General features: G+C 45.6%; 15 protein-coding genes, 2 long non-coding RNA genes, 2 other non-coding genes and 2 pseudogenes across 36 annotated transcripts; 10 read left to right on the forward strand and 11 right to left on the reverse strand.

Annotated features, from left to right (window-relative positions):
* Nucleotides 1–39,019: 39,019 nt before the first annotated feature.
* On the forward strand, nucleotides 39,020–72,916 carry LOC132367589 (small ribosomal subunit protein uS14-like; annotated as a pseudogene).
* Nucleotides 72,917–132,342: 59,426 nt separating this feature from the next.
* FOXE1 (forkhead box E1) lies at nucleotides 132,343–133,464 on the forward strand. Its single transcript, XM_059926503.1, has one exon. The coding sequence runs from the start codon at nucleotides 132,343–132,345 to the stop codon at nucleotides 133,462–133,464; it is 1,122 nt and encodes a 373-aa protein (XP_059782486.1).
* An 8,979-nt stretch (nucleotides 133,465–142,443) lies between these two features.
* On the forward strand, nucleotides 142,444–142,834 carry LOC132367896 (large ribosomal subunit protein eL22-like). The gene is given in 2 exon segments (XM_059926504.1): nucleotides 142,444–142,727; nucleotides 142,729–142,834. Coding segments are annotated over 2 exon segments (369 nt in total). The 5' UTR covers nucleotides 142,444–142,464.
* Nucleotides 142,835–165,284: 22,450 nt separating this feature from the next.
* On the reverse strand, nucleotides 165,285–166,577 carry LOC132367897 (nucleophosmin-like). Its single transcript, XM_059926505.1, has 3 exons — nucleotides 166,520–166,577; nucleotides 166,017–166,224; nucleotides 165,285–165,932 (listed from the first exon to the last, which is right to left on the reverse strand). Exons 1-3 carry the CDS (start codon nucleotides 166,575–166,577, stop codon nucleotides 165,725–165,727), a joined length of 474 nt encoding a protein of 157 aa, XP_059782488.1. The 3' UTR covers nucleotides 165,285–165,724.
* A 9,767-nt stretch (nucleotides 166,578–176,344) lies between these two features.
* On the reverse strand, nucleotides 176,345–189,792 carry TRMO (tRNA methyltransferase O). The gene is made up of 5 exons (XM_059926506.1): nucleotides 189,663–189,792; nucleotides 183,322–183,496; nucleotides 182,348–182,505; nucleotides 178,774–179,436; nucleotides 176,345–177,746 (listed from the first exon to the last, which is right to left on the reverse strand). The coding sequence occupies exons 1-5, from the start codon at nucleotides 189,736–189,738 to the stop codon at nucleotides 177,526–177,528; spliced, it is 1,293 nt and encodes a 430-aa protein (XP_059782489.1). The 5' UTR covers nucleotides 189,739–189,792; the 3' UTR covers nucleotides 176,345–177,525.
* Nucleotides 189,793–194,238: 4,446 nt separating this feature from the next.
* HEMGN (hemogen) lies at nucleotides 194,239–223,113 on the reverse strand. Of its 2 annotated transcripts, XM_059925135.1 has the most exons (6): nucleotides 223,024–223,084; nucleotides 211,650–211,766; nucleotides 204,192–204,317; nucleotides 202,397–202,490; nucleotides 197,194–198,254; nucleotides 194,239–194,816 (listed from the first exon to the last, which is right to left on the reverse strand). In XM_059925135.1, the coding sequence occupies exons 3-5, from the start codon at nucleotides 204,268–204,270 to the stop codon at nucleotides 197,195–197,197; spliced, it is 1,233 nt and encodes a 410-aa protein (XP_059781118.1). In that variant the 5' UTR covers nucleotides 204,271–204,317; nucleotides 211,650–211,766; nucleotides 223,024–223,084; the 3' UTR covers nucleotides 194,239–194,816; nucleotide 197,194. The 2 variants fall into 2 exon arrangements, with proteins under 2 accessions (XP_059781118.1, XP_059781117.1); XM_059925134.1 differs by lacking the exon at nucleotides 211,650–211,766 and having other exon boundaries at nucleotides 223,024–223,113.
* A 3,917-nt stretch (nucleotides 223,114–227,030) lies between these two features.
* Nucleotides 227,031–233,743, reverse strand: LOC132367205 (uncharacterized). The gene is made up of 3 exons (XR_009503723.1): nucleotides 233,153–233,743; nucleotides 229,540–229,658; nucleotides 227,031–227,108 (listed from the first exon to the last, which is right to left on the reverse strand). It is a non-coding gene; the product is annotated as an uncharacterized LOC132367205 (long non-coding RNA).
* A 4,056-nt stretch (nucleotides 233,744–237,799) lies between these two features.
* On the forward strand, nucleotides 237,800–263,069 carry ANP32B (acidic nuclear phosphoprotein 32 family member B). The gene is made up of 7 exons (XM_059925136.1): nucleotides 237,800–238,152; nucleotides 248,197–248,346; nucleotides 251,543–251,665; nucleotides 257,055–257,244; nucleotides 259,853–259,977; nucleotides 261,325–261,400; nucleotides 262,620–263,069. The coding sequence occupies exons 1-7, from the start codon at nucleotides 238,099–238,101 to the stop codon at nucleotides 262,685–262,687; spliced, it is 786 nt and encodes a 261-aa protein (XP_059781119.1). The 5' UTR covers nucleotides 237,800–238,098; the 3' UTR covers nucleotides 262,688–263,069.
* An 11,755-nt stretch (nucleotides 263,070–274,824) lies between these two features.
* NANS (N-acetylneuraminate synthase) lies at nucleotides 274,825–306,507 on the forward strand. The gene is made up of 6 exons (XM_059925137.1): nucleotides 274,825–275,049; nucleotides 285,546–285,761; nucleotides 300,540–300,639; nucleotides 301,448–301,602; nucleotides 304,232–304,498; nucleotides 306,277–306,507. The coding sequence occupies exons 1-6, from the start codon at nucleotides 274,918–274,920 to the stop codon at nucleotides 306,484–306,486; spliced, it is 1,080 nt and encodes a 359-aa protein (XP_059781120.1). The 5' UTR covers nucleotides 274,825–274,917; the 3' UTR covers nucleotides 306,487–306,507.
* A 1,256-nt stretch (nucleotides 306,508–307,763) lies between these two features.
* TRIM14 (tripartite motif containing 14) lies at nucleotides 307,764–333,923 on the reverse strand. The gene is given in 9 exon segments (XM_059925138.1): nucleotides 307,764–309,017; nucleotides 313,157–313,785; nucleotides 316,584–316,676; nucleotides 320,243–320,395; nucleotides 324,366–324,609; nucleotides 330,961–330,985; nucleotides 330,987–331,054; nucleotides 333,647–333,820; nucleotides 333,823–333,923. Coding segments are annotated over 8 exon segments (1,335 nt in total). The 5' UTR covers nucleotides 333,865–333,923; the 3' UTR covers nucleotides 307,764–309,017; nucleotides 313,157–313,249.
* LOC132367590 (small ribosomal subunit protein eS1-like) lies at nucleotides 318,036–318,496 on the reverse strand (annotated as a pseudogene).
* Nucleotides 333,924–338,750: 4,827 nt separating the features above from the next.
* Nucleotides 338,751–395,975, reverse strand: CORO2A (coronin 2A). The gene is made up of 12 exons (XM_059926507.1): nucleotides 395,859–395,975; nucleotides 365,802–366,002; nucleotides 349,376–349,492; nucleotides 346,864–347,013; nucleotides 345,456–345,635; nucleotides 344,604–344,720; nucleotides 343,869–343,973; nucleotides 343,037–343,133; nucleotides 342,002–342,114; nucleotides 341,586–341,676; nucleotides 340,413–340,687; nucleotides 338,751–339,098 (listed from the first exon to the last, which is right to left on the reverse strand). The coding sequence occupies exons 2-12, from the start codon at nucleotides 366,000–366,002 to the stop codon at nucleotides 338,967–338,969; spliced, it is 1,578 nt and encodes a 525-aa protein (XP_059782490.1). The 5' UTR covers nucleotides 395,859–395,975; the 3' UTR covers nucleotides 338,751–338,966.
* Nucleotides 395,976–400,819: 4,844 nt separating this feature from the next.
* TBC1D2 (TBC1 domain family member 2) lies at nucleotides 400,820–442,743 on the reverse strand. 5 transcript variants are annotated; one of them, XM_059925139.1, is made up of 13 exons: nucleotides 441,855–442,741; nucleotides 438,321–438,462; nucleotides 435,806–435,953; nucleotides 430,111–430,283; nucleotides 425,882–426,078; nucleotides 418,466–418,861; nucleotides 414,574–414,684; nucleotides 412,680–412,867; nucleotides 411,104–411,580; nucleotides 405,410–405,530; nucleotides 402,903–403,088; nucleotides 402,011–402,132; nucleotides 400,820–401,376 (listed from the first exon to the last, which is right to left on the reverse strand). In XM_059925139.1, exons 1-13 carry the CDS (start codon nucleotides 442,227–442,229, stop codon nucleotides 401,169–401,171), a joined length of 2,844 nt encoding a protein of 947 aa, XP_059781122.1. In that variant the 5' UTR covers nucleotides 442,230–442,741; the 3' UTR covers nucleotides 400,820–401,168. The 5 variants fall into 5 exon arrangements, with proteins under 5 accessions (XP_059781122.1, XP_059781125.1, XP_059781126.1 ...); XM_059925142.1 differs by lacking the exon at nucleotides 438,321–438,462 and having other exon boundaries at nucleotides 441,855–441,943; XM_059925140.1 differs by lacking the exon at nucleotides 400,820–401,376 and having other exon boundaries at nucleotides 402,007–402,132; nucleotides 430,150–430,283; nucleotides 441,855–442,743.
* LOC132367210 (uncharacterized) lies at nucleotides 442,515–493,446 on the forward strand. Of its 2 annotated transcripts, XR_009503725.1 has the most exons (3): nucleotides 442,515–442,636; nucleotides 449,733–449,979; nucleotides 489,230–493,446. It is a non-coding gene; the product is annotated as an uncharacterized LOC132367210 (long non-coding RNA). The 2 variants fall into 2 exon arrangements; XR_009503724.1 differs by lacking the exon at nucleotides 449,733–449,979.
* Nucleotides 447,842–449,016, forward strand: LOC132367901 (acyl-protein thioesterase 1-like). Its single transcript, XM_059926508.1, has one exon. The coding sequence runs from the start codon at nucleotides 447,874–447,876 to the stop codon at nucleotides 448,720–448,722; it is 849 nt and encodes a 282-aa protein (XP_059782491.1). The 5' UTR covers nucleotides 447,842–447,873; the 3' UTR covers nucleotides 448,723–449,016.
* LOC132368306 (U6 spliceosomal RNA) lies at nucleotides 457,244–457,350 on the forward strand. Its single transcript, XR_009504043.1, has one exon. It is a non-coding gene; the product is annotated as a U6 spliceosomal RNA (small nuclear RNA).
* Nucleotides 478,257–826,209, reverse strand: GABBR2 (gamma-aminobutyric acid type B receptor subunit 2). 2 transcript variants are annotated; one of them, XM_059925145.1, is made up of 19 exons: nucleotides 825,889–826,209; nucleotides 715,209–715,346; nucleotides 683,817–683,987; nucleotides 649,478–649,579; nucleotides 630,371–630,436; nucleotides 621,867–622,067; nucleotides 607,695–607,931; nucleotides 562,804–562,864; nucleotides 550,467–550,547; nucleotides 546,126–546,276; nucleotides 542,899–543,031; nucleotides 526,883–526,990; nucleotides 517,556–517,678; nucleotides 490,070–490,180; nucleotides 487,568–487,792; nucleotides 485,560–485,742; nucleotides 485,035–485,164; nucleotides 481,175–481,292; nucleotides 478,257–478,511 (listed from the first exon to the last, which is right to left on the reverse strand). In XM_059925145.1, exons 1-19 carry the CDS (start codon nucleotides 826,207–826,209, stop codon nucleotides 478,346–478,348), a joined length of 2,826 nt encoding a protein of 941 aa, XP_059781128.1. In that variant the 3' UTR covers nucleotides 478,257–478,345. The 2 variants fall into 2 exon arrangements, with proteins under 2 accessions (XP_059781128.1, XP_059781129.1); XM_059925146.1 differs by lacking the exon at nucleotides 825,889–826,209 and adding an exon at nucleotides 818,173–818,248.
* A 27,601-nt stretch (nucleotides 826,210–853,810) lies between these two features.
* On the reverse strand, nucleotides 853,811–915,467 carry ANKS6 (ankyrin repeat and sterile alpha motif domain containing 6). 3 transcript variants are annotated; one of them, XM_059925148.1, is made up of 15 exons: nucleotides 915,087–915,467; nucleotides 907,274–907,770; nucleotides 902,324–902,368; nucleotides 901,422–901,626; nucleotides 900,300–900,406; nucleotides 898,091–898,239; nucleotides 896,578–896,776; nucleotides 895,751–895,800; nucleotides 892,633–892,836; nucleotides 891,401–891,554; nucleotides 889,129–889,298; nucleotides 880,377–880,560; nucleotides 875,361–875,428; nucleotides 871,979–872,095; nucleotides 853,811–859,214 (listed from the first exon to the last, which is right to left on the reverse strand). In XM_059925148.1, exons 1-15 carry the CDS (start codon nucleotides 915,437–915,439, stop codon nucleotides 859,110–859,112), a joined length of 2,607 nt encoding a protein of 868 aa, XP_059781131.1. In that variant the 5' UTR covers nucleotides 915,440–915,467; the 3' UTR covers nucleotides 853,811–859,109. The 3 variants fall into 3 exon arrangements, with proteins under 3 accessions (XP_059781131.1, XP_059781130.1, XP_059781132.1); XM_059925147.1 differs by having other exon boundaries at nucleotides 880,377–880,563; XM_059925149.1 differs by lacking the exon at nucleotides 915,087–915,467 and adding an exon at nucleotides 913,763–913,835 and having other exon boundaries at nucleotides 880,377–880,563.
* Nucleotides 915,468–930,469: 15,002 nt separating this feature from the next.
* Nucleotides 930,470–1,010,791, forward strand: GALNT12 (polypeptide N-acetylgalactosaminyltransferase 12). 3 transcript variants are annotated; one of them, XM_059925151.1, is made up of 10 exons: nucleotides 930,474–930,886; nucleotides 944,370–944,539; nucleotides 949,179–949,368; nucleotides 952,140–952,325; nucleotides 955,093–955,210; nucleotides 956,599–956,775; nucleotides 958,861–958,992; nucleotides 960,909–961,022; nucleotides 966,369–966,515; nucleotides 968,505–969,209. In XM_059925151.1, exons 1-10 carry the CDS (start codon nucleotides 930,522–930,524, stop codon nucleotides 968,643–968,645), a joined length of 1,740 nt encoding a protein of 579 aa, XP_059781134.1. In that variant the 5' UTR covers nucleotides 930,474–930,521; the 3' UTR covers nucleotides 968,646–969,209. The 3 variants fall into 3 exon arrangements, with proteins under 3 accessions (XP_059781135.1, XP_059781136.1, XP_059781134.1); XM_059925152.1 differs by lacking the exons at nucleotides 966,369–966,515; nucleotides 968,505–969,209 and adding an exon at nucleotides 1,009,303–1,010,791 and having other exon boundaries at nucleotides 930,470–930,886; XM_059925153.1 differs by lacking the exons at nucleotides 966,369–966,515; nucleotides 968,505–969,209 and adding an exon at nucleotides 1,002,509–1,002,673 and having other exon boundaries at nucleotides 930,470–930,886.
* Nucleotides 941,997–942,069, reverse strand: TRNAA-UGC (transfer RNA alanine (anticodon UGC)). The gene has a single exon. It is a non-coding gene; the product is annotated as a tRNA-Ala (tRNA).
* Nucleotides 1,010,792–1,039,767: 28,976 nt separating the features above from the next.
* Nucleotides 1,039,768–1,138,460, forward strand: COL15A1 (collagen type XV alpha 1 chain). 7 transcript variants are annotated; one of them, XM_059925155.1, is made up of 42 exons: nucleotides 1,039,768–1,039,869; nucleotides 1,040,269–1,040,348; nucleotides 1,040,431–1,040,516; nucleotides 1,073,344–1,073,891; nucleotides 1,075,050–1,075,124; nucleotides 1,076,587–1,076,667; nucleotides 1,081,608–1,081,755; nucleotides 1,084,908–1,085,017; nucleotides 1,087,486–1,087,641; nucleotides 1,088,830–1,088,982; nucleotides 1,090,987–1,091,136; nucleotides 1,091,653–1,091,793; nucleotides 1,094,296–1,094,346; nucleotides 1,095,519–1,095,605; nucleotides 1,096,773–1,096,898; nucleotides 1,097,780–1,097,842; nucleotides 1,102,842–1,102,877; nucleotides 1,103,295–1,103,435; nucleotides 1,103,617–1,103,685; nucleotides 1,104,505–1,104,540; nucleotides 1,104,646–1,104,729; nucleotides 1,106,044–1,106,109; nucleotides 1,108,568–1,108,603; nucleotides 1,110,477–1,110,539; nucleotides 1,112,975–1,113,043; nucleotides 1,113,151–1,113,186; nucleotides 1,116,225–1,116,278; nucleotides 1,116,379–1,116,438; nucleotides 1,117,926–1,117,994; nucleotides 1,118,112–1,118,153; nucleotides 1,120,641–1,120,686; nucleotides 1,122,498–1,122,578; nucleotides 1,122,998–1,123,047; nucleotides 1,123,145–1,123,246; nucleotides 1,124,155–1,124,299; nucleotides 1,128,092–1,128,156; nucleotides 1,129,505–1,129,633; nucleotides 1,129,771–1,129,830; nucleotides 1,130,566–1,130,625; nucleotides 1,134,861–1,135,046; nucleotides 1,136,265–1,136,380; nucleotides 1,137,374–1,138,460. In XM_059925155.1, exons 2-42 carry the CDS (start codon nucleotides 1,040,338–1,040,340, stop codon nucleotides 1,137,585–1,137,587), a joined length of 4,101 nt encoding a protein of 1,366 aa, XP_059781138.1. In that variant the 5' UTR covers nucleotides 1,039,768–1,039,869; nucleotides 1,040,269–1,040,337; the 3' UTR covers nucleotides 1,137,588–1,138,460. The 7 variants fall into 7 exon arrangements, with proteins under 7 accessions (XP_059781138.1, XP_059781140.1, XP_059781139.1 ...); XM_059925157.1 differs by lacking the exon at nucleotides 1,039,768–1,039,869 and adding an exon at nucleotides 1,039,930–1,040,055; XM_059925156.1 differs by lacking the exon at nucleotides 1,039,768–1,039,869 and adding an exon at nucleotides 1,040,061–1,040,130.
* The last annotated feature ends 14,973 nt before the right edge of the window (nucleotides 1,138,461–1,153,433 follow it).

Raw genomic sequence — 1,153,433 nt, forward strand, 5'->3', positions numbered from 1 at the left:
TAAAAACCAAAATATGCAAAAATTGTAAGTGTAAAGTTCAAAGTGTTTTCATAAATTGAATCTACTTTTATATCCAGTACCAATATAAAACAATAGATCATTACCAGCATTCCAAAAAACCTTTTGGACCTTCTCCTCGTCACTGTCTCCTCTCCTGCAAAAGAAGCCACTATCCTGACTTCTAATTTCTAATGAGTTTTGCCTGCTTTTTGAACTTTACACAGTATTTATATACTGATAATAGAATTATACAGTATTTATTCTTATGTCTGTATACTTTCACTCAACAGTATATGAATGAGATTAATTCGTGTCATTGCATATAGCAACATTTCATTCACACTTAACTGCCATATAGTATTCCTTTGTATAAATATATCACAATTTATTTATCCATTCTGCTGTTGAGGGACATGGGGGTTGTTTTCAGGTTTTGGCTGATATAGATGCTATGAACATTCAGTAGATGTCTTTTGGTGAACATATGTATACATTTCTGTTGCATATATGCTTAGGAGTGCAACTGCTAGGTCATAGATATGCATATATTCAGCATTAGCAGAAAAAAAAAAAGTCTCCAAAATGGCTGCACCAATTTACACTCTCTCCTGCAGTGTATGAGAGTTCCAATTGCTCTACATCCCACCTACAAAATCAACTTTAATGGCTATGTAGCATTTCATTATACAGACATGCCATACTTTATTTTACCTGTTTCCTGTAGTTCAGGGATTCCTAACTCTTTTTGAGCCACAGACACACTGGCGTTCTGATAAAGCTTGAGGACCCTTTCTCAGAATATGACATAGTAAAATATGAGTTTTATTATTAACATACTACATGATAACATCTAGCAGCAGGTCTAAAACCACAGTAACATCGAAATTTCAAAACGAGCATAAACATTAAAATGCTTATTCCCCTTTTGTGCTGTTTTTCCTGTGAAATGCATATCTTAGCTTTTGCCGATTTTTAATGGCCTATTTATTTTCTAATTTTTATATAAGCACCACTTGTGTATTATAGATATTACCCATCTATGTGAAATGGTACAATTTTTTTCATTTGTCATTAGCTTTGCCATTACGTTTGTTTTTTAAATAACAGCTTTACTGATAAAAAAAAACTCACATACCATAAAACTCACTCTTTTCAAGTATACAATTTGGTGGCTTTTAGTATACATCAGCATGTTTTCAGGGCTTATCCATGTTGTAGCAGGTGTCAGTACTTCATTCCTTTTTATGGTGGAATAATACTCCATTGTATGGTATGGTAGACCAAGTTTTTATTTATCAGTTGATAGCCAAGTGGGTTGTTTCTACTTTATAGCTATTATAAAGTACAAGTTTGTATGTAACAAGTTTTTGTGCAGACATATATTTTCATTTATCTTGGGTATATACCTAGGAGTGGAATTTCTGGGTCATATGATAACTCTATGTTTAACATTTTGAGGAACTGCCAGACTATTTTCCAAAGTGGCTGCATCATTTAAAAATCCCACTAGCCATGTATGAGATGTTTATGGTTTTTTAATACATAAAAATTTTTAATTTTACATAGAAAAATAAATCAAATCAATGTTTTTCTTTATGGTTTCTGTCTTTGAGTCATTCTTAGAAAGGCTTTCACCATTCCAAAATTATAGAAATAGCCATATACACACACACACACACACACACACACACACACACTATGTACTTCTATGTTTTTCATTTTTGTAACTAGAAACTTTAAACAACCACTTGGAATCTACATTATGCAATGCCAGGTCTTCCTACTCTCTCTGCCATTTTGATGGACTTCTGAATCCAGTTCTGTCTGCCTTGTAATTAATGGCAATTTTCCCCAGATTCAGAGGTGTGGTGAATTGCTATTGAACTCTTTTCTTGTTTCTTCAGTTTTTATGGTTGTTTCAGATACTTCTAACCATATGCCTTTTTTCTTTTTGGCATATGATTTTTAAATAAAGTGCTCATCTGAATGTATTTTTCAGTGGTATAAACATTTTATCAGAATTGGAAAAAAAAAAAAAAAGGCTATGGGACTTCTCTGGTGGCGCAATGGTTAAGAATCCGCCTGCCAATGCAGGGGACCCGGGTTTGAGCCCTGGTCCGGGAAGATCCCATTTGCCGCGGAACAACTAAGCCCATGTGCCACAACTTCTGAGCCTGCACTCTAGAGCCCACGAGCCACAACTACTGAGCCCAGGTGCCACAACTACTGAGCCTGTGCTCTAGAGCCCGAGAGCCACAACTACTGAAGCCCACGCGCCTAGAGCCCGTGCGCAGCAACAAGAGAAGCCACCGCAATGAGAAGTCCGCGCACCACAAGGAAGAGTAGCCCCCGCTCACCGCAACTAGAGAAAGCCCGTGCGCAGCAACGAAGACCCAATGCAGCCAAAAATAAATAAAATTAAAAAAAAAAAAAAAAGGCTATGGATGGTGTTCTATACACACTTTATTTCCTGTGTCCTGTCTTTTCCTGCTTTCATTATCTTTAGAGTGAATGGAGGCCCTGTGTCTGGTAAGAAGACAAAGATTGGCTGAATAAGTAGTGAAGGGACTAGCGGGGCTGAGAGAAGTTTGGGAGTCTTTGGGGAACATTCACTAGGTTTTCCAGCCTGTCCTCTGTTTTTTCTCACTCTACCCACCACCTCACAAACAGAAAGTGGATTGTTTCCACTTGTAATAGTGTAACGAAGCCTCACATTTCCAACTTTTCATATCATTTTTATTCTGTTTTATCCTTACTACAATCCTAGGAGGTTAGACAGGACCAGGGCTCATTAGCCCCATTTTACAGATGAAGAAACAGAGCCCCCAAGAAGGGAAACGCTGAAACCATAAGGCTGGGGCCTGGTAAAGTGGCATCTTAACAGTCTAGGACTCCTGACTTAAAGCCTCGAAAACCCCTGTTCAGCAGGGAAAGAGGGTCAAAGGTCCAGGGTGTATACACATACAGCCCTCAAAAGGAATGTGGGGTTTTGTGGTTTGAGTTTTTCTTTCCCTTTCTAAGCACGCTTCGCATGCCAGCAAAGGGCGTGCGTATGTGTGTTGGGGGATGGGAGGGGTGAGTCTTAGAATTGCATGTCATTCCTAAGCCATTTTATAAAGGACATCAAAGCATGGAACGTGTCATGAAGCTCACAAGTCCCTTCTGGCCTTCTGGTGTCTCATCAGAGCCCAGCTTCTGCAAGGGAATGACGGAATGAGTGGAAACTAGGCTTCGGTTCCATGTGACATGACTCATTAAATGGTTTACTGTGATCTGTACCTGTGTTTCAAATTCATAAAACACCGCTTTTGTGACAATAGAGAGAGACGAACTCTGCTTCGTGGGTTCAAAAATAAAAGTTGAAAAGATAAAGTCTTTGCATGCCTGTGACACTGAATATCCCAATGTGAAGCGTCCTTTGGGGGAGGGGGGAGATTTTCTGGTTAAATGCTTTGAGCAAATGCCACATATTGCACACCCCTCTTGGAGATTCACAGTGAAAATCAATATATTTGAGGCTCCAAGAAGTCAAGCAATGATGAGGCATATTGAATTCTGTACCCTGGGGTTTACCTAGCATCTCTAACCACTGAACTCTTTCCTCAGGTGACATCCAAGACTTCTTGCCCAATAACGGTTCCACAGAACCTAAGTTTGCATAGCGCTGCTATAGAACATATGTTTCTACTACATCTGTGTAAACATTAATACATTCCTCCATTAATTCCAATCTATGACTTTGAACAAGCTGACAGTGTTTTTTGAGCCTAAATATAGGTTAAATTCTATTACAACAAACCCCAAGAGGCTGCCCCAATTATTTTACATTTGTGCTGTGCTTCTAAATGTATCAAATATTCCTTGTTATAAGTGTATGATTTTCAGAAACTGAATGCATTTTTGATCATGCAGATATTTTATTGTGTAAGAAATTTATTATAATATACTTTCATCTGTATTGTACTTATTGAGTGGTTGAACTTGATATCTCTAGTATTCATAAAATATCTTATTTTCAAAATTGTCCATATTATATCATCATCAATTTTTATTGAAGCTGTATATGTAATTTTCATGAAAATACTTAAGTGGATTTTCCCTTTGGGGTATTAAAGTATATCTGAATAGAATCTTTGTTATTACAGGAATAATTGATGAGCCATTTTAAGTTTTTACAAAATATAGAAAAGCAGAAAAAAGACCGTTATCTATTCTCTCAAATACAACCACTATTAGCATTTTCACCTATGCATATATAGTTTTTACATAGTGGAGAACCCACTTTGCAATGTTGTCTCTTACTTATTGACTTAACATTATACCAAGAGCATTAGCATTTATTTCTATATTTGACGAATGTATAAACAAATAAAACAATTTAAGATGAGATTCTGCCTTCCAAGAGACATTGGTGGTTTCAATTACTTGGAGCCCAGGAGTAATGAAGAGGTTCCTCACAGGATGCAGAGGAGTGCAGGGCTGCTTAGATGACCCTGAGTGTCAGTGAGGTAGCATCTTGGCCCCCAGCAGTGCCCCCTCCCTATAGCTAAGTACTCTTGGGTCCCCCTGGAAGTTCCTCCAACCCCAGGTCCTAGGACCATCCCCTCCCTCACTCAGACTTAAGTCAAAGAACCATGGTCAGGAGGGACAAGTGAATTCACACTTTGCATTATAGAGAAAATCGAGGTAAACAACCCTCCCTCAACCACCAAGTTTTGCTTTTCCCTTTCTCCCACATTGGCTGTAATATGAACAATTGCACATTACCTTATAGTTTAAAATCCTGGTAAAATACATATTCTAATGTAGTCCTGGTGAAAGCCTTTTACAGATGAGGTAGTTGAGACTCAGGGGGCTTAAGTGATTTGGCCAAGACCCCTTTCAGCAGGTAAGTAATAGCTCCAGAATCCCAGCCCCGGTCTCTGGAGTCCCAGTCTCTGGCAGAGACTATGCAGACCTGCACCCCTGCTTTCAGGCAGGCACAAAATGCCATATAAAATGTCAAACCAAAGTACAGCTGTCCTTGGCTGTGGGGAATTGGAAGGTATTTCAATCCGACAGAATGAATGGGCTTATTACAAAATCCTTCTAATTCCTCAGTCAGCTTGTCTGAGCCACAGTTCTGGGCCCTCCGTTGCTGGGTATTCATCTATGGCTGACAGACACTGCACATTCAGAATAAAAAGCACGCAGGGCTAGGAGGTGGCTTTGGGTCTCATAATGGCCACAGGTGTGGTCAGATGACAAAGATGATGGCAAAAACTGACCCACCTCTCTGAGGTTTTACACAGCAAGGAGGATTTGTTGTGCGGGGCAGCTTTCGTTTGCCTGCCTGTGTTTTCCCTGGGAAAGGAAGACGCTCAAAAACATCTCCAAAACTTTGAATCTGGAGGGCAGTTCAGGCTCAAAACTGAGTAAGAAAAGGTTAGAAAAAAATTAGAGTGAAGTTTAAAGAGCACTCTAACCAGGCCATGTGTGAGACTAGGGCTGGAACTTGCTGGTGACGGCCAGAGAATAGTAAGAAAGGAACACAACTGTATTTGTTTCTTTAAAACAGATACACTTCACCATGAAATGCATGCTCCTTGCCATTTGACATCATTACAAATAAATACAGTTTCCCAAATATAGGGCCCCAAATGGAACCTTTCAATTTTTTATTCTAATCCTTCAAGTTTTCCTGAAAGACTGGGCTGGAAGATGTAATTTCCCAGTCTGGGTCTTACTTCCCCTGTCTGTAAAATGAAGGATTTTGAACACACAACCACTTAGGGTCCTTCTAGTATAGTTTCTATTATTTTTACATAAATTCAACTTAACAAACGCCATTGAACACTTGTCCTATGGCATTTCTTGTTCCTGGCTCTGACAGTGCATAAGATGCTCGTTTCCTGCCCACAAAAAGCCACTGTTCGCTAGGGGGTGATGAGCCTAGTGGAGAGGCTTGTAATACAAAGCCAAGCCTGGTGTGTGTACGTGTGTGTGTGTGTCTGTGTGTGTGTGTGGTGCACGAGATGCAGTGGGCCAAGAGTGATCGAAGTAGAGAATCTGGCCTTGAATGCTAAGGCAAGGCGTGGGCAGTTCATTTGGTGGGTACTGGGGAGCCACTGAAGGCCTGAAGGAAGAGATGTAATGTCATCAGAATTGTACTTTAGAAATATTAATCTGGTAAAATGGGCCTATTGGTTTTCCTAAAGGCCTCCCAGGTGGCAAATGGAGGAGTTGAAATTAGAACCCACCCAGGCTGACTCCCAAGCTTGGGCATATAACTCTCCAAGAAGGCCACAGAAACACTCTAGATGAGCTTCAAATTGACAACTGCTTAGACTGTTTAGACACCAGCGTCCTATCCAGAGGGATACACTGGGGGAAAATAACATCTGACAGGAAGGGGTGAAGATTTACTTGCTAATTCCTAGGTATTGAAAGCTGACCCCTAAAAGACATGCCCACATCCTAATCCCTGGACCTGTGAATTTTTTTTTTTTTTTTTAATGTTAGCTCTTGCCCCAGAATTTTTTTTTTTAATTATTTATTTATTTACTTATGGCTGTGTTGGGTCTTCGTTTCTGTGCGAGGGCTTTCTCTAGTTGCGGCAAGTGGGGGCCACTCTTCATCGCGGTGCGCGGGCCTCTCACTGTCGTGGCCTCTCTTGTTGCGGAGCACAGGCTCCAGACGCGCAGGCTCAGCAATTGTGGCTCATGGGCCTAGTTGCTCCACGGCATGTGGGATCTTCCCAGACCAGGGCTCGAACCCGTGTCCCCTGCATTGGCAGGCAGATTCTCAACCACTGTGCCACCAGGGAAGCCCTGGACCTGTGAATATTACCTTGCATAGCAAAAGACTGAATATTACCTTGTAGAGCAAGAGACGTGAATAAATTAAGGATCTTGAGAGGAGGAACTTATTCTAGATTATTCAGACAGCCTTACATGCAATCACATGTATCCTTATAAGAGAGACACACAGAGAAGAGGAAGAAGCAATGTGACCACAGAGACTGGAGTGATGTGGCCACAAGTTAAGGAAAGCCTGAGGCCACCAGAAGCTGGAAGAGGCAAGGCATGGATTCTCCTGAGAACCTCGGAGAAGAGGTTGACCTTGCGACACCTTGATTACAGACTTCTGGCCTCCAGAACTGTGAGAGAATAGATGTCTGCTGTTTTAAGCCACCAAGCTTGTGGTACTGTGTTACAGCAGCCACAGGAAACTAACATACGAAGCCACTTTTTGTTAAATTTAATTAATTCATTTCAACTGGTAATGCATGCATGTGGGTCAACATTTTGAAAGGGTAAAGAATATATACTGAAAAGGAAATCTTCCTCCTTTCCACACCCACCAACCACCATTTCCTCCCATTAAATCTTGTGTGTGTGTATGTCTGTGTGCATGTGCGCAACTACAGATTTGCACATTTTCCCAAAATAATCTGGAAGGTAGCATGTGGTCATGCGGTAGCAAAAACAGACCTTATCTGGGCTTCCCTGGTGGCGCAGTGGTTAAGAATTCGCTTGCCAATGCAGGGGACATGGGTTCGAGTCCTGGTCCGGGAAGATCCCACATGCTGTGGAACAACTAAGCCCGTGCACCACAACTACTGAGCCTGCGTGCTGCAACTACTGAAGCCCGTGCTCCTAGAGCCCGTGCTCTGCAACAAGAGAAGCCACCACAATGAGAAGCCCATGCACCACAACGAAGAGGAGCCCCCGCTCGCCGCGACTAGAGAAAGCCCGCGCGTAGCAACAAAGACCCAACGCATATATGGAGACTCTCTGGACAAGCTCCCTAACCTCAGAGGGCCTTGGTCTTCCCCTCTGTAAAGGGGGGATGATGATGTTTCCCACCTCTAGGACTGCGGTGAGGATTAAATGAGATGACGTGGGTGAAGCTCACAGCAGAGACTGGTATGTGGCTGCATAGAAAGTTCCCATCTTGTGAACTACTGTCGCTGCTGCTTATGTGGCCTGTTGGGGGCGCTTCTCAGCTCAACACTTCTCCACTTGCAATCAGCCAGCACATCTTTCACTGACAAGCCTAAAAGAGATGGCCGCATTCTTGTCATTCCAGGGTTATTTCTGTCTGTCTGTGGGCTCTTCTTTCGGTGTTGATGGAAAACAAAGGTTACATAACATCAATAAGCCAATTCTTAAAACCCATAAAGAGAAAGTAAGGAGCATGAGAGGAAAGCAGATGTGCCTGGGTTACAAAGACAGGATTCTGGGCCTTCACCCACACTGTTCCTTCACCTGCAATGCCTTTTGGAGTACAAAAATTCTAATGGCAACCCTGCATTGGGGTCTTCAATGTAATAGAAAGAACACAGGAGTTAGGGAATTCAAACCCACTTACACTGTAACTTTGGCCAACACGCTTCCACTCGGTGAGCCTCAGTCATTTTAATCTACCTATCTCAGAGTTGTCATGTGGGTTACAAAGGAGGAGCCAGGGACCAGCTTAGACATTAGCTACTCCATCGCTTATTTTACAAATGAGGAAATCGGGATCCAGAAAAGACAAGTTGCCTGCCCAAGATTACCCAGGGAGTCAGTAGCTGAGCTGGGGCTGGAACTCAGCCTTCAAGAAACGCCCCTTTTCTCTTTAGCAGGCTGATGAGACATATGTGATGAACCATCATATACTACATAAATGTCATTTGAGGTCACTGGTCTTAATGATGGTTACACCTTGGTCTACCTGTTTCTTTTTCTAAAGTTCTATCTGAAATGGACACAAGTTCCAAGCCTCTGCTTTTCAGCCTTTGAAGGAAGGGTATGGGGTATCTGAATTGCCCCTACAACTATGGGCCTCTGGTCCTAATCCCCACCGGCTGCTCCTGACCCCACCCCTGTGTGCCCCTTGATCAGGAATGCAGGGAATGAACCTGTGCATAAGGCCACTTGACCTTCTGCAGGGGGACATGGTGATGGGGACAAGGCACGGGGAACCTTTTAGTGGCAAATGATTCTTACTTGGACTGGGTAAACATTCTTTAAACCCACACATAACTCTCAAATATTTGTCTCCCTGACTTGGACTTTATTCTTTCCAAATTGTATGAAACTGGAAAACAAGTTGGGAGGTTTCTAATAAATGTTTACCACCATCCAATATGAAATGTCTTCTTTCTTTTTACCTATCATTAAAAATAAAACAACAGACTATATTATCTGGAGAAACAAGGCTGTTTACATTGTGTGTGTGGGAAACTGCTATTTGCATTAGCAGGTATGGGCAGAAAGGTGATTGGTCACCTTACCCTACAACAACTAGAGACATCCAACACTCTGCTTCCCTTCTCTCATATCTAGAGACACCAGAAATAAACAAACAAACTCAGTAGAATTTAAAAGAATCAATCAGTTTTCACTTATAACATTAGATGGTCTAGAATGAACACAGAGAGGTCTCCTGGGAACTACCAGTGTATCTTAAACTTTCATTTGTTTTTCATGTTACTAAGTAGCATCCTTTCATTTCAGCTTGAAGAGCTCTGTCAGCATGATGATTCTTATTACAACCAAGCTTTACCATGATGGTTGCAAAATGATAATCTTCCAACCCTAGCACTCCCTTCACATTTATTGGTTGGGATTTTACTGTAAGCAAGAGCCCTTGCCTCTTCCCTATGTAGTCACCCATTTATTATCAGTACAGATTCATAGATTCCTATTTTTTCAATGGTTTATTATTCCTTATTTTCTTAATTATTTTGATGTTCAAATTATCCCAGATTTGGCTGGTGGGCTCCTCTTCAAGATGATTCCTGTGTCCTTTTGACTTACCCCCACCACTTTTTTTTTTTAAGCACTACCTTACTTTCCAGCACAAGATGGACCAAGCTCATCTTGTGAAAGAAAAGCATGGAGATTAGAAAAAAAGAAAGTGGCACTTACATATCAATAAAGATGACTGCGCATTATCAAAGTATGGGTATTAACCAAGAATAATTATTCTAAGTATTTAACACACAAAGAAATAATTATGCATAGAAAAAAGAAAGGACTAGAAGAAAATGCTAGAATACTAGAAGAAACTCTGTTGAAATTATGAGAATTTTTTCATATTGCTCTTTTTTTCTGTATATCCCAGATTTTATGTGGTGAGAATAAATTATATTTATAATGGGAAATTTTAGGTAAAAGCTTTTTTTCTTAAGAATAATGGAGTAGGGGACTTCCCTGGCAGTCCAGTGATTAAGACTCTGCACTTCCAATGTAGGGGGCGCAGGTCTGATCCCTGGCTGGGGAACTAAGTTCCCACATGCCCTGCGGCCCAGCCCAAAAAAAAAAGAACGGAGTGGGCCAGCTCTGAGAACATTACATACGGATTTATAAGTATGTTAACAAACACTATTAAAAATCACTGAAAACACTTCATCAACTACACTATCAAAACAAAGCCCTGTGGCACACACTGGTACTGAACTAGGACATAGAAAACTTGGGCTGCTACACCTGGTTCTGCCATGTATAATATGTCTGGGTAACTTTAGGCAAATTCATTTCATCAATTTGGGCCTCAATTTCCTCATCTGAAAAAAGGAGATACCAATTTCTTCCTATATCAGCAATGTAATGAGGCTCAAATGAAACCATGAGTATGAAAACTCCTTTAAAGTGCTACAAAGGTAAATTTTTTTTTAAGAGCTTAAAAAAAAGTTTGCTTAATGCTTTATTGAAAGGTTAAATTTTTAGTGGTTTCCCTTTTTTTTGGTATTTTTTTCTTCCAGTTTTATTGAGATATAATTGACCTACAGCACTACGTAAGTTTAAGGTATACAGCATAATGATTTGACTTACATATGTAATGAAATGATTACCACAATAAGTTTAGTGAATATGCAGCATTTATGTAGATACAAAATAAAAGAAAAAGAAAAAAAATTTTTTCCTTGCGATGAGAACTCTTAGGATTTACTCTCTTAACAATTTAAATATGTAATATACAGCAGTGCTAATTATATTAATCATGTTGTATGTTACATCCCTAGTACTTATTTATCCTGTAACTGAAAGTTTGTACCTTCTGACTGCCTTTATCCAGTTCCTCCTCCCCCCCACAATCCCGTAGCAGATTCCTTTCCTAAGTGAGTGGCAGAAAAGCCCTCTAGGAGTTTCTGTGAGCCTGCTTGAGCTCCATCTTACAGCCAAGGCAGCAGCATCTCCACGGCTGCCTCTTAAATCAGGTTCCCCAGAAGCAACCTTGGTAGGAGGAGTCATGTGCAAGTGATTTACTAGCAAGTGCTCCCAAGCAAACTGGTAAGGAAGTGGGGAAGTAGGATCAGAAAGGAAAGGGGGCCCAGCAAAGGTACATTATCAAACAAGTCATTCAGAAGACACCTTTGGCTCACCCCTCAAGGAAACTCTGGTGAAAGTCACACCTCAGAGCCATCCTGTTTAGGGGCAAGGGAGCTGGAGAATTTACACCTCTGTACCCATGGTTACAGGAAAAGGGGGAGGAGTGGGCAATCTCCCAGCACTTCCAGGTCTCCTGAGTGCAGGCAAAGCAGAGAGGTTGAGTGACTTGCCCAGGGTCACACAGGTGGCAGGCAAGATTCCAGCCTTGAGCTGTCTGGGAGAAGTCCCTGTGGTCTGTCCACAGCCCGGGCACCTTCTTCTATGCTGTGTTCTCACTACACTGGGATTAATATCTTTTCTATGGAGGGCTACCCATAGGGAATCCTTCATGTTCCACAGAATCTCAGAGACTACCCTGCCTTCAGAAATCCCAGAGTCCCCATGGGTGTCACCATGATGGCATTAGTGGCTCTTTCCCCATAGTCACCCCTCTCTTTTTGAATTTGTCTAACACAAGGCACCAGGATGGATTTAATCATGACTTTATGAATTCCAAAAAGAGACGCCCATGTCTCAAATACAGGTGGCCTGTCTCCTGGCTGCAAAGACTTTATTAGTGATTTGGGGAAGAGTCAGTTAGATAAACAGGTACCATCCCAAACAAAAGACCTTGTGAGCACACCCACTTGGTTCTCCCTTGTTGTACTTAAGGGCAATTTCCCCACATCCTGCATTCTGAACATGAGCGAACATGTGAAGGAGCAGACACACAGGAGCTCAAGTCACGGAAACCTTGCATGTAGCTGGGGAGCAATGGTCTGGAGCCCCAGGTCCATGGCCAGCCCCACCACACACTAGCTGAGGGATCTTGGGTAAGACGTAGAGTCTTGTCAGGTCTGAGCATCCTTGTTCATAAAGTGGTTAAAGCCACATCTACCCCATAAGGGTATCATGAGGCTCTATGACGTATCTAGAGGGCTTCATAAAGCGTCAAGCTCAATGCACATGTATAGATATTGCTACCCACATTTGTCCTACCAGTCAGCCAAGAGTTAGGATATAAACCTGTAAGGCCTCTGGGTGGCTGTACCACATGACAGTCACCTTCTTCACAATGAAGCAACTGGGCTCCAATGCCCAGTGTGTTCTCTTCCAGGCAGTTCTAACAAGTTTTGTTATTGTGTCTGGTTTTTTAGAGTAGAAGCAAACAAAGACCCAAGAAGTTGGCCTACTGACCCTAGCAAAAAGCAATAATTAACAGCCTGACAGAAGAAATGTCCAAAAGAGTATAAATGACAGCTGTATTCACTCAGAATCATAGTCTGGATTGAAAGTCTACACATTCCAGAGCTCCTGGTGTTGGTAATGACTCAAGACACTAAGAATCAAGTTGCTTTGTGATCTTTGCTCTCTATTTAAGAGTGCAGGATTTTGTAATAACCATAAATGGACTGTAATCTTTAAAAATTGCATAAAAAATAAAAATGAAAAAGACAAAAAAAAAAAGAGTGCAGGGACAACTAGTAGAAAAGTTGTCAGAAAAATGTCCAATAGCACTGGGAATTAAAACAAAAGCACATTAAACAATAATAAAGTCTATGATGTTTACATTAGCATATATTTTCTGAAATGAAAACACTCAATGCTGGTGATGACGAGGTAAAACTGGTTCCAGAAAACCAAAAACTATATAAATGTCTCAAAGGAAAGTTCGAATGAATTTTAATTAAACAAAATATGACATTATGCATTCACTAACAGTGAAATATTTGAAAACTATACAGGAATATGGAAAATTGCTTACGATATTACATGAGAAACCAGAAGACACTAAATAGCATGTCCAAGCGGAATAGAAGAGCCCACAACTACAGGCCTAAGGAAGAAAGACTGGAAGGAATATCACTGTGCTTTCCTTCTTCCCATCCCCTCCTTCCTTATCACTTTACAAGACAGGGAGACTGAGGCCGAGTGGCTACCCTGCTGTTGAGAACCTGTTCCTACAGCTTCCATGCGGCCCGCAGGGATACCTGAAGGGGCAGAGTGGAGGAGTGGTGACCGTGCACCAGGAGGGTCAGAGGTCATGGAAGGCATCTGGGGCTGGGGTGGAGAGGCTGGTTCAACGCGTGGCTTTGGCACACGCTTCCTCAGTGACACGGCCGTCAGGGACAGAGGCAGGTCAGACCTGGTGCCCGCCCTCATAAAGCACCTGGGAGAGAGAGAGGCCTCTGCCTGGATTAATCAGGGAGAACACATGGCATGCTGGAGCCAGTGTGTGCCAGCTCCTGAGAGCTGATTGCTAAATTTTCAGGAATCTCACATGTCAGTGCTTAGACATAGCCATTAATAAAAATAAATTATATGGGACTTCCCTGGTGGTCCAGTGGTTAAGACTCCACACTCCCAATGCAGGGGGGCCCGGGTTCAATCCCTGGTCAGGGAACTAGATCTCGCATGTCGCAACTAAAGATCCCACATCCCGTAACTAATTAAGAGCTTGCATGTCTCAACTAAGATCGGGTGCAGCCAGATAAATAAATAAATATTTAAAAAAAAAAAAAAAAAGGAAAGGAAAGGGGAGGATAGGAGAAGTTCACAATTTTAATAAATAAATAAATTATATGAACTTACAATTTCATAAATAATATTTGAAACAAAGGTAACACTCCAAACTCATCACTTCCTAATTATTTTACTTTATTTTACTATGATCTTTGAGGTTGAGGTTTTTCACATCTACTGCATCTGTATGGTGGGAATACTATGTGATGGTCTGCTCCCATGCATCTCTCCCCAGCTCCATGCTGATAGTGACATCATGTCAGTAGCTTGAAACTGGCAGTGGTGGGAGTATTTACACCATGGAAATGGGCAAATGCTACAAATCAGGACTTGGTTTAATGCTTTGTTGCTTGTCTAGAGGTTGGATTCTGGACTTTAAAAAGTGATGCAGAAAATGTTAATAATGCAGATTAAATTTAAAAGTCTGTCATGTCTACGGTTTTTTTTAATATTATGAATAGCACCAAAATATGAGGAAATACTTCTAATACTTGAAAACTATTATCTGATTCAGCAAAAAAGTTATCTTTGTCATGAATGACTGAGTGAAGTTCCATTATATGTCTTCATTATTTCACTTTTGTCTTAACGCATTAGTGTAAATGAATATATCAGCCAACATTTATGAAAGAACTTCACTCAGTGACATGAGTGACTTCTTGGCTGAATCCTATGATAACCAAGCATTTGTTCATAGTTTGATTTTGTAATGCTATTGTTGTTGATAGAATTATAAAAACCAATAGTGGATTTCACAAGGAATAGCAGAACGGAAGTTGAAGGTGTATGGAATTTACAATAAAGAGTATTTCATATTATTATTTGTAAATTGTGTGCCACACATTCTTTATATCAGGAAAATGTATAGCAAACTTACGTACAGATATATATGCATACATATTGTTTTAAGAGAGCCTTTGTTAAACATTTACCAACACACCACTGGTAGGACTCAGGAAAAGACAGGGCGGGCGTGGGTAGAGAAGGGTGTACAGTAGGGATTGTAAAATGGGTTCTGTAGCGGAGTGACACTGTAGGAGATGATGTGGCTGCTATCTCTCAACAGGGGACCAGCGTCCTCACTGCCCTAGATTCCTCTGGCCCGGGTCCCTGGCCCAGACAGCTTTCAGGAGGGAGGAGGAGGCCCTAGGTGGGGTGGCTCCCGACCTCCCAGTGAGTGAGCCTGGCTGGAGGTATGCTGAGCCCGACCACCCCAGGAGGAAATGCCTTGGGGTGGTTGGAGAGAGGGACCCTGCACTTTCAAAGCATCCTAGAGGTGAAGCAGCCAGAAGTTGGAGGGCCCAGAGATCTCCTCACATAGTGCCAGCCCTCTTGAGGTCAAAGAGGAAACAAGTGCAAGTAGGGGAAGTTGGGGCAGAGATGGGAGGTCTAGACTGGCTGAGCTGTCTCCAGGGGACTCTGCACACCCAATCTGGGACCTGTGCTTCTGCTCTTCAAGGACACACACTGCAACACTTGACGGCATTGGTTTTTGCCTGATTCTGCCATTGCTTTGTTCTGTTTTTGTTTTTATATTGGGGGTAGATAAAGGAAACTTCATCTAATGCAAACCAAAGCTTGTGTTTTGTTTTCTGTTTTTTATAACTTAAGTATAGTTGACATACAAAATTATATTAGTTTCAGACAGACAACATAGTGGCTGGACGTTTATATACAAGACAAATTGATTGCCACAATAAGTCTAGTAATCATCTGGCACCATACAAAGTAATTACAATGTTATTGACTAAATTCCCTATGTTGTACATTACATTCCCATGACTCATTTATTTTATAAATGGAAATTTTCCTCTTAATCCCCTTCACCTATTTCACCCAACCTCCCACCCCACTTCTGCCATTACTTTGAATCTTAGTGAGACAGGCAACTCCAGGAAGCTCTCTGCCCTTCACTGTGTATGCCTGTCCTTACTTTCCTCACTACTTACTTTTCTCCTATAGTTTTAAATCTCTGTGTCTGTAGTCAGATTCCTCTTTTAACCCCTACCCTTATTTTTGTTCTTGATGTTGTTTGTGTCTCTTTTTTCCCTTAATTATTCCTAACACCAGGCTATTTTATCAGCTTTTCAAAGAACTGGCTTTTTGTTTTGTTGATCATTTGTATTGGGTTTTTTGCTTGATTTGGTTGTTTCTATTTCAATAATTTCTCATTTTAACTATATCTGTTTCTTCCTTACACTTCTCTGGGTTTATTTTATTGTTTTCTAGCCTTTTGGATTGAAAGTTTAGTGATCCCACTCCTTATTTTTGAAGTTTTCTCTTTTGATAGTGAGGACAGTTAAAGTTATACATTTCCCTCTGAGTATTGCTTTGGCAACATCTCACAGATCTGATATCCAATCATTCAACAACTATTTGTTAAGTACCTACTATGTACTAAGAACTAAGAAATGGTGCTCCCATCATACAGTTCTAAATAGTGTAATTTCCATTTGGATTTCTCTTTAACCCAAGAGTTATTTACAAGGGTTTTTTATTTCCCGGTATATGGAATTGCAAGGGGGAGCTATCTTTCAATAATTTAATTCTAGCTTTGCATTCTGGTCAGGGAATATAGTTTGCTTGACGGCAGCATTTTGGAGTTCATTGAGATTTCCACTACCTACTATATTTTCTTAACATTAAAAAAATTGATGTAGGGACTTCCCTGGTGGCACAGTGGCTAAGAATCCACCTGCCAATGCAGGGGACACGGGTTCGATCCCTGGTCCGGGAAGATCCCACATGCCATGGAGCAACTAAGCCCGTGCGCCACAACTACTGAGCCTGTGATCTAGAGCCTGCGAGCCACAACTACTGAGCCCACGTGCCATAACTACTGAAGCCCGTGTGCCTAGAGCCCGTGATCCGCGAGAAGCCACTGCAATGAGAAGCCCGTGCGCCACAACGAAGAGTAGCCCCCACTCACTGCAACTAGAGGAAGCCCGCGCACAGCAACGAAGACCCAACGCAGCCAGAAGTAAATAAATAAATAAATTTATCAAAAAAAAAATTGACGTAAAATACACACTCAGTAAAGTGCATAGATGAATTTTCACAAACATATATATCTATGTCTATGTCATATGGATTAACATAAAGAAAATCACCTAGACCACAGAAGACTTCTTCTTGCCCCCTCCGAGTCAATACCCCTCAGAGTTCCTCAGAAAACTAAAAATAGAACTACCGTATGATCCAGCAATTCTACTCCTGGGTATATATCCAAAGAAAGTGAAAACACTAATTTGAAAAGATACATGCACCCCATTGTTCACAGCAGCAGCAGCAGCATTATTTACAATAGCCACGACATGGAAGCAACCTAAGTGCCCATCAACAGATGAATGGATAAAGAAGATGTAATATATATATAAATATATATGATTCTTTTTGCTTCTTGATATTTTCTCTTTTGTATTTAGATATCTAGGATTGAGGTGTTTTCTTTCATTTGGCTTTATCCTCTCTTAAAGAGCTTTTCTAAAATTCCTGATTTACCTGGTTGCTTCAGGATCAGCTCACAGAATCTTGTTTTTAGGTTAGATACGAACAAAATTAATCATACTTGGTGTAAATATATATATATATATATATATATATATACATACACACACACACACACACACACACATATATACAATCTCCTACTGAAATGCATATACATATATATGTATATATAATGGATTACTACTCAGCCATTAAAAAAAATGAAATTTTGCCATTTGCAACAACATGGATGGACCTGGAGAGTATTATGTTTAGTGAAATACGTCAGACAAAGAAAGAAAAATAATGTATGTTATCAATTATATGTAGAATCTAAACAACAAAACAAATGAATGAATATAACAAAACAGAAACAGACTCACAGACATAGAGAACTAGTGTTTACCAATGGGGAGAGGGAAGGGGGAGGGGTAAAATAGAGGTAGGGGATTAAGAGATACAAACTACTATGTATAAAATAAATAAGCTACAAGGATACATTGTACAGCACAGGGAATATAGCCAATATTTTATAACTATTTTAAAAGGAGTATAGCCTATAAAAAATTTGAATCACTATGTTGTACACCTGAAACTAATATTGCAAATCAACTATACCTCAGTTTTAAAAAAGCCAGATACACACACACACACACACACACGCACACACACACACACACACACACACACACACACAATACCCCTGAGAGATATTATCCTGATTAGCTTTTTCGTTTCTAAGTTTTAAAAATCCTTATAAATGGAATCATACAATATATATTCTTTTGTGTCTAGTTTCTTTCACTCTACATTATGTCTGTAAGAGTCATCATGTTTTTGAGTGTAGCAATGGTTTATTTCATTTTCACTGAGGCATAGTAGTCCATTGTACAAATACATTACAATTTATCCACTCTCCTATTGAAAGACACTTAGGTTGGCCAATGTCTGGCTATTAAAAATAGTGCTGCTATGAACATCATCTGGAGTGCTTGTCAGAAATGCACAATCCTGTATCCCATGCTCTTGGACTGAAAGAATGAATACTGTTAAAATGGCCATACTACGCAAAGCAATCTACAGATTTAATGCAATCCCTATCAAATTACCCATGACATTTTTCACAGAACTAGAACAAATAATCCTAAAAGTTATATGGAACCATAGAAGACCCAGAATTGCCAAAGCAATCCTGTGGAAAATGAACAAAGCAGGAGGCATAACCCTCCCAGACTTCAGATAATACCACAAAGCTACAGTAATCAAAACAGGAAGGTACTGGCACAAAACAGACATATGGACCAATGGAACAGAATAAAGAGCCCAAAAATAATGGACAATTAATCTTGGACAAAGGAGGCAAGAATATACAATGGGGAAAAGACAGTCTCTTCAGCAAGTAGTGTTGGATAAGTTGGACAGCCACATGTAAATCAGTGAAGTTATTAGAACATACCCTCACACCACACACAAAAATAAACTCAAAATGGCTTAAAGACTTAAATATAAGACATGACACCATAAAACTCCTAGAAGAGAACATAGGCAAAACATTCTGACATAAATCATACCAATGTTTTCTTTTTTTTTTTTTCATATGAATGTTTTCTTAGGTCAGTCTCCAAGGCAATAGAAAGAAAAGCAAAAATAAACAAATGGGACCTAATCAAACTTACAAGCTTCTGTATAGCAAAAGAAACCATAAACAAAACAAAAAGACAACCTACGAACTGGGAGAAAATATTTGCAAATGATGCAACCAACAAGGGCTTAATTTCCAAAATATACAAACAGCTCATACAACTCAATAACAAAACACAAACAACCCAATTGAAAGATGAGCAGAAAACCTAAATAGACATTTTTCCAAAGAAGACATACAGATAGTCAATAGGTACATGAAAAGATGCTCAACATTGCTAATTATTAGACAAATGCAAATCAAAACTACAATGAGGTACCACCTCACACCAGTCAGAATGGCCATCATTAAAAAGTCTACAAATAATAAATATTGGAGAGGGTGTGGCGAAAAGGGAACCTTCCTCCACTGTTGGTGGGAATGTAAATTGGTGTAGCCATTATGGAAAACAGTATGGAAGTTTCTCAAAAAACTAAAAATAGAGTTGCCATATGATCCAGCAATTTCACTCCTGGCCATATATCTGGACAAAACTGTAATTTGAAAAGATACATGCATCCCTATGTTCATAGCAGCACTATTTACAATAGCCAAGACATGGAAACAACCTAAATATCCATCGACAGATGAATGGATAAAGATGTGGTATATATATATATACAATGGAATATTACTCAGCCATAAAAAGAATGAAATAATGTCATTTGCAGCTATATGGATGCACTTAGAGATTATCATACTAAGCGAAGTGAGTCAGAAAGAGAAAGACAAATGCCATATGATATCACTTATATGTGGAATCTAAAATACGACACAAAGGAACATATCTATGAAACAGAAACAGACTCACTGACATAGAGAACAGACTTGTGGTTGCCAAGGGGGTGGGGGGTGGGGGAGGGAAGGATTGGGAGTTTGGGATTAGCAGATGCAAACTAGTATATATAGGATGGATAAACAAGGTCCTACTGTGTAGCACAGGGAACTATATTCAATATCCTGCGATAAACCAAAATGGAAAAGAATATGTAAAAGAATATATACATATGTATAACTGAGTCACTCTGCGTACAGCAAAAATTAATGCAACATTGTAAATAACTATACTTCAATAAAATTTTAAAAAAAGAAAGAAAAAAACAGAAATGGGCTTCCCTGGTGGCGCAGTGGTTGAGAATCTGCCTGCCAATGCAGGGGACACGGGTTCGAGCCCTGGTCTGGGAAGATCCCACATGCCGCGGAGCAACTGGGCCCGTGAGCCACAATTACTGAGCCTGCGCGTCTGGAGCCTGTGCTCCGCAACAAGAGAGGCCGCAACAGTGAGAGGCCCGCGTACCGCGATGAAGAGTGGCCCCCACTTGCCGCAACTAGAGAAAGCCCTCGCACAGAAACAAAGACCCAACACAGCCATAAATAAATAAATAAATAAATAAACCCAAAGTTTAAAAAAAAAAAAAAAAAGAAACAGAAATGATCAGAAAAAAAAATGCACAATCCTGTCCCTGCCCCAAACCTATCACCCTGGTCCTCCAGGAGCTGGACCCAGGAATCTGCATTTTAGCAAGTATCCCCAGGTGATTCTACTGCTCATCAGATGTGAAAATATTCCTGGATTCCATGTTTCCATGGGCTATGGACCAGTGAGATGAATTATCACCATCCCAGGCAGCCTGAGTCCTTCGCTGTCCCTTTCTGAGAACAGCAGTTACAACTGGGTCCTCCCCTTGCCCCACTGTCTCCTCGTCTTTGCTCCTAAAAGCCCAAGCAAAGAATGTAGATGATTTGTCAGAACTACCAATAAGTTTGGGTGGATCTGGTCCCTTTCCTCACTGTACCTGTAGGAAAACTGAGGTCAGAGGATGAAGGAGGCAGGGTCCAGGAAGAGCCTGTCCTCCCTACCTCTACAATTAGAAAAAAGCCCTGCAGAAGGAAATCCCTTACTCCCAAGTCTCCTGGGAGTATCAGAGTTCAGGAACGGGCCTATGTTGTCATAAAGTAAGCATGGCCTTGGGAATCAGACAGACCTGAGGTCAGATTCTAACTCCTCTCCTTGAAGCAAATAAATGGAGGTTTCTGAGCTTCGGGTCCCAATCTTGAAAATGGGATTAGAGCTGATTAGGATTAGAACTAACATATATGAAGTGCCTGGCACATGGTATGTGCAGAATAAACAGATGTGATGATTAGTAGGAGACTCTGTATCAACCAGGAAGTCCTGTCACATTGTCTGGAATGTTACACAGTTTGGGTGGCAGGAGTCGAGGGAGAAAGGAATGCTGGCTTTCCCAATGCTTCACCTACTGTCTTTAGGTTCTTCCTTCCTCTTGTGACCTGCATGCCTGAACTCCAAGTTCACCTGGGAGCTGTCCCATTTCCTGAGCAGCGACTGTGGGCTGGGTCCTGTGAGGGGCACTGGGGTTTCAGTTCCTGCCCGGAGGAGCACCCAAGCTGACAGACAGGCAGGCGTGTGTATGGAGAGCTGCAGTAAGAGGGCAAAATGAGAGTCCAGGGGAGGAAGTGGAGTTTGGGGCAGGCCCCAGGGCAGGCAGGGGCCAAGATGAATGCAAGCCTGGCAGTCTACAGATGGGTAAGCGCAGGGTCAGGGACTTGGGCAAACACTCCTAGTGGCCCTAAAACCAGGCTGCCTTGCCTCTCCTTCTATTTTGGAGTTTATCTTTTAGGGAAAGCTGAATTGATACACTGTCAATAAAGAGCCCAGCAGATATGTAAGAGCTTAGTATGAACTTGTAGGCAGGAAGCTAATCAAATATGTTAAGCAAACTGAGATTCACAAAGACTTTTGTACGCCTATCTGAGCTAATATTTCAGAAAGAAAGACGGCACCCCTTCCCCCCGAACCTCGGCACAGTATTTGTGTTAATAAATACTGTTTACAAAGCATTTTGGTCTCAAAATCACCTCCACGTGGATGTTCAGATGCAAGAGCAAGAACTCACCTTAAACAGCACTTTGCTCTTTTCAGGGCCACTCTTGGTGTGTGGGTCCTGGGAGTCCAGAGGCCTGTGTTCTAGCCAATCTGTGTTTGACTTGTTCTGTGTCCCTCTCTGGGCCTCAGCAGCTCTGTCTGTGAAATGTGAGCATTAGGCTAATTGCCTCCCAGGGCTCCTGCAGATCCAGAGTTCTGGGACCCTGCCATCTTTTTCTGGATACTTGTAACAACCCTGGGAGGCAGACATCATCATGCCCATTATACAGATGGATAGTCAAGGCTCCAAGGTCACCAGAGAGTCAGAGGCTGAGCCAGACCAGAACCCAGAGCCCCAGACCTTTCCTGAGTATTCCTTCTAGAAATCCATGTGTGTACACATCCATGGATATCAGGGTGCGTGTTTCCACATGTGCCCCAGAGCTGCCCTGCAGTTGTTCCTGGATGCTGCGTGTGCAGACCCATAGGCTGGGCCGGGCCTGTTCCAGGCAGTTCCACCCTGTGGGAGGTGGGGGAGAAGGAAGGAGTGGGGAGGGAGCTACACCTACATTTTTGTGCTGCCCACTGATTTCAGCTGCTGCAGCTCAGGCTCCTGAATGCTGTGTACTTAGCTAAGTCTGAGTGACTCCATACACGGGCAGTGAGCTGGAACGCGCCCCTCCAAGCACCACAACTGTGAGTTCCTCTCACAGCTGGGATCCAGGCCTGCGGGAGCATCCATGGATCTGCACGCAGAAACAAACGCATACACGCACATACACACGCATAAACATGCACGCGTGCACACACACGTGGCAAATTTTTTTCCCCACTCTGGTCCCAGTTTTCTCATCAGTAAAATGGGAGACAACTCTCTTTGCCTTGCCAGAGGATCCTCTGAGTTCAGAGACATTGCAGTTAACTTCGCAAACTGTAAAGAACTGGGAAAGACCCTGTTGAGATAACGCTCATCCACATGAATGGCAGAGAATGGGACTTTTTTCCTTTTTCTCAAATAATAAAAGAAGCCATGTGAGCTGCCTTTAAAGGAGACTAGATAAATTTACTCTAGTTTTATCTTAATACAAAATTGGCGATTTCAACCTCAGAATCACACTATCCAGTGTGCCCTCCTCCTGCCAAATCTGGAATGGTTTGATTGCAGAGAATACCGTGACTCACAATTCAAAAGGAAGATGATACAGTGAGATGGTTAAGAGAATGGACTCTGGAATCAGACTGCCTGGCTTCTAACCCCAGTTCTGCCGCTTGCTGATTGTGTCACGTTGCCTCAGACGTGTTATTAACTGCCTTGTGCCTCAGATTCCCCATCTGTCAGGTGGGATTTCACTGGATAGCTATGAGGATCTGCACATTCAAAACTGTTCCATAAGAGTGGCTATTTTTGATGGACGTATTCAAGGTCACTCAGAGATTCATTGCCAGTGCCAAGGCTAGCCCAGAGCTCTCCTGTGTCCCCTCCATTCTACACTGGCTTTGAGAGAACCCTCTGTTTTTGGAGGGAAGGCAGGTACTCTGCCCCAACTCTCTGCCCACAGCTTTGTCTAAGGTCCCATGGGAGGTTTTAATGAGGGAAACTCAAACTCTCACTGGTTAAAGGCAAAAAGGTGGGGCTTTCTGCTCCACCCTCTACCAGTGATAGCATCAATATCACCGTCATCTGTGCCTGGACACCAACGTCTTGTGGCAGAGAGTTTGATACCCTGAGGGCTGTAAGGACTTAAAAATTTATTGGAAAAGGAATAAACTAAATGAAGAATTGGGCTCCAATTTCTGCTCTGCCCTGACAAGCTGGATGACCTAGGCAAGTCACTTCATCTCTCTAAGCCTTTGGAGAGAACAACATTGGTTGCAGTTCTTAAGGCTAGGATTTGATAGGATCAGAAATGTCACACTCCCGAGGATGTTGATAAAAAGTACTTGCTCAGCTTGGTGAAAGTGTGAGGAGAAATCAAACATGGAGACTGACTCTAACCTGCTAAGCTGCCAAGAGCCATCATAAGACCTCATTATTGAAAAATTACTGATGACGGTAATTTTATTTGCAATTCAATCACAACACAAGAAGCCAAGACACAAAAGATCAAGTCATGGAAGCTGTCTGTTCTGAAGGCGGCTGCCCAGAGGGTGAAAACGGGTGAGGCTTCAGGCTGTGAGTGAGCACTGTGGTAAAAGGGCTAAGCACGTGGCTTTTGGTGTTAGCCAAACCTGGGTTTGAATCCCTGCTTGGTCACTTACTAACAGCTGATTGACCTTAGATAAGTCCCTCAACCCTCTGCATCTCAGCTTCCTCATCTGTAAAATGGGCATGATAATCATAGCCCACATGGCTGTGTGCAGGATTACATAAGGTGAGGCAGTGGAAAGCTCCCAGCACATAGTAAGCTCAATAAATGGAAGATGTGGGTCTCATTTCAGATTCTCTTGCCTTGGTGCGAGAGAAATAAAACTCAAGTAGTTTTATTTCTTAACAAAGAAAGCTTAAGCAAAGAAGGCATTTTATTGTTTTAAGTAACCAAGAAGGGCAGGGGTGGAGCTGGCCTCAAGGAGGTCTGGTACCAGGGACTCAGACACCAAGACACTTTCTTCTCAGCTTCTCATCTCTAACTGTTGGCTTCATTTCATCCTGCCACAGACAGGCTTCTCCATGGGTGTGGATTTGGCTTCCACAAGCTCTCCATCACATCAGGAGAGGATTCTTTCCCACCAGCTAAAAGATACCCCAAGAAAGGACTCCAGTTGGCCTGGTTTGGGTCACATGATCATCCTTGGACCAATCACAGTAGCCAGGAGGTTGGAGCCTTCTGATTGGCTCAGCCTGGGTAATGTGCCTAAGGCCTCAAGGGGTGTTTCTTCCTAGAATAAACAGAGGAAGGGGGTGCTGTGCAATTTTCTCCTTGGAGACAGCAACATGCGGGTGGAGTTGGCGAACAGTTCTCTGCACCAGCTGCTGGGGATGGCATGAAGCCACTTCTTACAAGTGCTACATCCTCTTACCATGTCTCTGGTGCCATGTTTATCCTAAAATGTACTCTTTGTAGAAACAGCTCAACTTAATACAGCTTAATGCTGCCCAAATCCACCATCTTCAGCTGCTGTTTGCAGAGCTTATGCAGTGCTCACAGCAGATGGAGCCCAGGCACGATGGCGGTCTCCCTGGAGGGCGGAGTGAATCTTTCCCTGCCTCTACCCACCATCTCCAGACAGTGGGACCCTTGCCTCTGGTTCCGCCACTGACCCCGGGCTGCAGATCTCAAGGAGACTGGGAGTTCTGTACTTAAAGTAAAAAATGATAGCACTAGAAGGAACCCCATTTCATAGGTGGGGAGACTGGCCCATTTCACAGGTGGGGAGACTGAAGGCACAAGAGGACAAGAGGCCTGTCTACCCAAGGACACAGAGCTCCTTTGGGAACTGTGTCATCACCAAGCACCCTCAGCCCATGGATATGGTAGGTCCTCAATAAAGGAATATTCCAGGCCTCCTGATTCCCAAGCCCATATCATTCTGCTTCCTCTTGAGCTTAAAAATCTTAATTTCTAGATCTAAAGTCCTTTCCCATTCTAAGGGGGATGGGTCCTTGGCCCGGAAGGGTAGGAATGACCAAAATGTTCACAATCCTAGCTGAAGTGACTGAGAAGTGGTGTGTGGTATTAGGGACAGGCAGATGGCGAGGAACAGATGGGAGCAAGGTGAATATACTCATCATCTTTTTACAATTTATGATTTGGTCCTGTGTGTGATAGGCAGGGCAGGGGTTCCATTCCCATCTGCTGGATGAGAAGACTGAAGCTCCAAAAGGGCAAGTGACTTACTCAGCCTTCCTTCCCTTCCAGCAAATTGTGGAGGCACTTAGACCCCTTCTCAAGTTTTGGAGTTTCAGCTTCTGGCTCACCAGCCCTCTGTAGCAGACACTTTGGTGGCTCACCCACATGCCCTCAGCCCCTGCCGCTCTGCCTGGGGGCTCTAGCTGCTGGTCATTCCCAGCACCGGCCAGACATGCTAGGGAATTAACAGTCCCCTCCCTGGCAGCAGTTTTCCACTGGTGGCTGACACGAGTTCGGGGATACATACTCCAGCTGCCTCGCCCCTCAGGTGGGTCAGCGCCAAAGCCGTACACACTGGTTCCCAGAGCCCCCAGCATAATCAAGCTCCAGTTACTAACAGGGGCCACTTGCTTGATAATGTGCCATTCACTGTGCTCTTCCCCTTCCCTGCTTTACTTCCAGGCTCCCTGGCAGCATTTCCTGGGACTCCCTCCCAAATAAACTACTTGCACTTGAATCGTTGTCTTAGAGTCTCCTTCTAAAGTCACCCAAACTAAGAAAATCACCTTCTTTTGAAAAAAACAGGGTGGACCGATTGGCTAAATAATGACAGATACAGCCTATAAAAAGTAAATTCAAGTCAGGTCTAGAACGCCACAATGCCTGCCTACCCCTTTCCCGGCTCCACCCTCACCAGTCCTGCAAGTTTCTCCACCACTCATTAAGGAGGTCATTATGTGTGAGGGTATCACAGGTCATGCTACTGAGAACCAGCACCATGCAGGGCTGACTCCATCCCTGAGCAGTGGGTGACAGTTTCCCATGGCTCTGACAAGGTGTCAGGAGTGAGTCGGCACACGCTCTGCCTTCTCAGGCAGGCGGCTGGTCTGTCCTGATGCCACACATGAACCCAGCCTCATGTCACCCCATTCCAGGACTGACCCTCTCCCTAGGATGACCTATGCCTGGGCCTGAGAACTCGAGTCATGAAGTGGGTCATGGAATGCCGGAGCAGGAGACAGCCGCAGGGACTGGGCTCCGCGTCTAACCCACCCATGGTAGGGGGAGGAGCTGAGACCTGGGGGCACAAGGTCTGTCCAAGGTCACACAATGCATCAGGAGTGGAACAGCGTATGAACCCAGGCTTTTTTCCTTTTATTTCCAGTTTGATGTATTTGCTTCTCATTATCAGACTGTAGGGAAAGAGGAGAGGGGAGCAGGGCAGAAGAGCAGGAGCGCTGGATTGAAGGCAGGCAGACCTCGGCTTAAAACCTGCTTTCGCTGACTGTTGGCTGTGTGACCTTAAGCGAGTTACTCAGTTTCATGTGCCTCAGTTTCCACGATTGTAAAGTCAACGTTCTATTACCTTTCCAACAGTGCTATTGGGAGGCTCAGCAGAGATAACCGAGGTGGAAGGCACCTGGTAATAAGAGATGCTCAATAAACACCAGGTGACTCTGAGTCTAAAAGGAGATCCCTCCCATTGTACAGGCTCCCACGTGGGTTAAACTCCACAGAGAGTTTATATAGAAGTGTCCTCACCATCTTCATCATCACTTCTAGAAAGTCTATAGCACAGTCTAGTGCAGAATTTCCGGATGGTGTCCTTTAGAGTAAGTGCTACTGCTGTGTGAGAAAAGGTGCCACGTGAAAAAAGAACTGCACTGCCAAATACATCTGGAAAGGATGGCATTAACGTCGACCAAGTTCACAGGCTGCAGGACCTGTCATGGCCTCTGCTCCTCGATGTGCTTTGTTCACATGCAGCATCTCCCAGCACATCTGACCGTATAACTCTTTGTCAGGAGCATTAAATATCTCCCAGTAGTTGGGAATGCTCCAGGAAGCAGTTTGGGAAACAGTTGCTGTCCAATGGAAAGGCCACCTGACTGAAGTCAGTTACTGTCACTTATTCATGTGACCTTAAACATGTTCCTGACCTGTATGGGCCTCAGTTTCCCCATCTGTAAAAAGAGAGGGGGAAGTGGAATCCCTAAGGCTGCTTCCAGTTCTGATGTGCTGGGATCTTGAAGCTCTTCTCCTCCACCATTAGCTCCCTGCTTGTAATCCTAGTTCACCGAACTCTGGCCAAGGACGGTGCTGGGAGAAGGGCAGAGGGTTCCAAGAGGGCACCGGCAAGCAGCCCCATGGCTGGTTTCACATCTGCCCTTCAAACGTAAGCGGAACTGTGCTGGGCAGGGTGCAACTAGCCTCCTGCCTGGAGAGAAGACAGGAGAGCTGCTGTCTTCCCCTCCTTCCTCCTCTGCCCTGCTGCCGGAACAGTCAGCCGCTGGGGGATTAAGAGTGGGCCCAGCGCCCATTCAAGCCATTCAACAAGACAGGAAGCCAAGCGCGCTCTTGCCCGCCCGTCTCTGCTGGGCAGGTCGGCAGGATTACACGCATTGTGCTGGGGAATCAAACAAAGGAAGGCCCTGCCCATCAGGAAAGGCCGTGTCCAGGCGGGTATGCACCACCCGATGGCTGGGGCGGGCTGCTGGGCTGCAGCGCTAATCCTCCCCTCCACCAAGCCACAAGCTGCACCCTCACGGTGCCCAGAGCTGCCCTTTACCTGCACAGTGAGTGGTTCAGGGCTCCCAGCGGTACGATGGGTGCCATCCATTACAGTGCCTCCCAAGACAAAGTCCCTGCATCCACACATGAAGTTTCAGCCTGCGCGCAGGAGTCTTTCCTGAGCACAATGCAGAGACCTGCATAAAGGGCAGGCAGACAGGCAGGCGGGTGAGGACAAGTTCATCTCTCTGAGCCAGAGGCTCCTGAAGGCCTCTGGGCAACGGGCATGTTCATCTTCTCTACCTTCATACAGCCACCATCTAATCCTTAACCTGGATCTGGCTTTGAAGGTGACTCGAACACAGACATATCCCTGTCAGTTCCCAAGGGCCAATGGGCCAGATGTGACTGGACAGCCAGGCTCCGTGCAGGTGGGTCCCACCTGGCCACTTGAAAACATGGGCATTCACCATCTGGGATCCTGTGATTTGCGCTCCAGGTGATTCTGGGTGCCCCGAACTTTACTCATGCCTAATTTCAGCCATATCTGTGTACACCCGCGCTATTACTGATAATGTTTTTCTTTTTATCAACTTGCTTTTTAAATTGAAGTAACTTCTTTAGCCTTTTGCTAAGCAATAATATCTATGAAATCATGGGTCTTACATGCTAGTAGTTCCTAATACAATAAAAATAATTTCCCAACCATAAAAAAAATGGTATGTCCTTAGACTACCTAAAATCAGCTTGGGAGTTACCAGTGGTAAGTGACATAGAGAGAATGAGATTGGATAGTCTCTAAGCCCCCTTCAACTTTTGGGAGCTGGGATTATAGGATACTGAGAATCCTCAATGCCACTGATTCCAAAATTCTCCACGATCACCTAAGCCAGACCCTCAAGAGTCCTTCCCAGACTCTCCCGATGCAGTCACTAGGCAGTCCTGCCTCCTGAATATCTCTCCCATCCCCAGGGCCACTGCCTTGGTTCAGGCTTTCACCCACTCTCACCCGAATGCCTGCAGTAGCGCCTGGCTGGTCCGCCTGTACCTCCTGACTGCCTCTAATCCCTCTCCACCCTGCAGCCAGAGCTCTCTTTTGGCCATGCATATTAAAGTACCTGGAACATGGGAAACACTCCACTAATGATAGCTATGATATTTTTTAAGAATACAAATCTAATCATGTCTCTTTACTGCTTAAAAGCTTTCCATGGTTTCCCCATAGACCTCAGGATAAATGGAAACTCTGTAACCCGGTATGGAAGGCTCTTTCTGATCTAGCCCCTACCTAGTCCTTTAGCTGTGTTTTCCATCACTTCCCAACTCTATCCCTATGTTTCAGTGAAACCAGAACACTGAGGTGTCCACGTGTGCCACGCTGTTTCATGCCTCTGTGCTTTTGCTGATTCTGTCTCTTCTGCCAGGAATGTTCCCCCTTCCCTGACTGCCACCTCTTCCTCAGATGTCTAGCCAATTTAGGATCTTACTAAATTGCATCATCCTCTCTGTATCAGTTAGCTTCTGCTGCATAACAAACCCAAACCTAGTGGTTTAAAACAAAAAACACTGATTATTTCTCATAAGTCTGTGGATTGGGTGGATGGTTCTTCTAGTCTAGGCTGACTCAGCTAGGGCCAGATGGTCTGGAGTGGCCTCACTCACATGTCAGGGGCCTCGGCTGGGATGTCTGGGATAGCAAGGATGGCTAGAGTCTCTCTGGACATGATCTCACCCTCCAGGAGGCTAGCTTGGACTTGTTTACATGGTGAACTCAGGTTCCCAGCAACAAGAGAAACGGCAAGCCCCAGTGTGCAAGTGCTTGTGAAACCTCTGCTTACGTCACATTTGCAGATGTTCACTGGCCAAAGCAAGTCACCAGATTCAAGGGGTAGAGAGTGGAAGAGCAGCAAAGTCATATTGTAAAAGGCGTGCATATTAGCATTGGCGGTAATTATAGCTCTTTTATAAAATACCACCTTTTCTGAAATTTTCTACAGTGAAAAACTCTTGTCTCCCTGGTACATGTTTTCCCCTTATTCTGGTAACATCACCCTCATTTCTCTTGAAGAACTAGTCCCTCCTCACTTCAATCAAAATCCCTCCCCCAGCCACAGTACCTCATCTCCTGGGCTACGGTGACCGGCCCAAAGGTCAGGCATATGACCCAACAAAAGCCATTCAGTATTCTTCCCTAGGATTTTTAAATTGGAGCTGGAAGTAAAGAACCCTCTCCTCTCGGTTGAGGAAGCTGGGAAGACACGCCCAGAACTACCAGCAATCATGAAGCTGCCAAACCTACATGAAACCATATCCTAACCATCCCAGGGTTTGCTCACAGGAACCAATTAATGCCCCCTATTTGCCTAAGTTGATTAGAATATCTATCATATGCACCCAGAGTCCTGACCACCTCACCTTTCCTGGTCCCAGGCAGAAGTGACCATACCTCCTCCTTTGTTCCACTATTATACCTGGGGTTCACCTCAATTATCAAGTGTTGGCTACATGACATCAGTCAAGAAACGGTAAAGCAGCCAAATGCAGACCTCAGCAGCCAGGAAGGTCAACAGCACTGCACAAAAGATATCACCTTCTCAATGTTTCTGTTCAAAGGAGAATTCTTATTCAGCTTGGATTCCAACCAGGAAATTATTCTTCCAACCAAAGGAAACAGATTATAACTCTCAGAATTGTCACATCCCTGCAGAAAACAGGGAAATTTGGAGCAGGCTGCTCATATTAGGAGAAGAGAAGCCATCCCTAGATGCGGGCAGAGGCAGGGTGCTGGAATCTTGAAGAGTGAACAGAGGAAATAGACGTCTTCTCTAGGAATAAACTAACAAAGGCTTGCACTTATCACAAGCTCTGAGTAATGTCATAAGACAAGCCTAAAGATGTTCTTTCAATATTAATAAAGGCCATGAGACAAGAAAATATCACCCTCTTGCAGGTGGCACAGGATTCCAGAAGAAGATCTGTGAACTTGGAACAAGACAGACCCATAACGGACCTGAAAGGAGGACCTTCCTTAGTTAAGTTGATCTTTGGAGACCGGGACACACTCTCAAATACTAGGGTTTCTAGAGGCATGCCTGAGGGATTATACTGTACCTCCAGGTGTACAGCATTTACTTGCTGGTCTCTCGGCATTGTGACATTGTTTGATAGGACTGTATGCCCTTACATATACCCACAAAGGAGAGCTCTCGTGTGTAATCCTATTTCTCACTCCCAGTGAGTTGTACTCCAGCTACCCTCAATCCCATAATCTCTCCAGCTCAATCTTCCAACCACATCCGGAATTACTGTAGCTGAAATTGAGCTTATACCTTTGTGGTACTCCAGTGTACACTGGTTAGGAATTGCTGCCTTAGCTATACAGCTAAGCCAATGAGACCCTCTGACAAGGAGCTGGATGTTTATGTCAGAGCTCACGGATTTGCAGTATATTGTACATACTCTCATGCATAAATAAGTATATTAAAATATATGTAATTCTTGCTTAATAATATGCTTCAATCTTTTTTAGTAGTCCATTTATCTTAAAAAAATTTTTAAATTATTAACTGCATACAGTAAAGTACTGGAAATGTCCTATATCTTGATCTTGGTATACGTTTATATATTCCTATATATGCTCATAGATTCCTGGCTTCTTTTGTTCAGCATAATGTTTTTGAGATTCATTCACGTTGTTGCATATATCAGTTGTTTGTTCTTTGTCGTTGCTGAGAAGTATTCCATTGTGTGAATATATTGTAATTTGTTTATAGACACTAGGACACCTCCAGTTTAGGGATATTATGAATAACACTGCTATGAATCATCTTGTCTTTTGGTGAACTACATTTCTCTTTGGTTTATATTCAAGAGTGGAAATTCTGGGGCTTCCCTGGTGGCGTAGTGGTTGAGACTCTGCCTGCCAGTGCAGGGGACACGGGTTCAAGCTCTGGTCTGGGAATATCCCACATGCCACGGAGCAGCTAGGCCCGTGAGCCACAATTACTGAGGCTGCGCGTCTGGAGCCTGTGCTCCACAACAAGAGAGGCCGCGATAGTGAGAGGCCCATGCCCCCGCTCGCCGCAACTAGAGAAAGCCCTCGCACAGAAACGAAGACCCAACACAGCCATAAAAAAAAAAAAAAAAAAAAAAAAGAATACCTACAGTGTTTAGTACAGTTCCTAGTGCCATTAAAACATTAAAAAAAAAAAAAAGAGTGGAAATTCTGGATCATAGGATAGGTATATATTTAGATCTAGTATGGGATTTTAATAAATTACTGAGGTTTTTTCCCTTCATAAAGTCCCTCCAGGTACTGTTATATGCAGGTTCCCAGACTGAGATGGATTCTACCTGAACTTCAGCCTATATTCTGGTGTTCTAGACCAGCCCAACCAGATCAGCAGCCCCCTTTACAGAATGCTGTCTTAATAAAGCATTTTTCTACCTTGTCTGTGCTACAGACCACACAGGCACTGTCTCACACTCCACTGTAAACATTGTTTTATATTCCACAACCCCCTCCAATCCCCACAAGACTGAATGCTCTCTGAAGGCAGATACTCTGCCATCCCTATAATCTCCCTTGTTTGGCATACAATAGATAATGTCTAAAGATTAAATAATAATAGCTAGTTTATTAGTTAGCTGTTGCTGTATGACAAATTACCCTAAAGCTTAGTGGCTTAAAACCACATTTGTTGGGCTTCCCTGGTGGCGCAGTGGTTGAGAATCTGCCTGCCAATGCAGGGGACACAGGTTCGAGCCCTGGTCTGAGAAGATCCCACATGCCGTGGAGCAACTAGGCCCGTGAGCCACAACTACTGAGCCTGCGCGTCTGGAGCCTGTGCTCCGCAACAAGACAGGCCACGATAGTGAGAGGTCCGTGCACCGCGATGAAGAGTGGCCCCCACTTGCCGCAACTAGAGAAAAGTCCTTGCACAGAAACGAAGACCCAACACAGCCATAAATAAAAATAAATATAAATAAATTTTTAAAAATTTTAAAAAAAACCAACAAAACACATTTGTTATCTCAGAGTTTCTATGGGTCAGAGAGCCAAGAGTAGCTGACCTGAGTGGTCTGGCTCAGAGTCTCTCATGAGATTGCAATCAAGGCACTGACCAGAGCTGCAGTCATCTGAAGGCTTGACTGGGACTGGAGGAGCCTCCTCCAAATTCACTTACTGCTGGCTGATGTCTGGACACCTCAGTTCCCTGCCACAGAGTCCTTATGACATGAAAGCTGGCTTCCCCAAAGCAAGTGACTAAAGAGAGAGAGCAAGGGCCAAGCTGCATTGTCTTTTATGACCTAGTCCTTGAAGTCACACGTGGTTACTTCTGCTTTATTCCATTCATTAGAAGTGAGGCACTAGATCCAGTCAATACTCAAGAAGAAGAGAATTAAGCCTCACCTCTTGAAGGAAGGAATATTAAAGAAGTTGTAGAGATATCCTAAAACCATCATCTCTAATAGTAGCTAACATTTACTGAGTGGTTACTATGTGCCAGGTGCTACACTGTGTGTTTTTACAGAGCATTTTGTTTAATCCTTATTACAATCCTACAAGGGAGATACTATCCTCAGTTTTTCAGGCAAGAAAACTGAGGTGCTGAGAGACTAAGGAATTTGCCCAAGGTCCCACATCCAATGACAGAGCTAGGACGGGAACCCAGGAGTTAGACTCCAGAGCTTTTGCTCCTAACCACTAAGTTATATAATGAATGAGAGATGGTGGATGATTTTATGAGTCTAGGTTCTCAGATGGAGTGGTGGGCCAAACGGTGGCACCAAAGATATGTCCATTTCCTAATTTCCGGAACCCATGAATATTACCTTTCATGGCAAAAGATGTGATTAAGTTAAGGTTCTTGACAGGAGGAGCTTAATCCTGGATTATCTATGTAGACCCTACGTGCAATCATATGTATCTTCATGAGAGCTGGAAGGAGTTTTGACGCAGACAGAAGAGGAGAAAACACACAGGAAAGGTGAGGTGAAGACAGAGGCAGGGATTGGAGAGATGCAGCCCCAAGCAAAGGAATGCCAGCAGCAACCAGAAGCTGGAAGAGGCAAGGAATGAATTCTCCGCTAGGGCCTCCAGAGGAAGCGTAGCCATGCTGACACTTTGATTTGAAACTTCTGGCCTCCAGAACTGTGAGAGAATAAGTTTCTACAGTTTTAAGCCACCAAGTTTGTGGTACTGTGTTACAGCGGCCACAGGAAGCTAACATAGACAGCAAAATGTGTTCTACCTCCCTGTTCACCAGTGTTGCTCTTGAGGACTGGAATGGGGTGTTGCAGGCTTGTTAGCGTGGTTCTCATCTTTGGATCAACTTGGCATCAACTCATCCTGAAACAGCAGAAGAGAAATTAAAACCGGGTAAAAAAGAGGAAGAAAATTGTATAAAAACTACCTATATTATTATTGAACTTAAATTTTACTCTGATCTTCCTGCTAGCTGAGGCTAAAAGAAAATCGGGATGGATTATATAATTTTCATTTTCGATAAAAAGGAATCACATCTGTTCTTCAAGAAACACACGTCTTTCCCTCATATTATATTCTATGAATAACTGAGCAAGTATATCGTCATACACTGGACAAAACAAGAGATAAAATGTCAACAGTAACTTAAGAAGGTCGAGGGACTGTCCCCATGTGGAGGTTTCTCGTGTAATCCTTGGATAAAAACTACAGCCCAAAAGAGAAACACAGTTCAACATCCTGGCCACACAGGCTGGAATCCAGAAATGAGAGCTCACATGGATACAGGGTGCCAGAGTTCACAAAGTGCTTTTATACCCATCATCCTATATGTGCTCAAACAGTTCCTGAGAGCCAGGCAGGGCAGACAGTATAATCTGCATTTTCAAATGTATAAACCAAGGCCCAGAGAAGTGAAGAGAGTGTCCCAAGGTCACACAGCTGGTGACTGGCAGGGCTGGGTTTCAGTGAGACTCCAAGAACAGATCTCCAGGCACGCTGGCTCTACTTAGTCCACATGCCTCCTACTGTTCTCCAAGGATTTCATGCCCGTCTGTCGTATCTCTCCAAGCACACTGAGCCTTTGGAGGAAGGGTCCTCCTCTCATACTTCTTGAGAAGCCCCTGCTACCTGCCCAGGGCTGGTCCTGAAGGATATCCCACCATGTGTCACGTCCTGCCCCAGGAGAGAACATGCCCCACCCCACCCTGGCCTGCTCTTTTAGTCAGTTCCCAAGCCAGCTGCGAACAGCTGCCTAAAGGAGAGGAATCGAGGATGGGATTGTGGGGTTCAAACCCAGTACCTCACAGAGGGATCTGGGAGTGAGCACGATGCCCAGCCCGGCCAGGGCGCTGTCCACCCTGCAGTGCTGACCTGCGTCCAGTTGCTGGGAAAAGATGGGACCCCCCCCCCCCCAGGGAGACGGGTTTGGCCTTCCCATCTCCCAGCCCTCCACGACCAGCGGCTGAGGGGGTTGGAGACATTTTGTCCCCTTACGGACCAGAAAGAGAAAGAGAAAGAGAAGGAAGGGCCGACTACTTCTGCTCTTCTCCCTCACTTTCTCCCCACCCATGCCCTTTGGTGCCTCTTTTTCCCTGATTCATCCTCTTCCTCTGCTTTCACCCCATTCCAGCCTCCTTGTCTTTCCTCTGGAGTCACTTTCTTTCCACTTCCCTCATCCCTATCCTCTCTCTCTGTTTCTTCCCTCCTCCTTCTTTATTTTTTTTTTTATTGAAGTATCATCGATTTACAATATTATATTAGTTTTGGGTGTACAACATAGTGATTCAAATTTTTTATAGACTATACTCCTTTTAAAGTTATTACAAAATAATGGCTATATTTCCCTGTGCTGTATAATATATCCTTGTTGCTTATTTATTTTATACATAGTAGTTTGTGTCTCTTAAACCCATACCCCTATCTCACCCCTCCCCCCTTCCCTCTCCTCACTGGTAACCACTTATATGTTCTCTGTATCTGTGAGTCTGTCTCTGTTTTATTTTACACATTCACTTGTTTTATTTTTTTAGATTCCACATATAAGTGATAACATAGAGTATTCATATTTCTCTGTTTTACTTATTTCACTAAGTATAATACTCTCTTGGTCCAGCCACATTGTTGCAAGTTGCAGAATTTCATTCTTTTTAATGGCTGAGTAATATTCCATTATGTATATATACCACATATTCTTTAACCATTCATCTGTTGATGGGTACTTAGGTTGTTTCCGTATCTTGCTATTGTAAATAGTGCTGCTATGAACATTGGGGTGCATATATCTTTTCGAATTAGTATTTTCATTTTCTTTGGATATATACCCAGTAGCAGAACTGCTGGATGATATGGTAGTTCTATTTTTTATTTTTTTAAAGAACCTCATACTGTTTTACACAGTGGCTACACCAATTTACAATCCCACCAACAGTGTACTACAGTTCCCTTTTCTCTGCATCCTTGCCAATATTTGTTATTTGTAGACTTTTAAAAAATTTTATTTATTTATTTATTTATTTATTTTTGGCTGCATTGGGTCTTTGTTGCTGTGTGCGAGCTTTCTCTAGTTGCGGCGAGCGGGGGTTACTCTTCATTGCAGTGCAAGGGTTTCTCATTGAGGTGGCTTCTCTTGTTGCGGAGCACAGGCCCTAGCCGCACGCAGGCTCAGCAGTTGTGGTGCATGGGCTTAGCTGCTCCACAGCACGTGGGATCTTCCCGGACCAGGACTCAAACCCGTGTCCCCTGCATTGGCAGGCGGATTCTTAACCACTGGGCCACCAGGGAAGTCCTATTTGTAGACTTTTTGATGATATCCATTTTGAGAGGCGTAAGGTGATATCTCATTGTGATTTTGATTTGCACTTCTCTGATGATTAGCAGTGTTGAGCAGTTTTTCATGTGCCTGTTGGCCATCTGTATATCCTCTTGGGAAAAATGTCTATTCAGGTCCTCTGCTCATTTTTAATTGGATCATTATATATTGAGTTGTATGAGCTGTTTATAGATTTTGGATATTAACCCCTTATCAGTCATAATATTTGCAAATATTTTCTCCCATTCAGTAGGTTGTCTTTTCATTTTGCTGGTGGTTTCCTTTGCTGCGCTAAAGCTTTTAAGTTTAATTAGGTCCTCTACAATGAGGTACCACCTCACACCAGTCAGAACGGTCATCATTAAAAAGTCTACAAATAATAAATGTTGGAGAGGGTGTGGAGAAAAGGGAACCCTCATACACTGTTGTGGGAATGCAAATTGGTGCAGCCACTATGGAAAACAGTATGGACGTTCCTTAAAAAACTAAAAATTTTGTTGCCATATGATCCAGCAATTCCACTCCTGGCCATATATCTGGACAAAACTGTAATTTGAAAAGATACATGCACCCCGATGTTCATAGCAGCACTATTTACAATAGGCAAGACATGGAAACAACCTAAATGTCCATTGACAAATGAATGGATAAAGATGTAGTATATATATACAAAGGAATATTACTCAGCCATAAAAAGTATGAAATAATGCCATTTGCAGCTATATGGATGTACCTAGAGATTATCATACTAAGCTAAGTAAGTCAGAAAGAGAAAGACAAATACCATACAATATCACTCATATGTGGAATCTAAAATATGACACAAATGAACTTATCTATGAAACAGAAATAGACTCACAGACATAGAGAACAGATGTGTGGCTGCCAGGGTGGGGGACAGGGGAGGGATGGTTTGGGAGTTTGGGACTAGCAGATGCAAACTATTATATATAGAATGGATAAACAACAAGGCCCTATTGTATAGCACAGGGAACTATATTCAATATCCTGTAATAAACCATAATGGAAAAGAAAAAAATTTTAATGACATTTTAAAAAAATTTAATTAGGTCCCATCTGTTTATTTTTATTTCTTTTGCCTTAGGAGACAGATAAAATATATATATATATATATTGCTACCATTTACATCAAAGAGCATTCTGCCTATGTTCCCTTCTAGGAGTTTTGTGGTTTCAGGTCTTTCATTTAGATCTTTAAACCATTTTGAGTTTATTTTTGTATACGGTGTGAAGAAATGTTCTAATCTCATTCTTTGCCATGTAGCTGTCCAGTTTTCCCAGCACCACTCGTTTTAAGAGACTATCTTTTCCCAATTGTGTATGCTTGCCTGCTTTGTCATAGATTGACCATAGGTACACGGGTTTATTTCCAGGCTCTCTATCCTATTCCATAATCTATGTGTATGTTTTTGTACAAGTACCATGCTGTTTTGATTCCTGTAGCTTTGTGGTACAGTCTAAAGTCAGGGACCATGATCCCTCCAGCTTTGTCTTTTTTGTCTCAAGATTGCTTTGGCAGTTCAGGGTCTTCCCTTTCCTTACTTTGAAGCATATCTCGGATATTATATATTTTTGTCCATAAATATTTAAGTGTGGGCCTTTAAGGGATATAGTTAATTTTAAAAACATAACTAAAATATACTTACTATTCCTTAAAACTCTGCATTAATTTAAGATTATCAAATAGTAAGGGGGCATTCACATTTCCAATTATTGTCATGCTTTTCTGCTCTCCCCTTCTGCCTCTTTTAATAAAGATAATGATACCTCTTCCACTGCAAAGCCCTTCCAAACACGTTAACTTATTTAATGCTCATATTTGCCCTTGGAGGACGTTCCTCCTTCTGGAAATGAGGAAAGTGAGGCTCAAAGAGGTAAAGAGACTTGTCCAAGGTCACACAATGGGCTAGGGGCAGAGCCAGACCCTGGCCCAGGCCCCCTGTCTCCTAGCCCTTGCTTCTCTCCACCCCAGGGGACTCGCGATGGGAGATTTCAACCGTCAAGCTCAGAGGCTCCAGGGGAACCTGGAGGAACAGGCTGAGAGACTCTACCCCAGCGGCAGGAGGCTGGATAGTGCGCATCCCCAGCTAGGGAGGTACATCCAAGCTCTTTCCTCCAGGTAACAACAGGACCAATTCCTTGGCTCAGGCTTATTTGCATGCAGTAGCTCCCCAAAGCCCAGACAGTGGCTTGGGCTTATCACCCCACCTCCTGAGCAGCGTGCCTTAAGCCCCCTGCACTATGGCAGATTGGACGCTGACACCCAAAGGGCAGGCACAATAGCCAGATCACTCAGCCAACCTTATCTTAATTCTACTTTTTGCCTAAGTGCAGGAGGAGGGCAAAGGTCTCTGTGTTTTTCTTCTGGGAACCTCCTTGCTTAGCCAGCCCTGCACATGCAGAGAATGCCATGGATTCCATTCTAAATCCCCTGGCTTTTGTGGCTAATTCTTCCATTAGTCTGCAGACTACAGAGCAAACCCCTCAGCCTGGCATTCAAGAGCTGCAGTCTGCCCAACACGCTGATATAGCCTATCATAGAGACCAATGGGACACGGTACAATTTCAAGGCAGGCAAAAAAAGCCTTATACTAGCTAATTCCTGAAATTATCCTATTAGAGCTTCACTTCTTTATCTTTAGACTGTGCATCTCTGTTTAAATGCAAGCATTGTTCCTGTCAGCAGTGTCCATTAAATCTCCTTTCATACCTCAAATTTAATGTCCTAATATTACCACTTGCTACTTGTTTACCCATATAAACCGTGGCATTTCATATCTCCATACTTTTGCTCATGCAGTTTCCTCTGCCTGGAACTTCATTTCTTCCTTCTTCATCCACTAACTACTAGGGGTGCTACCTCCTCTGAGGAATCTTTCTAAACGCCTCCTCCTCTCACAGCCTTCCCACCCCCACACTGGGCAAAGGGCCCTTTCTTGGGTTTCACTTGACCATAGCTGTATCTCACTGCATGGTACCCAGCACACTGTGAACCCCCCCAAGGGCAGGGATCAATGCTGTGCATCTAATCTTCCCTAGGCCTGAACACAGGGCCTGGCACATAGTATCATCTCCACTTAATGGGATGGTTGAAATACTTTATCTCACTGAACCCTCGCTGCAGCCCTGTGGGTTAGGCTGCTGAGGAACGATGGTTCCTCCCATTTCACAGAAGTGGAGGTTGAGACACAGAGAGGCAAAGTGACGTGTCCCAGGCACCCAGCGCTGAGTGGGGGCCACTGCTCTTACGCATGTCTCCCGACCCCTGGTGCAGCGTGCTGCTCCTGCTGCTGCCCTCCCAGACAGACTCCGGATGCCCAGGGCAGAGGAGCCGTGACAACGTGGAGCAGAAGCCAGAACTCCGGACACACTGGAGCTAGCAGCTGTGCTCAAACACCTCAGCACAATTCCCGCTGCCAAGGGCAAAGTCCAAGTTCCTCATCACAGCCTCAGGGCTTCCCACAACCTTCCCCAAGCCCACCTCTCCAGCTTCATCCTCTACAGCTCCCTTTCACATGCCCCTGCTCCCACCACATCTGCCTACTCACCCTTCTCCGGGCTCACCCGACTTTTCAGAACCCTGCACAGGGTGCCCAAACTCTGCCCCTGTCACTGATCATGTCCCCATGATCAGTGCAACTGGATGGAGAGGTAGGGCAGATGTTGACAGGAGTCTTCCAATATCAGGGTGACAAAGCAGCGTAGCACAAAACAAGCGGGTCAATCAGCATTTGCCACACTGTGCTCATGGAACACTAGCATCCTGAGAGATGCTTATAACTATGTCTCCACAAAAGAGCCCCCTGGGCAATATAACAGTAATGCCTGGCATGTATTGAGTGCTCATATTTCAGGCCCTGTGCAGAGCATTTTGCAATGCTGCATTTCATCCTCACAAGAATACTGAAAGGCAGGCTTCATTTTTTTCTCTGAACTACAAACGAGGAAACTGCAGCTCAGAGAGGCTAGTAAACTTCCCCATGGTCACACAGCTGGAAAGTAGGAGAACCTGGATTCAAAATCCAGCCTGTGCTCTTAGTTATTCTGTGAGACTACCTTTCTCTTTCTCCTGCATTGTTCCTTGAGGAAATTCCAGATGTAATTACCATCCTGAGGATTCATATCTAAATTTAACTAAATATTTCCCACACTTATATGAGGCTGGAACAAGCCCCTCCTCACCATCTTTTGTTTTACTGAATCCTATACACATCCCACAGAATATAATGTTTCACTGAACTCAGTTTGCGAAATGTTGCACTAGAAGATATCAGCTCTTATTGTCCTAACAATCTGAGAGCACAGGGTGGAGGAAGGAACCCTGGAGACCTCTGGGCAGAGCCTCCTTATTGTACACATGGGTTCTGAGGCCCAGACAGTGGCCAGTGCTCTCCCTCGTCGCGGCCAATGAGGGGAAGGAGCAGGTCTATTACTCCTTCTCAGGACCAAGAGAGGCCTTTACTCAAGTCAGGCAGGTGAGGCTGGCAGTTTGGAAAGCTCTCAGTGGGTGGAATTCACATACCTTCCTGCAGAGGCCGCACAGGCTTCAGGAGATGGAAACTGCTGGAAGAAGCACCATCTTATTGAATAAAAATCATAAGTTCTGAAGACCACAAAGCAGGATGCTTCCACAGATCACACCAAATTTAACTTCTCCAACACAAAGGCCCAGAGAGGGAAAGGCACTTGTCCAAGGCCACACAACAAGTTCAAAGCACAGCTGGAACTAGAATTTAAGCTTCCTGCCTCCTACTCCAAGGATCTGTCTGGCATTTCCTGCAAATGCTGATATGTGTGTATGTCTCCTCAGCCTGGCCAGAGGCCCCTCGAGAGTCAAAACAATGTCCAATTCATGCCTGACTTCCTGGCTCCTGACACTTAGGGTTAAAGAAATACTGATTAAGTGAATGAATAAATAAAACCCTTGATTTTTACCCAAAACTCTATTTCTCAGCTTGCTCATTCACATGGCTGAGATTAACTTTTGTCTGCTTCTGAAAATGAGTATACCCTCAAAGGATAAACGTATGCTACCAAAGAATAACAGCAATATTTCTATTATGCCTAATATATATGTGTGTGTATACACAAACATCTACATGCTCACACATACACAGAACACCACTCTAAGCATTTTACCTATATTAATTATATTTAAATATCACAGTGACCATAAAAGGTAGGTATTATTATAATTATCATTCCCATTTTGTAGATGAGAAAAAATGTGGCAAAAAGTTGTTAAGTAACTTGTACAAAGTCACACACCTAATGAATAATAGAATCAGGATTTGAACCCAGGCACTCTAACACAAAAAGCTATGTTCCTAACCACTGCCTCTCGAAGGTCCTGTCTATCAAACATGTAAAATGTGCCAGGTGCTCTGTTAAGGCATCACTTACATTACCTGTAATCCTCAGAGGAAAGCCCAGAATAAATGTTATTTTCTATTTTGCAGCTGGAACAATGGAGGCTCAGAGGTATAAAAGGACTTACTTGTCTAAAGTCACACAGTTAGGAAGTGACAGAATTGGGATTTGAAGCTATCAATTCTAGTGATATGCCCATAGTCGTCTTTTCTGGTTTATGGCTAAATTGCCATACACAATTCAGCCAAAACTTAAGTAAAAGCTAATGCATTATCATCTTCCTTAATATCATGTGAAATATCTTCCTTTTGTTGGTTAGTTTTGTTCCAAGGTTTAGTTATTCATTAATTCATTTGTTCATGCAAATATTTATTGGATTATACACACATACACACACATGCACGTGCATGTGATCTGAGGGATATGGTAATAAACATGACAGATATTGTCCCTACTAATCCTGCCTTCACAAACCTTACATTCTGGTAAGACAGAGCATCATTAAACAATTCATTTCACAATTAATTAGCCAATTAAATGGTGGTAATTGCTACAAAGGAGAGGTAGAGAGAGCTACGGTGTGATTAGCTGTAGAAAGTTCTGGTTAATCTGCTGAACATTTTGAAAGCTATCATTAAAATTAACTTTTCCATAGCTCCATATGGCAGTTGTTTTAAAAAAGAGCAGGATTTCCCTCTTATTTAAATTAATTTAAATTTCCCTCTTATTTATCTGAGGGAAATAAAATCATTGATTAACGCATATTCCTAGACAACAAGACTATTTAAGCGTAAATTAGAGATAGTCAAGACATACTCAACGAGAATGTCTCCTGAGCACCTACTACACAATGGAACCCTCTGGCGGGCTTTCCCAATGATACTGTTAAATAGGAGCTTTTATCCCAATTTAAAGGGGAGAAACTGAAGACACAGAGGTTAGCCAATTCTTTGAAGGTCAGTCACACAGCTACCAAGTAGGACCAGGATTCAAACCTAGGGTGGTGTGACAGCAACACCCAGAATCTTTCCCTGAACCATACTGTATTTTCTAATCTTAAAAGCTGATCAGCCAAGAGTTGAAACTTTGGACTCTGACATCATAGGTATGCAAAGTCTTCTTGTCAATCCCATCTCTCCTCCATGGGGCCCTGGAGAAGAAACACTGCATTTTCCGGAAACCAAAAGGATCAAAATGAGGAGATCATGTATGATGCAAACCACACTTCTTGGGGGAATTGTTAATTACTGGAATGATTGCATTCCTTTCCCCTGATATATAGGCTTCTTGAACAAAAAGCTTTAATATTTTGTTTATGCAAATAGAGTAACCATTCTCCAACTCTCAAATAAGATGCCCACGTGGGGTCTTTTCTCTGCCATTCTACAACTTAAGCAAACAAACATTGTTCTTCTCTAAGGCAACACCACCTCTTGGTGCAGCCAAACCTTGCCCAGAGTTCCTGGCCCCAATTTCAGGAGCAACACCATTTCCTACTAATCCAGTTTTCTCAGAGTTTAAAAGGGACAATGAGGCTTCACTTTGCATTTGAAGAAAAAAAGCTCATCTTCTCTGGACTCATCCTCTGGCCTGGAGATGATCTTCATCTGATCACCCAGTGGGTCTGACTTCACAAATGCCCTTTTCCATCAATGACAAACACTTTGGAGCATTTTCCAACATTGAGAAAGAATCCAACTTTGGAACAGAAAAGTGTAGATTGTGCCTTGGCCAATGTGCATCCCTGGAAACCTGCTCTTGGAAGCCTACTGCTCCCACCACCCCCAGCCAGTCCCACCACAGGAGTTTGGGAACCCGGATGTCCACTGAGCTGCTCCTGAAGCAGACAATCTGTCTTCTTGAGAGTGAACAGGAAAGAGGACACCTGGACAGACGTGTTCGAACAGCCCTCCCTCCTAAGGAGCTTGCCTTGCAGGTTTCCTAAGAGCTGATGTGCCTGTGGATTCTATAATGAGGGATTTGTTTGTTGAAGGATCTTTTCAGCTTTATTGCTTAACTCAAAGGTGAGAAGGGGGTGGGGGCAAGATGAGAATTACTCTCCTTTGCCTTCTCAAATAGTCCAAATTTAAGCTTAGTCTGCCCTGAAACAGCAGCAAAGATAGTTTTAAAAATGTGGAGCCAGAAGTTCTACTCCTGGATTGGCCCCCTAACCTGCTACGTGGCCAGGGCAAATCCTTCCCTTTCCCTGGGCTAGAGTCCCCTCATCTGTTCAATGAGAAGGTGGGAACTATTTTCCGTGTCTCAGTTTCCTCATCAGTGCAATGGGAATTACAGTAAATATCTGACTTCACTCTCCTGGCTGTTAGAAAGATCAACATGGAATAATATAAACTAGATCTGAGAACTGAAGGCTTAATTTTGACAATGGATGAGTTAGACCTATAAAGCAGTGCCACGTTCTCATTGGCTTTGAGATTTCTTTGGTGGTGGCTATTAACTTCTTCGTGCAACCAACATAATTTATTTTATTTTATAACTTTTTATTTTGGAAAACTTTTCGATTCACATAAGAGTTCCAAAAAACAGAATAGAGAGTTCCCATTCATCATTCGCCCCAACTTTCCCTGATATTAACATCTTACATAACTATTGTAAAAGTATCAAAACTAAGAAATTATCATTGGTACAAAACTGTTAACTACAGACTTCATTGAGATTTCACCAATTTTTCCACTCATGTCCTTTTTTTGTTCCAAAATCCAACACAGGGTAACATATCACATTTAGTCGTCATGTCTCCTTACTCTCCTCAATCTGTGACAGTTTCTTTTTTTTTTTTCATGACCTTGACATTTTTTGAAGAGTACTGCTCATGTACTTTATAGAATGTCATCAACTCAGGTGTGTCTGATGTTTTCTCAGGAAACAACAGAGCTAATGAGTTTTTAGGAAGAATATCACCGAGGTGAAGTTCTCTTCTCACTGCATCATATCAGGGGTATGATGTACATAAAGTTATTATTGGTGATGTTAAACTTGAGCACTTGGTAAAGGTGGTGTCTTCCAGGTTTCTCCACTACAGTGTTACAATTTTTCCCTTTCCATATCCTACTCAGAGATGAGAAAGACTGAGTTCAGCCTATACTACGCACCAAGTTCTCCCACCCCCTGGGAGAGGAATATCAAAAAATCTGTGGACATATGTTAAAACCACCACACTTGGCGGGAGGTCCCTTGAGGCAATACAAACATCCTGTTTCTCCTTAGAGTTTTGCCTACCAATTTTACCATACTCTGGATCTCGCAATTAATACTGTGGTGTTCTAATGGTGATTTTCTATTTCCCTTATTCCTTCTATCAATATATTCGTTATTTGGAATTCTTCTATAATGAAGATTTGGCACTTCTTCCTTATTTGTTTATCTATCTATTTATATCAATATGGACTCATGGATCTTTTTTTAATATACTTTGGGTTATAACCCAATATTATATTTATTTACTTTACCCACTGCAATTTCTTTCAGGTTGACTCTTATGTCCTTTTTTCATGCTCCATCTTTTTTTTTTTTTTTTAATACTTCCTTACTTTCTGGCACTACTTTAGGCATTAGAATCATCTTGTATTTACCCTGACTTAGTCCTATAACTGGCCATTTCTCCAAAGAGCCCTGGCTCCTTTCACTGAAGAATGACATTTAGGAACCAAGGTCTGGACTCCGAGAGTGCCCATTGCTACTGGGGTGTCACTGCTCCTAGGCCCTCTCAGCCGACAGAGCAAGGAAATGTAGAAGTATGCTGACCCATGTATACACACATATCTATATTTGTTTCTGTATCTATCTGTATACATAGATTAAAGTAGACTTGAATTCATTCTGACACTTCTAACTCTACTGTATCCCCACAGAGTTCATTCTCATTTTTCCCCCATGCTCACGTGTGACTTCCTTCTCTGACAGGAGGAACCTGGCCCCCGTTATCTACAATTTATTTACTTATTTGTTTAACCTTCATATACATGTAGTTTCAGAATGCTAACCTCTATTCCTATGAAGAATACATTTGGGGCTTCCCTGGTGGTGCAGTGGTTGAGAATCTGCCTGCTAATGCAGGGGACACGGGTTCGAGCCCTGGTCTGGGAAGATCCCACATGCCGCGGAGCAACTAGGCCCGTGAGCCACAACTACTGAGCCTGCGCGTCTGGAGCTTGCGCTCTGCATCAAGAGAGGCCACGACAGTGAGAGGCCCGCGCACCACGATGAAGAGTGGCCCCTGCTCGCCACAACTAGAGAAAGCCCTCGCACAGAAACGAAGACCCAACACAGCCAAAAATAAATTAATTAATTAATTTTAAAAAAAAGAATACATTTAACAACTAGAGTACAGTGTTTATAAACAGTTCTTTTTGTCTCTAGCCAAATACAATTTTTAATATTTAAAAGAATGTCTGGATTCAAACCCCATCTCTGTCACTCGTTGGCTGTGTCAGTGTGAGGAACACACTTAACATCTCTGTCATCTCAGTTTACTCATCTATAAAACCAGAATAATAGGCTACCTTCTTCATAGCCCTGATGGAGAGGGAAGAATTAGAGGAGAAAAAATATACAAAGGGGCTCAGGAAAATCGCCTAGCACTCCTCAAATGTTTGATGTAATCATAACATCACAGTCCCTGAGCTCCAGGGTTGGGCCCTGCAGATGGCAGCTCCTGTCCTCTGAGTCTTATCCTGCTCTAAGGCACATACAAGGGTTACAAGTGTCCACTCCTTTCTGCATCCAACTCAGTGAGTCTGATCCAGGCCAAGCTGGGAGGGAGCCTGGTCTCTGGCTAAATAAACACAGACACTAGAAGTGTCTAGGCTCTTGGAGGCTCTCACTAGCTGCTGGAGCATTTCAGCCCAACCGCCCTGACCAGAGCCAAAGCTCTTCACTGGCCTTTGTCCTCAGCTGCCTTTTCTTCTGCAAGCAGCAGAACTTTCTGGGGGGCCTCTCCCTCTTTGTTGGGAAAAACCCCAGCATCCTGAGATGGGAAACTTTGCTCTTACTTTATTTTGCAGACTGGCAGGGCCCCTTCCCTCCTCTGGTCTTCAGTTTTCCCATCTGTAAAATGAGGGTGTTGGATTAGGCCAGCAGTCCAAACTGGTAGCTGGATCCAGCAGGCATGTGTTGTATTTGGCCCACAGGGCACTTTCAGTATTTTTTTTAATTAATAGTCCTTATTTTTAGAGCAGTTTTAGGTTTACAGAAAATTAGTGGAAAGTTGAGAGCTCCCATATGCCCCTCTTCCTACCTCCACCTCCACGCCAACAGTTTCCTTTATTGTTAACATCTTGCATCAATATGGTACAGTTGTTGCAACTGATAAACCAACATAATACATTATTATTAATTAAAGCCCATCATTTATATTAGGGTTCACTCCTTGTGTGGAGTTCTATGGGTTGTGACAGATATAATGTCATACATTCACCATTATAGCAGCATAAGAATAGTTTCACTGCCCTAAAAATCCCCTATGTTTCACCTATTCATACTTTCCCCTTTCCCCTGAACTCCTGGCAACCACTGATCTTTTCACTGTCTCTATAATTTTGTCTTTTCTAGAATGTCATGTGCTTGGAATCATACAGTATGTAGCCTTTTCAGACTGGCTTCTTTCACCTAGCAATATGCATTTAAGGTTCCCCCATGTCTTTTCATGGCTTGATCAATCATGTCTTTTTATTGCTGAATAATATTCCATTGTATGGATGTACCACAGTTTCTTTATCCATTCTCCAGTATAATTTTAAGCTGGAATTATTTGCCAATAGTTGAGAATGGAAGGCATTATACTGAAATCCATATTTTCAGCTTCTCTTAAAAATGGGAAGATCTGTTAACACTGGGTCTATCTTCCCAGATGGCAAAAATTGGCTAAAATTGAATAGTATCAGGCCTCTTTGGATAAGGCATGGGTGACCTGCCCACTACAGTCACCTCCTGCCTTCCTTATGTGACCTGCCAGTTCCTGGTAAGCATTTAGACTGAATTTTACATATTATTAGCAGAGTGACTTCAGGCAAATGTGCTGATTGTTTTCCATCTGCACCATTTCCTATCCCTTAATCCTATTTCTGCCCTTTTTTGTCCTGTTCTGTGTCCTAAGACACTGACCCTACACAGACTGCATCTGTGGGTTTGGCTGTAGGAGGCATTGGTGTGAGATCAGAGGTTGAAAGGAGAGAGGGTCCACTACCCACTCCCATCGTGCTCCCCTCACTGCTTGGGTTCCTACTGTCCAGCAGTAGCTGCAGCTCTCCAAGGCCATTGTTCCTGCTGAGCAACCCTCCCCTACCGTCCCAACCCTTTCTGGGCACAGTTAACTCCATGTCCTCCCTTTGTCCCTTCCCACTGTGGCTAGCCTCTAGGTCTCTCAACACTCTTGTTTATTCCCTTAACCCTGTTAGTCCCCTGTAAGTAGCCCTTTCGTTGAAGTCTCTCTATTTGAACCATCCAGTTTATTCCATTTCCTGTTGAGACTGATACAGCAAGTTGCTTATGTTCTCTGTGCCTCAGCTTCCTCACCTGAAAATGGGAATCATGTTAATGCCCGCTTCAAAATGAGAAAATGCATATATGATACCTAGCATAGTCCCTGGCATAGATAAGTGCTCAGTTAATGTTCATTAATATTATTATCATCATCATCATTAGAATTTATCGCTCTGGGGCTACATCATTTCTATAGGCCTTTACAGCATGGATAGAAATGAATGGGTGATTCACCACACAAAAGTTGCTGCCAATAAATCTCCAAAGATCACCTTAATCTTTTGATCCCAAAGTAGAGTTGAGGTTTGGGTGGTATAAACTGTAATTATCTCTTGCCATTCATAAGCAAGGGGACTGGGCCCTTTATAGGCAGCTTCGATATCAAATCTTTTCTCACGTGACAGTGGCCATGTGGAACTCTTATCCCACTTACAGATAACAGCTAACATTTATGGAGCCCTTTCTCTATGCAAATAATCCAAGTCTTCATATGTGGAATTATGTAACCATTGCACATCAGTGCCTCTACAGATGATACAAATGAGGTTCTGAGAGACAAAGTGACTTGCCCAAGGTCACACAGTCAACAAGTTTTTGAATTGAGACTACACTCAGGTGTCCAGGCTCCAAGCCTAGTGCACTTCCCATTACACACTCTTCCCCTCCATGGAAGAGGACTCTGTCACACCAACACCCAGAGCTTTCCTCACCACAAAATTCTTCCCACTTCTACACAGAAGCCTCACTCAGCCTTACAAGACCCCTGATTATGTTAGTTAGGATCTTGAGAAATGTAAAGTGATATGATTGAGGGTGGGGTTATAGTCTGCCCTCGACCACCCTCTTTCCTCGTTGGGCTCCAGCGAACAGCCCCACTCTCTCACTTCCTGATGCTGACCAGGCTCATGGAGCTTGCATGCAGGGTGATCTCCTCTGATGCGTCTCCTTGTGAGAAGGGAACAAACCTGTCAGCTTGAGAGGCCCAGTGAGGAGAAGGCCAAAAATGAGGCTCAGACAAAAAAATCAGATCCCTCCACCCAGATGTCAGCACAACAAGTATTTGTGGAATAAAGGAAAGGAAGGATGAAAGAGTAAATTATCCACCAAAGTATCAGGGTCTGGACCATCATGCTTCCTTCTCTGAGCCTCGGTTTCCTCATCTGTAGACTGAGCTACTGCCACCTGTCTTTTGGGAGCTATCTTGAGGTTTGAAGTACCCAGCACACAGTGGCCCTCAGTGATGGCTAATTCTAGCCCTCTGCCTTGTTTCACATCCTCTCAACAGGTTCTTTGATTTCTCTCAGCCTTCTGGAAACTTATTCTGGGTGATTATAGCAATAACACCTAAAAATCAATATATTTTAGATTTTTAGAAAGCAAAATGCCCAGAAACATGAAGTTCTAAATCCTTGGACATATATCTGTATGTCTCAGCATTCAATGCAGTGCTTTGAATGTGGTAAGTGCTTGAGAATTGATTTAATGTAGATGGATACGTTAAATTTAGATGGCTGAGGCTTGGATCATCATCACCTCCCTCCTACTCTCAGTAAACATAAATTGACATTTATGAAATCTCTAGAGCCCCCAACAACCTATGAGGTGATCCAGAAAGTATGTGTTATCCCCACTTCATGGATGGGAAAACCAAGTCTGAGTGAGGTTAGGCAAGTCTCCTGATTCAGAATCCAGTGGTCATTATATTCTCATGGGCTGCCTTTTTATCTGTTATAGGAAAGGAAGGGTATCCTTGAGGTTGCCTCCAGGTAATGCTTCTCTCAACCTCAGAAGCTAAGTTCCAGTGAGGGGAAGCACCTTGCCCAGGGCACACCACAGTGGAAACCAAGTTGGGACAAAATTTGGGTTCTCCAACTCTTTCCTTTGAGTTCTTCTCATTCTTCTATGTGCCTTAGATTCAACAGGAAATAGATATTAGGCAGGGAGTACTTGGGACTAACAAAATGAGACGAATACTTCAGCTCCTCAGGCCCCCAATGAATCAAGTTTCCCCTGAGAGTGATCGGAGACTAGTCTCCAGGCCCAGGGTTCTACCAGCCCAAAGGACCCAAGGCTGGGCTCTCTCCCAGGAGGCTGGCCTGGCTGCTCAGCTGCTGCCCAGGAGGCTCAGAGACGGCATTCAACCTCAGAGCTCCTGGGTAGAGCCAGGCATGGGGACCCCAGGGCACTTGGCTGCACTCAATGCCCTCTCCAGCACTGCCCCTGACCCAGTTGTCATAGGTGAGTGGATATTCAAGCAGCTGCTGGGAAAGAGGTGGCCAGGGCTCCAGGGACACTTGACTTGTCTCTCGGTGAAGCCAGGGACATGCTCCAGTGACACCCATAGATACTTCCTCTGAGGGCACACTGCCTTTGTCCCTGCCAAAGAAGCTAGTGGGAGGTAGTGAGAGGGTCCTGCTCTGAACTAAGCAGCCAGAAGAATCTGGGTGAGCAGAGAGTCGTGGATAAACTCATGTATTTACTTATTCAACAAGCATTCACCAACTACCTGCTCTCTGTCAGACTCTGCACAGAAACTAGGGATTCTGTAGTGAACTAGGCATGATGTTTGCTCTTTATATCTTGGATTTGTACCCAAGTAGCCAAAATACAAAGCAGAGACTGGCAGGGTCCTAGAAGAGGGACTCCAGAGTCATGCTGCCTGGTCCAATCTCCACCTAGCCCTATGATGCTGGGTGACCTTGAACAAGTTGCTTAACCCCTTAATCTTGGTTTCCTTCTTCCAAGAGCTATTTTAAAGTGAAATGAAACAATTGGCTTGGAAGTACTTTGCAGACAGAAGCTGAAGATGATTACTAGCATTTCATAGTTTTATCATTAATGTAAATGCCACTTATTCAGCACCTTCTAAGTACCAAGTATCTGTTCAGCATCACATGTAATTATTCCTACAACCCTAGTGACACTGTCATTATTATCTATAGTTTAGAGATGGGAAATGGAGGCTCAGAGAGGGTTGGTGAGTTACCCATGGTCACACAGACTGTAAGTGACAGAGCTGGGATTGGAACCCAGGTCATTTGGATTCCAGAGCCTATGTTCTTTCTGGACTGCCCCCTGTGGCTTCCTTCTTCCTCTTCAGTCTTTCATTCAGCAATGGCTTACTGAACCCTTTCTATGTGCCAGGCATTGTGCTAAGCTCCGAAGATATGGGTGGAGCAAAATAGACCTGGAGCCTTCCCTAACAACCTCACAGTCTAGTGAGGAGGAAAGCAGTGAAGAATAATTACAAGCATAATAACTGTTGCCAAAGAGGGGGGATCAGACCCCCATGCGAGTGTAAACCTTATCTGGGAATCAAGCAAGGCATTCAGGAGAAAGTGATCTTTGAGATAAAATCTGAAGGCTGACGGAGAGTTGGGCAGACAAGAAGTCACGGGGAGTGGGAACAGCATGGAATCCTGAGCCAGAGATGGTCAAGAAACATAACAGAACACATAGTTCAAGGAACACAAAGAGACCAGGAGCACAGGCAGCAGGAGAAAGAGGTACAAGATGGGCTGAAGAGGGAGGCAGGAGCCTCGGAGCACATGCCAAGGAGTTTGGACTTGATCCTGAGGGCCTTTGGGAGCTGAGTTCATAGGGCCGAACACCCCTCATTTTATGCCTGGTGTTTTCCTCTTCTGCCATCTGACTGGCTGGACCAGCGGCTGAGGAGTGAGTGGAGATGGGGCCAGAGGAGCTGAGAGTGACCAAACAAGCTAAGGTCAGCACGGAACTGCAGGAAGGGCTGGGAGAGGCCAGGCCAGGGCAGCACCAGGGACAGCTCTCAGTGGCTCTTGGGGCTCAAAGGCCACCAGAAATCATTCACTCTTTCATTCGTTCATTCATTCTACAAATATTTATTGAGTGCCCCTACTCTGAGGGCACTGTTCTGGGCGCTGGAGGACACATCAGAAAACTAAACAGACAAAAACTCTCTGTCCTCTTTAAGATTACTTTCTAGTAGAAGGAGACAGAAAATAAACATAACAAATAAGACAATCATGCACTGTATTAGAAGGTGACATGTATGGGAAGAATAAAGCAAGGAAGGGGAATCAGGAGAGAAATCAAGAAGGGGAGTGGTTATAACTTTAAATAGGCTGATCAGAGAAGGCTTTACCCCGAAAGTGACATCTGGGCAAACACGTGAAGGAGGTGAAGGAAGGGTTGGGGGCATCCATAGGGAGGAGTGTTTCAGGCAGAAGGAACAGCAGATGCAAAGCTCCTGAGGCAGGAAAATGCCAGGCCTGTTGGAGCCTCTGTGAGGAATCTGGGGTGGGAGAGCAGGAATGGTTGATTCAGAGATGGGAGTCGGAGCATAGAGAGCCATTGCAAGGACTTGGCTTTTACTCTGGGTGAATGAGGAGCCACTGGGGAATCCTGAGCTGAGAGGTGACATTATTTGACTTATATTTGCATGGGATCCCTCTGGCCGCTGCGTGGATATTAGATTGTGGGGGTAATTATCTCCACTTTTCAGACAAGGAAAATGAAGTTCAGGGAGAGAAAGCTACTTGTCTGTAGTCACATGGTTAATAGTGGTGGAGCTGAGATTTGAACATAGGTCCCTCTGATGACTTCAGTCCCTGCACTGGCAGGGCTTTTAGTACAGGCGGCATTTCCCCTGGGCTTTAAAAGCTAGGTAGACTTTGGACATGTAAAGGGAAGACTGGGACGGAGAAGGGAATAAAAGGTATTAAAAAAAAAAAAAAAAAGGTATTTTAGGCAGAAGGAAAAGAATGCAAAACAGGGAGGGTAATTATGGGTCTCTGGATTTACTGATAAAAATAGAGATATCTTTGCTTTTTTTAAAAAAAAAAAAAGAGAGAGAACGTGCTGGGGAGAAGCTGGAGCTAAGTCTGAGAAGGCCAGTTCATGAAAAAGAGCCTTGAATGCCAGGCTAAGGAGGATCAAGGAGCAGCCCCCTCCTCTTGCACCCAGAAAGCTTCCAAACTGGTGGCCTCAGTGGAGAGGGTTAGAGAGGAACGCAAAACAACAAGAAAGAAAACGGTTTCTGGTATCATATCTAACCAAGCAATTTTAACAGCTTTTGGAGGAAAAAAAAAAAACCTGCCAGATTTTGCTTGATGGTGTCTACAAGGGAATTTTGGAAACAGACAGGCTTGTGGATCAAAATATAATGCTCATCACTTAACCAGCTTTGTTTCTCAACAGCTACACTAAGTCCCTAAGCCTCTCAGCAAAAGGGAGGAAGTAACAGGCATCACTTCTCCTTGTGGAGGACAGATATCCCAGTTTGTGGGCACCTTGGGTCCCAGCTCAGACCCCAAGGGGAAAGTGGGGCCCCACTTCCTTGGCTTTGGAAGGACCCAAGAGGGCAGAGGAGCTATGGGTGGGGAGGTGTGTCTTCTTAGATCTTGTGTCTACCCTCAAGCCCCACCTTAACCCTGACACTGAGGCCTAAAGGGGAAATATTTGGAGGTCTATTAGGGGTGAGGAATGGATCTCAAAGGGTCTCAATTACCCACCACTCTCAGCTCCTTGTTTTGGGCTTCCATTTGCTTTGCTCTGGTCACCTGCCATATGACGTAACTACCACTGCAGGGCTTCACCATATGGGAACTGCTAAAAAAGCCACCCAGCCACCCCCAGCCCATCCTCAATACCCCACAACCCACCCACAAGCCTATATGTCTACCAGCCTCTACTGAAGGTCAGGAAGAACAATGGAATTGCATCCGTAAAACTGGACTCCAAATAGAACTCTTCCAAGAGTCCAAAATAAAGAAATATCAACCCTCCCCAGGAGGTCTCAGGTTTCTTGCCTTGAACACCACTTCCTTTTCCCTTCTCTGAGAAAGGAACCCCTTTGTCAGTCCTTCACCAGGGGAACCTCTGCCAATTAGGAAAAGCTCAACCCTGATCACAGGGATGGCACTAACCCAAAGTCAAGGAGATTCACAGTACACAGTAACCGTCTGGCAGTATCTCTCCCAGAGTCTGAATCTAGAATAACCATGCAGGGCCCCAGCAGAAGATAGGGTGGGCTCGGGCCCTCAGAGGATGGTCCTCATCCATGTGTTTCCACCAGTATGAGATAAAAATTCCTACTCATTCTTCCCACAGTCTTCCAAATGGTAATGCTTGGAGAACACACACACACACACACACACACACACACCATTTCCCAAAGCTAAACCATAATTCTCAAAACCAGTGTAGGCTCTAGACTACTAGAAGAAAACCATTTTTCTAAATCCACATAAGCTGCCTAGACTTCTCTGCCCACATGGAGATGCATCTTATATTATCATACAAAGCAGTATCATGTCCCCTCTTTTGCTCAAGCCAGTTGGAACTGAGTTCCTATCACTCGACACTGAAAGAGTCCTGACCAATGTACCTCACCTCTCTGTATTGTTAAGAAGCTTTTAGCTGAAAATAACAGAAATGTTATCTCACAAAACAAAAAGTGTAGAGATAGGATGGCCTTCAGGGAGGGTTCATTCAAGGGTTCAACGATGTCTTCAGGTTCTTTCAAACTTCCCATTCTGCTTAGAAATGAGATGACCATATCTGATTTCAGATATCACATCCACATGACATCAACACAAGGAAGTAGAGGGACCAGCTTTTACTACATCTCTTTCTCAGGGGTAAGACAAGGAAACCTTCTCCAGCAGGTATCTCCTGTGCTTCATTGGCCAAACCTGGATCTCATGCCTTTCCTCAACCAACAAGTTGGGACAGGGCCAACAGCAAGTGAAATGGAATTTTCCTGAGACCAACTGGGTTCATCTCTGAAGTTAGGGGTAGGTCAGAGCCCCCCAGAGGCAGATGGCTGTTGCTGTGTGTGTATGATGGGGCTTCTGTTAAGAGGGAGCAAGAGGAAAAATAGATAACTAATAAGGACCTACTGTATAGCACAGGGACGTCTACTCAATACTCTGTAATGACCTATACGGGAAAGGAATCTAAAAAAGAGTGTATATACATATATGTATAACTGATTCATTTTACTGTACAGCAGAAACTAACACAACATTGTAAATCAACTATCCTCCAATAAAAATCAAAAAAAAAAAAAAAAGAGGGAGCAAGAGGAGGCAGGGCACCGGGCAGGCAGCCACTAATGTGCGCAGCGCTACATCCAATGGCTACCCTCACTGAAGCTTCCCTTAAACTTGGGCCACAGCAAATCCTTAGGCAGGACATTTTCTCCTACTAGTTTCTGCAAGAAGTTGGACTGGAGTGAGGTGGGGCTGGAGGCAAGAGTGCCAGTTAGGAAGTCAGTCAGGCTATCAGACCAGGACCTGTGAGATGAGGAAACAGGCCAGCCCAGTAATGCCGAAGTCTGAGTCATGGGCAAGTTTTTGGTGGGAAGACTGAGGACAAGAAGGGTGTGCTCTCAGAGACGGACCCTCGGGGATTCTGCCAAAGGTGGATGGCAGGACCCTGAGCTCTTCCATGAAGGCCAGGCAAGAAGACAAGACTCTGTGAGTAAGGGGCAGAGGGAGGAGACCCCCTCCAAAGCCACCCCTTAACTTGTCCTGAATGGTGCCAGGCAGTTTGGACAGACAGGCCCCTCACCAGGCCTGCCCCTGATGGCCTCTACCCAGCAGCTCAATGGGCATTCCTTGGGGGACTGGAACAGGGAATCTGGGATTTGGTTCCTGCCGCTGGCCCTCCTCCGCCCGCACACCAACCTTCACTCTCCAAACCTTCTGTGCTCCTTCTTGCTTTCAAGCCTTTGCCTATGCCGTTCCCTCAACAGGAAGGCTTTTTCCTGCCCAGGATGCCCCACTTTATCCTTCACGTACAGTCTGTAAAGCCCCACCTGAGTGAGAGGCTCCCTCCTTTTACTCCCACACAGCAGTAGTCTGTATGCCTCACCTTGGATTGTAATTTCTATCTACATGCCAATCCGTCCATCTCCCAGAATAAGCTGTGAGCTCTTCGGGGGCAGGCCCCTGTCTTGTTCATCTTGGTGACCTCTGCAGTGCCCAGGCAGCGTGGGGTCACAATACCTATGCAGGACGCGAGAATAGGGATGATGGGAAGGAAGGAGGTTCCTGTTGCCTTCTTTAGAGCTGAGTTGTCCAATATGGTAGCCAAGTAAAATTTAAAATTTAGTTCCTCAGTTATACTAGCTGCTTTTCAAGGGCTCAATAGCCACTTGTAGCTAGTGGCTATTGATTGGACAGCGCAAATATAGAACATTTCCATAAATACAGAAAGTTCTAGTGGACAGCACTGTTCTAAGAGATTCAAACTATTGCTGCAGCTCTAAAAGGAGCAGATCATCTGCTACAGACTCCTTTCTCCTCCAATCCGGCACTCAGCACAAAGCCAGATACCTCTTCCTTTCTCCTCTCTCTCCTTCCTCTCCACCTATCTTCCTCCACCCCATCTTCTTGTCTTCCCACAGGGCCAGAAGAATAATTCACAGTGGTTTCAGAGTTCTCAGAGCCTTTTTATAGTCTGTGTATCTCTGACCCTTCACTACAGTCCTGGAAGGTAAGCAGGATAGAGATTATAATTTTCATTTTACAAGTAAGGAAGCCAAAGCTCTCAGAGGTGAAGACTCTTGCCCAAGGTCACCCAGCTGGCGAATGCTGGTGTCTGGATCAGACCTCAGAGTAGACTCTGGCCCCTTCTTTTCCACCAGTGTCATATCATCTCTCACTAAGGAGTCGTCTAATCCAGCCTTCTGTATGATGCACTTATCCATTCAACAACATTCCTCCCAAGTGTTTATCCAGCTTCTGCTTAAGTGCTCCCTATGATGTGAACCTCACTATCAGTTCCTTAAGCTGTGTTTAGATAGCTCTGCTAGAAAACTCCTGCTTATGCTGAGTCGAAATCAACCTTCTTGTAACTTTTCTATCCTGAGACCTCAGAAATCATGTGATACAGCCACTAAAATGCCTTCTGCAACACCACTGCCAGTTAGCTTGCAGCCCCTGCTCACACACCTCCAGTTTGGGGGAGCTCAACACCACTCAAGGAAGCCCCTTCCTTCTTTGGCCATTTAAAAACCAACCTCAATCCTGAAACTCCTCCCCACTGGCTTTGTCCTCTGGGTCTCCCAAGACTCTATCTGCTCTCTCTCTACCCAGGGCAGCCCCTCAGAGACAATGACCATGCCCCCTACTTTGCTTTTGTCCTGACTGCAGACTAAACAAATCATCAGAGAAAGGATGCTCTGTTCTATTAGCACATGACCTCTTCTGGCTTCCCTTTCCCATTAGCACATGAACCCCCTTATTCCATGGACCCCATGGGAAGCCAAGGTCGTGTCAATAATAATAACTACTGCCATTTATTATGTGTTCACCATGCCAGGCAATTTGAAAAGTGCTCTGCCTGTATTTCATCTCCAAAACCCTGCAAGGTGGTCATTATTTATTCCCATTTCACAGATGAAGTGACTGCCTGTATACATGTCTGTCACCCCAGGTGAGAGGACAATTGCAGGAACCTAAAGGATGGATGGGACCTGGGATGACCCAGGTTTGGGTCTGGGTCAGTCCCAGGGCCCCAGGCCCCAAGGAGGGTGGAGGAGTACAGAGGTTATGTGCACAGGCTGTAGGGGCAAAAGATCTGGGTTTAAATCACAGCTGCTTACCAGCCGTGTGCCCTTGAGCAAGGTCACTTCACCTCTCTGAACCTCCATTTCTTCATGTGTAAAAGGGAGCTAGTAGTACAGGGCACGGAGCCCAAGGATTGCAAAGAAGAAACAATGAATGCTTAGCACTGTGCATGGCACCTAGCAAGTTCTCAGCAGTGGGAGATAATACCAATATTATCAATATTATTACAGAGAGACCATACCCAGGGTCAAGGCAAATGTATTTACAGTATTACCATCCCAAACTGAGCCTGGTCAGACCTAGTGGATTTCTGTACCCCCTGGCTCCCAGAAAATGGCTGGTATCTGAGATGAGTTCAAATGTGCTAATGGGGCTGCGGTGTGGGGAGGTGTGAGGGGCCTGGGCTGCTCCTGTGGTGAGCCAAGCAGTACCCATACTTCTCTATAGAAAAGACAGAGGGGAATGCACAGGAAATAAAGGCTAAGGGAACTAAGAGATGGCAAGAAAAGAGACTAAAATTGAGGTCACCTCACTTGCAAAGCAAACACAACTTTGAACAAGTTATCTTCCTCTCTGAGCCTCCATGTACAACTCTGTCAAATGCGGTAATAACACCACCCTTGCTGCCTTGGGGTCAGGATGAAGGAGGTGCTGTACACGGAAGCCCCTAGGCAGGGTGTAGCCCACAGCAGCACTTGGTGAGGGTCTGCTCCTGAAGCATCGCTGAGCAGCTCTCGTGGTGAGCTTTGGCCATCATCGCAGTTGACAAAAACGTAATAATAATAATACCTATTTCCTGAACTCCTGCTCTGGGCCAATACTCACAGCAACCTTTGAGGAAGGTGTCATTATCCCCATTTACTGATGAAACTGACAGTTCAGCAGTGAACAGGGGTGACACGCCCCAGGTCACTCAGTTAGTAAGCCAAGATGCCGGGACTGGCACCCAGGACTGGCTGAAGCCAAATTTTGTTCCTTGATACCAGGCTGTGGAAGCCCTGTGAATCAGGCCCAAGGTGTGGAAGCCTTTTGGTTGATCTTCCAGCCCAGTAGAGGGACCACCACCACAGACCTGGACCACAACCACTGTGCATGATGGAGGGGCACTGGACAAACGTCCAGAGCCCTGAGTTCCGGCCCCTCTGCGCTGCAAAAACAAATGCATGGTCTTACTCCTTGCCCTCAGCCTCAGTTTCTCCATCTGGGTGCCAGAAGTCAGACTCTTGGGGTTTTCCAACTAACTCTCTGAGATTGTGCAGACAGTGGCAGGAAGGAGGAAAGCTGCCCTAAATGGAAACACTGCACTGTGTTCCTCCATCCCTTAATAACCACTAATTAGTTAATCCCCACAGCAGCAGGGTGTTAACAGGTTTTTTTTTTTAACATCTTTATTGGAGTATATTGCTTTACAGTGGTGTGTTAGTTTCTGCTTTATAACAAAGTGAGTCAGCTATACATATACATATATCCCCATATCCCCTCCCTCTTGCATCTCCCTCCCACCCTGCCTATCCCACCCCTCTAGGTGGTCACAAAGCACCCAGCTGATCTCCCTGTGCTATGCGGCTGCTTCCCACTAGCTATCGATTTTACATTTGGTAGTGTATATATGTCCATGCCACTCTCTCACTTCGTCCCAGCTTACCCTTCCCCCTCCCCGTGTCCTCAAGTCCACTCTCTACGTCTGCATCTTTATTCCTCCTGTCCTGCCCCTAGGTTCTTTAGAACTATTTTTTTTTTTTTTTTAGATTTCATATATATGTGTTAGCATGTGGTATTTGTTTTTCTCTTTCTGACTTACTTCACTCTGTATGACAGACTCTAGGTCCATCCACCTCACTACAGATAACTCAATTTCGTTTCTTTTTACAGCTGAGTAATATTCCATTGTATATATGTGCCGCATCTTCTTTATCCATTCATCTGTTAATGGACACTTAGGTTGCTTCCATGTCCTGGCTATTGTAAATAGAGCTGCAATGAACATTGTGGTACATGACTCTTTTTGAATTATGGTTTTCTCAGGGTATATGCCCAGTAGTGGGATTGCTGGGTTGTATGGTAGTTCTGTTTTTAGTTTTTTAAGGAACCTCCATACTGTTCTCCATAGTGGCTCTATCAGTTTACATTCCCACCAACAGTGCAAGAGGGTTCTCTTTTCTCCACACCCTCGCCAGCATTTATTGTTTGTAGATTTTGTAATCAGGTATTATTATCCCCAGTTTACAAGCAGGAGGTTGAATGAGAGAGGGATTGGCACCAGGCTCAGGGCAGGGATGGGATCAGTGAAAATGCTACAGATTGCTTCAGAAATGGGGGAGAGCTCAGTAGAGGGATGAGGGAGGCCTCAAGGGGGAGAAACCACATAGGAATGTATTTCTCAACCTCAGGGAGTTGAAGTCCCTTTGAAAGCATCTGAGCCAGTTCTCTCTGTGCACAGATGGGCAGATGGAGGCCCAGAGAGGGAGAGAGACTGGTCCAAGGTCACACAGCCAGAATCACAGACCAGGAGCACACAATGCCACAGGTTCTCAGCTGAGGCTGCTCTGATGGGGGCTGGGGAGTAGGGGATGGCTCTGAAGAGCTGGGCTCCCTCTGTGGCCTTCCTTGAATTCCTAGAGAAAGCAGTAAGCCCCCGGGGATTATGTCCGTACTAATGGCCTGTGACAAAGACAGTAGGATAAGCAGCTTGCTCTGCAGACTAAACAAGGTGCAAGAAGCCAAGTCAAACAAAAGCTGAGGTTTTGTGTTGGCCTGGCTGGTGGGCTAGAAGCAGCCTAGACTCTCGGGGGGTCAGGCCTTGTGCCACTGCCCAGAATCTCCTCTGGTGGCCTTTTCCCCCTTTGCCACTGAGGGCTGGACAGAAGTATGTCCACAACACATGACTGCCCCTGTTTGTAGCATAGAATGTGCTTTTATGACATTGCCCCCAAGATGAGGAAACTGAGGGTCAGAGAGAGGAAGGAAGATAGTGTCCCGAGGCACATAGCAAGTCAGGCAGAAGGTTGGGACCCAAGACCTCCTGACTCCCCGCGCCATCATGGCCTCCCAAATTCTTCCTTTAATTAGTGCTCAGTGACAAATGAACACTGGAACAGAGGGAAATGCAATTTTCTAATTTTTATCCAAAGTGTTGCCCTATGTGATATCTCATTAGAGTCCACAGCACAGGCTTCAAGGGCAGAGAAGCCTGGATTCAAGTCCTGCTTCCACATTTTTCTAGCCCCATGGCTTCGGCAAATTACTTCACCACTCTGAGCCTCAGTTTGCTCTGGAAAACAGGAGAAACAACAGTACCTCCCTCACAGAGTTGTTGGGATGATTAAATGAATTAATGGATGTCAAGTGTTTTGCTCTGTGCTTAGCATACAGTAAGCACCTAATTACTGCTATTGCTATTAGCAACTCTTGCACCGACCTGCTGGATGGCCCGAGGCAGGGCCCTCACCCTCAGCCTCCATACTCCTCTCTCTCAAATGAGCTGTCACAAAGATTTCTTCTCACTCCAGGGCTCTGTGGTCTCTACCACCAGCCTTTCCAACCCAAATGAAACCGTAGACTCCAGAGGCAGTGAAGTGGGCTGGGAGCCTCTGTCACCTTCTAGGCCAGGCTGCTTGCCCTGCCCCCAGCTCCACACACCTGCTCCAGGATGTTCTGGGTGTGAGTCCCCTCAGCAGGCAGTCTGTCCCTCCCCAGAGCTGGTGTTGAGTCAATTCTGTGCTGTTCCAACGGTTTGCACGTGATGGCCAATCAGGAGACCATAGGCCTTGAAAAGCTGGGGAGAACTTGGAGATTAGAGCTGAGGAAGAGGGTCAGGAAGATTTGGGGGCTAGCTGGGAGAGCATCATGTCCCTCTGCCCTGGCAGTGCTGTCCTTATGGTCTAGGGAGTCAAATCCTCCCTGCCTTGTTTCTGGTAAAAATAGCTAAAGACGCTCCTACCTCCAGGGACTCAGAAGTCGGTCTCTATCGACTCCCTCAGCAAGGGTCAAAGGGACCCTCTCCACAGTCCTAATTGTGCAGGGATTGTTCTAGTTGTTTCTGAACGCAGCTTCCTTTCTACATTCTAGAACTCACTTCTGCAAAATGAGAATGGTTTGACTCCAGGCCTGGGGCCATTTCTCACTCCTTCCCTCCTGGTTCCCAACAGGAACAAGAAGAGATCTGCCTCATGAGGATTAAGGTGATATGTTCTCTAGCAGGTAGGGAGGTGGCGTGAGGAGATTACCTACCTCCCCCGACTTACCTGTCTGTGTGTCAAGTTTAAGCCCCTGGAGGGTTTCTGTAACACTGTTAGGAATCTTAAAAAGTAGAGACCCTGTTTGTGGGATTACAGGGTGTGGAGGCATTCTCACCTTTTACACTGAGGCTTCAGACTGGCTACCAACCCCACTCAGTCCTGCCAGTTGCTGAGCCCTGCTTTGCACAGAAGCGATTTATTCCAGTCTGTTAAAAATGAGTCACATCCCAGGAGCCCCTTATCTTTGGGACACATTCTGCCATTAACCAGTTTGGAGTCAAAGTAATGTTTCCAGACATAAATGTAGTTGGGAAAGTGCTGGGCTGCGTTAAAGGCTCTGCTCCTCTAGGTGCTTCTGTGTGACCTTAGGCAGGTCATTTTCCCTCTGAGCTTCCATTTCTTAACCTGTTTCCAAAACATAACAACCTCCAGCCACATCTGTTGTTCATGATTAGATGAAAGAGCTTTCTGAAATGTATATTGTGGCATAAATTTGACATTTATCATTGTCAGATCTTATAATAGTTATTTGACTCTTTATGTATATGTATAACTTTGATAAAAATAAAAACTTTTTTAAATGATGTGTTGATAGCTGTTTTACAGTTTAGTTGAAATATTTGGGAATCATTAGAGAAAAGTACATAGAAAACTAATCAAAGAAATTATTAACTCCAGGAAAAACAAAAATAAGTACAAAGAAGAGAAACACAGTATTTTACTTGGCTTAGCATTAAACAACATTTACATAGTTATATCAATACTTGTGAAAACACTGAATACTGACTGAACCAAACATTGTGATAGTATATATAGTAAGAGGATAAAGACAGGGACATTTAGAGAAGGTTAGTTACGAGGGCTACACCCTCTTCCTTAAAATAGGAAATCAATAGATAATGTCTAAAATTGATAAATCAAGAAATAACAGTATAAGCATATCAACTGGAAATGCAGATATAAGTAGCAGAAGAAACAGCTAATGGAGTGTAAAGTGATTGGAGGGGGGCAGCCCTGGGGAATTAGAAAGGATGAGGAAGAGAGTTTTCATTATAATAAGACTTTAGTATTATTTTACTTTTCAAGTTATATGCATATATTCTTAGATTAAAATTAAAATTAATTAAAAAAATAAAAATAGAGGAAAGTGACAGCTACAAGGAGGTTAATTTTGGTTCCAGATAAGGAAGAACTTCCTAATATCTAGAGCTATCCAAAAATGGAACCTCTGCAGATAGTGAATTCCCTGTCATCAGAAGTTTTTAAACAGAAACTATATGTCCATCTGTCAGAAACAAGGTAGAGAGTTCTAGCTTTGGCTGGGCTTTGCTAAGTAAGCTTAGGGATCACTTTCAATTCTAAGATTCCTTCTAATTCTATGCATCTGTGGAAGCTGGGATGTTCTTGTCATTTATCTCATAACTAATTCATTTATCTGTGCATTTAATAAGCATTTGCTTAGTACCTATTTTGTTTCTGGTGCTGCACCAGGTCCTGGGTTGAGGATAGAGGAACCAAGATAGATATGACATAGTGGCTGCCAACAAGAATCACTGAAAGTCAGTCCTGGAAAGTTCCTCAGCATTTGTCTGATCCAACCCCTCATTATACAGAGAAGGAAACTGAGGCCCAGAGAGAGGGAGACACTTGCACAATATCACACAGCATTAGTGGCAGAGTCAGGCTCACATCTAGACCTCTTGATTCCTGTGCTAGTAATCTTTTCCTCACAATCCTGCTTCTGAAGAGCACTTCTTCAAAAATAGTTCTAACAAAAATGAAGTTGATTCTTCCTGGTATTTTACTAATCTCATTCATGTAGACACATCATCATTGTGCAATGAATCTTATTATTATTTTAATTATAGCAAGGTTTGACTTCCTGGATATCTGCTTCAGAAAGGCATGCAGTGAGCTTTCTGGAGACACCCAGTAAAAGTTCACTGAACCCAAACCTCCAAGTCATTCACCAGAGAGATCTAAAACAACAGAAATAAAACTAACTGACATTGCTTTGTCTCACCACCTTGTGACATGCGTGAGAATTCTTAGGTAGAGAGTTACCGCCTGTGTCATGGGTAAAATCCCAAATCATTTTGTGGAGTTTGTTATTATTCCAACAGCTATGAGAGCCAACATTTGCATGTACCAACATCTCCTTGCAGTATCACTTCCTGGATCCTTTTTGCTCGATTTAGTAGTCCTGTCTTTGCCACTTTGAAAAAAGTCCCACATCTCACTGAATTTCCGTTTTCCCTATCTGTTTTGTTTGTTTGTTTGTTTGGGTTTTGTTTGTTTGTTTTAGTAATAGTCACCATGGGTATTAGACAAGATTAGTGGTTCTCAACCAGGGACAATTTTGTCCCAGCCCCTAGTGGACATCTGGTAATGTCTGGAGACATTTTTGGTTGCCACAACTGGGGTGGAGTGATACCGGCATCTAGTGAGGTAGAGTCCAGGGCTGCTGCTAAACATCCTATACTGCACAGAGCAGCCCCTCCCAACACAATGATCTGGTCCAAAGTGCCAGTACTGCTGCTGTTGAGAAACCCTGGTTAGACTCTTTGGCTGCAAGGGACAGAAACCCAAGTCCAACTTGCTTTAGTAAAAGAAGAAAAAGGAAAAAAACAAAAACAAAAACAGGGTGGTTATTGGAAGAATATTATCATTGTTTTTAAAAAAAGAAAAGAGCTAAAAAAAACTTCAAGATGGATACACCTTGGAGATTAGCGTAATTCAGCTCCCATCTGGACTACCTCTCCTGTCTGTCTTCCTTTTGTTCTCATTCTTTCCATGTGACACAGGCCTAGCCACCCTAGTTTTGAGCTCATATCCTCGCAGCCTCACAACCAGAAAGGAAAAGGTCCTTTTCTTTCCTAGATCCACTGTCACAAATCCCAGAAAAGGATTCTGATTGGTCAAGCTTGGGTCACATCCTCATCACTTGAACCAATGACTAAGGCCAGAGAGGGTGAAGTACTATATACAATGATTGACCTAGCCTGGGCCAGTGCCTACCCCTGTGGCCAGAGGGATGAAATCTGTTTACTGAAGTGGAGGAGGTAGGCTCTAGATAGAGAAAAACAATAGCCACTACAGCATGGAATAATAAAGAGGGTGCTGGACTAAGAGTCAAACATCTGGATGCTATTCTTGGCTTGTCTCTAACTTGCTGTATGATCTTGGACAAGTCCCTTTCCCTCTCTGGGCCCCAGTTTCTTACCTGTACAATGAAAAAATGGACCAGAAGTCAAAGATATCTCCCACCTCTAACATTTGATAACTTTTGATTGGTTAAGTATTGTTCATGTTCCCAACTATGCTGACATTTGAAAATACTTGCTAAACCCACCTAGCTTTTAGATTGCTGGTTCCAGGATACAATATAGTCTAGAAATATCTAATTTTTTTTCAAATTTAGTTTAGTTATCTGGTCTTTTCCAACTTCTTAATGATAATGAAAACAGCATCAACTAAAATGCTTTAGCACCTATTCATATTTTCAAAATGGTCTGTGTACTTCTCAATTCTTTCATAATATTCAACCCTTATAGGAAAAATTTGTAGACCCACAAGAACCACTTACACATTGTTTTTTCTTTTAAAAGAATTACTAGTGATTAAGAAAGATTAAATATATGAATAAAATCTACTTTCAACTTGGTATATGAATTTTATGTTAATCCTTATTTTGAAATGCATGTAGTCAAAAGAAATAGATGGTGTTGGGAAATCTCCAACAATATGGAAGATAAGGCAAAGATTTCAATATCACCAACCACTCATTCATTCAACAAATAGTTTCTGAGTACCTACTATGTTCCGGACACTATTCAATGATCTGCCCCTGTGTAACTTACATTCTAATGGATGCAGCTACATTTTAGTAATTGAAGAAGGATTTTTTGAATTCTAGCCCATCATCAACGAGGTGAAGTCCATACCTCTCAGCCCCTTGCCAACCCCACCAGCTCCAAGAGAACTCCCACTCACATCCTACACCTCACCAAACAGAACTTCCAGGTTGCTATCTTTGAAATTCACCAGTTCCAGGACTTCCCTGGTGGTGCAGTAGTTAAGAATCCACCTGCCAATGCAGGGGACACGGGTTCAATCCCTGGCCCAGGAAGATCCCACATACCGTGGAGCAACTAAGCCCATGCGCCACAACTACTGAGCCTACGCTCTAGAGCCCGCGAGCCACAACTACTGAAGCCTGCGTGCCTAGAGCCCGTGCTCCGCAACAAGAGAAGCCACCACAATGAGAAGTTCGCGCACCGCAACGAAGAGTAGCCCCCACTTGCTGCAACTAGAGAAAGCCCATGCACAGCAACAAAGACCCAATGCAGCCAAAAATAAAAATTAATTAATTAATTTTTAAAAATTTTAAAAAAAGAGTAGCCCCCACTTGCCATAACAAGAGAAAGCCCATGCTCAGCAACGAAGACCCAGCAAAGCCAAAATAAACCTCACCAGTTCCCACACACCTCTTCTACTTGGAACCCTTTTGCCTTCTCCACATTAGTATCACTGCCTCTAGGAAACCTCCTTGCATGGTTCTTTCTTCCTACCCCCCAGATTTAGTCCTGCCCTATTCTGTGCCCCCCAAACCTCATACACATGTCTATCACTTAACACCTCTCATTTTATGTCAGAATTATTTTTTATGTCTTTGCTTCTCTCACTGGAATACAGAGTTCTCTAGGGAAAGGAAAGGTTCTTATTTACCTGAGGACTTTTGGGGCTTGACAATCCACACACACACACACACACGCACACACACACGTGCACACGCATGTGCCTCAGACCTGCTCTTCCTCCTCTACTCCCCTTCTCAGTGAGTGACACCCCCATCCTCCCTGTTATTCAGGCTAGAAACCTGGGCATCATCCTCAATGAATCCCTTTCTCTAACCTCCCACATCCAACCAAGGTTCATCATGTTTACCTACCTCCTTACATACCCTCACCTCTGGATGAATCAGTTACTTCCCTTGGCCTAGATCAAACTTGCCCTATCCCTCATAGCCTGGGTAGCTTGTTATTCAGGGTTCACTTTAACCTTGACCTCCTCTAGGAAGCCTACATTAATTCTTGTCCCTCCAGGCTGGGCTGAGCGTCTGTTCTCTGGGTAGTTTAGGTCTCCCGTGCTTCCTAGTTTATATGGCAATTCTTCTTCTCTCCTAGTAGACTATACACTCCAAGAGGGTGGGTTATTGTTTATGACTGCATCCCCAGCTTCTAGCCTATTTCCTGAGATGTGATAAGTTACCACTAATGACTTTTTAAATAAATGCAGGAACAAACTCATTTGGAGTCAGAAAGTCTGGATTCCACTCAGATCTGCCATTAACTAGTTGGGTCACTATGCACTTAACTTCACTGAGCCTCAATGTTCTCATCTGTGAAATGGCCATAATAATTCCGCCCAGTCTACCTCCAGGGTTGAATGCAAAAAGCATATGAGATAATAAATGTGAAAGCTATTTATAACCTCTGGGTTGTTTTACACATGTAAGGAGTTACTTCTAAATGTTTTGGGTTGTGTTTGGTTTTGGTTTTTGTTTTTATATTTTCTCTGATTATTTTAAATATAATTAGGTATTGCTCCTACTTGTGAATTTCCTGTAGGGGCAGAATCCAAGAACTATGTTGCTGCTACTCATCTCTGAGAAGATTAGAAGTGTTTTGATTTTTTAAAATGTTTAAGAGAATATTTTTGATACAAATTGTACTAGAGGCACTATTGGAAATAATCTAAATTTCACTTAAGCAACTAATACCAAATTGATACAAATTAAACAAATTAACTCTTTATAAGTATTGATATAAAGGGAAAGAACTGACAATTTAGAACAGAATAGGAAAAGAAAATATACAAAGCAAACTTAACTTCAGTTTTACACTTATTAAATTAGCAAAAAACTTTTTTTTTAAAATAGCCTTTGCTCTTCTCATTTGGTTGATCTTAATTTATTTATTTATTTTTAATAAATTTATTTATTTTATTTATTTATTTTTGGCTGTGTTGAGTCTTCGTTGCTGTGCGCGGGCTTTCTCTAGTTGTGACAAGAGGGGGCTACACTTCGTTGCGGTGCGCGGGCTTCTCATTGCTTCTCTTGTTGCAGAGCATGGGCTCTAGGTGCGTGGGCTTCAGTAGTTGTGGCACATGGGCTCAGTAGTTGTGGCTCGCGGGCTCTAGAGTGCAGGCTCAGTAGCTGTGTTGCAAGGGCTTAGTTGCTCCGCGGCATGTGGGATCTTCCCAGACCAGGGCTCAAACTCATGTCCCCTGCATTGGCAGGCGGATTCTTAACCACTGAGCCACCAGGGAAGTCCCACAAAAAACATTTTTAAATGATAAGTCTCAATGCACATACACTGCTGTTGGAATGTAAATTGCTCAGTTCTCTGAAAAGCAAATTGATAAAATATATCGAGAGCCAAAAAATAATTCTACTCTTGGAAAGCTATCTTAAGGGAAGAATTTAACAGAATAAAAAAGTTTTGTGCACTAAAACATATAGATTACTCATAAATAATAAATAAATAATCAAAAAGTGCCAGCAACTACGACAATGGAGAAATGGTTTGGTAAAGCATGCTGCATCCACGGGATGAAGTATTTTATACAATTAAAAGCAATCATTATGGATGCATGGCCAGGGTGCTCTTAGTCCTGCCCACAAAACTCCTGTGAGTCCTGTTGGATGGTTTCTTCATGATCAGGGGAGGGCCAAACTCTCAGAACAGATCCTTGCTCAAGTCTTCAAGCACTCAAGGCCAAGTTCTCCAAGATGTTCCCAATGAAAGTGTTCAGCTTAAGCCATAGCCTACAATATAGTGGCAGTGGATTTGCAGGAGGTGGCAATGGGCACACTAACATTTCAGTAGCTTGGTAACTTACTGTTGACTCTGCTCACAATGAGGCTGTTCACATTCTGCTGGCCTTGAAGGAGACTATGGACACCTGGAGCAAGGTTGTGTCTCCTGCAGCCAGCTCCTAACCAAAATTAAGAGGATGGCCAGGGACTTCCCTGGTGGCACAGTGGTTAAGAATCCGCCTGCCAATGCAGGGGACATGGGTTCGATCCCTGGTCCGGGAAGATCCCACATGCCGTGGAGCAACTAAGCCCACGCACCACAACTACTGAGCCTGCACTCTAGAGCCTGCGAGCCACAACTACTGAAGCTCGTGCGCTGCAACTACTGAGCCCACGCGCCACGACTACTGAAGCCTGCGCGCTCTAGGGCGCACGTGCCGCAACTACTGAGCCCACGTGCTGCAACTACTGAAGTCCATGTGCCTAGAGCCTGTGCTCCCCAACAAGACAAACCACTGCAATAAGAAGCCCGCACACCGCAATGAAGAGTAGCCCCCGCTTGCTGCAACTAGAGAAAGCCTGCGCGCAGCAACGAAGACCTGATGCAGCCAAAAAAAAAAAGAGGATGGCCAGACTCCCTGGGGAGAAGGAGTCAAGTGCATTCAAAAAGGCAGGGGGGGTGCTTCCCTGGTGGCGCAGTGGTTGAGAGTCTGCCTGCCAATGCAGGAGACACGGGTTCGAGCCCTGGTCTGGGAAGGTCCCACATGCCGCGGAGCAACTAGGCCCGTGAGCCACAATTACTGAGCCTGCGCGTCCGGAGCCTGTGCTCCGCAACAAGAGAGGCCGCGATAGTGAGAGGCCCGCGCACCGCGATGAAGAGTGGCCCCCGCTTGCCGCAACTAGAGAAAGCCCTCGCACAGAAACAAAGACCCAACACAGCCAAAAAAATAACTAAATTAATTAATTAAAAAAAAAAAAAAAAAAAGGCAGGGGGGGCTCTGACTCTGGGCTCCCTGTAATTGTAAGAGGGTCCCATGAACTGTGCCTCATGGTATTCATGTGCTTGTGTAGTACCCTCTTCTTGAACCTGGACTGGTCCTGGTACTCAACTGTAACTAGAGAACACAGCAGAAGTGAAGCTGCATGCCTTCTGAAGCTAGGTCAGGAAAAGCTTTCAAGCTTTTGTCTGGAACACTCTCTGAAAGCCATGGGCCTCGTGACTGCCATCCTAGAGAAGCCACTTTTAGGCACTCTGGTTGACAATACCAGCAAAGCGCAGCCTTTCAGCCATTCCCAGTAAGGCACCACACGTCCTCCAGACCAGCCCATCCATGAGCTGAATCCCCCCCAGGTGACTTCAGTCGGTATTGTATGGAGCAGACGAACCAATCAGCTAATCTTGGACCAAATTCCTGACCCATGAAATTATGGGACATTATTAAATGGTTGTTGTTTAAGCCACTAAGTTCTAGGGTAATTAATACACAATAGTACATAAGCAGCACATCACCTTTGGAGGATGCTTGAGAATAAACTCATAATTCCAGAAATAGGTAACGATAAAGAATCAAGTATTTATCTTGCCTTCCCTTTATGAACTGTACTTCAGAGTAACCAAACAGTTGATGAGATCAAGCTCTTCTTTATAAATAATTATAGCTAATAAATGATGAGGGAATATCAGAATTAGAATATCACCATTTGAAATCCCTGATGAAATAATAACGATCATCAATAACTGCAAAAATCATTAGGCAAAACCCCAGCGAGGAATGGTATAACAGGTTAGGCTGAAAACACCTCAACCCAACGATCAATATCTTCTTAATAAGCTATGAAGAGAGAAAACCAGACTTTACGTGCCTCCTGATATGAGGCAACAAGAAGTATATGGCACCAACTCTGAAGCTTTCTTGTCCCCAAATCAAATCTGAGCCTGATAACACTTCTAGATTTCATCCCAAGGACCAGAGGAACATGTTACATGATCCCCTGGGGGTGTAATCCACAAAATCAAAAACATGGAAAACTCTACGGGACAAACAACCAAATTTCTTCAAAATATCTATTTTTTTTAAATAGAGGAAGAAGGGGACCCTATTGATTAAAAGAAACTTAGGAGATATATCAACCAAATCCAAATGTGTAGACTATCTCTGGATTCTGATATATATATATACATATATATATATATTTGAACATTTAATACATTTGAAATATATATATTACTGTATATATATATATGATAACTGACTGGATATTAGATGATATTAAGAAATCATTTTTAATTTTTAGGTGTGATAGGTTACTATAATTTTTTTAAAAGCCTTTATCTTTTAGAGATAAAAGATACATGTATTCCAATGCATATGGGATTTTTCTTCAAAAGAATCCAGTGGCAAGGGGGTAGGAGTGAACAGGGTATAAATGAAGCAAGACTGGCCATATATTGATATTTTAAAGTTAGGTGATGGGGATATGGAGATTTAATATACTAATATCTTTAGTTTTATATATAATTTAAATTTTCGTCTAAAAAAACTTTAAAACAAATAGTTCTAGCCAAAAACAGTGTTTCCAGTGATGCATCTCTGAGTGGTTTGAGAGCAAGAGAGACAGTCTTTACCTCCTCCCTCTCGCCAAATCCCCCTGCACTTACAGGACTAGAAACCTAAAGAGGCATCTGAAGTCACATTTTAAGGAAGCATAATGGAAGGGAGTTTGGAGAGGGAATGAAATCATTAAGGAGGATTATACTGTCACCACTCGACACAATGGGGATTGCTGCTTTTAACTGCTTTAAACAAGTCTTACTTCATACCAGAGCTTCGACTCAAGAAGGCGTCACCATGGGAAGTGGATCCTGCCCAGGAGATCAAATCTTTCTTCCTGGCTGAGTCTTTGAGTGCATGCTCCTGCCCTCCACAGCAAGAGAATAGAGGGGATTCTTAGAATGCACTTGAAATTCTCTTTTCCTCTTCATGGTGTCCTTGCAGCCAGGGGTCTTGGAAAGCTCAGGAATGAAGGTGCCTCGGATAAAGTGGCCTTCCTGACTCTGAGGGGCTGGGGGACCAGGTCAAGTTTCTGCCTTTCTGGGGGTCTCTACTTCTTGCACATTCAATGAGACGTAGTACAGCATAGAGTCAGCCAGCCTCTGGACACAGTTGGTTCTGCAAGTCACCAGCTGTGCAACATTCACCTCATTGCATCCCTGAAAGCAAGATACGGCACCATTAGCTCTACTAGAGCCATCCACAAAAATTCAGCCAGAGTTCTAACTCTTACTGCATCTTCTCAAACTGGCACCATCTGATCAGGAAATACAACCTAAATGTGTGCCATCAGTGTTTCCATCAGTCCATGAAGGATACAGGCTTCATCAAGTTGGACTAAGTGATCTTCCGTGAATGGATTATGTAAGACATCTACCTGACAAAACAATGCTAGCTCTTTGTACAAAGAAAAAAAGTCTTAATCTTAAAAAACCAAAAAAAAGTAGGGATGATAACTTCCAGCTCACATTGTTGTTGGAAGGATAAAATCAGGTAATGTATGTGAAGCGCTCAGCATGGATCCTAGCATTGAGTCAGCTCTCAATAAAAGGATATTACTATTATTTATTTCTCCATAAAATGTGGATTGGATCGAATTAAGCTTCCTCCTAATTCCAGTGTTTGAGGATTCATTCATTTATGCAACAAGCATTTATTGCCAAGCCCTACACCAGGTGCTGGTGCTATAAAGTGGAGACACCTGACATGGGTGTTGGAGGCTAAAGTCAGCATATAAGGCAAAAACTCTGCATACTCAAAATTATTCTTGAAAACTCTTCCACCATCAACCGACCTCCCAAGCATCTGCTCCCCCATTCAGAGGTGCTGCTGGTGGGAGGAGCAGCATGGAGTGATGGTGGCTGAGGGATCTTTCAGGACATGGCATCTTGTCTCCTCCCAGGCCCCAGAACATGAAAGCCTTAAACTTTCCTCCATTCAGAGCAAAGCTGTGTTCCCTCCTTTGCTTTTGAGCCTTCAGCCCCAGTGCTGGATGAGAAAATGGAGGGCAGCCTCAGGGGTCACCTTCCATCAAGCTCAGGGTCGTTGTGAGATGGTCATCGCCCAGTTGACCAGAAGCATGCTGTTCCACTGAAATGTATCAAGCACCTTCCATGAGCAAGGTGTGCTGAGCATTGGCAAGAGTGGAGTAAGCCGAAGGTGGCCCCCCCAGGACTGTACAGATGCAGACCCTAGCCACAGTAAAGCAGGGTCAATAGGGCCACAGGAAGGCCCAGAGATGGGCTATGGGGGCCTAGGGGACAGAAAGAGTTACCTCACCTTCCTGGGTGGTGATACTGAACCCGACCCTTGGAGAACAGAGAAGACCTGGGCGCAAAACACTGGGGAAAGGGTGCCCTGGGATGAGGAGACAGCAAGAGGCAAAGTTGGAGGCAGGGTTGATGGGCTGTGTCTGAGGAACAGCATGTGGACCATACGTTCGGTTGAAGAGGAAGGCGAGGCTGGAGAGTCAACGGGGCCAGGTGGCAAAGGCCGTAAGGTCAGGCCAAGCGGACTGGGCTTGGTTGTGTAGGCAGTAAAGAACCAAAGGCCTGCAGCTGGGCTTAGCGAGGGGACCCGCCTGGGGTGAAACTCTCCTCCCAATACCTGCCCACAACCTCTCATAGGACAGTGCACAGCACCCTCCCAGGTTCGGAAAGCCCCAACTACAAACCCTTCTGCCCCAAGATCAAGCCTTTCCATAGTGGCTTCAGCAGGAACTTTAGGGTCAAGAGAGGCAACCCTTTAGGTTTCTCTATACAACTGCCCTTCATTATGGAGAAACCACACCAAGATGGGGTGGGAGTGGTGGAGGAGATGAAGGCTAAACCTAAGAAGAAGGGCTACTGACAAAGTGGCAGACTAAATAACCTGAAAGCTCCCTGCTACAAAACACCTAGAAATGCTGGGTAATATTTGTTTTAGTCATTTGAAATATACCGGAAATGTCATGGGAAAGTAAGGGTATTTCCAACATCAAAACAAACGGAGAGGGACTTCCCTCGTGATGCAGTGGTTGGGAGTCTGCCTGTCAATGCAGAGGGCACGGGTTCGAACCCTGGTCTGGGAAGATCCCACATGCTACGGAGCAACTAAGCCCGTGCACCACTAATACTGAGCCTGCGCTCTAGAGCCCGTGCTCCGCAACAAGAGAAGCCACCGCAATGAGAAGCCCACACTCTGCAACGAAGAGTAGCCCCTGCTCGCAGCAACTAGAGAAAGCCCACACACAGCAACGAAGACCCAATGCAGCCAAAAATAAAAATTAATTAATTAATTTCTAAAAAATCAAAGGGAGAGCTGAAAACCAGAGCTGCAGTCTTACAGAGGAGCTGTCAGGGTAGCAGTGGAACTAGGGGCTTGCCTTCCAAGCATGTGGGAAGATTGGTAAGAATTGTGCTAGAAGGGCCCTTGGGAGTCTCACTCTGTGTGTGCTTGTAAGTCCCTGGCTGTCCTCTGCTTACAATGCTTGGAAAAGCCAGAAATGTTCTCTCTAGAGAGACAACTGGTATGGTGGAAAGAACCCGTGACGTGGCTCTGCCTCTATCCTCCGACATTCCTTCTTCCCTTCTCTAAGCCTCAATTGTATCATCTTTTAAATGGAAATGATGCTGCCACAACTGGCCTCACAGGGTTACTGGGAAAATGCACTCATTCATTCAACAAACCTGTATTGAACGGGGAGTGTGACAAGTGCTGGGATATGGAGCGAACAGGATAAAATCCCTGCTTTCAAGGAATTCACATCTAACAACTGAACAAAGAGAACAGAAAACAATATGGAAACAAATTTGTAGAGATAGGCAAGGTAGAGAGGACACAGCTCTACCCAGGCTTGGCCAGGAAGGTTGGCAGACTCTGGGGGAGGTGTTGTCTGAGCTGAATCATGAAGGATGAGTAGGAGTTGCTCACAAGAAGGTACAAAGGGCATTCCAGGCATGAAGAGAGCCCAGGGTCTGAAGCAGTGTGGCATGAATAGGGAACTACACACGGCACAGTGTTACTGAGCGACAAAGTACAGCTAGGGGGGTGAGAGAAAAGGGCTAATAGAGACACAGCTCACATGGCTGGTAGACAAGGCCTTGGATAGGCACAAATAATAACACTTACGTGAATTCCAGAGAAACTTCTTCCTCCTTGAAATAATTCACAATCCTCTTCCCACACCCATGACACCTGGGGCAATCATCAGAGCAAGAGTCAGGCTACTCTTTTGAGTTAGCCTGGGTTCCTAGAAAGCAGAGCATGAGTCAGGGGCTTACGAGCTATTCTTTTATTAGAGATCAGGAGTGAGGGACAAGGGGAGTGAAGCAGGAAGGAGGGAGGGCCAATACTAGCATGTGCTATGGAGAAGGCTACCGCTAGATGCACCTCATTATCCAATTTCATGGAAATGTCCCCATGCAATCTGCATCTCAGGTAGAGTGACCAACTGTCCTGGTTTTCACAGGTCTGAGGGATTTCCCAGGACATGGGACTTTCAGTGCTAAAACTGCAACAGTTCCAGGCAAACCAGGATGAGTTGGTCACCCTACTCTCAGGACTGTCTTCAGTGGTTGAATTTTCTCCTATGGAGTGTTAATTTCCCCCGTATTTCTGGGTTGTGCATGTATGGGCATCAGATTGACAGGAAGGTCAATGGGGAAACCTCAGGGAGGGAGGAGAGAGACATGTAACATGGGCCTGAGTGAGATACTACCAGGATGAGCCTATATGAAATAAGCATCCACACAAAGTTGGTGACTGTAGCAGCCACTGGAATAAGAGATAGTGAGGCCAAGAGGATCTGAAGTGGGGCATCCTTCACCCCTAATTCAGAGACATTAGTCCTGGGCAATCTCCTATCTTCAATGTGTGAGCTCTCAGCATGTGACAATCAGCTTGGTGCCTTGGTGTTCTATCCCATGTCCATCGTGAATAGAATAGATAAATACTTTTAAATTACAAAAATCCTTTTTTTTTTTTTTTCTGGCTGTGCCACACAGCTTGTGGGATCTTAGTTCCCCAACCAGGGCCCCCTGCAGTGCAAGCGCAGAATCCTAACCACTGGACCACCAGGGAATTCTCCAAAAATCCTATATATCAACTAAGAATAAAGAGGAAATGTATCTCAAGACTGTAAGGGATTACAGGTCTTCACTAGGTAGACATCTTTAATAGATATGAAAACACAGATGACAAAAAGTCGCAAGAGTATCTAATCCAGAAAGCAATGGGGATGAAACATTAACCAGAGTTGCTTTCAATCCAGATCCCTCGCCAATTAAGCACAGAGTTCAGAATTGCTCTCCTAATTCAATTTGAAGCCACTGAGTGTTCTTGCCATAGTACTCCAGTGCCTCCTCAGCATATAGACAGTAGCTAAAACCACAGGAGTGGATGAGATTGCCCAAAGAAAGTCTGTAGAGCGATAAGAGCTGTAAGACAAGAATGGATCCTGAAGAACATAACATTTAAGGAAAGGACAGAAAAAGAGGTGCTCACAAAGGAGACAAGTAAGAGCAGAAACAGGAAAATTCATTGTTGTGTGTACCAAAATAGTAGTACCAAAAGAAGAGACCCCTCAACTGTCCAATGCAGCAAAGAGGTTGAGTCAAATAAGGACTGAAAAGTTTCTAATGGGTTTGGCTATTAGGGGTTCTTGGTATCCGTAGGGAAATCTAGGGTAGGGGCAGGAGGCAGAGTACAGTGGGTCAAGGAGTGAATAGGCAGTGACGAAGTAGAAATGGTGATTTTAGACCACTCTTTGAAGAAATTTGGTAAGATTGGTCAACAAGTTGAAAGGTAAATACAGGAAAGAAAGGAGATAATTGTTGCAACAAGGCCCTGAAGACAGCTAGAGGGAACAGATGAGGTCCAGAGCATAGGTGGACATATTGGCCTTGAAAAGAATGAAGGACACTCTAAGAATGAGATAGAGGGAGTGATGCTGGATTTGAGGGTAGGTAGGTGGGAAGACAGGGATGGTCACACTTGATGGTCTTAATTTCTCCATGAAGTAGGGCACACACAGAGGGTGTGGGAAACTAAAAATGGGGTAGGAATAAAGGTTGAAGAAAGTGGAAGAATGGGTAAAAAGATTAACAAGTGGCACTAAGAGCCTGGCTGAGACTGAAGACCCTGAACTTGTTGCTATGTGTGTTCATTAATTCATTCATTCATTCACCCATTTTGGAGTACATCAATGACTGTTGGTTCCCACTGAAGCCAGTACTCAATGACTTAGTTTTGGTCATACAGATACATGTCAGAGTCTCACGAAGCTCAGGGCTCCAAGCTGTGATCAAGGATCATGACTCCATCATGGTAACACCTACTGAGTGATCTCATCTTCCATCACAGCTTCTACTACTAGGTGGATGCTGATGACCTTCAAGTCTCTGACCCCAGTCCAAACCTTTCCCTAGGCTTTAGACCAACATATACCCAACAGATATCTCAATCTCAACATATCCAAATCCATACCATCTTCACCCCCAAACCTGCTCCAACAGGAGAGTGGATCTCCCCAGTGTGTGCACGTGAGGATGTCAGGTTACCTTTTCAATGTCTACTTCCTTGTTTGGTTCTAAAAATACCATCTCCAAATGCTTCCCTTTGATGTCAGGAGTCATGACTTTCTGGGGCTATGCCTGGCCCTGCCCACTTGAAGGCTCAAAAGAAATGTTTATAATGTTACTTCTAGGCTCCCCCACCAGCCTGCACAGTCACACCATGACTTGCCACAGGGCACTCCAACTGACCAACACCCAGCACTGAAGATTCCTCCTGATATAGCCCAGCCACCAGCTCAGGGATCCTACCAAAGAACTAATGTCAGTACTTGAGATCAGGGAACAGAACAAACAGATCTAAACTCATATCATCACCTTATCTTCGCCAACAGGGTCCGACCTCCCAAAGCCAAGCTTCAGACACTCTACTACTGTAAAGCAAATCAGACCACAGATCAACTGGAACAACAGATGGATTTCATCTTCTCTGCCAGCTCAGGTGGATTAATGATGGCCACCTGAAGTTACAAAGGACTGTAGAACCTCCACCAGGCTCATCAGGAAAAAGCTGATGATGGACTGGTCATGTCTGCCACTGGAACAGGCATGAGATGGGGAAGTAACACCAGTTATAGGAGAACTTCACATGTGAAAAGGCCTCATTAGACTACAAGCCTCATACTAGACCACAACAAAAGTCTTCCAAGTCTTAATACTGGTTATGGAGCACATGATTGTCTTACGTTAGCATGTTTATTCATTTATTTTTTGTTCATTTAGAGATATTTATTGAATGTCTATTTTGTACCAGATATTGACCTAAGCACTAGGAATACAGCTGTGAATAAGACAAACAAGATTCCTGCTCTCACAGGGCTCTCATCCTAGCAGGATGTGTAACAAATAAGAAACTGTTAGGCAGATGTAAGAGCTATGCAGATAATTCAAGCAGGATGATGTGATTCAGATTATCTGAATGACTCCTTTTGACTGGGCATCAGGGAAAGCTGTAGAACAATATGGAGTAAGAGAGTTCTAGACAGAGGGAACAGGTAGTGCAAAAGCCCTAAGTCAGGAAATTATTTGTGTTCAAAGGATGGAAAGAAGGCCAGTGTAACTAATGAGGAAGAGCCTGGTTCAAAAAGACACTGGAGAAGTAAACAGGAGTTAAGATCACATGGAGTTTTGCAGGCCAGGATAAAGAGTTTAGACTTTATTCTTGGTGTTTTGAAAAATGATTTAAGGATTTTAAGCAGAAGAGTTGGCATAATCTGATTTATATTTTTAAAGAAACACTCTGGCTGCTGAGTGGAAAATAGAGAGCAGGGGTACAGGACAGAGGCAGGGACACCAGTTAAGAGGCCACTGCAGTAATGCATGTGATAGCTGATGTTGGCTGGGATGAAGGTGGTAATAGTGATGATGAGGAAAAGTTTCAAACTCTTGATTAGTTCTAGAGGGACATGCAACAGGACTTGTGTATAAGGGGTGAGAAAATCAAGAAATCAAAAATATATCTAAGGGACTTCCCTGGTGGTCCAGTGGTTAAGAATCCACCTTCCAATGCAAGGGACACGGGTTTGATCTCTGGTCAGGGAACTAAGATGCCACAGGCCTCAGGGCAACTAAGACCGTGCACCACAACTACTGAGCTCGCGTGCTCTGGAGCCCGCACGCTGCAACCAGAGAGCCTGCGCGCCACAACAAAAGATCCCGCATGCCGCAACTAAGACCCGACACAGCCAAATTAATTAATTAATTAAAAAAAAAAATATATATATATATATATCTAAGGTTTCAGGCCTGATAACCTGTATGAACAAATATTATTTACTGGAATAGGAAATGCTGAGGAAAGAAAAGGCTTGAAGTTGGGAGGAACCAAAAGTTTGATTTGGGACAAGTCTGACACACCTATTAGACATCCAAGTGAAGGTACTCAATAGAAGGCTGGATGTTTCTGAATCAAGTTCCAAGAGGCAGACAGAGCTGGAGATAGAGTCTGGGGAGACATGGCTACACAGAGAGTATTCAAAGTTTTGGACCAGAGGAGATCACCAACGGAGAAGAAGTAGCTAGAGAAGAGGACTATGGCCAAAACTTTGAGCACTCTGACATGTGGAAGTCAAGCAGTAAATGAGGCCATCAGCTAGACAGACCACAAAGGGGCAGCCAAAAGCATGTGATATTCCAGTAACGAAGTGAAGAAAGCAGTTCAAGAAGGGAGTGGTCTACTGAGTCAAGTGCTGCTGAGAGATCAAGTAAGGACAGAGAAGTGACCACTGGAGGTTATCGGTGACCTCATCAAAAACAGTCTCAGTGGACTGGAGAGAAAAGAAGCCCAATCACAGAGGGTTGAGCAGAAATAGGAGGTGAGGAAGAAGAGACAGGAGACAAGTCCGTGAGAAAGGCTGCTTTGAAGGACAGCAGGGAGACAGGCCATCAGCTGAAGGAAGACATGGGGTAAAGGAAAGGCTCTGCAGACAGTGGAGATGATGCAATAGGTATGCATTTTGTTGGGAATGACCTAAGAGAAAGAAACTGGGGATGCAGCAGAGATGGGAGAACTGTAGCAGAGATGGGAGAATTGGAAAAACAAGAGACCAGAGGTTCAGCTCCCAAGTAAAAGGAGTATCTTTTGGTAAAAGTAGGGACACTTCATCCATAGCAATACGAAGGCAGACAGGAAAGAGAAACACAAATTCAGACGGATTAAGAGGTGTGGTGGGAAGATAAGGGTATTCCTTTGTAACTGCTTCCTATTTTGTCAGTGAAATAGGAGATGAGGTCATCAGATGAAAACGGGGGAGGGGTGTGGAATGGATGGCCCCTCCTGAGAGGCCCTCCCAATGAGTGGGGGAAGGAAGGAGGTAAAGGTGTGAAATAACTGTCTTTGGGAATAGGAAGTAAACACCTAGAGAAGAGTGGTAGGATTGCTGAACAGGATTGGGTGCTCATTTGAGATTTGTTGTCATGAATTTAAAGTGAGACCAGTTGGTCTGGGTATACGTTTTCTCCTATGCTTGAGTTCAGGTATGTGGTAGGAAGATATGTAGGCTTTAAGCAGAGGGCAAATATGAAGGAAGAAGAGTGGAATAAGGGAATTAGGAGTGTTTGAAAAGACTAGTTATGACAATGAACCACAGAAATAAGTGCTGGTTAAGGAAGAAAGTGAGCACAGGAGGGAAATGACAGATGATAAAAAAGTGGGAGGAGCAATGTATTAGAAGTCTTGATGAGACAGCGTAGAAACATTACACTCTGGGAGCTGGAATGAGAGGGGGTGGTGGTCAGAGAGTGGGATGCCTAGGTTTTGGGTGATGATATGGTCATGGGTGTGGCAAAGGAACGGGTGGTTGGGGTGGGATTGATCAAGGGAGGAGATCAGAGAGGAGAAGATCAAAGAAAGGCATGGAACTGAGAGGCCAACATGTTAGATGTCTCATCCATATGGATGCTGAAGTCACCAGGAACGGTGTCAGGAAAAAGGACAGACAGGAAGACAGTGTGTCAGTGCTAAAGACACTAGTGAATGAGGGTAAAGAATGGGTTCATGTGAACTTCAAGAGAGTGGAGTTTTGAAGGAAAAGAGAGAACTGGATTTAGAATTAACAACAGAAAGCAAGGAGACTCTACCTAATCCACCACACTTACCTCACCTATCCCACCTACTTCACCTCCAGGCCCTCAGGTACCCAGTGGTTAAGAGGAAAAACGTCCTCCACTTGAAAGGGTTGCAGAAGAAAGAGTGTCATAAGCAGACACCCAGCTTTCATTTGGTACAGAAACGGAAGTGAACACTCAAAGAAGAGGTTGAGGATATCGGGGAGAGTGTAACTGACGGCCATGAGTTCCCAAACCCCCAGAGGAAGAGTTTGGGAGTGCCAGAAGAGGTAGGAAATTGAGTCAGATTAAAGACTGTTCAGAGTACCATGGGGATTAGGGTCCCATTGCCCTGAAGAGCTTGAGTTTCTGGAGATGACTGAGGTTAAACGGTGTTCGAGGCATCTTGGGGTTAATCTTGAAGGTCTCCTACGGAAAGGCAGATTTGATACAGAAAGAACATGGCTGGTGGGCAACAATTCTCTTCTGTGCCAGCACGTGGGGTAGAAACCACAAAGTGAGCCCCTGGGGGATTGTTCTCTTAAGTGGCTGGTGCTGGAGTTCTCTGTGAAGGCTTCTGGGGAGGGGCCATCTGCCCTGAAGCTGGATCCTTAGGGCCAACTTTTCTCTCTGGTGGTGCAGTGCTATGGAGACCTGGAGCACAAGGTCCACAGTCTGTCACTTTGCTCCTGGGTAGTGCAGTGCTGTGGTGGACAGTTTCATCTAGAGGTAGGGTTACCAGATAAAATCCAGGACTCACAGTTAAATTTGAATTTCAGATAAACGATGAATTTTTTTTTAGTATAAATATATCCCAGATATTGCACGGGACATACTTAATACTAAAAATTTATACTCTATCCCTGACGACTGCCAAATGATGTCAGTGCTTGTATTAGGCAGGGCTCTCCAGAGATCTATAGGGTGAGTCAGCAAGCTGGAGACGAAGGAGAGCCAAATGGTTTAGTTCCAGTCCAAGTCCCAAGGCCTAAGAACCCAGAGTGTTGATGGTATAGTTCTGGTTCAAAGGCTGACAGGCTAGAGATCCAGAAAAAAAGCCAATGTTCCAGTTCAAAGGCAGTCAGACAGGAAGAATTCTCTCTTGCTCAGGAAAGGGTCAGCGTTTTTACTCTAGGCAAGGCTTTAACTGACTGGATGAGGTCCACCCATGTTAGGAATGGCAATCTCCTCTACTCAATCAATTTAAGTGTTAATCTCAATAAAAAAAAACATCCTCATAGAAACACCAGAATAATGTTTAACCAAATATCTGGGCACCCCCTGGCCCAGTAGGGTTGACACATAAAATTAACCATCACAGTGCCCATGTTTGTACTTTTATGATGGAATTGGAAACAGGCAGTAATGTTTTAATTATAATAGTTAATGAGAAAAGCGAGGCAGACCTAATCTCAAGGTGTTAACGGAAGATGAACTATCACAGGCCTGTAAGAAGCAAGCTTACAGAGGTTCAAATGGAGAAAAGTTGTGGGAGAACTAAGTAATCTCACACGCACAGTAGTATAAGCATGATGGATTCAAATGAACCTTCCCCTTTGAAAGGTCAGCCCCGGGGCTTCCCTGGTGGCGCAGTGGTTGAGAATCTGCCTGCCAGTGCAGGGCACACGGGTTCGAGCCCTGGTCTGGGAAGATCCCACATGCCGCGGAGCAACTAGACCCGTGAGCCACAACTACTGAGCCTGCGGGTCTGGAGCCTGTGCTGCACAACAAGAGAGGCCGCGACAGCAAGAGGCCTGCGCACCGCGATGAAGAGTAGCCCCCGCTCGCCACAACTAGAGAAAGCCCTTGCACAGAAACGAAGACCCAACACAGCCAAAAATTAATTAATTAATTAATTTTAAAAAAAAAAGTCAGCCTCAGAGTAGCGTTGCAAATAACTGTTTAGTGTCAGCAAGAAAAAAAAAAATCTAACACATTAAATGCCATTAGTCTGAATTTGATGGGTTTTGTAGTATTATATTTAATTTGTAGATTTGTTTTGGTTTTATTATTTATAGGGAGGTTATACCTAGTTTTATATCTGTACATATTAAAGTTACATTAAACTAAAATACATTTAAGTCAATACTGGGGAATCCATGAGATTTTTGTCCTTTTAAATGGGTCCATTAGACTATTACCTTTAATTTAAGAAATATTTATATATAATTTAAATGTATTTCAGGCCGTTTTTTAGGGGATGTTTATGTTCTGGAGCATTTCATTTGTAAAATTCATTAAACTAGATATTACTAGAGGATTTTTTTAATAACAAATTATAAAGTGTGTACTATATGCTACACTGGATTTGGAAAATGTACATCGTATCTCCTCTCTGATATACACAAAGCATTTTAGTAAATAAAAGGCTCTGAGAAATCCAACAGAAAAAGATATCAAATGTTGTTTCACTCAGTGTTTTCCAAGCTTATCTCTGCAAAGAATACCTCTACCACAGCAACTATTAATATCCTGAGGAACAGCTTTCTTTGAAAAACACTCATCTATAATACTATCTAGAATAAGAATATTTATTCAACATTTTTGGGCCAAGGACCTCTCTAGCAGTCTAGCAGAGCCTATGGACATCTTAGAATGATGTATTTAAGTGCATAAAATATAAAGGATTACAACAGAAACTAATTATACTGAAATACAATTTTCAAAATAATTTTAAAACAAATGGGAGTACCTGAAGGAGAGAGAAAGAGGAAGGGACAGAGAAAAAAATATTTAAAGAAATAACGGCCAAGGACCACATACTGTATGATTCCATTTATATGAAATGTCTAAAATAAGCAAATCCATAGAGACAAAAAATAGATTAGTAGTGGGGGTGGGGTGGGGGGAGGTTGGAAGGTGACAGCTAAAAGGAACGGAGTTTCTCTTTGGGATAATGAAAATGCTCTAAAACTGACTGTGGTGATGAATGTGCATCATCCACATAGATAATAATATACATTTAATCGTATGCTTTAAATAGCTTAATTATATGTTATACAAACTATATCTCAATAAATCTGTTTAAAAAACAATGGCCCAAAATTTTCCAATTATATTGAAAACTATACAGATCCATGAGGCCAAGTGAATTCCAAACAGAAGAAACATGAAGAAAACTACACCAAGGCATATCATAATCAACTTGCTCAAGACAAATGACATACAGAAAATCTTGAAAGTACTCTGAGAAAGAGACACATTATATACAGTGTTAGAAAGACAAAGATGATGGCATATTTGTTGTTGAAAGCAATGCAAGCTAGAAGAGAGTATGGCAAAATCTTAAACATCTAAAAGAAAACACCGGCAACCCAGAATTCTACATGCAGTGAAATTATCTTTCAAAAACAAAGGAGACACAATGAGATGCCACTTCACACCCATTAGGATGGCTATTATCCAAAAAAAATGGAAAATAAATGTTTGCAAGGAAATTAGAACCCTGATGCCTCACTGGTGGGAATGTAAAATGATACAGCCACTATGGAAAACTGTTTGGTGGTTTCTCAAAAAAATTTAACATAAAATTACCATATGATCTAGTAGTTCCACTCCCACATATATACCTAAAACAACTGAAAATAGATGCTCAAACAAACACCTATACACAGTACCTAGAGTCAACAAAAATGTATCATACACTTAAAAATTTGTTAAAAAGGTAAATCTCATGTTAAGTGTTCTTACCACAATAAAATTTAAAATTTTTTAAATGTTCATAGCAGCACTATTCATAACACCCAAAAAGTAGAAAAAAACCCAAATGTCCATAAACTGACGAATGGGTAAATAAAATGCGGTATACACATGCAATGGAATATTATCCAGACACAAAAGGGAATGAAGTACTGATACATGCTACAAACATGAACCACAAAAACAAGCTAAGGGGAAGAAGCTAGTCATAAAGGACTACACGTTGCATTATTACATTTATTTCATATTCCATTATGAAATATCCAGAATAGGCAAATCTATAAAGCCATAAACAGATGAGTAGTTGCCTAGGACTGGAGGAGTGGGGAATAGGGAGTGATTTTTTTTTTTTTTTTTAATTTATTTATGGCCGTGTTGGGTCTTCGTTTCTGTGCGAGAGCTTTCTCTAGTTGTGGCAAGCGGGGGGGCCACTCTTCATCGCGGTGCACGGGCCTCTCACTATCGCGGCCCCTCTTGTTGCGGAGCACAGGCTCCAGACCCGCAGGCTCAGTAATTTGTGGCTCGCGGGCCTACTTGCTCTGCGGCATGTGGGATCTTCCCAGACCAGGGCTCGAACGCGTGTCCCCTGCATTGGCAGGCAGATTCTCAACCACTGCGCCACCAGGGAAGCCCCTGGGAGTGACTTCTTAATGAATATGGAGTTTCCTTTGGGGGTGATGAAAATATTCTGCAACCACAGTGGTGATGGTTCACAGTATTGTGAATATACTAAATGCCACTGGAAATGGCACTTTAAAATGCTTAAAATGGTGAATTTTATGTTTTTCTGTATTTTATCACAATTTTAAAAACCACAATGAGATACACTGCACACCTATTAAAATGATTAAGGTTAAAAAGACCAAAGGACTAATCTTTCTTAGAAAGTTCAGCATACACCAACTACCATATGATCCAGCCATTCCTTTCCTAGGTATCCCAAGAGAAATGGAAGCACATGTCCACACAAAGACTTGTACACAAATGTTCATAACAGTTTTACTCTCATAGCCCAAAACTGGAAATAACCAAAGTCCATCAAGAGAGGATGGATAAACAAATTGTGGTCCATCCTTACAATGGAATAGTATTCAGCAATATAAAAAGAATGAGTTATTGACATATTCAGCAACCTGGAATAATCTCAAAAGAATTATACTAAGGTATAAGAAGACGGGCAAAAATGAGCACGTACTGAATGATACCCTTTATATAAAATTCTAGGAAATGCAAATTAAGCTATAGTGACAAAAGCAGATCTGTGGTTGCCTGGTGACTAGGGATAGGACAGAGGGGTTTCAAAAGGACACAAGAAACCTTTTGTGGGTAAGGGACATATTCACTATCATGACTGGAGTAATGGTTTCACAGGTACATACATATGTCAATACTTATCAAATTATACACTTTAAATATGTGGAGTTTATCATATTTCAATTATATCTCAATGATGCTCTTAAAAACATTTTCTAAAGTATATGTGATAAGGAATGTTTAAGGAAGAAAATCTAAATCACGCTTTTATTTTCTACTAGATTGTGCCGTTATAAATTTGTCTTTAAAAAATTTAAATCTTGTTCCAGGGACTTCCCTGGTGGCGCATTGGTTAAGAATGCGCCTGCCAGTGCAGGGTACACGGGTTTGATCCCTGGTCTGGGAAGATCCCACATGCCGCAGAGCAACTAGGGCCGTGCGCAACAACTACTGAGCCTGCGCTCTGGAACCCGCGAGCCACAACTGCTGGGCCCATGCACCACAACTACTGGGGCCCGCACGCCCTAGAGCCCGTGCTCCACAACAAGAGAAGCCACCGCAATGAGAAGCCCACACACCGCAACGAAGAGTGGCCCCCTCTCGCCGCAGCTGGAGAAAGCCCGTGCGCAGCAACGAAGACCCAACACAGGCAAAAATAAAAGTAAATAAATTTTAAAAATTGACTAAGCACTCAATGTGTTACACTGATTGCTCTATCGATGACTGTATTGGACAGAATAGGCTAGAATAAACTACAGTAACAAACAGCCCAAATCTGAGCAGCTTAATACCACCGAGGTTTACTTCTCACTCACCCTGCACATCCATAACAGTTGATGGGGGTCATGTTCATGGTAGTTTCCCAGAGACCCAGGCCAATAAAGCTCCAACACCCTGGAATGTGGCCTCCTTAGGCAATGCAGCCGGAGAAGAGAGAACTAAAGAGTCAAGCACCTGCGACTCAAAGTTCCAGTCCACAGGTGAGAAACACCACTTGCAATCATATTTATTGGCCTAAAATAGTCATGTGACCATGCTTTACTTCAAGGGGACTGGAGATTACATGACGTAAGGAAGAAGTGGATATTGGTGAACATTAATAATCTACCACAATTACCCATGCACAAAATTATTTCCGCACCAACAAATGACAAAAGGATTGAAACAGAACGTACTCAGAGAATGTGAACTGTCCGGGAGCCAGAGGTTCTACCCAGAAAAGGTGGGAAAACTGCAACTCCATCCACACTTAGAAGTCCTCTATTCTCTCAATATGTTCCCGGAATGGAGAGCCACAATTCCAGATAACCCAGGGACAGCTGGGTGGCAACTCTACTTGACTTTTAAAAGTCTCTAAGTGGCCTTCATATCAACTTTTTTACACTTGCTATGCATACCATCAAATACCTCCACCACTCACTCATTCAGTAGCTGCCCATTAGGCCCAGGTGTTGAAGAAACCCATCACGTGGGGCCTATACTCAGGTCTAAACAAGGTGCTATGGGAACACAGAAGAGGGAGCAATGACTTTTTAAAAGATGTTTTAAACACTGACCTAGCCCCTTTTTTTCCTGCTTTTGTGATACAAATCTGGGTCCCCACCTTGCCAATACTGCTCCACGGCCATACACAAATCCCTTCACCTTTCCGAGGCTCAGTTTCCTCACCTGTGAAAAGGGAATAGTAAGGCTTACCTCCCAGGATTGTTGTGAGAACAAGGATGAGATCATGTCTATGGAATTGCTTTGTAAACTGTAAAGTTTTGTGTCAGTCCAATTTATCACCACCATCACCATCATCACGCTGTCTTGCACTGTCTGGAAGGGGAGCCCCAGGATTGGGGAAGGCCCAGAGGAGACAGAGGCTCCCAGCCGGACCGTGGAGTCAGGGCCTCTCTCTAATTAACTCTTCCTAGCAAAAGTTCCTTGCTGGACATGTTTGCCTGCCATCGAAACGCCAGGTGAGGCTTCCAGGGGCCGCCCACTGGCCATAACACACGGGGGAGGAATGATGATTCACCAGCCCTCTAACAGCCTCGCTTACAGGCCTCTTGGTCCAGCCCCTGGCAGAGGCTGTAGAAGGCTGGCAAGAATGCAGTGGGGCAAACAGGTTTTTAAGAAAAGAAAGAGAGAAAGATGGAAAGAGGGAGGGGAAGAAAAAAGAGAGGTAAAGGAAAAGAAAGAAGGGCACAAAAAAGCAAAGGGAAGAAATGAAGAAAAAGAGAGTAGAATGTGATTACCACGGGCTGGGGGGAGGGGGAAATGGGGCGTTGTTATTCAATGGGTGGGTATATAGTTTCAGTTTTGCAAGATGAAATAGTTCTGGAGACTGGCTGCACCACAACGTGAATGTACTTAACACTACTGACTGTACACTTAAACATGGTTAAGTTGGTAAATTTTATATTATGTGCTTTTTATCATAGTTAGAAATTAAAAATTATTTTCAAAAGTGAAGAAATGAAAAAGGGAGGAAGGAGAGGCAAGGAGAAAGAAAGGAGGGGGGAGAGGAAGGAAAGGAGAGAGGGAGGAAGGAAGGAGAAGGGTGTAGGGAAGGTGTTAGGAAGGAAGAGATAGAGGAAGAGAAGGAAAGAGAGAAAGGATGGAGGGAGGAAGGCCAGAAGGGGAAAAGGAAGAAGGAAAGAGGAAGGGAGGAGGAAGTAATGGGAGGAAGAGGGAGGAATCACAGGGATGAAGAGGAAAAGAAGAGAGGAAGAAGGAAATAAAGGGAAGAAATGGAGATGAAAAGAAGGAAAAGAATGCTTTTCAGGAGACTACCTGGCAGCGCACGCACGGCCACGTCCGGCTTTCTCCCGGAGGTCCGCGGCCGGGGGTGGCCCGCCGGGCAGAAGCCTTGGGTTCGGGGCCGCTGCGCGTGACGTCATCGCCCGCGCCGCCTTCCCGCCTCCCGCTCCACACGGCCTGGCGTTGTGCAGTCGCGAATAGAGCTGGTGGCTGGTCCCACCGGTGGGTACCGCTCTTCTTGGGTGGCTGCGAGTCCCTTGGCCTTTGGCCTTCTGCCGGCCATCCCCTGCGGCGGCGGCGGCGGGAGGGCGATAATTGCCCAGAGACGCAGCACTTATCCGGGCCGGTTGTGCAAGGAGCGCGGGAGGGAGGGCTCCAGGCGGCTGCTCTCACGCCTCAGCGGCCAGGCATGCGCGCGGGGCCGAGGGGCGGGCGGGGGTCTCAGGGGGTGCCTCCGGGTGTTCCCGCTGGAGACACCGCGCCGCTCCTCGGGAAAGGGCCGCCGCGATCGTTGCTGGGAATGGGGGAGACCTGGGTTCCCAACCCCGTCCTGCCACCTGCCATGGTGTGTGATCTCGGATGTCACTTCGCTTCCGGTCCCCAGGCTCCTCTGTGCACAAGGAGTAAAATCACTACCTCTCCTTGTGGTTTTGAGGCTCAGAAATAGTGCAGGTGAGGCCTGGAGCAGTGCCAAGCATACACTGGGTACACGGTGAGTGGTGGCCGTTAATTATTTCTCTTATCACCTACTCCAGGAGCTCACGCTAAAATTCTATATACTACCCTCTCCCACCTGGCCCACACACAGCCTATCAAGACCTGGGTTCAAGTTTTGTCTGCCACTGACTTGCTGAATGACCTTGGAAAATTTGCCTACCCTCTCTGGTCTTCAGTTTCCTCTTTCAAAATGGCATGATGAAGGTCCCCACTTCGACAGTCTGTTGGGAGGATTAAATGAGGTGGCCCTTGAAAAGGTGTGAGGGTCATACCTATATCAGATTCTGCCAGCCACTGTCCTTGAAAAATTCTTTTCCCTTGGCTTCCATGACAACAGGCACTCCTGGTTTTCTTCCCACTTCTCTGGCTGCTCCTTCCCAGTCTGGTTGCAGATTCCTTCTCCCTTACACATCCCTTAGGAGTTGGTGTGCCTTGGGGTTCTCTCTTAGGCATCCCTCTGCTCCTTGGTGAGTGATAACTTGGTGACTGAATCCTCTCCAAGACTTCAGGTCCCAGCAGCTTCATGCAGTTCAGACCTCTATTCTATGGATCCAGATATTTACAGGACACCTCCACTTGGATGGGTGCCACAGGAACCTCACATTCAATATGTTCCAAGCTGAACACATCGTCTTCCTAACCCAAAATCAGAGGGCCATGTCTAGGCTCTCCATTCTTCCCAGGTCAGGGAGAAACCTGAGAGCCATACTTAAGGCTTCCCTCTCTCTCATCCTCCTACTGTCCAAGCAATCACTATGTCCTGTCCTTCCCACCTCTTTAATGTCCCTTCAGTCTATTTTCCATTCCCACTGTCACTACCCCAGTCTTGGCCACTGCTACATTGCTCTCTTGGAGGACTGCAACAGCCTCCTAACTTGTCACTCCATCTCCTGTCTTGCCCCCAATCAGTCCTGTACACTGAAGCCAAAGTGCCCTTACTAAATACAAATCTTATCATGTCATGCCACATGTTACTTGCCTGCTCTCCAGACTCCAACCACATGGAATTTATTTCTGTTCTCAGAGTGCCATGCCCCTGGGCCTTCTCACATGCTGTTCCCTCTGTCGAGAACACTTATCAATACATTCCCTCTTTGTTTGGCTCAGTCCTACTTATTCTATGGATCTCCCCCTGGACAATTCTTTTGCATAGCTTCCCCTGACCCCCAATCCCTAACTACCTTAGGGACCCCTCCTATTTGCTCTTAAAGTAGGAACACATGAACTCTTATCTCATGGTGAACTCGTTTTGATACAAACTTTCTAGAAAGCAGAAGGAAACATGTATCAAAAGCCTTTAAAATGTCCATATTGTTCAACCCAGCAATTCCTTTTTTGAGAAATTTAAGAAAACCTGAAAGATGTACTCAAATATTTAAAGACATATATTCATCAGAGTGAAAAATGGAAACAACCAAAAGGTCCAATAAGGGATTGGTTAAATAAATATTACATCCATACAATGGAATACTTTTGAGCCATTAAAAATATAGGAGTATATGTAATATAGGGGAAAATCGTTCACAATATAATGTTAGGTGGGGAAAAGCAGGTTGCAAAATGCTAGGTATGCACTGTAAGGATCTAATTTTTAAAATAAATTTTACACAGAAAAAAGCATCAGGAAATATATATATGCCAAAATGTTACTAATGATCATCTCATGGGATTATGGGAGATTTTAATTTAGTTCATTTTGCTTATCCGTGTTTTCTCCCATAATCCTGTATTTGCTCTCTAATTATGTGATTTTTGGCACGCCTCGAGGCTTGCAGGATCTTAGTTCCCCCCACAGGGATCAAACCCGAGCCCTCAGCAGTGAAAGCGCAGAGTCCTAACCACTGCACCACCAGGGAATTCTCATGATTTTTTTTTTTTTTTTTTTTTAAACAAAGTAAACGCTGGTTGACTGATTGGATATTTTTATCCAGAGGCCTGAGTCAACCTGGCTGGGATAGTTGGGCCTCTTGGAGCTCTTCACCAACTTGAGAGGGGAGGGGCCTAAATGCCAGAACAAAATGCCTCTCACCTGTATCTGATTCAAATACACAGCAATGCCAGTGGGAAGAAAAACCAGTTGCTCTTTCAGTGGAAATGGATACTAGAGGAATTTTCATTCATCGAGGAATTTGGCTTGGGAATTTCTAAACTGGTAGTATTCACTGAGATTTTGGAGCTCTTCAGATTCAACCCCCTAAACTTGGAACTGGGGAACTGGAAACCCAAAGATGATTGGTGACTTGCCAAACCTGTTCCATCACACAGGAAGGTAGTGGCAGAGCTGGAATTTGAATATGTTTCCTCACTCCCTGGTCTCTGCTCGGTCCAACGTATGTTCCCACCCCATCCCCAGCAACTGACCCCAAGTCTCCCTACATGGACACACACACACTCACCACACAGAGGCAACCTGCTAGATTTCCATCCAAAGTCCATACATCCGGAAAGCAGACCACCCTTGGATTCACTTAATTTTTTATGATCTCGCATACTAATCTTTGAGAAGTTGACCCACCTGAATCCCCCACCAAGCTCTGTTCTAAAGCATCTCCAGGGACTTTCCTGGTGGGGCAGTAGTTAAGAATCCGCCTGCCAATGCAGGGGACACGGGTTCAAGCCCTGGTCCGGGAAGATCCCACATGCCGAGAAGCAACTAAGCCCATGTGCCACAACTACTGAGCCTGCGCTCTACAGCCCCTGAGCCACAACTACTGAGCCCACGTGCCACAACTACTGAAGCCTGCATGCCTAGAGCCCATGCTCTGCAACAAGAGAGATCACTGCAATGAGAGGCCTGCGCACCGCAACAAAGAGTAGCCCCCCCGCCCCACTGCTACTAGAAAGGGCCCGTGCGCAGCAACGAAGATCCAACACAGCCAAAAATAAATAAATAAATAAATATTTTAAAAATTAAAAAAAATAAAGCATCTCCAACTCTATAACAATTACATTCCAAACTCCACAGTTTTCTGTAGAGAGCTTCCTGTGTTAAGCACTTTCCATAAGATATTCTCTTTTTGGTTTTTTGTATTTTTATTTTATTCTTCCAACAGTGCTACAATGTAGCTATTACTGTCCTTTGCCCTTTGAGGAAACTGAAGTTCAAGGAGGTTAAATAACTTTCTCAAGGTCACAGCCATAAGTGCCACAGTCAGCTTTCAAACTCCTACTCTCAGCAAACCCCACTGTTTATCAGTGTGGACCTGTTTCCCTGGTCTACACGGCCATGCCAGAGCAAATGTCCCTTTCTGCAGTCTGCTGAGAGGCATTTTTGAGACTCACAGGAAATCAGAGCTAAAGAGACCTTGGAGGGCCTCATTTCACAACTTGTTCCGTTCCTCAAACAGACCATGTTGTACGAGTGGTTTATACCATGAACTGTGGACAGAGGAACTGAACATAAACCCTGCCTCTGCCACTTACTGTGTGACTTTGGGCAAGTTAATTAACCTCTCTGTGCCTCAGATTTCTCATCTGCAGAGATAATAATACTGTTTAATTAATAGATTTGTTACAAGGATTAAATGAGTTACAACACAAAAGCACATAAAACAGTGCTTGGCACACGGTTAGCCCTCCATAAATGGAGAACTTTTACCATCATCAGTACTATACTATTATTACTACTACTAAGAGTTTATGATGCACCAGGTATGATACACAAGACAGTGAGTGGGAAAACGAAGATGACATAGCCACTGTCCTCTCCTCAGGGAACTTGTGGTCTGGAAAGAAACTGCAGAAACCATATATAATTACAATGTAATAATGTGGTAAATGCAATAACATAGATTAATGTGGACACTCTGAGAGTGGATGTGACTTGTCCAAGGGAGCAGCAAAATTAGGACTTGAGCCCAGCTATCCTGAGCCTCTTTCTAGCCCACCTCATCAACTGGCAATTTGCCCACAGCACATAAAGTTGTGACCCAAAGGTCTTTCCACATGGCACCAAAAAGAGACTCCTACGGCCGTGACTGTCTCAGCTGAAGATATTACTAATGTGTAGAGATAGTCAATAAACATTTGCTGAATAAGTCAGTGAGTCAAAGGCATTAGTAAGAAGACAGCCAACTTCCCCCTTGGCTCTCACCTCCTCAACCTGCAGGCGTGAGGCAGTGGCACAGGGCAAAGCAGCAGTGAGCCCTGGGAGACAGCTGGTCACCCTCTCTTCACCCTCAAAAAGGTGGTTAATTGGGGTACCACTATTTACTGGCTTCCCCTTCACCACAGCTGTTTCTGAAAATTTTAGTGCACTCAATTTAATCACTTCCACAATTCTTTGTTATTTGTATGTGCCCAACTGTGTAGAGAGGAAGGTGAATCCACCCCAATCGCTGCCCTCAGAGAGCTTGAATTCCAATAGAAGAAATTAATCATGACAAACTGCTATCCTGCAAAATAGAAAATCCAGCAACTTCCCTAGAACAATGAAAAGAACATGGGCTTTGAAGCCACAATTTTTTCCTTCCTCCCTTCCTTCCTTCCTTCCTTCCCTCCTTCCCTTCTTCCCTCCTTCCCTCCTTCATTTTGGCTGCGCCAGGTCTTAGTTGCGGCACACGGGATCTTCCTTGCAGCATGCAGGATCTTTAGTTGCAGCATGTGGACTCTTAGTTGCAGCATGTGGACTCAGTTGCGGCATGCATGTGGGATCTAGTTCCCCGACCGGGGATCGAACCCGGGCCCCCTGCATTGGGAGCGTGGAGTCTTGCCCACTGGACCACCAGGGAAGTCCCAAAACATGGGCTTTGGAATCAGACAGGCCAGGGCTTGAATCTAGTTCCTCCACTTGCTGGCAGTGTGACCTCAGTAAACTAACTCAGGCTCTCTGGGATGATTTCCTCATTGTTTTTTAATGGGAATCATTATTCCTACTTCATAGGATGGATATGAGGATTACAACTTACTTTCACCATTGCTGACCTTGTCATCTTCCTTCTTATTGTTATCTGTGAGTCTTGACCCAATTTGCGTATTGGGAGGCAATCCAACCCACATTCCCAGAAGGCCTGGCCAGACTCTGGGGAGGCAGAGGCCAGTTGGGCCAGCTTCCTGCCCTCCAGGAGCTCCCAGCTTCGTGGGGCAACTGACACAAATTCAGAGGACCACAGTCCACAGCCTAAGTGCCGTGGGAGACAGATACAGCAGAGGCATTGAGGTGGCTCCGAGGAGAGCTAGGGCGCCAGAGTTGGGTCTCGAGCCATGAGTAAGATTTCCAGAGGCAGATGTGGGCAGGGAATGCATACTAGGTTGCCTCACTTCTCTAAACCTCAGTTTCCTCTTTTGTAAAATACAAATAATACCATTTACCTTTTGCCTGCTACTTTGAGGATTAAGTGGGATAAAGCCAGGGAAGCACCTACCACAGTGTCTGGTTCATACTAGGCACTGGATAAATGGAGGCAATTACTTTACTATTATGTTGGATAATAAAGCCCCAGTGGGTGGCCCCCTTCCATAATGGAATTATCTTCTTCCCTGTGACTCACCTCCAATGGCTGGCCCAGAGGTTGGGATGTTCCAGGCTCCTGGGCAGGTTGGAACTACCAAGCTCCCTAGAGTACGGCCTTTATTCAGAAGAGATCAGTGCTCAGGAGAGCTCACCTCGTCTCACGCCCCCATTGTGCAAACAGAGACCCTTGATCCCCAAGAGAAAGAACATGAGTTCTTTCCCCCAGTGTCAGAGCTTGACCTCAAGCCCAGATTTCTACCATCTCAGAAGAGAAAGACCATGCCTCTGAGTCAGCCCAGGTCCTCCCAGCCTTGTCCTAAAGAGCCTGCTATGCAGGAGCCCAGAGAGACCTGTTGGGAAGAAGCAGGAGCATGGGGTGCTGGAGACCTGGGTTTAAATCCACCCAGTTGCTGTCTGAACCAGGGTCACAGCCCTTTCCCCTTCTAGGCCTCCATGTTCTGAGACTGGCTGGGGTGGGCTGAAATTCCCACCCGTGGCTGACTATCAAAAAAACACCAGGATAGCACAGACCAATCACTGCAGACACTGGCAGAGTCCTGGTGGTCCTCTCCTGGGCTAGGCATGAATCTTTTGCTTTTGGGGGAGGAATAAAATGTACAGCGTGTGCAGCATGTGTTTCCCAAAGTGAAAATGGGTCAAGCACACATCTCCCTGCCCTTCCCCCTCCTCCTCTCATGTGCCTAGCACTGTGTCTCATACATGCTGGCTCCACCCCAATGTGTCCAATGTGTGTCCTGCAAGTTCTTCTTCCTGAGAAAGGTCTACATTCCAGAAGAAGAGACAGGGACCTCATGATTTTTTTTAAACTTAATTGAAGAATAATTTATACACCATTAAATTCACTGTTTTAAGTGTACAATTCAATGATTTATAACATAAATTTACAGAGCTGCACAACCTCCACCATAGTCCAGTTTGAGAACATGTCCATCATCCCCCTAATTTCCCTCATGCCCATCACTCCCCACTCCCATCCCCAGCCCCAGGCAACCACTAATCTGCCTTCTGTTTCTATGGATTTGCTTTTCCTGGACCTTTCATGTAAATGGAATCAGATGATATGTGGTCTTTTGTGTCTGGCTTCTTTCACTTAGCATAATGGTTTTTGAAATTCATCCATGTTGTGGCATGTGTCAGTACTTCATTCCTTATCTCATTCATTTCACATCCCTGGTACCCTCCCAGTGCCTGGCACGTAGTAGGTATTCAGGAAGGGGCTGAGGAATCTCACACGGGGACCAGAGGCCCTTCCAAAATGAGAGCAGCTACCAGCCAAAGAAATTCCAGTCAGTCCCCAAGCTGCTGTGGATGAGGTGCTATTCCCCGTGCCCGCTACCAGTGATGTGAATATAGCAATTTGTTTTCAAACTCGTGATTGTACACCAGTTGAACTGTCATGCTCTCAACTTCAGAGGTGTGCTGCAACATCCATCCACTTATTCTGAATTTGCTTTTATTCCCCACTCATCCTGTCTCTGAAAGCCATGGTGACACTCATTGCTCTGCAATTAACTCTCTTTCTTCAAACTTGAATTGCCTGAACTAGTTGGAGAAGAATGATATTCCAAATACAACTAGTCTCCAACTATTACTGTAGAATTGTCTCTTTCTCCCCTCAAGTCTATCCATTTTTGCTTCATATATTTTGGGACTCTATTTTCAGGTGTATATATGTTTATAGTTGTTACCTAATTTAATAATTATTGATGGATTAAGTTTTTATCAATATATATTGTCCTTCTTTGTCTCTTGTAAACTTTTTGCTTAAAATCTATTTTATCTCCAAAAGCACAGGCAACAAAAACAAAAATAACAAATGAGACTACATCAAACTAATAAGTTTCTGCACAGCAAAGGAAACAATCAACAAAATGAAAAGGCAACCTATGGAATGGGAGAAAATATTCGCAAACCATATATCTGATAAAGAGTTAATACCCCAAATATACAAAGAATTCGGGGATACCGGGCTAGGATTCCCTGGCGGGATGGTGCCACGGTGCCAGGTGGAAGTGTTGTATTTTGCAAAAAGTGCTGAAATAACAGGAATTCGCTCAGAGACCATTTCTGTGCCACAAGAAATAAAAGCATTGCAGCTGTGGAATGAGATAGAAATGCGCCATTCTGGATTGGCTGATGTCAGAAATCAGGTGATATTTGCTGTTCCTCAAGAATGTGTCGAGCTTGGAGATCAGCTCCTCCTGCTTCAATCAGGAGATGAAATTGCCATTATCCGCACCCCCCCCACACCATTAGTGGAGGATAGTGCTTTTGAGCCACGTGGGAAAAATATAAATGAAGTTGAAGAGAAATCTAAAGGTATAATAAAATTCACATCTGAGAAACTTTCAGTAGATGAAGTCTCACAGCTGGTGATTTCTCCACTCTGTGGTGCAATATCCCTATTTGTAGGAACTACAAGGAATAACTTCGAAGGGAAAAAGGTCATTAGCTTAGAATATGAAGCAATGGCAGAAAATGAAGTCAGAAAAATTTGTAGTGACACTAGGCAGAAATGGCCAAACATATAGCAGTGTTCCATCGACTTGGCTTAGTTCCAGTGTCAGAAGCAATCATTATGCTGTGTCCTCAGCCCATAGGGCTGCTTCCCTCGAAGCTGTGAGCTATGCCAGTGATACTTTAAAAGCCAAGGTACCCATATGGAAAAAGGAAATGTATGAAGAATCATCATCATCTTGGAAAAGAAACAAAGAATGCTTTTGGGCAACTGATGATTAAACCACTTAGGTTTTTAGAGTCCTAAAATTTAAACTTGGTAAATTCTTATCTTTGATCATGTTTTGATTTTTCTTCTCCAGAAGATAGTTTACTGAACATAATCTTTTATGTTACACCAGTGGAACAAAAGAGAGAAAAAAAAGCAAAATAAGTAAGCAAAATAAATGAGTGCTTAGGATGAGGGCTTATAGAGGAAAGAAAGGCTTTAGGGAAAAAAATGGAAGAATAATTTAAATGTAAGGAAAGATGCCTGTGTTAGACATATTATTCTATGACTAAGTTCTAACTGTAACTTGACTTACACTGAGGTGTGGCCCCTCCTCAGTGACTGTCTCAGAGGCTGCCCCCAACCCCCTACCCCTATGCCCAGTGATATCATTGTTGTCAAGGAAGTGTTTTGAGAATGTAGGCAGAACTGGAAGGTATAAAAGGTCCTTATCGGATACTCTTGGTATGATATATTTTTAGAATTTATATATTTTTTAAATAAACATGATTTTAAAAGTTTAAAAAAAAAAAAGAATTCATACAACTCAACAGCAAAAGAGCAAATAACCCGATTTTTAAAATGAGCAAAGGACCTCAATAGACATTTCTCCAAAAAAGACATAGAGATGGCCAACAGGTACATGGAAAGATGCTCAACATCACTAACCATCAGGGAAATGCAAATCAAAACCACACCTGTAGGATGGCTATTATCTAAAAGTCAAGAGATAACAAGTGTTGGTGAGGATGTGGAGGAAACCGAACTCTTGTGCCCTGTTGGTGGGAATGCAAATTGGTGCAGCCACTATGGAGAACAGTGTGAAGGTTCCTCAAAAAATTAAAAATAGAACTATCATATGACCCAGCAATCCCACTTCTGGATACATATCTGAAGCGAATAGAATCACTACCTCATAGGGATATCTGCACTCTGGTGTTCATTGAAGCATTATTCACAATAGCCAAGGTATGGAAACAACCTGAGTCCATCAACAGATAAACTGGTAAAGAAATGTGGTACATACATACTATGGCATATTATTCAGCCTTTGAAAAAAAAAAGAAAGAAAATCCTGCCACTTGCAATAACATGGATAAACCTGAAGAACATTATGCTGAGTAAAATAAGCCAGACACAGAGACAAACATCACATGATCTTACTTACATGTGGAATCTGAAAAACAAACAAACAAAAACAAGCAGAACTCATAGCAACAGAGAGTAGAATGGTGGAGAGATATCCATCAAAGGGCACAAACTTTCAGTTATAAGATGAATAAGTTCTGGAAACCTAATGTACAGTATGGTGTCTGTAGTTAATAATAACATATTATATACTTGAATTTTGCTAAGAAAGTAAATCCCAAGTGTTCTCACCACCCACACAAAATGGTAACTATGAGAGGTGATGGATATGTTAGTTTGATGGGGATAATTATTTCACATGTATAATTATAATTTAATGTGTTTTGTCCAATAATAATGTAGTCACCCCTGTTCTCTTTTGCTCATTATTTGCATAGAATATCTATGTTAAAAACAGTAAATGCCCGCTTCTGCAGGACAACCGATAGACCTGTATCCAGAATGATGCTCCAGGTCTCCATGGAGCCTAGTAATAGAGATAAGAACAAAAAAAAAAACTATAAGGTAAGGCAATGTATCCCATAAAGATGTACATCACACATCTAAGATGCTATGGAAGACCTTCAACTCAATGATTCATTCGTACCTTCATTTTACAGCCCCTGAGCACCTATTCTATGCCACGGCCTGAGCTGAACACAGCGCGGAGGCATTCATGGCCCCTGTGCTCTAGGACTTAGAGGATGATGCAGGCAAGCAGGGCCATTTTAAGACATTCATAGGCTATATCTAAGTTTCCATATCTTTGAAATGGTGATAATAGCACAACTTCATAAAAATGCTGTAAGGGGTAAATTAGTTTAAAATGTGCAAAGCATTTAGAATAGTGCCTAGTACATGTAAGCACTCAATAAATGTTACCTATCATCAATCATCATCATCATCATCATCACCAACTTTAATTACTTTTTCTTTGGAAGCTGTATCCCACCAGTTAAATTTTAAAATTTTGTACTGTAAAAATTTTTAGCGTAAACATTTTACAATTTAGTGTAAAAATGTTTTACTGTAAAGTAAGTAATTTTCCTTTAGAACTTATAATTAATTTCAGATTTGCAGTTTTCTTTTCATGTTTGGGAGCTAATAAATTTTGCAAAAGTGCTTGAAAAGCTCATAAGACCATCCCTCTAGACTCCCGTGGATAACATAAACCTACCCAGAGTGACCATGTAAGGCTGCACAGGTGGTTTTTACTGTACAACTCTAAGGAAAACCAATCTCATAGACTATGAATTGAATGCCCCCATCCCCAGAGATGTGTACTGCTGCAGCCCTGGCCCTACAGGTGAGGAAATCAAGGATAGACACACAATGCAATAAAGATCATTTCCAATTGGGAGAAAAGAGATGACTTTATGGAGGGATGACATCTGAGCCAAGTCCTGAAGAGCAGAAAGACTTCAGTCCACAAAGATGCTGTGAGAAGGGCAATCCAGGCAGAAGGGATAATAAGAGCAAAGGCAGGGAATTCCCTGGTGGTCCAGTAGTTAGGACTCTGTGCTTCCACTGCAGGGGGCATGGGTTCGATCCCTGATCGGAGAACTGAGATCCCACAAGCTGCACAGCACGGCCAAAAAAAAAAAAAAGAGCAAAGACAAGGTGTACATCTGTGGAAGAGTACAATCTGTTTGGCTGGAGCAAAAGATGTGTGAAGGGTGGAAGAAGGAAATGAGCTTGGAGAGAGATAAAGGAGCCAGATCAGGGATGGCTTTGAATGCCAGGCTTACAGTTTAAACTTTGTCATGTGGGCAGTAAGTTGTCATTGCATGTTTTTGAAGGGGGACGTATCATAATCAGAGCTGTGCTTTAGGAAAGTTCCTCTGGGTGCTGGTGTGGGGGGTGGGCTGGAGGGGGCAGAAGCTGGAGATAGGAGGCCTGTAAGAAGATGGTTACAATTCTGGAAGTTAGAAGTCCAAAATCAAGGTGTTGGGAAGGTCATGCTCCCTCCAGAGGCTTTAGGGAAATCTGAATCCATTTGCTGCCTCTTCTGCTGGCTGTTGGTATTCCTTGGCTTGTGGCTTCTCACTCTAGTCTCTGCCTCCTTCTTCACATGCGCTTCTCCTCTTCTTTTTGTGTCTCTCCTCTGTGTGTCTTTCATAAGGGCATTTGTCATTGGATTTAGGGCAGATCTCAAAATCTTGGAGTTAATTAAATCTGCAAAGACTCTTTTTCCAAATAAGGTCACATTCACAAGTTCCAGGGATTAGGACATGGACATATCTTTTGGGGGCTCCCTTTCAATCCACTACACACCTGTTGGCAAGAATGTGGAAAAATTAGAACCCTCATATACTGCTGATGTGAATGTAAGATGGTACAGCCACTTTGGAAATAGTCTGGCAGTTTCTCAAAAATGGTAACCTAGAGTTACCACGTGATCCAATGATATCACTCCTAGATATATACCCCAGAGAAATGAAAGCGTGTCCACACAAAAACCTGTACATGAACGTTCATAGCAGCATTATTCATATTAGCCAAAAAGTAGAAAGAATCCAAATGTCCATCAACTGACGAATGGATCAATAAAACGTGGTAAAGCCATACAATAGGATATTGTTCAGCAATAAAAAGAAATTAAGTGCTGACTCATGCTACAGCATGGATGAATCTTGAAAACATTCCAGTATGCTGAGTGAAAGAAGCCGTCCACAAAGAGCCATATATTGTATGATTTCATTTATATGAAATGTCCAGAATAGAAAAATCTATTAGTTAGATTAGTGGTTGCCTAAGCTTAGGCATGGAGATGTGGAAGAAGAGGATGGAGTTGAGGAGGAATAGGGAGAGACTACTAATAGGTACGGGGTTTAAGGAAAGTGATAAAAATGCTCTAATGTTGACTGCAGTGATGCTTGCACACCTCTGCGAATATACTAAAAAACACTGAAGTGTGCCTTAAGTGGGTGAATGGTATGGTATGTGAATTATATCTCAATAAAGCTGTTATTTAAAAAGTAAATGTGTAGCACTGCACCCAGCTCATAGAAGTTCCTCAGTACGCCAGAGTTACCCTCCCCCCAGTTCCACCTTCCTGTGAATACTCTGACAGGGGTCCATTACAAAGGCCCCACCTGGAGACAAAGGTGTGTAAATTAGGGACGCATTCAGATTAGCTGGCCACAGTCGCTCAGGCACATTCAAATATTTCCTCCAGCTACACGGAGGAAGCTGCAAGACTATTGAAGATTCAGAGATGAATTGTGCATGCACCCAACCCTCAAGATGCTCTTTCACAGAATGAAAAAGAGTGTGGTCTTTGTCTTCCTGCTCTTCTAAAATTGCCTTAATTAATCTCTCTTCTCTTCTCCCCCGCTCCACACTCCGGAAGATTTTCTCAAAGAAAACTGCAATAATTAGGTATTTACCATTGTCAAAACCACGCTTGTTTCTTTTAAAGGGAAACATATTTAACCTTAGCAGATTTCCCAGATTCAATTGCCCACGGGACACCTTACAAATGATCTTGCCCAACCACCTCATTTTACTGATGGGGAAAATGACACCCTACAGGAACGGGGAAGAACTCACTCATAGTCACAGAACATCAAGAGCAGAAACCAGATGCACACCCCAGGCTTCTGATTCCAACCTAAGGCTCTTTTCCCTTTAACATTGGAAATTGATGACACAGGCATCTTGTTTGTTTAGATGCACCGATCTCTGATTACCTCTGTGCTCCTCGTGACAGTGAGAGAGGAAACGTGGAGGAGTAGTTAAGAGCATGGATCCTAGAGCCAGGCTGCCTGGGTTTAAGTCCTGGCTCCACCACCAGCTGGGAGTCCTTGAGACAGTCAACTGAATCTCACTGTCCTCCAACATCCTCATCTTCAATACGGCGAAGGCGAGACCAGTACCTCCCTCACAAAGTCGTTGTGAGGATTACATGATTTAACATGCATAAATTAATGTTCATAACTTGCCCCAAAGTTGCCTGGTAAAACAGGAAGGAAATTCTGACACAGGCTACAACACGGATGAACCTTGAGGACATTATGCTAACTGAAATAAGCCAGTCACAAAAAGACAAATACTGTATGATTCCACTTATATGAGATGCCTAGAGAAGTCAACTTCATAGAAACAGAAAGCAGAATGGTGGTTGCCAGGGTCTGGGAGGAGAGGGGAATGATGAGTAGTTTAATGGGTTCAGAGTTTCAGTGCTGCAAGATGAAAAAGAGTTCTGCACAATAATGTGACTATATTGTACTTAACACTACTGAACTGTACACTTAAGTTAAGGTGGTAAATTTATATTATGTGGGGTTTTTTATGTATTCCTGGCACTCGGGGAGAGCTGCAGTCACTTACTATCCAGTTTTGTCATGGTTTGATGAGCAAAAGTGACCGCAGACACTCACCCTTAGTAGCTGCTTTAGGTTCCCTGGAGGCAAAATGTCCTCATAGAGAAGTTCCTCCTTCTCTCCCAGGACTTGAACTCTAACATAACAATTGCAACCCAGCAGTGAAGCAAGTTGTCGTCACTCCCAACATGCTCCATTCCAGAGGGCTCCCATCTGAGGCTTCTGCAGCTGTAACTCCTCCAAGACTCCATCTTCCTTCCTTCAGAGCTTAGGTCAAAGCCCTGACCTCAGAAGCCTTCCTCCACCTCCTGGCAGGCTGCCTCTAGTTCTCCTGCTTCTGAGAATAGCTGACGATCTCTCTGGGGCCTTTCTACCTAGGATTAGCGTCCTGGTTTTACAGTCCAACAGTGTGTGAGGGCAGGATGCAATCCCACAAGCAGAGGTGCTTAGCCTGTTGGATGCACATCTGAATGGCTGAGTTGAACTTTCATGGAGCTTCCAGGTCCACAAATACTTCCTGCACAGTAATGGATCCCTTTCACTTCACGCATTTGCGTTCTATTCCTCTCTCTGAAAGCACTCAGCACTCCCTGCCTTGTACAACTGACAGGAGGTATGTGCAAGGCTTCTCTCCACTCAAGACCACGAGCTCCCTGAAGGAAGGGACCAGGGCTGAGCCATCTTTGTATCCAGGGTATTTATCACAAAATTTTACTCAGGGTTGAGATGAAAATATATTGAACTAAATTTGTTTTACTATTTTTGAAAAAGATTTTATGTTCCAAAATATTAACCACAGCATTATTTATACTAGGAAAAAACTGAAAATAACCAAAATATCCAGCAATAAGAAAATGACTAAGTTAATTATAATGAAGCTTGATGAAACATTCTGTAGCCATTCAAAATAATAAGTATGAACAATGAGTAACAAGATAGAAAAGTTTTATGAAATGAAGTAAAGCAGAGAAAGTAGGTCATGGAGATGTGTACACAATCTGACTACCGCTATAATTATCAACATATATTAAATGCTAAGCACTTTATAAACATTTTCCCACTTACTTCTTACGACTCTTTGGATTAGGTATTCTAATCCCCCTTTTCCAGATAAGAAAATGGAGGTTTGTAGAGGTTAAGTACCACGCTTCAGGTCTCACAGTTGATGAGACATACAGGCATGACCCAGACCCAGGTGGTCTATGCCAGCCTCAGAGTCCAAGCCCTTAACCACTTTGTTACACTGTCTTCCGGCAAAACCAACTCTATAAGTATAGTGGTATTCTCAGAGAAATGAAAGCTGAAACTTCAGGCAATAGGTGATGAGTATCATATTAATAATATTATTCAACATCATTTGAATAGTAATTTAAAAATATTTTAGGGATAAGAAACAGGATGCCAATGATAGAATTTCATGAGGGCAGCAAGGTGGAAGGATATCTGGAGACAGGGTATGCCCCTGAAAAAGCATCTGAGAGCTGACTAGATTGATGGGGGAGCTCCTTTACTGGGAAGGGAAGCATGATTTGTTCAGTTCAGTGAGGCCAGCACAGGGCACCAAAACCTTGGGAAATGCTTGGTGAATGAATGAAGGAAGGAAGGAATGAGTGAATGAATGGGTGAGTGACCCTGAGAGCTGCTTAGGAGGCTACTGGTGCTAACTGTTGGGAGAAGTAATGGGCTGGTTCCTGGGACAGAGTGTATGAGTCCCAGGAACGTGTGTATGTGTGTATGTGGGGCTGTGTGCATGCGCGCACGTGTGTAGGTGGGACTGGGAAAGCAGGAGGAAGAGGCAGGAGCCTTTGAGAGGCTGGGATCCAAGCAGCTTGGATTTAGTCATTCTCTCAGCTCTAACCTCTCTCAGCTAACGGTATGGATCTCCGCCTGAGATCACCAAGAAGCCTGTGGAGGTTCAGCCATCCATCCTGGCTGCCCTACTCCCGTCCCCTCTGGCTCCACCTCAGTTCCACCCATTCCAGCCTCAGCTTCAGTCTGCTCTCCCTTTGCCTGAAAGGTTTGGGCTTCCTGCAGACAAATTGTGTGTGCTCACTGCTTTATCTCCATTATCTCATTCCATTCCTCCAGCAACCCTGAAGGTAGGTTTCATGATTATTCCCTGAAGTATAATGGTAAATATATATTTGGTCTTTGCCTCTAGTCCCTGGCACAGAGCTCCTCAAACCTTTGGAATTTCCTGAGTGATAGGCGTGACAGGAGTGTCTTTTGTTACTCCCTATAAGTTTCTTTCAACCATACCCAGTGTATGCTAATGAGGTCACTCATGAGACCTCCCAATAGCTTCAGGATGAGGGCTGGTTACCCAAAAGATCAAGACTTGATTAGAGGGTTGAAACTTTCAGCCCTACCTTCCCACCCCTTACCTGGGAGGGAATGGGGGGGGCGGGGGTGGGGAGATAGGATGGAGATTGAGTTCAGTCACCACTGGCCAATGATTTGTATGATTGTATCCAATCAATCATATGTAATGAAGCCTCCATTATATTTAAAAAAAAAAACCTAAAAGATGAGTTCAGAGAGCTTCTGGGTTGAGGAACACATCAAGGTGCTTGGGTCATGGTGCACTCCCACTCCATGGGAACAGAATCTCCTCTACTCGGGACTCTGGGATCTCATGCTATGTACCTCCTCATCTGGCTGTTCATTTATATCCTTCATAATAAACTGCAATAGTAAGTATAGCATTCTCTGGAGTTCTGTGAATTGTTCTCGCAAATTATTGAACCTGAGGAGGGGGGTTGTGGGAAACCCTGACTGTGTAGCCAAGTCTGGCACGTAACCTGGGGACCCACTACTTGTGAAGTGAGGGCAGTCTTGTGGGACTGCGCCTTTAATCTGTGAAGTCTGACAGTAGCTCCGGGTATCAATGTTAGAATTGAACTGAATTGCAGGACACCTAGTTGGTGTCAGAGAGCTGGACAAGCGGTGTTGGAAAACACACCACATACCTGATGTCAGGGGAAGGAAAAAAAACCCTCATTCCCATTTTACAGATGAGGACCCTGTGACTTGGAGAGGGAAAACATATTGTCCACAGTCACACCCCTGGCAAAAGCTGAGCACAGGGTCTGCTGGACAAGGTTGAAGTCCTAAGTATGTCATTAACTCCCTCACCTTCCACAGGGGATTAGGGAACCCTGTTTCCTTCATTCATGAGCGGCTTCAAGGGGCCATTGAGATGATGAACATGCAACCACTTTGTAAATTGGGGAGACAAGAATTGGAGAACAAAAAGGCCTGCTGTGGGTTCGAATCCCAGCTTCATTGCTCATTTCTTGGGTGACCACGAATAGTTAACCTCTCTGGACTTACTTCCTCACCTGCAAAATGAGGGAAATATCACTGACCAGTGAGGATTTAATTAGATATCAGATGTCAGGCACTCCACACACTCCCTAACACAGAAAGCTCTAGTAAATAGTAGCTCTTAATAATAGCAACATGTTAAATCCAGGAGCTCACTAAGCATAGTATTTATTTTTTTAACCAAAAGACAGGAAGACATAGTGTCAAAGCCATATGATATCAGGGAATGCGATTTACATGGAAATAAGAAAATTCTGAATAAACAAAACTAGCCAAGCCTGGTGTGAAAATAAGACCCTGAGGCTCTGGTATTCTTATAAGTCATTTTGCCTGTCATTCTTGTTTCATTTCCCTAGCTCTCTGTGGGGATGGGTTTTTAAATAATTTGCTGATTTGCAAACAAATCCTCATTCAAGGTGATCAGCAAGTACCCTCCATTCCTTTTCATTCATCCAACTATCTGTCTATTTACACACATTTACCCAGGAGCTGCTTTTGGCCAGGCCCTGCAGTAAGTGCTGGTGAACACAGTGGCAAACCCAGACCCATTCCTGGCACCGAGGAACTTCTAGTCTAGTCCAGAAAACAAACAAATCAATCACCTGGTACAGGAAAGGTACAGCTTCCCTGAAGAGGTGGCACATGAGGAGCCACCTGGTGAATGGTTGGGAGAGAGAGGTGAGGGCAAGTCAGGACAAGGTAAGAGAAAAGCCAGAGAGTTGTTTGGAAAAAAAGGGCAAGTAAGGAGATGTGGTGGAGGAGGAGCCTGGTGAGATGGGAAGAACCCTGATCTTAAAGGATGGCACTGGGACTTTGTACCAGATTAAACATCTGCTTGAGCTAGAAAAAGTGGGCAAGGACAGGGAGTGGGGAAGATTCATCATGGCCACCCAGGAGGGTTTTTGTTTGTTTTGTTTTTAGTCCTAGGGTTTCAAAGGGACTAGACTCTGAACCCAGCTCTATATTAACCTCTTGTTTGATTTTGGCAAACCACCATTGTCTCTCTAAGCCTCATTTTTTTTATTGAAGTATAGTTCATTTACAATGTCATGTTAGTTTCAGGTAGACAACACAGTGATTTATATATACATACACATACATATACATATACATATATTTTTTTTTCAGATTCTTTTCCATTATAGGTTATTGCAAGATATTAAATATAGTCCCCTGTGCTATACAGTAGGTCATTGTTGTTTATCCATTAGAAGTAGTAGTAGTGTATAACTGTTAATCCCAAACTCCTAATTTATTCCTCCCCCACATCCCGCCTTGTTAACCATAAGATTGTTTTCTATGTCTGTGAGGCCGTTTCTGTTTTGTAAATAAGTTCACTTGTATCATTTTTTTAGGTTCCACATATAAGTGATACCATATTTGTCTTTCTCTGCCTGACCTACTTCACTTAGTATGATAATCTCTAGGTCCATCCATGTTGCTGCAAATGGCATTATTTCATTCCTTTTTATGTCTAAGCTTCATTTTTATCAACTCTAACTGAGGCTGAGAGAGGAGAGGAGATGAATTCAAGATTACAAAACTTGAACCCCAAATCCAGGCTCAAACTGGTCTGTTCATATCTGATTCTGGGGGGAAGAGTGCTTATAAAATTGAATATCACTGAAAGGATCTTGGATGAATTACATAAATAAAATAAATAGTGTGCACATGAGTAGGGCTGTGGCTAGTGTCTGTGGCAGGAATAGTGTCTGTGGCAGGATGGCATAGAACCTAAGTGTTTATAAATTCAAAATAAGGATAAGATTGAATAGATTGGTATGTGAGGCTACCTGAACAAAATCAAACACAGACAGCATTCACTCTTCTCACTCCAAAAAAAGGACTACCTTGCCCACATCCTTTAAGATTATAAGGATATGGACAAGCAGGAAAAATGAAGCAGTTATCAATCCCTGGTCTCAGAGGATTCAGCTATGAACTGGTTTCTATCCAATTCCTATCCAAAACCTACCTGAAATTTGGCACTATCTATTACAGATTTGAAATATTTATACCCTAAAAAAAAAAAAAAAGATAAAATAATATATCTATGCCCTATGACCTAGTAATTCTACTTCTGGGAATCAATTCTAGAAAAAATAGTGAAAGATGCAGATGAAGACTCATGTACAAATATATTCATCAACACATAGTTTATAATAACAAAATTTGGAAACAACTTAAATGTCTGTTTTAGACTGGATTTCCCCGGAAGCAGACCCTGAGGCAAGGTTGTGAATGCAAGTAGTTTATTTTAGAAGTGATTCCAGGAAGCACCAGTAGAGGAGTAAGGAAACGGGTCAGGGAAGGAAAGAAAGCCTCTAAAGGGAGAGTTATTAAGCAGGTTTCCACCATGGATGAGTGGAGCTCAATCCCATTAGGAAACACTGGGAAACAGTGTAGACCACACCTCAGAGCTATCCACCTGGTGAATGAGGAAGCTTGGGCATTTACCCACCAACTCCCCATCTGTCATTGTTTGATGTGGCTTCTGGGAGCATTAACTTCCTAAAATGTCCATTTTGCAGCACATGTGGACTAAGAGGAGAGTTGTAGGTATTCATAGTAAGCAGCCTCCAATGTGCAGAGGTAAGTGCCAAGGTGATACAGGGAAGACACTGACAATTTCCAACAACAGGTGAATGATGGATTATCAGAGGCCAATAAAAAATTGCTTTTTAACGCTGAAGAAAATTGAAACTTCTTTCGCAGAATGCAATAGAAAAGAAAAAAAAGACTAAATAGTGAAAGACAATATGATAGACATAAGGAAAAACAAGCATAAGCCAACAAACACGTAATTGGTGTTCCTTAAGAGATTAGAATAAATGAAACAAGCTATAATAAAAGCTATAAAAGAGAATTTTCCAGACATGAAAAATGACCTAGTGAGAATTGAAAGGCTTTAGCACTTCCTGTGCAAAATCAATGAAAAAGACTCCATTTAAATGTATTCTGGAAAGCAGAATCATAAGCAATAAAAAGGGAAAAATCTCCACCGACAGAAAAAAGTTAACACAGAGAACAAAACTCAAACTGGCGTCAAACTTCATCTGCAAAAGTAGCGTGAAAGGTAATAAAGTAACATATACAGAGTTTTGAAAGTTAAAGATGTTGTGAACTAATAACTTTACATAAGACCCAGTTGACTTTCACATAGGAAGGGAACGAAGAAACTTGGGAGAGTAGTTCCACTTGTTAAAAGAAAGAGGGAAATGATACAGCACCCAAGGCATTTCCAAAGATAAAGTTCTTATAAAAACTAATAGCTCACAGTCAAAAATGTAACACACACACAAGATGACATATCAGAACCACAAAAACTGCAGACTTAAGCTATTAGAATTATCAGAATAATTGTGCATCATGAAATAAAAGAGTCTTGAAAATATGAGCACAGGATATAAAGATAACTAAGTTTTTGTAAAATACTTTACCCAACAATAGCAGAATACATATTCTTCTCAAGCTCATATGGAACAATTACTAAGATAAACCACATTCTGGGCCATAAAACACATCTTAACAAATTAAAAAAAAATAGAAATCATACAATGTATGCTCTCAAACCACAATAGAATTAAACTAGAAATCAATAACAGGAAGTCCCAGTTAATGCAATATGACAAGAAAAGTAAATAAAGGTATACAGATTGGGAAGGAGGAAACAAAACTATCTTAGTTCACAGATGACAGGATTGCCTATGTAGAAAATCTCAAAGAATCAACAACCACAAAAAACTCCTGGAACCAATACCAATTATATATAGCAAGGTTGCAGGATACAAGGTTAATATACAAAAGTCAATTCCTTTCTTACACACCAGCAATGAACAATTGGAATTTGAAATTAAAATACAGTACTATTTATATTAGCACCAGAAAGAAAGGAAGAAGGGAGGGAGGGAGGAAGGAAGGGAGGAAGGGAGGAAGGAAGGGGAAAAAATACTTAGGTATAAATCTAGCAAAATATGTACAAGATCTAAATAAGAAAAATTATGAAACTCTGACCAAAAAAATCAAAGAAGAACTAAACAAATGGAGAAATTGTCTATGTTCATGGTTAAGAAGACTCAAGATTGTTAAGATATCAGTTCTTGCCAACTTGATCCATAGATTCAACACAATCCCCATCAAAATCCAAGCAATTTCTTTTGTGGATATCAAAAAACTGATTCTAAAGTTTATATGGAGAGACAAAAGACCCAGAATTGCTGACACAATATTGAAAGAGAACAAAGTCAGAGAACTGACACTATTCAACTTCAAGACTGACTATAAAGCTACAGTAATCAAGACAATGTGGTATTGGCAAACAAAACAAAACAAAAACAAAAACAATAAAAAATAGATCAATGGAATAGAATACAAAGCCCAGAAACAGACCCGTACAAAGAGTCAAATGATCTTTAACAAAGGAGCAAGTGCAATTCAACGGAGAAAGGATACTTTTTTCAACAAATGACTCTGAAACAACTGGACATCCACACGCAAAAGAGAGAGAGAGAAAAAACAATCTAGACACAGACTTTACACCCTTCACAAAACTTGTCTCAAAATGGATCATAGACCAAAATATGAAATGCCAAACTATAAAACTCCTAGAAAATAACACAGGAGAAAATCTAGATGACCTTGGGTTTAATAATGACTTTTTAGATAAAACATCAAAGGCATGATCCATGAAAGACAAAAATGATAAACTGGACAGACTTCATTAAAATTAGAAACCTCTCCTCTGTGAAGACACTGCAAAGAGAATGGGAAGACAAGCCACAGGCTAGGAGAAAATATTTGCAAAAGACATATCTGATAGTATTCTGTTACCCAAAATTAACAAAGAACTTTAAAAACTCAGCAATAAGAAAACAACCCAATTTTTTAAATGGGCAAAGATCTGAACAGACACCTCACCAAGAAAAGATATACAGATGACAAGTGACATCATATATCATTAGGGAATTGCAAATTAAAACAACATGAGATACCACTACACACCTATTAGTACACTGAAAATCCAAAACACTGACAATACCAAATACTTGCAAGGCTGTAGAGCAACAGGAACTCTCAGTGCTAGTGGGAACGTGAAATGGTAGAGCCACTTTGGAAGATAGTTTCATAGTTTCTTAGAAAACTAAACTTATTCCTAACACACGGTCCAGCAATCATGCTCCTTTGTATTTACCTAAATGAGCTGAAAACTTATGTCCACATTAAGACCTGTATACAAATATATACAGCAACTTTATTCATAGTTGCCAAAACTTGGAAGCAACCAAGATGTCCTTCACTAGGTGAATGGATAAATAACTGTGGTACCTCTGCACAATGAAATATTATTCAGTGCTAAAAAGAAATGAGCCATAAGGCCATGAAAAGACATGGAGGAACTTTAAATTTATATTACTAAGTGAAGGAAACTAATGTGAAAAGACTCCATACTGTTTGATTCCAACTATATGACATTTCTGGAAAAGGCAAAACCATGGAGTCATTAATAAGATAGTTGCCAGGGGTTTGTGGGAAGGAGGTATGAATAGGTGGAGCACAGGGGATTTTTAGGGTAGTGAAACTATTCTGTACTATAAGGATGAATACTTGTCCTTATACATTTGTCAAAACCCATAGAATGTAAACACAAAGTGTGATCCCTCATGTATACTACGGACTTGGTTGATATGTCAATACTGGTTCATCAGTTGTAACAAATATACCTCTGGCTAGGGATGTAGATGGTGGGGGAGGTTGGGGGCATTGCAGGGAATAGGTAGGAACTCTCTGTATTTTCCACTCCATTTGCTGTGAAACTAAAATGACTCCAAAAAATAAAATCTATTGATTTTTAAAAAACCGACTTAAGAAGAAATATAAAACCAAGTAGTCCTATGATCAAATATACTGAATTAAGTGTTGAAAATATTTTTATAAAGAAACACATCCAGAAGATTTGAGTAGCAAATTCTATCAAACATTTAAGAAAAAAATAATTCTATAGAAAATAAGGACCTATTCCCCAATTTTTTAGTAAGTATACCATAATGGATATGAAAACTTGAAAATAACATTAAAAGAAAGGATAATTCAGACCAACCTTATATATGAGCTAGATGTAAAACTTTCAAACAAAATATTAGCAAATCAAATTCAGAAATATATAAAAATGATAATACATTATGTTCCAGTTAAGCTTTATCCCTCAAATGCAAGGTTGTTCAACATTTTTAAAAATCAGATTTTTTTTGTTCACTTCTGTTTTATTGAACATCTTCTTTTCACTTTTAAAAACTATTTTAAGAAACATTGCTATGTTTGCACATAAGTCCCCATTTACACCTTTGTGCTAAATTTCTTTCTGTAGAGATTATAACAATTTATATTCTGTGACAGTGTTTGAGAACACCTGTTTTACATACTGCGAGCAGCACTGAATGTTAACCCTCATAAATAACGCAATTTTGTAGGCAACAAATAGCATTTCCTTATTTTAACTTGCATTTATTTGATTACTCAGGAATAATCAGATTTTCATGTTTATTAGACATTTGTATTTCTTCTAGAAATGGGCTTTTTATTCATTCTTCCATTTTGGTTTTATGTTTTTCTTATTAAGATGGCCAATTTTATATTAAGAATATTAATCAGTTGTCTACATTATTATTGTAAATATTTTTCCAATTTCTTGCTTGATTAAAAATCAGATTAACATTAACAGATTAAAGAATGTAGTTATTTCAACAGATGGAGAAAAGACATATGAAAAATCAACATCCGGGACTTCCCTGGTGGTGCAGTGGTTAAGAATCCACCTGCCAATGCAGGGGACATGGGTTCAATCCCTGGTCAAGGAAGATCCCACAAGCCATGGAGCAACTAAGCCCGTGCGCCACAACTACTGAGCCTGTGAGCCACAACTACTAAAGCCTGCGTGCCTAGAGCCCATGCTCCGCTACAACAGAAGCCACCACAATGAGAAGCCCAGGCACCACTACAAAGAGTAGCCCCTGCTCGCCTCAACTACAGAAAGCCCGCGCGCAGCAACGAAGACGCAACATAGCCAAAAATTAAATAATTAAAATAAAAATTAAAAAATAAAAAATAAATAAATACTGATCCTATTAAAAAGAAAAGAAAAATCAACATCCAACTTATGACAAAATTTCCTAAAATCTAGGTATAGAGGGAAACTTCTTAACCTGATAAGTGTACCCCTAAAAAATTACAGCAAAATATAATATTTAATTGTGAAAATTAAAATATTCTTTTAGGATAGAGATCAAAACAAGGATGTCATGTATTATCACTTCCATTCATCATTGTATTGAAAGTGATAAGGCAAAAAAAAAAAGGGAAAAGTTACTTATGTGTATATATATATATATATATATATATATATATATATCTGAAAAGTGTCATTACTCACAGATTATATGATTATCTACAATTGAAAACCCAAAGAAGTTTAGAATAAATTATTAGATTTTTAAGAGAATCGAACCAGTTACTGGATACAAAAACAATCTTAAAAAAAAAAATCAGTTGTAATTATATCCATCAGCAACAAACAAGTAGATAAATGCAGTTTAAGAACAGCTAACATTTCTTTTTCTTTTTTCATTAATTTATTTTATTTATTTTTGTCTGCGTTGGGTCTTTGTTGCTGCGCGCGGGCTTTCTCTAGTTGCCGCGAGCGAGGGCTACTCTTCCTTGTGGTGCGGGGGCTTCTCATTACAGTGGCTTCTCTTGCTGCCGAGCACGGGCTCTAGGTGCGCGGGCTTCAGTAGCTGTGGCACGCGGGCTCAGTAGTTGTGGCGCACAGGCTTAGTTCTCTGTGGCATCTTCCCGGACCAGGGATCAAACCCGTGTCCCCTGCACTGGCAGGCAGATTCTTTACCACTGCGCCACGAGGGAAGTCCCTAACATTTCTTAAGTCAGACAGAGAAAGACAAATACTGTATGATCTCACTTATATGTGGAATCTAGAAAAGCTAAACTCAGAAACACAGAGTAGACTGGTGGTTGCCAGGGGCTGGGGAGAGGGGGAAATGAGAAGATGTTGGTCAAAGGGTACAAACTTCCACTTATAGGAAGAGTAAGTTCTGGGGATCTAATTATAGCATGGTGACTATAGTTAACAGTACTGTGTTGTATACTTAAAAGATGCTAAAAGAGTAGATCTTAAATGTTCTCACCACCACCACAACAAAAAATGGTAATTATATGAGGTGAAGGATGTGTTTACTTTCTTGTGATAAATATCTTGCAATACACACGTGTATCAAATCACCACATTGTACACCTTAAACTTACACAATATGTCAATTATATCTCAATAAAGCTGGGGGTGAGGGGAAGAACAGCTAAGATATCCAATTTTATCCAAAAAAAGAGGGAATTCCCTGGTGGTCCAGTGGTTAGGACTTCATGCTTGCACTGCCCAGGGCGTGGGTTCAATCCTTGGTCTGGGAACTAAGATCCCACAAGCCTCACGGCATAGCCAAAAAAAAAAAAAAAAAAGTGACATGTACAAAAAACGACTAAGTATTAGAAATAATTTTAATAAATATGCAAGGCCTTTACGAAGAAAAATAGAGAACATTATTGATGGACATTAAGGAAAACTTGAATTAAAATGATAAGTAAAACATGTTCATAAATTGGAAGGCTTAATATCATATAAACTTTTAGCCCTAGTCACCAGTGTATGGGATACACAAAAGATAGAGAAACATGTTGAATTACACCATAAAAATACAATCCAAAACATGGAAAACTCTATAAAACCAACAATCCAGTTTCTTCAACAAATAAAGTCCAAGGAAAAAAATTAAAGATGGAGTGGAATTTATATATTAAATGAGACTTAAGAACAGTCAAAACCAATCCCAAGCGTTCTTACCACAATAAAAAAAAATGTTTAAATCCCAAACAAGATGTAAAAGTAAATAATTACATTTATGGGACAATTGGAAATCTGAAACTTCACTTTTAACAAGCCATCAAGTTGCCCTTGATGATATTAAGGAATTATTGTGGTTTTTCTCTTTTGGGTGGTTTTTTTTTTTTTTTTTTGGTTTGACAATGATATTGGGGTTTTATTTTTTAGAGATATATACTGAATTACTTACAGATGTCTGGGATTTGTTTCGAAATAATATGATAGTAGGGGAAGATGGGAATATAGATGGGACAGAAGTGAACGGGACTGATGGCTGTTGGAGCATCAGTGTCTACGATGATGAGTACCTGAGAGTACATCATATTATTTGTTTTGCATATGGTCAAAATTTTTAATTTTTAAATTGGATTAAATATATATCAAATAGACACAAAATTTCTCTAATTCCTTTATAGTTTCAGTACAATCCTAATCAAAATCCCAGGAGACTGATTACATAAATGTAACATATATATGTTTATAAAACACTCGGCAGCCTTTAAAATGATGCTCTTGAAAAAAATTTAAGTACATTGAAAGTTGTTTATACATGTTGTCAAAAGGCTGATTATACAGCACTATGTGTAGTAAATGGCATTTATGTAAAAAAATAGACTAGCTGAGGACCAGAACTGAGATAAGTAGTTTCTGCAGAAGGCTAAGTATCAAGAGAGGTTAATTTAGGTAAGTAATTCTTAATCTTCACTATGCATTAGAATCACCTATGAGAACTTAAAAAATGTGCAGATGCCAAGGTCCTACACCAAAAGTTTCCATTTCAACTGGTCCAAGATGGGGCCAGGCATCGGTAGATTTTAAAACCTTACCAGGTGATTCTAATATGCACGGCTGAGAACCAATGATCTAGATTTGCAAAGAGAAGCACGGATGGATGGAGAGTAGGAAGATAGATAATGATAGATAGATAGATAGATAGATAGATAGATAGATAGATAGATAGATAGATAGATAGATAGATAATTCATAGACAGATTTTTTATCAAGAGATAGATGATTGGTAGATAGATAGATAATAGGTAGGTTAGATAGTAGATCTGAAAGTCTGAAGGAAGGGAAGATGGAGGAGGGAAAGGGGAGGGAGAAGAAAGGAGGGAATTTGGAATGACACAGCCAGATCAGAAATGAGCCACAACTCAATACCTAATTGAACAAAGAAGAAAATGAAACAAAAATGAACGTGGAAAATTGTAATAAAATAAAAAGTGAATGTGTCTAGCTAATACAATGAAATTTGAGTTGTCTATTCTTTTATTTATTATATTTATTTAGAATCCATACCCTCTACTCACTTTACAAGGATACCTGTGATATCTTAAAAGTTAAAGAATGGGGAAGGACAGCTTAATGAGTAAGCAGTTTCCTTTTGGGGTGATGAAAATGTTCTGTAACTGGATAGTGGCAATGGTTGTACAGCATAGTGAATGTACTAAATGTCACTAATGGTAAATTTTCTGTTGTGTGTATTTTATCACAATAAAAAATACATTAAAGAAAGATTGATTAAAGACTAAGATGAGGGACTTCCCTGGTGGCGCAGTGGTTAAGAATCTGCCTGCCAATGCAAGGGACATGGGTTCGAGCCCTGGTCTGGGAAGATCCCACATGCCGTGGAGCAACTAAGCCCATGCGCCACAACTGCTGAAGTCTGCATGCCTAGAGCCCGTGCTCTGCAACAAGAGAAGCCACCGCAATGAGAAGCATGCGCACCTCAAGGAAGAGTAGCCCCCGCTCTCCGCAACTAGAGAAAGCCCACGCACAGCAACAAAGACTCAATGCAGCCAAAAATAAATAAATAAAATAAATAAATTTATTTTAAAAAAAAAGACTAAGACGAGAACCAATTAAAAGGAGCAGAAGATGTTACCAGACAATTGGGATGAGTTAACTATTGCCTCCAGTACTAAATTTGTTCCAAGTCTCCTAGCAGTTAAGGCAAAAGAAGAAATGTGGCAGGTTATTGGGTTCTCTGTATATATTGAGGGGCTACCTCTTGCTTCATTTTGCCCACTCGCTATATCACACACCCAGCGAGTGCAGGAGTGAAAGTGGGAGTCATTTGGAAGGTTTGACTCAGCTGAGAAAGGAGGATTTGCCTTGGCCGGGAGAGGCAAGTCAGAGCTCAGCTCCTTCCCCACTGAAGTGCCCGGCATCTGCTCAGAGCCTGTCATCGAACTGCTCTCAAGAATAGCAGCTCCTGCCACTGCATGGTCTCGGCCTCGGCTGGGGGCTGAATGGCTGTTTGTTCAGCCTGAGCCGGGCAGAATCAGCCCTGACAGTGATGGCCCAGTCGGCATTATGTAAGGAGACTCAGCTTACCTGCTCGTAGACAGACAAAGCGGATGATTTGACAGACAAAACAGAGCCAGCCTCTTCACTCCCAGGCAGCCAAGGAGCTATTCAAAGCCAGGACCTGGAAGATTTTCATGAGGTGCTGACATACGAAGCCGGAATGCAGCAGGAACAAGGCAGAACTGACACCCCGTGAAGTCAGGCATGGCAGGTGTCTCCGGCATCCAAACTGGGCCTTCAGGAGCTTTGACTAGGTCCCACCCATGAGGGAGGGAGGGAGAGAGAGAGAGAGCGTTGAGACAGAAGCCCCAACTTTCAGGCCTGAGTCTTCAGCAAACCTCACCTTTACCACTGCCTTCATTATTGTTCAACTGAGAAAAACCTTCCAGGCCTTTGTTGTGGAACACAGGACTTGGGTGCAAAGAGCCAAGAGTACTTGGCGCCTCGGTTACCGGCCAAGGCACCCACATCAGGAGCTAGTGGAGGCAGCAAAGGAACAGGTATTGAGTGCCCACCACACGCCAGGCACTATCTAGGGGCTCCACCCTCAGGCACTGATTTCACCCTCACAGGAGCCCTACAAGGTCAGTACACTGTTATCTCTATTTTGTACACGAGAAAACAATCTCCGAAAGAAGAACTTGCCCGAAGTCACACAGCTGCGAAATGGTACACCTGGGATTTGAACCCAGATATCTGCAGCACCCAAACCCATGCTCTTTCTACCTAAATTGAGCCGGTTCATAAGACCCACAGACCCTAGAATCACACCCCGTTTTCAATCAAAGTGGCTTTGGCACTTTCTAGCCCTGTGACCCCGGTCGTATCCCTTCCCTTCTCAGGGCTGTCAACGTCCCCATCTGTAGTATGAGGCGCTTGTGAACCCTGAATGAGACAGGCAGATGAGGATGCTTGGTTGTTTGCTGCTGTTGGGTCAGCATTGTTGAGCTTCATCACTCTTAGTGACTGTTCTCAAAAACCACCCCCACTCCCAAGGGGGATTGCCAGACCTATATAGATAACACTTTCTCTGGTCCCCTCAGGATTCTGAAAGAACATTCTCTGCCCAGTGTCATGAGCAACTTGAGAGCAGAATGGTACCCAACTTGTCTACCCACAAAATAGTCTGCACAGAGCCCAGCATTTACTAGTGACTCAATAAATGCTGTTGAATGATCGAAAACATGAATGAATGGTTTGCCATGAGACATGTCACGTATTGTGATGAAAAGAGCTGGGCAACAGAACACCTGGTTCTGGCTTTGCCACTAACTCACTATGTGGCTTTGGGCCATTCACTGACCCTCTCTGGACCTCAGTGACCCCATTTATAAAATGAATTAGGTACTCTCTAGCAGCCCATGTCAACTCTGATTTTCTAGGGTTAAAGGGAAAGAAAGATCACACTTTTTGCAGTGATCTTCCCCTGTCCATTAAAAGGTAAAGCTACATCATAGTCACATTTGAGAATAGTCAGGAAACATTCTAAATAAATAGCAGATCTGTAACCCCTGATTCAATCAGAAGCAGACAAGCAACATGCTTAACAATCAGATCCTATGGAACAGAGACTCGCTCATGTGTGCACAGTACTTTACAGTTTGCAAAGTGCTTCCCCTCTTTTCTCTCATTCCAACCTCAGCACAGACTTATGAGGGGGACAGGACATATGTCACCACCCCATTTATTGACTTGCCCCCAGGGGCATATGGAGGAAAAGTAGTAGAGCTGGGATGTGAAAGCAGAACCAATTCCTGACCTCAAATTCTGCTTCTTTCCCTTTACACAGCTCACTTGTACACAGATAGTGAGAAGGAGATGAACTCATTCAACCAAAACCAGATTTGGAGGGTCACAAGTTTACCATCTGGGTGGAAAACTGTCCAGCACAGTGGAGCATTTTAAAGTCAAATTTGGGGCAGAAGGGCACAGTGCACAGATACCAGGTAGGCGTGTGGCCATGGAGAGTCAGCTGTGCGGGAAGGAAGAGTCCAAGCACATATCCAGGCATTGTATGCCATCTCCACGCAGCCACTGGAGGATGACCTGCATGCAATCTCTAAACACTGAGATACTGAAATACTGTGATGCCCCATAGACAAACAGCCACTGCCAAGCCCCCATTCCCACCCCTACCCATGCCCCCAGCTGTCCTGGCTGTCTCAGTGCTTCCCCTGGGATTCCCTGGAATGCCCCAAGATTCTGCAACTAAAGGGTTAAAGCCTGAAACAGCAAGAAGTGGGGATGCGGGGCCCCACTGTCCTAGCAGGCTTCCATTCTAATTGGTCAGCACCCCTCGACTTACTGGTTTGGTTTTTTAACAGCTTTATTGAGGTATAATAGATATTAAAAAACTGTACATATTGAATGCATTATTTTGATGAGTTTGGACATATGCATATACCTGTGATACTATCACCACAATCAAGGTGACAGACATATCTATTACCTCAGAAGAATTCATTATGTCCCTTCATTTGTATGTGTGTGTGTGATAAGAACATTCAGCATGAGATCTACCCTCAACAAATTTTTAAGCACACAACACCTTATTGTTAACTATAGGCACTATGTCCTACAGGAGATCTCTACAACTGATTCATCCTGTATAACTGTAACTTTATACTCATTGAACAACATACTGTTTGTTAAATACGTTTTCTATTACTCCAGCTGGCTAGAGAGACTGTGGGGAGTCTCTTTTTTTTTTTTTTTTTTTTTTTTGTGGGGAGTCTCTTAGTGCTTTTCAATTGCTTTGAGTGTGAGAATACTTTTTTAACAGCTATAAATTCCACAGTTCTCACAACATGCACACATATATGTAAGGTAGACATACTTTTTAGTAAACATTGATTGATAAGTTTCAGGTCCAAAAAATGACCAAAACTTCGGTAACGTCTTGAAATGGATTTGCATTTTATTTATGACGCAACTTTACACACACTTGAAAAGTAATCATACATATATGCAAGACCTATGAATGACTTAATCAATAGACAATGCCTAGTGCTCTTGTGGACTGGAGGATACTTTGCAGTCTTCTCTTCCATGGGGTCAGGACAACTACTAACCTAGCCAAGCAAATCCTCCCCCTCCATTCGATGGCTGAAGAAACTGAACCTGGAGAGGAGATTGGACCTTCTGAAACCCACTGTTGGGCTGCAGCCTGCAGGCCTACAAGCCCTATACTTGCTCAGCCTCAAGACTGAAGAAAGAGCCCGAAGACAGTGACAGAGACGCAATGGTTTATGGGACAGGGGATCTCACAAAAGGGTCCTGGAGTGACACCCCACCGTGGACACGGATGGCAGGCAGCCACCTTCACTATCGCGGGGAGAGGGAGGTTACCAGTTATAGAGGGAACTGACGTCAGGTTGGCTCATCGGTTACCAGGGAAACCATCAGAGGTGCGTGCCCCTCACTACCCTTTGATAAACTGTCCTAGTGGAGACGTTCTGATCTAAAGATTAGAACAATCACTAGCTGGGGCCAAAGGAACGTACCTAGGCATCTACTGATAGGCTCTATGATCAAGAGGGAGGGTCAGTCAGGTGAGTAGGGTATAGGTGAGGCAGGGACTGGTAGAGCAGAGGAGGTACAGAGAGCAAGAGAACAGCCATCTTGCATGGCCTGATCATACACGCACTCACTACTTGGAGCTAAAATTTGAAGCAGCTTCACATCTAAGATTTATTGTGTCTAGGGGTGTTGGATTAGGGGGTGCTGACTGGGCAGAAGACATCTCAAGTCGGGCCACCAGTGACTCTTCCCTTATAAGGCAGATATCATTCATGGAGGTAGCCAGAGCAAAGACCTACTGTCCTTTCGCTAACTGAGGTGGACCTTACAGAGGCCGCTCAAGCCTGTTAGAGTAGAGGATGCGGGGAGGTTTTGCAACATGACTCAGTCTCTAAGGAGAACCCAGGCTATCAGCTGAAACCTGAGTGATCAGAGGATCTGCACTTCTTACTGTCCACTAGAACTTACTCAAAGAGGTCGTATGGGCTCTAGAGGCAATGACACTGTGAGGCAGAGTGGGCTTTGACAGGAAACAGAGGGGGGTTCAAATCCATCTCAAGTATATGGCCTTGGCCAAGTTTTACTTAACTTTTCAGATTTCAATTTCTAAATCTTTAAAATGGGACTGTTCCGAGGATCGATTAAATGAACAAACATCAAAGCCTGATACACGTACATTGTTCAACAAATGTTCCATTTCCTAGAATCATCTGGAAATGCAAACTCCTCCATCTAGCAGGAAAACTACAGTCTGGCGATTTTTTTTTTTCAGCCTGACAATTCTGTCTACTTTTCCAACACTTTGCTCTTTCATTTCTTCTTCTCTCCAATTTTCCCATATCCAGCACTACTCCAAAGCAGCTTTAAGCTCAGATTGGTCAGTTCTGCTAACCACACCCAGCCAAGCCACACCCAGATTCCTGATCCATAGAAACTGTGAGACAATAAATGTTTGTTGTTTTATGCCACTAATGTGGGGGTAATTTGTTACACAGCAATAGATAATAAACATATTATTAGTCATGAGGGAAATGCAAATTAAAGCTACGAGATACCACTATATACTAAAACGGGTAAAATTTAAAAGACTGTACTAATCAAGTTTTGGTAAGGAGACGGAGCAATTAAAACTCTCATCTACTGCTAGAAGAAATAAAAGAAATACAGCCACTTTGTGAAAAGTTTGGCAATTTCTTAAAAATTTAAACATAACCTACCATCTGACCCAGATATTCCTCTCCTAGGTATTTACCGAAGAGAAGTGAGAACATAGCCACATAAAGACCTGTACACAACTATTCATAGCAGCTTGTTTATAAGAGTCAAAAATGGAAACAACCCAAATGTCCACCAACAAGTGAAAGGATTAACAAACCATGGTATGGTCCATGTAATGGAATACTACTTAGCAAAAAAAAAAGTAATTGACTATTGATATCACAACATAGATGAATATCAAAATAGTTATGCTGAGTGAAAACAGACAAAATAAATACACTGTGTTATTCCATTTATATAAAGTTCAATAAAATGCAAACTATTCTATAGTGACATAAGTAGATCAGTGATTGCCTACAGATATGGGGGGGGGAATGAATCAATCACCAATCACAGGGGCATAAGGAATCTTTTAGGGGTGATGGATATGTTAATTATCTTGATTGTGGTGAGTTGCAAAATGTCCTTAGAGACAACTTGGTAGCACTATATTAAGAAACACAAAAATGTTCCTCATTCCATAAATCTCACTCTTAGGAATCTGTCTTAAGGATAATTCAAAAGAAATACTAAGCTCTTTATACCAACACATAGCAGCATCACCTATATCAAAGATACTGGAAATTATCTAATTGCCTAGCTACCATAAAAGGGTTAAATCAACACTAGACCATTTCATTTCCAACTACAAATGAAAAATGGGAAGTAGGGGGCAACATGTAGATATGTTTACAAAATAATGCAAATACATTGTATATAAAGACTACAGGATTGTACATACACTATGGTTATACCTATATAAACATATATATGTGCATAAGAACACAAAGGAGAAAAAAAAACAGAACATAGAAAAACCTAGTAGATGAATGATAGGTAATTGGCATGTGGGTGACTTTTCCTTCTGGCTTTGTCTCCTGTAATGTTATGATGTTTCCATAACAGTTTTTTAAATGTTTTCTTGTTGGCTTTGGCTCAGTCTCCCAACCTGGTGATTATTCCGAGTCTTGCATCTGTCAGCTACCAGCATCAGCGCCTCAGCGTGGTCAGCCACAAGCCCAATCAGCTTGCTTTCTATGCCTTCTTGTATATCATTGATAAAATGCTGAACAGAGCTATGGTGTGGTGTGAAGGACACACTCTTTTCTTCCATCACTGTTAGTCTGCTTAGGTTATTTCAGTTCCATAAATGACAGAAAGCCAGTTCGCAAGGGAGGAGTACTAGAAGGTGGTAAGCAAAGTGAACCTGGAGAAGAAGGTGGAGCTGCTTACCTGAGCTTGGACTGTATGACTCACTCACTGGGTAAAACCAATGTCAATCATCTCTGGCCAACAAATGTCCCCACAATCAGAGACAGCTCCACAAATTACACATAAGAAATAGTAGGCTGTCTACGAGAAAGTTAGAACTTAGAAAAAAAAAGTAATAGAAGCCTGTAGATAGAAGCTATTGTATTATTCCACTGACCCAGAGCTAAGTTCCAGTAGTCCATTTGGTCCCAGGACCTGGGGCCAGTTTGGCCTGGCCAGGGCTCAAAGAAGACAAAGAGACATGTACAACACCCACCAAGAGTGAGGCCCCCTAAAGGGACTCTCACCTCTTCCTTTCTCTTGGAGTATGTCCAAATCCATATCAGGAGGGTAAGCCCAGATCCCCTCATCATCCCCACGGCCCCTGGACTCCTACCCTACTGGGTGACAAGTAAGTGGATGGCTTCAGGACTAAAGAATATACCTCTGAATATGCCCAGCTCAATGTTGAAGCTTTCCCGAACCCTCCTGCCAAAAGGTTGGGCCAGATCTGCCTAGATAGAAACCAGGGCTGCATACAGATCCAATGCCCTAAGTTTCCAGGACACCAGGGAGAGAGGCTGCCCTGTGAAACACTCAGACTTCAGCCCAGTAGGGCCAAGCTGGCCCAACTGTGCCTCTCAGATGGCCCCAGAATCATCCCAGAGGCCTCCATACCTGAACCTAGGGTAGAAGATGCTGTTCTGAGTCTGAACCTTCCCTTAAGCCCTATCATCTGCGAGATCCATACTTCTGGGCTCTTTTGCAGCTGCCCACCTGCCTAGATGGCATATCAAGTCATTATGCCTTCCAGATCCAGCACTCTGCCTGTTCTCCTGGATGTACCCCCAATACCCAGTTAGTGACAGGCCTGAGACTTGCCCCCAGGTCTCCTGATATGTTAGTGTATTTAATGTTCATAAAGTGCTTAAAACAGTGTCTGCACATAGAAGAGTTTTGCATGTGTTTGCAGTTAACAAAAGCAACCATCACAACTCTCTTATGACATTAATATTATCCCCATTTTATAGATCGAAAAACTGAGGTTCGGAGTGAATAAGTGGCCAAAGATAACACAGCTGGGAAGAGGTAGAGACAGGAACTGACCCAGGACTGACTCTAAGTAACTGGCTCTCATAGCAGAGCCACATTTTTCCTTGAGCCAGGCTCTGTGCTGGGGACCCGTGTGTCCAGTTGCAGGAAGCCATACTTCCTGCCACCAAGGAGCTCCCAGAGAAGAACAGAGACAGTCACATAACCAAATTACTACACCACAGAAATGTGTGACAAGTGCCAAAATCCAAACATGCTGGGGCAGGCCCAAAGAGGGTGTGTTTGACTTACTCAGGCAGATCAAGGAGGACTTCCCAGAAGAGGAGACATTTGAGCTGAGGTGGGCCAACTTTTCCAGCTTTTCCAGGCTGAGGGCAAGAATTTATGCGAGAGAACTGGAGAAGACTTGGCGGGGGGGGGGGGGGGGGGCGGGGGGGGCGGGGAGGGCAGTCCTCTGAAGCTGGGGGCAGGGAAAACCAAGGAAGAGAGCAGGGGTGGGAAGGGGCTGCACTGTGTCCAAAGGGCCCTGAACTGCCAGGCCAGGCAAAGTGTACTTGATCTTGCCCTGGAGGAAGCAGAGGCATTGAGAGCCTTTGAGCAGCCAAGTGGCCCAGTTTGTGCAGAGACAAACAGCGGGAGTGCCCTGCTGGAGAGGACTGTTTGGAGCCTTAGATTTGTCCAGAAGGCTGGCGTGTATAACCTTGTGTTCCCCTCTTCCCCAGCCAGGCTCAGCAGAGCTGAGGGAGCTGAGGGCTTCAGAGGTGCTTGGGCAGAAAGGCTGAGGATCAGGACTCCCACACTCCAGGGTCCTCCTGGGTGAACCTGCGTCTGTCCCAGCCCTGCCACTGTCTGCACCATCCTCCAGGAGAGAAGAGGCTGATATGGGCAACGCAACCCTGGCTGAAGTGTACAGGCTCTCTTTTCGAGTGACTCCGGGGATACATGCCCAGAAAGGGAGGATACATTCAGGCCAAGGAGGCAAAAGGGCAGACGGTGAGATTAAGAAAGATATACACTCTCAGGCTAAAAAAGAGAAAGAAAGCCCAAAAAGCCCGAAGGAAAGAGACCAGAGGAGAGCTGGGCTGCCCACGCACGTGTGTGTCCAAGGACAAGTGTCTTCGGGCTCCCATGCTATTGCCCACCTGGCACTGTGGGCACTGAGCAACCAGCCAGCTGGGCTGGGTACCTGCCTGAGGCACTGTACCAAGCCCACGCACGTGTGTGTCCAAGGACAAGTGTCTTCGGGCTCCCATGCTATTGCCCACCTGGCACTGTGGGCACTGAGCAACCAGCCAGCTGGGCTGGGTACCTGCCTGAGGCACTGTACCAAGCTCTAACCACCCCTGTCCGCACCCACGTCCCCACCCCGGGAGCCTGGACTGAGCTTGGGGCGAGGTGCCCTGATGGTCACAGTGCGGGGCAGGAGGAGAGGTCAAGGACTGGAATCAGAGGCCTGGGGCTCCGGGCGGAGCCTGGCCTGGGGAGGGGAGACAAGTCACTGTATCTTCCTGTACCTCAGGCGGTACTAGAATCCAGTCTAGTGCGTTTCCCCTTTGAGAGGGAAAAGGGACTAATGAGAGGCCCTTTTGAGATTGTCTTGCAAACCATGAACTCTGCAGCCCGAAATGAACATTCACAATCTTCCCTGCTTCTCAGAGTCCCAAAGCTGTGCATAGAGCTCGGAATACCCAAGAAACCAGGATGCCCGATGATTCTAGAGGACTGCTCCTGCCCCCCAGGTCCTAGAATCTAACCGACTTGCGCCTGCTGGCCTCGCTGAGAATTCCCTGGGTCCTGCTCTCATCAACTCCGCTAGGGACCACGGCTTTCCCAGGAGAGTCCACTGCCACAGCCCGGCTCTCTCCCGCTCGGTGTGAGCGGACTAGGATCTTACCTTGCCTTCCTCAGTCCTTGGCTCAGGAACGCTCACTGAGCGCCTGAGGAAGCTCCGAGAAGCTAACCTGGGGGCGGGGGTAAGGCCCGGGCTCAGAGCCCGCTCGAACCCTGGCTCGCTGTGCGAGGTGGGACAAGTCCGCATCCTCTCGGAGTCGGCTTGCCCTTTTCACCGCAGCTGCGGAGCTCCTGGATGTCCCAGCAGGTTCCTGAGCTACCCATTCCGGGGCGAGATAACAGTGTTGGGAGGGGGCTCTGAGGCAGGGATTGGGAGCTTCCTTGAGGTGAACCGGGAGTCTGGTGGCAGGGTGCAAGCTAAGCGGGGTGATGGGAAGCAGAAGGATCCCCTCTCTGGGTCCCAGTTTCTCTGCCTGGTCCTGGGGTGATGATAATTCTCTGTTCACAGTATTTAAGTGAACCAATGGCGAGAAAGCGCTAGAAGCTGTGTTGCCCTGACCAAGCCCCGGGGATCCCTGCGCGTCGGTGGGAGCAGAAAAAAGCCACATCCACGCAGACTCGAAGACTGGAATACCCTCCCCACACACATTCTCCCTTCTAGGCGGGCAGAAAGCATTTTACTTTAATCAACCACTACTTCTTTGAGGGGGGGCATCTCATTTCCGCACATGAGTGGGAACGACTTGAATTTTCCCCAGCAGCTTGTCTTTTTTTCACAACCAAGTTTCACCCTGAAAACAATTAAAAAGACAAGAAGATAATGACGGGTTGGCGATGCACCCTACTCCATCCTCTTGACTCCCTGGAAGGGGGGGGCGACAGGTAGGGAGTCCCCCACTTCACAGATGGGGAAACTGAGGCCTAAGAAGGGCAGCAGATAGCTCAAAGCCGCTGGGCCAGTAAATGAGCTAGCTGTAATCTGAGCTCTCACTCCGTGCCACTGCTGTGACTAGCGGCTGGGCAGTGTGTGACACAGGACCGACCCCCTTTTTGGCACTCTGAGGCCATACAGCCCACTGACCCTGACTGACTGCCCCAGAGTAATCCAAACGGAGGTCACTGTGTTCTGGCTGTGCCGAGATTCTTAGATCTGATTCGCAAGCATCTGGGCCTGGAGTTTCCACTGTCTCACCGTAAGGAGGTCTTTAAGCACAAGTGAGGCTCTGAGAACTCAGGAAAAGACAGAGAGGCTTCAGGGCCAGGAGGTAAGGAGCCTGAATAACCTGAGTTTCCCTTTCAGTGTAGAACCTCCTCTGCAAGACTTTAAGCAAGGCCCTTCAGCAATCTGGGTCTAGTTTCCTTCCAGCTTGGATTTCCAAGATTTCCTTAAGGAGAAGAGCAGGCTACCTCTGCATCTGCATGCAGGGGCATCTGGGTCAAGAGATATGGAGGAATTTTCCATGACTCCTTGGATCCCCTCCTTTATATTTACGAAACCCTCTGAGGGCACTTCAAAACTCGGTAAAGCAGTTAGGGGAAGAGCTACCAGCATCTTCTACAGATCACCAGCACTCCTCCCCTCCCCCCAAAATTTAACATAAAATAGCCTGTGAGGGGACAGGTTTTTCCAAAAGGTGCTGGGGATACATGCAGGGCTGAAGGCGGCTACAAAGAGGATGGAAATCACCCAGCACCCGCCTACATCAACACCAACCCACCGCTGCTGGACTAGAAGAATGATTTCCAAGGGACTGGGACCCACTCCACAGCTTACAAATGGTTCTCAATGGGGTCTGTTACCCCTAAACACATTAAGGAGCACTGCACCAGGGAAGAGGGGAAGACTGGATGAGAGAAAGTGGAGGAAATGGCCTGGCACCGAGGGGATCTTTATGTATAGTTTTGATCCAAACGGGTGAATTGTCCCAGTTCACTCAAATCGTTTAATTCAAATTTTACATCATGGATTCATAGAATCTTCAAAGTACAGAATTTTGAAATGTGTTATTAGAATAAAACATTTATGGAATAGAATTTTTAGGATCCTTTGTTCATGAAAATCTTAGAATCATAATCTTAATAAATCTAATCTCAGGATGCTAAGGCTTGGTTTGTTGCACAGGTGTAGCTCAGTAGCCGCAAAGTTTGAGAAAAAGGATCAGTTGTCTACAATGGGTCCACAGTCACAAAACAATGAGGATCAAAATATCGTGAGACATGGAGGTTTCTAACCATAGTAATTGGAGCTTAAAAGTCTCTATCATAAAGTCATTAAAGCATATGGTCACAAATATTATAAGAATTATTAGATTATTTGAGTTATAAAATAGTGGATCTAGAACTAATATTTTAGAATTAAATAAGAAGAGAGATGTGGATTTAAAGGACCCAAATCTTCCAATCAGACATTCCTAGACAGGAATTCAAATTAAGTTATATGTACCTTAGAGCTGCAAAAATATCTAAAACCTAGAGAAACTACAACTCCCAGCAGTGGCATCATATTTTCAGGCACAAAATCTTACTCCCAGCATCTTAAAATATGAGGAATACGCTTTTACTCTCTGACCAGAAGCTTAAAGTCATAGGAATATAATCACAGTCAAATAATTTAGACTTCTGGTCATGGAATCTTAGAACTACAGAATCACATTATTTGATTTATGGATTCACGTTAGGACAGTGGTCCAAAATTTAACATTTGGAAATCTGAATGTTGGAAATACAGAGAACCACAAAATCCAGTATTAAAAGATTGCTATAATGTATATGGTTAAAATGTTAAACTTTTTTTTTCCCTTTGAAAAAACGTAACAGGATGAAACCTGGATTTTCGCAGCTTCGTTACTTTGCTGGGAGGAAAGTAGGAAGGAAGGAAGCTGGGAGGTTTTTGAGCGAGTGAAAAGCCTCTCCCGTCTTTCGAGCATGAATCCGCTGAGGAAGGTCTTCATGCAAACCGTTCAATTTGATTCCACACCCGGGTCGCCGGAGCGAGGATCTTAACTCTTTGCCTCTTTCTTCCGAAGGCATTTGCCCAATGCTTGGCGGGGCTGAACCTGCCCGGAGCTCATCTCCACGAAGAACGCGACTAAAGCCCCTGAAGGCCGCCGCCCGCGCTCTCGCGGCTCTCTCCGCCCAGCCCTGCACCCGCAGCCCCGCGGAAAGCTGCGTCTCGGCCGGAGCCTGAAATCCTAAGGGTAGAACGCCCCACCCCTGACACCCGCACATGCTTTCCCGCCCCCAGTTCTCAGAGGAGAAAATTCAGGGCTTGTGACCGGGAAGGGACAGGCCCAAAGTGTCCCTGCGAACCCAGACCTTAGGGGCCGCCGCCGCAGGGGGTCTTGAGCGAGGCCAGATCAGGCCTTAGGGAGCTGGCGGGAAACGAACTCCGAAACCGGACACCCACGAAGCGGACGGGTCCCGTCTGCCCGCCCCTTCCCCGGGAGACTCGCCCACCCAGAGCGCCCACAACCCCGGCCCCCACCTCTCGCAGCCCTCCGTCCCGCTGCGGGAAGGGGCTGCTCGGCTGCCCCCGGAGGTCTTGGGAGCCACTTGGAGCCTTCCTGGCTGGGCGAACTGGAGGAGAAGGTTGCCGCGAGAGGGCAGAAGCCTAGCCTCCATCCTCTTTAAGCTGTGTCACTCCACATCATATAGAGAGGGGTCCCGAGCCACCCAAAGATACAAGATTGGAGGGCGGGGGGGTGGGGCGGGTGTTGCGGCCTTTCCCTAAATATCAGCAATTGAGATACAAAACCTCGGTACAGTGGAGGAACCTGGAACCCACCGAGGGAAAGTGGCTACCTCTGGTACATGTCGAGGAAACGCACTCCTACCAGAGACGCAGGCAGGTGTGAGGTTCGGCTAAGCTGCGAAGTCGCGGTGGAACCGTGGCAAGTCACCTCCTCTATCGGACCTAGGAATCCTGCCTGAAAGATGAGGGACTGGATGGGGAATGGCCAGGGCAGCCTTGAGTTGGGGTTTGAAAATAAATCATCCTTGAAAGACCTTGGAAGCCAGTCACCTGGAGTGTCTTCTCCCTTCCTCGTCCCCCACCCTCAAGAACCAAGCGCCCCTCAGCCAATTCTCACCCTCTCCAGCCAAAAAAGGTGAGGCGAGCCCTTCCTTTCACCTGCGGGTCCCAGCCTTCTATAGAGGCTGGTAAAGTCCCGAAGCGCTGAGTTCGGGCGCCGAGGTCTCCAGAGACAGTTCCTGGCCTCTCCCGACCTCAGTCTCCCCGTCGGCGCGCAGAGGACCGGCCCAGGAGACCTCCAAGGGACCTCCATGCTCAGATCGTGTGGTGTACCCGCCGCGCCGCCACAGCATCTCCTACCTGGGGAGGTGCGCCGAGGCCCAGGGGGCGGGCAGTCGGGGGGCGGGCGGGGAACGGGCACCGCCCCAAGCTTCCTGGCGCCTTTAAGGAGGAGAAACCCGCAGAGGGAGGAGCCGGTCCGGGTGTGTGCAGGGAAGCGCCTCGCCAGCGGTCTTGGCGGCTTGAGGCCAACCCTGCGGAGAGGAACAGTCGCCGGCCACCCCGCCTGGCCCGCGCCGCAACCTCGCCGCCGTCGCCTTGCCTCGCCTCCTTGCCCTCCGCGCCTTCGGCGGCCCCGGCCGCAGGGGCGCCGCCTAGGCGGCCCCCACCAGAGTGTCCCCACGCCTGCACTAACTGCTCTCGTTTCAGACCTTGGGGCCCGCAGCCTCCTCTGCGCTCAGGACCTCGACGGTTATCCTCAGATCAGCAGGAAGCCCAGAACTGATGCAGGCGCTCCAGCCCAGGACCAATTCCAGACCCCGTGACCTCCTGGCACCAGCGCGCAAAGGACACTTCAGCCTGCGACAAGAGCCTCGTCCGGGTCCCAACGTCGCTGCTGGCGCCTGACTTCGAGCTCCAGAACACGAGCAGAGCCGTCGGTGGGCGGGACACTCTTGAGCCTCTGTCCGCACTGAGCCAGCCCGGAAACTACGGGCGCCAAAGCTCCTGGGCGCCCCTGCCAGGAAAGCTGTGCTCCCGGTGCCAGCTGCGAGGACACCCTGAACTCTCTGCAGAGGGCCCCAGCGTCGGTTCCCGTTACCCTGCGTCCCGGGCCCAGCAGCTCCCAGACCCGCCCCCGACCCTCGACAGCAGCGGGGACGCCCCAGGGACGCGGGACGGCTGCGCCATGACGGCGGAGAGCGGGCCGCCACCGCCGCCGCCGCCGCAGCCGGAGGCGCTGGCGGCCGTGAAGGAGGAGCGCGGTGAGGCGGGGGCCGGGGTCCCCGCAGAGGCCGCGGGTCGCGGCGCTGGCGGGCGGCGGCGGAAGCGCCCCCTGCAGCGTGGGAAGCCGCCCTACAGCTATATTGCGCTCATTGCCATGGCCATCGCGCACGCGCCGGAGCGCCGCCTCACGCTGGGCGGCATCTACAAGTTCATCACCGAGCGTTTCCCCTTCTACCGCGACAACCCCAAAAAGTGGCAGAACAGCATCCGCCACAACCTCACACTCAACGACTGCTTCCTCAAGATCCCGCGCGAGGCCGGCCGCCCGGGCAAGGGCAACTACTGGGCACTCGACCCCAACGCCGAGGACATGTTCGAGAGCGGCAGCTTCCTGCGCCGCCGCAAGCGCTTCAAGCGCTCTGATCTCTCCACTTACCCGGCTTACATGCACGACGCGGCCGCCGCTGCGGCTGCTGCCGCGGCCGCTGCCGCTGCCGCCATTTTCCCGGGCGGGGTGCCCGCTGCGCGCCCGCCTTACCCGGGCGCCGTCTATGCAGGCTATGCCCCGCCGTCGCTCGCCGCGCCGCCCCCGGTCTACTACCCGGCTGCGTCCCCAGGCCCGTGCCGCGTCTTCGGCCTGGTGCCTGAGCGGCCGCTCAGCCCAGAACTGGGCCCCGCGCCGTCAGGGCCCTCCGGTTCCTGCGCCTTTGCCTCGGCCGGCGCCTCTGCCACTACCACCGCTTACCAGCCCTCAGGCTGCGCCGTCGCCCGACCTGCCAACACTTCCGCCTATGTGGCCGCCTACGCGGGCCCAGACGGCGCGTACTCGCAAGGGGCCGGCAGCGCCCTCTTCGCAGCGGCTGGCCGGTTGGCCGGGCCCGCTTCGCCCCCCGCGGGTGGCAGCAGTGGCGGCGTCGAGACTGCAGTGGACTTCTATGGGCGCACATCGCCCGGCCAGTTCGGAGCACTGGGGCCCTGCTACAATCCTGGTGGGCAGCTCGGAGGGGGCAATGGAGGCGCCTACCACGCTCGCCATGCGGCTGCCTATCCAGGCGGAGCGGATCGGTTTGTGTCCGCCATGTGAGCCGAGCATACAGGCGAAAATTCATAGATACCTCGACTGCCTTTACGAACTCAGTATTCACGAAACCTGAGGACAGGACTGGAGAGAGGATCGAGTTGAAAGCCACATAGGAGGGACCGAGCCGGAGGTTCAGGCGCAGCCTCCTGGTGCACCGTGTACACACCGGTTCGCTTTGAAAATGGGAGGAGGTGGGGAGAGGCATCCTCGGCCCACGGACTGAGACAATGGACCCTCACTGAGGCGAAGCTCCAAAGGTCGTGCCTTTCTGACATTCTACCGGGGAGGGTCCTTGGCTCTAAAGGAGGCACAACGTAGTGTCTACACCAGAGGCTAAGGGAATTGTGGAGAATCACATGACTTCACTCTTCCCCGTACTTACCAAAACTCGGGTCTTTTTACACAGTTCCATCTCTTGTGCCTTTGACTACGTTATTACAATAAAAGGCTCCGATAGTGTCTTCCTACTTAAGGTGAGGAGGACAAATTCGCAAAAGAAGTAACCATTTTTTTTAATGGGAAAGATCTCTGCTTCGCTTGACCAGGGGCTGCTTTTCCCTGCCTCTGAGAACTGCAGACCTGGCTCTGAGTCTGGACGGTGCCCCAGCGCCACAGTGTAACCCAGTTCCATCACTCACACCCCCAGTTTTCCCATCTATAATACAAGAGGGCTGCAGAATTCAACCGTCCCCCATATGATCTTTAAGGGCCCATCATGGTTGTTGCATATCTGGCAGCATGGGTGGGCCACCCAGGGCCTAACCCTATTCCAAGGAATGGAAACAGAGCTCATGACAAGCATCTCTGGATTACCTCCAGGCACCGGTTATATCATAATTTCGTGAATCTTTTGAGCATGATGTGCTGATCATTTGGCAGCTATTACTGCTGGGTCCTAAGTGCGGTTTTCCATTGAGGCAGGTAGAAATACATTTGTCCATTGCCCACGCTTTCTTTTCATCAAGCAGCCTGGGACCCAATGGGTGAACTAAAATTCAAAGAGATGACCGGACTCAAGGGAGCCTGTTGATGACAGTTTTCATTTTGTTGGGCTGGCTCTTCCATCCCTGGTACCCTCTGCCGTACCTTGGCAGCCTCCTCATGCAAAAAAGAAAGAGAAAAATTAATTGGGGCCATCAGTTAAGTAAGCTTTAGAAAGAAACTGGTGTTTAACTTTGCTTTGTATCCTTTATTTGTTTCAAGCAACAAGCTGACCAAAATCAGAAAGAAAAAAAAAATGCAACCATTTCCCCACCTTTCTCTCGAGAAATCTTGTAAGTTTCGATTCTGTAGCAAAACTTTCTTGCATTAAATATTTCAGAGGCTCGGTGTGCAGCTTTCAGATAAACCTGAGTGTTCAGATGAACTGTTTTAATAAAGATCTTTGAGCAAGTGAGTTTTGACAAGAGAAATGCAGCCTCTTTCTGCAGAGTTAATTTGCTAGGGAAGAGTTGGGGGGTGAGAAAGAAGACTGAAAACCACTGGTAATTTTTATTTTTAATTCTGGGGATTGCACTATCCTGTTCACAAAGACATGTGAATGTGATTCAGTCCAGACGGGTATTTGTCTAAATAAGTGCTGCCCAATAGAAATATAATGTAATCTGCCTGTGTAATTAAAATTTTTCTGGTAGCTGCATTAATTTAAAAAAAAACAGGTGAGATTAACTAATAATATATTGTATTTAACCCAATTTAATGTCCAAACCATCATTTCAACATATAATCAATATAAAAGTTGTTGAGATACTTTTTTCATACCAAGTCTTTAAAATCTGGAGTGTATTTTACACTTACAGGTCATCTGTTTGGACTAGCCACAGCCAAGTGCACAGTAGCAGTGTGTGGCTCATGGCTACTGTATTAGACGGTACATGTCTAGATGTTGGTCCTTCCTGACTTTGATGGTGGTAAATGACCACCTGGAGGAGGGGGCAGCTGCAGCACTGACACTATTGCTAGTGGGTCCAGATTTCAGACCCAGCCCTGTGACCTTGGCAGAATCTAGGTGTTAGGCCTCCCTTATCTCTGTATGGATCCTTGCAGGTTGAAATTCAAAGGTTCTCCGTGTGCAGCTAGACAGTATGGCTCTCCCAGGCAGAAATCAGGATGCCTTGCCTCGTTGGCACTGGCCAGAAATTGAAAGCCCTCCACCCAGAGGTTTTGTCTTTGTCTTCCTAAAGCCCAGCTGGGGGATTGGGGCTGGAAAAGGGCAGTCTATGCGCCCAGTTAATGCAGCGGTTGAGCCTTTCTCTGTGTTTTAATTACCAAGTCCAATGCTTTGACAGCGCCATTAACGTTAATCCAGTCCTTTCCCTAGTGTCCTCATTTGTGAATGGGAATTTGTGACCCCTCCCTCAGAGTCCACCTGAAGTTAAACGAGTCAAGAGGGATAGAAACGCTTTGTAAACTGTAAAACGCCGGGCACACGAGGGAAGAAGGTTTTAACATTAAAGCGCCGCCTTATCCGGAAGTCTCCTGGAGCGTCGCGGTAAAGCCGGGGGAACAAGAAAGACAGGGAGGGAAAGCGCACGCGTCTTCGCCCCCAGCTCTCCTTGTCAACTGGGACGACAGGTGAGATCGACCAGGGTCTGTGCCCTGAGAGAGGGGACGCTGCGAGGAGGGAACTGGGTATACAGCAGGAGCCAGGAGAGACAGCGAGACCCTCGAGGTGTTGAGGAGAGAGCGTCAGCCCTTCTCGGCCTCCTGCCGGCCGGCGACACCCAAAGCTAGCGCGCCACCCGGCCGGGCCAGAAAGGACGCTGCGCAGGCGAGGGAGCGCCGCCCTTCATCCACAGCCGGGCCGGGCGGACCCTCCAGTCCGCGGGACTCTAGGACATCGAGAACATTCACTGATGCGTCTTGGGACAATCCAACTCTCCGAATCCCCAAACCGTGAAATAGAACCTCCCCGGCTCCCCGTCTAGGGGCTCAGAGACCGGAGGTGCGTTTCTCTTTTTCTTCTTCCTGTCTTGAATCCAGAGAAATCGTTTGCGCGTCTCTGAGCCCTGCACCCCGCCGCGTCGTGTGCAGGGCGCCCCCCCCACACACACACACACACAACCCCGGGTCTGTAATTAGATGCGTTCTTCCCTAATTGCCCAAGGCTCGTTAGAATTCGCCCCAGAGCTGTAACATTTTCTTTCAAATTAACTTTGCTTGCAATTAAGCTTAGGAAACCAGCAACAAAAGCAGACTTGGCCCGAGGTCGTTTACTACGAAAACGGATTAGGGAAATTTCTGCCCCAGTTTTAAGGGGAAAGATTCCTGCGGCCAGAGCTTTGGGGGAAGAGTTCCCACAGCTGAGGCCAAGTGGGAGGAGGAAGCTGCTTGCGGCGGTTGTGGATGGTGACGGCATTGGCCTTCCTCCTCATCTCGGTGATTCGTGCGCCAGAAGAAGTGAGGGTAACCTCGCTGAAAGGAATTCCGGAGGGTTTGGGCTGAATTACACACCTTGACTTGAAGCTGCTGTACATAGTTACAGTTCATCCAGCACGCTCATAAACATAATCTCATTTACTAAGAACTCTGTGAGAATTTTTTCATTAAAATTAATTTTTTTCTTATTACAAAATTGGTACACGTTCATTGTAAAAAACAAAAAATACAACTTAAAAAGAAGAATCAAAGGAACCCATAGTTCGTCCAGAGAAAACACAGCAAACACCTCAGTGAGTATCTTTTCTAGTTTTCGTTTTTGTTTTTCCTTTGCAAGAGGCCTGAGCCTCAACTCTGTCACTAAAATACTGTGAGATCTTGAACAAGCTCCTTCCTGCACTGTGTAGGCCTCAGTTTCACCATCTACAAAGCTGGGTGGCAGGTCCCCTTTCACCCTCACAAACTCCCCTTTTTTTGGTCATTTGAATCCAGGATGCACTTCTCCAAGCGCCAGTAGAGAAGCTGAGAGCAGGAGGCTTGCCCTCCCTGCTGTTTTGCACAAAACATTAAGGCCCTGAGGCCTTGAAGCTCTAAGTGTGGGCCACAGACTAGCTGCATGGGCATCCCCTGAGAGCTTGCTAGAAATGCAGACTCTCAGGCTCTACCCAGATCTCCTGAACCAGAACCTGCAATTCAACAAGACCTCAAGTGATTCATATGCCCTGGGCAGAGAGGCAGAGCTTTAGAGAAGTGGGGTGGGGGTGGAGGACGTGTTATGTTGTTGAAATCAGAGATCCCAGAATAACTTCCAGAAGGCTCCTGTTTCTCAGCAAGAACCCCAACCAGAGATGGCTGCAGAGAGAAGAGATGGCTAGGGTGGAGCCCTTCACCTCCTCCCTTGGGTGTGCTTTACAGTCTTGGAATCCTAACCCTTAGAATGCATCTCACCTCATGTTCCCTGTCTGATAGGTGACCATGACCATGACATTCACTGAGAGTGTATCTGAAACCATCTTGAAAGCTGGACTGTCAGAGCCGGAGCAGGAACCCAAACTCCTGACTCCCTGCTGAGCCACTTTGGGGACCTTGGGTTCTGGTCTCTGTACCCTCCATAAGCAGCAGTCATTTGCCCAAGTATGGATTAAACTTGGCAACTTCAACCCCAAGTCTGGGCTTGTTGGGGTTTAGGAGAAAAATAAAGCTCTCTTCTCAGCAGGAAGAGGCCCCCACCTCTGAGTCCATCTGGGCTGAAGGATCCTCCAGTAGAGCATTTAAGTACCCCTCTGACAGCCTACGATCCTGGGCATCCTAATGAATCCTCCCCCACCCCAAACACCCACACCTTTCTGGAGAATTTGGTTTCTGTGCTCATCCTGCTCCTGAGAAGTGCTGACTCCTGGGTGGGGGTCGGCATGACAGGACAACTAGCCGAAAAAAGTCCCTGATGATAAGGAGCATGTACCAGACTGGGCTCTCTTCCCAGGATCACATAGCAACTCAGTGGAAGAACCAGGACTCTCATCTCAGTGCTCACATGAGTTTTCAATAATAGGAATAAATAGGAATACCATGCGTGCGTATAGAGCTTCTATAGAGCTAAAGGGGCACAGGACTTACCCAACATCTCATAGTGTCCAAGCCTGGCTAGAACTTATGCCTCCCTCAAGGGAGACTGCATTTGATTATCACCCTCATAAAAGGCAGTGTGGAAATGGAAGTAATCAGACGGGGGGTGGTGAAGGTGGGGGTTGAGGGATGGGGAAGGAGTGCAGCTGCGGGAGGGCCCTCCATTGTATGGATGGGTAAACTGAGCCTGGGATCAGTTAAATAAATAGCTTAGAACCACCCAAAGGGAAAGCAGTGTGACTGGTGCTTTTCAGCCCAAACTGAGCAGTGAACTAAAGGAAAAGCAGGACCAACAGGTTGGGTGCAGTGAGGATAGGAGGTCTTTAACAAGTTTGGTGCCTGTCCCTACCCTCCTTCCAGCGTCTTCTTTCCGGGCTGAGGCCAAAGCCAGCCTTTGCAGAGCTCCTGCGGTGGAAAGGATGACTGCTCCCTATGGAGCTCCCCATGCCCCTCTGCCAGCCCCACAACCCCTCTTCTGAGAGCTGAGGCTCAAATTTCCAGCTCAGCCCAGAAGGGTTAACCTGGTGCAGAAGCATGTAGTCAGAGAGGCCCTGGGGATCAACTGTCAGCCCCTCCCAGGATGAGGAAGGGATTGAGAGGCGGAATCAGGGTGGATCTCAGCCCTGGTGCACAGCACTGGCTTATCTCACTATCTGAGAACCTGGAGCGGCTTCTCCCAGGAGTGTGGGCAGAGCAGAGCCCCAGCTATGATTTTTCAGGCGTGGAGGCATTCAACAACCAGAGATAACGTGTGAGAAGCACAGCCTCATAGAGCCTAACTCTTGCCTCTGCTCTCAACCCCCAGCAGCTGGCCAAGCCCTCCCCATGGATGCTCCTGCCTCCTCCCTCCATTCTGCCCCCACTGCCAGCCTCACTTCCTGAACCTGAGCTCCAGTCCTATGGGAGCAGGCTCCCTGCTGTCTGCAACAGAAAGCCCAAACTCCTCACCTGGCACTTGGGGCCCTCCATTATCCTTATGCCAACCCTCTTCCCAGCCTCATCTCCCATAGTTGCCCTTCCTACACATCTAGCCTCTAGCCAACGCCCCACTTGCTGTTCCCAGACTCCCCTGTGTGTTCCTGTCACCATGAATTTGCTCTGACCATTACCTCTCTAGGAACCCCCTAACCCCATCTTGCACGTCTAAGGCCACCAACCCAGTAGGAGGCTCCATCGTCTCTCTCCTGGATCACAGCACCAGCCTCCTAACAGGGCTCCCTGCTCCCTCCACTGCTCTCCTCAGTCATTCCCCACAGCAGCCAATGTGTGATTCAGCTCAAACATCAACAGATCATGTCACTCTCTCGCAGAGGTCCAGACCTCAGGACAAGGGAGTGAGATTAGGAGCTTGGCATGTTTGTGAGCAGTTCCATGAAGGGTTTCTTACACTATGAGAAAATTAATATGAGCACTTTCAAAATTTCCCCCTCCCATGTAACACTTTCCTTTTATCCTAAATTTCATCAAAGCTTCATAATTAACCTTGTGTGAAGTGAGGTGTGCCCACATTTTTCCTGTACCCATGCTCAAAAGAAAGAACAATGTCTTATCATGGGGATTGGGCACAGGGGTCTTGATGGTAGAGCTGAGATGGAGCATCTTGAGGACAACCATATAGTGGACAACTCTGGACAGAAGTAAAACAATACACTCTCTGGCATATTCAAGAAGAAGTTGTGCCAGACTGCTAGTTGTCTACCCAGCCATTTTCTCCCCTTCTTCTCTGCTCACAAGACCCTGATTTTGTTCAGGTTGCAGTTGGTCATGTGTTTTAGGGGAAGTCTTACCCCTTGGAGTATCCACCGGCTCAATCTGGACTTGTCTAAGGTAAACGTGGTGATGATTCCATCACTCTTGCCAGTGATTATTGAGAAACAGGCACAGGATACTTTCCAGGCCAATGAGATGTCCAGAAAAGTCTGCTCAGGGCTTCTGGGAAATATTTCTTTGTTCTTAAAGAGACAGGGGGAGAGCAATAGCCATTTTCTTCCTCTTAATGTTGTTAGAGTGTGACTCCTGGAAGTGTGACAGACATGTTGGGCTCGGAGGGTACCAGCCTAAGAGAACAAGCCAACCTGCTTAGGATGGCAGAGCCAAAAGGTGGGAATAACCTGGGGGCCTGATGATATCACTGAGCTGCTGAAAGAACCAACCCTGGAACAATTCTTTACACCTGTGGGCGATAACAAACGTCCTCTAAGTTTAAGCCTCTTATCTTTGGGCTCTGTGTTACTTGCAGCCAAATGCATCCTAACTAATAAAGAAGGTGACCTTTATGGAGCAGGAAAAAATTGATTCTTGGTTTTCCCTTTGAGATTTCCTTTGCCATTCTTATTTAAAAAAAAAATACAGCTGAAAAATTATCTAGTCCCACCCCTTGTTTTATAGAAGGAAAAAACAAGGACCAGAGTAGGTAACTTTCCACGGTTGTACAATGAGCTAACATCTTAGGCCCTTGTCCAGGGCTCTCACCACACCATTGCTCTTCCCCAGTTTCAAGTGGCTCAGCAGTGGCACAGCTGACTAAGGTAACCCTGACATTACCCAAGAGAGGCTGTGTTCAGGGTGTACCAAGCGCTTCCACATATGTTATCCTTTGGATCTTCACAACTGCCCTGGGAAGTAGCAGGTTTCAGGTGTATTTTTTTCAGATGAGAAAACTGAGGTCCAAGAAAAGAGGACAAGCTCAAGGTCACAGACCTTTGCCTGAGAGGGATTCAACCCAGGTGTAACAAAGTTCACAGCAAAATGAATCAAACATGAGGATTTTTCCTTCCTGGATATGGGAATCAGGAGACTTGCGTGTTGGTTTTGACTGCAGCTCTGGGGAAATCCTCTCTCTTTGGGCCTCTAAGTAGGGTGGATCTTCCACATGTCCCTGACTTACCTCCACAGGGCGTGTGAGGCTTAAAGATAATGTCTGCAAAGTGTGTGGATCTGCTTGCTTCAGATCCTACAAAGTAGGATGGTTAGTGCCAAAGCTGAAGGGGACTGGCTGTTGCTTAAAACAAGCTCTACCATCGTGGGCCTCTTTTCACCCTCCTATCACCCCACCCTGACCCTCCCAGCTTCAGCCAGCGTTGGTCCCACCAAGGCGAAAGCTGCAGGAGCAGGCCCGTAGTTTACAGAACACCTGGGAGAGGCTGTGGGTAGCTGGGTAATTTCCAAATTAGTTGTAGGAGAAACCTAACAAAACAATCTGCAGGCTAAGCATCCGGGGAGCTCTCTGTGAGACTGACAGCCTGGAATCCAGCAAGTACAATGCACCGACCACAGGCGGGAGGGCCCTTCTTCCTTGGCGGGAGGAGGGCTGACTTACTTCCAGCAGGGGCCCGTCTGGGCCTGCAGCTGGCCTGATAGGAGAGCAAAACCCCAGAACTGAAACAGGCTTTCCACCCAAATTCCAAACTATAATGAATATAAACGACTTTCCCGAAACGCTACTGCAAGGTTGGCGGGCCAGTGAGTTACATGCCCTGGCAGACACCTCACTTCTCAGCAAGGGGCTTTCAGGTCTCATTTTGAAGGTTTCCTCCTGAATCCATCCTCAGGAAACCTGGGCTGTGCCCCCACTACCCCTTGTAGGCTACACACAAATGCACGAAATGAACCTGGAGTCTGATATACTGTTAGTAATGGTCAAATCTGAACATTGTTTGGTACTTTCCTATTTTCTGAGAGGCTGCCTGCCTTCGTCAGAAAAGCACTGGTTCAAGTCCTGGCTCTGGTATCAGGGCAAGTCTCAGCCTAAACTTCCCCAGCAATAACATGGGTGCAACAGTGCCTTCCCTCTCTGATACCAGTCACAATGGGTAAGCTGGTGGGAGATAGTGACCATGAACTATAAGAAATGGTAGGAGCAGTTTGAAACCAGGCAACTGGGCACCAGAGCTTCTAGGTGATAACACTTTGCATCATGAGGCTCCTGGTTCAGAGAAGCACTAGGCTAGAAGTCAAAAGACTCAGGGCTGCTCTCTGATCGCACGGACAGCCTTCAAGATGGTGCCGAAGAAAGACAAGAAGCCTAAGAAGTCAACCTGGAAGTTTAGTTTGGATCTTACTCATCCTGGAGAAGATGGAGTTTTTGATTCTGGAAATTCTGAACAGTTTCTACATGAGAAAGTTAAAGTTTTTCCAGGAAAAACTGGAAATCTTGGGAATGTTGTTCACATTAAAGCCTTCAAGAATAAAATCATGGTTGTTTCTGAGGAACAATTCTCTAAAAGGTATTTGGAATATCTTACCAAGAAATACCTTAAAAAGAAAATCTTGGTGATCGGCTTCGGGGGTTGCATCTGAGGAGGAGACTTATGAACTTCGTTACTTCCAGATGAGTCAAGATGAAGATGGATCTGAGTCGGAGGAGTAGTGAAGCCATCCCTTATAGGCCTCGGCTTGCTGATAAAACAAATGAAGCATACAAGACAAAGAAACATCTAGAAATTGACCCTTAGATTATCAGTGAATGAAAAACACTGTACTCTGTTATGTTAAGCATTCATCTCTTTAGGTGTATGCTGTTTACATGGTTCTTTAATACTTTCTATAAGCAATATTTAAATAACTTATAGCTAGTGGAATTTTTTCCAGTTTTTCTGAAATGTATTGCTTTTAAAAATGTCCTCGAGTTAAAGTGTATAGTGTAGTATAGGAAAAAAAGAAGCACAATTTTGGGTATAACTTTAGATAATAAAATATTTAAAATTAAAAAAAAAAGAAGATTCGGGGCCTCACCCCTCCACAGCCACCAACTTTGTGCGTGACCTTGAATGAGTCCCTTGCCTTCGGCAGTCTCATCTATACACTGGGTAGATGTGTGTGCCTGGGGGTGATCAGATGGACTCCAGTGTCCCTTTAGCATAACCTTTGGTGAATCTGAGTCCCCCTCCCCTGAACGCAAACATGAGAATGGAATAGCATAATATGAAAGTTTCTGTAAACTGTAGTGTGATAGTTTATTTCCAAGCCCTTCCATGTCTTTATCTCATGAAGTTCTCAAAACAACCTCAAAGTGATCGGGGGTGAAGTGAAATGGGGGAAGTTATACTGCAATAGTGTTTATAGCATGGGGCGCTAAAGCCCAAAGAGGGGTCACCAGCAATTTCGATGGAGCCCACACTAGACTTGGGACACCAGGCTCTGACCCAGTGCTTTTGCAGTTACACTGTGTGAATTATTACAAATGAATGGGTACCCACAGCACTTTAATGCTGTGCCTGGCATTGTGCCTTGCCTGCGGTGGGTGCTCACAGCATGCAGACCTAGGAAAGTGGCTTGGTAGTAAGAAGTCTGAGAGCCAACCCCCACCTTGGTTACTCAGCCTGGGTCCAGGGGGGCTTAGGATTAGTACACAACCAGATCTGGGCCCAATCTTACAGGCTGCTCAGACCCAGAGTTCTCAGACATAGCCTGGGTCCCCAAGCCCCTGCCCTCCGTCCACAACCTATTATGTTCACCTTCTAGATAGCTGATGGTTATCCCAGGCCTCATGTGCCTCATACACCATCTGTCCCTCCCACCTGCCCCATAGGGTCACACACTATGGCTCCCAGTGATCACCCCTCCTGGTATTCACAGCCTGTGTAATCCCCTCCCATTGAGTCTAGTGACTTGCTTCTAATCAACAGGATATGGGAAAAGTTATAAGATGTCCCTTCCATGATTAGGTTACAAGACATTGTGACTTCCGTCTTGCTAGCACTCACTCTCTTATCTGCTCTAATGAAGCAGGGTGCCATGTTGTAAGATGCAGTACGGAGAGACCAAGATGGTAAGGAACCAAGGGACTTATGAGGAACTGAGACCTTAGTCCAACAGCCTATAAGAACTAAACCTGCCAGAAACTACGTGAATGAGCTAGGAAGCGAATCCTTCCCAATCACATTTTGAGATGACTGTAGGCTTGTGAGACACCCTGAAGCAGAGGACCAGAGAAACTGAGATCAGAAATGTTGTGATTTTAAGCCCCTAAGCTTTGGGATAATTTGTTACGCAGCAGATAACTGGTACATGGGAAGCACTCTCATTTCCACTACAGTCTCCAGCCAGGCTGTCCCATGTCAACCAGAAGACACACACACACACACATACACGAATGCCTCTTCCCCTTGGGGTGGAAGATTTGAATACTTCAGCTAGGTCAGCCTAGACTTGTTGAGGGGACTCTGAAGCCTGGGGATCCCCCCAGCCTTGTGCACTCCTTTTTTTTTTTTTTTTGGCTTCAACATGCGGCATGTGGGATTTTCGTTCCCCAACCAGGGATTAAACTCATGCCCCCCTGCATTGGGAACATGGAGTCTTAACCACTGGACTGCCAGGGAAGTCCGTTTCTTTTTCTTGTGTACTCCTGACTTTCAGAGGGAGCAAAGAGACTGGGGAGCCCCCTTGAGATGACAAAGGGAAGGAGGGCCAGGAGAGCTGCCCCCAGGGAGCCTAGGCCTATCCTTAGGACCCCTGGTTGCCCAGCCAAGTGACAGCGGGTTGCCCAGGCAAGTTTCACAATATCCAAGTCCACCTTGCAGCCTTTGAAAAAATGTACAGTGTCAATAAAAGCAGATTCAACCTACTTTCTTTTGGCCTTTAAGTCTGACATTAAGATTAGAATTAATTGCTCCCAAAAGGAAATGAGTAACACATATTACAACCTTAAGCGAGAGGCTTACCTTTGGAGACCTCAGCCAACCTCAATCTGGGCTGAGCTTTTCTCAGAATTACATCCACGACTTCTGTTCCACGCTGGGTTTGGGTGCTGTTTGAGAGAAAGGCAGTGTTTCCTAACACTCCCTTCTTCTGAATTATTTAGATTCCAAGGGGAATCCAGAAACTACATGACACCATGGCAAGATCTTTCGGACTGTGCCATGGAAAACTTAGGCAAGATCTGCCATGTTTTTAAGTAGGGCTGTGAGTTTTAAAAAAAACCAAGAGCACACGGGTCAGCCAGGAAATCCAGGATGGGTAGCAGCATGTGTGAAGACAGCTTAGCCAATACTATGCTCACTATGAGTCAGGAGTGTCATGAAGCTGCCATAATAGTGAACTTGGAGACTGCATTAAAAGAAGTAGAGTGCTCAGAGCAAGGAGGTGATGGCCCTGCCTGACTTTACCCTGTTCACAGTGTCTGGATTGGCCCTGAGCTTCACATTTTTTGAGGGACATTGATCAACTGGAATGTATCATGAGAAGACAATCAGGTTGGGGAAGGGGCTGCAGCCTGTGTCCTGGGAGGAGCACTTGGAAGAATTAGGCTTGTGTAGCCTGAAGAAAGTCAGACTGCAGCACAATGTCCTTTCTTCAAGTCCCTGAGTAGTTTCCAGGACAGAGATGCTGGACGAGGGGCACACTGATAGCATCAATGCCACGTAGCAACAGACTTCAGTCAATAAAAGGAAGAAGCTTCAAAGAGTCAGAGGTAGACAAGGGTGATACTGGCTGCCTCAGGCAATAAAAAACTCCCCATTCTGGAGGGATGTCCAAACACAGTTGAAAAAACAGATGGGGGAAAAAAAAAAAAAAAACAGATGGGGATGTTCACAGAACAGAAGGGAAAGCTGAGGAATCAGGTCTTAAAAAGGACAGAATTCAGGGCAGCAGCTAATAGATGAGCTTTTCTGAGTGTCACTGTCAAGATGAATCAGGTTGTCAGTAATTTGAACTCGCATTCAAACTCCAGGGAGACAGCCTGACTGATCCCTCTGGTATCACACACCCCTCTTGGCTAGCAGGGGACAGGGTACATTGACCAACAGATAGTCCAATCATGACCATACCCATTGAAGGAGGGTGGGGGCTTCCACAAAGCAAAATCAGGAAGATGTTATCAGAAGAAAGGGATGCTGTGCTAGCATAATAAAGGGATTTGTGTCTTGCTTTTGCCAGGATAAGTCGACAGGACTTGTCAAGGGGACTCTAAAGTCTGTTCCTCCAATTATATGTTAATTATATCTCAATGAAGCTGGGGGGAAAATGAAATAAAATAAAAATCCATTCCTCCAACCTCTTCCATTACAGTGAGAGTAATGATTTCCCTGACCCTATAAAAGGCCCACAAACTGTATCAAGATCAAGGTCCTGGGTAACATTGACACTTTGAGATGTGGGTACAGACATCTTGGTGGAAAAAGCACTGGAACTTCTGTTTCCATCAGCAACGAGGACCAAACACCCTTAAAGAACTTTCCAGTGGAAACAACTAAAATATCTGGATGAAATGTCTTTTAAAATGCATTGCTGGGTCTTCCCTGGTGGCGCAGTGGTTAAGAATCTGCCTGCCAATGCAGGGGACTCGGGTTCGAGCCCTGGTCCGGGAAGACCCCACATGCCACGGAGCAACTAAGCCTATGCACCACAACTACTGAGCCCGCGAGCCACAACTACTGAGCCTGCGTGCCTAGAGCCCATGCTCCGCAACAAGAGAAGCCACCGCAATGAGAAGCCCGCGCACCGCAACTAGAGAAAGCCCGTGCGCAGCAACGAAGACCCAACGCGGCCAAAGAAAAAAAATATCCAGGGCCTGTTTTAGGTTGAGAATGTACAAGGAGACTATACAGAAGTTGGGATTTCCAAAGGTATATATACTCAGGATAAGGGTGAATAAAATGAGTTTTCTATTTCTTTTTTGTTTGTTTTTCATTTCTTTTTGTTTGTTCCTTTTTTTTTTAATGCATTTCCTTTTTGCCTTACATCCCAGACTTGAAGCTGAAGAAACTGGCAACCTGAGAACACCAAAGGGCACAGACAACAATGCCTCCCAAAAGCCTGCTCTCCTCAGCCAAACAAGCAGGAAAAGGGCAGCCCAGCAAGACAGAAAACTACTCCAGTCAAACACCACAGAAAAACTGTGACCCACCCACACCCACACCAACAACGGCCAAGTGGGGAGCATGGACCCAATTACATGCTGTTGTGGTAAACTGAATGACGGTCCGCAAAGACACCCAGGTCCTAATCCCTGGAACCTGCGAATATTACCTTACGGCAAAAGGGTCTTTAATGTGATTAAGTTAAGAATCTTGAAATGGGGAGATTATCCTGGATTGTCCAGGTAGGTCCTAAATGTAATCACCAAGGTCCTTATAAGAGAGGGGGAGAGGGAGATTTAACACAGAAATAGGAGATGTGACAACAAGAGCATGAGATCAGAATGATGTGGCCATGAGCCAAGGAATACTAGCAGCCTCTAGAAGTTGGAAGAGACAAAGAACAGATTCTCTCCTGGAGCCTCAAGAAGGAGCTAGCCTTGCCAACACCTTGATTTTAGCCAAGGAATGCGCCAAGGAATACTAGCAGCCTCTAGAAGGTGGAAGAGACAAAGAACAGATTCTCTCCTGGAGCCTCAAGAAGGAGCTAGCCCTGCCAACACCTTGATTTTAACCCAGTGAAACTGATTTTGGACTTCTGACCTCCAGAACTGGGAGAGAATAAATATGTGGTGTTTTAGGTCACCAAGTTTGTGGTAATTTGGTTTAGCACCTATAGGAAGTTAATATAGCTATCTATCAGAAACTTACTTCTAATATAGCAATATAGGCAAGTTGAAAGTAAAAAGATCAAAAATATATATCATAACAACATTAATCAAAAGAAAACAGGAGGGCTATATTAATATCAGATAAAGTAGACTTCAGAACAAAGAAATTTCCTAGGAACAGAGAAGGACTTTACCTAATGACAAAAGGGTAAACCCACCAACAACACTTAGCAATCCTAAATGTGTATGCACCAAACAACCGAGCTACAAAATATGTGAAGCAAAACTGATAAAACTGAAATGAGAAAGAAACAAATTCACAATTATAATTGGAGACTTCAACAACCCTCTCTCAATAATTGATAGAACAAGTAGACAGAAAATTGGCAAAGATATAGAACAACTCAGTGCTACCATCATACAAGAGGATGTAGTCAACATTTGTACAACACTCCACCCAATAACAGCAGAATACACATGCTTTTCAAATGCCTATGGAAGATGTACCAGAATAGACCATCTCCTGGGCCATAAAAACAAACCTCAATAAGTTTAAGAGAATTGATCTCATACAGAGTTAGCTCTCCAAAGTTCTCTGAGAGAGATAACAAGAAGATCTCCAAACACTTGGAAACTACACAGCACATTTCTAAATAGTCCATGGGTAAAACAGAAAGTATCAGAGAAAAAAAAATTTAACAATGGAAGTGAATGAAAATGAAAATACAACATGTCAAAACTTGTGGGAAATAGCAAAAGAAGTGCTAAGAGGGAAAGTTATATCACTAAAGGCATACATTAGAAGAAAGGAAAAATCTCAAATCAATGACCTAAGCTTCCACCTCAAGAAAACAGAAAAAATATAGTCAATAATATTATAACTCTGTATGGTGACAGATGGTAACTAGTCTTATCATGGTCATCATTTTGTAATATATAGAAATATCGAATCACTATGCTATATGCCTGGAACTAACATACTGTTGTAGGTCAATCATAGTGGAAGGAAGGAATGAAGGAAGGCAGGGAGGGAGAGAGGGAATAATAAAGAGCTGAAATCATTGAAACTGAAAACAGAAAAACAGTAGAGGAAATCAAGGAAATAAGGAGCTGGTTCTTTGAAAGGATGAATAAAATGAACAAAACTCTAGCAAAACTGATCAAGGAAAAAAGAGAGAAGACACAAATCACCAGTATCAGGAATGAAACGGAAGATATCATTATTTACCCTACAGACACCAAAGGATAATAAGGGAATTCTATGAACAGCTAAAAACACATAAATCTGACAACTTACATAAAATAGACCAATTCCTCAAAAAACAAAAAATACCACAACTTACCCATTATGAAGTAGATAATTTGAATAGCCTTATAAGTATGAAGGAAATCAAATTCATAATTTTTTAAAACTCCCAAAAAGAAATGTCCAGGCCCAGATGATTTCCCTGGAAAATACTACCAATATTTTAAAGAATTAAAACCAATGACACAATCTCTTACAAAAAATAGAACAGGAAGGAATATGTTTAATTCATTTTATGAAGCTAGTATTACTCTGATGACAAAATCAGATAAAGGTCACACGAAACAACAACAACCATAAACCAGTATTCCTCATAAATATAGACAGAAAAGTCTTTAATAAAATATTAGTGAATAGAATTCAGCAATATTTGAAAATAATTATACAACATGACAAACCAGAGTTTATTTCAGAGATGTGAGGCTAGTTCAATAGTCAAAAATTAATCGTTGTAATCCACCATATTGACAGGCTAAAGAAGAAAAAAATCACATAATCATATCCATCAATGCATAAAAAGAATTTGAAAAATTAACACCTATTCATGACAAAAACTCTTAAAAATATAGAAACAGAGGGAATCTTCCTCAACTAGACAAGGAATATCTACCAAAAATCTACAGCTAACATTATACTTAAGACTGAATATTTTTCCCAAAGATAAGCTCAAGGCAAGGATGTACACTCTCATCACTCTTATTCAACATAGTACTGGAAGTTCTAGCCAGTACAAAAAAAAAAAAAGGCAAGAAAATAAGAGGCATACAGAATGGAAAAGAAGAAATAAAACTGTCCCTATTTTCAGATGACATGATTATCTACATTGAAAATCCCAAAGACTCTACAGAAAAAAAGAAAGAAAAAAAAAACTCCTAGAACTAATAAGTGAGTCCAGCAAGGTCTACAGGCTACAAGACAAACACACCAAAAAATTATACTTCTATGTACTAACAATGAAATTATGTACATCAAAATTAAAAATACAATACCATTTACAGTCACTCAAAAAAAAACTTAGGTGGTAAATCTAACAAAACATGTACAGAACTTGCATGCTGAAAAGTATAAAATACTGATGAAAGAAATCCAAGAAAGTCTAAATAAACAGAGAAACAGACCATATTCATGGTTGGTAAGCTCAACGTATGAAGATGTCAATTCTCCCCAAAGTGCTATACAGGTTTAATGTAATTCCTATCAAAATCCCAGCAAGAGTTTTTGTTGATGCAGACAAGATTACTCTAAAACTTATGTAAAGGCAATGGAACTAGAGTAGTTAAAACAATTTTGAATAAAGAATAAAGTATATTTTAGTCAGTTTGGGCTGCTATAACAAAATATCATAGACTTGGGGGCTTATAAACAATAAAAATTTATTTTTCACAATTCTAGAAACTAGAAATCTGAGATCAGGGTGCCAGCATGGCCAAGTTCTGGTGAGAGCCCTCTTCCAGATGCAGACTTCTGACTTTTCATATTCTCACATGGTGGAAAGAGGACAAGAGCATTCCCTGGGGTCCTTTTATAAGGACACTAATTTCATTCATGAGGGCTCTACCCTCATGACCTAATTACCTCCCAAAGGCTCTATCTCCTAATACTTTCACATTGGGAATTAGGATTTCAACATCTGAATTTTCAAGGGACACAAACATTTAGTCCATTGCAGTGAGGGGAATCATTTACCCCATTTCGAGACTTCTTATATACTACAGTAATCAAGACTGTATGGTATTGGTAGAGGGGCAGACACACAGATCCATAAGAAAGAATAGAGAACCCCAAAATAGACCCACACATAAGTAACCAACTGATTTTTGACAAAGGTGCAAAAGCAATCCAACAGAGGAAAGATACCCTTTTCAACAAATGGTGCTGGAGCAACTGGACACCCACAGTCAAAAAACAAAAAAAAAACACAAAAAAACCAAAAAAAAACCTCAACCTAAATCTCATACTTTATGCAAAAATTAACTTTAAATGGATAATGGACTTAAACATAAAATGTAAAACTACAGAACTTTTAGAAAAAAAAACATGGGAGAAAATCTTTGGGATGTAGGACTAGGCAAGCAAAAAGTTCTTAGACTTGACATCAAAGCACAATGCATAAAAGAAAAAAAATTGCTAAATAGGACTTTGTTAAAGTTAAAAACATTTGTCTAAGAAAGATCCTGTTAAAAGGAAGAAAAGACAAGCCACAAACCAGAAGAAAATATTTTCAAATCATATATTTGACAAAAGATTCATATGTAGAATATATAGACAACTCTCAAACTCAACAGTAAGAAAACAAACAATCCAACTAGAAAATGGACAAAAGAGATATTGCACCAAAGAGGATAATACACAGATGGAAAATAAACACATGAAAAGATGTTCAACATCATTAGCCATTAGGGAAATGCAAATTAAAACCACAATGAAATATCACTGCATACCTATCACAACGACTATAATAAAAAAAAAACACCAAATCCTGGCAAGGAGTCAAAGAAACTGGATCATTCATAAAATGCTGACAGGAATGTAAAATAGTACTGCCACTCTAGAAAACAGTTTGGCAGTTTCTTATAAAGCTAAACATGTAACAACCATGTGACTCAGCAATTGCACTCCTGGGCATTTATCCCAGAGAAATAAAGACTACGTTCACACTAAAACCTGTATGTGAATGTTTATAGCAGCTTATTCGTAATAGCGAAACTTCTGAAAAAAAACCAGATGTCTTCCAATGGGTAAACAGTTAAACTTTGGTACACCTGTATTGTGGAATAATACTTAGCAATACAAAGGAATAAACTACCAATACACACAACAACTTGGAATAACCTCCAGAGAATTACGCTGAGTGAAAAAAGCCAATTCCAATAGGTAACATGCTGTACGATTCCATTTATATAACATTCTTGAAATGAAAAAATTATAGTAATGGAGAACAACAGCTCAGAGATTGACAAGCATTAAGGAGAGGGTGCAGTTGGGAGTGAAGTGGGTGTGAATATAAAAGGAAACATGAGAGATCCTTGTGGTGACAGACATGTTCTGTATCTTGAGTATATGAACGTTGCTATCCTAGTTGTGTTATTATACTATTGTTTTATAAGATGTTACTATTGGGGGAAATTGAGTAAAGGGTACATAGGATCTCTCTTATTTCTTTTTTCTTTGTCTTTTTTTTTTTTTTTTGGCTGTGCCGCACACCTTGTGGGATCTTAGTTCCCCAACCAGGGAATTCTGTATTTCTTAAAAGTGAATCTACAATTATTTAAAAGTATTAAGTTTTGACATAAAAATAAATCAGGTTAGGGAGTTCCCTGGTGGTCCAGTGGTTAGGACCCCACGCTTTCACTGCCGTGGCCCCGGGTTCAATCCCTGGTAGGGGAACTAAGATCCCATAAGCCACAGTGAGAGACCAAAAAAAAAAAAAAATCAGGTTAATAAAATAAACCCTGTGTAGCTGTGATAATATCAGACAAAATCTTTTATGGCCCAACACAAACAAACAAATGAACAAACCAAACCTCACTAGAGATAATGTGGGTCACTTTATAACACTTTCAGTTCACCAAGAACATAATAACATTCTAAACTTGTCTGCACCTAACAACTTAGCTTTAAAATATATAGAGCAAGGAATCCAAATTGCAAAAGAAGAAGTAAAACTGTCACTGTTTGCAGATGACATGATACTATACATAGTAAATCCTAAAGATGTCACCAGAAAACTACTAGAGCTAATCAATGAATTTAGTAAGGTTGCAGTATACAAAATTAATACACAGAAATCTTTTGCATTCCTATATACTAGCAATGAAAGATCAGAAAGAGAAATTAAGGAAACAACCCCATTTACCACTGCAACAAAAAGAGTAAAATACCTAGGAATAAACCCACCTACGGAGGCAAAAGAAAGTTTTCTGTATCCAGAAAACTATAAGATACTGATGAAAGAAATCAAAGACGACACACAGAGTTGGAGAGATTTACATGTTCTTGGATTGGAGGAATCAATATTGTGAAAATGACTATAATACCCAAACCAATCTACAGATTCAATGCAATCCCTATCATATTACCAATGGCGTTTTTCACAGAATTAGAATTAAAAAATTTTACAATGTGTATGGAAACACAAAAGATGCCGAATAGCCAAAGCAATCTTGAGAAAGAAAAACGGAGCTGGAGGAATCAGGCTCCCTGACTTCAGAGTATACTACAAAGCTACAGTAATCAAGACAGTATGGTACTAGCACAAAAACAGAAATATAGATCAATGGAACAGCATAGAAAGCCCAGAGATAAACCCACGCACCTATGGTCAACTAATCTATGACAAAGGAGGCAAGGATATACAATGGAGAAAAGACAGCCTCTTCAATAAATGGTGATGGGAAAACTGGACAGCTACATGTAAAAGAATGAAATTAGAACACTCCCTAACACCATACACAAAAATAAACTCAAAATGGATTAAAGACCTAAATGTAAGGCCAGACACTATAAAACTCTTAGAGGAAAACATAGGCAGAACACTCTGACATAAATCACAGCAAGATCTTTTTTGACCCACCTCCTAGAGTAATGAAAATAAAAACAAAAATAAACAAATGGGACCTAATGAAACTTAAAAGTTTTTGCACAGCAAAGGAAACCATAAACAAGACGAAAAGACAACCCTCAGAATGGGACAAAATATTTGCAAATGAAGCAACTGACAAGGGCTTAATCTCCAAATTACACAAACAGCTCATGCAGCTCAATGTCAAAAAAAACAACAACCCAATCCAAAAATGGGCAGAAGACATAAATAGACATTTCTCCAAAGAAGACATACAGATGGCCAAGAGGCACATGAAAAGATGCTCAACATCACTAATTATCAGAGAAATGCAAATCAAAACTACAATGAGGTATCACCTCACACCAGTCAGAATGGCCATCATCAAAAAAATCTACAAACCATAAATGCTGGAGAGGGTGTGTAGAAAAGGGAACCCTCTTACACTGTTGGTGGGAATGTAAATTGATACAGCCACTATGGAGAATCGTATGGAGGTTCCTTAAAAAACTAAAAATAGAACTATCATATGACCCAGCAATTCCACTACTGGGCATTTACCCAGAGAAAACCATAATTTAAAAAGATACATGCACCCCAATGTTCATTGCAGCTCTATTTACAATAGCCAGGACATGGAAGCAACCTAAATGTCCATCAACAGAGGAATGGATAAAGAAGATGTGGTATATATATACAATGGAATGTTACTCAGCCATAAAAAGGAACGAAATTTTGTCATTTGCAGAGACGTGGATGGACCTAGAGACTGTCGTACAGAGTGAAGTAAGTCAGAAAGAGAAAAACAAATATCATATATTAATGCATATATGTGGAATCTAGAAAAATGGTATAGATTATCTTATTTGCAAAGCAGAAATAGAGACACAGACATAGAGAACAAACATATGGATACCAAGGGGGAAAGGGCAGGGGTGGGATGAATTGGGAGATTGTGATTGACATATATACACTAGTATGTATAAAATAGATAACTAATGAGAACCTACTGTATAGAACAGGGAACTCTACTCGGTGCTCTGTGGTGACCTAAATGGGAAGGAAATCCAAAAAAGAGGGGATATATGTATACATATGGCTGATTCACTTTGCTGTACAGCAGAAACTGACACAGCAGTGCAAAGCAACTACACTCCAATATAAAAAAATATATACAGAACAAAAGTTGGCAGAATTAAAATACACCATCAGAACCCTCCTACACTGTTGGTGGGAATGTCAGTTGGTGCAGCCACTGTGGAAAACAGTATGGCAGTTCCTCAGAAAACTAAAAATAGAATTACCATATGATCCAGCAATCCCATTCCTGGGTATATATCCAGACAAAACTATAACTCAAAAAGATACATGCGCTCCAATGTTCATAGCAGCACTATTCACAATAGCCAAGACATGGAAACAACCTAAATGTCCATCGACAGAAGAATGGACACACACTCACACACACACACACACACAATGGAATGTTACTCAGCCATAAAAAACAAAGAAATGATGCTATTTGAAGCAACACGGATGCAACTAGAGGTTATCATACTAAGCAAAGTAAGTCAGGAAGAGAAAGACAAATACCATATGATATCATGTATATGTGGAATCTAAAATATGACACAAATGAAACTATCTATGAAACAAATAGAATCAGGGACATAGAGAATAGACTGGTGATTGCCAAGCGGGGAGGGGGTGGGAGAGGGTTGGGTTGGATAGGGAGTTTGGAATTAGCAGATGCAAACTTGTTTTTATAGAATATATAAACAACACTGTCCTACTGTATAGCACAGGGAACTATACTCAATATCCTGTGATAAACCATAATGGAAAAGGATATTAAAACGTATGTGTATATATATATATATATATATATATATATATATATATATATATATATGTGTGTGTGTGTGTGTGTGTGTGTGTGTGTGTGTGTATAACTGAGTCACTTTGCTGTACAGCAGTAATTAACACAACATTGTAATTCAACTATACTTCAATAATAAATAAATAAATAATAAAATAAAATACACCATCACAGTAAACACATCTCTCTCAATAATAATAGATCAAACAAACAAAAATATCAATAAGCATAGGGAATATTTGAACAGCTCAGTTAACAAGCCTAAGGTCATTCAAGGAATAAGGAACCCAGGAATAGGAGAAAACATTCTTTGTTAGCACACATGGAACATCTATAAGTATTTACCAGGCGCTAACCCATAAAACAAACCTCAAAAGATTGGTGTCAGACCGTAAACTCTGATCATGCACTTAAGTTAACAACAACAACAACAACAAAAATAACTAAAGATAAAAAAAAGAAAACTAAAGAACGCTACATATTTGGAAAATTTAAAACAATTCTAAACAACTCAAAGAAGAAGTCTTAATAGAAATAGTAAGATATTTAAGATCAAACCATAAATAAAATATGGCATATCAAACCTGAGGGATAGAGCTAAAGTGCTATTTAGAGGGAAAATTATAGCCTTAATATTTACCTTAAAAAGAACATTTTCAAAATTAATTAGCTAAGCAATCTAACATAAGAAATTAGAACTCATAACAATAATAAATCCAAAGAAAGAAGAAGATAATAAAGATAAGAGAAAGAATTAATAAAGTGTAAAAATACAATATAGAGATATCAATAAAGTAAAATCTGTATTTTTGAAAAGCTTAATAAAATAGACAAACTTCTGATGAGATTAATCAAAAGGGAAAGAGATTGAGAGAGAAGGCTCAAATAAATACAATTAATTATGGAAAAAGAGAACATAAACATAGATGCAGCACATCTTGCCATTGTACACCAGAAGATATGTGCAAGAATTTTCACAACAGTGTGTTCATAATTGTAAATAACTGAAAAAAAACCCACAAATGTCTATCAACATCAGAGTGCATAAATAGTGGTCTTTCATACAATGCAATACTACTTGGAAGTGAAAATGAATGTACTACAGCTACAAACATCAACATGGGTGAATCTCAAAAACAAAATATTGAACATAAAAAAAGTCACAGAGGAATATATGCCTTATTATTTCAGTCATAGAAAGTGTTAAATGGATGAAACTAAACAATACCTTTCTTGTTTAGGGATCTATACATATAGGAGTGATATTAGAAATATTTGCTGACTATTCAGCCAGGCACCAACCGATCAGAGTGGACGCCCAGCCAACCAAAACAGACACCAGCTGTAAACAATGGGAAATACTGTACCTGAGCAACTGGCTGAATGTCAGTCCTCTATACCACCACGGTGTAACTAAAGAAATACATGGGGATGATTAGCACAAAATTATGTTAGTGATTATCCTGGACGGGGAGGAATTAGGAAGCAAAAGGGGAGAGGAACCTAAGGGGTCTATGACAATATTCTGATCTCTTAAGCTGGGTGGTGGCTTCAAGGATACTCATTTGATGATGATGATGATGTGTATTGCATCAATTCCTTCTTTTATATGGATGATATATTTCACCAAAAACTTTTTTTAAAGATCACTGGACTTGGATTCAGAAGTCTTAGATCCACACCTATATAAATTTCTTACTAACTGAAGCTCAGAGAGATTGTGATCTAACCACCTATGGTAACAGCCTCAAAACTAGCCTCCTGACTTCTAGTCGAGTGCTCATTCCTCTACACCCAGTTCCATGGCAGAGCTTCCTTTAAGTTCCATTCTTTTGAGCGTGAATTGTTTGTTAAATGTTACACGTAAAAGTTGTTGAACCCAGGGTTGTCAGGATATGCAACTCCAGGGTCACCATGCACACAGTAAGATACTGTCAGCACACATCTTAGATGTCTGCTTTCACCCCCAGAACGTCCCCTTCACAGCACCCTGACATCCAGGCCAACTAACCATGCCTCTGACATAGCCAAGAAGGAGCAGAGTAGGGAGACTCTCGTCTACAATGGGTTCTTGAGTCAGCATGTCCACCCCATTCCTTCCACCCTTTGCCATTAGACAAACAGCAAAACCAAGAAAGGAGAAAGGACTTACTCAAGATTACCCACCAGGTCAGGGGCAGTACAGAACTCTGAGCTACCTGCACTAGGCTGGCGGCAGTGGGGCCCATCCACCAACCTTCCATGGAAGAAACCCAGGTAATTAGTACTGATGCTAGTGCCCCACTCTGGAGTTCCTGACACCTCTTCTTGGATCTAGGCCCTTTCAAAAGGAGCATTTCAAATAGGAGCCATCAACACTTACAGAAGGTGGGTCTTAATCCATAGAGGATCATTAGCTTCACCCAAGTGATGGGACATCCATCAGCACCTCCCATTCTTCCACCAATTATGTATCTACTAATTATCTGGGATTAAGAATGGACACGGAGCGACATCATCATTAACCACATATTTGCATGGCTCATTCATGTTAGTGGGGTTGCTCAGTCTCACCGAGTCTAATAGGACATGCCCACAATGCTGCACAACACATTTACATCTGCTCGGCTGTCAGCAGCCAATAAAGGATGGCAGGATGTGCTTACTTGCAAAGGGACTTGGCTCTTGGCAAAAGCTTTTTGGAGGCAAGCTGGATGTCTTGGCTTTCTGGCAGTGAGGCTTAACTCAGAGCACGCATTCAATATTCGTTAGCTCAAGCACTGTAGCAAGCACAGCACTGACTCCAGGAAATTTTACAAAGGTGAAGGAGACACTGTTCCTACTACCTCAGAGGTTTACCACCAGTCAAGGAAACACATGTAAGCAGAGAGAGCTAAGGGCCCTGAGAGAGGGAAAAGCAGCATGCCATGGGAATGCAAGCCCAGTAGAGATCTGTTTGGCCTGAGAAATCAAGGGAGGCCTCGCAGAGATGGCATTTGCAGCATAGGAGAGAGAGGAATTCCAGGCTGAAGGAACTACAAAAGCAAGGGCACAGAGATGTGCAAGGAGAATGGGGCATGACCTAGTGTAGATGGCACACATGCCATAGACAGGAAGGAGATGCCCTGGGTCATACCACAGAGAACACTGAATGTACTGCCAAGGTTTGGAAATGTTTCTGCTGGTTATGAGGAACATGGAAGGAATTTTGTTTTGATGTGTAGGTGGGTGGGAGGGTGTTAGTAAACTTTTTATTGAAGGATAGCATACATATAGAAAAGTGCAAACATTTTCACAAACTGACCACACCTATGTAAATAACACCCAGCTAAAGAAAGAAATCATTACTAAAAACTCCAGAAATCCCTTTTGGACCCCTTTCAGGAACTACCCAATCACAAGAGAAAGCACTATCCTGATTTTAACACCATAAATTATTTTCCCCTATTTTCTTGCATTTGGCTTCTTTCACTCAAAGCAATGTTTTCAAGACTCATCCATGTTGCTATACATAAAAGTAGTTTGTTAGTTATCTTTATGCTAATATCCCGTTGTATGAAGGTATCACAATTATTAATGGGCATCATTTAGTTTCCAGTTTGGGGCTATAAACTTTCTTGCACATGACTTTTGGTGCTTTTATGGGTGCTTTTATCCATCTGTTGTGTACATATCTAGGAGTGGAATTGTTGGGTCATAGGGTATGCATATATCTACTTGAATAGACAGTGCTAGTTTTCTAAAGTTGTTTTGTCCATTTACAGACCCACCAAACATAGAGTGTGGTGCTTAGAAAAGAGGGAGCTGGGACAAAGGGACCAGCCACGAGGCCACGCAATAAAGCCCAGGAAAGAGATAATGAAATCAGTGGCAACAGAACTGGAATAAAAAAGGCTGATAAAAAGAGGCACTGTAGGGCGGAACACGTAGGCTGTGGACACAAGGGAGAAGTGGTATTGAGAGGGAGGTGGAGGAAGCTTCCTGTATGTGGTGGCTGGCTCGGTGAGGGTTGTCAGGTTTGAAGGCAGGAGAAAACATCTTAGTTTGGGACACATCGAGTTTGAGATGTAGGACAGACGATATGAAGATGTCCAATAAATTGCTGGTTACGTGGGTCTGTTCGCTAAGGGATGAGGTCAAGGCTGGAGACACAGCATTAGCATTTATCATCACAGAGGCAGGGGTTGAAGCCAGGGGTGTGGCTGAGGTTTCCCAGGGGGGTTGTGTGGAATCAAGGAAAGGAGGGCTGAAGACCAGCCGCCCACCTTGACGGGATGAGCGGAGGAAGAGGAACGAGAGACAACATTGCTTCCCTCTGAAACGCTGGCAGGGGCTGTGAGGCGTGAGTCAGGCCCTTGGAGCCCAAGCAGCAGCCTGGGGTCCATCTCACCAGCCACGTTTTCTACTCAATGAACTTGCATCACTAACCTCAAAGCTGCATTGCAAAATCTGCATCAGACTGCATACCTCTGGCAGTATCCTAGGGACAATGGGCACCAGAGACTCATAGCATCTTGGGGGCTGGGAGTCCTCTTCCCCACCTCCACACATCTCTGCCAAGATGGTATCCAGCACCCCAGGCAGGGAACTCAAACTCCCCATGGCGTCCCATTCCACTGTTGAGCAAGTGAGGCTACAAGAAAACCTTTCCTTACAAATGCAGTCTCACGATGTTGGAAGTCAAAGGAAGAGAAAAAAGCGACCCTCCAATGGTGATGACCCTGGATAGAGTAAGATGCAAGGGCTCTGCATTCTGGAAAATCTGTTTCTACTAACTTAGCCACGAGCATCTTCCTGTTAGGGTCATGGCACTTGACCCCTCACAGGAAGCGGCAGTGATTTCACTACCGTTCGCACCCTGGCTGGGGACGTGCTCATCTGCTGCAGGCGTTCCTCTGGCTTCATCAAGCAGTGAGTCCTGCCCTGGAATGTGGCCAGGCTCTCAGGACTGAGGCAGTGCATGCCACGGCACAGATCCACCAGGCTGGACACGCGGAAAGAACGAGCAGCGGCTGGCTGAGAGCGAGCCCACTGCTAGTAAGGTGGGCACGATGCCATGCGATTCAATGCCTTTTTCTAAATATTTACCTGCACCCGCCCTTTGTGGATCTCTGGAGAAGAAGAAGGAAGACAGATATGATTAAGAAATGGCTCGCCCCCACTCCCCGCCTTGGGGAGATTTGTGGAAGAAACGGGCATACAAGAAGGAAAGGTAGTCGCTGAAACTTTTTTTTTTTTTTTGGCTTTGTTTTTAGCAATTTCCAAAACACCCACCTACGTAGCCTCTTCATGATCTGAAATATGGGGGTTTGATATCTGGGAAAAGCATCAGAGGAAAACTGCCCTTGAGCCTCAATAGAAAGGGTCTCATCAGCCACTATTAACAATTGACATAGCATGAAACTCCAAAGTGTTAATCCTTGGATACGTGTTTGCCAACTGAAAAGACATACATCACGTTCTCCGGACTACAAGCCATCCATTCCATTAGACCTCAGATTGAGAATTCTTAGGAATTTTCCAAAATTTGCAGACTTTGGAAGTAGTTAGCTTCTTTCCAAGATGACAGAACAAAATTAACTTTCTGGTTCTACAGAATCCTTTTTCTTTCCCTTTGCTTTACCACTCATCTTGCCTATTATTGTACACTGACACCCTCTATTTTCTCAAGACGATTCCCATTATCTTCATCCTATTACTTTTGACCCCCTATGGTCATGAGACTTACCCAATCCATAGGCATGGAATCCCACCAAGCACAGCATATGACCAGTAAACAAGGTATGCGAATAGCCCATGGTCGTGGGATGCACAGCTTGATATCACATAATGCACCTGGAGGCGGCCAGCCTCACAGAATGCTGAAATGCCCTTCTAAAGGCACAACCAATGTACTAGGCACTCTGTAAGAATAGAGTGCCATTCTTCAGGATGCAGTGCATTTGTTAAATCAGAGACCCCCTATAGGTGTGTGTGCCCCAGCAGGAAGGATGGATGGCCTGGGAACCAAGGGGTGGAAGCAGCAGTGGCCCCACTAACCGTCAGTCCCAATGTCCACTGTATAACTCTGTGCTTCCCATCTCTGCACCTCTGGCCTCTGCAGGGTCACACCTGCTCAATCTCATATGAATCTACCAGTATGGGAATATACACTATGGCTTATCAGTTGGACTTCTTGACTGGAACTTACTTGTTTTATAGAAAATTGGTTGATTTTCTCAACTTCTTGATTGTTGTGGTGGTTTCACTGGTATATGTATACGTCAAAACTCATCAAATTGTACATTTTAAACAACTGTACCTCAGTAAAGCTGTAAAAAAATAGAAAATTTGAATAGTTACATGAAATGCCTGATCTCAAATGAAAAAAAAATACTGAGATTTCAATAGAGAGTTTGGTAGAAATATAAAAAGTAGATAGAAAAATCAAGAAATCCTTCATAGAAGAAGTCACCATAGGCATGATTCAAAATTAATAAAGTATATTTTCATATATAACTCCAACTGCTCTCTTTAAAAGTTGAAATAGCTTAAAGAGAAGGCCTCTCCTACTCTTCAAGCCAGGATGGGTTTGAATGTGCAGGTTGGGGCAGGGCTTTAGGAGAGGGGAATTGCTCTGTGTAATAAAGGAGAAGCATTATAATGCTGGGGAAAGGGGAGGCGCCTGGGAGAGAGGAGAGAGGAACCAGGACCAGCAGGGTGGGACACTGCAGGGGTGAATGAAGGAGAGTTGAAAGCCTTTAGGTGCACAGCAACACAAAAGGGACTTTGGGAGAAAAGGAATTGATCAGAGAGGACTTTTAAGTTGTTTACCATGGTGTATGCCATGGGCCTCTCTCCCTTGGGTCACTCCCACACTATCTTTTAAAAAGGCTGCATTGCTTACTAATTCTTTTATATGAAAATGGATTTTTCTGGAAATGTTGAAGGGGACAGGGATGAGTTGTATGTCTGTGTTGATGCAAGGCAAAAACAGATTATGCGGAGAAGCTGGAGTTAAAGACTTCAGCGTAAATCCCTGGAAATGAACAAAAAATTACAGGAGAACTTCAGAGTTTCAAAAGCTGTGGAACTGGTGAGATTCAAGTTGAGATCTCCCAGGGGTAAAGAAGGACCCAGTTAATATCTAGGTTTTAGGCGGAAGAAACAGGAAATAGCATAAGATATATATGTGATATGATGAAAAGATGGAGTAGAGAATAAAAAAGGCCCAGAGAAGGGTAGAGGGATTTAGAAAGCGTCGAGGGACCTGCTAGGCTTAGAGGCTATAGTTCACCTACACTCTTTGTCCCCCCAGCCCCCCAACCACCACCCTAGAGAAACTGAAGATGAGCCCCCAGCAGTAACTGAGTTTTTTTTCCTGTCCCTCTTCCCAGTTTTCTAAATTAAGTTATGTTGGCCCAGAGAGACAACTGAGATGGGAACTCTGAGTAAAGAAGAGAATATCATCTTTGTGGGCAGGGAGGGGCTAAAGTATAGCGTCTAGGGCCTTTATCCAATATCCACAGACCATCTGTTTGGTGTTGTAGTGGGGTCTGGGGAAAAAACCCAATCACGCAATTCAGGGGCCATGGATTGGATTATTAAGAGTTCAGAAAAACTGAAGAAGGAGTCCTCAACACTGGTTCATTAGTCATTCCCCAGCCCCACCCCCCATCCAGGTGTCTTGGCCAAGCCTTTCCTCTGTGTTAGGGCTGATCTGAATAGCAATGCTGAGCCTCTGAAGTTTCTAATCAGATGCTGGAGCCCCAGTGCTGTCCTCATGGAGCAGAACCTCACCGTCTGGAGCAAATCCTATCTGAGATTTTGTCCCCTTCCTCAGGAGAGGTCAATCTACTAACTGAAGAAAATCAACTGTGGATCCCACACAGAAGACCTTTCCGTAAGGTTTTCAAGAAAATAAAAAATATTTTTATCCACTTTATAAATGAATAAAAGAGAAGTAAATTAGAACTCTGTTAATGCAAAGTAGAAAGGTTTATTTGTGAATTATGATCTGCCTAAAGAGAGGAGAATAAAAATTGAGGCCAAGCCCCTCATTCCTTTTTTGTTTTGCAGCATCAATGCAGGGAAGAAGAGGAACAAAGAGGGAGCATTTGGTAGGTAAGGTTCTGCCTATTCAGTCCAGAGCTCTCAAGGGTTAACCTTAATCTCTCCTTTCCATAAGACCCAGGTCCACATCCACAGTCTCTAAGGATGTCAGCTGCTAGAGCTCATCCCTCTTAGAAAACAAAGCTCTCAGCAGGGAGAGTCATAGGAAGGAGTCAGAACCAAGAACACTTCTCCAGTTCCCTGCTAGGTCCATCCATGGGAATGGAAGAATGGTGGAATGGGCCTGTGGGTCTTGCCCACTAGGTGGCAGTGTGAGACACAGTGGAAAGGATATCTGGAGGCAGACCTTTTGGGTCCTGATTTGGGACAAATTGTTTAATTTTCCTAAGGCTCAGATTCCTCCTTGAGATACACCTAACCTTCATCCCTCACAGCGTGGTTATGAGGATCAGATGGGATAAAGTGTAAAATGCTATTCCATACTTGAGCCTATTGTTGTCACTGTTTGACCTTGTGTACTAATGCTTGGGGCTTTTGGAGTCTAGTCTCCCAAGAGCCTCCCCCAGAGGACAGTTTTGCTCAGCCTCCTATAAGATCCTTTGCTCCTACCTTCACCGCATGTAACCAAGTCTCCTGCTTTCCCAGCTTGGAGAGTTTGCCAGAAAGGAGCGCACGTGACGTGGGACCTGCTTACTCTTTGGAAAAGCAGGTATTGATGAAGCTCTTCTCCTTCTTTCCTTCCCCCTCTTCCTAGCATGGCCTCTGTGACTGCAGGGCCCCCGTACAGCCGAGGTTGACATGAGAGGGTAATCCTATAGGGAAGGGAATGTGAAAGAAATCCCTCACTGAGGAATAAAAGAAGCATCTTGAAGTCAGTGACGTAGGAACGTGACTCGGGCCAGGCTTGCTGGGCCCTCCTAGCCTCATTCTGCTCCCAGCTGCAGCTTGTACATCCTGTCGTCTGCAGCCATCTGGGCAAGCTTCTTGATGAGGACAATTTGCGGCAAGATCCCTGCTGGGAGGATCATGATAGAGTGACTGTAGAAGCTGATCTTCTGATGTCTGGGGAGGTTGAGGAAGCTGCTGCTTCCTCTGTGTCCCTTTGCCTTCCACAGCTCCTCCGCCTGAGCCCTCCCCTCCCACAGAGGCCTGTCTCTGGGGGACTTGGCAAGCAGGTGCACTGAGGAGGTAGCTTCTCTTCCTCAGCCCTGATCTCCAGGAGCTCCAGGAGATACAAGTCACAAAAAGAGTGCATTTCCAAATTATGGAGCAGAGGGAAAAGGAGGAGGGACACTTCCCAAGCAACTGAGGCAGACTACCAATGAAATCTTCTGGAACTACTTTTTTTTTTTTTTTTACTTTATTAAAATACTGAGTTTATTTCACATGTATATTTTTGTCTCCCCACCATTTCCATTTGTCTGACCACCACTACTACTATGTCCTATCATAACATTCTAGACATACTTAAAACCAAGCAAAGGGTGGAGTTCCATCTTTTAAAACTAAACATGCATTTTGGACAACACATTCTTGGCAATGGAACCTGGACAATATTTATCAGACATGGTAGGGAAAGTTCTCACTCTTCATTATAAAAAGGACAGCCAGATATCAACTATTTTCTTTCTTTCTTTCTATCTATCTCTCTCTCTCTATCTATCTATCTATCTATTTATGGCTGCGTTGGGTCTTTGTTGCTGTGCGCGGGCTTTCTCTAGTTGCTGTGAGCATGGGCTACTCTTCATTGCGGTGTGTGCGTTTCTCATTGTGATGGCTTCTCTTGTTGTGGAGCATGGGCTCTAGGCGCACGGGCTTCAGTAGTTGTGGCACGCAGGCTCAGTAGTTATGGCTTGCGGGCTCTAGAGCACAGGCTCAATAGTTGTGGCGCATGGGCTCAGTTGCTCCACAGCATGTGGGATCTTCCCAGACCAGGGCTCGAACCCGTGTCCCCTGCATTGGCAGGCAGATTCTTAATCACTGTACCACCAGGGAAGTCCTTAAACTATTTTCTTAAAGAGACTTCCTCCACTGCCAGAGATCTTGAATAGCCATCTGGAAACAATTCTTCACATAATTGATGAACGTGGCTTCCACTTTGGGAAGGGAACCACCTTTTTCTATACTTGCTTGCATTTTTCCTTTAATGTCTTCTACAGAGCTAGGTCCTTTCCGTGTTTTAGCAGTCTTTTCCTGTTTTTTGAAGGATTCTTGAGCTTTTGATCTTGGTGCTGATGGTTTTGAGTCTTTTCCATTCTGGTTTGATTTTTGTGCATTTTTGGCTGGAGTATCTTGTACAGATTTCTTTACTGGAGCTTTTTCTTCAGCTTCCTCATCATCAAAGTCATCATCATAGTCATCTGCATCATCATCGTCATCTTCATCAGCAGCAAGTTTTACTTTTTTCTGTGGAAACTTGCTACCACTTCCAGGGGCAGAACACTTTCCAGATATACTTAGGAGAGTCACATCCTCCTCCTCTTCATCTTCTGACTCTGCATCTTCCTCCACAGCTACTAAGTGCTGTCCACTAATAATGCACAGGCCCTGAACCACACTTCAACCGTCAGACCACAGGTGGTGTTATTTCAAAGCCCCCAAGGGAAACCACTGGCTGTACAGACATTTTTGACGTTGCCAGTGTTACTTAAATTGGACTGCCTTCATAATTCATCGCCTCTGCTCCAACAATGTGCAATTCATCCTTTGCGCCAGCCCCTAAACTGAGCGTTCTTAAAGATAACTGGTACTCATTTTCATCATTATCCACTTCAAAGTGATAATCTTTGTCAGCCTTTAGTTCACAACCGAAAAGATAGTTCTGGGGCCTCAGGGGGCTCATGTCCATGTCCATTGAATCTTCCATGGGTTGGTGGCATGCACTTAGGTGAGAGAGAAGGCAGACGGAGATAAACGACTACTGTTCCGGAGAACAGCCGCGAAGGATGGAATCACACCAGGGATGGGACTACTTTAGTCTCTTGCAGACACACAGGACACCACAGGCTCCCAAGCCTTGTGGAGCATCATAGACAAACCAGAGCAGCTGCAGTCCTCGGCAGTTCCCAAACCCCAAAACTTGAGGGGACTCTTTGCAGCAGAAGTGGAGCCAGCTCTTCCAGGGTGTCCCCTCTCTGCATGGTGAGTCCCTGGGGCTACTGTCCTGGTCTTGGGTGGCTGACCACCACTAGCATCTCCCTTTGCCTTATTCAGTGGATTCCCTAATGGGCCCAGTCCATATTCAGGCTAAAATATCCCCATTGCAGCCCCAGCCCCAGCCCCCTCTGATCTTGAACCCTGCCCCAATCCCAGCCCCTAACTCAGGCCCACCTTCAACCTCTCTCCCATTCTGTCACCCCAGATAGGGCCTGTGGAGTGTCCTTCTCTGAACCCAAGGATGAAGTACAGTCTCTCATCCCAAAAGAAATTCAACCCCAAGACTGGCACTTATTCCAGAAGCAGCTGGAACTCTTTCGGGTCCAAAGAGCTCAGGAAACCTTTCATCCTCTAGCTCCCAATGTTCCTCAGTGCAACATGGCCTCTCTGTCCTAAGTACCAGGCTCCATCCTTGCTAGAGAATTTCCTATTATCAATGAGATCTGGCGGCAGCTGGAGCACCACCTTTGAAAGAGCTTCATCCAACACTGGGCCCACCTGGCACAGATACAGCCTCAGGGCAAAGTAGCAGGGAATTCTTGGCCAAAGGGCAAACATGAACCTTCACAGACCTCTGTGGTAGGGGCCAAAGTAGCAAGGAAGAATCTAGGCCACATGACGTTGAGGCAATCAGGAAATTTCCATGTGAAGGGACAGGCAAAGTGACCCACAAAGAGTCTGGTGCATAGCCTGAGGAAGAGCCCCCAAATAACCCAGGTATTTAGAAAGCTATCCTGTGAGGAGTCTAGGGTCTGACTCTGAGGAGACAGAAAGTGACCTGGTATGTCACTCAGGGAGCTCAACAGAGAACCTAGACCAGAGGCAACTGGAAAACAACCTAAAGATTCATTTGGACAAGAACTTGGGTAGATGTCTCCAGCAGGAGCCCTGTAGGAGTGTGTGGTTCATGGCTTGTTGCCACCTATACACTGCCCCCTCCTGGGGAGTCTTATGGCCACTTGGAAACTGGAAATTCGGCACCTTCAATGAATCAGGAACACTGCCTGAATACCTTTTGGAAGCTTTCCTTCCTTGATCTAGGCATTAGACAAGCACTAGAAGCCCAGATTATATGGTTTGGGGTACAGCAAAGGTAGAGCTTACCTCTCAAGCTCCTTGAATCCATAAAACCGTTTAGCTGGTAGAGACTCAATCATGGCCCCTTCCTCAGTCCACCTTCCTCTCTCAGCCACCCATGTTTCAGGGATGGCTAAACCAAGGTTGCTTAGCTCTTTGAAAGAAACCCTTAGGCAGGTCAGGAGATAAGCTGATCACAAAAGTTCAGTCCCCATCTTGGATAGTCCTCTCTCGGTTCCTCAGCTGTAAACAAGGAAGGCCAGACAGCCCTGAAATGTTGGTTATCGTTCACACAGGACCTTCAGTCTGAGGAGACCAGACAAACTTTTAAGCTCCTCACACCCATCATCATGGACAAACTGTGGCAGAGTGAGAATGTATGGGGGACAAAAGAGGCAGTCCAGAGTCACTCCAAGTCAAACAATGGCAGGACATGACCCAAGGGGTGAGAGTGGAGTCATGTCCCAACAGCCTCCAGTCACAGAGGAGCAGTACCCCAGAGGCAGAGACCACGGAGGAGAGGGTCTGGAGGCGAGCATCTCCTTTCTACTTTAGGAAAAGGATGTTGGAGATTAATTTAGGGATTCCTTCAAAGGCCAAAAAGTCCAGGGAAGAAGTTCAAGACGACTGCAGCTCCTGAGCCACAACTGGAAGATGTTCTGAGAGCCTGTGAGCTGGAAGATGCACAGAAACTAAATGGCTGTCTGAGCGGTCAAGGGGTCCAGTGACCAAGGAATCTCCCTCCCCGCCCTGAGGAGTATTGGTTGCCCAAAATCTGCAATGGCCAAGCCTTAAAGAGCAGCTTGCTCATGGACTGAGGCTCATACTGGAGGTAGAGATGCAGAGCCAGCCTCAGGATTTTCCCATTGAAGTGCTCCTTGCCTCAGAGAGTCCACCTACTCCATTTCCTTAAATCTATAAATCAATTTGAGGAGAGTTGACATCTTAATAATACCATGCCCTTCAATTCACAACACTGTAGATCTCTCCATGTACTTAGACCTTCTTCAATTTCCCTTGGCAATGTTAATTTTCCTTGTACAGCTACTACACATATCTTGATAAATTTTATCCCTATTTCATATTTTTACATGAATGCTATTTTTAAGTTTCCAATTGTTCATTGCTAATATATAGAGATAAAATTTTTGTTTTTTGACCTTATATTCCATACCTTTGTTAAACTTATTAGTTCCAGTAGCTTTTTCTGTAGACTCTTGAGGATTTTCTACATAGACATGTCATCTGTAAATAAGGAAAATTATATGTCTCCCTTTCCAGTCCATGTGCTTTTTATTTTTCTTGCCTTACTGCATTAGCTAGTACCTCCAGTACAATATTGAATAGAAGTGGTATGTGTAGACATCCTTGTCTTGTTCTTGATCTTAGGTTGGAAAGTATTCAGTCTTTCATCACTAAATATGATGCTGGCTGTAGGTTTTGTTGTAGATGGCCTTTATCAGATTGAGGAAGTTCCCTTTTATTCCTGGTTTTCTGAGTTTTTTTTTTTTTTTTTACCAGGAATGGGTATTATATTTGGTCAAATGCTTTCTCAGCATCTACTGAAATGAACATAGTGTTTTTCTTTTTCAGTTTGTAAATATGGTGAATTATGTTGATTTATTTAATGTGAAACCAACTCCACATTCCTGGTATAAATCAGACTTGGTCATGATATATTATCCTTTAATATGTTGTTGGATTAAACTTCCTAAAATTTTCTTTAGAATTTTTGCAAATAAGAGATATTGGTCTGTAGTTTTCTTTCTTGTAATATTTTTGTCTGGTTTTGGTATCATGGTAATGTTGCATTCATAAAATGAGTTGGAAAGTATTCCCTCCTTTTCAATATTTTAAGAGTTTATTTAGAATTCTTTTTTCTTCCTTGTTTGATAGAATTCACCAGGGAAGTCATCTGCACCTGAAGTTTTCTGTGAGAGAAGGTTTTTAACTACAATTCCAATTTCTTTAATAAAAGCTCTTCAAGTTATTTATTTCTTCTTCAGTGACTTCTCGTAATTTGTATATTCATATTTTTTATTCATTTCATCTAAGTTTTTAAAATTTATTGACACAAAGCTGTTCATAATATTCCTTTTAAATATCAGTATAATTAATAGAGGTGTCACCTCTCTTTCCTGATACTGTTAATTGGTTTTTTCTTTTTTTCTAATCAGTCTGGCCAGAAGTTTATCAAGTTAATCTGAAATAACCAGCTTTTGGTTTTACTGATTTATTTAAAATTTTCTGTTTCATTGATTCCTGCTTTGGGTTTAATTTGCTCTTTTTGCTGCAATTTATTGGGATTTTAGCAAGCAACAGAAACAAATGCATGGGTTCACTCCATGTTTATCCAGAAATCAGAGATGTGATTTGAGGGGAACTCAGTCACCCCTCAGTTCCCTGGTCAACTCAGTTTTAGTTCCACTTCATGGCTCTTCCATTTGAATTTATGGAATAGCCATTTGTAGATTCTCCTAGGCCGGAAACCCTAGAGTTATTAGTGTTTAAGAATGTTGGTTCTGGGACTTCCCTGGTGGCGCAGTGGATGAGACTCCGTGCTCCCAATGCAGAGGGCCCGGGTTCAATCCCTGTCAGGGAACTAGATCCCACATGCATGCCGCAACTAACAGTTCGCATGCCACAACTAAGGAGCCTGCGAGCTGCAACTAAGGAGCCTGCCTGAAGCAACGAAGACCCAGCACAACCAATAAATAATTTTTTTTTAAGTTTCAAAATATAAAAAAAATGTTGGTTCTGCAGTTTGACAGACTCAGGATTTACATCCTAAGTCTTCCCCCTTTCTAACCATGAGACCTTGTAGAGTAATTTAATGTCCTTGATCCTCAGCTTCTCAACTGTACAATGGAAATAACAGTATCTTTCCTCATAATGAGATAATCCATGTTAATTAAAACTCTTAGCTCCGTATCTAAAGTGAAGTGCTTAATAAATGTTAGCTATTATTTATTACTATTTTTTCATGACTTTCATCACAAAAATCCATCCTGCCCTAAAACCCCTTTATCATTTAAGGATTTTGTCATGTTAACCCCTCCTGTTATATAAACTCACTTTCCACTGCTCCTCTCAAGAGTGTGGTAGCTAAATGTATAAGCTAGCTTTTGTTTTATAGCAAATCATCCCAAAATTAGTGGCTTAAAATAAACATTTTTTTCCCCTCATGATTCTTTGTGTTGGCTGGGCCATCTAGGCCAACTCAGATACAGCTGGATGATACAGGATGGCTTCACTGATATGTCTGGTGACTGGTTCAGTGTCAGCTGAGACTCAGCCATGATCTCAAGCAGGCTAACTCAGGCTTGTTTGTGTGGTAGTAGGATTCCCAAGAGGAAAAGAGAGGGCAAGCTCTGATGACCAAGCTCCTCCCACCTGAGGACCCAGCGGATATTTTGTGCATGGCTTCACTAATCAATCCATTTTATGTCACTTGATTTCTCCTTGCCTTGTCATTTGTGAGCACTGCTTACTCGTGTTGTCCTCCTAGATTGAAGGTATCTTTGAATGTGACCTTTTATCTTGGCAAAGATAGGATATTGGGCAAAGAACTAAGGAAGAGAAATCTCCAGCTCCGATATGAGGGGGTCCCTGATCTGAAGTCCCTGAGGTCCCTGGATAACCAGCCTAACCCCTCTGGGACTCGGTCCTGCCTTGACTCTGCCAGTTCTCTGAACTCTACTCCTCCCCAACCCAGGCAGAGCCTGAGCCTCCAATCTGTTGACAGCCCTACTCCACCACCAACGCAGGCTCAGCTCTGCCACCTGCGACCGTGCCAGCCTGCGCTTCTTCCTAGTCTGCCCCACTTCCATCTCAGCACAGTCCCCTGACCCAGTGGGAAGAGCCGATCCCCAGCTCCGAGCCTCTCCTTTCCTGCTGACTGAGCTCAGAGTTCCCATTGTGATGGTGGGTAAGGGCCAGCCCTGGGGATCCAGGGAGAGCAATCCCCAGCAGTCAAATGGCCTGTGAGCTCACTAAATGCAAGCAGACAGAGAACCAGTGGGAGGAGCTGACGAGTGAAATGATCCTGCAAGCAGAGACCCATCCCTTTGTCTGGCCTGGACGAACTGCACAGGTTTGGTGAGTACGGAGCTAAGGCGCTCTCAGCAGCTCAGCCCTCTACCAGCAACACCATCCCGCACAGGCGCCTGTCTTCTGCCTGGAGGCCCAATGCCTTATCCAAAACCCTGTCTGGGAAGAACAGAAAAAGTCAGTGCATCCTCGGGAACAAGCTGCCGAGGCCCAGTCAGTTTACCTGCTCCAAACTGGCTCAGCTCCACAGCTGATGTGTGACCTGGGTGATTTCTGTTTCTGTGATCCACATGTGATGCTCCAGGAAAAAATGTCTCTAACTATATTTACCAGATTTGGGGGGGGGGGGGGCGCGAGGACAAAGTTACATATTTACATAAATCGAACTTATTTAAGTTAGGACATTTAACTCTCCTTATGTTCCACCTATAAAAATAACATGTGCTCATGATTAGAAAAAAATCCACAGCATACTGAAGAGAATAAACTGAAAAGTTCCCTTCCCCAATAAGCCCCCAGAGAACATGCCCCCACCCCCAAGCAACCATTGTTAGCATACTTGTATTTATCCTTCTAGAAGTTTTCTACATATGTATAAACATGGATTTGTATACCCTCATTTGACATGTATGAATAGAACATTATAACACATACTTTACTATTTATGTTGTATTGGTGAGTTTTCTCACATGGCTACATGACTAAATCCTTTCAAAACGTAGAGAGTCCATGACTTAAAAGCATGCAATAACCCAAAAACCTATTTTGTAAATAAGCTTTCTGGAACTCATAACACCTTTTCAGAGAAATAATGTTCTAAATCAGGGTCCATAAACTTCTTCTGTAAAGGGCCAGATGGTAAAATCTTCAGCTTTGCATGCCATATTCTGTCACTGGTTCAGCTTTGGGGGCTGTTTGCTTTTGTTTACAATCTTTTAAAAATATAAAGACCAATCTTAGCTCCTAGGTGATACAAAAACAGGCTGTGGGCCAAACTTGGCCTTCAGACTATAGTCTGCTAAGCCTTGTTCTAAATAGCGGTTAGGTTCCCAGCTTAGTGCCCAGAAGCAAAATCCACCCAAAATGTTGCTAAGATACCAAATGAGTCAACATATTTTAAATGGCTTTGTAAACTATAACGTCTATACCACCGTGAAGAATTATTAGACTTCTTCAGTGTTTAGCATGTGGTGATTTTTAAAAATAAAATTAGCTAACACTGAATTAAAAAGTTTTACACATCTTGAACTGCATGAAGAATTAGTGAAGAAACTGAATAGACTTCTCAAGTTATCTACAAGGTAGAAAAAGTAGGAAACCCTGTATTACATCCAACCCTACCGTTTTTGTCAGCACAACATAAACATACATTGACTCAAAGTTGATTGGCCTGTGTGGCTTGAGTTCGTGGGCCAAGTAGCCCCCTCCATCAGAAAACAGAGAGGGTACCGCTGAGTTTTTGCCCCACCCCCTGCCGTCACTGTGGGTACTGGAAAGGCTTTTCTTGTGCTTGTCACTCACAGTCACATGCACTGACCTAAACCTTGAGTCCTCTGTGAGTCCCACTTCCTGGAACCCACAGAGGCAGAGAGGGGGCAGAGAGCAGATCAGAGAGGATGCTGGAGAGTCGTTTGGTGGCTACCCAGATGAGGAACCTTATTTTTAACAATGACCAAAAATCCCTATTATATTTCATTGAGTTTTAATCCTTACAACTTGCCTCTTCTCTGTCACAGAGGTAGAACTTACCTTAATAATTTCACATCATGATTAATTATATTTTCTTGTAAAAGAAATGCAAAAAAAAAAAAAGCTAAATAAATAAAAGAAATGCAGACTACCCTGAAATATCTGGGCTGGAATCAGGAAAGAAGGTGAGAGAGAAAGGGTATTAAAGAGGATCGTGCGTGAGAAAGGGACTGAGCTGGGGACTGTGTGCATGGGCAGTGAAGGCGGTTCCTGGTACATGTGCAACCTCAGGAGGGAAAGCCAGGGGGGCAGGTGACAAAATGTCAACTGGGTCCTTAAGGTGCGGCACTTTGTGACAGCTCCCTTAGCAAAACGTCCTATAACTTGCTAAAAGAAGTTCTTTTTTAAAAAAAAATTCTGTAATGATAATAATAAAACAAGACCTTCCATACATTGGATTTTAGGGACCCCTTGATTCTCCTGAGTCTGCTTGTCCAGCCAGGTAAGCCAGAGCAGAGTGACAGAGAAAGGGTGTTGATGATGAAAGGCACAATAAAAATATGACCTAAGTTACAGACCATGGAAGAGTTTAGAAAATACTTTCCCAAGCATTATGCTTGTAACAACAACTCCGTAAGGTCAGGGAGGTGGAGATGGGCTCAGTGACTCACCCACGGGCACACAGCAAGCACAGGGCAGAGCAGAAAGAGTGCTTGAACTTTCTGAGGCCAGCCTCAGTGCTCTCCACATCTCCCACGCTGCTTCCCAGGAGGTTCCAAGCAGATCTAGTGGGAATGGACATCTCTGCCCTTATTCCTCTCCCTGTTCTTCGTTTAGTGATTAGATTTCCATCAGCATCACTCTAAGTGAAGCATCCTGTGCTTATGAAGCATAGGGAGCTGCTTCAAATAAAGCAGCATGGTTGGCTGAGCGTCTGCACCTGCACTGGAGGAGGCAGGAGCGCCAAGCTAAGAAGGCAGCCAACTCTGGGACCAGGCGGGTGGGCTGAAATCCTCGATGCTTGGCTGACCAGCTGTGTGAGCCTGAACACGTCACTTAACCTCTGGTCAATATAGGGAGAGCATGTAGCCCAGTGCCCAGGATGTGCTAAAAGTTCAGTAACTGATGCACATTTCATTATGACTGAGTCCTCATCTGCCTCCTTTGGGACTGTATCATAAACAGAAAACTACCAACAAGAGCTTGACAAACACATGGCTCATAGGTTTAGCTAATGAGTCTATCTGGTTGTGCACAGCCTCCACATGCTGGAATAATCCATCCCCCTCCTTAAGCCAGGCTACAATTTTCAAATGTAATAAATGGCACTCATCCTTCTAATCTCTTCCTATATGTGACTGACAAGTATCAGTGTTTCTTGTGGAAGTTACTGTTCTGGAAAGCTGGGGCAGGTGGGCCGAAAGCCAGAATTACCTAAACAGCTTGAACTCCTGGAGTTTATCTCCAAGCTAGTGAAAATAATCAGCTATCAGGGCTCCCCAAACAGGCACCAAAAAGCAAAGGCTAAATTCTAAGGTGGATGTCATTTGTGTCCCTTTCTTTTGAAAAAGTTTCCAAGATGAAAAGGAATAGTAGATTTACTTCAAATGATTTCTCTTGCTGAGGGATGGAAGTTCGTAACCCAGGGATACAAATTTCCTCACAATATGACACTTACTTGCCTAGAGACAAAAGCTCACATGGGGGACTCAAGGATTGAGGGTGGGGTGAGGCTCAAGAACACGTTACATGAGAAACAGCTGAAGAAAACATGGGAGCCTGATCAGCTTTACCCTATGTGGCCTGGCCAGAGGGTGGAGTTATCAGAGAACAGATCTGATCTCATATAAAGGAAGAACACTTTAATAATGAGCTACACAGGGCAGGGGTGAAGGGTCATCACCAAGGGGTTTAAGCAGGGGGAGAGGGCCAAACACTGGGTATAATGAAAAGACTGATGAGCTGGCAGAGAACTAAGCTGGATTATATTTAGGATTTTAGTTCTAAAATCCTGAGAATGTATATTAAAACCCCAAACAACAGAACAGTCCTCTTGCTAGAAGGCCGGTTGGTATGGTCCTAAGAGTTATTTTTTCCATATTAAATATCAACATTTTGTGCTTCAAGACCTGACTCAGTCTCAAAGTAATTTTAAGAGAAAAGAATTCAAAATCAAAATAAAGGGTGGATTGTACCAATGTCAGCTTCCTAGTTTTAACATCATACCACAGTTATGTAAGATGTTACCATGGGAAGAAGCTAGGTAAAAGGTACACGGGACCTTTGCCCTATTTTTTGCAACTTCCTATGAATCTGTAATTATCCAGAAATAAAAAGCTTTTAAAAGTCGATTTAAATATACTTCCCCAAGAGGTTCTAAGTAACCTCAAATAAAACCCAGTTTGTTTCAGAAGTGCAGTGTCATCAGCCACAAATGACTCTGTGCAAGCATCCACAGGCAGCAGGGCTCATTTCAAAACCATGATCAAGCAGCTATTAAGATTTACAGTTGCGATTAGGAAAGCCTACGTCATGTTGACAGGTGTCTAATTTGGTCACACTGATCATAAATCTTCAGTTATCTGGGATCACATCTTTAAAGTCAACCTATAGGCAATACATTCTTTTTTTTTTTTTTTTTTTTTTTTAAAACACTTTTATTATTTATTTATTTATTTATTTATTTATTGGCTGTGTTGGGTCTTCGTTTCTGTGCAAGGGCTTTCTCTAGTTGTGGCAAGCGGGGGCCACTCTCTTCATCGCGGTGCGCGGGTCTCTCACTATCGCGGCCTCTCTTGTTGCGGAGCACAGGCTCCAGTCGCGCAGGCTCAGTAGTTGTGGCTCACGGGCCCAGTCGCTCCGCGGCATGTGGGATCTTCCCAGACCAGGGCTCGAACCCGTGTGCCCTGCATTGGCAGGCAGATTCTCAACCACTGCGCCACCAGGGAAGCCCAATACATTCTTAAAACTGCTTCCCGTGTGGTGCTTATACAGGAATCATGTACGGACTTAATTACTCTATCTAACTGTAATACAACAATGTGTTTGTGTCTTCTTCCTCCACAACTATGACCTACAACAAGAATTGCATCCTGTTCATCTCATTCTATCACCAAAACCTAACTCACAATAGTTCTCAGTAAACAGTCATAGAATAAATAAGAAATAAACCAGTAATTAAGTTATTTTCTTGGACTTCTCAGAGTGACTTTCTTTTCTGACACAAAGGCATCCAAAGAAATCTTAGAGTCTCTAACTTTGGAATCAGGATTAAATATTACACATACATGTGTGTGCGTGTGTGCGTGTGTGTGTGGCAAAGTCTCTGAAACACAGGGGTTTAATCTCTAAAGGTCTTTATAACTACTTGGTTTTGATTTGTTAGTTTCTTAAGATATCATAACTCAGTTTGATTTAGAATAAAACAGAGAGGTCAGGCTTTTTCAGACAAAAAAATCAACATGAATTGTTCAACACATCCCCCCAGCTTCTGCCCAGTTTTATCAAGTGCCAAGAAGAATTGACTTCTTTCAGAAAACACTGATAAAGCATCACCTTTGGATTCTTCAGTATTAACTGATCAAAAACGATCATGCTATGGCGATTTCTCCAAATTCTGTATCTCTTAGTTTATTAAAACACATGTTTTTCAAATAAATATTCTGAACAACCCAAATCAATCAAAGCAGTGAGATCACAAAGTGTTGCGTCTTTCTGCAAAGAAGGCACATCATTAGCTTGTACAGAAAATCCAACAGCCATACTGAAGTCAATTAGGCTGTCTTAAAGACTCGATGGAGGCTACTCACGATCCCAGAGACACCAAGGACTCCACAGGTCACTCATCTGAACAGGTCAGAAGCCGGCTTGATCCTTAAGACCTCTGCAAAACCATCACCAAACCAGCACGTGACATGTGCTATGTCTACTGTAAAGTAGAAAAGACGATCCTGGCAGACTTTCCGTCGATAAACAGACCGAGGGTCGGCTGACAGCACAGCCTCGATGGCACACCTTGCTTCCTCCGCTGACTGAAAATATTTAAATGAAGCCTGACCAATACCTGCAATAAGAAGAACACAACTTGGGGATTCCCCTGGCGGTCCAGTGGCGACGACTCCACGCTTTCGCTGCTGAGGGCGAGGGTTCAATCCCTGGTCGGTGAACTAAGATCCCACAAGCCGTGAGGGACGCACCCCACTCCCCACAAAAAAAAAAAAACTGACCTTCCTCTTCCCATGAACTGTATACAGTGATTAAACAACTTTCATAAACAAAACTTTAAAAGTAAAGAGATTGATTTAAAAATCAAATGTTCTGTTTAAACATAAAGCCTTAGGAAAGAATGAGTAGCACAACCATCCAGGGGCAGGTGAAATCTGACATCTCCTTGGCAACTAACTGGCTACTTCTTACAGGAATCACCGCACCCACTTTTTAATGGGCCTCTCCTTCACTCTGGACAGCTGCTTGGAATCTGCTTGTGGGCTGGAAAAACCAGATAACAATGTTGGTTAACAACCATGTATTAGAGTACACAGGCTCCAAGTTAAAAGCCCTGTGGCTTCTCTCTTCTGCAGTGAAGTGCATGCCTCTAGTGCTGGGACTTTACGGGGACAATTTCTATGCTAAGACACTCTTTCCTTCTTACTCCTGGGCTCTGTGACAGAGGTCGAGCTATCCATCACCCAATAGGTAAAACAAGATGAGACGCTTCTCTACTCAGATAGTGAAACAGATGAAAAAACTCAATCTACATAGGTACAGAGCAAGCACAGTTTAGCTTCCGAATGCTGTTTGAGAACTCCAAGAGCTACTGCCACACGCAAACAAGAGGCCCAATTCCTGGGCAGCAGCCGTTCTCAGTGAACACTTGACTGAGTGTCCGGCACTCACTGTGCTGAACAAACAGTTGTTGATTGAAAGCCATCAGATGATGACGTTGCCCAAGTATGATTTTATACTTCTACATTTCTTTACAAGTCATAATCACAAATACTCTATATAAAACTGCCCTCAGAAATAGCAAGTTTGCCTAAATCTCCTAGTAAAAGCTCATCTCTCATTCAGAAACAAGAAATGGAAAGTACCTGGTTCACCTGAGCTGAGGTGCTCAAGGTCCATCTCCGCGTGAGGAGTAAAACGGACTCCCAAGGTGGCCACGGGAGCCTCTCTCACCCAGGCGGGGACCGCACTGCGGTGGGCTGCACCAGCCGCCCTGGAAGGGCAGGGAAGAGCCTCGGGCGGCACCTCCGTGCTGTGTCCTTGTGGGACCACTGCTGCTTCCCCTCTCCTCAGCCTGCTGTCTGCTTGTTCCTCTGAAAAGCTCTTCTCCAGGCAACATGGGCCACTTTGCTCTTCTGCTACCCTAGGACTCGGACCACTTTCTGATTCTTCACCCAAATCTGCTGCTCTCTCCCTGGGCTCAGGTGAGCTTTGCTGGATTTTTGCTGAGTTGTCGTGTTTTGCGTTGTTTTCTCCTGAAGTTCTATCTTCAGGACATTTAGGTTTCTCCTTAGTGCAACTGTAGAGCTGTGGTTCCTCGTACCCTGAGAGCTGTTGCTGGTCACAGCTATCAGTCTTGCCATCACACTGGGACACGGTTTTTGGTTTACATTGGTTATTCTGTAAATTAAAGTCCCCTAAAGGCTCAATCAAATTTTGTGGCGAGTCATAATCAGCTATGTAGGGCTTTATGTCTAGTACAGGTGTGCCATGAATCATGTCAATTCCAGAAAGGTATACGGCTCCACCTATAATGTGAAAAACACCCTCTTAGAAATATTAACAATGAAGAACAGTGCAAACAACTGGAGAATCAACACCGTCTGCTTAAACCCCACCAAGCTTACTCACAATTCTCTTACGCACCAGGCCCTCTTATACCTGGTGCCAAGATACAGTTTTCTTTCTACCTAGAAACCCACTCTCTTCTTTATCTGTCAAACTCCTACTTGCTCTTAAAGGCTCTCACGTAACACCTCCTTTACAGAGCCTTTCTGGCTCTTCCAGACATAAGCATTCTTTCCTCTGGGTTCCGCAGAGGTACCTGTGCCCAGACCTCTCCTGGAGCCCTTGTCACACGGTCTAGCAACGACCTGCTTAGAGTCTCTACCCCTAGACAGTGAGTAGGTCCTCGAGCACTAGGTGGGGCCATCTCACCTTTGCATCACTGAGGGCTTCTAACTCTGTTCCAGACACATCAGAGTCCTCAATATATCTCTGTGGGACTGATGATGGTTTCCAATGTGTCAAACAGAGTCTAAGGTGGCCCCATGATGTCACCTCCTGGTGTATAATCCCCTCTTCTTGAGTATGACTTGATATCACTTCAGTGACTACGTTATGTTATCTAAGACTCCTGTGTTTGCTGGCAGATTCACTTGAGAGACCTTCCCTGTGGGCTTGAAGAAGCAAGCAGCCTTGCTGGGAAAGCCCGTGTGGCAAGGCACTGCGAGAGGTCTCTAGGCGCTGGGGGCCACCTCTAGAAGCTGGGGGCAGCCACCAGCCAACAACCAGCAAGAGGCCAGGACCCTCAGAACCACAACTGCAAGGAAGCGAATTCTGCCTATGACCAGAGTGGGCTTGGAAATGGATTCTTCTACAGTCAAACCTCCAGAAAAGAATTCATTCCACTTCACTGCAGCTTGGTGGGACTCTTAAGCGAGGACCCAGCTAAGCTGTGCCCATACTCCTAACCTATAGAAACATTATAATGTTTTAAACACATAATAAATGTGTGCCGTTTAAACTGATAGTGCATGGTAATTTGTTACACAGCAATAGAAATCGAATACTCCACTGAATAAACGGGGCACTTCCCTGTGGTGCAGTGGTTAAGAACCCGCCTGCCAATGCAGGGGACACGGGTTTGATCCCTGGTCCGGGAAGATCCCACATGCTGCTGAGCAACTAAGCCTGTGTGCCACAACTACTGAGCCTACGCTCTAGAACCCACGAGCCACAAATACTGAGCCTGTGCGCCACAACTACTGAAGCCCACATGCCCTAGAGCCCATACGCCACAACTACTGAAGCCCACATGCTCTAGAGCCCACGTGCCACAACTGCTGATCCCACGTGCTGCAACTACTGAAGCCTGTGTGCCTAGAGCCCATGCTCCACAACACGAGAGGCAATGAGAAACCCCGCTCATTGCAACTACAGAAAGCCCGCGCACAGCAACAAAGACCCAACGCAGCCAAAAAAAAAAAAAAAAAATGAAACAGAACATAAGTCACCATTACCAAATATTAAGGAAAGGTCCCCTGTTGTTCCACTTATACAGCTGCTGTTCAGTTCCTTCTACTGGGGCAAAGTCTACTAACTTGATCCTTGGAAAACTGGCCCAGTGAGAATCAAAAACTGCATGTGATCACATTTGATCCTATCTCCATTTGAGAAAAACATGACTAACAAAGGACTCTGATTTCTAAAACATGCTTATTGTGAATGAACCTGGAACTTTGGAAAGAAGATTTTGGACTTTCTAAGTGATAGATTATGCCTAATAATGTCTGCAAAAGAAACAAAAGCACTGGGGTACAGGTGAGAGTTCGTGGGATTTGAAGTCAGACAACCCCCTGGCTGGATGCTATTGGGTAAATTATCAAACATCAAAGAGCCTCAGTGCCCTCATCCATAACACGGAGACTGCTACCTTATCAAGCCCACAAGCCACTGTGAGATACCATACGTGAACACCCTTTATAAACTGCAAAGCACCACACAAACTCTAGTCATCCTCATAACACTTATTTATAAGAGTGTCTACAGTGCTACTGTGTTTGCCTTTCACCTTTCTGATTTGATCTTCCCCATTAAAATGCTAAGATCCTCTGTTGGGCTGGGATTTTTATCTAATCTGCTTGCCACTATATCCCCAGCACCTAGAACAATGGTTGGCACATATTCAGCGCTCAGAAAATACGTGTGGGTTGCACAAACGATCATAAAACGTTCCAGTACTGCTACCCAAGTTGTGTGTTACCCAGCACACCCAAATGTGCTGATCAGGTCCAAAGGATTCAAGAATGGGAGGCTTTCAAAAATGAACGGCTCAGTAATGTGTTTATATATGAACATGTAGTTAAATCTAATCTGGTATTCTACACAGGTTCTCCCACAATCTGACAGACGTTCAACCTATGGTGTATTCATCCCAGACCCTCTGCCTCACATCACAGGGGACAGCGGCACTGCAGCCACGATGCACGTTCATTTCCTCAGGGCTGCAAGGAAGAAATGATCCACCACCCTGTGGTCAGATGTGCTGACCATATGTGCATGTGCAACCAGTTACTGTGCGTTAAATTTTGAGAGTGTCCAATTATTTTTAGATCATTTTATATTTACTGCATTCCAAGTCAGGAAAAATTTGGTTACTAATTTAATGATTATAAAATCTTAAGAGTTACTTTTAAATAATTTAATAACTTCTGATAAATATAATGACATAAACTAACTCTGAGCATCCTATGAGAGCTTATTCCAAAGTGCTTCAACGCTGACATTCTTTTAATTGTTTCATTTTCTTCAATGTCTGGTGGTTCACAGGGGCTAACACCATCGGTACTTGTCTCAATTAACAGCCAGTGCTGAATACTATGTTGATTTTATAAGACTTCTTTTGGTTAAGGAAAAAATGGTAAAAGTACAAATTACCTTCTACCTTTTCCAGTTTGGCTAGGGTCAGTCCTATCGCATTGGGACGATGTGGGCTCCTCGTAGAGAAAACGCCAGTCTTCATACCATTCAGCCTAGGAGGCTGCACTTTTGCCTTACAGCTCAAATGACCATTTTTGTGAAAAACAAACAAAATCCTATTGAAAATAAACCAAACCATTGAGTAAGAAAAGAACATAGTTAATCTATCATAATGATTTGAGGGAGAAAAAAAACTTTAATCCCCACAAATTAAAACAGAAAGAATGCTTCTAATGGTACTAAAATGTAATCAGTGGGGGAAAAAAGAATAATATCATTCCCGTTTTTTGAAAGAAGACAGTCTTATCTCTATATCCACTGCCCGTAACACAATGACTGGCACATGCTAGGACCTTAACAGGCTTTTGTCAAGTACCTGAATAAACAATACTTCATGGGTCTAGAGCAGGGTCCACAAACTTTTTCCGTAAAGGACCAGGCAGTAAATATTTTAGGGTTTGCAGGTCAACCAGTCTCTGCTATAAATAATTCAACTCTGCTGTTGTAACACAAAAGCAGCCACGACCAACACATAAATGAATGCACGTGGTTATGTTCCCATAAACTTACTTACAAAAACAGAAGATGGGATGGGTTTGGTCCACAGGCCATAGCTTGCTAACCCGTGGTCTAGAGGACAGAATAATGACCCATGGACAGAATCGAGAAGGTCTACAGATTTCAGCTCGACAGAAGTCATTCAACAAAACTGGAACCAACTGTAAATGGAATGTGCCCCGCAGTGGATCCCAAGCTTCCCCGAGGGTGTCCAAGTTATGCAGACAATCACATGCATGAATATAGTACAAAAATCCCATGCAGTAGACAAGGGTGGTCTGGATGGCAGTCTCCAGGGTTGCCTCCAACTGGAGTACTTTACTCAAGGGCAAGTTATGGTCCAAAGTACCATTTCTAACTATAAAACAACTTACCAAACATGAGAAAACTGTTCTAAGCCCATCAAGGAATGTTCAGGATTATTAAAGATGCTTTTTCTAATCCTCAAACAAGCCCGTGAATGGCTACAAATGGATGGCTGCCTTGGAGTACCATTCTTGGCCGAGAAACAGGATTCCAAGTAACCAATTGGCTCAGTTAAAAGATTCCCTACAGAAGAAAATTAGATAAGAAATCATTAATGAAAAGGTCAAGCAAAGATGTAGGAAGACATGTTTTCTTTAATGCAACGATTTCATAGTTTTAAAATCTATTAGATGTTATGCAACTATAAAATAAGATTCTTACAGCATTCAAAAATATATATAAATATCCTTATCATTACATATATCATTGTTATCAATACATCCCTTTAGATAATAAACTGGAAAGAGTACTGGTCTAAGAAAGAAAGAATGAAAGGAAAAATTCATTTTTAGAAGAACTACTATGACTATAATTCAAATTCTATGCTACCATTACTATGTTATGTGACCTTGGTTAGGGCTAAGAGGGTATTTCAAACAGAGGGAATAAGCTGCACAAAGTTAAATGAGAAATTTTATAGCATAAGCAGGGAACAAGCCATTTTGATTGGCTGGAGTGTGAAAATACAAGGCAAAGAATAATGAACGATAAGGAAACAGAGACTGTATATAGGTAAAAATGCTTTCAGTTGAAAACAACAGAACACACGAAACTAGTTTAATTAAGCAATAAAGGGAGTGTATGGGATCACAGTACTAAAATATCTAGAGGCAGTCTAGATTTCAGGTTAGGCTTGCTCCAGCAGCTCTCTGCCCCACTAGAATGTAAACTCCATGTGGGCAGGAGTTTTTCTGTCTTACTGACTGCTATGTTCTCATTGTCTAGTACTTGCCTACAAGAGGATAGGTACTTTAAAAATTCATGCTACATGGAGAAAAGGATTATGTAAGTCTAAACTGATTAAAATGGAAAGTGAAAAAGTGAAAGAAGAATGTGTATAACATAATCCTATTTATGAAAATTTTATGTATTTACCTAACTAATCATGTACATATGTATGTCTAGAAAGCTATCTAGAAGGATATTCACCAAAATTTTAACATTGGTTAAAACTGGTGGAGACTTTAAATTGTGTTCTTTTCTGTTTAGGCTGGTTGTAATCCCTCTGATATTGGTATCATTGCACCATACAGACAACAGTAAAAAGTCATCAATGATTTATTGGCACATTCTTCTATTGGGATGGTCGAAGTTAATACAGTAGACAAATACCAAGGAAGAGACAAAAGTATCATTCTAGTATCTTTTGTTAGAAGTAATAAAGATGGAACTGTGAGTTAAAAAAAAAAAAACTGGTAACTGGTGGAGGGATTGTTGGATTATTTTTATATTTAACTCTGTAATTTCTATAATATTTGAAAATTTTACAATAATCACAAATCATTTTTAAAATGTTTTAAACCAGTAACTCAAAAGAAGAAAAAACTGGCCAGGCAACATCAATATAGGTTTAAAGTAGAAGGTATCTGCAACTAGCATTTTGAATTTATAGATAACTTTTTTTTCACATTTCATGAAAGCTGTATTAGCTTCTTTTAAGAGATGATATAAAGACATTCTAGAACCTCATTTTATTTCCGGTTTCCATTAAATCTATCCTATCAGCACAGGTGGGCAGTGAGACTATAGGCCTGTCCTTCATAGCACCTTTCATGACTTTTCCCTTATAAAAACTAAATTACGTGATACATATAAAATATTACATGCAACATATATATAATAAAGCATAATGTTAAAATGAAATCCTGTGTACCACCACCCAGCCCAAAAACTAGTGCTTTACCAACAACTTGCATCTTTTTATGTTGCCGCTCTCCCTACCTTTCCCCTGAGATAAACAAGAGCTTGAATGTGGTTTTTATCATTCATTTCTTAAATATGATTTTATCACATGCATATGCATGCTTAAACAACGTTTCATTTATTTTGTCTTTGAGTTCTATAAAAACTGGTATCTTCTCAGACTTGCTTTCTCTCTCTCAATATTATGATTCTAAGATCCATCGACACTGTGTATGTTTTTGATGACTTTAAGTTTTTTTCCAACTACGTTCACAGGCACTCTTTTTTTTAAACCTTCACGTATGCTCTGTGGAATTGATATAGTAGACATTTTAAAGATGAAGGAACTAAAGTCAAACAATTCTCTGGTGTTCATAAAAATATCATGAAGAAAGATGGCCAAAAAGGGCTCCTACCCTAGTCAGTTATGTTCTGTTTTATTTAACAAACACTTTCCAAGTGTCTACAATTGCCAGACATTGTGCTAAGTTTGGGGGAAAAAATACAAAACAAGAACTCGTATCACAGTGGAGTTAACAGTTGATTGATAGAAACTCACAATATGCTTCAATATCATGGGAAATGTCATATCTGCAGTATGATCAAAGACTTTTGCCTTTGACTATCTGATTGGGGGTCTACAAGTTTATAACTAACTTGAGCTATCACTTCATTGAATCAGTCTATACCTGTTTTTCACAGGTTATACATACGCTATGATAAATATAAGTTGTAACCAATTAGATTTATTCCAACCCTGTTTGTTCACCTCTATAAGAACATAAGCAAGATAATACTGGGTAAGCAATGAACTGAACAAGCTACATTGGAAGGAGTCCCTCAGCTATGTCACTCTCAAATGTTTGAGACCACTCTCAACATATCAAATATCTATCTAATAAACGTCGGAACTTAACCATATTCTAATACGTCTGGACCTTATTTATTCTCTGTGCCCCGGTTCTTGGGATATTAAATTTCCAAATATAAATTCTGTTTGAATGCTCTCCTTGAAGTGGAGGCCTGAGAACGTCCACCCAAGGGAATTCTGATCTTCTTCCTCTTGCCTCATATCTCAAAAAACAAACAAAAAGAAAACATTAAGCACCTACCATTTGGTAAGCACTGTGCTGAGTGCCTGGGAACAGGCATAAACAAGAACCAGTTCTCACCATCAAGGTGTGCAGTACATTGACAGAGTGGACAAGTAAATCAACAATTAAATCAAACTGCCTTACATACATGCAGAATAGGGAGAGCACAGGTATGCCAGAGTAGTACTGGCATGAGAACCACACAGAAAGAGGGAGAAGTTTCCCTGGGGCCTATGGCTGGTATGAAAAGAGAAAAAGGACAAAAACAACACAGGGCCATAACACTAGCTGTGTGCCCTTGGGCAAAACTGCTTACCTCTCTAAATCCAGTTTTCTCAGCTATAAAACAAGGATAATCATCCTATCTTGGAAAGATGACTAAAATATGTAAAGTACCTAGTACAACAGAAGGTGCTGAGCAAGGAGAGATTTTTAAAGCCCTTACACAGGATTTTCCCTCAATTTAACAATATTACAACTGTACTAACCATATAATTTTAAAAACCCAACAAGTTATTAATGCAGAGGCTTTCTGTACACAAGTCTTATCAACAAGTCTTGTGCAGACAGAAATGTCCAGGTCCTTTTCCCCTCTTGCCCAGACTATTAAATTACCCTTGTTATAATCTGTCTTCCCTCTGCCAGTCCCTCCCCTCCTCAAAACACACTACACCAGTCCTCTGGATTCTCAGTTCCTTATGCCTCGCTACTCTCTAAACTTTTTGTTTCCCACTATTAACAGATGTCATATTTCTTTTTTTAAATTTTTATTATTTATTTACTTAAATTTATTTATTTATTTATTTTTGGCTGGGTTGGGTCTTCGTTGCTGCACACGGGCTTTTCTCTAGTTGCGGCGAGCGGGGGCTACTCTTCCTTGAGGTGTGCGTGCTTCTCATTGTGGTGGCTTCTCTCGTTGGGGAGCACAGGCTCTAGGTGTGTGGGCTTCAGTAGTTGTGGCTCGTGGGCTCTAGGTGTGTGGGCTTCAGTAGCTGTGGCGCACGGGCTTACTTGCTCCGCGGCATGTGGGATCTTCCCGAACCAGGGCTCGAACCCATGTCCCCTGCATTGGCAGGTGATTCTTAACCACTGCGCCGCCAGGGAAGCCCAGAAGTCATATTTCTTAGCCTGCTATTCAAGGTTCTCTACAAACTGAATCCAATCAACAGTTCCAATACCTCCCTATTCCATCCAACACTTTAAAAAAAATATTTGTTTATTTATTTATTTATTTGGCTGTGCCGGGTCTTACTTGTGGCATGTGGGATCTTTGTTGCCACATGCGGGATCTTTGTTGCCACGTGTGGGATCTTAGCCGCGGCATGCATGTGGGATCTAGTTCCCTGACCAGGGATCGAACCCTGGCCCCCTGCACTGGGACCACAGAGTCTTAACCAATGGACCACCAGGGAAGTCCCCCATCCAACATTTCTGACTTACAGCTCCCGGACCCCATGCTCTGTAGACCTCTGAGCCCTGCTCTCTCCTGCCTGTCAAAATATCAGACCTGGGGCTTCCCTGGTGGCTCAGTGATTAAGAATCCGCCTGCCAATGCAGGGGCACGGGCTCCAGCCCTGGTCTGGGAAGATCCCACATGCCACAGAGCAACTAAGCCCATGTGCCACAACTACTGAGCCTGCGTGCCACAACTACTGAAGCCCGCGTGCCTAGAGCCTGTGCTCTGCAACAAGAGAAGCCATCGCAATGAGAAGTCCACGCACCGCAACAAAGAGTAGCCCACTCGCCACAACTAGAGAAAGCCCACATGCAACAACGAAGACCCAAAGCAGCCAAAAAAATAAATAATTATTTTTTTTATAAAAACCTATCAGACCTGTAATCTGGCAGTATGCAACAATTTTTTTTTTTTAACAGGCACAACCGTTGACCACATAACAATATCTTTTTTTTTTTTTTTTATGGCTGTGTTGGGTCTTCGTTTCTGTGCGAGGGCTTTCTCCAGTTGTGGCAAGCGGGGGCCACTCTTCATCGCGGTGCGCGGGCCTCTCACTGTCGCGGCCTCTCCCATTGCGGAGCACAGGTTCCAGACGCGCAAGCTCAGTAGTTGTGGCGCACGGGCCTAGTCGCTCCGCGTCATGTGGGACCTTCCCAGACCAGGGCTCGAACCCATGTCCCCTGCATTGGCAGGCAGATTCTTAACCACTGCACCACCAGGGAAGCCCAACAATACTTTTTAGAAATTCAAGTTAAACATTTAGAACATACACAAAGATTTTAGTTTCAAAACTTTCATTTAGAACAATGAAAACCGGCAATAACCTAAATGCCCAACAATAGGGAACTGGTTAAATAAGAGCACATCTATAAAACAAAATAGTGTGCAACTTCTCAAAATTAACATTATTAATTGCCATGGAAAGATTTTCATGAACCTTAATTTTGTTTTGTTTTTAATAAATGTAGAGCTGGGATTCAAACCAAAGTTTTGGTTTTTTTTTAAATTTATTTATTTACTTCTGGCTGCGCTGGGTCTTCGCTGCTGCGAGCGGGGGCTACTTTTCATTGCAGTGCACAGGCTTCTCATTGCGGTGGCTTCTCTTGCTGCAGAGCACGGGCTCTAGGCGCAAGGGCTTCAGTAGTTGTGGCTCGCAGGCTCTAGAGCGCAGGCTCAGTAGTTGTGGTGGGCTTAGTTGCTCTGCAACATGGGCTTAGTTGCTCTGCAACACGTAGCAATCTTCCAAGACCAGGGCTCGAACCCATGTCCCCTGCACTGGCAGGCGGATTCTTAACCACTGCACCACCAAGGAAGTCCTTAAGTTTTTTTTTAAAGCTATAAGACAATGGTGTCGCATATCACCTCATGTTTCTAGTGTGTAGGCACTGAAACTATTATGGAAAGTAGACACCAAGATATTAACAGTGGTTTTCTCTGGGTAATGGCCGACTACTTTAATCTTTTTTTTCCATTTGCTTCATCGGATTTCTAAAGTTAATATAGTCTGCCCTAAAAATAGGGGTGAAAATAAAGAGAAACAAACTCATGCCATCTTTCAATGCCCAGTTTAAAACTATTTCCTACACTTCCTACAGCACAGGTTGCTTCTCTCTTGTGGCATTAATTCCGAATCGGCATAACACCTGCTGTATATATCCTATCTCTCCTTTATGGGTGAGAACTCCCCAAGACAAAGGCCACTACACTGCACGTGGCTGTTCTGCCAAGACCAGGCCACCTTAGCTACCAAGACCAGAACAGGAGAGATGACGTCATCCCGCTCGCTTAAGACACATCACGTGGTCTCCTAAGCACATGACCCGTGCCTTCCAATAATCAGGAAAAGCGACCCACGTCCATTCTAGGTCTCGCATTTGCCGTCCCTCCCTGCAGTGAAGTCGGCTCCCTGCACTTACGGCTCTTCGGAGTGCGGAACCTTCAGCCTCTTAGAAGTTACCTGTCTCCAGAGCCGGCTTCATGCACCCGCACGAGGTCGCTGTGGGTCGAGGGCCGGGCTCCTCCAAGTCGCGCATGGCTAGTGGTCTCACAGGTTCCCACCCAACGCGTTCAAGCCTTCCGCTTCCGGGCTCCATGCACGGCGCCTGCGCAGTGCGGGAGAAGTGCGGCGGGCGGCGGACGGCGCCGGAGGCCGCCGCTAGGTGGCGGTTAGGACCTGGATCCCTCCTTCCGCTTCTGAACGTGTGTCTGCTGTGTCGCGCGGACCCCTTGCAGTTGCCCGCCCTTTCAGGGCAGTCAGAAGCTCCAAGTTACCACCCTTTTCAAGGGGGGCACGTCAATGAAGATTTATGCATAAAGATGTCTCTCTCGAAATAATAAGCAACCTACATATCCAGTGCATGACGCTAATTTTTAAATAAAAAGAATATGTATATACAATTATCACATAGCAAGATGATTGGATGTTATTAAATGCTAATTCTTCTTGAATGGTGGGAATACACAGATGGTCATTTATACTTCTCTGTATGCTCCCGTTTTTCCACAAGAAAAACGATGTTTTGTCAGAAAGGAACCCCAAGTAAACCTTATTTCAAATCTAATGGATGGTTAGCCCCACACCAAATTAACGGGTAAGAAGTGCTTGTGCTCCATACCTCACGAGAAATGAAGCGAGAATGAAACTGAGTCAACATGCCATACACATTGAGGGGATTGTAGTCGTTGTTTCTGGGCAGCTCTAAAAAGTTGAGGGCCAACAAGAGTCAGTTTTCATCCCATGCGATGACCAGTTATCCCTGCACCGCTAGCCTAGCCTTTTACCCACTTACTTGTAACGTCATCTCTCTCCTGTGTATTTATCAAGTTTCTCCAAATATATAATTCTACTTCTGAGCATTTTATCCTGTTGCTTCATGGGGGGAGGGGGAACATACTGCCTGCAAAATAAATTATTCAAAACCATAAAACTCCACAGATTGAAAAGCTTCAACAACCATGAAAAGCTGTTCCTAAACCTGTTCATTTGTCATGAACTAATAGACCACTAGCAGAAAGTAACCGTCAGAAGGAGCCAAAGATTTAAAGAGAAGATTATGGGTTTTTGTTTTATGTTTTGACATTTTGCGAAATTCAGCAAACATTTTAATTTATACATGAGAAAAGGAAGTGTTCAAAAGGGTATGCATTTCAAGTTATTGCAGGTTATTTGTGAGAGAATTTCTGCAGGTAAAACATGTTTAAATTTAACCAACAGTAGCGTGTCAGTGTATTTAAAATCATGACAAAAATAGAGAAGATTGTAGGTTTTAAAACAAAAACTTTAAAAATTGATAAAATTCATATACCTACGTGTTCTCTGATAGTTTTTTTCCACGTGAAAATTTGGAAAAGAATACCATTATTCTTTTTCGAGGAGGGAACAATTCTGGGCCGCTGATGAAACAAGAACAAGTTTGAGAACCACTGAGCTCTATACACGTTGTAAAACTGAGGCCGTAATAGCTGCAAATTGCCACTAGATGGGGGTGTTGCTAAAAGTGATAGTCTTGCTTAATTTGTGGACAGACTCCTGTAGAAAATGAGGTATTTTCCCTCCTGGCTTTAGATATCATATATAATGATAATCACACCAAAAATATATTACCAAGTGTGACAAGTTCTGAAATGCAAAGCAGAATTGGAGACACTGATGAAGTAGATTGCTACTTCATTTAAAGGAAAAATTTCTCTTTATGGAAAACAGGAACTTAAATATGTAGCCCTTTCATTATATGATTTGAAGTTTCTATTATCCTGTCTAGAGGATATATGATTATATAAATAACCATTATATACGATTATTTGTAGTTTATGAGACAACCCTTTCTCTGGAGGTAGGACGTAGGAATCTGCCTTAAAAAAAACCCAAATGATTCAAAGCAGGTGGTCATCTGTCTACACTTTGAGAAACACTTCTCAGTGTAATGATTCTTAATCTTTCACTATTTGAGTGAAGGATCCCTTTGAATATCAATTAAAGCTTTGGATCTTCTCACACATCATATTAGATTTAATATCATAAGATTCATGGATTTTAAAGAACAACCATTCTACCCACGAGTGGAGGGTAGCACAAAGTAGGGCTAGATGGATTCTTGCAAAACTTAATTCTATGACATCAAGGCTCTAAGCCAAGAAGAAAACTGGAACATTTTTAGATACACACTGGTGTTTGAATGAGAATAGTGAGAAAGCAGAGTTTGTATGTCTATATAGGGAGTGGGATAAGAAGGCAAGCAGAAAGGGTCCTAAAAGGTAGAAAGAGAAGACCCCTCTTCCTCTAATGTACTATATTTCTTCATATCATCTACTTCCTTATCTCCTTCACCTTTGTGCCCCTGTACATTGTACATATGCAAATCTCGTAAGATTCATCTTAATGAAACACTTTTAGAACTTGATGTTTCAGTTTACTCTTTTTTCTCTAATCTTGACCCACCCTGGCAGGTAAAATTGAGACAAGATTTCCAAAGATTGAAAACCATCACAAAGAACACTGAGGAAGTTAGATGAGACTTTGGGTGAGTACCCATCCTCTCTGCAGTTATTCCCTCATCTGTAAAATAGGAATGATAATCACTGCCCAGCCTATTTCAAAGATTCTTGTGCAGATCAAATTTTAAAAAGTGTATTTGAAAGTACAAGTTCTGAAGTGCCATCCAGATGTAAGGGACTATCATATGGTGTGCTGTCCTCAATATTTACTGTTACTTGAGTAATACAATGGGATATGAGTAATCATTGTTCAATTAACATAGGCTGAGGGCGAAAATTTTATTGTGGGAGAAGGTGTGGCAAATAGGAGGGAAATAGCATTGTAACCTCCCACCATACCAGTGGTCCTCAACCCTAGCTGCACATTAGAATCATCTGGAGAGCCATTAAAATACTCTAAATCAGGGGTCGCCAACCCCCAGGCCATGGACCGGTACTGGTCCTCAGCCTGTTGGGAACCAGGCCGCACAGCAGGAGGTGAGCAGTGGGCAGGCGAGCAAGCAAAGCTTCGTCTGCAGCTCCCCATCGCTCCCCATTGCTCCCATTACCTCCTGAACCATCCCCCACCATCCGTGGAAAAATTGTCTTCCATGAAACCCATCCCTGGTGCCAAAAAGGTTGGGGACCACTGCTCTAAATGCAATGTTGTAGCCTAGATTGGATCCAGAAGCAGAAAAAAGACATTAGCAGAAAAACTAATGAAATCCAAATAATACCTGTAGTTTAGTTAATGGTAATGTACCAATCTTAGTTTCTTAAGTTTTGATAAATGGACCGTGGTTATATGAGATATTAACATTAGGGTAAACTGGGTGAGAGCTATATAGGAACTTCTGTACTATCTTTACAACTTTTATATAATTCTAAAATTATTCCTCAAAAATTATTTAGAGCAAAAAACAATGTAAAAAATAAATATGTCTGGATGTCACCCTAGATAGGTGAATCAGAATCCCTGGGGAGGTGCCTGGGCAACTGTGATTTTGAAATCTTCCCCAGTGGTTCTAATATGTGGTGAGGGTTGAGAACCACTGTTCTACACCATGAATGCTTGAGAGACTGGGATCCTGTCTTGTTCTTCACTCTAGCCTAGTACCTAGCACAGTGCCTATATGGAGAGCTTGCATAGTTGTGCCCTTGCTGAACCATTTGCAGAAATCTCCTTTATTTTGAGTCCTCTGTAATAACAGAAGGAAAACTGAAAACAAACCTCTTCCCCTCAAAAATATTGGGTTGGCCAAAAAGTTCGTTCGGGTTTTTCCGTAACATCTTACGGGGGAAGATTTTCAGACGTCTTCCTGCCCAGAATAGTTTCTACTCCTGCCCCCAGTCTCTCGTCATTTTCAGTTAATCCTGACCATTATCACCAGATAAATATTCTTGAAATACTAAAACTGCCATCTCTTTGTTCAAAAGTCTTACTTAGTTCCCCATTACCTAAGTAAATAATATACTTCTTAGTTAGGCAAGCAAAATTCCATACACTCCAATAATACAATAATTTTCAGCCTGCTAGCCTGCTATTCCACATGGACCCTGCATTAACTGTAGATTGCATGCAGTTCTCTTGAACATGTCTTTAATTCACCCTTCTCTGTGTCACATACAATAATGCTGCTATCCTCACCTATATTACAAATCCTCTCCATCTTTCAAGGCTCCACTCATGTGTAATTTTTTCAGGTCACTCCAGCAAAAAAGTGAGCATTCCCTCTGTTGTATCTTCTAATTCAAATGGCACTAGCATTACTACTTTCTTTTGTAATTATTTGTTTTCTGTTTTATTCCCCCATGAGACTAGATTAAACTCCTAGTAGGCAAGGACTATGTCTTATAGGTCTTCTAACCCTCACAGTGCTTACCATGATGCTGTTCACACAAACACGTGATAATGATTTAATGTACATTTTGCACAATTACAGTGTATAAAAAGTAAAAGTAGAAAATTCAAATACACAACTACATTCATCACTCCAAAATATCTTTGAAGGAGTCCCAGAATAAGAATTGTTAAAATTGTTAAATTGTTAAAAGCCATCTGAAGCCTCAATAAGATTTTGATGCTATTGTTACATTAGTAATTGAACAAAGTTTATAAGAAAACTATATACTTCCTCAAATTTTAATTGTTCAGACTTAAAAATGGGAAAAGGGAGGGCTCAGTAATTTTCCCCTGAAAACAAACATTTATTTGACTAATTATTAAGGGCAGGAAAAATTATTAAGTCTGTTCCCACCACTATCCTCTCCCTAATATACCTACACTTACACATGCGTGCACACGCCTGGGCGTGCACACAGACACACACACACTAGCAGGATGTTGTCTATGTGGTAGAGCCTGAAAAATCACATCAGTTCTCTCTTTCAGATATGGCCTATATATGGGGGAAAAACCACTGTTGAAATATTAATGACTATTGTAGAGATTTCTACCATATGTTGAGAAAAATCACACATATAATGTAGTAAGATGTGAATTTTGTTGGACAACTATGATAGTTGAACATGGTTATAACAAAAGAACTACAAATTTCATTTTCTGGGTGAATCTCTTGAGGAACATTTGGAATTGCTGGTATCTCTGGTTCTTCTGCTTTGGGTTTTTCCTTCATTTCTGTAAAATAAAATAAAATATGAAAATACATTTAATAAATGGTATTGGGATGATTGGCTATCCACTTGGAGAAAAAAACTCTACCTCACACTTTGCACAAAAACAAATCTCAGATGAATTAAAGATTTAAACATTAAGATACAGTAAATGTTGTAGAAACAATAGAATATTCCTTTAATCTTAAGATTATAAAGGCCTTTCTAAGCAGACCACAGACCAGAAGCCATAAGGGAAAAGACTGACAGGTTTGAATCATTAAGAATTAAAATCGTGACAGGTTTGAATAACTAAAAACTAACATTAAAATTTTGTCATATAAATGCCAAACTACTACAAAAAAAGTCAAACCACAAACAACTAGAAAAATATTTGCAACTTATATGTAGGTAAAGATTTAATAACTATTATTTATAGAGATTTTTTAAATCAATCAAAAAGGTAGATATCCCAAATATAAAATGGAACAAGGATTCAAACAGGCAATTCTCAAAAGAAAAATACTGAATTCATAATAATCATAAAAATATGTCTAGCAGCATTAGTCATAAAAAAGTGGGAATTAAAACAATTAGTTTGGTTTTTTTTTAACCTAGCATAATAGGCATAGATTTTTAAAACAATCATATGCAGTGTTGTCAAGGGCATGGGCAACAGGCACTTACATAAATTCTTGGTTTCTGTGTATTGCTACAACATTTTTGGAGGCTAGTCTGACAGAATGTATCCAGACTTTAAATGCTGGTACCCTTTGGCCCAGCAATTCAACTTCTAGGGATTTGTCCAAAGGAAGTAATCAGACCAACTTAAGCTTCCAGTGCCTTAGTTTCCTTATCTATAAAATGAGGATAATATTATTCATCCACTAGGGTTTTTAACACTGAATAAAGTGATTCACATGAAATGTTTAATACAGTGTCTGGCAGATAGAAAGTGCCAAATAAATGTTAGTTAAATAAATGTTACTTCCAATGATGTTCATTGAACATTGTTGTAATAGTAAAACCTGGCAGTAATCTAAGTGTTCATCATTATAGGGATTGGTTGAATAAATTATTGTACGTATAATACTGTACAATTGTTACAAAAGATGTCATTAAGATGGCCACAATATATATTGTATGTGAAAAAAAAGCAGGTTATAAAATGGAATGTATTGGATTGATACCATCTCATTTGTTAAAACAAAACAAAAACTTAACCTTGGGGATCAGAGATAGGAGATGGTATTATAGGGGACTTTTACTCTACAGTCACTTATATATTGCTTTAATTTATTATAATAAACATTTATAATTTATTACTATGACAATTTCACAATCAGCAAAAAGGTAGATATTTCCACTTGTTTGGTAAGACAAAGCCCAAAACAAAATAAGCATTAATTAATTGCCCATCTTAACCTTTCTGGGTTTAAAATGAAACTCTTAGAATTGGGCACTGTGTTGATTAGAGCTGCTTCTCCATCAGGGGACTCCTGTCAGTACAAGTAGTGCTTCATATGTCTGCTTTTACTGTAATTTTTTAAAAGGTATTTCCTCAAAACCTGTATTACTTGGAATACAGTAACCCCAGGTTTTTGTTGCACTCATATTTTAGGAGAAAGAGAAAATAAGCTACCAAAGGGATTTCTTTAGAACACAATTCCCTGGGGATAGCTATTGTCTGCTAGACAGCCCATTTCTTATACTGTGTACAGTAGTGCACAAAGAGAATCAAGGCTCTCAGTTATGTCCCTGAGACAAGTCAAACTGAAGAAATGTCACATTATTTCTTAAATGCTATGCAGAGGAGAAAGCTTTTCAGGAGCAAATATTTAAATAGAAAGGGTTTGGGGTAAGCCTGGTAAGTCCTACAAGAACAAGCTCCCTATTACCAGGATCATATTTTATGCCTTTGTATCTCCCTCGGTAGCTTGTACCATGAATTTACTTACCTTTAGTTTGCCAGGAAATTTTAATTTTCTAGAAAAACCTTTATTCACCAAGTTATCTTGTTAATCTAAATGTAATTGTCCTTTAAAATATTTTGCACATAATTCACTCTATATGGGGTTCATTTTTCTTCACTGGCTAAAGCTTCCCAAAATGGATAGTATGCACAAGTACCCACTATACACACTTATAGTTTCAATGATTTTCTTTTAATTATATGGTAATATACCAAACAGATATTGGTTGAATGAAAAAACATTTTTCACTTGAAACTAGCCAAAGACATTGATGATACCCATTGAGATAACTGGGATAACCCAGGATTGTCAAAGAAAGCAATAAATCACCGCTCCAAGGGAGATAAACCCATCTGGTGCTCTGATTATGAACAGGGAACACAAATAAGTGGCATGTCACTAGCTTGACCCCAATAAAAAAGACCCTACCTCAAGGAAAAATATAAACATCCTTAGCATCTTCCTGGTGTGCTTTAGGATCCTGGTCTTGGGGCCCACCTCTTTCTTGGTACAGTTCTGGAAAGCATTCTTCAGGCACATCCTTATCTTTATATGTCTTAGTAGAGAGGTCTTCAGGCCCAGGTGTTTCTTGGTATATTTCAGGTGCATAGTCTTCAGGCCCAGCTGTTTCTTGGTATATTTCAGGTGAATATTCTTCAGACCCAGGTGTTTCTTGGTATATTTCAGGTGAATATTTTTCAGGAGCAGGTGTTTCTTGGATTGTTTTATGAGAGGCGGCTTTAGACACAGCAATTTCTTTATATGTTTTATGAGAAAAGTGTTCAGTTTCAACTGTTTCTTGGTATGTTTTTATAGAAAGCTCTTTAGGCACAGCTATTTCTTGTGTTTTAGGAACAAAGTTTTCAGTCTCAGCTATTCCATGACCTAGTTCAGAATTGTGTTCCTCAGGTTCAGCTCTTTTTTGGTATGTTTCAAGAGTGTAGCCTTTAGGCACATCTGGTTTGGGGTATGCTTCAAGAGGGCATCCTTCCAGGTCAGCTATATCATCAGATGTTTTAGAAGAAAGGGCTTTGGCTGCAGCAGTTTCTTGGCACATTTTAAGAGAGAGGTCTTCAGGTTGAGCCATATCATGGCACATTTTGGAAGGATGGTCTTGAAATACAGCTATTTCTTGGCACATTTTAGAAGAGAGGTCTTCAGATTCAGCCATATCTTGGCGTATTTCAGAAGGGTGGTTTTGTACTGCTGTTTCTTGGTATTCAGAAGAATTTTCCTGATGGATAATGCTTTCTTGACCTATTTCAGAAAAATGTTTCTTGGGTACAACTCTTTGCGTGGAGGCTACCGGCAGGAGAGCTTCGGTCACACACCTGGGTGGTTCAGTTTCTTTCTCTGTAGGTGCTGGTGCTTTCTCCATCATTTCCTTTTCTAATTGTGACACAGGCTCCACCTTCGTTTCTGTATTTTGTTGTCTCTTTCTGCCTCTTTCACTTCTTTTTCCTGTTCTCTGCCGCTTGTGTTTTTTCTCTCTATAGAGAAATCAGAATTAGTGTCAGCAACAGGGCTCCAGAATTCAATTATACATTTGGTAATAACAGTCCCAGGACTCCCACTGCCTTGTTGCACGACCTTGAACAAGTCACTTAATCTCTCTCTGGGCCTCAGTCTCCTTGTTTGTAAAATGAAGAAGCAGTTCTAGATGCTCTCAATTGTCAGGAGAGGAAATGATCCTCAGGACTTTTTGTCTTTGATGCCTTGCTCAACAGGAACATTCTTGGTGAGTGTAGCGTTTGTGTGTGTGTGTGTGTGTGTGCACGCGTTTGAGAGCATATACTTAAAGTTTGGTTATGGAAAATGTATCGTTGATGTTATAAATTAATAGACTGGCATTCTTGTTTATATACTAGTCTCTTTGGGTTTAGTCTATGTGAATTCATTTCTCTATACCCTGGGTAAACTGATATGATTGTGTTCCTAGATCTGCAATGCAGGCCTGCTCCTCACCTGTGCAGCCTGCAGGTGAATGATGTATATGGCTTGCTTATTTAATACAGTGTCTTGTGTAAAGCAGGCTAAGTGGCCAAAACTGGGTCCAAAGCTCCAAAGCTGCAAAAACACTTCCTTGAGGTAAAGCAGCTTGGTGGAAAGGCATGAGTGGTCATATTATACCTACTCTGAACCAATAGCTAAAGATCTAGAAGATGAAAGGATATGCATGGGTATTGCAACCAATGACAAATTGTTAGGTACTGCAAATATAACCAAATACAGATGGCTAACATAGACGGACTTGGGGGAAGAAAAAGATACTATAAATAAGCATTTCATCATTTTTCTAAACCTATTGAAATTCTGTTTTATGCTACCTGCCCCGTGGAGCCTTCTCCAACAGACCACAGGGCTGAAATGTTCTCCCTGCTTACCACTCCTATAGGATTTATTATGAGGATTATGCTTAAAGTAAAGAACATAGGCTGCCTCATCCTGTAGTTATTTCTGGAGAAACCCTATTTCTTTTAGTAAACAAGACAGTCTTTGGAGATAAGACCAGTGTTTTTTACACCTATGCAGTGCTCGCAGTTCCTTGTACACTTAAAAAATGTATACCCTATTCTACTTTTGTGTGTTTGAAATTTTCCATAATTAAATTTTTTTAAAGGTTGTCTCATCAAAACCAGTTTGAAGTCAATATAAAAAAGGTACATATTGTAATAGTACAGTTTAAAATAAATATTAAAAATAATATAGAAGGTAAAAATGATATGGTACCTCAGCATTTGGAAGTTTAATTCCAAGTAACCAAGGTAACAAGATAAATTATAAAGTCCTTATTGTCAGATTTTAAAAAGATGATGTATGTGAATTCTTCAGGCAACATTATTATCCTAGAAATTAAATCCTAAATAATTTGTTATGTAGATCTCTATATGAGGGAAATCTGAGTAATGTTCCATGTTCTTCCTGGTAGTTTCCCAAAAGATACAAATATATCTGTGTGGCCTAAAATTTAATCTGTACTCTGTCACTTATCAGCTATGTGATCATGGGCAAGTCACTTAAACTCTCTATGCCTTGGTTTCTTCACAGGTAAAATGGAGTAAATAGTATCTGCCCAACCTCATGTGGTTGTTCTAAGAATTGCATGTAATAACTTATATGAATGAATCATCCAGATAGAAACTAGTACTCTTATATTAATATCGGAAATATATATATATATATGGTGCTTCCTATATGCCAGGCACTGTTTTAAGTAATTTACTTATTCTGTTATCTCATATAGTCTTCACATCAACTTATGAGGTAGATACTATTATTATCTCCATTTTGCAGATGAGAAAACTGAAGCACAGAGAGGTTGAATAACTTGTCCAAGGTGAAATGGCTAAGAAGTGAGGGAGCCACTCTTCAAATCTAGTCATCTAGCCATCTGTCTTTAGCAGCCGGGCTCTTAACTATTACACTCTACCGCTTCTCTCTGGAACTAAGGTTTCACTGTGTAGAATGTTGTAGTGAGGACAGCCCTCAGTAGTATAGATATGTGTCACAACAGCAAGGCCGGCCAGCTGCCAAGAGGCTCACCAAGGTTCCACCTACTCCAGTGACTTCTTCAGCCTTGCCCCCCCCCAAACCAATGAGCACAGAAGCCCAATTCTATGAGTATACTGAAACCAGCTCCATTTCTAGGGTCAGAGCTCATCAACCAGCTCAAAGAGATTGATACGTAAACCTCAAGACCAATTTTTAAATGAACAGTGAGAAATGCAAAGTCACAATGCTTGGGCTAACAAACGAATACACTCTCTCTGTAGCAAGTACTTGGGAAGGCAAGTAATGATCAGAAGATTGCTTGGTGAGTAAGGAATTAGGGGAACTAATTGGGTGTTCTTCAACAGAGTCACCTGCCAGAGGACTTGAGTACAGAAGTTTCTGCTATAACATATATGCATTCCTGAAAAACCTCACTTTCTGCAAAATCATGCACTAAAAGTGCCAGTGCTTATTGGGAAAAAATAAAGTTGGGGCAAATGACTCAAATCCTATGCAACTTTTTAACACTAGCATAAACAGTAATTGGGACAGGGGAGAGATAACTTGGATAGTCCAGACAGGCAGCTTACTATGGCTGGAGGCTGCCTCGGGGATGGTAAAAATGCACAAAAGCAACAGTGTAAATGCAGGCTTTCAGTGCTGAGATCATGCAAATAAGGGTGCTCTGAGCCAGCAGGGCTGCCGCTAAGTTGAGCACAGGAGGAAGTGCAACCTGCTATATGTGGAGATCTTTGCAAAGCTACCAATGTCCTTCTCTGGGGAAGAAGCCCCGGATGCAGGCTGAAAAGGATCCTGTCTATACAGCAGCCAAGCTGAAGGCTTTTTCCTTTCCTGTGAAGGTTTTAACTCTATTCCCACTATTCTGGCTTCTTTTGAGTAGGAAAAATTATGAACTAACACAACTTCCACATTATACTGACATCATTCTCCTATTTACCAATCATATGTGAGCTAACTGGTGTTGTAGAAACATGTGTTGCTGCAGAACAGACGATACTCAGTCCACAGTGGGAATAGGTACTTAAAACATCTGTACTGTAAGTTTTTTTAAAAAATGATGCCTAGAAAAATGTATACCTATGTTTTTTGGGGTTTTTTTTCACAAAGCAGAGCCCGGCCCTATGAAAAATGTATACCTATGTTATTTTTACCATTGAAGGAAACATTTTTACAGTAAAAGAAGAAATACACACCTAAATCTTAATCAAAAAAATTTTAAAGAAGAAGAGTGCTTAGATCAGTGGTTCTCAACTGGGAGCATTTTACCTCCTCTCCCCTGACCCCAGGAGACATTTAACAAGGTCTGGAGACATTTTTGGTTGTCACGATGGGGAGGGGAGAGTCCTGTGGATTTCTAGAGGCCAGTGATGCTGCTAAACATCTTCAATGCACAGGACAGCCTCCCACACAAAGAAGTCTCCTACCCACAGCATTAACAACACCAGCGTTGAGAAACCCTGGCTCAGATGGATGCTGTACTTTGGCTCCTTGGGCTCCCCTCTTCTATTTCCAAGCAGGCAATACCTCTGTTTTCACAGTTATATTCTAAATGGTGCAGTTAGATGCCGCCTAATTTATAGTCATGTTCATGTACTCCCTTCCTGAGATTACATACAGCTGACTTTGGACAGTTAGGAACTCTCAAACTCTTCCATCACTCATTTACAGACAGTGCTTTGGTTTACTCCATGGAGAGTTAACTACACTCATTCAAGAAGAATTTCACTAATAGAAAGCTTGGAGAACAAGCTTGGGGGTCTTCTCAATGCTGTCTCCCGCTCCCAACAGATACTTCTATGGTTATATTACTAGGGTGGTTGAACACCAGGCCTCTCTACAATATACATAATTTGATCACCTGGTACTGTAATTAAAAGAGACCATAAATAAGATTCTGTTCCCATCACTTTACTAGATGGGTGACTTTAGGCAAGAGATTTAACCTTCAGAGACTTGGTTTCTTCTTTTTTTCTTTTTTTTGTAAAATAAGGATAACAGCTCCTAATTTATGGGATTTTTGGAAAGATGAAATATAGTGTGTTAAAGTGCTCAGCACCACTTGACAAGTAGCATATGCTAGATAAATATCAGTTCCTTTCCCCTTGCAGCAATACCATACCCAAATTGCCATTGTGAAGTTTGCTTTTCTTGTGCTTCAGCTTTTCTTTTTCTGAGTTGCTCTCTGTTTCTTAAATTCCGAGTTCCAATGACTTCTGTAGGATCAAAATGAAAGTTATGGGAGATAGTGATGAATTGTGGCATTAACAGGAAAAGAGTCCTATAGAAAAATGGTAGAATCCCTTTACTGGGTGTGTAAGTTTTTCTCCTAGCCTTTTGAGGACAAGAACTATATCTTATTTATTCTTGTGCCTCTGAAGAATGCCTGGGAGCAAACATTCGGTCAACATTTTTTAAATGAAAAGGTCAGTATTTGTACATAAGTGTGCTACCAACCTATTAATTTTTTCAAAATAGTGTACATATTGTACAAACATAAAAGAAAAAAATCAGCCATGTTCTGCCATCCTATAACCTGTTTTCATTTTATTCCTCGCATTCATCTAGTCCCTATATTAAAGTTGTAATGATGGCATACCACAGTTTTATCATTTATTAACCTGATACATCAAAAATATATTCCATCATCTCGTCCTCATAATTATAACTTTAGCAGCTACATGATACTTAATCAAGTTGATGTATTCTCATTTATCCACTCATTCCACTCGTATTGAACATTTAGGTTTTTGCCAGTTATTTTTTTTGCCATTGTAGAGCAAATTATAATAAATATTTCATGTACACAGCTTTTTTTCTTTTGTATATTTTTCCTTTGGATGATGTTTCTCCAAGTTCTTTGGAATATTAAAGTTATTATCAAGAAAGGTTCTGTTGCCATCCAAGTTTGTGAAAAGTTAACATTGGGTCTTTGATGTAGAACTTCTTAGAGACTATAGAATGATTTCAAATTTGCACCGGGACCCCCTAAAAGAGAAAATGCCCCTTGGACCATGGCACCTTTTGTTTTTAAGACAGAAGTCCTTAATGGTGAACTTGGACGGGGGAAAATTATACTTTTATTTTTACCAATCTTTAATTTAAATGACCATTTCCTTCCATTATGAACGTAGGTAACAAACCACGGTAGCTTTAGCAGTGTGTGATTTTGTCACAAAAAGAAATTACAGATTTTCTTCATATAACGTTACAGTTATTGCAGATACCTTAAAATATCATTTATTTGATTTGATACAGTGGTAATTAGATCCACCACTGGATCTTGTTATTTAATGCATCTATAAATAAGCACACATATTATTATATCATAGTTTTTTATTTTGATAACTTATCTTAATATAATTGCTTCCTTTATAATCCTATGTATTGAATTTTATGTATTTAGACTTCTTAGTCTAAGAAGGGGTCTAGAGGTTCATCAGAATGCCAAAGGGATCCATGGCATTAAAAAGTTTTAAATCACTGCCTCAAGGCCTAGGGTTCTGCAAAGGCAGCAAAAATGCTGCTTTAGGATAGATCCAAAAACTAAGATTAGTGAGTCAAAAGAACTGCTACTTATTGCCAGATCCCTTTCCAAAAGTTTCACTATATTTATGCTACCAAAGAAGTATATGGTTGTATTTGTTTTACCACAACTATCTGGTATTGGGTATTTTCGTTATCTTTCATTTATATATATTATTAATAATTTATTTATTATTTCCTTGTGTTTCTCTGGCTTATTAGAATCTTAGTGCTAGAAGGCACCTCAGAAAGTTATATAGCCCCAATTCTTCCTTTCTAATATATGAACGTATCCAATTATGCACCTTTTTTGCCAGAGCCATAAAAAGAGGAAAATAATCATAGTCCAATCCTTCCCAACAGCCACTACCTCTTAAGGTCTCTTTCATTACCTGGAACATGGTTCTCTTCTTGATGAGAATCAGGTGTCTGATGGAGCATCAAGTGAGACTGGTCCTTTCCCAAATCCATCTTGCTGCAATACCTTCCTGCTGTTTGGTCTGACTTCCACAAGAACCCTTTTTTAAAATGTCAAAAGTAACTAACAGTTAAAAACACACACATATCCGAGTTCACTTGACACTTGATTTCCTGCCTAAAAGTTTTATCTAGCTGGACCACAGCTGCTGGCTACTTCTACTTTCTTTATCATACTGAACAGGTGTGAGCAGGGGGCACAGCTGGTGCTATGTCCTCCTCCACCACAGTGGCTAGTTATACAAGCAGCCCTGCAGCCACAGGCTGGTACGTCACAGCCTCCGGTATGGCAGTCATTTGGCTCTACTAAGAAGTGCCTGAGTCCGATGTTCCTTTTTACATACAGAGGTGGCATAGTATATGAAGAACACCAAGTCTAGCACCTAACCAGCTCGATGTCCTTGAACAAATCACTTCCCCTTTTCGTGACTATCCTTCCTCATTTGCAAAGTGGGTGAATAATTCCTGACTTGCCCACCTCACACAGTTCTCGTGAAAGTGAATATTATGAATGTGAAAATTATGAAGATGCGAAATTAATCTTATATTGTTTTCCTGCATGTGGCATTTTTTCATCTTAACCTGATGCAAAGTAATGGAAAGTCTTGCTGTTAGACGTAGATAATAGACATAAAGAACTAAATGAGGAATTCAAAGCAAATTTGAACCCTCTTATGCTCACCTGATCATTCACAAGTGACTCAAGATAACTAGTGAAATCCACTGTGACTCATCCAGGGAAGGTCAAAAAGCATTTCTTAATGAAAATATCAGCACATTATGTCACAGAAATTAAGTTGAAACCAAGGGAATAACCCATCTTCAATCGGTCACCCGATTTGTGAAGGCAAAGAGGCACAGAGGATCAGGATTGTTCACCAAGGAAAGGGACACTGACCACCTCCTATTACAGGCAAAAGGTCTGTGAGATACAGGGTTAACACTGTATCTGGAGTCAGATACTGAAGTGAAGAGAGTTTGAATTCCAGTGTTGCCACATTCCCTAATTCAGTCACCTTAGGCCACTTAGTCTTGGAGCCAGTTTACCTACCTACAATATGGGACAATATTGGTATGTACCTCATGAGGTTATTGGGATGACTGAATCAAATAATGCATTTCATATGTGCCTGTCATATTGAATACATGGTGCCTAGCATATTCAACCTGCTTAGTAAGGGTTAGCTGCTGTTATTAGTAATAATAAGTGACAAGATTTTGGTAAGTCAAGTCACAGTTTAAATGCACTAAAGAAACTCAGAGAAAACCTGAAGGGAATCCTTTATAAAGAGAAAACCTTTATAATGTGAATAGATGCCCTCTACTTCCATAGACTCTTAAGGCATTAGCATCTCCTCCTAAACCATCTAGTCCCTCCCCCTATTTTATACACAGAGAAATTGAGAACCAAGGAGGGGAAAGATTTACCTGCCCCAAATTTTCTTACTTACTGGTGGCACCACATCTTACTGATTATAAGATGGGTCATCTTGTTATGCTTGATCTTGCCTGGGTATGAAAATGTATGTGTGATGTGAACATATGAGAGAAGAAGGTTTTTCAAACACACTGAAAAATATTGAGAACTATATAACAAGCACTCAAGGGCTTACCACCAAAACTTAATGTGGTATTTAATTACTAGATCCTAAGCTCTAGCTTTAAGTTTCTCGGTTCCCCAGTCTTTCTCGTAAGTTAATCTCTACCTAAAAGTTCAGATAACTCCAGGGAGTCCCTATTCCGAGAAGTCTTATAGGGAATGGAAAGTGTAACTTGCAATTTATCTCATGATAATTTTTGGATTTTCAGATACAGGGTTTTAAAAACTCAAATACAAACTAAAGTAGCTTTGAAAATTATAAAACAGGAGTGTTTTATAATTTAAACTGGCATTTTAAATTAGTCGCTTTATTTGATATGTTTTAATTCTTACTGATCAGGTTATTTCTTATGATAATGAAATAAGATAACCTTTTAGAATACTTCTAGGACACCTTACAGAAGATGCAGAATTACTTCTTAAACACAATTATCCTTAAAGCTCATAAGACCCAGTTCAACGATTCAGCAAACCTTACTGAATGCCTCCTCTGTGCCATGTACTGAGCAAGGCTGTCAGACTACAAAGGTGGACGAAGGTGGACAGATGTTAGTCCCTGAGTTCTGTGTACTGTAGGCCCATAGAGATATGCACATCTTTATTGGAGGGAGATAATATTTAGACCCTTTACACCCTGCTGCAGCCTGCCTAAGCTGTTTCCACCCCATGTTCTGATATCTAAGAGCAGAATGTGGAGGGACTATATGAGGGTGGGATCTCAAGTTAACAGTAATTAGGGAGCAATATTGGGTGGAGGGGGCAGGTGGAGGGAGTTTGGGGCAAACTAGATTGGAAGTCAGGCAAGGTGTCTCTGGTGTGATAAGCAGGCCACAGCAGGAACTTGTCTGGGACAAAAATAGCCAGTCAGTAAATTTACAAGCCATAGTTCATTACCCTTTCCCTCCATAGTGAAGTCTAGAGTCGTTAGCAGTATGTGAGATGTTAGGCATTAAAGGCCGGATATTTTTAACAAAAGCTGCCTTGTTCTAGAGTTATTTGCATATATACATGATACCTCTCTCTAGGCCACAAACCCTTTGAGGGTGGTTACCACTCCTGATTCACCTTTCTATCCCCACAGTATAATCTAGGAGGAGGCTTAGCCCAGAGCAGTCCCCATAAACGCTCTCACTCCTGTATGCAGGGCCAGCCTCATGGGTGTGCAGGCTGTGAACGTACTTTATACACTCAGAGGGGCTGATGCTGCTGTTACTTAGTAATACCATCATCTGTTCCAGAGCTCTTTCTACTGTCATTCACTGGCACTGACCTCTGTGCTGAAGATATAGCAGTTAGGATTTCCCTGGTGGCGCAGTGGTTAAGAATCCGCCTGCCAATGCAGGAGACACGGGTTTGAGCCCTGGTCCGGGAAGATCCCACATGCTGCGGAGCAGCTAAGCCCGTGCGCCACAACTACTGAGCCTGCGCTCTAGAGCCCGCGAGCCACAACTACTGAGCCCACGTGCCACAACTACTGAAACCCACGTGCCTACAGCCCGTGCTCCGCAACAAGAGAAGCCACCGCAATGAGAAGCCCACACACCACAACAAAGAGTAGCCCCGGCTCACCGCAACTAGAGAAAGACCGCGCAGCAATGAAGACCCAATGCAGCCATAAATTAATTAATTAATTTTTTGAAAAGAAGAAAGAAAAGTGAGCATGGAATGATAGGATAAGGAACAAGGGGGGAAAGTTGATGGTGGTTGCTATTTTAAACAGGGCGACAGTTGTTCAGGACTGAAGGAGGTGAGGGGCCAGTCAGGCTGCCATCTGGGAGGGCACTGTAGGCAGAGAGGCACTGGCAAATGGCCTGAGGTGAGGAAGTGGTAGGAGGTGGGTTCAGAGAGGTAGCTTATTGCCCGTTGTAGGGGTGTCTACTCTGATTGAGATGGATAGTCATGGGATGGTTTTGAACAGAGGATTGATGCCATCTGACTTTTTTTAATTTTTGGCCATGCTGCTTGGCATGCGGGATCTTAGTTCCCCAACCAGGGATCAAACCTGCGCCCGCTGCAGTGGAAGCATGAAGTCTTAACCACTGGACCTCCAAGGAAGTCCCTGGCATATTTTTCAAGGATTATCCTACATAAGGAACAGACCATGGGGACAGGGGAGGAGGTGGAAGCAGGGAGACCAGTTAGAAGGATCCTGCAGAATCCAGATGATTAAGGCTTGAACTGTGATGGGAGTGATGAAGAAGTGGTCAGACTCTGGAGTAGCTTACAGACTGGATATGCAGTGAGTGATAAATAATCAAAGACTATGACAAGGGTTTTGGTCTGAGCAACTGGAAAGATGGAGGTACCATTAACAGACAAAGAAGACTGGGAGGAGCAGGCTTGCAGGAGATGATCAGGAGTTTAGTTTTGGACATGCAAATAGATTAGGGAAAAAACAGCAAAGGAGCAGCCAGTGAGGCAGAGAATAGCGAGGAAAGTGTAGTGTTCTGGAAGTCAAGAGGAAAAAATGTTTCAAGGAGGAGGGAGTGATCAACCGTGTCAAATTTTGCTAATAGGTAGATAGAAGGAGGATTGAGAATTTTCCTAACAATTTCTTTCCTAAGAATTTAATTAATTATGGACTGAAGCCCAGAAATGTTAAGTGACTTGGCCAAGGACATACAGGCAGGGCCAGCAACATAATTTGCAGGGCCCAGTCCAAAATGAAAATACAGAGCTCCTCCTTCAAAAACTATTAAGAATTTCAAGACAGTTACAGCAGAATATCAGAATGTCAAACCGATCACAGGGCCACTTTCACAAGTGCTTCCCTGAATCTTTGCAGCAAACTTATAAAATAGCTATTAGTATCCTCATTTTTCAGATCAAGGCACTGGTGCTCAGAGTGTAAAGTGATTTTACTAGGGTCACAGAGCTAGACTGGTAGTTTGAGTATGAAACCTGAGCCTGCAGCCTCCAATTCTGGCCTTCTTCCTACTAGACCAAACTAGATATTGAGGGAGAGAATTGCTTTCCTGCCTCCTGACCCATCTGGAGCACATTTAAGTAAGTATTGAGGCCTTGTTCATGCATTTCAGAGGCCTGGTTGAACTGGGCAGATGTGGGAGGGAGGGAAACACATTGCTAAGAACTTCTGCCCTGGGGCTCTTTATGATGGGGGTGAAAAGGGAGCACTGGATACTATTCAGTGAGAAACTTGACCTAATAAAAGTGCCCCAAAACTGATGTAGTGGGCTTCCCTGGTGGCGCAGTGGTTGAGAACCTGCCTGCCGATGCAGGGGATGCGGGTTCGAGCCCTGGTCTGGGAGGATCCCACATGCCACGGAGCGACTAGGCCCGTGAGCCACAGCTACTGAGCCTGCGCGTCTGGAGCCTGTGCTCCGCAACAAGAGAGGCCACGACAGTGAGAGGCCCGCGCACTGCAATGAAGAGTGGCCCCCGCTCGCCGCAACTAGAGAAAGCCCTCGCACAGAAACGAAGACCCAACACAGCCAAGAATGAATAAATAAATAAATAATAATTTAAAAAAAAAAAAAAAAAACTGATGTAGTTTTAGGCCATATTGATAGAATTATAGAAAAGAGGGCGATCACTTTGCTACTCTTTGGTTTATCATCCCATACATGGAGTGTTATGCTGTGAAGACCGTGTGAATGGAATTTGAAAACGTGTAGAAAAAAAGAGCAAGGGATTTGGGACTCTACCATTTCCTGGCTGTGTAATTTGGGGGAAAATCGCTCAATTCTTTCTGATTCTCAGTTTCTTCCCTTATAAAACAGAGAAAAAGTAATACCTCCCAGGGATTCTGGGAGGATAAAAGAGATCATGAGAGCTTTCTATAAAATGAAAAGCACTGTGTAGATAGACATGCCATAAACTCGGGTAGTGTTAATAGTATTATTAGAAGTGTTCTAATGATGCACCTGGGCATTGTCCTGGAGTGCATTTGGGTGGAAAAGTCAAGAAAGGGAAGCTATCATACACTTTTTTTTCTTGGTGTTCTTTCCTTGCTAAAATACTTTTTCAAACCTTTTAAATTCTTTTCAAGGAGTTGATCATGCTTTGTTTTCCTTAGTGGAGAAGGAGAGTTTCTGGTTTCCCTCTCTCTCACAGCCTGTTGATGCATGATAAATAAGTTCTGTCTCTGCTGAAACAGATGCTACTGTACACATACAGATAACACGGTCTATGACTTTAGAATGGCTGTAACCTGACTTTCAATTTACTTTGTTCCAAAGTCCCTCCTCCGGCCTCCTCCACCAATATTGCTTTCTATTTCTTAATGAATAGACAATAAGCATCTCTGAATAAACATTGATGTGTGGTCATTTATCTGGGGAAGAACAAGTCTGCTCCCACCTTGAGCCCCCATCACATCTCTGTCCTCACATTCCTGAACTTCCGGAACTAACAGTGTACTCTCAAGTCAACTGCTTCCTTTCCCCACATAACTTCTTCCTTCCTTTGCATCCACAATCTAGTTTTCTCTTCCACATATTGTTCTCTCATAAGTCAGCAATGATTTCCTAATGGCCAAGTCCAGTGGTCCCTTCTCACTTCGCTCTCTCTGTGACTTCACTGTAGCTCACGATTCCTCTGAGCACTTACGTTGCTGTGTTCTTGGCTTCTATGGTAATGTGTTCTTCATCCCTCCTTCCTCCCCCTCTTCCTCCTCCACACACTTCTCTCTCTTTTTTTTTTAAAATTTATTTATTTATTTATTTATTTTTGGCGTGTTGGGTCTTTGTTTCTGTGCAAGGGCTTTCTCTAGTTGCGGCGAGCGGGGGCCACTCTTCATCGCGGTGCGCGGGCCTCTCACTGTCGCGGCCTCTCTTGTTGCGGAGCACAGGCTCCAGACGCGCAGGCTCAGTAGTTGTGGCTCACAGGCCTAGTTGCTCCGCGGCATGTGGGATTTTCCCAGACCAGGGCTCGAACCCGTGTCCCCTTCATTGGCAGGCAGATTCTCAACCACGAGGGAAGCCCCCCACACACTTCTCTTTTACTCCTCTAGCTATGAGAAGTACTTCCCAAGGATGACTCCTCTGTGTCTTTTCTCTCTCACACTTAGACAGACAATCCAACTCTATACCTTTAGCTATTACCTTTATGCAGATATCTTCTAAATAATTACCAGTCTGAGTTGTAAGATCACATTTTCAAGTGTCTCTTGAATATCATTCTTTACCTGAATATCCCACTGCACCTTAAACTTAGCATAGCAAAAAGCAAATATATCTTCCCCCTAAAACCAGTCTCTCCTACACTTTATTTCTGCCATTCTTAACTATTCTACTATAGAAGAGCAGCACCTTGTTCCTGGCCATCCAGTTCTAATTGGCAATCCAATTCAGAATTGTCTTTGCCTCTGCCTCCACCTCCTCTCTTTGCTTCTCACATCCAGTTGGACACAGTTCTGAGTTTATTCTTCCCAATATCCCACATGCTCATTCCCTCTTTTCCTTTCCCATACCATCATCCCAGAGGGGGACCTCGACTTCTCATTGGAAGTATTGGAGAAGCTTCCTAAGTGGTTTATTTGCTTCTGTCTCCCCTCACCTTCCCCAGATTGTCCTGCACAAACAGCCAGAACATTCCCCATAAAACTGGCTCAGAACTGGTCTCTACCCTGTTTAGAATCCCGTAAAGTCTCAGTATTATGTGTAGAATAAAGACTAAATTTGTCAGCCTGGCATTTAAAGCTAACTTCCCAATCTTATCCCCCATTACTTTCCTGAAAATACCCAATGTTCCAATCAAATAGTGCCACTTGCCCTCCCTGTTTGGCTTTGATTCTTTCTAACACCCACAGTACCTTTATTCACACCTCCTTGCTGTTCAGTACTCTTCACTTGTGTCTGCCCATCCAGATGGTGAGTGCCCGCATCACAAAGCCTTTGGTGATGATGATGATGATGATATATTAGCTACTCTACAAACACATAATAGGTACCTGACATGTTACAAACATTATCTCATTTAGTTCTTCTAACTAATATTATCCCCATTTCACTGATAAGGAAATTAAGGTTTAAAGAAGTTAGGTTACATCCCAAGGTCACATAAGCTCATAGGCGCCATAGTTAGAGCTCAAAACCAAAGCAGTCTGACTCTAAGGTTCACAGATTTAACCATTCTTTTCTACTACCTTTTCCTACATAGAGGTGATCTCTCCTTTTTGAGCTATAGTGTCACTTGATCTGAGCCTCTTGTATGATAAATATCACATAATATTTATTTTATTGTTCACATGTACACATCTTTTCTATAATGTTCATTCAGCAAACATTTACTGAACATTTATTTCTTGCCAGCCCCTTTACTAAGAATTGGAGACATAGAGAAGAATCAAACAGGAGTCATTTCCTCCAAGGAACTCAGTCTAATTGAGGGTGATAGACAATAAGTAAATCTGAATTTAGAATATAATACAGTATGATAATTTTAACATCAGTATTTCCAAATGTTCTAAGAGTAGAGGTGGAGTGTTTAATTCTGCTGTCATAGAAGTGAAAAGATAAAGATATTATATTGTGTATCCTCTAGCTATAATCCTCTTTATTCATAACTGCCTTGGAATGACTCTGCATTGGTCAACAAGTAGAATCGGAAAAATGATGAGGCTCTATGTGTGTAATAGTATTATGTGTTTTTTTCACTTTACAATAGTGTTAAGCTTTTCCCCTTTTATTAATTTCACAGAAATAATAATAATAGCCAATATTTATTGAGCACCTGCTTATCATATTCCAGGCGGTCTTCTAAGTACTTTATATATGATCGTTCATTTAGTCTTTACAACAGCTTTTAAGGTAGGTATTACTAATATCCCTATTTTGTAGATGAAGAAACTGAAGCACAGGTATTGAACCTGGGCCCTAAGTCAAACATCTGGTAAGTGGCAAAGCTGGGTGGTTTGGATCTAGGAGGCAATATCTTAACCACCTTGCTCTCCTGCCTCTCAGTTCTACTTCTTTCATATTTAATAAAATAAGGCAGCAATATATATTCTTTTTTGATCCTCTCTCCCTCCTTTCTTTCTCATTTCCCTCTCCCTCATCCTCTCCCTCTTTCTGCAATTTGTTGACTATCTAATCTGTGTCCCAAAGTGTGTAGGGTGCTGGGAATATAAAGGCAAATAGGAAAAACAGCATACATAGAAAGTTAAGGGAACACAGAGGAGGGACATCTAACCAAGATGAAGAGATGAGGTCAAAGCAGTCTTACTGGAATAGGTGATCTCGAGCTTAATTTTGAGGGTGAATAGGAATTAACTACTATGATACAACCAGGCTCAGAGGAACAAACACAGGCTCCAGAGTCAGATCTAAGTTCATTCAAATCAGGTTCTGTGTGGCCAGGATCTTCCACCCTCAATTCCCTCATATATGGAATGGGTATTATAACACCTACCTTTCATGACTATTATGAGAATTAAGAATGATGACTATTGGAAAGAATCTGGCACATAGCAGACCTTACTGCTCTGGCTGTCATTATGATTGTTCATAATCTCAATAACAATAAGTGAAATAGAACTGCTAAATAAAAAACTAAGCAAGGCATGAGAGTTATTTTATAGATAAGGAGATCCAGAGGGGGCCAATGTCACACAGGCCTAGTGGCAGCTGGAACCGGAATCCAGATCCTCTGAGAGTTCTGTCATTTTCCTTTACCTGCCTGCTATTCTGAACTCTTCTGTCTACAAGTCAATCTACCTTATCTCCTGGTTTGATGAAGTATTTCCCAAACTTTCCAATTGTTACATTCTCTCTTCATGATTTTTGCCACATTCTTGTAATAACATCTTCTGTATTATTATTTACTTAATGTTTTCCTTCAAATAAACTTATTTTTCCTAAAAGTATTTAAAATGGAAATTTTATATCACCAATGTAAGTAGAAAACCAACAATATCACCTGTGAAATCACAGGTTTGTGGTATAACAAATTATAATTCTTCTAAGGTACATTAAAATAAATACTGAACTATTAAAGTAAAAGATGTTTCATCTGAAATTATCTGCACTGCCCCAAGTGGAATGAATGCATATCACATCTTGGGAAATGCTGGCCTATGTAATTAATCAGTGAATTCTTTTCATTTCACAGAATTTCTAGATCATGTCCAAATTATCCTAAAGCCAAACTGCCCTTTGCAGGAACTGTTTTATAATTCAAAAGGGACAGAGCAAAAGACTCGATTCATTCCCTGGCCTGCCACTGACCCACTGTTATTCATATCAGCTACTCTCCACAGGGTCTCTATTTGAATGCTAACCTCTCCTATTTTTGCTCTTTATTCACTCCTTGGAGTTTTAGCTACTCTGGCATAGAATATGTACTAGAACCTAACATGATGCTTTAGTCTTATTAATTTGGAAACTTCAACTCCCTGCTTCCAGCAGATTCTATCCCCTGGGCTTGAAGTTTAGAGTTAGCATAACCTAGATGAGTCCCTGCCCAAAAGTGAACACTGCTGAAGAATTGCAGCCTTCCAAATGGTTCCGTGCCAGTGCTGAATGTTATATTATACGTTCAAGTAAATGGTCGTCATCTGAACCAGTTGAGGTAGAGATGACTCTGGCTAGAACTCTGCCACTAGGTGGACGTAAAAGGCAATTGCACCATTCTCACCTGTCAACTAGGTCTTGAGCTTTGGTTCCAGCACTTTCCCTTGGAGGCAGCCTGCCTTGCTCCCTAATTCTCTGACACTCTCCGTTCCCCCTCCCTGCAAGTCCTTCTCTGGGTGAGTTCACATCGGGGATGTTTGCATACCAAACACTTAGCTAATTGATATTCTGTCACAATCTGTTCAACAAATGTTAGGCTTTCTTGTATTTTGGGTTTGTGCGTGGTGTGTGTGTGTGTGTGTGTGTGTGTGTGTGTGTTTTAGTGACACTTTGGTTGTATTTTTAGCCAGAGAGAAGAGAAGGAGTTACTTTAGCAGGCAGAAAATGTATTGTCAGGTCTTTCTTCCCTGGAATTCTCCTAAGTGTCTGTGAGCACCTTTAACAGATGGAGCTCAGTATGCGATCAGATCTGATTTCATCAGCATATGTCCTGGGCAAGTTCAATGTGAGGATGAAGACTTCCTTTGTGCTTCTTTGTGTTCTGTATTGTCACCCTTTATTGTTAGCATTCTCATCTCATTTTAGGGAAGCCAGAGTTGCTCAGCTGTGATAGATACCTGTGTGGGAGTCATGTAGCAAAGTCTGATGTTCCACTGGAAGAAAAGAGGGTGCAGGTCTGCCCCAGCGCTTTGTAATGAGCCCTCCCCTCCCCATCAGCAACAAGCACATCTATTCTTAAGTGTCAGAATGTTCTTGGTAATCAAGAGAGAAATTAAAACAAACCCAGACAGAATTGCCATCTTCAGAGATGCCAGCAATACACAGAATTACCCATAATCCTTCTATCTGATGGGCTTGGTCTTCTTGATGAAAATAAAATAGGATGTTACATGTTATTACTGCCATAGCCTTCATTATTAAAATGGGATACTATGCTTCACTTCTCAGGAAACACTAATAGGAGCAATTATCACCCTGAAGAGTGTGTGGTGCAGCAGATAGAGCCTGGACTCCTGGATCAGAAGATAAGTAGGGTATCTATTTCCACAGAGCTGCTATTAACTTCTGTTTCTACCCAGTTCAGATGGGTGTACAATACTTTGTGCTCATGCAAAGAGACTGAACAGAATTATCAGGCAGAATTTAAATAACTTGGTCCATCCAACCAAGACAGATTTTCCTTTCTAGAAAATCCTACTCCTACCCTGATCTATGGAAAACTCCATTCCCATATCCTACTACCAAATATGATACCCACATGGATTCAGTCATCTCTCTGAGGAGGAATGAGTAGAATGAAACTTCACTAATCCAGTCAATTCAATTCCCCTTTAATGGGAAATTAAGATCTCAATAAGACACAACAGTTCTGCTTTCTAGTCTTATATAGAAATTATGCCTTTAGCTCTAAATCCTAGTTATCTCTGACAGAGGACGTGAACAATTGATCAAGTAATAGAGTTGCTACAGTATAGGGAGTAGGAGTGGAAAGAATAGATTGATGAGTAGGTGATACAATAAGTAAGTAATGGGCTTGAGACTTTCTACTAAGTCAGACAGCCATGCTTGACTGGGCAGGAGAGCTATTTGTTTTGTAAATTACTTGCAAACTGGTAATTGTACTTTATGGAGTTAAGTGAACCTGGGACACAGTAAACACTAAATTTCATAGAATTTCACTGCTGGAAGAAATCTTTAATGTCATCTAGTCAAATTTCCCAAGAGATATCTGAAAGCCCTGTGTGGACTCAATTTACTAGAAAATGTTTCTGATTTCAAAAATTTTATTAAAGAAAACCCCACAGAGGGACTTCCTGGTGGCGCAGTGGTTAAGAATCCACCTGCCAATGCAGGGGAACACAGGTTCTTCCTGGTCCGGGAAGATCCCACGTGGCGCGGAGCAACTAAGCCCGCGAGCCACAACTATTGAGCCTGCGTACTACAACTACTGAAGCCCACGCTCCTAGAGCCCGTGCTCTGCAGCAAGAGAAGCCCGCGCACCGCAACGAAGAGTAGCCCCCGCTTGCCTCAACTAGAGAAAGCCTATGTGCAGCAACGAAGACCCAACGCAGCCAAAAATAAATAAATAAATAGTTTAAAACCCACAGAAATTTTTACAAGTAACCCCATATGTTATAGTTCTGATTATTACTTCACAACCCTGGGAAAGTCACTTCATTTTTGTGGGCCTTTGCTCAAAACATGACCTTGGGCAAGTCACTTCACCTCTCTGGATATTAGTTTCCTTATCTATAAATAACCCCAGCTCTGTCTTGCCTGCCCCTCAAGGTGGATAACAGGCTCAAGAAGATGATAAAAGTGGAAGGTTTTGGTAACCACAGGGTATGCTGTACTTTCTAAAACATAAGAAGTGTTGCTACCAGCTCCTACATTCCCCTCCAGCGACATCCCCATGCTAAGCAAGAGTAGCAATGTTTCATCCCTCTCCATTCTATTAAGATGTTTCTCCCCCTTGCCCATAATTCTCCCCCATAGAATTACCCACAGATGGGTCCCTACAGGAACATTCTCCAACGGGTCCTGTGTTTTTTTCATGAAAGACAAGGAATGGGGTTGTGCGAGTCGCAAAGTCTGAGAGGGAATGAGCTGCACGCATACAGGGAGGCTTTCAGTGGGAGCAGCTGCAGGCCTTTTGCTTTTCTGCACATCCTCAGCTACCAGTGCCACTTGGCCCTAGGCCTCTATCAGCAAGGGTGAACCCTAAGGAGCACGGCAGCTCCACACAGAGGACCCTCATAGCAGAACCTCATTATGGCACAGATTATTGTTCATTCTAACAGGCATTTAGTAAGTGTTTGTTGTGAGTCAGGTCCTGTGCTTGCCACAGTGGGTAAGAGATGAGTCAGATGTGCTGCCTGCCCTTGAGACCTCACAGTTTAGTGGGAGAAACAGACTCATGAGTGTCATATACAGACTGGGTTATGACCAAAGCCCACACAGCATTTGGGCACAGTTGACGGATCACTTAAGTCTGTCTGAGGGCTCAGGCTGGGCTTCTCAGAAGAGATAAGATTTAAATGTTACCTTAACAAGGGTGTAGAAAATTCTCCAGGGGGATTAAAGGTGGTGGGGGATGCATTTCAGACAGAGGGAGGTGCGACTATACAAAGGCACAGGGATGTGAAAAGGCATCTTGGTTCTCGGCACAGTAACAGAGAAGCTGGAATGTGTGCTACACACCAGGGAATGGAAAGACCTGAAACCAGAGAGGTAGCTGGGGGCCCAAGGAGAGGCTTTTATGATGTCATGGGGAGCCACTAAGGGGTTTTAGGGAGGAGAATGCCATAATCAGGTAATGTTCTTAGAGCATTTAGGTGACAATATGGGGGCTGGGTGGGAAAGGAGAGAGAAGATAAATTCACTGAGGGTATTAAAGGAAAGGACAGATTCTAGAGAGATCTAGAAGGTAGAAATGACAGATCTTATTATGAGAAATTCTAAGAGCTCCAGCACAGAAAATTGAAAGAGAAAGACAGCAGACTGAAAATTTAGTGAGGGTCCACAGGTAAGATGACAAGATATCTTGTATCAAGCAAATCACACCCTGACTTCCATTTCTTGATGGCCTGGCCGAGATGGCCTATGTAATGTTTATGGACAGGAGGTCAAAAGCTTTTATTACAAATTATTTTTACAGCTACAGAGGTGGATTCAGCAGATCTGGCTGGCTAGGCCAGTGTTTCCCTCCTTTCCCTCCTGCCCCAAAGCTAATTGCTTTGTCGAGGAGGATGCCTTCCCCAGATGGAAAAAGGCCACATTTTGGTTGAGGATTGACAAATAGCTATGCCAGGATCTCCATACTAAGTCCTATCTAGATCCACACATTACCACAAAGAACTGCATAGCTCAGAATGCTTGGCTGCCTATAGCATACCGTCACAGACCACACATGTGGAGAATTCCCAGAAGAATTGATATATGAGCTGGGTCTTGAAGAAAGCAAAGGAAAAATAAGCACATTAAAATGATATCCTTCCTGGTTTGGCCCTTTTTTAGAAGTATACCTAGAATGTTCTAGAGCAGAGCTGTCCAATAGAACTTTCCACAATGATGGGAATGTTCTTCTGTATGATCCAATATGGTAGCCACTAGTCACATGTGACAATGGAACACTGTAAATGTGGCTAATGTGACGGAGGAACTGATTTTTTTTAATGTTATTTTAAACGTTATTTATTTATTTATTTATTTATTTATTTTTGGCTGCGTTGGGTCTCTGTTGCTCTGTGCAGGCTTTCTCTAGTTTCGGAGAGCGGTGGCTACTCTTCGTTGCGGTGCACGGGCTTCTCATTGCGGTGGCTTCTCTTGTTGCAGAGCACGGGCTGTAGGTGCGCGGGCTTCAGTAGTTGTGGCGCACAGGCTTAGTTGCTCTGCAGCATGTGGGATCTTCCCAGACCAAGGCTCGAGCCCATGTCCCCTGCATCGGCAGGCGGATTCTTAACCACTGCGCCACCAGGGAAGTCCCAGGAACTGATTTTTTAATTTAATTTTTATGAATTTAAATTAAAATAGCCACCTGTAGCTAGTGGCTACCATGTTGAACAGCACAGCTCTGAAGCCCACTTAGCAAGCCTAGATTCTGTTTCCCATGCTTATTCTTTTCTTCGTTCTCCACACCTGTCTCTGTTCTCTTCTGCCTAGTCCCTCCAGGTTGATATACTAATTGACTATCTTCTAGCTTCCAACATTGGTCCTATTTCCTGGTTATTGATTTCCTCTCTCTCTCATCACAGCAGAACCCTGGACTATCTTCCATTTGACTCATACCTTAATACCTCCCCAACCTGTGCTGGAGTGTGGGCCTAGAGGAAGTAACTTCAAAGAACCTGTCCTGCCACGTTGGGCTCTCCACCAGGCCTTATCCTCTCCCTCCCTTCTTTTCCTCAGTTTCTTTTCTAGGCCACTTTAACCAGCTAGTTAGTAACCTGGAATATTCTTTGGTGTTTTCCCTCCCTGACAGCTTGAGTTAGAGGATGGAACAGTTGGAGGATGGAGGTGTGTGTATTGGGGCTGGGAAGGGAGGGTTATAACTGGTTGAACAAATACTTTGATTTGAGGTCTCTGGAAATAGGTGAAGGACTCCATCCTGAGGCCTTTTCTGTCAGGCTTTTTTAACTTTGATTTATATACAGATAGCAATATTGATAGATTGACTACACCTGTGGATGGAAAGGATAGATTCAGGATACAAAAAAGGGTCTTGATAGGCCAAACCATTGGGCCAAATTTAACAGGATGCAATGTAATGGTGACAAATCTCAGATCCTGCTAATTGCCTAAGTACCAATATACGGCTTAGAAGACTTGGTAGTTTTAGCTAATTAGGAATCAGTAATGGATAACGAGAAAGGCAATATCCTCTTGGAAAGCACTAATAGAATCATATCCAACATGAGAATTCACATCCAGCAGAGACCTGCTCATTTCCACCCTGACCAGACCACACGTTGATCACTGTTTCAGATTCTGAGCACCTCACTCTTTTTTTAAAGGGTGAACATTGACAAGCTGAATGACCACAGTGGTAAAGGGACTGGTAACCTGTCCTCTAAGGACCTGGGACAATTGAGCCTTACAAGAGCAGACCATGGGGACAAGGTCACTGTCCTAAATCTCTAAAGGGCAGTCACAGAACGGAAAGCAGACATGCTTTACGTGGCTCCAGAGGGCAGAGCAAAAACAAACGAGTGAAAGATAGAAAGAAATTAAAAAAAAATAAACGAGCAAAAACTCTAGCAGATTTCAGCCCAGTATGAGGAAAATGTTTCCAGTTGTCAGAGCTGTGATTTGGGCAGTTTAACCTGCAGAGGCAGAGTTTGGTAGAGACCCTGGAAAAACGATGTTAAACATGCCCCAAAGCCAGTCTGCTCAAATATTGATTGTCTCCGCAGTGATGGATAGCTAATTCAAAATGTGTAGGCCCCATACGTGCTGACCCCATTTAGCTTCCAGGTTCTATATTAAGTGTTAACTCCTCATTCTAGCTCACATTCTCATTAAATAACCTGGGCTCCTTGTATGTGGGAAACCGGTTTCGAGCACAGAACCTCTAGCACCAAGCAGAATGGCAACATAATTTTAGCTCCTGAGCAAATGGGTCTCACAATAGTGTGAGTTCAGTGTGCACATTAACATTTGAATATGCTGTATAATAAGCGTGCTGATTACTCTGAGAAGAATACTTGAAGAATAAAATAAGCTGTGATCATCAGAGGAAAAAGGGGCTAGCAATTTATGGCATGGCTGCTGATTGATATTCAAAAGTACATGACAGCTCTCATCACAGGTAAAAGATAATTACTGTGATTATAAAATGTAATGACAGTGCCAGGAAGTGATCAGAATTTTACTGGAAACCAGTTTGTGGTATAGTTTCTTATCACATTCAGATTTATAACTTATAAAAATGTGTCCCCATTTGGTTGTTTGGTTCCTCCGGGCAGTTTGAATGTGAATCCATTGTAATCTCAACTTTGCAGGAAGTGGCCGACCGAGTTTTCACGGGAAATGAGAAGCTGAGGTGTGGAGGCCTCAGGTTGGATGTGGGGACATGACAATCACCTTGTGCTGGGAGAGAAGCTGTAATGGGGAGCTGGCTGGTGCCCCACACCTTGGATGACCTAGACAAGCAGTTCTCAAAGTCTGCTCTGCAGACCTCTGGGGGATCCTGATACTCTTCCAGGAGGTCCATAAGATCAAAATTATTTTCATAATAATATTAAGATGTTACTTGGCTTTTTCATAGTATTGAAAGACTTCAAATTATATGACTCAACTTATATGAAATGTCCAAAATAGGCAAATCTATAGAGACAGAAGGCAGATAAGGAGTTGCCCAGGGTGAGGGGAGGCCAGAAGGTGGAGTGACTGCTTAATGGATACGGGGTTTCCCTCGGGGTGATGAAAATGTTCTGGAACTAAGTAGTGGTGGTGGTTTCATAACTAAATGCTACTGAATTGTATATTTTTAAATGGTTAAAATGGTGAACTTTATGTTATATAAATTTTACCACAGTAAAAAAGTCCAAAAATAATTAATTAATTAATTAATTAATTAATTAATTAAAAAGAAAAACAGTCATCTTTTGGATTTCTGACTACCTGCTCTTTGCTGCAAATACTCCTATATATTCCGGCTCCTCCCTTACCTCCTCAGAGCAGTCTCTCAGAGCTATCTGAGAGGTTTCGTCCTAGGCTTTCATCCTCAGTTTTGTTAGCCAAATAAAACATAATTCTCAACTTTTAGGTTGTGCATTTTTTCAGTCAACATGACAAAAGAAAAAAATGGCTAATAATATTAAGTAAATGAAAGAGATCCATTCTTATGACTTGTTAAATGTTTCCATATAATTTTTCAGACCTCATAGCATGTTACAGCTAGGAGAGACCTTGGTTACCTCCTCATGCAAGTTGGAAATAGGGTAGGGGAATTCCAAGGTGATCCTGTGGAAGAAATATGGATCAGGAGCTAAAGAGGAGAGATCAGGCGTAGGGAACAAAGTCTCCCAGGGGCGGATAGAATGCATAAGATAATAAAGAGAGAAAGGGTAGCTTAAGATGATTATCAACCAGCATTTAGGAAACCCCCTAACCAGAAGAAAGGCCAGAGGAAGGCAAGAGAACTAGGAGATGGGAGAGTCCCAGAGCAGGGCAAGATGCCCCAGGGCATGCATTATCAACCGGGGATACACAAGGTTTCAAATCAAAGAGCACTTCAAAGCTTCCCACAAAAACCAGTTGCAGTGTCTTGTCCCATCCCACCCTGACAGAGCTCCCCAGAGGCAACTACTGCCAACACTTTTAGCTATTTCTTCTGATGTTTACCTCATATTTACAGACACATGCTCTGTTCTATGTCTTGGTTTTTCCACTTTAGACATTATCTATTGACTTCATATTATTAGAAGATTAGGATTTAGCTCTCTGCTACCACCTCTAAAAGCCAAGTGGGCACTAGTAAACTGGAAACCGAGTGACCCATCTTAAAGGGAGGCAGCTGCTATTCAGCGGGATATTGCCAGGGAATGTAGCTCTGCAATGCAGAATGTGTCAAAGTATGTTCATTTGTAAGTAATTAAAACACAACCAGAAAACTGACAACGATGAAGCTCACACTAAGAGTCCAGGTAATTTAAGCTTCAGGGTTGGTTTGATTCAGCAGAGCACCAGTGTTATCAAAGCTGACCTTGATGTGAGATGGCTAAGGACAAGTCCCAGAGCTCCTTGCCCATATCCAGAGAGATACAGGTCAATTCTGGAAGCCTCTTTCTCAGGAGTCCTAGCAAATCTCTATTAATCTGGATTGAGTCTTATGCCTGTAGGAGATACTATGGGGCTCAGCCCAGGTCCCCTCTTCAGGGGGAACACATCCATCCCTCAGCTGCTGGGAATAGTCTTGCTCTCAGCCTTAGGAAACCACTTCCCCCAAGGTTTTACACCCCCTCCCAGGGTGCAGCCTGAGGCCTGTGACTGGCTGATGTGGGAATACAAATGTCTGGCCTCCTTACTTCAGTTTGGGACAACTCTGAAGGGCCATCCCCATTCCTGAGTTCCTGGGATCAGCTGAGGCTTTGGTTGTAACTACATTGCACCTACTTTGCTGGTCGGCTTCTCTCCACCCCGACCCTTGTCTTCTTCAGGTCCCCATAGGTGTGTGTCCTAAGGACGCTCCTCAGTAAGCCTTCTGCATGCAGCTCCCCATCTCGGATTCTGTTTCCAAGGATCCCAGTCTTGAAACAGTGCTTGTTTCTGAATCAACAAAGGTGACAAAAACATAGGGCTATGCTGATGAATTAGGACTAGTTTGCATGCCCTGTTCTAGAACCAGGGGTGGGATCAGCCTCTCCCAACAGCACATAGGCTGAGCCAGAGCGGATAGGGACTGGAACAAAGCTTTGAACTGTTTACTAAAAAGGGAAGAATCATATTGGGGAGGCAGCTGCACAGATCTTTTGATCTTTCCAGAAGAGTCAGAAACAGTTTATGTAAACAAACAAACAAACAAAAAACTCATGATGTTTTAATGTCGAAAACTAATTGAGATATTTTTAAACACTATTAAGAGCCAACAAGACATGGTCTAATACTGGCCTGCATTTCAGCAGTTTGCAACCTTGGCCAGAGAGAACATAGGTGTAGTTTGTAGCCCCAGAGAGCTAAGCTGGCACTAATAGTGATCATGAAGTCAAGATTTCAGCTCAACCTAAGGAACAGTTTCCTAATGATTTGAGCAAGATGAAAACGGAATGAAGCAACCTCAGGAGGAGATGAGTTCCTTGGCACCAAAGGCCATTGTTTGAGTCTTGTTAGAATTTGAACTATATGATCTTTGAGTTCCTATTCATTGAATAGGAACTTTATCCATATAAAGTGGATATCCATACAAAGTGGATCCACTTTATCCATATAAAGTGGATCTACTTTATCCATATAAAGTGGATATAACTTTATCCATATAAAGTGCCGTGTATACATAAAATACCACTGATACACCCTTTGGCTAATGTCAGTAGCAAACAGCAATGGGATTGCACCAATGGTTCTACTGAAACACAGCTCAATTTTCTTTTCTGGAAAACACACTCCACTTGACTCATTGCTTCTGGATACTTCAGTATCAAAGGAAATAAAAGGTGAAAAGAGAAGCACGTGATTCTTTGCCCTGCTCCTGTCTTAGATACAAAAATGTCACCAGCAAATCCTTTACAGATATCACATTATGAGACCCTCTGTTGCTTAGAAGTTAGCATTATATTCTAGCAAGTCAGAGCTGGAAGCATCTCAAAAATCATGCAGTCTTACTTTTTCATTCAATAGAAGACACAGAGAAGAGGAGGAACCCACCTGAATGACACAGAAAAGCCAGGACCAGGATCCAGATCTCTTTACTCTTGGAGCAGAGTTCTCTCACTGCAACACAAAACCCACTTTTTGTCATTAAGGTGAAATAATTTGCTATTGTCAGCTATCCTGGAGTGATAGGACTTCTGGGCTAATGGACCTCAAGATTCTCACAGACAGGAGGTAGCCAGGCTCTGTCTTTTTCAGCAGTCTAGAATGCCTAATCATTTGTAGAGATAGCTTATTTGATTCTGTTTAGGATTTTATTTTTAAAAGGTAATATGCTGACATGGTTAAAAAAAAAAAAGGTGTTCACTAAAAGTTTCACTCCCACTTCTTCCCCCATCCCTCCTACCCCCTCCTACAGGTGATTTCTCTTATTAGTTTCTTGTGAACCATCATAAGAAATTTGAAGTCACTTCCCCTGATTCTCAAAACGATCTGTTAGGGTGGGGATATTTACTCACCTTCATTTCACCTATGAGGAAACCGAGACTTAGGGAGCCTAAGCAAGTGAAAGAATGAAAAACTAACCAAGTCCAAACTCAGTGTTCTTTCCGCAATTTCACTATGCCTTTCAATAGCTCCGAGGTGTGTATAAAAGGTACAAGTGGGCATGGAAGGCAGGCTGAACCACTGAATCAGAGCTCCTTAAACTTCCCAACAGGACAGAGCTTGCAGAGGGAGTGACTGGCCCAAGGTGAAAGAGAAGAGGGACCCACCAGGCAGATGTCCATCTGGAAATAGCATTTGTTTCATCCTGCCCCTTCATCCCATACACCTAATCTGTCACAAAGCCCTGTCAAGTTTTCCTGTGAAATATTTATCCCATCTGTTCCTCCCTTTCTCCTTTCACAACAAAAACTCTGGTGCAAACTTCAGTTACCTCACATTGGGTTATTGTCACAGGCTTTTAATTGGTCTCCTGGTGCACAAATAGCTTCAACCTAAATGAGCATGTATTACATCCGATTTCCATCTATAACATGATAATGATGCTGGTCCTTCATAAAGCCTAAATTTTAATCTTTCAACTCCACTCAGTGGAAACAACCTCATTAGTGTGTTAGTAAAAAGGGTCATGTAAAGAAGACTTGCTCCAGCTCAGAAACAAGGCTGGTCTTGAGAAAGAAGAGACTTGTTAAGAAAATGAATAAATAAATAGCAATGTTATTCATACACTGGAATCGTACTCTTCAATAAAAAGAAACAAGCTACTGATGCATTCAACAACCCAGATGAATCTCAAAAATATGTTGAGGGAAAGAAGTCAGACACACGAGAGTACAGGTGTATGATTTCATTCATATGAAGTCCAAGAACGCGCAAAATCGTCTCTTGGGAATATAATTTAGAACAAGGGTTGCCTCTGATGGGGCACTGGAAGGGATACAGGGGGATGCAATAGCAGTGCTTTCTATCTTGATTGAGGTGTTGGTTACACAGGTGAACACCTTTGTTAAAACTCACCAACTACATGCTTAACATCTGTGCATTTTACTGTAATTATTCCTCAATTTAAGAGAGAGAGAAAGAGAGAGGAGAAAAAGAGAGTGAGAGGGAGGCCGACCTGCTCAGCCTGCTCTAGAAAGAAGAACCCAGATGTCCAAACACAGTGGCTTCTGAGTGGCCCCCTGCCCTCTCTCAACTTCTCTCTAAAACACATCAGAGGGGTGGGATAGGGAGGGTGGGAGGGAGACGCAAGAGGGAGGAGATATGGGGATATATGTATATGTATAGCTGATTCACTTTGTTATAAAGCAGAAACTAACACACCATTGTAAAGCAATTATACTCCAATAAAGATGTTAAAAAAATAATAATAAAACACATTTGAAGAAATCGGGAAATTAGGAATCTCCCAACACTGTACAAAATCTGACAGAAATGTAATGCCAGAGTCTTGGCAACATCTCTACCCTTATAAAGTGCATGTTGCAGCTGTATGAAGAAAATCCAACCCAATTTTGAGCCCCTACCACGCCCACCTCCACTCCAGGAGCAGAGTGCCCCAGAAAAGGCGGGAAGGTCCTTGGCCCCTCCCACACCGTCTGTCCTCTGTGCTCTGGGGACCTCCAGCCCTTTCGGAATAGATCCCAGGCAGGCAGAACACCTTTTCCCAGGATCCACACCCACTGTCAGGAGCCAGCTCTGCCAGCCTGCAAGCTTTTTAATTTAAATGTCATTTGTTTCAGAGTAATACAAGGAGAGAGTTGGTGTGGTTTTTTTGTTTTTTGTTTTCAACATCTTTATTGGAGAAGGAGAGAGTTTTAAACGCAAAAAAGACTACTACAGAGCTTGTTACCAAAACAGCATTCTCCTGCCTGGCCCCTCCCACTTTCCTCCCTCTTCTCCAGAGACAGCAACTTCAATTCTTTTAGCTGTCGTCTCTGGTGTTTGCCTTCTTTTATGTAAATAATGTGGTTATATTACATCCAATGTTTTTTGAACATTAACTATTGACTTCCTACTATGAAAAATAAGGATTTAGCTCTCAGATCCTCACTCCCACACAGCTATGACTTCCCACCTCCTTTCAGTGTTGGTTATTTATGTTATGTGACTACATAATGTTTACAGATGAGCCATATAACATAATTGTAATTATATTTCTTGTACAACTTTTTATTTTTCCTGGAGTTAAGAATGACCTCTTTTTATTGTTTTCATTTCTCTGTCAAAGCTGCACTCACCTCTTAGTGTGGCTGCACAGGAGGTAATCTTCATGTTTATTTTCCAGCATACCTCCTGGAGCCCCTGTCCTCTGTTTCCATCTGTATTGGGTTGTCCTCGAGGCCCACTACAGCTACACTTAAGGGAGGGTATTCGCCAGTAGCTTCCTGAGAAAGGGTGTGTGGAGGGTTAATATTTTGAGATCTTGAATGTCTGAAAATATTTTTATTCTACTCTCACTCTTGAATGACAGTTTGGCTGTGTGTTACGTTCTAAGAGGAGGATCCTTTTCCTCAGAATTTCCTCAGAAGGCATCAATTCCTCCACTGTCTTCTAGTTCCCTGTGGTCTATTAAGTCTCATACCATTTTGATTTTTGATTCTTTCATTATGACTTTTTTCTCTTAGGACACTTTCAGGATCTCTGGTTTTCTGATTTTCATTATAATATGCCTTGATGGGCCATTTCAACCTGGAAATCCAAAGGAATTGTGTTGTATTATTGCTTGATAATTTCATCCTTTACAGCCGTAGGTACTGAAAATACTGGCATTTGGAGGTCTCTCAATGGAAATGCCTGCTTGCTTCCTGATCACCATGGAGTGATACCCACAAGTCTCTAAGACCTATCAGTACATCAGAGTTTCCAGTCATCTGTTTAGCCCCTCTCTCATAAATATGAATGGACATACAAGGATGGTCAGATACTCAGGAAAGACTTGTGAAAATTAACAAAAGGAAACCTCACTAAAATGGAGCTGGGAGGCCAGAGGGGGAGCTCTCATGTACATACCACACAACATTCATAGAGATCCTGACAGGTAGAGACCTACCTTGCATCTCTAGCAAGAAGTGACACTACTATACCACCTTGGGAGGAAGAAAGATTTCTCCTTGCCTGGCAACAGCTCAGCCAGTGAAAGGCCACTATACTTCAAAGTCCCAGTTTCCTCCAATGGACTTTTTGTTTTTAACAGCCTCTCCCAATTTCCCCTTCTCTTCTATAAAAGAGTCTCCTTTCTTTTTCTTAACTGGACTTGCATGTGGTTCACCATAGTTGTGTGTCCTGAGTTGCAATTGTTTGCTGCTCCCAAATAAACTCGTTTTGCTGGTAAAATAACCAGCTGTTTTATTGTTTTGGGTTAACAGACTCTAACACTAGAGCCAGAAATCTGAGTTAGTAAAAAGGAACTTGGAGAAAATGGAGACAATTCAGATATCAGAATAAAACTTTATCTTCTCAAAGAGAAGAGATGTTACATCAATGAAATAAAAACAGGATGCTATGAAATATGAATAATTATAAAGACAAAAAAGAGCCCTTGGAAATTATAGCTAAAATAAAAGAAATTTGGTTATCTTAGATGTTCACTCTTAAACCAGTCACTTTGGACTTCCCTCGTGGCGCAGTGGTTAAGAATCCGCCTGCCAATGCAGGGGACATGGGTTCAATCCCTGGGCCGGGAAGACCTCACATGCCACGGAGCAACTAAGCTCATGAACCACAACTACTAAGCCTGCGCTCTAGAGCCAGTGAGCCACAACTACTGAAGCCCGCGCGCCTAGAGCCCGTGCTCTGCAGCAAGACAAGCCACCGCAATGAGAAGCCCGTGCACCTCAACGAAAAGTAGCCCCCGCTCACCACAACTAGAGAAAGCCCACGCACAGCAACGAAGACCCAACGCAGCCAAAAATAAATAAATAAATAAATATTTTAAAAAAATAAACCAGTCACTTTCCTCAGAAAAGAACCCTCCAATCTCCTGCCTTTGGAGATTAGTTATTAGCATTCTGGAACTAAGTGGGGAAAGGGGAGTTGGAGGGGTATCTTACAATTTGGGATGTAGACTTCCACTGAATTCCCTCCATTTTATTTTTTCTCTCTTTCTTGAACTCTGATTAGTCGGTTATTGGACCTCCTGGACTGATCCTTTGATTTTATTTGTCCTTTAGTATATTTCATTATCTTTTTGTTCTACTTTCTGGGAAAATTTCCTCAACTTTATCTTTAAATCCTTTTAAGGATTTGGGAGGATGTGGAGATAAGCATATGAGTTAAATCCATCATGACTAACCAGAGATCCTTCTGATATCATTTTACATCTTGGCTGATGGTACAGTTGACTCTTGAACAACACAAGGGTCAGGGTTGCCAATCCTCCCTGAAGTTGAAAATCCATGTATAACTTTACAGTCGGCCCTCCACATCCAATCTGCATGCACGGATTCAATGAACCTTATATTGTATAGGACTGTAATTTGTATTTATTGAAAAAAAATTCACGTATAAGTGGTCCCCCACAGTACGAACCTGCATTGTTCAAGGGTCAAGTGTGGGGATTTCCCTGGCTGTCCAGTGGTTAAGACTCCACACTTCCACTGCAGGGGGCACAGGTTCAATCCCTGTCAGGGAACTAAGATCCCACACACCGCATAGTGAGGCCAAAAAAAAAGGATCAACTGTGCATTCTTCGGGGGAAGAATGATAATAAATAGGGAGGGAGATAATATGGAGGGTAGCATAGGACTAGTGGTGGCACTGTGCATTCTGAAAGGTATGTTCTCCACTTCTACATGGTTAATGGAGATGCACTCTCACCTGGGCCTGGTGTCCCCGAGTCCAGTGCCGCTCTGAGCCCATGTCTCCAGAGAATAAACTTCTGGTCTTCTGTCATTTGTCCACTGGCTTTCCATTTACTAAACTGTCCCAGAGGGGTACTGGTGAGATAGAAAAATAAGTGAACAGAGAAGGAGGTCCAGAAATAGACTTAAGAATATGTAAGAACTTAGTATGTGTTAAGGGCCACATTTCATGTTCATTGGGGGAAAGATGATTATTTAACACATGGTATTGGGACAAGTAGCTAACCATTAAAAATAAAGAAAATTAGACCTTTACTTCAAGGCATACATTAAAATATTAATCTATATAGATTACAGACGTCACATAAAAATGAAACCAGAAGTATCAGATGAAAATATAGGTGAATATTGATATAGTCTTGGGGTGGGGAAGGCTCTCATGACATGAGAGCAATAACCATAAAGATCAATTTTATCCTAAATAAAAATTTGAAATTTTTCTTTATCACCCTCCCCAGTATGTGTGTTTGTGTATGTATATATACATACATAAATAAAATTTTAAAAGCAAACAACAAGTGGGGAAAATAGTTTGAACATGAATGTCAGACTAAGGGTTAATATTCTTAATATATACAGAGCACTTATTAATAAATAATTTTAAAATACCAACAGGACATAAACAGGTAACTTATAAAGGAAAACAAATACTTTATAAATACCTGAAAAAATATTCAGCCCCATTAGTTATATAAACAAGTACAAATTAAAGTAAAAATGAGATATCATTGTCAACTTACCTAATTGATAAAAAATTTTTACAGTTTTATTGAGATGTAACTCAGTTACCATAAAGTTCACTTCTAAAGTGTACAATTCAGTAGTTTTTAGTATGTTCAGAGAGTTGTGCAACCATCACTACTATCAAATTCCAGAGCATTCCTGTTATCCCAAAAAGAAACCCCATACTCATTAGAAGTCACTCCCTATTACTCCCAGCCCTTGGCGACCACTAATCTATTTTCTGTCTCTATGGATTTGCTTTTTTTAGACATTCCATATAAATGGAATCATACACTATGTGGTCATCTTGCCTGACTTCTTTCAGCTAACATAATATTTTTAAGGTTCATCCATGTTGAAGTATCAGTTAACTGTATTCCATTGTATGTATATACTATATTTTGTTTATCTATTCTGTTATGGATAAACAACCAAAACTTCCAGTTTATGGACATTTCGGTTGTTTCCAGTTTATGATAATTATGAATAATGCTGCTGTAAACATTCATGTACAAATTTCGTATGGACATATATTTTTATTCTCTTGGGTATATAACTAACAGTGAAACTGCTGGCTCTATGTTTAACTTTTTGAGGAACTGCCAAGCTGTTTTCCACAGCAGCTGCACCATTTTACATTCTCACAAGCAATGCACAAGCGTTCCAATTTTTCCACATCCTCACCAACACTTGTTGTCCATCATTTTAATTATAGCCATCCTAGTAAGTGCGAAGTGGTATCTCATTGTGGTTTTGATTTTCATTTCCCGAATGCCTAATAACATTAAGCTTCTTTTTGTGCTTATTGGCCATTTGTATATCTTCTTTGGAGAAATGTCTATTCAAATTCTCTGCCCATTTTTAATTGGGTTATTTGTCTTTTTGTTGTTGAGCTCTAATAGTTCTTTATCTATTCTGGATACAAGTCCCTTATTAGATATATGATTCACAAATATTTTCTCTCATTCCATGCATTGTCTTTTCACTTTCTTGATGGTATCATTTGAAGCATGAAAGTTTTAAATTTTGATTAAGTCCAATTTATCTCTTTCTTCTTCGGCTTGCTGTGCTTTTGGTGTCATATCTAAGAAAGCTTTGCCTAATGCAAGGTCATGAAGATTTACTCCTAGGTTTCCTGAGTCTTATAGTTCCAGCTCTTGTATTTAAGTCTATGGTCCATTTTGAGTTAATTTTTATATATGGTGTGAGGCAGAGGTTCAACTTCTTTCTTTTGCATATGGCTATATGAGTCCAAGCACATTTTGTTTAAAAGACTATTCTTTCACATTGAATTGTCTTGGCACCCTTAGGTTTTCAACCTTGACATTAGTTGAAAAATGATTGACAAAGATTTTTAAAAGATAATACCCAGTTTAGGCAAGACTGAGGGGAAGTCTTACACACTGCTAATGGGAGCATAAAAGAGGAACAGTGTCTGAAGGGCAATTTGCCATGTATATCCGATTTGAAAAATATGTACTCTGATTCAGGAGTTGTACTTCTAGGCATTTATTTCAAGGAGATAACTGTACAAAGATGTTATGTATAATGGTGAACAACTGGAAGTAAACTAAATGTCTATCAGTAGAAGACTAGGTGAATAAATTGTGCTACAATTTCATCTGTACAATGAAATATGATGCAGACTTTAAAAATGATGAAATGATTTATTGACTTGGAGCAATTCCTGTGACCTACTGCTAAGTGAAAAATAAAAGCATGTTACAAAGCGCTCTTTATAGTAGTATTCCACTTATATAATATACTTTACTTATACATCTACATTCATAGAAATACCTCACTGTTAACAAAAATGTTAACAGTGGTTGCTGTTAGGTAATAGGATTTTAGCTGGCTTGTATTTTCTTCTTTATACTTTTGGTGCATTTTATGCATTTGCTACATGAATATATATTGTCTTTATATTCAGAAAAAGAAAAGCTATTTTCATTTTGTAGAAGAATGTCCTCAAGGAATATATATTGTAAAAGACTATTCAATGGTATGGAAATATGTTCATAATATGTTAACTGAAAAAAGCAGGTTATAGTATCCCACTTAAAAATTTTTTAATGTAATATACACAGTATTTCCTAGGTACTATGATACTTTTTTTCCACCACTTACTATTTCTGAAATAAAAATGTCTCTTACAATCAATATGAATATTTAATGTAGTGGTTCCCCCCTCCCTGCCTGCCTGAAAAGCTGTTATTAATGAGATGATGCTTCTGGCAATCTGAGACTTGAGAAAGTGCCATATGTGTGTAGAGAAAAGACTGGAAGAATAGACACCAAAACGTGAGCAGTGTTTAGCTCTGAATTGAGATTTTTCTTTTCTTTTTCTTTCTTCTTCTTCTTTTTCTTTTTTTTTTCTGGTTAAGTATAGTTTCCAAGTTTTCTGTAGTACGTGCATAAATAAACATAAAGAAATCAGGAAGCCAGCTGCCCTGCTTTTCAAGGAAGAAGCAGAGTGTGAGGGTATTTGGGACTTTGGGCCTTTACCAAAATAAAAGACTAGCAAATTAGGGTGCACACAAACCACCTTGCATGCCCACTGAGGGGCCCCTGGCTGGGCAGGAGCTGGCAAAGCAAGCTTGAGAACAGATGGTAGAGTTCGGTCAGCAGGAGCAGGGCTCTTGGATCAATCTTAGTTCTGTGTGGACAAGGAAATCCCTGTGAGGTATGAGTGAGTCCAGATGGTGGCTAATTATGGAGGAGAGGGATGTCCAACACCGCGGGGCCACACAGATATTTTCCAGGAGTATGTTCTCAGTTACTCAAGAGAGACCAAGGCCTGCATGAAACAGAAAATGAGTCCACCCCTTTTGAAAGTCAAAACTTACATTGATTAGAGAATTCCCTGGTGGTCCAGTGGTTAGGACTCAGCGCTTTCACTGTGGTGAAATCCCTGGTCAGGGAACTAAGATCCCGCCAGCCACTCGGTGCAGCCAAAAAGAAAACATAAAAATAAATAAATAAACAACTTACATTGGTTTGAGGTGAGCCCGTCCCTCAGCCAAAAGGGCAAGGTAACTACAGGAGATGAAGGGCATGGAGCAGAAGTGGAAGACTAATGGCCACAGCAGAACTTGGCCAACCCCTGAGGAGGCTAGCAAGCTCTGGGCCTCTGCTTAGAAGGGAGGGACTCTGCCTTGCAGTGACTGTGACTGGGGCACAGAGAGAGTGCCAGGCACGGCGCCAGGTAGGAGCTTCACCCACAGGATCATGTCTAATCCTCACAACAGTCCCGAGATAAGCAGCCTGAGGCTCCTAGAGGTTATGTGGTTTGTCCCAAAGCACACAGCCTGTAAGTGATGGAGTGGATTCCCACATTACTAGAGTCCATCTCTAAAAAGGGAAAAACACTGAGCAAACTTAACACTTGTATTTGTCATGAGTATTAACTCATTACTTACCATAGTGGTAGCTGGAAAAACAAGTTTCAAGCAAAAATCTTCAATCTGATCCCAATATCGTTTTTAATTGTGAAAACATAGTTTTCTTTTTAAATTTTGTGGCCACGTCACGTGGCATGCGGGTCTTAGTTCCCCAACCAGGGATGGAACCCGCGCCCCCTGCAGTGGAAGTGCTGAGTCTTAACCCCTGGACCGCCAGCCAAGTCCCCCCAATATTGTTTTTTTTTAAAATATGCATAATATAGGAAAAAAAAGCCACAAGGATATACACCTTAATGGTGGATATGTCTCAATAGTAGGAATCTAATTTTAAAATTTAATATTTTCTTTAGGTTTTTTTTTTGTAACTTCCTCTCCACTCCCTCCTTGAGCATGTAAATCTTCTTAAAGCAGAGAAAACAAAAAGGCTTTTCAGAAGCAGTTGTGAGGACTAGTGGATCAAAGTTTTCAGAAGCAGTTGTGAAGACTAGTGGATCAAAGTAATGAGAATGAATTACAGTGAGATTTTAATGACAGAGAAATCCAGGTTCTTACTAGCTATGTGAGTTCCACTTGGCTTTGCTAAGCCTGTTTCCTAAACAATAAAAGGGAATTATAGTCTTGTCCCAGTGAGTTGGTGCCAGGATTAACTGAGATGCAATGTACACAAATGTCCCAAGCATAGTACTTGCCATAAGGATAGTGTTTAATAAATGTTAAACCCGACTCTTGGTGGTCATAGCTCTTCCTTGCTGCCCCAGGAAGGCCACGCACCTACAGCTGTTTCAGAGAGCAGAACGGAATCTGGCTGTCTTGGCAGGGGCCCCTTACTGGACCTGCAGCTGCCTGCACACCTGACACTTTCCCCTCCTCTTTTTTTTTTTTTTTTTTTACCATCTGGTGACTAACAAGATCTTATTCCTTAACCCATTTTCACCCAACTATTTGCCTTCCTCTCTCCCTTTGTCTCAGTGTCTCAGCTGTTTCTAGGTAGTATTTTTGAGTACACGTGACATTATTTCAACATAACACATTTGCAGGGCACCTATGTTCTAAAGATGGCCCCAGGCTCCTGCTCTCCATTCATATCATCCAGAAATATTTGTATGAGCTCACAGTCTTGCTGAGAATTTAGATCCTTCAACAACTCCCACGTGTTGCCTAGCTGCTATAACAGGCACACAGACCATACTGTGGAGACTCAGAGGACAGATTTACCAGTGTATGCAAATGTGTATGGGAGAGGAGGGAAAGAATGGAAGTGTTTAATATTTAAAGAGTAATGATTTCTTCACCCCATCTTATGCATCACCTTCATATACTGTCTTTCCTAAAGAGAAAAGGTGCCCATTCTGCAAAACTGGTTTCAAGGCCAGTTAAGCAAATGCCTGAGTGGGCCTGTTTCATCTTCAGATTTGTTGAAGTCTGTTCACAGACACAAAGTTTGTGGAAGGCTCTGATCATCTGATGACATTGCTGAGGCAGTGGGGTGGAGAGCAGATCCAAGGAGTTACAAACTAGCTCCGAGTGTTCTCCTCAGACATTTTGGAGCTTATTGGAATACACACATTCTGATCAACAAGCAGTTTTAAGACTCAAAGGAGTGCCAAAACCAGGCATTGTTTGATATCTGTATTACTTATTAGGTAAACATTAACATCAATGGAAGTAAAAGAGATTTACCCATAGTTCAGACTCCCTCACAAACTAAGATGTTTTCGCTTTTCCTTATTCCCTTCCAGTCCTTCAAATCCATAAATCCAAAATCATGATAATGATTGCAGCTTAGATACAGTTCAATATTCTACTTCTTTCTCACACCCAGATGCATACACAGAATGATGTTAAGTACAGCAATATTCAAAACCAGGGCAGTGTGACAACAGCCCCTTCAGGCCTGTGGACCGACAGTCCAGTGGAAGATGTTGGCAGGGCAGTGAGACACACCCTGTTCTGCCTGTGTTATTTATGCCTTTGGCAGTGAAGCCCCTGACAAAGAAGCATGTCACTGGAACACATGCTCTTTGTTCACAGAGGTGCATGCCAGCACCGGCTGTGTCAGAAGGGACAGTGCCGGGTCTGTAGTCCCTCTTCTGGCTCTTTTGCTTTCTTTTTATTTGCTGCACATTGTGGCTATGTTTATTAATTACTTTGTAGCTTAATCTTATAAAACACACATTTATCTTGTGAGTCCTCATACCCTTGAGTTGGTCATAAAGAGAGGACAGGATTCCAAGCTTCTGCCCTTTCTCCCTAAGGATTGATATCACCTCCCCCACAAGCCACCAGGTTCCCACTCTCTCTAGCACAGAGCTACCACGTCCCAGTCTCCTTCAGCATCTCCCCTTTACCTACAAGATGGCGCCTGCAGCCTCTGTTTGGTATTAAAGCCTCTCTACAATTGTTCCCAACCTACTGTTCCAAAGCAGACCCCCATGCTACGACTTCATTCCACACAGACTGATAGTGTAGCAGAAAAGACACAGGCCTTGGAGTCAGACCCATCTGGGTTTAAACCCTAGCTCCACCTCTTGTTGGCCACACAGCTTCAGTTCCTCATCTGTAAAACGACAAAAATACAATCTACTTCACAGGGTAGTCTGAGCATTAAATTAGAAAGAACGTATTAAGCCCTAAAAGTGGATGCTCAATCATTGCTTGTTAGCTCATGGAACTAATTTGCTAGTTTTTTGGTAAAAGCCTTCATCTCATGGCCCTGTGGTTCTCATAACCTTACAGTTACAGACCTAGTGTGACATCCTGAAGAGCACTTCCCTCATCATTTTCCCCTGTCACAGAGATGACTGCTGAGACTAACATTTTAAATACAAGACTCAGGAAACAACATACTAGAAAGTTTTTTTTGCTTTTTCCCATAATCCTCCTAAAACCTTTTTTGCTTTGACATTTTAATGCATCTGATATTTTAAAAATTGATATAGGTAGTTTTGTTTGCCACTAAATGAACTTAGGTGAAATGGAAGAGTGCAGTCTTTCTTAACTTGAAGAAAACCTTAGGTTAATGCATAGAATTGTAAGGTTTTCTCTATTCATAAATTGTTCTCAATCTTGGAGCCTCTTGTCCATACTAGAATTAAGATGGTATCTGATTTGACACGTGACGTATTTACTTATTTTAAGCTGAATGTACCGTTACATTATTTCCCTGAGCTCTGCAAAGCCGACTTAGTGCTCTAACCCTGTCTCTCAGGGCGCTCTCTGAGCCAGCCCATTACAAAGGCTACCTGCCAATCCCCGAAATGGAGACCACAGAGAATTCACACACCTCACTGGGGTGCCCTTAAAAATAAACGAGATAAAAGTCTTCGAAGAAACTCTGTAAACTCCGAGGCCCCATTAGAGATGCTAATTGCTGCCTTCGCTAGCCTATATTTAAATGTTAGAAAACCCAGGGAGATTCTCCCGGACTTGGGGACGCTCGGCTCCCCTGTGGCTTGGGCAAGCGGCCGGGGCTGCCGTGTCCCCGCCGGCCACGAAGGCCGACTCCGCCCGGTGCCACGCGGTAGAACGCGGGCCCGCCGCGATTCTGCCCCCCGACGAGGATCCTCGTAGCACTTCCAGCCCCACCCGGTCAAGGAGACGCGGGTTTCGGGCTGTTGGCCCCACACGGTGCGGAGGAGCGGGAGGTGCACCCAAAAGCCCTCGTCCCGCGTTCTCTACAAGTCTCCCGCCTTCGCGGGTGTCGGGCTGGCCTGGCCGAGCCTCCGCAGAAGGACTTGGCCTTAGGGACCCCCGAAGCCGGGCTGTAAAGTCCCCCCCTCAGCCCTCCCGGCAAACGTCCAAGCGCGGGCTGGAGACCCGCCTCCGGGCGCGTCGAGGAGGGACCCCGGGGTCTCAGCTTAGCTGCGGGCGGGGAAGCTCCCGAGGCGGGTCTTACATCAGCCACCCCCACGTGCGATCTGAAGGCGGGAGTAAGTCACTCCCGTCCACCCCGCTGCGCTTTTTCCCCCCAGCCTCCGCCCCTCCTGCCGCGCCTCTCCCCTCCCGCCGCGCCTCTTCCCGCCCCGTCCTTGGTGCACCGCGGCCGCCGAGCCGAGCGGCGCCGCGCGGGGCCGAGTCGAGCCGAGCAGCCACCCGCGACGCGTCGCCGGTTTAAGCGCAGTGCGGGGCCGCGGCCGGGGGCGGCGGTAGTGAGACAAGCGCTGCGCTCCAGCCCCCTTTTCCCTCCATGGTTTCTCTCCGCTCCCGTGAGTAACTTGGCTCCGGGGGCTCCGCTCGCCTGCCCGCACGCCGCCCACCGCCTGGGACCGCGCCGCCGGCCTCTGCTGCTAGCAGACCCCTTCTGACGGCCCTCGCTGCGCAGGCTGGGACGCCTCTCCCCCCTCCGCCCCCGCCGCGGAAAGTTAAGTTTGGAGAGGGGGGAAGAGAGAAACATGGACATGAAGAGGAGGATCCACCTGGAGCTGAGGAACCGGACCCCGGCAGCTGTAAGCAGAGCCCGCTTCGGGCGCCCTCTCCCCCGATGACTTGCATGTAATGGTGGCCACCTGCGGGGCCCCGACCGCGGGTTCGCCGGCCCGGCGCGAGGAAGAGCGCAGCTCGCGGGCTCGGACGGGGAAGGCGGGCGGGCGCGGAGGGGGGAGCGAGCGCGCGGGGATTAACTCTTTGGCGCCCACGGGCTCCCGCGGCCGTCCGGGGAAGGCGGTGGGGTGGGAAAAGCAAACTTTGAGCTCCTCGCCCGCCGGGGTCCTTTCCCGGAGGAGCGCGTGTGCGTGTGGCCGGCGGCAAGGGAGGGAGGAGGGGGTTGTGTAACGCTGGGAGCCATGTTTGCAGCCTCCCGGGATACGCGGCCGGGCGGAGGCCCGGCCTGCCGAGAAGCCGCGCGGCCAGCCGGGGCTGGGCCCGTTGCGGGCCAGGCCGGGCTCCGCGCGACCCGGGCCGGCCGGGGAAGGGGCTCGGGCGGGGCGGGGGGTGGGCTCTTCCGGCCAGGCCTCGCGGTTGGCGCCGGCCCGGCTAGGTCAGGGGCCGAGGGGCGAGTAGGGGGCTCTTTGCCTCTGAGGGGGACGGGAAGTCTCCTCGGGCGCTGGGGGGCTTGGGCGGGCATGGCCTGGCGCGCGCGGAGCGGGGGAGGGGCGAGCTCGGGCGGCGTCGGTGGCGCAACCGCCGCCCCTCCCCAGGCCAAGTTTGAAAAAAGGACGCGGTTCCCGCCATTTTTCAAGCCTAAAAATAAAACTTTCTCCCGCATTTCTCTAGCTCCCTTTTTGCCCCCCGGGCCTTCCCCAGTCCCGGCCTCCCAGGGCGCGCCTTGCTCGGCCCGGGGCCGCCGGTGTGGCGTAGGCGGCTTCTCCCTCCCCCCGTGCCGCCGCGGCAGAGCCCGGGGGCCCCTGCCCGAGAGGCTGGCCCCTCGGTGTGGGCGGGCGGCGGCGGCTCCTCGCGTCAGCCGGGGCGCGCCACAGGCCGACACAGCGCCATGTTGGCGAGCGCTCGTCTCCCTCCGCCGCGTGAGCCGGCCTGCTGGCTCGGGCAGCGGGACCCTGCCCGTCCGCACCGGCGGTGGCTGTGGGCCGCTGCTCCCCGGGCCGAGCCTGCGGCTTGTACGGTGCCCGCCTCGCCAGGGCTTGGCTCGCTCTGGATGGAGCCGCGCGCTCCGGCCACCACCGACTCATCTCTTGGGCGCGCTGCCGTCTCCCTCCCCCCTTCTTAAAAGGGCAACGCCAGGCGGCCGCCTCCGCCCCGGTCGAGCGTCGGGGGTACGGGCGGGCCTCGGCTGGGCTCGCGGGCTGGGCGGCCTCTGTCTTCGCACGTGCTCCAGGGCCGCCGACCCTGGCCGGCACTCCCCCGCCGCGGCTGCGTGAGCGGCGGGTGGACGTTTAAGAATCGGCTTTCTTTTCTCCCCTGGCCCTCCCCGCGAACTAGAGCGCCTTCCCGTGGCCGGGTGCGGGGCCCTGTTTCCTGGCCCCCGCGCGGGGAGGCCGTGCCTCTGCCAGACCCCTTCTTCGGGTGAGTGGCGTCTTTTGGCCCTGGGGCAGCCGAGGGGAAGTCCTTCCACCTCGCCCCAGGCTGGCGATGGGCGCGTTTCGTGCAGTCAGGGAGCTATGGGTAACAAGTTGCCAACTTGTGGGAATTCGTCAACCGGCTTTCCCTTGTGTGCATGAGGTTTTGAATCCCTGAGGTCTCCACAAATGAGGTGCCGGGTCGCTGCACCTCGTGGCCTCCCCGCTTGTCCCTGGAGGACCTCGGGGGGGTGGGCGTCTCGACTCGGTGCTCTGGGTTTTTAAGGTTGAGGTTTGACCTCAGTGGTCCCTTCCGTCCATCAGTCAGACATTTTGTGTCGGCCACGTGCTAGTATACTGAACCGTTAAGCTTCTTCATACTGTAAAACTTGTAGAGTTGTGATCTCATTTTGAGGAGTTGTTAATTTAAGACGTTTGAATTATTACTGCGTAGTTTCAAATGAGGAGAATGTGGAGGAATTAGATTTAGCCAAATTTTCCAAGAGAAAATTACACATGGGTCTTCAAAGTGCCTTAAAATCTGGAATTTGAATTCTTTGAGGGTGCATAAAGTACTCTTAAAACACTCAGCTAAGAGCACTGTTGCTCCTTCTGGGAAATACAGCTGGGCTAGTTGTATGTGGAATTTGTATATGAAATAACTAATATATTGCTTTTTTAAAACATATATATGTGCAAGCGTTAATTTTTCAAGAAATCATCTTAAGCCTTGCCCTTTTGCCCAAAACAGGCTAGAGTCGTGTGGCTATTTAACTTATACTGAAAAGTCAGTTTGTCAGTTGCAGTATTCACATATCAGGAACTCAAAAGCCACAGGTGACTAGTGGCTACTGTGTTGGACTGCACTCTCCTACTGTAATCCACTGTTTTTTGTTTTTTAATATATGACCTTTTTTAAAAATATCTTGACTTTTTTAAAAATGAATTTATTTTTGGCTGTGTTGGGTCTTTCTTGCTGCACGCGGGTTTTCTCTAGTTGCAGTGGGGTGGGGGGCGGGGGGCTACTCTTTGTTGCGGTGTGCGGGCCCCTCTCCCGTTGTGGAGCACAGGCTCTAGGCCTGCGGGCTTCAGCAGTTGTGGCGCACGGGCTTGGTTGCTCTGCGGCATGTGGGATCTTCCCAGACCAGGGCTTGCACCTGTGTCCCCTGCATTGGCAGGCGGATTCCTAACCGCTCTGCCACCAGGGAAGTCCGTAATCCACTGGTTTTATTAAATAAATATTTGAGTACCAACAGTATGGCAGGGCCTGGAAAAGCAGTGTGAACAAGGCAGAGAGCAGTCCCTTCCCTCCTGAAGCTCAGAACCCAGTGGTGCCTGTTGCACTGTGCAAGTAAGGGGGCCTTAGGAGAGTGTTGTGGGAGCCAGCCAGGATTGTGGGGTAAAGAAGGGCTCACCTAGGGACTCTTACAGGGAGACTGAGTAAGAGTTAGGTTCTTAAGAGAGGAAAGCTCTGATCTTAAACTGAAGGTTTTGGGGGGTGGGGGGAAGCTGTAGGAAATTTTAAAATAAGAGTTTTAAAATGTTTTGCACAAAAGCATCATCTTTAAGGTAAATGAGACGTTCCAAGATGATTCTGAGTCAGCTAGTCACATGGCTCCATACGTCTGTTGTGGAGCCAGCTGTTAAAGAGTAGCCTTGACCTCTGGAATCCTGCAGTCTCTTGTCATTTGGGGAAAGAAGAACCCTGTCTCTATTGAATGTATTGGTATAATGACAGGAGGCTCTTAAATGCGCAACGCAGTGTATTCCTTGGTTGACCTTGATGTCATCAGGTGAGATCTAAGACTGAGGAGGGTAAGTGGAGGCTTGATCATAAGTGTTTTTGTTTTAAGACCAGATGGGCTTTTTTTTTCTGAAATGGAATATTTTTTTAATAAATTTATTTATTTTTGGCTGTGTTGGGTTTTCGTTGCTGCACGTGGGCCTTCTCTAGTTGCTGCGAGCGAGGGCTACTCTTTGTTGCGGTACGCGGGCTTCTCATTGCGGTGGCTTCTCTTGCTGTGGAGCACGGACTCTAGGCACACGGGCTTCAGTAGTTGTGGCACACGGGCTCAGTAGTTGTGCCACACGGGCGTAGTTGCTCCGTGGCATGTGGGATCTTCCTGGACCAGGGCTTGAACCCGTGTCCCCTGCATTGGCAGGTGGATTCTTAAACACTGAGCCACCAGGGAAATCCCCAGATGGGCTTTTATTGTGAGTGTGGCTTTTTTGTTTTTATTTTATTTGGGGATTTGAAGAAGACTCTGGTAACACTTTACTTCTTGTGTTCTTTAGCCGAAGTACGTGAGACAGACCAAGATAATAGGTTCCATTTCACCTGTTATAAACCGGTATGCTCATTTCCCTAAGGGGGCTACTCGTAAAGAAATATAATAATTCAGTTTTTTCTAAGTCCAAAACGCCTCTTTATATAAGAGGTTTGTTCTCATAGTGGAAAAAATGGCTTAAGATGGCATTTTAAAATAACCTTCAAAAAGAACAGTGATCACTGTTTTTAAATAATAGGCAAGGATAGGAAATATTTTATACAAAATATTGTGTTGTCAGTTATTTCACTGAGAGCAAATTGTATAGTACTAGAACATACCATGTATACCACAGAAATTGGTAGTGTTGTCAGATGTGAGAAGAGACATGCAGTAGCGAGATATAGATATTATCTATATCTAAATTTGTAATTTAGATATATTCCAGAATTGGAGAAAATACCTGTTCTTTATGTGAGGCCCTAATCTTTCTATTATGCCAAACATGCCAATGATACGAGCACCTCATTAACTATGAATGTAGGGGTATCTAGCTTTGATGTTAGCTCTGTTCCAGTCTTGTGTTCAAAGTTAGAAAGCCATGCAGTTCTTGTGGTTTACAATCAATGCCCCTGTGGAACACTGGTGGGCTGTATGCTAGACTGAGACATTTCATATCCCACAAATAAGAGTAGTTTTTCCTTAGTCCCAATTTACTAAAAAAAAATTTAATTTTTAAAATAACTAACGTGAGGGGACTTCCCTGGCATTCCAGTGGTTAACACTTCACGCTCCCAATGCATGGGGCGCGGGTTTGATCCCTGACTGGGGAACTAAGATCCCACATGCCGCATGGTGCGGCCTTAAAAAAAAAAAAAAAGACAACATAATGTGAGAAGAACCTTTCCCTCAACTTTTGGCATTTATTGTTGTGTCTGTTATGATGTGATTTTGAGCTCCGTGGGATATTCTAATTGGTTGCATAGCAGCTAATTGGGTTCTTTTCCTTGTATAAGGAATACAGTCTTCATTGAAGAAAAATTTGATACAGATAAGCTAAAAAAATAGTAGATATAGAGAAGGAAAAATTTAAAAACCCAGAAATCTCATACACACCCATCCTACCATCTAGACATTATGGTGTATAGTCCACGAGAATTTTTTTTCTAAACTCAGATCGTGCTATTAATGCATATAATATCTGTTAAAATGTAGTAAACATCTTTATCTTTCTCTGGCACAATTTATTATTTTACAGCCTCATTGTTAACATCCGCATAGGTCATAATTTAACCATCCCCATTAGGTGGTTAGAAGGTTTTTTACTGTTTTAAGTAGTATTGAAATGAACATTTTGTAATGTGAATCTCTGTCAAATTGCTTTCTAGAATGGTTCTCCCCACCAGTAGGGTATGAGTGTTTCCTTCATACCAACAGTTCTGCCATCCAAACACATTTGAGAACTGCTAATGTTCTATTCTACCGTCATTTTGCAAACATTATTTTAAAATAATAGTAGGGTGGAAGGTTTGAAGACTGGTTAACTCAGAAAGATGGAAATTATCAAGGGTGGCAGGAGTTACTTTCTACATTTTTGGACATATTTCCACATATTTTGCTTACTATAGTAATCATGTATTTTCTAACTAAAAAAAAAATTGATAACTCAATGATTTTTAATCCTCTGTATCTTCTTTTCCCCTCTTATAACAATTATAATTGATGATTATAGGGCTGCTTTTTCTTGATTAGAACCTCCCATTTATTCTGGGTCTAGATTGGGATGCCATGGCATTATATGTCCCCCACCCCATGTACCTTCCCTTGTAAGGCAGTCTGGATCCCTTCACCCTCAAGAAGGAATTGGGGGAGAGGGGAGGCTTAGTTATCTCAAATGCTGCTGACACAATGCCTGAGAGCAGACACCTTTTCACCAGGGTCCTGTTTAGAACTTTAGACTGGCTAGAAGGCTGCTTATGGCAGGCTTTCCAGACCTGTCATCCTTGGGCACAGCCCTAAGTGGACCCTCCTTTGGTCTCTGCTTTCTGCAGTAATTTCCCACAGTGCTCTGTGCTTGTTTGTGGCTCGTCTTCTTACTGTGCCTCTGGAACTTTGTTCTGGGGTTAGCCCATTTCTTTACTACGTGCTTAACCTTCCTGGAAAAGTCTAGGGACATGATTTCACTGCTGTGCCATACAGCCCAGCCCTTGCCTGTACTCACCCCAATAAATTCTGTTGCCTCCTACTCATGGAGAAAATTAAAGGTCTCAGGTGTGCGTTCCCTGACTTCTCACTCTCCCACTTATAAACTTACCTGCACCTATACCCATCCTAGCCATCTCTTCTCCATAAAAGAGCTGCCCCATCCTCAATAAGAGTAGAATAACATCTCATTTTTAATAACTATATGCAAATACCTAGAATTTCCATATGTCAAGAAAGGTCACAAAAAAGTGTTGAGAGGGATTGGTTGCCATTTTAAATAAAGAACTCAAAACTCAGAGACTCTTAACGTTTATATTTTTTTTCACCTAGCAATAGATTGTGAGGAAACAATCCTTATTACAAAAGAAATTTCACATAAAAAGATAGCATGGCATTATATATAATAAACTTGGAAACGTGTTCAATAGGGAGGATTGTAATTTATGGTGCATCCATACACTTCAATTTCTTTAGCCATTAAAAATATTTATAATTGTTAAAATATGCTAAGTAATATTGTTTCATCTTGCTGTATTTAAAATATACAAAGACTGAAAAAAAAAATACCAAAGTATTAAGTGACAAACAGCAATATGCTTTGCATTAATGTGATTATGCTTATGATCAGAAAGTAGGTTCTCTTCATACCCAGGTTTCCTCTGTTTCATCATCTGCTCATTCCCCTACAATCCTGACACAAACCCCAATGCCATTTTTTCTGCATTTAACAGTTGTGAAGGCTCCTTCTCATACTGGGGTATGGTGGTAACTAAAATAGACATGACCCTGCCATCATGAAGCTTGATGAAATTTCAAGGCTAGCAGTGACCTTTTTTAAAAATTATTTTACTTTATTTTTAATATTTATTTCTTTATTTGGCCCCGCTAGGTCTTAGTTGTGTCATGGGGGATCTAGTTCCCTGACCAGGGATGGAACCTGGGCTCCCTGCATTGGGAGTGTGGAGCCTTAGTCACTGGACCACCAGGGAAGTCCCTAGCAGTGACCTTTTTTTTAACCTTTATTTTTTTTAATAAATTAATCTCATCATAGAAATGTTAAATAGGTTATGGAAAAGTCCCCCAGCCAGTCACTTTCTCTCCCTGAGAAGAATATAAGAAAGTGAATGTGTGATATGTGACATAAATGAAAACATTTTATACATTTTGTACCTTTTTCATCATACATTGTATCCTGGAAATGAGTCCTTTGTTGATGGACAGTTACATTGTTATCTAATTTTTTTCAGTCCTTTTTTTTCCCCCCCTCAGTAACTTCTTATGCCTTATTTTATAAACCTTTCTAGGTGTTTGAAACTAATGCTTCACCTTTGGGTACTACTGATTCTTCTCAAGTCACCTTTGCAGGATCCCCCGGGTTCCATCCTTGGTTCTCTTCCTAGGAATTCCATCTTTTCACTACTGTCTCTGCCCTGATGACTTCCAAATACAGAACTTAAACCTAGAACTCCCGTGAACTCCAGGCCCTCATGTCCAGCTGCCTGGGGATACTTTCACCTGGACTTCTCATGAGAACTTTAAACTTGTTATTCTTCGTGGTATTCATTATATACCTGCTCTCCCCCCCACCCCATCCCCAAAGCTGTTCCTTCCTATTTCCATCCAGCTACATAGTTCCCATTTCTTTAAATCAGAACCTCAATTCCTCTCCATCATCTTTCATACTCAACAGTTAGATTTGCAGATTTGGACCACTTTAACATCCTTTTTTCCCTCCCAATTTCTCCTTGCTTCCTATTCGGCTATTTGGTTCAGCAGACTTGTTCTAACTCTTCGATGACTCTAGTTAAAGCGGAATTTTACCAGTTGAGAGAAATGTCCAAGAGGTACACCCATGGGCTGGGAGGCAAAATGGCTATCTAAATTCCTCCTTACTTGGCTTTTGGCATATTGGTGTCATTCTGTATAACGTTTTTGGATTCTCTGTCAGATATAGTCATAGAAAACCCCCCAAATCAAATAGAAACATTTAGTTATATTGCAGTATACTACTTAGGTTGGTGGGTGATTACACTTGACCTTTTTTTTTAAATGATTTGCTGGTTTTACTCTTTCTTTAATAAATGTATTTATCTTTTATTTATTTATTTTTGGCTGCATTGGGTTTTGTTGCTGTGCGTGGGCTTTCTCTAGTTGCGGCAAGGGGGGCTACTCTTTGTTGCAGTGTGCGGGCTTCCCACCGCAGTGGCTTCTTTGGTTGCGGGGCACGGGCTCTAGGCACACGAGCTTCAGTAGTTGTGGCACGCAAGCTCAGTAGTTGTGGCTCGCAGGCTTTAGAGCACAGGCTCAGCAGTTGTGGCGCATGGGCTTAGTTGCTCCGTGGCATGTGGGATCTTCCCGGACCAGGGATCGAACCCATGTGCCCTGCATTGGCAGGCGGATTCCCAACCACTGTGCCACCAAGGGAAGTCCTACTTTTTTTTTTTTTAATACAAAAGAAATACATGCTTGTAGAAAACTTAGTACAGATAGGAATAACGTAAATAGTAAAGGTCTTTGTCATTCTCCTACACCCTTTCCCAGAGGTTACTTTCTCAGTATTCACTATGCCCCAAGCACTACTTTCTATAACAGTTCTACTTCACAGATGAGGAAACTGAGACACAGATAGGTTAAGTGACTTGTCTAAGGTCACACAGGTTGTGAGTGGCAATGCCAGAATTCAACCCTAAGCATCTGTCTCTGGAGCCCAGCTCTCCTCAGTCTACCTTAAGTTTTCAGATGTGCTAATTTTCATCAGAAGAGGAAAGAATGTCCGAGGTAGCTAGAGAAAAGTGGAAGGAAGGGAAGAAAGAAGCAAAAGATATAATGGGTCTGTATGCATCCTGAAAGCAAGGCTTCTGAAGAGGAAGTAGAGTAGTGTGAAGAGGAAGTAGAGTAGTGAGAAGTAGTGAAGAAGCGAGCAAGAAGTTGTGGTGTTGTGGGTGTCACTGACTCTCTAAATCAGTTTCCTTCTCTGTAACTGAGGGGAGGGTATGGTGGTACAAAGAAAAATGAGTAAATTCTCCATAAATGTTAGCAATTGCTAGAGTAGTATCCTTGGATTTTGTATAAGAGAATGAAGAAACTACTAGCCCCTATTTTCATTTTAGAACTATTAGCATCTCCTTCTCATACATGCTTGATTAATGCTAATAAACGTGTTAGATTCACTGCAAGAATGCCTTTGGCAGTTAAAACTAATTTGCATCAGTGTAAATTTATCAAAACGTGTTTAAAGCTTGCAAGTTTCAGAGTCAACCACAGAGCAAGAATGGCAGTAGGGATTATCATGGTAGATATTCACACAGTAGACTTTATTAAATAATCAGTATTCACAGTCTTCAGATGTGATACCTTTGGATGGATTTGAATCCTGAATTTCAGGACCTCCAAATAAGGAGATTTTGTGGCCTGAAAAAGGAACCTAATGTCTAACAGTTCTCTCCCCTAGAAATACTTTCTTACATGTAACACAAAATGATCTTTGTTTTGAATTAAGGCCTCTTGCATCTTGATCTTTTCCTAGTGTCAAGATAATCTTAGTAAAGATTAATAAGACCAAAAGTAGAAATGTATAGTCCAGAAACCTGTAGCCACAATCTCTTAGTGACCTTGATGGGAAAAGTGAAGCTTTCCTCTTTTCCTTGTGTCAGTCTCCTGGGCCTTGAGGAAGACTCGGCCTAAAGGGGTTGCAGGGGTTGAGGGGGTATCTTCACTCCGCATTTGTAGTTAAAGCTGCCCCTTGCGGAACAGACTTGGGAAAAGGAATAAGGGGGATATTGTTTCTTCACTTATCTTGTAAGAACTGTAGTTTCTGTCTCTGGAAAGTAAAGAGTTTAAATCTTTATTTGTACCATGGTGTGACATTCCACCTTTGATATCTATTAGAATATTGTTACTAAAGGCTTAATCATTTTTCATTTATTTATAACTGTGACCTAGGTCTAAGTTGAGGCTGCCACTATATGTGGGTGGTTTGGTGGGTATTTATGGTTGGAGTTTTTGCATTGCGTTTTGTTTTCTGCATGTTTTTTAAAGCTTTTCTTCCCCACTTTGTCACCCACAGGTTCGAGAACTTGTCCTGGACAATTGCAAATCAAATGATGGGAAAATTGAGGGCCTAACAGCTGAATTTGTGAACTTAGAGTTCCTCAGTTTAATAAATGTAGGCTTGATTTCAGTTTCAAATCTCCCCAAACTACCTAAATTGAAAAAGGTAAGTGCTTTTTCTTTAACAGTAGAAGGGAAAACCATTCTGCGGAAAGGAAAAATAAATGATTCTATCTGTAAGGAAGCATTTAGTGTAGCAGAAAGCATATGGCCTTTGGAACTGGGCAGATCTGGGATTGAATTCCAGCTCTAACGTTTTCCTGATGGGTAAATCTTACTCAGGTTACTTAATCTCTCTAAGACTCAGTTTCCTCATCTGTAAACTTGTAATACCACCTGACCTTGCAGAATTGCTATGATGTTTGGAAATAATACATGTTGGGTGCTCAGTAAATAGTAGTTATGAAGAATAATTATTTTGTGAATATTACTTCTTTTTACGAATCTGTTGCTATGATGTTAACTCGTATTGTTCTTAGTATGCTCTGGTTTAGGAACCACAGGTGCCTCCCGCTCTTCGTGTTTTACGTTGATTAAGGGAGAATTGAAGTATAGACCTTCCAAATTTGTAGTCTGTTATTTCAAACACATTATGTAATTCTTAATGACTAGGAAGTTTAAAATGTGTTGTGATTGACTGCAAGAGTTCATTTTAACAAAACTGCTGTACTTCCCTATCCTAGTTGACCACCCATTGTTAGGGCTTTATTGGTCTAATTATAAACCAATCGCTGTCCCCTCTAACAACTCCCCCCCCCCCAAAAAAAAAAACAACAAACAAAAAACCTCAAGAAAAATGTTTTTTTCATGTCCTTGCACGTTGCCCTGTCACAAAGCCCCAGAATGTCAGAACTGGAAGAAACTTAGATCTTCTAGCCTTGTTTTACAGGCACAGCAGTAGACCCAGAAAGGTACAGTAATTTGCCTAAAGCCACCCACAGAAGTGGTTAGTACTGGAACCAAAGCTAGAACCCTTATCTTCCTATTTGCTAACCCAGTATCTTTTCCATTACATACAAAAATGTTTATGGTCATGGCAGTGTTGCAGAATTCTCCACTGTTTACCTAATCTCTTTATTAGGGAGTTTAAGTTGAACCTTCATCTAAAAAAGATACACATAGAAAACTGAAATCAAATTGAGGCAAAGGACAGATAGGCTGTTCCTGTAGCTTGCTTGCTTGAATTCTGAGAGGGACTTGTTTTTTGGTTAAGTACGTGAATTAAAATCCAGAAGTGCTTTTTACTTATTTGCCTTTTTTAGGTAATAAATGCACAGGAAGTCCTCATGAGTTTCAGGGCGACCCTCCTATCAGAAAGAATTCTGTTATGTTTAAATTTGTAAATTTTTTTTCTTTTTTTCTGACAGGCATTTCCTTTAGAGGTTCAAGTGTAATCCTTTTATGTTTGCATAGGTTATTGTGACATTGGAAGCTCTGATAAGCCCATAAAAAACTGATGGCTTTTTAGCCTGTATCTACATAAACTTGATGCTAGCAGGTCCCTACTATGTGTTTTGTGTTCTGTTCTACTTTCCTAGCATCCTGGTACATTTTCCTGAATTACTATGGTCTGTGTACTATCACACTTATTCAGAAAGTCAGTGTATCAGTGTATCAAATCCTTCTGAAGTCTTGTTAATCACTTACCTTGTAGGGTCAGAGAGGGAGGAATAGAGATATCTGTAAACCAAACTTAAAGGCAGATTGGGTGTTCTCACAGCTGATTTTCTTCCTACCCTAGAGCACAGATTGTTTTTTTTTTAACAAGAAACAGGTTCTGAAAGAAATTTTGGTGTATAAATGTTGCAGGTTTGCTAAATTTATACATTGATTTCATTTCAAAATAAATATGCCACTAAATGTTTGGCAGATTGCCTTGTTATCTCTTCTCCCTAAGATACTCATGTTGAAAGGATGTGAATACTACATATGTCGATATTCTAACCGGCCAAGAGAAATTTTAGATATTTTACTGGACTATCCCATCAGAAGGAAAAAAATGTATTGAAATGTTGCATTTTTCTCTTCCGAAATGCTTAATAACACCAAAGCAGCAGACTTACTGTTTTTTAAACTCATTCTTTCAACGAATATTTAAATTTTTAAAAGTTCCTCTATTCTGCATCATGTACTTCATTTCATTGCATGCCAGACTAAATTACATAAGTTGTCATGCTGTTCTAGGTACATAGCATAGGGGGGAGCACATTGAAGCTAGCCTGACTGGCTTCAAATCATAGGTTCACCGATGTAACAGCTGTGTGATCTATGGGCACTTATATAGTCTCTTCATAGTTCATTTTTGTCATCTGTAAATGGGGGTAATAATTCTACCTACCCCATAGGGTGATTGTGAGATCAAATGAGTTCATGGATTTCTAGTGCTTTGAACAGTGCCTGAAGTACTATGTAAGGGTTAGATACAGTTACCATTGTTGTTGTTGGCAGTTAAAAGAGAATTGAAACTAGCTGTCTGGCCTTAGTTTTCTTCATCTGCAAAATGAAGAGTTTGAATTAGATGCTCTCAACCATCTTATTTTTCCAGGCTCCAATTTCTTTCACTCTAAGAGTCCAGTATTCCTTGGTGAAGGCTCATTCCTTCATTGGCATACCACTTGCTGTGCTACTTGACCTGCAGCTAAGAAATTAGAGGGGGTTCTTACAAGGGCTAGTGCCAGGTTTGTGCAAGAAGTGTCCTCTGGGGAGTTGGTTTCGTCAACTCTGAAGCTGTTGCCCCAGTCCCTTTTTCCAAAGTCATGGAGCTTCTTTAAGGGCTTGTACCATTCCTGTAGCCTTCAGAGCAACATTCCCTGGTGGCTTCCAGATGTAGAACCCTATGGCGAGCCAGCACTGAACAGAACCAGATTAGGTTTTAAGTGGGCATTGTGAGCTTTGCTTGGCACACAGAATAGCTGCTTAGAATGCACAGACCATTTACCCTTCCTGGCAGGTATAGAGTATTACAACTTCTCAAAGCATTCTAATTTGCTTTGACCCACTTTTTAGGTTAGAAAATGTATTTGCTGATGTTAGGGGCCAGCAAACTGTTATAATTAGCAGCTGGTTAAGAAAATACAACTCTTCTAATCCTATCCTAACATGTCTCTCCTTCCCAGAAGTGTTCCTGGGATCTGTAAACTACTTACTTGGGTTTAATCAAACAAAATGAACACACATGCCCTAATAAAAAATAGAGGTCATTTGATCTTGGTGTTTGAGAACTTTATTCGTTATTTATGACACTTTAATGATATGTGTTTCTCTGTGTGTATTTGTGTGCTGTGTGCATTTTCTCTTAACAGCTTGAGCTCAGTGACAATAGAATCTTTGGAGGTCTGGATATGTTAGCAGAAAAACTTCCAAATCTTACACATCTAAACTTAAGTGGAAATAAACTGAAAGATATCAGCACCCTGGAACCTTTGGTAAGTAATCAAGAATTTGAAAACCAGGACTTATTGGTCATTTTCATTTTCATATTTCTTTATTGTGAGGGAAATAATTGGAAATAATAATTGACTGAGAAAGTGGTGGTTTTTTATAGTACTTCTTATAGAAAGAGTCCAGTTTTAAAGAATCAGGGCCTCTTTAGTTATACGTGTTCCTGTGACTTTGCTCCCCCTCCCTTATTATTGTGGTAGCTTCCTTCAAAGGGGAATTCTTTTCTTTTTTGTCCTTTTTGAATGTCATATATTAACTATAGCCTTAAATATTTATCTTAAAATTGTTTCCCCAGACTGGCCAGACTGTTCTATATTATACTTTTACAGAAAAGGCTGTTTATATTGGGTGACATATCTGATCTGTAGATGGAACAGGCCAAGGGCAGCTCCAGTGAGTTTTAGGTCTTCTAATTCATGATCTTGTGCTGTAGCTGGATCACTGTTGCCTAAAGTTTTTCATGGGAACCCCCAAATTCTCCTCAGTCTTACATACTGGGACAAGCTATGGAAAGTTAAGTGCCAGTTGGGTTATAGACTTGCTGTGTGACCTTGGGCAAATTGCTTCTTCTCTCTGGGCCTCAGTTTCCTCACTTATGAAGCAGGAAGGATAATAATCCCTGCCTAACTTACCTCACTTAGGAGTTCTGAGAATAAAATAAGGTAATGCACTTACTTTGCTTTGTAAGTTGGGAAGCTGTGTTTATGGGGGTCCAGTCTAGTGGAACTTGTAGTGACCAGAAAAGAGCTTCTGGAGGCAGGGGTTAATGCAGGGTAGGGGGTAGCCCCACAGCCTGTTCTCTTTGGCTGCCACCTGGAAATTCCTATGATTTCAAGATTGTTAAATGACTTTTTCCCCTAAATATGACATTATATTCATAGAAGTAGAATTCTATTTTAATAAGGCTAATGAAACTCAAACTTGTTTCATATCACCCAAAGAAGTTTGTGGCAGCTTTCTGGGTTTTTTTTTTTTTTTTTTTTTTTTTCCTGTTATACATAAAGTCAGTATTTCCATCTGACTTAACTTGCAAACATTAATTGGGAGAGGGGCTATATAGCAGATAGGAGCTGTCTTTCAGGATCCAGCAGAGCAGAACCCAAGAGGATAAGGCATCCTTCTGCTATTTCTATCTTTTCTGATATCACAATATATTAAAATATTTGCACTTCATATCATTTGTACAAAATGTGCTGTTGATATTTCAAGAGAAGATAGAGTTAAATTATGACTTTTAATAAAGAGGATTTCCTGCTAAAACTATAGGGTCTTTTCCCTCCTAATAGTAATTGAGGCTCTGCTCCAATGTAGATTTAGTCACTGTTTACCGAGTCCCTTTGTTTTTCTGTTTCATTAAGTAGACCACATTTAGCTCATTTCTCATAAATGTTGGGAGCCTGTTGTTCACCTTTGCTCCATGAATTTTGTCCCCTTTTTTCTGTTACCAGTTCACTCAGATACTTGGGCTCCCTCCTTTTTCACTAGTTCTGTTTTCCTCCAAATCAATCCCCATTTCCAATGTTTAAGCAAGCATTTATTGCAGTTTGCTTTATTCAAGGATGTTAACATTTGCCCATGGTATCCTCATGTAATGCAGAGAAGAGAGAATGTCCTCCTTTTAGAAATGAGGAAACCAAGTTTAATTACTCAGCAGCTGCAGAATAAATGGGGAGTAGGGATTCAAATCCAAGTCCATCATTCTTTCCACTACCCTTGGGACCTGTTCTTCTCTTTTTAACCTATAAATTTATTCCATACCCAAATTGACCTAAGCTGGGAGTTCCAACAGGAGCACTAAATTAAGTGCTGATGGTCTCCCAGTCCCATGGGGTACTCTAAGCCTTTATTGTTTGTGTTAATGACAGGCTATCAATTTAGGGTCATTGTAAGCACAGGAACCCCTTCTCTTTAGAACAGAGCACCAGGCAGTACCTTTCCATGCTAAATCACTGGCCATTGCCTAATTCTCCTGGCAGCCTTAGTCTTCTTTGATGTTTCATCAGAAGCTTTTGTCAGTGTCCTAGCATTCAGAGGCAGAGCAGAAGCAAACATTGTGTGGGAGTTGTTCCCGACCTGCTCAGTGGTTTATTAGGGCCCTTTGGTGGCTATGAAAGTCTCAATCCCCTGGGGCAATGAAGTATAAGAAAAATAATCATTATAATATTTACCATTTTTGGAGGATCTTCTATGTACCATACACTGTAGTGGATGCTTTATGTATGTTATCTCATTAGTAATCCTCAACATTTCTATAAAATAGATAGAAATAGCATGGCCCTCATTTTACACATGAGGAAGCTGAGGCTTAGGAGAGGCTGAATCCCTTGTCCAGAGTCACACACTTGGCTAGGGAGTGACAGAGCCACAGTGCCACACACCCAGGGCTGTCTGGGAAAGGCTGAGCTCCTGCCATTCTCCTGAACTTTCTATTCAGATTCCTGGGGGCGCTAGGTGGGTCTCCTGACATTATAACTTCAGGATAAATAAAACTGTAAGAGAAGGTGAAGGGGGGAAATGTTGGGTCCATTTTGACTTCTGAAAGTATACTTCAGTGGGGAAAAACACCATCCTCATCCTCATCAACCACATACATTTTGAACACCGTCTACGTTGAGCCCAGTTCTTACAGTCAATGCAATGATTGTGAATGCCTCTGCTTACTACAGGGACATTAATCGAGAGACAAAGAAGGCATCAATTCAAACTTCCTTGGACACCTTTTTTAAGAGACCTGGGCCATCCAAACCATCCCCCAAAGCCCTTCTAAATTCTAAGAAGGCAAGCAAAATTATTGTTAATAAAATGTTTAATGTTTATTATGGCTAGCCTATTAGTTTTAGGCCAAATTTCTGAAATGGTAGAGTTGTGGTTTTTTGTTGTTGTTGTTTTTTTAAGCAGTATTTACACATTACATTGGGATCCTGAATAATCTGTGTGTAGTGTATTTTGGGCCTTAAAGCACAAATTTACCGCTTTAAACAATTCTAGAGTCCTACAATTATTGGGGGTTTTGTTGTTTATTTGCTTTCACTTCGTTTTCTAGCATACTGTTTGGCATGTCCGAATTATTCATAACGGGTCCTTTCTGAAGAAGTAGCAAAAAATGTCACAGATTCAGAGTTGCAGAAACAGGAAAGCCTTGGAGGCCCTGTGTACTAGGCTAGTTGATAGAATTAGAAAACGGGCTTGGAGCACTGTTGAGCATTAAAGATCTGGAGTTATATGTATTTTTGCACATCCATTCCTAGGAAATAATGTTGAACAGTAAATGGCTCATTCCTTTGAGTGAAGAATTTATACTGAGCCTCTGGGAAAGCTGCCTAAATATACTCGTGGTTCTATCTTAGCTGGTATAGAGTCAACCTTTCTGTGAAGAGAAAAGAGTTCTACAGTTGTCTGGGGTGGTATTTCAGCATTTTTTTCCCTCTTTGTCAAGAAGTCATACCTGGGCTTCTAGGGGTCAGGGGCTGTCCAGTAGGGAACCTCATCTGAAAGCTACATGACAGAAAAGCAGTCCTCCCTATGATCAGAAGGGCTGGAGACAGCTTTCTTAAGACCTCAGTGTACTGACTTACATAAGCACATTATTGGATCCACAAAACTCTTGGATCACTGTACATTGGTGTTTTGAGGAGTACATTTGCCTGTTGCTGTAACACTGTCTGTGTTCCATGCTTGGCTCCATGTTCCCAAGGGCTGTTCAGTGAGAATAAAACCAGTGTGGGAACCTCTTTGATCAGGAAGACGAAGATTTGTGAGTGCAGGGATCAGGAACCCCTTCCTCTAAAGGACCAGATAATAGATCTTCTAGGCTTTGTAGGCCATGCAGTCTCTGTCACAACTACTCCACTTTGCCATTGTAGCATAAAAGAAGCCATACATAATACATAAACAAGTGAGTGTGGCTGTGTTCCAGTAAAACTTGGTTTACAACTACGGGAGGCAGGCCGGAGTGGGCCAGCCGGCTGTCATTTGCCAAGGTCTGCTTTAGAGCAGAGATTTTCAGATGATTTTGTAACTCCCAAGAACTACACAGATACCTCAAGTCCTGCAGACAAGGTTTTGTTTCATCTTTGTTTCTTCCCAGGTCCTTGTGAATGTTGAAATAGATTTCCCAATAAAGCATCGAAGTCTTTAAACATAAACATTTATTTTTTTGCAACTTGCTTCATACAGAGATCCTCTCAGTAATTTTTTAGAGAATGGCAAACTTTTCTCTTGACTCAGAACCATTAAAAGTTAAATTTATGAAGCCGTATATCCATATGCCCCCCAAGCCCCTATTTTAAAAGGCACCAGGCCTCACAGTACTTCACATTTTGTGTTTACTCTTTATCGGTTTGCCCCCTCTTCTGCTCCCTATGAGGGTCTATTGTCACTTTCTGTTGCTGTCTCCTTACTTGCCTGTAATACTAACTCTGCCCTCTCAATCTCTTAATTCACCCTTAATCAAAACTTAATAGACCTGGTATTGAAATACTAGTACACTGATGTAATAACAAATGAAGATCTGAGTAGAATACATGGACATTTTCCTATTCGCTTTGGCTGCTCAGAAAACTTCTTGGGCCAAGTTTTTAGATCTTAACTGTTTTAGATAGATGAAACTGAGGTTTCAAACAAAGAGGTATTACAACAAAACCTCAAGGTATGGTAAAATCAGAAGAAGTTTACATCAGAAAGTTCTGGTAATAGTGTCAATCTTTTCCCCCAAAATTAAAAAAGAAGAAAAGAGTGTAAAGTTTCTCTCCTTTTGACGTTTCAACTCTGAGTCCCCCTTCTTTTCCCCCAGCTTGCACTGACTCCTGTCTTCCCAGAAAATATCTACATCACCACACTTTGTGCTTTACTAGGTTCTGTTCTCGAGTGTTTCCCATCTATGTCCCCAAGTAGAAACGTCAAGGATCTTGATGTTGATTGATTTGATTGAAAATTTTTTTTCCCTTCCTATTCTACCACCCCGGAGCACTGAAGACTTACTGCTTGATAACCCAGCAAGTTCTTATTGGTCATTTGATTACTCAAACATTAAAACCTAGTTTTGAACCAGATTTGTTAAAGTCTCTGTTTTGTCTCACATTGTAAAAAGATCCAGTTTTAATAAATATTTCAAATTCATATTTCTTAAGACTATTCATACTGCCAAAAGAAAACAGTTCTCTGAGAGGATAGAGGTAGAAGGGAAGGACTAATTAAAAATCTAGTGACCTAATATAAAGGTTGCAAAGGACGTGAAATGTTTTCCTATGTACAAGGCTGAGTAGGTAGCAGCTAATTGAATTCAGAGCCTAGAATTTTACCTCTTTAGGAGATGGGTTTTGTTGCTTATGTTCCTTTGGTTTAGTAGGTATGTTTCTTGATCCTTTTCCTCAGAAAAAGTTGGAATGTCTGAAAAGCCTGGATCTGTTTAACTGTGAGGTTACTAACCTGAATGACTACCGAGAGAGCGTCTTCAAGCTCCTTCCCCAGCTGACCTACCTGGATGGCTATGACCGAGAGGATCGTGAAGCACCTGACTCAGATGCCGAGGTGGATGGTGTGGATGAAGAAGAGGACGATGAAGGTGAGTGGGCACAAAGCAACGTGCAGTGAACTTAATTTCTGCTTTCCAAAGGTCCTGATTAGACCACTGAATGCTCTTGCTATTGAGAAAAATAATTTATATCCATGCATGTAGGTGTTCTGTTAAATTTGGACCTCTTAGGGCATTGAAGTCTTCAAATGATCAAAATAGAAAATGGTTTGTTAGCTAATTAGTCTTGTTTTGGAGCCTAGAGATCATAGACTGCTTCAATCTGTTTTTTGAAGTACTTGTGGTTTATGGTTTACTAAAAGGACCATTGCCTCAGGTCTCCTGCCTTTCTCCTAGCTGTTTCCCTTTCTTGGCTACTGCCTACTTATCCTTATCAACTCAGCTTTGTCAACACTTCCGGGAAGCATTTTATGATGCTGGAGACCTAGGTCCTTGTATGTGCCAGAGCATCCCCTTGTTTACCTCTTTCGTAACAGTTGTCACTCTGCTATTCTTGTCCCTTCCAACTATGCTATGATTACCTTCTTCTTTTTTTTTTTTTTAATTAATTATTTGGGTGCGTCGGGTCTTAGTTGCAACATGCAGGATCTTTCGTTGCAGCATGCCGGCTCTCTAGCTGTGGCTTAGTTGTCCCGCGGCACATGGGATCTTAGTTCCCTGACCAGGGATCGAACCCTCGTCCCCCACATTGGAAGGCGGGTTCTTAACCACTGGACCACCAGGGAAGTCCCTATGATTATCTTCTTATCTCTTTATTCACAGGGCCTAGCACTTGGTAGGTACTTGGTACATGTTTTTTACATTCAAATATAAATATCTTTCCTGCTTCGATATATGACTATAGAGTTTTAAAAGGTAATGATTTGAAAGCACTATGAGTTGGATTCCATTTTTCATTAATAAAGGAAATAATTTCTAGCTATAACATGGAATTAGAATATACTTTTTATTTTTGACATTTGATCAACGTTTTTTACATCCTGTTATCTTTAAGAATCTTTGTATATTTTCTACCCAAACTATCCCTCCTGATTAGCTTGTGCTTTCCTTGCACAGTGACTTGTTTACTCTGAGTCACTCTTAGGATAAATGGTTTCTCACCTGAATGGCTTAGAGGAAGCAGAGCTATTAGTGTGATCACATCAATCAGCATGAAGAAAACTTATTCTCCTAGAATTCCTGATGTTGCTGGAATTTGCAGCATTACTGTATTTGAAGCATTATTTTTGATATCTCTTTAAAGATGAAAGTTTCTAAGACAGAAATGGTTAAGAAAAGTGGAGAACATCATCAGGCACCTCGGTTGCAATTAATGGGGTAGTACTTTGGAAGCATTTTACAGTTTTGTTTTGCAGCAGGTTTGAGACAAGGCAAAAAGAGATGGGATGTTAGATGGTAAAGTGGACGCTGAATAGGATGTTTCATCTTGTTCCAAATGTTTACATCACTTAGTCCCTTCATTGCTGGTTCTCAGTTTTTCTTAAAAACCAGTCTGGTTGTCCATATTTAAGTCCACCTTAAATGGGTTGAGCAGCCACCCATGGGCAGGAGCCTGTAAAGAAAATTCCTTGGAGAGTGGAAGGCAGTTCTTGAGAGCAAGATCAGTCAGGCAACAAGTATTTGAGAATTTCCTATGTGCCAGGCTTTTAAAACTATCTAAAAATAGTTTAAAAAAAAAAAAAAAACATGGTTCCTGTGCCTTGGAGCTTACTGTCTACTAAGAAGAGAAATGTTAAGTAACCATAACTAAATAATCACAAGTGAGCAAAGTGTGTGGTAATGGAGAAGCACCAGGTGTGTGAGAGCATAGGAGCTGAGACTGGGGGTCTGGGAAGTTGGCCTGAGGAAGTGATGTTTAACTGAGACTCAAAGGCTGAGCCAGTGTTAGCCACACAGAAAAGAAAGGGAAGAGCATGTGGGGTCCAGAGGCAGGAGAGAGCACAGCGAGCTCCAGGACCTGGAGAGGTAAGAACTAGTTGACGAGAGGCCTGCACCAAATGGAGTAGAGACACAGGACTCAGGTGCCTTTCAGCCTGCCTGGCTACCACCACTGCCCCCACCCCCATCCCCATCATGGGGTTATTATGGGTGTTTCCCAGGCTCCTGATTTGCACAGCTGGCTTGTGGTGGTACCCTTACCCCAGAGAAGGAGGTTGGTGGGTCTTTTTTGTTTTTTGTGTGTGTGTGTGTGTGTGACTTTTTACTATGGAGAATTTCAGACATAGACAAAGGTAGAAATAACAGTAAAACTAACTTTAACTTTCATGTTCCCATTACTGAGTTTCAGCCGTGATCTGTTCACACCTGATATTATTTTACACACACACACACTCCTACCCACTTCTCCCCTTCCTTATTTTGAAGCAAATCCTAGGCATTGTATCATTTCATCGGTAAGTATTGTAGTGTACACTTGGTCCGCCAGGACTCCTGGCCTCTGGATTTTATGGGGCTCAGGTCAAAGGGGCTGAACCTCAGCAACTTGCAAGAAAGGAGGTGACTAGTTCGTGGTTTTCCTTGACATTGGTGTGGCCCAGCATTTGTCCTGTGGACCAACCCAAAGCTCCCCACCACCTGAGTAGGTGTACCTTGTGAGACACACAGGGTATTTGATGTATTCCTTTTGGACTGTTTTCAGAAGGAGAAGATGAGGACAAGGAGGAGGATGAGGATGGTGAGGAAGAAGAGTTTGATGATGAAGAGGATGAAGATGAAGACGAAGATGTAGAAGGGGAGGAGGATGAAGATGAAGTCAGTGGGGAGGTCAGTGCACCTCTTGCTGCCCTGCTTCCCATTTGTAATTAAAATAAAAGTGTGGATTGTTTAAAAAAGAAAAGTCTTCTGAAGAAATTAGTATACTTGTAAATAGACTAATAGCAGTCTGATTAATTTAGCTCTTGTCCCCCTTTTAGTAAATACTAAATAGAATACTTACTGAATGCTAACTAGACAGTGCTTGGCTCTGCAGAGTAAGTTTTGACCCTTTAACTTTGGGAGGCAGCAACAAGTTGAGTATTCATTCAGTAGGGTGAGAAAACTGGAAACATTGAGAACTGATGGGATGTCCTCCCCTTTGTTGTATTGAAGTGAAGGGTATGTTTACCAAGTCTGAACTTCTTGTATATCCAGCTTAATGCAGTAAATGCATTATGTACCTGCTGTGTTAAAGAGTTGAGGATGAAAAGTTGAAGAAAAATGTGGTCCTGCTCTGAAAGAGGCAGGTAGTCTAACTTATGGGACAGGCAGTAATAACAGTTATCTCTGAGGAGCTGAATACCATAGAAGGATAGGAGAAAGGAGTGACTTTGACCCTAAAGGGGACTTGTGAATACAGGCCAAGAAAATTAGACATCATCCAAAAAAAAAAAAAGTTCTTTTGTAGTACAAACGTAAGGCTGAGCATTTGTATAATCTCATAGGTATCTAATGAAATTAAGTTTCTGAAAGAAGCTTTTTATAAGAAAGGGAATATGGAAATCTTTGTCCAAACCTGCTTTGAAGTTTTTAAAATTATTTCTGGAGTTATCCATTGTAAGTTGTATACTAATTAAAGATGTCTTTAATTAGTCTTTAATTAACGCTTACTTCTGAAAAGCGATTTTTAAAGAAAAAAAAATTTTTTTTTTTTAAGGAACTCCTTTATTTATTTATTTTTGGCTGTGTTGGGTCTTCGTTTCTGTGTGAGGGCTTTCTGTAGTTGCGGCAAGCGGGGGCCACTCTTCATCGCGGTGCGCGGGCCTCTCACTGTCGCGGCCTCTCTTGTTGCGGAGCACAGGCTCCAGACATGCAGGCTCAGTAGTTGTGGCTCACGGGCCTAGTTGCTCCGCGGCACGTGGAATCTTCCCAGACCAGGTCTCGAACCCGTGTCCCCTGCATTGGCAGGCAGATTCTCAACCACTGCGCCACCAGGGAAGCCCCAGAAAATTTTTAATTAAGCTTATTAATTTAAGAAAAACCAGCAGTTCTCAGTATATTAAAGTAGATAAAAGTAACGTTACAGTTTTCTCTTTGAATGAACTGTTAAATTTAATTGACAATTCTTGTTTTTCTTCGTACTTCTTAACTTGGCAGAATTAATCTAATAATGATATGCTATTTACCATTCTTTAGGAAGAAGAATTTGGACATGATGGAGAAGTTGATGAAGATGAAGACGATGAGGATGAAGATGAGGATGAGGATGAAGGTGGGTTAATGCATGCACTTTGGTCCCTATCAGTTGAAGATCAAGGGGAATGTCCATTAATTTAGAATTTGAAATCACTGAGAAGAAAATAAAATGCGTTTGGCCCTGGTGGTCTTCAGAAGCACTTGTAAAGCCCCATTAGTGTGTGTGTACTGGTTCACCCACCTGCTCTACAGCAGTTAGTAGTGCCTGTATGAGGATAGGCGGCCCCGGCCTCAGTCCCCACATGTTGTGTTTTTAGACCCCATCGTTTGTGTTACTGTTAGGCATGAGATTTCTGTGTTTGGAATTTTTCATTAAAAAAAATCTTAATTGGATTTTAATCTTTGCAGGGTAGATGAATAGCACCTTTCTAGTTCTATTGGTGTTATTCCTTTCCCCACCACAACCAAAACCAGTGAAACATCTGTTTATTTATTAGAAAGTAGATTCTAACGCTTGTATAAGTTTCAGAGTACTGGGTTGTTTGCTGTGCTTTCTGTTGGTTCATACTTTCTCAGCAGCATCTTCTCTCTGTGCAAGTCACAGGACTAAAATTACTTTGGATACAGCAATGATTAGGACCTGGTCTCTGCCTTCAGGGAGCTTTTTGGAACACAATTTAGTGCAGATTTAGCTAATTTCGTTAAAGTAGCAATGAGTTTTTACTAGTTGAAAAAAACAGAACGATGTGTAGGTCTCTGTGTCTCAAATAGTTAAGGAGTCTAAGAAATCTCTTTTTAGTTAATATAAACTTGCAACAGTTTGAGTCTTGCCATGTTCTAGGCTAAATACTTCGTGCTATTTCATTTAATCCTCAGAATAACCCTATGGAGTCAGTGCCATTGTCCCCATTTTACAAATGAGGAAATAGGCTTAAGGAGCTCCAGAGTCCTTGCTATTTATTTTAATAACTGCTAATGTCTGATTTGGGGGACCAACAAGTGTAAGAAAAATAAGAAACATTTGGTTAGACAGCAACTTAACTTGAGAAAACTGAGTTAACTTTGCTGTGATTTGAGGTGTTGCTGTGCATTTTACCCTTCTTGGTTCCATGCCTACCATTTATGCTTCTTAGAATTAAAACTTCTTAATTAACAACCTGTCGATTTGACCAAGCTTACATCATTTTTTATCTCCCAACCGTTAAAAAATTAATTGTTGTTACCTCTGTTAGCAATAATTAGGCAAAGTAAATGCCTTTCCAGTTGTCTCAAAATGAATTTTTATTATTGTACAGAAGAGGAAGAAAGCGGGAAAGGTGAAAAGAGGAAGAGAGAAACAGATGATGAAGGAGAAGATGATTAAGACCCCAAATAACCTGCAAAAAAAGAACTGTTCAGTATTGGTTGGACTGCTCACATGGATTTGGTAGCTGTTTAAAAAAAAAAAAAAGTAGCTGTGATACAAACCCCAGGACACCCACCCACCCAAAGAGCCAAAGAATAGTTCCTGTGACATTCCGCCTTCCTCCATTTAGTCCCTCTTGGAAATCCACCACCAAGCTTGGGGACTTCACCCCAACAAAATTGTAAGCATTGTTAGGTTTTCGTGTAAGACTCTTGCTGTAGCGTGGATAGCTGTGATTGGTGAGTCAACGGTCCGTGGCTGCCAGTTACACTGAGATTGTAACAGCATTTTTACTTTCTGTACAACAAAGAAGCTTTGTAAATAAAATCTTAACATTTTGGGTCTGTTTTTTCATGCTTTTCTTTTCTTTTTAATGAAATTTTTTTTACATTAGGACATTTTATGTGACAACTGCCAAAAAAGTATTTTTAAGAATTTAAGTGAAATAAACACATTCCTCTTTGGTAAAGCCTAGTTGTATGCTTACATTTGTAATTTAAGACTTTGATTGTAAGCCTGTGTTGAAACACACTAAAGAACTGGTTTCTTTGGTGTTTTTATATTAGTGGTTATTGAGGAGAAATACACAAGTATGTAGGATCTTTGAGCATTTAACTCTAATCCTCATTCTTGATGACTGAGAGTAACGAGGTAGACTTTTGAAAAATAATGTTTGAAATTCAATGCTCTGGAACCCCTGAAAGCCAGTAAAAATAATGTTAGATTCAAATAATAGATGAATTAAGTAAAGGAGGGTAGTATAAAGGAGAAGGCCTTACTCTGAGTCCCAGGAGATCTGAATTCTAGTTCTGGCTCTGCCACTGATTTCCTGTGTGACCTTGTGTTGCCCTCTGGACTACCTCCCAGTCTATAAAGTTCAGGGAGTGTGACCAAATGGCTTCGGACAGGAAGGTCTGAAGAAAAAAATGGGCTTTGCACAAAGGCTGAAACGTGTAGGGTTCGACTGACAGGTGAACAGGGTATGGTTTGTTATCAAGACAGGTGAGCTAAGGAGGAATGACATGTGAAAAGCTTGGCTGGGGGGGGGGGGCGTGGGTACACACTGCCTGAGGTCAGCTTAGCTTTTTTTGCGGAAGATGGAAATTTGCTCTATTCTTACAGATTTTAAAGGGATTTGGGGGAGGGGTAAGATTCTGCAGTCTTTATACAGTGGCTCAACAATTTAATACATGTGTGACTACACTGTCAATTTTTGTAGTGGAAGACTTGAGGATTGTTTTGGTAACTCTTAGCTATAAGCTACTGGAGTGAGTGTTTTTACACATGTAAAAGCAATGTTAAAGATTGGAAACTAATCTGAATTTATGTCATTTTAGTGTCAGTGGAGCCCCCAAATCATGTACTTTACATTAAAGTCCCCTCTAGGCTTTAGAGTGGAGTTTGCTTTTTGCAAACAGCAAAAAAGACAAACCAGCCCTTGGGTGCACATAGGAACTAGTAGGGAAGAGAAGACACATGGGAATGATATTTACCAAGACCTAGAACAAGTGGTCCAGTAAGTGTTAGAGTAATTTAGAGGTAGGAAAGGTAGCTTTCAACTGGGAGGATTAGGGAAGTTTCCTAGAAAGGAAAGTATTTGAGACGCACATGCGGATGTGACTAGAGTTTAGAAATAGAAATGGAGAAAGGAGGGAGGAACATGATGGACAGAGGTCACAGGGAGTTGTGTACGCTTGGCTTCAAATAGGCAAGTTTGACTCGAGAATGAGGAGGAAGAAGAGGAATGGCAGGTGAGACTGGAGCAGTGATTTGGGACCTTATCCCAAGGGGGCTTGAACGGCAGACCTTTCTTTTGCATTCACTTTGCAAAATGTCAGTTTGACCTACTACCTGTGACCAATGAGGATTCTAGGGAACTATCAAACCAGCTTTTCATTTCTGTCATGCTTTTTCTTGTTTTAAAATTACGTTTTCCAGAAGCCTGTGACATTCAGACCTCTGGGAGGGCCTTGAGGCTTAGCTGCTCTTAATATTTATTTATTTACTTATTTATGGCTGTGTTGGGTCTTCGTTGCTGCGTGTGCGCTTTCTCTAGTTGTGGCGAGCAGGGGCTACTCTTCATTGCGGTTCGCGGGCTTCTCATTGCGGTGGCTTCTCGTTGCGGAGCATGGGCTCTAGGCGCGCGGGCTTCAGTAGTTGCACCACGCGGGCTCAGTAGTTGTGGCTCATGGGCTCTAGGGCGCAGGCTCGGTAGTTGCGGCGCACATGGCTTAGTTGCTCCGTGGCATGTGGGATCTTCCCGGACCAGGACTTGAACCCATGTCCCCTGCATTGGCAGGCAGATTCTTAACCACTGCACCACTAGGGAAGTCCCTGGCTTAGCTGCTCTTGACTAAAGACTATTTTAAACTTCTTGAGGAGCAGGATTTTTGGTGATGAGGTCACAGAGCAGACCATATTTCTGGAGTTAATTCCCATCTGAAGGAGACGTTCATTGAGTGGGTTTGCTCCCAGCTTTTGCAGTGAATGTTTAAGTTATAAATGTCTGAGCTGGGTGGGAGCTGTGATGGGCTGGATAACTGGTCCCTACTTGCTCCTGCAGGGTGGGGAGAGGGATCTCTTCCACACATACCTGCCCTCCAGCCAGAGCAATGGCCCTGTTCCTGTGTGATATGTTGGCATGCATTTGAAGCATTCGTCTTTTAAAAATAAAAGGGCTAGAACTATTGCTCATTGTAGATATGGGGAAACTGAGGCACAGGAAAGCGTCAAGGACTGGCCCAAGGTTTCCTGGTGAAGTAGTGAAAGAACCTGGCCCTGCTTTCAACTTTGCTCTTACCATTAGTTTACTCCTGCTTTAGGCATCCAGGCCCTGAAGAGTGACTGACACTTCTGATGGAAATGCAGAGCACCTTGTGTAAGATGCTAGCCCCGACTCCTCGTCACCACTACCAGGACTCCTAACTAGGATACATGTGAGCAGAGTTACAGCAGAGTCAATGGTTTCCATTTCTGGCATTCCTATTTGGGCTACACCACCCTCCCATCAGAGAAGGGTGAGACAGAACCACAGAGGTGGTTCTATCCCTAGGCTATGACCTTCCCTTTTCTCCAGCCCTGTCAAGTTGTGCTGACATCAATTTTAATGAGACTGGTGATACCACTGTGTTGACAGTTTGAAAGGGAGTCAGGTTACCAGCTGACTTAAGCTTGAGCTGCCAAACAGTTGCTCTGCAGGAAAGACACCAAGATTGAAGCAAGTGTTGAAGTTCTTCCTAAAGCCAATTAGGTCAGCTTCGTAATCTCCAACCAAGTATTTTATAACTTGTCCCAGAGGTGTCAGAAGGGCATATAGAGAAAAGAAAATGACCCTTAGAGTTACTCTGTCTGATTAAGGGGTCTTGACCCAGGTCTGCGTGTGTGTGTGTGTGTGTGTGTGTGTGTGTGTGTGTGTGTGTGTATGTGTTCGTTACACGTCACCCCACCCCAGCCCTGGGGAAGAGGAGTGGAGGTGTGGTGAGGGAGGCCTCAGAGAGAAACCAGAGACCTGTTCTAGCCCCAGCCTGGCCATTAGCTGGTATTTGACCCTCCTGAGTCACCTCCCTTCTGTGAACCTTCAGTTCCTCGACTGAAAATATGGGGCCCAAGCTTAAGCAAGCTTGCAGCTCTGATCCAGCTTTAAAATCGGAATGGGGGTATAATCCAAGTTCTGACCAGCAGTAAACATGCTAGTAGTTAGTTACATGCCGTTACCCCCACTTACCCCGCCCTCCTGAGGAGTTAGGTAAGGGTTTGGGCTAGTGGAAAATGTCAGAGCTGTGCCTTAGGCTGGTGGAGTAGAAATGGGTAGACCTGTAGCAAGAGATCATTGGGGAGGCTGTTACAGTTACCCAGACAAGGCTGGATGAGGGCTGCAGCCCCAGGACTGACGGTGAATGAGGTGTCACCCAAAAACTGCAACAGGAGTACTAGTAAATCTGTTTTACTGGTCAGACTAATCAGTCTGGAAGATAGAATTACAGACTCACCTTAGCATGAGCAGGATGTATATCTGCCCCTAGGGGGCACTAATGCTCTGAATCAGAGGGAGGGAGCCAAACTGTAATCCTCATTTCACGGACGTGAAAACTGAAGGATTTAGAGCTGAAGTGCTTCTAAAGTCACATAGCCAGTGAATAACCAGCCTATTCCAACCCAGCTCTGCCCGAATTCAGTTTGTGCTGTTTGCCAAATGCTCCTCCTTAGGGCTGTCTGGCTCCTGGCTCTGTTCTAATGAGAAAGTTAGTGGACCTATTTCTTCTCCGGAGCAAAGTAGATGTTGGCTAACAAGACCCTGAGACTCAGGACAGAGTGAAGACAGAGTGAGAACAGAGCTAGTTTTTAGAATTAGATCCATGAAATGCTTTAGGGGTGCAGGCAAACAGTGGGCACTCTATAAATACAACTACCACTCTTAACATAATAATTTCACATTGTGAGAGGCAGCCCTGCCATATACCATCTTAGTGAACTGGCAAAAGACCCTTTGCTTCTTGGGACTCAGTTTTCCATTTATAAACTGGGGATGCCCTGAGCACGCTGTGGTAAGCTAATGAGTGTGAGAGTGCTGGACACTGTGAGGGGTGATGTGGAGAACTGCTGGGAACAGCCTACACCATGGGCTTCTCTCAGTGGCCGACTAGGCTAGCACGCATGCAGCCGGGGTTCTGCACAGCTGTGCAGCTGGTAGCTGCAGCAGCAGCAGCAGGTGGGTGAGAGGTGGGCATCTGAGCAGAGTGGGTGACTTGGCACTGGGGGAGTCTGGGAGTGGGTGACATGGACTCTGGGGGAGCGAGTAGTCTGCAGGATTCCAGCCAGCCCCTGGGGATAGGAATTCCTGTCAGGCCCTTGGCTTTGTCCATACCAGTGCTGGGTCAGGGCCCTACCTGGTCCCTGATCTGCCATTAGGTTTCACTCCTGCTGGGACATCAGCCCATTGCTTCCCTGTTTCTGTTGCCACCTGGTGCTCCCCACAGCTACCTGTCCAAATCCTACCTACAACCACTCTGCCAAGCTCAGGCCTGACCAGCTCCAGTCTGACCCGTCCTGAGCCCCACTTCTGACAAAAGAATGATGGCCCCCAATGTGTCCATACCATGCTACAGTTCGCATAGCTCACATCCATTATCTTGTTCAAGGGAGGCAGTGTGAGGATTCTGACCCCATCTTTCAAATGAGGGAATTGAGGCTCAGGATGACTGTTGCAAGGCCCCAGAGTGCAGAGCAAGGTGGACTTCTCTCCCTGCCTTGTGCTAATCCCAGGGTAAAGGCTGGGGATGAGCCAGTAACAGTAGACTATTCCACTGGACTTGGGAGAAGCTCATCTCAGAGGATTCCTCTGTGGATGGGAACTTCTGATACCCAGAGCACTCCACAGTGCGGGTGCTTCGGCAGGAGGAAGAGGGAAATGGAAGAAATGAGGCTGAGGAAATCCAAGTTCCCACATCATAGGCCACTTGAGGCCCCTCAGTGTTTCACCCAGGACCTGTCCTCCCTATGTTGCTCAAAGGATCTCCCCACAGCCTGGTTCTCCTGATGCAGCTCAGGAACTTTCAGTGACTTTCCAGTGCCACACCCCCCAAGTGCACACACAGACAACATCCCAAACCACCCTATCAGCCTTACTTCCTGCGCCTAGTCTCCATATGCCCTACCTGGCCATCCAAACATTCCTGTGTGTTTCACCTTGCTCGTACTGCCTCCTCTGTCTGCACTCTTCCTCCATCTGCATAAGCCAACCATCCCAGTCTTCAAGAACCAGTGCAAAGGCTTTAGCCTCCCCAGCAGGCCAGCAGACAGGAAACTTCCCTCCCTGGGTTCCTCATTCATTGACTTTGATGACTTGTTCTCATGGCCCTAGCACTGGCTGCTCTGCTCCCTGTCTTGTCTCCCCTGCCAGAGAGTGAGTGCTCAGGGCCATGGGCCTGAGTCCCTTTGCTGTGCCTCACCCACCAGCACTCAGTGCATATTTCCTCAATGACATTTCCTCATGTGTATTAACTTCCTGGGGCTGCCATAACAAAGTACCATAGAGTGGGTAACATAAACAACAGAAGTTTATCGTTTTACAGTTCTGGAGGCTAAAAGTCCCAGGTCAAGGTGTCGGCAGGGTTGGTTCCTCCTGAGGGCTGCGAGGGAAGGATGTGTTCCAGGCCTCTCTCCCTGGCTTGTAGATGGCCGTCTTCTCCCTGTGTCTTTCATGTGGGGTTCTTGTGTATGTGTTTGTGCACAAATTTCCCTTTTCTATAAGGACACTAATCATCTGGGATTAGGGCCCACCCTAATAAACTCAACTGATTCATCTGCAACAACACTGTTTCCAAGTAAGGTCACATTCTGAGGGACTGGGCATTAGGACTTCAACATATGCATTTTGCGGGGACACAATTCAACTCAGAACACCAAACACATGAATTGTGAAAACCTCTGGGCAGAGAATGGCAGTCAGGTGCTTAAAAGCCCCCACAGTTGGGTGTTTGGACATATAAGAAATGTGATTAAAAGTCGAACCCAGGGATACAGATTTGGAGAGGAGAGTCAAATCCTGATTTGCCTCTTCCTACCAGTTTTGTGATCTTGTGTAAGTCAGTTATCCCAAACTTTACTGCTCTTTCAAACTACACTAATTCACATTAATTATCCCCATGCCCTTTGAACTTGGAACTGGAAAAAATTATTTTATTTTGAGGAGCAGAAGGCTAAAATGGCAGTGGATGATACAAGTTTACAGAAGGGAGTCTAGAGTCCCAAAAATCAGAACCCACCAATCTGGAGCTAACAAAGTTGTATCTCCAGACACCCATGGAAACTTCTAAAATGCAATGAAATCCAGGATCCCCAGGCAGGAAGAAACCAGATCTCATCTAGTCAAATTCCTCTACTGATGTTGGAAACCCCTCAGCAACATGCCTACCTGACTTTGGTTGGATACCTTGGTGATGGGGAGCTCACTCTTTATAAGGCAATGTATTTACCATCTTAGAAAAACAGAAAGTTCTTTATCTCCACAATAGTAAGGCAGCTTTAACTTTATTTTTTATTATCATGGGTGTTGTTAACTTGATAAGCAGTCTACTTAAAAAGCTCTTATTTATCTAATTTCCTATAACACTCTTGGCTCTAATTTTGCCCTATGGAGCTGCAGAGGGGAAAAATCCAATTTAGCTTTTTAAATGGAGTCTTGCAAATATTTGACAATGTCCATCATGGCTCCCCTAACCCCCAGACTCTCTTCTCCACAATTTATCTCAGATGAATAGTCTTGAAAGTTTCACCTATTGAATACTCATGTGACGAGGTTCCAATGTCGGGTTCTTCCATGTTGTAGCATGCATCAGTGCTTCATTCCTTTTTATTGCCAAGTAATAGTCCACTGAATGGCTATATTATACTTTATCTGTTGATTAGTTGATGGACATTTGGGTTGTTTCTACTTTTTGGCTTTTATGAATAATATTGCTATGAATATTTGTATACAAGTTTTTGTGTGGACACGTGTTTTTAATTCTCTTGGGGATATATCTAGGAGTGGAATTGCCGAGTCATATGGTAATGCCATGTTTAACCTTTTGAAGAACTGCCAGATTGTTTCCCAAAGCGGCTGCACCATTTTATATCCCATCAGCAGTGTATGAGGTTTCCAATCTCTCCACATCCTTGTTATTATCTGTCTTTTTAATTCTAGATATCCTACTGAGTGTGAGGTGGAATCTCATTGTAGCTTTGATTTGCATTTTCCTGATGGTTAATGATGTTGAGCATCTTTTCATGTGCTTATCAGTTGGAATATTATCTTTTAATACATGTCTGGATCAATCTGGTTGGCCTCAGGTTGGCAGTATCACATGTTTGAGACCAGGTTGCTATGGGGCGTTCTGATGTACTGGGGCTGTTTCTAGAGATGGTTGTGAGCTGAGCAGGCAACCAGAAGAGCAGTCAGACCGGGGTTGGTGATGAATATCTGGGAGTCACCCATGAAAACATACATCTTGAAGCTCTGTGAATGGACGATATTCCCAAGGACAGCTTAAGGGAGAAGAGTGAAAGTTGTTAAAGCTTTGGAGACTCTTGGAAGTTAAGAGTGATAGGAGGAGGTGGAGACAACGTAGACTCACTGTCTTTATTTTGGCCACGCCACACAGCTTGAGGGATCTTAGTTCCCCGACCAGGGATTGAACCCAGGCCACCACAGTGAGAGCACCGAGCCCTAACCACTGGACCGCCAGGGAATTCCCTAGACCCATTGTCTTAACTGGGGATGGGGGGGGCAGGACCTGCCAGACAGGGGGTTGTGGTGGGGGATGAGGAGGAGATGAGGCTGGTGACAGGCAGAGACTGTCAAGACGAGGTATGAGGACAGGGAAGGTCCTCCAGGCCACAGGCAGTGGAAGCAGCCAGGGAGCAGGAGCTCAGGATGAGACTTCTTTCTCCCTAAGTATCTGGGGCAAGAACCTTGGGCCGCAGGTCCAGGCTGTTAGAGGTCTCACACCCCTCATTTCCTATGGTCCTCACTACGGCCTCTGGTGGTGGTTGTTTCCATTGGCTGGAAGTTGAGAAGTTCCTTAGCAGGAAGGAACACAGCTGGGAGTGGAACCCAGGCCTGACTTATTCCAAACCCTGTGATTTTTTCACGACACTATACTGTTTCAACCTCCTTTGGGGGCCAGAGTGGGAATAGATTATTATCATTTGGAAGGAATTTGGGATAGGGGTCTCAGCTTCACTGTCGACTCTTCAGAAAGACACTTCCTGACCACCCGTGTAAAGAAGGCCCCCTTGTTAGTCACACACAGCACTCAATTTGTTTCCTTCGTTGCCCTCGTTATTATTGTCCATGATTTTATAGCAGTGCGTGAACAGTTTACTTTTGTCGTAAACTACATTTACTGTAAAATACAGTTTACAGGAAGAGGACCACACTCTTCATTCCCCTTTCTATTCCTGGTGCTTGGCAGGGTGCCTGGCATGCAGAAATTATTTGCTGGATGGGTGAGTGAGGTAGCATTTGGAAAATGGAGGCAGGTAAGTTGTGTATCCCAGGTCAAAAATCCTTCCACAGAGACAGTATGAGGTGACTTTCACCTCCCAAACTGCCCCAGGTGTGATTGTGGGCTTGTTCGCTCAGGGACAGTATAAAAATCATGCTTATGTTCCAGGAATGAGGACCAAGGTTGAAGAAGCAGGAAGTGGGTGTAGGTCAGGGTGTGACCATCAAGGGTGCCTATAAATGGAACAGCTGAGAACCTGGGGCACTTGACACCAGGGCAGGTCCTCGGTGGCTGGGGTCGGGGAGCTTGGGTGCATTAATACTTCACTTCTTCCTCAGAGGAACTTTCCAGAAAGCTGACTTCAGGGAACAGTCATGTTCACCTAAGAGGCTGAATGTGGCCTGAGGAGTAAATGTATGAAGTCAGTTATGACTCAGTCCTCGCTGTCATCTTTCCTTTTCTGCACTTGGCCGTTCAGAAAATGTTTATTGGCACCTACAAAGTGTTAAGTTCTGTGCTTGGTGCTACGGATATAGTAGGGAACAGTTCAGGCCCTGCTCTCAAGGAGCTCTTTGTCCTGGAGGACACAGTTATAGTACAAGGCTCTAAGCCACATAAGGGCAGAGGCCTGGACTTCTTGTTTGTTCACCATGGTGTCCCTAGGGCTTTGCCCTGGGTTTAGTGCTGAGTAGGTGCTCCAGATGGTTCCAACCCAGAGGAGCTCACAGTCTAGAGAGAATGACAGACAAGAAAAGAGGGAGTCACCATGAAGGGTAGTAATTGGGCCAAAAGAGGGTCCTGTGGGAGTCCAGAGAAGGTCGTTGGGGAGATCAGAGAAGGTCCTGAGAGGAGGTGACTTCTACCCTGAAGGACTTGCAGAAGGACCTGCAGAAGGCAGGGCTCAGCGTGGTGGGTGTAGGGGAGGAGGGAGTGTGCAGGCTTAGGAATCTGCCTGTGCCAAGGCCTGGAGTAGAGAGAACATGATCCTTTAGGGGAACTCAAAAATAGTTCAGTGTAACTAGAGTACAGAGTGGCAAAAAATTAGGCAGGAGTCCTAGGCTGGAGGAGGCTTTGCGGGAATCAACTGCAGGAGGGGCTGAGCACAGTCAAACTAGCCACTGGGGTCCCAGGCCCCAGGGTCTGAGCTCTAGGAACTGGGTCCAATCCTCGACCTTGACCCTCATGACCCAGCACTCTGGGTACCCTAGTTTCTCCAAAATTAAGTTCTTCCTTGCCCTCTCCTGCCAAAAAAAAAAAAGATCCCTCATTGGTTTTAATTTGTTTTTAAAGACCTTCCCACATGTTCTCATCCATTTCGACAGATTGAACACTGATTCATTATCCAAGCAGAAAAAGCAACAGAAAGCACTGGAAACTGGCTTTAAAATCAAGAACAAGAGTAGAAGAAAAATTGTACACTTTCCTCCTTTTTTGTGGTAGGTACTAAATAAGTACCTGCTTTAATTTATTGAAAGTCCCTATTTAACCACAAATAACAACAGCCTAATTTGCTTGTGTGGGATGATCATATTTTTAAATGCGATTTCTTTTTTTTCCTTTAAACTTAATTTCCACTTATTTACGAATTATTCAAAACCATGATGGTTTTCTTTAGCCCCAAGTGACTGAGTTACTTTAGTGCTGGGTTTAATTTTCTCTGTAATCAGGTCCTGTTGCTCAGCCTTACCCAGGTGTGAAAGGCCATTTAAACTTGAGAGACATAAAGCACATGGCATCTAGTCTAGACATATCGCAGAACCCTGCTGCAATCTCCTTGTCCTTTGGTTGCTTCCTCCTGGCCTCCACACTTGCACTTCTTCAGAACCTCTCAACTTTGGGACCCCCCTCTAGCCCATGGTCCATTTTCCGTCTGTTTTTAACAACTGAACTTTGCCAAGAAAAGGTCTATTTTTGCCTCCTGTGTTCCTTCATCTTCCTTTGGCCACCAAATCCATTTCACCACCAAATCTGCTGTCTCCAGTGGTCCCCCTGCCCCCATGTTCCCCCCAAGTTCTTGCTCCTCATTCTCCTGCACTGCTCTGGGCCTTCGAATCTGTGGGTCTCTCCTCCTCAGGACACACCCTGGTTCTCTGTCCTTCCAGGACGGCTGCACAAGGCTCACCTCCCCACTGCTCATCCCTCTGCACACTCTCTCCTTCAGGAGTCAAACCCATCCTCAGGCTTTCCTCAAAATGGCTCCCAGATCTCTCTCTCCAGCCCAGACCTCCACTCTGAGCTTCAGACCTGCCTCTCCTCCTGCCTGGTGGGCAGTTTCACCTGCATATTTACACCAATGTGTCCCAAACCTACCCTTCTCCCTTCCACCCAGAAGTGCCTCCTCCTCTCCTTTCTGTTATTGTTACTTTGCTCATTAGTTCTGAAAGTCAAGCTGGAAATCAAGTGTTATTTCTTCCTTCAAACTGGTTCTTATTTCTCAGCTTTGTCTGTAACCCAGTATAGTGTATTGCAAGAACCCTAGGCTAGGAGGCAGTCCAGGGTCCTAATCCCAGCTCCAACACGGCTTTCTGGATGGCTTTGGACAAGTCAGTGAACTTTTTGAACTTGTTGCCTCTCCTATAATAGGACTGGCAACCACTTATTGAAAGCTTACTACAGGCCAAGTACTGTGATTAGGGTGTTCTATACATCATCTCACGAACCTTAAGAGGTGGGGTCTTTATAATTTTCCCATTTCAGAGAAAAAGGAAAATAAAACTCAGAAAGACTAAGGTATTCAGGATCAAGAGCTGGTTAGTGGCATGGGCTGGGCTCGAACCAGCTCTGTAATTCTAACTCCAGAATCCGTGTTTTCCATTACACTGTAGGGTGCGCACTCTCTCCACGCCGAAGGCACCCAGCCGTCAGCCTCCTTCGGGGAATGTCTGCTCACGGGTGAACGCAGAGACCCTACGGCCGCCAGAGGTCACGCCTCCGGCTGTGAGCCACAAGCCCAGCTCCCGAGAAGTGCGCGGGGCTTCCTCTTCCCGCCGCACCTCTCCTCTAGAGGGTGGCTCCGCCCCCTGACCTGATTGGCTCTCTGGAGCGAGGCGGCGCTCGAGGATTGGCTGCGCGGTGGCCGCGGGCTGACGTGGCGGGGCCGGTGTGTAGGCCGGGCTGGGCTGCTGACCGAAACGACCAAGGCGGCGGCGGCGGCGGCGGCACCGTGACGGGTGGTGCGGCGCGGAAGCGCGAGCCGCTGCCATGCCGCTGGAGCTGGAGCTGTGTCCCGGGCGCTGGGTGGGCGGGCAGCACCCATGCTTCATCATTGCCGAGATCGGCCAGAACCACCAGGGCGACCTGGACGTGGCCAAGCGCATGATCCGCATGGCCAAGGTGAGGGGACTGTCTAGAGTACCCGGGCGCCGAGCGGGGGGCGGGGCCTGGGGAAGACCGGCCTGGGCAGGGGTGGGGCAGGGCTGCGCAGAGCTGGGGCCATCCTTCCTCTGCCTCTCGGTGCCCTGCGTCCGGCCTGCCGTCCAGCTCGCCGGATCCATTTCCAAACGTTTCGAATCCTCTTCATCCCTCCACCACCATCCTGATTTGTTTGCATTACTGCATCTGCCCCCCACCCCCTTACTCCCACCTCTCTCGCTCCCTTCTGGTGGCAGAATGATCTTTCTGAAACACAGATTTGATCAGCCGCCTGGCACCTTCAGTGGCTTCCCACTGGCCGCGGGTGGAGTCGAAACCCTTTAATAAAGCCTTCAAGACCTTAATGACCTGGCCCCTTCTTGCCTTTTTTTTTTTTTTTTTTAATCTCTGACATCTTCCAGCGACAATGAATTACTACCAGGAAGTTCCTGAAATTTGCTGTTGTCTCTCTCACCTGCCATTCCTTGTACTTACCTCAGAGTTGTGAGGATCAAGTGAGATAACTCGTGTAAAGCTCTTAGTACAGTACTTGGCAAATAGGACTCAATACATGTTGGTTGTTAGTGATATGACGTTAATGAACATTTATGCTCTCTCTTTGGATACTTCCTCCAATCCCTCCCTGCAAATCTGGGCTCCTGTAATTGTTCCCATCGAATTGTATTGTCACTGTCTGTTTAAACTTCTCTCTCTGTTAGACTGTGAGCCCTCTGAAGAGGAGGCCTGTCATGTTCTTCATTGTGACCCCGGGCCCACTATAAGTCTGCGCTGTGATTCCTTGGTTTAGCGATAGCTCACTCCATCTTTTTTCCTTTCACTTCCCTTCAGTCAGTGCTGTTCACTCAGTCATTCATGATTAGGTTTTCTGTTACTCCTTCAGGACTAACTCTGCTTTTATGGAAGCCTACTGAATCATAAAAATACTTTTATTTTTAAATTTTATTTACTTTTTCATTGAAGTATAATTGATTTGCAATAACATTGGTTTCAGGTGTACAACATAGTGATTCAATATTTTTATAGATTATACTCCATTTAAAGTTACTGCAAAATAATGGCTATGTTTCCCTGTGCTGTACAATACATCCTTGTTGCTTATTTATTTTATACATAGTAGATGGTGCTTCTTAATCCCCCACTCCTATCTTACCTCTCCCCCTTACTTCTCCCCACTGGTAACCATTAGTTTGTTCTCTAGATCCGTGAGTCTATTTGCAACCTAAGTGTCCATCAACAGACGAATAGATAAAGAAGATGTGGTTGATATACTCAATGGAATATTATTCAAGCATAAAAAGAATGAAATTCTGCCATTTACAACAATGTGGGTGGACCTGGAGGATATTATGCTTAGTGAAATAAGTCAGAGAAAAACAAATACTCTGTTATCACTTACAGAATGTAAAAAATAAAATACCTTTAAAGAGTAACAATTGCTAACATTTTTGAGTGCTTACTGGGCCAAGTGCTTTAAATGCACCATCTCATTTAATTCCTACAACAACACAGTGGAATAGATGCTGTGGGTTTCATTTTAAAGGCTCAGAGAAGATCAGTGACTTGTCTGAGGGCCCACAGCTAGTAATTCATGTATTTCAGAGCTTTGCTCTTAGACACAGGGCTCCAGCCTTTGTACTGTAACATTGTTTTCTAGGGGGAGACTTCGGCTCTTAATTTAGGAAACAACCTTATTTTGGAGGTGTCAACTCTGAATGCTGAAGTTGTAAAAATACCTAGAAATAGTGAAGCCATAGAAACAAAGTTACAGTGGTTTTTTTTCTTCTTCCTGTTTTAATTGTGAAGGATAGTTTTCCCCGGGGGAGGAGAATGAAGAGTTTGAGGTTGTGTTATAGTGGAAAGAGCGCTGGACTGGAGTCATGATACCATTTACTAGCTGAATAATCTTGGGCAGCTGGATAATCTTGGTCTTTTCCTCTCTAGGCTTCAGTTTCACTTGTTTTATAATATGTATGTATCTTTATTTTTAAACTTAAAGCAATGGAATCTTTTGAAATCCTTATATTTTAGGATTTTTTTTTCTTGCCAAATGGAGTCACATTTCCAAGTTTAGTTATCCAGAGTATATTATGTACAAGCTGGCTTGTTCATGTACCAAATATGTTTACAATATTAAAAGTTGAGTACTGTCAACTTGGAAAAAAAACGCACAGTATAAGCGCTGTGAGTTGAGTTTATTCAGTGTCATACTGAGGACTATAACCAGGGAGACAGCCTCTGAGAAACTGTTCTGAAGAGGTGAGGAGGGAGGTAAGTAGATATGTGATTTTGGCGAAGGGAACCTGTAATCAAGCACACATCTCTGTGGAAGGTTGCTGCTAGTCACGAGGAACAGATATCTTAGTTAATGGTTTTGGTGCTTTTCTAAGTATGGGAAGATTCAAGAATCCAGGTTTATAAAAAATTTCTCTTACAAATACTTAACTGTCTAAAGGCCTGTTCTGCCAGTTTTCCTGGAGCACAGAGAGCCTCATTCCTGATCTCTACCCTGAATTACTTTCAGGATATGTTGAAGGTCAGCAACTGCAGTGGCTAGTGACTTAATTCTTGTAGAACCAGGTGGCAAATGACCTTCTTTAATTGGCAGTTCATTCAATTGTTGACCAAAATAAAAATGCTCAACACAAGAGTTGTGAGTTAAGTTTTATAGTGAGGACTATAGCCCAGGATACAGTCTCTCAGATCTGAGAAACTGCTCCAAAGAGGTAGGGGAGAAGCCAGTATACATATATATGGATTTTTTGGCTAGGAAATACATGTAATCAAGCATGAATCTTGGTAAAAAAAGTACTGCTAATCACAAAGAACAGATATCTCAAGTTAATGAGTTTAGTGCTTTTCTATGTATGGGAAAATGCAAGAATCTGGGGTCATTAAAATTTTTCCTGAGACATGCATCTTAACTATCGGGGGGCATTTTTTTTTTTTTTTAACATCTTTATTGGAGTATAATTGCTTTACAATTGTGTGTTAGTTTCTGCTGTATAACAAAGTGAATCAGCTATACATAAACATATATTCCCCATATCTCCTCCCTCTTGCGTCTCCCTCCCACCCTCCCTATCCCACCCCTCTAGATGGTCACAAAGCACCGAGCTGATCTCCCTGTGCTATGTGGCTGCTTCCCACTAGCTATCTATTTACATTTGGTAGTGTATATATGTCCACAGCACTCTCTCACTTCGTCCCAGCTTACCCTTCCCCCTCCCCATGTCCTCAAGTCCATTCTCTACGTCTGTGTCTTTATTCCCGTCCTGCCCCTAGGTTCTTCAGAACCAATTTTTTTTTTTTTTTGTTCCGTATATATGTGTTAGCATACGGTATTTGTCTTTCTTTTTCTGACTTACTTCACTCTGTTTGACAGTCTCTAGGTCCATCCACCTCACTACAAATAACTCAATTTCGTTTCTTTTTATGGCCAAGTAATATTACATTGTATATATGTGCTACATCTTCTTTATGCATTCATCTGTTGATGGACACATAGGTTGCTTCCATGTCCTGGCTATTGTAAACAGAGCTGCAATGAACATTGTGGTACATGACTCTTTTTGAATTATGGTTTTCTCAGGGTATATGCCCAGTAGTGGGATTGCTGGGTTGTATGTTAATTCTATTTTTAGTTTTCTAAGGAACCTCCATACTGTTCTCCATAGTGGCTGTATCAATTTACATTCCCACCCACAGTGCAAGAGGGTTCCCTTTTCTCCACACCCTCTCCAGCATTTGTTGTTTGTAGATATTTTGATGATGGCCATTCTGACTGATGTGAGGTGATGCCTCATTGTAGTTTTGATTTGCATTTCTCTAATGATTAGTGATGTTGAGCATCCTTTCATGTCTTTGTTGGCAATCTGTATATCTTCTTTGGAGAAATGTCTATTTAGGTCTTCTGCCCATTTTTGGATTGGGTTGTTTGTTTTTTTGATATTGAGCTGCATGAGCTGCTTGTAAATTTTGGAGATTAATCCTTTGTCAGTTGCTTCGTTTGTAGATATTTTCTCCCATTCTGAGGGTTGTCTTTTCATCTTGTTTATCGTTTCCTTTGCTGTGCAAAAGCTTTTAAGTTTCATTAGGTCCCATTTGTTTATTTTTGTTTTTATTTTCATTTCTCTAGGAGGTGGGTCAAAAAGGATCTTGCTGTGATGTATGTAATAGAGTGTTCTGCCTATGTTTTCCTCTAAGAGTTTGATAGTGTCTGGCCTTACATTTAGGTCTTTAATCCATTTTGAGTTTATTTTTGTGTATGGAATTAGGGAGTGTTCTAATTTCATTCTTTTTCATGTAGCTGTCCAGTTTTCCCAGCACCACTTATTGAAGAGGCTGTCTTCTCTCCATTGTATATTCTTGCCTGCTTTATCAAAGATAAGGTGACCATATGTGTGTGGGTTTATCTCTGGGCTTTCTATCCTGTTCCATTGATCTATATTTCTGTTTTTGTGCCAGTACCATATTGTCTTGATTACTGTAGCTTTGTAGCATAGTTTGAAGTCAGGGAGCCTGATTCCTCCAGCTCCGTTTTTCTTTCTCAAGGTTGCTTTGGCTATTCCACGTCTTTTGTGTTTCCATACAAATTGTGAAATTTTTTGTTCTAGTTCTGTGAAAAATGCCATTGGTAGTTTGATAGGGATTGCATTGAATGTGTAGATTGCTTTGTGTAGTAGAGTCATTTTCACAATGTTGACTGTTCCAATCCAAGAACATGGTATATCTCTCCATCTGTTTGTATCATCTTTAATTTCTTTCATCAGTATCTTATAGTTTTCTGCATACAGGTCTTTTGTCTTCTTAGGTAGGTTTATACCTAGGTATTTAATTCTTTTTGTTGCAATGGTAAATTGAAGTGTTTCCTTAATTTCTCTTTCAGATTTTTCGTCATTAGTGTATAGGAATGCAAGAGATTTCTGTGCATTAATTTTGTATCCTGCTACCTTACCAAATTCATTGATTAGCTCTAGTAGTTTTCTGGTAGCATCTTTGGGATCCTCTATGTATAGTATCATGTCATCTGCAAACAGTGACAGTTTTACTTCTTTTCCAATTTGGATTCCTTTTATTTCTTTTTCTTCTCTGATTGCTGTGGCTAAAACTTCCAAAACTATGTTGAATAATAGTGGTGAGTGTGGGCAACCTTGTCTTGTACCTGATCTTAGTGGAAATGGTTTCAGTGTTTCACCATTGAGAACGATGTTGGCTGTGGGGTTGTCATATATGGCCTTTATTATGTTGAGGTAAGCTCCCTCTATGCCTACTTTCTGGAGAGTTTTTCTCATAAATGGGTGTTGAATTTTGTCAAAAGCTTTTTCTGCATCTATTGAGATGATCATACAGTTTTTCTCCTTCATTTGTTAATATGGTTTATCACATTGATTGATTTGCATATATCGAAGAATCCTTGCATCCCTGGGATAAGCCCCACTTAATCGTGGTGTATGATCCTTTTGATGTGCTGTTGGATTCTGTTTGCTAGTATTTTGTTGAGGATTTTTGCATCTATGTTCATCAGTGATATTGGCCTGTAATTTTCTTTCTTTGCGACATCTTTGTCTGGTTTTGGTATCAGGGTGATGGTGGCCTCGTAGAATGAGTTTGGGAGTGTTCCTCCCTCTGCTATATTTTGGAAGAGTTTGAGAAGGATAGGTGTTAGCTCTTCTCTAAATGTTTGATAGAATTTGTCTGTGAAGCCATCTGGTCCTGGGCTTTTTTTTTGGAAGATTTTTAATCAGAGTTTCAATTTCAGTGCTTGTGATTGGTCTGTTTATATTTTCTATTTCTTCCTGATTCAGTCTCGGGAGGTTGTGCTTTTATAAGAATGTGTCCATTTCTTCCAGTTTGTCCATTTTATTGGCATATAGTTGCTTGTAGTAATCTCTCCTGATCCTTTGTATTTCTGCAGTGTCAGTTGTTACTTCTTCTTTTTCATTTCTAATTCTATTTATTTGAGTCTTCTCCCTTTTTTTCTTGATGAGTCTGGCTAGTGGTTTATCATTTTTGTTTATCTTCTCAAAGAACCAGCTTTTAGTTGTATTGATCTTAGCTATTGTTTCCTTCATTTCTTTTTCATTTATTTCTGATCTGATCTTTATGATTTCTTTCCTTCTGCTAAGTTTGGGGAGTTTTTTGTTCTTCTTTCTCTAATTGTTTTAGGTGTAAGGTTAGGTTGTTTATTTGAGATGTTTCTTGTTTCTTGAGGTAGGATTGTATTGCTATAAACTTCCCTGTTAGAACTGCTTTTGCTACATCCCATAGGTTTTGGGTCGTCGTGTTTTCATTGTCATTTGTTTCTAGGTATTTTTTGATTTCCTCTTTGATTTCTTCAGTGATCTCTTGGTTATTTAGTAGTGTATTGTTTAGCGTCCATGTGTTTGTATTTTTTACAGATTTTTTCCTGTAATTGATATCTAGTCTCATAGTGTTGTGGTCAGAAAAGATAGCTGATATGATTTCAATATTCTTAAATTTACCAAGGCTTGATTTGTGACCCAAGATATGATCTATCCTGGAGAATGTTCCATGAGCACTTGAGAAGAAAGTGTATTCTGTTGTGTTCGGATGAAATGTCCTATAAATATCAGTTAAGTCCATCTTGTTTAATGTAACATTTAAGGCTTGTGTTTCCATATTTATTTTCATTTTGGATGATCTGTCCATTGAAAGTAGGGTGTTAAAGTCCCCTACTATAATTGTGTTACTGTCGATTTCCCCTTTTATGGCTGTTAGCATTTGCCTTATGTATTGAGGTGCTCCTATGTTGGGTGCATAAATATTTACAATTGTTATATCTTCTTCTTGGATTGATCCCTTGATCATTATGTAGTGTCCTTCTTTGTCTCTTTTAATAGTCTTTATTTTAAAGTCTATTTTGCCTGATATGAGAATTGCTACTGCAGCTTTCTTTTGATTTCCATTTGCATGGAATATCTTTTTCCATCCCCTCACTTTCAGTCTGTATGTGTCCCTAGGTCTGAAGTGGGTCCCTTGTAGACAGCATATATACAGGTCTTGTTTTTGTATCCATTCAGCCAGTCTATGTCTTTTGGTTGGAGCGTTTAATCCATTTACATTTAAGGTGGTTATCGATATGTGTGTTCCTATTACCATTTTCTTAATTGTTTTGGGTTTGTTATTGTAGGTCCTTTCCTTCTCTTGTGTTTCCTGCCTAGAGAACTTCCTTTAGGAGTTGTTGTAAAGCTGGTTTGGTGGTGCTGAATTCGCTTAGCTTTTGCTTGTCTGTAAAGGTTTTAATTTCTCTGTCGAATCTGAATGAGATTCTTGCTGGGTTGAGTAATCTTGGTTGTAGGTTTTTCTCTTTCATCACTTTAAATATGTCCTGCCACTCCCTTCTGGTTTGCAGAGTTTCTGCTGAAAGATCAGCTGTTAACCTTATGGAGAGTCCCTTGTATGTTATTTGTTGTTTTTCCCTTGCTGCTTTTAATATTTTTTCTTTGTATTTAATTTTAGATAGTTTGATTAATATGTGCCTTGGCGTGTTTCTCCTTGGATTTATTCTGTATGGGACTCTCTGTGCTTCCTGGACTTGATTGACAATTTCCTTTCCCATATTAGGGAAGTTTTCAACTATAATCTCTTCAAATATTTTCTCAGTCCCTTTTTTTTTTCTCTTCTTCTTCTGGGACCCCTATAATTCGAATGTTGTTGTGTTTAATGTTCTCCCAGAGGTCTCTGAGACTGTCCTCAATTCTTTAAATTTTTTTTTCTTTATTCTGCTCTGTAGTAGTTATTTCCACTATTTTATCTTCCAGGTCACTTATCCGTTCTTCTGCCTCAGTTATTCTGCTATTGATTCCTTCTGGAGAATTTTTAATTTCATTTATTGTGTTGTTCATCATTGTTTGCTCTTTAGTTCTTCTAGGTCCTTGTTAAACATTTCTTGTATTTTCTCCATTCTATTTCCAAGATTTTGGATCATCTTTACTATCATTACTCTGAATTCTTTTTCAGGTAGACTGCCTATTTCCTCTTCATTTGTTTGGTCTAGTTGGTTTTTACCTTGCTCCTTCATCTTCTGTGTAATTCTCTGTCCTCTCATTTTGCTTAACTTACTGTGTTTGGGGGTCTCCTTTTTGCAGGCTGCAGGTTCATAGTTCCTGTTGTTTTTGGTGTTTGCCCCCAGTGGGTAAGGTTCGTTCAGTGGGTTGTGTAGGCTTCCTGGTGGAGGGGACTGGTGCCTGTGTTCTGGAGGATGAGGCAGGATCTTGTATTTCTGGTGGGCAGGACCACATCTGGTGGTGTGTTTTGGGGTATCTGTGAACTTAGTATGACTTTAGGCAGCCTCTCTGCTAATGGGTGGGGTTGTGTTACTCTCTGGCTAGTTGTTTGGCATAGGGCGTCCAGCACTGGAGCTTGCTGGTCGTTGAGTGGAGCTGGGTCTTAGCGTTGAGATGGAGATCTCTGAGAGAGCTTTTGCCGTTTGATATTACATGGGGCCAGGAGGTCTCTGGTGGACCAATGTCCTGAACTCGGCTCTCCCACCTCAGAGGCTCAGGCCTGACACCCGGCTGGAGCACCAAGACCCTGTCAGCCACATGGTAGATCCGCAGTGGATCATAAAATGATATAACTCAGGAACAGCCAGATGAAAGGGATGCATAGGGCAAGGCACGGGGAATGGGAGCAGCCTTCCCATGACTTCTCCAGGCGCACCACTCTCCCAGCACCTCCACGTGTTCACCAACCCAGAAGCTCCTCTGGGGGCTTTTTATCCAAAGCACAGAATCCCTCATCCTGTTTTTTCTATCCTGAGTTCCTCTTAGGACTCACTCTCTGTGGGTGACTACAGTGGGTTGCAACTTAAGCCTTTGTATAATTGGATGATGAGTGACACCCTTTGTTCTTTTCTTTGTTCACCCAATTATTTTTATTTTATTACAACAAAATGTTATTATAATTATATAATATGTATAAAAATATAACTGTGTTACAATTAGAAATTTGCTGATTGAATATACTTTTAACTCTCAAATTTTGATGCAAAGGGCACATCACACCTTGGCTCATTCTGTAGCTTGCTTTTTACCAGTAGAGAATCAATAAAAGCGTGAGCAAAGAAACCATCAGCATTATGGTAAAACAGTGACAGTGGTTGTGTTTTCTGAACCAAGAGTTGACCATAGCATTAAACAGTTAAAGAAATTTGTCATATTTAGGAAAGAAGCTGAGAAAAGAAGAGGAGGAACCTGCTGTCCTCCCCATACAACTGCTGTCATGTGGAATGTGGTAGAACTTTATCTTATCTCTTATCATTAGTACTTTCTGCTGTTTTACTTCACTTCACTTTACTACTTGCCTAGGTGGAGACAAACTTTTTAACTTCTTGAGGGTAAGTCTACTTCTTTAGACAGAGGTGAGAAGCAAAGGGAAGGAAGCAGTGCTCTGTGAAGATCACGTTCTGCGGCCTTCAGGAAAGCCCTCTGGCCAGCTCTGCCAGAGACTCACTGTGCAGCTTTGGTCAGGTCACTCTAGGCCTTGGGATCTTCATCTAGACAATGAGGACTCTGTTGCCCAAGGTCACTTTCAGGTCTAATGCTCTCTGAACTTCTGTCCAGCATCAAGTCCTGACTGTGCCATCTTTTGATTTTTCCAGGAGTGGGAGAAGCACTCTCAGCACAGGCATTTCTGGAGCTGAGGTTTCCAGCAGCATGAAGACCTCTGTGTCTACAGAAATGTCAGCGAGCTGAGACTTTAGAGAGCTTTCCTTTATCTATCTGTTGAGTGGTTTTAAAAAACAATTTTGAAAGATTGGAGGCTGACTGGCAGTAAAATTATAGCTTTTATAGTCAGACAATCCAGCTTTAATATTATAGCTTCTGTTAAGTAAAGCTGGGGCATTTCTAAGTTTGCTTGCTTTTGCCCCAGAACTTCTTGTTCAAACGAGATGCCATGCAGAAAAGCACATGTGCAGAACAGCTAAAAACACAGTTGTTCCTTTGTTTCCCACCCCCATCAGGGGCTCCTCAGAAAGTTACAGGTCCTAGAGCTAGTCCAAATGGCCATTTGTATAGACGGAGAAACTGAGTCCAGAGATAGGAAGTGACTTATCCAAGAGAGTCAGAGTTAAATCAGATTCTGACTTTTTCCCCTAAATTCTGGCCCAGTTCTCATATCCTCTGCCAAGTTACACAACTTAAAATCTTCTTTGACTGTTTGTTTAATTATTTTTAATATTATAATGCAAAACAAAGCAGCCCCTTTTTTTTTTACATTTTAAGAGGGAAAAATAGAGCAGAACCCCTATCCCCACCCTTTTATTCCTTTGAGACGTCCTTGCTTTTCCTGTTTCTCTTCTTTGGGAGTTCTTAATGCGTCTGTCAATTGATGTTATTTTTAAAGATAATAATTTCATAGCAGTTGCCCCAACACTTCTCTTGGCTCTCAGAATCCATGCTGGGTCATTAAAGGAGCCCTAATGTGTGTTGCAGGAGTGTGGCGCTGACTGTGCCAAGTTCCAGAAGAGTGAGCTGGAGTATAAGTTTAATCGGAAAGCCTTGGAGAGGCCGTATACTTCGAAGCATTCCTGGGGGAAGACATACGGGGAGCACAAACGCCACCTGGAATTCAGCCACGCCCAGTACAAGGAGCTGCAGAAATATGCCGAGGAGGTTGGCATCTTCTTCACTGCCTCCGGCATGGATGAGGTGAGCCCTCCGCCACGCTGTTATTTGCCATTGTAGCAGACCTAGGGGACTTCAGGTAGCCCTGTGGCTTTGGCTTAGAGCCAGCTCCAGCCCTTGCTCACTTTAGACTTTTTTGTGCTTTCTGGACCTAGAGTTCCCCATAGCATTAACAAGATAAATGCCCAACTAAACAGGAGGCCAGGGGGATCAGAGGCCCAGTGACACAGAGAACCATAGTTTTCAAAGCAGGCTGTCTCTGGGAGTAGGGGCCAGCCACCCTGGAACCCCAGAGTCCCTCAAGCCTGTGGGAGATGCCCCACTGGGCCAGTTTTCTCCCAGTGGAAAGTGGCCTGGACTCAGGAAACCTCAGTTCTGACTGGAGTCCTCCCCTTGCTGAGTGGCTGTGGCTTATCTGGGTGAGGTGGCATTGCATCATTCAGAAGGGAGTGGCACACAGGATGGCCATGCTGACATACTGGAAGAGTCCAGCTGGTGCCAGGTCTTGGGTTCCATCTGCTCTGTGACTTGCCTCAAGACTCCTTTACGTGCTCTTTTTTCGAATATAAAAATTTTTTTTAATTATAAAAATAATACAATGTCACAGAAAGTTTAGAAAACAGAAAAAAGGGAGAAAAACTGACCCATAATCTCTATATGGCAGCTCTTTTTTTTTTTTTAATCAGTTAATTAATTTATTTATTTTTGGCTGCTTTGGGTCTTTGTTGCTGCGCGCGGGCTTTCTCTAGTTGCAGTGAGCGGGGGCTACTCTTGTTGCGGTGTGCGGGCTTCACATTGCGGTGGCTTCTCTTGTTGCAGTGCACTGGCTCTAGGCACGCGGGCTTCAGTAGTTGTGGCACATGGGCTCAGTAGTTGTGGCTCGCGGGCTCTAGAGCGCAGGCTAAGTAGTTGTGGCGCACGGGCTTAATTGCTCCGTGGTATGTGGGATATTCCCGGACCAGGGCTGGAGCCCATGTCCCCTGCATTGGCAGGCAGCTTCTTAACCACTGCGCCACCAGGGAAGTCCCTGGCAGCTCTTTTTATATATTTCCTCCTGAAGTTGTTTTATATGCATATTTTATTGCCTAGTTGTTATATTTGTGACTGTTTAGTTCCGTGCATGCTTTTCCCAGTTAACATTATCCACAGCTTTTACCCATATCTTGTTTTTTTTTTTTCCCAGCTTTATTGAGATATAATTGACATGTAACTCTCCATATCTTGTGCTGAAAGTTATTAATGGTGGTGTAGTATTTCTTTTGAGGATTTATAATGTATGTAACCGTTTCTTTATGTTTGAACATGAGGTTATGTTTTTACTTTCAGTTTTTTGTGCTTATAAATAATGCTGAGATGACCATCTTCTTTCTGTGTTTTGAATTGTTTCCTTAGGATAGCTTTGCAGAAATGGATCATTAGATGAAACAACATTTTAAAGGCTCTTGAAACACTTAGGATTCTTTTAGTCAACTAGAATATTTGAAGGGAGCCCAGTTCCTTTTCTAGGCCTCTGACCTTTTGTGTCACTATTCCAACCCTAAAATATGTCTGTAAATTGAGTCAAAAGAAACATAACTCTAGCCTAAACCATTGGTGGTTTAAAAAAGGGGGGGAAGCAGAGAACCTAGGTGTCTGGGAAACTTGACAAGTCCAGGTTTCAGTTCCGTAGCCCGCTTATAGTAATATAGCTTATCCCTACTATGCCCCATTTTGTAGATGAAGAAATGGAGACTGAGAGGGGCCAGGAAGTTTGTACAGTGTCACACAGCTGGGAAATGGGTCTTGAGGGCAGATCTGATGCCTAGTGCAGTGTGCTTTCTGCGGTCCCTCAGCTGCCACCTGGCCGTCCGTCCGGGTGCGTGTGGCTTCCCAAAGCTCAGGAGAGCCTTTGGGCTTCCCCCCTGCTCTTCACCACTCTCGATGTTGGTGGCTGGAGAGTCTTTGGGCCCAAGAGATGCCCTGGGGAAAAGGGGACATATTTTTAGGAAAACCTATCTAAAGTGGTTACTGGGCATTTTTCTGATCCCATCTTAAATAGTACCTCCTCAGGAAATTCTTCCTGTGCCCCTGCTTGGTTCAGGCCCCTCCTTCTGTTGTGTTCTCCTGGTTTTCTTTTTTAAAAAATTTATTTATTTATTTATTTATTTTTGGCTGCATTGGGTCTTCGTTGCTGCATGCGGGGTTTCTCTAGCTGCGGTGAGCAGGGGCTACTCTTTGTTCTCATTGCGGTGGCTTCTCTTGTTGCAGAGCACGGGCTCTCGGCGCACGGGCTTCAGTAGTTGTGGCTCGCAGGCTCCAGAGTACAGGCTCAGTAGTTGCGGCGCACGGACTTAGTTGCTCCGCAGCATGTGGGATCTTCCCGGACCAGGACTCGAACCCGTGTCCCCTGCATTGGCTGGCAGACTCCCAACCACTGCACCACCAGGGAAGTCCTGTCTCCCGGTTTTCTTTACTTCCGTAATTACTGCTAACTATTGATCTTTTCCACCAGGCTGTTAACCCCACAGCATCCCCAGTGCCTGGCATGTAGTAGGTGCCCAGGAGATGTTTGTTGAGTGAATAAGTAAATAAGTGAGCCAAACAAAAGAGAGGGTTGATGGCTTTTATCAGATCCTTAAAGGATCTGTAAATCAAAAATGTTAGGCAAAAAAGACTGTGGGCTTTGGGATCTGAAAGACTTGGGTGTTTTTTCTGGTCTTGCCATTAACTAGTTGAGTAATTAAAAGTAAGAATCTTCAATGTTTCTTGAGTGTTTATGATCTGCCAGGTTCTGTGCTAGGCATTTTAAATGTATCAGCTCATTTACTCCTCTTAACAACCCCTTGAGATAGGACAGTTATTATCCCCACTTTACAGATGAGGACGCTAGAGCACGGAGCGGGTTAGCTGTCAGTAGCTGTTGATCAGCAGAGGCTGATTCCACCCTAGGTGACTCTAGAGCCTGCCCTCCTGACCATACTCTTCTTGCATCTCTCGGGCCTGTTTCCTCATAGGTAAAGGGCAAGGGGGTGGATTAAAAATACCCAGAAGTGGACTTCTCTGGTGGCACAGTGGTTAAGAATCCGCCTGCCAATGCAGGGGACACGGGTTCGAGCCTTGGTCTGGGAAGATCCCACATGCCGCAGAGCAACTAAACCCATGTGCCACAACTACTGAGCCTGCGCTCTAGAGCCCACGAGCCACAACTACTGAGCCTGCATGCCACAACTACTGAAGCCCACGTGCCTAGAGCCCGTGCTCCGCAACAAGAGAAGCCACCACAATGAGAAGCCCGCGCACCGCAACAAAGCGTAGCCCCCGCTCGCCGCAACTAGAGAAAGCCCGTGTGCACCAACGAAAACCCAACGCAGCCAAAAATAAATAAATAAAAAATTTATTTTAAAAATAAATAAATAAAAATAAAAATACCCAGGGGATAGGCTTGACCTGAGGAGCATGGACACCACCATGAACCCAGGTCCTGGCACAGTGTTGACCCATAGTCCATGCTTAGGAAATAGCTTGATAGGAAGAAGGTCATGCCCAAGAAATGACAGTTTTCATTCCATGCTCGTTTCGTGTACTGTGGGTTCAGAACCTTTGGGGATTGCTCTTTGGTAACTGCCTGTAGGACTCATTCACTCAGGGACAGCTAAATCCTAGTCTTTGGAGAGGGCTGGTTTGGGTTCAAGAAACTACTGATTGTTCTTGGGTCAAACGTGAATAGACTTAAAATTCCTGGGTGAAACTTTTGATCTGACCGACTTGGTAACGAGTCATTAATGAGGCAGATTCGTTTTTTTGGTTTTTTGTTTTTAATTTTTGGCCGCACCTCTCGGCATGCAGGATCTTAGTTCCCCAACCAGGGATCAAACCCGTGCCCCCTGAAGTGGAAGCACAGAGTCTTAACCACTGGACTACCAGACAAGTCCCTGGAGGTTCATTCTGAGGCAGATTAGTTTTTGCAGGGCCCATAAACAGGCTCTGGAGAGAATTTCCAAGGAAGTGTACAGAAGTATTTTGGATCCCTAGTACTACTGTCTTTGGAATAAGCATTCAGGCATACCTCGAAGATACTGCGGGTTCAATTCCAGACCATCTCAATAAAGTGAATATCTCAATAGAGCAAGTCAAATGAATTTTTTGGTTTCCCAGTGTTTAATTAACAGCTTTATTGACATGCTATACAGTTCACTCAATTAAATTGTACAATTCATTGGTTTTTAGTATATTCAAAGAGTGTGTGACCATCACCACAATCAATTTTAGAACATTTTTATCACCCCAAGAGGAAGAACTATACCCATTAGCAGTCATTGCTCAATTCCCTCAATTCTCCCAACCCTAGGCAACCTCTCATCTCCTGTCTATCTCTATAGTTTTGCCTATTTTGGACATTGCACGTAAATAGAATCAGACAATATGTGGTCCTTTGTGTCTGGCTTCTTTCACGTGGTAACATTTTTTCAAGGTTCATCTATGTGGTAGCATGTGTCAGTATTTCATTCCTTTTTGTTGCTGAATACCATTCAATTTTATGGATAGACTACATTTTATTTATCCACATCTTAGTTGATGGACATTTGGATTGTTTCCACTTTTTGGCTAGTATGAATAGTATGAGCAATGCTGTCACAAACATCCATGTACATGTTTTATATGAACATATTTTCATTACTCTTGGGTGTTTATACGGTAACTCATGTTTAATGTTTTTCGAGAAACTGCCAGACTGTTTTTCAAAGTGGCTGCACCATTTTACATTCCCACCAGCAATGTATGAGGGTTCCAATTTCTCTACATCCTCACCAACATTTGTTATTACATGTCTTTTTGATTCTAGACATCCTAGTGAGTGTGAAGTGATATCTTATTGTGGTTTTTTTTTCTTTTTTAAATTTTTATTGACATATAGTTGATTTACAATGTTAATTTTTACTGTACAGCAAAGTGATTCAGTCATACATATATATTTACATTCTTTTTCGTATTCTTTTCCATTATGGTTCATCACAGGATATTGAATACAGTTCCCTGTACTATAAGAGTAGGACCTGGTTGTTTATCCATTCTATATATAATAGCAAATTTATAAGCTTTTGCACGGCGAAGGAAACCATAAACAAAACGAAAAGACAACCTACAGATATGGGAGAAAATATTTGCACATGATGCAACTGACAAGGTATTAATTTCCAAAATGTACAAATAGCTCATATAACTCAATATCAAAAAAAACAACCTAATCAAAAAATGGGCAGAAGACCTAAATAGACATTTCTCCAAAGAAGACATACAGAGGGCCAACAGGCACATGAAAAGAAGCTCAACATCACTACTTATTAGAGAAATGCAAATCAAAATTACCATGAGGTATCACCTTGCACCAGTCAGAATGTCTATCATCAAAAAGTCTACAAATAACACATGCTGGAGAGGGTGTGGAGAAAAGGGAACCCTCCAACATTGTTGGTGGGAATGTAAATTGGTGCAGCCACTATGGAGAACAGTATGGAGATTCCTCAAAAAACTAAAAATAGAGTTACCATATGATCTAGCAATCCCACTCTTGGGCATGTATCTGGAGAAAACTCTAATTCAAAAAGATACATGCACCCAATGTTCATAGCAGCACTATTTACAATAGCTAAGACATGGAAGCAACCTAAATGTCCATAAACAGATGAAAGGATAAAGAAGATGTGGTATTATATACACAATGGAATGTTACTTAGCCATGAAAAGAAATGAAATAATGCCATTTGCAGCAACACTGGATGGACCTAGAGATTATCACACTAAGTGAAGGAAGAGAGACAGAAAGACAAATATATGATATCATTTCTATGTGGAATCTAAAAAAAATGCTACAAATGAACTTACAAACAAACTTATGGTTACCAAAGGGGAAAGGGAGAGTGAGGGATAAATTAGAGTTTGGGATTAACAGATACAAACCAGTATATATAAAATAAACAACAAGGTCCTACTGTACAGCACAGGGAACTATATTCAATATCCTGTAATAAACCATAATGGGAAAGAATCTGAAAAGGATATATATAAAAATAACTGAATCACTTTGCCGAACACCAGAAACTAACACAACAATGTAAATCAACTATACTTCAATTTAAAAAAAAAGAGAGAAAAGCATACAATTTATTTAATGTAAGTTTTATGTGGAAAACTTTATAAGAAAATGAAGACCCTAAGAAGCGGCTAAAACTGAGCATTTTTATGCTAGGTTTGATGAAGAATGGAAAATCGTGGGAAAATGTGACAGGACAGAAAAAGGGTATGAGCAAAGAAATAAAAATGCTGTTGGGAAAATGGCTCTGATAGACTTGCTCAACACAGGGTTGCCACAAACCTTTAATTTGTTAAAAAAAGAACAGAAGGCATTATCTTCAAAATACAATAAAGCAAAGTGCAATAAAACGTGCTATGCCTGTACATGTCCACACAAAGACCTGTCCATGAACGTTTACAGCAGCTTTACTCCTAATAGCCAAAAACTGGAAACAACCAAAATGTCCATCAACTGATGAAGGATAGACAGACTGTGGTCTATTCATACAATGGATTACTGCTCTGTAATAAAAAAGCAGCAACCTGGATGAATCTCAAAAACATTATGCTAACTGAAAAAAAATGGCACAAAAGGCTATCATTTTATAACATTTTCATTTTTATGACATTCTGTAAAAGGCAAAACTAGAACAGAAGTAAGATCAGTGGTCACCAAGAGGCAGCTGAGGTGGGAATAACTGACTGCAAAGGGCATGGAAAAATTCCTGGGATAACAGAAATGTCCTATGTTTTGATTATAGCATAGGCATACATCATTTTATTGTGCCTCACAAGTATTGCGTTTTTTTAATAAATTGAAGGTCTGTGGCAACGCTGTGTTGTTAGATGATGGTTAGCATTTTTTAGCAATCAAGTATCAATACATTTGGGTTTTTTGGGTTTTTTTTTTTATTGGCAGCGCCTCGCGGCTTGCGGGATCTTAGTTCCCCAACCAGGGATCAAACCCATGCCCCCTGCAGTGGAAGCGCAGAGTTCTAACCACTGGACAGCCAGAGAATTCCCAGAAATCAAGTACATTTGATCCTTGAATAACTTGGGGGTTAGGAGTGCCGATCCTCTGCACAGTCAAAAATCCACGTATAACTATATAGTCAGCGCTCCTGTATCCGTGGTTCCACATTTGTGGATTCAACCAACCATGGGTTGTGTAGTCCTACAGTGTGCATTTACTGAAAAAAATCTGCCTATAAGTGAACCTGTGCAGTTCAAACCCGTGTTGTTCAAGGGTCATCTGTATTTTTATATAAATTTATTTATTTACTTATTTATTTTATTTTTGGCTGCGTTGCATCATTGTTGCTGCGTGCGGGCTTTCTCTAGTTGCGGCGAGCGGGGGCTACTCTTCGTGTGGTGTGCGGGCTTCTCATTGTGGTGGCTTCTCTTATTGCAGTGGCTTCTCTTATTGTGGAGCACGGGCTCTAGGCACGCGGGCTTCAGAAGTTGTGGTGCTCGGGCTCAGTAGTTGTGGCTCGCGGGCCCTAAAGCGCAGGCTCAGTAGTTGTGGTGCACGGGCTTAGTTGCTTCGCGGCACATGGGATCTTCCCGGACCAGGGATCGAACCTGTCTCCCCTGCATTGGCAGGCGGATTCTTAACCACTGCGCCACCAGGGAAGTCCCCGGGTCATTCTCCGGCAAACACATGCACCAGCGTGTCCCTCTGGCTCATTCTCTCTCCCGCATGTCCTCCGGGCGTTGAGGCGGGACGCGGATCCGGCCGCCGCGACGGCCGCAGCTTCCGCCCCGGACTGGAGCCGCACGGCGCCCCAGTGACGGCGCCGGGAACTGACGGAGACGCGGCTGCAGAAGGCGACCGGCGCGGCCCTCCCCGCCGCGCTACAGCCACGCCGCCTCCCACCCTGGCTAGGTTTTCACCACCCGCGCTGGAGCCTTATTGTGGTTTTGACTTGCATTTATCTGATGGCTAATGATGTTGAGCATCTTTTCATATGCATATTGGCCGTTTGTGTGTCTTCTTTGGAGGAATATCTATTCAGATCCTTTGCCAGTTTTTAAATTGGGTTATTTATCTTTACATATTCCTGATACAAGTCCCTAATCAGAAACATGATTTGCAAAAAATTTTCCCATTCTGTGGGGTATCTTTTCACTTCTTGATGGTGTTCTTTGAAGCATGAACATCTTTAATTTTGATGATGTCCTATTTTTTAGTTTTTTTCTTTTATGCTTGTCTATTCTTGTAATTTAAACATTTCTCAGTTTTAAACCACAGTGTGATATCACTGCACAACTATCAGTGTGGCTAAAGGCTAAAATAAAAAGTGATGGGACTTCCCTGTTGGCGCAGTGGACAGAAGTCCGCCTGCTAATGGAAGGGACACGGGTTCGATCTCTGGTCCGGGAAGATACCACATGCCGTGGAACAACTAAGCCCGCACGCCACAACTACTGAAGCCCGAGTGTGCCTAGAGCCGGTGCTCTACAGCAAGAGAAGCCACCGCAAGGAGAAGCCAGAGCACCGCAACCAAGAGTAGCCCCTGCTCGCCACAACTAGAGAAAGCCCGCACGCAGCGACGAAGACCCAATGTAGCCAAAAACAAATAAAATTAAATCTTAAAAAAAAAAAAAGTGATGATAACACCAAGTTGTGGCAAGGATGCAGAGAAAATGGACCTCTTATACATTGCTGGTGGGAATGTAGAACGGTACATTCTAGAAAATTCTTTTTTTAAAAACAACTTCATCAAGATGTAATTCACATACTGTACAATTCACCCACTTGAAGTGTACTGGTAGTTTCTTATAAAACTAGACATGTGCTCATCATGTGACCCACCAGTTGTCATTTGGTAATTTATCCCCAAAGAAATGAAAACCTATGTTCACCCAAAAATCTGTATATGAGTGTCCATAGCAACTTTATTTGTGGTAGCCCCAAACTAGAACCCAAACTTTCTTTAGGGGGTGAATCATTAAATAAACTGTAGTGTATCCACACCACGGAATACTACTCAGCAATAAAAAGGAGTGAAAACTGATAGCTGCCACAGCTTGGATGGATCTCAGGGATATTGCGCTGAGTGAAAAAGCTTCTCTCAGAAGGTTGCATACCGTACGGCTCTGCTTATTTAATATTCTCGGAATAACAGAATTATAGAGCTGGAGAGCAGATTAGTGGTTGTCGGGAGTTAGGAAGGGGAGGGGTTGGAGGTTGATGTGGCTGTAGAGGGGTAACATGAAGGGAGCCTTGTAGTGGTGGTATAACTCTATCGGACTGTGGTGGTGGTCCACGTGAGTCTAGGCATGTGGTAAAATGGCAGAGAATTAGATACGAGCACACTCAGATGGGTACGTGTGAAAATGGTGAAATCTGAATGAGATCGGTGGACTCTTATCAATGTTACCCTCCCAGTTGTGATATTACACTGTAGTTTTGCAAGATGTTACCATTGGGGGGAACTGTGTAAAGTGTACATAGGTTCTTTCTGTATTATTTCTTACAGCTGCATGTGAAGCTATAATTATCTCAAAATAAAAAGTTTAAAATCTAAAAAAAAAAAAATTCTCAGTTTAAAAAAAAATTTTTTTTTTTTTTTTGGTTGCGTTGGGTCTTCGTTGCTGCACGTGGACTTCTCATTGCGGTGGCTTCTCTTGTTGCAGAGCACAGGCTCTAGGTGCACAGGCTTCAGTAGTTGTGGCACTTGGGCTCAGTAGTGGCTCACAGGCTCTAAAGTGCAGGCTCAGTAGTTGTGGCACACGGGCTTAGTTGCTTCGCAGCATGTGGGATCTTCCCGGACCAGGGCTTGAACCCGTGTCCCCTGCATTGGCAGGCGGGTTCTTAACCACTGCACCACCAGGAAAGTCCCTTAAAATATTTTAATTCAGTAAATATGAATAGGTAGAACCTGCATAAACAGAAACTCAGTAGAGTCCTCAGTACTAAGAGTGCTGTCTAGCGCAGACTCTGGCTGGATGGGCCCGTGGTTAAGTGTACAGACTCCGGGGTCACATTCTGAGTTTGAATATGGTTTTGCCTGTCATTCCTGGTGAGTCCAGGTGGAGGTAATTTACCTTCTTTGTGCTTCCGTTTCTTCAGCTGAACCCACCTCGTAGGGTTGTCGTGAGGATTAAACGTGATCACCCATGTAAAGCGCAGCACACAGCCAGCGCTCAGCGGTGTTAGTTACAGTTCAGGAAACAGCCTGGGCCGAGGATCAGGACATCCGCGTCCTTGCCCTGCTCTGCTCTGAGTTCATCGCAGTGTGAGCTTGGAAGAGTCCCTTCCCTGCTCTGAGCCTCCATTTCCTTTTGTGTGTGAACAAGCTGCTATCCAAAGGCTCTCCCTGCTCTGTTGTCCTGAGCCAGCATAGAATCAGAGATAGTGTCACTAAGGTGACTTGGATCTGGGATGAGAACTTTCCTGTTCAGTCCACGTTTCCAGGCACCGGAGCTCCTGGATGTGGACTCTGAAGGGGGTGCATCTCCTTGCATCTGCTCAGGAAGTCACTTCTTTAGGTCTTTCCCTCCCCAGTGGCTTTGAGGTGGGAATCAGGAGCAGGCGGGAGAAGGAGAGGAGCCTGGCTGGGTGTTGGTGGCTGGGGCTGACTCTCCGCAGGTACCCTCTTGGTTTCCCAGGAAGCACTTCTCTTTGGTGTATAAACGCGTGCTCTGCGGCCACTGTCTGAGTTCAGGTCCTGGTACTAGCGCTTGCTCAGTGGGCTTGGGCTGGTCATGTAGCCTCTTTGAGCCACACGTGTCCAATCTGTAAAAACGGGGTAATCAAGATGCCCACCCCAGAGGCTGTGATGAGGACCCAGTGAGGTGAGCTGCACCCACTGAATGACAGCTGCTCTGTTGCTTAAAACCCTTTTCTCTGCTTCACACTAACGGGGCAGGGAGGCTCCCCTCTCCTAAGAATGCTGTTTGTTCCCCACTGGTCTCCTGACTGACCTGGGCATAGGCAGGAAGGAGAAATGCGTTCTTAAGAGCCTTTGCAAGAGTTAATTTGCTTTGCCGGCCAGGTCCCTTTGCCGAACCAGCAAGTCCTGTCTACCCGGCTGTTGGAGGTGGGTTGGTTCCTTGTTCTGTGTTTACCTGGCAAGTATCTCTGAGTATTTACCCACCCAAACTTCCTTATAGACAGTAGGCATTTATTGAGTGCCGATCTTCTCCACTCTGTGTGCTGTCCTAGGGCCTTCTTTGTGTGCTGAGGAAAGGTTAAGGCATGGTGGAACGAACTTTGTGAAGACCAAGAAAACTGCCAGGGCACACGGTCAGAACTGCACGGAGGCGTGTGGAACTCGACTGAAACGAGCAGAGTGTCTTTGGTCAAAATGGAGGGTTCTGTTGAGAAAGCAAATGGGAGCCGTGACGTAGAGGTGGCCCCTGGAGACCCATTCCGGCGGAGCCGCCCTTCCCTCCCAGCGCCTGCCTCCACGGTGCCCCCTTTCCTCCACCACCCCTGCCACAGGACACTCCCTGCCTACGTCGTGGTGCACTCTGACAGGGCCACCGGGCTGAGGGCAGGCCCAGCCTTTATGGCTCCGTGCTTCCCCCCTCATCATTTCCTCACCCTGGGCAGCTCTCCAGCACCCCCTGTTCTCCCCAGCTCATCACCACGGATCCAGAAACCAAGGGGAGTGGAAGCAGCTCTAGAAAAATCCCAGCTCCACTCCTGTCGTTTCTGTTACCCCTTAGATCAGCAGGCCCCCAAATTTCTCATGGGACATGATGTGGAAAGGGGGTTCTGTGGGCACACATTGTGGGAAGGGGGCTCCTCATTAATTCATTAATTTAGAATCAAAGCCCTTTCCCCAAATAAATAAGGGTTCTGAGTAGAAGAAGTATGGGAAACACTGTAAAATAGCTAGACAAGTGTATTTACTCTAAGGGAGAGTCTGGCAATGCAGCATTTTACCCAAACCAGTTTGCTGGTGGGACCCTTTTTTGTGTGTTTAACCCAGTTGGATGCCCAGGGAGGGTCATACTCAGTTGAGTTCCTTTCAGACAGACTCAGAAAGCCTTTGTGATGTGTGGGGTGGGAGGGAGGAGAAGTTGTGAGGCTGCCTGGTTGCATTGTACCCCTAGATGGAAGGAGGACAGACAGCAGCGTGGGCAGGGCTGGAGGAAGCCAGGGAGTCCACAGAGAGAAGGCAGCCACTGGAGCTGACCTAGCCTGAGGGGCCCTGGGCACAGTAATATTGCCACAGGATGGAAGGCTAGCATCTTCCAGATTACTACTGAAGTTGGCACCGTTTGCACAGATTAATCCAAAATGGCAGTTTTCTTTTTCTTTTTTTTTAATGCTTAAAGAATGCTTTCTCTACTTTATTTTTAAAATTTTATTAATTTTTGGCCGCGTTGGGTCTTTGTTGCTGTGCGCAGGCTTTCTCTAGTTGCAGCAAGGGGGGGCTACTCTTTGCTGAGGGGTGTGGGCTTCTCATTGTGGTGGTTTTTCTTGTTGCGGAGCATGGGCTCTAGGTGCGTGGGCTTCAGTAGTTGTGGCATGCGAGCTCAGTAGTTGTGGCTCGCGGGCTCTAGAGCGCAGGCTCAGTAGTTGTGGCGCCTGGGCTTAGTTGCTCCGTGGCATGTGGGATCTTCCTGGACCAAGGATTGACAAAATGGCAGTTTTCTAAATGGCCACTAGATGGGGCTGGCTCGCCAGGAGGGCTGCAAAACGAGATGCACCTTTCTCCTCCGGCAGGAATTTCCCCTTTTCCTCACTTGAAAATTGTAGAGCTCCATGCAGATTTTACAATCAGTGTAGGTAAGCTTTTTTAAAATTTTTTATTGGAGTATAGTTGCTTTACAATATTGCATTAGTTTATACTGTACCGCAAAGTGAATCAGCTGTACATATACATATATCCCCTCTTTTTTGGATTTCCTTCTCATTTAGGTCACCACAGAGCACTGAGTAGAGTTCCCTGGGCTATACAGTAGTGTAGGTAAGCTTTTGCAAAGTGTTTTTTTTTTTGCATTTGGCCCCTCCTTGCCCCTATGCGCTCTGCACCTCTCCTGAGTGGGCTCATCCATCTCTTTATGCCCTTGGGGACTTTTTCATCATGAGCCGTGCTCTCACAAATAGAGCATTTTTACAGACGAAAACTTAGCATAGCGTTTTCCCTCTTAAAATAGAAAACACTCTTCATCTGCCAGATAGAGTGAGAAGGGTGGGAACATTAGACTTTGTTCACGAAATATATTAAAAACAAATGGTTTTCAGTTCCATCTTAGGGCTGGTTAACAGTATGAGAGATACGTACACAGGAGAGAGTGACATAGAAAACTGTGGAAGGGAAGAGAGAGACGAGGAAGACATAAAGCTGAGGGGGGAAGGCAGTGGTGGCTTAGCACCTTGGAGGGGAATGGCGCCTGGGCCATCCTGAGAGGTGTCTCTTAGACCGAGGGGGTTGCCTTCTGCCTTTGAACTGTTCACTGGCTGGTTGGTCACTCTGTATGAACCACCAGCAGCTCTAACCCCTACATTATTAGAGGATTAACATATGAGGAAAGTGATTCTCTGAGTGAGACCAGTGATTGGAGTAGCTCATCACCTGCTGGGAAGATGGACGGAAGCTCAGGAAGTAGTGGGTTGATTTAAAGAACCTGCTAGCAGAATTACCTTCTCATATTGTTCCTTACCACACCCGAGCCCTTTGGATTTTCATGCTGGTAACCTTGCTACTTGCTACTCAGAGTATGATTCACGGAGCAGTAACAGCAGTGTTACCCAGGAACTTACAAGAAATGCAGACTCTCAGGCCCCACTCTAGACCAACAGAATCAGAATTTGCATTTCACTTGGGCAAGATCCATGGCAGGTTCGTGTGCCCGTAATAAAGCGTGAGAAGCACTGACCTAGCTAATCAAGTCTTCCAAACTTACTTCTGAGACTCAGCCAGCATTTTAAGATAGATGGAACTTAGATATTGGGAAATGTTCCAAGACATTGATTCGCCCTACTTCTGATTTTCAACTTCAATTTAAAAAAAAATAGTAATGAAAACAGTAATAGTAATGTAAAATAGTAATTTTACAGCAAATTGAGATTTTACTCTTAAAACTTGTGGTCCACTGATTCCTTCAGCAAGCATTTGCTGACATTTGCCAATTTCCTGAGTGTTACTGATGAATCCCAGATAAGGATGGTGAAGGGCCCTAGAGAGGTAACCTCAAACAGTGATGTTGTGTCCAAAAAAGTGACTGAGGTTCGTTTTTTCTGTGGGCAGCATAGTTTGAGGTCTGAAAGGGCTTGGGTTTGATGGGCCCTGCCAGCTGTGGATCAGTGTGTCAGGGCTAGGCCATCAAACACTCCATTTTTTCTATTTTTGGCAAGGATTGAAATGGCCTCTTTTCCCGGCTGTTGGGTCCTGAGGAAAGGATAAGGCCTTTGAGGGACATTCACTTGCTCAGTGCCTGCTTTTCTGGGTCAAGATTAGGTCATGACCCTTTTTTCGTTTGTTTACTGGGGCTCCAGGCCCCTGGGGAAGGAAGGTCTGGCCAGGGTTCCGATTCTTTTCCAGTTTCTCATATCCAGTGTGTACCAGCACGCAATGTTTGTTGGACAAATGGATGGGTGGATATGAATGACATAATGTTTGAATTTGAATGACATGACTGATAACAAATCTGTGTCTGCTTTCAAGTTGTTGAGAGAGTCCCTCTTGCTGGGCAAGAGGGGTTTTTCTCTTCATATGTGGCTCCTCGCCTGTCTTGAGGACAGTGATTTTGAACAATTGTGAAAAGGAGCTCCCTCTTGGATTTTTGTAGATGGCAGTTGAGTTTCTGCATGAACTGAACGTTCCATTTTTCAAAGTTGGATCTGGGGACACTAACAACTTCCCTTATCTGGAAAAGACAGCCAAAAAAGGTGAGTGTTTAATTTTTGTCATACAATCTGAGTCCAGACCTTCATATTTTTACCCCACTAGTAATAACCCACTAAAGGAGTCTCCTGAAGACAGATTTTCCAGTCAGCATATACTCCCACTTTTTCATGTGCTGACTTGAAAGAAATGAAAACTAAGACAGTTTCTTTAAGAATTTTTAAATTAAAATTATTTTTAATTTCTAAGAAAATATTTATATAAAATTAAGGATACGACAGTATGTGTAAAACTTCTTAGAGGAAGCTCTGACTTTGAGAAGTATTCTGTAGGTATAATATCCAACCTCCACACATCACAGTTTGTAAAGTGGTTTTACAACATGAGTGATCTCACTTGATCCTCATGACAATCCTGGGACTGAAGCAGGTCATATGATGATGATGCTTTCTACTTACTTCACTGACGAGGCATCTGAGACCACACAGCTAGGATGCTGGCCGCCCCAGGCCTCACACTCTTGAGTCTGGGGCAGTGCTCACCCTACCACACTGTGCAACCTCTTAATCCAATGAGATGCTCATCTTTATCTAAAGAGTGTGAAATTCCTCTTAATTGGGTTCACTTTGCTGAACGATAATGTTATGGGGATGAGGGGAGTCTACGTTTCCCGTGGTTGAGGACAGGAACCCACCAGGCTCACCTCTGTTCCCCCACTGTGGCTGGCACAGTGCTTGAGAGATGTTTGTGGGGTTCAGTAGAGTGATGAAACCAACAGCAGGGGTGTGCTTAAGGGAGAGTCAGAACCCCTAAAAAAGAAAGTGATGATGGCGTTGGTGTTGGGTCCCCCAGGCCGCCCAATGGTCATCTCCAGTGGGATGCAGTCCATGGACACCATGAAGCAAGTCTATCAGATTGTGAAGCCCCTCAACCCCAACTTCTGCTTCCTCCAGTGCACCAGTGCGTACCCGCTCCAGCCCGAGGACGTCAACCTGCGCGTCATCTCGGTGAGCCCGAGGGAGGGCCCTTGTCTGATTGGGCCGTTTGCTGTGGGGAAGATGCAGCCCAAATTCTAACCAGTCTTGACATGCTTCGTGATTCGAACATCCTTTGACAGTCTTGCTGTTGCAGAATCAAATTAGAATCAACTATGCAGTTAAGGAGTCAGATACATTCTAAAGATTACAAATTATGTTTTCTTAAAACCAACCTTAATTTCTCTCATTATAAAATTTAAGGGGGAGTCTTCATAATTGTCCATATACATTTTCTTTACCTTGTGTATTGGCCATCAGCGGTCCCTCTTCTGTGAATCGCTGGCTTTCTTAGTGAGTTGTGGGTTTGTTTTTGTAAAATATACATATGATTTACCATCTTAACCATTTTTTGGTGTCCAGTTCAGTGGCATTAAGTACTTTCACATTGTTGTGCTACCATCGCCACCATCCATCTCCAGGACTTTTTCATCATCTCAGAGTCAAACTCTAAACCCATTAAACACTAACTGCCCATTTCCCCCTCCCCGAGCCCCTGGCAGCCATCATTCTGTTTTGTCTCTATGAATTTGACTACTCTAGGTATCTCAAATAAATGGAATCATACAGTACTTGCCCTTCTGTGTCTGTCTGCTTTCACTTAGCATAATGTCTTCAGGGTTCATCCATGTTGTAGCATCTGTTAGCATTTCATTCCTTTTTAAGGCTGAATAATATTCCATTGTATGTATGTACCACATTTTGTTTATCCAGTCATCCATTGATGGACATTTGGCATGGTTCCACATTTTGGCTATTGTGAATAATGCTGATATGAACATTGGTGTACAAATACACCGTTTTTCTCCATATTGACAAACAAAATACCCATTTTGTTTTTCAGTGGGGGAGGGGGAAATGGGCAGTAAGTGTTAATGAGTATAGAGTTTGACTCTGAGATGATGAAAAAGTCCTGGAGATGGATGATGGTGATGGTAGCACAACAAAACCATTTTGGGATGGTTCCACATTTTGGCTATTGTGAATAATGCAGATATGAACACTGGTGTACAGAAATCCGTTTTTCTTCATATTGAGTTGTAGGAGACCTTCTTGAAACTTCTGGCTTTTCCTGCTGTTATTTACCAGCTCTCTGATTCTGAGTATCCTTGAGGGTCAGAGTTGTTACAGTGACAGCTTTGAGAGAGCTTTCTCTCTCCCAGCATTTTGTCTGTTCCACTTCAGTCGGTTTACAGGTGACGAGGTCCAGTCCTTACTTGCCTGAGATCTCACAGCAGCCTGGTGGCAAAGCTGGACTAGAATTCTTTGTCTCTTATTGTCTCGGGCCATCTCTATCAATTCCTCCTGGTAGCTCCCGAAACATAATTAATTGGAAATATATAGGTGTGTAATTATCGTACAAAAAACATTATAGTAAGAGTAGTGGAATTCTAAATATATACACACACACAATCCTGATACTGCAATTAACCAGTTTTCCTTTTATATTTTTCTTTCATTACCGTATATGACATTCTGGGTTTTTTTTTCCCCCCATGATTATACAAGCTCTTATTTTTCTATAGAGTCTTCATATTTAACTTAAAAAAAATATTAACCTTTTTTGAAATGACACTACTCTCTTTTTAACTAAAGTTTCTGTCCCTCCCAGTTCTGTAGTCTTTTCTCCATTTCTAGCTCATCTCTAAATCATGTTATTTTTTAAATTTAAACATGGTTTAAAAAAAAAACTCAGCCCTGAAATATATAACATAGAAAGTGAACATCCTCTGTAATCCCATCCCACAGAGATTACCATAATTAACAATTTAGTGTGTCTGACACCAAATATTTTCCTCAGTTTTCTTCCTTTGTGAAGTGTGGTCCCCATATCCCTTCCATCCCCACCCGAGGTATGCTCACATCCTCTCTCTTTAGAGCAGGGCACCGTCAGAGGTAAATTGCCAGCCCACCCCCCAGGCCCAGCCTACCCGTCACAGCAGGGTGAGTCCTCTGACCTAGCAACCTGCACTTCTTTGTCCATCACACACCCTTAAGCCTGGTTTTCAAGGCCTTTGCCACTCAGCCATCCTTATCTTCTATTAATTCCCATCTGGGTCTTTCTGCTGAACTTAAGCTTTCTGGTCACCCTCACTGACAAGGCTCACTCCACTTAGAATGTCTTTCGTCACATCCAGTGAATTATAGATAACCAATTAATTAATTATTTAGCATTCCCACCAAAGGATTGTTTTGAGATTGGGCTGTATGTATTATTAATGGTGATATTTGTGCATATAGCATACTTGCTTTCAGCAGCTCAGGCTAATTAAATGTGACAGATGCTTTTTGAATGGGTTTAGGCATTCGGTTATAGTTCTGTTATTATTCTTCGTGGTTTGCGCAGTGTGAAACATTCTTCAGATGTGTTCCTGGTAACAGCAGCCATTATTTTTGAGCATTTACAGTGTGCTGAGTGCCCTCCACACGTTCATAGCAGCTCCCACCAGGTACTGCTATCCCTGGGAAGGAGAGACTCAGAGAACCTTGGAGGCTTCCTGGAGCTTACTGGGCCTCAAACTCAGATCTGCCTGACTCTGGAATGTATGCGGAAAGTACCACACTATTTAACTTTTCTTTCCTCCCTTTTTCTATTTTAAAGGAATATCAGAAGCTCTTTCCTGACATTCCCATAGGGTATTCTGGGCATGAAACAGGTATAGTGATATCCGTGGCCGCAGTGGCTCTGGGGGCCAAGGTCTTGGAGCGTCACATAACTTTGGACAAGACCTGGAAGGGGAGTGACCACTCAGCCTCGCTGGAGCCTGGAGAGCTGGCCGAGCTGGTGCGGTCTGTGCGCCTCGTGGAGAGGGCCCTGGGCTCCCCGACCAAACAGCTGCTGCCCTGTGAGATGGCCTGCAATGAGAAGGTGGGTTCTTCTGTCCTGCTGGGCGCCACTGTTGAGAGGGGCCGCATGCGCTTACCTGAGAGGTAGTTGGTACCAGCCCTACCTGAGCCCAGGCCAGTGGAATGATGCAGGGATGTCGCTCGGAGCCTATGAGTGTTTTGGGGGTTCGTATTAGCAGTGGGAGGAACTTGTTATTTAAGGAACTTTAGCTGTTTCTCTGGTTCCCTGGCATCATATTACAGTTTTCCATTAAGTCTCTGAAGCCTCTGGCCCCAGCGCTCTAGACCCCGGGTAAAGGGGGGTGGTATCTGGGGCCTCGTGAGGCACGCGGGTAGGTCAAGTGTGGGGTCCCGTGGAGTAGGTAATCCTTGAGGGACATCCAGGCAGAGGGGTCCCGTGAGGCAGTGGGAGGAGGTTCTGTGATACGTCAAGGCGTCCCTAAGCGTGGGAGGCACTGGATGGATGGGGGTGGGCTTGTCACGGGGTTGGTGGGGGATGACACAAACGTTCCCTCAGGAGCAGTTAGAGCTGTGCAGCGTTAACCTTCAGACAGAGGGGACGGGGAGGCCCACGAACCCTGCCTGGCACACTGACTATCTGGGCTTCCCGGAAGCCATGGCCTATACCTGGCTCGGCCTCTGAGTCTAGAGCCAGGCGTCCCGGGGCCGCCAGGGAAGCAGACACTCCTCAAACGCTGCGGGCTGTCTGGGCTGAAACAAAGATCTAACACCAGGCCCGCTAGAGGAGTGCTGTCTTTTATCCCAGTGGGGCCTACTTGCTGCCCTCAAATTAAAGATGCATATACACCAGGAAATTAAAATAACAGTAAAAAGAAACAAACTACCTTATACAAGAAAAGGGGAGAGAATTGGCCCAGAAATTGGAATGAGTTATAGCAGTTGAGCACCTAATTTGGTTCTGAGCCTCCTGGCTCCCTGGGCAAACAGTGAGGTACCAGAGGATGCAGAATCTGATAATCATCCGCCAACAGACCTTTTGTCCTGGCATAAATTCCAGAATTGATTCCTTGGCCCTTACCTGGAAGATGCAGAGTATTAGACTAGATGCTTTGTTGAAAAGCATCTATGGACAAGACCTAGAAACACTGGTCATGAGCTTCAGGTCTCCTTTGTTCCCCTCACCTGCCCAGCCTATCTGCCTCTTCCTAAGAGGCCCCCTTCCATACTCAGCGTCTGTGCGCCCTCTGTATTGCTATTGTACTGAGCAAGGAGGACACAAGGTTTGTGTCCCTCGAGCAGTGGGCCAGGAGTCAGGAACCCCAGGTTCTCGTCTTGGTTCCTCGCAACCTTGGCCAGCTTACCCGCCCTCCGTGGACCTCCGTTTCCCCATGTTTAAAATGTGATACTGAACTGGACGATGACAAAAGCAATCATAATTTTTATTTACTGAGAGCAGTCTATGTTCCAGGTAGGTTACATACATTATTATCACTAATCCTTGTAGTCATCTGACAGGGTAGAGACACTGTTATTTCCCATTTTACAGAGAAACTCAGCCACAGCTTGTACCCAGCTGCCTGGGATTCGGATCTGGCTCTCTTTGGCTACATAACCTGAGTCCTTTATTATAAAGGCCCCTCCTCTAAATCTCTGAGTCCACCCCACACTGGCTGAGTCCCTGCTGTGTGTGAGATACTGTTCTAGGCACCAAAGGGGGAAAACAGAGTCCCTGCTATCCAAGTACCTTGTGCGAGAAAACTGATCAGGGACCTTGGGGATAAAGCAACGTGCGCTAATTATTTCTGTGAGGCTGGCACTGAGTCTTAATTTTATCCACAGCTGGGCAAGTCTGTGGTGGCCAAAGTGAAAATTCCGGAAGGCACCATTCTAACACTGGACATGCTCACTGTGAAGGTGGGTGAGCCCAAAGGCTACCCTCCTGAAGACATCTTCAATCTGGTGGGCAAGAAGGTCCTGGTCACTGTGGAAGAAGACGACACCATCATGGAGGAATCGGTAGAAAATCATGGCAAAAAAATCAAGTCTTAAAATAAAGTGCCATTCTCTGAATTCTGGATTGCCTTGCTGGTGCCGTCAGGTGCATTTGGGTGAGGTGGGGCAGGAGTGGTGGTCTCCGGGGATCTGGCTTTCATCCACTCCCCACCCAGACAGCAGACATTTAGGGGCCAGGCACTGGGTCAAGCCCGTTGGAGGGATACAGAGAGCAAATATGGGCGGCCTCTGCCTCGGGCTGGCTGGCCCAGAAGGGGCGGTGGGCTCAGAAGCATCTCATCACTGCCCAGTGGCAGTGAGGGTGCAGAGGAGTGCTGGCTGTATGGGCCCTCTCCTTTCAGCCTTCCTTCTTCCTGCCTGCAAAACCAACCCTAATGACCCCAAATATGTCTTCCTTCCATCTCTCTCTCCTTAACCCCTGCCCGCCCTGGGGTTGAGTCTAGTTAGCTGTATAGCCATCACTAGGCATTAGAGAAGGGGTTGGCCAAAGTGTTTTGCAGGCAGAGGATGCCAAAGCACTCATAGCTCTGAGCAAAGAGGGAAATGGCATTTATTCCTTCTTTAAACAAATACGGAGGGCCTACTATGTGCCAGGCCCTGCTTTGAGGCCTGAGGATACAGCAGTGAATCCCTTCCTTATGGGACTTCCGTTCAGATGGGGACAGATGCTCCATAAACCAGGAGCACAGTAAAGTAAACCACAGTACGTCAGAAGGTGACACGTGCAGTGGGGCACGTGAGGGAGCTGGGGAGTGTGGGGCTTGGTGTATATGCAGCTTGTGGTGACTTGTAAGTATGCTGGCGATGCTGAAATCAGCCCTTCCATGATCCGTCGTGAAATTACAAACCCAGCTAACAAAAGATCCTCACTGTTGGACTTCCTTGAACTGCAGCATGAACCCTTCACAGAGATTCCATATCATATTCCTCTTTGTTCTTTTGAACCAATACTGAGATTAATGATTATTTTCAAATGTCCTTTCAAATTCTTAATCTTTGTTCACATTTATTTGACCTGGTTACTTTAATTCCTCTTGATTCAAAGTGTATCTTGGAGTTTCTTTTTGAATGCGTAAATTGCCCTTTGAAGTTTCTTTACTTGTGAGGATAGGGCCTCCCTCTCCTGGGGATCCCAAAACAGTTTCTGGAAGGAGACTCGCATTTATATGTGAGGGTGGGGTGGGGTGGGAATCCGGGGTCATACTCACGAGAATCCATAAAATTGACGTGCTAGGAGCTGGAGTGTGACAGCATCCATTTCTGGCTGCTGTTTACTCCCTTTCACTTCTCCCTATAAACAGTCATGAGCAGACAATCAAAATTTCTGATTCCATAGCCTTTTTTTTTTTTCCTACAAGAGCAGAGATGACATTAAATATCTGAGACCTCCTAACAAGAAGAGACTTAGTATGGTAGTAGACGGATGTGTTCCAGGGCCTGGGAAGAGGAGGTGGGTCTGAAAGGAAAGGAGGGAAGAGCCTAGCCGGGGCTCTGGCTGAGAATGTACGGCAGGCGGTTTCTAGCAGGGAACCCATCAGTTGCTTCCAGGTCCTGTCAGACTGGAATGTGAGAAGGGCCCAGGCTGCTCTGTAGACCTCAGCTAGATTCCCCCAGAAGGCAGAAGCCAGTGAGGATCACACCTGGAAGAGCCACTGAGGGCACAGGGCCTAACTCTGCCTTTTGGGTAGAGGATTGGGTAATGTGTTGGAGAGAACTGTGAAGAAGGGCCATCGTCTAGAACCCGCTTCCCATCAGTGCACATAGAGAAAATCATAGCCTGTGAATGACGTGTGTAGGTAAAGTATGGGGCTGCCTGCAGCCAGGAGCAGCTGGCCACCTCATGCTGTGCCAGGCCCTGAGAGCAGGAGGATGGATCTCTGGGCACAGCTCTGGCGTATTCGTACGTCCCTGAGCACCTGCCAGGAAGGAGATCCAGTGCTGGGCCCACAGTGAGGCAGCAGACGGTCCCTGTCGGAGAATTCACAGCCTATTGGGTGCAGGTACCTCCACAAATAGTGCCCTGCATGTGTGAATTGCTGAAATGTTTTCCAAGAGTCATGAGAGCTATGGGAGTGGGGATGGGAGAGGAGGCGTTGGCCAGGGAAGCTCTCCTGGAGGAGGTGGCACTTTAGTTCAACCGTGCATGTTGAGAAGTGACTGAGGGAGGAATTGTGGGATCTGGGGCATGGGAAGTACCCTGTATGTCCAGATGAAAGTTGGGCAGGGAATGGCCACATGGAGAGGAAGGAAGGGATTTGGAAGGTTGTCAGGAAGGAAGCAAGGGCTTAAAAGCCTGCTGACTTTGGACTGTGTTCAACAGGCAATGGGAAGCCATGGAAGGCTTCAGAGCAGGACACGGCGGACGCAACCTTGGGCCTCCCCCCCCGCTTATGCTTACCGTCCCACCTCGTATGCAGCTTGGCTTCTTGGGCAGCCTGTCCTCTCCTCATGGTATGGACGCCTGCCCACCATGCCCTGGCTGCGCTGGGCCACCTCTGTGTGCCCTCTGCTAGGCTGTGTCTCCACCAGGCTATCATCACTGTCCCCTTCTCCCTGGCAAAGACGAACTGCAGAAACAGAAGATATCATGCAGTAGACAAGAAAGGGTCCCTGAAATCTCTAAAAATTAGTAAGTGACCACAAATGGCTTCAATGTTGATCAAAAGTTGCCCAAAGTTACATAATATTATCTTGGATAGGGACAGCTGGGAGGCAGAATTTGTTGCCACATAAGTAAGAAGTTCTAACAGGAATTACCTTCAGAAATAGTGAACTCCCCCCATTACTAGAGATATTCCATCAAGGACCAGCTGACTAGAGCAAGAAAGTTGTGGAGGGGGTGGGAAATGAGCAAGGCCCCGTCCAGGCCTGGGTGTCGTGTACTTGAAGCAACACAAACTTCCAATGAAGAACACGGTTAAAAGGGACGGTATTCATATTTTATTAAAACCACATCTGCAAGCAATTTGCTCTTATCAATAAGGAAATTTCTATAAATTCAAGTCTGAAAGAGAATAAGTGATCAGTACCATTACAGACATGGACCCCAAGGAAGCTCAGTCCTGTGCTGAATATTCACGGAGGCTCCTGCTACTGCCAGATGGCAGCTAGGAGTATCGGCTGTCTCAGCACCGTGTCAGGCACAACAGGAACTCCACTGGGGATGCTGATAGGTCCTGGCATGGTACAGTACTGTACAGTTTTTAAGGCAAGTTCATATCCTCTGGGCTCATTTGAGCCTCACAGCACTTGCAGGTAGGGTCATTAACCCCATTTTACAGATGACACGCCAAGGAGTACAGTGACTAGCTTGAGGTCACAATTGATTGTGGACCAAAACTGCAGTTTTTGTCCTTTATAGTCCAGCTCTGACTCTGCTACATGAATCCCAAACTCTCAAATCTCCCTCTGGGTGTAAGACCTCATCTCAGAGCCCATGGAAGGTAATCCAAAGGTAGACTTAAGTCCCACAGAGTAACCGGGCAAAAGCAAAGCATCACAGGCCTAATAAGAGAGGGGCCATCTCCAAAGAAGATATACAGATTGCCAACAAACACATGAAAGAATGTTCAACATCGTTAATCATTAGAGAAATGCAAATCAAAACTACAATGAGATATCATCTCACACCGGTCAGAATGGCCATCATCAAAAAATCTAGAAACAATAAATGCTGGAGAGGGTGTGGAGAAAAGGGAACACTCTTGCACTGTTGGTGGGAATGCAAATTGATACAACCATTATGGAGAACAGTATGGAGGTTCCTTAAAAAACTAAAAATAGAATTACCATACGACCCAGCAATCCCACTACTGGGCATATACCCTGAGAAAACCATAATTCAAAGAGTCATGTACCAAAATGTTCACTGCAGCTCTATTTACAATAGCCAGGACATGGAAGCAACCTAAGTGTCCATCAACAGATGAATGGATAAAGAAGATGTGGTACATAGATACAATGGAATATTACTCAGCCATAAAAAGAAACGAAATTGAGTTATTTGTAGTGAGGTGGATGGACCTAGAGTCTGTCATACAGAGTGAAGTAAGTCAGAAAGAGGAAAACAAATACTGTATGCTAACACATATATATGGAATCTAAGAAAAAAAAAAAAAGGTCATGAAGAACCTAGGGGTAAGACGGGAATAAAGACAGACCTACTAGAGAATGGACTTGAGGATATGGGGAGGGGGAAGGGTAAGCTGGGACAAAGTGAGAGAGTGGCATGGACATATATACACTACCAAACGTAAAAGAGATAGCTAGTGGGAAGCAGCCGCATAGCACAGGGAGATCAGCTCTGCCTTGTGACCACCTAGGGGGGTGGGATAGGGAGGGTCGAGGGAGGGAGACGCAAGAGGGAAGAGATATGGGAACATATGTATATGTATAACTGATTTACTTTGTTATAAAGCAGAAACTAACACACCATTGTAAAGCAATTATACTCCAATAAAGATGTTAAAAAAAAAAGAGAGGGGCCAGAGCGAGTAGGCACTGGCTAGAGACCGGCTGCATTCACCTGGACATGGTGGATGAGTACAGACCCCAGTTCCACCATTAGCTGTGTGACGTTGGGCAAGATACTCATTCTGTGTCTCAATTTTGCCATGTGTACAACTGGGATAACTTTCTACTTCCTAGGGGTGATGTAAAGATCAAATGAGTTAATAGCTGTAAAGCATTAGAACAGTACCTGACAAAATAGCAAGTATTTTTACTTGGACCCTGCGGCCGTGGGTCTGGGAATAAATCTTGGTTTGCAGGGATGAACAGAGATATGGGGTCAAGTGCATGCATCTTCCTCTGTCAGGAATGCCCTCTGCCTGTCAGAATTCAGCTCTGGGCCATCCCCAGTAGAATTAATTTCCCTCTTCTCAGCATTCCTGGAGCATAGTGCTGAAGACATCTATCCAAGCTAGAGTTTTAAATGATTTGGTTAGGACTAAAGCCACTTTTGAGGTTCCTTCTGCCTTGTATTCTACTTACATTACATTGCCCCATATGAAAGTACCGTTTTTAGGTTAAAAAAAACTATTGATAATTGGCAGTTTTATATGGTTCAAACCAATTAACGCACTGAGAGTCTGTTTAAACCCTGAGGGAGATTCAGCTTTGCGTTTTCCTCACCCTACCACTACCTTCCTGCCAAGCACCTAAGAAGATACTTTTACATAGTACCACTTCAAAACCATATAAGGAATTTGACAGACAGGATGCTGAACCTTCAGAACTGAGGCACAGACCCTGGAAAGAGGCCTTTCCCTCCCTACTAGAGGGGCTGATCTCCCTGGGAGGCCCTGATGATTTGGCTTTCTCTATTTCTGTCATTACCTTCTGGAAAGCAGGGGCTCTCTGGGTTTCCCTGGCAACATTTTGGATCTGAGGAGCATAGGGATGCCTGAGCTGCCCAAACCCCACTCATAGTTAGTTCCTCTCCTTTTGATTCCAAGACATTGGGAAAACTGCCTGTGGTTGCTTAGCAACAGTCACCTGCTGATTTCTTCCCAACATCCCCTAAGAAATGAATAAGCAGTAAAATCTTCCAGGTTGAAAGCTGGGCCTGAAGGGCTGGGCCAGGGGGCAAGTGAGACACATGCTTGAGGGCTGGGAGGTGGCCGAGCCCTTAATCACCGTGGGTGACTTTAGGCAACTATCTTTCAGGACCTTATTCTCCCCAAATGTACAATGGGGTCAGGCTGAGTGATCTGTGAGACCCTCCCAGCTCAGCTGTTCTGATTCAATAGCAGCCAGCTAGTGGTCATTCACTCGCTGCCTTGGAGGGAAGGAACTTTCTGAACTTTTCAGGGTGGGTTAAGGTGTAGGACATGGCTGCCCTTAGGAATCTTCCAATCTAATTGGAAAGACAGGTCCCAGACTGTGGATCTGATAGGGAGAGATTCTTGTAGCTTGGGGAGACTTCCTGGGGGCAGTTAAGCCTGGGGAAAACAGACAGGCAAAAAGAAGGGGCTTTCCTGTATAAATGTGTTTATATGGGAAATGGCAAAGGCAAGGGTATAGAGGTGGAACTATGTGACACACAGTTCTGATTGGAGGGTCTCTGACAAGAGCAGTAGGAGCTAGATGAGGATATGTAGTTTGGGGCAGACTAGGAAAGCCTTGACTGCTAAGGTAAAGTGCTCCCACACACCCCCCCCCCATAGTCCTTGGGAACCTTTTGATAGTTCTAAGAGGTTAAGTGAGATTTCACGCAGATTACTCTAGCTGTAGGGTGGAGGATGAGCATGGGAAAGGGTTCAGGCCAGGAGGTGTTAAGAAGCTCTTGCAGCTGCTCTTAAGGGAGTGACATGGACAAGCTGAAGGAGAGTGGAGAGGAGGAAGCAGATCCAAGGGACATTAAGGGACAGAAGAGTCTTAGCGACTCTTATTCAGTCACATATTTACCGTGCGCCTACTATGTGCCAGGCGGTTCTGAGTGCTGTATGAGGGAGAATGTTCTGAGGCTGAGGATCATGTATTCTGACATGGTGAGAATGCTTAGGGCTCACCTGTGGGTGTGTCCTTTCAGGAACCTGGACTAAAAGCAGTGTAGTAGAAGGGCCCTGGTGGCGGTGGGGAGTTTGGATGAGAGAGCAGCAGCAGAGGACCTGTGTTTAGGGCCCGTTTGAAACTAGCCTACCTAGGAGAGGAACTGTTCAAAGCACAGGGCATGACTGGTAGGGGATTCGATGGGAATGCTTACAGAGGCGGCAGAAGACCAGCCACGTCTGGATCGTCTGGATCGGGTGAGACCAGAGCCGCGGAGAGCCTAGGGCGGCCACTCAGGTGTCGGGCCCTAGGGCAGTCGGGAGATGCTGATGGCCCCTTCCCAGAGCCGCAGGGCCGGGTAGAGCAGCTCCTGGAAGGCGGCACGGAAGGTGTGCTGGTGGGTCATGCCGCCCGTCACGTCGTAAAAGGTGAAGACGCCGACCTCTTAGTCCAGGAAAACCCCGAGCCGGTCGGGGTCGTCGCGGGGCCGCAGACGGCTGCGCTGGCCGTCGTGGAAGGCCCAGTACTCGAGGTCATATAGTTCGAGGGACCAGGACTGGCGGTTGCAGCCCAAGCGGGCGGCGGCCGAGGCCCCGCGGCGCCGCAGGGAGCCGTAGGCCGCGCCCACCCACCAGCCGACGCCCGCCTCCTGCACGTCCACTTCCCAGTAGTGGCTGCCGGCGTCGAAGCAGTCGCGGCCCAGCACCTGCCACAGCGCGTCGAAATGCAGTGCGGCCTTAAGCCCCAGCCCGCCGAGGTGGCCGCAACGCACCTTCTGGCGGTCTGCCGAGAGGCGCAGGCGCGCGTGTAGCGCGTCTAGCTCCAGCGTGGGCGTGCGCGCGTCTGCGGAGGGCGGGGACACCTGGCCACGCCCTATGGGCGGGGCCAGTGCCGCTGCCCTGCCCCGCCCCCGGGAAACCGACCCTGCTTGGTACCCGCTGTCCCGCAAGTGATCAGGGTAGAATGCAGGGAAACACGGAAATCACAAGTGGGGCGGTGGCTGGGGAGCACGGGCAGGAGAGAACATTTTAGTGCACACCCGTTGTACGGTTTGAATTTTGTACCATGGAATTTGTTGCCAATTTCTAAAAATTTAATAAAAAATAATCCTATCACTGTTAACACTTGGGTGTATATGCTTCCAATTTTTTTCTTTACTTGCCCCTTTATAGTTTTTTTCTTAACGTTGGTGTCATACTATGCAGGCTCTTGGGTAATCTGCTTTTTAAATTTATTGATGTATTTATGAACATTTTACCACATCAAATAATATTCTCTTATAAGAGCGTTTTAATGGCAACCTTAAGATTTTGATGTATAGATGAATTATAATTTAACCTATCCCCTCCCCCTGCCTTAAAAAATACGCTTTTTAAAAAGGTTTTGGAAACACTAATATGAACACATCTTTATGTATCTGATTATTTATTTAGGATATATTCCTAGAAGAAGAATTGCTGGGTCAACGGGGATGATTGTGATTTTAAGGCCTTTGGTAAATATTGCCAAACTGTCCTCCAGAAAGGTGGTGGTGATTTAAACTTCCAATAACAGTTCTTGTTGCATTATACACATCTGTAGACATGAAGTTAGAGAAAAATCTAGGTCTTAGGGCATGTGGATGTTTAGCTTTAGTAGATACTGCCGGATAGTTTTCTCGGTAATATTTTGGAGTTTTCTGTAGAGAGGTTTTGTACATCTTTTGTTAGATTTATTCCTAGCTTTTTAAAAGTGTTACTGAAAATACTGTTTTCAAAATTTCATTTTCTAATTGTTTATTGCCAATACATAGAAATACAGTTGATTTTTGTATGCTGACATTACATCCAGCAGCTGTTCTAAATTCATTTGGTAACTATTTATAGATTATTTTGGATTTTCTGTAAATAATCATGTCATCTTTGAATAATGATCTTTTTTTCCCTTTTCCCATCCTTATAGCTTACATTTTTTTTTTTTTTTTTGCCTCAAGGCACTCTCTAGGACATCTAGAACAATGTTGCATAGAAGTGTTTACACTGGGCATCCTTTTCTCCCATTCCTAGGTAAATACCCAACAGAAATGCATTCATAGGTGCATCAAAAGACATGTACAGGTATATTCAAAGCAACATTATTCATTATAGGCAAAAGCTGAAACAATCCAAAATGTCCATCAATAATATTAAGTGTGCTACATTCATACAATGGAATACTACACCACAGTGAAAATCAATAAACTACTGCTACACACAATCATATGGGTAAATCTCACAAATGTCACGTTGTTCTGCCGAAGCAAGACACAAAAGAGTAGTCTGAGTGATCTCATTATATAAAGGTCAAAGACAGGCAAAAGTAATCTTTACTGTTAGAAGTCAGGAGAGTAGTTACCCTTCGGGATAGTGAACTGGCATGAGGAAGGATTCTGAGGAGCTGGAAGTTTCCATTTCATGGTCTGAAGGAAGTTATTGAATGTGTTTACTTTTGAAAAATCATTGAGCTACAGCCCTTTGATTTGTACACTTTTCTTTATGTATTTTATATTTGTTAAAGTTTAGTTTAAAAAAATGCATGCCTAGTAATTCCATTTTGAGAAATTACTCCTAAAAAAAATACAAAAATTAGCTAAGGTATATTCAGTCACTTATTCATTAATTCAACAAAGAGGTACAAGAATGGATGTTTACTGCAGCACTGTTTATAGAAATGAAAATGTAAAGCAGCCTAAATGTCCAACAATACGATATGAGATTGATTTAAACATGGCATATTCAATGGAATACCATGTATCCTTTAAAAATAACCATAATATGTGTGTTTATTAAAATAGAAAATTGTTCAATCTATACTATTAAATTTTTAAAATTACAAAAGAAGGCAATTCCCTGGCGGTCCAGTGGTTAGGATTCCGCACTTCCACTGCTGGGGGCCGGGGTTCGATCCCTGACTGGGGAATTAAGATCCTGCAAGCCTCGTGGTGGAGCCATAAATAAATAAATAAATAAATAAATAAATAAATAAAATTACAAAAGAATATCTGTAATATGATCCCATTTTTTAAAATCTGTAGACATATATACTTTTAAAATGTCTGAAAGAATATATGCCAAAAATTAACATCATTTAACTCTGGGCCAGGCAATTGTTTTCTTTTCGTATCTGTAATTTCTAATTCTCTACAAGAAGCACGCATTACCTGTATAATTTTTTAAGGGAACAAAGATGTTCATAATATATCAGTAAATGAAAACACAGATTACAAAACAGGATATAGAGTATGACACCATGTTTGTAAAAAATATATATATTAAATATTTATCACAGTATGTATATAGATATGCCAAAGAAAGTTAAAAGGGCAAATAATAGTAGTGATCTACTACTACGTGTCTGCTTGGGTATGTGAGCAGAAAAATTTCCGAAGCTCTTCAGTGATTTATGAGTGATTTTCTTTTAAAAAACTTTGCTTTTCTTTGTTTTCTAATTTTTCTACAGTGAACGTGTATTATTTCTGTGGTTTTTAAAAAACTGATAATAAGGGTTAAGAAAACCGAAGTCGGGCCTCTTAGGGAAAAAGCGGGGCCTCTACTTCAGTGACCCTCCCTCCCACCAGTACACCCCGCACCCTCTTCACCCTCTCTCCGCTCCTGGGGTCTTACGTTTTAAGAAGAGTGATCGCTCTGGTGAGGGGCTTGTTTTCAACAGGGAACCCGGCTGGGCGCTGGAGGAGCCCGAGAGCTGGCAGTTCTCGTCTGTAACGAATTGTGAGAAATGAGTGCCTGGTGTTCATGCAAGCAGCACAAAACATACTAAAAATATTACAGAACTGGAGATTCACATAATCTCTCCCCAAGAATTGCATGCAAATTTAAGTAGGAAATGCAAATTCACAGTAACAGGAAAACTTCAGGACAAGGCTCAGATCTATACAGAAACACACTTTCCAGGATCCAAAGCAAACTGAGCAATGACAGGCCAGTGTGAGTGAGGCCTGGACATGGGGAGGAGACAGCAGGCTCCAGGACCATCCTGAGAGTCAACCATGTATTCAGCAGTCAAGGAAGGGGGCAATTTCATGGCAGACATGCAAATTCTAGGATAAAGACCGAAAACAAGAAATTAAAGCTGAACCCTTAGGAAGGTCACGTTCAGGTCTCATCCAGGTAAGAGGGAGTTCAGGGGAAACCCAAGTCATGGTCCCTGTCTCCAACAGCTCAGTCAGGTAAATGAGGTGAGAAATGGGCTTGCTTGAGCTATACCGCTCAAGGCAGAGAGTGCTCCAGATAGAAGAGGAGACATGAAAGGGCTCCAGGGCCTGGAGGGGTCAGCGAAGGCTTCATGGAGGAGGAAGCACCTCAGCTGGCCCTTAAAGGATGGGGAGGATTTGGACACCCAGAAAAAGGATGGGAGGCTTTCCCAAGGATACAGCAGGAGCAAAGACATTAAGGACAGGTGCTAGGAGCGTCATGTAAAAAGTGAGGAGCCATGGAAGGTGTTTGAAGGAGTGTAGACATGAGCAGAAGAATCTCCAAAGCTCTCTCTGGTGGGGAGTGGATGGGGCAGGGTGAGTGTGGAGGCAGAGGCCCTGTTGGTAGGCTCAAGCCTGACCCGGGCCAGCAGGGATGGAAAAGGGGCTGGGTTCAGGATATACTGCAGTGGCACAAGTACCAACGCTTAACTCTAATGGGAGTGGAGAATGAAGAGTAGATTGGAGTCAAGAAGCAGAGGATTGGGGGTTGAGGTGTGTAAGATGCTGGATTCCATTTCAGCCTGTTGAGCCTGCAATGTCTGTGGAACTCACAGGTAGGGAGGTGAGGCGGGACACTGGAAGGGCAGTGGTGCTGCAAGACCCCCATCTCCTTGTGGCCTTCCTGGGAGTCAGTACCTCTCAGTATTACCTGTGATAGTAAGAATGATGGCCTTATCTGGTGGTGGATGAGGGGTGATGGCCTGGGAGGAAGCAGACTCCAGGGGATCAGAACACAGACCTTGGGACCAGAGTCTGTTTGAATTCTGCCTCTACCCCTACCAGCTGTGTGACCTAGGGCAAGTCAGTTAACCTCTCTGAACCTCAGCTTCCTCATCTGTAAAATGGGGGATAATGAAGATGTCTACCACACGGGGTAATGCTGATTGTTGCATTTTTTAGCAAAACCAACACAGAACACATGAAGCAAATAACCATTGGTAATCTTGACATCAACATGAGCTTCAATCATGGTCTGCCATTTTTTGACCATGGAGCACATTTTGTCATGGATAAGATCCATGCCACGAAAGTTGGGCAGTTTTTGCCCTGAACATCTTCAGGAATTAGCTTTAATTCTCTAAATGCAGCTTCATCATTCTGCAGGTCAGCAAGGCTCACTTCCAAAAGATAACCCTTGAGGCCATCAAATGCAGTTTTGGTTCCTAGAGTTCTCATGACTAGGGTTTTTCCAATATTTCTTATATGGAACGTAGCTGGTGCTTTCACATCGTACCAACCTTCCTTAGAAAACAGATCAACCATTTTCTTCTTGGCTCCCTTTTAACTGCCTTTCGTCAGGCATTTGCTCTTGCAAACCACCATGGTGCTGCTCAGAGAGCCAAAAGGGCCATTCCCTCCAAGTCTAAATGCTCTTTTCCATCTCAGAATATGACAACTTCCTTCTAGTTGTTCCGGTCAAAATCTGTGGAGTCTCCTTGGTATCTCTTTCTCTCTTCTTCCCTTCCTGCGCCCACATCTACTCCTGTTGACTCCCCCCACCTGCCCTTTGCTGTTCCTTCAATATGCCAAACTTACTCTTACCTTGTGCCTCAGGACCTTTGCACTTGCTTTTCCCTCTGCCTAGAAGACATTTCCCCCAGATATAACAGCAGCAGCAACAATAATAGCTAACGCTCACATGGTGCTTATTATGCCTGAGCGCCATTCTGAGCACTTTACATGTAAGAACTCATTTAACCCTTACAACAACTCTATGAGACAGGAATATATTATCATCTCCATTTTATGGATATGGAAACAGAGGCATAGAAAAGTTAGGTGCCCTGCTCAAGATGGCAGGGTTAGGAAGTGGTGGGCCTGGGATAGGAACCTGGGCAGTCTGGCTCCGGAGTCCATGCATGTGACCACAATGATCTCCAGCCCCTCCTTCAGGTCAGCTCACACATCCCCTTCTCAAAGAGGCCTTTCCCACTTCCCATAGAAAATAGCTCTTCCTCCTGGTCACCCTCTATTCTCCTTACTCAGCTTTATTATTTTTTTTTTAATAAATTTATTTATTTATTTATTTGGCTGCGTTGGGTCTTCGTTGCTGCGCGCGGGCTTTTCTCTGGTTGCGGCAAGTGTCGTTGCAGTACACAGGCTTCTCAGTGCAGTGGCTTCTCTTGTTGTGGAGCACAGGCTGTAGGCACGTGGGCTTCAGTAGTTGTGGCACGTGGTCTCAGGAGTTGTGGCTCGCGGGCTCTAGAGCGCAGGCTCAGTAGTTGTGGTGCATGGGCTTAGTTGCTCCGCGGCATGTGGGATCTTCCTGGACCAGGGCTCGAACCCATGTCCCCTGCATTGGCAGGCGGATTCTTAACCACTGTGCCACCAGGGAGTCCCTCAAAGCACTTCTTATCGCTGACATATATTCATTTGTTGTCCATCTTCCCCTTAAAAGACTGAGCACCACAAAGGCAGGAGCTTTGTTTTGTACCCCACTGTGCCCAGCACATAACAGGGGCTCAGTAAATGGTCTGAATGAATCCTAATAGCAGAGATGAATGAATGGATATTTCTGAGCACCTGCTTTGTGTCAGGCCTTGCAGTGACCTCAGAGCTGGACCCAAAGTGGTTCTTGCCTTCCAGGCATTTAAGAGAGGAAGGGAGGGGTCCATGTATCCAGCTCACAAACACCCCCAGGCAGAAGATGGAGCAGGTCCAGGGCAGAGGGGGAAGATGGCCGGGAGAGCAAGCGAGCCCGGGGTTTCTTGGAAAGTCTCCCCAGGTGAGCACAGCTGTAGGTCCTGACCAGGTAGAGGAAGAGGAGGGGGAGTTGGCCCTTCCAGCTGGGAGCCCAGCGCAGGCAAAGCTGAGGTGTGGCAGAACCTCGGGAGCAACTGAGGGGCAGGAGCAGAGCAGTGCAGCTGCGAGAAGCAGGACCTGGTCTCCGAATGGGTAGGAGGTGAGGTTGGAAGGGAGGGTTGGGCCCAGGCCCAGGAGACCTTGACCACCCAGCCTAGGGCCTCCGTGCAGGAGAGACATGATTTAGGGTGGCGATCTTCACAGTTGTCTCTAATCACAGGGCACTAGGGGAGTAAAGGACCCAAGGTTGGTCACACGGTGACTTACTCGCCTTAAGGCGGACGTCCAGTGGCGTCTGTAGCGGGCTCTGCATGGCTTCCACAAGGCCCTTAAAGAAGCTCTTGACGGGCTCAAAGGAGTGGGGCACGGGGTGGCACGACTCCCCCAGGCTCATCTGCTGCTGCATCTGCTGCTCAGCGGCTGTGCACGCGCGAGGGCACGTGGGGCTCAGGGTGGCTTGGAGCCACGTCCCAGCCTCCACCACTGTGCCCAGGAACAAACCCAGCCAGCGAGCACTGGCCCCACCTGGCCGTGGCACCTGCTGCCAGCCCAGGCCCTGCCCCTGGGAGCAGAGCCCCGAGGACTGCAGCCATGGCAGTCCCTCCCCTCCCCCGCCTCGAGGAAGGAGGCAAGCTGACTGCCCCTGCCCTGAAGTTGCTCACCACCTCGAAAGGGACCCCCGAAGCTTTACAGACACTGTGACAGAGGTCGGCCTGAGGTACAGGGGACGAAAAGAGCGAGGGGCCAGTTTTCCTGGGGAAGGCACTCCTGAGGCATGTCCAAAGCGGGGGAACGGGAAACCATATCCCAAAAGGGAAGCCAAAGACTCTGGAAGCTCAGCTGGAATGCTGACCAAGGGGGTGTGCCCACCACAGTGGGGCCTGTCCTGTTTTCTGCCTGCACAGCACCTTTTAAATACCCTTCCTGTGTTAAGTGTGGCTTTGCTAAGTAGAATCAAGAAAACTGTCCCAGCCCCCTTTGCACCCATGGTGTAGGCATGTGACAAGGCATCTCCACTCCAAGACTTGGATGCGGAAGTCAGGGTGGGCTGGTGACAGTGGCGTGTAGCTGTCAGGGACAGCAGTAGTGGAGGTTCCAGGGGGCGTGCTCTGGGTCAGTGGTGTGAGCTGTGACATCTTGCCCAGTGGAGAAGGGTGGGTCTACACTGGAGCAAGTCTGTGCCATGGCCTTGACTTCACTCCTGTGGCCTGGTCTTCATCACGACTTTCTGGCCTTCCTGGAGATCAGATGTGCTGCCTAATACTCTTTCATAAACTCCTTTCTTGCTTAAAACAGTTACAGTGGATTCTCTTGTTTGCACCTAAGATCCCTGTCTGCACCTTCTGGAGGGTTGTCCTCAAGGATTTAGAAGACAGCAGATTGCCTTAGGAGAGCAGGCCCTGGCTGGTGGGCGGTGCTGCCCAAGATGGGAGGGGCGGGTGGATGCCTCAGGAGGGAGGGAAGGTGGCCCAGCGCTTGGCAGGAAGGATGCTGGGCCTTGGGAGGGGCTGAGGGACGGTCTCCAAGCCCTGTCTACCTAGGAAGCTGCAGGTCTAGAGCCCATCCTCATTTGGGTGGTAAGAAGGTAATTTGTGGAGAAAGAGGGCTAAGGTCACACTCAGAGGGCTGGCCAGGGAGTCAGAGCACTAGCAGGGAGGGCAGGGAGCAGCTCCGGGGTGGCAGGAGGGTGGCCCAGAGGGCAGATGGGTGGGGTGGGACTGGGGAAGGGGATGAGGGACAAATGCGACCACCTGGTAACCCCAAACTCCAGCATCTAGCACAGGGCCTGACACATAGGAGGTTCTCGATAAATGTTCATGATGCAATAAATGAATGAATGAAACTGAGCACGTCTACTTCTTGCCTTTGCAGACTCAGGGAACAGCCACATAACCATCCATCTCTCGAGCCAGAAACCAGCTGCCATCTTGGATTCCCCCAATCACCAATCCTGTCACATCTATCAAACTCGCCTGCTTCTCCCCATCCCCACTGCCCCTTCACTGGTCCAGCCCACCATCATCTCTCTCCTGGATACTGTGGTCTCCTCCCAACTTTCCTTCCAGGCTCCATTCCTGCCTGTCCAGTCCATCCTCCAGCCTGTCACTAAAGTGACCTTTCTAAAGCATTAATCTGACTGTGTCATTCCTCGTTGCAAAACACTCCCCTGGCCCCCGTTCCCTTTACAGGACAAAGTCTAAACTTCATGACCAGGCATATAAGACCCTTCATCAAGTAAATCTGGCATCCCTACATCTCCCAACACGCCCCCCTCCCTTGTACCCTTGCCCCGCCTCCAGTCAGGCTGAACCCTGGCAGTTCTCCAGCCTGCCAAGCTGTCACACGCACATGCTTCCTTTCTGCCTGGGATGTCCTCCCTGCTTTTTCCCTCTGTATATACCCAGTGAGCTCCTCCTTATTCTCCCATACCAGCTCCACTGTCACCTCCCCCTGGAAGCCTTCCCTGATTCCCCATACAGAGTTGGACTATTCTTGGACACACTTTTGCTAGCTCACTTAGCTGTGCTGTGTTGTGAATAACTTTCTGAGCATGTCTCCCCACCCATGAGCTCCTAATGTGAAGCAGAAGCCTGTTGCAATCAGGTTGCTCAGTGTATATTTGATGAAAAAAATGAGTGAACAAATGGAAGGAACGATGAATGATGAAAATCAGTAGCTTGGGCACCAGAGAATTAAAAAAAAAGATGAGAAAGCCCTGAAACTGTATCTATGATGGAAGAATAGCATTCTTCTCCATGGAAGCATCCCTTTGCATTAGATATTCCTAAAATGTACCATTATTTTAAAAGAAAAAAAATGTGCCCCTCTATGCATCTTGCCTCTCTTAAAGTACAAGGTCTAAAGTGCCTAGGAGGGGCTTCCCTGGTGGCGCAGTGGTTGAGAATCTGCCTGCCAATGCAGGGGACACGGGTTCGAGCCCTGGTTCGAGCCCTGGTCTGGGAGGATCCCACATGCCACGGAGCGACTAGGCCCGTGAGCCACAACTACTGAGCCTGGGCATCTGGAGCCTGTGCTCCGCAACAAGAGAGGCCGCGATAGTGAGAGGCCCACGCACCGCGATGAAGAGTGGCCCTCACTTGCCGCAACTAGAGAAAGCCCTCGCACAGAAACGAAGACCCAACACAGCCATAAATAAATAAATAAAATTTTAAATAAATAAATAAATAAATAAATAAAGTGCCTAGGAGAGCACCTCACCCAGAATATTTCGTTAGGTTTTTTTTGTTGTGGTTGTTATTTAACAATGAGACACAGGTTGAATTGACCAAGGCCACATAAAGGCACAAGAGTGGAAATAGCCTCCAGGGACTGGCTTGACTAGTTTTGTACCGACTTATTTGTCTTATCTTGCAGCCAGAGCCCATGCTAATCTGTGGTTCAACTCAGTGCCATCTTTACTTAGTTGTACCTTGCTTCATCCCACAAACCTTTAAAGCATCTTACAAAAGTTATCTAATGCTGCAAGATTTTCCTTTACAGTGAGAAAAATGAAGCCAAGAGAAAACCAAGATAAGACTGTAAGCTGGAAGCCAGAGTGAGATGAGGCATAAACTGTATGTCACAAAGTCTCATCCCAGTTATTTGAAACATATTTGGCTCTCAGCTTCCCAGAAGCTATGGCAAAGAAAGAAAGAGGAAGAGTTAGATGAGTAGAAAAGCAATCCAAGTGCACAGGTGACTGCACAGGAGTACTGACACGAGACAGGAGTTTTTCCCATGGTTCCCTGAAGACGGGAACGCGACCCTCAACAACATGCTTTCACTAAGTGTAGTAGTGAATATTACAGGGGCTAGTTTTTAGATTCTCCTTCAGTACAAGATAATAGCCTCCAACAGAGCCCACTGGCCAAGGAGTCCCGTCCTTCTCTCCCCTTTGAGCAAACTGTGACTCCACTCTTGAAGTCTGCTTAGTAGCTTTTGCAAGGGTGCCTGCCTTTCCAGGAGTGATGTTTCCATTAAGACTGTACCGGCAGAGGACTGGGCAGTGATGCCTCGTGGCTTTAGAGTCAGACAGACCTGATCCCAGATCTGCCACCTACCAGCTGTATAACCTTGGATGAGTCCCTTCATCTCCTTGAGCCTCCATTTCTCATTAGTAAAATGGGGTGAGAATATCCAATTTGCAGAATTCTAGTAAATATTAGAGCTAAGATACCTGAGGTGCTTGGAACACAGAGGCCCTCAAAAATGGTGGCTGTTCGTGTCATTTAATTAGTCCAAGATGTATATTATCTTCCTAACAATGTAATCAGTCTACCTGCTGACAAGGCAGTTCTCTGTGTATTTACTCAGTGTGTGAATACTGTGTTCAGTGCCACATTAACCAAGATGAAATGTGGTGGCTGATGGCCGCTGTGAGGGCAGAAACCCAGCATTACTTGCAGCAGCTGTACAGGACTGGGTTCCTGGCTGATATTCCAGACCCTGGTGGAGAGATTGTTCATGACATCGATTTGCTCCCCACAAGACTCGATTTGCTCCCCGTACGCCTGCAGGGCAAGCTGCGTGTTTTTCTCAATGAATTTCTTGGTCAGAGCTTCCTCTTCATCAAGTAGTAATCTGAGTTCAGTAAATTTCCTTGTCAGCCAGGTTTTACTTGACTCTGCATGAGCCTAAAGAAAAACCCGAACAATACAAAACCAGATGCAGATGATATGATTGCCAACCAGGAAGTCCAAAATTATCAACATGAAAAAAATTATTATAACTTCTAAAAAATGTGTTCAGCACTTATAAAAAGCTTTCCTAAGTACCAGCTATAACCAATTGGAAAATGAATGGAGAAATAAAGATCATCCTTAAAACAGTAGGAAAAAAATAGCAAAATATTTAAAACTAGACCTAACAAAAACTGTAAGGGCCTAGATAAAGAAAAGCATAAAATTGTACTGAAAGACATAAAATAATCTGAATGCATGGAAGAAAAACCATATCCCTGGCTGGGAAGATTGAATACTATAAAGATGTCATTTGTCTCCAAATTAGTCTATAAATTGGATGCAATCCCAATCAAAGACTTAACATACAGATTAACCGAATGTTAAATTACCATGGGGGAGAATAAGCACAGGAAAAGCCAAAAATTTCTTTTAAAGGATCAATGAAGGGGAATTCCCTGGCGGTCCCATGGTTAGGACGCCAGGCTTTCACTGCTGAGGGCACTGGTTTGATTCCTGGTCGGAGAACTAAGATCCTGCAAGCTGTGTGGCATGGCCAAAAAAAACCATCAATGAACGATGAGCTGCCTTATTAGATATCAGAACAAACTGTAAAGGTACAGGGTTTAAAACTATGTGGCTTAGGCATAGACAAAAAGATCAAGAGCAAAGAATAGCTTAGAAAAGTATGTATATACATATATATAATTAATATAATTATATATATAATTCAACAAATGGTATTGGTACAGCATGCAATTAATCATGTATTTTAAAAAAAACTAAGTTAGATCCTTATCTTATTCTGTATACAAAAATAAATTCAGACAGAACCCCACCTATGAAGTACTCTTGTGAAAAATGTGAATGTGAATCTGATTAAGCCTCTAGATCTAACTTAAAGATACAATTTAGAAGACACATAGAGGACAGAGGAGCATGTTAACCATCAACTTAAAAAAATATATCAACCCATCGCATTTTGAAAACTTTATTTCACTCCTAATTCAAATAAACAAATAAAATGTGACGTTTATAAGACAATTGGGAATGTGACTACTGGTTGGATATTTGATAATATTAAGGAACCACTGTTAATTTTTATAGGTGTGATGATGATACTATGGTTATATACTTTAAAAAATGAGTACTTATCTTATAGAGGTAATATGCTCAGAGTTTTACAGATGAAATGGTATGTCTGCGATTTGCTTCAAAACACGTATGTATGCTTGAGGTTTTCCACGATAAAAGCTAAACAAACAAACAATTCTAAATAGATCAAAGCACTATACATTAAAAAAATAATAAACCTACTAGAATAAAATACAAAACAATTTTATTTTTAAAAATTTGAGAAGGGAAGACCTCTGTAAGAGGAACCCAAAACTCAGAGTCATGACAGGTTGGACTACATAAAAAAAGAAACTCTTCCCGAGAGGTAAGGCACTGTAAACAAAGCCACATGACAAGTAACAAACTACACAGGCTTACTATCCATAACATATAGTGAAAAAAGAAATCATTCAATTTAAAAATGGACCAGAGATATGCAAATGCCAATAGACGTATGAAGAGGTGCCTCAGCGTCCCAAACAATCAAGGAAGTGAGCAGCATAATCAGAAAAAAAAAAAAAAAAAAAAAAAAATATATATATATATATATATATATATATATATATATTGGCCATCAGACTGGAAGAATGCTAACTGATGGATAATACCAAGAGTCCATAAGGGTGTGTGGAATAGGCACTTACATACACTGCAGGCGGTAGTGTCCATTAGTATTGCATTTTTAGAGGGTGATATGATAAAATCAAAATTTAAAATGCTTAAATCCTTTGATGCAGCAGCTCCTCTTGCAGGAATTGATCCTAGAAAATGTTTTCACATGTGCACAAAGATTTGTGTACCAAGAAGCTCACTATAGCATTGTTGGAGATAGAGAAAAGTTGGACAAAATTGTCAACATGGGAAGTATATATATATGTTCATTGTACAAACTATGCTGCATTCATACAATGAAATAATAATATTCAGTGATTAAAACGAATGCAGTGTTCTGACACATGCTATAATATGGATGAACCTTGAAGACATGATGCTAAATTAAATAAGCCAGACAGAGAAGGACAAATATTGTATGATTCCACTTATATGAAATATCTAGAGTAGGCAAATTCATAGAGACAGGAAGTAGATTAGAGGTTACCAGGAGCTGGTGGGAGGGGAATGGGAAGTAATTGCTTAATGATTACAGAGTTTATATTTAGGGTAATGAAAAACTTTTGGAAAGAGTGCTGATGGTTGTACAACACTGTGAATGTAATTAATGCCACTGAATTATACGCTTAAAAATGGTTAAAATGTAACTTTTATGTTATGTGTATTTTGCCACACACACACACCCAAAGAATGCAGTGGACCTATATGTCCTGTCGTGGAAAGCTCTTCAAGACACTGTGTGAAAAAGGGCAAGTTGCAGAATAATACATATAGGATGATCCCATTTATGTAAAAGATAACAAAATTAAAAGTGTACATGTATATATGCATCTGCATGTTTGCAAGTGCATTTAAAATGTCTGGGGACTTCCCTGGTGGCACAGTGGATAAGAATCCGCCTGTCAAAAAAAAGAATCCGCCTGTCAGTTCAGGGGACATGGGTTCGAGCCCTGGTCCGGGAAGATCCCACATGCCGTGGAGCATCTAAGCCTGTGCGCCACAACTACTGAGCCTGTGCTCTGAATCCCGTGAGCCACAACTACTGAGCCCACATGCCACAACTACTGAAGCCCACGCGCCTAGAGCCCGTGCTCTGCAACAAGAGAAGCCACCGCAATGAGAAGCCCGCGCACCGCAACGAAGAGTAGCCCCCGCTCACCGCAACTAGAGAAAGCCCGCATGGAGCAAGAAGACCCAACACAGCCAAAATAAATAAATTAATCAAAATTTTTAAAAAATAAAATGTCTGTTAGTTTGGTCATGTTTGGGAAGAGGTGTGGGATTGGGGAGATGGTCAAGAGGGACTCTCACTCTGTACTTTCCATAGCTGTACACTGTATTCTAATAAACTATTTAAATTTTAAAAACTGAGATGCATTCATGTATTACTAGTACAATTAAAAAATAAAATCATAACAACAAAAAAATCAGGCCGGCTTCTTTCCTCAGCCCAAATGTCTGTACAGCCCACACAGCAGAAAGATCCTTGGTACCCAGGCAGGCATGGGGGTGGGCAGGCTCCTCTGTGTGCCAGGTTCTCTCCTTAGTGGGGCAGGAACGTGTGGTTTGGCAGGATCTACGGGATGGGCTCCCAAAGTCTTGTGTTTCCCGTGCAATGTTCTAGGCAGTGGTGAGGCTCTGAATTTAGAGCCTCATATTGATTAAATTGGCTTTGGGCTAGCTTGGGAATTAGTCCACACTCACAACATGGTTTCTATGAGTCAGTGAGCCTGGACAGAAATATATCTTTGTTGAATGACTAAACGAAGGAAAGAGAATGTGTTCTAAACGCTTGATTTATCCACACATTTTGGAGGCAACATATGTACACGGAGGACCTTCCTACAGAAACCGAGAGCAAATATCTTCCCCCAACCAACTGGGCTCCAAGCAGTTTCTACAGATCCACTTTTTAAAGAAGAATATACAAAATAAGCTTAATGACACTACACATTGTTATAAATCTCAGCATAGAAAACTCAAGTATAGGCAAGATGAGGCTGATTATGCAATATGGTAAAAAAAAAAAAAGACTGAGAGAGAGAATTCTGGAAAGGAAACAAGGAAGTACACTGTCTGGTTTGGGCCACATTGGTTCAAAGTGAACTAATATATATCTATATATATATCATATATTTATATACTCTTTTGCTGTTGTTCACAAAAGTATCAAAAGCTCACTGTGGAAAATTTGGAAGATTTGAAAGAAGACTATAACCACTCTGCTATATTGTCAACTCATCCCAGCTTGAGTAAAAAGTTAGGGCGGCAGGCAAGTGCTGATTTTCCCTACACCTGGCATGTATGAGCCCGCTGAAGAGCCATGATGGGGAAGCAAACAGCCTATTAACAAGGATGTCAGAGAAAAATCATTTAATGGGTGTTGGCTGGGGATTCACAATCAAGTCCTTCTTGATTGCTCTCTGGAAAGGCGTGGATGGGTAGGCCTGGTTGTTGGCTTCTGAACAGTAGATGTTTGACATTTATGAACTTTACTGGTTTTAATTTGTTTACCAAGCTGTTTTATGGATTAATTTTCAGGCAAATGGCCTTTTCCCTAGTACTGCCTCTGAGTAAGCAAGGTTGCCCCAGACCTTTCTGCCACAACTACGCCTGCCAGAGTTCAGCAGAACGCACCAGACTCCCTACAAACGTCTGTGCCTATTGAGCCAGGCGACTCACTTCTAGGAACGTGTCCCAAAGAAAATAAATCAAGGTGCCAAATATCACTGCAGCGTTGTTTTACATGAGTGAAAGCCTGGAAGTGATCTAAATGTTCAACATTAGGAAAATGGCTTCATGAATCATGGTCGATCCATATAATGGAATATACAGCCTCTAATACTGACATTGATAAAGAACTTTTAATGACATAGGGAAGGGTTAGGGTCTTAAACAAACAACCACAAAACCCCCCATATGTAAAATGACATATAGTTGTGGTCAAAAAGGGAGAAGGAGCTGACATGGAAATCCCCCTTCCTACTTCAAACACATGGAAATGCTGATAAAATGAGCAAATTTTAAAATTACGTGATCAAGCTGAAAAAAAAAAACAAAAGCCAAAAAACCAACCCACAATCAAACAAACAACAACAAAAAAAGGGAAATCCTTGGGTGCCAAAAACAAAGAGGGAACTTGGCGTCAGAACCATGGGCGGGAGCTGAGTGAGGGACCCGGGTGGGGTGGAGGTGGAGGGGCGTATGAGAGCCACACCATGCTGGGGCCGCTCCATCCATGAACTAGGCACCAGTAAAAGTCCACCCACTGGCCTAGGGGAAGGGCAAGGAATCTTGTCATCCATCCAGGGTCATGCACTACTTTTGCAACTTCCTATAAATCTGTAATTACTTCAAAATAAAGTTTAAAAGTTGGGGAAAAGCTTCAAAGAAAGAAAACCATTCCTTAGATTAAGCTGAAACCTGCCCCCTTAGATTTTCCACACGGATCCTAACTCTTTCCTCGGGGACCCCCAAACCATATCTGCTCAGAGATTTACAGACAGTGAGACTGTGCCCTGACTCTGTTCTTCTGGCTGAACAGCCCAAAGCACCTCTGCCATCCCTTCAGGTGTGCCAACTTTCAGTTCCCAAATCCTTTTGAACTGATGTAGTTGCCTATACCCAGAGTCCTGCTCTTGAAGACATGACATGATTAATAATTAACCCAGGGTCACAGGTGTAAACCACAACTGTCCCCAGTAAACTGGGGCATGCTGTCACCAGAAAGATAACGGATGCTGGGCAAACAGGGGGCCAACTCTGTGGCCTGGTCTGGGTGCCAGCTACTCCTGTGGTTGTCAGAGCCCATCTCCCTGCCTGACTTGGGGTGGCCAGTCTGGGGTTCACAGAGCCCTCAGTGAGACAGGCCCTGGGAGGGCAACCCACTCCAGCCCTCACTTTGAGGCGGTGGCAGCTGAGGCTGAGAAGGGAAGCGATTGGCCAAGTTCACCTAAAACGCTCCTAAAGAGCCACACCATTCTCACAGTCAAAACAGCAGCTGGGATAATGTCAGCCCCAGCTTCTCACTTAAAACCCACAAAAGAATCCACTTAAATAAACAGTGTTATGCAAGGAGAAGCCTGAAGAAAGTACATATTTATGGAATACATTTATACCTATTTACTTTCTTTCAATAGTGAAACCTAAAGAGCGATTTGTGTGTTCCTTACCTTGTATTTTGCTTTGCTTAAGGCAGTTTGGGGTGCAGGGGATGGAGGACTAATCTGCCCAAGAGAATGGCTTTGGCCATGGCGGGAGAAAAGGCCGTTCCTCCATTTTGTCAGGCATTATGGGACAAGGCTAGGGCGCTGGGCAGAGGCAGATTCACCACAAAGCTAATGAAACAGGAGCCCCAGGTCCCTCCCTGGCATGGCCCCTTCATGGTCTTGCAACTAATTTTGTGTTCTTTTTCTCCAAAAGGGCCCCCTAAATTACAGAAGCCCCAGGCCTCACCAAACCTGACCTGCCCCTTTGAGGCTAGTTTTCATTTTCCCTTGGCTCCATATTGGGGAGAACTGTGTGTCCAAGGGCAAAGGTGGACATCTCATCTAGAATAAGGAAGAATCCCCCACTTGCCTTGAGCTTCTCAGCAGCATCTTGTCTGGGTTATGTTGCCAACTTGCTGCTGCTTCTTGGTTGTCAAATTCTTTAAACATTCTTGGGTGAGTTTCTGTATGTGAAAGCGTTAGGAGAGAAGTCTTAATGTTGTCACTTTTGAGATAACAAGTCACCCCAGGGGTCATGTCCTCTCACTCCTGTATTTTTTTTCAGCTGAGCTGAGACTCAGAAGGTGAGCTGACTTGCCCAAAGTCATGAGGCAAATTGGAAGATGAGCTGGAACTAGGGCCACTCTGATCCTCAGAGGCCCACATGAGGTATTCTCCAAACCTCGAGGTGCCCCCTTTTTTTCTAGGATAGTCCTGCTTGTGACCTGCTTTTCCAGGCCCTCAAATAGGACTTTAGGGAAGCAGCTTGGGGTCAGGGGAAGAGCCTTCACTTCTAGAGTGAATACTAAGTACCTATAATGTGCTGGGGCCTGTTCTTGGAGCTGCCCTCATGGAACTTGCATCCAGGCTTGGTCTGTGGTCCTCTGGCCTGGGTTGGGGTTCAGAGGACCTGCATGTGTAAGAGGTCCCCTCTCCCACCTAAGATGGCTCCCTTCCTTATCTCTGCTTTTTGCAACTGCCATTTCTCCAAAGGCCTTACCTCCATCTTACCTTCTTATGGCTCACCTTACACTCAGCTGCTGGACCAACTGGGAGCTTCCTGAGGGCAGGTCTGCTCCATCCTTGGCTCCCGCTCCCCCATAGGGACCGGGGGTGACCCAGAAGTGTTTGCTGAATTGAACAGAATTACCAGGGGCTGCCAAATTCAAGTGGAGAGCTGGAGCAAGTCATGAGCCTAAGCCCCAGAGTCAGATGGGACCTCCTAGGTCTGAGTCCCAGCTCTCCTTCCACATGACCTGGGCAAGTGACCTCACCTTTCTAAACCTCGGTTTCCTCAGCTACACAAAAGGGGACACCCCTACAGAGTTGTTGTAAAGAATAAGAAGTACACAAAGTGCTCGGTATAGTGCTTGGAACACAGTAAGTGCTCAACAGACGTAGCTTGTATCGTTATTTTAATATCCAACAAGCATTTGCTACGGTGTGCACAGTTTTATTCTAGCTGGGGGGCTGGGAGTGAGTGGGGGGGCTGGGAACACAATAGTAACCCAAGTATGAGCCATAGCCTCAACTTCCAGGAGTACATCCATACCCCACTGTGATTTCTAAGCCTTCAAGTCCAGCTCCTGCCTATCAGCCAAGGATAACCCAGCTTCCTGGTGCTTGAAACCTCCAGTCACAGGGTGCTTCTCCAGTCTAGGTACCTGGTGAAACCCCACTTATTTTTCACCGCCAGTTCCAATGGCTCCTCCTCCAGGAAGTCTTGCTGGGCTTCCTGTACCTGGTTCACATTGTCCTCTCTTTGGCTCCCACTGACCACTGCCTCAGACTCTCCAATTACAGTACTTATCATACTGTGTTGTCACTGTTCTTCCCCCACTAGCAAAGGAACTCCTCCAGGTCAGGGAAGAATTGGTCTATTCCTTGACTCATGGCACCAGGTATGAGTTGAATGGATGTCTAATGAATGGGCGGATGGATGATGCATGAACAGACAGGTGAGTGGGTGGGTGTGTGGATGCAAAAGGGGTAGGTGGGTAGACCTGCCTATTAAAAGCTATATCTCTGAAAGCAGCCTTGTTAACTTTGAAAACAGCATTTTGAGGAACAAAATTATTATTATAACCATTTTATAGATAAGAAGAAGATCTTGGAGGCAGAGGCAAGCCTTGAATCCTGGACTCCACCTGCTAGATTGGCCCCCACGTGGCCCATTCTCACAGTGGAGCTCCAAGGTTGTCACCATGATGGTGTTAAGTCATGCTGTGCAGGGGATAGGTCATTGTGGGGCTGGATTAACCACAGTCGACTTCTTTAAGGTGGAAGTGGTAGAATCAACATCTGTCTGTGACGGGAGGGCCTGCCTAGCCCAGAGAGGTTGGAGGGGTCTGACTAGAGTCACTGGACAAGTTGGCCACAAGGTTGGGACAAGAGTCCAGAGCGCCCTTTCACTATTAGGAATAAGCATGGGTGAGAGCTCCAAGGTGAGAAAGGGCCCGTGGGAGGCAGTCCTGGGTTCAAGGCCCTCCTCGGCCTCCAGAACCCTCCTCTCCTTGTCCACGAAGCGTCTGGCCTAGCTCTCACCAGGCTGTTATGAGCGTGGAATGGAGCGGGTATGGAGGGGGAGGGGCAGAACGGCGTAGGCAGAGGGCCTTTGTGTCCGCTCCCAGGGCGATCAGGCGGTCCGCAGTCCCTCTCTGAATTCCAGGAGGGAAAACCAGAGGAGGTGTTTGTGTGGCTTTCCGGAAACACAGATGTTTTCGAAGCGGGAGGGATTTTTTCGTCTTTGTTAAAAGGCAGAATTTCTTCCGGCCCAAAGGCAGTGTGGTGGACCTGCCTTGGTGCATGAGGTCCGGGATATCCGGTGCCGGCCGGGGCGCCCAAGTTCTCACTCCCAAACCCACCTCTTCTTATGCTTAAATGATGGCCTTGCCTTTCCTTGGGCTTCAGTTTCTTTTTCTGAACAACAACAGGTCGGCCTCCTAGATGGTCTCTGGACCGCCTTGGGGGTCCTGGTCCCAACCGGGAACTGTCAGTGGGACCCAGTACGCCCCTCCCCGCCCGTTGCTCCCGGGCTCCCGCCCCCGCGTCCCCACCTGCACGCGCGCCGCCTCCTCCAGCGCCAGACCAACCGGGTGGCCGCGGTGCGAGCCCAGCACCCGGCAAAGCGCGCACACGCAGCGGCGGCAGCGGCGACCGAAGAGCTCAGCCACGCGGTCGCCGTGCTCCGGGCTGCGCCAGCCGCGCGCGTCTTCGGGCTCCGCTGGGCCCAGGCCCCCCCAGGCGTCCCACTTGGCGCCGCCGCGCCCGCCATTCACCCCCAAGTTTGGGGGACGCCGCGCAGAGAGGGGCCGGCAGGGAAATCGAAACCTGGGCGGTGGGGCGGGGCGCTCAGGGCCGTCCCACTTCCGGCAGGGAAAGACAGATACATGGCAGGGCGCCCCCGGCAGGCCAGGGCGCAGCCGCAGCATCATCACCCTGCGGACAGCACGGTGCTCTCCCGCCCATCTGCCCGGGCAGTGAATGCTCAGGCCTGGTCTCCCGGCTCTGTGTCTAGCCCAGAGGCGGCCACAGCGCAAATGGGGGCTCACTTCGAATGGGCTAACTAACTGCAAGGAGGTGGGCTTCCCCGCTGAGTGACGCTCGTCCAGTCATGGTCAGAAAACTGCAGCCCTGTGGATGGGACCAAAGTTGGCTGTGGCCTTCCGGGATGCTGTGCATTACCTAGCTTTTCATTTTCCCTTAATTCTCTCTTGCCCTATCCCCAAGAGAAATAACGATTCCCGCAATTGTGAGAAACATTCTGGAAACTCCACCTGCACCCACGCTAAAGTCTCAGCATCCACGGAATGTAAGTTGGTACAGGCATTATGGAAAACAGTATGGAGGTTCCTCAAAAAATTAAAAATAGAACTACCATATGATCCAGCAATCTTACTTCTGGGTGTATATCCAAAGAATATGAAGTCAGTATCTCAGAGCTATCTGCACTCCCATGTTCACTGCAGCATTATTTACAATAGCCAAAATATGGAAAAAACCCAAGTGTCTATCAGTGGATGAATGGATAAAGAAGATGTGGTATATGCACGTATATATAGTGAAATGTTATTCAGACTTAAAAGAGGAAATCCTGCCATTTTCTAAATGAATGAGCCAGGAAGACATTATGCTAAGTGAAATAAGCCAGACGAAGAAAGACAAATACTGTATGATACCTAAATATGTGGAAAAAAAAAAGTCAAACTGATAGAGAGTAGAAAGGTGGTTGCAAGGGGCTGACAGAAAAGGGTAGGGTGGGGGAAAAGGGTACAAAGTTTAAGTTACAGAACCCATAAATTCTGGGGATCTAATGTACAGCATGGTGACTATAGTTAATAATACTGTATTGTACACTTGAGATTTGTTGAGATTGGATCTCAAATGTTCTCAACCATACACAAAAAATGGTAACGATGTGAGGTAATGGATGTGTTAATCAACTAGATTGTGGTGATCATTTCACAATGTATTCATATCGTAATCATTACCACATACACCTCAAGAAATCACAAACAACATAAATATATACAATTTTTGTCAATCATACCTCAATAAAACTAGGGAAAAAAAGTCTCAGCTCCCACCTACAAAGCCCTTGGCTCTTTCCGTTCCTTTTTTTTTTTTGGCCGCACCGCTCGCATGTGGACCTTCCCCTACCAGGGATCGAACCCACGCTCCCTGCAGTAGAAGCATGGAGTTTTAACCCCTGGACGACCAGGGAAGTCTGCCCTTGGCTCTTAATACTCATGATCTCTGCCCTGTCTATGCTCCACCCTTTGCTTGTTTCCAGACTATGGAACAGGTAGTTTTCTCTGCTTGGAACACTCTTTTCCCTAAATGCTCTTTGCCTTGTTTACTCCTATTTATCCTTCAGGTTTCTGCCTAAATATCATTTCCTCCAAGAAGCCTTCCTTACTTCTCCTCCAAGAGCAGCCTGAATGTCCCCTTCCTTCCAACCACGACTAAAAACTCTTTGGAGGGTAGGAACCAAGTCTTTCTTGCCTGTTTCCCAGCTTGGTTTCTGGCCCAAACAAGTGGGTATTTCCAAAAGTTCACTTTATGCCACCTTGCTTTCACGAAAGACCTACATTAGTACTTGCTTTCACTAACGGAAAGAAATCTGAAGAGGATTTTCGCTTTTATGAGAAAAGACAAAAAGTGAAAATATGTTCAGCATTTATTTTACAGCAAGCTATTATAGAGGCATTGGTGCACCCCCTAGCACCCCGAGCAGTGGGAGTGGCACCACCAAGCTCCTTCCCCAGAAACTACACTCGGCATCTCAACATTAAGCCATCTTAGCTTTGAACTGTGCCTGTGAGCATTTGTGCTTTATCTGGACTTATTTTGTGCGTCCGTTAGCAAGTTGTGTTAAGGTAATTGCTTCTTCACTTTAGCCATTTTGGCTTACAAAAGGTTTCATAAGAACCCTCTACTTTCAGATAGCGAGGGAAACCTGTAATTGGTATTTGTGAAACAAATCAAGGAAAGCTCCATGTATTAAAATGTCTAGGAAGATGTTGTTTATTATTTTGTTAAATTTTTTCACTGCACTATTCCACATCTATTTATTTTCACTTTTTTTTTTTTTTTTTTACAAAGGTACAAGGAATTTCAGAAACAATATTAAAACAATCAAACTGTTTCAGGCACGGTTTCATATTAAAAGCATAGATTGATTTCTGACTTCCTGCTTCCCTCTATGATACAATCTCAATGACTGTAGAGCTAAGGTGGATACACCCCAAAGCTCATCTCCCAGTGCTGTCTTCATTCTCAGAAAGTTCCTGAGTCAACAGTCAGGGGGTTCCTAGGGTATGGAATAAGGAGATGAGTACACATTCTGCTTGCCCTGAGCTTGAGGGCCCTGCAAATGCTGGGCGAGTTCCACTTCATCAGTCAAGAACAAAAATGTAATTTTAAAAAATGTCTTAAAAAAATATCTGATAAAAATTACCTATCCCTCTCCCTTGATGTGAAATAATTTAAATAATTTATTGTAGACGTAAAAAAAAAAAAAAAAGAAGGAAAAAGAAGTTTGTTCATGGATGCCTTCGTATTGTTTTTAAGCACGAGGTCTGGGTCCCTTAGGGGTGGGGAGAGCTTGAGAAGGAAGGGATGTCTCTGTGTCGAGGAGGCATGCGGGAAGCTCTCCAGACGGGCCCCACCTCCATGCCTTGCAGCCAGTGCCTTTTGGGCTTGATGATTCTTCATTCTCTGAGGTTAGGTCTTCTCTTCTGAACTTGGGGATAATAACACCTAGCTGACCCGTATTAGAGTAGAATGTGTCAGTGATTGAGGGTGGGAGTGCTTTGTAAACTGTGACAAGCTGGCCGCAAATGAGGTGGGAAAGGTAACCCCATCCAGTGGAGCTCTGCTCCCCTGACTATGTCTGGGATCTGGCCTTTGGCAAGCTTGGCAGGCCCCAGTGACTGAGTAAACCCGACAAGGAACATGGGCACCTGGTGTGTGTGGGCAAACAAGGGGACGCAGCCGTGGCTCGGGGAGGGGGCAGTCGGGAGCACAGAGCCCTCACTGTGCTGCAGTCAGGGTCCCAGAGACACCCAGGACAATGCTTCTTGACTTTTTTTAGGAGCTTCCAGCATGGACTTAGAAGATAGGGTTGAAGTCCCAGATCCTGTCTGGCGCTCACTGTCCTCATCTTTACTGCAAATAGGTACAGAGGGACTAGCCCAGTGGGTCTCTGTCCTCGCTGTATTGCAGAATTACCTGGGAACTTATAAAAACATACACAAGGTCAGGCCCTACTCTGGAGATTCGGCTCCAACTGGTCTGGGGTTGGGCCTGGGTATCTGTATTTCCTGAAGGCTCCCAAGGGGATTCTAAGGTACAGCCCGGGTTGAAACCTACCAGGCTAGGTGGCCTCCTGCAGTTCCCATCTTAGCTCCAGGATCGCCCTGTGCAATGGGCAAACTCATCGTCTGCATAGCCTTGGTAAAGAGGGGCACATTTAACTTCCAACATTCCCCGTCTCTAGCTGGGTTGTTGTACTGACCACTGAGAAGGAGAGAACCTTAGAGAAAGGGCTCAGAATACAGATTCACAAAGGAGGGACACAGAAAAACTCTCAGGTCGGAAGGGAAGTCAGGGCCATCTGGTCCCGCTTCCTTGCCTAGTGCAGTCATCCTTCTCCAGAAACCCTCATGGCTGGGCGGCCATGTGGCTCTGCCGGCACACTTCCAGGCTGGGGCTCCCTACCTCCTGGGGACCTCTTCTATTACCTTGGGCTGAAACCTGCCTACATCATCCTGGAGGAGGCAGGCTCTGTGACCTCAGGGCTTTGGTGGTGGCAGTCAGTAGCCATGGGCACCACTCTGCTGTCTGCATCCCCACATAAGGGATAGTGTCTACCCATATTCGGCTGATTCTGGTTGAAGAGAGAGAGGATGGCCTCCTGTCTGTGTTCTACAATTAGGCTGAACCCTGACTTACTTCCCTGAAGTTAAACTTCCTCTGCCTCTTTGTCAATGTCTTTGGAGTTCCTGCAGCAAACCCAGATGATGGCCCTACAAGTAGTCTTCCTTAGGTCAAGGCCAAGGTTTCTTATCTCAGGTGGCAGATCCTATAGAGGGCAGCGCATTCCAGGGTCCCCCTTGTTCAGATGGAGAAAGTGAGACCAGAGAGGTAGTGACTTGCAAGAGGTCACTGAGCAAGTCAGGGGCACAGCTGAGGCCAGAACCAACGGATTCCTGCCTTGTGGGCTGAGAACTGCACATCTGCTGCATCATAAACCGCAGAAAGGCAGACCCAGGAGACCAGGAGCTCAGCCCAGCCTGGCCATGAACTCTCTGGGGACCTTGATTACTTGCCTCTCTCTGGGCCTCATTTTCCCCACCTGTAAAATAAGGAAGTTGGGCCACGTCACTGGTTTTCAAACTTCTAATATTTTTTTAGTAGCAGAATTATGTATTCCATAGAAGCTAATATATAAAACAGAAAGAAGGGGAGCTGACTGGTAGGAATGGAGGTGGGGGGGTATAGCCCTCCTGACTTAGCCTTCCCCCCTTGCTATGGACCACAGTTTGAAAACCACAGGAAGGTTCACCTCCTAGGACCTTCCAGCTCTAACTTTCTACAATGTTCTTCCCCTTGAGAAGTTACCGTGGACCCTTCAAAACAATTAAACAGAAGGCAAGGTATCATCTAAAAAGAGTCAATTCAGACACTGTTGTTTCAAGAAGGCAAATAGAAAATCGGCACCAGGTCCCACTGGAATCTTTCAGCGACCAAGAGTTCCATCTCTGGTAAAAAATACAGAAATAGTGGCTGTTCTCGGGGGACCTGTGGTTTGGTTCCGGACCTCTCCGTGAGCCGAGTGGTGTCCCTGAGGGCGAGGAGGGCAGAGGACCCTGCTCAGAGCCTCTCTGAGTCCATCCGCAAGTTTTTGATCTCCAATTCCAATTGTTTGGCCTGGACCTCACGCTGGGTCACCAGCTCCCGGAGCCTTCGGATCTCATCTTGTTGCCGATAGAACATCTGCAGCAGCTGGGAAAGCACAGAGCAGAGGGGAAGGTCACCTGGGTGTCCTGGGATGCAAGGGGTCAGGACACCAGCAGAAAGCATTAAACATGGCCCCTTTTTGACTCAGAAAGGTGGGTGATTACATTTACGTGGCTGAGGCCTGAGGGGACAGCCATGGCATAGATCTTTTACAAAAACCTAGTTTTCTTCACCCAATAAATGAAAAACAAAAAGTCTTGACGTTTCAGACATTTTTTGCCTCCTTAGATTTCCCCATGGGTGGAGCAAAGGATACTTGGCCCTGAAGTCTTGGAGAATTGGAGTTTTCACCACCGCTAAACTATGTGGCCTCAGGCAGGTTACTTACCCTCTCTGAACTTCAATTTCCTCCTCTGGAAACTGGGGGTCAGAAAACTAACCTCAGCATTATTATAATTGTTGCCACAGTATAGAATGGTACTAGATGCTGGGTGTTCCCCCTAAGGATTTCGTTATTCCACTGGATGCTAACAACACCCCTACGAGGGTGGTAGTGTTAGTACCCCCACTTCACCACTGTGGAAACTGAAGCTGAGAGATTCAGCCATGCCGCGGAGCAACTAAGCCCATGCGCCACAACTACTGAGCCTGTGCTCTGGAGCCCACGAGCCACAACTCCTGAGCCCACGCACCACAACTACTGAAGCCCCCGCGCCTAGAGCCCATGCTCCGCAAGAGAAGCCACAGCAATGAGAAGCCCGCATGCTGCAACTCGCCCCCGCTCGCCACAACTACAGAAAGCCCGCGCGCAGCAACGAAGACCCAAAGCAGCCAAAAATAAATAAATAAATTTATTTTAAAAAAAGAGAGAGATTCAGCCCCCGGGTCCAAGGTCCTAGAAGTAGTGCTCAGTAGAGCCAGGATCAGAATCCCTCTGTGAGACACCAGCCCTTGTGGTTTTAGCCGCTACACGCTCCCAGGGCTGTTGAGAAAATACAGTCAGATGATATATCGAAGTGCCTACCTACCCAGGGCCTGGCACACAGTAGGCACTTAACAAATGTTGACTCGGAGCGCACAGAAAATCCTAGAGCATCAGAAGTGGAAGGGACTTTACTACCTACCAAGTCAAACCCTCGGCATTTTACAGATTGTTCCCTACCACCTGTAAGTAAACCCACCATCTTGACACGCAGATGGTGCTCATGACATGTTTGTGAGTGAATCAGCAAAGTGAGTTAAGGGGCTAGGCCAGGCCACACAGCTGGTTATTTTCCTCGCCTCTCACTTTCTCCGCCCCCCTCAGCTGCTCACAGCTGCTCCCCTCCCCTGGCAGGCCTACCCCACCCTCGTTCGCACCTCGTTCTCTGTCTTTGGTGGGGGGCATTCGAAGATGTCAAAGCCATTTGTGAACCAAGTTTTCTTCTCCTCCAGTCTGTGTTCTGATGCCCACCGTGGCGCCCTCTCCTCCAGCAGGGAGAGGGGCCTCCGGCCATCTTCTGCAGCCAGCTTTTCTGTCTGGTTGAAGAGACGAGGCGAGGTGTGGGCCCTGGGCTTGGAGAGGGGTCTCTCTGGGGGCAGAGGCTGGGGGCTCAGCAGCTCGGAGCCAGGCCTAAGGGACATCAGGACTGGTCCTGGGAGGGAAGCAAAGGGCTGGGTGAGGACTGAGTGCCCCTGAGCAGGTGGGCATGGGGGGCACTGACACACGCAGACACACACAGAGCCACACGGAGACACAGAGATACACGTGACACGTGTGGGCGATATGGCCACATGCAGACAGGCACAAACCCACAGACCAGGGCAAGCAGAGTGCAAATACACACTTGTGTGATTATCTAAGCGAGGCTTGGTTTGTAGGGGCTGCCCCAGAATACCGCGGGCTCCTCACGCCTGCCCTGCGCTCTGCCGTCTACCAGTTCACGAATTCTCCCAACACCCCAAGAAGCAGGGGAGGCAGGCATCACGGCTACAGTGAGGAAACCGAGCCCAGAGAGGAGCGAGACTGTCTAAGGGTTACACATAAAAGGGAGGGGGCAGCAGGCAGCTCCGGGGGCCGCAGCAGGGGTGGGAGCACACACTGCCTCCCCCTGCGCAGGCCCTTACGTTGACAGGCCAGGGAGGGAGAGTCAGGGCAGGCAGGGTGAACAGAAGGGCCCGGGTGGGGGCTGCTGCCTAGAGGGTTTCTGGGGTCAAAGAGTAATTGCAGAGGTGGCGGGGGGATGGGCAGGGGGCATCCAGCTGAGACTCTCCAGTCACTCTGCACAGCACAGAATTTAAAGACGTTTTCCTTGGAGCAAAATCCCTTGATTCGGAGGGAGTTTCCTGAGTCACTTGGGACGAGCCCCTCCCTTCCTGGACCCATATGCGACCATCCTAACCACTGGGAACCGACTGTCAAGGACCAGTCCTCCGGGGTTACAGGTTATGGGAGGACACAAATACCAGCCAAACCCCTCTCAGCTACTTGGGGCCACTGGATGCTCCGTTGTCCCCCACATTCACCCGAGGCCTTTTCTCTGCCTTCCTCACCTTTATTCATCCCACTGAGCCACTCCTGGGCCGTCAGAGAGGGCTGGGCACCTGCCGTGGGCGGGTAGATGTCCTCTTGGTAGGATTCTGACTGCAGGAGAAGTCAGGACAGTGAGAGCGGGGACGGTGGGGGAGGGCCCTTAGAGATCCAGGGGTGCAGACTCCCCCCAACCCCTGTGAGTTGAGGAAACTGAGGCCCAGAGAGCAAAGGGATGTGCCCAAGGTCACAGAGCAACTCAAGAGCAGAGGTGGGAGGGACAGTGCGCTGACCACGAGAAAGGCTTCCCTTTGAGGAGGGGCCATCAGCCTCCCTGTTGCTCCCCCAGGGGCGTGGGCTCCAGGCTCCAGGTCCCAGGGTCCTTCTTCTCCAGGAGGGGCTCCCCCCCTCCCTCGGAGACGGCTCACACCACCCTTACCCGCCGGGGTACAATCATGGATATGGGCTCGATGAGGCTTTTGGTTGTAATCAGCTTGTAGAAGCGGAAGATCTCACAGGAGGACACGTCAAGACCTCTTTTTGGCATAACACCTGTGGGGAGATGACCAAGGAGGGCCAAGAGATTCCTCAGGGTGGGCTGGGGCCCCAGGGACCCAGGGTGAGTGGCAAAGCCAGGCTGCACACCTGGATGTGAACAGAGACCAGCCTCTTCCCATTATCCTTCCTTTAACAAACAGTCCTACATTGGACCAGGCCCCGAGCTGGGGAAATGGGGTTGAAATCCTCAGACTTTGTCCCCTACCTTCAAGGATTTTAGCTAAACTTTTACAGGAAGTGTGCTCTGCTCAAGGCCCTCCATCACCCTCCCCACACCTCCCAACACAGATGCTCTTAATAGAGCGATGCCAGCTTTCCTTTGATTAGTGTTAGCATGCTATCTTTCTCCATCTTCACTTGTTTTTTTTGGTCGCGCAGCGTGGTCTGCGGGATCTTAGTTTTCCGACCAGGGATTGAACCCGTGCCCCCTGCAGTGGAAGCACGGAGTCTTAACCACTGGACCGCCAGGGAAGTACCTCCATCTTTACTTTTAATCTAGCTGTGTCTTTATATATAAGTGGGTTTCCTGTAGAGGGCATATAGTTGCGTCCTGTTTTGTTTTGTTTTGTTTTTAATCCCTAAACACACTTAAAAAGTAGGGCCTCTCTTAGGTCAATGTCCCCCATCTCCTTGCTGCTGCTGTAACTGCTTAACTTTCAGCTAGAACACCTTCATCCTCTCCCCATGCTGTGCTCTGCTTCCCTTTTGGCTCCTCAAGTCTTGCCTCCTCCAGTAAGCCCTCCTGGACTTCTTCCTGCGTACTCTCAGAGAACCTCCCGCATACCTCAACTAGAGCTCCCATCGACTCAGAGCATTGACCCGCTGTCTCCCCTCCCCAGTGAGGGGCCCTCTAGGGCGAGGCCTGACTCATCCCTGTCTCCCCAGGCCCCAAGTGGCCTCAGTGTCCCACACTCACCGATCCCCTTCTGTGGGTTATAGGAGCGGTACTCGGTCAGGTAGTTCAGGTGAGGTTTGTCGGTGCTGACCTCATAGTAGCGAATGTTCCCGTCTCCCTGTGGAGGGGAGGGAACCACTCAGAGCCGGGCCCCATCAGCCCCCCACCTGGCCCCCACTGCCACACAGCAGAAACCTGGAGAGGACTGTGAGTGAAGAGCTGGCAGAGCCGCCTCTCACAAGGGCAGACCAGAGGACTGGCACCAAGGCAGCAGGGCACCAAGGCACCTCATTTTAACACTTAGTCCCCCCAACCATGACCCAAAGCCCACACAGATGCCACCAAGGCAGAGGCTCTGGGAGCACAGGCCTGAACCCCACTCCCATCTGAGAGCCGCACACAAAGGTCAGAAGTGGGGTTCCTGAGACCATCCAGTGGGTCTTACCCCTGGGGCATTTCTGGTTGTCACTGTCATAATGACTGGGTGGGGAGGTGGGTGCTGCTCCTGGCATTGGTGGGTAGGGGCCAGGGATGCCAAATACAAGATAGTCTTACCCAGTGAAGACCTGCTCTGCCTCAAATTTGAAGGTGCCCCTGCCAAGAAAAACTGACTGGTCCCTCCTTATCTGGACCCAGAACTGGGGAGGGACTAGCTCAGGGTGTCCGGCAAAGCCCTGGCCCCAGGTGTTCTTGTGGAGCCAGGAAGGTGGGAGAGGGGCGGGGCTCACCACAGGGGGAGAGTATCTAGCCACTCCTGCCTGCCCCTGCCCCTGCCCTGTACCCCAAGGGCCCCAGGCTGCGGTCTGGCCGCCAGTGGCACCAGGCAGCCACCTCCCTCCCGTGTCAGACTGACCTTCCCCACCACGTAGAGCATGTTGGTGTCCGAGTCATAGAACGGAAACAGCACGCCTGAGGAGCCATCGAGGTCCTCCTCTGCGAGAGGCACAGAGAGGTCATCCTGCAAGGGAAGGGAGACCAGGAGGGCCAATGGGTCACTCATGGAGTGCACCTTGGTGGTGCTAAGATAAGAATTCCTGTCACAGGGCTGTGTGTGTGTGCATGTGTGTGTGTGTGTGTGTGTGTGTGTGTGTGTGTGAGAGAGAGAGAGAAAGAGAGACCACCTCCTTTTCCCTTGCTAGCATTTTACCTTTAACGAATGATTTCTCATACACATGATGTCACTCCAGCCCTCCACCTCCTGTTTTATATCTACTATAATGCAAGGAGATTCAGACAGAGAGGAAGCAATCTTTCGAACTCCAGCCAAGTGCTCCTTGAAATTAATACTACTTGGCCTGGTCTTCATCCCCATCCCCACCCCCACCCACCTTGAACAGGAAGCTCCTCTTGCCCACACACCTCCCTATTTCACTCTAAGGGCTTGCTCCAGCTGTTCCCTCCACCTAGAAGGCCCTTTCCTTCTCCTGCCCTCCCCCCCACCCCCAAGTCCTGGTCCCAAACTCAGCCACCTCCCCTCCCCCACGCCGAGACTTCTCCTGGGTCCTGACCCCTCCCCTTCCTTGAACAACAAGATGCACAAGGTGTGGCGCTGGTGAGGGGCGCTGGTGGGGCTGCTCGGGAGACTCACCTGGTCCCACAGGGCCATCTGCCGGTTGTTCCATCGGGATGTGCCCGTGGACAGCAGCTTCTTCAGGTTCCCCAGAAATAGCACTTTGCTGGCCCGGTGCCCCTTATAGCTGGCTTCCTGGAGGGACATGTGTGGTCAGGGACACCCTGTCTTTGCTTACGCTGCTGCTCCACCTGGAATACCTTCTTTTCTCATCCCAGCTCTGCCTGGAGAATCCTTCCAGAGGCACCACCTCCAGGAAGCCTTCCTGGGTCTCTCCCATCCACATAAAGTCTCTCTCACTATTTTTGTTGAGAGTTCTTTTTCTGAGCTAGGACAGAGGCAAACTTCGGCCCAGCTCCATGTTTTTGCTAAAAGATTATTATTGAGCATCCACTATATGCAAGGCATGGGGCTGGGTGGCCACTGTCACCTGGGATATCTCATTTAACCCTCCCAGAGGAAGAACTAATGGCCCATTGTTGCAGATGAGAAAACAGACACTCAAGAGAGCAGAAAGTGCTTGTCTAAGGTCACACAGTGGATAACAGTGGGGCCCTGAGGTTTCTTGACCCCATGTCATGCCTCCTGACAGAGGCGAGGCACAATGACAAGCTTTGGAGTTAGACCAGGTTCCAGTCCCAGCTTTCAATGTGAGCAAGTCCCTTAGCCTCTCTTCAGCCTCAGTTTTCTCATCTGAAAAATGGGTATGACATACTCTACACCCCCCAACAGATGGGGATAAACACGCGTGAAGGCTTGGCCAGAACATTAACATCATTACTGCCCTGTTCTCAGACCTCCCCCCTCCTGCCATGCCCACTCCACTCCTCGCTCCTCTGACCCCAAGCCAGACCCCAGCCCAGCACTGACCTGGAGGACAGCCCCTGCTCGGGGATCGACAACCCGAATCTTGCGGTCTTTACAGGCAGTGGCCAGCAGGCTGCCGTTGGTGTTGAAGGACATGGAGAGGATCACGTCTTGGTGACAGCTAATTGTCTTCACGGGGCTCATGATTACAGCCTCCTTTGTATCCAGGTTCCAGACCATCACCTGCATGGCAGAGAGCCGGCTCTGAGCACAGTGCATCCCCCCCCAGCCCCGCCCTGGCCTCCACAGTCACGCGCCAGCCAGGCTGCAGTGAAACACGGTATCCCCGGGAGGGAAGCCACAGATGGCAGTTTGGCCAAGAGGCCTCGGTTGGGAGGATGGGTCTGCCGGCTGAAGCTGCCACGTGGCAGGAGGGGGAAGTGGGGAGTCAGGCTGTCTGGCAGTGAAAAGAAAACACCATCTGCCTGGAGCAATGAAACATCCATGCTGGGAGGACCCCAGGGGACCAGATAGTCCAAGGGGTTTCAAACAGTCATTAGCAACAGTTTCTACCACACAGATAACAAGGGCTGCCATGTTTAGCTACACAGGCTGTGCACTGCACAGCTCCAGGGCAACCCATTCCCGTAGTCTATAATGCGAATAGCGCCCCCTGGAGTTGTGTACAGATAAACTGTACAACCATAAGCAGTAGCACACCTTACATAAACAGATAATAGAGCACTTCTGATCAGAACAGGGTAAAGGCCTCTCAACCACTCCCATCCCACATCAACCCCATTTGTGTGCAGACTGAGAAACTGAGGCCCAGAGAAGACAAGGGACTTTCCCAGGTCATACTGCAAGTCAGAGACGGAGTGGGAATAGAATCTAGGTCTCCTCTACTGTGAATTTTCCCAATCCACAGGGCCCACAGCTTGCTAGCTTGGAAGTCAATGGAGCAGGGGGAGGCATCTGTGGGCAGGGTCCAGCCCAACCCCTCCAGGAAGACTAATGGATTGAATAGTGTCTCCACCCACCCCACCCCCACCAAACTCATATCTACGTGGAACCTCAGAATGTGACCTTATTTGGAAACAGGGTCTTTGCAGGTGTAATGCATTACAATGAGGTCATACTGGATTTGGGTGGGCCCTACATGCAATGACTGGTGTCCTTGTACGAAGAGGAGGGGACGTATAGATACACAGAGAAGACGGCAGATGACAGAGGCGGACTGGAGTGATGCAGCTACAAACCAAGGAATGCTTGGAGCCACTAGAAGCTAGAAGAGGCACAGAAGGACTTTTCCCTAGAGACTTTGGAGAAAGCATGGCTCTCTCTCCTAACACCTTGATTTTGGTTGGATTTCTGGCCTCCAGAACTATGTGAGAATACATTTCTGTTGTCTTAACCCACCAAGTTTGGTCATATGTCAGGGTAGCCCTAGGAAACTAATACACAGACCCACCTTGTAGTCATAGCCGGAGCTGAAGAGGATACTGGCAGCTGTGGGGTGCCACTCCACCAGGCCCACTCTGCGGGCGTGGCCCACCAGCTCCTTCTTGAAGGCTGTGAGGTTCTTTGCCAGCAGCTGCTTGGGAATGTCCCAGATTTTAATCTGTCAGGGAAGACACGGCCCAAGGGAAGGGTTAGCCGGGGTCACCTTGGCCGCCCACAACCCTGAGCCACAGAACTGGCAGTGCTCAGCAGACAGTCCGGGGGAGCTCTCTCTGTATCTACCTCTCACTCAATGGAGAGGCAGCTGGGGCCCCTCAGAGAGACAGGCGCTTTGCCAAGGTCCTCCAGCCCAAGCAGGGGCTGGAGATGAGCCTAGGCCTCTGGTAATCTTTGCCATTCTTAGCGACCTGAGGCAGTGGGTGAGTGGATGGGCCACAGGCCTGATTCCCAGGCTGGATGTCAGAGCAAACCTGCCTCTCAGCCTAGAATACCCCTCAAAGTACAGTGCTCTACCCCCTCCTGGTCCCAAAGGCTCAGGGTAGAGCTTCAGACGCCAGGAGGAAGGGTTTATGCTATCTCCTCAGGGAGCTAGGAAGCCAGCGCAGTCTCTGGAGCAGGACAGGGCAGGGACAACCCCCAACCCCTTCCGTTATAGGGGTCCCCTTGGATGGCCCGGAAGACTAAAGGCCAGAAGGCAGGGTTGGATGGGGTCACAGGCCTGTATTCAACAGTGAGGGCCTGGGAGGAGGGGCTGGGGATTCCTTCCAGAGCAGTGTTGTTGAGGATGGAAAGGGCTTACATGGTAGGAAGTCATCTCCCCATCACAGAGGCATACACATGGAGGAACAGAGGATGACAGAGGGCGACAGAGCCCAGGCTGGTGTTGACTTAACGTCCCTTATTGTCCTGCAGGGCTCTCAGGCCCCTATGTGGTTGTATGTCCTCTTTCTCTTAGGATATATGGGCTTTCAGGTAGACTTTGCTTTTAATTCAGCATGTATTTCCTGGTCATCTTGGATTTCAAACCAGAAAGCCAGCCTCACAATCGTGCCAGGCTCCAGAAAGATGGAGTCTGGTCAGGGCTGTTACCAAACAGAACTGGACCTGGCTGGAGGACAGACTCTGGGCAGGCCTGTTTGGTAGAAAAAGACACCATCCCTCAGAGCTAGAGGGTCATCTCGGCCACTCCCAATAGTTGTGTCCACTCCTCCTGCCCCCGAGGCAACTGGGAAGGGACGGGTGATGAGGCTAGCTAGGAATTTAATAAAGACCTTGAAGGGAGCCTTCAAAGCAGGCCTGAAAGGGCAGGTATTCCAGGAGTGAACACAGAGTCAGATACTTGATATCCTGTCAGAAGCCTTACACTCATTTGAGACAAGGTCAGTTCTCACAGGGCCCGGCTGTCCCTTTGGTGAAGCCACGTCGGCAGACACTGTCCGTTATGCTCCTCAGCAACCCTTATATGGAAAATGACACAAGTCCTCTTATAATTTTCTACCTGCTTCTCTCTATGAACGGGTCTGTTTCCTTTGATCAGACAGTGAGGCTATTTCCTTTTTTTTTTGCCTTGGCCGCCAGGCAGCTCCAAGCTAAGCCTGGAATTCAACAGCTGCAACCCTCCAGAGTTAAATTCCTCCATCTGTGGCTGCTGCTCTTTAGGGAAGTGGAACAGCTCAGTGGAAAAAGATCGGGCTCTGGAATCAGGCCTTAGTCGGAACCCTGGCTCTGCCTCCACAAACTGTGTGACCTTGGGCAAATTGCCACACTTCTCAGATCCTCAGCTTTTGCATCAGAAAACCATCCTACCTTGTGGGGTTGCTGGGAAGACTGAGTGAAATGATATGTGTAATGAGAGTCAGGGACACAGTGGGCTCACAATAAAGGGTAACTATGACTCTCATCCTTATTTCAATCATCTGATCATATCTGTGTCTTTTGTTTTAAGCCATACGCGCTGAGTTTTAGAAGTAGGCAGAGAATACGTTATAAATAACACCAAACATTGTGGAGTCAGGGACTACGATCCTGGTACAGAACAGGGGCTCAAAAAGTTGGTAGGACTGAAGCTTTTGGGATGGTTTTGGTGTTCACATTCATTTAATGCTCCCACTCTTATCCTCTTAAATCTTCCCTCCCCACTGTCTATGAGATTATGTGGCACAATATTTTCGGGCCACAGTAAAAATGCCCTTCACAGCATTTTATAGTTCCCCCAAAAGATGGGCTTTCCCACTGGGAAATGAATCTCATTGGATTTTCATTAGACGGTTGGGAGCTATTATGCTCATTTTATAGATGGGGGAACTGAGACCCATAGAGAGGAGGGGTGGTACCCCAAGTCCCACAGAGCCCAGAGCTTCTCCTCCTCAATCTAACTTACCCCCTCCGCACACAGTGACCTCACCTCGTGAAGGATGAAGGAGTCAGGAACGTCAGAGCTGAGTCCAGATACCATTCTGTCTCCCTCTGCCCCAGTCCCACTCCTCTCGGGAAAGGAAACCGCCTCACGCACTGACACTCACCGTGGCATCTTCAGAACAGGAGGCGATCTCAAAATCATTGAAAGGGTTCCATTTGACGTCTAAGACGTTCCCTCTGTGCCCGCAGACCCTTGGGTAGTGGGGGTCCAACTTTCCCGTCTGTAAAACAGTACCCAGGAAGGTTGGGGAGGGAGGGGGCTAATTCCACTTTAGCACCTGGAGGGTCCCTCGGGCAGCCAGCAATCACCGAGTAGACAAGAAAACGTACGGGACAGAACTGGGAGTGAATCTAGGACTTACCACTAACCCCTGTGTGATCCTGGGGGAGTCACGGCACTTCCCTGAGCCTCAGTGTCTTCCTCAGTAAAATAGAGGCGATGGTAGGTATTTCAGATCATTCGTGTGAGGATCATAGGAGATGAGGTGTGGGAAGGGTCTAGCACAGTGCCTAGCACATGGTAGGTGTTCAGTAAAAGGATGTTTCCCTTCGTATACTGCTGGCGGGAATGCAGAAATGGTGCAGCCACTGTGGAAAATAGTCTGGCAGCTCCTCAAAAGGTTACACAGAGTTAGTATATGACCCCGTAATTCTACTTCTAGGGACAGCCCCAAGAGAAATAAAAACATAGGTCTACAAAAAGACTTGTACACCAATGTTCACAGCAGCATTATTCATAATAGCCAAAAGGTGGAAACAATCCAGATGTCCATCAATGGATAAATGGATATCTGAAATGTAGTATATTCACACAATGAAATATTATTCAGCCAAAAAAGGGAATGAAGTACTGACACATGCTTTGACGTGGATGAACCTTGAAAACATCATGCTAAGTGGAAGAAGCCAGACATAAAAAGCCACATACTGCATGATTCCACTAGATGATGTACCGGATGTGGTTTCACTGCTTGAGCAAATGAACACATCCCCTGGTACCTGGAATTCAGAACCCTGAATAATGATATGAAAAAAAAAAAATCCAGAATAGGGGGAATTCCCTGGCGGTCCAGTGGTTAGGACTCAGCGCTTTCACTGCCGAGGGCCTGGGTTCAATCCCTGGCTAGGGAACTAAGATCCTGCATGCCATGCAGTGGGGGGACGGGGGTGGGCGGTGGGATCCGGAATAGGTAAATCCATAAAGACTGAAAGCAGATTAGTGGTTGCCTAGGGCTGGGGGGAGGGGGCAATGGGGAGTGACTGGTAATGGGTGTGGGGTTTCTGGGGGTGATAAAATTATTTTCAAATTAGTGGTGATGGTTACACAACCACGTGAATATCTAAAACTCATTGAATTGTACACTTACGTGGTGAATTTTATGGTATGTGAGTTATACTTCAATTAAAAAGAGCGAGCATTTCCTTCCCTTCCCCTCCTTCCTGCTGAGAATTCCCGTCTAGGTGCTAGGAGGACACACAGTTTTCACAGCCCAAGCTACATAGCGCTGAAGCTGAGATTTCCCGGGCCATGGGACAACTACACCAGTTCATCCATAGAAACCAGCAGCTGGCAGGGACCAACACACTCATTTTACACACCACACTGCATGGCCCTGGCAGTACAGGGACCAGGACCAGGCCCTCTGCCTGCCAATGCAAGGATCCACTAGCCAGCCTCAGGTTCTAGAGCCCACCCACCGGAAGGCTCCACTTTTATATCTAAGTGAGGGAGAAACTGGAGAAGAAAACTGGCCAACACCCACCCATTCACCCCATCTTTACGAGGAACCTAGGGGACGGGCCCTGTGCGAGGTGCTGGGTGAACATAAGACATAGTACTTGACTTCACAGAACTAACTGTCTCAGGATATTTAAAAATTAATTTTGAAGAACAGAGTGAGCTCAGGGAATACCCACGGTCTCTCCTTCCCTCACCTCCCCAACTCTGCAGAGACCACTGCACTCTTGTGGGACGTCCTGAGAACGTGCCCAAGGGAGACGAAGCAAAGACCAGTGATGGTCCCTGGCCTTGCTTATTAGGGCAGCAAAGCAGGGAGCTGCTGTGAGAACAGACACAGGACGCCCCTGTTCACCCCTGGCAAACTAGGGGACAGACAACCGAGACTCTGGTTCACGGCGGTTTTATGCATGCATCTTAGTAGCTCTGCAAACAGGCTGTGGTCCCGGGCTCCCCTTCAGAAGTACTCTGCCCAATTCCGATCTTGCCCCTCAGGGAAGGGTCTCAGAAACCTCACCCTAGACTGGATCCCTTCCTGGAGGGGGAACGCTATAAAGCACATTATTTGACAAACTGGAATGTGAATGGTAGATTAAAGTATTGTTGCAACGTTAAACTGAGTGAATTTGGCAATGTACTGCAGTTACGTAAGAGAATATTCCTATTTTTAGGAAACACACAAGTATTTAGGGATAAAGAGCAAAGATGTATGTAACTTACCCTCAAAGGGTTCAGGAAAAAAAATACTTTCACATACACATTCAGAGAGAGAGAGAGAGAGAAAATAAAGGAAAGACTTTGGACTTGTGTCATTTGATAATGATGTGTGAGGAGGTGAGCGAAAGTTCCATTTCTTTCAGATGGGTCTGGCTCCTCCATGGATAGAGAAAATGAGCCCCTGGGCAGGGAAGAGAGCCTCAGTACATTGTCTGCCTCAGACCTGGAGGTGCCTGAGAGCCATGCCTGGCTCTGATGGGTGCTCCTCCCAGGCCTCTAAGAGCAGAGGCCCCAGCCCCACACAGCTTCTCTTCCTTCTCAGCAAGCAAGGGATGGCTGGTGCTCCCCAGAGGTTGGCAGGCTCTGTGCCTAAAAGGGTTTGTGTGGAGGACTGACATTAACAGACATTAGCCAGTCTGATGGGCTATTGACCGGGCTGCTAAAAGCCTTGTCAGGGCAGGGACATTTATAATTAGGAGGCCACTGCTGCCTTTCAGCCCATTAGGCCAGCAGTCAGCCAGGGACAGGCCTCTGATTTACGGGGGTGCAGGCTCTAAATCAGAGGAGATACACCTGCCCTCCTTGTAGACCCCAGGCAGCTGCTCAGCCTGGAGAGACGCCACCTCCGAGTCTCTGAGGGGCCGCCCTGGGGCAGACGGAGTAGATGGGACTGTAGGACCCATAAGGCAGAGCCAGGTGGGTGGGGGACCTCAGTTGCCAGGATGGGAGAGGATGTAGGGCTATTGTTGTGACCTCTAGGGCTCACAGGGAGCCGGCTGTCCCCAGAACAGCATGAGTCATGGCCTCGGGAGACCCTCCCCACAGCCCAGGTGGACATGGGAGGCAGAAGTAGGCTGCACAGTGTAGAAGAGGTTAGGCAGGCAGGCTGATCTGGCTTCCTGGGTTTGAATCCCTGCTACAGCACTTATTGCTGTGTGACCTGGGGCAAGTGACCTCAGCTCTCTGTGCCTCAGTTTCTTCATCTACAAAATGGCAACAGTAGTAGAATCTCATAGGGTGGGTATGAGGATTAAATGAGTTCATACACATAAAGTGCTTAAGATTCTGCCTTGGGAATCCCTGGTGGTCCAGTGGTTAGGACTCAGCGCTTTCACTGCTGGGGCCTGGGTTCGATCCCTGGTCGGGGAACTAAGATGAGCAAGCCACGCAGCACGGCCAAATGAAAAAAAGAAAGAAAGAAAAAAAAAGAAAAAGACTCTGCCTGTACATGGTAAGCTCTCAGGAAATTCACCAGTTTAAGTTCATCAGAACTCACACATTTATTAATTGTGATAATAATTAATCACAATTACCCAGTTTTATTGTTGCTCAGTATGTTTCAGAGGGGCCCAGGGGTGTACTTAGTGTGAGGCCAAGCTTCCATCGGGGGCTCCTACCACTTCCTACACAACTGATGGGCAATGGCTCCAGGGGGGCCCTCAGTGAATAAATTTATGTCTTGATGGTATTCCCACTGATGGACTCAAGCGCATTATCACATCTATAAGGAAGAGGTTTGCAAGTATTTTCTTCAGGAATCATAATTTAGGGAGTCATTTATGTGCCAGGCCCTGTGCTAGGGGCTCTGCTAATATTATTTACCTCCAACCACCCCAGGAAGTAGTGCAAAAATCCCCATTGATAATGCAGAAGCTGGGGATCAGAAGGGTTGACAATCAGAGCCACTCCATCCACGGCAGAACGATGAGAACTGGGAAAGCTTCCTCTCACTCTTGGTCTGCCTCTTGCTATCCTCACGCCATAGTTATCATCAGCATCATGCAGGCCTTTCACTGAGGACCTACTATGTGCCAGGTCCTATGCTGCGTGCAAGTGGTGGCAAAAGATGAATTACTCATGGTCCACGCCCTGCAGGAGCCTCCAATCTGTGGAGGTGACAGGATGTAGTGTACTCAGGGCTCACAGAGAGAAGCAGAGGCAGAAGAAAGGCCCGGGGTGGGGGGATTAATCAAAGAAGCCTTCCTGGAGGAGGAGGCCTTTCAATTGGGCCTTAAAGAAAGGGAGACTTTGACCAGGCTAGGGTGAAGGGGAGGCATTTCAAGTCAGAAAGGCTGGGCCTTAGGTAGGTTTTAAGCAGAGAGGATCCTAAAGCAGACAGCAGGGAAGGTAGACTGATGGGTAGGACAGTAGAGGAGGTCAGAGAAGAGGGGAGAGGCTGTGGGCATGGAGACAGTCACCCTGCACAGAGAGAGATGCCCATGGAGAGATGGACAAGTGGACAGATGAGTCATGTCCTAACTAGAGGGGGTGAGACTTAGCCAGAGGGCTCCCCAGAAGAGAGAGTTGAGCAGGGGAAAGATGACAGGAGCGTTCCCTAATCCTGAGAACACACGAGCTGCTAAAATGCAAATCATGTTCCCAGGAACGTTTAGGGCAGAGCGTCATTCATCAGCCCTCCCTACACATACACAGATGAGCATGGGGAATGTTCACCACAGAACCGCACACCCAGGGCTGGAAATGGTGAACCGCAGAGGCTATCTGGTAACCCTCCTTGGTTACCTCCAGAGATGGGGAGCTCACTTCTTCCCTAGCTGGTTTATTCCACTTTTAGACCTTGCTGAACTGTGAGAAAGCGTTTCTTACTCGGAGCCTGGTGTAGCCTCCCTGTGGCCCTCCCTGCTCCCCTCACTCTCCATTTCTGGTTCTAGCTCTGTCTTTTGGGACCACATAGATACCTCCACTCCCATCCCACTCCCCCAGTCCCAGGCCAGCTCCTTGATATTTGAAGGCAGAGGACCCATTCCTTGAACATGTTCTTTTCCAGGCTTAAGAGACCCCTAGAACTGGAAGAGACTTCCCCCCCAAATAAAAAAGTAAAATAGACTAGCCCACACCCTGCATTTCTAGAAGGGGAACCTGAGTGTGGAGGGGACAGGTGTATGCTGTGGAAGGCTCTAAGGTTCAAAACGTCAGCTGGGATGGGGATGAAGGATTTTGATGAGGAAGGCAGGCAATGGGGGGTCCTGGGAGGTGTTTAGGCAAGGGAGTGACATGGTCTGACACAGGCTTAAGAAGGGTCCAGCTGGCCTCTAAGAGCGCAGCAGTGAAGTGCTCCCCTCCCCCCTGCTCCCAGGCACCTGTTCGCCATGTGTCCGTTTGGCCCCTCAGGCCCATGCCCGACTCTGGCCTGGTCCACTCCCAGTGATGCTGCAGGGCCCACCCCCAGGGCTCTGCCTGCTTTTGCTGGCATTCCTCCCGACCTCCACACCTCACAGCAAAGTCCACCTCCCACTCTGATGGGGTGGGTCTGCTGTAGGCCGGGCGCCAGGGTCCAGAGCCCAACCTGGCATGTCCCCAGGCTCAGGGCGGGCCTGTCCCCAGACCTTCCCACTGTGCCTTTGTTCCCAGAGCACAGCCCTTGGTTGCCTAGGCTGCAAGAGCCACCCTGCAACGGGCTCACCCTGGGTCACAGCGTGCAAGAGGAAGGGACTGCGAAGTCACTCCCCTCGGGACACCTGACACCACCTGGGACAGCCTGGTCCTTCTGAGAATAACTTCTGGGACATGGTGGTGAGGCCAGGCGCCTTCCAATCCTACGCTCCAATAAAGAATTAGCTAGCTTGTCTCTTCCTTCCTTCCTTTACTAACACTCTCTGTGCCCGGATGGGACTTAATCCCTGGTAACTGACAAGGAGCCAATGTAAACCAGAGGTAAACCTCAGGAGTGCAGGTCAGCTGAATGAGAGTGGGGCCCAAGACCATGCCCAGGTCTGGGTCCTCACCCTTCCTGCTCAGGGTCCTTCAGGCAGTCAGCTGCCTGAGCCTCAGCATTCTCATCTGTATGATGGGGCAATACTTCCTAGAAAATGGGCTAATAAAGGCACAGCATAAGCCCTGTCCCCGCTGACTACATGAAAAAGGGCCGGCAGGCCTATCTGCCCAGGTAGGCACTGCACAATGGGACCAGCATGTGTGTCCTTCCCCTCTCTCAGCCTCTCCCCTCTGTTCCGTCACACTGGATGTGGTTACTTAAGAAAATGCCAACCAAATGCAATGCGTGGACCTTTCTTGATCCTGATTCAAACAAACCAGGTGCAAAGAGGCATTTATGAGGCAATCAAAGGCATTTTTACATAACAGGCAATCGGTTGGCACAGGAGATATTGTTGATGCTGTGATCCTAGCATTGTGGATATGTCAGAAAATGTTACTATTTTTTAGAATTGCAAACTGAACTTTGTGGGGGTATAATGACAAACTGTCCAGGATTTGCTTTAAAAAAAAACTTCAGAGGGGACTTCCCTGATGGTCCAGTGGTTAAGACTTCGCCTTTCAATGCAGGGGGTGCGGGTCTGATCCCTGGTCGGGGAGCTGAGATCCCACATGCCTCGCGGCCAAAAAAACCAAAACATAAAACAGAAGCACTATTGTAACAAATTCAATAAGGACTTTAAAAATGGTCCACATCAAAAAAAAAAAATCTTAAAAAACAAACAAACAAACAAACAAAACTTCAGGGGAAAAAAGGGGATGGATGAAGCAAGAGTGGCAAAGTCTTCAAGATTCTAGAATCTGAGTATGAAGAGTTCATTATATTGTTTTTTTTTTTTTTTTTTTTTTTTGGTGTTTTTATTTATTTATTTTTTATTTTATTTTTTTCACACATTATATTGTTTTTAACCTACCTTTGGGTTTGAAAGTTTTTCCTAATGATAAAAAAGAACTAGAATAGAGCCTAGCTGCTGAAAATGTAGCTTGTAAACCAGCAGCATTGGCATCACCTGGGAATAGAGATGCCAGATTTAGCAAATAAAAATAGAGGCTACCTAGTAAAATTTGAATTTCAGATAAACAGCAAAGAACTTTTTAGGAGAAGTATGTTCCATGTAATATCTTGCTTATGCTATAAAATTATTTGTGAAAATATCTTGGCAGTTTCTTATAGAACTGAACATGTAACTACTTTATGATCCAGGGATTGCACTCCTAGGCATTTATCCCAGAAAAATGAACTTACTTATGTTCACACAGAAACCTGTACACACAAATGAAACTTCAGTTCCACAATAGACCATTCTTGTATATGTATGTATGTTTTTTAATTAATATTTTTATATTGCTATGTTTATTCTACTTCTTGAATTGATTCCTTTTAGGTATAAATTCTCTTCCTTCTCCCCTCTGATGTTTTGTTAGTGATATTCATGATACAATAAATTCAAATAATATTAAAAAAAAAAAAAAAAGAAACCTGTACACAAATGCTTATAGCAGCTTCATTCCTAACAGCTCCAAACTGGAAACAGTCCAGATGGCCTTCAACAGTGAATGGTTCGACAAACTGTGTGCAACCACACCACAGAATACTACTCAGCAATAAAAAAGAATGAGCAGTTGATACACACAACAACCTCGATGAATCTCTAGAGAATTATACTGAGTAAAAGCAGTCAAGTACAAAAGGCTACATACTGTATGGTTCCATTTGTATGACATTCTTAAAATGGCAAAAGTATAGAAATGGAGAACAGATTTGTTCAATCGATGAAAATTTATAAGCGCCAACTGTGTGTGTCCAAAAGGTGATATATGGGTAAGCAAAGTACTGGTTCTTCCCCCCCCACCCCCCATTGCAAGTACATTAGGAGGTGCTACCGGAAAAACACAAGTGACTCTAATTCAAAGTACTCAGGGCATGACATCCTAAGAAAGGAATGTGTTGTAGAATATGTCATAAAAAGGAGAATGCTGTGGACATTTGGAGGAGGGATAAAAAGTGGCTCTTCATGAACATGGTACATATCTCCATTTACTTAGGGCATCTTCAATATTAGTCTTTCAATGATCCTCTGTAATTTTCTCCTAGTAAGTCTTTTTTTTTTTTAATTTATTTATTTTTGGCTGCGTTGGGTCTTCGTTGCTGCACGCGGGCTTTCTCTAGTTAGGGCGAGCGGGGGCTACTCTTCGTTGCAGTGCATGGGCTTCTCATTGTGATGGCTTCTCTTGGTGCAGAGCACAGGCTCTAGGCACGCGGGCTTCAGTAGCTGTGGCACGCGGGCTCAGCAGTTGTGGCTCACGGGCTCTAGAGCACAGGCTCAGTAGTTGTGGCGCACAGGCTTAGTTGCTCCACAGCATGTGGGATCTTCCTGGACCAGGGCTCGAACCTGTGTCCCCTGCATTGGCAGGTGGATACTTAACCACTGTGCCACCAGGGAAGCCCTCACCTAGTAAGTCTTGCTCATTTATTCTTAGGTATTCACTCTTCTCTTATTCTACTGAAAATATTTACATTTTCTAAGCACTCTTGGTATGTAAAAATGCAATTCATTTTTGTATTCTGATTTTTTATCCAGCCACCTTCCAAACACTCATTTTTCTTTTTTTTTTTTTGCATACAGTTTATTTTGACAATCAAGATATGGCACAGTTCCATCACCCCCCAAAATACCTCCTGCTGCCCCTCTGTAGCCAACCCTTCCTCAACTCCAGCCACTGGCAACTAGTGGTCTGTTTTCCATCCCCATAGTTTTGCCTTTTCCAGAATGTCATATAAATAGATGCATACATATTTGTCCTTTTAAGTCTAGCTTCTTTCACTTAGCACAATGCATTTGAGATTCATCCTTGTTGTTGTAGGTGTCACTAGTTGTTCATTTTTTTTTGAATGTTTGAATTTTATTTATTTTTTTATACATCAGGTTCTTATTAGTTATCTATTTTATACATATTAGTTTATATATGTCAATCCCAATCTCCCAATTCATCCCACCACCACCCCGCCTGCCACTTTCCCCCCTTGGTGTCCATACGTTTGTTCTCTACACTTGTGTCTCTATTTCTGTCCTGCAAACCGGTTCATCTGTACCATTTTTCTAGGTTCCACATGTATGCGTTAATATACGATATTTGTTTTTCTCTTTCTGACTTACTTCACTCTGTATGACAGTCTCTAGATCCATCCACGTCTCTACAAATGACCCAATTTCGTTCCTTTTTATGGCCGAGTAACATTCCATTGTATATATGTACCACATCTTTATCCATTCGTCTGTCGATGGGCATTTAGGTTGCTTCCATGACCTGGCTATTGTAAATAGTGCTGCAATGAACATTGGGGTGCATGTGTCTTTTTGAATTATGGTTTTCTCTGGGTATATGCCCAGTAGTGGGATTGCTGGGTCATATGGTAATTCTATTTTTAGTTTTTTAAGGAACCTCCATACTGTTCTCCATAGTGGCTGTATCAATTTACATTCCCACCAACAGTGCAAGAGGGTTCCCTTTTCTCCACACCCTCTCCAGCATTTGTTGTTTGTAGATTTTCTTTCTCATTTTCTTTTTTTTTTTTTTTTAATTTTTATTGGAGCATAGTTGATTGACTATGTTGTGTTACCTGGTTTACATTTTTTTTTTAATTTATTTATGTATTTATTTATGGCTGTGTTGGGTCTTCGTTTCTGTGCGAGGGCTTTCTCTAGTTGTGGCAAGTGGGGGCCACTCTTCATCGCGGTGCGCAGGCCTCTCACCATCGCGGCCTCTCCCGTTGCGGAGCACAGGCTCCAGACGCGCAGGCTCAGTAGTTGTGACTCACGGGCCTAGCCGCTCCGCGGCATGTGGGATCCTCCTGGACCGGGGCACGAACCCGTGTCCCCTGCATTGGCAGGCGGATTCCCAACCGCTGCGCCACCAGGGAAGCCCCTGTTGTTTGTAGATTTTCTGATGATGCCCATTCTAACTGATGTGAGGTGACACCTCATTGTAGTTTTGATTTGCATTTCTCTAATAATTAGTGATGTTGAGCATCTTTTCATGTGCTTCTTGGCCATCTGTTTGTCTTCTTTGGAGAAATGTCTATTTAGGTCTTCTGCCCATTTTTGGATTGGGTTATTTGTTTTTTTAATATTGAGCTGCATGAGCTGTTTATATATTTTGGAGATTAATCCTTTGTCCGTTGATTCGTTTGCAAATATTTTCTCTCATTCTGAGGGTTGTCTTTTTGTCTTGTTTGTAGTTTCCTTTGCTTTGCAAAAGGTTTTAAGTTTCATTAGGTCCCATTTGTTTATTTTTGTTTTTATTTCCATTACTCTAGAAGGTGGATCAAAAAAGATCTTGCTGTGATTTATGTCAAAGAGTGTTCTTCCTATGTTTTCCTCTAAGAGTTTTATAGTGTCCGGTCTTACATTTAGGTCTCTAATCCATTCTGAGTTTATTTTTAAACTCAAAAATATGGTGTATGGTGTTAGGGAGTGTTCTAATTTCATTCTTTTACATGTAGCTGTCCAGTTTTCCCAGCACCACGTATTGAAGAGACTGTCTTTTCTCCATTGTATATCCTTGCCTCCTTTGTCATAGATTAGTTGACCATAGGTGCGTGGGTTTATCTCTGGGCTTTCTATCCTGTTCCACTGATCTATATTTCTGTTTTTTTTTTTTAAAGTTATACAATTTTTATTTATTTATTTATGGCTGTGTTGGGCCTTCGTTTCTGTGTGAGGGCTTTCTCTAGTTGCGGCAAGTGGGGGCCACTCTTCATCGCGGTGCGCGGGCCTTTCATTATTGCGGCCTCTCTTGTTGCGGAGCACAGGCTCCAGACGCGCAGGCTCAGTAATTGTGGCTCACGGGCCCAGTTGCTCCGCGGCATGTGGGATCCTCCCAGACCAGGGCTCGAACCCGTGTCCCCTGCATTGGCAGGCAGACTCTCAACCACTGCGCCACCAGGGAAGCCCCCTATATTTCTGTTTTTGTGCCAGTACCATATTGTCTTGATTACTGTGGCTTTGTAGTATAGTCTGAAGTCAGGGAGTCTGATTCCTCCAGCTCCGTTTTTTTCCCTCAAGACTGCTTTGGGGGCTTCCCTGATGGCGCAGTGGTTGAGAATCTGCCTGCCAATGCAGGGGACACGGGTTCGAGCCCTGGTCTGGGAAGATCCCACATGCCGCGGAGCAACTGGGCCCGTGTGCCACAGTTACTGAGCCTGCGCGTCTGAAGCCTGTGCTCCGCAACAAGAGAGGCTGCGATAGTGAGAGGCCCATGCACTGCGATGAAGAGTGGCCCCCACTTGCCGCAACTAGAGAAAGCCCTCGCACAGAAACGAAGACCCAACACAGCCATAAATAAATAAACAAATAAATAAAAATTTTAAAAAAAGAAAAAAAGAAAAAAAAATAGACCATTGAGTGTTTAAAAAAAAAGACTGCTTTGGCTATTTGGGGTCTTTTGTGTCTCCATACAAATTTTAAGATGATTTATTCTAGTTCTGTAAAAAAAATGCCACTGGTAATTTGATAGGGATTGCATTGAATCTGTAGATTGCTTTGGGTAGTAGAGTCATTTTCACAATGTTGACTCTTCCAATCCAAGAACATGGTATATCTCTCCATCTGTTGGTTATCATCTTTAATTTCTTTCATCAGTGTCTTATAGTTTTCTGAGTACAGGTCTTTTATCTCCTTAGGTAGGTTTATTCCTAGGTATTTTATTCTTTTTGTTGCAGTGGTGAATGGGATTGTTTCCTTTATTTCTCTTTCTGATCTTTCGTTGTTAGTGTATAGGAATGCAAGAGATTTCTGTGCATTAACTTTGTATCCTGCAACTTTACCAAATTCATTGATTAGCTCTAATAGTTTTCTGGTGGCATCTTTAGGATTCTCTATGTATAGTATCATGTCATCTGCAGACAGTGACAGTTTTACTTCTTCTTTTCCAATTTGTATTCATTTTATTTCTTTTTCTTCTCTGATTGCTGTGGCTAGGACTTCCAAAACTATGTTGAATAATAGTGGTGAGAGTGGACATCCTTGTCTTGCTCCTCATCTTAGAGGAAAGGCTTTCAGTTTTTCACCATTGAGAATGATGTTTGCTGTGGGTTTGTCATATATGGCCTTTATTATGTTGAGGTAGGTTGCTTCTATGCCCACTTTCTGGAGAGTTTTTATCATAAATGGGTGTTGAATTTTGCAAAAGCTTTTTCTGCATCTATTGAGATGATCATATGGTTTTTATTCTTCAATTTGTTAATATGGTGTATCACATTGATTGATTTGCGTATATTGAAGAATCCTTGCATTCCTGGGATAAATCCCAGTTCATCATGGTGTATGATCCTTTTAATGTGTTGTTCGATTCTGATTGCTAGTATTTTGTTGAGGATTTTTGCATCTATATTCATCAGTGATATTGGTCTGTAATTTTCTTTTTTTGTAGTATCTTTGTATGTCTGGTTTTGGTATCAGGGTGATGGTGGCCTCATAGAATAAGTTTGGGAGTGCCAAACACTCATTTTTCTAATAATTTGACTCCATGTTCTTTTGGTTTTCTATGTAGACAATCACATTAGTAAACAATGCGGTTTTACCTCTTCCTTTTCAATACTTATACCTTTAAGTTATTTTTCTAATCTTACTGTGCAGGCCAGCACCTTTTTGCTAAGTTTTGTTTTTTGTTTTTTTTTGGTTTTTTTGGCCACGCCCTGGGATCTTAGCTCCCTGATCAGGGATTGGACCTGGACCACGGCAATGAAGCGCAGAGTCCTAACCACTGGACCACTAGGGAATTCCCTAAAGGGATGTTTCTCACATTCCTTCTTTATGATCATGTTTGCACGATATTAACAAAGATATCAAATATCACCAATATCACCAATACTGGGACAAACTGATATCATGTGTTACATGATGTAATGAACTGAGGATACATCACTTGTTTAATACTCTTGCCAAAAATGTATACCGTGAATCTAATCACAAGGAAACAATGGGACAAATCCAATTTTAGAAATGTCCTGCAGTATGGACACCAAGGGGGGAAAGCAGGGGGTGGGGTGGGGTGTGGCGGTGGTGGTGGTGGTGGGATGAACTGGGAGATTGGGATTGACATATATACACCAATATGTATAAAACAGATAACTAATTAAGAACCTGCTGTATAAAAATAAATAAATAAAAATTTTTTAAAATTGAAAAACAGAAGACAAAAAACAAAACAAACAAAAAGAGAAATGTCCTACAAAACAGTGGGCCTTAACTGCTTTAAAATGTCAATATAATGAAATAAAGTAGACTAAGAGATATGACAACTCAATATAATGCATGATCCTGAGTTAGATTCTGTATACACACATATGGAGAGAAAGATATAAAAAAAGATAAAAAGTAAATTTGGCAGAATGTTAACTATTGGTGAATCTAGGTCAAGGATAATCATATATTCAAGTATTTTTGCAACTTTTCTGTAGGGTTGAGATTCTTTCAAAACAAAAAGTTTAAACAATTCTGTTTCCTATATGTTAGTGAAATTCCCTTTTCCTAGTTTGCAAAGAATTTTTATCATGAATGGGTATTGCACTCTATCAAATGCTTTTCTGCATTTATGGAGATGACTATATGGTTTTTCTCCCTTCATCTGCAACATAATGATCTACATTTATAGGTTAACTAATATTAAACCACCCTTAGTTTCTGGAATAAATCCAACTTGCTCAGAATATATCTTTTTTAATTCAATGCTAGATTTGATTAGCTAACAATTTTGCATTCATCTTCTTGAGTGATATTGGCTTGTAATTTTTCTTTCTTGATCTGTTCCTGTCTGGTCTTGGAATCAAGGTTACACTGGCCTCAGAACAAAAGGGGAGCAGTCCCTCTTTTCCTATTCTCTGGAAATGTTTGTAAAAGATTGGAATAATCAGTTCCTTGAAAGTTACATACAAATTGTCTGTAAAACCACATGGACCTAGTGTCACCCTTACGTGTGTGTTTGTGTAAAATATAATATAAAAAAAGTGCATAAAATGTAAATGTTCAGCTTAATGAATTGTTGGAAAATAAATTTAAACATATTACTGCCATGAACTATTACTAGCACAAAGGAGACTCCCTGCTATGAAATACTTTCCAATCATAACTCCCTCCCTCCCCCAGGGGGTAACTATTATCCTGGCTATCCTCCCTTGCTTGCTTTTCTTTAAGATTTTTGTACCTACTTATGCATCCCTTAAAGTATAGTTTAATTTAGTCTGTTTTTAACTTTAGGTAATGACATTGTAATTTATTTGGTTTCTTCCCTTGACACTGTCTTTACGATTCATCCGTGTGGTGGTATGTGTTTATATTTTGATCCTTTTCATAATTGTGTATATTCCACACTATGGATATACCGTAATTTATTTATTCAGTTCTTGGACATTTGGGTTTTTGCAGTTTTTTTGATAACATGAACAATGCTCCCATGCATATTCTTGTGTTTGTGTTCTGGTGACATAAACACACAGTTCTGCATGGTAAATACCTAGGAGTGGAATCTCCAAGTCTGTGCATTTTCCTCTTTAATAGAAACTGTCACACTTTGTTCCAACACACGTGTGCCAGTTTACCCTGCCACCAGAAGTGCCTGAGAGTTCAGAGGGCTCCGTGTCCTCATCATCACTCACTATTATTAGATTTTATATTTTTGCCAATCTGGTGGGTTGCAGTGGTATCTCATTGTGGTTTATTAACGAGGTTGAGCACTTTTTCAAATGTTTAGTAACCGTTTGGATTTTCTCTGCTATGAGATACCTGTTCATTTTTTTTTCCCCTAGTCCATTTTATACATTCAGGAAATGAGCTCTTTGTCATGATTACTGTGCAAATATCCTTTCTCACTCTATGGCTGCCTTTTCCTTCTTCTGTTTTCTTTAAGAGAGATTTTTATTATGCAATTTTTAAAATAGTTAAAGGACCATTCAGGCTTTCTATTTCTACTTGAATCAGTCCTGACAAGTTATATTTTTTTGTAGGAATTTGTCCATATTGCCAACGTTTTTAAATATATTGTCATAAAACTGCTCAGATTAGTGTCTTATATTTTGAAGCTCTACTGATATTGCATTTTGTTTGTTTGTTTGTTCTTGGTGTTATTTGCACCTTCCCTCTTTTATTCTTGACCATCTCTCCAGAGGTTTGTCTATCAGTCTTTTCTAGGAACCAACTTTTGGCTCTTTTGATCATCTTTAATTGATCTTTGATTCTCTTTCACTGATTTCTGATCTTTATTACCCCCTTCCTCAAACTTTCTTTGGGTTTACTCTGTTGTTCTTTCTCTAACTTCTTAGGTTGAATATTTAGTTGTTAATTTTATGCCTAATATAAGCATTAGTGCTATAAATTTCCCTTGAAGCACCACTTTCCCTGCATCCCATAAGTTTTGTGATGTATTTCATTCTCATTCATTTCCAAGTATTTTTAAATTTCTAAATGAATAGGCATTTAAAATTTATCTTTTGTTATTGACTTCTAACTCAATTGCATTGGGATCAGAAAACCTGATCTATGAGATTCCAATTTATATTTGTGATTTTAACTTCTAAAAGGGGTTCTAAGCCTGTTGTTTGTTTTTTCAGCGGATGCTTACTCATGGGGGCTTACATGCTTGGTGTTCTCAGTTGATGAATTTCCCTGATCTTAATCTGTGGGAATCCTGTTCACATTGGAAATGCTTTCCTCTGGAGAAACCTTCTACCTGCTTCTGCTGCAAACCAGAGGCACTACCAAGCCCGGATCCCTCTAGCCCCTTCAGAGATTCTACCTCAAGGCAGAAACTCAGGATTCTGAAAAGATCTGCTATTAAGTTAGTCTATATGAAACCACCATTTTGGGGGTCAAAAACTGTTAAATATCAGCAATTGCATATGGCCCAACTTACACCGTCAACCTTTGCCGCAGGACAAGCCTGTTCTTCCTGTTCACTTGCTGCTTACCTCTCCTACTTAAATTTCGGCTCAAGGTTTTTTTCCTTTCTTGGAGAGAGGAGGAGGCTTTGGAGATTTCCCTGGCAATGCATTAAGAATTAAATGTTATTCATGAATGAATTACTTTGCAGTGGGGTGGAGGGGAGGTCCTACGAGTCCTAAACAACTGCTAGAAGCTGAAATCCCAGGAGAGGTATACTTTTTCAATGAGAAAACCAAGACTCAAAGGGGTGAAATGACTTATTCATGGTCACATGGCTGGTAACAGGCAGGGCTAGGACTTGAACCCACATATGGAACCAAAACTGAGGCTCTTTCTACTCTCCCTCTGTCCTGCGCTGCCTCCAGAGAGCTATTCGGGCCTGAGCTTAGCAGGCATCCTTACCTGGTGCAAGGGGATGACGAGGAAGGCCCCCCCACCAGCACACTCAGTCACGACTGCAATGAAGTGGGGGTTCACAGCACAGAAATGATTGTCGTGGACGCTGCGGGTGATGGGCACGGAGTCGTAGCAGTTCTCCTTGCTGGCTGGTTTGCCAAAGACATGGCGGAACTTGGAGCTCCGGTACTGGGGGTGCCATGACATCTGCAGGAGACAAATGGGACAGAAGGGCTGTGAGGCTCGCAACCTGACAGCAGGACACACGGAGTCCCACCTGGAGAGGACATAAGAGGGCAGGACCAGGACAGTGGTCAGTTCTATGAGGACAGTGACGTGCTATGAAGGGCACCCAGGTGAACAGGCTATAATTGTGGCTACTTCCAGGGACCTGGTGAGATGGCATATAACTACTGCTGACCTGTTTGCTTTTCATCCCTTTGTGTGCAAAAACAAACAGGTAGAAAAACCGTAGAGAGAACTCATCCCGTTCCCTCCCCTATCCAGCACCTCACCAGACAGACCAGCCTCCCCACCCAGCTCAGCCCAGCTAAGTGGGAAATATTGTGTCCTCTGAAGCCAGCCTGCCCAGGCTCCAATTCCAGCTCTGTGCTTGCCAGCTGGGTGGGCAAATGACTTAACTTCTGAAGTCTCAGTTTCCTCATCTGTAAAATGAGGATAAAGAAAGTATCTGTCTCATAGACTTGTCATGAGGATGAAATGAGATGATACACTAAGATCCTTTGCTCAACAGTAATCATTACTACCACTATTATCATCCAGGCATCTTGACCCTCCCTCATTCCTCATCCGGCCTTGTATTTGTTCACTCAATATTTACTGAGTACCACCTGTGCCAGGCACTGGGGGTCTGGAGAGAGCAAGCCTGAGCCCAGCCTTACAGGAGTGAAGAGTCCTATGAGTGAGGACATAAGCGGAGTCTGGGCCACTGGGACCCAGTGTGCTATAGGCAATAATGGACGTTTGTACATGGCAGTCAGGGAGGGCTTCCCAGAGGAAGTGACACGTGAACTGTGATTTGAAGGATGAGAAGGAGCTGGCCATGTAGGCTGGACAAGGGTGAGCTGGGGGAGAAGGTGTCTCAGGCAGATGGAACAGCCTGAGCAAGGGCCCTGAGACAGAAGCGAACGTGGAATGTTTGGGAAACTACATGTGGTTTGGTAAGATTAGTAAGGAGATGCTAAAAAATATATATATATATTCACACACACACACATATACATGTAAACTGGAAGATGTGAATGAGGAGAACACGAGCTGGAGGGGTGAGCAGGGCTAGATCATGAATGGCTTGTAAGAGGGTCTAGGGCTCATTAGTGGCCAAATATATGATATCATGTGGCCTCCTCTTGGCCCTGCTGCTGATCAGTTCAAACCCCCTCCCCTCAGTCTCGCTGACCCACTGGGCCCTCCCATCTACGCTCCCCATGCAGCCAGAGGGATTGTTCTGGACACCAAACCTGGCTGTATTCCTCCCTCCCTGGCCCCCACCTTAGATCACCCTTCAATGCTCCCCATTCACTGCTGCCCTACAGGATCAAGGCCAAACTCAGCTTGGGTCCCACCCCATATCCCAAGATTTCGCTTTTTCTTGCTCATCTTCTAAACGACTCCTTCCAGACAAAGAACACCACACAGCTTCCCTGGTACCTGCTCCTGCATTTCCAGTCCTCTGGGCCTTCACCCTTGCCTTTCCCTCTGCTTGGCTTGCTCTTCCCAGCCCACTGTTGTCTGTACCCATCACTATGAGTCCAAACCCTTCCTTCCCCCAGCTCCCAGGTGCCCTCCCTTTACACAGCACCAGGTACCCATCAGCCTCGTGGCGGCAGGTCTGTCCTGTGAAGCTCAGACATTTCAACCTACCTTTAGGGAGCTTTGCCCAAAACCCTGGCTGCATTTGCCAGAGCTACAGGAAGTAGCACAGAACGCAGGGACTGCCTAACAATGCCCATCCAATCCCAGAAAGGATGTAAGAAGCCTTACAGAAATAGAGAAAACACAGATAGAAGGAAATAAAAAAAGCCGTGGTGAGGAAATGGGGACAGAAAGAAAATGCAGGAACAAAAAGAGATCACCTGAAATGTAGGGGGAGTCAAGCTATGATTGTGTGCTGCCAGGACCAGCACACAGGGGAGGTTTTGCGTCGGATCTTCCTAGTGGTCAATTCGACAAGGGAAACAGAATCAGAAAGGGATTTACTCAGTGTCTGTAAGATAAATGCCTCCACTTGCTAAGGAGCAGCACAGCTTTTCTCTGCACTGAGCCCTGAGAGAAACAGGTCCTAAGGATCATCTAAGGAAAGAAGAGCAAGGATTATGATCTCCCTGGGGTCTTGGCAATTAGTGGCAGCTGAGGAGTTGCCTGGGGCCTGAGCTGCGGGTGGGAAAGTAGGGGGCAAGTCAGCAGGCTCAGCTCCTGGGCCCCCACCCCTGCCTCGCCTTGAGCAGCAGTTGGGGGTGGGGGTGGGGGGCGTCTGTCTGTGGCCCACGGTGATGCTCACCAGACACTCCATTGCTCCCCTCACATCCCAGCCTCCTTGCAGTTAGGCAGCCACTATTAGTCCTAGCTAGTGGATCGTGGGTGGAAGTGATGTGTGCCACTTCCAGGCTGAAGCATGTAAGACCTGCCGGTGACCCTCCAGAACTCTCGTCCTTGGCTGGAGGGATGAGGAGGCCACATGTTCCAGATGGTGCCGCTTCCATCCTCCTGGGTCCCCAAGGGACTGTGTGAATAGGGCACCTTGCCCCAAATTGACTCATATAGCATGACAGAGAATTAAACTTGTAGAGTGAACCACAGAGAAATAGTGGGGATACTTGTCACAGAGCATAAGCCTACCTGTCCTGACTAACACATTGCCCCAGGCAGGCCCAACCAATGGTAGACAGGCAATGGCTGCCTGTGCTTCGTGTGGCCAGGGCACAGGAGCCTGCAGCGAAGAGGTGGGCAAGCAGGCAGGACCCAGATCCCCTCAGGAGCCGTGTGAAAGGACTTGGACTCTGAGGGCAATGGGAGCTGCTGCAGGGGTTACAGCAGGGGAGGGGGAGGACCAGTTTTCGCTTTTAGGTGGATTCCTCTGATTGCTGAGGTAATCATGAAAGTCGCCTGGGCTGAAGCAGGGCAGAGGGGATGGAGAGGATGGGATGTGTTAGTGAAAAACATGGGAGGGGGATAAAGCAGCCTTGGTGCTGTGCCCATGGTGGGCTGTGGGGTGAGGGGGCCAGTCATGGCTGCTGAAATCAACATGACCTGGCCAGCATCAACAGTCCTGGCTCCTCTGGCCACTCCCAGTGCTCTCCCTTCACACCTGGGGGACGGCTCTGGTTCCAGATTCAGGGTCAGGGGCCATAAGAGGCCTGGGCAATGCTCTCCTGGAGCTCACAGTCACCTCCATGGCAATAACAACTCTTAGTCTTGGGTGCTTGCTATGTGCCAGGCTCCGTTCCAAGTGCTTCCCCTGTATGAACTTAGGTGCTACCTTGCTCCCTGTTACAGATGCAGGGGTTGAGGCAGAAAAGTGAAGCAACCTTCCTGACGTCACACAGCTAAGAGGTGGTGCAGCTCTGTCTCTGGAGCCCTCAGCTCCAGATAATGATGACGAAAGCTCTTTCACACTCATTACACCCTGGATCCTACCTCAGCCCCCAAGGGGAAGTGTCATGACCATTATTGCCCCTACTTCACAGAAACGGAAAATGAGGCTCAGTAAACCAAGTGGACGTCCTCTGGCAAAGGGGCTATTGGCCTCCACTGATGAGGCCGGCCAGCCTCCGAGCAGCGTTCGACCCCTGTGCCGAACTCCTCTCCCCCATCCCACCCCACCTGGCTCCAACACCTTACCTCCACTGCCAAGGTTCTTCCAGACTTGTAGCCATGAGGGAAACTTACAGAAGTGGGTGGGTGGCACCAAGCCAGGTGGGCCGTCTCTCCCTTTGCCCCAGGTATAGGACTGTGCATGCATATATGTGGGCGAAGTTTGTGCGAATGTGTGTGCACTGTGTGTGTAAGTCTGTGTGTGAACACTGCACTGATCAGGGTGTTCCTACGTGCTCGTGTACCCCTGTGGGTGGGTGTGTACCTGTGCATCTGTTTGGGTGTTTGTGTCTGTGCATGTACTGCACATGCGTGCCTGTGTTTATCAGTGCATGAATGAGTTTAAGGACTCAGCAATTCAGAGAGCAGGAGTTTTACTTTCCCCACAAGCAGGCACTTGCCTGAAAATGAGGACCATAGCGGGTCTTTAGCACCGTGAGGCCCTCGTCCATGGGCTGGGCCAGAACACCGATCCGGGCCAGGTTTACCCCACGCCACTTGTCCTATCCTGCCCGGTCCCATCCAGCTGGGCCCACGTCAAAGCCACAGCAGGTCTTCTTAGGCGTAGCGGGCCAGCCCACTAGGGCACAAAGCAAGGGGTGGCACCCATTCTGGCTGCTGCTATCCCAAAGGTGCTTAGCTGGCCTGATGCCATGGGATTAGGCTCTTTGTGCTGTGAATTCCCTGCCCTGCAAAAAGATTTAGTCATCGCTGGGTTTAACACCCCACTGAGTTTATTTTTTATCTATTTATTTTTATTTTTTGGCCGTGCCATGCAGCATATGGGGAATCTTAGTTCCAGACTAGGGATTGGACCCATGCCCCCTTCTGTGGAAGCGAGGAGTTTTAACCACTGGACCACCAGGGAAGTCCCCACTGAGTTTATTTCTCAGTGCCTGACAGTGGAATGGCTTGCTGCCTGTCCTATCCCTTACAACTCTCCTGAGGCCTGTTGTCCCCATTTGGTGCAGAGGAAGTGACTTGACCAAGATCAAATTAGTAGGAGGAGTGGAGATGGCAAGCAGAAGCCGAGACGTGGTCCAGATGCCCCTCTTCCCACCTCGTGCTCCTCTCTGATGTGTGTGAGAGAGATGGAGACAGAGACACAGAGATTTTCCTGCCTGGCCCCAGAAGCCTATCTTCCCAGCCCAGCCCTGAATCATTGCAGGACAAGGGTTAGCTGCAGGGTGGCTGAAACTGAACCCAAACTGGGTGTGGTACAAAGCAGCATAATAGATTATTCATTAATTGAGCTGTTCCTGGCCTCAGGGAGAATGAAATTACCTGATTTGGTCTTTGAACGTCAGAGGTGGGGAGGAGTCTGGCATTCCTGGCTACCATTGTCCCCTTAGTAAGTTTCTGTTTCCACATTTAATATTTGGAATTGTATTTTATTTTTTCCCTTAAAACCTGACCTTGTGGTCATCGAGCTGCCCCCAAACACGCCTCCTGGGAGGGTCTGAACCACCACACTTACCTCAGCCGCAGTTAAAAGAGGGAGATTACAATCACAAGTTTCCTAGCTTTACAAACTGAAAAAAGATTACCATAAGGGTAAAGGACTCTGTATTTGAAGGTGATCTACAAAGCAAGAATTAACACGATACATGCCTAATTATGGGTGGGTCCCACGTCTTGACTCTAATCCTGGGTTGACAATTACCCATCATAGAGTTTATCTAGATCCTGGCCTTGACCCCAAACTTGACAGGAAAGCACCTTTTTAATTCACCCTAAGTCCTTACCAGGGCCTCTGATCCACCCACAGGAGGGGGTGAGATATCTGGCTCAGGATGCCAAGGCCCAGTTGAGGTCAAGGTCCCCCTGCTGTCAATGCAGGTCTCTGCCTAACCATGGAAGCAAGAAGAGACCTTGTCGCTCTCCACAGAAGGAGGGTGACCAACTGTTCTGGTTTGTCCAGGATGCGTGTGGGGTGGGTATTCCTGGGATGCAGGACTTTCGGTGCTAAAATCAGGAAAGTCTCAAGCAAAAAGGGGAAAGTTGGTCAAATTGGGACTTGAACCCGGACAAACCCAGATTGTGACTTGAACCCATGGACTTTTTTTTTAATTAATTAATTAATTAATTAATTAATTTATGGCTGTGTTGGGTCTTCGTTGCTGCGCACAGGCTTTCTCTAGTTGCGGCGAGCCGGGGCTACTCTTCGTTGCGGTGAGCGGGCTTGTCACTGCGGTGGCTTCTCTTGTTGCAGAGCATGGGATCTAGGTGTGTGGGCTTCAGTAGTTGTGGCTCGTGGGCTCTAGAGCACAGGCTCAGTAGTTGTGGTGCACGAGCTTATAGTAGCTCTGCGGCATGTGGGATCTTCCTGGACCAGGGCTGGAACCCGTGTTCCCCTGCATTAGCAGGCAGATTCTTAACCACTGTGCCACCAAGGAAGTCCTTGAACCCATGGTCTTTTAATTGAGATCACACACCTGGTCTCAGGACTTAATGAAGCTCAGGTTCCTGATGTCTCGTCACAGAAAGAATTCAGTGAGAGGCAAAGTGACAGGTAAGAAGTAGGTTTATTTAGAGAGAAACACATTCCACAGACGGAATGTGGGCCATCTCAGAAGGTGAGAGGCCCTGAAATATGGGGTGGTTCGTTTTTATGGGCTGGGTAATTTCATAGACTAATGAGCAGGAGGATTATTCCAACTATTTTGGGGAAGGGGTGGAGATTTCCAGGAATTGGGCCACCATCTGCTTTTTGAACTTTGATGGTTACTTTTTGAACTTTGATGGTTGGCCTCAGAACTGTCATGGCGTTGGTGGGTGTGTCACTTAGCTAATGAATTACAATGAGCATATGAGGCTCAAGGTCTATGGGAAGTTGAATATTCTGCCATCTTGGACCTAGTTGGTTCTAACCAGTTTTTGTCATGTTCTATGGCTATGCCATTCTTTTAAAGGTTGTGCCCTGTCCCCTTCCCTCCTGCTTCACTGCCACCTATCATAGAGGCCTCCAGAAAACTTTCACCCTATTTATATGCAACGATTCTACAGTAAGTCACTAGTAGCCTTGACTCTGACAACTTGCCTGTGAGACTGAAGGCTCTAGAATGAACTTCTTAAAGAGCCCAACATCCTGAACCAAAGAACAGAATACCTCAAAGCAGAAAAATCCAAGGTCTGTAAAGTGCTTATTCTGTGCAGGGTAAAGGGGCAATTCAGTCACTGTTCTCCGCATGTGTACACTTCTCAGGGAAATGGCTGAGAGCGGGAAAGGATGAGATGACACGATCTTAACTGGTTGCTAAAGCACAGGGCAGTGGTTTGTAACTTTGAATGCACATTAGAATCACTTGAATCACGTCACTGGGTATGGGACCCAGGCAGCAGCTCTGTCCAACACGGGAGTCTCTAGTCACACATGGCTTCTAAATTAAAGTTAAAATCAATTAAAATGAATTGAAATGTAAAATTTGGCTCCTCAGTTGCACTACCATTTCATGTGTTCAAGAGCCACACGTGGCTACCGGGTACCCAACTAAACAGTGTAATTATAGGACATGTCCACTGTGCCCATGTGACCTTGGGCCAGTTACTTAATGTGTCTATTTCCTCACCAGTAAAATCAGGCATAATAACAAATAATAGCTAACACATTGCTTACTATATGTGAAGTATGTTCCAGGTACTAACTGGACCCTGACAGCAATCTGGTTAAGTACAGGTGTTAGAGAACCATTGACTGAAACTGCCCGCCCTGGCCAGGCACGATAATGACCGCTTGCAAGAGTTATCTCACAACAGGAGGTCCCAATAAGGAACATGGAACTAACAAGCTACTGCCAGACAGAAGAATTCAGGAGGGGCCAAAAGGAGGGAGCAGATGCCAGCCTATAATATATCCTACCAACCTCCCAGAAACTTTCGCGCTGGAATCAATCTTGGCTGAGAGATGCGCGCCCCCAGGAAGGACCCTGAGTCAGACCAAATGCGGACACAAGCAAGATGACTGGCCAGAGACAACCTGGAAACTAACCTCATTATCATAAAACCTGAGACTGCGATCCACGTGGCAGAGCAATTCTCCTGGGTTCCCTTACCCCACTGCTCTCCACCCGGGCGCCTCTTTTCAATAAGGTCTTTTGGTTTGTCAGCCCATGTATCTTCTCGGACAATTCATTTCTGAGTGTTAGACAAGAGCCCACTCTTGGGCCCTGGAAGGGGTCCCCCTCTTCCTGCAACATTATTATCACCCCATTTTTACAAATGTGAAAACTGGGGCACAGATAGGTTAAGTAACGTGCCCAAAATCACACAGCAAGTAGGCGGCTGAGCTGGAATCCAGAACCGAGCTGTTTAGTCCTGGGTCCACACTCTCCCACAGGGCTGCCCTGAAAATTCGATGAGATAATCCGCCCAGTACATGGAGCAATGCCGGTGCATACTTAGTCCTCAACAGATGTTTGCTGTGAAGACCGCTATGGTCCCAATGTTTACAGGACATTAAGATTTGATTTAGTACATGACAGGTACGTGCTGAGAGCCCAACATTTTGGGGATCTGAGTAAAAATCCCAAACCAGAAAGTGCAAAGCAGCCCACTAGGTGCAGAATTCCGACCCTCGGTGCTCACCACATTGATGAGGCACGTGAGAAGCTAACTAACAATCCCTGTGGATTCAGAAGAACCCGGAGAGGAAAGGCATTTATTTGTGCATGTCTCTGGCAGGGCTCTCCAGGGTACAAAAGCCCGCAGCCTCCTAGACCTTCCTTCCCTTAGTTCCAAAGGGCAGATTCAAACAGTTACTAACCAGGGAGATGAGGGAATGCAGAAACAAAGGAAAAGCAGTCAAACAAAAGTGCAGCGATAAAGCAGAGTTCTGCTTCGTCCTCAAGGGATATACGGGATATACATAACAATATATCTTTGAGTTCTTCTAAGGGAACTAAGGCCCTCACCTCAATGAAGGATGGTAACTTCAGGTTGAGCAGGAGATTCCTGGAACACCACCCTGTTACCTCACCACCAACCAAGCAGAGGAAAGTCACACACCCTGAAGCCCTCACCCTGGATTTTGCCTATAAAAACTCTTCCCTGAACACCACGGGGGAGTTTGTGTCTTTTGAGTGCGAGCCTCCCATTCTCCTTGCTCAGCCCCGCAGTGAACCTTCCTCTGCTCCAAACTCCGACATTTCGGTTTGTTTGGCCTCACTGTGCACGGGGCACACAGACTTGGGTTTGGCAGCAGAGGCCAGCAGCCTCGCTCAGCCCTGTGCTGTGGGGCCTGAGGGTCTTGGTGGGAGTGGGGGGCGAAGGGCGGAAGGGCAGAGGAAGCCCTTTGGTTCTCTCCACGGGCACGGCTTTCCCAGGCAGGAAAGCAGAACCATGCTGCCTTGGGGACCCCACCACCCCCGCCAGGCCTCAACCGCCCGGGGCCCATCAGCAGTGGAGGCTGAGGCACCCTGCAGCCAGCATGGAATAACAGTCCTCTTTCCAGGTTCTCTCTGCCTCGAGCACCCTCCCACCTCTGCCTTTATCACCCCACCTCCAGCTCTGCGGTCCTTCTGGTCCAGCACAGATGCCTCCCTGCAGGCCCACAGGAAATACAGGCTGAGTCAGAGAGAGAGCCAAGAAAATGCCTCTTTCCTCCTGATGAGATTAGGCCTGAGGGAGCACCTCCCCTCCTGACATCTGACACTGCCCAGAGCCAGGTGCCTGGGCCCGGAGGAGGAGCAGGGCATCTCCTGAGATGACCTGGCCTCCCCTGCCACCCCCGTGCCCTTGCTCTTGACCCTTTCCTCAGGCTGTGTGAGGCCCGGCCAGCCTCTTCTCTCTGTGACTCCGTTCCTCCTCCACCCCAGCCCAGGCCTCCTACCCTGCCCCCACCCTGACTCTGTCATTTCCCTTAAGACTCCCCCAGCCCCAGGTCCCCTCTGTCCTCAGGATAAAGCCTTCAGCTGGACTTGGGTTTTGAGGTCCTTGCACATTCCCTGACGGCCTTCCCCTCATCTCCACACACCTGCCCTTTGAGCCACACTGGCTTATCTGCTCTCCACACAAAGCGTTGGCTTTCCCAGACACCCCTTCTTTGCTCACACCCCTTCTCTCTGCCTAGAGCCAAGTCAGCCCAGACCAGTCTGAGCTGGTAAGTCAGCCCAGGTAAGTCGAAGGTTGGCACTTAGCTGGGTTCCTAGGATGCCCCCTCCTCTCACTCCACCTTCCTGGGCCCGGCTCAAATAGAACCGCCTCCAGGGGGCTTCCCAAGTTCCAAGGCCTGAGCCATCTCTCTAGCCTATGAGGTCCCCCATCCTGATACACAGGGAGGGGAAAGAGGAGGCAACTGGTTCAAATCCCGGACCCTCATTTGTCTCTGGGCCCCAGCATCCTCATCTGTAAAAGAGTACCCTCGGATCTACCTCATGGAGCCTTGTCCAAGATTAAATGAGGTAACAGATGTAAAATGCCTTGCACGTGTCTGGTACTGTTACTGAACACAAGTTCATGTGCCTGACACACAGCGAGGCCAAAGCAACCAAAACGTCAGAGTTTGGAGCAGAGAAAGGTTTATTGCAGGGCCAAGCAGGGTGGCTTGTGCTCAAAAACCCCAAACTCCCCGATGGTTTTGGGGCAGAAGTTTTTATAGGCCAAATTTGGGGCGAGGGCTGCAGGGTGTGTGACTTTCTTCTGATTGGCTGGTGGTGAGGTAACAGAGCGGTGTTCCTGAAATCTTGTGCTCAGCCAGAAGTTGCCACCCTCCACCTGGGTGGAGCTCTTAGTTCCTGCAGAAGAGCCCAAAGATATTGTTAGGTATATCCCTTGAGGAGGAACCAGGATCCTGCTTTAATCACTGCAGTATAGTTTCTTGACTGTTCCCCCTTTGTTTCAGCATTCCCTATTTCCCTGGTTAATGGCTTTTTGAATCTGCCCTTTGGAACTCTGGGAAGGTCTAGGAGGCTGAAGCCTTTACCCTGCAAGTAAGAAACGGGGGACCCGGAAAGGCTTTTGTGCCCAGGAGCCCCACAGGGTCCCGCTCGGTTTCAGTACTAAGTAGAAGGTCAGCTGATGGATGCTCCCTTCCTTTCCTCCTGTCCTGCTCCCTGTGTTTCTCCCATCTTTCCTCCATCTATCTATCCATCCATCCATCCATTGGACTGTCAACGCCAGTCCTCTCCCTTCAGCTTTGCCCACCCACAGGCCAAACCACACAGGCAGGCACCCAGGGGGAAACTGACTTGGCTCCTGGATTGAGCTTTCACTCACTCCACCGGCCTTTCCTGAACACCCCTTCTGGGTACTAGGAGCCAGGGACTGGGCCTGTCTCTTCCATAGCAGGCTTGCTGGTCACGTTGGAGAGTCCTAATTCTGATGCCAATTTGCTACATGACCTTGGGAAAATCTTGTCCCCTTCTTAGGTTTTGTTTGCCTACCCATAAAATGGTAACACCTCTGCCCTACCCACCTGTTAGGACAATTTGCTGAGGGCTCTGCAGCCCGCATGTGCCAGACCTGGGGGGCCCGTGAGGGCAGTGGGACTGCCTGCCTGGCAGCTGCCCCAGTCCTCAGAGCTGTTCCTGCCTTGACCCTCTGGAGACACAGAGCAGGCCTTCTTCCTGTTTATTCCCCCTGATCAGGCCCTGACCAAAACTCCACGAAGATTTATTGCCCCACAATTTCCTTATCTGTGAGTTTCGAGAGACAAGGGTCACGGAGACTTTTTAAAGATGCCTCCCAGAGGTTGAAAATCTGGCAGCTCTACTTCCTGCTTACTGTCCATTCTCTGGCAGAACTTCTGGATCTGTCTTTGGACAGAGAGGGACACTGAGAAACAAAGAGGGAAGGTGCCTTGTTTAGAGCCCCACAGTGATCCTGGAGTAGGGCTGAAGCCCTGAAGCTCTGTTCTGGGATGGGCACCTGGCCAGGGGGCCTGAATTCTGTCGTCAGTGGACCTACAAATCAGCTCTCACCCTGCCCTGCTGCAGGGACCTGGGGCCCAGAGTGAGTCCAGGCAGCATCACTGGGACCTTCTCTGAGTCCAGCCTGTGCTGGGTACCATGGGGCAGAGGCAGGAACGATCCTTACCCCCCAGGAGCCCAGACTGATGGGAAAGGCCAGCAAACTCAATTCGGGGTAGCAGGGAGATTGAAACCTGGCGAGTGGGTAAGGGCTGCCAGGAGTCTGTGTTTGAGCTAAGCCTTCAAGGCTGAGCAGAGCGAGCCCAGCACAGAGTAGGGACGGCACTGCAGGTGGAAGGCTCTGCACTGAGCCACGCGGTGAGGGGTGGGCAGGCAAAGGCATATCCAGGGAACCCAAGGGTCCAATTCAGCTGGGGCCTGAGCAAATGCAGAGGAGCAATGAGGGCCGTGACTGGAAAGGTGCCGGGGCAAGGCTCTGAACGCTAGCTGAGCTGGCACCTGAGACCACGGAGGGAGGTGTCAAAGTCTATAACCAGGGTGTGACCTGCCAGGGCTGAGGTGGATTTAGCCCCTGCCATTAGGGAGGGCAAGTATTTTCTTTCCTCAACTGTGGGCTGTGCCTAAGGAAGAAATAAGTGGGTTCATTTCATGCCCAGCTCCAATCTGCTGGAGGGGCTGTGGAATATGGTGAGAGGAGGAGGAGGAGGAGGATTCTGAGGCCTTCCTTGTCTGGACCCAGGAGGAGAGGACCCTGACTGATCAGGGAAGAGCTGGCGGATGGCTGACCAGGAGTCAAGGCCTGATCTCCCTCCACAGATCTCAGCTCTTTGAGAGAAACATGGAGCTGGGAAGCCCGGCCTCGAGGCCCATTCCTGGGCCACTTCTCAGCAGCTGGGGTTTTAGATCAGAAAATAGCTTCCTTTCATCATTCAACCCATTTCCCTGTGGGAAGAGTCCCCAGGTATGACTGAGGGCTGCCTGCTCCTGCCCGAGCCTGGGCAGCCCAACCCTTCATTTCCTGGACCAGCCACACAGGAGGGTGATGGGAAATTCCCAACTGCTTCTCCCCAACCTGCGTATCAACCTGGAGATAAATGCCACTGTGCAGCCTTAATCAATTCCCCAGGCAGTGTCTGCCACAGACGCCAGGAGAGGATGGTGAGGACTTCTCCCCATTTCCAGCCTCTCTGGGCTCTGCCCACATTTGTTCAGGCTGGGCCTGCAGGCCAGGGAGGGCAGGAGGGTGGGAGGTTCACTGGAGGACGAAGAGTACAGGAAAGATGTCAGCACCCTGGGCTGAAGAGGCACTTCTGCCCCGAGACTGACTCTGCCAGGACTGGTGACGGTATCTCATTTACACTTTGCAAGAATCTCTCCCAACAGTGGGTCTCAAACTTGAGAGCACATCAGGGGCCCCTGGAAGGCTGATTAATACCCAGACTGCTGGGCCCATCCTAGAGTTTCTGATTCAGCAAGTCTTGGGTGGATCCTGAGAATTCTGCATTTCTAGCAAGTTGCCAGGTGGCACTGATGCAGCTGCTCCAGGGACCACTCTGAGAACCACTGCTCTACAGCCCTGCTGTATGATTTACAAAGTCCTTCCCGTTCACTATTCCATTCACTCCTCACAGCCGCCTTGGGGTGGGGAGAACTATCCCCACTTCCTGGATGCAGCGAGCTGCACTCAGCTCAGAGCGACGGAGGCACTTTCCCGAGGTTACACAACTAGTGGGAACCTGACCTCCAAAGGCTCTGTGAGCACACAGCCAGTTCCTAATTCGGGGCCACTTGGGGCTGTGATCCTGGGATTTCTCTGTCCAACACTCTTTTAAATACACAAACGCGGGTTCAGGCCAGCACTCAAGAATCGCGCAGGTGTTCCCACAACAGCTTCACCACCTGAACAGCAGGCATGGAGGGCAGGTAGTCAAGACACAGGCTTCAGAGTTAGAGACCCGGCTACCAACCCAACTCAGCTTCCCTAAGTCTCGGCACCACACGGCACCTACCTCTGGCCGGGCTGCTGTGAGATGAGGCAAGTAGTGGAACAGAGCCTCTAGCCTTGGCACACAGTGAGGCCTCAACAAGCCAGTGGGCCCAGACAAGAGCCGGGGTGGGGGGAGTGGGAAAGATACCAAACCTCTCTGTGCCTCGGTCTCCTTATCTGTAGACTAGGGTCATAACAGAACCTACCTTATAGGGGAATCATAACGATTCCATACGGTTATCCATTTACATTGCCTTAGAGCAGTGCCTGGCATGGGGCAAGTTGTGTGTTAGTGTCCTACGTACGGTTCCTTTGCTAAACATGATATTTTAGCACTGAATGCACATTTTTCATCCATACATGTAAGCAAACCATTAAAGAATAAAGTAGGCTACAGTGAAGTCAAAATTAAAAAATCATGGCGGGATGACTGCACAACAGTGTGAATGTGCTTCATGCCACAGAATGGTATACTTAAAAATGGTTAAAATGATAAATTTTGTTTTGTATATTTTACCACAATAAGAAAAAAAAAGAAAAAAGAAACAGCAGCACTGAGGACTTCCCTGGTGGCACAGTGGTTAAGAATCCACCTGCCAACTCAGGGGACATGGGTTCGAGCCCTGGTCCGGGAAGATCCCACATGCCGCAACTAAGCCCATGTGCCACAACTACTGAGCCTGTGCTCTAGAGCCTGCGAGCCACAACTACTGAGCCCGCGAGCCACAACTATTGAAACCCGCGTGCCTAGAGCCTGTGCTCTGCAACAAGAGAAGCCACTGCAATGAGAAGCCTGCGCACCACAACAAAGAGTAGCCCCTGCTCTCTGCAACAAGAGAAAGCCCGCATGCAGCAATGAAGATCCAATGCAGCCAAAAATAAATAAAATAAAAAATTAATTAATTAAAAAAAAAAAAAGAAAGAAACAGCAGCACCAAGCTAGATCAGCACCCAGCTCTCCTGTACTCCTTCACTGGCTCCACCTCTGCTTCCACGATTGTTTCCCCAGGGAGCACCTGCTTCTTTTAACCCTCCCTGACCCCTGGCCTTAGTCGGTCCCTGACGTGACTTCAGGGGGTGGGGGGCAGGTTGGTTGCCCCTTCACCCTTTTACTCGTGGCTAGTCAGGGCCTTCTCTGCCTAGGCCTCGTGCAGAAGGGGCCCTGCAGGGTGACGATCCTCGCCCCTCCTTCAGGCACCTTCAGGACCGCCTCGACCTTCTCCCTGGCAGAGGGTGGCTTTTCCCATCATCTTCCCTTTGGCTTGCTTGCCCTCTCTATAGAGCTGGCTCTGCTCCTTGTGATGAAGGAAGGGGCCCCTTAAGGGAGCAGTGCCCTCAATAACCAGCACGTACTCCCACTGGGCTTTAGCTGGGAGCCCTGCTCTGTAGAGGGATGGTGCACAGATATTCTGAGATCAGGGGCCCGGCTCCATTCTGCTCTGCCCTCATCGGCTGTGTGACCCTGCTCAAGTCATTGTCCCTCTCTGTGCCCCTGGGCCCTATCCATAAAATGGGAATGTGCATCCCTGCCTGAAACCCTCCTGAGGCTTTGGGAGGCTCTGAAGGGAGAATGGAGGCAAAGGCGCTTTCTTTCTTTATTACACAGAGGACACTCGAGATCAATATGACAACGTCGAGAGGTGGCATAGCAGTGGTTACAGACATAGTCGGGAGCCCACCTGCTGGGCTCAAACATCAGCCCCACCTCATACCAGACGGAAGACTCTGGACAGGTTAGTCAGCCTCTCTAGACCTCAGGTTTTCCATCTATAAAATGGGGTGGTAATAGTAAATGAGTTCATACCTGACAAGCATTTACAACACTGCCTGGCACATGGTAAACGCAAGGTAAATTCAAAATAAGTAATAACAGCAACAACATGAGATAGACCTAGAGAGTATTATGCTTAGTGAAATAAGTCAGACTGAGAAAGGCAAATACTCTATGTTATCACTTATATGTGGAAGCTAATAAAAATAAAACAAACGAATGTATACAACAAAACAGAAACAGCCTTACAGACACAGAGAACAAACTAGTGGTTACCAATGGGGAGAGGGAAGGGGGGAGGGGGTGATACAAGATTAAGAGATACTAACTACTATGTATAAAATAAATAAGCATCAAGGATACATTGTACAGCACAGAGAAATATAGACATTATTTTGTAATAACTTTAAATGGAGTATAATCTATCTATAAAAATATTGAATCTCTATGTTGTACACCTGAAACTAAGAAAATATTGTAAACCAACTATACTTCAATAAAAAAAATTTTTTTTTTTTAATTTTTTTTAAAGAAGTAATAATGGTAACTTCTATTGACTGCTCACTATAAGCAGGCACGGGTTTAAACTATTAACCTGTATTAATGGATTGAAATGAATATTTAGGACTTTGAACAGGGCTTACAGATTAAACCAGAAGCACAAAGTGCCCATGTTCCTTTTCTCTTCAGAGAGGCGACACCTAAAGATCTAAAGATTCAGGAGTGGGAGGGGTCATCTGTGCTGGGAGGCATGAAAATCCCCTTAACTGGATGAAAACAGAGGAAGCCTTATGCCCCTCCCCCAGCCCTCAGTGCCAGTTTAGAGCCTGAAGCTCTAATTCTCGTCTAATCTAATTCTCAGCCAGACCCACTAACCCCCTCTCTCAAATGATCTTATTACGTCTGGGGGCAAGAAACAGACACAATAACCCAGGACTGCCCAGGGTCAGGGACCCAGGGAGGCATGCAGCCCAGCTCTCTGCTCTCCTTTCCACACCATTCCATCTGAAAAGTCTGCATGTCTCGGCTTGCATCATTCTGCTGAAGGGAAGCTCACCCCTTCCGGGGGGCAGGAGAGCTCAACCGTTAGACTTCCTCCTTCTACTGAGCGGAAATCTACAATTTCCCCCACTGCCCTGTCTCCATCCCTGGAGCCCCACCAACCACATCCGTTTCTCTGCCCCACGACAGCCCTTCCAGAGATCTGAGGCCCCTGACACCTAACCCTGGGATGGCTCTGCTCCAGGTTGGGGAGTTTCTTGTGTGACTCAGTTTCCCATCTTCGCCCCATTTTGGTTGCCTCACAGTAATGCTCCAAGCTGTCCCCATCTTTCACCCAGTTTGGAGACCAGACCATACCCAAACCCTCCAGATAGGGGCAAAGAACCACTCAGAAGAGCAGGTCTCCAAAAAGATCCCAGACTTCACATCTCAGAAAAGCAGCACTGGCCAGACCCCCAGAGATCACGAGGTACGAAAGGGGAAACTGAGTCAGCATGCCCAGGGCCACACACACAGGGCAGAAGCAGGAATGGGATCCAGGTCTCTAGCACTCCCAGCCCAGGAGAGTCCTCTAAGACACTGAACAAAGTCCCCTTTGATCCTGTGCCTGGATACGGTGTCAAATATTTTGTTTCTTATCTGTGCTGCTGTTCTCAGAGGAACAAATTCCAAGGATGGCTGGGGAAGAAGGTCTTCTAATTGTGAGGCCGAGGGTCATTCACCCTAGCTGGGCCCTCCTGAGGCTCAGACCTTTGAAAGGTGGGCTGCGTTTCTCCAGAATGTGGTTCAGGCTGGGAAAGATGGGGCTCCTTAGGGTCAGGAGAAGAGACAGACCCCAAGTCTTTGCTGCTAGAAAGGCCAGTAGAGCATGAAGGGTAAACTGAAGCACATCAACTCAACCCATATTTTCCAAGTCCTCAGTTGGAGACAGACCCCCATGCTGGGCTCTGTGGGCCCAGAGGTAGCCATGGAGTCTTTGCCCTGGGAACGGGTAGAAAAATGGAGAAATCGCATCTCACTCGAACAAAGTATGATCACAAAGGTGGTGGTGTGTCAGAAGTGGCAGCAGCATAGAAAAGACCAGGAAGTTACAGCAATGGGCCCCAAACTGTCTTGATCATTTACTCCTTCCAAAGGGAAAAAAATCGAGCTCACCCACCCCAATATATTATATTATATACAAGTAACCATAACCTGTAGACATAAGGTACAATATATACAAGAGGTGAGATTCATCATTAACCAGAGTGACTGTAAATCTCTATTTCAAATAGTGTCCTCCCCCACAAAAAAATCTTGCGCTGACTTCTTATTTTTTTTTTCCTTGCCTTGTGGCTGACTGAAGTGATAGTGCTGGAAAGGCAAGTGTTAATTCTCCCATTGTCTTGTCCCCATGCTCTAGCATTATCAGAATTACTAACAATCCAGTGTCCTCGTAGAAATCTTTCAAAACCACTTGTCCATTTTGTGAGGGTAGTTTGTTAAAACTGGTTAATATAATCCACAAATCCAATCTGGGTTAATTAGTCTAGATTAACCTGGATTAACTGACCAGTTTAATTAGTTGGGATAACCTGCCTAAAACAAACCAAAGAGTAGGATGTCCTTGTCACCCCTTTCTCAGAGACTTCTGGAGACATGAGACATGAAGCTGCCTGACCCCTGACTGGAGAGTGTGTCAGTGTGTCTACACCTGGCAAATGTGAGCAAACGTGAATGATTTTCTTGTTTAGATGATATTTTTTCCTGCACCCCAATGAGCATCTTGCGTACCTCACCTTGGAGGCCACCGGAATAGAAGACAGGGAGACTCTCAGAGAAGATTTTCAGGCTGCAAGGGATGGTAGGGATCACCTAGTTTAACCCCTCACTTTGCAGGTGAGGAAACAAGGACCCGAGAAGGGATGTAACTGGTCCAAGGTGACCTGGTTGGTCAGCGGTAGATCCCAGAGAGAACGCAAATCGCTAGTTCTTGACGCTACCACCTCTGAGTCCTGGCCACACTGGGCCCCTTCCTGGCTCTCTCACTGGGCCGTAGGCAGCTGCCTGACCTCTCACCCGCTGGGCTGCCTCCCTTGTGATGTAAGATCACCCACTGGCTCTGAGGGTGGCCGTGGGTGGCAGGGAGATGTGCGTCTCAGCAAAGGTTACAAGTGCCATCAGGACGGGGGACATGGGGTCATCAGCAGGCCACGGTTCTGAGTCACTCTGAAGCCTCATCGGTGAAACGGGACTATTCGGGTCCAGCTATTGTCTGAGTGCCTATGAGGGCGACATCTGTGGGCTGGGAAGTAACCCCTGAAGGGGATTACTACTGTCCTTATTACTCTGGAAGGCTCTGTTTAGGAGGGTGAGATCTGGGGTTCCCCTAGGGCCCAAGAATTCTGCCTCTGACCACCAACTGCAGCCCTGGACACCGCAGGACTTAGAGCCCTGCAGCCCAGTGGTCCCCAAGGTATGCCAGCCCAGGCCTGGTAAGGTGTGGGCAGCTGTGGACATGGGTCCTGGGCCTTCTGAGGCACAGGCTGAAATCTTGCTCCTGTCTCTATGGTTCTCTTCCCCCCTGCTGGGAAGGGGAAGTGCGGGGACAAAGGCAGCAGGGAGGTGAGCAGTCAGCCTGGGTGCAGACAATGACGGGGTGTATTTGCTATAGAGAACTTAAAAACAATAATAAGAGCGACAAAAAGCCTGACTTTATTACCATGATGTGCCTATAATTCTAAACAATGTCAGTGATAAAACACTCCTCCCTGCCAGGGTGGATTGTTTCCACCTCCCTGCCCTTGGTATCTGGTCAGTATCTGATACTATTCCCTTTAGATTGAGCCAGAGCAGACTCAGACTGTATGTTCAATGCATCCCAAATAGGCTCAGTGTGCTTCCCATTGCCAGCCCTTGGCTTCTGTTGTTCCTTTGCCAATATCTCCCTCCCCATCACTATGTCCAGCTGCTACAAGGCTCAGCTTAGATGCTCCCTCTTCCAGGAAGTCTTCCTGCATGCAGTCCCAGCCATCCCCTAGCTGGCTACAACTCCCCTCCCAGGCTGCAGACTCAGCAGTGTCATGTTCTCAGGTCCAGAGCAAGATACAAGAAAGGAACTACCCTCTGAAATCTGGAATCCACAACACAGAAAACCAAACCAGGGAGCCACTTCCTAGCTGTGTGACTTCAGATGAGCCCCATGACTGAAACAGTTCCACTTGCTTCCAAAGTCACTAGTTCAAGCACCCCCTTGCTGATCACACCCTCCCCGCCTCCAGCTTCCTGGCACGTCCAGATATGACCAGCCCTTTGTCAGCACCCCCGATGGGTCAATAAAAATGGGTTCAGGCCCAAGGAGAGAGCCTTGGACCAGAGACCCCTCCCTAGGACAACATAGTCTGTCAAGCTTGGCTCCAGTTTTTCTGAAAGGCCAGCTTGTAGGATGGTGTCTGGGCCATGTGACATCTACACACCATGATGCCCATTTCTTGTACCAGCAACCTGGGACATCAGGCCAGGCCTCCCCCCACTGCAGACCTTCACCCATGAGAACTTCCATCACTGGCCTCCTCAACCTTCTCTCCCCCATCTGCCTCCTTCTCTCTTCACTCTATTTCCTCCCCCCAGTTCCACGATCCATCACCTCACTCTTATCAACACCATAAAATCCTTCATCCTGCTGACTTTTCCCATATTGTCTGGCAAAACCCTGATGCTGGATGAACCAGGGTATCTAAGCACTGCTGGGGAAAAAAATAGACGAAAACCAGATGAGGGCAGGAGGCACACACAGAGTGTAATCCTTTCCCACTACTGCTTGTCTCCCTCCAGAACCCCTCCCTCTGCGAGTCAGGCCTTGTGAAGGGCACTGAAGACAAGCCAGATCCCAGGGGTTGCCCATGTGGCCTCCTTCTCCTTGTACCCACAGCCAATCCATCATTCATCCCACACTCCTCCACCTCCTAAACATCTCTTAAACCATCCACATAGGTCCATTCCCACAGCTACCACCTGTTCTCACTTGGTCACTTAGTCTTGGATACCAACCATCTTGCCCCTGACATTTTCAAAAGATGGAAATCTAAGCATGCCACTCCATGGCCATTGCTGCAGGGCCTGAAGGCTCTGGCCCACTCTACCTTTCCACACTCACCTTGCCCAGGGATCCGAGCTACACACACTCAGTGCCTTTAATTCCTCAAAAGTCCATTTCCTCCAGCCTCAGGGCCTTTGCACAGGCTGTTTCTCTGGTCTAGCATATTCCCCTCCCCACCCTCACCTGGTTACTTCCTACTCATCTTTCAGATCTCAGCTCAAAAGTCCTTCCCTTAGAACAGCCTTCTGCAGTGATCCTGGACTAGGCACATTTCTCTACTCTGCATGCTCCTTATGCCCCTCTTCTCCGGGTTTTGTGGTACTCTCCAGTTACTGCCCAGCTCTTCTCTGGTCTGTGAGCTCACCAGGGCAGCCCCTTTATCTGTTTTGCTCTGCTCTGTATCCCTAGCACTGAGCTCTGTTTCACATGCAGAAAGTGATCAATACACGAACAAAGGTCTCCTTCAAAAAATTAAATTGAAAAATTACTATTTAGGGAATGAATGAGTGGATAAGTCTGAGTGAGGTTCTGGGGTATCTGTGTGGGACAGGCCTCCGCAGTCTCTCTCCAGGGCAGGCCATAGGCCAACCTACTCTTGGAAATGGTCATAACAAGGATGAGAGTAATGACCCAGCCAGCAAGCTCCCAAAGTTCCTTCCTGTCTGTAAGCTCCCCAGCCCTCCTCTAGGCCCCGCATTCCTCAGAGCACCCAGCGTTTAACGGCCTGTCCACCAGGCATTTCTGCACTGACATACGTTTACTTTGCTGAACATTCTCTTCTTCCCAAGGGCCAGAGCTCAGGAGCCTTGTCTTTGTGGAGTTGGATTAGGAAAATAAATGTGGTGGAATCCAGTTAGAACAGGGTTCAAATCCTAGCTTTACCTCTCGCTGACTGTGTGACTTTGCAAGTAACTTAACTTCTCTGGGCCCCTGTTTCCTCATCTGTAAAAAGAGGACAAGAATATCTAGCCACAAGGTTGCTGTACGGATTAAATGAGTGAATATACATTAAGAATCTAGGGTGGGGGGCTTCCCTGGTGGCGCAGTGGTTAAGAATCCGCCTGCCAATGCAGGGGACACCGGTTCGAGCCCTGCTCCGGGAAGATCCCACATGCCGCAGAGCAACTAAGCCCGTGCGCCACAAGTACTGAGCCCTCATGCCACAACTACTGAAGCCCGCGCGCACCTAGAGCCCGTGCTCCGCAACAAGAGAAACCACCGCTTGAGGCAACTAGGGAAAGCCCGCGCACAGCAACGAAGACCCAATGCAGCCAAAAATAAATAAACTAAATATATTAAAAAATAAAAATAAAAAATAAAGTTAGTTAAAAAAAAAAGGAATCTAGGGTGGGGCCTGTCACACGTCATATTTAATTGATTCTAAGACACAAGAGTTTTTAACATTTTTAACATCTCTGAAACTGGGATGCAACTTATAGTTTAATTGGCTGCCCTTTTTCTTTCTTAATGGATTATAAAATAATGGTATATTATCTCACAACTGGCTGTGCCCTGAATTCCATGAAATAGGACAGTAGCTTGGTTCCTTTACTCTTTGCAAAGACATGAGAAGGTCTGTGAGAGTCCCAGGGACCAAAGACTGAGAACACACATCACTGGGGGCAAAGGGTCTTCTGGGGTCTGGCACGCTGAGGTGGAAGCCAGAAACATCACGGAATCTGAAGGCACAGGCTCTTCCCCAGCCTGGCGGCCTCTGGATCTGTCCCAGCTTTCCCAGTCCCACTCAGGGGGTAGCCCAAACTCCAGCAAGACCTTCATTTTTCTGGATCTGACTCTATGCTTCTGCTGACGTGGCCTGGGGTTCCTGGTTTCAGGCAGTCGGTCATAATGCTGACTGTGCTTGCAGCCATCTAAAGCCCTAGTCTTTGTCCCAAGAAGAGAGTCCTGGGAACAACTCCAGAGACCCCCAGAGACCTCTCCTCCCATGTGACTCCTATATCAAGCCATCCCTGGACCCTGTCTCAACTGTTCTGGAAGACCAGCACTGAGGATACGTCCTCCAGGCCTCACCCAAGTCCTCATGCTGCAGATGCCTCCTTAAACCCTCCAGCCTGGTGACAGCAGGCTGGCCAGATTATCATACTATCTACATTCCACTGTACCATATATTACATATAGCCACATCTTTATAGAAATAAAATGTCTATCACATATAAAATTTCAAAATACAGAAAAAAGAAAACAAAATTTTGCCATCTAGTGATAACCAACCAGCTTGATGTGTGTCTTTCTGAATATTTTTCTGTATTTACATGTGTGTAGATCTATTCTTTCCTCATATTCAAACCAAAATGGGCTCATACCACGCACTGCTCTTTTCCTTGCTTTTCCAGGCAATACAAATTTGCAGACCTCCCTCTACATAGACTGGTTTCTTCCCAGTGACCTCATGGTGCTCCCCTTTCCTCCATCCCTTCACCTGGCAGCTCTCTACAGTGCCTCTTGATCAGGTCCCTGAGGCCTGATCAGGGCGCCCAGCCTCTACCAGGATGCAGTGCTTTTGGCCTGATGGGTTCCTATGGACACTTGTCCCCCCTTCCTTGGGACAGAGCTGTGACTGGATCATAATTGCTCTCAGGGCCTCCTCAAAGCAAAGCCGTACCCCAGCACAGAAATACTCTTGAACCCTTAAATCAAGGGGTGTGAGGTGAATGGAGGCTGTCTGTCTCTGCTGGATTTGACTGTAGGTCTTTCAAAACAGACCGGATGTTCTCCTGGACCCAGATGCTGCCCTGGTATTTCCCTAACCCCTGGGGACTCCAGATATCACAGTAAACAGCAATGAACAGGTGCCTGGCATTTTATAGTTCATAAAGTGCTTCCATGTTTTCTATCCAATTTTAAGACTCACAACCGCTGTATACATTAGGCAAAGCACGTATTTATTATCTCAATTTTATACGACTGAGGCTCAGAGAAGTGGGCAATTTACCCAATGACCTTTCTTGCTTTCTTCCCCTTCAGAGTCTGGCCAACTCCAAATCCCACTAACCTGGCCCAGGCATCACCTCCTCCAGGGAGCCTCCTTAACTCCCACCCCGCCCCAGGCTGCATTAGGTGCCCCTCCTTGAGAGCCCACAGCTTCAGGGCTTCCCTATCAGAACTGAGCCCCCGACCAGGCTGTGCGCCCTTGAAGGCAGTGATGAGTCTGACTTATCTCCATCCTTACTCCCCAGGCATAGTAAAACCTCAATAGATGGCTGCTGGGATGACGATTGTTACGATTATTAAGGCAGGAAATGCCCTGCCCACTTTATGGAAGAGGACAGGGGGCATAAAGAAGGGACAGGACTTGCCTACAGAGCATGTCAGTGGTCAGGTCAGGTCTCCCTCCTCAGGGGTGTGGGCTCTTTTGTTCCACTGTGTCCCTTGTTTGTAATCTTGGACTCCAAGCCACTGCCTGAGGTTCATTTCCGTCTCCTCCTGCACTGGCTGGGCCTCCCTGGTCGAGCCAGGTTATGAAGGGGAGCGTTGTGGAGAGGGCTCTGGCTGGGAAGGCTCAATCCCCCAGCCTGGGCCAACACCCTGGGGTGGCCCCAGGAGCAGCAACAGTAGTTGGCTCTCCACTACTGTGCCACGCCCTGTGCCAGAACTTTCCATCTACATCTCCCTTCATCCTGAAGCTGGCACCATTATGATGCCACTTTGCAGGTGGCGAGGGAAAGACCCCGGCCGAGGCTCACCCAGTGGCTGTGCTGGGATCCAAAGCCAGGGCTGCATCCCTGGCAGCAGGCAGCCCCAGGAGTCTGCTGGCACCGGAGCCAGAAATAAATGCACAGTCAGAGTACAAGAGACAAGTCCCAGGGGGCCTGCAGGCTTGGCAAGGTCCCAAACTCTCCCTCCCCACCCCTGGCTGCCTCCCACCCAGGGCCTGCTGGAGGGCTGAGACTCTTGGGCCCAGAGAACACAGGCCTGCCCTGGAAGTGCCCAGCACTCTGTATGGGCAGGGTCATGGCACTTGCCAGCCCCCTGCTAGCTCTGGGCTCAAGGCCAGGCTGGAAGCAGCTGTCACATCAACCCTACAAATTCTCAGCTCCCTATTTCTTCTTAGAATAAGACCTCACATATCTGCCCCCAACTGGTTGAGAGATGCTGAGCAAGGTGCCACCTTTCACTGGGCCTTACTTTTCCTATCTGTGAAAGGATGCTGGGGGTGGGGTGAGTGCGGGGTGGGGGGGTGTCTCAATGGAACCCACCAACTGACATTCCAGGTTTGCCTACAGGCAACACAGCGCGGTGATTAAGACCCTGAACACTGGAGCCAGATGACATGGGTCCAAATATATGACCCTGGGCGAGCTGCCCAACTTCTCTGGGCCACAGTGTCCTCATCTGCAAAATGGGGATAATAGTAGAAAAAGAAAACCCAAGTAAATATACTAAAATATTTATATTGATTATCTAAGATAAAAAGAGATGTGATTTATTTTGTTTTCCTTTCTTTTTTCTACATTCTCTATTATCATCAAGTACTTATAATAGAAAAAACAAATATACTTTCTTTGTAAATTAACTTCATTGAGATATAATTTACATACAATATAATACACCCATTAAAAATAATAAGTAATAGTATCTATTCTATAGATTGCTTTGAGGATTCGATGGGCCAGTGTATGTAAAATCTTAGATGGTGCCTGGAGCATAAGAAGTGCTATTAAGTATTTGTTAAATAAATAAGCCCAAGACCAGCCTGGCTTCCTCCTCTTCCTACTCACCTGGCCTGGACCCCTACCTCACCCCCAGCACCAAGCTTGGCAGATCCCCTGCCCCCTCGTTCAATGGTTTACGCTGCCTGGGTCCAGCCTTATCATCCCAGGCCTGGACTATTTCCACAGCCCTCTCTCTGCACCCCAGAGGAATAACACTAACACTCAAATGTGGGGACTTCCCTGGTGGCACAGTGGTTAAGAATCCGCCTGCCAATGCAGGGGACACGGGTTCGAGCTCTGGTCCGGGAGGATCCCACATGCCGCAGAGCAACTAAGCCCGTGCACCACAACTACTGAGCCTGTGTTCTAGATTCCGCAAGCCACAACTACGAAGCCCGAGTGCCACAAGTACTGAAGCCCGTGCGCCTAGAGCCCGTGCTCCGCAACAAAGAGAAGCCATCGCAATGAGAAGCCCGCGCACCGCAACGAAGAGCAGCCCCCGCTCACCGCAACTAGAGAAAGCCCGCGTGTAGCAACAAAGACCCAATGCAGCCAAAAATAAAAATAAATTAAAAAAAAAACAAAAAACACTCAAATGTGGCCATGCTCATAACTTGTTCAAAAGCCTTCCATGGCTCCCACTGCCCTTGACCAAAAGCCCTAGCTCCTCTATGAGACCCTGTTTCAGCAAGTTACATAAACTCTCTGTACCTTTGTCCCTTTAACTGAAGAAGAGATATACAAGTAGTACCTCCTTCAAACTTACAGGAGTCCATCATGTTGTACGAGACAGGGTACACAATCGGACCTGCGGCCTCTCTCACCTGTCTCCTCTTCCCTCGTGGCACTCTTCTCATCTGCCCTTCCTTCAACGTGTCAGGTATGGTCCTACCTCAGGGCTTTTTTCTTGCACTGGCTGTTCCCTCTCCCTGGACGGCTCTTCCCCAGGAATCAGCCGGCTCCCTCCCTCACCTCCTTCAAGCCTTTGCCCAAAAGTGATTCTCAGTGATTCCCCTCACACACACCCTATTTGAAACCACAACCCCTCCTTCCATTCCCCCTCACACACTCAAAATATCCTCCTATGTTTTATTCGCTCCATCTCATTTATCACCACCTATTGTACTTAGTGTTTATTGTCTGTCTTTTTTTCCTATTAGATTGTAAGCTCTTTTAAGACAGATTTTTTTTCTTTTTGGTCTATTTTGTTTACTGTCAAGAACCCCCTTCCCCTCAACACCTAGAAGATACCTAGCGCAAGGCAGGTGTTTAATAAATGAAAGGTTGAATGATTACATGAATGACTGTGAAGCACTTAGGACAATCAGGCAGGTGGTAAGTACTCAATAAATGTTAGCTTATTATTATTGTTGTTGTTGTTGTTATTGATTCTTCGAGGTGAGGCTCCCATGTTCTTCCTACTTGACTTCTCCAAGCTTATACAGTAATCACACTGCCCTAGTCCCCACAGCACCCTGCCAATCTCTCAATTATGGTAAGGAGCACAGTGCTTTTTAATTATATCTTTTTCCATTTAGGCTGAACCAAATGGCCATTTCTTGTAAGTCAAAAACAGCCAGATATTGGCCATTTCACATATAACCTAATACGTTTCGCATGGCAGCCTGCAGGCCCTTGGGAGGTACCTCAAGGCCTAATACACAGTCGATGCCCAGTAAATGTTTGTTCACCAACTGCTGGCCCTTCATAATAGGTGTGATTGCTAAACACCTCCAATCTGTTCTGAAGAAGGCAAGGCACGGTCTATAGACGTAACATAATAAATGGAAGATCTTGCTGAATTATTTTCTGATCCTCCTGAAAAATCTCTGTTCCCCGATATTTGGTAAAGAGGATAAAAACAAAAATACAGTAGGTTCTAAAATAATCCAGGTTCTGGAACTTCCCTGGCGGTCCAGTGGTTGAGACTCCATGATTCCAGTACAGGGGACAAGGGTTCGATCCTTGGTCGAGGAACTAAGATCCTCCATGCCAAGGGGCACGGCCAAAAAAAAAAAAAAAAAAAATCCAGGTTCTGGTCATTTGGAGATAACAAAGGTCTAAGGCTGAGGGAAGCCCCTTCCCCTAGCTAGCTGCTTGCCTCTAAGGGGATTCATTTAATGATGGGGGAGGGAGGCTGCAACAATCTTTGGTTATCCCTGTGTTCACTGCTCCTTCTAATAAAGGCTTCCTCTACAGAGATTTGCTAAGTCTAGAATGCAGGTTGTCAGAGTTCAAAGAAATTCAGCAATCACTGAATCTACCCCATTTCACATATAGGGGAAGTGAGGTACAGAAAGGGGCAGGGATTGACCTAAGGTCACACAGTGGGGTAGAGGAAGAGCTCATCCTGGAATCTAGGCTGACAGGAGTCTCATGGCTTTTCCTCCAGACCACACTGCTCCTGTGCTGGCCAGACTCTGGACATGGAAGCTTTAGTATCACTATTATTAAAGCTGTACTTTTTAAATGAAATGTTTATTAAGCCTCAGATAAAACACCAAGAGCTTCTTCACCATAAAATAACTTCTGGTAAATAACAGCACTACACTTGTCTCTATAATTACTTCCTTAGGGTAAAGTCCTCACATTAGAATTCTAGGGGCAAAGGGAAGTTAGGATCATTTTCATGGACTTTTGTAACAAACTGTCAGGTTGCTCTGCAAAATTAAATGCTACCGGAGAATCCCTATAGCTTTGCCAGCATAGATGTTTATCCTTTTATATTTATTTCTGCTAATTTTATAGGAATAAATACAGATTGCTTTCATTTACTATGTGGTATGTGTTTCCAAACACACACACACACACACACACACACTCTGGTCCTGGAATCAAGATCGCTGGGCTTGGTTGCTCATCTGCTGTGTGACCTTTGACAAGTCACATCCCCTCCAGGGATAAGGGATACCTATCTGTCAAATGAGGGGGTTGAATGAGATGATTTCTTAAGATCCCTTTCAGTTTAGATATTCCATAATTCCATGGTACATTTTAAAATTATTTGCATAGGATGACTTTTTAATAACCAGAATCTGTTATACCTCTAAATCAAGGCCCAAATAGCTTGGACTAGTAGAGCAGGAAAACAGAGCCCAGATTATACGCAGGTAGAGATGACAGGAGACATAGGTAGCACTTAAGCCTGTGCGTTGGAGCTATGCTCAAGTGACAGCACATATACTTAGTCTGCTTTTACGACGGGATAATAAAACTCGTTTGTGGTCTAGCTTCAAGTTCTGTGCAGCTCCACCATGGCCAGAAGGTAAGGTCATAGTCACTCTACTTCGGCCCTAGAGTCCCAGACTTGCAGTCAAAGGCAGCTCACCCCCAGCAAGTGCTCATCCAGCCTCTGCTCACATACCTCTGAGGACACAGTGCTCACTACCTGCCCTGGCAGCACCTCCCTTCTTTTGGCTGTAAGAAAGTTCCCAGGTGAGGGGCAGGTCACGAGGGGGGACAAGAGAGACCAGAAGGCCCAGACTTGATTCTCAGAAACTATTCCCTCAATCAGGGCAGGCAACAGAAGACAGGGAAGAACATGCATGGGCTGGAAGGCCTGGAGAGGGGCTCCTCTGGCTCCTTCTCTCACTCCAGACCTCTAAGGTAGCTGCTAACCCAAGGGTACAGGGGACACATTCCAGTCCTGATGACAGTGGGTTCTGAATAAGCCCCAGGCTGACTACTGCCTGCTCTCGGGCAGACACCTCAGCTCCCTCGTCTTGCCTTTGCTCCCTAAGGCTCTGACAGGAGAAACAATGCTGGATCTGGGGCTGTTTAGCCCTGAGGTGAACTGATTTAAGGGACCAGATGATTGCCTCGGGGTGGGGGATGGAGGGGTCAGATGTTGTCTGTGTGCTCAGAGCAGGACTAGCAGATTCTAGCTCTGTTTACAGCTAGTGAGATTCCCATAACAAGGGGTGTGCAATGGGACAGCAAGACCTTCCAAAGGGGATCTGACCAAGGGGCTGGGCCAGATGCCAGAGGTCTTCTTCACCCAGAGAGCTTGGAGCCACAGTCCCTCAGACATCTGCTCTGTCCCAGACCGAACTCCACTCAGACATGGCTCTCTTGGCACTGTAGCCTCTCTGGGGTCCGTGTGTGGACAAGCCATCCCTAATACACCAGGCTGGGACGTATGGCTGGGCGTCAGCACTGGTGGGGAAGGGATGGGGAAGGGCATGTTCCACACCATTCCCTAAATACAGGTGTCTGCATGGGTCTGGTCTAGGCAAGTCTGTGGCCGAGGGCCCCACCACCTCTAACCCAGGGCTCCCCCAGCCCCAGACCGGGAGGCAGACTTGGCAGGCAGACTCTGACCCGCCCCACCCTGCATGCCCAGGCCGGCTCGATAGGGATTTGGGGGTGTCCCCCCGCCTTCCTGTTTCCTGTACAGGGAAGCTGAGGCCCAGCAGGTTACTCAGCCAGGAGAGGGAAGAGGTCCCGACACAGGTCCCGCGAGGCACCCAGGCCACTAATGGGGGGACTGTCGGGACCGACTCGCCACAGCCAGCATGAGAGGCCCTCACTGCGGCTGGGCTGTGCAGACAGTACCCATCCGGGCCCCTCGCCGTCGGGAGGCTGGAGCTTGAGGCGGCCCCTCCCAAGAGCCCAGCGAGGAAGGGGCCACCACTGGGCCCGCTGTCCCGATGGGGAAACTGAGGCCTGGAGAGGAGCAGTGCTTTGTGCAAGGTCACGCAGAGGGGCTGGAAGCCAGGTCCCCCGAGCCCCGCCGGGTCCCCTGCGGTGCGCCGAGCCCCAGCATCCCTCCGCGGGCGCTGCAGCCCGGAGGCGCAGCGCGCACACTTCGCACAGACAGGGAGGGTATGGCCGGTGGCCCGGGGCCGCCCTACCTTGATGACTCCGCGCAGGTGGCTGCGGCGGCGGCGTCCGGCTCCGGCTCCGTGCTTCTCGCCGCCCGCCGAGTCCCGGCTCCCAGCGCCGCCTCCTCCCTCCCTAAGCACGGCAGGCGGGGCCGGTGGGCGGGGCAAGGGCCCGGCACAAGCCCCGCCCTCGCTCCCCGCGAGTCCGCGGGGCCACCACTGCTTCCTCACGCCCTTCGCCGCGCTCCGCGCCCCCCGGGGCTGGCCTCGGGGCACGCACAGGCGCACAGAACGGGCGCGCACCCCGGCGCGCACTCGCCACAGTGACTGGGGCGGCCTACCCCGCGCGACCAAACAGAAGCTGGGGACAGTCACACTCTCCTGCCTTCACGTCCCGCCGCTCCCTCGCTGAGTGGCTTGGAACAAGGGACTCGACCTCCCGGAGCCTCAAGTTTCTCCCTTGGTGAAATGGAAACAGTAACAGTGTCTGCCTCAGAGAGCTGTTTGAAAATTAGATGAGACGATCTAATTTACCCAGCACGGCAAAGTGCGCGCGCAGAGCCCGCCACGGGAGTAGCGCTCGGTGAACCTGGGCTGGTAGAGTAATTCCTGAGGCTTCCCAGTCCGCCGGGAGGAAGAGGGCAGGGAGGGCTGCTGAATATCGGGAGGACGCCCTTCTTTCTCTCGGTAGCCAGGAGGGGGCGCTGCTGCCCAGTCTCGCCGGCTTTGTGGTCCAGCATGCTAGGCAATGGGGCGGAGATGGGGAGGTCCAGCCGTTTAGTAATACCACCACCTAACACTTAATGAACAATGAACCCGGCACAGTTCTAGGCACCTTAATTGAATCAGCGTACTTTACCGTCACACAAGCCTAGGAGGTTATCTATTACCTATCTTACACATAAGGAAGCTGAGGCGCAGAAGGGTTAAGTATCTCACTTAAGATCACACAGGTAGTAATTCACCCCTAGGCAGCGTGGCTCCCAAACCCAAGCTTATAAACACTCTACCACACCACCTCTCTTGTGAAGAGCTCTCTGTTCAGTGGTGTATCTCTAGGGCCTAGAACAGTGCCTGGCTCAGTGTTAATTCGCCTGAATGTCTTAATTCACCTAGTGCTTGGACAAGTAACTCTGGTGCATTCCCCACGCCCTTGCACTCTCACATGTCTATGCCTTTGTTCACACCGTCCTTTCTGCCAGGAATTCTTTTACCTCCTCGTCTCCTTTTTTTTTTTTTTTTGATTTATTTATTATTTATTTATTTTTGGCTGCATCGGGTATTAGTTGCGGTATGTGGGATCTTCGTTGAGGCATGCTGGATCTCTCATTGCGGGCGGGCTCTTCGTTGTGGCGCATGGGTTTTCTCTCTCTAGTTGTGGCGCGCAGTCTCCAGGGCGCATGCGCTCTGGGGCTCTGGGGCTCTGTAGTTGTGGCGCGCGGGTTCCAGAGCACGTGGGCTCTGTAGTTTGCAGCACGAGGGCTCTAGTTAAGGCACACCAGCTCAGTAGTTGTAGTGCGCATGCTTAGTTGCCCCGTGGCACGTGGGATCTTAGTTCCCTGAGCAGGGATCGAACCCGCATCCCCTGCATTGTAAGGCAGGTCCTTTACCACTGGACCACCAGGGAAGTCCCTCCTACTGTCTTTTAAACAGACTCATCCTTCTTTCCAGGGTCGGTACCAATGTACCTCCCCAGCAAGTCGTCCCAGATCCCTGTGGATGTGCCCTCCCAGCCTTGTATCTGCATCTTACCACTCTGTGCCATGACGGTAGGTGGCTGGGGCTGTGTTTGGGGAAAGGCTGGTTTGACAGGGACCTTTCTGGGGGCCATGGACATATGGACCAGTGGGCTAGAGGGGAGGCCATTAGAGGCCTCTGCAATAGACACAACCTGGGACTCTTCCTAGAGATGCTGTGTGTATATGTGTGTTCTTTATTCTCCTGTCCCTTCCATCCCCCTAACCCTGGTCCATTTGATGAAGGCTACCCACTGACCATCTGAATTGCACACATGGGGAAACTGAGGCCAGAGCGGGGATGACCTATCCAGGGGTCCCTAGCTAGGAAACACACAATAGGTCTGGTTCCAAAGTTGGGCCCATCTGCTAGCACCTTCTATTGGGCCTTATTGCTGATTGAGATGGGCCAGAAAACCACCTTCCTGTGTCAGCACGGCCTTTGTTTAATCTGCCGTGTGTGGGTAAATTTCTTGTGGGTGACCAGAACATGTGTGTGTGTCTGTGTGTGTGTGTGAGAGAGAGGGTGGCAAGTTCTCTACCTGCCCAACATGGAGCTTTCTGTACAATATGGTCCTGTGCCCATGGCAGATTGAGCTGAGAAAGAATGAGGGGACAGCAGCACCTGGGAGGTGAGGTTCTGAACATGGGGGAGAGGACCTCTGTAAAAGTGAATGTGCATCTCCCACTTTAGGGTGGGGGTCTTCCATAGGGCCCTCCCTCCTGTTTTGAGGAGCCCCTTTATTCTTGGGGATATTTCCCCAGGAAGTTTCCCTGGGTAATTCCTCTCCCCTAGAGAATGGAGCATGGGCCTGAGCTCGCTGGGGGCCTAGTTGGGAGAGGGATGCTTTGAGCTAGAGGGCCCACCACCTGGGGTAGGGAGGTGGAGCTGTGAGGGATCAGATCCTCCAGCCTGGGAAAGCAGCAGCCCCTGGGGATGGGGGTGACAGCTGTGGTGCAGGGCCAGGAACCTGACACCAGGGGTGGGCCCCAAACGCCTTTCAGGAAGAGCTGAGGGAGGGTGGGCAGGCTCCCTAGGAGCAGCTGCACCCCAGACATTCTTGGGGCTCGGCACCCCCCCCACCAGTTCCTGCTACAGCCTCCCTGTCAGGTAGATGTTTCTTCCTCTCATTTTCCTTTGCCTGGAGCTATCCCCATAGGACCTACACCACTCAGGAGGCCATAGGCTAGACTTGTCCTTTCCCCTGGGGGAGGTGTTCTAGGATCCAGAGAAGGCGCCGTGAGCTTGGAGGAGCCCTTCCTGGTCTTGCAGTTAGCAGCCTCTAAGGCTTGAACATGGCTTAACCACTCAGTGGCTGTGTGACTCTGGGCAAGTTAGTTAACCTCTCTGAGCCTTGTCTCCTCATCTGTAAACTGAGCTTGGCCTGGAGTGAGCAGGTGTTGTAGGACAGGCAGTTCACATTCTTGCTCTGGCTCCAGCTCCCGGCTACAGGGCTGGAGGCCCCCTAGTCAGTCCTGATTGCCTGTGGTCCCCAACCCTGTTGGTGTAGCACAATACCCACGCCCTACAAGAGGCTGAGTGTGGGACCCAGTGCTCAGGTGATTCTGTGGTGCAGCCAAGTAGGAACCAGAGGTGACCCAGTGCTGGGTCAGCTGCAGAGTAACACCCCTCTCAGTGAGAGAGGAGGAGGGGGGTAGATACCCAGCTTTGGGCAGAGCTTCTCCTCTGCCTGGGTGTGTGAATGGGAAAGATGGAGGAGGGGGAAGACAAGTGGAGGAGGGAAGAGATGAGGGAAGGAGGAGAGGGGAGAGGTTGGGGGTGGGCAGAGGAAGGGGAGAGAAGGGAGGTGGCAGGCAGGAGGGGAGAGGAGGGTGCCCTCTATCCAGCAGCCCCAGTCTGAGCTGGGATTGCTTGCTGTATTTTTGCTGAGGAGGGAATTTAATTTTTAAGGCTAGAGTCAGAGGGACCAGCTGGACCTAGTCTCTCCTGGAGCCTTGGGCCTTTTCTAGACCTCAAGGCCCTCCTGGTGACATTTTCTTCATGGAAAGGGTACTCACTGCCCAAGGCTGTACTTGACTCTGTGCCAGGCACCAGGCTCAGCACCAGCGTCATCTCCTTTCATCCTCCTGGAGTTCCAGGAGGCCGGACCCCTTGTGTCCTTGGTGATGGCCCTGAGGGTTACAGCCTGTTGGGGGTGTAGCCAGGACGACCCCCAGGCTGCCCTCAGACCACCATCATGCTTCACAGTTACTGTTTGGTGGTGAAAGGACCTCAGCAGATGAAAAAAGTTTAGCACAAATGAGAAAGGCCATCGACCCCTCGTGTAGGGTGTTCACAGGAAACTGGGCTGCCCAGCAGCCCTCGTAAATGTGGGAGGAAAGGAACCCTGAGGGCCCCCGCCCCAGGGCTGTGGGGCAGTGGTGGGAAGGAACCAGGTGTCTGGTGCGCCAACCCCTCCCTGAAGTTCACACCAGTGGGTGACAGAAGGGCCTGTCCCTGGTCCCCAGCAATGGGTGTGGCCTCCCAAGCCCTGATAGGAGCCTCAGATCAGAGCAGGAGGTTTCCCTGTGAGAATCCCCACCCTATCCCTTCATATCACAGATTGCTGAGCTCAAGGCTATCCCGGCACAGGCACAGGCTTTGCTGAGAAATGAGCTGCTGAAATCACTTGTGCAGCCTCAACCCCCCGCCTTGGGGGGAATGGGGGAAGCCTGTCTGCTGAGGAAGGGCCTGGAAGAGCCCAGAAGAACCGGAGCTGAGTTCTGCACAAGCCAGCCCTGACTTGGCAACAGGCTGCAGGCTCTGTCCGTCTCACCGCCTGTTCCTCTCCCTCCCAACCACCCAGTTCTCAAAGAGGTGACTTTTCTTGCCCCAGACTCTGAATCTGGTGGTGGGAGATCAGAAGTTGGGCACCTAACCCTGGGCTTTCAGCCCCTACACCAAGTTCCTCCTGGTAGTGGACAGGGGTTTCCCTGGGAACACCCTCCCCACCCCCGTCCCCCCGATGGGCTGTGAGGAGAAAGGTGAGGGCAAGTGCAAGGCTCAGGATACAGGCCTTGGAAGGTGGGAGTCAGGACTGGAACAAAGGCCCAACCAGGACTGGAGAAGCGCTGTTGCCCGGAAAGACGGAAGCCCTAACTGCACACGGCCCCAGCTTCTCCAGGAACCAGGACCGGCCCTGCAGAGATGCCAAGAGAAACAGCAGCCAGGGGCGTCCCAGGCTGGGAAGGCCCTAGTGGTGGGACACTCTGGAGCCCTCGGCCCGCCCAGGAACAACTGGTTACTGAGAATCGTTTAGGTTCCAAAGCTTGTGAACTATTTCCAATATTTACACTGTCATACACAGATAAAACTTAGAGAATGTTCAAGGTTACCCTATAAAGACAGCACTCTTGCTCGCTTCTGCAGAGGAAGTGAGAAGGGGTGTATCCTGGGTGTGTGCTTATGAGGAGATAACCCAACCAATGGCTTCAGGAGCCAATGTTCCAATGGGGAGACTGAGTCCCAGAGAGGGGAAGGGACTCGCCCAGGGTCACATGGTGATGGGGCTCAGCGGAGCCTCAACCACTGCTCCGTGGCTGTCCTCCTATGGGCCTGCCAGCCAAGGGCGAGAAAGGGCTTTGGGGAGGGCAGGTAGCCAAGTCAGGGCTCCGCCTCTCCCTCATCCTCGCTGGTGCAACCCTCGGGCACTGCAGGGCCCTGGGCTGCCCGGGTCTCCAAGTACTTGGCCTTGAGCTGCTCCAGCTCGTGCAGCTCAGCCTCCAGCCGCTCCCGGTGGGCCATCCGCAGCTGGCGTAGCTGTTTCTTAGGAAAGGGGTTCATGTCGTTGAAGGCGATGTTCATCAGCTTCCTGGGGGGAGAGCACAGTCACAGTCACCGGGTGTCCCAGGCACCCCTGCATTCATTCTGCTCATGCAGCTGAGGCCCCTTCCAGGGAGGAAACAGTAAATAAGAAGACAATTTCCACCCAAAGTGACAGGTACTGAGGCAAGAGGAAGCTTAGCACTGTGGGAGCTCTAACCCAGGAAGGAAAAGTTGGTCAGGGAAGGCTTCGTGGAGGAGGGGACAGCGAGCTGAGTTTTGAAGAATGAGTACAGGTAGGCCAGGCAAAGACGGTGGTGGTGGAAGTGGCCGGGAGGCATTCTAAGTAGAAGAACCTGCAAGGCCAGAAGCCCAGAGATGGAGGTTGTCCTAGGAACTCAAATAATTCTGTTTGGCAGGATCATAGGGCATGGGTGGTGGGGGCAGGAGAAGGTGGGCAAGAAATGAAACAGCATGGAGGCCCTGAATGCTGTGTTAAGGGGGCAGACAGACGCCGAGGCAGTGGAACGTCCCTGAAGATTTCTAAGATGCAACGGAGGATCAGAATTGCTAATGAACCTACCTTTGGAAACACCAGCCCCCTCTCTGCTCTGTGTCCCGGGGGGATGCGTGTGGGGTGGGCACGGTGGAGGGGCAGGGTGGGCCCAGGAGTGGGTTCTCACCGGCTGTCGCAAATGGTCTTGGTGAAGAAGCGCAGGTACTGGTAGATCTCCAGGCCATCCTGCAGCCTCAGGATCTCCTCCTCGTTGTACTTGAAGATGGCCAAGGCATAGCGGAACACCACCTGGGGGGTAAAGTGGGGGCTCAGGGGGGGCACAGGGAGCCAGGGCAGGGAGTCCCCAGAACCCACACCCCCAGGCGCTGTGGAAGGCCCCGGATAGGCTGCAGAGGTTGAAGGCTTGGAGGAAACGTGCGGGGCAACGCCAAGGGGGTTGGACTGGAAACCCCACGGGGGGAGCACAGCTAGGAATCTGGGGATTGGGACTGTCCTGGGACCCTGGGCCAGGCATTGCCCTGTTGGACCTAATGGCGGGTAACACTGTCTTTACATGGGGCTCCAGTAGGAATCGAATGGAGAGACAGATCCGAGGGCGCTTGGTGGACTGTGAGGTCAACCACCATGGGGAAACTGGGCGGAGGTCGGGGAGGGCCTGCCCAGGGTCTCCTTGCAAGGTAAGGGGCAGAGCTGGGACCAGATCCAAGTGCCAGCCTCCCAATCTGGGGCTCAGTCCAAACAGGAGGAAGAGACGGCAGGTGACTGAGGGGCAACGGACAGAATAGCGACGTGCCTCCTGGTCATGCTTGTGCCTCCTCTCCAGGGAAAGGGAATCCCCCCAACTTTAGGACGCATCTTCAGAGGCAGAAGCACCACTTTCCCCCAGGGGTGCAAAGTACTTGAGTTTACAAAGCCACGCTCCCAGGAGAGGTCCTCCACGGCCCTGACAGGTGGGCTCTGTCCTCCCATCATCCGGGGGCAGAATCGAGACCCAGAGGATGCAGGGACTTGCCCAGGACCCTCCTGCTCACCACCCCCCCACCCCCGCAGTGCCCTACCTTGGTGCCCTCGTAGAGGAAGGCGTCCCAGACCTGGAGGAGGATGTTGCTGATGAGACTGTCTGCGAAGACTACGAGGAGCCAGTTGAAGGTGATGAAGGACAGGTCCACACGGCGCTGCCCCAGGTGGGCCATCAGTTTGGGCAGCTTCTCCGAGAGGAGGTCCTGCAGCACTCGCTGGTCCACCTGCAAGCCGAGAGAGGGCCTGTCAGCTGCTGCCCTGCGGAGGGGGCTGCCTCCCTCCGGTCCACCCCTGCACACCCGGCTGGTCCACACACGGCCCCGGGCTGCTCGCAGTGGGTCCTGCCCCACCTGGGGGCACAGAGCACCCGGAGGAGCTAGGGCCCAGCCTGGCCAGGAGACAGGTCACTCCACTGGCGAGCAGCCTTCCAGGTTGGAGCTTTGATGCAGAGGTCTCTGTGGACTGTAAGTTCTTGGCCAGTGGAGTTTTGGCTCCTTTGTCCCCCAGGCTTGTATCGGCTGACACCACGGCCGCTTCCTGACACCTGTTTTGGGCCTGATGCACAAGATGCTCAGGGCAAGGTCCTGGGGGCCGGTGTTGGGAGAGCCACACCTGACATCAGGGGGTGATGCTGCTGGGTGATAGCTGCTAATGACCTCTTAGTGTGGTCACATCATGCCTCTGTCCTTGTTTCACTGGACCCGGTTGATCACTCCCCGCACTGGCTCCTTCCCTGCCCCAGGACATGGTTGTTCTGTGGTTGCCTCCTACTTCTGTGACAAGACCATTTAGGCTCCTCTTGCTCTTTCTTTCATGGAACTGCGGGTTTCTCGGCCCTCTCCCTCCATTTAAGTTTTCTTCCAGACTTAGCTCTTGCTGTGGCAAACACCCTCTCCCTTCCTTCCCTACCCTGAACTCCAGGTCTGCTGTGCAGGCCAAGAGTCCAGCTCAAAACCTAGGGTAACTCACTGAATCTAAGATGCCACTGAACCTACTGAAGGATGTACGGATGAACTGATATGATGTCTGAGATTTACTTCAAGGTCATCAAAGTAGGAGGAGTGGGTGTGAGTATAGGTGAAAACAGTACTGGCTACCCTGTGTTGATAATTATTGAAACTAGGTAATGGATACATGGAGGTTCATTACACTTTCTCTATTTTTTTGTACATTTGAAATTTTCTGTACTCAAAACAAAACAAAAACACCATAGTATATTGGTTATACAACACACCTCAATTCCAGAGATGTTAGAAAGTGAAAATAAAATATTTGTAAAGTGAAATATTTGTGTATTTCCCAGCCTGCCTTGCAACTAGAGGTGCCATGTGACACAATTCTGACCAGTAAGATGTAAGCAGAAGTTGTTGGGTTGGGAAAGCTGTCTGAAAGGGAGCCGGTGCCTGTCTTTCACCCTCTGCTTCTTTCCACCTAGACCATGGCCACAGTGCCAGAGATGGTGCAGCCATCTTGTGACCACGAGGTGATGAGCAGGAGGATGAAAGTCACATGGTAGAGCAGTTAGCTGGAAGGAGCCTTGAGCTTTCTCATTATCTGAGAAAAATAATCCCCCATTTAAGCCACTATTAGGTTGGGCCTCCCTGCCACACAGCAAAACACAGTCCTTACCTGATTCACCACCTATTTCCTGATGACTCCTAAGTCTTGGGATCTTCATCCCTGATCTCTCTCCTTACCCCTCCACCCAGGTGGGCATCCCAGAAGGAGGAAACAGTGTTGGGTGCTCGCAGTAGGAAAGGAGAACAGGATGGGTGGGCAGGTAATGGCTTGGTAGGCTTTGTGGGGGAGTGAGACGGTTCCCCCTGGGTAGCGTCTCTCCATAAAGCAGACGCACTGATACAGCAAGAATGGGACGAGGGGCGAGGAGGGAGAGGCTGGAGGGTGGAGGTGGGAGGTCTGAAATGGTTTCGCATTTACACCCCTCAACAAGCCCAGGAAGTAGTGTTACTTCCATTCAAAAGCATCAGAGAAGTGATGCCACTTGCCAAGGCCACACGGCTGGTTTCTGAAGGGTTGGCTCTGAACCCAGCTCCACCTGACTCCAGGGCTGGTCTGCGCTCAGAGGGCAGTGGAGGGGGTCATGAGATGATGGAGGTAGCTGTATGTCTCAGGAGGTGACGAAGCGTGTGTGTGAAGCATCACTGTCACCTCCCATCCTCCCAGTCCCAACTTCCACCCTACCTGACCTCTGTTTTGAAATTCTTGACTGGCAAACACCAGTCAAAGTCTAGTGCCACTAGGTTTTCCCCTCCTCCCCTCCATAGGATATCTACTGTTTCTAATGATGTAATGTCCCCACTGGAATAACAATAGTCTATCGCGTGGGCAGGGCCCCAACAATTCTCAAGGCCATCAGCTGACTGGAACATCACAGCAGTCCCAGAGAAGGGTTATTGGCCCACTGTACAGAGGGAGAAATGGAGGCCTGAGAGATTCCTGACTTTTCCAAGATTCACTGACTTGTAGGAACAATTCAGGGGCACCAACCTGCATGGCCCCCAAGTCCCCTCCCTGCCCTGCTCACCTGGGATGCCAAGAGCGTCTTGCTGTAGTAATCAGCTGGCATGATGGTCTCCACAATGGCCACCAGACACCAGAAGGCACTCTCCTCCTCATCCAGGACCAGCAGAGCGATGGCCGCCAGTCTGGAGTGGGAGGGAAGGAGGCCTGGAGTGACCCACAGAAGTCACGACCAGGCAGCCCATGGCAGGGGTGACTCCCTGGGGCATGTCCTGCCCAACCCCACTCTCTAACCAGGCTGGTGTTCCTGGAAACTGGGGCGAGATGAACATGCTTTTGAAGAGGACTACCTAGGGGATTTCCAGAGCAACTGGGATCATCTTAGAGCAGGGCCTCTGGAGTCTTGTTGCTTCCTTGCTGGGTGACTGTGGGCAAGTTACTTAACTTCTCTGAGCTTCAGCCTCATAATAATCACAGGACTGTTGTAAGGATGAACAGAGTAAATACATGTTAACTGCCCAGCACAGTGCCTAACACGTAGTGAGAGCGCTTTATAAAGGTTAGCTATCCTCATCTTAATATTCATGGGCTTTGAGACCTTGGCAAGTGTGCTAACCTCTCTGCGCCTCACTTTATTACCTGTCAAGTGGGGTTAACAGTATCCACCTCCCAGGGCTGTGAGGCATTGAGAAGACAGACAAACAGCATCTTGCTCACTGTCTGGCATGTACCAGGTGCTCAATACTCGGAATTCTTTTTCTCCTTTGCTTCCCCTCTCCCCTAGGGTTATCATGAGGCTCTAATGAGATCATGGATCAGACAGAAGACAACCCACAGTGCTGAGCAGGGATGTCTGCCTGGAAGAAGCACTGTTTTCTCTCCTTCCCCCACCTTCCCTGGCAGGTCTTGTCCAGGGTGAATCCAAGAATACATTTCCCAAAATGCACTGGTCTCTCAAGATGCTAGGTGAGCACATGGACCCATATTCAAAGATGTTGGGGAACACTGCATACTCTAGCCCCCTTTTAGAGGCTTATGATATACATATCTTAACAAAGCCTCTTAGAAATCTCACGTTAACAAAGCCCCACGTGGCTAATACAGGGCTGCCTAGTGGGGCTGTGCACACTGCACCTGCTGAACACCCTTAGGGAGATGCCACGTTCAGCATGGGGCAGCCTCACACTCTCAATGGACTTAAAGAGCACATTTTATTGTCTAGATACTCATGCTTCTCTGGGCTCTTACTAGGTTGGATTCGTGACCTCCAACATCTTCTGAGGTTTACACTTTTTTTTAATAAACAGGGTTTCTGAAAAGAAAAAAAGAAATCCTTTTCCTCTCTCTAGTGGATTGGGAAGGTATTTCTCTCCACTCCGGCTAAAGTATTTGTACAGACCCTCCTGAGTTTAGCTGAGTGGATGGAGAGAACAGTTACAGGTCTCCTGGAAATAGCAGGCTTTGGCCACTCAAGAGATGGGAAAGTGGGAAGGCCTACAGAGATTATTTAGCTCAGAGAGAGCAAATGGGATACACCAGCCACCACTCTCTTTGTCTATGCCCAGGGCAGACATAACTAATTGATCATGGTACTCTTTCCCACTGAGTCTGGAGGCTGCCTCAGAAACTCACAAGATAAGGCTCCAGGCAGCTACTTTCTGCTGGTCATCCCTGGTCATTGCAGAGACAGGAAAATCGAGGCCCAGAGAGCAACAGTGACTTGTTCAAGGTCACACAATCAGTTGGTGGCAGAGGACTCCCAAAGTCCAGCCTGTTCTCTCTATCCTACCTCATTCCACTGTTCTCAGTCCAGGAGTGGGTATCAGAATTAGCTTCGATTTCTGCTCACATTAAAAGGTCAGTGATTTGATGTGTGAGCCTGCTGATAATGTTCAGTGATTTATACTATTTTTAATTTTTGCACACAATCCTGAACCAGTAGGATAAAGCTTTTGTGTCAGAAAAGGAGGTTTAATCCTGCTAAGATTCCACCCATGGAAGGCCCTAAGCAAGGCCCAGGGCCTTTGGGAATGGACACCACTGTTTTTGAGAGTCCCAATAATGCCACTGGGGGCAAAGGTATGACACGAGCTCTGAATCCAGGAATGCTCTCAATATGCTTGGTGGGATACTCAGGACCCCTCTGGTGGAGGAGGCCAAAGGACCTTGTTTTTACTTCATGAGCCTTGTTTCCAAATCATATTGCTCTTAGCCTCTCAAAGACTGGTCTCCCTGAGGAAGCCTGGGCCATAGGTTCTCATTTACAGTCACAAGGAGGTTCCTTGGCCCGTGCCTCAGTCTTTGGGCTTAACTCCTGAAGGACAGATCTGGGAAGCTGCCTGACTCTCAGCCAGCCTCTGCTTTCCGCCCTTGACATGTACCGGCCACCCCTTTCCTGACTCCTTGGCAGGTCTCCCTTCCTCTCTATGGGCCTTACCTGTTGGTGTTTGGAAATTCGTTAGGGCTAATGAAAATTTTAGATGTGTATTCCTCATGACTTTTTCACTTTTTGGGTGTGTTTTAATGCTACAGAAATAATAGCACAAACACAAGAATATCTGTGGCAGCATTCTTATAACCAAAAAAAAAAAAAGAAGAAGAAGATTTACATACTTTATGGTGCATGGTGCATTTAGACAATGGAAATTGAATCTCTATTAAAAAGGATGCACCCAAGAGAAAGGAAAATATACATCCACACAAAGACTTGCCCAGGAATGTTCATGGCATTATTCATAATAGCCAAAAGGTAGAAACAATCCAAATGTCCATCAGCTGGTTAGTGGATAATCCAAGTATGGCACATCCATGCAATGGAATGCTGCTTGGTAAAAAAAAGAACAAAACACATGCTACAACCTGGATGAACCTCAAGAACATGCTAAGTGGAAGAAGCTTGATGCAAATGGCCACATATTGTATGACTGGTATATGAAATGTCCACAACAAGTACACTCATAGAGACAGAAAGTAGATATGTGGTTGTTCAGGGCTGGGGGTGGGAATCGAGAGTGACTGCAAATTGGCACAAGGTGTCTTTTAGGGGTGATGGAAATGTTCTAAAATTGGATTGTGGTGATGGCTGTGCAACTCTGTGAATTTACTCCAGATCATTGAGTTGTGCAATAAAAACCCGTGGAAAAAAAAAAGGTCAGTGATGAGAGGCTGCTGGCACTCACTAGGGCCCTAGCAACTGCTCGGGGCTACAGCCAGACTCCAGCTGAAGACATTCAGGCCCAAGTAGGTCTGCAAAGGAGGGTGATGTGGGAAAGGAAAAACTACTTTAAATCGCTCCACTTATATTTTAGAGAGAAATGGATTTTAAAATTTTGCTCTGAATTAGCATTAAATCATTACTATGATATCTGTCTCCCTCTAAACAGGCTGGGTTTTTTGCATAAAAGCAGGTTCTGTCCTCAAGACACCACACATGCAGTTCTAATAGCCGCCACTAGATGGCAGCACCCAGACAAGTGAAAGGGGCTGCAGAAGGGCCTTTGAAAGAATACAATGCACTCTCCACATTTAAACAGGCTCTATTACAAATAATCTTCTATTTAAAGCAATGGTATGAATACCTGCCTAAATGCCAATAACTGTAGCATTCAAAGAAAGAAGTAAAGAAATACCTCTGGTTTTGGTCTCAGCTGTTCCTATATACCCCTCAGCAACTTTTGGTGCTGCCTCTTTCCACATAGGGAGAGGCTTCTTTCCCTTCTACATGGAAGATCCCCTCCTGCTCTGGGATCCTCCCCCTGCTCCTTCAGTATAGATTAGACTCCAAAGCCCATATGTGACTAACTCCATTCCTGCTCTCAAAAAAAGTTGTATCTGATCAGGAAGAAAGGTTTCTGAGTGCCCTCAGCACACTCTCTGCTACAGCTCCCATTCTGAGTGAGGGCAGACGGTAGGAAGAACCAGGTCTGGGGTCCGGAGACCAGGGTTAGCAGCCCATGCATGGTGAGGCCCAGGCAGGTTCCTTAGCTTCTCAGACCCTCTCTTATCTCACCTGGCAATGGCAGGCACCAACGCCCACCTCGAAGGGTTTTCCTGAGGATTAGATGACGTCAGGTATGTGAGTACCTGGCATGCAGGAAGCCCTCATTAAGTCTTAGCTCCTACCTGACCTTTGCATGACATGTACAAATTATTCATACAGTCTCAGAGCTTCTAGCTCCCTTCAAATCTAATCTTAAAAAGAGGATTCAAAAGTTTTGTGCCTTCTGGATTTTAACATGTTCAAACAGATGAGAAGTGTGCAGGCTTCTGCTCAGCTGTTAAATGAATGAATGAATGAATGAATTTCTATGGACATCTCCTGTAGCGGACGTTTAGAGCAGCATGAAATCTGAACATGTTTTCCAAGGAGGCTTAGACTGAGAGGCATTACTGTTTGGGCTTAACTCTGAATTCCCAGTAATGGTACGTGTATATGCTCAATTTCACCCAACTTAAGCTGGAAAAAAAGTATCAAAAATATCTATCCTTGGGAACCATTCAAATTTGAGTAGGGACACTCTGAATATTTATTCTGTGTTAAGTAAATGTCACACACTGCCTGAAAAAAAGAGCAGAATGACTTATGTAAAATTTGCTTGAGTATATATGTGTTTAAATTAAGTTGAGGCATGGGATAGGGAGCGTAGGAGGGAGACGCAAGAGGGAGGGGATATGGGAATCTATGTATACATATAGCTGATTCACTTTGTTGTACAGCAGAAAGTAACGCACCATTGTAAAGCAATTATACTCCAATAAAAATGTTAAAAAAATTAAAAAATAAAAAAAAATATTAAAAAATAAATAAAGTAAAGTTGAACCAAAACTTGCTTTGGGAAATATGTGAGATTATGCCACCTCTATCGAGATAACTGGGGGCAGCCACGAGAATTCCCCAAAGTACTGGCAGGGGCAGCCCTACCAAGTCACCCCACCCCACCCCCAGCTCCCATCCCTTGTCTCCTGCTGTTGAACCAGAAGTAGAAATTAATCCAGGCTGGGCCAGATTCCTTCCTTTGGGAATTTAGGCCTGAGACGTGAGGGTATCGACAAGTGGATTGCTGAAAGGCTTGACTTAGGGGCTGAGGACTCTGCTCTGACAGCCCTGATGGGCCCTAAATGTCCAAGGAATGACAGACGGTGAGGCTGGTCTGCTGAGAGACAGGGAAGCAGCCATGTATTATGAGAGAGGCCAGAGACCACGCAGCCCACAGAGGGCTGCACAATCTCAGGGGACAGTGTCCCCCTGGAATATGGCATGAATGGCGCCCCCTGGCATTGTGCTGTGCTATGGCCCTGCTAGACAGAGCGGTTGCCTCGGCTTCCGAAGACCATCTATCTGGTCCCTAGCTATTTCCTTTTTCTGGCTTTTGGGAGCTTCCTCTGTAACATTTACAAATTCTCTTTTCCTTGGGCTCCTCTGAGTGGATTTTGTTTAAAACAATGATCCCTGACCCAGGCAGTCATGCAACACATGAGCTGGCTGTGGGCTATACAACCCCAGCGGGGCCCGCTCACGTGCTCTCTATGGGAGTGGCACCACCCTGAGGACAAATCACAGGAGAGGGCACAGGACGAGGAGCCTGGGGCTCTGGCCCAAATCTGTCTTGAACACGTCCTTTCACCTGCTTGTCCCCATCCATACGGTGGGGACCAAGCCTCCTGGGTTGACCTCTCTGGCTTCTTGGGAGGCTCCAAAGAGACAGAGAGGTGCCCTGGAAGGCAGAGGCTGTGCCCTCACGGGGGCTGTGTGGCTTACCTGTTTAGGCCCTGGCAGTAGCCGATGGCAGGGTTCTGCCAGGAGAAAGCCAGCAGTACCCGGCGGAGCCTGTCAGGGAAGCTGGAGGCGGGACAGGTGAAATGCTTGTTGCTGGGGAAGGTCCGGTTCAGGTCCAGCTCGATCTGGCGTGCGGCGGGGTGCTTGCAGGCCTGGCCCCGGCTCAGTAGCTCCTGGTAGCGGCCGGGGCCCTGCAGGTGCTGGACACGGAGGCGGACCAGCCATTTCCAGACGCGTGGCCGGTGCTCACTGGGCACGCCTGCCCGCAGCAGCTGCTTGATCTCCGGCGAGGGGGCCAGCTCGCCCAGGGCAGCCCAGCGCTCCCGCAGCGGCTGCTCCACGGCCTCGTGGGCCAGCAGGTGGTGGGAGTGCACTTCCAGCGCCTGGATCTTGGCCAGCAGCCTCAGGTCTTCCACCTCGTAGTTGGGTACTGTCAGGAAGCCGTACTCGTCATACTCGCTGCCAGCAAAAGCCTGTGTCAGCAACACCTTGCAAGGCCCTTCCCCAGACAAGGGGCAGCGGGGAGAGGGTGGACCCTGGGCAGGAAGACTGCCTGCGCTTCACTGCAGGCTGGCCATGTAACTCTGGGCAGGTCACTTCAGTGCTCGGAACCTCAGTTTGCTCTGTACAATGGGTATAGGAACTCCTGCTCTGCCTCATGAAGACCCAATGAGATCCTCTGATGTAAACTGCTAGGGGGCTAGACAGTGCCTGGTACATGACAAGTGCTGAAAAGATATTTGCTCATTCATTCCGTGTAAATATAAAGGACCCTCTTATTATTACTCCATGAAGCCTTAGGCCCAAGAAGTCCTCTACTGCCATTACAGAACCCCACTTCCACAACCAGTAAGCCCAAGGACAGATGGGGAACAGGAAGCACCAACAACAAGCAGAAACAGGAGAGCTGGGGACCCATTCCAGATGGCCTTTCGTAGAGTCAACATTTATTGGCCCCTATTATGTGCTCTGCCTGTGCTATCTCATTTAATCCTCATGATCCTGCAAAGCAGGGATCTTAGCCCGCATCTTATGGAGGCTGAATATGAGGCTCAGAAAGGTAAAGTGACTTGTCCAAGGTTACACAGTGAGAAAGCCAAGTCTGGCTCCAAAGCCTGGGCTCTGGCCACTGGACCGACCATCCAGCCTCTAGGGACCTTTGACCCCAGCCACAGCCCCTTCTGCTATATTTATCTACCCAGGTCCACTGTGCTCAGCAAAGGCTTGGCTCAAAGGAGGCAGCTGGCTTGTCTCCCCTCCTCCCCTCTCTGACAAACACCCCTGGGAGGCAGCCTGGGGAAGTGGAAAAAACAGAACTCTGGAGGCAGGCCCACGTCAGATGCACTAATATGCTGTGTGGCCTTGGGCAAGGGGCTGCCTCCTCTGAGCCTGTGGTGCCTCTCAGCTGTAAAATGGGGCTCATTTCAACCACATGATCACTAATCTGGAGGTACAAGGAGGTAAGCATGTGCAGGGCTCACACACGGTCAGCAGCAACTGGTAGCAGGGCAGCTGGCGGCCCCCAGGTCACGCAGACCCAGCCTTGCTCTGGGCTCACCTGATGGGGCTCAGCACGACGCTGTCAGCTGAGGCTTCGCTGGCTTCCCACTGCAGCGCCTCCTGGATGAGCTGCCTCAGTAGCTCCGAGCACTCGCCTGCCTCGACCCCCACAGCCTCCTGCAGCCTCCGCAGCCCCGCCAGGTACTTGCTTTCCACCTGGCAGTTCTTGGCTTGGAGGTAGGCACACTGTCGGGGGGAGGGGTGGGGCTGGTCAGGCCACCCGGTTGGGCTTAGGCCAGAGGCCTGAGGCCTGAACAGCTTTAGGCAGTCCAGCCCTTCTTCCAGCTCTCATCTCCCATCCCCCAACCCCAGCCATTCATATAAAGGAAAGGAGAGGAGTCCTGAATCCAAGAGTTTACAGCAAGGCAGACAGGGCTCCAGGCAAGAGAACCAGGCCCAGGGCTGGGGCTGGATTCAGAAAAATGAGGGGAGAGGTGGGCAGCAGCATAGGCTCTTGCATTGCCTGCAGTCCCATCCTAGATCAGTTACTGCAGGCTGGGCAGATCTATGGCAAGTTACTTAACCTCTCTGTGCTTTAACTTCTTCATCCGAACAATGGGGAAAATACAGAGTCTGCCTCAGAATTCTTATATGTGACTCTAGATGAGCCAATGTATACAAAGCCCTTCCAGGGCACTTGGCCCAGAGCAAGCTCTCTGTAGGGGGTATACCTGAGCAGTGTCCAGGGGATGGATGGACATGGAACTCTGGACACTGCCCTTGTGCCTTCTGCCACCACGTGGGCTTTTTCCATTTCTCCAACACACCACCTCTCTCCCACCTCGTGGAACACACATTGCACATTCCCTACCTACCTAACACCGTATCTTCCTGTTTCTTTGTATGCTTTGTGATATTTTGTTGAAAACTGAACATCTGAACCTAATAAGGTGGGGTGGAATTAATTAAAGAAAGCTCAGCTAAAAAAGAAGTCCGGTCAGGCCTGTATGGGGACCTCTCAGGCCCTGCCACAGGCATCACTAATTTCTCCAAACAGGAAGAGATGTTCACCTACATCTCTGACAAGAAGCTGCCTCTACTATCCAGCAAGAATGGGAAAACTTCTCTCCACCTCAAGACAGCTCAGCCAATCAGGGACTGTAGCAATCCAGCCAATGAGAAGCCTCCATACTTGGGACTCCTAGTTTCCTCCAATGGACTTTTTGGTTATCACAGCCCCTCCCAACCCCTTCCTTTTCCCGATAAAAAGCAAGTTCCCCTTCCTTGTCCCCTGAATCTGCCTGTGGTTCACCATAGTTCAAGTATCCCAAATTGTAATTCCTCTGGTTAGTCCCGAATAAACCCGCTTTTGCTGGTAAAATAACTAGCTATTATATTATTAAAAATGACAGTGTTAACTCTGGAAATCAGATATGCCTTCTTACCTAGGGTTTGCTGTTTTGGTTTTTGGTTTTGACTGTTGTAGGCTGTCTCTGTTCCCAGGATCAGCCTGAGGTATAAACTTAAGTTCCTCTTAGGTCTTTTCTGAGCCTTTCCCTGGGCACGCGTGGTCACTTTCTAATTTCCCCCATATTTGTGGTGGTTTTGGAATGTAGAGTTAATACCTGGCTCCCAAAAGGGGAAAAAGAGAAATACAAAGATGGGGAAGGCCCTTTAAATCCCCTGGCAGTTACTTTAGGCGGTAGGGGCTTGCAGCAACGTGGGGAGGTGGGACAGCAGTGGCTGCCTGCCTCTTCCCCTCACCTCTGTGATCAGAAGCGGCAGTCAGCAGAGCACAGATCCCTGATATGTGGAAGCCAGCTCATGAAGGGCACGGTCCAGAGGGAGAGCAGTCAGGTCATGAGGAGAGAGTGAGACAGTGGTGAGGTGGTGAGAGGACTGGAAGGGTGGCTGGGGACAGAGAGGGCCAGAAAAGGGCTCCCGCGCCTCACCTTCATCAGGAGGGCCTTCTCCTTCTCAGCCACCTTTCTCCAGATCTTTGTGACCTGGTGGATCTCGGAGTTAAGAAAGCGGTTCTGGGTCCGGTATGCTTCCATGTCATCCTGGAGAAGAGAGCAAAGCATTTAATGAGCTGCACCAGAAACATCTCCCTGGTCCTCACTCTCAGATGAGCTGCCAACACTTTCTTCCTTTAGAAATTTCCAATAATGGCAACAGAAAAGGAAGTCTGAAAGAAAAAAAATAATAGTGGTAGCCCCCTTCTCTAATCTTGATGCCAGCATGACATGGTGGAGAGAGCATTAAGCCTGGACTTCAAGTCCTGGCTCTGACTTCCTGGCAGGGAGGCCTCACTGAATCAATCTGACCCTCTGTTTCCTCATCTGTAAAAGGAGCAAATACCAACTACCCCACTTGGCAGCTGCTGACTAAGTGAGGTAACGTGCACACTAAGTACAAGGACCAAAACAGAGCAAACATTCAAGTAGTGTTTTTTTTTTTAAATAAAAATATTTTGTCATATATTGGTGATCATACTGAACAATTTTGGGTGAAAATTTTTTACTTAGTGTCACTTTGTAAATACTTTTCTATGTTGCTACAGAAGTTTCCCAATGATAGATAATTTTTAATGTCTGATGACTATTCTATTAGGTGAATTTACCATAACTTAGATATAATCCTTCTCCTGTTGCTTTTTCAGTTTGAGCCCTGGGTGTTTTTGGTTTGTTTGTTTTATTTTTGGGCTGTGCCATGTGGCATGCGGGCTCTTAGTTCCCTGACCAGGTATTGAACCCGTGCTCCCTGCAGTGGAAGCGTGGAGTCTTAACCACTGGACCACCAGGGAAGTCCCTGGTTTGTTTCTATTATGAATAAAGCGGTAATGTTTATATCTGAGCCTAGAGTTTTCCTTTTGCAAGCTGTCCAGGGGAGGGAGTATGATCTTCCTGCTGGGGCATGCAAGGAGAAGCTGGCCATGCACTGGGGAGGGTCAAGCAGGAGCCTGAAAGGAGTAGCTGCAGCTGCAGCCATGGCTCTCAATCTTTATTCTGATTGGATGGACACTGTGGGAACAATGGACAACACATGCTCACAGTGATACCTAGCAATTCCAGGGCATTTACTAATGGAAACTCAATCCCTTTCTCTCTCACTCAAGAAAATGTACTGGCATGTAGATGAGTATGAGAGACTATTGCAGGTACGACTTCGGATAGGCCCTGATTTATCAGGAAATTAAGAATAGCACACCTCGCCCATGGCACTTCAATGTCAGGGATGGGTCACTTGTGTACAGCTCATAGGCTGTGCTGACCCTCTTCATTCTGGCCAAGATCCCTCCCAGCTCAGAAGCTCCAATTCATGTCCAGGGGCTCTCCAAGGCTTTGGATGTGTCGCACAGGGCACCCTGCTTGCAGCCCGGACAAGGAGGGCAGGTACGAGCGCCCCTCAGAGCAGCTGTGGGCCTGGGTGGGGTGGCATCTGGGCAGTGCCTTCCCGTTCACTCACTGCCCTACCTTCAGTGTTCTTCTTGGCTCAGAACTGTAGGGAGGAAAAAGAGAGAGCTCTGAGAAGAGAAAAGCCATGTGACTGTCACCAGTGAGGCAAAGGAGGAAAACACAACTGGAGAAAGGGGACAGGGAAGAAGAGAGTTTGCCCTCCTGCTTTCACAGGGACCAGGGACCCGGGAATCATCTTTGGGAAATGCCGTGTGGACTAGCCCTTGTGCTAGCGGGGAAGGCAGTGGATTGGACGTGGGGACACCTGGGGTCAGGCTGTAACCCTGCTGCTTGTACTGTGCGACCCTGGACCAGTCCTTTCCCCTCTCCAGGACTCGGCCGACCGTGCCAGAAAATGAGGGGGAAGACTAGATCTCTGAGTCTTTCTGGCTCTGATATTCAAGAAGTCAGTGATTCTGTCCTCACACTGACAGTTTCAACAAGGGGGGCATTTCCTTAAAGTTGAGTGTCCTTAACCACAAGGGCAAGCAGGAAATGTGAACACACTCTGTCCCAAAACTTAAAGACAGTGGAGTTTTGATGGGTCTTCTATTTTTTTCTAGATCAGAGACCTAAAGGCTAAAAAATAAGGGAATCTAGTACATGCAACTCCTTCTAGCAGAAAACACCTCCAAGGTGTCAGCTGCAGGACTGATAGCTTTCTAACAACCTCTGAGGAGCAGCCATAAATGTAAGCATGGTTGATGTGAATTGTACCCAGAATCTCTTCATATCTGGGCTCACTGATAAATTAAATTCCTGAACTTGCAAACTCAGGGGCATGCTCAGTCATTTAGGTGAATCCACACTTCCGGGCAACTCTCTGAGACGGTCTGGAGGCACCCAGCGAGTCTATCTCTTTGACCCCCATGCTGCTCTACTGGGTCTTCAACAGTGGATTCCAGCAGGATGGGCACAGAAAGAAGACACTTAGCAGGGCAGAGCAGGGTAGGAAAGCAATCTCATGGAAGCAATTTTCACTGCTTTATGAGGGACTCACAGCTTTCTAACAACCTAGCTGCATCTGCATTTGAAAGGTTTTGTTTTCATTTTGCACTCAAAAGAATCTCTGATTTTAGACCAAATAAGGGAAAAGGTTCAGAGACTGGTTATATGCTTTTTCATGCTGAAAGAAAGGGAAGGAAATCTGGGTTTCATGTCATCTTCCTTTCCCCTTCTAACAACTCTGTTTGTAGGACTGGTTAGGCCATGTTATATAAAGGTGAGATAACTTGCCCAAGGTCATACAGCTAGCAAGAGGCAGTCTGCCTGACTTCAGAGCTTGGGGAGTGGCCACCATACCACACTGCCCACTGGTCTCTCAAAAGCTCCCAGATTTCTCTCCTTCTTCCTTTCCCCCTCTTACCCCGTCCGACAGCAGTTCTTTGATACAGCAGCACAGGATTTCCGTGGTAATCCGATGTATACTCTTGTGGCTGTGAGTGCGAGGGTTGTGGAAGGACTGACTGGGGCTATGTGGCTGCCTGTAGGGACGGTGGGTACGAGGAGCACCTATCCCCAGCTCCTGTCACCACCCTCCAGAGAGGAGGCTGCAGCCCGTGGCAGGTATCACAGTTAAAATAAAGTTCCTGCCCCCTGTGTTGCAACTGGTCCCTGCGGGATGGGGTGGCCCTTCCCGGGTGAGAGCCACACCCTGGGCAAGGGTGAGGCCAGGATGATGGTGGTGGCTGGAAGGGCCACAGAAGCTGGAAGGCGGCAGAGCAGACAAGACTAGTCAGAGAGGTGAGCTGCAACCCAGTTCCAGTCCCCCCCACTTCCTCTGCACACGGTCCTGGGCAAGTTACTTCACCTTTCTCAGCCCTGGCATTCTCATCTGTAAAGTGGGGAGCACATAAGCGGCTGCCTCACCAGCCTGGTGCGAGGACTAAAGGAAGTGATGAAAGTAAAGCACTTAGGACAGTGCCTACCACACAGTACCCAATCTGTAAGTAGGAGCAGCGATTACTGTCATTATCACGAGCAAGTCACAGCCAGCCACAGGTCACTACTCGTGTGCAGGACTGCTGGGGAGGGCTGCCGGGCGCCTCGGGGGCTCCTGAGAGCATCAGCGTGGCGCTAAAGGAGGCTGAGCAGGCCAGGCCCCAGAGCGCTTAGGAGTTCTGACTCCATCTGGGGCTCTTCATCTCTACTTTGATAATTTAGAGATACCTTCACTTTTCAGCCTAGGATATCATGAAAAGGTCAAATTGCACTGGGCCCTCTGGTTAAGAAGGTGAGGAAGCGTGTAGCAACATTTCTACCAATGTCTGTTTCAGATGTGAATACTCCAGTATTAAGGGTCACCCCAGCTCTGTCTAGAAAACCCTTGGGGTCAAGAGCAGTGCCTTCCCCCAAGGGCCCAGGGCCTGGAGGGAGGGGCCCCTACCTTCAGGTGCTCCATCTTTTCCTGTTGGCTCAGGAGGTCCCTGTCAGCTGCATCTGGGGGCGCAGGGGGCTGGCGGGGGGGATGCATGAAGTCCTGGGTGACCTTCTCAGAGAGTTTACAGATGACCTGCTGCTTAGCCTCGTTCTTGTCCATGAGCAGCTGCACGTGCTGCCGCAGCTCCTGCACCTCCTGCTCCCGCAGGCTCGCCGCCTGCACCAGGCTCTCCCGCTCCTGTTCCAGGGCCTCCACCCGCCTGCCCAGCTCCGCGATCTGCCGCACTTTGTGCCGCACCAGCTCCAGCCGGTCCTTGTCCTCGGCCGCTGCCAGGTACGCACTGGACACCCTCTTCTCCTGCTGGGCAGCCTCCAGCGCCTTGTGCAGGATCTTCACCAGCTCCTGCATGGGGAAAGGGAAGAGCCCGGTGAGCTCGGGGAAGGCCTGTTACGTGCCAGAGGTGAGGCAGACGCTGTCATCAGTTCTCCTAAGAGCCCTGAGAGGTGGCGGGCAACATCCCCTAGGGCATCACTGACCAGCACCCACATTCTCTTTTTCTACTCAAAAGAGTCTTAGTTGGACACATGGTTCCCCAGCAGAGGACTACATTTCCCAGCCAAGCTCATAGCTAGGTGTGGCCAAGTGTGCCCAAACCGTGCCCAAATGGGATATGAGAAATGCTGTGGGCAGCTTCTGGGTCATGCCTTCCAAACCACTGCGCACGCGCTCCCCTGGCCTAGTTCCCTTTCCTCCTGGCTGGGAAATGGCAGGAACCAGAGCAGCCACGCTGGGCTCACAAGCAGAAGTTGCATGTTGAGGATGGCACAGTCGCGCCACCAGCTCGGAACTGCACACTTCACTCTGGATTCTTCAATGTCAGAGAGAAATAAACTTCCAATTCGTTTTAGGCCACAGTACTTTAAGGCTTCTGCCCATTCCCCAACTAATATATGTCTGTTTCAGAAATGAACAAACTGAGGCCCAGCAGAGTGGAATTTAACTCCAAATCATCCAGACACTGAGCATCCTGTGCTCGGTCAGTAATGAAAGCAGGGGTGGCAGCGGCGTGGCACGTGGGCATGGCTCTTCCTTCTCACCCCTGAGGCAGACATCACTCATCAACCTCAGTACTCTTTCCCGCTAAAGCCTAGCTGAGGCCTCAGAGTCCTTCTGAACATGGCATTCAAGCAGTCACTACCAATCGAGCTGAGGCGGCATTAGAGAGAAAACAAACTGGCAATCCTCACACCTCGCCACACACCCAGGGCTTCATTCAGTCCATCTGTGCCCACCCCTCAGACCATCCAACGATGCCTGCAAGGCTGGTGCAAAGAAGCGTCCAGGAGTTCAGAAGCAACGGGCTTCGATTTATTCCTTGGCAGGGGCAGCCGATTCATGTGGAAATTCAAGGTTTGGCTCCCTGTGCCTTCAAGCTTCCAACCTCCCCAGCATTCAGGGACCTGTCCTGCCCCAAAGCAGGGATGTGAATTCATTCAGGACCAGGATCAGAATATCAGAAGCCAGGCAGCCAGACCTGGCAGTTAGGGCCTTTAGCTCACACTGCTGTGCTCCATGCCAGTCTCATCTGGAAAAGCGTGGTTTCCTGGAGACACATTAACTGTATGCATGCCAAAGTATTTAAATAAATGATCGGCTGGATAGGCTAAGAACAACTCCATTTTGGAGAACTGCCCAAAATCATGACTTCATTTCAGAAGCTAACGATAAGACCAAATTAGCATACCCCTTCCGAAACCTTCGTACTAGTGACCGTCCCTTCTCCGGTTCTCTCTCTTCTATCCATCCACCTAACCTTTATCAAGCACTCACTCAGTGCCAGCCCCTGGGACCCAGAGAGGGACCAGTCACAGTTCCCACACTCAAGGACCACGAAGGCTGGTGGGAGCAAAGGTGAACCACTGTCACAGAATGATTTACCGTGAGAGGGGGAAGCAAGGGTGTTTGTGGGGACCCAGGGCAGCAGGCGATGACTTCTGCCTGGGGCGGAGGCGGGGGAAGACCAGTACATTCTACAGAAAGGCGGAGCAGTTTAAACTGATCCTGAAGAATGAGGAGGGCCAGTGACGGTCAAGCAGCAGGGGGGAGACAAGGGCAGAAAGTGGGAGCTGAGGGTTGGGAGTGCTTTCCAGATGGGGCTGAGTCAACAGCTTGAGCAAAGCCTCAATGGAATGAAAGAACAGGTATGGAGCTGTGGGTCCTGGGTGTGGCAGGAAGGTGGGGAGGGGCGGGTGGCTGCTAACCGAACTGGCACGTCAGGGATTTAGAAGTTGGCTTCCCAGGGCGGTACTGACCGAGATCAACATTCTTGTGGCTGCAGGATAACTGAGAAGCCTAGACCATTTTCTGAGTCAGCTGAGATTTGGAGATTACCTGGGGTAACTGCCTGGTGAAATAACAAGTACATGCCACTGCTCAGACTTGCCCTAGCCTCAGAATCAGGGGGGTATCTGTCTGCCAACTTTGGGAGAGTCAACTCTGAAGTCCATTTCACTACATCAGCTGTCTCTCCCTTCCCACATCTGGCTCTCCAAATCCAAGACCAAGACACCAGCCCGGGAGGCTGTCCTCCCACCCCAGGACCCCTGCACCAGAATAAGACAGGAAGAAAGGAACCCGGGAGAGGGATGGAGCCAGAGCAGGAAGTGTAAAGTGAGGAGTGGGAATGGATCATGGATTCAGAAAACCTGGAGGCTGGATGGCCCTGGGAGACCACCTGGTTCAGTCACCCCGCTGTCACGCAGGGAGACTGAAGCTCAAGAAAGGAGAAGAGAGGACTAAAGGGACCTGGTGGATCCCCATGAGTGGGAAAACTGCAGCTAGAACAGAAGGCTCCCAACTCCAATCCTAAGACCCTTCACTTCTTCATGATGTGTAGTTAACGGATTTTGCATCGAAATGCTTCTTTGAATTTCTTTAAAAATGGGAATAACCCATGTTCATAGCAGCATTATTCACAAGACCCAAGAGGTGGAAACAACCCAAGTGTCTGTCGATGGTGAATGGATAAACAAAATGTGGCATATGATGGAATATTATTCAGTCTTAAAAAGGAAGGAAATCCCATCACATGTTAAAACATGGATGAACATTGAGGACCTTATGCTAGGTGAATTAAGCCAGTCACAAAAATGCACATATACATCAAATAGAAATAATAAAAACAAAAAGGAAAGCTTGAATATCCCATTTTGAAGCTGCTTTTGTCCTTACAATGTGATGACGCCTCTCGAGGTCAGTCATTATCAAGCAACACTATCATTTGCAACAGTTCAAGAGTATTCCGTGTATGGAGCACACAATTCCCTTCATCCCACCTCCTAGGATGGACATCTGGGTTGTTTCCAATTTCCACAATCATAAGCAATGCCTTAGGACCAAGTCTTAAAGTAGAAGAGCTGATCAAGTGATACTTTTAATACTTCTTAATTGAATCATTGTTTGGTCGATCTTAGATTTCGACAACTGGTAATAAGTTGTCATTTTAGTAAACATTTTAAAAGCCAATAAATCATTTATCTTATTAAAGTGTGGATACCTTCATTGCTCACTAGAACCAAGGTGGGCGGGTCCAACAGTGCTTGTGGAAAGAGCACTGGACTGGGAGTGCCCTGGACATGACGGCCTCTGACCCCTAAGGGGCTCGGTGCCAGCTGGGAACAGGTGAAGGAGCACTGGCTTCGGAGTTACAGAGGCCTCGGTTCCCATTCCAGATCCACTAATGCGGGTGTTTCAGAAAACTGAACCTCAGCTTTCTCGTATGTAAAATGGAGATGACGGTCCTATTCCACCAAGAGTCGCTGAAAGGGTGAGAGAGAAATTGTGACAAGTGTGCCTCCCCAAGCACAGGGGCCCTCTCACCCCCCTCCCTCCAAGGCCTGTACCCCTCTCCAGGACCTGTACCCTGAAGTCTCCGGCTGGGCTTCTAGGGAAGGGAGAGGCTGCACCTTGCTCTGATCAAGTTTCCTCAGTGAATTATATGCCTTCACCAAGTAATCCTGAGTGAGCTAAGCTGGCCCCTGGCAGGGCCCGGGGGAGGGGTTCACCATTCCTGGCAGCCAACATCCCCACAAACTACAGCCCTCCACCTGTCGGAGCAGACAGCCTTCAGGTTGGGTGCAATGCTGCCGACTCTGAAAGCCTGAGCCACCAGGCCAAGCTGCCATCTGGTGCCGTCTCCCAGAGTCCAAATCTCTTGGGGGGCCAGCGCTGCAGGGGACTGGGATGGATAATGGCTTAATGGGTATTGGAATCACAGGGAGTGCATTCATTTTTTCTGAGGAGGAGTCGCGGTGCTTGTGTCTGATACTGGGCTACACTGCGAGAGCATGGAGGAGACGGCCGGGCTGTGAGGAGTCCTGGACCTGGGGAAGGAGACCAGTGCCCACGTCCTGGCTCTTCCAGCTGCGTGACCTTGGACAAGTCAGCCACCTTCTCTGAGCCCCTTGAACGTGGTGCAGCGAAGAGGGCAGAAGCTCTGGAGGCAGACAGACCAGAGCCTGAACCCTGACTCAGCGCCCAGGAGGGCATGGGCATGCAGAAGCTCTCAGAAGTTCAGTCTGTCAGGAAAAGGAGAGGATAACTGCTGTAAAGAGGAGAGACAGTGCGTGGAAGGCACCAGCCAGCACAGTACTGGGGCCACACTTCATACCAGCAGTTACTTGTGCTCACGTCTTCTCCTCGCCCACTGGATGGTGAGGTCCCCAAGGGCAGGGATTTGGCCCAGTGTACCTCAGTGCCCTCCACAGCATCCAACAAGAGTTTGAGATACAAATTCTTAAAAATCGCTAAAGCTATTGGCAGTGTCTGCCTGGCTGGCTGAGCCAGGATGAGACCCCCAGTTCCCATGTCCTCTTGCAGCCTGAGGCAAAAAGGTGGCACCTGCCCACTGAAGAGACACAGGAGGGCATCTTGTAGACATGGGCCCAGGAAGTCCAGGGGACTGTTTCCCCAGCTGAGGTATTACACTTAAAAGGTCTCAGATGGAGAGCTGCTCTCTGACCAGCATTTCTGAGTGCCTGGGGTACCAATGGGCACCCCAAGATTGTGCCAGACTCCTCTGTCTTACCTCTAGGTCAAGAGTCAGTCTCTTTTTCTCCTTCTCCTCACTGGTTTTGGTATTTGGGTTGAACGTGAAACCCCACAGTTGGTCTGGCTGGGGTCCCCCTTCTAAATGTGGAATAAAGGTAAGGACGGCCTCCTTCCATCACTGCTATACCCCGCAAGCACATCTCCCAGAGCCCCTCGGGGAGGGAGGGAGGGGGGTGCTTTTACTCCTTGTAAAGCGGGAAGGAATCAACAAGGAGAGCAGGGAATGACACAGTCACAGCCAAAATAATCAAAGCCTGCAATGTTTGGGGCAGCTTTATGAATCTGGACACAGGCCTCTTCAGAAAACATGATTATAAGTCCATATAAAGAGGAGGAGGGAATTCCCTGGAGGTCCAGTGGTTAGAACGCTGCGCTTCTACCGCAGGGGGCGTGGGTTGGATCCCTGGTCAGGGAACTAAGATCCTGTGTGCCGGGGCGGTGCGGCCATCTGGGAGATGGGTCAGAGAGCACACCATCCACTCATTTCGTGAGTCAGAAGCTAAACCCCAAGACTTGATCTCCTCCCCACTATCTGCCCCAGGATAGGGTTGAGGTCTGCTGGAAAGTGAATTAGTAAAAAAGTCCAGATTCTTTAATGTTGGAACAACTTCCTCCTGACATTTGCACTCTGACTGTAGGGGAGTTGTCGACATCCTGGGCAGCCCGTACTAATCTCCAAGAGCTTGCCTCATTTCCTGAAGAACGAAGAGTCCTCCAGAGCTGCACAGCCATGAGGGGCAAAGCGGAATGAAATCTAGGTCTCCCGGGGCCTCTCCACTTCATTTGACAATTCCTAATGCCTTAGAAGGAAAGGCCGAGTCACGGGAGGCTGCCCACATTTCCTAGAAAGGAGGGGAAGAAGCATGGAAACGACAAGCGGTGTTTACATTCTACATTGCTCTTCCTTTCCAGGTCGGGTTTGGGACTGAAGCTGTACTGATACAGGGATCAGGAAGCTGCTACAGCTCAGCTTAACGCGCTCAGCTCTCAGGAGCGGCCAGCAGCCTCATGACAGGAACGCAAAGGTGACGGAGGAAAAGAGTGACGGCTGGGCTGCTAAGTGGCATCAGAGGAGACTTCACACGCTGTAAGGATATACTTGGGTGCTACAAGCCTGCAAGGGCAGGGCTGTATCTTTTCTCACTGTTTGTTCCCCAGCACCTAGAACACTGCATGCCTGTAACAGGCCCTCAATAAAAGCTTCGTGAATAAACAAATGAATTGAGAACACATGAATGATTGAGCTTCCTCCTTCGAGGACTCTAATCACCAGCTGCTTCATTAAATGTAACCCCTGAGCTGCCAGGAATGAAGCCTCTGCTGGTTCCTGTGATAACTGTTTAGGGGCAAGAAAGGCAGAGAAGGGGCAAAACTAGGTAGGGAGAGCATTTTTCTGGACTGTGTCCTCTAAAAACAGAGCAGAAAGGAAAAGAAGAAATGTACAAAGGGGAGAATATTTAGAAGTAAATAGAGTATACCCCTTACCTCCCCAGGAGCAAGAACAGAAATAAAGCAGACAGAGATTCAGAGTAGCCAAAGCTCAAGCAAGAGAGCTTAGGCCTTCCTCTCAGAGGAAAAGGAGCCTGGGCCCTCAGTGGGGCCCATCACTAGAGTACCACAGGCACCACGCTCAGGATTTTTGGTAACAACTGTGCTGGTTTAATCACTTTCATTGTGCTAAAGAGAGCCTACTGCCCATGCTGCATCCCCCATTGCCTCCCTGCCATGTGACCCTTACTACTTCATGAGGTCACCCCTGGATGTGAACTTGATTTACTCTCTGAGTTGTAGGATTTTTGAGTGATTTTAACATCTGTGTATGTGTGTGATCTGTTACCTACAATGACCATGTAGCTCTTTCTCTCTTAACTGCTATAATTAACTTCTCTCTTTATGAAGCCTAAATCTTCCCCCCTGTCACTGTCTTCTGTTGGGCCTGGCTCAGCCTGGTTTCTCTGTCCTGCACCCAGTTACCAGCTGCCAGGTCAAAGATCCCCCAGTTCCTTCGGTGGCCCCTCCCAGGACCCTGCATGCAGATTACCCTCCTCCAAACACTGTCTGTCTTTGGGTGTGGGGTCAGATCATGCACAGTCTCCCAGGAGAGATCCGAGAGACCTGCCCTTGGTGGCCTTCTGTCACCTAGCTCGAGTGACAGTATGTCCCTGACTGATCAACAGCACAGCATTTCCAGCCACCTGCAGTTTGGCAGTTAAGGACCACAGGCTGGCTAATGCATCACATCTAGCTTGACCAGGGGCTCCAGGCCCAGAGGGGTCCACTGGAGCCTGGGGCCTCTCTGGGGCCAGAGCTCACCTTCTGAGCCTTTAGCTCCTTGGTGAGCATCAGAACCTGCTGCTCCAAGGCCAGCACTTTCTCCTGGGCGGTTCGGTTCCGAGTGAGTCCTTCGGTGAAGAGCGGGAAGGTGTTGCTCTGGCGCTTGGCTTTCTGAATGAGATTGGCGGTCAGAGAGGACTTGGGTGTAGGCTTCAGAGAATCTGCTGGATCTTTCCCTGCTCAAGAGGAGGAACACAGAGGTTGTGATCAGCGGCTTCAGTAGTTCTCAAACTTGGGCTTGCTGCAGAAGCACCTGGAAGGCCTGGTAAAATGCAGATTGGGGGGACTTCCCTGGTAGCGCAGTGGTTAAGAATCCACCTGCCAATGCAGGGGACACGGGTTCGAGCCCTGGTCCAGGAAGATCCCACATGCCGCGGAGCAACTAAGCCCATGCACCACAACTACTGAGCCTGCGTGCCACAACTACCGAAGCCCACACACCTAGAGCCCATGCTCCGCAACAAGAGAAGCCACCGCAATGAGAAGCCCTCGCACCGCAATGAAGAGTAGCCCCTGTTCGCCGCAACTAGAGAAAGCCCGCGTGCAGCAATGAAGACCCAACGCAGCCAAAAATAAAATAAATAAATAAATACATAAATTTATTTAAAAAAATATTTTAAAAAAATGCAGTTTGGGGACCCTACTCCCAGAGCTTTCCATTCAATAGGCCTGGGGCGCAGCTTGAGAATTTGTATTTTTTAATGTTCCTAGGTGATGCTGATACAGCTTGTGCAGGGATCATACTCTGAGAACCACTGGACTATATAAACATTGTTTACACTGTGCCGGGTCATCCAGCCCATCCTCTACTCTCTGTTCCCTACTCTCCAATCTCAACCTGCACGGGTTACCTCCTACTACCCCGCTAGTGTTTGCCAGGTGGCCATCTTCTCAGGCACGGGCCCAGGCAGGATGTATTTTTTCTTATTTCGGGATCTCACCTCCAGGCTCTGGGCGATTTTCAAAGCACACAGATCTGTCCATTGATAGGAGCACAAAATATCTGTACTCTGCATTCTTGCCCCAGTGAGTAACGTAAACTCTCATTTGATTCTAATTACAAGCTAAATTAGGAGACATATCTCCCACAGCTGAATGTCTCAAGGCTGTATCCTTTTATTTCCAGTAGAGCCTGGGTCAGCAACCAATGGCCCACAGGCCAACTCGGGCGGCCTGCTTTTGTAATTAAAGTTTTATTGGAATACAGCCATGCCCATTTATTTGTGCATTGTCTGTACTGCTTTCACTCTGCAAAGGCAGAGTTGAGTGCTTGCAACAGAGACTGTATGGCCCACAATGCCTCAAATATTTACTGTCTGGCCCTTTACAGAAAATGTTTGCTGACTGGTGCTAAATTTTCTTTTTTTTTTAAAAATAAATTTATTTATTTATTGATTTTTGGCTGCATTGGGTCTTCGTTGCTGCGCATGGGCTTCCTCTAGTTGTGGCGAGCGGTGGCTACTCTTCGTTGTGGTGCACGGGCTTCTCACTGCGGTGGCTTCTCTTGTTGTGGAGCACAGGCTCTAGGCGCGCAGGCTTCAGTAGTTGTGGCATGCAGGCTCAGTAGTTGTGGCTCGCGGGCTCTAGAGCGCAGGCTCTGTGGTTGTGGCGCACGGGCTTAGTTGCTCCACAGCATGGGCTCTGGACCAGGGCTTGAACCCGTGTCCCCTGCATTGGCAGGCAGATTCTTAACCACTGGGCCACCAGGGAAGTCCCTAAATTTTATTCTTAAATCCAATGTTAGAGCATCACTCACCCAGACCGCCTTGTCCTGCCCTACCCTCAGCCTGTGCTTTAGGGCTCTGCCATCAGCCTGCATCAAGGGACATGTAATGGCCTCATTATATGGTCAAGAGACTCTGAGAATTTTGATCACAGGGCACATACACATTATGTCCGTTATGAGGCCCCAATATAAATTCTTCTCAGCTCTCAGGGCCAGCTTTGCTTCTTTCAAGAAAATATGTGTTTATAGTCTTACGGACACTGGAAATAACCTAACCACTTGCCTTTCCCTCTTTGCCTTGGCTGCTGAGAAGCTCAGAGCCACGTTTGCTGCCCACCTTTGGTACACTGCAGGATTTTTTCTTGAGCCTATCTAAATTTCCTAACTCAAATTACTCATTTATCTTCCCCCTGATATACATTGTAGTTAAGTCACACCCAGTTCTTTTGGGACTATGATGTTAAAAATAAGGATGTGGTATGAGATCCCAGGGGAGGGGACAGGGCTTGCAGGACAAGCTGAATGACTTAGCAACTTTCTTCTGGGGACCAGGCCAAGGGCCAACCAAATAGTCTTGAGCAGATAAAAAACTGCTCTAGTAGGTGACAGGAACCAGAAACTCCTTGGCCTTGCTGAGTACAAGAACAGAACGGTCTTGTTTCAGGCTTAAAAGAAATCTGGTTGAGCCAGGTACGAAGCAGCCTGCAGAGCTCAGAGGAATGCAATGCTTCTTTCCCTTTCCTGCCACGGGATCTAAGAGAGCAAGGAGGCTCCCTGGAGCCCTGCACGCTACTGTCCACCAACCCTGAGGGCAGGCAGGGTAGGATCACTGTGCCCATCTTGCAGTTGGGAAAAACGGAGGCCTAAGACAGTGGTTTTCAATCAGCGCCCTAGGATTTCGTGGGATCGCCTCAAGGGCTGGCTGGGAAGGGAAGAGGGTGGGGCGGGAGGGGCTGAGGGGGAGCCTAGACTCCCAACCCTGCCTCAACTCTGCTTTTATTTGCTTTGTGTATCAGATTTTGTTTATGGGGACACGGTTTCATGGCAATAAAGAGGTAGTTTGCAAAGTCACTGACTCAGAAAAGAGGCTTCAGGCAGGAATATGGGGCCAGACTGTTTGGTCTGAATCCTATTCTGTTACTCACTGTGCAGCTGTGAGTGAGTCATTCCTCACATCCGTTCCCAGTTCCCTCAGTTATTAAATGAGGAGAACAGTATTTACCGCTCAGGTTGTTGTAAAGACTAAACAGGTTAATGCATGTAAAGCGCTTCGTGCATGTGGATGAAACTTGAAAAGATTCTGCTGAGTAAAAGACGCCAATCACAGAGGACTACATATTGTAGATTCCATTTATATGCAATGTCCAGAACAGGCAAATCTACAGAGGCAGAAAGTAGATTAGTGGTTGCCTAGAGCTGAAGGGAGGTGGAGACTGGGACTGATGGCTGAGGGGTACGGGGTTTCTTCTGGGGGTAATAAAAATGTTTTAAATTTGATTATGGTGATGGTTGCACAACTCTGTGAAGACACTGAAAGCCACTGAATTGTATGTTTCAAAGGAGTGAATTGTATGGTATGTGAACTATAGCAGAATGAAACTGCTACCAAAAAAAAAAAGGCTTAGAGTAGCCCTGGCACAAAGTACCTGCTACATGTAAGTGCTAGTTCTATTATTACTATTGATTAGATACAGTACTGATCTTCTCTTGAGCTGTTCCTCGTGATCTGTGGGGCCTCATCAGGCACTGCTCCAAAGTGGTGCTTTTTCTAGAGTAATTTCTACGCAGCCCAGGGGTCCTCTCTACCATAAGACCCCTCAGTGCTGCCTTAGCCAGTTTTCTCCCAACTGCTTCTACATAGTTAAAACATGTTTTAAGGGCATTTATGCTAATTTCAAAGCTGCCACCCCCCCCCCATGGTATGGGTCACTAATATTTTGTAAAGAAATAAAGTGCCATGTCACAGAGGGGATGAATACCTTGAGGTCATTTGTTCTGCTTCTTCATGTAGATCTGGTTTTAATCATCCCAGAAAAGCATTTTTATATCCTTTCCTTATAAATTAAAAAAAAAAAAAGGAAGAAAGAAAAAGCGACAGATATTTTCCCTTATTACTTCAAGAATCATTGCTTGGTGTTTCAGTTTGGGAAGATGAAAAGCATTCTGGAAATGGATGGTAGTGATGGTTGCACAAGAACGTGAATGTACCTAATGTCACTGAATTATACACTTAAAATTGGTTAAAGTGGTAAATTTTGTTATGTATTTTTACCACAAGTTAAAAAAAAAAAAAGAAAAGGAAAGAAAGAAAGAAAGGAGGGAGGGAGGAAAGAAAGAAAGAGAGAAAGAAAGAGTGAAAGAAAGAAAGAATGAATCATTACTACCAGACCCATGGAAGCCCAGGAGGAGTGACCTGGAGAGTTCCATCTCTGACGCACAAAAGCACGGATGTTTGTTCATGGGGAGGAGAGAGGGCACCCACTCAGTCTCTGAAGGCAGCTCAGACGAGGCAGAGGCTCACCCGGGGCGCTGAGGTCAGCAGGCGAGGGCTGCTCCTCCCTCTGGGGCTCCTCGCTCGGTGGAGAATCTTCTCCTGGGGGTCTGTGGCCTGTTCCTTGGGTCTGCTTGTTGCCCCGGATGTTGTACATCGTGTTTCTGAAAGGAAAATAGAGGATCATGGGGCTGCCAGCCCTGCTATCTTGCCCACTACCCTTCCCGCTGCCACTGCTGGCGCTCAGGCCGCATCTCCACCCCAGGCATGACTTGATCAGTCTGCCTGACTGCAGGCACCCTGCAGGAGGCAACCCATCTGAACCTCTCCCATCACCCTTACCCTTCTCCTTTCCATTTTTCATCATGCATATCACATTCCATATGCAGTATTCCTTGTAAACAATACAAGCTTGACTCCTCTGCCTCCAACCCCACTGCTGGAACATAAGCTCCATGAGGGCAGGGGCATTTGTCTGCTTTGTTCACTGAAATGGATTTGCCAAACTAACTTTCCCGAAACCTTCACCTGGTCTTATAACTACCTGGCTTAAAAATCACCAGTGGCTCCCTACTTTGCTGAGAAAAGTTCCAAACACCTCCTGGCCTCTTGCTCCCCTTGCTTTCTTTCCCTGCTCAGACCTATTCTCTCTGTAGCCTTCACTGATCACCTCACAGCCTCCAAGGAGCTTATTGCACTTCATGCATGGGTCACTCTTTGACCAAGTACTTGTCTAGACTGAGTAGTGGTGTCTTTTCTTCAAAAACTGGGCACTAACCTACCTGCATGCCTACTGGCACCTGGCACTGGGTCACATGTGCCCAGAGTACAGACTCAACACATGTTTGTTTTGCAGGAAGGAACTAGGTAGCACCAAAGGCTGGCCTGGCACCACAGACCACAGAGAAGTTCATGAGTTGGATGAAGAGGCAGTTCAATTGAGTTTATCTTCCCTTTGCAAAGGTATAAAAGTAGACATATTCCAAAACTAATAACAAGGAAGAAAAAATGACTAAAGAGTTCACTAGGTCAGTGTTTTTCAAACTGCAGGATGTGAGCCATTGGTAGACTGTAAAATCAGTTTAGTATCACGACCAGCATTTTAAAAAAATGGAATGGAAAATATCAGAATGTGCCCCACTTACAAAGGATTAAAATTTTGTGAATTACATATATGTGTATTGAGCCATATAATAAGATGTATTTCTTACTGGTCAACAGTTTGAAAAACACTGCAGGAGGAGGTCAATTACCTAAAGGGCAGCAATAGCGTGGCCAGAAAACAAAAGGATGAAAAAGTCTGTAGACTTGTGATGGAGTCCTGGCTTTGCTCTATCATCCCTCCGTGTGATGTATACATCTAGCAATATGGTAGACAAAATACTCTGAAAAACCCTTGTTCCACAAGCACCTAGATGCTAAATAAATGCAAAACATATTTCAAAAATATTTAGCTGAATTCTCAGAAAAGGAAGGGAAAATCCCTAGGGACTAAACACAAAAAAGGAGTTGAAACTCAAGTGGGAAGTAAAGAGGAAGATGAATATATAGATTAAATTACTTTTCAGCAAATATTTACCCCTTCCCCTCCACCTCCACAGGAGCAGAGTACGGCCCCCTCCTCCTTTTGATTTTGGGCACAGCCATGTGACTTGCTTTGGCCAAAGGGATGTTGGCAGATATAATGTAAATATAGGCTTAAAATGTGCTTGCACGTAGGGCTTGCCCTCTTGAAGAACATGCCTCATAGCTGCTGGTCCATGGAACGTGAGAAATATGTGGAGGAAACCTACATCTTATCAACAGCTTGGAGCCAAGACCAGGTGAACCTAGCCTGTATCACGTGAACCCAGATGTGCAGGAAATGAATGTTTATTATTACATGACACTGAATTTTGAAGTGTTTGTTTGCAGCATTATTATTATGAAAGTTGGCTAGGACATGAGTTTGTCCAGGGATCAACTGCTTTTTTTAAATTTGAGATATAATTGACATGTAACATTATATTAGTTTCAAGTGTGCAACATATTGATTTAATACATATACTTATTGCAAAAGGATCACCACAGTAAGTCTAGCTAACACCTATCACCACACATAGTTACATTTATTTTTTCTTGTGATCAGAAATAAACTGTTGATACCAGAAACCTAGAGCCTTGGTTGCAAAGGAGGAAAGAAAACAAGGTTTTGGACCCATGCAAAGTATGAAGTTAAAACTGAAATTCTTACATAGAGCTGAGATTCATGAAGGTCCACGCCCTCTGTGAAGTTAGAAAAAGAAGCCTGCTGGCAAAATTAATATAAGGAGAGTCTAGGTGAAGGCTCTGGGTGTTCAAAACATTACCTTTGTGTGGTTTTGGTTATTAGGATAATATTGGCCTTATAGAATGAATTGGGAAATGCTCTTTCCTCTTTTTTTTGGGGGGGGTGGTGGTAAAGTTTGTGAAGAGTTGGTATTAATTCTTCTTTAATGTTTGGTAGACTTCACCAGTGAAGTTATCCAGTCCTAGGTTTTTGTGTGTGTGCATGTGTGTGTGTAGGTGGGGTGGGGTGTAAGTTTTTGATAACTAATTCAATCTCTTTACTTGCTACAGGTCTATTTAGATTTTCTATTTCTTCTTGAGTCAGTTTCAGTAATTCGTCTTTCTAGGAATTTGTCCATTTCATCTAAGTTATCTAATTTATTAGCGTAGAATTGTTCATGGTATTCCCTTATAAACCTTTTTATTTCTGTAAAATTGGTAGTAATGTCCCCTCTCTTGTTCCTGACTTCAGTCATTTGAGTCTGCTTTCTTTTCCTGGTCTTTCTAGATAAATGTTTGTCAACTTTGTTAATCTTTTCAAAGAACTATCATTTGATCTTAAGCTTGTTTTTAAAACAAAATGCAGTTTTTTGGTATAGTTGGGTCCCGAATAGGAAAAGAGTGAGATTGTACTTTAATGGAGAGTACAGATGACTGATGGAAGGTAAAATTAATCAATTAAACTTAGAACAGAGAAGAAATTAGAACTCAGCACTCCTAACACCTGACCTTGAATAAGGAGCCCTGACTCCTTGGGCTAGTCATTTCCTCTTCTTAGTTCTTACTTTACCCATCTAAAAATAAAAGGGTGGTGGTCATATTAATATGAATGATGACCATGAGAGGCACTATTTACTGAGTATCACTCTGTGCTGGGTCTTGTGCTGAGCCCCATTACATGGATCTCACACACCATAAGCCACATGATTTGGCAAGGACCCTGGGGCACATCCCTATAGCCAGGGGCACTGGCTGGGTGGGGTGACCATCACTGCTGCCCATACTTCCCCTTGTCCAGGGGCTGCAGCCTCCCCAATATGTCCAGGGCCTCACAAGCAGTCAGTCCTGGGGTGTGGGAAGGCATAGAAACCCCAACTTCAGGGCAGCAAAGATCATTATAAGCCCTAGCACACGTCCCCTCTGAGGATGGGCAGCTCACTAACTACTGTCACAGCCCAGGTGGCCATTACCCAGCCAAACTACTGTGCTTGGAAGAGGCATCTCCATTTCATAAACGTATTGACTTTGCTTGGAGCAGTTCATGGATCATTTTCTGTGTAGGTTTAGCTCTAGGTCTTAAAGGCGTGGCCAGCATGGGAGTAGTGGTCATAAGGACTTGTTCTGGAAAGACAGATAACCTTGGGCAGGACATTTATCCTCTCTGAGCCTGGATTTTCCCATCTGCAATGGGATGAGGAACATATCCACAACAAACAATGACTGGGCCCTTGCATGGGCCAGGTCTAAGATAAACCCTAGGAATTCAACTAATCTAATCTTCACCCACATGCATTTAACTCTTTTACTCCTCACAACAGCCCAATGAAGTAAGCACTATTATAACCTCCACTGCACAGTGAGAACTTTGATTTGGAAAGGATAGGTAACCAAAGCCACAGAACGTGCAAATGGTGGGGCTGAGCAATAGACCTGGATGTCTAATCCATGGTCTGAGAACTTAACCATTAGATACCACTTCACAGGTTTGTCCAGACATCTTGCTGAGAGTGTAAGGCACCTAGCACAGTGTCCTTCCTCGAGTATGACCTGGGCTCATGGCAGACCCAAGAGCAAGCACCAAATTCCGCCAGGGAAAGGGGGTGCATGAGACATAGGGCAACCCTGGTCTTTCCGGGGCTGTCAGCAAGCCAGGGCACTTGCAAAACCGTCTCACATTTTCTGTGGGTTATGACACGTAACTGACTGATCTTCGAAAACTTCCTTTCTCGGTCTCTGCAGGTTCTCGGTTCTGCTTCTGCTGTTGGGTGGCCATCATTAGGCACGAACCTGGCTTAATCTTGGTGAGACCACCCTGGACACACACTGGCTGGGTGGCTGGGCTTCTCAGGTCCCCTCTCCCACAGCAGGCTCCCCATGTACCCAGTCCCCTCCAGCTCCTCCCAAGGGAAGATCCCCTGCAGGGCGCCGCCATCCTTGTCCTCTCATCCTGGGGGGCTCAACCACGTCCCATACCCCCCAAGTCTCTCTCTCCGGCTCAGATCTCTCTCCTGAGTTCTAGGCCTTTCCATCCAAATGTCTGTGGGGTAGTTCCATCTCTAGCCAGTAGACCCTAAAGGACACTCATCATATTTTCCCTAAAACCTGTTTCTCTCCTGAGAACGGCATCACTCTCCTGCTAGTTACCCAAGCAAATTCAAACACTGAAGTCAACAGAGAGAAATGCTATGCTTGAGTCACACAGAGGCGGGGTCTCTAATCTAAGTCCAGGGAACAATCTATTCTGCTTTCTAAGAGGTCCCAGTTTGTCTGAAGTCCACACAGAAAATAAGCACCCAAACAGGATCAGTGTTAGGTACAGTCTGAATTCCCAAAAGCTTCCATCCCTTCAATTAGAGCAACAATAATAGCAGCAGAATAATATTTAAGTGCTTACTGATCCCCAAGCACAGTTCTAAAGCAGTTTACATGTATTAACCCATTTATAACGCCCCCCCCCCCCGCCCCACCGCAAACACACACACACTAATCTTGTAAGGCAAATACTGTTGTATTTACATGTACGAATAATTTAAGTGAAGCACAGAGAAATCAAACAACTTGCCAAGGGTGGAACAGCCCATGACTGGTGGAGCCAGGATACAAACGCAGGCAGTTTGGCCCCAAAGCTCAGGCCATAGTGCTATCTTCTTATGAACTATTTAAAACAAAGCCTGCCAGTGGGAAATATAAATTTCCACACATTATATATCACACATTATTAGATGAAAAAGAAGCTAAGATGTAATCGACGTACAGTAAATTACACATGTGAGAAGTGAATAATCTGATGCATTTGACATATGTAGACATTTGTGAAGCCATCACTCCATTACATTGAATATGATCTCAATTATGCATATATGTATATAGAAAATGTGAAGAAAGTGATGCTAAGAACGCTTGTCTGGGTGAAAGGACTATGGGTAATTTTAAATTTATATCTTTCTAGATGTTTCTAACTTGCTACAAAGAAGGTGTACGACTTTAAAAATCAGAACAAATGTAGTATTTTAAAGTAATGATGTAATGAATTGAAAATAAAGCCCCTAACCCCGAACCCAAGTCCACCTCCCTGCAGGGGAGTCACACCAGATCACTGTAAGCTCCAAAGAAGGTGCTGCCTGCAGCCTGGCAGGCCCCTCAGCTCCACTGCACTTACTGTATTTCAGTTCCCAGGTGCTTGAGGGAGATATTCTGAAGGGCCAAGGGCATAGCAGGGGCCGGCTGCAAGGCAGCTGCCATGCCCACAAGCCCAGGAGGCGTTTTCACGGGACACAGGAACTCCTCTAGCTCCGCCTCCTCTTGCTCTGGGGAACAAAGAAAAGGAAAATCATCCATGCTGGGGTCGGGTCACTGCACTTAGAAAGACTAGACAGGGTGGAGACTGGAGAGGTGGGGCAGCCGTCTCCAGACAGCTAATCCAGGGCCTGCCAGCTTGCTCAGGGCTCCAGGAATGTCTTTCTGGGGAAGGTTTCGCAGGGGCCCTGGGTCCAGGAGGGTGTGGCTTGCTGCGGGACGAGAAGGGCTTCAGAGGAGAAGCCTACACCGCGGCTTCCTGTGTCTCCCCGCAGCGTCCTCAGGAGACTGGCGCCTGGTCATTATGGCAACCATGCCCACAGCAGGGGCTGGCCCAGAAGAGGCCCGCTGAGTGTGCTGAACCAAAGCCATTCTTCTGATAACCTGGTTCTTCTGATTTCAGGACACTCAGGAATTCTGTCTTCGGGAGGGTTTCTTGTTGCTTCTAGACTGAGGCGGAGCCGGCAACTGTGTCAGCTCAGGCTGCAGTTTCCCGCACAGCCAGGGCTGTTGGCTCTCCCGCAGATGGGAGTGGAGGGTGAGTAGAAGTGCAGAAGCAAAAGCAAACAAACCCTTCCCCAAAGAAAGCCCTTACAAGCATAAAACACCTAGAAGGTTCTCTGGGAAAATTACAGATGAGTATCATAAACCATAAAAAGGAGCATTTACTATGACAGTTAACAGTGTGCAGGTACACATATAATAACTGTATTATCAGGACAGTTCCCACACATTGAACACTCACTAGGTACCCGGCATTCTGCTCAGGGCTTTACATTCCTTTCCTCATTAATGATAAAATTCAATGTATTCGCTCACACATTCACTCAACAAATATCCAATGTGCCTGGCAGGGTACCAGATACTTGGGACGCAGGTGACAAAGACATGGCCCCCACCCTTGAGGGCTAGGGGGCAGAGACTGACAAGGACGCTGTGATTAGAACACAAGGTAACCATCCGCAAAAAGTGTTGAGGGCTCACAGAGAGTCCAGCAGGCAAAGTCCCGGAAGGCTTCCAAGAGGAGGCTGGCAAAAGGAGGAGGTGGCAGTGGAGCTTGGCCATAGAGAGTAAGCAGGAATTCGCCAGGCAGAGAAGAGGGGGCAGGGACGCCTCTGGTGCTGCTGAAGTGCACAGCACGAGGCGGGCACTGGGGGAGCAGGCAGAGATGAGATGAGGAAGGATGAGGCCTGGGTCTGGTGCTAAAAAGCTGGGACTGGGCCTGGGACATAGAGGGCGGCCACGGAAGCGGGGTGGGGCTCAGGCGCTCATTTGAGAAAGCTCGCTCAGGCTGCAGTGAAGAGGTTGGGTCTGAGGTGGCAGGCTGGGACATGGGGACACTGGAGGGGAGACTACTGTGGTTTTCTAGCTAAGAGTTGAGGCCTGACCCAAGGCAATAGCAGTGTGGGCCTAGATCTGACGTGTAGGCCAGAGGGTAGACATGGCCAGCCCAGGTGACTGGACCGGCTATCTGAGATCCAGGAAGGGGCAACTAGGTAAATGAAGCCCATTTACTGAGGGAAGGAAAAGTGGGGAGAAGGGTAAGGGCAGATGAGCTCAGTCTGTAAAGCATCCGGGTAGCAGGGTCTAGGAGGTGCCCAGCCGCAGGTCCTGCCCTTGCCCATTGGGCTTCCCTGTCAACTGAGGGTGAGGCATGTTAGACACACTGCAGCTCGGTGGGTGGTCTGTCTCAACTGTGAAACCTGCTGGTCACAGTGCTGGCTGCAGCATGGGGGTAGGAGGGTATGAGCTCCCGGACTCCTCCATGCTGGGATGTTTTAGGATTTGGGATCATGTGGGCCACCTGGAGGGGGTGAAGCTTCTGCCCACGGCAACACTGGGGATAAGATCACGGATCTACCCAACTCACAGCACAAAAGCATTTATGTAAGAAGCAACAACAATAACTGCATTTTCTCATTAACCTTCCTCACAGCAACTCTGTGAAAGTTTCATTTCTTGAGATCTTCCCGTAATTGTCATCATCGTAAAAGTAACTGACATCTACTGAGCTCTGACAATGTGCAGGCATTGTTCCAACCCTTTAAGGTGTAAGGATTCATTTAATCCTCATAATAACCCTAAGGAGTAGGTATTCTTTATAAACCTCATTTTACAGGAAAGGAAACTGAAGCTCAGAAAGGTTAAGCAACTTGCCTAAGACTGCACAGGATTAGGATCTGAGCCCAGCCAGCCTGGCCTCAGAGCCCATATTCTTGCCCTTGATGCTATACTGTTGCCCTAGCTCATCCTGAGTCACATCCCTGGCTCTCTGCTTCTTTAGCAGAGGGGTCCTCCCACTCACTCCCAAAAGGAGGGTAAAGGCTTGGTCACCAAGAGCCCTGGGTGTGTGGGCAGGAGGCAAGCCCGTTGGGTACCTAGCTCGAGGCGCAGGGCGGGCCCATTCCCAGCCAGGGCAGCGTCAGGGACGGCGGGAGGTGCAGGCGGGCTGTTGTGGAACTCCCAGCGCTTCATCTGCAGCTGCTGCAGCCAGTATAGCATCGCTTGCTTGGTGGCGGCCTGAGAAGCACAAGGGTTAGTTGGCAAGGCCCCGTGCCCGCATGGTGGCACTGGGTGTAGGATGCGGGAAGGTCATGGGAGGCTTGGCAACTCTCTCCTTCCCAGAAAAAAAAAAATTGTCACTGCGGGTGACACCTCTGAAACACCACATGCTTCTTGGCAACAGAAGACAATCGGGCTCTGATCTCCCACTCAGAGGTTCCTTAACCTTTCTGGGCCTCAGTTTTCTCATCTGTCCTACGGTGATGATAACACTCATTTCAGGGTGGTTATGAGGGTGATATGAAGTAAGGAAGGTAAAGTGTCCAGCATAGTTCCTGACATGCAGTAGGTGCTCAAAATGTGCTCACTGGATAAAAGAATTTGGAGGTGTTAAGAGAGAGGGAGAGAGCTTTGAAATTCTGACCTGGCTGGGGCCCTAGTAGCATCATTACCTCCCTGTGTGACATCTCAGTGTCCTAGCTGACTTTGTGGAATGGGGAGAATCTCTCCTGTTTTGGGGATGATGTGATTGGGGACTGGAAAGCCATATGCACACAACATTGTGGCACCCTCCAGGCAGCCCACATGAGGTATGGTTGATGCTGGTCATTAGTCTCCCAGCACTGGATGGTCCACATACCTACTCTCACTTCCATTATGTTGCCGGATCCTCCACTGGGGAGGCAGGGCGGGAGTGATCAGCCCCTTCCATAGATGGAGAAACTAAGGCTTTGAGGTCGCCCAGGCAGGTGGTGGCAGAGCTGGTCCCAGAACCCGGGTCTCCCACTTCTAGACCAGAGATTTGTTTTAATTTACAGCCAGGAGATCGTGACTTACATAGAGAAAGCCTAGGATCGGTTGGGCTGCAGAAGCTGGGCAGCTCGCTGGGAGTGGATGGTGAGCCTCACAGAGCTGCCCACAATCAAGGCCATGCGAGAACATCAGCAGGCAACCAGGGCAAGCCCCCTTCTCAAGAGGACCACGGTGAGGTGTGCACAAGGCTAGGGGGCTCCCTGAAAGAGGCCCTCGGCCTGTCATGGAGGTATCAAATCAGATAAAATGATGCCCACCATTCTTCTCTTTCTATATACTTTCCCTGAGAGACCTCAGCCCCTCCCAGGGCTTCACCATGACCTTGTGCTGACAAGCTCCCGCCCATACCCGAACAGCCCATTTTATTAATTCATTGGACAGGTGTATATTGAGCATCTGGTATACGTGTCAGGGACTGTGGAAGGCACTGGTGAGCCCACACACACGGCCCTATCCTCTTGGAACTTAAGAGTCTACTGAGGGGGACATATAACTATATACCCTGTGGTTTCCTCATCCTGGGTTCCCTCCTGTCAGTGACTGCCCCAACCAGGCAGTCAGCCAGTTACACAAGCCACCCTTGACCCCTCCCTCACATCCTTAGTCACCCCCATTTGTCTCCCTCCCCACTGCTACAGCTCTAGCTCGGCCGTCATTCTCTCCTGACCACTTCCTGATGGACTCCCGAAACACAGCCTGGCCTTCTCCTAACTTGTTCTCTACCCAAAAGCCAGACTGACCTTTCTCGACATTCTAATCTCACAGTGCTTCCTTGCTTAAGGCTCTGACAATTTCCCACAGCCCATAAGACAAAATCCAAGCTCCCTGGCCTCACAAATGCCCTGCCCCTGGGCCTCTGCTCTTCCACTCCATCTTGTGGGCCCCTCTATACCCAAGGCTCCTGGGATTTGCCTGGACATTCCAGACTGTACCATGTTTTCCTATGTTTACTCATGCGGCTCTCTTGGCCTGGAATATCCTTCTCCCTCTGTCTGCTTGTAGAAAACCGATTTTCTCTTTCAAGCGTCAAGGTGTGGTTGCCCCCTTCCCACCCCACCCCCACTCTGGCCCATGAGGCCCTCTCTGGAGAGCCCCACCTACTCAGTGGAACAGACCCTTCCTGTCACGGCACCTTTCTGGAATAGACTTATCATACTGTCCTTACAGAACATTTTACTGCGCATGCCAGTCTCCCTGTCGGTCTCTCACAAGACCTTAAGTGGTTTGAGCCCCAGGGGGCAGGTCTGATTCTGCGCCACACCCCAGTGCCTAGCACAGTGCCAGGCACACACACGGATCAATGGAATAGTAAAAGGCACATTAGCGACCCTGTAGACAGCATTCAATGTGTGGGAGCAGACACATGACCCATAAGCCATGTAACCCTAAAATGCCTGCCCTCCTGGCCTGGAATTTCTAATTTGCATTATTTTTGCTGATCCCCCCCACCCCCCAGCCTGGTCACTAGCCTGGCCCAGACAGTAAAGTGGAACTAAAGCTGTGGGCTATATCCAGGGGGCTCAAGAGATGCCCAGTTGGCTGGAAGTAGGGGTGGAGGTGTGGGAAGACAGGGTAGGGGGCCAGGGAGGAGGCAGTCTTCTGGCACACTCTCCTCTGATGATTGTGAATTCTAGAACTCTTAGCCCACACCTGTCTTTCCAGTTAAGTTCTAGGGCACTTCCTCTTGACATGACATGAACTTTCTGACCTCGGTTCTATCACTATGTGTGTTCATTCAACAAATATTTATTGAGGACCCACTAGGTGCCAGGCTGTATTCTAGGCACTGAGATTAATTCAGGAACTTGTAGGTGCCTGTGATGTGCCAGGTGCTTACACATCCTGTTATAAATCTCACAAACTATCTAGGTACTAAGAGGTTAACTTGCCCAGAGTCACACAGCTAGTAAGTAGCTGATGTAGAATTTGAATCCAAGCCTGTCTGATTTCAAAGCACATGGCCTTTGCACTGCTTCAGGCTTTCTCAGTTAAATATGATAATAAAACAAAACCTACTGATGAGAAAACAGATTTAGACGTGCATCAATGAACAATCTAGGTTGATCAGTGAAACCTAAGTATTTATCTCCCAATCTCTGCCAACGTTTTCTCAGCATTCACTCCCTTTGGCCACAACATCAAGAAAAGTAATTCAGGATCCGGGCCTTGAGAGAGGATGGCAAAGCTCATATCTTGACTATACTTCAGCCCCAAGTAAGAAAGTTAAGGTAACAGCATTGTTAGCCACACCTAAAAGTAAAAGTTTTGACACAGTACTGAGAAGTAGAAAAGCTATGGGATTCCAAGTGTGGGCTATACCACTTTTTAGTTGTGTGACCTCGGACCAGTCACTTCATCTCTTTGTGACTCAGTTTCTTGATCCGTAATATGGGTCTATCATCCCGGGTTTTGTTGCGGGAACCCAATGAGGAAGTGGGTGTGAATGTGCTTTGGAAAGTACAAAACCCTGGGCACCCAGGGTTCACTGGGCTGATCAGGGTCGGTGATGATCGTAAGTGTACTGTGACCACCCACCTGCGCCCTGCTGTGCCCTGGGATCTCATCCCAGCTGAAAAGGAAAAAACTGCTCCATTTACCTTCAAGGTAATAATCCGGCTGGGAGTCTTGATTTCGAAAGTCCCCTCCTCGGCGTCCGCCTTGCAGTCAAAGACTGCACTGGAGAGGTCGATACTGTCCAAGGGATTTGCATCCTGCGCGGTCCGCGAATAATACAGGTGGCATTTCCTCTCGTCGTAGAAGAACCAGCGGGATTTCCAGCCCCGGATGGGCCCTTTGCCGCCAAACTTACTTAAATATCCACAGAGTTTCTTGGGGGCCGTCTCCAGGGGCCGGGCGCAGCCTTCCGACTCCTTGGGAGACAACACGTCGGGGTCCCTGGCCAAGTCGGCAGGCTCTTCGGACCCGGGTACGGGGGAACTAGACTCCGCGGGTTTCTCCTGGGTGCTCTCCATTGCCGAGGGACTGGAGGTCGGCGGCCCAATTCCCGTCAAATCTCGGAAACTCAGGTGACACCTTCCAAGAGGGAGGTTTCCGGACAGGGGCGGAGCCAGTGGTGACCTGCCCCCAGGAGACAACGGAGGGACCCGGCTGGCTGCGGTGTGTGCGCCTCCTTGATGGAAAGCCTAGTAGGGGCTGCTGGCTACGCCCATCCGAACCTCTCTGCAGCCAGGGCACGCCCCCTGCCGGCTCCTCCCACTCCGCCTTCTTCCGGCTTTTCCTCCGTGCCTATCCGCCATCTTTACTGGGGGCACCTTCGGGCGTGAGGCGGTCCTCAGGTTGAAGGCGTGGTGACCCTGAGCTAGGTTAACCGGCGAAAGGGAAGCTGGAACAGACGTCCGTCCCCGACTACGCTGCTCTGGTAACTCGCGTAATGATGTGGATGGGTGGTCTCTTCTCGCGCCTTATGGGCCTCCCGCCTTTTTTCCCCAGGTGCCGCTCGGGTCACCGTCGGACGGCGGACCGCGCGGCCATTAGTTGAAAGGGACGCCCGGCTCGGTGACGCCACTTCCGGCGCCGCTCAAAGCGCGCGTGGCTCGTGGGCGCTGCCAGGGGCTTATTATCCGCGGGGCTAATTTAGCACCCCCGTGACTGAGCTCTGACGGCGGCGGCTTCTGCTCGCTCGGTCCCACCTCACGCTCGCCTCCTTCCCTGGCTGCTCGCGTTATATGGGGTGCCCGGGCCCGGCTGCTGCCTTTCTGGAATCCAGTGCCTGGACGGAGTTGGGCTCAGTAAATTGGGTAAATAAACAAATATGTATCTAGGCCCTGACAAGCTCGGTCAACTTAATGCCTCATTCTACCTCTTGTCCTTAAGTTTCTCCCCTTCCCTTTTGTCTTAGGCGCATCCCTCTACTTGGGCTGTGGAGCCCGTTTCCTTCCACCTCTTTAGGGGCATCACGGTTCTCCTCCAGCCCTTTCTTATCTTCACTCCCTTTAGCTTCTCCCCCTCTGCAGTCCTTAAAATTCTCATTGTTGGGGGGCAAATTATGCTCAGAGACTGAGATTGTCTTTGCCAGTAATTTATTTAACACCGGTTAACTGCAGGAATTATCATTTATAATAGTATTTCACAAGTCAGTAGCATACAGGATAATAATGTCTTTTAACAAGCTAATAAATAACATCCTCCAAACTGTAACAGGGCCACAAGGCTAAAACTTATGGATGGTTTCTAAGCGAAATGTTTACTGTCTTCTCCCTCTGTTCCTGGGAACTAAAACTTACATTCTTGTTACTGTGCATTCATTGTTCCTGATTAACGTGGGCGGGCCTTCTTGCCGTGTTTGCTTGTTGCTCTTAACCGTAGCCCCAAGACTTTCCTTTAAATACACCTGCTTTCTCCCCAGAAGGCAGGACGGTAGTTTTCAGGACATTAGTCTGCTACCCTTCTCATCTGCTGGCAATCAGTAAATTTCTCTTTCCTTTATCCTCAAAACCTTGTCCTTGTTATTCTCATTTGGCATCAGGATTAGGACCGAATTTTTGGTAACAAAATTGGCTGAGCCAGCCAGGAGGCACGTCGGCGCCCCTGTGGTGTGCATCCCGCTCTCGACCTCCCACCTAACGCTGTCCGAGCAGAGGGGGGTGCCCTGGGTTGGGCTTGGAGCCCTTGCCTGTGGGAGTGCTGCCTCCTGGGGAGAGAGTGAGGGGCTGTCCCAGCGGCTGGAGCCCCATCTTACTCCCGTCCCTCTCCTTGAAGAGGACGTGGTCTCCTGTAGCTTGAACCTTCTTTGAGGAAGAGTTGCCACACCTTGGCCATTTGGGGAAGTGCCTCCCGCCCCCCGCCCCTTGGTTCCACACTTTTGGGGAAGGTTGTGAATCTTCCAGCCTGTTAGGAGGCATTTGTGGCGCCGTTGGTGTGGAAGTCATGGTTGAGTGGGACCAGGGAACCCAGCGAAGTCGTTCCCTTTTGTTCTCTTTTGAGTTTTGAAAGGTTCCTGTTTGTTTAGTTGGCCTTCGTTTTGATATATTTTGGGTTGGTTCCTTTGTTGTTGTTCTTTCGTCATTTGTCTGCTTTTAAACATGGGAGGTGCCGTTTTAATTCCATCTGAAAGTCCTTTGGGAAGAATTCTGGCCGAATGGCCAACTTATAGCTATAAGCCTTTGTCTAAAAGGAAAATGGGAAATGAGAGCTCTTTTCCATCTTGTAGTTGTTCCCTAGGGTGTATTTTACACAACTGGGGGATTTTTAGTATGCTCCTAGTAAGAGAAAGTTAAATGATGAGAATTCATTGAAGGTCTAGATCATTTTTTAATAAGATAAAACACTGGACACAGACTGCTAGACAAGTCTGAGTTTGCCTACTTTTGTCTTCTTATGAGAGAAAAACTAAAGATGTTTGGGTTTATTAGATACACATCTTTTACCACATCAAAGAAAAATTATGCTGTGGAAAAAAATGTATATTTTTAGAGGTTATGGAATATGTTCTTAAGTTTGCCAGTCAGGAAATACTGGTATGACAAACAGTTCATAATTGCTTGCTTCTTGGTTTTCATTTTAAGGGTTAAAAATTGTAATATATGTGCAATTAAAAACTACTAGAAATAATAAGGGAAACATTTCAGTATGTAAATAAAGTAGGATACATGTTGTCGGTAAGAGAAGGTGAGAAGAATGGAGATATTTTTGTTAAGGGAAAAGAGTAATTTTGTCCTGAAGCTAGTTATTTCTAAATGAGGGGGAAAGAGAGGAGGACAAACTTATACGGATATAGGAAGTGATGGAACGGTTGTGGGAAAGGAACCTTGAGAAGAGAGTTTTATGCGTGGTCAAAACTGGCTAAGATTAGATTGAATTTAATTAAGTAGATGAATTTGTTATTAAAAGTGAGCTGGTACAAGGCTGGATTTTGGTTTACTCTCTGTCAAGAGAATAGTTTTTCCTGGAATGTTGAGCTGCTTTTGATAACAAACTAAGTTTCTTCACTTTTTAAGTGATCTTTAGTGATCTATTGTAATGTTCTTTATTTGACTCTGAAATCTTTTATTGTTACTTTTGTTAAAATAAGTGTTGTTTCATAGTGACTTATGATCCTATTTGACCAGGTGTTTTAAAACTTTTTGATATTTTTGACAAACTTCCCAAGGATCAAATTCTAAATGAAGTTCTTTTAGCCTCTAACTAACTTTGGGATGTTTCAATGGGCCCCTGAGTTATCTCAGAGAGAAATTTTAAATTAATTTGAATTATTTTGTATGTTAAATTACATTGGAAACATTGTCAGGTGAGTGGTGATAAACCTTTTTACGTTATATTGTATGAGTAAATCTTATTAAAATAAATGTTCTAGAAATTAGATGAAGTTCCTAAAATTTGGATGTATCCTGGTATTGTTATCAGTCATAATTCTAGTTATTATCTTAAAATGTACGTCATAACACTCAGTTAAGCTTCTTTGTCAACTGCATTGTAATCAGATCTTTAACCGTCACCTTTATGTTTTTTGTCATTCATAGTTATTATTTCACTCTGATGCTTTGCAAAACTGCTTCATCTTTAAGACGAATCATAGAAAGGACTTTTTGACAAGTACAGCTTTCTGATAACTTTCAGATCATACTGCTGAATTGGGTAGAAATTACAATTCTAATGGAAACCCTGATGGTTTCATAAACTGTTAGCAAAAGGATTAGTTACATAGGCTGAGTGAACTGATGAATATGGTTGTAATTTTTTGGTTTTTATCTGAAATATTACTGGCTTTTAATCTGTGTTTTTCAGATGTAAAGAAACCTTTCCCCTTAAGCTAATTATGATTTATAACAACTTGGTAAATTATACCCTTGTAAGTAGAATTGAAGCATTTATCTTTGCTTTCTATCTGATCCCTCCAGAGCTTGGAAACTCTTGGGTTCCCAGAAGTCTTGTCAGATGAATGAGGAAAATCACCTCCTGTCAGGTGCAGGAATCTCAAGATATTCTGGAGACCTGGAGAAGAGAGGAATTTACCCAAATCTATAGATATCACAGGCAGAATCTGAAGGCAAGCCATTAGCATGGCTTTCCTAGCCTTGAGGGGCCTTTTAAAAGTTTGATCTGGGATTCCTAATGAAAAGTTCCAGTGCAGCCAGTTTAAGAGAGCCTATATGAGCAATTACACTTATGCAAATAATCAGGCCAAGTTTATGGAAACCAGGCTTATTTTGAACAAATTAGTCTTAACACGTTATTATTATTTTTTATAAGATACTTAAATATATATATTTATTTATTTATTTATTTGGCTCTGTGCTGGGTCTTAGTTGCGGCACGCAGAATCTTCGTTGCTGCATGTGCGGTCTTTAGTTGAGGCGCGTGGGATCTTTTAGTTGCGGCATGCGAGATCTTTTTAGTTGCAGCATGTGGACTCTTAGTTGCAGCATGCGGGATCTAGTTCCCTGACCAGGGATTGAACCTGGGCCCCCTGCATTGGGAGCGTGGAGTCTTAACCACTGGACCACGAGGGAAGTCCCTTTAACACATTATTGACTGGAGATGTATTAATACATCTTTTGTTACCCGAATGTTATTGACCGGAGACTTATCAATATGTTTTTAGGGAGTGATACAATTAATATCACCGTGTGAAGTTGTTAAAGCTTAAAATTGATCAAGGGTTGGGACTTCCCTGGTGGTGCAGTGGCTAAGAATCTGCCTGCCAATGCAGGGGACACAGGTTTGAGCCCTGGTCCAGGAAGATCCCACATGCTGCGGAACAAGTAAGCCTGTGCACCGCAACTACTGAGCCTGCGCTCTAGAGCCTGCGAGCCACAATTACTGAGCCCACGTGCCACAGCTCCTGAGCCTGCGTGCCACAAATACTGAAGCCCGTGCGCCTAGAGCCTGTGCTCCACAACAAGAGAAGCCACTGCAGTGAGAAGCCTGTGCACTGCAATGAAGAGTAGCTCCCACTCGCTGCAACTAGAGAAAGCCTGTGCACAGCAACGAAGACCCAACACAGCCAAATAAATAAATAAATAAATAAATTAATTAAAAAAAATAAAAATAAAATTGATCAAGGGTTCATTATACAACTTATGATTGTTGTTATCGTTCACATTTTGCTCCACTAGGTTTTTGTTCCAACCTTGTGTATATTATAAACGCAAGCTTATTACTGTAAAATTTTCAAAAATGATGCATCACGAGATTTTGGGTGAAGAAGAATTTTTTGATGAATTTTATGCAGATATTTTCTCTGATTGTCTGAGCGACATATATACTAGTATCCTGGAAAGTGATAGTTCTTCAGAATATAGTTCTGATTCAGACGATGTGAATGTTAGACCAACAAAAAGACAAAAAACCTTAGTGATTGATTCTGATACAGAAAGTGAAAATGAAACTCACAGTGGTGGAGAATGCTCCTTTGCTTCTACAGAAGAGTGGATTGAAGACAGCATTTGACAGAAATTAGAAGACTTTACAGGTGTGTCAGGTGTAACTATTGAATGTAATAACCCGCAAAGTGTTAGTGAAATAACAGCATTAATTTTTGGTAACGACTTTTTCGAGTTGGTCACTTTTCAAACAGACTTGTATCATCAACAGAATGAAAAGTCATATAAAAATTAGGATAAGGCTTTAAAGTGGAGTGATGTAACCAGTAGTAACATGATGTTTCTTGGATTAATAATTTTGATTGCACAAATAAGAAAGTCACACTGGGCGCCCCTGTGGGCGGGCCGGACTTGGCGCTCGCACCCCTTGGCTGCAGCCCGGCGCCCGCTCCGCCTTCCACTTACGATGCGCGGTCGGTCGAGCCGGTGTATGTGCCTCAATAACATGTCGGCCCCGCTGCCCGCCATTGTGCCCGCCGTCCGGAAGGCCACCGCCGCGGTGATATTCCTTCATGGATTGGGAGATACAGGGCATGGGTGGGCAGAAGACTTGGCAGGTATCAGAAGCGCCCACATCAAATACATCTGCCCGCATGCACCGGTTATGCCTGTAACGTTAAATATGAACATGGCCATGCCTTCTTGGTTTGACATTATTGGTCTTTCACCAGATTCACAGGAAAATGAAACTGGAATTAAACAGGCAGCAGAAAGTGTAAAAGCTTTGATAAGGCAAGAGGTGAAGAATGGCATTCCTTCTAACAGAATTATTTTGGGAGGATTTTCTCAGGGAGGAGCTTTATCTCTGTACACGGCACTGACCACACAGCAGAAGCTGGCCGGCGTCACTGCTCTCAGCTGCTGGCTGCCCCTGTGGGCTTCCTTTCCACGCGGTCCTATCAGTGGCTTGAATAGAGACATTTCTATTCTTCAGTGCCATGGAGATTTGGATCCTTTAGTTCCCCTAATGTTTGGTTCTCTTACTGCTGAAAGGCTAAAAACATTGGTAAATCCAGCCAATGTAACCTTCAAAACCTGTGGAGGCATGATACACAGTTCATGTCAACAGGAAATGATGGATATCAAGCAGTTCATTGATAAACTCCTAACTCCTATTGATTGATGTCACTAAGAGGCCTTGTGGAGAAGTACACACCAGCATCATTGTAGAGTATAAGCGTTTTCCTTTGTCCGATCTTGAAACCTCGAATGTTTGCAGTGTTAAAATGTTTTACAAATACACACCAACGACACAGGCTAAATAAATCTCCTCATGGAAAATTTATGATCTTTTAAGTTTCTATGTATGTATTTGTGTAACATGATCCAGAATATATTAGTATTAAAATAGGTGAAGCAGCTAGCTTCTTTCTCCCAAATGTAATTCAGCAAAATAATAAAATACTGCAACCAGATTTTTTATTACATCCCTTGAAAATTATTAGTATGCTTAATGAAAACTTGTTCAGGTATAAATGAGCAGTTAAGACATAAACAGTTTATGCATGCTGTGACTTAGACTCTGGACTTATTCCCCAATTGCTTAGTCACCATGCAGTATCTGTATATACATTTTTAAAATTAATTTATTTAATTTTGGCTGCGTTGGGTCTTCATTGCTGCACACGGGCTTTCTCTAGTTGCGGTGAGCGGGGGCTACTCTTTGTTGTGGTGCGCGGTCTTCTCATTGAGGTGGCTTCGCTTGTTGCGGAGCTTGGGCTCTAGGCGTGTGAATTTCAGTAGCTGTGGTGTGAGGGCTCAGTAGTTGTGGCTCGCGGGCTCTAGAGTGCAGGCTCAGTAGTTGTGGTGCACGGGCTTAGTTGCTCCATGGCATGTGGGATCTTCCCGGACCAGGGCTTGAACCCATGTCCCCTGCATTGGCAGGCAGATTCTTAACCACTGTGCCACCAGGGAAGTCCGTGTATTTTTATATATGTGTTCATACGTACTTAATGATTATAATACATAATAAGAATAAGGTGTTATTACATTATTCCTAATAATAGGGATAATGCTTCTAAGTGTCAATAAAGAGTAATATTGCTGTCTTCAATTAATGGCCCTTTTATTTTGGGGATCAGGTTTTTCTTTCCTGAATATAATTTCTACTTAATATTCTTTTTTCCTCTCTAGAAAAGAAATGTGTTCTTTCTTCTTTTATATCCTTCATAACGGACCAAATATTGCCTACTTGCCATAGACATCTGCTGTCAATACGTGCTGTAATTTGACATTCTGAATCACAGACGTGACGGCATTGAAAACGTATTCATACTTGTAGAAAGAAACCAGACATCCCTTCAAAGTTTCTACACTACTTCTTAAACTGGACCTTTGTCTGCCGTTTAGGCCGGCAGAGTTACTTGAATCTTCAGTCCAGGTAACGAGAATAATTCTGTGTTTGTATTTTTCTGTAATTAACTGAAAGAATAATTAGGTCATATTCTAGTATGTTCTGAAATATTTAAGACTGATCTTACAAATTGTAATTTCTAAGATGATTTGCTCTAAGATGATTCTCCTCGTAGCATAGAGTTTTAGTTTACTTAGTTTGCACATATGTTTGAAACCGACTGCTGTAGGAAATGAACAGTCCATTCAAAAAATTTGCTTTACTTTTTTCTGCCAATGAACTTATTTGAAATTTTCACTGTTGTCAGAGAGTTTCTGTGCAAACATAAAAGTAGCAATTATTTGATTTTAAATAGATTTTTCAGATTATTGGTTAACATTATTTGAAAGCAAGTTTATGGGTAATAAAAGTTAGTCAGAACTCAATACATATGGTGTAGTTACCACCCAGTTTAATATGTAGCAAAAATGTACACCTGATATTTCTGAACTGTTAATTTTTCTGCTGTATTCCAACTGGCTAGAACACAGTTAGGAATGCATCTTTATAAATGGGTGCTACTTGATGATGGAAATGATTTCGTATGGGCAGTATAGGATGTTAATAATGAAGCCATACGTTTATGTCTGGATTTACAGTTTTAAATAATCATTTACTAAGTCATTTTGCTTTTATCTTGAAGAATATAAACTGTTGTTTCACTTACATAAATTAGCAAGATCTAATTTATGGCAAGAAATATTCCGTTGAAATGTTGTGCTGTAACGTGGGAAAATGTAAATCTTTTTCACGGTTTCTATCAAAGTGAAATAAAATTTAATTCTGAAAAAAAAAAGGAAAGAAAGAAAGTCACACTGGGAAGAACATTGGTCAACTGATCTCTTACTTGAAACACCTATCTTTCCAAAGATTATGACGAGAAGAAGGTTTGAACAAATAATAACATTTCTTCACTTTAACGATAACTCAGAAACTCCACTTCCTGCAGACAGAATTTCAAAAGTTAAACCTCTTTTGGATTATTTTCTGCCAAAATTTCAATTGATCTATATACCCAAACAAGAGCTATCACTTGATGAGGCAATGATAAGGTGGAGAGGACAACTCAGATTCAAAACCTGTAATCCTGGAAAACTTACAAAATATGGAATTTTAGTCAGGATGGTTAGCGAAAGTGAAACTGGATATATATGCAGCCTTGAGATTTACATGGGTGAAGGAAAGAAACTGCAAGAAACAATATTGTTGGTCCTACAACCTTATCTTGGTTCATGGCACCATATTTACCAAGACAGTTATTACAACAGTGTGTTCACATCTGAAATAAGAGAGAATCGTGGTCTACTAAACCAATTAAAGGAGAAAGCTAAAAATCTACAGAGGGGAGAAATGACATCCTTACTGAAGGGAGAAGTGATTCTTCTTATATGGAAAAACAAGAGGCTAGTCCGCATGGTGACAACTATTCAAGACACCTCCATAGCATCTACAGGAAAGGAATGCAGGAGGACTGGCCATCAGATAACTAAGCCCACTTGTATATAAGAGTATAATAAATATATGAAAGGAGTTGATCAATCCAATCAGTATCTGGCAAACTTCAGTATCCTCCGGAAAACTCGCAAATGGTTTAAGAAAGTGGGTTTCTATTTGAGTAATTGCGGTTTATTCAATGCGTTTAAAATTTATTGTAGCCTTATTGCACAGAATAAAATGACTTACAAGCAGTTTTTGTTAGCAGTAGTTAGAGAATGGATAACTGACCATTCTGGTGAATGTAGTGGTAGTCCCACACCTGGTCCTTCAAGCCCCCCGCACGGATCCACCATGTCGACTATCAGGTAAAACAAAAGAACATATTCTAGAGGAAATAATGCCCACAGGACTAAAAAAAAATGCTGCCGGGAAGTGTAGAGTCTGCTCTTCCAGGGGAAAGGGCAATGAAACATGGTATATTTGTAATAAATGTTCTGTTCCCCTGCACAGTGGTGCCTGCTATGCTGCCTATCACACTCTAACGAAATATTAGAATGCTTTAGTAAGACGTATACAAAGTTTCAAATAAATACATTAAGTGCAAAAAAAGTTGCTGATATTTACTCAGACGCGGGTGTTTCAATATTCACTTACATAACAAATTGCCAGCCATGGGCGTTAGTTTCTGCAACAATCCCCTGGTCAGTAATGTGTTAATTTGGCTAGATTTAGTAGAAATGAGGATAATTTAGAGAGAAAAATTATGTTTCAATAGTATACCTTTGGATATTGAAGTTTTGTATTTGAGGTTTTGTGTTTATTCTCTACATCCAAGATGGCTCCTTGTTACTATGTTACATTATTGTAAAGTTTAATTGAATTATTAAAATAATGTTCTAAGCTTGTTTCTAAAGCCAGTCACAATAATCTATCTTTGGATGAAGATCAGATGCCCTGTGACTTGCAACTAGGACATTATGCACCCTGGAAAAGACATCATTTAAAGGACTGTCTCCAAATTAGACAAAAGGACCCTTATCAGGTACTCTTTAACTAGCGTATGTGCAGCAAAATTGAAAGAAATTGACTCTTTTATTTATTTATTTATTTGGCTGCACTGGGTCTTGGTTGTGGCATGTGGGATCTTCGTTGCAGCATGCAGGATCTTTAGTTGTGGCGTGCGGTATCTTTAGTGGCGGCATGCGGGATCTTATAGTTGCGGCATGTGGGATCTTTTAGTTGCGGCCTGTGGGATCTTTTAATTGAGACATGCAGGATCTTTTAGTTGCAGCATGCGGAATCTTTAGTTGCAGCATGGGGGATCTTTTAGTTGTGGCATGTGGGATCTTTTAATTGTGGCATGCAGGATCTTTAGTTGCGGCATGTGAACTCTTAGTTGCAGCATGTGGGATCTACTTCCCTGACCAGGGATCAAACCCGGGCCCCCTGCATTGGTAGCACGGAGTCTTAGCCACTGGACCACCAGGAAAGTCCCTGAAGGAAATTGACTCTTCATGTTTTCCGCTTAAGAAGGGCCTCTGCGTTGGACTGTCTATAGAAAAGACTGCTGACCACAAATGACACCCATACCAGAATGAGAAGAAGGTAACAGTAGTGGTAGGCAGCTGACCCAAAAATCTGGACCAGGCCTGTAAGAACCATCCAACTAATTTATTTATTATTATTTTAAAAATATTTATTTATTTATTTACTTATTTTTGGCTGCATTGGGTCTTAGTGTGGCATGCGGGATCTTTTTGTTGTGGTGCATGGGCTCTTCGTTGCGGCATGCGGGCTTCTCTCTGGTTTTGGCGTGCAGGCTTCTCTCTAGTTGTGGCGCGCGGGTTCAGTAGTTGCAGCGCGTGGGCTTAGTTGCCCCACAGCAGGTGGGATCTTAGTTCCCCGACCAGGGATCGAAACCTCATCCCCTGCATTGGAAGGTGGATTCTTAACCACTGGACCACCAGGGAAGTCCCATCCAACTAATTTAATTAAACTGTTTACCAAATGTTTGTCTTCTATCAAAATGGAAAGTTATTGTTTTACTTCTAACCGTACTTTTAACTCCATTGTTCAGGATGGAAAGAAAATTCTTTAGTGAAGTTGTTGTCAAGAGTATAACTATTCATGACATGTATCACTGCTTGCTTTGAGTATACTGCTAAAAGCACATATACAATGTTTGAATGACAATTTGGTGTAACTGATAAAGCGTAGAGCCTATAAAATGTTTCTTCGTTAGCATACGTCTGAGCTTGTTCACTATGTTTGATTAGTTTTCCTCCAATGTGGATAACTAGGCATACACACACACACACACACACACACACACACACAGTAGGCCTAGCACTGAGGGGGCATGGTGGACCTAGGGCTGGCAGCAACCACCCTGGCATCAAGCGACAAATATTTTGATCATCAGTGCTTTCTATTGAAACATTTGCAAACAAAAAGGGGAAATTATAGAAGAAATTTTCACATATTGAGGTATGGCGAAGTTATTCTGGCTTGTACATGATTTAACTTAGATTAGAGCAGCCTGTTTGTGACCTGTCAGAGACATGCATTGTACATCTGCTTTAACCAGTAAGAAAAAGAATACATTTAAAAATCAAAGTAGAGGGGCTTCCCTGTTGGCGCAGTGGTTGGGAGTCTGCCTGCCAATGCAGGGGACACGGGTTCGAGCCCTGGTCTGGGAGGATCCCACGTGCCGCGGAGCAACTAGGCCCGTGAGCCACAGCTGCTGAGCCTGCGCGTCTGGAGCCTGTGCTCCGCAGCGGGAGAGGCCGCGATGGTGAGAGGCCCGCGCACCGCGATGAAGAGTGGCCCCCGCTTGCCGCAACTGGAGAAAGCCCTCGCACAGAAACGAGGACCCAACACAGCCATAAATAAATAAATAAATTAAAAAAAAAAAAAAATCAAAGTAGAGTAACTGGTTCAGGTATCCAAAATGAGCTGGATGGCTATTCTGAACATGGTTTCAGACACATTTCTGTACTACTGAGAACCTGATTGCCAACTGCAACCTTATGGCCTCAAGGTGCTATTACAAGAAGAGGTGATGTCAAGCCAGAAAGAAAAAAGAAAAAGCCTCTCTGCATATCTTGCAGGATTCTAGAGCATCTTTTGGGACAAGAGAATTCTTTAAAGTGAAAGTCCAGAACTTTCTCTCCTCTAATCCTCCTCAATTTTAACATTGCCCCTGTTCAGCAGGAAGTAGCCAGATGACTTCATTGCCCTCACTCCCATAGATATGGAAGGTTATAACTGACAGGGCCACAAGGCTAAAACTGTTTGATGCATGATTTTTTTTTTTTTTTAATTTTTATTTTATTTTTGGCTGCATTGGGTCTTTGTTGCTGCACGCGGGCTTTCTCTAGTTGCGACAAGCGGGGGCTCTAGTCGTGCGGGCTTCAGTAGTTGTGGCACATGGGCTCAGTAGTTGTGGCTCGCGGGCTCTAGAGCACAGGCTCAGTAGTTGTGGCGCATGGGCCTAGTTGCTCCGTGGCATGTGGGATCCTCCCGGACCCGGGCTCAAGCCTGTGTCCCCTGCATTGGCAGGCAGATTCCCAACCACTGCGCCACCAGGGAAGTCCCTGATGCATGATTTCTAAGTGAAACTGTTTTCCCTGTCTTCTCCCTCCGTTGCTGGGAACTAAAACTTATATTCTTTGTTATCGTGCATTCTTTGTTACTGATTAATGTGGGCGGGCATTCTTGCTGTTTTTGTTTGTTCCTCTTAACCCCAGCCCCAAGATTTTCCTTTAAATATGCCTGCTTTCTCCCCAGAAGGCAGGACAGCAGTTTTCAAGATGTTAGTCTGCTACCCTCCTCATTTGCTGGTATATCAATAAATTTCTCTTTTCTTTATCCTCAAAACCTTGCCCTTGTTATTTTTATTCGACATTGGGGACAAGGACTGAATTTTCGATAACAAAATCAATGATATATTAAGTTATACTGTTGTTCCAGGCAAAGGGTGGAATGAAAGCAATAAAGTCCAAATTTAGTTCAGGTATACCCTTCTATGAGTTGGTTCCCGGTAGATTCATTCCTTCCAACTAAAAGTCGGGTATCAGCTGCTGGCTTAGGTCCCAGTACCAGTTTTGGCAAAGGTTGCTCCAGAGGTTATTACTCCAGGGACCCTCACATGGCTTGCGCCACTGCCTGTGAGGACTAGTAGTGCCAGGGCAGGAATGGATATCTCTTCTCTTCCTGAGACTGCAGCACAGTTTAGCACCACTGCTGACCAAGAGTAGCCTGGCTAGGGTAGGAGCAAGTGTCTCAAGAGCTCTGCAGAACTATTTGGATCAGCAAAGAGTAGCCTTGCCCAGATGGAACACCCTAGACTTGCTGATCAAATCTCTTGGTTTTTATCATTTAAAAGTCCATCATGTGATGGATACCACTGCCATTACCCTGGTATCAATGATGTAATGCTCCTGTCCACTCCAGGTACAAAAGCTCTGTCAGAAAGTCCTAATATCCAACTTCAAAACAATTTCATCAAAAAAAAGTTATTCACAGTAAGTTCAAACCACAACCAGCTTGTCCAAAACAAGCTTTCCAAACATGGATTTGAAATCATAACAAGTTGATACATGACACTGGTGCACTCTCAGTGATAGCAATGAGAGGCAGTGGATAAAGGCGAGGGCTCTGCAGTCCATTTCCAGCACTGCAATCTTGAGTGATTTACTCAACCGAGGTCTCAGTCTTCTCATCTATAAACATGGAACTAAGGAGAACATCTGTCTCTGGAGGCAGATTTAGGTGAAGTTAATGAAGCTTAAGCTCACCTGCAGGGGCTGCTCAATTTGTTATATTTATTTTCTTATTCTGAATAAGCATCCATCTTCATGTCTAACTTTGTGTTCATAATTGTGTTTTTTTCTAAGGAAGCCTTCAATACTATATCAATTCCAATCTCCATAAAACCTGAATACACTTCTATCAATATCCCTAGAGTTATTTTGGTAATTAAATAAAGTAATTTGTGTGAAGCTGTAAGCACAGAGTGTGGGGCACAGTAAATGCTCAGTAAACATTAACTATAATTAAAACAATAAAGTAGATCTCGAGGCAAATGGCAGTAAACCACAAAGAGGATGGAAGATTATATAGTAGAATTCACACCATTGAAAACTCGGAAATACTATAATTGCAATTGGAGATTTTAACACACCACTTTTAACCTTTGTGAGATTTGCTAGAAAACAGCCACAGAAAACAAAGATACAGAGATCAGAATGCTATGATAAGGTAGGGTCAATCAAATAGGGATTATTTAGTCTTTTTATATTATGTTCCATGTCAAAAAGACATTTTTGGTTTCCAAAAAGATTTTGTGCCAGAAGTACCTTGTCATTAATACTTGAAAATAATAAAAAAGTTAACAACTAAACAATCTAATCCCTTAGAAATAAAAACAATAAATTTTCTATATAACTATTGGGTAAAAGGGGAAATAGAAGCTGCCATTATAAACTATTTGGTGCAGGAGGCTGGAATACAATAAAAGCTGTACGTATCAAAATTCAGCCTGAGTGCTTAGTCACTGGTGTCATATGGACTCCAGTATTAGAATTCTAACACCAATGATTAACTGTGTGACCTTGGGACACAGACTAGAACACTGTCATTCTTGTGGGTAAAGAGTTGGGAGGGGTATTGCAGGTTTTTCAACTTTTTCACCCTGTTACAGGTTGAATTGTATCTCCCCTAAATTCATATGTTGAAGTCCCAACCCCCAGTATCTCAGAACGTGACTGTATTTGGAGATAGGGCCTTTAAAGAGGTAATTAAGGTGAAATGAGTGCTCGCTTCAGCAGCACATATACTAAAATTGGAATGATACAGAGAAGATTAGCATGGCCCCTGCGCAAGGATGACATGCAAATTCGTGAAGTGTTCCATATTTTTTTTATAATCCAATAAAGATGTTAAAAGAAAAAGGTGAAATGAGGTCATAAGGTGGGCCCTACTCCAATTTGACTTGTGTCTTTATAAGAAGAGATTAGAACACACACACACACACACACACACAGGGAAGACCATGTGAAGACACAGGGAAGACAGCCATCTACAAACCAAGGAGAGTGGCCTCAAAAGAAACCAGCCCTGTTGACACCTTGATCTTGGATTTCTAACCTCCAGAATTGTGAGAAAATTGATTTCTGTTGTTAAAGCGCTGTGTTTTGTTAGGACAACCCTAGCAAACTAATACACTCCCCTAACAGAGTGAGCTTCCTTGGAAACCCATCCCAGGCACAGCTCATAATGGCTTAGAGCACCCATGGAAACTCTCTGAAGCTTTATTTTATAAACATAAATAGCTACAAATTCATATCAGTTTAATACAAAATATTTAATGTTAATTTCCAAAAAGCAAAATAGTCAAACCCTACTCCCAACCACCTCCAGGCTGAGGGATGGGGGAGAGGCAGGGCGTACAGGCCCCAGCTGGGCTGGTGGGTATCAGGAAACCTGGCCACTGGAATTTTCATTGGCCCATTACAACCTTTCTGGGCTTTGGTTTTCTCATCTGTAAAATAGGGACCATAATTCCTCCCCAGGGCATCCCACTGAATGTTTGTGAAGACTAAAAGGTAATGATGAAAAATTTTGGGGTTGGTATCCCTAATCTGCAGTAATATTAACACGCTCACAGTGGGAATTCCATGGTGGTCCAGTGGTTGGGACTCCACGCTTCCACTGAAGGGGGCACGAGTTTGATCCCTGGTCGGGGAACTAGGATCCCACAAGCTGCAAAAAAACAAAAAACAAAAAAACCCTCAGAATTGCTCCAGGGGAAAAGAAGATGAAGAGGGGAAAAAAGATCTAAGTTTTAGGTTTAGGGACATTACAGGGAAACTTCTGTTAATCTAGATGTGTTAATTGTTGTATATTCTAATGGACATACTTCTGGTTATTACATCAAGGTATAGTCAACATCCCTCAACCTTCCCCTCCTTCCCCTTGGAGGATAGTGTCAGCTGCAAAGCTAGAGGTTGTCAGAAAGCGACACCTTGTGGCCTTTGTGGTATACTGTCCTTGGGTATATTGGGCATCCCCCAGGCTCTTTTGCTAAAGGGCTTAAAAGAGGTACCAAGTAATACCCCCTTCCCCCCACAATATATCCCAAACAGGCAGGTTAATAATTTGACATCTTTAAAACCAATATATTTTACATTATCCTTTAACCCATTTATTTAGTGAAGGCAAGAGAAACTGATTTTCTATCAAGAAAATCATGTATTTCTTGTGTTCAATATAAAGGTCTGTTACATGCAGTAATGAACATTATGCCTTAAGTTATTTGGGGTTACCTTCATTGTTGAGTTTTTTACTTCTCTTACTGTGGAACAAATTCAGTTTTCTCTTATTAAGGAAGGAGTACAGTCTTACTTAAAATATGTTTTAAAAATTTTAGGTTTTCTGGTCAGGAAAACATCGTATAATTTCTAACATTTATTTTTGAGTAATATCATTTTCAATTGATAGCAAGCCCAAAGAATTAATGTTTATTTGACACATTTTATTTTCAAATACATTATTTTATTTTATTATTTTGTTCTCCAAGCTTTATTGAGATATAATCGACATACAGCACTGTATAAGTTTAAGGTGTACAGCCTAATGATGTGAATTAGATATATCATGAAATGATTATCACAGTAAGTTTAATGAACATCCATTATCTCATGTAGATACAAAATTAAATAGAAAATTTAATAGAAAAATATTTTTTCCTTGTGATGAGGACTCTTAGGATTTACTCTCAACTTTCATATATAACATACAGCAGTGTTAATTATCTTTATCATGTACATTTTATCCCCAGTACTTACTTATCTTATAACTGGAAGTTTGTACCTTTTGCCTTTATCTAATCCCCCCCTACACCCCACCTCTGGCAACCACAAATCTAATCTCTTTTTTTTATGAGTTTGTTTGTGTGATGGTTTATTTTTGAAGTATAATTGACCTACAACACTCTGTTAGTTCCTGGTGCACAGCATAGTGATTCGATATTTTTATACATTGCAAAATGATCACTGCAATAAATCTATTTACACTCTGTTACCATACAAAGATATTAAATAATTATTGACTATATCTCTCACACTGTACATTTCATACCTGTGACTCATTTATTTTGCAGCTGGAAGTTTGTACCTCTTAATCTCCCTCACCTGTTTCTCTCCTCCCCCCAACCCCCTCCTCTCTGGCAACCACCTGTTTGTTCTCTGTATCTCTGACCCTGTTTCTGTTTTGTTATGTTTGTTCATTTGTTTATTTTATTTTTTATTTTTTTGGCTGCACTGTGTGGCATGCGGGATCTTAGTTCCCTGACAGGGATCAAACCCATGCCTCCTGCAGTGGAAGCATGGAGTCTTAACCACTGGACCGCCAGGGAAGTCCCTATTTTGTTTTTTTAGATTCCACATATAAGTGAAATTATACAGTATTTGCCTTTCTCTGTCTAATTTTTTTTCACTTAGCATAATGCCCTCTAGGTCCATCCATGTTGTCGCATATGGCAAGATTTCATTCTTTTTTATGGCCGAGTAATATTCCATTGTGTATATATGCCACATCTTCTTTTTCCATTCATCTACTGATGGGCACTTAGGCTGCTTTCATATCTTGGCTATTGTAAATAATGCTGCTATGAACATAGGGGTGCACGTATCTTTTCAAATTAGTGTTTGCTGGATTGTATGGTAGTTCTATTTTTGATTTTCTGAGGAATCTCCATACTATTTTCCATAGTGGCTGTACCAATTTACATTCCCACCAACAGTGCATGAGGATTCTCTTTTCTCCACATCCTCACCAACACTTGTTATTTGTTATCTTTTTGATAATAGCCATTCTGATGGCTGTGAGGTGATATCTCATTGTGGTTTTGATTTGCATTTCCCTGATGATTAGTGATATTGAGTATCTTTTCATATACTTGTTGGCCATCTGTATGTCTTTGGAAAAATGTCTGTTTATATCCTCTGCCCATTTTTTTTTTTTTAAATGGAGAGGTATCTTTATTTATTTATTTTTGGCTGTGTTGGGTCTTCGTTTCTCTCTGCCCATTTTTTAATTGGGTTGTTTGTTTTTTTGACGTTGAGTCATATGAGTTCTTTGTGTATTTTGGATATTAACCCCTTATCATATAAATTGTTTGCAAGTATTTTCTCTCATTCAGTAGGCAGCCTTTTCGTTTTGTTGATAGTTTCCTTCACTGTGCAATGGCTTTTTGGTTTGATGTAGTCCCATTTGTTTATTTCTTGCTTTTGTTTCCCTTGCCTAAGGAGACATCCAAAAAAAATATTACCAAGACTGATGTCAAAGAGCATACTGCCTATGTTTTCTTTTAGAAGTTTTAAGGTTTCAGGTCTTACATTTAGGTCTTTAATCCATTTTGAATTGATTTTTGTTCATGGTGTGGGAAAGTAGTCCAATTTAATTCTTTTGCATGTAGCTATAATCGAATTATAGTTTTGTCCAGGTATATGCCCAGGAGTGGGATTGCTGAATCATATGGCAACTCTGTTTTTAGTTTTGAGGAATCTCCATACTGTTTTCCATAATAGCTGCACCAATTTACATTCCCACCAACAGTGTAGGAGGGTCCCTTTTTCTCCACACCCTCTCCAACATTTATTATTTATAGACTTTTTAATGATGGCCATTCTGACTGGTGTGAGGTGGTACCTCAGTGTAGTTTTGATTTGCATTTCTCTAATAATTTGTGATGATGAGCATCTTTTCATGTGATTTTTGGCCATCTGTATGTCTTATTTGGAGAAATGTCTATTTAGATCTTATGCCCATTTTTTGATTGGGTTGTTTGTTTTTTTGTTATTGAGTTGTATGAGCTGTTTGTATATTTTGGAAATTAAGCCCTTGTTGGTTGCATCATTTGCAAATATTTTCTCCCAGTCCGTTGGTTGTATTTTCATTTTGTTTATGGTTTCCTTTGCTGTACAGAAACTTGTAAGTTTGATTAGGTCCCATTTGTTTCTTTTTGCTTTTATTTCTATTGCCTTGGGAGACAACTAAGAAAACATTGGTCAGATTTATGTCAGAAAATGTTTTGCCTATGTTCTCTTCTGGGAGTTTTATGGCGTCATGTCTTATATTTAAGTCTTTAAGCCATTTTGAGTTTATTTTTGTGTATGGTGTAAGGGTGTGCTCTAACTTCATTGATTTACATGGAGCTGTCCAACTTTTCCAATACCACTTGCTGAAGAGACTGTCTTTTCCCCATTGGATATTCTTGCCTCCTTTGTTGAGATTAATTGCCCATAGGTGTGTGGGTTTATTTCTGGGCTGTCTATTCTGTTCTGTTGATCCATATGTCTGTTTTTGTGCCAATACCACACTCTGTTTTGATTACTGTAGCTTTGTAGTATTGTCTGAAGTCTGGGAGGGTTATGCTTCTTGCTTTTTCTTTTTTCTTCCACAGAATGACTTTGGCAATTCTGGGTCCTTTATGGTTCCGTATACATTTTAGGATTATTTATTCTAGTTCTGTGCAAAATGTCATGGATAATTTGATAGGGATTGCTTTAAATCTGTAGATTGCTTTGGGTAGTATGACCATTTTAATAATATTAATTCTTCCAATCCAAGAGCATGGGATATCTCTTTGAATCATCTTCAGTTTCCTTTATCAGTGTTTTGTAATTCTCACCATATAAGTTTTTCATGTCCTTGGTGAGGTTTATTCCTAAGTATTCTTTTTTTTTTTTTGCTGAGGTTTAAAAAGGAATTGTTTGTTTGCATTCCCTTTCTGATAGTTCATTGTTAGTGTAAAGAAATGCAACCGATTTCTTTCTTTTTTTTTGTTAAATAGATTTATTTATTTATTTATTTATTTATTTATTTTTGGCTGCGTTGGGTCTTCATTGCTGCCCGCGGGCTTTCTCTAGTTGCAGCAAGCAGGGTCTGCTCTTCGTTGAGATGCGCGGGCTTCTCATTGCGGTGGCCTCTCTTGTTGCGGAGCACAGGCTCTAGGCGCGTGGGCTTCAATAGTTGTGGCGTGTGGGCTCAGTAGTTGTGGCTTGTGGGCTCTAGAGCGCAGGCTAAGCAGTTGTGTCACATGGGCTTAGTTGCTCCGCGGCACGTGGGATCTTCCCGGACCAGGGCTTGAACCCATGTCCCCTGCATTGGCAGGCGGATTCTTAACCACTGCGCCACCAGGGAAGCCCTGCAACCGATTTCTGTATGTTAACCTTGTATCCTGTTACCTTGCTGAATTTGTTTATCAGTTGTAGTAGTTTTTGTGTGGAGTCTTCAGGGTTTTCTATATATGTCATCTGCATATAATGACAGTTTTACCTCTTCCCTACCAATTAGAATACCTTTTATTTATTTTTCTTGTCTGATCGCTGTAGCTAGGACTTCCAAATGTTTGACTTCCAAATGTTGAAGAAAAGTGATAAGAGTGGGCATCCTTGTCTTGTTCCAGGTTTTAGTGGGAAGGCGTTCAGGTTTTCACTGTTGAGTATTATGTTGGCTGCTGGTTTGTCATAAATAGCTTTTATTATGTTGAGATATGTTCCCTCTATACACACTTTGGTAAGAGTTTTTATCATTAATGGATGTTGAATTTTGTCAAATGCTTTTCCTGCATCTACTGAGATGATCATGTGGGTTTTGCCTTTTCTTTTGTTGATGTGGTGTATCACATTGATTTGCATATGTTGAACCATCCTTGTGACCCTGGGATGAATCCAGTCTGGTTGTGATGTATGATCTATTTTATGTGTTGTTGGATTCGATTTGCTGATATTTTGTTGAGAAGTTTTACATCTGTATTCGTCAAAGATACTGGCCTGTAATTTTTTTTGGTAGTGTCTTTGTCTGGTTTTGGTAGCAGGGTGATGGTGGCTTAATAGAATGTCTTTGGGAGTGTTCTTTCTTCTTCAGTCTTTTGGAAGAGTTTGAGGAGGATTGGTGTAAGTTCTTCCTTTTATGTTTGGTAGAATTTGCCTGTAAAGCCATCTGGCCCTGGACTTTTGTCTGTGGGGAGTTTTTAAAATTACAGATTCTGTTTCACTTCTAGAGATGGGTCTGTTTGAGTTATCTGTTTCTTCTTGATTCAGTTTTGGTGGGCTGTATGTTTTTAGAAAGTTGTCCATTTCTTCTAGTTGTTGAATTTGTTGGCATATAATTGTTCATAGTATTCTCTCATGATTTTTTGTATTTCCATGGTGTCAGTTGTGATTTCTCCTCTTTCATTTCTTTTGTTTATTTGGGTCTTCTCTCTTTTCTTCTTGGTGAACCTGTCCAGGGGTTTGTCAATTTTGTTTACCCTTTCAAAGAACCAGCTCTTGGTTTTATTGGGTTTTTTTCTATTGTTTTTTAATCTCTATTTTATTTATTTCCTCATTGAATGAGTTCGGAAGCGTTGCTCCCTCTGCAATTTTTCTGGAATAGTTTCAGATGGATAGATGTTAACTCTTCTCTAAATGTTTGATAGAATTCTTTTGTGAAGCCATCTGGTCCTGGACTTTTGTTTGTTGGAAGTTTTTAATCACAGTTTCAATTTCAGTACTTGTGATTGGTTTGTTCATATTTTCTATTTCTTCCTTGTTCAGTCTTGGAAGATTGTACCTTTCTAAGAATTTTTCCATTTCTTCCAGGTTGTCCATTTTATTGGCATACAGTTGCTTGTAGTAGTCTCCTATGATCCTTTGTATTTCTGCGGTGTCAGCTGTAATTATTCCTTTTTCATTTCTAATTTTATTGATTTGAACCCTCTCCCTTTTTTTCTTGATGTCTTGCTAAAAGTTTATCAATTTTGTTTATCTTTTCAAAGAACCAGCTTTTAGTTTCATTGATCTTTTCTGTTGTTTTCTTTGTCTCTATTTCATTTATTTCTGCTCTGATCTTTCTGATTTCTTTTCTTCTACTAACTTTGAGTTTTGTTTGTTCTTCTTTCTCTAGTTACTTTAATTGTAAGGTTAGATTGTTTATTTGAGATTTTTCTTGTTTCCTGAGGTAAGATTGTATTGCTATAAACTTCCCTCTTGGAACTGCTTTTGCTGCATCCCATAGGTTTTGAATCAGCATTCTTTCGTTTTAATTTCTCTCTAGGTATTTTTCAATTTCCTCTTTGATTTCTTCAGTGATCCATTGGTTGTTTAGTAACATATTGTTTAGCCTCCACGTGTTTGTGTTTTTTACAGTTTTTATTTCTTAAATTTTATTTATTTATTTATTTTTGGCTGTGTTGGGTCTTCGTTTCTGTGCGAGGGCTTTCTCTAGTTGCGGCAAGCGGGGGCCACTCTTCATCACGGTGCGCGGGCTATCACGGCCTCTCTTGTTGCGGAGCACAGGCTCCAGATGTGCAGGCTCAGTAATTGTGGCTCATGGGCCTAGTCGCTCCGCGGCATGTGGGATCGTCCCAAACCAGGGCTCGAACCCGTGTCCCCTGCATTGGCAGGCAGATTCTCAACCACTGCGCCACCAGGGAAGCCCAGTTTTTATTTCTTGTAGTTGATTTTTAATCTCATAGTGTTGTGGTCAGAAAAGACTCTTGATATGATTTCAGATTTCTTAAATTTACTGAGGCTTGCTTTGATCTTTACTGGAGAATATTCCATGTGCACTTGAGTAGAATGTGTATTCTGCTGCTTTTGGATGGAATGTTCTATAGATATCAGTTAAGATCAGCTTGTCAAGCGTGTCATTTAAGGCTTCTGTTTCCTTATTGATTTTCTTTCCGGATGATCTGTCCATTGATGTAAGTGTTACTTACATCAATGGACAGACCACTATTATTGTGTTACTGTTAATTTCTCCTTTTATGGCTGTTAGCATTTACCTTATATATATTATATATTATATATATAATATATATAATATATATATTATATATATTATATATATATTATAAATATATATATATATTTACAATTATTTTTACAATTATTATATCTTCTTGGATTGATCCTTTGATCATTATGTAGTGTCCTTTGTCTCTTGTAACAGTGTATTTTATAGTCTATTTTGTCTGATATGAGTATTGCTACTCCAGCTTTCTTTTCATTTCCATCTGCATGGCATACCTTTTTCCATCCTCTCACTTTCAGTCTGTATGTGTCCCTAGATCTGAAGTGAGTCCCTTGTAGACAGCATATGTACAGGTCTTGTTTTTGTATCCATTCAGCCAGTCTGTGTTTTTTGGTTGGAGGATTTAATCCATTTACATTTAAGGTAATTATTGATATGTATGTTCTTATTGCCATTTTGTTAATTGTTTTGGATTTGTTTTTGTAGGTGTTTTTTCGTCCCTTCCTCTTTTGTTCTCTTCTCTTGTGATTTGATGACTATCTTTTTTTTTTTATTTATTTGTGGCTGTGCACTTGTGGCTTGCAGGATCTTAGTTCCCCAAGCAGGGATTGAACCCAGGCCCCAGCAGTGAAAGTGCCAAGTCCTAACCACTGGACAGCCAGAGAACTCCCTGATGACTGTCCTTAGTGTTGTGTTTGGATTGTTTTTTCTTTTTCGTGTGTGTATCTACTGTAGTTTTTTGGTTTGCGGTTACCATGAGGTTTTTTTTTTTAAATTAATTAATTTATTTATATTTATTTTTGGTTGTGTTGGGTCTTCATTTCTGTGCGAGGGCTTTCTCCAGTTGCGGTGAGCGGGGGCCAGTCTTCATCGCGGTGTGCGGGCCTCTCACCGTCGCGGCCTCTCCCGTTGTGGAGCACAGGCTCCAGACGCGCAGGCTCAGTAGTTGTGGCTCACGGGCTTAGTCGCTCCGCAGCATGTGGGATCTTCCCAGACCAGGGCTCGAACCCGTGTCCCCTGCATTGGCAGGCAGATTCTCAACCACTGCGCCGCCTGGGGAGTCCTACCATGAGGTTTTGATATAGCAGTCTATGTATGTACAAGATGCTTTAAGTTGCTGGTCTCTTAATTTCAAATGCATTTCCAATATTCTGCATTTGTACTATCCTCACGATTTCTGGTTTTGATACCATATTTGTATGTGGATGATTTCCTGCCTTTATGTATGTTTGCCTTTACTGGTGGGCTTTTCCATTTGTCATTTTCTTGTTTCTAGTTTGGCCTTTTCTTTTCTGCTTAGAGAAGTTCCTTTAGCATTTGTTGCAAAGCTGGTCTGGTGGTGCTGAATTCTCTTAGCTTTTGCTTGTTTGTAATGCTTTTGATTTCTCTGTCGAATCTGAATGAGAGTCTTGCTGGGTAGAGTCTTCTTGGTTGTAGGTTCTTCTCTTTCATCACTTTAAATATATCATGCTACTCCCTTCTGGCCTGCAGGATTTCTGCTGAGAAATCAACTGATAACCTTATGGGAATTCCCTTGTATGTTATTTGTTGCTTTTCCCTTGTTGCTTTTAATATTTTTCTTTGTCTTTAATTTTTGTCAAATTGATTACTATGTGTCTTGGCGTGTTCCTTTTTGGGTTGATCCTGCCTGGGACTCTCTGTGCTTCCTGGACTTGGGTGACTGTTTCCTTTTGCATGTTAGGGAATTTTTCAGCTATTATCTTTTCAGATATTTTCTTAGGTCCCTTCTTTTTTCTCTTCTCCTTCTGGGACTCCTATAATGCAAATATTGGTGCATTTATTGTTGGTGCAGAGGTCTCTTAGACTGTCCTCATTTCTTTTTTTTTTTTTTAATTAGTTAATTACTTTTATTTTTGGCTGCATTGGGTCTTTGTTGCTGCACGTGGGCTTTCTGTAGTTGTGGAGAGCAGGGGCTACTCTTTGTTGCAGTGCACGGGCTTCTCATTGTGGTGGCTTCTTTTGTTGTGGAGCACCGGCTCTAGGCGCGCGGGCTTCAGTAGTTGTGGCACGTGGGCTTCAGTAGTTGTGGCTCACGGGCTCTTGAGCACAGGCTCAGTAGTTGTGGCGCACAAGTTTAGTTGCTCCATGGCGTGTGGGATCTTCCCGGACCAGGGCTCAAACCCATGTCCCCTGCATCGGCAGGCAGATTCTCAACCACTGTGCCACCAGGGAAGTCCCGTGTCCTCATTTCTTGACCTTCTTTTTTTCTTTATTCTGTTCCGTGTTAGTGATTTCCACCAGTCTGTCTTCCAGCTCACTTATTCGTTCTTCTGCCTCATATATTCTGTGATTGATTCCTTCTAGTGTATTTTTTATTTCAGTTATTATATTGTTCATGTCTGTTTGTTTGTTCTTTAAATCTTCTAGCTCTTTGCTAAACATTTCTTGTATCTTCATCTGTGCCTCCATTCTTTTTCTGAGATCTTGGATCATCTTTATTATTACTTATTTTTTAAAATTTATTTTATTATTACTATCATTATTCTGAATTCTTTTTCAGGCAGATTGCCTATCTCCACTTCACTTAGTTGTTCTTCTGGGGTTTTGTCTTCTTCCTTCGTCTGGAGCATATTTCTCTGTCATCTCATTTTGTCGAACTTTTTGTGTTTGTGGGCTTTGTTCCACAGGCTGCAGGATTGTAGTTTTTCTTGCCTCTGGTATCTACCCCCTGGTGAGTGAGGTTGGGCCAGGGGCTTGTGCAGGCTTCCTGGTGGGAGGGACTGGTGCCTGCCCACTGGTGGGTAGAGCTGGATCTTGTCCCTCTGGTGGGCAGGGCCATGTCAAGGGGAGTGGCTAGGTGTGGTTGTGGGCTCAGGAAGACTTTAGGCAGCCTGTCTGTTGATACCTGGGGCTGTGTTCCCACCCTGTTGCTTGTTCGGCCTGAGGCATCCCTGCACTGGAGCCTGCAGGCTACTGGGGGGGGCAAGTTCTTGGTGCCAAACTGGCAACCTCCAACCTCCAGGAGCTCATGCTAGGGAATATTCCCCAGGGACCTCTGCCACAAGTGTCCTTGCCCCCACAGTGGGCCACAGCCAACCCCCACCTCCCCAGGAGACCCTCCAAGACCTGCAGGTAGGTCTGGCCCAGGCTCCTGTGGAGTTACTGCTTTGCCCTGTGTCCCAGTGCTTGTGAAACCTCATGTGCGCCCTCTAAGAGTGGAGTCTCTGTTTCCCCCAGTCCTGTGGAGCTCCTGCACTCAAGCTCTGCTGGCCTTCAAAGCCAAATGCCCTGGGGGCTCCTCCTCCTGATGCCAGATCCCCAGGGTGAGGAGCCTGACGGGCTCAGAACTCTCACTCCTGTGGGAGAACCTCTGCAATATAATTATTTTCCAGTTTGTGGGTCGCCCACTGGCAGTATGGGATTTGATTATATCACGAAAGCACCCCTCTTACTGTCTCATTGTGTCTTCTTCTTTGTCTTTGGATGTAGAGTATCTTTTTTGGTAGGCTCCAGTCTTTTTTTTGGTCAGTGGTTGTTCAACAATTAGTTGTGATTTTGGTGTTTTCATCAGAGGAGGTGAGCTCAAGTCCTTCTACTCCGCCATCTTATTTCCAATCCCTGTAGATGTATTTTTTTGTTTTAATTTTTTTAAAATTTAATTTAATTTAATTAATTTTGGCCATACTGCACAGCTTGTGGGATCTTAGTTCCCTGATGAGGGATTGAACCCGGGCCCTCAGCACTGAGAGTGCAGAGTCCTAACCATTGTACCTCCAGGGAATTCCCCCTGTAGATGTATTTTTGATGTATTTGTGGGAGGAGGTGAGTTTCATGTCCTTTTACACTGTCATCTTGAATACCTCCCAGAATGCGTGGGCTTCTGACACTTCCTTGATCCCTCCCTCCCTCCTCCTTCCTTCTCTTCCTACCTTTTCTTCTTTTCTTCTCAGCCCATTGTTTCATCAGTTTATCTGTACTCATGTCTCATAGAAACCAGGTTTTACTAGTTTTTCTTGAAACTACAGAGCAGATGAGATTTGACATTTACTTCTATTTCCTGAGGGAAATCTTTCCCCAAAGTATGTTCAGTCTTAGCTTATTGTATAATGTTTGTCTTTATGCTGTAGAATCTTCATAGACTACATTTTTTTCCTGCCCAGGAAAAGGCATATTTTATTGAGGTATGTACTTACGATGTGTGATTATATATATATGGGGTGTGTGTGTGTGTGTGTGTGTCTTGTATACATATACATACATGTTTGTGGTTTTATGTATATGTTTGTATATATACATATATAATCACACATAAGTGTACAGTTCAAAGAATTTTCATGAAGAGAATACAACCAACCCAGTGCTCAGGTAAAAAATCAGAACACATCAAGCATTCAGGAGCCCTCCTCATACCGTCTTCCCCACTGCCTGTTCCTGCGAAGGGTAACCACTATTCTGATGTTTAATAGGTTAGTTTTACTTGTTTTTGAACTTTATATTAATGGAATCTTAGAGTATATTCTCTTTTATGTCTGGCTTCTTTCCCTTCACGTGTTTGTTAGATTCATTTTTGTTACATGTAGTTGTACTTCTTCCCGTTCTCACTGGTATATGATATTCCACTCTGTGAATATACTACATCAAAATTTTTTTCTCTTCTACTGTTGATAGCATTTGGGTAGTTTCCAGTTTTTGCCAGCCTGGTCATTCTAAGCAGCGAATATGTTATCCAGGGCTGCCATTTCACCCCAGAAGGGTGAGCATCTTCCATCTTGCTTCCCAAGCCTTGGGATGCTGACAGAGTCCTTCTGCCAGATCTTGGAGGCCTGAGTGCTCCAGATTCAGTGGTCAAGGGTGGGAGTGGGGGGATCTGGGCAGTGGGCAGCTTGGGTAGAGTTTTGTCTCTGTATAGCTTCTTCCATGCTGTTGGCTTGCCTGGGCCTCAGTGCAGTGAGGGTTTCCCCCTGCTCGCACTGCCCAGGGCCAGAGATGCTCAGACCAGGGTTTAGAGCCTCAGGTGATGGCCTTGGATGAATCTCAGAGGTGTGCAAATCTATAAAATTTTAAAAGATTGTGTTTTCGTTTCAAGATCATCTAAAACAAATTAAATAGGCATATTCTGGGTCATCTGAATCAAGCTAATTCTTATGAGGCTGTTTAAGAAAGTATAAAGAGGGTGTGTGTTCCAGCGTCGGACTGCTGTGTTCAAATTTCCACTCTCCATCCCAGCTGTGTGACCCAGGACAACACTCACACACTATGCCTGAGTGCCTTTAGCTGTAAAAGGGCAGCAGTAATCGTTCCTACTCTGGGGACCCTGTGAGATCTAAATGAGATTATGCCTGCAAAGCCCTTTGCTTAGTGCTTAATGAGCATCAGTGCTCAATCACCATTCGATTTGTGTGTATTATCTGGATGGCCCCGTGACTGTCAATGGCTCATGAGAAAAAAAAAAGTGGATTTAATAGAGAAGTGATGTGTTAGAGCTGAGTGAAGGCCAAATGATATCACAGTGTGTTGAATAAATGAAAATTTCACAGTAGTTTAAATAAAGAAAAGCAGTGTGATAATTGAGTCATCACACCAGGCAGGCTGAACTCAAAGGGACGTACGTGCCTGGGAGCAGTTGGTGCTCTGCTTGCGTTATGAACTGCAACTTATTTTTCAGCAAAATGTCATCTATCCCTTTAAATCAGTGTTAAGATGTTTTTATTGGTTTTGTCATTTTCTTTGCATTCAAGTTATAAATTTGTTTGGCTTTTATATGAAGGATATAAGCATGAGTTTACGTCTAATTTGAACATATTTAGGTAACTTGCTTTATAAAAACAATTTAAGTCAGCACTGCATCTTAAAAGATGACCCTGTGGTTTCAAACACTGCCCTAGGTCTTTGGCATTGGAATTCAGGTGGAGGGAAAGCGAATGTTTTTCCTCTTGGCACAGGGCTCTACCTCTCCTGTGGGCGTGGTGGTCCAGAGCAGAGAGAGTAGTCATGACCTCGAGTGCAAAGCCGGCTGAGCAGCTTCTCCAATTTTACACCCTCCCAGAGGTTTGTGTGTGGACTTTATTTTGTGATCCAGTTGACTATGGTGTTACTGCTCTTGCTTTATAGTATTTCTGCCTTTGCAGTCAGGATCTTTGGGACTTATGGCTCTAAGGGATAAAATGTTTCCTGTTACTTATGTAACCTAGATGTCAGCAAGGATCATGCTGCCTGGCGAGATCTAGAGGGGATTAATCCAAACTTCCCATTCCTCCCATACCTGGCTCTGGAAAAGGCCAGCGCCTTTCCGGTGCTTCTGTGGATTTCCACGGACCTTGTACTCGTGCTCACCTCTGGCTCCCTGTTCCTACTTGTGTAGGGAGCATATTTTCCCCTCTGCATCTTCTTTTATCCCCACTTTGGCTTCCATCCAAACATAGAATTTGTCCTTTTCTTTCATTTCTGCTAAAACCCACGAGACTTTTGCTTGTATAGTAAACATTACTGAAGGTTTAGGGATATTTTGCGGGAGGGAGTGAAGTGAAGGGAAGAAGAGGGTTTATTTTATAGCAACACAAATGACTTGACATCAGATGTTTGATGTTTCTGTTCTTCCAAGTCTTTCAGCCACTCTGCCCCCCTTCCTCTGTCACCTTTCTCTCTCCATCCACTCCCAAATTTCTAGTCCTTTCAACCAGAACTGTTCCCCTGTCTCTTTTTAAGCCTTGTCTTCAGAATCGCACCTTTTCTCCCCCACAGCTTGTCAAGATAGTCTCCCTAACAATTTCCTTCCCAAAATGCATTCTGTTGTTAGGGAGTTAGATGACTATGGGCTACCCCCTGCACCTATCGAAGCTCTTCACTTTACATTCCTGGTGTCTGGGAATAGAACAAATACAGCTCAGTGCTTACAAAGCACTTTCACCTACATGAGCCCCTGGGTGAAATATCATGCCCATTTTACAGATGTGGAACCAGAAGCTCAGAGAGGTTGAGTGAATCATCTGAAGCCACATAGCCAGATAAGTGGGGGAGTAGAAATCCGCACCCAGATCTGAAGATTTTGATCTATGACCCATGTCATCATACACAGACAGGATGAATGCTGTCCGAACCTTCAGGGATCTGAGGCCACACGGATTCCAGTATAAATGATTAACATGGGACAACCCAGTTGGCCTGGGGAGGCGGACGGGGGGCAGCCCCAGCAGGTGTGTGCATTCTCCAGGAGTTGGACTGCCAGTTCCCACCCCATGCCTTCCTCTTCCTTCTGTCTTTTGCTGGCTAGCTCCTTCTCATCTTCAGGTCTAGGTATAGAACTGGCTACATAATGTGTGGGGTGCAGTACAAAATGAAAATGCTGGGCCTCTTGCTCAAAAGTTATTAAGAATTTTAAAACGACAGGAGAACATTAAGCTAAGTATGGGACTCTTGGAAGCAACTATACCGGTCATATGCCCACAAAGCCAGCCCTGTATGAAGGTTACCCCTCCGCCCCCCGCCAGGAAGCATCCTCTGGCTCTGCATTCTGAGCTCGGTGCTTATCATATGCGTCATCGTTTCTTCTTTATGCGCCTGTTCCCCCGTTACTCTGTGAGCTTCGTGAGACCTGTGTCCTGTTCACTGTTGTTTCCTGGTGCCCAGCACGGGCCCTGACGAAGAGCAGGGGCTCAGTGGATGCCCCACTGGGGGCTTGGGGCTCCTGCAAGTGGGACCTGGAGGAACCAGGCGGTGAATAGTAATGTCCAGGCAGTACCCACCCAGGACCACACAAGTTCAGACCAGGCGTGACTGAGCCTATGGGACTTGGCAGGGGTTTCAGGCATGGGGTGGAGGTGAGGTGGGGACTCATTTTCTCTTCAAGAGAATGTGTTAATCATTTACTGCCCAGGACCTCACAAACCCTGCTCCTCAGGGCCAAGTAAGGTGTGACCAGCCAGGGAGGTGGGGCACAGGCAGGGGACAAGGGCAGAGAGCATGGAACAGACACAGAGCCCTTCCTGGGGCTACACAGCCTGGCCCACTGACCCTTCTTTAGCCTCCTGAGGCTTGTAAGGCCCTCACCCTCCCTGCACAGTGGTGTGTGTGGGAACAGGGAACTATTTCTCTAATGTCTCCTCCAAGCTAGGGGAAGGGAAGAGGGCAGAATTCTCAAAGGTTTCAGACAACAAAGAGCCCTCATGTGGAACCCCCTGATTCCCACAGATTTCTTTTGATTCTAAGTGATGGAAACCCTACTCTGTAAGCAGAAAAAGAGATGTATAATATTAGCTAAAAACTGAGAAGCTCAAGGGCAGATGTGTCTTTAGGGATTGCTGATCCTTGAGCCCAAATGATGTCACCAGAGCTCAGTTTCTCTCTTTTCATTTCTCTCTGGTTGGAGGGCAAGGTTTGAGACCTCCTGAAAACTCTGGCCAAAACCCTGGAAGGGCTCTGATTGGCTGGGCTTAGGTAATGAGCACATCTTTGAGCCAATCCCTGTGTGTAGGGATGGGAACAAGGATGGTCCCTCCAGATTCCCTCCCATAGGTCCCTCTCCTCCCGTAACAAGCAGGGCTGTGCTGCCAGGGGAGGGGCAGGAACAGGATGGACCCGCAGAGCAGCCAGTGACCACTGGTGTTTTTTTTTTTTTTTTTAACCCAGCACCACCTCCTCTCCGTGTCACTGGCTTCTAAGCCTCTAGAGTCAGGTCCCAGGAAGATCCTTGTAGAGAGGAGACTGCTGAGCGTGGGGAACTGCCTGGAAGGTCAGGGCTCTGGCTGGTGCCCCAGGTTCCCTGTTTCTAGAAACCTCTTCCCATCTTCCTTCAGAGCAGATCCCAGAGTTGTCTGCACAGCACAGGGTGAGGAGACCACCAAGCAGCTCTTTCTCAAAGGGCTTCAACTCCAGATTGCCTCTCTTTGAGGCTGGGAAATAGTCTTTATTTTAGTTTTACCTCAGAAATAAGCCAATCATAACCAAAGGAAGACAAAGAAAACCTTATGTGAAAGAATTAAGTGCCCGCTGCTCTTGGGTCCTTTCCTTTAGACTTCTGTTACCACACACCTGTTCCCCAAGGCCAAGCAAGGCATGCAGAACTCTACTGATGATGGTGATGAGCATTTTCTTCAGCCCTGTGGGCATTTCTCTTTTTCAGGTGTGTTCAGAGGAAAGACCAAATTTTTTATCAGTTGATTCCATATTTAGTGGGAAAATAGGAAGATTTCTCAAGAACCTGAGGTGGTGGAGAAATGTCTCCCTGCTGTGGTTGTTCTACCTGTAGTTCTGGGTCAAGCGTGAGGAAGGAGCTGGATCTTAAAGCCAGGAAATCCAGGTTCCATGCCTGCCCTCTCAGGACCTTCAGGTCGACCTTGGCTCCTGTCACTGGGCCTCACTTGCGCCACCTGTAAAGTGAGGGGTTGGACAAGATGACCCCAAAGTTCCTTCTTAGCTCTTAATTTCTGTGAGTCTAGGTCAGGTCGAGAAGGAAGACCAATCAGGATTCTGGTTCTGTTCCTGCCCTTGCCATGACTCACTAGGTGACCTTGGGTAAGTTCCTTACCTTGTTCGACCTGTTCCCCGCCCTTGAACATCCTATATCCCATAGGAGGGCTGTCTAAAAGGTGGTCAGTATTCAGGAGGCTCACCACTGAAGACCCTGTGTACTAGGAAACTCTAGACTGGGTCCAGCCTTCTAGTGAAGTCTATGGGTCCAGCCCCCCATTTCTGGGGCTCACACCTAGTCACATGGCCTCAGGCCTCCCTGCCCTATTTTGGCCACTCTGGCCTCGCTCTGTCTTCCAGACCCGGAAACCAATATGGACATGCCTCAGCCAAAACGTTTAACTCTGCAAAAGCCTCATCAAGGACTGTTCTGAGCCAGTGGGAGGGCCTGATGCTGGGTGGGACAGCGAGGAAGTAGATGTGACTCCCATCCTTGGGGAGCTCATTGTCTGGGGTGGAGAGGAAGGGCCAGTGTGAGCCTTTACCCGGTGTGGTGAGAGAGGGACAGTGGAAGAGAGGATTTCAAGTCGGGGGAACTAAGAGGTGGTTTTGGATGGGACGTTGAAGAATGGGGTGGACTTGAGATGGAGCTGCAGGCTGAGGGCCCAGTGCAGTGGAGGAAGTGTAAACAGTCTATAGGGTCCCGGGGAGGAGGGTGATGAGTTTGGAAGGAGCATGAGACCAAGTCTCCAGAGGCTGTCATGGCCTGGACTCGGGGCTGGGGAGGCGGGGAGTCGGGCCTGGGGAGGCAGTGAGCGTTCTAGACTGGTCAGAAACCTTTTGGTTGCAACTGATGGGAACTGAACTTGAACTAACCTAGGCAAAAAGGGTGATTTATTGGGAGAACTGAGAATCTGAGGAAGGTCTGAACATCCCAGCACGGGAAAGACGAGGGTGCTGCTGGCTTTCAGGAACAGCTGACCCGGTGCTTGGACACCATCAGGACCCATCTCTTGATCCTGTTTCTCTGTGCTGGCTTCATTTTTCTCTTTCGTGGCTAATTTCTCTGCATGGGGAAGGGACTTACTGGCCCAGCTCAGGTCAGGTTCTCACCCCTGGATCTATCACCACATGGTAACAGGCTGCTCTGTTACTGCCTGCAGAAGCCAGGGGAAGGCAGCTTCGGAAGGAAGGGACCATGCTGAGCAGGCACCCCCACAGAGCCTTTCCCTGAGTTTCTTAGCAGGAGAATATGGCCTGATTTGACCTGCATTTTGGGAAGAGTAGGCATTAAAGACAACAGTTTTCTTCCTTTTATTCATAAAAACAAATTTGCAACAATTTATTAAAAATTGATACCATGCAATAGGGGTACGAGAAATTCCTCATTTACATTTGATTCTGGCAGTTCCAGTCTAATTTAAAGCGTTTGTGCACTAACATCATTGGAAAACACCTTCAGGCTGAAGCCTCTTCGGAAGTGTATGGTGTATTTGCTGCATATAAAAGGACAGAACCGTTAAATAGCTAGAGTCACTTCTGTGGGTCTTGTTATTTGTGGGGAAATTAAAAAAAAACAACAGGTGAACCTACAGTATCATTAAGACAGAGAATGTACTGTGTGGGTTAACCTAGAAGACTGTGCACGCTCAGGAGTCACAGTGGGTCACAGATGCACACACTCACCTCTGACTGTCCAGTACTTTTGTTTCTTTTTTTCTTTCCTGCTATGCTGGATTAATATTTCTACAGGTATTGTTTTTGTGTGTGTGTATACATTATGTACAATGAATTGTTTCTTTCCCTTTGAAAAATTAATGTGGTCCTTTAAATTAAATCTGGTTTGGTGAAATCAAGAAAGCAAGTAAATACTGTAGTACACAGTGAGTGACAACACCGATTTTTAGTGCCTAAACAGACAGTGACTTCAACTTGACCTGTGATGTGTTAACATTTTTTTTTCCCCTAAAAGCTACAGTACCTCCATAACCTCTCTTTGGGGGAGGGGAGGGGAACTCTATGCTACGTGAAATAGGGTGTTTTGAAATGTTGGCAATGGTAAGATTCCCGTGGGCCCTTTTGTCAAACCCTGGTGGTGACAACACTGTATTCCTGACTTTAGTGGTCTGGGAAGAGATTATTGCCTGCCTGTTGAAGCTGCCATTAGGTTTCTTTAGGGAGTTGAGCGACTGCTCAGTTGTGCAGACGTCCGGGACATTGTCATTCAGGCCTTTCTTTAGCAAATGAACCTGTCCCAGGAATGTCACAGAAATCGTCGGGATCCACCTCTCTCCAGCCAGGTGGATCCTGGTAGAGGGCTGTGCTGGGAGTTTCTCTGGGCCACAGCCCCGTCTGTCCTGAGGGCTGAAGGTCATGGTCATCCTGATACCTCATGGGTCAGGGCCGCTTCACTGTTTGGTATGAAGCTTTCCTGGATGAGATCAAGTTTTGATCTTCAGAGTGACCCTGTGAGGTAGGGCAGGACAGGTGTTATTTCAACCCCAATTTGTTAGAGAGGGGAAACTGAGGCTCAGAGAGACACAAGTGACTTGCCCAAGGTCATGGAGGGAGTTAGCAGTGGAGCAAGGGCTTGAACCCAGGTCTGTGTGACTCCCAGGCCAGTGCTCTTTGGGGTTCGTTTAAAAGGGAAGAGTGATCTTATGAATGAGAATCAGTGTGCTGATTGATCACCCCTGGGACCCCCAAGGGCAGAGCTTGCCGGCTTGTCCCAATGAAGGCTGCCTTCTGGAAGTTAAGGGAAGCCCTCAGCTAGCAACTCTCTCCCCCCTTACAGGGATGTCTTCTCGCAGATGCCCCCGATTCACTTTGGTCAGAAACAAAGTCAGTGGAAAAAAACAAAACAAAACCCCAGCCAGCCCTTGGGCCCTGATGAGAGAGGTTAAAGTGCACAATCTTTCTTTATCGTGTTTGCTGGGAACAGACATTCTATGATTAGCTCGGGTGCCCCCCTTATTACGGGGAACACCTGATACGAACACGAGGACATGGCCGACGTGGTGGGTGCATGGCCGACTGTGGGTGAATGCTGCAGAGTGTGTCTGCAGTGACGTGCCCTAAATCCCCACGGTCCCGGAACGGGTGTTATTGTATTAATGTGTGGCATTTATCAGAGAGTAAGGTCCCACCGGGAGGCATGCGAGTCAGCCTGCTCCGGTACCCCAGCCCTCGGCCCGCAGAGCTGTGCCCGGCTGCCCTCCCTGCAGACTCCCTGTTCCAGGAAGGCTGGGGTTGGCTGGACTGGCAGCTGGGAGCCTGGCTGCCCTGCCCACCTCCTTCCCCAGAGGGGAGAAGGGCTGGCCTGGGGGGCCACAGCCGGTGGCATGTGTGCAGAGGCAGAGGCGGTTTCTCCAGAAGCCCCTCGCCTCTTCTCAAGGCTGCTCAGGGCCACTCAGTGACTTCTAGCTGTAGTTCTAGTGACTTTCTCCTTGTCTAGGATTTTTTTTTTGCCAGGTTTCAAATATCCTAGCTCCTCCTCCTTTGCAGACATTAAGGAAGAAGTCATTTTCATTCCTCTTCTTTGTGAAAGAATGAAAACTTCACAAATAAGGCGCGAGGTCAGGTGCCAAGTGCCCCCCATCCTGTGCACTCCGTGCCATCCGAGCAGTCCCGCAAGGCCAGCCGTGGCGCCAGCTTCTCCGCGGCCAGAGCTGACAGGGTTCCTGTAGCAGATGCCTCTGCTCCGTGTGGTTCCGTCGCGGGGGAGGCCCCGGCCCCAGGCCTCCCGCCCTCACAGGCCCGAGACCATAACTCGGAAGGAGGGTGGCACGTGTCTGTGGCGGGGGCTGGCGGTGGGGCTGACGCAGGGGCTGACACAGCTGGCGTCCACGCCTCCAATGGACGGGAGGTAGGCGTGGTGGAGGATGGGGAGCTGGAGGGACAGCCGGCGCTGGATGCTGTGGCAGGGAGAGAAGGAAGGGGGGTGTTAGTGAAGGCTCGCAGGCTGCTCACTAGGAAGGCCCTTGGATTCGCTTTGGCTAAGACGCTGATGGTGGTGCTAAGAAGCTAAGTTCTCTCTGAATCCAGGATCTGTCCATCCTGTCATCTAACCACTCATCCATCTGGCAGGTGTTTAATGCAGGCCTGCCTGTGCCAGCTGCTGCCCCAGGAATAACCAGAGCAACGGCAGCAAGGAGGAGGCAGGCTTCTCGAGCTTCCAGTGATTTTTAAGAATAAGGCCTTGCCCTTCGAACAGGGCTTTGCTGCCAACACAGACAGCTCTCATTCGCTACTCTTGCCAGTCCCCGAATGGCCTTGGCTTTGGGCTCCATCCCTGAAAGGCTTCTCAGCTGCTCTGTCCTTCCTCATTGGCTTCGGTGCCACTGTCTCTTGTCCAGGACCTCAGTCCCTCTTGCTGGGCCAATTCCAAAAGGTTCCTTCCTGGTCTTTCGGCTTCTTTGGTGACTAGCGTTTTCTCTCCAACACTGGGATGGGGCATTCAGGGCTCCCCAAGATCTGCCTCTTGTCAAATTCTCCAGGTGAACCTTCTACCCGCTCTCCCCAGAAACCTTACCCTCTGGTGGCTAGTTTCCCCTAAAACCCTGCTTACGGGCAATCTTCCATGCCTCTGCACATGCTGTTTCCCCGGCCTAAATAGCTCTTCCTCTGCTTTCCCATATGATGACTGCCTTCCCTTTAAGATCCAGTTTAAATGTCATCGTTTTTGTGCTATCCCCGTCAGAGAGTGAGCTCCTTCCTTCTCTGTGCCCCCAGAAAATGGAATTTCTGGTAAATTCCCAGAAAGGCAGCCAGAAAAAAATCTGAGGCCGGGCTGAGTCAGGGGCTGGGTAAACAGGACTGATGGAGGAGCGGAGTGAAAAGGGAGCAGCCTTCTGACTACCTGCTCACCGCCACACCCTTCCGCTTACCTTCTCATCAGTCCTCACGACCAGCAGGCAGGAGAGTCAATCACCTTATTTGTTGTGAAGGCTGCTTTGGCGGATGTGCCCAGGCCACTGCTCCCCTGCTCGGCTGTGTTTCGTGCAGTATCCCACTGCATCTGGGAAGCTGCATTCCCTGAACTCTTAGGCCTCCTTGTGTCCTCCAGGCCTGGCCACTCAGGTGGGAAAAACCCCAGACCTTCACAAAACCCAATAGGCAAAAGAAGCACTGCTGTTCCCATTATAAAGATGAGAGAAGGGTACAGAGTTTGTGTAACTTGCTCACAGAAACAACCAGAACTGGGGAAGCTGTGACTCTTGCTTCTTCTGTTGAACCACAGTGCTTTGTGGGGTGGCAAATCAACTCACAGAGGCTGCCTCAGCCCACCAGGGTGCGGCCTGGGGTGTATGCATTGGTGGGGTTCTGAGATGGATGGGGACAGATGCAGTGCTGCCCCCACTCCCTAAGGACCTGCTGGCCAGAAGGGCTTCTCCCAAGAGACCCTTCCCAGGTGCTCATGAGAGATTAGTGTGTTGGAGACTTCATTTGGAAATTAAAGTTGAGCTTGTGTAATGTCATTGGTGTTGGCAGACTCCAGGAAAATGGGGAGCTGAAGAATGAACTTGACCTGGGAAAGGGTGTTCTGTCTGAGCATCCCGGGCAGGGTGGGCATCTGCGTGTGGTTGTCAGAGCCACACATTCTGCTGTCTGCTGGGATCCTGTTTGCCTTTTCATTAATTCATTGCCAAAAACCTACTCAGTGCTGGAAGCTGTGTTCAGTCCAAGGGACACAGGAAGGACTTAAACCTTACCCTCAAGGTGCTTGCACTGTAATGCAGGGAACTAATAGGTAGACCACTGATGAATGCCATGTAACCATCAGTAATTATACTGGACTGTCAGCTCCGAGGCCCTGGAGCTAATTGGGTTGAGAGGCTATTAGTTCTAAGACTAAATGGCCCCAAATGACACTGCAGTTGGTGATTGGGCTCCCTTTGCTGGTTCCTCTCCCCTTGTTGTCACTTCCCAGGGAACAAGTTTCAGAGCTGACATTTCTCATTGCTGCTTCTAATCCGCTGTAAACTGGGAAGAACTAAAAACTGCCAGTAGGGACAAAGCTACTGGAGATGTCAAGGTCTTTACTTAGATGTCACCTCACCAAGTTTGCTCTGACCTCCCTGTGTACAATTATACTCCCTAACTCCTTCCCTGCTTAGTTTTTCTCCAAAGCCCCTATCATTTAACATACTAGCTTTTGCTTTTTTGTTAAGTTATTGTCTTCCCAGATAGAATGTAAACTCCATGAAGGGAAGGATTTTTGTCTGTTTTCTTCAGTGCTGTGCTTGATACATAGTAGGTCTCAGTAAATTGGTGTTAAGTAAATGTATTCATTTTATATGTAACAAAGGCAGAGAACATGGGATTTGATGTTGGAGAGACCCAAGTTCAAATCCTATCATCTCCTGCATTTAGCAACTGGTAAGCTTTGGCAAGTCACCTCCCCTCTTTGAATATTAGTCTTCTTATGTGTAAAATAAGCAGTGTAATTTGACCTGCATCATGAGATTACTGTAGAGTTCAAATAAAGTAATGCATGTGAAAACATGGTGCCAAATGTAAACTCTTGTGTAGGAGGAATGTAGTCTTGGGCAGTAGTTCTGAAGGAGAAGGTACTTACTGTTCTGGGGAGTTTATATCTTCTATAGGATCTTTGCATGTTCGAGAGGGCTCTGTCGTGTTCCACTGTAGCTGGGGATTTTGATCGAGGTGGTTTTTTAAAATGGCCTTTCCCCCATCTGAATGCAAAACAACAATACTGCAATAATTCTGTTAACTTAATTTTTAAAAATCAACAATGCAGTCATTTTTAGGATACTGCCCAAGGAGAGAGAATGCAAAAGAGCCCATCTTCCCTTTGTGTTCTCTAAGCCATGGTCCCTGAGCCACTCTCCTGAGACCAAGGCAGGGAGCCGAGAAGCACCTGTCCAGGGATGGAAGTGGCGTGCTGGGGATGTGGATGGTGTGCCCTGGGACCTCCCTTTCTCCAAGAAAAAAAGGGAATCGAGTCGACCAATGTAGGCAACATAACTTAGAAATGAGAGGTTCTAATATGAAGGTCCTTTTCACGGGTGCATTAGGAATATAATGACAAAGAAAAAAAAACTCCAAGGTATATTTTCCATAAGATTGCTAAGTCTAAAAAGAATAATAATAGTAAACTGCTGGTGGGAGTATAAACCGGCATAATCTTTCTGGCAGGTACTGTCAATAAGCATCAAACACAATAAAAAGTATGTCTTTTACCCAGAATTTCTACTTTCAGGAACTATCCCAAAGAAATAATTAAGGATGTTTGTGAAAATATATACAAGATGTTCAAATCCACATTGTTTACAATATCAGAAAGTTGAAACTAACCCGAATTTGTCCGGTAATAATGGATTAGTTACATATTAATATGTACGTATGGGGCCTCCATTCACAGAAATACTGTGTAGCCACAAAACATGATGCTCTCAACCATCTTTGTGCTTCAGAACCACCTGGAGAGAACTAAAGAAATATGAAATATAAAAACATGGCCCCCACCTAAGAGATCTGGATTCATTTGGTTTGGAAAAGAGTATGGGTGTTGCGCTTCCCTGGTGGCACAGTGGTTAAGAATCCGCCTGCCAATGCAGGGGACACGGGTTCAAGCCCTGGTCCAGGAAGATCCCACATGCCGCAGAACAGCTAAGCCCGTGCGCCACAACTACCGAACCTGCGCTCTATAGCCCTCGAGCCACAACTACTGAAGTCCGCGTGCCTAGAGCCCGTGCTCCGCAACAAGAGAAGCCACTGCAGTGAGAAGCCTGTGCACCACAATGAAGAGTACCCCCGCTCGCCGCAACTAGAGAAAGCCCGTGCGCAGGCTTTTCTTTTTCTGCTGCAGGGTTAGGGTTAGGGCAACCTTATATGTGTGTCATTTTGCATCCATGTGAATACAGTCAATCCTCTTCATTCACAGATTCTGTGTGTGTGAACTCGCCTACTTGCTAAAATTTATTTGTAACCCTAGAGTCAATACTCGTGGTGCCTTCACTGTCATTCGATAACACACACAGAGCATCAAAAATCTGAGTCGCTCTCCCAGCTGAGGTTGAACAAGGCTCTGCCTTCTCGTTTTACCTCTCATATTATAAATAAGTATCCTTATTGTGGTCTATGAAGTACCACGTTTTTCACATTTTTGTGCGTTGTGTTGGTGCTTTCGCTGTTTAAAATGGCTCCCAAGCCTAGTGCTGAAGTGCTGTCCATTGTTCTCCTAAGCCGTGATGTGCCAGATGGAGAAAATGTGTGTTAGATGTGTCGTTCAGATATGAGTTACAGTGCTGTTGACTATGAGTTCAGTGTTAATGAATCAACAATGTATATTAAACAAGGTGTCTTCCAGTAGAAACACACATAAAACAAAATTATGTATTGATCAGTTGATGAAAATGTCCACCTGGGAGAGGCTTGCAGGAACCTAACCCTGTGTCTCCCCTAGGAATTCACGGTTCACAGGGACTTTGTAGAACGCGATTACCGTGAGTAATGAGAGTTGACTGTATATCCTTAGGATAAATTCCCAAATTGGAGTTGCTGGGTCAGAACAATTTCTATTTCAGGCAGCAGTGTTTCGCCACCTGTTGCCTCCCACTCTCAGCAACTTTTTGATCTCTGATCTTTGTTAGTCTTATAGGTAAAAATGGTATTTCACTGCAAATTAATTTTGCATTCCTTTAATTAGGAGGGGGACTGAGCATCTTTTCATAAACATAAGCACCACTTTTATTTACTTTAATGAGAACTCTTTTGCCCATTTTTCTTTTGGTTTGTTGGTCTTTTTCTTATTAGTTTGTATATAGTTATATATACTTTGTATATAATTACATATAATTTCTTTTTATATAAGGGAATAAGCTTATTACCTGAGATAATATTTTTTGGCTTAGTTTGTTTGATTTTTTGACTGTACTTATGATGGCTTTCACATTGTTAACAAAATTTCCTTTGTATTTAAATTCATCAACTTTTTTTTTTATGGTTTCTCTGTTTTGCATCAAACTGAAAAGGTTTCCCTCCTGCTGAGATTACAAAAGAAATTCTCCTATGCTTTCTTCTAGTACATTCATGGTTTTCACTTTTTATATTTAAATCTTTTATCCATCTGGAATTTATTTTTGTGTAAGTTGTGAGGTAAGGATCTAACTTTATTCTTTTCCAGATGGCTACCCATTTATCCCAATGAAATTTGTTGAATAATTCATTTTTCTCCATTAATTTGAAATGCCCACCTTTACTAGATACTAAAATAATCAGGAATACTTTTTTTTCTTTCAACTTCCTTGTTACTTATCTGACTCTAGACATTTTTAAACAATCAACATCTAATATAATAAGAATTTTATAATATTGCTTTTATAATAAAATACTTATGTAATAAGAATAAAAGAAACTAAAGATTTTTCATTGATTTAAACAGATTTTATAAAATTAATGAATATATGCTAATGACAAGATGCAAACAGTAGAGAAGTATATAAAATGAAACATAAAAGAATCCCTTCTTACCCACTCTCCACACATATTGTCCCCTTCCCACAGGTGGATACTGTTAACAATCTGGTGTTTGTTCTACCAGACCTTTTAAAAAATGCACTTACACACACACACACATATACACATACATGTGTGTGCATATTGTGTGTATCATAATGCTGGTCTTCATACTGCTTTTCTCATTTAGAGATCTTTCCATATCTGTACAAAGAGATGCACCTCACTTTTTAATAACTGTATTATATGCCTTGTTTTGCTGTATCATAATTCATGAAACCACTCCAAATGACGAACATGTTAATTCCAGCTTTTCTCACCTACAAGTAGTGTTATGATAAGCACTATGTGTCTACACCTTTGACCCTGTGGGATATTTTCCAGGGGAAGCCTCCCACTAGGGGAATTGCTAGTCAAGGGGCTTAACACCAGACATTTGGAGAGTGCCAGACCGACTTCCAAAACATTGCAGGAGAGTGTCCATTTCCATACGCTCTTATCAACACTGGTAATCTTTTTAAAATTTTGCCTAAATGTAGGCAAAAAATGGACTGTATTATTTCCCAAGTGGTTGGTGGGATCAAACGTCATGTCATCTTACTATTCCTTTCCTGTACGTTGATGAGGTGTGTGAAACTGAAATGTTGGAAGAAGTACGGGTACATTATTCACTAAGAACAATGTGCCCCCAGTCAGAACGCTGGGAATGCTGGCCATGTGGGGTACACATGGAACTGGAGCCCAAGGGACTGAGAAAAAGAAGCCCCGTGCATAGGTGGATCCCCAGGTGGGACTCCAAACAAACACTGAACTGTGCTCAGAAGACGTGGGATCCAGATACTCCAGCTTGGTTTGTGTGACTTCAGACCTGCCCCACCCCTCTCTCTGAGCCTCAGTTTCTTCATCTGTAAAATGGATGGCTGGTGTCTCATACCCAGGGGTCCCACCTCCTCCTACCTGTGCTCTCAGTGAAGTTCCCCAGGTTGAGGATGTCGTTGAGTTCTTGGTAATGGTTCTGTTTAATGTAGGTGGTCTTTTCTGGTGTGTCCTGTAGCTGCATGGTGACCTCTTCCAAGTCTTTGTCCAGCTAGAAAACAAAGGCTCCAGCTGAGTCAGAGCGCCCGGCCCAGCCCCTGCCCTGGCCCCAGGTGGAAAACTGAGTTTTCCCAACTCACTAGTATAATCACAAATCTTTAAGAACTCCTTTCTTTCTGAGGATGTCTTGAATCGGGCATTGCTGGACCCCAGAGCCTGGGCCAGGTGGGTAATAAACTCCTGTCAGATTCTGACAAACCGTCTCTGTCTAGTTTATGCTTCTCCCGGTTCTTGCAGCCATAACGACGGTAGATGGGACTACACAGCCATGATGTGGGGATGCTCTAGAGGGGACGTGGTGGGGAGCGGCAGCCCAGAAAGTGCCTGCACAGGGCAGAGGGACTCATGGGAGGATGGGGCCCTGGCGACCAGTGCTGTGGGAGGTACCTCTGTGATCTTCATTCGCAGGCGATGGTTTTCTGACTGCAGGCCCTCTAAGCGGGACGTGCTTGCTTGGTTCACGCTGGTGACTGAGGTGGAGGTTTTAGAATCTTCTTTCTTCTGATTCTGAGTGAACTGGAATCGTCTGTTCTGAGTTGCTGCGTCTGGGTTTGTTCTCAGAGTGATGAGCTGTAAGGACAAAGGTGGGGCTGAAAAGAGGACCCTGGGGCCCTTCCTCCCATGCCCATCCAGCTGCTTCCAGCGGGTCCTGCGCTGGAGGCAACATGGGGCCCCAGGAACGACACAGGCTGGGAGTCTGGAGCCCTGGGCTCAGACTTGTTTCTGTCCCTCGTTTGTGTATGCCCTTGGGCAGCCCCCTTCCCCTTGCAGAGTCTCGGTTTTCTTCCTTGCCACTAGATGTCTGGTCTCCTGATCCTGATTCCACCTGCATCCCAGCTATCCTGCAGAGGCCACCCAGGGCCCCTTAGGCCTAGCTCCACGTAGAAAATAAACAGCTGTAGGTGACAGCTGTGAAGACAATGGGAGGAAAGTGAAGGCTTGTGCTTGTTAGAACCATGGCCACGGCCTCTGTCCACCAGGACCTATGGTTCAGAGGCGAGGGGCAGGGATGGAGGAAGGATCTTCACCAGGCCAGAGGCATCCAGGGCAGAGTGCTCACCACGGTGCCCTGGGCCTGGGCTGGGGTCTGTGGAGGGTCTGGAAGGATGGTGAGGGTAAAGGAAGTCCAGGGGGAAGAAATGGCATATGCAAATGCAGGGAGGCCTAGGGCTCAGGGCACTTATAGAGAAGGGCAGTTGGATGGTGGACAGAGTTCTCTTGGGGAGACAAGGAGATCCAATGGTCCTGAAAGCCAGCCCAGTGTCGGGGAATTGATCCTGGAGCCAGGAAGGCAGTGAGGAGCTATCAAGGGTGACAAAGCAGAGTGACCCCGTCAGAGCTGGGCTTAGAATCATCTGGCATCTTTTACAGGGTGGAGAGGAAGTCAGAATGCAGGCAGAGAAGCTGTAGTGTGAGCCTGGAGCCTGGGAAAGTGTTGACAACTAAAGGAGGGAGTGTATGCCAGAGGTGTTCTAGAGCAGAGCTGACACTGCTTAGGGACTGACTGGGGGCCCAGGAGGCTGGAGGAGCCATGGGACCCCCAGCAATCTCTCCTCTCCCCTTTCTCTAAGGCAGACACTCCCTAACTTGGGTCAATGACTTCTCAACTACCTCTGTTTCCTGCTGCTTCTTTTACTCTTGAGACCCATGAAGGTCAGGTTTTCCTCTACACAGATCAGCCAACTGCAGGGGTCAAGGCCTCTGATTCACCTGCCCACTGCTGGGTAGGATAATGTTTGGAAAATCTCTCTCAGGTCAGCCCTTCAGACGAATGAAAAACGTAAGTGGTTGTTAAAAATGGTTATTCCTTTTGACCCACTAATACTACTACTGTGACTCTACCTTAAGGGAAGAATCGGAAACAAGGAAAATGTATTATGTAGAAAAAAAAGTTCATTTATAATATAAAAAATCTGGAAACAACTGTAATGTTCACCAATCAGGGATCAAGTGGTTGAGTAAATTATGGAACTTCCCCTCAACAATGGTTATGAATGTGGGAAGATACAAAGGGCAAAAGTTAAGTTAAAAAGGCAAATTGCAAAGTGTGCTATAATTACAGCTATATCTGAAAAAGCATCACTGCCCTAAACCATTAAAAAAGAGGTTGGAAGGAAACACATCAAAAATATTAACAGTAAAAAACCAAACCAAAACATTAACAGTGATTATTTTTGGGTGGCAGGACTATGTGAGATTTCTGAAAAATCTGGTTTTTAGCTTTTCTGCATTTTCCAAACTTTCTGTGATGTGAATTGTGTTCATCATTAAAAAAAAAAAAAGAGTGTATAAAACTTGTAGAAAGTGGGAGAAACACAGCATTGCCCTTGTGATGGAGTCAGAGGCCAGACACCAGGGTGGTGAGCGGGGGGGATTGCTGGCACCTGCCCCATACCTTTGGCACAAACACCAGGCAGAGGGTGATGGTGCTGCAGAAGATGATGACCAGGGCCACAATGCAGAACTGCACGTTAGGCTGGTCCCGGGTCAGGAAGGAGACGGCAGCCCCGATGATGCACATGATCCCCACGTTGTAGACGCTCATCCCAATGTACTTGCTGTCATTGAGTGCGGGGATGCTGACGTTTCGGGTCTCCCAAGCTAAGAAACAACCGAACAACTGGAACGGTGAACAGAAAAGACGTTCATTACCAGGTGGTGGCATACACTCCTGCTCTGAGAAGCTACTGAACTGAGGGTTATTCTGTTACTCCTCCCTACTCTGAAGTGGGGGCTTGGGGGGAGGGAGGCTGGCGGTTTGCTGCTGGCCAGGTCTTCTGGATATCACAGTCTGTCTCCACTTGTGGCCCTGGGTTGAGTCCTGCCAAGGAAATGCAGACTGGGGTGTTACACTGTCTGGTCCTCCTTCACCTCCACCACTGGTTCACACACAGACCCACAGGAGGCCAGTGGGAAAGAACTTCAGACACAATCTCAACCACATCCCCTCCCTCTACAGAGAACCTGAAGGCCCAAAAGAGAGGAAGGGGCTTGCCCAAGGCCACAGAGCAATATGGTGGCAACAGTGGACTGTGTCTCTAGAAGTTAAGGCTAGTCTTTTTTCTGTTAAACCAGGCAGAGCCCCTGTGTCTGGGACCCCCAATGCACATAGCCACCCAGAGTAGAGAGACTACATTTCCTAGCCGTCCTTGAAGCTAGGTGTGGCATATGATTGGGTTCTAGACAATGCCATGTAGGTGGAAGTGGTGTGTACAAGTTCTGGGAAGTGTCTTTAGAGGAAAACGCTGTTCCTCTTCCACCTTCCTAGCAGATGGAGTGGAATGTGATGGCTGGAGCTTGAGCAGCCATCTTAGACCATAAAGTCATCTTAGACCATGATGTGGAAGCTGTATGATGAAGATGAGGAAGACAAGATGCAAGGAGCTCAGATTCTAGTAGCCTCCACACCAGCCCTTTTGCTTACCTGAGAAGGAAATTATCTTTTTTAAAAACTACTGTTATTGTGGGTTTTCTGTCACTTGCAGCTCTACTCCTAACCAGTACATTTCCAACAGAAATGAATAGGGTAGAAGTCAAATGTGATGTAAAGTAGGGTGTTGAGGGTTTAGCTATCATGTGTTGTCTGAGGGGAGGGCAGGCTGCAGAGAAAGTGCAGATGGAATGCTGGGTAGAATGGTGGTGTGGGCAGGAGGGAGAGCTGACCACAGCTGCTGACCACTGCAGGGGCTTCGGCTGTGGTCCAGCCCCTCCAGGAGGCTGTCCTACAAAGGCTTCCTTTCCCTCTGGCCTTACCTCTGAAGTCTGGGGCATCCAACACCTGCATGAACCATGTAACATCATCCCAAGGGCCTACACTATCTCACAGGGCTTCTGTCCAGATGAAATGAGAGGATGGATGTGAAAGCATTTTGTAAACTGTTACATCCATTATAAGAGTAAGTTAAAAAAAAAAAAAAAAAAAAAAAAAAAAAAAAAAAGAGTAAGTTAATAATTATTTTGTAATTGGTATTTTTTACAACCATAGTTGTTTTCCTCTCTTTTAAGTGTGTTATCTCACAGACTGATTTATTATTGTTTTTTATTCCAATTAAAATAGGAACCAGAAGCCCAGGAAGCAGATACTGCATGAGGGATGGAAACCACGCTGTTGAAAGCTTGCTTCGTGCTGGTTCCTTCGTGTGCGGTGCCTTCAATCCTACAGCTGGGCATGGCTTTCCACATCCTGGAGGGGAAGAAGCAGAGGCTAGGCAAGGCCAAATGGCCTGCCTGGGGTCCCTTGGCAATGTGCGTCAGGGCTGGATGGGTGCTCCAGATGCCTGCTCTCTCACAGAGGCCGATCGCAGCTTCACTTCACTGTGGAAGGATCTGAGGAGGGTGCAGTTGCAGGCATGGTTTGCACAGGATGTGGAGAGAAGATTCAAGGGTCAACCCAGAATAAGGTTGGGTGGGACTGCCCTTTCAAGTCCTTCCTAACTTTGAAATTCCACAGTCGTGTGAGGTGGGCTTGGTATGTGATCTGTGTATAACAAATGAATGGAGTGGAAAGAGTATTGGGTTTGGAAATTGGAGGTTACCAGGCAGCCTTTGGCAAATCATGTAACTTGTCTGAGCCTGATTTCCCCCATCTCCAAATGGAGATGATTCTCCACTCATCTCCCACAGGATGTGAACGTGCGCTGGGTACCAACAGACTGCTGTCAGGGAGCAGGACAGTGGCAGCTGGGAGGCACACTCACAGTGAAATGGGGACATTATTTGTACCTATCTCATGTGACTGTTGTGGGATTGAAATGACACGTGCCAGGCACCAAGACTGGCAAAGAGCAAGTGCTTAGTCCTGGGGGCTCTGTTTATTTTTATGTTGACGGAGGCGCTTAGGAGAGAGAGCTCTGACAGAGAAGCATTTCCCCCACTCTGCCTCCCGCTCTGCACCTACCATGAGAAGCCCCTTATAGGCATAGACGATGCCAAGCCAGATGGTCATGTGGGTGTTCTCACAGTGCTCTAGGAGAGGGCGGATGGAGATGTCCCGTCCTGCCGGGTCCGGCTGTGCGAAGAGAAAACAGAAACCCAGGGATGGCACTGGGCACCCTCCCAGCAGCCAAGTCCCTGTTTCATAGCCCTTTTCCCTCCCATGAGCCACAGCCAGTGCTACCATCCAGGAGGCCTTTTGGACCCCATCTCTGTGTTCCATGGGACTCAGGCCTCAACCAGCGTTGACTGCCTTCTGTTTGTTGGTCGTGATTCAGCTCTGACCTTCAGTTATCTGAGTTCTTCATGCATTTCCAGCTTGAGTCAGAGCTCAGGAGTAGGGACTGGGTCACTTCTGTGCCCCTAGTACCTAGCACAAGACCTGGCCCAGAGCAGGCATCTTTCTATAACATTTGTTAAAAGAGTAAGGGTGAGAATGAAGCACAAAGTTAGGTGTGGAGGCCTTCAGGTGTCTCTGGAATTAACTCAGGTAGCTGGGAGATAGTATCTACCGGCTAGACCAAGCACGGGGCCTGCCAAACCCCTTTAAGGAAGGAGATCTTCTTGCCCACCACCTCCATGGAGGGAGCAGTGGTGGCAGCCGTGTTATGTACCACATGATGCACTCTGGGCCAGAGTTGATTGGACAAGGGGTGGGCACCTGACCTTAGGTAGCCAATCCGAGGCATGTCAGGGACCTATGAGGTTTCCTAGTGCAAAGTGCTCTGCCCAAAGAGGGGTGGTGGAGAGGATCCAACCCAAGCACCGTTCTCTCTCTCAGGAATTTGAACTGAGAAACTCCAGGAGAGAATCAGCCAGATGGTGGCAAGAGGAGAAAAAGACAACAAGGGAGTGAAAAAATATATACTGTAGGTATATTTTTTTAATGAACTATTTGAGAGTAAGTTGCAGACATCCTGGCCCTTCTTCACCCCTAAATATCTAGCATGTTTTTCCTAAGAACAGGAGATTCTCTTATATAACCACATATACCTACCAAATTCAGGAAATTTAACATTGATACAGTATATTATCTAATACACTACCTATTTTTTAATTTTGCTAATTGGCCCAATAATGTCCTTTAAGGACCCAATCCAGGACCATGTGTTGCATTTACTTATCATGTCTGTAGTCAGCCTTTGAATCAGCCCTTCCTCCTTCAATCTCAAGACCTCAGCAAGCCCAGAAATAAACCCACACACCTACAGTCAATTAATCTTTGACAAAGGAGGCAAGAATATAAAATGGGAAAAAGTCTCTTCAGCAAGTGGTGCTGTGAAAGTTGGACAGCCGCATGTAAATCAATAAAGTTAGAACACACCCTCACACCATGCACACACAAAAAACTCAAAATGGCTTAAGATTTAAATGTTAGACATGACACCATAAACCTCCTAGAAGAGAACATAGACAAAACATTCTGTGACATAAATCATACCAATGTTTTCTTAGGTCAGTCTCCCAAAGCAGTAGAAATAAAAATAAACAAATGGGACCTAATTAAACTTAAAAGCTTTTGCATAGCAAAGGAAACCATTAAAAAAACGAAAAGAGGGATTTCCCTGGTGGTGCAGTGGTTAAGAATCCACCTGCCAATGCAGGGGACATGGGTTCGAGCCCTGGTCCGGGAAGATCCCACATGCCGCGGAGCAACTAAGCCCGTGCGCCACAACTACTGAGCCTGCATTCTAGAGCCTGTGAGCCACAACTACTGAAGCCCGCGCGCCTAGAGCCCGTGCTCTGCAACAAGAGAAGCCACTGCAATGAGAGGCCCGTGCGCCACAACAAGAGTACCCCTGCTCGCCGCAACTACAGAAAGCCTGTGCGCAGCAACGAAGACCCAATGCAGCCAAAAATAAACAATTAATTTTAAAAAGACGACAAACAAAAAAACCCCGAAAAGATAGGGACTTCTGTGGTGGTCCAGTGGTTAAGACTCCATGCTTCCACTGCAGAGGGCGTGGGTTCATCCCCTGGTCAGAGAACCAAGATCCTGCATGCTGCTGGGTGGGGATGGGGGGACCAAAAAGACAACCTATGGACTGGGAGAAGGTATTTGCAAATGATGTGACCAACAAGGGCTTAATCTCCAAAATATATAAACAGCTCATACAACTCAACAGCAAAAAAACAACCCAATCAAAAAATGGGCAGAAGACCTTTGGAAAAATATCTATTAAGAAGACATACAGATGGCCAATAAGCATGTGAAAAGATGCTCAACATCACTGTTAGGGAAATGCAAATCAAAACTACAATGAGGTACCACCTCACACCGATCAGAATGGCCATCACTAAAATGTCTAGGGGCTTCCCTGGTGGCACAGTGGTTAAGAATCTGCCTGCCAATGCAGGGGACACAGGTTCGAGCCCTGGTCTGGGAAGATCGCACTTGCCTCAGAGCAACTAAGCCCATGCGCCTAGAGCCCCTGCTCTGCAACAAGAGAAGCCACTGTGACGAGAAGCCCGCGCACCACAACGAAGCACAGCCCCCACTCACTGCAACTAGAGAAAGCCCGCGTGCAGCAACGAAGACCCAACGCAACCAAAGATTAAAAAAAAAAGTCTACAAATAACATATGCTGGAGAGGGTGTGGAGAAAAGGGAACCCTCTTACACTGCTTGTGGCAATGTCAGTTGGTGCAGCCACTATGGAAAAGAGTATGGAGGTTCCTCAGAAAACTAAAAATAGAATTACCGTATGATCCAGCAGTCCCACTCCTGGGCATATACCTGGACAAAACTATAATTCAAAAAGATACATGCACCCCTATGTTCATAGCAGCACTATTTACAATAGGCAAAACATGGAAACATCCTAAATGTCCATCGACAGATGAATGGATAAAGAAGATGTGGTACATATATACAATGGAATACTACTCAGCCATAAAAAAGAACGAAATAATGCCATTTGCAGCAACATGGATGCAGTGAAGGAAGTCAGAAAGGGAAAGACAAATACCACATGATATCACTTATATGTGCGATCTAAAATATGACACAAATGAACTTATCTATGAAACAGAAACAGACACACAGACATAGAGATCAGACTTGGGGTTGCCAAGGGGAAGGGAGGGAGGGAGAGGGATGGACTAGGAGTTTGGGGTTGGTAGATGCAAACTATTACATTTAGAATGGATAACAACAAGGTCCTACTGTATAGCACAGGGAACTATATATCCAATCTCCTGGGGTAAACCACAATGGAAAAGAATATAAAAAATAATGCATGTGTATGTGTGTATAACTGAGTCACTTTGCTGCACAGCAGAGATGGGCATAACATGGTAAATCAACTACACTTCAATTAAAAAAAAAAAAGACCTCAGTCTACTTCAGTCTGTTATGTCATTGATATTTCAGGTCATTTATTTTGTAGAATATCCCTCAGTTTGGGTATGTCTGAATGTGTTTTCATGATTGAATTCAGGTTATGTATTCTTGGTAGGAATTCTATGTAAGTGATCTCACCTCCTCAGTGTTTCACATCAGGGGCATTTGATGGCACTTTGTCCCATTATTGGTGATGTTTTTGGTCATTTGGTTAAGGTGATGTCACCCAGATCTCTCCACTTCAAAGGTACCATTTCCCTCTTGTAATTAATAAATAATCTGTGGGAGATACTTTGAGACTGTGTGGGTATCCTGTTCCCCCACAAACATTAACTCAGTGGTTGCAGCTTCCATTGATGATTCCTATCTGAGTCATATTACTTTGGTGGCTGCAAAATGGTGATTTTCTAACTCTAACATTCCATTTAAATACTTGGCAATATATTGTAAACAAGATCTTTCCTCCCACTCATTTATGTATATCAGTATAGACTTATGGGATCCTTTTAGATTCAGTGTCTTATAATCCATTACTACTATTATTCATTTTGTTCAAAATTTTCCAGATTTGGCTAGTAGGAAACCCCTTCATGCTGTCTCCTGTGTTTTTTCAACATGTCCCCATAATTTTTTTGAGCACTTTCCTACTTCTTGGCACAAGAGGTTCCAGGCTCTCCTTGTATTTTCCTTGCCCTAGTCTTGGAATCAGCCATTTCTCTGAGGAGTCCTGGTTCTTTGTAGCAGAGAATAGTATTTAGAAACCGAGATCTGGGCACTGATGTGCTCACTGTTCCTAGGGTATCATTACTTCTAGGCCCCTTTATCTATCTATCTATCTATCTATCTATCTATCTATCTATCTACCCATCCATCTACCATCATTCTATCTCTTTATCATCTATCTATAGATATAAATAAAATCCAACACCACAGTGTTCTTGCTTGCTCTCCCCCATTCCATATTTGCATCTTTATTCTCTTACAGTGAGATCCCTGGTTTCTAACAACATCAAGATATTCACTCATTTTCTCAATCCTATAATAGACACAAAATAGTTTCAAAATTGCTACATCCATACACTACCAACAACAAATTTACTAAGTTGAAGATGTCCTTGCAAATCTATCTTTAGCACAGATCCCACTGAGGGTATCTCATCAAAGAACTGTGTTCTGGATGTTGCCTCTTAAGGCCCAGGGTAAAGCCACACTCCTGAGGGTAAGGGGTAGGCATGCCCAGGGTCAGTCACTAGGAAGAAGGGGCACATTGGTGGGATCCAGGGATGAGAAAGGCAGGCCTTAAGCACATGGGGGATGGAAACCCTATTTCTCTTAGCCCTGCTCACTAGGCCTGACCTTCAAGGCATGCCATTGCCTGGGTACCTGTGAGTTGGGGAAAGATGGTGCTCCCATATGGATACAGGAGGAGCTGGGAGGGGTGGAGCCGCAGGGCTCAGGCCATTTTATAACTAGATCATCCAGTTGCATGCTCTCTCAGGCTTGATTTCCCTTTCTTTGTCCCAAGCCACAGAAAGCCTTATGTTAGCCTCTTTGGTTCCATGATCCTTGAGTACACACACAGGCTGGAGTGCTACAGGGCCCTCTGCAGTGATGGCAGTGGGTACTTGTGAGAGACACACCAGGGAAAGGTGATCCCCAGGAACCATAGTCAGAGTTGCCAGGGCTAGAGATTTCCCCTCCACTGCTACTGACCCAGGAGCTGAGCTGGATTCTAAGAGTGGTGGGGCTTTCCTGATGTCCTTTCATTGTGTAATTGAGACTGAGAAAGGACTTGGTCCCAAGGTCAACAGTGACTTAGTGGCGTAACTTGGTTTTCTCCAATGTCTGACAACTAAGCAGACCTCAGAACGCAGTAGCACAGGCCCATTACAGCCATGCGCGAACAGCAAACCCATTAATGATGATAGTGTCTGTTGTTCTACAATGAAAGGCAGTCATTTATGATGAACTCTTAGATTCTCTTTGTAGAGAGGACTGATTCTGTCATACCCCATTGTTCAATGTAATGAAAACTCTATTCATGGGAAGCTAACAATGATTGCCTGGCTTATATACCTCCAGTGACAGAGTCCCCTCCCTCCCACTCTTGGTGAGATGGTTGCACAGTTTTTCTTTTATTGAACCAGAACCTTCTCCTCTTATACCTCCACCATTGATCCTCGTCTTTCCTCCGGGGCTCCTCAGAATGGTATTAAATTCTCTCCTTAAGTCTGCACACTCTTCCTCATGAGGGGAAGATCTGCAGTGAAGGTACATATCACCTCCCCCTACAAGTCGACCTGGTCCTCCTAAACTGCTCGAGTTTACTATTGATCTGAAAACCTAGAATTGAGCTCAACACTTCAGGTGGTACTAAGCGCCCTTGCTCCAGATCTCCTTGCCTTTCTAAATAACTACCTTTCATTGGTGATTCATATGTTCCTTATGGTTGATTAAGACCCCATAGGTAGTTTTCGTGGAACTCCTGCTAGCTCTGTCTTCTCGCTTCTGCAGCTGACATTCCAGCCTGGTTACCTTTTACCTCGTTTGTAGCCCTCTCCTCCTCATGCCCTCCATCCTGGTCTGCTCTGACCTCTTCGAATCCTGAATCCCAATTCTTACATCTGGTCTTTCAGTACCCCATTTATCTCACTAAGCTTAAGCACAGCCTCGCCTGCAGAGGTGGAAGGGCAGCAAAAAAAGGGCCTGCCCAGAGTTCAGAGAAGTCATGATCCCAAGGGTGAGCAGAGATGCTTCTACTCCATCTCCCAGTACACAGGCACTGATCCGGAAATAAGCCATAAAAACCTCCCAGTCATCAACGTCACTTTCACACAGCCCCAGGGCTGTGAACACTGGACACAAATCAGTGGCAGTGATTGGGGTGGTTTTATGAGTGATGAAGTTTATGTACTCATGAGGCTGGGGGATGGGGAGTCTGAATAAAGTCAAATGAGCCCTGCATTGAATCTCAAAGCAAACTGTAAGAGCCATGCCTTTTCTTGTATGATCCACTGTGCTTGGGACTGGAGTTCAGAGTGCTCTGAGCAGTCACACACATGGGGAGAGATGCCTGACCAGGCAACGGGGGAGGGCGGGGAACCTGAGCCCTTACTTGGTGTCGTTGTCGTGTACCAGAGCACCACTAGAGGGCACCAAAGAACCGTGTGGAGGGTCCACCCAGCAGCTGTGGCTCACCCTCTGCTGGGGACACAGAGCTGCTTCTGTGGCTCGGTGGGGCTGCAAGTGTCGAAGCCATCAGCAGCATCCTGTGCTACTCTAGAAGGCACTCACTGGCCTTAAATGAAGCCAGACTTCAGGCACCTTGGAGGACCACCACCCCACCGCCCCTCCCAGGGCAGCGGGTGAAGCAGAGCAGGGGGGAGGCGTGGGGAGCTGCTGGGGAAGGAGGGGCCAGAGGGCCCAGGCTGTACCTGGCTATGGCACTCCCCCTGTTCCTAGTGTGGGCTGGCTACGCAGCCCGGCGCCAGTGAGCACAGGGCACTGACCCCTGCAGATGCCATGCCGGGATCTGACGTCAGGGCCTGAGCCAGGATTTTAGGCCCAGTTCTCTGTGCAGTTGTGGACTGCAGCATTTCAGCTGGCCTAAGAATGCTTCCCTTGCCCTGGATAACTGGCTTACAAGAACTTTCAGCTTGCTTTTTTCTCTACTTTATTTTCCTTCCTTATTTGTTGCTCACTTGGGCAATTACCTAAGTAATCATTCATTCATTCATTCCATAACTATCAAGCACTACCATCTGCCAGGTACTGTTCTGGGCATGGGGAAGGCAGCAATAACCAGGGCTGACAAGAACCCTGTCCTCATGGGTCTTCCATCCTAGTAAGATCAGGACGGCTCCATGAGAGATGACCTCAGAGGGGGAATGGGCTGGCCTCAGCAAATAACAGCCACCCTAAGAACACCAAGAGCTGCCCTGTCATGAGTGACAATAATGTGCTAGTTGCAAAGCTGTGAGCTCTACACACGTTATCTTGTTGAAGCCTCATAAGAATCTAACAAGGCTGAACTTCCCTGGTGGCACAGTGGTTAAGAATCCGCCTGCCAGTGCAGGTGACACGGGTTCAAGCCCTGGTCCGGGAAGATCCCACATGCCGCGGAGCAACTAAGCCCATGCGCCACAGCTACTGAGCCTGCGCTCTACAGCCTGAGAGCCACAACTACTGAGCCCACGTGTCGCAACTACTAAAGCCTGCGTGCCTAGAGCCCATGCTTCACAACAAGAAAAGCCACCAGAATGGGAAGCCCGCGCACTGCAATGAAGAGTAGCCCCCACTCGCCGCAACTAGAGAAAGCCTGCATGCAGCAACGAAGACCCAATGCAGCCAAAAATGAGAAAAAAAAAGAATCTATCAAGGTGTTAACCTCATTTTACAGATGAGGAAACTGAGACACAGAGAAGTTAAGTAACTTGCCCTAAATCTCCAGCTAGTGTCAGAGCTGAGATTCGTTTGATTCCCAAACCAATGTTCACTCTTTCCTCACCACATGCATCCCCCAACCTGCCCTGCTTCATATTCCAAGGAGACAGTGGGTATAATACCTGCTCTGTAAACTGTGAGGTGCTGCTCGTGGGAGGAATGACTTAATTGCTAAACAGTCAATAGAGGCCTCCCTGAAGCCCCCAGAGCTCTGCAAAGGCTATGCTTCAGTGCTGCATGAAATCAAGCTGTCTGCAATGGCCGGAGGCTGCAAGTACTCACACCTGACTCCTGGTCTAGCTGCTGCTCAGCGGGAGGCAGGCAGACGCTGCCCAGGAAAGCCTCCCCCATCTGTGCAGCGAAAGGGGAGCAGCTGGCCTGAGAGTCCCTCTGCATGATGCAACTATTCACAGTGTAGGTCAGTGGCCCCTACAAACATCCAGCTTTGTCAGGCTGCACAAATGGACCAGCAAGGGTCCGGGCATGGCTTGAAACATTGAGGCCTGAAAGGTCAAAGGGCTGGGTCCTGTTATAGACTTACTGGGTGACCTTGGGCAAGTCCTCGCCCTTTTCTTGACTTCAGTTTCCCATCTGCAAATGAGCCTATGAGTTAATTTACAGTATAGTTAATGTAAGCCTGAATAACTGAGGGATGACTATATTTGTCTTACATTTCACAACTGTATTTGTCCTACATTCACTCATTCAGAATCGACTTGATCCGTATTTCTCATGTGCCTGCTGTGTGCCGTGCACTGTGCTCGATGCTGGGGTCCGGGTGTATAAGACCCGTAGGATGCCTGTCTTCTTGGAGCGTGCATTCCAGTGGAGGGCACAGGAGGTTGACAAACCACACAGCACAGCTACGAGTAGAGGGGTGATAAGTGTTCCTAAAGAGAACAACGAGGCACTCTGACGGCTACTAGCCAGAGGACCTACTTCAGATCAGGTAGTCTGGGAAAGCTCTTCTGAAGTGGTGACATTTAGTCTGGGACCTGAACGGTGGGAAGACGAGCCATGTGAAAACCTCGGGGGAGAGCATTCCTAGGAGAGGGAACAGCAAGCAGGCAGGACCTGAAATGGCAAAGACTTCGGCATGTTTTAGGAACCAAAAGGAGCCCAGTGTGGCTGGAGTGCAATAAGTGAGGGGGCCAGCGCTGCTCCTCACTCCATAATATGCACACAAACCACCTAGGGGGCTTGTTAAAATGCAGATGGGTCAGTAGGTCTGGGTGGGCCCCGGGATGCTGCATTTCTAAGCAGCTCCTAGGGGATGCTTGATGCTGCTGGTCCACGGACTGCCCTTTGGACAGCAAGGCCTTAAAGGATCTTAAGCAATAGGGTGACATTTGGTCCTCAGCTTAGCAGACCTCTGGTTAAGAATGCAGACTCCTTGAAAAGGGAACCCTCCTACACTGTTGGTGGGAATGTAAGTTGGTGCAGCCACTGTGGAAAACAGTATGGAGGTTCCTCAGAAAACTAAAAATAGAATTACTATATGATCCAGCAATCCCACTCCTGGGCATATATATACCTGGATAAAACTATAATTCAAAAAGAAACATGCATCCCTATGTTCATAGCAGCACTATTCAAGTAGCCAAAACATGGAAACAACCTAAATGTCCACCAACAGATGAATGGGTAAAGAAGATGTGGTATATACATACAACGGAATACTACTCAGCTATAAAAAAGAATGAAATAATGCCATTTGCAGCAACATGGATGCAACTAGAGATCATCATACCAAATGAAGTAAGTCAGAAAGAGAAAGATACCATATGATATCACTTAGATATAGAATCTAAAATATGGCAGAAATGAACCTATCTATAAAACAAAGACAGACTCAGACACAGAGACCAGACTGGTGGTTGCCTAGGGGGAAGGGGTGGGAGAGGGATGGAGTGGGAGGTTGGGGTTAGCAGATGTGAGCTTTTATGTATAGGATGAATAAACTACAAGGTCCTACTGTATAGCACAGAGAACTATATTCAATATCCTATGATAAACCATAATGGAAAAGGATATTAAAAAAAAAGAATGTATATATACGTATAACTGACTCACTTTGCTGTACAGCAGTAATTAACACAATATTGTAAATCAACTACACTTCAATAAATAAAAAAGATAGAACGTAGACTCCTTTTGTCATTCGCACGCCTCTGACACAGAGTGACAGCTAAGCACAAGGACAGACTTGACACTGCGTGTCTGTGTGTTCAGACCCTGAGTAGGGAGGGTGAGGAGTCCGGTGGTGGGCATGAAGGGTGCCACAAGCTTCCCCTGTGATCACGGGGCTCTTGGCTCTGGTCCCTCGGACCTTTTAGGCTGCCACTGCTGTGGGTAGCTCGGGTTCCCAAGCACCACCCGGCTAGTGCTTCTTTGAAGGAGAGGGTGCCTTCCACCTTCTGACCAGCTCCCAGAAGCTGGCTTTCTGCCTCTTTTTTTTTTTAATTTCAAAGCTGATTTTTGAAATATCTGGTAGAATTGGTAGATTTTTCTACTGGGGGTGAGTATATGTGTGTATATAAATGTGAGTTTGAGTGTGTGTGGTAGGGAGAGGAGGGAGGATGTCTGACCTTTCTGGGCTGCATTTCAGAGTCTTGAGATGCTTCTCTTTTCCTGGGAAGGCATGTGAGTCAACACTGCCTCTTTTTTGGGGGAAGATGGGGGGCGGTCCCATCAAGGAAGCCTGGCAAGGAGAGAAAGGCCCCTGGGTTCAGATCCCAAGTCCATCACTTGCCAGCTGTGTGACTTTGAACACATCTCTAAGCCTTTCGGAGCCATGATTTCCTCACCTGCAACCTCCCAGGTTTGGCAAGATGATCAGAAGAGGTGACTAGTGAGTTTAGCAGGCTCCTGAGACTGGAAGGCCCACTCCTTATATGTGAACCATCATCGTTATCTCCCAGCGCAGGGAGTCACAGAGCCCTGGAGCTGGGAGAACCTTCCGGATCCCTCCGGGCCGGCTGCTTATCTCCACAGCGGCAGCTCCACATCTCCAGGCAGCCAAGCTCTAAGCTGTCACTTCAGGGTAAGATTTTCTTGTTAGACTGTTTGATTACGAGTTTGGGTGAATTTTTTTCAGAATCCCAAATCGGGAAGGGACCTGTGAGATCACCCACAAGGGTTTCTCTACGGGGGAACTTCCGGCAGCTGTTTTCTTTGGAGGGCGTGTGATTCTCTGTTGTGAGGGACTGTCCTGTTCAGTGCAGGGCACTCAGAACCCCTGGCCCCTGGGCACTAAATGCCAGGAATGTCCTCTAGTCACCGTGTCAGCCAAAATCCCTCTCCCCTGGCTCCCCCCTTCTAAACACTAAGGGGATTATGCTCTAGTCCAGTTCCTCTTTTTACAGACAGAGAAACTGAGGCCCAGGAAAGGACTCACAGCAAGTAGGTGACTGATTAGAGACACAGACACAGGTGTCCTGACCTTGGTCCCATGCCCTGTGCGCTGGACCATGCTGCGGGTTGTCACAGGGGGAGCCAGCCTCGTGGGCGGCTCACCAGCCAACCTTTATTGGGACTTACCCTTCCCAGGTGCCAGACACGGCCAAGTCAGCCCCCTGGAGCTGGCCTGAGGGCCAACCTCTGGCTTTTGGACTTATTCAATCTGCTGGTACTATGCACCCTTGCTCAGGTGTACTGGGGCAGCTTCTAGAACAGCAGGCATGGGGCCCAGAGCCGCTCACCCTATCCACACTGGCCACGTCCCTCACGGAGTCCTGCTTGGCGGAGGGGAGATGAGGTAGGGGAGGTGGCTGGGACCTGGCTGAGGAGGGCAAGGAGCCCGGGCTCAGCATTAGGATGCCAGTGGGCCAGCACCCCTGCCTGGTCCTGTTCGGAGAGACATCCTGAGTTTGACCTTGGAATCTGGCAGGAAATTCTGTGGCTGTATAAGGGTCATAGCTGGGGTGAGGACTGTCTTGGGGAAGTTAAGGACTGACAAGTGCAATAATAGGCCCTACCATTTCTAGCCCTTTGCAGCTCATAAATGCATTCATATTAGGACCTCTCTTTGATTTTGACCTTAGAAGTCAGGAATTTTACACCCATGTTACAGGTGAGGAAACAGGCTCAGAGAGGACAAGAGATTTGCTTAAGGTGACACAGCAAGTCAGAGGCAAAGCCAAGCCAGACCTCTTTCCTGCAAAGCAGGTGGGGGCATCTCAGCTTCTGTGGCTTGGCTCTGTTCCCCTCCCTGTGGAGGTGGGCCTTCAGGGGTGCCCCTGCTCTCTGTGGGCCTATGTCTGAGGCTTCTGGGAGCAAGACTGGAGCAGGAAGAGCTCCTAGGTATTGCTGCTGAACCCAAAGCCAGGAGGTGCTTGCTCACGGGGGGGCTTCCACAAGGCACACTGTGAATGGGTGACGGCACTGCTGCCTCCCAGGCGTCAGCTGTGTGGTCTGCAGCGCCTGCCCGGCACGAGGGGGGCATCATGCACTGCTCAGCGAGCCTGGCCGCGCTGAGCAATGAGAGACGACCAGGGCCCGAACAGGCACTTCCCCGGTGAAACGATGGCCCGGCGACTGGGGACAGGGAGGCGGCTCCACACTCCTCAACAGACAGTCACCAGGGAACGGCTGGGCACCAGGGTGGGGAGTCTTCCCTCGGCTCTAGAGCAGAGAGAAACGTGTGCCCCTCGGGTAGTGTGCAGGGCCATAGGTGTGTTACTTCACCTATACGGTGTTTAACATTTTTAGACTTCACAGGCAGTAGTTAAACCTCAGGTGATTCCACATGAACACCCAGATTTCTGGCTTCTTTTGGAAATGAGACACCCGGCAGCACAGGGCCTGTGTGTGTGCGTCACTGCTCGTGAGCTGGGCGTGTCTGCCACCCTCCCTCATTTGGGCCGCCTGGCCAACACAGCTCCAGTCCTTGTTCCAGAGTCAAGAGAATGCTTGGAAGGCATTTTAATTCTAAGGACATTTTTGAAGTCAGTGTGACAACTGTTCTTTCTTTAGTTGGTAAAAGAATTGGAGAGAGAGAGGTGATTGAAAGCAGTTGATGTGGGTGAGGACAGCTGTACTTCAGTGTTGGAGAAATCACTGCTGTCTTAGCAGCTGATGAGAATTTCCTTCAGGGGGAGCCGTGAGTTTGGTGGAAAGTGCCAGCTCTGGGAAGGTGAGTGCCATGGGCACGAAGTGTTCAGAGGAGGCCAAATCCACCCCGGGAGCCAAGAGAGATTTGGTTGCTTCTGAGAGGGGAGTAAGAAGGAGGGAAGCTGGCTGGGCCACATGTTCCTTCCCCACAGACTTTTGCACCTTCAGGAAGTTCTACTAAAATTCAGGACATGTTTGATGGGTGAGAGGGAAACGTTGGTGAACCTGGCAAAGGGCCTGAGACTTGCCCCGGGGTGCTGTGGGGTAGAAGAGAGATGGCATCTGTGAACCAGGAGCTGGACTGTGCCTACCAGAAAGGCTGGGAAAGGGCCGAAATCTCTAGCAGGCTCGCGATGTCCTCAGACCTCCCCACCTTGGGGGTTGAGGCAGTTCTTCCCGAATCTCAAGGCCCATGAGGGCCCAGCCAACACTGGAATATGTAGAAATGTGGGTTAACTATTCCCGTGATCACCTGATTTTTGTAGAAGCAGCGTTACTGAGTAGAAAGGTCTGCGGGCCAACCATGGGCAGGCAAGCCCCTTCCCTCTGAGTGCCAACATCTGGCGACTCTGCGGTGGCAACCCCAGACGGGAAGCACACGCCCTGGCGCAGCTGCCTGGAGTCTGTCTTGCACCTGTGCTCGGCAGGACCAGGACGCCTGGAGCCCTCATGCTCCACCTGGCGGGGCCGACCACGGTTCCCAGCGTGCGCGTGAGAGCCACTTGTGCCTGCACGGCCTCTACCCTGAGAGCAGAACCGCGCTTTCTTCTTGCGGTCCTGGGACCTGCCTGACCCCCCCATAGCTGGGTGTCTGGGCCTCGGCCAGGGGTGGGGGACGGGGGGCAGGGGTGAGTAGAACAATGAAAGGAGAGCAGACAGATGAGAACAGAAGAGAAGGGAAACCTGTGTTCCTCAGATGCCAACACGGTACAGTAAGACTGAGATGCCGTAAACTAAGCCCTGAGAACAAACAAAAACAAGAGCTTAATGAGGCAACAGTTACTCGGTTTGTCCCTTGCACTAACTGATAAATGATGAGGGCAGAAGCCCCCTTGCTTCCCTGTTGGTTTCTGTGGTTGGTGGCTTCCTGCAGCTGTTTTTTTAACCCACCTAAAGTTCTGGTCTGCAATTTGCTCACCCTCTGCCTCTCAACTGCAATGAAAAATGCTACAGAAATAGAAATCTCGTAGTTTTTCCTTCTTTCCTATTCCTTGCTCTCTGACTTCCACTGGGGAAACAAGTGTTCAAATGATGATTCAAGGACTTTCAGGAAAACATGAGACTGGAGGGGCTCATTCAGCTCTGTGGGATCCACACGTGTGAACCTTCCCAGGCCTCACCCCCCAGTCTGCATTTCCTTTGTCACCATCACAGTCTCTAGCTGGGAATTGGGGTAAGGGTTGGTAGGGGCCATGTGGACTTCAGGTTTCTTGGATTCAGGTTTTTCTTCCCTCATTTTTTAGCCTTAAATGTATTGTCCTGGGTCTGTTTCTAACTCTGGTATCCAAAGTGCAGTCCTGGGCCCTTCCTATAGGTTGGTGAGGCTCTGGTTCAGAAAGTTTCAACCCTGGCTGCACACCAGAACCCATGGCAATTTCTAAAAAATCCCAATGTCCAGGCTTCTTTCTAAACCAATTAAATCAGAATTTCTGGGGGGTGTGACATGAGTACCAGTATCTTGAAAAAGATCTTTTCTGGGGTGATGTGGCCAGGATTGAAAACCACAAATCTAGCCTATCTTTATGTAAAGAACTCTTACAACTCAACAACAAAAGGATAAAGAATTCAATTAGAAATGGGCAAAGGACTTAAGTAGATATTTCTCCAAAGAAGATATACAAATGGCCAATAAGTACATGAAAAGTTGCTTAACGTCATTAGTCATTTGACAGTCATTCTCATCAAAACCACAATGAGATACCATTTCACACCTATAATCAACCAGGATGATTATAATCAACCAGGCAGATACATAACAAGTGTTGGTGACAATATGGAGACACTGGACCCCTCATGCATTGCTGGTGGGAATGTAAAATGGTGCAGCCACTGTGGCATGGTCTAGCAATTCCTAAAAATGTTAGAGTTACCATATGACATAGCAATTCTACCCATCTCTTTCTCTCTCTCTCTCTCTCTCTTTCTCTCTCTCTCTCTATATATATACACACACACACACATACCCAAGAGAATTGAAAACATATGTTCACATAAAAACTTGTACATAAATGCTCATGGCAGCATTGCTCATAATAGTCAAAAAGTGGAAACAACCCAGATATCCATCAATTGATGAATGGACAAATGAAATGTGGCATATCCATACAGGGGAATATTACTGAGCCATAGAAAGGAATGACGTACCAATACATACTACAACATGGAAGAACCTTAAAAACATTATGCTAAGTCAAAGAAGCCAGACACAAAAAGCCACATATTGTATGATTCCATTGATATGAAATCTCCAGAGTAGCCAAATCCACAGAGCCATGAAGTAGATTAGTGGTTGGCAGGGGCTGGAGGGAAGGGGAAACAGAGGGTGATGTGTAAAAGGAACAGGGTTTCTTTTCCGGGTGATGAAAATTTTCTGGAATTAGATAGGATTGGTTGTACAGCCTTACGAATATACAATATTAAAAAACACTGCAGTATACATGTTAAAACTGAACTTTATGGTATGTGAATTATATCTTAAAAAAAAAAGATAGGGCTTCCCTGGTGGTGCAGTGGTTAAGAATCTGCCTGCCAGTGCACGGGACACGGGTTTGAGCCCTGGTCCAGGAAGATCCCACATGCCATGGAGCAACTAAGCCCATGTGCCACAACTACTGAGCCTGGACTCTAGAGCCCGCGAGCCACACTACTGAAGCCCGCGTGCCTAGAGCTTGCGCTCCACAACAAGAGAAGCCACCGCAATGAGAAGCCTGCGCACCGCAATGATGAGTAGCCCCCGCTGGCCACAACTAGAGAAAGCCCGCGCGCAGCAACGAAGACCCAATGCAGCCAAAAAAAAAAAAAAAAGAAAAGATATATGTCTGCCATGGAGAATGGCTTGGAAGGGGCTATGAGTGGAAGAGGGAACATGCTTATCAAGTTGTGGTAATAACAATAAACAACAACTTAGTGGCCTACACAATAAAGGTTCTTTACTCATCATCCCTGTTGTCCATTGTGTGTCAGCTGTAGTTCTGCCTCATAGTGACCCCTCTGGGATGCGAGGTGGTGGGAGATGATGGTACTTTGGTCCTTGGTGGTAGCAGTGAAGATGGACAGAAGTGATGGATTAGAATAGGATTCAACAGTAGAGTATGCAGGACTAGCACAGAACTTCTCTGAGAATATCTCATTGATCTCATAATAAAATTGCCCTAAGACTGGCTTCATTCAATTGTTCAACTGATATTATTTATTGAGTGTGTACTGTGTTCCAGGCACATTTGCAGGTGCTGGGGATACAGCAGAGAATAATATACAACTCTGCTCCCTGCCTATTCTGATGGAGCTCACATTCGAATGGGGGCGCGGCAGCTGTGACAGTCATTAGGAAGTGGATGGGAGGCACTACAGTAGTCATTATGGCTGAACATCGATACCTGGTTCTTTCTCTCCTGGGCACATAGTAGGACTGCTCTTTCCTGCCCCGCTGAACCCAGGCATGGAGAATTAACATGATAGGGCCAATGAAATATGAGTGGAAGTGACATATGGCAGTTTGGAGTGGAAGCTTTAAAAGTCACTTGCCATACACTCTTTCCCGTTGCCACAAAAACTGTCCCAGAAGGTGCCCCACCAGCTGTGTCCTGGAGTGAGGATGCTGTGGGCGGAAGCTACAGTTGATCCTCTACGAACAAGTGCTATGATGAGTGAAGTCTCTGTTGTTTTAATCCACTGAGTTTTGTTGCTGTTGTTGTTACCACAGCAAAACCTAGCACACCCTGTTCTCTCTCACTTTTCACCTTCTGAGGGACACATTACATCCAAACACGATCCTGGCTCATATTTTAGAAAAGTAAGCCCAGTATCTCAGCACAGTAAGTCAAACGTAAAACCAAGAGTCTGGAGACATGTGTCATGGAGAAGACGACAGCCCACCCTGTGTGCATTTAATTTTGCCCATCAGACTGCAGTCCTCGAGGGAGGCTGAGCACAGCACACAACAGGCCCCCCAAAAAAGAGGGAATGTTTCCGTGGGTGCCACAGCCTGTGTTTCTGCCAACATGGACATGGGGGAAAATCATCAAAATTTAAAGGCAGTCTTTGCTCAAGAACTGGAATGGCTTTACCAAGACACAAGTGGTCAGAAGGAGCCAGTATTGCAGATAATTTTCCAGCTGTTCTGCTCCATGGCACTTGAAAGTCCCTAGTAAACAGCCCACCCCCTGCAGAGCATCTGGACAGGTAGAGACCAGAGAATTTCTTGCCTCAGGGCTATCCCCTGGTGCAGTCGTTCTGCATCTTTTGCTTTGTGTCCTGAGGGGCCTCTGGAGCCCAAGTACCTCCTGAAGACACTAGGGAAGCCAATAAGGAAGCTGAAATACACTGCAGTCTCCCATGGACCTAAGATGCCTTCTGAGGCAAGATGTTCCAGAAACCTGGCTGTGGCCGTCAGAGCTGTCCGTCCACACATGGGGTCCACAATGCCGACTGCAGCTGGGACCCCTGCCAGAAGGAGGTTGTCTGCAGGCATCCTTAAAATGTCTCTCTGGCATATCATTCCAATTAAATCTCATCTAGCATTCTCATTTTAATAACTTAATCTGGAACTTACACCTTGCCTCCTCTCCCAAAGGGGCTGAGGCAGCACAAAATAAAAGCCCAAACACAACAGGACAATTAAAAATAAAGACAAACGATCAGAAGGCGAGATAATCCTCCAGGAACCTGAGAAAAGATGGTTATTGCGGCTGAGTGTTGAATTTGGCTCCAACTTTCTGGCAGCCAAGGTTAAAAAGAAAACAGAGTGGCTTATTCAGTTATGATTGCTTGATTGAAGGAAGGAAGTAGATACAAGTTCATGGCAGGTGGTGCTGGGGAAGCACAGCCCATTTCCTGGCACTAAAGTCTGTGAGGATCTATCCTGTGGATCTTTATCTCAGGGGCATTAAGTCACAAACTGAACAGTAGCCTTTTATAGAAGATGCTGAATCATTCTTCAATTGGCAGCTTTAGCCCCGTAATTGGGCCCTTGATAAAAGGTGAGGGTGTAATATTAAATTAAATTGCAGCTCGGCAAAGACATTTCTTGGAGAAGCCGGCTTAATGGGCCCAGACAGATGGGTTGAATTCGGACATATGGAGGCATAGGGAGAGAGTTCTAGGTGGAGGGAACAATTTATTCAATAAATGTTTACCGAGCACTTACTGTGAGCCAGACCCTGCCAGTGGGTGCTGGGGACACACGGATGGCCTTGGCCTCTGAGGAGGTCACAGACTAGGAGGGGCCAGGTGCACAGACAAATAATTACCACTGTTGTGACCAGATGAGGGGGCCAACAGGGTGAGGCGGGGGCCTAGACAAAGGCATCCAAGGCAGCCCGCTGTTCCAAATGCTCCTGGAGAAGAGGCTTCTGACTGCCTCTTGAAGGTCAAGTAGGAATTTTTTACATGAAGATGGGGTATTGGGGTGGGAAGGAGGGTGTTCTGGGTAGAGGAGGACAGCAAATACAAAGGCGTGGGGGGAGAGAGTGTGTGACGTTTTGGAGAAGTGCCATTAATAAGGGGAGCTGAGCGCAGGGAGCGAGGGAGGGGCCGAGAGATGAGGCAGGGGAGGCAAATGAGGCCAGGTCACCGGCTCATCGAGGTCCCCTTGAACTGCTCAGGAGTGAGGGCTTCATCCTCTAGCTGATGGGGAGGACTTTAAACAGCAGAATGGTATGGTCAGAACATCAGGTGGTGTAGTCCTCTCCTGGGAGGGGTTAGTCAGGCTCACTGGGGTGGCTCTCAGCTAACGAACCCACCCGAAGTCCTTGCAGAGTCCCACTACCCTGCCTGGGGCGTGGTCTGCATCCAGGCTGGTCCTGAGGACGGCCATCCAGAACCCCATGGATGACTATGGATGAGAGACCTGTCCTACTGTTCAGGGCTGGTGGCGATGACCCATCACTTGGAATGTGACCTTGGCATCAAAGCCTTGGGCCACCAGGCTGCCCATGGGCAGCCCAGAGAGCAGGGTGCACCTTGACCCTTAGCATGCCCCTCACCCTGGACATTCTGATGTCTCTTTTTTCAAAATAAATAGTGTGAGATGGAGCTTGGACAAGCTTTATGAAGATACCAGACGTTTCTGAAAGTGTCTGCTTTAGGATTGGATTTTTTTCAGAGCAACTGTAGAGGGAGGCAGAAGATAAGAGTTAAAATTATTTAAAACTCTATGTATTTGCCTCTTCCAATATCCATTTCCATAGAAACATAACTGGAATAAGATGCCAGTTTCAGAGCCAAGGGCAGTCCATGGCTTCCAAATCCCCCATTTGCTTCAAAAAGCACGGTCAAAGCATGAAATATGGAGGAAAGTCTGAAATACTCCTCTGTCCCAAACTGCCCTTTACTTGGTCACTGCCCAAACGGCCAGAAAACCACAGAACCCAGAGCGCAGGCGGTTCTTGAAGTGAGCTGCCTGGCAGCCGGTGTGGACAGCCTGCTGCCATTTCTGTAAGTGAACGTCACACGCGTAGCTCCCGTGGGTGACCGACTGCACGTGATTCTGCTTCTGCTGCCCCCTGCCTGGGAAGCAGATGGGGGGAGGCTCAGGGAGCAGAGGCAGCCTCAGTGGCTGCCTGGGGCTCTCCGGGGGTTCAACACTGGCGGTCTTTAGTGCCGTCCGCCATCTCCTCTCCATTTCAAAACCATTTCAGAATGGTCAGGTGGAGGCGTAGGTGGTGGCCTGGTAGAGAAGAAAGGCTTGGGAAAAAGCAAAGAACCCTTCCACCTAGATTCACAGGCTGTCTTCACACCATCAGTATGCATTGCTTTCACTTCAGGGGAAATTATCTCAAATTATTTTCCTTAAAAGCAAAAAAAAAAAAAACCCCAAAAACCAAAACCAAAAACCCATATGGGTGTGTGTGTATATGCACACACATACACCGTGTCAATTCTTGGCTTTCATCTTACTTGATCTAAAAGTAGCATTTGACACGCTTCATCAAAACTTCCTCCTTGAGACATTTTCTTCATCTGGTTTCCTAGACACCGGACTCATCTGATTTTCTTTCTGTCTCTATGGTTTCTCCTTCTAGGTCTCCTTTGCTGTTTCCCTTCTACCTCCAGGGTCTCCAAACATGGGAATAATTGAGGGTCTGTCCTTGGTCCCCTTCTTGTCTCCATCTAAATGCCCACCAGTGCTCTCACCCAAGGCTTTGTGTCATCTATATGTTGACCACATCCAAGTTTCCATCTCCAGCCCACACCTCTCCCTGAACCCCACACCCGTATGTCCAATACCTATTTACCATCGTCTCTAGTATCGTAGGTATACAAAAAAGGAGAGTTTTTCCCTTTTTCCCAAGAATATAAATTGTATTTTAAAAACCTTTTTAACATACTTGGCAGATTTATCCACCCCTGCTACCTGTGAAATGCAGAAACAGCCAATCTTCCCATCAGACTCCGTAAAGCAGAGGAAGCACGGTGCAATGCAGGAGTACTGAGGACGGGGCCAAGTCATTGGGGTGGAGGGTGAGGGAGCCTGTCAGTCCTTGCCTTGGTCTGAAGCATTCATCTCTGGAGACCCCTCCTTCCTTTTTCAAATTCCTCCCGTGCAGGGACAGCTCTCTCTCCCTTGCCCCTATCTGTGGGCAGCTCTCTTTCCTGGCTACCTCCTTTGTTACTGACCACCACATCAGAGTCCCCTGCCCTGGCTTCTCCTCTTGTTCCCATCGCTGCTTAGTTATTCCTCGGGCTCCAGTCAGGACGTCTTCACTCTGACTGTACCCACTCTCTGGGTGACCACACTCATCCCCACAGCTCCCATCCTCAATGTATTAACCGCCCCTCCCCCAAATCTCTATCTACTGGACAAACTGCTCCCTTGTGCTCTAGGACCCTGCATCCAATCTTCTTTCTGCCCAGAAATGAACCCCTCACATGCCCTCCAAAACCCGCTCCTCATTCTGCACCTGACCTCGGTGATGAGGTCCGCCATCCACCACCCACCCAGAAACCCGGGCATTGCCCTTGCTGCCTCCCTGTCCTCCTTCCCCCTTAGAGTCAATCAATCACCAAGCCTTGTCACTCCTGCTTCCTTATTATCTCTCAAATCCACCCACTTCTCTCTGTTCCCACTGCAACTGCCCTGCTTTAGGTCGCCATCGGCTCCTGCCTGGATTACTGCAGAAACCCTCTCTGAGCCACTGCTGGGCCTTCAGCCTCACCCCTTCATCTGTTCTCACCCTGCAGCCAGGGCAAATCTGATCATGTCACTCCCTGATTAAATGTCTTTAATTTTGAATTTTAAACTCTTCTGCTTAGCACACAAGGTCCCTAATGACCCGGGCTCTGCCTGTGTCATCATTTGTCCTTCCTGTCACTTCCCCAAAGGCACCCTCAGCTTTGGACAGCAGAACCACTTTGTATATATTTTTAAACCATTTAGGAAAAAAATGATATACTAACATCATGTTTAATGTTGAGAAGCTAGATGCTTTCCCTCTAAGATCAGAAACTAGGCAAGGTTGTTCTCTCTCACCACTCCTATTCAACATTGTACTGGGAGTGCTAGCTAATACAAAAATAAGACAAGAAAGGAAATAAAATGCATATGGTTTGGGAAGGAAAAAACAAAACTGTCCTTTTGTCAACGACATGATTGTCTATGTAGAAAGTCCCAAAGAATCAACAAAAACCCTCCTGGAACTAGCAAGCAATTATAACAAGGTTGTAGGATCCAAAAGACTTTTGTAAAAACAAAAACAAAAACAAAAACACAACACCATTTATGTTAGCACCAAAAACAAAATAAAATACTTAGGTGTAAATCTAACAAAATACATATAAAATCTATATGAGGAAATCTACAAAGCTCTGATGAAAGAAATCAAAGTAGATTGAATCACACAACAATGTAAAGCAACTATACTCCAATAAAGATGTTAAAAAAAAAAAACCAAAGTAGATTGAATCAAAGTAGATTCCATGTTCATGAATAGAAAGACACAATATTGTTAAGATGTCAGTTTTCTCCAACTTGATCTACAGAATCAATGCAATCCCAATCAAAATCCCAGCAAGTTACTTTGTGGATATTAACAAACTGATTCTAAAGTTTATATGGAGACTTTTTATAAAAGACCCAGAATAGCCAACACTATATTGAAGAATAAAAGTCAGAGAACTGATATTATTCAACTTATTTGACTTCAAGGCTTACCATAAAACTATGAATCAAGACAGTGTGGGATTAGTGAAAGAACAGACAAATAGATCAGTGAAACAGAATCAAAGTCCAGAAATAGACCCACACTAATACAGTCAACTCATCTATGACAAAGACACAAACGCAATCCAGTGGGGAAAGGACAGTATTTTCAACAAATGGTGCTGGAACAACTAGACATTTACATGCATAAAAATGAATCTAGACAGTGACCTTGTACCTTTTACAAAAATTAACTCAAACGTGATCATAGACCTAAATGTAAAACACAAAGCTATAAAACTTCTGGACGATAACAGGAGAAAACCTAGGTGACCATGGGTTTGGCAATGAGTTTTTAGATCACAACACCAAAAACACGGTCCATGAAATAAAAAATTGTTAACTTGGACTACATTAAAGTAAAAAATTTCTGCTCTGCTAAAGACAATGTTAAGAGAATGAAAAGACAAGATATAGACTCAGAGAAATTATTTGCAAAATATATATATGATAAAGTTCTTGTATCCAAAATATACCAAGAGGGAATTCCCTGGCGGTCCAGTGGTTAGGACTTGGTGCTCTCACTGCTGTGGCCCTGGGTTCAATCCCTGGTTGGGGAACTAAGATCTCACAAGCTGTGTGGTGCGGCCAAAAACAACAACAACAAACAAACAAAACAGACAAAGAATTCTTAAAACTCAACAATAAGAAGACAATCTAATTAAAAAATGGGCAAAAGATCTGAACATATACCTCACCAAAGAAGAAATATGGGTGGCAAATACTGTAAGCATATGAAAGGATGTTCCATATCATATGTCATTAGGAAACTGTACATTAAAACAACAATGTGGTACTACCACACACTTATTAGAATGGCTAAAATCCAAAATACCGACACCAAATGCTGGCAAGGGTGGAGCAACAGACACTCCCATTCACTGCTGATGGGAATGCAAAATGGTACAGCCAGTTTGCAAGACAGTTTGGCAAAACTAAACATACTTGTAGAATATGATCCAGCAATCCTGATTCTAGGTATTTACCCAAATTAGTTGAAAATTTATGTCCACATAAAACCCTACACAAAAGTGCTTATAGCAGCTTTATTATTAATTTATTATTAATTAATATATTAATATATTAATTAATTATAATTAATTAATAGGAAGCAACCAAGATGTCCTTCAGTGGGCAAATAAACTGTGATGCATCCATACAATAGAATATTATTCACTGATAAGAAGAAATGAGCTATCAAGTCATGAAAAGACATGGAGGAATCTTAAATGCATATTGTTAAGTCAAAGAAGCCAGTCTAAAAAGGCTACATTGTGTATGATTCCAACTATATGATTCTGGAAAAGGCAAAGCTATGTAGACAGTAAAAGGTCAGTGGCTGCCAGGGGTTGGTAAGCATAGAGGATATTTCAGACAGTGAAACTGTTCTGTATGACACTGTAATGGTAGATACATAATTTTATGCATTTGGCAAAATCTATAGAATGTACAACACAAAGAGTGAATTCTATGTAAACTATGGATTCTAGCGAATAATAATGTGCCAGTATTGGTTCATCAATTGTAACAAACATACCACATAATGCAAGATGTTAATAATGGGGGAAACCATGGGGTGTGGCGTGGGACATATATGGGAACTCTCTATACTTTCTATTAAATTTTTCTGTAAATCTAAAACCGGTCTAAGAAATAAAGTCTATTAGTTAAGTATAAAAACTCTTTTAAAATGATAAACATCATGTATTTAGAACAGTATCTAGCACATGACAAGTGCTATATAAATATTTATTATGTACAAATGAATAAATGTGGAGCCGGGATGCCTCCAGTCGGACTCCAGAATCAGAGTTTCATTCCCTGGACACTTGCACTGAGAGAATGTCTTCCACGAGTTATTCTGGAACTCTTCTGTTATTCTCAAACCCTGCATCCTGTTTATTTACTTCCAGCTGCTATCAGAACCTGTGCAATCTAAAGTGACTGTGCTTATTTGCGTGTTTACTGTCTGCCCCCCACTAGCTGGTGGGCCCCATGAGCTCAAGGTCACGCTGTTGTGCTCACCTCTGTCTCCCCAGCGAGGTGAGGTCTCCCTGCACGCGGCGGTGCTGGGCTGGGTGGTGCGGGAGAGTGATCTATGTGGCCCAGGAGGGCTGGGTGGGGCAGAAATGCACTCAGCAGGGGTGAACAGCATGCTAAGTGTCCTGACAGGGGACGCCTAGATGCTGGGGACGGGAGTGGGGAAGAGCAGGCGCTTAAATCTGGTGGAGCTCAGGAACACACTGGCTAATACAGGGGCCTGGAACTGAAGTTCATTTACTTGTCAGAGAAGGTTCTGGGAGGGGGGACAGCACGGGCAAAGGCTTGAAAGTGCAACACAGAGCAAGGCCTGTGACTGGAATCCTGAGGTGTTTAGAGTGTCCAGAGTGACCAAAGGCATTCGAGGTAGGTGTGGTCTGAGGGGAGGAGAGAACAGACCACAGAGATCTTTGATCACCTCTCCCCCAAGCGTAAGCTTTCTCTCTCACTGGGGGTTCTGGAGCAAACAGCCCCTCGAGGAGAAGTTAGGACCCCTTAGCCCCTGGGCACACTGTTCAACCGTCATGCTGAGTCTGACAGAGGAGGGTCTGAGGGAAATCAACTGACAGTTTAGCGATGTTTGGTGGAAAAATGACAATAAACCGACAGGGCTGTGGGTCGACAAATCAAAGGTTCTGCTACCATGGCAACAGAATGACAGGGCAACCCTAAAATTAGAGGAGAAACGAGGATCAGGCCAGGAAAGGTTCAGAGAGAAATCTCCGCAGATACTTGGAGGGAAACACAGAGACAAGGTGTGGGGAACTCGAGCCAGGGATGTGGCTCTCCTCCAGCCACCCCCCTTCTAAAGTCTGGATGCCGCGGGCAGGACCCCCTTCCTTCCCAGGCTCAGTTTCCTCATCTACACAGAGAAGCACTTCCGTGGCATCCGGCTGCTCCTCAGTTTGAGAACCATTCCCTGGAAGGTCTGGAATGGGCTTGGGTTGTACGCGCGGAGCCATGAAGAGCAGCAGTACTTACTACAGAGAGCAAGGAAGAAAGGTAAGGTGGGTGGTAGCCAACTGTCCCTCATACTTATGGTCTGCACAAGGTCTACCTCCTGTAAACGGTCCAGGGGGACAGGCTTCCTGGATTTATTTTCAGAGTCGGCCGACTCTAGCCCTGCAGCCTCTCCCACCACAGCCAGATCCCAGGGGATCCTGTGCATGCTCCGCCCCGATCTTAACCTTGAGCGGAGGTGACAGTGTCCTGCCTCGTCGGCTGCCATTGGGCTCAGCATCAACCCAGCGGGGTCTGCTCTCTGCCCCTCCGCCCCAGCTCCAGGTCCTCCCATGGGCTCCGCCTGACTCGCCTTTTCTCCTTCTCTGATATCCTGGGCGCTCAGTCTGCCTGTTACCTATTTTTAGGCTTCGTCTGCAAAATGTGAAAACACTTCTTTGCCCAACCCACTTCACAGACCAGTGACCAAGGGTCTGTGAATACACCTGAAAACTACGAAGTGCTGTCGTGTATTGAAAGGCAGGGTGGGGGAGTGGGTGAGACAATAGTTGGTGGTGTTGCCACTAACCTGCTAGGTGACCTTGGGTGCCTTATATAATCTCTCTGGGTTTCTGTTTCCTCATCATTAACATGGAGTTCAGGATAGCACCTATTCCACGGAGTTACTGCGAGGATTCAGTGAATTAACACACACATCTAGCTACCAGCATCACCACTGCTATTACTGTTATTAGCATTATTGCTTGTGATTATCATCACACCAGGCTCTCCCTAGCCAGGGGGCCCGGTTAGCCAATAACAACCCTTCCTCCTGTTGATAGCCTGTCTGGATTTCCAAATCCTGGTGGTGGGTGGTGAATTCCCCTGGGATGGAGTTGGGGGTAGGTCTGCTCCTTCGTCAACTGTGCAGATGAGTGATGACCAGATGTCACCTCCCCTCTAGCCACAGTCCGTCTGCACGAGTGACCTCAGCTGAGCTCCTGCCCCCTTGGCCCATGGGCACAGCCAGCGCAGGTCTGTCCTCTGCCAGGTCTGATTGTGCCTGTCTGGAGTCCCGCTTCCTCCCAGGATGGACACGTAAGGCAGTGAGATGGAGGCGCACAGCCTTAAATCCTTCCCCTAAATCTGCGCTGTCAGTAAACAGCGTTCTCTGCCACTGCTCCGACTGCATAGCTTCTTACCGGGCTGAGCGAACCCTCTGCCTGTCTCGAGACAAACGAGGCCTGGCATCTTATTTGCTAGAAAACCCTTCTTGTCCAGAAGGATAAAAACCTCTGTCCTCAACGCATAAAATGACTGTTTCCAGGTTAGTTTTATTGATAAAATTCACACTAAATCCCACAAAAAGATTTCCCTAATAGTGCAGTGAGAGAACTGGAGAAAACTCCAGTTTTCTCAATAGAATCTGCTACCGTGTAGGGAAATCGTACTGTACAGCCACTGCTGTTCAGCTGGCTCTTTCCGACAAAGGCATGTTTAACACTTCTGGGAGAAAGTGGACAAAACTACAACTTCCCTAATCTTGAACTTCTCTAACTGGAGCATCCTAGGAAGACCAGTGTGAGTTAAGAGCAAGGCCCAACGCAAGACTACTAAAATATATATTTAATGGTACTTTTATGTAAGGTTCTTCTTTTTGGCAACACATCACTTTGAAGATCCTCGAGTAACTAGAAGGAGCTATCAGAGTGTTTATTCCCTCCTAGCACTCCTTAGGGAGCTCACTTTAAAGGAGAGATTAAAAATGCAATGTAATTTCTAGGCTGATGGATCATGTAAATGGGGGCTTCTACAATGTGTAGAGAATATACTGGTTTAAACGACCCAACATTTCCCCTTAATTCTGCATATATTAATACACCTAGACAAACTCTTTCACCATTTTTTTCCAGGAGTGAAGACCTTATATTTGGCCCTCCTGAAATAATATATGTCTCAAATGGAAGGAAACGGAAATAATGAGACATTCCTGATAGGGAATGTGGACCCCCGTGGACCTATGATGATTTCCCCGTAACCACCTCGATTTCTTCTCAAGAAGCGCACCTGGGGCAGTAAAGGAGATGTGCTGCCTTGCTGTCCCCTGGGGGGCTGGGAGCAGCATAGGCCTCCCTCCCACTGGTGCCAGGTGCTTACCTCCATGCTGTACCTCTCCACCGTCCTTCTCAGGGGGTCCACAGCCTGCCAGCAAATGAGGATGCACAGGTCAATCAGCAGCATGCCCCCAACGATCACGAGCAGTTTCTGGTCCTTGATGATCTGCAGAGAGGGCAGGGGCAGAAGGGACGTGAGAGAGCTTCCCAAACAGCAGCCGAGGGGCCAGGTCAGGTGGGTGACTGAATGGCATCACCCCCAGTTTGAAAATTTCCTCAGACTCCCCATCTCCTGCAGGATAAATCCAGCCAAGCTCCTTTGCTTGGCATTCAAGGCCTTTCATGAGCTTGGCTTGTCCATGCCCCAAACACACACATATACTTAGTCAAATCTGAGGACTCCCAGGTTCTGGCCCTGCTGTGATTTTCACCCCAGGCCTTTGTGGGTGCTGGCTCTTTTGTCTGGAACACTCTCTTCTTTCTATGTGGCAAATAATCCTTAGAGACCCAGATTCATTTCGCCTCCTCCACGAAGCCTCCTTAACTCCCAAAGCAGAACTAACTACTCCCATAGCACTCTGTTCCCATACTTAATCATACTTAATACATTCAATACTTATAATTATGAATAGTAATAGCAGTAACTACAAGAAGGAGAATAAATACAAATGCTAACATTTAATGAACACTTACACTGTGCCTACCTCTAGGTTGATTGTTTTACATACAGCATCTCATACAAAGGCAGATACTATTATTATTCCCAATTTTCAGATGAAGAAACTGAGGCTAGTGCTGGCGGCCAAGTAACTTGCTCAGTGGAATATAGATACTAAGAGGTGAAGCCTAGATTGGAACCAAGCTCCTCCTCTCTCCAGAGTGCACATCCTCAAACATTTACAGCACCTACCACGCTCTACAGTGACCAGATGCTATATTAAGTTGTATACACATCTGCCCTCCTCAGTAAACTGGAGAACCCCTGACAAAAGGGAAGCCTGTTTTATTTATCTGTTTGCCCTCAGCACCTAGCAGGGCCTGGCATGCAGTCGATACTTAGAAGTTTGCCTGGTTGAATTGAGATGAAGGAATATATAAAGAAGAAATATAACTCCCATCCCACTTTGCAGCTTGGGGTATCTTTATTACACTGTGAAGTTCCCACCCCACTTTATGTCCGTTTGATGGGCATTGGCCTGGGGACAAATGCTGTCAGGGGCAAAGCTAACCTGTATTTCACTCACTGCACGTTTATGTGTCCTCACCCCCCGCCCCAATGCCAAACAAAAGCTAATGTGATGAAGTTGTTCTAGAAAAGACTATAGAAAAATAAACAAAACTGAAGCAGAAGCTTAAGAAATATCGCCAGGTCTGGCTTTTAATGATTAAAGCCATCCTTAAAGGAGAAACAGACACTCAAGAGACTTCTCTGTGGCCAAACTGTGAAAAGAACAAGAAAGTACTGCTGAGTTACTGCCAAAGAGATCAAATCCACTAAGACCACTTTACCTGGGGGTGGGGCACTGGCAAAGCCCCCTCTGAGATTTTTCAGAAGCATTCAGTGCACCGCTGATAGCTTGCAGAAACCTGGTTTAACCCTTGCCCTCAGGGGAACCAAGCAGCTCCCTGTTAGCCTTGAGAAATTGTGCCAAAAGCAAGAAATGCCTGAGGAGCTTAGGACTTGGAGGACAGGCTGGAAGGGGCCTCCCTGCTTGATGCTCACCCAGGGCTGTCTGAGCCCCAGGCATTTGCACACACTGTACCTGACTCCTGGAAGTTCTTTCCCCCACCTTTGTGCTGGTGCCCTCCTACCCTGATTTCAACATTGAGCCTGAGCAGCTGCTCCTCTGTGAATCCGGGCGTGCCCTGCATGGGGCCCTTGCTGCAACTGTGTTCCTATCAGAACCGAGGCAGTGACCATCCAGTCTCCCCTCTGTGCCCTGGTGCCTTGTGCAGGGGCTGGCTCTCAAACTTTCTTGAGGAACGTGTGGAGAATGAATGAGCTCTCAGGAAAAGGCCAGGGGAAAGTGGTGCTGTTGAGCAAGTTCAAGGTCACTGTCTCCTGCCTAGGGCTCAGGTTCTACTTCCTATAAGGCACCACCTGCCACAGGTTCCTATCCTTTCCCAGGCATTTGTAGGTGCTGGTTCTTTCATCTGAAACACCCTGTTCTTTCTGTGAGAGGCTTTGTGTGGCTGGGTGTGCATGGGGTCGGTTGGGGATGGTTGGAAACAGGGCTAGCTGGAGGGAGAGAGCCTGCACGACATGTGATGGAGCCTCATGTGGGACCACTGGAGGTTTAAGCATCTTTAAGCATCAGCGTGATGGGGAGCTCTGCAGCATTAAGGGGTGAACCTGAGGCGGGATCCTGCAGTAGGAGGCCAGTTAGGAGCTGGGGCCATTGTCCTGATGAGGAAGGAGGAGGCCTGATCCAGAGCAGTGACTACCAGACAGACAGGAGAATGCAGATGCCACAAACACCGGGCAGGCAGAGTTGCGGGCCTCAGCCTCTCAGTCCTCTCCCCCTCCCCAAACTTCCCCAACCAGCAAGTGCCAGCACCTCCAGGTCCCTCCCTCTCTGCCAAGTCTTTCCCATGAGACATAAGGGGTACTACTCTCCCCACAGTCTAACTCCCAGGAGGCAGTGAACTTGAACTTGCTCAGCAGTACCACTTTCTCCTGGCCTCCTCCTGAGAGCTCATGCAGACAGGAGTACGGACCACCTTACACTCCAGCACACCACACCTCAGGTCTGTTGGGAATGCACAGTCTACACTGGACAAGAAGTAGTACATTGAAGGGCAGGGCTGAGAAACATGGGTTGGGGCCACCCTCAGTGAGCCCCTACAGGGGAGAGACCTCCCTTCTGAGTGGATGCCGCACCTCTCCTGCTGCTGCCTGAATGGGGAAGGCACGCATGCGGCACAGAAGATGAGCATCAGAATTTCTCTCTGGTAAATATGAGAGTCAAGTCCTCCCAATTTTAAGTCTCAAGTATGAAGTGTGAGGTAGCAGAGTGGCAGTGGAAAGACAGGACCTGGGATTATGTGGACCTGGACTGGAGTCCTGGCTCCATCCCTTGTGACCTGGGTGTGACCCTAACAAATCACTTCCTCTCTCATTCTGCATTTCTGATTTGTAAAATGGCAAGGAGTGGGGAGGCTCATGTAATATCCCTAAGCATGGTGCAAAAAAAGAACACAGTTGTGGATCTAGAAGACCTCACTCTAATCCCAGCTCTTGTGAAATGTCATCTTGATCAAGCTGTATGACTCTGTTAGGCTTATTTCCTCCTCTGAAAGTGAGGTCAGTGAGCTCTAAGCTGCAGAGTTGGTATAAGAGTGAAATGAGATGATGTATGGAAAGCACCTAGCACAACATCTGGCTCAGAGAAGATGCTCAACAAATGGGCTGTGTGGCTACCATTACTTGGATTTTGAGAATGCATGGTTCTGTGTTTATGAGGAGGACAGTGACATCTAGGGGCAAAGTGTGATACTGCACCTCAGCTCCGCTAGACTCAGGGCTAATCATCGCACAGATGGACCCAAGGTGGGAAGATCCTGAGAGTAACAGGAGAGGACATGTCTAATTTCCTTTTGGTACCATTTCCAAAGCCTGGCACTTGACCATTGTTTGTGACTAAATGGATTTAGTCTAAGTAGTTATGGATCACATTTGATTTATCAATCACAGGAACATTTATTGAGTGCCTACTCTGAATCAGGTTCTTTTCTAGGTACTAGGGCTGCAGCAGTGAGCAAAACATAAATATCCTACATTCATAGCGCATGCATGATAGGGGGAGACTAATAATGAATAATTATACAAATACCCCATACGTACACACAATACAATGCTAAAGAGAGGTGACAAAATAATCTTCTAAAAAAGATCTAAAAATTTAAATTTAAAAAATAGCACTGACCTAACCCTACAAAGTCTGAGCACCATAGAATACTAGAATTAGGCAAGGCCATGTCTCTAGTCTCACCTCAGCTTCCCTGACTTCCTTTCTTATTTTGCAGCTTTCTCTTCAAAAGCTGCACAAACTTTCCTTGGTTATGTCAGTGCACATTGATGCCATGAAACTCAGTTCTCTCTCTGAGGCTAGGAGGTTACTTGTGCTCCATTCTCACTGAGTGAGAGATGAGAGTGAAGGCACCCAGGAACGATTAAGCACCCAGTTCTGGCAAGAGATCTGAGTTTGAATCTTACTAACTAGCTGGAAGACCTTGGTAAGTTTCCTAACCCATCTGAGCCAGTTTCCTCATCTACACAATGGGGGACGATGACCACACAAACCACTAGATTACCAGAGCCTGGCTTACAATTACTGTTCAACAGATGTTAGCTATTACTATTAAACATCACTTCCCATGGTTGTTTAGAGCAGAGATCAGCAAACTACGAATTTGGCTCACTGTTTGTCTTTGTAAATAAAGTTTTATTGGAACACAGTCATATCTATTTGTTTATGTGTTTGCTTCTGGCTACTTTCGTTCTACAGTAGCAGAGTTGAGTGGTTGTGACAGAGACTGTATGGCCTGCAAAGCCTAACATATTTACTATCTGACTCTTACAGGAAAAGTTGGCTAACAACTTCTTTTGGGAAAACGGCATTTCTTTATTTCTTCAAAAAACTTCAGATATTTTGACTGATTCAGACTGGCCTTCTACTAGGACCAGCTTATTGCCTACTTCCAGGGACACCATTCCAGAGGGAATACAGTGTGAATGGTGCCCCCTGGAGTTGTACAACCAGCGGCCCTGCCTTCCTGCCGTCACTCAGATGACGGACACTCTCTTGGCATTTTCCTGAAGCTGAGCCTGGATGAAGGTCTGAGAGGATGGCCCTATGTTATTATTTGCAACCGTATCAAGTCATATATGTAGTGAAGTTTCTTTGTCCTCAAAAAACATCTGCCCCCAAAACAGATCTCGTCTCTGAGTTACCGCTCTAGTCTCAATGTTCCAATTTGGTCCTAGTAAGAGTAAGAGGCAGAATAAAGACTGTGGTAGTGGGCTTCCCTAGTGGCACAGTGGTTAAGAATCCGCCTGCCAATGCAGGAGACACAGGTTCAAGGCCTGGTCCGGGAAGGTCCCACACGCCTCAGAGCAACTAAGCCCGTGAGCCACAACTGCTGAGCTGCTCTCTAGAGCCACAATTACTGAAGCCCGTGTGCCTAGAGCCCGTGCTCTGCAACAAGAGAAGCCACTGCAATAGAAGCCCGCACACCGCAACTAGAGAAATCCTGAGCGCAGCAACAAAGACCCAACACAGCCAAAAATAAATAAATTAAAAAAAAAAAAAAGACTGTGGTAGTGAGGCTTCTCAATTCAAGATTTTACGATTGATACTATAAAAATACTGAATTTAGAAGCATTAAGTCACCACATGTCAATACTTCCTTTAATAGGCTTCTTTTTCTTTAATGTCTTTCAAAATGTAGCCATATGGGGTGAAGTTTGTGTATGTGTGTTTGGGGAGGGTGTGACATGGTGGGTGGGGGAGGATGAGGTGGGAGACAGGGAAGGAAGAAAAGGGTAAAAAGACTGAAAAAGAAGTGTGAGATTGCATTTTCAGATTTAGGTAAATCTTGTATATGTGTCAGTAAAAAAAAGATTAAGGGCTTCCCTGGTGGCAGAGTGGCTAAGAATCCGCCTGCCAGTGCAGGGGACACGGATTTGAGCCCTGGTCTGGGAAGATCCCACATGCCGCGGAGCAACTAAGCCCGTGTGCCACAACTACTGAAGCCGGCGCGCCTAGAGCCCGTGCTCCACAACAAGAGAAGCCACCACAATGAGAAGCCCGCGCACCGCAAGGAAGAGTGGCCCCCATTCACCGCAACTAGAGAAAACCCGTGCACAGTAACAAAGACCCAATGCAGCCAAAAGTAAATAAGTAAAATAAATAAATTTTTAAAAGTGCATAAGAAAAAACATTAAAAATAAATTAAGAGGCTCACTTTAAAAAAAGTTTAAACTTAAAAAAAACCAATAAAACAAAACAATGACAGTAAAAACCAACCTTGGCTATGTAAAATGCTGGCGTCATGGAGAATTCAATACCAGCTTTGACCTGCGACTGCCACAACCCTTTAAAAACAATCTGGTTCCCAACTTGAGTTTTTGATCTGTGAAAGGTATAAATTTCTCTTCTATACCCTTAACCTCCTCTAATTTGGCTGATAAATGATACTCAGCTGTAGCACCACAAGGCTTTTCCTGGAATAACTGTAAAGCCTAGAGCAAAAACTGTCTCACACTGGAAAGTTGTATTCACCTGGCCTAAATCATTTTCACAACAGACTAAACTGGTGACCAAATCTTGTATTCAAAGCCTTTGGCAGTTTCTCAGACAGGCCCCTCCCTGGACTCCTGGGCCCACCACCTGCCTGGGCTCTCACTTTGCCCAGACCCCCGGGGTGGGGAGAGTCCCCTTGTCCCCTTGTCCCAGGCAGCCCAGCAGCTGTGGCCACATCACAGCCCCAACTCCCGTGGCACTTTCAGACAACTGAACTCCTGAAGTCTTCCCTGGCATGTTTTGTCAATTGTTGCCAGACAATCTGAGTGTTCTTGCTTAGTGATCACATGAGTAATAGAAAATAAAGGCCAGTTCTCCATTGCCAATAATAATATGCATGAATTACATATTGACACAAAGAGACTAACACTGTGATTCTTCAAAACCAGGATGGACTTGTCATAAATGGCAGAGCCACAGAGCAGGAGGGGCCCAAGAAGTCACGTGGTGCCTGTCAAACTTTGGCTTGCATCAGCTTTGCCAGGAGGGCTGGTGGAAACACACGTTCCTGGGCTCCAGGAACCTGATTCTTAGGGCTGGGGGTGCTGAGAGAATTTCTAACAAGCTCCCAGGTGATGCCAACAATGCTGCTGGTAGCGCTTGCACTCGGAGTCGCCCTGATCTAGAGCAGAGGTTTTCCACGCTGGCTGTATATTAGTATCACCTGGGGAGGTCTAGCAACTCCTAATGCTCAGCTCCAGCCCGGGAGGTGTGGGCTGGGCTGGGTTACTTCTTGTAGTTTTCAAAAGCTCCCATTTGATTGTAATGTGCAGCCACATCCTGGTCTGAGAAGGACCAGGTGGCCAGGCTCCTCATCTTACAGACAGAAGGGAGTTGTCACAAATGCTCCTGAGGCCCAGTGAGAGGAAGGCCTTCCAGGTGAGCACAGGCAATGGGTGGCAGAGCCGAGCTCTTTCCTCCCTCTAAACGCAGCCCATAGTTGTCCTAAGGTGGTCCGGTGTGGGGCAGGGGGTGGAGAAGGGAGGACACCCCCCCATCTGGAGCGCAGCTCCCTGGCAGTAAAGGGGCAGGCAGTGAGGCTGACGAGTGAGAGGTGCCACTGGGCACCAGGCAGAATCACAGCTCAGGAGACAATGCCATTTCAATACTTCCCCATTTTACAGATAAGGAAACAGAGGCCCTGAAAGATGAAGAGGTTTGCTGAAAGACCCATGGCGGGTCAGCAGCGAAGCAGGGAGTAGAAGCCTGCTCTCCTGCTGTGTCTGCCGGCCCTACCACCTCGGGCTCACTTGCTGTCTGCCACAGGCGTGATGGCTTATGACCCAGGTAATCGGATGGCAAATGCAAGTTTGGGATGAAGAACTGGAACAATAGGCACCACGTTCCAGAGTGGGATGAGATCACAGTGCAGGATTTTCAGAGGAGATGTCTGTAAATGGGTTATACACACATCAGGGGTTTAAAAAGTGTGTGTGTGTGGGTGGGTAGAGTTGAATCAAGAAGAGGATTTTTGGAAAGATGAGTCATGATGCTATCTCACCTCATCCCCAGGTGAGACGATGGGGGGGTATGCTTCCTCCTTGACCTCAAATCAAGAGGGAGGCTTAAGGAGAGCACTCAGATGGCTTGATTGCTAGGGCTCCCTGCAGCCTGGGGGACCTGGTGAGCTGATGCCTCACTCCTGCCTGAGAAACCCATGGGAGGATGACAGGCCAGTTGCTCCATGGATGGAGCGGAAGAGGGGAAGTGGCTAAGTGGGATCAGCCACAGTACTTGAGTTTGTAGGAGCGAAGGGTGTGTGAGTGCTTCCTGAGCACCAGGTGTGGGCCCTGGGCCAGGTAGAGCTGTGTGGCCTGCCCAAGGCAAGCTGGAGGGGCGGGCCCAGGAGTGGGGGACTGCCATATGTCTGTGGAAGGAGCCACAGATGGCCAACGGGGGGAGTATTTCACCCATGTCGGGGGCACTCCAGGAGAGTAAATCCCAGTAATGGGGGCTTTGAAAATTCCACAAAAGGACTCCATGAGAGCCTAAAGGGTGTGCTTAACCAATGCCAGGCCCAGCAAGATGGATGCAGCTCCTGGCAAGTGAGGTCTTTCCTGCCCCTTCCACCACTCGAAGCCCCAACTCTAGAGGGTTCAGAAACCTTGGGAATGGGATGGGGAAAAAACTCAGTCTGACAAAAGAGAGAAGCAGCCCACCCGCACCCCTTCTCCCAGGGCAGGTGACTGGCTGCTTCAGGCCAAGCTGGGGAAGGAAGAGGCGATGCCTTTGAAGGCAGTTTGAGGTTTTGAATATTATGATGGACTCCACATATTAGCTGTTGACCAGAGGACCTTCAGAGTCATGAGACTTGCCCGAATTTTTATCTAGGAGCAAGGGAAGAAGAGTGCCAGCCATCGGGAGAGTTAAAAAGGACCGTGCGGGGAAAGTTTCTCTATGACTACATCCTAAGAGTCAAGCTTAATCAACATGATGGTTACAGCCAACCACAGAGGTGGCAACTGCTTTCCTCCCACACGAAGGAAGGGCTCCTGTCCTCTAAGGGCCTCTTTGAAAATGGAAGCATTAAATCAGGCCCCTGCCCTGTTTCACTCTCCTCTTTCAAGGGCTCCCCACTGCCCACAAGTTAAAGTTCAGGTTCCTTACCGTGGCTCCTGCCTTCCCCTGTGGCTGCCTCTTGTACCCTTTTCCCCATGAACCCCTCAGCCACGTGAACACACCCCTCCCCTCCCCAGGCCTCCGTGCACACAGTTCCCTCTGGGAGAGGGAAAACTGCCCAGCCTCTGCTTCCCACTCACCCTCCAGGTTTTAGCATAGGTGTCACTTCCTACACCAAGCCCTCCCTGGGTGCTATACCCCAGTATCCCCCATATGCACCCAACCAGCCCTTATCACCTTGCATCGTAAACGCTTTGTTAGCTGTCTGATGTCCCCAGGAGGCTGAAGGTGTTGGGGGCTGGGGTGGGGAGGGGCAGAGGGTTGTGTTTAACTTGAATCCCCAGTAAATAGCCCAGTGCCTGGCATACAGTAGGTGTCTCATAAATCTTTTAAAAATAAATACTAAATGAACACTGCAAACACCCTGCAACAGAAGGAGGCATTACCTTCTTCTTCATTTTCACATTTTTGAAGATGGCGTGGACCCTCCATGTCTTTGCGAACATTGCCCCAAAGGCGGTCGTGTAGCCCACGGTGAGAATCCAGGTCCTGACCTAGAGGCCATGAGAAAACAGAGGCATTAACATTTCCCGGGGGACGGACTTCATCATTTAGGAGAGTGTCCCAACAGGGGGACTCTAGATGGGGACAGATGCTCTACTTTACATACTGTAGAGTTTTACTAGCATCAACAGTCCTTCAATCACATTTCAATCTGATAGACGCTTAGTTCTATTGGCCACTCGCCAGACCAGGGCCCTGGGCACAGAAGCATATGAGATTCAAATCCTGCCTTTCATGGGCCCATAGCCCAGAGGGAGCCAGTCACAGAGAGAGGCACAGAGGGCCCCCAGGACCACTGAGGGGCCACTAAGGGGTTTCAGACCAGCCCTCTGGTCTTCCCTCCCTCCTTTCTTTCTCTGACAGCCTTCTATGTGGGGAGACAGGTCTGCAGAGGTGATCCTAATTGCTGATTTCTCTGCCTCCTCACCCAAGTCTCTAGGAGACGAGGCAGCCCCAGGAACCTCTTCCACAGGACTCCCAGCTCCTGGGTTGTGGGCAGCGGGGAGGGGAGAGCACTGAGCTGCAGGGGCTGAGACTGGGCAGGACAACAGGCCTGCATGGCCCTTCTCCAGCGCTAGTGACCCAGCCACTCTGGTAAAGCAGGGCAGAACTCAGCCAGAACTGGCCCTGGGGATGCCTGACTGGCAGCTGCACCAGCCCAGCTCCTGGCCATCGTCAGGGGCTGCTCAGTTGTGGGGGAAGGCCAGAGGAGAGGGGCTGTGACCTTTCCACTCCCACCAGGGGCCCGTCTCCTCAGGCCTTTGGAGAAAGAGAGGAGCGATGCTGCCTGGGTCCCTGCTCAGGACTGAGGCCTTACCTGGCTCTCACCTGTTCCACAGCACTGAAGTGTGCCCTGATCCCCAGCCCTGGGCTGGTGGCTGCCAGCAACTGCCAGCGCTGATAGGAGCCAACAGCCTGATCCCTGCAGGCTGGGATGGCCGGTCACCACCTGTTAGGTCTTGGGGGCTTCCTGGGTGCCCACTCCCCACCTGCACTGCCATCGTGGCCAGACCCCAGCCTCTCCCGAGTCCACCCTCACTGGCTGGTCTGGATACCCTCCAAGACCCAGGAGACTCATCTAGCTCCAGGTTGGTCCCCACATCATGGCCCAGCCCTGGGCTGTATGCCACTGGGTTCTGGGGCCTCCCACTCACTGGGACAAAAAGGCTGCGTGCTCCGTGAGCTCTGGTTCTAGGCTATGGTCTTTCCTCGGCTCTTCCTCAGCTCTGTTGAACTAAGTTCCCTCTGAAAGGTCCCCACCTGCCTCAGCTGAACACAGCAGGAAGGTGGACGTGTTAGGAGAGAGAGAGACAGGTGGGCTGGAGTGGACAGGCCGGGCCCTCTGTGTCCACAGCCCAGCAGGTTTGCCCGCCTCAGCGCTCCCATCCAGCCCAGGGCTGCAGGCAGCCGTGTAGGAGGTTCCCAGACATGCTCCCTTCAGGGAGTCCCTTCACACTGCCTTTCTAGCAACTTGGTTCTCCAGCTTTTCAGAGACAGGGCATTTTCCCTTTCCATTTTATCTGTAAAAATAGGAACTGGTTGGGTAGATGGCAAGACCAACCCCCTAAGGAAGGACAACAGCATTTCCTCGATTGTTCAGAAACGCAGATGGGTGAGGTGTGAATGCTGACAATGGTAAGGGTGAGGACTTAACCTTCTTTTTTTTTTTTTTTAATTTCAAAAATTTCAGACAGGCAAGAACGAATCACATTACTTTAGAGAAGGTGTAGGATGGCCACGTCGTTACCCGTATTATAAAACAAGGATGGAAGAAAAGTAACAGAATAGAGACAGGGAAGGAGCCAATTATTTGGAATTTAGATCTGAGCTTATTCAATGACCAGATCACACATTCCTAGCCTGTCAGAGTTGCACAGGACCTTACAGATCATTTCATTCATTCATTCATTTGTTCACCTGTTCATTCAATAAGGATTACTGGGCCAGAAACTAAGTATACAATGATAAAAACAAACAAATAAAACAACAACAACAACCAAAACCAGGGTGATTTTTTTGGAATCATCAACTGAGTTGAGAAAACCCCTTTGTAGATGAAGAAACTGAGACTCAGGGCATTAAGGTATTTCTCTCAACCACACCACCCAGCTCCAGAGCCGAGCCTGGAAGTCAAGGCCTTGACCCAGTCCAGCCCTCTCTCCCCCACATCATGCCGCCTGCTCCTCAGAGAGTCTCCTTACCCCAGTCAGGTCCATCCCCGCCCAGGGGGGAAGCTGTCAAAGCGACAGCACACTGGGGGAGTAGCTGACCAGCCTGAGAACTGGCTGATTTCAACACACTTTTAGAGCTAATGGTTGACACGACTGTGAAGACCAATGGTCTCCAAGCCCTTTTGATCATGTCCCCCTATCAGAAAAACAATTTTAAACACGAACATATACAAAACAAGGAAATTTTTAAAAGGACGGTAAGAGATGAAATAATATTATTTTTACCTCATAATGTGGCAGACAAAGATCTCTTATTTTGGGTTAAAGTATTACTCCAATATGCTTCGCATTATTATATTTGCTTTGACTTATATTTTCTTTGGCATAATCATTTTCAGGCCACTTGTCTATTTTGTAGGGTCAAATTCATTAAGACGCAATAATACAAGTGAGTTAAGTTAGTAAAAACTCGATGATGTAAATTTAACCTGGCAACTGGAAATGGCAATATGTTGCCATAAACTGAAAGCAAAGAATGGGTGAGGATGCCCGGCCAGAAAAGACATAACTTAGCAGGCCCAAGACCTGCTGGTAAGGTTCACTTAAGCTGGTGTCTGAGAACTTGCATTTGGGGAGGGTTCCCACCATTCCCTCAATGATAAGAGTGACTCTGTGCCTGAAGGGTTTGTGCAAACAGCGTGATTTATGCCGCACACCTGCTTTCCTTCTGAGAGCCTGGAATTTTGGTATGTGCTCAGTATAGGGTACCCAGGTGACCGGACCCCAGTAAAAACCCTGGAGGCTGAGTGTCCAGTGAGCTTCCCTGGTACACATTTCATGTGTTGTCACAAGTCGTTGCTGGGGTATTAAGTGCACCCTGTGTGACTCCACTGGGAGAGGCTCTGGGAAGCTTGCACCTGATTCCCTGTGACTTCACCCTGTGTGCCTTTTCACTTTGCTGATTTTGCTTTATGTTCTTTCTCTGTAATTAATCATTGCTGTGAGTACAATTCTGTACTGAGTCCTCCTAGAGAATCACTGAACGGGGTGTTGTCCTGGGGATCCTGGACACAATGCCCTGTGGCTGGCTGGTGTCATAGACTGACCAACCACTCCGTTCTCAGGAGAGTTCCTGCATGAGACCACCAGACACACCCACTGGGCCAGGGCCCCAGGGTCAGTCCGAGTATTAAATATTAGTAAAGCTTAATTTCTTTCATTTTTTTTTTTACATAAAAAAGTAAATCGTGGGGAACCTGGTGCTAAACCATTCGTAGACGACCTGCTTCTGGGTCGGGGTTTCGTACGTAGCAGAGCAGCTCCCTCGCTGCGATCTATTGAAAGTCAGCCCTCGACACAAGGGTTTATGATAAATAAAATAAAAAAATAACAAATAAAAAAAAGAAAAAAAAGAAAAAATGAAGAAAATAACAAAAAATAAAAAAAGAACAATAAAAAAAAAAAAAAAGTAAACAAAGGCTGTAATATATTCTTCCACAAGATGATCCCAGTGGGTTCACATCCCATTTGGAGACAGCTCTTCAGACAATGATGAAACAACACTAGAAGAAATACTCTGGAAAGCAGGACAGTGGGACCCCTACCAGCAGAGCCACCTACCCCCGGCTGCCTCTGCTCAGGGTCATCCGTGTGCAAAAGGAGGTGTTATTTCTCCCTCCACTCCTCCACCATCGTCTTTTTTTGTTTGTTTGTTTTTTTGAATTTATTTTATTTATCTTATTTTTGGCTGCATTGGGTCTTCGTTGCTGCACGCAGGCTTTCTCTAATTGCGATGAGCGGGGGCTACTCTTCGTTGAGGTGCACGGGCTTCTCATTGCGGCGGCTTCTCTTGTTGCAGCGCACAGGCTCTAGGCATGCGGGCTTCAGTAGTTGTGGCATGCGGGCTCAGTAGTTGTGGCTCGCGGGCTCCAGAGCGCAGGCTCAGTAGTTGTGGTGCACTGGCTTAGCTGCTCCGCGGCATGTGGGATCTTCCTGGACCAGGGCTCGAACCCGTGTCCCCTGCATTGGCAAGCGGATTCTTAAACCACTGTGCCACCAGGGAAGTCCCACCATTGTTTTAAGATGGAAATGGACCCTGGGGTTCAGTCCTGGACCCTCTTTGTCCTAAAAGGGCTCTCCCTGGGTTATCACTCCCACTCTCAGGCTTCAACCATTTTCCTTGTGCTGACAATTCCTTTATCTCTTTCCCTGTTCCTATTTCTCTTCTGAGCTCCAGACCTGCATATGCCACTGTCACTGGAGACCTAGTTGACACTTAAGTGTCCCATAAAACCTTCACACTCCAGAGCCAGAGCTGAGCCCATCAGCCCTTCCGCTGAGTAGCTCCATTTCCTCCTGACTCAGGGATGGTGCCACTATCCACCTGTCACCCAAGTTAGGGACCTGGAAGTCCCCCAGGAATCCTCCCCTACCCTCACTCTCATATTCAGTCCCCAGGCCCATCTCCTTCTGCTGAACCACCCCCAGACCCGTTCTCTGCCCTTCCCACACCCTGAGAGGTGGGGCCCCATGCCTGCACCTCCCAGGTTCCCGTGCCCTCTGGCTTCTGGCTGGATGGAGGGCACCATCAGGAGATCGGAGGGGTCAGGAGAGAGAAGACGGAGTATGTGCTCCCTGCAGCCTCTGCTTCTGTGCTGTCTCTGGCTGTAGCTGGGCTCCTCACGTGGCTCTGGCCCTCTCTGGGCTCCGGAAGAGGCCTAGGAGTGGTGAGGGCTTCCTGAGGTTGCCTCAACATCTGTATTTTCTTCCTTAACCCCACCTACACCTCTGTAGGTGGTCCCTTCACTGGAGTCTCTCCATGTGAAGCACCGGGGTGGGCTCTGTTTGCTGCCAGGGCTATGCCTGATGACCATCTTACTCCCGCGTCTCTTGTTAGTACACCCCTCCTCTCTGTTCCTGTGGTGTCATCCAGATTAGTCATTACGAGCAGGGACTCTGGAGCCAGACTGACAGGATTTCAAGTCCTGGCTTTGTCACTATCTACGTGAACCTGGGCAGGTCACGTAACCTCCTTGAGCCTCAGTTTCCTCATCTGTGAAATGGGGGTAACTAATGCCTCTGACTTCGTGGAGTGGTTGTGTGGATGAGATGAAAGAAGGTATGTAAAGGGCTGAGGTTCTTAATCAATATCTGATTTTTGTCCACGAGTTCCTTATCACTGCTCACTGGACCACTGCAGGAGCCTCCAGCTGGTCTCCCGCCTCTCCCCTCACCTGCTGCTCATCCATCAAACACCTCCAAGACAGACTGTTCTCCAGTGCAAATCTAAGCAAGTCTCCTTGAGCTTAAACCCTTTACTGCCCCATTGAGCCCACAGGTTAAACTCCAGATTCTTGGCAGGGTGTGGCACCCACCACCCACACCTCTCCAGCCACTGCCCACATAGCATTTCACACCCAAGCATTTCCACGCTGCTTAAACGTCCCCACACATCACACTGGCTCATGCTGCGGGCCTGGCACTGGCTATTTCCTCCACTCATAATGCCATCCTCTCTCTAGGCTCTTCACAGATTCTCATTTGTCCTCCAAAATCCAGATTCGTGGGCCACCTCCTCTGAGAAGCCCCTCCCAGAGCTTGCAAGGAGGTCACAGCTGCCTCCTCCCTGAGATTTCTGTCCTCATGCATGTTTCTGCTGTGCTGGTCATGCATGTTTCTGAGATGATGTCCACTTGATTACCTGCCTGCCTCTCCCACGAGATGGTGCAGGGCCTACACTGCCCACCTTTAAATCTCTGGATCCAGCACTGAGGGGGTGATTGGGCTGGGTGGGCCCGCTTAGATGGTAATGAGATCTTTGTCACCAAAAATGTGCAAGCTGAGCTTGAGCAAGCACATGAAAGGAAGACTGCAGACAGAACTGGAAAACTGGACGGCAAAAGAGGCTGAGCTTATGGCCTCAGTGGTCCCTTCCTCGCAATGGAATATGCTGTCCGGGAGGTAGTGAGCTCCCCATCACTCCATGGATTCAAGCAGAGCTTGGAGGATGCCACATCAGGGTGCTATAGGGGCACTTCCTGCGCTGAGGGAAGTTTCATTTGATGACGTCCCAAGTATCTCCCTTCTGGGTGGCTCTATGATGCCAAATAAACTAGAACGTTCTGCAGGGTTCAAATGATTCTGTTTTCTCTAATGATTACATCACCTCTAATACAAGTCTCTACCGATTCATCAACATAAGACAAACAGCTACTTCACTCTCTCTCCCAAAGTCTTAAATACATTTATTCTAATGTTAAGGTCTTTCCTTTTATCTCCTTAGCCATAAAGCCCCCGGCCCCCTCTGCACACAACCTGACATGCAACCATGGGGAAGAGGAATTTTAGGCAGGCAATGCCCATCTCAGTCTCAACTACGAAAAAGGAAAAAGCAATTAGAGCACATCTCCAGATGGAAGGAAAATCTACACCCGGAACAATTCTGCTTAGCTGCTCATTCAGTTGATTTTGGGAAGGCCTGCTTACCAGAGTGAAGGGCTTTCACGGCTCTTTTGGGGACCAGCAGGAAGAGGAACACACAGCCTCTCTTGCAGGTCTGCTCTGATGATGACTGGGTTGTCGGCTGGCTGGATGTTGGGGGGTGAGCCGTTTTCCTGCTGTCCAGAAAGGTTTGAAAAAGGGCCTTTTGTTTCATTCTGACTGTTCACCCCAGATGATCAATAGTGAGAAGGCAGGCAAGGGAGACCCAGACTAACTAAAAGCAAGCCCCAGACCTCCGTTACCCTGAGGCGTTACAGTCTGGAGCTGAAAGGTGAGACTTCAGCCTGGGATCTCCAGGGCCTGCCTGTCTTTCTGGAGGGAGAGGTGGTGAAGAGATTCGGAGTGTTTCCCAAGGCAATATGCCTCTAAGAGCGTGCTCTAGAAATAGCTCCAGAAGACTGTCTTACCCAGGGTCCTTTAAGTAAGATCTGCATAGAAAATGCCTTCTAGAGTTTAGAGTACAGCAAAGACTTTCCGGGGGAACAATTCAAGGGCCCACAGGAAATTCTGGGCACAAACAAGGGTACTTTGGGACCCAAGTTAGGGCCAATGGGGCATCTTAGGAGATCTGGGGCAAATCAGAGGAAGCCGCTCACTCTAGGAGGAGGAGTTTCCAACAGGTACCCCCTCGAGGCCCTTTTTGAAAGGCCCCCACCTCCTTAAGACCCTATCAGCTGAAGAACTCTACTCAGAGAGCAGATCACAGGCTGTATTCAGTTCCCGCCCACTCCTGATGCCAACACCCTTGTGCAGTGCACAAAATGCATAACCGTACTTGGTGGCCTTGGCTCAGGCAATGGAACAGGGAGGAGGCCCTTCTTCCCCTTCCCCACACAACCCTTGCAGGTACATCAGTGACTGGAGGTTAGGGAGCTTTCTGGAAGCACAGCATTCTCGAGATGGGCAGTGGTAGCAGGGGGTGTGGGTGTGTGCTGGGGAGGGGGCTGATGTGCACCTCCATGCAGCTCTGTGGACTGAAGGTGTGGATGAGTGGGTGTGGAGGCAGGAGAGGAAGTGAGGTAGGAGGTGTATAGGCCTCAGGCTGAGCAGCTGCAACTGGTCTCCTGCTGATACTTCAAGATAAGAGACCAGCTGGAGCACTGGGCCCGGATTAGGTGAAAGGCAAAGTGACCACAACTTCTTCATTCTTGTGGTCAATAGGATTTCCCAGTCTGACACATGCACAGAAGGGGTCCTCAGTCTAGGAGAGGGACGAAAGGAGGGAGGAAGTGCCGGTCCGTAATGTCCTGCCAACCTCCCAGAAACCTTTGTGCTGGAATCCATCTTGGCTGAGAGATGTGTGGGCACACCAGGAAGGACCCAGTGTCAGATCAAATATGGGCACAAGCGAGATGACTGGCCAGAGACAACTGGAAAACTGCCCCCATATAAGCAACCTAAGCCACCCCTATTGTGTACAACATACTCCAAGTTCACCTGTGTGCTCTTCCACATGTACTTTGCTTCTAATAAACACTGTCTCTATTTCACAATCTTGGTCTCTTTGCTGAATTCTTTCTTCAAAGAAGACAAGGACTGAGGTCCTTCTTCCAGCCATTCCACCACTGGAATCAGAAGGAGAGATGGATGTGCCACTGAGACTGCAGCTGCTAGGAACTTTGTGAGCAAATAGGAGGCATCTTTCAGGACTTCCATTAATAAATGCAGCTCCTTCTGAGGGGTCTCCTATTCTAAGCCTTCCCTGATTGGTCCCTCCACTCCCTCCCCTAGGCCTGTCTCCATCAGAGCATACAACACACTGAATGGGAGTTATCTGTTTAACTACATCTTCCTATCTACGCTGCTAACTCCCCGAGGGCAGTGATCTGTGTCCAGCTCTGTGCCTGCAGAGCCTCACACATAGTAGGTACCTGGGAAATGTTACCACATGAATGAATTATAAGACAAGGGCTGGGGCTTGCAGTAATCCACATGAGGGTGTGTGGGATGGGGGGACATCATCTGTACATTTGCTGGAGGGTCTGGGGCGCCCCTGGCACCCTCCTCAGCCCCCTCCTCTGCAAGCCAGAGGTCTAGGGAGTCCTTCACAACTGAAGACCCTTGATGGCTAAGAACAAAGGAGATGGGGGTGGGGAGGCTGCGGCCTGTCCAGGACCCTAATTGGCCCAAACAGGACTTGCCAGCACCAGTTCCTTCAGCCACATCCCTAAGTTGATCTAAATCTGCCAGGAAAGGTCAGCATCAAACCCTGTGGGCATCCCCTGGCCCCGCTTTCCGGCTACCTTCTGAAATCACAAAGCACTTTACCATACGGCCAGCCACAGCAACATGGGATCACATGCTGAAATAGCCCCCAAACCACATTTTTATATCAGATTATCTCTCAACAGGCTCAAAAAAAAAAAAATTTGCCAAGCAAAAAAATATCACTGAAAACATCACTAATTCCTACCACTCTTGAACTTACTGGGAGGCCAGTTGGGTGTTCCCAGGTAACCTATGCCTTTTGAGTCAGAGTTATAAAATCCTAGCATCTCTGGGAGGGCTGGAAGAGGACGTCGTGCTTCCAAATCCAGTATCCGGACCCCCACTATTCCATCCTTTCCCAGCTGCTGCCTATCCGGAGCTCATTTATATACCTCTTGTGAGCAGGGTGGATGGCTGAGAGCATGCTTCAGGATCCAGAACCCAGCACTCCATCCTGTGATGGGATGGCCCTGCTTCCTGAGATTCCAGGGTGGAGGGCTAGGATCGCCTTTCCTTCTCCAGCTGATTCTCATGGGACAGGGTTTCTGGTGCTTCCATTTCCTTATATCATCAGTCTCCAAGAGACAAACTCAAAAATAAGCATGGGTTCTAATCTTGACCTCACTACTCTAAGTGTGGTCTGTGGACGCAGCATCAGCAGCACCTTGGAGCTTGTTAGAGCTGCGGCACCTCCGGCCACCCCAGACCTACTGAGCCGAAATCTGCATTCACCAAGATCTCCAGGTGATTCACGTGTCCTTTGAGCAGCACTGTCTGTGTGGGCAGAAGTCAGGGCGGTGGTTACTCTTGGGAGGGGGGTGCAGATAGTAACTGGAAGGGGGTAGGAAGGGCTTCTGGGATGCTGGTAATGGCCTGTTTCTTGATCTGGATTCACAGCTGAATCCAGTTTACGAAAATTCATTGAGCTATACGCTTATGAAATGTGTATGTGTATATGTACTCTAATAAAAGGTAAAAAAATAAATAAAGGAGTCAGGAATCTCAGCAAGTGGAGGCAGCTGGGAGATAAAGCTGCGCCACGCTCCTCGGTGCTGCCATCAGAGCCAGAGCAGCCCTGGGCTGAACTGGCTTCTCCTAGTTCTCACATCAGATTCCAGTGACTGGGGACTCATGTCCAAGAGATCCCACCTGCATCATTCTTACCTCCCTCGCAGCCTGCCCTGAGGCCCCTTTCAGCACTCAAGGTGGCCGAGGCACAGCAGCTTGGCTTTGACTTAGGCCCTGAGTCTGTCCCTGACCCAGATCTAGCAAACCAAGGACATGTAAAGCTGGAAGTTGCCATGGACATACCTACACGCAATCAACCAGCATCAACCCCAGTTTTCCAGCCTCTTCTTCATGCCAAGTTTGCTCTGCTTTATTAGTATCTCTCTTAGCTGTGTCCAGAGGTGAACACAGTTATTCAGGCATAGTCCCATCATTCACTCATTCATTCATTCATTCATAATGATAATGGCTAGCATTTACTGAATCTTGTTATGTGGCAGGCACTAAGTGCTTTACATGCACTATCTCATTTAACCCTCACAATCCTATGAGTATGCCCATTTTACAGAGGAGTAAACTAAAGCTCAGAGATGTTAAGTAACTTCAAGTCACACAGCAGGGAAGTAGTGTAGCTAAGGATTTGAATGCAAGCATTCTGACTGAAATTCTCTTATATGCCAGGCACTATGATATACTTTGGGGATGTATCAAAAATGAATGAATAAATATACTAAAACGACTGAATTATACACCTTAACAGGGAGAATTTTATGGTATGTGAATTACAGTAGGTCTCCGTTTCTGTGGGTTCCACATGTACGGATTCAACCAATGGGGAGGAAATTGAAAATATTTTTAAAAAAATTCTATAAAGTTCCAAAAACCAAAACTTGAATTTGCCACACCAGCAACTATTTACATAGCATTTACATTGGATTTACAACTATTTACATAGCATTTGCATTGTATTAGGTATTATAAATAATCTAGAGATGATTTAAAGTATATGGGAGGATTGCTTATAACCTATGCAAATATTACATCATTTTATATAAGGGACTTGGACATCCTCAGATTTTGGTATCTGCGGGGTTCCCTGGAACCAATCCCCTGCGGATACCAAGAGACGACTGTATATTCCAATTTTAAAAAATCAGAACAGACAAAAATTTTGGTTGAGATAAATATTGCCCACATTCCTAAGAATTTAGTTGACCTGTTTTTCCTGGTATAAACCAGCTAACAAAAAATCAAAATATTTCTTTAAAAAATGAATGAAATGTCTCAGACATCTTTGTAGTCCGACAGAGCTAGTTCCATACTTTGGTCCTGCCACCTAGCCATGTATGACAGAGTTTCGGTTTTCTCTCCTGTGAAGCGGGGACAGTGAACCCTCCCTTGTCAGGTGGTTATGGGGATTTGAAGGAAAGGCTGCACCTGGCGGCTGACCCAAGGTAAATCACAGCAGAGAACGCTGAATTTTACGAGGGCACAGGCTTGGGGAGCTCACACGGCACTGCTGACCATCTCCATGCCCAGGAACGCCCTGAACGCCCCTGGAGCTGTTGAGACCTGCACTGGATCAAAGGCCCACCTGGGTCTTCTCGTCCTCACTGCAGAGTCCCTTCTTACCCCTCCACGCTCGTGCGGGGGTTTCTGCCTAGGATTCCACAAGGAAGGCAAGCACCTTTTCTCTTCCCCACCCACCTCACTCCCTCTCTGGGCTGCCAGGGGCTGGGATTCCTGAGCTGTAATCGTAATCGAGTGTGAGGGCCCTCCCATCCCCCTGGCACGGGGGCTCTGGCCCACGCCCAGCACTGTCCTCATAGGCAGCTTCGTGCCCACAGGGGCCATGTTGCTATGGTGATTCCACTACCCACTCAGTGTCCAGGGAGACAGCACGGTGTAGCTGCGAGCTGTTTGCAAGACTCGCTGGAACTAGGCTGGGAAGATGCCAGAAAGGGTCAGAGGGAGCGGGGGATGGGAAGTGAGTGTGACTGCTTCCCTAGCTCTGTGTGTGTATGTGAGTGTGTGTACACATGCTCACACATGTGCTCACCCCGCTGTCCGAGTTATAACGGCCCTTCTGAGCAGAGGCACAGCCCCTAGAGAGGCATAATCCCGTGATCGTCACAGGTTTCTTCCTGAGGTGGTGTTTACTGTTTATCACTGTGTTTAGTTTCTATACTGAACACTAAAAGGGAAAAAAGTGGCATTCATATGGCAGCAGAACAGACTGAACTGTGACTTCTCTTGCTCCCCATCTGAAGCTGGCTTCGTGATCCACCTTGTCCCTTGTCCTGTAAGATTTCCTACAGAAACAGTGTGGGACACCAGGAGATTATACCATGACAGGGAGAAAGTTGCCCACTGCCCCCTTACTTGCCTTATGCTCCAGGCGGCTCCCCTGATTTGTCTCATTTAGCCCACACCACAGTCCTGCATAGGGATTTGTTGTGCTCATTTCACAGACGACAAAACTGAGGCCCAGAGAGGCTAAGTCACCTCCACAGTCCAGAGGTAGTATGTGTAGGGGGCGAGAGTCAAACCCAGGCTGCTGAAGACCTGTGCTCACCGCACTGGTAGCAGTTTACTGGGGGCCTCCTAGGCCCAGAAAGAACACAATCCAAGGCACCAAGTGAAACAAAGGAGCCAACCCCTCTGGAATAGCAGGTGGAGGACAACCCAAATTGCACCCATTGGGGCTGGCACTTAGGCTCTAAATTTAAGAGCTTTTGGTTCCCCTTCCTGAGCACTATTGGGGATGATTAAATAAGTGACCCTGGTCTTAGCCACGCACACATTTGTGCTGACCCAATTCGATCCACACTAGTTAATCTATGCCTTTTCCCCACAGTCACGAATGTGGGCTTCCCCTTGCAGAGCCTCTGAAACAGCCCCGACTGCAAATAAATGAATCCTCAGGGTTGGGAGAACCAGGCCCTAACATCTTCAGAGCCCTCATGTTCCAGCTCATGCTGATTTGTAAAGCGCTTTATGATTTATTCATACCGCCTTGCCAGGCTTCTCAGGACAACCTTCCCCTCACGCAAATGAGCGCGACTCCCAGAACAGAATGTCAGGCTTCATTAAGAGAAAACACCCGGGTGTGGGGATGTCCTCGTTTGGGCTCCCTAGCCTGCGTCACCCAGTGTCTGTAGGATTCGGGGCAAACTCCAGGAAGCACCTGTGCTCTGACGGCCTTTGGCTCATGAGCAGGGTGAGATGGCAGGAACTCCCTTCTGGGAGGGAGAGACTCTCCAAGGGCTGGGCCTCATGTCTCTGCACCCAAGACTGGACCTCGGGCCAGTGGATGCATTCCCAGGTAGCAGGAGCCGGCGACAAAGAGCCGGGAGGGACCCGAGTGGAGCTCTGCCCCCGTGATTCTCGGCCAGGAGATCAAGGTGGGCCCCTCAGCTCTCGGGGAGCCACCAAGAGATCAGAGTGCCATGTAAATGAGAAGTCACCAAACCGGCCCCTGGAACCATTTTCATTATTGCCGTTGTCATGGTCTCCTCAAACTTGGGGAGGGCGTCCCCAGGGACAGAGGGAAGAAGGAAACCCCTCGCTTAGCTTCTTCAGGGTGTCTTGGGAGCAGCCCCTCCCTCGGGCCACACTACTGTCCAGGAAAGCTGACCACAGACACACATGGCGCCCATGAGCTCACAAGGCCCCACAGGGCACAGAAGTCATGCTGATGCAGAACTGAAGGGGACCTCATGCGCTTCACACCGTCTCTAGTGAGCAAGACACAAGCTGTGGTCACCAACCTTGTGCCAGAGGGTCACACTTTTGAGGGCACAAACTGCTAACCCACACCCACAGGGACTTTTGAGCGGCTCAGCTTCTTTGGAAGCTGACTCCAGCACTCTGATGCCAGGCACGCGGGGGACTGGTGACTCGACTTCACCTCCTTAACCCCCAGAAGGGCAGAGTGAAACGGGGCAGAATAAAAAACTCTGAGTAGGAAGCTTGAACCAGGTGAGCTCTGGAGCACGTGGGGCCTGACTGCCCTCCAGGTCCATCCCAGAGAGGAAGGATGCCTGAGCACCCCAGGGACCCCCTGGGGTACTGGGGACTTGACCATGCACTTCTCAAGTGGAACCTTTCAAACAAAGTACGTGTTCTGGGGACATCTCATTTGCTTGACAATTCATGCTAAAGCTGGCTATTAACAAGAGTCAGTCCGATGTCATCATCTGCAGGAATCAGGGGAGCAGCACCACGTGCTCCAGGGACTTCCCTCCAGTCCACGGGCTGTCCCAGAGTCTGGGGATCTGTCAACTACAAATTGGCACTTGCCATCTACCTCTACAAGGATTAAATCATGTGCTGCTGCAGCTGCTGACTTTCAATACCCCCTGAAAGGAGTTCAGGGTGGAGAGCAGGAATGAGGCACTCTGTGCTCTGGGAAAAACTGGCAGAACAGGTCTTCAGATAGATATTTTTAGGAGCCAATTTTATGAGTCCAATTCTTGTATCTCCTCATATCTAGAAAAGCACTAAAATCCTTCATGGTGACGTCTGCTCCTCGTGACTAACAGTAACCTTCTGCAAAAAATCTGTGCTTGGTTGCATGTACTCCCCCCCACCCCCTTCACCAAAATCACATATATACTGACCTTCCCCGCTGCCTCTTTGGAGCAGTTTCTCAGAGCTATCTGAGATGCTGTCTCCCGGGCTACAGTCCTCATTTTGTCCCAAATAAAACTTAACTCACAAGTCTCACGTTGCGCATTTTTTTTAAGTTGACAGACCCGATGCAGTCCTGAAAGTCCAAGGTGTGGGTGGTGACCTGCAGCACATTTAAGGGGTCCTCCACTTGTTTAATCCTCGCTGCCAACCTTTACTTTATGATCGTCCAGTAGTGGGCGACACTGAGACTACAGAGCAGCAAATATAATCTAAAAGAGACTGCTTTCCAAAAAAGGGCCTACCTTGCTCTTAACACCTTAATAGAAAACAGCAACAACAAAAGAGTTGCTTTTGGATTAATCTGGTCAACACTGATCCTTTGACCATCTCTTCTAGCTCTGGTCCTCCAGGTGGGGAATTGGATGAATTACTGCATGTCTAACCCAGTTTTGAGAGATCACAGTAAAGTCCAGAAATAAATCCCAACTGGCCATCCTCATCCTAAAAAGTAAGCCAATGATACTTTCAACTGAGTTCTACACAATTGCTAACTGCTAACGTACAAACTCCTTAAAAAGAAAAACAACTAATAACAACAATAACTAGGCAATGACATTTTTAAACATGTTAATTAATTTTCAAAATAACATTGCTAAAATATAGTAATTAAATTACACTGTTTTGGGCTTCCTTAAATATATGCATTCTCAATGGGGGTGATATAGTTCCCAAGGGGGACAACACTGGTTCTTGAATGTGAAAAAATATTACTCTTTTATATAGAAACTATAGGTATATATACAGTACATAAACAGAAATACAGTATATCTTTGGTATTGAAATTTCAAGAAGGGATAATTAGAAAAAAAAAGCCTAAAAAGGCTCCTTACAGGGGCAATTAGCAAAAAAAGGGTTGAGAAACACTGCTGTTAAATAGAGAATAAGGAGCACGATCTTTTCTGTACAACTCAAAGTCATCCATACAAACATCTCTCCTTATATTCTGTGATGGCTGTCAAGGTCGATGGGCAGACTTGTTCCTTCTTACACAGCCCTGACTCTGACCCCAGGCACAGTACCTGGGTGGGCATTTTTTTCCCTTGCTTTTCTAGGTTATTCAATCATTCTCAGTGGGCTGTCTTCTAGCAACAGCCTGTTAAATCCACGATCTTAATTTTACAGGCAATACTTAAGTCCATTCTGGTCTGAAAGTTATACCACGCTGCCCTGTTGAACTGTTTGAATGGCTGAACAAGTTGTCTGCTGCCTGTTCATGTATTTTCACACAGTTCTGGGTTTGTATCTATGTTTTTGGTGATTGTGGTCACCAAGAAAACGTTATATCACAAACCACTGGAATGTGCAGAATGACTTACGGTGCAAAGGGTTTCGAAGGTCTTTTCAGAGACAAAGGACCCATCCAGGCCAAAGAGAAAGATGGATGCATAGGAAAGCATTCCTCCGAGGATGATAAGGTTGTTCATATACGGACTTGACATCTTTATCAGCCTGACAAAAGAAAGAGATACTATAGTTAGCAGAACTGTTAATTTAGCTACTCCTGCAGCAAATATTTTCTGAATGTGTATCTTGTCACCAAGGCTAGAGAGGGAGAGAAAAATGGAAACCCTGGTTTCCTTCATTGCCCCCTCCCCAAGACTGTGCTGCCTCTGACGGGCTGTTTCCCCCTCACTATATGACCATGATGCTATCGATTTCTAGTTGTTGATTTTCCTGTCTTCTCAGTCAAGTTCACCTATCACTTCTCTGGGGACAGCTTGTATTGCCGGCTTCTTCAACCATTAATTTTTAGTTTACACAAAGATGTTAAGTCAACAGTTTTTTTTTGGCTGGGGCTGGGAAGACAGCCAAATCTAGAGAATTCTAATCTAAGTTCAGCAACGTTCCACAGTGATGGGAGAGATGGCCATACCACACCTTCCCGTGCTGAGTGGATCAGGTCTAGGAGAGACCGTACAGGTGAGAATTCAGGGCTGCTCGGAATTGTGGTCCTCAGGTGGTAAGCGAGCATCCACTTTGGCTGCCTGAAGCTCACACTGTCCTGAGCACGAAGAGGGCCACACGCATGGTACCTCCCGGTACCAGGTGATGGAGGTGGACAATGGAGTCCCCACCCCCATCCTCCTCCTGTCTTCACCAGGCTGCGTTAAACTATCAGCCAACTGGAATTTACTCTCAGGTGTGTCTGGCTCCCCCAGCACAATCTGTTCAGAATGTCTTGGGTTTTCAGGTGTCCCCATGGTCCAGGTGCTCTTTTGCAAATTGTAATTATGGTCAGTTGTTCCCTGAGCATTTTCTTTTGCATTCTGCAGTTCTATTAATCCTTCCACATTTAAAAACTCAGTGTCAAAGTAGTAGAGAGATAAAAAGCCGGCTGTAAATTGTGGACCCCTCATGGGCTTTTGAATTGGAAGCCCTGAGTCCAGCAAGCACCCCTGCGACCTCATGAGGTGCATCCTTGGCAAGTCAATTAGCCGACTGAGTTTCCTCGCCTATAAAAGCACGTATACCACTGCCTAGGACACATGTGAAGCTGAGAGGGGACTGGGTTCCTGAAGGTCCTTTTGCAAACCATGAACCGCTAAGGCCCCTTCATTCTTATTGCCATAGGAAGCAAGGAGGGGAGAGGCCAGGAATTGAGGCAGGCTTCCTGGATGGGGTAGACCTTAAAGGATGAGTAGCATTAAGGAAGATAGAAGAGAGGGGGATTTGAAACCACAGTGACATTTATTTTCTCTCTTTGTAGATTTTTTAAATCTGCAAAGCCAGTCAAAAAATTCACACAGGGACTTCCCTGGTGGCGCAGTGGTTAAGAATCCGCCTGCCAATGCAGGGGACAAGGGTTCGAGCCCTGGTCCGGGAAGATCTCATGTGCCTCCGAGCAACTGGGCCCGTGCGCCACAGCTGCTGAGCCTGTGCTCTGGAGCCCGCGAGCCACAACTACTGAGCCTGCGTCTGCAGCTACTGAGGCCCGCGTGCCTGGAGCCTATGCTCTGCAACAAAGGGAGGCCACTGCAGTGAGAAATCCACGCGCTGCAGCCAAGGAGCGGCCCCCGCTCACCGCAACCAGAGAAAGCCCGCGCACAGCAACGAACACCCAGCACAGCCATAAATAAATAAATAAATAAATAAATAAATAAATAAATAAATAAATAAATAAATTTATTGGGAAAAAAAATTCACACGGAAGCCAGCCTTTTGGAAAGAGTAATGGTAATTCCCCCCCAGGAGGCCAAGAGGGGGTAGTTAGGAATTAAAGGAGTACAGTCTTAACGACAGGGACAACTTGTTGTTATGACAAAAACTACTGCAGCTTGCAGGAAGGGAATCTAACATTAAGAGCTGACCATGTGCCCAGAGCCTTGTGCCGAGTGCTAACACGCATGGTCATCACTTAAGGTTTGTACGGAGTAGATGAGAGTTGCTTCAATTTTTTTTTTTGAGGCAATATATGTGTTATTGGTGATAAATAAAACAACAGGTGAATACAACTTTTTGTTCTTCAGGAAACAGGTTTGACCTAAGCAGCTGCTACCAAAAACAAAAACAAAAAGAAAACAAACCCCAAAACGACAACAAAAGTTCTAGAGCCGCCAAGTTCCTCCTTGGCAAGCAGGGAGAGAGAAGTACCTCTTCTCTTGGGATTGCCCTTGTCCCTGCAGCCCAGGATGTTGCCCTGTGTGTCTTCTGGGCAGTACAGTAGAGCTGCGCCGCCTGTGGGGGCACCAAGGCTGTGCCCTCGCGAAGGCCCACACTCTGAGCCCTGCTCAGCCACTCCCACAACAAGGCAGGGAGCAGGGTTCAGGAATTTGCTATGGAAACCAAAGAAGCTGGCTGTGCTCAGCAAACACCACCGCCTGGGGCAGTGGCTCGTACTACCCATGGCTGGCCAGAATAACTCGGAAAGCGAGTTGCTCTCCTCTGGAGAGGGAAGGGCACGCGTGGGGGAAAAGGAATCAAGGCCAGAAACCCAGGGGATAGGCTCTGCTACACGCAGCAGTGCGGGCCCGGACAGGGCCTTCCAGCCCTCCGACATCGAGCCAGCGCTCTCATGTGCAACTGCGGTCGTTATTCAAGGGTCAACCGAGATGATGAAGGAGGCGCTTCCTGGGCTGTGATATGCTGTATGGATGGAAAGTGCCCTTACTGAGCTCAGTGATCTCCCTCTGGCAGTGCTTCCTGAAGATGCTGGTGGGTGGGGCAAAGACGTTTGGGGAATTCTGCTTCTATACTTCTCCTCCTGGACCACCACACAGTGCACATGCATGGCCAAAATTCCAAGAAGACCTGTGGACTTGGACCCTTCAATTTTGTTTAAGCCAGACTTCCTGTGCAAGCAGCACTCCTGCCTCTGTGTGTGTGTGTGTGTGTGTGTGTGTGTGTGTGTGTTTGCGTGCTCGCGCACACACACACTCACATGAAACATCTAATGACATCCCAGTGACTAAGCGGCACACTTTGGAAAACTGCCCTAATAACTTCTGTGGCCCTGGAAAACGTGTTATGTGATGCTCCTACACTTTGTCTATGAGGCTTGTCTATCCAGAAAGCACTATCCAAGAGGAGGGCATGAGTGGCTTACTTCTGATTCCGATTCTTGATGTTGAAGAAGAGAAAAGCGCTGGCCATGATCATTCCCAGGATGGTAAGGGCGGAGAGGATGCTGTAGAGAGGTAGGGAGATCTTACGAAGCTGTTCCAGGACGATGGTCTTGTCTTTTGGTGGTTCGGATCCTAGAAGATGAAGGAAAAGGCATCAGCTGAGCTCCGTGCACAGTCAGTCCCCGAGAACATCCTTGACTGGATGCCCTTGACATCCGCCACCTGTGCACAAACTGTGCAGGACACGTCACTGGGTGAGCGGGCTCCAGCGGTTGGCCAGTAGGGAGCCTAAGCCAGGACTTATTTCTTTCTCTAAACAGAATCAATAAGGGATTTGTGATGCATTTAATCGCCATTAGAAGACTAGAATTTGGTCTAATTACCATGTTGAAAACCTATCACCATTTATTCCCCAAAGGTACCAGTGGCTTAGAAGGCGCAGGGCTGGGTGCTGTGAGTAGGTACCACTGGTTGCCTTTGGGGGTGAGGAACTTGGCTTGGGCTCTCAAGGACTTTGCTCCAACACATGATAATGGCCACCCCTCAACAGGGTGGAAACCTTGCCTCTCAATTCCGTGGAGACACATATGTGCTCTGGCTGCGGATTTTCTGCCTCAAGGTCATTATGCTATAAAAGCTCTTTCCGGTTTTCCATTTTCATAAGACTTACTGTGGGAGGCAGAAGCTACTGGCATGCCTTCCCCTCCCTGCTGTGCCAAGACTGGACAGAAACTGTGGGATCCCATCCCGCTGTGTGACTGTAAAGATGTCCCTGCTCATTCTTCAAGGGCACCAGGTACCTGGGGGAGATCTGAGGGCCTCAGAGCAAACTCATCTTTATGGATGGTGGCAAAATTGTCCTGATTTCCAAGGTACAGGCTGGTTTGGGAGGAAAGATGCAGGGACACCCTTTCCTCACCTGCCCACCTCTCGTTTCTTGCAGATCCCTTTTTTCTCAGCTGCTATTTCAGGTCAGGTTTCTGCTGTGGAATTGTGACACTTTGGAGCTTTTCCCTCCAGTGTGGAATCGGTCAGATGTTCAAGAGTGGCCAAACCTGGGAGACCCACCAGGGGTCATGATGACCCCACCACAGTTGTGCCACGGGTGCCAACCTAGGTTATGCCTCCGTTCCCAGGAGACAGGCAGAGGATGGGCAGATGTGGTGGCAGGGATTGAGAACTCCCCTGCACATCTGTTTAAAAAACTCTGCTAGCAAGTTCAAATGTGTTTGGAAACATCCAGTGGATAAAGAGAGTCTGAATCATCTAAGCAGTAGAGGGAATTGTCAGGTTCCAAACAGCTAGAAACCTGCTGGCTTGATTAATGTAAAGCATTAAGCACTTACATGCAAAGTAACACTTATAAGAGTGGCCTCAGGGGCTGAAAGTCAGGGCAAAAGCAGACTCAAGGTGATACAGGTAACACCATCTCTTGCTTCCAGAAGTAAAAGCTCAATACCTGGAAATTTTTCCTCCTACTCTCCATCCTCCTCCCCCCTCCCCCCACATAGCCTGGGCTGCATTAGGTACCTTCTGGATCCCAAACGCAAGAGTGAGTGCCCATGAGTTCTTGGTGGAAATAAGCTCCTCTTTGGGCACTAAGCAAGGGGGCTAGATTTGGATCAAAGGTTATGTGACTACTATAACCACTAGTTTGTGTAGAAACAACTTCAGAAAATCAACAGCTCCTCTTATTCCACCTTGTCTTCCCCCAAAATGGCACCTTCTCACCATGCATCTTAGCTAAGTCATTATGGAAGCCAAATGGTAACAGCTTATCAGAAGTGTTAGTAACAGCAGCAGTCCTGTTTCTTGCTCCCCACCCAATCCATTCATTCATTCTTCATCCATTCATCACCATCCTTCCTTCATTCGTCCTCATTAATGATGGGCATCATCATTGATAATCACCTTCCAACTGTCAGGCCTGGTGTGGGGCACCAGTGGTTCAAAGGTAAGCAAGACACAGTTCCTGTCCTCAGGGAACTTACACACTAGTCATGTTTTTTTTAAAAAAGGCAGCAGCAAGCACATTTATTGAATGCTTACCATGAGCTGAGCACTTTAATAGAGATTTTCTCACTTGATCTAAGAGTCTCATGGGTAGAGAAGATTACTCCCATTTTACGGGGTGAGGGAATATTTTTTTAGGTGTTAAGTGGCTTTTATAGCTAGTAAGTAGCAAAGCTGGCCAGATTTGAACCCAGATCTGCCTAGCCCTGAAGCCTGTGCCTTAATCACTATGCAAACTGCCTCTAGCGATGGGGTCCAGGTGGTGTGAGAACATCAGGCCCAGGGATGCCTGAGCAGGAAGCAGGGAGCCGAGTGCAGTTCCGCCAGATGGGGTCAGGAAAGGCTACAGAATGGAGATGATGTGGGAGCTGAGTCTCGACAGGAAGATAAGTAGTTGGCTGTTTACTAGGAAGACATGGAAGAAAGGGCATTCTGGGCGGACGGCCCAGCACAGGCGAAGGCATGGTGGGGTCTCGGCACATTTGCAGAAATGTCAGCAGTTTGGCTGGGGAGACCTGAAAGAGGAGGCAGAGAAGTGGGGCGGGGTCCCCTCCTGGAGGTCTTAAAACCACCCCAGGGAGAGGCCCCTCGCTGTGAGCAATGGGGACTGTGTGGGCCTCTTCAGTGTGACATGACAGCTGAGGGCAGAATGGACTTGAGGGGGTTAGACTGGTGATGGGTGGGTAAAACCCATGGGGGGCTGGTGCAGGGGTCTGGGTGAGAGTTGAACCCAGGCAGGGTGTGGACAGGAGAGCTGGGTTCTGCCCAGGTGTCCTGGCTTGGCTCTGGGTTCAGAGACTGGTTATCCACCCTCCGGGCGGTGCAGGGAAGCCCTGAGAAGCAGGAGGCAAGCCTGGAACAGCTGCTGCCTCAGTGTTATCCCGGCCTCGTGCTTCCTAACTATAACTAGCTATTGTCCTGGCTGGGTTTTTTGTTTTTTTATTTATGTTTTTCCTCTCAGTTCTGTTTTGTGTCTCTTATTTATTTTCTGTTTGAATTTTTCTTTCAATTTGTAAACCCAGAATTCTTATTCAGCAAACCCAGATCTCCTGCGTCCAGGAGCAAATAGCCCTATCTTGGGGATCAGACTCTCGTGGTTAGAACTGACTTTGCCTCTCACAGGCCGTGTGAATTTGGAGTTTTCTGATCCCTTTTCTCATCTGTACAACAGGGATGACAGGACTTACCCACCCACTTTCAGAATTTTTCTGTGGCTCCATGAGGTAATAAGTGACTACGGGCTTGGTGACAGCTCCCTCAGGTGGGACTGTGAAGACCACACCTCCTCTTTGAGGCCACCTGGAGCTTTGTGGAATCCCCTAGATCCAAAATCTAACCAAATGGTTCATGGGAGAGCCTTCTTTGGTGGCCTTGGATTTAAGAAGGAACTCCAGGTGCAGAAAGCCAGCTCTCTGTTCTTTGCATTCCCAGTGGAATCAAAGTAACAGCATCTGGATGCTATGGGTATGGCAGCTTCCTCCACAGCCACCCTGTGACGAGGCTGTCCATCTATCCACCCATCCACCCATCCACACATGCATCCATCCATCCACCCAGTTCCTCACTGACTCATATGCTCACCCTTTCATTCATTTATTCACCCACCCACTCATTCATTTACTTGATCAATCATGTATTATTTTTTCATCACATATGCACTGAGCTCCCAACATGTGCCAGACCCTGGCTGGTGCCAGGAATTTAAACTCAAATAGGATCCAGTCAGGGAGCTCACGGTCCAATAACCTACTAATTTCAATGCAAAGTGACAGTGGCCATGAGTAAAGCAGAGACAAAAGACTGTGGAAGCAAAGAGAAGAGAGCCGTTAACTCAGTTGGGGGGCATCAGGGAAGGCTGAACAGAGGAGGTGTCATTTGATCTGGGTCTCGATGTTGAGGAGAAGTTCTCCAGCAGAAGAGAGGGAATGGTTTTCCAGGAAGAGCAGCAAGTGGAGAGGCCTTATTACCAGCCCATCCATGTCTTTTCTGAGGAGGTGACACAGCAAAATTTAGTTGGGCCACACATAAAAAGAATTACTTCTGGCCATTCAACAGTTTAAACACAGATGCTTTGGTGAGAGCCAGCACTCCATGCAAATTCCAGTGACCCATCCCAGGGCCTGGAACCCAGCTCCCACGTGAGTGATGGTATCCTGTCCTCAGTGAGCGAGTGCATGGATTGAGAGGAGAGGATGTTCCCTCTTCCCCACAGAGCCAAGGACTCTGAGCTTATCCACAGCCCTCAGACAATATGCAGGCCTGGGAGCACCTGAGCAGGCCCCCTCCTCTGAGAAGCCCACCTGCCTTACCTTGGAACTTAATGGTGTCGTTGATGATCTCCAGCGTGTCAGCCACAGCATTGTATTCTCCCACCTTCACCTCCCTGCTGTCTGTGGGGAGCAAGAGACAGTGGCGGGTTAGATCCAAGTCCTGTGTTTGTCTGGGTGCTCCTGTCCCAGCTCTTGCTGCCCCACAGGCTCTGGCTATATTCTTGCAGGCTTTTCCTTTCCCCAGTGCCTTTTCCAGGTAGAATCACAAAACCTCCACCTTGATCTGGGCTGGAACAAATACTCTCTCACATCGTCTCATCAACTGGTCACCCATCCTTTGCTGTACATGTATAGATGGGGAGCCTACTCCCCCCATAACTGGACTCTCTGCCTGTTACCAAGTCTTTCCAGGGTCATTAGCTGAATGGTCTCTCTGTAACTTTCCTCTGTCATCTGGCTCTGCCCTCTAGGACTGCATGGACCACTCTGCTCCCCCTGCCCCAGGAGAGCCCTAGAGACTTGAAGACAAAAACACATCATCCCTCTGGCAGTAAGCCTCCCACCTTACTGAACATCATTTCTATTTCCCACCCCATCCAGGCCCTGGGGGTGGGCAGAGCAAAGACGCTGCCAGAGACTGGGAAAGAGGGGCCAGGATGCCAGGACAGAGTGGGCATCCTGGAAGCCAAGGAAAGGGACAGTTTCACAAGGGAGCTGGCCAGCAATGCCACATGCCACCAAGACAGGGACAAGAAGCCCTTTGAACAGAGGGTCCATTCAAGGCTTGTGAGGGAATATTAATGACAGGTGAAGCTGATTCAGGGAAAGGTGGGGTTAGAGGCAAAGAGCCAAAGGCAAGGAGTAGAGAGTGGGGCCCCCAGGGTAGAGCAGTCTTGGACAAGGTGGCGAGTGGGCAGGGAGGGGCCAAGGGGATTCACTTTTAGATGTCTTTTCTTGTTTAGTTCTCACAGTTGTGTGCAGTTAAGTGGTTTCAGTCCCACTTTACAGATGAGGAAACCGAGGCTCAGGCAGGTTGTGGCTTTGCCCAAAGCCCCACTGATACTAAGAGCAGGGTCCAGGTTCAAACCCAGGACTGTTCCCACAGCCGTGCTCTTCCCTGACATGAGGCTGCCTTAATGGGATCCCTGAGAGGTGACAGTTCCGGGCTGAGTTCCACAGGCCACCTGTGCCTCCTGAGTGTAATAACTACAGAGAGGAGTGCCCACCTGCCCACTGGTGGGGCAGGCAGGTACCCAGAGCTGCAGACCCTGGTTCTCAAATGCCCAGGGGTTATAAAGCGACACAGCAGCAGGAATTCCAAGCATGTGGCCAGAGGAGCTGCCTGCTGGGCCTCTGGCTCTAAGTGAATGTCTCTGCAGAGACGCAGATGCTCTGCTGGTTCCTTACAAGGATTCAGGAAACGGAACAGGGGATCCTATAGGCCACACTTCTGCCTGCGTTCCTTTAACTGTGGGGTGGAAAACAGGGCTGTAAAAGTCACTTCCTTCTCCCTGCAAAGGTCTCCCTGCCATTTGGGAGGCCTCATGCTGTGTAGGCGTCTGTCACTTGCGGGGGTCACCCAGCTCCTAAATGTCACATCAGCAGACTCTGCTGGGAGCTCCAGCATCCCTGCTCTGGCCTTTTGAAGTCTCAGCCATAATCAGCTCCTAGTGCTCAGAGGAGGAGGCCCTGATTTATTTATTTGGTGTGGGGAGGCAGCACATGAAATATGCAGGCTGACCGGAATAAATCATCAGGAGCCAGGAGGTGGTATGGCTGGCAACTCACCACGCCCCCAGCCACACAGCCCGCCCCTCTGACTCATACACCCGCTGTGCCGTCCATCTCATGGCACCGCTTCCTGCGATGATGACCGTAACTGCCATAATCTCTCCCTGGGGGCAGTGCTTGGAGGCTGGGTGGGGCGGGTGGCTTCACACATTCCTGCATTCAGGGTTCCATAGCAAACCTTGAATCAGGCATAATTCACCCCAGTTTACAGGTGAGGGAGGAGCTTCATGTCAGTTAAGTGAAGGCTCAGAGCCAAGTGCTGGGCAGCGACCAAGCGGGTGCCTGAACTTGACTCCCCTAGTTCTAAATTCAGAGCATTTTCCACACCCGTACTGAGCAGGGCTGCTGGTCATTCAGCCCATACTTACTGACAGCCTACTGCATGCCAGGCCCAGGTATTTCATAATAAAGAATCCCTCAAAAGCAGCAGCGTAGGTGGAGGAAGCTTAGCTTATGTCCTCATCCTTGACCAAGCTGACCTTGGACATCTGGGCGATGAAGGATGTTTATACTAAATCCCTTAGTTTAATCACTTCATTCATTCATTCAATAAACATTGGGTGCCTGTTATGTTCTAGGCTCTGTGCTGAAGGCTAGAATTACAAAGATTAAAAAATAATTCATAATCTCTGACCTTGTAATTTAGTGACTGCAGCCTCACCCAGCCCTACCGGGTGGGTAAAATTATTCCCATATGCCAGTAATATTTCCCTTCTAGCCTGTGTCCTGTGAGTGGATGGCTGTATCGGTAAAATTTCAACTTTCAGAGTGCCTATGAGGACTAAAGAGGAGACTATAGGCAGTTTCTGGCTTGGGGCCTCACAGTAAGTGTTCAATAAATTGTAGTTATTTGAGTCACGACAAAAGTAACTGTGAGCTACTTGTGAGGTCCCCAAACACTCCTTGTGTTTTCTTACTACCACTGTTCCCCACAATGGTCCCTCTGCTTGGAAGGTAGCTTTCCCCTTCCTCTACCAAACCAACATGTCCAAACCCTATCCACCTCTTCCAGGAAGGCTTCTCTGAGTACTGTTCGTCCCCAGCTGCTGTGGGCTCAAGGTATGGGTGATATGTGAGAAGCTGTGTTGCAGCCATGCCCTAGGTGTGCCCAAGCCTTATGATTCCTGCCAGCCGGTCAGTTCCTGAGTGGAACCTGAAGTCTCGTTTCTGAGGTCCCAGGCAGCATAGGGTCGCATTCCCTGCACTTTGCCCAGGGCCCCTCCTGGCTCTGCAGGGGATGGATGGTGTCCCCTGTGTTCTTCCTTTCACCCACGGCCCAGCCAGGTGGTGACCATGATAGGTGGGCACTTTCAACTTTTAACTCTTGGGTTCCTTGGTAACTCTGTTGTGCAAAGAACATCGACCACTTATTTGGATACAGACGTGAAGACTGCGGAACAGGGGATTTGCGGACAGACTAGAAAGAGGATTCATGGGGGCAGCAGAGGGAGAGGGGCTGTGGCGTTGAGTCTGTCACTGGCCACCCTCCCTGCCCCGCTAGCCCTGCTGTAGGTTGCCACTGACTTATCGTGTGACCCTGGACAGATGATTCCCTTTCTCTGGGCCTCAGTTTCTCCATCTACAAAGTGCACCGCAGGGGTTTGAATAGTTCTCAGTCCTGGCCAGGCACTAGAGCCACCTGGGGAATTTCTAGAAAATTCAGATGCCTGGGTCCCAACATGGATCCATTATATTAAAACCTCTGGGGGGCTGAGGAGTGAACCCTGGGTGGCCATATTTTTAAAAGTTCCCTAAGTTGACTAACGCATAACTAGAGTTGAAAACCACTGGATTAGACCAAGGACCCTGCAACGCTGACACTTTCTGTTCTCAGAGGCTCAAAATACTATAAAACGAAGAGCCCCTTTTCCTGCAGAATAATACTTGTTCCTTGTTGTGGTGCAAAAAAAAAAAAAGAAAAGAAAAAAAAGGATTCTCTTAAAAAAGTGCATTCTTTCTTTTTCTTTATTTCCAACTTTGGATTTGGATGATACATAAAGAAAATAAGTCCTATTGGTGAAAATTAGGCTGCCAAAAAAGTCCAGTCTGAAAATACTCCCTGGCTGTGGGCCTGACAGCATCCTTGAGACGGGGCTGGGGAACTGCTTCAATCACAGGGCGGTCCTGCCTCCCTCCCGTATCACAACCCCTGGGTGGGAGAGCTGGGTGTAGGGTCACCAACCTCCTGCTGCAGCTGGTCCCCACACCCTGCTTCCTGGGCTCTACTCCCCTCACCCCCAAATGCTCATCCTTCCTCAACTGACTCTAGGTCTGCATTGACGGGAGTATGCATGTCTTTTACAGTTTAATTGTTGTTGCAAACATACAGAAATGTAAAACTCTGAGGTGTAAAACAAAAGACAACCTTGGCTCAATGAACATCAAAGATTCTATAAAATTACTCCATTCTAGGACTCCCTAACAAAATCCCAGACTCAGGGAAAGGAAAGAGCTCTGGCTGGAGGACAGGGCCCCTGGAATGGGTCTTGGTTTTGCCATCTCCTCAGTAAGGAGCCCCAGGGAAGTGCCATCCTCTGCCTGGGTCTTGATAAAACAAGTGGGCTAGACGGGGAAATCTCTGTGCCCTCCAGCTCTCGTTCCATGATTCTGCAACTGCTTTGAAGGGTCTTCCTCACTCCAAGCTAAAGTCTGCTCTCTGAGACTTGCCCTCACAGTCCTAGCTCCGCCTGGGGGCCACACATCACAGCAACTCCTGCTCCTGGCCGTGCTTCAGAGATGGGAACACTGCGATTTTGATTTCGGGCCTTGATTCTGCTTTTCTCCAGGCTGGCCAGCCATTCCCCAGGAAGTGATTTTTCACTCCCCTCACCCACCCTGCCCCTGTGGACAGGCCCTAGATGGTCACTCTCCTCCCACTGGGTGGAAACAGGTCTGAGCAGCACCTCTCAGCATCATCAAGCAGAGAGCGACTGTGCTCCCTTGGCCTGGATTCTCCCTCACACTCGTCTCTATCCACAAACAGTACGCCACTGCCGCATTTTCAATAAGTTAACTTCACTGACCTTTGTTTTGAGATTTTTAGCAGACTAGGTGGACAGTGGCCAAATGCCCCAGGAGTATAATAATCCTGCCAAGGGTAGATCTGTCCAGTGACTTATAGGCAAACTGGCTCAGGGCAAAAGCTGAATACCCAAGGGGACACAGAACACATACAGATACAATAAGCTATTTGCACCTAGAACACCTTTTCTCTCTTCCTCTTGGCTAACTCCCACTGGTTCTTTAGAATTCATCTTGGATGCCGCCTCTCCCAGGTAGCCTTCCTAGAATCTGCCAGGTGGAGCCGAGCACCTCTCCTCTGAATGACGTATCACACTCAGTTGGGGTCCTGTGTCTGCTCCCCACTGAACCAGGGGGCTCCCTGAGGGGAGGGGCTGTGTCTTACCCATCTCAGTACCCCCTGTACCCAGCTAGGACCTGGCGGGCAGATGCCAGGAAATGACCGTTGTGAAACTTCAAAAGCCCAAACCATAGGATCAAAAAAAGAAAGAAAAAAAAAATAGCACATCAAAATTAAGAACTTCCGTTCACCAGGGACTTTAAGTTTAGAGACAAGTAACCGAATGGGAGAAGATGTTTGCAAAGCCTAAAGCCAGCAAGGGACTGAAACCTAGATTATGTAAGGAATTCTTACAAATCACCAAGAAAAAGACAATATCCTCAAAATAAAAGTGGTCAAAGGATCAGAACCGACAATTAACAAATGGCGGACAAGCACAGGAAGAAATGTCCAAACTCATCAGTAACCAGAGAAATGACATTCAAAACCACAGTATAATATTACTTTGTATCTTTAGGTTGGCAAAAAATGAGAGAGCTGGGAAACACCAACTGTGGGTGGGAGGTAGGGACACGGGACTCCTCACGCTGGTGGGAGTGGAGATGGGTATGGGCATTCCCAAGAGCCGTCTGGCAAATTTTAGGCATGTTGGGTGTTGACACACCTTCCGACCCAACAATTCAGCTCATGGGGATTTGTCCTAAAGAAATACCCAGCTGGGTTCATAAGGGGACATGTACAAGGACACTCATTATGTTTGGAGACAGGGAGTTGTAGGTGACCTGAGTGGCTGTCACTGGGAGAGTGGAGGCGTACATCCCGTGGAGTGAGCAGTGAGAGCCACAGCCTAGATGTAGACACAGCAACATGGAGGTATCTTAAAAACAAAGTGCTGGCGTGCAGGTGCCAGGAAATGACCGTTGTGAAACTTCAAAAGCCCAAACTTTTGCTTGAAAAAAAAGCAGAACAAGTATGTAATCCAGTTATGTTGATGCAAATTCAAAATATGCACACAAAACAGCAATACACATTTAGCAAGGACACATACAAACACAATATCTGCATTAAACACTTAGAATGTTTGCCATTCTTAGGGAGAGGCAGGAGTGGCATATGAGAATATGAGGGAAATAAAGGTATAAACAAACAAACAAGAGGGGCTTTCATGGACCAGTGATAACAACGTTCCATGAAATGAGGAGTGTGACGTGTGTCCTGAGGAAGTAAGATGGCACTTTGCTCAAGAAATTCTGGAGGGGGTAAACCTGGTATCATTGTGAAGAGTGCCCAAGAGAGGAGCAGGAAGCCAACAGCTGTCACAGCTCTTCTCTGTGCTAGTCACTGAGCCAGGCTCATTCATAGCCTCAGGTCATTGGAGTCTCACCATCACTCTCAAGCAAGGAAAACAATCACCTTTTATTTCACTATTTTATTTATGTTATTTTTAATTTTTTGCCTGCAGTGCGCAGCATGTGGGATCTTAGTACCCCGACCAGGGATCGAACCCGCGTCCCCTGCATTGGAAGTGCGGAGTCTTAACCACTGGACCGCCAGGGAAGTCCCATTTCACTATTTTAAAATAAGTGCTGAGGGACTTCCCTGGCAGTCCAGTGGTTAGGACTCCACACTTCCAATGCAGGGGGCAGGAGTTCCATCCCTGGTTGGGGAACTAAGATCCCACATGCTGCATGGCGCGGCCAAAATAAATAAATAAATAAAATAAGCTAATGTAGAGTGTCTTTAAACTTACTTTCAAAAAAATAAAAATAATATTAAAAAGTGCTGAAATGATGTCTCAGAGAGATTAAGCCACAGTGTCTGGCTAGCAATGATTAGGCATGTCTGCTTCGAAGCTCACATACTTTCCACATGAGAGGAGGTGAGTTCCCCATCATTGGAGGCATTCAAGTAGAGGCAATGCTGTAAAGGAAAGTCAGGGTTGCCTTCAACATGGAGAATCTATGGCTCAATGAAAGACAAGGTCTGCTAAATAATTCTGTCTTCCAAGCCATCTTCCTTGAGCTCCCTGAAAGGTAAGCCCTGGATCATGGGGGCTGGGAGGTATCAAGGTCAGGGTCAGACTTCCAGCCTGAAAGAGCCTATATTCACGTGTGCCCTTCCATTCCTGCTGACCCACAACCCTTCTGGTGTAACTTACAGTTTAGTGGACTATGTCTCCACTCTTAACATCAAGTCGAGTGGCAGTCCAAAAAACTGGCCTTTCCAGACCCACGGCTTAGTGAAGAGAGCTATAATATATGCCTTAACAGAAGGAAAAGGATATTAAAAATCAGCCTTAAGAGTCTCAAACTAGAGTCAAACTAGCTCCAAAAATTTTCTAGTAGGTTCTGGGAAATTATCTTCCTGCTTTTATAGGCACTGGCACTTGGCCAGAGAGATTATGAAGCCCCTGTGGGGAGTGGCGGGGGCAGAGGCTTATTCAACTTGGCTTCCCCAGAGGACTTGGTAAGGCGCCTGGCAGATGCTCAGGAAATGCGCACTGCATAGAACCGTATCTGTTACCCCGAAGACCAAACGGTAATTAATGTGTGCCAATGGGGAGGACAAACCTACACTTCACTAGGTACCTTCTGAATGACAATTATGTTGTTAGAGCGGTGGAAGACCCCATCCCTTCAAATCAGGTGGCGAAGTATAAAATTCCAAAGTTTGAGTCCTTTATGCTGCACAGAAGCAGTCCAAATTCAAGCAGATTATCATTCACCGCGATTCTTACAAACAGGCCTAATGAAAGCAGGGACGGTGAGTTAGAGCAGCAGATGCTGAGATTTCACCAAGAACAGCATAAACAAGGCTCTAATCATGGCTTCACTCAACTTCCTTTCCTGCTGCAAATTCTGAGCCATGTTTAGACTTCGTTAGTAACATGGATTCTTTTTTCTCTCAAGGGGAAAAAAAAAAAAGCCAATTCCCTAGCATTCATCCTCATCTACACGTGGTTTGGTGCAAGTCAGTGATGGCATGGGGGAGGGGTGCTGAACTTGGAGTTGTAAGGGGGTTAGGTCCACTGCACCCAAGGTGTGTGTCCGATGGGATGCTAATACCTACCTTACCTACTGCCATGGGTGGGTCCCTCAGAAGGGTGCCTGAGCCAAGAGTAAGAAAGCATGTAATTTATTTGGGAGGTGACCCTTGAACACACTGATAGGGGTGTGGGGAGGTGAGACAGAGAAGGCAAGGGAGCCAGGGCAAGGTGCATTAATAAGCAGGTTTCTGAGAGGCCAAGTGAGGCTCAATCCCATGGGGACCTCTGGAGACAGAGCAGAACATACCTTGGAATTCTTGGAAGTTTCCACCCAAGTGGAAAGGATGCTGGGGGATTCATCCTCCACTTCTCATCCATCCCTGGCTCAGGGCTGCCCTGGAAGCATTAACTCCCTGAATATCTGTCCTGTTCCTTGCACAGGGTGAAAGGTGTAGGTGTTCTTAATAAGATGCTTGTTTGGAACCATGGATGCTCAGGGACTACAGGTGGGACGCTGATGGCATCTGCCACACCTACCCCCTAGGATTGTTCTTTTGGGAGGTAAGGGCTCTGGGAAGCCTTGAAAACAGAGTAAATGGAGGGAAGCTGGGAGTGAGGAAGGGTCATGTTTAGGCCTCTGAAACCCTCTCTGGATACAAAATGCCTCAGCCTCAAAAGGGACCATGGGGCTAGCCCTGACACATTATTTTAGAGTAGTTCTGTCTATCCAGCATTCCTAAGTTTGCAAAAAAGGTCATTTCTCCAGCCTGGAACAACAATGGCCACCATCGTGAAGTAGCTTCAGTTCACATTTCTGTTGTCAAGACTAACTGCTGTTTGTCAGACATTCTGCCTTTGGAAACTCAAGGCACTGGAAACCAGGAGTAAATGAGCATGCTCTCAAATTTCCTTGAGCCGGATCACTCACCAATTCAGTAAACATTTACCAAGAGCCAGTCAGGAACCAGGTAGCATGCTAGTAATGGGACTAGCTTCCTAGCACCCAGAGTTTATAGAGCAAAATGTCATTTGGCCCAGCCCCAGGGGACAGGCAGGGTTGGCATTAGTGTCACCCCATTTTCCAGAGGAGGAAATTGAGGCTTAGGGAGATAAAGTGACTTGCCCAGGGTCACACTGCTGGTAAACTTCAGAGCAAGGGCTTGAATCCAGGTCTTTTGCCTCCAAATTAATTTAATAAACTTGTACCAGGGGTCTACTGAGTGCCAGGCTCTTGTGATACAAATCCTACAACTCTGGAATCAAAAAGTAGAACAGGACCATGGATTCCTGGCTCCCCTTTTAGTCTTCTTCTCCAAACTGCCTCCCATTTCCAACTAATTTGTGTTTTAGTTTTACAAAGAAGGTAACAGAGCCTCCTACAAAATGCTTCCTCTACTACAGATAAAAGGGTTTAGAAGGCACCAGGAACTTTACAAACAAGAAGCCAAAAAAGCATCTTTCATGGTCTTCAGAGGGATGGTGGAATGGGCCAACTTCCAAGATCCTGCCAGCGAGCACTGAGAAAGCCTGGGTGTAAGTCCAGGAGCAGACCCTGCAAAGGGAGCCCCACTGCTGGGGCTGGCTGTTTGTGAGTCAGCTCTGCTGTTCCACCATCCCTTCTTAAAAGAGGGCAGCAGGTGAGGGAGAGAGAGAGAGGGCTTGAAGGGCACAGCAGAAAACAGCATGGTGACCCCATTTAGAAGCCTTTTTCGAAGTCAATGGCATGAGGCAATTTAGGATCTAGTAACCCCAAAGTGGGGGGCAGGCCCATCCTCTGGGTAAATTCCGGGAAGGTCCCAGAAGACAGAAGACCAGCCTCTCTTGGAGGTGAACCATGAGCCCAGAGAAGGAAAGGAATGAACTTGCTATCCCACAGCAAGTCCCTTTCCGTGTCTGAGCCTCAGTTTCCCCTCTGAAATAAGATGACAACCAGGAGCCCTTCCAGCCTGGACAGCCACTCAATAAATCAATGCCCCTCCATCTTGGCAGCAAGGTACCTCTGAGACCCTCTGAATTTGGAAAACTAACTGTTGTGCTGATAAGAATATGCCCTCAGCACAGCATCCCTCTGCCAACAGGATCAATGTCTGTTTTAAAAACATGTAAACAGGAGTATGTGCAAGGCCCAGCTCTGACAGTCAATAAACGCTGGACACAGAAGTGGCAAAGGAAGGACACTCAGGCACAGGTGTACATGTGAACACGCAAAGGCTGGCACTTGGGGAATGTCAAGGTCCAGTCACTTCTCTGCCACCAGCCAGCTGAGTGTCCCTGGGAGGAACACCTCCCTTCCCTGGGCCTCAGTTTCTCCACTTATACCATGAAGCAGTGGGATGAGATCATCTCTAAGGCCCTGCCCCATGTGACACCCTACATGTCATTAAGTGTTGGGAGCAGCTATAAGAGTAGGCAGACAAAAAGGTACCCGAGGGTTTCAACACACCAAGAAAAGGTGGATTTGCCCCAGAAAAGTATCATAATTTTTGACTAAATGCTAATCATAATTGCTACTACTTGCTGAGCAAGAAATATATGCACATTTCTCTGTGTTATCTCATCTAGTTCTTCCCCCATCCCGAGAAGGTAGGGAGGATCATATCCCTATTTTACAGATGAGGACATCGAGGCTCAGAGAGGTGAGTCACTTGCCTAATGTTCCACAGTGACTTGAGCTCAGGTGGTTTCAAACCCACCTCTGAACTACTGTTTGCTACACTGCTTTCCTTATAAACGCCTAAAACCAGTCACTGGAGTTGGTGTCTAATCCTAACATTCAGAAAAAAAAAAGGCAATAAAATTGGCATGCATTTGTAGCTGTGATTGGCCAATCAATAATTTACAAAATATTCTCCCAGAATGATATAATTTGAGAACTGGAAATGTGACAAGAGAATTTAGTTGCAATCACTCAAAAAAAAGTATTTTTGCCAAGATGCTTACTTTGTTCAGCCAATGAAGAAGTAAGACTTAACAAATGGGAAAATAATTATGTTTGCCTAAAATTACATCTTTTGTGCACACCAGAGAGCTGACATGCATTTCAATTACCTGCCACAGGAAGACAAATGGGTAAATCTACAAGATTGCATTATGGAGCCATAGTACCGGAGAACACCTCTCCTGGCTGATCTGCATCTGGTTGGGATTTGTCTGAATGAATCTAAATAACTCGATTTCATTTCTTGCCTTCCCCTGGATGACTCTGGGATCTGCTCAAAGTGAGTGGACACAGAAGGCTCTGCTCTTGTTTCTGGATTTTCTAGAAACATCCAGATACTGAAAAACACTGCATTAATGAAAGGTCCGTCTCATGGTTCTGGCTAACAACCCTGCTAATGACCATACCGGGCCGAACCAAAGTTCCTCCAGGCAGAACACCCAGCCCTGCTCCTCAGAGATGCCCTGTGGGCTCTGACAAGCCACTGTCCCTCTCTGGGCCTCCGTTTCCTCCTCATCACATGAGGAATGTGGTCTAAATGGTTGCTGAGGTCCCTTCCAAATCTGACAGAAGAAAAGTCTGACAAACGATCTGGTTTCTTAAAAAACCAAATGGTCTGTAAATAGTGTGTGTGGGACAATTATAAATTAAAAGGGACTAAAGAGACACATCAACCAGATGCAATGAGTGGACCTTGTGTAGGCTCCCCAACAAACCAACTATAGAGTCATTTTAGAGATAATTAGATGATCAACATAGTCTCAGAATAAAGCATATTAAAACTTCTTAAATGTTTAAGGTGCAATAATAGTATTGTCATGTTTTTAAAAAGTCCTTATCTAGTAGAAATGCATACTGCAGTATTTATAGATTGAAATGAGATAATGTCTGGGAGCTGCTTTAAAACATTACAGCAAAAAAAGGGGGTGGGGGATGGAGTGAGTCATGATAAAGCAAGATTGGCAAAATGGTGAAAACAGTTGAAGCCGGGTAATGGGTACATGGGGTTCATTATGCAATTCTCTCGACTTTAGGGTCTATTTGAAAATTTCTATAATCAAAAACTAAAACAATGCAAGATTCCTCAGAATACTGGCATTGACTTAACTGCCACGCCCCATACTTTCAATAAGCCTGAGTCATGTGGAAAGGCTGAATAGGCCTGAGAAATAATGCAGTTGAGAAAAAATATTCTAAATAAGTTGAAGCTAACGTTTTCATAGAGAAGTGTTTTCTATTGACTCTTTCTCTTATCTGGAACATCGTACTTTCATTTCTTTTGATGTATTTTATTGCATAAACAGAACATCCTTGAATATAGAATTCATTAATTAGAAAGAATAAGCATCAAAAAGCCTACCTTGAAATTGAGTAAATTTAATGGTCCCCATTCTCTCCCCGTTCCGGAACACAACTTGGCCCTAAATAGAAAACAAAACAAAGAAGAACAAAGAAGAAATGCCATATTAGCCCAAACACTACTGATCTCAACTGAAATTCATTAATTGTACAATGTGATTATTATTATTGGAGAAAGAATAGACTCCCGCTGGACCATGGATGCAAAATTAAACTAATTGTTTTTAAACTGGTTGTGACTTTATCTGGATAATTTGAGGAGCATAAAATCAATAATGGAACCAACACATGTAAATTAAAGCCCAGATATGCATCATCATTATCATCATGACTATTTATTAAACACCCATGTGCCCTGCATTATCCCAGGACAAGGTCTTCCAGGGTGTTGGAGAGATGGAGGAAGAGATGAAGAAGCACTTGGAGCCTGGCCCTGCCTCTGCTCCCGTGCCCCACCCATAAAAATGTGGGGCTTTGCCGAGGTTGTTTGGCTGCAGGACCAGAAGGGGGCTAGAGGTCCGTTAGTATTCCTTATTAAGGACAGAGAATGTTTTTGTTAAGTTCTTCCTGAGGGGTGACGTCAGTCCCAAATATAACTGGGCTATAGGGCAGCGAAAAATTAAGCTTCTTGAGCCAGTGAAACCTGACTAGTGTCACAGGCAGCTGAGCACCCCTCATTAGGGACCCCGGGGGCTAAAGACAGCATCATCTGCTGCATCTGCCTTGCTGGCTGATACCCAGTTTCCATATGCTGGGCTAAATAAACAAGGAACATAAAGAGGGGATGTGGTCTTTCCTTGCCTATTTACGGTCCACCTAAAATTCTGCATCCATGTAAGGAAATTGATGCAGGTTATATCAATGAATCTTTATGACAAGCTTGAGTGGAAAGGAGGATGATCCTGATTTTACAGATGAAGAAACTGCGATTGAGGGAGGTTATGCCAAGGTCATTGTAAGTGAGGCTGCTGGATTCAAATCCAAGTTTGATTTTAATGCCCATGCAATTTCACTACAGCATGTTGTTTCTGATCCAGAAATAAATTTCATCCTTTCTTTCCATTAATGTGAAACTAGGAAAATAAATTGTCTTAAAGGTACACTGCTTTATGAGCGCAGTTATGCTCTTGCATCATCAGGTAATAGCAAAGACAACACCACAGATTCCATTCAATTCTCAAGAGAAAGTGCCAGAAAGTACCTATCTTCCCTTGATGGAAATCCAAAGTCTGAGGCCCTGAGGCTTTTGGAACAAAGAGAATCATTCAACCTGTTCTCAGAATGAGAAATACCTTCTAAGGCCACTTTGACACCTTTTTGAGATCCTGAAGACAGCTGCGAGTAGTATCAGTTTGAAACTAACACCCATCGAATTCTATATTCAGTTGACAGTAAGCAATTCCCTGGAGTGTGAAAACACTTCAATGTAAGGTGAGACAGGAGCTGTGATTTTATTTCTAGTGATGATTAAAAAACACAGAACATCTTCCAAAGGATCACTTTTATGCGAACGGACCACTTTGCATAGGTGGAAAAGATGCAGATATTGGTCCGCAGGACATTTCTTTGTTTGACAAAAGTGGAGATCTAACTAATTCACCCATCTCCTGCCAAGCTTTGAAGAACTCCAAAGACTTCTAGATATAAAATGTGGACAATTCTGCAGAATCTTTATTAGTTAAATTAAAAAAATATATTGAATGGTATTCAAAGAGTGGATGGAATAATACTGGAGTGGAATACAGGGCTGGGGTGAGAAAGAATCTCCCTTTACTTTTTGGGTTTTTTTTCCTTTCTCCTTTACTTTTTAAAACTCATTAGTTCATCTTTGAAGTAAGACCTGTCATATTTTACTTTTCTCACAGTAGCTATTTTTACTCACAGTAGCTCCTCCTATCTCCTTAATTTTTCAGGTACTGCAGTGGGAGGAGGCCAGCATCTGAGTATCACAAAGCTGGGTTCAGGGCCCCCTTGGGCAAGTTCCTGAACACCAGAGTTAGGGACCTAGCACAGCTCCTGGTCTTCAACGGGCACTCAGTAAATGGCACCAGTAATTTTTACTTAAACACATTTAATAGCAGAGAGCTGAAATAAAAAAGATTTCAAGCACCAGGAAGCTTTCCAACCTTTGAGAAGAGATTTTCAACATCACATGATTTCAGCTGGCAAAGGGGTAAACTGTTGGGCCCTAATCCAAGGTGGCTTCACCGCTCAGAAACATCAGCCCCCAAGTGACTGAGTTCCCAAACCACACGGGCCACTACGTGTTCAGCCAAAGGGAGAAAGATGAGAGGCCTGTGACTGTGGTAACTGAGAGTAGCACGGACAAGCAGATGGGTTACTGGCTATATCGAGGCTCTGCACCAGGGAAGAGCGGAGAAGCTCTGTGGAGCCCCCTTCTGAGGAGGATTTGACACGTGAGTCTTTCCTGAGGTTGTGACCACGGCATCTCTTGGGTTGGGTAGATGACGCCAACTCTGCAACCTTGAGCATGGCTGACTGGATGGGGACTACCACCCCAGCCAAGTCAACGTCGATAGGACTGGACACCAGCGAGGAAGGTCATAAGCCAATCAGGCGATTTTCATGAAATTCTGCCTGATGGATGGCCTCCATGTTAGCAGATGTTAGCACGACATTCCATAAATATTTACCTGCCCTGGGCCGGTCCTCTTTTAGGTGCTGATTCCTGCTCTCAGAAAGCTTTGTATTTGATTAGGAGAGACAGGCAAAACATGTTCACCAAAAAATGAATGAGATGATTTCATTTAGTGAAGAGTGCTGTGAAGAAAATCAAAAGGGAGTGCCTGGACAAGAGGAGTGAATTTACTGTGTGGTCAGGAAAGACCTCACTGCAGAGGTGACATAAGAGCTGAGCCCTGCACAGCAAGAAGCAGCTACTCCAGGCAGAGGGAAAGGCCAGGACAAAAGCCCTCAGGTGGGAAAGAACAGAAAGGGCCAGCAGGCGGAGTGTAGTGAGGGAGCGGGCAGGTAGGTGGGGCCTGGGGGCCCTGACAGGGCTCTGGAGGGGATGCTAAGGGCAGTGAAGAGCCATGAGGGTGGGGGGCTAAACAAAGCAGCAATATGATCTGATTTAAGATTTGAGAAGATTGCTCTGGCTGTCAGAAAATGGGAATAGAGACCTGGGAGGCTTAGGCAGCTGGTAATCCAGGTGTGAGGTGACAGAGGCTTAGGCTAGGGTGGTGGTCACACCCTCTCTCTAGCCAGCTCAGAGTTCATCGCCAAGGTGGCTGAGCACTGTGGCCTGAGCAGCAGACGCTTCCCTTCCACTACTACCATCCTGGGGGGGGTGGGCACCATGGTAGGCAACCAGATGCCTCCTTCAGGATGGAGACACTTACTTCCCCAGCATCTTGGCTGCTGTTGGGTTGCCCAAAGGGTGCCAGTTAAGGTTATGTCCCTCCTTGGGGGCAGCCTACATCCAGTGGTCAGTGTGAAGGGACACAGTAGTTTGAGCCCCCTTGCCTCAATTCAGGACAGCTGTGAAGGACCGTGGGCTCCAGAGGTCCCCATGGGGTGGCTGAGGCCGTGACTGCAGCTGTGCCCAATTCAACTCATCCCTCTGCCTGATCCTGCTTCGCTTCCTCCCTTCGTGTTTTGTTCCTGAGAGCCTCCCTGATAAACTTCCTGTATGTGAATCTTTGTCTCAGAGTCTGTTTCGTGGGTAAACTGGCCTAAGACACCTGCCATCAAAGATCACTGGAACTATCTCTTTTACACAACCCGAAGGAGCCTGAGGGATAAGGCGGTGGGAACAGAGGCAATGGATTCCCAGTGAGGCCCACACGGCAACTAGACTCTTTGGTTTCGCTGTGGCCTGGCATCTCAGCTAGGGGAGCTGGGCTGACTTCGGTTCCTAAAACCCCAGCTTGAGCAGGGATTACTTTTTGCTTTTCTCCCACACACATATTCGTTATGTATATATAAATGCGTGACTCTTCTTAAGGTTTTTTTTTTTTTTTTCTCCTTAAGCTTTTGCCGTGTGCGATCCAGGGCTGTAACCGAGGATGATTACATACACTTGAGCCCAATCCATGTGATGCATTACACTCCAAAGCAGTGGAGTTTGATAACTCTGGCCGGGGTGGTGGCTGATATCTGTCTTTTGGTTCACAGTCCACACTCACTCTTCTGTGTCCTCCTCTGTGTTGCAGGGGCCCACAGCCTGGAAACCATACTTCCCAGAATCCCCTGCCAGCTGGTTTCCATTTAGGTTCTGCTAATGAGAAGCATTCATGTGGGATTAGAAAGTGTGCAGAAGGGAAAAGCTATTTTTTTTTTTTTCTGCTTTGGTTGCAGCAGCAGGAGCTGAGAGACTGCAGGTGTCCATGGGCCCCAGCAGCCCTGCACTCTCAGTGTGTGCAGTGGGGCTTGGGATAACTGCTCAGTAGCCAGTGCTGGGGTCCCTACAGTGGCAGAAACAGCAGTGGCAGGAGCCTCAGAGGCCAGCGTGCTTGCGTCTCCATTATTTTATTTGCATTCCAAATCTGTTCTGTGGTCACTTACTTATACACTCCTCGGAAGTTAGAATCCATTACCAATCAGCATGCAGTCAAGAAAACAGAAAGCACTTCAGGCATGTCAGAGGCAATGGCAACACCATTCCTCTTATTGCTCCTGCAGCCCAAGGGGCTTGGCCATTTTCTGTAAACACTTCTCTCTGGTGACAGCGCCTACCTGATTTGCTCCTCCATCCCTTCCAACAAACTTGTAGCCGGTTCCCTGTATTAAATCTCCCTCTGAAATGAGCAGATTTGGAATGCAAATAAAATGAAGGTAAAACCCCAAGTGGATAATTTATAAGGATTTTTCTTTTTCCTGAAAGAGATGTTTGTGATGTCAAGGAGAGCAATCTGTTTCTTAAAAGCTGATCCAAACTAACAGTTCAGGTTGAATTGGGAGCGATAAATTTGAATTTTCTTTTTTAGAAGAATCTTCAGAACACATAGGACAACATACGGAAAAAAACTTGTTGCTGCATTCGCCAGACAAGAGTAAATTTGCCATCAGTGTGACCTCGGACAGTCATTGAGTGTTTCTGAGCATCAATTCTCCTACTTGAAAAATAGGAAGAAAAATACCTACTTCTCAGGATTGTTTGTGAGAATTAAAGAAGACAATTATGAAAAAGGCATAACCCAGGGTTGGCGCACACAAAGGTTAACTCTTATAATGCTCCAGGTAATCCGAGTTTGCAAAATTACACCTGATGTCCCCAGAAAAATCAGTGGAGAGTAAAATGTACACTAAGGATACCAGCAGTCAGTAGGATTCAGTGGCCTCCTCTTAGAAAAATTGTTTTCATTGTTTATCTTTAATGTTTCACTACTAAGCATGAGTGAAATTTATTCCAACAACAGTTCATGAATTGTACAGGTCAAGCCCTACATTGGAAAATTTTTTCTGTCTCTTTCAAAGGGAAGGGACTCCCTGCCCTGGAAAATGATCTGATGTCGGGCTGGAGCTGGAGGCTACACAGAGGGTAGACTCGCTTGGCTCAGTCTAATCTTGTGGAGCGCTGGGCCCACTGAGGGACACAGTCTCTGCCGATCACGGTGCATTTAGGGAAGGCATTCCGCCCTTACTATGGCTCTAACTGCACTCTTGTCTCTGGGCAGTCATATCTGTCTTTGGGAGATGTGAGCAAGTATGCTCAGCTGAGTGTTTGAGTTATGCTGTGGGGGAAACAAGATCTGTCCTGACATGTCACACAGGCAGTGAAATCTCTAAGGAGATGGAAGCTGAAGGGTGATGGGGGACCCTGGTTGGCCCATCACTATCTGTATGGATGATCCAAGCCCACCTGAGACTGTTCTGCTGCCAGCCCTTCTCCCAGGACTATGTTGGTCTCAAATGAATAATGAGGATTTTGAGAAAATTTGGGGGTTACATTGTTGGTCAGATTTTTCCATAAGGACTATAGATCCTCTTCATGTAAGCTTGAAGAAGAAGGTGCTTTCTGTTTCCCAAGGGGATGACAGGACATAAAAGAGAAACACCAAGCAATTGCGTACATCTACCCACATGTTCTGCAAAGGTGAAAAATACTCTTTTTTTTTCCTGCATGTCCCTTGGGCTGTATGACAAGTTATATTTTGTATACTATTTAAAATATTTCTTACATAAAAATGCTTTTGATGGACCTAAGTCTTGAGGAAAGTTTGATGTATCCACTGGTTCTTCAGCAGCTGGTTTTCAGGGAGTTAAAAGGAGGGGCAGCAAGGGAAGTGTGGCTTGCCCACTGCCATCCTTCTGCTGGTGGGCATTAAATGGAGGGGTATCCTTCTGAGGGACCGTGATCAGATGACCCATAGGGTTCAAGTGGTGACCAGCCACAAAGGAAGTGGAGGTCTAAGGCAGGGCTTGGTGAAGTGGAGAGGAGTGGGGACCAAGAGGAGATGGCTAGATGGATGGCCCAAGAGAGGCAGGACCAACTCCCTCTTTTCTTTCAGTTATGATACAAGAGTCAAGCTTGTTTAAAATAGCAAACAAAATAGTACAGTAGAAACTAACACAACATTGTAAAACAACTATACTCCAATAAAAATTAATTAAAAAAATAGCAAAATATCAGAAATGAATGAGATATCCAAGAAATAGGTCAATAGCAAAGTAAACTGTGATAGATGCATGATGAAATATTATGATACATGCATTCAATCAATCAGCACTGTTGAGCACCTAACATGTGTCAGGTACATGCCAGGCAGGCACCGGCTAGAGTGAGCAAAATCCACATGGTCCTAGAGTGCATGGAGCCTGCAGTCTGGTGGGAGGTATAGACATTAAACAATAAATACACTGATAAATATATAATTGCAAACTACAATAAGTGATATAAAGGAAAGAACAGGGTGCTGCAAGAAAGAACTACAAGACCTGAATTAGACTGGGGGTCAAGGAGGGCTTTTCTGGGGAGGTGGCATTTGCATTGAGACCTGAAGGACTTAGCTAAGAGTGAGGGGAGAGCTTCCTGGGAAGAGGAATTGCAAGTACAAAGGTCCCAAGGCAGGAAAGAGATTGGGAAGTGGGAGGAGCTGAAACAACGGCAGTGGAACTGAAAGTGGTGATCGAGGGGAAGATGACCATGGAGTGGAATGGGCAAGGTGGACAGGTGCAATGTCATGCAGAACCTTATAGGTTTATCAAGGATGCCAGGCTTAATTCTGAATGCAAGGGGAGCCACTGAAGGGTTTTAATCAGGGGGTGACTTGATCTAGGTTATGCAGACTTGAACATTATATTATAAAGGTTATAAAATAATGGAAAAAGTGATATTCTGATTGTGCCAGACACTGGCTAGTTGTTCACCAAATCCATTTCCTTTTCCTCCTGGGCACATGGTTAGACTGCATTTTCTTACCTCCCTTATACCTAGGTGAGGCCATGTGACATTTCTAGCCAATGGAATGTGGGCAGAAGTGGCACATGTCATTCCAGGTCTGGCCCATGAAAGCCTCCCACAAGACCCTTCATGCTCCCTCACTTCCCCCATCTGCCAACGAGATTCACAGGATCTATCAGTGAATTCTGAGGCCCAAGGAACAGTGGGGACATGAGACAAAGGAGCCTGGGTCCATGAATAATCATGCAGAAAGGCTGTCCACCAACCAGAAACATCCACTTTGGACTTTGCATAAGAGAAAGATACATTTTTACTATGTTAATTCACTGAGATTCTGAGATATCTTTGTTACAGCAGCTACTGTTATTTACTTTAACTAATACGATATGTAAGTAAAAAAGGATAAAAATTGAATGTACAGTATGTTCATAAATGTAAAAATTATTCCCACCAAGTAAAAAATTACTCCCAACCAACAGTGGTTGGTCCTGGGTTGTGGGACTATGGCTTTTTCATCTTTTTACTTTTCAATATATTCCAATATCCTTTAATGAGCATGCGTTATTTTAGTAACAGGAAAACTTTTATTAAAAACTTTTTTTGAAAGGCTCTTATAAGGAGGCACATTTTTTACAGCTAAAAATAGCAACATCATCACCAACAAAATAATACTCCCTCTTGGAATAGATTAATTTTTACTGACAGCTTAGAGTTTTCCTGAATAAGAGCCAAAGATCTGTGCAAGCATAAGCACATTTCCCCCTCAACTTAGAATAATGGAAAGAGCAATGAACGAGGGGTCTGAAGAGGTAGATCTGGGCTGTGCTCTGCCATTTTCTAGGAAGGGAACTGGGGCAAGTCCCTTTTCATCTCTGTTCTCAGGTTTCTCTCTGCAGAACATGCAGCAATAACATCCTTTAAGTTATTTTTAGCTCTGCTGAAACATTTGTGTATGTTATCTAAGATTTTTTTTCTGGGGTTCTCCTTTATTAATAAATTCTCAACAACAACCTCAATGGGATGAACTATGTATTATTATCTCCATTTTACAGATGAGAAAACTGAGGGGCTGAGAAGTTAAGAAAGTTACCTAGGGTCACATCTAGTAGGCTGTAGAACTGGGACTCACCTCAGACATGGTCTGACTTCAAGCTCATGCTTCTAACCACATACTATCCTGCCTTCCTTTGCAAAAACCAGTCACTGATCAGAAAATGAGCTCTTTGCAGGGGTAAGAGTGAGTCCTCTTGCCCTAGGGGGAAGGAGCAGGGGTAGAACAGGAGGTAGCTGGAAGAGGAGGGAGTCAGGGATGTGTTGGTAAGCGTTTAAATGGCTCTTTGTGGGGGCGGGGCGGGGCAGGGAAGAGTCCTGACTTGTCCTGTTTGCCAATTTCCACAGTGTAAATATTCCCACCAAGGCAGATTTCAAGCTATTAACAACTGGCTCTAGGCAGCCTGCAGGAGCTGGTTCCAGCACACCAGTGGCCAAGCCAGTCTCTCAGGAATGTGAAACTGAAGAGAAATGCAAAATGCCTAGTTTTCAACCGCTCAAGGGGCGGGTGAGAATCTCTTCTTAGAAGTGGGGGAGGGGCTTCAAATCAGAGTGGGAAGAGCTGGAGAAGGGGCTTGTGCCCATTACGACGCCCTTCTCCACTGGGCTCTGCAATGCTGGGCCTGGGACTCTGTGGGCCACGCCTCCCAGCCTCCTCATTAGCTCTGCCAAGAGCAGACCCTGAGGGAGGGTGGAAATCCGGAGAGGAGAAGGACTCAGGAATCCCCATTTCCCCAGGCCTCTGGAAGGGTTCTGTGGCTACTGCCAGTCCTGCTACATCCCCTGCGCGGTGCCAGCAGCAGCTGGGCAGTGCCCCTCCTCAGACGTCTGAATACTGGCTCTGTGGACATTTTCTGAGCTCCCAGTTTCTGGTAGCCTTACCTCTTCCTTTCATTCTTCTAGCCTAGAGGTGACAACTGTTTCTTTCAGCAGTTGGTACCTCTGAACTGCGACAGTGTTCCTTTTATACTCCTTTGTCCTTCCGAAACCTATTAAACAACTCCCTGTATTAAATCTCCTCTGTTTGAAATGGCTAGTTTGGTTTCTGCTTTTCTGCTAGGACCTCATTCTCTCTGTCTGTCTACCATGTGGTCCCTGGCAGGACTCAGTCCTCCAGCATAAGCCCTATTTGTCAGGCCCCAATTAAAATGGCCTTCTCCACTCATGTCCTCGATGGTACACTGGCTGCCTGATGCTGCCTGCCCCGCCTCTACCTCAGGGTGTGCTCCCCGCTTCTCCTTCCACCCTGAACTGCCTATTGTAATTGCCTCCTGCTGAGATGGAGTTTCCGCCCCCCCCCCCCCCACTGCCCCGGGGCAGAAAAGTGCTCTTTCCTCCTGGAGGCCTGGGAAAGATAGGAGTACAGGACTATTTGTTAATTCTCGTTGAGTTGAATGAACTGGGTTCTCTGTTTAGGGGGCACTGAAGCAGGATCCCTCAGGAAGGGCTATGGAGGAGAAGGAGAGGGAGAGAGAAAGGACACTGGCCAAGGGTAGATGCTCAGTTAGCTCCATGGTGTGAGAGCGACCGAAAGAGACAAGTGGCCCAAGGCAGAGGAGCTGGTTATCACAGAAGCTCGGAGGTTATCACAGGCTGGGAGACCAAGATGTCCCTGTGGGCTATCGGTATTGGAGGTCTGGGCCGAATGGTGTTTGCGGAGACTGTTTCTTTACAATTAAACCAGAAAGCACACTGGCTTAGAGTGGGAGGTTCAGGGTTCTAGTCCCAGTTTTGTCACCATCTCCCTGTGTGCCCATAATTATGTTCCTTCCTCTCTCTGGGCCTCAAATTTCCACAGATAAAATGAGGAAGCAATTGCAACATACTGTGTTTGGGACTTGGCATGCTTATGCCTGACCCAGTGGAGGTGCACCAAGTCAAAGTCCTTTTTTTTCTAGAAGCTCCCAGTCTAATGGAGGTGACAGGTTAAAAAAAAAAAAGTTACAAGACAGCGTGATAACTGATAGGAGAGGATGGGTACAGAGGCTTGTGGGAGCACAGAGGAAGGGCACCTCTCTTGTGAGGGGGTGGCTTGGCAGGGGGCAGGGAAGAATGAGTGTGAGTTTGCCAGGCAGAAAGGATGGGAAAGGGAATGTTCTCGGCAGAGGGAACAGCATATGCAAAGGCCTGGAGGCAGAGGAGAGCTTAACTCTCTGGAGGACCAGAAGGAAGGACAAGGTGGCTGGTGGGGGGTGTGCAAGGGGTGAGGGAGTGGAGGCAGGAAGGCAGGAGCCACATCAGGCAGGACTTTGGACCTCATGATCCAAATGGGGGCCACAGAAGGGCTGTAAACCAGGAAGTAACAATTCCCAGATGCTCTTCAAAAGGAAGGAAATCCTGCCATTTGTGACAACACGATGGACCTGGAGGACATTATGCTAAATGAAATAAGCTAGATACAGAAAGATAAATACTTCATGGCATCACTTATATGTAGAATCTACAATAGTCGAGTTCATAGACGCAGAGAATAGAATGGTGGTTGCCAGGGGCTGGGGGTAGGAGAAATAGGGAGATGTTAGTCAAAGGGAACAAACTCCTAGTTATGCAGGATGAATAAATTTTGGAGGTCTAATGTATAGCCTGGAGACTGCAGTTAACAATACTGTACTGTATATTTAACACTCGCTAAGGGGGTAAGATCGTAAGTGTTCTCACCACAAAAAAAAAAAGAAAGAAAGAAAAGAAAAAGGTAACTTTGTGATGTGATGGGTATGTTAATTACCTTGATTGTGGTGATTATTTCACAATGTATACGTATATCAAATCATCAAATTGTACCCCTTAAATATATACAATTCCTGTATCTCCATAAAGCAAACAACAAACAACAACAAAAAAACTATGGCTGCTGTATGGAAAATGGCTGGTCACGAGGGCAAGACTGGAGGCAAGGAAGACAGTTAGAAGCTGTTGTGGAATCCAAGCAAGAGATGAGGGTGACATAGATGGAGAAGAGTCCATGATTCAAAGATGGGAAGGAGGTGGAGTCCTAGGGGCCTAGAGGTGGGCAGGATGTGAGGGGTGAGGAAAGTGGAGAAGTGAAGAAAGGCTTTCCGATTTGGTGGTGCCACTGCTTGCCTGCACAGCCAGCACAGGGTAGCTGGCGGGGCCAGTGAGTGGCGTCTTTGCCTGGGTTCCTGGGTGAGTGGCTGAGCCAAGGGAGCTCTGTAGCTCTAAAGCCATGAATTACGAAACCTTCTCTAAGCTTTCTGCCCCCACTCCGAACCTCCCTTCTTTCCTGGTCATTTGCAGACGCAAGCGTCCCCACGATTAGAAATATTTAATTTTACTTTACTGTATGTTCTAGTTTTGTTAAATAGATTAGTCTCCACAAGGAAAACCAAACTGCTGACCAGTCAGCCTGAAAATCTGAGACATGCAATTTGCAATCTGTTGCAAGCTTCACTTTAAGCCGGGTGGGCTGCAGATTGGCCTGGGGCTGGAGGGAGGGCTCAAAAGAGGCAGCTGGTATGGCAGCAGTCCAGGCAGGAGGCCAGGGGGCTCAGGCTGCAGGAGGTGACCAGGCAGAAGGGGTGCTGTGCTGGGAGGTGGGCCGCCAGGGTTCTAGCCCGGGATCCTCCATGACATCCACTTGTGACCTGTCCTATTCGGTAAGGAGACAAAGCTTACATTATCTGAAGGCTGGGCCAAGAATTCCCCTTACAGAGGGAACGAGCTTGATGTAGGAAGGAATCTTGATTAGAAGAAAATGTAGGAGAATATCTTCAAAACCTAAGGGTAAGGAAAAACTCCTCAAACAAAACTTCAAAAGGACAAACCATAAGGCAAAAAAAATGGACTAATGTGATTACATCAAAACTGAGCATTTCTGTTAGACAAAGGACCCCTGAACAAAGTCAATAGGCAGATGACAGAATGGAAGATTTTGTATGGTCTACAATCAACATGGTATTAACATCCAGATTAGACACAGCACTCCTGAAAATTAGCAATATGTAGGCAGCAAATCCATCAGAAAAATTGGCAAAGCATAAAGAAGCAATTTACAAAAGAGGAAACCCAGAGCAAATAGGCACATGAAAGGATGCTCGATATCATTAGAAATCAGAGAAAATTAAAGTGATGTCACTTTATATGAATTAAAATGGCAAAAATTTGAAATACAGATAATGCAGGTGTTGGTGAGGACTTAGAGACACAGTGACCTAGTGCATCACTGGTGGGATGTCATAGGAGCAGCTATTCTGGGCAGCACCTGGCACTACTCAGTCCAGTTAAGTGTCCATATACCCTCGGACCCAGAATTCCACTCCTGGGATACAGCCTTAAGAGATTCTCATAAGGGGACCTGGAAGGGCGCTAATTATACACATTACAGTGTGTGTGTATGTGTGTGTGTGTGTGTGTGTGTGTGTGTGTCTGTGTGTGAGAGAGATGGAGATGACCTGGGGAGAATCGTAAGTAGCAGATTAGATATACAAGGAGCAAAATGAACGGATGCATATGGCTTAATGAGAAAGTAAGAAAAAAAGATGACCTATATAACACAATACTATTTACATAAACTAAAAATATGTACACACAACAATACACATTTTGCAAAACTACATACAAAAAAAAAGGTACAATTAGACTCATTAGGATGCCTATTGTGGAGAAAGGGGGATGGAAGTGGGGAACAGAAATACAAAGGAATGAATAAGTGAATGAATGAATGAATGAAACAGAGCTGGGCCTTGATGACGAAAATGAACTCAGTTCTCTGTACCTGAGTGAAGTTAAACAAAATAAAACAGAATCTAGACTTTACCTTAAGGGCAGTGAAAGCCAACTGGAGTCAAGGGGGTCTATGCTCTGTTCATTTGTATGTTGTTCAGTCAGTCATTTATGCACTCGTTCATTCTTCACGTTTTGGGGATCTTTCTCCTTTGGGCCAGGCACTGTGCTGGGCTCTAGGGACAACGCGGTGAACAAACAGATATTCTTGGGCTCTGGTCTCACTGTAAGGCTAAGTACCTAATAGGTCTGCTCTGGTGTTAAATGGATCCAAGCTTGGGATCCAACCAGGTGGTCCACAGGCCTAGGGATGTTACCACCTTCCCATTTCTTGGTTGAGGCAAACAAGACTCAGACAGGTGAGTCACATGCCCTGGGTCACAGCTGTGAAAGGCAGAGCTGGGCTCTGAGCTCAGGTCTGCAGAACTGAAGCCCCTTGCTTTCCTTCCAGCCCCAGCAGAGGAGGAGGAAGCAGCACAGCAGTTCTACCAGAGGTAGGCTGTAATCCTGGCCTCAGCTGTCTTAGCTTACTCACTCAAGAAGGGCTGGGAAGGCTTCAAGAAGGAGGCAGAAAAGACCCAAGCCAGGACCTGTTAGCTAAGTCAATCCTGAATTCCTGACTCACAGAAACTATGTGAGATAATAAAAGTTTATTGTTGCTTCAGGCAACTACATTTTGGGATAATCTGTTATGAAGTAATAGATAATAAATATAGGGTCACAGGAGGAAACAATTCACCCTGGATGGTTCAAAAGAAGAGACTTTATTAAGGACTACTTACAGAGTGGGGGTAGGGGGGGCAGATTAAGGGAGCAGAATAGGGAAGGTGATGTGCCCATCGATTAGCAATGGCAGGAGCTGTTACTTGGGGGCAAAGGAAGATAGAGTGTCCCTGGAGCTTCATAAGAGTGGGAGACACAGAGGAGAAGACTTAGCCATGGAGGTAGGGGCACAGCTATTTCAGGAGATGCAGCACCAAAGTGGTGGAGGGGGCTGCACTCTGACCTCTCTCTCCCATGCCCTCCAATCTCCTGCCTATGTTTTCCACTGGCCAAACTCAACCAGGAGCCCAAAGACAAGGGATCCTGGGTGATGTCATCTACGGGATCAACCTCTAAGGGCACAGAGAATGGCAGAAAATATGTCTGTGGGAGAAAAGAAAAAGAGAGAAAAACCAACAGAGGGATCTTCTAGGCTCCACTCTCAGCCTTGAAGTTCTGTGTAGCTGACTTTATGCAAGGCTGGATCACATGACTTACACTAAGCCAATCAGTGCAGCCTATCCTCTAGCTACAGTGATTGGTTCAGGCATGGGCACATGACCCAAGTTAGCCAATTGAGGCTAAGTGGGATCTCCAGGGATTTTTGTTGGCGCTTTTGGGGAAATGGGCTCCTTTCCCCCCACCCCAGACTTGGTGCTGTGATTATGGGAAGGAGAAGCAACTGTGCAGAGGCTGAGGATGGAGTTGGCATAGGAGAAAGCAGAGCCAGGGATGGAGAGATGGAGAAGCCTCATCCTGGATCTCATGGTTATCTCTGGTTAAGTATGGTTTTTAATTACTTGCACCAGAAGAGTCCTGAATGAAACATTCTAACCCACAGCTTTGATGATCCTCGTGGCAGCTCTCTGGGGTAGGCTGGGCAGAGATCATTAATTCCATTTTATAGATGAAGAAACTGAGGTTCAGTTCTCTTTATCACTTGGCAACCAGTTCATTTAAATTCATTATTAACTTCACTACACTAGCCTAGGTCTTTGGTGTATATTTTGTCCTTACATTGTACGGTTTTAGATTTTTGACTTCTTTTTCAGTGGCCTTTATGTATGTATGCCTGTTACTGAAAGTTGCTTCAAACTCTCTTTAAGTAGGTGGCACTCAATTATTAATTTTAATCAAACAAGCAAACAAAGCATGCAGATCTCCACTGCTCTCCCCTCTCCGTTCGGCTCTCTCCTCTCCACTGCTCTGCCTGCAAATTCTAGCCTCCTTGGTCTCTCTAAATTCAAATTTTCAACTTTGTCTCCTCAACTTGGTGAGACTGCCAGGCTGTTTGGGCTCCCCCTTCCTGTGCTGCGGCCTGGAAACTCTCCAGGCAGTAGGCTGGGCAATCATAAGGCTCATGTCCTTTGTGTCCCTTCTCTCAGGGGTCACTCTCCTCTGTTGTCTGTAGTCCAACGTCAGAAAACTGTTGTTTCACATAATTTGACTGGTTTTTTTTTAGGTGCTTAAGGCAGGAGGGTATATCCAATCCCTGGATATTACTCCTCCGTCTTGGCCAGAAGTAGAAGCTCCCCCCACCCAAGTGCTCCAGACACTCTCACCCTAGACTTCTGCACTGGCTGCCCACTGCCTGGATCACTCTTGCCCCAGTCATCACATGGCTCGCTCTCTCACCTTCTTCAAGTCTTTTCTCATACGTTACCTTCCCAATGAGGCCTCCTCTGGCCATCCTGTTTAAATCCCTGCTCCCCCTCCACTGGTGGTGTTTCCAATCCTCCTTCCTCCAGCACATTTCTTCTTTTTTTCTTTCTGAATAGCAACCATGCCTTCTAACATACTATATAATTTACCTATTTAGTATGTTGACTATTGACTGCCTCCTTGCACTAGATTAAAACTCTCTGAAGGATTTCTGTTTGCTTGGTTCACTGCTGTATCCCTAGCTCCCAATACAGTAGTTGGCCCATCGTAAGTTCTTAAAAATTATTCACTGAATGAATAAATGATTGAAAAGATGATAGAAAAAAACCCCATGAGCACAGTTATGAAGCTTGGAAATTATGGTGCGTGTGTGGGAGAGTAGCTAGTATCCCTTGAGTGGAAGAGCAGCATGAGGAGAAACAGCTGGAAATGCAGGTTAGAGCCTAGGGGGCAGAACTCCTAAAATGCCAGGCTGTATCCTGTAGGCAGTGGGGAGCCATGGAGGCTTTTCATAAGGATTAACAGGGTCATAGGTTTTTTAGGAAGAATAATGTGGTGAGTGTAAAAGTGAGAGCCAGAATAAGTGAGTGGCAAATGGGAGAGAGAAGAGAGGCGGTACTTGGGATTTCAGAGTCAGCAGAGCTTGGCAAGTGGAAGGAGAAGTGGAGTTGATACCTGTATAGATTTCTCTGTAGAAACATGGCTGGTATAATAGTGCAAACTCAGGTTCCAAAGGATTCCACTGAGGGAGGTGGGCAGGGGTGTAGAAAGAACCTGGGCAATAGAGGTGGCTGACATCAGGCCTGAAACCTGGACCCACACTTCCCACCTTGTGAATTGGGCACAGTTCACCCTTCCCATAGTGTGAACTTGGGCAGGCTAAACAGGCTCTTGAGCTTTGGTTTCCTTTTCTATAAAACAGTACTAATCACATCTTCCTCACAGGCAGGGCTTGCTCCGTGGAAATTCAGTACCTCGGGGGCTTAGTAAATGTTGGTTTCCAACTTGAAAAACTTTTCTCTTTCACTATTTCAGAGTTACAAGAGGCCTGAGAGATCTGAGAGCCCCTTCTCTGACCACGCCAGGCAACATCCCCCCATCCCACAGATGAACTGAGGCACAGAACTCATCCCTAGCTGAGGTCCACTGACTGTCCAATGGAGGAGATGTCTGATAAATCCCACTGCCTGTTATGGTTGCTGCTACTCATAAAAGTTGGGGTAGGAAGCAAGAGCCCAAGGAGTAGATGCCAAGCTGGACATCTGCTCCAAATCCCATTTCTGTGGGGGTGGGTGGGGGAAAGAGGACTCACTTCCATTACACTGGGGTTTAGAATCTCAGGATACTCTGTTCACAAGAGACTTTAATTCCCAAGACAGCTGTCTAGTGGCTAAGGCCATTAAACATGGATTACTGAGGCAACTCTTCATAAGCTAGTTGACAGAATTACTAGATTTGAGGACAAACAGGGAATTTTTGGGTACATTTCAGAAAGCACTGTGGAGCCTGCACACACTGCAGGGACCCTGCCAAATTACTGAAAGGGAATTGACAGTGGTTATGGGGATTAGCTATCACTACATACGGCTTACTAAAGATCCTGTGTGCTGAAGAGAGAATCTAGGTCACTGCTTTATCATATACTGTGGGCCTGTAAAAATACATATGTATGTGTACATGCATGTCTATAATACATACATACACATATACAAAGTCCTGCACTCTTCATCCATTTACAAGAGTCTACCAGAGCTGAGCAATCATGATAGTAATTAACTGTATACACCCTGAGCCCTCCAAACCTCATTAGCCCTCCAAAAGGCTTTTTCAAGCTGACCTATACCCTGCGTTAGGCAACACCGTATGTAATTTTTATTCTACATATTCAAGATTAAATTGCATAACATGCCCTCAGTTAACTGGACTCCAATCAGTGGGGATCCAACTCAGTAGAGTTTGGTACTGAGGAGAAAGAAGATGGCGTCAGTTCCTCCAGGCCCAGACAACTGAGGCTCACATGAGGGCAGGACACACTGAAGGCCTCTCTGGCATCAACTTCCACCTTTTCTCCCCTCCCTGCCCCATTCTTTTTGAAATGAGAATTAGGGTTCACTTAAGGCAGAATGGGACAGAAAGGGGAAAAAAATTAATATTGGCTGACAGTCCACATGTGTCAGGAATGCCAGATAGGAATGTGTCATAACAACTCTGTGAAGCAGGTATTAATATATCCTATTGTACAGACGGGAAAACTGGGGCCAAGGGCTTAACAGCTAAAGTCCTTTGGCTAGTAAGGGCCAAGACTAAAGTCCAGGACTTCTGAAATTAAGATTTTTTTTTAAAGTCTTCCTTATTTTTTTTAAAAAAAACTGAGACCTAAAGTAATGTGTATTCACTGCAGAAAATTTGGAAAGGAAGAAATAAGCAAAGAGAAAGACTTCCATCCAGAGACAACCACTGTTAGCATCTTGGAATGCATTCTACTAGCCTTTATGTATTTGTAATTTTTTATCAAAAGTGGGGATTTATTACACAAATTTTTGTAACCTGCCATTTTTTTTCCCACCAAACTATTTTTTTTTTTTTTTTTGGCCATGCCACACATCTTAACAGGATTTTAGTTCCCTGACCAGGGATTGAACCCAGGCCATGGTAGTGAAGGCTCTGAGTCCTAACCACTGGACTGTCAAAAAATCCCCCAAGCAATATATTATAAACAATCTTCTATGTCATTATTTTTCCATAACAACTAGTTTTAGTGGGCTGCCAACAATTCCACTGTAAAGATGCACCAAAATTTATTTAGCTAAGCCCAACCACTGGGCATTTAGGTTATTTCCAGTGTTTCCTCTGCCCGCACCGTGACAAACCATGTTGTCATGAACACTCTAATTGGCCCTGTCTTTGCCCGTATCACAATTGCTTCCTGAGGAAAATATCCTAGAAGTAGTTTTTTAGGTCTAAGGGGATATAGTACTCCTCACACGGGGTGTGGGAAAGCCTGGGTGCTTATTTCTAGAAAACATTTTCCTCCCTGCTCCAATTATCTCTGATTTTCCAAACCCTACCTGTCCTTTGAAGTCAAGTCCAATTGTCTAGACTGAAAGTCTATGCCACTGGCCCAGGGACTCCTTCAAAGTTTAAACCAATAGGATATGAGCCACGTATATCATTTAAAATAATCGAGTAACCGTAATTTAAAAGTTAAGAAAAACAGGTGAAATAAATGTTAATGATAAATTTTATCTAACCCAATATATCTAGAGTAATATCATTTCAATTGTTATCAATATAAAAATTATTAATGAGATATTTTATAGTTTTTGGTACTCAGTCTCTGAAATCCAGTGTGTACTTCACACGTATGGACCAGCCCCATTTTAAGTGCTCTTGAATGTGGCTACAGGTGACCATGCTGAGCCATGCAGGTGCAGAATGTGTCTTACTCCCTCCTATATTCTTATGAACACAGGGCCCGGCATGAGTGAGTGAACCACTGAGAGAACAATAGCCCCTCCTTCGGACGGTCTCATCCTAGCTCCAGCAGGAAGTGATTCTCTCTGCTCTGACTCCCTAGAACCCTGAAATGTTCCTTCTTAACGTCTCCCATGGATGGAACCAGTCCTATCCGACACACAGCTATGTGACACCAGGGGGCCTGGATGCACCTAAACCAGGACGCAGAGCTCACCCCGGCCTGATGATCCTTGGGGCCGCAGCTCCCAGACACTGAGATGTTTAACGTGTCAGTGCCTTGGTGAGTCTATGTGGGGACGGGGGCTGGCAGGTCAACATGCACAGGCACCAGGTCTGACCCCTGTGGAGACAGGGACAGATGGAAGCTAAAGGGGCTGTGTCCACGGGGACACTTGGGGCTCAGGGCAGAGGAGCCGGGCTTTGGGCCCAGGCACAGGAGGGTGCCGGGAGTGTTTAACAACCAGCTCTCTGAGGTGGATAAGGAGAGAGCTCTGATTTGTTAGTGTTTGCTGATTACTGTGGCGTAAATACTCCTACCATGGCCAATTTCACACGACTGAGATGGTGACGTCACACAACAGGGAGCTAGGAAGACTTGCAGACAGTCGGCTCTAATGAGCTGATACAAGTCAGCCCCAGGACAGCACTGGGCCCAGCTGAGCAAGTGTGACAAGCAAGGGGCAGAGTGGCCTTCTTCCCCAGTGATGACTGAGGCTGGTACAGCCCTGCAGGGGCCCATCATTTGGGGGGACTGGGGAACGAAGATCTGGCGATAGGATGGTGAGAGGCTTTCACCAGTGGCTTGTGGGCACTGGATGTCACCAGGAGGCCGTGGCACTGGGCCAAGTGAGGACCATGTGTGAGGACACTGAGATCCAGGGACACAGAGGGACGGTTGGGGTAACTGTGGTTGGTGGAGTGGGACTTGAGGTCACGCTATTCTGCAGGTAGGGGCACCGCACCAGGGAGGTCTCCTTAATGTTGATGTAACCTCCTTTGTAGACAGGCTAGAGTAGGTTTTATATCATGTCTGCCTCCCCACAGGTGTGAACGCCTAAAGGCTCAGATCAGATTTGTCCTGCACACTTGTATTCTCTGTTTTTAATGAGCGTTTGCCAAACATCTTTCTGGACCTGATCCTTGCTTCTCATGGACAGAGTGTTACTCTGCAGGATTAGGAGGGGTGTCTGCACCATCCAGTTTTCCCTGGGCCACCATGCAAATTTTCAAATTATCCAGTGTTAAATTGTACAGAATACCATAGAGTCTATAGATGAATCTCTTTAATTTACTGTAGTAATGTTCACAGTGTATATAATTCGAAAACTGTTTAGTTCAAAATAGGAAGTAATTGCATTAGGAGTATGTACTTGATCATCCCCTCTTTTCTGCCATAAGTGGTCAATAACCAAGCCCTGTGATTTTTCTCCTGACATGTGCCTTGAATCCACCTGCCTCTCTGTCCACTCACTGCCATGGTTGGTACCTCATCCCTGCAGTTGCTCTTGCTTCCTTCTCATCTGTTCTCTCCCACGGCAGCCAGGGGAAGCTCCTTAAGCACTACAATCAGGGTCCGCTGGTCTTGGGATAACAGGCACGACATGATCTGGCTTCCACCAACCGGTCTCCCCCACACCCAGGCTCATCCCATCCCACCCTCAGCTCCAGCCACATGGGCTTTCTGTTGCTTTCTCAAAAGTGCCCTCACCCCAGGGCCTTTGCATTTGCTCTTCCCTTTTCCAGGAATTCCCTTCCATCCTAAAGGAAGGGTATTAGCTCCTATTAGTTCCTATTCATTCTCCAATCTCAACTCAAAGTCACCTCCTCAGGAAAGTCTTTTGTGATCCCCAGCAGTGGCCAGTCCTCCACGTTATACACTCTCCACACACACCCCATAACTGTCTTTCGGAGCACTTTCCACAATTTATACTTAATAGTTATTCAGGTGATTATCTGTTTATTGTCTGCTTCCTCCTGGGTACAAGGACCACATTTGTCTTGCTCAATGCTGTAGCCATAGTACCCCCCTCCCCTGCTTCCCATACTGTAGGTGCTAGTAAATATTTGTAGAAGAAATGAGAAAAGGGAATTAGCTACTTCTCTGCAGTTGTGCCAGGTTTTTACACTATGGTCCCATCACTGATAATAAAAATTCCATGGTCCAAAAAGATGTTCTATTGGTTCTTGGACATATAGTTAATTTTTTTTCACTGAAATATCTGATTTCTCCTGTTAAGGTCGCCAAAAGGAAAGAAAAAAAGAAATAATGTGATACATATGAGATATGGCTTTCTTTCTTCTTCTACCAGGCACCCCTCAATCATATGGAGTACTTTACAGTTTCTAATGCACTTTCCTTAATTCATCTCCAGAGCAACCTGGCGAGGGGCCCTTGTTCATTGGTCTCACTTTGTAGAAGAGAATGCAAAGATTAGAGACTTCCCCGAGGTCACCACTGCTAAGGTGGAGGGGACAGTGTGCAAACCCAGCTCCGTGGACTCCGTGTCCAGTGCTTGTTCTGCCAGACCGAGCTTCCTCTCCCAGCAAGCTGAACAAGCACCCAAATGAAAGAGTGTCACTTCAGTTTTGCCTGGAATTTTTCTCAAATGCTTTCAGAATCATTTTTGTAACTGAAACATCTCTCAAAGGAAGAAAACTAGTTCATCACAGTAATCAAGTCTGTCATAGAGGATGTGTGATGATGTTTGAAAATATAATCCTATGAACATCAGAACTGACAACTCTGAAACATCTCTAGGCTAAATCTGCTAATAACAGTCTTTAGCATTCAGATTGGCACTCACATGGGTTTGGTGTGATACATTTCGCATCAGAAATGCCCTAACAAGGAACTTTCTCAAAGAATAACCAGGTCGAGGGCAGATTTTAATGAGGCCCAATCCCTGAAAGGGTGAAATGTGAAGGAAGAATAAAGGCATGAGATGCAACATGTATTTCTGTGAGTCTGATGACAAGGTGGGGGCTCACATCAGAAAACGTGGCGAACACTTTCTAGAGGTCAGGACTCATACAGGAAAGGAGTCAAGCCATCAGGGCCATCACCTCTGAAGACTGTCCGGGAAAAAAAATGTGCTTTGATTAGAATGAAGCAGACACATATGAATTGCAATTACCTCTTCTAAGCCTGCTGTTCACTCACTCACTCCTTCTCACCTTCTTATCTACCTACCAACTTATCCACACGTTCATCTTTGTCTATCTACCCACCTGCTCATCTACCTACCTATCACTACCCATTTATCAATCCATCCGTCCACCTACCCACACGTCTATCCATCCATTCACCTACACACTCATTCATTAATCCATCTACTCATCTCTCTCTCTCCATCATCCATTCATCTACATCCATTCACCTACCTACGTATCCATCTATCCATTCACTCATCCACTCAGCCATCCAATTATCTACTCATCTGCCAGCGCTCCACTCATCCTCTCACCCATTCAACTGGCTAGTAAATCTTTCCTGTATATCTGCTATGCATAAAGCCCTGAGAAGATGTTGAAGAGGTTGGAGACAGGGGTGGTCATAAAAATATTTCTGATGTATTTGTTCCTTTACTATCAGTTGGAACTCAAATATAGGCCAGACTGTGAGCTAGGACCTGAGAACAGAGAGATGAATCTCAGATAGACACTGCTCTCAAGGAGTGGGTAGTAGAAGCCTCTGTTGTAAAGCTAGCCAACTACTTGGGAATCAAAAAGATGGCACAGTAGGGACTAATGCAAGGATCTCCACATCATGCGGCTTGGGTTCAAGGACCATGTTTCAGTGGCCACCACAGGTGGCTTCACCCAAAGCAGCTTGGCTCTTGTGTTGTTTAATGGACACTCACCCCCTGGCCAAACACATTTTATTATTAACACCACACGAATGTGGTGAAAGGGCATTAAACAAAAAGGCTATTAGCCCTACCATCAAAAACTCATGTGTAAAAGTACAGTACTGTTTGCTGCTTTGGTAACTATACAAGCTGGGCAAGGAAAACAAAGTTCTGCTGTTGGTCAATCGCTCATTTGTTGTCTCTCTCTCATTCTCTTTCCCACTCTTTTATGATTCATTTCTTAACCTTTTTAGAGGAAAGCCATAGTGCTTTTCAAGATAATGTAAAGATAAAGCAATAAGGAGGTCACTGTTTCTGAAACCTCCATCATACGTGTGCCACCTTCACGATTTTTTGTAGCCATCTGTGCTTTCATTAAATATCTGCCTCTTTAAAAAAACTAAAAAAGAAAACATCTCGCTACTTTAAATGCTAGTTATTCTTTTATAGTACATATTAAAATCAAACACAGCTATTAAAATAAAGAGTGTAGGTCCTCAAGAAACTAAAAATAGAATTACCATATGATTGAGCAATTCCACAGCTGGGTATATACCAGAAGAAAATGAAATCAGTAATCTGAAAAGATACATGCACCTAGCGAGGAGAGGGGATTCAGAGCACCACCTAAATGAGCTCCAGAGACGGGTGCGAGCCGCGGCTATCAGCGCAAACCCCAGAGACGGGCATGAAACACTAAGGCTGCTGCTACAGACACCAGGAAGCCTGTGTGCAAACACAGGTCACTATCCACAACTCCCCTCCCGGGAGCCTGTGCAGCCTGCCACTGCCAGGGTCCCGAGATCCAGGGACAAATTCCCCGGGAGAACACACAGCGCACCACAGGTGGTTGCAATGTCATGTTGGCCTCTGCTGCCGCAGGCTTGCCCCACATTCCGTACCCCTCCCTCCCCCCGGCCTGAGTGAGCCAGAGTCCCCTAATCAGCTGCTCCTTTAACACCGTCCTGTCTGAGGGAAGAACAGACGCCTCAGGCAACCTACACGCAGAGGCGGGGCCAAATCCAAAGCTGAACCCCAGGAGCTGTGTGAACAAAGAAGAGAAAGGGAAATTCCTTCCAGCAGCCTCAGGAGCAGCGGATTAAATCTCCACAATCAATGTGATGTACCCTGCATCTCTGGAATACCTGAATACACAACGAATCATCCCAAAATTGAGGCGGTGGACTTTGGGAGCAACTGTAGACTTGGGGTTTGCTTTCTGCATCTAATTTGTTTCTGGTTTTATGTTTATCTTAGTTTAGTATTTAGAGTTTATTATCATTGGTACATTTGTTAATTGATTTGGTTGCTCTCTTCCTTTTTTTTTCTTATATACAGATATATATATATTTTTTTCCTTTTTCTCTTTTTGTGAGTGTGTATGTGTATGCTTCTTTGTGTGATTTTGTCTGTATAGCTTTGCTTTTACCATTTGTCCTAGGGTTCTGTCTGTCTGTTTTTTTTGTTTGTTTGTTTTTTTTAGTATAGATTTTACTGCTTGTTATCATTGGTGGATTTGATTTTTGGTTTGGTTGCTCTCTTCTTTTTTCTTTGTTTTTTATTAGTTTTTAATTTTTTTCTATTTTTAATATATTTTTAATAACTTAATTTTATTTTATTCCTCCTTCCTTCCTTCCTTTCTCTCTCTCTCTCTCTCTCCCTCCCTCTCTCCCTCCCCCCTCCCTCCCTCCCTCTCTCTCTCTCTCTCTCTCTCTCTCTTTCTTTCTTTTCTCCCTTTTCTTCTGAGTCGTAGGGCTGACAGGGTCTTGGTACTCCAGCCAGGTGTCAGGCCTGTGCCTCTGAGGTGAGAGAGCTGAGTTCAGGACACTGGTCCACCAGAGACCTCCTGGCTCCACATAATATCAAACGGTGAAAGCTCTCCCAGAGATCTCCATCTCAATGTTAAGCCCCAGCGCTACTCAACGACCAGCAAGCTACAGTGCTGGACATCCTATGCCAAACAACTAGCAAGACAGGAACACAACCCCACCCATTAGCAGAGAGGCTGCCTAAAATCATAATAAGGTCACAGACACCCCAAAACACACCACCAGACGTGGTCCTGCCCACCAGAAAGACAAGATCCAGCCTCATCCACCAGAACACAGACACCAGTCCCCTACACCAGGAAGCCTACACAACCCACTGAACCAACCTTACCCACTGGGGGCAGACACCAAAAACAAAGGGAACTACGAACCTGGAGCCAGCGAAAAGGAGACCCCAAACACAGTAAGTTAAGCAAAATGAGAAGACAGAGAAACACACAGCAGATGAAGGAGCAAGGCAAAACCCCACAAGACCAAACAAATGAAGATGCAATAGGCAGCCTACCTGAAAAAGAATTCAGAGTAATGATAGTAAAGATGATCCAAAATCTTGGAAATAGAATGGAGAAAATACAAGAAACATTTAACAAGGACCTAGAAGAACTAAAGAGCAAACAAACAATGATGAAAAACACAATAAATGAAATTAAAAATTCTCCAGAAGGAATCAATAGCAGAATAACTGAGGCAGAAGAATGGATAAGTGACCTGGAAGATAAAATAGTGGAAACAGCTACCACAGAGCAGAATAAAGAAAAAAGAATGAAAAGAATTGAGGACAGTCTCAGAGACCTCTGGGACAACATTAAATGCACCAACATTTAGAATTATAGGGGTCCCAGAAGGAGAAGAGAAAAAGAAAGGGACTGAGAAAATATTTGAAGACATTATACTTGAAAACTTCCCTAATATGGGAAAGGAAATAGTCAATCAAGTCCAGGAAGCACAGAGAGTCCTACACAGGATAAACCCAAGGAGAAACACGCCAAGACACATATTAATCAAACTATCAAAAATTAAATACAAAGAAAAAATATTAAAAGCAGCAAGGGAAAAACAACAAATAACATACAAGGGAATCCCCATAAGGTTAACAGCTGACCTTTCAGCAGAAACTCTGCAAGCCAGAAGGGAGTGGCAGGACATATTTAAAGTGATGAAGGGGAAAAACCTACAACCAAGATTACTCTACCCAGCAAGGATCTCATTCAGATTCGATGGAGAAATTAAAACCTTTACAGACAAGCAAAAGCTAAAAGAATTCAGCACCACCAAACCAGCTTTACAACAAATGCTAAAGGAACTTCTCTAGGCAGGAAACACAAGAGAAGGAAAAGACCTACAATAACAAACCCAAAACAATTAAGAAAATGGTAATAGGAACATATATACTGATAACTACCTTAAATGTAAATGGATTAAATGCTCCAACCAAAAGACATAGACTGGTGGAATGGATACAAAAACAAGACCCATATATATGCTGTCTACAAGAGACCCACTTCAGACCTAGGGACACATACAGACTGAAAGTGAGGGGATGGAAAAAGATATTCCATGCAAATGGAAATCAAAACACTGCTGGAGTAGCAATTCTCATATCAGACAAAATAGACTTTAAAATAAAGAATATTACAAGAGACAAAGAAGGACACTACATAATGATCAAGGTATCAATCCAAGAAGAAGATATAACAATTGTAAATATTTATGCAGCCAACATAGGAGCACCTCAATACGTAAGGCAAATGCTAACAGCCATAAAAGAGGAAATCGACAGTAACACAATCATAGTAAGGGACGTTAACACCCCTTTTTCACCAATGGACAGAACAACCGAAATGAAAATAAATAAGGAAACACAAGCTTTAAATGACACATTAAACAAGATGGACTTAATTGATATTTACAGGACATTCCATCCCAAAACAACAGAATATACTTCTCAAGTGCTCATGGAAAAGTCTCCAGGACAGATCATATCTTGGGTCACAAATCAAGCCTTGGTAAATTTAAGAAAATTGAAATTGTATCACGTATCTTTTTTTTTTTTTTTTTTTTAAAGATTTATTTATTGATTGATTGATTGCTATGTTGGGTCTTCGTTTCTGTGCTAGGGCTTTCTCCAGCTGTGGTGAGTGGGGGCCACTCTTCATCGCGGTGCGCGGGCCTCTCACTATCGCGGCCTCTCTTGTTGCGGAGCACAGGCTCCAGACGCGCAGGCTCAGTAGTTGTGGCTCACGGGCCTAGTTGCTCTGTGGCATGTGGGATCTTCCCAGACCAGGGCTCGAACCCGTGTCCCCTGCATTGGCAGGCAGATTCTCAACCACTGCGCCACGAGGGAAGCCCTGTATCACGTATCTTTTCCAACCACAACACTGTGAGGCTGGATATCAATTACAGGAAAAAATCTGTAAAAAATACAAACACATGGAGGCTAAACAATACGCTACTAAATAACCAAGAGATCACTGAAGAAATCAAAGAGGAAATCAAAAAATACCTAGAAACAAATGACAATGAAAACACGACGACCCAAAACCTATGGGATGCAGCAAAAGCAGTTCTAACAGGGAAGTTTATAGCAATACAATCCTACCTCAAGAAACAAGAAACATCTCAAATAAACAACCTAACTTTACACCTATAGCAATTAGAGAAAGAAGAACAAAAAAACCCCAAAGTTAGCAGAAGGAAAGAAATCATAAAGATCAGATCAGAAATAAATGCAAAAGAAATGAAGGAAACAATAGCTAAGATCAATACAACTAAGAGCTGGTTCTTTGAGAAGATAAACAAAAATGATAAACCACTAGCCAGACTCATCAAGAAAAAAAGGGAGAAGACTCAAATAAATAGAATTAGAAATGAAAAAGAAGAAGTAACAACTGACACTGCAGAAATACAAAGGATCAGGAGAGATTACTACAAGCAACTCTATGCCAATAAAATGGACAACCTGGAAGAAATGGACAAATTCTTAGAAAAGCACAACCTTCCGAGACTGAACCAGGAAGAAACAGAAAATATAAACAGACCAATCACAAGCACTGAAATTGCGACTGTGATTAAAAATCTTCCAACAAACAAAAGCCCTGGACCAGATGGCTTCACTGGTGAATTCTATCAAACATTTAGAGAAGAGCTAGCACCTATCCTTCTCAAACTCTTCCAAAATATAGCAGAGGGAGGAACACTCCCAAACTCATTCTACGAGGCCACCATCACCCTGATACAAAACCAGACAAAGATCACAAAGAAAGAAAACTAAAGGCCAATATCACTGATGAACATAGATGCAAAGATCCTCAACAAATTACTAGCAAACAGAATCCAACAGCACATTAAAAGGATCATACACCATGACCAAGTGGGGTTTATCCCAGGAATGCAAGGATTCTTCAATATATGCAAATCAATCAATGTGATAAACCATATTAACAAATTGAAGGAGAAAAACCATATGATCATCTCAATAGATGCAGAGAAAGCTCTCGACAAAATTCAACACCCATTTACAATAAAAACCCTCCAGAAAGTAGGCCTAGAGGGAACTTACCTCAACATAGTAAAGGCCATATATATGACAAACCCAGAGCCAACATCTTTCTCAATGGTGAAAAACTGAAACCATTTCCTCTAAGATCAGGAACAAGACAAGGTTGTCCACTCTCATCACTATTATTCAACATAGTTTTGGAAGTTTTAGCCACAGCAATCAGAGAAGAAAAAGAAATAGAAGGAATCCAAATCGGAAAAGAAGAAGTAAAGCTGTCACTGTTTGCAGATGACATGATTCTATACATAGAGAATCCTAAAGACGCTACCAGAAAACTACTAGAGCTAATCAATGAATTTGGTAAAGTAGCAGGATACAAAATTAATGCACAGAAATCTCTTGCATTCCTATACACTAATGATGAAAAATCTGAAAGAGAAATTAAGAAAACACTCCCATTTAGCATTGCAACAAAAAGAATAAAATACCTAGGAATAAACCTACCTAAGGAGACAAAAGACCTGTATGCAGAAAACTATAAGACACTGATGAAAGAAATTAAAGATGATACAAACAGATGGAGAGATGTACCATGTTCTTGGATTGGAAGAATCAGCATTGTGAAAATGACTCTGCTACCCAAAGCAATCTACAGATTCAATGCAATCCTTATCACACTACCAATGGCATTTTTCACAGAACTAGAACAAAAAATTTCACAATTTGTATGGAAACACAAAAGACCCTGAATAGCCAAAGCAATCTTGAGAAAGAAAAACGGAGCTGGAGGAATCAGGCTCCTGGACTTCAGACTATACTACAAAGCTACAGTAATCAAGACAGTATGGTACTGGCACAAAAACAGAAATAAAGATCAATGGAACAGGACAGAAAGCCCAGAGATAAACCCACGCACATATGGTCACCTTATTTTTGATAAAGGAAGCAAGAATATACAATGGAGAAAAGACACCCTCTTCAATAAGTGGTGCTGGGAAAACTGGACAGCTACAAGTAAAAGAATGAAATTAGAACACTTCCTAACACCATACACAAAAATAAACTCAAAATGGATTAAAGACCTAAATGTAAGGCCAGACACTATAAAACTCCTGGAGGAAAACATAGGCAGAACATTCTACGACATAAATCACAGCAAGATCCTTTTTGACCCACCTCCTAGAGAAATGGAAATAAAAACAAAAATAAACAAATGGGACCTAATGAAACTTAAAAGCTTTTGCATAGCAAAGGAAACCATAAAGAAGATGAAAAGAAAACCCTCAGAATGGGAGAAAGTATTTGCAAATGAAGCAACTGACAAAGGATTAATCTCCAAAATTTACAAGCAGCTCATGCAGATCAATATCAAAAAAACAAACAACCCAATCCAAAAATGGGCAGAAGAGCTAAATAGATATTTCTCCAAAGAAGATATACAGATTGCCAAAAACACATGAAAGGATGCTCAACATCACTTATCATTAGAGAAATGCCAATCAAAACTACAATGAGGTATCACCTCACGCTGGTCAGAATGGCCATCAGCAAAAAATCTACAAACAATAAATGCTGGAGAGGGTGTGGAGAAAACGGAACCCTCTTGCACTGTTGGTGGGAATGTGAATTGATACAGCCACTATGGAGAACAGTATGGAGGTTCCTTAAAAAACTAAAAATAGAACTACCATATGACCCAGACATCCCACTACTGGGCATATATCCTGAGAAAACCATAATTCAAAAAGAGTCATGTATCACAATGTTCATTGCAGCACTATTTACAATAGCCAGGACATGGAAGCAACCTGTGTCCATCAACAGATGAATGGGTAAAGAAGATGTGGCACATATATACAATGGAATATTACTCAGCATAAAAAGAAACAAAATTGAGTTATTTGTAGTGAGGTGGATGGACCTAGAGTCTGTCATACAGAGTGAAGTAAGTCAGAAAGAGAAAAACAAATACCATATGCTAACACATATATATGGAATCTAAAAAAAAAAAAAAGGTTCTGAAGAACGTAGGGGCAGGACAGGAATAAAGACACAGACGTAGAGAACGGACTTGAGGACATGGGGAGGGGGAAGTATAAGCTGGGACGAAGTGAGAGAGTGGCATGGACATATATACACTACCAAACGTAAAATAGAAAGCTAGTGGGAAGCAGCTACATAGTACAGGGAGATCAGCTCGGTGCTTTGTGACCACCTAAAGGGGTGGGATAGGGAGGGTGGGAGGGAGACGCAAGAGGGAGGAGATATGGGGATATATGTATATGTATAGCTGATTCACTTTGTTATAAAGCACAAACTAACACACCGTTGTAAAGCAACTGTACTCCAATAAAGATGTTAAAAAATAAAACTTAGATGTAACATAAAAAAAAAAGATACATGCACCCCAATGTTCATAGCAGCATTACTTACAATAGCCAAGATATGGAAGCAACCTAAGTATCCATCAACAGATGAATGGATAAAGAAAGTGTGATATATACATATATATACAAATATATATGTGTTTATATATACATACACACACATACACATACAATGGAATATTATTACTCATCCATTAAAAAAAAGAAATTCCGCCATTTGCAACAACATGGAGGGATCTAGAGGGTATTATGCTTAGTGAAATAAGTCAGAGAAAGACAAATAATGATGTTATTACTTATATGTGGAATCTAGAAAATAAAACAAATGAATGAATATAACCAAACAGAAACAGACTCACAGACATAGAGAACAAACAAGTGGTTACCAGGTGGGAGAGGGAAGTGGGGAGGGGCATGATAGGGGTAGGGGATTAAGAGGTAGAATCTACTATGTACAAAATAAAAAAGCAACAAGGATATACTGTACAATACAGGGAAATATAACCATTATTTTATAATAACTTTAAATGGAGTATAACCTTTCAAAATATTGAATCACTATATTGTACACCTGAAACTAATATAATACTGTAAATCAACTATACTTCATGTTTTTAAAAAAAGAATGTAGGCCTGGGTGCCAGCTAAGATCATCCCCTCTCCTGCCTCTGAGGCACTGTCAGGGAACCTGCCACCACGGCCGCCATCCTCAGGCCCTACTCAGAGGCCTGACCAGGGTGAGCTGAAATGATGGTTTGGGCCAGGTTCCCCACTAAGCCTTTGCTTCATCTTTTTTCCTGCAGAAATTTGCTTGCTGATTTTTAAATAAAAAGGGAGGGTTAACAAAGTCTTCCAAGGAGCAAATTTAAAAAAAAAAGTAACATTAAATGTAATTTTAATGTAAATATTAAATGAGGGACAATGATATTGGGCTTACGTGTAAAGCCCGTAAAATCTCTTTTGAAAAACAAGTTTGAAAACCAGTGGAATAGACTGATAAATTGCTATACACACAATGAACACGAATACCCATAAATCACACATTTAGGAGTGTGTACACGTGTGTCTGTGTGTGTGCGTGTGTGCATGTGAGTATGTTTGCTACTGTGCCTATGAATGTGAGAATGTGAATTACCAAAGATGGCAAGAGCTGCAAGAATGCAACTGAAGTAGTGATATGGGGATCCACCAACCCCAATATCTCCTGGAAAATTAATTATAGGTGTTTGGGGGTCTAGAGGACTGTGTGCAACTGGTATCCAAATATGTCCTTCCTCATCATCCTCGCACTAATTTAGCAAGGATGTCCCAGGCACTCTGCATGCCTAAACCTCTTTAATCCCCACAACCCTTTAAGGTACACCCTGTTGTTATCTGTCAGGGATACTGGGGGACTCTGCTCAGATTCCCTCTTTCTGGCTGAAGCACCATCCCCCAACTCCTGGGAATTATTGGATACTGAGGGTCCCAGCTAACCCTCTACCATGGGGAGCTGCCTTGCCCAAGGATACACCCCTCCTGGGCCCATCCATGGCCAGTGACTGGCTGGTGAGACTATCCAAAGGCTCAGGCCCCGTGCCTCCCTTTGGACAACTCTGAGGGCCATCCCAGCTCCAGAACTCCTCTAGGATCAGCTGTGGCCTCAGTTGCAAACTTCAGATCAACTTCTTGCTCTGCCCAATCCTGCCACCCTCACTTCCTTACAGTATATTTCCTAAGCTCATTCTCCCACAAACCTTCTGCATGTAAGACTCTGTCCCTGAGTCTGTTTACAGGGAGCCCAATTTAAGGTGTTATCCCATTTTATAGATGTGAACCTAGGAAGTCTGTCTCCAGAGACTGTGCTCCTAAGTACTTCATGCTATTGTCTCTTAGGAAGACAAAAGTGGGCACCTCCCCCTCCCAGTCCCTTCCCCACCTTACCCCCACACCCAGTTCCCCCTCCAGAATTTACACTGCTCTCTCTAGACTCCAGGTCTCCACTCGCTGTGAAAATTAATAAAATTTCACTAAATTGTCATCGGGAGGCCAGAAGGGGGAGCTCTCACACACAAATCACTCACTCATTATATTCACTCTGTCAATATACATCCCAACAGGAAGAGACATGCCTTGCATCTCTGGCAGGAAGTGACCCTACTTTAATACCACCAGCAGGAGGAAAGAAGATTTCTCCTTGCCTGGCAACAGCTCAGTCAATGAGAGACTGTCACAACTCAGCCAATAAAAAGCCACTATACTTCGAACTCTCAGTTTCCTCCAATGGATTTCTGTTTATAACAGCCCCTCCCAACTTCCCCTTCTCCTCTATAAAAGAGTTTCCTCTCCCTTGCTGAACTGGACTTGTAAGTGGTTTGCCTTAGTTGCATGTCCTGAATTGCAATTCTTTGCTGCTCCTGTATAAACCCATTTTGCTGGTAAAATAACTAGCTGCTTTGTTTTAGTTTAACATTACCAAATACTGGTTTAAGCAAGAATTCTAGGAAGATTGAATTCCATTGAGAAAGAAGAAAGGGGGTGAGGTGGTGTTGCAATTCCATGAGAATATGGATTTTTTCAGCTTCTTCCACCCGCCTTGCTCAGGGCTGGCCATTAGCCAGGCAGGTGCAGAGGGTCACATCCAAGTGTGTCTGAGTAACCTCTGCTTGAGCACACACAGGCTGAGCTGGCATCCATCAGTGTTCCAAGCTGTGCAACTTGTCAGCTGAAATTTATGTCAGCTGTCCTCCCCTGATCATAGAAAACTTCCCTCCTGCTTAGCAAGCTCACAGGCTAACATACCTTGACACACACTGAGGGGGTATTCTGGCCTAATGCAGAGAGAAATGCATGGGATGTATTATGGACCTCTTCAGATTTGTTTTCCATACAGGATCTGGGTATATCTTTATCTAAGGATTTTCCTCAATAGTGGGAATATCACTAGTGTTTAACTATATTACTTACTTTAAAATGTTTGCTCACTATTTATACTCTCAACATTTAAAAATGTACATTCTTAGGTTTCTGTATGAAAAGGCAACCAAACTTTTGCTGGGCTAATAACTATTTGGTTAGAGATAGCTTGCAAATACTACAATTTCCCTATAAAATTAGTTAGCAAATTACTTATGATATCTTTACAAACACTTTTGAAAATAATTAATAAATAAATATTCTCATAATAAATAATAGCTTTAAAATGATCACACCTAATGGGGAGTTATTGTTCAATGAGGACAGAATTTCTGTTTGCGAAGAGGAAAACATTCCGGAGATGGATGTCTTGATGGTTTCACAACAGTGTGAATATGTTTAATGTCACTGAATTGTATACTTACAAATGGTTAAAATGGTAAATTTTATGTTATGTATATTTGATCATAATTTTAAAAAAAGGAAAGATGGGGTTAAAAGAGTGAGAACCATTGCCAAAGAAGAAGCTTTATAATGTGAGGGATCAAAACAAATGGTTGGAAAGGAAATCTTTTTTTTTAAAGAGCACATCTGAGTGTGAAGTATAAGTGCTTACAGTACCCCACAGGCCTGTCTGAATGATGAAGTTACGGGTGACTTGATTTTCTTTTTGGTGCTTGTCTTGTGCTTTTTACATTTTCTATAATGAACGTGTATTATTTTAGTAATCAGAAAAAGAAATATGTGTGTGTATATATATATATATACACCCACATGAATAAGAGGGTAGTAAAATACCCTCCCTCTCCCCAGTCAGGGAAGAAGCGAGTAAAATGTAAGGTACTGCTTCCAGGATGATCTGGCCAAACTGAGATGTGTAGAACATTCCTCCAGATGGCAGCAGCTGGGCATCAAGGAGGGTCCCCGCCTAGAAATGAGGGGCCAGGGTCCTGGCTTCAGCCTTATTTATTATTCAGCAGGTCCTCGAGGGCCGCGATCTCCCCACCTGGCAAGTGGGGCGGTGGGGGTGATGGTCTCATTGGTTCACTTCAGCTCTGCTCACCTCTGGCTGATTCTTTTGCCCCCTAATGGAGGAGAGCTTGTACAGGCGCAGGATGACAGTTACAAGTGAGGGTCTAAGTTAGAACACCTGTGTCCAAATCCCAGCTCTTCTCTCACAAGCTCTGTGACGTTGGGTAAACTATTGAACCTCTCAGTTTTCTTGCCTGCAAAATGACGATAATAACACTCTCCACTGTGTGGGGTTATATTACTTTAGCAGGGCTGCCGTAACGAAATACCACAGACCGGGTGACTTAAAAAGAAATTTCTCGTCTCACAGTTCCAGGAGCTAGAGGTCCAAGATCCAGGTGTCAGCAGGGTTGGTTCCTTCTGGGGGCTGTGAGGGAGAATCAGTTCCCCAGCTATTGGTAGTTTGCTGGCAATTGTCAGCATTCCTTGGCTTATAGAGGCGTTGTTCCATCTCTGCCTTCATCTTCGCGTGGGGTTCTCCCTGTGTGCATGTCTGTCTCCAAATTTCCCCTTTCTATAAGGACACTAGTTGTATTGGATTATCCTACTCCAGTATGGCCTCATCTTGACTAATTACATCTATAATGACCCTATTTCCAAATAAGGTCACATTCTGAGGTACTTTGCATTAGGAGTTCAACTTATGGATTCTGGGGGGACACAATTCAACTCATAACAGGGGTTATTATGAGAACTAAATGCGAATACATCTTAAATGTATTAAATGCCTAGCAGAGTACCCACCATATAGTGAGCACTCAACACTGTTAGCTATTCCTATTATCATGACATTTGTCATTGCAGTAATGTTACTACAACTACCATGTCACTGAACCCTCGCTTTGTCTGTTTCTCTCAGGGACCTGGACAGAATCTGTACTTAGGGCTTCTGCTGAAGCTTTCATAAGATGATATACTCCCCCCACACTGCTTCTCATAAGGAAACAGCTATTTTTTCCCTGACTTGAGGAAGTCAAACTTGCAAGCTTTGGAAGGCTAGGCATCCATTCAAACAAATTGCTAAACCACATTATTTTGATCTTTCAAATTTATCTAACAGCAGAAGGAGTAGGTTTCTTCCCCGTGCTGTACATTATCTGCAGTCATTTGTAACTGTGTTTAAATAAACAGGGGGAGAGCAGCCAAGCAGCACCCAAGAGCACAAGATTTGGAGACACTTGCATTTAGAATCAGAAGACCTAGGATGTAGATCTGAACAAGGCTCACCAGCTATGCACCGTGGGACCCAAGCATAGCTACTTTGCCTTGCTGAGGTACAATTTCCTAATTCATTCAGTCAACAAACATGTGTTTCATAGACTAAGAGCCAGTATGATATAAGGCACCAGGGGTACAAAGAGGATTACAGGCCCCAGTCCCAGGGAAGGGGCTCAAAGGCTCACTGTCCAGTGGGAAAGGGCAGATGGACACACATATAACCCAGTGCAGAGAGGGGACCATAATATCCTCCACTATTAACATGGGGAGAGTTGTTCCTGCTCTCCCTCCCCTGCATCTCCTATGGTTGTTTGGACAGTTTTACTCCTCCTGCCTGGCCCAGGCCTGGCAGATAGGGGGTGCTGGGAATGCTAGCTGAATTAATAGACCTGACACCTAAATGGTTAAGAACATGGGCTTTTGAGTCAGCAAGATTGGGCAGCTTTGAATAAACTCTGTCACTGGCTACCTACAGGATGCTGGGTAAATCATTTATCTGCTCAGCCTGTTTTTGTTTGTTTTTTTAAGTAATGATGTGGTCGTTAATTATCTATATCATCAACTCATTTACAAATATTTATTACGCACCTACTATATCCCAGGCACTCAGTTCTAAGTCTTAGAGATACGGCAGAAAACAAAACAGACAGTGAGTGTATAAGTAAAATAGGGCACACGTCAAGTGGGGTAACTATTGTGAAGAAGAACGAAAGGGGTGAGACTGCAATTTTAAATAGGGTGCCAGGGAGGCCACTGCGAAAGTGACATGTGGACAAAGATGTGACATCGGTTAAAGAGCCAGATGCAGCTCATTGGGAGGAGCGCTCCTGGCACTCAAAATTACACATCCCCTGCTGGGTGGCTGTTCTGAGCATCACATTCAAGAACGTGTACAGTGCTCAGGATGCTGCCTGGGATATAGTAGGAGCTCGCATGATGTTAATAAATGTATTGCATTGAGGAACGAAGGAGATAGAGACTATAAATGTACCCTGAGCACAGGGCAGTCACACTGAGGATTATTATTATAGTTGTTGTTTATTACTAGCAATTAATTACCTCTAGGAAATGCTCCTGACAGTCTGAAGTCACAGAGGGCCCATGAGCAACTCCCTCTCCTCCTCAGACTCTGGGACTTGAGCCCTAGAGAGATGCTGATGGGAGAGACTGGGGAGGGGGTAAAGGATGGGTTTCTCATCCCATCCCAGCAAGATCCCCCTATCCCTACCCCAACACACACACACATGTCGGGGAGATTTCCACAACCTGCGTGAAACAGTAACACCAGCTTAAATTATCACAGCAATAATCTGGGCATTGCTATCAGCAGATTCGAGAACTATAGACCCTGTTAATACTTCTGTTGTCAGTTCTGATAATTTATTGGGTAGAAAAAGTCTTTTTAGTTTATAGAATCCTGGAAGGCAGCAGAGTAGGAGAGTGTGACTGAATTTCTCAATCATGTGCGGATTCAATCCCACAAAGTTAACTCAAGGTTACCAGTGTTTACTGAGCATCTTCCAGGTGTAAAGCAGTAGACGAAGTACTGTGGGGACCAGAGGGGTGAAAAACTGTGGTCGCTACAAATCTGGGAGCTGCTAATTCAATGGAGGATATGAATATGGCTCTCCCACAGGCTGACTGCAAGAGGCAGGGGTAGGAGCAGAGTGCAATGGAGTATAAGGGAGATGAGTCTGGAACCTTCTACCTGGTGTGGGGGAGGTGGTGGGGGGATTGGTGCTAAACTTAACACAGAGATAACAATTAGTTTACAGTAAAAATTCCCTCTTGAAAATGTTTAAATTTTCTATAAAGACACATAGGTGTCTTAGATTGGGTCCCCTAGAAGTAGAGCCTAGGACAGGGAATCGTGTGCAAGCGATTGATTAAAGACATGTTCTCAGGAGAAAACTGTAAGGGAGAGAGGAAAAGGGAAGAGGCCAAGCTCCGATGTGTTTTCAGGCGAGGCAAGCCTCAGCCTAATCATCCAGGGAGCCCTGGAGGCGAATCGCGCTGGTGTCATACCACCACACCAGCCAGTCATCGCTGCAGGCTGCTGGGGGGTGGGGTGTGAATCCCAGGCACCTCCAGGCCAGGAGGCTCCAATCGCCCAAGGTGTGGGATATTAGCAGGGGTACCTGCACAGCCGGGGGATGGGCAAACCTCACCAAACCCCTAAAAGGGATCCCAGAAGGTCTGGCTGGTCACCAACAGCATCTGCTGCCGTTAGTTTTTGTGTATGATGCTGAGTGATAATGCTTAGGGCCATGGGACTTTGAGTGGCATGGAGCTAGACTAAAGGGAGGAACAGAGGAAAGTCTGTGAGCAGATGCCTTCCACATTTAAGGTGACTATCAAATCCCCAGAGTGAATGGCAGCAGCAGGTAGAGAACTCGAAAGTGTTCCTGCAAACTTAATACAAGTTCATAGATTTGTTTATTGTTGAGAGAATTAAATGAGATAATGTATGTGAAACAGACTGGCACTTAGGAGGTATAGAATGATTGCTGGACTTGATTACGAACATTCCTTGATTAAGACCCACATAAACTGTGCTTTGAAAAATCACTGTTGTAATAGCAGCGGTAATAATAATAATAATAGTAATGAAGATGATGCAGTTATAGGGTGCTAAACACAGTCGTTATTTCTCATATCAACCCTATGAAGTAGGTTATATTTCCCTGCATAGATGAGGAACCTGAGGCACAGAAAGCTAAACAATTTCCCTGAGGTCACACAGGGAAAGTGCTGGACTGGACTGTGGCCTCCTTTTGCCTGACTTTTCAAATCTGCATTTCCTGTTACAGTTTTCACTGGCCATGCCCTGGGAAATGTGCATTTTATCTGAGTTTGCGGGTGGGCTGCTTAGCCAGGGAATAAAGGGTGAGAGATTAGGTTTCCAAACCAGCTCCTATGTTAACTTTGTGTATAATGCAATTCCAGTGGAACTCCCTGGGTCTGGGATGGGGTGGAGACAAGTGGGGTGCAGAGGAAGTTCTGGAAGGGTTTGCTGTTGATCTTGGGCAACGGCCAAGAAAGGCTCATGAAAGAGGGTCTCTTAGAACAGAAAACCCTGAGTAGCATTGGGAGCTAGCATGAGGTCACTGGGACAAGCCCCATTTTCTAGGACATGCAGTTGGCACATCACACTCAGACCACGGCAGAGCTTCTGACGAGCTCTCTAGTGATTGCGTCAAGGATAAAATCGAAACAGGTGGAATCATGAGAGTCCAGGGGACGGAGTCATGACTGGTTGAATGACCAGCCCCCAAAGGGGTCAAATCCTAAATTGGTAGGGTTTTCTCTACCTCTGGATGGAGCTCCTAGCGCTCTGTTTCTTGTCTCACTCAAATTCCACCTAAAAAAAAAATCTATAGGCTAAATGATGATATCAAATATGAGGCACGAATGGGTGGCTGGTGGGAAGCTTCTGTATTGGAGAATAAAACCAGGACCCCAAAAGATCAGAGAGGCAGGAGAGATGGGCCGACTTGAACAAGATGATGTTTAGCTCACTCGTGTGTGTGTGTGTGTGTGTGCACGCGCGTGTGAGTAGTGTAGCTTCCTATTTGATAAAAGATCAACTGCACAACTTCAGGGTCACAGTAGGGCCAGGCAACAGTGGTTGTGAAATAAATGGGGCTTCAGCCAACACACGATCTCCCTGGGATGAGGAGCTGGTTGGCTTCCTCTAACCACCTGTTTCCAAGAACTTAGTGACTGCAATCCCAACCAAACTGAGCTTACTCTAGGATGTCCTCTTTTCAGGTAAAATGTTGGTGGGGGAAGAGGGGGGCAGTATTTGAGTCTTAGTAGAGATAATTTTTTAAAAATCTTGCATAAAAACTTGAAGTTTAAGGGACACACTGGCAAAGGCTGGATTCCCGCTCTTCAGCAACAAACACAAATAGATCAATAAACTCTGCAAATTGCCACCTGCTGTCTTCATCACCTTCTTGGTGAGATCAATTAGCGATAACAGCTTTCAGAGGTGACTGCCTGAACCTAAGGCTGCCGGCCTCTCCTGACAGATGTTAAACTGAGATGTCCGGACCCACAGCTGGTTGAGAGAGGCTGGGCAGAGGATGAAGATAGGGTCTATTATTTGGAGGAACTCATGGGTCACCCTCTTTGCAGCTGTGATTGCTTCTATGTGAGGTCCACCCATAGGGAGTGAGGAGGTGATCACAGGAAACAGTTTAGCAAGAATGGGCCCTCTTCTCACACTCAAAGATATTACCAGGAGCCCTTTCAATTTCTCTATGGCCAGGTGCTCTTGGAAGCCTCACAGCCCCCAGCCAAACCTGGGGTGCATACTCTCAGTGACTTCCCAGAGAAACTATTACACACATTACACCTTCACAATAGGGTATAATGAGAGTCTATTAATTTAGCCTCTGTCATATGCACCACAAAGTAAATATGGTGTCGTTTTAAAAGACAAACCAGAAGAAACATTTACTAAAGGGGGAATACTGCTGGTTAGAGCCACTGTATCTTGGTCTGACATACTCAAAGGATGTGTCCATTTTGAGATCTGGTACATCACCTTTTTTAAAAGAGACTGGAAACTGGGAGGAATTAAAAAATCATCACTCAAGGAAAATTTAAGCTTTGTTTTTTTCACCTGGAAACAGCACATGCTCCGAAGCCAGCTTTGAAGGGTTATGGATATAAGCTTGTGATGAATTTAGTGTCTCTTCGGTAGAAAAGCCTACTTGGAGGAGTCTATTAAGCCACAGTATATGGCCCTGAGTGCTGGGGAGGGGGGAGCCTGGCACTGTACCTTTGCTCCCCAGCACATGGCACAGGGAGAACCTATAGCATGGGCACCTTGCAGTTACCCACACATGGAATTTTGCTTACTGAACTGTGAAAATCGAGGACAGCTCCTTGGTCTTTACTCCCATAAGCAGAATGAAGCCCTCCCTCCAAGGGTCTTGGGTTGACCTTGAACAGTGCCCAGCAATTGTTCATTTACTGTCTCTCCCCGACTGGGCAGGGAGCCCTTGAGGGACAGACCATGTTATTCCTCTCTATGCTCCCAGCTCCCAGCACAGGGTCTGCTAAGGAGCGAATGAATGGAGGAACGAATACATCTCTGACAGGTTTAAAATCAAAAAGTGTGTGTGTGTGCATGCACGTGCACATCCAACAGAGCTCCAAGCAATTCTCAAGGTTGTTACTTGAGACTCACCAGGACTGCTTGTTAATAATGGGGATGTCCTGGCGCTACCGCAAAGCCACCGGATCAGAAGTTCTGCGGCAGGGCTAGGAAATCTGAATTTTTAACGAAGCTCCCTGGGAGATCTTCATATATATAGAAGTTTAGGAATCCTTGCCCTAGATGAACGCCGCTGAGCTGGGATTCTCAGAATGCTCTGGGCTTTTGAGACCTAACAGCCAATTCGAGCCTGAGTTTCTGTCACATGTTTGGCAGAAGAAGGGTTTCCAGGTGAGAAAGCATTCTGAGATTTGCAGACCAGAGAGAGGTAATGACAGGGCCAGAACTCAGAACTGTGTACTCAGGGAATCAGAGGTGGCAGGACCCCTAGGCCATCAGTGTGCAGGTGGGGACACAGATCTCGTTCTCCAGTGTTCTCTGAGGAGGGTAGCTGGGAGGAGAGCTCCTTAGAAAATAAAAGAGACCTGGGCCTCAAGCTAAGCCAGACTCCTGATCTGGGATGCCTGGAAGAAATCTCTCCTTCAACACGCCAACCGGCAGCCACAGGCCCAGCTCCCAGGCGAGAGTGCATACTGAATCAATTGAAATTGAGTCATGGATATAATTAATTTAATGCGTTTAAATGATTTTCCGTATAGTAAACATGCTGAATGAGGGTGACCCAGAATAAAATGTCTGCCTGAGAGTGGAAAAATGGATACCGTGTGTGCTGTATAATGAAAACCTTTCAGCAAATAGAAAATGCTTCAATTTATTTCTACCTCCTGTTCCTTTCCTAACTCTTTATTTATGGCTGAACTTGGCCTTCCATGGTCTCCTTGGATCACAGGGACCCTTTTTATTTTGTCAGAAGATGGCCTTTTTTCTCTGATCAGAAGACAATTTTAATGAAACCTGTCTACAGCTCAGTGACGAACACATATTAATATGTGACAAAGGGGATAAGGAGGAAGGGAAAAAAAACTAAAGAAATGTTTCACTATTGCAATCTCTTTCTCAACTAACGGAGGACTTGTACAAAGAAGAGGGAGAGGGCAGGCCCATCTGAACCACCGTCCTGCCTGAATCAAACCTTCTTTCCGTGTGACTTTGAAACTCCCCCTCTGTACCTCAGATACTCATCCACAACCCAAAGGGGCTAAATCTGAGGATCTCTAAGATCGCTTTCAGTTCTGACATTCGCTGAATTATGAGTCACAAACCAGAGCTGGCAAAAATGTGTGTCAAGGAATTTCCCATTAAAAAGAAACTCATCTTCAAGCTGGTTAAAGCATTTCAGGCAGCCTCATCTAATTGCTCATCACGTAGGGGTTATGTATTATTTGACAGCACTTAGGAGTAGTTATAAATGATTTCCACCTAAGGTACATCAGGCATCTAGACAATATGCTGAGTTCTAGGATTATGAGAGGCTTCCTAGATTCTGTAGCTCTCTATCCGGCCATTTCAACTTGGGATACTATGAATTCATTCTATTAAATAAGAAACAAAGTGTGACGATGACCTGAAAAACTGTACCCACATTTTGAGACAGCTTCACCACAATGCTACCGGTGGGACCCCTGGCGAATCCCACCCCTCTCTAAGGCTCAGTCTGTGAATTTGTACCATGGACAGAAAGGACTTCCGAGGTACTTGGTGCTCGGTGGAGCCTTTCTGAGGGAGGGGTCTCAGGGGCTGTGGGGCGGGACATGGAGGGGGCTGATCAGGCAGGGCTTTGGGCTCTTCTTCCATTCACCTGAGAATCTCCTCTTTAATTTATCTTATACACCAGGCACTAGGTAAAATTTTATAACAAAAGGTTCTGAGGATAAAAAAAGAATTTTTGAAACCACTGGGCTAAGGAAAGTTGTTAAAGCTTCCAGTCTGAGTCTAGTCTAGACATGTCTTTTGCCAATGACTAATTAGAGCCTTTACTTCTAAACTGTGGAGCAGATGCCCAGGTCTCAGGTCAAGAGTGGCAATATTCAGGAATGTGGAAATCTCCTTCTTATAGCAAACCTCAATGCTCCCCAACGCCCAGAGCAGTGGTTCTCAAACTCTACTGTGCATTAGAATCACCTGGAGGGTCTGTTAAACCACAGAGGGCTGGGCCCCAACCCTGGAGATTCTGATCCAGTGAGTCTGGGGTTAGGCTCAGGAATTTGCATTTCTAACCAGCTCCCAGGAGATGCTGGTACTGCTGGTCAAGGCGCACTTGGAGAATCTCACTGGCCTTTAAGATAAAAGCCAGCCTCCTTAGCTTTTCCCTGCAGAACTGGGCCCCAACTTACCTTCCCAGCCTCATCATCCTCCCGTCCAATATTCCCGACAAAGTAACTGTCCCTGCTGCACGCATGCATCTTTCCCGTGCTCACCATGCTCCATCTGGCCGGACCGCCAGCCCCACTCTGCATGTCTAAGGCACAGCTCAAATGCTGCCACTTCCAAAAAGCCTTCCATGACTATTTTATCAAAGGTCACAGAAATCCCTCTGGGCTCACACAGTCTCTCCTATGGTGCTGAGCACTTTTAACCTCTTCCTGTCATTTGAGTCCAGATCTCAACCCCGTATCTGGGCCACAGGCTCCAGGACAAGGAGCCCATTTTACTACCCTGGCGTCCACACCACAGTCTACACTCAGCACCTGCACAAGCCCTGGCCTGTCAGACCAACAGAGCAAGCCTGAGCGTACGCACAAAAGAACACGAACATGTAAGAAATACACAAATCAGCTCATCTTATTTACTCCCAAGAGAGACTGATTCTCTAAATGACTCTTCAAATTAGAACAAAGGACAGCACTTTAGAGTCCATTTCAACCAATTCTTTAAGCAAATTTTCCTTATTTTCTGGGAGCAGAGTCAGTGACAAATACATCATCATGAGACATGAATAACTACCATTTATTGCCATTACCAGAAGGTAGTGTGATGCAGCAATTAAGAGCTAGACCCAGGTTCAAATCCCAGCTCCACCTCTGATTAGCTGTGGTACTTAAATGCTCTGAGCTTCAGGCTCCTCACATTTATGGGATGATAATAGCACCTACTTCCTACAGATGGCACACGGATGCAGTGAGACCATTATTAACTACAACCACCACTAGCATTTACTGAGTGCTTACACGGGCCTAGCATTAGGCATGCATCATCGAGCTCATCTACATAAAGTGTACCCACGTTTTGAGACAGCTTTGCCACAATGCTACTGGTGGGACCCCTGGCAAATCTCATCCCACTCTAAGGCTCAGTCTGTGAATTTGCACCATGGACAAAAAGGACTTCTGGGGTATTTGGTGCTCTGTGGAGCCTTTTTTGAGGGAGGGGTCTCAGGAGCTGTGGAGAGGGACATGGAGGGGGCTTAGCACATATCTAGCACATAATAAGCATTCAAGAAATAATAGTGATTCTTATCACTGCTAATTTTCCTGATTTCCGCGCAAGACAGATATTATTATCCCCATTTCCCAGCTGAGAATCTTGAAGCTCAGAGCAAGTAGCTTGCTCAACAAACACTAGCAGTTTTTAATTTGTAACAGCTAATCTTTATGACTACTTTGCCAGGTAGGTATTATTCCCATTTTGGGGATGAAAACTCCATGGTCTGAAGATGGAAACTTGAAAGTGAAGGCTCAGGATTTGAACCTGACTTTGGGTCTAGAGCTTCTGCTGGCCCACCCCACCCCTCCACCTGGTGGATTCCACCTGCTCTGTGTGCGGTCAACTCACTATGGCCTTTCTAATCCATGAGTTATAGAGAAGCAGTTTCTCAACATGTCAGAGGGTGTTACCGCATGTGCCCGTTTCAGCAGCCCTGCAATCGTAAAGCCCACAGGAAGTTATTTCAACAATTGAGGAAATGGACTGTATATCAGAGGGCCTGTGGCACAGCCCCTCTTGCCTTGTATGTCTCTAAGGGGCACTAAGGAAAGCAGAGCCCAGGGGCCTGGGACTGACCGTGACCCCGAAGAAGTTGGTCTCGTTCATGGCGTTGAGGATGATCCTGCCCAGTGTGTGGTCCGTGTAGTTGAAGTCCTGGATCCGCTGGTGCCGGCTGCTGGCGTGCAGCGTCTCCATGGCCCTCTGCAGCGTCTTGGCGATGACCCAGATGCCATCGTAGGCGTACCCATGGAACTTGCTGGGCCCCACGCCTGACCGCTTGTTGTTGTACTCTCTCTCATACTGCTGTGGCGTCTGGAAAACAAGGAGACCAGGGGACACCAGGTTATATCCAGCAGGGACATCAGGCACATGGTGCTGAAAGCTGACACTCCCCAAAGCTTACTGTGAGCCAGGCACGGTGCTAGGCTCTTAAATGTGCATTATCTCATCTAATCCCCACAACAACCCTGTACAGTGGTACTATTCTTATCTCCATTTACTTACAGATGAGAAAATTGACTCAGGAAAGTCAACTTGCCTAGGCCCAAGTGAGTGGCAGGGCTGGCATCTGAACCCTGGCTGTCTGCCAAGACTAGGCTGAAGGAAAAATGTACTCTAACCAGGCCTCCCCCTGACATTTGCAGGCCTGGAGCTAGAGCATCAGTGAAGGCCCACATACCATATGTCTAAATATTAAGTTACAGGCAAGCAAACCAATTGTTCAGTAAAATATTTTCTATCTTTCCAGCACAATGGGTTAAAGGAAGGTAAATATACCTTCCTTAGGATCTGGAAGGCCAAGTTTGAATTCAGAAGTCTGGGGCCCCTCAGAGCTTCAGTCTGGACACAGCAGCACAGGGCGGCTGACCTTGCTCTGTGGTCCACCCACCCTCTTCTCTTCCCACCTGGCTCTACCCCACAGGCCAGCCAAGCTCAGTCCACACTTCCTCCGCTTTCCAGCATCAGTAGCCCCTTGACCATCCGAGAAGCTCAGTCCTCCCTAAAGAGGCTCTTTGGACCCTAGATGTGGCTCCAGGCATTTGGGCACGGAATTCAGGGCATGGCCTTAGGAGGGGGGAGGCGGTACAGGCTCCAGGTGGGCAGGGCCCCATGGCCTTGTGAATTCTGAACCCCATGGGGCCTGAGTGAGGTCCTCTTAGAGCACGGGGCCCAGGGCAGGTCCTAGTTGCCCAGGTGTAAGGTCTGTTCTGACCTCTACATTGTACCCTTCCCTTTCATCTTCCATAATATAGTAGGGTCTGTGAATAACTCAGCATTAAAAAAAAAAGAATTTTTTCCTCCCATTGAGCTGAATTTCATAAAAGAATTTCACTGGTAATATTAACATTCTGATTGAGGCCACAAAGTAATGAAACTGCCTTTTTACTCTAGTCCCTGAGGCTTACAGATCCAAATGAATGCCGCTCCAGGGGAACCCATTACCCTCAGCCCTTCTGTGGGCTTTTTCTCAAATCACTTCTAAACTTCCCTGCCAGAAATGTCATCAGAGCCCACAGCTTAGTCTTTGGAAAAACCCTCCTTGGGGACAAATCACACACAGAAACCATCAACTCATTGTCAGTTTATACCAGAAAAGGCCCTTAGAGATGGTCACACACGCCCCCTCAACCTGCAGCTGGAGACACAGAGAGGTCTAGAGATTTGGCCAAGGTCACACAGTGTGTGTGTGTGTGTGTGTGTGTGTGTGTGTGGCTAGACTGGTCCCATTCCAGCTTTGCTGCTTCTCTCATGTTTGACTTTTGAGGTCCTAACTGCCTTCCACCCCAGGTTGTTTGGGGCCAGGTCTAGTGCCCAAGGAGGGTGGTGAAGTTGAGCCGTCGAAGGCTGGGTTGTTCCATGGCTGGAGCTCGAGTCCCTTGCCCTTGGCTCAAGGTTTAGCAGAGCCTGGGTACAGCCAAGCCCCACCAAATGTGGAACCTGCAGGCGACTAAATCAGGAATCTGCCTGACCAAATGTGATTGGTGTCCCAGCAACAAATCCACTGCCTTTTTTTTTTTTTTTTAATCATTTGGCTCCTATTGGATGGCTCAGGTTTTATCCATTTGTAATTTCCTTTGGAAATGCATCACATCCAGCCATCACTATTCTGTTCATCACTCAAAATACCCGGCAGAAGCTCTTCAATTCCAAGGGTTCTTCAAGGAGACAGCACCGTCTCTAGCCCAGCCCAGCTTCTTGAGCCCCTCCTCACATGAAACTGCACCCCTCCACCCATCATCTTTCGCCGTCTCACTCATCAGGGAGCATGAAACAGTCCATTATGAAACTCTCTCTTCCCTAAACCTTTTGCGTCCTTGGATCACACCAAGTCTGTTTGCAGCTTGGGGCTGTTGCACTAGATGCTTCCTCTGCCAGAAAGCTTCTTCCCCAGCTCTCACGTGATATTCTCAGCACACAAATGTCAACATGTGTCATTTCTCAGGGATGGCTTCCCTGACCAACCCTTTCCAAAACCTCCTCCCCGCCAGGCAATCTCTATCCACCGGTTTTATCTTCTTTATTGCACTTTTCACTTCCTGCAATTTACCTACCCACAGAATTAAGCTCCACGGGGTTAGGGATGTTATCTGTTTTGATCACAGAACCCAAAACAATAACTGCAGAGACCCTTTCTAAGAATCAGTTACTCCATCTGAAAAGCAAGGAGGTTGGACTAGGTGACCTAGAAGCTTCCTCTTAGCTCTCGAGGCAGGAGCCTGACACAGCAGTAAGAACACAGGATTTGGAAGCAGGCCGACCTGTCCTCTAGCCCCAGCTCTGTGGTTTACTAATTGTGACCTGGGGCGGGATCCTATCTCCTCCAGGTCTCTGCATCCTCCCTTGCTGGGTGGCCATGACGGTTCCATGAGATGAAGTGTGCAGAGCGTCAGTCCTGTGTCCAGGACATGGTAGGTGCTCCACGAATGCCAGCCACTACTATTAATAGTACAGGTGGTTGTTCACCTGGCCACCTGGCACAGCTGCTCACCCAGGACACCCTGAAGGCCCAAGACCATGCCTGTGCTGCTAGGGGTTAACAGCCCTCCAGGGCATGGATGTCCTACCTTTACTTCCTTAGTTAATTTCCAATTATTGGACATTTAGGCTTTTTCTAATTGTTCCAAATTACAGAACTGCAAAAAAGCATCCTTGTATCTAAATTTTCTGAACACACACTGGTAATAATTTTTATTTATTTATTTATTTTTATATTTATTTTTGGCTGTGTTGGGTCTTCGTTTCTGTGCGAGGGCTCCCTCCAGTTGCGGCAAGTGGGGGCCACTCTTCATCGCGGTGCGCGGGCCTCTCACTATCGCGGCCTCTCTTGTTGCGGAGCACAGGCTCCAGACGCGCAGGCTCAGTAGTTGTGGCTCACGGGCCCAGTTGCTCCGTGGCATGTGGGATCCTCCCAGACCAGGGCTCGAACCCGTGTCCCCCGCATTAGCAGGCAGACTCTCAACCACTGCGCCACCAGGGAAGCCCCGGTAATAATTTTTTCAGAAGAAATTCCCAGATGTGTAATTGCTGAGGCAAAAGGTACAAAAACCTTAAACGCTATTCACACATATAAAGGGCCAAATTATCCTCCCCAAATATGAAAAGCTAAAATTCCACTCTGTATGAAAGTACCCATTTCCTTGCATCCTGGACCACAATAGGTATTTCAATTTTTAAAATCATTGTCAGTTTCTTAGGTTAAGAAAAAGAAAAGTACATCTCACTTTAATTTGCATTTCTCTGATTAATGATGAAGAGTGAGCTCCTTTCACATATTGATGGGCAACTCTCACTTCCAAGGTGCGTTTCCTCTTCTTGTTACGGTGAGAGTCACAACTTTTAAGGATGCTTTGTTTCAATGCATCCTTGTTATTTTTCCATCTTTCACTATTTGGCTATATTTTTCTTTATTTCAAAAGGCAATTTAGGTCTATTTCAGGCTATTAATTCAGCTATTGGCTATTTTTAAAGTATTAAAAATTTACTTGAATGTCTATTTATCTAATTAATTGTTTAAGCATAAAAGGAATGAGGCCCCTTTGGCCTCTTCTCTCCCAGATTTTGCTGCTGTGAGTCTTTCTCTGATGCAGGCAAAGGCATCCAAGCGCTGGTGGTGTCTCTTTGAGTCCTGTTTGTTCAACCTGATGATTACATTCAGATGACATTTCCAGACTTCTTCCCTATCCAGGACATGCCACTGGGGCATCCTTAAAGGTTTCTGTGACCCTCTTAAAGTTGGAAGGGGGAGTCAGACCTGAGGGGAACAGACACAGTATGGTCTCATCAGGAGGTAAATGAGTGTGGTTTTTTAACTTCTTTGATATAGTTTATTGGTGATGTTTTTTGTGTGTAGACAGTAGAGGGGATTAAGATCAGACTGGGGATTAAGATCAGACTGTTTATTCAATTTGACATTGGGGCCAACACAAGCCCCTATATATTTTTTAATATGTACCACTTGTAAATCCCTATCTTTTCTATCTCATAAAACTGTTCTTCATCCAGGGGAAAGGGGGGTGGAGGACCCTGGCAATGTGGCTGTTTACCTCACTTCTGTGCGTAGAGTCCTTGGAGTGGGACACCAGTGTAGCTTAGCTCTGAAAGGTGACCTCATTCTCACTGTCTTTGCAAGCACCGCGTTGAAGTCATTGCTACCACACTATATCCCAGACCATTCATCACTGTTCCCAGGTGAAGCCGGCACAGATCTCCCTCAGGCAAAACAATGACAGCAGGAAGAAACACTCTCACAATTGTCGGAGAAAAAGTAATAGTTGTTCTTAAAGCAGGTCTCCAATTATTCAGGGCAGAAGAATTTCTTCCACTGTAAAGCAGACACTGAAAACTGATTGATTACTCATTCTCTGAGGTCAAGTTTATCATGAGAGGCTAAAAGTTTCTGAGAAAATAACTTTATATAGAGAGTCCCAATTACTGACACATTGTGTTCCACATATTTTTGAAAGGCAGTTGTTGGAACTTGAAACATATTTTCATACAGAAACTATGTTATAAATAGTGGTTAGGTTCCCAGGCTAGCCCACATAAGCTTGCTACCTCACAGTATGACTAAACTTTATGGGTCTGTCATTCCAGCAGAACCAAGCCGAGTCCTGCTTTCTAGGAGAGGTGAGGCTCATGGACAGAAGAGAGGAGAAGGAGGAAACATCTTCCACATCTCCAACTGCCACCCCCCAGAGTGGCAAAACTGGCAGAGTCTCTCTCTAGCATCCCTTGTGGGATGCTAGAACCACAGTCTCATTTGAAAGGTACAGTAGGGGACAGTCTAGTGGTTCTTTTACTCCAGTTTGTAGGTCACCCAGGGAGCTTGTTAAAAATGCAGATGCCAGGGCCCTACAGTTTGTTTATTGTACCTGTGGGATAACTTGGGCATCTGTATTTTTAAAAATCCTTTAAGATTTCAAAATACATAAATTGGTTACCACTGATTAAGTCTCTCTTACAGTCTGATTCTTGGATTTTCTCAATAGCAACTTCCAGGTATTTGTTGAGCCTTTTCTGAGACTCCTCCAGTGTTGGGAAGGTCACTATGTCTTCAGGGAGAGTCGTCCACTTAAGGGATGCCTGACATCTATAAGACTAGTCTTCCGGATACAGAGTTTACACCTATCTCCCTGTAACTTGCTATGTCTTCCTGTGGAGCCACAATGAACATGTCTGCTCCCTCTTATCCACAACAGCACCTCATATTGCTGAAGTCAGTGACATGCTTACCCTGTCCCCTATATGCTATTCTTCACCTTTTAAGCAAAACAGTCTCAGTTCAGACTTCTATTCTGACTATGATGAAATAGGTTATGTCAGACAAAAGCTCCCATGAAGAACATTAAGGAAAGCAGCATAAAATATAAAAATAGCTATCCAAAGGTATCAGAAAGCAACCAGGACATCTAGGACTTGAGGAACCAAGATTCTGGAGAGAAGAGAAGTGTTTTGAGAAGAGTCCAACATTCTTTGCTGCTTCCTCTGGAAGCATTTGCTGATTTGTAAGTGGGAAGGCTAGTTGTAGGAATAGAAAACACTGGATCAGAGTTTTCAGCAGTCCCTCAGAGATGGGAAGACAAAAAACTATAGTTCAGTGTTATCAGGGTAGCAAGGCTTAAAGGCCAAGGTCTCAGAGGAAGAGGAACTACAGAATACCAGTATGCAGACTGACATTTGCACTTGAAATATTTGGTGATAACTAAGCTGCATAAAGCAAGAGGCTGAGAAGCCAAGCAAAAAGTGGTGGCTAAGGGGTTAAGAAAGTAAGCAGATGTGTTTGGAGTTTCATGGCATTAGGAAGACAAAAATTGGAATCCAGGGCCAATCCAATAAACACCCCAGGATTTTAGAATGCTGAAGGACAGACAGGAGTAAGGGCAAACCAAAATAGACCAGGCCTTGTGAAAACTAAAACCAAGCTTGGAATCATCTCAATTCTTTATTGGATAAAGTGATCTGCCCCTATTCTAACTGCTTGCTTGAAGAGAAATAAATCTTCTCTGGAGAAAGATAATGCCATCTGTAGCTTCTCTAATTTTTCATAACCAATTTAATGAATTAAACTTACTAGGTATGCCAGGTGATAGTATCAGATTTAAAAAGAAAAAAAGAAGGAAAGAAGGAAGAAAGAAAGAGAGGAAGGAAAGATGAATAATAGGCAATAGAAGCAGGCCCACAGGTGATCCATACCTTGAAGTTATTAGACATGGACTTTAACATAGCAGGTTTATATGTTCAAGAAAACAGATAAAAGATATAGAATATCACCTGAAAACTATAAGCAATGAAAGAAAAAAAGAATAAAATGAAAATCCTAAAAAAATTTTAAAATACAGCAACAAATGAAACTAAGCTCAACAGATGGATGAAGCAGCATATTGGACACAGCAGAAAGTAGGTTAGTGAACTGGAAGAAAGGTTAGTAGTAAATATTCACACTGAGGCACAGGGAGGAAAAAAGGATAGGAAATGAACATAAGAGATATATGGAATGTGTTGAAAAGGTATAGCACATGTATAACTGGTGTCCTAAAATGTGAGGGAAGAGAGGATAGGTAGAAGCAATATTTAAGAGATATTTTCCTAGAATTTCCCCCAACACATATCAATCCACTGATTCATGAAGTTCTATAAAGCTTAAACTCCAATCAAGATAAACCCAAAGAAAACCTCACTTCAGCACAGCTTAGTAAAACTGCTGAAGACTCAAGCAAAGACAAAATCTTAAAAGCAGTTAGAGAAAAAAAAAAAAAAAAAAAAGGATGCATTATCTTCAAAATAGCAACAATAAGTCTGATGGCTGATTTAACAGAAACAATAGACACCAGAAGACAATGAAATGACATCTGAAAGTGCTAAAAGAAAATAACAAACCATCTAGAATTCTACACCTGGTTAATATATCTCTCAATCTGAAAGATGAAAGAAAATTTTAGACAATCAGAAACTGAGAGAATATGTCTCCAGCAAACCCGTAGTAAAAGAAAGACCAAGAGGAGTTCTTCAGGCAGAAAGAAAATGATCATAAACAGAACAGAAATGAAGGGAGGAATGAAAAGTAATGGGAAGTGTAAATATATGAGTAGATCTAAAATGGAACATGACATCAGGTTCAAGGACACCCAAGAAAATCTCATAGAAGAAGAGGGACTTAACACTACCACCCATCAGGTCTTATAAAACTTCAATTATTAAGGCAGTGTGGTATTGGTTAAAGGGTAGGCAAATAGAACAGTTGAAGAGAACAGAAAGTCCAGAAACAGAGCCACACTATATACACTCATTTAATTTATGATAAAGATGATACTATAGCATGGGGTGGGGGGTAAGGAGGATTTTCAATAAATGGTTCTGAATCAATTGGTTATCCATATGGAAAAAAATTAATCTTGATCTTACCTTAGACCTTACATAAAATCAATTTCACGTGAATTCTATATCTAAAAGTGAAAGGTAAAACAAACTTCTAAAAGACAAGATAGAAAAATATCTTCATGAGCTTGGGTGGGCAAAGATGCTTAAACATGACACAAATGATGTAAGTAATACATATAACTGTCTAAGAATTCATATCCAGAATACAAAAAGAACTTCTACAAATCAATGAGAAACAGGCAGAGAATCCAAGTGGAAAAATGGGCAAAAGACTTGAATAGGCAGGTTACAAAAGAGGATATCAAAATGGTCAATAACGATATGAAAAGATCGACAACTTCATTAGTCATCAAGGAAATGTAAATTAAAACAAAAATGAGATATCACTACTTACCCACTATATTGGCTAAAGTTAAAAAGTTAACAATGCCAAATGTTGGTGAGCATGAGAGTTGGTGAACTCTCAATCACTGCCGGTGGGTACGTAAATTGGTATAACCACTTTGGAAATCTGTTTGGTGGTGTCTACTAAAGCTGAACATATGTATTCCCTATGACTCAGAAATTCCACCCCAAGCATGCACCCAATAGTAATGTGCGCATATATTCACTGAAATACATCAAATACCTATAAATAAATCAAATAAAATACATGCAAGGGTTCCACACAAAAAATTACAAAACATTTCTGAGAGAAACTGAATGGATGGGAAGACCCTATATTACAAAGACGTCAGTTTTTCCTAAATCAGTCTATAGATTCAGTAAAATCCCAACAACAAACCAGAGCAGATTTGTGTGTATAAACTGACTCACTACTCCTTTCTCCTGCCCACAAGGCTGCTGCGCTGATGGAGGAAGAGAACTACAATTTGTTGAGCATCTATTGTGTGCTCGGCACTTGGCAAGATATTTTCCTCTGTATTACCTCATTTAATCCTTCTAAATCTGTAAAAGAGATATTATTACTCCAGTATAATGAGAAACAATTTCAGAAAGGCCAAATGACTAGCCCAATGTCACTGCATCACTATTGATTACGTTCAGTTGTATATAACAGAAAAAAAATTATCACTGACTTAAATGAGATAGTCTATTTCTTTCTCACGTAAAAGATGATCTTGGGTAGGTGGTGCAGGGTTACTATGGCCACTCCACAGTGTAACCAGGGACCCAGGCTCTTATCTTTATGCTCTGCTATCTTAGAATAAAGTTTCCTTCTCAAGGTCACCTCTTGATCCAAAATAGTTGCTATAACTCCAGCCATCCCATCCATATTCCAGCCAACACAAAGGAGAAGGAAAAAGAAAGGCATGCTCTCCCCTTAAAGGAGATTTTAGAAGTCTTGTATAATACTTCTACCTAAATCTCATTGGCTAGACTTAGAATCCTGGCTGTATCTAGCTACATGGGAGGCTGGGAAATGTACATTTTCAGATGGGTGGCAACATACCCAGTTAAAACCAAGAGTTATGTTACTGAGGGGGAAGAGGGGCTATGGATGTTGCATAAACAACTATCTGTCTTCCAGAGTCACTCAGTTGGGAAATGGTGGGGCCAAGATTCATATCTAACCAGTGCCAAAAGGCCACCATACCCTTCCTCCCGAGCCCATATTCCTTTGCCACACCGCCTGTCTCCCAGCGATGTGGATACTTAGGGAAGCAGAAGGGAACAGGAGCTTTGCGGGGAAGGTGAGGGCAGAGGCAGCAGCATTGTAAAGCTTGACTATCTGGGGAGCACCTCTACTTTTCCATGGCACCTTCTCTTCCTCCTCTCTAGAGCCCAGAGCTTCCCTAAAAGCCCCAGGTTCTTTGTTATGGCGCTCCGATGGCAGTGACAATGAGATGGGTGCAGCTTTTCCCAGGTCATTGCTCTAAGTTGAGGACTCACTAGATTTCTGTTTCCTCTTGTTCTGCTGTGTTGGATATACAGTTGTGGGTGGTCACAGAAGCTTCTTGCCAGAAAACATTACAAAACTCTTCCAAAGAATGAGCCTGTGCCTTTGATGGAGGGTTGGGGCCCACTTCTGAGATTCCCACTGATTCCACGGTTCTGTGAACTTTTCCATCTGGTGCCTTGGCCCAATTCTGTGTGTCTCAGCAGGGGAATGGTAACAGGGAAGAATGTCCTTATTAGAGAGGCTGAGCCATCACTGGAATTTTACACCAGAACTGTAAATGCTCACAGTGGAAACAAAGCCAGTGGGACGCTGAAAAGTGAAAGCTGACACTGGAAATCACCAATGTCAACAGAGTCACTTTGGGGAAACAGAGTGGTGATGGGGAACTTTAACAAGGAGAAAGAGTCTTTAGGGCCAAAGCAAGTATCCAGAGGCTGTTTACGTGAGGTTCTGAAAGACTGAGCTCTGAATGTACTCGGGGAAGCCCAAAGGTCTGCACTTGTCCCATCACTGCAAATTCCAACGGGAAGGGACTGATGAACATGCTTGGGAGGGAGACCATGACCTTGTTATTCCTCCTACCAGAAATCTCCTGGGTGCCAATGAGCAAGCTGGGGACAGCTTGGCACCAGAGACAGGCATATGGAAGAGGAGAATGCATTTCAAGAGGGGCCACTGTTCCACCTGATTCTGTGACTTTATCAGGAGTTACCTTTATCCTGGGGGTTCCAGGGTTTAACATTATAACCATATCACACAGCTTGCTGTAATAACTCAATACCATACTTACAGAGAATTTTGCTGTGAAAGGACGCCAGGAGTTACATGGTCCAAATCTCTCATTTTCAGTTGAGGAAACTGAGGCCCAGGGATGGTGAGTGTCTAGCTGAGGTGGCAGATTAATTGGTGACAATGCCAGGATTTGTACTAGATCTCCTGATTACCAGACCCATACTGTCCTGTTCTGCCACTTACTAACAGGCCCGCTAAGAAACCACAGAAAGGGCTGATTTGAATGTGCTCTGCTCCTAAGCATGTCACAAGTCTAGAGGGAGAGCATGGTAGCGGGGAAAGTGCAGTGAGTGGGGACTTAGCAGTCCTGGCTTCCACTCCTGGATCTGTCCCTGACCTGCTGGGTGACCGTATCAGTTTCCTGGGGCGGCCATAACAAATTTCCATAAACTGGGTGGTTTAAAACAACAGAAATTTATTTGCTACCAGTTCTGGAGGCCAGAAGACCAAAACTAAGGTGCTGGCAGGGTTGGTTCCCTCTGTAAGCTCCAAGGGGAATCTGTTCTGTGCCTTTCTTCTAGCTTCTGGTGGCTGCCAGCAATCCTTGGTATGCCTTGTCTTGTAGACGCATCACTCCCATCTCTGCCTCCATCTTCACATGATCTTCTCCAAGTGGCAAAACTCCCCCTGCCTTTTTCTTATAAGGACACTTGTCATTGGATTTAGGGTTTACCCAGGTAGTCCAGGATAATCTCATCTCAAGATTCTTAAATTAATTACATCCACAAAGACCCTTTTTCCAAATAAGGTCACATTCACAGGTTCTAAATGTTAGGACCTGGACATATCTTTTTAGGAGCCACTTTTCAACCCACTACAAGGATCCTGAGTATGCCCTTCCGCTTTCTGCTCCTCAGCTTTCCTATGTGTAAATAGTGAAGATGGCAAGAGTCCACTGACTTGCTTCTATACGTGTTTGCTTGTCTTCATGGATACTGATGGACCCCAGAATACAGGCATCGACCCAGCAGCCTGTGCCATGCGGATCACGGTCCCCAGCAGTCACATACACCGCAAAATCAAATTCAAGAACTATTTCACGACTTTCTAGAACTTCCTTTAGCCATATATTCTTGAAGATTGGTTGAGGAAGTTGGCTTGTGGTCAGACCACAAATACGAATGCCTTATCAACTCTGGGCCCTACACCCTGGGGAGAGAGCATTCAACAAGAGCAAGTGCAGAGCATGGGCTGAGCATGGGAAGGGGCTTGACGAACACAACCTGTGCAGGGCAAGGACCAGGGGGAGGTGAGTGAGGCCTTCCCTTCAGTGGCAAAATGGAAGGAGCCAAAACCCTCAGTAATCAAGATTAAAAAATCAAAACTAACGCAAAAAAAAAAAAAGAATCCACGATGAGCAAAATTTTAAATAAAGATGTGTTCTTGTAATTATGTGACTCAAATCAGTTCACCCTAATCTTGGTTTGTGGATCTTGTCTTTCTTTAAAATTTTGAAATTTTGTTCATCATGGATTTTTCCATTGAGGTCTTTGGCACACCCTTAAATTTTGCCCTTAGTCCTGGCCCTGGAACTGTTAAGTTATAACTGGAGGGATGGGCCCTACAGGGACAAGGGATGGCGACCAGTGGGGAAAATTAGGGGACAAGTAGTGATTCCTGTGCTACTGGAAGGATCTGAGAGTCTGATGAGAGAGGCTGGTCTGTGTGACCTCTAGGAGAGCCCTAAACCCTCTGAGTCCAAGAGGCAAAGAGTTTTCAGATTTCCCCGTGTAACTTCAATTATCTTTTGACCTCGAGATAATGTAAGAAATGCTGCCTCTTGTCTCAAAGACTGTGGGACAGGGACTACGTCGCCCGGAATTTCAGAAGCTGCCCCAAGCTGGGAGTCTGCCTGGCTCTGCTCTGATGGCACTGCTCCATCCTGGGAGGCCCAGGAGTGGGTGGCCCACACTGTGAGATGAAATGAACAGCCCCAGGAATAGCCCCAAGGTGTCCATTCATGGGCACAGTGATATGGGGGTGAGGTCAGCCTCCTCACCAGGCCCAAATTTAAAAATTTAAAATTAAAAAGGAAAGTCAGTGACTTGGGAGATGTTATCAAGTCAAAACATTTACTCTGAAAAAACACTGCAAAAAATGATCTTCCCAAAATGCATTCCTGTGCACTTGCTCACATCTGTGCATGGCTTGCCCACCCTGGGGAACATTCACGCTCCTTGGAACGACATTTGAGGCCCTTGGGGCGTCTCATGGCCCTTACCCCACTTAGCTTCACAGATCTCATGTGTAATCATTTACATCTTTGGTCTTAAGTCTCTCATTTTAATTATTATACTGTCTGCCTGTATGGAATTTTAGTTTTTGTATTTTCCTCAAATTTTATACTATTTTTAAAGTATAGGGTATCCCTGGACCCAAGTATCTTCTAATAAACTGTAAACTTCAACACCTTTAAAAATAACACCTACTGAAATAAAAATGAGTTGTTTCTTCTCATTATTCAGCACCTCCAAAAACTTCATGTTGTCATTGATTTTGGTATGAAGATATTTCTTTCAACATTTTCTATCCAAAGTGTTTTTCCAGGATCTCTCAGGTGCCACATGATCTATAGAGCTGCTTATAAAATGTGTCCTAATGATTTGCCCTTTTTGGACAAATCAATAAGTCATTCTTGTAGTGTTGGCTCTGACTGAGATTAAATAATGGATAAAAATAATATATATGTTTTTTACTTTACTATGAAGTTGATTCTTTAAATGAAATTGAAGGTTGGTAGAGAATTTAAAAATCTGAGATCAGAGGAGACAGAAAAGAATCATGTGCCCTGCTGTACTGAACTTTGGCTGGTGGTTAGAATTGAGAGATGGATGTTGCCATCTTCACCGGGGCTGTCACCACCTGATTCTTGATAATGCTTTCACTGATAGAGAATAGTGTACTTGGGAAATACTTTTACATGCACCATGCTACCTGTTCTTTCACAGCCCTATGAGATAAGCAGGCCAGGGGTTAGTCATCCCTAGTGGGAACATCCCTAGTGGAGGCCTGAGGACTTAAGCACCCAGCCAAGGTCCTCCTCCTAGTTATGACAGCACAAGATGCCAGGTGCGATGCCAGCCACGTTGCACAATCTGCCATTCAGTCCTCCTTTTGACCCCGGAGGAGGATATTTTCACCACCACTCTACAGATGAAGAAACAGAGGCTCAGAGAACTCAAGCTCAAGGTCACACAGCTGGTAACTGGCAAAACTGGGGTTTGGATCAATCTTTCTGGTCTTTAGTACATGTTTCCCCAAGTCTACTTGTGGGGTCATTCGTCTCCTCCAGGCTGACAGGAGCATCAGTGAGACTGAGAAATGACATTCCAGGTCAGAGGGGCACAGGATGAAATGGTGGCCTCGTCTGAAAGTCAATGCCTGCAGTTGGTGCTATACTAGTCACGACTCCACCCCTTACGCATACACTATGTTATGTGCGTACAAAGCACCCTTACCTCATTTGATTCCCACAATTCCCTAGAAGGCCATGCAGTAGAGAGCTGGATATCCTCATTTAACAGATAAGCGAGGCTCAGAGAGGTCACATGCTTTGCTCAAAATCACACAGCAAAGGCCAGAACAAGATCTAGGTGCTTTTTGCCAACATCATTGGACAGCATGATTAAGGGAGATGGGCTTGGGGGCTGAAATGAGCTGGCCAAGGCACCGACCTTTCCTGAGATGGTCTTGATCTGCTTGGAGCTCAGGGGCTCGAAGTCCACGCCGATGTAGCCCTCCATGGCAGCAAGCAGATTCTTCCGGAGACAACGGGACGAGTTGGCTTCTGTGTGCACCTGCTCCCACCAGGAAGGCTCATACCAGCCCGGGATGATCCATTGGTATTTGCTACCGTACATATTCTCCTCATATGCCTGCAACAGATGGGTTGACCATGAAGGCACCAAGAGACAAACATTTGTTCAAAGCTTTGTACCCTGTGGGAAAGGTGGAGGGGACTCAGGGTTCCTCGTACCAGAGGATTTGTTAATTTTTCTATTACTTGCTGGGTCTCCTCCTCATTATCTCTCAAGGGATCCAAGGTAGTTTATAGGAAACACGTATATTAAAATAATAAAACACTGAATAAAATAAAAACATAAGTGCTTGGGAAAATATAGATTATAATATGCTTATTGGAGGTAAAGGGAACAGAACATAGACAAGTCCACCAAAGGTTCCAACACTACAGATATAAGCTACATATTTCACCATGAACTTCCTGGCAGTCCAAGAGAAAAGGGCAACAATATGAATTGCATAGCTCTTATTTTCAGTAAGGAGAAAACATACCAGTTCTTCAGGGACACAAAATGTTTTCTAGGCTTTAATCCCTAAACAAAATGCCTCATATGGAGGTCACTGTCAAATTAGCTAGCATGGTATCAACACCATCCCTACAACAAACAGATTTCATAAGGCTATTTTTGTATAGATCTTTACTAAAAGCTGAGATCATAACCTTAAAATATAACCCAGGGTGGAGCAATTTTGCAAAGGGCCAAGAAAATTTAATGTAAGCATGCAACTTATATAAGATGCCACTTGGCAAACTGAACATCTCTCTAAATCTTTACCCAAAGCATGGTGTACATAAATCCAGATCCTAAAAAAAAAGTCCCTTATATTTATATACTTTACACGCATCTTATTTGTCATTCATGTTCACCCTTTGAGATGGTCTAGGCAGAGTTTATTATCCTCATTTTAGAGATGAGGAAACTGGAAACCAGAGAGGGAAAGTCACTTTTCCAAGGTCACACAGTCTGAACCTAGGTCTGCCTACTCTTATGCTGCAAAGCCACACTGCCTGCCTCCCATTTAAACAAAAAGTTGTCAGACTGTTCTAATATACCCCCATTTGACTTTAATTCTTACTGTGATGATTTTTTATCTGGAAAAGCATGCTTTTTGATAGCTTAGATGCACCCAGAAAATCCCAATTTGTAGGAATGTCACATGCCATCAAAGTTGGGTCCAGAATGGAGTAGAGCTCACATTCCTATCAGTAATCAAAACACCCAGAAGTTATTACAGAGAGCAGTGGTGTATGTAAATGCTGTCCGTGCGCTGTGATGAACTGTATACATTAAAAAATGTGAACCTTAAACGATCCAGCAATTTGTTCCTAGGGAGCCACCTATGTTAGGAGGACATTTTGGGAAACAATTCATGTCACACCCCTTTATGTTCCTTGGCTTAGAACAGAGACAGCATAGAGGCCAGGAGGGTGTGGAGAGAGAAGCCTGCAAGATTGCTCTGGACGCCAGGGAGATTTTGGCTGCCCTCCACTTAGGCTCCAGCATGCTAATCGATGGTCTGCCCAGAAAGGGTGGGCCAGGGCCCTTTATATTTGTGTATATTAGAGAATAGTTACTGTTGAGTCTAAGAGTTGGAGGTGTGTTCCCTTCATTCCTACATCTGAGGAGGCAACTCTTCTAAAACTCTCTCAACACCTGAAAAAGCCCAGCCTGCAGTGTGGAGCGTCTCACTGGGGTAAGTGTGAATTAGAATATTTGTTCCTTAGCTTAAGCTCAGATTCCATCTCTATGGCCTCTGTCCATTGATTCAGTGAAGCCTCCAGAGATTAAACTGAAATTGTTTCATAAGAGAGCCCTTCAACTATCTCAAGGTAATGATCACATCGCCTCTTCTCTAGACTCCTCTAATGATATGGGACTTTCACCTCCCTCATTCTAGACACTGTATTTCTCATAATGCAGCCTCAGATCATAGTCATTTTTTCCAGCAACTACATTGTAATGTTGCCCCAATCAAAACTGCTGTAGAAAAAACACAGAGAGCCCTAATATTACAATTATATAACAAAACCCCAGTTCAACAAAAGAAGGCAGTTTTCTGGGCTTCCCTCTAATAAATGGGGTTTAGCCCACAGAAACTTTTTTTTTTTTTTAAGAAAAGATAATCCCAGACCCTGGCTGGGGGCTAGACCTTTGAACAAAAGGGTCATCCCAATGACCCCAGGTCATTTAATCAATGGCAGAACCTGTGAGACTTCACAACTCTCATCTTTCACTGGCAGGGAGGAACTCACATATATTGAGCCCCTATTATGTGCTAGGCTATTTATATACATTATCTTATTTTATTCTCACAACAACCCTATGAGATATGTGCTATTATCTCTATCTTATAGATGAAGACATTGAGGCTCAGAGATTGAGGAATTTGCCCAAACACATTCAGCTAAGTCAAGGGGACAAGATTCAAAGTCTGTTTTTTTAAGTTTCCCTCTTTTCTTAGCAAAACAAACAAAGTAAAACTTTCTGGAAGCTTCCTCAGTCTTAAAAGGTTGAGACAAGATAGCCCCAATTATTAAGAATGTATGGTAAGTAAGCGTCAACAGATACAGAGTGAGGACATGAGGAGGTCTTCTGATCAGATGCAAAGGCAGATTTGCATTATTCTCTGGACCAAAGACTGTGTGATAATTTAGAGGCAGCATGGAGCAGGAAGTCAGGAGCCTCCCAGGGATCTGCTGTGATAGCTGTCTGACCTGCCATTGTTCTGTTAGGTGTTCCTTGTGAGTGAATTTTCCAGAAAACAGAAGCTCAGTCCATTTGAATGACAACACATTTTGTTTAGAATATTAGTCAATTTTGATGAAGATAAAATTTTTTCTACTGATCTTTTGAAAAAAAAAAGAAAAAAGATTATAGTCAAGTAGCACTAGATTCTCTGCCACATACCAGCTGGGTAACTCTGGCACACAACTCCTTGGACCTTGCTTTTCTCACCTATAGCCTGTGGAAAGCAAAGCCCATCTCACTGGGTTGGTGTAGGAATTAAATGAGGTAATATATGAACAAAAAAACAACCTAATCCAAAAATGGGCAGAAGATCTAAATAGACATTTCTGCAAAGAAGACATACAGATGGCCAATAGACACATGAAAAGATGCTCAACATCGCTAATTATTAGAGAAATGAAAATCAAAACTACAGTGAGATATCACCTCATACTGGTTGGAATGGCCATCATTAAAAAGCCTAGAAATAATAAATGCTGGAGAGGGTGTGGAGAAAATGGAACCCTCCTACACTGTTGGTGGGAATGTAAATTGGTGCAGCCACTATGGAAAACAGTATGGAGGTTCCTTAAGAAACTAAAAATAGAGTTGCCATATGATCCTGCAATCCCACTCCTGGGCATATATCTGGAGAAAAATCTAATTCGAAAAGATACATGCATCCCTATGTTCACAGCAGCACTATTTACAATAGCCAAGACATGGAAGCAACCTAAATGTCCATCGACGGATGAATGGATAAAGAAGATGTGATACATATATACAGTGGAATACTGCTCAGCCATAAAAAAGAATGAAATAATGCCATTTGCAGCAACATGGATGGACCTAGAGATTATCATACTAAGTGAAATAAGTCAGACAAAGACAAATACTATGATATCATTTATATGTGGAATCTGAAACATGATACAAATGAACTTATTTACAAAACAGAAACAGACTCACAGATATAGAAAATAAACTTACGGTTACCAAAGGGGAAAGGGGGGGAGGGATAAATTAGGAGTTAGGGATTAGCAGATATCAATTACTATATATAAAATAGATAAACAACAAGATCCTACTGTATAGCACAGGGAACTATATTCAATATTCTGTAATAAACCACAATGAAAAAGAATATGAAAAAGAGTATATATCTGAATCACTTTGCTGTACACCAGAAAGTAACACAACATTGTAAATCAACTATACTTCAATAAAAAAGAAATAATAAATGAGGTAATATGTGTACCATGCCTGGCCAACACTATGTGCGGGAACATTTTGACTGCTCCTTCTCATGCCATTCTCTTTTCCATAACTCATGGCTTTATTCTGAAAATTAGCCACTCCTATGGGCCATGCACAGTGATACTTTTGGGCATGGCCCAAACATCAAATGGCCCAGACTGGTCCAAACACCAAATGGCTCCAGACTATTGTTCTTGGAGTTTCTGATTTACTTTTGATGGCTTTGTCTCCCTTCTAGCTGTCAGGTCTAGGCTGTCACTTTCACTGTCATTAAATCCCTCTCCTCACTCTGAATCTGCTGCTTTTAAACCGCTATGGAAAGCAGGGAGTGTTAAACATATGTGAAAAAAGTACACAGCACAGGCTTTGAGTGAGGGTCTAAAAGGCTCTCCTACAAGGGAGGTAGACTGGGCTTAAATATAGCACACAGTGTCTAAAGCAACTGCATTCTGGTATTCCCACGTTCAGAAGGGCTGAGATTGTTGGACACGTGAGCTTTAAGAAGCTGCTGGTATCTTTGTCTGTCTCCTTTGCCAAATAGGGAGTTCCTGGAGGGTGGTGTCTGCTCTTTCCAGGATCCCCAGTGCTTAGCACAGTGCCTGGTGTACAGAGGGCACCCAATAAATGGTTGTAGAGTGACTGACTGAACACATTTTCAGTTTACTTGGTCACCTTGGTTTTCATTGTTTTTGTCTCTAGTAGGAATGTGGTCTCAGGACCTGTGGCCACCAAATGGGCCCTGCCGGGTGATGATGGGCAGTCTTGAGCTCACGTTCTTCAGTCCCATGAACGACTCTGTTCTCATTAGCTGCAGACAGGTAGCCTTGATATAATTTAAAAATCCAATTTCCTCTTTTTATTGTTTCCTTTTGCCTTCTCACTTCCTCAGGCAAGAAGAATATTTCCCTTTTATAGGCATTTCATAACCATAATAGTAATAAATCCTCACATCAGTAAAGCAGTTAACAGTTGGGATGACAGTCACCCTTCGGTGGCCTTGTTTAAGCCTCTCAATAATCCTACGAGGCAAATAAGACAGGGGTCGTCGCTTCCATTTTAGAGGTGAGGCAGCCGGGGGCTGGAGTTGTAAAGTGGCCTCCTTGAGGTCACACAGCTGGCAGAACTAAAACCAGAACCCAGGTCAGAGTGCTTGAGAATTTAGAATAGACCACCAAGGAGAAAGGAGAAGACAAAAGCGACAGGCCATGCTCGTCCTTTGCTGGAACCGAAATGAACATTTTGCCACAGGGCTATAAATAGTCCCTGCATTTGCTGGAGACTACTCTCCCCTTGGGTGGCAGGTCCGATCTCAAGAACATACAGCAACACGCTGCAAAGTTTGCACTGCAGCATTTGGATGGCAAAGACGCGGTTGTCTCCATCCCATTGTGCTCTGACCCTGACATGGGCGGAGAGGTTCTCTCCCTGGGTCTCTGCTCCAAGCAGCCCCTCTCTCCGTCACACGCCAGAGTTTTGATTCAGTGTGAGGACACTGAGAAGACTCTCCTCAGGACCTTCCAGGCCTGCCAGAAGAACTCCTTCCTAACCAGATAAGACTGACAGTCCTGACAGGCAGATCCCTCTGAGGGTGTGACACACAGAATAAACCCCCTAACCAAAAACTTCTGAGAAACTACTCAGTGAATAAAGCAGCCAGCAAAGACTCTAAGAAAAAGTCCATCTGAAGATACCCAAAGTCCAAGAGGAAGAAGAAAGTGGGATGAGGAGGTGGGATGATGTCCCGTGCCGTGTGGAAGGCAAGCAGCCTGGGGCTTTGGGTCAAGAGGAAGACAGCCATGTCGTCTGTTCTGAAATGGAAACCACGCTGCTGGAAATGCCACTCAGAAAATAACCCCAGTGCACAGCATGGAGGGAAATCACCGCCATGCCTCGGCTTAGGGTTTGGCTCAAATCAGAACAGGAGGGGACTTCCCTGGTGGTCCAGTGGGTAAGACTCTGTGCTCCCAATGCAGGCGGCCCAGGTTCGATCACTGGTCGGGGAACTAGATCCCGCATGCATGCCGCACCTAAGAAGTCCACATGCCACAACTAAGAGCCTGCATGCTGCAACTAAAAGAAGATCCCTCCTGCTGCAACTAAAAGATCCTGCATGCTGCAACTAAGACCCAGTGAAGCCAAGATAAATAAATAAATAAATAAATAAATAAATAAATAAATAAATACTAAAAAAAAAAAAAAAACAAAAAAACAGGAGGTCTGTCTGCATTTTGTGCAAACAGGAGATGGCCAGGGCTCAGTGTGGCAACTTCACAGATCATTTTTATTAATTTACTTTTCCTCACTTGATCGACAATCACCCACCATGTGCCAGCTGTTTGCAAGGCCTTGGGGATATAGAGGGATAAAACCCAGCTTCTTCTCTAAAAAGTTATGTCTTCTAATTGGAGCATTATTTTCCTTTTTTAAATGGGCCATTTCTGGACCTTAGATGGTAACATGCAAAGTATTATGAGCTTTGAAATAAAATGTATTAAATCAATTTGCTCCATTTTTTTCAATTTTTCTCATGTTCTTCCTTAGATTTTCATATGGAAATACTCCTTAATTACCCTTAACTGAGACATAGGATGCTTAACACAATCTAGGAAAGTCCATCAGTTAGTAAATTCGTCAGCCCAATGGTGGTCCATTCCATCCTCAGAGACCTTACATAAACAAATAAAAAAAGGTTGCTGACATTTGCTGAGGGCTCACTGCACGTCAGGCACTATGCAAGGTGTTTTTGCTCATTTAAGCTCCACAACAATCTTATGAGACAGGTGTTATTATTATCCCCACTTTACAGATGAGAAAACTGAGGTTCAGAAAGTGTCAACAAGCCCAAATCCAGTTACTAAGCTGCAGACCAGTAGTTCAAGCCCAAGCAGACTGACTCCTGAGCGCTAAGCTTCACCCAGGGTCCCCTGAAATGTCAGCCTATAGCTTCTCCTTCCTCCCTGCTATTCTGAAAGGTGATCAGGCAGTTCCCACTTTGCTCCTGAGCCTTCATGAGGAAATATCCCTGGGTGACTATGGTTTTCGGTCACTGTTCTCTCCTTACTCCTGGCCTCTTTTCAGTTTCTGCATCTCTCCTGAAATGGGGCACCAGGAGCTGAGCAGGATACCCCAGGTGGGGTCTCTCCAGCAGAGAGCAGAGGGACGACCCACCCTAGTTGTGGACGTGCAGCCTGAGGTCGCCTCGGCTCCCTGGAAGCTGTGCTCACACTGGTTACTCATGGTAACCTTGAGGTCAACTGAGACTCCAAAGTCTCTTTTGTTCTAAACGCACAGTACTCCTCAGCTATGCCTCTATCATCTTGGACATAGGCAGCCCAATTTGTTCTAATATAACCTTATATTAGGACTATTAGATTTAGTCTTCCTGGATTTAATCAAATATTCCAGCTTGTTAAGGTTCTTTGCACCCTGGCTATCTTCCAACATATTTCACAACTTCTAAAATTCCTATAAACCTATTTTTATAATCTCATCCAAGTTACTGAAAAAAGGTCAAAGAAAACAGAGGCCTGTGGCCCATCACTAGAGACCACACCTAGAATAACCTCAGTCTAAGAGGAGGAGCTTATTGGGTAGACAATTCATGTAACTAGGCTCTCATTCTGTTGATTTCTCTCCTGGCCCTGAGGTGGAGGAGGGCGAGCCAGGGCATCAAAATGGAAAGACATAGTCCCTGTGTTAGAACTGTTATATTTGTTCAGGTTAGAATATCATGTGGAGAAAAGAGGATTTGATTGGGAATCAGGTGAATGGGGATGGAGCCCTGGTTCTGCCATAAAACGTCCCTTGGACAAGCTTCTCCACCTCTCTGGGCTTCTAGTTCCTCATCTGTAAAGCAAGGGTAACAATAGTAGCTTCACATGGTTATTGAAAAGATTAAGTGAGATAAGGTTTAAGAATGTACTTTGTCACCTATCACACACCAGACAATTAAAAGGATTCAGTGGTAGATACTGAACAGTTGATGGTCTGTGCTAAACCTGAGACTCTGAGCCCTGCTTACAGGGCAGGAAGGGGTCTGAGGCCTCCTGGTCTCGCCCTGGAATCTGGTGTCTCCCTCTGTGTGGTGCACACAGCACTGCTCCATTAAGCAAGGCTGGGTGGAGGAGACTTAAAACTAGCTGGCAGCGCTGAGGCAATGGTAAGACAGTGGGTTTGGTAAACTGAGGTTCCTGGTTCCTCCTACAACTGCACTGTTCTGAGTCCTGGGGTTTTAGCTCCCCGGAAAGACGAAAGAGCAGTAAGAATAACACTTCTGCTTCCAACACCCCAGACTCCGGTCCACTCAAGGACCAGGCAGTGACATTGAGTGCAAGAAAACGCTTTGTGAACCTCCCCAAAGACATCCGTGACACAACCAAAGTGTTACTTACACAACAGAACACTTTTGCTGCCATATTCTGGTCAAACTGGCCAAGGATGATCCGCACGTCGTTGCCCTGTGGACAGAAGGACACGGATTGTGAAGGTGAGAGTGTGATCGGCATAGCCCAGAGGGCTTGAGGCAGCGATCATTCACATGCCCCAGGCTCCCCAGCAAGAGCTCTGCCTGAGGGGGTGGGCAGGGCAAAACCTCACCCCCCAGCCCAGCCCAGCCTGGATCTCCGGCTCTCTCTGGGCCCAGCTTTCCCTCAGCTACTGCTGTTGGCCCTGCCTGGTCTCGTGGGTAAACCCTGGGGCAAGTCTGCACGGGCTGGAGGCTAAAGGCTCTGAGGGGCCTCATTGTCTCCCCTGCTCTCCTCCAACAAGGGCAGGCAAACGCTCCGGGGCACTGAGACAGCGTCTACTCTCTGTCCTCACTCTACACATAGGGAAACTGAGGCCAGAGGAGAGAAAGGAACTTCTAAGGTCCCCAGGGGAGTCGGCAGCAGAAACAAGTTCCCAGCCAACACCCCCTCCCCCTCTAGTATTCTAGACTTTTCCACCTTTCTGGAGTCCACAGAGCTTCCCAATTAAGAAGTTTCAGAGTCTCTTTGAGTTCTCAGCTTTGTTCAAATCTCAGCTCCACTTGGGTGGCCTCAAGCGGCTCCTTTTCCCATCTTAGCCTCAATTTCCTCATCTGCAAAATGCAGATAATGGCAGTACTTACAGGGCTGCTGAGAGGACTAAATGAGATAATCCTCATAGAGTGCTTAACATAGTTCCTGACACACAGTAAACACCCAGCTAGAATTAGTGTTTTATAACCTTCTCCTAACCTACTCTTCTCCCTTTATTTCAAAGGAAAATCTATATTCAAAAGCTCTATAAATGGTTATTTATTATCTTAATATCTCAATATGGTTAATAGGTATATATTGTACCATGGGGCCTATGACTCATTTATTCATTCAACAAACATTTACTGAGTGTCTGCCTGAGGCTCCCTCCTGGGTCAGGGTAAGGGGTTCTTGGTTGCTTTCTAGGGGAAGGGACCCTGCTCTGCCCCCATGGAGAACAGGCAGAAGGCGGATGTACAGGTAGCCCCCAGGAGACCAGCCAGGCCCTGGCCCACACGCTTGCTCCCCAACCCCGTCCTGCCCTCCGCACTGACACTCAGCCCTGCAGGTGGTGCTACCTTCCTGCCATTTATCCCGTCCTTTCCAGCAAGCCTCGAGGCTCTTTGATGCATAAAGAAGAGAAACATCCCTTTAAAGATCAGTTTTTAGCATCTTTCAAAATTGGAAAGTGCTGACTGGGAGGCCATTTTACTCATCATGTACTTTAGCAAAATAAAAAAGCCTTGGATTCTAAAATCACCCTTCGTTTGCAAGCAAGAATGGAAAGAAAAAGAATTTTCCTGTGAAAGAACTTTAAAAGATCATTAACAGAGCAGTTGAAGGAAGGCAAGCTTTTGTCATCATCATGGCTGCAATGCTATAGAAAGTTCTAAGCTGCTTCTGTTCTGTGGCCATACTCCCGGGCACACTCCAGGGTCTTTCTGCTTGTTTGTTGAATTTTTTATAGCATTTCTTGCTGCTAACAGTATTCACTTACCCATATCCATATCCATATGCATATCCATCCATCCAGCGAACATTTATGGAGCATCTACTCTGTGCCAAGCCCTGTGTTGCTAAACATGGTATAGTAGAAACAGCTTATTGGATTTTGGAGTCAGAGAGACCTTGGTTCACATCCCAGCTCCAGCACTGACCAGCTACATGACCCTGGGTCTTAATGCCCTGGAGCCTCAATTTCTTCATCTCTGAAATGGGGATAATATTCCCTGCCTGACCCGGTGGTTGTAGGATTCATGATAATGAAGTCCACCCACTGGCTTCCATGGTGCTCTCTCCTGGCTCCCTCCTGCCTCCTGGTCATTCCTGCTGAGACTCTGAATCAGCTCCTCATCTTTCTGCCCATCCCTAATGCTGGTGTTCTGTACAGTTCTGTCCTCATCACTCTCCCTGGGCAATCTCATTCATGACCCCAGCCACAACTCCCCTCTGAGCACTGTGGACTCCCAAGTCTCTCTCCCCAGCCCAGACTTTTCTCCAGTTGCCCCCTGGACACCTCCCCTTGGATTCTCCCAGGCACCTCCACTTGGATTCTCTCAACATGCCCCAAGTTGAACTCATCATCATTCCCAACATGCCTACTTCCTCCTCCTGTATTGTCCATCTCTAGAATGGTGTTGTCAACCTCCTACTCCCTAAGATCAGAAACTTGGGAGCCATTCTAGATTCACTCCTCTCCTCATCTTAGCCATAACCATGGCCTGTTGGTTCTGTCTGCTCACTAGCTTCCTGAATCGCCCCCATGTCTCCAGCCCCATTGCCCTGGGTTTAGCCACCATCACTCCCTACGTGGTGAACCACTACAGCCTCCCAGCTGGATCCCTGCCTTTAGTCCTGCTCCATCCACCCAGTCTCCAGAAAGCACACAAGGGAATCATTCCAAGATTCAAATCTGATTACGTAAAATCTTTCCATGGCTCCTGGAGCTTTACAGATCAAACTCTGAGCTCCTTAGAACATTCCAAATTCTTTACCAACTCACTCCTGCTCATTTCTCTAATCACATTTTTTGCTACTCCTCCACAGCAGGGAGAATGAACTACCTGCAGTTCTCTTAAATGGTCTGCCATTTACTCATTCATTCATTCACTCATTCATTCATTCACTTTCTCACTCTGTCCCCTTTCTTTCTACAAGTTCATTCATCCAGAATGCCATTCCCTCCCACCCTACACGCTCTGCCTGGAGAGCTGCTACTCCCCCTTCCTGCCTTAGCTCAGGCATTCCTACTCTGAGAAACCACCTCTGTCCCATTGGGCTTGGTGGTCATTTGCTCCTCTGTGGGCCCAGAGCACTCTGTGCTTCCCTCTATCACGGCCTGAGTCTACTTGTTTGTTGTCCCCATTGGACTGAGGATAACTTGATTCATCTCTGGGTCTCCAGCTCCCAGAACAAGGCATGACACATATATCAATAAATAGGTATTAAATGTGTGATTAAGTGAATGAATGCTGTGTGAAGCACAAGCACAATGCCTGGCCCACATTGGTTATTCAATATCTGCTGGTTATTATCATCAACTGCACTAATATCCTGCTAGCCTAGGGCCTAGGTACTGGTTGGGTTCACCATGTTCATTTCTTGAATGGACCGAGGGACCCACATCTTCATGGTTGACCACCTGACCACCTGCTAACAGATAAATAAACAGCTCTGCCACTTGTGGACCATTTAGTATCTCTGTTGCCATGACAACCAAGTTGCATTGACTGCTTGGTTCTATGCTCCCAAACTGTTAGGACTGGATGGGGCCCAAGGGATCGCTGATCTAGTTAACCCCTTCCCAGAGAGGCAAAAGGCTTCCAAATCCAGCACAGTACCCCAAAACCAGTAATCTTGCCTTGGTGTCCCCTTACCATCAGAGGGTCCTGGAGAAAGAGCCTATCCAGGGCCAGGTTGTACCTGATGCAGGAAGCTATTCACACCCACTCTGACTCTAGACAGTGAGTAAGAGGGGCAAGATGCTGCAAAGCCTGGGAGAAAAGAGGACGAGCCAGCACTCAGTGCAGGTGGAGCCTGGATCCCAGGGTAGGGAGAGGATAATGGGAAATATGACTGGACTGGGATCCTCAGGCGGCCCTTGAGAGCAGCATAAAGAGCTTAAGGTGCTTCTCAAAATGGGATATGTGTACTCCCAGGGCAGAGGAGTTCTCCTGAGAGTATGAAAAGTGCAGATATACCTGGTTCTTCTTTCTGGAGTAGCAATTTATTGGAAGATTCACGGGTGAAGGGAAAGATTTTCAATTGGGGGAATCTTTTTTTTTTTTTTTTAACTTTTCTCATCTTACATTCAGTGCTCTAATTTCTATTTATTTATTTATTTATTATTTTTGGCTGTGTTGGGTCTTCGTTTCTGTGCGAGGGCTTTCTCTAGTTGCGGCGAGCGGGGGCCACTCTTCATCGCAGTGCGTGGGCCTCTCACTGTCGCGGCCTCTCCTGTTGCGGAGCACAAGCTCCAGACGTGCAGGCTCAGTAATTGTGGCTCACGGGCCCAGCCGCTCTGCGGAATGTGGGATCCTCCCAGACCAGGGCTCAAACCCGTGTCCCCTGCATTGGCAGGCAGACTCTCAACCACTGCGCCACCAGGGAAGCCCCTGGATCGGGGGAATCTTAAAAGTTTTTAACACACCCACACTCTCACAAAAGTTCCAGAATCACACTTTTCAATGTTGCATAACTTGTATGTTTTCCTTAAAATCCAGAGAGAGGAAAGAGATTTTGTGTTGGCAGTGGACCCTGCTTCTGCAAGCCCGCCCACCTCCCTACCAGGGGTATCAGTGCACTCTCCTCTATGGTTGAAAGGGCTTGGGGGCAGTTGAAGGAGTGCCAGGGGTAGGGGAGGACAGCCATGACCATCTCTGAGGATGACAGTACAGAATGGTGCTGTGATGTTAGAGACCCTGGGAAGTGGCAGAGGGCAGGGTCTCAAAAATCCCTGCCATGGACTCCTGGCTCTGCAGGGGGCCGCCTGGAGTGAAAGTAGATGTCCCGAGATCAGACAAATGACAGCTTCTTCTAGAGGGCTAGATCTAAGGTAATGGATGGTAGCAGAGACCTATGTTCACACCCTCAACAGGCCACACCCACGGGGGGCAAACATGGAAGGGAACAGCCATGGGGTGGGAGGCCTGGGGAGGGGTGCTCAGTCCAAACCCTGGGTGTATTTCCTTTCCTCTTTCCTGGCCCCTCTCATCTGTTGTCTAGGACCTCTTTGTCTCTGGGGCCCTTAAAGGGAGCTAAAACTCACATACAAAAAATGACACTTAAGAAGGATGACTCAATACAAAGCACTAGTGTATAACCCCCACTTTACAGGGGATCCTAGCAGAGTCAAAATAAATGACAGCTCCCGAGCTCTTTCTAGCCATTGCCCTAGGAGGTAGGTGCTATAATTATGCCCACTCTGGATAGTTTCATGAGCAAACTGAGGCCCAAAGACTTAAGCAACTTTCCTAGGCACAGCAGACGTTGTTGGTCCTGCTGGATCCCCTCCTCGGGGCTAGTGCACCCAACCCAGCTGCAGCGATGGTAGGCTGCCACCAGCTCCCTCCCTTCTCTGGAGAACTTCCCTCAGCCAAGGGGAGCTTCTTGGCCCTAGAAGGCCATGTTGTGCCCCACATCCCATAGCAGCCAGTGACTGACTCACGTGGGTAGAAAACTCCAGCCCCCTTGCTGAAAGGTGGGACCAGCTCTGTGGTGCAGACTGTGCTCCAGAGATCTGGTGAGGCCAGGTTAAACCCATCTCCAGCCAAAAGGCATTCTGGCCTAGCTCCCCTCTTGCCTTATCCTGCTTCTCTCCCCTTCTCCTGAGCCCACTCTCAATAAATCTCTTTCACAAGAATCCCAGGCTCTGTTTCTAGGGAGTTCAACCTAAGACACCAGGTCACAGGGATAAGAAGTGGTGACTTTGGCCTCGACCCAATGTGGGTCTGGCCCCAGAGCCCAAGCATTTGACCACTCACTCCTGTATATTACCTCCCACGCTGAGAAGGCCAACCCCACCAGGCCTGGGCTGCTGGGGCTCAGTACCCAGTCTGCAGCAATGACTCATGGAGAAAAGTCCTATGGATTTTGAAGTCAAAGGACCTGAGCAGCAAATGTAACCCTGAGACATTAAAATAGCTGATGTGCATTTAAAAGAGCAGGAAAGCAGAAGGCAACCCATGTTGCTTCCCTGTGACAGCAGTGTGGGGTCCTGCTAGAAGATCAAGGTTGACGCTGACACTGACCTCCTGCCATTTCTGCATCTGTCTCAGCCTACGTTTAATAGCTTCCTGGTTTCCTACAGACGCACACTACCCTACTACCCCACTGAGCTGCTGAAAAATCAAATGAAACCATGTTCAACGTTGTAGAAAGGGGTAAGGTGCAATGAGCCCAAAGGTGGCTGAGCTATTAGAGGCCGGCCATGATGCAGGCTGGGAGGTGCCCCTGACCTGGAGCAATGGGCACTGGTGAAGTGGTGAGTAGCCCAGGCCTGCTCCTACTCCCCCACTTTGGTCGTGAGACCTGGGGTAAGCCTGAGAGAGTTAGCATAGATGTTTTCCAAAGTCCCTCTTGGCTCTGCCAGACTGATTCCACACCCAGAATGACTATTCTCTTTTGTTTAGCTAAAATTAGTCTTTCTTAGACTTTGTTTTTCTTCTCCAGAAGTGTCCCTAAAAGCAGAGAAGCAGGAGACATATACTCTTAAGGACGGGAGTGAAAAAGGGTACAGCCCATAGCAGCCCACTGGCAAAGCATGGCATTTCTTTAAAGTTTATTATTTTATCTTGAAACTTCATGTATATTTAGCCTTCCAATAACATATCTATGTTTATCTTAAGATAAAAATAATGCTTTTTCTTCCCATGTCTCTGAGCAAAACTGGCCTGCTGGGAAGATGCACTACATTTATTCTGTAGCTTTGCATCCCCTCGGGGTGCTGGTATAAACCTCAGGTTCAGGCAGTCAGGCTGGATTCCTGGCCCGTGGGGGGGTGGTAATTCCCACTAGGACCTTCCCATGAAGCAAAGTGGGGAACAGTCCCCCTCAAGACCTATCTTTGTGGTCTTCCTGTGATAGAATAATGGCTCCCCAAAGATGTCCATGTTCTAATCCCTGGAACCTGTGAATATGCTGTGTGACATGCCAAGGGGGAATTAACATTGCAGATGGAAATAAGGTTGCTAATCAGCTGATTTATAAAATAGGGAGATTTTCCTGGAGTCTGAATCCTGAATGATGGGTTGGGGGCTGCTCCACGGAAGGCCAATAAAGCAACTGAAATTGATAGGGACAGAGTAAAGGGACAAAGCAAATGATTAAATAGTTAATCCCACTAAGGTATCATAAGTAAAAGAAAAAAGTAAGGGAGACCCTGTAAGTGAATAATCACTCAAGAAAGCAGGCTTGCCTAGCAACAAAACCATGCAATAGAAGCATGAGACATGCCCCAAAACAATAAAACAATGGTGGAGTGAGACCCACATCCTGCCCAGGGAGGTCAGTAAGTTAATGACTCCTAGGACATGCTCCTCTGTGCACACTAAAAACAAAAACATAGGCAAGGTTGGACCAGAGTCTGGCTTGGCACAGCCGTGTGGCTAACAGGGTCTTGGTGCTCCAGACGGGTGTCAGGCCTATGCCTCTGAGGTGGGAGAGCCGAGTTCAGGACACTGGTCCACCAGAGACCTCCCGGCTCCACATAATATCAAACGGTGAAAGCTCTCCAAGAGATCTCCATCTCAACGCTAAGACCCAGCTCCACTCAACGACCAGGAAGCTACAGTGCTGGACACCCCATGCCAAACAACTAGCAAGACAGGAACACAACCCCACCCATTAGCAGAGAGGCTGCCTAAAATCATAATAAGGTCTCAAACACCCCAAAACACACCACCAGACACGGTCCTGCCCACCAGAAAGACAAGATCCAGCCTCATCCACCAGAACACAGACACCAGTCCCCTACACCAGGAAGCCTACACAACCCACTGAACCAACCTTACCCACTGGGGGAAGACACCAAAAACAAAGGGAACTACGAACCTGGAGCCAGCGAAAAGGAGACCCCAAACACAGTAAGTTAAGCAAAATGAGAAGACAGAGAAACACACAGCAGATGAAGGAGCAAGGCAAAAACCCACAAGACCAAACAAATGAAGATGCAATAGGCAGCCTACCTGAAAAAGAATTCAGAGTAATGATAGTAAAGATGATCCAAAATCGTGGAAATAGAATGGAGAAAATACAAGAAACGTTTAACAAGGACCTAGAAGAACTAAAGAGCAAACAAACAATGATGAAAAACACAATAAATGAAATTAAATATTCTCTAGAAGGAATCAATAGCAGAATAACTGAGGCAGAAGAACGGATAAGTGACCTGGAAGATAAAATAGTGGAAATAACTATCGCAGAGCAGAATAAAGAAAAAAGAATGAAAAGAATTGAGGACAGTCTCAGAGACCTCTGGGACAATATTAAATGCACCAACATTAGAATTATAGGGGTCCCAGAAGGAGAAGAGAAAAAGAAAGGGACTGAGAAAATATCTGAAGAGATTATAGTTGAAAACTCCCCTAATATGGGAAAGGAAATAGTCAATCAAGTCCTGGAAGCACAGAAAGTCCCATACAGGATAAATCAAAGGAGAAACACACCAAGACACATATTAATCAAACTATCAAAAATTAAATACAAAGAAAAAATATTAAAAGCGGCAAAGGAAAAACAACAAATAACATACAAGGGAATCCCCATAAGGTGAACAGCTGATCTTTCAGCAGAAACTCTGCAAGCCAGAAGGGAGTGGCAGGACATATTTAAAGTGATGAAGGGGAAAAACCTACAACCAAGATTACTCTACTCAGCAAGGATCTCATTCAGATTCGACGGAGAAATTAAAACCTTTACAGACAAGCAAAAGCTAAGAGAATTCAGCACCACCAAACCAGCTTTACAACAAATGCTAAAGGAACTTCTCTAGGCAGGAAACACGAGGAAGGAAAAGACCTACAATAACAATCCCAAAACAATTAAGAAAATGGTAATAGGAACATACATATCAGTAACTACCTTAAATGTAAATGGATTAAATGCTCCAACCAAAAGACATAGACTGGCGGAATGGATACAAAAACAAGACCCGTATTTATGCTGCCTACAAGAAACCCACTTCAGACCTAGGGACACATACAGACTGAAAGTGAGGGGATGGAAAAAGATATTCCATGCAAATGGAAATCAAAACAACGCTGGAGTAGCAATTCTCATATCAGACAAAACAGACTTTAAAATAAAGACGATTACAAGAGACAAAGAAGGACACTACATAATGATCAAGGGATCAATCCAAGAAGAAGATATAACAATTGTAAATATTTATGCACCCAACATAGGAGCGCCTCAATACGTAAGGCAAATGCTAACAGCCATAAAAGAGGAAATTGACAGTAACACAATCATAGTAGGGGACTGTAACACCCCACTTTCACCAATGGGCAGATCATACAAAATGAAAATACATAAGGAAACACAAGCTTTAAATGCTACATTAAACAAGATGGACTTAATTGATATTTATAGGACATTCCATCCAAAACCAACAGAATACACCTTCTTCTCAAGTGCTCATGGAACATTTTCCAGGACAGATCATATCTTGGGTCACAAATCAAGCCTTGGTAAATTTAAGAAAATTTAAATCGTATCAAATATCTTCTCCAACCACAACCCTATGAGGCTGGATATCAATTACAGGAAAAAAAAGTGTAAAAAATACAAACACATGGAGGCTAAACAATACACTACTAAATAACCAAGAGACCACTGAAGAAATCAAAGAGGAAATCAAAAAATACCTAGAAACAAATGACAATGAAAACACGACGACCCAAAACCTATGGGATGCAGCAAAAGCAGTTCTAACAGGGAAGTTTATAGCAATACAATCCTACCTCAAGAAACAAGAAACATCTCAAATAAACAACCTAAACTTACACCTAAAACAATTAGAGAAAGAAGAACAAAAAACTCCCCAAACTTAGCAGAAGGAAAGAAAGCATAAAGATCAGATCAGAAATAAATGCAAAAGAAATGAAGGAAACAATAGCTAAGATCAGTAAAGCTAAAAGCCGGTACTTTGGGAAGATAAACAGAATTGATAAACCACTAGGCAGACTCATCAAGAAAAAAAGGGAGAAGACTCAAATCCATAGAATTAGAAATGAAAAAGGATAAGTAACAACTGACACTGCAGAAATACAAAGGATCATGAGAGATTACTACAAGTAACTATATGCCAATAAAATGGACAACCTGGAAGAAATGGACAAATTCTTAGAAAAGCACAACCTTCCAAGACTGAACCAGGAAGAAACAGAAAATATAAACAGACCAATCACAAGCACTGAAATTGCGACTGTGATTAAAAATCTTCCAACAAACAAAAGCCCTGGACCAGATGGCTTCACTGGTGAATTCTATCAAACATTTAGAGAAGAGCTAGCACCTATCCTTCTCAAACTCTTCCAAAATATAGCAGAGGGAGGAACACTCCCAAACTCATTCTACGAGGCCACCATCACCCTGATACAAAACCAGACAAAGATCACAAAGAAAGAAAACTAAAGGCCAATATCACTGATGAACATAGATGCAAAGATCCTCAACAAATTACTAGCAAACAGAATCCAACAGCACATTAAAAGGATCATACACCATGACCAAGTGGGGTTTATCCCAGGAATGCAAGGATTCTTCAATATATGCAAATCAATCAATGTGATAAACCATATTAACAGATTAAAGGAGAAAAACCATATGATCATCTCAATAGATGCAGAAAAAGCTTTTGACAAAATTCAACACCCATTTACAATAAAAACCCTCCAGAAAGTAGGCCTAGAGGGAATTTAGTAAAGGCTATATATGACAAACCCAGAGCCAACATCGTTCTCAATGGTGAAAAACTGAAACCATTTCCTCTAAGATCAGGAACAAGACAAGGTTGTCCACTCTCACCACTATTATTCAACATAGTTTTGGAAGTTTTAGCCACAGCAATCAGAGAAGAAAAAGAAATAAAAGGAATCCAAATCAGAAAAGAAGAAGTAAAGCTGTCACTGTTTGCAGATGACATGATTCTATACATAGAGAATCCTAAAGATGCTACCAGAAAACTACTAGAGCTAATCAATGAATTTGGCAAAGTAGCATGATACAAAATTAATGCACAGAAATCTCTTGCATTCCTATACACTAATGATGAAAAATCTGAATGAGAAATTAAGGAAACACTCCCATTTACCACTGCAATAAAAAGAATAAAATACCTAGGAATAAACCTACCTAAGGAGACAAAAGACCTGTATGCAGAAAACTATAAGACACTGATGAAAGAAATTAAAGATGATACAAACAGATGGAGAGATATACCATGTTCTTGGATTGGAAGAATCAACATTGTGAAAACGACTATACTACCCAAAGCAATCTACAGATTCAATGCAATCCCTATGAAACTCAATGTCATTTTTCACAGAACTAGAACAAAAAATTTCACAATTTGTATGGAAACACAGAAGACCCCGAATAGCCAAAGCAATCTTGAGAAAGAAAAACGGAGCTGGAGGAATCAGGCTCCTGGACTTCAGACTATACTACAAAGCTAGAGTAATCAAGACAGTATGGTACTGGCACAAAAACAGAAATATAGATCAGTGGAACAGGACAGAAAGCCCAAAGATAAACCCACGCACATATGGTCACCTTATCTTTGATAAAGGAGGCAAGAATATACAATGGAGAAAAGACAGCCTCTTCAGTAAGTCGTGCTGGGAAAACTGGACAGTTACCTGTAAAAGAATGAAATTAGAACACTCCTTAACACCATACACAAAAATAAACTCAAAATGGATTAAAGACCTAAATGTAAGGCCAGACACTGTAAAACTCTTGGAGGAAAACATAGGCAAAACATTCTATGGCATAAATCACAGCAAGATCCTTTTTGACCCACCTTCTAGAGAAATGGAAATAAAAACAAAAATAAACAAATGGGACCTAATGAAACTTAAAAGCTTTTGCACAGCACAGGAAAACATAAGATGAAAAGACAACCCTCAGAATGGGAGAAAATATTTGCAAATGAAGCAACTGACAAAGGATTAATCTCCAAAATGTACAAGCAGCTCATGCAGCTCAATATCAAAAAAACAAACAACCCAATCCAAAAATGGGCAGAAGACCTAAATAGGCATTTCTCCAAAGAAGATAAACAGATTGCCAACAAACACATGAAAGGATGCTCAACATCACTAATCATTAGAGAAATGCAAATCAAAACTACAATGAGGTATCACCTCACACCGGTCAGAATGGCCATCCTCAAAAAATCTAGAAACAATAAATGCTGGAGAGGGTGTGGAGAAAAGGGAACCCTCTTGCACTGTTGGTGGGAATGTAAATTGATACAGCCACTATGGAGAACAGTATGGAGGTTCCTTAAAAAACTAAAAATAGAACTACCATATGACCCAGCAATCCCACTACTGGGCATATATCCTGAGAAAACCATAATTCAAGAAGAGTCATGTACCACAATGTTCACTGCAGCTCTATTTACAATAGCCAGGACATGGAAGCAACCTAAGTGTCCATCAACAGATGAATGGGTAAAGAAGATGTGGCACATATATACAATGGACTATTACTCAGCATAAAAAGAAACGAAACTGAGTTATTTGTAGTGAGGTGGATGGACCTAGAGTCTGTCATACAGAGTGAAGTAAGTCAGAAAGAGAAAAACAAATACCGTATGCTAACACATATATATGGAATCTAAAAAAAAAAAAAAAGGTTCTGAAGAACCTAGGGGCAGGACAGGAATAAAGACGCAGAGGTAGAAAATGGACTTGAGGACACGGGGAGCTGGGACGAAGTGAGAGAGTGGCATGGACATATATACACTGCCAAATGTAAAACTGATAGCTAATGGGAAGCAGCCACATAGCATAGGGAGATCAGCTCGGTGCTTTGTGACCACCTAGAGGGGTGGGATTGGGAGGGTGGGAGGGAGACGCAAGAGGGAGGAGATATGGGGATATATGTATATGTATAGCTGATTTACTTTGTTATAAATCAGAAACTAACACACCATTGTAAAGCAATTATACTCCAATAAAAATGTTAAATATATACATATAGGGAAAAGATGACATTATACTGAAACCTGAGATAATCTACCATATTTTAGTATATTTTACCGCCTTTTTGCTCATTTTCATAGCACCACGACAGTCCCGGTTTGACCATGTAGGACAAGAAAACTCCCTTACCTGACGTGGAGGAGGAAGTGATGATGGAAGCTTGACGTCTACTCAAGAACGAGGAAGATGGGGGCCTTCTTCACCTCCCCGCTTTTCCTTTGATTATAAAACCTGGGCCACTAAGTTCTCGGCATGGCACTCCCTTGCCTTCCTGCTTGTATCTCTCACAGCGCTCTACACTAATAAACTCTTTCCTTACCTGTCACTTTGCCTCTTGTTGAATTCTTTCTATGCCTAGACAGAAGAGCCTATGCTCTACTAAGGCCTGGAATGCATTCTGTGGTTTCAAAATGAACAGAGGCGCACATCTGGGGCCTGGCACTCACCCCCATAAAGCCTGGTGCTTCAGTGTGGGCACCATGGGAATACCCAGGGCTCTTTGAGGGATGGCCTCCCAGCCCAGACTGGCAACAGTTAACATTAAAGGCCCCTGACTGAAACAGGCCCAAAGTGAGCTTAAAGGCCTGGGGTCTTCATCACACAGAGATGGTTTTATTCCTGACTTTCCTTTAGACAAACTTTGATACGTATCTGCTAAATCAGCCTGATTAATTCCATTATTCAGTTCCTCTATGTTCTTGCTTATTTTTGCCTGGCTGATCTGTCCAAGACTGAGAGAGAGAGATGTTGTGGCTCCCAATACTATTGTGTTTGTGTCACTTCTCCTTTGTATTTTAACAGGCTTTTCTTTATATATTTCAGTGAGATGTAATGTATAGCAATAATGGTCCATGAGTGTGATATTCTCAGGGTGAATTGTACCCTTATCTATAGAAAACGACTTCCTTAATCCTGTTTAACACCTGTACCTTGAATTCTCTTTATTCTAATGTGAACACTGGATCCTTGCTGCAGTTTGGTTTGCTTGATATACTTTTGCCTGACTTTTACCTTTGACCTTTCTGTGTCACTGTGTTGTAAATATAACTATAGTTAGTTCTTCAAAACACAATCTGAAAGTCTTTGCCTCTTCATAGGGAGTTTGACCTATTTGAATTTATGGTCAGAATGACTATATTTGGTCTGCAGTTTTAGTTTATACTTTCTGGTTTTCACATTTGCTTTCTGTTTTTTGATATGTGGACTAGATTTCTTTGCTTTTATCTTCCATGTTTCAGGAGCTTCAGGTTCTATTTGTATTATAGCATACTTACCGTTAAGTTATTCAAAGCCTTTTTTAACTTATATTTTTCTAATTATGAAACTCATAAGCAAAATAGTCTCTTTTGAGTCCCTCTCCTACTTAAGACCAGGAGTTTAGCACCCAATTTTTTTTTTACTCACTTCTTTGGCTCTGTTAATGGAATTTGGGTTTTTATATCTCAATTACTGTTATTACAGTATCTATTTGCATTGCATGTATATGCACGTTTGCTTTCAAAATGAATTTCTGCATCTGCATACACTTTTATAACAACTTTTTATAATGACTACTTAGCTCTCTCTCCACGGGCTTTTGTGATCCCTGCTCACCTGCTTCTGTCATGACCTCAGCTATAAAGTTTGCTATCGTTCTCGGCAGGCTGATAAAGGACTTCAAGGATTAACTTCAAGAAGGGCACTGGCTAGTAGTACATCATGTGAGTCTCACACATCGGAGAATGTCTCCCAGTTGCTCCATCATCTCTGGGATTGAATGTTGCAAGGGAGTCGAGGGGGCCTGGTTTTGCACCTTTGTGGGAAATTTGTTTTTTTCTGGGCTAGATACTTGTAGATTTTCCCCTTTCTGTTTGTATTTCAAAACTTCTGACAAAATGTGTCTGGGTATTACTCTCTATTCACCAATTCTGCTAGAATGCAGAAAGGCCAGCTAGACTGCACATACAGTCTGCACATTTCCTTATGAAACTGTTGACTTTGTAATTTCAAAATGGTTGAATATCGGCAATTTTGTAAGGTCCAATCTAGTAGATCTCTCTTGAGCCCACTTAAGTTTGTCACCTATTTTTTTTTTAAGTAAACTTCTTATTTGAGAATAGTTTTAGATTTATGGAAAAATCACAAAGAGAGTATATAGAGTTCCCATATGTCCTCACCCAGTTTCCCCTATTATTAACATCTTACGTTAATATAGTACATTTGTTATAAATAATGAATCAATGTCAATTCATTATTAACTAAAGCTCATACTTTATTCAGATACCCTTAGTTCTTTTCTCTAGTGTCCTTTTTCTATTCCTGGATCCCATTCAGGATACCACATTATATATCATTGTCATGTCTCTGTAGGCTACTTTTGGCTTAGACATTCCTTAGTTTTGAAGACCTAGACGGTTTTGAGGAGCATTGGTCAGGTATTTTGCAGGATGGCTTGCAACAAGAATTTACCTAATGTTTTTCTCATGGTTAGACTGGAGTTATAGGTTTTGGGGAGGAAGAACACAGAGGTAAAGTGCCCTTCTCACCACATCATATCAAAGGTACATACTATCAACATGACTTATCACTGTTGATGCTGACCTTGGTCAACTGGTTGAGGTAGTTGTCAGATTCTTCCACTCTAAAGTTACTCTTCTTTTCCCCCCTTTTCATCCTGTGCTCTTTGGAAGGAAGTCACTTAACAAGTGGGTAGTTCTGCTCTACCTCCTTGGGCCTGAAATATCTACATAAATTATTTGGAATTCTTTGGCATAGGAGATTTGTCTATTCTCTCCCATTTACTTACTCAATCATGAGTATCTGTTTTATACTTTGGGTTATAATCCAACACCACTTTTATTTTATTGCTCAAATGTCCCAGCTTTGGCCACTGGGAGCTCTTTCAGTGGCTCTTTCAGTTGGCTGCTGTACTCTTCTGACACACCTCCATCAGTGTGTGTTGTTGATGTGGTTTGAGCACGTCCTTAACTTTCTGGCACTACAAGATGCTCCAGGATCATCTTGTATGTTTCCTGTCCCAGTCCTAGAGTCAGGCATTTCTCCAAGGAGCCCTGGTTCCTTTTCATGGAGAATGGTATTAGAAACCAAGATCTGGGTGGTAGTTGTGCTTGTTGATACTGAGATTCCTGTTTTGTTTTTGATTTTGGTTCTGTTTCATTTGTCCCAGTTTTCCCTTAGGATCTCCCTTCTCCAGTGTCCATAACTTATCTTTCCTCTCATTAGACTGATCTCTTTGACCGTTTCCTCTGAATTCTGGCAAAGCAATTCAAGTTTGTCCTCCATATTACTGATTTTTAGTTTCCTTGGCATTAACTCTGCTCTCTACTACCTCCAATGCAGATTTTAATTCTGCTAGTTGCTATTTAGTTATCTTCCTTGTCCTCTGTACTTCCTTCTCTATCTTATCCCAGAGCAAACCAAAGATTTGCTTTTTCTCTAAGCTTTCCAGAAGTTAATTTTCTTTGTTCCTGAGTATTTTATCCTTGTGTTCTCTGTTAGCTTTGTCTGTCCAGACTTGGTATTTTGTTTACACACACTCAGCAAATGTGTTGAGCAAATTAGGTTTGGTTCCAGGTGCTGGGGAACAAAACAGTGACCAAGACAGACAGAAAGTGCTGCCTCCTAGAGCTTACATCCTAGTGGGAGGAGACAGATGACAAAACAACTGGGTAAAATGTATAGGAGGTCAGATATTATCGTGGGTTAATCTGTATCTCCCAAAGATATGTAGAAATCCTAACTCCCAATACCTCAGAATGTGACCTCATTTGAAACCAGGGTCGTTGTAGATGAAATTAGTTAAGATAAGGTCATATTGGAGTAGGGTAGGCTCTTAATCCCACATGACTAGTGTCCTAATAAGATGATGTGAAGAGAAAAGGGGGAAATGTCAGTGAAGGCAAAGACTGGAGTTACACAGCCACAAGCCAAGGAACATCAAGGATTGCCAGTGATACTAGAAGCTTAGAGAAAGGTACGGAAGAGTCTCCAAGGCTGCCAGAGAGCACAGCCTTGTCGACATCTTGACCTTGGACCTCAAGGTGTGAGAGAATAAACTTCTGTTGTTTTAAGCCACCTAGTTTGCGGTGCTTTGCTATGGCAGCCCCAGGGCACTGATACAGATGTCCATCAGTGAAATGGAGAAAATTAGCAGAAAGGGGGGGTGGGAGTGTGAGGGGCAGGGATTTAAATTTTAAATAAAGCCTCTGGGAAAAGGGGACAACTGAGAAAAGACTAGAAGAAGATGCAAGAAGGAGCCATGCAGGTTCTGGGGGAAGAGCACTCCACACAGAGGGGATCCTTTGCCAACAGCCTGAGCAGGCTGTCCTTGGCTCTGCTCTCCCGGGCTTATGTGCTGCTGGAATCCTTTCTCAGAACTGCAGCTGTGTGGGGCGGTGGAGAAGCTGGACCATGGCATTGCCCAGATCTGAGTTTGAATTCCAATGCACCACTTTCCAGCTGGGTGACTAGGGGTGAGTTCTTAACCTCGTTGAGGCTCAAGCTCCCCATCTGTGAAACGGGGATACAAAAATTCTCTCTGTCCCAGGGCTCTGGGGAGGGCTGAATGGGCAAGTGAAGGTCAAGGGCTCTGCAGGGGGGCCTGGCCCTTGCTCAATGCACTGGAAAGGGCAGCTGCTGTTTTCATCAGCGTTCATATCACTCCTGCTTCTGTTGGAATTAGTTGGCTGATGAGCAGAGCACCCGGTTCCATCCATCCCCAGTTTCTTGTAGACTTTCAACTAATGCGTCTGCTCCACTCATAAAGGCTCTTTAAATTTTAAAGCCCACAGAATTCCGCTGGGCCTCTGAGGTGCAGGAAGCTATTTCCAGTGCCCACCCTGGGGAGACACTGTGTGTGGCAGGAGAATGTCAGCGCAGCACCAGAGCCCCGTCCACCCCAGCCCCACCCCAAGTGGTCCCTGCAGAGCAGGCACTCCACTCCTCTGATCCTCCGGGCCTCTGCACAGCCAGACTCCACCCTCAGGCCACATTGTCTGTGGAGGAAGAGCTGGGCAGATCCAGCCCCAGACACCTAGGCTGCTAGCAGGCCCTCCCTAGCTACAGTTTCCTCATCTGCAGAGGCTCCCAGGGCTGAAATGTCAATGCAGATGTGGTATCTGCTCCTGAGCAGGTGACAAACAACTGGTGCTCTGCTCCCCTGCTCCCCATCTCTGGGTCTCAGTCTCCCCATATGTGAACTGAGGGCTTCATGAGCTCTAAACTGCCACCTGCTCTGATTGGTATAACCTGGGACCAGCCCAAGAGAGAAGGGACATGTCAGCAGTTGGCATCTGAGGCCTCAGGAGACTTTCAATGTGGGCATGACGAATGGAAGAGTAAGGTGACAGCTCTAACTATGTCTGTACCTGCTTATAATCCCCCAGCAGCTCCCCACTGCCCTCAGGATAAAAGACCAAACTTCTTAGCTCAACATCCAAGGCTCATGGAAACTGGCTCCAAATTCTGTTTTCGGCCTCAGCATCTTTCCCATGGCCCCACCCCGGTACTCCAGCCTCCTGGCATTCCTGCTGATCCCAAGTGCACAGTGAGCATGGCTGTCCTGCCCTTTGATATTCACCCTGCAGGTCTCATTCCTGCCCATCCTCTGTGGCGGAGCCTTGTCTGAACCCTCCCCCGGGAGGGATGAGTCACTTCCTCCCTTTGTTCCCCAGCCCCTCCGTTCCTGGTACCCCTGAGAGGTATCTGCCTTCCTTACCAGCTCTGAGTGACCTGAGGACATTGGCAGGCCTGATGGTGTCTGTGAGCCCAGGAGAGTGTGTGGCACAAACACGGTGTTTGAGAGAGTTTGGGGAATGAATGGACAGATGACAGTTAGGAACTACTTACAACTGGGCAAACATCTAGTTGACCCTTCTGTTCCTGGAGTGAGTGTCACTGGAGGGGGTCAGGAGCCTGAGCTTTCAGTCCCAACAACAGTACTTCCTTGCTGTGGGTTTGGGCAAGAGAGCTCCTCTCTCTGAGCCTCTTCACAACAGACATGATAATAATTGCACCCTGGTTGCCTCTCAGGCTGGGTTGAGAGATACAGAATCACCCAGCAAGCTCCACATGGCTGTGCACCTGGCAATCAGACCTCTGGCCAGTGCTGGACAACCAGCACTGGGGACAGCCAAGGGAAGCCAGCTTCTGAGAGCTTCTCCTCATATGTCCGATGCCAAGGATGAAATGAAACAGCCTGAATTCGAGACTCCTTCAAAGTCAGGGGATTGGGGGAACCCCAGGAGCATGCGGTCAGTCTGTCCTCTGGGCTGTGGCCAGCTGCACCTACCTTAAGCTTTTTGACACTGGTGCAGGGATCATTGGAGAAGCTCTCAGTGTCTGAAATCTCGATGTCCTCACCATACAGAACCCCGGTCAGGTCGTTCCTCACCTGCCAGCAAAGAGAAAGCAGAGGGTGGGTGTGCTGGCGGCCACAGGAAGGGCCAGTTCAGAGGGGTCGTCCTGGGAAGTGGCTCAAATGGGCAGGGTGATTTTCTCCATCGACGCACAAAAGGAGTGGGTTTTATCTTCATTAAAAACTAGAGTGCCCCCTGGGGCCTTCGAGATCTCCCAGTCCCACTCCACACTTGACACATAGGCATAAGGAGGCCAGACAGGGAAGGGGCTTACTAAAGTTGCCCAGGAATTTCCTGGAAGAATTAAGACAAGCACCCAAGTCTCTGGACTTTCATGCTGGTGTTTCATACTATCTCCAAATCAGATTAGTTAAGTACATCATGCTGTCTCCAAATCAGACTATTCAAATACTTCTTTATTTATATTTTGCATTATTTATTTGCAATATTACTTCATTTCTAGGGTGAAGAAATAGCTGAGATATTCATATAGACAAAGTAAAACAGAGGAGAGAGTAAGGGGGTATGGAATCAGCCTGAGATGTTAAACATAACTATGTGTCTGCTGACACACAGAATGACTAACATCTATGTGCTTGGAAAGCAGAAAGCTGCAAACTCCAGTGTTCACACAGACTAGCCAATGTGTGAAGCAGCCTGTGTGGAAGGATACTAGGGAGTGGTGGGGACTGTGGCAAACTGGTGATTATATGCCTCACCTAAAGATGGCACTTGCTGCTCAGCTCCAAACATGCTATGCCAGAATGTTGGTCCAGAGTCACCAGACCTTCTGATTTTGGGGGGGTGAAATCAGAAATCCAGATTTTTATTTTTATTTATTTATTTCTTGGCCACGCTGCACAGTATGCAGGATCTTAGTTCCCCAACCATGGCTCGAACCTGTGCCCCCTGCAATGGAAGCAAGGAATCTTAACCACTGGACGGCCAGGGAAGTCCCTAGATTTTTAAAATACAGGATCTCCCACATTTTAAAATGTTGATATTATTTTCAATTTTTTTTTAAAAACAAAGTTAGGACCAAAACAAATAAATCTGAAATCTGTATCTGGCCCATGTCCATGACTGTATACCCTCTGATATAAAGCCATGGAAACGAGACTGTGTGTTTTAGTAGAAAGAACCAGGTGGGAGTTTTGGGACCCAAGTTCCAGGTCTTGCTCTGGCACTGAGTTGCTTGTGACCTCGGCCTCTCTGTGTGACCCTTTCCCTCTTAGGGCTTCAGTCTCCTCCTCTTCAAGAGAAGATGATCTTTAAGAGCACTTCTTGTTCCTACCCATTAAGATGGCTATTATCAAAAACCAAAACCCAGCAAGTGTTGATGAGGATGGGGATAAATTGGAACCCTTGTGCACTGTTAAAATTACCCATCATATGGTAATACGATCCAGCAATTCTACTTCTGGGTATATACCCAAAAGAATTGAAAGCAGGGACTCAAAGAGATATTTGGACACTCATGTGCATAGCAGCATTATTCACAAGAGCAAAAGGTGGAAGCAACCCAAATGTCCACCAACAGATGAATGGATAAACAAGTTGTGGTTTATATATACAATGGAATATTATTCCGCCTTAAAAAGGAATGAAATTTTGATATATGCTACAACATGGATGAACCTTGAAGACATTATCCTAAGTGAAATAAGTCAGATGCGAAAGGACAAATATTGTAAGATTCCACCTAGATGAGGTACCTAGAGTAGTCAAATTCATAGAGACATAAAGGAGAACAGTAGCTCCTAGGGGCTGGGGGATGGGGGAATGAAGAGTTATGGGTACAGAGTTTCTGTTTGGGATAATGGAAAGTTCTGGAGATGGCTGGTGGTGCCTCTTGCATAACAATATGAAGGTACTTAATGCCTCTGTAACGTAAATTTAAAAATGGTTAAAATGGTAAATTTGATGTTATGTACATTTTACCATGATTAAAAAAAAAAGCACTTCTTGTTTCAACAAGTGGTGGATCCTCCCAATGTATGTATCAAAATGTTTTGAATAATTTGGCCCTGAATGTCACAGGATGGTCACTGGGAAGCCACCACCGTAGAAGGGGAACAAAGGGGGTTTCAGTGGGAACTGCTGTATTTCATTTCTTTAAAAGAAATATTACCCAAATAGAGCAAAATGTGAACACATTAATTCTGGGTGGCTAGTCCATGGGTGTTTGGTGTTCTGTGCTTTTCTGAATGCTCGAAATACTTTGCAATAAATGTTTTGTAAAAAGAATGACACTGCCGCAGTCAGGGTGAACCTTGTCCATCCTTAGTTTTTACCTCTATTTTGATGGAAGATTGGGAGCTAGTTGCTTGAAAAAAAAGTTGACTTTGCCATTACAGTTCATTTCTGCTGCGTCAAATCCTTTTTGCCTTTTTTTTAAAATAAATTTTATTTTATTTATTTATTTTTGGTTGCACTGGGTCTTCGTTGCTGCATGCGGGTTTTCTCTAGTTGCGGTGAGCAGGGGCTACTCTTCATTGCAGTGCGTGGGCCTCTCACTGCGGTGGCTTCTCTTGTTGCAGAGCACAGGCTCTAGGCGTGCGAGCTTCAGTAGTTGTGGTGCACGGGCTCAGTAGTTGTGGCTCGTGGGCTCTAGAGCGCAGGCTCAGCAGCTGTGGCACACGGGCTTAGTTGCTCCGCGGCATGTGGGATCTTCCTGGACCAGGGCTCTAACCCGTGTCCCCTGCATTGGCAGGCGGGTTCCCAACCACTGCGCCACCAGGGAAGTCCCTCAAATCCTTTTTGGATGCAGGTGGGGTTCCATTATTAGTTTTGTGTGTCATGAGGGTGCTGTGGAGCAACAACAATTATTAAACACAGAAAATGTGCAAACTCGGCCCTGCTGGAAGGCAACACAGCCAATTCACAGACTACCAAGACATGCACAGTCGAGCCACGGCTCTCCACGTCCATGCCACCCAGAGCTAGGGAAACTACTCGAACTCTCTTGAGTCTCAGTCTTTTCACCTATAAAATGGGGGCAATACAGCATGTAACTTACAGGGCCCAGCAAAAACACCGAGGATGTGGAATGGCTTTGGAAATTCTGAAGTTCTTTACGCTGCTTAAAAGCTGGAATGATCATTTCCAGGCCTAAGACGCAGCATCAAGGCTGTCAGTGGCTTGGAGTATCTATCTGTGAGTAAGTGTGTGCATGAGAGCTGTATATAATTAACGGCAGAAAAAATATTTTACAGGCAGTCACAACTCGAAACAAACAAAACCAAAACACCCTAGGGGTTACCTCATTCTGCCCCTAATTTCACAAATGAGGAAACTGAGGTGTGACTCCCAGGCCAGTGCTCTCTGAATGGTCCCAGGCTGGCTCTTCTGGATCCTGCCAGATGTGGACAGTTCCTAAGGCTTATGAGCCAGAACAGGTCAGAACAGATGGTTGGTGACATTAGGCACTCACTGATCATAATTTCAGCACAAAGAAGTCTGCTCAGCTTGAGCATTTATTCTAATGGACTTTTTTAGGGAAAGCAAATGGAAAAAAACAGTAATAAATGATATTTTAAAATAACCAAAGCATGTTAAAGAAATAATGCAATTGATCCACCTCACAAGGAAAAAAATCCACACTCCCACGTGTGGCTAGAAGGATCATTCATTGCACTGGTTAAAGATTATTAAGTAAGTTAGAAAAAAAAACCTTTTTTTTTTCATTCTGGTACTGCAGGTATCTCCTGTTTTACAGGGCCAATATCTTTTATCAGCTTGCTAAAAACTGCATTTCAGCAAACTGCATCCTATTTTTTACTCACCTCCACTATAAAAGCAGAAATATGTTCTTCCTGGAAAGGAGTGACACTTAATTCTCAAGAAAATAGAATACATTCATACATACACACACACTCAAGTATAGCCAGAGTCCCACTGGGGGCCTAATCTGCATATGGGGCCCAGGGAGGCAGCCATCAGGAGTCTGATTTGCTGAAAGGCCCTGGCCATCCTGGGAGGAAGGGGGAGAGATGGGTGCTGATGGGCAGGGAAGGGACAGAGAAGAAGGCTGCCCCATCACCTAGAAGGGAGGGTCAGGGCTGCCAGTGGAGTGAGGAAGACCATGAGCGGGGCCCTGAGTGCTGCTAGAAGGGAGATTAGGAAGGGTTGAGTCCTTAAAAGCTGGGCCCTCGGGGCCAGCTCACGGGGCTGAGATTGCCTAAGGGAAGAACTCTCCCTGCTTCTGGAGCAATGAATCCCAGTCCTGGCCATCGGAGCAAATCTGAAAGGAGCACAGCTCACTCGGCACCAGGGAGAACCAGTGGGTCAGAGCTCTAGGAATAAATAATCGAAAATAGGCTTGGAGGCAACAGCTGTTGATTTTCCCCTCAAGAACTGGTATGGACTGTGGATGCGAAGTAACACCAGAAAGCATGTCCCTAAAGCAGTGGTTCTCAAAGTGTTCCCCCTGGACCAGTAACACCAGCATCACCTGAGGGAACTTGTTAGAAATGCAAATTCTTGGGCCCACCTCAGACCTACTGGGTCAGACACTCTGGGGTGCGGTCCAGCAATCTGTGTTTTAGTCAGCCCTCCAGGTGATTCTGATATATTTTCAAGTTTGAGGACCACTGTCCTAAAGAAGGCAGGACAAGTTTTAAGCAAACCATTGATAATGGTATGAAAAAATGCTTTTTATGGCTTGGATATTTTCTGCTTGATTAGGAGACCACAATGTTTGGACCTGAGGAAGGCAATTACCAAAAGGGTGAGCAGGACTGGGATTCACATTTAAAAAGGTATCACATCTAGAACGTGGAGGGGACAATCACCCTCTGCTCTGCCCACCTCAGAGCACACCTGGAGTGCTGGGCTCAGTTCTGGGTGCATTTATCAGGGATTGTGACAAAGTGGCTCAGGCTCAGAGGACAGAGGTGTGGCTACGACAGGGACCAAGAACCCTTTAGAAGACCATGGACATGGTGGCGGGGGTGTTGGGAGTATAAAGGTCACAAGGGGTGACACCAGTGACTCCTCAGGAGTGGTGAGGAGTGACACCAATTGGTGACACCAATTCCCAGTGCAGCCTTGGGAATCAAAGATCCAAATCCAAGAATTTTAATTAACACTTAGACTCCAAGCTCTAGGGAAGTCCAACGTCTTGAAAGAAGTCAAGAGCCAGGCAGAATCAGTGGCTTTGGGGGAAAGCTCAGAGCTGGGAGGACCGTCCTGCTCAGGCTGAGTGGCAGAAAATGCTGTCAGGTCAGATCAGCTGTCTAAACTGCGGGCCCAGTGGGTCTATACACGACCTTCCCTCCCAGCTGGTTCACGGGCTGTAGGAGAAGGGGTGACAGGGACTTGACACTCCAATGAAGGCATCACAATGGCCTCGCTCCTCCAACTGAGCGCACAGCCCCCATCCACAGGCTCGGCATTGGGGATACACAGCTGGTCCTGCGAGATGCAGGGGGAGAAGCGGACAGGCTGGAGAAGGTAAAGGGGATCAGAGGAAAAGACACGAAGCTAATGGAATTAGGAAAAGAGTATAGGTGAACAGACTCTTCGGGAGAATTTTCTGGCTTAGCATAACTGAGAGTATGTGACCCATTTTAAGCATAATGTGGGTCCACCCTGTTCTACCAGGGAGGCTTGTCACCACCTCTGAGCAGGTCACAGTGCCACTCCACCTGCAGGCCTCTTCCCTGCTCTGAAGGCTGCACCTCTCCACTCACACACCCCAGCCGCCCAGATGATTCTCCCTTTCCGGAAATCACCCAGTGATTGGGCTTATGAAATAACAGCATTGTGTCCCACCCTGAATAACTGCCATGTGGGTCAGGCTGTTCTTTCCACCCATGCTGTCCCTGCTTCAGGGTCCCAGGACCACATCTGCATGCCCTGCCAGGTTCCTGTCCCCCTGCAACTTTCTGCTGCCCACAGGTACGGCCAATTAACTCTCTCCCTGAGGTGAGATCCCCCACCTCAGCCTTGGAACTTCCCTTTCTCCAGCAAGGTAATGTAAGGAGCCTGAGGTCAGGAGGCCAGGGGTTTCAGCCCCCTGCCAGCTTGGCAAGGGGCCTTCTTAGACCTCAGGCTTTCAATCAGGGCTCCTGCTTCATTCCTGGGGCTGGAATTCTGTCTCTTGTCCAGTCACTCTCTGGCCTCTGGGCTTGAGTCCCTTTCTGAACAGCTACCTAGTGCCTGGTCATTCCAGGATGGGGCCCTGTTTGTTCTTCCCAGTCTCTCTCATTCATTCATTCATTTATTCATTCATAATATTGACATCTCTTCTGTTCCAGGCACCATGTGAAATAATACGAGGGTTCTGATGGAGAGCAAATCCATTCTTGGGTCTCTATCTAGAGGGGGTGAGAGACATTAATCAGATAATTACCCTGGTACCTACAAGACAAGGTGCTCAAGTTCAGGGGCATGCTTCCAGGAGAGGCTAACATAGAGAAGTCAGATCTAGGACAGAAGGTAGGGCAGAGAGAAGGATTCCAGGCTGAGGAGCAACACATTGCAAAGGTCCTACAGCGGGAGAGAGCTGGTAGGAAAACTAGAAGAGCTGTGCTGGTCTGAAGCACAGCATGGGCAGGGGCTGGGGGAAAGCTGTTGGAATGAAATGAGAAAGAACAGGTGGACAGGAGAAGACCATGAGAGCCTCATAATTCACAGGAAAGATTCTGGTCTTCAGCCTAAGAACAGTGGGAAGCCTTCACAAGGTTCCAGGGAGAGGGTGGCATGATTAGAACTGTGTTTTAAAACCAAGACTCAGGCTGCTATGGGACCAATGAGGGCAGGTGCATGAGGGAACAGGAAGGCCATTGAGGCAGCTACAGAACCATCCACATGAGAGATTCTGGAGGCTGGATGAGGAGATGGTGGTGGATGTGACATGAACTGACCCACTTGGGGATATATTCGGGGTAACTAATAATCTGTATTAGTCATCTATTGCTGTGTAACAAATTATCCCACAACTTAGTGGCTTAAAACAAGAAATGGTTATTATCTCACACAGTTTCCATGGAGCAGGACTGTGGGAGTGACTTAGCTGGGTGCTATGGCCAGGGTCTTTCATGAGGTATTTTCAAGATGTTGACTGCAGCTGCATGTTAGAATCACCTGGGAGTCTTTAAAAACTACTGATGCCCTGGCTGCATCCTAAACCAATTACAGTCCCTGAGATAGGACTCAGGCATCAGCACTTTTAGAGGTCTCCAGGTGATTCCAACATGTAGCTAAAGTTGAGAACCACAAATGAAGGGGTAAAAGCCACAGAACTGCCAGGCTCACAGCTAGGTTGCCAGCTTCCTAAAAGCCCCCCAAGTCACCTACTCCTACCTTCTCCAGGTTCTGGGCACCATCTTCCTTTACAGCTGGGACTTCTCTCCTACCCCAGTCAACAGTTATGTCTCATCTTTAATCCCCAGATCCTTCTACTCCTGGCCCCCAGCACCACGAGCAGATCCTGACCATGTCAGAAGGGAGAATGGTGAGAAGGAAAGCAAGGAGAAGGGAATGATGGAGAGACAGACAGTAAGAAAAGGAGGAGCAGAGGATTATTACAGCTGTAATTTCTCACATTCGGACCACACGTCCCAGGCGGGGAAGGCTCTGATGGAGCAAGTGAAATGCAAAGGGAGGCGAGGCCGCAGGGACTATCAGAGACCCCAGGACACTTGGCTTCTGTGGCCAGTAGTTACCCAGACACCTTCCCTAAGGAGGCCACTGCACCAGCTGAGGAATCATCCAGAAAGGCGGAGATCCAGGTAAAGATGGGGAGAACCAGGTCTGCACCACATGCACTTTACAACTCTTTGAAAATTCTAATTAGGTTACGAAATGAACTTGAGAGCAAAGCGAATTTCCAGCTCTCCTATGGAAGCCGAGGTAACCTACTTTGTCATTCAAATACACTTGCTATATATAGCCCTAGATTGTGCTGAAGTGTCACTCCTCTTACCTGACTAAAGCGTATAATTATAGATTTACTTCTATTCATTCATGAAATGTGTCTTCACTTGATTAAACGGTTCATTCAAGGAAAATCCATTAAAATATGGAACATGTTAAAATGTGGCTCATTAGAGGCAAAGGGCACTGCTGTAGTTAACATGCTAATTAGGATAAACAGGCATTTAAAACACTCAAATCTTTGAATAATTCAGGTCACTTTTACTGGGGCTGGAGCTCCCCAGGAACCACCATTAATTTAAGCTAATTAAAAAATTAGCCTGGAGAAGAGCAGACCAAGACAGGAAGTGATGGCCGACTTCAAACACTGAAGGGCTGTCATGTGGAACGGAGGGCACCTGGTTCTGGGCACCCCTGTGTTGGAGGTGGGGCCAATAGGTAGATGGGTCAGGAAAGCAGATTTTGGCTTAAAGCCAAAATGAACGTTCTAATGATGGGGTAGGCAAATTTGGTAGTGAGCTCCCTGTCATCAGAGGTGTGCAAGTAGAAGCTGGTCGGGATGCTGGAGAGGGGATTTTTCTTCCACCGCCAGTGTTTGTGGTTCTAGGAGAGTAAGTTTCAAAATCCCACTTGCCCCCACTCTTTGCCTTTTTGAATTTTAGAGTTGCTAAAGCAGTCCTCTGCAGCTCTGAAGTTTTTCAAAGATATGAGGCGTGCAGTTTGAGTCCCAGAGAAACGTATCCATGTGGTTATATTTCTACCTTTCTAAACCTGATGAGCACTCGTTGAAGAAATTGTTCCTTTTGAAAAATGGAGCCATCTAATTTTCAGATTTCTACAAATAATTTTAACCTATAGTTGGAGTTGAGTATAACTGAAACTTTTAAAAAAGGGTAAATACATAAGTGAACATGTATTAGATCTACTGCTCATATGGGATACTTGCACAGGCACCGTGACATTTGCATGTTCACACTGCAGAGCCAGTGGGTTAGATGGTGACCGCCAAAAAGGTATGTCCAATTCCTAACCATCAGAACCTATGGATGTGACCTTATTTAGAAAAAGGGTCTTTGTAGATGTAATTAATTTAAGGATCATCCTGGATTACCTGGATGGGCCCTAAATCCAATGATAAGTGTCCTTATAAGAGAAAGGCAGAGGGAGATTTGGGACACAGAGGCATAAGGGAGAAGGCAACGTGAAGACAGAGGCAGACAGGAGTGATGTGGCTACAAGCCAAGGAACACCTGGACCCACCAGAAGCTGGAAGAGGTAAGGAAGGATTCTCTCCTTAGAGCCTTTCAGAGAGAGCATGGCCTCGCTGATACCTTGATTTCAGAACTCTGGCCTCCAGAACTGTAAGAGAAAGAATTTCTGTTGCTTTCAGCCACCGATTGTGGTGCCTTGCTATGGCAGCCCCAGGAAACTAACACATCTGGGGCCTCCTGAGACCTGGCAACTTGTTGGTTCAAACCACATTCCCATGGTTAAGCCCAGGCTTACTGTCCTGTTTACACCCTCACATCACAGGCTGAGTTTTCCCGAAGGGAATCTGGTTTCCCTCTACTCAATGGTCACTTGTCTGTCCCAAAGAAAAATGGTTTTTCTCACTTCCCCAGAGTTACCAAGAGCAGAAAAACAAGTGTGTGTGTGGGGGAGGGGGGGGGAGGGGGTCGGGGTGGGGGAGTGGTTCCCGGTTGGGCAGTGGCTAAGAATCTGCCTGCCAATGCAGGGGACACAGGTTCGAGCCCTGGTCCGGGAAGATCCCACATGCCGCGGAGCAACTAAGCCCGCGAGCCACAACTACTGAGCCCATGTGCCACAACTACTGAAGCCCACACACCTAGAGCCCCTGCTCTGCAACAAGAGAAGCCACCACAATGAGAAGCCCACACACTGCAGTGAAGAGTAGCCCCCGCTCGCTGCAACTAGAGAAAGCCCACGTGCAGCAACGAAGACCCAATGCGGCCAAAAATAAATAAATAAAAATAAATTAAAAAAACAAGTAGGGGACCATGAGTGGCAGTGTCATGAGACATGGCCCCGTGGGGGGCCGCCAGCCTCATGAGCCTCAGTGGAGGGCTCAGGAGTCCAGGTCGCTGACTTTGTGCTGGTTCGCAGAGCTGACCACAAGCACCAGGGCTGTCACATCCCCTCCCTAACTAACGTGGCAGTCCTGCAAAGGGGAGGGCTTTGTTTTAGTTCCAGGGTCCAGCATCGTGCCTGGCATGCAGTAGGTGCTCAAAGCTATGAGATGAATGAGAGAAAGAGCGAATGCACACCACGTCCATCTAGGCTATCATGTAGATATTCTGAGCCCGGGAGTTTATGCTATGTCTTGAGACGGTCTTGCAGGGATGAGGCAAATGCCCAGGGGCTGGACCGCACGCCTCTGCCTGAAGACACAGCCGGCTGACATGGGGACCAGCCCTGGGCATGGTGCTGTGGTGCTCTCCTGGGGGACCCGTGGGGTCTGAGGGCAGATAGCGTTCCCTGGGACTGTTTCCGTCCCGCCATTACTTAGGCACAGGGCTGTGGGGACCTGTGACCTGAGCTCTGCCCAGATACTCACATCCAGCCCTTACAACAGCTCCCACCTGCTGGTAGGTGTACGATGAGCCATGGTGGCTGGAAACAGAGATCCCAACAGGCAGAGCTGGCCTGAGCAACAGGCCCCCACACCCAGGACCCACCCAAGACAGCTGCCTCCTCCTTTGCAGCCCTCACCACCATCACCCTATATGGCAGTCCTTCAAAGGGAGGGGTGGGAAATCCCATGGGCCACAGTCCCCTCCTCCCTTGCCCACCATTTGCTGCTCAGGGGCCCATCTTCCAGAGCTACATGCTATGGGGCAGGTACACACCCTGGATCCAACTGCATGGGGTGGGACAGATGACTCAGTGGAACTAGGGTTCTCTGGCTCTCAAATCCATGTTCCCATCAGCCAGCCTTTCACAATTTTAGAAATTCCGAAGAATCTTAAGTGTGATGAACAGAATAATCTATGCGCCGCCCCCCCCCCTCCACCGCCACCCTGCAAGATGTCCACCTCCTTATCCCTGGAATGCACGACCTTACGTGGCAAAGGGGACTCTGCAGATGAGTTTAAGTGAAGGATCTTGAGATAAGGAAACCATCCTGGATTATCTAGGAGGGCCCAAGGTGATCAGAGGTGTTTTTATAAGGGAAAGAGGGAGGTAGGAGAGTCAGAGCCCAAGAAAGAATGATGACAGAGATTTGTTTGAAGAAACCACACTGCTGGCTTTGAAGATGGAGGACAGGGCCAAGAGCCAAGAAAAGCAGGCGGTTTCTAGAAGCTGGAAAAGGCAAGGAAACAGATTCTCCCATAGTCTCCAGAAGGAACCAGTCCTGCTGACACCTTGATTTTGGCTCAGAGAGACAGATTCTAAACTTCTGAGCTCTAGTACCGTAAGATAACAAATGTGCTATTTTAAGCCACAAAGTTTGTGACGATTTGTTCCAACAGAATAGAAAACTCACATAATAAGCTTTGGCCTTGAGATCCTGCACATCCTCAAACACCCCCTCACACAGAAAACTTTCCCTCCTTCCCAAGCTAGTGGTGACCCCTCCTCTAAACTCCACAGTCCTGTGCTCAAGGCCACTCTCCCTGGCTAAAACAGAGACTGTCCTGAGAGTCTACATACCCTCCATCTGAGACCCCGGAGCCCAGCACAGGGCTGCCTGAGGAAAGGGGACCAGGCCCAGGCCCTCTGCTTGGATCACGCACAACACCCCACTTTGGACTCCCCGGCCAGCAGTCTTCCCTCTGCTAGCAGTTCCAAGGAGCTCACCACTCTGTGGGTGGTCAGTGAAGTCAGGCCACACTGAGCTGTTGGGGAATGAAATTAGCCTTCAGAACCTTGTTGCTTTCCTGTGACAAAGTGCCTATGGCTTTAATTGCAGCAGACTCCTGAGACCAAACCAATATTTACAGAAAGATTTGGATATTAATAAAACAGGAATATTATCCAGTTAAGATGATGAACACAAACCTCTACAGGAAATCAACGAGATGCGAAGTGCGCCTCTGACACCAAAATAGAGGAGGGATATTAGAGAACTCACACGTGTGAGCACTAAAGAATGCAGAACGCAGAATCCTTCTCCTGTTTCCTGAGCCCCATCCCTGCTCCCCGTCACTCAGGGTATGGGGGGACGGGAGGGAGCCAGGTGGACAGGAGGTCCAGGTCTGTGGGACACCCCACCTGCACATCCCAAGGAGCTGTCACTGAGTCTAGGGGAACAGCGTGGCATCTGGGCCTCAGGGGAAGGGTCAGGACCAGAGGGGGAAGCCACCAGAAAATAGATTTCAGCTCCCTCAGAGGCAGAACTTTCTAACAAGAGAGCAAGCCAAGGATGGAAGGGCCTCCCCCACACTGGAGTGAGCTCTGCGCCACTGCAGGTGTGCAAGCAGAGGTGGGGTTGCTATGGAAGGGATTCAGGCATCAGATGGAGGGGCAGAAGAGACTGCTGGATCCCCGAGGAAGGTCTGGGATTCTCAAGCCTGTACCCCAGTTAGGAGGGACATTTGCTGAGGGCAGCCCAGGAGGCACATGTTCACCCCTGCAGGAACAGGACCATTTCAGGCAGCTCCATAAGCTGGATAAGCAACTGGATCCAAGCGTCCACCCTCTCACTTCACGGTAGAGCTTAAAGGACTCCTCTCAGAGACCCTGGGGCGTCACTGCCTTTTTTATGCGCAGCTTTCTCTGCAGTTCTATATTCCAAAGTAGGCTCTTTCTCCTCCACTCCAGTGTTCTGCCTGGACATCCTACCTACAGCCTAGCATTTGAAGCCCTCCTTCTTTGCCTACCCGAACTCCCTTCTTCCTCCAGGACTGCAGATTTGGGGTGTAGGTGGGGCGAGGAAGTGAAGACATAGGTGCAAACAGCTCCCCAGAGCCTGCCTCTCTTCCCTCCACTCTTCCTCGGCCCTTCCTCCCACCCCTCACTCAAAGCCTTCAGGGAGCAAGCAGGCTGTAGGGGGCATGGCAGGATCACCCTGGAGTGAATTTCATCCTCTCACTATTACATTTAGAAGGTATAAACAACAAGGTCCTAATGTATAGCACAGGGAACTATATTCAATAACCTGTGATAAACTATAATAGAAAATATTAAAAAAAGAATGTAAAAAAAACTCAAACAGATGAGGGTCCTGAAAGGTTAAGTGACTTACCCAAGGCCTTACAATTAGTAAGCCAGAGGGCTGAGATTCAAACTTGTGTTTCTCTGCCTCCAGAATCCAGGAGGGTTGGGTGGAGGAAGAAGAGAGGAGGGGCTGGGGGGCAGCACTGACCCCACAGTGCTGGGACCCACAGTGACAGGACCCAAGAAGGGCTTGGTTACTTGAGTGTCTCCCCCAAGACTGGGAGACCTGGAGGGTTGAAACTATGTTGGGGCCTCTTCATGTGCCCATGTGGGACATAAATCAAGCAACCAGAATATTCGGGAGAGAGAAGAGGGCAGAGCTGGGCACATCCAGGGAGCGGTGCGTCAAGATCAGAAGGTGAAAACGATGAGGAGATGGGCAGATGCCCAAGATGCACTTCAGCTCCGGCCCCAAGGTCACTGCAAAGGGAGCCTTGTGTCCAGTGGGCAGAGTTGGCGCTGCCACCCTCAGGCCCACTCCCCACCCCTCTGAGAGAGGGGTCGAGCTCAGAACGGGCCCGGCTGCTACACCAACCCCCCAGCCCCCATTGGACAGTGGGGGAAACTGAGGTCCTGGGAGGGGTAGGGACTTGCCCAAATCACACAGCTGTCTAGGGGCAGAGCTGGATTCAAACATAGTTTCCTGCCTCCCAAATGTTGCCCAAAGCCGTGTCTTTAACAGCAGCAACAGAAGAGTAACCCTGCAAAAAGCCACCAGCTGCAGCCCTCCAGGACCCTTTCCCAAATCCCTACAAGAGAGGAGCTGCTTGAGGGCACTGCCCAGCCCCGTTCCTCGGTGTCCAGCACCCAGCACAGGGCCTGGCACAGAGCAGCTGCTTCGCAGACTCTGCACATCAACCACCCTTGGGTGCAGAGATTTAAGAGCAGTGGCTCCCAAGCCTGCTGTGTATGGCATCTCCCTGGGAGCTCTGCAGAAATACAGATTCCTGGGTTCCACCCAAGAGAGCGATTCTGACTCTGGTATGAGAGGAGGGGGAGGGAGGCCAGGAATCTGTGTTTGTATAGAGCACCCTGGGGTCTTGGTTACACAGCCAGATTGAGGACCAATGATGCCCTTTTAGCTGCCCTGGTCTGACCGGCCCTTTAGTCTAAACTCCCTTATTCCCAAGGGCCCTGTGATGGACACTAAGGTGCACGCCTGGAAACTTCCATTCTCCCAGCTGCCGGAAGCGGTGGCTACTGACAACTCACAGCTGTATGTCTCCCTGGGATTTGCCCTTGACTAAAGGGGGCAGCCTTGTCCAAGGTCACACCCCCTCCCCAGAGCAGCCCGCACCCAATCACCAGCCCAGCCTCTTGCCTTGATTTGGGACATCTCTGAAGGGCCAGCCCAGCTCCAGAGCTCCCCACAGCCTTGGCTGAGGCCTCTGAACTTCTTCTTCCACCTCACTCCCTGCTGTGAGCATTCCCCAATAAACCTCCCGCACATCTCAGCATACCTTTCTGGGGAACCTGACCTAGGCCAGGCTCACCCATGCGTGCCTTGGCTCAGCCCAAACCAGTGGTTTGCCCCTCTGTCCTTAGCTGAAGACACCTCCTGTGTTGAGATCTCACGGACAGCTGCTTGCTTTGGGGTTCTTCTGTGCAGGACCTCGTATCAGCTCAGACAAGTTGCATCCTTTTGACTCAAAGACTTTAAACTTGTCCAAGTAATTTCTAAACTTCACTGAAAGTCTGAGAAAAGGGGGAAAGTGATACAATTACCCATATTCCCAATACACTAGCCCAACTAGTATAATTTCTTGTGTTGGCTGCCATCACCCACACCCTCCAGCCTGCCCTCTGCTACTGTACTTCTGGAATTTGACTTTTATGTATGGCATCACTTGAGCTCCCTTGTCCTGTGACTTCCAGGTAGGCTTGGCCAATAGGAGGCCCTGGCAGGAGTCAGAGGGCTAATGGGAGGTCCTGGCAGTGTTCAGAAGGCCAATGGGAGGCCCTGGCAAGGGCCTCTCTCTTTCCACAGCCCTGCTGTAAACTACGGTCAGCTAATGGGAGGCCCTGGCAAGGGTCAAGGGTAGGAAGAGAAAGAGCTCAGGGTATTTCTCCCCACCTGCTCCCTGGCTTAGTTACAGTCCTTGCCAAGCAGCCCCTCCTCCCAGCTCCAGTAACACTGCTCCCTCCCCTTGTTCTCCAGGGCACAGCGGTGGTCCTGACTCCCACTGTTGCTAGTCCCCAGTGCTGCATTTGCCATGGTTGACTCCCCTGGTCCTGTCCAAAGTACTTCCTCACTATTTAAGCCCCATTGCAAATAGCCTCTCCCGCATGAAGTCCTTCTGGATTTTCCAATGAGCTGTGCTCACCCCTCTGAATGCCTGCATTCTCTGCTCCTCCCTCCCAGGCCCACACTTTCTTGGCCCTGTTCTGGAGGAACTGGGAAGTTCCTCAGGTCATCCACACCTCCACAAGAGCACATAGCACGATGTACCCTTGGCCTTAGTGAGGCAGCTAGGGGAGAACGCCACAGTCTCAGGGACTGATGGAGAGGAGCTAAGCTGTCAACAGCTCCTCCAAGGTCAGGAAAGACAGTCTGTCCTTGCCCTGGCCTGGAGCCCGAGGAGCCAGCCCCAGCCTGGAGAGGTGCTGAGTATGTGTCCTGGGAGGGAGCTGGCGGGTCTGGTGAGCCGACCATGTCCGGGGGTGGACACTGCATCAAAGTGCTGAGCAGGCCAACAGCCCGGGAGTGGGGCTTGAAGCTGTGCTTAGCTAAGCAGTTTTTATAATGTACCTTCCTAGGGCAGTATCCAGATTCCGGGGAACAGGTATCCACTCTGCAGAGGGGAATTTTCCAAAGGGGACCAGAATCCTGACGCACTGTGGTTATGGTTACTGTCATGGCAATTAACCTGTCCAGCTGCCCCTGGGCTGAGAGCTCCTATAGGGTGTGAGGCTCTGTCTGAGTCCCTGATAGATTCCAGCATAATGGTCTGGCTCAGTCACCACTGGCTGAATGAATGAATGAGGCCAACAGGACACTCCATTCATCTGCCTGTGGTGAGCATCACTTATGCCTGCTGCCCAGTGTTCTGAGAAGAAGGCTCAGGAAGCACCTGTGCTTCATTTGTGCTGTAGGGTATTAGAGAAGTTGAAGGGTTCTTAGGCAGAAATATCAGAATGCTCTAGAAAGGAAGCCACAGAGCAAAAGTGGAAAAGGCTGCACATCTGTGATACGTGAGAAAGGTAACAATGACAGCTCATGTTTACTGAGTGCCCATCACACGCAGAGTCCCTCATACATGTCATCTCACTCCTCTTGACCACTGGAATAAGCCCAAAAGGTAAAATTATGATCAGTTTATGGGTAAGTAAAATGAGACTCGGCGATGTTCAGTCAGTTGTCCAAGGTCACACAGCTGGGAAGTAATAAGCCTTTGATTTAACTTCAGTCTATCTCTTTCCACAGCCCTGCTGTAAACTACGGTCAGCAAATATTTTCTGGAAAGGGCCAGATAATACATATTTTAGGCTTTGCAGGCCATACCATCTCTGTCACAACTACTCAACTCTGCCTTAACATTGCATGAGCAAATGAATGGTCATGGCTGTGTTCCAATAAACCTTTATTTACAAAGCAGGGGGCTGGATTTGGCCCACTGGCCCACAGTGGCAGACCCCAGCTCTGAACCCACAACAGAGAGCCTGTGGTTCTTTTTTCCCCTCTAGGAAGGCAGTGGGAGAGAGGAAAGAGTACAAACTGAAATCAGGCAGTTGCAGACTAGAATGCTGGCTCGGCCCCACGCTGGGCCACCTCGGGCCAGCAAGGGAACACTTAAGGTTGTTACAAAGGTTAAAATAAGCTGATACATGCTGTGTCTACCATGGCTGAGGTTCAGTCAATGGCAGTGTTTAGTATCAAGGTGATACTGAGGTTGGGAGAAGGGAAGGAAGGGCTGCTGGTGCCACTGGAACTAAACCCTGATGGGTGCATCTTCTCACAAAGGCTGGCTACTTTGGGCTTTCTGCAGGAGAATGTTATTCTGCACCCCACGAAACCCCAAAGGGAATTCACAGGCACCCATGGTGGGAGGAATCTTTGTACTGTCCCCGGAAGGAGCAGATGTGTAGTGCTTGGTGACTCCCCGACAAGGGTAGGCAGGCAGCTGTTCCCAGACTTGATATGGCAAATTGTGTGATGTGCTGTCTTCCTGGGGCAGCCAGCCAAGCAGTGATGGGGGCCTCTGTCACCCCCTCCCCCACTGCCTGCTGCCCACGTCTGCTGATTCATGCGGGAGGGCCTGGGTGTGCCAGAAGGAATCCAAAATGGCTCAAGTGCAACACAAGGCTTTGGAAGAAGACTGAGGACCTGGAGGCAGGAGGACAGTTCTTTCTCTGTTTCTTTTTGAAGGTCATAACTTTGGCACAGAAAGGAGGATGTGGGGAAAATCCATCAATATTGCTGGAGTCCAGGCTATGGCTTATGATGCCAGATGATGAGCCCCTGGAAAGGGATGGCACTCACTGCTCCAAGACTGGCAACACCATGTTTGCTAGGAGAATTTATCCATCTGATCAAGAGGATGCTAAACTGAAATTTGAGAGGGAGAGGAAAAGTATCCAGGAAAAATATAAAACCAGATATGATGAGGGCCAGTATATATAAGGAATTTTAAAAGGGGGCCACAGAAAAGGAAATGCTCAGAAACTGTCATGTATCTGTATTCCAAAGTACAAAGTATGGGTAACAGTGTTAACTATGAAACTTTTGGGAAAGATGGTAAAGCTGAGCACAGATGTCCAACTCCCACCTAAGCTACCTCCTTCTGAAAGTGACAGAAAGGACCAAGGGAGTATAAAAATAGGGGAGATCTGCTTCAGCATTGGAAAATAGGAAAGAGTGCCATCAATATGCCACCAACTTTGAGGAATTTCTGCTGGGTACAGTGCCAGTGGAACCAGATTGAAGGCTGACTCACAGCTCTCCTTCCTGGGAAAGCAGCATGGTGCTGCAAGCAGGGCGGACGTGCCCACAGGACCCATCTCACAGCCTTTGCTGGCGAGTGAATGAGTGCTGGAGCCACAGGACAAGTACAGAGCCCACCACGGGGAGCCCACCTCTCACGGTGCAGCCCAAGAGCCTTCAGGAGTGGCTGGGCCATTAGATCCAAGGACAAGCAAAGCTTACCCAAGCCTGGTTCACCCATGATAGGCCTGGATGTCTCCCAGACACAGAGGGCAGGAGAACAAGGAAGAGACCAGGAGGGATAGGACATATTGGGAACAGCTGTGCACAAAGTAGGGAAGAAATGCCCACAGCACAAAATGACTCCCAACCCCCCAGGCTGCTTGTCCCTGGCTGGTAATGTGAACTTTCATTACCCAGTCTTCCAGATTAATATCCGAGGTGAAAAATCTCATAGCATCCAGATAAAGCAATGAGGGGGCCCCAGGAGAAGTAAGCAAATACCAGGTCAGGGAAGACCTAAAATGAACATGTAACCTATAAAAATCTTCTGAAACATAAAGGCGACAAACAAGGAATGCACACAGAGGAAGAACATCACCTCTAAAAAGATTCACTATAGGAACCAGAAGTAAAATGTATTGTCTGTTTTGTACTTCAAGAAAGGTAAAGAAAACCTGGCCTCTAAGATGTAAGAAATGGAATATGCAATGGAAGATATTGAAACTAAAAGAAAGCCGGTAGAGCTAAGATGATAGTGACAGGAAATGAATAATATTATGAGGATTTCGAGAGGCATTAGAAGCAGTAAAGGACAGAATTTAATTGTAGAAAACCAATGGATGTTGTGGAATACAATGGTGAGATGTTTTCTCAGAACATACAGAACAAGGATTAAGATAAAAATGACCAGAGAGAAAATAATAACATGGAGAATAAACAACAGAGGCACACTCATAAATTGCTGATACTTCTAAAAAAAATACCAGAACAAAAGAGTCTAATATAATTAAAGATATATTACAAGAAAACTTCTGCAATCTAAACACTGATTCTTCAAATAAAAAACAGTAATCATATTTTAAACAAAATAGACAAACATCTGACATGAGCCATATTTTCTTTTTTAATTCCAAAGATTAAGAAAGAAACCCAAAAGCATCCAACAGAGGAGAAAAAAAAGACATCTACAAAGAGATCAAATCAGATTGTATCAGACTTCATTACAACATTGATGTAATGTCTAAAGAGGTTTGAGGAAGAATATTATGATCATAGAAATTTATACTTCATAGGAGAAGCAACAGAGAGAGACTGCGGTCTATGTAACAGCATGGTAGATAGAAAAACCATATACCCTTCCTGAAAAATATTACCGAAAGATGTATGCATGCCACAGAGAGATAAATCAAAAGATACAACTCATGAAAGATATGTCAATAGAAATTGAAGCCATATAAATATGGATCTGAATCTTAAAAATCATAGTTATTATAATATAGTTTTAAAATAAAATCAGTATTTCAGATAACAACTGAAAAAGAATATCCACAATGTAAAGAACAAGGTCAAGATAGAGAACAGACTTGTAGCTGCTAAGGGGGAGGGGGTGGGGGAGGGTTGGATTGGGAGTTTGGGAACAGCAGATGCAAACTACTACATATAGAATGGATAAACAACAAGGTCCTATTGTATAGCACAGGGAACTATATTAATACCCTGTAATAAACCATAATGGAAAAAATACGAAAAAGAAAATATGTATATATATAGCCGAATCACTTTGCTGTACAGCAGAAACTATCACAACACTGTAAATCAGCTATACTTCAATAAAAAAAGAATAAAGTCAAATAAAAACTCAAATTATAACAATTCAAAATTAGAGGCAGTGAGGGATGGACAGTAAATAAACGTGCTAATTTCTGTAGCTAACAATAGATATTGCAATTTTATACTGGTACTTAGAGAAGTAGATGCCTAACATTTTAAACTGAAAATGCAATTATAGAATAGTCTTATTAAAATGAAGATGCTATATTATTTAGCTGAAAGTATAGGATTTGGCTAAAGCTGTAATCAAAGGCAAATTTATTGCCTTAAATACATTTGATAGCAACTAAAAAAGAGTAAAAACTATATATGCAAATCAAGTAGTTAGAAAAAGAATGGCAAAACAAACATAAATGAAGAAGGATGGTATTAATAAAGATAAAAGCAGGAGAAAATAAATTAGAAAGTAGGCAAATAGAAGCAAAGCCAATAAAAACCCAAGTGCTGGTTCTTTGGGTTAAAAAAAAAGATAATGGGATGTTTCACAGAAAATTTAACTTGTGTTTTTGCTATATGTTCTTCAGTAAAGGAAATGTCTGGAAAACTTGTTTATCTCTGGGAGGGGGATAATCTTTAAAGGGGAAGCAAGTGGACCCCCAGAAGCAACAAATGTGTCTGCTTTAATGCGTATGAGCAGCAAAATGGAATAGGACCATTTAGGGGTAGGTCTCTAATAGAAACCCTCTCTGATTCTTGGGGGGTATGGATATCAGAGAAGAAAAAGCCAACAGAGGTTCTGGATCCATGGGAGGAAAATGACCAAATCACTTCTGACAAAATGTTCCTGCATCCTGGGAGTGGCTCCAAAAGGAACTTAGTGAGGAGCTTGAGGATGCCTGGAAGTGTGTCTAGGGACCTCGATCAGTGGAGGTAACCAGTCCAACCAGTGTCAACAGCATCCCTAGGAGGCTGCAGAATGCAGGCTCCCCCAGCTGGGTGAGAGGTTGTTGGCTATTTTGGAAGAGGGTGACACTTCGAGAGACAGATCCTGAGCCCAGTAAATCTGGCAGGTGGAGTGCTTGATCCAGGTTTAATTTAATTTGAAAAAATAACAGATATGACCATTTTTTGCATACTGAATTTAAGATGTTGATACCAGTTGCATCAGTAAAGAAGCAAACTAGCTGGCTTAATCAAGGAAAAAAGTGGGGAAACATCTGTAATGAGAGACCATATAACAAAAGACAAAAAAATTTTTTAAATTGTACTGAAATATATACTAATAAATTTGCAAATCTTAAGCAAGTTTACTACTCTCTGGAAAACCTAAGTTCTAAAATCCACACAAGAAATATAAATCTAAAGTGATCAAGAAGCACGGAAGAAGCCAAAAAGATAACTTGTATCAAGGGTGGGATGGGGGACGCAAAATCCTGGATGGTTTCATAGACTCATTGTTTGATATTCAAAGAGCAGCTAATCTGTATATTCTATAAACTGCTCCAGAGTGCCTAAAAAGACGGACAGCTTTCTGATTCATGTTGTAAAACTAGAATAACTCTGACAACTAAACCTGATTGAAGATGGTATAATCAGAGTAAAATATAACTATTAGCACGTGTTTATAGAAAAAAACTAGATAATTAAACTGATTAAAGAATAATGCAGCATAACAAAGAAAGGTCTATTTTAGGAATGCTCATAGGGTTTAATGTAAATGTGAATTCCGTATCCATTTATCCAACTGTCTAGTCAACCTCTCCATCTGGATATCCAATAAGCATATCTAAACTGTGGATTTCCTTCTCCAAAAGTTGCTCCTTTGCATCCTTCCTCAAGTTAATAAGTAGTAACTTATTCCTTCCAGTTGCTCAGATCAAAAACTTTGGCCCCATCCTTGATGACTCATTCTTTTTCACATTGCACATACATTCCATCAAGAAATCTACTTTGTCAGCTCTACTGTAAAAAAATATCCAGAATCCAGCTGGTTTTCATTATCTAGTCCAAGTTACCACCTTCCACTCAGCAGCTAGGGTGATCCTTTTAAAATGTAAGTCAGATCATACCCTTCTTTTAAAAAAGCTCTCAAGTAGTCCAGAAATAAATCCATACCACTATGGCCAATTGATTTTCAACAAGGATGCCAAGACCATTTAATGGAGAAATAACAGTCTTTTCGACCAACTGTGCTAGGACAACTTGATAGCTTTTCATACAAAAGACACTTACCTCACACCGTATACAAAAATCAACTGAAAATGCAAAAAGACCTAAATGTTAAGAGCTTAAACTATAATGCTCTTATGAGGAAACATAGGTTTAAGTCTTCACGACCTTGGATTAGACAATGGTTTCTTAAATACAACACCAAAAGCACAAACAACAACAACCAAAAAAACCAAACCGATAAAAAGGACTTCACCAAATTAAAGGCTTTTGTGCAAAGACACCATTAAGAAAGTACAAAGACAACCTACAGAATGGGAGAAAATATTTGCAAACCACATATCTGATAAAGGTCTAGTATCCAGAATATACAAAGAACTCAACACTGAATAGCTAAAAGACAAATAACCCAATTAAAAACTGGACAAAGGATTTGAATAGGCATTTCTCCAAAGAAGATATACAAATATGCCAGACACAAATGCCACATATTTTATGGTCCTTTCTTTCCTAGTTTTTTTTCTTCCTAGTTTTGAGATATAATTGACATATCACATGGTATAAATTTAAGGTATACAATATAATAATTTGATATATGTATATATTGCAAGATGATTACCACAGTAAGTTTAGTTAATATCCATCATGTCACACAGTTAATTTTTTTTTCTTGTGATGAGAACTTTTAAGATCTACTCTCCTTAGTAACTTTCAAATATACAAAACAGTATTGTTAACTACAGCCACCATGCTGTATATTACATCCCCAGAACTCATTTATTTTATAACTGGAAGTTTATACCTTTCGACCACTTTCACCCATTTCCCCTACCTCCCATCCCTATGGTTCCATTTATATGAAAAGTCTATTATAGGCAAATCCATAGATATAGAAAGTAGATCTGTGGTTGTCAGGGGCTGGAGGGAGGGGGAAATGAGTGACTGCTAATGGAAATAAGATTTCTTTTTGGAGTGACGAAAATGTCCTGGAATTAGATAGTAGTTATGGTTGCACATCATTGTGTACATACCAAAACTATTTACTTGTATAATATAAAATGGATAAAATGGTTGATTTTATGTTATGTGAATTGCTTCTCAATAAAAACAAAACCCAAAATACTCTCCAGTAGCTTCTCAACTGACTCAAAGTATAAGCCAAAGTCCTCACTAATGTCTTGTAAGGGCCAGAAATCCCCCCAAACCCCCCAAAAAACTGCTCCACTTCCCCCTCACCCATTCTGTTCCAGCCGTAATAGCCTCCCTGATGTGGTTCCAGCACCACCAGACTCACTCCCATATCAGGACCTTTGCACATGCTGTTCTCTTTGTCTGGAACCCTGTTCAACCAGATATCCTATGACTTGCCCCTCACTGCCTGCACGCGTATACTCAAATATCACCTTATCTTTGAAGCTGTCCTTGACCTCACCCCACCCCCCATGGCATATCCTACCCCCCTTACCCTACTTCACTTTTCTCCCTAGCACTTATCATTATCTGATATATTATACATTTATTTGCTTAATTGTTTGCTTTTATCATGTGTCTCCCCCTCTAGAATGCAAGCTCTTTGAGCGCAGGGACTTTGTTTCATTCACCGATGTGTTCACAGTGCCTAAAACAGTGCCCGGTGCTAGGTACTCAATGAAGAGGTGTTAAATGAATGATGCATTATAGAATGAACACGAGGAAACTGTCACACTAATAGAGCAAAGAAAAAACCACATAACTTTTGATATAGATTCTAAAAAGACATCTGATTTTTCATTGTGCATATCTGGTTCAAACACCTAATAAATAAAAACAGAACGTCCCTTAACATGATGAGGAATACCTGTTCTTCTAACAGAAATCATACCTTACAAACAGCATTCTCATTAAAGCAAGAACACGACAAGAATATTCACTATTATCACTATTTTAAAATATAACTCTATGGGACTTCCCTGGTGGCACAGTGGTTAAGAATCTGCCTGCCAATGCAGGGGACAAGGGTTCGAGCCCTGGTCTGGGAAGATTCCACATGCTCCGAAGCAACTAAGCCCATGCACCACAACTTCTGAGCCTGTGCTCTAGAGCCTGCGAGCCGAAACTACTGAGCCTCCACACAACTAGTAATTGTGTAATCAAACTAGTAATCAAAGAAATGCAAATTAAAATAGCAATTGCCAAGGATCAAAAAAGAAACGCGTGCGCCTAGAGCCCGTGCTCCACAACAAGAGAAGCCACCGCAACAAGAAGCCTGCGCACATTCCGCGCACCAAAATGAAGAGTAGCCCCCGCTCGCCGCAACTAGAGAAAGCCCGCGCACAGCAACAAAGACCCAACACAGCCATAAATAAATAAATAAATAAATTATATATATATATATATATATAAAACTCTAGGATGTTCAGTAAATGAGGCAATAATAATAACAGTAATAATAGCTAATATATCGGGTGCTCTTTTGGGCATTGTTCTAAGACCAAAGTGCTTTATATGTATTAATTTATTTTAATACTCACAACATCTGAGGTAATATGAGTACGTTCCCATTATCAGGGACATGGAAAAATTAACTGATTTGCCCAAGGTTGCCTAGTTGGTAACTAGCTGAGTTAGAACTGGAATCCAGGAAGTTTTTCTGTTCTAACCACTATGCAGTACCTCCTCAATGAAAAATTATGAAGATAAAGATGGTGTAACTGTGGAAAACAGAAAGCAAATTTGTTCTTGCTCCAGATGGTATTGTTGTCTATCTAGAAAACTCGAGGAAATTAAGAGAGGAAAATCTACCAGAAGTAATAAAAATTCAATATGGCCAGTCAAAAAATGTAAATACACTGATCAATAGCTTTCCTATATTCTAGCAATAACCACTTAAAAAATGTCAAGGAAATTAGATCCCATTCCCAAAAGTAATAATAAATGTAGAATACTTGAAAATAAACCTAACATAAAATGGACAGGATCGACATGAAGAAAATGACAAAACTTAACTAAGGACCCAAGATATTTTGAATGGAGAGATGTTTGTTCATGAATGGATAGGCTCAGTATTATAAAGATGTCAAATGTCCCCTAAATTAATTCTGGAGTTACTGAAATTCAAATAAAAACACCAGTGGCATTTTTGGAACCTTACAAAAATTAATGGGTGAACATAGAGACAATTGTGAAAAAAGAAGGCAGGACTGCACATAAAATTATATTAGAAAGAAAGAATATTCAAAACACTGGGATGCCAATTTCAGAGTAGATAGTTAGATCAATGGAATAAAACTTTAAAAACACAGAAACAGTCTAATATAACAGCCATTAGCCACATGTGGTTCCTCTGCATTTGAAATGATGTTGAAATGATAATGTTTTGGGTATATTGCATTAAATAAAATGTATTATTAAAATTAATTTTCCCTATCTCTTTTTTCTTTTTAAAATGTGGCTACTAGAAAATTTAAAATCACATTTGTGGCTTATATTTCTATTACACAGAACTGGAAAGTATATATTAAAAAAAGCAGTATGTTATTTTCTAAAGATAAAATTTAGCATAGGCATTTTAAATGGGTCAGGAAAAGACGCATTCATCAAATGCCAGAAGAATTACTGAATGATTATGAGGACAGAAGAAAGAAAGGTATGATATCTCAGGCCACATGCTGAAATTCTGGTTAAATTAAAAAATGAAGTAATAAAAGTACTAGAAGAAAATGTAGGTGAATTTACAGAAATTCTTGGGATGGGAAGAGAATGCCAAGCTAAACTTAAAAGTGAACAAAAAAATGGTCTTCTTAAACTTGACTATACTAAATATTAAAATTTTCAATATTATCAAATAACATAAAAAACAAAATTGAATGTCACATGAAACATGGGGAGATACTTGCAATAACTGTGACAAAGAGCAGATATCCTTACTTTATAAAGAGCTCTTATAAATCAGTAAGAAAAACTCCAACAGGAACATGTGCCAATAACATGAACAGCCAATTTATGAAAGGAGAAACAGAAATGAGAACGATTCCTAGTAAAAAAGAAATTCAATCTTAGTAGTAATCAAAGAAATGCAAATTAAAATAGCAATTGCCAAGGATCAAAAAAGAATAATATACAGTGTTGGCAATGAGTACTCTCATATACTGCTAAGGAACTCTAAATTGGTATGATCTTTCTGGAGGACATTTTGGCAACATGTACAAAAGGTTCCAAAATGTGCACACATTATTTCTAGGAATTTATCCTCAAAATATAATCAGAGATGTTCACACAAAAATACAAGTATGGATTTACTGCACTGTTGTTTGTAATCAGGAAAAATTTGCAACTATCTCCATATTTAGTTTTCAACAGCTATTAGAAAAAAACAGCAACAGAGAATACCTCCTGTACCATCCCAGATCCCTCAAAATGTCAAAGATTAAAAACAGAAAAAAATCTCTTAACAGTTCTGGAAAATGATTAAGAAGACCATCAATGGACAGACTATCTGCAGAACTATACTGGAAGACAGAAAGGAAGGGAACAGATCAAAGGGATAAAGAAGATTGGAGAAAAGCAGCCCCAAACACATCAGGCTGTGGCAAAGGCAGGGACAGTTCATGGGGTCACCAGGCCCACAGTCGAGAGGCCATTACGAGTCACGGTGGTGGAGAATATCTGCTGGCCGGGGAAAACATTCCCACTGGATTGCTAAATTAAAGAAGCCGTTTCTATAGTAAGAGCATGTATTCATTTATGCAAGTTCACTCATATGTATTGAAAAAACTGTAAAGACATATGCCTATAGATGTTAACACTGACCTTTCACTGGGTAGTTATGGCCAATTTTTAATTTTCCTTTTTGTTCTTCTGTGTTTTCCAAGTTTTCTGCATTAAGTATATATCAACATTATGGTTAGAAAACAATAATGAGTATTTTAAAACAAAGAAGCAAAAAATAATAACAAAGAGAACTTAAACTTTTTATGTAAGAAATGAACTACAATCTTATTATTTTTCTTTTGAATTCCTGCAGTAACCTTCTGGCTGGTTTCCCAGACTCTAGTCTGCTCGTCCCAATCAGCCTTCAAGATTGCTACCATCTCTCACCGCCGATTTGAAACCTTCTGTGGCTCCCTGCTTCCTACTGCTGACAGATGAAGTCCAAACATGGAGGCATGTGGGGCCTTCACCATTCCTTCCCCCAACCCATTCTCCCCTTCTCGCCCTACACACTGAACTGTCCAGCCCTAACTACTTACAATTTCCTGAAGGTTCCACATACCTTCCAACTCTACTCCTTTGCTCACATAGCCCTGGCATTACCCAAGCCTGGCAGATGGGCCTTGGGGAGAAACCACAGCCAGAATTACCAGAATAGCTCTGGGGACCCACACATGACAAGATGTGCTGCCTTGTTAGCCAAGCTCAGCCAAGGCTGAAACAAAGTCTCCTGGGACACCTTGGTAGGAGCAGGTGTGGAGGGACAGTGCTGGGCTCTGAGATTTGGGATCTGGGAAGACCATAAGACTTAAATGCAGAATCCCACAGCAAAAACTCCAGGGGACTGTGAGGAGCTCTGCTTGAGACATGGGTTGCTTGGACCAGATACCTATCTCCTTGCTCCTGTGGTGAGTGTTGGGCAGGATGGATGGGGGATACTGGCCCAGGCCCGCGGCCTCCTTCTCTCCACAAGGGGAGGTACAAACCTGGGTTCACACCCACCTATACCTGCCACCGCTTGGTGAAGCCTTGGCAAAGTGACTTAATCCTTCCTGAGTCAGTCTGTTCTTCCAAATGGAGACGGACCATGCTGGGCGACTGAATGTCATCGCCTGCACACAGTAGGTGCCCCATAAATGGCAGTAGATGATGTCATAATTACATTTTCCTACCCAGAGGTCCTGGTGCAACAGCTGCTTTATGGGGATCGCCTCGTGCTCTGGTAACCTGGCCCAGGGACTGTGCAGGAGGCCCCAGGAAGTGTCCCTGGTGAGGGCTTTGAGGTGGATGGCCAGGACCCACCCCCGACCAGAGACCTCCAGGATCTCCTTCTGGGCCCTCACTCACCCCTGTGTTCCGGGGTCCACGCAGCCTGGGTGAAGATACATCTTATATCACAGCCCTGGTGAGCAGTGGGTGTGGCACTCACCCAGGCCCTGCATGAGCCCTGGGGCTAGCACCACAGACCCCCAGCCAAGCATCCCATCCTCTCTGAGCAGGGTCCAGGGCAGCTCCTTTCTTTTAAGAATTGGGGTGTGTGAGGTGGGTGGGTGCTTGGCTCTGAAGACCTGCTGTGGAGTGTGAGAGAGGACACATCCACCATCTCCTCCCTGTTCTAGAGTGGAGGGTGGAGTGTAGTGGGCCATCTCTCCAAGGGCAGAGCTCTGAGCCAGACCAAGGCATTTAGCCTGCCTTTCTTCAGAAAGCTCAGCCACTGCAGCCACCCCTGGACAAGAAACCCTGGATGTGCCCCCAAATGTGTACACGCTGCCACCAGTATGGCAGAAGGACTGGAAACCGCAGGCCCTGACGGAGGGTGGTTCTCACCACGGTGGGTCTTCCTGCTCTGCAGGGATGGGTGGGCAGAGCACCTGCTAGTTGCCTGCACTTCCACCTGGGGGCATGCACATGAAGGAACAAGTGTTGCTTGAACCTCAGAGTCTGTCCCATGGAATCTCGGCCTCAGAAGCCTGAAGGTCTGCAGGGCCAATTCTTGACCTTGACCTGGAGTTTTTCCCATTGACTATCTGCACTGGACCAGGGCTTCAAGGAAAAGTCTATTGCCAGTACTACCCCCTACCCCTCATCCAGCCCCATCTGTTAAATGAACAGGCAGCCAAATGGCTTCATCCATCTCAGTGGTCCTCACACTTCAGTCCCTCCTGTACCCTCTTAGAGGCAATCTCACTGTGTACACGCACCACCTATGTGTTTGCTAGCTTAGTATTTTCCTCTAAACAAACTCATTTTTTAAATGAAGATTTCATTCTAAACAAGAACATCAATGAAGTTCAGTTTTGATGGGCTAGTAATTTTTCCCCCTGGTATATAATAACATAAATACACAACTATTAAAATTGTACAAAAATCATATCACATACACATACACCCTGGGAAATAATGGAGCCCTCCCCTCAGCGCTAAAAAGGCTGCACAAATAGCTACCTGGGAAAGGGCAAGGTGAATATGGAGCAGTCCCTGCTGGCTGGCCCACAGGTCTCTCACAGAGCAGGAGGTAAAAGCATTAAGAAGGAGAGGACGTTTCTTGCTTGGGGGCAGACAGCCGATCACTTAAAAGCATCAGCAAGTTTTTCAAACAGAAGCTGGGGCGCAGGGTGGGGCACTAGGACCGTCAGGATTAGAATCTGATCTGTCAGGAGTCCCCTCCTGCTTCCTAATGATAGAAGATCTGCAGGTATGTGGGTGGCCCAGGTGATCCTGCAGCCTAGAGGAAAGCCAAGGACAGAGGTCAGAGGTGGCTCAGTGTGCCTGGCCCTTTTCTCTGATAAAGTGGGCCTAGGAGCACAGTGGCCTCAGCTGAAGGCTTCCCATTCCTCCAATACAGGGATTCTCAAACCCCAGAGGGTCTGACTCAGGGGGCCTGGAGTGGAGCCCTCAAATTTGCTGCGAACAAGTTCCCAGGTGTTGGTATTGCTGATGCTGCTGGTCCAGGACCATCCTGCAAGAACTGCTTTAGAGGATGGGATTACCCGATCCTGGTAAGAGAGGATTCTGAAGTGATGACAACTCAGAATGAACATCCCAGGGAGCAAAACACATAACTCAGACACAAACTACAGTGTGCTCATTCCCAATGCCCAACACTGATGCCACCCAGAAGAACCACATGGCAGGACCCCGGTCACTGCTGGTTCCAGTGGCCAGCCCAGAACTTTCCACTGAGATCTTTAGAAGAATCCTCCAACAACAAACAATGTCACATCCAAAACAAGACTCAGTTAATAGATGACAGAATGACCTGAGCTGAGTTCCGTGGGAATGTGACTTCCCAACTTTGCCAGTGCCTCCCTTCTTCCCCATGGCCCCAGCGACTCATGACAGGGACTGAGACTTCTCTGCACCCCTCTCACCCCCGTCTACCATCCTAGCTGCAGTCAGACTATGGGCCACAGAAAGGAAATCACTGTATTCACCCCTAAGAATCTGGCCTAATGGATAGAGATTGATTTACTGACATCCTTAGTGAACCCAGACGTGCCAGGCAGCATGCAGGGTGAGGGGACAGAAAGGCTCTTGTCCACTGGGGCCTTCCAGTCCAGTGGCAGCAGGTGACCGATGAGGAAGCAGATGGGGTATTTCTCTGCCCTGTGCAAGGAGCTGGTACAGAGTGAAGCCCGAGGGGAGAGAAGCACAGAGGCGGCACACCTGTCCCAGCCTGGGGAGGAAGGCGGAGCCAGGTGTGGGGGAGGACGCCTCACAGAGAGGAGCCAGCACGGAGAAGAGGCTGGACCAAAGGGGGAAGTGCCTGAGATGAGACAGAGAAGGAGGCCTCAGGGGATGTGAAGGGTCTCTGCGGCCACCCCAAGGAGCTCATCCCTGCTCAGAGCAGCAGGGAAGGGCTGACGATTCTACTAAGTTTGACTCCTTGATTAGAAGCAAGCACAGGGTCCCCTGCCCTCATCTTTGGGCATGTCCCCCAAGCTGTATAAGTGGCAACTTGAGAGGAGGTGACCAGAAACCGCTTTGGTGGGGCAGATGGCAACCTGGCAAGCAGAGAAGGCGTCAAAGAGCTGCGGAGGGCCGAAGGGGTAGGCGCTTCGAAGAGGAAGCTCTGCAGATGGTGCCCTTTTGGTCTTGTACAGATCAAAGGCTTCGGTGGGTCCCAACTCTTGAGGGAGACTCTGGTGTGGAAAGGTCAGCCCCAGGAGCGCCGAGATCACTGAAGACCAGTGACTGGGCAGGGAGTCTCTGAGCCGGCTTGGAAGGAGGGGAGGAAAGAGGAGCCGTGCTCATGGCAGGCACTACACCCCGCCACACAGCCGGGCTCCTGAATGGCAGCCAGCCATGCGTTAAGGAACCAGACTCTAGATGACAATAAAAATAACAGCCACCCCTTGCATGGTGCTTATTATGAGTCAGGCACTCCTCTTAGCACTTTAACTTTCTGAACATATATAATCCTCACAACCACCCTTAGAGTTAACCATTATTATCCCCATTTTTAAGAGGAAGAAACTGAGGTACAAAGAAGCTCAGTAATTCTCATGGTCACACCTCTGGGAGTGGCAGGATCAGGGTCAATGACCAGATCTCCCTAAACCCTCACCACAGATTCCTTGAGCTAGGAGAGATCTTAGAGGTCAACTGACCCAACTCCCTTATCTTACAGAAGGGGAAACTTAGGCCTAGAGAGACTGAGTGATTTGTCCAACAGTACTTAGCTGGTTAGTTGCATCATGGAATCAGGAACCCAAAGAATAACTCAGTGAAGATGGTTTAGTAGAGCATAGAACCTGGAGCTGGGAGAAGAGGCTCAAATAGCCCTCTTGCTGTCTCTGTTGGTCCTCCCAGGCACCCCTACTCACTGCCTTCATCTCCACCTCATCCTTGCCTCCATCCTGTGCCTGCACTGCCCATGTGGATGCCACAGCACCCTGGCCTCTCACTCCCCTCATCCCCTCCAACTTCAGGATTGCTTTCATTTGACATTCTTTCCAGTGTACCAGTCCGGAACAGAAGTGCTTGATGCTGCGGATCGACCAGTTTCATAAAAGGAATCCAGTTTCCTTTGCACTCACAAAAAGCTGTTAGCCCCTGGCAAGTTTCCAGGGCCTGCACTCCAGCGATGCAGCCCAGACATCGGGAGAGGGATGCCAAAGCCCTTGGGCACAGAGAGGAGTCAGCTGGGCTGAGAGATTTAAATTGAGAGGGGTTCTTGCCAGCAATACTACCAAGCAACATCCTGTCCTTAGAAAAGAGGTTTCCCGCTGAGATGCCCTGAAACCCAGCTGAGGGCTCCAACATAGCTGTGCAGGGACACAGATGTGGTACCAAACTGCCAACACCTGACCCCAGTGAGGGCAGAGTAATGGCGAAAACACTGACCAATAGTCTGTCAGGCTTCCAGCCTGGGCTGGGCTCTTTACCAGCAAGTGCCCTGGGGCAAGAAGGCACCCACCCTCCATGACCTCAGTTTCCTCATCTGTAAAATGGGAACCATAACCCCTCCCTACAGGGCAACCAGCTGTGAGAGTGTTGGGAAATCTATAAAGCACTCAACCAAATTGGGGCTGATCATTTATCCTCTTTACACCAAAGATTTGGGGTTTTTCAAACCTCCAAGGCTACACACAGGTAGTTCCCATGTGACTGCAGGAAGTTATAGATGGAAAGAAGGAGCAATGGGAGGTCTGGACTAGGCATCCAGACTCCAGGATTCAGTCCTAACTTCTCTGCCAACAATCTTTCATGGCTTCGGAGGTGCTTTGAAACCCTGAACTTTGTTCCTTCTCCTCTCTGGGCCTCAGTCTCCCCTTCTATACAATAAGGAGGTTGGGGGAACTGTCTCTAAGGGCCCCTCAGGCTCTGTCAGACAAAGACTCCCCTGGAAAAAAAGCAGGTCCCTCCAAATCTCGGCAGAGTCTCATGTTAATGGGACCACAGGACTGGCCCTCCCCACCCTCCCCGTTGAACTGTTTCACACTCATTTCAGAACATTTGTGGCTGCTGTATAAAGGGCAGGCTTCCAGCAAAAGCCTCTTCAGTGTTTGGCAGTGAGTCACTCCCACTGGAGGTGAAGTTCCCCTTGTGCCTCTCCCTAGGGACTGGGAAACAGAGGTGGGAAGATCAGGACCATCTTGTCAGGGAAAAGCTGGCCTTGTTTGGATGACTGCAGATGGTGGGGCCAAACACGTCTGCTTTTCAAGCACCTCTGAAAACATCCCTCTCTGTGCATAAACTATAGTTTACAAAGCTCTTTAAATTCATGACTCATCTGATTTTGGCAACAACTCTGCAGGAATAGGCATGGGAAGGGTTACTGTCCCCATCTTATAGGGGAGGAAACCACAGCTCAGAGAAGTAAGGTGACTTCTCCAAGGCAGCACAGCCAAAGCATGGAGTGGCCTCTCCTTCCCAAAGGAGAAACGGGGCAGAGCTTCAGAAAGGCAAGTGCAGAGCTGGAGTGGAAACCAGGTCTGTGATCCCCAGCCCTGCTATGCTCTCCCCGCCCATCCCCCACCCCACACTGGCAGAAGGGGCGTGTCCTCCCTGACTCCTCTCACTGAGGTCTGCCTGGACACCCGCCTCATACATTTCCCCCCAAATCAGCTCACAGTTGTTTTTTTTCTCTTGGGCTGCTAAGCACACCTGGAATGTCTTACCTTGTTGGGAGGCTCCATGTATCAAGAGCACACATAGGAGAAGATAGGAAAGTAGGAACTATAAAGAGACTAGGAAGAAAAACAAGAAACCATTCTGCACTCAGCTGAGTGGAGAAAACTTCTTAAAGATTTGCGAATAGTAAAGATATGTGGAAATGGGAATTTTCAAATGTCGTTGGAGGGACTAGAAATTGGAACAGCCTTTCTGGAGGTCAGTTTGTCTCAACATTTTAAAGGACCCAATAATTCCACTTCTAGAAATCTATTATGAAGATGCACACCTAGGTGGGAAGGTGTTGGCTGTGATATCAAAAAGCTGTAAACATTCAATAAATTACCATCTATCCATGGGACACAACACCATGGCCCATTAATAAGAACGAAGTCAATCAAGATCTCTAAGGTCTGTTGTAAAGTGAAAAATGCAAACTATCTAGTATGAGGACATTTGGGTTTAAATATATTGAAAAAGGTCTGGGCAGATGAACACTACACAGAAAGCAGGACTTCACTTGGAAGAGAAAGTGGATTTAGAGGGATTGGGTAAAGCAGCCCTTTTCTTTTTTTACTATATATAATGTGGCTTTTTTGTTGCTGTTATTGTTGCAACAATAAACCCCAGAACACCAAGTACTGATGTATACGTGTAAGTCATTAAAGCAAACAAACAAAACCAGAAAAATCACCCAATCCACAGTGACTTTGGAAACTTCATTCCAAGCCAGCTCCTCCCCAAACCCTCCTCACAGGAGAAAGGCTCTTGGCGGCACCTCGTGATTTTAGACAGCCACTATAGGTCAGCAGCAAGGACAACACACTACAGGGGCAGTGAGGGAACAGACCACGCGATTTAGCCAAACGGCACAACGGAAAAGAAGGTTCCACTCCTGAGCTGTGCAGGTTGGAGGCCTTCACCTGTCCCGCGCACAATCGAATTCCTCAACAGCTTAAAGGCCCCGTGTCAGAGCCCATCCCTGATTGAGCTGTCTTGCCCCTTGCCCGGAGGTGGGTGAGATCGTGCCTCTCGGCAGAGCGTACCTCGGAGAAGCGCTGCACGTCCTGGGTCAGTGTGCCCACTCGCTTCCACTGGTAGTGCTTCAGCAACTTCAGGATGGCTGGATTCACTGCGTTATCTGATGGGACCGTCCGAAAGAAGTAGGGGTATTTTTTCTTATCTGCTAGAACAGGCGTGGTGGCAGCAAAAGAGAGCTGAAAACACAAAAGAGACAGCACTTTTACTGGGGGGACCTCAGAGCTGTGGGCCCAGGATCTTTCCTAAGGGAACAGAGGTCTTTAGTTCTCACTTGAGGTACAAACACACAGGCAAAATATTTTTAAACCTTCTTAGTGCAAAAATAACAAGTTATAATTGAAGGGAAGGTTTTTAAAAATGCAAAATAAGGAGAAAGAACCATCATTAATGTTGTAGTCTAGCTCCTTCTGATCCTTCTTCCATGCACGGCAATGTTTTAAAAAAAGATTCTTGAGATCATTCTACATACACATTTGAACTGTTTATTCCCTCACTTAACATTATCCTACAAGCATTTAACCATCCTGTTAAAACTTCTTGTAAACATTTTAACATGTAAACTTTTTAATAGCAGCATAATATTCTAGCATATGAACATAGCATAATTCACTGAATCATGTTTAATTTGGGGGCATTTAGACTGTTTCTAATTTGTCATTATTGTCATATTATTCTACAAGCGTCTTTGTGCTTGGCACTTTTCCCCTATATTTCAGGCTATTTCTGTAGGATAGAGTCTAGGATGTGAAATTTCCCAGATAAAGGATGTGAGCTTTTAAAGACTTGATATTTATTTCCAAAAAGGATTGCATCAATTTACACACCCACTAGACAGTTATAATTAGAGGGCCAATCTCACCACACTCTTATCAACGGACAGAAATAAAACATCTTTCTATCTAATTTATTAATGATTTATCACTGCAGAACTGGAATCATATTGCATTCATTGGTTATACATAAGGTTGAACATTCTTCCATGTGGCCGATAACTAGTTGTATGTCCTATTTTAGGAATTGCTTTTTTATGTCTCTTGTTTATTTTTTGAGTGGTATTCTAATGCTTTTCTTATTGAATTTAATGAAGACTATTATACGTACATCATTCAAACTCAGGCTATTACAGTTGCTGCAAATATCCCAGTTTGTTTGCTTTTACATTTTGTGTATGTATATTTTAATTTACACTCAGTAGTCAAATCTGTCCATCTTTCCCTTTATTAGTCCTTCTTTTTTTAAGTGCCAGTGAGTTGCTAAATTGGATTTTAATTATCTGTCCTACAGGGCACAGCTTAAATGTCACCTCTTCTATAACATTTCCTCTGATCTCTTGCTTTCTCTTTCCCTCAGCCTCATCCACAGAAGGCAGTTATCAAATTTTTTGATCTTTGCAGTGTGATGGTAGAAAAATGGCATCTTCTTGTAGTTCTGATTTGCATTTACCTTATTATGAGTGAGGTTGAGTATCTCTCTTATGTTTAAGAGCAATTTGCAGTTTCTTTCTGGAAAGTGTTCACATCCTTTGCTTGTTCTCCAATTGTACTCTGAGTCTTTTTCTTATTGATTAGTAGTAATCACTTATTGATTAGTGATCTTTTATAGTAGGGAGATTAACCCTTTGTGATATAAGTTGCTAATTCTCCCCCAGTTTGTACTTTTTCTTTTGCTGTTTCTCATGGTGTCTTTTGCCATATAGAAGTATTTTTTTTAATGTGGCTGAATTATTAATTTTTTTTTCTTTCTGTCTTCGGGTTTTATGCCATATTTAGAAAGGCCTTTCCCACTCTGAGATTATAAAAGAATTCCTCCATGGTTCCTTCTAGTCTGTCTATCATCCTCCCCTGTCTGTCCTCACGGGTTTGTCGCCTGGTGTGAGAGGATGGAGGAGACCCAGTACCCACATGTGATGAGCGCCTTCCAGCACAGGTTCAAGAACAGGCTGACTTGGTTGGCCGTTAGGCTTTATAAGATCCTGTGGTCCCTGACAAATCGTTTTGTTTTTCATGTGTCTGGCAAGTATTTAATAAACTCTTGTATAGTAATTTTTTTGTTGTTGGGTACTGATAGCTCCAGAATTTTGTGACCACTGTTGTGGTTATGTCTGTGCATCACTAGTTAATGTTACTTTATCTAACCTTATTCAGTATGCTTCATTCACCAAACTTTGTGCTCAAAATACATAAATACCATTTTATTTTATTTTATTTTTGGCCGCACTGCACGGCTTGTGGGATCTTAGTTCCCTGACCAGGGATTGAACCCATGCCCTCAGTAGTGAAAGTTCTGAGTCCTTACCACTGGACCGCCAGGGAATTCCCAATACTATTTTTAAAAAATAGTATTTCCTTCCTTCTCTTGTTTCATTTAAATCTTTGATCCAGAGAGGGCAAGGCTGAGCAAGATCACTCTTTGATGCCACCGGCCTTCCTTCCCCACCCTTGCTGTCTCAGCAGCTCTAGATCCAATACATCTCAGAGTCCAACTTTAACATCCAGGGAAGTAACATCCTGGCACCCTCAGGCCCCAGCTGAAGTTGCTTTACTGCTCCTCCTGTCACCTGAGGAAGCACTTCTTTTCCCCCCAAGACTTTAGCAGAGCAGGGCAGTGGAGATCTTGTCCCTTTCCCTGATCTGTCTCAGACGGTAGATGGCCACTACCTAGGATCCCGGGATCTCCTGCATCCACTCAGCAGTCTCAGCTGGTCCTGTTTGTTGGAGCTGAACATACAACAACCCATCAGCTGTCACCTGGAGCTAGAGAGCACCTATAGGAACCAATTTCTAAGATCCCCACAGAGACAGGACATCATCCCAAGACTGGTAAAGGTCAAGGATAGATCAACTGTTAAAAAAAAATTCTGGGTAGAATAAGGCCCAATGAGAGAGGAAAATCCCAGCTGGATATATTGAGGACACTCAAATCCAGAGCTGTCCAGCAAGGGAAGGCCTGCTGTTGGAAGTAGCGAGATCCCTGTGTCTGGAGGTGCGCAAACGGAGGCTATGGCCTAGAAAGAACGCAGAGGGGCTGCAAAGTGTCTGAGAACTCCTTAAAAACTGTATGAAAAAGCTTGTGTGGGCATGTATGTGCATACAGACACACACATTTTTCTGAAAAGAGGATCCATGGCTTCCATCAGATTCACAAAGAGAATCCTAGAACCAAACAAGGTCAGCACCCCTGCCCCTTCAGGTGATACTTAGGTCACACAGCGAGTGTAAGAAATAGAAGCTTTCTACAGTCTGCTCAAACCTAGTGTCTTATTCTTCTCTCAAGATTAAAATAACACTTCCAGCTTCCTATGGTCAGTGTAAGAAGGAGCTATTAGAAAAATCAGGCAGCAACTATTTCAGGACCTGGGATTGGTATATGTGCAATTGCATCCCCCAAAATGCTTATCTGATACAATTTGGAAAATTTTGGTTTTCTGATGTGATTTCTGAATCACACTCTGGTTGATACTTTGCTGTTATTGTCCCATTAGTTCCAGGTCCACAATTAATTGTTGCTTGAACAACCTCATATGTTTGCCCTATAGGTAATTAGAGTGGTTACTGTTCAGTGAATAAATGGCCCATTGTGTTTACAATGGGCTTGGAGTACAATATATGCCCCGGGTCTAAATCATGTTGGGTGCAAAATATTAACTGGCACTGACATTTTCTGCACCATTTGAGATAATGCACACTTTGATTAGATTGCTTTGCATCACTGTTCCTCTAGCTTCAGCCTCCTAAACCTTTCTTCCACTGGGCAAAGACTGCAGGTGCCAGGTAGCACTGCTGAACTCCAGAACTGGAGAAACCTGAGAAATCATCTAGCTCTGGAGTTCTCTACTCTGGCTACACGTTGGAATCACATGCGGATACTTTAAAAAATATTGATGACTTGGTCCCACTCCAAACCAAGTGAATCAGAATCTCTGGGCATAGAGCCCAGGCATCAGTATAATTTAAAAACTTCCCAAGGTGATTACAATGCCCAGTGAAGGTTGAGAACCACTGATACAGCTCAACAGCCCTAGCTTTGAATATGCAGACCAAGGCCCAGAAATGGAAAGCTATTGAGATACCCAGCAAAGTCAATAAGAGGTAAAAGCAGAATTCGAATCCAGGCCTAAAGGACTCTAAGACCAATGCTCTCTCTCCCTCTGATGGCTGTCCCCTGCATCCTATGAGCTTGCCAGGCTTTCCTCCCCCAGCACAGTCACCCAGCATCTGCAACAACAGCCCTGTTGGCATCAGCGCCCTAACTCAAAGACCCAATCTTTCTGGGCTCTCCTGCCTTATTTCACACGACCAAGTTCATTTCTAAGCAGACTGTGATTGAGGCTTCAAGTTAATCCCTAACCAAGGATTATTTATGTCAGAGAGTACTTTTTATTTTACAGTTTTGTTATCATTTCTAGTTTTATTGCATTGTTTGGAGAATTTGGTGTGTACAGTGTCTGCTTTCGGAATTTATTGAGGTTTTTTTTTGGTGGCCTATTATACAATCAATTTTTGTGAAAGTCCCATGTTGGCCAGAAAAACAGATGCAGTCTCTAGTTGTAAGCTATAAAATTCTTTATCAGACTTCTGATGTATAAGAGATATAATCCAGCTAACCAATTACATTATTAACACATGCTTTGTATTTTTGCTTACTTGACCTATCAAAGACTGAGAGGTATGTTAAGTTTTTCTCTGTTGTCTCTGACAATTTCTCCATGTTATTCAAATGTTTTGCTTTATATGCTTTGATTTTATGTTGTTTTGAGGATAAGTGTTCATTACACCTTTATTTTTCAGCAATGTATACACTTCCCTGGTGCAAACAGCAGATACTTAATAGATAATTACTGAATGAACTGAGAATTAAAATATTTATCAAGGTAAAATAACCCTGTTTGTCATTTTATTGCTGTTTGTTTCATATAATATCTTGCTCAATATTAATATTGAATTAGTATCTCATTTGATATTAACATTGAAACCTTTATTTTTTGCTTGCATTTGCCTGCCATAGCTCTGATTCTCCTTTTATTTGTATTCCATTAAGATTGTTTTTAAGCATATTTCTTGAAATGAGTACATGAATGGATTTTAAAATATATGCTTATTGCTGCAATAAATACTTGGTCTTGCTTTCATCATCTTGTTGGCAGTCTTATTCTTTTTTTTTTTAATGTTTCCTTTTGTTCCCTTTGGTATTCAGACTTCTCCATTCTGAATATATTAATCTTGCTTCTTGTCTTAACCTGCTAGAACACCTTTTCATATTGTGAAGGAGGGTAAAGGGTTGAAAATTTGCTTAGGATGACCCTCTGCTGCTTTGACACATGGTAGAATTTATCTGGATATAAAATTCTTGGGCTACCATTTTTTCCCTTTGAAACTACAAAGCGATGCAGAGGAGAAATCCAGGGATATTTTGATTCTTGTTCATTTGTAGGTATCTGATTTTCTCTGGATGCCTGAAGGATTTTTTTTCTTTATTCTTAGAATTCAAAAAATTTGCCTAAATAGATGTGGGTGTGGCACTCTTGATTATATCTGGAATACAGGGAGTCCTTCAATCTATACCCTCAAGTCTTTTAACTAAAAAAAATATATATATATATATAAATATATACACACACGTATATATACACATAAGTATAAATATACTATATAAATATAGCATTTATATATAAAATATAATACTAGGCATTTATTATATTTATATTACATTAATATTCATATATATTCTTGCCTCTCCACTGGAATACCTGATTATCTATGTGTTGTCTTTCATTTCCCAAATCCATATCTATCATATTTTTTCCATGATTTCATCTCTTGGTCCTTGCCCTCTGCATTCTGGAAGACCATCTTATTTTATTCTCTCTCTTCTATTACAGGGTATGTGCATATTCAGTTTCATTAATTTCTGGTAAAATGGCCGTATCATCCACAGTCATAGCGGCAGAGCACCAGGGTTCTCATTTCTTCACGTATTGACCAATATTTGGTATTATCTGACTTTCTACATTTTTGCTCAACTTTCAGGGATGAAGTAGCACTTCATTATTAATTGATTTTGTAGCCCTTTGACAACGATGTGGTTGAGTAGCTGTACAGACACATTAGCCATTTAAGTTCTTTGTTTGGTGGGTTTGCTGATTTGCTTTTCAACAGTCTCAGTCTTAGTGTTACTGTCCTTGACAAACTTTTATTGTTATTGACTTCTTCCATTTCCTAGTAATTTTTTATGATCATTAACCCTTTTTGTCCCATCGTCTTATCTCATGTTTCATGGAGACCATGTCTTTTCTGCATATGACTGAGGATGCCAGAAGTCTTTCTAAAGTTTTCTTCTTTATCCTAGAACAGCTCATCTTCAGAGCTGGACTCTTCCTCTACTTCTGGGTACTGTGCACCTTTTATTATTTTTGTGGTACTTTTTCAAAGGCTGAATGTTAGGTGTTTTCAGTGTACTCATCCTCAAAAGCAAGGCAGGTATTTTCAGAGGTGGCCTATCAAAAGACAATATATGGATTGCCCTTGGCCCTGTTTTCTGTCTGTTTACATTATAATTGAGTATTTTTTTCTCAGAAAACTGGAGAAGAAATATTCAAGAACAGATTTTGGTGTCTAGTATGCTCCCACCTTACACAGTTCTCTATTAATGAGCAGCTAATTTTCTGAAACTGTGGATCAGCACAATACATTAAATTCCTGTCATGCATTGCTGCCAGGGATTTTCTTTTCTATAAAGCTTTATTTGAGAGGTTTCTTGTGCCCTCCTGTCCACTCCTTATCTAGCTTTTTCTAGGAATTTATAGCTCTGTTTGAATTTAGAAAAAAGCATCTTGGTTGCCTCAAAGAACAGCAATTGTGACTAGAGGCATAGCTGTCCAATTTTCTGATTGGTAGAAGCCCTGGGTCCCTAACAGACTGTGGAGGAGAGAGGGAAAAGTATGTCTATTATTTTTCAGGGCAGTTGTAATTTTATGAGGCAAGGTTCCAAGTGCCAAGAGGCAAAATTTGGTAGGATTTTCTCAATACTGTCCCATCTACTTTATAACCATGAAGCTACCAAACATCTAGGCTGTCAGTGAGTCTTACAGTCCCTTAGTTCTTTGAAGTAGGATATACTATCCATTTCACAACTAAAGAAACCGTGGCCCAGAAAGGTGACATAAGCCATGCAAGGTCAGTACAGGAAATATGGAATTGGTCTTTTGACTTCATATTTGGTGTTCTTTCTTCAACCAGCTCTGACCCATCAGTCCCAGGTGAGACGGGGCAACAATCCAGGGCTTGGTCTTTCTTCTGAGACCTGCTAGCACAGGGAACAGACAGCTTATTTCAAGGCTTCCAGAGTCTCTCAAACATAGCAAGTGTCCATGGTGGGCATGGCTGGTCCTGGGAGATTCTGGGGGGACACACCCTTAACCAGCAAAGTGGGAAGGGAAGACAGCCATCAGCGTCTCTCTCTGAGCTCTGGCTTGCCATGGAATATTCTGTGAAAGTTTAGGGTCTGCCTATTGAACTGTGAGTCTCCTTCACATTAAGGGCCCACAGGCAGAGAGAACAGGAGAGTGAAGACAACTACAATGGCACTTCAGGGAGCTGGGAAACCGGGCTTACCCCTGTCTCTATGGCTTTGAAGGCAGAGTATTTCCCCTCTGTGGGTGTCTGTTTTTCTCATCTCTAAAAACGATGGGTTGAAGCAAAGATTTCAAAGGTTCTTTTTTTTTTTTATTTTTTATTTTTTATTTATTATTTATTTATTATTTTTGGCTGTGTTGGGTCTTCGTTTCTGTGTGAGGGCTTTCTCCAGTTGCGGCGAGTGGGGGCCACTCTTCATCGCGATGCGCGGGCCTCTCACTATCGCGGCCTCTCTTGTTGTGGAGCAGAGGCTCCAGACGCTCAGGCTCAGTAGTTGTGGCTCACGGGCCCAGTTGCTCCGCGGCATGTGGGATCTTCCCAGACCAGGGCTCGAACCCGTGTCCCCTGCATTGGCAGGCAGATTCTCAACCACTGCACCACCAGGGAAGCCCCCAAAGGTTCTTTGCAACCACACAAGTCTATACTTCTCTCTCCAGCAACTGAGGAAAATGATTAAGGAGTTTGTTAGTTTTGTGGGGGTGTGTGTTTCATTTGATCTGACATTGTATTTCACTTCTCTTTGCAGATTCAAGTCTAGATGAAAAATGTGAATACACCTCCCAATTTCAGGATCTTTATTAAATTCTCAGCCACTGATGAATTCTTCTCTAAATGCAATTCCTTCTTTACCTAGTTTGGGGCCTCAGAGTTTAACTTTTCTGCAGAAATAAACCATTTTTCAGGTGGAAAGTTAACCAAGAGCATCCCTAGTTGCTAAATCCTAGGTGAGAAGTGTGGGCCAGATGCCAGGGGGGAGAAGATGATTGAGGCTTGCTCTTTTCTCCATTCCGTTTAATCTTCTTCCACGGGTTTGCTGACTGTTTCTGTAATTAAATGAGGGAGGTATTTGTCATCTAGGGTTCCTTTCAGCCAAGATGAATGGAACGCAACTTTCTCAGGAAGCTTCTGACAAAACCCTGTTTGTGGCCAGTGCCAGGACATATACAAAGGCACCGGGCTGTGTGCGTTGGGAACTGGGCTCCACTTCAGATCTGCGCCAGGTCACCGCTGCACCCAAGCCCTGGCAAAAAACTGTTTGGACACAAAGTGCCTCAACATAGACGCCCGTGAGATTAACGTGATGTGGGGTGGCCGCAAAACATTTCCCAAGTTAAGGAGGGAAAATGAAAGTCTGGCATTTGGGCAAATTCTTGGGGCCCCACTCCAACCAAGGCCTGCTGGGCAGCGTGCGTAGACTTGCTCTGAGGCTTGAAACCTCTTCTGGAACCTCCTGGGGACAATCACCGCTCCTTCCTGCTGATGAATTTTAGTTTTAATCACTCAGAGATGCACAGCAGTTCCGTTTTTACCACCCACGTCCATCGCCGTATCCTTACTGGGGACTTGCAACAATTCGTGAGGGAGGTTGGGAAGGCATAATTGTCTTTGTTCCTCGTGGAGAAACCGAGGCTCAGAAAGGCACAGTGCCGTGCCCAAGGCCCGCATGGCCAGCAAGGGGCAAAGCGGGATTTGAACTCAGATATTTTGACTCCTTCAAGGTATTGCCTAGCGAGCACCTGCCGTGGGGCAAGCATTGTGTGGAGGGCTTGGTGTGAAGGGTTCACTTTGTCACTGAATGTGCAAAACCACCTTATGAGGTAGACACTATTTTGATCTGCATTTTTCAGATGAGGAGACTGAGGCTCAGAGAGGTTAAGTCACTTGCATGTGGTCATACAGCAAGAGACTGGCAGAGCAGGGAGACTAACATCACAGGCTTTACTCATTCCACAGACTGCTATGCTTCTTCTCTGTGATTAACAATTTCCAAAACTCACTTACGGCTTTAGTCTAACTTTGAGCCTCACAAAAACCCATGATACAGATAGAGTAGACTTTATTGCCCTCATTTTATAGACGAGGAAACTGAAGCTCAAAGAGATAAGTGACTTGCTCAGAGTCCCATGTTAGCAAATGGCAAGGCTAGGGCTCAAACTTGGGACCTTTGTTCTTGAAATGTGGTTCATCTCTCCAATGACAAGGCTGCTTCTTAGGGAGGTACCCAGGTACAAGATGAGAAAGCAACTGGGGCCATTTAAAAGAAGAGAGAAGAAAAGAAAGAAGATTTGCTTAAAAGAAAAAACAATACTGAATCCGTGGCTTATTATGCTTCGACTGCCTAAGATGTTCCAATTCAATTATATGAAACAGAACTCGTATGTATATTTGATTTTTTATTGAAGATAAAATTCTTCACATTTTTCTTTTTTAAACTTTTATTAGGAAATATAAACTACATATATAAGTGTGTAAAATATATATGCTCAGTTCAAAGAGTAATAATAAAATCAATATCCAACTGTCCATCACCGGTTTAAGAGAAATAGCTTTTATTTATGTGTAAATATTAAATTGCAAAGTAACTAAATTTTTTGCTCTTTAAGATACAATTTTTTCCATGTGGCATTCTGTGATTTTTATTTCCTTCTTCACTCCCCTCTACAACATTTCTATCATTGTTTTATGTAAAGAAGGTTGCAAAATAAATATTACTTCCTCAAATCCTTCTTTTCCCCTTTATAAGTAAAAAATAGGAGTAAAATACAGAAAGAGCAAAACTAAGCCAGTGCTGAGAAAGCGGTATGGTCCACAGGGGTCAGAATTTGGAGTTTCAGCTTGGACAGGCTGAGTCTGCATGCCAGCTCCACCACTCACTATGCAACTTCAGGAACATTACTTCACCTTTTGGGATCTGTCCGCTCTATAAACCAGGGTGACAAGCACCCCCCCCCCAATCTTAGAGCTATTCTGAGGATCAGAATAACACAGGCGCCCAACTAATGATTGTTAATGTTAGATCACAGCTTCTAGACTCAGAAGTTATGAGAATTGGATGGTATTTCTTACAATTATGAAAACCCTTTTAACTTACAAAGCCCTTTCCTTCAATAACACCTCAACCCTGCGGAGGGCAGAGTGGAGAAGAGTTTACCCATTTTACAGATGAGAGACCTCAGAGAATGGAAGGGTTTGCTCACAGTGACGTGGCTACTACCAGACTGAGAAATATTTCTAAATTGGCCTTCTAAATACTAACCTAGCAATTTTAAAATGTCTTGTTAATTAAATATAATAATGATTATTATATTGCTTGTTTAATTGTGTACAATTAGAACATATGTCTTTAATTTTCTCTTAAACGTCTGATAAGACGCTTCATTCATTTCTCCCTTATAGCTGTGTAGGTGACAAATACAGGAAATTAACAAGTCACATTAGAAGACTCTTTGGTTTCCTCAGCTCCTTTGCACTTTGCTTTCAGCTGATGTCTTCAGGGGTAAGAAGCACTCTCATGTGATCACAGCTGTGAAGCCAACTGCTTTTTAATTACCACACTGCAAAAATCATGTCTCCTCATGTCAATTTAGCACCTCTAATTAGTCAATAGGTTGACATCACATCTATGGAGGGGAAAGGTGTGCTGGGGCCCAGCATGATGCTTGCAGTGGGAGAGGATGCAGCATTTCCATCTGCTGGATTCTCCCTTCTCTTCAGGGCCAGCTCCTATTCATCTGTCCAGGCCTGCTCACAGCCACCTCCTCCATGTAGCCTTCCCTGCCATCCCTCAGTTCTTCCAGCACTGTTTCCTCCCCCTTGCTGTGGCATGCTGAGAAGTAATTGATAGCCAGGCCCATTTCACTGACTGGTCTGTGAGCATTTTGTGGGCTGTCTCCAATCCTCTCTGTAGCCATGGCAGAAGAGAGAGAAGAGGAGGGGCAAGGGAGGCAGTGGGAGCACAAAATGCCTCCATGCTTGCTTCCAGACAAGAGCTCACCATGGTTTTCATATAGAATGGGGCTGAAGAGGAAGGGAAGCACTGGTTTGTGTGGCTGAGAAAGACAGGGTTTTAGCTGGGCCTGTCACCTTGGAGCATCTAAAGGGAGTCCGGGGGGCTTCCCTGGTAGCGCAGTGGTTGAGAATCTGCCTGCCAATGCAGGGGGCATGGGTTCGAGCCCTGGTCTGGGAAGATTCCACATGCCGCGGAGCAGCCAGGCCCGTGAACCATAAGTACTGAGCCTGCGTGTCTGGAGCCTGTGCTCCGCAACAAGAGAGGCCGCGATAGTGAGAGGCCCGCGCACCGCGATGAAGAGTGGCCCCCGCTTGCCGCAACTAGAGAAAGCCCTCGCACAGAAACGAAGACCCAACACAGCCAAAAATAAATATAAAAATAAATAAATAAATTATAAAGGGAGTCCGGGCAAAGCTCTGGGTAGCAGTACTCTAGCCAGGAATCACTCAACCAGGACAGGCCAAGACTCCTGAGGGGGGCTGTGAGCCACCTGCCCACTGACACAGAGAGAGAGAGCACACAGAAAGGTCAGGAGGGTGGAGGTCGCCAGGCATCTCACAGCCCGGACAACTGGGCTGTAAAAGAAGGGGTCATTGTAGGTTCCATTTACCCCTGTGAGCCAACACCTCCCATAACCAAGGAAAGGAGAGCAGAATGCTGGACCCCAGACCTCCGAGATTTGCTTCATGATCAGTCCTGGGGAAATTAAGTTAAATCAAGATAAAAGATTCAAAGGCGCTTTCCAAGAATGTGAAGTCTTCTTCAGTGGGACAGAGAAGGTCATCCTGGACCAGTGAGGCTGGGGCTGGGGGCACAAGGCAAGGAGCACGGGTATGTGGTTACGGAACATCAAGCCCCAACTCCTCCATGTATCAGCTGCACTTCCACTAGCAATCCATTAGGCCTCGGTCTCCCTACCCGTGAAATGGAGAGAATAAGTCCTGTCCTAACTCTCCAGGGCTCTTTTTTTTTTTTTTTTTCAAATGAGAACTTGGTTGTGAAAATGTTCTATAGGAAGTTAAGTCCTATGCTAATAGAAGGTGAGGGTTACAACACCCACCTGGTCAGCTCATCCCTCACCTTTTCTACTGCTCCAGCCTCCTTTCTCACCCTCTCACTCCAGCCTTCTACTTCCCAAAGCATACCAGGTTCTCTCTCATTCCCCCATGAAGAAGCCTTCCTGAACACCTCCCCACACCTCCAGTCTAGGCCAAGTGCACCTCCCCACCCCAGCCCCATCAGATCTATCACACTGTATTGTAATTGCATCTTTACTTCCCTCCATAAGACTGTAAGATAACAAACACTCAAGCTGTCACATAAGAAGCACTCAAACATTTCTCAAATAAATAGGAAAACTCAGATCAATGTATGACTATTTCAGGGAGGCTAATACGAACCAATAAAAGAAGAAATATTTAATAATAAGGTATCCAAGAATGAATCAAAACCTTGCAAAGCACTGAGTTCCCCATCACTGAAGGTATTCAAGGAGATGCTCAAGGGTTGTCCTGTCCACCAGGGTCATGGAAGGGATTCCAAAACCGGCAAGGAGTTTGTATTTGTCAGTATTGTGTTTTATGTGCACTGCTGGTGGCATACCCAGTGATTTCAGGTGAGCCCCAGTCTAATATTTTATATGCTAATAGGTATGTTTTCTCTTTATTTACTCTTACACCTCTTCTTAGTAAATGATGCTGATTTTCCATTCATGGTATTTAAATAAAAGGATGAGTTGATTTAAAGGAAAATACTAAATAAATTAATAATACAAGTGTTATACAGATCTGGTAAAATCAAGAAAGTGATATGCAAATGATGTCTGGGAAACATGGGACTGCAGGTGTGTTAAGGAGTCTTAAAGAATATACGGCCCTCAGAAATAAAAATCTACTCAGATTTCCATCACTTTCCACTAAATTAAACCATAATATAAATTTAAATGATGTGGAATGAGCTAGACTCTTAGCTAGGCAAGGGAGAATGGGCACTATCAGAAGTACCAAAAAGAGGGTGGATCTCTCAAATGAAAGAAATTAATTACATAGAAAAAAAGAGAAATAACTGTAGAAGTAGAAATGGCCTAAGAGGGTTGCCATATTTAGAAATATTGGGGACATACTTGTACTAAAAACTTATTCTTTCTTTATCTGAAATTCAAATTTAACTAGGCATCCTGTATTCTATCTGGTAACCCTAAGTAACTATCCAAGCCGGAGGTGGTAAATAGGCTTGAGTCTATGTTATATCATCAACAGGCTAACAGTGGCTGCCAAGAGAAGTGGGTTAAGTCAGTGAAGAGTGTGTGGTGATCAATTATGTTATGTCTGCCATTAGCACAAGAGGGGGAAAGTAATGGCACCAACGCATTCATTTATCTGCCATCCTGGGCTTGTCCAACTCCTTATTTTACACAATGAGGACCAGGGAAGACAAGGGACTTGCCCAGGCTCATAGCACAAGTCCACAGCTGGGCTGAGCTAAACTCATTTGCTGCTCCATGCTGCCTACTTGGAATCAAAACAGAATGCTACCAACGCCATGATTATGTAATTTCCGACTACCCTCAGCAAGCATGACGACCCACGTCATCGGCCAGAACGCACACGGCCAGTCAATCCCTCCACCTGATCCAACTTATCATCATGACTACATTTGAATGCCCTAGAATAACGTAAAAGATGTCAAACAAAATCCATTTACACCAAGAGAGTTCTGTTGAAGGAGCGATCGTTGCAACAGAAAGCACTCAAGGGTCTGAACTGCCGTGGCTCCTCATGTAATATCTTGAGGGTGCTCAGTAGTACAATTTTACATTTGACTCTTGCTTTATTACAAAGCAGATATTTTACCTACCATTCATTGAATTGGATGGAATGAACTAAATTTGTGATTTCTTCTTTATCTTTCTGTTCTTCCCTTCTCTTTCTGGGCCTGAGGTTCCTTACTGCTAAAATAAGGAGACTGCACCAGGTGGATTTTTATTTCAGCTCTAAAATTTCATGATTTTGTAATTCTATGTTTAATTTACAAACCAAGGCAAATTCTCTCTTTAGGCGAGAAAATGAAAATCGCTGGATTAGAGACAACATTGCCAGAAGGGTTTTAAAACAGCCTCTCTCACAAAGAGAATTATTTAGTCTAATTGTTTTATGTCTCCATTTAGATATCAGCCTTTTACTTTCTGTTCGTCTTAATCAAGTTCATTCATTAGTATTCTCCTTCATTCAGTAAAGCTGTATTTTCTAGAAAAATTATAGATGTATTTTCCCTTTGACCCAGAAATCCCTCTTCTAGGAATTCACCCCCAACTTACACTGGCACAAATATGACATATGGCCAAGGTTATTCCAACAGACTGGAAACAACCCAAATGTCTATTGATAGCGGACTGGCTGTACAAATTATAGTATATCCACACAAACAAGTGCTATGCAGTTGTAAAAAGAATAAAGAATGTCTTTACATAGTGATAAAACAGTAAGCTCCAGGAAAATAAAGTGAAAAAAGCAACGTGCCAAATAGCACATATACTATGCTAGCTTTTGCATAAGGAGAAAGAAAAATAAACACACACACATTTGTGCATATTTGCAACAAGAAACACTGGAAGAATATATTTAAAACTAATAAAAATGGTTATCTACAGAGGTGGCATGGAACAGAGAGAGGGAAGTTGGATCGGAGACAAGAATTCTCTACTTTGAATGCTTCCCCAGAGGTCATACAATCAGTTAAAAATATAACACCAAAAATAAGACCCTTAAACATAGATCTACCTGCTTTGAAGCAATTCAATAAATCATAATTGAACTCATCCAACTGGATATGTACAAAGCCACTGCAGAATAAGCTGAAACAGTATAATTACTTAGATAAAGAAGAGAAACAAATATTTAAAAATGCCTTAAACCACGTTTTGCAATCATTTAGCCTAGTAAGAGAGGATCTGGGAAAGAGTAACTCTAGATAGGCTAGTTTGGAGTGCAGCTAGTGGGAAAACGTCAATCAGAGGGAAATTAATTTAATTAAAATTTAAATTAAATTTTCTTAAAATTTAATTTGAAAAGTTATATATATTTTTAAAATTAATTTAATTAACAACAACAAAAAATCAATCCCTGAAAACTGAAAACAAAGGCACCTAAGAGTATATTAAAAAATAATTAAAAAAAAAAGAGTATATCAAGTTGCTAATGTAATCACATGGAGAAAAATCTGTAAGGGGACTTCTGGACACATCTTTATTGTCCAAATAAGGAGGGATATAGTCCCTTCCCCAACCCCAACCCCACACACATTCATAGCTTTTTATTGTGAGAATATTCAAACCTACAAAAAAGTTGAAAGAACAGTACAATGAACACCATATACCTTTCACCATTCGTCATTTCCCACATCTGCTTTCCTCTCTCTATAAACATATACATATATATAAGTACACATACACACAGAGAGACACACATATATGTACACGCACACACATGCACATGTTTTTGTTTTCAACACATTTGAAATTAACTTGTAAACATTTTGACACTTTACACCTAAATAATCTCCTAATAATGACATTCTCCGGTATCATTACAGCATCATTATCACACTTACAAAAATGAGTAGTAATTCAGTATCATCTAATGTATAGTCCACATTCAGATTTCTTTGATTTCCCTAATATGCCCTTTACATTTTAAGAATTCAGGATCCAATAAACACACGAGGCTTGCATTTGATTGTTATATTTTTTTAGTCTCTTTTCATCTAGAACAGTCCTCTGCCCTTCTGCTGTTGTTCTTGTTTTCTGCAACATTAACTTTTTTGAAGAAGCCAGGCCAGGTGACTTGCAGGATGTCCTACATTTATGTGATTATCTCCTGATGCTCAGATTCAAATTTTAACATTTTTTTGTTTAAAAATTATATTTTCGACCTTAGTTCACTGCAAAAATCTAGAAGCAGTGAACCCCAGCAGCAATGAGCATACCTAGCATGCAGATTGTGGTTTCTAAATATGATTCCCCACCAGAAAGAATCAGGGATCCTTGGAGAAATGGCTGACTCCAAGTCTAAGCAGGTAAAATATTAAGCACCCAAACTGACAGCAGAGAAAGGAGGAAGGGAGAGAATGGGGCAGGAGTAGGAAAGAAAGGGTCAAAAGGGAACACTCTTTTGTAGAGAAGAACATCAGCTTAAATGTGGAAGGAAGAAGAGAATTAGAAAATGACCATTTTGCAACTCCAATGTAAGTTACAGTGATTCAGGCAAGGACCATCAATAGATGCTAAAACCATCGGGGGAAAGATCGTGGGGGACAGGATATTCACATGGTCTCAAAGTCTCACACCACAGATTATGGAATAATTATTAAGAGAAAAAGGTATCTTCACAATAAATCTAGCAGATACCACTGTAACCAAGTGATCAAATTTAGCATCATAGTTCAAACGTGGGCCTCCTGATGCAATGCACTGAGAAGATGATGTAAAAAATGTAGCTTAGGGCTTCCCTGGTGGCGCAGTGGTTGAGAATCTGCCTGCCAATGCAGGGGACACAGGTTCGAGCCCTGGTCTGGGAAGATTCCACATGCCGCGGAGCAACTGGGCCCGTGAGCCACAACTACTGAGCCTGCGCGTCTGGAGCCTGTGCTCCGCAACAAGAGAGGCCGCGATAGTGAGAGGCCCACGCACCGCGAAGAAGAGTGGCCCCCGCTCGCCGGAACTAGAGAAAGCCCTCGCACAGAAACGAAGACCCAACACAGCCAAAAATAAATATAAATTTAAAAAAAAAAATGTAGCTTAATCTTGCCAAAACTGTTTAACCTGAATCTAATTGTGAAGAAACAATCAAACAAATCCAGATTCCGGATTTTGGGGACATTTTATAAAACAACTAGCTTGAGATTTTTAAGAAGGTCAATATCCTGAAAGCACCCCCCCCCCCAAAAAAAAGTAGGGGGGATATTCTAGGTTAAAGAAGACTAAGCACATGACGACAAATATAATGCATGCTCCTGGTTGGACCCTCGATCCCCTCCCACCCACCCCTACAAATAAATGGCAAAAGGGACATTTTGGGGACAACTGGGGAAATTTGAATATGGACCATATATTAGGTAATATTATTGTATCACTGTTAGTTTTTTAGATGTGATAATTATACTACGGTTATGTAAGAGAATTTAATTATTCTTAGGAGATTCATGTTGACATATTTAGGGATGAAATGTCATTGCATCTGCAAAGTATTGTCAAGTGCTTTAACAAAAAATAAGTGCGTGTGCTGACGGGGTCAGGTAGGGGAGATAGAGGGAGAGGGAAATGCATACATGGCAAAACGCAAACAACTGGTGAATCTAGGTAAAGGGTATATGATGCTCCTTGTACTTTTTTTGGTGGGTTTGAAATTTTTCAAAATTAAAAACTGGAAGAAAATTTGAAGGAAAGGCAGAAACATAAGTAGAGCAGCAAAAACTGCTTGAATGTCTGCATTAAAAAAAAAATGTCTGCAACTGATTGGAATACAGTCCATTTAATATACTTTATCCATGAATTCATAATGTTACTTACCTAAAAGTGAGAGATTGAGAAAGAAGGAACCCCAAAACAAAAACAAAACAAGAATTCCTGGAGGTTCTCCTATATTCCAGGCCACATGCCTGGCTCTGGGATTCTAGCTGCCAGCAAAGGAGATGTGGTCTCACCCTCATGGAGGGAGCTGACAACTCTCAGGCAAGCTGGACCCTGAACTGGGAACTGAACCTGCAATGATGCTGCAGGGCAGGGAGAGACAGGTGCCACGGATGTCTCTAGCAGAGGCAGTGATCTGGCTGGAAAGGCTTCCCAGAGAAGTGGTGTTGAAACTGAGAACTGAGCAAAGATCCCTTTTTGCCAGTATGGGTGCTGGGTTGAGCCGGAGTGCTGAGCGTCTACATACCCATTACTCTAGCAAGGGGCCTGGAGTTTCAAAAGACACCCAGGACGAGAAGGGAGCCATTTTCTGGTCACGCAAAGCCAACATGCCATCTTAGAAGTAACCAGGACAGTGCCATGTAACAGCTTATGTGGGAACTTGGGGGAACTTTGAGAAAATTATGCTTATATCTTCATTTGGGCATAATGTCTAAATAGTCATCTGACCTCAGATTGTTTTCCTCAAGTCGAGCGCTCCCTACTGTATAATGCTCAATCTCGGCATCATGGAAATAATCAATTATTTAATCTTCTTAGTAAACAGATTCAAAGCAAAAGCCTTCTGTATAATTCAAAATGAAAGTAGGCTATGCTCTATTAAAAAAAAATCAAGCCATTCATTACAAAACCACCTAGAGTAGAACTCTAAGTACCATATGCTTGAAATATTTAGCATGTTATTGATTTTCATGACAACCAGTCCATCTATTTTCTGAGTTGAAAGAAACCATTCATTTTTTACATACAACAAGTTACTGGATGAGTAATAAGTTTAAAAGTGTGTGTGTGTGTGTGTGTGTGTGTGTGTGTTTGTGTCATAAATGATTTACAGGGAGAACACAGGTCTGCACAGAGAGGCTCACGCCAGCCTGTGTCATCATCTGCTGACAGGCAAGGTGGGCTGGGGAGGGGCCCCAGAGACTTGGAGGGAGCCTCCGTGGCCCCCACTTCTGCACCCCGAGGTCTGCTCGCAGCAGGAAGCAGGGCAAGTCTTGCTCTTTGCATCTCACTTTCCTTATTCTGCCTCACTAGGACGATACCTGTTCTTCCTTCCCCACAGTGCTGCCCCGAGGACTGGATGAGGTTGTGAGTGGCAGTGCGCTTAGTGGATGCCAGCATGGACTCCAGAACCACTTCATCCTGGCAAGCCCTTGCGAGACACCCAACCTTTCTGTGCTTCCATTTCTTCATCTGTGAAATGAGGAGGGGAGGGTCCAGTTCACAGGGTTGGTGTGTAGAGGAAATGAGTTCATTTATGCACAGTGTTTAGAACCATGCCTGCCCCACGGCCAAGGCCATTGAAACGTAGGCCAGTAGTACACAAATTGGTTTTGTAACGTGCCACCCAGATGTGTTCATTCATGCTTTTTGAGCACCTACTCAGTGCCAAGTTCTGTGCAAGGCCCTTGGGGTACACCCAAGGCTCAGACTGGCAAAGACTGTCCTGAAGGAGTTCACAGTGTGGTGGGTAACAGTGAAACCTCATCAGAAAACTGCGATATACTGAAGAAAGGGCAGAGATGAAATAAGTGAAGAAAAGGCAAAGGGAGGGGGCAGGCACCTCCTGCAGCTGGGGAGCAGGGTTGTGGAAGATTAGGGAGGCTTCAAAGAGGTGGCACTTGAACTAAATATCAGAAATGCAGAGGATTCCGCCAGGTGCAGAGGGGGAACAGAGAGGGCATCGGGCAGTGGGCACAGCATAGGCAAAGGTCCCAGAGCTGCAGAGAGCAGGTTCTATCCCTTAGCACGCAGGGAATGGACTAGAGGGGGACTGAACAGAATGCTGGTGTCACAGCTCTGCCGCCACTCGCGGAATGACCTTATGCAGGATGCTTCACCTCTCTGGGGTCACTTCCTTCACCTTAGAATGGAGGGTTCTCTGCCTGGAGAGCTCTTGGGGAGACTGCACGCCTAAGTGGTAAGTGGCTTAGGAATGGAAGGGGAACCAGGCCCCAACCCGTGAGTCCCTAGGGGAGGGAATCGCATGCAGGGCCCAAGAGGGAAGCTAACAGGGTGAAGGCAGGTGCTGATGGCTTTGAGCCACAGGGGATACAGGGAATCGGGACGTGACATTATCAAGGTTATCTGACCCATCAGCTGGCCCAGTCCTCTCCCTTTACAATGGGAGGCCCAGGGAGGGATGTACAGAGGCTACACAGCTAGCCTCAGGGAGCTGGCCCCAGATCCCAGCAGGTAGATCAGGAGGCCACATGGGTGCCCTGGTCCTTGAAGGAGTGTGAGCATGGGGCGGGGAACTGTGGGCATCATCTCAGGTCATCTCACAACCAGCTAGGGTCAGTACGATGCCACTGCCACATCACAAATGAAAGGCTGAGAGTGGGAGTGTAATCTGCCCAAGGCCATCAGCTAACAAGTGCCAGAGCCTGGATGGGAACCCCAGCCCATCTGACCACAAGCCCAAGAAAAACAGTGGTATCATCAGTATTACAAGCTGACCAAGCATGTTAGCCCCTCTGGGCCTCCGTTTCCTCATCTGTACAAATAGGCACAAGACCACTTTATCAAACAGGACAAGGATGGGGCAGTCAATGTCATACCATGACACAGACCCTGTACTTTTGTCCCAGAGCACCTGCCCAGCAGCCAGCAAGCACCCCGGGCCCTGCCTCACGCCGGTGTTACCACAGGCCTGGGAGGAGAGCAGACAGTTACGGATGACGATGCTCAGGCTCCAGTGAGGGGAAGTGGTCTGTGCAAGGCTACCCAGCTGCAGACGGCAGCGCCAGGATGGGAAGCCAGGTATTCTCATGTTGACCCAGGGCCCTTTCCTTTGTTCCTTATTTGGAGCCACAAGTTCCCTCTGCACTCCCGGCCACTATGGGATCGGGGGCCTGTCTGGCTGAAAGAGACCCCCAGGTCAGCCTGTCACACTGAGGCTCGAGCACCACAGTTTGACAAGAGCCCCTGCGGTCCACGATGCTGACTGCAGGGACGTCCAGAGGTGTTGAGAACACTGACTGCACCTGCATTTTCACTCTGACATTCCAAAAGTGGATCTTGGGGCTGAATCAGTAGATGTCTCTCCTAAGCCAACTGGAGTCTGAACACTTAGCCTCAAAACCCTTTCCCACTCAGCTGACACACCTGGCTGTCCTTCAGAAACTCCAGGTAATCCTGCGTGACAGGTACCTTCGATTGGCAAGAAACACCTAGGATCTTGTTAAAATTCAGAGTCAGGGTGAGTAGGTCTGGGGTGGGGCCTGGGAGTCCTCATTTCTAACATGCTCCCAGGGGCTGCTGCTGGTCCGTGGACCACACTGCTTCAGAGGATCTCTAGACCAGTATTTCCTTGATGATAAGAACTAGCCAAGGCATTTGTTTAAAATCAGCTTCCCAGGCTTCTTCCCTGGAGATGCTGATCAGGGAAGCTGGAAATCTGATTTTTAACCAGTAAACCAGTACCCTGCCCCCACTCTGCCTCACCTGATGAGTCCTACCATCAGACACACTTGAGAAACATTGCCTAGCCCAACCCCCTCATCTGGTGCCTGAATCCCTGCTGAGCATCCCCACCAGGGGCCATCCAGTGTCCACCTGAGGGTGGCCCGCCACTCTAAGGCAGGGGTTCTCACCCACTGCTGTGAATCAGAACCACCTGGAGCACTAAAAAAGCACTCAGAGACCAGGCTGCTAGAAAGAGGACAGGGCCTGGTGAGGGTGACCAGCTCGTCCCCATTTGCACGAGCCTCTCCTGTCCACATTTCCTGCTCCACATTTATTATTACTACCCCATTAGGTTGGTATTATACCCATTATATACACTTGTCCTCCTAGAGAGACTTACTTTTCTGATTCCCTTGCCAGTTCTTTCCAGATTCAACTTGTAATTCCAGACTCGACTCAACATAATCTGTGGTTGTGCTGCTTCCTAGCAGCATCAGCCGTACCGTAAGCAGTGCGAGTAATTTATTTATTTAGAATGAATTATTTACACCCAGCATACTTCCAGGCGGTGAAAGACGCATCAACGATGGGGCCATTGGAGTTGCACACTGGGAACTGATATTACTTTAGATACCATGGTCTTGAATTAAAAATGGAGGACAGAACCTTGAATTGAATCTTTTACCAGATGGACAGGAAAGATATGGGTTGGATCCTTGGCAGGAATAGACTGGGAACCGCCATGCACTTGGTAGCACTGTGCCCTTTTTTGCCTCTGCTTCTGTGCAAACTCAACCAGAAAAGAGCATGCGCACCTCTCACAGATGCCTTGGGCTTATTTGGCCTCTCCTGCAGGTTCTTTGTTTTAATTTTACTGTTCTGAATCACCTTCACGGTCTGTGATGGTTCATTTCATCCACAAAACTTTGAATCTAGAGACAAATGGAGACAATTTTTCAAGGAGTTCCCTGCCCAGGGCCTGGCTGGCATCTCAGATGCCAAAAGCATCAGTAATGGTAATATGATCCTTAATCTGTAAGGGGCAGCAGTCTGAAAAGGGCCACCACCTGCTCCACCTTCCCTGTCCTGTCTGATGCTCTCAATGGCCCCAGAAGAAGGGCAGATTTAGTTAGCCCATTTCAGAGATGAGTTCAGTGAGGCTCCAGGAGGCTTGCCGATTTGCCCAAGGCTGCTGTCAGTGACAGACATAGGAGGGACAATTACCCAGAGCTTCTAGATTTTAGGCCTCAGTTCTGGCTACTATGCCCAACTGCTCTTCTGCCATATCCACCTGTCCTGGGGTGGCAGCGCTGGGCAGTGGAATTTGCACTGGTCTGGGAGAGTACACAGCAGGCACTGTACTTGTTGAATAAAGGAATGAATAAATAAATATGAGCATGAATGAATGAGAACAGAACACTTCCCTTTCCCCACAGAAGATCAGTGGGTTCTGCTGGAGCCCTGTTGAGGGCTCATGCTTCCTCCCACCCATTTGTATGCAAACCAATAGCTAGCAACCTTCCCTCCCCTCATGTATGACACTCCACCTGCTCCCAGAACCTTACTTTACTGGCATCCAATGTCACAGCCAGGAAGGCCTAACCATAGTCTCCAGTCCTCAGGGTCTCTCCCTCCCCCTCTACTTGGCCCATAATGCATGCCTTTAATATTTCTTCTCTTTTTCCTCCCCCACCTTTTTTTTTTTTTTAATGAATCCAGAAGGTGGAAGCACCTCATAGATTATTAATGTGCTAAATGGCCCCTCTAGAGACCAGCGCCAAGAAATGGCTCCAACCAGCCCTGGATTATTGGCCTCCATTCTCTTTCTTAGAGAGCAGCATAGCAGCAGCAGCGGCAGCGAAGTTTCCAACTGTGGCTAATCACACCATGGCTCCTGAGTGGTTTTCGATCAGGTCCACCGTCTCCGTCACTCCACGGCAAGGGTGTGGCAGCCACATGGACTGGGCAGTGGTGGAGTTCTGGCCTGCTGGATTTTGGCTCTTGGGGGCTGAGAAGCAGATGTTATGTGCACCTTGAGTGTCTTGCTGAAGAACCCCTATCTTGCCCCTGATGCCTTAAGTTTCAGGGTCTGCAGTGCCAGAGTAAATAACCTTTGCTGTTGATGCAAAACAGGGGCTATAATCGGAGGTCTGCTCCTCCTGGGGAGGAGTCCTTGTCATTGTAACATTATTACATCATAACATTGTACCAGCAGCTACTGTTCTGTAGTCTATAAAGGTGCTTTCACCTAAAAGAGGAAAAGCCTTCACTGATTCTCACAATTGCACAAAACATATTAGGCTAATTTGCTATTCCCATTTTACATAGGAGAAAAGTGAGGCTGAGAAAGATAAAATAAGACCATGGTGTAATTACAAAGCACTGGAGAGTGAGCCATGGGACCCAGCTTTGCTGTTACTGTGAGAACTTGGGTAAGATCCTACCCACTTTGGGCCTCTGCTTCCCAGTCTATGCAACAGGGAGACTGGACCCAATGATTGCTAAGACCTTATGTCTTTCTATGAATCTACCTCAAATTCCACAAACCACAGCTAAGTAAGAAACAATCTTTTGATTTCTCAGGCAGCCTACAGCTTTAATAAGATAATCACATGAGAAAATCAAGTCAGATGACAAAATTTATGTTCCTATAAAGGAAATGGCACCAACCGATAGTTTAGAGCTATGCTGGAACTCAGTAAATAGCAAAGGGCTTGATTTGAGGGTTTTCACAGATTTGGGTTTTTAAATGTCAAAACCAAGCATGACTTAGTTTTTTCAGAAATCAAGTCCTAAATGTGCCAACAGTTACACAGAGTCAAAGTTCTCCTGTCCACATGCCCTCCTCACTTCCACTCCCTCACATGAGCTTGGCCAAGGAGACAACCCCATCACACAAACTGAAATGTTCCTGCCCAGGAAGGTCCTCGAGGGAGTGCCGAGGCAGGCCAGGAGGCAGGGTGGGCTGCCGACGGGAGGCTTGGGATGGTGCCAGGAAAAATGCGTCTACAATTTAATAATCTGCTGCAGCTGCCTTTTTAAAGGACAGGCTCTGCGGGATACGGTTCTTGATGAAATAGTGTTTGCAACTTCCTGCGAGCAGCCCTTTATCCCTTCAGGAATCTGACTTTACTTTCATCAGCAAGACTATTTCTCTCTGCAAGCTGAGGCAACTATCTTCTCACTCCCAAGAAGGAAGGAGTTTTGTCCTGGTCTTAGGGTGTGAACTCCCGCTGGCCACATCTCTTGTATCTTTGCTGGCTTTGCCTCCATTCTTGTTCAAGCTACCCTGCCTCCATCTTCCCCACCCAGCGCCAAATCCTCCCGCTCCTCAGGCTCCGTGCTTTCAGAAGGACAGACTACGTTGGTGGGAGGTTTGTAGAACCTCTCCAAAAATGTGCAAGGCAGGCTCAGAAGCAAGCCACCTTCAGATCTCCGAGGAAAGGATTCTGAGGGAGTCTGAAAACATTTCCAAAGGAAGTATATCAGTTCAAAAGCATCAGGGCCAGAGATGGGAGATGTGGGCTGAGGCCAAGCCAGAGATCATTTCAGGTGCCCTTTATGTCCTTTTACCAGGGGCTGCAGTTGGAAAGCCCTTGGGTTCCTCTAGGTCTGGCAGGCTCTGATGATCTGCCCTCATCGTTAGGGATGAGCCTGAGGCCTAGAAGGCAGGCATCCAGCCCTCTGTCGGCAAACATGCCCAGGTACCACCCAGCAGCTAAGTCAGGACTGCACCAGGCCCTGCCCTCGGGCAGCTCGAGGCCGGGCGGGCGCAGGCACAGGGCAACAAACACCATGCGAGGGCTCTGCAGGTAAAGGAGCACAGGGGAAGGAAAGGGAAGCTTCACAGAGGAAGGGGCAGCCAAACTGCACCCTGCCAGGTGGAGAGACCACGGGCAGAGGGAACAGCCTGTAAGTGGCTGGTGGCATGAAGGAGCAGGTGGGTGGCAAAGAGGAGCAAGATGAAGGAGCACCTTTTGCCACACCACAGGCTGTGGGCTTTGTCCTGGGATGTTTGCCCCAGCAGCATCCCCTGCTGTCTCCTCCATGTCCTCTTTCCAACAGTGGCTGTGTAAGTTGAAATTCTGTGGACCAGGAGCACTTGTCAGAGTCCTGATGTTTGGGAGATGAGCGGGACTTAGAGATCACCTGGCCTAAGCCAGTTCCCAGGAACCAACTGCATCCACGTCACCTGAACTGCTGGTACTGAAATGGCAGCGGGGGTGAGAAGTGGGGTCCACAGTCCTTTAAGGATTTGATGAATCCCTTAACCTGGACCTGCTCAGAATGGAGCTCGGGAATCTGCATTAACACAAGCACATCCTTGGCCCCCACAAATGACTCTCACCACATAGTGTGACAGCCAGCAACCTGGTGTATGCCTACTCTATGGATTAAATCTCTGCAACGGTGGGACTGGATGAGACTAGAATGTTCGGGGAACCTCCGGCAACAGGACCGCACTCCTTCACAGCCAGGCAGCCTGCTCCACGCCAGATGCCTCCAGCAGCAAAGGCTTGCTTGCAGGGAGTGGAGGACCCTGCTCCCCTCTAACTTCAGCCTTGCTCCTGCATCTCCCCACCTACAGCTCAGAGACCCAGCAAAATCTCTCAAAGAGCCATGCAGGTCTGGAGGCTAAGATTTCTCCCTCCTCCCCAGCGCCCTGCATGGTCTCCAGTCTGAACGTGCTCAGCTCCCCAACAGCCAGAACCTGGCCCTCCCCAGATGCCTCCCAGGCTGTGCCCTGGTGGGTCTCTCCCAGTGTGAGGCCCAGACCGGAGCCCCGAGCCTGGGCGGGGTCTGACCAGGAGGACAGGGACAGAGCCTGCACTGCATGCCCTGGACTCCATGAAGGCCCTCGCGTCTAGTTGGAGGAGCTGACGCTCCCAGTGACTCACATCACGACGTAAACAATATTAGCCTCTCGACACAGCAACCATGAATCAAGAAGCCCAGCAAAAAGCAAAAGTTAAATTTAACTGATTTTAGCACCCGGGTAAATTTTCACCCCTTTGTGGCGCAAATCCCTATTTTTGTAGTACCAGGAAACAGAAACAACTGATTACGCATTCCAGGCTGTCTCTGTCCAGAAAGCATTGTTCCCCCAAAAGGCAGTCAGTGCTCCTTTTCAATTACACAAATTACATGCATTTTCCCATTTGTGAAACTCTGTTTCGGAGCCCAGTTTTGAATAAGTTAAGGGATTGATCAAACCCCTTGGGCGACAGCAGACCCACTCACCCCAGTCCTCTACCATCTCTTCAAACAAGCTCAGCCTCCGGGAGGTGGGGAGCGGGTGGGAGGTCCCCAGAATCTGGTCCTGTGTTGGCAAATGGGGCTGTGTTGCCCCAAGAGTGGGGGGAGGGAGAAATCTTCCAGGGCTACTCTCCATCAGGACCCACATCTTTGTTCCTACATCCCCCTGCTTGACTTCTCAGGCTGGGAGAAGTCTGTTCTCCTTGGCTCACCCTGTGATTCAGGTCCCCAGAACTCTCCAAACTGCTGGGCACTGTCCAGTTCTTAGCCCCTCAGTGTCCCTCATCTGTGCACAGCCGGAGCCCTGGATCTGCCCAGGTGTCTGGTAGCAGATGCCTAGGGCAGTGGTGGACTGAGCACGAGAATCACCCCTAAGAGCCTGTCGACAACACACAGGGATTCTGCTGCGGTGGAGGCTGAGGATCTGCATTTTTCTCCCAAGTCCTCGGCCTCCCCATGGTCAAGTCCACATTGTGAGAAATTCTGCCATGGAGGGTTTCAGGCTCCCAGTCTATCCCCTGCACTTAGTTCAGTTTAGCACTCAGTGAGGACCTACTGGGGTACTAGGTCCTGTGCGAGGCGCTGGCAACTAGGAGGCGAAGAAAACGAGAGTCTCTGCCCCCAAGAAGCTTACAGTCTAGTAGGGAACACCCAGATATAGAATAAACTATTCTCCACAGAATGTAATTCATTTAATAACGGAACACCGTATGCAATATAGAAGTGATGTAGAACCACGCACGTTCCTCAATCTTCTTTTCACTATCACTCTCCTAAGAAACCTTTAAGCATTTTTTCCTAATCCCACCCCACTCATGAAATTGTAATACCACAGATATACTATATATCTGTTTATGCACCATATGTGTACCTGTGCATTATACATAAAAAGAGTGAGACTTTTTGCCCTCTTCCCACAAGAATGAATTTTCACCGCCTTGAGGGAGATGACCCCCCACTGAGAAGGCATTGTTTAGGAGGGAACAATTAATTCACTTAGGGATGGGAGGCACAGAAGGAAAGAGATCAGGAAAGGCATCACAGAGGAAGCAGTACCTATCCAGGGTTTTGAAGGATGAGCAGGAGTTCAGCAAAACAGAGAAGGGACTCAGCATCTAGCCTCCCTTGCTGGGCAACCTGAGCTCCTGCTTTCCTCCCAGAATTCCTCCTTCCTGTGGAAGCCAGCCTCCAAGATGGTCCCTAGTGATCTTCGCCTCCTGCTATAGCTTGTATAGTCCTCTCCCTCATAAATAAGAGCTAAATTTGTGATCAATAGAATATGGCAGAAATAATGATATGCAAATTCTGAAGCTAGATCCTAAAAACCTCTGCAGTCTCTACTTGGTCTCCTAGATGACTCGTTTTGGGGGAAGCCAGCTGCCATGCCATGAGGACCCTCTAGCAGCATTATGGAGAGGCCCCCACGGGGAAGCCCCAATTTGCCAGCCATGTGAGAGGACCATGCTGGGAGCAGACCCTCCAGCCCCAAGCAAGCCTTCAGATGATGCTGGCCCCCAGCCTCCACATCTGCCAGCTGGACCTCAAACATCTTGGAGCAGTTGCAAGCCATTCTGTGGGTCTGAATTCCTGACCCACAGAAGTAATGGAATAATAAATGATTATTGTTGTTTTAAGCCACTAGATTTTGAGGTGATTTGTTACACAGCAATAAATAATACACCCCACATCTCACAACCCAAGTTTCTGTCTTGTCAGCTCCTCTAGGCTGGAGGCCCTCTTTTGCATGCTGAGGCTGGGGAGCTCTAGCTGCCAAGCCAGGAGTTTGCAACACTGTGCTTGCTCCTGCAGCTCCTAGAGAATTCTGAGGGGCAGACAGTTCTAAGTGAGGCTCAGAGAAGGTCAGGAAGCTCCCTGGATTCCTCTGGGTGGGGATTTTACAGGGAACTTGGTCTCTCACGTCTGGGCAAAATATCCATCTGCAGACCCTTCCCTCCCTCCCTCCCTCCCTCTGACCATTCAACATCTAATAAGGTCTGTGAAGTGTTAGGCACCAGGAAAAACAGGAGTAACTCAGGACTTGTTTCTGTTCTCAAGGAATCCATAGCTCAACTAAATATATCCCCACATCTGCAAAGCCCTAAGAGGGGGAAAGGCAGACAGGCTTGGGGGGGTGGGCTGTGTACATGCTCTGCTAGAAGTAAACAGGGGGAAGTGAGAGAAAGAATTTCTAGAGGGCTACTTTAGATAGTGCAATAAGAAAAGGCTTCCTGGAAGAGGCAGCATTTAAGCTGGGTCTCTGAGAACGGGTAGGACTTGGCATACAGGTCATGGGGAGAAGGGGATGTTTCAAGTGGTAGGAACAGTGTTTCAGGAAAGACAAGGAATGCTAAGTAGTTGGGGTATTCAACTCGGGGAATAGCAGGAGATGGGGCAGGGGTGTCAACGACAATAAAACAAGAAACACTTAGTGCTTAGGACATGCCAGGGCACAGTTCTAATCCCTGTTTAATAATTTAGCCCACACAGCAGCCCTACGAGGTCAGTCCTCTTATTACCTTGCTTTTACAGATGGGAGGCTGAGGCTCAGAGAGGCAGCGCCTGGCCCTGACCAGCAGGAGTCTGGCGTGCTCCTCAGTACTCAGGAGAGAATGCTCAAGGGCAGAGAAGGTGCATGACTCCACCAAGGTCTCACGGCTGTTTGTGGGCACCGCAGGGTTGGAAGCCAGGCTCCCCCGGCACACTGAGCCGTGCTGGTTCCCAGCTACGTGGTTAGGTTTGCACCAAAGCACGCTGAGCTGCTTTTCTGGCCTCATCCACTGTTGCATCCGCCCACCCTCAGCATGGCCTGCTCCGGCCACAGAGAATGACTCACTGCTCTCCAAGCCCACACTCCTTCCCACCTCCCGCTTTTGCATGCCCAGTTTCCTCTGCCAGCAGCGCTCTCCTCCACATCTCCAGCTGTCCAACACCCTCTCCTCCTTCGCAGCCAGCTCCCCATCACCTCCCCTGAGAAGCCTTCCTCAACCCAGGGCTGAGTGGGTGGGTGGCTCTCCCCTGGGACCCCACTCTTCCCTTATCACAGCTCTGCTATGGCTGCCTCCCACCTCCCCTCTGGGGCACGAGCTTGGGGCTCTACCCCCAGCGCCCCACATACGCAGGGCTGGACTCAGAAAGTACGTCAGTCAATGTGAGCAGAATGAAACCAGATCCCCCTGTGGTCTGGCTCCTGCCCACCCCTTCATTCTCATTCTCACCACCCTGACTCCCCACTCACCATGCTCCAGCCCCACTGCCCTCTTTTCCGTTCCCTGAACAAGCCAAGTTTGTTCCCATCACAGGCTGTCTGCATTTGCTATTCCATCCTGACATGGAATATTCTTCATCCAACCAACTCCTTCTCACCCTTCAGGTCTGAGTTCAATTGTCACCTCCTCTAAGAGGCCTTTCCTGACTGCCTCGAGGCAGCCACTATTTATCCCATCACCCTGTTTACCTCTACCCTAGCCATTTCCTTACGCAATCTTATCTCAAGGGCCAAACTGCCTGAGTTTAAATCCTGGCTCTATTACCTATGAGCTGAGGGTCCTTGGGCAAGTTACTTAGCCTCTGTGTGCCTTGGTCTCCTTATCTATAAAATGGGATGACGATAATATCAACAGTTGTAAGGAGTACATGAGTTAATGAAAATACGTGCTCAGAACAGTATCTGGTATGTTGTAAGCCCGACATACATACTATACAAGTATTGCTCTTAGTATTATTACTTAATTGTTTATTTGCTTATTGCCTGCCTCCCTCCTAGAATGTAAGCTCTGAACAGGTAGGGACCATGTCTGTCCTGTTCAGCACTATATCCCCAGTGTCTACCCAAATTCCGGGCACACAGTAAGTTGCATTATATTTATTGGATGGATGAATGGATGATAGATGATGAATGGATGACGGATGGATGAATGGACAAGGGATGGATGGATGAAGCAAAGAAGTTAAACATGTTCCTGGGCCACAACTCATCGTGGGGTCTCATCTTTCTACACTTCTCTCTCACATTCTAAATAACAGCCAGCACTGGTGAGTTTCACCTATATCAGACCATACATTCACCGGTGGAACATTCGACAGCATATAACATTTGCCAGTGTAAAGAGTGAATAACAGCTAAGAGCCCCAGAAAAGGCTTACCCAAGGAGAAAGGCAGTCTTAGTGGACAAAATAATTTCAGTGAGGGTGGGAGGTTTGGATCATCTAGTTAAAGAAATAGTGAGAGCAGGTCTCTGAGGCCTGAAGGTCTAGGGTGTACTGGGGGAAAGGTCGGTTGTTTAGAGGGGCTGAGGCATGGAGTGAGTGGCAGGGATAGGAAATGAGACTGGACAGGAAGACTGGCTGGATGTTGACAGCCCTGAAAGTCGGGCTAGGGAGTCACTGAAATATTTCAAACACACAGTGATGGTGTCAGGGCTACCCTTTAGAACCCCACTGTGTCAGCCAGGACAGGCCAGAGGATCAGGCCAGGAGGTAGGGGCAGTGGGAGGCTGTGTAATTATTCAGGAAAGAGTATGGGAGGTCTGAACTGAGCAATTTAGGAACCACATTGGGCAAGGAACCATTTCTGAGAAAGACTGGTGGTCAAAGACAGTTCCCCACGTGAAGGCGGCCCGGACCTTACCTGTACCAGATTCCAGCCTTGGAGGGACTCCGCGATGATGGACGTGACAGATGGACAGACTCCTCCAAACACCATCAAGTGGTTCGGCCCGTATTTTATTGCGTCGTAGAAGGCTTTCAACCCTTTTGCATTATCACACTGGGAGCAACACAAAGAAAGAGAAGCCCAAATTAGAAACAGCTTTCCCCAGGGACAAGAGCCCAACAGTGGATTCACACACACAAAGCTTCCTCATGGGAAACCTGGGTTTCAGTTCTCTCACCGTGAGGCCTCTCTTTAAGCCAGTCCTGAGCCCATGCTGTGAGCTCAGTGAGGTGTGGTCTTGGTACCGCTCTTCCCAGCTCTCCTCCCTCTGACTGCCCTCCAAATCTAGGACTTTAGGCTCCCCAGCTATCTCCCTTCAGAGCACACTGAGGAATGGGCCCCCAAATTCCTCACCCTGGGCCTCTCCCATCATGGTCATCTATATTTTAAAAGAAGATAAATCCACACCCATTAGGATGGCTATTATCAAAAAAGCAGAAAACAACAAGTACTGGCAAGGGTGTGGAGAAAGTGGAATCTTTGTGCATTGCTGCTAGGGGTATAAAGCGGTGCAGCTGCAATAGAAAACAGTACTACAGTTCCTCAAAACAGAATTAAACAGAATTATTATATGATCCAGCATTCCGCTTCTGGGTATATACCCCCAAGAACTGAAAGCAGGGACTCAAAGAGATATTTGTACACCCATGTTCATAGCAGCATTATTCACAGTAGCCAAAAAGTGTAAACAACCCAAATATCCATCAAGAGATGAATGGTTGAACAAACTGTGGTTTATACATACAATGGAGTATTTTTCTACCTTAAAAAGGAAGGGAATTCTGACACATGCTATAACACGGATGAAACCTGAAGACATTATGCTAAGTGAAATAAGCCAGACACAAAAGGACAAATGTTGTATGATTCCACTTAGATGAGGTACCTAGAATAGTCAAATTCATAAAGACAGAAAGTAGGATAGTGGTTACCAGGGGCTGGAGGAGGGGGAAATGGGGAGTTAGTGTTTAATGGGTACAGTTTCAGCGATGGTAACATTCCGGAAATGGATGGAGGTGATGGTTGCACAACAGTGTGAAAGTACTTAATGTCACTGAACTGTACACCTAAAAATAAAGTGGCACATTTTATGTTATACACATTTTATCACAATAAAAAAGGAGGAGGAGGAGAAGGAGAATGAGGTGAATCTAAAGGGAAGAATCTGTTCAGCAGACACTTGCCAAGCACCACTCTGTGTTCAGCCCAGGGCTGGATGCTGAGGAAACAGAGAAACTGGACACAGCCCTGCCAAGGAGCTCGCACATGAGAGAGGAAAACAGATCCTGGTGACCCGCTGTGGAAATGAACAAGGACAAATGTCCGCAGATGTCGGGAGTCAGTTACGGCTCACCTCCCTCTTCTCCACTTCCATCACTCTCATCAAGCCGTGTGGCCGGCTCTCCCCTGGACAGAGCCATTGGCTGCGAACTGGGCGTCTTGCTCCTCCTGAGACCCAGTTAAGCCCGTTCATCACCTAGCAGTCTGAGGCCCCTTTGTAAAACATAAATTAGTCCCCTTTTTACTCTGCTGCTTTCTGTGCACTTAAAACCCAAACTCCTATCAGAATATAATTCTCAAAAGGTTAAAAACATAATTCTCATGAAAATCAATAGTGGGTACATGTCAACCTTTTATTTAACTAATAAAGGGCATCTGCAGGATGACCAAGTAGATTCAAAAGAAAATTTGGGAAACGGATTTTTACAGTGAATGCAAAATAAGAAATAAGATTGTTAAGTTAGATACAAAACTGGTTAGTGTCCTATAGGGCAATAAAACTATCACCGTTGGGGAAAGAAAAAGAAATCATTGAAAACCAGCACATCTTATCAATTTTAGAGAATTGTTAAGATGCCTTAAATTCCCCCAGTCAGATGACCCTAAGGAAGGGCTGTTAGAAAATGCTCTAAGTGTTAGGCTAACTGGTTATATAATAACTTTTATATTATTTACAAGTTTGGTATGATATTCTTCACCATCTTTATCATAACGGATGCAGGAAGCCAAAAGATCCAGCCCTGCCTCCCACTCTGACCTGATTTCCCTCCACTCTCTTCCTTGCTCACCAAGTACAGCCTTACCAGCCTCCATTTTGATCCCTGAAAGGAAAAGCAATTTCCTTCCTGCCTCTGGGCCTTCGCACTTGCTGTTTTCTTTGCTGGGAATAATATTCACTTGGTTCTCAGCATGGCTCACTCCTCATCATTCAAGTCTCAGCTTAGCCGTTACCTCCTTGGGGAATTCATCACTGTTGCCCTACCCAAAATGGCCCTCACCCCCACTCACTCTCTAAGATGCCACCCTAGTTAATGTCCTAATATAGCTCCTAAAATTATCCGAAATCATCTTGTCTATTTTTGTTTGTCTGCATATTGACTGTCCTTTAATTAAAATGTAAACCCCCTGAGGACAAGGCTTTTTGGTCATTGTTTCTACTGCTGTCTCCCCAGAGCTTATACAGGCGCCTCAGTAAGGATCTGCTGGATGCCTGAGGGGGCCCTCTGACCTCCCTGCATCTGTTTCTCCCCTCTCTTTCTACTTCCATGTGTCTCTCCTTATTTTTGTCTTATTTTGTCTCCCTGCCCCTTCCCCTCAAGTGACCATAATGTGGGACCAGAGTGGGTTAGCATTTGTTGTTGTCTCTTTGTCTACTTGAGAGACTCTGGACTGAGATCCACGGTGGGCGTCAAGAGGGATAGAAACATGAATCTGATCCAGTTCCTGGCCTCAGAGAGCTCATTGCCCAGTGAGATAGGGGCACGGGTGGCCCCAGCATGTGATGGACAGGGCTCAGTGCTGGGGCAGAGGCACCATGGGGAAGCACCAGGGAGGGCTCTGGGGGCAGGGGTACGTAAGACTGAGGATGAGGGCAAAGTGGCCTGGGCTAAGGCTAAGGAGCGTCCTGAACGCCAGTCTAGAGAGTTTGGATAGTACCCTGGAGAGATTCAGGAAATGATTCAATTTTAAATTTTTAATTTAATTTAAAAATTGGCCAGGTTAATTTTCTTGCCAAGAAAGACAGAAGGAGAGAAAGATGGAAAGGAAGGAAGAAAGAAGGAAGGAGGGAGGTCGGGGGGAAGAAAGATGAAATTCTTATTGCTTCTTGCGGCCCTCTATTAATTGTTCCTGTTTCTTGATTGAAAGCAACACTTCCCACCTTCGGTGGAGCACAAGTGGATATAACATAGTAGTTCATGTTTTAATTGTTTCTAACATGATTTACTGAATCATTTTCCATTTTAATACATTCCTGTAATGATTTTAGCTTGCTTTGTAATCTGTACTAATGACAATGATGATACAGTATCACAAGATTTATAATCAAAGTTGCATTAAAATAATATTAGCAACAATGAACTTATTAATACCTGTTTGCTCAGCAAACATTTCTCCAGTACCTAGTCTCTGTAAGACTCTTCATTAATAATGGTGCCCTGGCTTCTCACGAATATATACCTTCTGAATAAGTCAACTCAAAAATCTGAGTATATTTGACCACTGGTATTTGAGCTGCAAAAGTTTATCTGACTCAGTTTTCACCAAACCGTGTGGAAAGCAGAATTCTGGCTCCCATGACCCCCTTGGTCTTACTCTTATGCATATGTTATGTTACATGGCAAATGGGACTTTGCAGATGTAATTAAGGTTACCGATCAGCTGACCTTAAAGTGTTATCCAGGTGGCCCAATGTATTCACACAAGCCCTGAAAAGCAGAGAGTTTTTTTGGCTGACAGCAGCGGGGAAATCAGAGATTCAAAGCATGAGATGTATTTGATGTGCCATTGTTGGTTTGAAGCTGAAGGGGGACCTCAGTACTACAATCGCAAAAAACTGAATTCTGCCAACAACCTGAATAGTTGGGCCACCAGATGAGAACCCAGCCCAGCTGACTCCTTGATTTTGGCCTTCGAAAGCCCTGAGCAGAGGGCTCGGCAGAGTCATGCAGGTCTGGACTTCTGGCCCAGGAATGGTGAGACAGTGCACGGTTGTGGTTTAAGCCACTAAATTTGTGGTCATTCATTACAGCATCAATAGAAAACTAATGTGGTGAAGTAAAATGAGAAAAATTAGAATAATACAGTGAGATTTTCCTTAACGTTAAATGTATTCCATTTAGAGAACTATCCTTAATTTAAAGATAAGATCCTTCGTGGTTTGTACGGTGTTGAAACGTTTTTCTGTTATAAAATTGCAGATAGTAGCAGGATTTTGTTTTTAATACCCTAACGCAGCAAAATAAAATGTTTTCTACCCTATGTACATTTCTGTTCCATGCCCCCTGGAGCCCCGTCTCTTTAGCCTTTACTGGTGCGTAGGAGCCAAATGTGTGAGCATTGCTAACCCAGCCGGCCTGGCACCCTCATTTTCAGATGCAGACAGTGATGACTAGAGAGGTGAAGGGACTTATCCACTGTCCTTTCAGGATTAGGGGAGGGATTTCGGGATCCCCAGTTCAGAGCTTTCTCAACAGTCTAGAGAAATCAGCTCAATGGGCGAAGGGAAGGGAAAAGTCAGCAGCATTCTAGAAAGGACCATTCTCCCCCAGGGTAGTGCTGCAAGCCCAGGCCTCTTCCTGATCAGCACTCTTGACCTGAGGCAGGAGAAACAACCTACTGGGCACCAAGTAAGAAACAAAAAGAGAAAAGGGGAGAAAGACGGGAAGCAAGTCAGAAGGACGGAAGAAGGGTGCTTCCCCAGCTCCCCTAGAGAGCACGTTTGCAGTGAATAACAAAGTAAAAATCACATGGATGTACCTGTCCCATATGAGATGCTGTTGTCCCTCATCCTCATTTCTAATACTGTCTCTTCTTAGCTGACATGGTTAGTGTCCCCAATAGATAGGCTCTCCAGTTGACCTAAGCTGAATTTCTGTGGCTGGACCAGCATGGAGGTTTTTACACTCAGTCCAGCAGGGCCCTATGACCCAGCAAAGATGTTTGGGGTCCAGTGAGATGGGCTCTGGGTTCCTCACCTTCATTTCCACCTGCAGTTCTCCTTTACCTGTTCTATATACAGCTTCAAGGGGCCACATAATACTTAATTTGAAAAGAGGATTTCATGGATAGTCACAAAAAAAGGTTTGAAAACCACAAAGGAGATGACCCCAGAGGTCCTTGCCTGTGTATGACTTTTGTCTCTGGCCTAGGGAAGTGCAGGTGGGTGTCCCGCAGGCGAGGCTGGATGAGCCAGTCACGTGACCGCACACTACAAGCCACTCGCTGAAAGTTCATCCACTGCACATCAGTTTGCCTGATGATCAATTCAACAAACCATTGGGGAATTTCTCTAAGTTTGAGTTTCCCAAGGGATTCCTTGCAGACACTTCACATGGCAGTTTCACAAGGATTTGTTCTTGCGGCTCAAGTGAAAGTCAACTTCAACTGTATTTCACATTTCAGTCCTTCCTAAATGCTGAGCTTGGAGATGTTCCCCTAATGTTTGTTTATTACTTTCCTCTTCTTGTGGGCTCCGGACCTGCCCCTCCATGAGCCAGGGAAATGTTGAAGCTTTTCTAGTCCCCATTTAAGGTGTCTGTCAGATGGCTTTTAGTTAGCTGGTCACTGGGCCAAACCATCATTCTGAGAAATTATTTATGACATGTTGTCTTTGAGCGATTTGACTTTTTGATGAATTGCTCTCAGAGCCCGGATAAGCGGGTTCTTCTGTCCTGGAAGAAAGCTACAGGCTTTATCATGTTCCCCTACTTTCCCCACCTCCCCCACTAGGAACTCCCCACCCCCTTCTGGAGGGTACAGCCACACCTGACCAGCAGACAGGGAGCTAATTCCATCGTGGTTCACATTCTCCTGCAATAGTTCAAGGGTAAATGACCAGCTACAGCCTCTGATCTGCAGTCCTGCCACTTGGACATGGGCTGGCACACAGTAGGGCCTCACTAACTCTCGCCCTCCCCCTCCCTCTTCTCTCCAGGATTTTTCCCCCTTGCCTTTCATTGACCTCACATCTCCAGTAGCTCATGGTCACTTCCTCCAAACTCCCTTCCCCTGTTTCACTTCCAAAGGCTTCTTCTCCTTCCCTGTCAAGATGGACTTGTCACAAAGAAATCATAATGAACACATACAGGCTCTTAAAATTCAGCACCTATAAATGGGAACAGAGCCAAAAGCCATGAAAATCAATTTTTTAATGAAAAAGGAGAACTCTAGAATAAAATTCATTTTCATTTAAATCTCATTTTTAAAGAATTAAAATACTTTTTTGACTGAAAAATTTCAAAGAAAATATTGCTGAGAGTTAAAATGTAAAAATGCCAAGAAAATGTCAGAGTTAATAACGACCAATATGAAACTGGGAATTACTCTGCACAGAATCTCAGAATTGAAGGAGAATGTAAAAGCTAACATGTCCAGCTCATGCCCCAGATACAAAGTCCTCCTCTGTGCGTCCTGTTCCAGGAGTGGTCAGCATCTGCTTACATCCCTCCAGTGGCAGGGGTCTCACTCCCTCACCAGGGAGCTACTTTGCCATTGGTGCTTCTTAGAAAGTTCTTATGTTGGTCGTGAAATCACCCTGCTTTTGCATCCCCTGTTTCAACTTCTCATTCTAGAGCAAAGGTCAGCAAACTTTTCCCGTAAAGGGCCAGGCAATAAATATTTTAGGCTCTGTGGGCCATATTGCAACTTCTCAACCCTTTGGAGTACAAAAGCAGCCACAGACAATACATAAATGAATGAATATGGCTGCAATCCCATAAAATTTTATTTACAAAACAGGCAGTAGTTGGATTTGGACCACTGGCTGTAGTTCGCCCACCCCTGCTCTAGAACCTCACAGAACACGTACAGTCCTCCATCGCCAAGAGAGCCCTTCAGATACCTAAACTCAGCCAGCCTGCCTCCACAAGATGCTTTCAGGCCAAACGACCCTTAGCTCTTCTAATCATCCCTGTATGATATAGTTTCACACCCTTCTCGTACGTGGGCATCCTTGGGAGTGGCTTCAGAGGACAGATATTTCCTGGATGCACCCCAAATACCTCCATCTGTCCTGCACAGAAAAGTAACACAAGCCAATATGTGTTGTACACTCACTATGTGTCAAGCATGGTAATAAGAACTTCATACAAATTAAGTTCTTACACTTATAAGAATGAATAATTCTATTCATTCCTCACAGTGTTATGTAAGGTAGGTACTATTATTATTTCCATCTCACAGAAAGGGAAACTGAGGTTCAGAGAAGTTAAAAAACTTGCCCCAAGTCACATAAATGGTAAGGATTCCATCTCAGGCAGTGTCACTTCAGAGCACTGTTTTATTTTAAATAAGAATTTGTTATTATGAAATATTTTACTTATAGAATAGTATATATACATATACATATAACTTATATAAAGTATGAAAAACAGTAATGTGAACATACAGTATACCCAACACCCAGTTTATGCTGAAGCCCCTGTGTGCCCACCCTGCCCATATCCCTCCTTCACCAGGAAGATCCCCTAGTCTGAATTTTGTGCTTATCCTTCCTTTGTTTTTCTTTATTGTTTATCATATGTATGTTTCCTAAACACTGTATCATTTAATTTTACTTGTTTTGAATGTATATATAAGTAGAATCATGCCTGAAACTTGCTTTTATGGCTTCACATTATGTTTGTGAGATTTTTGTTGCTGAACAAAGCTATAGCTCATTCATTTTGATAGCTGTGTAGTATTCCATTGTGTGAACAGGCCATGGTTTATTTGTTAATTCCTCCTGATGGACACTTGGGTTGTTTCCAGTGTTTCGTTTAGTTGCTGCTGTAAGCAAGACAGCTGAATGTTTCTATACATGTCTCCTGGCACACATATGTAGAGCTTCTCTAGGGTATAAACCTAGAAATGGAATCACTGACTCACAGGATTTCCCACATTTTGTCTAAGTGGTTTTATCCGTTTACACTCCCACCAGCAGTGTTTAAGATATCTCATTACTCCACATCCTCATCAACTTTATTTTTTGCCAATCTTGTGGGTATTGGATATGTCATTTTAATTTGTATGTTCCTGATTATTAAAGAGGATAAGTCACTTTTTCACATGTTTGTATGTGTTTCTACTTCCTCTTTTGGACTGGTGACTTTGCCTACTTTTCTGTTGGACCGTTTGTCTTTTTCTTATTGATTTGTTCAGACCATCCCTAGCCACAATGCTAAAATGAATGAAATGATCACCTCTCGCATTCTGAGCATAGACTTCCATTAATGCAGCCTCAGACGACAGTCCTTCTATTTGGTCCCTACTTCATGCAGAGTTTGCTGTCAGTAAAAATTAGTAAATCAGCATGCGTAATCTTGGTAACAAAACACCTATGAACCTTTCTTGGAAAGAAAAAAAGAAAGGAAGGAAGGAAGGGAGGGAGGGAGGGAGGGAAGAGAGGGAAGGAGGGAGGGAGACTACTTGATGATAAAATCCAGCCAACCACAGATGAATCAAAGTATAGATCTCAGGAAAGGAGGGCTTGTGATAAAAAGGAATGATTGCAAGAGCTGGACCCATTTAACATGAAACAATCAGCAATGTAAAGATAATAATGTAACATAAAATTCAGAAGGCGGAGGAGGAAAAAGGAGTTGTGAGACTGCTAATTTCCTCTCCTTCCATACAAGGACTTTAATGGATACCATCTAAAGTGGAAAACTGGAGTTTAAAAGCCGGGACGCTAACCTCACTGCTCTTCGTAATCTTTTATTACCCTTAGATATTTTAAAACCAAATATTTTCTGTAGCGAAGGCAAAACTGTTTAATGTTAAGCAATTCCTTCTGCTTTACTCTTATTTTCTTGTTACATTCAGATAAATAAAATTTAACATTAATTTTAAATAGCATGTAATAATGACCTTTTTATAAAATTATTTCTGTCCACCTCTCTACTTATAACATCTGCATGGAGAGATGTCTGGAATGGGAGTCATCTCATGTTAAAGATCGTGAGATTTTGAGTGATTTTTTAAAAACTCTCTTCTCTGTACTTATTTGTTTTACTTGAATTTCCTAAAGCACATATTACTTTTATAAAGACAGAAACTCATTTTTAAACTGGTAGGCTTTTCACACTCAAGATGCTTTCTCACTCATTTAAGTTCATCTCTTTCTGTTCTTCTGTGATTGACTTTCTGAGCCAAAAGCACAGGATTTAACATTTATTATTGCTAAATCATGTTAAAAATTAGCCCAGCACCATGGCCAACTGAATTCAACAAGCTATATTGTTTTTTCATTGAAATTAATTCATTCAAACATTTTCTGAGCATCCACTAAGTGCTAAGAGAAACAAGTCCCTGTGACATATAATTCCTTCAACAGGGTAGTTACTGAAGAAATGTTTACTGACATATTTAATTTGGAAATAAGAATGGTAATAATAGCACAGCAATTCCTATATAACATTTATTTATGCCAGGCACTACTATAATTTTTTAGTATTTATTAACTCAATCCTCACAACAACACTATGAAGCATGTCCTATTATTAGCCAAATTTTAACAGATGAAGAAGCTGAGGGTCAGAGAGGTGAGTAATTTGTCCAAAGCTTTACACAGTGAGTAACAGGAAGACTTGGGATTCTGTTCTCCCTGGGCACACAGTGACACTCTAACTCCCCAGCCTTCCTTGCAACTAGGTGTGACCACTGAGTTTTGGGCAATGCAATGTGAGCAAAGGTGATGGGCACTATGCCCAGGACTGGCCTATAAAGCCTTCCCATGGGTTCTCCATGCTCTCTTCCCATCCACAGTGTCAGTGGGGAAGACTCCAAGGACCTAGAACCTTCCCCAACCCCAAATCCTCATGCCCGTCATGGAGGGGCACCGCGACTGCCAGAGAAACTGTCACAAGGAGGACAGCCTCCCAAGGTGACAGACTCCGGGAGCAATGCCTTCAGTATATGTCTCGCTCCTTGCAGGCAATCCCAACCCTTGACTGAGCACAGCAGCCAAACAGATGCTTACCATTTCTGGTCAGCACAAGACTCAGCTATGGGCAATCTTGAGCCCCTTTGGTCTGGCTGAGACTTCATCAGAGCTGCACCACTGCCCGAGTCTCTTCCTACTCACCTCTCCTTCCCTCCCCCTCTCCTTTCACAGGTGGCAGACCTGCCCACACTCTGAAGACTTGCCCTGCCTTTCTCTGCTCTCTCCCCTCTTTCTTTCGTGAGCATTGCTCCCAATGCACATCTAACTCTGGGCATCTGCTTCCCAGTGGACCCAACCAACACACCCTCTGACCTGCATTTGACTATGACATGAGCAAGAAATCATCTTAATACTTTGAACCACTGGAATATAAGGGTGTTTGTTACCATAATTAGACTGCATTGACCAGTAACATTCTTAACCACCTGCTATAAGAAGCCTGAAATACAAGAAAATCAACACACCTGGGAAACTATTACAGAAAGGTGAAAAGAGTTTGAAGACAGACAAAAAAGATTAGGGGAAAAGGTAGAAAGAAATTATGCTGTACATTTAAAATTTGTTCCCCTATCATTCAGGACACTGACGTCAAACCAAAATTCAAGGGACGTGACCAGATATAACTCAGATTTGCTGCACTGGGTGGTCTTCATCCCCTCTGTTCCCCTGCGCCCACAAAGGGCCTGGCTCCAAACGGGTGTTCAGTACATACTGGCTGGACGAAATTACTGCTGCATACAATCCCTGCTGGTGGATACAGCCTGAAATAAAAGTAACCGTAGCTGTAGCTCTGTCCCAAAGAGCTTATTAACTCCAGCCATCTTGAGTTTTTCACACTCCTTCCCCAGGCTGATGGACAGACCATCTGCTTCTATAAGTCTCCAGAGAGCCAGACTGTCCATCTTGGATGCTGAGAGAAACTGGCATTTCTGTATTCTCCCTGAAGCTGTCACTCTGAATTCTTGGCCGGCTGCAGACTGTGTTATTTGAGGATGATGGAGCCGTAGCACACATCTCTCCTCTGCACTGGGAAAGCCAATTACCCAATTTACAAAATGTTTTTCAAAGACTGGTAGATACAAACTCTGTTTCCTAATTACCTGTCAATAAGTTCCTCCTCATATGCAGGTGTGACATTTTTAAAAGTCAGGGTCACGAACACAAAACGTATGCGGGCTGCTTGTCAGGAGGGTTGGGGTGCTCCCTTCTGCAGGTTTGCACAAATATCACAAGTTGTCAGCCCTTCCCCTGGGGATGGGGGCCAGGTCACCTGCTAAGGAGGGACCTCACTCCAGCTATGTTCCACCAAGCCATCTCCATTCCTTTCCACCCCACATATGCCTCTGCAGCGTGCTCTTCCGAGGGGTGCACTGGTCCAACATTTGCTGAGGGCCTGGGCTAGATACAGGGTAAGACACGGACCCTGCCCTCAGGGGACTTATAATCTAGAGGAGGTACAGAAATAATTTCGTAAAATGTAGTATGAAGTTAATGGAGGTTTAGAACACTCGTTCGTTCAATTAATACTCATGGGATGATAATTTAGAGCCAGATCCTGTGGGAGGTGCTGGGGACATAGGAAAGGTTACATACAGTCTTGGCCATGAGGGAGCTCTCACTTCGGTGGGGAGAGAAGATTGAAACAAAAAGCCATAACACAAGGCAAGATAAAAGTGGGAACTCCGGTGGAGACACAAGTCATGCAAAAAGAAAGGAATGGTCGAATCTCACTGAGATATTCTGCCAAGACTTCTTGGAGGAGGTGGCATTCGAGCTGAGCTTTGGAAGATGAAGAAGAGAGTGAGGTGGCAGGAGGGCACCCCAGATGGAGATGCCAGCATAAGCAAAGCCTCGGAGGGGGAAAGTGCATACAGGAGAAGTGGAGTATCTGCTTCTGGGGCAGGAGCACAGGGTGGAGAAGGGAGGTGGCAGGAGACGGATGGGTGGGGTCAGACTGGCTGGTCCGTGGGGAACCGTGAACATCAGGCAGGGTGCGGTTTCTTTTCTCTAGGCAGCAGGAGTCACTGAAGAACTTTAATCAGGGGAGTGCCAGGATGGAGGCTGTGCTGTACGCAGATGCCTCTGGCAGCTGGTGTAGAGGAGGAAGGCCTGATGGGGAAGAAGGCGACCAGCTGGGAAGTGGGAGCAATGGTTCAGGTGTAAGGCTTGATGGGCAACCCGGCCCAGCACTCCAGGAAGGATGTATGTGCACAGTGGAGCTCACCTCTCAGAGGTCCATTAACTAAGGGACTCGGAGGCTTGGGTTTGACCAGCACGTGATGTCAATGGGACTCAGTCAGATGGGTCACCTCAATAGTCTCCTTAATGGGAGGCTCAGTGATGGGGAAGACCAGTGAGGAAAGATATCAAAGAGAATAAAGCCAGCTATGTCAGGCACAGCATATGGGCCTGGATGAGGGCCCCAGGCCCCTGTGACCTCCTCTTCACTTGGGCTTCACTTATAAAACAAGAAGGTTGAGTTAGTGGGTTCATCAGTCATGAGAGGCTAGGCTCTCCTGTAGCAACAAACACCCCCAAATCTCAATGGAGCACCCCAGAAAAAGTTGATTTCTCTCTCAGCAAGGGGGGGTCTTGACACATCCTAGTCACTCAGGGGCCCAAGCTGACGGAAAAACCACCATCTTGAATGCTGCCGCTTTGCCAAGAGAGAAGGAAAAAGAAGCTCTGGAGAGTGTCAACCAGCAATTAAATGGAACTCACTGGCCAGAATTGGCACCATCCAACTACCAGGGACACAAGGCACAACTTGGCCAGCAGAAGAGGGGAACTAGGTGTCTGGGAACTACAAATGTCTGCCACAGTTGATCTCTCAGACCCCTTCCAGCCCTGTCTGCATTTTGGTTTGTGCGCCAGATTTTGGTTCAATGTATCAAACTAACATTTCTTTAATACTGACCTATGTGTTTGTTGGGCACTATGCTAGATTCTTTACATGCATTATCTCATTTGCTATTCATAATGTATCTCATTTAATATTCACAATGCCTCTATGAGATGGATACCATTACAGACATACCTTGTTTTATTGAGCTTTGATTTATTACGCTTCGCAGATGTTACATTTTTACAAATTGAAGGCTGGTGGCAACCCTGTGTTGAGAAAGTCTATCAGCACCATTTTTCCAACAGCATTTGCTCACTTCATGTATCTGTGTCATATTTTGATAATTCTTACGATTATTTCAAACCCTCTACCAGCAAAAAGATTTGACTCACTGAAAGTTCAGATGATGGTTAGCATTTTTTAGCAATAAAGTATATTTAAATTAAGGTATGTACATTGTTTTTTTAGACATAATGCTATTGCACACTTAATGGACTCCAGTACAGTGTAAACATGACTTTTATACACACTGGGAAACAAAAAAATTCGTGTGACTTGCCTTATTGTGACGTTCACTTTACTGTGGTGGTCTTGAACCAAACCTGCAATATCTCCAAGGTTTGCCTGCATTATCCCTCAATTAACAGAGGAGAAAATAGAGGTTCAGGGATTTTAACTGACAAGCTCAAGGTCACACTACTAGTAAATCATGAAACCAGGACTCAAATCCAGAGCATCACACTCCAAACCCTAACTCTTGTCTCTTACAATCAGAGCTGTCCAGAGATGGAGTAAAATGTCTTGTAAAGCAGTGGGCTGCCTGTCACTGAGGGCATTCTGGCAGAAGCGTGGAGACTGTTGTAGAAAGGATTATTTCACCAAGTAAAGGAATAGACTCTAATCCTGAATTTCCATGAGGAGAGGCAAGGAAACAGGAAAAGTAGGGGTAAGTCTTGGGAACAGCAAATGGCATTCTGAGTTGGAGCACTCTGTAGATGAAAGAAGAAATGAGAGGTGGGATTGGAAAGGGAGATTGGGGTAGCCTTGGTGGGCCCTGAGCACCAGTATAACGGGTCATACCCTATTCCGGGGGCCCTGGGGAGTTTTTGTTTGGTTTGGTTATTATTTTTAATCATTTTAACCATTTTCAAGTGTACAATCCAGTGGCATAAGGTGCACTCACTATGCTGTATAACCATAACCACTATCTATTTCCTGAACTTTTTCATCATCCCAAACAGAAAAACTGTACTTATTAAACCCTGGGAAGTTCTTAAAAGGGCTTAAACCTCAAAATGACATCTTCAGAGCTGAGATGGTGATGAAACCCTCAGGCTGAGATGGGCAACCCTGGCTGCCACTTGAAGGACGTTTTTAGAGGAAAGAGAGGCTGGACAAGGGGATGGGTAATGAGACCAGCGCAGGGACCCAGGCAGGAGATGGCAGGAGCCAAAGACAGGGCAGCAAGACTGGCAGAGGGAGGTGGTCAGATTTGGAACTAGAGGAAGGGAAACCACAGAGGGAGAGGGGAGTCCTAGCTTCCTCCATGGGCCCTGTGAGTCCTGGGCCACCAAAAACTGAGATGGAGGAGCCAGGAGGGGACCTGGGGCCCTGAAGACGCCAGAGTCGCTGGACTGGACACAGGTGAGGCACTGGCCAGCTGCCTGCTCCACCAACTTTCCCTGGGGAGGCACATCCCCAAACTTAACAGTCCTTCCTGGGACACGGGCCAGAGCTGTGCTCCTGGCTCCTTGGAGGTCTGCGGCCCAACACAGATCCTGCCTGCGCTCAAACACTCACTGGGTGCCTGCTTGGAGATGAAGGGTGATTGCAGGTGGGGTGGGATTATCGCCCCCATCACCGGCAGTCACACTCATTACTCAAGGCAGCCCGCTTGCGTCAGCTGCAGCTCAGCTGGAGTTAGTTACGTGCCTCTCTTGTCCTCCAGCTGGGGACATGGTGGTCACTCCCCCGTCTGATGGATGAGGGCTGGGTCTCTGTCACACACCATCACAGCCAGGGGATTCTTCTCAAGGGAACTTCCAATTCCTGAGTCCTGTCACAAATCCTTCTACCCCTCCACCGCATGGGCTGCTGTGGGCACCTGTCTTCAGAGGCCTTTTTGAGAGGTGATTTTCCCAACACCCCAACACTCAGGCCTGCTTCCCCAGCTCCCATCCCCACTGCCACCTGATCCCAGACCCAGGCTGACTTCACTTGGAAGTTAACTTCCGGGGGCCTCATTGCACAGGCAACCTTGGTCCTAGCTGTGTGCCCATCCCAACACCCTCTTCTCACACCCCAGCTCCTCCGAGTCTGAAGTCCTAACGAAACTTCCCAGGTCTCTATCCCCAGAACCCAATGCTTGCCTGCACCCACCCCATGGTTGAGCTCCTGCTAAGTGGTCCCTAAGCCCATCACGGCACTGCCCACCCAGATGGCACTGCATAGGACTGCCCCGGATCCCAAGGGATGGGAAGCGCCACCTGCCTACAAAAGGGCAGAGGGGTTTCACTTGAAGTCTAGCTAGAGAGACAAACCCAAGAACAGATGCCACTGAGTGCTGAGAGGGGAGCAGGGAGGCTCCAGGAGGAGGCTGCTTAGGGGAGGCTCCTGTGGCTCTTGGGGCAGCTGAGAGCAGTGCACTTAGGAGTATGATCCACTCCAAGGAAGCCCCTTCACAGGACCCCTTGCCCAGAGGGCTGGCAAAACTCTAAAAGCAGCAGCCTCTGGAAGGCCAAGGGGAGGTGCAGACCCTCAGAGGGCAGCCCGTCCCAACCCTCACAACCCTGCACCTCCCTTCTCTGTGAAACAGGGAAGCAATGCTGGGAAGGCCTAACCCTAGGGCCCTTACAGTGCTAAGTGGGGCAAATGCCTGAGAGCCCTGCTATTAATGCTGCACTGATTCAGTTTGATGCAGCAGGCATTTGCTGAGCACCTCCCACGAGCCAAGCTTTGTGCCAGGCGCTGGGCAAACAGAGGAAACCAGTTAGAGCACATCCTCAATGAGCTCACTGGCTAGTGGGGATGAGAGAGGAGCCAATGAGCATGGGCTGGGAAAGCATACCAGGAAAGGGGCAGCAGACAGGGTGGGCCCCAGAAAAGGCCACTGAAGCCAGCACCAGCAGTAGGCTTTGTGCAGGAGGAGGCACTTACGCTGAGCCTCTATACATAAGGAGAAATTAGCTAGATGGAGAGGGTAGAGGAGAGTGGCCTAAAGTGAGAAGAGCATTCATTCATTCATTCATTCATTCTACAAGAATTATTTGAGTACCTACTATGTGTCAGGCATGGTGATAGGTGGTAGGGACACAGCAGTGAGCAAAAGCCCAACCCATGGAGAGCTTCCATTCCAGTGTGGGAAGGACAGAAGAAATGAGTAGGGTAAGTAAAATGTTAGTAAACGTTAGAAAGTAAAGTGATGAGTAAAATGTGTTGTATGTGATGAGTGCTAAAAGGAAAGCTGAAGTGGGGGAAAGGCTGTGCGGGGTGGTGGTGGGAAGGTAGTGAACTAGGAGCTTTCGGCAGTGATTGACACCCAGAACAGGGCACAGGAGGCAGAGAATGGAGAGGCTGTACAGGAGTGTGAGGGACACCTGGGAGGGCAGTTGTCAGGGAGGAGACAGTGGAGAGGCGATCCTGGAGAGCATCATGGGGAATCAGTAATAGAAATCATGATTATCATTAAACCACCGCCATTGGCTATCATCCCTAATGTACTAACGAAGGTCAAAGCAAGTAAGAACTGTAATGATTTGGGAAAAACTCCTCTCCAAACTTCAGAAGCATCCAAGCCTTGCCAATGAAAACAGCCACTCAGAATCTCAGAATGTGAGGGGTTGAGAAGCCCCTAGATGGCCTCATCCCAGACTGGTGTGACCTGCCAGGTGCAGAATAGCACAGAGGTGATGGGACACAGGTGGGAAAAGTGCTGAGCTGGATGACCCAGGGTACTGGAAGCAGTGCCTCTGGCTGGACCAGGAGTCATGGCCCACCACCACCCTCCAGCTCTTAGGTGAGGATCGCTGGGCAGGTGTTGACCCTCCTGCGCTTCTTACAAAACAGGTCTAGTGAGCCTCCCTCCCTCACGTGGTCGAGGCCAGATCAGGCTGGACAGCATTTGTGGACAGCATATGAATGTTGAAGGACCCTCGTTGCTACTCACGCCCAGACCTGAGGGCAGAGCCTGCCCCAGACTGAAGACTGGGCTCTCATTTGTCATTTGCTGGGTGACCTTGGGCTGGGTTCCTCCTGTCTCTTGGCTTCAAGATCCTCGTCCCAGGACAGCCTCTGGGCTCTCTGAGCTCCAAGGTTCTGTGAGGTTTCCTACATGAGTTTGGTGCCTCTAGAGTGAGTCCTGCCAGAACCAGTCCCCAAAACTGGGCCCAGTTCTAACCATGATGGGACTCCACCCAGATACAGGGTAAAGTAAGGCTGCCTGTGGCCTCCACACCGCCCCTCCTCAGGACTCTGCTCCATACACACCTGTCAGAGCCTCCTGGGCCCTTTCCCAGGTAGAGGGCAAAGAAAAATTACCTTCATAAATTCTGTAAACAGAATAGGAGGATTTTTCAGGGTTAATTCATTTTCATGCAGAAAAAATTATGATTATTTTTCCCAGAGTAGCAACCTTGCTGTGAAATTGGTACTTTGTTTTCTTTTTAGGTTTAACAGATCCTTCCTGAGCCTTGAAAAATTATTTGAATGCAGTTTTTTTCAAAATTTTTCAAAAACAAGCAGGAAGAGAAATACGGCAGACAAAAAAGGACAAATATTACATGATTCACTTAGATGAGGTACCTAGAGTAGTCAAATTCATAGCGAGAGAAAGTAGAATCGTGGTTTTCTGGGGCTACAGGAGGGAGGAACAGGGAGTTATTGTTAAATGAATATGGAGTTTCAGTTTGGGAAGATGGAAAAGTTCTGGAGGCAGATGGTGGTGATGGTAGCAAAACAATGTGAATGTCCTTAATGCCACTGAACTGGACACCTGAAAAACACCTAAAATGGTAAATTTGATGTTATGTATATTTTTACCATAATTTGTTGATAAAAAAAAACAAGAAGGAAGGTAAATAATACCTTCCCCAGGACAGGTCTCATGGCTTCCCTGGGCCTCAGTTTCCTAATCTATAAAATGGAAGAGAAATCCACACCTCCCTACTCTCTCAACCTCAGTAAAGAGAAAGAAGCCATGCCTTTTTTAAATGACACTTTACAAAGAAACTAAAGAGAAGTCAAAATGAAACTAAATAATGAATGCAAAGAAGTACAAAATGGCCTCATGTCTGGAGGGTAGACTCGTGTGCTCTCAGGAGCCTGGAGGCCTCCATGCCCAGCTTCCCTCTGCCTTCTATTTGTGAGGGAAGCGGAATGGAGCGAAGGAAGTTGCCCAGGGCCCACAGCAAGCCACTGAGCGAGCTGGGGCAGACCCTCCTGCCCAGACCCCATGCTCCCCTCACCCAGCAACAGGCCCCAACTCCTCAGACTGCATGTGGCTTCTGCCACAATAGCCATGTCCACACTTTCTGTGCCTGGCCAAGCCCAGAGCATCTTGCTTCCTCCTGGAAGCCTTCACTGGGTGAGATGCCCTTTCTGTGGGCTAACCCAGCACCCTCTGGGGTGGAATGGCCCAGGGCAGCTCCTGAAGCATGGCTTTCTAAGGGTGGGGCTATCTCCTGTACCTTTGCAGCAAAATGGTCAAGGGTCCACCTCTGGAACCAGGTGCCTGGGTTCAAATCCCCCATTTAATAGTCTACTGACCTTGGACCAATTCTTTAGTCTTTCTGTGCATCCGTTTCCTCCCCCATAAACGAGGATAACAACAGTGTCTACTGCATACCGTTGTTGTGAGGGTTACACTGGCTAATCCAAAGCCGTTGGAAGAGCGCCTGGTACCTAGTGAATGCCTGATAAATGTTAGCTATTCGGTATACCCTCCTCAGGAGCCCTGCTGGCCCCAGCAGGCATGGCAGACACAGGAGCTCTGGGAATGTTTGCTGACCCACACGGGGCAATGAGAGGAGTCACGGCAGCCTTGGAGGTAGGCACTGGCTTGTGAGTTTCCTTCTCAAGCTTCACATTAAACAGCAGCGGAGACCCCAGGACAGTGCCCACCCCACCTGGTCCCTCACAAGTCCCCCCACGTTTACTCCTCTACAAGCCTGGTCCAGCCCCAGCCCTGCCACTGAAGGAGTAGGTGGTATGGTCACGACGGGCGCCATATGGGGACCTGCCCCTCTCTATTTTGGGCCAATCTGTTGACATGACAACCAGGCTTCCTGACCCTGACGCCCAGTCTCCATCCTTGTGTTCTGCCAGGCACATCCTCCACCAGCGGCTTTGCTGGTTGGAGGGACGTTTTCACAGATTCTGTCAAGACCTTTCCCCCAAACAGCAGCAGATTTGGGACGTCACTCCAGGCATCCCTGCTCGTGATGGGCATGGAACTGGCAGCTCTGCTCCCCAAAGCCCAAAAGTGGGGCTTAAGGAGGCACAGAGGGAGAGGTGGCCCCCATCTCGAAGCTTTCCAGGAAACCCCAGGACTGACTCACCTTCCTCAACCAGGAGCTGATGGGGACCCACCCCATGCGGTGCTCAGTCTCCAGATACTCATACTTTAGGAAATGTCAGGTCAGGAAGGGTGCCAGGAGGTCCTCTGAGCTGAGCTCTGCATTCTACTGTTGGGGAATCCAAGGCGTACGGCTTTGTCAGAGATGACAAACACCCCCCCACCCCTACTGGCCCAGGATTCCCTGCACCCCACCAAGATTCTGTCCACACTGCTCTAAAACAGACAAAAGAATGTGCTAGATTCTCCTGCATAACAACAGAGCATACTGAATTTTAATTTTAAATGGGAAACTTTGCCACCATAAACAACACATCAAGGACAAGACACACGGACTGAGTGCCCCACAGGGTGGCAATAACAACGAAAGAAATAATAATAGCTCTCAACTCCTGAGGCTCACTACATGCCAGGTAAAATCCTAAACTCTTCATAAACATCATCTCAAGTAACTGAATGTTCACAGCATGCCCATTTTACAGATTTGGAAACAGAAGCTCAGAGAGTTTAAATAACCAACTCAAGGACACAAAGCAGAAGAGGAGCTTGGCCTGGGGCCAGCCTGTCTCTGCAGTTACCCATGACGTCATGAGGCCGGGGTGGGCGGTGAGGGGGCACCAAGGGAGAAGGGGCAGCAAGCAACTCTGAGCCACCTGGGGTGATGGCACAGACAAGGAAACTTCCAGCAAAATGCTCAGAGAAGTGAAGAAGAATGAATCCGGCAAGGGGAAGAGGGGAATGACTAGGGGAGAGTAGGAAGGAGTATACATTTATAAATAGTTCCAAGAGCCATGAACTGAACTAGGCACTTTGATTATACCATCTGTCCACCTTGCTTAAGGGTTTCTCAGGTGGGGATGGGAGGTGGTGGTGGTCAGTGATCAGGACTAAAGAGACCAGAAGAGGCTTCTTGGAGGAGGAGGCTTTTGAACTGGAAGGAAGACAGGCCTGCCTGAATTTTCCACAGCTCAGGAACGCATCACCTACTTTGCAGTACAAAGAACGCAGTATTCCACCCCAACACCACACTCACACTAAACTCTCCACATTCTCTAGAAACAGAATGAATGTAAAATTCCACAGGGAGATGTATTGTTAACACAGTGCGTAATAGAAGACAACAAAGGAATTTCACTAGGAGGCTGGCTGATGCAGTCAGCTGAAATAAATAAATTAAAACGTGGCATTGTTGTCTCCTTTGTGTACATTAGTTTTAATTACTGTTTGCTGAAAAAATAAAACTTCGCATGTGCAAGGAAAAAAAAAATAATCTCCAAACCTGTGCATCACGAGTGTCTGTGTAATGGATCTACCGTGGTGTAGGTGAGGTGTACCATGGTGTAGGTGAGGTGGACTGTAGGTGAAATGCTGTTTGAACACAGGGTTCTGTAGCTCAGCTGTCATGGCAGGGCCCAGCCAGGGGCGTGGACACAGCTGATGCTCACCAAGTGCCTTGCATGTTATTCCATGGCTGGCAAGGCATGGACCTAAAACTCATCCAGTGCTCATGGATGCACACACACCTCCTCAGCCCCAGAGCCCACCCCCAGGCCATGTGGGATGGCAGGATTTTCCGTTCAGTCACAGCACACCCGCCGTGTCCTCTGTGGGCTTCACTCTGTCTCTTATTTAAAAGCCTGTTGTTGCCATAAGCTGGCTCTGCTGCCCCTGGGAATGGGCATACCCAAAGGCTAGAACCATGTCTCTTGGGGCTGGCACTGAACTAGAGCTCTGTGCCATGCTGCCAAACTGAGCATGACATAGGATGGGCACCCTCAGCTGTCGGATCAGTGGTGAGAGATGTGGAGGGTCTCACTCCTAGGTGGGGTCTTTGGTGGCCTTGAGGGTAAGGACTCTAACCTAGGGATTTCAAACTCAGTTCCTCGGGAGGCCCCTCAAAGCAGTGACTTGGTGTGACCCCACTGGGCAGGCTCTGGGTTCCCACCGCCATTTAACCAGGAGAGTTCCCTTCTGTCGATTGATTTTTATACATTGGGCATCTAGAAAATGTTGTTTGAACACAGGGTTCTGTAGCTCAGCAACAGTGGAAGCCAGGTGACTAGAGCAGACCAGGTGGTCTGCCACCACAACAGTGCCTCTGCCCCTCAACCTGGGTCCTACACCCAGGAGCACCTGCAATTGGTGCTCTAGGCCCCTGTGACAGAAAAAGCTATGCCTTAAAAGAGATCCAGACACTCTGGCCAAATGGACAGAAAAAATAAAACTCAACAAAACCTCCCATGAAACAAGTGCAATATTGGAGTTTCAACACTGAGTGAGGGGGACGGGGTTTTCTCTCAACCTGATTGGGACTGAATTACAAATGGCCTGTGTCATAGTCCGTTCTGGCTGCAATAACAAATACCACTGACTGGGTGGCTTAAACAACACATATTTAGTTCTATTTATTTCTCACAGTTCTGAAGGCTGGGAAGTCCAAGATCAAGGTACCAGCAGTCTCGGTATCTGGTGAAAGCCTGCTTCCTGGTTCAGAGACAGTGGCCTTCTCACTATGTCCTCCCATGGCCAAAGGGGCGAGGGAGCTATAGAGTCTCTTTTATAAAGGCACTAATCCCATCATGAGGGCTCCATCCTCATGACATAATCACCGCCTAAAGGTCCAGCCCCAAATACCATCACACTGGGGATCAGGTTTCAACATATGAATCTTGGAGGGGACACAAATATTCAGTCCATAGCACCTTGAATGCCAGGATGATGGGCACTGCCTCTGTCCTATGGAGCATGTAGCCACAGATCCCTTATACACAGTATATAGTGGGTGCTGATGGGCTCCATGCAGGCTACACAGACATGCTGTGATCGGCCCAAGGAGGCTCAGATGTAAATGCAGGACACACACCAATCCTTGTGACTCCACCCCAGGTCAGCACCAGGAAGATTTTCCGAGGGGAGGAAGAAGGGGGACAGGAGGGTGTTCTGGATTAGAAGACGAGGCAGGACAGTCAGGGAGAGATGGGAGTGGGCAGAGGCATGATGAGGATCCGACAGCTCAGTCTGGCTAAAGCAGACCGTAAGAGAGATGGACAGAGACAAGGGCCCGAAGTGGAGAACGCTTGAATGCTGGGGTATGAACTCTAGGAGAATGACTGGGAAAGGAGCAGATACATGCTTGCTAATTGCTGAAGCTGGGTGATGGCGTCACAGAGGCTGTTTATCCTACTCTTTCTACCGCTATATTTGTGAACTCATCCATGATTTTAAAAAAAGCTGAAGAAAAAACAAAAGGAAAAGAAAGGGCCAAGCAGAACCTGAAATCTCCCCTTTCCTCACTTCAATGATCCCAGGGACTCCTGCAGGAAATACATAACCAAATGCCCAAATCACAGCTAGGAAGAGAGGCATGGAGGGCTGGAAAGGCAGGATAGCCCCTACTTCTCTCTGCCAGGCGATTTTACCCCTCCTACTGCATCAGCCACCTCCTGCAGGTGATGGCCCTAAATCCCGACCTCCATTCTTGTTGCCCGCCCTCAGCCCCAGACTGACCTGGTCTCCACCTGGGTGACCCACAGGCCCAAACCTGCACTCACCACCTTCCCCTCAAACCCAGCCAATGTCCCAGAAGGCAGAATGCAGATGTGACAGGTAAGAGACAGGCTATAGATTCAGACCCTGAGAAACTGCTTTCTCTCTGGAAGTCTTCCGCATAGGGACGGCACTCAGCAGGTGCTCAGTGCACGGAAGAGCTCAGTAACTATTATTGTTGTTGATATTTCTGTCAGAATTAGAATTAATTCTCCCCTCTGCAGGTCCGGCCAGCCTCAAGTCCGAAGGGTTACTGGTTGAGCATCTGCGGCGCCGTGCCAGCCTCTCTGCCTCCACGGCCATGTGCTCCTGTCCAGCCTCATCATCTTTCCCCTGGACCGCAGGCAGGCCCCTCTGCTCTGAGGCCTGCTCCCTCCCCTCTGCTGTTCACCTTCCCTCCAGAGTGTTCTCACTAAATGACAAGCTCCTCATTTCACTCTCTGCTCAAAGGATTTCATGGCCCTCCATGGCCAAAGGCACTTAGTTCAAGCTCCTTCCCCTGCCGCACGTGGCCTTCCAGATCGGCACCCCCAGATGCCCAGCTGGCCTCAGCTCTGCCTGCCTTTGTTCACCAGCCCCTCCTCCTGGAACAGCCCTTCCCTGGTGAGTACCTTCTCACCTTGCCTTCTAAGGTGCAGCTCAGATATCCATTTCTGCCCCCAATCCTCCCTGATCCCAGCAACCAGGACTGACCACTTCCTCCCTGTGCCCCACAGACCTCACATACTTCTATGCCGGCAGTGCCCAGACTCCTGGTTTATCATAAGACACAAAATTCCTCTGCCCCTCAAAATAAGAATGCCAATGCAGGTTGTCAAATTTTATTTTCTCAAGTGAGGACATTAAAGAACAAAACAAAATGAGCAAACAAATCCTAACATCGATCACCATGATTTAATTTTTAAAGGACATGATAACAAGGAAGGAGGAGGAGAAAAGGAAGAGCACCATCTCAAAGTAAAGAACGGTCTTTAAAATAACATTAGCTCATCCTTATGTTTCTCATGTTGCCATGTCTGCGAAAGCTCTGTCAAGGCCAGGATGGGTCAAGGGCTGGTCATTGTGAGCATTTCCTGGGTGTCCACATCTCCCTTGGGGATTGTGAGCCCCCGAGGGTGAGGCTGAGCCAGGAGATGCTCAGTGTGTTCACGGATGGACAAACACGCAGGCGTGGCTGCTCAGGACAGTGGGCGTTAGGGTCTCCCCGCTCCCCCGCAGCTTGGGAATGTGATTTCCAGTAACGCACCATCACAAACCCATTCAGCGACAGAGAGGGCCCCCGGCTGGGCTGCCGAGGTGGTTTTAGAAAGATTTTACTAATCAACTGCCCTTTCTAGTATCACTCAGGAAACACTCCTTGCAATAATAATAAAGTACAAACAAACCTGCCCAGGCACTTGGGAACAATTCTCAATTGTTAATTAATTCAGTGGGAGAGGGAAAACACGGAGGAAAGGGAACTGAATCGCTCATACAGAGGTATGTTTTCTTTCCTTTTTTAGCAAACTACCTTGTACCTGCCGCAGTTTCCACCTTCCTTAAACACGCCCAAAGAGCCACTGGATTCCACAAAGTAGGGGGGCCACAATCTGTAGTGGAGAGCCCAGGGCTCCACAGTCAGAGCAGGCACGGTCCTGGGTACAGCTGGGTGGCCTCTCTGGGACTCAGCATCATCACCTATAAAGTGCAGTGATTCCTTCTCTACCTGCTGTAGAAAGCTGTAGGGAGGGACAGCCGAAACACTGGACAACAGGCTGTGGAAACTCCAGGACTGAGCAAATGTATGGGATTGCTGCCAGAATTATTGTTATTGTTGTTGCTAATAAGACTGCTAACAAGTGTAGACTAAGAAAGAAATGAGTCGCATGTAAATAAATAGCCGGCTCTCTCTGGCCTTTCTCAGACAATGCACCTCATTTCACTTGCCAAGGCATTCCCTGTTTCAGGGAGATAAACAAGATCCCTGAAGGCTATAAATAATTCTTATAGCAACTTCCTCCTTGCCTGCTGCAACCAAGACCCGAGTGGACCTTCTCAAGCAAAGACTTTGGTCTGGAACAACTTTTCCACTGTGTTTCCTCAATAGCCAACATTCATTCATGCAGGAGAGAGGAGGAATTTAATATTTCTAATTACTTTTTAGGGAGTAGTTTACTCCTGAAAATTTCATAATTGATTTTTCATCCGGTTTCCCCTTGGTTGGTATTATTCTCTCAAGACCCTTACTAAGCCTTCCAACTATACTTCTTTTCCTCTTCACATTCCAGCTGTGTGTTTGCTTTTTTGGTTCCCCCCTCAAGGGGAAAGATCACGTCTGCGAGTTTTGGATCCCAGCCCTGTCCTCGGCACACCGGTGGAGCTATGCCAATGCACTGAGAACAAAGACCAGAAGAAGAAATTATTTCCCCTACCCGTGCTTTCTCTAACTGCAGCTCAGAAATCCCAAACGGTTCAGGTTAAGAAACTGGCCCAAAGCTGATTAATTTTGCAAAACAGACCTTCCAGGGTAGCACACAAGATCTTCAGAAAGAATATTCTGATTTTTATTTCCCACTGAGAGCTTCAAGGGCCATAATTAGAGCAGCATGGAGCAACAGAATCAACTCAAGTTCACTAAACCCCAAGAACCTTCCCACCAACACATACCAAAATAACGTCCTGTTCTGTTTGAAAATATCACCTCGCATTCAGATTTGTTCTCTCCCACTGTGTTCTGTGCATTTTTAAGGAGCTCTGTTTGGCTGGGTTTTGACAACTGGAAGCCGGGGCACAGAGGCCCGCTCCAGGCACAGGGCAGTGGACAATTGCATCAGAACCAGCTGGGGGACTCATTAAAATGCCACTTCCCAAGTTCTATTCCAGGCCATCAAACAGGAATCTCCAGGGCTGGTCTGTTTTTAATTAGCATCCCTGATGATCTGGATGCGCACTAACATCTGAGATGCCAACTCATTTTTCTGCCTACCCTCCCTTTCCCCCCCAGCTCCTCCCCACACCATACACATTTATTCTTCAGATTTTACTGAGTAACTATTTCTGCACAGGACATCTGGGGTTCTGTGGGATCTGAAGATGACAGACTCTCCAAAGTTCTCAGGCTTTTGGTCCGTAGTCCAGTGTTCTCCTTACCCTTGCTGCAATGGCCACCAGTCCACTTTAGGCTCCTACTGTTTCTTTTTGTTACAGAAGACTGTGTTTTCAAAGCTTCATTCTTCCAACTGCAATGTGCCGAAGGCTGCGCATGGGACAGGCCCTGAGAAATTGCTTTTTGACTGCCCACCACTTGGAAACACCTTCATGGATTGGAACCCTGCACTGGAAGGCCATTCCTTGACTATGCATTTATTGAATGCTAACTGAATACTAGTACTAACAATAACAATAGTAATAAAGATGCTAGTGATAATATTCCTGACACAAAGCCCTTTCCAGCTTACAAAAGATGTGTCACACTTTCCCTTTGACTCTTACAGTCACCTGCAACACTGCCAGGACAAACATGATCATACCCACTTTACAAATGGAAAACGGAGGCTCAGAGAGGTTAAGTGACTTTCCTGAGGACCTACAGCTAGTTGGTTACAGGAATGGCGCTTAGTCCAGACCTCCTGATTCCCAGGAGTCAATCAGTCTTTCCTGATCCAATAAGTAATATTGAGCACCCACTACATGCCATTCATCACACTGGTGCTGGGGATGGCCCAGTTCCTGAGTTGCATCTAAATGCACCACCTGCCAGCCTCAGGTGCTGTGAGCCCCAGAACAGGGAGGCCAGGGGAAGCACAGCTCTTGGCATGAACAGGGGCACTGTCCGGAAAGGGAGGGCAAAGGGGCCCAGTGCAAGCTGCACTCCTCCAGGGCCTCACCACAGATCTGCAGCACCCCAGTCACCGTGCCGAGCCTTCTCTCTTCAGGGCTTTGGGCCCCTGCCTCACCTGCCAGGGTTGTAGTTACCTACCTTACAGGGCTGTTGGGATGCCCACACGAACATGATCAGGAAACTCACAAGCCCAGCTTGAGGGTCAGTAATCGCCATGATGCCTTAGGGGGCCAGAAGTCTTCTGCTTTTCTTAATTGATCTTTCAGGGGTCTAGAGACGGCCATCTGGGGCTCGGGTGAGGGGCATCTCAAGGAAACCCGCTTTCAAATCTTCCTTTAACTTGGGCTTCAAACCATGTGACAGTTAACTAGCCCTGAGCCCCAGGCACATCAGTTAACCTCACAGCACACATTTCCTCACCTGTAGATGGGGATAAAGGGAATTATCCTCCTAGAGTTGGTGTGATGATGAAATGAGTAAATACATATAAACTGCCTAAGCACTGTGCCTGCTACCCTTATTTTTCTTTTATTATTACATTCCATTAAAAAAAAGTGCAAAAAAATATGCACCAGTAGAGAATCTCTGTGATTGAAACAGAATCATTTCTTATAAAACCACTGTTCTGGGGCTTACCTGGTGGCGCAGTGGTTGAGAATCTGCCTGCCAATGCAGGGGACACGGGTTCGAGCCCTGGTCTGGGAAGATCCCACATGCCACGGAGCAACTAGGCCCGTGAGCCACAATTACTGAGCCTGCGCGTCTGGAGCCTGTGCTCCACAACAAGAGAGGCCGCGATAATGAGAGGCCCGCGCACCGCGATGAAGAGTGGCCCCCGCTTGCCACAACTAGAGAAAGCCCTCGCACAGAAACGAAGACCCAACACAGCCATAAATAAATAAATAAATAAAATTTTTTTAAAAAAACAAAAAAAACCCACTGTTCTGTCCCTTCACACATCCCGGACACCCTGGAATTTGACCCCCTCCATCCCCTCTGCCACCCATTCCAGGCACCCTACATTACAGTCATCTTGCAACTGTCATTTCCTAAACATAACCCAGCTGTTCCCACCTCTGTGTCTTTGATCCCCACCTTGCCCCCAGTTTCTTGCTCCTGGAATGCCCATTCCCTTCCATCCATGTAATCTGAAGCCTGCCCATGTTTCAAGTGAAAGTGGGTGCGAGGTCTCCCAACTTTTAGTGGGGTGATTTCCCCACATAGCAGAGCACATACCCGCTCCCAGCCATAATCCAACCGAATGGGCTGAGCCCTAAGCCCTAAGCAGGGAGGGAGCAAGACCAGGGTTGAAGGACAAGGCTCCATGGTGGGGGTTTGGCAGTGAGGAGAGCGTGGTTTGGGGCAAGGTGCCGAAGGCAGGTGGGCGGAAGCCTCCTGGACCCACCCCCTCAGGAGGGTGGGGCTACTGAGAGTGGCCTGGGACAATGCTGGGCTCCAGTCTCCATGGGTACCACTAGCAGGGCCCTTCAGTCCTCAACATCACATGATGTCCTCCCAGCTGCCTGCTGTCTGCATGGGCACCAAGGGCCTTGGAGCCAGTTCTTAAGGTCAGGCGCCTGGACAGTGGGGCTGGTGACTCTGAAGAAGGCTGGCCATCCCAGGAGGAGACAGAGGGGTGCAGACATCAGGGGCTATGGCTCTTCATGTCCCAAACCAAACTCCTGTCCTCTTCTCCACCCCGAGACTCTCTTTGGTGTGTCACCTCAGTGGGCAGCCCTATCCTTCCACCATCCATCCAGCATAGGGAGGCAGTACAGCCTGCTGGTTAGGAGCAAGGGCTCTGAACCAGACTGCATGGGTTCAAATTCCAGCTCCAAAGCTTCATGGTGACGTGACAGGGGGCAAGTCTGACCTCTCTGAGCCTCAGTTTCCTTATCCATAAAGAGGGGATGACAACAGTACTTATTATAGGGCTGCTGGGTGGCCTAAATGAGCTGGTACATCTGAAGCAATTAGGCCACAGCGCCTGGCCCACAGTCAGCACTACATAAGTGCTAGCTTAAATAGGCATTATCTTTAAGCACTATAGTGGGTTGCATGGTAGCCCACAAAAAGATATCCTAAGTCCTGGAAACTGTGAATGTTATCTTACATGGTAAAGGAGTGAATATTACCTTATAAGGCAAGAGATGTGATAAAGTTAAGGATTTTGAGAAGAGATGCTTATCCTGGATTATCCAGGTGGGCCCTACATCTCATGAATGAGGCAGAGGGAGATGAGACAAAAGAAGAGGAGACAATGTGACCTCATAGGCAGAGATTGGAGCGATGCAGATGTGGGTCAAGGAACGCCAACAGTCCCCAGGAGCTGGAACAGGAAAGGAAGAATTGACTCTCCCCTAGAATTTTCAGACAGCATGGCCCCACTGACACCTCGATTTAGGTCTTCTGGCCTCCAAAACTGTGAAAGAATAGATTCTGTTGTCTTAAGCCACTGATTTGTACAGCAGCCCCAGGAAACTAATGCAGGTGCATCCTTGACATAAGCCTCTCTCACACCTTCCCCTCCTTTCTCCAGTCTCCCTGAAATCCAGCCATTCTTCTCCATCTTCTCCAACATCAACACGGTCCCACCTGCTCCCTACGAGGCTATTCCCATCCCCATCTACTTTCTAACCAGCGGCCACACTGATCTTTCTCATGCCCCTCCCACACTAATCCAGGTTAAAGATTACAATCAATGGACTTCCCTGGTGGCACAGTGGTTAAGAATCCACCTGCCAATGCAGGGGACACAGGTTCAATTCCTGGTCCGGGAATATCCCACATGCCGCGGAGCAACTAAGCCCGTGCGCCACAACTACTGAGACTGCGCTCTAGAGCCCGCGAGCCACAACTACTGAGCCTGCATGCCACAACTACTGAAGCCCACGTTCCTAGAGCCCGTGCTCTGCAACAAGAGAAGCCACCGCAATGAGAAGCCCGCGCACTGCAATGAAGAGTAGCTCTAGCTCACGGCAACTAGAAAAAGCTCGTGCACAGCAACGAAGACCCACTGCAGCCAAAAATAAATAAATAAATAAATAAATTAATTAATTAAAAAGAAAAAGATTGCAATCAAGATCAAAATCCTGCCCACAGCCTACAAGATCCTGCACGGTCTGGCCACTGCCATCACCTCTGCTACCTTGCCACATGCTTGACCTCATGCCCAAGGCTCCAGCCATAGTTCCTCTTATGTGCCTTGTTCCCTCCAGCCACAAGGCCACCACATCTCCTGTCACCCCTTACCTCATCCCTAACCTATATAATTCCTATTTGGGCTTCCCAAGCAATGCAGGTTGCCATGAATTCCTTCGTCACATCCTGAGTGTACTCAAGGAATGGATCAATGGATGGGTAGATGAATAAATGAATGAATGAATGATCTGCAAAGATTCTGAACATCCCAGGCATAGCTAATTGGACAAGGTATGCAATCCCAACCCATAAACTAGCCACCAACCTTTAACCTTGGAGGTCATGGAGCAATGAGCTGGCAAGGCAGAGACTTCCTCTCTTGAGAATCTGAATTTGGAAATGTTAAGAAAATGAGGACATCACTTCCTTATGGAAAACCTCCCCAAACCTGGTTAAGTCCTCTATCACCATGTACCTAGCCCTTGTGGCCGTGATCACACTACATCTGTCTCCCACACCAGACCCCAAGTTTCATGGCAGTCTTGTTCACCACTGCATCCCTGGTGCACCCAAGGAATGAATGAATGAATGGATAATGGTTGACCAAGGAGCCATGGGAGTCCATCTCCTTAGGTAGCTCACGGATACACACATAGAAGAAAAGGTCCCAGATCATGGAGGTGGGGGAACAGACTTGCTTGGTTCCTGGCTGATCCATCTAAACCCACCTTTGAGGCTCTATCCAGACCCTGCCTATAAGAGAGAGGGGGAAATGGGCAGAGTGTCCATGGTGGCAGCCACGTGGGGAGAGGATGAGCCATCATATCCCATGAGTTCAGGCTGCAGAACCTGGAGCTGTTCAGCCTGGAGAAGAAGGGGCCCAGTCATAGCCTCCACACTCTGATGGGTTCTCAAAAGCACAGCACACAAATGTGGTCTATTTGATTTCAGAGGGGAAAACAGAACTGGAATGGGGGGGAGGGGCAGGGGCAGACAAGCTATAAGGAGGCAAATATCAGCTGAAAAAGAATAACTTTTTAAAAACCAAGGCTATTCAGAGATAGGACGAAGAGGTGGCAGACCAGCCTTCCCTGGAGGCGTCCAGGCACTAGATGGCCACTTGCGGCACAGGCATTAGAGGGATTAAAGCACTAGAACGTTCCTTCTAACCTTGAAAGTCTGAGCTTTTGTTCTCACTTTCATACTTATGTACATTCTAATATGGCTGTCACATCCTCATCTGTTTCCTGGAGAAAGTGACAAGCACAGTTTTATGAAGAAAGTAAACAGAGGAATCCCAGCCAAGGTGTATCACAAATTAAATTCATATTTTGAGGTTCCCTCCTCCCCACCATACCAAACACAGAGCAATGATAGCTGAAATACAAAAACAGAAAATTTAAAGATGTGACATTACTCAAAGATAAGATAAAATTCTCAAGCAGAAAAAAAAAAAAAGACCATAACGTGGTAGGTGGAGATGAAGCTGTAAGCTTGATGGGCTCTGAGTGTGAAACAGCCAAAGGTACCTGGCAGTGTGAATTCTCCAGGAAAATAGAGACTCACAGCATCCCCAGAAACGGCAGAGGCAGAGCCACAGTCAATGCAAAGGGGGACCAAAGTCAAGCTCACTATTAGAAGCAAAGCAGGTAGGAGACAGCCTCCTCTATTCATGAGAAAAGCTGAAACAAAGTTCTACTACTGCCTGGCACTGCAGGCCACATGAAGTTGGATGCTCGGGGTGGCAAGACAAAGAAGCAGAAATAAGTGATGGATTGAATGCAAAAATGGCCATAATTATTCAGTCATTCCTGTACCCATGGCCTTCGTAAAATGACTTTGCAGTTCCTCCCATCAAAAGATGGAATTTACTTTTCCACCTCCTGAATTTGGGCTGGCTTTGTGTCTTCATTTGGCCAATAGAATACAATGGAAGTGACAGTAAGCTGTTCTAGGCATAGGCCTCAAGAGCTACCAGGAAAAGACCATTTATAATCAATAACCAGATGAACAGCAGACTTCTCATCAACAACAAGAGATCCAAATGACAAAGTTCTAAAGGTAAATACTCGTTTGCCTAGTATTCTATACCCTGCTAAACTATTACTCAAGAGTGACAGGAAACACAGACATTTTAAGACATCCAAGCGTTAAGAGTGTCGACCACCCTTGACCCCCATCATATGTCCTGACTACAACTTAAGAATGAACTCAGCAAGAAGAAAAGTGAACCCAGGAAAGGGAATGGGATGCAAAACAAAAACAAAAACAATGGTGAGCAAAGACATTGGTAAAATGTGTAGGCAAATTAAATTATTAACTAAAAAACAAAAATAATAACTAAAAAATTTTTTTTAAATTAGTGGAACCAACATTCTAGGAAACAATAAGAAATACAGAGCAGGTATTAGTGGGTTTGTTAGACATTGTTACAATTCTTGTCCAATTCAGTAGAGGAGAAAGATACTAACTTTAGATTTTAGGAGAAAGAAGAAATATAATTCAGAATGTATGCTAAAATGTTAAGGGTATAACCACGTCAGCAGAGGGAAAGAAGGGGATGGCAGAAGAAACACCCAAAATAAGATGGTAGAAATATGGCAGCAATCACAATAAATATAAACCAATTAAAACCACCTATTAAAAGACAAACTAAAATGAGTATAACAAAATGGGATGCAAAATGTTATTTACAGTATGATGTTTATAAAAAGCTTTAAAAATACTATATATTGTTTATGGACATGTACTGTAGTAAAATATAAAAATAGAGATGGGAAAAATACAACCAACTTCCAGACAGTTGTTATTTCTGTGGAAGGAAGAAGGGAGGGAAGTGGGAATGGGGGAGGGTAAAGAGGTGGCTATGGCTGTGTTTGCAATGCTTTAGTTCTTGAAAATGAGATCTGGAGGGAAAATATTCACATTTTCAAATCTGAATTGTAGGTATAAGCTATACTGTAGCTATATATATTTTTTTCCGTATGTTTCAAATATTTTGTGGTATGTTTTAAAGTTGGAAGAAAGGAGGAAAGAACTAAGGAAGAAAAGAAGGGAGAGAGGAGGAGAAGGAGGATTAACTAATCTCTTTTATGTTCTATACTCTGATGCTTTGACATCTGGGGTCTTGCTGACCCTGGAGGGACTGCCCCTCCCAGGGTGTGCCAATTCCTAGAGATAGTCAACAACTAGCCTGTGAGCCTTTAGCATACAAACCAATCCAGAGCCCATACACCCAACCACTTTCCTGGGCTCTGGGCACTGTCCCCCTGCCCTAATCACCCCAGGAACAGGTACTAGACAGCTAGGGACAGCCCTAAGCCCCAGAGCCCACTGCAGTTATTCAAACTAGCCGATCCTAAGCTGCTTACCCTGCCTGGCCTATTCCTTCCTGTGGAAACCACAGTAAAGGCTCTTGCCCATGTTCCGCCCCCGCTCCCTTTGCCTCCTGACCAACCATGGTGCTTCCCTATATAGGAAGTGCTGTGCTTCCTGTTTCTTGGGGGCTGCAAGTATTAACTTCATGACAGTCATTTCCATGTCTGCATGTCTGATGATATCTGGTTAAAACAAATCCCCAGTACCCTAAAAACAAGAAAAGGAAGGAAGGAAAAAAGAAAGGAAGGAAGGGAGGGAGGGAGGGAGTAAGGAAGGAAGATCAGCCCTAGAACCTGACCAGAAATTGAGGCTGTAAACTCAATTCATCCAGGGGCTGGCTCTTTTTTAATACAGCTCTCAGTTATTTTATCACCAAGAAATAGACTTTCAGGGTAAATAAACCTGCTACTCAGCCTCTGTTGTTCTCTTAGCCCTGAACAGCTTCTCTGCCCTGCAGCCTTTTCTGTCAAAATCCTCTCCTTCTGGGCTCAACAGACACCTTTTTCCTGATCCCTCCACAGAAGGAATCATACCCCCATGCTTGTCCCTCAGTTCAGCCCGAGCCTGGCTGGTCCACCTCTGTCGCCCTCACTTGATGGGCTCCTGAGGCCGAGATGTCGTTCCATTCACCTCTGGGTCACCAGCTCCCAGCAGGCACAGACACGGCAGAGTGCACCACTCCTGTCCCTGCAGATGAACAGGATGACAGCGACAGCCCTCAGAGGCACAGAGAGCTGCTCTGGGCGTGAGAATTCTGAGAAACAAGGAGTGACTACAAGCCCACGGTGCAGCAACAGGCAATGTCCACAGTGGAACCATGAAGCAGCACTGATTCTTCCACGGGGGTGAATTTCTAGATAATTCGAGTATGTATCTTTAAATGTCCAAACTTTCAAGTAGTTTTTGATAGATTCATTTTTAAAATGTATACACATTTAGACTCACCTGCACGTTTTACACATGTTCTTATTGCTCACAACTCATTCTCTTTCCCCCCATGAACATGTTTTAAATTGCTAAGGTAACACATGCTTCTAGAAACTTCCAACCATACAGGAAAGTAGGAAATGCGAGCTCCTGCCCGCTCCCCTTCTCTCCCACCTCACCCTCCAGGAATAATCACTGTTGACCCCCTGCTCTCCTAAACAAGTGGTGTGGTACACAGCCTGAGTCCCTTCGTTCACACCACTCAGCGTGTGCCCGAAACACTAGGCACCTTCACACAGGTTTAAGCTAACCCTCTAAACAGCTCTGTGAGGGAGAGATGATTATTGCTCCCAGAATAACAGCCTGGGCACGAATGTGACACCGGAGCCTGGCTGCCTGGCTTGGAATCCGGTTCTGCCATTTACAAGCCCTGTGGGCTTGGGCAGCCTTACATCTGTTCTCTGTTTCCGTTTCTTAATGCTAATAAATAGTGCACACTTCGTAATCAGATGTGAGAATTGAACAAACTGACACAGGTAAAGAGTGAAGAACACGTAGGAACCCAATAAGTGACTATTTCCATTTTACAGATAAGGAAACCAAGGCTCAGAAAGGTTAGATGACTTACCAAATCCAACAGAGATTATGAAATCAAGCGTGGACCTGCCAGGGGCGTATGAAGCTGCATCCTAGCCTCCCCCCGAGAAAGCACAGGAGGTGGATTGTAACTCTGCCCTATGACTTCATTTCCCCCAATGTTTTTTTAGTCCATAGGTCCTTCTCTGATATTTTTTCCCTCTCTCACCCTCTGAGTCAGGTGGTAAGCTGTCACTTCTTGCTGCCGGCTCTCCACCTCCATCAACCTGACGTCCACTCCCAATAGACTGACTTGCGGTAGACTGGAAACCAAATATAACTTGCTGGTGAGAACAGTGCACAAAACAAGTATAAGTAGGCACGGAGTGAAGCCCTAAGAAGAGCTCCCATTCATAAACTGAGTGAGTCTAATAAAAGTCTTCTTTTCAGCTGTTCAGAGACCTGCAGGGTCCAGGCTGGGTTCTGGATAGCTGAGGTGCTGGGCCCATGCCCTCTGGATAAGTGAGGTATGGATGTATGAATATGTTCCCATATTTTTAAACTAAAGTTTCTGATTTAGGCACTTTTAAATTTCCCTGCTCTCACAAGGCAGAGCCGCCCATCACAGTCCCTCTGCCAGGGTGTTTCACTTCACACACTGGCATTTCGGGCTCCCCCAGGTACCACCGAGACCTAGAATCATCAGGAGGTGCCGTGTGGCATTTTAACAACTTCCCAGCTCAGCACCGTAAACCCCCTTTATGACGGCTGACTGCAAGTTTCTGTCAGGCGTGTGTGTGTGTGTGTGTGTGTGTGTGTGTGTGTGTCTGAATACTAAATTATGCTGAAAACCAAGCACGTGCGGGGCCAGGGCTCTGGGCTGGGCCCTGGGGGAACCAAAGTAAGTGAGACCCAGGCTGCACCCTGAAGGAGGTGAGGGTCCAGAGAGTGAGATGAAGCAGGGCAAAGGGAAGTAAAAGGCAGTGTGAGAAGTTCTATGAGAGTCAAGAAGGAGCCAAGGATGCCTGGAGGAGGGGGTGCAAATGCAGCTTGGGGAGAGCTGGGGACACAGCTTGCTTTGTGGCCCCAAGGGCCTCTAAGATCTCTGATTTCATAGTTACATCCCTGTGTTTGCTGAACTCGTGATGAAAGCATGTACATTAGACACCCTGCTGTGGTTCACACAAAATACCAACATTCAGCAGGAGGAGTGACAAGGGAGATGGGATTTTCTGGCTTATATGCATGATCAGATAACCCGGGCTCCTAAATGGATTTCTTTGGCCTCCATTCTCTGACTAGATCACTCTGAAATCCTCACCTCTCCTCTGGTGAATATGGGAGACGCAGATCATCTGTTACCCAAAGAAGTTTCAGGAAACTGAGCGCCAACATCGCAATGGGGATAGGCTCAGCAGGGGAGCAGCGTCATTCACGGGCATCCTTGAGTGGGCTGCTGGGTGAGGGGTTGGTTAGGAGTCCAGGCTGAGGGACCAGCCTCTCGAGGGCAGGAAGGCATTAAGGGGCTGCACACACTTGGCAAACCGTGAGCCCGCAGGCCAAGGGCAGAAATGGAAGGGGGCAAGGCTGTGCGGCGCTGGGACCATCTCCCTGAAGCCTGGATCTCCCTGGGACACCTGGACTTACAGCCAGAGAGACTTGTGTTGAGTTCGGCTCCACTACCTACAGACTGTATGACCTTGAGTGGTTTGAGCCTTGGTTTCCTCACCTATAAAATGGGATGATATCTATCCCATTGGGTTGTCTACGAGGACTAAAAGGAACATAAAAAGCTTAATTAGCCCAGTGCCTGGGACATAGAAAGTGCTCCCCCAAAGTTCTTGCCATCATTCAGAAATGTGTCTTTTACCCATGTCAGAGACCTGTGTCCCCACTGCAGTCAGGCCTTGGGGTGAACTGATCCTGTGACCCCAGTTTTCTGGTCTCAGACCTTGAGAAAGGCACCCACCCTTACTCCACAAGATCCCTCTAAACGGCTTAATAATAGGGGCCCTCCGAAGGGGAGCTAGAGTCAACATAATTACTGTTCTTGTGCCCTCTTTGTAATCTTGACTTTGTGAGGATTGTTTGATCACAATAGTTGGGGTTTGTATGCAGTATTTAATTAGGCAGATGAAAGCACGTTAGAATGAAACAACAGTATCTCTAATTTAATGGCCTGTTCTGCATCTTATCCTAAAACCATGACAAATTATGCTTCCATTCAAAGAAAAAGAACCTCTTTTCTCCCCATTCCTCTCTCTTTCTCTCTCTCTCTCTTTCTCTCTCACCCTCTCCCTCTCTCTCTTTTTCTGCCCCCTCCCCTTTCTCCAGTTGAAATCCAGTTAACTTGGTTCCCACCTCCCCACTACGTTCTGGTGAATAAGCCATTGCTAACCACTCCTCACTCCTTCACGTGTGACCTGACTGATGGAATCCAGAAGAGAAAGGAATGGAGGAGGAAGTGTGGTGTAGTGGTGAGTGCCCGGCCTTCTGACCCCAGCTCTAGTCCCAGCTTTGACCTCACGCCAGTCACTCCCAGGCCAGATTCCTCCTCTAGTGACATCTTCAGTTTAAGCCTACCCTGACTCTTCTTCTGGAAAATAAAATATTTATTAGAACTTGTGCCCATGGGACCAAGATTTGGGATTTATAAAATTAAACACAGTTTAAGATGGGATAATTAAACATAATAATAACACTGTCCAGCTAAGCAGAGTCCAGAAAGAGATATTAGCAGATAACAGGATGATCTCAGAGCTCTTATCTAGCTCTAAAATTCCAGTATTTTAATTCTGGACTGTAAAATGCCAACATTTACCCAAGTCAATAAACATCAAGAGACTGATATTTCATCGGAATCCAAGTCTGATTTTTCAATATTGATTTTTGTGAAGTCAATTTTGGTTTAAAGTGCCTTTTTAAATTGGTGCTCTTGTGGTGTCAAATGTCAACATTTATTTTTCCGGAACTCTCTTTCCTGTGGGGACTCTGGTCAGTGAACAAAGCTTTTGATACTTGGAGTTCCTATTTTTCTTGCTTCTGATTGAGGACCCTGCTTAATACTGTAGGGTGTTTTACTGAGCCTTAGGTTCCTGTTGGAATATGAAAAGTAATTTCTGTATGCACACCCATCATGAAAAAGCCAGAAGAGGAAGAGTCAAAGAGTGGGGGAAGGTGGAGGGTTCATCTGGAGTCTAGCTAAATGCTTCCAAGGCTTCACACAGAACTATTCACTTGCTGTGTGACCTTCGGAAGGTCACTTAACCCCCCTGAGCTTTTCTGGGTTGTTTGCAAAATGGGGATAACAACACCTACTTTACAGAGAGGCTGTGAGAAACAAATGAGACAGCTCATGCCAGTGCCCGGCCCACAAAAGGCATTCAGCAAATGACGATCCTGCCTCAACCCCTTGAATTATCTTCTCTCCACTGCTACATTTTATTTAAAATTTTTCAAATCTACAGAGAAGTTGAAAGAATAATACAATTAACACATTAATATGTTTTTCATCTATTCACCAATCGTTAATATTCTCCCACATTTGCTTCTCTCTTTCTGTTTTTTTCCCCCTGAATTATGTGAGTGTAGGTTGCAAACATAAAACCACTTTACCCCTAATACTTTGGGATGTATCTCAGAAAAATGAGGACCCTCTCCCACATAACAGCATTCCTACTATATACCTATGCTATTTAAAATAAAATTTGTATTTCAAACTTCCTAATTGTCCTCAAAATGTCTTTTATGATTTTCTTTAACTCCAAATTCTGCTCAATATTCTATAATAACCTAAATGTGGAAAGAATTTGAAAAAGAATAGATACAAGTATATGTATAACTGAATCACTCTGCTGTACATCTGAAACTAACACAACATTGTTAATCAACTGTACTCCAATATAAAATCAAATTAAACTTTAAAAAATCACACATTACACTTGGTTGTCGATTTCTCTTCACCAATTTGCCCCTTGATTTTTAAATGGTATGAGAAAAGAAATATTCTTCAGGGCAAGCAGGGGCAAAAGAGCAGATGATAATTTAATAGCAGAAAAGGCAAGAATTGAGTTCAAACTCTGTCTGAGTCACTGGCTCTGGGTGACCTTGAGCCTGAGGCTTCCTTCTTACAGATGTGTTCATCATCTGTAATCGAGGGCTTGCACTAGTTCCTCTCAGGACCCATTTTCCCTCTAAAAGAGGGAGCTGAGGCTCACAAGCTTTGAAGTCGTTCAGAGCCCAGTTTAAATTCTACTTCACTAGCAATATGACCCTCAGCATTAGCCTCAAATTATCTTATGTCTCTGAGCCTCAGTTTCCTCATCTGCAAAATAGGTATGCTAACATCAGTGCCCACTCCATAGTACCATAATTAGAATTAAAGATCATAATGCATGTGAAGCATTAGGCACAGTGGCAGGCACACAGTAATGGCTCAGTAAAAGAAAAAAGAGCTATTATAGTTATTAATGTTCAGAAATTATGGACTCTACAATCAAAGCTCTTATCTGCACAGCAATTACCTTTGGCTTATGAAGAGCCCTTCACAATTTATAAAGTGCTTTCTCTATTATCTCCTGGAATGCAGTCTGGGGAAGTGGCAGCATGGGGACAATTGTCCCCACTTCAGAGAGGAAACCTGGAGGCTCAGAGAGGTTGAATGGGTTGGCTGAGGTTACCCAGCTGGTTACAGAGGAAAGCAGGACTCAGAGGGGCCCCATCCTCATCCTGCCCTCTAGTTCTGAGCTCTTGTTCTGTTACCATGGCATCAGCATCATGTGGCTCTCCATCCATTTCTGCCTTCAGAGCACTCATCTTGTTTAATTTCAGTCCTTTGAATGTCCAGTCAAATCTGGACACAATTTGCATCCTACTGTGTGACCACAGGAAAGCGACTCTGCTTCTCTGAGCCTCTGTCCCCCCATCTGTGGGATGGATGTGAACCCGCTGCCCCAGCGGGTTGCTAGTGGTCTGAAATGCAAAGCAGGGAATCACGCTGTGCACTGCAGAGCATTTTAGAGAACGAAAGTGACCATCATTATCATCAGACTCTGTGGGCCTACTAAGGGCTCCTTCCTTAGAAATGCACTCTTTTACGTGTGGAGCCAAGTAATTAGCACAGAAAATTAGGGTCCCTTCTCTCAGGCCTTATTTTTGAATCATAAACTACAAGAAACAAAGTCACTTTGAAAAATGGCTTTCCATTTGTCATGATTTTTTCATTTCCTCAAAGAGAAGGCATATTGTACTAGGCAAATATCAATGCTTCCCCACAATAACATGCCTACAAAAGATCCGGTGCAGAAAGCCTCATGGAGGAGGAATGGAGGCTTATCTATAGGATACATCAGCTACAACAAGACTCTGAAAATCAATACCTTATGGGCTTACATTAAAAATGCACAACTTTTAATCAAAATACAAAACAACTGACTCTAAGATTTTAAGACAAAAACTGTCTTGCCATTAAGAAAATGCCTGCAAGCATCCCAAGTAAAAAAATGTATCCTTTTATCAACCTAAATATTATAATTATCAGAGCATCCTCCATATTCCAAGAACCTAGTCACTCTTCCTTCACCCCGTCTATAGCACATATATTTTATAACCACCAAACCAGATCCCCTGGCTTTGACAGGAAGGAAGGAATAAAGTTTGTTAGGTGCCAGCTACATGCCACGGTCTGAGTATCCTTTTTTCTCTAGCAACTTGCACAGAGTCGGGTCATACGTCAGACCACGGCACTCTTCGGCCCAAAATCTTCCCGTGGCACCCCATCTCACTTGGAGTCAAAGCCCCTGTAGTGCCCCCCACCTCCTGTGACCTGCTTCTAGCTAGGTACGCCCTAATGTCACCTGCTTTACTCTTCAGCCATGCTGGCCTCTTCACTGCTCCTAACACACTTCCCAGGGCTGCTGTAACAAATTACCCACAATTGAGGGGGTTAAGGGGGTTAAGACGAGAAATTTATTCTCTCACAGTTCTAGAAGATAGAAGTCCAAAATCAAGCTATCATCAGGGCCATGTTCTTTCAGAAGGCTCCAGGGAGAATCTGTTCAATGCCATTCTCTTAGCTTCTGGTGACAGCTGGCAATCCTTGGCATGCCTTGGCCTGTAGACGCATCATTTTAATCTCTGCCTCTGTCATCACATGGTGTCCCCTCTCCCTCCGTATGTCTCTGTCTCTCTGTGTCTCATTTTCTCTTCTTATAAGGACACCAGTCATATTGGATTAAGGGCACACCCTACTCTAGTATGATGCCATTTTAACTAATTACATCTGCAACAACCCTACTTCCAAATAAGGTCACATTCACAGATACTGCGGATGAGGACTTCAACATATCTTTTGGGGGGACATAATTCAACCCACAACACATACCAAGCCCCAGAGCCTTTGCAATTGCTATTCTCTCTGTGCTGAAGGCTCTTCCCCCAGGTGGCCACAGGGTTCACTCCTTCGTCTCCTCCACATCTTCACTGAAATATAGCCTTCTCGGTGAGACCTTCCTGATCACACTGTGCAAAGTTGCAACACCTCCACCACCCCAACACTCTCCATCCCATTTACCTGCTTTCTTTTCTTCCATGTTACTTATCTTCTATCTGACTGTATAATTTACTGATCTGCTTGTCTGTCTCGCCTCACTAAAGTAGATGAGGGCAGCAATTTTTTTGAGTTTTGTGAAATGTATATCCCCCATACTGAGAATGGCGCCTGGCATATAATAAGCACTTAATAAACACTCTTTGAATGAATGAATCGTTCAGTATAGGGGAAGATGGATACAAGAACTTAAAACTACAACACAAGGTGAGGGGGGCTGCAGGGCATAGCACAGGTGGCTGCGGGGATAAGGAGAAGGCAGTGGTCTGGCTCCAACGTGCTGAGGGAAGGGTCAGAGGTGGCTTCCTGGAAGTGGCAACATCTGAGCAGCGTCAAGAAGGGCGGACAGAATAGTCAAGTGCGAGGGCTGGGTGGGAGGGGGAGAGCAGACAGGGCTATTCCAGGTGGGACAGCAGCATTCTAAAAGAGATCTGACAATGACACCAACAATAGTAATAACAACTACTGATGTTTCCTGAGCACTTATGTGCCAGGCACTCTTCTAAGTACCTGTCTTGACTCACTGAATCTTCACAGCCTATTAGGCAGGTGCTTGAATTAGTTTCCTATTGCTGCTGTAACAAATTACCACAAATTTAGTGGCTTACAACAACACAATGATTATCTTGCTGTTCTGGAGGTCAGAAGTCCAAAACGAGTCTCACTGGGCTAAAATCAAGGTGTTGGCAGGGCTGCTTTCCTTCTGGAGGCTCTCTAAGGGGGGAATCTATTCCCTTGCCTTTTCCTCTTCTAGAGGCTGCCTGATCACGGCCCCTTTCTCCATCTTCAAAGCCAGCAGTGCAGCGTCTTCCAATCTCTGACTCTCCCACTTCTGTTGTCACATCTCCTTCTCTACTTGAACTCTCCTTTCTCCCTTATAAGGACCCTTGTGATGATGTTGAACCCACCCAAATAATCCAAGATAATGTCCTCATCTCCAGATCGTCAATTTACTCACATCTGCCAAGTCCCTTTCGCCATGTAAGGTGACATATTCACAGGTCTGAGATTAGGATGTGGACATCTTGAGGGGCCATGACTCTGCCTACCACAGTCCTCTTTTTTTTTTTTTTTAATTAATTAATTTATTTATTTTTGGCTGTGTTGGATCTTCATTGCTGTGTGTGGGCTTTCTCTAGTTGCGGCAAGTGGGGGCTACTCTTCATTGCGGTGGCTTCTCTTGTTGTGGAGCATGGGCTCTAGGTGCACGGGCTTCAGTAGTTGTGGCTCACGGGCTCAGTAGTTGTGGCTCGCAGGCTCTAGGTGCACGGGCTCAGTAGTTGTGGCACACGGGCTTCGCTGCTCCGCAGCATGTGGGATCTTTCTGGACCAGGGCTCGAACCCGTGTCCCCTGCACTGGCAGGCGGATTCTTAACCATTGCGCCACCAGGGAAGCCTCCACAGTCCTCTTCTTATGCAGTTTTCAGATGGGGACCCTGAGGTTCTGACTGGTTCTGTTAACTTCCCAGGCCTCACGGGAAAGGTGGCTGAGCCAGGATTCAAAGGCACAGTCTGACTGCAGAGGCCGTGCCCTCCCTCCACTCAGTGAGATAGCTCAGCTGGTGCACAGATCTGCAAGTAATTCCACGTGGCTGCAGAGCCAAGGCTGATGGGGAAACAGCAAGAGCTAAAGCAGGCGCAGCAGGGCAAGTGATATGGCAGAAGCCCTGTGAACTAAGAAGGAGCTAGACTTTCTCCCAAGGGCAATGGGGAGCCCCAGTAGGGTGTGGCCTCACCTGCAAACAGCACAGGTGTGTGTGAAGGACAGGCTGGCAGCAGCAAGGTGAGTGCCTACAGGTCTCAGCAGACATGCGCTCACCACAAGGCTGCAGACAGAGCAAGGGAAGTAAAAGACACCTTGACCTTGACTGTCTCAGCCTGTGGTAGTCCAGAGGGAACTTGAACTTTACCCCCACTGAGACATTGGTGTCCTGCCCCAGTTCCATGAAAGCTTGATATGTTTTGGTCAGAATTGTGAAAGAGAAAAACTTAAATTATCCTAATTGTTCAAATACTGTCTTCTAGGAGAAAAGAAATGAGATAGTAAACAAAAAGTGGGTGGGTGCTTGCAACAAAGACAGAGTTAGGGCCGGAGGCAGGGTTGGGAGTGAGAGAGCCGCTGGGTGCGGGGGATGGAGAGGAGGCAGTGAGGAGCTGCTGGGCAGCGCGGGATGACGGTGGACAGCAGGAATGCCTAGGCCGGGGGCAGGTGGGCCCCAGCAAATGCACAGCGGTGAACAGCCAGCCAGACTAGACGCCCACGTCAAGGGTAGACAGGAAGGCAGCTCGTGCTGATTTATGGTAGGACCTTGACAAGGGTGGTTCTCCCTCTGGGCCTCAGTTTCCCCATGTGTACTGGGGGTTATGAGAGAGGAGGGATCAGCCTGATATTCTGCCAGGTTTTCTGCAACACCCAACCTCTCCCTCGTCGTCCGGCTGGTGTAGCCCCAGAAGCCCTCCTCCCAGCCCCTGGGGCTTTGCTGGCTATCTCCCCACCCAGGAAGCACCACCCTTGGTAGAACCAGGACACAGCTGGGAACCTGTATCTGGGCCAGCACACACTGCTGGGCTACATGCAAAGGCCCCAGCTGAGGTCCCTGCAGAGGGGGCTGAAAGCTAGCCTGTACCCCAGTTGCCACACTGCATACCCACTGCCGAAAGGACGCCTGTGCTCTCTCCAAGCACCACCTCTCCCCACACCCTCCTCCACATTCATCTCCACTCACCTACTCAGGCAAAGGAACCCCAGACCGTCAATGCCCAGCTCAGGGCTCCAGATTGTCGGGGAGATACTCTCCCCAATGCCCACACCACCACCTATGGTTCCTCTTCCTCCTGCCAATGGCTTCCTGTGCTCAGACCCCACGTGGCCCAGGCCCCAAGGAACCGTGCTGGGAGACCATGAGGCAGAGAGAAGGCAGGCTCGGCAAGGAGCCACCTCTGCCACTTCCTCCCAGGGTCTTGGGGAAGATCCTGCGCCCTTCTCTGCGGGTGGCCATGATGCCCCCCTCACCAGGTTGCTGACAAAGTCAAATGAGAAAACAGGGTGACTGTCCCACACACTGGAAGGCTCTACACAGAGGCAGTGACGGTTAGGATCACTCCTCTTCACCAACTCACACATAGTTACGGGCTCAGAGCCTCTGAATTTCTAAGACAGGCCCAAGACCAATCGAATCTATATAATACTGGCCCCAAGGCCCATCACAGTCTGCAGGAATGCATGTACGGAACTATCTCCTTTGATCCTCACAGCAACCTCAAGAAGCAGAGACTGGTTTATGCCCAATTCACAGATGAAGAAACTGCGCTCAGAGAGGTTTCAGTGGCTTGCCAAGGAGCACGCGATGTGTAGTGCTTGGCATTCACACCGAGTGCATCGTCCTCCCACGCCTGGGCAGGGGTTCGCCATAACCAGCGAAGCCAGGGCTCAGGGAGGACAGTGGAGGGATCGTCCCTGCCAACCAGGGGAGGGCCACTGCAGGCAGGCCATTTCCAGCCAAGCTCTGGAAATGAACCCGGAACATGTAATCCTAAGCAAAAGAGCCAGTTACAACGCACCACATATAGGGTAACTCCATTTACAGGAAATGTCCAGAATAGGCAAATCCATACAGACGAAAAGCAGACTAGTGGTTGACCGAGGCTAGGGGGATTGGGGGTCGGGGGAAAATAGGGAGTGACTACTAATGGGTACAGGGTTTCTTTTTAGGATGATGAAAATGTTCTTAAATTGATTATAGTAATGGTTGCTCAACCCTGTGAATATGCCAATAATCACTGAATTATATGCTTTAAATGGGTGAATTACATGGTGTGTGAATTATATCTCAATAAAGCTATTATTTTTAAAAAGGATATGGAAATGAGTCTGACCTCTGGTTTAGCTCAAGGTGAAATCTTAGTGAGGTAGTTAAGAGCCTGGGTTCAAATCCTGCTCTACTTGCTACCTGAGTGATCTTGGACAAGTTACTTAACCTCTCTGTGTCTCCGTTTCCCTAGCTGTATAACAGAGGCAACAATAGTTACCTCTTAGGATTATGAGGTTTGAGTTTAAATAATGTAAATACCTGTACTTAAAAAGGCCTCACTCATTATAATTTCTAGACAATTACCTGTTGCTATTTTTGTTACCTGAAGAAACACCAAGCATGAGGGCCTTTAGTCCAATTTGCATGCTATTTGTACAAAGTTGCCTACTCTGTTCCATCCATCATGAAGTGACCTAAAATGCTTTCTCTTTGGAGGAAGAGAAGCATTTAGTCAACAAACATTCATTTTTGCCTCTGGCTGGAACTTTTCTGGATTCCCCTGGACAGCTGAGCCAGTAGAGAAGTTACAAGGAAGTGACTTTTAAGATACCACTGAGATCATCTTGCCTTGGGAATAAGGAGGACCTGGTACACGAACACTCCTCGGTTTGAAATTCCCTTTCTTGAATGAGATGAGGCAGCTGAGCCAAAAGGATGTGGGCTCTGGCTTCAGGTAGGTTAGCCTCAGCCCCCGATAGGCCAGTTTGTCAGAGTGGCCCCGACTTCAGATGTCCCCATGATGCTCTGAGCCCACGTCGATTCCTGGGCTTCCTCTTTGAATAAGCTATTGGAGATTGGAGGCCAAGCAGCCAACAAGTTGTGATCGGCTGCATCATCTCCCTTGGCAGCCTCACCCCCTCCCCGGGAAGGATGCCTGGACCACCTGAAGCCAGCCTCTGGGGCCCAGATAGGGAGACTGGGAAGAACAGTCACAAAGCACCCAAGAAACAGGCCGCCATGTCAAGGGTTTAGGTGCTGTGAATGAGATAGAGTTGGGATAAGTTATTCCCCAATCTCTTGTCCACTGTTCTGGCTAATGCAGGAATCTAGAACAATTATGTGGAATACTGCATTGCAGAGGCCTCTGTAAGCTGTGCCCACCTGCAGGTCTGTTAGTCTCATTATGAATACCTGATTAACAACTGGAGCAGCTGAATAGGGGAAAGCTGTTTCATGAAGTAGTGTTCCCCCTGTCACAGGGAAGCATCCACACGGGGCAGATGACAGGTGAGCACCCATCACGGGTGTTTTGAAGGGGATAAAGATGTCTGCTGACGATCTGTGAATTCCCAAGGTCCTTCTCCTTGGTTTCTGAGACTCCCAGCAGTACCACAACCTGAAGCTCAGTCAACCACAAAAATCACAAACCGAATAAGCTGGAAGGGACCTCAGAGACCATCTGGTTCAGCCCCTCTATTTTACCAAGGAAAAAACTGATTTTACAGATGTGAAGTTAACTTGCCCAAGGTCACACAGCTCTTCAGGCAGAGCCTGAAGTCTTAAATTGGCCTGTTCAATTGGGCCTGAAGTTGGGCATTGGCAGCCTGACTTTTCTGCTGAAAAACTGTTTCAAGACTTTTTGTTTCCGTGAATCATAGTCAAATGGCTTTTAATCAGATAAGGATGCTTCTCAAAGAGAATTTTAGGAAAATGTACCTTTCCCTTAGCACCATTAACAGCAATCAGAAGAGACGCTTTGAAAAGTTACAAGATGTGAGATACAAGAATAATGACTTACATGTGTTTAAAATGACCCCACTTGAATCCAAGAATAAACTTTTAATTTTAGCCCGACTTTACAGATGAGGAGGTTGAAGACCAGGAAAGCTTGAGAGAAGAAAGAACTAGAAGCCTAGGCTGACTTCAAACCTAGGACTTTTGCTACCACCCAGGTGTCCTAAAGCCACATGTTATAAAGAGATCCACAAATTTTCAAAGGAAGGGGAGCTAATTATCTGGACTGCCTGCTGGCTATGACTCTCCCTGAATTGCCACTTGCTGAGGCCAGAGCCCTCTCTGGGCATTTGTTGGGGTTTGACCAGCTCCAGGGCACCTCTTGGCTGCGAAACACTTGAGCTTGCTGTGAAATTGCCCACTTTAAGTGGTAACACTTTTCCTTCTTTCTCCTTTATATAAAAAGTACATGCAATTTCAAAGCTTTTCTATTAGCTACACCACTGTACTTGACTTTTTCTCTGAGCAGTCCCACCTCGCTCTCTGCTCTGTGTGACCCAAACCACCCTGAAAGTGGAACTTGCCTTTGCACACGGCCCTGCCTCCAACACCTCCTGTCAACTACTCCTTATGACATTTTCCCTGAGAGGAAAGGGCAAGGGTTTGCCGCGTGACAAGAGTGTGAGCTCCCTGCCAGCCAGCTTCTCTCACCTGCAGCTCTCCCGGCTTCCTCCCGTGCAGTTTAGGAGAACACACACACCTTGTAAGAGTGGGGCTGAGCCCCTCTCCCCACCCCCGAGCACAGTTAAATTGGTTGCCAAATTTGAAACGAAGTCAAAACCAAGAGTAAGTCCCCAATTCTGCGTAAGGAAAGGGATCATTCCTATACACACCTGGTACCAAACACTAGAGTTCATCTAAGCAGGGACTGAATTGAGGTTGATGACTGAGGCAATTCATTTGTTCTTGAATTTACACTTTTTCAGATGTGCTCCAAAATTATGTGTGCCTTTACTTATAAAGAGAAAATAGAGAGTATTCAGGTTTATGCTATTATTTAATAAAGAGCTGTAATTTTCACAGAAAAGACTAGAAATGATCACATGATGAGCCTAGAATTTCTGCTTGTTCTTATTCATTCCCAAGCGGATTCTAATCATTAAGCTGAGCAAGCACATTTACTGAGAGGAGCTCCTTAAATCACAGGCAATTTTCTTCTCCTCAAGACTAGATCATATAAACCAAACCTGAAAGAAGTGGCCATTATTTTCCTCATACCCCTAACAGCTTCAACATCCTATGCCCACCAATTTATTTTTTAACCTCTTTATTGGAGTATAATTGCTTTACAATGGTGGGTTAGTTTCTGCTTTATAACAAAGTGAATCAGCTATACATATACATATATCCCCATATCCCCTCCCTCTTGCATCTCCCTCCCACCGTCCCTATCCCACCCCTCTAGGTGGTCACAAAGCACCGAGCTGATCTCCCTGTGCTATGCGGCTGCTTCCCACTAGCTATCTATTTTACATTTGGTAGTGTATATATGTCCATGCCACTCACTCACTTCGTCCCAGCTTACCCTTCCCCCTCCCTGTGTCCTCAAGTCCATTCTCTACGTCTGCGTCTTTATTCCTGTCCTGCCCCTGGGTTCTTCATATCCTTTTTTTTTTTTTTTTTTTAGATTCCATAGATATGCGTTAGCATACGGTATTTGTTTTTCTCTTTCTGACTTACTTCACTCTGTATGACAGACTCTAGGTCCATCCACCTCACTACAAATAACTCCATTTCGTTTCTTTTTATGGCTGAGTAATATTCCATTGTATATATGTGCCACATCTGCTTTATCCATTCATCTGTCAATGGACACTTAGGTTGCTTTCATGTCCTGGCTACTGTAAATAGTGCTGCAGTGAACACTGTGCCCACCAATTTTTTAAGTGGATATAGTAGACATTGGTGGTTTCCTACGTAGCATTCATCTTTCTTTCCCTGACAGATCCCTAGTGCTGCAGTGAACACTGTGCCCACCAATTTTTTAAGTGGATATAGTAGACATTGGTGGTTTCCTACGTAGCATTCATCTTTCTTTCCCTGACAGACCCTGATTTTCATTTGGGCTCCCCCCACCACCCCATATAACAGCCATGATCTGTGCGGGATCCTGGCCCATGCTTCTAAACAAATTGTGGTTCAGCCCCTTTTCCTTGATCACGATTGATGCAGCTGTAAGCCAATTAGAACACACAATGCCCTGAAGGAATGTGCTTGGAAAATTTGGGCCAGTGAACTATGACGAAAAGTTCCCTGTAGTTACAGGACAAAACCCCATTATGACTTGGGCGGGCCTAGGTATTTTTGCTTTTCTAGGCCCCTTCCTCCATAAACAAGCAAATAAATGTGAATGTGTGTATACTAAAAATTACATTTTGCCACTACACTGGTATAAAGATGAATTTTTTTTTCAGGTAACTTTTTTTTAAATTTATTTTCCATATTTTTTTGGCTGCGTCAGGTCTTAGCTGTGGCACACGGGATCTTCATTGAGGCATGCGGGATCTTTCGTTACAGTGCGTGGTCTCTTCATTGAGGCGCTCGGGCTTCTCTCTAGTTGTGGCGTGAGGGTTTTCTCTCTCTAGTTGTGGCGTGCAGGCTCCAGGGCGTGTGGGCTCTATAGTTTGTGGCACATGGGCTCTGGCGCATTGAAGCGGGCGAGCTCAATAGTTGTGGAGCGCGAGCTTCGTTGCCCCGCGGCATGTGGGATCTTAGTTCCCTGACCAGAGATCGAACCCTCGTCCCCTGCATTGGAAGGCGGATTCTTTATCACTGGACCACTACGGAAGTCCCAGGTAACTTTTTACATATTTATTTATTTTGGCTGCGTCGGGTCTAAGTTGCGGCATGTGGATCTTTCATTGCGGCGCGCGGGCTCTTCATTGTGGCGCATAGGCTCCAGATTGCGTGGACTTTGTAGTTTGCAGCACACGGGCTCTCTAGTTGAGGCGCGCGGGCTCAGTAGCTGTGGCACGCGGGCTTAGTCGCCCGGCAGCATGTGGGATCTTAGTTCCCTGACCAGGGATGGCATCTGGGTCCCCTGCATTGGAAGGTGCGTTCTTTACAACTGGACCGCCAGGGAAGTCCCAAGATGAATTATTAATATCACATATCAACGCCTTTTCTCTAACTTCTAAGTTCTTTCTTCTTATTAAAAAAAAAAAATTGAAGCATTTTTGTGGCTTTTTGAAAGTACCATGGGCCCTAGACATTGTGCCTACTGTATCTTACAGATAAGATGGCTCTGTTACAGGATTGAGTTGACCCCGAATACCCCCCTACTCTGGACTTGTCATTGTGAGCCTATGGACTTCCTTATGGTTTATGCCACTCTGAGTGGTTTTTCTATTACTGGCAGCCAAGAGCATCCAGACATCCCGGAACAATGGACATGAAGGATGGCCAGATGAGAAGCACCAAGAGGAGGCACATGAGCCCAAATCTGAAATCACACATTGGCTTAAATCCCCATAACACTAATCTTTCTGGGTCTCAATTTTTGCACCTGTAAAATGGGGACATCCCCGACTAACAGACAAAATCACTCAATGAAATATGTGGGGCCGTGGAGGTGGTGTTCACAGCACAGTGGTGCTTACTACGAGAAACCTGCTTTCATCATGACCGGGGCTTAGCTGTGGAAATCGGGCAACAGGTAACAGGCACAAGCATTGGGGCTTGCAGGAGTTTCAGCAGAGGCTCAGTGACTGGCCAGGGTAGGATTGACTCAATTTCCACCTCCTTTCGTGTTTTATTTCTTTAACTCAGCAGCAACAGGGTCAGAGAAATGATCAGAACAGAGACAGTAGAAGGATAAAAGAAAAGCAAAGGGAATTTGTTTGGGAAGTTAGGAGACTACTGGGAATTGCGAACTAAATTTTCAAGTCAGCAAGAACCACACAATAAAGGGAAAGAGCCAGTGAAGGAAGTAGGCCCTTGCGGTCCTGGCCCACGTCTAGTCTTAATTCACAGCAAGCCCCTGGGAAGTCCTTTTTTCTCTTGGGCCTCAAGTCTCTCTTTGTAAAACAAAGAGGAAATACTCACTTTTTTTTCAAGTACTCACTAGCCATATATGGTTAGTGGCTACCATTTTAGATACTGCAGATATACAACAGTTCCATCATCACAAAAAAGTTCTATTGTACAGCACTGCTATAGAGTACATAAACCATTGTTAAATATTATGTTAATATTTTATAGCCATAAAATCATAATTGAGTGGATTCACAATTCACAAATACCTCACGAACTTCTGTGGTGTTTACATACGTAAGAAAAAAGAAATACAGGGCAAGGTATCCAAAAATTTGGATTCAAGCCTTAACTCTCACTTCCTGGCTGTGTGACACTGGAAAAGACAGCTTACCTTTCCAAGTCTCAGCCTCCTCATTTGTAAAATGAGAATAATAATAGTTTCTATCTTACAGGGGTACTACTATGATCACATTAGCTAATATATTAATTCAACAAATATTTATTAAGTGTCTACTATGTGCCGGTAACTATTTATCCTACACACTGGGGATAAATAGGTAACAGAAGACAGATATCATTGCCCCATGGAACTGACATTCTAAAAGATTTTAGCGAATGTGAGCTATCAATCCTGATAATAAAAGTTATGGCAATATCCTGATTCATATTTGTCATTCATGGAGACTCATCTCTCAATCAGTAAGAATGTAATTTCAATTTTAAAAATATTGGGCCCTCTAACTTATCTCCCTCCCCAATACAGATCTCAACTAAAAATTCTTTAAACTTGTGCGTTGCTTTGGGTTACGTCATAAAACCAAAGACTTCCCTGTGACATCTGAATCTAATTCAAGAAAAAGATCTGATTTCAGCAGCTTTTAGTCCAGACTTTAGAAAAAATTAATTATGCATGCATTCAACTAGCAATGAGCAAACTTGATAATTTAGGCAGTTTAGCAACTGGATTGAAATTTTACTGCTAATTTAAAGTACTCCACACTACTGACTTCAGACTTGAGGTTATGAAGCTGAATTAGCCTGGACAAGAGCAATTACTCAGCACTTTCTTTACACGTGGCCTTGACTGACTTTTAGGTACAGTGAAGCGAGTGCTCATACCCAACCATAGTTGCTGGCTGGATGCTAAGATGCTCCGGGGATGCGTATATGCCAGACTGAGTTTGTTTTGTGTTCTCTGAAGCAAGGCTGGGTCTTATTTATCCTTGTCACCCCCAGCCTGACAAAAGTCACAGAGCACTCCACAAACGAACTAAGTAGGTCCTAGCAGAAGGGTCACAATGATTTATGGCTGTGTGACTTTAGGCAAGCTCTTTTACCTCTCTGAACCTGTTTCTTTATCTGCAAAATGGAAATAATAACAATACCTTCAAGGCAGTTGTGAAGAAATAGAGATGATGTATATACAGCATCTGGCACATAGTAGGTGCTCAATAAATGTCAGTGTGGCCATTTAAAAACATGGCACCAAAACTCTTAGACACATCTCCCCTTAGGGGAGGAGATGGAAAAGTCTTGGACTGCAGTGCCATTCTACGGGTGCTCAGCAAGGTCGATGTGGGGGTCCTTGAACCCAAGGTGTCATCAGGGGAGACGCATGTCTCCCATGACTGGGCTTGTTCTAGTGTCCCCACTCAGCTCAGTGCTGGCTGGGAGCAGTCCATGGGAAGCCTGGCCTCAGCACAAGAGTGGTGACAGATTTCAGAAGGCAGCAGCTGGAGCTGTGGTCAATTACGCTTGCCACTCGTGGGGATGACAGAGGTGCATTTTCATGGCTTCCATATGGAGCCGAGCGGCCTAGAGACAGGGACCCAGAGAAGGGCAGCGGGGCCTTTAGGGGGAACCTCATCAGCATGCAGGAGATTACAGATGACCTCAGGGGTGCTCAGCGGATGGGCAAAAAGCCTCAGCTCACCTCCCAGCTGGGTTCCCCTGAATGTGGGCCCTGGATAGTAACATCATTCCCACTACTTCAGAGAATCTGGTTGTGCCAGAGAATCAGTGACTCTTGACACTGGAATGCATGACAGCCATGCCTCTCACCCTCTATCAAACCTCTGGGCAAGAGCTCATTCAGCTTCTGCTTGAACACCCCCAATGATGGGGAACTTACCACCTCAAGAGGAAGCCTCTTCATTTCTGGCAGATTTGACAGTCAAAGCCCTTCCTATTATTGACCTAAAATATCTGCATCCCTGTGATCCCCCAGCTTTCAGCCTAACTTTGTCCTCTGGGACCAGCCTGCTTTTGACGGTGCCATCTCCTGCTAAATCTTCCTGTAGGCTACTAGGCCCCAGTTCCTTTAAGTACCCCAGTTCCTTTAAGGAATAATGTAACTTACTGGAAATACAACAATGAACCAGAATATGCAAATTATCTTATCAGCTGTACTCTATAAAGACAATCTTTCCCTGATTAGCATACTGCTCTGTCTCTATTTTCATCAGGGATTCACAGAACTGGCACGTTCAGAGCTTCTAGCAACCACAGGGCATTTTGGGACAGCCACTGAAGCTGGGAGGGCACACCAGGCAAAGTTTAGGAGGTGAGAAACGGCAGAGTGGTCCCTGCATTCCACACAGGTCTAGAGAGTGACCTTAGGTGCCAGAGCCTGGGGTTGGGAGAGATAAGGAGGCTGAGGTGAGGGCAGAGAGGCTGTAGAGGGAGAGAACGAGAGTAACTGCCCTCCAGTTAACTCCCAGAACAATGGTGTGGGAGACAGAGCCAGAGATACTACCTGGAACTCTCAACACAACTCAATTAACTGTCATACTCTAGCTCAAACAAAGGGAAAGGCACACACAAAGGCAAGAGGTATGACTACCTCCTGAGGTGGAATCAGGGCAGGCTTCCAGGAGGAGGCACCTGTAGTTTGAGCCTTTAGGTCAGATGTGACAATCAAAATAAAAGAGACAGACCAGGCACAAGGAATTGCCTAAGCAAAGGCAAGGCGATGTGGACCTCCAGGCCATGTTAGGGGAATGCAGACAAACCTAGTGTGGCTGGAGCAGAGTGGGTACATGTGTATTTGCAAGAGGAAGACATGAAACTAGAAGATGAAGTAAAAGATGGTCTTCATAGACTGGGTAAAGGTTTCCTCTCTTTAGCTGTTTTTTCCCATGAGACTGAGGATTTATGGTGGTTCTTAAACTTCAGTGTGCATTAGCAATCACCTGCAAAGTGTGCTTAACATGCAGACCACAGCCTCGCCACACCATGCCCCTAGCACCCCAATTCCCTTACACATCTCACTGTGCCCCCCATTCTGATTCCATGTGTTGCAGAGCCTGGGTTTCTGCAACATAAATGCTCCAGCAATGATTCCAAGGCAGAAGATGGCAAACCTTGTCGAGGAAGCAGTCCTGTGCTCCCCACCTTCCTTCATTATGAAAAACAACTTGGGTGGCATGACAACATATTAGGTTATGCCAGAAATACCGGCAATTTAAGTTCATGTGAAAAGATGCACTGGGGAAAGAAAACCAATTTCAATTCTCCATCAAGGTACTGGGTGAAAACGAAAGGCCAAGAATTTATCAGAAATTACCTCTGTGGGCAGAGCAATGAATTGTGGGGCTGCCCAGCCCTCTCCCCAACCCTCAGAGTCTCCTGTAACTTGCAAAGGGAGGCCCTCAGGTTGTTTCAGGGTGAGCACAGGGTTCAGCCTCAAGATCTCTCAGGAAACTGAAGCACACCCTTGGAAAGAAGTCAGTCCCTCACAAAGGAGCGACAGGGATTTAAACAGACATTTCATTTCATTTTTTTAAAAATTAATTATTTATTTATTTGGTGCACCTGGTCTTAGTTGTGGCTCGCCAGCTCCCTAGTTGTGGCACGTGGGCTCCTTAGTTGTGGCATGCAAACTCTTAGTTGCGGCATGCATGTGGGATCTAGTTCCCAGACCAGGGATCGAACCCGGGCCCCCTGCATTGGGAGCGTGGAGTCTTATCCACCGCGCCACCAGGGAAGTCCCTCATTTCATTTTTGAAAAGCAAAAAAGAATTTCAGGAGCAAAGCATCTCAGGGGTAGAAGCATCTGCTTCGAGTCAGAGTCTTAGGACCTCCACTGGAGGCTCTGGTCCAGTGGGTCTGGGGTGAGGCCCAGGAATCTAGTGGTACGGGACATTTGGAAACACTGATCTAGCTTGCCTGGCTTCTGCTTACACACCTCCATGGACAGGGAGCTCCTTCCCTTCAAGGGTGACCCATCCCAACTTTGAAGAGCTGTGACCATTAAAAACTTCCATCAGACATTACTGAACTGAAAATTTCCTCCAGTGCCAAGTCCTCTAAGCTCAGGTCTCTGCATTGACTCAGAGTAAGTCCAAGCCCTCTGCTGCAGGCAGCCTGGTAGAAAGATGAAATCCACACACAGGAATGACCTAGTGGTTCTGCACACAACGACTGTGGAAAGAGGAGGTGCATCTGGCTGCTTTGAGAACCTTTACACCCCACCCCCCATATTTCTGGTGTCCCCTCGCTCCTATTTCCCAAGGGAAAGGTGAAAGTAATGACATTCATGAACATGACTATTTATTGTAGGCTTACTGTGGTCAGCAGAAATAATGGTCCCCCAAGTGTGTCCTCATCGTAATATCCAGAATCTGTGAATATGTTAGGTTACATGACAAAGGAGAACCAGGCCACAGACGAAATTCAGGTTGCTAATCAGCTGACCTTGAACTAGGGAGATTATCCTGGATTACCTGGGTGGCCCCACTGTAATTACAGGGTCCTTAAAAGTGGGAGAGGAAGGCAGAAAAGTGAATGCCAGAATGATGCCGTGTGAGACTCAAGTGCCCATCACTGCCTTAGGAGATCAAAGGGAACTACGAGCCAAGGAATGCTGGCAGCCTCCACAAGATTCTCCCCTTTATCCTCCTGAATGCAGCCATGCTGACAACATCTTGACTTTATCCCACTGAGACCTATGTTGGACCTCTGACCTGTGAGATAGTAAATCTGTCTTGTAATAAGCCACTAAATTTGTGGTAATTTGTGACAGCAGCAACAGAAATCTAATACACTTATTACATGCTAGATAATATTAGATGGTATACCTGAGTATCTCATTTAATAATTAACAACCAAAGGATAGATATTACTATTATCCCTGTTTGACATATGAGTAAACTGAAGCTTAGATAAGCTATAAATAATCTGCCACAGCTCACACAGACAGAAATGGTGCAGCCTGGATTCAAACCCAGGTCTGTCTGTCTCCCAAATCCTTTTTGAAGAAAGTGAGGAAAAAAGAGGAGCTAAAAATAAGGATACAAAATGGGAACAAAGAGATGAAAAGACCTGGAAAGAGACCCAGAATAAAATACATAATAACTCTACAGTTACGCAAAGGGTGTTCTAGATTAATGAGAGATGCTTACAGTCCAATTCTAATCACAGACTCAAAATGTCCAAGCTATGCACGCACTTGGAGATCATCTAGTTCAAACCTTCTAGGTTAAAGTTGGAGAAGGAGACCTAGAGGGGGAAATGACTTGTCCAGGAGAACAGAGAAGCTGTCAGGGATGGGGCTGGAACCAGGGCCCATTCCCCATCCAGGGCTGGTTCCTCCTCTCCCCTCGCCCTATACTTCCTTTCTTCCTTCCAGAAGACTCTGTGATGGCCCATGGGCAGCTAAGGTGAGTGTGATGGAGACTGCTGGGAGCCCTATGCCTAAGATGTCTCAAGACAGTGTCCTCCCTGGCAGGGGCTTTTGCTCCTAGACATCCAGCAATCATGACAGAAACAGGCCATATTCACCCAAAGTATCCACTGTGTGTGCGGATACCTGTCACTGCCTTGCACCTTTGGGGTGACCTGGACCACCACACCCATGAAAATGGGAGCTGCCAGGAGACTGGCATTGCCTTGGGATGGATGGGACCCAGTGCCCCCCCCCAACCCCCCACCCCACCCCCCAGGAGAAAAGAAACAGCATGCCTTGCGGTGACACAATTTTCCTACAAATACAACTTAATTAACCTGGCATAAATTTCAGCCTCATATCTAATCATCAACCATCCCTCTCACACAGGCACATGCAGAGAAAAAAGTTTCAAATACAAGACCCATTTATGATGGGTCAAGAAAATACTAGTTTCCCACACTCTGCTTCAGGGAGAGCCGCCCACTTGCCCTCTCCCCAGACCCAGGAGCCCGTTCTGGAGATCCAGCTGCCCACTTTCAGTGCCAGCCTCTCCACTGCTAGCTGCTCCCTCTGAAGGTTCCAGTGGTTCCTTTATTAACAGCCTTCCTGTAACAGGAGGCACCCTGCTGATGTGGGACTCCCCACCCCCACCCGGCCTGGGGAAAAACCACGTGCTTCTGGCCATGCGGTCCTCTTTCCTAGCCAGAAAAAGCGACACTGTGGTGGCAGCCAGGACAAGCCTCTTCTATCGCCTGGAATTGGCTCTGAGGCTCTCTCAATTCTTACCTCTCTTCCTTGTGATCACTTGCATTAAAAAGGGAGTCTTGGTTAAATTCTACCAATTTCAACATTTAAGACTTCCATTTTACTTGAATAATTTTTAAAGTTTTGAACCTTTGAAAATACAACCAAAGACATACAAAACATTTAAACAACTTGATAGTAATTTCCTCCAAGCAGCTAGAAGTCTCTTGCTAAGAGCAGAACCAGGACCTAAATCACCTTTGAGTCTGCTGCACTTCCAGCACCCAGGGGGTGCCCAAATAATGAGTGCTGAGCTGAATTTAACCCCCTAAACTCATCTCAGCCTAGTCATGGACACTCCGCAGCTTGCCCTGCTGCCTACACTTAGCTGCTAACTACCTAACACTCAGTAAACCTGCCCACAGCATGAAGGGGCAGGTTGCCCTAGTTTTCTCCTCATCCTGCAAGGCTCAGCTCAAATACCTCCCCCACCTCCATGAAATCACCCTGATGCCCTCTTTGCAGCCAGTCAGAATCTGTCACTCCTTGAGCAATGCTGAGGGAACACAGACATCAGTCCTACCATGTTCCCGATATGGTCCAGATACAGGAAGTGTGAGAGATGTTTGGTGGGGGTGGGGGCCACAGACAGACAAGGATCAGCCTAGACTTTGGGCAAACGGTGCTTTGGGAGCCCAGAGAAGGGAGAAGTCTAACCCTCTGGAGAAGAGGGAGAGCAGGAGGGCATCCTGGAAGACTTCCTGAAGGAGGGTCCATCTAAGCAGAGTAAGTGACATGCAGGCTATGCAGGTGGGAAGCTTAGAGGCTCTGAGATGGGGCAGGGTGCCTGAGGGAACCACTAGCAGATCAGTAAGTCTCACACATGGGATTTGGAGTAAGACATTAACAGATTGAGCTTGGCTGAGTTCCTAAAACTTTTGCAGCCTCAGTTTCCTCATGTGTAAAATGGGATAAATAAGGTCTACCTCCACTGAGATTCTCATACCTTAGTACACATAAGAATAGCCTGGAGGCTTTATTAAAATGCAGATTCCTGGGCTTCCCACCTCTCCCCTCCACCTCCACACAAACACTTAGAGAATATAAATCAGTAGGTCTGGATGAGACCCAAAGATCTGTGTTGTAACATACATACACACATATTACACACACGTATACCACAGACACCACACTTACACACACACACACTACCCACACACACCACACACCATGCACACATACCACACTCCTACACATACAGGTAATTTTGATAGAAGGGGTGTCCACAGAACCATAAAACACCGAGTTATAAAAGACAAATCATCCAATGTAAATGAAGCAACTAGTATGCACTTGCACATCATTGGTGCTCAGAAAGTTAGTTCCCCTTCCTTGCTCTATCTTTGTTCTTGAAGATCTTTGCACCAGTTTTAATAAGGCAGACACTCCATTCTGCCTTCACTTCAGTTGGAGCCACTTTCCTATGTTCCTAGGTGTTTTTCTGTCTGGTCCCCCAACAAGACCATGAGCCCCTTAAGGGGAGGGACCAAATTAGCCTTCTCAACGTCCAGTGGGTCCCTCGCCAGGTAAGTGTTCTGTGAATGAAAGGCAAGAATGCAGCACCACCCCACTGCACTCCATCCTGGCTCCATACGAATCCTTCAGTAAGTAGATCGAAGGGCTGGGGGGACCCGGAGGGCCTCACGCCAGGGGAGAAGAGGGGCACTACGAGGAGTCGTAAGAATGAAATCCATCAAGAAGCAAGGCTGCTCCAGCACGGCTACTTCCCACTTTCCCACTTACGACAGCCCTGGGAACAGTTCTGCTTCCTGGGCACATTAAGTACAAGCTGCTTGACCAGTCAACAAGTCCTTTATGACCTTTCCAGACTCGCAGACCGGAATAACATTAATGAAAGTTTCATGCACTGATAAATAGTTCATTTCCTACAGGAAATCCACCTTTAGGCTCTGCCCATCCTACACACACACACACACACACACACACACACACACACAGACACACAGACACACAGAGGCATCATAGTTCCACTTGTGTAGTGGACTTTCCTCCCTCTATCTTTGTTCCTGAAATTCACTGATACAAAGATTTTAATAGAGTAAAAATGCTATTCTGCCTTTATTTTAGTTGGGGCCCCTCTTCATGTCTCTATGTCTGTTTCTGTGTCTGCTTCCCCCAACAAGACCGTGAGCTCCTTAAGGAGAGGGAAAGAATTAGCTCTAAACCCATACCCTCTTCTTCCTAGAAACAGAGCCCGTATTTTCCTTGGGGAACAGCCCTCCTTTGCTCTCAGTCCATGTGAGCCAACTGTATCCCTGTGGTGATGGTGACGGTGACAGCGGCAGAGATGGACACTGACCCCAACGCATCCACTGAGGCTCAATCTGGGGACTTCTGTTTGCTCTGTTAGCAAAAAGAATCGCTTTTTTCTTGGTGTTGCTGAGAGCTGCTGGCTGCCATCTTCCCACCAAGAAAAGAGGACAAAAGCTACAAGAGAATGCAGCCAACACAGAATCAAAAAGGGAGGGGAGAGAGGAACCAAGTCCTGGTGTGATTCCGTTCCGGGAATGATTCCATTCCCACCCAGTCGATTCCTTGTTTCCCCTGAAGTCAGCTTCAACTGAGTTTCTGTCACTTGTGACCCCAAATCTCATCCGATGCAGCCTCACCTGCGCTGTCACCTGGAGAATAGAGCACTTGACCCATCTGGACCTCTACATGTGGCACTCAGTCAGGACAAGCAGGGATCTAGAGAGAGAGCAGGGGTGGGGATGCCACCCAAACACATTTCCTTTTGCACTGCAGTTACTGGCCGCTGGCAGACAAAGACACATGGTCACTGACCCAGTCGTAACCATGACCTCCAAAACAGATGTAGTGGACAGTTACAGACACAGATGTGGGCAGCAAAGAGCAGAAAGGACAAGACAGTGAATAAGGAAAAGGAGGCCAGGAATTGAAGCGTGTCTGGGTTGCCTGGGTCAGTTAGAACCCCTGGGTTCTAACACGGAGACCTCGGAACTTGCCGGCATATTAATCCAGATTCAGCTCCAGGGAGGCCCCTAGAAGCACAGTTTGTCAGAGCTGGGGCACTTAGGAACACCTTGTCCAGCCCCGAGGAGTGGCAGGGGCTGGCCCGAGGTCTCTGAGCAAGCTGGTGACATCGCTAGAACTAGAAGCTGGGCTGGTCTCTTCCCGTCGCACAGGGAGAAGCGGGACAAAGGGGTCTAGTTCACCCCGTCACTGCTGTCGGACTGCTGGAGGGCTACCCTGTGCCTTCAGCCTTTCCCACCGCCATCAAGCTCCTCCTGAGAATTTTCTCCAGTATGGATCCCCCATGCTCAGGAGACCAGCAGTAACGGAGTCCCCACCTCACCCTAAGGCTCTAAATGCCCCTGGGTGCGTAAAAGCCCTGATTCCCAGACCTGCCTCAAATCAGACACGGCCTGGGTAGGACATTCCTAGTATGGTTCCTCGGGAAGCTTCTTTACTGCAACCAAGCATGTATATTTAGCACCACAGAACCTCAAATTACATCCACAATAGTAATAATAGTAGCAGTTAAGCTAGTAAGTGTTACTTAGTGCTTTCTACGTGCCAGGCACTGTTGAAGTGCTTTACACAGACTAACTCATTGAATCCTCAACCAATTCTATGAGGCGGGTACTATTATTCTCATTTTATAGATGAGGAAAGAGGCACAGAAAGGTTAAATAACTTGCCCAAGATTACCTACACAGCAGATGGCAGGCCAGGATGGGAACCCAGGCAGCCTGGCTCCAGGGTCCCCGGTGAGGACCACTGTGCAATACTTCCTCGTGCAGAAAAGGGTTAGTGGAGCAGGCCTGAGACTGTATCCTTAGAAAGGCCTGCTTGTGACGGTGGCCCTTGGCTGGCATGTGGGAACTTGGGATTTGGGGAAGGTTCCCACCATTCCCTGGTAAGAGTAGCTCACTGTGCCTAAATTGTTTGTGCAAATATGGTTTATGCTAAACACCTACTTTTCTTCAGAGAGTCCAGAAATTTTGGTATGTGCTCAGCAGAGGGTGCCGAGGCAACTGGCTCCCAGTAAAAACCCTGGGCACTGAGTTTCTAGTGAGCTTCCATGGTAGATGGCATGTCACACGTGTTGTCACACTTCATTGCTGGAGAATTAAGTGCATCCTATGTGACTCCGCTGGGAAGCTTGGGAAGCTTGGCTTGGCTCTGGGAAGCTTGCACCTGGTTTCCCTGGCCTTTGTCCCATGAGCCTTTTCCCTTTGCTGATTTTGCTTTATATTCTTTCATTGTAATAAATCATATCTGTGACTATGACTCTCTTTGAGTCCTGTGAGTCCTCCTAGTGAATCATTGAACCTAGAGGTAGTCTTGGAGAACTGATATATCCTCAAAATCCCTAAAGCTAATCTGTAAGAACATCATAGAAAGTCTTGGCTCAGCTGCTCTTGGGTGACATTTTTCTCAGGTATCTACTTATATGTTACATAAGACTATCTCTCTGGTATTACACGTTGTCTTAAAGTGGGTTGTCCAGCACTGGGCTGGCACAGGGTCCCAAGGCTGGCAGGGATCTCAGAGTACTATCTCCAAGAGGGGCCTCCCACACCCATCCTGGCTTCATGGGGCATCAGAGATAAGTCCTCAGCCATCAGTAATACCAGCAATGTTGTTTAACCTATGGGGAAACTGAGGCTCTGAATGGCTGTGGGATGTTCTTGAGGAAAAGAACCTCTGTCTCTTGACTTTCCATCCAGGGATCACTCATGATCTATCCCAGGCCCAATGATTAGAAGGGGCAGGGAGAACATTTTGTTGCAGTTTAAGGAATCATACGCGTCCTGTAATAGGGGATGTCCCCAAATACATTGAGTAAACATAGGTAATGTGCTGGGGAGACTAGAAGAATCAGACACAGTCCCTGTCCTAAGAAGCTTGCATCTAGGGAAGGCTCTATTTAAGGGACTAAGCTCCTCGTTGCTAGGAATGCTCAAGTAGAGGCCAGGTGGCTGCCTGTTTGGAATCCCTGCCTTCTAGCACCTGACACTGGGATTCGGCAATTCATGTTATCAAAATAATTTTTATGTTACTTTGCCTGATAATGCCAGGCAAGCATCTCTCAGGCCTGCTATACTCTTTCTCCAACTCTTCCTCTCTGCTCAACCATTCTCCTCCAGAGAAAACCCAGTCCAGGAAATGTGCAGGCCGCCAGCACAGAAGATGTAGTGGGCTTTGGAAACAGAGGGCCCCAAGTTTGCTCTCAGCTCTATCCCACACTAATTCTGGGATTCTAGCAAGTGCTGTAAGCCCTCTGACTCTCTGCTTCCTCAGCTCTGCATAACGGGGGCCCGGGAGATGGCATGAAATCCGCACCTGGACCGTGCCTGTTTCCCGGAAGGAGGGTAATAAAATTGTGCCCTACCCCCCTTGATGCCCAGAGTGATGGATGTGCCAGTTTTATGAATAGGCCACCTACTTTCCCTTCTTCACTCCATCAACAGTAGGAAGAATTAGGTTAATTACATTGAGAAGAAATACAAGAGGGTAATAAGGTCTCTAATCCCACCTTTTGTTCACAAGTTAAATAAATGTAAAAGTTCTTACCCAAATGATGTTAAACTATTCCACCTCATTACCTTGAGTGCTGGCCATAGTATTGAGGCCAGTCATTGGGAAGGAGATCCCAGTTATTCAAATACAACTTCCCTATGTAAGAATGATATTCATTTGAAATGCTAATTATTTTTTAAATGTTCATTTAAATGTTTGCTTGGTTTTTTTTCTAAGCAAGTTCACAACAATAGGAAAGAAGATAGCCAACAGTCATGGTACCCAAATAAAGAACTATTTCTCCAAGTCCCCTTCCCCATTCTATCCTTATGCACATGTTCATAATCATGCAGGATATACTTCTACCATTTAAGAGCATTTTAAAAAATCACCTCCATGTTTTAACATCACCTTCATATTTGCTCCTTTAGCAGGGTATGAAATGGTAGGTATCTGAGAGCACCTCTCCAGACCCATTTCTGCCACCAGGGAACTCCTCCCCTGTCCCCTCTCTGTGTCTCCATTTCCTTCTCTGTAAAAGGATGAGTTTGGACTAGATCAGTGGTTACCAAACCCAGCTTAGTTAGCATCATAATCAATGGAGGAGCTTTTAAATATCCAGATTCCCAGACCTCACCTCTATCCACAGCATGAACCTCTTGAGAGTGGGGCCTAGGAATCTGAATTTTCAGCAAGATTTCCCACCCCCCACCTCCCAGGGCACTCAGATGCAGCCAGTCTGGCATCCAGCCACAGACCAGCTGGACTAGACGATCTCTACTTTCCTACCAAGGCTAATATTCTAACTTTTGGATGATCCCAGAGAACTAATACCTGGTAATAATCATTCCTCTAGGTGTCTGAGTTATTTTCCATTTTCCTAAATACGACTCTTTTTAAATGGGTCGTGCTGGCTATAATTTTTCTTCATTCACAGGCATCCACAGAAAACACAGCGCCCAAAGAATGCCCACAACCTAAAAGGTCCATTAAAAAGTGATGGATGTCTCAGAATCCAGGTCAGTTTCAAAGGTAGATTTCTCCTGATTCATTTCTCAGTGACCACAGGGCAAGGCTGGGTGGATTTGATTTAAATCTAACTGATTTAACTCTCCAGTCAGGAGGATTCAATTTGACCGATTTTTCTCCTACAAAAGATGTGTTCTTTTTTTCAGAAATATAACCTTAAAAGCCTCCTTTACAGCTCAGAGACAAATGTAGCTTTCTTTTTTGTTAATAAAAAATTGTGATTTTCTTAGCATCCAAGCATCCTTTCAAAGCTGGAAAGGCCCAGCGGTCACCCAGTTTGACCTGGTAAGGCCCCAAAGAGGTAGCGACCTTCCGAGGTCCCACTGAGAATCTGTGGCGGGGTGGGAGGAGGACGGTGCTCCAGAGCCTTGGGCATGCGTTTTCCACCACAGCCCCTGCCTCCAACTTACTTCACAGTCCTTCCCAGGAATCCCATGGCTACAAAAGAACCCTCAACGATGCCTGGGTTTTCCTTTCAACCAAAGCTAACTGGAACAGTGGGATACAAACAGCAGCAAAAGAAAGAAAATGCTTTCCTCTCAATTCACAAGCCCAGAGACTAAGGTTTCAGACACTTCTAAAGCACTGCAACTAAAAAATATGTATATATTTATGCCTACCAGAAAAAAATAGACTGAGAAAAACAGATCTGATGGAGTGGTGGGATTAATGATTTTCTCCATTTTCCAGAAAGGTGTTGTGTTGTTTCAAAAATAAGTATAAACTTTACAACCACAAAAACATATGAAGCTCTTTGAAAAGGGGGTATCCAAGGGCTCTCAGGAAGACAGGTAGCCATTTACCTTGCTTTATTTCTGCTAAATATTGTGACTGTCTATTTTGGATTTGTTCTCCAACAATAAGCATTCACAGCTATGTTAAAAAAATACCCTGAGGTAGTTCATGTGTTAACACTGACTTCTGAGAGCTATGAAGAGATATCTCCTCCATTCCTTGCCGCTGACATTCATAGTATACCTTACGCATTTGGAAGATAATTAGATGTGGTCTGGTAACATTCCCTCTGTTAACTTGAATTTCCATCTCTATTTTTCATCACGTGTGTTTTAAATTTTTTTTCACATATTTAGGTCCTGTCTCCCCAGGAATCAAAATCATGATCTCTTTTTAACTGACTAACCCCCCAGCCTGAAGAGCAGTATAGCATAATCCAACTAGATGGGCTGAGACAGAATCCTCCTCTGCACTTGATAACTGGGTAATCGAGGGTGAGTCATTTAATCTCTGTTTAACCTGTGTCCCTATCTTTAAAATGGAGGTTCAAAGAATAGTACTTACCTCATAAGGTTAACTCAGTTTATATATTTTTAAGTACTTAGAATTGTGCCTGGCACAGAATAAGTACAGTATAAATGACAAAATGTAAAATACTTCACCAGCCCAAAAGTTCATTAACAAAATCTCAGATAGTGGGGAACACTACAGGACAAATGACCCAGTTTTATCAACAAATAAATTGCAAGGAGAAAAGAGAGAGAGAGAGAGAAAAGAAGGAGGGAGATGAAGGGGGAACCTGCAGATTAGAAGATGCTTAAGAGATATTTTTACACCCATGTTCATAGCAGTGTTATTCACAATAGCCAAAATAGCCAAAAGGTGTGGGCAACTGAAGTGTCCATCAATAGATGAATGGATAAATAAGATGTGGTATATACATACAACAGAATATTATTCAGCCTTAAAAAGAAATTAAATTCTGACACATGCTACAACATGGATAAACCTTAAAGACATTATGCTAAGTGAAATAAGCCAATCGCAAAAAGACAAATAGTGTATGATTCCACAAAAAGACAAATATTGTATGACTCCACTTACATGAGGTAACTGGAGTAGTCAAATTAATAAAGACAGAAAGTAGAATGGTGGTTCCCAGAGGCTGCAGGGAGGGAGGAATGAGGAGTGATTGTTTAATGGGTATAAAGTTTCAGTTTGGGATGGTGAAAAAGTTCTAGAAATGGATGGCAGTGATGGTAGCACAACAATGTGAATGTACTTAATAATGTCCCTGAACCATATACTTAAAAATGGTTAAAATGGTAAATTTAGGGCTTCCCTGGTGGCGCAGTGGTTGAGAATCTGCCTGCCAGTGCAGGGGACACGGGTTCGAGCCCTGGTCTGGGAAGATCCCACATGCCGCGGAGCAACTAGGCCCGTGAGCCACAATTACTGAGCCTGCGCGTCTGGAGCCTGTGCTCCACAGCAAGAGAGGCCGCGATAATGAGAGGCCCGCGCACCGCGATGAAGAGTGGCCCCCACTTGCCGCAACTAGAGAAAGCCCTCGCACAGAAACGAAGACCCAACACAGCCATAAATAAATAAATAAATAAAAACCCAAAGTTTAAAAAAAAAAAAAAGGTAAATTTAACATTATGTATATTTTACCATATCCTTTTTTAAAAGATGCTTAGGGCTTCCCTGGTGGCGCAGTGGTTGAGAGTCTGCCTGCTAGTGCGGGGGACACGGGTTCGAGCCCTGGTCTGGGAAGATCCCACATGCCGCAGAGCAACTAGGCCCGTGAGCCACAACTACTGAGCCTGCGCGTCTGGAGCCTGTGCTCCGCAACAAGAGAGGCCGCGATAGTGAAGAGGCCCATGCACCCTGATGAAAAGTGGCCCCCGCTTGCCGCAACTAAAGCCCTCGCACAGAAACGAAGACTCAACACAGCCAAAAATAAATATAAAAATAAATAAATAAATAAAATATTAAATATCCTGTGTCAGTAAGTTAAAAAAATAAAAAAGATGCTTAAGAGATATATCAACCAATAACAATGTGTGGACCTGATTCAAAATAAACTAAAAAATGTATGACATTTATGAGACAATTGGAAATTTGAACCCTGACTGGATATTTTATGACATGAAAGAATTAATGCTGATTTTTTTAAAGGTGTGATCATAATTTTGAGTCCTTACCTTTTAGAGATACAAATGAAAATATTTACAAATGACATGCTTTAATATGTGAGGTTAGCTTCAAAATAATAAGGGAGGGGAAGAAGTGAATGGGGATAATCATAAAACAAGACTGGCCATGAGTTAATAGCCGTTGAAGCTGGGTGATGAGCACATGGGGGTTCCTTACACTATTCTGTCTACTGTAGGTATGTAAGTTTCTATCATCAAATAAGGTCAAACAGTTTATTATCATTAGTGAAAGGGCTGTTACATTATGTGTTTATCTCTATTCTCAATGGTCTAGAATGATTCCTGGCACACCACAGCTGGTCTATCACTACTTTTCAGTTTTGTCTGGTGAATTCCAGGTCATTTCAGTCCCAAGACCTAAGGAATATGGAAAGCCATGGATCTTCCCTCTGACCTCACCCCTGCACTCTCAGCTCCGACATGGACTCTTCCTACTGCTCATCCATCTAAGATATTAAAGGAGTGAACAACCTCAGAGTTGTAGAGCTCTTTTCAGCAGAATTAACCTCATTTGAGAGATGAGGACCTGAGTATCCGAGAGTTTGGTGACTTGCTCTTACCAACAAGCTGCAGAATCAGGACGTAAACCTGGATCCGTGGTCACAGACCTGTCCTCTTCTCCCCTCTCCCAGCAGCCTCTTTTCTCCTGCCTTTTCACACACCCACCTTTTCCTTGCTCTCCTTCAGAGAGAGCCTGGGGCCCACTTCCTATCAGTCTTCCTCAGTCAAGCTAAAGCCTCTGCCCAGTGTTTCCCAGGTGAGTGGAAATTCTCACTCTCCTTTTCCAGGTATACATTTTGAGGTTGTTGGTCCTCTCCCAGGCACTGCAGGTTAGAAAAGCTGCCACAAGGTGACCTTACCAGGTGGCCACCAGGTGGCTCTGAGGTCTGAACAGCCAGGCTTTCCAGGCCCGGTTCCCAGGAGTGGTGGCTCTCAACTTTGGCTGCACATTAAAAACACCAATGCCAGGTCCCCACCTCCAGAGATACTGACCTAATTGGTGTGGGTGGCCCCAGGCATCATGTTTTTTTAAACTCCTCAGCTGTTCCAAAGTGCAGCCAGGGTTTCTGACACAGTCTCAGAGACAAGAGGATCCTTTTCTTTAACCAGTTAGCCTTCTTGACCTACAAAATGGGACTATTTTTTAAAAAAATAAGTGGCTGAAAAAAACTAATATTGGTATAAACATTGACAAATAAACAGAATGCACAGTACACACTGGTTGAAAAGATCAATTAAATTGGAGCAAGATTTCAAGAAATGCAACCTCTGAGCTTCCTAGGAAGAATTAAGTATCTTCAACCGTCTCCTCTTTGTATATGCCAGCTTTAAAAGGAGAAACGTCTAACCTCTCCTTCTGGATATGAATTCAAAAGCCACCAGGATATGATAACATCCCTCTGTTCCTGGTGGCTGTTAGCACAGCCTCTCTCTTCCATGCCTAAAGGGCCTCCGCAGAGGTTTTTCAGTGCAGAGGCATGTGTTCACACGCACACACACACACACACTCAAATCTCCATTTGTCTCAATCACTGGGCTGAGGCCATGGAAAACACTGGTCTTTGGCATCATAAATACTTAAAAGAATCTTTTTTTTCTAATCAGAGGGAGGGGGATCCACACACAGTGGATCCTTTAGTTCACAGAGAAACTAGTTCTAACATTATGGAATGCATGTGGTATGCCAGGTACTCGCTGAGCACTTTACGTGTGCCCCGTGGTCCCACTTCACTCACAAGGAAACTAAGGCTCGGAGAGATTAAGTGACTGGCTCAAGGTCACAAAGTTCATCAGTGACTGTCTTGGGACCTATATTCTGGTTTTTAGACTCTAAATTCAATGGTCTTTCCATCTTACAGCCACAACCATCCCTCTCACATGCCCACACAAAATGTGCACAGACACAGAACTGCAGTCACCTGTGCAGCCCTGGTAGGGGTACTCATGACTATCACAAACAATTCTTAGTGCCCACTCTTCATTGGGCACCATGGAAACAGAGCTAAGCCTCATTCTGGGTCCCTCTGCAGCTGGTACACAGCTACATCACAGCCCATCTCACCCCCAGTATAACTGTCTGTTTAAATATCTGTCTCATGCGTAGGCTCCTTTGAGGGCCCATGATGGGAAAGAAGAAGTATTCTCTTCACCACCATTCATTCACTCAACAAATCTTTGTTGAGTTCTTTCTATGTGCCAGACAGTGGGGACTCAACAGGGCGCTGACATGGAGCTCACATACCAGTGATGAAAATGACTATTAGTCTAAGAGTTACAGAAATACGTGTATAATCACAAGCTGAGAAGTGCTATGGAAAAACACAGGATGTTAGAGAATACGGAGCAAAAAGAGGAGGACCTGATCTGAGGGCTCAAGGGAGACTCCTTGAGGAAGTGGGGTCAGAGCTGAGCTCGGAAGGATGGGGTGAGGGTTTACTAGATAAGGGGCAGTGGGATGTGGGGAGTGGTCCGTGAAGAGAGAACTACACAGCACATACGAAGACATGAAACAGGTGCAGAGGCTGAAGCCAGAAAGCAAGAGACAACAGTAGAGGTATAGGTGGGGTTGGTCCATACAGGACCTTAAAATGATGTTAAGGATTTTACTCTTTATCCAAAGGGCAATTCAAGCCACTGGGCGGGTCCCAAGCAACGGGGTGATATATAAGATTTCAGTTCTGAAAATCCTATCCGGCTGCAGCGTTAGGAATGAACTAAGAGGGGGTGACAGTGGATACAGGGAGACAGTTAGAAGGCCAGTGCAGCTGCCAAAGAGCCGGATGATGGTGGCCTGGAGCAGGATAGCTGCAGAGATGAGGAGAAATAAATGGACCTAGGAGATATTTAGTATGGATATGGTGGAGAGGCAGAAGGGCTGTAGAGGATGTCCCTTAGCCTCCAGCTTGCAAAAATCTATGGATGGTGGGGTCATATACTAGGAGGGAGAACTCTGAAGGAAATGCAGGACCAGGGAGCAGAGGCCAAGATGTTGCATTCACATCCGACAGGCTCCATCACTGGGCTAAGCCCAGCCTGCATTGCTCTCTTATTACGAAGAGGAGAAAAAAACAGTCGAGCTAATATTTTGAGTAATAAGTGGGCAAGTACTTCAACATTTAATTAATATGTCACTAGTTTCAAAACTCATTTTAAAACCTTCCTATAATCTTACCAGGTTTACGTACACTGACATTATAACACCCAAATTATTTCTGATCTAAAAATAATTACCCCGTATGTTTCTTTGCCTGAAAAAGTGTTGAGAGAAATTATTGGCAAGGAATATTTTTCCATTGCCAGAGAACAGTGAGCCAATTACCAGTTATGCCTTAACTCATTTCATCTATTTTAAGAAAACCTATCAGAGGGCAGACGCATTTCCCAAGAATATTTAGGAATGAGGGTGTCCCGGCAAGAGGGCAGAGCATTGGGAAATGATTATAGAAACGTGAAATAGGGGGAGATCCAGAAAAGAATCAGTTAACAGTTGGGAGTTCTGTTAATAGGTAGGTGGGTGAGGAGTATTGGCAAGAGTAACCAGGTCTTTGATCTGGGATCAGAGGTTGCAAACTGGTAGTTCTTGGGCCATATTCAACCTTAAACTATGTTTTGTTTGCTCCACATAGTGCTATTTTTAAAAACTAAGCCAACACTTTAAAAAATCTAAATTTCTTGCTTCCCTTGAAAAATCAGTAGATTTGTCCAATTTGGCCACATTCCCATGTGGTAATGATCAGCTGAAGCTGAGTAGCCACTGCCCCTTCAGGTGGGCAGGGCTCTCCCATCCACCATGTCCCCACAGTGCCCCAGTCTTTACCCAACAGTAAGTGTCAGCTGACATTTATCATTGCACTCGCAATGTTGTTTTTCTTATGGTGAAGAAATATTTTTCTGTACCTATGTCTTGATTAAAAGTGAGAAAACAAAACAAACCACGGAGACGGTACATTTCCAAGAAAAATGGAGAGACTGTATTTCTTAATGGAATTAAAAACTATTCTGACAAAGGTAATACATGAAGTGTGACTGCATCAATTACTCTTACCCCTGTTCTCTTCACTCATTTATTACCTGCCTACCCCTGTTGACCCCTGTATGCTATTGAATTTGCAACCTCTCAAGGCACTGAGGAAGGCACTGAGGCCCCAGGCCTGGGATTCAGATACAAGGAAGGGTCCCAGTTTAAGGGGAAAGGGATATGAAAAAGACACAAAAAAAGACTAACATTCAGTTATTAGAAACAGGCTCCAGGAAAAAGGCCAACTCAGCCAACTCAATGATAATGATGATTCTGACCATGACAGTCACAACAGCCTTTACTAAGCCCATTTTGTGTGCTAAGCATGCTAGGTACTTTACATATATTCCTTTTAACCCATTTCACAGATGAGAAACCTAAGACTCAGAAATGTTAATTCATTCACCCACAGTCATGTGACTAATAAGCAAGGAAATCAATATTCAAACTCCAAACCCAAGGTCCACCACCGGTGGTTTTTTCACTGGAGATGCACATCAGAATCGCCAAGGGATTGGGAGATTGGGATTGACATATATACACTAGTATGTATAAAATGGATAACTAATAAGAACCTGCTGTTGTATAAAAAAATTAATTAAATAAAATTAAAAAAAAAAAGAATCACCAAGGGAGATGTGTGTAGAAATACATATGCCTGCAGCTCCACCTCCAGAAGATTCTGACTCACCAAGTCTGGGTGGAGTCTGGGCATCACTATTTATTTACAAATCTCCCCAGGTGCTCTGTATGCACAGCCTCAGTGGAGAACCACTGCCTTATGCCTCGTTGTTGAATGAATGAATGCTGAAGTGAACTGGCTAACACAAATAAAATGGGCTAATTTTTCCATTAGATGGTGTCACCAGGACCTGCCTCACAGCAGCCCCTCCACGGACGGACAAATGCTTGTTCTAGTCCATCACTCTGTCAACCCTCCAAAGGCAGAGTCAGCAACTATTGCAGAGCCATTCTTCCTTCAACATGGCATTCTAAAAAATGTCTCTTCCAAAGAACCAGTGACAGTATCCTATGTGTGCAGGGCTATGTGTGCAGAGCGCTTTGCTCAAGTAATGCAGAAAGGAAAAAGCCCTGGCTTGGGGATGGAGGAAAGTAACACGTGATCTCACGAATGCCACACAGTAACAGTGTGGCTGATAGTGATCACAAGACACATACATACAAGCTGTCCGACCCCAACTCACCCAGAAGACCCATATCTGAAACCAACAAGAAACAGAAAGGAAGGATAACGGGTCTGAGGCAGCACAAGGGATGTCATGCCCTGAAATTGAAGACTTTCCTTCATGAGAATTGTTCTTCCATGGATCCAAAGCCAATTTATTCTCCCTCTGGACAAAATACTCTCAATCTGATCACATCAAAAATGCACATTATAGAGTTTCAGAGGTGGTATTATCTCAGCCGAGAAAAATTATTAATCTTCAGCAGCTGGGGTGTTTTAGATATTATGGATCATGTATATATACTTGTTTTGGCCACTAGGAAGCACAGGGCCAAATTTCTGATTCAGTTTTAGCAACTGTGCAAGATTTTTTGCATATATGTCTCTGTACTCACTTTATTCCTCTCTTCATTTTATGATCCCCTTTAGTATTTTTTTGAATTCTCCAATTGATCTATTAGTTAAACTACTACACTATAGAAACTTTTACAAATCTTTTTTGTTTGTTTTACATTTTTAACATTGTTTTATTTACTGCAGAGAACTAGAAGTTATACAGATCAGGGATCAGCCAACTCTTTCTGTAAAGTTCCAGATAGTAAATATTTTAGTATTTGCAGACCATATGGTTTCTGTCACATATTCTTTTTTTCTTTTTAACAATGCTTTAAAAATGTAAAAACCATTCTTAGCTTGCAGGCTTAAAAAAAAAAACAGGTTCAATAGTTTGCTGACTTCTGATATAGATTAAAACTATATTAAAATATAAAAACCATAGCTTACCAGAAATTACCACTATTTAAATTACGGTACATATCCTTTAAGATATTTTTATATTCATGTTTTAATAAAATCTGGATTATATTATACATACTATTTTATGACCCACCTTTTTCATTTAAAAATAAGTCAATATTTTTCTATGTCAAAACTGGATACAGAAGGTATTGTATAGATAGGTCAACATTTATTCAACCAATCCTCACTTTTTGAATATTGAGGAGCTTCCCATTTTTCACTATTTTAGATTATACTCCAACCATTACCTTAGGATAAAGTCCTAAAAATGGAATTTCTAGATCAAGGAAGATACATATTTTAAAGTCATTTGATAAATATTCTCATATAACCCTCCAGAAAAGTTATACCAATTTACAGAACACTCCCACCAGCACTGTGAGAATAAATATTTCCTTAATCCTCCCCAACAGTGAGAATGACCATTTTTATTTTTGCCAATATGATATGTAAAAGTAGTATCTTATTGCTTTAATTTGAACTTCACTGATAGCTAGTAGATATAAATGTAACTAGGGTATATATTTTTAACTGCATTTGTATTGTATTTGTTCTTCGGTGAATTTCCTGTTCAGGTCTGAATTCGTTTCTTATTGCTGCCATAACAAATCACCACAAACTTAGTGGCCAAAAGCAACACAAATTTACTCTCTATAGTTCTGGAGACAGACGTGCAAAATCTTACGGGACTAAAGTCAAGATGTCGGTACGGCTGGTTCCTTCTGGAGGTTCCGAGGAGAGAATCAGTTTCCTTGCCTTTTTCAGCTTCTAGAGGCTGCCTGCATTCCTTGGTTCATTGCCCCCTCCTTGCAGCACTCACACTTCTGGATTCCATTGTCACATCTCCTATTACTCACTCTGGTCTCCTGCCTTTTTCTTATAAGGATTTTTGTGGTTACATCAGGCCCACCTGGATAATCCAGGATAATCTCCCCATCTCAAGATTCTTAACTAATCACATCTTCAAAGTTCCTTTTGCCATATATGGTAACATTCACAGGTCCCAGGAGTTAGGATGTCGACACCTTTCAGGGGCCATTATTAAGCCTACATGGTGGGTCTTTTGACCATTGTTCCTTGGAGTGTTCATCTCTTTCCTATTTTTCCTTTTGCACATTAAGATATTCTGACTATCATGATGGATGCTCTGGTGCATTGCCCAGATCTCCCCTTCAGGACCAAAACACTCATTTGCCCAGCTGCTAGGAGGGCTGGCTCCTGCTGACTCACAGATGTCTCTCTCCAGAAATTGCCCTGGGCTGAAAGTTACTATTCTGCCCTAGGTTGTGCCCCCTCCCCAGGAGCAGCCTGCATCCAGCATGGCAGAACCAAAGCCTGACCCTTGCCTTGATTCAGGACAGCTCCAGAGCTCCCTGGGGAATTGATGGAGGCTTCTCTGCAACTGCATTGCAATTCCACTTCCCCCTCTGCCCAGCCCTGCCTCCTTCACTCTCTTACAGGCAGTGTTCCTGACAGCACTTGCCAAAAAAAATTCTTGGATGCAAATTTCAAAGTCTTAGTTTCCCAGGGAACCCAGTCTAAGGAGCTGACTTCAGAAGTAGTTCTAGCAAGCAGAAGCTAATATGAGATTTTGGAGCTGGCACTGAGAACCCCATGGTTGGTGACAGGTAGAGCACTCACAGTCCATGGCATGCTGAAGCACTGAAACTGTTAAACTTCCACCATGGTGAACAGGAATGAGGCATTGGTAGGGGCAATATCACAGGCATTTGAGAGGTACGAGGGGAGTAGCAATTATAAGGAACTTGGAATCAGATGACTGTTGCTGGGTACAATCATTGTGCTTGGGGAAGAGAGGCTGAGAATGATTAATCACCAATTTAAGTGAAGTGTGAAAATCAGACATCCTCCTTGGTATCATACAAAGAGACGCATCTCCTGTAAGTGAAGCACACAAAAAGGCTGAGGGTCAGACTCAGGATTCTGGGGAATGAGACCATCAGACTTGGAAGGGAGACACCTGGTCATTGCACTCGAAAACTTGAATCCTCACGTTCTCCTGAGCCCTCTGGGCCTGTAGTCATGACCCACTACTCCCTATGATGGGCTAGTGCTGTCCCCTTGCTTGAAGATGATGCAGAGACAATATGACATATGCTCACTCCTCAAGATTCATCCCCCATCTCCTTTCCTGACCACCAGACCAAAAACTAGAGTCAAATCACAACACAGCCCATACAGGGATGTCCTGGGCCTGCTAAACATGACCTACAGGACCAGCCAACATGTGCCACAGGAACAAGAAGGTTATGTATGGACCTGGATTCTGAGGGTGGTAAGTCAAGGGGGATGGAACATGAAGCTAGTTAAAGGCAAGTTTATCAATATGGGAGGACCCTCCCATGATACAGGATATAAGACCCTGGCAAGTATTCTAAGAGGTATTAACACAATGGTTCTTAGAAGCCTGGTCTACACTAAGTGAAGCAGAAATGCCATAACTCTCATGAAGACAGTGGAAGAAGGGATCAAAAAGCTTAGAAAAGTGAGCATACTAGAGTGAGTATACTACCAAGGCTGGGAAACCCACCAGCAGACCATGTTCTGCTGGGAGGATGGACCCTAGTGGAGGGGATCAGCATGGTGGAGATGCTCAGCAGTGGTTCTTCTCTGTGCGCCAGAGCTGATGGCAGGAAATGCTGCTACAGACTGGGCTGCCTGACAGCAATGGGGAAAACAGGGTCCCAAATAATAAGAGGCCATAGAGCAGCACTTAACTGTTAGAAGCAAGGTGGGTGCAATTATCATAATGAGCGGTGGGGTCAGAGTGGCAGTCATAGGGGCCTGCTCCCCAGAGATCTAGGGAGATGGTTAACAGAACACAGTGTTCCTACGGGGAAAGACAGATGGGCAGCCAACAAGAATACTGCTTAATTTATACAACCAAAAAAAATATCTAGAATGGATGATCAGGAGGCAGAAGGCAGCTATCTAACTAAACAAATCATAATCCCTTCCCCAGTTTATGCACCTGAGATATTTTTCAGACCTGAAAACCTGTCCGAAGGAGAGGCTAGGGATTCTCATGAGGAAGGAACCTATAACACCACAACAAGGATATATAATAATGATTCCCCCAGTCTTTCCCCAGAGGGACCTACAGAATTTATTCCCTATAATCATAACCTTAGGAAAGAGAAAGACCCAGGCATTTTGAAGATCATTAAACACAGGGTCTGAGTTGATACGAATATCTGGGGACCCAAAGGATTGTCACGGTGCCCCTGTTAGAATGGAATTATATGGGGGATAGCCAATAAATGGAGTTCTGGCCCAGGTCCAGGTCATAATGAGTCCACTAGATCCACAGACCCACTCAGTGGGTATGTCCCCAGATGATTCACTGAGATATCTCTTAGTAGCCCTTTGCCTAATTTTGACAATAAATGGACAGTGGACAGTGTAGCACTCATGGCTTCAGAAGAACATGGTGGCCAGGGGTCCAGAGCCCTCAGGATCACCCCACCTAGTAAGCCAGCAGAGATGCTGGGGTATCCAGAAGAGACAGCAAAGCAGAGAGATGATGAGTATCAGGTGTCCGCCAAGACCAGCTGTAGTGGTGGGGGTTGCAGTCTGTCCCACTAACTTCCTCTTAGAAGTCTCTGAGGTAAAGAGACCACAGAATTTTGGAGAAGACACTCCAGATGGTTGAACTTATAGTCAAAGAAAGTGAATGCAGATGGCAGAAGCACTGGAAGGGGTGGATGCTGGGATGCACCTCCCAGACCTTCCCCTTTAGGACCCAGACACCCATCCCCCAAGCTGCGGGAAGTGTTGGCTGCTGACCTCACATGAACCCTCTCCAGGGCAGCCCTTGGCCAAAGTGAGCTGCCTCACTCACGTTTATGTCCCCTCCCCAGGGATAACCCTTACCCACTAATTGTTCCATGCTGGGCTATAAAGGCCCGGCACCCTTGCCTTGATTCAGGACAAATCTGGGAGGGCTGTCCTAGCTTCAGAGTTCCCTGTAGCATCAGCTGAGGCCTCTGATGCAGCTGCCTGGAAGTTCAACCTCTCCACCAGCCCCATCCTGCCTCCCTCCCTCCCTTACAGGTGCTGTTCCAAAGAATACCCCTGTGGTGTAAACCTCCTGCATGCAGATCTCTGCGTGCAGGGTAAATATTTACCCTGGCTGTTGTTTATGGCTGTAGTGGATCCTGTGGGGCTCCACCCAGGTCCCCTTTGTTGGGTCCAAAGCCCATCCCCCAGCTTCTGGGAATATCTACTGCCGATGGCTCACAACTGAGTCCCTTACTGGAATCTGCCCTCAGCCTCAGGGAACTACTGCCTCATCCCAGTGGGCAGCCCACAACCAGTGACTCGATAATGCAGGGAAACAAAGACCCAGGCCCAGTGCCTCAATTTGGGACATCCCTAAAAGGCCACCACAGCTCCAGGGCCCCCCAGGGGGTCAACTGAGGCAACCCTCGAATCACTATGCTGGTAGGCTTCTTCCTGGGCCCCTCCTGCCATCCTCTCTCTTAACTCTCGACTCTCCCAAGTAAAGCTTTTGCATGCACATCTAAGAGTCCCCGTCCTGGGAGCCCAACTCAACATACAGTGGTTTTGATTTTCAGACATTTTAAAATTTTGTATCCAAATCTATCAGTCTTTCCCAAAAATGGTTGCCCATTTTTGAATTGGGTTGTTTTAATATTTTAACTTTTTAAATGTGATTAACCAGTCATCCTCAATACCCTTTGTGGAATAACTCAGCTTTTCTCAATTATTTTACTTTTTTTATATACGAAATTATTGTATTTATTTGGGCATGTTCCTGGAGTTTCCGTTCTGTTCCTCTGATCAGTCCAGCTCTTTTTGGTTATAGAACATACCTTTCTAATCAATATAGCTTGGTAAGTCATACTATTAGCTGCTATTTCATTTTGTTTTAAGCTGCATTGAATCATTTTAGGAAGAAGGCAGAACATTAATACCATAAATCTTAATACCAACAATGTAACTGATTCATCATTTCACAAATACTTATGGAGCATTATTGCTAGGACCTGAGAATACAAGACATATAAAACAGACAGGGGACAGGGGGTTGACACACACAATTAAGCACAGACGTGCATATCATGGGGAACCTCTTACAAGGAGTCAGGAGAGGCCTCCTTGAAGAGGTGATGTTTGAGCAGGGATCTCAACTACGCAGAAGCAGGAGAACTCATCTATAAGAACTAAGCAGGTGACCACATGGAGGTGGGAGGGGAGGAACTGCAGGCAAAGGGCAGCATGCTGCATGTGTAGTCTCTAGCTAAAATGCGACTAGGGAAGGAGAGCCAGGCAGGCAAGACCCCAAGGGCCAACTGAAGGATTCTGGACTTTTTCCCAAGAGCAGTAGGAGATCATCTAAGGCTTTTTAAAAAAAACAGCCTTATGGAGATATAATTCACTTACTATACGGGTCATCCATTCAAAGTGTACAATTCAATGGTTTTTAGTATATTCACACATATGTGCAACCATCTTCGTAGTCAATTTTAAAACACTTTCATCATCTCAAAAAGAAACACTGTACCCTTTGGAAACCACCCAACCCCAACTTCTCCAGCTTTAAGCAACCACTAATCTACTTTCTATAGATCTGCCTATCCTGGACATTTCATATGAATGGAATCACATATTATGTGGTCTTTTATGACTAGCTTCTTATTTCACTCATAGTATTTTCAAGGTTCATCCATGTTGTAGCATGTATCACTACATCATTTTTTTCCTTTTTTTTTTTTTTTTTTCTCTTTTTTTTAAGAAGTGAGCTGAAACTATATAAGATGGTTATATAGTCTGGAAGCATACTGCTTGAAACTGAGTTACTGTCATGACAAGATCTTACTGCAGCACTATCTATAGAGTTTTTGCAATGATGGAAATGTTCTATATCTGTGTAGTCTAACATGGCAGCCACCAGACACAAATAACTACTGGATACTTGAAATGTGGCTGGTGCTACTGAAGTACTACATTTTTTACTTTATTTAATTAAATTCAAATTAAATAACCACCTGTGTCTAGGAGCTATTCGTTCATCTGATCTTCTGATGGACAAATAATACTCTATTTTGTGGATATACCACGTTTTGTTTATCCATTTATCAGTTGATGGACATTTGGGTTGTTTCCACCTTATTGGCTATGATAAATAATGCTGCTATGAACATTCATGTACAAGTTTTTGTGTAGACATATGCTTTCATTTCTCTTGGGTGTATATCTAGGAGTGGAATTGCTGGCTCATGTGGTAACTCTACACTTAATAATTTAAGGAACTGCCAGACCATTTTGCAAAGTGGCTGTACCATTTTACATTCCCATCATCAATGTATGAGAGTTCCAATTTCTGCACGTCCTCACTAACACTTGTTATTATCTGACTTTATGACTGTAGTCATCCTAGTGGATGTAAAGTGGCATCTCACTGTGGTTTTCATTTGCATTTTCCTAATCACTAAAGGCTTTTAACAGAGGGCCTGATACAATCAGATTTTTGAACAGTTCACTCCAGAGAAATGATCTGAGGACAGAAACTAGGCCATGAGATGATGGTGAAGAGGCCACTGCAGCGGTCTGGGGAAGATGGTAGCTTGGATTGTGATGGAAAAGATGGTAAATAAGGGACAGTTGGAGAAATAGGATATAAAATCTACAAGGTCTAGAGATCACTGGATGGGGCACAAGGGAGGGGGTCAAAGGTTTCCAATTTATAGAACTCGGTGGATGATGGTACTCCCACCAAGAGAACACAAATATTTTATAAATTGTGATAAAATACACATAACATAAAATTTACTATCTTAACCATTTTAAAGTGTGTAGGTCAGTAATGTTAACTATATTCATATTGTTGTGCAATCAATCGCCAAAATGTTTTCATCTTGCAAAACTGAAACTCTATACCCATTAAACAATAACTCTCCATTCAATGGCAACCACCATTCTACTTTCTGTCTCTATGAATTTGATACTCTAGATACCTCATATAAGTGGAATGACACAGTATTTGTCTTTTTGTGACTGGCTTATTTCACTTAACACAATGTCCTCAAGGTCCATCCATGTTGTAGTACGTGTCAGGTTACCTTCCTTTTTTAAGTGAAAACACAAAAATATATTTTTACTGACCAAAAAAAGCACAGTTTTATCCAAACCACTTTCTTATTCAAAATACACTAAGTTTTAATCTAAGCCTTCTTCAGATTCAGATTCTCAAGGTTCTTCCAAGTCAGTGCTTGCCTTGGCCAGATGTGCATAGCATTGTGCTGACACCCTGCTGTTCATGACCTAACCTTCATGATCTTGACCTCTTAGGCATCTATGAATAGCAAGAATAATTCTCAGGCAATCCAAAGGATAGGAGGCTTTTATCTGACTTTCCTATTTGGTTATCTGCAGGTCCATTTTTCCTTAATTAAATTATCTATTGGTGGAAACTAGATAGTTTCTCTTGAAAACAGTCCCAAGCTTTTAATAATTTGGGGCACTTGATATTCCTCCATCACACAAATTTGGCCACATTTACCTCCCTTAACTCTGAAAATCCTAAGATCTATTCTGAGAGATTTGGCAGTTTCTGCTGCCTTTAATCATTTTGCCTGGCATGTGACAGGCAATCTTCTGCATTCACAATAATTTTATTACTTCATTATGGTGTAATCTTTTAGAACACATAATGAGCAATCATTTAGGAATTCAAATGAAAGTTAAAATTCAAGTGAGTGTAAGATCTCCAACAAAATAAGTGACCACAGCAACTGAGATGGAAATAGATGAAAGCCCATCTATACACAGACAATGAGAATCTTCATTAGAACTTACTCCTTGGCCTGCTGGCAAGACACGTCCCAGTTTCAGCAACAAGAAAATGTTAAGGGGAGAAGTGCATCTTAGAATCAAGAAGGTATGGTGCATGGAGAGAAAGCAAAGGAATACAAGGAAGGTTTACATACAGCAGCAGAAAGTGCCAGCAGGCACCAAGAGAATGAGAAAACAACAAAATAGGTAACAACTACACACAGCACTCTTTATACTCAAGAATCATAGTGCAGGGGCAAAAAAAACCAAAACCCTACATCTGTCATGTAACTCCCCAGAGTAAAAGTAGAAGACAACTGGAGATTGAGATGAAGATACTGAATCATCAATAAAAGATTAAATTAACAGTACCACCTCTTAGTAGGTGGGATGTTAATAGTACTTACCTCTGAGAGGAGCAGATTAAGGAAAAGTTGTTTTTCCTTAAAAGTATTTTCTTGGTTTTTGCTACAATAAACATACACATGAAAAAATTGTATATGTTTTAAAAAAACAAAAAAAAATTTTAGAACAATATTGTAAATCAACTATAATTTTAAAATTTAAGATTTTTTAAATTTAAAAAATATGTATTTTAGAAAGAAATACAAAATGTCCAATATTTTCAAAGAAAACAGTTTCTGGTGTTTAAATATGGAAACCTTAGTTCCCCGAAAATAAGTGCCTTGGTTCAATTCATGGCCTGAAGATCCTGAATAAATGAGGCATAACTGAACATGGGAACCTTGCATAATCGCCAGCACCACTTTGGTTTTGCTGTAAAGCACTGCTCAACAAACAAGCCCCTGTCTGACCTACACTCAGTGCTAATTCTTCAGCCACTCTCTCTGAAGGTCACAAAGCAGCCTGCTGAGAAGGAGATAAATGGTAATGGTTTCTGTAGCAAGGAAGCCTGTTTGGGGCCCAGAAGTCATTGCCAATGCCATCCACACACCCTGCATCAATCTTCTTGGGAAGGAGCAAAGGTTTATAAACTTTGCTTAACAGTCAGGCCCTCCCAGGCCCTCCATCTTTCAGGCACCACGGGCCCAGCCTGCAGCCTTGTGTGGCTCACGACGGTTGGTCATTTTGGTCTCTATCATCCTCTAGGGAGGGGACAGAAAGGCTTTATAAACTCTGCTTAGCAGTTCCCTCTGGTGCCCAGGACAGTGCCCAGAAAACAAAAAGATTTGCTGCTGAATGGAATGTAGAGCCAGTCCTCCCCCAGATTCCCAGGTCCAGATTCAGTGACCTCACTTGTTCTGACAAGCTGGATAAACCCATCAACACAGCCCAGAAATCACGGGTATTTCATCAACAATCTTCTGAGGGGAAGGAGCATGCCCACCTGTGAAAGCCATAGAAGCCACATTAACGTCTGGGGGATCACAGGATCCTGCACCCTCCTGCTCGTTCCTGGTTCAGGAGCCCTGAGGGCCAGTGGGATGGGGTGGGATGGGATTGGGGGCCTGGCAGGAAGCGGAAATGAACCAGATCCTACACCAGGGAACCCAGCCTAGCAGCGGAAACAGACCCTGGCATGTCACTCGCCCAAGTACAGGCTCATTGCTCAAGTTGGATGAAGGGGATGAGACACCTCCACTGGAGAGCCGATGACAGGCGAGACAAGAAGAGAGGTGATGGGGCAGTGGTGCAGCCTGGGAGAGCCAGACTGCCAAACCCTCAAACTGCCAAACACCAGCCCTGCAGGCACCCCAGGGCTGGTGGGGCCCTGGGGTGCCAGCCCCGAGCAGCGTCTCAGACACAGAGTCAGCAGCCCAGCCTGCCTTCAGAAGCGCGCAGGAGACCTGGGGAGCCCCTGAGCCGGAGGGTTCCCAGGCCAGGGAGGCAACCAGGAGCCACCTGTGGGCATGTTCTGCAGGCGGCAGTGGTGAAGCCAGCCTCAGCTCCCTCCAGACCCTCTTGTCTTTCTGGCTCCCTAGGCTCTGGCTGGCAGGAGTCCTGGTCACCAGGTTGGAAAGGAATCACCACATCTTAGAAGGAGAGTTCAGCTGGCCAGACTCCCATCTTGTGAAGATGGAAACTGAGGTTCAGAGGAGAGACACATCTTATCCCGGCCTCACAGCAGGTCCATGGCCGAGGATGAGACCCTGAGCTGGAGGCTCTGACTCCAGGGCCCTTTTCATGTTCCCACCTTGGTCAAGCACATGGGGATTGAGAGCAGATGAGTTTTCACCTGATAGGAACTGGGATCCCAGTGGAGATTTCTGAGCACAGCGGGAGGGCAAGGTTCTCTGGTCAGTGAGACCAAAGCAGGAGCCTCCATGGACAGAGAGGCCTGACGGAGGAAGGACTAGATGAACAAGGGCCCAGGAGAAGTGTGGCGAGTGTGCCAACCGCAGGGATGAGGACCTGGGCCAGTTCTATGAGCAGCAACGCTACAAAGACAGACTAGGAGTGAATACCATGAGATCTGAAAATGCGGAGGCTGATGGGGAGGGGGGTGGTCAAGGAAAGGGAGTGGCCGGAGAGGAAGCCAAGGCCCTCAACCTGTATGACCAGGAGGAGGACAGTACAGGGAAACCACGAGAAGGAGCCACACTGGTGGGCCCAGGTGGTGGGCTCAGTTTTGGCTCTGTAGAGCTATGTGTCTATGTAAGGCACTCGGTCCAAATGTCCATCATTCTGAAGGTGGGGACAAGTGATGGAGTCCATCAAGGGTACAGAACTTGGCAATAACAGGTATGGGCAACTGATCTGCCCCATGGGCTTCCTCCTAACTTCTCCTGTCCAAACTTAGAGTATATCCTTAAGGATCAGCACAGGACACCTGGCACCCTTTGCTTTTCTATAAAGAGGTACTGGTTAAACCAGTGAATTTCAGGGTGGTATGGAGGAATGGCACTCAATACCCAACCACATCTTCCTTCATTCAGCACTAACTGAGCATCTACTGTGTGTCAGGCAGTAAGCACCTGTCCCCTGATATCCTTTCTCCCTTTCCTTCTTTTAGTAGTAAAACCACTTCCCACTGGTGGTAGACAGAATAATACCCTCCCCCGGCAAAAGATATCCAGGTCCTAATCCCAGACACTTGTGACCATGTTGCCTCACATGACAGAAAAGACTCTGCAGATGTGATTAAGTAAGAATCTTGAAATGGAGAGATTATCCTGGATCATCCTGATGTAATCACAGAAGTCCTTAAAGATGGAAGCAGGAGACTAGAATGAGTAACTGGAGATGTGACAATAGACTCAAGAAGTTTGACTGATGCAAGGAAGGAAAGGGCCATGAGCCAAGAAATGCAGGCAGCCTCTAGAAGCTGAAAAAGGCAAGGAAATGGATTCTTCTGTCAGAGTCTCCAAAGGAACCAGCCCTGCCAACACCTTGACTTTAGCAAGACTCACTTTGTATTCCTAACCTCCAGAACTGTAAGAGAATAAATTTGTGTTGTTCCAAGCCGCTAAGTTTGTGGTAATGTGTTACAGCAGACATAGGAAACTAATATACCACATCATTAAATTTAAGCTTCGCATTTACCATCAAGCTAGAGATCAAATGTAACCATCCTTCCTTGCAGCTGAGCATGACTATGTGACTAATTTCTAACAGACTGAACAGAAGTGATATGTACAACTTCTGGACCGTCTTCAGCTTTAAGACGGGCTGCTTGCTCTGGATTTCTGCACTTTCTCTTCCCCCTGCCCCCAGTGGAACACAGATGTGGCAGTGACCCTGTTCCAATCACACCAATGAGGACAAATCCTATTGGCATGGTGGGACAGCAGGAGTTAAGGAACTTGGATCCCTGAATTATTTGTAGAGCAGAGATGCCCTACCAGCCTGGACCAGTCAGATTGTAAGTTGATGCGGAAGTAAAATTTTAACTGATTTAAGGCACTATATTTTGAGGTCTCTTTGTTACAGCAGCTTACCTATCACCCAAACACAGTGCCTAAAGAAGGTCCCAATTTATCTGGACAAACAAAAACAGAAACAGATCTTTACACTATTACAAGAAGATGCCATGGTACAGAGGTGGCCAAGGTGCTCAGGAGCACAGGAGGCCTCTATGGTGGATCCAGGACCTCAGATGGTCATTCACTCAACATAAGCCCTCAGTCCAACCTCTCCTGCCTTACAGGCCTAATAAAACAATAAGGGTAGCACTAAAGATGAAACAATCATTTCACATGGCCAAGAGGGCTCTTTGCACTACTTTAAGCCCAGCTGTATTACCATTCATTGCCCAAGTCCTGCCATCTGTGGTGGTTATTTTCAGCTCATGAAGATGAGTCTGAGCCACTTGTATGCCTCCAGACCCAAGCTCCTGACCAAATGAAGGGGTCTGGCAAACTCCACACTGACCAGACAGATGAAGGCTTGATCCAGACAATAATCTGTTCAAAAAAGAAGAGTCCTACTCCTTGACTTTTCCCATATTAATAACCTGAGGGCATCTGAGACAGGTTTACAACATCTTATAGGTATTCAAGCATTGGTGCCAATTTTTCAGAATTTTTTTCTGGTTTCTGTGGTGGTGGTTAGCTACTTTTTCTGTATCTCTTTCATTTTCAGCCAATTATGCCTGCTCTGCCAAAAAAATGTCAGAAATGAACCCAAAATGCCTAAAGACAGAGTTTGGAAAATGGCCCTAAAACACGAGTCAAATCACATCATTTCTCTGTGCAAAATCCTCGAACATCCCATGGCTATCAAGTCCTATGGGATCTAGCCCTTCCCCCTCACCAGCTTGATGCTGTAGCACTTCATCACTCTGCTCCAGCCCCAAGGGCTTCTTTGCTGGTCTTGAATTCCCCAAGGAAACTGCCTCAGGGCCCCTGCCTCTGCTCTTCCACTGGCCTGGACATCACATGACACCACAGGCTGTCTGTCTCCCTCTATTCAATCTCTGCTCAAATGTTACCTCATAGAGGCCTTCTCTAGATACCAATTTCAAACAGAACTCATCCAGCCTCTAAATCTTCATCACTCATCCCCTTACTGTGCTTTATTTGTCTTTTCTAGCTCTATCACCACCTGACATGGTTTATGGCCCGCTAGCTAAGATGTATGCTAATTTATGCATCATTTCTCTGTCTCCTTCATCAGCATGCAAGCTCTCTGTGGACAGGGTCTTTGTTGTGTCCACTGCTGAAACCCCACTGCTGACAACAGTACCTGGCACACAGGAGATGGTTAATATTTGTTGAATAAATGAATAGTGCACCAAAACTACCCATATGTGAAAATCCAGCAAAGAGGGAATGATTCATTTGTTGCCAACTCATCATTTTGGAACTAATTTTCACCTTGATCATACTGTTTCCAACCAAATTGTTTTAGAACAACTTGTTTTCGGCCAAATCAGCTGGCACCATCCTGGGGGCACTTCCAACCACAGTTCAGCTCCTCACCTGGCACCTGAATCCCTCATTTATTTAGAAAGCAGGTCTAATTCCCCAGACAAAATTTGCCCCATTACAGCCGCACCTTTACTGCAAGGTGCTTTGCTGGGAAGGCTGCCTGCCATCCCGACAACTGACATAATCATGAGGTTGGTAATACCAGACCTCAGCGAGGCTACATTTAGTATTTGACAAACACTTTATGGCCTGCAATTTAAGTCTATGGCATTGTAATTCAGTTCCTCGATGAGGCAAACATGATACTACCCTCATCTGGAAAACTGGATGAAATGCCTCCTTACATTGATGGCCTCCTAATTAGTGCACAAGGGAAGGTGAGGCTCCCCAGCCTTCCCACCTCTAAATTTTGAGAGAGCTTCTCTTTAACATCCTTCTAGAATTCATGCCAGTGACAGAATGTGCATCCACTGACTCTCACACACATTGTCTGAGTACCTACTGAGGGGGGAGAGCGGGGGATTGGATGGTTTAGCTCGTTGTTTCTCCATAGGGTCTCAATACAGCTGGGGATGAATGACTTTAGATGATTCTGAGGACAGACCCCAGTCACAAAAGTGTTTACAGTCTAGCTGCAGATATGAAGTCTCCCACTGGGCCTGCTAAAATAACTTTTTGAAATGCAAACAGTTCATACAGGAGATGTTGAAAAAGCATTTAATAAAATTTACTCATTTCTGATTTAAAACAATAAAACCAACCCCTCTTAGTAAATGAGAAAGAAGGTACCTCCAGGACACACCAAAGCCTGTCACAAACAACAGCCAGTACGTCCAGCAACAGTGAACAGGAGTCACACCATCAAACAAGAACGCCTGTGCTCACTGCATCTACCCAGTTCTGCTCTCACAGTTGACGATAATTCAATCCATGGACAAAGAAGCCAGGTAAAAATTGAAAAGGAAGAGGTGTAAGTATTGTCACTTGCAAAAAAGGATGACTGACTACCTGGAAGATCCATGGGAAACTATTCAGACCAGTGAGAATGCTCAATTAGGTGGCTGTTTATGAAATATTCACAAATCAAAGCTTTCTACACACCAGCAATAATCAGAAAATACAGTGACGAAGGGGAGCCGCTATAAAATAAAAAGATATCGCTCACAATAGTAACAAAGATATAAAACACTGAGTAATTAACTTAGTCAAACGAGTAAGGTTCATATGAAAAGGGCTACAATGTCTAGAACTGCTCAAGAAATATTTGTGGGATGAATTAATAACTACCAAATCTTCAAGAGGGATATAAAAGAGGTAAAAATGAAAGAAAAGATGTACCTTGTTCCTTGAACATGATGACCCAATAATGCAAAGATTTCAATTCTCCCCAAATCAATCTCTGAGTTTGCCAAGTTCCAACCAAAATATCAACTTTATGATTATTATTTTTAGAACTCAACAAAATAATTCTAAGCTTCTAGCATGAGGATAAATGGGTGAGGATAGTTAAGAAAATCCTTGAAAAGAGAAGTACTATTATGGAGAGGACTCACCTTATCAGATATTAAAGTGTAATATAACGCTAAGGTGATTTAAATAGTAGTGCACTGACCTAGACATACCTATAAAACCTAGAAACCTAGAAATTCAGAAACAGACCAATTATATATAAGGTGTCATTTCAAGTAAGTGGAGAAATAAATTATTCAACAAATGGTATTGGAACATTGGATTAACCGTTTGGAAAAATATATATCATTAGAGGTTCACTTTATTAAAAAATAAATACTAAATGTACTAAAGAGTTAAATATTAAAAAAATTAAATCATTAGTGTAACCAAAAGAAAATCTAAATGGGCTATTTATAAAACCATGGATTATTTGCAGGATGTTCTAAGCACAACATCAAAAGCAGAAACCATAAAGATATCAGTCTAGCTACATGAGATATTTTTTAAAAACCCATGTTGAAAAATAACATAAAATTAAAAGGCAAGAGAAAAAACTGGAAAAATATTTACTACACACATTGGGGGTGGGGTGGGTAAATAACTGTAATACATAAAAAGCAGTTTCACAAATCAATAGGAAAGAGCTATGCATATTAATAAAAATAGTCGACAGATATGACAAGTCAATTCACTAAAACAGAGCTCATTAAACAGTGAAATACATTCAACCTTTCTGATAAACAAAGAAGTGCAAAATAAAAGCTTATCAACTGCCCAATTGGCAGAGCTTTTGTTTTTGTTTTTTATTTAGTAGTATCTCCCAGTTACGTGCTCCAGAACAAGGCCTCGCCCACCCCACCCATTGCTGTCTGAGGATAGACAGCTTAGCAGTAAGTAGTACAGGATTCCACTGTGGGTCCTGCAGGCAGGTAAATGGGCCTGATTCCCTCTATGTCTTAGCTCTGAGGTCTTGGGTAAGCTACTAAAACTCTCTAAGACTCTGATGTTTTATCTCAAAAGAAGAATAATAATAGTGCCTACTTATGTTATAAAAACTAAGCAAGATGATGCATATAAAAGCACTTGACTCTAGTCCATAGTAAGCTTTCCAGAAATGGCAGAGATAGCTAAGTTTTAACATATTTAAATTTTGCATACCCTTTGGCTCAGGCAATGCTAGAGTCTAAGGAACTAATCATAGAGAAGCACACACACTTTGTTTCAAGGCTGTATGCTGCAGCGTTGTTAAGAATCACACAAAAAATGCACACAACCCACATTTCAGCAAGAGGATATTATCAAAATGTGGCCTAGTGGAATATTGGTAAGCCACTTAAAAATATGGAGTAGAGGTTCTGAAATGGCCCAGAAAGTTCTTCATGATATAGAGTTTTAAAGAAAATAAGAGCAGGTAACAAACAGCAAATAATCTGAATTTTGTTTTTAAGAAGTATGGGAATATATACCAGGATATCAAAAGTGATTATAAAAAAAAAAAAAAAAAAAAGTGATTATATTAGATAGTGGGGTTATGAGTGATTTTAATTTTATTCTTTTAATTTGCATTTTCTGAATTGTCTTCAATAAACATAAATTACTTTTATAATAAGATAAAGACACTACAAGGTTTTTTTTTTTTTAATCTTAATGCAAACTCTCCAAGTACAAAAGTCAGTCATTAGGATGGCTTTTCAAAAGATGCAAATGATCTTGTAAGTATGCCTTTCTCTTCCCAGCTGGGAAAGGTCCAACAGTGGAGATGGACTCCACTGGCATGATACTGACTAAAGTCCTCAAACAGAAATTGCTCATGCTACTCAATGATATCTATTTATTCCTCGGTACATTTGTCCTCATCCTGGAAAAGGGGCCTGTGATTCCAAGATAATGTCCCTATCCCAAAAGATCAAAACCAAATACCTTTTGCTATACTCTACAATAACATTTTTCAAAAACACAGAGTAAAAACAATATCTGTGGTAGAGATAAACCTCACCCCAGACCAAAGCTTCTGTCCACAGAGATCTGTATTTTGTCCGTGTGATGGCCTCTGCCTGAATTCCCTGCCCTAAGGATGCAATTCTCTGCTTTCCTCAAGGCCAGCTGCTGCCTCACCACCCCCTCCCCAACTGCCTAGCCCAAGGCAGAATGAACTATTCCGCAGAACAGAAGGCCATTCCACTCCAGGCTCCCCTGTTTGGCCTCACCTGTGTGTCCCTCAGCTCCTGACCGCATGACTGCCTACCTCAGAATGCATGGATTTCCCCCAGGGCCAGTCTGATGGCACCATCCCATAGACCCCTGGCACCACCTACATACATGTTGTAGAAAGACACTGGTTCATAAGCTCCATGAGATCAGGGACCCTGTTTGGTACTGCCCACCACTGCCCACTGCAGTGCCTGGCACCCTGAGGTCTTACTTAATAAGCATCTGCAGAAGGGAGGGAGAGAAGAGAGGAGGGAAGGTAATGTGAGATGAAGCCAAGGTCAAAGCCAAGGTCACCAACAGGAGCTTTTCTCTAGTCTGTAGACATCTTCAATGGTCTTGCTGGCATTGCCTTTCCCAGCACATGCCCTGAAAGAGGCCCCATTCTCAGCAGACTCAGGGACTACCAGTGGCCTGCATTTACGTCAGCACAGGCGCTGAGCAGCAGACCCCCGCTGCTCCCTCCCTCCAGAGAGCAAAATGAGTCATGGTCAACTAGGGCCTCAGTGTCTTTTCACATCTACTCCCTTTAAGCCTCATCAACTTCGTCCTGTCCTTAAGCAGCTGGTTTTCAGAACCCAAGAGCCAGCTGAGGTAGTGAACCCTGAAAAAGAACTCTTGGAATCCTGGAGCAATGGTGTGAATGTAAGAGGAAATTTGTTTTCTGGCTCTGTCATCTGAAATATTTGTTAATCCTCTTAGCTTGAAATCATCAGCAAAATTTGACCAGTATGACTTCTATGACCTTATTCAAGTCACTGATTAAAGAAAGAATATATATCTTCTTTTAAAGACAGATACATAGAAAATAGATAGGTAGATAGATAGATAGATAGATCTTCCTCAAATTACGATGGGGTTAAGTCCTGATAAACCCACCATAAATTGAAAATATTAAGTCAAAAATGCATTTAATACATGTAACCTACTGAACATGATAGCTTAGGCTAACCTACCTTAAACATGTTCAGAACACTTATGTTATCCTACAGATTTGGACAAAGTCATCTAACACAAAGCCTATTTCTTAATAAAGTATTGAATATGTCAAGTAATTTATTGAATACTGTACTGAAAGTGAAAAACAGAATGGTTGGGTACAGGATGGTTTTAAGTATATCGGTTTTCACCCTTGTGATTGTGTGGCTGACCAGGAGATGCCGCTCAGGGCCACTGCCCAGCATCACGAGAGAGTACTATACGGCACTAGCCCACAGAAAGATCAAAATTCAAAATTTGAAGTACGCTTTCTCAGAATGCATATTGCTTTTGCACATTATAAAGTAAAAAAACCATAAGTCGAACCACCATAAGTTGGAGACCAGCTATAATTCAAAGGCCCAGGCAAAGAACAGAGTCCTGCAGACAACCATCCCAGACTACTCCCAGATTAACACCTTTTGGGTTTGAGATTCAAACAATTAACAGATGCCTCTAAATGGACCTTCTTCTCTACCTGGTTGAAAAGTTACAAGAGATTTTGTCAAATACCTTCATGGAGTTCACATGTGCTAGGTTCCCAGCTCCCCTAACCTCGTGAGTCTGTAACTTTCTCAACAAAGTAAGTGAGGTCAGTGCAGCCCACCATGCTGTTGGAGAACTCAGAGTGATCCCCTCTTCTTTTCCTAATTGTTCAGACCGCCCTCTGAGCATGCTCTGAGCACCCACCTTGGAATCACAGCTGGTGAAGGTTCCTGCCAACCTACCTGTAACCCTTGTGCAGCCTCTGTGGACAGTGGGGAGGGGCACTCCGGGGAAGGTTCCTGGCAGCCAGAGTGAGCCCAGCAACAAGAGGAGGACCTGCTGGTTCGAGGAGAGTGGAAAGCATGCCAGGGATAAGAAGGAAGAGCTTAATCTGGGCCACATGTTGATGTGGCTCTCACTCTCTCAGAAAGAGGAAAGACACCCAAAAGGCAGAGCAGAAACTTCTGGAGGAGGTCAATCCTATAATGAAGACCTGGGTCCAGCTTGCTTGCAATCTCACTGTGTGGCTTTAGCAAGTCAGGTCCCTTCTCTTGGTGTCTTAGTCCATTCGAGCTGCTAGAACAGATACCATGGACTGGGTGGCTTATAAACAACAGAAACTTATTTCTCACAGTTCTGGAGGCTGAGAAGTCTAAGATCAAGGCACCAGCAGATTCGGTGTCTGGTGAGAAATCACTTCCCGGTTCACAGACGACCATCTTTTGCTATAACCTCACATGATGGAAAAGGCAAGTGAGTTCTCTGAGGTCTCCTTTTTAAAAAGGACACTAATCCTGATCACCTCCCAAAGGCTCCACCTCCAAATACCACCACACTGGCAGTCAGGATTTAACATATTAATTGTGGTGGTGGGGCAGGGGGATGACACAAACATTCAGTCTATAACACCGGGCCTCAGCTTTCTCATCTGTAAAATGGGGATAATGATAAGATTATGTGTGGGAAGGCAGACAACTGGACCACCTGATCTTTTGAGGTCCCTTTGAAAGCCAGAAACAAAGACAGAGGTGCTTAATGTTTATGGATGTGGGCCCTAGAACCACACTGCCTGGGATTAAATTAGTCAATTACTACCCATGTAAATTTAGGCAGATTATTAAACTTCTCTGTGCCTCAGTTTTCTCATCTGAAAAACGGGAGCAATAAGAATGCTTATCTCCTAGGACCTTGATGAAAAGTAGACGATTTACTACTGTAAAGAACAGAGGCTAAGCCCATGGAATGTGTTCACTCTGACGATGCTGGTGGTGCTGATGGTGAGATATGCTATGGTTTCACTTGGGCAATTTCATGCCTGCTCCCAGAGGACCCAGACAATGACCAGAATTCCCACATCCCCAGTTTCTGGAGGATCTTGTACAGCTCCAGAGAAGAGCTGGACTGAAGAAAGCAAACAGTTGCAGCTAGCACAGAGGCCAGTGTCATCCTCTAAAATATTCTGCATTGCAGATGTCTCCTAACCTGGCTTTTCTCCAAAGGAGTCAGAATGGGAGGGATCTGTGGCACAATCATGCTCTTCCTAACACTATTAGTTCAGTTATCATTATTTATACCATTCAAAGATCTGAAAGCTTTTAAACTGGCTTCTTATACAAATCCAAACCACATAAGAAAATCTTTTCAGGATATATTTACTTGTTTGTTCTGGTGGGCCCTTTATCTCCGCTGACATTCTGACTTCTAACTCATACAGGATGAAAGAATCCAACTGCCCATTTTCTGCCCTAAAAAGTCAATTCTGACTTAAAAACAAGAATAGATAGCTCAATCTTTACATCCACTGCCCTATTTCTTCCTAAAACCTAAATGAGACCTACTTTAGTTCCTATTATTTTCACAATACTGCTTTTTCTGTAGCTCTCATGAGCTCCTTCTTTATGTATCTGGACAAATACCGCTGTAAGGCTCTCTCACAGAAATACTTAACAATCCAGATAGTCCCATCTTGACTTTTCTCAAGGGCTCTCCAGTGCCATTATCCAATTTAAGCAAAAAATCACCCTGGGAGGGTAGCTGGAGAGGGTACCCTCCCCACTTTACAGATAAAGAAACTGAGGCTCAGAGAGCCCAGCTCCAATGGCAAGACCCTGAGGTCAAGCCTTCCAAGATCCACACCTATATTCTGAACACATCCTTCCATTCCCTTCAGTTCCCCCCAAGGCATTACAACTCTCTTTCTCTAAACACCCAGAAGGGAGTCATTTTGGTAAACATCCAGTTGAGTCTTTATACATCAACTTCTTTATCAGCGGTTGTGAGAAAACCACTCTACGGCTCTGTTCACAATCTCTTCCATCCAAATGGGTTTTAGGAATGGCCTGTCACTGCTCAGAGAAGAAGTGATCTGCAGCAGATGGGAAAAGGGCTGGAACCTGGCAGATCTCAAAAGGAAAGCCATTCTATATCCCAGCTGGGCCCTAAGAACTCCATCCTCTCAAGATACTCTGCTCAATCACTAGACTCCAAAACAACAGCCGCCCCCAGGAGCCTTTCTGTCTCCAAACCCAGAGCCTGTCCTGTTGGGGAATGTGTGGGCAGGCGGTGGTGCTAATCCTTGCCTGATATCCAGCCACACTCAAACAGAGACAGGCCCCCCAGGACCAGTGCAGTCTATGGCTCACCCCATGTCAAAAAGGGAAACCTCTGTAGCCAGACCCGCCGCCCATCAGCCTGACAGAAAACCTTGGGGACATCAGCACCAGCCTTCTGCCCTCAGACCGCAGGACCAGGCCTGCCAACCTGGCTTTTGGCCGCCGAGGTTTCCCAACAGTTATTCCAGCACGGATCCCTGCTGCTTTCTGCTTCCCTTCATCAAGAAAGCCATTAAGAGAAATGTAAAGCTGATTGCACCTATTACGTCCACCTACAGACCCAACTTGGAGTAAGCTTTGAAATCACTCGCGGGCCCTCTTCAGACCCTGAGTCACTTTTCGATTGTTAAAATTAGAATGGTATCATGGCAGGCTCGCTCCTGAATCTAATCGGTGTCAAACACGGCTGGGTCCTACTCCCATTCAACGTTCTCGGAGGATACTTCCTCTCATCCTTGCCTTCCGGCCACCCTGTCAGGCAGGAACCCACATCCAAATTGTATAGAAGGAAAAACAGGCTCAGTGGGATAGGGAGGGGCTTGCCAAAAGATGAGTCTCAGGAAGTAACAAAGCCAAGATTTAACTAAATCTGCCTGATCTACCTTCTCTCCCCCGAGCCCTAATCTTCGTGATGTCCCTGCAGATGACCTTGTCCAGCTCCCAGGTGACATGGGGGTGTATCCTCCAGCTTTAGCCGACAAGAAGCCTCTGTGCTGACAGCTAGTACCAGAAGCCAGGACCTTGCAGGAGGCCCTCAGTGAGCACTGATTGATTTAAAACTATGTTTTCAGACACTGCAGGCCCAAAGATGGTTATTTTTCCAGATCTTTGCTCTCTCTCCACAGTGTCTTTTGCAGTCAGTCACCTATGTGCCTGCCTCACCTGAATGGCTCCGCATTATCCCCTCAAAGTCCCACCTCTCTCTTTGCTAGTGCAGTTCCCTCCTCCCACAGGGTTCTTCCCACATCTCCACCTCTGTCTCTCAAGCCCAGCTGAAAAGTCACCTGCTCTGAGAAGCCCTCCCAGGTTGCACTCAGTACGAATGCATCACCCCTCCCTTCATGCTCCTATAGCCCTTACTTGTGCCTCCCTAAGAGTCTATTCACATCAGCCTCTTACCTTTTATTTTGCTTGACAAGACTTTTATGGCACTTACTATGTATTGCGTACTGGTTGAAGTCTTCAGCAAATTTTAATTGATTTAGTTTTTATAACTATCCTATGAAATAGGTACTATTATTATCACCCCATTGTATAGATGAGAACACTGGGGCACGGGAGATGAAGTGGTTTGCCAAAAATTAACATAGCTGGTAAGTGATGGCAAGGCAGTCCTGCTCAAGAGTCAGGCACTCAACCAGGGTCACATGCTCACATATGAGTTACCCACACTGTCATGTCATATCCGAGTCACGTTCAGATGCCCACAGCCTGGCATGAGGGAGGTGCATCATTCTCGTTCCTGAATGGAGCCCAATGTCCACCTCTCCCATTGTGGCCAGCTGACATTGGCCTGCATGTGGATACTGGTCCAACCTTGTAGCCGCTCTGAGCGTCTATCTACCCGCTGCAGATGCCCACCTCTGGCAGTCCTTCCTGAGGTGCTTAGGAGGATAAAGTCAGAAGCACTTTATCATCCATGAAGCCAGCTGCATCTGTATACACACCTCTCTTGAAGGACCTTCGGGAACGGCCATGATGGATGGCTTCCCGGCTTCTGGCTGGATCGCCATGAACCCAGAGCAGAGCACAGAACCACATAACCCATGTGCCTAGGCCAGAGTGTGCCCGGCAGCTGTGGGTAGTGCAAAGGGCACTGGGCTTAGAGTCTGGCAGACTTAGACTTAGTAAGTCTCCGCTTACTATCTCACCCAGGGCTCATCATTCTGAGCCTCAGTTTTCCCATCTATAAATGGGGCTAATGGAAGAATTCCTCTCTTACCAGGTTATTACTGGGTGATGCATTTGGAATAAATAATAAACTCTAGCACTACACACAATCTGTAATTCTTGTTGTTTAGTTGTTGAAATAATATCTACTAAATAAAGTTATTTTCAGAACTAAATGAGAAACCAACTGCACTTCGCACTGTACCAGACTGGGGTACAAATAAGGTCATATTTATTTGAATGTTCAAAGACGAGAGGGATAGGGCAGCTCAGGCATTCTCCTGGGAGCACCCAGCACAGTGTGCCCCGGCCCTCCAGGTGGTCTATGCTGACAGGTTGGCGAGTCTACCTCACCAGCACCCCTCGAGGTGCCCCTGAGATCAAACTCTGAGCCAGGCCCAGCTGCCGGCCTTGGTTCCCCTCAGCTGCCGTGTTGGCCACAGAGGCTTGGGGTCTGCACTAAAACCAGGGCAGGGCCTTGCCCCCTGAGGGGGTCAACCCTGGGCCAAGGGAGTGTCAGAACCAAGATGGAAACTGAGGGTTACAGTTCTCAACACTGAGCACCCTCAGTTTATATTATACACACAGTCACCATCCCCAGAGCCTCCCCAGGGTGTCACAGAGGAGGAGGGACATTCCAGCATCAGTTCCCATCTTCAAACCAGCCTGCCCTCGACACCCCATGCCCTGGGCCTCCACTCCAAGCAAAGCTCCCCTCGGAGCTCTTTTTGCCCTTTCCTGGAGCAGACCGTGCTCAAAGCTATGTCACCCCTCAGGCATGTCCTAACAATTTCAAATCCCAGAGGGAGGGATCAGGGTCTCATTCCTCTCCCTCCCAGGGGCCACTGTTCTTTAGACAGTGGGGCCACTGACCCCAGCAACCTTGAAGCTTCCTAACAGTAAGGGAGGGGCTTCTAGAATCATCTGAATACAAAGCCAGACCAGAGCAGGACCTTCCAGTTACACCCACCTCCCTGGCTCCCCAAACTAGAAGCACCTGGCTTTTTATACGTGTGCAGTGAAAGAGCCATCCAGGTGACTCAAACTAAAACCCAGCAGAAGTCCTCATCCTCGGAAGCCAGAACTCACAGCAATTCTCAGAGACCAGTTCTGCAACTTTCTGCCCCCGCCTCACACCAGAACAGAAGTGTGCCATATCCCCAATGGGTACTGTGCTCTGTGGCGTCTGCTAAACACCCACTGGGCACCAGATCCATATGCTTTTATCTTATTTAGTCCTCAAAACAATGTTGGTCATCTGCTATCAAACCTCCATGTTATACATCAGGGAAGGGAGGCCCCAAGCGAAGCGACCTCCCCAAGGTCACCCAGCAGGGCCGAGAGCCGGACCTGGGCCTCTCAGGCTCGGAAGTCCAAGCTCTTTCTACTGCGCCTTGCCTTCTCCAATGTGCGTGTGAGTGCACCCAGCGTAGTGCCTGGCGCATAGTAGGGGCTCAGTAAGGACCTGTCATTTTGTCCACCGTGGAGCCACCAGGCTGGAATTAGGGCCACAGCCTGCCAAGGATCTAGAGCGGCCAAAACAAAGCCAATCAGATGGTCTCAAGACCAGCATCCACAGGAGCCCAGCAGGTGCTCTTCTGAGGATGTCATAGCTGGGGGGACTACTGGGGTCCCCAAATCTCTCAAACCAAACTTGTCATCTCCACACTGCCTGGCCCAGAACTCTGAGGTCTCAACGAAATACTTGTACATCTTTTGGCAAGAACCAAAGCTCTTTCTGGAGAAAATAAATACTATTAGCTCAGCACATGGGCATCCCAGCCTCCCACTCCTGGCCCAGTCTGGGCATTTCATATTTCAATCGGACATGCCAGTCTTTGCCCCAGCCCCCAAACCTAGCAACCCCCATGATTTGCTGGCTTGGATCCCAAATCGCTGCTTGCAGCAGACGGCCCTAACTCCCACACCACCAAACTCCTGCCCTGGACCTTGTTCAATAGTTTGCTTGTGGATGGTCTTGGATCTGACACCTGCCAAAGACGAATGGCTGGACTCTGAAGACATCTGACAGATAAGAGGAAGACATGTTAATCACTTCTTGTTCTAGATGCTTCTGTAAGACAGCCTGCTGGGTCAGAAGACCTCAGCTCCCTGGCTAACCGCTTCCACAGTGTTGTTATCCAATACTGTGCCCACCTTCTTTAATAGAAAGTTGAATGAATCACCTGTGTGAACAGCATCTCTGTGTCTTTGATAAAGATGTCATTAGAAATATCCAAAGGCCCTGAGAGGACAACCCAGAATTAATTACTCTTTCTGTTTAGTTTCAGACACATCTGATATCTGCAACTCTTTACGACTTTTTAAAGCTGTTTCACATTAATCTATTTCTCTTTCTCTTTCTCTCTCCCTCCCTCCCTCCTCAACTATCTCCACAATAACTCCATGGACAAGCAGGGCAGGCATTATTATTATTCCCATTTTATAGACAATAAAACTAAGGTGTGGGACTTCCCTGGTGGCGCAGTGGTTAAGACTCTGTGCTCCCGACGCAGGGGGCCCAGGTTCGCTCCCTGGTCAGGGAACTAGATCCCACATGCATGCTGCAACTAAGAGTTCGAATGCCACAACTGAGGACCCTGCCTGCTGCAACCAAGACCTGGTGCAACCAAATAAATAAGTAAATAAAACAAAACAAAACAAAACAAAACTAAGGTGTACAGAAGTTAAACAACTACTTCAAGGTCATCCCCTAATGAGCACCAGAGACAGTTCACCATGGCAAGAGCACAGAGCCCTTTCCACTGAACCACCTGGCCCTTAAGCTAAAAGATTTGTCTCTGGAGCTTAAAGGGAAACATATTCTCCTGACACGGTAACACCAGAACGTTTCTCTCTTGCCTTCAAATCCGGTATGCAAGTGGAGCCATCCGTTCCTCACAGATGTCTGATCGTGTCTTCTCCCTCTGCTCCATTTAGAGGCTCAGTTGTGATTTTATCCAAAACGGTTATGTTGTACATTGTGTTTAGCGACGCTCATGCAAAAAGCATTTGCTAAGCACTTACAATGTGCCAGGGGCCATGCTAGGTGCTCGGACACAGAGGCACTCATCTACTCACAGATATCGCCAAGGGCCTGCAGACTGTGTCCTGGGCTCGGGGACATGGCAGGTGCAAAACAGATGACATGCCTGTCCCCATGGGCTGGCCCAGCTCACAGCCAGGCTTGGCGGTGGACAATAGCCAGCAGTGACAACACACAACTATAAGGACTCCACTGGGGTCAACAGCCCAGCCCCAGGCCCAGAGGAGATTCACCACTGAGCTCTCAGTGCACCTCAGATCCTTCTGGAAATGGACAGGGATTTAGAAACAACCACTTCACTTAGAATCCCATTCAGTGAAGCTCAGACACAGATCTCATACTTCTTGGCTGGCCTCAAACACACAATCCCCCACTGAAATAAGAACCAGTTTTTATGTGACTACACAGCATTTTATGTTTTCATATGCATTACAATAAAATAACAACGATAAAATTTAGTGGGTGCCTACTCAACGTGGCCCCCTGTACTTAATGCTTTACATGCATGTTCTATGTCAGCCTTGAAAATAAGCCTCTGAGAAAGGATCATCCCCATTTCACAGATGAGGACACTGAGGCTCAAGGAGTGAACAGCAACAGCACACACACACAGGTTTCTGATTCCATATGTGATGGTCTTTCCACAGTGCCCAGGTGTCTTCCCCACACTGCCCGGGCATCGGAAAACACATAGAAGCCATTATAAACAATCCTTCAGCACTCATCCATTCATTCTGCAAATATTTATTGAGCACCTACCATGTGCTAGAAACTGGGCAAGGCACTATTGTAAGCCAAAACAGACTAAGTTCACAGTGCCCTGGCAGAACAGGGGAAGACCAACGTTGATCAAATAATCCAGCAATTTAAAACTGCAACTGTGATAAGCACTACAAAGGTTCATGGTTCTTAGAGAAATTCTAATAGGGGATTTTTCCCAATCAGGGAGGATAGAGAAAGCACACTTGGGCTGGTATCTAAAAGATGAAGAAAGATGGCAAAAGCATTCCAGATGGTAGAAACAGCTTATGCAAAGGTCCTGTGCACACTCTCTGAGCACAATCACCAGAGAAAGTTGAAAGGACCACATGTCTAGGCCCAGAGGGAAAGGGGAGAGTGCTCAGCAATGAAGCTGGGAGTGAACAGGGCAGACTACAGGGCCTTCAAGGGCACAGGGAGAAGTCTTGTTCCCATTCCCAGAACAATGATGAGTCAGGGTATCAAACAGGGAGGCCACCTGACCAGCATGCTGGGTCAGTGGTCCTAAAGGTCCTCTGCATCTGGGTGATAGCCCCTGCACCTGCCCCAGGCTGCACCATCACGCTCCTTATGCTGCATAGTAATGATCCCCGGTGACCTCTCTTTGAAACCACTGCTGTTTCAGACTCACCTCCACATGCCCTATAACCAGCCCTGGGGCTGGCACCAAGTAGGTGCTTAGCAAGTATGAGCTACATGTATAAAGGAAGCACTACTGCTGCTCTCGACATGATCTAACAGGAGACACACACACAGAGACAAACACTGACACCCCGAGTAAACACTACAGGAGGTGACAAGTTCCGCCGGAGCAAGGGGAGCAGAGAGCGGATCCGTGAGCTAGGTGTGTAGACAGACACACTTAAAGTGAGTAGAGAGTTCAGCGCTGGCTGTGTGTCTGAGTGGGCGGACAGGGAAATGGGTGAGGATGAGGCTGAATTAGAGGGAGAGGCAAGCAGCTGGGTGAAAGTCATCAAAAAAAGAGAAGCGGCAGCTACTGACAAAACGTGCCACTTGCTTTCATAGGAGGAAGATAACTCCCATATGAAGATGCTGTTTCACTTTAGTATTTAAGCAGCAGAGATCAAAGTCAGACCATCCGATTGAAATCCTAGCACACCACTTGGTCGGTTGTGATGTTAAATAAGTCACTTAACCTCTCTAAGCCTCATATGTAAAATGCAGACAATAATAGCACCTACCGCATCAAATTGGCGTGAGAATTAAATAAGTACTTGACATAGGACTGACCCGTGCTAAGCGCAGGATAAAGGTGAGTTACTGTTGTTGTAGTCTCTTTTCTTTCACCTACACACTTGCAAATAATGTTTCCTTTACCTTTTCCTTTTTTAAATGACAAGATTAGAAGCTCTCCAAAGGCTTCCCAACATTTCTAGAATTCAGAGTCCAGCAAGGAGGTCAGAAGGGTCAGTCCGGCCCTGAGAGGACACTCTGTGGAGGGACAGGCTAGCCAATTCTTCGTCTATCAAAGGCAAGGCGCTCTGAGCCGGGCTGGATGGGAGCATTTGCATGGGCTCTGATCATACGCCCTGGAGTGGGCTTCCAGGTCCCTGTCTGCCAGTTAAATCCCTGAAACAATTCTGGGCATTCTCAGAAAAGCTTCAGTGAATGGGTAGTTCCAGAACCAAAGCGATTTGGACAACATAGTGATTATTATAAGGATGGCTGTTGCTTTCAAAATCAGTTCCCTCTGAACAAAGTCAAGTGGATCATGAGCAGCGTGTGAAAATGTCATTTTCTCTCTGCCACCTCCTGACCCGACGCCACGAGAGCAGCAATAATGCAGCACTCCACAGTCCTTCTTTGGCTAGATTTTATCTGAATGGTGACTGAGGATGTCCTTGTCAAATGGCAGGTGGGGGGGGCGGTTCTGCTTCAGCCAGCAGCTGTGGGACATGGGCACTGATGAAGACAGATGAATCCATTTACTCAGTAGTTTGGACCTACCACTAATTTTCTACATGACAATTACACTTCATCCTTCCAGCAATGTAGACTGTTCAAAAAAGACTGAAAAAGAAAGTTGGCAAAAAAAGAACATCCCAATCAGCCCCAAAAGGTGTCACAATGTTCATGCCCTTTACTCAAGCAAAATTCCCAGACCTTCAAACATCAGCTCATAAACAATTTACTCTTACTTTGCATGTGATTCTAATAAACTTGGTTATCTGATTTGGGCTCCAGACCAAAACCAGGTCAGAGAAATAGTCACTCCAGACTGAGGTTACCCAGTTCCTGAATCAGTCCTGACCACGGAAGGATAAAGAGCAGTAGCTTCCAGCCCAGGAGCAGGGCACCTGGAATATGTCTTGTTGTTCAGGGGATCCCAGGACACCTCTTTATTCACTATACTCAGACCTGCCACTAGATCACCTGGCTCACCAATGCTGATGACTCGGCTTCATTCCTACAGTGTCTACTAGGACGAGAGCCCAGTCCAGTCTCTGTGGCTCTCACAGTCCCTGGAGGTGGGAGTGGGGTATCAGAACCCGATTCCTACGCCCACTAACTGCCAGTTAGAATATTGCTCCAATAAACTAATCTCCTAAAACCATAATGCTTGTCAGATGCTGGAAAGTATTTCTTGCCCAGGTTTTGATGTTGGAGGATCTTGGAGGATGCTGTGTATGTTTGTCAGGGGAGAAGAGACTGACATTAGCTTTGCACAAAATCTTCTGTTGGAACATCCAACAAGTACCCTTTTCCCTCTGCACTCCACAACTACTGGGCCCCCCAAAGCACCAAAGTACGAATAAAGAGCAAGCAGAAAGCTCACCCCACATGGCTTGGCATACAAAGCACTTCCTCAATTTGTTACAACTACACCCATTAAGCTCTTAGAATCAGAGAGCTGAGCTTCAGGCTTTTAGATCTATTTGTTTGTTCAATAAATATTTATTGAGCTCCTGCTCTGTGCCTGGCCCTGAGATACTGCCTGGAGGGGCAGAGGTGTGCACAAGGGACCCAGACACACCCCATGCCTGCCGTTGCAGTGCTTACAACAGAGCAGAGATCCTCATTCAGTGCTGCAATTCATAGAGGAGCAAAGACTTAGCAACTAACCTAGCACCAGCACCTAGACTGCCGAGGTCTTAGCAACTAACCTAGCACCAGAACCCAGACCGCTGACCCCATCTGAAGCTCACACTTCCATGGTTTCAGCCTGGCACACCTGCTGTTTCCTAGAAAGGTACAGAGAGGAAGACATCTCACCAGCCTCACTGCACATCATTATATAAGCAGAGAGGATAAGAATAAAATAAAGGAGGAGATGAATGCAGATGCTCACTGGGCAACTTATGCCATTTAATTTTCTCACCTTCCTAGAACCAAAATAAATAACCAAAAAAGTCAGCAATAAGAAGCCGCTTACATTTCATTCCCAAACAACATGGGGAATGACCAAACAGGTGCCTCCAGAAGGGGTATGCCTTCCCCAGCATCCTCCCCTGACCCCTACCTACCACGGTTAGGTGACCAGCGGTTAGGCCGTGAGATCCTCAAGGGCAGGGTCCATGTCACATCCATCTCTGTATCCCAGAGCCTAGAAAAGGGCCTGGCAGAAAATTTTCTCCATCAGCGCGTGCAGAATTAGGACACTGAGGCAGAAATAGGTGGAGCTGTGGCAGCCATCTAGGTGGGCCACTCACGTCTCCTTTAAAAAGAGAACCTACAGGACAAGTGCCAACAGGTAAGCCTTCAGCTGTAGCTTCAACATCTGTCATAGTGTTTAATTAAGCCAAGGACACATTCTTCCCAGGGAGCCTGCAGCCAGTGACTAGGTTGCACAGGGATTCTAGAGCCTGGCTCTTTTGGTCTCTAATATGTGACTCCTTTAATGGGCAATCTTTGCTCTGGAGCACCCCCAATGGGCTGGCCAAGACTTTCTGAGACTCTTCCTCCCAACTCTCCTTCCTTCCCCTCTCCTCTCACAGGTGTCAGAACAGCATTGTGGTCTGAGGGTTTCCCTACCTCCTCTTTTATCTTTCACTGGTATTACCCCCAAGAACTCTGGCACTTGTAAATCCATCTTGGCATGTACTTCTTGAAGGACCCCAAAGGACAAGTGTCCAAGACATCCATATGTTCCTTTACACATCCCAGCCTCCTTTCAAGTTAAGTTGGTCAATGACTATTTCTGGTCAATGAAATATGAATAGAAATAATACATGTCACTTCCAAGTAAAGATGGTCAAAATCTAGTGTGCCTTCCCTGTGGATTCCTTCCTACTCCCCATCTTCTTGAAGCCAAAAGATGGAAGAGTGACAACACAAGAGCAGCCTGGAGCCCTGTGTTCTCACTTGGAGGAGAGCCTCCCAGGAGGCCCTGACCCTCACTGGATTTGGATGAACAATATATAAATTTGTGTCAAGCAACAGAGATTTCAGGATTTGTTTGCTAATGCAGCATAGCCTAGTCCACCCTAACAAAAGCTCTATATCCTCTCTATATATTTATTTAGCACCTCTATTTTCACCCCTATCTTACACTTCCAGCTTGTTCATTTCCCTGTTGAAATCTCACGTCTCTTCATGAAGAAGTTGATGATCCCACAAGAGGGGAGGCCAAACACATGAACAAGAGCTCTTTAAAGATAAAGGTAGCGAGCTAACACTCTTGGCCCAATACCTAGTTCTAAACAGGCCCTAGTGTGTTATTCCACCCACCTTCTACTGGGTGCCTGGCTAGGTCTGAGGAATTGGTCGGGGGCAGGCATGGCATGGCCACGGGTATTTCCCTCATAGCAGGGAAGTTCAGGGGTTGTTGCTGGTGGGACCATGTGGAAGGCAGCTCAGCTTGATCCTGATATATGGGGTCCCCTAAGTCCTATGGTGATGCGGAGGTGGAGCAAAGACCCTGGCGAAGTGATCCAGAGAAACCAATCTATGGGAAGTTAATTCAGAAGGCAGATTCTCATTTATTCACTTATAGTTCAGTTCAGCAAACATTCACTGATGCCCACTGCATGTAAAACTACTGGGGAATCGGACCAGCCCTGCCCTCACAGAGCTACAGTCCAGTGGGGGAGAAACAGACAGAGATGGCTCTGACACACAGCAAAATGTAAGATGTGCTGGGAAATACACATGAATAAAGATCTCGTGCTCGCATCCTCTCTCTCCGACACCACTCTCAGCAACGCAGCATTAGAAAGCAAGATTACAGATAACACGGCTTTACATTTACATCATGTTTTGAGGTTCCACATCCATCATGTTTATCCCTATTACAGATCTGTGAGGTCAACATAATCATCCCCACACGGTACAGGAATAACGAGAAGAGTGACAAAACAGCAGTGAATATTTACTGAGTATTCACAGTGTACCAAGCACTGAATTACTTCACCCGGATGGTCTCATTTGTTCCCCACACCTTATCAGGCAGTTAGTATATCAGCCCCATTTTACAGATGAAGAAACAGAGGCAAAGTGGCTTGCCTAAGGTCACCAGGCAGGTACGTGGTCCCCAATGGGGATACAAACCCAGGCCCCCTGACATGCTAAGAAGCTCAGCTAACAGGTGCTTGGAGCTGGGGGTGCTGAAGGGTCTGGTTTTGTGCCCAGCCTCATCCCCGCAGGGACCCTCTCCTCGTTCCCCTGCAGTGCAACTGACTTCAGTTACTATCTTGCCTGCCAGATACCCCCGCTCTCATTGCTCCCCCTCTGCTGCCCCTCCCGCCCAGTCAAGCCTCAGAGTGCCTCCATCCCCTCACACTGCCTCTCCATCTCTGCTCAGGCCCCAGTATCTCCCCCTTCAACTGCTACGATAGCTTCCTGGCTTTTCTATCTCCACCCTCTCCTGTCTACCATTCAGCCTCTACATTCCTACTGGCCTTAATCTTGTCACATCCATGTCTGAAAACCTCCCACAGCTCCTCACCACTCCAGAATAAAGTCCAAACTTCTTGACACGGCATTCAAGGCCTTTCATACCTACCACCAGGCTGCCTTTCCCTCTACAAACCCTGCACTCAGGTGAAAACATAACAAGTCAGTGCTCCCCAGACACACTTCACACTTTGTGGCCTTTATCCTTTGATCCTGGGGATCCTTCCTAGGATCCAACCTCCATCTCCCTGAGCCCACACCTCTCTGTGTCAACATTATATTCACCCTTCCAGACTCATCTTGACTTCTTCTCCAGGAGACCTAGATGTGAGCTTCCCTTTCTCTTAATGCCCCTGGCATCTATTGCTTCTTTCTTGAATTTAGCATTCCCCAAGTGGATATCTGTGATCAGACCCACCTGGCATCCACCCCCCCCTTTAACAGCCTCTGATGTACTTCGAGGAATCACCTCTTCCCCACTCTGTATTTATGTGGTTGGGTGGGGCTGGCCTCACCTCCCTCTTCCTCTATGAAAGGCTGGCGGATATCCCAGGCCCGTCAGTATCATGTTATTGGTTCCGGGATAGACACATGACCCAACTCAAGCCAATGAGAGCTGAGCTTGGAATTTTTGCTGAAAACGTCTGGAAAGAAACACTCTTCTTACTGGAGTTTCTAAACTGGGAGTGTGTAAACCTGCAGCTGCTAGGGGCCATCTGTACAGCCAAATGGGGAGAGCCTGACTGAGGGTGAAGCCAAACACAGAGGAATTCAGAGCCAAGAGACAGAGAGGGACTGGATTCAGCCATACCTGAATACAGCCCACTCCAGGATTTTTCAGCCACATGAACCAGTTAAAATTAGGTTTCTGTCACCTGCAACGAGGTTCCTAAGCAATACAACTACTAAGGGTGAGGTACCATGCAAGACAATGGGGTATAACCACAAAGATGTGAGCCTGATTCTAAAAGAGCTCATTTTCTATCTCTTTATTTCTAAGAACGGCTATATTGAGATACAATTCACGTACCATAACATTCATTCTTTTAAAGTCTACAGTCCTATGGTTTTTAGTATAGTCACAGAAATGTGCAACCATCAAGACAGATTACTTTCTACCTTGCATTGAAAATGGCAAGCATGTGCTTGCTCTGTTCTCCCCTGTGCACCAGCTCCTCTCCTGAGCCCAGTGTTGGGTTTACTCCTTTCTGCAGTACCAGCAACTGCAGTAGGTGCCCAACGGCTACTAAGCTGTACTCAGACCTCCTGAAAAGCTCGGCCTCCATCCAACAGTTGTTTAGGTCCTCTCTAAAGCACAATGAATGAGAGAACAGATATTTGGCAAAACCACTCAAGAAAAGGATGTGCTCACCAATCACTAGGTTTTCTCTGGGTTTTCCAAGCTGGATCCCTGCAACAGTGTAGACCTCCTGAGAGGTGCACACCTGGAATGTGCTCCTTTGGCTCCCTGAACTTTTCCCAAGTTTATTACAGAATAATTTAAAATAGTAACAAGGGGGAAACATATAAATCCAACAGTAGGGGAATGATTTAATACTTATGGGGCACCCATAGGATAGAATAGTAAATAGCCACTAAAATTCATCTTTGCAAAGAAGATTTAAGGACATGGGGGAATAACCATGCTATAACATTAACTGAATGAAACAAAATATAAAAGGGTGCATAGAGATTTCAAGTACACAAAATAGTAAACACCAGCAACTGGAAGGGAATAATACTAATTATTAGATGCAATTACCTTTGTGTAGGTGGATTATAGACAATTTTTTTCAATGTTTCTCTACAATTTTCTATTTTTCCAAAATGAATATTACTTTAATCAAATCAGAAAAGCCGACATTATTTTTTAACTCATCCCTTGGTTATTATTTACTTTTATTAATGTGGCTACCAAAGAATGAGAAACAATCACATGAAGAACATTTCTGAACCTGCAAAACTTTTATGAAAAAAAAAGACACTGTCCCTCAGAGTCTTTTAAACAAACACATAAGTAATGTAATCTACCATGTTTACCTTTTAACCTTGACTGCCAGGAGGCTCAGAGCTAAAATTTAATTTACAAAAGTGCAGTAACCATCTTAGCCCAGGTTCTGGGTTCAGTAACTTCCATGCTTCTATGTGGTTTCTGATGCTTCCTTTTATCTGTTTTTTCAGTTGTCTTGCTTGTGTTTTTATATACTCAAATCTTCCTTGGAATACATAAAGAAGTATTTGCTGATGTGATTTGAGGTACACCAGAGAAGAGAGGTCCTGCCTAGCAGATGCTCTGCTGGGATGTTTCATTTTTACAAACACATGGCACTGAGTGGGGCTTTGAAAGCTTTATTGCTATTCTAATTACAGGAGAGGGGCAACTGAATAAGTGTGTGCAGGAGGCTCCTTTATTGAGACAGGCTAGTCCCAATGATCAGATCAACCCACGTCTTGCTAAATCTCCATCTCTTTGAAGACTGTGTGGACAGAGGTCCACCCTGGCTGCCCACTGTCTCTGGTTATTGACTGACAGCAAATGTTAGCAAAGCCAGCCAAAATGTGTTCACCACATCCGTCCTGCATTCAAGTCTACAGACAACAAGTGACACACCCAGCAAGTGACTAGGGGGTAAACACAATCCATAAAGACATCCTATCTGAATAAAACAGGGTCCAGACACTCTAACACAAGCCCCAAACACTCTTTAGATCACTGTGGATTTTGCTGCAATTACCCAGACTGATGCTTTACTTCGGCTTAGAGAGAAAGGTACCTGTACTCTAAAGATGGACCACTTGAAAAAATTAAGTATTATATCACCTGGTTGTTCTCCCAACCGTGACACTTCATGGCAAGAGATAACATATTTATTTGATTGTAAGCCAAGATTCTTTTTTTTTCTGGTGGTAACTTCACTGAGCCTTCATGAGATTTCAGAAGTGAGCAAAACAAATAAGCAGTCTTAATATTTAGTTGTGACCATTTTATCACATCTGAAGTCACAATGTCTTACTTGTGAATCCACACCAGAGGAAAATGAAGGCAGGAAGGCAGGAAACATTTATTTAGTGCTTACAGCATGCCAGACAGAGCACTGGCCGCTGCACCTGCCAGCTCAAGGCATTTTCCATTCCAGCCTGTTATCTCCCTTAAGCATCACAATACCATCCTGGGGAGTACATATCATAGTCCCAGTTTTTCAGAAGTGGAAATCTAGGCTTAGAGAGATCAATACCTTGCTCAAGGTCACCCACAGGGAAGATACTAGGTTTCTGACCAGAAGCCAGGTCAAAGCCACCCCAAAGCCCATGCTCTGTGCCCCTTCAAATGGCGAGATATGCTTCCCTGCTTGCGTGAGGCTGAGATTATACCCTCTGCCCTCCTTGCCCTGAACTGAAGTGCCTTCTGACTGCCTCATCCTCTTGACTTTAGACCCCCTCTCACTCAGAAAGTCATCAAGACACACTTGAAAAATAAAATATAAAAGCATCAACCCACACCCTGAAATTGAGCACCCTTCCCTTTGCTGCCACTAACAAGCTAATACGAAATCTCTTTCAGGGAAGCTTTCTGAAGGGAATAAATTGATGGTGAAAACATTATGCAGCTGACAATATTTGGTGATGATGCAAGCAGGGCTGCCCTGTCCATAAATGGTTTTGTCTGCAAAGAACCGGCTCTCCATGTCCTTTCCATTAAAAAAAAAATAGATATAGATATAGATATAGATAGATAGATATAGATGGAGCAACAGAGAAAGAGTATCCAGAAGACATGGTTCGGTATAATTGCATTGCCCTCTCCGTTTATGTGTGCCGGGCTACTACCCCAGAGAACTTGAAATGTTCTGGAGAAGACAGGAATGTCATTCAGAAATGATTCCACACGGGTTGGCTCTGCACAGCTCCCCAGCTTACATCCTCCCAGGGCAGAGGAAGCTTCTCTGCTTGCAGCAGCCTGCGTGCACCGCCACCAACTGCCACCCGTTTCTTCACCTTTTATTTACAGCGCAGAGCAGCCTGGTTCATCAGTGAAGGGGAGAGGCGGGGAATAAGATGCAATCCAGATTTCTGTTCTTTCTCCGGGGACCAAAAAAAAAGGAGGGGGGGGGTCACACAGAGAAGGAAGTGTAACCTAGGCTGCACGATCAACGCGGCAGCGCGACCCTCCTCTCAGAAAGGGGTTTGCACCAGGGCTCGAGCAGAAGAGCCCAAGGAGCCCCAGGAAGCCGGGTCAATCAAGCCCAGCGCCTCGGCCGGGCTTTGGCGCGGTGTAAGAGGCGCCAACCGAGCGTACTGCACAGGAAATCACTGCCCCCTTCAGGCCGCGTCTCAGATGCTGCGGCCGGAGCGTAGGGGCTCCCTCAGTCCGGAAAAACTCGCAAACCCGACCTCGCGCGGCCCGCGATCGCTCCTCTGAGCCCCCTCGGCGCACCCCAGCCCTCGGGCGGGCGGTGAAGGTGTGCACTGTTGCTGCAGCCGGAATGCAAGCTGAGGGTGTGAGGAGGGGGCTTGGGATGGAAAGCTCTCGGCTCTTCGGCTCCCCTCAGAGAAGGAGGCAGGGAGGGCAAGCCGGGTGCTGCGCTCCAAGTCCGTGCTTCAAGTCTGCGCCCGGGGAAACTGCGCCTGCAGGCGCCCGGCCACCAGCAGCGGCGCGGCTGCACACCCTCGCGCGCCCGGGGCGAGACCTGATCAGGGCACTCCCTGAGCAACCAGCCCGAGGGGGTCTCCTCAGAAAACCGCTCGGGCCATAGGCAGCGCCGGGTACATGCAGGCAGCAGCGCTGCAGAGCCGGCCGCCCCACGCCGGCCTGAGTGGTACTGGCTCAGAGCTCGTCCAGCCCTGCTGCGCCCTCCAGCCCCTCGGGTCCCCGAGTCCTCCGGACCTCGAAGCACAGCTCGGCTTTCCTGGGGCCGAGAGCAGGCCCGTGGCCTCTCTAGCCCCGGATGGCCCAGTTTAGAGTCAATGCGCCTGTTCTTCCCACCTAGCACTCCACAGCCCCACAAGCGGGACCTGGGCAGGGGCGACCACTGCAGGCTTTTGGGGAGGTTCAGTTACCACCTTCTCCACTCCTTCTCTGGGCAAAGGAGACCCTAGTCTTCTATCCCACACCCCACAAGCATACACACACATACAATCCCAGAGGAGGAAGATGTTCAGCAAATCTTGGTACCGGCTGTGCCAGCCAAGCCCGGCGGGACCCAGAGGGTAAGCACTGAGCCCTAGCCCGCGCGGTGCCCTCGTTAGGCTCAATCAGGGCTCTGCTCATGGGCCGAAGCTTGCTTCTGTCCAACACGCCCTCCCCCATCGCCCCCACAGCCCCGACGGCACGGGCGGCCGACACTCACCTCGGTGTCGTAGAGCCGCAGGTCGAGGAAGTAGGGGCGCAGGAGCGACTCGTTGCGGATCTGCTCGATAGCCAGTTCCACGGCGGGGAGCACGCCGCGCCCGATGCTGCCCTTGGCCACCTCCTTGGTGAGCGGCATGAGGCCCATGATGGAGAGCGGCGGGCTGCTGGGCGGCGGCCGGGGGACACCCCGCGCCCAGCCCCAGGCCCCGGGCGCCAGCGGCAGCAGCAGCGGCAGCAGCAGGAGCAGCAGCAGGCGCGCGGGCGGCGGCGGCGGCGGCGGCGGCGGCCCGGGCTGCCCGGAGCTCGGCGGGGAAGCCATGCCGCGCCGCGGGCTGCGGGCGCCGGCTCACTCGGCCCGCATGGCCTGGCCCGGCCCGCCGCCCCGCGCCAAGCTCTCCCCGCGGCGCCCGCGCAATGGCGCCGGCCCCGGCTCCGGCTCGGGCTCGGGCTCCGGCTCGGCTCAGAACGGCCGCGGCGGCGGCAGCAGCGGCGGCGCCCGTGACGGATCAATCACGCCGGGAAGGGGTGGGAACGAGCGGAGTGCGGGAGGCGGGGAGCGAGCGAGCGAACGCGGAGAGGGGGGCCGGCGTCTCCGCGCGCGCCTCTCTCCAGCGCGGCCGCCCCGAACCGGGCCGCCTCCGCTCGCCCCCGTGCACGCTCTGAGCCGCTCTCCCGCCGGGAGCCGCTCGGCGGCAGCCCCTGGAGCCCGGCCGGGGGAGGGCGGGCGGTAAGAAACGCGGGAGGCGAAAGCGAGGCTGCTCCGCGGCGGCTTGGGCCGCCTCCGGGGACAGGGACGGGCCGTGCGCACCGGGGGAGGGGAGGCACTGGCGCTGCGGCGGCCGCGGGGAGGACCGCCTTCCCAGCACACGCACACACGCGCCCCCGGCCCTCCGCCGCGCGGGCTGCCCGCGACCGCCCGGGACCTGAGGGCCCGGGTACAGCGGCGGAAGGAAAGAAGACGGCGTGCTGGCACACGCAGTGGCCGCCGCCGCTTCTCCGAGCGCTTCCTGTAGCACCCGCACGGTGATTTTGGACTGCTTCTTGGAGGTTTGGCTGGGAACGTCTGGTTTGGAGCGCGCCACGGAGGCGTCCTAGAGGCACCTGCAGCCCACACTCCCCTGCTCTGCGCGGGTGTCTAGGGGGCCCTGACTGAGCCCGAAGGGGCGGTCAAAGATGCCAACGGCGTTCGAACGCCCCTTGGTGCTGAGGTGTCCAGCCCTTTGGGCTTGGCTGAAAGCCCCCTCCTTCCCCACCAGACTGAGCCGCCCTTTGCCAACCCCATGAGACTATGGTCTTCACCTTGCGTGTGCTACCGCCCCCTCCAGGCGTTTGACCTCCCCACGTCCCCATTCCCGAAGGGGGCTCCGCCCTAGAATTCTCCCACCCACCCATCCCCGCCTCCCCAGGTCGGAGTACAGTCCTCAGGCCAGAGCGGATCCATGCTCCCCTCGACTTGGCCCTCTCTATGACAGGTCGCACCGGCTGCACTGGCGAGCCTTAATTAAGCAAAGCAGTCCTGTAATCTGACCTAAAGCCTCAGGCCCCGTGTACCTCTCCAAGCTTGAAGAATAGGAACCGTGGTCATGAAAATACAAAATCCCCAGAGGTGATTAATAAGGGAGACACAATAGGACATCAAATCAGAAAACCTCCTTGAGCCTGAACCAACCATTGTGGGCAATATGGATGACCTTGTTAACAAGGTTGGGAATTTAACCTTCACTGAACACTTGCTACCTGCCTTATTATGGAACCCACACAATAGCCCTAGGAACCAATACTGTGTTCATCATCCTCACTTTACAGACCAATACACAGAGAGGTTCCATAGCTTACTGAAGAACACAGAACTACTGAGAGAGGACTGAAACCCAGAGCCAGCAAGAGCTCTGTACACAGTGCAGTGGAAGTCAGGATGGGGAACAGGTTCCCCTGTGGGAAGGAAACTAACTGCCCTGACTCTGAATTGTTCTGGACCTTGGTTCCCTTGGGCATGTAGTGAAGGAGTGGGACCACATGTTGTCCACAGACTCGCTCTTCTGGAGTGAGGCAGGGGCAGCCCAGAATCATATGCTAGGTTATTATCAGGAAGCATGAAGATGGAGAGGAGAGGCCGAGCCCAACTCCTGGAGAGTAACTTGGATAGTTCTGGGGAAACCAAGCCAAATTCTCCCTGTCCAACTCCTCTTTCTAGGCTTCTGCAGACACCACCTCCCAGGCTCCACTTAAACTTTCCAAGCTGGAGGGTTTGCAAGGGCAGAGCTCACTTGTGCATCTCCACCAAAAAAAAAAAAAAAAGTGGTCCAGAGGACAATGTAATCCCCAGATGCTGCCTCAGCTGATATCTTGACATCACAGATATCCCCTAGTCATAGGCTTCCAGCATCTACCATTCCTCAACTCCTCAGCTCAGGTTTCTAAATGAGCATTTTCACTTTTTTCCTTTTTTTTTTCCCTTAGTCATTTGTGTTTTCCTTGTAAGCCATGCCAATGTGGAGTATCCGCTGACACCTACATCTGGGAATAAGTTGAAAGCTGGAATAACTTTGCTTGACATTTACTAAGTGGTTGAAGGCCCTGCCTGGCAACTACCTTTCAGCCTCTCTGTCTCCACCTATGGGGTGACCTGGCCCCTAGACACCTGGCCTGGGACCACCCCTGACCCAAGGAGCTCCAATCTCACTCTCCAACAGTCTGGCTCCAGGCCAAGCTGTGATCTCATGCCCCATTTCTGAGGTCTGGGCATCCCTCTGGTTCCCAGATCCTAGTCTGGCCTGTGTTCCAGTTTGGGTAACTGGATCCCTGGCATTCTTCCTTGGATCTGAGTTACTGTCTTGGTTACCAGTCTCCACTCCATGTTCTTCTAAAGCTGGAGTTCAGCCTCTTGCTTTATAATAATCATTCATTCCTTCAATCAATGTTTTGCAGTGTCTACTGTGTGCTGGGCAGTGTCCTAGGAGAAGAGGATACAGAAATAAACAAGCCAAACTAAAATCCCTGCCCTCATAAAATTGACATTCTAGTGGAGATAGAGAGACATAAACAGAAAGAAGAAGAAGAAGTTTTAGTATGTCAGTTTATGAAAAGTGCTATGGAGAACAATAAAACAGGAAAGAGGATTGAGACTGACAGGGTGGGGCTGCAATTTGAAACAGGGAGGTCACGGAAGGACATACTGAGATGACTTTTCACCAAAGACCTAAAGGAGGTAAGTAAGCAAAACATGCAAATAGTGTTCCAGGTGGAGGAACAGCAAGGGCAGAGGCTCTGAGACAGAAGTGTGCCTGGCATGTTCAAGGAACTGTCAGGAAGCCAGTGTAGCTGGAGTAGAGTAAGCAAGGGGAAAAGCGGTAGTACCCAAGGTCAAAGGCAGGCGAGATCAGGTAGGACCTGGGCATTGTGAGGACTTTGGCTTGCACATGACGAAGTGGAGAATGACTGGAGGGAACTGAGTGGGTCAGTGATGTGATCTGATCTGCCTGTCAAGTAAAGAGTCGTTGGCAGGAAGTGGAGAGACCAGTGAGGAGGCTATTACAATAAGCCACATATGGTAACAAGAACCAGGCTACAGGCAGATGAGGTGGGGAGAAGTGGCTAGGTTAATAATTGTTCTTATTATTATTAACGGGAATAAAATGCATTGGCAGATGCCAAGTCCCAGGACTGTGGTAAACAACTTACAAGAAACATAGTAGAGACTTTAGAAAGCGATATGCTCAGGGTCGCACCCCTAGAAAGTGATAAAACATGAACGTCAGTCCAGGTCTGTATGGCTTAAATTCTCATCTTCCTCCCCAAATCCTGCCTCCTTAGCAATCCTTTCTCCCACGCCCTTTTCCTATACACAAGAACCAGTAGCTAGTCTCCAAACCCTAGTTTAGAGGTTGGGGCTGCGTGGAAAGATGATGCCTGTTCCCTTTCTGGGGATCTGGGAGGAGTGTGCATGGTCCACTGGCTGCCTGTCAGGAGGACACCGCATCCCTTTAAGCAGGATCCCAACAATGGGAGGCTAACCAGGCCTCCGCCTGCTGTCTGTCCTCCTTCTATATCAGGCTGGACAACCCTTGCCACTCTGGTGCCAGCTGCTCAGACCTGCATCCCTGCAGCTGCCTCCTCCCAGGAACTGGGTCCAGTTTCCAACACGCTGTTCCCAGTCTGACCTGTCATCCATGCCTGCCTCTATTCTAACTCCCAACAACAGGGAGGTCTTCTTTTAAGTTTTTCTTTAAAAAAAATATAAGCCATCTTTGCAAACATCTCCCATGTATTTCTTATTCATGTTTACACTGAAATGTTTCTTTCAACCAAGTAGCTTGGCTGTTTTTTTTAAAGTACATTGTTTGTTTTCATTTCCATTTTTTTAATGGATAAGTTATGAATGATGGATCCAAAAAAGATTAGCTGAATGAATCTAAGTTGCTTTTCTTTTTTCTCAAGGCATGTTTTCTAAACTGTAAAATTGGGTTTCAGGCATCAAATGTGGTCTGGTGACACAGTTCGAGTAATAATAAAGCTACCATTTATTAAACACCTACCTACTCTGTGCCAGACACCTTGGTATGCATCATCTTAATCTTCATGACTGCCTGAAAAATAGGTGTTAGGATACCAGTTTTGCAAATTATGTGACTGAGGTTCAGATGGGTTAAATGACGTGCCTAATGATACTCAGCAGAGGCAGCAAGGGGGCCCAAACCCAATCTGTCCAACCCCAAACTCCTGCATTTGCCTCTCCTTGAAGATGCCCTTATATAACTGAGGAGGAAATAGTCTTAAAAAAGTAAAGAATGCTGCTGAGGGTCAACACAAGAAAGAGGTAAGATGACTTGGCCAGGATCCCCCACCGAAGTAGAGATGAAGCTGGCTCTCCTTTATCAGGGGAGAGCATCTGGCCTGGAGACAGTCTGACTAAACCTTTCAGGAGTCAGTGCCAAGCCTGAGGTGGACCAGCAGAGCCTGGAGCCTCTCCTCCCACCCCTGCTCTTCGTACAGTCTGAGAACAGTGGAAGATGGTGGAGTCACCTTGCTCCATGTCGGCTGGACAGGTCCGAAGCGTACATAGGTGGGAAATTTAGCTCATAACTGAGAGGTCTCCAGAAGGATACCACCTCCCATTTAGAGGTTTCAAAAACATTAAGATCCTCTACAAAGGGGATCATAGATGGATAAGAGGCACAGTTTAGGAACAGAGCCTTAGACAGGGAAGCATCCTACCAAGTGTCTGGTCCAACCACTCACCAAACCTTAGGGGTAATGGTGAGTTTGGAGTCAGGCAGTCATGGGTTCAAACTCTGGCTTACCAATTATTAGTGGTACAATTCTGGGAAGTCACTCACTCTCCTGAACTTCAGTTTCCTCATCTCTAAAGTGGGAATAAACGATTCCTCTTTCACAACAACAAGGTTGTTGTAAGGATTAAACAGTAACAACAGCTAATAGGTATTGAGCACTCACATATGCCGGGGACCCTTCCAAGAACTTCACATATAATTAACTCCCTTATTAAGTAAGATGATGCATAGTACTAGGCACTTATTAGGCAAACAACTAATAACAATATAATAGTAATAATAATAATAATAATACCACCGCAGATGGCAAGAGCAGTGCCTCCTGAGGCTCCCACTCCATTATTTGAATGATGGGGTTTTTGTACGTTATTTCTTAGGCTCCATCTATAGCCTTTCTATAGCATTCATTGTGGATCCCAGTTTGCTGCTGGAGTCCATGATACTCCCCCTCACCCATGGTGGCCCCTGACCAAAGACAGTTCACAGGTACCTCCTCACTCCATTCCAAATCAAGTCTTCCAGGAGAAATATCCCCAGATTCCTCAGTCTTCCCTGGCCACCAATCTAGAGTCTGTCCTTGGCTATCTTCAAAGATGATACCTAGAAGTGACCACAAACCCTCCACGTGAGCCAGGAAGCACACAGAATAGCAGGGCCATCCCTTAGTGCTCAGGACTCTGGACTGTTGTCCCGCTGTCCTCGCAGTCCAGAGTTACCTGCACTTCGCTAACAGCCATATCACCCCTTTGGATCATAGGAAGCTTGTGATTCTCCAAGAGCCCTAGGTTTGATTTCTGTGGAGTTGCTGTGCTGTTTCAAATGAACAGCAAGCCAGACTTCTTTGATCCTGTTTATCAGCAGTTTAATTCAGCGACCTATGAACAGGATTGAAACATTACATTCACAATTATGTCCTGATATTCCAGCCTGTTGAGGGCATCCTGCATCTTAGCACTGTTCTCTTTCATGGTCACCATCTCTCAGTTAGTGCCATTATTGTTGGACAATCTGATTCTCTTCCTTAACCTGAACCATTGATCAAAATGTTAAAAAGGAGAATGACGAAGATAGAGCTTTGTGACTATCCACACTGGGGGCCTCTGCCCCGTCTGGCCCTACGACCAAATCCACTGAAAATTCTCCCAACTTCCAAATTCTGCAGCCCATGTCTCTCCATCTTGCACTCCAAAATATGAGAACCTTGCTAAAGTTTTTTCTGAAACCCTGATGCATACTGTCTCCTTATTTCTCTGACCTGCCAGATTAGTAACTCTACAACTACCGGTGATTATGGCTGGGCTGGTTTTTGGTGAACCCACGTCCACTCCTAGGGATCACCGCCTCTTCTCTGTGTGATCACACATCATTTGTATAATCAGTCCTTCTCAAACTCTGCTGAAGATCAACACCCAAATCCCCTTTTGCTGAGGTCACCCTTTTAGTCTCTCAGAATATCAAAACTCTGCTGCATTCCCCCATCGCCTAACCCTTCCTTTCTTTCATCCCCCAAAGATCCTTAGATGCTCTCTCTCATTCCCACCCACAGTTTCATGCCCAGCCCTCACAGGTACTTCATCTGGACCTGGAGACATGGGCTCACTGAAAGCATCTACGTGCCCTCTAAGAGTCTTCTCATCTCTCATTCCCCTCTTAACCATGCTCGGTCTGCTATTTCTGTTTGCTGGTCATTCTCCGCCAAAACGTCTAGTGTGTCTCTGTCACAAGCCTCGAGGTGAGACAGTCCTGCATTCCCTTCATCATTCTCTCTTGCTTGCTCCAAGTGCACCCTACAAAGCCTCTAGGGAGGTCTGTGATGTTCTTCCAAAGCCTCAGCTCATTTTGAGATTGAGTGCCTGCGTGTTCCAGCAGGTTCCTCCATTCTGGACCCCAACTTCCATGTTTTTCTCCATGGCCCTAATTTCTGTGTGTGGCGGGGAGGGGGTTAATTGTATTGAACTACAACATATATACAGAAAAATACAGAATCTTAAGTGCACAGCTCAATTAATTTTCATAAAGTGAACACACCCATATAAACAGCAGCAAGAACCAGAACACTACCAGCACCCAGAAGCCCCTGTTAGGGTCCCCTGCCAGTCACTACCCTCCCTCGGGGTAGCCACCATCCCAAGAGCTAACATGATAGATTGGTCTTTGCCTTTTCTTCGTCTTGATATAAATGGAATCACCGTCTGTCCTCCTTTGTGTCTGGCTTCTTTCACTCAACGTTGTGTTTGTGAGATCCGTCCTCAATGCTGCGTGTGGTTGTAGATCTTTTATTCTCATGGCCGTATGGCTGCCTCAGCCTTTTACAATCTGACTTCCTCTCATGGATCTGTGTGCAGCCCCTCGGTTTTCTCTCCACCCACCCCTAACCTGGCTGGCTGCAATAGTCTAACCTGTATCCCTGCCTCTAATCTTACTCTTCTCCAACCTAACCCTCATCTACCCTGCCAGACTAACCCTTCCAGAGCTTGCTCTAATCAAGTCTCTCCCAGCTCAAAACAATCTATCGTTCTCTGTTCTCTGTGGGTACAAACTCCCAAGACTGGGATTAGGGCTATTCACAATCTGGCTTCAATGTTTCCTCCTTCAGTAACCAGCTCCCCCTCCCCACACCTTCTGTGTTCTAACGCTAGAATAAATTAGATGGCCCGTAAACATGTCCGCCCTTTTCTGCCTCGATACCTTTGCTCATGCTATTCCTTCAACCTAGAATATTCTTCTTACTCTTTCTCCCACTGGCAAAATCCTTCAAGACCCAGAACAAATGTCACCTCCCTGTGATACCTCCTCCAGTCACTCCAGCAGAAATAACTGCTACCTTCTCTCAGCTTCCATAGCAAGGCTTGGCTCATGCTGAGAGATATCACTTATCACTTCTTTAAAAGTTAATTACCACATTTCACCCATTGTAAGACACATTTTTATTCATCTCTGGAATAAAGATGCACCTTGCCACTGATGGCATTTTATAATTGGCAGTATTTTTTTTCTTTCTTGGTGATACACAAAATACTGTTGTCTTGGATTAGATGAAATACAGTATTTCATTTTTTATCTCAGCATATTCTAGAAAGACTCTGTGGTATCACACTACATTGTATAGTTAGTTCTCTACATCTCTGGGTCCCTCTCTGTGTGAGACCATAAGCACACACAAAGCACGCATCTATGTTTGTTGAATGAATAGGTGTGCATTATTCATCATTACCTGGATGACTTCTGCACATATTCTTATATTGGGGAGAGGAGATGGCATGGGGAAGCCCTCTCAATGTGGCTTTTCATGAGGTTCCTCACAAGGAGGAGAGGATTACCCTTTCCTGCGGGGGTGCTGAGGGCCAGGTGATGCTTGGGGAGGGCTGGAGTCAGTCACAGAGGTGTTGCTTCCCTGTGGCTGGCATAGCTTGGGGTTGGAAAAGTCACAAAGATTCATTTAGTGCTGAATCCTTGATCAGCAAAGCAAGCTTCAATGATAACATCCTTCCTATTGGGTAAATATGATTTGCTTTTCAAGGATCTGATTTATAGCCTGGTTTTCAGGAGCACACTATGACCAGAAGCAGTACATCCTATCCTGCCATCTTGTTCCAAGCCTCTTCTGTGAATAACAACAGTGAGTCTTTTCATTTGCTTTTTCCTAATGAAATCTGTTATTCCCTCTGCCCCACCAACCCAGCTCTATATTATATTAAATAACAAAGGACAGAGAAAAGATGGCATCTAACTTAAGTGATATTCTAGTTACTCTTTGCCCATTTCTTAATATTCCAGCCACTCAAATTTCATAGGTGATTTTAATAAAATCCAGCATATTCTATTATTTTTCAAGTGCTTCTGAAGTTTGGAAATACATCATGCATTGTCAAATGCTTTGGGATGATCCACTTAATGTGATTAATGATACTATCTTTTTCTGATATCACACCACCCTGCACAAGTGTGTAAGCCTAAGAGCCCTTGGCTTCAGATGGATCCGTGTCCATGTTTAACGGATTGGTTTGGAAGGAAGTTTGCTCCTATGTTCATCAGGGATCCTGAACCAGGTAACAATTTTACAGGATTTTTTCCAGTTTTAGGTCAGTACGATAAAGAATTCACTATGTATGAGATGCTGCTTTCTGTTGGATGGTATTCCTGGGTATTTCAAGGACGTGGAGACTGCCAGGCCGATGAGCATGATAAAGTTCAACTGCATGGCCATCTGGACTTCCTCTGGGGAGTTTGATTGATATCTTTATTTTGTCAGGATCTTGGAAAGCACTTAATTCTTTTATACAAAGTTCATTCTCTTTTGGCAAATTAGATGCCTCTGGGAATTTTCTAAATTTCATCTTCTCCTTCAAAAGATGGACATATCACTTGTAACGTGAAAACAACAAATAAAAAGTTTCTTACTGTCAGGAGTGGCGACCTTTGGCTAATAGGACCAGGAGTGAGAGGTAATGGAGGGGTGAAAGAGACCTATTTCTCACTTTACATCCTTCTGTACTGTTTGATTTTTTTTTTTTTTTTACCATGAACATGTATTCCTTTTATTAAAAAAAAAAAGTTTCTTGTGTCACTTTGCTCTCTGTTTTGTTATTGCTTTTGGTTCTATTTTTCTCCCTGTTATACCTTAATTTTGAGAAATTCAGCCAGAAGATGACTCAGTTCATTTAAAAAATCCAACAACAAAACAACAAAATGATTTTTAAAAAACTACCTTTGGATTCTATTGTTTACTATTGACTTCCCTTTTCAATTTCCTTTTTATTTATGCTCTGATTTTCTTCCCCAATATTAGATTTTATCTTATAAGAGAAACAAAATAAAACCCTTATGTCTCAAAAATAAACTTATTTGGGGGGAGTTAGGGATCCTCTAGGAAATCTGGGGGAGCTACAGATCCCCTCTGCAGGGAAAGGCACAGACACACAGCTTCAGGGGTGTACCCCCCGAATATCTATTCAATATAACCGAGAGTGTAATGCCCTTTGCATATATTACCTCATTTAATTATCTCATTAACAATTCTGTGAAGCGTTCTTATGTCCATTTTACAGAAGAGAAAATTGGAGTCTTAGCGAGGTTGAATGATTTGCCCAAGGTAGCACAGGGAAAGTGACAAACTGTGGGCTGCCATTCTGGAATTAAGGGACCAATTGGTCTTCCCTGCCATATCACAGCTTCAAGGTTAAGTGGACTGTTGATTTTCCAGCTTCTCATATTGTTTTCTTTGCCATTTCTTTTGGCAAGCTCCCCTGTGGCTTGCATGTTCTTTTCTGGACATCACCTTATGCTGGGTATGAGTGTCCAAGGGGTCATTTGACTTTGTGTCACTTTGGAGGTTCTCAAGGAACAACCCAGAAGGAAGTCACAGAGTTCAATCTTTCTCACTTCAGCACCCCTGACATGTAACAGCAGGTAAGGCAGGGAAGGGAGATGGGAGTCACAAAGGAGAGACGGAGGCATGAGAACTGCATTCTGTTCCCAATATGCTGGCACTTGGAAAGCTCCTTGGCTTCAACTTTCTCTTTTTAAAATGTGGGGAATGATGATCGTGAGCAATTTTAACAAGAAACATATTGGGCATTTACCATATTCCTGACCCTGTGCTCAGCACTCTGTAATCAGAAATGGGCAAAGCTGGGACTCTAATCTTAGTCTGAGAGCCTCTAGGGCCTTCTACCCTAAACACTACCACCCCCCTACTATGATACGCAACAGAACCACAGTTCCTAACCGATGGGCAGAAGATCAAAGGGACGTGAAAAGAGATGTCACACCCTTCCAAATACCTCTTTTCTCTCTTTTTGCAAAAATGATTTCTTGCTAAAGGTCTACCTTTTTAGTGTTCATGAAAATGATAGTATGATCAATGAAAAATTAACATTCTGTGGCTATTCTTAGGCATTTATTTGTCTCCCAATCCATGATGATAATGTGAACTAATTCGGGAGAAACCCCACTCATTTGGGTTTCATTTTTTGCCTAACTCACATAACCAGAGTGCTACTAGGATTTGCTTTAATTTTAAAATATTTCTGCAGACGTGTGTTTGAGGAATTTACCCAAGACAGAACACAGGACTACCATCTTCATCGTGACCATCTGATCTGCTTTCATATTGGCCACTTCCCTCTCCCTAACAGCCCAAACAGCCCAATTTTGTGCCTTTGTGCACACAAAACCCACCACCTGGAAAGTTTTTCCCTCCAATTCTGCACCCAGTTTTCAGGGTCCAAATTAAATGCCGTCTTCTCCGTGAAGCCTTCCCTGGCTTTTCCCTCCAAGGAGATGACCCCTCTGTCTTCTGAAAACTTGCCCTTCACCCTTAACCTCCTGCAGGCACTGAGCATGTCTGACCTTGCACCATCACTGCTGGCGCTCAAGGCTGCCTCTCCACTAGGCTGTGTCTGTCCTTCTCTGTCTCCTCTTCAATCCCTGACCAGGGCCTGGCACACAGTGGTCCTCAGAAAGACATCTGTTGAAACACACTGGAGATGCCCAAGACTCATCTTCTTCACTTTCTATCATTTCTCCTATTCCCCTGCTCAGCTCTCCAACTCCTCTGGGTCAGATTCATTCTCCTTCTGGCCCTCCATCTACTCTAACCTTCTCAATTTTATTTCACCCTTCACTTGATGGTGCATGTTTTGGTAATCTATTGCTGGCTTGACAAACCACTCTAAGATTCTGTGGCTTAAAATAGCAGCCACGTTGTTTGCTTATGACTGTCATCTGGGCTGGGCTCAGCTAGGCAGTTCTGCTGGTCCTGCCGGTGGTAACTCATGTGGCTGCGTTCAGTTGGCAGGTCGGCTGGAGGTTGGGCTCAGCTAGGGAGGGTGGGCATTTGGGAATCTCTATGTCTCCAGTTAGTCTTGGAGCCACTCCCTTGCCATGTGGCCTCTGCACATGGTGTCTCCATCAGGGTAGCCAGACTCTTTATATGGCAGCTCAGGATTCTCAGAGGGCAAAAGCAAAATCCCAGACCGTCTTTTAAGTTTTAGGCCCAGAACTGGCACAGTGTCACCTCCATCACACTCTACTGGAAAGCAAGTCACAGACCCAGCCCAGATTCAAGGGGAGAGGACATAAAAATGGCATGGATACCGGGAGACATGGTTCATTGGGGCCACCAGTGTCACAGACCACCACACCACACATCAGGGCTATATGACTCTGTGTCTGTCCCCCTCCCATAAGTGGGCAGAGGCTGTGTCCCCAGAAGCAGCACAGTGCCCGACACAGAGTGATGGACTTAGTGGAGAAGAAAGAAGAGGGAATTCCCCAAATAGGAGTCTGGAAACCTGGGCTCTGGACCAGGTTTACCACAGTGTGACTTTGGGCCAGTCCCTGCCCCTCTCTTGACCTCAGTTTCCCTATCTATACCATAAGAGGTTGGACAGGTCTTTAAGATCTTTCGCATGTAGGTGACATTCTGTGATTCCACCGGGCACAGTACTGACTACAGACCCATATCCCAGCCACACCCTACTTCTGGCTGTTCCCCGGATGGGCCGTTTTTAGGCCTCTGCACCTTTTCATATGTTATTCTTTCTGCCTGGACTATCATATTCTTTTCTCACTCATCCTTTCAAGACATAATGTACATTTTTTAAACCTCATTTGCAGAGGGTGAGTTGACCACCTCCTCGGCTTGAGACACTCATCATCGATTCCATGCACTGTTCTTCTCCCACTTTGTTTTCCCTTCATCCCCAATCCCCATTCCTTCCCCAACCCCAACATGGTCACTCCTCCAATGTGCCCGATACAGATCATATGCTGTCTATCCTTGTAAAACATCTGTTCCCCTGGCAACGGGTGCCCATGCTACCTCCATCTCTCCATTTTCCCAAATACCACCCCATAAATGTCTCTGTACATCCCTCCGCAGGCACCTGCAGAACAGTCGCTCTAAGGTATACACCCGGGGTGGGGACTACTGGATTACGAGGATGTGAATCGCCTAACCAGGAAATACGAACTGCTTGGGTATTTAAAAGAGGGGGACTGGAATGCAGGGAATTGGTTACTGAGAGAATGAAAGAGCTAGAAGCTACATGGGGACAGTGAGGCAATCAGGAATGAGCAACAGCAGGAAACTTCGGCCTTCCTTGGCTGGAGGGCCAGAAAGAGGAGCGGTTACCTGGTAAAGCTGGAATCATCACTGACCTGTTCTGACCCCAGGGAGACCTGAGACTGAGAGAGGAGAAGAGAGATACCCTGGCTTCTCCTTTCCTCCCACCCTCCAGCTTCCTGCCAGTGCCTCTCAGTGGAATTCAGCTGATGAGGAGCCTCAGAACCACAAGCTGCAGGAACCAGACCTCCATGATACAGAGCAGAGCAGGAGAAGGACAGGAAACAGATCTCCGGGCACACAGGCCCTGGGCTGGCACCTTAGCAGCCACATAACCAGCATCCCTAAAACCTGCCAGAATGCTCTCTAGATGGCTGTGACAGTTTAACACAGCCCGCATGCTTGCCAACACTAAGCATTACACAACTTTCTAATTTTTTTAATTGATGGGTATAAAATGGACTCTTGCTATGGTAATTTGCATTTCTCTCAATTCCTGGTGAGGCAGAGCATCTCTTCATGTACTTGTCAACCATCCATGATTCTGCCTCTCTGAAACTGCTTCTTCTTGGTTTACAAATATTTCTTGTATAAGCCAGTTATTAATCCCTTGTCAGATTTAAATATTACAAACATCTTCTCCCTATCTGTGAACGTTGCGACCTTCATTTAAAAAGAAATCTTTCATTTAGTCAAATCTATTATTATTATTATTACTGATTCCCCTTTTTTATTGAGGTATAGTTGATGCACAATATTATATAAGTTTCAGGTGTATAACATAGTAATTCACAATTTTTAAAGGCTATATTTCATTTATAGTTATTATAAAATATTGGCTATACTCCCTGTGTTGTTATATCCTTGTAGCTTATTTATTTTATGCAAAGTAGTTTGTACCTCTGAATTCTCTACCTTATCTTGCCCCACCCCTCTTCTCTCTCCCCAGGTAACCACTGGTTTGTTCTCTATATTTGTGAGTCTGTTTCTTTTTTGTTATATTCACTAGTTTGTTTTATTTTTTTAGTTTCCATATGTATGTGATAGCATATGGTATTTATCTCTCTCTCTTATTTCATTCAGCATAACACCCTCCAGATCCATCCACGTTGTTGCAAATGGCAAAATTTCATTCTTTTTATGGCTGAGTAGTATTCCATTGTGTGTGTGTGTGTGTGTGTGTGTGTGTGCGCGTGCGTGTGTGTGTGTATTCCACATCTGCTTTATCCATTCATCTGCTGAGGAACATTTACACTGCTTCCATGTCTTGGCTATTCTAAGTAATGCTGCTATGAACATTGGGGTGCATGTATCTTTTCGAATTAGGGCTCTGTGCTTTTTGTATCTTCTTAGTTTGTTCCCACTTACCAGGTCTTTGACCCTGGGCAGGTCATGTCCCCTTGGTTTTCTACACTGCAATTCTATAAGCCTGTAACTGTGAGAGAGAGAGGGAGAGAGAGAGAAGAAGAAACTTGCTCTTTCCTCCAGATTTCCTGAATGGCCCAATTTTGAGCTATTGCCTCAGGGAGAGTCTCTGCTCTGTTCCCCAGGCTGAGTGTTCACCTCTAAAGAAGGTTTTGTTTTCTGGGGTGTTAACTTCCCACAGAACATAACTAGACATTGTCTTCACAAACAACACCAAAGTTGGAAATAGCAAGGCAGAATATGAAGGAAAGGTGCATGTAATAAAACTGGTTTCCAAACCAGGTCTCTCTCAGGAAATGGCAAGAAAAGGAAGTAAATAAAAAGTTGAAAGTTGGCATTTCTCAGTTCTCACTTTCCTCAGGTGTCATGTCTCAAGGAAATACACATGTCCCAAGTTCATTTTCACTCCCACAATTTCTTTACAGGGTTTAGAAAGTGATATACTTCATGGTCGTGGTGAGACAAAAAGAGCTTTGGACTTAGATGTTCAACAGACCCCAGTCTAACATGCAGCTGATTTGTGATTTTTCACAAGTCACCACACTTCTTTGAGCAGTGGTTTCGCCTGACCTGGAAAATGAGACTTACTGTGTATCCCTTTCCTAAGAACTGTCAATCAGAGAATGGAAGTGCTTTGCAACTTTTATAGATTTTTTTAAACACCTAGGCACTGGGGTTACTCTTTCTAATTTAATTCTCACAACCACCACAGGAAATTTATTATTTCCATTTTACAGCTGGGAACACTGAAAGATTCAGAGGTTCAGAGAGATTCACCTCCCAAGGGTCAGACAGCTAGGACTGCTCTGCCCCTGCCCTTAGGTGGACTGGAAACGTGGAGCTATTTGGTATGGAGACTAGCATTAGGTATTTCTCCAGTTCTTTCAGACTGAAACACTAATTCCTGGGAAATGTGAGAGAGCCACAGTCCCCATCCTCCTGCCCTGGGAACCAGGCTGGAAACAAATTCCAACCAGGCTGGAAACAAACCAGGCTGGAAACAAATGGTGCTGTCCAGGTCTTTCCTCCACCAGCTTGGGCACTCTTGCAGCCCTGGTAGCCCCAGGGATCCCCAAACCCAGCTGCTGAGGCTTAGGGGGGGTCCCTTGAGATAGCTATGAAGTGGTTCTTATGGCTCCAATTAAGTGGAAAAAAAGATGAGAAGACTCACCTACCTCAAGGGGCAGAAGTGAGTGAGAACCCCAGGAGATGCAGCTTCCAGTGAACACAACAGGACCCAGAAATGGCCAGGGGCATCCCCCAAGAGTGAGGCTTCTCCCACTCTACTCCCAGGAGATGAAGCTGTCCATAACCCCATGGTGGGACATAGGATCAAGAAATTTCAGGACAGAGCCTGGGTGTCTGAGGGTGTGGAGGGGTGAGTTGGGGGTAAACACAACCATGGGCATGTGCTCTGGCATTGCTACCCTTGGTGTCACCTGCCAGGTTAGGCTACAGGTCCTGCAGCCTTGACTGGGGACAGCAGCCTCCTTCCTTTGAGACTGTACAGAGTGTTTCCCTCAAAACCTCATTCACAGAAAATTCCCAGGACCTAACCAGAAAGGAGCTGAAGGGCAAGTGCTGATGCCTTTCAACTCAGGTACCTGGCAGCTGATGAACAAGGCATCAGGGTGACAGAGCTCTAGGAGCACTGGATCTCCTTTCCTTTCTTAGAAAATGGTTATCAAGTCACAGAATGTCAGAGCTGGAAAGTCACATCAAACCTGCTTTACGGTGCACATGGGAAAAACAGGCTCAGAGAGGGCAAGCCAGCTGGCAGCAGCCACCCTGGGCCTGCATTCCCAGTACTGTTCTCTGCTCAAATGTTTCCTAGCAGTCCCCATGAAAAAGCCCTCATCCACAGGAGACTTTTCCTGGATTTGGGGGCTGCAATGAAACTGGGATATTCCTATAGATTTTGAAAACTCAAAGCTTCAGCCCTCTTGTTTTTAAAATTTTGTCTTGATTCATTTGTGCTCATGTGGTTTACAGAAACCTTGTTTCTCCCAAGAAAATAACACAGAAATGATGGCTTCCTGTGTCGAATCCCTGGGAGGTGTAGGACGCAAGAAACGTTCTGCTCGTCATCTCACAGAGTCCGTGGAGAACCAGAGAAATCCCAAGCCTAATGTTTCCCAGGGAGCGGCACTATGATGCTGGAACAAATATCAAAGGAAGATGCAATTGGTGAAGTGGAAAAACAGTGACTTTGAATTGAGAGATTTAGGTGCAAATTTCAGTTTTGTCATTGATTTGCTGTGTGACTTTGGGCAGGTACCATCCCATTCTGGGCCTGTTTCATCACCAGTAATTTGGAGGAAAAAAGACAAGATGCTCTCTAAACGCCCCTCCAGCATCAGCTGTGACTGGGGTCCCAAGCCTCCCCCTGCTGTCCCTGGACACTACCTCCAGCTTTCCCTCTGTGCTTGCAAAGCTTGGGAGGAGGTGAGAGGGTATCTCCCAGCTATGTTATATTTCCATTTAAACTCAGATTTACTGTGACTTGTCCACATTTTTCGGGAAGTGACAGCTGATGCATAATGAGTTCCTGAGATGCCTTGTCCAGATCAGACCAGGGAAATCAGGGGAAAGACAATCTCCAGATTGCTCTGGGCTGACGTTGCTGCTATAGGATGATGTTAATTCTGCTGCTTACAGAAATAAGTCCAGTGTGAGTCGAGGCTTTTTGGTGTTTAAAACCAGATGGTATTTCCTGCCTTGATCAGCCTCAGAGCTTTGGTTCCCATGACAACCCTGAAGTTCCACCTACTGCAACTTTCCCATTCTCTGAGCTTCTTCCTCTTCCACCATTGTGCCAGGGGCCCTGGAGAATAAAGCCACTAACTAGCATGTGCATGGCACTTTACAGTTTACAACACACCCCAGCATTTAGTACCTCATTTACTCCTCACCACAGCCTTGCCAGGTAGCATTTGCTATTTCCTCCATTTCAGAGATGGGAAAACCAAAGCCTCAGAGATGAGGCAATCTGCCCTCTTGGCCCTCAGTGGTGTCAGTAGGACTCAAACCCAGGTTTTATGACTTTGGACCTCACGTGGGGCCCACTGTTCCACTGTGCCCTGCCTGGCAGACCACCTACTCACTTAGGATTCCTAAGTGGCCAATTCCATACATATATATGGGTCTAGCCCAAGGTGTGACATCCTTAGGAAAGTTGCTTAACTTCTCTGTGCCTCTTTCCTCATCTGTAAAATGGGTAGTAATAGTGGTGCCTCTAGATGGATGGGAGGATTGAATTAGCATGTGTGTAATACTACAGTAAATGTTTGCTGACAAGCCTGGGTGAGTCTCAGTTCTACTTTAACCATCTTGTGACCTTGGGTGGGTTATTTTGCTTGTTGGTTCCTGTTTCCCCCTCTGTGTGAGAGGTGACAGCATCACGGTGCTCATATGGATGTCACGTGTGATGAGACTAGTGCACAGAAGGTGCCTTGGAGGGACCCTCTCTCACACTGCAGTGTGCATATGCATCCACTGGGGACCTTGTGAAGATGCAGATTTTGGCTCAGGGAGGCATTTCTTACAAGTGCCCAGGGGATGCCAAAGCTCCTGGTCCATGGACCACTCTTTGAGAACCAAGGCTATAGTGAGGAAACCACCATTCAAGTGTTATTAACAATCAATAATGCAGAGTGCCCAGTGAAGCCATCCAGTCCTAGACTTTTGTTTACAGATTCAATTTCACTTCTACTGATTGGTCTGTTCAGATTATCTATTTCTTCTTGATTAAGTTTTGGTGGGCTGTATGTTTTTAGAAACTTGTCCATTTCTTCTAGGTTGTCCAATTTGTTGGCATATACTTGTTCATAGTATTCTCTTATGGTTTTTTGTATTTCTGCAGTATCGGCTGTTATTTCTCCTCTTTCATTTCTTATTTTGTTTATTTGGGTCCTCTCTTTTTTTCTTGGTGAGCCTGCCCAGAGGTTTGTCAATTTTGTTTACCCTTTCAAAAAAACCAGCTCTTGGTTTTATTAATTTTTTTCTATTATTTTTAATCTCTATTTTATTTATTTCCTCTCTGATCTTTATTATTTATTTCCTTCTACTGATTTTAGGTTTTGTTTGTTCTTCTTTTTCCAATTCTTTTAAGTGGTAGGTTAGGTTTATTTGAGATTTTTCTTGTTTTTTGAGGAAGGCCTGTATCACTATGAACTTCCCTCTTAGGACTGCTTTTGCTGCATCCCATAGATTCTGTAAGGTTGTACTTTGTCATTTGTCTCAAGGTATTTTTAAATTTCCTCTTTGATTTCATTGTTGACTCATTGGTTTTTTAATAGCATGCTGCTTAGTCTCCATGTAAACATTTTTCCCTCGTTTCTCTTTCTGTGGTTCATTTATAGTTTCATGCTGTTGTGGTCAGAAAAGATGCTTGAAATAATTTCTATCCTCCTAAATTCGTTGAGGCTTGTTTTGTGTCCTAGTATGTGGTTTATCTTAGAGAATGTTCCATGTGTACTTGAAAAGAATGTGTATTCTTTTTTGGATGTAATGTCCTAAAAATATCAATTAAGTCTAACTGTTCTACTGTGTCATTTAGAATCTCTGTTGCCTTATTGATTTTCTGTCTGGAAGATCTGTCCATTGATCTCAGTGGGGTGTTAAAGTCTCCCACTATTATTGTATGTCTGTTAGTCCCTTTATGTCTGTTAGTATCTGTTTTATGTATTTAGGTGCTCTTATATTGGGCACATGTATGTTAATAGGTGTTAATCATCTTCTCATATTGATCCCTTTATCATTATATAGTATCCTTATTTATCTTTCTTTATGGCCTTTGTTTGAAAGTCTATTTTGTGTGATGTGAGTATTGCTACTCCCACTTTCTTGTCATTTCCATTTGCATGATATATCTTTTTCCACCTTCTCACTTTCAACCTATTGGTGTCCTCTGTCCTAAAGTGGGTCTCTTGTAGGCAGCATATTGTAGGCTCTTGTTTTATTATCCAACCTGCCATTCCTATGTCTTTTGATTGGAGCATTTAGCCCATTGATATTTAAGGTAATTATTGATACATATATTTTTTAATTATTTTTTTAAAGTATTTATTTATTTATTTGGCTGCACTGGGTCTTAGTTGCAGCATGTGGGGTCTTCCTTGCTGCATGGGTGATCTTCATTGCTGCATGCGGGATCTTTAGTTGCAGCATGCGGGATCTTTTTTAGTTGCAGCATGTAGGATCTTTAGTTGTGGCACGCAAACTCTTAGCTGCAGTATGTGGGATCTAGTTCCCTGACCAGGGATCGAGCCCAGGCCCCCTGCATTGGGAGTGCAGAGTTTTAGCCACTGGACCACCAGGGAAGTCCCAATAGATATACATTTATTGTCATTTTAAACCTTGTTTTTCATTTGATTTTGTACTTCTTCTCTGTTCCTTTCTTTTTCTTTTTGTTTTTCCTTTTGTGGATTGATGGTTTTCTTTTGTATTATGCTTGAGTTCTCTTCTTTTTGGTTTTTGTGAGTCTATCGTGTTTTTGATTTGTGGTTACTCTGTTTTTCAAGTATGTTAACCCATTACTATATCTACTTGTTTTAGACTGGTAGTCATATAGGCTCAAACACATTCTTAAAAAAAAAAAATCTGCATTTTCATACTCCCCTCCCCCACATTTTATGAGTTTGATGTCCTCTTTTACATCTTCATGTTCATCCTTTTGCTGTCCATTGTAGTTATCAGAATTTTCACAAATTAAAAAAAATTTTTTAATCTATATACTGGTTTATTTAAGTGATTTACTTTCCAATTGTGATTTTCTCTTCCCTATAGATTCTTTCTTCTTTTCTATTCAGAGAAGACCTTTCAAGATTTCTTTTAGGATTGGTTTAGTATTGCTGTATTCTTTTAGTTTTTACTTGTCTGAGAAATTCTTTATCTCTCCTTCTATTCTAAGTGATAATCTTGCTGGGTAGAGTATCCTAGGCTGCAGGTTTTTCCCTTTCAGGACTTTGAATATATCTTGCCACTCCCTTCTGGCCTGCAACATTTCTGTAGAGAAATCAGCTGACAGCCTTATAGGGGTTCCCTTGTAATTAACTCTTTGTTTTTCTCTTGCTGCCTTTAGAATTCTCTCTTTATCTTTAACTTTTGTCATTTTAATTATAATATGTCTTGGTGTAGGTCTGTTTGGGTTCACTTGTTTCATCTCTGTGCTTCCTGTACCTGGATATATGTTTTCTTCTTTTACCAAAGAACTTACACTGATCCTTCTCAAACTCTTTCAAAAAACTGAAGAGGAGGGAACACTCCCAAATTCATTCTATGAAGCCACCATCACCCTGATACCCAAACCAGACAAAAACACTTCCAAAAAAGAAAATTACAGGCCAATATCTTTGGTGAATATAGATGCAAAGTTCTCAACAAAATATTAGCAAACTGAATCCAACAACACATAAAAAAGAACATACACCACGATCAAGTTGGATTCATCCCAGGGTCAAAAGGATGGTTCAACATATGCAAATCAATCAATGTGATACACTGCATCAACAAAAGAAAAGACAAAAAGCACAAGATCATCTCAATAGATGCAGAAAAAGCATTTGATAAAATTCAACATCCACTCATGACAAACACTCTTACCAAAGTGGGTATAGAGGGAACATATCTCAACATAAAAAAAGCTATTTATGACAAACCCACAGCCAATATAATATTCAACGGTGGGACTTCCCTGGCAGTCCAGTGGTTAAGACTTTGCCTTCCAGTGCAGGGGGTGTAGGCTCAATCCCTGATCGGGGAGCTAAGATCCCATGTGCCTCGCAGCCAAAAAACCAAAACATAAAACAGAAGCAATATTATAACAAATTCAATAAAGACTTTAAAAATGGTCCACATCAAAAAAAAATCTTTAAAAAGAAATTTTTTAAATAAAATAAAATAAAATAAAATACTCAATGGTGAAAAGCTGAAAGACTTCCTGCTAAAATCTGGAACAACACAAGGATTCCCACTCTTACCTCTTCTATTCAACACAGTATTGGAAGTCCTAGCCAGAGCAAATAGACAAGAAAAAGAAATAAAAGGTATTCGAATTGGTAGGGAAGAGGTAAAATTGTCACTATATGCAGATGACATGATATTATATTTAGAAAACCCTAAAGACTTCACACAAAAACTATTAGAACTGATAAACGAATTCAGTAAGGTAGCAGGAAACAAGATTAACATACAGAAACCGGTTGCATTTCTTTACACTAACAATGAAATATCGGAAAGGGAAAGTAAAAAAAAAAAACAATCCCTTTTAAAATTGCATTAAAAAAATACTTAGGAATAAACCTGACCAAGGAGGTAAAAGACCTTTATGCTGAGAACTATAAAACATTGATAAAGGAAACTGAAGACGATTCAAAGAAATGGAAAGTTATCCCATGCTCTTGGATTGGAAGAATTAATATTGTTAAAATGGCCTTACTATCCAAAGCAATCTACAGATTTAACGTGATCTCTATCAAATTACCCATGACATTTTTTACATAACTAGAACAAATAATCCTAAAATTTATATGGAACCATAAAAGTCCCAGAATTGCCAAAGCAATCTTGAGGAAAAAGAACAAAGTTGGAGGCATAATGCTCCCAGACTTCAGACAATACTACAAAGCGACAGTAATCAAAACAGTGTGGTATTGGCAAAAAAAAAACAGACATACGGATCAATGGAACAGAACAGAGAGCCCAGAAATAAACCCACACACCTACAGTCAATTAAACTCTGACAAAGGAGACAAGAATATACAGTGGAGAAAAGACAGTCTCTTTAGCAACTGGTGGGGGAAAGCTGGACAGCCGCATGTAAACCAATGAAGTTAGAATACTCCCTCACACCATACACAAAAATAAACTCAAAATGGCTTAAAGACTTAAATATAAGACATGACCCCATAAAAATCCTAGAAGAGAACACTGGCAAAACACTCTCTGATGTAAATCGTAGCAATGTTTTCTTACATCAGTCTCCCAAGGCAATAGAAATAAAAGCAAAAATAAACAAATGGGATCTAATCAAACTTATAAGCTTTTGCACAGCAAAGGAAACCATAAACAAAACGAAAAGACTAATCTAAAGACTGGGAGAAAATATTTGCAAATGATATGACCGACAAGGGCTTAATTTCCAAAATATACAAACAGCTCATACAACTGAATAAGAAAACAACAAAAAAATCCAATCAAAAAATGAGCAGAAGATCTAAATAGACATTTCTCCAAAGAAGACATATAGATGGCAGGCACATGAAAAGATGCTCGACATTGCTAATCATTAGAGAAATGCAAATCAAAACTACAATGAGGTATCACCTCACACGGGTCAGAATGGCCATCATTAAAAAGTCTACAAACAATAAATGCTGGAGAGAATGTGGAGAAAAGGGAACCCTCTTACACTGTAATGTAAATTGGTGCAGGCACTATGGAAAACAGTATGGAGGTTCCTTAAAAAACTAAAAATAGAACTACCATACGACCCAGCAATCCCACTACTGGGTATATACCCTGAGAAAACCATAATTCAAAAAGAGTCCTGTACCACAATGTTCATTGCAGCTCTATTTACAATAGCCAGGACATGGAAGCAACCTAAGTGTCCATCATCGGATGAATGGATAAAGAAGATGTGGCACATATATACAATGGAATATTACTCAGCCATAAAAAGAAACGAAATGGATGTATTTGTAGTGAGGTGGATGGAGTTAAGAGTCTGTCATACAGAGTGAAGTAAGTCAGAAAGAGAAAAACAAATACAGTATGCTAACACATATATATGGAATCTAAGGAAAAAAAAAAAAGTCATGAAGAACCTAGGGGCAAGACAGGAATAAAGACACAGACCTACTAGAGAATGGACTTGAGGATATGGGGAGGGAGAAGGGTAAGCTGTGACAAAGTGAGAGAGTGGCATGGACATATATACACTACCAAACGTAAAATAGATAGCTAGTGGGAAGCAACTGCATAGCACAGGGAGATCAGCTCGCTGCTTTGTGACCACCTAGAGGGGTGGGATAGGGAAGGTGGGAGGGAGGGAGATGCAAGAGGGAAGAGATATGCGAACATATGTATAAGTATAACTGATTCACTTTGTTATAAAGCTGAAACTAACACACCATTGTAAAGCAATTATACTCCAATAAAGATGTTAAATTAAAAAAACCTAAAAATAGAGCTACCACATGATCCATCAATCCTATTCCTGGGCATATATCCAGAAAAGAGGAAAACTGTAATTCGAAAAGATACTTGCATCTCTATGCTCATAGCAGCACTATTTACAATAGCGAAGACATGGAAGCAACCTAAATGTCCATCAACAGATGAATGGATAAAGAAGATGTGATATATATATATCCACATACATATATACATACAGTGGAATACTACACAGCCATAAAAAAGAATGAAATAATGCCATTTCCAGCAACATGGATGGGCCTAGAGATTATCACACTAAGTGAAGGAAACCAAAGACAAATACCATATGATACTCATTATATGTGGAATCTAAAATATGATACCAATGAACTTATTTACAAAACAGACTCATAGACATAGAAACTTATGGTTACCAAAGAGGAAAGGAGGAAGGAGGGATAAATTAGGAGTTTGGGGTTAGCAGATACAAACTACTATATATAAAATAGATAAACAACAAGGTCCTACTGTATAGCACAGGGAACTATATTCAATATCTTGTAATAAACTATAACAGAAAAAGAATATGAAAAAGAATAACTGAATCAATTTGCTGTACACAGAAAATAACACAATATTGTAAATCAACTATACTTCAAATAAGCAAACAAACAAACAAACAAATAAAGCAGAGTGCAATACCCATAGGCCTCCGGTTATAAGCTTAGTTGAAAGTTCAAGAAACTTGGAAAGCCCACTGGAAATGTCAGCAGGGAGGTTTTTTCCGGGTGGGAAATTTCTGCCAGGCAAGGGCTCCTTAGGGCCACAGTCCCAGGCTCTGTGCATCCTGGAACCCCCACGGGACTCTGGGGAAAGCTATATCTGATCTTGAAGCTCAATAGATGTAAAAACGTCAGTGTGTTACATTATGTATATCAAATTATACTCACTGATAATGACTTGTACAATTGTTTAAAAATAAAAATAAAACTTATAAGTAAAAAAAAAAAAACCACAAAAAAACAACGTGATCCAAGAATGCTAAGTGGATCAAAGTAGAGACAGCTATTCCACAGGTCTAAAGAACACAGTCTGCATCTTGTGCTTTTTTTCTCCAATTCTTTCTTTGCTTTAAATTCTTCCTTATACAATTGTGGGTTGTAAACTGAGTTACGTGTGTTAAATTCATTGCTATGCAATAAACAAATATTTTCCGTCATTCTTTCAGTTCATTTGGCCGGTGCATCCCTGGCCCTGTCGCAGGTCCATAACCTAGCTCCTCTGACTGCTACCAGCTCAGGGTTCATTAACGCGGCTGCGTTAATGAGTTGCGGCCCCAGCAGAGCACAACGTCCCCCTGCATTGCAGCTGGTGAGGAAGAGCTCATGTGGCCCTGACCCTCAAGGAACGGGGAGAGGGAATGAGCAATTAGAACCGGCTGATGCCCCAAGACACTTATCCTGTACCCGGCACAGTGCTGAGCACTTGACTCGCATTATCTCAGTTAACCCTTGTCCTGCCCTGGGAGCCAGGATTATCATCACCCCAGTGGATCATAAGCTCCACAAAGTCAGGGGCTTTGATTTGCCCTCTGGGCATCCCCAGTGCCCCATCAGCGGCTGTCTGCTGAATGAGTGCGTCAACCCTCGTTCCGTCCGACGGCGAGAAACAGAGTTCGCTTACCTGAGGAAGCTGTCACCATGCACACGGCCTCCCCGCGAGCCTGCGGCTCCAGGTGGCCTGACGGACATTCCCTCGGAGGATTCTGTCTGACTCAGGTTCTCGGCCACTGTCCCTCATGAGGAGTTAGTAAAATCAGTTTGCCCTGAGGCCCCCTCACGGATGAAGTCAAGCTACAGAACCTGCGGGAACATTAGTGTGAAGTCTCCAGTCCTAGGTCCTTCTTTATGGCTGAAGTTCCTCTCCACACACGCGCAGCCTGACACTTACAAAGCCCCAGCTCACAGGCCGGGTTCCGCAGGAGAAGACTCTGCGTGGCCACTGCCTGCAGAACGTGGTTTAGGCACTGGTATCGGGAGGGACACCTGTGACACGGCAGAGAAAGCGGGACTGCGCGGAGAAAAGCTGGGGCCGTGTCACCGGAAGCGCAGGGGCTGGTGGCGGAAGTGGGCGGAAGTGGGCGGAAGTGGGCGTCGCTGGGGCTGGGGCCCCTCGGTGGAGCGAGTGTCGAGGCCAACGCCGAAGCGCTTCAGAAAACCGTCGTCTGTGACCCAAAGGGAGTGTTTCTTATTGTGAGGAAAGTGAAGACAATTATTCTGTTGAAAGAGCTGCGAGCAAGTGAAGCGGGGAAGCCCCCAGCCCCGTGGAGATAGGAAATGAGAGCCAGAGGAGTAGCTGGAGGGCCGGGAGCACGTGGTGCCTCAGGGAGCGTTCCCACCTTCCCGAGGGGCTTGCCTCCCGCAGAGCCAGGACAAGGGCGGCCCCACCTTATTCCTGAGCATTTTCTGTGTGGGGCTCTGGTTGAGACCGGCAGCCCATCTAGACCCCTCTGATGAAGGGGACAGAAAGGTGTGTATACGTACACGTGTCGGGGGGAGGGGGGGAGAGGGGAGGGAGAGCAAGACCCTACAATGGTGATGTATCCTTCACCTTGAAGGACAAGGTGGAGAAGGTGAACACTGACAGAAGGGTGGAAGACCAGCCAGGTCATGAGCTCCCCTTTTCTTCCTTCTTTTAAAATTATAGCAAAAAATATATAAAACTTACCATTTTACCCATTTTAAAGTGTGGCCTGGCATTAAGCACATCCACAATGTTGTACCACCATCACCATTATCTAGTTCCAGAACTTTTTCATGACCCCAAAAGGAAATCGCCTACCCATTAAGCAGTGGCTCCCCATTTCCTCAGTCCCCAAATCTCAGCTTTCCATCCCTATGGATTGGCCTATTCTGTACATTTCATATAAATGGAATCACATAATACGTGGTCTTTTGTGTCTGGCTTCTTTCACTTAGCACAATGTTTTCAAGTTTCCTCCATGTTGTAGTGTGGATCACTACTTCCATGGCTGAGCAATATTCCATTGTGTGGACAATCCCAAATTTTGTTTATCCATTCATCTGTTGATGGCCATCTGGATTATTACCACCTTGTGGCTGTTGTGAATTGTGCTGCTATGAATATCTGCATACAAGTTTTTATTTGAATACCTATTTTCAATTCTTTTGGGTATATTACCTAGGAGTAGAGTTGCTGGGTCATATGGTTGTTCGATGTTTAACTTACTGAGGAACCACTCCCCCTTCTTTTTATAGATTTTCACAGACTCAGGAGGCTGGAAGGGACCTCAAAGGTGACCTAGAGCAATGTTTCTCAGACTTTCGGATTTCACACATCCATGAAACTAAAACCACCACTACCACCACCCTCTCCCCTCAAAGTAATAGGGACTTGTGTCAGGATCAAGGCCAAACCCATAAAATGAGTATATTTAGTGTCAGGTAAACTCATTGCCTTGTACTTGTTTTTCTCCTATCACCTCCACCATTGGGTCGTTTGGGAACCACTTGCCTGGTCCAATCTTCATCTAAAGTCTGAGTTCCCCTCTCCAGCTGCCCTGGGCTTGACCAGCCTCTGGGGCTCATCTGGGGGATGCTCTCCCTTCTAGGTAGCCCTGGTCCCTGGAATGTTCTTCCTCATGGAGTGCTGGCCCTACTCCCATGGTCTCCCCAGTATCTTTGCTCCCCACTCTGGGGCCCCACAGACCTTGGCCTCATTCCTCCTGTTTTGGGCCTGGGACCCATGCTACCTTCTGCTTCCTGAATGCTCTATAGGGCTGAGCACAGCCAACATGAGACACTGAGAGCAGAAGAGGTGGAGATGAGGGAGCCCCCGACTTGTAAAGACTCTCAGCAGAAACAAAGAGAATCTCCAAGCCATATATGTATAGTATTATAGTATTTCATAAACACCGCCCCACCAAAAAAAAAAAAAAAGAAATTGTGAACAAGCCATACAGACTAACAAGGTTTTATTTGTTTTGTGTTGGCTGGGCTTATCCCAATTCAACATTTCTCTCTGTGCTGAAAGGCAGCAAGACAGCATGGAGAGAAGTGACAGATGAGGCCTGCATTCAAATCGACCATCGCCTGTTACAAGGTGACCTTGGTGAGGTTAATATCTGTGTGCCACACTCACCAAATTGGTAGAAAGGGGGTTTTAAGGCTGCCTCACAAGATTATCATGAAGGAGGTGAGGCAATGGAAGCGCCCAGCACACCATAGGCACTTGCTCCATAACAGTTCTCACTGGAAGAAATCTGAGCAGCATTTTATACCTTCGATGAGCAAAATCAAAGTGAGAAGACAAACTCACCATTATTTAATATACATTTGGCAAACAAAAATCCTTCAAAGAATCAAATCCCTGTATGGAAAAACAATAAAATAGTAACAAAAAGAAGTGTTGGATGTTAAGGAACATGGAAACACACAGTAGAGCTGAAACAAAACAGCACCTTGGTCTCTTATCAAAGGATCCAGTGGCCCTGCTGAGGCCAAACCCTACCCCAGCCACCTGGACAGTGGGAACAAGGTCTCCCAGAAGAGGATGGCCATGCCCTGTGTCTATGAGCCCTAGGGAAGCAGCTCCAACAGGAACTAAGACTCATGGGGGCTGGCTCAACCCACTGGGTAGGGAGGGCCCTGAGGAGGGGCCCTGGGGGGTCCCCACCTTAGAAAGGAAGCTGAAGAGGGAACTCACCACCCACCTCCCCCAGGGAGGAGATTCAGTCCCTGGCCAGTCCTTCAGAATCTGGTATCGACTTTGTCAGGGAAAGCATCAGGTCTCCTTACATGCTGAACAGGATCTGTTGGTTAATGAGACATGATTACCTTGCCTGAACAAAGCACAGATGGTGCTTCACAACACCTTCAGTCTGGGCTGCAGAATCTTCCCAGGAAGGGTCCCAAGCCCTCAAGAGGTGCTTTCTTGGAAGGTCAGCGTAGATGTTCACAGCTGTCTAGCCCGGGCCTGGCCTGCACGGCACTGTCCTTAGGCAGCTCTGAGGCAAGAGCAAACTGGAGGGGTTTCCTGCTTCCTCTCTGCCCCCTGGATCAGCCCCTGTGATCAGGCTGGAAGGCCTCCCTTCTTTCTGTCCACCTTGCTGGGAATCCCAGTGACACAAACACCAGAGTCAGCCACAGCTGGAGGGTGGGGATTCACCACCAACCCTCACTTCCTCGGGGCTCCGATACCAGCAGAGCCACCTAAGCTGCTGCCACCTCTGGCTGGAGGCTGCTGCTTCTGGCCTTGCCCACCCAGCCCTGGCTACAGCAGGGCAAGCGGGAGGCGGGGTGGGGCGGGGGAGAAACAGAAACAGAGGATTTCAAACAGGTGACCATCATGGAGATTTCTCACATCTGCAGAGCTCCACATGGTGTGAAAAGGGCTTTCACCTTCATCTGATCCTCAGTGCCTTGGGGAGTACTATCCCCCTGTAACTGAAAGGGAAACTGAGGTTCAAGGAATGGAAGAAATATGTTACCCATTAAGAAGTGGCTGAGCCAAAACCCAGTGCTAGGACTGACTATAGATTCAGTGCTCTTCCAGGTAACAGACTGCTGCTATGCATTTCAAAGAAAAGAACCAAAAATTGGAATAACAGGTATCTAACTTAACCCCCGATAATATTTAACCCAGAACTGTTATATGCCGCCTGCCTTCTCACACACTGTCCCCCCATCTGGGGAGCCCTTTCTCTTCCCCACCTGCCAGCTGTGCTGACTTACCCTTTCAGACCCAGTCTTTCCAATGGGGCCCACCCAGGCCGAACCTGAGCCATCACGCACGACGTCCTCAGAGCTGTGGGCCCAGCACACGCCTTTACTGTAAGACTCCTTACAGGCACTACAACGTCTGACTTACATGCTTGTCTCCTCTAAGATACTGTGGATTCTTTGAGGGCAGAGATGAGTGTTTTTCATCTCTGGATCCAAAGCACAAGCACAGGGTGGGCACAGGGTGAAATGCTCAGTAAATATGTAGTGAATGAAAAAGTAAATGTTTTCCTGCCAAAACTTGCAGCCTCCATGTAATGGTCTGGCACTGAAGCAGGGAGGTGGGAACCTTCTCCTGGCCATTGGGGGGACAGGGCTTAGACACCCAGCACTTGCCAGGCAGGACACTGCAACAACACTGGGAAATGATGTCCCTGACCCTGCAGGACATGCCCTGGATGCAGAGCCCTGTGAGCAGGATCCTGGTTCTCTCAGTCAGGGGACTCCCTCACCGTGATGTCCCACTGCCAAGCAGAGAGCTGCTGGAAAGAAAAGAAGCAATTACCAAAGACCCCTGATCCAGCTGAAGGCCTCGAGGGCCCCTTGGGCCCACTCCCAGGTGCTGTGAGGCCTCATGACTGCCACTGCCCAGTCAAAGCAGGGCTTCCCTAATGGTGTCCAATGAACCTCAGTCTTGCAAGAGTGCCATGAAACAGCATTCTGTGATCTAACATATGGGAAATGCTACAAGCTGCATGGCCCCCTTGAAGAGACACGCCCCCATGTGTGGCGTGATAAGGATTCTGAGGTGTCCTGCAGCAAGCATCATGTAACTGGGCTTTAACCCAGTGTCTGCCAAACTTATTGATCACAGAGCCTCACCCCACTGTCATGTATACATTTCCTCCCCCTTTTTCTTCTTTATGAAAAACCTATTAACATCCTGTGGAACTAGGGTTCCAAGGAACACACTTTGGGAAATGCTGATGGTCATCAAGCAAGGAAAACACTGTGGACCAGAATAGCCTCCTAGAGTATCACCAGGAAGGGGGTGATCATGGTCCGGAAAGGGTGCCAGGGATCTCTCACCAACCAGCCCACAAACTGCCTGGGAGAAAAAACCTTAGAACCACTGAATCCAGTGAAAAAGACAAAAAAGGCATCTGTCCTGAGCCTGTTTTCCCATCTGCAAAATGAGAATAATAAGCCCTGCTCTGTCTGGGGTCATTAGATGAGATCGTGGAGGTGTGCATTTGTGGAATGCTGACCCCCAGCACAGCTCCTGTGTATCACAGGTATTCAATCATAGGGATTCAATCAAACTTACCCAAGTGAAAGCTGCACAAATATAGGGGTGATGAAAAGACCAGAAGGACAGCAAAGAGTGGGCAAAAAACCTCACAGCACCTCACTCAGGGGCCCATGTGTATTCCAGGGGCAAACAACCCTAGGCCTATCGACAGCCTCTGAAGATATGAGTACATTAAAACAGCGAGAATCCCTGGTGCCTCTAGCCCCAGGAGTCTATAGGAATTGGTGGCAAAAGCATGGGCTCAGAGCCCACTAGATCCGGTTCTCCGCCAGCTCTACTCCTTCCGGGCTGGGGAACTGGCATGCAGCTCCAGTCCTCCGTGTCTGTTTCCCCGGCGTGCAGGATGAGGTTAAACCATGCCAGCCTCCAGAAGCCTCCAGAAGCCTCCAGGCTTCTGGTGAGGACAGATGACACTGGGTTCCAGCTGCTGCACACAGTAGGTGCTCAATGACTGTGTCTCCTTAAAGAAGGTTGGGATGCGAGGAACATTTATAAAGGTGTCTGTCAGTGATGGCTAAAACAAAGCCTCTTCTCTCCAGTCATGTGGGAAGCTGGCTTTTATGGGTGGGAAGATGGGAGGATGAAGGAGGAACAGCACCCATTAGATCAACAGACAGAGGGAGAACACGATGAGGCCTCCAGGCAACATGGTCAGGACTCCCTCTAGAAGCCAGCAGAGGGTGAATGGGCACTCACGGCCGGGGGAGGGAGAGATGAGAGGCCACATCTCCCAAGGAGACCAGCATGCGGCCAGGCAGAGCTCACGGTAAAGATGAGAACTCTGCAAAGGCCGCTATCCATTGCGCATGTCCCACAGACCAAGTGTTTGACGCACACTGGCTCTAAGCGCCGACTTATCCGTCCCTGGCCACACAGCTGGCTAGCCTCAGGGCTGAACCAGAACCCTGAGCCTGAGTCCAGAGCACACGCTCTCTCCACTCTTCCGTGCTGCCCCTCGAGGCTGGGACCACCATTCCTTTCTTCTCTTGCTGTCCAGGTCCTCAAGGGTGGGGACTGGCTCTGACTCATCTCTGCACCCCCAGCACCCAGAGGTGCTGGTCGAATGAATTACGCACTTGAAGACATTTCAGAAACCTACTGGACTCAAAAGTCAGAGTCCCTTTCATAGAATATGACACGGTAGAAAACTACACAGGCTGATTCCCTTCTGAGGAATGTAGCCTTAGAAGAAATTCTAAATTCTTCACTTCTTTGCCTAGAAAATGTGAGTACCCAAGTCCTTCTACAATGTAATATATTAGGGTCTTCTGCTCCCACTCAAAGTGGAAAAGCCCTACTGTGATATGGGGTGAGCAGCGTGGAATATCAGAGCATTGTCTTGCCTGTCGAAAGACAAGGAAACTGAAGGCCAGGAAGGAAAAGGGATCCCTCAAGATCACACCTTGGGCCTCGCCATTTTTCCTACATAAAAGGCTGTCTTTGCAAGAAAGAAATACGTATTCAACATATACATCCTGAACAGCTGTTGTACGCTGGCTGCAGCAGGTGCAGTGAAGTGCTAGAGCAGAGCTACCACACAGAGCAGTAAGGGCCCCAGAGGCTGGAGGAGTTAGTTCTGTGTAAGGGAGTTGAGAAAGGCTTCATCTGATAGGTGACTTGGACCATTAGGGACAAGCTAGAAGTTCTAAGGGAAGATGTGGAAGAGTGGCTAACCTACTGCCAAAATATGTGCTCCCCCATCTAAGTACAGAGTTGTTGCTGTGAAGCCACTACCTGAACAACGACTACACGTGGGGCCACGTGACTATGAGTGGCCGACAGAATGTGAGCAGGAGGAACCAATGGAATGTGAGCAGTTAAGAGCAAAGCAGTGAAGAGATGGCTGTGCCTTCTTCACCATCCCCTTCCCCTCTGCCGGCCAGAAACAAAGCCTCCGAGGCCCCAGGAATGGCAGAGCCACAGATGAAAGGAGCTGGGTCCCTGAATCACCGTGTGCTTCTGCCGAGCGGATGCAGCCATACTGGATTGTATGGGAGCGTAAGTCTCTACTGTGTTGGAGTTTGTTATAGCAACAAGCATCACCAACTACTACAGCAGGGAAAGGAAGACAGGTGTTCCAGGCAGAAGGACTAAGGCACAGCGGTGTGACAAAAACATAGTGTTTCAGGGAATGGGAAAGGTCTGATGGTGGCTGGAGCACCGGCCATGTGAAGGGGGTACTGCGATTCAGAAAGCTCACGTTGGTGACCACAGGAAGAAAGGTCACGTACAGGGATTGTTTCCAGGGGCCCTGGTGTTGCTGGCGCTGCTCTCGAAGGAAGAGTGGAAGTTGTGAATGGTTTCCTGTAAAATTTGTCTCTCGCGTCCCTGTGGAGGAAATTGAAGACAGATACAGAGAGTCTTGTTAAATCTTTTAACCATTAATTCAGTTGACACAGTGCTGTTTAACGCTTAACTTATACTTGAAAAAACCATGGGCGTCTTGGGGAAAACAAATTACCTAATTGAAAGAGTACTGAGTTTAATAAAAACATCCTGAGTCAGAATCTCCCCCAGCACCCACAAACACAGCATGCCAGGGCTGGAGAGGCCCCCAAGATGCAGGGGTCCAATTTCCCAGATGAGGAAGGGCAGCAGAACCCAGGGAGCAAGAATGACTTGCCCTGGGTCACTCGGCCCGGAAGGGACGTCTCCTACCCTGCCCTGTGCATCTTTCCAGCCCTCATATCTCCAGGGACTTCAGAGGGAGCCGAACTTACTGATACAGAGTGAGAGTTTGAACTGCCTTTACTCCCCTTTGTCCAAAAGATGACAGATTCGTCTTCACAGTGATTTACTTCTCACCCCATCCTTGAAGACACCCCCCTCCTAGTTGCTGCCCTTTACACACATATTTTGAGATGGGAAAAGAGGGGGGATGTGGATTTTTTTTAAGCCCAAAGAACATCTTCACTGAATACGTAGGCGAGAGGCAGTGATATATAGAGGTGAAGAACAGAGACTGGAATCACACAGCCTGGGCTCAAATCCCAACCCTCCCATTTACTAGCTGGGTGACCTTGAGCAAGATACTTCATCTCTCTGGGCCTTAATTTCCTCATCTATAAAACGAGGATGATAATTGTACCTCAGATGGTTGCTGCTGACATTGGGCTGTGGGTGGGCAGCAGGATGCCGGCATATCCTGACCTCAGAGGGCAGCAGTGTAGATTAAACATATATTTTTTAAACCAAGAAATAAATGTGGTCAAAATGTAAAGCAAATTAAAAATGAATAATCTCTGGCAGACTGTTTTCTGCCAAGAGTGGAAAAAAAAAAAAAAAGCCTCCACCAAATGAGCCTAGACTTTAAACTTTCTCTTCTTTTATTTCATGGACTGCCCTTTCCAGATCCCCAAGCAGAGAACCTCTAGTGCTGACGAGGCCTCCTGGACACTTGGGAGGGCAGAAGAGTCTCCCTTCACACAATCCTTCCAAGTCATTCTTCCAAGACAGCTGGGAAAGTGCCCTCAGGATTCCATCAACACACACCTAAAGGCAGCAGGGAAGAGGAGAGAGCATTGGATGTGGGGAGGTGGGGTCAGAGGACCCCGAATCCCTAATCCACTACTCACTCTGTCCCAGGCATGACCCCATGCTTCTGAGTTTCTGTATCTGTAAAAGGGGGATGGTATCACATGCTGGGGCTGTGATGAATCTCAACCTGAGATAATGAACGGGGTGACACTGTGCAAACTGCAGAGGGCTAAAAAATAAATAGAGGGGATGACAGCCATGTCATTATTAGACACCACCTTAGCCTTAATTGCCTGAGAAATGAGGTCAGGGCGAGACAGGGTTCCAGCACACTATGCTTCCTAACCTCAGGAGGGAGCCATAGATGATGAAAACCATAATCACTCCCTGCATCCACAACTGATTGAAGATGATAATGATAACTGCCCTTTAAAAACCCCCAAGTTTCAAAGGACCTCCCTGATAATTCTCAAAAGGAAAAAAAGCAAATGGCCATTAAAAGTAGAAAAAATGTTCAGTCTATCTAGTAGTTAAAGAAATACAAACCAACACAAGGCATACTTCTCGGCCTATCAAATTAATAAAATTTAAAAAGCAAATTGGTAGTACCCAATGCTGGCAAGGGTGACACTGGAACTTATAAACACAGCTGGTGGGGGTGTTCACTGGCTCCTGCTGGAAGGTATTTCAGGACAAAGTACCATATACGTTGACTTAGACTCTTTGACTTCATAATTTCACTTTTTTTAGACATCTATTCTGAGGAGATAATTAGGAAGCCTTATACACGAAGTTGCTCACTGTAGCACTATTTATAGAACGTTTGGATATCTACATATCCAACAAGTAGGGATTAAAAAAAATAATTTTAGTACATCCTTGCAAATTTGTTTTATTATATTAAAAGAATTCTTAATGACATGGGTAACTGCATATATTTACTGTTAAACAAAGTAAGTAGAATGTAAAATTATAGATCCAAATTTATCTCAGCCACATAAAGAAAAACATTCAGCACAAAACGCTGCAGAGCAATCTTACCAAATATGAACAGTGCTGGCCTCTGGGTGGTTGGATCGTGACTCCTTTGAAAGTTTTTTTCACCTTTTTGGCACTGTGCAAATTTAGTAAGACAAATATGCACAACTTTGAATAATCACAAAAAAATGGGAATGGAAAGAAGCAATGGCTTAGGACTGATGAAAGGTGAAACTCAGGCCATCATTTCTGATTAACCTTCTCCAATATAGCACTTGTCTGAAACTAACAGACTAATAAGCTGACTTGAGTATATATCACAACTCGGATACTGGGGTAGGCTCACCTGGAAGTCAAATGATTTGCAGGCTGAGGGTCCACACTGCTTTGCTGATATTTTTATGGCTGAGCCAGGTTTTGGGCGAATATTCATTAAAAAAAAAAATTTTGAGGAGGCAGAGTCAAGATGGTGGTGTGGGAAGACGCGGAGTTAGCGTCTCCCCACAACTAGGGCGCCTGCTGGCCGCTGGTGGGGGACTCTGACGCCCAAGGAGACGGGAGGAACCCGAGAGTGAACAGGTAGGACGTAGGGGGACTGAGGGGGGAAAGAGAAGTGGAGGCCAGACAGGATCAGCGCCCCTGAGGCCAGGGAGATCAGGAGAGGCAGGTGGGAGGGACCCTGCGGGAAGAGCGGGAGAAGAGCGGAGGGCGATCGCCAGGCCCACATGGGCTGGGGAGCCTGCTGAGTTCCCAAGCCGGTTCCCCCCACTCCAAAGCCCCATCCAGCCGGTGTGGGCCCTGGGGGCATAGGAGGGAGGCTGGGGAGATCAGGAGTGGCAGGTGGGAGGGGCCAACCCAGGAGGAGCAGGAGAGGAATGGAGGGCGACTGCCCTGCCCACTCAGGCACAGGAAGCCTGCTGGGCTCCCAGGTGAGGTCCCCTGCCCTCTGAGACCAGAGGTGGGGGGCACACCTGTGTCCCTTCTGTTCTTTGAGCCTAAGCCCCACCCCCCACAGCCCCCAGGGCCTTTTCCAGCCCTGTGGGTCCTGAGCATTGGCCCCATCCACCACCCAAACCTTGCCTCGCCCTTGCTTAGGCCCCGCCCTCCACAGCCAAGGCCTCCCGCCATCCTGCCCCTTTTTTTTTTTGCCACTCCATGTGGCTTGCGGGATCTTGGTTTGTGAGCCTGAGGTCAGGCGGAAGCTCCTGTGGTGGGAGCTCCGAGTCCAAACCACTGGACTAACAGAGAACCTCAGACCCCAGGGAATATTCACCGGAGTGAGGTCTCACAGAAGTCCCCATCTCAGCACCAAGACCCAGCTCTACCCAATAGCCTACAAACTCCAGTGTTGGAAGCCTCAGGCCAAACAACCAGTAAAACAGGAATACAATCCCACTCATAAAGAAAAAAAAAAAGGAGACGGCAAAAAAACATGTCACAAATGAAGGAGCAAGGTAAAAACCTACAAGACCAAATAAATGAAGAGGAAACAGGCAATCTACCTGAAAAAGAATTCAGAGTAATGATAGTAAAGATGATCCAGAATCTCGGAAATAGAATGGAAGCACAGATTGAGAAAATACAAGAAATCTTTAACAAAGATCTAAAAGAACTAAAGAAAAACAAACAGAGATGAACAACACAATAACTGAAATGAAAAATACACTAGAAGGAATCAATAACAGAATAACTGAGGCAAAAGAACGAATAAGTGAGCTGGAAGACAAAATGGTGGAAATAACTGCCAAGGAGCAGAATAAAGAAAGAAGAATGAAAAGAATTGAAGACAACCTCAGAGACCTCTGGAACAACACTAAATGCACCAACATTCGAATTATAGGGGTCCCAGAAGAAGAAGAGAAAAAGAAAGGGTCTGAGAAAATATCTGAAGAGATTATAGTTGAAAACTTCCCTAACATGGGAAAGGAAATAGTCACCCAAGTCCAGGAAGCACAGAGAGTCCCATACAGGATAAACCCTAGGAAAAACACACCAAGGCACATATTAATCAAACTAACAAAAATTAAATTCAAAGAAAAAATATTAAAAGCAGCAAGGGAAAAACAAAAAATAACATACAAAGCAATCCCCATAAGGTTATCAGCTGATTTTTCAGTGGAACCTCTGCAGGCCAGAAGGGAGTGGCAGGATATACTTAAAGTGATGAAAGAGAAAAACCTACAACCAAGATTACTCTACCCAGCAAGGATCTCATTCAGATTTGGTGGAGAAGTCAAAAGCTTTTCAGACAAGCAAAAGCTAAGAGAATTCAGCACCACCAAACCAGCTTTACAACAAATGCTAAAGAAACTCCTCTAAGCGGGAAACACAAGAGAAGAAAAAGACCCACGAAAACAAACCCAAAACAATTAGGAAAATGGTAATAGGAACATACATATCAATAATAACCTTGAATGTAAATGGATTAAATGTCCCAACCAAAAGACATAGACTGGCTGAATGAATACAAAAACAAGACCCATATATATGCTGTCTACAAGAGACCCACTTCAGACCTAGGGACACATACAGACTGAAAGTGAAGGGATGGAAAAAGATATTTCATGCAAATGGAAATCAAAAGAAAGCTGGAGTAGCAATACTCGTATCAGATTAAGTAGACTTTAAAATAAAGACTGTTACAAGAGATAAGGAGGGACACTGCAAAATGATCAAAGGATTAATCCAAGAAGAAGATATAACAATTATAAATGTTTATGTACCCAACAGAGGAGCACCTCAATACATAAGGCAAATGCTAACAACCATGAAAGGAGAAATCAACAGTACACAGTAATAGTAGGGGACTTTAACACCCCACTTACACCAATGGACAGATCATCCAAGCAGAAAATAAATAAGGAAACACAGCTTTAAATGACACAATGGACCAGATAGATCTAACTGATATTCATAGAACATTCCACCCAAAAGTGGCAGAATACACTTTCTTCTCAAGTACACATGGAACATTCTCCAGGATAGATCACATCTTGGGTCACAAATCAAGCCTCAGAAAATTCAAGAAAATTGAAATCGTATCAAGCACCTTTTCTGACCACAACACTATGAGATTGGAAATTAATTACAGGAAAAAACTGCAAAAAACACAAACACATGGAGGCTAAACCATGCACTACTAAATAACCAAGAGATCACTGAAGAAATCAAAGAAGAAATTAAAAATACGTAGACACAAATGACAATGAAAACATGACAACCCAAAACCTATGGGACGCAGCAAAAGCAGTTCTAAGACAGAAGTTTATAGCAATTCAATCTCACCTCAAGAAACAAGAAAAATCTCAAATAAACAATCTAACCCTACACTTAAAATAACTAGAGAAAGAAGAACAAAGAAAACCCAAAGTCAGTAGAAGGAAAGAAATCATAAAGATCAGAGCAGAAATAAATGAAATAGAAACGAAGAAAACAATAGCAAAGATCAATAAAACTAAAAGCTGGTTCTTTGAAAAGATAAACAAAATTGATAAACTCTTAGCCACACTCATCAAGAAAAAAAGGGAGAGAACACAAATCAATAAAATTAGAAATGAAAAAGCAGAAATCACAACTGACACTGCAGAAATACAAAGGATTATAAGAGACTACTACAAACAACTATATGCCAATAAAATGGACAACCATGAAGAAATGGACAAATTCTTGGAAAGGTACAATTTTCCAAGACTGAACCAGGAAGAATTAGAAAATATAAACAGACCTATCACATGTAATGAAATTGAAGCTGCAACTAAAAATCTTCCAACAAACAAAAGTCCAGGATCAGAAGGCTTCACAGGCAAATTCTATCAAACATTTAGAGAAGAGCTAGCACCTATCCTTCTCAAACTCTTCCAAAAAATTGCAGAGGGAGAAACACTCCCAAATTCATTCTACGAAGCCACCATCACCCTGATACCAAAACCAGAAAAAGATATCACACAAAAAAATTATAGATCAGTATCAGTGATGAACATAGATGCAAAAATCCTGAACAAAATACTACCAAACAGAATCCAACAGCACATTAAAAGGATCATACACCATGATCAAGTGGGATTTACCCCAGGGATGCAAGGATTCTTCAATATACACAAATCAATCAACGTGATACACCACACTAACAAATTAAGGAATAAGAACCACATGATCATCTCAATAGATGCAGAAAAAGCTTTTGACAAAATTCAACACCCATTTATGACAAAAACTCTCCAGAAAATGGGCATAGAGGGAACCTACCTCAACATAATAAAGGCCATATATGACAAACCCACAGCAAGCATCATACTCAATGGTCAAACACTGAAAGCATTTCCACTAGGATCAGGAACAAGACAAGGATGTCCACTCTTGCCACTCTTATTCCACATAGTTTTGGAAGTCTTAGCCACAGCAATCAGAGAAGAAAAAGAAATAAAAGGAATACAAATTGGAAAAGAAGAAATAAAACTGTCACTGTTTGCAGATGACATGATTCTATATATAGAAAATCCTAAATATGCCACTAGAAAACTACTAGAACTAATCAATGAATTTGGTAAGGTTGCAGGATACAAAATTAATGCACAGAAATCTCTGGCATTCCTATACACCAACAACGAAAAATCAGAAAGAGAAATTAAGGAAACACTCCCATTTACCATTGCAACAAAAAGAATAAAATACCTAGGAATAAACCCACCTAAGGAAACAAAAGACCTATATGCAGAAAATTATAAGACACTGATGAAAGAAATTAAAGATGATACAAACAGATGGAGAGATAGACCATGTTCCTAGATTGGAAGAATCAACGCTGTGAAAATGACTATACTACCCAAAGCAATCTACAGATTCAATGCAATCCCTATCAAACTACCAATGTCATTCTTCACAGAATTAGAACAAAAAATCTTACAATTCATATGGAGAAGAAGACCCGAATAGCCAAAGCAATCTTGAGAAGGAAAAACGGAGTTGGACGAATCAGGCGCCCCGACTTCAAACTATACCACAAAGCTACAGTAATCAAGACAGTATGGTACTGGCAGAAAAACAGAAATGTAGATCAATGGTACAGGATAGAATGCCCAGAGATAAACCCACACACATATGGGCACCTAATTTACGACAAAGGAGGCAAGAATATACAATGGAGAAAAGATAGCCTCTTCAATAAATGGTGCTGGGAAAACTGGACAGCTACATGTAAAAGAATGAAATTAGAACACTACCTAACACCATACACAAAAATAAACTCCAAATGGATTAAAGACCTAAATGCAAGACCAGACACTATAAAACTTTTAGAGGAAAACATAGGAAAAACACACTCTTTGACATAAACCACAGCAAGATCTTTTTTGACCCACTCCTAGAGTAACAGAAATAAAAACAAAAATAAACAAATGGGACTTAATTGAACTTAAAAGCTTTTGCACAGCAAAGGAAACCATAAACAAGACAAAAAGACAAAAAGACAAGACAAAAAAAAAAACCCTCAGAATGGGAGACAATATTTGCAAATGAAACAACAAACAAAGGATTAATCTCCAAAATATAGAAACAGCTCATGGAACTTAATATCAAAAAAACAAACAATCCAGTTAAAAAATGGGCAGAAGACCTAAATAGACATTTCACCAAGGAAGACATGGCCAAGAGGCACATGAAAGGATGCTCAACATCACTAATTATCAGAGAAATGCAAATCAAAACTACAATGAGGTATCACCTCACACCGGTCAGAATGGCCATTATCAAAAAAGCTAGAAACAATAAATGCTGGAAAGGGTGTGGTGAAAAGGGAGCCCTCCTGCACTGTTGGTGGGAATGTAAATTGATACAACCACTGTGGAAAACAGTATGGAGGCGCCGTAAAAAATTAAAAATAGAACTACCATATGACCCAGCAATCCCACTACTGGGCATATACCCTGAGAAAACCATAATTCAAAAAGAGACCACCACAATGCACCACAATGTTCACTGCAGCACTATTTACAATAGCCAGGACATGGAACCAACCTAAATGCCTATCGACAGATGAATGGATAAAGAAGATGTGGCACATATATACAATAGAATATTACTCAGCCATAAAAAGAAACGAAATTGAGTTATTTGTAGTGAGGTGGATGGACCTAGAGTCTGTCATACAGAGTGAAGTAAGTCAGAAAGAGAAAAACAAATACTGTATGCTAATGCATATATATGGAATCTAGAAAAAAAAAAAGATGGTACTGATGAACCTAGTTGCAGGGCAGGAAAAAAGAGGTAGACATAGAGAATGGACTTGATGACATGGGTTGGGAGGGCAAAGCTGGGGCGAAGTGGGAGTAGCATCGACATATATACACTACCGAATGTAAAATAGTTGGCAGGTGGGAAGCAGCAGCATAGCATAGGGAGATTGGCTCGGTGCTTTGCGATGACCTAGAGGAGTGGGATGTGGAGGATGGGAGGGAGGCTCAAGAGGGAGGGGATATGGGGACATGTGTATGCATATGGCTGATTCGCTTTGTTGTACAACAGAAACTAACACAGTATTGTGAAGCAATTATACTCTAATAAAGATCTATTAAAAAAATTTTTTTTGGCTAAAATGTTCAAACTTTTTTGATTGTGTATGAAATATATTTTATGTCACAACCCTGTTACATGTAAATCCATACAACTGAAACAAGCTTTAGCCTTCTTACCTGTAAAGAATGTTGATATTTTCTACTCTGTTCTATTTTGCTTGTTAAAATGCTACTCATGAACTACTCAATTGATTCTACAACCCTCCAGCATGCTGTGGACCACAGCTAGAAAGACATGCGGGTGAGGGGACAAGGAAAGCTGGGCTTCTCCTCTCCCATGTGTCCTGAGTTTTCAAATGTGTACAGAGCATTTGAGCCACAATGGGTACTCTTTTGGCCAAGGCTGAGTTTCAAAAGAAAAAGGATGAACATTAGGAGAAGCTCCTGCCCTAGAGCAATCAAGAAGGAGACAGGAGTCGGGGTCAGGCGGGTCCAGCCCAGAAGAGCCGAGGCCCCAGGCGTCCAAAGAGCTGTTGGAAGCCACACTCGGCCTGAGAAGTTCTTTGCTCTTTCTAAGAACCAGCACAGACTTGCAATGGTAACCTAGAGTAGGGAAGATACACTTGCTTTTGTGATATTCAACGTCTCCCAATCATACCTTTGCTCTAAGATGCACTTGACACACAGTCCTCATTTCCACAGGACTTTGGCACTACTGACCCTTGAATAATAGGGCCATCCTCCAGCGATTAGTTCAGCTTGGCCCCTTCCCCTTGCACCTATCTCCACGTGGGTTCGCCTGACTTTGCAGGGTGGATGCTACCTGTGGGGAGGACATGGGTGGCGTGGCATGTTGGATGCACCTGGATCTTTCAGCTGGGAGATGATCAGCTGGGGCCCCCAAGGAAGACCACTGTATTGGGTTGAATGTTTGTGTCCTCTGTTGAAACCCTAAGCCATCAATGTGATGGTATTAGGGGGTGGGGCCTTTGAGAGGTGATTAGGATTAGGTGAGCTCATGAGGGTCAGGTTCCCATGACATCATCGGTGCCCCTATAAGAAGAGATAAGAGAGATTTGCTTCTCTCTGTTATGGGTCACATGGGGACACATGAGAAGGTGGCAGTGTGCAACTTGGAAGAGGACCCTCACCAAACTCAACCACGCTGGCACCCTGATCTTAGACTTCCAGCCTCCATACTTTGAGAACTAAATTTCCATTTACAAGCCACCTGGTGTAAGGTATTTTGTTATGCAGCCCGAACTATGACAGCCACCAGCGGCTGTTGCTTCTGCTCCTCTTGATGGGGCCCCGTTTAGTATGGGATACAAGCTGTTACAGAAACAAGGAGAAGGGGGCAATGAATTTGAGAGAAAACTTAAAAAAAAATGTTCTAGTCTGTACAGACTTTAAGACAAATGTCCTCCTTTGGAGTGGGCTTGAGATGTCACATCATCCACTCTGATGATGACAGTTAAGTTTCCTAAGATTTGCAAACCAACCCAGTCTGTCTTCTTTTTATGATTCTGGACCAAGGAGGCCATAACCACAGAGGGCAGAGGGGAGGTTGCAGAAGCATTAGCAGTTACCATCTACCAAGCCCCAGGCCAGGCTCCAGGGACACCCAGCTCCTGTCTCCCCATGCCCTCTGAGGTCCTCACTGGCCCTACATCTAGAACCTTTTCTGTCCTTCCTTCTCGACTGGCCTAGGCTTGGCTTTCCTCACCTCCTTCCTCCCCTTGGCTCACATATCTGGCCCTTGGAAGCCAGGAGGAGGAAGGGTCCTAACTTCTGAGCCAGAGCCTCCTTACCATCACTCACCGAGTCCCCTCCCCAAAGCCCTTGCACACTTGACTGGGTCACCCTCAACCACCCTGGGAGCCTTAATCTGTCCCCTCTGGCCTCCCCTCACACCAGGCATCTTTCTCTCCATGCTCCAGCCACTCCTTTAGTTCTTTAAATGCACCACACATCTCACTGCAGGGCCTTTGCACATGTGCTGCCCTCTGCCTGGTCTGCACTCTTCTTCTACCCCTTTGTCAGGTGGTTCCTGCCTTCCTTCACATCGCAGCCCTCCTGCCCTTCCTCGGGGACGTCTTCCAGGCCCTTGCCTTACCAGTCCCCACTCTAAGTCAGGAGCTCTCACAACACAATTTGCCTGTCCCGTGCCTGTGGATTATACCGAGGCAGGATAGCAGAGAGGCCAGGACACAAACTCTGGGTTCTAATCCTGCCTCTGCCACTTACTGACTGTGTGATCTTAGGCAAGTTCCCTGATCTCTCTGTGCTTCAGTTCTCTCATCTGTAAACTGGAAACAACCTCAGTGGCTTTCGTGAGGGTTACACGAATGACTAGATGTGACGTGCTCAGAGCAATGCTGGGCACTGAGTGATATTCAGTGCTCAACACCCACACGGTGCCTGGGACATGGCAGACAGTTAAAGGGAGATTTCTCATGAATAAATCAATGCTCTGAAGACTTTAGTGCTGGCTTCAGGTGATCCACCTGCGGTAAGCCACTCTGAGGCTTCCGTTCCCTAGGTGAACCCTTCCTAGCAGCCGAGACCTGCCCACCTTCTGCTGCTCAGGTCTAAGGGCAGGGCAGAAACGGTGCTGGTCTCCGAGTCGGGGCTCACTGCCCCTCTTGGAGCCTCTGCTTCCCTATCTGTAAAATGAGGCAGCAAGGGTCGCAGGACAGGTGAGCAGTGTTTAGGAACAGGCCACTTGCAGAGGAGAAAGAACACACAGCAAAGACCTGCAGGAAAATGCTTAGGCTTGCAGACACCTGAAGCAATGCCGACTACATCACTTTGAAGGACGACCTCACAGCCTACACACAGGCAAAACAGTGACGACCACGATGGCAAGAAAACCAGCCCCCAACCCGGCGAGGCTGCAGGGCTGGAGGAGCTGCTTCCGCACAGTGTGATGCTGCAGGAACCAGTGAGGAAGACCCCCTCCCCGCCCCCGACTCTGCTCCTGGACTGCACGAGGAGAGTGTGAGGGTACCGGCCTCCCGGATTAACTGAGGAAAGGTATGCACAGTGATCTGTGAATGATAAAATGTTACGTGGATATTTACTTGAGATTGTCACTACAGGTCTGTTCAATATTTCTGTGCCTACCTGGCAATGTATAGAAAGAACCATAAAACGGTCACGATCTCTAACATAACCTTGTATTGTGGAACACAGCCTGAAGAACAAAACAACAGAAGAAAAAGCAAAAAGGCAGAGATGTCCATTCTGGTACTATTTACGATGGTCAAATCCCAGATTTTACCCGTCACTATTGTCCAACAAGTGGGGAGCTGTTAGGCAAAGTGTGAAAGAGCAACAGGTATGCAAGTATTTATACGTTGTTGCTTGAATAAGAGACCAAAAAAAAATCCAGCCCATGTTAGGGAAAAAGGCAGAAGGCAAAGGAATGTGAATAGCCCAAGAGCGACTGTACAACTGTCTGCAGAGTGAGTGGTGCCTCGCTTCTCCTGTGTTCTGTTTGCTTGTTTGTTTTTTGCATATGTGCCTTTGGGTGGGTGGATGGGTGGGTGGGGGCCTTGCTAATCTTTAGCTCTAAAGCTGGTGAAACAGAAGTTGAACATTAGACAAAAATGCAGCATGCCAACAACAACACTGACTGACAGACCTCTGCGTGCCAGGCGCTCTGCTGGGCATCTCAGTCCCGGCAGCCAGCCCACCACCCCCACCCTACAGACAAGAAAGCGAGGCTCGAGAAGGGTGTGACTTGCCCAGGGTCACTGGAAGTGGAGGAGCTGGGATTCAAACCCAGGTCGGCCTGACTCTGGGGCCTGTCTTAATCAACTTCCACTGTGCTCCGGAGGGCAAAACCCAGCCCGGTGGGGTGAGATAACCGGAGGGAATGTTTTCGCCAAATCTAAGGAGAAACCACCTTATGGGAAGCGAGATCTCGAAAAGGAACAGGCATACTCAAAGGTAGTGACCCCTCGGCCTTGAGAGGTGTATGAGCAGGGCTGGCCTCCACCAGGTGTTGGGGAGAGACGAAATCAGACCATGAAGGTCCCTGGAACACTGGGGCCGAGGATCCTAGTGAAGCTCTCAGCTGTTGGAAACAGGAAAAAAAAAAAAAAAAAAGATTGAGAACAATACCTTGCCTGCGTTCAGTTCAGAAATCGCTGCCAAAATCTGCTGCCTGGATCCATCTGTCTTAATACCCAGCTCCTTCAAGTCACCATCGGTGAGCGTGAGGAATGCTTCCATATCCACCTGGGAAGAGAAAGGGGGATTTGCTACTATCTGCTCGGTGCCACACCTCTTTTTCCCAACCACAACAGGACTATCATGATAATGAGCTATTAGTGCTTATTAGTAGTGAATTAATTATGATTTACTACTTCCAATTCCTGGCTTTATGCTGAAAGTTTATTTGAAAACATCATTAAAAATGAACCCTCAGGACTTCCCTAGTGGCGCAGTGGTTAAGAGTCCGCCTGCCAATGCAGGGGACACGGGTTCGATCCCTGGTCTGGGAAGATCCCACATGCCACGGAGCAACTAAGCCCGTGTGCCACAACTACTGAGCCCGCATGCCTAGAGCTCGTGCTCTGCAACAAGAAAAGCCACCACAATGAGAAGCCCACGCACTACAACGAAGAGTAGCCCCCGCTCGCTGCAACTAGAGAAAGCCCGTGCGCAGCAACGAAGACCCAACGCAGCCAAAAATAAATAAAATAACAAACAAACAAAAACAAACAAAAAAACAAACAAAAAAAGAACTCTCCTCAGCTCTAGGCCTGGGATTTTTAGGAGAGGTGCATTCTGGAAAGACTCTGAAAACGAAACAAGTAAGGGAAGTCTCTGAGACAGTAATCTGGGTGACTAGAGTGGTAAAAAATCCAAGTCTTGCTATTAGAAAGTTAATTCCAATGTTGCTGCACTTTTAACAGTATCGGATACTGCACAGAAAATATGAGTATATGGCAGTACTCACCATGTTTCCCCCCCCCCAAGGACAAGAGAGATGCAGACTGTGGAAAGACAGAGTGAGAAAATAAACAAGCAGAAGCAATAAAGGAAAGAAGGGCCATTGGTTTTTACCAGAAAAAAAAGGGCATCTCAAAGCTGTTCAATCCTTGGTTTTTACCAGAGAAATTCTAACATTTCTGTCACCCCTGCCTAGGCCTCAGCTCCAGGAGAAATTTCTTCCCTGTCTTTATCTCTTTTAATAGTCACTTTACTTTTCTGTATTTAAAAAAAAATCTTGAACCTGGTTTGAGTTAGTGGGGAAGGGTCTGCTCCCTTATCCAACATCAAGCTCTCCCTGAGATGCAGAGAGGGCCCCTCTGATAACAATAAGCTCCCTGAATCCCTCAGGGACTTTACAGATCACAAGGCGCTAACGGGCTGAAGGAAGAGGTGACATGATTTTGACGGAAACCACCTGGCCCCGGCCCTGCTGGATACTCCCCTCCCCCACCATCCCAGACCTGTGGCAGAGACCCCACACCCAGCTCCTCAGAAAGCACGGAACGCATAAAATAAAAGCAGGCAGCCATCAGCAAACAGTAAAGATTTTTTTGACGATGAGAAAAATCGCCACTGAAGTTTAAGACATCAAGGAGGCAGGAAGGACAGACTGGATAGGGCAGAAAAGCAAACCAAGGAAGAAAGCCACAGCACCCCTTACTGTTTCTTGAACAAAAATACAAACTCCTCAGATTTTGGAATTTATGAATTAGATAAGATTCTAATGACCAAATAATTCTCCCTTCTCAAATAATAGAGAAAATATTAAATAAATCAAACTGACTAGGTTGAGTTCATCTGCCCAGTGAGGAACATTTCTCTTGCCATAATTTAGCTTGAATTATTTTTATAGAGACTGGATTTTCTTCACAACCACAATGCCTTTTTTTATATTGGCTTTTGGCTTTTATTCTGAGGCAGACCCTTCTAAATTTAAACATGATCTGTTGTATTTACTTTGAATGCCAATATACTGTGTATTACCCAAAAAAAAAAAAAAAAAAAAATACAAACTCCTCAACTGCGTCTCAAGCTTGTTGGGGACAATGAGTGACTCTCGTGATTGCTACAATAACTATGACAGTTGTCATGTACTAAACTGGGCACCAGAATGTTCTAAGCCAGTGATTACACCCTGGTGGCTAATGGGCCCACTGAGGAATTTTATTTGACCAACAGTAAAAATTTTAACATCTTATTGAGACGTAATTCACCTACCACACAATTCACCCATGTAAAGTGTGCAATTCAAAGATTTTTAGTACACAGTTATGCAACCGTCACCACACTTAATTTTAGAACATTTTCATCACCCCAAAAAGAAAACCCATACTCATGAGCAATCACTCCCATTCTATCCTCCCCACATTCCCTGGCAACCACTAATCTACTGTCTGTCTCTATAGATTTGCCTATTCTGGACACTGTATATAAATGGAGTCATACCATATGTGGCCTTTTGTGACTAACTTCTTTCACTTAGCACAGTGTTTTCAAGGCTCATCCATGTTGTAGTGTGTATCAGCATTTCCTTCTTTTTCATGGCCTAGCTACATTCCATGGTATAGAGATAACACGTCTTATTTATCCATTCATCAACTGATGGGCATTTGGGTCGTTTCCACTTTTTGGCTACTATGAATAGTGCTGCTATGAACACTCTGTGTGAACACATGCTTTCAGTTATCTTGGGTATATACCTGGGAGAGGGATTTCTGGGTCCTAAGGTAACTCTGCTAAACGTTTTGAGAAACTGCCAAACTGCAGAACAGTAATTTTAAAAAATGTGATTGTGAGGGCTTTAAAGCAAATAGGAACTCTCTTAGACTAACACAGACGCTTTACATCCAGATACTGAACACAGATTCATTAGGATTTGCTTTTTTACCTGCTTTAAACCTAAGAACCTGCCAGGCAATCCCCTTCAACTAAAAGGACAGAAACAAACTTTACTAGAGAGAGCAGAGCTCAAAATTATAAAATTCTATTATAATAAAACAAGCCATAAGGTCCCCAGGATTTCACTGTTATGAACTGAACCAAATGTGCTGAACAAGCATTCTATTTCCTCAGCTATCTCAGTGAAAAAGATCAATCTAGGCTTACAGGATGACAACCTCCATATTTAGACAACGGTTTTATGGTAAGATATAAATTGACATTCAAAAACAACATCCTGGGCTTCCCTGGTGGCGCAGTAGTTGAGAATCTGTCTGCTAATGCAGGGGACATGGGTTCGAGCCCTGGTTTGGGAAGATCCCACATGCCGCAGAGCAACTAGGCCCGTGCGCCACAACTACTGAGCCTGCGCGTCTGGAGCCTGTGCTCCACAACAAGAGAGGCCGCGATAATGAGAGGCCCGCGCACCGCGATGAAGAGTGGCCCCCGTTCGCCGCAACTGGAGGAAAAGCCCTCGCACAGAAACGAAGACCCAACACAACCAAAAATAAATAAATAAATAAGCCTACACCTTTAAAAAAACAAACAAACAAAACAACATCCTTACCTCTTGCTCCTCAAAAATGGGCTGATATTTCTCAAGTGATAATTTCTTAAGGATTCCAGTCAGTTCATCTTCAAGAGGGAAAGAATGTAAAATAAGATATTTTAGCATTTGGTAAAATGTATCAAGAGTGATCTTCAAACTTTCATAAAATAGTGGTAATCTTATTTCGAAATTCTACCAGAAACCCCAACACAGAAAGCAGATCTAAGCTGCGTTCCTGGGGATGAAGCTGAAGGTGGGTCCCGAGCCACCTGTTGACCATATTCTTCCTTTAGGGCAGGCTCTCAGCATTTGCCAAAACCCCAGATTGGGCTATGAAGACAGAAGATGGGGGGGTGCAGTTCATGGCCAGGCTCCAATGGCTGACTCTCCAATGGCAGCAGCATCAAGTTCTTGGAGTTCTAGCTGCTGGGACTAAAACCCTCCCGTCTGTCCCAGAACAATTTTTAATTATGATTTCTTGACTGTTGTTAGCTCCAGCTGCAGTAAACACTAATGCCAGCAGTCCTCAGCTAGACAGAGAAAGAACTGGAGAGAACAGGTAGGTGGGCTTCAGACCAGAGTCAAGGTTTGCCTCAAGCGTTCGGAGGCTGTGAGCTTCCTGAAGGAAGGGCGTGTCTGAATGGAACAGCAGAGCCAGATGGGCACAGACCAGGGGAAAACAGAAGATTTTGAGTATCAAGCTATCAGAGCAGGGAAGATAAAGAAGGAGACAAAAGCAGCATCTGGGGGGGCTTTAAGAAACATTCATTCACACATTCGATAAGGATTTATCAGACTAGGCACTGGGGACTCAATAGGGACCAAAGCAGACCATAAGCAGGCTGTCAGGCTCAAGGCAATGAGGAAGAACAGAGCAGGCTGGGGGAGGTTGACAGGGGATGTGAGAATGTTGTTTTATAGAGGGTGGTCAGGGAAGGCCTCTCAGAAGGAGATATTTGAGCAGTAAATGAAGGAGTGAGCTGTGCAGATATCAAGGCAAAGAGCACCAGGCAGCATCCAGGCAGTGAGAACAGCAAGTGCAAAGGTCCTGGGGCAGCGGGGGCAGCTTACAAAAGAGTGGACTGGAGGTTAGGAGGTCAGAGGGCCTTTTATTCACTCATTCATCATTCAACAGTGATTACTACTGTGCCTACTATGTGCTGGGAATGCAAGGATGGAAATGTCCATGCTGTGAAGGAACTCAGTGTAGCTGGGAAGATATAATGAAGAGGATGACAGCTGATGCACAGTGCTCACTGTCAGGCACCCTGTATGGATGATGCATCTGCTCTTAACAACCCCATGAGGTAGACCCCCTTACTGTCCCCATTTACAGATGAGGAAGGCACAGAAAGCTGGGTACCATATCTCGGGTGAGGTCACACCACTAGTCCATGGTACAGCGGGGCTTCAAACACAGTGGTTTAGCTACCAGGCTTCTGCTACACACACTGCTCTGCCACTTCTCCCACTGGTGACGAGTATATGGTGAAGGGCATGAATAAGGGGATCTGGGGACAGAGAGTACAGCTGACCAGCCCAAGGGGCCGGACAGGCTTCACAGAATAGGTGCTAATGAGCTAGGATGTATGAGATGAAACGAGTCCCAACCCACACATAATCTATTATAGGTTCATGACGCCTATCATGCTTTGCTCCCGTCATTCCCTCCACGAGTCTCTTTCCACATCTGTGTGCTGGTAAATGTTTAACAACTGGATTTCTGGGAGGGGGAATGTACGCACGTATATAAGTACATGATTTTACTGATTTAAGGATGTGTGTGCACAATTTACATATAATAATAAATTACACAATACTCTGTATTATAAATTCCATATAGCCAATGCCTTCACTGCATTTCTGGCGTCTCACTGAATGTCTTCATTGATTTTTGCCTTACTCTTGAAGACACAGCCAATGAGTGTAGCTCCTACATGAAGGCTCACTAATGCTTCCGTTTACGTGAACATGCGAGATGAAATGAAACAATGAAGACATACGTTGGAACTTCATGTGAGCAACTTTGCTGAATCAGATAATGGTTTTCAAAACCTTGAAGAATATTTTCTCAATTTTTAATGTTATTCTCAATATAACAGGTTAAACAGTTAAAGTTTAACCTGTATAATTAACACTGTCTCTGTCACTGTCTAGATGACATCCAGATGCTCTATAAAACATTGAATCAAGCCCTAGTGGGTATTTGCTGATTTCCATGGTGTAAATGCCCCATTGTGGTCAATTTCAACCTACCAACATCATGTTCCTGGAAGTGGAATTGGGAAAGATGCACAGCAGTAACACATCAATACACAGTATTCCCACCACGTAGATAAAAGAGACATAAAGAATCTTAAGAGAACAGGTATTAGTAAAACACACTAAAAATTAGTAAATAATATATTTTGTTTTAAATGCCACATACCTTTACATGTAACATAATCAGCTTAATTATAAGTTCATGCAGTTTGACTTTTTTTTTTGTCTTCTTTTTTTTTAAGCATTTTTATTTTTATTTTTTAAAACTTTTTGGCCACACAATGCAGTATGTGGGATCTTAATTCCCCGACCAGGGATCGAACCCACACCTCCTGCATTGGAAGCATGGAGTCTTAACCACTGGACCACTGGGGAAGTCCCTGTCTTCTTTTTTTACACATATTTTTGTTGTTGTAATTTGACTTTAAACAGCTGTGTTTAATTGCCAGCTCAACTGTTTCCTACAAATGTAACAATCGGCTCTGGGCCACCATTCCTGGCCCCCAGCCCCCCACTCTTCTCAGTCCTCCTGGCCCGGCACAAGGGCCACCCTTCAGTGAAGCCCGCCATAGTGCTTCGTGCCTTGCTGATAACACACGTTTGATCCCACCTTGCGTTACAATCATTTAATGTTATTATGTGGAATGTATCTGAATCCCCAGCCTGATGATGAGTTATGCTGACACTGGCACAGGTTACAGCACCCAGGGCCTGCCCCAGTCACCTTCATAGAAGGAATGTGAGGCTGAGAAGGCCACGTCGTCACCGCCCCACCACTTCCTCCAGGAGGAATGAACAGACGGACACAGGTGGCAGGATGAGCAGGGCAAAGGCTTGCATGCAGTCCTTGACTGAGGCTACAGATTTCCCACAAAAATATCATAAAGAATGGCTATTTGGGGATAGGTTGCAGGCTCTGGTCTGTGATAATCTAATGCCTGCAGGACAAGGGTCTGGCTGCCTCGGGACCCAGGAACCCCAGAAGGGAAAACTAGGCTTTCTAAGCCAGAGAAGGTAATCTAAAAAGAATTTGCTGTCAGGTCCTCCTGTTTTTATCCCAACTAGGCTTTGCAAACCTTTTTTTAAATAATGAATGAGAGGGAAGCAAAGTGGGCATAGACAGTACATTCCGATATCCACTGTCTCAACTCTTTTTTGGAAAAAGGTGGGGTACAAATCCCAAACTGAACCTGTAGGAGTTTAGATTCCTGAAAGCCTCTGAGGCGGGAGAGTTCATGGGTAGGGAAATTAAGACTCCACACAGAAAACACAGTTAGGGGGAATTCCTTGGCGGTCCAGTGGTTAGGACTCGACACTCTCACTGCCAAGGGCCTGGGTTCAATCTCTGGTTGGGGAACTAAGATCCCACACGCCACATGGTGTGGCCAAAAAAAAAAAAAAAAGAAAAGAAAAGAAAAAGAAAAAAACATTATATAAAAAAAAGAAAACACAGGGAGGAATGGGGTTGCTAGTGAATCTCTGAAGCTTTTATAAATGATTGCACTAGATATCACAAAACAATAAAAGCAGCCCCAAATAAAGCGGATGCCAATGGCAGTGTACATTTATCAACTCAGTACAGACCATAGCCTGTGCAGTTGATTTCAACTTATCACTTGCTGGGCAGAACCTGCTCTGCACTCCCTCCCAGTAGCTGCAGCAAGATGCCTACAAATGCACTTGTGAGGACCACACACACACAATGAGAGTTTCCTCCCCTCTCTGATTTATACTCCTTGATTTGCACCTGCCTGGGCCCCATCTCTCATCAAAGCCCTGCTCCCTCCTCCCGCATCCCTGCTCCCAGGAGCCACCAGAGGGCAGTTTTAAAGGATGAGCTTCTCTCCTTTATCTTTTATATCTTCACATCTTTATCTGGGGCCTCACTGCACAGCCTCCACTCCTGCCCGGCCGTCCGGTCCATCTTCCTTTCCTCATCATCCCCACTCATGCAAGTTCCAACGTTCTCCTGGTTACACCTCCTGCTTTTGCTTGCCCTCCATCCACTTCCATTTTCCTTTGAGGAGCTACTTCTCTCCCGCTCCCAATCCACATAGACCTGACCCCAACCCTGGCTCCAAAGGCAGACTACACTCTACCCTTGGGGACACAGAGATAGTCAAGGCAAACAACCCAAGTTGTTATAAATACAGCCAAGACAGGACAGTGACCTTTACCCCTGGGATTCTGCTGGACCTACTAAGAAGGTAGCACTCTTTCTGCTGGGGTTGCTAAGTTAGTAGGAAGAAGAAGTAAGCATGAAGCTGCTGGGGGTATCCTTGCCACCACTTGAAGAGAGCTTACCTGAGACATGCAGAGAAACACTCCCTAAGCACCTGGATCCAGACACGCCTGAAGCACACCCTAGATATTTCCATTATATGAGCCAACAAATTATCCGTTTCTGGTATTGTTTTTGCTTAAATCAGTTTGAGTAGAGATTCCATCCCTTGCAACTGACAGAATTCTGATTTGTACAAGGTTCAGGGAAAGGTACGTAACTGGGGTTGGAGAAGCAGTTCTACAGGTGTTTGTTCGTATATATAAACAAAACTCACCTACATTCAAAAACCACTATACACCTTTTAGGTATGTAAGCTCAGTGAAAACAAAAATACAAGGTAGAATCAGGGAAAGGGAAAGACAGGTGTTTTTGTTTGACTGAAAAAACGATAAAACACCTGACTTAGGATAGCTATAGCAAAGAAGGGCACCTGCTAGGTTACCATGGTGAAGAGGAAAGGGTGGGCTTTCAGGACCCAGGGGACTCACCCTCATCAGTGATGGTGCCGCTGCTGGAGCCCCCACTGCTCTTGGACTGCCGGTGGGATGAGGAGGAGGACACGGAGGACTCGGCCGCATGCCCTTTGGGAGAAGGTGAAGGCGTGAGGGTGGGGGAGGTGCTTTTGGAGGTAGTGGAAGTTCCAGACGGAGGCCTTTTGCTCGTCTCCAGTTTCTGCTGAAAAGAATAAGACAAATACAATTTTGAGCCCAAATCAATTGAGTCCTTTGCCCATTGGGAGGGAAAACAACTCCTTCATACCAGGACTGGTGAGATTTGGGGTTTCTGCATTTACTCTTGACCTGTGACTGAAATTTTAGAATCCAAGCTATAAGCCCTCTTTATCTGTCTCTGTATGTCTGTGTGTCTGTAGTTTAGAAAGGCCTTTATCCTTCATTGTGTAAATGTGTAATATTTTCTTATTTCCAGAGGGTATTAATAAATTTGATTATGAAGTCAAAAAAAAAAGAATAAGACAAATACATAAGCCAACATCTGGAGGGTAGACATGATTCAAACAGACACCCACAACAGGGAACACGGGGGATATTTGACTCAACAAGATATCTAACCAGGACTATGACATCTACTTAAGAAAACATGCAAAGCAGAAACAGTATTATCAAAACAGTTACAGGAAAATCCTCCCCTGGAGCAGAGAGGCAGGGAATGGGATGGAAAAAGTGGCACATAAGGAGCCAGAAAACCTGGGTCCTAGTCCTGCCCCTACAGCTGCAACATTGTGTCCTTGGCTGAGTCCCCTAACCTCTCAGTTAACCAGCTCTAAAATGGAAGTGTGGCTTATTACAAACGAATGCCCATTCTGCTCTTCATGTTTCTTCATCTAAACCAGTCACTTCTAACCTTTCACCACAGAACACTTATTATTTTTCCTTTGTGTGTGTGTTGCACACAAAAAGCCCTTCTTAGTTTGAAATACTTTATTTTATTGAAGTACAGTTGATTTACAATGTTGTGCTAGTTTCAGGTGTACAACATAGTGATTTGGGTAGGGTTTTTTTGCACTTTATATTCCATTATAGGTTATTACAAGATATTGGGTATAATTCCTGGGACTATACAGTAAATCCTTGTTACTTATCTGTTTTATGTATAGTAGTTTGTATCTGTTAATCCCATACTCCTAATTTGTCCCTCCCTGCCCCCCTTTGGTAATTGTAAATTTGTTTTCTATGTTTGTGAGTACTCTTAGACTTACAATTACGGAAACTAAGAAATTAACACTGGGACAGTATCAGCTAAACTACAGACAGTACTCAAATATCACTGGTTGTTACACTGATTCTTATTCTGGTCCAGGATCCATGCTGCATTGACTTGTTAGGCCTCCTTTGTCTCCTCCAATCTGTGAAAACTCCTTGGTCTTGCCTTGTCTTTCATGACCTCGACACTTTTGAAGAGTCCTGGTCAGGTATTTGTAGACTGTCCCTCAATTTGGGTGTGTCTTATTTTTTCATAATTAGATTTACTTATGGATTTTGAGGTTGATGACCACTGAGGTGATGTGCCATTCTCAATGCATCACACCAGGAGATACAAAGTATCAGTACCTTATCACTGATGCTAGCCTTGATGACTTAGTTAAGGTGGTGTCTGTCAGGTTTCTCCATTGTGAAGTTACTATTTTTCCCTTTATAACCAATAAATATTTGGGGAGACATTTTGAGCTAAATATTTTGTTTTTTCTTAAAAGTTTTGCCTGCTAATTTTAACATTCTTTGGTGCATCTTCTCTGGACCAATTACTACTGTGATGTTCTAATGGTGTTTTGCTATTTCCCTTATTCCTTCCACATTTATTACTTGGAATTCTTCTGTACAGAAGACTTGTTCCTTCTCCCCCGATTTATTTATTCAGTTATTTATTCATATCAACATGGGCTTGTGGATATTTATTCTCTGGGTTATAATCCAATACTACTGTTATGCCCTGGTTCCTTTTATTGGAGGGTGCTATTTAGAAACCAAAATCTGGATAATAGGTTGCTCATGGCTACTGGGATATCACTGCTTCTAGGTCCTCTCAGTGAACAGAGCAAGGAAATATATGAAGTCTACTAACCCATGCATACACACATAGCTCTACAATAAGTATATTCCTATGTCTATCAATCTGTGTATATATGTATATTTATGCATACATTCATACTGATTCATACTGATACCTCTGACTCCAATCCAATACCCACAGGATTAGTTCTAGCATTTCCCCTTTGACTCAATCTCTGACAGTTGAAAACTGGGCTCATTATCTATAATATATTTACTTATTTGTTCAACCCTAGTATATATATAAAGGGTATATGTACACAAAAGGTATATATATGTAAAGTAGCTTCACAACTGCTAGACCATAATGACTGCAAGAAAAAAAAAAAACTAGGATGAATTGGGAGATTGGGATTAACATATATACACTACTGTGTATAAAATAGATAATTAACGAGAACCTGCTGTATAGCACAGGGAACTCTACTTCACTTTGCTGTACAGTAGAAACTAACACAACATTGTAAAACAACTATACCCCAATTTGAAAAAAAATCAACTAGAGTACAATGCTTTTGTACAGTTCTTTTTGTCTTTACTTTACTCTTACAACATCCATTTACATGTTTTCTCCCACCTCCTATAGTGCAGTTATGTCATTCACTTGTAATACAACTAGATCTGTTGTCATAGTCTGTGTACATCCTTAGGTCCTGGTTGATTTTTTAAAAATTTGCATACAGTAAAAATAACTGTTGTGTACAATTCTACAGGTATTGATAAATACGTAGAGTTGTGTATCCACCAACAGAGTACCATATGGAACAGTTCCATCATCCCCCATATTCCCTTGTGCTGTCCCTTTCTAGTCAACTCCTCCCCCCATCCCAACCCATGGAAATAACTGATCTGTTTTCCATCCTTATAGTTTTGCCTTTTGTATACTGTCATATAAATGGAATCAAACGATATGTACACTTTTTTGTCTGACGCAGCATGATGCTTCTAAGATTCATTTAAGTTACTGCATGTGTCAGTAGAGTGTTCTTTTCCATTGCTGAGTAGTATTCCACGGCATGGATGTTACCACAGTTAGTTTACACATTCACCTGTTATGAGATGTTTCTAGTTTGGGGTGTTTATGAAAAAACTGCTGTAAACATTCACAAACTGATTTTTGTATAAACAGAAGTTTTAAAAAATTCATTTGGGTAAATATCTAGGAGTGAGAGAGCCGGGTCACATGCTATATGTATGTTTAGTTTTATAAGAAACTGACAAACTTTTTCAAGGCGGCTGTATCATTTTTGCATTCCCACCAGCAACGAATGAGAATTCCAGTAGCTCCACATTCTCACAGCACTTGTAACTTAATTTTTTTTTTTTTTAATTTTAGGCAGTCTAATAATAGGTGTAGAGTGCTGTCTCATTGTGGTTTTAAGTAGCATTTCCTAAATAATGATGTTGAACATCTTTTCATATGTTTACGTGCCATCTGCATACTTTCTTTCATGAACTATCTATTCAGATACTTTGCCCATTTTTAAATTTATTGGTTGTTTTCTCACTGTTGAGTTTTGAGAGTTCTTTATTCTGGATACAAGACCTTTATTAGATACATGATTCGCAAATATTTTGTCTAGTCTGTGGTTTGTTTTTTCATTCCCTTAATGCTGTCTCTTATAGACAAAATATATGAATTTTCATAAAGTTGAATTTAACATTTTTTTCTTTTATGGATCATGCTTTTGGTACTATATCTTAAACTTCCTTGCCAAATCCAAAGTCACACAGACTTTCCCCTAGAAATTTTATAGTTTTTCATTTTGTATTTCAGTCTATGATCCATTTTGAGTTAATCTTTGAATTAGCTGTGAGAAATATGTGAAGGTTCATTTTCTTGCATATTCAATTGTTCCAGCACTATTTGTTGAAAAGACTACCCTTTCTTTGTTGAATTGCCTTTGCACCTTTGTAAAAAAAAAAATTCAGTTGACTATTCTTTGGCCTCTCTATTCTGTTCCATTGACCTATGTGTCTGTCCTTCTCTAATACCGTTCTGTAGTTTTATAGTAAGTCTTGAAACTAGGTAGTATGATTCTCTTTTTCATAATTCTTTTGCCTATTATAGTTTCTTTGCATCTAAATATAAATTTCAGAATCACTTTCTAGATCTCTACAAAAAGAGCTAGCTGGGATTTTAATTGGGATTACATTGAATCTATAGATCAAATTACAAAAAAATTGATATCTATTTATCTAAGCTTATTTGATTTATCAATGTCTTGTGGTTTTCAACCTATAGATTCTGCATATACTTTATTAGATTTATACCTAAGTATTTCATTCTCATAATACATTTTCATATAATTTTATTTTCATATAATACATTACAAATGTATTGTAAATGATATTTTAAGTTTCATATTTTAAAAGTCTAACCATTCTAATTCTAATTGTTCATTGCTAGTGTGTAAAAATACAATTGAGACTTTTGTATATTGACCTTGTATCCTGAGACCCTGCTGAACTCACTTCTTAGTCCTAGGAGCTTTTGTGTAGATTTTTTTGAGTTTTCTAAGCAGATAATCATATCATCTAAAAATAGAGATAGTTTTCTTTCTTCCTTTCCAATCTGTGTACCTTTTATTTGTTTCTTACCTTATTACACTAGCTATAGTTTTCGGTACAAAGTTGAGAGACTTGGATGTGAGAGACAACATCCTTATTCCTGATCTTAGGCGGAAAGCACTCAGTCTTTCACCATTAAGTATGATGCTAAGTGCAGGTATCTTATATGAGGTCCAGGAATTTCTTTTCAATTCTTAATTTGCCAAAAGGTGTGATCATGAATGGAGTTTGAGTTTTGCCAAGTGCTTTTTCTGCATTTTATTCTTTAGCCTGTTAATATGGTGAATTACTCTGACAAAGTGTTCTTTTTTTGGTATTTATCCTATTTAGTGTTCTCTGAACTTCCTGGACCTATGGTTTGGCATTTGTCATTAATTTGGGGAGAAATTCTTGGTCATTAAAAAATACATATATATTCCTTCTGGACCACCATTCTCTCTCTTTCTTCAGGGGTTCCAATTACTTGTATGTGAGAGTATTTGACATTATCTCACAGCTTTTGGGTGCTCTGCTTTTTTTCTTTTGCTTTAACTTCTTTTTTACTTTGTGTTTCAGTTTGGGTAATTTCTATTGCCCTATCTTCAGGTTCACTGATTCTTTCCTTGGCTGTGTCAGGTCTACTGAGGAGCCCATCAAAGGCATTTCTCACCTCTGTTACATGTTTTCTATTTCTAGCATTTCCATTTGATTCTTTCTTATAGTTTCCATTTCTCTGCTGAAATTGTTACTCATAGGATCTTGCATGCTGTTCAAATTTTCCACTAGAGCCTTTAACATATTAATTGTAGTTCTTTTAAATTTCCTGTCGCATAATTCCAACACCTGTTTCACATCTATGTCAGATTCTGATGACTGCCTTATTTCTTGGGAGTGTGGTGTTTCTTGCCTTTTTGTACATCTTATAATTTATGCTAAAAATTGGACATCTCATATAGAATAGTAGACACCATGACAAATAGTTTTCCTGCCTGGAAATGGGTACACCTTTCCTTCTGCTAGGCCTTTAATGCTCCTTCAAGCTAACTACAACTCAGAGTGGAAAAAGAAATCCCTTTCTTAGGTTTGAAAAGACTTTGTCAATAAGCTGCCTATATTATTAATGAATTCTTCCTTCTGCTTTTTCTATAAAGACAGACATTCCATAATAAAGCTTCTGGTTAAGCAGGAGATAATTGGTATATCCCTAAGAAACAGATCTATCCCAGCCAAGGGCAAAGAAACACAATACTCTAGGCCTTGTGTGCAGCATTATTGGGGAGGGAGCAGATAAGTATAAAATTTGGGATGCTCTGAAATATTTGAACCATTCCTCTCATCCCCAGTGTGGCAGATTGATCATGTAATGGCATCATCTCCACCCCTCCCTGGATCAATACCCTTTGCTACGTAACTCTGTGTGGTCTCCTGCAGTGGGTGTGATGACTTAGTTACTTGACTGGTTTTCAACTTATGCCTTTGACTGGTGCCATTAGAACATACCCAAGCTTGCTGTGGACATACATGGCCCTGTTTTTTTGGTCACCCCAGCCAAAAGCCAAACATCCAAGTGATCCCCTCAGACCAGAAGAACTGCCTAGTTAAGTCAAGACTAAACTGCCCAGCCACAGATTTGCAAGCAAAAGAAATGCTTTCTGTTTTAAACCACTGTGCTTTTGGGTGGGAATAGAAAGCTGATATTCCCAGTGGGCCTTTGGGCTTCCTGAGATCTGTGAAGTGTTGAAGCATACTCTGATCCCACTCCCCCCCAGTTCTGTGTCTCCTAAGGCACACTTCATGTGAGAAGCCATGCTGTACAAATATCCCACCATCACAGGGGTGCTTGTTTTAAGCAAAGTACAAAACCCAGATTCAGGAGGCTCATGTTTTGAATACTAATTTCTAATTCTTCCTAAAGGCGTCTTTGAAAAGCACTTCATGTCTCCATTTTGCTGCTGGAGCCTTTGACAGAAAGCCCACTCCTGTGTCCTTTGGTTTAGGGCAGTGGTTTCTAAGAACTTGGGCTGGACTGGCTGCAACACTCTCTGGGGAGAAAAACAGATTCCCCTAACCCTACCCTAAGAGTTTCATTCAGTTATGCTGTGTGGAACCCAGTCATCTGAATTTTTAAATAGCTCCCCAGGATTACAGCATATTCTTATGTTAAGAATATCAGGTGATCATTAAACTGAATCGTTTCCCCAGTCTTCTGTTTCCTGAATGCTTCTTTAGACACAATTTCCTTTCATCAGAACATACTTGTATACAGATTAAATATGATAGGTGCATCCAAGTGAGGTAATAGTTAATATAATTTATAACTTAGATGCCTACCTATTTCCAACACGAATTAAAGGAAGCTAACAATATATAACACATCTAATAAGACCATCAAAATAGAAACAGAAAATTTTAGACAACAGAGAAGAGGAAAACTATATCAAAATTCTAGAGTAGCAGATTTACCTTAATGAGTAGCTGAGTTTCCTAGCAGCAAAGGCAAAAAGTGAAATATGCTAATTATAGAATTCTTACTATCTGATGAAATAAAATGTATCGAAGTATCAGTAGAGACATTTTTTTCCACAGAGCTGAATTCTAAAAGGAACTTAATTACATAAATCCTATTACACAAGTAATTTTGAACATAATAGAAAATATGCTAATGTATAGAGAGAAATTTTTTCTGGAGTTATATTGTAAAGAAACTAATTACACAGGTCCAGCTGCATAAGGGACTTTGAATAACAAAAAGAGTTGTATAACCAACAGTGGTTGGGCAGAAAATAAAGACTATTTCTCATACATCCATTAAGACATCAATCTCTGGAGGCACTTCTGGGCAAAGGTCCAAGGGTGAGGCCTTCAGACGATCTAACTTTTCTCAGGGAGAAAGCTTAAGACATCTAGAAAATAAGATGAAGAGTGGGGTTGTGCCTGGCCTTGGGGTCCTCTCAGAGGAGGAAATGGGCTATACTGCCCCACTGTGGGGCACCTGGAGAGCCATCTGGTAAAGGAGCCAGTTCACACTCATGACTAGGAACCCACACTCTGGGGGCTCACTACATTAATCAGCCCAGGAGGAGGGACTCAGGAGGTAGAGGGGGCAGATTCTGAACACACTGGAAGACCTCCCCTCCCAGAGGCACGTGGGGTTTTCCACGCATTGCAAATCCCACAGTTTGCTACCAACGTGGTGAATGCTCTGGGGCTGCACTAATGGAGGAAAGGTGCCAGAGCAGGGAGGTGAGGCCCTGGCTCTGTCCTGCCCACCAACCTTCCTTTAGCTCCTTTCCTACACCACACTCTCATCTCTGGCGCTCTGCACGTGCCGTCCCCTCACCCTGGGACAGTCTCCCCCTTGCCCCACCCTTGCCCCTTTCATCTGGCACTTCATCCTTCAGAGCCCTGTCTAGATGTCACTGACGCCCTCAAGCCTCGGCAGAAACCCAGCCGTGCCCCACAGCGTCCTCCCCTCTCCACGACAGACCCTACCACGCCAGTGTGAGACGGCTGTGTCTGTAGTGACACGCTGAGAACGGTCACCAAACCCCTGGTTCACTGCTGGATCCTCACTGCTGGCAGTGCCAGGCACAGAGCAGATGCTCCAAAGATGTGGACAGTGGATGCATAAGGAAGGAGTACAAATACTACTGCTACAACTGTCAACAGTAAGAGCTGACACTTACACAGGCGTACCAGGTACCAGCCCCATTCTAAATGCTAAAGTGTGAGGCTGCGATTAGAACCCAGGCAGTTGCTCCTGAACCCACACTCTGAACCCTTTTGCTCTAAATCCATGAACAAAAACACGTGCCGTGTGAGGCTGGATGACCAGTACAGGGCTGCAGAACTTAGTGCTCACCCCGGCATCGCACCGCACCTCAGCACCCCTCCCACCTGGAGGGATCCTGGAGATCGGGCGAGAGGTGAACACACGTGTGCAGGAGACCAAGGGCACAGGGTATGATCTTGGCAACCACCCTTCTCAGAAAGCCCAGGTGCGGCCAGATGGGAGGTTTAGTCCTATGCCACGACGGTGGCACTGCCTGTGCTCCCCAGGCGTGGACCATGCTAGAACAGGACCTGTGAGCGTCAGAGGAGCAGACGGAAACAGAACAAGCACCTTGCCACCAGGAACACTGCCGCCTGCAGAGGAGACCAGGAGCTCCGACGGGCTGGAGCCAGGCGCTGGCCCAACAGGACTTGACCGATGGCTGGGCTTCTGCTCAGATAATCCGGCTGCTTTTTTCCTCTGGGCAGCGATCTGGGACAGAACACTGTCTATGCTGCCACCTGAGGAAACAGGAATAGGAATGACTGCCTGGGTCCAGGGCACTGCAGTGCGGGCGGTGGACATCAGGTGCCGACCTGGCTGAGCCGGAACCCCGTTTCCCAGACCCCTGCCCCTGGCTCTGGGTCAGGGCTAACCACAGGAGGACTGTGCACGACAACTGGTAGGTGGACGGCCGTCAAGGCTCCAGTTTGTCCTCACTTTCCCCCGAGCCACTGCCGGTTCGGTCAGCTGCCAGAGGGCGCAGACAACACGCCCTGCCCTGGGCTCCCCCAGCAGCCCCGCTGCAGTGCCTGCCAGCCGCTGCACGTGCTGCCACGCCAGGGCTCCTCTGCCATCGTCCAGCCCCCGCTTCTGGATCTCTACACCCCCAGCTACTCCCACAGTCGTGTCAATAACTTTCTCACTCCATAATACTCAGGGGGTCAGCCTCCCTGACTGAATCCTGATTGCCAAGTTCCCTCTCCCTGTTTCCCCAAACCTACCAGCAACCTTGAATTATTATGAAGGAAAAGGGGAAAGTGATAATATCCAGAGCACGGGAGGGCACTAGAGGGAGAACACTGATAACTAACATTTATAGAGCACTTACTAGGTGGCAGGCACTGCTGTAAAGCCATTCTGGAGGGCAAAGTGTAAAGCTTCAAAAACAGGCAAACCCACTGACCCTGCCACCCTGATTCAAAGGCACTTACATTAAGCAAATCGCTAAGCAAGCAGGCAAGCGCAGAGATATGGAGCCATTGCTTAGAGTGGGATCTACAAGAGCAAAAGTCTAGAACAGCCTTGGTGTTCAACAAGGGGGAACTGGTAAATTAAAACTGACACCTCATATGAGTGGAAGGCTGTTTGGTTATTTAAAAGATGCTGTAGCTACATGTGTATTGGCATAAAGAGGTGTTTACAACATGGTAATGGGTACAAAGAGGAAAAAGGTTACAGAGCAGACTATACTGGGAAGTCAGCCTGCCTGCGTGCAGGTCCTGGCTCTGCTACTTCGCAGCTGTGTGACCCTGGCCGAGTTATTTAACTCCCCTGAGCCCCAGTTCCCTCCTCTGTAAAGTGGAGAGGACACCTCACAGGTTGTTGGAGGACTGAAGGAGCTAGTCTATTTAAAGGGCACTGTGCCTGGCACACACTAAGTGCTTAATAAATTATTATTACGCTTTCATAAATATGCATTAAAGTACTTTGAGAAGATATACACCAAAATGTTAACAATGATCCCTAGTGGGTGAGATTATACTTCCTTTTTTTTTTTTTTTTCTTTACCTGGTTTTCAAGCTTTTCCATAAGAAGCATGCATTCCTTATGTAATGGCATAAAGCTGGGTGCCTTCCTGCAAAGCTGGCTTTGGTTAATCCTGGATGCCCTCGGGGAGGACTAGAAAATATCCTGTAACCAGCCTCACTACCTATTCCCATATTCTGGTGTTTTGTTTTGTTTTTAATAGTATTTACTATCATCAGATTTTTAAAAAATTATCTGTTTATACCAGAATACAACTTCCTACAGAACTGACTTTGAATTTTTTATTGCTAACTGCTCTATCGCCTAGACATTCCCTCACATCTAATAAGTGGTCAACAATATTTGCTGAAAGAATATGGTAAGCAAATGTAATGATGTGAAAAAAAATTAAAATTTAAGAAAAAGAAAGTATGCCAATAAGCCCAAAATAACTGTGGGGCAATCTGCTTTGAGTCTTAATTGTCTCTGGGCAAATCTGCTGTGTGTCTCTGGGCAAATCTGTCTCCCACTCTGAGCTTCAGTTTCCTCATCTGTTCATTGAAGGGTCAGGATGAGAAGATATCTAAGGTTGAATCTTCAGGGATTTTAAATACCACAAAAACACCATGTATTTCTCTTAGTTTCTTGTAAAAGTTTCCAAGAAAATAAAGCATTATAGACTATTTCTTCCCCTCCCCTGCTCTAAGAAAATGCATAGAAGAAACTATGAATTGTGAATTCACTGAAAAATCCTTTAGGCACATCAACGAGAAAGACAGGCTGTATGCAGTGGTCTCTAGAACTGTCCCCAGTTCACACCCTCAACCCCAAGGGATCTTCCCACCTCCCCAGAGTGGCCTGCCTGGGTACCCACCTGAACGGTTGTGCAGCTCCCCACCGTGCCTGTTCATGCCTCCTACCCCACTGGAGCCACCAGAAGAATGAGGTGAGTGGTTGAAGTTTCCAGAATTGGCGGGAGAGGCTGGGCTTCTGGAGAGAGACGGAAATTTAACTGGCCTGACAGGAGTCTGCAAGAACAAGGTGGATATCACAGTTAGGGTTTGCTGTTCATTCCTTCCGATGCACAGATCACAGTGGTGAGGGACCTGGAGTTCAGCTGGCCCATCCCAGCCGGTGCTTGCATCCACTGGCACGTCCTTGCCCACCAGTGCTCATCCTGCTAGGAGTCCCCCAAGGGATGGCAGTTCACATCTATCTGCTGACAACTTGACCGACCATTAACTCAGGCTGAGCACCTGTGACATCGTACAGGTCACCCACCTGCTCCCACGTGGTGGACTAACGTAAACCCACTCTGTCCATTTTTGAGTACCTCCAGCCACCAGGCCCTTGGTCTCCAACTAGTGATTTGGTATTATGACAGTCCAGGGAGGCAGCAGCAAGCAATGGGGGTCAGACAGAGACGGGGGTCCTGAGGTTCTCCAATCACTCGACACAAAGCGGCAGGGTCAGGTCCTAAATCCCTGTCCTCAGTTTGCCCATTTACGTATCTACATTGTCTACAGTCTACACATATGGAGATCAGCTCCCACAACGAGAGGGACTACCTCAGTATATCACAGAGACACACTGAGGGCCACCAAGTCAGAAACCACTGTGGTCAAAAGGATACAAGTCACACTTTCTGGTTGCAAGAAAATACTAGTAGCACACATAGTTGCCTCCCAGTGTTGAGCTTGGTCCTGGACCTGTGCAATGTAGTATGGAACTTGATTAGAGGCCAAGAACCTGATTTCTGGTCCCAGCATCCCCGCCCCAACTTGGCTGGGTGACCTTCAGCAACTGATTTCCCTTCTCTGGGCTGTTTCCTCATCTACTAAAGGGAAGGGTGGATTAGATCAGGTCTTCAACCTGTGTTCCAGGGAGAGGGGCTCCCATTTTCACTCCATTCACTCTAACATTTTAATCTGCTTACATATTAAGTTCTTTGGTAGGGTTTCATTAGACAAAAGAATATCACTCATTTAAAAGAAAATAAAAAGCTTCAGCCCCCCTGGATTAGTGGGTCTCAGGTCCCTTCTGCCTGCAACACATCACAATGTCAGTGAGTGGTGATGTGTAAAGCATGTCAGCTGGACAACTTACGGTGTCTGTGCTCCCGCCGCCCACAGGTTGCCCCCTGCTGGCTCTCTGGGACCGCACAGTCTTCATAGGGTCTGCCTTCCCGTTGTGACATGTCCGGGACCGATCCGAGCTCCACAGCTCAAAGCTGGAAGGAGGTAAGAAAGGGGGGATGACTGCCTTCAGCTTGTCGCTTGGGAGTCTGGTGAAGGGGGCTCCATTCCGAAGCTGAAAAAGACAGGCTGTGGGTTAGGCAAGCTCCAAGAGGGCTCCCGACTCTGCGAGGAAGACTCCAGGTTTCCCCTGCTTCTCAGAGAACGGCAGCACTACCTACCCCTCCACCCAAGCCAGAAACCCACATGGTGTCCTCAGCTCTCTTCCCAGCAACCAAGCAATTCCCACATCTGCTCTGCTCCAACTCCCAGGTTCTCTTGTGTCTGTCCACAGCAGAAACACACAACAGGGGCGGGGAGTATGGAGAGTCGTGGGGTAGCCAAGGGGTGATACGTGTGCTGTGATGGGGCAGCACAGGGGAGGGGCCACCTCTCCCTGCAGGTAGAGAGGGCATCTTGTGGGTGGGGGGGGCACTTGAGCTGAGCCCAAAGGACAACAGAGAGGTTGGGGGAAAGGGCACTGCAGACCGAGGGAAGAGAATGTGGAAAGGCCTGGAGGCAAGAGTAGCAAGACCAGTGTGCAGAATTGCAAGGACACTGGTGTGACCAGAGTTGGGGGTTTCAGGAGAAGGGGATGAGGGTACTGGAAGGCCCAGGCTGGCTCTCTGTGAACCCAGCCAACCCTCCCATCCCCCATCCCACCACCTCCTTCCTACTCCAGCCACACCTCCCACTGTTGACATTTTAAACTGCAATTTAAGTTTTGAAAATGTGATTTGGGGTCAGTATAAAATCCACACAATGATGACTGGCAGATTGTCAAGGAAAAGCTTTCACACAGTCCAAGCTAACTTTAATTAAGAAAAGACAGTGAACTTGGTGCCAGATGGTGCTTTGCAGGGAAGGGCATACCACAGCTAAACCTGCCTCGGGGGCCAGGCAGGTGGGCACCTCCGCAAGGATGGCTGCAAACGCCCACTCAGCAGAGCACCGTGGCCATCCTCCATCTGCCACGGGGCAGGCAGGCACATTGGTGCCCTCTAGAGGGCATGAGGAGGTGGGACAGGAGAGCAACAAGATGGGAGGGTGGGCATCCTGGGCTCCCACCCTGGCTCTGTCCTGCTTTTCTGAGAGTCTGTGAATAAGGGCTGTCCCCTCTGGACCTCGACAACCTCATCTGCTTAAGGGTATTCATCAGAGCTGTTAAAACAATGAAAAACTAGGAACCCCAAAGCCCAGCAGGTCAGTCTTAGATAAAGAGATGAGGGCACAGTCCCATGATGGAATGTTCATCCTGCAGCCATTGGATGTGACGGGACCAAAGAGTGTTTCTGACACAGAAAAGATGGTCATGACAAATTGTTAATACACCAGGTTCAGCACAATATGGGGAAGATAACAGTGCCTGACCTGGCATGGTTGTTGGGGATATTAAGTGAGTGAATATATATAAAGTGCTGCAAATACTTAATAAGCATTTGGCTGGTACATACTTAGTGCTGTGTTAAGTATTTGTTTACTATATATAACATGATATCATATTCACAGATGTGAAAAAATGATTAGGAAAAATACTCAAAAGATATATGCCACAAAATGTCAATCATGATTATATCTGGATTTGTGATCAAGGGCAATTTTATTTTTCTTTATACTTTACTGCATCTTCCAAAATTTCAATAACAGCATTTCTGTCTTCATACTGAAAGTAATTATTGCTATTTAATAACATTATCAAATGTTGGGTGGTACAAGTCCCACAGTCAGTGTGCAGACACCAATTTACACCTATTACACAGCAGGGCAGAGCGGGCAGATCCTGGTCAGGGCTCCGCAGGTCCTGGGGCAGCTTAGCCTTTTAGGGGCTCCTCTGCTCCCTTCTTCTCGCCAATACTGCCCTCTCCTGGCCAGCCTCCAGATTAGGGCCTCAGAGCTAAAGGGACTTGAGCCCAACTCCAACCAGGAGACTCTCACTTCAGAGAAGAGAAATGAAGCCCAGAGAAGTGAGGTAACATGTCCAAGGTCACACAGTAGATAAATGAGAGCTCATTCTGGGCCAGCCACTATGTTAAGAACTTCCTGGGGATGATCTCATTTAAAAACCACAACCATGAGAGATAGCATCCCCTAAGTAGAGGAGGCTAGCTATCACCTAATGTCCATCCCCGATATCTTCCTCAGCAGACACACCTGATATTTAGATGGGCACACGACCACTCGGAACAAAGACTTCATTTCCCAGCCTCCTGTGCAGTGTGAATAGGCCATGTGACTAAATTCTGGCCCATTTAATGTAAGCAAAAGTGATATGTGAGTTTCCAGGAAACTTCTTTGAAGACACCTGGCATGTGCCTATGGTCACCTCTTCTCCCCTCATCTTTCCTGTCAGCTGGAGTGAGGTAGTAATGGACAGAGCTCTGACAGCCATCTTGGACCAAAAGGTGACCTTGGTAGTAGTAGCCATGGCTGGGAGACCAACAGGTAAAAGGAGCCTAGGTCCCAAACTCTATGGAACAATGAACTAGTCTTGAACTTCACTTACGTGACAGAAATGTGATGCTGTCATATATTTATGCCAGTTATTTGGGGATTTTCTGTTACTCATAGCTGAACCTAATCCTGATACATCTCTAAGTTATAGATGAGGAAACTGAGGCCTCTCTCAGGCTGGAAACACACCCGCCTCTTTGACTCCTCTCTCCTTGGCTTTCCATAACCAAAAGGGTGAGTTCAATGTCACCCATCAATTCCTATCCCTACAAGGCCCCTGTCCTCAGTACTGCCTCCCTGAGAACATGATCGGGGATTACCTCTGGCTGCTAAGCACCAGCACAGCCTTACCTGCAATTCAGGGCTGGCATCTGTCCTGATTTCTCGGTGCCAGAGATATACCCACCGTTACACATTTTGATATCAACCCCATCTGTAACCACCACAGAGAAAGACAAACGCCTACATCCCTACTTAGAAATCAATCCCCTAATGATTGGTAGAGACCTGAAATGTTTTTAGAAAAGCCCCACACTCACCATGGTTGTCAATAACACATCTTCCTTTTCTCCTCTTGTGCTCCCAGGACCTGAGAAACAAATAGAAGTTTCCTGAAATGACCCCCCCGCAAAGAGTTCACGTCATGAAGACAAGTGGCCAGGTCAGCCTTCATCCTGGAAAACCAATTCTCCTGAGTGATTAAATATTTAATAATAATTGGTATTCTATATCTGAATAGAAGGAAAGCACTTAAAAGGTATCTTAGAGTGTGTTTTCAGCTTTTCCATAAACCACTGCATGCTGGGTCAGACAGTGGTACCTCCAGCTCAATAGTCTGTCTCAAACAGTGGTGCCAAAGGATCTAGTCTGGGTGTGGGAAGTCTGACTGTTAGAAGGGATCTGATCTAACTGACGTCCCAACCAGTGTGGGAATCTCCTTCAGTGCCCTGGCAAAGTCATCCAATCTGTTGAATACCTCCAGTGGTGGGGAGCTCACTAACCCCAGCCCAACCCTGGTAATTCACTCTATTTCAAAACACTGTCGGTGCAAGACCAATCACATTCGGCAGGTGGGAAAATCACCGATCGAAGGCAAGAGAGAGGCAGTGACTGGCCAGTGGTCTCTCAACAGGGCATATGGGACAGGAGCCTGGGACTCGTGCTACCAGCTTCCCCATTCTACCACACTAACAACAGTTATGTCCCTTCTTTGCCAGACCAGCCACTCTGCCCCAGTGTCACATTCCAACAGCATCTCACCTCTGGCATCAGCCCAGGAGGTGGGACAAAGGGAAGAGGATGAGGGCAAAAAGGTTCAGGGTTTGACTATTTTGGAAATTCTACCACACATGCAACTTCTTCTTACCATTGTCTTTGGTCGTGGGGGTCACATCGGGGAGCCCAGAGCGGCTCGTCTTGTCTGGGGGGGGCGCCCTCATTGTGGAGTCCAGTGCTGGCTCTGGCTCATCACAGAAAGGCAATGGCTGGTTGCTGGACAGCCCACGGGGCAGTGTCTGCATCAGTTTGAGCTTCCGGAACCGATTGGACATTCGGTTCCACCAGGACTGCCAAGGAAGTGCAGAGCAGAGGTCATGCCCCAAGAACACCTAGCCCAGGGACGGTGACCACACTCCACACGTGCTTCCCCTACCCCCTCCTGGGCCCACTGCAGGCATTACCAATCAACCATAGCACCCTTTCCCAAAAGCCATGGTTCTCTCTAAATCCTTCCTGACCCAGCCCTTAGGGGGCCTTTCCAATAGGCTGGAATTGGCAGTGAACCCTATTTGCTAACCCTCTTCTAATCAATCTCCTTATTGCACAGATAGAGAAACACAGACCCAGGGATGTCAACTTGCTCAATGTCTTACAGTCAAACAGGGACAGACAGATGGACACAGAGGCAATGCCAAACACCTTAACGTCTATAACTGCATAACCTCCTTCCCCCTATTCCAGTAACAGTGTGAGAGGTGTCAGGGTGTCCACACCAAGGCCTGGACCATCTGCTCCTGTAGCTGATGCCTTCCCACCTAAAGAGAGGACAGGTGCCACCCCTAGGGTGTCTACATAACCCCACGATAGCTCAGAGGTTACTGGCACAGCGTCAAAGGGAGGCTGTGAGGGCCTGGCCTACAGAGATGGCAGTGAGGCAGGAATGAAGAGATCTATGCAAACAACACTGTGAGGAAGAATCCAGGGGCCTGAGTGAGTGACGAACATGAGAAGAATGCTAAGTCTGCAGATCTGAGAAGGTGCTGGAACCCCAGCCAGGACAAGGGAAAAAATAATTTTGATTTCCAACAAGCAGAGCAGGGCCGTGAGGGTAAGAAATTCAAAGAGAAACATTCAGCTTGCAGTTTAGAAATAGGCAACTGGAGCTTGGTTTTGAGGCTTCTAGAAGAAGCTGACGGGGGCCTGTGGACCGCAGGGAGATCCTAGAATGGTGCAATCAGCAAATACTTTCCACACTAAAGCACAGGCCACAGACAGATGGCCTGGAAGAAGAGGTGTTCAAGGTTGGCCAGCTCAGTACTACATCATGCAAAAAAAATGTTTAAATTCCCTACATTTACAAATTGTGTCTCTGCATCAAAATCTGGGTTTCTAGTTTCTCCTGAAAAAGATGGGAGCATGTGGCAACATGGACCCACATACTTGCAAAGCAGCGACTAAGGCCACTAAGTGGTTACGATCACCCCAGTTTTCCCTGGTCCCCACCGTTCCCTATTGTTCACCTTCAGCTTACTTCCTGACCCTACTGGGCCCCCCACCCCAGCCTACACCAGCCCTGGGTAACAAGGAAGCGGCAAGCATCTCCCCCCTTCACCCATTCTGGCTTGGCTCTCTGACGCCATTTAAGACAAGAAAAGGCAAACCTTAAGTCCGCCTTTGTCATCAGGCAGCACTGGGACACTCCAGGGCTGTCGGACCTTCGAGTGGGGCGGGGGTGGTGAGTGGCTGGGCCGGCCTTTGTCTTTATTCACCTGCATGCAGACAGATGCCAGCAGTCGAACAAGTTCCGTGTCTATGGACACAAAAGGCAGCATTTTACCTGCAAATATGTCTGTCGGGCCATGGGGTGGGGGCCCAAGATGACCCCCATCAGCCTGAGAACTCAGCACCACAGCTCCAGAGCCTGTGTTACTCCAGGATCAAGGTGTCCCTGCCTCTCCACTGGCTCTTCAAAAGGTGGCAAACAGGTGAGCAGGGTTTAACCCACTTAACCAGAAATAAAAGCCAAAAGTCCTGTCCTAGGAAGGCAGAGGGGTGGTGGGTTTAAAAAAGTACAGGCTCGGGACTTCCGTGGTGACTCGGTGGTTAAGAATCCGCCTGCCAATGCAGGGGACACGGGCTCGAGCCCTGGTCCGGGAAGATCCCATATGTCGCAGAGCAACTAAGCCCGTGCACCACAACTACTGAAGCCCGCGTGCCTAGAGCCCGTGCTACGCAACAAGAGAAGCCACCGCAATGAGAAGCCCGTGCACTGCAACGAAGACCACTTGCTGCAACTAGAGAAAGCCCGTGCACAGCAACGAAGACCCAACGCAGCCAAAAATAAATAAATAAATTTATTAAAAACAAATAATAAGTAAAATAAAACAGCTGTTGTTTAGAAAAAAAAAAAAAAAGTACAGGCTCTACAGCCAGATGACCGAGGTTTGAATTCTGCCTCTGTTCCTCCCTGGCCATGTAACTGCAGGTAGATTAAGAGGTGACATTAGTATCACCACATAAAGGTATCTGGAGGATTTGAGGTAGTTCCTAACATACAGTAAGTGCTTAAGAAAGGTTAAGTAGTATTAGTTATTATTAACTCAACTAGGCTATTGAAAAAACAACAAACAGGACTGAGAAGAAAATACTACCAACTATTAATATGCTTTTCTCTTGATGACTGTTTCCTTTTTTTCTCTCCAAGTGTTCAATAATAAGCATGTGTTTCTTTGAAAATTTCAGGCAAAAACTTCATTTTTAAACCCACTAGGAAAAAAAAAATCCATTGGGGTAGATTGTTTTATTGGTAAAGGGAGTGGGGGAGAAGGGGTGGGGCGGGAAGAGACACAGGGAAAGAGACGAGTCTTTCAGAGGAAAGCGTGTGTGCGAGGAGCCCGGGGTCCCCGGGAGACTGATTGCGAATGATGTGAACCCTAGGCGCGTGAGGAGCGAGATCACTGCACTTGGGTAGAGGGCCCTACCCCTCTAGCAGGGCTCAAGTCTTCCCAGACTCCGGGCCCCTCCCCTCTACAAGCAGACGAGAAGCTCTGCTTCCCTCCCTGCTCTTCCAGGATACAACAGGACCAGCACGTATCTTTGATGCGTGGGGCCCGCAGGAGGGGAGGGTGGTGAGGGAGGTGATGCTGGCGGTGAGGAATGGCACTCGGCCTGCCACCTCCACAGCTAAGGGAGGCCGCAGGAGTCCCTCCACCGGACACTGAGGAGGCAAAGTCCTCCCTTCCACCGCCAGCTAGTTAGAATCTGGCTCAGGGCTCAGAGCCTGCGGGCCAGGAGGGCCTCCCAGCTTTTCCCGCTCTGGGCTGAAACTCGGGGGTCACAAGAGAGACAATAGGTAAGACAGACCCTGCCCCCTGAGCTGGCTAATTGGAAGCCCCAGGTCCCAGAGGAAGGCCTGTCAAAGTGGGGGAGGGTCTGAAGTGCCAGCTGGGGGCTTAGTAATGGCGACACCTCCATCACAGGACCCTTGACCTGGAGCCTCCACCTACACAATTAAGCCACGGGGGTCACTGCTTCGTCTGATTCTGCTCGTGAGAGGGGCCTGTTTCCTCCTGAGTCAATCAGGTTCTGGCTGGGAGCACAAATACCAATCTAGGATTTGTGCGGACTGCCAAGGCCTTCCCTCCTGGACACTCCCAGAAGGCTGGAGCCGAGAGAGGCCTCAGGGACTACCTGGTCCCAGCTCCGCCCTCCTTGGGAGGAGCGAAGACTTGCCTGAGGCTGTGTGGGGAGCTCTGGGAGTTTGAGAGTGGCTTCCCCCTTGAATAAGCAAGTGCTTAATCACAGGTGATTATCTCGATTTCCAGCCAGAGAACCCGGCAGGCTTAAAACTCTTTTCCAGAAACAACCCACCAGGATCACTCAGCAGCATCACTAGGTCAAAGGCCGTGTACCCGTTTTTTGCACGAAGAGTGACATCAGCTCCTTGGTTTAGCAGATATTTGACAATCTCCTTGTTCCTGTGGAAGACAGAAAAAGCCAGAGTGAGACCCACTGAAAGGGAAAGCACGGCCTTGCTTCTGGGCAACATGAGTGGTGGCTTTAACTACAGCAGCATCTCTGCACCTGTAAAAGGGCTTGGAAAGCTGTGTCTCCCAGCCCTTGTTCCCTACACTGTGGTCAGCCATGACAGAAATCAAAGCCTGAGTGCTCCTTCCACAATCAAAACAAAAACCAAGGGCTCTGCCCCAAAAGTACTGGCCCCCAGGACCACATGCAGGCCCTGCCCCTCCAGCCCCAAATCAGGACTCCTGCAGCTGAAACGTGAAGCCTCCTGCAGCCCAGGGTGTTTGATGTGGAAGTCTGAGGCCTATCAAATGAGGAAAGAAACCACTTCAAAAGGACGCAGGAGACTGCTCTGATCACCTGAAGCAGGACAAGGGTGGAGCCCCTAATTTGGAATCAGATCACTGAGCAGGTATAAGGCTGTATGCAGATCCCTGCCTCTTGGTCAAGCCCACCCCAAGGAGGAGGCATCCAGGAGGGCAGAGGGATGACTGGATGAGAAGTGATACAGAAGCACCAGTCGACGCTGATGCCTATTCAAAACGAGGGCTAGGACAAGCCTCACCATCAGACGAGAAGCCAGTGGTACAAATGGCCCATATTCATTCCCAACAGGGGCAACAGACGGGCTGCTATATACATCAATGTGAAACTCCAAAAGAACTAATCTGTTCGCTCAACTGAAACCAACCCACAGAAACTTATCTTTCAGTATAAAACCTTCCTTCTGCATGGTTTCTCATGGCCACAGGTGAAATTGTGTGCCAAGGCAACAGGAAATCTGGACACAAAGGGTAGGAATGCAGGATAGACTGAGCCTGCGTGGCTTTTAGTCTTTTTTGAGTGCCTCAACATCTTCATAATTGGGGGGCTTATCTGTAGCATCTCGGTACCAGAAACCCATCAGGAACCCTATTTCAGCCTGGGACATCTTAGCCTCCCCACTGAGGGAGTGGAGCTGGCACTGACCCGTGGTAGGTGGCCTGCATGAGGGCTGTCCAGCCATGCACGCTGTCCTGCTTGTCCACATCAGCATGCCTCTCAACCAGTAGCTGCACCAGAGGCAGCTGCCCCATGACAGCTGCCAGCATCAGTGGGGTCGCCCCATCCCCGTTAACCAGGTTCACGTGGTTGGGGTCTTCATCGGCAATCTCTTTGACCAGCTGGAAGTTTCCTGCAAACAGAAGCAGAAGCAGAAGTCCTGGTGATCCGTGGGCCTGGTACTGCAGGATTATTTACCCAGTGGTTTCACGTAACAGATGTGCTAAGCCAGCCTCTGCACTGGGCTACTGGGCATCGCAGGGGCTACAAAGGTGAGTCAGAGGTAGCCCACACTCTCAAATCCTTCCGTCTACGAGGGATGGAGGCAAGCACACAAACAGCTTTACCAAAAGAGAGAAATGTTATTGATATCTTAAAAGAATGGTGATGAAGGGCAATGTGCACGCAGAAGGAGAGCTCAGGTCTCCCTGAGAGGTGAGGATAAGGGCGAGCTTCCTGGAGGTGGGGGTCTATTTCAGGAGAGGCAATATTAGGCTAAATAGCCCTTCATTACAAAGAGAGTGGAGTGGGTAGGTGGGCAGCCAGGCATTTTAGAGGCAAGTAAAAGCCAGGACATAGCCACAGGGTTTAGCCAGAGAGGCAGAGGGGGCCTGAGAGAGCAGTCTGGAATCTGTGTGTAAAACAGCATGACTACCAGACTCCAGGGTCTGAAACTCCCTGGGTGAAACTAGAGTCAGGAAACAACAAAATGCCTGTTTCTTTCTCAAATACTCTGGGTGGCCTTGAAAAGGACTATAAATATTAATTAGGTTGGAAAAAAATAGCACTGTATTCTTAAATATCCAAAAAAGATTTTCTAAAGCGCTTACCCATTTTCAGTGCATGGAAAATATCAGGTCGCCTTTTCTCCTCATCTGGGTAAACAAAGATTTTACAAGTTAACCACGGAAAGGTCTGAAACAACAGAAAAGTCACAAGGGTGTAACGACCAAGCCTAGCTTTAAAAATGATCTGCTTCTCAAAAGCAGTCTAATCAGAGACCTGAGATGACTCCAGCAGACTTTCTGGAAGGGCTATTGTCAAAGTGTCTGAAAATGCTTCAGACACAGACTGTGGGAGGTCATCTGGCCAAGAAAACATGAATGAGCAGACCATTTCCCGAACTCACAACTCATAAAGCAGCCATTTTTAGGCATTCCAAACTTTGGGATGGCCTTTCTCATATAGAACGGAAAAGTATAGTCTTGGGAAAATCTGGATTCCTATGAAGATTTTAAAAAGAAACAATGATTCTTTTATTCTAAAAACTAAATGTACAACCATGAGGTAATTCCAGAGCAGAGGACCCCTGAGACACTGAGCAGCTAATCCCAGAGGAGGTCATGGTGGTGGCCACCAGAAGAGCCAATGCTAATATTTGCTTTCCTTCCCAAATAAGCAGCCATCTGAATGATTATGAAAGTCACCCCTACCCCAGACTTGCAGATGCAGCTCCCAGCAGGCGACTACCCAGCTGATGTCTCCGTGCTGGGCCTTGCTGCGCCCACCCAGGGCTAGCCCCTCCCTCACCTGCTCTCTGTCATCTTCCTCGAAGCTTGGGCTAGCGGGTACCCTGCTCCTCCCTGTCAGAAAGCATCCATCCTCATGACCAGGCTCTTCGCTGGTGTGCACATGTAGGACTTCCTTTGACTAACTCCGGGGGGATGCAGCAGCTGCAGGAGGAAACCTGTGACTCTGGGCCAAATCCCAGATCAGCCCGCTCCAGCACCTGGGAGGAAGGTGCAGCGTGGCACAAGGAGCACGGAGTCTGGAGTCAGAGTACCCGAATCTGAATGCATGTTTCCAGAGAGATCTGTCTCCTCATCATTAATGTGGGGACAACACACTAACATGGGGACCATGTGGTGGTTGCGGGGGTGGATAATATAGATGGGAATATGCTTCAGAAATTCTTAGGCTCTATTCTAAAAAAAAGGGCAATTTTTATTATCTTTCCTAGTGACCAGCACCCACCCCAGAAAAGGTACTATTTAACTCCAGGGCTCTTATAAGGAAGTATACACAGGGCCATGGAACCAAGTGTCTAATTTTGCCTTTGAAATACTATTAAGAAATGATTCTGTATTTTGGTTTAAAAAAATATGTCTCGTTCCTTTAAGTGTTTAAGAGTCTAATTTGCTGTGGGCCAGGGCCTTCTCATGCCAACACCCTTTGACAGAAAAGCGTGTGTCACCTGGCCCTAGTGTTGGTTGCTAAGCAACCTTCTGGTACAAGTGAATCACTGACAGTCTAGTCTTACCCCAGGAAGCTGTGCCTGATGCCCAGTGACCCTGGGCTGGTCCTTTCCTCACTCCAGGCTCCAGTTTTTGCATCAATATCAGAGCAACTCCAGGGACCCTTCCATAGCCCAAGGAACAACCACAGTGGGGGTGGGGAGGGTGTCACAATGACAGTTACAGCCTCAAAGATATCCTGTCCTGCAGCTAATGCAAGGGAGAGAGCTGGGGATCTCCAAGGCCCCGGTGGGGGGTGGATTTCCTGGCATCTCACAAAAAAAGCTGGGGCCTAACGTTATTCATTTAATAATCTGTCATTATTAGTAACACAGCCTTTGCCCTTGCTGCTGTCCTACCCAAAGGCTCTTCCCTGAGAGGCCGCATGGAGCACTTCCTCAGCTCCTGCAAGTAGGCTGAACTCTCACCTCAAGGGGGCCACCCAACGGCCCTATTTCATACGGTGGCCTGTATCGTCCCAACTCCACTGCTCCCACACCCTCCACCTCGCCCCTGTTTTTTTTCTTCCCCACCATGGTACTTCCACTTACTGTACTATGTAACTTATTTTATTTAATATGCTTATTTCCTGTTTCTTGGCTGTCTCGCCTACAGAGGCCAACGTCCTCAAGGGCAGGGATTAGGTCTGATTTGTTTGCTGGTGCCTAGAACAGTGCCTGGTACATAGTAGGCACTCAAATACTTGCAGAGTAACGGAATGAATGAATGGTCAATAAAAATCCATTTTGGTAGCTTCCACTCACTGCTCTTATGTGCCAGGCACTGGGGTATGTATTTTACAGGCATTATCTTACCACAGCTCATAGGACCTCACAAGGTAAGTGCATTTATTATGGCTGTTTTATGAAAGAGGACACTGGAGTCCTGGAGGGACAATGAAAACAAGGCCGCCCAGCCACAAAGTGGGAGAGCTGAGCCTCAAACCCAGGTCTGCTCGATGGGGAAGTCTGCTCGTAACCATGACCCGGTCCCATCAAATAGGATGACTACAGTAACAGGGGTGAGGCAGCTGCCAGCATCTCTCATGCACTCCCTCTGGGCTGGGAGGACCTCACCTGATCCTCACAGCAGTCCTGTGAGGCAGGGGGTACTCCCATCCCCCACTTATGGATGACGAAACAGAAGCTTAGAGAACGCAGGCAGCTGGTCCAAGGTCCCTTGGCCAGCACGGGCAAGGCTGGGTGGATCCTGGTAGAGGGTGACCTTGGGCACGCCCACCACTGTGTCTGCCCCACCGCACCTTGAGGAGATGAGGGCATCGCCTTCCCAGGGTGCCAGGGCAGTCCCTAAGGAGGCACGTGGGGAGCTAAGACCCCAGAACGCCGGCTGGGGGAAATCTGAGGAAGGAGGAGAATAAGCAGTACAAGAGGCACAGCTCAGTGGCTACAGGCAGGGTGCAAGTTCCAGACTGTCGACTTCTAGGGTGGAGGCCTTGAGCGGGTTGCCTGATCTCCCTCACCTGCAACATGGCTGAAGCCAACCTCCCCGGGGGGGGCGAGGTAAGAGTCTGCCTATTGGCACAGCAGGGACGTGAGAAGGCAGTTCCCTTCCCGATCTTGGCTACAGAGACAAACGGAACCAAAGCCTTTAAAGGAAGGCAGCAGCCTTGCGTCAAGGAAAATACCCTGTGTGAGGCTGGAGCCCTACCTTCCAACTGTAACTCTTCCCCAGGACCTAACACTGAACTGCTATTACATTCTAGCCCAAGGGCTCACATCCCAGAGGCCAGCTTATTTTCTGCTCATGACCACCTGGTGGTTGTCATTAACCCCATTTTACACAAGAGGCAAAGGAAGGCTCAGAGAGAGTTACAAGCGTGCCCAGCTCCCAGAGGCCCTACAAGTGCTGCAACTGGGCGGAGTCACATCCCCGTGCTCTTCCCATGGATTCCCTCACCTTCTGAGTGTCACTCAGCTTCTAACCGGTATGTGACCTTTGACCAGCCTCTATTCCTCTCTGGACCTCACTTGTCCAATCTGCACAAAGTAAAGAGGTCTCCCGGCTCCAGATAGGTTTTCCTAAACTTTACTTCTTTTTCCTTTCTGTTTGGCGTTCTCTTCATTTTCGCCATCTCTCTGTTGTTACAGGGTTTTTCAACATGTTTATTTCAGAGTTTTTTGACCCGATAGTGTATTTCTAATAAGCATTTCCCAAATGTGCAGCATCTTTTGATTGATGGAACTTTTTTTCTATTGGCCATTTGAATTTTTTTTTTTAATTGAAATGTAGTTGATTTACAAAGTGATTGACAGGACTACTCCATATTCTTGGGATGGTTCAAACCTTTCAACACTTTCAAGTCTTTTTAGCCTGTCTGTCTGACGACCTTTTCTTCCAATTTTTACCTTTCAGTCCTACGTGCTCACATGCTGCAGCCCAGCCTTACAGCCCAGGCTGTCTCAGGCCTGCCACTGAAATCACAGCATCACAGACAGAGGGTATTGAGGCTGTGTGACTCTGCATTACACGATTCTACTGCACATGATGAACTAGAGGTTTTGAAACATATGTCCTGTAGCAGATTTGCTAAGGATTGTTTAGACATCTCTTTAAGTGCCAGAAAGATGGCAAAAAGAAAAAAGAAACAGGATACAGTAATAGGTGTTGAAAAAACACAACTGAAAAGTAGGCTAAATTTTATGTGAATTAGTCTCTGGGGACTGGTCATTGGCAGCTGAGGTTAGGCACACTGTTCTAGAGCAGGGGTTGCCAAAACTACCCCTATGCCTGTTTTTAGAATGATAGTTTTCCTGGTCACAGCCCCACCCACTCCTTGACATATCACGTAGGCTGCTTTCATTCTAGCAGAACTGAGTGGTTACGACAGAGACTGTGTGGCCCACAAAGCCTAAAATACTATATTTATTATCTGGTCCTTTACAGAAGTTTGCTGACCCATTCTAGAAGGATCCCAGAACCTCCTGCACCAGAATCATCTGGTTAGGAAGGAGGGGCCTTGCTGTGCAGGTTTCCAGGCTCTTCTGAGAGCTACCAAATCACTCTCTGGAGGGAGGGTGGGCCAGGAACCTGCACGTGGCAGGCACCCCTGCCTGATTCTCCCCCATGGCACATCTTAAGTCCCACTGCCCCGCAGGCTGCACTGTGATTTCCACATGCCCTTCTGTCTGGGCACCCCTCGGCGTTTGCCATTTAAACACAATCTGGGGGGCTTCCCTGGTAGCGCAGTGGTTGAGAATCTGCCTGCCGGTGCAGGGGATACGGGTTCGAGCCCTGGTCTGGGAAGATCCCGCATGCCGCGGAGCAACTGGGCCCGCGAGCCACAATTACTGAGCCTGCGCGTCTGGAGCCTGTGCTCTGCAACAAGAGAGGCCGCGATAGTGAGAGACCCGCGCACCGCGATGAAGAGTGGCCCCCGCTCGCTGCAACTGGAGAAGGCCCTTGCACAGAGGCGAAGACCCAACACAGCCAAAAATAAATAAATAAATAAATTTATAAACACAATCTGGGGTCCTCTGTGAGGCCACAGCGGGACGAGGGGCTAGTTTAGCGGTGGCGCAGCCTGACCTGTCTTGGGTCTGACAGTGGTCAGCGGGTCCAGGTAGTCTGCAAGGTCCCTGTACTTGCGGTCAAGTGCAACCTCGAAGGCGGTCTTCTCCAGCACACTGAGGTGGTCCGGGTTGGCCCCCTTCTCCACCAGCTGCTGGGCCGTGCCAAGCCTCCCGAGGAGTGCCGACAGCATCAGCGGGCTCCAGCCCACAGTGTGGGCCGCGTGGTTGGGGTCTGCACCCCACTCCATCAGTAGACGCACCACAGCCTCGTGTCCATGCTGGATGGCGGCCATCAGGGCCGTGACGTCCAGGAGCTCGTCCCTGCCGTCCCCCGCCTGCTCGCCTGAGGGTCTGTGATGGTCCACGAAGGCACCGGCTTCCAGGAGCAGCTTCACCACGCCCAGGTGGCCACCCCGAGAGGCCACAGTGAGCACACTGGCCCCCAGCCGGTTCTGGGCATTGACATCAGCCCCGTGATCCAAAAGGAGGTGTGCCACGCTCACATGTCCAAATCTGCCAGGAAGATGGACAATTAGTGACACTAAACATGGGGCAGTGATGAGGAGACAGCTCATGTAATTATTTAATTATTAATTATTGAATCGTTAACTATTAAAGTTATAATAGCTGCTTATAATCAAAGGCCTTCTTCTGCTGCCAGGCACTGTGCTGGCCCTGCATACACACCACCACAAAGGCAAGCCACTGCCCTGTCTAGTTTCCAATCCAGCTCTGCCATCCACTAGCTGCATTACCTGGAGAAAGAATTTTAGCTTCTTCGTGCCTTCATTTCCTCATCTCTAAAATGGGGATATGATTATATCTACTTCAAGGGCTGTGGAGGATTAAATGAGTTAATATATATAAATATAAAATATACATAAAGCACCTAGAACAGTGCTTGGCCAAAGGAAGCACCACATAAATGTTAGCTATTATAATTGTAATCATTTAAACATTTTAGATCACACAACAGGCCAAGGTCACCCAGCTGGTGAGAGGTGGCCACAGGGTCAGAACCCAGGTCTGTCTGAATCCTGCTGCCCTCCCACTTTCCCCTACACCACGCTGCTTCCCACATTGCAGAGAGTTCGTGTGATTCTGCTTCAGAGCTGGGTAAGCTCCCTCTCTGACTGTGTTCTCATTCCCCACAGGCAGGGCCCATGTCTGACTCACGTCTACCCTTCCCAGCCCCAAACACACATGCACAGAAGGTCCTTCGAGATGAGACAGCGGACCCCATGCCAAGAAGTGTGGCGTAGCTGTGGTCAGCGCAGGCGGGCTGGGGCACCTCTCGCCAGAGGCCTGCTGCCACCTTCTGGCTGGAATGTCCCCTGCTGGCGGCTGAGAATCCGATCTGGGCCAGACCCTCTCCTGGGAAGCTTGAGCGACTGCCTGGCTGGGACGCTGGGGAGACAGACACGCACCCACCAACTCTAATACCAGGAAGAGGAAAACAGATGCCTTTTCCCAGCAAAATCTCTTCCTTCGTCTGCCGCCAGAGGGCAGAAGAGTTCTGTTTTGCAGCGTTTGGGGTTGGCGCAATCTTTCTGGGCTCAGAGCTGGAAGGAGTCTTGGACTAAAAGGAAAGAACAACAAGAAGAGAGGGGCCGGCGGTGCCAGGTTTTACAAGACCGTAATGCCGGCATGAGGTCTGCATCTGCGAGGCAGCTTTTCCAATGAATCTCTTGTGGCGTTCCCCTCCTTTATGGAAGTGGTTTTGTGCTTCATCTAAACCCAGGGCCTCCCTCCTCCCTGTGGAGGCAGAGCCAAGGTTGAACTCTGTTTTGAACTTACAAATACCTTCTGGGACGTGAACCTGAACAGCACCGGGTCACTCAGCCTGTGGAGCTCGGAGGGAGAGCTTGGTGAACTGGCTTCCCCAGCCACAGGGGAACTGGGCCTGTCTGGCCTCTTCTCCAAGAGTGGACAGAATCTGGCAAAAATGTGGAGAGCTGCAACCCCAGCCTGTCTCCCTGCCCATCCTCCATAATGATATTCCCCAAACCTAAATCTCATGGCCACTCTCCCACTTCCCACTGCCCGAAAAGGCCTGCCAACTTTGTCAACCTTACTTCCTCCCAACTCCCACACTGTACTGCCATGCTCACCTGCACTCAGCAGTTATACTCCTCCCATGCCTCTGCCATCCTGCCTTGCTGACCAGAGTACCCTCCTGTCCTTGTCTACGGGTCTAAGCACACCCGTTATCCTGCTGCAGGATTCAGCTCAGATCCCACCTCCTCTGAGCAGCTTCCAGATCATCTCCCCACATCAGTTCAGGTGTCCCTCACTTGAATACCCACAATCCCCTGTCCTCACCCCTACTGATGTACCTGGGCCCTCCTTCTATAATTGTGTCTTCCTGTTAGACTGTGTGCTCTCCAAGGACAAGACCCACAGCGGAGCTAAGTAAATTTTGTCAAATGAATGAGTGAGTGAATGAACAGTTGGCATAACCACACAGAGGCTGGTCCCCAGACAGGCAACAGAAATGGCTGAAGAGCTGGTGTATCCTCCGTTGGAGTAGATAACTTTAAAAGATTACACTATTTAGGGACTTCCCTGGTGGTCCAGTGGTAAAGAATCCGCCTTCCAAGGCAGGGGACGCAAGTTCGATCCCTGGTCAGGGAACTAAGGTCCCACATGCCGCGGGGCAACTAAGCTCGCGCCCCACAACTACTGAGCTCTCGTGCCTCAACGAGAGAGCCCATGTGCCGTAAACTACAGAGCCCATGTGCTCTGGACCCCGCACGTCACAACTAGTGAGAGAAAACTCAGCACGCCACAACTAGAGAGAAGCCCACAGGCCGCAAACAAAGACCCCACGTGCCACAACTAAGACCCAACGCAGCCAAAAAAATTTAAAAAATAAAAAATAAAAAAAAGATTTCTCTATTTCATCATAAAGCATGAGATAAAATCTAGCATAATCCCTGACAGCAGATAACAGATAAAAATCCTGTTTTTATCTATTGGATCTTAGTAAGCCCTGAGATAAACTGATAATGCCTATTTCACAGATGAGGAAACTGAAGATTACAATGGAAAGCAATAATCCAGAATCTCTCAGTTTGGAAGTGATGGAGTCAAAACTTGAGCCTAGACCCTAAAATCCCAAACCCCACTTCTTCTGGTATAACAAACTCACAGAGGAGGAAAAGCGCTGAATTTGAGCAGAAATGCTGACACTTGGAATGCTTTCTGAACTCATGAGTAGCCCAACAGGTCATTCAATTAGGCTGAAAATATAAAAGGATTCAATGAAGGCTGAGATAATTTTGTGGATGCTAAGCTTCTAATAGGTAATTACTGAAGATAGGGAAGCTCAGGGCTTTCTGAGCAGCTGCTACGATTACCAATTAATTTCAGCAATTAACACCTGTATCGAAAGACCTGGCACACACTCCCACTCTCAAAGCCCTGGGCTGAGAGGCCAGCTCTGCCATGCTAGCAGGCGGAGAAGTGAAGGGCAGGAGAAGGAAAGTAAGGAAGCCAAGGGTGAAATTAGAGCCAAAGTAAATACCACATAAGCTGTCCCTTTAGTGTTTAGCAAATTTGGCAAGTGGCTTCCTTGTGGCCAACACCGAGAGGAAAACGGTGAGTTACAGGATTCATGGCTGAGAGCAGAGGCTGGGAGCATAGGCTCTGGAGCACCTGCCTAGGTGTGAATCTGACTCTGTCTCTTACTAGCTGTGTGGCCTTGGGCAAGTAACCTAACTTCTCTGAGCCTCAATTCTTTATCTGTAAAATGGGGACGGCAACAGTACCTGCTTCCTCAGATTCTGTGTGGCCTGAATGAGTTAATTCATTTGAAGTACTTAGCACAGTGCTTGACACAAACTAAGTGCTCAACAAAGGTTATCATTTTAAGAATAGGAAAAAAAACATGAATGAAACCATCTCTGATGCTAAAACACTCACAAGAGACCAAACTGCAGTCCAGGCACAGGGCCTCTGATGGTCCTGATCCAATGACGAGCTTTGGAACACAGAGAGCTGGGAAGATAAATAGTATCCCACTTCATTGAAAGTGGTGGCTGCCGGGAGCACCATCTCTGAGGCCCATCTACTTTCAAGGAGAAAGAGCGCAAGACTGGAACGTGTCGGCACACAGCCATGCACTTGGCCGTCCTGACCCAAGGGTCAGACAAACTGTGTATCCTTTAGTAAGTCTCCCTACATATTATTCCTCAACACTGAGCTCTTGATGCAGGTTAGGCAAGCTAATGCTTGAGCACAACCCAGCACAGACAGTCCAGATGGTCAGTATCACAAACTGGAGTACAATAAATTTTAAAGTACCCAGGCCCTGTCTAGGCTCAGCTACAGGTTGAGTCAATTCTCATCATCTCATAGGACTATCACATTCTACCATAGTAAATTAGAGAGTATGTCATAGCTAACGCTTCCAAAATAGCACCTGTAAGATAAATGGAGGAATAAAGAGGAACGTAATTAGTCCAGAGCCTTTCGATTTGCAAGTGACAAAGTCAGGACACTTGGACCACAAATTCCAGCTCTTTTTACAATACCAACTTGTAGAGAAGAAGGAAAATCCTCTAAAAATGTTAAATTATTAGTTAGCAGAGTTCAGCTTAATTCTTCTGAGTCTCCTGTCTCATCAAGGTTAACAAATTTCATTAGATGAAATTAATCAGATGACTTTGACCATCCTGCAGGACTTGGTTAACAGCAAAAAATTGGTGATCAGGGTCTTTGAGACACCCTGCAGCAAACCAGGTGCTGCAGACATAAATCTCACTCATCAAGGCCCCTGGGGCTCACTAAGGGCTCCTCGGTTCCAGGTGGGAGTTCAGAGATTAGGTGCGCGTCAGTGGCTCCCAAACCTACCATGTGGGAGAATCGTCGCTGGGGAGCCTCTTGTCACACAGAGTCCCTGTCCCTCCCCTGGGTCTTCTGAATCACAATCCCAGAAAGGGAACTCAGGAATCTGATTTGGAAAAGCATCCCAATGATTCTGATGTGCGGCCAGGTTTGGGTGTCACTGACAAAGGTGACCAGCTATAACGTGGGAGTGGTGGGCACTACTGCAGAGGCCTGCTCAGGGCTGAGAGACCAGAGAACAGGGGGGATATCATGGCAGGCTTCCCAGAAGAAACTAAGCTGGGAGGAAGCGGGGGGCTTCACTCACTGAGGGGAGAAGGGGAAGAAGAGGTTTCCAGTACATGGTTATGGTGAGGGCTCTGCGGCTGGACTCCCCAAATCTGCTGACTAGCTGAATGCTCATGAGCCGATTTTGTAATGTCAAATTCTCATTCACGAAGTGGAGATGAAATTCTTGGCATACAGTAAATGCTCAACAAACGTTAACTTAAAAAAACAAAAACAAAGAACACGCAGGGAGACACAAGAGAAGGCCTGGATGATATCATCTTGGCCTGAATTTAGGAAGCCAGGGGGAAAGGAGAAGAGAGGATTTGGGAAGAGGTCCGAATGTGAGAGCCTCAAATGCCATGCTAAGGGCTCTGACTAGGGGAGCTATCACAGGAGAGGCACAACCAAACATTCATTTCAGAAAGATCTGGAAGCTCTGCAGAGGATGGATTAGAGAAGGCACACCTGGAAGAAGAGAGAGCAGTGGGAGGCCACTTATAAATGTGTGGCCTGGACTAACAGAGAGGAAGGAGAGATGCTAAGGCCCAGACGGGTACTTGGCTGAGGACCTACCTGGAGTTTTAAAGCCTGGAAGAGTGGATGGGGCCACTAAGAGAGACAGGGAACCTCAGAAGTAAGGTCCATAGCCCAGAAGGTTTTATGGGCACCCCAGACTGCTCCGGGCAAGAAATCAAGTGTCTTAAGACAAAGAGCCCCAACACACTGATAGGTGCATAAAACACTGCATTACCCATGTGAATGGGCAGCCCGAGTGTTACAACTGGGCTACCTAGGTGTGTTTACAGACTGAAATAAATACCCAAGGGCTAAGGAATGATTAAGCAAACCACAGTAGTGCCCATGGATGGAATATCACACAGCAGTTGAAAACGATAAATTTAACGACGAAAATAATGCAGAATAAAAATTTTCCAGAAATACAAATTAAACTCGAACAACCATGTAACACTTGGAAATGAACTCAGAAATAAAATATAATCGGGTCACAATGAGAAGATTATGGGTAAGAATGTTGTGATTTCAATGCCTTTTAGAAAAACAAATGCCTCATACATATGGAAAGATGTTTCGTTTCACTCAATTTAACAAATGCAAGTCACAGCCACACTGAGATATTTTTCACTCATCAGACACAAAAATCCAAAAGTTTGATAATATACTCTGTTGGAGAAGCTGCAGGAAAAAAAAGGCACTCACATACACTGCTGCCAGGAGGGTAAACTGGTTAATACTACTGTGGTCAACAGAATAATGGGCTCCCTAAAGATGTCCACATCCTAATCCCCAGAACCTGTAAATATGTTAGGTTTCATGGCAAAGGGGAAATTAAGGTTGCAGATAGAATTAAGGTTGCTAATCAGCTGACCTTGAGATAGGGGAGATGATCCAGGTGGGCTCAGTGGAATCACAAGGGTCTTTTAAATGTGGAAGAGGGAGGCAAAGGAGGCAGAAGATGTGATGACGAAGCAGGGGTTGGAGTGATGTGATTGCTGCTGGCTTTGTAGTAAGTTGTTACAGCAGCCATAGGAAACTAATAAACCTGTATGGAGAGCAATTTGGCAATATCCATCAAAATTACAAATGACCTCTGTTCCCTCCTTGGGGAATTTCTCCAAGAAACTGGGTGGGACCTAAGTAGTTGGCTGACAAGAGTGAGAGACTTCACTGTATACCAGAGTTTCAAGTCCGGTTCATCCTACTTCCTGAGTACATCTCAAACTCATTTCTTTGCTCTCGCGCCGCCATTTCTGCTCTGGTCCAGGACACCATCACCTCTTCCTGGAATGCTGCAATCCCCTCCTAACCAGCCTTTCTGATTCTAGCTCACCCCTCCAATCCATCCTCACACTGCAGTGAAAGTGATCTTTCCAAACATAAATCTCATTCTGTCAGTTGCTCTGCCTAGAACCTTCCATTACTTCCCAGTGTCCTTAGAATAGCTCACCTTTCGCAGCCTTACCACCGTGCATCTGCCTCTTTCTCTCCAGAGAGGACTCATCTCCCACTACTCCCAGCCCCTTCCAGCCACAACATCGTTCTAGCAGTCCTACCAATGTCTATTTCACTTTGGCTTCCAAACCTTTGCACGGGCCTCCTATCACCCCATTCCCACCTTGCACTTCTTCCGTCCAGGTCAATTCTTAGGTAACCTTAGGTCTCGACTTGAATACATACATCATCTTTACCAGAAACCTTCCCCCGCTTCCTGAAACTGAGTCTGCTCTCCAAAAGCTCCCCCAATTTTCCCCGTGAAAGCTGTTCCTTTACCTGGCCTACCCAATGGCATATGAGCTGCTCCAGTGGGGACTTTATCTGGGTACCACAGCATCCCGAACGCCAAGCTAGGGTTGGTAGGTAGGTTCTTAGAAAACCCTTGTTGTAAGAAGTAATAAATGGACATCACTAAGGTTTTACGTCTCTAAGATTCTATTTGCTGTCTCCAGATTGTGTTTTGAAAGGCCAATGTTTCTAAGATTCGGATTTTACTTTATTAAAAAGAGCGTCCACTTCTCGTCGTATCCCAAGCTACTCAAAGTTTACCATTCCAATTCTCTCGAACCAGTCCTTCACTCTTTATCTCCCGGGGCATCTGCGGGGGACCGCCGGACAGGTCCGGCCGCCTGAGCCCGCCCGCGCCCCGAGGGCCGCTGGACACCACCCCGGACCCCCCGGCGCCCCGGACCCCTCACCTGGCCGCCTGCATGAGGGCGCTCCAGCCGTAGTGGTTGCGGCTGTTGACCGAGGCGCCGCGTCGCAGCAGGAAGCGCACCAGCTGCTCATGGCCCCCGGCCGCGGCGAACTGCAGCGCCGTGTTGCCCGCCTCGTCCGAGCAATCTACGGGCACCGGCGCTCCGGCCGCCGCCCCCGCCCCGGGCCCGGACGCCTCGGGCCCCGCCGGCTCCGCGCCCGCCTCGGGCTCCGCGCCGCGCTCCGCCGGTTCCGTAGCCCCCGGCTCCAGCAGCCGCCGCGCCGTCTCCGTGTCGCCTTGATCGCAGGCGCGCAGCAGCAGCTGGAAAGCCGGGGGCAGCCCGCCCTCCCCCATCGCGGCCAGCGGCCCGCGTCCGTCTGCGCCGCTGGCCCAGCCGGCTCCGCCGGCTCCGCCCCCGGATACCGCGCGCCGGCGCCCCCTTCCGCCCGCCCGCGCGCCTACTGTGTGCCGGCCGCGTGCGGAGGGCCGGGCCGCGCGCCTACTGTGTGCCGGGCGCGCGCCCAGGACGAGAGCACGCCTCAATCGCCGGCGTCGGGGGCGGGGGCGGAGGCGGGGGCTGGACAGCGGGTTCCGGGAAGTTTCGAGCTGCGTCCGCCGCCGAGCTTCGAGTTTGCCTTTGCGTTTTCGGCGCCCGCTTGCGGCCCTCCCCGCTGCTCCGGATACTTCCCGCCGCGTGCGGAGGTCGGAGCGGCCGCCCCTACCCTCCTTACACTGCGAGCTCCCAACCACTGGGCCAGGGTCTGAGTCCACGGGCTCACGGGCCTGGCCTGTGGCACGCGCCGCTGACTCCCAGCACCCGGCACTAACCTGGCGCCTCCTAAATGGTCGTTGACTGAATTAAGGAACAGATGCGTCCACTCTGTCCTCGCAGAATGTCCTGCCGGGCCATCAGTACCATACTTGTCTGGGACGGGCGTTAGGCCTACAAGCACCTTCTGTACCTTCATCTCTCTTCGTCAGTGGTTCTTGAAGCAGCACGATCTGGGACATTTTACAAATGCACATTTTCTCATCCCACCCAGACCTACTGAATAGGAAACCGAGTATAGAGCCCAGCCACCGGTATCCTAGCAAGCCCTCCAGGTGATTCTGAGGCACGTTAAAGTTTGAGACGCGCTGTTTGATCCTTAACAGCAGCGCTGTCAGCCGCGGGGAAGGGCCGAGATGATCACCCCCAATTTACAGAGGAGGCACCTGAGGCTTAAAGAGGATGTGTTTTGCTAAAGCCCACAGAGAGCTGTGACTAGGACCCAGGTCTTCTGACATCTAGTCCAATTCTCTTTCTACTCTCGACAAGTATTTACTGAGTGCCTACTGTGTGCCAGGCACTGTTTTAGGCTGTGGAGAAGCTGCAGGGAACAAAATAAAATCCCTGCTGTCCTGGACCTGACAGTGGAAAGAGGCTGTGAATACACAAACAAGTAAGTAACTTGTACGTCAGATGGTGATGAGTGTTATTAAAACAATAAATAGAACATAACAGAATCCAAGTAAATGGGTTAGAGGATGGGATGTTATTTTATAATAGGTTGGGTAGAAAAGATATCACTGAGAATGTGACATTTGCAAAGAGACCTGAAGGAATTGAGCAGTCAAGTCATGCTAACATTTGGAGAGAGTGCAATCCAGGCAGAGGGAAAGAGAAAGATTCTAACGAGAGCAGCCCTGCCAGCCAATTGCTTTACATTACATTCTCATCGCGGTAACAGACTTTTAACATTCTGATCTGGGGTAATTGGTTTCCACAGACTATGAGCTATGGTCCCAAAGCCTAGCAAAAAGCTAGACATAAGGTAGGTGCTAGGTCATTTAACTTGACTGTTAAATGACTAAGTCTAGTATATAGAATTATAATACAGAACAAAACTTGATGAGGGCATGAGGAAGGAATAAGTGTCATTGCTTTGGCAGATCAGAGATGGTAATGCCCTTAGGATATGGGCCGGCAGGGCTGGAAGATAAGGTCTTCTAGGCGAATCGTAAAATGAGGAAAAGTCTCGAAAATACACAGGGCTCAGACTGCAAAATGCTTCAGTGCCAGTGAGTAAAGGAGAGTCATGGAAAGTGTTTGAGTGGGTGAGATTCAGGGATAGAGCTAATCATTTTGGCCATGTGGGAGGTGGTAGAGGCATATCTCAGAGATATTGCAGGTTCGGTTCCAGACCACTGCAATAAAGTGAGTCATGCAACTTTTTGGTTTCCCAGTGCATGTAAAAGTTATGTTTATACTATACTGTAGTCTAGTAAGTGTGCAATAGTCTTTAAGAAAACAAACAAGGTAAATACCTTAATTTAAAAATACTTTATTGCCAAAAATGCTAACCATCATCTAAGCCCTCAGCAAGTTGTAATCTTTTTGCAATAGTAACATCAAAAATCACTGATCATGGATCACCATAACAGATATAATAATAATGAAAAAGTTTGAAATATTGCAAGAATTACCAAAATGTGACAGTGACACAAAGTGGGTAAATGCTGTTGGAAAAATGGTGCTGGTAGACATGCTCCATGCAGGGTTGCCGCAAACCTTCAGTCTATAAGATGCCACATCTGGGAAGCATGATAAAGGAAAGCACAATAAAACAAGGTGTGGGGAATTACCTGGTGGTCCAGTGGTTAGGACTCCACGAGCTTCCACTGCAGGGGGCACAGGTTCAACCCCTGGTCAGAGAACTAAGATCCCGCAAGTTGTGCAACCAAAATAATTAATTAATTAATTAATTAAACAAACACTGTCACTCATTTCCACATTTGGCTCTGTTCACCACAACAGAGTTGAGGATGACTTTCTTTTGAATGTCTAATGAAGACTTGGTTCCTTGAAAATCCTGAGCAATTGCTTCCGTGTCTTATTGTATTTATTCAGGTGTCTTTTCTTATATTTTACTACCTAGTTGTTTCACTGTAAAAGTAATATACATGGTAAAAGAAAAAATTCCAACAATACAAACGGGCATAAAGCAAAAGCCCCTTTCCCTCCTCCTCCATTTCCCACTTTCCCAGTCCTACTTCCCATAGATAACCAATATTCACATTTATTTTATCTTTCCAAAAATATTTCATACATATTCAAACATGCACACCTACTTATAGGCATTAATCAAGGTTCTTGATTGCAAGCAGCAGAAATTAACCCTCTGGATAATTTAAGAAGAAAGGAGATTTAATACGAGGTTTTGTTCATAGCTCACAGATCCCACGGGGCCAGAGAACCAGCCCCGGAGGTCCCACAACCAAGAACAATGTCCCAAATCATGCCAGGCTGCACCCTATACCAGGATGGAGTCTGCACAGGCCCTTTTTGGTGTCACCAGCTTCAGAGTCCAAGGCAGAGATGGGAGCATCTGAATGGCCTGGCCAGGTCATGTGTTTTGCCTGGCAGAAAGGGAGTTGGGAAAGTGCATTTCTAGCATTTTCAGCATGTATAATGGGAAGTAGGCTCCATTGTGGGTGCCCCAGAAGGTAGGAGACTCTCCAGGATAGGAAGGGGGTTCCCATGCTGGGCAGCCAAAAAGGATAAAAAATGTCTACTACAAATATTCCCTCTAGAGTGGATCTCTATTGCTTACACCTGTCCTGCCTCTCCTACTTGGGGAAGAGACACCCTCTTTCTTTTGGGGAGCCTCCTTCCCCCACTCTCAGTCCACGTGGTTCAGTGATTAGCGTATGTCCAAGCTCATTCCAATTCCTTCAGTGCAGGATTTTTTGTTAAAGGTTGTCAGCTGTCAGGACGTCATAAGCCAGTCTGGGGCTCGTTCTGCCCCCACTTGAAGACAACCTGCCTGAGAGTGAAGCCACCACACAGAAGAGCAGAGACAAGTGACAGAAAAAGATGGAATCAGAATCCTCCCCCCCCCATTCTTTTTGGTTAGGTTTGTTTTGAGCAGGGTTGTTGTCACTTGCAATCCAAGCCTTAACAAATGCATGTTTTACTATTTTACTTTTTAAAGAAATGGGTTCCTACTATGCATGCTATTCTGAATATTCCCCTGCCCTGTTTTCGTTAAATAAATGGCTTGGGCATCTTTCCATGTAGGTGAATATAGATCTACTTCATCCTTTTTTTAAAAAATATTTATTTATTTTCTTTTTGGCTGTGTCGGGTCTTAGTTGTGCTTAGAGGGATCTTAGTTGTGGCGTGCAGGCTCCTTGTTGCCAGGCGTGGGCTTCTCTCTAGTTGTAGCACACAGGCTCTAGTTGTGGCCCGAGTGCTCAGTAGTTATGGCACGTGGGCTTAGTTGCCCTGCGGCATGTGGGATCTTAGTTCCCCAACGAGGGATCGAACCGAGTCCCCTGCATTGCAATGCGGATTCTTAACCACTGGACCAACAGGGACATCCCTACTGCATCCTCTTTAATTGTTGCATGTAACACCATTAAGCAGATGTACTGTAATTTATTTAATCATTTTTTAATGATGCACAATTAGGTTGTTTCCAGTTTTCTGCTATTATTTTCTGCTATTATAAAAAAAATTCTGCATTGAACAGCACTTGTAGCAGTCAGGGTCCCAGCAGGAGACAGCTGGCACATTTGGCTGAGGAAATGAGGACCGTTTACTAAAGAACTAATTACAGACATGTGGGCAGTATTTACTAAGAGTCACAAGGGATGATGCAGTACTCAGAGGCTGATAACAGTAGGGAGCCATCACCACCCCAGGCCTGAAGGGGGAAAGGGAGAGAGCAGTTACTGGAATTCTGCAAGAGAGAAAACTGGAGAGATCTACCTGATAGGAGTTTGGCCTTTGGTAGAGGGATGCAACCATCCTACGGCAACCCAGTAGGAAGCAATCCCCCGAGGAATAAAAACCTCTGACCTCATCCTCTTCCTGCCCTCTGATCTCTTGCCAGTGCTCCTCATTGGCCAAACATAACTGTTAGCCTGAGGTTCAGAGCCTACTGATGTGGTCCTCACAGTCAGCCTCCCAGGGAGGAGAGACCGAACGGGGCAAATAAAGATTCCAGCACCTTGCTGCTCAAACTGTGGTCCCTGGACCAGCAGCATCAGTACATTCTGGGAGCTTCTTAGGAATACAGCATCTTGGGTCCACCCCAGACCTATTGAACCAGAATCCATTTCAACACCATTCCCAGGTGATCTGTGTGCACAAAGGTTTGGAAGAATGGATCCAGCACATCTTTATACATAAATCTCTTCTGCAAGTGTATCTACAGTCGTCTTATTTATGAACTCTCTTCCAGTACCTTTTCACTGATCCCTAGGTTGGTTTGGGTCCTCTAAGAATCAAATGCCATAATGTTTTTTCCTGGGAGAAATGCTTGTATAGGATAAAGGTGGAAGGAAGAAGAAAAGGGAAGGAGAGCCTTCAGACCCAGATGCAGGTCTGACAACTGGGAAAAGAGAGTGGAAAGGGAGGAGGCTTGGGTAGGAAGAGCTTCAGACTGCCCTTCAGTTCTGGGAATGACTCGACCAGGCTGATGGGGAGTCCCCAGGCAAAGGGAGTCTGCTAAGTCTTCCTGCATCAAACAGAAATGGCTGGGTTCTGGTGTCCCTCCCATGCTCGATCACTGACTGGGAGAAACCAGAGGAACTGTAGCCTCAGCAAGAATATCACGGAGGACCCGAAGGCATAGCAGCTAGAGGCTCTCAGTCAACTGTTCTCCCTGCAGCAGGTTCTCTTGAAGGGCCGTCTGAGTGGTGTACCTCCATCACCGACACAATCCCTGTTCAACCAGCATTAATTGAGTGCCTCCTGTGTGCCAGACATTATGTGTGTTGGATGATAAGGACACAGCCCCTGGCCCCCAGGGAATCCCACATGATTGTGGAACAGGGTGGTCTGTTAGCTTTTGTTATCAATTCAGAGGAAAGTGTCAGAGTTTGAGGGTGTCACTGACAGCTTCATGGGAGAGCTAGACCACAAGTTGGGCAGAAAAACTGGGTGTGAGTTGGGTAGTTGTAGGAAAAGAGAGGAAACAGGTTGGAAAGGAGGGATGGGGGATCAGAGACTGGTGCAATGGATTAGAAAGGAGGTAAGGAGGGTTTGGAAGTAAAATAATCTCTAAAGAGTATTTATTTACCTTAAAATATCTTCCTAATTAGATGATAATATGTGTTGTAAAGAGTTCCAATGTTGTAGAAATATAGAATGTAAGCTTCTTGAGATCAATGGCTCTGGGTGTTTACCATCATATCCCTTGAATCTAGTACATTGCCTGCCAAGTGGTAGGTAATCAATAAGTATTCGTTGAAAAAAAAAAATGGAACGAAAATGAAAGGGCCAAAGAATCTCACTAATCAGAAATAAATATAATATGGTTAATGGTTTGGTGAATATTTCTTTAGAGTTTTTCCTTTGTATATATTAATCTATTTTACCCATATAGGATCATACTATCCATACAGCTCTACAACTTGATTTTCTTGACTTAACAATGCATCTTAAACACATTTGTATGTTAAACACTTAGAATTAATGTCATTCTTGTTAATGACACTGTGGTATATTAGCGTATGGATGTGCAGTACTTCATTTTATAATCTACTGTTAATGGTTATCTGGGTTGTTTCCAACTTTTTGCTTTTATATACAATACTGCAGCGGGCCCCAACCTTTTTGGCACCAGGGACTGGTTTTGTGGAAGACAGTTTTTCCACAGACTGGGGTGGGGGTGTGTGAGGAGGATGGTTCGGCCAGTAATGCGAGTGATGGGGAGCAATGGGCAGATGAAGCTTCGTTTGCTTTGCTTGCTGCCTGCCGCTCACCTCCTGCTGTGAGGCCTGGTTCCTAACAGGCTGAGGACCGGTACCGGTCCACGGCCAGGGGGTTGGGGACCCCTGCAATACTGCGATAAGCTTCCTATAAGCTTATCTCTTGAGCACTTATGAATCTATTTCTGTTAGATAAATTCCTAGATGTGAAATTGCAGAATCAAAAGGATACGAACATTAACATTTCAAATAAATGTTGCCTAATTGCTTTCCAAAAGGTTGTACCAGTTTGCATTCCTACTGACTGGATAAGAGTGCCTGTTTATTCACATCCTTGACAACACTGGAATTAATAACCTTTTTAATCTTTGCCAATCTGATAGGTGAAAAAAATATTTTGGAGTAAGTTTAGTTTGCATGCTTTTTAAATAGAGAAGTTGAGCATATTACGATACATTTATAGACCATTTTAGATCTCTTTTTTGTGGGAGCTGTCTTCAAATCCTTTGGTCATTTTTATTTCTGTTTGTTCTTTTTATTTCCCTGTTGATTCACATACTGGGTAAATGTCATCTGCAAATATGTCTTTCTGATTTGTCTTCTGTCTTTTGAGTTTATATTATTTGGGGCTTTACAGAATTTAAAAATTTTATGTAGTCAAATTTATAAATCTTTTCCATAATGGTCTCTGGGTTTTTTCATCCAGTACTTTCATCATTGGACTTTCTTATTTTTCTTTTTTTTTTATAAATTTATTTATTTATCTATTTTTGGCTGCATTGGGTCTTTGTTGCTGCGCACGGGCTTTCTCTAGTTGCGGCGAGGGGGGGCTACTCTTCGTTGCGGTGTGCAGGCTTCTCATTGTGGTGGCTTCTCTTGTTGCAGGCCCTAGAGTGCACGGGCTTCAGTAGTTGTGGCACATGGACTCAGTAGCTGTGGCTCACGGGGGTCTAGAGCACAGCCTCAGTAGTTGTGGCGCACGGGCTTAGTTGCTCCACGGCATGTGGAATCTTCCCGGGCCAGGACTCGAACCTGTGTCTCCTGCGTTGGCAGACGGATTCTTAACCACTGCGCCACCAGGGAAGTCCTTATTTTTCTTTTTTTACTTTGACATTTCTAGATCATTTGGAATTTACTTTGGTGTAAGGTGTGAGGTTGGCATTTAACTTTATTTTTCCAAATGTTTATCAAGTTGCCCCAATCATTAATTGAATCAGCCATCTTTTACCCACTACCTAGAGTTTGGTCAAGGAGAGAATCTTTGTCACAAGACAGATACTTTTGGCATCATGGTGCTGAGAGTGTAATGGAATGGACAGATAATAAAAAGATAACTTATTAGAGTTGTGATAAGTATTTTGAAGAAGAATTGCAGGGTGCTAAAAGGACTTATACTAGTAGAACCTGGTTTAGTTTAGGGGGTTAGGAAGGTTTCTCTGAAGGAGTTATGTTTACACGGATACCTGGATGTTAAAGTGAGATCAGTGATTTGAAGTACCACTAATGTTTGAAGTACCACTACCGTATAACTTATTAAGCTCTAAAAGGGATGTAATGATCCCCTGTGAAGGGAGCTAATATGACAAATCAAAAGTGCCTTCTACAGAAATCTATTTGTTGGTTGAGCAGCAGATGAGATGGTGTGGTCAAAGAACAAATTATCTCCTCAAACTAACAAGAAACCCAAGGAGAGGACAAGTTAGTCAATTTGGGAAGAGGTATGAAAAGAATTAAGGTCCCAGCTGGATTTGCCCTCTATGGATGCCAACTTATCATCATTAATAACATTTACATAGTACTTACTCTGGGTAAGCAGAGTAACTCGTTACTTTACCTCTGTTAACAAACTGTTGTAGTTCCAATAGCTCCCAGGTGGTACCAATGCTGCTGGTCTAAGAACCACACTTTGAGTAGCAAAGCACTAGGCATCTTCCATTTGCCCTTGCAGAAGCTCTTTCCACCCTGCTTTGTGTCCAGGGAGGCTGTCTGTGTGGACTACATCACTCAATCCGTCCCAAAACCCTACTCAGGTACTGTTATTATCACCACCATTTTATACATGAGCACACTGCGTTGAAAGAGGTTAAGTGACTTGCCTAAGGCTGCACAGCAATCTGTGATGGGGCTGGGGTTTGAGCTCAGGCAAGCGGGCTGCAAGGCTGTGTTCTCACCCACGAGGCTAAGCTGTCTTTGGTCTTTGGTCTCACAGCAGCCTGCCATTGAGGTGTGTGGTGGGAAATCCTGAACTAGGGGTCAGGAGACCTGGGCTCAGATCCTTGTTCTGCCCCTTGTATGTTGCGTGACCCTGTATGTTGTGTGTATGTTGTATGTTGTGTTGTATGTGGTGGATAAACCACCTCGCTTCTCTGAGCCCAAGTTTCCTCAGAGAAGAAACCTTGCAAGATTGTCAGGGGGTAAAGTGAGATGATAGCAGTTTACAGCACATATAGGTGCTCAATAAGTGACAGCTTGTATCCATTACCTGGGACTTGAACCCAGGTCTTGTAAGGCCTAATTCCATCACTCTTTTCTCTGCAACTGAGCCTCTGTTGGGAAGCATTCCAATTTGGTAAGCCGATCCAAGTTGTAATCCTTGTCTGTTTTCTAATCTGACAGATCTTAAATGTGTTGGGTGTTTGGACAGAGGCCAAAAGACACAGCTCCAAGCCTTTCCTATCACACCTGCCTTCCAGCACCAACCAGTGGACTCTCTTTTGTGCATGGAGTCACCTCCCACTAGTCTGATAGCAGCAGCAGTTCTGGGTAGGAGCTGCTTTGCATGGTTTACCCCAAACCCCATCCCCCTCCTGGAGCCCTGGGGGAGCTGCTCATGGAAGGGCCATATCCTCCAGGGAGGCCAGTAACCAGAGGCTGTGAATTGAAGCAGATGGCAAGTTAGATCCTACTCTGCCTGAGCCACCAACTTGTTCGAGACCGCCTCCCCACTCTGTGTCTCAGGCTCCCCATCTGTAAAATGAGAGAATCAGACCAGACTTATGCTTCTGAACTTTTGGGCTGTGGTCCCTTTGAAAATAGAGAATATTTGATAAAAAGCTTTGGACTAGCTTCCCAGTTTACACATTATCTTTCTACAGGAGATACAAAACTATTCATTTCCCTGAGCTGGGCAGCAGCAGAGGGAGTTCCAGATTAACCTAAAATATGATTTCAAATCACTGATCTCACTTTAACACCCAGGTATCTCTGTAAACATAACTTCTTCAGAGAAACCTTCCTAAACCCCTAAACTAAACCAGGTTCTACTAGTATAAGTCCTTTTAGCACCCTGCAATTCTTCTTCAAAATACTTATCACAACTCTAATAAGTTATCTTTTTATTATCTGTCCATTCCATTACACTCTCAGCACCATGATGCCAAAAGTATCTGTCTTGTGACAAAGATTCTCTCCTTGACCAGACTCTAGACAGGTTCCTCTGAGCTTTCATCTTGACTAGGGCTCAACCTTGGCCTGTAAAAACTACAGACTCTCAACACAAATGATTTCATCCACCCACCTCCCCTCACATTAAAAGACTTAAACACTAACATAGTTTCCAAGACTGTGACGCTAGCACCCCTTAAGTGCCTGCCTGAGAAAGCTGAAGACTACCCAAAGAATTTGCTGTTTGCTCTGTCCAACACCTAACCAGAGGCCCCTGACCACCCTTTTTAAGAACATTTACTAAAAAGGGCTTACAATTTTGAATCCTTTCTCTGTCCGTTTGAGATGTGTATGTATCTCCTACAGTTCAGGAGTATCTTTCTCAAGGACCTGAAAGTCACTCCTCTATTTATTTATTTAAATTTATTTATTTTTGGCTGCATTGGGTTTTTGTTGCTGTGCGCGGGCTTTCTTTAGTTGTGGCGAGCGGGGGCTACTCTTCGTTGCGGTGCGCGGGCTTCTCATTGAGGTGGCTTCTCTTGTTGTGGCGCATGGGCTCTAGGCGCGCGGGCTTCAGTAGTTGTGGCTCGCGGGCTCTAGAGCGCAGGCTCATTAGTTGTGGCGCACGGGCTTAGCTGCTCTGCGGCATGTGGGATCTTCCTGCACCAGGGCTCGAACCCATGTCCCCCCTGCATTGGTAGGTGGATTCTTAACCACTGCACCACCAGGGAAGTCCCAGTCATTCCTTTAAAATGCGATCGTCAGGAAGGATAGGGCCTCCGTCTGCCAGTCTCGGTGGGAGGATAGAATCCTGACTTCGATGATTGGAAGCCGACAGACATGTCTGGGCTAATCAGCATTTATGCTGACCAATCCTTTGTAATTTTTCATTTCCTCAACTCTACTTAAAACTCCCAGTTACCCCTGTGCCAATCAAAGTTGAATCAGTTCATACTGGACCTCCTTCCCTATTGAAATGGTGTGTTACTGATTCAAATCTGTCTTTCCCATTTAACTAGTGTCCGGCTTTGTTTATCATCGACACTTGCTCATTGTAGTTTGCCTAGTCCATAGCACAGTACCTGGCACATGTTTAGATGCTCAATAATATTTCCTCTTGAAATATGTTGATTAAAATCATCCATTTGTTCCAGTTATCTACTGCTGTGTTACAAACCATCCCAAAACGTCATGGTGTAAAACAACAATCATCTTATTATGTTCATGGGTTCTGTGGGTCAGGGATTTGAAGACAGCACCTCTCTGTTCTGTGATGTCTGGGGCCATAGCTGAGATGACTTGAATGACTGGGGAGGAGCCACTTCCAAGGTGGCTTCTTCACTCACCTGTCTGATGCCTGGGCTGTCTAGGGTGGCTGAAGGTTGGGCTCAGCTGACCCTGTTGACTGTACGTCTGCCTGTGGCTTCTCTGGCATGACGGCATCAGGATCATCAGATTTCTTTCCTGGCAGCTCAAGGCTCTGAGAACAGTGGTCCCGTGAACAAGGTGGAAGCTTCATGGCCTTTTATACCTAGCCTTAGAAGCCACAGGACTTCACTTCTACCATATTCTGTTGGTTGAAGCAGTTAGAAGTCTAACTTGTTTCAAGGGAAGGGAGTATCAAAGAATTTGCAGCCTGGTTTTAAAATCACCGTACCATCAGAGTCAGATTTGGGGAGAATTCTCTTGCAATTAATCATCTGTATCAGTGAGGATTAGACTTGGCTGCCTAAGACAGAAAACCCATAGAAACAGTGGCTTCAATGAGATAGAAGTTTATTTCTCTCTCACATAAACAAAGCCTGGAAGGAGGCCAGCAGGACTGGTTCAGTGTCCACAATGTTAGGGAACTGGACTCCTTCTGCCATGGTGTTTCACCATTCTCAGTGCATGACTCAAGGTGGTTGCTTGAGCTCCAGTCTTCATAGCCACAATCCAGCCAGCAAGAAGGAAAGGTAAGGAAGTTTCCTTTAAGGACATTACTCAGAAGCCCCATTTGACACCACCACTTATAGCCCATTGGTGGCACACTTAGTCACTTGGCCATGCCTAGTTGCAAGGAGGGCTGGGAAATATAGTCTTTATTTTGGAAGACAGTGGGTCCAGAGAAACTAACACTTTTTTTTAAAATTTATTTATTTTTTTATTTATTTATGGCTGTGTTGGGTCTTCGTTTCTGTGCGAGGGCTTTCTCTAGTTGTGGCAAGTGGGGGCCACTCTTCATCGCGGTGCGTGGGCCTCTCACCATCGCGGCCTCTCACCATCGCGGCCTCTCCCGCTGCGGAGTACAGGCTCCAGACGCGCAGGCTCAGTAATTGTGACTCACAGGCCCAGCTGCTCCGCGGCATGCGGGATCCTCCCAGACCAGGGCTCGAACCCATGTCCCCTGCATTGGCAGGCAGATTCTCAACCACTGCGCCACCAGGGAAGCCCACAAACACATTTTTTAAAAAAGGATTCTAGAGAAGGAAAAAGAGAAGATTGGATATTGGCAGACATCTAGCAGTTTGTACCATACCTTTTTGTTCTGTTCTATTTCCTGTTCTGCTACTGATCAGCTGTGGACCTGGACAACATACTTCCTTTGGCCTGGTTACCAAGTCCTCTGGTAATCAGACACGAGGCTGCGACAATCTAATAAGGAAGCTCAAAGGATTAAGCAAATAAATGTGTCAATGCTCTGGTTTCAGGGAGAATAACTGGAGCCCTGTCCAGTCAGCCTCCTTTTTACTTTCCTGGATGGTTTTCCCTTGGGATTTCTAGGAGCGGATTTTGAAAACGTCCAGACTGAGTTGCTGAGGCTCTTCCACCAAGAAGACCTAAAGAATTCATGTTTGTTACCTTTTGGGAGTAACTTTTCTCTGCACTTAACCAGGCTGTGCCCTCCATCAGGTACTTCCCCACTGAGTTCAAACAGGTGCCTATGTAAGTGAGTGTGAGACACAAAGCCAGCCATGAATTGAGCACTTACTGTGTCTGACACTGAACCAACTTCTGGGATCATAAGGTGACCACAGCGCATACTCTTAGTCCTTTACAGTCTTTTTTTTTTTTTTTTTTTTTTTCACAAGGCCAGGGTATGAATTAAACACAACCTAATATAGCAAGGGCTGTAACAAAGTATGATGGTGATATGGATTGAATTGTGTCCCCCCAAAAGATCTGTTGAAGTCCTAATCCTTGATACCTATGAATGTTACCTTATTTGGGAATAGGGTCTTTGTTGATGTAATCAAGTTAAGATGAGATCATTAGAGTGGCCCAAATCCAATGACCAGCGCCCTTAGAAGAAGAGTAGAAGGGACACAGAGACAAATGCACTAGAAGAATGTCATATGACCATGGAGGCAGAGATTGGAGTGATGCATCTGCAAGTCAAGGAATGTCAAGGATTGCTGGCGACACCAGTAACTAAGAGAAAGGTATGGAACAGATTCTCCCCTGGAGCCTCCAGGGAGAATGTGGCTCTGCTAATAACACTTATTGCCTCCAGAACTGTGAGAGAATAAATTTCTGTTGTTTTTAGCCACCTAGTTTGTGGTACTTTGTTATGGCAGTTCTCGGAAACTAATAGACATGGTCAGTTTGATATGTCAGCTTGGTTAGGCTTTAATCCTTAGTTATTCAATCAAACACTAATGTAGATGTTGCCATGAAGATATTTTGTAGATATGGTTAACATTTACAATCAGCTGACTTTAAGGAAGGAGATTGTTTAGGTGGGCCTGATTTAATCAGTTCAAGTCCTAAAGAGCAGAACTGAGATTGCCCTAGAAAATAAGAAATTCTGCCTGTGGATTGCAGCTTCTGCTTGTGTCAGAGAGTTTCAGCCTCTCCTTCCTGATGACCTGCCCTATAGATTTTGGACTTGCTTAACCAGTCTCTGCAATTGTATAAGCCAATTTCTTGCAGTAAATCTCTTAATATATCTCTTCCTGCTTTTATTTCTCTTGTGGAACCCTGACTAATACACAAAAGGATGATGTGATCTTTAAATACGTTTACCTAAAAAACGATGGAATTGCCGAAGGCTTCATGGAGGAGGTGGCTTTTGGCAGGGCCTTGAAGGATGGGTAGGAGTTTGCTAGGTGGAGAATGGCATTTCCAGCAGAGAGAACAGCCTATGCAAAGGCCTGGAGTGAAACTGTGCCTCCCCTATCCCCCAGTGGCTGGGGATAGGCATTACAGAATTTGGAGTCACATTCTGGGGGTCTCTCCTGTCAAGCTGAGGACTTCAGCACTTGTCCTGGAGGCTAGGGGTTCTCCTTTTTTTATTCTTTGTTCTTTTATTTCTTTATTTTTTGCTTTTTAAAAATTGAGATATAACTTTCATAAGTCAAGTGCATGGGTTTTAAAGAACTTGATGAATTTTTACATATGTATTTATCCATGTAATCCTCACTAAAATCAAGATATAGAATCAGGTCTGGGATTAGGGTGAGGTGAGTGAAGTGAGCTGTGCAAGCACAGGGTCAGATTCTGCCTTTAAAATTTTGGTATTTTGTTGTCATGGATTTTTTGCATTCATTTTGATTTTGAAAAATATTGTTTATTTTGATTACTGAGGCTTATTTGGCCCACACTTCAATTTTCCGCCTTGGAGAGAGCCTCATGCCTCACTCTAGTCTGGACCCTATTAAATATTTCCGGCACCCCTGTGGCTTCCTCATTCTCCCAATCCTCCCAAAGGAAACCTCTAGCCAAGACCCGGGCTACTTAACATGAGGGGATGGCCTGGGGTGTGTGCAATCATGGGTGTGTTTGCGTGTGTTTTTCTGAGAGGATAGTTCATTTCTTTGATAAGTTTCTTGGAGGCGTCTGTAAAGTGAGGAATAAGAAACAGATTACCGACTAATAGGGAGCCAGAGGAGGGTTTGTTATTCAAGGGATCCGAGCAGTATGTCTTAGGTCGGTATGCCTGCAGGCCTCCATGAGATAGCCGGTGTAAATTAGCCTCACTGTGCCCCAGTCTCCTCATCTGTAAAATGTACCTCTCTTATTGGACTGTGTAGGGGTCAGATGAGATAATGGCAGTGAAATTCATAGCGCCCTGCACAGCGCGTTCGGCCAACATTTACGGAGAGCTTACGACTTGACAGGCGCTGAGCTGAGGGTTTTACGGCCGTTACCTTTTTAATAAAGCACACAGCCCACCAAGAAGGTGCACGTCTCAGCGAGCCCTCGTGGGGACCCTGTAACAGTTCGCCCCCTCGGCGGGCAGGCGGGGCGGGAAGGGGGCGGGGCGCAGGTGGGGCGGGCCGGGGGCGGGGCGGCGCGCCGGTTCCGGGATCCGGGTCGCGGGCTGCGCCACCGCCTCGGGGCGCGCCGGGCGCTGGGCGCAGCTGGGGGGCGCATGTTGGGGCGCGCGGCGTGGAGGCGCTGCCCGCGAGGGCTGCGGCGCGGCCGGGAGGCGCTGCTGGCACTGCTGGCGTTGCTGGCGCTGGCTGGGCTGGGCTCGGTGCTGCGGGCGCGGCGCGGGGCCGGAATGGCCGAGCCGGGACTCCTACGCACCCCGCGCTCCGGACGGCGAGACCCGGTTCTGGCGCGGCCGCCGGTGCGGGAGGACGCTCTGGGCGCGCGAGGCGAGGCAGTGCGGCTGCAGCTGCAGGGCGAAGAGCTGCGGCTGCAGGAGGAGAGCGTGCGGCTGCACCAGATAAACATCTACCTCAGCGACCGCATCTCGCTGCACCGCCGCCTGCCCGAGCGCTGGAACCCTCTGTGAGTCCCCAGGTGGCGGGAGAAGCACCGCCCTCGGAGTCCCCGGGCCTCAGTTTCTGCAGCTGTGAAGTGGCAAGGTGGAACCGGGGTCTCGAAAGACCTGGGGCTCTTGCGTCTTATTGAGTCACTCGGAAGTGGGCAGTGAAAGTGTTCATACTGCGGGGTGGGGGAGAAAGATTTAAAAAATGAAAATAGAAAAATCTCAGAAATTGACAAATATGCAGACAGGTTTCAGATGAGACCCTTTGGGTGCCCTTCCTGGGTCCAAAGGCACCCCCAGTCCAGTTACGCCTGTAACGTCCTGCTTTGGCGAAGCTAAGGACCTGTGGGGTTCGAGACAGGCTTCATTCACTTACTTGTGTGCACCTGTGTGCACCAGGGCCCATGAATCAACCAGGAGGGGAGGGCCCGCCGGGCAGGTGAGATGAAAGGCGCCTGGAAGGGCAAGTCGGAAGCCGCAAGCCTCCTTGCCCTCTCTCTGGGAGTTGGATTCCTGACCTTGAAGTGGAGGAAGTCAGGAAGGAGCGGCTGCTGGGAAGGGCTCCTTCTGGCTGTGGTCCAGCAGAGCTCACTCCTGTGGGTGACACAGTCCTGGAACCTGTGTGGTCAGAGGCCTAATTCCTGTTGGAGCTGCTGTCTGGAGGGGTTGTACCACTGCTTAGGTAAGAAGGGAACAAGCTGGCAGGTGGAGGATGGCCCTCCTGGCCTTCTATCTCCTTTCCTCTTTCGGTAGGGATCTTCCAGGTCCCTGCTGGAGCCCCCTCCTTAAAGACTTTGAGGGAAAGAGGGCTCAGAGAGGGGGTTCTGGAGCCAAGTGGGCAGCCTCCTGTATGTACCAGGCATCTGCCACTCCTCCCTGCTCCTTGTCCCTCCTGTTTTACAGGTGTGGAAATTGGCCCAGAGAGGTCAGGTGACTCACCCAAGGCCCCACAGCTGGAAAGTGGTGGAACTGGCCTTGGGGGACTGTGACCCTCCTGGCCCCCATGGTACTGTGCTGATTTCAGGATTTTAGGCAACTGCTCTGTGCATCCTTGGTCAGAGAGAGCATGAATGTCTGCAGGAGGAGGCCCCACCTCTGCCCTCACTGGCAGAGTTTGAATGGATTTGCACCTCACTGCCTCTGCTGTTTTTCAGAATCTGCTCATGCCTAGCCTATGCTTTTACCTTAGGCATTTTCACTGTTTATCTTTTCGAGTCGAGCTATGTTTGTTGGGGTTGATGGTAGTTCCTCCTCTTCAGCCAAATGGCTGAATATATGTTTATCTCCTTGAAACGCCAAGGGTGCTCACTGAGGCAAGGTCTAGGGGAAGCTTTCAGGTCAGACTCAGGGTTCAGACCCAGCTCATGTGAAATAAAATCGTGGCTCTTTTGCTCATCAGCTCTGTGATGTTGGGCAATTAATCTAGCCTCTCAGCCTCAATTTCCCTACCGGCAAGATAGGGGATGAGTAGAAATAACACAACCTAGGAGTTAATAAAACACCTAACACCTGGGAACACACTGTGTACTCAGTTCTTATTAGTTTTTCCTGCCTTCCCTGTTGCCAACAATACACTCAGGAGGTTGCTTTTAAGAGTCATCCAGGGATTGGTCATAAAGTTTTTCTTTTCCGGGTTCCAACTTCCTCTGTTGTCCCAGGTTGTGAAGTCTCTTTGAAACATTGTGGATGACCTGTGGGGCTTATGGTGTCCCATCTCCATGGTGACACAGCTGCCCTGTGTCCTATCAGGATTTGCTTATAGATCCTGCTATTGCAATGACCCTGGGAAGTTAATCCAAACCCAGCGTGATAAGGAGTGTGAATGCCTCCTGCCTTTAATTCCTGCAGCAAGGCCTGTTGGGTCATTCTTGTCTAGAGAGAAAGGTGAGCTCCATCTGTGTCGGTCTCAGCCCAGCCAGGCCTTGAGGTATAACTTAGATGTAGCCAGTAGCATCCAGGCCTTTCACGAAGACTCACTTTTATTATAGTTCATACGGGCGTGAGGACCTAACAAGGTCTTGAGATTTAGCCTGAGAAACCAGAATGGCAGATTGAGTTCACAGTCAGGGTCCTGGGTGAGGGGGAGGGTTGGAACTAATTAATAAGCAAAGGTGTGGTTAGGATCCTTGAATGTCATAGGAGGGAAGGTCCTGAGGGAGCATCCAGTCTAACCAGAGAGGAAAAGCCATGCCCCCAAGGTAACACACAGATCTGGGGCAGAGCTGATCTAGAAACCAGATCTTTTATTCCCTCCTCTCTTTCGAGATGGAGGCAATTATTAATCTATTAATTTTAATTATAAGAGCAATACATGTTCACTCTAGAAAAGTTTGCATATACAGAGAAGCAAAAAAAAGAAAGAAAGAAAGAAAAATCATCCATAAACCTACCATCCTGGGAAGAACCACTATTAACATTTTGCTGTGTATCCTTCTAGACTTTTCCAGGTATAGAAATAGATTCTGAAAAAGATACACACGGGTAAGTGGGTGAGAACATATTCAGACGTGAGTATGTACGAAGGCCCACACATGTTTTTAACCAAATTCTTTGCACTATAGGGGATAAATGTGTTATCATAGGCAAGGGACTGTTTGGCTTGGTTCTTCTGGCATCTGCAAGCCTTGGTAGCTAATAGAGACACTTCGAAGTATTGGCTCTAATTCCTCAAGACTTGGTGTAGACCCTGGCCCTTCTGTGAGGCTAATAATTCACATGCCAGTAGGTTAGTGCATTGCTTTTTTTCTATTAGTTACGGCACTGAATCGAGGAGGGAAAGGAGGAGGAGGAGGAGGATGACAAGGAATTCTTGCATGGTAGTATAGTAAGTATAGGGTTTGCAAAACTCTTTCACAAATACCGTCTCATTTGAGCCTAGCAAGGAGAGGAAACTTTCACTGTGAGATGGCAGCAGGCCAAAGTGGGGAGCCAGATAGCTGGGTCTGTGACCTTGGGGAACTTTGAAAAATTATGTGAGGGATCGTCCCCAGAATGATTAAATAGAGTTTTGGTGGGTAGGGCCTAGGCTGAGGCTGATGTGCAACTAGTGTTGAAAGCTACTGGCTTAGAGCCTGTGGATTTCTCACTCCGAAGATTAAGGGTGGGTGCTTTTGAAGGTGTGGGAGAATACCAGAATTAGACAAAGTGGGGACTGATAACAGGTCAAATGCAGATGAAACTAGTGGTGACATCACAGTCAGTTACAAGGTGTGTCACAAGTGGATGGTGGCTAATCATGCACCAATACTTACAGGAAGTTTTAGTTTTCATAGATAAGGGAAGCCTTGAGATAATCCTATACTGTTATTCTCATTTGCATTCTGACCTCTTTAGCAGGAGAGAAAGGTGGAGTGACAGCGCCCTTGGGGCTGTGCATTTCCACCACACATGTATGGGGATGCCACGCATGTGACCATCAGCTGTTCTCTGCCACTGCCAAGGAGTTGTGAACCGCTGGTTAGAAAAGTGTGTAAATAATACACACAGGTGTTTGCATTTCCTGAACGCTTGCTCTGGTTTTAGCCGTATTAGTGCTATAGTTGCAGAGTGTGTATCCAAGTTTAAGGACTAGGACTTGGGTGCTAGGATGGCAAAGTGTCTCAAAATAGCTCTAAATAGGTAATTCAGCAAAAGAAAGTGTTTGTGTCTTGCTGGGGTTGGCAGGAGGGAGTTGGTTAAGATTTCTCTTTTTGCAGAGAGGTAGCCTGCTTGTCTGTTCTCTTAACATTACCTTTGGAGAAACATCACACATGATGTGGAGATTAGACTGATGTTTCTTTGCTTCCCCAACAAGGTTGTAAACTGAGGCTATTTTATTAGTTTTTACTAGACCCATCTTGTGGTTGTCAGAGTGGCGTCCTTTCTTTGAATCAGTACTTTAAGTCTACAGAACATGTTCCTTTTGATTAGAGTTGTCATGATACCTTCTCCCATCCTTTTACTTTCACTTCTTCTGTGACCTCAGCTTTTAGGCATGTCTCTAATTAGCATGTTTCTGGATTTTGTGTTGTCATTAAAAAAAAAAAAAATCCAGACTGACAGTCTTTGACTTTAACTAGATAGTTATGTCCATTTATACTTACTGTGCTTACTGATACTTTAGTGTTTGATTATGCCATCTTACTTATGCTTTCTATTTGTTATGCTTTTTCTATGTTTTTTCCCCTTTTTTCCATACTGCTTTTTGAATTGATAGAACCTTCTGGTTCCATTTTTCTCTCTCTATTAATTTGGCAGTTATCTATTTCCAATCTTTAGTGGTATAATTTGAAAGTATATATTTAACTGAAAAAAGTCTAAAGTTAATAACTATGGATCCTAGAATGCTTTAACATTGATCACCTTCTTTCCCAATTTGTATGTCATTTTACTCCACTATTTTAATTCTGTCTTGCTTTTTAAACCAACACATTAGACATTTTTAAAAATGCAGTATTTGTTTACATTTATCCACACGTTTACCATTTTCTCTTCCCATCATTCTTTCCTGAATGGTCATCTTTGGATCTCAGATATCTTTCTGGGATTCTTTTCTTCTTCCTGAAATATATCATGTATTTCTTGCTGTAGACAAGGTTATTGTTGTAAACACTCAGTTTTATTTATCTGAAAATGTTTTTATTTTGCTCTTGTTCTCAAAAAATAGTTTGGTTGGGTATATAATTCCAGGTTGATAGTTTGGCATTTGAAGATAGTATTCCACTGTCCCCTGGCTTGCTCCATTGCTGTGAGATATCTATACTGAGTTAAATTTGCCTGTCATTCTTGTTTCTTTGTCATTCATTTGAAGTCCTCTTTTATTTATTTAAGCATAGTAAGCATACTTATTTTATGCTCTGTCTGATACCTCTAATATCCAGGTTCATAGATTTCCTTGTTGTTCCTGTACTCCGAGGACTTCTTTTACTTTTTTGTAAGCTGATCCATGCATTTAAAAGATTTTTTTAAAGTATTTTATCAAGAATTTTTTGGGTGTCCTTTACCAAGAGGCATTCCCAGATATTTTAAATCTTTCATACTGCCCTGAGTGGAAGTCCTATATTCACTTTAAAAAAAAACTTACTTTCTCTATTAGTTAGGGTTCTTTGGTTGAAAGTGACTGAAAACTCAATGCAAACTGACTTAAATATAAAAGAAAATATATTGACTTCTATGACAGGAAAGTCTGGGATTAGAACTGCATTCAGATTATTCTGGGCCCTGAACACAGGGACTCAACTGATTTCATCAGCAAAATGTTGATTGGTCAGGCCTGGGGCATGTGATCTTCCCAGAGGGGTGTGTATATGTGCGTATGTATACACAAGTGTGTGCACACACATTGTATGTATGTGTGTGTGTGTGTGTATGTGTGTGTATGTGTCCAGCCCTGCACAAACCATACAGCTTGAGAGTCCAGGAGGCATGGTTCCTGAAAGAGCAAAGTGCAGTAAGATGAAGAAAGGAGAAAGCATTGTGGGCCATTAAAACACATCTATGTATATATTATGACCTCCCTGGCCTGTTCTCCAAAGGATATGAATTTTCATTTTTTTAAAGATGTTTATGTGATAACCTAAATATAATATAAAAGAAGATATGGATGTATTTGCCACACCCATTCATTCATATCCATAAAGTACATAGACATATATTGTACTGGTGGAGATTATGGTAGTCCACACCCAGTAGGGTTGTTATGAAGGCTAAACGGAATAATGCATGTAGAATGCTTAGCACACTGCCTATCATGTAGTAGGCACTCAATAAATGTTACTTAATAGTAACATTTACTTACTAGGTACAGTGCAAAGCATGCAGAAAATACAGGGAAAAACACAATTCAGCCCCTGCCCTTACAAAGCACATGGATTATACCAGAAAGTTAAGGAAAGGATGGCTTACTATGATTTAGCAGTGAATTTGGTTCTGAGCTCTCTTTTATCTCCTATGCAGAAGTGGAACCCTGAGTGATGCATAGCTGCCCTTGCCTAATGGAAGGATGCACAGCTTTTTATCACCCAGGAAAAGGGGAAAGTGTTTTTCCTGGATGCAAATTTAGAGATATTCAGGAAGGATATATTGAACTTCATGAAGGAGAATGCTTTTAAAGGATGTTTTATCTTTTTTTTTTTTCAATTGAAGTATAGTTGATTTACAATGCTGTGTTACTTTCTGGTGTACATCAAAGTGATTTAGTTATATATATATATATATGCTTTTCCATTTTGGTTTATTACAGGATATTGAATATAGTTCCCTGTGCTATACAGTAGGACTTTGTTGTTTATGTATTTTATTTATAGTACTTTATATCTGCTAATCCCAAACTCCTAATTTATCCTTCCCTCACCCATTTTCCCCTTTGGTAACCATAAGTTTTTTATCTATGTCTGTGAGTCTGTTTCTGTTTTGTAAATAAGTTCACTTGTGTCATATTTTAGATTCCACATACAAGTGATATTATATGGTATTTGTCTTTCTCTTTCTGACTCACTTCACTTAGTATGGCAATCTCTAGGTCCACCCATGTTGCTGCAAATGGCATTATCTTATGCTTTTTTATGTCTGTGTAGTATTCCATTATATATATATATATGTGTGTGTCTGTGTGTGTGTATATACCACATCTTCTTTATCCATTCATCTGTCAATGGACATTTAGGTTGCTTCCATGTCTTGGCTATTGTAAAGCGATATTTGAAAGAACAAAGGAGAAACTATACCACGTCAACAACAAAAAAAGGAGAGGGCAGAATGTTAAATATTACTCAGTGAAGACATTTGCTATGGGAAGCTAAAGAAATATGATTCAGCTTTTTAAAAATCTTTCTTGTGATTATAAAAATGATGCATGTTCATTATAGAACTATTTTATTTTATTATTTTTTAATAAATTTATTTATTTTTATTTTTATTTATTTTTGGCTGAGTTGGGTCTTTGTTGCTGCACGTGGGCTTTCTCTAGTTGTGGCGAGCAGGGCTACTCTTCGTTGTGGTGTGTGGGCTTCTCGTTGTAGTGGCTTTTCTTGTTGCAGGGCATGGCTCTAGGCACATGGGCTTCAGTAGTTGTGGCATGCGAGCTCAGTAGTTGTGGCTCGCGGGCTCTAGAGCACAGGCTCAGTAGTTGTGGCGCACGGGCTTAGTTGCTCCGCATCATGTGGGATCTTCCCGGACCAGGGCTTGAACCCGTGTCCCCTGCATTGGCAGGCGGATTCTTAACCACTGCGCCACCAGGGGAGCCCTATAGAACAATTTTAGAATGCAGAAAAATATAAAGAATTAAATAAGAATCAGTGATAATCCCACTGCTCAGAGGTCACCATTGCTAACATTTTTGGCATATTTCTTTCTATTGTTTACTGTTTATGTGTGAGTGCATGCACACACACTTTGTTGTTCGAAGAACTGACATGATGCTGTTTATAGATCTGTACCCTGCTTTTCTGATTAAACGTCAGAGTGTGGTCATCCTTTTTTTATTGCCAAATATTCTCTGAAAACATGGCTTTGGATGGCCATGTAGCGTTTCTTCATGCAACCATGAACATTTATTCTCCTACATTTAAATTGTTTACAGAATTTCACTATTATAAATAATGTTACAAAGAAAAATTTTTACGACAAGCCTCCTTCAGGGTATCTCTGATTATTCACTTGGGTGAGAAATTCTTAGATGTATTGATATGAGATGAATGAGAAGAGGAACACTTTAAAGCTCTGAGTGTAGGGAATTCCCTGACAGGCCAGTGGTTAGGACTCCAAGCTCTCACTGCTAAGGGCCCTGGCTGGGGAACTAAGATCCCATATGCAGCGCAGCGTGGCCAAAAAAAAAAAAATGTTTAATAATAAAAAAAAAGAAAGCTCTGAGTGTATATTGCTAAATTGGTATCTTGTAATCTAAGAGCACACAAATAGCCCACCTGGACATTTGAGAACAGTGCCCTTGAACTTCTGGATTTTGCACAGCAGTGAAAACACATAAACAAAAACACTGAGGAGGGGCTGACATACAGTCCCAACTCTTATTTGGTCAAACAGAGCTTGTCCTGCTCTCCTATTTACTCCCATCATGAGAAGAAATAAGTTTTAATCCAAAACAGTAAGGATGTGATTTCAGACTAAAGGACAGTTCTTTAAATTGAATAAATTTCATGTTTGAAAACCTCATTGTCCTTATTTCTACTCATTTCTCTTTGGACTGGTGCATATGTGAAACTAAATTTTAGCTTTACCTTGTTTTTAAAGATAAAAAAATATTTTTAGTTTCACAAAAACACATTTTTTTTTCATGTAGTATAAGCAGTTCTTTCTGATGCTTCTAGTGGGCTATGGTGGCTTTTCTATGCACCCTGTCTAGTACTCAGAGAATATTAAATCCAGACATAATTATTAATATTCTTATACATATATGTGTGTGTTTTCCATTTGCTCTAACATACATTTGGAGGAAGGCAACTTTTTTGTTTTTGTTTTTGTTTTCATCAACATTTTTTTAATTAAAATTTTTGTCTCTGATTTTTTATTCTTTTTAATTTTATTTTGTTCTATTTTATTTTTAAAATTAAAAAATTTTCAGATTTTTTATACAAATTTTAAAGGTTACTTTACATTTAGATTGATTACAAAATGTTAGCTATATTTACCATATTGTGCAATACATCCTTGAGCCTATCTTACGCCCAATATTTTGAACCCCCCCCCCCACCACTGATAACCACTGGTTTGTTCTCTGTATCTGTGAGTCTGCTTCTTTTTTGTTATATTCACTAGTTTGTTGTATTTTTTAGACTCCACATATAAGTGATGTCATATAGTATTTGTCTTTCTGTGTCTGACTTATTTTATTTCACTTAGCATAATGCCCTCCAAGTCCATCCACATTGCTGCAAATAGCAAAATTTTGTTCTTTTTTATGGCTGAGTAGTATTCCATTGTGTATATCTGCCACATCTTCTTATCCATTCATCTGTTGATGGACACTTAGGTTGCTCCCATATCTTGGCAATTGTAAATAATGGTGCTATGAATATTTGGGGTGCATGTATCTTCAAATTAGTGTTTTTGTTTTTTTTCAGACAAATACCCAGGAGTGGAATTCCTGGGTCACATGGTAGTTCTATTTTTAGTTTTTCGAGGAATGTCCATACTGTTTTCCACAGTCTGCACCAACTTACATTCCCACCAACAGTGTACAAGGGTTCCTTTTTCTCCACATCCTCAGAGGGCAGCTGTTTTGGTAGAAGTGGGAATGAATGAGAAAGGAGAGGGCCTTGGACAGGGCCACTAAGATTGAGATACGTGTAGGTCAGAATTGGCTTGGTGTTTGGGTACACCCTTTGCAACATTAAAAATTTTCTTTTCTTCTTTTTGTATTAAACTTTTAATTTTGAAAAATTCAAACCTAGAGAAAATTTGCTAGAATAGCCAAAATCCTCTATATCCTTCACCTAGACCCACTCATTATTTTGCTACATTTACTTAATTTTTCTCTTTCTATATGTATCCTATAATATTATACACATTTGAGAATAAGTTACAGAGATGATAATCTTTTATCCTTTGTTACTTCAGTGTGTATTTTCTAAGAACAAGGACATTCTCTCATGATACCATGAAAGTAGTTATCAAATTTAGGAAATTTATACAATATCAGATGTTTCCAACTGTCCCAACTTTTAGAGCAACTTTTTTCTTCCTTACCCGGTATCTAATTGAGAATCAAGTAGGACATTTAGTTGTCCTGCCTCTTTAGTCTCCTTTAGTCTGAAATGGTTCCTCAGACTCTCATTGTCTTTTAGGACATTCACGTTTTTTAAAAGAGTACAGGCCTGTTGGTTTATAAAATGTCAATTCAGGCCTGTCTGATAGTTTCCTTGCGATTTATTTCAGCATATGTGTGACCATAAAACTTAATGACTTAAAACAGCAATAAACGTTTATTATTTCGCATAATTTCTGTGGGTCAGGGATTTGTAAGTGCGTTATCTGAGTGGTCTGGCTTGGGAGTCTCTCATGAGATTGTAGTCGACATGCTACCTGGGGTTTTTGTCATCTCAGGGTTTGATTGGGGCTGTTGAGGCTGAAGGATCTGCTTTTAGGATGGCCCATCATATGCTGGAAAGTCTGTCTGGGCTGTCCTGGCTGTCAGAAGCCTCAGTTCCTCTCCATATAGATCTCTTCATGGGACACTTGAGTGTCCTCACTACACAGTGGCTGGCTTTCCCCAGAATGGATAGTCCATGGGAGGGAACAAAGAGGAACCTTCGGTGTCTTATGACCTGGTCTTAGAAGCCACATACTGTTTCTCCTGCTGCATTCTGTTCATGTGTGGTGGTTTTAAAATATACCTGCAAATTCTTTGATAGTCCTCCCTTTAAAAGAAGGAGCCTAATTCTCCTCCGCTTGAGTGTGGGCTGGACTCTCCTCTGTGGAGCACAGCGCTAAGTAACCACTTCTGTGATTCAGAAGACCAGCGTGTCCAAGAATTCAGGTCCCGCTGGCTAGGGCTGGTGGGAACGCCTTATCGCTTCAGGACACCAGCGTGGTCATGCCTCCAGCCTACAGATGAAGCAGGCATGAGAATGTAAAGGGGGCTGAGAAGAGCCAGCCCCTCTCAGAGACTCTCAGATAAGCCTATTCATGTGGCAAGGCCACCCCAGTGACAGCAGAGCCTGTGCTGCTGCCTGGGTAGCCTCGGAGCCCTCTATAGAAACTGTCCTGGCACTTAGGAAAAGGGACCTGGAGCTACTTAGAAGACCCTGAGAGGGATGAGAGGAGAAATTGCCTGTTTCTTGGTAGGAGGGAGGGCTGGTTGAGGAGAGGGGATGTAGGGATCTTTATTTAGATTCTAATGGCCCACTTGAGCCTCCTGCAGGGTCAAAGGCATGAGCCAGAACCCTGTGACAAGATCGCACAGGGACACAAGGAGCTCCTTGAACACAAGGAGCTCAGCCAAGTACATACACACTTGCAGGCGCTCTGAGAACTGTCCAGGTTACCCTGCCTCTCAGCCTTGTCTTTAAAATAGGAACAGTAAATACTAACATAGGAAGAGGTTTTGAGAGTGAAATAAAGTACTACATTTCATCGATTCTAAGGCATTTTTTTTTCTTTTTTTTTGGCCACGTGGTGCAGCTTGTGGGATCTTAGTTCCCTGACCAGGGATTGAACCTGGGCCCTTGGCAGTGCAAGTGCAGAGTCCTAACCACTGGACCACCAGGGAATTCCCTCTAAGGCAGGGGTCCCCAAACCCCAGGCCTGTTAGGAACCAAGCTGCACAGCAGGAGGTGAGCGGCAGGGGAGCGAGAGATGCTTCATCTTCCGCTCCCCGTTGCTCGCGTTACTGCCTGAACCATCTCCACCCCCCCACCCCCCCATCCGTGGAAGAATTGTCTTCCACGAAACCGGTCCCTGGTGCCAAAAGGTTGGGGACCGCTGCTCTAAGGCACTTTTTAAAAAATATTTAAACTTTTCTGAAATTAGGATGTCTCTTAAAATCAGAGCATCCTGCAGTTATGATTGGTAGCATTTGTCTTTCTTATTGGTTCATAAGAGAATGGTGTGTCTTCCAACCATTGGAAGACACACCATTAATTTTGATGAAAGCTTATAGACTGGAGATATGATAGCACTAAGGAATTGCTAACTTTTAAAGTGTTAACAATGATATTGTGTTCATTATGAAAAGAATCTTTATCTCTTAGATATATATATTGAAATATTTATGGATGCTGCGGTATGCTGGGTTTTGCTTAAAAATAGTCTGGGATGGGGGGAGTGGGTGAAGACAGGTGAGTCAAGACCATGTGTTAAGGACCACTGAAGTTAGGTGAAAGGTTCACAGGACTTTATTATACTGTTTTCTCTACTTCTTGCATGTTTGAAAATTTCCATAATAAAATAAAAGGAAAAAAAAATAAGTTGTGTACACAAAAGGCTTTTCTTCTGCTTTTTGTGGGACTGGGTCCCTCATTACTCAGGTCTCATCCTATATGTCACCTCCTGGAGGGGCCCTCCCTGATTACCTGTTCTGTGGTTGCCTCCATTCCCCCTTCCTACTCCCATCTGTAGTTGCTCTCTCTTTCATCCCCCTCCTTTTCTTCATAGCACCCTAACTTTCTGAAATTATTGATATGTTTGCTTATTTGATTATTGTTCCCCTGATTGTAAGCTCTGGGAAGCAGGGGCTTTGCCTATCTGGCACATAGTAGGTGATCAGGAAATGATCGGTGACTGACTGATGCAGGGCCCACTGCTACCGTGCCTGGCACGTGGTAGATAGTCAATAGATGTTGGTTTCACCCCTCACCCTGCTTGGTTCTCCATCTTTTTGATCTTGCACTTAGCTTATCTGTAAGACCTTCCCTTTCTGCCCCCGGAGGCTGGCCAGTCTTCAACATTTATCTTCTTCTCGCATTTCCACCCCATCCCTTGGTCTAGCCTTTAGCCAGGTCAGCCTTCAAACCCTGGTCCTTCTGGTGTCCCTTGTGGGTTTCTGTTCCTCCCCTATCTTGCTGTCAGCCATGTCCTGATTTCCAGGCACTGCCTACTCCCTGGGATGACACTGGGAGTTTGTCATCCATTACTCTGAGGAGAGAATTCTGTGTCACCCTGGAACCTTCTGTGCAAAGTAACAGAAAACCTACCAAAGAAAGAGGGAGCTAAATGGTTCTTATCACTGCCAGCCAAGCCCTAACCCCAGAGAGATGGGTGGGCTCAGCCCACCCCTCACCACGAGACTGCCACAGAATGGAACAGGAGGGTGGGTGTTGGCAGTGGTATGGGGGCTGGGGGGTAGTCAGTGTTCTCTACAGAGCCCTTCCTGGAATGTTCACGCATCCTAGCCATGGTTCCAGTTTATGCATTCAGTGCATCACCTTTGAAAGCATAGCCCCTGCTGGGATGCAGACTAGGAAAGATGCTGGGAGAAGGTAGGGGGAGACTCAAGTGGTGGTGAGTTCTGGAGCACAGAGAGTGACACCTGCTGAAACGGAGACGTGGGCAAGGTGCTGGAGGAGCAAGGAGTGGCGAGCACCTGCCCCACACAGGTGTCCCCATGCTTTTCCTGAGAAGGCGGGGTGAGTTGTTCTTGAAAGAGGACAGAGAGTGTGCCAAGCAGGAAAGGGAGGAAAGGGCGCAGTCTGAGCAAAGACCTCAGTGGGATTGGAAAGGCGTGGACAGATGGGAGAGCTTTTGGGCGGGGAAAAGTGACAGTCCCCCTCCCTTCTGATTCTGCAGAGTTTGTACGTTGCACAAATCTGAAAATTGCTTTAAGGCTTAAAAACAGCATCTGCAGTTCAAGCTCATTAAGTATTTAAAACCTTTTTAAAGAATCTGCTGGGGCTCTTAGTGGAACACGGGGTACTCTGGAAGATCCCAGCAGGCTATTTGCCATTCCCCAGGGGGAGGCCCCAGGACCGTGACCTATGTCCCCTTCATCACTCCATCCCCAGCACCAGCCTGGGCCTGGTACATACAGTCAACAGTGGGGTCTTGATTCCTGAAGTTGTGTTGTGTTTGCAGGTGCAAAGAGAAGAAATACAATTATGATCAGTTGCCCACGACATCTGTCATCATAACATTTTATAATGAAGCCTGGTCAACTCTCCTTCGGACAGTTTACAGTGTCCTCGAGACATCCCCAGACACTCTGCTAGAAGAAGTTATCCTTGTAGATGACTACAGCGATCGAGGTGAGCCCCTGACATGGGCTCTTGGAAGAGCCTGCCCTTCTGTGGCTGTGCCTGGGAGGCGAGAGTGTGACATGGGACATATAGAACAGGCCGGGAAGGACAGGCTTCCTGCACCCCTCTGTGCCTGGCCTCTCCCCTCAGGGAGTTCAGAGCCAGGTGCGGGGAGGCAGACGTGATGGCAGAGGGCTTTACCACACGGTGCTATGGGACTCACCCCGCCTGGGTGCTCAGGAGGGGATGGTTGACCTTAATCTTGAAGGTTGGGTTTGCAGACAGCAAAGGTGGAGGGAGGCGTTTCAAGTGGAGGGCACAGAATATGGAAAGGCTTAGAGGTGCAGTGCTGTGTGGACTGTGTAGGATCTGCAAGTAGTTCAGGAAGGACAGAGGGCCGGCTGCTTCAGTGAGTAGCAAGAGAGGAGCGGGGGTGGGGTGGGGGGAGAGGGCTCAGGCCTTCGACCCGAGGCCGAGGGGTTGGGGCTTTGTCCTGAGGGCAGGGAGAGCCAAGGCAGGATTTCAAGCAGGAGACCAGTTTTGCCCTTTGGGGAATCCCTCTAGGCTGGAGTGTGGAGAATGGGGTACTAAGGAGCTCTGCAGGGAGGCCAGGGGCCTGTGGAGGTGGGCCAGGTGGGAGATGGAGGCTTGGAGTCGGGTGGGAGGGGAGGGGAGGGCAGGGCAGGCGGGTGGGAGGAGGGATGCCCGGGAGGTGGCATCCACAGGCCCAGAAACTGGCTGAGGTGTGAGGCGGACCCTCGGGCTTCCGGCTTGGGTCTCCTGGTGAATGGTGATGCGGTCCCAATGCTAGAAAAGCCATTTAGGGCAGGAGGGGCAGGTCTGGCAGGGGGAGGGGGGCATTTGGCCTTGACCATGTTGAGTTTAGGATGAGATCAAAAAGGGGCAGCCTAGACAGAAGAACTGAAGGCAGGGAGAGGCATTCCATTGAAAGGGTGGTGGTTGTCCCTACAGACCTAACCAGTGACCTGGGATCCAGCAATTCACATGCAGTCCAAGGCTGGCCCTTTATTATTCAGTGAACGTTTTTTCAATGTGTGCTAGGCGCTGGGGATTCCGTGGGAAACAAGACAAATCCCTGCTCTCATAAAACTCACATTCTAGAGAGGTGGGTGGAGATGGTCAATAAACATATAAAGAACATAACATAATATATACATCACATAGTACAACACAGTATAACATAGCATACCATAATAGAACGTGATACTGTACCATAGCACGAGTAGGAAGTGCTCTGAAAGAATACTGGGAGCAGGAGAGCGAGTGGGGCTTGGGCACCAGGCCTACTCTAGCTGGTGGAGGTCAGGGAGGCCTCTCTGAGGAGGTAGCCTTTAAGCCAGAAGCTACAGTGTGGAGAAGGAGGCAGCCCAGTGAAGGTCTGGGGAGAGGGGCCCGGCTGGAAGCAGCAGGTGCAGAAGCTGGAACTGCAGCCGTTCTCCAGGTCAGACCACCGGCTGGTGGAGGGTGACCTGGGGGATGAGGTTGCAGGGTGGGCGGGGCCAGATCAGGTGGGGCCTCGGAGGCCAATCTAAGGGGTTTAGCTTAAATAGGAGCTTGTTGGGAGCCGCCTGAGGGCTATCGGGAGAGCTGGAAGGTCGCTAGGTCTTGGGGACTCACTGTGCTGCCCTGTGGGGCAAGGCTGACGTTGGGGGCAGACACGGATGGAAGGGGGAGGGGTGTAGGGGCTGCCGTGGCCTTGCCTGGCTGGGGTTAGCCGTGTCCATGGAGCGGTAGTCAGCCAGCACATCATTGGCCACTAGCTGACGTGAGGGCAGCTAAGCTTAAGTGGGGGGAAATGTCACGGCCCTGCAAGAGGGAGAACTGTGGGCTGGGTTGCTAGAGCCTGTTTCAAACCAAATCACCACCCCTGGACCACCCATCAGGGTAGAGCCACTGCTTATTGGGCACCTGCTGCTTCAGGCTCTGAGGCTGGTCTGTCTGACTTCAGAGCCTTGTGTATAGGTCCTAATTGGTGGGTGTGCCGGGCTGTTCTCACAGAGACTCAAAATAACAGTGATTTACATGAGATAAAAATTGATTTCTCGCTCACATCACAAATCTGGGGTAATAGTCTAGGGCAGGTGTGGCCCCTCCACGCTTTTAGGGCCCAGCTCCTCCTGCCCTTAGTCTCCTTCCTCTTGAGGATGGTGCACTGCCTCTGTCTGCATAGCCCAGGCTGGGTCTCCACCTCCTGCTCACTCCCGTCAGCAGAAGGGTTTCAAGGGGACTGGGAGCTACACCTGGAAGTTGCCCTCAGTCCCACTGAGTAGAACAGAGTCACCTGGCCACGCCTACCTGTGAGGGAGGCTAGGAACGCCGTCTCTATGGAGGGTGGCCATGTGCTCAGCTGAAAAGCATGGGGAGAGTGAGCCTTAGGGGAAGCTGGCATTCCCCATGGCAGCAGGCAAGCCAGGCTGGGGGTTGAGGCCTAGTGTAGCCTACAAGGTGCTGAATTCTGGGGTCAGGGGTCTTAGGCGAGCTTTACCATAACCCGTCATGGCACCTTGGGCAAGTCACTTGTCTTCTGAGCCTTAGTTTCTAATCTGTAAATGGGTTTATCTACACTAATACCAGAGACCTGTGGTGAGGAATAAATGAGATCATGTGTAGGACAGAACCCCATGTAGCAGCCAGCTTATAGTAGGCATGCATCTCCATTTCCTTTCCTCCCAGGGTTGTTTTCAATATGTCTGTGTAGACGCTGGTTCTGGGTCACACCGCATAGCCTAGAATCCCAGCTCCAACACTTTGCAGCCGTATAGGCTTGAGCAAGGAGCTTAACTAGTTTCAACCTTGTCTTCCAGCCCTGTAAAATGGCATAATAGTAGTTCTTACCTTTCAGGGTCATTGTTGAGGATTAAATGAGATGAAGGCGGTAGCTTGCTACATCAGGGCCTGGCCCATTGCTGGCACTTGTTCAACGATAGCTTCTGCTTTTATGAACTATTTAAAAAACTGCAAAGTGCCAAAAACGTTTCAGAAATGTATTCATTCAGAAGCAAATATCAGATTATTTTCTCTTTATGGGATCAAGCAGCTGCTCAGCAGACAGGAATACAGTATGAAGCCCTTCCAGTACAGCTCAGTGCTCCCATAAATGTAAGGCTCTGTGGGGCCAAGACTTCCCCTCCCCATCGTGGTAATTTGTAAAGCCAGCAGGATGCCCCTCTCAGCGTGTATTGGAGGTAAGAAGTCCTGCCCTGCCGCCTCCTCCCACCCTTCCTGCAGGGTCAGTCTGAGCTGATGAGGGTGTCAGCGCCTTCCAGGATGGGGGAAGACAGTTCAGGCAGACAGAAAATTGATGCAGACCAAACCCATAATGAGTGCTGGGAGGCTGCACCACAGTTTTCCTGTGTGTTCCCTGGGCACTGCCACTAATTAGCTTTGCTTGGGAAGTCACCTCCCTTATTCCTGCCATTAGCTTATATGCAGTTATATTTAGGGTTGAAAAAAAATCAACCAATGAATGTTTTTTGTTTTTTGTTTGAGTATCAAGAGTACTTAGGGAAACATTTCACAGACAACAAAGCAACTTAGAACATTTTACAAAGTTTTCCCTTCACTGATGATGAGGGGGACTTTGAGATGAAGCCCATGTTGATGTGGGGAGATTCTCTCATTTTTATTTTACCTGACTGGTTCTCACCTGCTTCCACCTACCCATCGAGAAGCATGAATTGGGGCCTCTAGTCCCAGAGCCTGTGTGTGGAGTTGGGAGTCCTGGGGCCAGCTCTAGCTGTGGGCACGTCCTTTCAACTCTTAAGGACTCATTTCCTCTCTTACAAAATGGGATAAGCATGTCCTCCTGACAAATTTTGGATTTGTTTAACAAGGATGGGCAGCTCTAGAAGAAAGCTCTGGAGGCAGCATTAAGCCTGTAGACTCGAGCCAGAGTCCCTGGGTTCACATCATGGCTCCTCAGCTCACTTGTCTGGGACCTCGGCACGTCACTTAGCCTCTCTGGCATCAGTGTTCTCATTCATAAAATGGGGACAGTAGTAGTACTTACCTCATAGGGTCGTTATAAGACTCAGATGAGTTATATGAATCACTTGGACTGTAATTAGCACAGTAGGCTTTCTCATTTTGGCTGCCATTATTATTATTATTACTGTGTCAACTGAAACGTGCTTCTGAGAAAATTTGTGTTAACGTAATTTTATTATAAATAAAATTTATGTTAGTATAATTCCATATAAATTAAAATTTTATGATGTATTGCATAATTAACATAAATGAACAAAGTTTATATTAACACGATTTTTTGGAAAAATCGTGGTTGGATGGTTCTTGTGCTTTTTATTTAAATGTTCACAAGTCAAGCTAATTTTGGGAGGTAATAGCTTTATTGAGATACATCCACATGACACATTCACTCATTTCAGGAGTACAGTTCAATGTGCGTGTGTTTTGAGCGGGAGCGTTTGGTGGTTCTGGAATCCTCCACCCCAACCTCCCTGGCCTTCAGGGGCTTCCAGCCTTGGTTCCGGGTGCGGTGAGGACGTCCCTGGTGCAGAGCAAAGGAGGCTCGTGTCTACTTAGTCTTCTTTTGGGGACAGGGAGGCCCTGGAAGGACGCGGCTGGGGATGTGTGGCGGTGACCCTCGGTGTCCCGCTTGCCTCCTCAGAGCACCTGAAGGAACGCCTGGTCTCCGAGCTGGCCAGGCTGCCCAAGGTCCGCCTGATCCGCGCCAACAAGAGGGAGGGCCTGGTGCGGGCACGGCTGCTGGGGGCTTCCGCGGCCAAGGGCGACGTGCTGACCTTCCTGGACTGCCACTGCGAGTGCCACGAAGGGTGGCTGGAGCCGCTGCTGCAGAGGTGCGTGGACCGTCCGTGGGGGGGCGGGGGTGAGGGGGGGCCCTGACCAAACCGGCATGAGAGGCAGGGGCGCTGGGCTCAGATGCTCCTTGGGCAAAGCCTCTGTCCCTGGGCGTGGTAACAGTCCCTACCTCCTGGGGCTGTGGAGGCCGTTAAATGACTGAATACACGGACAGTGCTTAGAACATGCCAGCATGTGGGAGGTCCTAGATGAGTGTTTGCTTTTATTACTGCTTATTATACACGTTTATTGTAGAAAACTTAGTATGATCAACCAAGAAAAAAATATGGTCAATCACACAGAATTGCACTCCTGGAGGGTATACATTTTGATGTATTTCCTTCAAGCTGGGCTGACTTATTCATTACATGCAGTACCTACAATACCTACGGCCCACCCATGAAACTTTAAGGGACCCTCCCCAAAAAATTTATGTTAATTTCTTTTAAAATCGGAATGGAAAATGAATATCATAATAATGAATATATAATAATGAATCTAGCCTGGATTGTTTGTCTTTTTACCAATATAGTCATAAAATATTGTTTTAATATATTTTTTATAGAGTCATGAAAGTATAAATATGGCTGTGTCTTCAAGGATATTTCCCCTGCTGTCCCACAGTCTCTTACACTCACCCTCCCACCTGCCCCTGGGCCTACTTTTGTTCTCTTCTCTTCTCTCTTTCCCTTTCCATCCTACTGATTCTGTATCAGGAGCTGAGCTGGCAAGCCCAGAGCTCCTCTGGGTGGGAGAGGAAAGTCTGGGGGGGTCTCTGTTTGGTCCCCTCCCTGTGGAGTGGGTGAAGGGCTAGAGGATCAGAGTCTGTGCATTTGGCAAACTGCTTTCCCTTGGCATCCAACGCTTGGTTGTCAGGGTCTGTTTGGAAGAGCTAGGGACCCCCTCGCCTCTCTTCCTGCATGAGACCGAGCTCTGCTCTGCCACTTCCTGCTGTCCCTGTCCTTTGCTGCCTCATTCTCCCCCTCAGCTCTGGTGAGCTTCACCCGCAGAAAGGACTCAGGGTTCCTCAGGCCAGTGATGGACTCTGAGATTACTTAGAACATAGTGACAGCTAGGTGCTCACTCTGGAACCTGGACTAGTGAGTTCACCCTTCCCCCCTTCCCCCACTGTGCATACAGAGGGCTGCCTCTAGGCCTGTCTAAAGTCATGGTAGGGGCACTTTTCCCCTTCAGCTGATTCATTAATGCCATCTAGAATTCCACTTCACTCCGTCCCACCCTTTGGAGAGAGCGAGGCAGCATTCCCCCTAATCACGTCCTTGCTCCATACCTGGAGACAAAGGGATTCTCCCCTGGTTACCCTTTAGAAATAACTGGGGAACCTTAAAAACTCCTGGACTATTTGGATCTGAATCTCTGGGGTGGATCCTGGCTTTCTGGATGTTTCAGAAGCTCCCTGAAGACTTGAGGGTGCACCAGAGTTGAGACACTGGAGCATAGACTGTCCCTCAGGTGGTCCCAACCAGGCACAGTAACCCCTTTCCTCCAGGGGCTTTTGGAAGTGGAAGATGTTTTTGGTTGTCACATCAACTGGGTAATGCTCCTGGCATTTTATAAGCTGCTGTTGACATCTGGGGCAGAACCATTCTTTGCTGTGTAGGGCTGGACTGCACACTGCAGGATGTTTGGCATCCCTGGTCCCTGGCTCACAAGATGCCAGGAAACACTACCCAGTAACCACTGCTACTGGGCCTGCACGTTCTCTAACCATGATTTAGAATTCTTTACTCCAGTGCAGGCTCCCCCCGTTTTTCCCTCTGTTGTAAAAAGTAGACTACCCATGGTTCCAACCAGCTGGACTGCAAGTCACAAGTTTATGATTTATAGGTCTCAAATTCCAGAGAACTGCCCCCAAAATGTAACCCAGAGAAATCTCGTGTTCACACATGGTTCAGTCTCAGTTCATGTTTCCTGGTGTGCTGTCAAATGCAAAGAAACACAGTCTGGAAGCCTGCTGAAGGATGGCTGGGCTTGTAAGAATGATGGTGGAGAGAACTGCTGAAGACTATGCACAGGCTGATGCTTGCAAAAGGAAATTATCACATTTTCCACTACGTGTAACGTTTAATAATAAAAAAGGTTAAAAGAAAAATATAGCAGTAGTTCCAGGTTCTCTGCCAGCCTCTTACAAACATTCCCGTAGAGAGTCCACATTAACCTATGAGTAGGTATATTTTTCCAGTGTAACCCATGAGGCAACAGGCTCTAAGCGGTTAGGTGACAATGCTAATGTTACACAGCAAATAAGAGGCAGGATTAAAATTTATTTTCTAACTCCAAAGCAGACCTTTTGGTCTGGGCGCATCTCTGTTCATAGGGAGATAATTATTTCTTGACTTGAAAATGTTTCATTTTAATTAAATGAAGAAATCTCTTGCAGTCTTCAGAAACTGAAAATGTGCTTTCCATTTTAAAATTTAGCTTTAATTTTGACATCATGACTTTCATAGAGGGATTCAAATTTAACCAGACTATCCCTAGATGGAATCAGAATATTAAAGCTATGGGACTTTTCATATCAGGGCCAGAGTCCTAGCTCCCTGCCTCCCCCCACCGCCCAGCAGCCCCCTTTTGCTCACCTGCCTGGGCTGGCTTGGCTGTAGACCCCTGGAATAAGAGAAGCAGGCCTTTCTCAGACAGGTGTTTCTCCTTCTAGTGGAAGGCTAAGGAGAATTAATTCTCAGGTTTCCTAGTTGTCCTCCTGCTGCCTGTACACAATGGAGCAATGGGCTGTTCTGACTGTTTTCAGGATCCATGAAAAGGAGTTGGCAGTGGTGTGCCCTGTGATCGATGTGATCGACTGGAACACCTTCGAGTACCTGGGGAACGCTGGGGAGCCCCAGATTGGCGGTTTCGACTGGAGGCTGGTGTTCACGTGGCACGTGGTTCCCGAGAGGGAGAGGATCCGCATGCGGTCCCCCATCGATGTCATCAGGTCAGGGGTTGACTTCTCTGAGCGTGCCTTCTCTGAGCATGCATCTGGCCAACTTGTCAGTGAAGGCCCTCAGGAGGGATGGTTAGCTGTTGCCTCTCCTTTCTTTTTCCAGAGTATTTGTTTACTTTTATTAAAAATCATTGCTATATATGTGGATTTTATATTGGTGTATATATATATATTTTTTTAATTTATTTTAAAAATTGTGGTGAAATATGTATAACAAAGTTTACCATTTTAACCATTTTTTAAATGCACAATTCACTAGCATCAGGCACATTCACAATATTGTAGAACCATCACCTCCACATATTTCCAGAACTTTTTCATCAACCTAAATAGAAACTCTATACCTGTTAAGCAATAATTCCCTTTCCTCCCCTCCTCCAGCCCCCGGTAACTTCTACTCTACTTTTCATCTCTATGGATTTCCCTATTTTATGTACATCATATAAGTAGAATCACACAATGTTTATCCTTTTGTGTCTGGCTTCTTTTCCTTAACAAAGTATTTTCAAGGTCCTTCTAGAACTTCATTCCTTTTAATGGCTGAATAATATTCCATTGTGTATGCATCCACATTTTATTTATCCATCTGTCTGTTGATGGACACTTGGGTTATTTCCACTTTTTGGTTATTGTAAATAATGCTGCTGTGAATAGCGGTACACTATTATCTGTTTGAGTGCCTGTTTTCAGTTCCCTGGGGTATATACCTAGGACTGGACTTGCTATGGTAATTCCATGGCTAATATTTTGAGGACACACCGTCAGGCTCCTTCTGAGCTGCGGGGATGAGTAGACCTGGGGGTACAGGGGCCAACTTTGGCCAGTGGGTGAGCCTGGGTCTGAGAAGAGAAGGCTCAAGTGGTGCTGGGTTGCCCTCATTCTTGAGGTGTTGAAGTCATAGTCTGGCTTCTTCCTCTCCTTCCAAGTTTAGCACCAAATGGGAGACAGATATGGGAGTCAGGCCGGTGGAGGTCGGACTTCAGCTTTATCACTGGGGTATTGACCCAGAAGTGGTGTCATAGATCTGCACCCATGTTTGGCAGCTGGCCTTCTGAATCCTTCCACCTGAGTCCAGACCTTGAGATGACCCAGTGCTGGCTGGGGAGGAACGACTGTGGAGACGGTGTTGAGAGACAGGGCTGGAGAGGTGAATGGGGCCAAGTCATATCCAGCCTTGAAGGCCAAGGAAAGGGGTTTGGACTTTACTGTGGGTGTTCAGAAGCCACTGAAGGGATTTGAGCTGGAAGTGACCTTATTTAGCCTGTTGCATTCTTTAAAGTCTGTGCTGGATGCCACATGATGGGGGGTGGGGGCCTGGAGGGGGTGGAGCTGCAGGTAGGGGCACCACTGGGAGGCGTTGCAGTCTTCCAGCTCAGAGATGATGGTGCAGGAGAAGATGGAGGGACATGGTGGACTCCAGAGACTTTGTGGTGGGAAAATTGGGAGGAATTGAATGGGAATGAGGGGAGGAGGACTCAAGGATGACATGTAAGCTTCTGTGGGAGCCCTGAGGGGCGGCATCCTGCCCAACCCCTCATTTAGCAGGTTTGGAAACTGAGGCACCAAGTAGGAAGGATCATATCAAGGGTCACATATGCAGCCTGTGATGCTGACACGAACTGCCCCCCCATACACACGCACGCACGCACGCACGCACATGCTCAGGGACTTTGTGGCCAGCTATCCTTTCCCTCCCGTAATATCCTTGGGCCTCAGTTTTCTCACTTGTGAAATAGGTATGAACATATCCACCCTATCCATTTCCTAGCCTTTAGGATGAACACACATGAAAATGCTTTGTAGCCTAGAACCTTCTCTTCCATAGTCTTGCTGTCCTGTTCTCATTGGCCCAGAGCTTGGAGTGCAGGAAAAGCCAATACTTTGTCAAGGCCCAGAAGCACTACTGGAGGATCTTAAAATTTTGAACTGTTAGGCTCTTCATGTTATATATTTCCCCATTTTTAAATTTATTCCTCTGCACCTCTGTGGTGTGTTGACCCTATAGCTTTCTGCGGGGGTAGGATGGAAGCCTTGGGCCATTTCTGAAACCAGTGCCGTCTCCTAGATGAACCCGGCAGGGAGAAAACAGGGCTGGCTGAGGCAGCAGGCCAGAGCTGGCCGTGTGGGTCCTGGAGGGGAGGCCATTCCAGCAGGAGAGGCTCAAGCCCTTGGGGAGCTTTAAGATGCCAGAGTGGCCTCTACTGGCCCCTAAAGGACGTCTGTGAGGGCTGCACTGTGACTGCATGAGCAAGGCCACCGCACCCTTACTCCTGCCACTCTCTGAGAACCTGGTCTCTCTCTGCTCATCTCTCCTTGTTGTCTGTGCTCCTAGAAGTACAAGGGTTTCTCTCACCCTTAGGTCTTTGCTCATGCTCCTGTCTTCTTGGAGGACCATTCCATTCCTCTTCTTGGCTCACTCCCCTTTGTTCTGCAGACCGTGCCTCCTCTGAGAAACTTAGCCCTACCCGCCCCCCTCCGCATCTCATGGCTGCTTCTGCGTTCCCGCTGGGCCCTAGGTTGGCCTTAGTCATCCCACACCTTGCTCTGTGCTTGCCTGGTGAGGTGTCTGCGAGCTTCCCCAGGGCAGGGGCTATGGGGCACGTCTGTGCCTCCAGCCCAGTTCAGCACCAGGCACAGAGCGTGAACTCAGGGTATGCTTATGTGGATGAATGGACTCCAGGCTTGTGGTGAGAAGGGATTCAACTAACTGTGATGGTTTCCTGCTGCTTACCTTGAATTATGATTCACACGCTTCTAGGTCTCCAACCATGGCTGGTGGGCTGTTTTCCGTGAGTAAGAAATATTTTGAATACCTGGGGTCTTATGATACAGGAATGGAAGTTTGGGGCGGAGAAAACCTCGAATTCTCCTTTAGAGTAAGTATTCCAGTCTTCTGTTTGGACTCATTCTTAACCTGTTCTCTTTCTCTCTGGGAAGGATGTATTTGCTAGGAGAGCCTGGTGGACTTTTCCTCCATATTGGCAGTTTATCCAACGATCCTCAAAGATGACAGTGGCACACATATCCTGTAATCACGCCTGTCTTCTTGTGTAAACTTTTTAAAAAAATACACTTTTAATAGATTTGGGGCTGGAAAGGGTCTTGCAAGTCTCACCTAGTTCTTTCCTCTCACTCCACAAAGGGGAGGGACAGAGGCCGGAGGCGGGTAGTGACTGGCTGAAGGTCACTCAAAGAGTGCCTGGCAGAGACTGGACTAAAACACAGGTCCCTGCCTCCTGATCCCATGTTTTGGAGCCTTGATTTGCTTGACTGCTTGATAAAGTAGCCTCTTTATTTGGCACAGTGACTTTCAAACTTTGACACATAGAAGAATTGTTAGGGAAACTCGTTAAAAATGCAGATTAACAGGCATGGTCTCTGGAAAGTCAGATTTGATAGATTTACGGTAGGGACTGGGAATCTGCCTTTTGTAATGAGCCCATCTATTGATTCTGCTGCATGTGATCCACAGATGCCCCTTTGGGAAATCCCAAGCATTTGGGTGGATTTTCTAGTTAACTGAATCTTGCATTTTAAGTATCAAAACCTTATGTCGATGTTCGTGCTTTTAAATGGAAAATTTAAAACTTTACAAATATTTTATATGGTTTCCTGCTTGAAAAGAGTTAATAAACAAGGCTTTGACTCTCCACTGAGGACTCACCCCCCCCCCCCATTATAAGCACCAGATGCTATCCTTGGTCATACATCCAGGGGACAATGGGGTATTCACAGCCGTTTGCCCCAGCATGAAAAGGCTCCAGATGACTCCACCTGCTGAGTTTTGGGGTGTGCTTTTAATGGTCTTTCTACCTCTTCCCCAGGTGTCAGGCTGCTCTGTCTGCCTCTAGAAGCTCTTCCTGTCCCCCTTCCAAACCTCTCTTCTTACTTGCTGCTTTCCTATCTTCTATGGCTAGGAGACCAGGTAATCAGCCTGTGCTTTACATAATAAGTAAGTAACTAAGTTCCTAGCGAGGTCCACTGTGGGTGCTCCTAGGAGTCAAGCGCATGAGCCTTAGTGCATGGACTTTGGGGTCTGGATTCCAATGGCTTAGTTGTCTTTGGGGCTACTTTCTTGCTCTTTGACTGCATCCTGTGTCCTGAGTATGCTGGGGGAGTGGCCCCCTGCCCCATGGAGGGTGAGGCCTTGGCAGTGTTCACCATGACCTCCGTGTGTCCAGCCTCCTTGCTCTGGGCGTTATGGACCTGCAGCTGACTTCCCGCTCACTCCCCACCCCACACCTCCTCCCCGCTCTGTGTACAGATCTGGCAGTGCGGGGGGACCCTGGAGACACACCCGTGTTCGCACGTTGGCCACGTTTTCCCCAGGCAAGCTCCCTACTCCCGCAACAAGGCTCTGGCCAACAGTGTCCGCGCAGCTGAAGTGTGGATGGATGAATTTAAAGAGCTCTACTACCATCGCAACCCCCAGGCCCGCTTGGTGAGTTCCCCGGCCTACCCACGCTCCATCTGGCTGCATCCGAACAATAGCAGCTAATTCTGTCCTCCTACCATAGTGGATCTAGTTCCAGAAATAGAGAGGAAATTGGGTGCTCATGACACTTGTATGGGAAAACTTTATTCCTTCACTTACAATAACAACAGACAGTTGATTCTCACTATTCGCAGTAGTTACTGCTCCATACAGTCACTGCAGTCACTGAATTTGGAACCAACTACTGAGCCATTGCTCGTGGGGGAAGTACAGGGTTAGATTCCTGCAAACCTCTCGCAGGTGAACATTTTTGTCGATCGATCAATACATAACTTGGTTTTATGTGTGTTTCTGTTTAAATAATTTATTTAATATACACTGTTGATTGGCTACATTGAACTCACGCCCAAGTGAAGCTCATACAATGCACCTGTTTTCTCCCTCCAGCACATCATAGCCTTCTTGCACTAGGAACACTGGACAGCACTTCAGCGCTACGCTTGGGGGCCATTTAAAACAGTGAAATCACCAACACAGTGCAGAACAATCTGAAAACCGTGCCACTAAATAGACCATGAACAGGACACTTGCTTTCAGGACAAGAGCTGAGACGTGACCTCAGCTGGGAACATGCACATTGGGTGACTGTCATGTTTGAGAATGACTGAAAGCGTGAAGACACCACAAGTGTTGATTTTGGGGTTACAAATACATTTTAGCAAAGAGCCCCACTGCCTCTGACAGGCCACCTCTGCACACCCCAGGACAGGGTTCCCACTTACCTGTGTTCACATAACTAAGGAGCCACGTGGCAAGACAAGAAGGTCTGCCCCAAGACCTCTTTCCTGGCCACTTGATGAAACTCTCTTCTTGTGAATCCTTATAGCCGCCCTTCAGGGTAGCTCTGAAATTTTCATTTTATAGGTGAGAACACTGAAGCTCAGAGAGAGAGTGATTTAAGGAACTTGCCCAAAGCCTCATAGCTGATGCAGGTAGAACTGGGTCCACCCCAGTGGACCTCTTTCTGCTCTGCAGAACCCTCGGGACCCTCACCCTGACCTCCCCTTTGGTCTCTCTCTGCCTCTGGGCTCCAGGGTCATTGTTTCCTCTCTCTTGCCCAGGGCTGCAGGGTAGAAACATCTGCTTTTCCCTGTCACCCAGTCTGAAACCCACAGATCCCTCTTCCTGATGGTTCCCAAAGAATAATATGTTAGAAAGAGGGGCACTGCATGCACCTTTTGTCTGAATGACCAGTGGCCATGTGTTGAGATGGATATTTGGTTGAAGATGAGGGCATAGTGACTCTCGTCAAAGAATGAACTTCTGGGAAATAAGGAGAAATTTGACATTTTATTCAAATGTTTTTCCTTATCATTACCATTTTGTTAAATGTTTAACTTGTCAAAATTTAATAGTTGAACGTCATAATGCAAGGACAGTCATATCTTTGCATGCAGCATTGCTCTTGTGGTTGCACATTTGCTGTGCTAAATAGATGCTTGCTTTATTTAATTATTCAGAAGTTCTTAATCATTGGTTTTGTCCATAAAACTAAACTTCTACAAGTATTTATTATTGCAGCATTTTGCTCTTACTATCCGAAGAATATATTTAGACTTCAGTGGATTGGCTATATAAGGTTTTCATTCATAATTACCTCTAGAATACTTACCTATGTTTGGAAGTGAGTGTTCAGGTATCAGTGGTGAATCAGAACATTATAACATACGTGTGCTACTGACTTGTTCCTGGTCTGTGATCACACGCTCATGGATGACACATGGGGCCAGGGATGCTGGTGCAGCCGCAGAATTCAGCTCCCTGTCCCATCGGCAGGTGCTTTGTGTTATTCCTTCCTGTACCTGGCCACACCTCCCTGCAGTGAGAGCACCTGGGGGTGTCATTGTTTGTGCAGCAGTCTCTCCTCCTAAGGTGCTGCAACTATGTCTGAGGCCGTTCCTTATCCTCTGTGCCCCGTGCAGGCTACGCTCACAATAGGTGCTCAGTAAAAGCTTACTGAGTGAGTGAGAGAGGGGCTTTGATAGGAAGCGCCATGGCCTGCAGGGGCTCACCGTTTTGTCATTTTCTCAGGAACCCTTTGGGGATGTGACAGAGAGGAGGCAGCTCCGTGCAAAGCTCCAGTGTAAGGACTTCAAGTGGTTCTTGAATACCGTGTATCCAGAACTGCACGTGCCTGAGGACAGGCCTGGCTTCTTCGGGATGGTGAGCGAGGTGGGCCCATGCTGGGCAGGGTGCTCCTGGCCTCCAGGTCTGATTGACGAACCCTGTGAAAGAAAGACCCCTTCATGGCGACATGGCGACAGCTGGCCTCTCCCCCACCCCTCCTCCCTTTTCATCCACTGTCCTTCCTTCTCCCCTTGAGTCTCTGGGCCTCAGGTCCAGAATGTCAGCACTGGAAGCATCTCAGAGTTGGTGAGTACAGCCTCCTAGTTTACAGATGGAAACTGAGGCTTGGGAACTTGGTGTTCCCAAGTCCTATTTTTTTATACTAACTCCTATCACATGACTTCAAGTCTCAATAACTGGACCAGTTACTAATTCCCAACTCAGGGATCCACAAAAGCAGTAGTAGAGAAGGAGAGTCACTTGTGTTATTTCAAAAAACCTAAAAGAAATGTTGTTGGGATGAGGTCAACTAAAATGTCCAGCACCTTTGGCTTTTGCTTGAAACTCCACCAACTTGGGGAGGCCTCCTCTTCTGTGTTGTGTTCATCAGAAGAGCTGTGTTCCATTCTGGAAGTCTTGATAAATACAAAGCAGGGTATTGGTGTGTTCATTTCAGTTAGCATTATGAAAATGTTCAAACATACAGAAATGCAGAGAGAGTGGTGTAATGAACCCTGTCCCTGAGATTCTACAATTACCAAGATTTTGCCTCTCTTGCTTTCCCTCTTCTCTGCTCCACCCTCCCACTGACTGTGATACTGATGAGGTTTAAGATTTCTTGCAGCTCTATTTATTTATAAAATATATTTCACTAAGGAGGTGTAGTCAAACATACTATGCTCTAAAGTCATTCAAAATCATTCTCTATGTCTATCACCAACTTGATATAGTTAGCTTAATCAATCTGTTTTAATCTTTAGTGGTTTCTCCTTTATTTTCTTCTTTTTTAGTTTTTTTTGTAGTTTCTTTGGTAGACCACATCTTTTGAACATAGAGAGCTGATTTGAGGTTGAGGTTCTTTGGTGGTCAAGAGTGGGGACAACTTGGCTTAATGACATTTGAGTTCTTCTAAATATAAGATGCTCTGATTATTCACATCTCCTGTTCCCAGGTTCCTTCACAAGCAAAGGGACATCAAGAACATGCTGGTCTGTGTTTTATGAGCTAGTGGATTGTGGATTCTTCTTTCTATATGGCTGAGTCTTATCCTCAGGACCAGGCTAGTCAAAGGTGGACAAGGGCCAGGGCAAGAGTGGGGTTCAGAAGGAGGTTCTTTAAACTCTCCAGAAAGGGATTTGCAAGATGTTTGAGTCTTTCTCTGGAGACTCCTGGAAGGGAGGAGGGAGCATGGAACCTCCCATGGTTTTTTGCTCTTAGAATGATTAAAGGGATTTAGATCCAAAAGTACCTTAGAGATGACATTAGATTAGGCAATGTTGAGTGATGGAGAGAGCACTGGACTTGGAGTCTGAGGTCCTGGATTCAAGACTCAGGTATCTCCGCTTACCTGTTGTGTGACTTTGTGTGTGAATCATTGGCTCTGTATTATGCTGTTCCTGTAATCTACAATGATGGACTTCTGATCTGTGGAATGCCGAGTCTCTCAATTGGGGTGTCCTTTGCAGATGCGCAATAGCAGGAGATCCTTGGTACATACGCAAGGTGACAATCCAGCTGTGTTTGGCCTAGTGCAGTAATAAGGCTGCACTAATGAGACATGAGGTGGTATGAGCTCTCAGGCCATAAAGAGTTCATCTCTCTGCTCCTCAGGTGTATCCTCTTAAAATGGAGGTTATGATTCCTGCCTGTGGTATAGAATGGGTAAAACTAGAAATGGCAGGGGCTCTTAGCAATGAGTCCAGTTCTTGAGGCAGCCACTCCTCTTACTCCATTTACCCGCCCTCACAGCCTTAGGTGGAATCTGGACTAAAACGCCTTTATGTTTTATTTAGCTCCAGAACAAAGGACTAAAAGATTACTGCTTTGACTATAACCCTCCCAATGAACACCAGATTACAGGACATCAGGTCATTCTGTACCACTGTCATGGGATGGGTCAGAACCAGGTAGGTGCTGCTTCTTTAATAGATTGACATTCTCAAGCTCTGGGACAATGGACAATGGGACGCTCAGTGCTCAAGGGATCATTGGTGTGGGCCTTTAAAGAGGGAGATGAGGGGAAACCTGTGTGTTTTTTTTTTTAAATTTACCATCTTAACCTTTTTTTAAAAATTTTAATTAATTAATTAATTAATTTATTTATTTATGGCTGTGTTGGGTCTTTGTTTCTGTGCTAGGGCTTTCTCTAGTTGCGGCAAGCGGGGGCCACTCCTCATCGCGGTGTGCGGGCCTCTCACTATCGCGACCTCTCTTGTTGCGGAGCACAGGCTCCAGATGTGCAGGCTCAGCAATTGTGGCTCACGGGCCCAGTTGCTCCGCGGCATGCGGGATCCCCCCAGACCAGGGCTCGAACCCGTGTCCCCCGCATTAGCAGGCAGACTCTCAACCACTGCGCCACCAGGGAAGCCCAATCTGTGTGTTTTTAAATCATTAAATATGCGACTTTTTTTATTATAAAGGTAATATATACTCATCACAGAACATTTGGGAAATATAAAAAGTAGAAGCAAGTAGTAAATGACAGGACCCAGAGCGACCACCATTATAATTAAGATATATTTACTTCCCATGTCTTTTTTTTTTTTTAATTAATTAATTTATTTTTAGCTGCACTGGGTCTTTGTTGCTGTGCGCAGGCTTTCTCTAGTTGCGGTGAGCGGGAGCTACTCTTCATTGCGGTGCACGGGCTTCTCATTGCGGTGGCTTCTCTTGTTCGGAGCACGGGCTCTAGGCGCACGGGCTCAGTAGTTGTGGCACGCGGGCTTAGTAGTTGTGGCTCACGGGCTCTAGAGCGCAGGCTCAGTAGTTATGGCACACGGGCTTAGTTGCTCCACGGCATGTGGGATCTTCCTGGACCAGGGCTCGAACCCATGTCCCCTGCATTGGCAGGTGGATTCTTAACCTCTGTAACACCAGGGAAGTCCCCCCATGTCTTTTAATGTATGACCTTGGTATTATGTATTTTAAATAGTTGTTATAATGTCTACATGTTTTATAGTCTCTTATTTCCATTACTTAATCATACTTTACTTGTGTTGTTAGACACCCTTTGAGAATATCATTCCTAACGGCCCCTTGATATTCCTTTGTGTGGCTATATTAATTACTGTTGAGGTAACTGATTCCCTCCCTCTCTGTTTTTGTGACTATAAATAACCCTGCCACTGACATCTTTGGTCAGAAAAAAAAAAAAGAGGGAAAAAACACCAACAGATCTGCATTTCAGATGACTTACTCAATTAATTCTTTTTTTCTTTATATCTTTATTGGAGTATAATTGCTTTATAATGGTGTGTTAGTTTCTGCTTTATAACAAAGTGAATCAGCTATACATATACATATATCCCCATATCTCCTCCCTCTTGCATCTCCCTCCCATCCTCCCTATCCCACCCCTCTAGGTGGTCACAAAGCACTGAGCTGATCTCCCTGTGTTATGCGGCTGCTTCCCACTAGCTATCTATTTTACATTTGGTAGTGTATATATGTCCATGCCACTCTCTCACTTCATCCCAGCTTACCCTCCCCCCTCCCCATGTCCTCAAGTCCATTCTCTACATTTGTGTCTTTATTCCTGTCCTGCCCCTAGGTTCTTCAGAACCATTTTTTTCCCATATATATGTGTTAGCATACAGTATTTGTTTCTTGTATTTTCTCCATTCTGTTTCCACGATTTTGGATCATCTTTACTATCATTACTCTGAATTATTTTTCAGGTAGAAAAACTTTCTTCTTGAAAGTTTTTTCAGGAAAGTAGACTGCCTGTTGTCTCTTCATTTGTCAGGTCTGGTGGGTTTTTACCTTGCTCCTTCATCTGCTGTGTGTTTCTCTGTCTTCTCATTTTGCTTAACTTGCTGTGTTTGGGGTCTCCTTTTCGCAGGCTGCAGGTTCATAGTTCCCATTGTTTTTGGTGTCTGCCCCCAGTGGCTAAGGTTGGTTCAGTGGCTTGTGTAGGCTTCCTGGTGGAGGGGACTGGTGCCTGTGTTCTGGAGGATGAGGCTGGATCTTGTCTTTCTGGTGGGCGGGACCACATCCGGTGGTGTGTTTTGGGGTGTCTGTGACCTTATTATGATTTTAGGCAGCCTCTCTGCTAATGGGTGGGGTTGTGTTCCTGTCTTGCTAGTTGTTTGGCATGGGGTGTCCAGCACTGTAGCTTGCTGGTCGTTGAGTGGAGCTGGGTCTTAGCATTGCGATGGAGATCTCTGGGAGAGCTTTCGCCGTTTGATATTATGTGGAGCTGGGGGGTCTCTGGTGGACCAGTGTCCTGAACTCGGCTCTCCCACCTCAGAGGCACAGGCCTGACACCTGGCCGGAGCCCCAAGACCCTGTCAGCCACACGGCTCAGAAGAAAAGGAGGAAAAAAGAAAGAAAGAAAGAAAAAAATAAAATAAGATAAAATAAAGTTATTAAAATAAAAAAAATTATTAAAAATAAAAAATTAAAGAGTAATTTAAAAAAAGAAAGAAAGAAGAGAGCAACCAAACCAAAAAACAAATCCACCAATGACAATAAGCACTAAAAACTCTACAAAAAAAAACCAAGAAACAAAAAACGGAGAGACAGAACCTTAGGACAAATGGTAAAAGCAAAGCTATATAGACAATGTCACACAAAGAAGCATACACATATACACTCACAAAAAGAGAAAAAGGAAAAAATATATATATATCTATATATTAAAAAAAAAAAGGAAGAGAGCAACCAAATCAATAAACAAATCTACCAATGATACTAAACTCTAAATACTAAACTAAGATAAACATAAAACCAGTAACAAATTAGATGCAGAAAGCAAATCCCAAGTCTACAGTTGCTCCCAAAGTCCACCCCCCTCAATTTTGGGATGATTCGTGTGTATTCAGGTATTCCAGAGATTGTGTTGATTGTGGAGATTTAATCCGCTGCTCCTGAGGCTGCTGGGAGGAATTTCCCTTTCTCTTCTTTGTTCGCACAGCTCCTGGGGTTCAGCTTTGGATGTGGCCCCGCCTCTGTGTGTAGGTCGCCTGAGGGCATCTGTTCTTCGCTCAGACAGGACAGGGTTAAAGGAGCAGCTGATTAGGGGGTTCTGGCTCACTCAGGCCGGGGGGAGGGAGGGGTACAGATGCGGGGCGAGCCTGCGGCAACAGAGGCCAGAATGACGTTGCAGCAGCCTGAGGCGCGCCGTGTGTTCTCCCGGGGAAGTTGTCCCTGGATCTCGGGACCCTGGCAGAGGCGGGCTGCACAGGCTCCCGGGAGGCGAGGTGTGGATAGTGACCTGTGCTCGCACACAGGCTTCTTGGTGGCTGCAGCAGCAGCCTTAGTGTTTCATGCCCGTCTCTGGTGTCCGCGCTGATAGCCACGGCTCGCGCCCGTCTCTGGAGCTTGTTTAGGTGGTGCTCTGAATCCCCTCTCCTCGCACACCCCGAAACAATGGTCTCTTGCCTCTTAGGCAGTTCCAGACATTTTCCCGGACTCCCTCCTGGCTAGCTGTGGCGCACTAGCCCCCTTCAGGCTGTGTTCAGGCAGCCAACCCCAGTCCTCTCCCTGGGATCCGACCTCTGAAGCCCGAGCCTCAGCTCCCAGCCCCCGCCCGTCCCGGCGGGTGAGCAGACAAGCCTCTCGGGCTGGTGAGTGCTGGTCGGCACCGATCCTCTGTGCGGGAATCTCTCCGCTTTGCCCTCCGCACCCCTGTGGCTGCGCTCTCCTCCGTGGCTCCGAAGCTTCTCCCCCACCCCACCCCTGTCTCCGCCAGTAAAGGGTCTTCCTAGTGCATGGAAACTTCTCCTCCTTCACAGCTCCCTCCCAGAAGTGCAGGCCCCGTCCCTATTCTTTTGTTTCTGTTTTTTCTTTTTTCTTTTGCCCTACCCAGGTGCGTGGGGAGTTTCTTGCCTTTTGGGAGGTCTGAGGTCTTCTGCCAGCATTTAGTAGGTGTTCTGTAGGAGTTGTTCCACATGTAGATGTATTTCTGATGTATTTGTGGGGAGGAAGGTGATCGCCACGTCTTACTCCTCCGCCATCTTGAAGGTCTCTCCAGAATTAATTCTTAAATGAAATTATAGGATTTGATGTGTAGTGCCACATTGCAAAGCGGTTTTTAGGGCAGTTTCATCAGTCAGGGCCCAGGTAGATCTGTCTGGGTTAAGTGCTGAACTGCAAGCTGGGCAGGGGAGCAAGACCTGGAAGTTCTGAGGACCATAACAGAACCCTGGCCCGGGAAGCAGGCAAACCCGCCAGAACGGGCCCAGCGGAGGATGCAGGAGAGAGCGAAGCGTTGGTTCTGGACCTTCAAAGCCTTGCTGTCCTAAGTAAGGTGTCAGACACTGGAGACGAGGGGTTCAAGTTTTCCTCCAACCTGGAGTCACCCCAATTCCATTTGAATATTATGCCCCATTATGGTCAACAGTAAGCTTTCATAATTCGGACCCCTACAACCTTAAAATTTTCAGGTTCTTCAACCCCCTTTAGAATAGCACTCCTCAAAGGTGTCCCCACCTGGTACCATCAGCATCACCTGAGAGCTTAGAAATGCAGATTCTCAGACCCATCCCATCCCTCCCCAACCCATCTCTTGTCTTGACCAGCTTTCAGGGAGATTTGTTTGAGAAGCAGTGCTCCATATGCCTTAAGAACAGTCACCTGTGTCAGAATCTCCTGGAAGCAAGGGGATGGATCAGGGTGGCTGCGTGTCTTGTTAGAAGTGTAAAAGTGCAGCTTCCTAGGCCCCATCTCACACAGAAGGAATCCTCATTCCCTCTTTGGGAGTGGGGCCTGGAATCAGCATTTTTCCTAGGCACACTAGGGTAGGAAAACCATTGCTCTGAAGAACAAGTCCTCCTGTTAGCAGTTCTGTTGCCTGCTTGTGCACAGAACTTTATAGTCTCCAAGGCATGGTTGCCTCCATTATATTTCGGGGGAAGAAGGAGGAAAGGAATGAAGAAAAGGAGAGGAAGTGGCTGATCAAGGTCACAGAGAGCCCCTGAGTGCTGGGACCGGTCCATCTTCTTTCCTGCCGTTCTGCAACAGCCCGGGGATAGGCACAGCGGGTGTGGGGTGACCCAGGAACCAGCCCCGCCCTCACAATCTAGCAAACGAGAAGGGCATGGGAAAGGGCCCCTCCATTCATGCTTGCTAAGCACCCCTCCAGAGGTGCACGTGGTGCTCTGGGGACACAGGCTGGTGTTGGTGGGTGAGGGGAGAAAGCTGGATCCCAGCACCCATGCCCTGGTGACCCCAGGTTCTCATCCCTCTTTCTAAAGACTTCCCTCTTTGCACATCAGAGGGTAACTGGCACATGTTGGCCGCCCTGTTTCTAGTTTTTCGAGTACACGTCCCAGAATGAAATACGCTATAACACCCACCAGCCGGAAGGCTGCGTGGCGGTGGAGGCCGGGATGGATGTGCTTATCATGCATCTTTGCGAGGGAGCCACCCCAGAGGATCAGAAGTTCATCTTGCAGGAGGTAAGGGAGCTGTCTCACACCTTCCTTGCTGTCACTCCTGGTCCCATGGGCTGCAGAGGGGAGTCTGGAAGTAAAGCGAGTCCCTAGCAAGTCTCAGGGATGTGGCCCCTACAGGAGACCAGGAACTTCACAGTGACCCCAAGGGGTCCCATGGCATCCAGCACCGATAGCAGTTTCCTTCTTTCCTCACTGTCCACTCCCTTTCAGTCTTCCTGACCTCCTTACACTTTGAGCTGCGACTGGCTGGAATGGGAAGAGGCGCTGTCCCCGATGCGTTCAGAGATCATGTGGGGTTCAAACGAGAGAAACAAATTGCCAAGTGTAAGGACATGAGGTTAGATCCAAGTAGAAGCCACTCCCGTGTCTCATTTTTCCCAGCTCTGAAGTGGGGACAATAATCACACCCTTGTCTGCCTCTAGTAAGGAGTAGATGTATGACCAGAAAGAGTCTTTGGAAGCTGTAAAGCTCTATAGACATTAATTGTTACTTGTATAATAACCAAGAAAACCTCTCTGATGGAGTTGGTTCTCTATCAGAAGAGCTATTGTTGATTTGGAACTGGGTGTTATTTCACGCCTGAAAGGCACTACCTCTACCATGTTTGCAGTAAGCCCGTGGTGGGACTCATACATCAGTCATCTCCAAAGACTCACTAAAAAAGCACTTGAGGGAATAAATCCAAAGAAAATAATTCAAAAGAAAGAATTAGTTCACTTTTATCTCAATGGAAAGCTTTCATTCCCAGCCTGGCCCCAGGGATAGAAAGATTCATCTATACTACTTATAAATGGATTAATTCTAAGTATAATTAGAAGTTGGAATATGCTTTCCTGTAGAAAGTGTTATGATTAGCAACGAAATTTGAAGGTTTCCTGGAAAAGCCAGGCACCATAGTGCTGTCTATGTGATATAAAAAATAATAGGGAAAAATATTTTTGTAAACTCCAAAAGTTTTGTCCTTCCCTTCTTTCTTCCAACTGGAAGCCATTGTAAGCCCTCAAAGAAGAGTAATGCAAGATAGAAATCATGAAATTGGTTTGAAATGTCGTTAAAATTTTACCTTAAAAATCTTTAATTTCAGTGACCATTTAAGCAAGTTTCTTTAGAAGGGTGGAGGAGGGAAGTTTTAACTATTTACTTTCACATTATTCTAAAGGCAACTTATGAGCACCTTTAAGGGCTTTCCAGATTAATATTATTGAGATTCTTTTGCATCTAATTTTATTCCCAAGGGTTCTGTTTCCCTGGAACAGGTATGCCACTTGTTCTGCCCTTTTGCTGCTCAACCATGATGAAGTTCCTTGGGGCTGTACAGCTTACACCAGAGAGAGATGGAGGGAAGAAAATAAACTCCAGAACTTGGGGAGAGACTTGCCGAGTTAACTCAGCAACAGTTGGGGAAAGAAGAAATGGGAGAGGCGTTAGAGAGGGTCATTGTCCTTCGGGGTTTGGGAATTGGCATACTTCGCAGAACCCGGTTCCTCTCTGGTGACCTGTCCTCTCACCCAGCTGGTCTGTGGCTGAGCTGGGACTAAAGCCAAGTTTCCTGATTCTCCACTTAAATACATAGGAGAAAGAGACTACCAGAGATGGAATTAGTTGACCTAAGAGAAGTGGAAGAGATTAATAAAGGATCTTTGGTCCTGGTTACCCTGAAGGAAAAGAACATCAGTAAGGGTGAGATATAGGGTCTGACCGATCCCAGAATGGCCAGCAGGTGGCACCATCGGCCCTGACGGTAGAGTCAAGGACCCCATGAAGAGCTCCGGGGAGAGACAAGCATGACATACGTTTCTACAAGCCTGGCCCTCTCTATGCACAGACAGTCATGGGCTGCCTTCATACCTGCAGACACTCATTACTCAATAAATATTTCTGAAATAATAAAAATCACCCTGAGCACTTAACAACACATTTTAAGGAAAAGATACTTTCTGAGGAATTGCTTATAATTATCTTGAACACCCAATGTCTATTATCTTTTGTAGGATGGTTCTTTATTTCATGTACAGTCCAAGAAATGTGTTCAGGCTGAGAGGAAGGAATTGAGCGACAGTTTTGTACCACTCTTACGAGACTGTACCAACTCAGATCGTCAGAAATGGTTCTTCAGGGAACACATGGTATGAAATGTCACTGTACTACGGAGTCCATCTAGAGGAGATGGGGGGAGCCCCTGGACTCCGTGTTTAACAGACTTACCTAAGCACAGAGACAGACACACCAAAAACTTGGCTGCTCCTCTTTTCATAAGGAAATCATTTTGTGATTTGTGAAAGTGATGTTGGCTTTAATAAAAATGTGAATAAGCTTTGTACTGATTTTGAAAACTTTAAAATTGTTCCCAAATACCCTGTTTTCAAAGGGTAGTCATAAAATGTTAACTCTAGGTATTCACAGAATTAAAAGCTTTAACTATTTTTCTATCAAGATGTATATTCTACTGTCATGTCTTTTTATTCCCCTTAACAAAAAGGTAAATATTTTATTTTGGTATTTGAAAGGATTCCCAGGTATGAAGATGTTTGCATGGAAGTTAGACTCATGCAATGTACTTTGCATAAATTGATAATACCTCAAACATTGGGTTAGATTTTTCTCATTGTAGATAGGTGGACACTGGAACATTATATTGATTCCTTCAGGTCATTGAGTTAATCTAGATTTATTTAATAAAGAATGCTACTTGGTTATGTGTTGCTGTCATAGTCAAAACTTTATGTTAGTCAAAGAGCACTCACCAAAGCTGAAACTTCAAGGGAACAATTTATGTCCTGGGCTAATATAAACTTCAACTGCACAGAGTGGACTTCTGACAATGCCTAGCTATGAGATGGCTGGCTACTTTTAGTAATTACCACAATGACTTTAAAACATTTTGATATCATTTTTAATTTTTATCACGCATTAGTGTCAGGAAGAAATGTAATGCTGTATGTGAAATTCAGTTTTCAGATTTGTTCATTAATAATATTTGGTCATTTCAATCCATGTTAGATTTTGTGCCGCAGCAGCTGTTGCAGTTTCTCTTCATAATTCTGATTTGTGAACGATCCCAGATCTACTTCTGAGATCTTGTCAACTTGATGAAGTCAATATGAGTGATTTTTTTAAAAAAAGCAAGAACATTGCCAATCTTTGTTTTTGCAGTCAGTCAGATGTGAGAGATGACACATGTCTTCAATTGATTAAAAAGCATCAAATTTTGTCTCAGGCTCTTTTTTACACATTCCCCTCTGAGGGATGCAGTTTAACAATTAGCCAGGAACAAATCCAGTTGACCTGGCTTGGATCAATCTGATGCATCTTAACCACTCTGAACTTCAGTTTCTTCACCTGTGCAATGAGAATAATGAAACCAAGCTTGTGGGGCACTTGTGAGGATTAAATGACATAGAGCAGGTGAGGGCTTAGCTTAGTCCCTGGCATACAGTATGGGTTCATTAAATTTCTGTTTTCAAAAATGCACTTTATAAAATGTGAAGCACAGTAAACATCAGTAGGTGTTTATTCAAAAATAAATATTAAATAATTTAGTTATTTTATCTTTACAGGATTAAATAGCTCCTCAGCAGGCAGGAATACGATATGAACTCCTTCCAGCACAGCTCAGTTCTCCTGTAAATGTAATATGCTGTGAGGCCAGAGCTTCCCTCCTCCATTGTGGTAACTTATAAAGCAGGTGAGATGCCCCCTCGGCCTGTAATGGAGGTAAGAAGTCCTGCCCTGCCCCCTCCTCCCGCCCTTCCTGTAGTGTCAGTCTGAGCTCCATTGAAGGGGTGTCAGCCCCTCCCAGGGTATAGGAAGACAGTTCAGGCAGACAGAAAATTAATGCTGATCAAATTCATAATGAGTGCTGGGAGTCTACACAAGCATTTTTGGGTGTGTTCACCGAGCACTGCCGGTAATTAGCTTTGCTTGAGAAGTCATCCCTCTTACACTCTCCGGCAGTTTCTATGTGGTAATTTTTAGGATGGAAGAACTAATAAAAATATTCAGGGTGTCCAGGAAGATATTTTCAGACTGTAAGGCAATTTACAATATTTTGAGGAATCTTCCCTTCACTAATGGATGAGGAGTCTCAGCCTGGGCAGGTCTCCACCTGCCCCACTGGAAGGTGTGGATTGGCCTCCAGTCCTGTTGTGTGGAGGCAGGATCCTGGGGGCCAGCCCCAGCTGTGGTAGGTTGCTTCACCTGCTAGCACTCATTTCCTCATCTGCATGATATGGATAAGAATGTCCTCTGTTAAGTTCTCAGATATATTTTTTAGTTACTTTTTTAGCAGTTGCCCTAAGGGATTATATTATGCTTCCTGGATTTATTACAATCTTCTTCATTCTTAGTATTGAGTTAATTCCAGTAAAATTTAGCAAATTTGTATCAGTATAGCTCCTATGTCCTCCCCTGTGCTATTATGGACATATATGTTATATCTATATGTTATAAACTCAGTAACAGAGTGGTTTATGTCTTGCTTTAAATAGTAAGAGAAAAAGAAAAAATACGCACATACAATATACACACAGTCTCTTATATTTACCCATCTATGTACCATTTTCCATGCTCTTCATTACTTCCTGTGAATCTGAGTAACCCTCTGGTGTAATTTTCTTTCAGCATAAGGCCTTTCTTTGGTATTTCATCTAGGATAGATATGTTAGCAATAAATTCTCTCAGTTTTTGTTTATTTGGGAATGATTTTATTATGCTTTCAGTTTTTGGAAAGATAGTTTAGCTGGATATAGAATGCTAGTTGACAAGGTGTTTTTTCTTTCAGCACTGTGAATTTGGGATTACACTACCATAGTGTCACCATTGTTTTGACTGAGAGGTCATCCATTAATCATTTTGTTACCTGTATGGGATGAGTCATTTTTCTGTTGCTGCCTTTAAGATGTTCTCTTTGTCTTTCAGCAGTTTAAGATATGTGTAAATGTGGTTTGTATTTATTGTACTTGGAGTTCGTTGAGCTTGAAATGTAATTTAATGTTTTAAAAATCAATTTGGGAAGGTTTTAGCCATTATTTCTTCAAATATTTTTTCTGCCCCTTTCTCTGTTCTTCAAATTGGATAATTTCTGATGATCTATCTGTAAATTCACTGATTTCTTCTGTCAAATGAAACCTACTATTGAGCTATGTAGTCATTTTATTCCAGTAGTCATTTTTCATAGTCATTTTTTTTCAACTCTGAATATCCATTTGGTTCTTTTTGGTAGTATCTGTTTCTCTGTTGAGATTTCCTATATATTGACTCATTGTTAGCATATTTTCCTTTAGTTCTTTGATTATAGTTTTCTTTAATTATTTGAATATATTTTTAACAGCTGCTTTGAAGCCTTTGTAACTTAGCAGCTTAAAACGTTAAATATATTATCTTACAATTCCTGTAGGTCAAAAGTTTGCACATGGCTTTTTTTTTTTTTTTTTTGGCTGTGTTGGGTCTTCGTTGCTGCACGTGGGCTTTCTCTAGTCGCGGCGAGCAGGGGCTACTCTTCATTGCGGTGCACAGGCTTCTCATTGCGGTGGCTTGTCTTGTTGCAGAGCATGGGCTCTAGGTGCTCGGGCTTCAGTAGTTGTGGCTCGCGGGCTCTAGAGCGCAGGCTCAGTGGTTGTGGCGCACGGGCTTAGTTGCTCCACAGCATCTTCCCAAACTAGGGCTTGAACCCATGTCCCCTGCATTGGCAGGCAGATTCTTAACCACTGTGCCACCAGGGAAGTACCTTGCACATGGCTTGACTGGATTCTCTGCTCAGGGTCTCCTAAGGCTTCAGTCAAGGTGTCCACCACGGCTGTGATCTCATCTGTGATCTCACTGATTGTTGGCTGAATTCAGTTTCTTGAGGCTGTAGAACTGAGGACCTCAGCTCTAAAAGGTCATTTTCCATTCCCTGTCATATGGCCTTCTACACAACATGACAGTTTTCTTCTTCAAGGCCAGTAGGAGAGTGTCTGTTGCTGATTCTTATCTCTTTTAAGTTCTCACTTGATCTGGTCAGGTTGACCCAGGATAATCTTCCTTCTGTTAACTCAGAAGTCAACTGATTAGGGACCTTAATTACATCCAGGTAATTCCTTCTCTGGAGTGATATGCCATTATATTCACAGATCCTGCACACACTCAAGGGGAGGGGATTATATTTGGCATGTATACCAGGAGGTAGGAATCTTGGGGGGTCATCTTAGAATTCTGCCTATCACTGTCCACCTTTGATCCCCAATAATTCACATCCCTTACACCCAAAATACATTCACTCCCTCCCAAGGTTCCCAAGAGTCTCATCTCATTACAGCATGAGTTTAAAGTCTAAATTTTCATCATCTAAATCTAGATCTCATCAGATAAAAGTCCAAAATCTAAATCAGGTCCAGGTCCAGGTGCAGCTCCTGGGTATCATTTCAGTATATGCAGCTGCTAGTACACTGTTGCTCTCCATCTGTTACACTGAAGAGGCCATTTATCCACCCCAATACTCCCAACATACAGTTGTAGGAAGGCATAGGATAATGTTTATAGATATTTTGGCTCAAACAGGGGAAAGTGAAAGTCAAAATGAGTCATGGGTCCATAATTGTTTTGAAATCAGGTAAGTGTTTGACTTTTCTTGATTCAATTTCAAGACCTGGGAATAATCATCAGGGGCTTTTGGCTCTGGACACGTGGTTCCACCTTCTTGTCATCCTTACTATTTTATGTTTGCAGCTGAGTAGTTTTGTGAGCCTGCTTCCCACCAGTAGAATTTTGGGTGTCCAACCTCCTCTTTTCATTTTGTTCTTTCTCTCTCTGTCCCATTTAGTCCAAGCTGGCAGGATTTCTTTTCTTTCTTTTTTTTTTTTTTTTTAGTATTTATTTATTTATATATTTATTTGGCTGTGCTGGGTCTTAGTTGTGGCATGCGGGATCTAGTTCCCTGATCAGGGATCAAACCTGGGCCCCCTGCATTGGGATCATGGAGTCTTAGCCACTGGACCACCAGGAGAGTCCCCAAGCTGGTAGGATTTCTGCTGAGATAATTCTCAAGAACTTTGTGGTCTTGCATGGATTCACTGCTTTTCACTCCATTAAACAGAAGCCACATCCACTAGATCTTTTCAAACAAATCCCTTTTCTCTCTTGGCCTCCTGTTGAGAAGCCTGAGTGATAATGACCTTAAGCTTCCTGGATGCCCCTGGTGTAGTCAAGAAGATCCATGACATGCACACACTCTTTATCTCTTAAAAGGGCCCTTTGTGTGACTGAACGTTCTGAGCTGTTGATCTTTCTGAGGTTTTAACAAAAGATTGTACAGTCACACACTCAGTCTTTTCTCTATGCCACATTTTCAGTAGCCATTCTGATTTTTAGCCTCTTTTGCCATCTGGAGAGGCTGAAAATTTTCTAAATAATTCAGTCCTACTTAATTTTTATATGACAGTTTTCCCTCTGAATAATCTCTCTCCTCTTTCACTTTACCATAAGCAGCAAGAAGAAACCAGGCATCTTCAGCACGGCTTGGAAATCTCCTTAGCTATATAACTAGGTTCATCCCTTAAAAATTCTACATAACGGCTGGAGACGATTTTGCTAAGCTTTATGCCACTATATAATAAGGATCTCCTTTTTCCACTTTCTAATAACATGTTCCTCACTTTCTTCTTAACCTTCACCAGCAGCATCCTCAACATTTATATTTCTGCTAACAGTCTGTTTAATTAAGGAAATTTAAGCTTTCTCTATTATGTGCTGCAGAATTCCTCCAGCTTCCTCCTACTGCCCAATTCTAAAGCTGCTCCTGCATTTGAGGTATTTGTTACAGTGTCATCTCACTCCCAGCTACCAAAATCTTTATTAGTTTTCTATTGCTGCCTAATAGATTGCCTCAAATATAGTGGCAAATATAGTGGTTCCTGTAGGTCATAAGTCTGGACATGGCTTAGCTGGGTTCTCTGCTCTGGATCTCGCTGGCTGAAATCAAAGTGTTGGCCAGGGCAGCTACCTCATCTGGGACTTGGTCTCTTCTTCCAAGCCCACTGTTTGTTGGCAGAATTCAGTTCCTTGAGGTCGTGGGACTGCAAACCTCAGCCTCTAGAGGTCGCTTGCTGAGAGATTCTCCTGCTGGCTTTGAAGAAGTCAGCTGCCATGTAGTGATGGGCCATGTGGCTGGGACCTGAGGTGGCCTCTGGGAGCTCAGAGTGGTCAAGTTCATGTTGAATTTGTGGAAACAAAGACATCAGTATGATTATTACATTAATAACAATGTAGACAATGCAGGTGCATTTTGAAACTGGTTCAGGGATGCCCATCTCATCAGATGCCTACTTACCATTCCAGAAGATTCCTTTTTGAAAACTTGTAAAAATTCCCAAGAACCTGAACCTTCATTGCATGACAGTCTCCTTACATGTGAGTTGGGAAGGATTTGTTTTATTTATATGGGTCAATTCTGGATATGTGTTAAAGGGAAATTTCCTGCGCTAACTAGCTTCCCTTTTCCCCTCCTATGAAAGCAGTACTTTTCACAATTTAATGTGCGTGGGAATCACTTGACATCTTGTTAAAAGGTAGATTCAGGTTCAGTAGGTCTGGGATTGGCCTGAAGATTCTGCATTTCTCACAAGCACGCGGATGGTACCGGTGCTGCTGCTCTGTGGATCAAATTTTGAGTAGCAGATTGTTCAAGCGAGAATAAGAATGCAGGTTCTGGTTGCCTGGTCACTGGTGTCTAGTCTCACACACACACTAGATGGTGATGTCAGCTCAGGAAATATCACAATGCTTTAGTTGCGGGCGTGTCTGTTGATCTAAAAAAACCCTCCAAATCTCAGGTCCATGGGATGCAGACCTGGAAGGCACCCAGAGATCATCCTTTGCCCAGTGTAGCTGATGGGTGGAGGTGGGAATGAGGCCCATGAGGGAAGGGGGTTGCCTGAGATCACACAACAAGTTAGGGACAGCGTCTTCTTTGTCAATACCTGTCAGTCTATGTAGTAATCAGTGTTCTAAATTTGGCCTGGGTGTGTTTTCCTTAAAGCGTTAAATTGGTACTCCTTTTATAAAAAATTGTATCTTCAAATATTGGCTTTGCTGTATTACATTAAATTATAAAGGAAAATTAGTTTCCTATCTTGATAAGAAGTTCTAAAGACTTTGCCACATGGTTTGTTGTATCATAGCCGCAATGTTTATTTAGCAAGTGGGGTTGGAAATGCTGGCCTCTTACAGTCTCCTAATGTTTGTGAGATTTAATGCACTGTACACCAAATTTCTCACACTTATACACAACTTTAGAGTTTTGTTTTCAAGAGTTTTATTTTGTTTGCTCCTATAAAGTCAACTGAGTGAGGATTGCTGTCTCCTTTTTATTATCAGCATCTGCTGATAATAATAAGAATAATACCACAAGTTGGGCACTGCTCTAAGCACTTCATGTAAATGAGCTAATTTAATGCTGAAAACACCCAGTGAGGTAGGTGTTGGTCCTCCCCTCCCCTCCTCCCAGCTTCCCCCATCCCCAATTTAAAGGTGAGGATACTGAGGCTCAGAGAGTGTAGGGAACTTGTCTCAGGTCACACAGCTAATCAGTGGCAGTGCTAGAATTGAACCCAGATGGTCTTACTCCAGAGCTCAGTTGTAACTGCTGGGACCTGGTACCTCCTGGAGGGGAGGGGAGGCGACTTGCCCAAGCCAGGCAGCTCGTACACCCTGGCCACAGCCCTCCCCTCACTCTTAGTCCAGTTACAGCACACTGCTGGTCATGGCATGAGAATTAATGAGAGTCTGTCCTGCTTGGAGAGTGCAGGGGTCACAGCAGAGTCACATCTCTGGGCAAGTGCCAAGTCAGGGAGCAGAGCCAGGCATAGAGCTCCAGGCTCAGAGCCGCTGGGGGCGCAGACCTGCTCCTCCAGGTGCCATTGTCCTGGTGGACTCTGTTTTGCCCACACCCACACTCTGCCCTCTTTCTCTTTAAAACCAGGCAAGAGTAGGAAGGCAGCATTCAAGAAGAGGGTGGGGGGGATGTTTCTTCAGTTTCCCCTCTGAGATTCTTGCTGCAAAGCCAAGGAGGCCCACAGTCCGTGGCCAGATCCCCTGCGGTTGCCCCATCCAGCACTTTGCTGTCTTTGGAGGGTTTAAAGCCCGTGGGACTGAGAGTTCTGCCCCATCTGCCATGTCATGATTGCTCTGTGAATCATCTCGAACCTTCTTTTACAAGGCAAGGGTCAGTGGAACTGATTGCTCATCGGACTGTTAAGATGGTTATTTCAGTGTCCTAAAAAGAAATTGCCCAATGGGTGTGTCTGTTGGGCAGCTCTGGTTATTAACTCAAGAGTGCACAGCGCCACTGGATTCTGACTGCCAACTGTTATAAAAGGAAGCAAGTTACTGGGTTATAGAATTTGCAGGGACTTTACAAGTCATGTGTTCAACTCCCTCCTAAGCAGGAGTCCCTCCTTGTCCCCAGCAGTGGCCAGCCAGCCCTAGCTTGCCCACTGCTGGTGGGGGGATGCTCCCCCCTTCACAGGTCATCCGTTGTGTTCTTGGACAACTTCTTACGAGGCTGAAATCTGTCTCTCTGTAGCCTCCTTATTGCTCTGGACCCCCCGCTTGGAGGCCACCCAGCATGTGTGCTCTCTCTGCCCCTCAGAGATTCAAGGAGAGAGGATATGTGTCTCAGTCTTCTCTCCTCCAGGCTGTCAGCCCTCCCTTCTTCAAAACATCATGGAATGTGGTTTTCACTGGAGTTCTGTGAGGGAGTAAAGATAGAAGCTTGCATTAAATTTTTTGCATTTAACCGAAGGTCAAGACTCCATTCCCCATCCCTGCAGAGAAGTCTCGTCTAGCTCAGGATCCCCCAAATGTTCTGAGGGCAGTGAAACGACATTAGTGGGCTATAGGGTGGGACAGCAAGAGCGAGAGAAATGGTATAAGAGAAACTTCATTTTCCATAATAGGAAGTCAGTAATAATGGTCTAAAACTGAAAAATCGTGAGAGAGCAGGGCTAATGTGTTATTTGAAGTTCTGAGGCAAATACTGGAAGAAATTGCTGAAAATGTTGAGAGGAGGGGCTCTCTTGAGAGCCAGATCTGGGTAGGGTTGGGGAGGGGTGGGACAGGGGACTGCTGATTTTATTATAAACCTTGAGTACTATTAGGCTTTTTAAGCTAAGTACATGTACTTAAGCTAAGTATATTTGTTGAAAATTATCTTTAAAAATTCTCGCAAATGGAGTCTGGGCTCAAAGTCTTGTTAGTAGGGAAACAATTAGGGGCCTAGGTTTGGCTTTATTTGGCAGGGTAGATTTAAAAGACGTTGGGATATGTGGTAGGACAGACCTGGATATAAATTTGGTCTGGTGAACTTGCCAGCTTTGTGACTTTGGGCAAGTTACTTAACCTCTCTGAGCCACAGTTCCTCATCTGTAAAATAGAGGCAGTGCTAGGAGCTAACTCTAAGGGGTTGTGAGGATTAAATGAGATGAGGCAGGCTCAGGGCACCCAGCAGAATAGGGGCTCAGGGACCATTTCCTGACCACAGATTCTCTGTTGCTTGATCCCAGAGATATCCCGAGGACCAGAGCAGCTGTCAGAAAAAACACGTATCTCAACTCCCGCCCGCAGAATGTTTGCTCTTCATAGCAGTCCTGGATTCAGTGCCTTATGGCAGAACAAACAAGCAGGAGTCCTTAGTGGTTCCTAGTCCTCCTTCCCTCTCCATCCTCAAGGAAATTAGCTTTTTAACCCTTCTCCTCTCATAACTAGTTCATCTCTGGGAAAACTTTGAACCCAAGAGCAGCAGGGGGTTGGGGGTCACTTCAGTCCAATCTTTTTGCCATGAAGTGGGGGCACTGCTCCTCGAGAGGGACCAAGAAGGGGGCCACCAGGCCAGTTCATCCTCTGTGCCTGCGGGTGGGGGACAGGAGCAATAGCCTCAGCCTCTCTGCAAAACCCTAGCAGGCCACGGGATTTGGAAGACTCGGGGAGCTTGTCCCGAGGTAGACTAGGCCCAGCTCACTCCTTTTGGAACCATAAACTGAGGCAAAATAAAACTGCCTTTTCTGGGTAGGATTCTGGACAGTTCTGGGAACTTGACTGCAAAACAAATTGATTTATGGGGATCCAGCTGTGAGGAACTGTACAAAACAGGGATCAGAGGAGATGTACTCCAGATGTGGCTTCATTAAGGGCAGGGGTAGAACAGTGGGGTTGAAAGACTTCCGAGGTCCATTGGGCCATGGAGACTTTGAGAAAGTATGGCCAAGGGCCTGTGACTTCCAGCTGCTGATTCCGAGCTGTAAAACAGCTTAGAACTCATTCTGTCCAACCTCTTGAAACTACAGATGGGGACCCCAAGGCCCAGAGAGGGAAGGGGCTTACCCAGCATCACACATGGAGGGGAGATAAGGCTGGACCCAGAAGCCACATCTGCTGCTGCTGGTACCAACATCTGTCTCATCACCCACCCCTGCCTCTCACTCCTGCCTTTTAGAATCCAGCCCAAGGTTGTTTTCTTAATCAAAAGTTGAGGGAAGACTTAACTCTGCCACACTCTGATGGTAAGTTGCCCAGTGAGGAGACCAGGCTCACCCTAATGCTGGGGGGAAAGCTCCCTCCCCACTTCACGGGCTGCTGAGACCCTGGGTGACACCTTCTGTTGGAGCAGTCGGTCCCTGTGCTTCTGGAGCTGGAAGTGGTACTTTGTCAGGTGCCTGTTCCTGCCCTCTGAGGGTGAGGGCAGGATGCCCTCCTACTGCATTGCCTGTATTGGGAATGAATTCCAGTTTTTTTTTAATGCAGTTTTTTTTTTTAATATTACAGCTATTATTTATTTATTTTATTTGGCCATGCCTCAGGGCACGTGGGATCTTAGTTCCCCGACCAGGGATCGAACCTGTGCCCCCTGCATTGGAAGTGTGGAGTCATAACCACTGGACCGCCGGGGAAGTCCCAGATTTCAGTTTTCTGAAGCTTGGAAATGAGATTCACATTTGGCAGAATCTCGAATCAAGTCTGGTCTCCCACTTCTACTACAGCATTCCTGACATGTCTCTCTTTTTTTTAAATTTGTAAATATTTATTTATTTATTTATTTGGTTGTGCTGGGTCTTAGTTGCGGCAGGCAGTCTCCTTAGTTGTGGCTCGAGGCCTCCTTAGTTGCGGCTCACTGGCTCCTTAGTTGTGGCATGCAAACTCTTAGTTGTGGCATGTGCATGGGATCTAGTTCCCCAGCCAGGGATCAAACCAGGACCCCTGCATTGGGAGCACGGAGTCTCAACCACTGCGCCACCAGGGAAGTCCCATCTTCTTTTTTTTTTTTAAACACTTTATTTTTTCCAGATTATTAAAAAATATATATGCTCAGCTGAAAATTTGGAAACTGCAAGAATATAAAGAAATCACTTAAGTTCTCACAACCCAATGACAGCACCATTTAGAAGCATTTCCTTCCAGTCTTTTTTCATTGTTACAATTCCTTTTATTTGGCTGGAATTGGCTCAATATTAGCTTTTGCCAAATGAACATGGTTCTGTCCTTTGGGGAAATGCAGAATTAGTCTCCTTCCTCTGCCTATAACAGGGGTGTAGATGTGTGACAACAATATGCACCCCCAGATTCTTCCCTCCTCTAGGAGAAAACCACAACTCCATTTTAAATGCCAAGGTTTTTAACAGTTATGGTCATTGCCATTTATTAAGAGCGTGCTACTTAAAAGGCACTGAACTAATATTTTCATACATTGTTTAATCTTCACGACAGTCTTACAAAGGAGGTATTTTCTAGCTTCAATTTATAGAGGAAGAAACTGAGGCTCAGAGAGAATGGGTCCCATTTGAACTGATGGGAATTGAGTTCAGTGAGATTATCATCTCCCTTAATCTGGCCTTTTTATCTTTATTAATGCAGCCTTACTAAAACTGCCTCTTGAATGCCAGACTTGCAAATCACACCTTTACATTTGTTCCTGACAAATTTATCTCCTTGATTCTGGCCCACAAAGATCTTTTTTTTTTTTTTTTCTCTTGTGATAATCTCTCTGATGCAACATGACTCATGTAGAATTCCTAGCAATGATTTAAAAAAAAGGAAAAGAAAGCCCTCCTAGCACAGTGCCTGGCACATAGTACTCACCCAGTACCTGGTTGCTATTATTATTATATGAGGTTGGGTGACACTGTTTGTTTGGTTACCTGGGTTTCCCTCTGTTCCCCACAAAACACAGAACAATGTGCTAAAAGTAGCATCGTGCTAAGGAGGGGTCCATCCACCGTGGCTGGTCTCTGAGATGGCTTCTAGAACATCCTTCCTTTCCAGCTGTTGGCAGAAACAAGAAGCCAAGAAGATGCTCCCTTGAATTTGGACCCCTCTGCCCCATGCCTGGCCCTGCCCTTCCCCTGGGGTCTCATCATCCCAGCCGGTGGTTGATATGGTAGGTCTGTCTTTGGTGCGAAGGGCCCCCTTCCCCCCACCAGCCTCCCAGCCCATGACGTGGCAGCCTGCCTTGCCGTTGCTCCTGCTGCTGCCCTCAGAAGAGACATTCCTTTTAGCAGCGTGGAGCTGTCAAAGTGGATTTTAAAATATGGGTTGTATTTTATTGTAATTTTTGGTTGTTTTCTAAATTTGGTCGCAATCATGTCATCTTGTTCTAAAAAGAGAGGGAGGAAGCAGCTGCCCTCTGGGAAGGCTTCAGAGAGGAGAAGGAAGGGAAGAAAGCCCTCAGGCTTCCCTGCTAATTGTTCTGCTTCCTTCCTGAGCTCTCGAAAGCCCTCTCTGTGGGAGTAGAAGGGACAGATGTGGACTTGAAGATGCCCGCATGGTCTCCCTGACCTGGGAACTTCATGGAGGGCAGACTGTCACCGGCCCCTGATGACACTCACCAAGGCTACTGGCCCCGTACAAGTGCCAGACAACACAGACCCTGTTCCCACCTGGACCCAGGAGATTATGATTCAAGGTGGAAACAGAGAGATGGGAAGAGCCTGAAGAAAGGGCTGATCTCATCTTCCTCAGAGAGGGGTGACATCTGTGCCATCTTGAAAGGCTGAGCAGCCTGTGGATAGGTAGGGGGAAGGCGGTCCAAGGGGAGGGCAGCCTGGCCAGGAATGGCGGGCAGTGGTGTTACTGGAATGTGAGGAAGAGAGGCTGGGAGGTGAGGCCAGGTCCTGGCAGGGTCCACATCTTGTGGGGGGCTTGGATGCCAAGCGGAGGAGTTTAGAGGTCATCCTGGAGGCAACGAGGAAAAATGGTCTTTGCAGTCAGGACAAGACTGCAGCTGGCCGAGGGGCAACTTCCTCCCATTGCATCACCCTCCCTTGAGCGTCCATCCCCCAGAGCTGCAGATTTCTATCACATTCTGTGGTTTGGCTTCTGTCCACAACGCTGCACTGAACCACCCCTGCCAAGGTCCAGGACCTCTTGTTTGCTAAATCCATTGATAAGTTTTCTTCCTCATGTTTCTGCATCTCACCGTTGCATTTGGCCTTGTCCACCCCTGTCTCCTGGCATTTTCTCCTCCTCTCCATGTAGGCTCCTGGCTACCACATCTCTTAGTTCTCCACTCAACCCAGACTTCTGTGGGCTTCCTTTCCAACATCCTTGAGCCACATTCCCCAGGATCCTAGGGGACCCTTTATGTTCTCCCCCAGAGATCTCAAACACAGATGTGGCTTCAATGCCAACGGTTACCTGTGTCCATCAGTTAGGAACTGTATTCAGCTGCAAGTATCAGAAACCTGAAAACCAGTGGCTTAATCAAATTTAAGGCTTTATTTTTGTTACATAAGAGGACGTCCAGAGTTAGGCATTTCAGGGCTGATTTGGTGGCTTTGTGGTGCTATTAGGGATGGTGCTCATTCTGTCTTCCCATTCAGCCATTCTTAGCATGTGCCTGTCACCCTGTAGTTGTAATATGCTCCCCTACCCCCCACCAAGCATTTAGTTGGTCGTCATTCAAGGAGAATGAGAAGGGTAAAGAGCAAAAGACCTGCTAACTGAGTCTGTCCCCCATTAAAGAGCTTTCCCAGAAGACCCTTCCTGTTTCTGTATTAGTCAGTTATTGCCACAGTAACGCTCTATAACAACCACCCCCAAACTCAGCTGGCCAGGCTCAGCTGGGCAGCACTCCAGACTTGGGCCAGCCGGTCTTGGTCTAGGTCGGTTCCAAGTGCACTAGTTCTGGAACCCAGGCTGAACAAGCAGAGATGAGCCAGGGAGGATTCTTCTCATGGCGAGTCATCAGAGCAAGCAAGCCAAACTGCGCAAGCAAATTTAAGGTTTCTGCTTATTCCTTCTGCGAACGCTCCAAAGGAAGTCATGGAGCTAAGTCCAACATCAGTGGGTGAGTACTCACCCTCCATCCCCAGTGACAGAGGAGAGCACATGTTTGTGGAGTAATATCCACATTCACACAGTCTCCGTCCAGTCCTGTGTCCTGTCACCCCTTCATTGAACAGGAGACCGACAAGTGTGGGCTTTTTGGCTGGCACTTTGCCATCCTAAACAAACTCAAGGTTTTGATGGTGAGGAAGGAGGGAAGAACAGAAATCTGGTAGGCACACTTTGGCAGGACTTTTTTCAATAGTTGTGTCCCAGGAACTACCAGGTAAAAAATAATGAAGTTATAGAACACACTGGCTGGCAGTGACACTAGTGACATTTATTATCCTTGGGAAGCCACCAGGACACAGAGACAGGCCATACCACAAAACTTATGTGGCCACCGAGTCCCCTCCTCCTGTTGCAACATTTCACAAACCTCCCTTATTTGGTGCTGTCATAAGTCCCACTGCACGAGGGCATGGGAGAACATTACCAGGAGAGGTGGGAGAAGTCATCGACGTCATCCCCATTTGGAGTTGCTTGTCCTTCTGTCTCTAGTGAAGTGCTGGCCTGTGTCATTCCCAGCACATGCTCATCAGCCCTGAAGGGTCCTGGCTCTGTCACATCGTGGCCTGGCACCAAGACCTGGCTTCGATCTCTTGCCTTTGCTGTATCCATAGCTCAGATCACTGTCAAATATATTCAGGTCCTAATATCAACTAAGGGAGAGGAAGGTGCAAAGCATCTAAGACAAGAAGAAAGAGCTAGAGCTGTAAGATGGAAGCTGGGGCATTGCCTGCCTCAGGGCTTCAGGGGCTGTCCCACCACCAAATCCTGAGGAGCAAAGGAAGGAAGAGATGTTCACTAGACCGGATGTGCTGTTCCTGAGACAGGGAGCCCAGAATGGTTTCCAAAGCCCACGGCATTACTCGCCCTCTTAAGCCTCTCTCTTGCCATGTACACACTGGCAACTCGCAGATCTCCCCCCAACCTGGGTCTCTCCCAACCTGCTGCCCACTGGGCACTTCCCTCTGGTTGTCCCATCCACCCTGAAAAAACAACACATTCTAACCTGGGCTCATCATCTTTTCTTTCCCCAACCTGCTCTTCTTTCTCCCCTGCTGTCCACAAAGCTGGAAAGATGTGGTTTGTCTCCCTGGCCTCTACTTCCCTTTACTCTGGCAAGAGCCTCAGTATTTCTTCGGGATCCACCCCTTCCCCTCTTAGTCTCTGTGGTCTGTATGACTCCAGCAAAACTCATGGATCTAAGTCAGTTAACACAACTGTAGCGGTTGGTTCAGTGGTGAGCATGTGACCTAAGCTGGTGAATCTCAGAACTTTCATGCAAATGCTAGGACACAAGCTCTCGTCTGTTTCTGTTGGATTTAAACCTGGAAGGATATAGCTCCAAGAGGTGCTGGCTGGCAGCCACCTTGTGACCATGAGCCTGGTGACCATCTTGTGACAATGCAGGAGGAGCTATCAAGACCAGAGTCAGCACAGAGTACCTGAGTTACAAGAGATGGAGAGAGAATATACTGATGATGTGGTTTGAGTCCCTGGATCCAGGTGGGCCTGAAATGATTGAGATCTACCCTCATGTTGTTTAGTCATATGAACCAGTACACTTTCCTTTTCCTCTTTTTAAAGGTCAGTTTGATTAGGTTTTCAGCCAATTGTAACCAGAAGTGTTCTGCTACACCTGTTTCACTGAATGGCAGCAGCACTTAACCAAATAAGCCAGAAGCCTCTGAGAAACATCCTCTGTTTCTCAGTGTTCCCATTAAGGGCTGGTCCCCAGAACACAGCATTCCAGGTGCAGCCTGACCAGCCTGGGGAAAGCTGACCACTCACCCATTTGTTCTGAACGCTAGCTCTGGGGACAGACATACAACAGCAGATACACTGAGCTGGGGTTCAACTCAGACCCCCAGATCTCCCGTAAACACCTGCGTGATCTCAGCTTCCTTTTGTTGTAGGAAAAAATGGGGCACAAGCGGAGGGTCACGTCCCAGGTCTTGAGTGAGTCCCTGGGGTGGGCCACCAAGTGAGGGTCCTTGGCTTCGAGTAGGAAAGAATTCAAGAGCAAGCCATAGTAAAGTGAAAGCAGGTTTATTCAGGGAGATACACACTCCCAGAATGCTCAGAGTGTGGGTCATCTCAGAAGGCAAGAGCGGCCCTGAGAGATACACATTCCATATACAGACTGCAGTATGTCTCAAAAGGTGAGACTGGCACTGAGGTGTGGGTGTGGTTAGTTTTTATGGGCTGGGTAATTTCATAGGCTAATGAGTGGGAGGAATATGTTAACTATCTTGGAGAAGGGGCAGGGATTTCCAGGAGTTGGGGCACTGCCCACTTTTTGACCTTTTATGGTCAGCCTCGGAACTGTCATGGCGCCTGTGGGCATGTCATTTACATATGCTAATGTATTACAATGAGCACATAGTGAGGCTCAAGGTGTGCTGGGAGTCGAATCTTCCACCAACTTGGAGCTAAGTAGGTTCTAACCAGTTTTTGTGGTATCCTGTTCTTAAAGGTTGTGTCATTCGTTTAATGGTTGTACCCTGCCCCTTTCCTTCCTGTATCACTTTCTCTCTTTCTAGCATTTGGGAGAGTCTAAACTGAAATCCCAGGTTAGACCACACATTCAGGTTTCTGTCCTGTTCCTTAACTGCCCTCAGTGCCCTTGCCCAAAGGCATTTCCACCCCCCAACACACCCCCGCCAGCCTCAGTTTTCTCACAGGTTTGTTGGGATGGTCAAATATATAATGAAAATACTGGGGCTTTGAAATATGTTTTTTTTTAATAAATTTATATTTTATTTATTTATTTTTGGCTGCATTGGGTCTTCGTTGCTGCGCGCAGGCTTTCTCTAGTTGCGGCGAGTAGGGGATACTCTTTGTTGCGGTGCACGGGCTTCTCATTGCGGTGGCTTCTCTTGTTCGGAACATGGGCTCTAGGCACGCGGGCTTCAGTAGCTGTGGCACGTGGGCTCAGTAGTTGTGGCTCGCGGGCTCTAGAGCGCAGGCTCAGTAGCGGTGCACGGGCTTAGTTGCTCCGCGGCACATGGGATCTTCCCAGACCAGCGCTCAAAGCCATGTCCCCTGCATTGGCAGGCAGATTCTTAACCACTGCGCCACCAGGGAAATCCCTGAAATATGTTTTTTAAAGTTTCTGTTACTTGTTATTTTGGAAAAGATTTCTGGTTGTTTCCAAAATCCATTTCCCCTTTCTTTCATAGGAATAGAACCTTAGCACACAGATGCTCAGCTTAAGACCATAAATCCCGGCCTGCCCTGTTTTAAGTGTGGCCCTGGGAGGTGAGGGGAGCGATGCACTCAAAATGCAGTCACACTCTTCAACAGAGAGTGTGCCTTTCCTTGCCCTCTGCCCCTCCCCTGGCTGTGGACCTCGTGGTGTGCCATTTTGGAGCACAAGTATGAGTACAACACCCCTGGAATGGCAGAGCAACAAGACAGAAGGTGTCTGGGCCTGTGATGACTTCAGAGAGCAGCCTCCTCAGACTTGGGATGACTTTTATGTGAGTGAGAAGTGAACTCCTATCTTCTTTAAGCCACTATTATTTGTGGTGCTCAGCTCAGCCTTATTCCAGCCTGATGAATGAATTTTCTTGAGGCGTGTTAATTCTAAGAGGCAGGTGTTGGCTTCAAATCAATAGGGAAGAGTTAGGGACTTGCAAATACCCTGAAGAAACCTATATTTCCCCCTTTCTTTCTACTTTTTTCCTTCCTTTCTTCCTACTTTTTTCCTTCCTTTCTTCCATTTCTCTCCCCCCCATCCAGTTCTCCAACATTTAGTGGGTTATTCTTCTGTACCAGGCCCTCTACTTGGCACTGTGGACGTGAGATGATTAAGGCACAGTATCTGCCGAAGCCTAGCAGGGGAGACAGATATAATGACTAATTGTCCTCCAAGTCCAAGTCGCAAGATCACTGTGAAGGTGTGTACAGGGTGATGGGTGAACCCAGCCACCACTTTGGCTTGGCAGGTGGGAAGCAGGGGGCCTGAGTTGGTCCATGAGGATTGAGTTGAGGTTCTCTAGAAAAAGAAGGACTTGCTTTGCTGTTACTGCCTTGAGAGAGGTCAACTTCCTTCTGACAAGCCCTGAGCAAGGAAGAGACAACTGCTTTGCAAACAAACACCTCATGTATTATTTCCTCTGTTCTCCTCACATATTTCGTCTCCTCCCCTGAATGATATGCCTCCCTGTGTCACTTAACTTCCACAGGAAACTGGAAAAAGCAACATCTGTCTAAATTTCCCCTAACTTGCTCCAGATTTCCAGGGTCAGAATGTGGACCCTGGGAGACATGGTCTCCGTGGGGTCAGAGGTGACAGCCCCAGAACTGGTGGACTCCCGCCGAGCCCCTGTGGCAGCTGGGCCGCCCCGGCGCCAGTTCCCCGCGCAATACAGATGTTCTGCTTGGCAAGAATTTCACTGGGAGCATAATCAGTGGCTGAGGGGGCCCCTGGAGAGGGGAGTGCAGGCCTCGTTCCCACGGGCTCCTGCCCAACGTGGTTCCTGAGTTTTCTGTTCCTGGGAGAGCGGGTGGCCAGCAAATGCTCCAGCTCCCACACCAGTTGCTCCAAGGAAGCAACTTCCTCACATGGCCCCAGGCTGCCCCCAGCCATGGGGACATTGTTTTGTTCACAGCCCCGTCGTAATGGCATTTATTTAGGGGACACTTTCTCTTCTGCTACCCACAAGGAAGCAGCTCTGAGCAGGGGAAGGAGCAGAGATGGGCCTCTAGGGATCAGGTTACAGCCCTTGGAAAGCCACCTTCTCTCTCTGAGTCTCAGTCTCCTTACCTGTAAAAGAAAATGGGTTGGTCCAGGGGGCATCCAAAGGTGATGCATGGCCAAGGTGTGAATTTTGGAGACCAGCAGAATCCCACCTGTGCCACTTGCTGCGCTCGTGGTCCTGCCTGGGTGGCCCTGCACCTCGCCAGCCTTGGTTTCCTCATCTGTGCGCTGGGGAGGTGGGACCAGGTCATCTCCAAGGGTCCTGAGGGCTTCATAATGATGGGAGCGTCTGCCTTTCATAAGGAAGCTGAGGAAAAGTGTTCTATTCTCTCCTCATGGCAGAATATTTCTAATTCTGTGCCTGGTGAAGATAAGCAGGGTCATCTCGAAAGAACTGGCCTCCATGAGTTACCCTTCTGCCCTCTGCCCCCCACCCATGAGTCTCTGCAGATCAAAACACTATTTTTCTAAAGCAAGAATCAGATGACTCTTTGGGGCATCCTTCCAGGTCTATTAGGATCCAGCCCTTCAGACACCGCCCACACTGCTCTGCCCTCTCACTTTCTCTGGCCCCTTTCTGGCCCTTACATGGTCCAGCTGCAACCTCCTTTGGTCCTGGCCCCAACAGTGATGCCAAGGGGTGGCTGGGGGTCGGGGTGGGGGTAACTCCTCCAGAGTCTTCCTCTGCTCCTCCAAGGCCACTCCAAAATCCTTGATCTAGGTAAAAGCCGGATGCTGTTGGTAAAGGACAATGCCCCATTCCCCAGGATGCCCTTTCAAGATGCCGCCCCCCCAGCAGGCCCTCACTACAGCGTTTTCTCTGCCTGGAGCACTCCTCCCCCTTGCTCTCCTCTCTCACAGCACCTGGTCCTTTTCTTCAGAGAACTCATCACATTTGTAATTACACAGGTATCTTGTACTTACCTGCTTAATGCCTGACTCTTCCACTGAACTATAAATTCCAGGAGGGCAGGGGTCATGCAGGTCTTGCTATACAGTTGACCCTTGAACATGAGGTAGGGGGCGGTTAAGAGAGCCCATTCCCTCTGGGGTCGAACATCAGAGTAAAACTTTACAGTCAGCTCTGGAGTTCCACATCCTCAGATTCAACCCACCATGGATTGTGTAGTTTTGTAGTACTTATAGAAAAAAAATCTGCATATAAGTGGACCTGCGAAGTTCAAACCCATGCTGTGCAACGGTCAACTGTATTCCCATTGCCTAATACAGTGCCAGTAAGTAGTTTACTCTCGATAAATAATTGATGAATGAGTGAATGAATGAATCGCCCAGAGAATCTAGAATTTGGTGGTAAAATGATGACAATGGGAAGGCAAATGGTTGCAAGTGATGCTGTGGTACCTGCAGGATTGAGGCACTAGGCTTTGGCACCAACACTGTGGGCACAGTCCTGGTCTTGACACTTGCGTCTCTGGGAGGGCAAAGTCATTTTTCCTCTCAGCCCCAGGGAGAAGAGTGTCTTGAGAAAGATAGGAAGGTCCCCTGTGCTGAAATGTTTCTGAGAGGTGCAGGGAGGAAGCAAAAGTCTGAGACATGTCTATTGATTCCACCACAGGAGGTTATGGTGACCTTGACAAGAACAGTTTCAAAGGATTGAGGAGCCAGAAACTAGTCTGCCGGGGACTTAGCAGGAGGTGAGGAAGTAGAGACTGTGACTTAATGACTATTTCTAGACATTAGAACAGGAATGGGAAGAGAGGTGACATTAGCTATCTCTTATCACACAGGATCACATCAAAATCAATTTGGAAAAGTTTCTGAATAATAAAAATGATTCATTTCCTGGATGGCTAGCAAAATACGATGCCTCAACTCCTTGTCTTACTTCTCTCAGAAAAGTAGGATGTCAGAGTTGAAGGGATCTCAAAGGCCAGGTGTTCCAACACAATCCTTTCATTTGATAGATGAGGCACCTGAGACCCAGAGAGGGGCAGGGACTTGCCCAAGGTCACACAGCAGTCGAGAGTCAGAGCCAGATTTTAAACCCAGGCTTCTGTAGGCCCAGCCTGAGGTTCTTTTTCATATTTCTTGTCTTTCTTTCCTCTGTCCTTTCCAAACAGTCCTTATTGGCTCCAGGAAATGGGGAGGATAGTTATTTTTAGTTTATTCAAAATGAATAAAATGGGTAATTTTTTCCCCCATATATCAGATCCAAAGTATGTCTTATGTAAGAGCTAAATGGGATGAGAAACGGTTCCACAGCAAGAACAAAGATTCCTTTGAATATTAAAAGCTCCAGAGTGAACTCCAAATGGGCCCAAATGACTGGGACCAGCTCCTAGCCTAGCTGACTGCAGAAGGCTGTGCAGGGCCCTGTGTGCGTGTGTGTGTGTGTGTGTGTGTGTGTGTGTGTGTGTGTGTATGGTAGCAGGCTCCATCTGTGGGGTGTGATTGCCTGAGCACCAGGACGAGCACCACAAACCTCCTCAATACCTCTTTATTATTATGGTTATTTAAAAAATATTTTTAGAGCAGTTTTAGATTCACAGCATAATTGAGCAGAAGGTACAGAGATATTCCCATATACCCTCTGCCCCTACACATGCACAGCCTCCCTCACTGTCAGCACCCAGCACCAGAGTTATGCAGTTGGCCCTTGAACAACATGGGTTTGAACTACATGGGTCTACTTATGCATGGATTTTTTCAATAGTACATACTGTAGTACTATAGGATCACCAGATATGGAACTACAGATAACAGAGGAACCTTGGATATGGAGGGCTGACTATAAGTTATACTCGGATTTTCAAATATGCACAGGGTCAGCGCCCCTAACCCCTCCGTTGTTCAAGGGTCAACTGTATATTTGTTGCAATGGAAGAACGTACAGTGACACATCATTATCACCCAGAGTCCATAGTTTACATTAGGGTTCACTCTTGGTGTTGTATGTTCTAGGGGTTTTGACAAATGTATAATGATGTGACCCTGCACCTTCTCAATACCTCTTTATTATTATTATGGTAAAATACACACAAAAATTTACCATCCTAACCATTTTTAAGGGTACAGTTCAATGGCATTATTCAGATTGTTGTGCAGACATCACCACTATTCATCTCCAAAACTCTTCTCACCTTGCAAAACTGAAACTCTATACCCATCAAATGCTAGCTCTCCATTATCCGCAGCCCCTGGCAACCCCCATTCTGCTTTCTGTCTCTGAGACTTCGACACTTGAGCTCTGTCACAGAAGTGGAATCCTACAGTATTTGTCCTTTTGTGACTGGCTTGCTTCACTTTCAGTCCCTCTCTGCATGTGCTCCCTGCACCCCAATTCCACCATTAGAAAGCCTCACCTCTGGCAGAGGATTTGATTCTCTGCTGAGGAGGGGCACACGCCCTGGGAAGAAAACACTTCAGGCGTTACTGGCACTTTTTCTTTAATGCCAATCAGTGGATGATTTCTTGAGAGCAGGTTTCGATGGGGGTAGGGTGACCCTGGTTGAAAGCACTAGGTGAATAAGAGGGAGAGACATTAATGACAGAGAAAAAAGTTTTCCTGCCTGAAAAATAATATTGTTAGAATGATTATAAATGAACCTGTATAATTGTTTTTATAACATAGCCACCACCCAAACTTATGTCTCTGGGTCTGTTGACCTCATGTCTTGCTCTGACTTAATTCCTTGGGGTGTCATGGCTGAGGCGCCCTCTAATGACTGCTAGTGGTAATCACCATAATACCTTTGTGTTTGGTTGCAGTCTATAAATTAGCACACATTTTTTAAAATTTATTTTTTTGATTGAAGTATAGTTGATTTACAATGTTGTGTTAGTTTCAGGTATACAGCAAAGTGATTCAGTTACATATGTATATATGTATTACATATACATGTTCTTTTTCAGATTCTTTACCATTGTTTGTTATTACAAGATATTGAATATAGTTCCCTGTGCTATACAGTAGGTCCTTGCTGTTTATCTGTTTTTTTATTTCTATCCATTTATTTGATCAATATGGCAGTGGTGTGAAATAGTTAGAATAGGACTTATTATCTCTATTTTTCAGGTGGGGAAACTGAGGCTCAGTGGGGTAGAGGGACCTTCTCTATTTGTTGGTAGAACTGGATCAAGAACTCAAGTCTTTAGTCCAGGGCTCTTCTCATGGCTCCACATTTTGCTGACATTTATTAACCTAAAAATGTCTAAGGATAACTGTTATTTGCAAACACATGGTCGTCTCCCCACCCCCACCCCCAGCCTTCCACTTGACCCAATCCTTCTCCAAGAATGATGCATCACCATCCAGATGCTCAAATTAGAAATCCAGGAGTTGTCCTTGATATTTCCCTCTCTCTTGCTCCATATCCAATCTTCAGTTAAATACTGTGGTTTTTAATTCCTAAATATGTTTTCAGTATACCCACTTCTCTGCAGTTCTGGACCCCCATAGTCTAGGCCTCTATCTCTCACCTGGAGTTGGCCCTTTATATTGTTATGCTGTCCTTTCTGCTCACCTGTTCCTCTGCGATTTCTTGGGAAATGTGGATTTGAACAATGTTAATCAGGTGTCTATGTTGTAGGATTTCTCTTTGGTATGATAATCATGGTCACAGTGACTCTTCAAGGTGAGGGATCAAGCATTTTGCAAGCCCCAAACTTTCTTGGTCATTCCTGGACTCCTGCAGTCCATTCTCCCAACGGAAGCCAAAGAGTTGTCTGCTAACTGCAATCTTGATCATGCTGCCTGCGCTTCCCACACCTCTTCTGCGACCCTGGCCTTTCTGCTTCTCTGACGTGTGTAGGACACACCGTCAGTGCCCCACGCAGACCCCTGCTCCAGTCTCCTGCATCTCCAGCTGCAGCAGCAGCGCTGACTGCTGACACCACAGCTGCCTCTCCTGGGGAGCCACCTGCCAGGGAGGTCACATTCCCCCACCCTCCACAAGCATCTCCTAACCATGATCTGACGTGGTGGGTGGGTTCACAAAAGGCCGCCCACCCTCACCTCGAGGCGAGAAACTTTGCTGTGCAATTTATGCTCCCGAGACAGCTGTGGATCAGGAACCAGCTAGACTTTACCGGAGAGCATCTCCTTGCTCTTGTTCTGCTTCCCTCACTCCCTGTAGGTTTTTCCTGTCCAGCACTCCCTGGATACTTCCCTCTGTCAGCCTCCACCCTTCAGGAGCCCTCCCTAAGACACCAGCCGCCCCTCAGCCACCAGATGGGTCCTCGCACACCATCCCTCACTCCCGTGCCTCATCCTCTCATAAAGCAGGTCTGTCTCCCCCATGGCGCTGCCAGTTCCACCAGGGACCATGTATGTTTCTGTCCACAGCTCCATCCCCCATGCCTGGGAGGTGCTCAAGATTTGCCAAATGAAGTTAGAAAGCATCATAGATATCCAGAAGGCCAATGAGAAATATTCATAAAATACAGCAGGCAGCAAGTTAACATCTAGAATATATTAAAACGTTTACCAATAAGAAGAGGCAAATGTCTTAATACAAAAAAAGAGCATGATCGGACAATTCATGCACACAAATGGAGATGATTGCTACATCCATGGGAAAGTATGTTAATCAGAAAATAGAAAATTAAAACAATAGTTGAAAGAACACTTTTTGGCTACTGTGTTACCCAAGGTTGATTCTTAAAAGAGCATCGTGCTGATGAGGGGAGGAGGAGCCAGCCAGGCATTCTCATACCTGGCTAGCGGGAAGATAAGTTGGTACCATGTTAGAATAGAGCTCCCTAGGGCAGAAAGTTTGTCTCATTCTCTGTGGTCTCTCCAGTGCCCAGAACCATGCTTGGCACTGGGCCCCAAATTAATATTTGTTGAACAAATAGAAGGCAATTTGGCAATATCTATCAAGAACCTTAAGTTTTTCATACCCCTTGGTTTAGTAATTTTACTTCAAAAAGAGACCCTTAGAGAGTAGGACAAAGATATTTGTATCAAGACATTTTACACATTAATTTATAAAATCAGAAGACTGGAAACAGCCTGAGTGTCCACAGCCTGATGACTAGTTAAATTAATTATGGCACATCCACGCTGATCAATCTGATATAAATGATTAAAATAATGTATTTGAAGAATACTATGTATATAGGATTAAGCTACTGATAAATGCTAAATGAAAAAATAATATAAAATTTCATATACAGTGTGACCTCAATTTTTGTTACCAAAAAAAAAAAAAAAAAAACCTGAGTTGTTAATGGTGGGTTATACTGATTTTTATTTCTTTGTTTTTCTCCTTATTTTCCAAAATTTCACCAATGAATATGTATTACTTTTATAGTCAGAAAAAAAAATTTGAAAAAGAGATCATGGTTAATAACAAAATTGTGGGCATCCAGGAAAAGTAGAAATGACTGGTAATCTTATTTTTCCTATTAATACTTTATAACAGATCATTTTATGGTGGGTTAGGGAACATAGCCCCGATTGAATTAGTCTGATTTTACTTAGACAACAATGAGAAGTAAATTTCGTGCTGTTGGAGACACTTGGTATTGTTTTCATGTTCTTAGTATATATTTTTCCATGACCTGGAGAATCTTAAAAATATTGGCTCCACTTTTTAAAAGAATTTCGCAACTCGTTTGACTGGAATTGATTTCTCCTGTGGCTCCTGGGATCTGTAAAAGGCATCAGGATGCGACACGTTCGTTGACCTTTATTCTTTGCCTTGGCTAGAGAATTTCCCTATGGCTGGCTCAAGGTTTTCAAAAGGAAAGCAATTAAATGACCTAGCACAATTGCCTGGATTCTCAACCCTGACCTTATCTTGATTAGGAGGAAGTGGATAGCTAGTTGTTCCAAATTTAGAGAATAGAAGAGAGCCAGATGTTTGAGACTATCACGTGGAGGAAGCCTTAACCCTTTAGGGCTTTTGTCCCACTCACCACTTCTCAGATATCTGCTTGTGCCCATTTTGACACAGAGCAAAGGAGTTTTGATTTCCATTTTCCCCTTCCCAAAAAATTTTTCCTGGCTTCTAAGTCCATGGCAAACCTCATGCTAAGTATTGAAAGGACTCAGACCACATCTGCTAGCTTATTATTATTATTATTATTATTATTATTATTATTATTTTTGGCTGCATGGCACAGATTGTGGGATCTTAGTTTCCCGACCAGGGATTGAACCCAGGCCCTCGCAATGAAATTTCCGAGTCCTACCCACTGGACTGCTAGGGAATTCGCCTGTTGGCTTATGTTAAACCTTCATCATCTCTAAGATCAAGTCCAGGATTCAGAGCCTGGTAGTCGAGGCTCTTTACCACCTGGCCGCTCCCTCCTCCTACCATTCATTCTGACTACAGTGAGAGAACAGCATTTAAGAGAGCAAACTACAGGCAGTTGACACAGATTTGGCCCCTAGGATAGTGGGGAGACAGACATGAAGAAGGAGAGTACATTCATCTGATAGAGATCTGGGTCTGAAGACCAGATACGCCTCTTACTAGCTGGGTGATCTTGGGCAAGTTATTTCACGCCTCTGTGTTTAGTCATTTCCTATTAAAGGGGGATAATAATAATAATATTAGCAATAATGATAATACCAAATCCATAAGGTTTATATGAGCCTTATCGTCATCATCATTGCATATAAGTAAAGCACTCAGTACAATGCCTCCCACATAGTTAGTACCTAATACACATTAATTCTTCTTTTCTCTTACTCATTCACTTGGAAAAAGTTTGTCGAGTTCTGAGTAGGTGCTGGAAATTCAGAAGGGGATAATGCACAGCTTGACCCCAAGAAATCCATATTTTAGTGATGGAGACTCAGTGGGAACAGGCCAACATAACCCAGCTCCAGATATCACATTCCAGAAACCCTGGTCTCCTTCCCTTTCCCAAAAACACCATGCACCCTTATACTTTGTGCCCTTGCTCACCTGTTCCTTGTGTCAGAAAAGCTTCCCCTCCCTCCTCTGCCATTTGAAGACTTTCAAGATGCAGCTTAAATGGCATCAACATTGTGAAGCCTTCCTGACACCCAAATTATGACCTCGCCTTTGTCTCCACGGTGCTCTGCACAAACTTTCTGACTCTAGCCTTCCCCTTCTGTCAGGGCTGGTCAAATAGGAACGTTTCCCAATAGACTGGGAGCCTCTTGAAGGTGAGTATATGCTTGACCCATTTCCATGTCTCAACGTCAGCACAGGGCCAGGCACGCTGTAGATGTTTAAGAAGTGTTTGTTGGTTGAATGAGTGAATGAATGAATTAAAGGGCACCTGACATCATAGGAGAAACTGCTGCATTGACAGGGGAGACAAGGAGGAAGGATGCTTCATTTCTGCTACAGTATTTTATCTGCTCTGCAGATAGTTGGGTCCCTCCTACTAATTCCATCTATGGACAAGGATAAGTTTACTTAGTCATAGGAAACTTGGAGAAGGTCCACGTCCTCAGCAGTGTCTGCCTGAGGAAGCTGTCCTGAGTGTGGCTTTCAAATTTCTGACATTGTCAGGAGCATCCTGAAAGGGTTAAGAGCTTGTCCTGTTGCTGGTCTTGTGCCGTTCCATTCTCTTTTCACTGTGTGGGAGACTATTTAATTGGAAGTGGAGTTGCTAAGGCCAATATTGCAACAGAAATAATTGGGTGTACAACCACATGTGCTTTCAGGACTGGGACACAGAAATTTAATTTAATTCTAGTTTCCTCTATTTGTTGGGTAATCTAGGGATGACTCCTTCTCCTTTCTGGACCTCATCTATTAAATAGTGATTGTAGGAGGCGAGAGTTAGGGTGGTGAGACATTACTCTCTAAGGTTCCTTCCGGCTCTGATAAACCATGTCTGTAACTTACATGTTATCAGGTTGACCAAAAGCCCACTGACACTGAGTTGCTGGAAAGTGATGTGGATGGAGTTCTGGGAGAGTGTCCCAGTCCTTGTGAGTTCATGGCCATGGTTTAGGAACCAAAAGCTCAGAAATGCTCTGAAACCACAGAAGGCCAAATCCACCCACTGGAAGTTCAGTACACACTTGCTCAAATTTGTAAACTAAAAGCAGAATTTTTTGAGTTGTTGGGAGCATGCATGGCTAGATATAACCTGGTAGTGTGTGTGTGGGTTGGCTCATCCTAATGCGGGAGGCCTTCTCTGGGGCCAGTGCTGTAAAGTGAGGAGGCATCTCCCTGGCTAGCCCACCCTGGCCATTAGGATGGAAACATCCCTATAGTGAGTCTTATTCAAGCACCAGGTATTACTGATACCCTAAGGGAATTCTTTTAACTCACTATGTTATAGAGGCAACAACAGGGTCAGTTGAGAACTGAACCCACTCTTGGGTGTGAATTGCAGTATACACTTTTTTAAAAACTTGAGATATAATTCACATACCATAAAATTTACCTCTTTAAAGTGTACAATTCAGTGGTTTTTAGTATATTCACAAAGTTATGCAACCATCACCACTAATTCCAGAATATTTCATCACCCCAACAGAAACCCCATATACATTAGCAGTCACACCCCATTCCCCTCTCCCCTTAGTCCTCAGCAACCGCTAATCTGCTTTCTGTCTCTATGGATTTGCTTATTCTGGACTTTTCATAAAAAAGGAATTTTATGACATGTGACCTATCAGGTCTGACTGCTTTCATTTTAGCATAATGTTGTTGAGGTTCATCCATGTTGACTGTATACTTTTTGAACAAGTAATATTTATATATGCATATCATCTTTCAGCTAGCATAGAGGCAAAACTATAGTTAGAGTTTGGTGACATCTACCAGCCCGTCTTCATGGATAAAGAACCAGGCTAGCTAGGTCCTCCTTACTTTATTATTCCAGTTCCATTTTGGCCTTTTTAAAGAATTATATATATAGATCTTTAAAATTGAGTCAAATTGGTTGATATTTTCAATTTTTGTTTCATATTTGCTGGCAGGTTTAAGTATTTTCCCAACCCAAGATTATTTAAACATGTATATGTATTTTCTTGTCATAGTTTCATGGTTTCATTTTTTCATTTATAACTTTAATGCATCTGGCATTTGTGAATGGTGTGAGGTAGGCACCTAATTTTAAGTTTTCCCATATGGTTAGCAAGTTGTACCACCAGACATCATTTTCTAATGATTTGGAAACAATAGCATTAGCATCTACTACTTTTTATATATAGTTGGGACTGTTTAGGAGCTTTCTTTTCTGCACTAATCTGTCTTTTCTTCAGCTGCTAGCATACTGTTAAATTTCTTGCCCTTTTATGATACAATTTATTATTTGTTAGGATGAGTTTATATTATCACTCATTTTAAAGCATGCCTAGTTATTATCATACATTTATTATTCTAGTTTAGCCTTATTTGTTAAAATGACATATTTATTTTGTGTAATGTGTATTGCTATGTTATTAAAAATTTTAAATTCTGCCTTAGAGAACAATAGAAACAGGCAGCTGTGTAACATATTATAGATAAAGTTAGTAAAGCATGTATGGGCTGAACATAGATGGGAAGGACAGAAGGACCAAGGAAGCACTAAATATTCATGAGGTCTGAGACATCAAATATGTGTGACAGCTATAGCAGAGCTACGATATGAGAGCCACCTTGGTGATGACTGAGCAGAGAACAAGAAGGTCAGGGTCTCTGGAGTCCTAGAATTGCTGCTACACCAGCCTGGTCTGCTCCCTCCAACTTAGGCGAGAGTGGAAGACACTTCTATTTTGTTTAAGCCATGATTACATGAAACTGAACATACCCTCACTAATATCACCCCTAATTTCATTTTCGTATTTGGTTGTCTGGCTTAGGATTTGCAGAACAGTGTTAATAACACTGATGGGAGTGGATATCCTTCTGGTTACTTATGTGAATGGAATGGCTCATTAAGCATCCCACTGGCTTTGATTTTACATAGAGTACATTTGTCACTTTAAGAAAATATTCTTCTCTCTCTCGATGATGATGATGATGGAATGTTGAATTTTCTCAAGTGATTTTTGTCACCTATCAAAAAAATTATGTGGTATTTCTGCTTTGCTATATTGATATGATGAATTAGACTAATACATTTTTCTAAAGTCAAAACATATATGCCACTTCAATTTTTTTCTCTATCTCCTCTGTTCTCTTTTTCTATATGTAGAAGCTCCATTGCAGCTCTTGGCTCTCCAACTTTTCTTTCACCATTTTTATCTCTTTAACCATTTCCTTTGAGTTCTGGGAGAATTGTTCATGTTTGCCTTCTGATTTCTTGCTCCTTAAAGTGTGGTCCAGGGACCAGTAGTTTCAGCATCACCTGAGAATTTCTTAGAAATGCAAATTCTTGGGCCCCATCCCAGACCTACTGAATCAGAATCTGCATTTTAACAAGACTCCTAGGTGATTTGTGTGCACGCTAAAATTTGAGATGTGCTGTAAAATTGCTCTTTCCAAGTTTTAGACTTTCCCCATTTATTATGGTAGTTTGATGATTTTAGTGTAAATTTGAAAGGAGAAATTCAGTGTGAGGCTTTGGGTCACCATTTGGGACCGGAATCCACAGGCTCTTTGTGGCAAGATGTGGGGAAGGGCGGTCAGCTACTGTGTGTGATGACATGAAATGAAAATGACATCCCAAAGGTCATCAAAATCACCACCAGGCATCATTAACCCAACAAGAAAGGATCCTTGTGTTGCATTTCTGAAGGGCAGTGTGTATCCCCTAGAGGGCTTTGCCCACACAGTTCTTTGACAAATTTATAAATGCCAAGTGGTATCCACATGAAAGCCTCTTGTCCTGAGCTTATAGAAGGGGAAAGGAGGGGTTCCAAGAGACTGGTTTGGTGTCAGGCATGAATTTCCCTCTTTTCTTGGTGAGTAGAAGAAATTTCTACGGTCACTGATGTTCTTCAGGACCCCAGCATTGTGCCTGAGAGCTGCCTTGGAGGAGGTGGAGTATTCACAGACCTGAATTATATGAGTATTAGCATGTGGAAAGATTTCCCTTAATTTTTTTTAAGGAAAAAATTAATTGAATAATACCCAGTTCTCATCAGTCATGGCAGGATTGGCAGGAAAAGTCTTGGTAAGGCACAAAAAGCTATTGAAATGATTCTAAAGAGAACAAGAATCTTTAGGAAAAATTGGCTCATTCTTTATTGCTGTCAAACCCTTTATTCCCTGGAGATGGTTGAAACAATACCAGCACATAACTCTCATTGTGGAATTAACAAACATCCTAGTTTTCTTAATGGTTTCATGAAGTTATTGTCTCAACAGGAAATTCTGGGCATTGTCACACATTCTTCTTGTTTATTAGTAGTAATAATAACTCTTTGCATCATAAATGGGCTCTAACCTTACAAGGCTTTTCCCCACAAAGTAGGTCATTTGGTCTTTCCTGAGAATCCGGTTAGACAGCAGGGTGAGCAGGCGTTAATGTGTCCATTTCGTAAAAGAGGGAACTAAGGGTCCAAGGAATTAAAAAACTTTCTTAAGGGCATGATATACAGTAAATGGCAAACTCAGGCCTCAGACTCCTGTTTTCTGGCTGCAGGGGAGATCTCTAAAGCACATATGGCCAAGTGTCTTTCATCCTTAAGCTTCCCCGTCTACTCAGTGATTTCTGCTTCTCTGCAGTGCCTGTACATATTACGAAACATTGAGAACAATCTCCATCCATGTGTAAAGTTCACTCTCTGCAGTTTTATGTTGAAATGCAATGTGTAACTTTAGTGAGGTTACAATCTTCAGATTAGATTCACATGGTCAGACATCTCTGGTTCTCTGTACACTGTTTAGATTTCCCCCACTTATGGCAGACCTTTGTTAAACTTCTGCTAAAGATCCACTCCAGTCCCAAAGAAGGTGAGATTCATTACAAAGCAACAGGAACTGTTTATAAGTTATTTTTTTATTTCTTAAATTTGATTCGTCTCAACTGATGGGAAGAGTAAAGTCATCTTATTTCTGCTCTTCTATAAACTATGCTTCTATTCCTCATCTTTCCATTAAAGAACTTACCAAATTTCCCTTATGTTCCATTTATTCTCCCTTCATATGTTCTCTTTGCCTAGAATACCCTTCCCTTCTTCACTTCACCACATTCACCGTTCTTATCCTTAATGGGACCCAGCTCAAAAGCTCTTCCTTTGTGAAGCCTTTTCAAACCCAAAGTTAGACATACCTGTGCTCCTAAAAGCAATTTGAATGTATCTCTGCCATACCACGGACCTATCACAGTCTGAAATGTATTTAATTTAGCTCCATATATACTGGAATTTCCACTAGATTTGAAGCCACTTTGGGGGCAGGAGTGACATCTTATTCCTCTTATATCCTCTGAATTTGGAACCTGACAACTGACAGGGATGCACTAAGGGTTGATCCATTTTCCTCCACCTGCTGGCTTTAGTGCACTGGGAATTCTTTTTGACCAGCTATCACTTTAGTTTTCAAAGTCTAGGTGACAGGAAAATCTTAAAGGAGGACTACTCAAACTGAGCAAGAATGAGCTATAATAGCTGATCCTTTTAAAGGACAGGAGGTACACTAAACTTGATTAATCTTGGATTCTGTTCCTTTATGTCTCCCAGGTTAGAGCCATTTTAGTGTAGAGTTCTTTTTATCAACATCCTTCATGACTTTGTCCAGGACCAGTCCACCTTGAGGGGTTCGGCACTTTCTTTGGTACTAGGGCATTTTTTCCAACTCCTTCACAATTAGGGAATTAATACTCAATAGTTCTCAACCTTGGCTGTACATTAGAATCACTTAGAGAGCTTTAAAAAATACTGATGTGAAATTTTCATGGAATTCCCTTAAGTCTTTTGCTGAGTACTAAGCTCATGCACAGTACTAAGTACATGCACAGAGTGAGACTCTGAGAGACTTGGCAGGAAACAGCTACTGGAGGGCTACGAGGTCAACAGAGATTTTGGTAGTCTCACAGCACTGACAGATACTGGATTTCTGACTAGCCATATTAGAGAGACATCACCAAATACTCTGGACATTCAGTTGAGACCCCAGAAAGTCTGTGCCTTTCTGTCTTTAAAATAAAGGCAACTGCCTGCCAGAAAAAAAAAAAAAAAAAAAAGAGACTCTTTAAAAGGAGATAATCTAGACTCTCAGCATCATATCCACAATGTCCAGAAAACAAACAAAAATTACTGGAAACATGAAGAAGCTGGGAAATGTGCACCAAACTAGAAGAAAGAACAGTTAGCAAAAACAGGTCCAGAGGTGATAAGATGATGGAATTAACAGATAAGAACTTTAAAATAGCTATTATCAATATGTTCACTAAAGGAAGAGATGGACATAATGAATGAACAGATGGGGGAATCTCTAACAGAGAAATGGACACAAACAAGCAAAAAAACGGAATAGAAGTTTTAGAACTAAAAAATATAAGATCTGGGGACTTCCCTGGTTGTGCAGTGGTTAAGAATCCACCTGCCAATGCAGGGGACATGGGTTCGAGCCCTGGTCCAGGAAGATCCCACATGCCGCGGAGCAACTAAGCCCGTGTGCCACAGCTACTGAGCCCGCGCTCTAGAGCCTGTGAGCCACAACTTCTGAGCCCGTGTGCCACAACTACTGAAGCCTGTGTGCCTAGAGCCCATGCTCTGCAACAAGAGAAGCCACCGCAATAAGAAGCCTGCACACTGCAATGAAGAGTAGCCCCCGCTCACTGCAACTAGAGAAAGCCCGTGCGCAGCAACGAAGACCCAACACAGCCATAAATTAATTAATTAATTAATTTTAAAAATATATATATATAAGATCTGAAATTTAAAAATTCACTAGATTGGATAATAGCAAATTGGACACTGCAGAAGGAATAAAGAGCAATGGAAAAGGTAAATATATGGACACACTGAAAGACTTTTTTCTCAGTACTTCAGCCAGGTGATTGAGGTCATCATCAACTGTGAGAAGTCACATTAATAGTATGTACCCTTGATATGATGTGATGAGAATGATACTTTATCTCTGTGGTCTTCTTCCTTAGAATTTATAACCCAAGTCTAATTGTGAGAAAAAACAGCAGGCAAATCCCAACTGACGACATCCTATAAAATACCTAATACTCCATCAAAAACAGGGAAAGTCTGAGAAACAGTCACAGCCAAGAGGAGATTAAGAAGACATGATGACTAGATGTAATGTGGTATTGTGTGTGGAATCCTGGAACAGAAAAAGGACATTGGATAAAAACCAAAGAAATCTGAATAAAGAGTAGACTTTAGTTAAGAATAAGGTACAAATAATGGTTTATTAAGTGTAGCAAATGTACCATACTAATGTAAGTGTTAATAATGAGGGAAACTGGGTGCAGGATATGTAAGAGCTCTCTTTACTACCTTTACAATGTTTTCTGTAAATCTAAAACTGTTCTAAAGTAAAAAGTTTATTGAAAAAACTAAACTGATAATCACAAGTGCTGACAAAGATATGGAACAATTGGAACTCTCATCCATTGCTGGTAGGGATGTAAAAATTGCATAGTTTGGAAAACAAGTTTGGAAGTTTCTCATAAAGTTAAACCTCTACTTATGGTACAACTCAGCAATATCACTCCTGGGTATTTAACCAAGAGAAATAAAAACATATGTCCTCACAAAGACTTGCATGTGACTGTTTATAGAGGCTTTATTCAGAATTACCACAAACTAGAAGTGACCAAAATGTCTATCAACTGCTGAATGGAGAAATAAATTGTACACATCCATACAATGGAATACAACTAAGTGATGAAAAAGGAAAGGGCTACTGATACATACAAAACATGAATGAAAATCAAAAGCATTACGCAAGTGAAAGAAGTCAGTTCATAAAAGAGCACTATATCATTCTATGTATTCAATATATGCAATTCCAGAACAAGAAAAACTAATCTAAGGTAGAAAAAAATCAGAACAATGTTTGCGTCTTGAGCTCTGGGGAATGATTAGGAAGGGGCAGCTGGGAACTTTCTGAGGTGATAGAAATGTTCCATATCTTGATAGGGGTGTAGGTCACATGGGTATACACATTTGTCAAAACACATTAAGATAAGTGGTTAAGATCTATAAATTTCAGAGGTATGTAAAGTATATCTCATTAAAAAAAAATTAAAATGCTGATATCTATGTCCCACCCCCAGAGATCCTTATTTTAGTGGTTTCAAATGGAAGTTTTTGGGGTTTTAAAGTCTCCCTCAACCAAGGTTAAAAACCTTGATTATAGGTACTTGTCTAATGATAGGATCCTTCGTCATTCCTGTTTGCCATGTAGATTTCTCTCTCTGACTTTGATGTGTAGATCATGGACACTAAGTGTATGGATTTACATGCTTACCTGATGGCCGGGTCCACCTGGGGATGGCTAATTGGCAAGCATCAGGATGCCAAAAGGCCCAAGAAGAAGATAGGATCAGGATAGAGTTCCCTGAAAGCCCCCCCCCAGCTCTTCTCTTTCTGCCTCTTCTGAGAATGGTCCTGCTTATTCACAGAGTGGATTGTTATGCTGATGGGAGAGGTAAACTGGAAGGGGACCAGTGGAGGTATCATTATGGGGCAGGGGGAATTCTTATTACGTAACAATTTTGGAAATTTTTCTGTCTTCAGTTAGCTGGTTTCACATACACAACAAGGTCCCACTGGATTCTGTAATCCTGACCTTCATCCTGATTTTGTCCTCTTGGTAACTTCAGGCAGACTATAAAAAGAGAGAGAGCAGGACATGCCCATGTGTTGAGCACATGCCCTGTACTCTGCTGGAACTTTGCTTCTTCTTTCCACTTTGGGGTTAACACTGTAACTATATAATTTTTCTTTTCTTTTTTTTTTTTTAAATTAATTAATTAATTAATTTATTTTTGGCTGTGTTGGGTCTTTGTTTCTGTGCGAGGGCTTTCTCTAGTTGCGGCAAGCGGGGGCCACTCTTCATCGCGGTGCGCGGGCCTCTCACTATCGCGGCCTCTCTTGTTGTGGAGCACAGGCTCCAGACGTGCAGGCTCAGTAGTTGTGGCTCACGGGCCTAGTTGCTCCGCGGCATGTGGGATCTTCCCAGACCAGGGCTCGAACCTGTGTCCCCTGCATTGGCAGGCAGATTCTCAACCACTGCGCCACCAGGGAAGCCCTATATAATTTTTCTATTAGCTATTTTTCTTCTTTTGAAGCTGATGGGCAACCCATTAACATTTTTAGGGCAAAAAAGCTTCTCTTAAAACTTTATCCAACATTAATAAAACTGTATAATAAAAACTGAAATGATAAATTGTAACAGTTATTCCATGGATGCTCTTTGTCTGATATGTATTTCAGAACACATGGCCAAAGTTTCTGAGAGGTCTCACTAATAACTAGAACTTTGACTAACAATTTCCTCTAGGGTGCACCAACAAATAAACGCATAGACTTAGACACTCCCAATTGAAAGGAATTTTTCAGGTCACTAGCCCAGCCCTCTCATATAGTGCCTGAATAGCTGCTAAGTGGTACCCAGTCTCTGCTTGCACATGTCCCCAAACAGGGAGACTTATAAGACAATCAACATACCTGTGAGCAGTTCCAACAGCAAGTTTTTCCTGGTGTGAAGCCACACCTGCTTCTCTGTAACTTTTAGCCACGGAGAACATTGGATCGCTTTTTCTGTTTGCTCTCCATGAGCCTTTTCTGCAACAAGTTAAATATCTCCAATTGCTTAAAACATCCCTCCTATGCTTTGAATTTGTCTGCACTCACCAGCTCGCTTTCTCTTTCCCTCATGAGTCCTGGTCTATTTCCATTCATATCCAACACAATTCATCTGAAACAATGTCACTTGAGTGCCTTCTCAGTGCCAGGCGCTAGGCTTTGTGCTGTGGGGAAGACAGGAGCAAGTCAACCTCGGCCTTGTAAGACAGAGAAGGCTTGTCTACAAAGGCCCTAGAAAACAGGCTGTGATAAGGGGCAGGAGAGAGGGACAAGTATCCTATTTTCCCCCCAAATCCTCAGGCTCTCATCTTTTTATAAATTTATTTGTTTATTTATTTATTTTTGGCTGCGTTGGGTCTTCATTGCCGCATGCTGGCTTTCTCTCTAGTTGCAGCAAGCGGAGGCTACTCTTCATTGCGGTGCGCGGGCGTCTTATTGCGGTGGCTTCTCTTGCTGTGGAGCACGGGCTCTAGGTGCGCGGGCTTCAGTAATTGTGGCACACGGGCTCAGTACATGTGGCTCGCAGGCTATAGAGCACAGCCTTAGTAGTTGTGGCGCACGGGCTTAGTTGCTCCGTGGCATGTGGGATCTTCCTGGACAAGGGATTGAACCCGTGCCCCCTGTATTGGCAGGCGGATTCTCAACCACTGGGCCATCAGGGAAGTCCTCAGGCTCTCATCTTGCAGTGCAGCATGTTGGCTAAAATATATGACTGTGCAAGCTCAAGGCATGATTAGAGTGGGCTGCTCATCAAATGTTTGATGAATGCAAGTCACTTGACTAAGTCTCTGTGTTCCAAATTCCTGGGAGAGAGTGTGATTGGCCCAGCTTGGGTCAGAGGTCCTCCTGGCTCCATCACTTGTCTGCAGAAGGGGCTGTATCCACTGGTATGAAAAGCTACACTTTCTGGGCTAGGAACAAGGAAAGTTCCATGAAATATGAGTGAGATTGGGGAGGAAGTGGTAGGCATCTTAGAGGTATGTTATGGATATAATCTTCATAATATGTAACACCCATAGGAATACATAAGCAATATAAAATATCCATAAGCATTAATCCTGAAAGACGGGCATTTTCTCCATTTTATAGCTGGAGAAACAGATTCAGAGAGGTGAAGCGACTTTGCCAAAGTTACTACTTGTTAATAGCAAACTTGTGGTTTGGATTCTGGGCTGCCAATTGACTCCCTGCATTTACTCAGCAATTCTTCCTGGAACTTGTTTAGTCATTCGCTTATCTATTCATGTATTCATTCAACTAGAACTTCTCTGGCACTAACCACGGGCATGATGTGAGGGCGGCATGGGATACAGCAATTAGCCACATAGATGTGCCAGAGGGACACCCGTCAAGAGCATAAGAGAGAGTTCCTGCCCTGCTCAAACACATGGTTTTACTGGAGAAAGGAAACATGTGGACACCACAAGTTCAGGCATTGTTGCATGAAATGACTCCAGGAGTGACTGATATTTCAAGGCCTAGAAGATGTCAGAGTAAAAGAGATCTCTGAGGACCAGGGTGGTTGAAGAAGCCACCTATAGAGGCAGAACTCTGAGTAGGTGCCTGCGGATAAAGAGAGAAAGAAGGAAGAATCCCAGTAGGCAGAGAGTTGTGCTGATTCTGCCTCTGAGTATTGCTCATTTGTATCCGCTTCTCTCCATTCCCACTGTGCCCTCCCCTGGTCCGAGTCACCAGCTTCCCTTACCTGGACACAGCAAAAGCCTCCCTAGCCTGGACACAGGAAAAGCCTACCCAGCCTCGACACAACAAAAGCCTCCCCAGCCTCGACACAGCAAAAGCCTCCCCAGCAGATCTGCCTCCCCCTTGCCTTGTTGTCCATGAATCCATTTTAAAATTCAATTGCCAAAAACTTCAAACATATCAAAAGTATAGCAAACAATGCAAAAGTCACAAGATACCCGCCCTTTTGACTCAGTAGGTATTAACATTTCACTCTGTTTGCTTCAATTCTGTCTTGTATAGAAATATAAGATTCTAATTTCAGCTAAATTCCTACCCTACCCCTTCACCCTCTGTCCACAGAGTAAATATTATCCTAATTTGGTGTGATGAAGTCCCACATGTATTTTTATATCTTTTCTACTGATGATCCACAAACCACAAAGTATTAGGTTCATATCCTTTTGCAAGTTGCCTTTTTTCCCCCACTGCTCATTATATTTTCAGTTTTGTCCTTGATACATGGAGATCCAGTTCATTCATTTAACCATTGAGTAGTATTCCAACGTATAAGCAAATTGCACTTTACCGAGTTGTTCGTCTACAGATGCCTGGATAGGTCATTTCAACTTTTTTACTATTACAAATGGTACTTCAGTGAATATCCTTACATAGACATGCCTCACACATGTCTCTTTGGGTAGGAATCAAGAAATGGAGTTGCTGGGTTAAGAATACCCACATCTGAGAGGATCAGATTTAAAAAAAAAGAATATCCAGATCTTCAACTCTACTAGGTGTTGCTTAATGGTTCTTTAAAACAGTGGTTCAGGTTACAGGTATACATCCCATTATATGTGAGTATGGGAGTTGCAGTGGCTCCACATCCTCATAGATGCTTGGTATTGGCAATCATTTCTTTAAAAATCTGATCCCCTCTTGCCATGGCAGGCAGAGGCATCTTCAAAATCATACCTGACCATGTCCCTTCCCTGTTTATAATCCCTCCCATCCTCCCCCACTGCTCTCTGTGCGTACCCCCCAGAGTCTTGCTCTGCATAAGCAAGTCCATGGCCACTTCTCCAGGCTCACCTCTCCATTCTCCCCTACTCCAACACGCATGAGTGCACACACGCACACACACACGCACACACAAACATGCATGCACGTGCTGTGGTGCAATCAAACCAAACCATGTTTGTTCATGTCCCCTAACCTTCTATTGTCTTTGGGCCTTGGTTCAAGCTATTCCCTCTGCCTAGAATATTCTCTTCCTCTTCTTCAAAGGGCTGATTCCTACCAGATCTCAGCTTGATATTTCATCCTTTGGGAGGCCTTTGCAGGCATCCCAGGGCTGAATGGATGCCTTTCCTCACATTACCCCAGCACCATTGGCTTCTGGCATCGCAGTTCGCAGTGCACTGTCTGATAGTTGCCTGTTTATTACTTCCCTGACCCTCTAGACTGTGGACTCCGTGATAGCAGGGCCTGGGTGGAGCTTCTTATGGGAGTGTGCTCTGTGCCAGCCCACCTATTGAATGGATTTGTTAAATAATCCATGGGCAGGAGACAGGTCTGGGTGGAGCAGAGGTGGCAAGATGGGGGGCAGTTGGAAATCAGACTGGAGAGGAATTGCGGCCCTATCACCCTCATAACCCCAATTTCCAGGAAAGGAAACCGAGGCTCAGCCAGGTGACTGACCTGTCTAGAGTCATGCATTTAGTAAGTGACAGAGCAGCTTTGATTCCCAGTCTTCTGACTCCGTGTCCAGGCTCTTTCTGCTGCGCCTCAGCAGCAACCAGTGGGAAGGAGCCAGTAGAGAGGGAGGGACAGGGCTGCCAGGGAGGGAAGGCTGAGCAGGAGAGGGAGGCCTCAGGATCTAGGACGCAGGTGGAGGACTTGGCCCAGCAGATATGGCCCTGGATCCTCTGAGCCAGCGAGGAAGGAAGAACATTGGGCCAAATTTCCAGATCAGATACTTGTTCAGACTGTCCTGGGAGACTTGGGTGGGCCAGCCCTTCTCTGGGGAGGAGCAGACTTGCGGAAAGTAACTCAGCATCTCCCTCAGCACTCACCCGACCTGAGTGGCCTCTTCCTGCTGCATCAGGAGAATGATTTCTCAAGGTCCCCTCTGGTAAGAGGGAGACCAGAGCCAAGGACAGCTGGGAGGAAATAGGAGCCTAATGCAAACAGGCAGGAGCTGGCCCAGCGCCTCGGGCCCAAGTGGAGAGCACACGGGCCAGGTTCAGAGACTCCATCCAGTTACTGCGTGTCTAGAGGAGCTCACGTTTGCAAGGGCAAGTGGACATCAGTAAAGCAGGGACAATAATACCCATGCCTCATGTGAGTATGGTGGGGATTAAGTACGATGAAATATGTAAAAGGATTAGGGTAATGCTCAGCACATAATATCACTCAATCAACTGTAGGTATTATCTTCTTACAGGGTTGTTGGGAGGAATGAACAGGATTATATGGTGGACAAACCTATAAAACTGTGTGAGTGTTGGTGAGCAGTCTTTTTTCGTCAGCAACTCGATAAATGAGTGTGGACGACGTGGGACATCCACTGGACAGAGAGAAGGGGTGTGGACTTGAGTGACCAATCACCCTCCTCCGTTCCTTTGGTTTCTTCACCTGACGTCTGCATCAGAGACTACACGAGTCAGTTCTGGAAACTGCTTAGAGATGGCACAGTCCAATCCTCCAGCTTCACACCAGGGAAACCAAGGCCTGCAGGGTGGAAGTGACTTGTCCAGGGCCGCAGACAAGGCATCCCCAACTCAGATCCAACACTGCTCCCTCTGTCCCCTCAGTTCAGCCCAAGCTCAGGACATGGCTCTTTCAGCAAGGTCAGTGGTTGGCTGTTCTTCCACAGTTGTCCACACCCACCCCTAAAGTCAGCGGGGCTCCTGCCAGGTCTGAGCACCTCAGTCTCCAAGAGCCCCCTGCCTTGAACACCCTCTTTCTATCTTCCCATAGAGGGCAGTTGAAAGTAATTGAAAGCTACTTCCAGCTCTGTTTTCCCCTGCAGAGCTCTCCTTCCCTGGGCCTCTCTTGGAGAGCTCGGGAGCAGGTCAGCGGCATGTATACACCTGCTACCTTACCCAAGGTTCCTTCAGCATTGGGCAAGTGCAAGCATTTCCCTTCCCCTCAGACAGAGCCCCCTCCCTCTTTGCTTTTTAAAATGACACCCCCGACCACACACAGCTTGCCATTGAACTTGCCCATCTGACACACACAGAAGCTCATTCTGAAGGACCTTGAGTATGTGTTCCTGTTGCACAGGTGGGATTTCTCTACTGAAAAACAGTTGCAGGAGAAAGCAGATAACAAAATGCCAGGCCTGTTAAGAGCTCATTTGACCCCAAGGACAGGCTGATGTCCGAAAGGCAGATTGAGTAACTGAGCTCGCATCTTACCAAACCGTTTGGATTTTACTTTCTGGGTAAAAAGTTATCAGTCTGTGGCCACCACAGTTACTTTGAAGACATGGACCATTCTTATTGCCTCTGGAAGGAAAGCCCCCAATCCCTGCATCCCATTCCCCAAAGCAAGGAACACCAGGCCTCACCCATCCTTCAAGCCAGGAGAGCTGAGAGGCCAGCGTAGCACATGCTTGAAGAAATGGAAGGAGGAAACTAATAATATTTATTAAGAACTTGCTATGTACAGATGTGGTCTTAGGCCTTTTACATATACAAGCACACCTGGGAGTTATCTCGGGTTCAGTTCCAGACTACCACAATAAACAGAATATTGAAATAAAGCATGTTACACAAATTTTTTGGTTTCCCAGTGCATATAAAAGTTATATTTACACTACACTGTAGTCTAGTAAGTGTGCAATTGCATTATGTCTAAAAAAATGTACATACTTTAATTAAAAATACATTATTGCTAAAAAATGCTGACCATCGTCTGAACTTACAGCAAGTTATAGTAGTAACATCAAAGATCACTGATCACAGCTTGGTGCTTTGTGACCACCTAGAGGGGTGGGATAGGGAGGGTGGGAGGGAGATGCAAGAGGGAGGGGATATGGGGATATATGTATATGTATAGCTGATTCATTTTGTTATACAGCAGAAACTAACACAACATTGTAAAGCAATTATACTCCAATAAAGATGTTAAAAAAAAGATCACTGATCACTATAATAAATATAATAATAATGAAAAGGTTTGAAATATTGTGAGAATTACTAAAAATGTGACATAGGGACTTCTCCAGTGGCACAGTGGTTAAGAATCCGCCTGCCAGTGCAGGGGACATGGGTTCGATCCCTGGTCCGGGAAGATCCCACATACTGCGGAGCAACTAAGCCCGTGTGCCACAACTACTGAGTCTGCACCCTAGGGCCTGCAAACCACAACTACTGAGCCCACGTACCATAACTACTGAAGCCGCATGCCTAGAGCCCATGCTCCACAACAAGAGAAGCCACCACAGTGAGAAGCCCGTGCACCCCAACGAAGAGTAGCCCCTGCTCACCGCAACTAGAGAAAGCCTGCACACAAGGAAGACCCAACGCAGCCAAAAATTAAAAAAATAAAAAATGTAACATAGAGACACGAAGTGAGTAAATGCTGGAAAATGGTGCCAACAGACTGGCTCAACGTTGAAGGGTCACCACAAACCTTCAATCTGTAAAAAAAACACCGTATCTGAGAAGTGCAATAAAGTGAAGTGCAATAAAATGAGGTCTGCCTATAATATTATATGTGTATGCATTTGCATACAACAGCCCAGGGACAGAAAGCTTTACTATCCCTGATCCCCAGAGGAAGAAAAGGAGGCTCAGTTGCCTGATGGCAAGAGTAACGGAGATCAGATCTGAACGTTGAACTCAGTCCTCTCTGAGATCTCTCCATCCTGCCTTTCTGCACAGTGATGACACCCAGAAAAGGTTGATGCTGCCTTTTCAGAGCTGACAACACTAAAGGCCCTTCGAGTTGGTCTGGCCACCAGGGGCTTTCTGATCTCCCAGATGCCCCTCCTTCCCTCCAGTGTGTCAGGTTGATGTCAGCTGGAACAGTTGAAGGGCTGGCCTAGGCATCCAGAGGTGAATGCCCTGTCCTGGGCCAGGGGCTACTTGTTGGTAAGAGGACAATGCTGCTGGCTCCCTGGGAGGGGAACCAGCTGTGAACCTGGCTGACAGGACGTGCTGGCTGCACAGGTTTGCCTGGTATCGGAGCCAGCGCGGTTGGTCGCAGGGAACTTGATGAAAATAATCAGCTGCAAACTGCTCAAAAACAAACAGACTACGATCCAGAGGTTTGAATAACAGCCCCCTCAGCCAGATGGCTGCAGGAGCCTTGCCAGGGAGAAAAAATGATCTCCCACCCTGAATTTCCTCTTTGTTCTGGACCCTGCTCTCTTTGGACGTCATTGGCTTCCCGCCCCTTTCATGCGCCAGCCACCCAGACAGAGTCTTGTGTTCAGGGAGCTTAAGGAAGCTTTCTCCAGATTAGGACTTGGGGACAGGGAATCCAGGCAAAGAAGTGGCTTTCTTGTCCCAGCATGAGTCACCCTAGTTCACAGCTGTCTGCATGTGGACCTGGAATGCTGCTTCCTCCTCCGAGGACACTCCCAAGACGCCCGGGACCCTTGTGGGTACAGAGCAGGAAGTCATAAGCAGGGCCGCTCTGTGTGGGGCAAGCCCTCTGGACACCCTAGTCCTCGCCAAGAGACTGTCATGTCTGAGCTATTGAAAAACTGAATGCTAGCCTGTTTCCACATTAAATTGCAACCACCCCTGGAGCGAATGGTGGCCGGTGTGTCCTGCCAAACTCAGCCTCCCTATGGCTCCAGTAAGAGCATCGATGTAAGAGTAAGGCCAGTGTGGGTTTGAATCCTTTCTCTGCTACTAGACATCTTCTTTGACCTCTCTGAGCCTCAGTTTCTACATCATTGAGTTTTAGTGAGAATAATAAAGAAATTATATTTTCAATGCATGCAGCACAGTATCTGGCACATGGCAGGCACTCTGTAAACATTGGTTTCCTCCCTCCTAGCCCTTTGGTCCAGAACCTTTTGGTACTAATTTCTTCTATTACCCACTCCTAAATGCTTTCACTGATCCATAATCTAATATTTCATTCTTGGCTTTTAGCAAAGTTCCAGGTATAATCCTGGCAGTGTATAATTACATGAAGTCACCTCAGTCTTATTTAACTTACAAGTTTAATTAGAACTTTCCTCCCCCTATAAGAGGTAATGACATTTTAAAAAAATCTTAACAAACAAATCTGTGAATTTGTATTAAGATTATCAAACATATTAGTCAGGGTCAGCTGGATTTTGCTGCAGTAACACACACCTCCCAAATATGAACGGCTTAAAACAGCAAAAGTTCATTTCTCCCTCAAGCTATAAATCCATTGTAGGTTGGTGGAGTCTCTGCCCAACACTGACCTCTCTTAGATACTCAGCGTTCATCATCTGGAATGTTGTTGGCCCCTGCAGCTGGGGGAGACAATGAAGAGTTGCTTAGCACTTAGCAGAACTGGAACGCCTCAGCCCTAGCACACATCACTCCACATTCATTGGCCCGAGCAAATCACATGATCTCACTTAACCTCAAGGGAACAGGCACATCCAATCCTATTGTGTTCAAGGTGGGAGATAATTGATGAACAACACTACTGTCAACCACTTGGAAGCTCAATGTTTTAAGAAGATTGGAGGAAACCCTGCAGGCAGGCAGAAACACTGAAATTCCACCCCTGCCATCCACCACTAGGGATTTGCTAGCCATTTGAAAAGTAGAATGTGCCCAGACATTTGCACAAAGAAGTTCCTTTTGTTCCTCCCTTCATTCTGTTTCCTTGGTCCTCAATTTCCAGTGTGCATAAGAATGATTATTTGACATTGCATAACATTGTATATACAATCCTAAAAGTGTTTTCGAAGTGTTTTAAACATAGGCAGTTTTCCCTGTCTGTGCTGAATTTAGAACCTGACCTATTGAGGATGTGACTCTGTAGTATTTAATTAATACTAGTGCCTGACTTTATTGTTTTTTAAAACCAGTTTATTGAAGTGTGTTTGACATACAAAGAGCTGTACAACGTAATGTATACACTCTGATGAGTTTGGAGATAAGTATACATCCATGGAACCATCACCACATTCTATGCCATAAACATGCCAATCACTTCCGAAAGTTTCCTCCCACCCTGTTTAACTACCTGAGTCTAATTGTTCCAGTGTTTCATTGCTTTCTCCTCTTCTGTGCTTTACTTATGCTCTGAGAGGTCATTCCATCTCTGAATCCAATTGCAATTAATTTTTTTTTTTATTTTGTGTATGTACTTGACAATAAGAGTTTATAAGAACTGATTTGTACCCAAAATGCTAAAAAAGTCTTCTACATATATGATGTCATTTAGTGATTCTCACCATAACCCTAAAGAGTTTGTTTATTAATGGAACATCTCCATTCTACTGATGAGCTAATGGAAGCTCAGAGAGGCTGAGTGACTTGCGCAAAGACACACAGTGCAGATGTGTTGAGGTCAGGTTTTTGAGCTTAATTCTGTCTGCCTTCAAATTCCGCAGGGCCACTCTGGGCACACAACGTTCCGGAACTTGGACGTCCAGGAATTCCTGTCAATTAGGCATTTTTTCACAGAATAAACATTTCCCTGAAGAGCTCTCCATAGCTGGCCAATCGCATGGCCCTGCCACATTTCAATCTAGGTGGTGAGATGCCTATTCGTCTTTGAGGTGTGACGTGTGAAGTATACATTTACACATGGATTGAACTGTCAGTGTGTGATATGTGTGTGTGTGTAAGCTGGGTTCTGTGGGGGGGGGGGTTTGTGTAAGCCTTCCTTGATGTGCAGGCGTCACCAGGTAAAACACGGACATCCAGTTAAATTTGAATTTCAGATGAACAACAAATTAGTTTTTAGCATAGTAAGTCTGTCCCATGCAATATTTGGGACATTTATACTAAAAAATAATTTGTTGTTGACCTGAAATTCAGATTTAACTGGCACCTTGTGTTTTTATTTGCTAAATCTGGCAACTCCATCTACAGGCGTGTGTGTCTGGGCTTTCTCGTTTATGTCTCATGTGCACCTGAGCACGTGTGTGTCTGTGCCTGTGTGTGTCTGTGTGCCCGTGTGGGTCTGTGTGCATGTGTACCCCCGCTGCAGAGGAATCAGCAGGTGGTTGGGAACAAACAGCTCTACCACCCAAAAGCTCATCTCCCACCAGGCCAACCCCACTGGAGCAAGCAAGGTCAGGATGGGCCAGGGAACTTGGACCTTCTCCTGAGGGCAATGAGGAGCCATGGAGGGCTCTAGGCTGAGGAGGGGCAGCTTTAGATGTGTGCGGGAGACGTCCCTCTGGCTGTGTGGCGGAGAGGGCCAAAGGGGAGGGAGGTCTTGGTGAGAGAGGATGAGGATCTGGCCTCAGGCCTTGGTGGTGGAGATGGAGGGAAAGGGGCAAATCGCGGGACTTGTTTAATGTTTCCGCTGGGGCTGAAGGAGGGAGGAGTTGGCAGGGACACTCAGCTTTCTAGCTTGGACATCTGATGGACTGTAGGCTCCTTGAGGGTTTATCTTGCTCCCTTCCTCATCCTCAGTGTCAGGCATGGTGCCTGGCATGTAATGGATGCTCTCCTGGTGTTAATGGCATGAATACATGCGTGCAGGAATGAGAGAAATGGGAACCCAGGAGGAGGCAAGGAGGAGGCGGGGGAGGAAGGGAAGGTCTGGGAGGTAAGCTGACCTCAGTTACTTGGGAAGACCTTGGGTCTGAGGTGGCAGTGGGACTTCCCAGGGAGACGTCCAGCAGGCAGTTGGCCATATGGCCAGCTTAGGAAAGAGGTCCAGGCTGGAGAAGCAAATTCAGGGGGTATGAGTGGGTGGAAAAGGTATGAAACCACCAGCTGGGATCAGCTCACTACAGGACACAGTGAGGAAGGAGAGGGCAATGGTGAAAGGAGGAAGCTTGGGGTACAGCAGCATTTAAGGAGCTGGAAGCAGGAGTCTGAGAGGGTCAATGTTTCCCCCTCACTGGGCTGCTGGGGATTAAGTGAGATACCCATGGCCTGGCAGCTCCAGGAGGGCCAGGCAAGGGTGATAAGTGGGACATTTAACAGGCACCAGCCAACAGGTGCCAGGTCTTTGGGCTCCCAGCTATGCTGGAGTCAACTCTGGAGGAGCTGGATCTTAGGGGAGTGAGGGGAAGGATGGGAGGAGGGCCTGGGCAGCTGGGGCAGAGAGGGGGCACTCGGAAGCTCAGGGCAGCTGCTCTGTAAGACAGAAACATGGAAATATTTTAACACGTAGGACAGTTATATAGGGATATCCTGGCTGCATGTCAGCCCTGGCGACTGACAGTATGTATGTATTTCATTCCTGGCTGTGGCCTCATGTTAGAATAGCGCCCAGCAGTGAGTAAATGATAGTTCACATCAGGTCCTCGCACAGTGCCTGGTATATAACAGGCTCTCAATAAATGTGCTTTCCAATCTTCTTTTCAGGGAGTAAAGACGCCTCCATAGTAACGAGGAATTTCCTCCTCTGAGCACGATTTTTCTATTTTAGGGAATCAAATTTCCTTCCACTTGGGAAGACCTGTCTTTTCTGCCATTGAATTCCTGGGAATTTCAAAGGCACCAGGCTGCAAGCTTGTGGCTCACGGGACAGTCAGAGCCCAAGTGAACAATGGCCCGATCTTGAGGGACAGCTCCAGTCGGGGTCACCCCTCTGGTAGCTTCCCTTTCCTTCCGACACAGCCTTGTCATCTGTCAGGAACCAGGGGCTTCTCCTGGGCCTGGCACATAATCCGTGCTGCGTAAGTGTTTGCTGTGATTATTTTTGTTATTACTGTCCCTGGGCCTGGTGTTTCCTCAAATTGAATCTTTTCTGTGACTCTAAAGCTTAGTTTATTTTATTTTATCCAAGCCTCAGACTAATACCTCAATGGCTGTGGATCCCCAAACAGGGTCATTTTGCAACAACTAATTCTAACACAATCTCTTTCTGGTGATTTTTAAACACTCACGCCACAGAGGAGGCTAGGCTTCCTTCAAGAGCTCACTTAATTTAGATAAATATTTGGCCTTGTGGATATACAAACAGTCCTAAAATGTACCTTTTCCTAGGCGTAGGGGCTCAAAAGGGTTTTCAGGATTCAACGCATATTCATTCAGTTATCAATTTGTCCACTTAGCTGTTCCCACTGGAATGGCAACGAGGGTAGGGCTTTTTGTCTGTTTTGTTCACAGTTGTAAACCCAGAGTCAGAACAGTGCCTGCCACATCGTAGGTGCTCATGGCATATTTGTTGAATGAATGAATGAGTGAACTGAGCATCTTCTCTGTGTCAGGATACCCGGCATTGGAAAGCCAGACTAGGACACAATCGCCCTGCTGTCCACGAGCTTGTGGTCTTGTAGAAGAACTCTCCACTTCCCCCCAACATCTGAAATTCAAAGCAGTTCAACACAACTCCCCGTGAGATATGTAAACACCCTGTACTGGTCACAGAAGCCTAACAGGAAGAATGACACTGTTGTTGGGAATGCCAGTGAAGGTGTCCTAGAAGAGGTGGCATTTGAGTTGGGTTTGATTTCCGCAGGAGGAGTTGGCAGAAGGGAAACAGGATGAGCTCAAGGTCCAGAGGGGGAAACGCTGACTTAGTAGAGGAAGTTGCAGGAAGGCAACCTGGGTTGTGTAGGTCACTGTAATATAAGCTCCAGGAGGGCAGGGGCTGTGTCTCTCTTGTCCCTTGTTACATGACACTGCAACTGGCACATAGTAAATTGTAAATTGTAGCTTAAGAATGAATGAGTGACATGAGAACGGAAAGAAAAGATGGGACCTAGAAATCTTTTTTGGAGGTTTGTTTAGCACCTACAATGGGTTTCATCGTCCCCTTCCATCCTGTGTAGATGCTCGTGTCTAGAAGGAACCTTAAGTTCAACCCCAGTCACCTCTGTAACGCCCCACCAAGGGGTCATGTACTTTTGGTTGGTGTGTCCCTTAGTGATGGGGTGCTCACTCCCTCCCACACAGCTGGCCCCTCTTTTGTGTACATCTGATTGTTAGAATAGCCAGCCTTACATTGACCACACAGAAGCAGAGGGGTGGCAGGGAAAGACCACTGAACTTGGCTTGGCTCCTGGCCCTGCCACGGACTCGTGTGGTCCCTTGGGCAGGGCTGGTGTAGCCAGTGATTACAAGCGTGGGCTCTGGTGTCTGACAGTTACTTGATGTGCAAGTAAGCTTAAATAAACTAAGCTTCTCCTCTGTGCCTTAACTTTCTTATCTGTAAAATGGGGATAGTAATAATAGTGCTTTCCTCATAGGATCTTTGTGGGGATCCTTCTCAGTACCTTATTAGCAAATTAGTAAGTACTCAACATAATTAACCATGATTTGTAGTGTTATCACCTCCTTTCTGCCTCTCAGTTTCTTCCTCTGTATAATGGAACTTAGAACCCCTGCCTTGGATGTCTCAGGCGGTTGGTGTGAGGAGCCAGAGAGAATGGGTGAGAGGTGTCCACAGAGGGGAGGGTTGTGTGCTCTTCCCATCAGCTGTGGTGTTTGCCATGGGAGACTTCACCACATGGCTGACCCCCCAAATCACTCCCACCCCACCCAGAACCCGAGTTTTCTCTCTACCTTTGGTAGCTAGGTTTCTGCTTCTTGCCATCCCATATCTTGACTTCTAAGATGTATATTTAGAACAGGCTTGCAAGGAGCAGAAGGAGGAAATGAAGGAAAGGAAACAGGCAAAGTTCTCTCTCTCAACAAGTCCTTGGGGGAATCAGGACTCAGGCCCCTTTGCAAAGCAGGCTCGCCCAGCCTTTGAAATAACCACTTCCTTCTCTCTTGACCTTTTCAGATCAGAGAGGTGGGAGGGAGTGTGGAGATTCAATTCCCAGACGTGCTAAACAGGAGGCTGCAAGCTTTCCTCTGATGTGCCCCACTTGTCCAGGGGCCCTGCCCCTGGGAGACAGGACTCTGGGCTGTGGCCACTCCTCCTGGGGTCTGCATTGGACTCACCAGTGGCCCAGCTGCCACTGACTACGCGGGTTTCTTTTAAGAGGTTTGGCTGACCTTCAGCAGAGCTGAGGTATTGTCAGAGCTGGAAGAAGTGTTAAGACTCCAGGGCAGTAGTTTCCAGGCTGGGGGTCCCTGGGTGTTGGGTTCCTCAGACTATTTCCAGTTCTTTCAAAATCCTAAAAGAAAGAGTCTATAGCTCCTGTGTGAGGGCTCATAGGCTCCTAATAGTGTCAGGTGTCTCCGTGTTTCTGAAGTCAATTCAGGGTGGTCCCTGTGCACCCTTGTGTTTGGAGAAAATAGTAACAGCTTTTTATTGAGCTTCTCCTCTGCCAGGAGCTGGACGAAGCCCTTCACACATCATCTCAGTGATCTTCAACCTGGTAAGGTGGGTATGCTTATGATTCCTATTTTGCAGATGGAGAAACCGAGGGTCAAAGGGGCTAAGCAAGCTGCCAGAGGCCACACAGCCCTCCAGGATTCCAATCCAGACAAGCTGGTTCCCAGCTTCACCCTCAACCACTAGCAATAGTCTCCTGGAAGCTCTGTTATGTGTCTCTGAATATTGCAAAAGGGGCAAACACATTCGTCATTACTCAGGAAAAGTACTGGCAGGGAAGATTTTTGGATGCAAGCACTTGATGTAGGAGGAATAATAACAGAGGTAGTGAGATAGTGCGAACCAGACATCTTGTGTTGGCTTGTGTTGTAGAACTAAGGCCCAGTGAAGTGAGGGTCTCGCCTAAGGTCTTCTTGTGAACTGGCAACTGGGACAAGAACTTGTTTTATTTCAAGTGGACTCCTTGGGCCTAACTCTAGAGCGACCTTGGCTAGCCAGGAAGCAGACCAGCAGTGGGTTTTTTCTGAGCTAGTGGCTCATACCTTGGATGGCATTAGCCTGTGGCTCTGCCGGGCAGAGTCTCTGAGCTCCCCAGTCCGGGCAGGCTGCTCCCTGACATGGGACCAAACACAAATCCTGAGTAATTGTCCACCAGTCCCCACCTGCCTCCCACCAGCTGTACAGAGCTTTGGTCTTGCCAGACCACAGGGCTGCTGAGTGTTGGCGGCGGCCGGTGGTATTCGTCTTCAGCAAACTCTTCCCTCACCACCTCTGACTTCCAGTTCCCTACTTGTGCACGTACTTTACAGTTCACTAAGTGCTTCCACATCTATTAGTTCATTTGAGACTCAAAGCTGCTCTGGGAGCTGGGCAGGGCAGGGATAATGCCCCATAGTATAGAAGAGGAAAAGGAAGTTCTAAGAGGCAAGTGCCTTGTTCAAGGTCACATGCTCAGCTAAGAAATTTTGGAGCCAGAAGTTGGAGCTGAGGCCACCCAAACAGCCTCGCCCCTTTAAAAAATGAGGACTCTCAGGGAGCAGTGGTGAGTAAGGTGCTAAGCTGGGTCCTGCAAAGCACTTTATATATAATTAACAGCATCACCATGAACCATATCTTTCTTTCCGTAGTACACAAATACAAGTACCTCAGTTAAAACAGTTAAACCTGTATCAACTAAGATTCCAGTCCTGCACTCTGAGAACTCATTATGTGATGCAAATACACAGGTGTTCAAGTCAGAAGTGGTTTCTGTCTCACTGTCACCCTGGAAAGACGGTTCATCGTCTGGGTCTTGGTTTCTACAAGTGGACAGTGAAGTGATGGTAACACCTTGCTTCTTATAAAAACGAGTAGGACCATTACACACAAATTTCTTTACGAAGTTTTTATATGACTGTTACACATGACAATGAATTTTCATAAGCAGGGAAGGCAAGGGAAATTTACATTTATAAGCTAATGATTATTACGTGCTTCCTGAGTAATTTACATGGATCATGCCATTAATTTGAACAAGAGCCTTTAGGAAGCTAGTACCTTTATTATCTCCACTGTATACATGAGGAGACTGAGACGCAGAGATTTTAAGTAACAGGTAGCAAATGGCAGGAGTAGGATATTAAATCTTGGTAATTTAGTGCCAGCAGGTAAGCATTTTAACTGCCAAGGTGCCTCAGAATCACCTGAAGACCCGGATAAAAGACAGATTGCTAAGCCTCACCCCAGAGGTTCAGATTCAATAGGTGTGAGAATTTGATCTCTAACAAGTTCCAGGTGATGCCGATGCTGCTGGATCGGGGGCCACGCTGTGAGACTCCTGTGCCACACAGAGCTCTCCTGGTACTTCCTGCCCTATAAGTGGCCAGATCAGGACCTCTGAGGCCTGTTTGCAAGGTTAGCTGGACATCCACGCACTAGATACTTGATTTATGTCACGAAGACACATGTTATGCTCATGGACAAAGTAGACGTGGAGGCTGAGGAGGCCCTGACTCCTTCAGAAACCAAGTTAGAGAAGTTTCCCAGTGCCTGATGGCCCTGCAGGTGCCAGAATCCTTGTAGCTCTGCCTACTCAGGTCCTTCCCCAGAGCTGACCAGGGGGAAGGAAGGCCATTGACTGAGGAAGGCACAGAGAACAGATTCACCGGCTGCTTCCTTGGCTCCCATTACTTTTGCTCTTTAAGCTGGTCACACCCCCAGATTTCAGAAATCATCTATGAATGGAGAGATAAGGCATAGCCTGCGAAAAGAGAAAGCACAGACCAAGAAGATTTAAATTTAATTAAGATTAATTAAATTTATGTTTTTGAAAAGGAATAAGAAAAAGAACTTTAGAAGAATACAAGCATTTCAGAAAACAGGGGTTGAGCCAAAAGCAGAGGTGATGGGCAGAAGAGAGTAAAAAAATCAAGACATATGGATATCCAGTTGTTCCAGAATTCTATATGTTGAGAAGGCCATGCTTTCTCCACTAAACAACCTTTACAGCTTTGTCAAAAATCAGTTGTCCAACCCTCAGAATGGGAGAAAATATTTGCAAATGAAGCAACTGATGGAGGATTAATCTCCAAATATACAAGCAGCTCATGCAGCTCAGTATCAAAAAAAACAAACAACCCAATCCAAAAATGGGCAGAAGACCTAAATAGACATTTCTCCAAAGAAGATATACAGATGGCCAACAAACACATGAAAAGATGCTCAACATCACCAATCATTAGAGAAATGCAAATCAAAACTACAATGAGGTATCACCTCACACCGGTCACAATGGACATCATCAAAAAATCTACAAACAATAAATGCTGGAGAGGGTGTGGAGAAAAGGGAACCCTCTTGCACTGTTGGTGGGAATGTAAATTGATACAGCCACTATGGAGAACAGCATGGAGGTTCCTTAAAAAACTAAAAATAGAACTACCATATGACCCAGCAATCCCACTACTGGGCATATACCCTGAGAAAACCATAATTCAACAAGAGTCATGTACCACATTGTTCATTGCAGCACTATTTACAATAGCCAGGACATGGAAACAACCTAAGTGTCCATCGACAGATGAATGGATAAAGAAGATGTGACACATATATACAATGGAATATTACTTAGCCATAAAAAGAAACGAAATTGAGTTATTTGTAGCGAGGTGGATGGATCTAGAGTCTGTCATACAGAGTGAAGTAAGTCAGAAAGAGAAAAACAAATATCGTATGCTAACACATATATATGGAATCTAAAAATAAAATAGCTCTGATGAACCTAGGGGCAGGACAGGAATAAAGACACAGACATAGAGAATGGACTTGAGGACACAAGGAGGGGGAAGGATAAGCTGGGACAAAGTAAGAGAGTAGCACGGACATATATACACTACCAAATGTAAATAGATAGCTAGTAGGAAGCAGCTGCGTGGCACAGGGAGATCAGCTCGGTACTTTGCCGACCACCTAGAGGGGTGGGATAAGGAGGGTGGGAGGGAGATGCAAGAGGGAGGGGATATGGGGATAAACGTATGCATATAACTGATTCACTTTGTTATACAGCAGAAACTAACACAACACTGTAAAGCAATTATACTACAATAAAGATGTTAAAAAAAAATCAATTGTCCAAATTGAATAGCCAAAACAATCTTAAAAAAGAAGAATAAAGTTGCAGTACTCAAACTTCATGATTTCAAAATTTACTACAAATCTATAGCAATCAAGACTGTGTGGTATTCACATAAAGATAGACATATATATAAGGGAACAGAATTTGAGAATCTAGAAAGAAACCCTCATATTTATGATTAATTGATTTTCTGCAATGGTGCCAAGACCGTTTAATGGGGGAAAAATAGGGTCTTCACCAAATGATATTGGGACAACCAGATATCCACATGCAAAAGAATAAAGTTGGACTCCTGCCTCACACTATATACAAAAATGAACTCAAAATGAATCAAAACTATAAGACTCTGAGAAGAAACATAGGGGTCAATCTTTGCGCCCTTGGATTAGGTAATGGGTTATCTCTCCATTTATATAGATCTTATTTAATTTCACTCAGCAATGTTTTATAGTTTTCAGCACAGGTCTTTCACATCTTTTGCAGATTTATACCTAAGTATTTCATATTTTATGCTATTATAAATGACATTATTTTTACATTTTAAATTCCAATTTTTATTGCTAGTATATAGAAATAAAGTTGACTTTTGTACATTGATTTGGTATCCTGCAGCCTCACTAAATTCACTCCTTAGTTCTAGTAGCTTTACTGTAGATTCCATCAGATTTTCCCCATAGACAGTCAGGTCATCTGCGCATAAAGGCAGTTTTACTTCTTCTTTTCCATTGTGGATGCCTTTTGTTTCTTTTTCTTGCCTTAATGAACTAACTAGAGCCTCTGGTGCAGCGTAGAATAGCAGTGAAAGTGGACATCCTTATCTTGTTCCTGATCCTAGATGGAGAGGGACATCTTATAGTAAGTAAGATGTTAGCAGTGGGGTTTGTGGGGGCCCTTTGACAGAAGGAGGAAGTCCTCTTCTATTCCCCTTCAATTCTTAATTTGCTGAAATTTTCATCAAGAGTGGATGTTGGATTTCGTCAAATGCTTTTTCGGTATCTACTGATACAGAAAATACAGTGATCACAGATGGGAGAGGGTCCAAACTCAAGAGTGGCCTCTGTTTCTCTCAGAATGAAGGAAACAGGGAAGAAAGAGCCCTGCCCAGTGAAAGGAGCCTGTCTAGGGGAGCTGGGCTTGCCCCACCTCTGCTCTGCTCCCCTCTCCTTGCCTGGCATTCCTAGAGGTCAGATCCTGGCCTGCGAACTCCAGAACCAGTGCTCTTTCCTCTACACCAAACTGTCTAAAGACTTTGACTCCGGAACTTTGCATGGTCAAGGCCCCGAAGATGGATTACCCCTCAGTAATATAAAATAGTAGCAGCCATTTACAGAGCACTTTTGGAATATCAAGAACCAGGGCTGGGACGAGGGTGAGGTAAGTGAGCCATCTCTGGATGCAGAATTTAAGGAGGTATCCACAGGACTGTAGGCACCTCATTCGCTTCACCCTAATCCCAGCCCTGCAAAGAACAGTGCTAAATACTCTACTTGCATCCCTTCCCTTAATCCTCAAACGAGCCTACAGTGGTAGGCTATTATTCTTATTTTTCGCAGAGGAAACAGAGGATCAGAGAGGTGAAGTGACTTACCTGAGTGATAAGTGGCAGAGCTGACTTTGAAGCAAAGTCTGTTCATGATCCGTCTGTGCTCGTAATCAGTAGTTCTCGACTCCAGTGGATCAGAATCTCCTGGAAGGCTGGTGAAAACACTGATGGCTGGGCCCCGTCCCAGAATTTCTGTTTCAGTAGGTCTGCTGTGTGGGCAGGGGAATTTGCATTTCTAACAAGTTCCCAGGTGATGCTGCGGCTGGTCCAGGGACCACATTTTGAGAACCACTCATTAAATCTCCGGGAGCTTGAAGATTCCAAGAGTAAAAGAGAGAAGTCTGAGAAAACACTGCCAGATCCCTCTGGCTTTGAGAAAGGAAAGAAAGCATCCATTTCCCAGGACTGGACCAAGAGTTTCCATGTCATTTCTGTGCATGTGTTGGAGTTCCAACCCCATTCCAGAACGCCTTCCACAGAATCAATGAGCACTTACAAGTCAAACTGAGGGATGAACTGACCAGTCGTGATGGGACCTCTGCAGGGTCTTATTCATCCAAAAAGAATGCCTGACATTTATTCTGAACAGCGTCTTTCTATAAACCCTCAATTCTTGTGGTACCAAATGGCATTTTTTTCCTAAATATATTTCAAATATTTTCTAATTTATTCTTAGACATGTGTATCAGAGAGACATGGTTCATCAAATTTTTCAAGCCTTTGAATAAGGGCCATTGCAAAATAACAGGGAGGGGGGAAAAACCAACACAGAACTATTCATCATGTTAAAAGAAAACTTAAATGAGGCTTGGCCAAATCTCCAAGCTTTAAACACGTGACAACGTTCCAGAGTTGACCCTAGTTTCTGAGGGGTTAAATTTTTCTTTAATTTCCCAAATCTTTGGACCCCAAGACCCCCATTCAGCTGCACTTGGCCCTAAAGTGCAATAAGAAAAAAAGCTGATTTTATTCATTCACTTGATCTTTATCAGGAGTATCACAAGGAATTCTCAGCCCTGCGGCCCACTGGAGTCACTTGGGGAGCTTCTAAAAATCTCTTTGCTCCTAGCCACATCCCAGACAAAGCACATCAGATCTCTAATGAGGCTTCTGAATCTTAAATATCTCCCTTGAAGTGAGACCCTTGCTTAGAATATGGAGACAGCTACTGCCCAGGGCTCTGATTGGAGGCGTGATGAACGGGGAGAGAACTGCTATTTGTTAAAGGTCTTCTGATGCCACTTAACGACCCTCTGAGACAGGTATTATTACTGTCTCTACTTTGTAGAGGACACACTGCCGGTCAAGGAGGTGGAGTGACTTGCCCAAGGTGGCACAGCTGGAATTTAGAGCCAGGCTTCGATCCTTCCTCCTCGGGAAAGAGGAAGGAGACGAGAGTGCCCATATCAGCCACTGCTTGCTCCCGCCTGCTCAAGGCAGCTCCTCTTTGTCCCTCCTACCTGGACCCCTGTGTCCGCTTGGAAACAGTTCATGATCTTCTCCAGTTCTGAGGCCTCTGTAGCTAAAGGTCAAGGACAGGACTGTTCTCCCATCCCTGCCCCCGCAGGACTTGCTGTTAGGTGGTGGATGACAGGGGTCCTGCTGGCTCCTCTCTGGGACTCTGGCTTCTGGCATCCCCTCCTTTCCTGTAATCTGACGAGTAATCAGCAGCTGAGGTCACCATGTGTCCTCTCACAGACCAGGACAGGCCAGGGCCCTGGGTGACCTGGCCAAGCATGGCTGGAGCTTGTGCCTTATGCTGCTCCTAATGTATGCACAGCACCCAACAGCTTTTCTGCCCAAAATGGGCTATGATATTTGTAATATGAAATATATATTTGATCTACATCCCCATTTCTGGCACAGAGTTCCTAAAACCCTTGGAGTTTCCTGTGCTGAGAGGGATAAAGGTGTCTTTTGTTGTGTTAATGAAGTGACTTTTAGACCAGCACCTAAGAATGGGGGCTGGTTGCCAGTTGGAACTTTCAGTCCCACCTCCAGACCCCTGGGGAGGGGAGAGGGGATGGAGGTTGAGTTCTATTGCCAATGGCCTATGATTGAAGCCTCTATAAAAACCCAGAAGGATGGGGTTCAGAGAGCTTCAGGGTTGGTGGACACGTGGCGCTCTGGGGAGAATGGTGCACTCCCAGAGGGCTTGGATGCTCCGAGCTCCACACCCTTTCCCCTGACCGTGCGCTATGCCTCTCTTCCATCTGGCTCTTCCTGAGTTATATCCTTTTATAATAAACCACTGATCTAGTAAGTAAAATGTTTCATGAGTTACATGAACTGCTCTAGCAAATTAACCGAACCCAAGAAGGAGGTCGTTGGAACCTTCAATCTATAGCCAGTTGGTCGGAAGCACGGGTGATGACATCGACTTGCAATGGCGCTTGAAGTGGGGGTAGGGGAGCCATCCTGTAGGACTAAACCCTTCACTGTGTGATCTGCTGCTAGCTGTGTCAGAATTGAGTTGAATTTTAGGACACCCAGGTGCAGAGAATTGCTTGATGGTGTGGGGGAACCCACCCCTCCCAACACACATCCACCTTTGGAAACTGGTACCAGAATCTTTAAGGCATCAAACAGCTTCACTGGTGCATCTCAAGGTAAGATCTTTATCCTTGGTTAATGGCTGAGGAAACTGAGACTTTGATTGGGCCCAAGGCTTGAAGCAGCCACCTGGGACCAGGGCCAGGTCTCCTGTCTGTAAGAACCTGTTTGGGTTTCTAATTCCCCCACTGTTCAGGTTCAGGCCTTCCTCACCCCCAGGCTCCTGTGGCATCCTTTCCACACCAATGTCCGATGCATCCCTCCAAGGCACAGCCTGGCTTGTCCCTTCATTCAGCAACCTTAAATGACATTGAAAATGAATGCCTTTTTTTACTACGGAAACTTTCAAAGAAATGCAGAAGAGAACAGTATAATACCACCCTTCCCCCCAACTACCAACTCCTTATCTCCTTTCATCTTCACCCCATCCACTTCTCCCACCACTCCATATTTTTGGGAGCAAATCCCAGATATCGTATCATTTAACCTGTAAACATTTCTGTAGTTATCTCTAAAAGATAAGGACTTTAAAAAGTATCCACAATACCATTATCATCTTTAACAAGATAAACAATAATTCCTTAAGATAAACAAAAGCCCAGAGTTCAAATTTTCCCTAAGTCTCTTAAATATTGTCACTGCAATTCATTTGTTTGGATCAGGATCGAAATAATGCCCAATTATTCCAATGGGTTGACAAGTTTCTTTAAACCTCTAGATTCCCCTTACTTTTGTTTTTTTCCTTGTAATTTATTTGTTGAAAAAAACTGATCATTTATCCTGTAGAGTTAGTGTCCCACACTAACTGGATTTTGCTGTTTGCATCCCCCGTGGTGGTGTTTAACATGATTCTCTGTTCCTTGTATTTTAAAGAAAAAAATCTAATAGGAAAAATAATGATCTAATGTCATTACCCTAATAAAACTATTTTTATTCCTGTCTGTTCTCCTTTGATCCCTGTTTACATGCATATAACCTTTGGTGTTTTTTTCTGTTTAACACCACACTGTAAATATTTTCCATGTTTCTATGTAAAACTTTCATAATTAACATTCTTAATAGCTACTTACTATTCCAGAGTGGTGTTAAGCCTTAATCATTTTCCTACTGCTGAACTTTTAGGTTTTGTTTATTTTTGTCACTCTGATAGATAATAGTAAATCTTTCATGTGACTAGTATAATTATTTCTTTAGGGTAGATGGATGCCCAGGACTGAGACAGGGGTCCAAAACGGATGAATGGCTTTATGTATTCTGTACATATTGACAGGGTGCCTTCTCAAAACATTGTACCAATTTCCATCATCACCAGCGATGTACACACGAACTCCACCTCCATCCCTTTGCACTGCCTCCTCCCCACCTTGAACCTGGGCTAGCCTTACTGATTGTTTGACCAATAGTATATGACAGAAGTGATGTTCCGGAATTTCCAGCCAGTTTGCAAGAAGTCTAGGCCTCTAAATGCTTGCTCTGGGCCATGGCAGCTACCATGTAAGAGCTCCAATATACCGAGGAGACTGCTGTGCTAAAGAGGCCTGGTGTAGGAGCTGTGGTCAACAGATCCAGCCCAGCCCAGGCTGCCAGCCTCCCCAGGCATTGGACACATGAGGGAATCTTTGAATCCTCTAGACTCATTTGCCAGCTGAGTACCACTGAGTGCCCTCAGATGCCATGAAAAGCAAAAGCATTTCTCTGCTGAGCCCTGCCTGAATTCCTGACCCATAAAATCGTGAAATACAGTAAAGTGGTTCTTGTTTTAAGTTGCTAAATTTTAGGGTAGTTTGTTATGCAGTAATAGGTACCAACAGGTGTCTTTATGCCTTCCCCCTTATTTTTCTTGTGTCAAGAACTATGTTCCTTTGATTTACATTTCCAGTTTGCATTTTCCCAGGGATTTGGATTTGGATTTGTGTATTTTTTTTTTCACCTTTGTAAATTGACCTTGTTTTGCCCCCGAGCAGAATTTTGACTCTGGAGTCACACTTACATAGTGAGTCAGGGACCCTGCATGTCCCCCCTCCCCCCAACCTCACTGGGACATGTGATCCTGCTAAGGAGATTTCTACCTGAATGACCTGGAGTTTCCTTCCATTTCTTCCATGATTCTAAGTGTCCTGGATGGTGGAGGGAGAAAATGAGATTTGTTTTCTAAACCCAACACCCATATCCACCTGATCATGGCATATCAAGTGCTGCAGATGAAATAAAAACTGTAAAGAGACACTAAGCATCAATGCTCCTTGACAAGAAGCCCCTTGTAAGTAGATGCATAGTAACCTGAAAACGTAGAAATAAGAGAAGCTTTAAACGCTGAATGGTTTCTGCAGTAATATAATTTGGACTTTTCTGTGCCTTAAACAAAACTATGTTTTTATATATTCTTTTTGCATATATTTTATATTTATTTCATAAAACATGAAACCATTCTAAAGACACAATATTTGGGCAATAAGATGGGCAGTTTCTCATCTTAACTTACCCCCCAACCTCTACTCATGGTGTTTCTTCCTACTTAAAGCATTAATAGCATCTATTGCCTTCCTTTTTTTTTTTTTTTTTTAGGGATTGGACTTTTTTTTAAAAAAGAAGAGATATAATACTGTTAGAGAAATTTGAAAACAAGGTAAAAATCCGTAATCCTACCACATTGACACAGTGACAAGTACATTTTTATGTTCCCTGCTTGTTTTTATAAATCATGTGTGTGCAAATATTTTTCCAGACTTTTTTTTACTTAATACTTTACCATAAGTATTTTCTCCAATCCTTCATAAACTTCATACCATCATTTTTAATGGTTATAAAATATTTCTTCAAGGCTTATACCCTAATTTATTTTATCATCCTCCCTCCCCTTTTTGAATATTTGGGGTGCTTCCAGTTTTTCACTAAGCAAGTCTTTGATGAGTATTTTTCTGCATATGGTTTTTCCATATTTCAGGGTATTTTCTTAGGCTAGCTTCCCAGAAGGGGATTATGGAGTCATAGTGTATGAACATTTTTATGGCTTCAAAGTATCTTTTGAAGAAGGTAGGTGTTCCATTTCATGAGGTTCACAAACATAAAAGAGGAAATTTGGCTTCAAAAAAATTCCGTGTAACACATCTATGTAAAAATTTGGGCAAAGAGAGGTTCTAATAGTTTTCTAAGTTATTAAAGCTTGCCCTTCTTAATTTAAAAAAGTTACTTTTGATTCTATTTTTTTTTTTATAAATTTATTTATTAATTAATTTATTTTTGGGTGTGTTGGGTCTTCGTTTCTGTGCGAGGGCTTTCTCTAGTTGCGGCGAGTGGGGGCCACTCTTCATCGCGATGCGTGGGCCTCTCACTGTCGCGGCCTCTCTTGTTGCGGAGCACAGGCTCCAGATGCGCAGGCTCAGTAGTTGTGGCTCACGGGCCTGGTTGCTCCGCGGCATGTGGGATCTTCCCAGACCAGGGCTCGAACCCGTGTCCCCTGCATTGGCAGGCAGGTTGTCAACCACTGCGCCACCAGGGAAGCCCTCTATTTGTTTTTGATGAGAGTCTTTGCTAAGATGTTTTACACTTCTGAGCTTTTCTGAAAAGAACCCACAGAGCATAATTTAACCTTTTCTTGATGACTCATGTGATCAGTATAACCATCAGCCGTTTCCCTGGGCTGAATACCCGAGGACTTTTAGGAATTTCTCAGGTGGAGAGGCTACTTGCTCCTTCACAAAACAGCCACGGACAAGGAGCTCTTCTAGAGATCTACCCCAGTCTCTAGTTTCACGGCTCTGCACTGAGTCGCTGGCTACGTGTAGTGAGCTGTTGCCTTCTCAGACACAGACTTGTCTGGCCAAAGACACCAATGCCAGCTCTGATCTTTCCTCTTTATTCACAGGCCACAGGCAGCTATTTGAATTGGGGGCCTGAAGGACCAGCTCCCACCAAACAGCAAGGCACCCACATCAGCAATCATCCTTCTTGGCAAATATTATTTGTGGAGCACAGATGTTGAGGTGGTGAAAATTGCATGTTGGGATTTCCTTGGACTTGCTGTTGGAAACTTGCATCTCCCACTGAAGTCCTGTGAGACTCCTGCAACTTCCCACGTGAAGGTGAAAAACTCTCAGTTGTCTTTTCGTGTATCCCCTGGATAATGAGGTAGGTGAATGGAGTTCTGAATAAAGCCTGGGTGCCTAACCCAGGTGGTGGTGGAGACAGTGAAGTGTGAGTGGAATATGCATGGGCGGCCAGAAGACCCAAGTTCAAGTTCCAGCTCTGCCCTTCATTACCTACTGGCCTTGAGAAAGTCAGCTACTTAACCCTTCTAAGTTTCAGTTTTCTCATCTCTGAAAGGGATAATAAGACGTGCCCTGCCGCCTCCAGGGTTGTTGTGATAATGACATGAGATAAGTGGTAAGGAAGCTATGAAAGACCCTACCTATGTGGGTCATCATAATCTTGTTTTGACTGTAAGAATACAGACCTGCTCAGGCCAGAGCAAGCCAACATTTTATTTTGTCAGCTTTCTGGTGGTAAAATGTATGATGTTTCATGCGTCATTAAGAATGAGAGGCCTGGCAGGGCTGGGATTCCCGGAGCATGGAGCAGGTGTGGGGAGTGTTCGAGGGGTTGTCTGAATCCTCGGTGGCACTGGGGTACTGGAGAGAGAATGAGATGCTTTTCTCAAGAGCTCTACATGTGAGAAGAACAAGTCGCAAAATCCAGGATATATATATATGCTTTTCCTGTCCATATAGGAAGGGACTATATAGGGAGGGACTGTCCATGGAGAGGCAGGGGGAGGGCCACATTTTTCTGAAAGTGGTAGCATTTAGACCATTTAAAGTAATATGTTGATATGATGGCTGTTAAGAGTGTGGTAAAAATATTAGAGGAAGCAGCTGGAAGAAGGGATCAGTTTACGACTGACTTTAGTGGTCAGGAGGTGTCAAACGGTGGCTGGGTATCCCACCAGCCAGTGTCACAGCCCCACCCATTGAGCCTGGCCCTGCCCTCGGCCTCCAGGGTGGCATCTACTCTTGCACTTCTTCCTCCATATTAGAACCTGGTCTGCTTGCACACAGTGGCAGGGAAGTTTGGGGTTGATTTGGAGAACCAGGCTGCCCTCTGCCATAGGTGTCACGCTGTAGTTCAGAGAAGGTGAGAAGTATTCTCTTAAAGCCTTTCAGCCGAGTTCAGGGTCTTCAGCCCTACCCTGCAAAAGCCTTTGAATGGTCTGATCCATCTGTTCCCACTGTGGGGAAATGCAAAACACATGGGCCGCCTGGCTCAGAGCAGGGTCCTGTGAAAACCGCACGCTTCAGCGATGGACAATTGTTTGTCTCTCTTTGGGCATCTCTTCGGGAGACAGAGCAAGACAAGTTTAGCTCATCAGAAGTCGCTGGGGCTTTCACTTTATCCTGAAATTTACTAAGTCAAGTAGTGTGGGTGAGAGCAGACAAATGATTCTTACAGTAAGGGTCCCTCTATATTCCCACCGCTGGTGCTGATTAAGAGTTTTGAAATGATTACATCCTAATATGGGTTTTGGCCCATTTGTAGGTCATGAAATCTATTTAGTAGGTTTTGACCAGCCTCTTTTTTTTTTTTTTAATTCAGTGGAATAGCACAGAATAGAGTAGAAAATACCTGAGCTCATTACATGTAATAAGGGCAAATACTGTTGCATGAAACTTTTGTTTCAGAAGTGTGTTTATGGGATTGTGAAACCAAGCGTCTTGGTCAAAAAAAGTTTGAAAGTCACAATCTGCTAGTATTTCTCAGTGTGGGCACAGTTGGTACTTTTGCTGGGCTATTTCTTTGTTGTGTAGACTGCCTCTTGCATTGTGGAATTCAGCATCCCTGGCCCCTGCCTGCCAAATGCCAGTAGCATCCCCATTCATTGTCACAAAAGAAACTTCCTTACTTGGACACCCTCTAGGGGTGCCATTGACCAAACACTTGAACCTATAGGGTTGAGTAAAGAGGAAGATGCAATCTATTGCTGATCCAAGACCTCTCCTGCAGATTTGCAGTCAAGGACAGCAGAGCCAGAACAGGAGGCAGTGAGGCACATAAGGGGGGAGGGAGAGGGGCTGTATTTTTTGGAAGCTGTACCACTTACTGACCACTCTCAAAAACAAGGTGTGGCCCTCGCCTCTGGGGACATCGGTCCTTAGTCAGTGATAAAGCTCCTATCACTTTGGACAGATTTCACGTCCTGCCCTCTCTGGCTTATCACAAAGACACATTTATCAACCCTCATCCTCCTTGAGACAAAAATAGCAGTTAACTTGAATACTTCCATATTCACCACACCTTTCTTTACAGATATTGGGGAAAGGACAGTTATTATCAGGTGTATTGATGAGGGGTTTGGGGTAGGATGGAAGGCAGACAGCCCCCAGGGGAGAGGTTTGCCCACATCCTCTTCAACAGGCCCCCTTCTCTAGCCAAAGGGCAGGCAGGGGATCCCCTGGTTATCTTATTTCTTTGAATTTGCACAGCAGAGATGGATTAGATTGGATTTGGGATCATGTGCAAGGTCCCTTCCATTTCTGGGCTGCTTTGTTTCCAAAATCTTGGATTCTAAAGGCCTTAACTGAACAGAATGCATGATCTCTTGCTCTTTCAAGGGTGTGGCAAATAGGAAAATCCATCCAAGAGAGGTCTTGGCAGCCTGTCTGAGCTAGAAACTGCAAATGCATCACTGTGGGGGATTATATTTGAACAGGAAAGTGTCCTAAGGCAAGAAATGCCAAGATAGAGGTCAAGAACCAGGTGCTGTGAGAAATATAGGTGTGAAACTCTAGGCCAGTGGCAATGAAACTTCAGTGCACATAAGATGGACCAGAGGAGCTTCTTAAAATTCCAATTCCCTGATTCTGCCTGCAGATGTCCTGATTTGGTAGTGTTGAGTAGAGACTTGGAAGCTATGCTTTTAATATTTTCCCCATGAAATTATTCTGATGCACGTGGGCCACAGGTTAGGAAACACTGGTCTGGACTGTGGCTGACTAATGCTGATTGGCAGAGTGACAGAGACTTTTATCCTTTAAGGGTCTGCTCTCTTAGCTGCCTTGACTATTTCATTTGCTCATTTACCATCATTATGGAATATGGGGCCACCAAGAAATCCCCAAGAAATTACTTGAGTTCCTCTCTGACCCCATAAGGTAGTCACTGTTAAAACTTCTCATGGTAATCAGAGTTCTTATCCCCACTAATACAGCCACTGTTTTCTTTGTCTGCTGGCTCTCTGGCATGAAGAACTCAAAGTAACCAGGTGGTACTCTCAGCTTCAAGTTTAGTGGCCTTACTATATCCCTTGGAAGAATTCTTCCCCTGCAAATCAGCACCTCTACCCAAAAAGAGCCTAGGGTTTCAGTGGATCACTGGAAGAGAGAGAGAAAGGGCTCAATCCTAGTACTATCCCTTGATTCCCAGACCCAAGTATTCTAGCTACTGGGGACACAGGACCATACAGTGACCATGGGTTCCATGTTCCGGAGGACAGTGCCACAACCCTGCACTGTATTGCTCCTAAGCTGATGCCTTAGCTGAGCCTTTAACAGGCTATTCCGCCATTGTATTAAGCTAGCGGCTTCTGGGTGATGTGGTAATGCTAAAACCAGTGGTTTCCTTGGTCATTCACCAATTTTCACACCTCTTTTGCCATAAAATGAGTCCCTTCATTTGAGATAATGTTGTATGGGACACCACACTGATATATCAAGCATTCTGCTACTCACTGAATGATGGTGCCGGCAAAGGTACTTGGTCAGGGAAGGCAAACTCATATTCAGATAGGTATCGATCCTGGTAAGGAAGAATTGCTCAGGAAGGGGTCTGAAGAAATCAACTTGCCATCAAGTGGCTGGGTGGTCTCTTTGAGGAATGGTACTATTTTGAGGGCTCTGTGTCAGTCTCTGCAGCTGGCAGTTTGGCCATTCCACAATGTCAGGAGGTAGATCTGCTTCAGAAGGATGGGGCCCATGCTCTTGAGCCTTTGCCTAACATTTACCCTGGCCATCACTGTCACTCTTCTTAAGGCTCCACCATGTCAGCCCTGGGGTAGCCAGGGCGAGAGGCTAGCTAACATCCACAGGATGAGTCACTCTGTCCATCTGGTTGTTGCATGTCTCCTCTGTGATGGATGCTCTCTGGTGAGCATTGTGAGATACAAAGACCAACACATTTTGTGCCCATTCCTCTGTGTAATCACATGATACTTAGCTTCTGGCAGAACCTTTGTATTAGCTACCTGACTTATGAAAAGGTCTAGTGGAAGTCCTTGAAACTACCTTCCTTTTTCTACCTCCTAGAGTAAATCAGAAGCAATACCACATCCCAGCAAGTATTGCAGAGTTTAGAGCTACTATTAACAGTTAAATGGTGTAGGGGTAGTGAGTCCCATTGTATTTCCACGAATTCTCCTATATGGCCTTTGAAAAAACCAAATGGACTGTGGTGGATAATAGTGGATTGCTATAAACTTGGCCAGATGGTAGCCTCAATTGAAGCTGCCATGTCAGATGTGGTAGCTACTGGAATATATCAATACAACCTTTGACACTTGGGATGCACCATGATCTGGCAAATGCAGTCACAGTCTGTATGCAGGGGGAAATCAAAAGCAATTTGCTTTCATATGGCAAGGAGAGTAGTCCAGGTTCACTTTTTGGCTCCAGAGTTATGTTAACTCTCCTGTTCTCTGTTATACTATAGTCCATAGGGACCTTGTCATCCTAATATGACACAGATCATAATGCTGGTCCCCTATTTGGTAACATCATGCTAATGGGACCTGGTGAGATGGAAGTGACAACCACTCTAGAAACCCTGTTAAGATCATGAGTGTGAGAGATAAACTCCACCACCTAGCTTATCCTGGGTCACTCAGGTGTTAGTCTTAGGAGTAAAATCCTAGGGAGCAGAAGTGAAGAAAAGGGAAATGAGGCAGGGAAGGAGGAAGAGCCAATGAGAGGCATTAGATGATTGATCACTCAGTCTTGTGAGAGCATCTCTCAGATGGCTTATAAATGACTTTCTCAGGACGGTGCATCTGGTTGAAGAATGGAGAGAAATATATTTGCTGGCTTCCATTGGCTAAATATTTGCTTTGTGTGGTGTTATTTCTCCTGCACTTCCAGGTTGCTCGGGCTGAGTGGATTAGGCAGTGTGTCAGAGGTCAGCATCCACAGGGAGGCCCTGGGCAGGAAGGGAGAGGTGCTCAGTGTGGGTAAGGGGCAAGGGGCTGTGATGGGGACGGGGACTCTGGGTGTCTAGAAGTTCCCACCAAATGGGAAAGGGAGCCCAGGTTTTTATCCTGTCAGCCACTGGTTGAGAGCAGCTGGGGGGTCAGCACTGGTTCCCTAGCACTTCCAGTCTGCTATGCTGTGGGCAGAGCAGGCTCCAGCAGCCAGAGAAAGTGCTCAGGTGAAGGGAAGCAGTTGCTGGCAGCTGGATGACCTCGCCTATGGTGCACATAAATGATGGAGGCAGAGGGTAGGGTCGGGCACTGGCAGTGGCACCTAAGAGGTGTTTGACACACCCTCCCTCCTTTTTTTTTCTTGTCCTCTTCCCACTAGGATTGTCAGATTTTCGAATTCATCTCTCATGCAGAACAAATCAGCTCTTAGCAGCCCATGGTCTCCCTTGGCATAGCCAGACACATCAAGGTGCTCATCAGAACAAAAGCATCCTCCGTGCAAGGCACTTGTGGGATTACACTGTCATTGTTTTCTCTTGTTTACCCAAAGGGCAGCCCTTTTCTCTGGAAATTCCAGTGAACTCTCTTCTAGTCAGCTAGTTAGGTCTATTCTGCTTTTTCTGCTCCTGAAGCCAGAGGAAGATGCAAGCTCTGAGTGTCTCCTGTGAACTTTCTCACCACAGCTCCTCAAGGGAGGTGTTACCCCCACATCTCGAGGAAACAGGTTCAGAAAGACATGCGCTATGTTCTTCGTGACTTCTTCCTAAACCACAACCTGGGATGCTTCTCACTGATTTTTGTGCCCCTTCTAGCTGCTTGAGACAGTCTGGAGAATGCTTTTGGAGACTGAGTTTACTGGGACACTTGGGTGGTTTATAGGAAAATGGAACAGCCCGTTAATTTAGTTGAGTCCTTCAAGAGCTGGGGCATAGATCCCCCCATCTCCACACGTCCCAATCTCGCAGATTGTACTGAAGCCGTGGTAAACAATTTAGACCAGCTCCAATATGACACAAAGCTTCCTCTTGGCTATTTCTACAACTTCATATTGAATAGAAGGAAATCGCTTAAACCCTCAAAACACAGTCTGGCAGGAGGCGAGATGTCTTGCTTGGCACCCTGCCCCCATCCCTCCCACACCGGCAGCTGGGACCATTTGGTCCCCCTTCAGCTCCCAGGCCGGATGCCCTCCCTGTCCTCCATCAGTCTGAGTTCACAGTTCCCACCTCCAGGCCCAACTTTAAAGTGAGAGCCCTGATTGCCTAGGAACATGGTCTGGCTTCCTGGGTGAAATAGGTACAAAATTAACAATATTAACATGCATCCATTTCCAGTCATTTGTAGGAAAGAAATGTGCTTTGGGGACTTATATCTTTAGATTCTAGTGAATTAGATATTCTCAGATACTTACACAGAACCAACAAAATATGAAATGTGCACATACGACTTCCCTGCCAGAATAATAAAGGAAACTGCTGCTTTATGCATATGTATCTTGGACTGATAAATTGGACCACAATCAAGCCCACCAATCAAAATACAGCTATCCTTTCATCCATCAGTAACATGCATAACTGAGGGGGACCAGAAGCCAGAATTCTGAATTTTAATGTAAAATCAACTAATTATCAAATATATTGCTAACTAATTTAATTTGGAGGTTGACACCAGGCAGGCTGAACAAAACATATCCGTGGGACAAATTGAGCCCATGGCCACCAGTTCACAACCTGTGGTTTTAAGTGTCAAATAGAACAATAGAACTATTATATAATCATAGTTGATGTGGCTCTTCCGAAGCAATATAGAATTATAGTTCTTTTTTTTTTTTAACATCTTTATTGGAGTATAAATGCTTTATAATTGTGTGTTAGTTTCTGCTGTATAACAAAGTGAATCAGCTATACATATACATATCTCCTATAGTTCTAAGAAAATCAATTACATTCCCAGTTGATGTGGTACTTTATAAGCAATAAAAGATATAGAACTAATAAGGCAAATTCCTTATGGTTAGTAATTCATAATAAAATAAGGTATGTCCAGCACAGCGTGGCTGCAAGTGGGAGAAGAATTCATATTCACAGAGAATATGAACAGAATAAGAAAGAAGCCTGACCGTTTTGTTAGAATGCACTTTGCCTTTTGTGTTAGCTTCGTGTGGGGCCATCCTAGCTCTAGAGCTGCTTTGGCTGCTTTTCCCCTCCCTCCTATTTGCATCCCCCCCTGCCCCCTGCAAACCCTCCATAGACCCCAGAGTCTGGGTTAACTTCACTACCAGGCTGAAGCCTCTTCTGCCTTCTCCAGACCATGCTGATTTTTCTTTCTTTTTTGAAGACTGTGTGCATTAATCCCAGAGCTGACCCCTCACATCTGTACAGCACTTTACAGTGGACAGAGCACTGTGGCATCCAAGTGATTTCATTGACACTCCAGCCACCCCCCCACAGCAGGATCATTACGTCCATTTTATAGATGAAGAAATAAAAAGTCACACAGGGATTTGCCCAACTTCACTCTGCAACTAGGGCCAGAACTGGACCGGAATCCAGGCTCCTGACCCCAGGCCAGAGCTCCCTTTGGAGCCCTCACTGCCCATGCTGGCATTAACCCCTTCATGCATGAGTGCTCCATATCTCCAGTGCAATTTTGCTTTCAAGGGTGGGGAAATGGGTGTAATCCTCTTGTTCACAGACAGGTAGTGTGATGGAGTGGTGAAGAGCATGGGTGTTGGTACCTGTCATGCACTAGCTTGGGCACATCTTAAACCTCAGCTTCCTCATCTATGAAATAAGGATCATTGAGGTATCACCTATCCAGGGCTGTTGCGGGGATCGATTGTTATGAGTAAAGCATTTAGCACAGGGCCAGGACACAATCAGCACTCAATAAATGTTAGCTACGATGTCCATCCCCATCCCATCTCTGCAGGGCTAACTCAGATTACCTTTTCACTTGGCAGGTGGTGACTTGCCATCTAGAAAGGAAAACCAGGAACTGACCACAGAGCGACAGCCCACTGTGGCTACTTGGTGCACCAGGAAGAGAGGCCCCTGGGCCTGCCTGGCTTCAGAACTCTCCAGGTCTCAGCTGATCTCAGTGGTGCCTCATCTCCCCCAGATATCTTACACTACTGGGCCTGGTGGTAATCATAATAATAAAAAGCCACCATTTGAGGGTTTAGCCAGTGCCAGGCCCTGTGCTAAGATCTGTAGAGGTGGAATAGTCTGCCCTCTGCTCCCTCCCCCCCCAACCATGCGCACTACCCATGTGTGCTTCTGGAGGCTGAGACTGGTTCATCTGTCCCCGGTCATCACAGTGCCTGGAGCGGTATCTCACCTAAGAATTGTGTTCCTTCATTCGTCCCCTGTTTATTGGCATCTCCTACTGCCAGGTACTATTTCAGACAGAGAACAAAACAAATATAAATTCTTGCCCTTCTGTAGCTTACATTCTGGTGGTGGAGGATGGTGGTGCCGGCAAGGTATAAAGAGGAAAACCTTGCAATAGTAGATAAACTTAAAATTTTTATTAGGGTTCTCTTTGCTGCGTTTATTTACATGAATCACTTATACCGCCCCAAAGGGGCCATTCCTGGGCATTCAAGGGGGTTGTGTGTCAGGCGTGCAGGGCGGGGCACAGCAGTCAGGAGCCCAGTCCAGCTGTGTGAACTTGGGACATTCACCGCGTCTCTCTGAGCCTCAGTTTCTTCATTGTCATTTAGGGAAATCAGAGCGATTCCAGCCTTCCTGGGCTGGTGAGAGGATTTCATTGGCCCGTAAAGAGAGTGCTTTGTTTGCGGGGCAGCCGGGACAGGGACAGACGTGAGGGCCGGAGGGAGCTGCCCGCTGACCCACAAGAGCGCGGGAGCGGGGCTTTTCTCGGTTACACAAGGCCGCCCGGGTGGAAGCCGCGGCTGGGGGGGCGCGCATCTGTCGAGGGGGTAAGGGGCGTGGGGAGGCGGTCAGCGCGGCCAGGAGCCACGGGACGTGAGTGCGCCGCTGCGGCACTGCCCGAGGTGGGGCGCGGCGCGGCGCACGGGGGACCGCAGGGCGCGGCAGAGTCGGGTTTCAGAGCGCGGGTGACTCAGGGCGCGGGCCGGATCCTGCCCGCCGCTGCCGCTGCCCCTGCCCAGCGCCGCCTTTGTTCCCGGCAGGAAAGGCGAGCGGCCCACGCGCAGAGCCCGTAGCCGTCCGCGGAGCTCGGCGGCCCGCGGAACTGCGGGATGGCACAAAGGTAGGACTCGCTGCCCCGCGCCCCGGCTCCCCCCGGCTCCTCCCGGCCGCCTCACCTTCTCTCCCTCCGCCACTTCTCGCAGGAGGGACACGCAGTGTTGGCGCCTGCTGTGGCTGCTTTCCATCTCCGTGCTTCTCCCCGCTGTCACCCGGACCCGCTCCGCGACAGGTAAGTGGCCCGGCCAGAGGATGGCACCGGCTGCCTCCGCACCCGGGGGAAGTTGGTTTTGGCTGCGGGCGCGGCTGCGGTGCGCGCCTCATTCCTGGACATAAAAGGGAGTCCTCGCCTCTCGGTGCGCACTGGTGGTTCTGCCATGGCTTCCCCGGGCGCTGCCGGAGGTTCGAGAGGCGAATGGGAGTCTCTGGGCCGCCGGAGCGGGTGGAGTGCTGTCCGGGTACCCGAGGTGTCTGAGCTAGGTGCGGCCCTTCCAATCTTGGGCAGAGGGGGACTTTGGAAGCCCAGTGACAGCGCCAGCGGCTCCGCGGGGACAGTTAGCTCCAGCTCACCCAGGGCCCGCGCTCAGATCGCGCGTGCTGGCTGGCTCATTGTAAGGGCAGATCTGGTGCCCTCTCTGTACACAGGTGCGGAAGCACGACCGCCAGCTGAGACACCTGGCGCTTTGCCGCGCAAGAAATAACGGGACTGAATTGCCCTGATGCCTAACTTAGCCCTGAGTTACCTGGAGAGTCCCATCCATCGTGGGCAGTAGCTCCATGCGCGATGGGAAAAGCTATGGACTGGGGACCAGGGGATCTGGTACCTTCTGTTCCCAGGCCTCACTTTCCCCACCAGCACCCAGAGGCGGTTGTATGACTAGTGGAGTCTGAGTTAAAATAGTTTTGAGTTAAAGTGTGTTCAGGCTTCCTGGGCTTGAATTGTGGCTGTGTTAGGTGTCATTGGACAATGAATTTCACCACTCTGTGCCTCAGTTTCCCCATCCGAAAAAGGGGAATACTTAGACGACCTTTCCTCCTAGGAATGCTGTGAAGATTAAAAGAGATATTAGAAATAATATGCTTTCCACACCATGGCACATACTGGGCACAAAATAAGTGATTGAAACTACAGGTTGATCCTTGCAATAGCTGTGTTGGAAAGCAATGCAGGCATTTTTACAGAAGAGGACACTCAGGGTGAGAGAGGCTTAAGAACTGGCCTGTGCAAAAGGCAGGGCTTGGGTGCCAAAGTCTCTAGACTCTGGTCCTTCCCTGCTCAGCCCTTTCTCCATGCAGTTTTGCAAGAGAGCTACCACTCTCCAAATAGTAACCTCGGACTGCTTTTGGATTTAGGAGATTAGTACACAGTCTCCACAGAATAAGTGTGCTGGGAGATGGGATCTGGTGGGGGGTGGGGGGGAATGGACACAACCTCTGTCTCTGTGAAGGAAACTGAGGACTGTTGGGTGGCCATGGTTAACTCTTTGTGTGCTGAAGGAAGCCCGGGACAGCCCAGATCCTTGCCTCCTTGGGAGCAAGACTCAAACACAATGACAACTTTTCCTGCCAGAGCGTCCAGCCTGGCATTTCTTGCAGACCAAAGGGCAGCTGGAGCACAGTTTTGGCTTCTCAGCACCGTGGCCCGTGTCAGAACGTTGCAGTTTTGCATGTGATATAAGGTACTGCCAACTCAGCGGCAGAGGGCAGCTTCAGGTTCTGTGGTCTTTTGTGAACTCTGCTGCAACCCCACCCCCAAAATGAAGAAGGTTCTGGGGAAAGAAAATTTGGTGTTTCTTTCTCCTCCTGCGTTTGTAGGCTGGCTCTCTGGATGCCAGGTCAGGGCTGTTTTTCTAACACAGAGGAAGTCCTGTCCCTATCCTTAATGTAAAAGGGGAGTGCCAGGAAACCCTCAGGAGAAGAATGAATGATCGTAGTGTCTTAATTACTGGCTAAATTTTTGGTTTGCTCTAAAGTTAGGAATACCCATTACTGATGGGTGATTGATGGATATTCAGTGTCCCTTGAGGGGAGAATCTTCCTACGCCTGAAATATCCTCCTGCAAACTAAATCTGGCATGAAGTTTAATAAGGCTAACACTTGTAAACCACTTCATATGTGTGATATGTTCATACTTCATTCACCCAATCATCACAATCGCTCCAGGAGCTGGGTACTGGGACTGTGCTTCAGATGAGGAAACGAGGTCCAGAGACCCCAGGCTTCTCAGCTCCTGAGGGTTTCCTGGCTCACCCTGTTTAAAGAGACCCTTGTCAGTTGACCCCTTGTCCCTCGCATCAATCCTTGTGCCCCTAGTGGGTGAGGGCTGAGCTGGTAAAGTTACAGTGTCACTGGAATGCCTGCTCTTTTAGAAGATAAGGAAGTTGTTGTGAGACAGGGGCAGTGGTGTCATAACTAATTTGTTCCTGATAACAAAATGTTAATATGTGCAAATGATCTACTTTTCTTTAAACTGTTTTATTGTGAAATATAACATCTATTCAGAAAAGTGCGCACAAAAATACAGTCCCATGATTTCTCACAAAGCAAACTTTCATGTAAGTGGGTCAAGAAATGGAATAGCCCCCAGAAGCTCTCCTGTGCCCTTTGGCTGTGATTATTCCCTCCCTCCCCTCAGAGGTAACCATCCCCTTGACTTTTATGGTGATTCCTTCCTTCCTTTTAGAAAATAACGTTAGTACCTAAGCATGGATCCCCAAATTCTGAAGTTCAGTTTTTCTTTTTTTTTGAGCTTTATACATGTGGGGTGTCTCCTTTGGTGTCTGGCTTCTTTCCCTAAATATTAAGTTTTGAGATTCATTTATGCTGTTGCATTTCACTGTAGTTAATTCATGTTCCTTTCTGTGCAGGATCCCACTGTATTAATTTACTGTCCATTATTTATCCATTTTTTTTCCAATGACATTTGGGTGGTTTCCATTTGGGGCTAATATGGTAGCGTGTCTCTGACATGCTGTTTGTCCACGTCTCTTTGTGCACATGTGCACACATTTCCGTTGGTTGTACACATGGAAGTTCAGTGCTGGCTGACAGGGTAGGCAAGCCCTCCAAATGAACAATGGCAGCGCGGCTTCCACTATGGTTGTGCCAGGGCTCACGGCCGTCAAGCTGGTAGGAGAGCCTCTGTTTCTTCGCATCCTCACCAGCACTTGGCGTTGTCAGTGAGCTTAACTCCTGCAGTTCTAATGGGTGCACGTTAGAATCTTACTGTCGTCTTAATGTATGTTTTCCTGATTATTAAGTCGATTACCTTTTCGTATATGTATTGGACATTTGGATATCTTGATTTACTTTTTTAAATCGAGGTGAAATTCACATAACATAAAACTAGCCATTTTCATAATGACAATTCAGTGGCATTTAGTACATTTTCAATGTTGTGCAGCCATCATCTCTAGTTCCAAAACCTTTTCATCACTCCAAAGAAAACCTCATTCCCATCAAGCAGTCCCTCCCCATTCCCCCCATCCCCACTCCACCAGCCCGGGGCAACCATGAAACTGCTTTCTGTCTCTATGGATTTGCCTGTCTTGGATATTTCATATAAATGGAATCATACAATATGTGACCTTTTGCATCTGATTTCTTTCACTTAGCATAATGTTTTTGAGGTTCATCCATGTTGGAGCATGTATTAGGACTTCACTTTTTTATGGCCAAATAATAGTCCGTTGTTTACCGCAATTTGTTTATCCATTCTTCCATTGATGGAGACTTTTGGGCTGTTTCCTCCTTTTGGCTATTATGATTAGTGCTTTCATGACATTTGGGTATATGAATTTGAGTACTTGTTTTCAATTATTTCAGCTGTATACCTAGCAGTGGAATTGCGGGATTATAGCATAATTCCGTGCTTAAATTGTGGGGAACTCCTAAACTATTCCCCACAGTGGCTGAACCATTTCACATTCCCACCAGCAATGTACAAGGGTTCCAATTTTTTCATGTCCTTGCCAACACTTGTTATTTTCTACTTTTCAGATTACAGCCATCTTAGTGGGTATGAAGTGGTATCTCACCGTGGTTTTGATTTGTATTTCCTGAATGACCAATGATGTTGAGCATCTCTTCATGCGCTTCTTGGCCATTTGGCGGAAACTCTGAATACCAGTCAGGGCAGGTTCAGGTTTTCCCTCTAAGCATCTCATTCTTGCTGGTGGCCAGCTGATGTGCTTTCCTGAGTGAGAGAGAAGGGGGTAAGAGTCACACCTAAGATTTTACATCACTGGCCTCCCGCCTTACCTGTGCCCCAACCTGAAATGAGCTCATGTTGCTCACATACCATTAGAAGTTGTGATGAATATGAATGATTGTCATGTTTTAATTACTGGCTAAATTTCTGGTTTTCTCTAAAGTTAGGAATGCCTGTGGTGGCATAATGTCCTGCCATTATGTGTTTTACAGCAGAGTTAAGGCTGAAAACCCCTGGCACACTGAACCACACACAGCTCTCCATGTATATTTGGGATTTTGCAGTCTCCTTGACTTTGCACAAGGTTTGATGAATCTCCGTGTCTGAAATACACTCCCTCTCCTTGTTTCTCTTTAGGGCCTAATTCTACCTCCCAGCTTAAACGGCACCTCTTCCAGGGTGCCTTCTCTGGATCTCCCCAGCTAAGCTTTCTCATCACCAAACCGCCACAGCCCTTCACTTGTCTCTCCAGGCACCAGCCACTGTCCCCCCTGTACCGACAGTATGTTTATTTCTCTCTCCTTCCTATGAGAGCACCTTGAGGGTGTGGATCATGCCTCATTCATCCAGAGTTGGCCACATGGACTTTGGCCATTTTGTCATTATGATAAATAGTGCTGCTGGGAACATCTTCAGACAAATGGCCTTTGTTTTCTTTTGGGATTATTTCCTTTGACTAGATCCCCTCAAACAGATTTGCCCATCAAATAACAGAACTAGTTGGATAGTTCTTATTATCTATTTAGATGGATCTTTCTGAGATACAAATTGAATCATGCCGCTCCTTAGTTTAACTGCTCTCTCTGAGTTCTCCACGTACCTAGGATGGAGTCATGCTCCTTGCCCCCAAGTACCCCTTGTGGTCTGGCCTCTGCCTACCTCCCGTTCTCCACTCACACGATGTCCCTCTTGACTTGGGCTCACAGCAGCCGCTCCCTGGCAGGTTTCTGGGTGAGATATTCACTGTCCCACCTCTGTGACTTTGCATGGGCCAGTCCCTTCTTGAGAATGCCTTTCCCCTTTTTCACCTGGCACCCCCTCATTCATCCTTTAAGATTCCTCTCTGGGAAGTCCTCCTGTTCTACCAGGCATGTTGAGTGTCTCTCCTCTGGGCTAACACTGTATATCACCATCTCTCAGTCACAGGGCTTCCCAGAATGGACCATGATCATTGATTACTTGTCTGCCCCCACCACTACACAGGAAGTTCTGTGAGGTGGGGACTGGGCCTTGCCCGACTCTGAACCCCAGAACCTACAGGGCCTGGCACAGAGTGGATGCTCCCCAAACTCTTTCAATGAATCAAAGAGGGAATGAATGGGCAGGTCCAGGCTGTGGTTTAGAGAGAATGTGCCGATTTACCATGTCCTCTGCAGTGTCTAAGTCATCCTGAGTCTTCCATGGCTCTGCCAGCTGTGGAGTGGCCATGGCTGAGTAATCAGGGCACGTTATAGGGCTTTTAGTTTTCTTTTCTTTAATGACTTTAATAACTGGTGAGGCTGGAATTTACACTAATGTTACTTTGCTCTTTATCTTTTTTTTTCATTACATCTATTTGTGTAAACAATTTATTTTCTAGCTTATCCCACTCATCTTATTCCTGAAAGCCTCTATTTTGTCAAAAGCTGCACATTTATCTTTCTGTGCTAGCTAAATATATGAGCTTATTTTCAAGTTTTCTTTGAATGTCTACAGCTTGATCCATTTAAAATGAACCATCGATTAAACAGATTACATAAAGTGTATTCTGAGGTCAGTTCTTTTCCAAAGTGGTACCCAGGATTCCCTGAAATACTAACTAAAATGTAAACTATTCCTCCATCCTAGTACTGCTTCTGGTTATCATATAAAATTTTTCTTTTAATAATAGAATTTTTTTGTGGAATCTTTATACATACTATTGGTTGCTTTCTTGTGCATATGTGTTGTTTAAAAAAATCCCACATGGTCTTGATAATTGTTGCTTTGTAACGTGTTTTAAAATCTGGTAAGGGAAGTTACCCCTGCTTCCTCTATTAAGCTGTAAATTCCTTAGCATAGACTGATTTATCACATAATTTTCTCATGATATGATTGGATACTTGGAGTGTCATAGTGGTGGTGGGCAGGTGAGGGTTATAAAAGGCAAGGCAATCTTAACAATAAGATTCAATTTAAGACATTAATATGCAGTAAGGAGAACAGATGAGCAACTAAGGCTTCAAAGTCAGAGGAGCGGCTGACTGTGGGGCCTGAGCTATTGCTGTCGACACAGAGCCCAGGGAGCTGCGGTGGGTCAGAGGTGTTGGAGTGGCCCGGTTTGCTGAGTGACCACCTTCCTCCGCTACCCCAATTCAAGAGAAAAAAGTCTAGGGTTAGAGCAGAACCTGGAGAAGCCCCAGACCTCTTCCTGGGCAAGATCTAATGAGGCAAGAATGAGGCCTAGGTCACCTATTGGGTGCAACCCACCCCTTATCTCCAATCAGAATCAACTCAACCCAACCCAACCCAACCTAATCCAATGTAATCCATCCCAACCCAACTTTATCCAGTCCAATTCATTTCACACTTGTTGCATGCCATGGATGACTTAAAGAACTGGACAGGGCAGAAAACAGTTCTGAGGGCCCTCATATCTCTCTTAAGTGAGCAGGACCCTTGACTTCAGGTGTTAGGGCAGCCCCTTTTTTGGTTTGGGGAGCTTGGCTGGAGTCTGGCTTGCAGAGAGCAGCCCTGCCTTAGGTCTGTCTGGGAGTCACCCCTCCTATCACTGAGGGACTCAAATGAGGCCCAGCTTAAAAGTCCCCTCCACCACCAGGAGGTCTTTGCAACTAGTCTCCTCCCAAAGCAAACGTCTGCTGAAGTCCTCAAAACTGTCTGCTCTGTTCTGTGTTTTGGCTACTACTATAGACTTCTGTCTTCCTCCCATATCTTCTGGCTGCCAGCCCTCTCTGAGGACCACTGGGATAGGTGGCAGGGTGACTAAAGAGCCACACTGGACCCAGTGCCCATCCTGGAAGGACTCACAATCTAGTAGTAGAGACCAGTGTGCAGCAGCTGGCTTGAATGCTGTGGACCTTGTCCTGAGTGTCCTAATGAGGGTGCAAGCAAGCCTCTTCAACACTGAAGTAGGGATGTCCATGTCCACCAGAAGATGGAGGAGGCGGAGGGAGGTAAGCAAGCTTTGAAAGAAGAGATTTATATTTTTCAGTAACATTAAGATATTTTGATAATAAAAATAATAGTCATTGTAAAAATCTAGGTTGAAAAAAAAAAAGGAGTTTAAAAAAGTCACATATTTTCACATGAGTCAGAGATAAATCCTGCTAACATTTGGTGGACTGTTTTTCAAGTTTATCTTCTGTGCCTAAATATGCACATATGTTATAATGCGAATAGATCCTTCTGTACATTGTATTTTGTTGCTTGGCATTTTTTTCCTTAACAATTATCTAGATACTTCCTCTGGAACATTGAATAGTCTTCCCTAAATCCTTTGTAATCGAAATAGTATTTCATTATGTGGATGTCCCATAATTAAACTAGGCCTCTTTTAGGCCTTTAGGCTGTTTCCAATTGTTTACATCCATAAACACTATTGTGATGACCCTATTCTTGTAGCTCTTTATTTGACCATTCCTGTGACTAGTTCCTAGCACAGATTCCTAAAACAAACTGTTGGGTCTAGTGCTTGCCCGTTTGTTTTTTTTTTTTAAGGCTTTCATTGCATTTTTTGGAAAGGCATAGTAATTTGTACTCCCTGCAAGAGCATAAGAGAATACCTACCTAACTTACTGCACCTTTGTCCACTGATGCTATTTTTCTAACTGAAAGGAGAAAATGACAACAGCGCAAGGGACAGTGCCAGCATTACTGCTCCAAATTGCCCTTAGTTAAATGGAGTTGGGGATTCCTCCCTCGCCCCTACCATTCATTTATCCATTTGGCACAGGCCTTGTGGTAGGGCTAGAGGAGAAGAGGCTTCTTCAGGAAATTAGAATGCAAGAGCTCAGGTCACAAGGACCTTGGTGGTTCTCAACCCTGGCTGCACCTTAGAATCACCTCGGGGATTCAAGAGGAATCTGAAGCCCAGTCCTCCCCGCGTCCAGGGTTCTTAATGTGCCTGGGGTCCAGTCTTGGGCAGGTTTCAAAAGCTCTTGGTGTGATTCTAAAGTGCAGCCAGGGTTGAGAACAAACAATGCAGTCCAGTGGCTTCCTTTCAAAAGTGACAATCCTGAGTCCCAGAAAGGAAAGGCCCTGTCCGTGGTCGCAACACAGGTGAGAGGCAGAGCCGCCACTGGACCCCAGAACCCACGTCCTGGGTTCAGATCTCAGCTCTGTTGAGTGACCCAGGGCCAGTGACTTCTCTTATCCATGTTTTCCTTATCTGTAAATTGGGACAATAATTCCTACTATGAGGAGTAAGAAGGGAAGCATGGGGCCTGTAATTGGTGACCAGTTCTGTACCTCTTTCCTTCCTGCTCCCACATCTCTGTGAGTTCCTTGAGGGCAGAAACCCTATGTTATTTATCCATGTTTCCTCAGCGTCTGACGTGGCACCAAATGGACACAGTGAGTGTTTGAATACATTCATGAATGAATATTCAAAGCCTGGGACTGTGGAGATCTTAGTGAAAACCTAGCATTAGGAACCCCGGACCATAGCAGAGTCTGTGTGAGCCTCCAGCTCTGCTGGAAGACCACCCCCAGCCATGCACTGTGATGATGGTGATGGTGATGGTGATGACGGTGGTGGTAATGGTGGAGGGGCCAAAGCGGGTGGGAGCAGGGGCTGGGTGTAACAGATACGTCAGGGGTGGAATACATTTCATGAAAGAAAAGTGAAGGTATGCCTTTCCAGTGCTGGAAAATTATAACCATTGCATCCTGTAGAACAGAGAGTCCAAAAGCCGATGACAAACTACACCTAAATCCATGCAGTTTCAACAGCGTCACACAAAGAACCATCTGAAGTTAGGTGAGCCAGCTGCTTCTCCCCTTCCAGCTGCACAGTCTTAGTGCCTGGCTTGTTCTGTCTTTGTTTTCAGCAAACAGGTCTGTCTCCTGGCCTCCATTCTCTCCACCCACCCCCTATATTGCAGCCACAGGAGTCTTCTAGCTTCTTGCCACTCAGGTGTGGTCCACCAACCAGCATTATCAGTATCACCTGGGAACTTAGTAGCGATGCACAATCTCCAGTCCCACTCACAGACCCAATTTATCAGAATCTGCCTGTTAACAAGCTCTCTGGTGATTCACATGCATGTTAAAGTTTGAGCAGCAGTGTAAAACCAGCTCTTATTATGTCACCCCCTGCCTTAGAACCTTTTGTCATCTTCCTATGCTAACCAACTGTGGTAGGCAGAGTACTGGCCCTCCAACTGTGTCCACATCCTAATCCCCAGAACCTATGAATATGTTAGGTTACCAAAGGGGAATTAGGGTTGCAGGTGGAATTAGTATTGATAATCATCTAACCTTCAAAAAGGGAGTGGATCCTGGGTTACCCAGGTGGGCCCAGTGTAATCACAAGCGTCCTTAAAAGTGGAAGAGCGAGGTGAAGTGAGAAGGACTTGAGTAGTCTTTGCTGGTGTTGAAGATGGAGGAAGGCGCCACAAGGCAAGGAATACATGCAGCCTTTAGAACCTGGAAAAAGAAAAAGAAAAAAAAGGAATTTTTCCTCAAAACTTCCAGAAAGGAGCATGATCTGCTTAATTTTTATCCAAGATCTGTGTTGGACTTCTGACCTACAGAACAGTAAGGTAATACATTTGTGTTGCTTTAAGTCACTTAATTTGCAATAATTTATTACAGCAGCCCTAGGAAATGATTTTAACACTCCTTAGCATGGCATTTGAGACCCTCTGAAGTCCTACCAGTGTGCTGTTTTGGCCTCATCTCCAAGAATATCCTTCCTCTTAGCCTGATCTCAAAGCTCACAGCCCCCAGGGTGGCTGGAATGCCAGGGGTGGGGCACCCTGAGAGTCCAAGCTAAGGTTATTCTCCCTGTACCCGCAGCACCTAGCCCCATGCCTGGCTCTGGCAGGTACTCAGTCAATGCTTGTTAAACGCATAACCCAGTGGAAGCCTGCTATATTCATTCAGGTCACCGCCAGCCACGGTGGGGCCCCAGTACCCTGGAGGCACTGGAGGGGCTCTACTTTGCTGTTCCCCTGCTCTTCTGTCTTGTGTAAATCACTGGCTCTCTTTGGGCCTCAGTTTCCTTATCTGGGAAACGAGGGGGTTGGACCAGGTGAATCCTAAAAGCACTGTTAGCGGGAACATTCTAAGATATCTGAATTCACTTCGCCCAAACTTTGCGGCGGTTGGGGGAGGTGATTCAACTCAGCAGCGCTCAGTCCAGTTCCCATCCTTCACTGACATCCTGTTCCATGGGTCAGGATACAGAACTGTGCCCAACGGCTGTGTGTATTTGGTACGAAATAGAGACCACAGCTGCTCTCCTTCCCTGTCTAGTTGAAATGCCAAATTGCTCACTCTCCCACAGAAAGAAAAAGGGAGGGAAAAATGAAATCATTTCTCACTGCAGTTTTTCCACGTGACACATTTTCTAATTTTATTTCAGGCTTAACTGTCTAGAGTAGATGGCTTCATTTCAGCGTTTCCCCCCTCCCCTTTTATTAGAATATGAGCTTCCAGTTGAAGAAGTGGAATGGTTTTTCTTGTTTAATATTTGCAAGTGTGGGCTGCTATCAAACTACGGCTGAATGTCCTCATTTTCTCTGCTGAAGGAAGTGCTCTCGGGTGTACAGCACTAAGCTAGTGGTAGGATTCCTGGGGTCTGGACCCTCCCTGGGAAGCTTGACGAAGTCACTTCTGTTCTTGGACTCAGATACTTAATCTGCAAAGAAAGGAAAAGATTGGGTCACCACGGAGACTGTACGGCCGATTGGAAGAACTGGTTGGTGGGCCCCATTTCTAAGAGTAGTTTTGTTTGAGACTTTGCTGGAATTGTGTGCACCTAAATTTATATCTGCCATCAGCTTTGTCATCTCCGCACTGTCGCTGCAGTGCATGGATTGGTTGAGATATTTTTAGCACCTGGAAAGAGTGTTGTAGCTTTGTTTCGAAGAAACTGATTCTGCTCCTGCAAGGTCTGTTGCATCCAATCTCTTCCTTTCATCCCTTTGCCCCACTGGGTTCCGGCCTGTGTCGTGCTCACTAAGGGACTGTCACAGCAGCTCCCTGTCCTGGCCAATAGGTCCTCCCATCTCTCTGTCCTCTAGTGCATCTTCTCACAGCAACCCGAGTGGCAGGTCCCGTTATGTCACATCCCCTTAAAACCCTTCCCTGCTTTCCCTTACAGCACCTTAAATTCCACTCTCCTCGGGCTGGAGCTCAAGGCTTCTTCTCCCCTCCCAGCGCTCCCGGTGCCCTGGCTCCAACTACGCTGAACTCCACTTGTCTCTGAATTTACAAGTATGTTTCCTCCTCCTACCTTTGCTAGCGCTGCCCCACAGTCTGGAATACTCTCCCTGCCCTGTTGAGATCCTCTTTCTCCTTTATAGACTTGGTATTCAAAGTGTGGTCCCTGTGCCAGCAGCATCAACACCACTGGGGAGCTTGTTAGAAATGCAGGGTTCCCCGGTCCAGCCCCAGACCTGCTGCATCAGAATCTACACCTTACCCCGGCCCCTGGCTGATGGGAGTGAAACGGAAGTGAGGGGCGCGCCTCGTAGCGTGGTGGTCAAGTGCTGGGGCTAGGGGTCAGGCAGGGCTGGTTTGGTTCTAGGCTTTGCACGTACTAGCTGGTGACCTTGGACAATTTACTAGTCCTCTTCTAGCCTCAGTTTCCTTATCTGTAGAGTGGAGATGATAATAGTACTTATCTCGGAGTTCTTTGGTTGAGTACATGGAGTCATGTCCCCAAAGCTCTTAGCACAGCGCCTGGCACACCATGATCCCTCAATGAAGGGTAATGGCCACGGTGACGACGTTCAACCTCAGTGCTAACTGACATGGTTCCTAAACCCTCCTATGGCCTCCCTCAGCATTGCTTGTTCCTGGTTTCTTCCATCAGAGTCACTTGCAAGCCCATCTACCTAAGGATGGGGAGAGCCGGGACAGTGCCATTCATTTTCAGGGTTCAGAATCATTGACCTTCCAGTGCAGGGAGATAAGCAAGGACTCTGCAAGTATGGGTGGGTGAGTTGGATAGAATTAATGCCAAAATTTCTAGGTATAAATGGTCATCCTGCCTGTCATAGCCTGGTAGCTTTTTCATTCACTCATTTATTCCCTCACTTTTATTTAATAAATATTTATTAACTGCTTACTGTGTGCAAGGCAGTGTGGTACATGCTGGCTATAAAATGATGAACAAGATAAGCATGGTTCCCTTCCTCATGGAGCCTAGAATCTAATGGGGGACATAGACACTAAATAAAGGGTTGTAGAAAAAACCCTAAATGTCTATAAACAGTAAAAAGTGTTATGAAGAAGCGCAGGGAGCTATGAAAGCACATGCCTGGCCACTCTAATACTGTGGTGTCAGGAAAGTCTCCCCAAGTTGTGACATTTAAGATGAGATCTGAGGTGTGAATAGATTTAGCCAGGAAAGGGGGTGGGGCTGGTGGGTTAAAAGAGGAGTGGAATGTTCCAGATAGAGGCAACAGGATGAGGATAGGATGGAAGCAGCCGCTGGTGTGGCCTGAGCAGTCAATTCTCTGAGCCTGGTAAGGGAAGGGAGGCTGGGATGGGACAGGACAGGATGGGACGGGGCTGAAGTGGGGGGTCTCCAGCATGAAAGCAGAACCTCCGTCCAGTAGCTGCTTTCCCGAGCCTGGCCCTGGGTGAGCATCTGGGCTTCCACTGCCCCTTGGGTCCTGCCCAGTGCTCATAGCCCAGGGTCCATGGGCTGAGAGCCTCTGGGTGCTCTTTCCTGCCCTGCTCTTGCCTCTACTTACCCGAGAGTTTATGGCTTCAGGGAGGGGCACAGGATCTCCACCTCTGTGTTGCCCAAGAGAAGTATATATGAGAGACTTGCAGTAGAATGATAGGGAAGCAGGTCTGACTGAGAGCCTGGAGCAGAGTCTCTGGTCTTACCTTGGCCACCCAGAGCCTCCCAGGCCATCACAGCTGCCTGGCTGAGAGGTTGTGAAGGTCACACGAGAAAAGGATTCTAAGAATTGCCCTCTGCAGTTAGTCTCCAGTTAGTCTTGGCTTTGAAAAGCTTCTTCCTGTCTGTGAAATGAAGGGGTTGGACCAGCTCTGAGGCTCATCCAGATCTTATATTATGTCTTCTGATTTCTCTCTCTGGATCTCTGTATTCAGAATGTGTATCCACCAGCACATGCAGAATTCTCTTGCCAGGGAACAGAGAGGTCTTGCGGGGGAATAACTTGGGTGGGAAGTTCTTAGATGTTTTCACATGGGAAGCAATTCCTTTAGAGATGGTGGGAGATGGTAATTCATTACCCACTCCTGTCCAGGCCATTCCTTTAGAAACCTGCTTCTCAAACTGGGTGTGCTCATGGTCCTTGGCTGTGTGACAGCAGTGTGCAAAGTCACATTGTTTATTTCCTGCATCCATTTTACTCAGCGGTTGATAACTCAGGGAGTCCAGTAGCAACTGGAAAATAATTTAGAATATTTTTATATTAAACAGCCCACAATTATTATGGAGTGCAAAACTTAAGTGCTTTTAAAGATAAGGGAGGAGGCTTTAATTAAATTTCCAAGCTCTGTGGGGCTCTGGCTAGACCCAGGCCCTCAGGTATAGGGTCCCCTCTCTCTAATGGTGATGCTTTAGTGGAGATGATGCTATATATAGATTTGAGATCCCCAATTGGTGTGGGAGGCTTGGAATTATGGTAGCGGGTACAAGAACCCGTTCTTGTATAAACGTTTCCTCCATCAATAGTTACCTAACGCACTTGTGTGTGGAAGGGGCTACTGACATGTTTTGTTTTGTTTTTTTTTGCTATTGATGAGATGGAGGTCACTGCTCTCCATAGCTCTTGTACTAGAACTTTCAGCTCCACGAGGGAAGGAACTTGTCTGTCACTGCTGGATCCCCAGCACCTAGAACAGTGGTGCCATACAGCATGTGCTGAATAAATGCTAGTTGAATGAATAGATGTGTGTGTGTTGGTGGCTGTAAAAAACTTCCCTCCTCAATCTGAATTTACCTTTCCAGGAATAAGTGTGTGGGTGCATGAGCATGGGAAGGTTGGGTGGAATGTGAAAAATGCTGTTCATGCATATTTATGCGGGAGACTGGCCAGTCCCACTCAAGTTCAAGGTTTCTAAGAATCTCTTTGGAGGCAGCCTCCTACCCTGTGTGGTCCAGGCTCCTTGAGGGAGAAGCACAGTTCACCATTCATGCACCTTGGGTAGCTGGGGCTCCTAAGCTCCCTTCTTAGGGTCCGTGGGTCCCCCAAATACCTCGCTCCCATCAAAACCCACCGGGGACCTTGAGGACCCAGAAAATGTTGGACTTTCAGGATCCTCTATTCTGGCTCTCCTAAATTACAGAGGGGAAGGTGGAGGCTCAGAGAGAACAAGGGACATGATGAGAGTCACACAGCCAGAATATAGAAGAACTGGATTTAGAACGGTTTTCCGATGTCCAGGTGGGTGGTATCACACCACCCTCTAATTCCCCAGTTTTGCTGCTGCTTGACTGTAGACATGTTGTCCATCTGTCCCATCCTCAGGGATGTGGGAGGAAAGACGGGGGACAGGAATTCACATACACTGAGGGTCTCTTCTGTGCCTAGCAGCGTATGGTTAGAGCTGAGCTTTGGAAACATCAGCTGGATTTCAAATCCCAATTCTTCCATTTATCAGCTGTGTGACCTGGGCAAATTGCTCAGGAGGAGGGTTGGTTCCCTAACTGGACAGGGGGTAGTGGAGGTCCCACCTCCCAGGCTGTGTGGGGCACTCAGGGTAGAGCCCGAGACAACAAGCCCTTGGTGGGTGAGAGCTCTCCCCGAAACCATGAACCGCACCCTGTGCACAGCAGCGTCACTGGGGAGCTTTTAAAACATGTGGAGGCCTAGGCCTTTCCCCCAGAGGTCCTGATTGGTATGGAGCCGAGAATCAGTCTTCTAAAGCCCTCAGGTGGTTTTTCTGCCCATCCAGGAACACAGTGCTAGAGCATACACGCCACGAGGGCAGGGGACACATCTGTCCTGTTCACCCGTGAATCTCCCACAGTAGCAGTGCCAGGCACCTGGTGGCTGGTGCTTGAGAATATTTGTAAATTAATGAATGAATGAACGGACAGATAAATAAGATGTGCTCAGCACCTGACATTACCCTGTACCACCACCCTGAGGGCTGGGTATTGTCATCTCTCTGTCCAGATTATGAAACTAAGGCTCAGAGGAGTTAAGGAACTGGCACAAGGCTAGTAAGTGGATGAGGCCTTGCATGCAGGTCTCTCTGGCACAGAATTCCACGTCCTTCCCCTGCATCTGCTGGGCGAGGCTCGAGGCTCATCCTCCTCGGGTGCCCCCGAGGTCACCCTCAGTTTCAGGCCTCCAGTTAGGGGCATCTCCTGGGTACGCACCTTGGAGGGTCTGGTTCCCTCTCCCATTACTCTGGAGGTGCACGGGCTCTTCCTCCAGCTAACATTTGGAGGCCATCAAGCTATACTTTCATCTAGATTAAACAAGAGTCAGCCTGTTTCAAAATATGACTTCAGGGTCACCATCTGTTCTGGCTGTTCCCTTAAACTCAAATCCCATTTCAGAGCCAAACGGGGCTCCAGCATCCCACAGAGAGCAGGTCTCTGCACAGTGGAGCAGGACAATCTGTAGAAAGAAGCAGTGTGTTTGATACCAGCTGTAGGACAAATTTCTTACGTCGTTTGTTTCCCCCTACTCAGTGGCATCGAGTTGTTATATGTGAGGACCACAGGCCCCACTATGGATCCATTCCCGTATTGGGTGCCTACTGTGTACCAAGCACGTCCCTGTGCCTCACCTTCTTAGGGCAGTGGGTGAGAGTGGCCTGGATAGTCGATAACTGTGGGAACACGATATGCTGGGCAAGTCACATCGTCAGTCTGGGCCTTAGTTTTCTCATCGTGGGGACACTGGACTGAAGTCCTTCCCAGCTCTGAAGGTCACCCCGAGTCTCCAGGCCTCTATCAGCCTGTTCAGTGTAGGCGAGATTTCACAGCTCCTGCTGAAGCTATGAACTCATTCTGCCGGCTGCTTCCCTGTCCTGGCTGAATTCATACAAGCTCATCTGCTGCGACGCCCTGGGCCGTGCCCACGGCATCACATGCCAAGTGCTGAGAGGCTGCAGGAAAATATGTCTCCTGCTGTTGCCAAACGACCGCCTTCGCTCCACATTCCAAATCGCCCAATTCCACCCTCTGCTTGGCAAGGGAAAGGAAGGGGCCTGACTGCCGGGGCAGCAGCTCGAGGTGAAGTGGTGATGCCTCCTAAAATGGTCAGTGGCAGCCTTCCTCAGAAACCTTTCAAGGCACCCCATCGCCTGTTGCATAAATTTTAGTCTCCTTGGCTTGACATTCAAGGCTCTCCCTAAACTGTTTCCAGTCTCCCGAGTGAAAAAGTGATTAAGAGTAGAAGGAGCTGGGAAGGACCTCAGATGACCCATGTGTGAGTCCCAACCACACCAGTCCAGCTCTGTGGCCTTGGGCTCCTTCAGCCTTCGTCTGTCCATCTGCAAAATGGGAGTGCAATTGTCCCCACCTTATCAAATTGTCCTGAGAGTAAATGAGCTGATGTTGGCTTCACACTTCTAACCTGGCGTCATAATTCTCTCCTTTCTGTGCTAATGTTGGAGGTTACCTAAGAGTCCCATTGCTCCCATCCCCCGGGACTACCCACATACCCCTCAGTTTCCTAACTCCATAGGTTTGCTTATGCTCTGCTTGCTCCACCATGTTCACCTGTGCAGAGCCTTCCAGGCCCATCTCCATTGCCCTGTCCTTCAGTTCAGGCACCTGTACCAGGGCTCTGTGTGTTGGTGTCTTGCCCTCTCTACTAGGCTGAGAGCTACTTGGGGACCAGAGTCCGAGTCTTCTTGATCTTCCAGAGTCCACCCCAGGCCCAAGTCCAGACAAGTGTGGCCACTGGATGCTGGTTGTGGGCAATGCCAGAACCCTGGACTGGGACCAGGATAGAGTGAAAGACAGGGAGGTCCACTCCTGCCTCCCCTTCCGAGATCCATCCTCCCCTTGTGGCTGCATTTCTCTCGGGGCTGGCACAATGTAAATTATGACTGAATTGCATATGGTTAGCACCTCTAACTCTGTAAGAGATTTTATGGACCACGTGGTGTCAATCATGCAAAAGAACTCAAGAAATACCCAAGGACATGCCTTACTTAGAGACTTAGAAAGCTCCAGAATTACTCTTTCAAGCTCCTCCCACCATCGATGCCCCTCCCACCCCCATGCCTTACAACGTGGGGCTGGAGGTTGGGGTGAGGATGCAGGAAGGAGCAGGAATCTTACCCTTCTTCTCCCAGGACCTCGAGGGCTGGCCTGTCCCTCCCCATCTTGCCTAGTGGCCCTAGCTCATGCTCTAGCCCCCAGATAGGCGACGAGCAGCCTCTCTGAGGTCTCCAGCCAAACCTCAAGAACCTAATAGTATATCACGAGAAGGGGAAGCGTACGTTGTCCATAATCCCTACCCGGACCCTTGTTCCAGGGAGGCAGCTGGAATGCACTCGGAAATCTAAGAGGCCAGTGTGTTTTAGAGCGGCACTCCCAGCTCAGTTTGGTGGGTGAGAGCCAAGGCAGGCATTTTTCAGAAGGCTGGTCATTCTGCACCCTCTTGCTTAAGGGTCAGCCAAAACGATGGAAGATTGCAGCCCTCAGAAAAGTTAACATCAGGCCTCTGTTTGGCTATTAATATTATATTATACTTCAACAGTTGGATCAGATGAGAGCTAGGCTGTTAAGTGCATATTGAGCTAAATGGTGCTGGTGGGATCACTGTGACAAACAGCTGGCATTCATTAGAGTTCTTTGTAATTGCTGAAAAAGACTGTATTGATTGTATGTATTGATGACAATAAATGTAATATGGTAAGACAGGCATACGGTCACTCTTCTCCAGAATCCATTAAGCTCATTCATTCACTCATGTGTGCATTATTCGTTCATTCATTCCTCCATCAATGCTCAATTTTTGCCTAACTCAGGCAGGCCCTGTGCTAGAGGGGTGAGGATGAAGTTGGGAGATATAAACATGAAACAGATGATGCCTGACCCCCGAAGGGCTCACAGGCTGGTGGGAGACATAGGCAAATAAACAGATAATAACATAGAAGTGAGGAACTGGAGCTTCCTGGGAAACTTACCAGAGGAGGGTTTCTTGGCAAGGTGGGGTGATCCATTTGCAGGCATTTAGGAAAAAATCAACCCTGAGGCCCAGCTTCCCAGTGTGGCTGGAGAGGACTTCCCCCAGGGAAGGGCAAGGGGAAGGTGGGGAGGCAAGGGAAGTAGCTATTGTTGCCCCTCCTGGAAGCGTGGCCTCCTCCGGCTTGGGACAGGCTTTCTCTGGGGAGCAGCTCCCTTGGAGGCCACAAGCTTCCTCCTGGCTGTAGAACCCTCGCTGACATGCCCAGGCCCCCTGGGCTGGACCTCCCAAGCCTCTATGCATCCCACAGATCACCAACCTCCTTCTCCCAGCTGGGGCCACGTGGCTGACTCTCCCTGTTGTCAGTCAGTGGGATCTAGTCACTCAGGGCACTCGGCCTCCCATCAGCCTGTCTGGGAGGCAGCTCATTTGCTGTGGCTGTGCTGTGATCCGAGGGAATCCCCATCGCAGCTAGGGCCCTGCCTAACCCTGTGTCCATAGAGAATGGACCCAGGCTGGGTCCACATCTTGTCTCTGCCACTTACTACCTGTATGACCTCATCCCTCTGCATCTCAATCTCTTCATGTATAAAATACAGGTAATAATACCTTCCTCACTGGGTTATTGTGAGTATTAAATGACTCAGTCCAGGCACCACACTTATAATAGAACTTGGCATACAGTAAGTGTTCAATGAACGTATTAGGTTTTTTGCCTGCTCTAACAAATTACCACAAACTGGTAAAGTTCTGGAGACCAGAAGTCCAATGTCAAGGTGTTGGCAGGGCTGCACTCCTGGTGGAGGCTCTAGGAGAGAATCTTTCTTTGCCTCTTCCAGCTCTGGGGGCTTTCAGTATTCCTTGATTCATGACTGCATCACTCCAGTCTCTGCCTCATGATCATGTCGCCTTCTCTTCTGTCAAATCTCCCCTGTGTCTTATAAGGACACTTGTCATTGGACTTAAGGCCCACCTGTATAATCCAGGATCGTCTCTTCATCTCAGGATCCTTAATTATATCTTCAAAAGACCCTTCTTCCAAATAAGGTCACGTTCACAGGCTCCAGGGATTAAGATATGGACCTATCATTTTAGAGGCCATCATTCAACCCACTACAGTGAACATGGGCCATTATTATTATCGTTTAGTTGTTGTTTCTTCCAGCAGCTGCAGTTAGCCTGACCGTAGCGTCCTGCCCTGGGGTCAGGAGGGGATGGAGTGGGAATGCTAAACCAATTTCCAGGTTCCAGCTCCTCTTGGTCAACTCCATTTTATTCAAGCCATTCCCAGGCTGGGACAGGAAATTCTGCTTATGAAGTTCCACTGGCCACATTATAGCATTTCAGCATGTTCAAATTTCACTAATCTGAGAAAAACAGCCCTCTCAGGCCCCTGCACCTGTTTGGAGCTCTCTGTCCATGTTAGTTGCTCCTTACACCTGAGCAGGCTATGCTTAACAAAGCATTTTCACATGCAGAACCACATTTGACCTTCACTGCAACTAAGCTGAAGGAGGTCATTTCACCCCATTTTGCAGGTGAGAAAACTGAGACCCAGAGGGAAAATTGCACAAACCTATCTTTCCTGGCAATTATTCAGGGGAAAGAAAAGAAGGCTAATATCATTGACGATAACTGCAGTAACAACAACCACTGTGCTCTATTGAATGTATGCTTTGCTAGGCCCTCTGCCTAGTATTTTACGTCTATTATCTCAAGTCATTCTCGAAAGTCTCTCCTGAAGTAGGTGGCATTATTCCTGTGTTATGGATGTAGACACCAAGGCTCAGAGAGATGAAGTGTCTTGTGCAAAGTTGCACAGCTTTTAAATGCTGAACTGGGATTTGAAGCCAGACCTGGCTGAATCTTTCTCCCTAATAGTGTGCTGCTTGGAGATCCTTCTCTAGTTTGGAACATATGTCAGGCTGGCCAAAATGAGAGCAGTGGCAGTCCAGTTCCCTCCCAGATCTGCTCAGAAGATGCAGCCCGTGAGAGACTGTCTCTCGCTGGGGGCAAAGCTCCTTCCTGAGAGGCAGGTGCTGAGTGTTGGCGCTCAGAGCAGTGGGGATCGGCAGCGGGGCAATGGGAATAGGGAGGCAGACGGGCCCAAGGTCACCAAGGGCCGGGACAGTCAAGGTGTGCTCCCTGGAGTGGGGCAGCCTTGGGTTGAAGTGACATTCCTGGAGAGCAGAGGAGCAGAGGGAGACTCAACTCCTTGCCTCAGACCTTTAAGGTTCATATCTTAAAATCGCCAGTTCTAGGACCTGATAGCTGTGTGCCCTCGGGCAAGTTATTTAACTTCTCTGTGCCTCTGTTCCCTCATCTGTCGACTGGGAACAGTAAGAGTGGGGTGGTTGTGGAGAGCTCCGGGGCTGTGAATCAGGATCACCTGGGGGGCTGGTGCCCAGGCCATGCCTGGACAAACTGAATCAACATCTCTGGCGGTGGGCCCCTGGCATAAATATTTTTTAAAAATCTCCCCGGTAATTCTGTGTAGCCAGGGTTGAGAACCACTGCTCAGCAGGTAAAGTACATGGCACGCAGGACATAATAAGGACTCACTACACACGAGCTATTGTTACACTTTCCTCATACATTCATGAAATTAACATTCATTGGGCACCTACCTGTGCCAGGCTCTGCCAGATGCCCATATCACCTGCGGTTCATACTTCTTGCTCAGCCATTTCTAGCATTGCTTCCAAGAGAATGAGTTAATTGGGCTCGATGCTGTGCGAAGACATGACCCAAATCTAATATCCTGAGAAGAAGGTTTTACTGATAAGGGCAGAATCCAGAAAATGTGCCCACATCAGAGAAACTGAAACCCTGTGTGTAGGAAGTGCAGCTGAAGATCTCCAGACCTTTAAAGAGGAAGCTAGAGAAGAAAGAGTGGGCTGCAGACTCCCTGTGGGTCCCCAGGCAAACATCTGCCCCTGCAGTGCCCGCACTTCAACATCTATAACGTGGAAGGGTTTCTAATGGGTGGCTTTGTGTTGGGGGGTTAGTTTTTAGCTGCAGAATCCTTTTCAAATGAGGCTGTAATTGGAACCCAAAATATCAAGCAAATTCAGTCTGAGTTGTTTGGTGTGAGTGTATGGATCAGGGTAGATGAGTGTGGGTGTGTGAATGTGTGAGAGAGTCTCCACGAATGATTTGTGTGTGGATGTGTGTGTGAGTGTGTGACGGTGTCAGGGTGTGTTAGTATGGGATGAGAGTGGGTGAAGGTGTGTGTATGGATATGTGTGCATACACGCGTGAGTGTGTGAATGTGTGTGTATGGATATCTGTATCTGTGAATGTGTGTGTGAGTGTTCGTGGGAGTGTTGTGGATAGGTGAGAGTGTGTGTATGAGTGTGGTTTTATGAGCGTGAATCTGGATGTGTGTGTGTGTGCATGTGTGACTGTATCTGCGTGTGTTAGGGAGCTGAGGGGCAGGCCTCCTTTAGCCTCCCCTCTCCTGCTGGTGGCCTCCTCCGTGCCCCTCCCTGCCCTCCTGCCATCCCTGGCCCCGGGGTACAGTTGGGAACCGTCTGGTCATCTACCCTGACCCTGCTGCCCTGCCAGCATTGGTTCTGTGTCCCCTTGCAGTGCGGAGCCCGGCACATTCAGGAGCTCCTGAAATTGCCCACTTCCAGCAGGTTGCCACCTGTTCCTCTCTGGTGCCCCTCACGTGCCCGGGGCAGGCCCCTTTTCCTCCAGGCCCGCTTCAGTGAGTTTGTGAGTTTTCCTTGCAGAGCCCCGGGCTGAGTCCTCCGGAGCTGCTGCCGGGAGTGGTGACTCACCGCAGTTGATGTCACCCTCAGGAGTCAAGGCCTCCATCACACTCAAAGAGTCTTTGTTCCCCAAATGGAAAAGGAAGGGCCATAAACTGAGAGGAGTTACTACAGAACCCTTCCCAGATGCCCGTGGCCCTCATGCCTGCCCACACCTGCTAGCCTTTACTGTACCACCTGGTGCACGGGGTCCCTGCAGTGGCTCTGAACCCAGGTTTGGGGAAGGCAGTGAGGAAGGGGTCTGAAGGCCCTCACAGCAGCAGCACAGCAAGACCCACTGCTTGCTTGCTTCCTGGGGCTTGCGTATGGCTCTTGCACTGGAGCCAATTCTGCCTAGCCGTGTGTGTGTGTGTGTGTGTGTGTGTGTGTGTGTGTGTGTGTGTGTGTGTGTGTGTGTGTGTGTGTGTGTGTGTGTGTGTGTGTGTGTGTGTGTGTAGGCGGGTGTTGCAGGCCCCGGTCACAGAATGAGAGAGTCATACCACTCTCTCCAGGCTCAGGTCCTCAGTTCCCTAGTCTCTGGGCCTACTTATCTGATTCTGTTATTAATTCTGTAAAGGCTAACAGTTGGAGGGTGACTGTGAAGGGAACTGCAGAGACCATGAAGGTACCCGGCCCAGAGCTGGCCTAGTCTCTGGGTCCTGAGTACTCCTGGCCCATCGTGTTGTCCATTCTCATGGTGACTCTGGGAGCCAGCTTTTATTGCTGCCCGCTGTACAGATTAGTTTACAGCTCAGAGAAGCGAATTGGCTTGCCCAAGGTCACACCCCAGTTAGTGGTAGACCCAGGGCTCAAGCCCGGATCGTTCTGCTACCAAACCCCAGGAGGTTAACCCTTACCTGTGGCTGCCAACCAGGAGAGGGCATCAGCCTCACCCAGGCCAGACTCTGGAAGACTCTGATTCCATAGGGCCAGGCAGGAGGGGCAGACCTCTGTCTTTTTAAAAGCTCCCTGGGTGACTCTGACGTGTGGCTAGGACTGCAACCTTCATACCACATTATACTACCCAGTCAGATTTGAATCCTGACTGCAATTGCTTATTATCTTCATGGCCTTGGGGCAGTAATTAACTTTTCCAAGCCTCAGTTTTCTATCTTGTAAAATGGGGATAATAATATTATCTACTTCATAAAGAATCAAGGGTGAAGATGAAATGATTGGTGGAAAGCTCTTCAAATAGTGCCTCTCACGCAGCAAGCCTACAGTAAATCTTAGCCACAGATGTTATTGTTTCTTGTCATCCATTCGTAGGTCACCCTTGCCAGACTCCGTGCTGGTGCCAGGGACCGCGAGATGAGTCTGCATGATCCATGCCCAGGAGCCCATGTCTAGGCATATCAGGGAAGGAAGGGAACTAACCACCAGAATGCAGAGATGAGGGTGTAGCGGTGGAGGGATGGATGGGGACTGTGGAAACACGGAGGGAGAGCCGAGAGGGAAGCCCAGGAGGCAGTGGGCTGTAATAGGTTGGCTTCTACACTGGGGCTTCAGGTGAGTTACTTCCCCTCTCTGAGGCTTGATTCCCTTGCCTCCCTCCCCCCTGGCGAGGGAACAGGTGAGAGGATGCTTCGAAACCAGAGAGGGTGCTGGTGGGTGCAGACTTCTTCCTGCTGGGACACCCAGCTGGGCCCAGCTCCTCCCAGCTGCTAGGCAGGGCAACCAAGCTGCAGGGCCCACACCTTGCCAGGACTCTGACCACCGCCAGGCCCCTTCAAAACCATCGTTTTCTCACTTGAGGTCAGAGGCTCGAAAGAAAGAGAGAGAGAGGAGAGCTCATACAGTAACTTCATTGAGCAGGAAAATTCCTGCGCTATATATGAAAACCGGAAAAGGGAAAGAGGCGTTCTAAGTTTACATGTAGAAAAATGCTCTTCTGTAATTCAGAAAAATGAGGTCTTTGATTGTTGGCAAGCCCAGGTCTTCCTTCTAAGTTGATCCAGGATTTTTTCCCTGGCAGGGAAACAGTTCTTTTTTCTAAGAAATGCATTGGGTGGTAGGTTTTTCTAAGAACCTCTTGCATCTTTGCTGGGTGTGGATGGAGCCCCTGCAGGAGGAATTCTGCTTCGTTCATTTTCCTCGGGAAGGGAGTCAGGTAGAGCTGGGCGCCTCCGGGGGCTCCAGGCTGGTTGCGGTGATGTTTCCTCACAGGCAGAGCTATGACATTTTCCTGGGCACAGTGCTCCCCACCTCTGGCCAGGCCACACTGTCCAAAGACGAGGACGTCTGTAGGGGGAGAGCTGGATTTGTGCTGGTCCCCATTGGAGTCATTCCTTCCAGGCCTGAAGGCTGTGGGCTGAAGGAACCGGCAGTTAAGGGTGGTTAGAGAAACTGGAAAACAGATGGGAGATGAGGATGCAAAACTGAAGACCTTCAGACCTGGCAAGGGCCTTTGGAAACCATCAGATGCAGGCCTCTCATTTCATAGACGAGGAAACTGAGGCTCGCAGAGAAGGGACTGCTCGAGAGCATACACTGCGTTGGTGGCAGAATCTGCCTCCCAGGCCGGGCCCTGTCCACCGCTCCATGCAGTGTCTGAGAGGCCACGGTGTGGAAGTCCAGAGGGCAGAGTTAGGCCCAGCCAGGCCGGTGGGAGCTACGGGAGGACATGCCTTAGCATACTGGGAGAAAGAAGACTTAGAATTGCCCAGCAGTGGCCAGAGTTGTCCTGGGGGCGTTGAGCTCCTGGACAGTGTAGATGTGCAAGCAGAAACCAGATAGACTTTGGCGTGGAGGGATGCGGCAGAGGAGACTCCTTCTCCAAAGGGTGAGCTGCAGTCTTTCTGCATAGAGTCTGTGGCTTGGTGAACTCCCAGCAGGCAGCAAAGGAGGCACTGGGGACCTCCTCTCTCCCAAGGGGTGAGTGCAGGGAAATCCGGGGGAGAGGGGCCCTGCTGGGGTCCCAAGGGCAGTCACCCCCACTTTACCTATACACACTTAGCCTGCTGGCTCCATCAAGGTTGGATCACCTGGACCCCCTGAGCCCTGCCCCCAGTGGGAGCAGGGAGAGTCAGTGAGTCCCCGTTTAAGCTGACTGAAGTGTTCTGTAGTCTTCACAGCTGCAAGTGGAAATGGGATGTGGGGAAGGGACACCTTTTGCTTTCCCAGGCAGCCGGTGTAGGAAAGGGGCAGAGGATGGGAGGGAGGCACCAGGGTTCTAGGCCTGGCTTGTTCACAGCTCCCCACTGACCTCAGACCTGCTCTCTTGGGTCACTTCCAGACCTGACTGTGATTCTGGCACAGGCGGTGTCCCTCACAGCTGCAGCCCAGGAAGCCTTCCTTGGGTTTCATGGGTGCAGTTCTCCGTATGGCCGCCAGGGGCCGCTGCTGTGCACGTTCCTGGAGTGTCCTCAGCCACCCTGTCTGGCTTCTCTGCAACCCTCTTTGACCTAGAGCCAGAGGAATGCTCCTTAGTCCCTTGGGGCTTTAAATGCTAACAAGCTCGAGCACTGGGCTCAGGTCCCAGATAATCATCTGTGAGATGGAGCTTTGCAAAGCCAGCCAGATACAGTTCCCTGAGGAGGCAAAGCTCCAGAGCCCAGGCTAGCCCCAGGCACTGCCTCAGGACCCCACAGATGGAAGGGCTGAACCAGCCCATTACATAGAAGGAGAAACTGAGACCTGCCTTGGGAGGAGAGATGTCAGCTGTCCTGGAGAGGAGGAGAGGGAAGGGTTCCAGTTCTTCACCTCCTCTGGCCAGGTCACTGTCATCTCTGTGGAAGGAAAACCTGAACCCTGCCCTATTTGTTTCTTCAGCACTAGGATTCTGCCCTGGTTTCCATGGAAACTGGCTTTGGACCCCTGGGAGGAAAGTTGCACCATGTGGTGACTGTTCAGATTTTCCTCTGCCCAGTCCATCTCTAAAGTCGTCTGATTCCTCTTCCCTGTGCCCTCGGGAGGGGCTGCACCAAAGTTGTGCTCAGGAGCCCAAACCAAAGACTTGAGGAGAGTGGAGGCCCAATGGCATCTCTCTGTTCCCTTTCCTCAGGCCACAACGCCAAGTGCCTGCTCTCTGCCAAGCCCTGATGTGGGTATTTGAAGGAGGGAGTCATGCCTATGGCTCTGTGTATAGGGTGGGAGTGGAGCTCCAGTGTCTTGGGGTGCAGCTGAGTGAGCTTAGAAAGATTTGGCTGTGAGAACATAGGAGAGGATGTTCCAATGGAAGGAACAGCATGAGCAAAGACAGGAACAGGAAAAGGGGGAGAATGAAGAGGTGAAGCAAAAGGTGTCTTGAGTGGAATTTCAACTTGATCCTGAGGGCGCTGGGGAGCCATTGAAGGCTCTGGATCTTGTGAGTAGCATGAGTGGATGACTGCTAACTGAGACACCTAGATCATGAGCTTCTTGAGAGCCTACATTCTAGGTTCAGCTCCATATCCCCAGCTGCACACAAGGTGTGAGGTAGGGGCTTTATGAATGTTATCAAAGTCATGAATTGGAAAAGTGGGTTGAAGAACTTCCATTGGAAATGAAGCTATCCCTATGCATTAATGAAGTGAGAGATTAAGACTGAGGTCAGATGTCCTATGAGATAAGTAGTTATCTGTGGCGAAGAGTGGCCACCTCCCACAAAGGGCCCCAGGGTTCCTGAGGCCAGAGAATTCTGCAGTCAGTCCCCCATTAGCACTGCCCCCTCCAGTCTTGCCCCTCAAGGATGGCGAGATGTCTTCCCACCAGCTGTGATCTCCACCCCTAGCTTCCCACCCAGCACAGAGCCATCCTAGGACAAGCCTATGGACCAAGTTGCTGGGCCTGTTTATCTTGGCTCCCTGGCTTCTCTCCCCTCCCTGGTGGCCGCCTGAGCAGGTGGCTTTCCTGCTGGAGGCCAAGGAGAAATGAGCTAGCAGGCCCAGGCACAGCCCTGAGCATGGGTCACTCCAGGCCAGGGGTCGCTCCCTGCCACGCCACGCTGTGGGACCGTGTGTGTGGAGGGAGGGGTGGCTGCTGAGAGCACGGCTGGGCTGACTTGGACTTCCTCTAGATTGTGGCTTGGCTCCCCCTGTGGCCGACCCAGTGGAAGCAAGGCCTGTTGCCTGATGCCTGCACTCTGGTCCTCTCTCATGGCTGAGGTCTGGGCAGCAGGGGGCGGGTAGGATTAGGAAATGATCTCTTTGCAGACTTTGGTTTTTGCTAACCTTATACCTTTGAATCAAACAGAAGACCCATTTCTACCATTTGTTGAGCACTTGCACTTTTCCTCCATCATCTCATTTGGTCCCCATGTGTGAGATGGGTGGGATGTCCCCTCGTCACCAGTAAGTTATCTGCCCAAAAGCTGCCCACTTCGTAATTGGCAAAGGCTGGATCTGAATCCAACACCAAGATAGTTCTCCTCTGCAGGCTGCCTCTTTTTCCCACCATCCAGCTGGCCAACCAGTGGTCTGTGCCTGGCAGGGCTGGGGCAGCTTAGAGGTCGTGGGAGGGACACCAGTTCTGGGTCACCTGTCATTCCAAGTCACCCCTAAGGCAGAATCACACCTCCCCTCTGTCTATCCTTGCTTCACTGCTCCATCTACTGCTTTCTGGCTGTGCCTCCTGGTCCTGGAACTCTCTCCTTGACCATCCATTTCCCTATCTATAAAATAAGGAGATTGGATAGATTGGTGATTTTTTTTTTTTTTTTTTTTCCAAACCAGAATCCTCCTGGAATTAAGAATTCCCAGAATGGCCGCATGGAAGCCTGGGCTTTACTGGCCATGGCAGCACTGGGCTGGTTTAAGCAGGCTTCTGGGTGGGAACCTCTCAGCCCCTGTCCTTGGGTACCCTGAACCCCCAGCTGTCCCTTGAACCCTCAGGACACCACTTAGAAACAAGCCGCTGGATGAGAGGCCCAGGTCATTCACTACACGTGGAACCAGACATTCTACAAACCTGGAGTATCCCACCAGAGAGGGACTTCTCCTCCTGTTCTCAGTAGGAGAGAGAGGAGCTAGAGGAAAAGCTTTCATTGGATTAAGTGGAGAAGAAAGCGAAGCTATCAGCAGGGTACTCATGGTTTTGTTTTGTTTTTATCTTTAAACTGTGGAGGGGAGAAAAGAAATCTCAGTGGGTTGCTTGCTTTTCTTTCTATTTCTTTTCTTTTCACTTTTTCTTCTTTCTATAGAGATGGGCTGTATTTGAGTGAGGAGAAACATGAAGAAAAGGTTTTATACTTTCTAAAAGGGTATGTAGGGTGTTAACATCTTAAAAAATATGTAAATGTCTTTATTTTTCACATCATGTACTTGGGGTAAAATTCAAAAAGTAGAAATCAGTATCCAGTGAAAAGAAAGTCTCCTGTCATCTCCCAGCCACCAGCACCCTTCCTTGGAGACAATCTCTGGTCCCAGTTTCTGGTGTATCTTTCTAGATGTATTTAATATATATTTTAAAATATATTTTATATATTTATGTATTAATATATATATTTCCAACTGATAGCAATTCTGTTCTGCACCTTGTTTTTCTTATATGTTTGTTTCTAGTTAATACATCTTGTTTCATATTAAAACCTAAGGAACCATACCTTTTTAAAGGATGCATTGTATTTCGTTGTATGGATATATCAAAAGTTACTTTTTATTTTTTTAGAAATATATTTATTTATTTATTTATTTTTGGCTGCGTTGGGTCTTCGTTGCTGCACACGGGCTTTCTCTAGTTGCGGCGAGCAGGGGCTCCTCTTTGTTGCGGTGCGCGGGCTTCTCATTGCGGTGGCTTCTCTTGTTGTGGAGCATGGGCTCTAGGCGCGTGGGCTTCAGTAGTTGTGGCTCGTGGGCTTCAGTAGTTGTGGCTCGTGGGCTCTAGAGCGCAGGCTCAGTAGTTGTGGCGCATGGGCTTAGTTGCTCCATGGCATGTGGGATCTTACCGGACCAGGGCTCGAACCCGTGTCCCCTGAATTGGCAGGTGGATCCTTAACCACTGCGCCACCAGGGAAGTCCCAAAAGTTATTATTTATTTAACCATTCCCCAAGAATTCCAAGACAGAATGGTTTAGATACATTTAGATACATTTTAAACAATACTGCAATGGATATTCTTGTAAGTGCTTTATATGTCACATTTGTAACTATCTGTTCTAAAAATTCATAGACGTATAACTGCTGGGTCAAAGAGTACATATGCACTTTTACTTTTGATAAATATCGTCAAAGTGCCCCTCCCACAGATGTTGTGCCAGTTTACAGTCCCACCAGCAGTGCATGCGATGGCCTGTTTCCTCAGACTCTTGCTAAACAGAATATTATCCAACATTCTGATCTTTGCCAATCTGATAGGGAAAATGGTATCTCTTCATGATCTTACCTTGTATCTCTCTTGTTCTGAATGAGGTTGAGTATCTTTTCATATGTTTAAGAGCCATTTTTTTTTCTTTTACTGTGGAAAGAATTTCCTGTTCTTTGCCCATTTTTCTATTGGATTTTTGGCCTCCTGCTTATTCGTTTGTTTTGTGTATTAGCGTAATTCATCTGTTGTCTGTGATATATGTGGCAAATATTTTTGTCCAGGTTGGGATTTTATTTGACACTGTGGGGATTTATTTTTGCTATGCAGAACTTTAAAATTTTATGTGTTGTTAAATTTAACAAAATTTATAAATCTTTTTATTTTTGCCTTCTGGGGTTTGTCATACTTTAGTTTCTGTTTTAATGCAAGTTGCAAACTGGACAGAAAAAGCATTGGATTGAGAATCAGATCTGCTTTTAGCCGCCAAATCCCTTCCCTCCTTTAACCTCAGTTTTGTTTTCTTTCTGTAAACTGAAGGGGTTGGACTTCATTCATTTATTTGTTTATCTTTTCATGCGTTCATTCATCAGCACTGAGCTGGATACTGGGAACACAGAGATAAATGGTGTGGTCCATGTTCTTGTGGTACAATGGGGAGAGAGACAAGCGACCCAACAGGGACCTGCAGTGTGCTGGGAGTGGAAGTGGAAGACCTCAGTGTATATTGAGGGGGCATCTGATGCGGGCCTGGAAGGAGATGTAGGTCAGGAGGTGAAACAAGGGATTTCATGGGAGGGAGTCTTGGAGAATGAGGAGTTAGTTATTCTGGTAAAAATAACTGGTGGGGCGAGGTGGGGTGGTGGCAGAGGGAAGAGCATTTGACAAGGAGGGCAGAGGACCTGTGATGGCCTGGGGCCCTGGAGGGAGGGCATCGGGCATGCTGGGGAGTCGGAGTGCGGCTGGGTCTAGACCACGAAGGCCTCTCCAGCCAGGCGCCCAGGCTGCCGCGGACCCTGAGGGCACAGATGGCCAGAGAAGCCTTCTCATCAGGGCCTCAACATGATCAGATTTGCCCTTTTGTTGAGGATGGGACAATCGTTTTCATTAGAGTTTTGTGAAATATTTTCCATGGCATTTTTTATAAAGAATACTACAAGGAATACTTTTGAATATCACCTAGTTTAAGAAATAAACATCATCACTGTAGTTGAGAAGCCCCATGGACCACTCCCCAAATCTCATCTCTCTACCTCCCCGAAATGTTGGCAAGAACATGCTTCTGGTGGACATGTAAAATGGCACAGTTGCATCTTGATGATAATTAAGATAATAATTGCATCCAAAAAGAAATGATAATTACGGGATGTAATGTAGGTGTTAGCTAATGCTGGGGAAGTAATCATATTGCAATACATAATATAAGTGTATCAGATCAACACTTTGTTCACCTTAAATTTACACAATATTACATGTCAGTTATATCTCAATTTTTTTAAAATGGCACAGTTGCTTAAGAGAACAATTTAGCCACACTCAGTGAAGTTGCAGATGCATATACCCATATCATCCAATAATTCTACCCTAAGTGGTGGAATTACCTGCACAGGTAAGCACAAGGAGATGTGTATAAGAAGGTCCATAGCAGTAGTGGTTGCAATAGTGATGGAAACCTCACTTTCCATCAGCAGAAATGTGAACTAATCCATAGTGGCTTATATATACCTAGAGTACTGCTGTGAAACTATGAGACCTGGAACCACATGTCTCAACAGGGATAAATCTCAAAAATACAGTGTTGAGTGGAAAAAAAAAAGTTCCAGAATACATGCAGCATGCCAACATTTATATGAGGTTAGGAGACAGGCACAGCAGTGCTGCATTCTGTTAGAGACATATAGTCATGTAGTAAACACACAAAGGCATGCATGGGGATAATAAACACCAGACCCCCAGAGTGGCTGCCTCTGGGGCATAGGCAGGGAGAAGAGGATCAGAGAGTTCATGAGAGCCTCAGCTGAGTTGATATTTTCTTTCTTAAGTGGAGTGGTGGGCCCATGCCTGTTCCTCATGTTATTCTTGTTCTAAAAATGTTAATAATATATTTTATTTAGCCCAGAATTTCCCCAAATTATCATCTCAACAAGAAATCAATCTAAACATGTTAAACAAAATGAATATCCCACATTCCTTTTTTCAAACATTCCTTTTTCAAAATCCAGTTTGTATCTGTTGTCCCGCCTGCAGAGCTCCTGCGCACCTCTCTCTGGGACCTGCCTTCCTATCTCATCACCTCAGGTGCGCAGGGGTGCACGTCACTGCAAGCCAGCCTGCAGCCTTCTCCCAGGCGACGGTGGTTGGGTGGACCAAGGCTCATGAACCTGGGGTCCTTTCCAGGCCACCACAATGGAGGCCTGTTATTTCTCCCCCCAAGGGGTAGTGGTTAAGAGCACACCTCTTTAGTGGGATGCTCTCCTGAGGGGCTTACCTTGGGCAAATTTCTTACCTTCTCTAAGTTTTCTCTGGGGTAGAATGGGGATAATAGTACCTACCCTCATGGAGTTGTTGTGAGGAGTAAGTGAGCTAGCTAATGTATGTGAAGAGATTAGAGCCTGGTAAGAGTGAGAGCCCGGGGAATGTGGGTGATGCTGATCATGATGACGACAGTGACAAAGGGCGATGACGATGATGCGTATTTCAGTTGTCCTAAGGTCTGGGAACACTTCGTTTTGTCCCTGCTTTTTTCCCCACACCCTGAGGCACTTAAACAGTAGACCTCATTCAAAATAAAACAAAACAAAATAAACCTGTCCACTTTTTTTTTTTTTTAATAAATTTATTTATTTATTTATTTGGCTGCGTTGGGTCTTCGTTGCTGTGCACGGGCTTTTCTCTAGTTGTGGCGAGTGTCATTGTGGTGTGTGGGCTTCTCATTGCGGTGGCTTCTCTTGTTGCAGAGCACGGGCTCTAGGCATGCGGGCTCAGTAGTTGTGGTTTGTGGGCTTAGTTGTTCCGCGGCATGTGGGATCTTCCCGAACCAGGGCTCGAACCTGTGTCCCCTGCATTGGCAGGCGGATTCTTAATGACTGTGCCACCAGGGAAGTCCCAAACCTATCCTCTTTTAAAGAAAGAAATGGGGAGAAAAATCCTTAAGTTGATGGGGGAACACTGTAGGGATATTCTAGGAATATTTTTAAATGTTTTCCAAACTGCTCATCATGACTTGTTCGTGGGTAACGATATCAATTCAGTAGGTTGTTTCCAGCATGTTTTTAATAAAAGAGAAAAAGAATTGTTAAACAGAAAGGAAAATATCATAGTGCCTGGTAAGTATTAAAAGTAAATAATGTTTTATGAAACATCTGTTTCACTGTTACAGATATATATTTGTCTAAACGTGCATATTGGGTGGCCATGTAAATGCATTTCTTATTGTCAGTCGTTGTCAAAAAAGTTTGAAAAGCAATAATTAAGACACAACAGTGGGGTTCCTGAAGGGTCCCATTTCATTCCTGAATTTATTTCTTCCTCATTTCCAAGCGTAGCAGAATATATATGTGAAGCATGGCCTCCTCTCTCCCTCCCTGCAGAATTGGCTTCCCAGGGCCACCTGGACCTCACAGAGCTCATCGGCGTCCCGCTGCCCTCGTCCGTGTCCTTTGTCACTGGCTATGGTGGCTTCCCAGCCTACAGTTTCGGGCCTGGTGCCAACGTCGGCCGCCCGGCCAGGACCCTCATCCCACCCACCTTCTTCAGGGACTTTGCCATCAGCGTGATGGCGAAGCCCAGCAGTGCCCGAGGCGGCGTGCTCTTTGCTATCACAGATGCCTTCCAGAAGGTCATCTACCTGGGCCTGCGGCTCTCAGGAGTGGAGGACGGCAGCCAGCGGGTCATCCTCTACTATACGGAGCCCGGCTCCAAGGTGTCCCGTGAGGCGGCCGCCTTCCCAGTGCCCGTGATGACCCACAGGTGGAACCGCTTTGCCATGGTTGTCCAGGGCGAGGAAGTGACCCTCCTTGTGGACTGCGAGGAGCACAGCCACGTCCCCTTCCCGAGGTCCTCCCGGGCCTTGGCCTTCGAGCCCAGCGCGGGAATCTTCGTCGGCAATGCAGGAGCCACGGGGCTGGAGAGATTCACTGTGAGTCCAAGTCCTGCAGATCAGGGGGGCCGCTGGACACCGTGAGACAAACGCAAGCAGCTATTCTTGTTATTATTTTATTCTTATGTCCTCAAAGAGGCATGTATGCTGGTGGGAAGAAAGCTAGGCCCAGAACACAAAACCTAGATGCCAGCGCTGAGTTTTCAGTGTAGCTTGAGGATTTTAGACAGTATCTGGATTCTCTGACCTGCTCTGTGTTTTCTTATCTACAAGTAGGGATAAGAAAACCTAGGCCACAGGGTTGTGGAGTCACGTGAGCTAGCCTGTGTGAAAGCACTTTGTATGTTTTAAGGCATTATAGAAAGGGTAAGGTTTGTTATATCCTTCAGTGATTTTATCTTTGGAAAAGGGTGGCAGTTGCATGTAATTTCTACACAGGTGGAATAGCTGGGATGCCAGAGTGTGAGGTAGTTTCTCTCTCTCCTTTTGGATAATGTGCCTTGAAAAAAATACCGGAAAACTGATTTTGCTGTCAAAATGGGTTTTTATGAATAAGCCATTCTAAAGCAAATCCCTAAGTCACTGTAGTTATTCATTTAGTCAGCACTATTCTTACTGATACCTTCCCAACTGATTCAGGACAGGCCTGTGGGGTGGGGTTTGGGTTTATCTGTAGTACAGTGGAAGATGGATTTTAAGAAATTAAAATCCGATGAATAATTTTGAAACGCTCACTTGGGGATAGTCATGGAGAACGGGCTGTCAGGTGTGGAGAGGGGAGGCGGAGTGGAAGCAGGAAGTTTGGTGGACACCTACCCTGGGGAACAGGTCCTTCCAGCTGGGAAGCTTTGAGCCATGGGGGAGAGACACTTTCTGTTGGGGGAGGCGTGCATTTTAGGGCTCGTTGTTGACAAGCCGGGGACCTGGGGACCAGTTAGGAGGCTGCTGTTAGTCTGCGCTTTGAACACCATGCTCTCCAAGGACCTCTCTAGTTAGTGGGGCTCATATTACATTGGCCCAAGGAGAGTCCCCCTGAATGAGAGCAGGCCTGGAGGTGGCTTGGTTTCCTTGTCACGGCTATGGGCAGCACTTCTCACACCTGTCCTTTCACGGCTTCTTCTCTGTTACAAAAAAGTCATGTTTCCCACGGCTGCTTGTGCTGTAGACGTGGCCTCTGACCCCTGTGCTTTTCCCTAGGGGTCTATACAGCAGCTCACCATCCACCCTGACCCCAGGACTCCCGAGGAGCTGTGTGAAGCTGAAGAATCCTCGGTGAGCCCCTACCTCCCCCCAGCAGCCAGAGAAGCTGGCGCCCAGGCAATTTTTCATTCCCAACGTCATGGAGTCTCTGAAATCTCTCATCTTGGCAAGCACTGCGTCAAGTCCTATTTTGGGCTTTTTGGCTTTATTATTATTTTTAAGAACTTCAGCCATGTCTTTGGTGTGTGGTGGGGAGGAGTTGTGTTTCTTCTAAGGTATTAGGTTCTTCCGTGGCTGTGCCCGTCAATGGCCTGGTTTCCAGACTTCCTGCCAAGAAAGGGTGTCAGGATTCTAAAATCAAAGTGAAAACTCTAAGACATTCTGGGTGTAAATTCTTATAAAAACAAAACTAAATTTAGCTTTTATGCTTGGCAAATGAATCAGTTCCTCAGTTGGGGGGCAGTGGTGGTGGGCAGGGGACAAAAGATGGGTCCTTTCCCCACTCCTTCCCTCCCTTCCTCCCTCCCTCCCGCCAGAATTGACTGAGCACCTGCAAGGTGACAGACCTGGGGAGATGCTGGAGATAAAGGGATGAACTGGGAACTGTCTCTATCCTCCAGATGCTCACACACACCCAAACTGCAGTGACAGAGCTGAGTGTGATTGGCCCTCAGACCCAAATTCTACAGGTCAGGTCGGGGCAGGAAGGTGGAGGAGGAGGAATGGGAGCTGATGCCTGACCGGTGACAAGCAAGTGTCATCCAGATGAAGAAGAAAAGGTGTTCCCGGCAGAAGCCATGGCATAATGCAGGAAAGGGAGAGTCAAGCAGAGTGTGGCGTATTCCTAGAGCTTCTGCTCCTCTTTGGGTGGTATCAGCCCCAAAGCTAAAATAAGCTGATTTTATTCATTTAGTAAAAAATGCTGCCAGTGTAGTTGGAAAGCCCCTCCAAGGTGGAACTTGGATCTGTGAGAATGTTTGCTCTCCTTGAGGCTGTGATCCCAGCCTGGCGTTCCCGTGACGCTGAAAGAAGGGAAGCTTTGTATGTATTTATTCCTTCATCTCCGTGTTGCTATTGAACAAATAGAAACAACCCAAGGGTCCACAAATAAGTTACAAAATCATGGCATACGGGTGTCTTGGCTGCCATTAGGGGGCTAACTGTGAAGAATAGGTAGCAAAGGGAGGATGTATTTCAAATGTAACGACTCCCAGTGAGAAATTCTGGTGACAGCCATGCAAAGTGGAAGGGCCTTCTGATCGAGATTGAAGGGCACCTGGGCAAAATGCAGGTAGGTATGTTAGAGAGACTACACTGATTGTAGTTTTTTGTTTGAGCAATAAAACGTGGAAGGAAACAAAAAGAATAGCCAAGACATATGCTGTCTTCTCCATCCCACTCCCTCTGTCTCCATCCATCTCCATCTCTCTCTTTCTCTTTCACACATGCACCGTTCCTCCACAGGAGTTCATTTCTGTGACTCCGCAGTTGTAAACTGCCCCCCTTCTGCCCAGCATGATTTGTCTCCACACAGGCATCAGGAGAGGCCAGCGGGCTTCAGGAGACAGAGAGAGTAGCTGAGATCTTGGAAGCCATCACCTACACTCAAGCCCCGGTGAGTACTGGGTGCTGTGCCATGTCCTCTTGGTCGGCTTTTAGGGGGCTGGGCGTTATCAGAGAGTACCCAGAGTCCCAGTCTGACGTCTGTGTTCTCAGAACTGTGACTTCATTAGACAGTTCACCTGGGGAGGTCAGGAAAGCACTGGCCAATGGGCATTTTGCAAAATCCCAAGTGCTGGGGAACACCGTTACCTGGGTGCCACCCTGTGCTGTGGCCACGAGAGGGCTGTCCAAAGGTGAACTTTGTGTTCTATCACCTCCCAGCTGTGTGAGCTTAGGTGACTTACTCAGCCTCTCTGAGCCTCAGTCCCTCTCCCATAAAACAATAATCAGCGCGCTGTCTCGTGGGGTCCTTGTGAGGTTAGATGAGGCCATGCAGGGGCAGGTCTTGGCCCAGTGCCTGGCACAAGGGAGGTGGCCCTGAACGGTGGCTGTTGTCACATTTGCTCAGGGCTCTGGCTGTGGGAAGGAAGTTGGGGCCCCCACTCCTGTGAGATGCACAGTCCTCCCAGGAGCTTGTTTCTGGCCCCATAGGAAAGGCAGCCATCCTCCCAGTGGTGTGGGCCTCCTCCCTCCTGGGAATGTGCCCCGTGGCCGAGACAAGGAAGTGGTTTTGAAAGCACTGAATCAGACTGTGGAGACACCAAGGAGCCTGTTTTAATGAAAACAGCCAGCAGTGTCTGAGTCACTGAGCACAGAAGCCCCAGCCATCTCCTCGACTCGTCTGGCTCAGTCTATAGACTCATCTCTGACAGAAGAAAGCAGGGAGCTAGAAATAAGGTGGGGGCGATAAATTATAGACCTCCAGTGACAGAGGGGTGGGTGGTGCAGAATAGGACCAGAGTCTGTTAATATGGGAGGGACTTAAAGGTCACCTCTTTCTGTTCAGATGTGTACAGAAAACTGCCCTTTGTACAGATGAGCAAACTGAGGCCCAGAGAGGGAAGGAGACTGGCCCTAGGGTGTGTGGCTGAGCTGAGGCTAGAGCACAGGTCCCCTCATGCCCCATCAAGGGTTCAGGCCATGATCCTGTGCTGCCGGCCTGGGCGGTGTTGCAGGGGTGCATCCTCAGGACCACAGCCGATTTGGGGGTAGCTGAGATGGAGAAAGTCAAGGGTCCAAGGTACCCGCCTAGGTGGTGACTAGCGGGTGGCTGCTCTGGGCAGTGTTGCAATCCTGTGTGCCCATCAGCCCTTGGCCACCCCACTGGCATGTCCAGGGCATAGGGCAGCAGGGCACAGAGCCGTGGTCCCCTGGGCTTTCTAGCCTGACGCTGCCCCCCAGGGTACCAGTTCACAGCTAGGAGTGAGGCTGACTTGAGCAGAGAGGCTAATAACCCGAGGTGGCCCTGAGGGACGGACAGGAAAGGGGAGTCGGGCTTAGGAGCATGAGATGTCATGGAGGGGGGTGCTGGTCAGGGAGGGCTGTAACCTTCTTTGCAGGGTGGTGGTTTCCATTCATTCCCCAGAGGAGGCACTGAGGTACACACGAATGAAGCGCTTTGCCCCGGGGCTGCCCAGCCTGGAGGTGGCAGAGCCAGGTCTCCAGCCTGGGCCCAGGCCGCTATCAGTCATGTCACCCCCAGCTAGGGACTTCTCCCTTTCACCCTCTCCTGGAAGGCTCTCCCCTTCCCTGGCCACCCGCCTCCCCCCGCCCCCTCCAGGGCGGGGGAATTACCCTCTTCGGCTCAGACATTCCCCTCCCCTCTCTGTCTGGCTTCTCTCTTGGAATGAATCTCACTTCCCTGTCCTCAGCCTTTCCAACCCTGCCACCCTCCAAGACACAAGCCATGACTAGCGAACTGAATCATGGACTGCCTGAGCACTCAGGGCCTTAAAAAGCTGCGCCCTCCTCGCCTCCTTCCCCATTTAGGGTAGGAGTCTCTGCTCCCCAGTTCTTCCCCCTGCTAAGTCAGCATCTGCTGACACACCTTTCCATTTCTGGAAAGTTCTATCTTTGCCGAGTTAGAATTAATACCCTATGGTTCTCAGCCCTGGCTGTGCATCAAAGTCCTGAGTGTGTGTGTGTGTGTGTGTGTGTGTGTTTATGTGTATGTGTCCATGTGTCTGTGTGTATATGTCTGTGTGTGTACGTATGTGTGCTTGTACGTGTTGTGTGTATGTGTGCGTGTAGGGGGGGTGCGTGCTGGGGGAAGGTCTTAAAAAAAGCCTCTTGCCTGGGCTGCACACCCGGACGTTCAGATTCAGTAGGTCTGGAGTAAGATCTGATAGTCTGTACTTACACAAAGCTCTGCAGGTGATTCTGCTCCACAGCCAGGACCTCTCTTCCACCCACACCCAAGTGCTCACAGGTTCCCAACACGCCACACCCTTTCACTCCTTGCCTGTGCCTTGGCTCCTGCAGGTTCTGTTTGCCCGGAGGGCCCTTGCCCACCCCTGTCTCTGCCTGGCCAGTTCCCGCTCCTTCAGGATCCAGTCCATAGCCCATGACTGGCGGCCACGGCCACGCTGCCCTCCTCACGCGTGACTCTCACTCCGGCAATCCCGAGTGTCACATTCATCACAGTTAGTTGGGTCTGGGTCTGTATCTCCCCAGTAGTCCAACAGTTTAAGGGCAGATGCCCTTCTTAGTTACTCCTTTCTATATCCCGGGGAACAGTCAAGACATGGCACACAGTAGGGCCTCAGGAAATATGTGTTGAATGTGGGCCAGCAAATTACCACATTTTAATTAAAAAGTCTTAAGGCTCGACATTCCCATTTTGTCACAGGCCACACTGGTTCTCCATCCACACTAACGCCTGAAAACCAGCAGCAGCCTGTTGGAGACAGGACACCTGACCCTGACTGCCGAGGGTCAGCTCACCATCTCTGCCTTGAACCCAGGCTTCATGGCTGCCTTGTTGGGATTTTGCCAGAAGAGGTTTTTAGCTGAGAGGCTGGAGTTGGTGATTTCGTATAACTCAAACTTTGCCACCTTGAGTTACTGAGCTCAGCCCACCCTTACCTGACTGTCCTGTGTTTCCCATACGCTCACCTGCCCTACCTGCCTCATCTCAAATCCCAAGCCCCTTATAAAGCCACTTGGCTTCCAGCCACCCGCAGTCTTGCTCCAGGCTAGGGAACCATGGTGAAGTGGCTTCCCAGAACCCTTGGCAGGGAGAGGAGAGGAAGCTGCCTGGGGCAGGGGTCCTTACCGCCTTGCTAGATCACCATGCAGCTGGGGAATGGGGAGTTCTTACTTGGTCTTCTTCCCAGCCTCTCCTTGGTTGCGGGGCGGTGACTGCTTGCTGCTCCCGCTATACCTCACTGGTTCCTCCCTCACTGGGCTTCTTTAGTGCACCCTCCTGGTCTCCTGGCCTAAACTTCAACACCCCAAATCCATGCTCTCATTGACACCAGGGTGAACGCCCTAAAGTACACACCTGCCCACATCTCCCCCATCCTGCTACCCAAAGGGACACAGTTTGTTGCCTCTGGTTTAAGGCCAGACTTCTAAGAACCAGCCCCCTCCCTCTCTCTGCCTCCCCAGGCTTTATCCCCCTGCTTCCATCCTCGAACCCTGGCCAAGCACAGGTTGTCAGGCCCTGGCAGTGCTGTGTCCTTTCTCACCTCAATGCCTCCTTCCATCCCTGTTCTCTGAAACTGTTCATTCTTCAAGGCTCAACTTCTTGAAGCCTTCCATCTCTGTCCTCACCCTGGAGATTTTAAGGTACAGTAAACTATATCTTTTTTTAGTACACAAGTATTCCGTATTCATTATGGAAAAAACTACAAGTACAGTTGAGCAAAATGATAATCACCTTTAATATTAACACCCAGAGAAATCACATCTAGGGATGTTGATGATAGCTACCATTTATGGGCTCATACTATGGGCCTGGCCCCGTGCCAAGCACATCCATGCATTTTATAACTTTTAAGTAGTTATTATTGGACCCATTTTACAGAGGAGGAAGCTGAGGCTCAGTGAGGTTATATGAGTTGCTCAATATAATATAGCTAATAAGTGGAGAGCTGGAATTTGACTCGAGTTTGGTTATAAGAACTGAACCATTAAATCCTAAGTTACGGGGCACATAAGAATCTTCTTTGTTCTGATGGACCAGAGATTCATCATTTATATACTAGGTTCTGACATTAAGGAAATAACCTTCTGTTATTAGTCAGGATAGGTAAGTGATAGGTGTGGTAAGAAATTTACCCGGAAATCTTAGTGTCTTAGTTGTTTCTTGTTCATACCACAGGTACCACACTGGTCGGCAGGATCCTTCCATTCACCCTAGCCCCTTGAGCTAAGAAAGTGATGAGACTATCTGACCACTAACGAGCCCTGGGTCACAGGAGCTGCTCCCCGATCCTGGGTCTGGGGATGACCTTTGCTGCCCTTTATCAGGATTTCTGCCTAGCTCTCTGAACTGCTCTGTTTCCAACTGTTGGGGTTTTTGGTTTGTTTGCTTTTTCCTAGTTGGTAAAGGTGGTGAAGACATTGACTAGCTTTGGAAAAGTTACACAGAAGCTGAAGTTTCCTAGAAAGGAAACCATACCCATCTTTTTTTTCATAGGTATACAGGACCAGTGTACCTCTGGGATTGGATTTATACAGCTTTTATTGAGCACAACCCCCTTCCTTCCTCCCTCCTGCCCTCCCTCCCTTTAATGCGTCTTTACTGAGCACCTCCTCTGTGCTGGCCTGGGATGCAGGGATCACAGGGATATGGTCTCTGTGCTCAAAGAGCTTCAGCCAAGAGTATCAGAGTCTTGCTGTAAACTGAACAAAATTTAATCACCCTAACATACACCTTTTTTAGGGCCTGGGCGGCTCAGTGATCACCCAGGTGCACAATAGGCAGGTCTAGGCTTTCTTCTGGGTTTATTCAGCTTTTGTGGAGATACTGTTTTCTCCAGTGATATTCATTGCCGTCTTTTCTGCTCTCCTGCCAAGTAAATCCTTTGGGTCTCATTTCCCCTGCAGTCTAGAGAAGCAAGAGTTGGCCCCATAAACACACCTCCAACCCTGTCTTCTCCCTCTGAGGATGCAGAGCTTTCCGGTGAACCTGTACCTGAGCGGGCCCAGGAAACCACCAACATGAGCGCCGTCCCGCACAGCAGCCCCAAGCAAGGCAAGTCCCCAATGCACCTTCATACGCAGTGGGTTTTGTTGAGTGACGACTGGGTGATGTATGTGATAGAGAGCATCTCACTTGAGCTTCCCCTCAACCCCCTGAGGAAGGGACTATAATCATCCTCATTTCCCAAACAAGATGGAGAAATCGAGTCACAGGGAGGTCATGTCACCCAGCTGAGCCTCCACGGCTCCTAAACGGCAAAGCCGGTGTTTAATCTTGGATGCCAGAACTTTTAACCTCCAGACTCCACCCCTCCAGAAGGGCCTGGGGTGTGAAAAGCTTGTGATAATTGTGGCTGCTTATTAAATACCTACTGTGTGCCTAGTGTTTACATACTTCCCCTCCAATCCTGACAACATGTCTACTAGTCGCTAGTATTAGCTAGTATTTTACAGATGGAAAAACCGATGCTTGGAAAGGTGAGTGATGTGCCCACAGTCACACAGCTAGTGAGTGGTGGGACTGAGCCAGCGCCCAGGCCTGACTCCAGAATCCCTACTCTTCCCGGCCTTGGCCACAAACTCGCCGACTCTCTGAGGATCAGGCCATCTCAACTCCTGTTGGCACATGTGGGAAACAAACTGATGGCCAAAGAGGGGCAGACACCCAGGAGGTCACTGGCAGGCCCTGGGGGCAGTGCTGGCCTCCTGACTACCCATCCAGGGCTCTCGCCCCTGCCCAGCCATACAGGAGAGCCCTGGCAGAAGCCCAGGGTCTGACGGGATCCCCCAGGCAGCAGCATGGCCGGAGATCGGCCTGCCTTTTCTGCCCTTTATCAGAGGGGTAACCATTCAAACTGAAGTTACAGCCAACACCAGAGCACTGAGATTTAGGTACAAGGTCAAAAACAACCCAGACTGCCCACATTCACATGTACAGCCCTGGAACTGGTGACACAGAAAATTTAATGACCCAGAGACATGATCATGGTGTACTCCACAAGAAAAGCAGCTTTCAAAACTATATGTGTGCTGTGACCCTAAATTTGAACATATGTTATTTATATCTATTTATATATAACCACGTAGAGCACTGTGTGTGTGTGTGTGTGTGTGTGTTAGAATAATATACAACAAAATGCTGTGAGTGGTTATCTCTGGGTGGCAGGATTGTAGGTAGTTTTTATTTTCTTTTGTACTTCGGTATTTTATGTCTTCTAAAATCCTATGTATCATTATTCCTTTTACTTCTGCCCTCAGTAAATGAATATTATTTTAACAACTAGGGAAGTCTGTTTGTGAGAGAAGGTATACAGTACTGAATAGAAAAAAATTATATAATAATTTAATAAAGTTACAATACCATCAAAGAGTCAGGGTGTAGCTGTGGCAAGACTGCTGGGTGAGACCCTTTGGACGGAAACCCTGCTCAGCCACCTCCTTGCTGTCGGGCGTGGGCAAGTTGCTCAACATTTCCAAGCTTTGGATTCCTCCGCCGTCCACTGCGAGGGTTCACAACCCCTGCCTCCCGGGTGGATGAGAGGACTGAATGCTGTGGCTGGGGTGTGGACGTGAATTGCACATGCTGCTCTCCTGGGGGGAATTAGGATCTCAGAGCGAGGGGCTAGGAGGGGGCAGAGGCTGCAGGGCCAGGAGGCGAGGGCCTCCCCTAGACTGAGGGGTGAGTGCATAGGAGGCGGGACCCAGCCTAAGCACAGCTCGCCTGTTCCCCGGCATCTGTCAGATTACTTCTGTGGCAGACAGAAGGCCAAGCAGAAGCAGCAGAGCTGGCTAGAGATCCTCATTCTTGTTGAGCAGACAGCTCAGTGAGGAGGAAGGGGCTGAACCCTGAGCCCTGTCCCTGGCTAGCGAAAGCCTCCCAAGAGTTTTATCCCAAGAGTCCCTGACACCATCTTGGTGTAGGACCTTTGTCACCCCCCCCCCCTCCGTCCTCCAAGGGGTGGGGACTCAGAGGCCTGGGGTCCCTCTGGCTGCTAGCACAGCGCCCCCTGGTGGTCAGAGCAGGGAGGACGAGAGAGCAGTGAGAGACTGACCACTCCTGGGCATTCAGTCTTTTAAGTGCATGTGGGCACAGGGTCCCTTGAATAGTTCAGCATCTCCCCCTCGACAGTGTCCTTACCATGGGGCGTGCATGAGCACAGTGTGTGTGGAAAGGGCTGGCTTCAGGACCCCTTCGCAGCCTCTTATGTGGGACCTTGTTCCTCCTCTGCAAAACGGGGTTAATAATCACAGGGTGTTAGTGTGCAGATCAGAGCAGGACACACACCGTGGGGTGATATTGGGGATACTGAAAACGTAGGATTCCTGCTTTGGTTCTGTCCACCCGCTGCGAGGTGGTGTGGAGGTGCTTGTGGGTAGGACAGATGGGCCAGCCGGAGGCTTCCAGGAGGGAGTGCGTGGGATGTGCTTAGCCTGCAGCCCAGCCTGTAACAGGCAGGCATTCATGTTAGTATAATGTCTTTTTCTTTGCTTTAGGACTCCATTTGTTTTTTTAAATTGCAAAAGAAATACGTGCTTGTGGTAACAGTTCAATCAATGCCGAGTTGTATGAACCAAAAAAATAGTTTCCTCTGCTGTCCTCTGGAAGAAACCAATACTGTTAAGTACTGTGGTTTAGCCTAGTATGTGTGGTTTATCTGCACACACATATATACATAATTATCTATATATTTTATATGTTATATATAATAATGTATTAATTATATAATAATATATATAATGATGATAAAACATGTATTCTCATATATAGTTTTTCCTCCTTTTACAAATGTAGAACCACACTGACAATGAACATTTATCCCTTGCTAACTATATGTCAGGTCCTCAGTGCCTTTCTTGCATTAGTTTAATTAATCCTTGTAACACATAATCTTCAAAATGACCCTAGGAGACAGGAATTATGATCCCCTCTTTATAGGCAAGGAACCTGAGCCACAGGGTAAATGCCTTGCCGCAGGTCACATTCCTAGTAAGCGGCAAAGCAGGGTTCTCACCTTATAGCTGGTGCCAGAGCCTGTGATCGAAACCACCATGTAATACTGCCTTTCGTTGTCCGGTTTTCTGCAACATTTTTTCCCTCTTAATCCTGTATTATGGACATCTTTTCAAGTCATAGGTGAAGAGAGACCACATTCTTTTTCATTTGCAAAATGCAGTTATTAAGTGCAGAATGCCTGCTTCCTGTAGGGTCTGGTGAGATCCTGAATGACACACTGGAGACAGTTGATACTGTGGACGCTTCCCCCATTACTGACACTGGCTCGGCGGATGGGGCCTTCCTTCATGTCATTGAAGAGGTGAGTGAATGGTAAATTTCATCTGAGTCAGTAGTACATTTGCTTGCTTATTTCAGACTTGATGGTGACTTGTCTTGGGCACCATAGAGAGTCACAAGGGTTTTAGTTGAATATCAGGGAGACTGCCTCCCTCCTGCTGATACAGAGAAGGCAGGAGTCCCAGGGCCCCAGAGTCTCCCTAGGGATGCACCAGGACAGGGGAGGAGAGCCAGGTCCTCAAACCTGCCCGGAGATGAATGCTGGGTTCTCAACACGGTACCCGCCTCCCTCTTGTTGTGAAGATGCACAGCGTCTTCTGCCCTTTGAGCCCCTTCAAGAGAGAATGAGATTAACTGCAGGTGTGTTTGCTCTATTGTTTGGTAATTGGCTTTTACACTTGCAAAGCCAGTTGTTTAAATGCTGGACATGAGAGGGTGCCAAATTAAAGCAAATTATGTTTCTCACCTCTGGCCTCTGCTAAAAACCTTGTGTCAGCTCATTCTTTCCCCTATCCTGGCATGAAAACTCAAGACACTTCTCTCGTCTCCCAGTTACTATCTGGTAACATCCTATTTTCACAGGTATTTCCAAAATCCCTGCAGCATAATATCAAAAATTCAATAAAAATACAAATATAACCAGGAGCCAGGCAGGGAAGGAAGCATGGTTAGGGATATTTCCTCTCTGTCTTCTTACTTCTTTCTCCTCCCTCTCATCACTCCCCCCCGCCCCCCAGAAAGTCTGGCCCACCTGGAGAAAACGACACAGTTTTATCAGACAGTGATCTGGGCCTTTTGTGGGGAAGATATCTGGTTGCTGGAACATTCTCTCACAGGGGCTTTTGTGATTCCTTAGAGGTCCTCCTGCAGGGAATCTAGGACCCAAGTCCATTTTGGGCCTTTTAACTTCCGCCTGGGCTTCCACCCCGTGCTGGTCACCCTGATCCTCTAGGGGGCCCTTTGGGTGGGAGTCCATCTCCAGATGGCTTTAGCTGGCTCCCTTTGGAAGGGTCATATCAGTCAATCACCAGGAAAACAACTGCAGGGCAGATATCTCTGTCTCTCTCTCTTGACTCAGTCTGGATGGCTCCCTGCTTTTGCCTTTGGTATTTCCCTAGAGGGAATCAAACACCAGTCCCTTTGCCTCCCAAAGTCCAAACACTACATACCCAGCTCACCAAATGGTTTGTGGTGGGGGCCAGGGGGGAGCCACAGCACACAGAAAATTGTCTCCAAAGGAATTCTTACAAAAGTCTCTAATCACTCAACCCCTAAATGAATTCTTCACCTTTTCTTACATAGCCGAAGGCAGGTGGTGGGCTCATGCTGATAGAACTGATTCCATTTCATTGTCTCTTTGCCTGTCCCATGTAAGTCGTCTGGCTCCTTTTTTTAGAACACGGAGGTTATCTGAGGCTTATGGAATTGTACTTGTACTTTGGGGCTTTAGCTGACATTGAGTCAAAAAAAGTCTCATTTTAAAATCCTATGACATCAGCTTTTCTCTGTTTTGGGGGGACGTAATTCTGTAAGGATTTGATGTTATATGGAAAAATGGTTCTATAGGCCAATAAGTTTGGGGAATGATCCACTCTGTATTCTTCTTACAGAGAAGGCTCTGAGAAGTCCTTCAGCAAAGAAATATGTCTAACTCTGATCAGCCTAGTGTTTTTAGTATCCAAAAGAACTACATTTTTGGGGGGTTCCCTGGTAGCCTAGTGGTTGGGATTCCAGGCTTTCACTGCCGGGGCCAGGGTTCAATCCCTGGTCGATCCCGCAAGCCATGAGGTATGGCTGAAAAACAAAAAAAACCCCAAAAGAACTACTTTTTGCAGCAAAACGAAGCAAAACCCCACCCAAATTTTTTTAAAAAACAAACCTTTGTGAAGCTGAGATAAAGCATAGTCGGTTTGGTGACACCAACAGCCAAAGCTGCTCTCTGTTGCCATTTCCTGCATCTGCTGTGTAACCTTCAGAGAATCTGCCTGTGAATTTCCCGCGGAAATTGAGTCATAGGGAAAGAGAGGGGTGTCCAGTCTGGAGAAGGCTGAGGAGGACGGGGCTGCCGCCTGCGTATCTCTGAAGCACCATCATGGACGAAGACACTTGCCCTGTTCTTATGGCTCCTGGGTGCGCACGTAGGGGAGGTCACAGGGAGGAAGACAGGTCTAGATTGAAGTGTCTAGCACTGTAGCAGGAGGCATAGCTATATGTGTCTCAGGAGGCACTGATCTCCCAGTCACTGGTGTGGCACACAGACGCTTGGAATCACATGGGAGACACACGTGCCTTGCAGTCTCTCCTGCCACAGGGATTCTGGGACTGTTGTGGAGCTGGGGTAACATCACAGATAACAAAGTGCCTTGAGGAAAGAAGCTACAGAAATGCAAGCTGCCGGAGGGCACAGGCAGTCAGTCTTCTCCAGCCACAGCCACCTTGATCGGGGGCATGGGCAAGTGACGTGGTCCCTAGTGATGCCTTTGTTCCCAGGGTCCACATATGGAAGAAGGTGTGGCAGCAACAGCAGCAGCTGGGGAGGCCGAGGTGTCCATCAGCACTGCCAGGGAAGCAGAGGCCGGCAGTGTGCCCACCGAGGGACTGACCCTCTCCATGTCCACCGAGCACCCTGGGGAAGGGGTCACTCTGGTAATTAGCTCAGAGTACATGCTCCGCTTCACTTGCTTCTGGAGTTCGGTGGCGTCTCAGGTGGGAGCAGTCACTGGCCTTCCTCACCTGTTTGCAAAGGACAGAGTGACAGCCTTGTGGGGCCGAGTCCCAGTAGACACTGATTTGGAGGCCGAGGCCTCTGTTGACTCATTCAGCAGGTGTTTGTGGAGTGCTGTGCTGGGCTCCAGGTGACTAGGATAGACCCAGCTCCTGGGAACAGAGAGGGAAGAGGGACAACAGGAGAAGCACAGGGGAGTATCAGAAGGGGCCCAGAGCCCAGACTCGGGGGGCCAGGAAGCCTTCCTGGGGAAAGGAGGCTGAAGGCGAGACCAGGGGGATGCGTAGAAGTGATGGGAGTGAGACATGTTCGGGAGGTGGGCCAGCGGGAGCAAAGGCCTGGAGGCATCAACAGGAGCACACAAAGACCTAAACAAGCGCAGCATGCCTGTGGGGCCCGGTGTGAGCAACGGGGAGGGGAAGTGTGGCTAGAGAAGCCTCTGAGACCGTGGACACCGTGAGAAGGAGCTGAGTGTCCAGCAGAAATGGGAAGTCACTGAAGGGCATTTTTTTTTTTCCAGATTTTATACACGCTCTTTAATTTCAGCTTTCAGTAAAGCATGAGTGACCTCAAACTCAATTATTTGATCTTAGCTCATTTTCCTTTAAATGATATATAACTTTTATTTATTTTTGCTCTCCTTTTTATTTATTTATTTAAAAAATTTTTTTATTGGAGTATAGTTGCTTTACAATGTTGCGTTAGTTTCTGCTGTACGTACGGATGTCATACAGAGTGAAGTAAGTCAGAAAGAGAAAAGCAAATATCGTATATCAACGCAATATGTAGAATGAAGGGTATTAAAGCAGGAAGTGATGTAGTCACAGTAGGATCTTAGAAAGATTGGGGGAAGCAAGCCTGGAGGCGGGGGGAGGGGGGTGGGTTTGGAGGCTGTGTCTAGGTCTGGGTCAGGGGTGGTGTTTTCTTGCTCTGGGAGTGGCCAACGATGTCACCTCCTGCCAAGAGTCCCAGTGAGTAAAGGCCTGGAAAGCATCCATTGGATCTGTCCCCACAATGATCAGTAACCTTGGGGAGGGCAGTTTTAGCTTCCCCTGGCCACAGCGCCGCGGATCAGTGATGGGGCCCCTTTGTGATGTCTTCCTATTCAGGGTCCAGATAACGAAGAAGGTTCAGCAGCGACAGCAGCATGGGAGGCCGAGGTGCCCGTCAGTGGTGCCGGGGAAGCAGAGGCCAGCAGTGTGCCCACTGGGGGACTGACCCTCTCCATGCCCACTCAGGACCCTGGGGAAGGGGTCACTTTGGTAAGGAGTATAAAGTGCTGGAAGGCTGAGGTCACAGCTGGGAGTGGATCCTGGCCTTCTCAGGGGGCCGGTCTCCATTCTGTTCAGCAAATCCAGAAGAACCTGAATGGGGAGGGGACACCTCTCTGACCAAATACTCCCTCAGAGGTGCAGTCTGCCGGTGCCTGGTGAGAGTACTGTGGGCCCTGGAGGCGTGGGGACAGCGCAGGCTGACAGCCCCAGTGGCCCGTGGGGAGATGGGTGAGTCAAGTGAGGTGGGAGTGAGTTCCAGGGCTGATGCAGGGGTCGGGAGCCAGGGTGGAGGAGTGCTGGGTGTGAGTGGAGGAGGTGATGGCGGGCACAGCCATGCCCGTTTCTGGGCACAAGCACAGGCTGTCAGAGCTCAGTGAAGGGTCCAGGTGCAGGCAGGCCCTGGCAGGGTCCAAGGGCATGGCCAGGCCTTCTCAGCCCTCTCCTCAGGCCTCACGGAGACACTGCTCCCAACTCCTGAAGACAGGATGCAAGTATCCTAGGACACTCAGACTCAACAGATTCAAACCTAGACTCCTGTCTCCACTCCTTTTGTGTTCCCATCTCAGATGATGGAACCATCATCCCCCAGCTGCCTAATCCAGAATTCTCTTCCCTCTTCCTTACTTCTCATGTTCTGTCACGTGTCAAGTCTTGTTGATTTTTCTACCTCAACACGTCACAGATCTCCCTCCTTCTACCCTTCTCCAGTGCCAGCCCCCTGTACTGAGATACGGCATCCCCAGCCCGGGCAATGGTTAAGGCCCTTCCTGGCCTCCTCCATCCTCTCTGCCCCCGGCTCCTTCTGGTGGGGGCAGCCCTCTGCAGAGGGCCTCCCACTGTCCTCGCTGCAGACCCTGCTCCCGCACCTGGCCTCCAAGGCTTGTACGGTCCGGCCTCGCCAGCCTCCAGGGCCACATCTTGGGCCACTGTCCCTGCTCTTGGAGCTCCAGCCTCACTGGCCTTCTTTCAGTTTCTTGAACATGCCTATTTCCTTCTTGCCTTAGAATCTTCCCACACCCTCTCCTCTCTGCCTGGAACCTTTTCCTCCTCCTTCTTCCCTCCGTTAATTCCTGCTTATCCTTTAGAGTTCAGCTCAGACACCGCTTCATCAGGGAGGTGCCTCCCAGGCTGTGAAGTCTCCCCGTCAGACACATTCCCAGTACCCCAAACGTCTCCTCGGAAAGCCTCATCACAACTGGCTCCCTACCAGGCCGGAGGCTCTGTGAGGCCAGGGATCACATACCTCTTGCTCATTGATCTGTCTTCATCCCGGCAGATGTTGGGGACTCAGTAGATGTTTGCTGAGTGAGTGAAAAGAGGGGGTTGTCAGGCCATCACATGTCAACACTGGCCTTTGAGATCATTCCACACATTCACTCCCAGCCTTTCACCTCTGGTCTAATGTCCAGACAAGGAAACTTTACAGTGGGGAAGGTATGCCCTGGCCAGGTGATGGAGCTCCCAAGGCCACTTGGCAGTTACTGGATTATTGTAATTAACAAATCGTCACCACCACCGTCTCCTGCTTCTTCTTCCTCTTCTCTTTCTTCTCCTTTATCTTTCTTCCCTCCCTCCTTACCTTTCCTTCTTCTTTAAAGGCAAATCCCTTGTCACAGGGTGAGAAAACTAGGGATCAGGTCCCAGTTCTACCAAGTCTTTACTCAACAGAAACTAGAACTTAAGTAGCAAAGCTGTCTGGAGATAGAAGGGCTTCCTGTGGAGGTAGGGAGTGCCAGTTCCTGAGGATGCGCAGGTTTGGGCCAAAGCACGCGGCAGAGGTGTGCTGGAGGGTACTCCGGGGCAGGGAGGGGACGACCTGAGAGGTGCGTTCTAGCCTGGAGCTCTGGGGGTCTGGGGACTAAGGCTGGTCCTAGATGAGCTGTGACCATGCTTTTATCTGACGGCCTCAGGAGGTTCCTCCCCACAATCACACACCCACCAACCAGGGGTGTGGATGAAGTGTCACGATCCCTTATGCCAATTTCATTTCAGGGTCTAATCAGTGAAGAAAGCGTAACAATAGCAGCGGCTGCAGCAAAAGTGCCCCTCAGCACTTTTGAGGAAGAGGAGGCCAGCGGGTTCCCGACTGATGGCCTGGTTCCCCTCACACCCACAGCGGCCCCCAAGCAAGTAGTCACTTCTGTAAGTGTCTCCTAGCATCCTCCCTGCCTCACAGGGGAGAGAGAGGTCAGGGTCACGAGACAGGAGCAGTTGCCGGCCTTCCCAGAGCCAAATGCACAGGCAGCTTCGTTAGAGCATTTATCTGGGTCGGCACCAACCAGAGGGAGGCAGGATGTAACTGAAGGAGCATAGCAGAGGGGGTCAGAGGAGCAGGCTTTGTCCTGACCCTCTACCCCCATCTTTGTCCAAGGAGAACTTTCTCGGAATGTGGTCCAAAGTTAGACAGCGTTGCTGGGGTGAGAGGCAGTAAGCACCATGACTGGGGAGGGGGTTTAGAGGAGATGCATGTTTCAGAAGGGGATTATGAGTCTGTGCTTCTGTGAGTGTGTTGGGTGTAATGACAGTTGTAGGTAGGAAAGTGCTTTGAAACTGGGCTAGTGCCACCGAAAGGAAAGTCAACAAAACTCCCTAGCAGCAGTGTGCACATTGCATCATGGGTGAGGTGGCTTGATTCGTCGTGTTGGTTTGGCTTCTCAGGGTCCTGGTGATGAAGACTTAGCAGCAGCCACGACAGAGCGGCCCCTTCCCGCGGCTGGGGCAGAAGAGTTGGGTGGCGCTCTCCCTGAGGCGCCCCCGCTTCCCATACCCACAGTAGCTCCTGAAAGAGGGGTCCCTCCGGTAAGTGAAGATTTCACTTTGCGTAGAGGCATGAAGATTTGACTTGGCCGGTCTTACGGAGGAGAGAAAGGCAGGCCAGAGGGGCCTGCTCCTGGCTTTCCTAGAGGGAGGTTTTCATTTTGGTTCGCAAAATGTGGAATTTGGACTTTTGAGGGTCCTCCAACCTAGGAACACACAAGGAAGCTGCAGTTTGTGGAGAAGATGCAAGAGGTAAAAACCTAGGGCACCTGGCTTTGTGTCCCAAATTGCCCACTTCTTTAATTGGAATGAGAGCTTTCTAACAGGCAGAGCTGCCTAAAGATACAAAGGCCCATCTCAAATGTCATTAGATTCCATCCTGGAGGTGGGGAAACTTGTAAGACGTGGCAGGGACTGTAGAGGAAATAGAAGCATCGGAGGTGTGTTTGTGTGTGGGGGGGGGGGAGGGGGAGAGGGTCACCTTCAGGTCTCTTCCAACACGAGTTTTTGGGTTGCAACTGTACGATCTCACACAAATCCCTTTCTTTGGGCTTCAGTTTCCTCATCTGTAGAAGAGGGTGGCTGTGAGGTCAGGTCAGAATGCAGGTCAGGGAATGTTCGGAAAGTCCTATGCACAGGTGCGAGGTTGTCACCACTTAAGGGCTGTGACTTTGTCTTTTAGAAGTGGGAAACCCCCCCACATACACATCACTCAGCAACATTATGCGAGTCGTGCTTTATCTGTTCCGCCTCCCACAGCCATCTTTTTGGAGTGGAGGGAAGGGGAAGACTGGAGTATTTTAAAGCAAATCCCAAACATTGTATCATTTAACTCATAAACATGTTAATGTGTATTGTTAATAGGTTGATCTGGGACCTTTTTTTCCCCTTAGCCACAGTGTCATCCATCAGTGGTAATAATGGATGTCTTTATCCATCTAACAAAATTGACAGTGGTTCCTTCATATTATCTAATATTATCTAATATTATCTAATACCCTAGTTATTAAAAATGCCTTTTTGCACTTAGTTTGAATCTGAATCCAAACAAGGTCTACTTTGTGTTTGGTTGATGTGTCTCTTAAGTCTCTTTTAGTCTATGATTGTCTCCCACCTACTTTGTTCTTTTTGCCATTGATTTATTGGGAAACCTGGTTCAGTTGTCCTTAGATCCTGTATATTTTGTGCTTTGAGAAGCTGGCACTTGGTGAGGGCCTGGTGAGACCAGCTATGCTGGTGACAGTGTCAGTGGTTTACTACTGCTGAGAAGTTCTTGGTCAACACATATCAACACCATAAAACTGTGTATTGTTGACCCAGACACTTTTGTTCTAGGAATCAATCCTAAAGGAGATAGTCTGATATGTAAAAAGGCTTTGTGTACATGGATGTTAATCTCAGTATTGTCCATAATGGAAAAAAAACTAGACACAGTTTAACTAGCCAACAATAGGGGAGTTAACTGAATTAAAGGATGTTCAAATAATGGAACATTATGCAGCTATTAAAATTATACTTATTAGGAGTATTTAATGATGGAGGAAAATACTTACCATATAATGCTAAGTGGAAAAAAAGCTGGTTATGAACTTCAGTATACTGACTGGGCCGACCCTGGAGGAGTCCTAGCCTAGTGGGACCAACACACGCACAACTGAGCTTCAAGTCAGGTGGTCCTACTGTGGTCTTAACTATTTAAAAATAGACATATGCAAAAACCCTGGAAGGAAATAACCCTCCCTAAATGTCAGCAGTTGTGGCCTTAAAGTAGTAGAACTGTGAGGGTTGGTAGGTTCCTAATACATGGTGGTTTTTCCGTCAAGGGGGCTTCTGACTTTTCCAATGAGATGTTTAAAACAATTTTTTTTAAAATTTTTCTTTTTTGGCCTCTCCATGTTTGCGGGAGTCTTAGTTCCCCGACCAGGGATTGAACCCGGGCCACGGCAGCTGAAGCACAGAGTCCCAACCACTGTACTGCCAGGGAATTCCCATCCAATGAGATTTTTAAAAAGCTCCAAGAAGAGAGAGAGGGGGAGAGAGGTGTGGGGAGAAAGGTGAAAGAGAGAGACGAACATGCAGGATTTCATAATGGCACATAAGTAATGAAGATAGATCACCCTAAGTGCCTGTGTCAGGAATTTGTGATGAATTGAAATGGGTGCCCCAATTCCTGAGCAGACAGTTTAATAACACAATAGGGACAGTCTTGGGAGTACCCACTCTGGAATATCTTTTGGCTCATTTTGAAACTCAGAGTCACCCAAGGCAGTGGGTGAGAGGGGCATTCATGTCTGGCTCTGCCACACCCCTCTCTCTGTTTATTCATGTATAAAATGGGGATTGTAGAACTTTCTCTCTGGGATGTGGTGAGGATTAAATGAATTAATACATGGAAAACTTTACCTGGCACGTAGTACACGCTCAACAAATGAGGTATATAGAACTCCTGCATAAGCCTCCTCTTGAAATAAGCACAGTTTCGGGAGAGAGGAGGGGAGAGTGGGAGGGGTGCCCAGTGTTCCACTGACATCTTGTTCTCTTTAGGGTGAAGCTGGGGAGGGGCTTCCTGGCCCCCTTGGACCTGCTGGACCCACGGTGAGATTCCCACCCAGGGTTGTCACATGCACAGTGTGCAGGGGCCGGGGATGCACGAAACAGCCACAGGCAGATCCTTCCCGTCTGCCCCCAAGTGCCGTCCAGTCAGAGCTCAGTTCTCCTTCCTGTACCAGGACTCTCTCAGAGAGTCCAGGAGCAGAAACTATTTACATCCCGTTTATATCCTGTGCCCTGAAAGACCCCCAGGTCCCTCAAACTAAGCACATCCCAAACTGAGCTTGTCACCATGCTTCCAGGCCTGCTCTCCCCGCAGGGTTCCCCTGCTCTGGGAATGGTACCCCATCTTCCTGATCATGAAGAGAGAAGCCAGGAAACATCCTCGAGTGCCTCCCCTCAATCCAGTCAGTCCCGAAGCCCCCGAGTCTAGCTGTGCAGCACCTCCTCATCCCTTGATGCTGGCAACAGCCTCCTGTCTCCTTGCCTTTATATCATCACCTCCCTTCTCCCACCTACACGCCCACACTGCCACAATCTGCCTAAGCTCAGCTCTAACCCCTAACCCAGCTCTTCCTTATTCGATGATTGAATTAGGCCTTGCCTGGTTCCCATCTTCAGGAACTAAGTACCAGAAAGGTGTTTTGGAAGTTTCCTTTTGTTCCTTGGAGGAATTTGATGGCATTCAACAAGTACATAATGAGTGCCTTCTCAGTGTCAGATCTCATGCTGGACACTGGGCACCCAGAGGTATCTCAGGATTGGGCTGACCCTGGAGGAGTCCTAGCGTAGTGGGACCAACACACGCACAACTGAGCTTCAAGTCAGGTCGTCCTACTGCTAAATCCAGACCCCCACAGTGGCTGGTGGGAACACAGAGTAGGAGAGGTGAATTCTCTCTGAAAATGGGGTTGGGTAGGGCTCCATGGAGGAGGTGACCATGGAACTGGGCCTTGAAGGATGAGTAGGGATTTGAAAGGCAGCAAAAGAGGCTGTGAAAGAGTGTCCTGTGTTTGAGGACTGGCTGTGTGTTGGCCGCACAGCTGGGAGGGGGAGAGGGAGGAGGGCAACTGTAGAGGGGACCGGGAGAAAAAGCCAGAAGGAGAGTTGGCAGCAGCAGTTATAGGGCCACAGAATATGGGAAGACTTTCAGTGACACAGCTGTCCTTGGAGAGTAGCAGGTGAAACCAAGCCGTGGGAACTTTTTCTCTGTACAGGTGGGAGTGGAGGCTGAGGGCTCCAGCCTGGGCTGGGGCTTGGACGTCGGCTCTGGTGACCCAGTGCGCAGCGAGGAACTGTTAAGAGTAAGTGTGAAGGGTTAAACAGCCTAGTGTCGGGGGCAGCCTTCACGAGGATCCAGGAGGGAGGGACACAGGGGCCGATAACAGATGAAAGCAGATTGCCACCGTTGATAACTCTTGCGGCTGATGGTGGGCTCCTGGGACTCGCTCTACTTTCCCCTCCACATTTGTATATGTTTGGCATTTCCGTCTTCCATCAGTTTTAAGTGAGTCTGAGCCTTAGTTTATAGTCAGGTGCCCCACTTTGCCACTTGCCTCCTTCCCCCGGTAGCCTTCTCCAGCAGGCTCTTCCACAGCAGGTATGCCCATGACCTTCACCTCTACCACCTAGCTCTGTCCCCCACCCCCTTACCCATTACAGAGACCTGCTGGCCTCTTCTCTAGGTAGCATTTCACACTTTGGCTTCCAGACCCTTCTCAAAATCCTTCCTACCCTGAGGCGGCCCCCTCCCTACCTCTCCAGACCACTCTTTCTGCCTCTTTGGCACCTCTTGCTCCCCCAGCCTCTTGCCCAAGGCTGGGCCCCCACTGGTCCCTCTAGGTTTCCCCCGGGAGCACCTCTCTTCTCAGCTGCATCTCGTGCCTCTGTCCCCAGGGCCCCAACCTCATCTCCATCCCTTCCTCTGAGCCCTGGTGCTGAATCCCCACCTAGAAGGCTCCACTCGGCTGCCCTTCTGCTCACTCATCATGGCAGGGCTGGAAGGGTTCAGGACTCACTGGATGAGTGGAGCGGGACCCAGCTGGGACTTCCAAGCTGGTGGCATCAGCCAACCCAGCCCGAGGCTAAAGAGACTAGTACATTGCAGGGATGTTTTTAATAAGGGTTAACAATAGGCAGTTTTGGACTAACCTCTCAGGTAATCAGAAAACTAAATTAGAGCATCTCTGAGAATTCCAACAAATTATATTTTTATTATGTACATACATCTAGGGAGAAAACATGATATAATGCGCTTAAAAAGACCTGGACTCATATCCCAGCTCTTCTCCTAATTAGCTGTGTGTGTGAGCTCTTGAGCAAGTCACATCATGTCACTAAGCCTCAGTTTCCCCATCTTCTAAGTAGGAATACCAGTCTCTACTTGTAGAGTTGTTTTCAGAAATGGAGTGAATGGAACATATATATTTGTCCCCTCCTGCACTGTTTCTTAACAAGGTATCTATTTTTAGGGTCCTCCAGGTCCCCCAGGCCCACCTGGCTTACCTGGGATTCCAGGAAAACCAGGAACTGATGTTTTCACGGGACCCCCTGGATCCCCTGGAGAAGATGGACCTGCTGGTGAACCTGGTCCCCCGGTGAGCTGCCGAAGCCATTGCCCCTCTGTGCCTATGGGACTTCCTTTAGCCAGAGAGGGGGTACAGACTGCAGACCCCAGTGCTAAGGCTTACAACAGGGAGTGAGGAGCTAGCTAGCGTTTGTAAACAAATTCCTCCTCAGCTGAGACATTACTAAGACTCATAAGAAGCGGCAGCCGGACTTCTCTGGTGGCTCAGTGGTTAAGAATCCGCCTGCCAATGCAGGAGACACGAGTTCGAGCCCTGGTCCAGGAACATCCCACATGCGGCAGAGCAACTAAGCCCATGCACCACAACTACTGAGCCTGAGTGCGTAGAGCCCGTGCTCCACAGCAAGAGAAGCCACCGCAATGAGAAGCCCACACACCGCAACGAAGAGTAGCCCCTGCTTGTCGCAACTAGAGAAAGCCCACGTGCAGCAATGAAGACCCAGCACAGCCAAAAATAAATAAATAAAATAAATAAATTTATTTAAAAAAAAAAAGCAGCAGCAGCCAAGAAAAACATCATCCTACACATTGTTTCGCTGCTTTATCTTAGTATAGGAAATGCAGGCTCATGCAGAATCTTGGAATCATAGAGCACCAGCGCTGGGACCGGGGTGGGAGGCCCCCACAAATCACCTAGTCCAGCCCTGCCCCCGACTCCCCACAGAAGAGAAAATGCAGCCCAGAGAGTGAAGGACCCTCGTCCACAGATGCACAGCCGGCCGTGGCTGAACTGGGGCCAGGACAGGTGTTCTGCTACCGGCTGACACAAGGCTTTGGACCCACTGGCCTCACCCGCTGGGTCTTCCCAGCCCTGGCCTCCTTTTCCAAAGAGGGTTCATATTTGAATCTTCTCAGAGATGTTGTGGGCTGATTATCCTTGATGTTCCTCAGGGCCCTGAGGGAAAGCCTGGACTTGATGGAGCCTCCGGCCTTCCTGGAATGAAAGGGGAGAAGGTACGGAGAAGAGGGGGGCGGGTTCCAACACGGGGAATCACCAGGCCCACCCTGCCTCTCTGACCTCTAAGCCTGACCTTGCCTCTGATCCCATTCTGGTCCGCATGCTGGATGTCTCCCCCTTCCAGAGCTCTTTATGCCCAAACCGGCACTCAGCGCCTTCCCCTGCCCACTCCTGCATGTCCCCAGCTTCCGTGAATGGCACTGCCATCTACCCAGTCCCCTGGACTCAAAAGCAGAGTCTTCTCTAACTCCTCCCTCCTCTCCCTTTCCTACCATGAACCATCTGTTGCCAAGACTGGCCAATCTGATGTCCACCTCTCTCTCCGCCCTGACCTGACGTTCATCTCTCCTCGCCTGCAGTGTGGCATCAGGCTCCTCGCTGGTGCCCCCTTCTCCCCACCCACAATCCAGCCTCCAGCTACCTGCCCAGTCCATCTTCCTAGAGCAGGCTGTCAGCACTCACTGCCCTCTCCGCTGAGAAAGCGCCAGCGGCTCCCCGTTGCCTGCAGGACAGAGCCCTCACTATGTGCAGACCTTCAAGGCCCTTCCCGACCTACCTTTCCAGCTCCACCTCCCGCTGCCCCCTTACACACCGGCCTCCAGGCCAGCCAGCCAGCCCTACTGAAAGGCTCTGGGCTTGCACAGCCTCCTGGCCCTGGCCTGTGGTTTCCTCTCTGGGCTGTCCTTTCCCTTTCCTCATTCTCAGAAGCCCAGTTCAGATATACCCTCTGGGAAGCTCTCCTGGACTCTCTGAGCAGAAAGCACCCCTCCTTCCTCTGCGTCCCGTTAGCACAGTACTGATTCTGCGGGACCCCTCCAGCCAGGGTCACTGACGCTGTTCGCTTACCAGTCTGCTCCCAACCCCAGCCTTACAAGCAGGGCGTGAGCACTGTCTGTGTATCCTTAGAACCTAGCCCAGGCTTCTGTGAGCAGTTTGATGCATGAATGAAACTTCTTCAGGTGCCCTTTTCACCCTCCGTTCCTGAGTCTCGCACGCCCTCAGTCTCTCCCTTCTCTGTAAGCCCCTGTAGTCTTCTGTTAAGCTACATGGTGCTGGGGGGGGGGGTCCTGCCCCTACTGCATTCCCATGTTCCGCAAAGGGGGGCAATAAAGATGAGGTGAGCTTCCTTCCAGAGGTGTAGGCATGAGCTTCACTGGGGTTCAGAGGAGGGAGGAGCCTCCCCGCTGGGGTGGGGAGTGGAGGCCTTCTGTGTACCCCACCTGGACGGAGTTGTGGAAAGTGCTGACTCCCTAGACACCGTGCTTGTCACTGAATTTCCAGTTTCCGTCAGCTCTCAGGAGTATTTTTATTGAAACAGTAACTCGATTTTCGTGGAAAGCTCATTTCTCAGAAAAAGAAGAAAGAAACAATTGTTGAGCTTTATAGAACTCATTTTACACGTACTGTTTCATAAGAAATTAAATTTTGCAGGAAACAGCACAAGACTTACTCTCATCTTCCTTGTTCTTCTTACCAGCTTCCCTGCCCCGCCCCTCCCCCACACACCCTCCCCACACACCCTCCCCACACACCCCTCCCCACACACCCCTCCCCACACACCCTCCCCACACACCCTCCCCACACACCCCTCCCCACACACCCTCCCCACACACCCTCCCCACACACCCCTCCCCAGACACCCCTCCCACACACACGCCTCCCCACACACCCCTCCCCACACACCCCTCCCACACACACGCCTCCCCACACACCCCTCCCCACACACCCCTCCCACACACACCCCTCCCCACACACCCCTCCCCACACACCCTCCCCACACACCCTCCCCACACACCCCTCCCCACACACCCCTCCCCACACACCCTCCCCACACACCCCTCCCCACACACCCCTCCCACACACACCCCTCCCCACACACCCCTCCCACACACACCCCTCCCTGGCTGGTCTCGGGCTTAAAAATACCCACGCCCATGCCCACATCCGCACACAAACACCCTCACAGGTGCACTCTGCAGCTGCTCAGACACTCGGTTGTGCGCAAAGCGGCAGGCTTGCCCAGACTAATTGTGGCAGATAAATCACATTTTTCTTCCTGGAATTTGCTGTGAGGCCTAACTTGTTGCCCTGTGTGTATATGATGTTTTCTGGTCAAGGAAAAGTAGACTCTAGAAGGACTTGGAAATTTGCATCTGGAGAGCTGGAGGAAAGCCTCGCACATGACATTTACCCCCCACCTCCACGCCCCCCAAAAAAGTAAACCAAGGAGAATAGTCTGAATGTGAAATAACAAAAATTGCTAAAGAAAATGAATAATCTCAGGGATGTAACGCCACATAAGATCCAATGATACATTTGATCCTTGATGCCCCTCCACAATCTCTGCTCAGCTTACACACCTCCAGTGACAGGGGACTCATTTCCTGCCTTCATATGTACAAGCTGGATAAAATCATCTGTTTCTGAGAAAGATAAATCAAGGTCCCACATATCTTCTAGAACTTCCTTTGAAACTGCTACAAGATGTACTCTTGATTTGAAAAGAGTCAGGAAGGCAATTGACAAAGTATAGCTTTTTACCTTATGAACATCTTTTTCTTGAACGGGGTCAACTGGCAACACAATAATAATCTTTTCAGAGGGTAGAGTCCAAAAGTCAAGAGATGGGACTAAGTTAACTTCTATTTCACAATATCCCTGACTGTGATTTGACTTGTTACTTGAAAAATGCATAAGGTTGGTACTTCCTTCAAGGACAGATTGCGTCAGGCAGCAGAAGATGGTGTGGCTGGTCACACCCAAGAAAAGCAGACACAGAAACTGTAGCCTGCAGATTGGGCAACAAAACTGGAACCTGATTCTTTCTGTTTCTGCCCAGGATAAAATGTCACACTTAATTTTTCCCAGGTCAGGCCAGCAGGCAGGAAAGTGACAGAGTCTAGCCAGCCAGGCTTGCTTCCTTCTGCAAGCACCCCTCTCCTCCCACCATCCCATAGAGTAACGGGATTCTTTCTGTGATTCTCTCTTCAGGTGTGTCTCTTCTGTTATTCAACCCTTCTGTAGAGTACTTTCTCTCAGCAGTTATATATTTTTGTCTCTAAGGTCTCTAATTGATTTTTTCTTTTTTAAAATATTTATTTATTTATTTATTTTTGGCTGTGTTGGGTCTTTGTTGCTGCGTGTGGGCTTTCTCTAGCTGCGGTGAGCAGGTGCTACTCTTCATTGTGGTGCACGGGCTTATCATTGTGGTGGCTTCTCTTGTTGCAGAATACAGGCCCTAGGCGCACGGGCTCTAGAGCGCAGGCTCAGTAGTTGTGGCACACAGGCTTAGCTGCTCCGCAGCATGTGGGATCTTCCCGGACCAGGGCTCGAACCTGGGTCCCCTGCATTGGCAGGCAGACTCCTAACCACTGCACTACCAGGGAAGCCCTGATTCTTTTCTATAACCACTGTTCTTATTTCATAATAGTTTGTCCTTGTTTCTTGGCTGTAATATCCTCCCTTTTCTCCCTGAGAATATATAGTATTTACTTAGACTCCTGATTGGATCGTGTTCTTAGCTGTTTCCTCAGGAAACCTTCCATGGTTGATGTTGTTGTTTCTCTTTCAGAGTGTTGCCTTTCCTCAAATGTGTAGTGTTTCTTGTTTGTGTGTTTGCTTTAGAAATTGGAATCCCTCTTTAGTCTGTTTCCTGCCTCTGTTTGTACAAATTACTAGGGAGTTGGGTGGTAGCTACTTCTGCAGGTTTCAGGAAGGTGACGGGAGGAGTAGGATGTGCCAGCAGGCAGGGCACCTCAACAGCTGATCTTAGATGTTTGGGGTACCCCTGGACCTCCCAGGGTCCACTAGCCACCTGGGGCTCTGCCCTATCCCTTTGCTCCAGTAAACGACTCTTATTATCCTTGTAGCAGGAGTGGAAGTGGGAGGTGAGGGGAGATGGGCAGGGCTCCATGGCTATCTAGCTCCAGAATTTCAACCTATCTCCCTGTCAGAGCCACACCCTGCTCCTGGCTTCCACTCCTCCCTTGCCTGATATTTTTCTACCTGTGGTTTCTCTCCACCACCGAAGCCTCTGGCTTCAGCTTCCCATGTTTTCTCTTTGCCATTCCTCACTGTTTCAGATTCAGTATCACTCGCCATCTTATTTTTGAGCATGACTATTTTGGAACTATGCACTCTGTCATCTCTATGGATTTGATATAGGAAGGCGAATCTGGCCCAGGGAAAGAGGGGTTTGGGAGAAGGCACAGCCTTAGATGGCGGGTGTATCATGGTGTCAGGGCCTTGTGTGTGGCCGTGCAATTGCTGGCTTCTTCTCTTGCGGGTGCTTCTGTGGTTTCCTTGGAAGTTCTCTAGCTGGGGGCCCCCGACTGCAGTCCTCTGCTGTAGTGCAGTGTCTCCTGTGGCTGACCACTCCTGACCATCAGCCCCCATTGGTGCTCCCCTCTATCTGAGCTCGCAGCTGGCTCCTTTCCTTGGGATCCACATCTAACCCCCCAGGAAACCTGTACTGTGTCTCCCACTGGCGGTGGACACGCAGCCTGCTTTAGAGACCCCCCCCCACCCCGACCCCCATTCTGGGGCTATTCCAGCCAGCTTTCGGTCTTTAGATTTTTCCAGAAGAGAGCCAGCCATCATCCACATATCTCCAAAAGCCTAGGGAATACATATCAAATTCTTGAAGTCCCTTCCCTTGGCTTCGAGGAGGGGAATCGGGCCCACCCAGTACACTGACAGCTCTCCAAGGGAATTCTTCCTCTACAATCTCTTCCTGGTTAATCTTCAACTTCTCCTTTTCACTCTTGAGGTAGGTAATGAGATAATAGTTGGAAGATGGGTTTCACAAGCTTTCAGCATGACCTGCTTAGCAAACTCACAACTATTGTAATGGGCTCAGGTTTGAGACATCAGTCAGAACTGAGCAGGAAGAGTCCCACTTTAATGTCCTGTTACTTAAGAGTCTGTAATCCTGCATTTTCTTTTAAACATACCTAATGAAATATATATTAATTGGCCCCCATTTTTTTTTTTCAGGGAGCAAGAGGACCTAATGGCTCAGTTGGTGAAAAGGTAAAAAATGAAAATGAAAAAGAAAAAGCTTTCTCCTCCTTCCTCCCCTCTCTCTGGGTTTAGTATAATTGAACTGTTGGGCTAGAGTATTGAATATATAAATGTCATGGATCAGAGAGAAACATCTGGAAGGAACTGCTTGGGGAAGGCAGAACAGCTGGAGCAGAGTGAATAACCCACCAGGTTTTCTCCTTTCTCACCCCCTCCACCCTAATTCATTCAATGAGCGCCGTTAGCTTATCTCCAAGTGAAATGTCAATTGGCAAGATAGCTGTTTCTGTACAATTAAGTAGCGCTGATCAGAGAATCCAACAATCTAATTAAGTTCAAAGAACAATTTTTTGACTCAGTTGCGGATGTTGTTCCTTCCATGAGTGACTCCAAGGCTAGATAATCAGCCTGTCCCCTTCCTTACAGGGTGATCCCGGCAACAGAGGCTTACCAGGACCCCCAGGGAAAAATGGACAAGTTGGCGCTCCTGGGGTCATGGGACCCCCAGGGCCCCCTGGACCCCCTGGGCCCCAAGGCCCTGGATGTGCAATGGGACTTGGATTTGAGGTACTTTTCCTCCTTTCTGTGGTTAAAGAACAACGTGCGCTAAGGACTACTGGAAAGGCCAGCTAACTGAACGCCAAGGTGGTGCTGATTCCCCACTGAGCCCCAGCTCCCAGCACCACACCTGGCACAGGGAGGTGCTCGGGAATCAGTACTGAAATTCTCATTCTTCTTCCTTCCCTAGGATACTGAAGGCTCTGGGAGCATCAGGCTGTTGCCTGAGCCCGGAATCTCTGGACCAACGGCTTCAAGTGTAGGTTGACTTTTTACACCTTCATTTTGAGGACTGTCATGCTGTCACACTGGAGTGGAGAAGCTGTGGGGTGCCATCCTGGCTCTGCTACTTTCACTAATTCACCCTCTCTGTGCCTCCAACTTCCAGCTGTGTGGTGGGGAGACCAGGTGCTCTTTATAGCTTGTTTCTTTGAGGAGTAGCACAGAGGTTTTGCACAAAACATCTTGTGGGAAAACTTGAAAATTATCTTTCTCTCTCTCTGCAGTCCCTTACCATCAAGCATCTCTGCTTCATTGCCTCCTTCCTGCTGCCCATTCAAGACTCACACTTTGCCCCGTTTCAGAATCCCATGCTCTTAACAAGTACCCTTCCCCACTACATCTACCCCCCAGGGAGGTGTTGTCCATCTTCTGCTATGATACCTGCTCTCTAGAGGACCAATCCCCAGGATCTCATTATATTTGAGATCCAAGCAGTACCCAGAGCTGAGCACACCAGTGCAGGAGGAGCTGAGCCTCGCAAAGGGGAGCAGCACAGCCCCCTCCATGATTGAATAGGAAGACCTCCCCCACACCCCAGATGCAGAGGGCTCTGGGTTCAGGGTCAAAAGGACACTCACTCCGTGCTGGGAGAGGGCCTCTGGTCCTCTTACTGTCTGTGAGATATTCCTTCCTTCTGACTCTGTAAGGGGAATTTGCCCCTCCTCTTTTGCTCCCATTATCTGGGACAAAATCCTTGTAAGAGCTTAGGGAGAATGGCAAGATGGGAGGATAGATGGAGAGTGGGAAAAGTGAATAGAAAAAAACCCAAAGAATATTTGTTTTTCTGTTTTGCCAGGGTCCCAAAGGAGAAAAAGGAGACCAGGGACCCAAGGTGAGGTCACAGATCTGAAGTGGGGGTGAGAGAAATTTTCAGCCTGGTTCTAGGAGCATTATCCACATACAGTGAATTTTTTTCCACTCTCACTGCTATATCCAGGGTGAAAGAGGGATGGATGGAGCCAGCGTTGTGGGACCCCCTGGGCCCAGGGGGCTACCAGGGCGCATCGAGGTCTTATCTAGTGTGAGTATCACCAGGTATCACCAGCATGGCTGCTTTTGCTAAAGGGGAGGGAAGGTTGTCCACAACTTCAGGGCCTTCAGGGCTGCTCTTTATGCAGGGGGCACATAGCTGGCATCTGGTGTTGGAGTTCTTACCTGCCAGCATGGCCCACCTGTCTGTCCCTACCCTGGTACCACTATTGTCACACATAGTGTGTCCAGAACCCTCTCTTCTGGTTGGCAGCATTTGCAGTCAGGAGACTGAGTGTAACAGAGCTGTAACCGAGAGGCAAGGAACATAAGTGGGGGAACGAGGGAGGAAAGATGGTTTAGGGTATGACAAATCAAGGAAGACTTTCTGGAAGAAGTCTCCTTGAGCAGGGACTTGAAAGCCAAGAAGGATTCACCAGGTAAGTATGGAGGACAGGACTTCCAGAACTCAGGTGGTCAAGGCACTCTGAGCCGAAGCACAGAAGAGAAAAACATGGGTGTGTCCAAGGCACAGGGAGCTGATGGGCATGGGGGTGGGTGGAGAGCGATGGAAATTTGGAGAGAAGACTGGGATGTGGGCTGGGACACGATCACACTCCACTGAATATTAGAACATCACATTTGTGAGAAACTGTGGCCCTTCCAAGAGAAATAATGTCATACTGGTACATGACAGAAAGACAAAAAGTCCCAAATAAGTGGAAAAAAGAATGACTAGAGTTTTTTTTGTTTTTTTTGTTTTTGTTTTTTTAAGTATGATTAAAAAATATCAAGTATAGGTAAGGGTGGAGTGAAATAGATAATCTCACATACTTTGTTGGAAGTGTAAGTTGTACGGCCCCTTGAGACAGCTCTTTGGCAATCTGTTAAAACTAAAAATGTTTATACCGAAAACTTCCATATGGAAAGACCTCCATGCTGTATGATTGAGTGAAAAAAGCAAGTTGAGGAATAATACCTACAACCTGATGCCATTTATATAAAATAACCACATGGACAAACACACACACACACCCAACAACACTGTTTTCTGTGGGTATTAATATTATTATTAATTTATAATTATATAACATAAATATAATATTTAAATTTATATATTTAAAATTATAAAAGAAAAAAGGCATTTATGTATGGTGCAATTTTAAGATTAATCGAAGAGGAAAGTTATAAGGCGGCTCAGGGCTGTGTTGTAAGTGGGAGGGATGGGTGTGTTGGCAGTGGGTGGGTGTTGTCAGTGTCTGCTTGTGTCTGCCATGCGGGGTGACTTCAGTTAAAGCCTCACTGCTGGGAGCAAGGTGGGACACGTGCCACCCTCTGTCTCTTTGTCTGATTTTTCTCTTTTCAGCCTTTGATCAACATCACCCATGGATTCGTGAATCTCTCGGACATTCCTGAGCTCGTCGGGCCTCCGGTGTGTATCCACAGCTGCCCTAGAGTGAGGGTCCTACCCAGACACCCCAGCTGAAACTAAGTTGGGTTGGTTTGGAATCCTTTGAGCTCCTGAAGCATAGAGCTAGAGTGTCTCGAAGTGTAGAATAGAAAGAGAGCTTTGCATTTCTGAGAAGTTGCTGTCACATTGATTTGTGCAGGGAGTTTTGTCCAATGCAGTGGAAGCTTCCAGTCCCTTGCATCAGAAATATGTGTAATTGAAATCAGAGAATCATAAGTAACAAATTGATTGATGTCTGAGCAGTGCTTTGGGCATGCTTTTATTTACATGATCTCATTTCCCAGAATGGGAGGAGCCTAGAGAGACCTATCCTTGTGCTGATAGGGAAACTGGCGCATGAGGAGGGAACGTGACTGGCTTCAGTCTTTCTGGCCCCATTTAGAGATCAGGAACACACAGAGAAGCTACCTTATTTCTGCAAGTCCACAGCGTCAGTCCATGACACAACAGGACCTAAGAGGAAGGAAGCTTCCTCCTGCAGTCTGTGCAATGAATCCACACTGCATCTTCCATATCTGCTGGTGACAGCTGGGGAGAGAGGAAAGAGCTCTGGCCTTAGGAGCCTTGGGTTCCAGCCCCATCTCCTCTGCATAATGCTCTGAGACTCTCATCGTCTCTCTGATAACACCTCACCAGCCTTTGGGGCAGCTTATAAGAGGTGATGGATGCAAAACTGCTTTGCAAACTGTGGCACTCTGTGGAAGCCGACACGGAGATTGAGGCTTATACTTCCACAGCTGCGCAGTCCAGATGTCTGCCGGGGCCACCCGCCCTGCAGTCCCCAGTGAGGTTGGCCTGAACCTCTGCCGTCCATATCCTGGGGAGAATTCAGTGCTCTCCCCAAGGCTTCTGCAAATATCTGCACGATTCCTTTAGAGCCAGTATCTCCTTCTGCTGAGTGGCCTCTGTTGGTGGGTCATTTCACTGTCTCTTCTATACTACATCCAGTGGGTCTCCCTTTCCTTGATTTCTACTAAAATCATCCAAAACACCCCAGTAAGCAAACCCTAAAGCAAACAAGCAAGTCATTTCACAAAAGTTTTTCCCAAACTATTGGGGGTTGAGAGTGTTAGCTGGCTTAATTCTAAAGCAAAACACAGACAGCCTCAGATCTAAGAATCAACATCTCTGTTCTAAGAGTCCTTGGGCCTTGTCTTCTCCCACCCCTTCTCTCTTTTCCCCACCCGAGAATCCTCCTTCTGTCCCAATCCCTGTCCTCCTGTTTGGCAAATCCAGGCCCTCAAGGGTCCCCTTCGTCCCTAACAGAAGATCAAGATTTTCCTACTCAGAGGCAGTTCCCTCCCAGCTGTACCTTTATACTTTTCCACTCTACTATATGTACACCATATAGATATATGTATATATTATATTATATTTTATATATATATATATATATATATATATATATATGTATATTAGTCCTTTGTTGCTTCTGCATCCTCAGATTCAACCAACCTTGGATAAAAAGTACTGAAAAAAAAAATTCCAGAAAGCTTCAAAAAGCAAAACTTGAATTTGCTGCATGCTGGCAATTATTTACATAGCTTTTACATTGGTTTTACAGCTATTTACATAGCATTTACATTGTATTAGGTGTTATAAGTAATCTAGAGATGATTTAAAGTGTATGGGTATATGGAGTATGTATGTAGGTTATATGCCAACACTACACCATTTTATATAAGGGCCTTGAGCATCTGCGGATTTTGGTATCCACAGGGGATCCTGAAACCAATACCCCTCGGATACCCAGGGACGACTGTACAGTATATTGAGAAAGTTGTTGCCATTCGGTTATATCTCTCTTTATATATGTATTCTGCCAAACTCTTATGTCTTTAATAGGTATGTGGGTATCTGGGCTTGGAGGAAAAAGAGTCCTGGCCCCATGTGGAGTGAACCACAAATTTTCTGTTGCCTGGAGCCTTTAAAATGGCTGGTCCTTTAAAATTCTCCCTCTTACTGAGGGAAAAGAACGGAGTCTCACCAACTGCCCCCACTTCCACCCCTAAATTCCCCAGCACAGCCTTTGGGCCCACTCCTCAGAGTTTAGGAACTTGTTTTCTGAGAATATTTGTGGAGGTTGAGCACTGCATTCATTGCCCCAGAGGTTTCTGACGCTGAGTGATTTCACGGAAGAGGAGGCTGGGACTTAAAGTGCCGAGAGTCCTGGCTCGGGGGAGCAGAGGCTCCAGACTCCTGAGCAGTTCCTGGCTCTGTGCTAACTAGTGTGTGACTGCACGGTTCCTTCCCCTCCCGGGCTTCGGCATCCTCTGCAAAATGGATCCTGAGCCCCACTGTGTGGGAACATGCTTGGGCCTTTGGAAGGTGCTGGAGGGAGTGGGCCCCTGAGGTACAGGTTCCTGCTGGCCTGGAAATGCTGCTCCTAACCTGCCTGCTTTGTCTGTCTGTGTCACAGGGCCCCGAGGGCATGCCTGGGCTGCCAGGATTTCCAGTGAGTAGCACAGTAGCCATCTTCCTTTGTGCCCCGAGGCTGTGTGCATTCTGTTCCTTCCACCTGGAATGCTGTTCCTCTCCATCTGCACAACTGACCTCTAGCGCCGTCTTGTTCGTGTAGCCTTTCCTCGTTGCCCCCATCTGGAGTGACCCTTCCCTCCTTTGAATCCCATAGGGCTTTATTTTCACCTCTGCTGTCGTTCTTTTCTGCCTTGAATAACAGTTATTTGTACCCTTATCATTTTTTCCTCAACTGTACTGTGACCAGCTTGCAGGGGGTCAGGTCTTGTTCATCTCTTTCTAGCCCAGGGCAGCCAGAGCCAGAGCTGGAGTCTGTGGTTGGCTACCTATAAATGAGTGGATGAATCAAGCATTTCAAATCGAGTCCGAGTAGATAAAATCCCTAGAGAGAGAGGATGGTGGCGATGGAGGATGGAGAGAGAAGAATCATAGCCTGGAAGTCCAAAATTAATAGTCTGTGTGCACCACGCTACGGGGCTTCCACCATGGAAGGTGAAAATGCATTTCTGTGTAGAAAGTGATCAGTTTAGTCTAAAAGTTTGAGCCTGCACTGAAGCCCAAGGCTCCAGAGTGAAATCTGCACAATTTCTCCATACGTTGCAGCTCTGAAAGGCCTAATGCCAATGGTGACATGTGCTGCTTCCAGGATAAATGAAGGAAATTTATCAAAAAATGTAATAGAAATTTGTTGTTGATGGTAGAATTATAATGATCTCTTTTTCTTTTTTTTATACTTTTCTGCACTTCTACATTTTTTAAAAGGAGCATGTGCTATGTTGACACTAAAAATACATGGGAACTAGACATTAAAAAACAGGAGAGGGTGGCAGCCATGGAGAAGACCTCTTAGTTAGGAAGAGAAGAGGCCAGAACTCTGAGCTTGATCTCCAGCCCCAGCTTGGCTGCTCCAAAGCCAGAGCGTGTTCCAGACACATTTTTCTCTAAATGACTGGTTCTGTGTTCCCGAGGGAGCCCTAGGCTCCTCAGAAGAGCCTTTGGGACTACTTCAGGAGTAAGGAGGGGGCCAAGTAGGCAGGATCCAGGCCACTGCCGAAGCTCCATTTGACGTATTTTATACATTGGGCGTTTGTTTGACTTTACTTGAAAAAGGAGAATGAAAAGAGTTTCACTGCTAAAAAATAATAATAACAAATATTTGAAGGCCACTGCGTTAACCCAGAAGGTAGGGACTTGTGAAAAGGTAAATTGCAATAAAGTGTTGAAACTCTTTTTGGGGGACAGACGTCTGGTTGTGTGAGTCATTGTCACAGATATTAAGTGTATGTTGGAGTTGAGACGAGGTCACCTCTGACCGGGTGTGCAGAATTTTGGTTCTGCAGAGGGAATGGCGGTGGCGGGCGGGTGAGGGGTGCAGAGAGGCTAAGGGGATAGGCTCGCCCCTGGTGGAGTGACGGGAGTGGAAGATGAGGCCCTGAGGCTGGCTGGGATCAGTTTGGGTGTCAGGCTAGGGTGTTTGGATCCCATCCCGTAGGTAGTGGGGAGCCAGAGAAGGGGCAGGAGTCATGGAGGGTGAATGATGGGGGCGGTGGGCTGCAGGACGGCCCCGAGGACCCATGGGTGAGCAGAGGCAGCAGGCAGTTTCAATGGTGCCCATTGGAGGAAACCACAGTTCAAAGAGGAGTGGGGCCTCCAGGCCTCCTAACACTCAGTGCTGTCTTCTTTCCACCAGACCACAATTTCTAGACCACTTAATATTAGGAAAACATCGTGACTAATTGTGACTTCCACTGGCACTCTGTGCTCTTTTACTTTTTGGAACAACAACTTTGTTTAGTTAAAGCATTTTAATCTTAACAAACAACCGAATACCCTCCAATGATTCCTTCTAGGGACCCAGAGGACCGAAAGGTGACACTGGTGTGCCTGGATTTCCAGGACTAAAAGGAGAACAGGTAAGAAGGGCCCAGCTATCTGGGTGGGATTGTGCTCTAGAATTTGGTAAATATTTCAAATGGGCTGAAAGTAGCTGTTAACTTTTTTAAATTTTGAGATATAACTCACACACCATAAAATCCACCCCTTTCAATTGTGAAATTCAGTGATTTTTGGTATATTCACAAGGTTGTGCAGCCATCACCACTACCTAATTCTAGAACATTTTCATCATGCCAACAGAAACACTGTATCTAGTAGCAGTCACTCCCCGGCTGTTAACTTTCATGATCTCAAGGTTCCTCCAGGGTGAAGGTGAGGTGGGGGGAGAAACAGATTTTCATCATAGTTTGGAAAGAGAACTCAACCCAACGCTCCCTTGAACGCTGTGCTTTGTCTAACTGCCCGCGGGCACCTGCATTAGAGTGTGCACTCCCCGAGGGCAGGCACATCCACTTTCTTTTCTGTAGCTCCAGTACTTAGCACTGCGCCTGGTACACAAATGGCACTTAAAACATTTGTTGAAAAAAAAAAAAAAAAAAAAAAACAAACATTTGTTGGATGAAAAGATGAATGAATATAAATAATGCATACAGTGATGCTAATATTTAGAAATCATTATTTTATTAAACTATTATTAGTATAAGCGGGGGCATTCCGCACTTGGATGGCAGTCTTGGTCCAGAAGTTTTGGAACATTTAGCATGCAGAGCACTTCCTGAAAATTCCAAGGGCATTGAAATGACCTTTGTACCCTTCCACATTTGCCTCTTGGAATTAATTTCCCAGTTGGTTTTTATAGATAAGGGGAGAGTGACGTCCATAAATGGATTGCAGTTATTCTGGATTGGATTCATTTATTCATCCATCCATTTATATACTCATCCAGATTACATCCATTCCCTAAGGTGTGCCAGCCGGTTTCCTATACTAGGCACTAGGGGTAGAGAAATAAGATGTGAGGAACAGACATGCAGACAGCCAGCAGAGTGCGTGGTCACTGCTGTAACGGGGGTCTGTACAAAGCCAGTGGGAGCAGCCCTGAGCCTGCCCTGGGGAGTCAAGGAGGGTGTGTGCGTCTCTAAGAGGAGGGAGCATTAGGCTACTCTCTTTCCTTCCTCCCCCCACCATTTCCCACTAGCCCCACAGAGGGGGAGAGAGTCTCCAGTGTCTGTTGGGCCACAGTTCCAGGGGATGGAGGGTTCAGTGTGCTGGGTCTGAGTTTAGCGTTACATGGGACCATGTCTTGGGATGCCTTTTGCTGCCACGGGCCTACAGAGATGGCGTGGGGTCAGGGCAGTTCTGGCTTGGGAGGAGGCCTGGTCAAGCAGGATTGGCTCTTGCTTTAAACGCTCTGTTTTCTATGTGGCAAGGTCGGGCGGATCTAGAGGGACCTACGTGCCATCTCTTCCCTAATCCCCTGCCACTTTGAAAACTGGGAAGAGCGCCGAGGCAGGTCTGCTCTGATCCTCGCAGCCAACGCGCTTTCTCTCGCTCTGCCTCTAATGCTTTTGTGCTTGCTTCTTCTTGCTGCTGGCGTGCTCAGGACTGCTTTTCCTCACCAGCGAAGTGGTAAGATCCAAATAGCAGGTGTGGGCTTGGGGGACGGAGAGGAGAGGCTGCTTGGCTTGCTTTGGCACCACTGCCTTGGCTGCTTCCAGCCCTGTTGAAGGGAGACTTTCGTGTGGTCCAGCCCGGTTCCCCAGGGGCTAGCATTGAAGTTTGGGGCCAGAGCCTTGAATGGTTCCTCTCCCTGGCCTTTTCTCTGGACATATATCTTCTTGGAAGCCTCCTGGGATAGTAGATGGCCCTGCTGAGCACAGGATTGGGGGCGGGATCCTGTGTCCCTGCCACCAGTCTACCCATCACCCCTATTTCCCAGCAACTGAGATAACTTTGCCTGATCAAGTGAGCATTTGCACAGGAGCCTGGAGTTTGGAGGCAAAGTTCCACATGGAGACTCAGGGCCCCTGTGTTGGAGAGGCCTCCACTGTTCATGCTGTCATCACTTTCCCAATGTTAGATGTTTTAACAAGACTAAGGATTCTAGGTGGGAACAGATCTCAAGTCGAGTTGTTAGGAAAGCAAGCCACCAAATATATTAGGAGCCAGAGGTTCTAAGGGGGGAGCCACACAGCCAGAGGTGGGACAGACCTTGTTGGGACTGATTCCTGGAGGGTTGAGAGTGGGGACGCTGATCTGGCAGCAGCGGGAGCCCCAGAGGGGCTTGCAGGACCCCAACCTGTGCTTTCAGACAGTAACTGATGGTACATGGAGGGAACAGTCCAGAGAACATTTAATGACTTAGGAGGCTGTGCAATATTCTAGCAAGAGGTCATGTCGGGCAGTGGGGTTGGAGAGGCAGCGTGAAGGCCAGAGAAATCATGGCGATGAGCCTCCGGATAAGGCGGTGAGGCGGAGGCCCGGCTTCATCAAAAGGTTCTCTGAATTGCAGGGTGAGAAGGGAGAGCCAGGCGCCATCCTGACGGGGGATATTCCTCTGGAAAGGCTGAGGAGCCAAAAGGTAATTATGTCACCAGACCCTGAAGGCACACATCTTCTACATCCTATCTTTGTTTCTGTCGCAAACCGTGTTCATCTGAGTGACAAGTCTGTGTCTCCCTGTTTTAGGGTGAATCTGGAGAGCGTGGAGCCCCGGGACCAATGGTAAGCCAGAGCGTCTCGCCCCTGCATCTGGACTGGGGTTTGAAGCATTTATCGTACTTTGGCTCAACTAGATTGAGTTGTCCCAGCTGTGAAAATAAAAAGGATGTGGCAAAATGTATCTGTGTCAAGGGTAGGCTAACTGCAATTAAATAAAATCTCAGTGGTTCAGCACAGTAGCAGCTTGGTTCTCACTTATGCAGAGTCCACTGTGGTGGTTCCCAGTTGGACATCTCCCCTCCAAGCAGTGACTCGGGGATCCAGGATGCTTGCATCCTGTGACTCTGCCCTCTGGTGGATTCAAGGCCACAGTGGCATCTTCCAGCTGATAGGCTGAGGTTGGGGAGGGGGAAGAGACCATGGAAGATGATGAACTCCACTTCTGGCCAGACCTCTGATGCAGGAGGCGGGGGTGGGAGTGGGGGTGGGGATAGGTCTCAGAAATGTGGTTTAGCTCTGTGTCCAGAAGGAGGGGGGAAGCGGATGGTGGTGAGACCCATAGTTGTACAGGTCTTGCCAGCTAAAGATTGTCATTACCCAGGGAACCTGGGCCTTTTGGCTTCTGGTCTTGGATCTGCTGCCCATTTGCTGTATGACCTCAAACAAGTCCTCTTCTCTCTCTGGGCTTTTGTCTTCCCATCTATAAGTGAGGGTATTGAATGAGTACTAGATGACATGATAGGGTCCTTCTTGCCTTACTGCTCCAGGAATCTATAATTTTGGGGGGCTGCTGAACAATTTTTAAGCTACCAGTTCTCTCCAGATGAACCCTAAACTTGCCCCTCGTATATTTCTTCCCAAAGAACAAAGAAAACTCATAGAATATCCACCATGGGTCAGACAGTGATGCTTCAACACAGATCACCTCATTTCATTTTCACCACCCTAAGAGGCTAATGTCAGAAGCCCCATTTTATAGACCGGGAAACCAAGGTTAAAGAGGTTAAGTAACTAGCCCACTGCCATACAGCTTGTTAGTGACACAGCAGGGATTTGAACCCAGCCTGTCAAACTCTGTGTCCAGGTTTTTCCCAGCACACCTCACTGCCTCCAGTTGACACCTTCATTCTTCTGAAACATTTTGAGCCGGAGAACTGCACATTGGGGTTTGAATGCGGGGTTTGTTTGAAGCTGGATCTCAGGCCTGGGGAGAAAGGACCTCACATTTCTCTAACAGGCACGTGTCCTTGATGAATGGCCCATAACCTCCAAGGTGCATCCTTCAAAGGACCTTCTAAAGCCTTTGGTCCCTTAAGTCAGGCAGAATGGATGCCCTGGAGAGGTGTCCTTGGCCCTAGCTGCAGGCTAAGGCAGACTGGGAGAGTCTTGTGTCAACCACTGGGTAACACTTACTAATACCCAGTATGGTGGGAAATACTAATTGTTAGCAGTGGTGGCCGGCAAGCTGCTGCAGATGGCCAGGGTAGTTGTTGCCACTGAAGCCCAGCTGTGCATAGCTTGCACAGACAGTAAGGGGGCACCTTCTTCTAATTTGCAGAAGGTGTCATATGGGCTGTCTATGGCCCTCATGACCAGTATAGCTTACAACACTAGAGCCTTGTTACTCGCAGTGTGGCCCATGGACCAGCCTCAGTAGCATCACCTGGGAGCTCGTTGGAAAAGCAAAGCCTTATGCCCCACCCCGGATCTACTGGATCTGCATTTTGATGAGATCCAGGTGACTTGCGCACACTGATGTTTGAGAAGCCCTGCACTAGAACGTACCGCCACGTGGCCTGTGGCCTGTTAACTCCTTGCTTTTCTTTTCCTGAGAGTAACCTGGTCTGGGTACTTTACATACAGAGCCTGTCTCAACACAGTCTATTTGCCATTTTTCAGGGTAAGTCTGAATACATTAATAGAGCAGGAAGAAGGGGCTTGATAGGCCCCAGGCTTAAACCAGTCATTCCCCTGGGAGACAGGACAGACCCAGTTACAAAACAGGAAAGGTGTCAACTGGAAGTAGAGCTTGTTCTGGGAAGAGGTGGTACATCGTATGCATCCCGGACACTGGAAGGCATGAGGGTTCCGGCAGGAGGCTGGAACAGGGCAGCGGCTCTGGGAGCATGGGGACACAGAAAGCAAGCACTGGAATGCGGCCCACGGGCAGGGGCTCATCTGGAGAAGTGGGGCGCCAGGCCAAGATTCTGGTCCTTAGGGACAGGTGGGAGCAAGGCAGGAACCAAATCCTGAAGCAGGTTATTGGGCTTGGCTGACATGAGGAGTGAAGCAGGGCTGCATTATTCCAGCGGGGGACATGGAGAACCCTGGGACATAAGACCTAAGGCAAAGGTCCACGTTCTGAGCTGGCCCAGCACACGGCTACCTGGCAGCTGAGGCCCGGAGCTACTGACCTCTTGCTTCTTTGTTAGCTCTGACTGGCTGAGAGGGTTGGGTCCAGCGTCTGGACTGGGGTAGAGCCCCGCAGGAGGGACTGAGCAAGTGGGTCCAGCGGAGGACAGAGAGGCCAGGGGACAAGGAGCCAGGCAGGTGGACATTTCATAACTTCTCCTTGCCCTGCATCCTCCTATTAGTGGTGCATTGTCACCACTGGCCACAAAGGTAGGCTGGATGCCCCCCATCTCCCTAGCCCTTGCGTTTCTGTTCTTTCTTTTTTAATTGAAATATATTTTACATACAGCATTGTGTACATTTAAGGTGTACATGTTGATTTGATACATTTATATATTGTAATATGATTGCTGTTGTGGAGATAGCAGCTCTCTCACATCACATAATTATCATTTCTTCTTTGTGGTTGGAATAAATAAGATCTAGACTCTTAGCAGTTTGAGGATTGTAATATTAATACAGTGTTGCTGTCCATATTCACTGTACCGTGCATGAGATCTCCAGGACCTAGCTGTCTACTAGTTGCAAGTTTGTACCTTAAACCTCACCTCTTCTATTCCCCCACCCTCCTACCCCTGCTAACCACCATCTTACCCTGTTTTTACAACTTTGGCTTTTTTAGATTCCACATATAAGTGACATCATACAGTATTTTTCTCTTTCTAATCTGGTATTTACTTTGCCTCCAGGGGCCCAGAGGACCACCAGGACACAAAGGAGAATTTGGCCTCCCTGGACGACCCGTAGGTGTTGGGGTTTCTCATATTGCATGTGAGGGAGGACACGCGGGCCAGGCTGGCCTGCGGGCAGTGGGTTTACTAAGGCCTCTCCCGTGGGTTTCAGGGTCGCCCAGGACTGAATGGCCTCAAAGGCACCAAAGGAGATCGAGGGGTCATGATGCCGGTGAGTGCCACACCAGGGACCCAGCCCCATGCCACCCCAGGGACGCGGCCCCAGGGCCAGTGTCCAGAGGAGGGGCGGACGAGTGCCAGGTCCGGTGAGCAGGGCTCGTGGACAGAATGCTCAGGAACGTTATTCTTCTTCCTCTGCTGCCACTTCCAAAGATCCTCCAGCCCAACCCTGTCCTCCGGCTTGCTCTCAGGAGGTCCCTGCCACCAAATCCACCTTAGTGGGGCATACGCTTCCTCATCCAGACCCCAGAGGGAGGGTGGGAGAACACGATCTGGGCTTTCTCAAGAAGTCTGGTTTCGAATCCCAGGTCTTTTGACTCGGGTAATATCCCATCCTTCCTGGGTTACGCAGTCCTGGGGGTTTCGCGTGTTGCTGGGGGTGCTCGGTGAGCGCTCTGGAGAGAACGCGGAAGGTCGATCAGCTGTGTAGGCAGGGCCAAACGAGATGACGGACACCGGAGCATCAGCAGGGTCCCACGTCTGCAATAAGGAAGCCAGCATTTATTGAGCACCTACTGTGTGCCAGACACTCTACAAAGTGCTTTTGAGGACAGGATCTCAGTCTTGATAGTAACTCTCCTAAGAGAAACTCAGTGGCGTTCTTGTTTTACACAGGAGGAAACTAGGGCCTGGACAAGTTAGTGACCCACTGAAGGTCCCCCATTTGCTGCATGCAAATGCAGCTCAAAGTGTGTTGCTGCTTCTGTTTGCACCCCATGGTCGCTGCTTTGTATGCCTAGAAATGCAGAAATGCAATCATATTGAATCACTGGGCACTGACTCACTCACCAAGCCTACCGGGGCTCCAGGTACAGCAGACACCGGTGCCTGCACTTGAGTGATCACGTGGGGCTTCTCGTGGGCCGGAGGCCTCTCACCTGTGGTCATAGCCTCCCCTTCCCCTCCCCTCCTGCAGCTTCTGCTGCAGGTCCAGCTTGGGCTCCAGGCTTGGCGGAGAAAACATTGCATGGTGTCAAGGCCAGGCTGACCTGGCTCTGAAAGTGACTCTGCCATGTAACAGGAGTTGGCGTTTATTGTTACATTTATGAGGGGCTCTCCCAGGCACTGTATCCTGGGAAGGCCTCACTCCACCCGCCCCTCCATATGAGGGATGTGTCGATAGAGGTGGTGGGCTCAGTATCCTCTGAGCACTGCTCTTGGGGTCAGAATCTGGCTTCCAGTCTCCATTCCGCCATGAATTGCTGTGTGGCCTTGAGCAGGTCACTTCCCCTCTCTGGCCCTCATTATGTCCAATTGTAAACCAGCGATGATACTTGCTCTGCTGTTGTGAAGATGCAGCGAGGCCACAGATATAGGTGTACTCTGGGAAGAGACTCGCCTACCCATGGGAAGAGTTAGTTGGCTTTAGAGGACCCTCCTTTCCTCATTGTGTCTCCAAACCCTGGGGAAGTGTCCTGCAGCTGCCTCTGAATTCATGACAACCCGAACTCAGGAATGGCCTTTCTTTCCTCCCTTTAGGGCCCACCTGGCCTACCTGGTCCTCCAGGCCCCCCAGGACCACCTGGAGCTGTGATTAACATCAAAGGAGTAAGTTGGCAGTGGGGAGGTGGGGGAGACCTGAAGGAGGAGCGGGGAACGGCCCCAGACCAGCCTAAGCTGGAGTCGGGTGTCCTGATTCCCTCCTCTCATTCTCACTTCCCACAGGCCGTCTTCCCAGTTCCAGTCCGGCCACACTGCAAAATGCCAGTAAGTAGCGTATAGTTGCTGCCTTATAGAGCAGGCTTTGGCATAGAAAGCAACTCAGAGAAGATGAGTTTGTGTCTTGAGCCCCTTCTGTCTGTCAGTCCTCTTTGATGTCTTCTATCACCTGCATATAGACCCTTGAGTGACTTGAGGTTTGTAAATAATAGATTGTGACACTGAAACGTACTGGGTCTTCTGAGGGCACACATGTGGACAGAGTGTGTCTTTTAATGCAGTCAAAAAGCAGTGTCTTTTGTTAGCTTCATGTTAGAATGTTAGCTTCATGCTTGGAGCAGTATAAGAAAGGGGGAAATAGACCCCTTAAAATACAGATGAGAATAAAAAGGCAATTCTAACCAGTGCTCTTTGCATTGGGAGCTTTGGGCTAAAATCTATAACTGTCCTTTCTCAACTGTCATATTACTGCACAGCACACAACCCTGAGAGGAGGGACTTTCTCTCCCCCTTTGTAATGAGGAAACAAACTGTGACTCAGACAAGCTCACTGACTTGTCTAAGGTCACAGGACGGACGGAGCTGGGGCTATCATGCAGGTCCCCTGACCACCAGGCAGCAGGTACAGGCACCCCAAGGGGTCAGACACGTGCCTGGTCGCCCAGCTGGTCAGTGCAGTGTCCCCGGGGTGTCACCCATATTAGGTGTGGGGAAACCCAGGGAGGGTGGGCCTCTCCCCATGCACAGGCATTAGTCATGGAACTGTGCATAACTATTCTCTCATTCATTCACCAAATATTTATCAAGGACTTACCAAGTGTCAAGTACAAGTGAGGCCCTGGGACCACAGGGGTGAACTAGACAGGCGTGGCCTCTGTTCTCGGGAGCTTGCAAATTACAGTTTAGAAGATTCCTTGAAGCGGGTTCTTAATTGATGCCTGTTGGAGGTGGTGATGAGACTTGGATCAGAGGCTTTAAAATGACGCAGTTTGGCTGAGTGTTTGCCCAGACATCTGTCCATGTCTAAACTTTGAGACACCCAAGTCTGGAGCCCAGGGCCTGGGAACTCTGGCATGGAAGGCAGAGGATAGGACCCACCTGTGTAAGGTGACCAAGGGGCCTGCTGGCTCCCAGAACTACGTGAGGACAACAGCTACCCAGGTCACGTTTATATCAGTGGCCTGAAAGGAATCCTAAAACGTCAGGGCTGGAGAGACCCTCCTGAGAGATGGCGGCCTCCCAGCCATAGAGAAGGGGAGACTTCAGCCCAGAGAGGCAAGGTCCCACCGTGAGTTAGTGCCCGAAGCCCCTCCCAGCAAACACGATATCAGGCTTCAAATGAACCGGCCACGGGACAGTACTTGAAAAACTCAAGAGCGTTGTAAAAATGCTACTGCAATTACCGTGACCTGTGCTAGGACCCTTTGCTGTGACCATGGCCTTTGGGGGTCATGACGTTCCTTAAAATAAGCCAAAGATGAACTCAGAGCATTTTGGGTTTTGATTTCATGTTGCCTGGCTGGACTCCATGCAGGCTGGGGCATGGATGTTTCTTGACCAGCTCTCAAAATGGACATTTGAAAAAGAAGTGCTTCCTCTCACATCCAGCATTTCACAAGCCCCTTCTCATTTCAGCCCTTTCTAATACCTTAACAATTCACCCTTAACAATCCACCCCTGGAGTGGAGCAACTTTATCAGCATAGCTGTAAGATATCAGCTGGGTACTGCTGCCTTTATCGTTAACTTAGAAATATTCTTCCTGGAAGATTCCTGTCCCCTCCCCTCATCTTCTCTTGGTGACCCCTGAGCATCTTGTGACCCTGCACCCAAAAGCATGGGAGGATCTGGTGTGAGAGGGATCGTTTTGATTCTGCATATTAACTGGGAAAAAGGTGAAGGTGGACTATTAAAAGCAGGGTGGCAGGTGGCTCTGTTTTAATAGACAAAGAAATGCAGGAATCTGGGGATGAACTGTAAAGGAATATTATCTTGAATAGCTTGGACCCCCAATCTAATGATAACTCCCCTTTATTAATTATCACCACCATCAACTCCTGTTCAGTGTACTCATCTTTGATTACACATGGCAGCAAAGCTAATGGCTGGCCCAGCTTCATGGTTTGAGTACATCACTTGCCCGAGTGCTTGACCTCTCACATGAATCCATCCTGATAGATCAGAAGGGAGGGCAAGAACACTCACAGTTGGCCAGACCAAAATTGCCATGACTTTTTGTCTTAAAGCTTTGGGCTTTCCCTCTGCAGAGTTGTTCGGCCAGTAGGTCTCAGCCCAGCTCAGCTACATGATGCCCTCCCTGCCCCCACCCCCCGACCCTGCCCCAGTTGAAGGCCTGGGATGCCTTGCATTGAGGGATGCCGGGAAACTCAGGGCCTTTGGGGGTTACAACACCCAAGGAAGGCCTGACTCCATGACCTCACCCCTCGCCCCCAGGACAGGGGACTGTGGCTCCCTGTGCATGCAAACACCAGAACAGGGTTGCAGTGTATGACCTTGGCTTTCTCTCTCTCTCTAGGTTGGTACCACATATCCTGGAAATTCAGAACTCATCACTTTTCATGGTACACACTCCTGTCTTCACCTTGTTTCTCTGGGACATTTCCTGGCCCTCCTATCTCTGCAGAGGTGGTTTCCAATTGCCCAGTGCTGGGCGTAGACTTGGTGGTCAGGAAGATCTGTCTGGGTGTCATGGGAAGGGTGGTAGCTGGACAAAAGCTGTGGGACTGGGCATCTCTGTTTGCTTGTGTCACCCATCTGCCTATTCTGTGCATCTTGGCTGTGCCTCCTAGCTAGCAGGCTGCACTCCATTTTTCCATTCATGTGTTAGTTTGTTCATAACACATCCACTGATAGCTTCTCCTTGCCTGGTGCTATCCTATGCACTGGGCTGAGACAGATGGATCCCATGCTCCTGCTGTTGCCCAGGCCCTTAGACTCTGCTGGGTGAAACTATTTAAAAAGTCGTTACAATGCAATATGCCAAGAGCTAATGCAGGGGAGGCCGTGGGAGCTCAGAAGGCCTTTGCTTCAGAGTGTTCCTGGACCAGCAGCGTCAGCACCTCCTGGAAGCTTGTTAGAAATGCAGAATCTCAGGCCTCATCGCAGACCTGCTAGGTCAGGAGCTGCATTTGCACAAGCTCCCTCTGAGATGTATACACAGTGCAGTGTGAGACGCACTGCCTCTTAGTGATTAGTAAACATCAGCATGTTCGTGGCCTGTAGGAGCTTATCTACCACACATTAGAGGGGGGATAGGCCAGGAGGTGGGAGCCTGCAGGCAAGCAGTGACTCTGGTTCCCTGTCCCCACACACACTGTCACACCATGTGTGCCCCTTTTGACTGAGAAGTCTGAACGCTTGCAGTTTAAACACGGAAAGGCCTTTTTTTTTTTTTTTTTTCCCCACTACTGACCTCTGGCTCGGCTCTGTCACTCCTGGCCTGCTTGGGTGGTGGTGTCCCTGCTGGTATCTGGCTTCATGGGTTTTTGATCACTTTTGGTTACAAAGTCCAGGCTGTTCTCAAACTGCTTGTTCAGACCCAATTCAAGGCTCTCCCTTCCCCTGGTGCAAGGTGGACCTTGGGGAGGAGGGGGTGGAGCTGGATTTGCTTTCCTGGATCCCCAGTGTGTAGGCACACATTGGTCAGTTGATCTCTCTCGGGAACCAGGAACTCAAAGATCTAGTGTCCACCCACCCATCTAGGTGGGGAAATGGGACTGCTTCCCTTCCCAAACTCTGTACTCCCAGGAGGCTTTCTCTGAGCCCCTCTCCCAGATAAAGAGTTGGGGGAGGAGGGAAGACTGTAAGGCCGGTTCTGCAGAAGCAGTGCTTCTCACAAGTCCTGTGGGGAGTGGCGTACCGCACTGTTGGCACTCTTCCAACTTTGCGAGTGGAATACTTAGCGCCGTTAGCTGTCCTCTGCGGCACTCCCGGAGAGTCCTCCCTTCCCCTTACACCACCGTGCTGCCCAGGCTTAGGTGAGATGGGACCAGGAGCTTGACTTGGTGTTGAGTCTCAGGCCACGTGCATGAAGCCGTCCAAGGGAGTTAATTGTAGCCTCTGCTGGGCTCCCATAATGCACTGCTGGCACCTTGAGGATGGTACTTATTCCATCCTGCCTCGCGCTACCCTCACTGTGTCTGTCTCCTTGAGAGCTTTCCGAGGTCAGGAATTGTGTCTGCTGCATCTACCTCTGCCTCTCCATCCTATAGCAAAGGATTTTATACCCTCAATAGGCCTTTGTTGTTGAGTAGACTTAGCTCAAGGGGCTCAGTTTCAAAACTTGTCTCAAAAATGTTTTATATAGAATGAAGGTGATTTTCCACTATCTTTTTTTTTTTTTTTTTTTTAATGTGTGTGTATTTGGTGGCAGGTGTTAAAGGAGAGAAAGGATCCTGGGGTCTTCCCGGCTCAAAAGGAGAAAAAGGCGACCAGGGGGCCCAGGGACCACCAGGTATCCCAACTCTTGTTCTGGATCTTGCCCTTGATTTTTGTTTCTGAGAAATCCAACTGAGCCAGTAAGTAAGGCTAATTACATTAGCACCCTGTCCACAAGCTCCGTGGAATTCCTGAGAGACCCAGTCATGGGCAACACGTGTATAAGATAGAACATTGTCAAGAGAGACCAGAAGTTCTGATCCTTCCAGCTTCATCTGCAGAACGAGGCCTGGAGAGGACCAGGGACAAGCCTAGGATGCCACAGGGTCACGGGATCTGGACTAGTGCTTGTTTCCTAGCCCAGTGCCCCCTCTGTCAGCTAAACCAATGTGGGGTCACTTCTGCTAGGAACTCATCATGGTTGCCAACTTGGGGGCTTTGGTATTTGAATTTCTGAGTTTGAGTGTGGATTTTTAAAAAGCGTTTCTTTTTCAGGCCCTCCTGTGGATCCAACTTACCTGAGACATTTTCTGAACAGCTTGAAGGTGAGCATTTCTCAACATCTGGCCTGTGTTTCCAAGTTCTCAGGCTTATGTCAGAGACTGGTTCATCTGACTCTTACTGGATGTTCTCTGCTTCCAGGGGGAGAACAGAGACAGGGGGATCAAAGGAGAAAAAGGAGACTCTGACAGCGGCTTCTCTGAGTCAGGGCCCCCGGGCCTGCCGGGAAGTCCAGGCCTGGCGGTGAGTAGCGACCCCTCCACACCCCTTCCTCGGGGAGTCACGGCGCTCCCTGAAGCCCCCCAGTGTGACGAGGCAGCTGGGAGCAAGGGCCAGTCACAGCACCACAGGCTGCAGGCAGGCCTTGGGCATTGGCCTCTCTCCCCCGTACTTGCTAACGGGTGGGGAGCCTGGCAGAGGCCACAGAGGAAAGGGAGCTAGCCAAGGCCACATGCACGCAGGTAGCTTCCAGGTAACCCACCACCGTGCCTTATTCACATCAGCGGTGGAAAACTCACTCAGCACAAAGAGTTGTTAATGGTAAACACATCAGATAACAGAGGCAGAAGGGAAGGTGAGGGAGATGTTTTTCGGGGGCTATTTGATTCTTCTGAAATTTCATCAAAGGAGGAGCCCGTAGATGGGCTTGGTCTTCTTAGGATGAGAAGTTTCTCCAGGTCACAAAAGAGAAGTTCAAATTATGCCTCCACTGAGATTATGACCAGATCATTGACCCTCAGGGACCAGGAGCAAATTCTGGCCCTGGAACTCGCCATGAGCATAGACCGAGCAAAGCCAGGAGACCAGGGCTCTCCTTCCAGCTCTGCTGCTGATTTGCTTTGGGACCTCGGGCAAGCCCTGCCCCTCCCTAGGCCTCTGTTTCTCCATCTGTGAAATGCCGAGGCTGGACTAGATGAGCTCCAGGGGCCCTTCTGAGTCCAGGGCTCCCTAGGCTTCTCTGCTGTCTTTCAGCATAACGACTGGGCCACCGCTCTTCAGGTCTCCCACCTCCTGGCTTGCGCCAGGGTTGAGGATGACGATAACAATAGAGGGTGTCTACTGACTTCTTATCAATGTCCTGACAAAAAGAACAGACGGGACTTCTAGTGACTAATGGTGCTTTCTCTCTTCTGTTACTGTGCACTTGACAGGGCCAGAAAGGGGAGACCATCGTCGGGCCCCAGGGACCCCCAGGTGCTCCTGGCATGCCTGGGCCACCTGGCTTTGGGAGACCTGGTTCCCCTGGGCCACCGGGACCCCCGGGGCCACCAGGACCTCCGGCTATCCTAGGAGCAGGTCAGTACTGTGAGTGGTGCCCAGCGTCACCACATCTGGGTGGCATGTCAGAGCCACACTGTCCGACAGAAGGCTGTTTCCTGGATGGAGCCTTCTTTCTTTTCTTTTTTTTTTTTTAAATTGAGATATAATTTGCGTGCCATAAAATTCACCCATTTAAAGTGCACAATTTAATGGTTTTTAATATATTCACAAGGTTGGGCAGCCATCACCTCGCTCTAATTCCAGAACATTATCATCACCTTAAATAGGAACCCTGTACCAATTAGCAGTCACTCCTCTTTTTCCTGATCTTTCCCTGATCTTGGAAACCATGAATCTACTTTCTGTCTCTATGGATTTGCTTATTCTGGACATTTCATATCAGTGGAATCACAAAATATGTGACCTTTTGTGACTGGCTTCTTTCCCTTAGCATAATGTTTTCAAAGTTCCCCCATGTTGTAGCATGTATCAGTACTTCATTCCTTCTTATGGCTGAATAATATTCCATTGTATGGATATACCACATTTTGTTTATTCATCAGCTGATGAACATTTGAGTTGTTCCCACTTTTTGGCTACTATGAATAGTGCTGCTGTGAACATTTGTGTACAAGTTTTTGTGTGAACATATGTTTTCAGTTCTCTTGGGTATAATGTCTAGGAGTGGAATCGCTGAGTCATATACATGGTTGCTCTACTTTTGGAGGAACCACCAGACTGTTTTCCAAAGTGACTGCAACATTTTGCATTCCCACTAGCAGTGTACAAAGGTTCCAATTTCCCCTCATTGTCAACAACATTTGTTATTATCATATCTTTTTTTTTAAATTAATCATTTTATATCCTTACTATTTTTAATTTTTTTTAGACAGTTCTTTTTATTTTATTTATTTATTTGGCTGTGTTGGGTCTTCGTTTCTGTGCGAGGGCTTTCTCTAGTTGCGGCAAGTGGGGGCCACTCTTCATCGCGGTGTGCGGGCCTCTCACTGTCGCGGCCTCTCTTGTTGCGGAGCACAGGCTCCAGACGCGCAGGCTCAGTAGTTGTGGCTCACGGGCTCAGCTGCTCCGCGGCATGTGGGATCTTCCCAGACCAGGGCTCAAACCCGTGTCCCCTGCATTGGCAGGCAGACTCTCAACCACTGTACCACCAGGGAAGCCCTATCATATCTTTTTTATTCTAGTCATCATTCATTCATGTGAAGTGATATCTCATTGTGGTTTTGGTTTGCATTTCCCTAAAGACTAATAATAATGAACATCTTTTCATGTGTGGGTGGAAACTTCCTGGCTGCTTTGTCAATGCCTGGGCCTTAAGGGACTTGAGGACCAGCACTGATTCTAACCTTCTATGTAAAAATTTCTTTACCCCTTGGTACCTCACTTCCTCAAATGAAAAATAGGTGAAATAGAAGAAAATCTCCATTTATCAAGTACTTACCAAGTGCCAGGCACTCTGCTGGTCACTCTACTACATTATCTTACTGGATTCTCAGAAAGCCTTTCAAGGAAAGTATTAGCATCCCCAATTTACAGAGGAGGAAAGTGAGACCCAGAGATGTTTAGGAACCTTTCCAAGGTCACACAGCTAATAAGTGGCATGAATGGGATTAGGACCCAGATCAGAGTAGCCCCGAAGCCTGTGTTCTCTCCACTGTGCCCATGGTGGAAAATAACAGCAGCAGCGATAATAGCATGAATGCATCATTTTTGTTGTTTGGGTTGGCATGAGCCAGGTGTGGTGGAAGCACACCTGGGAGGAGACCTACAATGTCTGGGGCATCCGGGAGAACTTTACACAGGAGGTGACTTTGGGGCAGGTGACAGAAATGGAACTCAAACTAGCTCAAGTGCATAGGGAAACTTACTGGATGTGCAGGAGGGTGTGAACAATCAATTTGTAAGAGGGGCAGGCATTCAGTGAGACTTCAGGTGCAGCCGGAACCAGGGATCCAGTCCCTGCGAGGATTCTCTGGCCATCTCTTGCTCAGCTGCTCTCCGACTGCAGCATCATGCTTCATCGCCATAGACCATATCCTCTGCATGGCGAGAAATACCGACAACCTACAGCTTCCACCGTCATCTAGAAATCTTGGCCTTGTTTCTCAGTTTTAGTTTGAAAAGCCCTGGGGTGGGGATGTTCTGGGGAAGGACTCTGACCGACCTGTCTTGGGCCAGATGCCCAACCTTGGACCAGTCTTCTGTGGCCAGGAGGTGGGATCACATGAGACCATGACAGCTCCTTCTGGACCTGGATGGTCATAGAGGTGAAGGGGAAGATCTCAGGAGCAAGTGAGGATGCTGGTCCTGTAAAGAGAGAAGGTGCTGGGTGGATAAAACCATAGGTGCCCATACAACCTTGAGGGATACATAGGAATTGCAAGAGGTGGAGGGGCATTGCAGGGTGAGTACGGGATTCAGAGACTCTGTTGTCCATAGTAGCCCTAAACTAGGGGGCCCTAGGACTCCTTGCTCCATTGAAAAGGATTACCCTTGACATAATATATAGCAATTCACAGTTTACAAAACACTCCCATATCCATTATCCCATTTCATCTTAACAGCAACCCCAGGAGGGAGATGAAATGCATAAGATAATAAAACTCATTTTATGGATGAAGGCACCAAAGCTCAGAGAGGTTAAGAGTCTGACTCAAGGTCACAAATCCTAGGAAGAGGCATGGCTGGGGTCCAAATCCAAGTCCTCAGACCTTGTCTCCACTAGACATTCACCACCTGTGTATGAATTTTCAGGTCCTGTGTCAGACTGCAGGCCTATTTGCAGTGACCTCAAAAATCTCATACAGTAATTTTACTGGGACTTGTACAAACATCCTTAACTCTGCCAAGAGCTTTGCAGATTCTTGGGGGAACTGGAGATTAGAGAGGTAGAAGGAGAGCAGCGGAATTGCTATAATAACGTTTCTTTATGTTTGCCTAAAGTAAGGACTCTTCATTTGGGAACCATAAACTCCTAGAAAATTCAAAGATGTGCCTCAGGGAGCTATCATCCCACTAACATTCTAAGTAGAAGTGTGTGTGTGTGTGCGCGCGCACTTGCAGATATGCATATATGCATTTTTCTAGGGGAGAGGGCAATAGCCTTGATTTGATTTTTAAGGGCATTTCATTTTGACTCTTCAAAAGATAAGAATCTCTGGTTGGATGCTGTACAATTTGCAAAGCATATTCCTAGTTTGTGTTCTTCTCAGTTCTCAACACAGGCTAGTGAAGAAATATCTGTTTACATTTCACCGATGAAGAAGCTGGGGTTCAGAGAGCTTGTTTCCCCAAGATCACACAGCTGAGAACTGACAAATCAGGAACTTGAGTCTCCTGGCTGGACGGCCAGGGCCCCTGTCACTGCCCTACCCTGCCCCCCTGTAGCCTAGCACCTTCTCTTCTTCTTTCTGAGCCTGCTTCCTCTGTTCAGTAATTACCTGTTTGTCTCTTGGGAGAAATAAGTTGTATGAGTCAGAGCATTTTTGGATGCAAGTGACAGAAAATTCAACTCAGACTGACTTATACAAACAATTGAAACAACAGGAATTTATTCACTTATAAAACTGGAAAGTCTTAGGCATGACTTCATCCAGGGCTACAGTCGAGAATCTCAGTTCTCCCCCAAACCAGTCAATGTGGCTGAGTCATATGCTGGGCACAGAGTTCCTAAGATTCGGTTACGAGGTGCAACACTTTGAAGCACCGTGAGTGGGGTGGTGAACGCTCCCCTCAGTGACCAGCTGAACCTCGGAGGCATTTTGCAGAGAGTATGCTTTTTTGTAACTTCTCTTTTCTGCTTTGTCTTAGCTGTGGCCATTCCAGGCCCACCCGGCCCTCCAGGACAGCCAGGGCTTCCCGGATCCAGGAACCTGGTCAGTATTATCATCAGTGTGTCTTCATCCTTCTGCTTTGGATGGGTTTCCTTAGAACTTTGGCTGCAGTGTTTAGGGGCTGGCACACCTTCTCTGTTGGAGTTAGGCCTCCATGACAATAGAAATGGTATAATTTCACAAACAGGGTATTTATTATCTCTTTTGATGACTTATTAAGTAAAAAGATACAGACTACAAAATCATTTATGATTTAAGTTCCACCTTTCCAATCCTTAATTGACTAAACTGTAACAAGAGCCAATCATATTACATCAAAAAACACAGGCACAAGACTAAACAACATCACAGGAGGCCCTGTGCTGGTTACATTTCCCCTGGGTAATGCAGCCTTCTCCATTCTACCAAAGGATGTCTCTTGTACCTTGTTACCCTGCAGATCACTGGAGCAGGATATGGCACACAGAGACTATTGTGATGCACAGAAAGAGGGACAAATACCTCATTAGGATGTCAGGAGTCCTAGGAATGCTCTTTGGTCTTTGATAGATTTTATTTGGAAATTTGGGCTGCCAGATGAAGAACTGTCCAACAGTAGATGGAATTTCGATATTTGGTAGCTTTGGGGGATGCCTAAGTCATTTTAATCACAAAGTCATCTTCAAAGCTAGGTGAAAATTAAGTTTTTATAATCTTTCTCAGTTGAAAAGAAAAATAACAGCTTCCTTGGTTGATATTTTCTTTGAGGCTTGATACTTCTCAATAGATTTTTCCAGCTTTTATGCCTGTGCCTGGATAGGCCAAGATGGCTGTCTGATCTTTGTCAATTTTCTAGACAGAGAAATTACAGACCCCCATTTTCTGCTGTGTATTTAATACTGGAACTACCCAGCCAGGCAAAAAAGATTTAAGACGTAGGTAGAGTAACTCACTTGCTTACATTTCTTTCTCCAAATGAAAAGAAATTTGAAACCCTGTAAGGAGCAGCATGAACTAACAAAACACATGTAACAATGTTGGTGCCATTGTGCAGCTCACACAAATGGAAGTGGCAAAACTTACCAATGATTTTGCCAATACCAACATCCAACAGAGCCAACTCTGTTAACAGTTTTTAAATGTCTTTGAACTCTCAGGATACTATCTTCTTTGTTTTAATTTGTTTATTGTAATTGAGATTTGTGTTTCAAGGTAATGCGTGTTTTTGTTTTATCGGAAAGAAAGTCCTTTGGTTATTAATGAAGTTATATATCTCTCTATGGCACAATAAGCCTTTTCACTGACTGTGAGGGGATGGCTCATATTTGACTTTACGAAGAGGCCAGCTTTTCAAATTGTGCCATCGCTGTGATGATAACCGCGATGTTTGGAATTTAAAATTATCTGACAGGTTACAGCATTTAGCAGCATGGCTGACATGTTGCAGAAAGCCCATTTGGTCATAGAAGGGACATTCATCTACCTGAGGGACAGCACCGAGTTTTTCATTCGTGTCAGAGATGGTTGGAAAAAACTGCAGGTAATTCTTTAACAAACTGCCTCCAAGTACCCTCTAAAAATAACAATCTACTCCTGTAAATGCCATTTTTCTGATTTGAAAATAGGCGAACAGTTTCTAGTTGATGTTTCATTTTCAACGTACTCTTTTCCTTAAAGCTGGGAGAACTGATCCCCATTCCGGATGACAGCCCACCACCCCCTGCGCTTTCCAGCAATGTGAGTCGTTTCCCTGCCTTACCTCTAGCTCCTTCATTCATCAGCACTTGCTGAATCCCCTTGGCATCCAGTATCAAGCTCTCCAGACTCTGGACAGCCAGCTCTGCATGGTTCACTATCTGGCAGAAGCCCAAAAATTACCAAGTGCCAACAGAACGTTCTCACAACAGCTGGAGGGAGAGCTGGACCCAGACTCTGGAGACAGGCCATTCCCATGTCGTAGCTGAATCCTCTTGGGCAAGGGACTTCCCTTCTCTTGGCCTCAGTTTACTGATCTGTGAAAACACGGTTGGCATAAGCAATCTAGAAGAGCCCTTTAATATTTGACACTGAGACTTGCTTGCCTGATAAGAACAACAGCAGCTTGCGTTGTCCACTATTTTAACCTTACGGCTACCCTTTGAGGCAGGTGATAGCATTCCCACTTTACAGGTGAGGAAGCTGAGGCTCTGAAGAGGTGCCTTGCTCTATTAAGTGAATGAGTTGGTTGTAAAACATGGACTTCTTCCTTGATTCAGCGCTCTTTCTAAATGTCTTGAGAATATCCACTCCCTTTCCGAGGATAATTTTTTGTTCATGTGTGAAACTCTTCACAGTTAAGAGTGGTCCAAAGACCATGACAAACTGTTTGAAGCAGCTTTTCAAGAAACATTGCACTTGTACCTTAATGTACGGTGAAGAACAGATTGAATGCATATTCAGGACTGGTTTTTTTTTTCCTTTTTTACCTGACAGTCTCATCAGCTTCAGCTTCCACTGACGTCTGTTTCAAGTGTTAATTATGACAGCCCTGCAGTAAGTACAATTCATGCATTTACTGTACAGATGCCGAAAGTGTGTCTGTCATGAGCCAGGCCCCATGCTTGGCACACAGTTCCTACCCTCAAGATGCGTATAGACTAGCCAGAGAGGCAAATAAAAAATAGGTAATTCCAATACAGTGTGAGAAGTCGTTTGGGCGAGGCAAACGCAGGGTACTCAGAGTGTTAGGAAGGTCAAAGAAGTCTGCCTTCTTTGGAGGAGGTGACCTTTAAATCACGACCTGAAGGACAGTTGAGAACAGGGGAGAGCCAGGTAAGGGGAGGGGAATGGGAGTTCCAGGCAGAGGGAGTATGGAACAGAGGGAGGCAAGGGCAAGCGCTGTACATTTCTCTAATTCCAAGTATTTCAGTCTTGCTGAAGGAGTAGAGTTCAAGGCAGGGAAGGGAAAAGTATAGTCTGCATAGGGCAAGGTCAGTCATCAAGGACCTGAAAGCCAAGCCAAGGGCTTTGGCCTTTTCCACTGGGCAGTGGGGGAACAATGAAGGATTTTAAGGAAGACAAGGGTAAATAAGATTGGCATCAGAGAAATTACCTTGCTTATAATGTACAAATGGATTAGAGGGCACAGGACCGGGGACCCAAAGACAGTTAAGTAGTTACTGTATTATCTGAACTAGGATCACAGCAGTGAACATGTAGAAAAGTGGGCAGATGGGAGAGAAATTAAGGAGGCAGGAGTGACAATTTGGTCATTGGTTGGGTATGGGGCAGTGAGGATGAGGGTGATCAGGAATGATGCCCAGGTTTCTGCTTGGGTAACTGAGTGGTGATAGATTTTTTTTTCCAGGGATCATTTTGTTGCTTAGACCTGAAACTCTCACTCCATTTCTTCACTAGCTTAAATGAAGATTTTATTCAGATAATTGCAGGAACCTCATGGAATTCAATTGCAGGAAGTACAACAGGGCCTGTGGACTCTTGTTCCTGCTATTAGTATCTCTACAGACCAGCCTCTGCAAAGGTCTTTCCTCCTGCTTCCCCTCCACCCCTACCCCAGCACACAGACATAGGTTACATCTGCAAAGCTTGTGCACAGCCTTGGGTTGCCATGGCACTGATCCTGGCCTCAACTCTATGTGATCTTACAGCTGCAGAGCTCAATACTACCTGACTCAATTCAGAGTCTTGGGAGAGGTAGTCTACATGGGTCAGTTGCCTACTCCCAGTCAAATCAAGAGTAGCCAAGGGACTTCCCTGGGGCGCAGTGGTTAAGAATCTGCCTGCCAATGCAGGAGACATGGGTTCGAGCCCTGGTCCAGGAAGATCCCACATGCCACGGAGCAACTAAGCCCGTGCGTCACAACTACTGAGCCTGCGCTCTAGAGCCTGCGTGCCACAACTACTGAGCTCGTGTGCTGCAACTACTGAAGCCACATGCCTAGAGCCCATGCTCTGCAACAAGAAGAGCCACCACAATGAGAAGCCCGCACACCACAACGAAGAGTAGCCCCTGCTCGCCACAACTAGAGAAAGCCCTCGCGTAGCAGCAAAGACCCAACGCAGCCAAAAATAAATAAATTTATTTAAAAAAAAAAAGAGTAGCCACGAGAGGAATGGAGATGCAGATGTGGAGAGTGGATGTGTAAACACGAGCGGTGGAGGGGATGAATTGGGAGATTGGGATTGATGTATGTGCACTACCATGTGTAAAATAGATGGCTGGCGGGAGCCTGCTGTGTAGTGAGGGGAGCTCGGCTCGGTGCTCTGTGGTGACCTAGATAGGTGGGATGGGAGGCGGGTGGGAGTGGGGTCCAGGAGGGAGGGGATATGTGTATACATGGCTGGTTCATTTCGTTGTGCAGCAGGGGCTAGCACAGCACTGTGGAGCAACTGTACCCCAATTTTTTTTTAATGTAAAAACAAAAAAAAAGAGCAGTCAAGAGAATGAAATTGAATGGCCTGAGGCCACTCTTTTTAGCAAGTATTGTGGGGACACTTTCAAAGAAGAAGGCATGGACTTGGCGGACACCAGAAACACGTTTCCTTTAGTGCTGCCATTCACCGAGCAGGAACTAACGTAGGGCATGGTGAGTCTGCGGTACCTGTAGGATATCTGAGTGGAGACCAGCAGGAGGAAGCAGGATCAGAAGGTCTGCAACCCTGCAGTGGGTCTGCTCTGGAGATACAGACCTGGGAGTTTTCAGCAGAGCTATGGAAATTGTCTTGGTGATGGTAGGATTCCCAAAAGAGAATCTATATGGTGAGAAGAGATTGGATTGTGACGAGCAAAAACAAAAAGGAACTGATGGAAGACATATGAGAAGGAAACTGAGAAGCCATCGCCAGAGAGGAAGAAAGAATGCCAAACAAGATAGAAGCCAACAGTGTCAAATGCTGCCAAGAGGCCCATTGAAAGAACTAAAAGGTGTTGTTCAAATTGAGAAACTAGAGAAAAGCATTTCTGTAGCATGGAGGGATGCCAACAAGATTCTAGTTGGTTGCAGAGCAGATGGGAGGTGAGAAAATAGAGAAGCAAGTATAGGTAACCCTTCAAAAAGCTTAGTTATGAGGGGAGACATTAGGGCAGTAGCTACAAAATTTTTTTATAAATTCTAAGGTAATACATATTCATTGTAGAAAATTTGGACAATGAATAAAAAGAATGGGGAAGGGGACTTTCCTGGTGGTGCAGTGGTTAAGAATCCACCTGCCAATGCAGGGGACCCGGGTTGGATCCCTGGTCCAGGAAGATCCCACATGTCGCAGAACAACTAAGCCCACGTGCTGCAACTACAGAGCCCGTGTGCTGCAACTACTGAAGCCTACACACCTAGAGCCCACGCTCCACAAAAAGAGAATCCACCACAACGAGAAGCCCACGCACTGCAATGAAAAGCAGCCCCCGCTCGCCGCAACTAGAGAAAGCCCGCGTGCAGCAACGAAGACCCAACATAGCCAAAAAAAAAAAAAAAAAAAAATGGGAAAGAAAATAGTAAATCACTTATAATTTTACACAACTACAACCATCTTCAAAAAGCCATTTTAACATTTGATTGTGGAAATGTCACTGTCTTCATAAAAATGATATCTATTCATGATGGAAATGTTCCAGCGGTTAAAGGTATAGAAACATGAGAACATAAAAGCCCCCAATCTCACCATTCAGAAGCAGCCATCATTGCAGACATTTCTCTGTGCATCTCCTTAAAGAAGGAGAGGTGGAGGTGGTGGGGTTGGAGGTGTGGCAGGGAGACCTGCACTCACCGCTGCCCCTTTCCTAGGTGTCCCCTGGTATCAGGGAAGCGCAGTCCATCAGGGCCTCTTGCGACCACCCCTGGGTATAGCCCCAAGAAATACAGCAGCAGAAAGGTGATGAGACCATAAGGCCTCTTCCTTCGGGTGCCACGGTCTTCAGACACATAAGAGGGAGGAAGATGGGTTTAAGATATTTAACAATATTTTCCTTTTCTGGCGACTTGGGCCCGGGTCCTGCACCAGCTCTATGCTAATGAGATAAAAGTTATTCCTGACATGAGATTGAGGAGGGAGATTACTACTCCTTGATTATGGAGTATAATTCAGAGGGTACAGCAGAAAGGGCTGGGAGAGAGGGCCGCGAAAGAAGGCTGGGTTTGGGGAGAGAAAGAGTGGGAGAAAGCAGATTATGGAATGGCTTTTATTTGGGCTACTTACCAAGGTGGCAGGTCAGTATGTATGACCTGTGTGACCCCTAGTTTCCAAAAGGGTCTATCCCAGAAGTCTTAGTAATAAATGTCATGACCTTCTCGTTTCAATGTCTTTTCCCTCTGGTCCCTCATGATCAGCCCCAGGCCTACTCAGGAGGTAGAAGAAAGGGCAGGAGGCAGATAGCTTGATGTAGCTCTGAGATCTAGGACCAAAGCCAGCTTAAAAACCTCCTAGAAACTCAATGAGGGGCAGACCCACAGATGGCCTGCCTGCAGGCTGGATTCAGATCTCTGAAGTGCTTTATTTTGTTTTGTTTTTCTCATATATGGAAGAAATTTCTACTATTTAGAGCTGTTCAGATTGCTGACACAGGCTGCTTTGGGAGACCTGAGCTCTCCCTCCCTGGAGATGGTCCAGCAAGGGCTAGAATTCCAATGTCAGGTAGAGGTTGAGTAAGGTGACCTCTAGCGTGCCTTCCATTACAGCAAGTGTGGGATCTTATTAGGAACATGTGATGGCTATGGGGGTTGGAGTTTGCTTGAATTCTTCAACTGCACTGTCTTTTCTCTCACTTTTTTCAGCTACACTTGGTCGCTCTGAACACGCCATTTTCTGGGGACATTCGAGCTGATTTTCAGTGCTTCCAGCAGGCCAGGGCAGCAGGACTGTTGTCCACCTACGAAGCATTCTTATCCTCCCACTTGCAAGATCTCTCTACAGTTGTGAGGAAAGAAGAGAGATATAGCCTTCCAATAGTGAACCTTAAGGTAAAAATAAATATCGTTCCCATTGCCTCCTGGATGGACTGGTCTCCACAGGGACTAGAGGCAGTTGCCACTCCTGACATCATCAGAAGTATGCCGTTTCAAGGCCCTGATTAGCTGCGTGACTTTGGATGGTTACTTTCCCTCTCTGGACCTCAGTTGCCTTATATTTACCATGGCCCTTCCTGTTTGGAGGGTTTATGACCCTTGGAGCAGACAGGAGGGATAGTAATGACCTCTTTCATTTATATAGCTTTTGTGTTTGTTTACAATGTACTTCATAGCCATTATCTTAATAGATACTCCCAATAAAAACGGGAGTTATTCTTTTCTCAGTTTGTCAGATGAGGAAACTGAGGCTCACAGGGAGAAAGCAGTTTACTCAAAGTCACTACAAACTGGAATTAGTTTCCTTGACCCCCTCTTGGTCCCACCTGAGGATGCCTTCTGTAGAGCACTGGCTGAGTGGCACCAGAGAACAGCTGGTGAGCACTGGTCCCAAAGCAGAGCCACTCTGTCCTGCACCCTGGTTTGGTACCCTCAGATATTTCTCTGCCCCCATTCACTGGCAAGGCAGGGCCTCGCATCATCCCTCAGTTATACCATGGAAATAGCCTACTCCTTTAAGGCTACAGAGGGGCAGCTCTGTTGCTTCTCACACACATCCTGGGTCCTGACCCCTAACCAGACCTCAAAGGTGCTTCGAGACCCTTTGGTCCCTGTGACCTCAGTACTCCAGTTTGGAACCTTGAGGCTGGCAAGTCCATCCTGACCCCACACCCAGCACTTCCCATCCCGTCTTCCAAGGTTCTGTTCTACCACATTCACCCACTCAGATTGTATTCTTGGAATACAAATCACCGAAGGAAAAGGAGTAAGAAATTCATCTCCACATGATCCACTTGCAGGCTGGCACAAGGCTTGGCACAAATTTGAAGCTCAGTGTATACGTTTAAAATAGCAATGATAAAGACCTAAAACACACTTTTGATAGGGAGGAGACTTTATACACATATAGTAAAAGAAGTTACCTCAAGAAATAAGACCGTAAAGCCAAAAGGGTTCAAGGAAAGATTATAAAATCAAACCACAAGTATTTCCTGAGTTCTCACTCTGTCTAGGATCTGGGATTGGGGTTAGGGACTTCTGGGCCTTGAAGAATGGATAAATATTTGCAGGCTGTTTGTATAATGATTCTAACATGGCATTTTGTCTCCATAGGGCCAAGTACTTTTTAATAATTGGGACTCAATTTTTTCTGGCCATGGAGGTCAGTTCAATACACATGTTCCAATATATTCCTTTGATGGCCGAGACGTAATGACAGATCCTTCTTGGTAAGTAGAGGTTGAAGCCCTTGAAGTATATCATATAATAGACAGTTTTAGGAGACAGTCTAACAATGGGATGCCCTTATCAGCTGCTCCTCTGGGGTGCTGCCAACGTAAAGCCTCAGTGAGGCAGCCAGGGGCCATGGAACCAGGAGACCTGGGTCCAGTAACTTAATATGGGACCTTGAGCAAGGCACTTCCACTCTTTGAGCCTCAGTTGCCTCACCTGTCAAATGGGCAGGATAATCATATCCATACGGATAAGACTGTTGTGAGAATAAAAAGGTAAGTGTGAGAACATCTAGCATACAGTAGGCACTTAATAAGTGGTAAGTAATGCTATTCGTGGTGATTCTTTAACCCTATACTGTGAGTTGCACTCTAATTCTTTGAAAATTATGTATGCTTTTAAGAATAGAACAACTCAGTAAACTTTTCCTCAGTGTCTACTCTATGCCAGGCCTAATGCCAGGCCTGGAAGGCACAGTAATAAACCTACACAGCCCCTCTCCTTTCAAAGCTCATAGTCTGTGGGAAGATAGACACAGACTAGCTACAATTCTAGACGTAATATTGTCATTGGAAAATGGAGAAACAGATAAGATGGTAGGAGCACAGAGGAAAGAATCATTATTCCTTGGTGGTAAGAATCAGGAAGCCTTCCTGTAAGAGGGGGCGTTTAATGGACTTGGGAAAGATGAGAAGGAATCACTGAAAATGAAAGCGAGGCCATTCCAGACTAAGGGGCTTCATGAGCAAAGGTTCAGATTCACGAAAGCAGAGAGTATGATTTCAGAGCAAGTACAAGCTGGATATGGTTGGAATGCAGTGTGTTCAGAAAGTTGGAAACAGTGATAAAGACAGAGAGGTGATGTGCAGTCAGACCCTGGAGGGTTCAGGAGTTTGACTTGACTCACTAGACTTATGCCAATTTGCTCACCAAGATATGCCACAAAGAAGGGTCATTTCAAAAAGTAACACAACAAAATTCCCTTTCAGGCCCCAAAAGGTCGTTTGGCACGGCTCCAGCACCCACGGAGTCCGTCTTGTGGATCAGTACTGTGAAGCGTGGCGAACCGCCGACATGGCAGTCATGGGCTTGGCCTCCCCGCTGAGCACGGGGAAGATTCTGGACCAGAAAGCATACAGCTGTGCTAATAGGCTAATTGTTCTGTGTATCGAAAACAGTTTCATGACAGATGTGAGGAAGTAATGACCTTCCCATGATTCTTAAGAGTGTTCCAATTTTTTTTTATGTGAAGAGTTGACACTGAAATCTAAAATGTTTAAATGTTGTAAATATTAGTTTTTTATTACACATTCATCACAACAGCAACCAAAGAAAACATACCTCAATACACTCAAAACTGAAGACATAAAGGACTCAGATCAAAGATAAAATCTGATCCATCTATTGGTGCTAGATTCTGCAGGAAACCCATGCAGTGTAAACACATCCCAACACGGTTAAGAGCAAGTTGAAAACAAAGGCCTTGGCACTCTGCCCACTGCATCCTTCAGAAAGTGATTTCCTTCTTTTAACCGTTGTTGAGTGTAAGATGTCCTTCATGTTTTCTTACAAAGTCAGTGTTTAGAAATGTACCCCTTTCTAAGTTATGTGCAGACCAAATGTTTTGTTCTTTAATATACATCCATTGTTTGCAACTGCTGTTCATACAGAGAAACAGAACTGCTCAAAATGATCCTATTTGTATTTTCTGATATTACCAGACTTTAATGTTTTTTCCTAAAATGTTATCGCCATCTTGCTTTAGGAGTTTTATATTTCGACACAACATATTTTAGTGTGGCATCTGTTTATATAAATGACTTGCTGGAAAAGTTTAAACTCCCAATGATCTGAAACTAGAGAAGAAATAGCACATAATTACTACCTTTCCTGTGGTGGCCCTTTCCCCACACCCCACCCTGACTTTATAACTTCCATTTGGCAATGCTTGAATTATAACTGCGATTCAACAAACAGGTTCATGAGGATGAATTTTCTGAGACACATATACCTTCATGCTGTACACTTTGATTCTTTTTTTTCCATGTAAGTGAACATAAAAACATCTTTTCCAGGCGCTTTCTTCTGTTTGACTTTTTTCCCCCAGTTCCTTTATTCTTCACCAGTGATGTGGAAGCGGCCCTGGGGGGCGGTTTGCTAACCCTGTCACTGCCACTTGTGCTACCCCTCGGGAGATGATCAGAGAACAGGAAGATTTTCCCATCATGCTCCTCTGCTCCTGCCTGTTGTCTTCCACTCCGTGGGGGCAGAAGAGCCCCAGTGTGACAAACAGGATCAACTGTGTCTCAACACATGACTTTGGGCAAATCTGCCTTTTTCTCTCAAGGAGGTTGGGATAAAATAAGTAATATCAGCTCTCAGTTCCTAAACATCAGACTTAACATAAGTCCTATTTATCTTTCCTCATAACCCTGCAAGGTAAGTAGTTTTATCTTTACTTTACAAATGAAAAAAAAAAAAAAAAGTTGAGGCTCAGGAAGTCACTTGTTCCAGGTCACAAGGCTGCTGAGTGGTGGGGCTGGTTTCAGGCCCAGGGTCCATCTCACTCCAGTGCCCAGGATCGTTTCAAGGAGCAACTGCACAAGGCTGCCTATTCGCTCCCTCCCAGCTCCCAGGCTGTGACTCTCTGGCTCTTGGCTTGATGCTGCAGGAGAAACAGAATCACCAGGCAAGTGGCATGCTGGGATATTTCCTCCCATTCAGCTGGGCTGGCCCAGAAACTCAGCAAAGTGAATCCACCCTAATAGTCCTTGAGGTAGGAAGGAAATGGAGGACCAAAAAAAGGCAGACAGCCCAGAACCTCCACTTAGGGGCTTCCTAAATGGAAGAGCAGTGAAAATCTGAGTCATGGGATGAAGACAGTTATAGGTTGGAAAGCCCCAGAAGGGATTGTTGAGGACTCGCTCACCCACCCAGTGGCTGGGGGGGTGGGGGGTGCCTGGCATGGACAGGAACTGAGGGGGGAGGGGGGCAGGAGGTGCTGCGGTCGTGAAAAGAAGGTACCTTCCGTTTTAGCCAGAGCCCGCTGCGGCCCTGGGCCACAGAAGGCGCAGGGTGGTGTCGGGGTTTGGGGGAGCCAAAAGGAGGGGAGACCCCTTTTGCTGACCCCAGGAAGGCGGTTGACATTCATGCCCTGGCTTCTCCGTCCTCTTTGTGCACCGAAGGAGGGTATGACCAACCGGCCCTCCCAGAAGAGGCCTTGCATCAACCCCAGTCCTGGTTAGACTCTGAGAATGACGGTCAAAATCTTGGGCCTGGCATTCAAGGCCCTTCACTGAACATCAGTTTTCCTGTCATTTGCCAAAGGCCACTAGCCTGAGGGCCTCGTGAATACTTAAGTGAGCCACATAGGCCCCTCTACCAGGCTGCTGTCCAGGCCCTGCCCCGTCTTGGGAAAGCCTTAGCCACTCTAGGTCTGGCCTGGCCCTCTTGCCAACAGCCAGTGCAGACTCTGCTTCCTCTGTGACATCCCCCAGTGCTCTGAACCTGCCTACCTTTTGTCATGCTTCCTCCTCTGAGCACCTGGTGTATTTCACACCTAGATCTTGTCACACAAGTGAAATGCAATGATTGAAAGGTCTCCAGCCTTCACTTTATCCCTGAATGTCCTTCAAGGCTGGGGAGCAGGCTAGCGCTCTCAGGCATAATAGGGGAGGGAAGAGAGGCCACAGTAGTCCTTACAGTGCAAGAGGTCTTGGGGTACTTGCTGAGTCCATACTGTGGACTCTCAAGGTCTGGAGCCGGCAGCATCCAAGGTCCCCTGTCCAGAAGCAGAAAGACAGAAGCGGCTGTCCCATATCTACCCACATCAGGGGCCAGGTTCCATGCGGGAGGCAGACTCTGGAGGGCACGAAGGAGCCTAGAAACTGGGAAGGAAGGGGAGTTGGGGGAGACACAGAATGAAGGGGGAAGTCCAGGGCAAGCTCTCTGCCAAAGTCAATGTGGCTGCGTGGTGGTGCCTCAGAAGAAGCGAGGGAACGAGGAGAATGAATCATAAGAGCCAGTCTCAAATTTCCTGTACCCTCTGCATTTAGATGGCTTGGACCATGTTGCTTGAACCTGTAGGGAGTGCAAGTAGGAGACCGCATGGACCTCAGGGAGTGGCAGCAGTCCCATCCAGCTGAATAGCGATCAGTGAGGGAAACACAAGGCAAATTCATAAGCCAAAAAACAAACAACCTACAACAAAAAGGAATGTATTAGCTCATGAAACCAGGAAGAAGGACAGGGAATCCAAGAGATTCAAGCAACATCGTCACTTAGTCTGTTTCTCTTTTTCTCTGTGTGTGTGTGTGTATCTGTCTGTCTTGCTTCTGCTTTTCTCTGTATGTGTCTTCCTTCCCTTCAGCGAGAACAAGATTCCTTCGTGTGCCAGGGGTTGTTCATAGCTCCAGGCTTAACGTTACTCCAGACCCCAGAGGGTGGCCTCAGAGGAAAGAGAAGACTCCCTCTCCCCTCTGGGATTATATTAATTCCTGAAAAGGATTCTGGTTGGTCCCACTTGTGTTGTGTGTCTATGACTTTGAGTGGCAGCTCCATCCAAGATGAGTTATGCAAAAGAAATAATTCCTCCACCCATAATGTGAGGAGGTTTGCAATGACCATAAAATAGGGCTCAAGAGGTTGAGAAAAAGACCAAAGAGAGAGAGAGAGATCCCAGCACCTAGCAGCAGGGAAGGGCTGAGTGTAGGGGATGTGATGGTAGATGCTGGCCCTGAATTCTAAGATAAGGTATGTGGACTTCATCCTGCTACTGGTGGAGCAGCTTGGGAAGATTTTAAGAAGCTGAGATATGGGATGGGGATCAGTTCTGTGTTTGAGAAAGATCAAGCAGGTCTTTTGTTTATTCATTCATCCATTGAGAGATACTTCTTCAATAATGCTTTTGTACCCAGCACCATGTTTGAACTTGGAGAAATGGTGTCCCCACTTTTCAAATCCACCAAGCCTATTCTCCTGCCATGGATTGTTTCAAATCCCATGTGTATCTCCTCTTCCTCCAACTCCTCAAAGACCTTACCAGTTGGGGCAAGTGCAATCCCTGCCTAACCCAGTGCTGGGGGAGTACCTCTCTGGTTGTTCCTTGAGCTCATGAGTCACCAAGATACCGCTGAGCAACCTCAAAGTTCTTTGATCACCACTGGCTGATTTTCCCTTTGCCTTCCATCTTGTACTCCAACTTACAGAGCAGTCGAGTGTAGACAGGCCTTTGTCTGGGTTTGAATTTGGGCTCTGCCACCCACTAGCCATGTAGACACCTGCAAGTTACTGAAAATCATACCCTACACTCAACACTTCCCTGCAGCTCAGTTTCTTCATCTGTAAAATAGAGGTAGTAAAGGAAATTACTCTCCACTGAGTTAAGTTGTTAGAAGCTCTGGGAGTGGGGTTGTGACCCTGAGTAAGCATCCTGAGTAAGTGCTCACTATCCTTGGCCTGCCCTAGATGTCTCTCAAGATGAGCTGGGGGCCCTTTCTCTAGTCTTGCTGGATGGCGTCTTCCAATCTGCCTGGTTTCTCTGTCTGCCTTCAAGCCCAGAGCTCTGGCTCAACGTGTACACACTAGTGCAGCTGTACCTGTTGGTGGATATCCACTGTCCCAAGCCCCTGGGTGTCCTGGCTTCCCTGCCCCTCTGCTCATCCTCCCCATAACCCTACAACTAAAATGTTATCATCTGGCCCAGTAGGGGCTCCATGATTCCGCTCTGGCACTGGGGCTGTATTCCTTCTGATTGACAGGAGCATGTGCCACAATGACAGTGAAATAATCTGATTATTCCCCTGCCTAAGCCTGCCCAGCACCCTGCGTTCCAAGCAGGACCCAGAATGCCCTGTTATCTAATATGTTCATAGAGGAGATTGCCTACCCCACCCCTCCCTCCGGACTTGCTCCTTCTCCTCCGATCCTTCTCTCAGGGAATGGTGCCACCAGACAGCCAGTAGCCTAGGAGTCATTTACTTACTCACTCATTCAACAATTATTTTCTGAGTGCTTTCTTAGTAATAACAGCAACAATAATAATGAGATGTAAAGTAGGTATGAGGAAGTTCAGCAAAGTCTGGATATTTCCATGGTGGCTACTTCTGTTCTTCCAAATGTCAAAGTGTATTTTAAAATATCTCGGGGCACTCTTGCTTTGCTGCATGTGTTGGTCCTCCTTTGAGACAAAGAGCGGGCTCCTGTCTTACCTCTGTAGGACCGCATCTCACATCTCCATGCTGATCTCCTGGCCCACAGCTTCTCCCTTCCAGTTCATTCTCTACACCAGGAGAGAAAACTTTCTAAAAAACACTTAAACATTGTCAGTGTTTTGATTTGGTGTCCTCCTTAGATGAGGATTCATTTGCCAGTAGTTTATGTGGGAGGTGATCCCGGGATACACCAGTAGGGGAATGGGGAAGTGAGATAAGGAAGGGAAGGCAGGCTTTAAAGGGGGCATCTAGTCACCACTGTGGGCGACCAGATCATCCTCTCCTTTTAGGAACTCTGGGATCCAGCGTAGAACAGGCACCTCAGAGTTTCCCACCTAAGGAACAAGGAACTGTGGTATTTATACACCAACATCCACCAGTCACTGAAAGGCAGAGGGGCGTTACATTCCAGTACCTCTGACCTGCCATGCTCAGCCGCAGTGGGCTCGGGCTGCCAGAGAAAGTTCTCAGGCAAAGCGATGTACACGCTGGCCATCGGAAGTTGGAGGTCTTCGGGCCGGCACCACAGAGCCAGTTACATCAGGCTCAGTCTAATGGGAAGCCACGCAGGTTTTATTTCAAGATAATAATTTGAGCTTACAGTAACTTCCCCAAATCTCATTGAAATGATGAAAGTAATAAAAATAAGAGGAGGAGAAATCTCTGAAACACCACTGTCATAAAGGAAGAACAACATCAGCCAGGCAGGAGTCTTGAGAATTTCTGGAAGAAGTGAACCTAGTGTGACTGGATATCTTACAAAGGCAGGGCCTGCTTGTGAGTCTGTCCAGATGCTGGTGCCCACAGCACTATGCCAGCCAGGACTGGAGGCAAAGATACTCTGGGACCTGTGAGGGAAAGCTTATGGGGACCTGCGGCGATTGCTGCCAGCACTCAGAAGAGCTATCAATCCTTTTCAATACAGGCTTTCATATTTATAAATAGCAACATATATTTAATTTGACAAATCTCCTCAGTCATCTGAGGAGATTAAACAGTCTCAGAAAGGGAACCAGCAGATCTATCAGAGCCCATGGCTTTTATCAAAAAGAATTATTACAGAAAACAAGAGCCAACTTGAAAAATTCAAATTTGTGTTTCAGTGAAATGTCAGAGGGTAAAAGAAGCATCAGATGGGATACTAGGAGAACAAGGAACACTACTTGAAAATAGAATACATGATTGTATGAGCCCCCAAATAAAATAGGACTGCAGCATATATACTATTGAAAACTGATTTAGTGAATTATCAGTAAACTCATAAGAATTAATACAATCCTCTCAGAACACAGACAAAAAGATAAATTCATGAGATAAAAAAATAAGAGAGAGGGCTTCCCTGGTGGCACAGTGCTTAAGAATCCGCCTGCCAATGCAGGGGACACAGGTTCGAGCCCTGGTCCAGGAAGATCCCACATGCCGTGGAGCAGCTAAGCCCGTGCGCCACAGCTGCTGAGCCTGCACTCTAGAGCCCACGTGCCACAGCTACTGAAGCCCATGCGCCTAGAGCCTGTGCTCTGCAACAAGAGAAGCCACTGCAACGAGAAGCCCGCGCACCACAATGAAGAGTAGCCCCCGCTCGCCGCAATTAGAGAAAGCCCGCGCGCAGCAACAAAGACCCAATGCAGCCAAAAATAAATTAATTAATTAAAATAAGAGAGTGATAGATATGATGTCCCAGTGTTCATATAGCAGGAGGAGTCATAGCATAAGAGAGAAGAATGGATAAGAAGTGAAATATCAATTAACAAAATAATGAGATTTCCTGAGCTGAAAGAGTTCTAGCTATGGATTAAAGTGAATCACTAGTCCTGGGCAGAAGTGTTGCAAAAAAATTCACCCAAGGGCACATCACGTAAAATTTCTGAATTTCAAGTATAGTGTAAAAATCCTATAAACTTTCATTACAGAAAGAAATTCAGACTGGCGTTGGAGTTCTCGTTTGCAATATTAAAAATTAGAAAACAGTGGAGCAATGTGTAAATAATCCTGTGGATTAAGAATTATGACATTAAAATTTTGCAGCCAAACTGGGAACAAAGGAGAGAGACTTCCAGAAATGTCAAGACTCGAAATTATAACACCCAAGTACCCTTTGTGAGAAACAAACTTAGTGGAACAATTATAACCCAATATAAATGAACAGAGAATTAGGCTCTCACAAAGTAGAGGGCATTGTAATACACTAGAAATCTAATAAGAAACAAAGTCAGGGTAATTTATAGTTGTGTCTAATCAGTGTTTCCCAATTTGTAATATGTGTACCACATCTAGATTGAGGTGATTTTTCCTTTAATGGTTATATACTTATTTTCATATGTGTTAGAAATATATAGGGAGCACCAAATCAATAATTTCATGTTTGTTTTTATTCAATATGAAGCTTAAGTGGGTATTTAAGTTTTTAAAAATATGTTGGTTTAAAGAAAAATATTAGGTAACTAGCAGTACAAACGGTATATTGTTAAGACAGTAGGCAAATGAGTGAGTTTGGGGAAAGGTTGGACTAAATAATTGTTGATAGTGTGGTTGTAAAATATGTTCCAGACTTTACCAACTTGTGATGATAAAATAGGTTCATGTTTCCTTTAAAACCCAAATTATAAGTCTGATCTCCTAGGTGGGAAATTAACACAAAGTCCTTTTCTTCCCCAAATATTCCTCAATAATTCTACCCTTCAAATAGTCCAGGTTTGCTTATATTTTTCCCAGGAATCAGGTCTACTCATTTTTTACCTGTGGGTACCTGCTGGGAGAGGGGAACTCAGAGATGTCCCTTGTGCCAGACTCACTTCCCCGGTGTCTGTGCTCCACCGGCAGTTAGCAGGGAGCTTATGATGCTGAGAACTGTGCTGAAGTCATGCTGGTCTTGAAGAGATGGGCTCTGACATGACCACCCTGTTCTGGTGTCTTGTCACCTAGACCACCTCCCCCGTCCACTGCCACCGATACAGATCTCTGCCAATCCATGCCATGGTGCTTGCTCAGAACTCAGGCAAGGATGCTTCTTCTCACAATATTCTCATATTTAGGGTGTCCCCAGTGTCACAGCTCTTAAATAGTATGGCATTCTGTGTTCATCCATACTGCAGTCTTCTTCAAGGCATCCCCACAAGCAGGAGGGAGGCTGACTTCGAAGTTCCACCATTAATCCTACTCTGTGTCCACATCAGACATTTCCCAGACTGTGATGATGAGTGTTTTGGTGTCCCCAGATGCACAGCCTAAGACAAGACTTGATGCAGGGGATCCCAGGAAGCAGAAGAGAGGGAATGGGGAGAGTGAGACAGAGAAGGGGGATAAGTCCATCTATGGATGTATCATAACCAGTGATGTGCTATGAAAATGTAATGATCAAAACTGATGCAAAAATACGTAGAAAATCTGAATATTCTAACCACAAATGAAATGTAAAAGATTATTTTAAAAAAATCTCATCTCCCCAAATTCTGTATTCTTAGAGAGTTTTATGGCCGGGATAGGAGTAATTCCTCAAAGAAAGGATGATGCTACAGACAAAAAGTAAATTGGCAAATGAAAATGAAAGATGCCTATTACATTCGCCCTCTTGGGTTTCTCTCTCTCTCTCCATCTCTCTCCCTCTCTCTCTCTCTCTCTCTCTCTCTCCCTCCCTCTCCCCCATATGTACAATACAATTAACTCACATACAATAAAAATGCACTCACCCCCTCCTTAAGATTTGACAACCAAAGTGACATTCAGCTATCACATCTAGCTGCTGCAAATTGAGGGTCTCTGGATGATGTACATTCCATTCCACCAGGTCCTGATGCTGGTCATTAAATTATTAATTATTTATTGAGCAAATTGGGGTATAGAAGAAGAGTAATTGCCCTTGAAGATCTTATATTCCAGTGGGAGGGGAAATAGATCATAAGCATGCAAACAAATAAATAGATAAGATGAAATCGGGTACTGAAAATATCTAAAAGAAGACAAAATAATGAGGTGTGATTTGGGGAGGGGGATGCTGAGATAACTTTCTGAAGAGATGACATTTGAGTTGAGATGTTAGCAACTGGTGTATTGAGATGTCTTGATTAAGGTATAAACATAGAACTATTTGACTTCCTACAGATGCTATCCCTGGACATGCTATATTTGGGGCACAGTCCTTTGTAGTATAGAACTCTGGGGAAGTATATGAGTTAAGGTCCACCCAAAAGACGAAAAGCACTCTCAGTATTTGAAACAGAGGGAATCTGATGCAGACAATTAGTTACATGAGTGTTGGGAAAGCTGAGGAACAGAATAGGACACAGTAAGACTAACCAGAAATTATCAAAAGAGGAACAAAGGGAGGAGAGCATGTTACCAGAGCTTAGAAACGAGCATCAGGCAGCAGAAGTTGGACCGGGCTGAGCCTGGAGTCATAAAGGAAGAAGAGCCCACAGCCAGAAACTGCACTAGAGGCAGACAGGGTAGAAGAAAAATGGCTTGATTCATTCCTTCCTGCTGCTTTCCAATCCCTCACCTACCAAAGGTGGTCTGAAGTCATCTGAGCCAGTAGCTTGGGCAGCATGGCCTGCAGGGATCAGGCTCCCACCCCACCAACACAGGGCAGAATTGGGAAGGAGTGAGAAATGCACCTTGAGGGCAAACAGGCCCGGGACAGACACAGGAAGATTCCATGACTCCTTGGGTATTAAAAGTCTACTTTAAGACTTCAGTCACGGGACTTCCCTGGTGGCACAGTGGTTTAGAATCCACCTGCCAATGCAGGGAACATGGGTTCGAGCCCTGGTCCAGGAAGATCCCACATGCCGCGGAGCAACTAAGCCCGTGCGCCACAACTACTGAGCCCGCGTGCCTAGAGCCCATGCTCCACAGCAAGAGAAGCCACCGCCATGAGAAGCCTGTGCACCACAACGAAGAGCAGCCCCTGTTCGCCGCAACTAGAGAAAGCCCACGCGCAGCAACGAAGGCCCAACGCAGCCAAAAATAAATAAATAAATAGAAAAATATATTAAAAAAAAAAAAGACTTCAGTCACAAACTCTATTTCAATCTCTTTTCCCTTTCCCCTGCCCTCACGCAGAGCATTCTTGAGCTGAGAGCCTGACCTCTAGGAATGAAGATGGGGAAGGAGTCTGATCAAGTTCTGAGGTATATTCTCACCTTCCTTCTTCAAGGCTCAGCCCTTCAGGCGTGTTTGTGGTGGGAGGGAGGAGAGGAAACAGGACAAGGGTTTCTTTACTTACCTGGCCAGGGCTGTCGTCCTTTCCAGGTTGGCTGTTCCTACTTCTCTAGCTTACAGTGGCCATTGACACCCTCTCTGTGGCAGGCACTCAAAAGCTGGTGAATCCTCTGGAGGACCTTCCTACAGGAGGTGGGACCAACTGCCTTCTGTAATGTCCACTTAGCCCAACTGGGAATCTCACCAGGGCAACTGTAGAGTATAGGTAGCTCCCCTTTTGCCCCAATTCCCATCTTGAAACAAAGTCAATCTTCCTCTACCTTACTCAGCTAAGTCCAAGGGCAAATTAGAAAAGGATAACTGACTTGGGAACAGCATGCCAATTTCCCCTTCTCTCAGGGACCCCTCTCTATTGCTGATTCTTTGGAGCCTCCCCAATACTTGGCTTAGGGGGAGGTCACCTCTCATCACAAACACTGCACTCCCCACAAGGCAGATGATTCTTACTCTAACTCCCCTCCTTCTGTCCTTCCCCGTCATCTCATGAAGATTAGAAAGGAGGGATGGGTGGTAGGGACTGTTTGACACCTTTCCATGAGCTCTGGGAAAGGAACCTGGTGTCATGGTGGGCCGCTGTCTTGAGAAAGGGCCATGCTCCAGTTCTCATCTCTGGGCTTTAGCTGGAATTCCTGGACGACAGGAAAAGTCCCAGTGAACATCCTGTTACCTTTGTTTTGTTTTTTTTTTTCATAAATTTATTTATTTTTATTTTTGGCTGCGTTGGGTCCTCGTTGCTGCACGCAGGCCTCTCACTGTGGTGGCCTCTCCCATTGCAGAGCCTGGGCTCCAGGTGCGCGGGCTTCAGCAGTCCTGGCACGTGGGCTCAGCAGTTGTGGCTCACGGGCTCTAGAGCGCAGGCTCAGCAGCTGTGGTGCGCAGGCTCAGTTGCTCTGCGGCACGTGGGATCTTACCGGACCGCGACTGAACCCGCGTCCCCTACATTGGCAGGCGGACTTCCAACCATTGCGCCACCAGGGAAGTCCCCATCCTGTTACCTTTGAACAATGGAAGGGAGGCAGAGACCTGGGGGAATAGTGTCCCAGGAAGGAGAAACAGCACATTTTGTAAAGGTCTTGAGATGCAAGCTCACTTGGTGTGTCTAAGGGACAGAAAGAAGCTGGAAGGAGCTGGAGGGAGAGTAAATGGGAGAGAAGACAGAGCAAGACAAGGGAGTCTAGGTAGGCAGCTGCAGATCACCTAGGCTCTTGTAGGCTAAGGTAAACGGTTTGCACTTTATGCCTGGTTGCTCTGAGAAGATACTGGAGGATTTTAAGCGAGAGAGGGACATGAACTGGTTTTATTTTTATTTTTTGAGGCAGTAGTATCATCATGACATTATCCACCATAAGAAAATAGAAAACCAGCATGGACTCCTTAAGTACACAAAGAGAGTCTCACAAACACATACCTCCTGAAACTAGCATTCATTTTATTATTGAGATAGATACAACTATCTAGATTTTTGATTTCACCAGATCTATTAGGTTTAAAACTATATGAACTGATTTTTGTTTGAAAAGACCACTGTGACTTATGTGTGCTGAGTGGACTGTGGAGGCAGATGGACCAGTTAATAAACTGTTGCCATGATTTAGCTGATTGGTGATGATGTCCTGGGCTATGGCTGAAGCAGTAGAGATGGTGAGAAGTGGGCAGATTTGGGATGAATTTAGGAGGAGTCTTGCTGAAAGGTCTCAGTTATGAGAGAATGATTCCTGGGATTTGAGCCTGGCCCATTGCCTGGATGGTGGTACTATTGGTATGGGAAGGAAGAGAAGGGCAAGATTTGGTTTCGGTTGGTTGTTTTTCTTTATTATCATATCTCCAGGGTCTAGAAGAGTATCTGAGTAGGTGCTCAGTAACTATGTGTTGAATAATTGAAAAAGCAATAGTTTGATCAGGTTCTAGTTGAGAGGCCAATTGGCCATACTCATGCTCTTGCCACCTGTGATTAAATGGTACATTGAACCACTCCATATATGTTTGTGAAATTCTATTTAAAAGGGGGAAGGGGAAACAATTCCAGTTAGTTGTCATTTGCCGAGTAGCTACATCCCATCCTTCTGCACAGGGACAGCAAAAACTCATTTCTCTGGCAGAGGAGCAAATTCCTTCTGTCCTTCTATTGGTCCTACCTCTTGGGGGACTTGGGAGAATTCCACTGAGCAGTGGCAACCTGGACCCCAGAGTGGAGGGATCTCTGCTCTTCACCACAGGGTCCATTTTCTGGGGACTCTTCCTCCTGGCCTGAGCTGACTTGAAGCTCCACAAGGTGATGAAGGTCCCCACAGGCCTTGCGCTGTGTTCCACTCAGTGGGGTTTCAGGATGAGATTCTCCTTCTTACTCCAGCTCCCCCAGGGTATCCCTCTTCCCAACCACAGATTTCTGCTGTTGAAATACTTTAAGGAAAAATCATCAAAATCTCTGCACCTTGGAAATCTTGCTGCAAGGAGAAGGGCCTCTCTTTTATCTGCCTGCTGTTCCCTGCTGCTTTCAAACAGCCCAGCTTTGACGGAAGCATCCTTTTGGGTAGCGCAAAGCCAACCCACTCTGACATCCTGACATCTTTTGACCTAGACCTTTCCTGACAGCTGGCAAAGATTTGCCAGGCTGCTTACCAGCCCGTGGCCTGGAAGGCCAGCCTCTCCCCATCCTCCTGGCTCCTCGCCACCTTGCCTCGGCCAGTTCCACCTTTTAGAGTCTATTATTACTTACAAGTCCCCCTTTGCAGGTACCAATTTCTGTATTATTCAGACTTCTTTGGTTATGGGACAGAAATCAAGCTATACCTAGCTTAATTTAAAAAAAGAAGAGTTATTGGCTCCTGTAAAAGGTGGGCCTGGCACTGAGATCACTGTGTCTAGTAAACAAATAATATTGTCAAGTCCTCTCCCTCCTGCTCCCATCCTTTTGCCTCCATCACTCATCTTGACTTTTCTCTGTGCTCGGGCCTCATTTTCTCTTACTTGAGTTGGCTTCATCCTGGCAAGGACAGGGCACAGAAGGCACGACCACCTGAAGCTCCTGGCTTATATTATTTAGCTCATTTATGCCTAGGCAATGAGAAGGTGTCTCTTTCCTCCCCCTGCTTTACTGGCTATAAGTCCCAGCTGATCACCCCAGCTTTTATCAGTCTCCTCATTCAGTCCTAGAGGCCAGGGGATGGGGTTCTGTGATTGGTCAGGCTCAGGTTGCATCCTCATCTTTGTGGCCAGGGGTCAAGAATCAGTGATTGGCAGCCTCAGTAAAATCTAGTGCCTGGCTGCTGCAGGGGTGGAGCAAATCTTTAAAGGAAGAAGGTGAGTGCTCTCCCTTAAGAAAGGAGGAGGTGGACAGGGAAACACAACAAATCCCTCTCACAGGAAGTCAGATTTAATGCCAGGAACCAAAGAAAGAGTACACATTCAGATGCTGGTTTTGTTTTCTAGGTGAGACGAGAGAAATGAACTTTGTGGGCAGGAATTGTAATGAGGAAGCGAGCGCAGGGGTCTTCTTCTGTGGAGAAATAGCACTAAGGGGGAAGTTGTGAGAGGAGGCCTACACTACAGCCTGGCCTGCGGGAGGCTCTTGGAGGTGGAAGCCATTTCAGGTGATGACTCAGTGCGGTGTATCACGCCGCCCTCAGTTCTGCTCTGCCCAATTCTCCAAAGCCAAATAAATAGGAAGTGTGGTAGACTGGATTCTTTTTAGCAGCAGTACACTCGGGTTTGTTTTCATGGGCATGAGTCCACTGGAAAGCAATTATTTTCTCTTGCCTCTTTGCTGCGTTAGAGAAATGGAGCAATTTTAAAGAAATTGAAAGAAACAAATTCAAAGAAACAATTTTGTAACTTGCAAAATGGAATCACATAGTAACTGCCAAGTTGGCTCTGCTGATACATCATGACTGGTTCTCCTTTTCACAAAAAATAAAAATAAAAATTGTATGTATTTAAAATGTACATGTTTTGGGAGTTCCCTGGTGGTCCAGTGGTTAGGACTCAGCACTTTCACTGCCGTGGCCCGGGTTCAATCCCTGGTCGGGCAACTAAGATCCCACAAGCCAAGTGGTGAGGCCAAAAAAAAAAAAAAAAGTACATGTTTTGATGTACATATACATAGTGAAATGATTACTGTAGTCAGGCTAGTTAACATATCCATCTCTCCATATTGTTACCATTCGTGTGTGTGTGTGTGTGTGTGTGTGTGTGTGTGTGTGTGTGTGTAAGATGAGAGCACCCGAGATCTATTCTTTAGCAAGTTTTCAGTATACAATACAGTATTATTAACTATAGTCATCATGCTGTACATTAGATTTGTAGAACATATTCATTATATATAACTGCAACTTTGTATCCCTTGACCAACATTCCCCCACCTTCCCACCCCTGGTAACCACATTCTACTTTCTGCCTCTATGAATTTGACATTTTTGGATTCCACATATGAGTGAGACCATACAGCATTTGTCTTTCTGTGTCTGGTTTATTTCACTTAGCATAATGTCATCCAAGTCCATCTATGTTGTTGTACATGGCAGATCTCCTACTTTTTAAAGACTGAATTATATATATATATAATTTCTTTATCCATTCATTTGTTGGAAGATGCTGACGTTGTTTCCATATCTTGGCTATTGTGAATAATGCTGCAATGAACATGGAAATGTAGACATCTCTTCAAGGTACTGATTTCATTTCCTTCGGATATATACCCATAAGAGGGATCACTAAATCATATGGTAGTTCTATTTTTAATTTTTTGAGGAATCTCCATACTGTTTTCCACAACAACTGCACCAATTTACATTCCTACCAATGGTGTACGAGGATTCCATTTTCTTTACATCCTCTCTGATACTAGTTATCTCTTGTCTTTTTGATAATCGCCATTCTAACAGGTGTGAGGTGGTATCTCACTGTGGTTTTGATTTGCATTTCCCTGATGATTAGTGATGTTGAACATCTTTTCATGTACCTGTTGGCCATTTGTATATCTTCTTTGGAAAAATTTCTATTCATGTTCTTTGCCCATTTTTAAAATTGGGGTTTGTATTTTTTTTTTTTGCTATTGAGTTGTATGAGTTCCTTATATATTGTGGATATTAACCCCTTACCAGATACATAGTTTGCAAATATTTTCTTCTATTACATAGGTTGCCTTTTCATTTTGTTGATTGTTTCCTTTGCTGTGCAGAAGCTTTTTATTGATAGTTTGATGTTGCCCCCACTTGTTTATTTTTGTTCTTGTTACTTGAACTTTTGGTTTCCTATGCAAAAAAAAATTGCTGCCAAGACCAACGTGTCAAGACTTGTCCTGATCGTATAGTTTCTATTAAAATCTTAGCATGCCAGAATCAGAAGCGATCTTAGAGATCATAGCCAACCCTCTCACATTACAGAGAAGGAAACTGAGGCCCAGAGAGGAGAAGGGGGGTGATTTAAAGGACCCAATGAGTTAGAGGCAGAGTGAAGTCTATCACTGAGGTCTTCTGAATCGTTGCACAAAGATCTTTCCATTAAGTCACTCAAGGATGCTTATAAGGGAGTGTCTGCTACAAATTTGCTTCTAAATGTCCTTGAAAGCAGTTGATGGAAAATTTCAGCCTGCTGCTTCAAGTGAAATTGCTAAATGAATTTG

The sequence above is a fragment of the Balaenoptera ricei genome, chromosome 6, assembly GCF_028023285.1.
Source record: "Balaenoptera ricei isolate mBalRic1 chromosome 6, mBalRic1.hap2, whole genome shotgun sequence".
NCBI lineage: Eukaryota > Metazoa > Chordata > Mammalia > Artiodactyla > Balaenopteridae > Balaenoptera > Balaenoptera ricei.

Excerpts from the sequence above, each read along its gene's own strand:
- NANS (XM_059925137.1), top strand. The coding sequence starts at position 274,918 with ATGCCGCTGGAGCTGGAGCTGTGTCCCGGGCGCTGGGTGGGCGGGCAG. Across the intron at positions 285,762-300,539 it reads CTGCCTCCGGCATGGATGAG|ATGGCAGTTGAGTTTCTGCA; the intron begins GTGAGCCCTCCG and ends GGATTTTTGTAG. Across the intron at positions 301,603-304,231 it reads TCAACCTGCGCGTCATCTCG|GAATATCAGAAGCTCTTTCC; the intron begins GTGAGCCCGAGG and ends TCTATTTTAAAG.
- TBC1D2 (XM_059925139.1), bottom strand. The coding sequence starts at position 442,229 with ATGGAGAGCACCCAGGAGAAACCCGCGGAGTCTAGTTCCCCCGTACCC. Across the intron at positions 418,862-425,881 it reads AGGAGCTAAAGGCTCAGAAG|GAGCTGGTGAAGATCCTGCA; the intron begins GTGAGCTCTGGC and ends TTCCCCATGCAG. Across the intron at positions 411,581-412,679 it reads GTCGTGCTGAGCCCCATCAG|CGAGTATGACGAGTACGGCT; the intron begins GTGAGCCCAGAG and ends TTTTGCTGGCAG.
- CORO2A (XM_059926507.1), bottom strand. The coding sequence starts at position 366,002 with ATGTCATGGCACCCCCAGTACCGGAGCTCCAAGTTCCGCCATGTCTTT. Across the intron at positions 345,636-346,863 it reads GCTCCGGCTATGACTACAAG|GTGATGGTCTGGAACCTGGA; the intron begins GTGGGTCTGTGT and ends TCTGCCATGCAG. Across the intron at positions 340,688-341,585 it reads GCTCAGTGGGATGAATAAAG|GACCAGTCCTGATGTCCCTT; the intron begins GTGAGGAAGGCA and ends CTTCCCTCCCAG.
- TRMO (XM_059926506.1), bottom strand. The coding sequence starts at position 189,738 with ATGCGCGACTTGGAGGAGCCCGGCCCTCGACCCACAGCGACCTCGTGC. Across the intron at positions 182,506-183,321 it reads GAACAGTTTTCTCATGTTTG|GATTTTGTTTGTTTTTCACA; the intron begins GTAAGTTGTTTT and ends TATTTTCAATAG. Across the intron at positions 179,437-182,347 it reads CAAACTGGAAAAGGTAGAAG|GTGGAGCCGTATACCTTTCT; the intron begins GTAATTTGTACT and ends TTCACATTATAG.
- HEMGN (XM_059925134.1), bottom strand. The coding sequence starts at position 204,270 with ATGGATTTGGGAAAGGACCAGTCTCACTTGATGCTCCATCAGACACCT. Across the intron at positions 202,491-204,191 it reads AGAAGAGAACCATGTTCCAG|AAGTCATTGGAACTCGGAAT; the intron begins GTAATGAAAGAG and ends TTGATCCTACAG. Across the intron at positions 198,255-202,396 it reads ACTTCACAATGGCAATTTGG|AGAGAAAAAACACAAGCGGC; the intron begins GTATGGTATTGC and ends ATTTCTCTATAG.
- LOC132367901 (XM_059926508.1), top strand. The coding sequence starts at position 447,874 with ATGATGTTTCTTGGATTAATAATTTTGATTGCACAAATAAGAAAGTCA.
- LOC132367897 (XM_059926505.1), bottom strand. The coding sequence starts at position 166,577 with ATGGAAGATTCAATGGACATGGACATGAGCCCCCTGAGGCCCCAGAAC. Across the intron at positions 166,225-166,519 it reads GCCCCAGAACTATCTTTTCG|CTGTGGAGGAAGATGCAGAG; the intron begins GTTGTGAACTAA and ends AGCACTTAGTAG. Across the intron at positions 165,933-166,016 it reads GAAGAAAAAGCTCCAGTAAA|AAAAGCTCAAGAATCCTTCA; the intron begins GAAATCTGTACA and ends AGCACCAAGATC.
- FOXE1 (XM_059926503.1), top strand. The coding sequence starts at position 132,343 with ATGACGGCGGAGAGCGGGCCGCCACCGCCGCCGCCGCCGCAGCCGGAG.
- ANP32B (XM_059925136.1), top strand. The coding sequence starts at position 238,099 with ATGGACATGAAGAGGAGGATCCACCTGGAGCTGAGGAACCGGACCCCG. Across the intron at positions 248,347-251,542 it reads AACTACCTAAATTGAAAAAG|CTTGAGCTCAGTGACAATAG; the intron begins GTAAGTGCTTTT and ends TTCTCTTAACAG. Across the intron at positions 261,401-262,619 it reads AGATGAGGATGAGGATGAAG|AAGAGGAAGAAAGCGGGAAA; the intron begins GTGGGTTAATGC and ends ATTATTGTACAG.
- ANKS6 (XM_059925147.1), bottom strand. The coding sequence starts at position 915,439 with ATGGGGGAGGGCGGGCTGCCCCCGGCTTTCCAGCTGCTGCTGCGCGCC. Across the intron at positions 898,240-900,299 it reads GATGCTGCTGAGTGATCCTG|ACACGGAACTTGTTCGACTG; the intron begins GTGGGTTGTTTC and ends TTGTGTCCATAG. Across the intron at positions 859,215-871,978 it reads CTGAACTGAACGCAGGCAAG|GGACGCGAGAGACAAATTTT; the intron begins GTATTGTTCTCA and ends TTTCCTCCACAG.
- COL15A1 (XM_059925155.1), top strand. Across the intron at positions 1,085,018-1,087,485 it reads TCCTTCATGTCATTGAAGAG|GGTCCACATATGGAAGAAGG; the intron begins GTGAGTGAATGG and ends CTTTGTTCCCAG. Across the intron at positions 1,104,730-1,106,043 it reads GCATCGAGGTCTTATCTAGT|CCTTTGATCAACATCACCCA; the intron begins GTGAGTATCACC and ends TTCTCTTTTCAG.
- GALNT12 (XM_059925151.1), top strand. The coding sequence starts at position 930,522 with ATGTTGGGGCGCGCGGCGTGGAGGCGCTGCCCGCGAGGGCTGCGGCGC. Across the intron at positions 961,023-966,368 it reads ATGGGATGGGTCAGAACCAG|TTTTTCGAGTACACGTCCCA; the intron begins GTAGGTGCTGCT and ends CCCTGTTTCTAG. Across the intron at positions 966,516-968,504 it reads AGAAGTTCATCTTGCAGGAG|GATGGTTCTTTATTTCATGT; the intron begins GTAAGGGAGCTG and ends TATCTTTTGTAG.
- GABBR2 (XM_059925145.1), bottom strand. The coding sequence starts at position 826,209 with ATGGCTTCCCCGCCGAGCTCCGGGCAGCCCGGGCCGCCGCCGCCGCCG. Across the intron at positions 715,347-825,888 it reads TGCGGCTCTACGACACCGAG|TGTGATAATGCAAAAGGGTT; the intron begins GTGAGTGTCGGC and ends TGTTGCTCCCAG. Across the intron at positions 607,932-621,866 it reads TCAAGACCATCTCAGGAAAG|ACGCCACAGCAGTATGAGAG; the intron begins GTCGGTGCCTTG and ends CTTGTTTTCCAG.